Source organism: Anarhichas minor, unplaced genomic scaffold (assembly GCF_050575085.1).
Source record: "Anarhichas minor isolate MPS153535 unplaced genomic scaffold, ASM5057508v1 ptg000009l, whole genome shotgun sequence".
In the NCBI taxonomy this organism is placed as follows: Eukaryota; Metazoa; Chordata; class Actinopteri; order Perciformes; family Anarhichadidae; genus Anarhichas; species Anarhichas minor.
In genome coordinates, this window is record NW_027466455.1 from 2,320,760 (window position 1) to 3,440,682 (window position 1,119,923).

Sequence of the window (1,119,923 nt, forward strand, 5' to 3'; positions counted from 1 at the left end):
GAATCAGAAGGCCAAGTCAATAAAACCCAGGAAACACATTTATAGCAGGTGCATAGCTCTGAGGAAAAGAAAAGAAACTGAGGCCAATAATGGATGCGGTAGACCTGCGGCGGTCGGCTGCAACATGTTAGCTGGAGCAAAACATAGATGCTGCTCTCTCACCTGTTGCCATAGTGGCTGTGTTAGTGTGAAAGTAGGTAACAATTCACATAATGAGCAGGTCAGCGTGTGAGAAGGCATTTGTGTTAAATACCTAGCGAATATAGAGGTGTGGAAACTGATATATGCGGTTGGACTACACCTCTACAATGCTGCTTTACCTGAAATCTGTGCAGAATTGTATTTATCTTGTGGTGGAGATGAATGCTGGGAGTGAGGAGAGGCTTATTGAAACTTTCTACAACAGTTCTAGACACTTTTCTGATGGGGACCATATAAAAAATACTGTATGTTCATATATGTATGTATTTGACGTTCATTCTTGATGACACATAACAAAATAGTCTGAGCTCACTTACAAGCTTTTAGAGCTTTCAAACACATTGTACGTCCTTCATCATTCTGATCAACTCTTAAGTGTGGTACTTAGGCCAAGTGATGGCGGTCATATATGGAGGAGACTTTCTGAAACCCCGTCTTGCTCAAGGATTGAGGAATGACTTTACACCTCCTGAAAATATTGGTTTGGTTACCTCAATTGGTTTAAAGAAATACTTTACACCAAATGTATTTTGTATATCAGTTGCTCGCCCCCTGGAGGCATGCAAGAAGAAAACATGAGGTGTGATACAAATGGTCATTTTGGGGTTGAAATATTCCTTCAACTCCTCTTGTTGTAGCTATGTAGAAGTGTACTTCAGGGTGTGTCAGTATAACGTGGCATCACTGGTGGTACTGAGTACCCCCCAAGGCTTATATGGCGGTTCAACATACAGTGACAAAGTCAAATATGGAGGGTTATTTAAAGACAAAAAATGTCACACCGGCTCCTCATGTTCTGTTCTGTGCAGGTGTCTCTGGACCAGTACCACACAGAGGAGGAGATCTACCAGATGTCTCTACAGAGAGAACCTCGCAAGCCAGCGGTGAGCAGCACACCGGACGGTCACAATTTATTGCTCATTAGAATTTATTTCTCCTCCTTTGATCCACTGTTGTAACCCTTGACTACACAGCAGCTGTGTTTTCTTTGTAAGATGACAGGTTCTGCCCCTTTGCCCCCCCCCCCCCCCGGGCTGACACTAATGTCGCCGTCTTTGGTTTCTCATCGGTTGTAGCAGAACTCCAGCACTGCCCCAGCGCCCGACCCCAAGCCCACCATGGTCGACGAGTGGGCTGTGTCGGTGAAGCCCAACGCCGACCCGACGGTCATCAAGAAACACATAGAGAAGATGGTGGAGGTGAGTTTCTCAGCCCCTCTCTCAGTGCTGATTGTCGCCCGAGGGACACTGTTGTTGTCCTCTCCACCAACATCTCGACATAACTGCAAAGTGCTCTTTGCTCTTTGGCCAAATGGTTAGTAATCTCTTACCATGACGACTAAGACTGGGAGGCTCATTTGAAAACCCTGTAACTCCTTCTGTGGTGATGTTTATATAGTTCCTTGTGGGTTGAGGATCCTTTAAAGAAAAGCTATGGGTCAATTTATATAATGCATGGATGCACATTAGGATCCCTTTTCTCTCTATTGTTTTTTTTATTTTTGGCCAGTTAATAGTTTTGAGGCAAAAATCTAATGAGCAGAGAGTGATGGAACTGTGGATGTGGTGACAGCATATAATATAAGTCATAAACATTTAGCTATCGAGGCTTTAGACTTTCAAATGTCTATTTTTGTGCATAAGACAGAAGAATTTTTGTATTGTGGTGGTGACATTAGCTAAACTGCTAACTTGCAGGGTAACTGACATGATGATTCAGTTCATAGAGTTCATGAAAATTATTTTCATGGGCTACTGTTACATTATGTTTTAGCGAGTCACAGATAAACATTTCAATGGTTTTGGTTAACAATGAGGAATATAAAGTATTTGGTGGTTCCTGGTTGTGGACCAATTATACTTGTTTAAAAACAGGCTTGATCTATGTGTTAATGCAAATGGCCTTCTCCAGAGCCAGTGTTTTGTTTGTCCGTTCTGGGCTACTGTAGAAACTTGGTGGCCGGCTCCCTGAAGAGGACCTGCTATGCATGTAGAAATGAACGACTCTTTCAAGGGTAACAAAAACACAACAATTCTTAGCTTCATTAAGTATTAATATTATTTATGTCATAATGCATTTCTGCAAATAGATCCCCCTACAGTAAATGCTACTGTTGCTTTTATAGTGAAAAATATATATTTAACATTTACACTACCAAAATCGCACACACAAAATGGCAACGTTCCTAAGTCAAGCTCCTCAAAGCCATTAGAATTTGGCAAACCGAGCACAGAAAAGAAAAAAAGTACCTTTACTGTCCCACCCTATAATGATCTAACCTGGGGGAGTCACACGTCAGGATCTCAGTGACGCTGAAGCAGAATTCACACTAAAACTAAACTTCACAACCCTCGTGTTCACAGTCGGTCTTCAAGAACTTCGACTCGGATGGCGACGGCCACATCTCCAGGGATGAATTTGAAGCGATCAGGAACAACTTCCCATACCTCAGCAAGTTTGGTGAACTGGACAAGAACCAGTGAGCATTTTCCAGCTTTATTCACCGTTGTGAAATCCATGCAGTTTACCAACCGGCACCGTCTCACCTGGATTTGTTTTCTCACACAGAGACGGGAAGATCAGCAGAGAGGAGATGATAGACTACTTTATGAAAGCCAGCTCTCTGCTAAACTGCAAGATGGGTTTCATCCACACTTTTACGGAGGCCACCTACGTCAAGCCCACGTTCTGCGAGCACTGCGCCGGCTTTGTGAGTAAACACCCACGACTCTATTGTTATCTTCTTCTGTGCTTGAGTATTACCTCACTTATAACTGCAGTCGGTCCAAAAATTACACAATATAAGCTATGTGCCGTTTCAGAATCAGCTTTATGATTTATAAATCCTTCAGGCTCCTGCCAAGGTCAAATATTGAGCTTTTGTTTTTTCTAAATGCGTCGATTTCTTCATTGACCCAATCAACGGCACATGTCATACTTTGTAAAAAGAGGACAACGGTCAGTTGCGCTCACCCCGCCGTTCCACAGCCATGTGGCCGTATCTGCACTTTGTTATTTGTGTCGGCAATCATGTGCGGCAGCCCCATCCCTCAGAGGTTTCTCCGGTCAGGTCGGGGCGATGCCAATTGCCTTGAGCTGCAGCCACATGCTGCTGAAGTTGCATTCTGGGAAATATGAGAGGAAGGTAATTGGGCAAGATGATAACCCTCCTCTGTGGCACTGTTACATCTATGTGTGTGTGTGTGTGTGTCCTCTGGCCCTTAACATTCCCCCAAAACCCCCAAGGAGCTCTCTGTTATTTAGACACAGACAGTGAGTCAGCACTCGGGTGTAATGAGAACAGGAACAGGGCTCTCATATTGAGCTGCAAACACTGAGATGGCATCCCATTCATTTGCGTTGAATGCATATAAAGAGACGCTAGAGAGAGAGCGCTCCAAAGAGAAGCACGCCATAGATTATATTTTCATTAGCACTCAAAGGAGCACACATTCAGACCCACGCTTTCTCTAGTAGTAGGGAAGCTCTAGTATTTTCAAACCATCATGAGGGGAAACTCCGAATAGAGAGCAGGGAAAGATAAGGACCCCGGCAGCGTGCTTCTTCCTTTGAATGTGTGTCTGTGTGTGTGTGTGTGTGTGTGTGTGTGTGTATGGGGCAGAGGTAGATACACTAGCCACTTCCTCTTCTGCCTGCTTTGTGCTTTCCTCTTGGCTCCTGTGCAAAAACAATATAAAAGAAAAAAAAGATAAAGCGCTGTACTCGCCAAGCCGGTAAACACTGCAGAGTTCACTCACCTCCAGTGTCTCACATGGATCTTCATAATCTTATGCTGTTCTGCCTGCAGCCCCCTTTGCCCTTACATCTTAATTAATTGCACACAGATGCGTTTTGCTAAATGCACAAATCCAGAAGACACATCACAGTGTGTGAGGGGGTTTTGCATCTCAGGAGAATACAGCAAGTTTTTAGCTGGAGGCTCAGAGCATCATTCTTGTTTTGTTTATGAAATGCTTCCTTTTTTACAACACAAAAACTGAACAAACAGACATACATTGTAAAGCCAAACAAAACAAAACATACCGCGCAGGAGAAGCGCAAATTCGCATGAATCCGTATGATGAAATGTCCACAAGTGGATTGAGGAACAGAAACAGTCTGACAGTCAGGGATTAGCTCTATGCTGTATATGTCGCTGTACAAGTGGAGAATGTCATCTCAGAAACTCTTGAGCTTGGGGCAAGACCAATAAAGATGACCAGGGGCAGTCCCCTTAACCCCGACTCACACTCATCACAGGTGGCAGAGAAAGAGGGAAAGATTCTGTTGAGCTTGGTCTTCGAAAAGTGCAACTGAGTCAAAGTTTAGCGCTGACAGAACATGCTTTCATCATATCTAACCCTGTCGCCCATAACTCATCCGAAATCCCCTCACCTGTATCCTTAATCCGTGCTTCTTTAATGGAGAAAAGGGGTTGCATGAGGGAAAAGACCAGCCAACTGTGAAATTAAGTGTTTGAATGTTTGAGACTGCCTGACAAAATTTCTAATTCGCAGATGCGGAAACAAGTGACCAGGAGGGAGTTAAAATGTCAGCTGAAGTTAAACGAAAGTGACGTAGAAATCCTTAATAGTAGACAGGCCCTTCTCTGACCAATGTGAAAAAACAACGTCCATCAATTCTTAAAGCAGAGGGTCTGAACACTTTTATATGAGAGACTGCAAAGAAGTCTCTTAGGGCTTTTGACAGTTTAGCTTCAAAGAATCTGAATAAGGATCATTTGTCAAAATCTCTTGTTACGCCTTCTCAACCTGACTGAAAAATAGAGGATTTGAAAACGATCTCACTGGGGAAATTGGCAATCCATAATAAAAGAACTAAACCAGGCACATATACTGTTCTTAAAGGTGATCGTATCACACATTCATTTCCTTGGAAAGCTTTCTTTTATGTATTTGGTATATTTACTGTTGGTTCATACTGCACTAGTAGTGAGAGGCGCTAGTCGGCACATTTAATTGACCTTTGGTCGGAACCAGGCTGGCTGTCTCACCCCCTTTTTCCAGTCTTTGCGCTAAGCTAAACTAAGCTCCAGCTCCATATTTAACTGTCGACAGATAAGTAAACCCAAGAATGTACTTATAAATTAATTACACCAACAGCCCTCACACAAAGCATATTCTGAAGATGAACATTACAAAATGTGGTTAGTTATTATATTGTTAAGTACAAAATGAACAGACTACTGACGTGGAAAGAAACATGTAATTCTGATGAACCAAAAATGGCAAAAAACAAAAACAATGCTACATCGCCTGTAGATAATGTTATTTCAAAGAAGTTCACCTTTGCACATGTTGTCTTTCTTATGTAGTGGTTCATTGTGGCCTGAGAAAGCTAGCAAAACCCTACCTGTTCACACATTTGAAATCACTTTACAAAAGGGTGGGAGCTAAATGCTACAAATGCTAATGTGAATTTTAGCACAGGTCATGTGGAGACTGTCACTGCTGTGTCTGTTTATCGGCCAGTGTTAGAATTCAGGAAAGCAGGAACAGAAGGACATGTAATTGTGGGCACTCATAAAGTCTGGTAGGAAGAGATAGAGGGCACTTTTTGAAGCTATAACAACAACACATAAGTTATTAACTTAACAGGGTTTCCTTCATTTGATTGACTGCTTGTAAGCATACCTGGAGACATCCATAAAAGATTCCAAAAATATAAACTTAAATATCTTCCAGAGTGCATCTTTAATATTAAAAAATAAAAAATGTAGCACAGTGCCAACTCATATCTAGATTGCTAGTAGTTTTCTAAAAGCTTGCAATAAAGCATCAAAGATTTGCTGAACTCTGTGTTTCCAGCTCTTATTTGTACTGCATTGTGTTTTTCAGTCCACAGAGGGCGTAAAGGTCAAGGCAGAGCTGTGATGATACTGGTGTTTAGATGTTCTGCTCCTAACTGACTTCCCTTTGTTGCAGTGCCTCTGGCTGCGCTCACGGGTTCCCCGCTGCGTGTGCGTCTTTGTTTTGTGTGTGTGTGTGCCTCGACGAGTGTTTGCATGCATGCATGTGGGTTTGTGTGTGTGTGTGTGTGTGTGTGTGTGTGTGTGTGTGTGTGTGAGGAGAGGTCAGGATATTTTGTGCCTCCTCAGATGTGCCAGGGCAGTGTGTGATCTCCAGCTCGGCTCTTTCATGTCATTGTTCCCCCACTGTCTGTGCTCTCCCTGTGTCCCGCTTGATCTCGCCCCCCCTTCGCCCCCTCTGTCCCGCCAACCTCCTCTCTCACTCTCTCTCTCTCTCCCTCCATCTCTCTCTCAGCTTACATCTCTCATTATCTTCTCTTTTCTCCAGCCTTCGCCCGGTCCCTCAGCATCAATGGGGTATATCAGGATGTGCGCTATACGGGTGTTTTAACGCGTTTCAGCCAATTAACTGCTAACTTTCTCTTTACTGCCAACCACTTCCTAAAGCACGCCTTTTTAGATACATTTCCTTCCCTTAGGGAAGTTATTAGTTTCCATCAATTCGGTTCACTGTCCACCACCGCTGAGAGACTTGGTGGTGGATTTAAAAGTAGCTGACAAAATAAATAAAAAAGGCACATGCACAACATGTACTTTGTAAAGCGAAGACTGATTTAAACATTGTAATTTGGGCAGTTAACACTGGACATTCTTGCTGATTTTCACACTGTAGTGAAATGAACAGTCTGAGTAGTAGGAAATGAATGTAACATGTTATGGCATGCCTCATAGCTGGCAATGACATAAAGTATGTGACATTTGTAACTAACCATATAAACTATGCAAAACCACTAATGAAGCTAGTGTGTCAAAACCAGTGGGCATACTTCAGTAAAAGTACTAATACCACGACGTGAAAAATATTCCACCACAAGTCCAGCCTTCAAGACCTTACTTAAGTAAAAGTATGTATCAGCTAAATTAAGTTAAAGTAATTCAAGTTAAAGTACTGATTGTGCAGTAAGATGTCCCTGTCGGTGTTTTACTATTAAATATGATGTTTCTGGATCAATATTACTGCTGCATTAACGCGTATGTTGCGTAATACTGCTGTACTGTAGATGTCTTTATGTACTGTTGGCTAGTTTAATCTATAGCATCATATTCTATCTGGGTTACCAGCTATATGTATTATTCTCTGCAGCTTTGCTTTCTTACTAACAGTTAGGTTTCCATACCCTATCCCCACATTAAAAGTAAGATACTTTCCACCAGATTCAGAATAATTTCCAATGTGCTCACGATTTTTGATAAAACATTGTGTTAACACCATTTTTGTTTTCAAAAGCATTTGAATTGGAAAAGAATCGTGGACTTTCAACATCTACCTTCTGTCGGCTCAAACCCCTCTGTATAATTTCTCCATCCCCCTGCTGATCTGAACACTCCTCTTGTCTTCACGGAAATGAAAACGCACATTAATTAACACGACTGTCCTTTTGTTCCTTTCTGTCTCTTTGCAGATATGGGGCTTCTACAAGCAAGGCTACAAGTGTAAAGGTGAGAGCGCAATGCATTTAGATCGGACTCAGTGTCTGCTGCGCAGATGTGTGTGTTCCACCCAGAAGCCTTCAAAGAATTAGCGATTCCTTTTGACACCATCGATTTCCCAGCCATCACACACACACACACACACACACACACACACACACACACACACACACACACACACACACACACACACACACACACACACACACACACACACAAGCCCTCTGTAGATAAAGATCCACGGAGCTGAAGTGCTGAGTAAATGTCATCAACACAGAAACCATTGCATATAAACCAAACTCTTTAAATTGTATGTCCACCACACAAAGCGCTGTTCACCAACAGCTGGATTAGCTCCATCAGTTGAGACCACACTACACACAAAGCACTATTATTTACCCTTTCGCGGCTCCCAGTAGACAAGTGTTTGGAGGAGCTGGTTCATTTCACAGATGCAAATACACACAGGCAACCACCAACACCTCCGGTCCTCTTCTCCTCCTCATTAGCTTTAAAAACACACGCGCTCAAACAGCTTGCTTCTTTTCCCTCTGTGGATGGGACGCTAAAAATTTAACTAGTGATAATCTGCAGACGTTAGGTGCACTAAATAACTCGCACCGCATATGTTTCCACTCAGATGTCAAGCAAAAAGTTTGGAAACGATGCCAAATGTAAGATGCAACTAATGTAAGTTTCCATCTGCCGGAGCCTTTCGAGAAGTGATTGACTACAGCTCAGCTTTATTAATAGGAGAAGTTAGAGTGGGCACACATTTTACTGGCAGCATTTCATTGCTGTGTCAATTGGTCAACAAATTAGTTTCAATGGCTGTTTATAGCACAAGGCTGTGTGTGTATGTGTATGTGTATGTGTGTGTGTGTGTGTGTGTGTGTGTGTGTGTGTGTGTGTCTCAGCTTCCTTTGTTGAGTTATTGGCTTACACAAGCATTGGTTTCTCATTTAGTGGAAGAAATTAAAAGGTAGTAGTGTTGGGAAAGTTACTTTAGAAATGTAATAGGTTACAGATTACTGATGTAATGTAACTTGTTACATCCTACCAAATGTTTTAAACAGGGAAATAAAGTTAGATGTTTCCGCAGGTTTGACATGGAGCATTTTGATGTTGACAGATTTCTTTTACTGCTGGTCAAGCTTTACACTGTACAGTAATATTGGAGTTTTTTCTGATTTCAGAAGGAAAATAATGTTGAATTTCCAGCACTGAAAGATGGCAGACTCAGGCTCCTGAGAGCAACGCACATTGACTTTAATGGCAAAATTTGAGCACATACTGCCAAGTAAATGGAGCCTGTCTGGACGCATGCAGAGACAGCTCCCTGTAAGCCATCCGGCTGTTGATAGTGTTGCAGAGCAACAGAATGAATGCTATATTCTAAAGATAAAGCTTTGCACCTCAAAGAATAAAATGGGATGTAAACTCTTTGATTACTCTTTGTAATCACCAACATTTTTCAGTAACTTTAATGGATTACAATTACATTCATTTTGTAATTTAATTACATAACGCTGTTACACATAACTAGTGACTCTTCAACATGAGTATTACTGTAGCCATCGAAAACCCCCTGAGAAACAGGACCTGCATGTGTACGTATACAGAGTCATTGTGTGTCGGAGGATGTCGTGTATTCACCACCTCCTCATTCTTCTCTTGAAATACAAGCAATTCGATTACCAAATCTCACATTTTTATTCTCAACATGAACTCCTTCCCCAATTACTCAGATTCATCTCAGGTTGACTAACGCTCATTGAAAAGCTTGAAAACCCTTTCAGTTGCATAGCAACGAGAGCAATTAATGCTCCTTGGGGCCTTCGAGGTCTTGCAGTGTTGTGTGGGAAACAACAGATTCTCATTTCATCATCGCCTAATTTCTTAATTACCAAGATATGTTCTGCTTAAATCCAGTGGGGTTTTGTTTTTTAGTCTTTATTTTGAGTTTTTCTGTTGCCAGGACCTCAGTTATCAGAAGAAAGACATGCTTACACAATTGCTGCAGTGGAGACAAATGTAGTGAAAAATAGCAGGGAGGTGAAAAGAGAGCACACACAAGCACTTTGTGCATAAACACACGATGGCCCCCAAACACCACACTCTCCCATCTCCTCTGAGTGTATGTCTCAGAGTCTGACTGGGAGTATTCTGGCTTGTTCCAGTGCATTAAGGAGACCAGAGGAAGTCACGAGAGAGAGAGCCCTCGCCATTCATCCCCATTACCATTGTTAGCACGTACTCAGGGAGGTAGAGAGAGCGGCAGGGACATAATTAAAATGAATCACCCTTCACAATGCAGGAGCTGAGTGTGTTGACACCTCTGAATGTGTGTGTGTGTGTGTGTGTCTGGAGTTGAATGTGTTTTGTGGAGGTAGACTTTAGATATTATACTTCTATATGAAAAGCATCTCAGTATGGATGGGTGTGTTGTCACAATGCCATTGTTCTATTATATCACAGTCTCATCCTCTTCCTATCGTTGACCCTGTCTGTTGCAAGGAATAGCTCCATATTTTTGGGGTTATTCACCATCTGACCAAGAGATAATCCATACCACTTTCATATTTTCTGTTAAATATGACACTGCTGTGCAGAACCATGGCTTTATGCTAAACTAGTATGCTTACCAGCTGCTTGTTGTATAGCTTGATATTTATTTGACAGTAGAATCGATCTTCTCTTGTAGCTCTCAGCAAGAAAACAAGTAAGTGTAATTTGCAAAATGTCAAACTATTCCTGTAAGCCTAACCTCCCTTGTTGTGGACATTTTTAGGCTCATTCTAGCTTTGGTGGGTGTTATATGGACACTGAGCAGGTGGCTGCCAAGGTTATAATAACGTCTACCTCGCCCCGGTTCTAGTTCTACCGTGCCTCCCTTCCCTCCAGGGGGCCCTGAATCGGACAGGTTGGCACCTATTACAAGCATTAATAATAGCTATATAGCAATAGCCACGTTTCTCACTAATGGTTTCTTTTACTAGTATTAAACTAAGACTGTTCCAAAAACAGTTAAAAGTTCCTTGTAGTAACTCTAAATGTTGTTGAAAATCTTTCGCAGTGGTGTCAACAAGAGAGGAAATGTTGTTTTATGACAAAACTACACAACGGTGTGTAGCTTCTTTGACTCTCATGCTTTCATAATGCCTTGCTCAATGACCCATGGCTCCTCTCCTCTTAGACTCCCCCTGGTTGACAGAGTTGTTGTCAGGCACGGTCGGCCTCAGCGTGTGTATGTGCCAGTGTTCGTGTGTGTGCATGCTGTGTAGAAGTTCTTTCCTGTCACCACTGGCTCTTCCGTTCGCCCCGATGTTTCTGTCTGCACCCGTCCGTCTGTCTGACCCTCTCCCTCTCTCTCCCCCCCGCTCCCCCTCTCTCTCCCCTCGCTCCTGGCCTTCCCCTTTCTTCTTCCCATCTCGCCTCCTCTCTCGGCGACTCTCCCTCCCTCTCCTCCGACCCTACCGCCCTCTCCTCCTCTCCCGTCACCTCTCTTTACCGCTGTCCTTCTCCCGCCACATGAACGCTCCGGCGGTAGCCTGCGGAGTGAACTGCCACAAGGCCTGCCGAAGCCGCCTGGCCGTCGAGTGCCGGAAGAGGACAAAGAGCATAAGCCACGAGACGCCGCCGACCCTCCAGGCCAGATCCTACAGCTTCCCTCCACCTGCCAACACCCCACCCAGCCTGCAGAACACAGGTGATTGTCGTATCAACAGAAAATTATGTTTTATGTACATATATATATATATATATATATATATATACAGTATATTTATTTTATACAAAAGGGGATGTTGCCCGTCACATGCATGTGTTTTTGGTTTCATGGTCAATTTTGCATTAAGACTGATTAATGGTATTTTTTAGACATGTGCAACATGAAATAGTTTCATTATCTCTATCAGTTTTAGGAAAGACACAGTATACACTCTAACACCCTAACTCTCCTTAAATGTGCAAAAACACCAGTAGAAAAATCAAATGTTCTTTTCATCCTCTCAGAATAGTAGAGCGATTTTTAGCACGGCAGCACTTCCACTTTTTGAAGGGTGCTCTTTTTCTTCCTCCGGGCATATGGAGCACTGACATTTGGAAGATATTCTCCAACAAGCGGGGATCATTTGCAATGGAAATGTGATTGACCCACCACAGCAAGGCCAATGACTCACAGAGGCAGTGTTCTCATCAGACGTTAGCAAAAGTGGTGCCCTACCTGGCTTTGTTTTCCATCAGTGTGAACCGGCTTGATCGATGGGCCAGACAACGCTGCAAGACTAATGAATTGGCATCGTAAACAGATGAAGGCCGCACATTTTCATTAGTTTCGGGTATTATTTAGGCATTTTCAGTTGATTTACCAATCTATTCCTCATTTTCTTATACCCTAACCTTCTCTGTTTCCATTAGTTATTGCTGAAGAGGACATAGAGGCACTGGAGGAAGGAGTGTTTGATGTCCACCTATAACCAGGTGAGAGAGACGTTCACTTCGGCTGCTAAAGAAAAGTCTTCCTATTCTCACACTTTTCACTGCATTCCAACTATGATTGTTACTGACATTGTTGGTGTGCCTTTAGTGTAAAATGTTCTTGTGTATTGTTTGTAGTTAATACTAATTATGGAGTCAGCGTAATGTTAAGATCTGGAATGCATAGAGAATGAGCAAATAGTCGGGTAAGTAGCCCTGGTATATTATTAGTGAGCTTTAGAGGTGCTGGTAAACAGATTTAGTTACCTTTGGACAGAGCTATGCCGGCTGTTACTCGTTGTTTTCCATCTTTATGCTTAGCTAACCGACCGCTGGATGTAGAAGTGAAGCCAAAATATTCCAGATATGGTAGCTGAGAGAAAAAAGCAAATAAGCGTATTTCCCTGAAATGTTGACTTATTCTTTTAAAATCTGACCCTCTGTAATCTAATACATAAAATGATCAATAAAGTGCAGCAGCACAGGAAATACCTTGATGTCATCTACCTACCTCTTTGGCTAGTGACCTTTAAGTACAGAGCAATGTGTACGAATAACTCTGCATCACAGATTGCATATCATTATGAGATCAATCAAAGATTTCTTTATTTCTTTATTATATTTATTATTAAAGTCATTGCATAATTTGGCAAATGACAGACTGAAAAATAAAACAAGTCTAGGGTCCCTAAGGCATTAAAGACCAGTTAGTTTGTGGCAATTTGTTTAAGCACAAATGTTTTCAAGAATGTGTGTCACCTGAAATAATACAGGTCTTAAAACTATATCTAACACAGGCAAATAATATAATAATTTTTACCTTAAGGCCCATCATTATTTCAGTTGATATTAATTGGTGCATATTTCCGAACCAATTTATTCAGATCCGCACAACACACAGTGAATGTTGGGCCCCTCGTACAGGACACTGCCATCATACACTGTTATCACAGTGCTGCTGTATCTTCACTTCGACTCTTTCAGCATTTAATCCCGTCCTACTGGGTCGTAAAAGTCACAATTCTTGCAGGGGCTTTGAACTTAAGTAGATTTTGATGAGCAGGCAAAGTGACAGTCTCTCTATTTTAGAATCCCTCCCACGGTTGGCGTGCAAGAAGCCAAATCAGCGACTGTCGGACGGGGAGCCAGACACAGAATGTGCTACAGTATGTCAGTTTTACAACCCTCAACACTGCTGAGACATTGCACTGAGCACAAGCCAGGACACCTACATGCTGCCACACAGTGGACACACACTGCAACAGTTAACTCACAGGAATGTGACGACCGATGTGAATGGAATGTCTTTGGATAATTTCTGTCTCCATTTTTATTCTGTCTTGGCCAAGAGCGCTACTGTAAAACCAAATAAAAAAATCCACAAAATTGTATTTTCTTGGTGGAACGTTAAAATCAATCGAGTTTATAATTTGAGCGCACTTTGCTGCAAATTGGAATGCCTCTCTATTTTTATTTTTTTTTTTCCTTTCTTTCGAACATAAAAGAGGTGCTGTTATGCCAAGAATGTAAACCTGCCACCCAAACAAAGCTACTGTCTTCTTTCTCTGAGAAGCTCTGCTTTTTGTTGTTTATCATCTTGTTTTGAAATACATTTCAATGGACCAATAATAGGACCAATTTTGATGTCAAATGAAATATTGTCGATTCGTGGTGCCCGTCTGATGCACGATGACAAAAGCAACCATTTTCCCAACAAAGGAAAACAGCTGAAATGACTGTGTGGACAATTATAATTAGGATGGACTTTGAACAATGCTATCTTTTTTTTTGTCATGTTTACCTGAATATCAGTAGCTGTCCTATAGTTATTGCTGTGGTGTTGTTTTCAGTATACACTACTGTCTTGTACCAGTGCACTGATAGATGATCCATCCTCTTGCAGTACAGTGAATGTAGCACTAACAGTGAAATGCTGCTGTCAGATGAAGACCTTGTTTCCCCCAATAAAGACTGCATGAAAGCAGGAGGCTGGCTAACTCACCACCGAGTCCTCCATCAGTTTTTGTTTGAGCATCTGAGTTCTGAGAGCGTCAGTAAGAATAAAACGATCGAAAGAACAATACTGGCGTAATGAAACTTTTTCATTTGACAGCAGTGTATAAATCTTATATTGTCTCCCTGAGAATCTGTTTTGATGCCAGTTGTAATTTGCCGTTTCTATCCTGCATGCTTCTCCCTTCATGGCTCTATTCTCTGGCCAGACTGGAGGATTTCTTTTATTTGTTAATGTAGCACGCCAAGTTATCTTTTATTTAGGAAACATAAAGTGTTGAAATTCCAGGCAGAGGAGTTACTTTGTGCATGTGGAGAGATGAATTCAGACTTCGAGTGCCATATTGTTAAGTGCTGGTTTCGTCATTGAATGAGACTCCTCAGATGCTGGTATTTATTTTTCTGTATGAATATAGCTAAATAGATTACGTTCCGTCTGTGTCACTGCCTGCCTGACCAAAGATGTTTCTTGTCATTCTGTGAATGAATCTTTCAGACTGATGTCATGCTACTCCTTGTTGTCCCCTGAAGATCCCCCAGTATTAAATGCAGCAGGCGTCACTCATATATGTTGTCTTGTCTCTCTGAAATTGGAAACTTATGTTCTTATGGATCAAAGGTTTTATTTACATGTATTTCTCCTCACTTCCACTTTCGCAGAGGATCATTTCAGCTTTCAGAAGCTGCTTTGATCTATGAATACAGCTACTTACTTGCATTTCGGTTAATACTGGTAATCCCAGGTAAAAGCTGGCAATTGTGTGGGCAATTTTTCATGTTTTAGAATTATTCTCTGGGTTGGGAAAACTTAGCAAATCTTAGGTAATTATAACCTTCATTAAAACTCAACCTGAAAAATCCCTGCATTGAAGGCACAATTCAAAATAGTTCAGTCGAATAAACCATTAATAACCACTGAGGCAGGTGTGTGAGATGTAGGTGGCACTTAAACTGCAATATTGCTTAACAGCAGAACGTTTTGCCACATTTAATAGAAAATAGCCCATTAGAATACTACTACAACAGTAGCCCGCGGCACACTGCTGTAACTTATTGATGCAACCGCGTTTTCATCAATTCGTTACTCCACCCTTTCCAACGGAGCAGTTTCGCAGCAGTTGCGAGACAAAAAAAATCTCTAACCACATCCCCCCCCAAAACACACTCATCCCAGATGTTGAAATCGATTCTACAACTGCCACCACACACTGCTGCCATCCTTCATGTGACCATGATCCAGTGTCCTCTGACTGTCTGTTATAGACATTAATAACCAGCCCCGAAAGAGTCGTTGCAGTAGGTGCCACATCTAATTACTATCAGGGATGAAGTCAGTCTGGGCCTCTGATTGCCTGGCTCCCGCTCTGTATGTTCCATTGAATGGGAGGACATCGATCCGGCTATATCCAGCCTTCGAGTCGACTCATATCTCATCCAGTGCTGTGATACCGCTAAAGCTCTCATGTGTCCTCCAACAATGTGCTGGTGAACTGCAGAGGTGATATGTTCATAACTTGGCCTATCGACCTCGGTCAGACACATATACGCATTCAATGGTAACCGTGTGATCATGCAACTGTGATTTATTCATTTCACGTAGCGGCCAAAATACTGGGTCCATTATAGACAAACAGACAAGGAAGTAGCATCCACATGGGAAGGAGATGCAAAGGAAGAGGATGCAGACTCCACACAAACAGACAGGAGACATGCTAGCTAATGTCTCTGCAAGCAATCAAGTCAAGATTTCCAGATTTGTGTCTTTGCCTCAATAGCGGTCGATACAGGGTAGACAAAAAGAAGCGGGACTTGTGTCGTAAACCTGACACTCTAACATATTATCGTCTTTGAAATATCAGTCTCCACATCTCTCCACTGCCACTTTTCCCCCAAAGCCTGTGCAATTGCGCCTTAAAGTGCGTGTGTGTGTGTGTGGTCATCGTTTCAACAGCATTGAATGTCTCTTTTAGGCCCAGTGATTGATACCTCCCATTCAACTATAGAAAAGCCCTCCTAGCAGCACAGCCATTTAGCGGGCAGCCTATGTGATATTGATCGAAAAGTCTGAAATGAGGGAAGTTGAATAGCGCGGCAGCTAATTAGTAATGATGACAGGAGAGGAATAGCCTCATTTGTTGTTAGCACTCTCACACTGCGACCTTGATCGCAAGGAAAGGAAAGATTTGGGGGCCTGACAGTTGAAACGCAAATATGTCATTTGCCTGCTCAATAGATGGTCTATAGTCCTGTGCGATTAGATTGCAATGCACATCACAATGATGGGCTATTTGTGCCAGAGATATTGGCAGGTATGCATTTTAGAATCTATAGATACACTTAAAAGGTTGTTGGTGGAGAAAAAAGGATTTTTTCACATTGAGTAACTGAATGCAATATTGATTTGTTTGAGCAGCAGACCCCTCCTAGATTTCCTCTTGTAAGACTAATGAACGGATTATTGATTTGTTGTCCGCTCATCAAAAACTGGGACCTCCGCCAAGCTCTGCTATGATCTGACGTCTGCTCATCTTTTTGAACCCACCATGACACCCGCATCTGCAATGCTGTCCCCTTGTGGTGCACTGACTGCAAGCATCTGGAGCTGTTAACCTCACACCAAAGTGGGGTCATGGGCGATGTCTACCACTTGGTGGCAATGTCGAGCTGTTGAATGGAGGGCCCGTGCCGAGACGGGATTAAGGTGGGAACGCTGCCAGTGATGTGGCAGAACACAGAGCCCCCTGTCAGGGTTTATGGTGAATCACAATGCAGCATCACAATGCAGATAACAGCGCTACGTTTATATGTTACTTCTCATAAAATCAAACCCCTGCATACGCACAAGCAGAGACGCACTGTAAATCAAATCAAATGTTGCTTCATGGTTGTTTTTCATAAGCTGACAGCTCTCTCTCTTTCGCCCACACACAGAGGCAAACTGAGGAAGACCACTGCAGCCGCAACAGTTCGCTTGCAGATTCTCAGATGTGGTGTGATTGTTTTTTTGACACCTCCGTTTCCAGCGAAAAATTCAAACGTCATAAACCAAGTTGGTGGCAAGTATAAACAAGTAAAATGGGCTCCAATGGAAGCACTCAAATGTTGCTTATCTGGCTTTGTCCACATTTAAGAAGCTGCTCCACCAACAGGCTCTCGCAAAGTCGAAGGAGCTCCATGAGACGGGTGCGGCCTTAATGGCATTAAGCTCATTGCTGACTCTGGTGAAGCACTCGGCACTATAGGGGGTTGGAATCCTCATTAGAGTTGAATCAGTTATGATGAATATTGCTTCAAGAAAACTTATGCCGAAGAAACCCAGTGGGATGTGGCCCGGACCTGCTGGCTCTACTGTGAAACGCTAAAAAAAGTTAAAAAAGCACTTTAATCATCAGACTTAATACTGTGGTTTCAATACTATAAGGCTTTTTTAATCACTTCCTGAAATGAAGAGGAGACGGTAACCAACGCGTGTTATACTTACTTATACTAAATACCTTGTAACATCAGGCTCTGGAGTCTTAAGTAGACAACATAGTAGAAGAGAGTAGAAGCACTTAGTAAAATGCAAACACAGAAACCATGCATCATTACAACTAATACATATTTACCTACCTGAAGATATTCAGAGTGAGAAACTTCTTCCATCCTCTCTGCGCCTATCTGGAGAAGTCTCATTTATCCATCGCTGATACCACATCGAGTTACTGCGATCTGGGGGATTGACACAAAATCAATGGCAGAGCATCTCCAGGCGAGACGGCTCACATATTTAATATTCTGCAGGTCCAGGAGAAGCAAACAGGGTGAGGAAAGGAGGGAGGCAAGTAAACCTCAGCATATGTGTTTTAACTGATGGACCTGTAGATTGCATCTCGTGATCCTCACATATCTTTGTACAACCTGTGCGGCCAGGTCGCCATTGTCAAGAGTTCCCTGGAAATATGAAAAAAGGCATACAAGCATATGCCTGTGCTTACTTTATAGTCATTTTGCCTTTCATTCTCTGAGTTATTTGAAGATTTAAACCAGGGCTTTGATGCATATGACGCTCCTTTGAGGTATTCATGAATGCGCAGGTATGATAAAAGTATGCATGCATAAATTAATGCTATACAGAGCTCTCTCTAAATGCAGGCTATCATTTCGCTGAAAGGTGAGCTATATTTCAACACTGAACGCATCAAGTAGTCTGCTTTTAGTCCAGAGCACCTCAACAATCCTGTGTTTTTTTAGCGTTACGTCCTTCATTCATTCATTCGTTTGTTTGATGTTGGTTTCAGGATGTATGTGTGGAGGATACACTGTACATGTCATGGTAGTGCGGGGCTGGACCCAAAAGCAAGGACTCGGAGTTGGAGTTAAACACAATTTTCTTTATTTGCCAGAGAGAGGTGTGGGAGCTGTCGTTCACGGAGAGAGAACAAACGATCTGGCGAGGAGTTGAGGGAGAGCTGAGTAGATATACTGTGGGAGCTTGATGAGGGAATGAGTTCCATGTGTGTGAGTTGATTGGCAGCAGGAGGGGGAAAGGAAGGCCACGCCCAGGCAGACACACCTGGGACCATGACAGTACCCCCCCCTCAACGGGAGCCTCCGGGCGACCCGCCGGGCTTGTCAGGATGGGTCCGGTGGAACTCCCGGACGAACTCAGGATCCAGGATGAAGGACCGAGGTACCCATTGCCGCTCCTCTGGGCCATATCCCTCCCAGTCCACCAGGTACTGGTACCCTCTGCCCCGACGACGTACGTCCAAGATCCGTCGAACAGAGAAGGCTGGGTGGTTGTCGACCACCCGGGCGGGAGGTGGGGGATCGGAAGGAGGGCAAAGAGGGCTGGAAGAAACTGGTTTTAATTGCGAGACATGAAACGTGGGGTGGATCTTCATAGTGTGAGGTAGTTTTAGCCTGAGAGCAGTTGGGTTGATTATCCGTTCTATGACAAAAGGGCCAATGTAACGGGGTGACAGTTTCCTAGAGTCGGTCTTCAGCGGGATATTTTTGGAAGAAAGCCAAACACTCTGACCTGGTTGGTATGCTGGGGCAGGGGTCCGGCGGCGGTTAGCAATGCGCCGGTTGCTGTCGGCAGAGCAGAGTAGGGCTTCGCGGGTGTCTCTCCAGACCTTCCGGCAGCGGCGGAGGTGCATCTGCACCGATGGGACAGCCAACTCGCACTCCTGGGAGGGAAACAGAGGTGGCTGATAGCCCACAGAAGATTCAAACGGAGACAAACCCGTGGCAGCACTGGTCAGCGAGTTGTGGGCGTACTCCACCCATGCCAGTTGCGAGCTCCAGGTGGTGGAATTGGTGGCGGTTACACACCGTAGAGCAGCCTCAAGATCCTGGTTAGCCCTCTCCGACTGGCCATTGGTTTGCGGGTGAAAACCGGAGGAAAGACTGACCGTTGCGCCAAGAGCACGGCAGAATAACCTCCATACCTGTGAGATGAACTGTGGGCCACGGTCAGAGACTATGTCCAGAGGAATGCCATGGAGGCGGAAAACATGGCTCACTAAAACGTCGGCGGTCTCACGGGCAGTGGGCAGCTTAGGAAGGGCCACAAAATGAACAGCTTTAGAAAAACGGTCGACGATGGTGAGTATGACTGTGTTACCTTGAGACGGGGGTAGACCGGTTACAAAGTCTAGAGCAATGTGGGACCAGGGACGGCTAGGAACGGGAAGTGGACGTAGTAACCCAGCCGGCGGACGATGGGAGGTCTTCCCTCGTGCACAGACCGTGCATGCAGCAACATAGGCCCGGGTGTCTGCTTCCATGGATGGCCACCAGAAATGTCGCTTCAGGAGGGACAGGGTACGGTTCATCCCTGGATGGCAGGCAAAACGGGAAGTGTGCACCCACTGGAGAACCTGAGACCGGACAGAGTTAGGGACAAACAAACAGTTTGGGGGGCCGTTACCTGGGTCTGGCTGTGTCCGTTGAGCCTCCCTGACCATGGATTCGATCTCCCAAGTAACTGCCGCTACCACACAGGTAGGAGGAAGGATGGAGTCTTGGCTGGGTAGAGAATCCACCGAGACATAAAGGCGAGAGAGGGCATCAGGTTTCGTATTTCTAGAGCCGGGCCGATAGGTGAGGGTAAAATTAAAGCGGCCAAAAAACAATGCCCAGCGGGCTTGACGGGAGTTGAGGCGTTTGGCCGACTGGATATATGCCAAGTTCCTGTGGTCGGTCCAAACCACAAAAGGTTGCTCTACTCCTTCCAGCCAGTGCCTCCACTCCTCCAACGCCAGCTTGACTGCGAGTAACTCTCTGTTGCCAACGTCATAGTTGCGCTCAGCTGGGGAGAGGCGATGGGAGAAAAAGGCACAGGGATGGAGTTTCTGGTCGGAGGTAGAGCGTTGCGAAAGGATTGCCCCCACTCCACTGTCTGAAGCATCCACCTCCACCATGAATTGACGAGAGGAATCGGGCTGAATCAGGATGGGGGCTGAGGTGAAGCTACCCTTTAGGTCGTTGAAGGCAGACTCCGCCTCAGGGGTCCAAGCGAAGGGGATGGAGGTGGACGTGAGTCTGGTTAGAGGTGCTGCCACCCTGCTGTAGTCTCTGATGAATCTGCGATATAAATTTGCGAAGCCCAGAAAGCGCTGTAGCTGCTTTCGGTTGGAGGGTCGGGGCCACTCCGTCACTGCCTTGATCTTGTCTGGGTCGGCCCTTACCCTCCCACTCTCAATGATGTAACCCAGAAAGCCGACTGAACTAGCATGGAACTCGCATTTCTCTGCTTTGACGAAGAGCCGGTTCTCCAACAGTCTCTGAAGGACCTGGCGGACATGGGAGACATGGTCGGACATGTTCTGGGAGAAAATAAGGATGTCGTCCAAGTACACAAAGACAAAACGATGGAGGAAGTCTCTTAGCACATCATTAACTAAGGCTTGAAAAACAGCGGGAGCGTTAGTGAGGCCGAAAGGCATTACCAGATACTCAAAATGTCCGAGTGGAGTGTTGAAGCCGGTCTTCCATTCGTCCCCTTCCCTGATTCTGACCAGATGGTAGGCATTCCTGAGGTCCAGCTTCGTGAAAACCGTAGCACCCTGAAGAGGCTCAAAAGCAGAGTTTATTAGGGGTAAGGGGTACTTGTTTTTTATTGTAATATTGTTTAATCCACGAAAATCAATACAGGGTCGCAAAGAATGGTCCTTTTTGGAAACAAAAAAGAATCCAGCTCCGACAGGGGATGAGAATGGTCTGACTATGCCAGCTGCCAACGACTCCTTGATGTATTTCTCCATGGCCTCCCTCTCAGGACGGGACAGGTTATAAAGCCGACTAGACGGGAGAGGAGCGCCCGGGAGAAGATCTATGGCACAGTCGTAAGGGCGGTGAGGAGGCAAGGAGAGGGCTAAGTCCTTACTGAACACAGTCCCAAGATCGTGATACTCCGCTGGGATGGCGGACAGGTCAGGAGGCTGAGGGCTCGGTGGTGATGTGGTGCCCTCTGCAGGGGGCAGTGCTGACTGCAAGCAGGCAGAGAGACAAAAGGGGCTCCAGCTAAGGACTCTCCCTGCCGACCAGTCGATGTGTGGGTTGTGCAACCTTAACCAGGGATGGCCCAAGACTAGCGGCGAGTTAGGGGAAGAAATTATGTTGAGCCGAATAATCTCACTATGGTTACCAGACAGGACAAGGGACAAAGGGACTGAATGATGGGTAACTTGCGCAAACGGCTTGCCATCTAAAGCAGCTGCCAAGAGGGGGGACTGTAATCGTTCTAAGGGAAAACCAGCCTGGATGGCCACATCTCTATCTAAGAAACTATCCTCAGCGCCAGAGTCGACCAAGGCTAGGAGGGGCAAGGATAGTTGTTTGTGACAAAGAGTGGCTTTAATCAGCAACCTAGATGGGAGTGACTGGCTCGGGGAGCTGGACTCTGAACTAGACAGGGAACTAGATGGGGAACTGGGTTGGCTCGCCAGAACCCCTACTACTACTGGCGAGCCCTGTCTTTTGGGCGGACTGGGCAGAGAGCAATGAAGTGACCGGACTGGCCGCAGTACAGGCACTCACCCACCCTCATCCTGCGCAACCGTTCAGCAGGAGAAAGATGAGCCCGGCCCAGCTGCATGGGCTCCTCGCCAGGAGGAGCAGGGTCTGGAGGCGTGGAGGGATGAGCCGGCATGGGGTACTGAACCGGGATGGGGGGTTGCACTCCCCAGTTAGCTTGAGGTGGTGACGAGTGGGAGCTGGCAAACTGACTGGGACGGCCGGCCCTCGCCTTGTGTCGCTCACGCAGGCGGTTATCGAGCCGGATAGCTAGGGAAACCAGAGAATCAAAGTCTACAGGTTCATCACGAGAAGCCAGTTCATCCTTTAGGTGTTCGCTGAGCCCATTCAAAAACGCCCCTTGCAAGGCCTCATCGTTCCATCTGGAATCCGCTGCGAGTGTTCTAAACTCCACAGAGTAATCAGCCGCACTTCTGGGGCCCTGGCGAAGGTTAAGCAAGCGTCTAGCCGCATTACCAACGTGGTCCGGGTGGTCGAAAACCACCTTCATCCTGCAAAGGAAGTCTTCATAGGAAAGGGCTGTAACTGCCAGATTAGAATTAACGGCTTCTGCCCAGGCTAAAGCCCTTCCTCTCAACAGTCCCAAAATATAGCGTACCTTGGAAACATCGGAGGGGAAGGTCAACGGCCGCTGGCTAAAAACCAGAGAACACTGGAGAAGAAAACCTCGGCACCTACCCAGGTCTCCGGAGAAGGGTTCAGGGTCCGGAGCATAGGACTCTCTAAATGGAGTGGGTACTTCCGGGAGCAGAGCTGGAGAGGGCTGGAGGCCGGGCTGTGCAGGATCAGCTGAGGGAGGCAACCGAGAGGTTAACAGAGACACTTTCCTTGTTAATTCCGAGATTTGGTCTACCATTGCCCGGTCGTTGTCAAATAGGGTGTGGAGATACGCTTGATGTTGTCCGAGTAAGGCTCCTTGGCTGGAAAGCGCCGTCGAGACGGTGGGCTTCTGCACCGGTTCTGCTGGGTCCACTGCTGGGTCCACATGGCCAGATCGTTCTGTCATGGTAGTGCGGGGCTGGACCCAAAAGCAAGGACTCGGAGTTGGAGTTAAACACAATTTTCTTTATTTGCCAGAGAGAGGTGTGGGAGCTGTCGTTCACGGAGAGAGAACAAACGATCTGGCGAGGAGTTGAGGGAGAGCTGAGTAGATATACTGTGGGAGCTTGATGAGGGAATGAGTTCCATGTGTGTGAGTTGATTGGCAGCAGGAGGGGGAAAGGAAGGCCACGCCCAGGCAGACACACCTGGGACCATGACAGTACACTGTTTATGACTGGGGTTTCTTATCAGTTTCTAGTATTTACGATGCTTGGTACCTTTTGGCCTTTTTTACCTTTTGATCATCTAAACTTTTGTTGTTTGAATACAAATTTACACAAAACACCAAGAACAATAACATGAAGATCTGAGTGGACTGCTATCATTTCCAGTGATACGAGGACTAATACATACAGAAAGAGACACTCACAGAGCTTTGAAAAAATAAACGATATAATAATTTATACAATATAAATGAATCATGTTGAAAGATTCTGTACTGATTTATCAATTCCAGACTTAAAGCTGGGGTAGGCAACTATGGAGAAACCCAGCCCCTCCCTTCAGGCCTCCCTCCAAAGCCACTCCCCCAAAACACATGGAAGCATGCTGCCCAACTCGACCACGAGAGAGCGTTAGGGAGAGGAGCTACCTCATGTCTCATTCACATGAGAGAAAACACTTTCATAATTTAAGTAAACAATGAACTACTTACAGTACTCACAGCTGTCAAGCTAGCGTGTTTGTATTGTGAAGTGTTGTCCGTCTAGCCTCGTGGAAGACTCCGATGATGTGCAATGAGTGCACTGGCAGAGTGGCCATGGAAACATGGCCTGTCTCTCTGGCAGAGGTCACTGGGTTATTTAAAAATCACTGCAGCGGAAATGGGATGGTGGTGGGTTGTGTTGGTTTTATGTCTTTTCTAGGTCTTGGACAGTGCCTCATGAGTGAGAGACAGCATGAGACTGTGGCACCAAGAAGTCTAAATGAGCGTCCTACACAGAGCGTCTGGAAGTTGGTTCAGGCAAATGATTGGCTGCCTCCTGAAAGCCTCCCTGTGTAAGTATGGTCAGGCACGTCCAATTGAGAGGAGACCTAGGGCAGACCCAGAGAACACAGGAGGGATTACATATCCTGTCTGGTTTGGGAACCTTGTTGGATCCCTATGGATTACTGAATGGGCCTGCTGGGCACAGGCCCAGGGGCCCAAAATGTCAGGGGTACTCCTGACCTTCACCAACAAAATGTAATTTAAAGAGACACGTACCAAGCAAGAAGAGACTCAAAATGATCACAAAGAAATACAAGACCAGTACAGAGACACTCAAGAATACACTGAGACCAAAACAATTGCAAAGCAGCTGCAAAGAGACACAAAATAAAATGATTACAAAAAGAACCATAGCAACTACAAAGAGTCTCAAAATGACTATAAAGAGACACAAAGCAACTACAAAGAGACTCAAAATGACTACAAAGAGAAACAAAGCAACTACAAAGAGACTCAACTACATAAACAAACAACTATAAAGTCTGAGTCTTGCGCCTATGTAAGAGTTGTGGTGGGGCCTTCTGCATGTCTGTGCCCATTGTCTTATAATCTGCCCATGGGGATGAGCTGGAGGACCTCTAAACCTGCTGCCACTGATACCTAGACCTGAATAAACACAAAATGGATGGCATGATGTGTACTCAGTTTCCCCTCCAGTTACTTGTAAATAATTGTCTTCTTCAATACCTCCTGTACAAGGATGGTTTTCAACTCTTCAGGTCTTTTTTTTTTGTCTTTTGATTATCTTTTTTGTCCTGGAGACAAGGCTTCTTCTCCTTTGAGCCTCTGAGGAAAATACAGCCTTTCCGCCCAAAATAGTTGCTTTGTCTCCGCCTGTTCAATTGCATAACCCACCTTGACGACGGGCACAGAATGGCAATGCGGTGGAACTAATATACGTGTCATAATGCCTCAATTTCAAGGAGGGAGCACTCATAAGTTATTCGCAGGTCCTCTCTTTCTCCCATTTTCCCCCTCTGATCAAATTAAGCTCACGACATTAAAAGGAAGATGGCGACTGACATGAGAGGATTGGAAAGAGAAATGAGAAGACAATGGAGGGGCAACAGTGTATACCAGGACAGAACATCATTCAAGGGCAATTATGTAAGGGTTATGAGGCTCTTGGAAGCACAAAAAAAACCTCAAGGAAAGATCTTGATATTGTCATTGTGGTCAGAAGAGGATGCTAAGATTTTCCAAGCTCATGTGAGAGAATGACTTGCCGAAGCCTCTCAGGTTTTTATGAGAAAATGCCCTCGAGGCATGTAAAACCTGCCTTTATTAAAGACCACTTAAGCTGCCTTTATGACGCCTAACAGCACTTGCTGATGGTTATAGGCATAACCTTGCTTCATGCTGGTTTATGAGGTTTATGGTTCATGAGTAGAATGGCAAGCTTCTGACTGCTCCTGCACAAGAGTGATGCGTCAGAGCAGCCATTCCTAAAGACGGGACCACAAGAGTTTTTATTCGGGTCGTCAAACAAATTTGCAGAATTTCTTCCATTGTCTTTCATTTAACATTTAAATCTGCAGTGCACCTTTGAGCCAGCCTGAATGTTTGTATTGTTCTGATAATTGAAGCATACTTCTAACATGAAACATGAAAGGCTATGGTACAACCTGTTTGTTTAACTGATTAGAGGGGAAAAAAGAGCCTGTTAACTCTGCTTGAAAGTATCCATTTCTCATTTATAAAGTAATTAACATGTGCATATGTTTTCAAAAACATGCATAAAGTGAAGTTGGGATTCATCAAACGTATATCTCATTGAAATGGCTGGTGTACCTCTTCAAGCTAATATAAGGTGATGTAGAAATGGCAGTTCAAACTCAGCAACACAAATTCCCTCTTCTCTCGATTCATAGATAGGGACGTTCATAGCGATTGGCTGCCTTTGGCCAACATGATGTTGGATACTTTTTGCTACGCTAATCATTCCTATCTGGAGTCTGTTGAGGGGTAGAGCATATCCCAGTATGCAGCAGTGGGCAGGTAAACACCCTGCAGGGGTTACCAGAGTATCACAGGGCAAACATAAACATACACATTCACACCTAAGGGCAGTTTAGCATCTCCACACCACCTGATTTGAATATCTTTCCAAAGTGTGGAGGGTTTTTGACGAAAAGTTCGACCAGACATTAAGAGGACTTCTTTGGTCCTTTCTCTGCAAAGTCTTAACATGACTCAGAGGGACAGAAAGGGAGAGGATCGCCGCTTTCACTTATTATGGTTACATAATCCCCCAGAGAGGTGCTGGCCTGTCCCAAGGCTCACAGGGGCTTTAAACCCAGACAAGGAATCCCTGACATGGGGAGGTGATTCTGCTCAGGGCCCCTGTCCTCCCGGGCATAAAAGCTGAATATACAGTATTTGAGTGTGCAGCTAGCCAAACCTACGGGCCTTGTGGCTGTCCAGGCCTTTCTCTTTCTCTCTCTCTCTCTACCAACTCTCATAGCCTCAGCTTTAATTGCTTTGAAGCTGAGCGTTCACCTCAGGGAGCTCAACAGGATGTTTTACAGAGGTTTGGGGAGACCGACTATTAATAAATAATTCCTCTCTCTTCACCTCGCTCTCTACACTACAGTGGGATGGTGAGGAGCACGGCAGCTTGTCCTAACCTACAATACTCTCCTGCTCAAAGTTAGGGGGGGGGGGGGGGGGGGGGGCAGAGCAGTGCAACATTTTTTTCTTTTAAATCGCTTGCTGTTCATCTGTTGCCAGCTGCCACCTTTGTAGTCTTTTCAGCAGCATTAGCCATGAAATACATAATTAAACCTGGCGTTATCAGGTGTAATATTTGAAAGGACTGCGCCCTGCTTGTTGTATATCATAAACAGGTTTTGCGCTGTAAGGGAGAAAGTTATAATCACATCAGCTTCAATAAACCGCCATCAAAACAATAACTCTAATTGTCATTCCAGATGAAATTGGCATCATATCGCAAACAAAAAAAACAAAAAAAAACTTTTACTCTTACCATACAGAGCTTTGAGTTTTTGCTTTGTTGTTACGCTGCAAGGCAAGCCTTAGTACTCAGGTTTTATAAGTGTGTTATGTGTCTCTAAAGCTTTCATAGCTGTATTGACCTTCTAACAGAGATAAACGCCCAGGAAACAATGGTTCCCAAATGCCATAGCTAAAAGCCTGCCCGTCTATACTTCCATTCACTTTCACACAAAAGGATAAGACTTCATCTAAATCTTAAAGGAAACATCCACCTTAAAACTGTCATGATATCTTTACCCATTTCGCTTTTCTTTTTCTGCATGCCGGTGGGAGAAGATGATTTGTTGTTTCCAGTACAAGACAGATGTTTGCAGCAAAAATTGTGGTTTAAAAGCAAGTTAAATTGTATTGGAAAGAGATGAAATAGTCTTACCATACTTTACACTTGTAACCTAAAGTTAATTGACATTAAGAACTCAATAACTCCATCATGAAAATGATTGATTCGCGAAAAGATGATTGCAGTGCAGAAGCAGCAGATATGTTCCTTTGGGCTGACAATAACCTCAACAGACCAAAATGCAACTACGAAACACGTTGTATTGTAAGAGCTGCAGCAGATAACCACCTCCATCACTAATATGAGGCATCGAGGGAAAGTAGGAGCACAGAATACGTTACAATACAACACTTCAGCTCTAGAAAATAACTACTGTGAAACAAGCAAGAGACTTTCCGTAACCCTCTGTCCTTTCTGCTTTGTGGGTATATGGGATTAGCTGCTTTAATGAAGACCTATCTATACTACAGGAGCCCACCTTGAACGTACAGACCCGGTCCCCTGCTCTAGTTCCACTCCCCCGGCTGTGGGACTAATTAGATGCTGCAACGCATCCTGATGGAAGGAGGAGATATTGAAATTTAAAAAGGAAGAGGGACTGTGAGATTGATCTGGTCCTAAATGATAGAGGAATTGATCACGCCTGCATGTGGCCGAGGCAGAGGAGCGATAGCATTCCCTAATGAGGAAAAATAGCCATTAGTGACAGAGTTAACAGATTTGTGGGCACATCTCTCACGCTGATTAAAAAGGCTTATGAGTGCCTTCACGTGTTTGTCCTCCACATTCAGCGGGAACGACGGGGGAAGGACGCTGTCGAAGCCAGAAGTCAACACCAGAGTCTGACTTTACAACCAAAGCTGTTGGAACTGACATGCACATATTAAGAAAAATATTAGCTTTTTGAAGATTGGGATTATTCACAATTATTTATTTACCTTATTGCTCCTCCTACCAACATTCTCACATTCAGAACAATGCAACTGTTGCTACGACCCATGGTGACACACAAATGGCTGGTGTTAACTGGCGGGCTAACGTGATCAATACCCTCAAAATCTGCATTACTCCCTTGTGTGCTTAGCCACTACAGCCTTATACATGTCCTCCTCCTCTTCATTTGCACAGCACTGCCAGCTCTATGGCCAAAGCTTGTTTTTAGTTCTGCCAGTTATAAAAAGTGCAGCACGGACAGATGACGCAACTTAATGACATGTCTCTGCATTTTTCTCCTATTTACATTGTAGCGCTATGATGCATCTGGAATTCACTGCACCACTTGACATGCCTAAGAAATACAGTTTGTACAGTTTGACCCAGATGGTGACTTCATGAGACCAATCTTGCACCGTGTCACATGTAATAAATGTATAATTTGCATTAGACTCATTTTCACGTGTCTAGGTTTTTAATGGAGACTTTAAGTCACATGGCGGCCCAAGGTTCTGTCACAGCGGCATTTATGCCAGCGAAATGTCTTAAAAAGATCAAGTGGAATTGCTGCCATCAGTGGATTTGCTCACTAAGATTCAACTTTTACACATCAACTCACATTGTTTACCAATCACAAGAGTTTATGAAATTCGCCCAAAAGAAGGAGCTTCTGCACAGCAAAGTACACTCACACATCCTATTTCACAAGGATGTGTGAGTGTACTTTGCTGTGCATCTGTCTCGTGCAACTCGCCACGAATGCCCTTTCAGAAGCTCCTTACAATAAAATGAGTTTTAGGTTAAGGATATCCTTCTTTGGACGAATTTCATAAACTCTCTACAAAATCATGAAAAGTCCACTTTGATTCATTTGCGAACTATGACAATTTCACACAAATGTCTAATAGGAGCAAATTAATAAGTGATGAGATTTTTGGACAGGTGCAGGCTTACAAGTGGTTATTCTAGTTTCCAAATGTTATTGGGACTGTCCTCACAAACTACACGATCATGTCCCCTTATCCAACCGTCCTTTGCTGGGAGCTGTATCTGGCCTGACAACCCACTAGAACCACTACTTCTCTCGGCACAATAATGTGTGAAAAGGTTTTCGGCAGGACACTATTCCCCCCCCCCCCCCCCCCCACACACACACAGATACACACACTGCTCCCTGTGCCCTTTCTCTATGTCACAACTCGCAGCATCTTGCTTTCCCCTTTATTTTTTTAAACAAACACCCTTCTCCACGTTGTTAGGCTTGATGTGTTTGTGCCTCCATCCCCCCCCCCGCCCCTCCTCTTCTCTGTTTACTACTGTTTAGGTTTACTGCTTTAATGGGGTCAAATAATTGCAGACAGCGGACACTGCTGTCCACGACACTGCATTATTTTGTGCAGGAGGAGACAGTTTGAATTTACGTCTCTCATTGTTCCGAGCTGAGGCTTCGCCCTAAGCTCCCCATGTTAATGAGATTGATGTATCAGATACGACCACACACACACAGGAAAATCAATGGGCCGTTGTTAGCATTTATATGGCTTTTGCTTGAATATTGCTAAGAGGGAGCCTGCAAGCAACGGACACAAAATAAAAAAAGAGAGAGGTTGTTAGCTGTAGCAGGTGATAGCCATGAAACAGACTTCGCAATGTTGTCCACTTAACCAAGCCCATTAAACACCACTCCAGACTAAATGCTCAGTTAACACAGATTCATGGCATTCATAAATGTTTAGTATCACTTTCAACCAATCACAAGCCAGGGTCATTTCAGGATTTATTTATGCTTTTTGTTTAGGAGCAAATAGTTTCTGTGACAAATATAGATGCTGATTGGGCCTTAATCCATAGGAAGAGGTTGAGTCCTGATTTACCATGTTAAATATTTAATTTGCTGATGTGAATCCTGCTAATAGGCTGAGAAAAAATACTTATGGATTGTGCCCGATATCAGCGTTAAAGGCCAAATTTAGATCACAGGTAGATTTCAGAGCTTGTACCAAATTTCTTCCCTTTCTGAAACAGAGCGATCTTAATACCCTGACAGAAATCTGGATGAAGCCAGAGAGGGAGGGAGTAAGAGTAAAACAAAAGAAAGAAAGAAAGAGGGAGAGTGAGGAGACTGAGCATAAAAGTGAAACATAATCCACAGGTATCGGTGCTAATCTTTTGATTTGGGCAAATTTCCTTCTGCAGCAGAATCAAAAAGGTCTATTTGCATTTTTTTTAACAGATGGGGTTTTAATTTTCACAGTTCTGTGGATTACCTCAATTCAAAGCTCCCTGTCATAAATGGAAAGATTTCTATCTTCACTCCCCTTCTCCTCTCTCTTCACCTCACCTCCTCTCCTCTCTCTTGTTGTTGTGTGCACTTTTGGGGAAATTATCAGAGGCTGCATGGTCTCTTTTGTCTTCTTGCAGGGTCATCTCACAATAAATTATATTTGGACAGATTAGTTTTCTGTTCAACTGGATATGCAAATTGAGACTGCTTTTTCTCCTGGTGGAAAAAAAAGAAAGGAGGAGGAGAGAGCAGACGAGAAGATTCCACTCCATTCTTTCCAACAGGTACACCCAAACAGCAAAGGGGTCACACCTCCGATAATTGAAGTTTCTGCATATCTTTTTTTTACCTTCTGCACTGGGACACTTTTATCATAGCGTCAGTTTTGGCATAATGATCCAACACAACAAACATTATTCCTGGGAGGATTTGCTCTCTTTTAAACAACAGCTTTGGCTTAAAGGACAGGGAGAGTCCCCTGTTGCATTGGGACGGAGGGACAGGTGGAGAGCGGGGAGGCGGCCGCAGCCTGAAAAGCAATTAACATTCACAAATAGCGCCAGGGAAGCTTTCCGCTGAGGTTACACAGCCGCTGAATGTCACCTACTGCCTGGGCCCAATTCCTTCATTAAACCCTCCTATAAGGGCAGACACACTTTAATACATATTTGCATACAAATGCAGTGATTAACCCTTTAAGTGCATTAGCTCTGGCTGCATCTTGGGGCCTCAGTGTCTAATATCTCACTCTCCATTTGTCTGTGTGCTTGAAATGAGGTGGAATAATGATCCTTTATTGACTTTGTTGAATTGCCTTCCATTGTTTTCCTCTGGCTGTATTGTTTATGGATTCCTGAGATTCATTATTCCGTTTCTCCGCAAATAAATCATTGCCACGCCTCAGTTTGCGTTTGACATTATGACAGTGTGCTCTGTTTGATTTGAGAAATACATTTCCATATTGTGTGGAGCAATAAAGCAGTGAAGCAAAAAAAGTGAATTGATCAAAGTTAGGGGATCTGTGTTATTACAGTGCAAATACTCATAGGACAAAGAGTGTAAGTATATTTAAAGAGTAGAATAAAGACATGGGGTTCTTCAAGTCACACGTCCAACACTGGGATTATATGAAAAATGAAAGAAGAGCCTCCTCAAAATAAAGAGAGAAAGGGTATCCAAAATATTTCTTAATGCTTTGGATGTTTTGTTCTATTTACAGCAGATGAACACCGACATACAAGGGAACACTACTGCATATGCCAAAGGGCTGAAACATTCCTATACTGCTGCTGAGGCCAGTGTGGAGAGTCTGGGTACAAGGCAAAGAGCAACAAAAGAAGGGGGCAGAAGAAGTAACTATAGTGTTTTTAGATACATTTTTTTTAGAGTCACACTTTGAAGGCACACCTCATGACCTCAGAGGTTCACCTCAAGGCAAACAACTCGCTATGGAGTCAACAACAAGAGAAAATATCACAGGACCCAGAGAGGCTGGTTATTACTTATTTCTTTTCCCACCACTCCTCCTCCTCCTTCACTCCACACTTTAGTTTCTGCAAACCACCGATGGGTGAGAGAAAGTAAGGTAGCCCATTACTAAAAGTTATGTGGTGTAACAACCAGTTCCACAAAAAAGGGTAGGACTCTTACCCAGGAGTCCGCTGTTTGTGTCCTGTTCGTGTCAACCAAAAGTAAATGTTGAATTTACTCTTGTTATGTAATGTTGTTACATAGTTGTTACGTTTGTTGCATAAAAAAGTCTGGGCGGTTGTTATTTATATATTGTTCCGGTAGGTTGTTATGTTACGTTGTTACGTTACGTTGTTTCGTTACGTTGTTTCGTTACGTTGTTTCGTTACGTTGTTTCGTTACGTTGTTTCGTTACGTTGTTTCGTTACGTTGTTTCGTTACAGTTGTAACATTACGTTGTTTCGTTACAGTTGTAACGTTATTACGGTTCTTACGTTACGCTGTTATGTAATATATTTAACACAAACCCTGATATTTCTTTTCAACCTTAACTTTTTGTTGTCTAAGCCCAACCAATCGTTTCTCAATGTTAACCACGTAGCATTGTGCTTTTCTGCAAGCATGATTCGAGGTTGATATGAAACGTATTAATGATATATGAATAAAATACGAATTATAAAGTCATTCAACACATTCTGTGGTTTGCAGAAACATACAATGCCAATGTTTCTTCTGGCGACTGGGTTGTACAGTTACTAGGTAACATACTGCTGCATTAAAATGGAGAAGAAGTGTTCAACGGGAGATATCTAAATGTCTGTTTTTCCTTCCTCATGCCTCCATCGCACCCCAACTATCTCTTGCCTCCTCCCTTCTCCTCCCATCTCGTCGTCCCTCCTCTGTTCATTGGCAGCGCACACAGCCGTGAGCAGAGCTAATTAAATGCTTCTAAGTGAGTCGCCTTGCCTTCGCCTGCCATTCCAGCCTCAGCAAAAGGTCATCCCACTCACGGGCATGAGGCAGACATTTCTCATGACTGTTTTCCTTTTGAGAAATTTAGCAGATTGTTAATTATCAGATTACAAGTTTGCCTTTTTAAAGGCCAGCACGCCGCCCCGAGTCGCATGGCTTGGAAGAGAGGGAGAGAGATGGGGAAGAGTATGAGAGAGGAGGGGGTATACGCAATGAGGATGGCTGAGGGGGTCCAGCTTCTCCTCTTTGCTCGAGTTGAGTCAGGGCTATCATTCGTGATCAGACAGAGAGAGAATTTGAGATAAGCAGAGGAGAGAGGCTCTCTGTCTGACAGAGACCCCTGTACTCTCTGTCTGCTCCCATCAGCCCATAGCGGGCTCTCCTTCCACCTCTCTTTCTCTCCACCCAAATTCAAATAGAGACTGTTAAAAGAACCAAAGCTGGGGGACAAAACACACACCTGGCCTCTGGAGCTGAGCGCGCTTTGAGCATGAGAAAAATCATCGCTCATGGAAAAGCACCAAGAACACTTGTTCACTTCTTCTTCACCTTCCAATCGTTCAGCCCGATCCCTCCTGCTGGGGTTGAAACATACACAAGGCCAGAGTAAAGTCAGCCAGGTGACATTTTACCTCCTGTTAGTGGAGGCAGGGCTTCATGGGAAGAGAGAAACAGGGGAATTTCGGGTGCAGCGGTGCAATCGCACTTATCAAAGGGGTGGGGGTTCAACATGTCATTGTAGGGTGCCCATGAACAACTGCTTGGAGGCTTGTTAGTGTGTGTGTGAGCTTGATGAGATGCTAATTGATGCATTGCCTGACTTTGAAACATGCAAAACCTACACTCTGGGACTCTTCCACACATAAACCACATAGAAAACATTTGTCTTTGTCGTAGAAATGCCCGCCTGATCACTACCATCTGTTTCACAATATAGATGCCGATAAGCCACAAGGCACCCGAAACCTTCATTTACGAGAAATGCTACCAAGTTGTTCATGTTTATCTTTGTTTCTTTAACCTGATCCCTGAGCGCCTCTGGGCTTTCCATGGCCATCAATCTATAAATTGATATGGTGCGTTAATGAGCCGATAATTGAGTCGTGAACCAGCTGTGGAAATGGGCAATGGCAAGTCATTGATGAAAGATCTGTGCTTTATACCTCTCAGCCAAATACAAAGGAAACAATAAACACTGCATATGTGTGATTTTTATTAGAGCAGAATTTAACAAAAATGATTTCATCTCACTGTAATTGAGTGAATAGAATAGAGCTAAACAACAAAATGTTAAACAGTCTAAATATATTCTTTAAAAAAAAGAAAAAAACATAAATAATATTGAATTAAATCATGCACACTTTCCAGTAAGATTGGACAATGTTCCTCCTCCTATTCCTCTTTTAGCTTCCCATATTTCCCGTTTTCTGACCTTCACCTTGCAGTGGAGATTTGTAACTAATGTGCATAAGATGTTATTTGTGTCCCTGCCTGGGGCAACCACTGCTCTCTGTCCAAACAGCCCACTGCCTAGCCAACTAAGTAAATAAATGGGACAAGACGAACAAATGAATAAGGAGATGGATGTTCCCTTCTTGGAGACACAGAGGCCTAATTTGAGCTAATAAAGGACCACATCAAGCGTGACCCCCTTGCTGAGAACATAGGGTCGATGGAGTGTCTGAGAGGGCCGTGCAATCTCCAGTCTCCAGCTCACAGGCCCAAAGATCTCATCAGCTTTTTTCTCTTTACAGAAAGAAAGCGATGGAGAGTGAATGAGAAACGGAGCGACAGAAAAGGGAGGAGAAAGGTATTTGACAGCTGATGTTTTAGAAACAGAATAGGTCTTTATAATCTTTCGCCCTCTCAATGCTCTGTCTCATCAGCTCGGGGCCAATCTGAAAAGGAGCCACTTAAGAATGAGCTGTTGTTTGTAATACCGTCAATCGATGGATGACCACTATCAATGTGGTGGCGAGGGGCTGACGAGAGGAAAAACCACAGTAGATGAACAGAATTAGTCTCCAACCCTTTTCCTCTTGCCTGTCTTCCGCTCTCTCTGGATTTGGCCCCTGATCTGTGGGGTTGGGGGGTTATGGGTAATCGCCAGAGCACTCCCAGCGCCAGCTGTGATCTGATTTGTGGCAGAGGGCAGCCAATTACAACCATTGCGTCACTTTGTGCAAGACGGTTACTGCTTGCGGGGGGGGGGGGGGGGGGGGGATTGAGGAAGGACAGGAGTAGATGGAGAGAACGAAGATGCAGAAAGAGAGAGAGAAGCAGAAGCTGATGAAGAGTTTGGAGAGAGAGGGAGAGAAGTGCTGGAGGAGATGACGAAGAGTTTGGAGAGAGAGGGCAGGAATGAGGGAGAGGAATGATTACATAAGGGATAATTCTGCTTTTTCACACAACTTGGGTTTCACCAATAATAGTTATGAACATTGTGCAACCATTAGGAGGCCCAAGATCCATAGAATCTTTTCAGGTAAGAAAAATCTAAGACAAAAGACACACCATTTCTCTGGGAGATCATTATCTGAGGAAGACCATTGTTGAAGAATATAGAAAGAATTGGGAACATAATCATCAACATCAACTCATTGTTTTGGTTTTCTGGCTGCAACTTAATCTAGTTTTGGTTCACTCTGCGCTGTCATCAGCAATGTTTTAGGCCCCAGCAGGGAGCGGTTCTCAACCTGAAGGTTTTAAGGTACAGCAGCAAACCTCACATCAAATTAGCAGCGAGCTGGTGAACAAACTGGAGCATCTAGCAGCTAAAGAGACAGACGTTTCCCTAAGGAGGTGGTGGAGAACAAGAGAGAGTTAAAAGGGAAGTGAAAATACGTTCATCAGCGGGACAGACACACAACTACAAATTCACTAGCTTAGGACCCCACCTCGGCCGGAGCGAGCCTTCGTCGGTTGTTTGGAGTGTTGAGGAATGGTTGATGGAGATTTAGCCTGATGCGGTTTGGGGGAGGCTTAGCTGAGGATCCACTGCGGCTCCCGGGCCTTGCAGATCCCCCGGTCTCCATAGGGGATATAGGATGATGACTATGGGGGGAGATAACTATTAACGAGAGGGAGGGAGGGTGGGATGCAGAAAACGCGAGCGAGCCGAGGCTTAGAGTGGGTAGGTATTTATAGGAGTATGGCCGGAAGTGGGCGAGTGGCTGAGGTGTGGTCCTGCTCCTGAAATTCAGCTAAGTTTTATCTCCAATTAATACTAAAGTTGCCTATGCAACATAGGCTACTGTTTGCTAACAAGCTCATCAATATCAATTTAAAAAGGTAATATACTGTACAGTCATTCAATATAATATATATTTCGATGATGTTTTTTTATCTAATCAGTGTTGCATTTATACCGTATTATTGTTTGAACATTAATCTTTGTTTTGATATATCATATGGTAAAATGTTCAGTTGTAGCAACTCAGCAATGGGTTTACAGTGTGATATTTCTATTTGACATGAGCCAATATCAGCATAATATGATAGGGACTGCATATTAACTCACATCAACAACGGCACACCCAGACCAGCAGCAGTGGCCATTATCACCCCACTAGAGGACCATGGTGATGGGGTTGGACAGACAATAAGAGGAGAGGAGAGTAATGTGATGGCATCAGAAAGCCACACATGGGAGAAAAATAAATAAAAGGAAAGAGAGGTCGGCTTTTCACTCACGCATAAGATGCTGAGACGGCACAGCGTTGCGCTTCTACAAGCAAATTCACCCGCACTGACGTCCTCTCCAGCCAGTCTTATCGCTTTTTCCTGAAATATGCCAGCAAACATTTTAAAAGATATCAACAACTTACAACTTTTGACCCCCATCGAAAAATGAGGGAGAGCACTACAAAATGCGTTGCCCCAGATTCCTATTTCCTCCCATTAAGTTAATTTCCTTTCCACACTTCCTTCATTAGCGGCCATGTTAAGCTCTGCAGAATTGCTAATAAGTTAATTGAGGGCTTCTTAAGACTTTGTAGGTGACATTGAGAGGGAGATTGGCTTCACAATGTGTGGGAATGAGCTTTGCATAATATTTAATGGCCATTCATGCTCCATATAGTGTAGCTGCAGCGACTTCTGGGCTCACACTGTCGCACACACTCACACACGCACAGTTTCCTGCTACGAGTATGGTGTCAGTATTAATTAAACACGTTGGCTCCCACTAGGGGAGAAGCTGTGTGTGTGTGTGTGTGTGTGTGTGTGATCAGTCACCTTCTGTCTCATGGGCCGAGCAGAGGGTTTAAGTATGAAATCGACTATTTCTGAGTCGTGATTGCACTTTGCCTTTATCACACACACACATACACACACACACACACACACACACACACACACACACACACACACACCCACTGCAGTGCCACGGCTGTCGTCAGTTTTCATTGTAATGTGTGCGTGTTTGTGTGTGGGCAGACAGGTCGTGCAGAGAGTCAGAGGGAAAGAGCCAGGCAGGCAGCAGCTGTATTGGAACTCCCCATTGGGGCCAAAGGTTTACTGCCTCTCTCTGTCGCTTTGCCTCTCCTTCTTCTCCCCCAGAGGCTTTGTGTCGACAGAGGAGACCTCCATCTCACACATATAGATACTCTTCCGCCATCGGAGACCAATACTGTGCCCACCAACAGGCCGCAGATGGTTGTCTGAGTGTCAGAAGAAATACACTGTAAAGTGAAATATTGAAAGGGAAGTCTTGTATGGTAATTCTGTCTCTTGAGTTTCTGTTTTGCTCTGGTTGTGTGTGTGTGTGTGTGTGTGTGTGTGTGTGTGAGTGTGTGCTTTTGGCTATCTGCAGGACAGCTTGATTAGCTAGCTGTCCGATGTCAGAATTGCCCACAACAGATCAACCTTGAACAACCTTTCCGTCCACTTGATAAGGTCCACTTACCGCCAAAAGCTCTTATCTCTTTCACTCATTCTCTGCAGTGAAGAAATTGAACAGAGAGATATTGCAGGATGGCAGAATGGTTTGGGTTTGAAAGGTACTAGCAGTGTTTCCCTTAGGCTGACTTCTTGAATGGTAGGACTTTTTTTTACTCTTCTACTCTTACTTGGTTTTATTGACTTCATCTCCCGACAGAACACCACTGTTAAATTTCAGCCTGCCTTTAGCGGCATTTTCAGCCTGACATTGTTGAAACAGAGCAGCAAATACGGGTAGGTAGAGCGACAAGTTAGTGGACCGCAGAGTCCAAATGTAGTCTCTCTGCCCACTCACAGTGAGTGTGAGAACACAAAAGACCAAATAAACCCCACTTTCTTATCCTTCCTTTATATAAACCCAATTTGAAACGACAAAAACGCCATCCTGGTGTAAGTTGTTGACGTGAAGACAACTTAGTGGAAGTTGAAGAAATCTGCTCCGATTCAGTAACACACATCTAGCAAATTCATCTACCGCAAACCTGCTAAACATGGTTGCTGAGCTCAATTACAGTGAAAGAGAGGATATAGTGTAAGCACAGTGGTTGCACAGCAATGGTGTTCTACTCATCCTGCAGATTTTATTCATTATCTCACACTCATGGACTATAAGGTATTGTGTAGTTTTATGTAGTGTATTTATTGTAAAGTGGAAGTTTTTTGTCTACCTGCCCAGAGACAACTGATGCAAATCAAAAAAATCTTCTAGCTAACTCTAACTTGTAATCGGCCCCTGCTAAAATAAACAATTAAATGAATGAATAAATAAATAGTTAGAATGTAAGTAACGAGACAAGTCAAAGAAAGCCGAGCTCCCACCAAGCAGTCAAGTCCAGTTTAGTTCATTACACATGACAACAATCTTTTCATATTTCAGTCAGCAAAAGTCGAGGATGGCACGTGGTGCTTATTTTAGAACCTCATCACTCGAGGTTCCCAGCGAGCTGAGCCGATACTAGAAGGTGGAGTTAAAACACTGCAGATCGCTGATTGGTCAGAGATAATTGTTATTAATGTGACACGTGACATCCTGCACAAACCTGCCACTTTAAAATTGCCATGCTACCATATTGTTAATGGTGATCACAATTGTTTACACTCAACCCAGATTCGGACAATGGAGTTGATCCGTACAATGCAGTGGAAACACGGCTGAAGTTACCTGGATGCAAATCCAGTTTGTGTGCGTAACCCATTGTTACTCTATATCACAAAGTAAATCAAAGAATGTAAACAGTTACTGTGGGTACTATGATTAAAGCAAGTGACGTCTTGGTCGTGGAAGTCTCCGTCTATAGTGTGGTGGTGCTATCGACGGGAGAAACCATCCAACCCATCAAGTGTAAACCCAGCTTTTATGAGTAGCAGCAAGTGCCTCTTGAGGAGCACAGTGGGATAGCCAGCAGTGAGAATTGGGCAGGTAGTGAGCATGAAAAATAGTTCAATGAAATATATGAACTGTGACCAGGAAGCTGTAAAAAATGGTAGCGTGATTACCAGTTACACCTGGCGTCAGCTTTAAATGTATTGTAAATAGATGAAATTGGCAGCTTTCCATCCATGAAATAACACTCCCACTGTACCACATGCAGCTCTGCACCAATGTTCATCATTATCTGCATCATGGGCCTAAACAGCAGCAACACTGGAAACAAGCAGGAAACTGCATTCAGCTTATATTATAATAATTTTCTTTGCCAGGTAACAGGGAAGGTCTTTTAACAACCAGCTAAAAAACAGGACATTTGGAATTTTCCATTTTATAGCCATGGTATGTTTGGCCTGCAAAACATTTGTGAAACCTTACTTCAGAAACTATCAGAGACATCATGACCATGATGATGGAAAAAATCATTCTGTACACTTTTACGAAACCTCTAAATAAAGCGTTCCAATTAATCTCGATGATATTTGTTTTAACTCTAGCCATACTACCACCATAGTTAACTCAACTGAGGGGAGCTAATATATGTACGCATAATCCACTTGTACTCTAAATCTTGTGTTACTGGTTTGAATCTCAGAATTATGACGCACACTTTTTCCATTCTTATTGCACAGCTTTTGTGATTAAATGTTTGAAAAAAATGCTTTAGAATGCATGTATTATGAATAGGTTATAACTATAATTATACAGTGTTAAAAGAAGATTTATAACGTATTTTAAGTACTGTATATTTTGATGAGAGCACTTTACTTTTTGTACTAAATTAAGTTTTGAATGCAGGACTTTTCCTTCTAATGTAGTACTTTTACTTGGAGGCATTGCTTTAATTACTGTAAGTACAGGATCTGAGTACTTCCCCCAGCAATCGTATATTCAAAACTATGCTACCATATCTATCAGGCAAGCATCTTTTGCCCGAAAAACAGAGCAGTAATTTGAAGCTTTTAGACCCAATTTGTATGAATTTGTTCCAAGTTGTAAATGAAGCACATTGCCTTTGAGGTCTTGTTAAACCCCGAGTGAGAGAAGAAACATAAATTTGAAATGCTTTTGAAATACAGATGGGTTGCACCATTTTGCTAAATGAAAATATGAGAGCCTTGCAAATCAAATCACAAGCAGTCTGGTGAAATCGCTTCAGTTCTGGGTTATAATTATTCTCTCCAGGAAATATCACCGGAGTGTGACGGTTTATTTTATCCTAAAGTGCCATATATCTCCAACAAGGGTATATGTGTCATGTGTACATGAGGCAAGATTCATGGCGGTGAGATTTTGTAATGAACAAAGAGCCCACGATGCAGGATTACCAATTCCACGCACGGCTGGAAAGCCGTTTGTAAATGATACCTGTCGCACATACAATGATTTTGCTTGGCGAATCTCTGCTTTCTCCTGCGAGACCAATCTCTGCTGGTCTGTCGTGCTGGACAAGTAGTTATTGAGCAAAAGATTGAAAGCGAGAAAGAAGAGATTGGGCAAAGACGCTGGCGAAAGAGAGGGAAGGGGGAGTGAGGGCGAGAGATGTGGCAGAGGGAAAAGTGAGACGGCGAGGGCAGAGGATGAATTGGGGGAGAATGAGAGATGACGGCAAGAAGAGTGAGAGAAAGAAGCTCCAGAGCTAATAGGAAGCACAGAGAGAGAGAGAGAGAGAGAGAGAGAGAGAGAGAGAGAGAGAGAGAGAGAGAGAGAGAGAGATGGAGCGATGGGTTTGACCGAGTGAATGAGAGAAGCAGGGCTGACTGAGAGAGCGGAGCCGAAGTGAGAAAATGCCCTGGGAGGCAAAAGAGGTGGTGGAAGGAGAGGACAGCTCAGCTCTGCTGCTTGCTATTCCAGGTGTCATCTTTTCCAGCCACTGCTGATTAGTGCCTGCACATATCTCCTGGGGAGAAAATTAAATATTGATCTATTTTGCTCTCTTCATTCTAACCCCCATCCTTTTTTTTTTTTTTTTTTTACTTGCTTCTTTTTTATATAGAAAAGACGACTACTGGAGGCATTTCAAATGTGACTGGTCAGGGGTAAGCTGAGTTAGGGAGTTTTCACATTTGACAAAAAAAACTCTCCCCCTGTGGACTGAAGGGTCCATTCATCCAATCTTTACTGTCTCTGTCAGTGCAGTGAAAGCTGCTGCATCTTGTCTGCCTGCAACAGCACGGCCATTCTATTTCTATGGCTCAGAATAATGAGTAATATAGGAGACTTTTCTTACAAAGGCAACGCAGAAAATTCATAAATATTTCACAGCATATAACTTAACTTCACTCTCAAACTGTGGTGTGTTTACAAAACTGCATTTCCTTTTTAAAAGGGTGAACACTAAATCCATTTTAATACTCAGATCTCAAACTTTGCTGTATATGTGGCCTTCAAACGAGATACGGACTTTAATGTTGTTGCATTCATCCATTAGACCTCATCACAACTCGTCACATACACACACACTATCTAGCCTTAGGTAGCCCAGCACACGGTTGCAGTAAACACATGGTTAATGTTGAGAATTCAAACCAAACCACTTAGTTACTCTCAGGCAACAAAACCACTAGGTGTAGAAAAAACATTATGGTTGGGCTTATAATAAGTACCTAAACTAAGTAAAACATAATACACAGGCATATTGAAATCAATTGTGGGGCAACTTGATTTCAATATGGATGTAAGACCCAAATGTAGACAAGGCAGGTAAACGGATAAAGTTCAGGGATGTATTGTAAAAACTGGATAGGCTTACCGTGTAATGAGGCAGACGAGGGTCAAAACCAGAAAGACACTCCAAACAAGTCCAAAGGGGCAGGCAGGAAATCCAAAATCCACAAATATCAGGCAGAGGTTCAAAACCACCGGGTCACGAGTTTCAGGTCTCAGATAAAAGATGCTCAAATGCAAAAGCATGAAGCTACAAAACAACTATGGCAACTTTGACAATCTGGCAAGGAGAAAGTGAAAAAGGGGGTGTTGAATATCTGCAGGGCTGATGAGGAAAGTTGGGACAGGTGATCAGGAGGGCAGGGAGTGTCAGGTGACTGACTGGCCCAATCCCAATGTCCCCCCTTACGGACTGACGGACTTTGAGGCGCGCTCCCACGAAGTCCGTGAGGGTTTAGGGATGTCCCACTGTCAAATCATCGAGTGTTTAAGGGCTCTCTTGCAGACATTTTGAGCCCTTTATGAACCCTTACCATAAGTCAGCATGGTATGCTGATTTAGCCTAAGGGAATTACCCACAAATCATTCCAATGTGACGTTAAACACGGGGTAACCAGTGGACGCATTGAGACGTAAAAAAAGGTAAACAAAGAGGACGGCTCATGTGTGTTCATCCTGGAGTATTACATTTACTCTGAAACATTAAGGGTTAAAGATGGAACAAAAAATAAACATGAAATCAGAAGATATTTATTTATTCATTCATCAAATATTTGATTTTGTCATTGAAGCTGTTTTGACAAAAACAAGTAAATAGGTTATATGTAATTACCTCATCTTGTGAGGAAAGAGCCAGGAAGACGTTCAAATCAGGGAGTACAAAGTATAAAATAAATACCCACAATTGTACATCATATTTTTTGTCGTTTTCATGTTAACATGATATGTTGCAGCAAAGTGCTGTCCCATTCCTATTCAAGTCAAGTAAAATTTGTATTACGGAGTCATCAGAAAGAAGAAATATGACAAAGACATAATCAACAACTATTTGATAAATATATCTTTAAAAAGCTGTCTTTTTGACAATGCTTTTGTTAACACATTGTTGGAATTCTCACTTTCTCTAGATAGTCCTATATTGTCTTATATTTCGTAAAGCTTAACATCAGTGGTTGATCCAACTCCTCTCAGGAGATGAGTTTGAGAATAAAACAAGACTTAAGTTCACAGTCATGCTAGCGTCTCTGTACTCAGGCACAGCCATGCTTTGAGCTAAATGCTAGCATCAGCATGCTCACAATAATAATGCTAATGCTCGGATGCTAAGCATGTGACCATGTTCACTGTCACTGCTAACATTTACTAATTAGCACTAACACAAAGTAAAGCTGAGGCTGATGGGAATGTCAGTAGTTTTACAGATGTGTGGTGATAAAAGTGTTAAACATAACGAATTTGACCTGATGATAGAAGCTAAGCTAAGCTATCCGTTTACAAATGTTGCGGTTGCCATTCCCGGTAAGTGGACAACAGCCGTGTTCGATTTGAGACAACCCTGTCACATACTACAAGTACACAGCACAGTGCCAGCCTTGAAAGCAGTTCAAATTAATTTTGGCCACTAGAAAGGAAGCACAGCAAGCGGAAAACACAAGATTGACATTATTGTCGAAGGAAGTTTAAATGGTAAATATATTGGTAAACGTATAAAACCAACAGACAAATCCAAATTAGGGGTCCAAACTGGAGTCCTGGTCTCTGGCCACCTGACGAGTGTCCAAGTCCAATTAATGACAACGGGGAACCATGATACTAGTTAGAGCATCATCTGAATCACTGAGTGCAAACTTCTGAAAGTACACAGAGAAGGACACAAGAAGACCATATGAGTATGACCAGAAGGTGTATCACATATAAAAGCTAAAATTATAAAAACATTAATATCATTCACACCCACTGCAACCTCCTACCTTCTCAGGTGGTATCAATAAATCCTCTAACTCCACTGGGTCCTCTGGGTGGCATAAAGAGAACAGCCACGCATGTAAATCTTCTCCTTTATACCCCTTGTCCCTCCTCCTCTCCCTGTGTCCCGTTCTTCTCTGCGGAGCACTTGGTTTCAGTGTGACGGCCTCAGCTGTGAGGGTCCAGAGTGGTTGTGACAGGCCGGGATAGCAGCCGTTCCCCGCTGTCTGGGAGCATTAGCTCTCCTTCTCCGGGGGAACTGGGAATGCCTCCTCGCCTCCACACCTGGCTTTAGGTTTTTCTCCACATCACAGGGCAGAGTGGGCCAATATCGACTTTGTTCAATATTATTAGCAAGGGACATGATGATGAATATTTATTGAGTTTGTTTATTTAAAAAATGTACGTCACTATTCCCAATTAAAAATGTACAGCATTCGTATATTTTACTTGGCCAGGCATGGATGGTGTGAATGTTGCGCTAAAATGTACCTGGAGGTGCTACATCTACTTCTTTTAACTGACATAAACTACCACGCTAATGTGAGACGCCATTACACAAACAAGATCATTGCCAGGAAGACTAGCAGCCCCTACCACCGTTCACACTGCATTCTACTCTACATTGTGGACTGTTTTATGGCTCAACAACAGGAAACAGCACGGACAGTCCGTCGCGGTTGACAGTGAGCCCAGACTATCCCTGCAAGGAAAGGGTGCAGAGCGAACACAAGTCCACAGCCCTGGAAAGCTGAAAGGTCTGAGCGAGGTGTGCTGTACTTCAAACGGGGTCTTGATGGCTTGCAGTTATGGTACATCTTGCATACTGTGCTTTGGACACCAGTGATGGAGGAGGTTGATGTATTCTTGACTGTTTAGTGCTGCTTAGCTTGCCATTATTATTTATTCATGTTGCCTACTTTTTAAGACCCAGTGTCTAATAAGCTTCCTGTGGAGGATGAATTCAATTCAATTCCACGTGGTTTTCGACAGAAAAACGTGTAATTTCAAATATATTCAAAATATATTCAAATATAACCCCTGAAATATGCATCATTTTAACACGTTCAAATCTCAAATATCGATTGTTTGATTTCCAAATATTCCATTGCAGTGCATGTTTGCATGCAATTTAGAAACATTTGGGTTACATAATGATTTTTAGTCATCATTGCCACATGCTGGGCGTCATTGGTTTGAGTTGAACACGTGAAGTAGAACTTGTTGCGATGCTAATGAAGTGAACGAGTGAACACACTAAAGTTCTGCTGTTGAGGTTTGTAGCAAACTCAGGTGGCGACCCAGTGCTGCATGTGATCACATGCAGAAGTGTTGCCTCATAAAAGCAAATAAACAAATAAGCCAAATGTGTTGATTTTAATCGACCAACAATTTTAAACAGCTGGTTTCCAAGTGGAAAGAAGCCTGTATGCTTTTCTCCCCTGTTTGCCCCTTACAGCTATTAGGACTTATTGTCCCTGACATGGTAACTGTAAGCGCGCTTACAAACCAATTCCCACTATTTCCCCAATCGACCTCTCTTTTCCACATTGGTGAGCAATCGCTATGAGAAAAAAAAAAGCCTGACCTTTGCTTTTATAGACCATTTGCAATATGGAGAAAAATGTCATAGTGTGATTCCTCTAACTACCACGAGTATTGAAGTAAACCCAACAGCCCTCAGAATACATGGCCGTAAACTGCCTTTGCAGTGCGTGTGTGTAGGTGTATGTGTGTGTGTCTTTGGTATGGGTACCTTTATCCAGAAGTTCAATTTGAACTTTCACGCACCATAACTAGCCATCTAGCAGACATTGTGAACTTGTGAGATTGAAGAAAAGACTGCTCTTGCATTAAAAGGACGACCCCAGAACAGATGGGATGCATTGCTCTGCTGACAAAGCCCAAGGCCTAAGACCAGACTCCATCATGATGACCAGTCCACCATGGATTCCACAAGAGAAATAGCAAGTAAATCTTGACTGGCTCCAATTATTCAGCGTCAGAGAAAGCCTCTCCTCGTTCCAGCCTGACTTTATTTGAAAAATTTCAGCAGGCCAAACAGGAAATGTGCTTTCATATCCAGAGGCAGCCAAGAGCCAAGATTGAACACCATTTTAATGAGCTTTCCCAATGAGGTGCCACCTGTTTTATCCAGATAATTGGATGATTGGCCACCCTTAAATGACCCCTGCTTGGCAAGCACCCTTTCTTTCTTTCTTTCTTTCTCTGTCAAGTATGAACTCTACAGTATACCACTCTCAAGACTAACCATAACCAATGCATGTAAAGAGAATATTGTTGTTAAAATAGGAAAGAAACTCAAAGCAGACAGTTTCTATGTGCAGAAATTAGAAAATCTCGCCTGCTACTGTACACCTTTCCAGCACAATGCAAACAGCTCAGCTGGTGCATTTGGATATATATATTTTTCTTTTGGGTGGGGGGTCTCTCTGACTGCTTTACAGAGGTTGCTATGGTTCACCAGTGCATGTATGCTGTGGTAGCTACCGAATCTACTTCACTTCATGATGGCATACTTGGTCTCAATTAGACCACATTTAGACATGTCACGTCTCGCTAATGGATCTAACAATAACCTTACAGATTTCTGTGACGTTATGAATCCATTTGCTGGAGAGCAGACACCGGACTCCCCGCTGAGACAATTCACATTATTATATCCATTCCCCGATGCACTATTGAACACCACAGACTATGATAAACTTGATCATTTCATCATTTCACTCCAACATGCTGTACAGCAGACATAGCAGTCTGATGCTCTGCCCATGTGTGCCAATGAAGCCAATTTCAACCTCCTGGTGCCTCTCTGTGATTATTGAAGACAGACATTGGAGAGGGAGATGTCTTCAATGGCCCTTTTAGATGCAGTGAGACCAACATCTTTGATCATCATCAAGTGAACTGAAAGGGTAAGATGTACATTTTAACCTAAAACAAAGATTTAACTGACATATAATAGGTTATGCTGTACATAAAGAGTATACAAAATGCATTGTATGTCATCAAGTAAAGCTGTTTGTTAACTTTTTTGACACCATTTTGGGCCTTAAGTGTCTCAAGATAAATCTGAAGGGTTGTGAGGTGATCCATGGTGTAGGAATAATGAAAAAAACTAAGTTCAGTTACATAAATCTGGATTATGTTTTGGACTTTTTTCTGCCTTTGTCAAGTATTTTTAGATAGATTAACCATTTAAATCTGTTGAAGAATGCAATCCTTCTTAGGCCTCTCTGTCCATTATCATAGAAACAGGGAAATGTCTGATACCCAAGATGAGCCAAATGGACTGACTAACAGCTGGACTGATGACTTGGATAAGAAAGAGATATGAGAGCGATAAGTTGCGTAAGGTGTGTGCATGGATCATGTACTTAGTTGCAGTAAAAGAGAAAGCCTTCTGTTTGTGTGCATTTGTGTACTCACAAAGGTGTCTGTTCAAGCATGTGTATGCATGTGTGGGTGTTTTTTGGGGGGGGGGGGGGGGGGGGCAGATTTAGCTGGGTAATTGAGTGCTTAATCCTATCAAAGACTGCTTCATGCCGTCCGCCTCTCCCATAATCTGCCCATAATTACACACTCCCAGCATCAGACACATACAAAGTTGTACTTCTACACATGTAGAAACACACACACACATGCAGCCTTGTTCAGCCTTAAAAACAGTTCATCTTAAGGTTACTGATTATGCTTTGTCCCTACGGCAACTAAACTTGTGTGATGTTTTGTGGACAGTCTCTCAACATTAGTGTCCCACTTCAAACACATTAATATGTTTAATATAGCCCGTTGTGCACATAGTCATACCTCATTTTGTGTGATGTCACACATTTGGGTTTATAGCTTTGGCCTCTGGTTTTATATCTTCAGGAAGTTACAGTGGATCAGAAGAAAGACGTTTTTCCTCATTAATATGCAAATATGTGCATCAAGGCACTCCAAAATCTTATCAGAGTAGGAAGTTTCTATCTTGTTGATGACAAAATGTCCACCGGTGTGTTTGCATGACGTACTACAAAACCTCCAGATAAATATCTTTCTTTATAATATCATTCGAGTCACTCACTTGTTATGACTTTGTCCCACTCACGCTGCAAAGACAAATCCATTAGTGTCTACGTTTGGTTTCAGGTTGTCCGCGGAGATACAAAACCATTCGCCTGTCACAGTATGATATATATGCTACAGAGTGTGCGAAACACACTCTTAACCTGTGGGTCAGTGCAGTGAATCCCCAGCGCTGACATATCTTTGATCAAGCTACAAAATGGCTTCAACACGGTAGTTGTCCCACATAAATCCTAAATGGTCCAGGTAAGCCAGGGAGGAGACGGAGGAGCAGGGAGAGGAAAAGCAGGTTGTTTTTTTCTGAGGCCGGCGTCGCCAAAGGGGCTAGCGCTGATGCTAGTAAATAATATGGTAAATACTGACGCTTTTATTCCTAAACACTCCCATCTGTCTGGCCCTGGGAGGGAATATAAATACTTGTGGAGTGGAAGAGGGAGGGTGATGAACCAGCAGAGCAGCAGATTAGAAATGCAGACTGGTTTGAATCCCAAGCCATCTTGGAAAAATTTGGTAGGGGAAGGTGAGTATGTAAAACCATGTCTGCACTCTAAATCACCATCAGTGTGCCCATGAGCAACACTTTTGATCCCCTACATTGCTTCAGTATAGGGCTGATTGTGGCTAATAGCAGAGGACTGCAGTTTTTCTCCACAGATTATGTAAATGTGTTTTTAGTATGCGACTAGGTGCTAATAATGTTAGCATTTAGCTTAAAACACAAACTTGATATTGATTTCTCCTCTGTATAAACAATGGTGTTTTAAGACATGACAGCTTTGTCCACATCAGAAGAAGCAGAAGCAGGTAACACAATGTTCAGGCGTACCATCACTTTTTATCACATCACACTTTTCGATATGCAGCATTTTCCACTTCAGTCAAGCATTAAAGGGGACATATCATGACAAATTTGTTTGGTGTTCATACATCCGTATATCCGGACAACCCACAATCTGGGAAATAAGACGACTCAGTCAGTTTTTAGTAGGCTGTCTAGATCAGACATTTGATTCAACAAGCCATTCACATACCACACAAAAATCCATCTTGGCAGGCTTCAAGTAATGACAAGATGGATAAGCCGAAGCACGGACCAATCAGCGTCCAGCAACTACGGACGTGGTTTAGGTGTGTGTGAGCTAACCTAAAGAGGCAATTGCGCAATCTAAACAACAATGGAGGCTCCTGAAGAGGTTAGCGTAGATGCTGCAATAGCATCAAATATATTTAAACTGGAGAACAATTCTTCATTGAAAGAAAAGAAAAGAATGGCACTGAACCATTTTCTGGACGGAAATATGTTTTTGCTTTTCTCCCAACTGGTGCCGGCAAGAGTTTGATTGATAGATGGTTTATCCAATCACCTGTCAAGTATTTTTTGAAACCGTCTGCGCTTTTCTAAACAGTTTCCAATGACGTCTTCTCAGATGGTTCTGAGTAACCACCCATCTGAGTATTTCCACCCTCAGCTTGAATACTACCTTTGCAAAGGTGCACCATCATTTTCACATAAGCCAATCAGAGCATACAGGGCTTTTTCGGGAGGGGGGCTTAAAGAGACAGGTGCTATAACAGAGCTTTTCAGACAAAGGATGAATCAAGGTATTTTCAGACAGACAGTTTAAGAAAATGTGTATTTGGAACAATAAAGCGTGTTCAAACAGAAACCCAAATAAAAGTATGAACCTGTCGCCTTGTAAAACATTTTCTTCAATAGTTTAGCATGTCTTTTACATTTCTGCCATTTTGTTCAATTGAACAAATTGAAAATGGGCCTTAAAATAAGTGGAACAATACTTACTTAACGTAGATGAGAGGGACAGGAGTCGAAGAAAGGGCCAAAACTGCAAAATCAAAGGAGAATATTAAGTCAAAAGGCCTGCCAACTATGAACACCCATCCATTGCATCAACCACACACTCACACACACAGTTACACACCCTCCATAAGAGGGTGGAGGTAGGCCAACATGCATGGTGGCTAGCTTGACCTCTTGTCTTGCTCAGGTGTCTATCAGTTGAGACAGAGAAGGAGCAAGAGGTAGGAGGCGAGAGGAATTGGGGGGGGGGGGGGGAGGAGGAGGAGGAGGAGGAGGAGGAGGAGGAGAGGGAGGCAACAGACTGCCAGATCACTGTGTGGCAGTGCAGCGTGGCCTCTGGCACTGTCACCACCGCCGCCACCGCCGCTTGTGTTGTTGTTGCTGTCAGATGTCGACAGGACAGAGAAAAACAGAGAAAAACAAGGCAGGGTCGGGTTAAGGAGGACATTGCTGCTGATTGAAAAGACGACCAAAATATCTTATTTAAGTAGAAATGCTGTCACTTTGCACAAGTTGATCTTAATCAGAAGTGAAAAATGTGTTCAGATATCCTTGAATTTGTTCAAGCACCCAAAAGCATACTCCTGAATCCCCAAATGTCCTGAAGGTCATCTGAAACGCTTTATGTTTAAGAAATGGCACAGTATCCTTTTTTTTTTTTTTTACCATTTTATACTTGATTACTTTGGATGGTTGCAGATTTCAATCAACTGAAAACCCCTCCCTTTCCAAGACTGCGGTAACATGAGCCTCCAACTGCAAAACGGCGTAGCGCTGTTCTGCTCCCTATGTAGATATGAAGGGCTCATTCTAAGCTAGCAAAAACATAGGGATCCGTAGTTATGAATAATGTATTATATAATATAAAGTCTTGTACTTTGGTCAGAGTAGGATATTAATTGACTAAAAGTATAGACTATACTGGTATCAGCACAGTGCCATTATTCAACAGTCGCCTCCACCAACACACACAAATTGGATTTAGTTTGGAGTATACTGTACTGTACTGCTGCGGGAGAGGCACTGGGTCTCCCTCCCTCACCCCTCACTGCCGTAGTCTCTAATTCTCAGGCTGGACTCTCTCTGTCTCTGCCTCTAGCCAAGGAAGCCAAATGTCAGTTCCAGTCTTCTTCCACTGCCTCTGGTTTATTTTGTATATTTCTTTTTCCATTTGGAGTTTACTAACAAAATGGTTTCAGGGGTAACACACTCTCCAAGGGTTGGGAGACACACTTGGACACATACAGAAACATACAGAAGACTTTTAAGAAAAACACAGGGCTACATGTTTGATTTGGATCGTGGTATACGATGGTCCTACATTACCAGATTTATGTCCAAACTATGTTTGCATGGAGTCAGGGCAAAGAGAAGGGTCATGTTGATTTAATGTGGGAAACCCCTTGTGTAATATAAATTACTTCATATAAGTTAGTCATTCTAATTACAAATGAGTTTTTTAGAGGTCATAGGGATCATGTGCAGGTGCCAGCTGTAAACAGGTTTACATGTTAAAAACAGGAGTTGGAGGAAAATATTACAGAGGAGCTTTTTATAGCTGCTGCATTCCTCTCTTATGTACTGTACACTCATGTGTCAGTGCGTATTGAGACCAAGAGAGATGTTTAAAACTGAGGTATTTAGTCACATTTAGTTTAATAAAATACAAGATACACAAGGGAGATACTTAATGAGAGCATGTTTTCGGTGCTCTTATAAATATTAATTGAATTAGTTTGGCACAACATCCTGCCATTCTTAGAGATATAGTCCTTTCATATAAGGAAGGAAAACAATAAGCCACTTGTTATGATGGCATTATTAGAGTTTGACATCTACGGTATTCATGTAAAACTTCCTTTTATATTGTATTGTGTTGAAGGAATTAGAACAATATATTGTTATGTCATGCGTACATGGTAGCTAAGTGAAATCCATTTACCTCCAAAGGGTCAGGGTAAGGATCATGGACTTTACATCATACATACTATATGTATTATTGTTACATATACAAATATAAGAGCAGTTCATCCTGTCTCCAAATCATCCATGAATATGATTTTTTTTATTTGTATCAGTTTGCTGAAGTGCATTTGTATCCATTTTAGTACATTAGTGTTGTGTCATTTCAAAAACTGCTGCAGACTTTTTTCAGTCTCAACAAGTTATTATTTGCATGATGTTTGTAAAAATGTTTTTATTCTAAATAAAGCAACAAAAGAACACTAACAACTACAATCATAGTTTTCTACAGGCAGTGTAAAGTTTCCCTCCTGACATTGATTAAACCCCTAAAAACTCAACACTGTTTATCAATATCTAAAAGTTATTTTCTATGAACAAAATGACCTTCATGCCTTAAAATGGCTTGGACATAACTTAACACCTTTTCCTATTTAGTATGCCTTGTCTATGAAGATGCAAATTAGACAGAAGGGGCTGAAACTTAACAGTTGAACCTTTTGGCTCGTACTCGCTGTGTCCCCAGGATTGTTTGCAGTTTTGTGGCGAAAACTCAACGGTTTTTGGGAAACATTTTCAAAAAAATGCTCCTGCAAACTCATTGAGGTATTTTCAAATAAGCTGCACCTACTTTTCTCTGATTTCCAGATCCTTTGGTGATACATGAAGGCTCACCATTTCTCCTCTTACAACTTTGCAACCAAAAACAGAATACGTCTCTACCGTCATTTTGAAAATAATAAAAGTTGCAAAATACTGATGTTTGCCTGTAGATGTGATGTCAGATGACTGGGATAGGAGATGATGCCTAAAATGCCCTTACACATTTGCCGACAAACACAACAAGAAATCTTCCATTAAGCTCTCCGCTCATGCGTATCACACCTACAAATACACTAGTCCATATGTGGTGGGGATGTTTACATTGCTGCTATTCCAATTATCCGTATTCACACATGGCTAGTTAGCTGTGTATGCCTGTACAATGTTCCATCTGCTTGTGTATCACGGCTTTGTGTTTCTCATACCAGCTGTCACAGGTCATTTAGTTAGCCAGACGTGAGTCAAGCTTTCAGAAATCACACAAACAGCCCTGATGTCATTGCAGTACAGTATTGTTGAAACTCCTTTGACAGAGGTTATGTGGTTATAAAGGTGGGTGATGCAGCCGGTCTGAATGGTGACAATGACATTTCATCGTGTTGTCTTCTAGCTGAGTCGCTGCTGTAGAAGATATGGATGTTTTCACGGCTCGGCATGGAGGTGAGTATTTTTAGCAAGACGACATTTGATGATTTGATGAGGATTTCCGTGTCAACAGAGTTTTTCTTTTCCTGGAAACATGAAATGGAGCTAATCCTGCAGTGGTACAGACAGAGAGTGAGCGAGTGTGATCCTTGGTCTGAGAGGAATGGCACAGTCCAAACTGTTAGCACATGTGCACAGACAAACACAGAAACACACACAGAAACACACAAATAATGATTACCACAGAAGTGGAAGTCATCTGGCGTAATTAAATGCCATAATCACAATTAGACTGACGGATTCAGACGTCGCTACACACTCCTGTGCACAGATGTGCACACTACAGCAATACACACACTACATACACACACCGTTTCACCCAATCCATCTGCATGCGACAGACTGACAATTTACTCAGTAATATAGGCATGAAAAATATTCTGGAACCTGACTGGATAGTCGGATTTAGCAGCTTTGGTGAAATTACAGTCGAAGATGTAAAGCTTTTCATCCAACAATAACTTTGTCTCACTCTGGGGTGTTAAACACTCATTAATGTGTGATAAGTGATACTTGTCAATCAAGCAATGTCTCATCTTTTCTCAGGTTTTTGTAACTGCAAATTTGTGATTATATCGGGGTTTTTTCATTTATGTTTTTCTATGTATCCTGATATAGGATGTGTGTTTCTTTTAAAATGTGTTGATATATCAGATGTAGGGAGGAGTTTTATTACGTAACGTACTTAACTTACTTCATGTACGTCATGTACTCTAACCCAAACCATTACCTTATCCTAAATCTAACCAAGTGGTTTTGTTTAAATTCACAACCTTACTAACTATGTGTTAAGGTCTATTGGACTACCCTGCATGTTGAAAAATGATGCTAAAGAGTTACCGGTTACACCAAGGGGTCCTGACCAAGCATCCATACATGTCCGAACACGTGAGAATGTGTTGGCCCAAACCATAGACACAGTTAGTTATTAGCTGGTGACCATATTGGAGCATTAAACAGCTTAAAGAGTCAAATGTTTCCTTCATGAGTTGGTGGTGAGCAGAACAGAGCGAAAAGGAGAGCGGATATTGGACTTACATTTTTCGAGTGGTGTTCAGAAACACGACTCCAAATGAATCCATATCAGCTGGATGTGTTAAGAACACACTCTTCGCTAACACACTCCCCATATCAACTTCAAGGCTAATATAATATGTCAATGTTGTGTTTACAGCTTGTTGCCCCTAATTTGCCAAAAAAAAAAATTTGGTTTAAGTCAGTATATGACACCATTTTAGGGAGTATTATTCCATGGTTGTACTTTTACAAGTCAAGTTCAGTACTTTCACCACCACCACCAGCTGCATGTTTGCAGGCGGCGCTCTCACAGCCCCTTATCGTAACCCCAAACACAACAGTTAGTGGTGTGTGTGTGCAGCGGACTGGAAAGGCTGCGAGAGTTGTAAGCCTGCAGCTATAATTGAAATGCTGTTGGAAACATTGGAAATGTAAAACACATCTTTTATGTGAGCCAGAAGAACTTTTCCTGGAGCAACTGTAAAAGCTTTTATGAACTAGATTCACAGTTTGAATCACTACCATGCTCAACACTGGCAGAGTGACAGAGTGAGAAAGTGGCCAATTATTAGAAAAACTTGTAGATTAGGCTAATGCAAAGAGATATGGCAACCAGATGTCAGCAGCGGAGCTTCAGGCAATGGCGTGTGTGGGTTAGAAACCTCATTACTTAGATTGATCAAATGTCTCTTTAATTACCACATCCATGGCTATGCCGGGGCCCATCAGCTAGCCATTTTGGTACAGCAGTCATATCAAGATGGTGAAGGTGTTGACCACTGCACTCAAGTTGTTCTCCAACCGTCTTACTGTCTGAATGTGTGCAGTGATATTGAGTCTGTTGTCTGTGAATTGTACATGAGCTTTATTAAGCCACCAGTACACATTCTGTGGGTGTTTAAGGGATATTGCAAGCGTAACTATATTTCTTTCCCCTCACCTAATGCCCATGACAGATAAGTCTCATAAAGTAAAGTCAGTAAGAAAAATCCCAGCCTTGCATTTAAAATGATGGATTACATTTGCCAAGGCAGCAGAATGTTTCTGTGAAATGTCCTAATAGATTTTTGAAAACACAGGGACTTCAGGAGGTCACTGCAGCAGAAATCAACAGCAGCGCTGCAGCTCCTGACTGTCACAGACACATTATATTCATCACAGGCTGTAATTGAAGTAACTTATAGAACAATTATTAAGATTTCTTGATCATAAATTAGTACTAATCACTGTGAGTACTGTATAAATGTGAGCTTGAGCCAAAGTTGCATAAAAAAAGAAAGAAAGCAACCCCAGACGTGGCTTCACTGGGTGCATTTGTGCTCTGGCTGCACCACATGCCACACTCTGGCGTGTGTTTGCACACATGCGTGTGTTTGTCCACCTGTCCGTCCCTGTGTTCAGTGTGTTGGCAGGGCTACCTCCATTACACTGTGACTGTTCATCAAAGCCCTGCTCCCAGGCAACCTTGTCGCCTGGCAACACGCGTGAGGTTCACCAAGGGGAGACTTCAACCAGGTGCGAAGGGAGAGAGAAACAGAAGGAAAGAGAAAGGGCAGGAGGCGTTCGCTCCAACTCTGGCTTTCCACCTTTTGGTTTTCTTCTGCATGGCTCTACAGTGCTACACAATGCCATGCTATACTTTCTTTAAATCTGGCAAGTCCATTTTAAACCAGTTTGGCAGCATACTAAAAACAGCTTGCAATACTCTGAGCCGCATATGAGCAGCGAGCCAGGTAGGTAAGGTGTCAGGGTCATTTTGTCCGTGGCCAGCTGATCAATAGCAATTGTTGAATCTGGCTCCATTGGCTAGTTATAGAACTACATGCACAGGATAACCCTCCATCACCCACAGCCTCAGTGCATGTGCATCCATACTGGCCGCTCAAGTGATCGAATGTGAAATGCGTCTTCATTTTAGAGCTGTTACACCGTAGAGCTGCAATTACCCACTGATGCCTGCTTACCGCCAGGCAATCAACACTCCATTAGCCCTTCCACACTCAGCCCTCAGACACATAAATGCGCTGACACCCACAGACACACACATGGGCACTTGTACGCACAAATGCAAATGCACACTACCCCTCCCCACCCCCCCCCCCCCCCCCCCCCACCCCATTTCCCAGCAATTCTGGAGGGGACGCAAATCATCACTGACTGCTGAGGCTGTTTTTCCCTTTTTTTTGTTGATCTTCCCTGTTTTTCTGTGTCTTCCAGCATTTTTTTTCTCTTCAATCCTTAAAAATCGTGCTGCTTCCTTAGCTTCTGCTTTTCCGAACGAACGCTGGCTCTTTCTATATTTAACATATTCTAGCAGAGGAAACCGATCATGTAATACTTCGCCTGAGGTACAGTAGAGTAAATGTGTTATTCATGGCCATAGGCATTTCTATCATGTTAAGCGGAAAATCTGCCGCAGAGAGGTGACTGAGATGCAGGTGGTGCTGAGATGAATGCACACACACACACACACACACACACACACACACATACACGGAAACATGTTTATGAATCAGTGCACAGCTGCACAGACTCACACAGTATACACACACAAACAGTCAAAAATAGTGAGATAAATGTGTAAATCTGCTTTCCTGGTTAAAATAAGTCTCTGCAAGGAGCAGCGTTGTGTTTTCTCTCTCTTAACTTTCTAATCCAGTTGAGGACACAATCGTCCTCCAAGTATATTTTCCACCCACAGCACATATTACTTTCCTGATCAGTCCTCCACTCTCAGCGTGTGTGTATTGTCGCCTGCCACCCTTCAAACACTCGAGGCGAGGAGCAGGCCGTCCTTCACTTTGCCTTCTTTAAATTGACGTTCTTTAGGGGGAACTGTGAACAAACATTGAGCCCAAGGTGTCATTATTCATACTGATGACTCACAGACAAGGAGTTTCTTTTTTTTTGTTCTGTCTCAACACTGAATGAGAGGAAAGCAATCAACATCCCAATAATATCTGTATGTAAAATCATAAAAGAAAATGTACAGTGAAATTTACCATGGAATTGTCTTCACCATGTGAATGTTTTTTTTTTTAACACTCAGTCACCTTGTATAAATTGCATAGTGGAACTAACCCTGAGTCACTGCATCTTCCTTGTCTATGTGGATCGAGAGCTTCTTTGTTGCTTATGTTTCTATTAGCAGTGACTTTGGGGGTCAAAAGAATTCTTTAACATGTGAAATCTTTACTCTATTTTTGAACCATAACCCTTTTATGACAAAATAACCTGTGGAACTTGGATGAGGAGGTCCATGCACCTCCTCTTGAAAATAGTGTGCTGCAGCTGAACTAAGGAACTTGCACAAGAAAGTCTCTTTCTGACTATAAACTAAACGCAGGAAAAGTAGAGAAATAACATCACTTTGTAAAATTGATATGGGGCATTTTCTATTGTGTGAAATGACTCTTTAAAGCACCATGAAAGATTTTTCAATGCCATCAATGCTTATCCTTTAAGATACTTAAAATCCACTCGCAGTACTGAATATGTAATGAAGAATATATAAAGAAGCAAAATGCTTTTAGTTTCTGCAGTTATTCAGTTATTCATTTCGACATCCAGTCAAACCTTAAAGAGCGGTACATGGCAAATCACATTCCTGCGATGTCTCCCCAGTGAATTCATTCAAACATCGAAAATATAGCCTAAACATGCGGTATGTTAATTTAGACATGATAGACTGTAGCTGAAGTTAGTTCATGAGGAAAAGTGCACAGGTTCATTTGGATTAACACTGTATGAGCTGGAACTGACCGGAACGCCATGTTAAATGCAGGTCCACGCGATTCAGCTAGAGAGCAAACAGACTGACTGTGGTGCTCAAGTGTTACATGTGGGGTTGCAAACATTCAAGGTGGAAACTCGCCATGCGGGAGGTAAAAGAAATGTGTGTGGAATTTATGGGAATTAATAGGAAATATCGGGAATAGAATGGAAATATCGGGGTTATTTGCTCCGGCTGTATTTACCATGTCATATGCAGATAGAGACTAACCTTTTACGATATCGTACACAGAAATAATCTATTAATTTGCCAAATACATTCAGTGTGAAATGGGCCATGTGAGTTAGCTTGCTAGCAAGTTCACTAACGGGGAGAGGTACTTTGGAAATGTAGGTTGTGTGCAAACTTAGGGTTTAAAGTGAAGAATCAGTTTAAAAAAATGTATATTTTACCATGAAGAATAAATGAAAATGGATTAAATAAAACTCCTTAATTAGCATTAGCATGCTCAAATAAGCTACATCCCACATGGTAACAGCTAGCAAGCAAATACTAGCAGGATGTGTTAAGGGTTGAACTGTGTGATTTGCTTTAGGCTACTATCTGCTGGTTCACTGAAATATCTAAAACATAAAATATATTCATTCATATAATCAAAGCCTTCCTGGAAGCATGTAGTCCTTTTGCTCAGACAGAGCAGTAGTGTGGACTGCAAGTTAAGGGAGAAGGCACTGTGCAAGCAGAGGGCTGTAATTAAAGTGAATTTCTATTGAAGAGGATGCTGGCAAAATTATCTGTTCATGTGATAGAAGAGTGTGCTGCTGAATGCTATGCACGGTAACATTTAAGCCTGGGCAATGAAAGGGTAGTGATGTGTATCGCTATTGACATCAATAGCAATAAGAACATTCTGCGATAGAATGACTGATAGTTTAATTTAAATGCATTAAATGAAACAAAAGCAAATATTGATTACGCAAAGTTCGGTTGCATGAACAAACCCCCAAGCATGCTCCCTCCCTGCCACATAAACAACCTCTCATATCCCTTGATACTGGAGCATGCTATAACATGGAAACATGCAACCTCCAACATCAAGCAGAGTCGCACATGTGAGCCGTACATCAGCTACATTGTTCATTTCATAGAAGATGAATGGGTTCTGAAGAGTAAATACTTGGTAATAGCATATTTTTCTGAGGACCACACAGGGGAATTGATTGCAAAAGGCTTGAGGGATTCACTGGTCTCATGGGGTCTGAATGAAAACCACCAGGTGCATCACCGCTGACAGCGGGGCGAATGCGGTGAAAGCCACTTCACTTAACAACTGGCCAATATTGGTGAGTATAGCGCTGGCATTTGGTAGTTTAATTTTCATCGACAGACAGTTGCTTGGGTTGTGTTAGTAGAAATAAAGAATTTAAATAAAAGAACACTGTCACAGCCTCACTGTTCACTTCTTTAGTCCTCGTGTAGCTAGTGGGCAGCAGGGTCTGCAGGGCCTGCAGGGCCTGGTTGTAGCGTCACCATTCCTGTTCCTTAGGTGTCTCTCCATTTGCACGCAGCTGCTGTGACTATGTCAAAGAGATACACAACAGCTTGAATAAGTCCAGGGAAACATATGGCCTTAATAACACAAGTGCATCTCCCACTGCTTTGACAGTAATCCCATTGTAATTTTATTTCTTTCAATATGGAAAGAAATATATCAATAATTTATTCAAATTTTAAAAACTAAGGAGAGATTTTAACTTTTTGAGAATTTTGTCTTTGTCATTCTGTTTAAAAGCCGAGGTTAGAGTGCTTCATAGAGTTTGTATTGGCTATTCTTGTTCCCCTGGTTCACAGCAGCTCATTCTTTTTTATTCTGAGGTGATAGCTACAAGTCCTTTCATTCAATTGTTGGGGGGCCACAGTCACTGTTTAAGTTCCTCCATTGAGGCAAAAAAGTCATCGTGATACCACTGAAACACCTTCAGCCACTCAGAGCCAGAAAGAGAAATTCGACCCATCCACTCATTGATTTTTTTACCCACTCACACTCAGTTTTCTTGCACATTTTAGGTTGGTAAAAAAGAATTCCAGCAGTGTGGATGTGCATCGCTTGCAACAGGTAATAAAGAGAGACTCGGAGTCAACAAAAGTTGCTGCTGTGAAAGTTTGTGATTAAAACAGCAGTGCTAAGGTATTTGCTGGAGTTTGCTATCCAGAAGTACAATGTAAAAACTTTTCGGAAACTTTGGTGAATTTAATGTACTAATGTACTATTACTAAAAACTGAAACACAGTGCTTGCTGTTCTACTGTCTCTCACTTGTTTGGCAACTATAAAGCATACAAATATCAAATACAAGAAGAAAAACTGCAAGAAAATCTATGTGAGAATGTGTCCCTACCATATTTCACAATAAGTGGCCTACAGTGTAAAATCCTTGCGTCTTCACACAGCATCGAATCAATCGTCAACTCACTCAATATAGAACTGAACGCATTGTTTTCAGCCAAAACTGAGCGCAAATGAACTTGGCATCAAATGAAATGGGCTTCAACAACCAACTCTACATACAAATCATAGACGCAGGGGAAAAAGACACAAGGGAAAACAACACAGGGACAAATGTTTCTAGAGATTGCTTGGAAGTCATTTTCTTTTCTTTTACTATTTAATTTCCCCTAATTATCACTCCCTAGCTGTGTTACCTCATCAAAATGGCGTAATGTTGTTAAAAGAACACCTGCCACCATGGCTGAGAATAGATCAATCCATCAATCACGTTGCTTGCAGTACAAATGCTTGGAGCTACTCGACTGGCAGTCGGAAAGAGAGTCGTCTTCTTTCTCAGTCGCTCTCTTCCATTTCTTCTCAGTGACACCAGAAATGTAAATAATTACCCATAGTACTGAGAAGGAAAAACAAAAACAGGAAGAAAAAAAATCTCCCACACAAGCATCTCATAAACCACCACCCTGTCAAAAGTGAGCCGCATTTCCATTTGCAATTTTCGATCCGTGTGTCAGTGTATCGCTGAAAGCAGTAATTAGGTTGTCAGGGAGAGAGCATGCGAGAGGAACATAATAAGCACCACACACACACACAGACAGCCTGTGTGGAAGGGACAGTTGGGGGACAGAAGAGCCATTATGAGTAAGCTGATGGCAGTGACAACTGTGTGCTATATGTCTTTACTCCTCCCTGCCAGAAACATATTGACTATGTATTGACTTGCTTTTTTTAATCTCCTAAAACAGAGATAACCGACACGTCATTTAGATCTGAACTAGAGTTGTTACGATACCGATACCAGCAGCGGAAATGCCTGTAGCCTAAATAAATAATAATGCTTGATTGGGTATCTGCGAGTACACGAGTCCACCAATCCGATATCACTTTAACTTTTTCATTTATTAGTTAACTTACTCTACACAAGAAGCAACCCTGTCTCCTACAAAGTGACGTTCCTATACAACTAAACTGCACTCCCAATTACATTTCATGGGGAAGGTATTTCATCACGGATTACTTTCGCAGTTTTAAACCGCGTGAAACCGCAGCAAAACAAAAAATAGTACAAAACTAATCTGTTCATATAAGATTTAGGCAACAAAACTAGGTTTGGTAAACAAAAACCATCATGGTTTGGCATAAAAAATGACAAGACAAAAATGCTACAAAAGTATTTGGTTAGGTTCAGACAACGAAACTTCTTGGTTCACACAATCAGCAATCTCCTGGGTGAATTGCAAACCCTGTGTTTTGTGACCCATAGACCACCCTAACTTCCTATCGATGCCGATTTCTAGTTTCTAAAACGTATTTGTGATTCGTCAAAAGCAAATGTAATCCACGACAAATATGTTTCCCCTGAAAAGTAATTCACAATGCCGTTTTGTTGAATTGGAACATAACTTTTAGGGGACAGGGCAACATGCATCACTCGCTACCCGATCCCTAGTACATCCTGCCCGATCGGTACTGCACATGTGCAACTTTCAACAGAGACGAGAAAGAAGCGAGATATCTCACTCGTTAGCTAATTCCATCATCAGCTCTGTAAAATAATTATCACTGCATCCAAAATCGATGATGGGAGTAGCGTAGGAGAGCATAGTAAGAGTGTAGCAATCATCTCACATCCATACAGATTTATACAGTTGTTGAAAAATAATAATATTATATGCATTTTTGTTTTTAACACACTAGTATCAGACAGTACTTGGTATCAGATAACTGTACAGATGCCTGAGCAGAGATTAAGGTTTAGGTGTGCATCCTTTGAAATGGACCGCTGCCAAAGTCACAGAGGCAAACAGCCGTCACTGAATTTATACCACTATCATAAAAAGATGGTGCATTCAAGAGGTCAAGTAAAATCCTCACGCTGTACAGGTCTGCCCCTTGTCTCAGCTGTTTGTTTTCATTGGAACTTGTGAGAAGAGTCACAGTTGTGAATGACAAGGCACGCTGTGGTGGAGCTCCCCCCGCTGTTAGCCACACAGGAGGGGGCCTGGGCAGACAGCTTTTTGGGGGTTTGGAGGTAGAGCTTGGTTACATTTGGCAGACTCTCCACAAATTAACGAGTCAGAGATTGGGACAACACTAAATGGGGAAAGGTTAACAGCATTAGGGAGCAGTGAGAGAGTGGAAGAGATGCCGAGAATAGTGACAAAGAAAAAACCCTCAGAATCAAACAAATGCAGAGAGAAACCTGACACTGGCAGGAACTGGCAGGCCCTGACGACTTGAGATGAAATGCAACAGTAAAGGGATTTGAAGCTCCATCTTCCCACCATCAGTCTCGATCAACCATGGCTCTTGTTAGGCCCTGAACATCAGCCCCATGCAGAGTGGCTAACTAGCATCCCACAGCTCCACTTTCAATGTGACAGTGTTCTTATCAGCATGGTGGGGCAGAGAGTAACAAGAAGAAAATAAAAAGGAAGCTTACACATTTCAGTGAAGTAAATGTGTGTTGTGTTCCCACACACACAACAATATCAAAATACAAGTATTTCAAAATTTTCATCTCTGCAAACACGGATACATCCCAACACATTTACACAATTTGACCATCAAGATTAATGCAATTACCTTTTTAATTTTCGGAATTAATTTTAATTAAAATTTAAAAAAGGCAAAACCAAACATCAAAACCTATTTGGATGTCACCTTGTACTTCACTTTACAGGCTACAAGATCCAAACGGACAGAACATCATTATATTCGTTCGTGATAAGTGCATTTTTTTCGACGGTATATGCTACACTTTCTCCACAGCCCCCCCAAAAAGGGGGACGCTCGGGCTTAAGTGGTTCTCTTTCAGTCCCTTGCCCTTTAACCAAAGCCGTATGAGTCTCCATCACACTCCATCACATGGCCCGAACATATCATGCAGTCCATCATAGCAGAACCTTTTATCCCTTCTATTCTTCCACTCACCGTCCCTTTTCCTCCCATGTCTCCCTCAGCCGGTGCCTCTCAACATGCTGAGCCTGCTCCCTGGAGATCCAGCTGGGATGATGCACAGCTATTTGCTGTGGTGACCTCAGCGCAGAGAGACATACATGTTCACATACCAGCACACAAACTCACACAGCAGGATGCACAAACACATCTGACATCTTCTTCATGTGTCACCTGAGAAACAGGGTGCTCTGTACCTTCATGTGATGGGGGAAGCATTGTGATGATCAGCAGATAAATCAGGTAGAGTATGTGTGTTTACTTCAGAGTTTGGATCCATATACAGTATTTGCCACATACGCGTATCACACCATTTTGTGAGTCATCACACCATAAATAAACCATGGGTGGGAAACGGATTTCCTGCTGGTTTTGTTGTGGTTGTTTGGTCTGCACCTCGATCAAACTGAAAGCATTTTCACCTCAAACTACAATAAGAAGATTGTCTTAAAACGTGCGCCATTATCCGCATATTTAACACATGTCACCCCTTTTTTTGACAGATTGCTTTTCACTAAACTAAACAACAACTATAAACACTTTTGCAAGGTGCGTTTTGGTTTAGGCTATTATTCACATTTGTAATATCAACAGTGGACATGCAAGTCCAACAGGGCAAGGGACATGAGTAGTCAAACAATCAGAAATTGTCAAACAAATGTGATAGAAATGATGAGCAAAACCTTTAATCTAAGATCCGAGTTGTAATGATCCAGAGTTATCCCTCGATGTAGATTGGTATAACTTAATGTGTTGAATATAAATCATATCTCAAGTAAACATTCCATTTGAAAGCTGTTTGTATAAATACTTGGAGTCTCGTCTGCCTTCTCATTTCGGTTTCCACAGGAGGAAGTTGCCCGGTGACCACATGCAGAAGCTTCTAAACTGGCCTTTCTCTCCTGATTAGGATCACAGCAGTAGGAGGTGGGAGGGAAGAGGAGGAACAGGAGCGAGGAGAGGGCATCAGGAGAGCTCTCTAGGAACACACACCAGTTGACTCTGCTGCACCCTTCACTGCGGGAGCTGTCAATCCAATTATGCCCACAGTCAGGCCCATGAGCGCACACACATATCGTACGTACACACTCCGCCACTGCTCTGACGTGCGACATTCCACCCACATGAGTTGCTCATGCACACATAAACTCGTGCACACCCTCAAACGTTACAGACATTTATAGGCACATCTACACTCTCCCTGCCTACACACACACACACACACAAGCACACCTATGAAGACAGCTCCAGCTGAGCCCCTGACTATCACCACATCCCCTGCTTGGTGCGAGTATCATAGCAACAACATGTGCAGCAGGGGGTGTTAAACTCTCTCCAGCTAATCAAGGCATGTGAGCACTTCAAAGCCCCGCTGTTGTGTGTGTTTCCTGTTGTAAATTCCCCTTTCAAATGCCACAACAAACCCTTTGAACATCCTTCCTGTCCCTTCTTCCTTTTCTCCCCATCTCTTCTCTCCATCTTGGCAATCCACCTCTTTCATTACAGCTTGTTTACAGCTAGGTTAACCCTTTTTGTGTCTGTCATGAGCGCAGGCTTGTCTTTGTGTGCGTGTTGCATCCTATTGCATAGCCTGACTGTTGTAATCGTGTCCCGGAGAAAGCACCGCTATATCTATTTTCTACCATCCTACGCAAAACACGGCAAGTTGTTCTGTTTTCTGTACCGTAAAGGGGATTAAACGCAAGTAATCGCATTCCAAACAATCCTTCCTACAATCTAAAGTGGCTCGTGGCATTTAAGCTGAATGCAGCGTTGAGAATTACTCTTTCTACATATAACATATGGGTGGCAGTGTGCATCGAAGTACACATACATCTACGTCGCGTGTGGTATGTCTGTCTCTGCAGCCAAAAGTTTCAAAATAAAGTTTTCCCCCCTCTCATGTACACTGATCAGATGAGCTTATCTAACCTATCAATTGGGAGTCATGATTCATGTGTCTGACCCAGCCAACCCTTACAAACTTGAAACCTCTCTCTCTCTCTCGCTCATCCTCCACCCACCTATTTGTCTTAGCTCAGCCCTCTCTCCCATGGTGTCCATGACACTAGGGATGACATGCAGAGCTTGGACATGAAGGGAGAGTGATGAAAGGGGCTAGATTTCTCAAACATTAAATGTTGAGTATATATTTAACTGCTGCAGATTACTTTTATATACTTCTCTGGTTGTAGTGCCATTGCAAAGCATTTTCAACCCAAATAAAATTCAAATAAAACTTCCAACGTAGGTTTATTTAGTTTTAACTTTGGGCAACAAAAGTACAAGGCTAGACTTAAGGAAAGATGATGGTTTGGGTTAAAATAAGAAGGCGTGTTACATAACTATCATTAGTAAGCATGCGTGTTACGTAACAAGGTCAAATAAGTCAACGTTGACTTGGTTTCACATGAACAGCAGTCTCCTGTGTGAAAGTCCTGTGTTTGTTTGACCCCTCCAACTTTCCTACTCTTTACACTACATCACCAAGTGTCAGAATCAGAATCAGAATCAGTTTTATTGGCCATGTATGCGTGCACATACATGGAGTTTGACTCCGGTTACACATTGCTCCCCATCGCACATACATAGAATATACAATAAACAAGAGAAATATAAAAACAAGGACATTAAAGACAACAAAGTAGAACATAGAAACTAAGCATAAACATTTAACATTTAAGTACTATGTACAGTATAAATATATATCAAAGAATATATATGAGCATAAACAACATAAAGAACAACAACAATGACAATGGATTCGGGATATTAGTGCAGAAAGGTGATAATAGTGCAAATGAAGATACAATATGTCTGATGTCATCAGAGTCTGTATTTACAAAACAAAAACTCTGATCAGACTCTGATCAAATAATACCATTTCAAGCCAGAAATGATGCAATGTGATGACACTAACAAAGGAGTCACTGTTATATTGTCGACCCAAAGTAGACATAGCAAGGCAAAATAGAAGTCGGACAGAGGAGGTGAAGGTGCGACCTGAGTGGGAACAGACTGAGTTGAATTCTTCCTCAAGAAGTTGGAGAGAATGCTGCAAAGAAGGAGGAAAGGTGAGAAAAGGTGGGGGATACAAAGCATTTAGCTGAAAGAGGTGTTATAAAAGTAAGAGTGGTGAGTAAGATGCTAAGTGATGGGAGAGCGACGGTGTATGGAGGTAGTTTATGGTACAAAAGATAAATATGTCTTTTTAGAGGGTGAGGATAATGCATTTCTCTTGTTCAGCCCTCATCCTTTCTGAAACACATCCCCGTCCACCGCGGCTTGTATTCAAAGCTCCGGACACTCGTCACGACTCGCTGCCTGAAAGTAACGCTGGTTTGCTTCCAGTATGAAATTGCAGTTAATGTGAGACGCTTTTGTCGTCGAGACTTCCCATTTCAGTCTGATTTCAATTGGCTCTGACAGACTGTATGGCTGTGTGATTCACACGGAGCAGCTGCCTCTCTGCGGCATTTCAAACGCCGTGTTTTAGAGATCATGCTGTGGGATTTTTTCACCAGGATGAAACTGCACTCACGCTCCATGCCTGACGTGACATATGATAATGAGCTTTATGTGCACTGTTCCCATGCGTGACATACATCGCTGTCATTTCATGATAAATGCACGGCCTCTCTCAGCCAGATTGATTTTATTTTTTTATTCAGTGATTTCTCAGCTGAAAGAATAGCCGTCAATGTCTCTTGTTCTGTAGTTGCTTTGCTGGAAGGTACATGCCCTTGTCAGCAATTAAACAGCTCGAGAATAAACAGTGCATTGGTCGACGGAGCGCCACTTGTCCACCAACAATGTAGCAGTTCATTTTTAACCATTAACATTTAAATGGCTGCTACGATTGATTGACCAAGTTTGAATGGCAATTTTAACACACAAGTGATTCCTCTCATCCACCATCAGCTCTGATGTTGTCACAACACCGCATCACGGGCGCTTTGGCAATTACGCTTTTATCGTGCGCAGTATTTACTCTCAGGCGCTCTCAAAATGGCAGAGTAATGGCTGCCTTAAAGAAGTAGCCCTCGCTGCGTAGATAATGTAAAACAAAGCTAGTCACGGTCTGACACGATCACGAGACGAACGTCTTCACCTCGCATTTCAGTCCAAACAGATAACATTTTAATTGTACCAGCCAACAGGATGTCACATGCTTCTAAAAATTAGTCAGTGAATTATGTGTGTCAATCTATGTTTCATATGCTGAAGATCATTTAGAAATAGGATTGTGTATAATGCTTCACGTATAATATGATTGTGTGTAGAATCTCTCAGCCTATTTGGTTTGGTATTGAGGTTCAGTGTGTTCAGCTGACGGGGTGATATAGAAGACACCTCTTCATCTACACATTAACAGTTTCAGCCATTTATGTCTCCATCAACATTTTCTTCTGATGATGTTTCTGATGTTAGCAATATTTTTTTTTTGCCTGCTCAGCAGTGATGCCGTCATAATGATGATGAGAATTTATTCCAAACAAACTTTTATTGCTACTACAGTAAAGATGAATTTATTACATGAAATGGCACCAGGTAGGCTTGAATACAGTACACTGAATATCTCCTACTGCTGTGTACAACATAATGTCATAAAAAGTACCAGTGTAGAAATACCAGAAATGTGTTTGGGATCATTCGCATTGCATGCAGTAGTTTGCTTATCAGAGAGCATTGACAGGTTTGTTTTTAGTCGTGGGACGTCCTGCTTGATGGATGTCTTGATAGCAGTTATTTTGTGACTACATTTGGGAGATCAAAGTCAGTATGTAACGTATACTCAAAAGGTTTGTATGATATTAAAGGAAAAGTTATTGTTTGAACTACTTGGTTCAAATTAGGTGACAAAACTATTTGGTAAAGTTGAGGAAAAGATTTTGGTTTGGGTAAAAAAAAAAAAAAATGTATGTACATGCTGTAATTTGAGTCATAACTTACGTAACAAAATGATATTCAAATAAGTTAACGTGCTTTTTTCTATCTGCTGGCAAAACAGAATAGTATTTGATCTCTTTTTATTTGATATCAAAGTGATGAAAGTCATTTGTGTCAGTATTAGTTGTAATGTAAAGAGACAGGCTTCAAGACTTTACAGTAGCCTGGTTAACTTAGTTTCAACAGCCAACTGAGAAGGAATCTAGCGTGTGCGTCGAGGTAGTTTCTGAATCATCCATATCTGAAGAAGTCTCTGCTTCACTGAGCAAAGCATTTCAGCACCAGCTGCTCAAATGAGCTCGCTCTCTGCTTTAAAGTAGAAGACTCTTCTTTTACATGTGTAAGATAGAGCATGTTAATAAAATAGCAGAGCTTTAACAACAGTATACATAAACACTCTCTCAATCATTGTAAAGCACATCATATTGATTTAAACAGCCATGGCAGCAATCATTTTTACTTTATTTAATGGAAAATAACTAAACATAAAAGAGATGATTTTCATATTATGACTTTTTTCAATCACAAGGCTGAGTTGGATTCCACTGAGAATGTTGAACCATGAAGCCCCTGGATCGAATTACAATTAGTGTAGTAATATGTAATATATTGAGTTGTGGTGAATGAACAGACGTTCTCATTTCCATCTCTGCTACAAAAGCTGCCATCATACATCCGCAGCCTTCATTCAGTGGAGAAACCATGTAGATCACATGAGTGTCTCCATTGGTGTGCGCTGTGCCTGCGGGGTTCATCACTGACTAATGGCCTCCAACCAACTCAGGTGAGGGAAGAGTACATCTTCGCTCAGCACTCTGACGGCTCCTCAGATGTAAAGAGACTGAGCTAAGAACAAGCATGTGATGTTGGATCTCAACGGTGACCCGTTTGCTTGGTTGTCACGTGCCTGATTGCCGGCCGTGCTTTGGTGGCACGTGGCCACTCAAACATAATGTTACATTAAATTGATGCATGTGTAGGGTTGAGCAGATATATAGGTTTGGTGTTAGGGGAAATAGGCTTTTGGGAGGTGTGCTGTACACTGTAAAAAAGGATTTGAACAATAAGTCATGTTAACTTCTTTCTGTCATTTACTTCAACTTATCATGATGATTTATAAAATTTGAACTCGATTGTATAGGTTTTCGGTACTCCAACTCAGGTATTTAAGCCAGTTCAATGAAATGTAAATTTCAAGAAGTTAAATGAACTGAATACTGTGAGTTATAAGTATGGCTATGTCTAACAGTCAAAAACAAGTGCCAATAACTGCAGTTCCTCAAACGGCCACTTGAGGCTTTAAAAGCGATTCAATTTCCATAGGACCCCATGTTAAATTGTCTAACTTCTAAGCAGAAATACAAATGCATACAGCTTGCTACAAAAAAACGTATCTTCTTGGTCTCTTCAGTTAATTTGCCCCTTCATGAACTGTACAGAGGTGACTTGTATATAACTAATACATTTCAATTATATTGAGGCTGAAAGTTATGCATAATCGAGAGCGTGGCCGCTTTGAGTGACAGGTGGGTGCCGCAGCAGGTCGCAAGCTGTCTGTCTGCTCAGCTGCGTCACCAACCTATGTAAATACCAGACGGCGAACTAACCTAAGCCACGCGGCGGACCAATACGTTTTGGCAGCCGGATCACGAACGTGACCTGAACCTGACCACGCAGTACGTCGGTTCAGCGAACCAAGCGGCGGATGAATATGGTTAGCCAGCGAGACGATGAACGTCAACCAACCGACCATTGACAAGCGGCGCACGGCTCGGAAGGACAAAGGCGAAGTGAGGTGAGTGGATGCGTCAGCAATATCAGTCAACCCAATTCGTAAATGTATAGAAAGTATCTGCTGTCATGTTATTATATTGTCTGTAAATGCATAACGCTTAAAGTGTAATGCAGTTGGTCCAATATGGCAAACAGTCTAGCGTATAAGTTCGTTTTTAATGGTCACATTTGAGCCGTGTAAATCCTCATAACCGGTCTAATTGGACCCGAACACGATATAATGTTAATGAACAATAGTGTACGAATCCTATCAAGAATGTTTCAGAGGGCATTTAGAAAAAAGTAATTTAAATAAGCTAATGTTTTTGGGCAGCTTCTCAATGTAACTTAGCCGACGTTTAGCAACATGGCGGTCTCCAGACAGTAGGCTACGGTAAGCTTATGGACTATTTGTTGTCTGGCTAAAATGTCAGTAGCTAAGTTAGTACATTTGAAACCTAATTAAATTGAATATTTTAATCAGTTTAAATTTCTGCTGGCTGGCTTCTTAAACTGCTTTTGGCTAAACACGGCCACTTGAAAACGGGAACTAGCTAAGTAACTCGGCGCACATGGTGTAGCTTAACCTACATGGTTGTGAAGATAATTAGCTCGCTAGCTAGTTAGCTAGTAGCTTACTTTAGCGAGCTATCTGTGTTCGCGCCACTCTAGCTTTTTTAAAAATCTCCCCCACCACAGGGCTTTCCACCACGGGTCAAGTTATTTTAATGTCATTCCTGCTCATGAATTCCCTCAGTTTCTTATGATTTTGTTAATTTAAAAAACTCACCATAGGTTATGGAAACTACCTCGGATCCTAAGATCATAAATTGATTAGAAGCTCATTGTTCTGTGGCTATTGTGTGCATTTTACTCTCTTAAATGAAGTTTGTAGTTCATATGACTAAAGGTTTTGCTATATCATGTTATATTGATTGATTTTCTGTGTTTCAGGTGCCGATGGTTCATTCATTGAGTTTGGTTGCTGTTGATGAAGTGGAGTTGTAAGTTCTGCAGTTTTGCCTCATACAATGAAAAAACAATTGTGAGTCATTACAAAGACAATCATGGACGTGGAAGACGGGGTTTCAGCTGTATATACCCAAACTGTCTAACATATCTCTAATCCCATGTGGAATTTACGCAGCATATAAAGGAGCACAAGAAAGTAACCAGTCCAGTTGCTAAAATTCGCTGTGAACTTTGTAATTTTTCAGCACCAAGCAAGATAAAACAATTTTCTTCATTTAAAAGGACATTTGCAAAGGGGAAACGTGTTAAGAAGTCAAAGAAAGGTGAGGTCAACTACTGTCCAGATCCACCAGAAGGACAGAGTTCTGAAAACATGGAGGAAAAGCGAAAGATGTTGGAGGTGGAAATGCTTAACAAAGACCCTGATCACCAGCTGGTGGAACACCTGATGACAGCTACGTTCCCAGCGCCGAAAAGAGATTATTGGAGATCAGCCACTCGTCGCAGAGGTCCTTTCCAGATGGCCAGCTCTGTTCCTTGAGAGACAGGTAGGCAGTCACACTGCTTGTCATACTGTGTAAACTGCGTGTCCTATTCAGAAATGTTGTTTGACTAGTATTTACTATCTGTTTGCGTCTCCTCAGATAAGGGCAGAATTCAAGAGAGTCGTCACCACAGACCTTCTCGAGTGTTTTCTTGACGGACTTGATGGCCTGGTCCCAAGACTGCTGGAGGTCTACAAAGCTGCAACCATGTCTGGAAAGAAGCAGGCACTCAAAGACATTTTGAACTGTCTTGAGAAAGATGTAAGGGGTTGCTGATTATTTGTAAATTGATGCTATGTGTGCTACAACATTGTCATCTCACTGCATATTTCTCGGTCTTGTAGGACACAAATGAAAGGAGGACTGCTGCTTTGCTTGGCCTGCCACATTACATATCCGAAGATCCATCAGACGTCATCAGGATGTGTGACGTAAGACATTATGTATTTCCTTAATGCAAAACTGTGGTTACGTGTATAGATTTTAACATAATTGTGTTGTCAGATATTATGTAGGCCCTCTGATGCATTGAGGAATCTGAATTTTCTTTTCTTTTTTAAATGACCTCAACGGCAAAGTCGGCATCGTTGTGTAGTCATGTGAAGATGGAATAACATGTCCTATAGGTTGTATGATGACAGTAAGAAGTTTGTTGCCTCTCTACTAGAGCAGGAAAGTCACCCTCAATTTGAGCACAGGCTGTTCATAGATAAATAGAAAGGAGTTTGCGAACATCCGAAGAACAATTTTAGTGACATGAATTAGCCTTGAAGACAGTGGTGGAAGAAATACTCTGTTACAAGTGTAAGTCCTGCATTCAAAATAATGCAGGACCTGCATAGAAAGATAAGACTGTCGAATGCGTTGATGTGGCTAGTCAATATGGGCCCAAAGTTAAGTGGTTTTTTTTAGCTCTCTTCACGCCGAAACCCCATTCAAGTGAATGGAGAAATTTTGCTCAGTTTTTCGGGAAAACCGCTGGGTGATTCTCTCTAAAAAATACTTAGCACACGACTCCCGATCAGGCCGCACGTTTTGATGTATTTTTTGCGCAGGTGTTGGCAACGCCGTGTGAGGAGAAGCGCGCCAAACTTAATGGATAAAGATTATTATTATGATAAAGCTCTATGGATTATATACTGTGCTTTGGCACAGGCAGTTTTACTGCCTTTGCGCTACAAAGCCACACTGAATAAGAATCTGTAAAGTGACTGGTAACTAAATATATGGAGTGAAAAGTACAATATTTACCTCTAAGATTTAGTGGAGTAGAAGTAGAAAGTAACATAAAATAATCAAGTACAGTATAAGTACCTCAAAATTATACTTAAGTGGAGTACTTGAGTAAATGCACTTAATTACTTTCCCTCACTGCTTGTAGAGCATATGTACTTAAAGATGTAAAAGGTCAAACACTATTATTTCTGCTTTTGAAGGCTCATGGTGAGACTGGATGCAGCCATGAAGGGGATGCAAGTTGGCCTTCTGATAGGCTACGAAGGTCCGGAACGGGATGCAGTTCCAGGCGAGGTCTTCAACGTCGCAGTTGTGGTCGAGGAGACAATTGTGCTCCATAACATGAAAGATGTGCCATGCAGCTTTGCCATGCTTATGGGCATTATATACTCTGTGAATCTTGAGTATCCACAAGCCATGAAGTATTCCTTCGAATTTCTCCAGCGAGTGGTGATGAAGATCAAACCAGAACAAGCCTCTGCAAGAGTACATGGATTGAGAAACAAACTCCTGAGGTACAAATTGTAAAAGACAGAAAAGGACTCAAGATTTGCTAAATCCTGTCAGTTGGTCCTGTTAAAATTGTGCTCATTGTTCTTTTTCTTTTTTTTCATACAGTTACACATTCAGTGCAGTCTCTCACTAGAACGCACACCCACTCTTTTATTCCAGAAATTGGAATATAATATGTATGTGTATGTGTATATGTATATGTATATGTGTTTTCTTTAATATATAATAACCTGAAAATATGAATGTTGTGTTTTTGATACATTAGAATGAGCACGGAGTCTGCTATGTTTCTGAAGTAGCCCAGAATGGACACAGTGTTTGGTTTGTGTTGTTACGTTACCTGAAGGCCGCTGTAGTTCTCAACCATGCTTGGAAAGGGACGAGTGAGTGGAGGGTTATTCAGTTCATTCGTCAGTAGATACCACTAAATCCTACAACTTGGACACTCATTTGTTTACGGTTGGTCTTGGAGATTTATATGTTAATGTTTAAATATACAGTGACTTTAAGGTTATTCTCTGCTGAGGTGGAACTTTTTGTGAATATTCTGTTTAACTACAGTATGGAAGTTGTTGGCGATCTGCATGTTTTAATGTAAACTATTTTAATGCAAGAAAATAAATTCGATTTTTGCCTCAAGACATGGTGTTTTCTTATAACTAGTCATTTGAAACGACTCATACTTTTAGGTCATTTTAACTAGGAAAGTAATGTCAAGACTTCCTTCTAACTAAAATATGTGAGTTGAAATCACTAGTTGGGACAAGTGAACAGAATGCATGATAATAAGTTATATATCTTTTTCACTCATTTTGCTAAGTTGAAACCACTTATTTGGTCAAGTGAACAGAATGCATGATGATAAGTTGTATATCTTTTTCACTCATTTTGCTAAGTTGAATAAACTCATACTATACATTCATGTGAACTTACAAAGAGCAATCCAAAGCTAAAGTAAACTCAAAGTGATGAGTTGAAACAAATTGTAAATCCAATTTGACTTGACTTGAAAGTTTAAGGCAGCAATTGTACTTACGTTTTTAAGTTGAACCACATGGATTTTTTTTACAGTGTATGTTTCATATGAGTGCTTGTGACTGTTGGTGACTACATGTGCATGCATGTGCAAAATATTAGATTGCATTTCAACTGCCTTCATGTCAGACGACAGCATGCGAGTCTACAGAGGTCTAGTGCATTTGTCCCCTCTGTGTGCTTAAACGCAAGCCCGTTTTCAGACAACATGTATGCAAAATCCATTTTTAACTCATTCGCTCCATGTTTGTCAACATTCATCACACGATAGCGGAAGCAATCTCTGTCTGTCTGTGTGTGTGTACATCCTTTGCATAGCTCGAGAACCGCTCATCCGATCTACTTCACACTTGGCAAAAGAGAAGGATGTGCAGTGTAGAATATGGTGCAATGGAAACATGTTCAATATCAATAAACAAGCAAACAGCGCTCTGTGCAGCAGTTGGGGCGGGGCTTCAGGGCTCTGTGGACTAAGTAGAGCATGGCGTTCTCGGTGGGCCTTTACAGGCCGCCGCTCACTGACAGCAGTTCACTTTTGCTGCTGGATGCTGGATATGCTAACGTTACAACTGAAGTCTTAACGAACGATGGGCGGTTCTCCACAACTCTGTAGGCAGAACTTCCGGGGGACAAGTAATCGGCCCGCTCTGATTGGGCCCACCCCATTGCATTCCAAACAGCAATGCGCTCCATCAAGCAGCAATACGGGGAGCCTAAACATCTGCCCATTCTGAATTGCCATGCCCATAAAAGGCATTTCTGGAGAATTCACCAAGGGACACAAGTACATTCACCTGAATCATGTTCTTCACGATGACTATACAGCTCTTATATTTAGCACATTCTACATACAAGCAGGATGACTCCTACCCATACTATGATACAGTTTGTGTAATATGAAAGAGTACGTTTTTTTTAAACAAGCAGTAAGAATATTTTCAATTTCAAGTTGCTTATTGTTTAGTATAATTCAGGTTTGTTACAACTTGGATCTCATCAATACTTTGGTGACTACATAACTGAGAGAAAAAATACAACATAACATGAAATAAACTGGTTTTATCCAAACGATGCTGCTCTGTGAGGCGGTGCTTCGGCACATCAGCACATCCGACCAAAAAGCAGCATGCTAACATGCTTTTCATCGTCTTAGAGTAGCAGTTAGCATGCCAACAGTTGCTAATTATAACTAAATGCTCAGTGCATCTGAGGTTGATATGAACGTCATTAGTCTTGCAAGTTAAAATATAATGCTTTGACTTAATCAGTCTGGAGCAAAGTTGTGGACAGACCAACAGACCTACATGCTCATATTGTGGCTAAAAACTTTTTAATACATTTTTATATCGCTTGTAAAAAATCATAATACTTTTATTCAATAAATATATATTTTGATATTCTTTCTTGAACAGTTGATAAAGCAAATTGTTACGTGGAATAGGCAATATAGAATCAACAATGCAACAAATCCTAAACCAAAGTATACTCAATTAAATCACCACAAAGTTCAAATGTCTCGCATGCCTGATGGCAGCTTCCTACTACTCTCCTAACAGGCAAGTGAGTGTTGGGAACTCCACCTTGGGAAGCGAGCGTAGAATAAGTAGCTTTTTCAAAAATGAAATGACAACTGGCAATGAGAAGTGATCAGCATTACGGGAAACAATGGGATCAATATCTTATCATGGCACTATGGAGATGATGTTTCTCATGTTCTTCTTCATTTAAAAAGCGTTGCTATCGCTGCTCTTCTTTTCTCTCTAGCAAGAACAATGCATTGAAGTAGGATCTAAATTAACCTGGCAACTCTGGGTGAACGGATTGAGTACAATCACATCCAGTTCCAGTGACAACACCAAATACTGCTGCCTTGCACAGCACAAAAGAAGCACAACTGAAAAAGCATTTATTTATGGATTCCCATTCCCTCCTGATTCTGCTTTTAATTGGGATTTCTGCAAACTCAAATGCATACGCCGTATGCCTTGCATACACACATGCACTCACACGGCCAGTGAGCGATGAACAGAGCAAGTCCTTTCCCATTGATTTCTGCTTTTCATTATGCTGGTGCGAGCACTGGGGGTTATTTCACAAAGCGCTCTCTATCACCTGCGTTCTTTTATGAAATGGAAATTACAACCGTGGGAGAAAAAGATCCCACCCGTCGTTGTCAGAGCTAGTCCAACTGAGTCTGCTGGGACACATTCACTGACACACTGTAGGCGGGAAGACACATCCGAATCCATGGTCAGCTACTGATCTGTGCTTATTCATCTGTAAACTGTTTCCACACAGCATCTAGAGGGCTTGGCAGCCATCCTAAAGACTGATTAGTTACTGAGAGAAGCCATCAAAATGTTGTCTGCGCGGTCTGACATCGCAGCTCACACCTGCTCGCCTTTTCACAGGCTCCCCTGTGTGAGGATTCGTGATAGCGATGGCGGATGGAAGGGGTGTTTTAGAAATGAAAAAAGAGAGAAAGCAGGAGAAAATTTGTGAAAAGGCTACTCTCGTCTGAGTGCCTTGGTTGTTTTGCCAACATCTCTCCACGTCCACCTGTCTTTCCCCCTGTATTCCTTCCTTTCACCTCCTCCTGCCTTTCTTGTGTGGATCTCAAACGCAGACTGCCTCCTTCCTCATTTCAACCCCCACTCACACCCACCCATGTCCTGACTCTACCTTGCCTTTCTCTCTTGTCTCCACATCTTTATGCCAGTTGCTTCATCTCTGCCTTCACACACGCACACACACCCACACACCCACACACCATCCGCTGATTCATCCTCCAGAGGAAAGTATTTGGTCCAACAGAGAAGACGCCTCACCGTTCCATATGTCGTCTTTGCGCTTCGCTGTACCCCAAACTTTTTTTTTTTTTGTAATCACAGCAGCTTGAACCTAAATACTTTGCTCTCTCCAGAATTAATCGTTCTGATCGTGAGCTATTTCCAGTGGTACTGGCAGAAACTCTAGACCCCCTGGACAGAGCTCACAGCAGGGAGTTTCTATTATTCCTGGTATGTTCCAAGGCCACTGGGCCAGCTTATGCTCATTTGGACTTTCGTTTGGCAACATAATAGCCCTTTTCACAGAAAACACTTTGGCATGTCACAGAAATAAAAGCACGTGTGTGAAAAATAAAATTCATGATGGTTGAAGCTGGTATTGTGCATGCTGGCTTACCGTCACTCTGCCGTGGATTACTCAGACACTTATAGAACAGAGCCGTCGTTAATGTTATTAGCAACACCTGCGCTTGTCCTCCTATGACAATTCAAAGTGTCTGCTATGAAAAAGCCTTGTTGTAGTGAAAGTATGGAAAAACCTAAAAGTTTGTTCTACAGTGCTTAAGTACATGTACTTAAATAAATTCCACCACTGACCTTAGCTGAATGCCTTTAAATGCCTGAACTTGAACTTAAGCTTTCATGTACTGAAAGCAATTTTATCTGTCACCAACTAGAATATAGAGTAGTTAAATCTCTTAAAGTTGTTTTAATCTACGTCAACGAACTTGTTTATCCGAGGGATACAGCACCTACACCCAAAACATCCTCACATATCCCTCTTCCCAGGTGACAGACTGTCGTAATATGCCTTGCTTCTAATTTTATGTTGTTTCTTTTCATGTATTCATAGTTTCTATTTAGTTACTCACCTCTCCTCTTGTTCCAGATCACTTCACCGCCTGCCTTTGTGTGTTTTCCCGCCAGTTCTGATGGTCTGCCCCGCCCTGATTAGTTTCCCTCGTTAGCCCTGCACTCACCAGACCTGCTGCTCAGCAGTCCCCACTTCCCCATTAGTCATTACTCACTGTTCATACCAGCCCAGTTCCTTCCACCATGCCACCTGAAAGCTGAATCTAGAATAAATCATTAAAGTGATCCTGTCTCCTCAACTCTCTCTCTGCATCCGGACACAATCCCCGTTTGAGTATTCCCTGCGCTGTGACACAGCTCATGTTTAGGGAAAAACACCATGTGACCTGAATGCAGTGTTGGTGCCCATCCACATTTCTCTTAAATCCCTCCACACACCCTCTCGGTTTCTAAGTGGCTCACATGATGAACACAGGTGATTAGCCCGTGTAATGACCTCTGCAGTGTGCTTACAAGTCGCAGCGCCGCTGTCGCAGACATGGTATCTGTGTAGATCTGGCAGTGCTCACCTGCTCAGGGATGTGACTTCATTATGCTCTGTTTAAAGGAGTTAGTTACAAACCCAGGTATCACTGTGGTATTTATTAATGCATGTCTTATCATGTCAGTATAATAGCGAAGGCCTCATCAGCGTGGTGACTCTCGCGTAAGTGCACCTGTCTCGTGAATCAACACAACCTCGGCATTTCTTGAAGATGTGGATGACGAAGGGATGATTACATGAGAGTGCAGCTAATGGAAGCACAAGTGTGGGTGGGTGGGCGGATGGGATATGTAATTTGGCCTCCGTGTGTGTGGGTGGGCCTGCATGGTGATATGTAATTTGCATGTTTGTGGAGATCTGTGTGAGCATGTATGAATATGTGTGTGGCATAAGTGTGTGCCCATGTAAGAGAACCGTGACGGATTCTGTCCCTTGTTGCTCTGTCCCCACTGGCTGTTTATGTTCTCTCTTTCTCTTCTGCGCCACACACACACACACACACACACACACACACACACACACACACACACACGCGCCACACACTTCTCAGCACCCACCCTGTCCGTCCCTTCCCTCTCCATCACACTTCTCTCCACGGAGCTGCCCAAAAAAAAAATATTTTAAATGGCCCACTCAGCATGGTAAGATAACTAGCTTATCATCAAGGTCTGCTCTCTGCATAGACGTTGCTCACACACTTGCACACAAAAACACACAGCACACAGCTGAGGATTTATGCATTTGCTTACATCCATTCGCATCCACACAGGCTTTTTTTGCACACACATAGATGGATGTACACACAAACACACACACACACACACACACACACACACACACACACACACACACACACACACACACACACACACCTATTTGCTGTGACGCTTATTCCTCATCCTCCTTTCCAGCTCCCTCCACTCCCTTCCCTCTTCTCCCATCCTCCCTGTTTTACTCTGTCTGCCCCATAGGGGAGATTTCACACGGAGTGAAATACAGCGTTGCCAACATATGTCTCAAGCAATCAATTCATGCCACGGGGCTATCTCTCTTGGCTCCCTCTGCTTGATACACCACCGGAGAGGGCTGCATGGAGGCCGGCTCGGCTCTGTTCTCATCATGTTTACAGGCAGAAATCAACTGAAAAGACGCATTTGCTTTGCGTTGTGTGCTTTATTTATGAGCGTATTGACAAATGACAATAAGCAGCCGGCTTCAGCGCTTGTTATTTACACGGTGAGTGGAGTCACTGAAGCCGACGCTTGCGTTTGATGTGTTGCCTGCCATTTATGACTGCGGCAATGTGGAAATTGCAGTTGCCGGTGCAAAGCAGGTAAGTAAAAGTAAAGAGTCGTTTTTTTTGATATGTGAGAATGGGGAGGCGGACATCAAAAAGGGCCACCTGAATTGCTTCTGGCGTCTTCCCGAAGTGGTTTGTTTTCCAGGTAAAACATCTCCGTTGAAATTGTGATGGTGATTAGTCCAGTGTAATGTTTGCGCTCCCTGTAAACATGTCGCCCTGCAGCACGTCGGCCACTCCTGTTCTTTAGCACCAGTGGAGTGGACAGTTCCCTGTGAATTTCCCCTCTCTTTGATTTGGTATTTTTCTACCAGCAAAATAAATGCCCACTTTCAGGGCGAGGGGCAGCAATGCATTAAGAACACAGGAAGGAGGGAGAGAGGAAGAAGAGACAGAGTGGGGAGATAATCTAACACAGGTGTCTTTTTTCTTTTGCTGCTGCTGCTGCTGCTGCTTTTGTGAGGAAATATGCCTCACCTCTTATCTGAGCGGAGATGTGGGATCATTAATTTGCCTGCTTCTTCTCTCCCTGCTCCTGCTGAAGCCTGCCGTCTCACTCGGTTGCCTGTGGTCGTTAAGACAAGGAGCAGAATGGAAGGAGGAGAAGTGGTGAGGTGAAGCGCAGATTTATGTAGACATGGACACATATATATAAAGAAATCATACAATCGGTCACAGACAGACACAAACAGCTATACACCCACGCCGACACAAAGAAATTGATCCCCTTCATTCTCTCACATGCATTTCACACGTACGCTAGCCTAATCGCAGCTACTGTTTAAAATGGAAACCTCAAATGAATAGCTGGATGGACTGATGGACTGTCTTCATTATGTTCCAGTCCGCCCTTATAATCCACTGGGAGGAGACGTGGAGGTGGGAGAGGTTTTAAATCACCATAATCCCCTACCAGTGCCTTTTCTCTCCTGCTTTTAAGTCGCCTCTCTTGCTCTCTTTCCTTGTATCTCTTCCTATTTGTCCATGTCAAACTACCCATGTGAGGAAAATAGGTGCCTTTCACTGTGAAATAATGGCAGGCTCTCGCTTCGAATGAAGGAGAAAAAAAAGGGCACCACTGCTGTCCTTAATGCCTTCCAAGCTCCCAATCAGAACTATATGCATTCGTGCCATGGACCCCTTCTGGTACTTCCCCTTATTCAAATTGTGGTACTATTCTCAGCTTCAAATGCTTCTATCAATTAGCAGCTGCCTCAGGATTGCTTAGGGCGGCAGAACTACACCTCAGTGATTCCACCTGTCATCTTTTATAGATGTTGGTGAGTGTAAGGCACATCTGCCCTCGGAGGGACCGGTGTGCCGAGTGGTCAGCCGTGGAATCCATTCTCCAGAAGTGGTCCAATAAAGTAGGGGGAATAATGAGCGACGGAGTGTGAAGACGAGAGCCTTGGCTGAATAACAAGGTCAGTGTTATTGCGTGTGTTTCGTTCCCATTGATGCTGGGACTCAGAGATTTTGGCAGAAGAAGGGCACCTTTTTCTTGAACACATACAGTGAAATTTTTATCGCGACCAATTACACAAACTAATATTGATTCTACTTTCCCCACAAACCAGTGCAGCCTTTAATGGGCCTCAATGCTATTAAAACCTGAATTCTTCACTATAAAGCCTGCTATTAAAACATTCTGAATTAACCCGGTCTTTTCAGAGGCGTAACAGCTTTCTAAACACTGTGGATTCCACATCGCTGCTCACTAATTACAGGTGGGAGAATCAAAAAGAAAGTGTCATTTTTTTTTTTTAAATGACAAGATCAGCTGAAGAAGGTCCATTCAAATTATACCTCTGATAATTATTGATTTTCTAGATGGAAACAAATAAATAGGCCTAAATTAAGACCAATTATTTCCAACATTGCTTTCAATGAAACAAAAAGACATGGGACAATAGCCTCGAACACAACACAACAAGGCAGATCTGCAGTGAAAATGACATTTAAGGGGTCTGTTATGAAATGATGAATACAATGAATAGAGTAAACTCATGATTCAAAACAGGGCATTTATATGTATCTGGCCAACCCACTGACCATTGTTCTCCACACCCAGCTTGACATCTCCACAGAAACCATTGTTATGAAGGTCACTTCACGGAAAAGCAGTGAAAAGGGTTTCATTGCAGAAAGTTCAGAGTGAGGACCTCCGCTTCATTCAGCTGCTGCTGCATTATGCTCCTGTGGCTGACTTCTGCTATTCACTTCGCTACAATGCAACGTGGCCTCTGCAGCTCCCAGTTGGACCACATGAATGAGGAGACCTGGAGCCTGGCCATTGGTACTTTGTCAAAAAGTTCCCCCAAGTTGGAGGACAGCCTCCCAGGAGACAACACGCATCCAGGAAGGTCAGGTCCGAGTGTGGATGAGACTGTGTCTGCTGGATGGTGTTTGTGGGAAGAAAAATAATTGTCACACTGTACTGAAGGCACCTAAAAGTCCATGTGTTCAAATCTTTGTGTTTATTCATTTGTCCCATCATATCAGGATCTTGTGCATCACATGACAGTTCTTAAGTAGGGTATATATTCTAAATAAAAATGTTATAATATTCTGTTTAAAATGAATGCACAATGGTACCACAGCAATAATTACAATCCTTTGGTTATTGTCAGCAATTTGCAACTCCAGTTTCACACACACACGCACACACGCACACACACACACACACACACACGTATACTTGTGGGGCATTAATGAGGACGCTTCTTCTAACTCCCAACTGTAGGATGAAGAGCAATAATTGTGCAAATGTGTGTGTGTGTGTGTGTGTGCGCGTGTGTGTGTTTGGACATGGCAGAGAGCCTTGTTCACGTATCATAAAAGTTGTGCATAGACATGGGATTCAACTGTGTCATTCTGCTTTCAATTAAGCTGATGATAAGCTGGCATTAAGGTCAAGCATGGACAGTGGTGCAGGAGAGCATTAATGAAAATGAAACTTCTCAGCTCGAGAGTATTATGTAACACAGTAGTGTAAGATTTCTCCATGTCTCATACCTCAACAACTTGGCCCTGCAGCCTTTCTGTTATACTACCATCAGGTTAATAGAAATAGGAAACAAAGTCTGAATAGCACATTTCAGATACAAACTCCTTCACAGTTAAAGAGAGCGATGTTTTTTAAATTATGTTTTTTAAAGGCCACTAAAAAGTAAAATATTATAGCTACTACAAGGAACTTTCAATATGTCGTCTTTAGAAACTGTCGTCTTTAGAAAATCAACCACTTTACTGCAGCGTAGTCCGCCAGTCTGCCCCGCTCAGACCTGGATCTCCCGTGCCTCCATTCCCTTCAGTGGGCCCAGCAATACGGCCAGAGGCAGAGCTCTCCACCTACCGGTGGGGCTTCTAATGTAGGTCAAAGGCATCAGTGTGCGTCAAGATATTTATATTTGAACACATTGCCAGACCTGAAGAATGTTCTGACAATCCCCAGCAGAATAAGACATCTCTTATATGTCTCTGATGCTTAATCTTGCCTCCACACCGGTATAAAGTCATTCTTGATTCTTATTTATTACCTCCATGTAGCTTGAGTAGTTTCAGCCTTTAAGAGATGATGGCATATGTTGCCCATGGGGAGATATTTCTTGTTTGAACCCAAAACCATGTCTTTAACCCTCAGCTAAATGCCTGACATGGACAATCTGGTGTATATATGTGTGTATATACTGTATATACCATAACTGTAATGTCATGCTTTATTTCAGCATGGAGGTAAAAAGAAGCCCATGGAGGAGTAGTTGGCAGTAGTGCCAGCCACCCCAGAACTCTGACAAGATTACCTCTCCACCCAATTCAATTAGAAGCCCACTTTAGTCACTGCTCACCCCTGCAGGATCTCCATAATCATAACAGATGGCTCTCTATGAGACACCCACCATCTTTCACCTCCAAGAGGCCTGGAGTGGATCATGCAGTGTTTTTCACCGAATGTCAGAGTAATACTTCTTTTGTAGCTGATCATGTGTGTGCCGCACAGGGAAGACTCTTTTAATATGAGTGAAGGCATAGTCTATATTACCGTACAAAAATAGCTGGAATGCCCTGAGACAGAATGACTGCATTGGGTAAAAGTGTAGCAGATTTTCTCTCGCAAATGTTGAAGAATGGAACATTAATTCAGATGGAACGTTTTGTCGTAACTTGACTGATTGGCACTTCATTGGCACTCCTTTGTGTTAGGACTGTTGAAGCATTCACTCCCTCACTATTTGCCAAATATCCGAAGATGAGAACAGATGATTGTCAATCATTTAAGTCCACTGAGTCTTGCAATATCAGGCTTTTGCTTTGACAGTCCGAGGAGCAGCAAGTGATAAGTCAAAAGCTTCTTTTATCTTTTTCTTAGCATCGCAGAATTCTTTCCAATCCAATTGACACATAACACCACAGAACAGCTACCTCTTGATTGCATTTTGACTGTTAACATCCATTTACATTTCTTATTTCTTGGATGACAGTGACAACAAAGAGACAGAGTTGCTGTTGTTGCCCTAAACCAGGTCTAGTTGTTCACCCAATCATTCCTACTGAGCTCATTCTGTGTGTTTTGTTCACGTTCCATTTTGTTATCAGCATTTAGTCATTGTTTGCTCACTCTTAGTACCCGCTGTAGGCCTGAGAATCCTGATCCAAGCATTCTTCTTTGTCAGCTCCAGGGTCTTAAGGTCTGCTAATTCTGTGTTGTTCCCTTATTGTTGAGGACATAGTATTATATTCCCATGTGCAGGGGATTTGTGTGCTTTAGGAGAGTACAGGCCAGTAAGTAAATCAAGAAACCTGAGAGTGTGTAGCACAGTGATGGTGCTGTATCGCTGGACCATAGCAAAGTGCCCAGCTCGAATTCGAAACTCCCCTTGAGAGTGAGCTGGTTTTCCTTCTCACTCTATTTTTCATGTAAACCATAAAACCCTTCCCAGTGTGTGGCTCATGCTGAATAAATGAATACATTTTTAAAACAGCCGACACATCGGCCCCTTTATGGCGCCTCGGGCTGAGGCACATACCATGTCGTCATGTCATTATGAGTTTGGGTCCGGCTGCAGACTCCTGTCTAATATCATCCCCGATTTCTTTCTCACCTCCTCTCCTCCTTTTACTCCACACAGCATGACTTGAAAAGCACCAGAAATAGCCCGATTTGTCATCTAAAAAGAGTACTCTGCTGATTGGCTGTGTACCGCATCAACACAAACATTTTTGACTTTTTGCATGTGATAGGAATGGAGTTTCTCCCGCTGAGAGGAGAAGTTGGCACCAAAGCGCCTCTCGGTGAGCACAAAACTGTGGATCAAAGGCGCGAACAAGTCTTTTTCGTTCCGGTAAGATGAGGATGTTCAGAGAAAAGAAAGTGAGCATCCAAACAACAGGCGCTGCAGTGATATCGCTCAAGCCTCTTTTGCTGTTTGGTACTATTTCTGCTTGAATATAGATGATGTGCTATTGTGCTCACGTCTATACTGTTAAAAATTCCAAAATAAGACAACGTATGCATCTGTACATGTGTTTCTTTAACAAGTCAGTCAAGGACTAGAATGAACTGCACAAGAGGAGTGAGACAGCAATCACAATCAGTGTGTTTGTGACTGTAATGTGTGTGTGTGTGTGTAGGTGTGTGTGTGATTGTGTATTACTCATGTTGTGTGGACACAAATCTGTTAACTCAGACACATTCTGGGGACAGTTTGGGGACAAAACATGTGAAAGTGATGGAACCACAACTCTCTGTGTGTGTGTGTGTGTGTGTGTGTGTGTGTGTGTGTGTGTGATCAAAGCGTCTCTATCCCACCATGTGCTGATCCAGCCCAGGCCAGATAGAGCTACTTAGTCCCCATAATGTCCTGGGGTCCCCTATCATCGCTGCCTTTGAATCCAGTCACAGATAACAGTGCAGATTATATGCCTCTCCCGAGTCACTTTCAAGTTGACTGTACTCCAAAATCACAAATCTCTCAATCTGACTGCGTACACATCTGCAGCGGAAAGAGCGGCACTATCCAGGCTTCCATCTGACTTTGTTGTTTCTGTCGGTGAACGACTGGAGGAAGCTTTTGTACGCAACGTTTTTTAAGGAGGAGAAGCAACATGCGTGCTACAGCAGGGTGGTAACGTCTTCCCAGGCTGCACTCTTACAAATAAGGGTTCCAAACAGGTTCTTCCTAATGTGCTGAGATTCTACGCACAACCATTTGCTTCTGAAGAATCCTCTTTTAAAGTTTATTTGTGACGCCTCTTCCCAGCTGGGCAAGATGTAAACGAACAAACTTCAAATTGTTGTCAAAGATGTCCGAACCTGCTCTGTGCATAAGCAGGCTGAACGACGTTGCTTGTTTGAAAAAAACACTTGCCCTAAGTTTGCCTTTAACGCAATTTTTTTCATGCAGCCACATCAGGATGGTAAGTGAAATTAAGGTTATGAGCCATTTATTTACAGGATCTCCATATCTGTGCTTGTGTGAGATGAGAGGGAGACTGTGTGTATAATATGATAGCACTAGCCAAGGGTTTTCAAATTCATATTCAGGTTGTATTGACCCCGAGTACTCATGTGAGAATATCCCAGCAGAGGATAAGTGTAAAAGCACCGAAAAATTGGCAAATTATGCTTTAGTGGTTTTAGAAAACTCAAGGATTTTTTCCAGTTTTTCTTCAGTGAGGTCATACTTCAGTGATGAGGACAGAACAGGTTTTTCTTCGTATTAACTTTATATATCACTCTTTCTTGGCTTCCTGTCCAACAAAGACTTGACTTTAAAATCCTGCTGTTGGTTTATAAAGCACTGAATGGTTTAGGGCCAAAATACATCTCTGATCTGCTGCTACCTTATGAACCATCCCGACCACTTAGGTCGTCTGGGACCGGTCTACTTTCTGTTCCCAGAGTCAGAACTAAACATGGAGAAGCAGCGTTCAGTTTCTCTGCTCCACACATCTGGAACAAAGTCCAGAAAGCTGCAGGTCTGCTGAGACCATCAGCTCCTTTAAATCAAGATTGAATACTTTTCTGTTTGCTGCTGCCTTTAATCTAACCAGATTCAAGGATATTAATCAATTTCCTGCATTTTTGCATTTTACTACTGTATTTTATTTCTTACACTGCTTTTTAGTGTTATAATGACTGTTTTTAATGTTTCAATGAATGTTTTGCCTTATGTTTTGATGCTTTTAATGGTTTTATGTGAAGCACTTTGAGTTGCCTTGTTGTTGAAATGTGCTACACAAATAAACTTGCCTTGCCTTCTTACACTGTTGGGGTTTAAAGTCTCCTGGTGTCCCTGCATGTGGAGTACTTGTTAGACAGAGCCATGAGCAGGATTCGGGTCTATTTTTCCTTGAACCCTCTGTGATTACTGAATCCTTTACCTTTTTCAACTTTATGGCAATAAACTGTTAATACATTTGCCCATTGTTTTGTGCCCAAGAAATGCGGTTTCAATGATGTGTTGGTGGTCCCTGAACACGTGAGAGTACAAGGAAGGTAAAAGGGACAGATGGTGGTGTTCTGAGTAGAGAAACTGTCCTTCAGCTGTATGCTCATGAGACAAGCAGACCATAAAAAGCTTCTACCCCGGTGAAGTGTCTTTGTGGATGAAAGTCAGAGTCCCCAGCTACGTAGTCCCTGACCTGCAGCTGAATATGCTTCCTGTGGAGCGGCAATGCAAAACACCACATCTTCAATGTTTAAATGTAAACGGGGGCTGTAGCGATGTAGGGAAAGTGGGGAACTTAGACAAAATGAGAAATAAGGATTTCGGAATGGGCGTCAACTGATAACTACAGGTAGAATTACTTGTAACACTCCCAGTGAAGGAGAAAATGTACAATTTTCCACTACAATGTGTCTTGACTGTTATTGCTTTACCTGTGCTTTAATTGACATTCTGCAGGCACAAATGAATCCACGCATTTTTAGCTGCGGCTGTCCTTTTTGAGTGTAAACCTTGCTTTAATGTACCCACTGCAACTATTTGCATGTTTTACAGTTTGAAGTGCCTCATGCATTCCCCAGAGATGATGCAATATGACTTAATGCTGTGTTTTTTATACTGGTGCGATACTGGGGGTTTAAAGACGGTGAAAAGTTCAACGACAGAGAAGCAGGTTCAACCATGGGTGAATCCAACTTGATATGGAAGAGATGTGCACCCGCTGCTCTCCTCACATAATAACCATGACTATTGCAGCAATAAGTATGCATTTCAAATTCACAGGTGTCTCTGTTCAAGAATAGAAGCCTCTTTGGGTGCATTAAGTATCTGCACCGAGGAAGCATTTCTTATTCAAGACACTATCACTGGAGCAAATTGCACCATACAATGCCACATCGGCAACTGATTTAAATGCCTTGATGCTACACATCACAAAGCCAAGGACATTACTATCCATCAGGACCCCACCCACTGCCAAACCATAACTGTCCTCTCACAATTCTAGCTCAGCTTATAAATGGAGACTAAGTAGCACACCGTGCAGTGTTTCCCTTTGCTAATGGTCTCGCTCTCTGGGCTATGAGAGGAGACCCCCAAACTCTGACAAATGTAATCTTTTAATATGGTTTGATACTAAAAAGAGAGCCAGCGTCCCACGGCCTTACCTGTTTCTTATCCGGGCTTGCCCGCTGCTCCCTAATGCAAGCGCGCTGCAGCAGAGCACTTAGCTCCAACCGGGACGTGTCGGCACTGAGCGCATGTGATGACGGAGAGGCGAGGAAGGCGAGGAGGAGGGGGCTTGATGGGGGGAGGCGGGTTACACACAGGGCCTTGTTAATGGGTACACAATGTGCCGAGAGACAAGAGGCAGCACACCCCAGCAGACAGCGCTGTCATCACAGAGGGAGAGACAAAGTGGGAGGGGGAGAGGGTTGTTATTCTCCCACTTTGTTTATCGGTTATCATTGACGAGCACACAGACACGCGAGGACCAAAGCACGGATTGACACACACACACACCAACACATGCAGGCAAAGACGCACGAACAAATAAGGAGATGAGCAACACACACATTCACTCCCACGTTCACACGCGCAGCATGGTTAAGTGAATCTCCTAAATCACAAGCCAGTATTCAATTCATTAGGGAGCTCTTAGCAGCTGTTCTTGTCTAACCACATCACGGCACAGATTTAACACATGAATCTAATAGTGAACACTTAGATAAGTCTGCTTTTCTTAGAAATGGGGGGATTCTCTCCATAATAGTCTGGGCAGAAATTGGTTTTAAACCCTAAGTCATAAGTACTATTCATCTGGCAGTATACAGCAAATGAAATCAAAGTCAATGTATTCTCACAGCCGGTACAGTGAGCGCGTGACCCAAAAAACATGTGGCCCGTGTTAAGGCCTTAATCGCGGAAATAGCCTCATTCACCACTCGTAATTGCGTCATTGCCTGCAGTTGGTTGCAGTAATGTGATGTCATTAGTTGCACTTTTCACATGTGAGCGGCGGGTGTATGTTTCTAGTTTATCTGTTGTTCTTTCCGTCTTCACACTGGCTATGGCCCGGTTGTGATGCCAGGATGATTTCAGTCCATTTTGAGGATAATTCTGGTTTATTGAGGTTTGGATCTCATTTCTGTAGCTTTGGTCCTCATTTGTATCATCCTGATACAGTGACAGTGTACTCACCAGCTGCTGAGACAGCAATGACAAAATGTCACTACAAAAAAAGTTTTACCCTGTCAGGCTTCTTTGAGCGTTGTCACTGTGTTCCCAGATCTCAGTAATCACAGTAATTCAGAGAGCATAATGTTATGATTAAAACAAGACCTAAGTTTTGATAAACCAGGATTATTATCTTTTTATTCTAACATGGTAAGAAACCAATCTTCTACGAATCTTAAACTGCTGTAGCCCATGTTATATCACATACATTTAATACTGTGATTGCCATTTCCTGTTCATGCCACACCTAACATAATCTCCTTTGTATGAATGTATGCTATACTAACCTACACTGTCCATGCACTGTGTCAGTCACCGTACTCGGCCCCTTTCAGACTGCCTATATTATAAGGTTAGCCTGATCAAAATGAGTATGTCCAACCAGACATTAGTCTTTGGGCCTGAGTCATGGCTCGTAAATTAAATGCATGATACACCAAATTGTAGGATTCAAAACAACAAATAACTTCCTCAAGTATTCAAATTAATTACAGCAGCTTAATTATTTTGTGGCTGTTAATTGCTCTTTTTCTAAGTGATGGATTGCTTTTAAACATTGCTTTTAAACATGATGGATTGATTAGAAAAACATTCAATGAAAGGGGTCACTCACTTCAGGATACTGTTTAATCAGTTGCACATGTTCACCTCCTCATCCGTCCTTTTTTCTTGAGAAACGACTCCTTGTTCAGGCAACAAATATATCTGCTTTACTGTTTTGTTTTGGGGTTTTTTTTCTATAAAAAATGGAACAGTGCTGAGATACTGACAATAGTTTTTTTCCCCCCCAACTGACAGAATGCTGCCTTATTTTAAAGCACTTTTGTTTCACTGTAGCTCATCCCGAGAGAGAAGCTCAAATCGTCAGAACACCAGCTAACTCATTTTCAGCCAGTTGTATTATAAGTTTAACTGTAACTTGTAGCACAGCCAGAGCGTATGTTGCCTTTGTTTCGGATTTGGGGATTTACTTAGTTCATCACATCCTTCACCAAACTGCAGCCCCTGGAGCAGACAGCATCCCACAGCCTTCGAGAGCACCACATCGAGTACGGAGCCTTTCCTCTATGAATGTGCAGCTTGAGTCGGGTAAGGTAACCTTTTAAACTCTCCAAAAGCCAAATGGCTGCAACTAAAATTTGGATTCAAAATAAGAAATACAAGCAAACAGAAGCTGCTAATGTGAAAGAAGTCATAGCTGTACTCTGGGAAATGCATCCTGCTTGCTTCTGAGATGGTTAGGATTCAGAGCATTCAGTTTAAGAACAAAGACACGCTAGCTTAACAGTATGCCCTCCGATTAACTTAACCAAAGGCTCTGCGTTTATACTCAGCTGTCAGAAACATTAAGCTCATAGACAACATGGGGGACAGCTCAGGCTGGTGATGGAGGGGTGTAGAGGTCACAGAGAGAGAGAGACACAGACGGAGAAGGAAAAGGAATTGGAGGATACGAGTAGAGAAATATTCGGTACTGTTTTGTGTGTGTGTGGCAAACCAGTGAGTAAGCAAATGCGTATGTTAGTGTGCGAGACAGACATGCCTCCACCAGTGCTGAGGGCAGCAGGTTTTTGGCAGAAGCAGCGCTTTTCGTGGGCGAAAGGGAGGAGAAGGGAGAGTTGGAGGAATGGAGGAGGAGGAGGAGGAGGAGGATGAGGAAGAGAGAGGATTTGGCCGTGGTACGGGTGCCCAGCCATGTGGCGATGGCGGGGTCGTGTCAGGCCTGATTGGCTGCGGTCTTTGATGGAGGTTGACCTTGAGAGCTCGCTGCCTTTAACTGACTCTGACCGCTCGGTGAACACCAGCCGGACACATTACCGTGCTCTGTGCCCGAGGCCGCGGTCAGCAGAAGGCAGCCACACAGGCATGAGCGTGTGCAGATGTGTACTGCCCATACTGCATGTGTGAGCTGTAGCTGGCACTATACCAAGCATGAAGATTTGTCAAAGGGTCACTTCACCCATATTACAAAAAGGCATAATTTCTCTCTTACCTCTATAGCTGTATCAACCTATCTAGTATGCAAGTAATATTCTTAATCAACAACACCAAATGTCTGTCTAAGGCCACTGTGTTCCACTCCATTTGTGGCCAAGTATCATTGACAAAAATGTTACCCAAGTGAACAAATGGAGCCTGAAGTCCTGCTGTCTGAAATCAGCAAACAATAACATTTAGCAGTGTCAGTAGAGGTCTGAAACCTGCTGCCAGCAACGGCAACAAAGTAGCTCCCACTGTGACTGAAATAAAGGAAAAATTGTCTGACATTAAGAGAGATGATAAAAAAATGTCATGCCATCATTGTGAATGGATGGAGAAGGTGTTCTCTTAAAAGGTGCTCTGGTCAGAATTATAATTGAAAACATTCAAAAATTCAACTGACATTATCAACAGAATGTGAAGAGGTAACCGTGTGGATGTTAAGTCAAAGACATCTGTGGATTGTGTAACCAGCTAGCCTCAGCCCGCCGCATCTTGTAATACCACTTGAGAGGCGATAGTGAGTCACTATAGTGTGCAGTCTGCCCTCAGTCCAACATGATAAGACAAAGAAGTAGTGTTAATGATACATCCATGGTCAGTCTGATAGATATTTTTATGATATTAAATTCAAAGTGGTATAAACAAGAAAACGACTCACCCTCGCCTCGTCTTCCACGTTGCCTGAAGACTACTTCTTAGAGCACGCAGCAGTTCCATGAGAAGGACAGGCCTTCCTTTAGCAATAAGCTGTTAGCTCGAATTCAGCCAGCGGTGCAAACCCCAGCTCCGGGGGTCTGATCCCGGGGTACTGCCCCGACTCCCCACCGGATCAGTAAACTTTCTGTTGCTGCCGATGCACAGATTAGACCCAATGCTCCCCCAGCCTGCTGTGATTCCCGGCGAGCTGGGGTGTTTTCCAGGGTACCACAGCAGCCAAATGAAGCTCAGTCTGCTGGAGCAGCCACACGCTCCCCTCCTGGCAAAGCAGACTAGTCGGCGGGGAAGATGAAATGAAAACATGAATTGTTCCCTTGTCTCCGCCTCCACGAACCCACCCAATAAACAAACGATCAAAGCGTGCACCGACCGCACACTAAACACACAGATAGCTAACGGAAACTATAGGCCGACGCCACACATAAGGATTTTAAGAGACCAGTGTTATTTTGACCTGAGCTCAGAGTTTCAGCAGTTAAACTTTGCGTATTCTTGGCCTGCTGTTCGTTAGCAGTGGGCTTTTTCATACAACTGATGACTGTAAAGGTAGATTGTATGGACCCAGTGGTAGAGGTGAAATGCTGACCCCTATTTCCTTGGAGCAGCTGGCTATGCATGACACAGTGCACCTTTAAATGACTGCTGCACGCCACTGAAGACCAATCAGTTCATAATTGCATACAGTCCAGTGTCCTGGTTACTCTGAATAATGTGCAGACCATTTATCTTCCCCCTACCTTCTTGTTTTGGGATGTGGCAGAATTTTCATTGCCAGATGTTTTACAACCTGGGGACACACGGATAAAAAAAAAATCTGCATCGCTGCATCTCACCAGAAGTATGAGTATGAAGTGAGAACACGTTTTTTTTTGATTAAAGTGAACTTACCATACTTTAAAAGAATAAAAATAGAATTACTTTGACAGCTTTTATCTTCCCCAGCTGATAATTATTCATACAATTTTAAATATAATCAAGAATTAACTTTGAACTTTTTAGCCAGCGTGGATGAAAGCCCTGAAGGTGCTCTGAAAAAAAAATGGAGATTTCAACATCTACTGTCTCTTGTCAAATTCTGTCTGCTGATAAAGACCATCTGATGCAATGGAAAGCTCCACAATTGCCACCCAATGGACCTTGTGGTGAGATTGTCCTCTCCAGTATTGCTTATTGCTTGATGTATATGTCCTGTCATAAAATATTAGGCCCTATGGTGTCATAACATTGACTCTATAGGAGTTTAAAGCTAGGCCATAACCTTCAATTACACCCTTTTAGAAGTTATGAGGACCAACAAGTATTTTCCTTAATGTGTTATCATTGCGAGGACAAATCAAAGGGCTACCACTGCAACAACACACAGACACATGTGTCACACTATCCAGCTGTGAATGAATGGGAAAGCGTAGTCGGGACTCGAGGCACCTGTGGTGGTGAAGGTCACACGTCTGAGTGGTTCGTGAAGGACACATGGAAGTGATCCTGCCTTTAAAAACCCCACTGACATCATGGTAGCTGGTGTCCAGAGAGCAGCAGTCATGATACACACACACACACACACACACACACACACACACACACACACACACACACACACACACACACACACACACACACACACCACAGAGCCATTGAGGCGATCCTTTTTCAGCTTTAAACATGTGATTTCTGGGAAATCCTCTGGGATTGCACATGTGATCCATGTCCCCCCTTTGGGCAGATGACTGCTGGGATTTAGTATTTTGAGACCTTCTGAGCAAAGCGTGTATTGACATGTGCTTTGTTGAAGTTGTTTCAGTATTTACAGTACACACCAAGTTTTAGACACCATAATTGTGGATTGATATTTTCTGTAAACGCACCAATCAATACTCAAATGATGCTCTCTGATCTGCTTTTACTGATCCTGTTTTCTTGAAAAACACAACACATTGCCTTGTCTTGATTGATTGCAGAAGTGCATGATTTAAATTTGTGTGGCTGTGTAGCACAAACAACATTTCCGACGCATTTTTCTTATTCAGCCGTACGAAAGCCAGTCTGCTTAATGACCGCCTTTGTTGTGAAAAACTGCTGCTTGTTTTTCAAGCCTACGCCTTGAGATAAGTGCCGAGCAATATTGTGATCGAGTTTGTACCTGCGTTCAAAGAAGACAGAGGACTGTGAAAGCCAAGGGTCTTTAAGCTTCAACGTGGGGGGGTGGGGGGGGGGGGGGGGGGGGGGCATGATATTGGTAGATAATTTCACTGAACAAGTCAATCAACTGGATAAAAATGCAGCCATTGTCGCATGGATATCTGTGGATAGTAATTTACAGTATGTCATGGTGAAAGGGCATTCATGTGGGGCCGTCTATACGGTTGGAAAATAGGACACGTACCTCAGAGAATACTTGCTTTTGGCACACCGTCTAAGATGTTTAAAAAAGAAAAGAATCAGTGCCTTTTAAAAGACAAATCATTTATTTATTTCAGGTATGAACTGATGGTGACAGAAAACTATACACCAATAGTGAGTAGTGATGAGAAACATTTAATTGACGGTACAATAATACATCAGTAAGGCGTGAGACTGTCCTTCAGCCCTGCAGTCTGCTCAATTTCACTGGGAAGTATCATTTTTAGTCTTGTATATGTTTATTTTATAGCTGTATAGTTGCTGGTTAGATTAATACTTGACAATAAAAATAAAAATAAAGCTCATACATTATGATACACTGCTGCAGAATAAACTACCCAGCAGCACGGAGTAATTAGAGCACTGCTACCTGGAACACTTTCAACATAAAAAACACTTAAAACACAGCACTATTAAAATTGAAGCTCCGTATCTGAAGAGGATTTGCAAGAAAATGCTTCTATAGACTTTTAAAAGGAAACCGTTTTGAATGAAGCCCAGTTTTGTACTGTGAGCTACTGAGGTGTCGTTCCCTCTGGAGTGACCTGGTTGATATTTGGCTCTAACAGACATTAAAGGGGACATGTCAAGCTCATTTCCTGGTTCATACTTGTATTTTTGTTTTTTGGAAGAGCAGCAGGCAGATAGTCAGTATGATGCCACCAGTGTCAGCTCGCCTGCTTGCCTCTGGCTCTACTTGCATTGCCATAGAGACTTGACTGAAGAGACCTGGGGATCTAAACATCATTGCTATATCCAAAATGTTTTCCCTCAGCACTCGCTGAAAGCCGACAATCTTTGTCTACAGGCTCTCGGACAAGGGAACAATTGCTATGATGGTCACGGCTGTTATAAATTGAATCTAAACCTATTAAGATTAAAAACAACACATGTACAAAAACTGCTGCCAGCCCTTCACAGGAACCTGGCATAAGGACCCGCTTGGAGGTTAATCAGGACCTGGACATTAATATTTCACCTTGTGTAATGTGCCTGAATAAACAAAGAAACATGAGATCAACTGCATCACTACAGCTGTACACACAAGTGACGTCAATTAAGGCTGAGAGGGTTTAGAGTTTAGGCATGTGGAGATTGGGATTGGGCCAGGGTCAGATCAATGAGGGTTGGGGGGAGGTCAGGTAACTGCAGGGCTGATGAGGGAAGTGTGAACAGGTGTGTGGACAGGTGGGGCGATCAGGTGATGGGGAAAGGAGGTCCCGAATAGTCCTTTTTGCTTAGGAAGGTTCCTAACTGAGTGAAATGACCCGGAAGTATCTAAGTGGCCGCCATGATAAGAGCTGTTTGAATCTCTAAATGCTAAGGAAAGGTGCTTCAATGCTTCCTTTATTTTCTCCTTTAGCATAGGAAACACTGGACCTTCCTTTACCAAAGGAAAGAAGATAACACCGCCCCACAATTCCTTGCGGCAGCAACGTTTAAAGTGACGCACCATTCGGTCGTCCATGAAAAACAAACAATATGCCGATTTTACTCGGATTTAACAATTATTTTCAAACATAAACTAATGGGATTAATGTTGATGAATATAAATAGACAGTGACAACAGTCCGTGCATAACTTATTTGCCATTGTTTACGTTGTATGATAAACAATGGCAGAATATGGGTATTGCCTAATCTCATTGGCCTACTTGTGCCAATGCAAATGTTTTCAGATAAGTGTGAGTTCATTCTTCGATAGTCAATACTGCCTGAACGCAGTTAACGTTTGTCTGCGTTATTGTCGCATTGAATGAACATGTGCGATGCAATTCTGCGCACCAAAACATCAGCTTGTTCTATTATCCAACTTTGATAATGCAAATTGAGTAAATGAAGTTGAGAGCCGGAAACAGAGACAGCTCGCCTTCAAAGGGAAAGTTGCACGTTGTCAAACGGGTTTGCTCCAGCCAGCAATTTATGGAGAGCTAAAATAAATAAACAGAACAAATAGCCTAGAAGATGAACATAATATATAACCGTTATTTCTGTTACTTTCCCACAACTGATCCTGAATATATTCTTCAATGGGCAAACAATGGAATAATCTGTTTGTAATAATTCATAAAAGTATTAATTAATTAATTTAAATAAAGGCTTGTTAAACTATTTGGGTGAGTGTTACAGGCTATAGTGTTGAGACATGTGATGAGTCCGACTGTAGAAAGAGTCGATTTACCTTGAACTTCGAATTTACTGTTCTCACTTTGAATTGTTCTCCATAAAATAAAATAAATGAAACACATTTTGCTGGATAATCCTCTTGCCTGTATAAAACAAAGTCTATCAATATGTATAGAGTACCATGGCTCCACATGAAAGGAATGGAAACAAACATTTGACGTACATAGACTTTATATAAATAGCGTTTTAAATCCGACAGATCTGCAGAGCTGTCTCCTCAGGCTTTCGTGTCACTAATTATGTATTACACAATGAAAAATACAGTAAAAGCTTTTTCTGCATTTATAGTTGGATTTCCATAATATGCTGTTTAACTGAAAGAAATCTCCTCGACTGACACCACATTCGCAAGTGGAAGATAGATTTTGGTTTGATGTTAAAAGACATTTCACTATGACCCAGAAGAATACCTATGGTTTCTAATTCTCATGTACTATTCATGCTATGCATTTGCTCTCAAACAATCTCTGCTGGATCAGCTAGCTGGTTGGATCTCCACCTCAGCTATGCACGTGGTAAAAGGTTTGCAATTTGCAGACGATGCCCTTTGATGGTGAAGGGCCTTCATGGTAACAAAACGGGAAGAGGTGGGGAAAAAAAGACATCAAAATGCTTCTCTTGCTGATTATATCCAACCAAGCTTAGAGTCCCATCTTTTTTCAAGTGCGTCTCCAAGCAAACGATTTTCCTACTGAAAACCTTTTCCTGCTCATGTCCTGTGTCTAAATATAGAGACAGAGAAGAAGGCGAGAGTGAGTGAGAGCGAAAAAGAGAAACATCATGGCACGTCGTCAGATCATATTTTTTTTGCTGATTTTTCCAATTACGGCTGAGTGACATGTAATGGTATGGCAAATGGTGAAGGTGTTGAAGCGTATTCTGCAGACAGTGGTTATTAGTGAGCTTTTTATCATCTATTTCTGTAATTTCTGTGAGGGAGCAGATGAAAGTAAAGATATCTCTGAGAAAATGCTTCCCAGACACCTCTAATTGTGAGGAAATAACACCTGATCTTTGATCACACTGTCTTTCTACTCCCTCTGTCATTCCTGGAAACATTAAATGCGTACAGTCTGTCACTTTAAAATCTTCTTTGTAAAATATGATGGTGACATAATATACACATTGATATACCTACCTCTTTTAAAAGATTCTAGGAGGCTGTCAGGGTGGGGCAAAAAGACAACTGGGGATGGACCCAAATGCAAGGAGACACAGGGAGCAGAAGGATCATAAACAGTGATTTTAACTTAACAAACTTAACCAAAACCAAGATCGTGACAAAGGTACTTGCCTGTGGGCCAGCTTGCTGCTGAAACATTTGATTGAATGGGTCTGTCTGTCTGCAGCTAATTTCACATACTACTGGACCCACCCATAGTCTGTATATAGGAAGTGGATGTAGTGACCATGACCTCACCCATTGGTTGGAGTATGATTTGAAGCCTCGAGTTCTGCATTTGTTCCGTTACCGTCTTGTTATTTTGGAACCAGAAAGTGACACGAGAGGCTGGAGCCAGATACAACCAAACATTGAATCATATTTAGGCAACCTAAATATTACAATCAACTTTCATGAACTGAAAACATTGTGAAAGGGTTAATGTTCTAAGACAAAACCCAGACACAGGTTGAAGCCCCAAATAAACAGTTTTTTAGATGACTATGAGTATGACTATTGAGTATCATAATCAATAGCCGAGTTAGGGTCACCTTTTATACCATATGGTTGTAGTTTATGCTGACACATAAGGACGACTTTGGAATGACATTAGCAATGGTGTAGGCTTGAGTGTAAGTGTCACACAGAGTACAGACTGGAAGTGCATCAATCACATATCGCCTCTGCCAGTTGTTGTTCGTGGCTGCGCTCTCAAGCTATCAACAAACTCTGTAGTTAACAAACATTTTGTTAAGTGACCTATGACAATCTCCAACGCGTTGTGCCAAGCTGCACTTCATTTCTGTTTGTATCTGTAATCTTGAAGCAAAGTGACCTCCAAAAGAGGCATCCCAGACTCCACTATCAGGACTATGATCTTCTCCTCCACAGAGATACATCTACAGGAAGTACAGACTCTATTTCCTGAACCGTCATTAAGGTGTGTTCATATTTACACAAGCCCTCAAACAGAAACATGGATGATTTCCTGTTGATTTATTTTAATTTTTTTTTTTTAAATAAATCAACAGGAAATCATCCATGTTTCTGTTTCAGGGTTTGATGACCGGCATCAATCACCACATTAGTGGACGCCACAGAGCTCGGGGATGAATCATCCTTCAGAGGGACAGTCTAAGGCAGTGGTTCTTAACCTGGGTTCGATCGAACCCCAGGGGTTCGATGAGTCACTCTCAGGGGTTCGGCAGACACACACTGCGGTCAAGTGAGCCGCTGCTTTAAAAATGAATGACTGTCTATTTTCCTTAAGGTGCGTTCACACCGAGCGCCCCGTTCGGTGTGAACGCAGCATAACGGTACGGTGGCTTGGATAGCCCTACGGTGGCTTGGGTAGCCCAAAAAGCACGGCGAAAGCTAAAACTTATGCTGCGTTCACAACGAACGGGGCGCTCGGTGTGAACGCACCTTAAGGAATAGACGGTCATTAATTTTTAAAGCGGCGGCTCACTTGATCGCAGTGTGTGTCTGCCGAACCCCTCGGCAGACACACACTGCGAGGTAGTTTACATGTAAAGTCAATGCACAGACGCGAATGGTTGCGAATGACGCGAATTTCCACCGGGCTGCGCGAATGACGCTGGAAGCGACCGTCATTCAGACGCAGTTGTGCGACTACGGAAAATATTATGAATATTATTCACGTTTAGTGTTGCGACAGCAGATGTCAACGATGAATGCCTCGACGAAATCATTGAACTTCAGCAGAGCCAGCTTCAACAGCAACTCTTCGGAACAACAACGCTCTCAACGTTTTGGTGTCACCAAATCGTACCATACCCTCGTATTGCCAAGAAAGCCCTTGAGATACTCACACCGTTTGTTACAACGTATCTTTGTGAGCAATCCTTTTCGAGGATGGTGGACATGAAAACTAAGAAAAGGAACAGACTTTGCTGCGAAAATGATATGAGAGTGGCACTTGCCAAGGTGAAGCCGCACATTTCTGAACTTGTATCTGAAAGGCAACAGCAAAAGTCACATTGATTTGCAGTAAATATTCACTGAGTTATGTTTTTGTGTGAAATTCATATTTTGTTTGTCGACAAACCGATCCTCACAGCATCTTACGAAGTTGCGTACCTGATCGCAAATCATTCATTGAGTTATGTTTTTGTGTGAAATTAATGTTTTGTTTGTTTTGTTCTTTGCACACAGTGATTTTGTGTGCAACTAAACTGAACTGATGCATGGTTCATTTTGTGCACTAATAAAATATATACCTATGTTTTGAAGAAATCATATTTTATTTTTCCAATTACGAAGGGTTCGGTGAATGCACTGATGAAGCTCGCAGGGTTCAGTACCTCCAATAATGTTAAGAACCACTGGTCTAAGGTGTCCTCTACCCTCCCTTCTCCTCCGTCCCCATCCTCGCCCCCTGGGGATGTGTAGGAAGTGCTGTAGGAGTTGAGCTGGGAGGGAGGAGACACACACATCAGGCCTCGATGATTAAGAGTCCAGATCCAGTGACCATGAGTGTCAGCTTCTACAGCACACACATGCTCTGGTCTGGTAGAGTGTGAACCCTCCCCACCTGCCTCAGTCGGAGGGGGAGCGGGTGGTGGTTGGGTCGGGGAGTCACATAGCCCGTCATCCCCCACTGATGGATGGTGGACATTACGGCTCTTGGGGACAGGTGCCACTGACGATTAAAGGCCCCAGCCAGTGGCTTGGAAAGAATGGAAGTGGAGAGTGGGGAGAAGAAGGAAAGGGAAACTGTTGCCGCAGAACGAGTAAACACAAACGCTGCAGGGGAAAGCAGACGTGAAACGAGTGGTGCGGTGGAGGGGGAGGAGGGGGCGTTGCAGGTAGATAGACAGATGGCAAGAGCTGTTTTTTTTTTCTCCGCGTTTGGATTTTAAGTGTGATATAATACGACTGCCTGTGTACCTAAACAGTGATCACACAAGCTAACATGCTTACCAACAGGTGCAGAAACGCGTTGCTTTTTTCTCTCTCAGACCCCTTTTTTATGCAGCCTTACTAATAGACACTTTCGTCTTTTACTGTCGCTCTACCAGACTGCTGCAGCTGCCTGGCTGCTCTTCTCTGTGCTGTGTTCAGGACCTTTGTTTTTAGAGCCAGGGGGACAAATGTTAACTCCCCTGCCTCAAGGGCAATTCACCTGTCTGTCATTGGCCCTCCCCATCCTCCCTGTCACAGCATCATTGCTGTCCTACCTCGTAATTGGTCCTCTTCTCGGTCTGTGACTCAATCATTTCTATGTGTAAATACATCACGAGTAGTGTATGTTTAATTTCTATCTCCCTCATTAGCACAAACATGAGAACCTGGAGATTCATCTGATATGTGGCAGCCGTTGTCGTGTCACGTCGCACATGGGGGGCCCCCTGTTCCTAGATAATGATCGCACTACCACAATGAAGCCCCTATGGAATTGAAATGTGACAAAAAAAAAATCTGCTGCAGCTCGTTTCTATTATCGTTTCTATCAGGCAGAAGGGGACAGAGGCGTTGTTGAGAGGAAGACGTGCGAGTGAAAGACAGAAGATAGGAAGGAGAAAGCAGCAATCCGCTGGGAACGAACGGGCCACTCGTTGTCCATGCCAAGTTCAACAGACAGATTGTGGAATTGAATCAGGACCGAGTCAAGTAATAATAGGCCCTGGCTGGGAGAATGGAGCTATACTTTAGGTTTCAACTGCAATGTGAAATGTACTGCCATCAGCAGAAAAAAAAGGGACAGGAGTAGGGACCAATGTCTATCCCCGGCCACAACACCAGTGATTATTGGGAAATTGTCTTGACATTCAGCTGTAATTTGCTTTGTAATGACTGAAAATAGCTGAGGATGAGTCCTCCCAGATTGCTATGCTATCAAAAATTGCGCTAGTGGAAAACAACATTTTCACATTTGCAAACAGCAGGGGGAACCACTTCATCAACACCCCCCCCTTTCCAATTTCAGCTGTAGATTTAAATTTCCGTTGTAGCTTTTTTCCTTTTTCTTTTTTTTTTATTATTCTTTTTCCAGCAAGACCAAATCCGTCAATGTTTACTCTTATAATGTTTAATGTTTGCTCAACTGCTTACCCATAATCCCTCAGCACACATTCCCTCTCCTCCTTGGCCTCTATATTAAGGCGCTGTCGTCATTGACGGATTAACTCCTCTGAACTTCTCGGAGATGATACAGAGCTAAAACATGCTTCTGGACTATGCCTGGCTTTCTCACCACCACAATCATAATGTCTCTTTGGAGTGTGTGAGTGTGTGTGTGTGTGTGTGTGTGTGTGTGTGTGTGTGTGTGTGTGTGTGTGTGTGTATGTCTATGTATTTTTTTTAAAGAGGTTTTGATAAGGACTTTAAAACACATTTACCAGAAACAACAGCTGTGTATGCAGTCATATAGCTAGCCACTGACTTTTGAACCTTTTCAGCCCACAAACCAATGTCTCACATCATGCAATAAAACATATGTTCTTCTTGAGAAGTGTTGTGACAATCAAAACCGAGCAGACGTTTCCACCAACTGCTAATCTTCTTTCAAAGTGCTTCCAAACAAACTAGAGCGTAAACAAAAACTTTTTTATGGTTGCTCTCTTAAACCCTATGTATCCCACCTAATTATAATGAAAGGAGTGTTCCTTCTCAGTTAGTCCGCGTCTGATAGGTTGTCATGTGGGTTTCTGCCTCCTCTTGAAAGTGTCCCTTTATCAGTGAATCCGCAAAGATACTGCTCTGAGCCTCTTGCCAGCTTATCTCCGTTAGACCGTTAATTAGCAGCAAGTGCGGCAATTACACTCAAATATCCTGAGCAACAAAGACACAAAAGATGGCCCCCTACCTACCCCCACTCCGCCGTACCCTGGTCTTAAAACTAGCTCCCATAAATGACAGCGAGGAAAGAGGGGTTGGAGGAGAAAACGAGGAGGGGAGATTTTTGAGTAACACAAAGACAGAACTCGGATAAGACTCTGCTGTCGTTTTTTAATTGCTTTGTCTCTCCTGAGAGGAGCCCCAAATCTGGAAGGTTTTAGATTGTGAAGCCTCCTCCTATGTAAGTTTGCAAGTATGTGCATGTACAGTATTTCATGAGCGCACTTCTGCATGCATACGACACCACAGTGATTGAATAGCCAGCTGAAATTGACACGAGATTGACACCATGGTTGTGGTTATGGTGACAGATGAACTCAGCTATGAACAGTAACACATGAATTGTCCGTGTGTGAGAATGCTCAGTTATACAGGCTCTCTATGTTATATGTAATGTGACATTTTATGTTCCAGCATATAGTGAACTTGAGGCTTTTTAGAAGTGTTGAACTATCCACATTTAAATGCTTTGAATCCAAATGTGTCCGTGGTTAAATCAACTCTACATGCTCTGTACTTAAATATTAATTGGCTGTTCCATGTGTGGTATCCGACTACTTAAACAGCTGTGAGTGCTCTGCTCCAGAGAAATACTGTAAGACCTCAAATTTCAGATCTTCCTCCTTTGGTAGACGTGGATGTTTACAGACGTCACATTTGAAGATCCTTCGGTATGAAGTTCAAACAGTTCACTCAGTGCTGTCGGAGGTAGTTTATTCAAGGGCAAAGGATCAACGTGACATTATTTATTAGCTTTCAATCAGTATCACGGCATTGTCTGGTTTTTCATCTGGCTTATTCATCGTTCAGTTGTACTAAGCTTGACCCTCTCATGTCACTTCTGGTGGCAAAAGACGAAGATGGTAACGCCCAAACCAAGACTTCCAAACGGCAGTCCACAACCCAATGGGTGACATCACCGTGGCTGCATCACTCCTTAAACACAGTCAATGGGAACAACATCACTATACAGCTCAAGCTCCGACTTCCGGCTGTGAAAATACTGCCATCATCCAAGGATTAAAATCATTTGGCACATTAGTGGTACCTGATTTTAACTTGCAGCAGCAGTTCCCAAACAATTTAAATAGAATATCGTGAAATCTGAAGCGGCTTTTCAGGCTGGGATGTCTCTCGGCATAAAGAATAATAATGATGAACCGGTAAGTGCGCAAACCATCTTGCTTTGCAACAACTTGCATTGCTGTTCTTTCCTGCTTTACATACAAAACAATGGTTACATTTCTAAGGCTGACCCGAATGTTTGAAGCTGCTAATCAACGTCCGAATGAGTTTTCCATCCATTCCATTGTTTTTTTGTGCGGGGGTTTTATACATTAAATAAGGAAAACTAATCCCACATTATTCATTATTCATCAGCATTCATTATTATGAGTTATTCTCAGGCGGATAGTGCTGTTTGTTGTGTGTTGAGGGTGTGTGTGTGTGTCAGTGCGGCGTTGTCCGGGGAGCTGAAGCTCAGCGGAGGAGATCGATAGACAGACAGTCTCAGCAAAGCCAGGTCTTTTATTTCATATGTTGGCAGAGCCTACAGTCAATCTATTCATCGGCCTATATATGAGCTTTTTGTTTTTCTATGGGCTATCTCTGTAAATCATTTGATGTGATTATTTTGTAACAGTTCCCTTTCAATTCAAGTAAAATGTTTGTCCTCATCTCTCATTGGACAATAATAGTAAAACAAAATTAGATGTAAATAATGACTGCAAAAATGAGGAAAGCATAAGGAAAATGAACCATCAGACTGCAAGTAAAACCTATTTATTTATTCTATCATTAAGGAAAAGATTGATGTTATTAATGAGTTAAGGGTTAAGCATGTAGGGTCGAGGTTCAGGGGACGAATGTGGTCAATTAAGATCCTCTCAAGTACAGTAGGACATGTACAGTGGCTGAATGCAAACATATAGATGACACTCCTTTGCATATGCCAGTATATCAAAAGCCCCCAGGTGTTGGCTGGTTCTCCTGACATCCGGAATCGGCTGCTCTGTGAATAGCTGACTAGACAGCAACCAGGTAAACCGGCAACCATCTGGCGTCATTGGGGATCCAGTTTTCCCCCAATAGTGTTCATTCATCATGAACAGCAGAGTTCAAGGGAGAAGTAGAAACACAAATCAGGATGTAGCACATAATCCTTAAGGTCCTTGCACTGTTCTAGAGTTGCTTTTATTTGTGGAGGCAGTCGGTAATGTACTTCAAACAACATCTGTGGCTAAGGAGTGTTTGTATACTAGTTAGGAAGAGATTTCACAGGCAGACGTGGGAAGATTTTGAACTTCATATTGGGCCAAACTACAGTAAACATCTGGCATCTTTTGGCAGCACTCTTTTGGCAGGTCTCAACATTATAAGAGTAATGCAGTGTACTTTGCAATTACGCATGTCCACTGGGATCTTCTTTTTCTGACATTATCAATGTTGTGCCTTCCTGGCACTACAGAAGCCCTGAGTGCTGGTCTTAATGTTTTTGATGTGGTTTCCCCTGCTAGGATCCCCCCTACAGAGAAGAAAGAGGCTGAGGTGTGAAGAGAACTATTAATAAGGAGTCTGGAGTTATGTAAGGTTGTGGTAAACTTCTAAAGGTAATACAAGGTCAGAGCACTGTCACTGCTGTCTGACCATGAGAAAATGAAATATTAGATGCCTACCAATCAGTAATGGTGTGATAATGATGCTTTCTGTGGGCGGCTGAAGGCTCACTGTCATATCTCATCAAATTTTTGATTGAGGCGCTTGATTGGAGAATTACTTTGAAATGAAAGCCACAAATCAAAGAGCTTATGGTTGAGATATTATTGTCTTATTATTGTCTCTGCCAGGAGAATGATGGAATCCCACTTTACTGAGTGCACCATTCTAGTTTCTTGTGTTTTTATCACAGCAGGTCACATGTTTAATCTTGCGTCACTGTCTTCTACTGTTATCATTTCTTAAGCTTCATCAGTGTCATGGTTAACGCTCAATGCCACTGCGTGTGGTGAAAAGTCTTAAGGCTTAAGGCTCTTCCGCATGTGTTGCTGACACTTGATGTTCTCCTGTGGGGCATTTGTGAGCTGAAGGAACCTCTAAGACACTATACGCTGATGAGCACCACCATTTTAATGCAAACACGCAGCCTCCTTTTGGCACATGATATGTGGGAAAGAAAACTGTGCAACCTAACCATTTTTGTGAACATTGTTGTCGCCATCCCAACAAATAATAGTAATAATTGATTGAATAACAGATTACCCAAGGCACCAACAACAGCAGTCTGACCTGTTCATTTTTATCTCACAACAATAAACCAGTGATTTAATCCATTTCCTCTGTCTGGTGTGTTTCCTTAATGACTGTAATCATGACCTTTTGTGGATCCTACAGCTCAACCTCTTCCGTTACAGTGCTCTCCAGCCTCTTGTCTGCACATTAATTTGCTCTTATGAGAATCAAACCTTATTATACCTGAAGGTCACACCATTATCCCGCGCAGACAGAATCCAAATATTCATACTGTAACTTCTGCAGACTGTGGGAGCAGGAGAGAGAGAGAGAGAGAGATGTGACATTACCGTCTGTGTCACTGATGGAACCCAAATGCCGGGAACCAGGCTCGGATATCCAAGACAGAGTTAAAAGCTCACATCTCTAAAATGCTGTAGGTTAAATATTGAAAATAGATCTTCTCAACAGCGGCTGTGAGAGACACCCACCCTATTTTGGGGAATGTTGCGGCGAGGGAGCCACGCGAGCAAAGAGAGAGTGCTATGAGAACAGGAACAAGGGTGCCACATCCATTTGTAACTCCCGCTGTGATGTCAGGATGCTGGCGGGGACTCGCCAACTGTGCACAGTGACGTTGATGGATGCAGGTGAGCGCCCTGACTTTCTCCCCCCAAGAGTCACCTGTGAAGATCTGTCTGTTGTCGTTTCTTTATGAACCCATAGCTGAAGAATGGAGACAGCGAGGGCGGGATAGATGAGAGTGACAAATATAAGAACACAGGTGAGAGTGGAGTGAAGAATAAAGTAGCAGGTGAAGGAAAGTAAGACGTCTTTCAGGGAAGTGGTGAAAGGAGAGGAGATGGAGTGGCGTGACCATTCCAAAGAAATTCAGACGGATAATGAGTACTCTACAAAGTTCGTGTTTCTTTCTGCCTGGACTTGAACTTTTTCCCTCAATTCTGTTTAAATATTAAAGGTTTGTAATTAAAAGGTGACGGAGTGGGACGCCTAAGGGGCCTCAGACTTTATTGACCGACGAGTGACAAAGTATCACTCGCTGACTAGCAGCCTGCATCAAAGGAGGTGGCTTGGGGGATCTCGAGGCAAGCTGGGTGTCGAGATGTTTTCATCTGTTTACATCGCAGCAAGAGCTCCGCCAACCTCCTGGGGCTCACTGACAGATTTGAGGCAAGGGCCCACCATGGCAGATATGTATTTCTGAGCGTTTATGTATTGCTTAATTTGTTTCTGTTCTCCACACGGGATTGGACTCTTGCTGAGAGATGACTGGCAGACAAGAAGGATGAGGAAAAAAGTCTGTTTACAGCACATTTGGCTTTGGAAACACACAGGGGAATTATTCACTGTGTTTGGCCCTCTGTATGTCGTCTGAATGGCGAAGTTGTTTCTCATTGTCTCTCAAGTGTGTCACCATTTGAATGGACGATTGAAAAAAGGCTGCACCGTCATTGCTGTGGCAAGAATGGACAACACACAGCCAGATGGTGGCATGTCAGGGGTCGGCAGATACCACCTCCGAACAAGAGGTACAATCATTGATCCAGCGCCACAGGAAGAGAAGCGGCTACTGAGAGAAATGTCTGCTCTCTCTCAGCTGTCCATTCCCGCCCGTCAGAGCAAAGCAGGTGGGTTGTGAAGTTGTGAAAGAGGCAGGGATATTGTATTTGGTCCTAGCCTTCATAAATCATACATGCCTTTGAGTAAATTCACAGCTCCACAGATTTAATAAGAGCCGTGCTGGTAGGCCAAGGCAGTCTATGTGCCTCACATATACCATTGTAAGCGAGATCGTTATGGTAAATTCTCAGAGGGAGGCGAACTTTAATAACTGCTCAAAATAAATCAAGAGGCAATATGAGAATTGACAGGCGTTTCTGCCCCCCAGACTTCAGGTAGAGTGTAAAATTGAAACAACACCAAGCATCAGAACATCTCAAGTGATATTGCTTCTTGAGGGAGATTCTGATTATGGAGGTTAGAATATTATGTGCCACTGCTTTGGGCAATCATGTCGCGCTGCAGCCGTGCTGCCATTGCAATCAATCACAGTTTATGGTAATGACTCAGGAGGAAATCTTTGACACCTATGCATCCGGAACACGGCGTCAGCAGGCATTTTCTCCGCCGACGCCTCAGTTCGTCACACACTTTGCTCGTCAGAGAAGTCTGCGTGATTGTGAGAGAAGATATAAATCTGAGGCAGACGACAGAACACAGATGACCTTTCTGAACAAAATGCGAGCTGACCTTAGTGTGTGAATGCAAATGGGAGCAATGACTGATACAGTTTCAAAGGGCGGTTGTGGCCTCAGATGGAGAGTATCTTAGCCTGCAGGAATTCACTGATACATATTCAGGTACATGCCTCAAGTGCCTGCTCATGCCTCAATTATCCTGCGATGGAAATATAATAAATGTTTTTTTTTTTTTTTAATAACACCAAATTAGCAGTTGTTTAACTTTCAAATCTTAAGTAAAGATGTTTTCTATCATCATTCTGTGATGCCGATCAAACTAATTGCTTACTTCACTGTGGTTTGGGTTCATAAATGATGCAAATCAGGGCTGGAGTTGAATATTCCAGCATTAAAATAAGAGGATCTGATTTACATTTAAATACAGTAGGTAGACAAGTGATTCAGGTGTCATACTGTGCTGCTTCACTATTCATTTCAGTCCAATGCTTTAGTTTATTTGATACATTGTTAATCAAGTTGTTTAAATGAGACAGGCGTGTTTAGTTAGTTTGGTTTATTGTTTTTATAGGCTTGAAAGGGGAACAAGCTATTGTTAGTGAAATTACATCATCTTACATTTGGTGTCCTAATCGGTGGGTGTGTGTGTGCCCCTAGATATATTGTGATGTCAGCAGTACCTCAAAACTCTTACATTAACATTTTGTTAAGTATTTTGTATGATTTTGAAGGTTGCACTTGGTTTATTTTCCCCTATGCTTACCTGGGCCGGTGGGTTCCAGTTAGGTGCGGCTGTTATAATAACAGTAGAAGGGAGGAGGTGGCAGTTTGCTGTGTGTCTGCACATTTCATTCGTTTTTTTATGCTTCAGTTTAATTCAGTTGTCTTGAACTACCTTAAGTTACATTCATTGGAGAACTTGCCATTATACATAAACACCTACATGTTTTAATGTTCGGGACGAGCTGCTATTAAATTTAAATGGAACAAAATGAGCCAAGAGTTAATGTCCTACAACAAAAGAGAGAAAAGAGGGGGATTTGCATTACCTACTGTAGTTTATTAATATCAAGCGGCACAAGAAAACATATTTTTATACGGAGGAATAATGAGTTGAGCCCCATATGGAAGCTCATTGATTCCAACTTGGTGGAACTACTTAGAACAATGGTTTTCTCCTGTTATAAAAAACACAGATTAAATATATTACACATTTAAACCTATAAAATAAACAAATGATCTGTTTAAGATAAATAGCAGGGGACACAATTGTACCCCAGACAGCATTAATGAAACTTTCAAGACATGGAGGGCTTAACACAATTTTACCAAATGTGTAACAGAGGAGTGGTTTCTTTTGAAAAAATAGCAAATAAATATGGTTTCTAATGTGGTAATTATTTCTATCGATATTTTCAAGTGAGAAGCTATTTGAGAGGAGTCCCCTCTTCTGAAATACATGGTAAAGACTGTTCAAAACCCTTACCCCAAAAACACAACCGACCAAATCTACCAAATACTCTTGACTCAAAGATAAATGGGAGAAGGAACCAATAATGAGTGGAAACTGAGCTTGAAAGATATTTTTCTCTACATAAGATCACTCTTTTGGCAGAAAGAGGAATATGAGATACTTTACAACACTAACGACCATATTCAACTATACACTATAGTAATAACACTATTCCGGTTACCGGAGGGAATGTTGGGAAAATAATGCCATACACAAATATTCTTTACATTAAAAAAATGTAAAACTACTGGTCAGATATTTTACATATAGTAGAACAGATATTAGGGAAGTAGGGGTAACTAGAACAAAGCAATATACGTACTCCTGAGAATATGTTAAAATAGCCTGCAGAAAATATTTTTTGGATCCTGAGGATTACAGAACTCAAGCAAATAAGAAATTGGAAAAATTGGAACCTCTCAAAGTAAACGAGTGTCTGGAAACACTAGAGGACATACAATGAATGGAAGAGCTAAGTTGTCAAATCATTTAGAACAAAAGGTTGTTGGAAAAAAGATGGTCCTTCTTTATATTAAGTACAGGTAATTTGCTAACAACATAATTAAATAAATCTTAATGAAATATTCAACTTGTCGTATTTAGCAAAGATATATTAAGTAATATTTTAAACCTGTAACAGAAAGTCACAGCAGCAGTAGTAGGCCTAGTCCAATATAAAATGACACATTGTTTGTTACTTTTGTTTTGTTCCTGTATGTGTTATCTGTATGGTTCAAATATAAAATATTTTGATGATGAAAATGTGTCGAGATGTTTAAATAGCGGAAAGGAAATGTATCAACTATGTACTGCCACCATGAAGTATGTAAATAATAAGATTTAAAGGTTTGATTGGTCAGTTGTTCATACATACATGAATATGTGCTAAAAAGGCTAGAGCAGTAACAAATAATTAGAATAGGAGTAATGTTTGTTATATTTGTAATATAAATGGATACTGGTCAATGTTTCGGTTCTGCAATTTCCCACTATATAAAAAGAAATGTTCACATGTCACAGAGGTTCTTTTGGTTGACTGCACTTGCAGACCATTGTTGCATTTCATACCTCTCCCCCCTCTCTGTTTTTGCTGCATTGAATACAGAGAAACTGGCAATTGTTGTGTGTGTGTGTTGGGAGAGGGTTGTTGTTTTACTCCTTGACGTTTTTGGGATACATTTTCTGCAGCAGAACATTTTTAAAACAAGCTCCTTGTCTGTTGAGTTTTGCCATTTTGCAATGCATCTTGACACATTTGCCAAATGAATATCTGTTGTTTACACCAGCTAACTGCCACCTGCGGAGGCAGAGTCAGAAAAATACTGGTGAAATAGTGAAGAGATGGCAACATCAGTGAGATTAGTAAAGCAAGTGGCTTTCTGCAGCAGCACATAAACAGACCACTCAACTGAAGGCCGACATCTTTTCTTTTTTTCTTTCTGCCTGCTGCATTTTATCCTCAACGTTGGATAAAATGCAAAGCGGATGATAAGGCTACTCGGATTATTCGCCCTTGCTTTCTGTTTTCCTGTCTGTCCCCATCAACTGGTGTCATTACAAACTTGCAAAAAAGGAATGGCAAGGAGAAAATAAATAAGATAATAAAGGTCACAGTGAAGATACAAAATGGCGCAGATATTGTTGCAGTCATCATATACTTGTTACAAACTATTGATTTCTTTTTTGGCACGGTTCTGAGAAAATGTTTGCAGTAATACAATCGATTACATACAGGGGTGTCACTCATAATATAAGTCGTTATTCTGTCCTCCTCAACAAGAAAGTACAGCTAACGAAAAAGTGTCGTGAACTGTCATGCTCTCTTATCAACACAGCCTTACAATAGGGTTTAAAACGGAAAAGAAATAAAGTTGTGACTGCTGAGCCCTCTGGGGATTTGATGGGAGACCTGACAAGCGGTGACAAACTTCTAGGACTGTCCATGAAGGTGTTGGGGTGAGCATTAAGCAGGCAGAGTGATGGGCCCTAATTTAGTCTCTGGGAGCTGATAAGGCTGGGGTTCTAAATCACACATTTACAGTCACGGTTATTGAAAAGCAGGGTCACTTCACTCAGACGAGCTCTTCAGATGGAGATGGGAAGCTTGAAGAAAAGCGATGAATTAAGAATGGCCTCTCTTTGTCTCTGCCGGACTGGAATTTCAAGGACTTTCTACGCCGATCCTATTCAAGGAACAGACTTAATAAAATCTGTCACGCCATCGTGCTGTTATGAACTTACACGCTTGTGTCTTAAGTGTTCAACGTTCTAAACTCTTGATTTACTGTGGCAATTACATTCTTTTATTATTGCTTACATTTTCCTCCCCTAGTTTTGCTCTGAAAAATGTGTTTGCTATAAAGATATGGTTTTCAATTCAATGTCCCAATGGAGAGGAAGCTTGTATCGGTGCAGAACTGCAGGAATCAATCAAAACACACATCAAAAGGAGCAGTGAAACAGTATTGCTGTTCTCACATTTCAGAATGATTTGGAAGAATAACATATTCTGATCCCACAACCCAATCCCACAAGTCTATTTGTTTCTGTTAACTGTAACTCTTGACATTTTGAATAACAATTGTGCCTGTTTCAGGAAGAAATATTTAGAAATGAGTCATGATAATGAATGTGCATTCACAACACTTAAAGTCTTGGCAGCCTCATTTATTCACACGCAGAACATCGGGCCTGTTGGTGAGGCTTTTCTATAGCTTTTATAGCATATTTTTCGATAAAAGAGTATTTCTTGAATGAGCTGTGGAACAGAAATGAAAAAGTCATTATTGAAGTAAGCGTGTCATTTTTGATACGACATACTGTAGCTTTATTTTTTTCAGAAAATGAAAGAAGGAAAGAAAGACCACTCACAATTACTTGGAGCTTATGAAGTTGGCTCATATGCTTGATTGCATATATTTTCTTTTTATTCTGTGACAAGTTATTTCATCTAGCATTCAATTCCAGTCAGTCTGCTAAATCAAGAGACCTCAGATATGTTACATGTGTTGTTTGGTAGATTAGACAAGTAGTGCAGTTTTTTAAGCCCAATGTAAAGGACCCAATATACTGCAAAACAGTCATGGACACAGACATCAATTACAAGGTATAAAAAAACAGTAAAGAAAGCAATAAAGTCCACTAAGAGTGGATCAGATGTGTGGTGGATGGGTCAAACACAGGACTTTCACCCAGGTGACAGCTTTTTGTGTCCTGACTCCAATAGTATTCATTGAGTTTAAGCTTGTTAACTAATGTTGTTATGCTTGTCTCGTAATGTTACGTTGGAACGTTATTTTAACACAAACCGTTATCTTTTTCTAACCTTAACCGAGTAGTTTTGTTGCCTAACCCGAAATTTTTTTATTCGTTTCACATTGTTAACCAACGGGCATTTCTGCTAAAGTGAAATAAGGCTGATATGAAACGTAACATATTTTTGGTTTAGAAGGTAAACATTTAATTCACTGGCGGACTGAATTTTATACTACATAAGTAAATTCAACCCTCAGGCTAGGAGCAAACACTGAATTATTAGTTCAGCAAAATGCTGACAATGCTTCTTATTGACAATTTGTGGCTACTTTTTGCCAAGAGAATATGTCTTCTAATGAAGAACACTCATATTTTCATCCAACCATTTTATCTTTTAAAGTGAATATTTAATATTGCTTGAGAAACCATTTGTGTAGAGTGCTGTATACTGTTCGACCAAGAAATAATGAAATAGACAAGGCCCTGTGGTCATAATGTGGAGCCTAATATAAAGCTTGAGGCTGTGCACAGCGTCTTTCTCAGAGGCCCAGAAAGTACATCATGTTTTTTTCCCATTTCAGCCTTGAAGAGAACCAACGAGCTACAAGATGAATCATGATCTTGTATAATTTTGTGAAAAAGTACACTATTACTATTTATGTAAATAACTGTTGCATGACATTTTTTTTTTAAATGACTGAATTACTAGTCACATGCAAAAGGGACTCTCTAACTTTGGTTCCCTTTGGCTTGTTAAAAGAAATGATTCAATAAGTAAATCTCCTGCTCTAGTTTTATTTCAAAGAGTGAGGTAATGACCTTGAAGCTGCTTCTCCTTCTTTTCTTTTATTTCACATCAGAAATCAATGTTGTGGCGACACTCAACCTGAACACGCTGAACATGCTCTTAAATCAAATAGTTCCCCATATTTATTTGTGCACACATACCAGAAGCACCCAAGGTCAAAGAAAGGATCATCTTGCCGATGCAAGAAACCCCCGTTCAGATAACAGCAAATGCCAAAGCTGGAGAGGCCACGGGCACCAACCACAGCTACACAGGGGGAGAGAAACCTCAGTGAACTTTCCCCACACTGAACCAGCCTGTGATTGATTTTCTACACAGATCTCTAAACGGGTGTTACTCCCCTATCTGTAACAGTAATGCATTTCATTATAAGGCCCTGGAACACACAGAGAGAGATGGAGATGCTGGCCGATGGCGAGAGAGAGAGAGAGAGAGAGAGAGAGAGAGAGAGAGGGGGAGATAAAAGAAAGACAGAGGGAGGGGAAGGCAGGGCTGTCACTCAGAGGCTGTCTGTCAATAGTGACAACGCATCCCGCCGCCGGCTGGAGACTGAAATAACAGCCAACCGCAGAGCAATTATAAACGCTGCCTACTGCTTCAGGCAACCTACACAGTCCTCTTACTGTTGTACATATATGTAAATATAGACATATGAGTTTCCACCCTACTTCCTTCTCCAGCATGTCGTAGCCCGTGTGCCCAGTAACCACAGTGACCAAAGACATCCCGAGGCTGTGGATGTATCCAGGCCGCAGTGAGGCAGGAAGCACAATTGGATGACTCATTGCCTTCTTGGGGCTAAAAAAGCCCTTTCATCATTATCTCTCACTCTCTCTGACTCTCCATCTTCCTCCCCACCCGGCTCCTCCTCCTCATTTTGCACTTATCTGCACCTCGGCGTTTCCCAGGTAAATAAAAGCCATTGGGTTTTCTCCCAGACCCCAGGGAAAAGTGTTGTCGTCTGACACCACAGAGAGGTGTCGGGGCATGCTGTTGACTTGCCAGTCGCCTTATTTTCATATCTACTCTACCCTTCTGTTTGGCTGTTAAGGCAGTGAATTCGCAGCCCTATCATTTTGTGGTAGTTAGTATTCATGGAGGACCGGGTCAGGTTCCCCAGGAGTGATTGCCGCTCATGAATAAGCCAAATGCCACTTGAGAACTTGCAGAAAAATTGTTACTCGAGTTTTGTTCAACATTTCAATCTCAAGTGGAGAGTCGCCACAGCGAATGGCTCGTAATACTCAGAAGTTATTCATAAGGTTACACTGGTTATTTTTTATTCTTATCATTATGGAAATCAATTGCCAGATTTTCCCTTCTGGACCAGCCATTTCTACCTAGAGCACCATCATTATTTATGCACCACCTGAACACAATTGATTTGACACCATTCTCTTCATGTTGGCCCCAGAAATGATTTCCCAGATGGGGCATAATGTCATTCGAAAATATCAGGTTAACACTTTATTTTGAAATAGCAGCTCCATAAATTGGCTCTCTGTTCTAGGAGTCAATCAATTATTGTCAAACTAAATGATGCTGTACAAAAGAACAAAAGCAGTCTTCATCAATGCTTTATCACGCTCTTCTTCATCTTTAGTAGGTTATAAGGTAATATTAGAATGGGTTGATGTAAACAGTCCTCACTAGTATTTTAACACTTACAGAAACCATATTCCAAAGTATCATTTTTAAATTTATTTTCGAACATTTAACCACAAAAGCTGTGCAATGACAATGAAAGAAGTGTGCGTCATAATTCTGAGATTCAAACCAGTAACACAAGATTTAGAGTCTTGAGTACAAGTGGATTATGCATACATTAGCTCCCCTCAGTTGAGTTAACTATGATGGTAGTATGGATAGAGTTAAAACATATATGATCTAGATTAATTGGAACGCTTTATTTTGAGATTTCGTAAAAGTGTACAGAATGATTTGTTCCATCATCATGATGCCTCTGATAGTTTCTGAAGTAAGGTTTCACAAATGTGACTCACTGTTTTGCAGGCCAAACATACCATGGCTATAAAATGGAAAATTCCAAATGTCCTGTTTTTCACCCGGTTGTTAAAAGACCTTCCCTATTACTTGGCAAAGAAAATTTGTTATTTGTTGAAAATAGGAAAATAATATATTATAAGGTGCTGTACAAATTAAAGCAGGTCATTGGAAAATACACATTTCCAAAAATTCATCTATTAATTCAGTTTGTTTGTATAACTTACTCATATTGTATAAGATCCCCGCAATTTGGTAGCTCGGTTAGGTTAGTTACGATATGCTGATGATGCATTATTATACAGACAAGGTTACATTTAATGCCGGATCTTCTGTCAGTTGATGGGTCCAAAAAAAATTCCCCTCCCTTTGGCGAACACAGTTTCTGCCCTCGGAGGCTGAAATTTAGCATGGAGGCCAAGTGTGTGTATGCGTGTGTGTGCGTGTGTGTGTGTGTGTGTGTGTGTGTGTGTGTGTGCGTGTGTGTGTTGAAGAAAATCATCATATAATTTAGGATTGAACTGAACACATTTGGATTCACAAGTAAACAGTTTATATAACGTGTTGTGTAAAACACATTCTGGCTCATAGAAACATTCTTAGGAAGTGATTGGGGAGCGCCAGACAAATTGTAATAAATCTCTCCAATCTTACCAAAACATTTCCCGTACATGAGTCGTGTGTTCTGCCAAATGTTTATCTTGACCTGAACAAAGTCATGAGAACATGACATAATGAAGAGGCCAGATGTGCTTTGTTTTTGGTTCAACGGACTGGTTTGATTGGTGGAAAGTAACTTAAGGGGGATGATTCTTGACCATAAAAGTGATCTGTGAAAAGTAATACATTGGGATTGTTTCGATATGCTGAACTTGTAATATGTTGGCAAGTGTGTATTAAAAGACTCCCCGCTGGTTGCAACATCAGTTCGTCGTCTCTTCTCGTCATTTTGCCACAACAGTGTGCATGTGTGTGCGTGTGTGTGAGTGTGTGTGTGTGCGTGTGTGTGCGTGTGAAGGTGTGTCTGTTTTTGTTTGGACTTTAACAAAAACGACCCAGTCAGCAGAAAGTTGGTGGCATTGTAGGTGTCTGCAAACCACGGGATAGTTTGAATGTGGAAGGGTCTGAACCAAAAATACGTTTCATGTATATGTCATAGCTGCCTCATATCATGGTTGCAGAAAATCAGCAATTGTAAAATTCAAAGTCTTTTCCATCTATTCTTCATATTATCTCCCAGCATGAACCAATGGTGTTAAACGCAGGGTTTGTGTGTAAAGTGGTATTACTCTCATGCTGGGTAAGGATGCTGCTGGTCATTGGCTCATGTTCCTTCCTCAACCATAACGAATCCCACCATCTATCCTCCCTCTGTCCTACTCTTTTTAATCCATCCACTTCATTGTCCCTATCTCCTGTTCACACTTAGTCGCTCTAATCCCTTCCCTCTGCCCTCGCTCTTAGCTTTTCAAGACTACATTCCATTTCTATTTTTCATTCAGCTCTTGTTCTTTTAGTCTGGTCTTTTGCCCTTCTGTTCTGAATTTCTCTTCTCTATTTTTTCTTGTTCTCCTTCAATTCTTCTCTTTCGTTCTTCCTCACAATGCTGTCAGCATGCTTACTCCCTCCTCTCTCTATCGCTCTCTTCTTGTGTTTAATCGTTACTCCTCCATTGCTGCTGCCCTACAATCAGGCGCTCCTCCTCTCTTTATTCACTTCTGTTGCGACCTTTCCCCCCGTCAGCCTCAGCTACTGTACTGTATATTTTAAAACTTGTTTGCAAACCTAAGCATTTAGGAGCAGTGGGCTGCTTTGGAGATCCCCAGGAGCAACTAGGGGTTCACTGTCTTGATCAAGAACACTTGACGTGTCGACAGTAAGACCCTTGTGGTTGATGGACGGCGCTCTCTACCCACTGAGCCACAGCCAATGTGCATATACTCTACATACGTATATATTGTGCCCCTCGGCCGATGCATGTTTATTCACAAGTTTTAATTTCATCCTCACTGGTGTCGTCTGAAACAAACCTGACACCACATTCAGCAGCTCGTCCTCCCAAGTATTGCATTACAAACAACAACCAATGCACTTTCTCTCTCTCTCTCTCTCTCTCTCTCTCTCTCTCTCTCTCTCTCTCTCTTTCACGCATACACCAATGCACATGTTGACGGCTTGTCGCCTCGGTGACGTGACTGCACAGAGGTGACACCGCGTCTGTCACTCTGACAGCTGGCATTTCACAGCGATCCACTAACTACAGCACTCACATCGCAGACAGGAGATAGATAGAAAGAGATAGAAAGGGGCATAGAGGGAGAGTGAGAGAGAGAGAGAGAGAGGGGTTGTGTAAAGCAAATATCAGCAAAACAATAAAATAAAACACTGCGACAGATGGACAGTTCTGCTTTAATATTTCTGCCCTCATCTTACCCTTGTCCATGAAGATAAAGGAAAACTGCATAAGCTTAGTCTGCAGCTCGGTGCACAGTAACGTGCTGTTTGAAGGACACAATGTGATACATTAAGGGATGAGTTTAAAGCTTTTGCTAATTGGTCAGCTTTGCTAATAAAACCATATGGTCCCTGCCTGACTTTCAGTCTTACAGGATACGTGCATTTTGATTGGACTGTCGGTTGGTACCAATAAGCAATGACGAAGATAATATAATGGCGAGCCAAAAAAGTCAGACTAAAAGTCTTTATATTGCCCTTGATGAAAAAAAAATATATATACAGTATTGTACTTGACAGATCAGATTTATTTTGTGAATTAAATAATATTATATATATATATATATATATTTGGGGGTGGCACATTATAATTATCCAATGCTACTTTAAAATATTAAATTATGTTCAACCATCATTTATTTTTTGCCTTAACTAAACGCTGAACTTATGTGGTAAACATGATAAGCATTATGCCTGCTAAACATCAGCATGTTTTTGTTCTGAGCTTGTTAGCATGTTGACCTCTGTGCTGTGATACAGCCTCATAGAGCCACTAGCATGGCTGTAGACTCTTTGTGTTGTTTCCTAGAATATGCTGCATATTTAACCCCTATTTAATTGTATTGTTACAGCTTTAATGTAGTAGATGCACATACAGTCTGTGTAACAGCCTCCTGTAGAGCACTGGAAGTAGAACAAGTCAGACTTTAAGGAAGAGCTGAGAATAAACAAGATAAAATGGGTAATTCTATCTACAGTTCGGCTATAAGAACTAAAAGGTTTGGAGGCCATTAAGACAGCGAGCAATCTCCGAACTAAGGAAGTTTAAGTCATATCAGAAGTAGAAAGCTATAGTGCACTAGAGAATTAAACTCAAAAAGTAATCCCGAAAGGTATCAGAGGATGAGGGGGAAAGAGGTGTAAGTGAGCTACAATAAAACTCGAGCCATTTCATAGAGAATGAAAGAAATGAAAGGATCCCTTTAAATTGATCAACATCACTCCTCACTGGGGATTATAGTTGTGCTCTGGAAGTAACAAAGCGGGACATACAAATCTCCTCACGAAGTACACACAGACTGTGAAAGTCATTGAAAGTTAGGACGTTTTTAGGTGACCGAGAACACAAAATGATTTTAGCCCACCAACATAGAGAGCAAGATGCAAAATGCAGTAAAACATTAAAGAGATTGACCTCTCCAGGATCCAGTATTGTCTGCTGGTAGGGTTACAGAAATGCTCCAGGTGTAGAGAGATTTACATGAGGCTTGTGAAAGAAGAAGAAAACACGCAGTAGTTGTTGAGATGCTGAAGGAGGAGTCGTTCACTTTTTGTCGGTATGCTTTCTGTGAGTGCCTATAACGTGAAGCTACTGGCAAATAAATAACTTATTTTAGGACTGTTTTGAAACAACTTCTTGACACATTTGAACAAAATAAAGAACTACCTGACTTCTCAGGGTGTTGCGATGATCCAACCAAAACCATGCTGTGTAATAGACCTGGTAGATGCATTTGGCTCAGCGACATACAGCCTTCTGTGGGTAGATTTGTTCTTCTGCGTACCAAATGCGACCAAACGAATGTGTTAAAGCCCATTTTCAAGACATAATGTGCAAAATTTAATATGCTCCACAGCATTGGATTGATACTTACCAAAGCATGACAGCGCCTGGAAATGGGTATGATGGCAGGGTGCACAATCTCCCCTGTAGCATTCACAATGACAATGGAAGCAATCATTAGGCCATCAGAGAGGCTTGTCGCGGCAAAGAGAAGACTCTCTTCAAAACGATCAGGCAAATATTCTACACTAACTGTGTTCCAACATGAGAAGCCAATTATGAGCTGAGGAATAGAAAATTGAATTTGCACTGACTTACTTAATCTGACATTGCCTTCATATTAACTGTCTTGTTTGGGAGGGGCGTAATGTTGCCCATAATGTATTCCAGATGTTTGGACCATCTTATATCTTGTGGGCAAAGACCCACCTACATATATAAATGTATCCTAGTTAGCTACAGTACAAACAGAAATGATCACGAATGAAGCTGTGAGGGTCTGATAAAAAGAAGAGGAGGTCATCGGCAGATAACCAGATTTGATATACTCGTCCAGCCCTGTTTACTCTAATTAGGCCACAGTGTAAGAGCAAAGGGTTCAATGGCAACATTAAAAGCACGGGGACACAGCGGTCTCATCCTCAGACATGCTACACAACCATCAAACATTCCGGTCTCCACCTCCCATCAGAATATTTAAAGGTTAGAGGGCCAAGGCCGTTGATCCTGGGCCCCCCGGGATCGGCGGCCCTGCGGGACTGATATAGGATTGGATTACTATGCACGCACTGTATGAAGTCTTAAAGAGGAGTTTGTACACGATTAAGCAAAACTAGAGTTGGCATTAGACTCAAGAGGGAGACCGGATCAGAGTAGATTCTGTTCTTGTAACTGTGTCAAATTGTCTTTGTCTGTTAATCCACTGAGGCGGCTGCTCCTCATGCTAACTATGCATTTATTGTATTCATTTCAAAGTAACAGCTGCTGCTACCTGAGACACAAAATACTTCACTTAACGTGCACCAGAGCATTTTTGATTGGATGAAGGAGAACTTTCTGTTAAAAAGTGTTCACATCTAACAAAGCGAGTGACTTTGTGGTTGATCCGGTCTATGAATATGTGATAAAAGAAAACTGAAACATCCTTTCTCATGCTGGGATTTAACTGAGAGAAGCTTTATTACTTTATTAAAACCTCTACTCCAGGTTGGATAAAGTCTTTTGCTTACACCAGGGTGTTGGTTTTTTTTTTCAGGAAAAACCAGACACAGAGTATTAAATTAATCTGCAAAAGAACACGGGAAAACACTTTTATGAGGTGAGTTGAGACAAATTGACTACAGAACGACAGGTTCACCTGATGTGTAGAGGAACATGAGAGGATATTGTTATCTGCGCTGGTGCTTCCGTGCAGCTTAAGAACGCCAACAGGCAACAGGCCTGTTGGAGAGGGGCGGCAGCCTTATCACAACTTCAACAGACGACTTCTTCTTAATTTATTTTCACCATTCAGATTGCCCGATCAAGACTGGCATTTCCATCAGGTCTTGCTGGTTAAATGCAAGTAGGCGTTGGCCTGTGAGAGTGGCTCTGCGTGCGTTTCAATGTTCATTTTATGGAAATCCAGGTGAATGTGAACGGGGCAGTTTGGGTGTTGTAATATCGTTTATTTTTAAAACACCGTTTGACTCCTCATTAATAATTTTACAGAGCGTGCTGGCATTTGCTTTGCAGAGGACATCTGTCTGGGAACTCAACCCTGGAGAGGCTATTGTTCTGTCTGTATGGCTCTTTCTAAAATACCTCAATCTCTCTGCTTCAGTGCTTCCACTTCTCTAATTTTCCCTATATCTCCCCTGCTTCCTCCTCCATTCCCTCTCTAATTACCTTTTTCCTTACCATCATTTCTCTGATTACCATATGAATTCGACCCGGAACGACTCTGTGTGGTTCACTTATTGTATTTGCACAGGTATGGATGAAAGAGTGCGGCTCTCGTAATGAAATACACAGAGAAATGCATTATATTCAATTACGGCTGTGACCGCAACATGAGTTCAGAGTTGGTAAATATGTCTTTTGTTATACAATGTAATGTATATGACCTTGAGTCATAATTAGATAACACACTGGGATGTTTGCTGAAAGCAAATGTAATTGCCGTGCTCTTGTTTCACCGGCGATATCTGCTTTGCTCTATGTGTTCATTTCTTTCACATGTTTGACGGTATCTAAGCAGCAAATTCATTACTGTGTTCATTCCTTCTGCATAGGAAGGGTTAAGTTCCTGCTCTTTAATGAAAAACAAATGGCTATGATGAGTGGAATGAGTTTATGAAAGCTGATCTCTCCAGACTGAAATGACTGACAGTGTCACATGCAGACTACAATTGTTTAGTGTTGCTCCTGTATTTTCTTTATATTGTCATCTCAGCATTTTTGTAATAGAAAAATACTGTACTGGGTTGCATGCCAGTATTGCAATAGTAGCATTTGTCAACCCCCCAATCAACAGCGATAAGACGGAAACATAGCACCAACTATACCGTTTTTGTACAGCAAAGCCAATAAAGCCAAAAAAACATTATTCCAATCTATTTTTATTGCGTTTTTTATAAACAATACAGAACAAAACAGGCCAGGCATGACGTGACAAATCAACTTTGTAAATAACAATAAGTAATACAAATAAAAAAACAACACACAGTCCATCTGCAACACCAGAAAAATAGCTTTGGAGCAACACACATGACCAGAACAGCGAGTGAAACTGACAGTCTCAGCAATAGAGGAGTTATTAGGTAGGTAGTAAGACTGATCTGGGATCAGGAAGGTCATTCTAAAACCTGTATGGCTTTGTGGCATGGTCATCATGGGTTTTTTAATATCATTATTTAAAGCAAAGGCAGGGGAAACTCTGGAATTGAAAGGCTTTTTAAGTTTATACTTAATGACAAGAAACACAAACGAAAAAAAGCAGAGAATATAGAAATGTGTTCCTTTACAGAGGGATTAAACCAGACTAAAAGAACACTACACATGCTTGCAGTAATCTAAGGGATTTGTATGTGATAAGAGTGTGAATGGATGACAGGCTCAGTGCAGAGAGCGAGGGAGAGTGGGGCTCTGAAGCAGACACATCACACCGTACACTCTCTCAGATTACTCCCTTCTCACATAGCATTTCTCACTCATTTCCTAATGAGCTTAATGGACTGAGTGCACAGTCTCACCTCTTTAAACCTGACGAGGTCGAGCAGAAAATTGATCTGCCTGGAGGCCTGATATGTGCTCATGCGAAATTAGATAGATGCTGTGTACATTGTTTTTCTCTCAGCCATTGCTTAAAGAGATAAGTGCGGTGTTATCGTGGTAGAAGCAGTTTTCTGCATTACAACAGGACAATATCCCAAAATGATATGGAATCATGATGGGAAAATAAAAAAACGCTGTTTTAAAGCATCCAATGTCATACTTAGTGGCATCCCTCTGATTAAATGGCTACAGTATGAGTTTTCTGTGATGCTCAATGATGCAGCTCTGCCTTTGTCAGTGTCTCGATCATCTCCTAGTTTCACCCCGAGTCAATGTTGAGGTTCATTTTTCCATTTGATGAAATCATTGTTTCTCCAAAAGGTCACCTCTTCAAAGGGCAAGAAGAAAGCTTTCCTTTTTCCAATTAACACTTGTGCTTTTCTGAAAGGGGCTTTCCTGGTGTTCGAGTAGCCGCATCATAATAGAGCATTTGGCCTATCAATTTAGGGACAGCCTGGAAATGAAGTGTGAAACAACAAGAGTTTTGTCACTCAAAGAAACGGCTGCTGTCAATCAATGAAACAAACAGTGAGCGACGGCATTGCGATCATTAGCTAGCAGCGTGCAGCAAAGCGGCCTGTTAAGAGAACTTCACACACTTCAGATCAGCTTCAGCTGCTCTTTAAAAATCGCAAGTTATCTTTGATATCATAGGTACAAACACAGCATCACACTAAACAGCCGTGTGGCAATTAGAGAAAGAAGAGTGTGGGGGATCAGAGCTGTGAAGAGGAGTCTGCAGGCGTGCAGGGGGTCCGGGATGATCACAGCCTCTTGCTGGGTCTCTGAGGGTCTGACTCAAGGGGAAGAATCAGATCACAGAGCCAGGGCTCCACTACCCTATGTGGCGGAGTAAATTGACGACTCAACTCGCAGTTCTAAATATATAGACATCCCCCAATAAATACAGCCCCTGCCACTTACATTTCATATATATTTTTCAGCGACATCACTCACCTAACAAACCAAAGCGCCTCAGCGACGTATGAGCTGCCATGAAATGGGACGGACTGACAGAGAAAGTGGAAAAATATACGTCTCTGTAAATGTTATATGTCAGTCTGATACAGAGAAGAGTGGCATTGGGCAGAAATCTACCTCTGTCCCCTCTGCTTCTTTGATCCTATGACACTTGTCAAACTGTCAGTGAGAGAAGTGTACTGTGTGTGTGTGTGTGTGTGTGTGTGTGTGTGTGTGTGTGTGTGTGTGTGTGTGTGTGTAGACAATCCACCCATCACATGTTCCCTCACGAACATGGCAGTCATCTTATTGCCATCCGTGCACTGCAGCCCTGCGAACCTGAGGCCTGAAGCCCTCATTGAGGACAGAAACAAGCCCGCTTGTTTGTTTGTTCGATAAAGCTCTTGTCTCTCACTTCTTTCCGACTCTGCCCCTTTCTAGCGTGTCGGAGGGGCACTGATTAAAGCTTTCACCACCAAGAGGAACGATCCATCACGGTTGTACATGAGCTATCAAAAAACCTCAAAGCCGGCGCTTGCTCGCTGCTTTGTCTTCCAATGAGAAGCAAGGCGCCACATCAAACAGCTGACAAAACCTTGGTAAAAAGGGAATATTTTATTCATAGCTGTCAATGAAAGGGAAGGGGTGAGATATTAGGAACAGGAGGAACCTGCCGCAATTTAGTTCCTGAACCCTGAACTTGATGTCTCCTCCGTTCGGGCCCTGTGGGGGTGCGTAATGAGGAAATGTGATCAGAGAAGCAGGTGACATGTGAAGTGTGTCAGGACACAAAGAGGTGGTGATATTTACAATAGGCAGAGATCTCACTTCTACCGTTCTCTCTTTCACATGACATCAACCCTCTGGATCTATTTATTGTCACGTTGTTGCTGGGGCAGAGTCACAGCTATGTATCTCTGATGCAAATTAAAATCTTATCCATGAAACATTTGTGATCATGTTGGATTTTAACCGCGATTTCAAGCTGTCAAGCTTGAAGAAAAACAGCAAAATCGTATTAAAAATGTGTGGCTATACGTTATCTATAGGGATTTTGTTTAACTGGCCAGTTTAACTGGTTATAAAAGAGTATTAACATGAGCTAACTTGAACATCAACAAGAAGATTATATATAGTTATTCTTAATGCTTATCATCGGTGCCATCGTGTCCGATTCTGACAAAATTATGCAGGTCCACCAGAAACTCCTTTAGCTCTGACTCCAGCGGGACCTCCGGCAGCTACCAGCCCGAAGCTGACAGGCCCAGATCAGGCTTCCTTTGAACTGTAGTTGGAACACCAGTGGGAGGTGGAGATCTCAGTGCCCGGCAGCAGTAGCAGTCCTCTGGCCAGGAGCGGAGCTTCGCCTCACTGTTCTGCTGGTCCCCACTGGGAGCCAACACGGACACCACGCTGCTGGAGGCCCCGCCTACATATTTTATCCTAGCTCAACTGAGAGTGTTTAATGGACAGCTGATTTCTGCCAACATTAACCACACAACGTATGCCTCTTACAACGGTTCGCATGATATTTAACGAAAAGTTTCTCATTATTTGTGTGCGTTTTCACACAAAAGCCAGCAACACGCATCAATTTCCCCTCCTCACATGCATACGGTCTTTTCAAAATATAATTCTGTCTTCACATGAAAAAAACTCAGTTAGGCTTAGGCAACAAAACTCCGATAGTGAAATACTCAGTTACATTTGGGAAACACACCTAGTTAGGTTTAGGAATAGATTGTCGTTTGGATTAAAATAACTAAGTGCTGTTACTGTACGCAAGTTACATGTCAAATAAATCAATGTTGACTTCTAGTTTCACATGGGGATGAACAGTGTCCTTCAAGATGATCGCTGTTTGTTGGATCCATCCAGCTCCGCTCTGGCACACCCTGTCTAGGCTTTTGCTGTCTTTATACCATAAACAAACTACATCTACAAATTACGGCGCATTCTTTTTCGTAGCTAGTACAAATGCAAGATGAGACCAGTCTGAACCAGAATAAGGCTGTTGTCTCTAGAAATATCAGTCTGTTCCATCCCATTTGGACCAAACCCGTGTAACTCGCCTCCACTAATGTGTTAGGTTTCCTTCTGCTCTGACACCACATATGCCTTCACCGCTCCTCTTCTCTTAGACGGTGCTGCTGAGAAAGAGGGAAAACATTTTGACAAGCTGCCTGGAGATAAAAAAAAAAGTACTTTTATCGTCCATTAGCTGAAGAGTGGACACGGCTTCGATCAAACAGTATTCACAACTGAGTCATCATATCAAAGGAAGAAGAGTGCCCAGATGTGATGTGGTTAAATGTGTATGGAGGCATATCTGTGATGTTTGAGTATAAAAACCTGACTCCCTGATCGCTGATATAAAATCGTAAGATTTAAAAGGCAGGTGGAGACACAGGAGACGACCTTGACTCTGTGCTTGTAAGTGTGTGTGTGTGTGTGTGTGTGTGTGTGTGTGTGTGCCAGTGTAGTTGGGTGGATGTGTGTGTCCATTTTTAGGTCTGTCTGAGGTGTCAAGTGCCGACTGTCTGTCTGTGGCAGATTCGTTCGTCTCACTTTTTCAGAAGCTGTGATAGACAGTCGGGTGGGGCAACTTGTGTGTGTGTGTGTAGGTGTGTGTGTGTGTGTGTGTGCTCCTGTGTGTGTAGAGAGAAAAAGATGTTGTTGGTGAGCCAGAGGTGATTTGTGAGTGTGTAAGTGTGTGCGTGAGAGCACACATGTGTGTAAGGAGGATTTATGAGTCAGGGACAAATGCGAGCGTGCCGTGCTGACAGTCTCCATCACAGAGGCCTGATGTGAAGGGACGGGCCATGTCAGAACACAGGAGCAGCAGTGTCATCATCCAAAGGCCAGATGGGGGAGAAAAAGCCCACAAAGACACACACGCACACTTAACTGTAAGTGTTTGTCCCAATGCCCTGATCGGCAAATGAATGCATGGTAATCCTGTGCTTTATCGCACACACAAGTAAAGAGATAAATCAGATCTGCGTCAGTCAATCAAAGGCGGTGATCACCAGTGGGAATGGCAGCCGCGGAGCAATGTCATTGCTGTCATCACAACAAGAGGGCTGCCTTTTTTCTCGTCCACAGACAAACACATGAGGCGCTTGGCTGAGCAGAGAAGTTTGGTTTCCTGTTCCGAGCATAGCAGTGTGTTCAATTGAGTCATGCTGAAAAGATTTTTTTTCAAAGGGTCGGTTACCACTTACCACTCGATGTAAGACATATATTTGTTGACATAATTTGGGTGAACCACCCATTAAAATATATCTATCTAGCATCAGAAAACTACTATTGTTCATTTCTTCTATTAAAAATGTAACACACAGAGAGGAGACAAATCTTTTGCGAGTTTACGGATATCTCTGAAATTTACGGAAATTACTTCATTTTATTATTCTTCATCCTTGTTCCTTTCTGGCCTGTTTTCTCGACATTTGGCGCAGCTGTCGCCTTGAGCTTCTATATGTTGGGTATCTGAACTTTAAGATTCTCGATTGAGTAAAAGAGACAAAAGTTAAAGAAAGACAGAGCTAGAATTGGCCGATTGTGCCATTGCTCAAATGTGCCACCTATATTTCATCAGAAATATGTTCAAAATTATTAAAAACATACTTTTTTCTCTCTATATTTATAGAATAAATATTTCTTGCAGGAAATTGGAGACATTCAAAATACGTTTACAAAAATATGTTTTACAAAATAAAAGTACTTCTGTGTCTCTGAGTTTAAGGAGGCAATCCTCGCCATGTGGATATGAATAACTGCTTCATAGTTTTTTTCTTTCTTCTTGTTACCAATGGAAGCTCGATAACTCCTGCTTATTAATCGCACTGCAAAAAAAAATATGCACGTAGCAAATGAGCCCGGTTTGTTTTCCATCTCTGGTAAATAGCTCCCACTGAGATTTGAGACATATGCAGAGTTTTGCTTAATGAGAAGTGATGTAATGGATTGCTAAGACCATGAGGGGGAACTCACTTATGCTGCTGTGCCAAATGCTGTACAGTTTATTCAATCACTGACGTTGACGTGCCAGGGAAAAGATTCAGACATTCTCCAAAGGGCTTTTATGTTCTTCAAAACTACAATGATGGACAGGTATTTTCATTCCAAGGTGGAGGCAGCCTCTTAAGCATGGAGCCAATGTAGAACTAAAAAAATCTTCCTGTGAGGATATGTATAGCGCTCCACTTTCTTCTTCACACAGCACTGACCTTTCCCACAGTGTCCTTCTCAAGCGGAAAAACCCCAGTGGTCACGGCTGAAATGTACAGTATGAAGGCTTTTGAGCCAATCCGCTCCCCCTGCAGCTCCTCATGCAATTAGCACATTTACTGTGAGCAGGAGAGTGCTTTGGTCTGCACTCAGTACAGCTAATTATGATGTGCAGATTCCTGCAAAACATGTATGCATGCACACAGGCACATGCCCAAACCCATTAATACTGAGGTGGTTAAATTTGTGTGAGAAATATTTATTATTTAATACATAATAATTTATTATTATTATTTTCTTTCTCTCTGAGTAGACTTCTGTGTGAAAACACTGTATGTTTTAAGTTCATTGGAATCAGTCCAATCCTCTCTAGTGTGCACTTTGCTTCTAATACAGAGTCCACTTCCTGTCTCTCTGCATCAGTGAGACGAGAGCATCCCTCCCCTCTGCCACCATCATTCTTCCATTGGCTCCTTCCCCAAACTGTAAACACTCCCTCACCCCATGTCTGCGGCTGTGATCTCTAACCCCGGTGGTCTATGGGAGCTGCAGTCCTACTGATGTGTCCGTGCCCCAGTCACCTCCCGGGTGCTTTCTGGCTGAGTGGAGGCAGTCTCGGAGTGTTTCCTCGGGTGACCGAGCCCGACCAGACCCAGGTCACTTGCTTGGGGATAAATCGCTCACCAACACTCTACTGGGGAAACTCAGCTGACTGTTGGCCATTTATTCAGCACATTTGTCAGCTGTTGGCTGAGAACAACATGTCAGCTGCAATGCAAAGCAAAGACCAAATGCTATTGTCAAGAAGGTGTGTCACATCCAGGGTCAAATCAAAGGAAGCCAAGCTCTAGAATAAATAAAGTTTTGAATAATTTAATGACACTTGTATATATTTTTAACCAAATAAAAAAAGTCAGATTTCAGGAGCAATTAGCGTTGAGCTGATCTTAGCATTGGATGACATTCTCATTTAAAATTTCTAGTGCAATTACATGTCCCTGGTCAGAAACTGTACTCCAGATGTTATTTCATGTGTCTATAGTAAAAAAAAAGAAAAAAAAGAGGACTTGAAGGACTTGAAGGTTGCTGTGAACTCCGCCGGTGTTACTGTAGGAGAGCAGCTTGGAAATGTCTGCCGTTATTATTATGCTATCGGTAGTACCAACAGTTCCCAGTAGCTTCTTTGGCTTGGTTCCCTGCATTAAACATCCTGTGGGTGAAACTCACAGCCTCTTAGTTCTTATCAAATCCATTGATTTATCTTTCATCCAAAGTGACTTACAATAAGTGCATTCAACCATGTGGATGCAACAACAAAAATGTCTAGTTCGACCATGTCTTTGACCATGATGGGCCTGAGCCATTTGCAGTATGATAGGCATGAATCTAATTCCAGCAGCCACCAGGAGCCTGTGCAGGGTGTGGAGGGGCAGGGTAGTGTGGGAGAACTTGAGTAGGTTCAAGACCAGCCGGGTTGTTGCATTCTGCATGAGCTATGGCACATGCATGGAAACCTGCCAAGAGCGAGTTGCGGCGGCCTAGGCGCGAGATGACAGGAGCTTGGACCAGAACCTGCGCCTCATCTTGGGTGGGGAAAGGACATGTCCTCCTGATATTGTGGAGAATGAATCTGCAGGAACCGGTTGTCACACTGATGTTGGCAGCGAAGAACATCAGGTCACCCAGTGTTACTCCAAGGTTCCTCGCAGTCTGAGCCAAGGACATCACAGGGCACTCAGTGGTAATGATGAGGTTATGAGGTCAAGGAGATTCCCTCCCTGAAAGAAAGAGCAGATCAGTCTTGTCGAGGTTGACCTTCAGGTGGTGTGCAGACATCCACGGAGATATGTCAACCAGACACCGAGAGATTTGTGCTGCCACCTGGGTTTCAGATCAGATTGAGTGGGAAACTCATAATCACGATCAGAGAAATGACACTGATTTTTGTTGTTCAAAAGCACATCCCAAGAGGGATGCATTAAGTTTTGAAAATCACACATAGAACTGTCTTTTGTTCTCTATTCAGTGCTGTCACTGAAATAAACCTAACATCAGAAAAGGGATTAGGCTTGCTCATACTCATGATTTCACAAGTAATCAAGTAGTTTCACAAGTAGTGGAAACACAACTTTTAATTTGAAAAAGCTAAGTGCTTTTTGCAATAGGAGAGCACGCTTCCTTGTAACATCTTTGCAAAATCACAGCCCAGCCTCCCTGCGTGCTCTTCTTTAGCAAAATCCCATGTCAATTCTCACCTTATCTCCGTAACTGGACCGGCGCAATTACACCGCAGCCACTATAAGAGGTTAGAGAGAGTTCAGTGCTCTCAAGCTCAGCCCCTCGGTCCCTAAAGGACATTGATTCCTCTGACCTATGTGCGACTGCTCTTCCACCGACCGAGGTTCACCGAGCTTCCTGGAGCATGCTTCAGTGCGCAGCTAATTTCCCAAGGCTCTGTACACCGGGCTATTAGCGCTGAGGCTAAACACTAGCTGCCACGAGCCGCTGCCTTGGCGAGATCTATAACACGGCTGGTAGGAGACCACGAGGGCTCTGACACACTGAAGGCTTCCACTGGATGCTCATGCATGTAGTCGGCTCCTCCTAAACCGGTTTTGCGTTAACAGGGCAATTTCACCAGGTGGGTTCTGCTCATGAGCCAGCTGCACCGCAGGCATGTATTTGCTGCCAAACGAAATGGAGTGCCACAGGTGTCAATATTCTTAATACCCATGTTTACTCAGATAGTATCCTTTGTCAGTTTTAAATGATCAAATAAAAAGGGGCATGAACACCTAGTTTACACAAGTTATGCTAATGCCAAATAATTAAGCAAATTAATGCATGTATTTGCATATTTTAAAGTACTTGTCTTCACAACAGCCTTGGTAGGAGTATTAATATAGTCTCTTGGTGCTAAAGCATTCGGAGATGATAGCAGTTGTAAGGAAATGTCATTCATTTCTTGTGGATGCTCCCACTGAATCTGAATTCCATCATTTATTCTTTATAGTGTCGATGTATAACGAAGTTGTCAATGTGTTGTTCTTTAGATATTCATTATATGTGTCTATACAAAAATGCAAACAATAAGACACCACCTAGCTTTGATCCAGGACCCTCACACGTAGTGCAGGTATAACCCATAAGTCACTAATCGTGTGCTCCCAACTAATGCAAAGCAAATTTTATTTGTGCAGCCTGATTACATACAAAGTCATTGCGAATGATGCGACATTCGCGGGACATTTGTCTGACACTGTGTCGTGAACGCCTTCCAGCATTGCTCCTGACGTCACTGACGTTGAATCAGAAATGGAGAGAAAATAAAGATAGCTGTCTGTGGGCACCAAGATCTCTACGATTGTTCCTTTTAATTGTACAGAGACCGGACAAATATTTTTCATATGTGTAAAATGTATGTGTTGAAACAATAACATTGCTGTAATAATTATGACAAATTTAGAAGACATTATTTTCAATGTAAATGGAGTAGCAACATGTTAGCATAGCATAGCCCTGATCGATTCAGAACTCAATTCACAAAACAAGAATTCAGACTTTTTACAAATGGATTTATTTTTTTTTGGCATCCTTTTGATCCGTTTATTGCAATTAATATTATTTATATTGGGTTCAAACCACTGTAGATAACCAGCTTTAATCAGCCAACTTGTAACTCACTAGAGACAGTTTTATCAATGATTTTTGACACAAGGGCGTTTGGTTTTCCAACGTATCTGGGACTTCCACACCGGTACAAAGCAGCAATAGTGGTTATTAAGACTACGGTTGATGAGAGAAAAAATGGCAGAAAGAAACGTCGTTGGTATCTGCCTAAAGTTAAACCCCCTCCTCCACATAGGGGCTTTGAGCAGTGTGGTTACTTGCCAACGTTGACTGTGGGTTAAGTCACGTCGACCTCCACTTCGTACCAATGACTAGAATGTGTTGTTTGGTATAACTGCTATTAATATAATTATGATATCACAACAGAATTAGCTGTGTGTGGATACTTTGTGTAACTGAATCCTCTGTGGTATTCATCAAGCCCATGAAGCTCTGCTGCTCCTGTGTGTCCCTCAGAGGTGTGACACAGTGGGGACGAACACTGCCTCCAAACAAATAACCTATATCCAATTCAACCCCCCCCCCCCCCCCCCCCCCCAGGCTGGGGATACAACTGCTTGATAAGCAGCTTTTCAACCTCAACTCTGGTCTGGACTCTGTGTCCCTCCCAGCCCGTCTAGTTATGACGCCAGTTGCCAGAGGCCAGTGTGAATCTCATATACAGCAGCCGCTATCAGTCGCTCCATAGGGGCGGCTTGTACTCAGTTAGGGCAGAGATAGTCTCAACTGTGAGCTCATTTCCCCCCCGTTCTCTGCTACATTCGTGCAACAGAATAATCACACCAATAACACTCTCTGGCTCTGTTTTAGTGCAGGAGCTCTGAGGAAGGAAATTTAAAGAAAAAACGAGGATCGAGTCTTTGCTCTGGATCTCGCATCAATTTAATATTTCATCGCTCCGTGTCGCCAAGAGAGGACGTCCAAGGCAATAAGGCTCAAAATATTTGTGGTTTTCAATAATGTGGCTGATTGTATTGCAAAGAGAAGAGGAGAGGAGAGATTGTGGTTCACATACAGTCTCTTGTAGTGCCCTCTATTCACCATAGATGCCTTATTCTCTTACCCAGGAGATATAATGAGGAAAGAGTATGATTATTAGTCAACCCAGTCGCCAGAATAATGTGTTGTACTGTACTGTGTTGTACTGTACATTTCTGCGAACACGTTAATACATTGAAAATGTCTGAAACATAAATACGTTTCATGTCAACATTTCGAGATATGAGTGTTTCTGAACTGCTGAATTAGGGCGTGGCACCATTTTTGAGAAAAAAAATAGTTTCCCCCCGAAATGTAAACACCACAGTTTTATTGTATGGGAACATGATTTTTGGGAGATCAGACTGGATTAGTATGCCTGTGAGTGGCTGAATTATGTGTGTGTGTATGTGTGTGTGTGTGTGCTAGCACAGGGTATGTGTTAGGGGGTTTCACAGTGTCGTCATGGCTGATATTACTGTTACCAGCCATTTAAATACCTTGGCATGTTGGCTTAGCTGGATCCACTTGAAGTGAGCGGATCCTCTGAGACTCAAGTGCTTGCACCGGCTCTCCTCGTCCTGGTTATGAAAGTCTCACTCTCCCTGTGCTAATCCCCTGGAAAGTTGCCTGGCCCCGGGGACAACGTCCCAAAGAGCATCCTCAGTCTCTGGAGCTTTGAACAGGTGCCCTGGGGGTCTTTACTGGCCTCAGGGACACAACCTCCAATCCCCAGTGATCCTCAGGATGAGCCTGGAAAATGCTGCCCAGACGAGCCAATGGCAGCCAGTCATAGGCAACAACTGAGCATCAGCAGTTTCACAAAGACAGAGGAGAGAGAGGGAGCCAGGACATTGGACTAACACCACAGGTCAAATTTAACACACAAACAGAGACACACACACACACACACACACACACACAACCCTCTTCCTTCCAGAGCACAAATGTGCACTTACTTAAGGCTAAGATTTGGCATGGGGATATTGTGGTTTTCTGTGGTATCTCAGAGAGTGAAGTGTGTATGTGTGTGTTTGTTTGTGAGCCAGTGAGTGAAGGATCTCTTTCATCACGTCTCTGCTACCAATCTTATCCCCCCACCACCACCTAGCCACTCACTCTCCACACTCCTCTCTTCCTCTTACAGTGGCTGCATTAAAAGCCCCATCACTCTTCAGGTGATTGTTCTTTCTAATGTGATGACGGAGCAAGCGGTGTAATCACACTTCTTTATTTGTAGGAGCCACAGTGAGGGTGGGTGGAAGTAAATCAAAAAGAGAGTGTAGTGATACATGGTAAACACGACGAGGGAAAAGTCGAATGAAACAAGTAATAATAAGCAATGAAGCAAATAATAATAGAATAATAATGAATGGCATATTGCTGTTTCTCTTTGAGATTTACTTTCCCTACAGAAGGGTTTATGTGGAATAACTGGGTGGTTAGCATAATCAGTGTAAACCCCCCAGTGTAAATGGATAAATAAATCAATGATGGGCATAGGCTTCAGCTAATTAAGAATTCATTTCATTAGTGATTCTTTATTTAAGTGAAAAATGAGCATCGCACAACCCAAGGTAACATCCCTCCCTCAGGCATAATTAAACGTGTTTGTGGGTGTGAAGCTGATGACGGACCATGCTGCACCACAAGTCAAGTCAATTTTATTTACCTAGCCCACAGCGTTCTTTCTAGCCAACTAGTGCAGTGTCTTGCTGCTCGTCCTTTCGTTGGGCGTGGTCATTTGAAAGGCCCTGCGGTACTCAAGACACTTGCAATTGTGATTCCTTTACAGTTAAATCCTAAGATAATGTGTACGCTGGTCTGTGCGTGAGGTGCACATCGAACAGTTTATGTGTCAACAAAGGTGTATGCATGTTTTTTTTGTGCGTACGCATCGTTCATACATCTGGCTCCGGGTGTCACTTGAGCCACAGGCTCCACCATGGACCCCTGGAAAGAGGAAAGACTACACAGACACACAAGAGCAAAGCTCAAGCTAACTATTCACAAGCAACTCCTGGTTCCACCTTTGAGGACGTTTGAAGAATTGGGGCGTATTACAGGAACCTCTGCCTGTGTTATAACCTTGTGGTTAAGGTCTTGGACAGCAATGCATGGTGAACTGGCTAGTTCAGATCATTATAGAATTCGATAATACATGGAGTCGTAGAAATGACTCATTTGTAGATGTAAAAGCTGCTGAATCATTGTTGGATCCTCTGCTGTTCGACTTAAAGTGGCATTATAACTTCTGACATCAACTGAGCTGTCTGCCATGAAGATTAGAAGGCGTTAAGATGTCCCAGATATGGTTGTGCAAAAGCAGAAGACAAGAGGACAGAGGAGACAAAAGACAGCTAGGATCATAAGCACCCCTATTTGTGACCTTGCTCCAGTTACTGTTATCCTACAGGGACTGAGTAAATGTTTCAAAAACTCACGCTCCTCTCTTCTTTGGGATTTGGACACAGATGCAAAGACTGGCATTTTCTATCAGAGTGACAAACAAGTTGAACACGGGGGTGGTTTTAGATAACACATACAGCACAACATGAGGGAGGAAAGTGTTAGCACTTTACTGCATTCATTATCACATATAATTAGCATAATAAGTGCAGTAGTTATGCCCAACAAAGAAAGGTTCGCTCTTTTACGACTAAAGAGGAGCAAAGATCAGTGGACACACACACTCACACACACACTGTAGTTAGTCGGCCTAACAGTCTCACTTACAGCGATCCGCTCAGTCGACACAAACTCTCATCATCACCACTTCTTGACTTCATCTATGGCTCAACAGTGCTTGGGTTGAAGCATCACTTGGACTCAGTAGATGATTTTTGGACTTCCCCTCAATAACTGGCTTTAACAGCACTATATATACACTAGAAGCCACACAATTCATCAAAGAGACACTCTCTGATATTTCAACAACCTTCCTTATAATCATAATCATTATGGTCGTCAAGAGTTGGACTGGTTAAATTAAGTTTTTGGGGATGGTAAAAAGTATATGACAGCAGTCCAGCTTGCCCACTTGCTTTTCTGCTGTTTTGGAGAAAAAAAAGTTCACATTTAGCTTCAATTGTCACTTCCTGTGTATGGAGGTTATCCAGCAGTGGCCTGATATATCTGACACCAACTTACATTTCAGAAAATAAGCAGAAACTCTGTTTTGCAGTTCTTATTTACTCTTTTAAGTTTTGATAGATATTTTTACTTATATCCTGAAAACATCTGGTCCAGAATTCAAAGCAGTCCTTGCAAGTACAGCATTGTGATCACACACACACACACACACACACACACACACACACACACACACACACACACACACACACACACACACACACTGCCTTTAGACCTAAAAACAGACTTCACATCTCCCAGCTGACTGTGGTTTTGCCTGGAATAAAAGGATAAAACTTACAGCCAGACTGGGGGGAAACAATGCAAACATGCACTCCACTAACCTGTTTATTCCCACTAAAGCCACGGAGCATGAAATGCACCAGCTCCCTCATGACACTACAAGACTGGAAACAGAGTCTTTATGGAGCTTATTAGAAAGCCTCCACTCTCTGTCTCAAAGCACGAAGGAGAAAAAAACAATGAGCGGAGTGAGAAGCAAGAGTCAAGAAAATATTTTTGATCTTTGCTGGAACAAAATCGAGGAATCAGCTGTTCGGCTTGCACAAACTGCTCAGCACTGGGCAGCTTTATGCCATTTTCCATTATTGTCCCACATCAATTATACTAATATTCAACCGTGAGAGGCAGGCATTAATGCATGCTACTGAATGAGGCGATTGTCTTCTTCACCAGAAAAACCTTCGGCTGTAAGGAAGCAAAAGACCGTTTCATGATGCAGAGTAAGGACTTTGCCGCTTTGCTTCAACCTTTCAATACATTATGGATGTAGGATGGGAAACGGCCAATCATTAAACCCTACTCCTTAACACAGTGTGGCAACAGCAGGCCTGTCAAGCTTTGGATTTTCCTACATGCCAAAACAGTGTGTTGCTACCTTACTCAAGTTAAATTACTTGCATACAAATGTGCTCTAATAAATTGTACTCGGTCATCATTTCACCCGACAGAAACCACATCATCGGCGTTGAAATGGAAGCTTGCTGTTGGTTACTTCTGTGTGAGATGGAAAACCCAGTTACAGACATTACTGTGAATTCTAAGAGGCCTACACCCTTCTCCAGTTCGTAAACAATGATGATGATGATGACATAAGCAAGTGTGCGCCCACATTTTGGCAACAGAAGTATGGCGGAGTGCAAGAGATGGCGAATATAACCAAAACAAATTGACTTTCCAGTTCTGTGTGCTATTAATGAGTGGGAGGAATTCATTAGCAAGTGGCCCAATAATGTGTGACCAGATATACACATGTATATGGAGGAGAAACCTGGCATGTAACATTACATTAGCAAGAAATTATTAGCATATATGTTGGAATGTTAATTTTGACATCTGAACATGCAACAGCCAGACACTGTGATGCTGGCAACAGCTATAATTTAAATTGCAAATGTAAGTCTCTCTCAATCAAAACCTAATGAAAAAGACAGAGGAGGGGAGAAGGAAAGATTGGAAACGCCCTCAAAACATATCTCCAGCGGTGTGAGGATGTCTCGTTTTCCGAAACAGAATGCTCTGAGGTTCAGACACTGACCTCTTCTCCTCCAGGTGGAACAAACCCAAGTCAACTACAAAGACAGAACAGTTTTGACTGTCTTCTTATGTAGGCCTACACATGCTCTACATGTATTTTTTATATGCCCCAGTTAAAAGGAGAGGCCTATTCCTCTCGATAGGGATTGTATACCCCCTACTGTTCCCCACAGTCATTTCTTCTTCTCTTTAAGGGAGTTGGCAGATACAAAAGAAAAGGAAAAATGTTGCAGGAAAAAATAAATAGCTGATGGTTGTTTCAGAGCACCCAGCGTCCCTCTCCGTGTGCAAAATAAAATTGCCTACTGTAATTTGAACAGTAAATAAATGTTTTTGGTGGGAGCCCTGCTGTTTAGGCTTCTCAAGCCTGTTCAAGAAATGTCTTTAAAGCATGGAGATGAGTACTTCTTTAAAAACACACACACACACACACACACACATGGCTCTACCACTACTGCTGCGCATGGTATATTTCTTTTCTCAACATCAAAACTAGACTGGAGAATAAGAGATGCAACGGAATTAAACATCATTTTAGGGAGAGACTAGCAGTAAGTATTCTTGCAAAAAGTGGAAGTCGAAGTTTGTGAGGATTTTGTGCGAGCATGTAAGTGTCAGACATACTGTAACTGTAAGCACATCGGCTGCTCCCAAACTTTCTGAATTCCATTTCATGACACAATGACGGATACAAAGCTAACATCGCCTACCCACACAGTATCTCCCTCCTCTGGCTCCGTCTCTCCATTTCTTGCTGCACCTCAAACCAGATGCAACGAAACTCAAAAACCCACTTGGCTCGGTTCCCTCGCCCCCATCTACAACTTTCAGAAACATGCTCTAGTATTCAACAGACAATTACAGCACATTATACAAGAGCATGGGAAAAGAAGCTGCTGGAACCTTTCTCACATGAGATGGGTGAGGCTGTAATTTGATGAACATCTGAATCATGAATCTGTAGGTGACAACATTTGACACCAACTTAAAGTATATATTTTATATTATCACATACACACACACATGCATAAAATAAATAAATCTGAACTGCTGTATGTAGCTCTAAAGTACACCACCATGGTCAAAGGCCAAATCACTGTTGATCAGTGGCTGTACAGAGTGCCATATGGGACACTGGATCCATTGAGAAGCACCCCAAGTGATTTGATATGCCTGTCATACATAAACATCTTCTTATCAACACTTGGATACCCACGCTGAATGCATGGGGAATGCATCATTTCAATCATAATAGGCAAATGAAAATAGAGGGAAATAGAGAAGCAGCACCAAGGCAACATACATGGATTGCATGCAGCCAGTTTAATATTACCAGATAATTGATTACTTGTGCATGCAGGGAGTCATGTGGTTTATGGTTTCCTGTAAAAAGAGAACAGAGGAAATGAGAGGGCTTAGAGACTGTGGGGTGATGTGATCGTCGGTGCCACAAGACAGAATCTTTACACAAATGTAACACTTAAAATCAAATTTGCATGGAGTTAAGTTGTCATATACACAAAATAGAAGGTGGTAGTGTGTTTCCCATGTTAAAGTGTGAAGGACAGTGCAAGCAAACGCATTAAACGTTTCACTATATCTATAGTGGTCAGGATGCCATCTGAGAAATATCAATCATCTTGCATCCCGGCTCTCATGAGACTGCCAAAGGTCGGAATGCACCCAATAAATAGCCCATAATGTAGACCTCCAAATACGACATATAGTACGGAGGATAACTGTGATATTTGAGAAATGAATGATAGATGTGATGTTAATAATACAAATATAATAATATTGTGTAAATAATCTAGCGCCTCTATGAGGTCCAGTGTGTCGGATTATTGGCAGAAATGGAAAATATATAATATATATAATATCAATGTTTACATCAGTGTATAGTCACTGCTATGAATGAGCCAATAATATCTACACAGGGAGCTGGTCCTCTTCTCAGAATCCGCCGTGTTGCTTGAGAGAGAGCCTTTACTTTTAGTTTCCCTGAAAGCCACTGCAGTTCTTCGACACACTTGGAAATGGAGGGATGAGCGCAAGGGTATTCAGTTGGTTCCAATCTGCAACTCTCACCACTAGATGACACTAAGTCCTACACACTGCTCCTTTAAAACACGCTTTTGTACGGTTATGGTTGCAGACTCCACCTCCCTACACTGGTATTTTGAGTGTATTTCATTTCAATTTCAATTTCAATAGATATCACAATTGCTATTGGTAGCGTGAACTACGTTGGCCTCGATAATCGTGTGGTGAAAATCTGATATCATGACGTCCCTAGTTGTGGGTATGCATAGCATTATACTGCAAACGACCAGATGGACTTCACATACCAGGTTAAGACACACTCAAGGCTTTTGTTAGAGGTTTGAACAGTATCTATGTTTCTGGAGCTGTACACACAAAGTGCCAACTAGACATAAATACCACCAGTCAAAGAAGTGAGGTGAGTTGAGAGATAAAAACTGTGTTATGTCAGGAACATGTCACAAGTTGTTAACCAAGTCAATATAGTTCTCATCCAATTAATTATTGGACCTAAACTGAAAAGTCTTTTCATCCTCTCTTTGAATACTTGAATTGTGGCTGTTAAACAGCAACTTATGACTTTTAATTGCAAAGATACTTGAAGAAGAATATGATGAAAATGACTGCCTCTTGTGCACATTTATTCATATTAAAAGGCATTGAAGGTTTCCACAGTAACATGACTATTAATGAGACTGAACAGCTGGTTCATGGTTTCATCAAATTTCGGTCTGATAGAAGTATGGTTCACATTAACAGAGACATCATCAACCTGTTAGTGTCATTAAAAACCATGCCAATGCATAAATAATAATTGATCCTATTTATGATTACAATATATTCATTTTCTGTCTGTCTGATTTACTGAAAATAACATTATGCTAATTGTGAATATGCTAACTGTAAATACATGTTTACATGGATTGAAGGTGTCACTGGTTTTCTGTTTGGTGTGCTGTTCCTCATATAAATGAATCTCCTCATTCTTCTGATATGCATCCATGCGTCCCTTTTCTAAATCAAAATGGAGCCGCCGTCAACTCATCAGTTGCAGCCATTGCATGTTGTACACCCCCACACTCCACACTTATCATGAATGGATTTCAATAGGGAACAATAGCGAATTCTCTCAATTAGAAGTTTCTTCATCATTCTACACTTTGATCCAGCCTCGTCCTGTTGTAGATGGCGGAGCTATTTGGGGGAAAGACAGTCATTTCCCTCCTAGGAAGTCACACGGAGCATTGAGCGTTCCCTTATTTAATGGTTCAATAGCGATACCTACTCCCTCCTGTTTGAGAGCATTGTTTCCCTATGGTTATTGCGCCATCAGTTATCCCAGCGGATGCCTGGCTGACATAAATGCATACTTCCCCATGCCAGCAGAGCAAATTAAACTGAATTGAAGGTGGGGAGAAAGAGAATGGGAGATTAAGTGAGAGATGGCCTGGAGAGAGAAAGAAACAGAGAAAGGGAGGTACAGAAAGATGGAGTGAGAGATTGAAGGAATGTCTTGCAATCAGGAGTAAAAGAGGCTCTCTCATTCTCTCTTTGCAACCACACACACATACACACACATACACACACACAACACTTGCAAGGCCCATTTCTCCTTTATCTGTATACGCCTTGCATGCATAAAGTTCACTCTGATCTGGAGCCATACTTGATTTTAAAATGGACCCACACAAACTGGGTGAAGTGGGACACAGTTGAGGCACAGCAGGTGTTTGCTGTGCTCTATTTGTAAAATCCATCAAACTTCCCAGGTGGGAAGGTGGTGAGGGATCATGTCCTTGTTGAGGGGTGGGGGGAAACTATATAGTTTTCAGCATTATATTTCCACCATGGGTTCAATTTTGTTTTATATTTGTAATAACCAACAGGATTCATCAAAATTTACACAATAATACCAAAATTATTTTGCCTTTTTTTTCATTACAATAAAAGTGTACCCCCACTTTTTCAATTGCAATGCAAAACCCCAGTCAAAACTCATAAAGGAATACTCAAACACTTGGGGAAATCTACCTATTGGATGTCTAACTGAGAGTTAGATACGAAGATCAATACTAATCTCATCCGTGCGTTCAATACAGAGGTGGCTGCATGAGGTATTTAGCCTCACTCAGGATCGAGTATGTTGAGGCAGGAAACAAAAATCCTCCGTCAAAAGGCTTCCACTGGTGCTCATATCTAACTGTGATTGAGAGCAGGCGTCTGCACTCCTTTAACTAGCGCCGATCTTGAGCAAAACCTAAAACTCTGAGCCAACATATTCATAGTGACGTTTTGATTAGTAATAATTCTAATTTAATATATCTTTAATTCATTTCTCACTAGTCAAAATGTACATTTTTAATATCAACAATTCATTTATTACGAGTGGAAATGTTCATTGTGATCTGGAACTTAATTATGACTTGTCAGCTTTTACCATCGACTTCTATTCAAACTCAATTACAGATATCTGTAATTCAATTTTGAGACTTTTGACATTATTATATTTTCACCTTTATTTAGCAGTGTAGAAATGTGGGAGACAGAGAGGAGAGATGACATGCAACACAAGTTCTAAGGCAGGAATCAAACGCAGGATGTTGCGGCTACAGAGGCACTCAATGTCAAAATTGCTTTAAAATTTTAAATGAACATTTTTTTAATTAAAATTAAAATTAAATTAAAATATCAGTTCCACAAGTAAAAGCTACATCGCTACTATTCAGCCCCACTGAAAGGATGTGATATTTGGCTTGCAATATTTCCTCTGCGCAGAGCAAACGTGGCATTGTTCACCATGCACTCTCCATCTCAGGGGGGGGGGGGGGGGCGAGAGTGAATAGTTGCTTACCCTCAAAGTATGTCTCCTTTCAGCCCCCCCACTTCCTCTAAGACAAAGAAGGACACCGCACCGCTGTCCATGTTCACCGCCGCAACAGCAATCACCAGAGGGGCCCCCCTGGAAAGTAGCACCCCCTGATCTGCGCACATGCTGCGCAAAGAAGTGCACTGAGGGGAACTCATTAGGACCCGACACACACAGATACATCTGTGATCGTCACGGCAATCCATCCCATGTTTCGTCCTTTTTCCACTGTAAACAAACATGAAAACACTGACATGCACTTCACAAGCAAACTTACAACTCATTCAAACAGATATACCTCTCCAGTGGGCCTCCTGCTGTGTATCTTTGTTCCTCTCGCTCCCTTGTGTTAGAGCTGCTATCTGCAAATATGCTGATGTTGTCTCTGTTGCCTTACACACACACTCACACACACATGGACACACACACACACACACACACACATACCATGTCCAAAGGGCTCCGTGGGGTAAATATGTTTGGAGCCATCATGCCTCATCATCTAATCATGACTAGGCCTTCAGGGAGCAGAGCATGCCTGCTTCTTCCCTTGCCATACATGCTGATAACACAATTCTCCCACAATGCCCTTCAACAATACCGATTCATATCTCAGAGGAGGTTCAGATGCAAAGACTGACTACATAATGTGTTGCTCTGCCCATTTTCTTTTTTAAAGTGAGACAATAGATGTGTTTTGAGTTTTTCCATCGCTGCTATTATTTCTTCTGATTGCTCGGCACATACAATTTGCTTGTGGTTACATGTCAAGTTCTCAGCGCCTATACTGCTTTACTCAGAACCTCATACTGTCTGAACCACCATCAGAACTCGTCCCGCTGACGGAAAGGCTGGTTGATTTACAGCTATTGTCTACTTGTGCCCAATCACAGTGCCTTTGTGCAGAACAACAGCTCTCTTCATCCAGTGTGGTAATAAGTGTGATGAAGAGGCAAAAGTTCCCAGAAAAGGACACTTGAAGTGCACAGCAGGAGGAGCTAAACTAGGACCTATATTGATTGATATACACTTTTATGGAAAACAATTTGTGTTTAAGAGGCAGTTTATGAGTTTGGCAAAAACAAATTCTGTTTTACTTGTTCCGTACTTAACTACAATGTACAATCTTCCTGTTGTGTCTTTGAATCCAATGTGCTCTCCTCTCTCTTCTTAGTTAAAAGCTTAATCGACATCTATAGACTACCAGCCTCTCTTCTTGTGATCTCTGCTCTTTATCTCTCTGTTTCACTGCTTCTCATGTAATACTCCGTGACAGCAGTGTACTGCTGATTTCAGTCCCTTTCCCCGTATTTATTGAAGCATAATACATGTGAAGTCAGTTTTCTTCTTCTGTGATATGTCCCGTACCTGAACTGTGTCGATGCCTATTCCCAGTTATATCTGAGTATGACAACAACAACAACACAAGTCGGCGAGTGGAGGATTGAGCAAAGTTTTGGGATATTTCCATTTAAATCACATAACTTAATCGGGCACAGTAAGTAAGTCAAATCAAGTACATTTGTATGGCTCGACATAAAATAATACCCTATATGGTGAAGGCGGAGAAGGATCGTGGTCATCGATTTTCGATACGATATTGGAAGCGATCAGCAATCTCTATGTCAATATTTTGTTCACCCACCAACAGTCCTCTCTCTGCCAACTGTGTGACTCCATACCAACATCACACTATTTCATCCTCTGTTCCCAACAGACAGGAGCCATAATTCCGACATCCGCGAAGAGGGCTTGAACATAAAGATATGGGGGCATTTTTATAGAACGACTGATGCTGTCATTTTTCTTCACAGCACAGTTTCCAAATTTGCCTCAGAGGGGAGCAACACAGATTAGTAACTGAAATATTAAACTGCCATTTCTCTTCACAGTGACAGCACGCAAACCTCTCCTCTGCCTTTTCTCCGTCATGTGTTGACCATCAATCAGCATCCGTCCAACATACAATAGAAAAAGATCCATTTCTCTGACAGGCGCTAACCCACATGCTTTGCTAGTTAACGATTTGGATGGAGGCGCATCGGTTTCTCGCCAGAACAGCAAAACTTTTGCAGTAAGTACACATTGATCAGTGAAAACTCCTTCCAGTAAAAGTTCTGACCTGTACATGTGTTGTGAAAATAAATCCATCTGTATTACACAACATTATGCTGACGCATGATAGTACGTGTTTGTTGGTGTCACTGAGTTCGGCTTTATTGGTCCAGAAACGTGTGTCGGATAGAGAGGAAAGAGAAGATAAAGTAGCATCTGTATTGACGTTTCAAAATAGCTAGCCTTATTGCACAGGATAGTAATAATAATCAAAAGTTATATTAACTAAACAACATCATTGACATGATATGGTATGACAGGCAGAAAAACCACTGTTAGCTAAATAGGGGCCAGCAACTTCTGACTCCATATAATCTAAATGTACAGTCACCAGTTATTTAACACAAACACGACTACTAACTAACAGCAGGGCGTGAATTGGCAAAATTCAATCAAACTTCTGAAACTCAGAGCCGGGTCAAAATAACACTGCTATCTTATAATCATCACATCAGGCGTCGGCCTGTAGTTTAATTAAGTTAGCCATCTAGCTGTAGGATCCGTGCAGTGCGAAGTGGCAGAAACAAGAACATGCAACAGCAACAGAAAGATTGCTAACCCGGCGGAGAGTAGGGGCAGTTCAACAGACCCACTTCATAATAACATTTTGCATAATACAGTCAGCTAGTACTGTATATGAATACACCTACACAGCACTGCAGGTTGCAGCAGGCAAACACATGATTCATTTGCATTATTAATGTGCAGTAGTCTGCTCATCTGTAAGAGCCACACTTTGTTGTACATTGTCTGATGATATATATTAAAGTGTTACCTGTTACAGTTATAAAGCTTGCTTTTCCAAATCTAATCTACTAGTGTAGATGTACTGATTTCAAGACAAAGTGCACCCTGGGAGACTTTCTAAAGATGTAACCATCGTCACGTCTACGACAACTACATTTACTCGTGCTCAAACAACTCTGCCTCTGCTCTTTTATGCCAAGCTATTATGTGTGAGTTTGACGGAGAGGTGATCATGTGCTCACGACAATAACAACAAACAAGGGAGATGGCTTCTTTGCCGTGTTTTGACTCTTTTTCATGTCTGATTACACGGCACACTTGATTTGTCTCATTTCAAGGATGAGCAGGACGAAGATGGTAGCGCTGTGATTCGGAGGCTCGGTACCATCAATTCAATTCAATTAGTTTTAATTAGCGCAATGGAGAGAAAGAGGAAAAAGCAACAACCTCACAGGGTCCTCCAACAATGAAATGAATTACTCATGAGTGAAAGCTTATCAAATCAGCCAGCTTTGTATGTAGAGAATATTAAATCAAGGCGCTGGAAGACATACGACTGGAATGAGTTATACTGATATTTAAAAGGCATGAAATCTCTATTGGATTCAAACCAGATCATGATAACAGGCTGGCGGTTATTTGATGATATTTGGTGTGTTATACACTCAGTTGACATCTGTCTGCTGTGAGATATTTTCATTTATTTTTAGATGTTGCCTTTGAATGGAAAACTCTCATCGCATCAAACGGCATTGACTCCCTTTTGATTGAGGCATACATCTAACATTGACCGCAGTGACATGCATTTTGTGAAAGGAAGGGCTCTGACAAATGGCATATACTGTACATAAGAGCACTCTCTGATAATAACTTCTATATATCAGAAGACATTGTGGATTTTTCTGAAGCCCATCTTTGTAAACAAACCTGCGACTCTGCATCATGACTTCAAACAACATAGCAGAGGTTTCCAACCTTTTTAGCTCGAAACTTAACTTAAGATGAAGTGGTGTCTGCTCGTGACCCCTTGTCACAATTTGCTCAGGTCCATGAGTTGTGAGCACTTTTACCAAAAGAGTGATTACACACGCTAACGTTAGAAGTTTCATGTGAGTAATTACTCCCAAATGTATTTCACAAGAAAACATTTTTACGAATATTTTGCATCAGAGCACGTTTCTTTCCTTCTTTCTTATTTAAATAATGATCTTCTGACTCTTCAGATATCTCTATATCTGTGACACATGCATGTAGGTTAAAGACTGTATTAGAAGATGCACACATGCTGCATTCAGCTACTGAGAGGTCCTTACATGTTCTTAGAATTTGTTGCAGAACGAAACATTCAGTACTTACTAACCCTATCCTTTGCCCTGTAAACTGCTCCATCCACTGTACAACCCGAACAACACCTTCTAATAGCAGACATAGCAGTTATCCCTCTGTCCATTTTCATTGATTTAATCAAGTCTGAGATTGAAAGATATGATGTGAATGAAGTACTCAAACATTACTTAAAGGTTCAGTAGATTGCTTTCAATTATTTGCTGCAGTGGCAAACAATAGCTAGATTGCTAATGCTCTCATGCTACATTGGTTAGGCCCACAGAAAATGAGCTGAACAAAAGGCTGGGGACCAGTGACAGCGCTGGGTCCAATGATATCTTCACGCTTTTCAATTCATTTTCAATCAATATTTTTCAGTGGAAGCCGGATACTTGAAGTTACAAACCAATTTTAAACAATTTTTATGACATGACGTTAGCCAGTTCCCATTGTTATATATTCCTATTGTCAAGGAAAACTTGAGCAACACTTCACTGGTGACAATGTAGCTGGTCATGCCTGACTGTTTTGATGCTTTTGTCGCTCGTAGTTTAAACCTAGTAACTGTCCCTCCGCCTCACTCCCTGCTGCTGGCAAACTACTTTGCCACAAGCCAACTAGCCAGCCATCCCGTCTTATTGACACGGCGTTAGAGACTCCTCCTGGCACTGATTTATCGTTTTATTTGGGGTGTTGTGGAATCTTGCAAATGCCATTAGGAGCAATGAGAGGAGCCAGAGAAGCCTGGTTTTCCTGCAGATTATCGGTCTCATATACTATTGTCAGGATATAGTAATAAAAGTTGTTTTTTCATTAGTTACCTACTGAACCTTTAAGGACTGACAAAACTAAAAACTTTATTATATACTTCAGTGACACGACTTTCTGCAGTGAAAATTGGCCACCTGCCCTCCACCAATACTCTTTTGAATCTGATATTTTGGGCCTGAGAAATTAATTCCAAGAAGTGCCAATATTCTTTTGACAGGCGGCCCTCGCACCACGCTGCTCAACAAGGCTGTGATTGATGCACCCCCTCCAGATTCATTGACTAGGACTGCGGTTTCTCTGTCGACACACTGCTTGCCTCTGACGTGGACAGACCTTTAAGGCAGAACCAGCCGATGGCTAGATGGATGGGATGCACTGTCAAATATACTCCAAAGACACATTATTGATTCATGTGTCAATAGCGTTTGTGTGGTCAATGGTTCCCAATGTTTCTGATTGATCACAGCTAAGACATAAACTAGCCACTTATTTTGTTGCTTCTGAAAGCTTAACGTGTATATTTTAATTGTAGACTTCAAGCCATCTACTTTATGCTCATACAAAAGACCACACCAATCTGACCAAAGAAAGCATATCCTGTAAATGAGCAGAGGAAGATCCTGAAAAGAAGATGCTGAAAGGAAGACTTTTACTGTAACAATTTGTTGACATGATGATGAACCATGTTGCTCTCCCACTGAGGCAAGCCAGAGCAACAGACCACAGTGAGGCCATGGACAGCCGATGAGGAACTTTGTCAGCCCAGTGTCTGACATGATGAGGAGACGTAATGAAGAGAGAGTGAGAGCAGGAGAGAATTGCAGCCTCAGCTTCAAATGGTCTCCCTGACTCAAATGACCCCCTTCTCTGTCCAGATCAAATGGTCCCACTTGTGCAGGGGACACCTTGCTTTTTTTGCCTGGAGCAATGGCGATGCAGTCTTAAGGGTAACAGGGAATAGTGCAACAGAAAGGGAATGGCTTGGCTAGTCAGAGCTGATCCCACTTGTTGTCTACAAAAAGCTGCTGTTGATTATAGAGCAGGATGCATTTAATTAACTTGGAGAATAAAACGGGTACTGCTCTTTAGACTGATACAATACTGTGAATCCAGTTGGCACACAAAATGAAACTACTGTATAAAGCTGTGGACATTCAGATTTTCTGACAAAATCATTCCAGTTCCACTTGAATGAGCAGCTGTGCCCCTCAACATCACCACCTTCGGATGAATACTCGACTGGCTGGTGTTTTCTGTTACTTTGGAAACCATTATCACAGTAAAAGTAGAAAGTACCTAATATGTTGGATCTAAATTTCACAAAGTATGGTATATATTCACCATTACCTTTATCTTGAGTACAGCAGAGACACTTCAATCACTTGAGAATAGCAGCATGTGAATATTAATATTTGTATTAACTCAGGGTCTTGCAAACTGGTAAATACACCTTATTCTCTCTATTGTTTAATCACCTATTCAGTCATCTTTCATTATGAGTGGAATGCATGTCTATATCCAAGTAAGTAAACTGATGAGGATTATGCAACCTATGCAAGAAGCTTTCTTTTATGTTGTTTTTTCCCCTTCATGATGATGTACTGTTTTGTTTACATAACTGCCTGTAGAAATGTCTGAGGGCTTAGGCAGTCATTAGCAAATAACAGCAGCAGTGTACCTGATAGTTATATCCTAAGCACATACGTTTGTGACTCATTTGGAGGCTCCATTTTGCCTCAGCTAGCCCATGACAGGCTGCCAGTGTATTGCCTATTATTGGAGGCAGCTGTGGCCATCCTTCAGGACCAGCAGCATGTTGTTGGCTAGATGTTGATTTTATTGGGCTATAATATAGATTTTTCCTTTTGATTTATATTGCTCATTATTTTTTCTTGAAATCCCTCACTGGTTTATCTTCATATCACACACTTTCATCTTCTCTGTCCACTCTGTTTTTGAATTTCTACAATCTTCACTCCCTCTCCGGTGCGACCACTTACACGGGAAAGTGGAGTATTTTGAAGAGTATAATCCAGCACCACCCTTTCGTCTCCCTCGCCCAGGGTGAAGTAGCCTTCTCCAGCCGGAGCGGGGCGTGTCTCCGTGGGCTGCCTCCTCAGTGCGGTGCCGCTGTCACTGCCGCTGCTGCTGATGCCGCTGTGTCTTCCAGTGGATGCAGGTGGAGATGCGTCAAAGCACCCAGAAACACCCAGAAGCGTCCACTAGAAACCCGGCGACGGAACCACCAAAATAAAAGGCCCCTGCGATACATACCAATGAAGGAGTTTTAATTTGAAAAGACGGGTCTGAAGTCGCGTGCTCCGCCTTGTGGCTGGCTTGACGACAGGGATGCAGGTGGAGCGAGTCGGCCAGGACCGTTCACATCTGTCTTGAAGGAGAGAGGGGGGAAAGAAAACCTGCGTTCTGGTCTCCTCAACGCTCCGGATAAAAAAAAGGAGAAGCACGGAGGCGTGAACTGCATCCGAGCTACAGCCAGGGATTTTTACAAACCCCCTCAAGTCTGGAGAATATTGTCGGAGGGATTGCCGCAAAACACAAGTAAGGACTTTTCTCTTCTTTGCTGTGACTACATGCTTCTGTGGGGTTTTCTCTGGCTGCGAGGAATTGCCACTCTTTACCTGCCTTCTAAATAATGACAGTTGAAAATAAAATAAAATAAATAAAACACTCACATTGTCCAATGGTTGGCTGTGTTCTGCTAAGAGGGAGCCAAGGGCAGCGAACGACGCGTAATGGGTCAATATTTGGGGGAAATTTGGGATTGGATTCGGGGTCTGCTGTTTGTTTTCTGCGGCTCTGGGAGCAGACACGTTGAATCCAGTGTGTGTGTGGGGAGGGGGGGATAATGGATGTATATGTTTTGAAACCACGCGTGACAGCGGTGTCGGGAGTGTGGGAGTTCGGCACACGCACAAAAAAATGACAGTGCTCGGTGAAAGTCAGTTTTTGTGCTTCCATGAGCTGTGGATGTGTTTACGCAGACGACTTGTGAGGGGTTATTATTTCAGCATCCGACGCTCGAGGTAGCGATTTACTTGAACCGCTCCGGTTTAGAATAAAAAAATAGCCTAAATAAGTGAGACACGCTGTGTATTCTGTTGATGATACATGTGGCCTAATTTCCCCACACGCGCAGTCTGCTTAATTGCACACTCACTTCTCCTTCACTCCAAATCCCTGAAATGAAAAATTGCTGGAATTGTACCCACTCGAGATATGATTCATGATTTTCCCATCATCCAGTGTGTTTTTTTAAAATTGTATCTATCATCATTTGCAATGGAATACTAAAATAAAGTATTTGTGACGCGATAATTAGGCCACCGGAGGGTATACTTTCTTTACTGAACAGCTGCATAATAATCGGCTGCTGGAGAGCAGAATGGCTGTGATCTGACCCTCCGTGGTGTTAATGCTGTGTCAGTAAGTGTTTTGTCTAAGTAAATGTGATCAGCCCGATGTGTTAGTAATGCGCGCAGTATGTGAATATTTGGGGCTCTATATTGCGCCGACCATACTGCGACTCTATGCGACTCCTGCGCCACCGTGTCGCCAAACGCCCACTGGGGTGCGTAACGGTGTCTCTACACAAAATCCCCGAACCAGAAGATAAATAACGAGTCATACAAACATGTAGATCGCTGATCATGAGAATCAAGTCGAGTTGTGGGGTTAGTTGTAGCTAGAATGATTAAGCCGAGCTGAGGATGTCTGCGGCGCAGAGGCAGAGAGGGAAGGAAAGCAGACACCACACACGGAGTCCCTGGAAACGCCTTTGGGGAAACTGACCTGCTCTGCCTTAAAGCTTTGTGACTTTCTTTCACAATACATATGAGACAACTAGCATGTCATTTTTAGAATATTTGCATATTCATCACTTTATCTGAAACCACTGATTTTGGTGTTGGGACTGTGTGGGGAAAATGTCAGTAATACAATTTGTATTTAATTCTAAAGACTTTGCTGACAGTGAAAAAGAAGATTTTCACATAGTGCTCACTGTAGTGAAGTTTGATGAAGACAGAGACGTGTCCCAGCTCTGATTGGCTGACCTTAGGTCATTGCTTGAAGAGCTTCTTGAGGGAAATACAATACAGTAAGGATGATTGGCTGAGCCACACGCAGGAAGTGGAGGTGCTCGTTGAGACTGCTGTCTTCTTAATGCAAAAGAAGCCCTGTGCTAGAAATCAAGCAAGGTGATGCGAGTCATTTCCGGGTCACATTCTCATGCTAGATCTCATAATGCCAGGATTGAAGGTCCCTGTTGATGGACTTTACTGAAAGTTGACCTCTGGTTCAAAACAATATTAATCTGCCTTTTTTCAGTGGGCGGCTTTCAACCAAAGAACTACTGTTGCTTTTGCTGAGCACAATTTATCATCCAGTTGTTAGTTCCCAATCGGCAAAAATAAAAACTCAGAAAAATGACTTCGCCATCGATCCAGTCTAACGAGTTTAGACAATGGCTTTGGAAATACCTAAATGGCTTCTCCCCATCATGATAATACACTAAGCAGACACCGCAGAAAATGGGCCCATACATGATTCCGCTTTTGTTCTCAGAGCTTTCAGTGCACTTCATGAAGGGTGCTTAACATTGCCTTTGTGGGTTGAGATGACTTATAATAATTGCAAATTCCCCTGCAATTTGAATAATGTCTCCAGACCTTTTCACCGTTTGTTATGCGGTGAGTGCAAAAAGTGGATTTGAGGTCCTGTGCTTCGCTTTGTTTTCGCTCAGCCCCCTGACACCAGGCTCCCGACAACTTTCCTGAATACAAATCTCCAGCTTTTCTACTCAAATGCCACCATTCTGGGTCATCACACAATCAGCGTGCCATTTGAGCACTGCGGAAAAGCAACACCTTTTGAAATGCGTAATGTGACTTAATGCAAAGTGTCCACTATGGACGTTTCCGTGGGAGGAATAGACCCAGTTTGTTAGAGTTCATCTCAGAGAATGGACTTGATGAAGGAGCTGGATCTCATGTGACTTATAAGATATTCAGTCTCATGCTGGGTATATTTAGGCCGAGCGCAGCCCTCGAAGCAGCTGTCAGATTGGAGGCATCAGTCTAAAACTCTATCCTTTCGCAGGTCAGTGTTTTGAGCAGCTGTCATTTCCCCCTGACAGAGATGCAGAGGCACTGCCTTCTATCTCACCTCTATCAAAACAAGGGGCCCTCCCCGACCCATCGCACCCCTCCAGTTTTACCAGCACAGAGACTCAGAGAGCAAAATTGGAAGAGAAGAGAATCAAAATGGTTAATCTTCCTGTAATCCCTCGCATGGCAGCAAAGAGAGCAATCTTCCTCATTAACTCACTCTTCTGCCGCTCGTCGTCTGGCCCTCATCCATCTTCCCGTCCATCCGTCCACCATCCGCCCGCAGAGTGGGAGAGAGGAGAGGTTAAAGGAGCTTAGGGGAGCTGTAAAGAAGACAGACACTTTCACTCGCATAAAAAAAGGGGAGGAAATGCGATTGGAAAATGAAAGATTTCCTCCCACTTCGCCTCACGCCCTCCATTTTAGCTGTGGGTCCATGATGAGGGAAGACGTGCCCCGCCAGCTCCGTCTCCCGCCCTTCTGTCGCCTCTCTGCTTTGATTAAGCAGTAGCAGAGTAGACGTGGCCTACGATGGAGAGATGGATTGAAAGACCTCTCATTGTCTGAGTGATTGCGTGGATGGATTTGTGTGAGAAAGAGAAGGGTTGGTAGACAGAGAGAAACAGGAGGAAAGAGAGGATCCAGCATGGCCAATCGATCCGTTTCAAGTTACGCCCTTTCCTCCTGTGGCCACGGCGGTAGGAGATCCATGTCTAAATTGGTGCTAATATTAGTCAGTCTAGCAGGACATTTATTATTGAGGTTGATAAAGTTAGTACATCTCTCCGCGTGCTGTCGGCTGCAGAGGAAAAGGCTCAAAATTGATGCGTGATGGCACCAGTTGAGTTCAAAGCTCTGTGCGGCTTTTAACAACTTGCCTTTGGTCTTTCTAATTGGGAAAGAGTTGAGAGACTTGGGTGTTGGGAATCCTGGATTCGTGCCACATACTCTACTGTATTCCACAAAGATTGGGTCATGAATTCATTCAGCAGAACTCACAAGTTAGTCTGAATCTGGGGTGAGGTTTTTTAGTTTTTTTTCTTCTCTCAAATAGTTGAAAGTAATGTAATCCCATGCCCAAAAAGCAGGCCAATGAATTAATGAACATGTTCTTTGTATAGCCTCCAGTGGGTTGATTTGAAATGTTTGTATTAACATATTTCACACCTTTTAAGAGGCTCAGCTTGAATTCCTTAAAGAGGATAGGGGAGTATCAATAATGGAGTAGTAAAACAGGCATTTCAAGCCACTTTGTCATGTCAGCATTTTGTCTCTTTTTGGCCTCCCCTCAAATGTCATCTCCCTCAGGTGTCCCCCAACCTTGACCTATAGACAGAATTCTTGGCCGGAGAGTTTCTCAGGACTTCTGTTTCAGGTGTGAGATGTAGCTCTTTAGCACCCGCCCGTTTAACCTAAATTACTCCAATGCAGAGGCAGCTGCTGTTTCTCAGGTTTAAAAATATCTACCTCCCCACTTGGAAGGGCAAGTTCTGGACAAAACGGGCCGATGTAACCTCACTGTTGATGATGATGCATCATGCTCACCTGCAGTCCTTCCTCTCGGCGTCAGTAGTAAACACTGGTGGCTTTTTGTGCTGCAGAGCCTGTTTGACCGAATTGTTCTGAGCCCCACTTGGCTTTACGTCATCATAAACACCAAGGCTGTCTCCATCTTTGTCTGAACGGTACCCATCTATTCCAGGGTATGCTAACATGTGGTTAGCTGTGAAAGGATCCTATTTCAAAGTGGAGCAGGTTGCATAACAGGGATATGGGACACAAAAACCAGCATAAGAGTTTTATGCTCATAATTGAAGAGTGGGTGTTAGTAACTAATCCTTATGCTGTGGGATATCAGTCATCCACACTATTTCTAGTTTTGCATAATCATGCAATTTGCTTGCATAACACTTGCATATCTAACTTCACAATAGCATTCGCGTCCAACGACAAGTGCTGGACATTACCATCAGTCACTTACTCGCTATTTGGACGGAGCCTTATGCAAAAAAATGCAATCTAATCCACCTTAAGCCTTTTTCCTTTAGGAAATGATTAAGAAATTTGTCCTGTGGTCAACAGAGCATGTTATGAGATTGTTTCTCCACCTGAACACAGCCAATTTTGAAGATGCAAGACAATCCAAGGAAAGTTCAGAGTCATCACTTTGAATGTAAATGTGCTTTTGTTCCCTACACTGATTTGTATATGAGTCACACATGAACAGTAGCTATACGTCCATGGACATACAGCCGGGCGAGCTTCCTCGAGTAATTGTATTGTCTCCGTTTATGTTTTGGCTGACTCTCAGCAGAGCACCTTGAAAAACTGTAAATATTGCTCTCAGTGAAGTACTCTTAAGAGAATTGTTGTGCTCCACCACAGTTTATTCCTCCCCTAGAAATCCATAAGGCTTTTGTCCGTCCTGTCATGCAGGAATATATTTTCAGAGAACCACCCCTGCAGCCCAATCAATACAAGTTGTCCAAACTTGAGCCACACATGCTAAAAACTCCCAAGCACACAACTCCACCTCTAGCTCCATTCTGAAATGTAGCCGTTTCTAATACCGTAATGCACCTGTTCCTTGCGCTCTATTCACTGGCTGAAATTAGGTCTGGATTGTCCCCACCTTTGGGAAGAATGGGCTGAGCGACGGAGGGGCACTCGGGGGCTGATGGGGGTCATGATATAGAGATCCCGTCTACTGCTGCGACCGCGGCCACACTCAGCCATCACGGCACTTTCTCCACCACGCAATGGAGAGGGACGGCTACTCTGCGAGCCACAATGGCCACTTCACTGCAGAGAGGGAAAGGCTTTGCCGGTGCACAATGGGTCCTTTTAGAGAGGTGCTGCTGCCGCTGCAGAGGCCTGCATTGGGTTTGTGCAGCCAGCGTACCTTCATCAGGCTTCTCTTGTCACCGATACGATGGTGCTCTGTTTGCAGACAGCCACAGGGCAGAGTGTGGCAATAGCGACCATTTATCCCATGGAACTCTCACGTCGAGCGCTTTCAACAGCCAGGGACATAGGTTGAGCAGGAAGGGTCAAACAATTACCCCACACCATTCTCTCAGTTGTAATGAGCGAGGAATAGAGAAGCACAATTGAGTGATGACTGCTGACACCATTTTGTTATTCAAAAGAGAAACACTGAAATGAAATGGGCACTCAAATTCAATCACATTTAGCTTTATTGTATTTTTTATAGTTGTTATGTATCTTGCTTTCATGCACTAACTGTATTTCCTCCGCATTTTCTCTGCTTTTTTGTGGTGGAGCAAATTGAATGTTTGATAGCTTAGGTGCTAATTTCTGTTTGCACCATATGGTCCGCTCCAAACATTAGTTTTAATAGCTTCCCTTTTGTTGATGCCGATTTTTTTGATTGTCATTTTCCTGTTTGTCAGGTGCAAATGAGGCCCGTGTCACATTTGTGCCGATGTGCCACTTCGGCTGCCGCTTTCACACTTTGAAGGGGAAAAGTAGGGACGTGAAGGCTGAATGTGTCTAAATGATGGGAGAGAGAGAGAGAGAGAGAGAGAGAGAGAGAGAGAGAGACTTGCTGACTAACTGCTCTGATGCAGTGCAGGCTTTTCTTCAGTCTTTTGGACCTCGTCCTTCTCCTTACTCTTTGCTGTTCAGTGCACTGCTCTTACGCTTTTTTACTACTTATTCAAAACCCAATGCAAATTCCCATTCCCTTCTGATACGATTTCAGACTTTATAATGAATTCATATATTTCAAAGTAATGTTCTTGCCTAGTTTGATTAACTCTATAACAGATAACACACAATAGTGATACAGAACATATGATTCCAATGTTTCCCAGGACAAATCCTGTGCCACACTAATTGTATTATTTACTTATTTTCCACCAGTAGCGAAGTGTTTACCAATATGATCTGCGGAGTTAGGATGGTCATTATCATGGCTCATATAAAAACACATGATGTCCCATTACTGGACGGACTGGGTGTTTGACAGGTGAATCATTGTCAGGTGCGGTGCATAACAACACAACAGCAATGGCATCATAGATGCTAAGTATCTCGTTGTTATACAACCTAAAACATTATTATAGCAAACACTATTTCAATTAACTAGTGTTTTTAACACTCCTGGCTTACTTTCAAAGGTCTGAAGACATCCAAGGCTGCAGCCTCTCAAATCATGGCCCAGACATTGAATAAGCCCAGATCTGATTGTTTTGGGACCAGAGCCACTCTTCCCATCAATGGTGTTAATTGTGGGGGTTTAGCACTCACCAGGTTTCCAAGTCTCTCTCACTCTCTGTCTGAGCAGTCCAGGATTCATCAGTGTTTTCCCTCTCTTCCAAGCTGGTGTGACACAGCATTTGGCCTGAGTGTTTGAGGACTGGCATGTATGGTGACTTGCGCCTCCCATTCTGCAGCATGTCCCTGGAATAACTCTGCGATTTGACATGGCCCCTGGTGCATAGCAAGCTGTAGAGTGTGGGCGGCAGGAAGTGTGTGTTGTGGGTCACAGATAGTATTAGCAGCAGAGATGCCTGTGCATGTTTTTACAGAGTGGATCCCTGGGAATGTATCAGGGATTCCCACCACTGCTGTGGCCTGTCGGTCTTTCACCCTTTTTCGGTTCACTGAAATAGAGGACACAGCACACAGTTTCTTGACATTTTCTTGAGCTTTGTTTGCATAACGTTGGAGACATCACAACCGGAATTCTAAGAACAGGATACAATGAAACTTCACTGGCAATTTTTACCTGAGACATTTTTATTTCGAGGTATGAACTTGCCCTCTTTTCTCACAGTTTAAGGGCAATATGACCAATGGCTGTATAAAAAGAACCGATTTAACTCACAGATTAAATATTACACCAGAAATACAGTTTAGTAATAATTCCCACCAGAAGAAAGATCAATATCATCACAGTGAATAGCTTCCAGGCTGAGAGAGGATCAACAGTGAAAACAAGAGGAGAAAAGAGAGAGAGAGAGAAAAGACAAACACAGGCAGATCATAGGAACCCAGCAGGCCTCTTAGGTCTTCCGAAGCACAAGTGTTTAAAAGTCAGCCCCACCAAAAACCTATCAAACTTCTTCAGAGTATTATCGATTGAAAGCCCCCTCTCTCTCTCTCTCTCTCTCTCTCTCTCTCTCTCTTGCCAAGCCGTTTCCTCCAAGGATCTGCAAGGCGGGCACTCTGCTCCGGTTACCCACTACTCACTCGCTAACCCTGCTCTGCCATCAGCCATGAATCTATAAGACTTAGTCACACCTGTGTGGCCCGGAGCAAGTCAATGAGGAGAGAGAGAGGGAGTGTGTTGTTTTAACATTAACTTCTCCATCTTCTTCCTGGTTTGTCCTTGTTGTGTTCTCAGGGAGGGAATCAAGTCCCTGCATTCTCACAATGCAGTGGTTTTCACAATTCCCAGGTGCTTTCATAGATTTGCAAAATGATCACATCGACACAAAACTAGCCGTTATGAATCACAGACGTAAAATAATCGCTTGCAAACATGCCATTTGTTGTCATTTACCTCACATATATCTTGGAATAAGGACAACATTGCATAACAGCTGCCATGTTTTTTACAGTTTGAATTTGGAAGTCTAATTGGAGCCCAGTGTATTCATCCAGTCGGTGGTAGAAAGCATTTTCATTGATATCTGAGTGAAAGAGAGAACAGTGAATCAGAGTACTTGGAAATGAAATGTCTAGCTCAGGCTCAACCTTTTCAATGAAAAATGTAATACCTGAATACTCTGCACACTTTTCTTAATGCCATTCATGTATTTATCTTTATTGTGATCTCCTTTGTACACTACTGACAGTTAAATGCTGAGTGTCAGCTCTGAGAATTTCGGTGACCTTCCTTGATGTCATTAAGCACTTGTGGCACAACCCACAGTGCATTGCCACCTCCAGCCTCTCCAGTAAAGAGCCGGAGAAATGAACCAGAAACAATGGGTGCAAGATGCACTGTGGGAGAGGCCGCGAGGACTCCATGACCATCAAGGAAGGACATGCTTTGCGCACAAGGCCCATTGGCACACTTCAGCACCACATACTTCACAGACAGCTCCCAGCACTGCCACTGTGTCTGTAGAAAAAGTCAATACTTTTAACATTTTTGGATCATTTGCTCTCCCTAGCTGTAAAATGTAGTGTCTAACAAATAGCAGGTAGATGTTAGGAGAGTAATGATATCAATAATGAATGCAATTTTTGGACAATTAATTGTGTTACAAAACTCCCAACATCGATTGGCCCAGTGTAAAGTGTTGCACTCATATTTCATCATTGCAGCTCTGGAGAACATGAAACCAACTTTTTAAATAGGATTCTTTTTACAGAGGCAATACACAGTACAGTATTAATGGACAGTAAAGTGTCTACTGTGCTCTAATAATGCTGCGCTGCTACAGTAAGCCTTGTTATGTGTGCCTTTAAACTGTCTGCTCTTCACTTCCAGTAGCCCACTTTCGCCTTGGCAATATAATGTTTTCTTTGCACTGTTATAATGTTCTGTATTGCTCAGACTGAATTACTGTGACATTTTTTATTCAAGAGCAATATTGGTGTCAATTATATATTTGTGTTCCATGGATACATTTATATTCTAGGTTTTATAACAACTCAGAAATGCTGTGTATTTGTCTTCTATTTACTTTTAAAGTTCTTCTATTGTTTTGCTACTATTTTTTAAGATTTCTAAGATGTGTATTTTATTTTTAGATTTTGTGTTAAATAAAAATTATATATATATATATATATATATATATATATATATATATATATATATATATATATATATATATTAATGAATGCGTTCACGCGAAATGAACGCGTTAACTTGCCCAGCACTAATATATAGATATCAAATCAGTAGGCAGCTACACCTTTTCAAAAGTTTTTTCTATCTGTGGACAGGGTTATTCAGTCAGCAGGGGAACTCAATTGCATATCAAAGGAATAAGTAAACAGTCTGACAGTGGCTTGCTCTGTGCACGCAAACATAGCCAAGGCCCAAAGGAGAGCCATGCTGTTGATTCATTGCCTTAGACAGTTACTCTCCTCAGCCCATTCTGCCTCCACTCTCCCATCTCCTCTCCAGCCAATGGTTTCTGAGGGGGTGGGAGGGTTTCAGCACCTTGGATAGCTCCTGATCCTGGACTTTCCCCCCCACTGAAGCACTGAGGAGCTGTTCTTTCAGCCCCTAGTTGCACACACTTTCCAGTACAGCGCTCACTTTCTGTGTGTGTGTGTGTGTGTGTACCATAGACGTGGCATGCGTACTCTGACTTTGTTGTTGCTAGAGCTCCCTAGACAGCCCCCTACAGAAGGACTGCTTCTCTGGCTTTTTTATGATGGATTAGAGGTGCGCATGTGTGTGTCTCAGCATGTGTGTGTGTGTGTGTAAGGGGGACACATATTTGAACTATGCACCAATCTTTTCCTCCCTCTCTACCTCTACCTTTCTGTCTCTTTCTTCCTCTAATTTTGAGTCTGGTTAGGCCCAGTCGTTGTTTACCTTCCTGACAGTACAGTACTTTTATTCACTGCTATTGCACACATGAATGGCAGGTCTCAGGAAGTAAACAGCCATGAAACGACCCAGTCAGGCCCATATCTAAATACAAGTTGTTTATTTGTGCGTGTGAGTGTGGGCTGGTGGTGGCTTAAGCTGCCGTTTCTATTAATTATTGACTTGTGTGAAGCCAGTGGGAAGGGCTTGCAGTGGGATAGCACTACTGTGATTATGACTGATTTCCAGAACCCTGCCTTTCTAGTGATGACTGTGCAGGACTATTGCCTCTCTCCCCACCACCCCTCTTTTTCTCCCTTACACCGCTATTGCTTTGCATCCAGCATATCTTTTTTTTTTTGTCTTTTTTTTCTTCTAAATCAAGCCAGACTTGATACCGGCATAATAGAGGCTTAGGAAGAGAACTGCTGACTGGAGCTCTTTGATGTTTGGGCTGCTGGTTTTGCGTCAGGTCATGGTGTAAATGTAGTGATGAGGTCATGGAGTGTCAAGCCCAAGCCTCTTAGTGCACTTAAGGTAGCTGCAGAATATCTATGTAAGCTCTTTGGAAGTGCATAGACTTTAACTGATGGCATGTGCAACTTCGGAAGTTTTTCAGAGATGGAAATACTGTAGTACTTTATGGAGTATTGTAAGATACCAATTGTGCTCAGTTTGCATTTACAGTCCAGCACCATGGTATGTGTCTGTCTGTAAGAGTGCAAAAATGTATTGAAGAGATTACACCATATTAGAAAATATTGTTTTAGGTATTCAGTATAGGGTTAAATCCATTGTGCACAAGAGCAAGAATGATCACATCCTTCTGACTGCCTACAAGTCCTTTTCGAGAAAATATAATTTGCATATGAATGCATATACGTTTATGTGCGTACATTTTGTGCATGGGTCTGCCCTGTTGATGTCCCCCGGACACCACCTGTGACCTTAGGAAGGGTAAAGTCAGTATGCTGATGTGGCAGCTAATGCCGTTCCCACCCCTACAGATGGTCCCGATTGGCCACGACGTGGTATGGGGGACAGCTGCTGGGTGTCACAGCGACAGAGAGAGAGAGGGAGAGAGAGAGAGAGAGTGAAGGTGGCGAAGGCAAGGGAGCATCTAAGGATGCATTTATGTTTGTGCTGTGTGTCCTATGTAACCTTGTATCTCCAAAATGACAACTGCTCAAGAACTACGAAAAAATGCTGTTGCATTGAGCTATATTGCAATGCATTTTTGACATTTTCAATTGGGTTTAAACGTAGTTGGGAGAATTTTCTCAACACGTAAAGGACCAAAAATACTTGAAGAGTTTTTAAGATTTTTTTTATGCGCAACAGCAGAAAAATGCATGTTTTCATGCATCCTCCTTCTTAAGTGAATTAGTGTATTCTCATGAAGAAGAATACAATAGTACATCATCTCTTATAGTCTGCTGCAGTAACAATAGATGTGTGTGTTTGTTCATCTGTGGATCAATAGTTATGCCACAAATGTACAAGGGACAACGTGCAGTCAGGAGCACTGGGCGCGTCTAATCAACAGCCTGGGCTTAGGTGTTAAAGTGGGGAACGTATAGGTAAAGATGAAAGAGAAGTGATGGCAATACAAAGAAATGAGAGAGCGGGGCAAGGTAATGGAAGTGGTTCGGAGGAGAACAGATGATTCGGTAAGACGGAGGAATGAATGGAAGGGGATGAACAGGGGGAGAGAAAATGTTTCCTCTCTCCACTTAACACAGTCAGAGTCTAGAGAAAGAGACGGAGAGGGAATGAGGTTTGGTGAGGGTGCAGAGAGCAACCTGTGGTTTGACATTGGGCTCACCTTGGCTGCCAGTCAGTTGGAACGAGGGGTCATCCGTCTCCCCCTGGTTCACTCCCTGCTGTTTTAATGACTTTACTGAGGCCTTGGGAATGGCTAATGCACTTGTTTATGGAGGTACGAAAACAGGTGGCTGCAATATTCACCTCTAGCAGTCGTCCCCTGGGGGGGGAACCAAATAGTCCCTCAAGCTGGGGCTCGTGTGCAATTTGGTAGCGTTTTGCGGTTTGAATCAAATCATGACTTTTGGTATGTGTCCCCTGAGCTTGCTGTCATTCACCCTGACTCATATAGTGTATTAGTGCATCAGAAAGCTCTTTGATTTTTAGCCCAGTTGTCTATCATTTCTGTGAGAAATTCCAGCTTCACAGGTTAGTGAAGAGAATGGTCCCGTGGTGCTAATACCGAGATGAATCCCACATGTGGGTTGAGGCTTTCCTTTCCGCTCTGTCTGCCCGCCTCCTTGAATGGCCTATTGCTACCAAAGCATCCCATCCTTCATTCATATGCTCCGCTGCGTCAAATAGGCAGCCCGTGAACACAAGGGGATGTATCCACAGAGAGATTGGACGGTGGACTGCAGGGTTGCAGGGGCAGTTGTGGGAAGTGATTTGGAGGAGTGGCGAGAATGCAGCTATCATCCATTCCTATTAGAGGAGCAGGGAGAGAGACAATAAATCCCAAGATGCCAAGAGGGCACGCAATGTGTCTCGAGATGCAACGTGAGAGGGAACATATCACACATAGTCATGTTTACGCCAAGAATGAGAGGCAAGGAGAGCGAGCAGATACCGAGAAAGATAGAAAACGAGGGGCTGAATCTCGAAACAGAGACCTTTACCTCCTGCGCAGTGTTAAATGCTAAACATGTTTCTGCTTACTGGAGAGCATGGCTTTCACAACCCTTCAGGCGTTTTCCTTGCCTCTGACTCTTGAGAGGGGGTGGAGTGGGGAGGGGGGGGGGGGGCAGAGGACTGGGTATGTCAGAGCTAGCTGTGGGCTGCTTGCCTGCCTGGAATTGCTATCTATCTCCCTTGCCGTCTTTCCCTGGCTATCGTTCAGTTCAGAAAAAATGATTTCAGTCTTTCTCTTCCCAATTTTTTTTCTCTTAAGCACAGTGGAGCACTTAAAATATGCATTGGTTCAAGTTGAGTGATCCAACTGACAAGACTGACTCTGACTAGATGGGCCGAGAGCATGGCATTGCTAGCAGATGTACAATATAAGATATATAATATAAGAGAGCTGCAGAATTATTGACACATTTCTCTCTATGCCAGGTTGCTGTATTCAGTATGTTAGTGTATGCCTGGTAATGAAATAAGGAGACTGTTCATCTTTTGGCTGACCATTAACGTCCACTGCAAATTATTTTTCAATTCAGCAATGAAATATATATCTATATATATTTATACACACATATATTCTGTGATCTGTTGCACTGACTCTGCTGCTCGCACACATTCACGAAGGTACTAACTAACGTACGTAGATTGAGAAGAAGAAAAAAACATCAACAGTCGTCTTCAAAATAAAAGCAATGCAGCTGTAATTCCGTGCATGATGTACATTTACTTACGTTTCCCAATGACGTCCCGCGGGCCGGTTGGCGACATCCAAAGGGCCGATTATGATCCGGGGGCCGTACAATGCCCACGTCTGCACTATGGGGAAGTTATTAAACTGATGGAAACAGAAACGTTTCGATCTCTCTGCGGATGTTGTAACAGTCTTGTGATGGCCCCGTCCACACCCCCAGAATGGTACAGTCCTAGTTTCACCTGATGGCTCGAGACAGTGGGATTAGCCTGGTGTAATTTGGCACGTGCTGCGGTGGTTTAGAGAGGACGCAAACCAATTATACAAAAGACAAACTATGAAGGAAGACAGAACAAGAGTTTTATAATAACAGATATAGTCTGTACAAGTGAACAGCCGCGAGTGCGAAATGTTTGGTGTTAAGTGCCTACGTTGCTTAATTGTTGTTGAACGTGAAGCTCGACTACAAGGCGTTTTAAAAACGGAGCTGGAAGATGTGAAAGTTCACTTTTGTCGAAATATTTACGATGTCTTCCCCTTTCAAGCAAAATTACAAGTATAGACCCGTGTGTTTATAGTTAATTGAAACTTGCATAACAGTAGAAAAACAATTTCGTCCGCAAAGTTATCATGTTTAGGAGTTTGAGCATTACAGCGCGATTTTGGTTAATTGTACACAGTAAGCGCCACATTGAACTTCGAAAACTATAACACCAAAGTCCTTTCATCAAATTTTTAACTATTTTACTACATGTTGACTTGTAAAAACAGCGTTAAGACTTCTATTAAATTGGCTATTAGTCTACTTGTGGTGCAAAACATGTCAACGTAGTGTGACGTCATAGGAAACTAGGCTACTCTTTGTCAGAGGTAAAAACACTTGAGCCTAATTAGACATTTGCACGTGAAACTATGCTGGCAATTATGAGTTTACCAAACTGCATAATAATGAATAATACTTTCCTCTTTTCGAATTTGACTTAAACAAGTCTGACTGCTTCCACCGTACTGAGAAATGGTATAATCATTCAAAAATAAGTATATATATATATATATTCTGATTTTGCATCTGTCCAAAGTAGTTGTTACTCCACCATATATTTACTGTAAACACCACTTGGGAATATCACTGAGTACAGTAAGTGAGGGGTGGGTTTTGTGACTTCAATGTCACTCATTCTTGCATTTTCATGCTCACTGCCACAAAGCACTGGATGTGATGCTTGTATTGGGGTCTTTGAGAAAATCACTTATATTCCCATACTGTGTGCCTATCAGTGATGTCATGACTGGACAAGCAACATCTTGGACATAAAACATGGCCAGCGGTGCCGAATTAAAAGGTCAATCTTCTCTGGATGTATGCTGAATTGATCTCTACTCTGAACTCTGGCTCATCTTACTCAGGAGTGGGAATGTGCCGCTGTATGCACCGCCTTAATGCTCGTAGGGGGTTTCTGTGTGTCAGTTTGGCCAACGGTAGATGTGCTCAAAGTTTTGTCTGTTTGTGTGCGAGTATGAGCAGATGTAAGGGAGTATTCATGGATCCTAGCCTGTGGGCAGGAAACATCATCTCTTCTTGTTTACAGGAAAGGGATGTCTCGGAGTGTAGGCTGCCTTTCGCAGAGATGCTGCCCATTGGTATGTGAAGGCTTTATAATTGAATTAGCCCAGGCCTTATGGCCTAATGTCAGAGGCACGCTGAGTTCCAACGCAACACTGCTTTCTCATTATTTGTGAAAGGAGCTCAGGAAGAAACGCATGTTGAATTGCGTGTTCTTGTTAAAGATGGGGCAGACATGGGGTGCCGCGTGTATTTTTTGCGGGAGAAAATGCGTCTCTTTGTGCTTTTGACGTCAAAATGAATCCACTTTCTTATACTTGTACCACGTGGGGTGTGTTAGTGATGGGTCTGGCTGGCTGCTAGATTTACCTCAGTGCTGGATGTGGCGATGATTGCTTTATCATCAGGCTGTGTGTAAATCTGGGAATGTTTAACTGCTGTCGGACATGTCCATCAATCAAAGCTCTTGGGGCCCTTCGGGAGCTTGGAAACTGGTGTGGCTTATCCAGCAGAGAGAAGTTGTGTGTTTTAACAAGTGAAGATATTGTGGTGAAAGTACCATATGCATTAAGAATACATTCCCGATCAGTGTATTTTGCAATTGGCACCAACTCATGCCAGTATGTAGGCACAGATCAGTTTTAATTCTTTAGTCTGTCCATCTGACTGTCTCTCTCACACATATGCTTGCACAGGCGCACAGTGATTTCCCACAGGTGCTGGCTACAGCGGAAAATGCTGGGGCAGTCATTTATTTCAATCGGTCTTCTGTCAGTTTAGCATAGTTTAGCATAGCCACCCGAGGATTGAAGAAAAAATGTATGCAGATTTGCCTTTATTCAGAGGTATCAGCTAAACAGCGCTTTGCCTCCCATGATCAACTGTCTGTGCTGCATTACATCACTCTGAGGTAATATACCGCAGCCCATCCATCTAATTCCCTTACAGTTCCATTTAGATGCATTTTCTGTTCTTATAGGCATCTCCTCTGTGCTGCTGGATGTGTAAGGGGATGTGTGCATTTGCATGTCTCTGCTTTTGCATTTACTTATTGGCTGCTTTCCCCAGCTTTCGTTTTTGCAATCCAACCCAACGGATCATCACACAAAATATGCTTAAGACGCATTTCTGCCTCACACAATGTGGCCACAGTAATACATTCACCTCTAATGGCTTACCATCGTTCCGGTAGACAGTGGTTGGAAACGGTGGTACTGTGGAGGATGTCTGTGTGTCTATAATGAGGATTAAATCATGGATGGGTCGGGAGCATTTCAGAGTACAGTATTGAAACACTGCTGTGGTTTGGGTTTAGTGCATGCACACTTGCACACTTGCACAATGAGGACGCCACGCATTTAAGGCCCCACGGCATTGCAGACAAATGCATACGTAGGATGTCATTGTGCATCATTTAGCACGAAAAGGCGACCTTGTTGGTCATGCACTTAGCTGTATGATTTGGATGTCTGAGAATGTAATGAAGTTTCAATCAAATTGAATAGCTCTGCATTTGGGGTGCAACGGATCACAAACCTCACGGTTCAGTTCGGATTACGGTTTTTGAGTCACGGTTCAAATCATTTTTTGGATTAGAAAAGAAAAGGGAAGGAGACAAATATCTTTGCTTTCCATTTTAAAGAACTTCAAGAACTCTTAAAGCAAAGAACTTTGGGCTATAGTCTTACATAAAAACAAATATTGAAGATGTCCAATTTGAAACAAAATTAAATAAATAACAAAACATTCAAGAATACTCAATTCTGTTAAATTTAAGAGCAACCTGAGGTATGTTGATACCCTCATCCTTTGATCAATATTGAAAGAAAGAAACAGCCAGTGAGCTAGCGTCCACTGTTTCAACTGAACTGAACTGCTCGGCAACAACTTGGGTCTATGTTTACTTCCTGTCAGGTTAAGTCATTCAAATACACAATAATGTTTACATTTCTGTGAAATGGTCTACAACTTTACATTTTGTTGAGAAAATCTCCATTGTCTGGAGAGAGCGTAGACCTTTCTGTGGTGACTGGGACATTGCTATTGGACCTGTCTAGCTTCCACTCTGCTGCTTCTGTCAGCACCTGTCTGTGTGACTCTCACAGGGGGGGGCGTGTCTTCAGCACCTGTCTGTGTAACTCTCACAGAGGGGGCGTGTCCACAGCACCGGACTATGAATCTCCCACTCCACCGTGATGAAGTGAGCGGTCAGTCTTTTCCTTCTCATAGAGGCCTGGAACGATCTTCATACTGAAGTGGGTGCGTGAGGGGGTTTCGTACCGTGGCTCAAGCACTTTAACCAGATTTTGAAATCCTTTTGTTTTCCGCAACGGAGTGTCCCCCGTCCACAGACCAGGATGGTGATGCTTCATGTGTGTGGACATGTCCGATGTATTGCCGTTGTCGTATGTCTTTCTCTTTAAACAACGCCTACATACCGTAATGGTTTTGTCCACCACCCTTATCCGTCATAAGTTACAGGGAAGACAAAATGCTCCCAAACTTGTGACTTAAATGACGTCGGGAGCTTCTGAAGTTCCTCCGCTTCTCTGCTCGCCATGACTTTCACCGTTAAATACTTTTAACACGCTCCGTTCACGTGAACACACTACTGCTTTATATCTGTTCACTGACACTTTGCATTGATATTCGGGGACTTGTTACTTGAAAAGGAACAGCAGCAGTAAAACTTTATTACACACTATGATGATTAAACTGTAAAAAAAACTCACAATGGATCGATCCGTGATCTGTTACACCACTACTCTGCATGTAGGCGAACCTAAGGTATAGACTGCAAATGATAGTGTGCTATGTGAAGTATATAACAGCCAGGCCTATTAATGCGGGAATAGAGTCAATAAAAAGTAGATACAATAAACAGCATTTGGTGAATTAATGCATGATCTAAATAAGTACCAAGGCTGTTGAATTGAGAACCGTTTTGATCTTATTGGGAAGTTTACAGCTACATGAAACAGAAGGTTGAGTCACAAGGGAATTATGGAAATAATACATTTCTCTTAATCACTCATCTTCACTTATTTCATCTGGCACATCTAGCAACACACTCCCACCCGACCACATCTTGGCTGTTGTGTTGAAGCTCCTGTACTTCACTAGCTTTGAGCCCTATACTAGCATTTTAATGGCAACAAATTTAATTAATTTACTGTTTAATAAAATGATGAATTATGATGCTTAGCTGGAGAGAGGGAAAGAAGGAGGCGAAAAAAAAAAGGCAATGGACAAGAATGGAGGAAGAAATTGGTGAGACAGGAGGTTGGACAGAGGGTCCATGTAAAGTGGAGTTTAACTTCATTGTGGTGACAGTGACTTCCACAAAAGCACTCTGTGTTAGAGACTCCTGCAGGAGAAACAGGCAGAGAATATTGCTATCATTTGATATTCAAATAATATTCAAATAAAAAGCTTGTGCTTTACAGTCCCCCTGGCTCTCTCTCAAAAACCGGCTTCTTCCTCCTTCGCTCTTCTCAACTTCTTCCTCTGGTTTCTCTGACTGTCTGTTGTGTATCTCCTCCCCACTGAGTGTGTTTTAACACTGTCCTATTTCAAGGCAAATGGGGCTTGAGGGGCATTTCGACTCTCACGGGCAACGACTGTTTAATTGTGGTGCATCCAGCAGAGGGGTCAAGAGACTTTACACTCGGTCTCTCCGTCTATGTAGACAGTGTAGTCTGTGTTATTTCCATGAATGGTAAATTAATGTATCACGTACATCTGAATAAGATAAAAATAAATTGCTGATAACATCTGTTCCGTTGGTATGAATTGGTCTATAAATGTGTGTGGGAGTGTTAATGAAGGAGCTTGGATGCTGTTTAGTCATTCTACAGTGAATCAGTATTAGGGCAGTCAAAATTTTCCTAAAATGATGTTTGAATATTCGTAACTAAAAAACACAGAGGTTTGAACAATTCAAATTTGTATTGTTTTGTGTGTAGTGTCCATGACACTGTGTACTAACTGGCCGTGAGGGAAGCAGCACTGCGCAGTGCACTGTTTTGAGCTGAACTTTTCCTCGGCTGATCTTTTATGTGAATCGCTTTGACCGACTGCAGTGGACGAGTAACGCTTTGTGAAGTGAAAATAAGGAGTTCTCTACACAATACCTCCTCATTTCACTACAAAAACCGAAGTAAGTTGACAGCTGGCTGGAGCGAGCTCGACTGAAAGTTGGCTCTACTGTTTGTAATTTCCAGTAAATGCCACAATATTAAATCTGTTCCCTTTTTAAACAGTACAATCGTTGGAAGATAGCAAGTTAAAGTCACACATTGTTTAAGTGGTTACGTCTCCAGACTGATTTCGAGCACACAGCTGATAGGTACATGGTTTAAACATTATATGACGTAACGCTTGCTGTTAGGACCATAGATTGTATATAAGAAGAAGACGTTGTAATGTCACCCGCCGTTTTTTAGACTGCTGTTTTGAAGCCTTGAGTTCGTCATTTTGGCCATCACCATCTTGGATTTTGGCCGTCGGCTTGTTTTTTTGCAACCAGTAAATGGAAGTGATTATATATGGTGAGGACGTATATACAGCTCTGAAAACAAGGTAGCCAAGCCCTACAGTAGTGGTGAAACGGATCCAGAAACTCATGGTTCGGATCGTATCACGCAAAACTAAAACTTGTGTGTATTTATCACAGGAAAGATGGTATTGTAAACCCAAGTCTTGGTTGAATGGACACCGTTGGCGGTGGTGAAACCGGTAACCCATCCACCCATTATTTAGTGCGAGTGAGGCCGACAGCCACTGTAGTCTAGTGCTGCTTTTGTTTCTCACCTTTTTACTATTTGAATACATAGAAATTTAGAATATTCGTTGACGGCCCTACCCTGTATAGTGTGTATGTGGCTCAGGCATTTTTTGATAGCATAACATTAAATGCATAGCTTTAATGTTCAAATAACAGGTCAAAGTAAACTAAAGAAGCCGCTAGCACAGGCTGTCTTTCCCTTCTCTAGGTTGCATCACCCACAGTTGGGCACTGTTTGGTCTGGCAAATGACTGATCTGTTTATATGCTCTGCAGCAAGTCATGATGGCCGCCTGCCGCTTGGGCAACATGTCCCTCCCTGTGTGGGGTTCCCGGGGACTTTCATCAAATGCCTAATGGCCAAAACAGGCCAGGCCACACTCTCCTCGATACTTGTGGTTTTTGGCGAACATGTCAACAATTGCAGATGGAAAGAAGATGGAAGGCCAATTAGAATCCTAAGTCCCCACTTGTGTCCTTGGCATGCACCTTTTACCAACAAATGTTGAGATGAGGAAACCTTCCAAATCTTGCTTAGTTTCAATCACATTGCATGATGATAACTAAAAGTTATTTAAAGTTAAATCTATATATGGTGTACAAATACAACATGAACAGTCTGAATTGATCATGTAAGGAAATATTAAAAAATGATTAAAATTAGTATTTACCAAAAACAAATGTTATCTGAGGCCACCAAAATCACCAAGGTGTTTTAGCAATTTCCTCACACACCGATGTCATACATGGTCTTTGACAACTAAATATCAAGATCTGATTGACTTACAATAAAAATTGTCATTTATGTAACAAACCGCTTCATCTAAGGCAACATCACACAGCAAACAATGATAGTGTAGTTGCATTGGGCTTATCTGCTACTTGGGCTTAATAGGGAGGTTTACCATTATGTTTGAAATGGGTAATGGATGTAGATTATTACTTCAAATGATGTAACATTTTATTTTAGTATGAAATATGTGTGCCTGGTATGACATGCCAGAAAGGATGCTTTTAATTCATTTGTAGGCATACTGCTGTGGGACTCTAAGATATGGTTGCAAGACAGATGCCAACATTTGTGTAGAAGGTGAAAGGTATTCAGCTACTCCTTCTGAGTGAAACGTGTCAATATCACCTCACAGCTTCGTTTCTTGGCAGTTCTCTGTTCATTCCTTGTGTTGTGATAGAATTACTGCAGTGTTTTACGAGCACCGACCATGGTAAAGGGAGTTACAAACTAGCTGATGTCAACATTTCCCTACATTGCTCGATACAGAGCCTGAATATGAGTGGCAGTTCAATTTTAATCACCCCTCATCAGCAGCGATCATCTAGGTAAACAGTGCACAGGGATGGGATAATTAATCATCAGTCCCTTGTCCTCAATTAGCCGACAATTGGAGAGACGGAAGGGAATATTCCAATTGCAGAGCTGCTCTAAAGGCGGCATGTTGATGACACATCATAGTTAAAAACTACCACCATCCCAAGATCTAATAGGCAACATCTTGTTAGGAGTCCCTCTGTAGATAGTCGAGATGAGCTGAGAGCTGAAATGCGAGCGGAGAGGGAAGAGAAGAAGACATGGCAGGAGAGGTAGATTTCTCTGTGCACATGTGACTAGTCCTGTTGTAGATACAGTCGGTGTGTGGTTGTGCACTTTTTTTGTGCAAGTTTTTTCTCCATCTGTGGCAAAAAAGGATGAATCGACATGATCTGACTGCTGTGAGCAAGTGACTGAACTGCATCAGCATTTTCAGACTGGAAACAGTAGCAACACTCCTTAAAATCAATCGGTCAATGAATTGATCAATCAGTGGTGCTACACTCAAACCATTTAGCTTAGGAAACCTTTCAGTTAATTTAATGAGCTGTGTGTGTGTGTGTGTGTGTGTGTGTGTCACTGTAGTGACTGAGGTAATGCAAGTATTGTCAGAATGCATGGCGGCATACGGTCGGTTTACCAGAAAATGGTTTGGCATACTTGGACCATTCTGAGTAATCCGATTTTTCATTATCCTGCTCCAACATTACTGACTTGGACCATAGACTCTTATTCACAGAGGCAGTCGGATACATCAAGTGTAAGTCGATGAGCTTTCAGGCTTGTTCTCCCCTGAAGACTTGTTTTTTGCAAGAAACACAGATTAAAACCTCACCCAGCAAGTCGTAGCCCTTTGATCAGAATAAATGAGCAATGCGATTTTTTTGTTTCTTGCAATTTGCCCCCTTGTCAGCTGGCATTACCCTTGAATTCATTTACTGTTACCAGAGAAACAGAGGGAGGACATTATATTGATCCTGTCTCAGGCAGGCAAGAGACACTCTGTGAGAGGGGTGAAGGGAGGGAAGCAGTAAAAGTGCGGAAGCGTGAATACAGGAAAGAAAGTGAGAAAGTCAATTTGAATGTAAAGATAAAAAAGGAAGAGAGCATGAAAAAAAAGGGCTTCCCAGGGAAGGCTGGCTTACCGAAGCTGTCAGATCAGTGCAGGGGGAGCGATAGTAAGCCAAGATGAGATGGCTGAACTTTTCACTGCCTATCCCCTAGCTCCCTTTGGTGGCAATGTGGTCACTTTAAAAAAAGAAAAGGCATTAGCTGTCACTCTGCGTGAACTTGGGCATCGCCGCGCTCCCACTATGTGTTCTCAGTGCCAGTCCCCTGTGATGCTGACTAGCAGTTAGCTGACAGCACAACAACAAAGGATGACGACAGGGGCTACACCAGCTTAGTTACCTCAGATAGCTTCATGTCTGATCTTCCTATTGAAGTCCTCGGGTGACTCTCGCACTTAGTTAGCAGAGCAGCAGGGATGGAGCATTCCTCTCTCAGAGGATGTTGGGAACATCATATCCATATTCTTCCATCGCTAGTATATATTTCTGCGCAGTGCACGGAGCCAGCTTTTGGTGTTATACAATATTGGTCTCTCGGCATTCTTTGATTTGCGTTCAAATACTGTACAGGAGAAGAATGTGGAAGTTACAACCTTGCCAGCTCCCTGTCAAAGTTTGCCAAAATATTTCTGGGGCGCTCAGTGCTACATATTTGAAGTTTATACCTTTGAATTTAATGATTGAACAACAATAATAATTGAACACGTAGAACATTAAATTGTATTTGTCATCATACTTTCGCATATTCAGAATGTCATAGTACCTTGTCTTGGTAAGGTGATGCGTCTAGCAGATCTTTATTTCTAGGTTCTCAGGCCTGAAGAAAAATGTTTGAAAGGACAAATTAAGTAATGTTTTAAACTGTAAAACAAGTGAAGCTACGACAAAAATGTGTATATTATCAAATTTGTGAGTAAGGATGTGCTCACTATATACCGTTGGAAGGTAACAACATCATCAACGATTTCTGTTGCTTGCTTTACATCCAATACAATTATGCTGTGAAGTAATTGTACTATATTTTAGCACCATTAGTACAGTAGTATTTCAGGACAGTTTGCTGATTATTCTGATAATGGTGTTTACCGGGATATTTTTGGCCCCAGTAATCGTAGCATAACATTTGATAAAATCACATTCTAATTTGTCAGCAGGAGAAATGACTGGATATTGATCATGTTATTTCAATCAAAACCCTAAATGGACTTCCCATCCATAATGTATGTTTTGTGTGTAAACTCCTTATTTCCTAAACCCATCATACAGTATCTTAATCCCACCCTTAGTGAATATCAAAAACATAAACTAACCCTGAAACTGATATTTTTTAACGCTGGTATCAATAAATCTATCAATCAATTGTCAAAAGAGACCCTTATGGCCACAAGGAGATTTACAGTATTTCAGCAGTTGGCGCCATACTGCAAACAAAGGTTAGACCTTTAAATAGATTGATTGTAGTTTACACCATTAAACCCTCATAGTACTGCAATTTATTTGATATGTGAGCTGTCTGCCTTTCTCACCTCCCAGCTAATAGTAATAACATTTATTCAAACAAAATCACCGTCTCTTTGTCCTCTTCCTTTGCACCCTGGGGCTTTGCGTTGGGGCTTTCTGTCTGTTTGGAAGGCTGACAGCCTGAGCTGCTGTTTGTCAGAGGCTTTGGCCTCAAACACCACTCTAAGGTTTCATTCAATCACTCATTCTCCCTGTGTCTCAGCATGCTATGTATCGATGTTGGTTTGGAGCCCCTCTCCAACGGTGAGCTGCTGAAGTTGATGTAGCCTTAGGGCAGAATAAGCAGCCATCCAGCTGTGGATTGATGGGGGAGAAAGACACGTGCACATAAACACACTCAAGCGATCTGCAGGTCTGCTATTGATCCGATCATCTTATTGCTGACTCCAATGTAGTGCACTCATGTCAAAAGGGCTGTGAAACGCCACTCAGCGACACAAGGTGCATTCAATCAAAGTGGCCAAAGCTGTGTTTAGAAAGTATGACATCACTTGAAACACTGTAAGTAATGCTCTTAGTATCATCCGTTGGCACGGACAGTCTCTTTCTACATTGGCGCTATTTTTTTAACCAGAGTCCTTATAAAACGGACCTGGGCTCATCACTTCCATCAAACTTCATTGAGAACAATGACGGCAAAACAGCATCATTGTTCTATTTTAACCAAATATCATCTGGTCTATTTCTGGTTTAAATGCAAACACACATAATCAGTCAGCACATTATCGTGTCGTCCACTACTGAGTCTGTTTGTAACCGGCACTAACAACCTGATGTCTTCTCCGCTCCATGTGTGAAGAGCCCAAATACTGTCAATGTCTTGGGATGTTCAATCTATAACCCTCACTCCTTCCAGACTGTGGCTGCTTAAAGTAGAGATAGTGAGTTTACTGCATTTGGGGAGATTTTTATATTATTATATATATAGATTATTATATCATTTAGCATCGGTGCTGTGCCGCTGTGTGCTGAGGAAATAGTGGAGCCATAGAACTGCAACTGATAGACTGTACACTGCAGTACGATGCCAACGATCTGTCTGTAAAGTCATGTATTGTCATGTCGCACCCCCTAACGGGAATAAGTTATAAGCTGAAACGGTCCGTTCACCCAAATCATAATTAAAAACGTCCCTCCCACCCCAACTTGTGTTTAGCCATGTACTTCTTGCTGAGTTTGTTTTGCTTGTGCTGCTCAATGCATTGAAAACATACAACTTCATAGAAACAATGTCTGAGATATTCTAAATAATATACAGTGTCCTGTCAACAGTTTTAATTTGTTTCCCCAGTACGTAGGCTGGTACGTACAGTACCACGAGGCCTTATTAAGAAAACTCAGTTCTTTGTGATTTTGAACACCGCTCCTTGTTTTTGTATATGTTGTACATGTATGTATATATATATATATATTTTTTTTTTTGCTCAGATGAGGCTTTCCGTTCAACAGCAACACGTAGAACATTTCCTCCTCCGATTCGAAAGAACTCTCAGTGAGAGATACTGATAGAGAAGCATGCACCACTGTGGGAAGTCATAAAGGCCAGTTGTTCATTACCAGACTAATAGACAGAGTAAATCCTATAACCTACTTAGAGAAAGGCTTTGTCTTTATAAGCCCTGCTCTCTCCTACACACGTGGACAGCACTATGAACTCTCCATAGTCCATTTTAACCAACATGCTACTTTCTTCCTCCTTCCCTATTTTTCTGTTGGACGTCCATAGACAATAGTTTGACTGGTATTGATGTTTTTATGGCTTAGTATAGCCAGCTGATACTTAACTTTGGCTTTATTAGACAGACCAGTGTGCATGTGCACACACACATGCATGAGCTCAAGCCTTCACACACACAAGGCAGCATCGATGACTAAGAGTGTAATAGATCCACCTCAGGTTGCCCCCAGTGCACACATCTACATGAGTGGCAACAGGGCTGAGGAGAGGAGGGGGAAGAGACAATAAGAGAGAGGGAAAGCTGCAGACAGAAAGACATATAAGAACTTGTAAGTACTCCTCCTTCTATTATCCAGCTACAGCAGCCATTGCTATTCTCTATTGGGGCAGGACAATGTTTCATCCTGCAGTGTGTGTCAGTTTAAGTGTGTGTGTTGGGCTTTAAGTGTGCGTGATTATTTTGCAAGATAAGAGGCATTTTCATAGTATCAGTTTGATGATGTTGTACCCATGGCAAGCAGGTGATAAAAATAGCATTTTGCTTCCTCTGAGGCAAAAGAGGTAGTATTAACTTTGATTGCTACATCTGGATGTTTATTTTAGTAGGGAACTTTCAGTAATCGGTATGGAAGTGGCTTGATTTTTCCTTTCTCCTATACTGACACAACAGTACCCAGTTCAAAAGTGAACTATTTGCAAAACTGAAGTGCTTTCTTTGCTGTCTGTCTCTGTAGTTCTCTCCTCTTTTTGTAATCCTTCTCTTCTCCTCTCGAACTGATCCTCTGTAGGCTCTTGCTTTCATCTAGAGACTGTTTAGTAGGGATCATCTCATGACATTACCTATGCAGACAGGGTAATAGGACCCATGGATTGATCGTTCCTTTCCTCCAATCGGGGGTTTTGGCCAAAGGCTCGTGTTACAAAGCTGACATCATCTGTAGTACCCCTACCTCCGACAGTCATACTTCATCCAGCACACTAATCCTTCTCCTCCAGTGAGAAGAGATTTGCACGAATGAAGGAGCTACTTTAAAGGTCACATAACTAATGCAGATTTTATAGGCAGATGTAAAAAAATAAAAAAGCAAACTTAGTTGCATTGTAAAAAACAAAGTATCCAGCACTCCTTGAATGAATCTGAAACATCATTATTCCCATACAAACACCCACAGAAAACAAATGAAAATTCTTCACCATTACCATACATACCCTATATGTATACGTGTACCATAAGACATTTCTTGACAAAATAATCAAATGGCAGATATATTTTATGTGTGGAAATGTTCCTTTGTCTCCTTTGAGCAATTATAGGAAAGGTAAGAAATGTGAGACATACACAGACAATTTATTGATATTCCCACAGTTGTGGTCTTGTAATAAAAGTCACCGAGACTAAACTAGAAATGCGATCCGAGACGAGACGGAGACCTTCAAAAAGTGGTCTTGAGAACCGGTCTCGCGACCAAGACCGGTCTTGAGTACTACAACACTGGTGCCTAGCTTCAGAAAGCAACTAACGAATAGAGAAAGTAGAATATAATAATATACAATAGAAATATTCTCGACAAGGTTAGCAAATGAAAATTGCTTCTCAAGGACTGGGGTTGTAGAGTAACTCAGTCTTCTCTGTTAAGAATCAGCAGCTATTAAGTTGGACTTCCCATACATAATCAAACATCAGCAGAGTTTGTTCTTTATCAATTGTGACTGCAGCCAGATCATAGGACAAGGATGTGTGAATAGTGCTTGCTGACACAATGTATTTAAAATCCTTATAATATATCATTTTTGCAGATATTCTAGACACCTTTTGTTTCTGTGTAACAAAATCAGCACAAAGAAAACTTTCCGAGTTGTTTAATAAGTGTAGATGTAAACAGTGTGCTGACGGAAATTTAGCTGCATCACAAACTGCTGAATGTGTGTAATTTTAAATGAGATTTTGGGGTCCAGAGTGCCCTCAGTGATTTGAATACATTAGCACGTTGCAAACATTTCTTGTTGCAACATGTTTTGTCGATAAACACCTATTTTGCTAGCTTTCTTCTTGTCAGTTACACAACTGAGCTTCACGATGTCATTTTCATGATTTGACCTCATGATAATATTGCTATATAGTAAAGTAATTTTCCTTCGTATGAGGGGATTCACTGATACCAATGTTTTTTTCAGAACAAGTACAAGAATCTACACTTGGGTACTTGCCGTTACGGAGTACCGATATGAGTAATTCATAATTCATTAATTTGCACTTGAATAACTTACTTTTGCTCAGACATTGCAGATTCATTTTTGTGATGCTTTTGTAAATCTTTTTATCTCTTCGAGGGTTCTTATTAAAATGGCATCCCTGACATGAGCCATGTGTGATTTATCAGTTATGAGTCATGGCCAAACATGAGTTTTTTTGTGTTTATCCCCAAAAGGGCAGGAACACAATAGGAGCTAATTTAAGCTCCGAGATCAAGAGCAGAGATACATGCTCACGGATCACAAACACTAAAAACTAAGGGAAAAAAGCACACAAAAAGCCTCCTGAATTATTTATGGTTCGTCATGAGCAAGTTTTACCTTCCCACTATTACATCAAATGGAGTGTGACAAATGATGACAAAACACACTGTATGGGGAGAGACAATGAGAACAGTGGAACTCCCACGGGAAGAGCGGAGCAACTTGATGCTTTCCTTGTCTCAACCGGACTGATCGTAAAACAGCTCTAGTCCTCTGTCCTTGTTTTCTTTTATTTACAGTAGTTGAGGTTTTCTTAGCAGGAAGGAATATAGATCGTTAAGGAATGCATTTGTTTTATATAATCTTCAGTAAAGACAAAAAGGAAGTATGGAACTGCAGCCGGCATAGACAATGGCAGGGTTAGAACCACTTTCTGTTTGTGGTCAGAGAGAACACTATTGTGATGAAGAGTAGATGGCATAATACTACTACTACAGTGTAAAGTGGGTGTAAGTAGGGGTGTTAACGAGTGAGTGTCTATCTGTCTGTGACGATAGGTGATGTGAGGCCTGTGAACCCTCATTCCTTGTTATGGGGTAGTGTAGTTGGTGGACCCAAACGCACGCACACACACACACAGCAGTTTTACTCCAGCCAACACTTTATTTAAATGTGCAGGAAACAAAGACAAACTGTCCAGCAAATAAAAGTCACTCCTCTTTCTCCACCGGAGTCGGGAGGGAAGTTCGACCGCACTCAATACTGAAGGAACAGAAAAACAAACAGACTACGATCTTCACTGAATCGGTGTTCAGACTTACGTGACCAGACTGGTAACCGGACGGACTGACGACGCGCCGGTGAAACGCCGAGGTATTCAAGTCAGCCAGCGGCGATCACTGGAATGAGCCACAGCTGAGCCTAAGGAGCGAGGCGTGAAGTGGGCGGAACACGGGGGTGGGAACTGTAGGCTGACACAAAAGCAAAACATAAGCACATGGCCCACAATAACAAAACAGACAGGGGGAAAAACAGAGGAGCATAAACTAGGAGCAGACAGGGATCTAACAGTACCCCCCCCCCCCCCCCCCCCCCCCCTTAACGGGAGCCTCTTGGTGAACCGCCTGGTTTACCGGGGTTCTGTCGGTGGTAGTCTCGTATGAGCCCCGGGTCAAAGATCCGGGATTGCGGCACCCAGCACCGCTCCTCTGGTCCATAACCCTCCCAGTCCACCAGGTACTGAAACCCCCTACCTCGACGGCAGACATCCAGGAGGCGATTAACTGTGTAGACGGGGCCCCCCTCGAAGAGTCGGGGGGGTGGAGGGGGTTCTGGCGGAGGATTTAGGGGACTGGAGACAACAGGCTTGAGGAGGGAGACATGGAACACCAGGTGAATCCTCATGGAGCGAGGCAACTGCAGTTTGACCGCTACTGGATTGATGATGGAGATGATGGGAAAGGGGCCGACATATCTGGGAGAGAGCTTCCTTGACTCGGTGCGTAGGGGGATGTCCCTGGTCGAAAGCCAAACCGATTGTCCAATACGGTAGGCCGGAGCTGGGACACGACGCCGATCCGCCACTCTCTTATTCTGCTCTGCTGTGCGGAGCAGAGCCACCCGAGTCTCTCTCCACACCCGTCTACAACGACGGGCATTGTGTTGGACCGACGGAACTGCCACCTCAACCTCCTGGCTAGGGAACAGGGGAGGCTGATAGCCCAAGGAGGCCTCAAAAGGAGACAGTCCGGTGGCAGTAGACGTGTGGGAATTGTGGGCGTACTCGACCCACGGGAGGTGATGGCTCCAAGAGGATGGCCTCGAGCTCCTGGTTCAGCCTCTCTGTCTGGCCGTTAGTTTGCGGATGGAATCCCGAGGAGAGACTGGCCGTGGCGCCGAGGGTGTGACAGAATGCCTTCCATAACTGGGATGAGAACTGCGGGCCACGGTCCGAGACTATGTCCGCAGGAATGCCATGAAGCCTAATGACGTGTTGGACCAGTAGGTCGGCGGTCTCACGGGCCGATGGAAGCTTGGGCAGAGTGAGCCGCCTTTGAGAACCGGTCTACCACAGTCAGAATGACGGTGTTACTGTTTGACGGGGAGAGACCAGTTACGAAATCCACTGCGATGTGGGACCACGGACGTTGTGGAACAGGGAGTGGTCGTAGTGACCCCATGGGGGGGGGGGGGGGGGGGGGGTCGGTGCGAGCCCTTGTTCCGGGCGCACGTAGTGCAGGCCCGCACATACGTACGGGTCTCCTCTTCGAGAGATGGCCACCAAAAGGTGCGGCGGAGCCAGTCTATAGTCCGCCGGAGTGACCGGAGAGATGGGAGTCGTGGGCCAACCGCAGGACTTGGGAGCGGACGGACGGAGGAACAAACAGACGATGCGGAGGGCCCCCTCCGGGGTCAGGTTGAGTGTGCTGGGCCTCGCGTACCACCCTCTCGATCTCCCAGGTGACAGCACCGAGCACGTACGAGGCAGGCAGGATGGTGTTGGGAGTAGAGTCTCCCTCTTCCGGGGCAAACTGACGGGAGAGTGCGTCCGGCTTGGTGTTCTTGTGACCCGGCCGATAGGTGATGGTGAAATTGAAACGGGCGAAGAACAAAGCCCAGCGGGCCTGGCGAGAATTGAGGCGTCTCGCCGTGTGGATATACTCCAGATTTCGGTGGTCAGTCCATACGATAAAGGGGAGCACCGATCCCTCCAGCCAGTGCCTCCACTCCTCCAAGGCTAACTTGACAGCCAACAGCTCCCGGTCGCCTACGTCGTAGTTTCTCTCCGCCGGGGAAAGTCTACGGGAGAAGAAAGCACAAGGATGGAGCTTAGAGTCGGAAGCTGACCGCTGGGACAGTACGGCTCCGGTGTCCGAGGCGTCCACCTCGACGATAAACTGGCGTGTCTTGTCTGGGTGGACCAGGACTGGAGCCGAGGCGAACCGCTCCTTGAGGGCACGAAAAGCCTTGTCGGCCTCTGGGGTCCATGAAAAAGGCACCTTGGAGGAGGTGAGTCGTGTCATCGGTTCTGCCGTTCGGCTGTAGTCCCGGATGAACCGTCGGTAGAAATTGGCGAACCCCAGAAACTGCTGGAGCTTTTTTCGTGAGGCGGGCACCGGCCACTCCGTTACAGCTTTAACCTTCTCGGGGTCCTTTCTCACCTGACCCTCCTCAATGAAGATGCCCAGGAACTGCACTGAGATAACGTGGAATTCGCACTTCTCAGCCTTAATGAAGAGCTGATTCTCCAACAGTCGTTGCAGAACCTGGCGGACATGGTTAGTGTGCTCCTGAAGATTCGGGGAGAAGATGAGAATGTCGTCAATATACACAAACACGAACCGGTTGAGGAAGTCGCGGAGGACGTCATTAACCAGTGCTTGAAAAACGGCAGGGGCATTAGTTAATCCAAACAGCATCACCAGATACAAAGTGTCCCAAGGGTGTGTTAAAAGCCGTCTTCCATTCGTCTCCCTCGCGAATTCGGACCAGATGATACGCGTTGCGGAGGTCCAGCTTTGTGAATATCTTAGCTCCAGCTAAGGATTCGAAAACAGAAGAGATGAGCGGTAATGGATATTTATTTTTGATTGTAATTTGATTCAAACCTCTGTAATCGATGCAGGGACGTAGGCTCTTGTCCTTCTTGGAGACGAAGAAGAAACCCGCTCCCACAGGTGAAGATGAGGGACGTATGATTCCTGCGGCGACCGACTGTTATATATTTCTCCATAGATTCGCGTTCTGGCCGGGAGAGATTATATAGCCGACTCGTGGGAAGTGGGGCGCCCGGAAGCAGGTCAATAGCACAGTCGTAGGGGCGATGAGGGGGGAGCGAAAGAGCCTGCTCCTTGCTGAATGCCTCTCCTAAATCCAAATATTCCCGGGGCACGGCGGAGAGGCTCGAACCGGTGTCAGGTCTGCTGGGGGGGAGGTGCTTGCCGGGGGACCGCAGATCTGAGGCAGCGAGAGTGACAGGCGGAACTCCAGCCGGTGATTCTACCCCCAGCCCAATCAATCTGTGGATTATGATCCTTAAGCCAGGGAAGTCCCAGGACAAGGGGTGTCTGAGGGGTAGGAAACACGTAGAACCGGGTCTTCTGACTGTGATTACCAGACACAAGCAGGGAAATTGGCTGAGTCTGGTGTGTTATCTCTGCCAGTGAACTGCCATCCAGTGCGCTTACTAGCTGAGCACACTAAGGCTTCTACTGGAATCCCTTGACTCTTAATAAATGCAGTGTCCAAAAAGTTCTGTTCAGCCCCTGAGTCAATGAGTGCTGACAGGTGCACAGGCCCAGATGGTAAACTCAGGGTGGCAGGAAACAGTGAACGAGGCTTGGAAGGGGGAATTGTCCGTGAATCGCTCGCCAGCACCCCCACTCTTACTGGCGAGCTCTCTTTTGGTCGAACAGAGCAAACGGCCATGCGGTGTCCCGACTCACCACAGTAGAGACAGCTTCCTGAGCGGATGCGTCGCTCTCTCTCCTCCGGAGAGAGATGAGTCCGCCCGAGCTGCATCGGCTCCAAAGGGGGAGGTGCCGAGGTAGGAGAGCGGGAGCGCGCAGGGTGTACCGACGAAACGGGCTCGAAAACTGAAGGCTGGAGCTGGAAGGCCTGTAGTTCCTCTCCCGACGGCGTTCCCGGATGCGGTTATCCATGTTGATCGAAAGCGTGAAGAGCTCCTCTAACGACTCCGTCTCTTCCCGGACCGCGAGCTCATCTTTTAAAAAATCCGAAAGACTTGCAATATATTCCCTTCAACGCCTCCTTGTCCCAACCGGACTCCGTGGCCAGAATCTGGAAGTCCACAGAGTACTCCGCTGCGCTGGTGGAACCCTGGCGAAGACTGAGGAGGCGCTGAACAACGTCTCTGGTGTAAACCAGGTGGTCGAATACCCTCTTGAATGCCTCTAAAAAGTGTTCGTAGGGGACCCGGTCTGAGCTGCGTCTGTTGAGCCAAGCTTCCGCCCAGACCAGCGCCTTGCCGCGCAGCAACCCCACCGTAAAGGCCACCTTGGCATTGTCCGAAGCAAATGTGCGGGGTTGCTGGTTAAAAACAAATCCACACTGGAGCATGAACCCTCTACATTCCCCGGACGCTCCATCAAAGGGCACAGGTGAGGGGACGAAAGACTCACGGGTGCTGGATGAGTCCTCAGGGACCGGCTCCGGGGGAGGAGAATGGCGCAGCGTGAAGTCCTGCAGCAGACTTCCTATTTCCGCTACCTGGGACCCGATAGAACGCTGCGAGTCCACTAGGTCCTTCAGAACCTGATGGTGTTGTCCGAGAAGAGCGCCTTGGGTGGAGATCTCCCTCTGCAGATGATCCGCAGGAAGAGATGCTGCTGCGGTGGCTGGGTCCATCATGGTCAGTCCGTTCTGTTATGGGGTAGTGTAGTTGGTGGACCCAAACACACGCACACACAGCAGTTTTACTCCAGCCAAGACTTTATTTAAATGTGCAGGAGGAGTCAAAGAATGAACAAACAAAAAACAAAGACTAACTGTCCAGCAAATAAAAGTCACTCCTCTTTCTCCACCGGAGTCGGGAGGGAAGCTCAACCGAGGCCGGGACAGGTAGCCTCCGGAGTCGGGAGGGAAACTCGACCGCACTCAATACTTAAGGAACAGAAAAACAAACAGACTACGATCTTCACTGAATCGGTGTTCAGACTTACGTGACCAGACTGGTAACCGGACGGACTGACAACGCGCCGGTGAAACGCCGAGGTATTTAAGTCAGCCAGCGGCGATCACTGGAATGAGCCACAGCTGAGCCTAAGGAGAGAGGCGTGAAGTGGGCGGAACACGGGGGTGGAAACTGTAGGCTGACACAAAAACAAAACATAAGCACATGGCCCACAATAACAAAACAGACAGGGGGAAAAACAGAGGAGCACAAACTAGGAGCTGACAGGGATCCTAACATTCCTCCGCTGAAATTATATTAATAAAAGAGACAAATATATTTGAATGTGGGGAGTAATGTGGCTGAATACATTAATGTCTTTTTCTGGCAATACACAGCAATATTTTGTTGCTTCCTGTTTGTTTTTCTCATGCAGAGAGGGAAGGAATGAAGTAAAAACAAAGGAAAAATAAAGTTTTGGTGTGCATTAGCTACACCTGTGCAATCTAAATTAATAAATTAATACATGGTCCTACAATCACTGATGATTCCTTCCCATGGAGCCAACATGAAAACTACTTTGATTCAGTACATGTCTGTAAATGTTAGCGAGCCGCTGTCAACTTAGCTCCCTAGGATCTGCTGCTGACTGACGGGCAGAGCAGTTTACTGAAGACCTCTCACTTTCTGTGTGGATTCCCAGTTAAATGTTAGATTTTATTTTAAATCTTGAAAGTGACATTGTTAGTGTCAGTGGGTGTGAGACAGAACATGCGGTACTGCTTTTTCTTTAACTTTTTATAATTTAATATTTATTTAAATTTTCAAATCTGTTCTTTTTACTATTCAAACACATTTTTGAATGGAATATATGTTGACCGCCCACTATTAAACAGATGTGAAAAGGCCCAATAGATGCAGATTCATTTCAAAATGACAGATATCGGAGAAGTGTGTTTCAAAGTAACCTTTCCACTACAGCCATCAGCGACAGACTAGGCCATGCCAGACATTGTTGATATCCTGGGTGTCTCCAAACAGCCACCGACAGAGACAGGGGTCACACAGGTTGTTAAAAACATGGGAAAGCGATGCCAGTGGCATTGTTGTTTGAAATGCGGACAATGAACAATAAGTAATAGTTTCTACAGAGGCAGTGCTCTAACACACACACACATAACCCAACCGCTCTTCCTCTGTTCTTGCTCTAAGCACCACGGTAGCATAAATCAATAGCCTAAAGCTGCCTGTTAAGGATCTTGGTGGGAATCAAACTTGGCTCCCTCAAAGCGTGTTTTTAAAGTGTGGAGATGCAGCATATCATTTTACTAATGGCCTGTGATTTTTTTTTTTTTTTAATGTGCGGCCTTTAGTGAAGCACCTGGTATGAAAGCTACAACTGTAAACTGTATATTGTGTTGCCATTTTAGAGTTAGTTTGTGTAACTTTAATGAAAATCAGATTTTACCCCAAACTGAAGTCAAAGAGAACTGAGTGATGAGTGCACTTAGACATTCCCAGTAGTCCCCACTGCCACTTGTCCTGAGTGGTACAGATGAAGGGATGGGAGGGAGAAGATGGAGGGGAAGGAGATGGTTAAGGCCCGTTAATAATTGATTTCCACCAGCAGTTATAAAAGTTCTTCATTCCACTTGAAATAATACATGAAACGTCTGCCACAGACGTACCCGTGTCAATTTTTAAAGATTTCTTCTTTGCCAATGAGTTCCTTTTATTTTTATTTTTTTATTGCTGTCCCATATTTCATCCAATCAAAATTTTTCACAGATTCCAAGCGTGGAGGGGTTGTCTCGGCTGGTTTTCAAGGTCTACTTTGAAGGGGAACGCAGTGCAGCTGGGCTGCTGGGCTCAACCTGCAGCACGCCAAGCGGAGGAGCACATTAACCTCTCGGTTAGTAGGCAGCATGGACTCGTGTCATTAAAGCAGCACATTTGCTCTGTCACACACACACAGACCGTTTTTTGCAAACAAGTTCTGTCACAAATCCACGAGTGCTGTTTTTATGCCTCGTATCACCTCTGTAACCTCAGCATCTCCTCACCCCTCTGTGTGTGCGCGGCCAAGTGTAGACCTACCTCAAAGTCACGTTTGCCGGTCGGCTCTCCCCCTAAAAGGCGGCGGTTTATCATGGCGCATTATGCACTGCCTCTCTCCGGCAGTCCAGGCTGCAAGCTTGTGTGTAATGCAAGGCTTCCTCTCAGCCCCTTCGGCCCGAGCTTCCCATGGGTGGCATCGGAAAACACTCCAACACAAGCAAATGGCAGCGAGGGCTCCGGCTTTGCATGTCCACATGATATGACTTGAGGAGGACGTTTCTCTGTTCTCAGCAGAGATGAACGGCATAGCTCTGTAACACGTGCCTTTCGATTCAAATAAAGGCATTTTTAAGTATACTCTTACTCCACAGTATTGTTATTTATTAGTGAATAAAACACATTTTTGAAAAATAAAAAAGAATCAAAAAATCCCAAATTTGAAAATCGAGTCCAGCATTGGAACTGTGGAGTTCTTTTTTTATTAAAATGTTTGTCTTCTTATAACTGTTTTTATCTGTGGCTTGGCTACATATTGTTGCCGTAGTGTCCATCTGTCCCTGTTGGTGGTTTGCCCTGTAGTTTCTGTACCATTGTTACAGATTGGGCCTTTCAGTTAGCCTCCTCGCACCAGCCTCAACAGGTGTAGTCTGTGTCTCCTCACCTCTCCCCAGACGACTGCACAAGCGTGCACACACTAGCACACACAAGCGCACGTGGATCACAAAAACAGTTTGTGCAAAACTAAAAAACCTTTTTCCTGTTATGGTATCCTTTCACTGCCAGAGCTAAGGCAATGTTATAGATTCAACATGAGATGTTAAGCAATTATTTATTTTTTTCGTACTCAAAATGACATGAGGAAAAAGACTCCATGGTAAAATCAATTATGCTGAGTCATAATGGCCTCTTCCTTATCGGCTGACATCTCCGTTTATGTATAATTGGTTCATGATAGCAGTCTTTTTGCCCAGCAAGGCAGCCTTATGAAGTGCATCTCTCAACACAATTTATTGCAACACAGAAATGCATTTTAATCCCAGAAACGTCTTTTGTGCTTTATGATCACGCTAGAACATCTATAGGGTCATCTATACTAGACCTCATCATTATGATGTCAGATAATGGCTGATGTATAGATGTATCTAAAAATGTCTACCTTTCAGGATAGGAAGGATAAAGAACTGTTTAGTGGGGTCTCTCCTTCCATCTCTGTCTCGGCACATGTTTTAAGGCTAGTTTCCATCGCTGTGGCCTCATTTCTATTACCTTATCTCTGCTGGTGAAATGAGAAAATAGAAAAGTAGGAATTGACTATTACAGAACACTGAAATAATTAAAACAGAAGTTCCTTGGGGTTTCACAAAGCGGCGACTGTGTTACACCGTTTGGGTGTCAGTTTCAGGAAAGAAGTGTTGAGGGCGACCGACTGTGAGAGAGGTCCTTGTCTTACACGTTTCTGGGTCTCCAGCCGCTATACTACTTAAGCCTTCACACCTCAGGCCAACCTGATTAGGCCACCTCTGCCTTGTTTTCATCCACTTCCTCTTTATTAGTTAATTGGCTTAGCTCTCTCAGGGGGCCACAGACACACCGGATCAGCAGACCAACCTGTGCTCGGTCTATCTCTGCCTCATTTTCTACCCCGACCCTCTTCTCTCTCTTTCTCTTCCTCATTTAACGGTCTCAAAATCTAACTTTCTTTTTCTTTGACATAGCTGCTTCACTTACTGCAAATGGCTGAAATGTAATTAGGAATCCAAAGGGAAGACATTTTTTTGATGCTCTTGTCTGTGTACCATCTATGGACACTAGGGATGGGTATTGTTAGAAGTTTATCGATACTACTAATACTCTTATCGATCCTTATCAGTTTTCTTTAACAATACCCTTATGTGTTCTTTTTCATTACTAAATAATTGCTTTTTAAAAATATCACTTGAATTGTAAATTCAGAACAGGACTATATTTATAAATATTTTTTTATATTAGAGCCGCCACATACATTTCTACAATAGCAAAGTCACTATATGAACTCAATAATATTATCTCTCTGGTAACAGTATCAGTCCTTCCTCATGTCCTCTGTCCTCCTCCCTCTGCTGATGTGATTCACTGTTTGCAGGTACCGCTGGGTGAGTGAGGAGGGGCTGCTTTGTCTCAGCCAACAGAGCAGTTTACAAGAGCAAGCTAAGATAAACCGTTAGACTACATACAGACAGCTGTAGTTTTTGCTTGTTTATCAATTTGCTATTAGTCCAGCTAGCGCTTTGTGCTTGTGCTAACATTGCGGCGAGTCTACGGACAGAGCAGATCAAAATAATGCTTTTCTACATTTGTTAAACATATGCCTGTTGAACAGGTGCATTGATAAAGTATTCACTTTTTACCCGTGAAGGTTTTATTGTACAGTAAAAAGCAGTGGTGAATTGTGCCCATCAAAATGGTACGTTCTATACCCTCCCACAAATAGAACAATTACCTCCGAACAATAAGGCTGTCCCTGCCCGCTTTTCTGCTATATTTTATAACTGCATGTCAAATGACTTATTCTGTAAAATGTCAAAGAGCACATCTGCATGTGCAAACAATTCGTTAAAAGTTGAAAGCAAAATTCAAAGTTGCCCATGTTTGAGATGTAGCCATCAGCACTGTGTATTGCAGCATCTTCAAATTCATCATGGTGTTAAACGATGCAATGAAACAGATTGTTCAGGCCGCCAAATGCCCGATCACCTTCAGCTCAATCAACCTGCTAAAGCCGGCAAGTCGGCGTCATTTTTTAAATTTATTTATATAATTAATCAGATACGTTTTCTAATATTATATATAATATTTTGATCTGAGGGTTCCAGGGCTTTCTCTGAATACTTTGAAGGCCCTGACATTTCGCCACTGGTAACAAGTGTAGTTGTCTTCAACTTGAGTAATCTTCAAGTTATTCCTTAAGTCAACTGGTTCACTTCACTGTCTCCACTCCAGCCTCTCTGCTCTATTCGCTGACTTCCCTCCCTGTGTTTATGTGTGTGTGTGTGTGCGTACTCCGGGGAGCTCCGTTATGACACAAAGAACGGATCAGATGCCGCAGCGTGATAATAAATGACACCAAAACCTTAAAAAGTACAGATTAAAAGAACACATAATGTTGGCGCTTATCAAAACTCCTAAATAATTTAGTGGTGGTGCCCGTTTTAATACCTTGTTTTGGTACCCATCCCTAATGGACACACACACACGCATGAACACAAATGCACACATGCACATTATATCCACTCAAGCTAAAGTAAAGTAATTATGTTTCTTTTCTGTGTTTCGAGACAGATCCCCTTCTATATTTGTCCATTTCCCTTCGGGCAAAACACTCAAATGCTCCCTCATAAGGAAGGAAGAGTTTTACTACTGCTTTGCTGATACTGGGTGTGGAGTCATAAAAACAGACAGCATCATCCCTGACTTATCACTGGCAATATAAACATAATAACTCCGCTGGGATGCTGTATTACACTGTAATTGACCCTTCCTCATTTGCAAATTGAGCCCATCATTTCCAGCTCATGTGTGGCAAGTCTTTAGTGTAGATAGCGAATGAAAATATGGGACTAGCTTGATGTTATCGGTGCATTAGGACTGTCAACATTGGCAGAAAAAACTGGCTCAACCTATTAGAATATACATTTTCTTTGCATCATATGTCCGAACTAAATGTGACGCGACACTTCACGCCGCCCGGTTTCTATTTGTTCCTGTCAGTCGCTTTAAAAGCACTGCCTTGGAAGTGGAAAAGCTGATTGGAGAAGTTGAAATGAGGAATTATCTGATAGCTCTGATAGCACAAAAATGAGTTGATACTGTGGCAGCTAGCTGGCAGAAGATCGCCTGAAGTAGCTAAAAGTTACTCACTTGCTGTTGGTCTTATTTCTAGTAAATAACATAAATGTGTGTTTTCTGTGTTTAAAGATATCAAGTGCTATGTGACTTACGTCATTCAACATGGAGGCAAGTGAACTCTAAAACACAGATTACATGTCGTAGATAAATATGGAATTGTATGCAAGGATGATGTTGCCAAATGATTAAGGGCTGTACTGAATACAATTCTTCTCTTTTTATATTTGAAAGCTTCTATAGAGGCTTTTGAATGAAGCCTCGATTGTCTTGGAATGCCCCTCTGTAACTTTGCTAAACAGTCTGGTTTAACCAGAATGAAAAAAGAAGCTGTGCAGCATTTGAATGTCAACGTTATTAATGAAGCTTCAAACCATTCGTACAGCCTTAAAATGTAAATAAAGCTGCCATGGTGAAGTGCACACCTAATGTACGCATGAGATTACTACAAAAGCATTTTTGAGTTAGCAAAACATATGTCATACAGCTAAACAAAGGCTATGTAGGGGACAGTATTTATGTATTTCATGTATTAATATTCTGGATGATGCAGATTTCAATTACTATACAATCCCTGTTTTTTGTTCTGAAACAAACACCAGCTCCTTTGTGGCATGGGAAGAACAAAATATGAGTTATCACTGAGGAAGGCCTGTGGCCATCATCAAGCTTTGGCACGTTCAAGTTTTTTTGGAATATAATGTATGGTTGTGATGATGTGCTTCCCACAGTCGGGCGTCACCAGGGCCCTTGAGGGAACCATAGGGGGCCGATTAGCATAATGAGGAATGTATATTAATGACTTCTTTGATGAGAGCCTTCACTGTCCCTAGTTCTGGCTTACCAGCTACAACATACTGCTTGTATAACGGCTTGCATAAGTAGACTTTTACTCTTTTGGTTGTTTGGTGACATTGGTCAGATTACAGCTGTTGAAACTCCATGACCACATGAACATCTCTTGTCTGTCCTTTAGATCTGCAGGAGATGGTACTCACCTTAAAGAAAATAATGATAAAAGTTCTAGACCATCGGCATGCCAAAACAGTGGTTATTGACCAGTTTAGCTTGCTGTAAACAAACAGATCAGTCAGTTCTTGTGGGTAATTGACAATCATCCATGTCATGGTGGAATCAAATGTGTATGGACCAATTGAAGTTAAATATACTGCACTGAATGTATTTTATAAAAGAGTTCTCCTCAATAGTAACTATTCTCAGCATAGAAAGTGTTTACAGTAGTATTCTTACTGATATTTGTAAGAATGCAGGCTTTATGACTTTGCATTTGCACAAATATCCCAAAATTACATCACACAAAGTCCCATGAGTCCAACAGCAAATCACTCTGCATTATGTCATCATTTGTTATCCATACATGAGCTTTTCTCCTGGTTCTAATAGTTGATCTGACTTGTGTATTGTCTATTGCTTGAGTTTTGTTGGAAACAGTGCTCATGTCATCCCTTGTGGGATGTATGATGCTCCTTGATGATGTTGGCTTGGGTAACTATTGTCATGCCATAGACTTGTTGGGAGAATCCCATTGATTCACAGATGAGATTAGAGAAGGATTGTGGGAGGAGCAAAAGGAGATTAATGCCCTTTTGTCTTTGTCTTTGGCAACACATTTTAGCAGCTTGCCCTGTCATGCAGCTGGGTACTACGCCCACATGCCATCCACTGCTGTTTTCTCCCCAAAATCACACCTGTATGTTTGCCAACCCTTGTATCAAGAGGATACTGCTTATATTAGGGAATTTGTAGCATGTTCTTGCACTTGCATTCACATTTTGCAGATACTGCATCCACACAGAGGACATACTCGAGGGATGTACCTGCTATACTTAGCCAATTCTAATCCATTTCAGATAAATGGTTAATTGTAATATATTGTGCTCTGTTTAAAGAAACCTGGAACCTTTTTCGAAACACACAGTAACAGCGGATTCAATTAATGATACCCACACTCGTAGTGATCTGATCTAACAGGGTCACTTTGGGTTAAAAGACTGTTGCATCGCCTCTATTTCATCCACATTTTGCACATGTACTACACCTCTAATGTGTGGCTGTTGGCAGTGTTTGATGTCCGCTATGCAGTATTTTATGCAGTATATTCACGCTTTTGTTGGAGAGAGGCTGCCAAACTATAACTGTCACAACAGATCCACACTGATTACTACTACTCTATATACAGACGGCAAACACTAGGAAACAATTTAAAGAAACCGTGGTATGGGCAGATACTCAATATTGCATTAGTTTGAATAGGATCAGGTGCAAAAGAGCTTTTATGTCTCATCTTTGCTATATAAACATCGAACAAAAAGTTCAGAAATTAGTGTTTGGTAGATTATTTCTCTGTTGTAACAATGCTTCTTGGCAATGACTTTTATACCGTTGGAAAGCCTGTTTAGTTACCTTTTTAAACGGTGCCCCATTTGTAAGGAACATAAACAACAATTTATTTTTTTTTAAATATTGTGGTTTTCATGTAAGACTATAGCCCAAAGTTATTTGCTTTAAGTGTACTTGAAGTTCTTTAATTAATAAATGGAAAGCAAAGTTATATTTGATGTGTAGCACAGTGACAGTTTATGAAAGCTAATAAAGGTAACTTAGTACGTCTAGACTGCAGCTTCGTATTTTGTTCCCTCTGAGTTCTAATTTCAAGCGTCTCTGTTTAATTGACAGACAATCTAAGACAAAGCTAGAGCTGTGAGGTGGTGGACTGAAAAACAAGAGGAAACACAGAGCTCAAAGAGATGGATAGAGAGAAAGAGATGGAAGGCGTAAAAGCGAGAGAGCTCACTGGGAGAAAGTGTCAAGAGAGCTCTGGTATTCCCTCCTTCGGAGAGACGCTGATCATAGAGTGCGTGGCTGTTGTGGGATCAAAGGCTTTGTCAGTCAAAGCCCCTTGACTCTGTCTCCGCAGAGCCGACTACAGGTACTCGGGGAGGCCTCGACGTGGAATAATTCATGACCAGAGAGGCTAACCCTGAAATGCTCTCTCTGCCCAGAATGAGACTGTGCATCTGGGGTCACGGGTCTCAGAGCCTCCCCTTATCAGCCCCCAGGCATGGAGTTGAGAACAGCTGCTGGGTTTGGCTTCTGTTCCTCTCCTGTATTATCTGTTTTAACACACATACAGCACAGTCTTGTGTTTGGCACAGACACATTCATGCTGTGAAGTGTTTGTGTGTGGCATAAATGGCATGTTTTGCATGTATATGGGTGGGTGGATGCTTGGCATGAGATGTATTGTTTTTGTGTGTGTGTGTGTGTTATATATTTTTAGCTTAACCTAACAGTTAAATCACATTTTACTCATGGATCCAAGTTTCAAACAACATATGGTTTGGGCTTGCTGGAAGCGTATATGAATATTATTAAGTCATCTTCTGGCAGTTCTGTTACACAAGGCTGCTTAGAAACACTCAGGCAATCAGTCGGGATTTACGTGAACTGAATTTACATTTGCTGGAATCTGAATTTAATTTTATTCATATTATTATACTTATTTTTTCAGTATTGTGGTGAAAAACAAGTAAAAATGTTTCCATTCAAATTGAATGTAAACTTTAGGAATTCAACATTCTTATCTTTCTGTTAATGACATCATCTGCCCACAGCTGGAACAGTATCTAACTTATATCATCAAATGGCAGCTTTCCCAATTCTACAATTCTGAGGGTTTATTGATCGCTTGTTAGCTTAGCATAGTATGTTTCTTGCATGTTTTTTTTAACACAATAATTTACAAGCTATCACAACGCAGGTCTTAATTTCTGTCAAAGAAAGGAAAATACACTCAGTTGTACAGGGAAATCGCATAATCAAGTCTGTTGCAATAAAATGATACCAACTTAATGTGTAGATAGGTGTATGTGTGAATAGTAGAGATGTATCGATCAATTAGCAGCTAATCGAAACTGGCTGGGTTTCAGCTGATGGGCCATGTGTGGTGACCTGCCAATCAGTCTGGTATGTCCGATTTTTACACGCGTGTGCTGCTGCTTGATAGTTGTTTGGCAGCACAGGACGTAATGTCACAGCCACACGCACACAGACGCGCATGTCGACAGTGTGGAAGTTCTTCAGCATGAGTGAAGAAGACATAAAGCTTGCAATTTTGTCAGAACTGCAAGTCCAAAATAAGTCACGCAGGCACAAGCTAAAACACAGTTTGGAACAAGTCACTTAATCAGACACTAATTATAAAGTAATTCATTCCCATGCATGCCGCTCAGAGTAATCCCAGTTACCGGTTAGTCTGCCCACAGCTCAGGGTCGACAGATAACATTAACGGAGGTTTGCTTTGACAACTCAGTAAAACTGAATGTTGGTTGAAGTTAAATTAAAAACACTATCCTGATGTGTTGAAATGTAATCTTGCAAAATTTAGTTTTTGGCCAAAACTTGAATAAATGGTTGTTTAAAGGAGCTGTTTTCACAGTAATATGAAATGGATGTTGGAGAGAATTATCATCTATAACTTCCTAACACTAGCTCTTATAGAAGCAACTTGTAAAACATATTTAAGACTACTACTATCAATTGTTTCCTACTAAGAATTGTGTTTTTATGCAAACAACCACTAAAGATGATAATAACAAAGTAAAGGAATTAAATCATGAATGTTTGATGGTGTAAACTGATTTTTGGGTGGTTGAAATTATTCTTTTGTCTGGAGCCTTGCTGTCAATTATAGTCGAAAGAAAATTGAAGTCGGCAGGTCAGACTTATAAAAAAATCGATGGTGTTGTACGGTGTAAAATAAAAAGATGAAGAAAATAAAGATGATCCTACAGGAGAGACAAGATCAGGGCAAGGCAGAATCCTACAGGCATTTACTATCGGACCAGACAGGTGGATGGATATTCTTCCTACTTTTGAGAGTACCTGCTTCTTCAAGGATTAAGCAAACTCTGCCTGGCTCACCATTGTGAGTAATGCATGCAAAAACTGCACCAATTAGTCTTGGTGCTAGTCTTCTCCCTGTACAAAGCTGCACCTCCAGTCATCAATCCTTTAAGCTTCTGAAGTTGCGAATGCCTCCACCCTCATGGGGTTCATCTCTGGTGGGGATGAATCTGGCTGGTGGGAGGTTGACCATCTGGTGACCTGGTGTGGACAAAACAACTCAACACTCTAAAGTCAGGGGAGGGTTCATTCTACACTGCCATTATTGAGACCCTCCTCACCTACTCTATCACCCTCTGATACATTGCTGCCACTGCCAAACACCTATAATTGGATTTTATTTTCATAAAAAGTGTTGTTCAACCTGCCACATGCAGAATGGCTGTTCATCAGTTGATTACAATGGTTTAAAGCTTTCCAGCACATTATTTGAAAACATGAAGAAGTCTCTTAAAAGCAATGCTGGAAGATCTGTTGAGCCTAAATCCAGTGCTTGGGCTGATGCTTAACACTAAAGTAATTGTCGTCAGTTTATTTGATTGGTTGTGTCTTGTTAGCACTTGCTTGGTAACGGTGTAAACACAACAGGTTACAAGGAATGTTGCATTCTGAAAAGCAGCTTGCTTCTCCTTTTTATTTCTTGTCTTTGTACTAACATTGAGCTTGAGAAGGAAGCGTAGCTATACAACTATTATTGTGCATGCACCCACTTGTGCCAATAGTTGGGTGACAACATTTTAGTTTTTTGTGATGTGGCATTGCATTAAGATCGCTCAACCAAATCCAAGTGGCCCCTTTCTTTGTTGGGTTGTTTTTGTCCACTACTTTCTTTTGGCCTTCTTACTAGCTGACAAAGCAAAGTGAATGAGAGGGGTGAGGACAGTGTGTTGAGTGAAGCTTGCATGGTGGTGAACAAGAGGTAGTCTGGGCATAGGACAGACCCTTTCAATCCTAGCCTCCACTTCTCTTTCTTCTCTGCTTCCTTACAATAATAACACACTTATTTCAGCAAAACCAGACATCTTCTTTATTGCTCAGTACGTTTGCATATGCAAGGAGCTTGGTGATTGGTGCGTGGCAATAAAACGCATGCAAAAATAGCTTCAAGCTTTTAGATTATGTATGTTTTTTTTGACAGCCCTAGTTAATAGTTCATGAATAAAACCATGGTGTGTCTTTACTTGCTTCTGGTTAGAGAAGGTAAGGTTTTCTCCTGCTGCCTAATGAATTTGATGAACTACATTGTACACTGAAAATCTAATCATTGAATATGAAATTAAAGGGATGGGTGGTGAGTGAAATATAAGTGATGCAACATTATTATAGGACTTAATAAATAACTAAAATGAGAATGTAAAATAACAATGCCCCTGTGAACTGCAAGGCCTCCCTATTGCCTAACCTTGCCATCTTTCGGTGAGGGATTATGGGATTATGCTGTGATCTGTATTGCAGCACAGGGACACCTGTCACCTCTCTCTATGTACTTTCATCGTAGTCTTGACAGAAAAGTCCCTCGTCAACCCATTCGAATATCTCTTTCTCTCTCTGCTACTGTTTGAATAAATAAATGAACGGGCACGGGGAACCTGAAAAATGTGTCATGGTGAATATGCTATGTAGAGGTTGGGAAGTGAAAGACAGCAAAGTGAAAGAATAGGGATGGAGAGAGGGCACTAAACTTGAGGCAATAATTAAGTGGAATATGGAGGGTGCCCTCGAGGGTGCATCTGAATCAGCACTTTGCATTTTGATGGAATGTGAGACAGCATGGAAGCCACTTTTATTAATGAGTTTATTTATGTGCGGGTGGATGGCATTCGCCCTGACTCTGCGACACGCTTGGCCGGACTCTCCCTCATACTTGCAAATTGCTGGCAGGGGGCAAACAAAGGGGACTTGAGGTCGCATCTACTCAGTGTACTACAAGCTGTGGAGACCAACCATGTAATGATCAACTTATTTACATAATGCCCCTTCAATGCGCGCAATCATATGCATTTGTATGGATTCATTAAAGTTCCACCGATCGTTTCTGAAGCCGATACAGACGTGGTGATTTGAGCAGCTGATAGCTTGGAGTCCATGGCCCATGTACGTTTTTAAGCATCTGCTTTGAACATTGCCCACTGAAAATCAAGAAAACACATTAGCGGGATCTGATTTGAACTGTTGCATTCAGATTACTTTGGGTTAAGGGTTCACCATTGATAACCAGTGTTGTATTTAACTGTACAACTATTATTGTGCATATTTGAAAATTGTTCCTAGACGGGCATTATCTGAGTTGTCTCCTGACAAGGGTTTCCTAAATGTCATATCAAAATGGTCATTTAATGAAAATTGAAGTTGAAGAGTGGTACTTTTCTTTCTCCCCTTGTTCTACTTTCATTGGTTTGGTCACCTCTTAATAAAGACTGTATCCGAGCAGTCAGCAAGCCTCCCCAGAGATATGTATTTACGACGAAGTTTATGAGGGCACTTGTCGTAAAGATGTAAGACTGAGCTTTTAAGGCTGTTTGCAACATAAGCACATGTATTGAGTTGGAGGGGGGAGATTATCGAGTGCTACGTCAATATGGATTGTGCATTATGGCCTTTCCAACTTTCTGTCCATCTTCCCTCCTTTCTTTTTCCCATCTTGTCAGGTATGTTACATAGCTGATCTATTGTTTTCATTCACTCATCATCACCACAGTCATACATAAGATATGGTGGTTTTGAGTCATTGGAGCTGAGGGAATGGCTGGTGTTGCGGTTGGCCTGAGTGGTGTGCTCTTGCTCATATGGACACACATGTCTACAAACGCACGTCAATCCTTCCATCCTCGTATATGATTGTGTGTGAAATGGTTTACCACACTTGAGCATGAAATGACCGACACCATGTGAGAATGCTCACAAGGGATTTGACATTTGATTGGCCTGTGGCTCACCACCTGGCCCTGGAGGAATATTCATGGGGAACTGACAACAAACTGACAACAAATGGGATTTAATGGGCGCTACCCTTATGCAAAACAGTAACGTGGGTCAGGATGGTGTGACTACATTGCAAAAAGCTGTATGTTGCTATTCTGAATTTCGAATTTGGCGTCTTTAAATCCATTGAGCAAATAGACATTTTATATTTGCTTAGTGATCTTTTTTTTTAAAATAACTGTCTAGTCTATTCAATTCAATTTATTTTTGTACAGCCCAAAATCACAAATTACAAATTTGCTCAGAGGGCTTTACAATCTGTACACATACGACATCCTCTGTCCCAGAACCCTCACACCGGAACAGGAAGAACTCCCCCCAAAAAAAACCTTCAACGGGGAGAAAAGAGGGAGAGACCTGAGGGAGAGCAACAGAGGAGGGATCCCTCTCCCATGATGGACAGAAGTGCAATAGATGTCATGTGTACAGAATGAACAACATTTACAGAGTTACAACACATTCAATGCATATGACAGAACCACGGCAGGAGGCAAGACCAGGGTCCAGGTATCACCAGGATCCACGGAAAACCTGCGAGGTGAGAAAGCACAGATGAAGAAGCAAAGTCCTCTCCAGATGAGTGTGTTTATTGTTGTGCGATTGTTGTTTCTGCTTACATTTTGTGAACTTGTTATGGTAAGTAGGTTGAGAGCAATACATTTAAACAACAAATCTTTAAAAAATCAACAGTTATATATCATTCAATTTGACCTCTGAATTTATGATGCGTAGTGTTATTCCAATTAAGTATTGCACCTAAAAAGCTGTTAAAAAAATCCCAGAAATGATTGAAAAAGATTGGGACAGGTGTCTGTCGTCTGAACTGCCTGAAATTCTATCAGTATTTTAGAACATTTTGCAAAAAGACGTCGTAAGTAGTTCAACAATGAGGTAAAATGGAGTAAAGAATGAGGGGGAGAGCTGTGAGCAACCAAACACAAAGCACACACACTAGCATCACTGAGCTTTTATCTATCAAAGTTAAGAGCAGGCATGTCATCACAAATTATCTTCAGATTTGTAACCCCGACATATTGTCAGAGCTAATGGGTTTCCTTTAGCCTCGTAATGATGGGTCTAAATTGAAGGAGCAGATAGTAAAAGTGTCAAAATATCAAAAGTCAATCTGAAATGCTCTTGGAAATGGTGATCATTGATTTGAGTGCCTGGAACAGCCTTGTTCCCTTCTCCCTTCTCTACAAATGTCTGACAGTATGTTTACTTTTGGCATCAAAGTCAGTATCTTGAGCTTTATAGAGTATTACAGTTAGTTAACACAATGTTTAGGCGAACTATCACTTTTCAATTTCCATTTCTTTAACTATCACGGCTCTGCCCTAAACTGGTTTTCGGTATTTGGAAACGGCACCCATTCAAGTTCCAACACCCCGAACAACTTGCCTTAACTTCACAAGCATTATCACTGGGTATGTTTTCACATGAGGTTTGATCACGTACACAGACACATGGTGGCAAGACCAGCCCTATGCTATATGTCATTTTTGTCTAAAGCGGTGATTCTATTTTCTTTCGGTTTGTCTGGGAGGAAGATAACCTTTCCATTTATTGGCCAGGGGCCGCTCTGCCTCTGGCGTCCTCCTGGCTTTAATTAAAGCTGTAATTGTGCAGACAGGCTCTTCTCTCATTATATCTAATCTTTTCATTGAACCTGCTTGCTGTCCCCTGTTCAATTATCTGAACTCACTGTTGTGGAGACGTGGTGAGAGGGAAGTAAATGGAGTTGGAAATGTGAGCTATACGATATCCGCTCCGACCACATGGATCTTTTGACATGTTTGAAATCAAAGTGTTAGACATGGGACAAGACAATACCAATTGTTGCATTAAGGGCTGCAACAAATTATTATTTTCATTATTGGATGTATTTTTTAGGTTAATGGTTTGAATCTATTAACGTTTTAAAAAAACAGTTTCCAAGAATCCAAAGTTAAAATTGATTGTTTTGTGTATTATTTTACTTCAATATATTTGCTTAGCATTTCAACGACAATTGCAAGAATTGTGGATGACACATTTTCAGCTAATACCTAATAATTTCAGTACTACCAAGATTACTAAAACCCCTGTGCTGTATTTTGAGAATGAACGGAGAGAGGCTCTGTTGTGCTCGTGTGAAACTGATGTTGTAGAAGCAAGCTCTCCTCTTGTGTGTGGACCTCTTCAAGGTCTTTCTCCACAGTCTCTGTCTGGTCTTTCCTAGGGTGGAGAGTCTGCATACCACATGCTGGTTGCAGCCTGTATCCTGCTGCTTTCAAAGTCACACTGTTCAGCATTCTCCAGAAGCTGCTTATTTGTTAGTGATGAAGTCCCGTCTCTCAAACACCGACTGGCCAATCATAGCACAGCATCGGCCAGTTCAACTATTCGGTTGTGTGCCAACTAGTTGTGTTCTATTGATACTCATTACCAGGAGGTATAGAAGGACATATACGTTTCTAAATCTTTACTCGTCTGCGTGGAGCTAACATTAGCAGATCACGTTATCATTTACTTGCAGTAGCATTTCTATGCTACAGGCTAATTAAGGTATACTGCATGTATACACATGCTACTTTTGCATTTTAATGATTGCAACTGTCAATAAAGACCAACCCGGCTTTACAGTAACAGTGTTGTTCTAAAATGTCATTGGCTTCTGTCTCAAACACCAGGTGATGTGATGGTTCACCTTTGGCTGCAGCTTCTATCTTTATCTCTTTATTATCTTCTTTGTCATATCAGTTTGACATTCTGGACAAATCTTTTCAAAATCATATTGTAGACCCTTCTGTCTGTCTCTATGAAATCCTTAGTGACCGTTTGGGCTCCATGGTGGCTCTGACAGCTTGACGGAGTAGCAGCGGGGGGTGGGACTTAGCAAAACATCAACTGCATACTGAGAGATTGTCAGCAGCTGGTAAATACAAGCACCGTTGGAGATAGAAGGGACCTCTGCCCTTTCATAAGCATCCCCATACAGTCCCTGCATACATACAGGCCTTCACCTCATCGGGGTGGATTTAGCAGGACAGGATTTGTTGTAGAGCAAATACTGTAGTGTTAGCATTGTCTTATTGATTGGCTACTTATACGGTGTATAGAGGACTGATCTGAGGGATAAACTGAGAGTTGAGGAGGACAGTGAGGTCTCAGCAAAGAGGTGTGTGTGGTTGTGTATTCGGGTAAAGTTCATCCCTGGATGGAAACTTAAGATCAGTATCTAAAACCATATCTCTACTTGGGCCTTGTACACCATATTGACAGAGGAAGCCACAGTGGGGTGTGTATTTGTTGATTTCATAGCATCCTTAGCGCTCAGCTTCTCTTGTTTTTGGTGTCCAGAATATGTACAAACGAGTATGCTGAGGTCTTACTGTGTTTTTATTCAATGGAGATGGCTTTTTAACTGTCCTTTTATAAAAGTAGTTAATAGCCATTTCTATCAACACCTGTTAAGTCAAAGGAATAAGTGTAGCGTGCATATTTTTAATTGGGTTATAGTGTAAAAATCATCAACAATCACACTTGTTTTAATTAAACCACAGCCCAGATATCTGCTGTACACAGTGGTTGGAGAAAACCACAGCCTCCCCCTCAAATCTTTTGTGCAGTCAGGTATTGTGCCAGTCTGTCGCAATTAAGGGCTGAAAATCGAGTAATTATGTTCCTTAGAAGCCCCCTGCACCATTAACGCCAAACACAAACCCCTTTTGTTGTTGTACAATTACATTGCTTCTTCACTTATGCTCTCTTTGCTTTGTCTGGCGTCCATTTTCTAGAATGGCCTCCACCCCATGCGCCTTAGATCTGACCAGAAAATGGAATAGATGTGAAGAATTGAGAGATTTCAGAATAAAAGGAAAGCAGCAGAGAGTGAAAGAAGTCAGGCAGAGCAATGGCAAAAAAGGATTATTGAATATTGGGCTATTGTTAGTCAGGTACGTCAAAGTGCATGTGTGCGTAGCCAGGGACACACAGAGCCATGACAACTGTTATTGACTTCAGGCTGTAGGATTAATATTGCACTCATCCACTCCCTTATTATTGCCCACTCACCTCTGCTAAATAAACACTCTTGTATACAAGGCTATGGTTAGAAAGTCTTTGTGTAGCTCAACTCTTTCTGCTCATCAGTTCTGACACAGGTGAATAATACATTCATACAAACAATGTGGCAGCACATGTATACAAATGTATGTTGTGAAGAGGAAAAGATGCAACATGGCTCACGTTCTATCTCACACACACACACACTTCCCCTACAGTATATGAAAGATCAGCTTTGCCCTTGGATAATGTCTCTACTGTATAACTGGCGCACATAGAGGTCAAAGGTTAATGAAACATTTGCAGGTACAAGCACTGACCCTTGATGTCCAAAGGCGCCGATCCGTGCACTCAAAAAATGCATATTGTTAATTTTAGTATGCATTATTCTTCAGGGCAGACGAGCTATTCATAGCTTTATGGCCGTGCTTTGTGGCCTCAAGTCAAAGCACTTTACCTCGTTAAAAGATCCTGTTAAATAATTAATTGAGTCCATCAGCCTCAAAGGCAACGATCAATCAATTGATCTACTACCTCACTCCCATTCCCAAAGAAGCTGCAGCTTCCATCAAATCGTTTCCCTTCCTCACTAATGATTTATTCTCAGTACTTCAAACCAAACATGCCAAGACTAAGGAGTCAAACGACTATTATGCTGAAATGTGGTGTCTAGTCTCATATTTGATCATCCCTTATCCCAAAGGAACAGTGTTGGTACTGATCTATCAAACCACATGGAAAAGTAAGCGAGGTAAGACTGAAAGGTCATCCTCTGTGAGTTGCTCTGCAGTAAGTAAAGAAGTTGATGGTGATGACGGCTGAAGAGGAGGGCCCCCCCAAGGACTGTTGCTTTGCATCTCTGACCCTCGCCTTGGGCTCAATATCAGTGGCGTATATCTCTGCTTCTGGGTCTCGTCAGCAATGCAAACCTGACAACGGCTGTATTTTTCATCTAGTTGGAGCGGGTATCGTTAATCATCCACATCTCCCTTTCCCGCCTTAGCTCCTCTTTGTGCTCATGGCTTCTCTCCCTTTTTATTCTCCTTTAGTCCCTCACAAAGCAAAAGTCTTAGTGGGCAGTTTTGTGGTAAAATCATTCCTCTTTCACTTATTTTGCCCTCTCTGTAGTATCGAAAGTGTTTGTGTAAGTAGGGTGAGATATCAGAGAGGAATGGCTATTTACCTTGTGTCGAACAGCGAATAAAATGATCATCTTCCTTTTCTTCTATAACTGTTACCCTAATGAGAATCTCTATTTTTAATGAGGACATAATTCAGGCCATGTCCACACTACTACGTTTCCATTTGAAAACGCACGTCTTTTGCTACGTTTACTCTGAGCATCCACACTACGCCGGAGTTTTAGAGCACCGAAAACTGATGACTTTGAAAATGCACCCGAGGACGGATACTTTGGAAAACTTCGAAGTTACCTCGTAGTGTGGACGGTGTAACCGCATAAGTTTGGAAACATGACGTAGACACCCGCTACTTGATTGGGTCTTAGCAATCACGACGTGTCCTTCCCTGATTCGTCACGCCCCTATCACGTGAGCCTTTCCCAGAAGATCACAAACAGCCTTGATTATCGATCAACATATACAAGTGACTACAGGTGTTGCTGACCTTGGTGTCTTTACTAGCAGCTGTTGTTCAGTTAAAGTCTGCATTTTTGCAGAGGAAGCAGCTGTTATTGGAGACATTAGCGAGTGGCGTGTCCAGCGGAGCGGACGTCTCAAGCACGACCTTTCATTATTAAAGAATATGTGCAGAATATTACTCTGTCGTATATATATATTTTTTTAACTAAGCAACCAATCTACTTCCTGTTTACATGCCCAGCGTCATGTGATATTCGTTTTCAGGCTTTCTAGTGTGGACAGAGATCGTCTTTGTTCTAAAACGTATTAGTGTGGATGTAGCCTCAGTCAGTATGCCAGGGTCACCCATGTTTGTCTTTTGCCCTCTAAACCCATGAAGAGGAGCAACATCTTACAATTGCTATCAACTTGGAAAATTTCAAAAGTGGATTTTTCCATTGTGTTGAGAAAGTCGAGTAGTTTCTTGTTATCATTTGTCTAAGTGGTATTGTATCATCATTTCTTTCAGCACTGCCCCTCTAGTATAACTCAGCTAACCAAATGTTTACCATTCAAACAGCAGCAGGTATTATCTTTCAAAAATGTTTGTTAAAACATCCACCGTTCCCCATCTAGACTCAACTGCATACTTTGCACTTTGAAATGAAGTGAAATTTGTTGTAAGGAAGTGTTGTAAAATGAATATTAAATGCACGGCATTTCAGTTAATATGCAGTTAATATGCTGTAAGGCCATGCTTCCCGTAAATAGTTTTAATGACATTCTTAAGATATAATGGAATTCAGATTGCATGCTGATCATTTTATAATATACCAAAGATCATTTCTCTCTAGATTATATAATTGATTTGCATAATAAGTCAACATGAATTACCAAGCAAGAACATTATCAAGATATTTTAAACTGCCAATCTAGGCTAAATGCACTGTTAACAAGAAAACACATTGGATTTTTACATGTATTTCTGTGTAAAGTCTTTCACTCTCTCCAAGGCTAAGATCCCTCTGAGAATCAGGGTTCACAAACAACTAAACATCCACACAGAGTGTGCCAGGATTGATTGTTTGTGCCAGAAAGGAACAAGAAGGAAAATAAACTGATGTTGAGTAGGAGGGAGTAAACACACAGACTTCTCTCACCTCACCTAAAGCAGCATCTGTAGGCCGCCACCGTACAGGGAAAGGAACCGCGATGGCTCGTATTACCTCTTGTCTTCCCCCACAGTTGGTAACCTGCATTTGGTTTTATTTCCCAGTAAGGCTTTAGGTCATCCCAGCTACAGACGGCACTATACTAAATGTGAAATGTCATTGAGCGAGACTCTTTGCTTGTACTTTCTAATTCCAATGGGGTTTACTTTTCTTTCAGTAGGCCTTAACGGAGTGATTTCTGAGCTGTAGAAAACACATGCTTTGGGCTATTCTCACATATAGTTTGGGTTATCTTCCAACAAAATACCAGACAAAGAAAATGTTCAACCCTATATACAAAACTCTGTTGTTAAGAAACAGAATCCCCAGATACTATAGTTTCTCCAAGACGGTGCTTCATGTGTCTGGTCCTATGGCTCATTGGGTTCAATGGTCCATGTCAACTGCTGTTAGCTGTGAGAGTTAATGGTTTGATTCCCACTATGGCCACATATGATTCAAATATATGCCTTTATGGGGCCTTCAGACACTTAATTGTCTCTCAAAATCCCCATGCATCTGTCTAAAGCTCCATACAGCTAAGCTAGTTAGCTGGTCTGATGAACTTCCAGGATAATGAATTCTATGCTCATGAAAAAACTGTATATTAGACTTTGATAGGTTTCACTTTTTGCCATTAACGCTTGTCGCTCAATAAGATGATTTTTCTCCATGTAAGGTTTTCTACTAACTCCATTCTGTTACCAAATGACATACAAAGCAAAACTGCAGGTGGGTCTTCATTTCCAGCTCCTGTATGACCATGACATTTGTCATTTCCCGGCTATAGGAACAGACATTGATCCGTGTCGAGCTGGCTGTCCACTCCTTTTAGCTTAACTTAACTGGCTCATTGTAATGCCTCAGTGTCCTACAGGTGTCATTGGACCCCATTAACGGAGACGGGCTGGATTGGCTATGCAAGATACCGTGGCTCATTAGAGGCAATGGAACCGGTGAGATTCCCATTTTCACGGCTTCTGTCATTCGCATATTGGCCACAGATTTCTCTGATGTGCCATTGTTTGACTGGCAGGAAGAAAGTGACAGGAACTTTTCGACATATTTATTTCTCAGCGACAATGCACTGCCAGTAATTTAACTAAGGAGTTAAATGTTTGCCTTACGTAGGTGCAGTAGTTGGTGCCCGGTTGCATGTTATTGCTTTCCTTGCAATAGTTGGAAACGTGTAATTATTTATTGTTGACAGATGTAGAACGTAACATTGACAAATGTTCTTGTGACATAATAATTATAGAAAATAATTTGAAGTGAATTGTTGTCTACTGTGTTGATAGATTTTGATTTCTAAACAGCCCTGGCGAGTGTGCTTTGTTGAAGACCCGTCGACATTGGGCAAGAGCACTTGTATTTGCAGTGTTCATATGAGAGAAACACGCCCGCTCTGCCTGCAGCGAATGGAAGCAGAGCCCCGCTGCTCCCTGCCCACACACTGTTTATCGCTACAATAGTACCTTTTTTAACAGCAGGGTATTTTGATACTTCTCTAGTATTAGTATACTATGCTACACTACACAACAGCTGTGTAGCATGCATTTGTTTTTTCCCTGTTTTTCCAAAAAACTTCCTAAAGTGCTATAAATTAGAAAGCATTATGCACTTTTAATGGTTCTGTTTTCAAAACGATTTAACTGACTGTGTTGTTATTAATTCACGAAGCTTTACTAATTTACTGGTAATGGTTTTATATGCTTCTAAATATTAACTTCCCTGTGGAATAAGGAAGCCTGCAATTGGATTAGGGGTTCAGTTATTAACTTAAACGATGAACAAATGGGATCAGTTTGGTCAGAGGTGGTATGTCCTCGTCTTTGGAGTGCTGCAGATGTCAGAGTGTGAAGAGGTCTGCTGCATGCCCTTATTCCCATCATTATCACCTCACAACCGTTCCAGGTCATTGCAGCTCCCTAAACACATGCACACTGCCACATCCATACATATGTTATGTACTCGCCTGTCTCTGAAAAGTGATTCAGCTGTAAACGGGTTATTTACAGCTGTGGCCTTGCCTCTCCTCCACACGCAATTAAAAAGCTGTTTGGATGCACTAGTGTAACTCATTGGTCATCTATCCATCCCTTCTTCCTTCCCCTCTTTCCATTTTTATTTTTCCTCCATTTTGCTCACTGGAGGGGAGCTTTTTCATCACGCCACAGATGACATCCTCCTTTTTTGTCAAGGTCGCTGAGGAGGGGCTCTCGGATGATTGTTGTCACCTGTCACCCCATTTTCTTCTCGGCATCGGTTTTCTCTGCGAAGTGCTGATTGTGCGGACACCGTACGAGCTATTGCTGCCAGCAGCGTATTCTCACTGAGTGCAGAGTGTTTAGCCGTGTCATTGTCAGAGTGCAAGTGGTGATTTGCGAAGGCTGTGTTCCCTAACGATGCTTTTCATGGGCATGATGTCATGTACTAATGACTTGGCTTCAACTGATCCATTTTAGTTCTGGCCTTACACTCCACCATATAATATTGATATAATATAATACTTCATATAGTTCTTTATGGAGAGCACTGGCTGAATGCCAGACTTCAAAGGTTTACGGATGCCACTATTCTCAATGAATGTGTGTGTGTGTGTGTGTGTGTGTGTGTGTGTGTGTGTGTGTGTGTGTGTGTGTGTGTGTGTGTGTGTGCGTGTGTTGGGTATCAGGTGAGCTGTAGAGGTGATTATTTCTCACCCATCATCCAACAAGGCTGAACTTTGACGCCCTCCTCAAAGTCTCATGTTAATCTCTCCCTACCCTTTCATTTCCTACAGTGAATCACAGCTGTGATTCTCCTCTACTTCACTACCTCGCATCCTTTATTGCTCCCTACTGTGAATTGTTGGTACACCCCCTCTTTTTGGCTCCACTCCTCTCCTTCCTCCACGTTGTCCCATGAGTTCTCAGAGGTGACGGGCAACCAATGAGGACACTCATTGTTACGCCAGCTAAAACAAAGCCATGCATTTTTAATCGGCTCTGACACACTCGCTCTTTCTCGCGCTCTCTCTTTTTTTCTCTCTCTCTCTCTTTCTCTGTTCTGTCTCCCCCAGCCACAGCTTGATTCACACCCAGCGGAGAGGCATTTCACCTGGGACCGCAAACCTTGGTGTCCTGCCTGCCCCTAGTGCTTGTGTCCCACTGTGTGTGTGTGTGTGTGTACATGTGTGTGAATGGCAGACACCTGCGCAGTGTAGTCTTGCTTCAGGGCCTCGCAGCTTGTGTCAGATGGGGAGAGAAAAAGAATAAGGGAGGGGGTCTGCATCCACTGACCTTCAGCCATTAACAAAAGGCTGCTCTTACACCGACAAACGTTTAGTCCACTGTGGGTTTCATGAAACTAATAGCACTATTAATGAAATACTTTGCTTGCCAGCTGACAACGGTCTCTTGTGTGAGTAGATCAATGGATTCATCAATAAGAGACTTGGCGGATATTTAGCGTTGTTGATTGAGAAAATGAGAATCCCATACAGAAACGAAATGCATCCGCTTTGCTGATCTGACACAGACACTGACGGAAGTAACAATGTTTAATTGAAGGTTTTCTTAAACCAATGCAATCTAATAAAACAGCCCTGCAAAAAAATCTGCCATCATGAAGTTTATAATGTAAATTATTTGTTGAAACTGTCATGATTACATTTTGTGTTGATATTTGCAGCTACACTTGTGGTGATGTTGACTTAAACAGCATTAAACTGAGAGGTGGTTCTCGTAGTTTGTCTGATGGTATACATACAGATGACAAACCAAAGCCTCCAAAATGGCCATAAATGTGTCTAAAACAAGTTCAACTAAAAACGAATGATTACACTTTTATGTAGGTAGAGTTTACTCTCGTACTGTATTCAACTGCATTGGTTCTCGCTGGTGGTAATATGTCAATTGAATGTATTATGGGACAATTTGCTCACTCTTTGATCAAATGAAATGGTCTGCAGTCAGGTGGTTGCTGCCAGAGGCCCCACTGGAGGCAACAGGAATCTGAGCTGAAGGCGTTTCTGGTTAACTTGTGTGCAGTACTCGGCGGTATGACCAACAACCTGTAGCACAGTATTTTTTAAGACTTGACGGATTCATTGTTTTTCTCTTTTCGCTTGACTGGGCTTTTATATTGGTTTGTGGTGGCATATTCTATAGTCAAGAGTACATCGAATATGTAAAACATTATAATGTCATGTATATACTGAAGGCTTTAATTACTAGTGTTTGCTTGGCCCCCCCCCCCCCCGAAAATATTTCAATATTTGAAGAATTCCGGATGCATGAAACAATTGCAGAATGTAAACAAACTCTTACTGTGCAAACTGTAACATAACAACTAAATATTTTAAGATAATTGTATAAACAGTATAAACTGCCCACGAGTCTGTTATTGAAAAGTGGGCCACTGTATGTCGGTGTTGTTGATATATTGTTGGGGATAGCAGTTTTGCTGAAGACATACCTTGAATCCAGAGGGAATAATTGTTATTGTGTCCGTAATGTCTGACCATGGCGCTACTGCAGGCCTCAAAACTGACTATAGGGTTACCCAGTATGCCGTTTGGCGACGTATATTTGTAAATATACAATTTTTTGTTTTGCCATGGTGTTTGACCCTGATGATGAGAGTTAGTTGTGGGTTATTAATTGTTATAATCTTGAGTGTGCAGTTAATATGATGCCCTCTCAATGCACTTGCAGCTTTCTCCGGCTGTAGCACTCTTAGCGGCTGTTCTGTGGTCTGGCTGTATATGAAGGACTGATACTGTACGGGAGATTAAAATACTGGGTACGGGTCTGTATACCACCCAGCACTACCTGCCTGCTGTAAATGCTTTCGCTTCTTATCGCTGGGGGATCTGACCCGATGACGAGCTTTTATGTACTATTTGTTATAGCTGTACTTTATTGGATTTAACTACGTGTTTCCATTTTATTGTACACTCCCTTAGTGTCCTCAAGTGTGCTCACACAAGCACAAAGCACAGGTTTACATGAGTAGATCAATGTTACTATTAGCGAGGAGATGTGGAGATCGTATCTCGCAATCTCATTCTGGGTTTATCCCCAAATAACTTTTAGCCCCACCCGTGCACGGCACAGCCGATCACTTAATATACCAGATTTATGATTGCAATAACATGCCTCCGTTTAATAAACCATGTTTATTTACATGGTTCTCACATGTGTGTGCACACCATGATAGAAGTCATTACTCTCCTGCCCTGTTCCCCATTCTAATAGGGCATTAGTATGCACTTAGTGGCACCGTTGGTATTGAGCCCTCCCTCTCAAACTGCTGATTGGTCTTTCCTTCATTCCCCCCTCTTTTTCCCTCCTGATGTCACCTCTTTTCCATGCCGATCTCCTTGTGGCTCCCTCTGTCCCCGCCCCCACCTCCCCTCCCTGCTGTTGTCTCTCCTCGTGCTTGAAGACGGTGAATTAGCTCCAGCCTTCAACAGGGATCTGCCTTTAATGAAGCCTTTGTGTTTGTACTCTGAGCCGGCGCCGTTTCAAAATTGAATTGGATGTTCTCTCCCCGCTCGGTTCCTCTTACCTTCCAGCTCCCAACACGGCTCTGGCTTTCTCCATTATCTCCTGCATTCCTCGCCACAATGCTCCACATTGTCTGCCTCAATATGCAGGCATGTTGTTTGAACGCATCCAAACGCTCTCAGGCGCGCATCCAAGTCCCCTCACCTGCTTGCATAATATGACACACATACACACACATATACAGTAGCAACATACCACATTGCGTAGAATGAATGCCTGGGGATGGAGACTTTGTCAGACATACACATTCCCCTTTTTATCCAATAGTCAGCCATTTTGCCATGTCCATGGCCCAAATTGCACTAATGCTCTATTCTGGCACCCAGAGCTCCCTGTACACTTGTACTTGCATCCTCTCCATAGTACTTGTCTCTGTTCTTCCCTACACAGCCACTGTCATCAGTGCTTATCCTTCAAGCTGTGTTATTGTTGCTGTTTTTTCTGTTGTCAATGTGTGACTGTCCGTCCTGACCTTGCCCCATTCTTCACACGTGGCCACCCTGCCGTCTGGGAAGCCATCAACATAGAGCCACACTCACCAACTGCTGCCTGTGAAGCAAGGGGGCTTTTTGTGTCCCCTGACCATGCTTAGGCTCTGACCAAGAGCTTTAGCCTCACTTTCTCCACCACCCCTCCCATATATCCAACTCTACTCTCTTGGTAATGGTCAGGAATGAAAGGGAGAGCCTGTTTCTCTTCACTGCCCCAGTTGGCTCCTTATCTTTCTTCGACTATTGTTGTTGTGGCTTACCCCTGGCCTGACAAGAACATGACAGAATACAGGGGGCGGGGGTTTATTTGCGGAGACTGAAAAAGAAATACATGATATAGCAGGTGGAGTGTGATGAATGATAAATGATAGAATGCTTTCATATTCAAACGAGGAAGAGCATAGACTGAGGGTCCTGTATTGCAGCAGAGGGTGTACTGAGGACTGCAAACAACTCAGGCTGCTGATTAATCGTACATGTCAAAAGCAGATAACACTCGACATGCAGACCTTACGCATGGGTCACAGGCTTAGAAGTATAGCCACTGCCCACATACAGTGTGACAGCCACAGTCCCATTTTCAGTTTGTTTTTAATCCTTATTTATGTTTTTCTAACAAACAGCAACTTGACAAAAATCCATCTTCTCTGGGCCATCAGGTGGTGTTTCCACCAAATGACTGACTGTGATTACTCGGAGCAGTATGATGGGAATAAATAACAATATAATAAGCGTTTGATTAATTGTTCCAACTGTTTTTAATGTTGTTCCTAAGGTCTTTATAACTCATGCTGAAGAACTACCACACCAACGACAGGATGTGTGGCTGTGACGTTACAGTGATGCTGTTTGCTGACGCAAAACTACAATGCGTCACCCATGTATGAATGTCAGCTAAAAACTGTCTGGTTTAGATCGACTATCCACTAGTGGTGCAACGGATCATAAAACTCAAGGTTCAGATCGTATCACGGATCAGATCACGGATCAGATCAGCACAAAAGAAAAAAGGAGCGAATATAACTTCTAGAGATCCCTGATCCCCGATACTATTATACTATACTTCTTATCCTTTAACTTTGTTACAGTCACCTATAGTGTTTTTTTCTTCATAAAAATGCACAATTCAAATGATAAGGAAATAAAAGATTGTATTTTTATGGATTAAAAAATAAATCTTGTCATTAGTAGTTTTAATGATGTGCTATAAGCTGCCAGTGGTATTGTAAACGGGTCATAATTCATCTCTAATATCTATTTATGTTGGTGTGAAAACGTCATCTTCAAACAGGATCTATTCAAGTTTCTCACCAACACTCCATTTTACGTGATTACAAGAGAACACATCATGATAACGTTATGATTCACCTTTGCCCAATACTCATTTTCACTGAACGGAGCCTGAGTCCCTCATAATGTAACTGAACGTAACCTTTGTTCATTGACCGTTAGCGGTGCTCTTATCATTAACTAGCTCTCCTCCTCTCAATTTAAACACGGATTGGTTGTTACAATGTAACATTATCAGAGATCGGCGACTAGAAAAGCATAAATGATGTCCTGATCGCATATTTTACTGAATATTGGTGGAATAACGATGGTCAGTCAAACTTTATTTCACACTGTGATGGTTAACGTTAAACCGTGTGATTAATCCGAGGTTCACATGCGGGCCGGACCGCGAGGTGGGATCTGTACGGATCACAGATCGACAGTGGACCGTTACACCGATAATGTCCACTTTTGATCATTTAACTAGAACAATAATAGTTGGGCTGCAAAAGGTATAAAACAGACGGCTTTAGATGTTCACGTCCACAAAAGCGTCAGTGATGGCGAGTGGGAAGTTAGAGGGGAGATGAAGAAGAGGCCAAGTAAAAACATCAAGTGTGTTTTTTAAAGCCTGGAAACATCAGAATCTTCATTTACTGTAGAGCTATTAACGATTTAAAAAAATCAGGTCCCCTCTATTTGTCTTGTCGAGTTACATAATCTCCGTCTCCACCAGTACTACACATGACAGGTAAACTAAATGTAAATGCCTGCAACGTTTCCCTTTGATCCCAGCAGCAGTGCTCTGTGGGAAGGCTGGGCTTCATGATGGAATAACTGCTGCATTACAGCTACTTCAGTGCTGGTGGATGTGCACAGTGTTTATTGGCAGTAGTTCACTCCACAATATGGCAGAGGTGATTACCCCAGTGGTGTCTGGCTCTAACTTTCACAGACGGCTGTGTGGTGTAAACCTATCACCGAGAGGAAGTTGTTTTTTACTATTTGTAATAATTGTCGATCTATGAGAATTGGTTTCAATGCGCTTATAAAGATTTATAAGCCTTTATTTGTGTTATCTTCTTCGGTTGGGACTTTGTTTCCCCTGCTCCCTTTATTGCAGCCTGGTTCTGTTTTTAATGAAGGAGATGCAGTTTTGCCTAAACCTTGCTGAAGGGAGGAGATTAATTTCAAGCTGGTATGCCTCCTATTGCAGTTTTTTGTTTCCCATTTATTGAGGCAAACGTGCACACACACACACACACACATTTGTTGAGTGAAATAGTTGGTTGCATGTTTTATTTCCTATATCATTATTTGTTTGTTGATCTGTTTTTGCTATTAATACATTTTCAGAGTGACCAATTTCCCATGAAGATCATAAAAGTTGATATCATAGCTGAGCAATGTACAAAACCCATAAGCATGTAAATGTATGGACAGAATACAGATACAGTACAGACACGCAGCATGCAATGCATAACGATACAATGCATGAACATATTGGCATCAGGAAATAATATTTGCTGTATTGCAGATGTTAAATTGATTCATTTATTATTTTGTCTGACCCTGTTGGGTTCATGATTGTTCAAAATGTTATGATATGATCTCAGTGGAGTTGTTGTTGCTGTGCCTCCATTCCGACAATAGCCGTGTTCGGAGGCATTGTGTTTTTGTCTGTCCGGCTTATTCTCGTGATATCTCAGGATGCCTGAAGTGAATTTATTCAGATTTGGCACAATAGTTGGACTCAAAGATGAACTGATCTGGTCAAAGGTCTCAATTTTGGCCATGAATCAAGAATTCATATGCTAGATCACAATTTCACACAAATGTCTAATAGGATATATATATATATATATATATGAATTTTATTCATGATTCCCTTTTGGCGATCTGTCTGTAGATTCTTGAGAGCTTCTTGGATAGCAGGCTGCGAAAATATAGGTGACCTTACTTGCAACAACAGTGAACTGTTTGAATAATTGCTTGAAAATTAGCTTGCAAAACAGAGGCATTTTCCTAATTTTGTGACAGAAGCATAAAGTATGCGTTACTGTGTGTTTGTAGGTGTCTGCTTTACAGCCTCAGAGGTTAGCGGCTCCTCTCTGCATCAGTGAGTAGTCAATGCCTTTATAGACTGAGGACTGGCTATTGTGAGCACAAGGAGGAAAAGCTAAAGTCACTGGAGCACACAGGCAAGCATACGGCACTCACAACTGTCCATTGACAATGTACTGCACAAACTAAAACCTCTTTTATGATGCCAGATCAATAGGTGAGCATATCGACTTCCTCTCAAGATGACGTGATCATCAGCGTCTGACATTGCTAAACAAACACACCTGAGACGTCGTCCACACCTTCTATATGATGGATGTGACACGGTCATAGTCGGTGCATTTTGTATTGATCAGCTGAACTGTCTTTTAGATTTTCCACTTGGTTTTGATAGTAAATCCTGAGGCACTTAGTGGTTTCAGTTGGCAGCCAGTGTAATATTGTTTTATTTAGTCTGTCTGTAACATCCCCACTGAGACTGTTGGGAGTTGGATGCAGTTTGTCTCAGGAGTTCAGGTTGGATGCCCAAAGAACTCCTCCTGCCTTTTCAGAAAGAGCGTGAGCATTAGCAGTACTTACATAATCTGATCCTTTATTTTCAGCTGTAGTCCCCCCCCCCCCCCCCCCCTAATCCAGCCTGTGTCTCCTCTCCTCTCTCTTCTGCCTAACCTACTTCTGCCCTTCTGTCCCCTTTCTCACAGCTCCCCATGTGTGTACGTGCACACACGAAGCGGTGTGTCGCCTCATATCGTTTCAAACCAAATTCCTGCCACTTCTTTGTTCTGAGTCACATGTTCCAGCTCCCTCTGATTTTCGAGCTGAACTGAATCCATGTTTTTGGAGCAGGGTCAGTTCAATCTTTCATCAGTTATTCTCGGTTACTCCTCAAAAGAAGGCAGAGAGCTGGAGAGAGACGGACTTGATACTACACACGAGAAAAGCTGGATGAGAGGTCCTTTGTAAGACACTGCTCTCAACCATATTGCCTAGATCAATATGCCACCATAGGAAGTGCCCTGAATGAATTGAGAGGCCAATAATGAGCTCAGCGAGTCCACAAGGTCTGTGAAATTAAACACATTGCTCACCTGCTGCAGTGTTATCGGTGGGCCTTGACTCTTAATAATCAATATTGGTGCCATAACGTCAATGGAAATCGCTAAGCTGGAACGTTGAGTCGAATATCCAGACTCCGGTTTATTGCTTCTGTCGGTCCCCAGGTCTTCAGTGCACTTGTGTTTCTTTTGATTCCTTTAAAAATGTTAGCAACAGCTTTAGCTGGGATATTGAAATGTCAATACCATTTACAAATCTGCAGGTGCTTTTGATATTCTCTCAAAGTTTGTGTGTCTTCCACCCGCTGAGTTTACAAGCTCTGCTGTCTAAAAGCCAATAAACATTAATGAGGTTGGTAATAATTGCTGGTTTCCTTTGAATAAGACTTGTCGCTAATCTTATTTTTATGATGGCTGCAGACAGCCAATATAATTTGAACCGAGGAAATTGATTCAATTTTCCAACTTCATTATTCCCTTTTTGACACCTCCTTGGCTGAATTAAAATATTTGGTGTTCTGCTGAGTAGAAATGCATCCTCATTCTCTGTATGAAAGAGCATTTTATATCCTTTTAAACCAAACTTCCATCATAGTGATGAATGTCACAAGGCCTATTTAGCCTCTGTGTTTTCGTTGTTGTTACGTTATAGACCTTTTCCTCAGTCTTCCTTCTATCTCCACTTTTATTCAGCAGCCCCTTTCACTCCAAATCCAAAACGTTCTCTGTTGGACAGATGCACAGGTAGCTTATGGGTAAATGGAAGCTCAGGGAGGTTAGGAGGTTGGCTTCTTAAAATATAGGGCCGCCTCCTTAATAAGGTGCAAATATCAGGCCCGTGGCACGAGTGTAGCAAATTGCTTTTTGACAGTTTATTTAAGATGGTAATCGACTGTCATTTACCACAGCCAGTTCGCTCTGTGTGCTTCAGTGTCCCTCCCTCTCTGCTCCATCTCACGTCCTTTACTTTCTATCTGCTGTCCTTCTCCATTTTCCTGTCTGATTATTCCACAATTCACCCCCCCAGCCTCACATATACATACACATATACTCACAAAGCACAGTAATACCCATAAAAGCTGAAATGAGGTATTATATTCATGGATCTAGGACTTGCTCTCAGCTTAAGGCAAATGTTATTTTATAACTTCTGTACCACCAGACATGAACAAGCAGCAACGTGTGAATCTACACAATATATCACACTAGATGGTGTGTAGCTGTATGCACAACCATAAATATGTGTGTTCAGGCATTTAAATCAGTAATATTGTTTAATGTAAAGTAGAGTTTGGCGACCATTTCTATTTTTCTATCTTTCGCCAACCGGCGATCTGATCACCAGGGCGACATCTTGCTCAACTTTTGATGGAGCTTTGGAATAATAGAACCTTTGAGCTTTTTGCAAGCAATACGGTGAAAGTCAAAAGTCAAATGAATAAACATTTATAAATAGGGGGGACATTTAATTTAAAACATTAGGTGTGACACCCCTACTAAACATTAAGAAACAAATGTATTTAACAGCAGTGTGTCCTCTATTCAAACAGCAGCTCTTTTGTAAAAGCCTGTGTATCTGTACATGGTATGATAATATCACAGCACTGTGTTCCATTGAACATTGGGCCATTATCTCATCTTTAACATCACATTCCAGTACATCTTCATAACTACAGCTGTGCCCGATGGTTCAAAGCTCGATGACACTCAACTTATTGTTGTTAGTAACTTGTGTGCAATCCTCCAGCCTCTCATTCCTTCCCTCTGACACATCGAGCGATGCTCTTCGTCTGTCATTTTCAGTCCAAAAGTCACTACATTCAGCTTCAATCCAAATGTTGTGGCGTTGAGCCTTTCAAAAAGACATTTCTCGCTGCGTTTAAAAAAAACTGTTTCCTGCTTGAACCAGTAAGGCAAGCACCTGTATTAAATGGGCGGTCTAGAAGCAATCTAACAGTGCCACAATAATGCAAAATCATAATTTTTAGAGTGATAATGTCATAAAATATGACATTTGAAACATGATTTGAAAACCTCAATCAAAGCTCTGAATGTAAAAAGATGACGTTCGATACAGCCCTATCCACAAAGTGAACTTCTCTTATGGAGCACAGAGAATAGTTTTGGTAAGCAGTCATCAGAGCACAGAGAGATGCAGGGTGTCACACCCATGGAAGAGATGGCAAACTGGTTTGTCATTTATAGAGCCTGACCAATTGTTTTGGTTGGATAGTTTTATTTCATAACGGATATCAGTATTGGTGTATATATGTTGTCCAATATCATGCAGAAAAAGCTGCTGGAGGAAGTGTTGAACTCGTGTCATTACACAGTTTCTCCAGTCCAGCCTACTGTTATTGACTGACTGCAATCAGCAGTGTAGTGTGAGACAATACCTGCAGCTGTCTGCAGTGCTAAGCCTGCGTCAGTCAACTCAGGTAACGAGTTATCAGTTTTAACCATAAGTGAGGCGGCTATTTCTTCACTCCAGCTGTATTTTTCATAACTATGAGCGAAAAATGACAGTTACCAGCATAAGCCACCATGTTCTGAACATAAGTGTTTGGATGTGTGTGTGTGTGGCAGTTTTTTAAATAATTGCAATAGCAATACCTGTGTTCCAAGACACTCTCTGTACTCACTGCCCTTTTCTAGGTTGGTTGGCTGCTGCTGAAATGCTTCTTGTCGTTGGCCGCTCAGGCACCAGAAATTGCCTGTAATTGCACCTGCCATTGCCCCAACTAACATGCAGGAAGGATGGGATGGCTGCCAGCATATACGCTTGCTAATGGTCCCTTTTTGTTGTTGGAATTTTCTAGTGGCATTCTCAAGTTGTAGCATAGTTGATGCTGTGAATTGCAAACACAATTTAAGGCTCCTGTGTGCACAGACATGAGCACACAGGAGTGGTCTTAGAATGTTTTGAGAAATAAGCCTGACGCATTGAGACGCAAACAACGTGACTATCGACAGGTGGAAGAGTAGCGGATACGTTTAACTGTTGACTCAGATGAGACACTCGGTTTCTAATTCATTTGGGGCAAAATGTAGTACTTTTACCACGGTACATTTGTCCATGAGGCATTCAATTTGATAATTTGTATTAATATCTCATTTTGTAAGCTTAGACTGAGGTTCTTAATGTATCTTTGTTACTCACCCCACTTGTTTTTTCAGTGATCCAGAATACTTAAATGTTCAACACAAATATTGTAGGCTATTCAAAATATGGCTTTATAAATCATTAGACATTAGCAAATTTTAAGATCAGCTATTTTCCTTTAATAAGCACTTATCTTTCCTCTTGTCCTGCAGTGCACTACAATCTGCAATCTTATTCAAAGGAATATTATTTATCCTGATTAACTGACGCATCTGATTTTTGAGGCTATAATGCGACCCAGTGTACAACAAATGACTGCTGCTGATTGAGTCCCTTCTCCACCCTCTACTTGACGATGGCTATAGAAAAGGCCCGGAGGCTATATTGATGGCACATAGTTTTCTTCCTAAAATACACACAATTCCTTTGTCATCCACACACTATTAGTTCCTTGCTCCCAACGCTGAGGCTCTGGCAGGTCTTTGTTTCTTACCAAGATGGTTTTCCCTCGTACTGATGGGGAGAAGATGAAGGAAGGAGAGAGGGACAGGGTGTGTATTCAGTCTCTGTCGTTGGGTGAAGGGAGAGAAGTTGGAAGATATTAAGCAAGCAGGCATCTGCAGAAGCACTGTGGAGCGAGTTCGCCCTTTATTCCGTTTTCCACTCTTTTTGCTCTCTCAAGCCTTACTTTCTTTTTCTATTGCTTTCCAGCCCTCTGTCTATCCTACGTCCTGTCTCACTCTATCACTTCCTCCGCCCCTCTCTCTCTCTCTCTGGCCCTCTCTTTTCTCCAAGATAAGGCCAGTCGAGCTGCAGGCTGCTGGGCTGGTTAATTGGAACGGGAGAGTCTGGAGGCCTGGCCAGTGAGCCTTGTGCTTCCTACCAAAACATCTTCAGGCACCGACGCAGCCACACGCATGCTGCCGGGTACACACACACACACACACACACACACACTTGCGCACACAAACTTAATCGGCCACACGCCCCCCAGCAAACATTTTACATTTCACGCACGCAAAGCCACTTAGAGCGGTTGAACAGGTAAGTTGTTAGTATCTCACTCAAGGAAAGGGGAGGAAAACTGCACTTACAGATATCTAAACGTGTGCACTGTAAACATACTGTAGATGCCCAGAGCTGCTTTTGATGCATCACCTGTGGCTCTAATTAGTTCTTCTATATGTACACATGGAGCAAACACAAACTCCCAGGCACAAAGCACAGCCATCTTCACCCTCTATACGCCAGTGGCACATACTAATATTCATATGGGACCACTATCACCACACAACATTGATAACATGACGGAACTTAACCTGGGGCGCAAACAAAACCCCAGTTTATTCTAGTTTAGTAAGCACTTAGGTTGGATTCATTGGGATTCACCCCTTCGACCCTGGCTGCACCTGTAGTCCGCAAGCTCTTGAGCTTCTGCAGGTTTGGAAGTAGCTGGAACCAAAGTGGGTGGGGCCGGCTGGATAAACTGAACGACAGAATTAGAGAGAGAGGGAGAGGCTTGATGGGAAATGAGAGGCATTATGAGGAGGATAGTGTCAAACAGGGAGGAAAAAGGAGGATGGAAGGACAAGCAAGAAGGTATTTAGAGCTTGGCTGAGCAGGCAGCCGTACTCTGGTGTGACAGTGTGTGTGCAAAAACTCACTGTCAGTCTTTCCTTCCTCTCTCACAACATGAGTTGTACATTGCACTGCAGTATGATGAAGCTGGCTGATAGCTCGCAGATCAAATGGGGCCGTTGATGTGCATGTGAGTGCATGTGTTGCTGCGTGACTGCCTCTCAAGTAGCATCGCGGGCTAAGTGTCACTGACGTCCTCTTTCTGTTTTTTTTTCTTCATTTATGTCCCTAATGCTCTCTCTCTCTCTCTCCCCCTGATCCTCTCTCCCTTTGTCGGACATTTTGTTGGCTTTATCGTGGATGCAATAATGTCTTCGAGTGACGTGACTTGCTAATTCCGAGATGTCTGCCTCCTCTTGCCGCTGGTGTCCCCGGCCGTCTTGGTGCAGCACGTGTGTCTTCATGTGTCCATTTCCGTCATTTATGTGTGCTGTTGTTGGTTTCTTTGTAGCGCTGTCTGTCAGTAGTGCCATCCACAGAGGCAAGTCCACCGTGTCCTGTTCAACTGATCTCTGTCTAGACAGACTCATTCAGTCTCCCCTTAAAAAGACTTCATTGTTTCCAGCCAGTGGTTATTGATGGACAAGATAAAGGAGACATTTGAGCGACCTGTTACTTCAGAACTAAGTCGAGTCTAAAGCAAGCTGCAGAGAGTATACAGTATGTGTGGCTATCTTTCACTCCATCTCTTAAATACACTTCACAAACTCGTCCTTTATGACTGCCTTCTTGTTTCACGGTCACAGCAGTTCAGCCTGCAGAGCAAGTTCATCTGCTCCCCATGATTTACCTTGCCAAGGTGTCACAGCAAAAGGAGTCATTATTAATCGCACAGCAAGGCTAAAGCCCTTGATCTCTTTCATTAGCATCTCCTCATCAGGGCTAAATGCAGTTAGCGCTAACAGCCAGAGGTAGTCACTAGCGGCTTACAGCTGACTACAGCTGATCAAAGGCTGGAATCTGATGCTCACCCCTGTGTTAGAGAGGACTGACTGGAATCCTACATGACGAGAGGATTGCGTTGTAGAGCTCTGCTTTCGCAACAGTGATTAGTTCATTTGACTTGCACTCAAGGTGTCTTCTTCATGTGTCCTTTGTAAAACAGAACACACCTACATTTCAGAGTTTTTGTAATTTATCCTCGTTGCAATCCAAGAGTCATAAGTCTGTCTCTTCAACCTTGGGCTGCATTGTCAGAAATGACCCTGTACATTCAATTCATTATAACAGTAAAAATGCATTTCGATACCAGCAATTTGGCTAATTAGCTAGCTGATGTCAAACCACTCTTGAGTTTACCTGAGGACATGAACTAGTGTAAAAATCTTGCTGCCTATTGTATTCGCTTCCCAGCTTTGCTAATGATTACCATTGAAACACGCACAGGTTTTATTTAGTCCTTCATGGAAATGTTAAGCTTTCAAACCTGCCATTTCTTTTATCTCCTCTCCTCATCTTACTCCCTTCATCCTTGATATTCACAATGTCTTGGCACCAGCCTTCTCCTCCCATTTTACTCTCTTGTACTCCCTCTCCCACCACTTCTTGTTTTAAATCCTTGTTCTCCATCTTGACCAGGAATATTAAAAGTGGCCCAGCGTGCCTCTCTGGTTAATTAGAGCACCGCAGCGGCAGGAGCAGCCTCATGCTGACGGATGGTACACTGCTGAGCTTCTCAATGGCCAGGATTAATGCCTCCTGTCTGACTAGGATATGGTGTGTGTGTGTGTCTGTTGGTGTGTGGAAACTGTGTATTATGCATAGGTATATTTGTACATAGGAAAACTAATTGCGTGTGTAAATATTTGTGTGAGCGACACCTCTATTATCCTTTGCCTAGATTATTGTAATGTTTAAATATTTCTTACGCTTCAGCTGTTTTTATTGCACTTGAAAAGTGTTTCAGTGTCATATTTACAATTCAAAATAACGTCTCCGCTAAGGAGGAAAAAAAAACCAAACAGACATGCACAACATTGAACTCTATGTAGAGCTAGCGGGCAGTGAACGGATTTAAACTCGACACTACCTGAATGTATGCGAGCTGACTGTTTGTGGAAGTAGGAAGATGAAAGCCTGGCACATGATCACACAACAGGTGTAGTCTGGTCTGTGGGGAATCTGAAGGCCTTGGGCCAAGGCGGAGCTCTGCATGAGATGGATTAAACACCAAAAACGTCACACTTATGTCATACTTTGGTTATCTTGGAGATCTGATTGAATTCTGGCCTTTCCTCGGATTAGGATGTTTGTTTTTAATTTCTTTATTCTGACCGATAGCTAACGGTTAAATGGTTAGATATTAATTACATCTTTCCCATTACTGTCTTGTCTCCTTAAAGTTTGGGTGTGCATGAAAATCATGACAACTGCCTCAAATGAATTATTTAACATGCACTTATTGTCATAGCAGTTACCAAGTACCTCTAACTTGAGCATTCGGATACATCATTTTGTGGCACAGTATTATAAATGCAATTGTTTTGTAGTTCCCTTAGATTATAGATTCATTATAGACACTAGTGAGCGAATACAAATGTGACTGTTCGCTTCAGTGTGGTGATAGCTAAATACTCTTAAAGAGTTTGAGCAGTTTCTGTCAAGATTGTGGCAACATTCCCCATGGTATGATGTGAGAAGGAATGGGCCGTTGGTGGCTCACATGACCGTGCAGTTATCCTGAGGGTTGCAGAGCTTCACTTGGACAAGAAGTCGGGTCAGGGTGTTTGAGGCTGAGTGCAGATTGCTCCTTTAGTCAAGTCACACAGGCCTGCTGCAGCTTCAACAAGCACTGTGAGCGAAAGAGCTGTCGTTTTTTTCTTTTTTTTAAGATCGTTTGTTGGCTTTTTTGCCTCTAATTGATAGTGCAGCTGAAGACAGGAGAGAGAGAGAGAGAGAGAGAGAGAGAGAGAGAGAGAGAGAGAGAGAGAGAGAGAGAGAGAGAGAGAGAGAGAGGGAGGGAGGGAGGGAGGGAGGGAGGGAGAGAGAGAGAGAGAGAGAGAGAGAGAGAGAGAGAGAGAAAGTGCATTGGTTGTTGTTTGTAATGCAATACTTGGGAGGACGAGCTGCTGAATGTGGTGTCAGGTTTGTTTCAGACGACACCAGTGAGGATGAAATTAAAACTTGTGAATAAACATGCATCGGCCGAGGGGCACAATATATACGTATGTAGAGTATATGCACATTGGCTGTGGCTCAGTGGGTAGAGAGCGCCGTCCATCAACCACAAGGGTCTTACTGTCGACACGTCAAGTGTTCTTGATCAAGACAGTGAACCCCTAGTTGCTCCTGGGGATCTCCAAAGCAGCCCACTGCTCCTAAATGCTTAGGTTTGCAAACAAGTTTTAAAATATACAGTACAGTAGCTGAGGCTGACGGGGGGAAAGGTCGCAACAGAAGTGAATAAAGAGAGGAGGAGCGCCTGATTGTAGGGCAGCAGCAATGGAGGAGTAACGATTAAACACAAGAAGAGAGCGATAGAGAGAGGAGGGAGTAAGCATGCTGACAGCATTGTGAGGAAGAACGAAAGAGAAGAATTGAAGGAGAACAAGAAAAAATAGAGAAGAGAAATTCAGAACAGAAGGGCAAAAGACCAGACCAATCAAACCAGTCCGTTGAACCAAAAACAAAGCACATCTGGCCTCTTCATTATATCATGTTCTCATGACTTTGTTTAGGCCAAGATAAACTTTTGTCAGAACACGCGACTCATGTACGGGAAATGTTTTGGTAAGATTGGAGAGATTTATTACAATTTGTCTGGCGCTCCCCAATCACTTCCTAAGAATGTTTCTATGAGCCAGAATGTGTTTTACACAACACGTTATATAAACTGTTTACTTGTGAATCCAAATGTGTTCAGTTCAATCCTAAGTTATATGATGATTTTCTTCAACACACACACGCACACACACGCATACACACACTTGGCCTCCATGCTGCATGGGGACAACATGCAGCAAAGAACGGCAGGTCTGATTGAACCCGGGCCTCTGCGGTAAAGACTACCAGGTGCCCGAGCTGGCCCTTTCTCTTGAGGAAAGAATTGAGGCAGATTTATGTCCCTCTAGAAGTGTCGCTTGTAAAACAATGCTGCGACCAAATGCAGCAGGAAAGACTTTGTGGACTATAACTGTGACAAAATTATAATCCCAAATGCAGACATTAATATACACACACTGTAACCATTACTGAGTGTACACAGGCCAGATGAACACCCACTGTTGCAGAAGGACAGTTGCATTTCTAAATGCACACAGCTGCACATGCAACTACAATCAATCACAGCCCTGCACACACACACACACACACGCATGCACAACCCTGGGAGCTCTAGTTATCTCTTGAGGCTTGTTATGTTTCCTCAGTGTCCTTGGGATTTAATAGTAGCATCAGGCAAGCTGGCCAATACCCCCTAATAACTAGCAGCACAATGCATGGAGGATACACTCTCCACATAGTAAAACTTCATACACACAGCACGGTGAAAGGAGCAGGAAACACTGCGTCTGTCTGTAGCGCTATAGAGTCCCCACCAGACAGAAATAACTCGATGAATATTCAATTTAGCCAGGGAATATTCCAAATCTATTTACCCATAAGGGAAACAGATGTGGTTAAGAGAATGGTTGATTACGCTAGCGTAAGCTCTCAAATTGTCCACAAAATACAATTCTTTTGGTCCCAAAGTGTTCAGGGGGTTTTTCATGTTTTTGTTGATCTTCATAATGGCAATTAAAACAATGTCATGATCTGTGTGTGTGGGTGGTGGGTAATTTAGCTTGTGTATAAAGGAGCAGGCAGTTAGCTCATGATGCAGCATACTGCATGTCTGCATGTTAGTTGGAAGGCGTTGCTTCAGTATAATTAGGTGTACGTATATATTCCTGCATATGTAAATTTGCAGTACAATGTACCTACCGATATGACTTAAGTTTCCTCTCACAACTAATGAATGTTGTGAATCATGTCTGGTAATTGACATTATCATACATATGTGTCTAGCATGTGTGCAAACGAGAGGACAACATGTGCAGACATGCAGATTGGCTTCAGTCACTTAGAGCCCAAAATCAACCAGCCCCGGTTTAATCACTGCTAGAGGCATGTTGTGCCTGCTGCATGTTAGGAGACATTTTGTCTGACAGCGTCTCGCATTTAACAACAGTCTGCCAAACAGTAAGTCATGTGTTCTTTGTTCTAAACATGTACACATTATGTGAAGAGTGGGAATCGTGAGGCATAGCACGTAGGATTCCAGACCTTTTGCTGTCAGAAACTCAAACTGCAAGTCAGGAAGCCATACACTCAAAACGGACAGCAGATCACATCTCCAGCTGAGATGTAGGGAGGTGGCTGGTATTAGAAGAGCGAAACATATTCGATATACTTCCTACCTGTTTTTGTACTCTGTTTTGTACCAGTTGGAATGCTGCTGCAAGCGTACCTTGTCATCATCAATGTAGAGATGGCCACCAAAGTAAAACGCTCATTGAATCTGCGGGATTACAAATACAGCTGTTTATCATCAAAGGCCTTTCATAGTTGGGACAAAAAAACATGACATCATTGTTTTTGTTGGAACGGTCTAAATGACTGGGCTATGTGCCATATTAGGACACATCAGTTTGACCTTTTTGTTATAACTGTGAAATGACTTAAAATCGAATTTACTATGAGGCCGTCAACCAACTGCACACACACTGCACTGTGAGGTCCACAGCTATAAAGTGACTCATAACTTCAAAGTTTATCTTTAGTACATTATGACTGTACAAAAAGGCGAAAGATTATACAGACATTGATGTAATCTTAGACCCTGTGAATCTTAGTCGTTTTTATTCAGTATTTTTGGTATTTTTGGTCAATGGCATTGCTTTTGTCTTGGTGGCCAATATGAACAAACCTGGAGAAAAATGGCTCAAATATTATTTGTCTTCCTCCCTCTCTGTCTGTCCATCTTTCTCCATCGATATTAAGCCTTGCCCGTCTGACATCATGATAAAGCAGCCTTTCTTTCTCTCTCTCTCTGTCTGTCGTTCTCCCTCTTTCCCTCCTTGTATGCTCGCATCATCCCTGTTGTCACTTTGAAGCCAGGCAGTATAGCACAAGGGAGCATGAGCAGGGGTGAGCCTAGCTTTAATTGTAGACTGTTTGTGGTGGAAATTAGATCTCACTCAAGAAATAATGGCTCGGATTAGGCCCAGCCCCAGGGTCAAGACTGGCTGTTCAGACAGCTATTGACTCTGCAGCACTCCACTCTGAATCGCATTTGATTTAATGATGTGTGTTTGCATATGCATGTTCATATTGTGTGTGCGCCACAGTGGAAGGCTGTGATTTATCAGTATACTCTATTGCTGATTGGCTAGAAAGTGTGTCTGGATGGCAGCAATCTTCACTGCATATGGAACCATTATGTTAAGGTTCAGTACATTACCAGACATATCTATCGGCATGACTTAGAGGGAGCAGATGAAATAAGACATTCATATTTCTCACACCCCTCTGGGAAGTACGGAGCCATGCAAAACTCAGAAAGCTTATTTATTGCTTTTTCTTTTTTTTTTGAAGTGTCAGCTTTCAAATGAAAAGAGCTAAGGGATTTTTATTTAAAGTACATGCTGTCTAAAACTGCAGGCGAAAGCAAACTACCGGCGAAGAAGATGAAAGATAAGAGATTAAATAGCATGTCAAAACGAATAACTGCTGATTAACTCGACTTGGCATGGGTCACATTATTATATGATGTGTTTTTTTATTTTTGTCTAGTTGAGATGAAATGCACTGGAACATGTTTGTATGTAATTTACATTTATTCTTTTTTTGTGTGTGTGTTTCTTCCAGATCCCGACCTGCCATCATAATGATGGGACCCATTCCGGCATTGAGCTTTGTAGTCCTCAAGTTACAAGAAAATAATGGGTTTACGCTGAGACCATGAAAGCATCGTATGCTCCAGCAGACACCAGCAGACTCTGATTCTGTCTACTCTTCGCCTCCCTCACTCTCTCGCTCATTCTCTTCCCTTCCCTTAAAGAAAGATCACAATCTGATAACTCTTCCCCCGAGCTTTTGGCGGCAGCTAAAATTTCCTGGAAATTGTACTGAGATCTGGATTCTAAAGACGAAGATTCTATTTTGGGTCCAGGATAGACCAAGGGGCTTTTGAAGAAACGGCAGTGTTGAAATAATCATATCCTCCCCTCTTTTACTCTCCCGCTATTCCTCATTCCTTTCCTCCAAGTCCCAGAGGCACCAACTGATGGAGAGACGGGGGAGAGAGTCAGGATAAGGACACAAATTAGAGCTTCAGAGAGAACAGGAAAAAACTGCTGATTCATCAGGAAAATTAGAGCAGGGTCTCTGTGAGGGTTACTTTACCCAGTGAGCTTGATATCCCAGTACAATAGATAATACTTGTTTACATTTAAAATCTGTTAGCCGCAGTAAAAGTAGGCCATTCCTCTGGGGTTCATTAGACCTATACCGCATCAAGTAGAGAAGGGAAAACTTGGGAACATGACAGGGGGGTTAAGATTCCTGTGTTGGCCCCTGTGGCCTCTGGCCCTCTTCAGCCTGCTCACTACAGTGAAGATGCTGGAATTCGGTGGGGCGCCTGGTCAGTGGGCACGCTACGGACGCTGGGAGGCCGGATCAGTGGGCGAGCTGAGCTTCAGTCTCAAGACCAACATCAGCAAAGCTTTGGTACTCTACCTGGATGATGGGGGCAACTGTGACTTCTTGGAGCTTCTGATCGCTGGTGGGCGCCTCCAGCTGCGCTTTGCCATCCACTGTGCCGAGCCGGCCACGTTGCACATGGAGACACGGGTGAATGATGACCGCTGGCACATGGTCTTGCTCACCCGCAACTTCCGTGAGACCCTCCTGATGGTGGATGGTGAGACAAAAGTGGCTGAGGTCAAGTCCAAGAGGAAGGAGATGGCAGTGGTCAGTGACCTGTTTGTGGGCGGGATCCCGCCTGATGTGCGCCTATCAGCTCTGACTTCTAGCACGGTGAAGTACGAGCCACCTTTCCTGGGCTTGATCTCCAATCTGAAGGTGGGGGAGATGCCTCCCACTTTGTTAAATAGCCAAGGCATTCAGAGTGACCTGGAGTACCTGTGCACCAAACAGAACCCGTGCTTCAATGGAGGGTTTTGCTCTATTCAGTATGGAGAAGTTCAATGTGACTGCACCCACACCCGCTTCAAGGGGAAGTACTGCAAGGAAGGTAAGGAACCGTCACACTGTACCTGCTCTACCCTGGTTTCATTGCATTGTTCCTGTGCAGTACTCTTGGCATGGTAAAGCTAGAATACATCTGCTGTAGGTAGAGTTATCTGATATATCATGACGTGTTTGAGATTGGGCCCTCATCTTTGGGCTTTTGTGGTGACTTTGTTAATATTCAGTCTCTAAGGGGTCAGTGGTATGAGAGGTTGTGTGTACATTATACACAAATAGTCCCTTCTTGACATTTTCTAAGTCTCTTGCAGTGAAGTAACGAGTGTCTTGTTTCTTTGCTGTGAGACAGTAAGATCTCTGTGCTTAATAGGTTGAGGTTTAATAGTTGAGGTGTAGACCCAGTGAGGGCTAAGAGGAAGGAGGTGCTCTCTGAAAAGGAACGCACATTGCTATTTTCAGTCTTCTATTATCAGAATTTTAAAAAAAACATGTCATTGCTTGAAAGATAAAAAAACAAAAAGCACTTTCCTAGGGATTATGTGACTCATACAAGAAGTTTAGACATGGCACAGGTGCTACTTTGAATATGCTTGGTATTTTTTCTAAAACAATTCTTAACATCAAAGGTGCTGAATATCTAAACAGCATATTTCAAATGCTAAATCACACACTGTAGGTCTGCTTTTCAACTGGCTTTCTTTTCTTCTCTCTTCTCTTCTCTTCTTTCTTTCTTTCTTTCTTTCTTCCTAAACCTATTGTCCCGGGTGTACACCCTGCTCTTCCCTTCCTGTGCTCCAGGGATGTGCTCCTGTGCTGTCAGCTCATGTCAATCTCTGCTCTGTTTTACACTTCTGGCTCTCTCCTTCACTGACTCGTTCCATTTCCATATCTACGGTTTCCCCCCTCTGCTTTACGTTCATCCGTCTCTCTTCGTCCCGCAGCCTTTCCTTCACTCACCTCATCCCTTCTCTTCTCAAGGCTATCTGGGCTTTCCATCTCTCCTCACCTCCCTCCCCCGCTCTCTCTCCAGAGTTCACTCCCCTGCTCCACTTATCTCTCTTTCACCTTTACCCGCTGTCAGCACTTTCTCCTCCCGCCTCTCCTCCCCTTGCACTTATCTCCCTCCTCTCTTTCAAACTGTTGTCATCTCCACACCTCGCTTCTGAATGCTCTCATTCTCTATGCAGCCATCTGAAATTGCTTGCTCTGCCTTGATCATTTGTATCGGGGGTGGGGTTGATTCAACTTTATCTCCAGTTTTTGCCGTTATACGGTATAAACTAGTAATATTGTTTTGCATAATCCATAATAAGCAGTAGACTCTCTAGCTCCTACTTCCTGTGTGATGCAATGACTTGTAATTACTGGATCTTCAAAAGGTAGATGGCAGTTATGGGCCAATTGTTCAAAGTACTACATTTTTGTGGCCCCCAGAGATGAGCTTTGGCGATGCTGAAAACCGATATCAAACCCAAACAGAATAGTTTGTTCAATTTTCTGTTTGAGTATTGCTTTTGATAAAGTAATAAAGAAGTAATAATTAAAAGAAAATCAGCATGCCACCATGGTTTTGATCAAAGCCCTTAAGTTGTTCTGATGTAGAAAGTCTTTACCAGCTCCAGCAGCTGTACTGTTTTGTCTTTTGCTCTCTGAAGCAGCCAATGAAAAACAAAAGCCTTCATTCTTTGTGTATATAGGTCCGTCTGTCTGTTTCTCTTTCTTGGCTATCCCATTTTCCTCAGTTCCTTTAATTCTTCCCTCCCTCTCTCTCTCTCTCTCTCTCTCTCTCTCTCTCTCTCCCTCTCTCTCTGTGTGAACTGTGTGCGCGACTGCTGTGTGGTTGCTGGAAGCAGACACTGCTGCCTGTCTATTGGCTAACTTGAGAGCAGAATTCCAATGCTGTGCTACAGTGACTGCAGGACACATTTGTCCTTTTGAAATGGAGAGGGAGAGTGAGATAGAGGGAGAGAATTGAGATAGAGGTAAGGAGCAGAGAAACCGAACACGAGGGAATCGGGGAGAGAGCAATGGTCGATCAACAGTGAGGAATGGAGAGGTCGAGCATAAAGATATTCATTTGTTCAGTGTTCATTTACTCTCAGAGATGTTCTTTAGATTGAGTGCCGTTAATTGGGTCATTATGGCTGACTGCCATTGCAGTATGTATTCCTTTTATCTAGCATGGGAATGTAAAGGTCTCTCTCTCTCTCTTGTAGTTGACTCTAAGACTCTTAAGATGGCTGAACTAACAAATCAATGTCTCGCCATGTCAAAGGAAAGCTTCTTTTTAAAAGGCCTGCCGCCTGCTGACTTCAGAGAGGAAGAGTGCACAATGTCATGGGAACATTTTTAATGATGCGACGTGCAGGGCTGGTGTAGTATTATATTTATCTGCAATCTGCAGAAATACTGTTTAAACAGAATGAATACAATTTAATTAAAAGAAATCTGCAACGCCGTCGTTGATTTAGAATTTGAATGTCTACATTATGTTTGAAACTTTGAACTATTTGTTATTTAACATTGATGTAGCAATAATAGTTGTGTTGGATTTAGGAATGAAGCGTCAGTAAGTTGATACTCTGATGCAATATATTTCTGAAATGGATCCATCAAGTCAAGCATGCATCATGTATGCCTGCTACTCCGAGCAGCAGCTCATTAGCAGGAAAAACTGTTTCTGTAAAAAGATGCCAAAACAGCTTGTTGACATGTGGGTGTTAAAGAAGCAGTGGGATGAGACTCTCCAAACGGCAGCTAATGGGCTTTTACAGGGAAAAAACAAATAAACAAATGAAACGGATCTGTTTCATGGACAACATGTAATTATACAAAATTGCAGCACAAGTGAAAGGTACCAGTCTTTCAAAGACAGACGACAAAAGGGCTTTTAAGAGAGAAACAAGGTTGAGTAGAGTAATTTGAGAATATGCTGTGTAATTTGCTGTTCTAGAGTATGAAATGAAATGAATGACATTTTATTATAGTAGACACATTTAACCCATATAAATGATGCATTTAACCCATCTTATTGGGAGAGGTGGGCTGCTGAAAAGCACCGGGGAGCGGTTGGGGGTTCAGTGTCGGCACAGGAAGCATCATTTCAATGTAAAAACAAAAATGGAGACTTTTTTTGAACAAGTGTAATATACTGCCAAATCAGAACGGCATTAAAGGCTGATAACCAGCATTGTTGTTTTTAATTGACATGAGATTTACTCTGATTAGCAACTGGCAGACTGTGATCCCCAAGTATATTGACAGGCTTTTAGATGCTAAAGTCATCCCTCAAACCCAAAATTAAATAAAAAAAACTTTGAAACAACAGTCAAAAAACTGTATTTCTTGAGATGTATGTCAATGACTGATGTTTGCCATGCTGTACAACAATAAAGGAATAGGGGGAATAAAGTATAGTTATTAATGACAACACATGAGGAAACATAACATACATTAAGAATAACTCCAACACTGTTTAGGTAAGTAGGACAAGGCGGTGGGAGAGAGAGTGTGTAGTGATCAGAGAGATTGGTTCTCTTTCCTGATAGCTGCTGTATGCTCACACATACAAGGCTTTGGAAGCAGCCTGCTTTGATGTACACATTAGAGCTTACCAAGAGAGAATGCATTTTGACACAAAGACGCTTCTTTCAAGTGTGACTTGAGCAGGAGGGTAAAGAGAACTTTGACCATGTGACGTTAACCACCTGTGACGTACATGTTCTCACAAGATGCACGTTCAACAACAATACTGCACTCCAGGACAAATAATTGAGATTGAAACTACGTCCCACAATGGTCTAATTTACTGCAAAGATATTGTCTTCCAGACTTTTGAAAGCCTTGGATATGGTGAATGTCAGCCCAAAGTGGAATCAGTCAAATCTGAACATTGGATATGACAGCTGAGGCTCTGTCATTTAAGGAGGGTGTGCCATCTCATCCCCCTCCAACCCTCCACGCTATTTATCCCACTGCTTCCATGTAGAGTCTGTATCTACTGTTGCCTTCATTTGAATACATTGATCTGACTCAGCTGTTGGCACCCTTCAACCATGTCTGGTACCAACAGGTTTTCAGCTTTTTCCCTTTCGCCTCATTTATGTTAATATTGCTCAGGTCAAGTGGGAGGTTGTTCAGAAAGTATGCAGGTTGAAGGTGAACACCACACAGTCAGGCTGATGACTTTTTAAAACACTATTACAGACAAAATTCAGATTTCGACTCTCAAATATTGGATCGGCTCACAGAGAAGCAAACATGCACACTGCCTTAAAGTGCCTGGATTCATGTGATGGATGTGTGTGTAGAGGTGCACCTTCCCTGCTTTGATTCTAGATTCTGTCCCTATTGGCTTGCATTTTGAAGTAGTTGTGGGCAGGCCTTTTTCCATTAGGGGTGGTAATTAAAGCCACTGGGGGCCTCTGTGGGCCATTGTTTTTTCATAATTGATGCTGACCCTGGCTTTGTTCTCTGTTGAACCCCAAACGGCAATGTGGGGAAATGCAGTTATGAGCTCTCAAGTCAGGGTAATTGGAGGTTAAATGAATTTGTGAAAATGACTGCTGTGATATTAATGTATTCATTTACTCAACAAACTATGGACAGTCTTTCAGGTTGCCATGAGGCTGGATTTGCACCTGATCTTTAGGATATTTGTCATGCTGGTTTTCTTTTTGTTTTTTTAATGACCCTTTAATTACCATATACAGCTGACTTGACAGACCTAAGCTCTTTAAAATGTTAAATGTCACTTTATTAGAATGACATGAAAAACACAGCTTCATTAGGCTAAAGAGTAATATGAACGATGTTAGCCTAATGGTACACTCTGCACTTTGTTCTTGGGAGAAACTGGACTACAGATTATTAAAACTATGAATAAAATCAGTGTGCCACCGATACAAAAAGCTGAACATTGATGATCCATATTGTTTGTTTTGTCATAGCAGCTGGTATACAAGGCTTTTTTTCACCACTGTCCCAAAGATCATTTAAATCGCTCTGAAGTATAAAGCATCAACTATTCTAAAGCTTATCAGTTTACTATTGTGGTTATTTGCAGAAATCCCACCATTGAAATTATTAGAAAATACAATTATTTTGTTTTTAATTAAAAAAACTAATCTTAGCATTTTAATTATGTTTTTCAATTTGATATTGTTGTAAGCACTTCTCCATCAAATAATGTATTTATTCATTTTGGCCATTATGTTGTCTTGGCTCATGCTGAAGAACCTCCATGACGACGTCGTGTGTGTGTGTGTGTGTGTGTGTGTGTGTGTGTGTGTGTGTGTGTGTGTGGCTGTGACATTACCGTTTGTGTCACAATGTAAAAAAATCACGTGACGCATCTTTATAAATGTGTCAGCTGAAAACGAGACAGTTGGCAATCGATCAGTGCATCTTTACTTTTGGGAGTTAATCAGCTATGGTTTACATTTGAAGAGTCATCTTTCTTAACCTGATCAGTTTCATAGCGTAGCTGTGAAATGAGTTATTTTTTCTAGCTTGTGACTGCAAATGATTTTTGTCAATGTCACAGAAAATGTGATGTTATCCGTCCACATTTGCTGCCTGTTCTCTGGCAGTGGAATAAACACTATTTCACCATTTGTGAGGAGGAAAGGTTGATGCAGCAGCTCTTGTCCACTTGGCAGCACCATACAGAGCAGTGTTGAGAAACAGCTGCTTAGCTCATTATTGCTCACGACTTTCCAATTCACTTTTCATCATCACTTTTTATGGTATGTGTTGTACTAAAGCAGAAACCTGGGTCCCTGGGGAGCCCTGCAGTTAACAGGCTGGACCCTGCAGGTTGGGAAGCCCCCCCGAGCCCCCACCTTCGAGGTCTGCCATGAACAGATGCTATTTACCCTCACAGGCAAGAGTAACCTGGGATGTAATTCATGAACGATACAGGCTCAACACCACAGCACTTGAACTTGGCATTTTATATGCTGCGGCTCTACATCATTTTTAGTTAAAGCTTGGATGTTAAATATTATATTAAATTACATTCAGATATAAAACGGTAAGCTCACATGTGATGTTGAGAATAACTACCTGTGCTTGTCTCAAGCTGTGAGACAAGACCTTCATACCCATGAACTTGAACATGTTGTACTACAATTCTCTATTGATATGTCAACATAGCATAATGAATGTCACATGAATATTTTTGAACCTTTATCTTACGCAGTTACATTTCACATAATATAGAAAAAGGGGGCCGTTATTTGAAATGTGTTTCAAAAGGGCCGCATGTAGCCAATGTAAACTGTGAAGCCTTCTCAACTGTGAATATGCCATACTTCCTGTAAATAGGCCAATCATTGGCCCACTAGCCAGCCTTCATTTTAGTTACATAGTTTGTCTTGCACATTCATATTTCCCCTTGAACCCTGTTGTTCTCTGTAAGAAATACGTTTTCACCTTCACAGAAGATGATAAAGCGTTCCAGCAGATTTTCCATCAAATCTACCCTGATGGCACGGAATGGTCTAAATTATACCAATGTTGATGCCTCATGGATGTTAGTAGGGTATGCCATACACAGTACTTAAAATGTCCCCAAATGGGATTTGAATATGGCGGGACCTTGGATTTTGATAGTAATAGTTGGGGTAGGACTGTGATGGAACGGTGCTGGGGCAAAGAGCAGAGGACACCACAGAGTTCATCACGGTGATAATTGTGCTATCTCCCCACTGGCAACCACAGAGGGAGGGGGTGGAAAGAGTTGGGACAGTTGGTGGGGCTATCTTGTGGGTTACCCACAAGATAATTGTACTCTCAATTATCTTGTCCTGTATTCATAAATACGTAGAGTGCTAATGAGGGGGCTGTACCCCGTTCCATAGATAACCTTATCAGCAGTACGTCTGGTTGAGACGACAGCCTGACAGACGTCTCTCTTGCCATGTCTCTCTTTTGCCTTCCCCAGCCAACTACCCCGATGAAGTCTGACGCCCTCCATGCTTCAAGTCTCTGTTAGATCTGATCACTGTGATTTTGTTGGTGTTTATCAAAGCTGTTGTGTTCCAGCTCTGCTGCTGCTGTGTGCTGTTGGGACTCGGTGTTTGTAAAGTATCTGTCATCTTTCTGTCATTATGGCTCTTTCCCTCCCTTCCTCTAGTTACCCAAGCGATTCCCTCACTCTTCCATTTGTGTTTGTCGGTAAGAAGCACAGATTGGAAGAATACGGAGATATTTTACTTAAGGGTGTTGTTAGTATTTTCAGTAGTACAAAGTCATTAAAACATAATGTAAGTAAAAACAGACTTGATTATAGTGTACTTATTCAAAGGGGGTTAGTCAGTGCACAGTAAAGAGTAACCTACCAATCGGACTATACATAGGCCTAACAATGATAAAGAGGGAGACAACTAAACATTGCTTCAGTAGAGGAAATTAATGACAAAACATCCACTACTAGGTAATACAATAACATATTGCACTGTATACACTGAATTAATATTTACCCTTTAAAAAGCAATAAGGTAATTAATCTCACTAAGAAAACCTTACAACAACAGTACATAGGGTTTGGATCTTTGCATGAACTACTTCTATTACTAGACTAGACTTTAGTACAGCTGATCTCTTGATGGAAGAACTGAATCAAATGTAGTTTTCCAGGAAAAGGACAAATTCAGTCAGTGATAGATATGAGGATACCACCAACAGCCCTCTTAGATGACGACTTACTTTCCCCTTAGTCCGTCTCTCTTTTTTTAACATTTCTAGTGAGTATCTAGACTTTAACTCTCTCGTCACCTTACTTTCTTTATCTCATTTCCTTCTAACTGATCTACTTGTTCGCTTACCCTTTACCCATTACCCGCTACCTCTACTCTGGATTGTGTAGTCGTGGCTTTTTACCGAAGTTAACACTCCCAAGTTTAAAGGGCACATGCTCCTGGTTCTCTGTCCGCCTGTTGAAGGATTCCCAGCTTCCTCGAACAGACAGCAACGGTAGCCTAAAGTTCCTCAAGCTTTGATCAAAGGAGGTAGAGCTACACGCTCCTCTCATTCTCTTGCCATGTTTTATTACTTCTATGCTTTTGCTTTTTGAGAAGGGAGAAAGACCATGTATTAACGTCCACCTAAATAACAGATTCTGATCCAGTCTCTTCCATAACCTCGTCTTTGTTGCATTAAAAAAAACGAAAAAAAAACGCTCCAGATGAGAGACTTCCTTAAGACCCAAATCCCCTAATTCCTCCCTTCTTTTGCACCGTATGAATACTTTTATGCAGATTGCTTCTTGCAGAAGCACAAAGCAAGCATTAATGGATTACAGTCTGAGGTTACGTTGCCTGACTCGAAGGAACCGATGAGTGTTAAGCACACTCAAAACATATTTGTTTTGACTTATATGATGCACAGGGATGGTCTGGTGCAATCAAGCAAATAGCTTCCAGGGAGGGTGTCAATCTGATGTTTTCCGCCCACTACCTTTCTCACCCTTTTCTCAGGTGAGTCTTTACTGTCTTGAAGGTCCCTGCCAGCATGATCGGCCGTCACATGGAATTAAAGCTTGCTCTCTACCCCTGCTGTCACTCTACAGGTTGAAAAGTGAGCGAAAGGTCCTGCTCACATGTCACATGCTATCCATCCGCTCTGTGGCTTCTCTGCAGGAGAAACAGTTGGCCCGAAACAAAAGGCAAAGCGTCTCTGTGAAGTTAACCCTTTTTATATTCAGTCACTGCAGTTATCACCACGATATACAACCACGACGTACAGCATTTACAGACACGTATTGCTAGTTTTCACACTTGTATGTGACTGTCATGGATTTTTTTTAAATAATAGATGAGAAAATCGACATGCATCTCATTGCGATGCATGCATTACAACAACTTTTCTAAGCCAACAACAAAGCAAATCAATAAGGGATTCTCTGATGGCTCATTTTTACTGTGTTTGCTATGCACTATCAATATCCTCATGTACTTACCTCAATGGCTTTACATTTCATATTCATCGATTTTGATTGTCTGATGCAACGCTTTATGCAATTAGGCTTGATTTAGATTCTTTTCTTCAAGGTCTCCTCACTATTTGTATTCTTTTTTTAGTTAACAGTCAGGCGGCTCTCCAGTGGCTGCAGTCACCAGAAAGAGTTATCAGTCACACAGTCAGACATCCTGCCATTTGTGAGCTGATTGAGACCGTACCTATGTGGAGAAATGTTTGCTCTTGCAACTTTATTTATTAATTTCGGGACTTTTGATTATACCCATATTTTTTCAATGTTAGGATCTATTTCTAAATATATTGTTATGATCTTAAATAAAGCAATTATTGCACTGATTTTCTTGGTAAATTCAGCATATAATGAAATGCATATCAAAGTAGAGCCCGACCGATTAATGTGTGAGCCCATTTACCAGTAGGCCGCAGATATATATATCACACTATTCATATTATTTTGGACTTAAAAGGGCATGGGAATCCAAAGCCATAATATTACACAATGTAAATGAAAATAACTGCCATACATATTCACAATGAAGGTGCTTGGGAATACAACTTTTAAAATAATATCTTATACATGACTGCTTGTGGTGTAACGGACCGGACCCCCCTCCACGGTTTGGCACGCATGTGAACCGAGGATTAATTGCAGTTTACTTTTCCATTACAGTTTCACGTGAACGTTGTCATTTGACGGTGAAAAGTCATGGCGGGGCGGAGGAGCGAAAGAACTTTGTGGTCGTTTAATTCTCGTGTGTGGGAGCATTTTGGCTTCTCTGTGAAACACAATGACGGAATAAGAGTGGTAGACAAAACCGTTACGTATGTAGGCTTCATTCATGGAGAGAGCCATATGACGACGGCAATACTTTGATGCAACACCATCCTGTCAGTGACTGGACACGAGGCACAACAACGTATCATCGCGCCTTTAAGACATTGTTAGCAGCAGAATCCGACCGGGCTAAAGCTATTACCAAATCTATTGGGGTATTTATTGCTGCAGACATGATCCATGCTGATCAAAGAAACAGGGTATTAACATGCCTCATATAGCACTTTAACTTCTTAAATGTTTTAAGATTTTATTTATTTCATTTTGTTTCACATTGGGTGTCTTGAAAGTTGTTTATCATGTAAAACTACAGCCTACAGTTGTAAGCTTTAAGTGTTCTTTTAGTAATAAATGGAAAGCAAAGATATATTCGTGCCCCCCCCCCCCCTTTTGCTCATCTGAGAAATGATCTGATCCGTGACTGAAAACCACGATAGGATTTAAACCGTGAGTTTTGTAATCCGTTGCAGCCCTAATGACTGCACATAAAACCCCTCCACTACTTTGCCTTAACTATTCCGCTCTAGCCTCAGTAAGATTCAGCTTGATGTTCAACTCTGATAATGTTCTAGTTATTACGCACACTTTTTATTAAAACACTTTGTAATCATAAAAGAAGGCCATCGTTTATTGCTTTTATTTCTAGATATCATGTTTGATAATATTACACACCAGCATTATCCAGGCAGGGTTTCCAATTTATAATATGATCGTTGGATGCTTAATTACATCACCTGTAAGCTGTCTACATACTGAAGTTGTGAAACAGCTGATCATGTTAACTGCACCTTCAGAAGAGTGCTTCATTGTGTTCATTGTTTGTGTAAACCTAAGTTTGGTTTGTTGCACCGACATATGCAAGGATTTAGAAAGAAACTAAAAAAGAGTTGAGATATACTGATACTGATATCGGATATCGAGCCGATACTGACTTAAATAACTGACAAAAATACTTTGATATAAATATATGATATGATATATACTGTATTGCCGTTTAAGTTTTGACCAATTTGGTGTGTTAATAAGGTTAACACTTGAAAAGGTTTTCTTTTTTTACCATGTTTGTGTACAATTTATTTAGATCATTTATACATGTGTTTATGTGTTGTACTGTATTTAGTTTTACAAGGAAATCAATGTCTAAGTCGAGCCTTAAGTTCCCTTACACTTCCGCTAAGTGTGCCAAACAGCTTATGAGCCATACAGCTTATGAATTAAACATTGATATTGGATCAGAACTCGGTGTCGGCCAATACCCAAAGCCCATGTATCAGTATCGGGACTAAACAAAAGTCCGATTGGTGCATCCCTCTCATTGAACAACCTCTTTCCTACAGCAGCTGTGAGCTGTTGATCCCAGTCAACCAGTTCCGCTCTGTAACCCCAAGCTGCTGGTGAAAATGATGGCTGACTGTATTGTGACTGATAAGAGATCTTTAAGACTCCATGCATCGGGAGAACCCCTGAGGCCCTTTCTTGGACAACTTGTTTGTGCATTGAGTTATAAAAAAAAATACACGTGAAGGCAGTGTGGTGGGGAACAAACAGCAGGGTGAAAAAGGTGTGAAAGCATAGAGTATTTGGACCACAGCAATGCTCAGAAGCCGTCGACACAGACGGCGAGAAAACCCTCACCAATCCTCAGTCCCTCCTCCCTCCTGGGATTCCACTTCAAACACTGGCCAGCTGAGCTTCAGAGAGGACTGTTATCCCCCTCCCTCTGCCAGCCTAACAAGCCTGCTACTGTAATATGACGTTATTGATATGGAGTAGAGAAGGTCCTGATGCCTCCCATCGTGCCCCTTAGCCCCGACTTGAGAGTGCGACTTGAGCCACTGTCGATACAGGCACGAAATACCCTGCACTGCACTAGAGTATGCACAGCAGAGGCCTTGATCACAGCATGTGGGACTCAAATTGACTTTTGGACATTACCTAAAGCAGCTACGGTGGCATCACTGCTGATATCCTCACAAACACGATGGCATTTATGTTAACCTTTATGGATCTCCTGTGAACAGGGATGATTCTATGATATTTATTTAGCCTTCCAAACAGACAGGACCACCTATGGAGTTAATACAGCTCCGGCGACACCAAATTACTAGGAAATGAGGTCTGATTGCTGATGTGCCTGCTGCTGCAAGGCCGTCACTCAAGTTGCAAGCTGTTTGTGCTTGTGGCTCATCAGAGCTCTCCCGCCTCGCTGCTGAGTGAGACTTGACAACACCAAGGATAAAACTTCTGCTTTATTTATTTATTTCTCCACAGCTTCCAATTTGCTTTAGCATTTTATAAATGAAATAACGAGGCTTATCGAGAGCTTTGGTAATCTGACACAATCCGTCCGCTTCTGCGAGAGTGTGGAGAAGACGGCGAGAGATTTGGGGCCAAATTGCGACACGATTCCCTTCCTGTTCTCACTGACTAAGCTACGATTAAACTCAGCCTAGCCTCCCTTGTCACCAAGTGCCATGTGGTTCAGAAAACCGATCGAAAACACAAAAAGGATGGCAAAAAAATGGTTATGGATCACAGGGACAGCAACGCATACATTGCCGAAGGTGGAAGCTCATCGATTGCACCGCAGAGAATGGGACATAAAGGGGTGAATCAGTCAGGAAGATGCAAAGATAAATGTAATGTAAAGGCATGTGAAGAGACACGTGGCTAATTGGAGGACGGGAAGAAGCTGCATGACATAACAATGTGGCAGCAGCGGTGACAAAATGGTCCAACACGTTGAGATCCGGCTTATGTCTTTGATGGATTGCCCAGGGTGATATTTGTCAGAGGAAATGGAACAGCTTGAGGGGCACACTGTGAGTGCAGCGGGGCAGCACATCATAGTGACGCCAGGCTGGAGATGCCGTGTCTGCGGGAACGGGTAGAATTGCAATCATGGGACGCATGTGTGAGGCTTTCAGCGGGGCCTCTATGTGTCTCGCAGGCAGGTTGACAGATGGAATGGAAATATCCACGCAAAGGAACAACAGAGAGAAGTATAATAGGCTTGTCTCTCAATGCGTGTGGACACTTTTCACCTTTTCTCCTCTGTACATCCGGTTCTCCCACTGCCATAAACAATGCTTTACCAAACAGGCATAGACCTTAATACCAGTCTTCAGCATCAATATGATTATGCCAATGCAATGCAAGGAAACAGACTTTATTCTCACATTCTGAGATAATTATTGTAATTATTGCTTTTTTTCCCCATGCTTTTGCAGCAGTCATCACAACGTAGCGCTGCATTTATTCTCAGCCATCCTCCTCAGCAAAAGGACTTAATCATACATTACCATAAACACACAACACATTGACACACATCCTCTGGCGTGACTGCTCACACGTTGAGCAGGGAAGATAAATATTGACTCAGTCTTCTAATTAAAGGGCTTTATGACTATCGGAGCCTGAAAAGGACATATAGTACACTAATTGCAAACAGTAGAATGCCAGGGGCAGTGTGTGCTGGTGATGATGTTGACCCTTTATCATCTCCTCGCTCCCCTGTGTAGGCCTGTTGCCAGGGGATCATTTAGAATCAGATTAGAGGTCATCCTGGATGTGAGGAATTACACGATTTCACTGTAAATGCGGAAAGCGTAGTTTGTGTGAAAATAGGGTTAATCTTGTTATGCCAAGAGTTCATGCCAAGTTTCTAAAATGAGCACAGCTTCTAGTCCCGTTTCCTCTGCCAGCTCTTGTCTCTGCCTTCCACTAAGCCATGCCTTTTTTTTAATCATCTTTACAGCAGAGCTACAATACACATAATGCCTTCCCCTAATGCTTGTTGTTTAGCTTTGGATTAATTTAGGTCCGCCATAGCAACAAAGTCATACAAAGTCACCAGTATCGACTGTGAATTGTGAAATATTGTAAAAATGAGACGGCATAGTTAAAGACTTAGCTCATGAATACTGAGGCAAGAACAAGAGCAAGCGAGAGCGAAGAGAGAGGGGATGAAGGAAATCACAATCCCAAAGAGAATTGTTCTGCTGTTCACATGTCTGATCAAGCTTAAAAATGCTATTACTCTATTGTCACTGGAGCTGTTCTCCCTGGCTTAACTCTTGAAGATGCACTGACCTTTTCAACACTTTACTACGTTAGGTCTATTACCCGCCGACAGTTCACCTCTCCCTTTTCCTTGCAAGACGATAACACCACCTCCCCTTTTTTATTGTGATGAAAAGGCAGAGCTGGCTTTAGTGTGATTTCATTTCCTCTGCTCTCGGAGCTTCTATAGGCAGAAGTCCTGACAGTCACTTTACCTGAAAGCAATCACCAGGAACGACCGTTGCTTTAGCGTGGGATTGAATACCAATAAATCTGACCCTCTTTATTTCCCCTCCAACACAGAATAGTGGAGGGATGCCAGCTTGTACAGACAAGAGAGTGGATTATCTTCCCTGGTGGACTTCTAGCTCCGTGATCCTGCATCCCCACGCAAGGCTTCCTTCAAATATGTAGTGGAAGGGATTGATTGGAGCTGATACTGTAATCCATATAATACTCAGTAGCAATATTACATTTATATTACCTCAAGCATTCGGTATATCTCTGTTGCACTGTATGACTAAGGATCTTGGGCTTTGTTCTTTGAGTCTTCATTGCCGCTGGAGGAGGTCAGAGCACTTAGTTTATAGTGACTCAGAACTGCGTCTGCAGTCTGTCCCATTCATCTATTGATATTCAGCCCAATATTGTTTTGTGTTTTTCTATGTGCAGCACAGTGTTATTTTTGGCTGATGTATACAACGAGCCCAGACAACCACCATCTGCATCATTCTGTCCCCCTCTTAGTTTCAAAGACCATGACGCAAGTATCTCAAAATGGCTTCCCGGTTGATTTTGTTAATTAAGGGCAGATGGAGGTAAGGATTGATTCCCTGTTTTGTTTGTGCTCCTTCTGACAAAGAGGCTGTTTTTGCCCTTTAGAGGGGAGAGCAAGCTTGAAGTGAACGGCAAGATTTGGGCCAAATATAACTATATCCCCATGATACTTCCATGGCAACAAGACACAATAGCTACACCCACTTTGCTGGTAATGAATGATTAACCTGGTATTATCCTTTTATCCTCTCCCACTGGGGTGTTAATGTTGAGCCATGATTGAGCTGGAACTTTACCAATTTACTATATAAATTCAAATGGAGCCTTGTACTTAATTCACACACCAAACATCCATGCAGCGACGGAGCACAGACCTACGCTAAAACACAGATTCCACACGAGTTGATGAGCTAGAGACGGATTTGTTTACGCCGTCTGTCTTCCGCCAGGTAACTACTGTGATATGGCCTTGTTTTTCAGTGATGTGTGTGTGTGTGTGTGTGTGTGCGTGCCATCGCACTGCACAGGTGGCGTGCAGCAGAGACAGGAGCCGGTCTGTGAGCAGGTAGAATACCACTGAGGTGGAAATAACAGTCTGGATTGGTCAGCCGCTCGGAGAGGCCTGGCATGAAATGCTGCAGGTACTGCTGACTGCACACTGCTGCTCCCCCTGCGCTGGACATAATCTTGTACAGGTGCATCCATGTGACTTTGTTTGTCTGGGCAAGACATGCAGGTAGAAGGCATAAGAAAAAAAGGTAAAGACATAGTGTTGCAGTATGAAGTGTGTAGGCCAGCCTGTAGGTTAGTGTCGCACTGGTTCCCTGGGATTCCTCCAGTGAATGTTGGATTGATGCAGAAAATTAACTTTAGCTGTTAATGATACTTACATGTTTACAAGGTAATCTTCTCAAATGAACACCACCATTACGATGTTCGAAGAATAATTGCAATCTCTTAAAAAAGTTAACGTCTGGCTATATACAAACTATGGACTTAACTTAAGCACCACTAAGCTAAAGGTGGATAGGTGTTTGGCGTGATGACGTTTAGTTGTCTCATTAAGCCATTTTTTTAAAGACCCCTAAACTTCAGAATTCACAGGCGGGGTTTATGTTGTCACAATCATTTAAGCTTGTGGTGTCCGCTGACCTTATTTCAGGTTTCTGACCAAAAACCCATTGAAAAAAACTCATCGACTTGAGACGAGGTAACCGGAGGTGCAAAAATGCTGACTCATTCCGGATTTCAGGAATTGGACCTGCAGCACTCTATTTGTGACCGTTGTGTGTTTCATCTAGATTGGTGCTTGATGGCTGACACTTATGGTGAAATGTATTTCAAGTTATCATGTGACACTAAACATAGAACCCAAAGTAATTAAACATAACCTGTCCCAAGTAGTATGGAACGGAATAAATGGAAACAGTGGCGGGCTGGAAGGAAGGAAGTCTGTTCAAAAACATGTGGTAGGATTTGAAATGGTCCGTATTAAAGTCAAATATAGTATTGGTCCAAAGAATGTGCTTTGTAGAAATAGGGCTAAAGATGCAAAATCAATGTAGATAGATAATTAATGTAGAAAATTAATTAATGTACAATTAATTATTGAGAGGACAGAAATTGGGCTGCTTTTTAATATTTCAATGCTGTGTCCAGGAAGCTCCATTGCACTGCTGCTAGATGCCATTGTGCTCATGCTTTCACCTGCTGCTGCTGACTAAAGCCAGCACACTGTGCCCAGCTAAGAGCCCAGCGGCTGTTTATCCCACATTCTAAACAGACAGGTGCCAGTGCCAAAGGCACTCATTAACTCATAATTGTCCAAAAGGTCCTGGGGTGTCATTTATAAACGTACCATATGCACAGAATTTGCCCTTTAAAGAGGAGTAGTGTCCCACACAAACTTGACGGGGGAATGTGCGCACCTGTACAGAAACTCTGAACCTGGTGGCGGACATTATGGAGACGGGGCAAATTGGCGACGCAGATGGTGAGGTGGTGAAATGAAGCCAGATTGTAGAAATGAACTGTTAGTGTGAATTATTGTATTATAATGAGGCCTCTCACACGTTTAATTTAGCTTCATATTACCATGTTATTTATAGATTACTTTATCATAAACATTCAAACCAGTAGTGTAAAGCTATCTGTTTGCTTGTACTAGTGAGTCATATCTATTCGATAAGCACCTTTCAGTTGTAAAAGATATAAGCCAAGTCAAATCTCAAATCATATTCAGCTCAATATTTCATCAGCGCTGCCTGCGAGCCGGAGCGCAGAGGAGAGAGCAGGACTACCGACGCTCGTGGTCGCTGGGGAGCAAACCCCGAATGAATGACATCATTTGTTGACATTCAAGATTACATCAAATAGGATTAAGAACTTGCAAAACAGAGCGTCATTCGTTTTCAATAATCCTCTTAATACTGTGCATATATCACCAAACTAGATTTTTGTTTTTATATATTTTTTTTGTGTAAAATCACTGTAGTGAGCACAACTTAGTTTATTCTTTTATGCTTTATTCGTGCGTTGTACATGAAAACTAACCGATGCAAGTGTCTGAGTTCTGGAGTCCTCTGCCTTCTCCAGTCACCTCAGCCTGCACATGCTCACCACCTGCACATACAGCTTGTGTAAATTAGCAGAGTCTGGAAATAAAGCCAGTGACATCTCTCGCACAATCCCTCCATATCCTCACTATGACTCCTAATCATAATGCTGGCTGTTCACCAAAATTAAAATTCATAAATAAATTGTGTTTACCGATCAAACTTCCATTTTTAGATGATCATCTGGCAAGCAATCGCTCTCTTTGCTGTAAACATGCACATTATGGCGGTGACACGCGTAATGCTGCATGATGCTGTCACTGCCAGAGTTGCCATGATTGACCGCAAACAGCCATTTATCAGCCGGCCCGTTTCTAGATCATGTCTGGTTGAATGTGGGCGTGTGAAGAGCGTGATATGACCGTGTGCGGACAATTCCAAGTCGATTTTGGATTTAGTGTAGATCCTTTGCACCGTTTTATAAATGAGTAAAATACAGCATAAGAGAGAAAATCAGAGAAACTCTTACCAACTGGTAAAAATGGTGATTTCCAATACTCCGTCCTTGAGGACCTTTGCTACTGAAACATGCTTGAATCTGTCTGACCTGCATACATGAGTGATCAAGCTTTTTGGAGTGTAAAAGTGGCTCTGAGGCAGAGGAGGCAAATAAAAGAGACCAGTCAACTCCCTTCCGTCTCCTCCAAAGCCCTTCTTTTGTTCTTAGCTTTTCGGCAGCGAGCCGTGAGTCCAGTCAACTGCAGTGATTTGTCTGCGACACATCAGTAGCTCACAGAGCCGCTCAACGCTCTCATCTTAGAGAGTTTAGGGGGGAGAAATGAGGAGCGAGCCTGAGCACCAGCGCTAGGTATCCTGTACAACCTGCCTTTGGTTCAAGCTGTCACATCAGAGGCAGTTCTCCTCAGCAAATAAGTCCATTTTCACTAGAACAACAGACAGGCAGGCAGGAGGCAGACAGCTGCGCATGCTGGGTATGATCCCACTAACCAACTGTACTCTAGTCTTCATTCGTTCTTTTTCTTGGAGATCCAGCACCAGATTTAGTCAGGAGACAATCCATTGCATGTTGACATTGAAATGCGAACACAAAATAATAGTCAAATTCCAAAAGTTAGGGAAGATGTTAAAGACTTTGGTAGTATAGCAGGATTTAGTGAGTCAAAGCAAGGGATGCATATGTATGATAAAACATGAAAAGGGGAGATGACATTGAACTTTGCCTCCTCGTTCTTGTTGCTTTCTGTGAGAAATTCTGGCTGTTTTTGGTAGAAATGCTGCCAATCCACTTCCTCATTCCATAGGTTATATCTATATTACAGCAGTGACCCTTCACTGACCCCCCCCCATGTACAAATCTGTACACTGGCCCTTTACATAACGCCTACAACCCATTTCACCCCCCGGACTCTTTTCCTACGTATTCCCTCCTATGGTTCAATGACTACTGTCACATTGAGGACAGCAGAAGCGCCTATGTTCCTGTTGCCACATCCACATAAGGGAACTCTGAATGTTCCAGTTAGCTGGGGGACAGTGGGGGGGCTGGAGACGAGGTCAGTGCTGGGTTCAAGACACTGATGGATAAATCTCAGGCAGAAAAGGATGTCCCGAATCTCTAGCAGGACCTAAAGCCCCTTTTTGGGTACAGTGCTGCCACAGGCGGAAACTCATTCTCTCAAACACATCGAGCTGTGGCTGCTGGAGTGCATTTCACCCTCCTGTGTCTGGCAAACACAATGCATGCCATTTAGAAATCCCATTTCTTCGCCAGTTTTGAACTTTCTATCAAAGCCGATGTCCAGCTGACAGAGCCTGCTAGAGAAGGAGGTGGTTGCCAAGTTAAACCTCAGGTAAACCTCGTGTATTGCACAGCTGTAGGTGCTACCTTGGCCTCTTTAAAGATTTACACCTGCCTTTGCAGTCATGATCGTTTGCTGTGTTTTCTGAGGATTTCCTGGTGTACGCTGCAGTGGTTGACCTTAAGAGGAAGCTGCCGTTTGAAGTTTGCGCTGTCTGCCTCTGTGATCTTTCTGTGTCTTTGGCTTATTTGGCCGTGAATGTGAATTATCCTGTAAACCCTGTCTGAGGCTGTGTTCACACTAAGCTTTTTCTCGGTTGAATTAGTTTAAACTCTGGAGCATTTATTCCATTAGTATGGTTCACTGGGGCAGGTCAGAACAATGCCATACTCTGTTTTCTGATATATGCTAACATGGATGGCACCAAGTAACTGCACTTAGATGACTGAGGCGCAAGGCTCGGTCCTCTTACAGAGGAAAAGGCCTGTGATTCAATTAGAGGGAGAATGTATTCTAAACCAAGAACAAGATGGTACAAAACGACATGTGATAGCTGAGTTACTCGTCTTTGGCAAGCAAATCAAATTAAAGCTAGGTCAAACCACAGTCTAGACTGGTTCTCATATCCTGCTTATGTTTCATGTGCTCCCAACTAAAATGAGGAACACATCACCACACTATGATCTTTAACCAAAGCAGTACAGTATTCTTTACTTGGAGTCTGGAGTTTATCTGGAGTTTTCCTCTGATTATGAAAGTGTGGATATTGTTTTAGAGAAATGCTGTACACATTCACTTTGCATTTTGCATTCCATAAACATGAATTATGGAATGCAAAATGGCGCTTGAAGCTGCTCAAGGTAATTTACACCAGCGTTGAAAAACAATAGACTTTGTAATAGCGTTCGAGTTAAGCTCTATCTTTTCTCCTCAACATCTATCTTCCCTGTGTTATTGGATTTGCTGCTCTCTGTGGGTTGAACGCGGCGGGACAAAGCGGCAGCATCCATCGTCCACCTTAGTCCCTTATGTTTCTGACATTAAAGGCAATAAGATAATGGAGCTCCTGCTAGTAAAGAGCAGGCTAATAAACCTCTGGGTCACATAATGATTTTGATGGCATTAATTCAGTGTATGGGAAGGAAAGAGAATTTGATAGTCAGTGTTTTTGCTAAATTTAGAAGCCCCTTTTATTCAGTTGGATTAAGTCTCCCTGTTCACATCAAATCTATTTATATTGGTATCAAAATAATACAGTTTGTGTTGACTGTGCTTGTCTTGTTATACAGTTCCATGTATCAAAGCTGGAAGTCCTTCATTATTCAGCTTTTCAATATTACAAAAATGAGTGAGATAGCATTTCCCACCCTTTATTATCTGTAATGAAGAGTGGCTTACAGTGATTAGAAACGGGCCCATTTTAATGTTATTTGTGATATCAAATCATTTAATGTTGCATACTTTAAAGTAGCACAACACAGTTCAGAGCTCTCTGTTGGTATTCGCCTGTGCTATGCAAATTCAAGTCAAAGACTATGCAACTTAAATAATGTTTTAGGCCATACACGTTAATAACATTTACCCCTCTTGGACACCTCAACCCAAAACCTGCCGGCCTTGCCTGGCAGACTGTAATGTACTCATTCAGTGTGACATTCATCACTTCCTGACAGTAGAAAGCTGAACCGCTGTGGGCTCACGAGCACACAGCTCTTGCCTCAGAGTGTGGTGGCATTTTTGGAGATCTATGAGGTGTTTATGAGCAGCTTGAAAAGGGCATTTTGCAGATTTATGGATGACAAGGCCAAATGATCTATGGAAAACAGGGAGGGAGAAAAGGAGTCATTGTGCATTTGAAAGGGTGTTTCTGGCAGTGTGTTTCTGTGTGTATTTGGGTGGGTAATGCCCATCCCTCCCAATCCCACCGTGTGTGGGACCCTTCCACTGTGCAGTTTGACAGGGACATGAGGAAGTGGAGGGGGGATATAAATGAATAGCTAAAAAGGTCACGTCAAGCCATTCTCATAAAAGCTCATTAACTTTTATTTGTTGCAAAAGATGTCTGTGTAATTACAATAACAGAGATTGAGTTAATGGATTTTCAATAAACAGTGGTGGAGTGGAACCAAAAAATAATAACGCAGAGCTCACGCATGTCTGAGCCTTAACTGCACATTATTGGCAAGTGACCTTTCAAGGAGATAGAGTTTGATCCCAGGTGTATTCTGTGATGTGTGGGTTTAGTTTAAGCATGTGTGTGTGTAATCTGTGTGTTCACTGAATGTTCGTGTCCGAGTGATACAGTAACAGAGCTGTTTTTATTGCTGCTCTGACCTTTATTTATTGGCCCCATCATTGTCTACTGGTCAAGAAGTAGAACAATATGGCAAGTAATCAATATGGCTTCCTCCACACATTGTTCAATAAAAACGAGCAACCAGACGCTTACATTTGTCATTTATGAGCAGCTTTAATAGTGGCTGACCGAATACAGTGCAGATACTGCTCTGCCAGTGTCATGCTAAGGCACGCCGAGAGAGTGAAGGTGTGAACGGACTTCCGTACTCGGCACAATTTTAAGTTGAGGAGAAGGAACCAATCGGTGAGATGTGCTCTGTGTCAGGAGAAGCTGCTCACTCCCGGCTCTACATGATCACACTTTGTGATAGACGTGATTGGACACCAACACTCTGCTCGCATACATTATTGACAGCGGGCAAGTCTGGGTTCCTCTCTGTGTCATTAGCAAGAGCGAGCCATGAATGATGGATGAAACCTGATGTTACATTTAGGACTTGAATGAGCGAAGCTCCCTGTGAAACAGTAATCAATGCTCAGTCGGTTGAATCAACTCATTGGTCTACAACCTTCAGACGGGTAAGTCATTCAGTTGGGGCAGTGATCCTGAGACATGGAAATTGAAAGCATATGTGTCATCGATCAATTAGTGAGAGAAAAAAGGTTCTATCAGGATTGTAGGGATTCGCTCCAAAGTCACATCAATGCCACCCATGTGTTGTTCCAACACCTCACCTTTTTAACCTGCGTGATACCTGGCTCGCTTCCATAGATATGAGGGAGATTTGTTTGTTCACTCTGTGTGCTGATAGCCTGGCAGGCTGTTTGTTTGTTTACTCCCTGTCTAGGTCAAAGCCAATGCCCTCGCTCTTCTTCTGTGCCTTTCCTCTCTCTCACCGAGCCTCTCGATCTGAGTCTCTGAACTCATACAGGCCCTGCTGCGCTGACCTTTTCAGATAGCTATATGTGCTGTAAGGTAATGTTACAACAACATCCAGTTCTCAGATCCAATGCACGTTGCCTACAGAAGCTGAGGGTTGTCTCTGGTGGGGGGTCGACTTGTGGATCAGTTGTTCTTTTGAAATAGGCATGAAGGTGAAAAAGTCAGATGGGTCTGCTGAAGCAACGGAATCAGAATGTGGAAGCTGGTCTAGTTTCTGTAGTTCCGCCGTGCTCCATACAGTTTTCTCTAGAGATGCACAGATTGCAATGTTCTTGGCCTCTTCAGATTTTCTTTGTAAGAACTATAATTGCCAACAAGCCTATCTTTTTTTACCATCGTCCCGGAACTACCTGCATTCTTTACTTTCAGTTTGCATACTTCCACAAAGACAGCGGCATTCTTTTTAACAGCAGTGAGTTAGACAAGCATTGGCACCTACCTGGCAAGACGCTTGACTAGGTGTTGAAACTCTGAAGCAATTGTTTTGACAATGGCATGTCTATTTATTTCTTTTTATATTTTCTGGGTGGGTTCGGACTCTGTGAGCTGGTACTTCTTTCTGCACTCTCTACACTTTTACAATTGTTCTCCGTCTCTCTAACTCTAACATGAAGTTGATACAGAATACGACTGGACTAGCAGAGCTGGAATCATAGCTACTTCCCTGTATTTGCCCTTTTAACGGTAGCTCATATAGCTTCAGAAAAGGAGGATGCGCTTCAACAATGGGATTAACGGGGTAGTGCTAAACCGGTGAGCGTATTCCCAAAAATTAGAAAATGGAGCACATCCCATATTTCAAAGACAAGGAGGAAAATGATTTACATTTCTTTTCCCATTACGATAGTGATATGCTTGGACGTTATGCCATGAAGTGTTTGCTCTGAAGAAGGCTCTGGCTGAAACAGAGAAGATTTTTCCCTTTAAATGCAAAAAAAAACCTATATATCAATATGTCATTAATATGGCATCAGGTAGCTCAGCTCAGTCTGCTCAGTTGAGTTCAGTATCATCTCAAAGATGGCTGCAGTGTGACTTCAGGTTGCAGGGTATTTTCATCTTGCACCAATTTAGCTTTCCTGCTGTTTTAAAGGAAAAAGAAAAAAAACAACAACACGAGAACTTTCCAGGAAAACTGTGAAACTTTGACTTGCAGTACAGTACCTGAGTCTGTACTCTATACTTGTATCTTTGTGTATGTGCATTGATGCAGCCTTCAGAGAGCCTACAGTACCTGATCCCATGCTGTGACCAGATGGTCAACACCCATAAACCTGCAAGACAAGAATACGAATAGAAATGTATATGATGGATGAATAGATGGATTCATGGTGTGAATGCAAGTGTAAGTATAGAATTGGCAGATTTTTCCAACTAAAATACGATTTCTAATTGTTTTTTTGCCCAGTGAAATAAAAATGGCCTTTCCACTTCTTGCTTTATGCTGTATCATAGGCAGGAAGGGGACTCTCGGTCAGACTGGAGGCCTTTAGCGAAGCACTTTGCATAGTATTTATTAGACGCTACACTATTGGTTGCCTATTTAATTTGTTTTCTTACGTATTCTAGCTGTTGTAGAAGAGAAAATATTCTCGCAAGCCAGAGGAAAATGATATGTGTGCACATAACACCTGATCTTTCAAAGCTGTAGGGGAAACAAATCAATACTCCTCCACTGATACACAGAGCTAGGAATACAACAGGTCTTCCAGCTCACCTGTGTTTATTGGGTCTTGCTCTTTCTTAAGCTTTTACAAACAAAGTGAAAACATGTTTCTATCCCCCTTCTGCCTCCTTAGTATTTAATTCTTGCACTGTATACTTTTCCATTTTACAATCCCTTCGTGCATGTAATCCAGCGGCCTCGGGGCCACACCGGGCAGTTCCAGACAAAGTCACATTAGCTTCTCTTGACCTCACAGCTGTAATCGGCTCTGAGGGGAGGTGGGCTGGGGGGGGGGGGGGGGGGGGGGGGTTGTGGTGTTTTGCAAGACTCCCATGCTCAGCGTTCAAAGAGCAGGGATGCGAGTGTTACAACAGCTTACCTGGAGATTACAGCATCAGCAGTTCACTCACAATGCAACCCTGCAGGATTTGACTGCCATTACCCTACCGTGGCGGTTTATTTATTCTGTTCATCCATGGCACTTGGAGGTTTGCAGTGACTTCACTGGGCAGTTATCTGGAAGGCGAGGATTGAGCTGTGGCTCTCCATGTATGCACACACTTAGGGAAAGACCCTGACAGTTTGAACTGCTGTTACTAAAATTGGAACATCTTGTGTTCTATTAATTGGGCAGTTGTCATCAGATGACGTGCTATGATCATTCATTTCCTTCCTTGTTATGTCTGCAGTGGCTTTGTGGCTTCTGCAGGCACATGGCACAATCCTGCTCACCAACAATGCACGGCTCTGAGCGTACCGTGCGCCCGTATATACATTTAGTGACGCTGTCTCCAGGGTAAGGTGATTCCCTTCATACTGTACATTGTCTAGAAGTCTATTTCAGAGACGGATGAGAGGGTCTGAGAATTGCCAGCCTTCTTTTTCTTCCAGAAATCCCCGACAATACCAGCCATGTTGTAGGAACGGAGAGGCTGGCTAGCTCAATCCTAACTCAATCGAGGATCATCAACTATTGTCACTAAATCAGCCCCTTTAGTCTTTAGCTTCTCTCTCAATTCATTACAAGTGAATGGGCTTTTATTGGCGTGACCATTTTAACAGGGACTCAGGGAGTGTGTGGAAGCTTGTAAGGCTGGATCGACACAGGCAATTTACGAGGGGATCGACGGGCGACTTGAGGCCAAAACCAGCACAAAACAAACATAGCCAGAGAGAGCGAGGGGGAGATTAAGAGATTTGTCGCCCCCCCCCCCCCCCACAAACCCCACTGTTCCTCCTTTTTTATTATCCCTCTGTTTGTTTGTTCTCAGCTTGTTTGTAGTGCTCATCCCCTTCAATCTTGGATGCTGTTGGTTTTCCAGGCTGCCGTGTCACTTTTTTGTGCATGTTTTTCTTTTCAGATTTTCTCTGGCAGTCATCCAAACAAATTCAAACATGTCCCGAGACTGTTAGTCAAACTGCGTCATTATTCTCTTTTATGAAAGCATTCTAAAAGCCGATATCGATTTAAAATGCAAAGCGGCACTATTAAGAGCTGCTTCAAGTGTTACTCAAACAACTTACTGCTTCATGTCGTGCAAATAGAGAACATTTTGAGAAGAGAGAAGGAAAGACAAGATATCTTCTCACAGTGTCGTCATGGTTGTTTTTTCCATTCTACTACCGTGCCATAACCTTTCAGGTTCCTGCAACGTGTAGGTCTTTCTATCTGCAGGTGGCATTGAACGCACCAGGACATGTTGCAGAAGAAGTCTGAGGTATCGGAGCAGAAAGGATGAGAGAGAAAGTCTCCATTCTATGCAGTCAAACGAGGGTTGAACCCATGTCAAAATCCCTGCCAGTGATTCATTCAACACATGCTGAATATGACACGTTATCTTTCCTTTCAAGTCATCCTTGACTTATTAAAGCAAGTTTTCAGTGAATTTCCTCTTTAGTCCAGAACGGTGCTATTATTGGGCTTGGATGGTATCAAGGTATACCAGGGTATATTTGCTCCTCTTTTTGTGAAAGTGATGAGGAGATGCTGTGGAGTGTGTAGTGCACAGCCAGAGGTCAGCCCATACTGGTGGAACAGGCAGCTCAGCTGAGAAAGATGGCAACTGTGAGTGGTGGGGATAACGTAATTTGTAGGAGCTCCCCGCCAAAGGCCCAGATCAGAAACACCTTGATGTTGGCTCGGCGCTCGGCCGCTATTTGTAAACTGTTTAAAGATGAGAGCAGAGAGCTTCACCGATGCATCGCATGATTTCTAGCAGGCCACATACCTGGATCTATCTGAGTAGTCTGTCGGGGAGCTACAGCCAATTAGAGAGCAAGACATGGGCTGAGGGGAAACATGATACATATGGAATCATGAATATTACACATATGACTTCATCTTGAGATGACCCTTCAATTACAGAAGCAGTTTATTAGCCACATGATGTTATTCAACTGCCAGGCTTCCACCACCAGCCGGACATCATCTCCGTCCAGCGAGAATCAAGGGACGAAGGGCGCTTCTATATCTATCTGTTATTCTATGAGCATATACGTATTAGTCCTCGTTAAGTTTGAGTTTAAACCTTGCAGGACTTGTGTAAGTGGCTAAATGCATATTTGACACACAGTATTGTAGGCTAGGCAATGTCATAAATGCCACAATAAGCTTTTTTACACACGTTATATACCGTATATGATGAGATATCGAGAATGTATAAATATTTAAAAAAATAGATGCCGCCCAAGCCTAATTACTGTGGCATTTAAGAAGTTGTGGAATAATTTGAATTGTGCAGTACAGGTTCATTTCTTTATTCATTTCTGATATTGTGATGTACTGCCGATTATTTTTGGAAAAAGTTACTTTGGGATACTTCAAACGTAGCTGTCCTGGAATTGTCTGTCTAAAGTCAGCCGCCTACGTTTGTAGTCTATACTGTGACTACACACATCGCCAGTCATACCACCAGACAACTAAATGACCCGGGGTAGTTAGTTCTCACAAGAGTTTCAAATAGTTTTGTTGTTTCATCAAACTGTAGATTTCTCTTCAGTGCACGACCCACAACGCAACAGTCCTCCGTCTCATCCTGCTTCTTTTTTCACGCAGGAGATAAGCCCTCTGCCAAGGTTCCTTACATCTCATATCTCCCTCGCCCCCCATCTGTACTCCCCTCCCTCCCCCTTCCACTCCGCTCTTTTCCCATTATCTCCCCCCTCACTCCCATCTCCCCTGTCTTCCTAGCTTTGCAAAGATAAGATTTCCTTTCCCAGTGAGTCCTCAGTGTCGATACTAATGTGCTGCTATCATCGATGAACTGTCAGACCGCCTCCTCCCGTTCCGCACCGTTCCTCTGCTGACCTTTCTGCAGCAACAATACTAAAAAGACATTTTATGATACATGCATGTTCCATATGACTGCATTTTTCGACACAGGCTTTAATGCACAGTGACAGATTGATAAATTATTCCTTTTTGCCTTATTCAATGACACGTAACACTCTTTTTGTACCATGCCTCAAGTGATTTCTACTTTTTTTTTTTTTTAAGTATAAATATTCTTCATTGCTGAATTAAGCATGATAGCAACGCGTCATTAGATCACAAAAGAGCACAGGATGGGAGCGGCAAGAGGTATCAGCCCACTCAGTGAGGGGTCTGCTGGAGAAATGGAGCAGCAAACATGTCACTTAATGTGTGTTGATGTGTCTTTGCTCACAGTTGTTGGGCTGAGGGAGGATGCTGAGAGGCCGCCAGCTAACAGTTAGGGACATCAATGAGGTGGATCTACCGTCACTGATTGAACCTAACTAAATGTGTCATCATGGTGGTCCCTGTTATCCAAATCACCTAACAGCAACATAAGTATATATAGATTATATATGTATATATATTTTGCACTGGGAACCCCGATTGGAGCCAAATCTGGAACCCCGGCATCATTAGTGCTCTGCTCTGTCTTTAGAGCTCCACATAGAAAGACGTTGCGGTGCGTCTTTGCCAGAGGGATAGAGACTTGAGATGCAGAGCCCAGAGGCTGAAATGTCACTGCAATGCTTTGACAGCAAATGAGTCGCTTGACTTTTTCTTTACACCAGTCGTACAGACGGGAGATTTTACTTTTTTTAAGTTTAATGTATGCTCTCAAAGTGTGGCAGCCACACTTACAGCTGATGTGTAATCATTGCTGATAGCTCACAAAGTGGCATCAAATAGGCAGAGACTTCACAGAGATTGTGCTGGCAGGCTGTCTTGAGCAGCCAATGATGTCACCCCATGTCTCAGTTGCTCCTTTTAGAACAGTTTTGCAGTCAATAGTTGTCAATCGTGTAAATGCTGTAGCTTTAATACAAGCCTGTTGTAGCTCTCTGTGGGAGCAAACCGCCTCCGTTTGATCGGGACTCACTTCTGTGCTTCATAGCCGTTGCTTGAAGGCACACAGTTTGATTTGTAAGCACAAATAGCTCGACTGATGCACTCCAAGGCCTTCACAGTTTAGATCATCGTTTACAATAAACAATCTGCACATTTCTGAGTCGTATGAAATGTATAAAATGTGTGCTGTAGTAAATGGACAGCAGACTTGTTTGATCATTGGTTGAGAAACGGTGCGGTGAAGATACAGTACCTTCAGCATGACATAAGAGTAAAGAATATTACATCCTAGCTTAATAGATTGAATGCTGATATAAAAACACAAAAAGGCAGTCCATTAATCTGAATTTAACCTTGCATGTTTGTGTATTTGTATACTAATCTAACCTTGTTTTTATCCTTTGTAAGAAATAATCTGACAGAGGATTTGAAAGTGGGGGTCAAAGAAACATGATCTCTTTATGTCATTTGATGAGTTCATGATCATACTCAGAGATTTCAGGAGCTATAGAAACAAATCTCTTTAGGTCACCCTGAGCAGGGATTAGTACAAGAAGTCATTTCAAATTGTAATAAAAAGTCAGATATGCTTAGATGTAGAGAAAATAGTCCATATTCAGGCAGAACAAATGTCACCTTCAATTTTGTTTATCAATATAATCTTTTTTGAAATGCACTCCTGAAAAGTAGTGTTTGAAAACTACAATGCAGCTTGCGTACAGGCTGTTGGGTCATGTATTTGTCTCATTTCCACAGATAACTGTCCAAATACAGGTGGCGAGATGTTGAGGTACTTCCAGCACAGCTAGAGTACTATTTAATTGCAGGAAGAAAAAAAACCTCAACAGTAAACGTCAGGTTTTGGCTTCACCCCCTTTATAATCAAAGCGCACGGCTTACTAGAGCTGCCATTATACATCAGTGTTTAGCAGTCGTACAGGCAGAAAGTCATTATACTGTAGAAGAGGCAGAAACACTCCACTGACAACAGCCTCAATAGACCAGAATGCCAGGCATGTTCTGTTTGGGTGGTGTTGTGCAGTGCCTACTGTTTCTTCACTGGATGGAACGTAATATGCTCAGCTGCTGCTTGTAGCTTCCACCTACACAAACAACCGGGAGGTGTTGAAAGGCAGTCTGGGATGCAGGACATCACAGACTACTGTACAACTACCAAGGCAGAGTGTGTACACTAAAACCTGGAATGCTTTGAACATCATGGAGTAATGATTTATACTTAGTGTGTTTTCCTTTATTTAGATTCCCTGACAACCCAGCACTTTTGTCTTCTCAGTATTGCTATGTTTATAAATGAAATAAATGACAAAGGTAAAAGTAATGTCAAATCCAGTTCATCCTGCTGCCGTCAGTGACTGTAGTGAGAGCAGTTCTCTCTTCGGCCATGGCACGTCTCCAATAGAAACTGCTGTTACATGAACATCTTAGTTAACTCAGCACTAGTCATTACTTCAGAATTTAATATCAGTGACACATGAATGATACTAATACAAACTTCAATGGAAATTGAAATCAGGGTTAAATGTAGTGAAAAATGAGCCGAGTTGAAAATCAAATGTCATTAAGTTTGCAAGGCTGGAGGGCCCTACAAGACGGGAAGGCGGCCAAGCCAGGCCAACGTTTGATTGGGGAAAGATCACTCATTCGCTCGCTCTCTGTCTCAGACACACACACACACACACACACACACACTCTCACTCTCACACGAAATATATGTGGATCCTGATGTACCTGCCATTTCTTCTGATTTAAGATATTCATGTTGTCCGTGTTGTTAGCATTTAAATAGTGCTTTTAAGCTCTCTCTGCCACACAGCCAGGTGCAATGCAGTTAATCTGTGGAGGATAATATCACTGTCAGTGTTCGTCAGTGGTCTGCTTGCTTCCTCTCGCTGTCTGCACACATTCAGCAGAGCTAGAGATATCAGAGCTCAGAAACCATTTGCTACCATCCATCCTTGTATATTGTGAAAAACTAGTTCCACAGACTTGGGGAAAAAAAAATAGAACCCAGATAATCTGTCACAGCAAACATGAAGCATCCATTTGATTCAGTCAAAGCTTGAGTTTATTCAGTGTTCCATTGTGCCTCAGTTGGGTGTTTTCACATTGGTGCTGCATTATTTTACACTTTGCTTCCTGTCAATCACCTGACACCCACAGGCGGACATGAAATGCAAATTATCTATTTAAATCCAGTCATGTTATAAACTTTAGTGTAACATCCATGGTACAATAAAGTTTGTATTTAGGCTGCCTTTGGTTTTACCCTGCAAAACCTTTTTTTATTTTTTATTGCTGCTCTTCACAGAACAGGTTGGGGGGGTGGGAGAGTTATCTGAAATATTGGATTATACAACTATTCTTATACAATTATTCTTCCTGTCTGTCTTTATCTTAGTTTATAGCTGTCTCACCTTGTCCGAGGGCCCTGATATATGTCAACCACTGCCTTTACCCAGTCCTCTAACTCTAACTCTCAGCGCTGTGATCACCATCGCAGTAGAGGTGCACCCACATTCATTTCTCAAATGATTGCCTCTCCTTGACCTCCCTCTGATATCTACTTTAGCTGTATTAGTCAGCACTGTGGGAGGTTACACTAGTCTGTCTGTGTTAACTGTGAAAGTACAGATACTACCGATGTGCATGCTTGTTCCGTGAAGAAAGCCCCTATACATGTGTTTAAGGTTCCATCTCTCTAATCCTTTCCATTGGATCCCAGTTTCTCTCCCTTCCTGACATCCTGTATTCACTGGGGGATGCTTTATACGTTGTGTTGTTGCTAGATACATCTGTCAATATGTTAGGATTTTTGTTTATCAGGATTAAAAAGCCTCAATATTTGCACATTTGTCGGGTGGAAGTTTTGTGTTTTGCTGTCGAGATTCGGTGTGAAATCTGCAAATGCCATGTCTTGTGGATTAACTTGTCAGTCAGAGAGAAAGTTTCTGACAATGTTGGGGAATTCATGACAAAGCTCCCCTCTGATTAGAATATAAAGAGGAAGGAGAAGGGGTGTAGGGAGTGTGTGTGCATGTTTCTATCCATCACATGTCTTCTCACCGCTAACTTGTCTCCGTTATTCGCTAATGTTGTCATTTCTTCTCCTCTCTGCCTCTCTGAAGTCATGTCAAATAGCCTTGGGTGGTTCCTCTTCTTTTCTCCCTTTTTGAAGTCTCACTTTCTCAGTGATTTTGCTGGCCATACAACAGACTTTTGAAAAGTCTTTCCAGTGCAACTAGAGGGACTATCAATACAGGGGCTTTGTAGAAGAAAGGTTTGCTTTTGAAGTTTGGAATAAAAAGCTGGTTGTAAAGCAATACCCAAATATTTCAACACTTGGCTACACTGTGGTTTATTATGCAGAATTCAATACAAGGCACACCAAAGAATGCGGTAGAGACGGTGTTGTTCACAGCAATACGCTAATACAGCCGCTGTTTCTCTAGCCCAGCATTGTTTGGGTAATGTGCCAACCTGTGTGGATCCAAAGAAAATGTTGTACTGTGTGCTGCTCCAATATTCACTCTGACTATTTGCTTTATGCCACATTTGAGCAACAGAATACAGGGTTGGTAAACTGCAGCTGGAAAACAGATGGAAACATTAGCCGAGGGAACCTCTTTATGGACAACATACTCACCGGCCACTTTATTAGGTACACCTTGCTAGTCCCGGGTTGGACCCCTTTTGCCTTCAGAACTGCCTTAATTCTTCGTAACATACAATCAACAGAGTTGGAAACATTCCTCACGGATTTTGGTCCATATTGACATGACAGCATCACGCAGTTGCTGCAGATTTGTCAATGGATTTCAATGGATTTCAAAATTGACATTGACTTTCCAGGTGCTCTCAAGCATTTCAGTTTATTCATACGCAAGCATGCGTATACAGTACTAAACTGGCATTGTATTCTTGGTACAGATCATTATACAGTAGATGCCAGAAGAGTTAGTGGATATTCACATTATTACACATGTTACAGTACCACAGCTACCCTCAGGGTAAAGTACAGCATTACTAGCTTCCTCAAAAAGTAGAAGTAAAGCAGCTACCACTCTATTCAAGCTTTAAACATTTTGACTCTTATGAAAATACAAAGAATTCCTATCCACTCTACTGTGCATGTCAGAGTTCATAGCTAGGTAATCAGATGATGGTGTTGCAGCATAAGGGCGTCTTGATGTCTGCGTGGTTCACATGTGCTTCTCCAGCTGAGTCAAAGTGGAGATAGCTATACGGTCCCTTTACTAACGCTTGTGATGTTGATCTTGAACTCCCTCTGTGACGCCTTGCTGCAGTGCTTGAGCTCTTATCCATAATGAGAAAATGATTCTGATAATTATAGGTGATTATTTTTCAAAAGAAGTCAACTATGACAATAGTTTTTCCTCAGGATGCACATTGGTTGATGGCCACATCTCTCATTAACTGCTGAATACTGACAGAATGTCTTTTTCCCCAATGACGAGAGCATATTGGACTGCATGAGGCTGCACAGCGTCTTCTTTCGGAGTGCCTCGGATATTTCCGTGCAGCGAGCGCTTACGGTTCAACATGTCTTTCAGAAAAGCGCTGCTGACATCACAGGAGAAATTGGAGGAGAAGCTTATTATGTCCATGTCGATCTGTCCTGAGCGTTATACGTCACAGACATATGTTACAGACACTATCATAACAAATGTAGGGAAGCAGATTTGTTGGAGCAGATCAGTCCACATGTTGGTGTAGATGGTAAACAACAATGTCAAACCAATAGAAAGTAGCCCAAATAGATAAAAGAAAGCAAGGGGCGATGCCAGTCGGTCATGCAACTGTGGTCAAGGGGTTATATTCTGTCAAGATGTTTTTGACATAATAACATTTTTAAAACATTTCCAATGAAACGCTGGGATGAAGCTCTCCCCAGGGGCCCTTTTCTGCCAGAAAAAGACTATATGGACACAGGCCTTTAGTCATTGCTCTCTTTCTTTGTGCAACCATATATCATATTGTATTTTTTTTTGAATATATATATATATATAGCTCTTAAGTAATTTTTTAAAATGCTATTTAACCTGCTGTTGAGCCCTTATATTTTAAGTAATAATCATAATTGTCGCGCATATTTAGAAATGGTGTTGAACCTTGCAATATTTGCCATATTACTTACTTAACGTTGGTTCGTGCTCTTTTTGTATCCAACCAACAGCTAACTGTGTAGATTCCTTCATGTGCTAAGGAATGTGAGGATAGTGATGCAGAGGTTGTTTTTTCAATGCAGGCATGCTTTTCTGCCCTCGGTAAATCCTTTAGTTAGCTCGGTTAGGATTAGATCTGAAAAGTCTCTCATTTGCCTCCAAAGCTCTCAGCTTCTCCACTGCTTCCATCTGAATTTTACTTTAGTATTTATTCTATATACACTTTTTTATTACAGCCCACGTCTGCTTTCTGTTCTACCCTGTGACTGTCTCGTTAATTCATTTTACTTTTGTTGCTTGAGGTATTGCACACTAATTTAGAGATATGAAAGCAATGTCACATTTGACTGGCTGTCAGCTTGTCTTTATTTCAGCCTTTTAGGTCACTTTTAGTCTTGGATTGGGTGGAAATTGTTAGAATAAAGCATTTGTATCCCTCGGCCTATATCAAGGCCCCATTTCTGCACCGCGTTATCACAAGTATAGAAAAGCTTGTGAGCGTTTTCTTCTGAAAAACATTCCCCGCTCTCCCTTATGAATCACAAAGTACATTGAAAAGACTAGGATCCCAGTGGAGCTTTGAGCCTGAGGCTATATGGGATACACCCTAATGAAAAACAGCTCTGGGATGAAGGCTATGGGTGGTAAAGACTACAGGAATCTATCATTCGGATAACTGGGACAAGCTGAGAGAGAAGGGGTACATCCCCCAAGTGTCTGACTGAACTCACATTTCTTCCCTCAGGCGAGATTTTACTTTCTGTTAAGTAAGAGTCAACCTTGAAACAGTATGGATTTAACAATTGATGGAGCTCAATATTTCCTGTAACATGGCCTCTTGGAAAATTATTCTTAATTTGTTATTTAATATCTTTTTATTTTTTAATTCTTTGCTCTTAAGTAGAACATAATGCGAGAAGTAAATAGTCTGTCCATCTATGGAAGCAGTGAGGAGGCTCTGAGGAGGGTGCGTTTCTTCAGGATCTGTATCAAACAAACCAACATCCAGACTATCAAAGAGATTCATGCTAGTTGTTTTAGAATTAAAATATATATGTGTATGTTTGTATATGTTTTTGTGTTTGTCTATTTTGGATGTCTGAACACAGGAAGTACAAAGGAAGAAAGGATTAGGGCCTATGTTGAGAGAAGAGTGGAGGCAAAAGGTAGAACATCAGACATTCTTGGCCTCAGCTTGGGAGGGAGAGAGGGAGCACAATGAAAGAAAGGATGATGGACTATGATCAGACATGAGACGAGAGGAAAGACAGAGTCATGGCCAGTGCTTACATAAACAGCCACTACAGACATCAGACAAACACGGTCCCCATGCTTCAGCTTGGCAAACATTAATCATGAAGGGCTTTCAGTCAGTGTACTGGTATCCTCTCTGCTGTCTAAATGAACTATCCACACTTAAGGTTTAATCTTTATACGTTCACGTTGATGGTTAAATAGAAAATGGCAGTACATGTGGCAATGAACTTGTCCCATTGAACTCAGTTCAGCCACCAGGGATGCATAGTGAATGGGACCATCCTTCAACTGTAGAAGTCCTGTTGTTCTGCCTAGATGTCCTTGAGGGTTGTGCTTGTATTGTTGGTGTCCTAGCTTCATGTGGAGCGGGACTACATGGGACCAAAATGAGAGGATGTGGCTGTATCCCCTGGGGTCATTATTTGATTGATTATTATTGGTTATTTATTTTATTTCATAGTGGTTTCAGTTATCTGCAATATCATTGTTTAATCTCGAGACTCGTTGAAGATTACTGAGGTCAATATTCAATTCATAAGCAGAGATGAAATTGGTTCCACACTAGGGTTGGTAATATGTTAGAATTTTCCATTCGGCCACCGTCAGCCCGACAACTGGTGATTGCTAATATATTTGCGTGTGCGTGTTCCGCCTCAGCTTCAACTGGGAGATGAGCTGTTTAAGCAGCGAAGCATTGTAAAACACACTTCAGTCAACTCCAATAGAAACAATAATAATAATAAAACTTACCAAACCGTCTTTGTTAGACTTTCCAACAATCACCATCTGTAGTTTTGGTTGAAATAAACCCCAAACAAACAACATTATACTCATCCAATCACAGATAGCTAATATACTCCTCCAATTGGCGGACCCTAGTCCATGCATTGGAGAATTTAAGAGAATACCTTTTCAGGAACTGTGCTGGTGCGTAATAGGAAACCTGCTTGACTTGCTCACTTTTCAGCCACGTTTGGCCCCAAATGGTGCGTTTCATATTTATAAATTGCTGCTGTTATCATCAAATCTTAATACTAAAAGCAACTATGTAGGCTTTCCAACACTACGGACATACAGTATATGGACCATAAATAAAGAATGTATTTGCCCTTTTAGCTGTAAAATGGAAAATATTCTTCACTTTACTCATAGTTTTCCATAAATTGAATGCTACTGTGGCACAACTGTTAATGCTCTGACTGGACTGTTGTACTAGATAATACATGGAACCAGTGCCGTTTAGAGTCCCTTTAGGGTATTGACCATACAACAAGTTAATAAAGTAGCACACCATGAGGACTGAAGCCCAGCAGCCAGAGTACCAGATCAAAACACCAAGCTCTCCACAGGGATGCCATGCCAGGCTAGAAGCTTTTTTACGTTCTCGGGTAGGGTTGTAGAGTGGCAGGCGGCTGCTGTTTTATTTTCTAGCATTAGATATTGGCCTTTGCAGCTGTGGGGCAGCTTTTGTGAGTAAAGCGTCCTGCTGTAGCCTGAACTCTATGGCTCCATCTCACTGTGTCATTAAGCCACAGAGAAGTGTGTGAGAGTCGGTGTCTCTCAGTCGGGGATCGTCTTTGACTGAAGCCTCCTGTTCCCTATGGGAGGTAGTGTGCTTCCTGGCTCACGATTCTCCACACGAGAATAATATAATATGAGTGTTAAATTACCAAGCCATTTGCAGGCTTTCAAGAAAGTCAACAGAAAAAAAAGACGTCAGATTAGATATTCAATGGAGCAGACTTTTTATTATTTTTATTTTGTTTTGCTGCCAAGTCTCCCAGATCGCAAGCCTCATTGGCACTCTTTATTTAGATTTTATCTCGTAAAGATTTAGTTTGAAGAAAAAAATAAAAAGACATTTATTTGAAGTAAAAGTAACTTTAATGAGTCTGCTCTTTGTGTCTGTTCTCTCTCTTTTTCATGTATTCCCCTTGGACCCTCCCTGAAGCTGAAGAGTATGCTGTTGAAGGTAAGACCGATGCTTTACTTCTCGGACCCTCTGATGGCTTCCCCTAATGCTGTCATGGATGCTGATGCTGGCTGCTTGTTAACACTATGCCCTCCCTCTGGGGAGGAGCATTGTCAGTTTGGACTGCGGTTATAAGTGACTTCAAGGGGGCCTAAATTACAGTTTCCGAACAAGACAAAAGTGACGGAGTTACAACCAAAATGATCTCTGTTTTATTTCTTGTTTATTTTATCTTTGTCTTCTTATTTTGTGTTACTGCGGTTTATCTCTATAGATTCAAGCAGATGGTTGTATATTTCACCCAGGAATGTATTCATGCACTCAAAAAACTGACAGGGCAGCGTGGCTATCTTGATATGACGTGGTGATTTTGAGATAGTCTCCTGGTTTCCTTCCTCCCATTTCCAACAAAGGTGAAGGAAGGCTGCCTGTAAGAGCCCTCGAGAGGCCTTATTAGCTCTCGGGCCAGGGCATGAAACCAGTGGTGGGTGGAGCACACCTTGGGGATGGGTCAGCCTTGGCTTGTCTGTCTGCAGGATGTTGAACTGTTCAAGAAGAGGTTCACCCGCTGGTTGAGTTAGTCTGTCACATTAGACTCTAAGATCGACAGAAAATGCTTCTTTGAATATATGTGTGGAGTAGTGAACTGGTGTCTGCCTGTTTTGGAGGTGCATTTCCTCCTTGCTGAGTTTGCGCTGATGGATTACCTATCACACGGCCTGAACCAGCAGGGGAAATCACTCTGACAAACGCCCTTTTGCTCCAGGTTTTCTTTAAAGATGAAAACTTTAATGTTGCATTTGCTTCTCAATCTGTATACCAGGTGTGAGTTGTTTATCTTGTGGCATATTGGAAGTATAAAGTGTATGTCACAGTGCCATTTCATTGTTATCACCTAACCCAGTGAGCTCTATTTGAGTTCTGGTGTGTGCTTGGTATGCAGAATATGTGCACTTGTAGAGGCTGACATTTTCTCAGTTTGTTCCAACAGTACATCAGAGATGCAGGTCTCCTGCACTGATTGTGTGTGTGTGTGTGTGTGTGTGTGTGTGTGTGTGTGTGTGTGTGTGTGTGTGTGTGTGTGTGTGTGTGTGTGTGTGTGTGTGTGTGTGTGTGTGTGTGTGTGTGTGTGTGTGTGTGTGTGTGTGTGTGTGTGTGTACATGTAGTCGACCCCACGTCAGTACTGCTGAGGCTCTTGATGAGAAAATGACGGGAAAGGTATGGGAACAGGAATATATGGTGGCAACCCCACAATTCTGTCTGACGGAGTAGCCCCTCCTCCAGACGGATGTAGAGTGAGGTCAGGAGCAAGGTACCTTTTGGAGAGGAAGGTGGAGAATGATCAGAGGAGGGGGATGAAGATGGGTAGTTTTACTCTGTGACAGGCCCACGGGAGGGTAGGCAACTCCTGAAGGTCCTCTGTTAACGTCCATCACACTACAGAGGTTAAGCTATGCTCTCCAACACATGTACACAAGTATAGTGCAGAGTAATAGTACAATGCAGTGTACCAAAGAAAGAGATATTGGGAGGAGTTGTTTTGTGTTGTGTGTATGTCAAGGCAATGTCACTCAGGCCTAACCTTTTAGCTCAGCATTTGGCAGTTTTCTTAGTGATTTGAAGTATGTTGTGCAGATATTCTTAGGCATGGACAAGTACATATGTTGTAAGTTATGTATCCTATTAATAATGTGGACTCCCAGCAACTTGAGAAGGGAACACCTCTCGTGGTGCAGAGGGTAGGTGTTTTCACCAGCAACACCATGGCACTAATATGAAACATCTCTTGGGTTTTTAAAGAATCCTGTATATTATAATAATAATATTAATAATATTTTGAGTTTATTTTGACTCAACAACATACTGGAGGGCTTTATGGAGCAGTCCTTATGTTTAAAGCTAACACCTCAATTCATTTGGACTCTTCTAAGTCATGCCATTTAATACCAAGACTCAATTCTATTTTTTAGGTCTCCCTGTGAACGTATTGGTCTAATACGTGTCTGTGACCATGTGTTCAAAGGTTGGTTGAGATTGATGATGCACCTAAACGTGCGATGCCCCTGGGAGGCTGGTGGCCCCCGCTCTTGCACTGTGGGGCGATTGATGATCTGCCTGCAACGCTGACCTGTTTTCACTGGCAAGCCATCTATGCACTGATAGCCCAGCAGGTCCTCAACCTGGATGACTGCATTAGTGATGTATAGTTCATGATGCAAGCACAGGTCTACCTCATTGCCTGGTGCAGCAGTGTTCCTGTAGAGGCTAATAAAGAAATGACACCAAAGTTGAAGGCAGTGGAAGCTTAGAGGACAACTGAATGGGCCTAGAGGTAGCTATTTCAACCACCTGGATGTATTGGGAGAATGCAACACCCTACTGCACCAGGTTGTGTTGGTCATGGTGTTGGTCGTGGTTGTCAAGGAAAGACTGCGGGTGGTATGGACATCGGCACAAACTAATCAGTGTCGTCACAATGACTACGTCCACTTCTTGTGTACTGTCTATGGGTATGGATGATACTTTGGTTTGAATGTACTATGCAAATGTGAATAAGAGCATTTCTGAAATAGGCCTGTGTGCGCTGTACCTGGTTAAGAAATGGTTACAAAAAAGAACCTGAAGAAACAACACCTTGCTCAGGCAAAATGCATTCTGTTCATTCAGATGCTGAAGAATAGCCCTTTCTAATTTCACTCAAACTGATGACCATGAACACGGCTGAGAGAAAAGTGGCTCACATACAACTGGACAGTGACAGATGAAATGTAACCCTGGCCTGTGTGGATGGCCTCTGAGACTGGCTGATACAGGGACCTGGTGCTTTGCTTCGGTGAGGGATGTTCCGAGCTGCCCACGCTGATCTTAATCAATCTGATCAAGGCTAATGATCTTTTCTCTCTGAGCCACGCTCAGACCTCCAATTTAATCCCACCCTTGGGGGAGGGCAATGACATTTATTTTTCTTTTCTCTGGCCTAAAAAGAGTTTTTGATGTTTGCTAGAGATACAGGATTATAGATTTGTGTGGGGCCTGTAGTAATAGGAGATTACTTTGGATCATCCAAACCAGATTATGGATTTTGTTATTATTCGCTCAGGAGAAATGGAACATAATCATAGACTAAAAACTTAGAATGTGTTCTAAATGCGTGTGCGTCAATGCAACAGAAGGAGAAAACACAGTGAAGCAAATATTAAATGAACTGATGTCTTTATGGTATTAACCTAGATCTAGTTGTTTCTGGAATGAACGGTGCATGTACATGATCCTTCAATTACAACTGATGTTGTTATTTTGTATACCGTTGGCTAGAAAGCAGAGCACCTGGGTTTGATCTTACCAAAAAATGATAAATTGCAAAAGCAATTGGGAACGATAGGCATTTATTTATAGAATGGCATTGCATAACAACGCAATTTGTCCATTCTTTCCGATCAATAATGCTTAACTGTGCATTTTTCATTGAACGCACAAGAGATTTGCAGTGTTCAAACAAAGCAATCGATTGTGCAAGATTGCTAGCTCGCTTTTTACTCACAAGCACTTGAAAAGAATAGAAAAGGCTGCAAATAGAAGAACAACAAACACGCACGCACGCACACACAGTGAACTCATTGGACGGGAAAAAAGACCAAGGAGTGGAAGGGTGGAACAGAATTCAATGGTGTCTTTCTTCAGCTCTGAAATTGCTCAAGAGCCTTTGGACAGTAGGATGCCTTGATGTTGCCTCTGCCTGCCCAGCGTCTGCCAGATGTTGCAGTGCGATAAAGCATCCTCAGGTCCTGGAGGAGCCAAAGTCCAGCCATGCCTGTTCTCACAAGACGTTAATTTCACCCCACACAGCTCACACTGCTTTCTCTCTTTCTATTTTCCTGCTTTGTGATAACAAAGTCTAAAGGGATGGAGTGGGCGTCCACTTGTGAGCAACTCCAGATGCTTCAGTGTCAACATGCGTGGCCACAGGCAATACTGTTTGCTATGATGAAGAGAGAAATGGATTGGACAATGCATGGCCTGGAGCTCTGGGGTTGTATAGTGTTTGTCTGTGTGCGTGAAGAAGAGCATTAGGTGTGCCAGATTTAGCTGCTCTGCTCAAGTTTTTCATTTGCAGACGAGCACAGCACTGTGAAACTTTTCAACGGATACATATGCCCGAGTTAAGCCGCTATCTGATGCTTTTATACATACTGCATATATTTTTGTTGAATTTGTAATCATGTTTTTCAGAGGTTTGTCAAATTCGAAACCAAGTTAATTCGATTCTCTTGACTCATCGTTTGGATTGAAGCACTTTGGAATAACTGAAGGCTTGCAGCAGCCTTTATGTGCTTTGAACCCACAGAGAAACACCAGGGGTTTTAGTATGCATTACATTCTTCATATCTTTTTTGAAATCAATCCTACAGGTAACTTTTTTCCCTTTACCTAGGAAACACAAGTTGTGACTTCAGCATTTCCACTGTAAAACAATGACATTGTTTTACAATAAGCTTTGGTAGGGCTTTGCGAGGCTTTCTTCAAAGTACTCTTTTATCCTGTGTACTGAAATAAAAATTTGTTGTGCACCTCTGTGCTTTTGTTGCTGTGAAAAAGGAAACAAATATATACAGTCTTTTAAGCATTTCCCAGTAGACTCTGGGGTTATGGGGTATTTGGAGTTTATATTGCCTCATCTCTCGTTTGGTTGTCTTCACCAACTAATTTATGCCCGGTCAGGGATACAATCTTAGTAATCCTCCTCTCTTTCCGATTCCCTCTGCATCTATCACTCTATGATTTCCCTCTTCCTCTCCCCTTATCCCTACACCTATCTCTAGCTTTACCCTGTCATCAATCTCCCCTTTTGTTTAGTCTTCCGGCCACCTATCTGTACTCTCGACATCTCTTTCTCCCTTTTCCTTCTGCCAATCCTCCACCTCTTTTTTTTCTGTCTTCTCTTTCTCATCTTGGTCACCTTCTTCCCTCTTCTGGTAGATAAACGTATAGGTCGTAGCTAAGAGGCTTATTGGCGAGATGCCACTATAGGAAGCTGTGAATTGCAGCTGTACTTGGTTATTGAAGGCTATATAGTGGACTGGAGAGGGGCATGGGAAGGAATATGAGGTGGGCCCAGGTTTATTTACTGGTGCCCACATTGTCTGTGTGTACCACTGTGATATTCAGATTATAACTTGTTTTTACAGCTGTGAATATAATCAGATTAGAAGACATTTATTAGCCCACATTTAGGAATATCTTCCATGGCAACACTTTAAGACTCCTGTGTTAGCAGCCATTGTAAGTCCTTAATGAAGCTTTGACCTGGTTCTTCTTGAGGCTCTTAATTTTTTGACACTATCATAAGAGATCAGAACAACTAGTAGATTAACCTACCAGCGCTATCCTGGCAGAGGAGTCAAAGTGCACTTTAAGTCCTATTGGGAACAGCTTATTAGCTTAACATGGGGAAGGTGGGTAAATATTGCTTGAGCACCTCAGAAATGTCGGTCTATTCTCAATCTCCAATTTGTCCAGTGAGACAGACGAGATTGTTACTCTTCACACCGGAACCAGAATGCCAAACAAACATCTTTTCTAAGGTTTTCTCATCTCTGGGCCCTTTGCAACTCTGCTATGCTCTTGCAGCCATGCTGATGATGTTGCTACACATGATGACGGAGATCTTTTTAACGGTTGGCCATGTGCATTTTCCTGAAAACGAATCAGTTCCAAATAGAGCTACATCTAATTTCAATGAACAAATCAAGACACAGCATAAGCTGAGGCTCATGTCAGGATAGGTTTGGTCATGTAAAGGTATAGTAGTGTGTGTGTGTAGACTGGCATGCTGGGGTTGTATGTGTAAGCTAATACTTTCCTATTTTCCACCTGACTTCCACTGTCACTTTTATAACCAGACTTGTCAATTTCTCAATTTAAGACTCACTGCCTTATTTTTTTTTCCCTCTCCACAAAACTCGCCATTATGTCCAGAGTGTCAGAACACTCCTGTTGTGTACCGGCAGTCTTTTCTGAATTAAATTATGCCATGAAATGGCACTGACTGCAAAGCTAAGGGTCCATGCTGGCCAGGTGACACTTTGAGAGATTGCATTTGGGCTTAGCCCGACGAAAAGTCCATCTCCTGCCCGTCCCCCAGCAAGTTCTTAAGAAAATAAAAGCACTCACTTCCATCCGGCTGCCAAGAAAAGAAGGGAGAGGGAAGTGGTTACTGACACACTTTTCTTTCACATTTTCTTTCTTGCATGTGTTTTTTTTGTTTCTGTAAATTTGACTCCCCAGTTCTTTTGTATGTGAGTGCATCAGTGATATGGTCGGTCGGGTGATATGCTCTCCTCCGATCATTCTCATTAACCCTCACAGGAAGAACATTTCCGGGTGCCGGAGGGGTTAGCCATGGTGATGGTGACTTTGATGGCTAGTTCTATTTTTGGAAATCTTGTGAAAATAGGTTGGTGCACGCTGGTCGGCTTTGAGTCTGTTGTTATCATTTAAGTATTATTAATTAGGTTAGAAATAATTGAATATGCTGCAAATATGTATGTGTGGTAATATGTTTATGGAAAATGTATTCAGGCTACCAGAGTGCACTTTATGCACGGTGAACTAGTTAATCACAGTGCATCAACCGATTGATTGGCTGAACAGTAGGTCGATTTCAGTCAACCAGGAGAGGTTGACTCCAGCCCTAATATGCTAGTATGCGTTTTCTGTTACTTAACCCCTCTGAATAGCATAATGTCGTACACATGCAGTCGCACTGCCTGAGTCAAACAGCTTCCTCACTCTGGTCCGTTCAACAGTTGATCGTTTGTTTTGACTGTCTTGTTTGGGGCCTGGCCTTTATTTGTCGTCCAACATCGATTTAGCAGGTCTACACATTTGCATGAAGGGCTGTTGGTGGAGAAAATGGTCTGGTTAGGGTTAGGCTAAAGAATGGAAATGGGGAATAGAGAGCCAGCCCACCTGTTGAGGGTACAAACATTTTCATTTATTATGAAACTGTGGCGGGACAAGTTTGACTAAACGCCACAGTCTAGGTAATTAATGGGCAACACTGGATTTAGAATAGATTTTCTATTTAATTTTTCTGTAAATGCCAGGAAACAATAAAACAAGGAATCTCTGATTGTGTGTTCCCCATGCATAATTCCAAAACTGATCTTCTTCACATCTGGCGGGTGTGTTGCTGGGGACTCAAGGATGTGCAGTGTCGAAGATGGTGCATTTTGGATAGTTTATATCCAAAATCTTTAAATAAACAAGCAAACGGCTCTTTGTGCAGAACTAGTGGGGGCGTGGCTTCAGGGCTCTTTGGACTACAGGCCATTAGTCTCATTTGCTGCTGGATATTCAAAGGTTAAGACTGAACTCTTCTTCACTTGTCTAGAGTCAACCAGCAATGAGCAGCTGTGGAGAACGCTGCAACCAGCAATACCACGGTTCTCAATGACAAAGGGGCACATGCTCCGACCGGGCTCACCCCGAACACACACTGCTTTGGAATAGTTCAAATAACGGAATAAACACGAAGGACACACCTAAAGTTTTCTAAACAGAGTATGTGCACCCATCAGAAAGCCACTGTTTGCAGTCGGTGGAGCCATTATGTCACTCACACAGTCACATAATTAACAACTAAACACTGATTAAGTGCTTTCTTGTTCTGAATAAATGGCGTACAATGTAAGACAGTCATTTAATTACATTCCAGTTTGAAATGTGTTTACTTTTATATTGCAGCACACATAGAAGTCAAAATTATTATGTGGAATTTCTGCTTTTGCTCGAGACATCTCGCACTGAAAAATGAGTCTATCCTGGATTCAAACTTATGATGACAAAATCACGAAGTCAACACCTCAGCAAACTATACAACGAGGCATTTCTTCATTTATCACAGCCGGGATCCTGTCAGGATCCGCACACCACTGATTAAATACAAAGGTCCTGCTTAGGCTCGTGTTGTTTGGCTTAAAACCTTTCACAAAAGTGTTTCCATCAATGTTTGATTCATATTTGCTGCCCTGCGACTGCTAACATCACAGCTCTATCTCTGTCTTCTCCATAGTGAACCGGCGTGAACTCAGTCTGTGTTTTTAAAGTTCCTATCAGGCTTTAACTCGCATGCTTTTAAATCAGCTTTGTGGATTTATACGCTAGGTTTGCTCAACTCAAGGTTGTTATATGAAACCTTGCTCTTTGTGGCATCCTGTGTGCAGTTTTAGACTGTTACATGATAAACAAAACAGACATCTGTGAGAAGAATACATAGTTAAACTGTCCCTTTTACAACATCACTGCCGACAAGGGTCCCCTGTTTTTCTCTCTCTCTGCTGTCAGTGTGGCCTAACCGCTATGATGAGTTGTTATCAGAAACACCATAAATGTGTGCAGCAGCTGCCATAAAGCCTCTCCTTATAGGTCTTATTTATTTATCTGTCGCCTATCCAATTCTCTGAGGGCCAGCGAAGAGAAGCTTGAACGCCACAGGCCTTCAGTGCTCACTTGGGCCTGGCCTTCTTGCCTTCTCAGCATGCGATTATTTGGAGGGGGAAAAGTAGAAATGAAGGGATTGCAGGCAGGGCAGAGAGATAAAGGGAGATAAAGGTCAAGGAGCAAAGGAAAGGAGTGAAAAGAGGGGAAGAAATGGATACATTGGGATGGGAGACAAGAGAGAAGGGATAGAAGGAGGAAGATGAGGAGTTGGGGGAAATCTGGAGAGCAGAGGCGTCTTCCAGCAGGCTGTTTGAGTGGAAGGAGACATGGCCTAGATACTTCACTGTTAATGACAGCTAGGCCAGGGTTTCATTTTGTCAACTAAGCCAGTGTCGTCTATAAAGTGATATGCACACCATGTGGCCATTGCGCCCTGTGTGTGTGTGTGTGTGCGCTGTGGGGCGGTGTTGCTATGAATTTTACACATAAGCCAGTCGTCACATTTTGTCTCTGCTTGTTGTGATACAGCATCAGCTAAGATGTGCTGCAGCCCCGAGCTGTTGGCTTTAACATGTAAGACATGGCCTCACAAATCATCGAGCCCTCAATTTGGTGCACAAACTCACCAACTACTAGGTTATGCAGAATGTGCCCCACATTGCTTTGGATAATTAGATCACCAAATGTCCATTCAAACACATCCTCTGCTATGTTCTTTGGATCCACTGTAACTCTGCATGTGGGACCATTTCTATGTTAAGTTCTGAACATGAGTCCTTGTATCATCAGGTCAGGCGGTTTTATTTTCAGGATTGTTTAGGTCATCGGTCCTGCAAAATGAACGTGTGGAAAGCAAATGTTGTACCAGTCCTGGTGCCACAGGTGGCCACTAAACTTTTACTCCAGATTGGGACTTCTCTATCATATCATGTAGCAACTCTATTATAGCAATTTTCCTTCTGCGGGTTTCACCAGGAAACTAAAAGAGAGACAACCATTTGTTTTCATGACATGACACTTGAAGCCGATCCAATCCCCCAGAACCTCTTCCTGCCTCTGCCTGTCTTCTTTTGCTGACGTGAGACAGACACACAAACGTGCTCACACCTGTGGAGAGTATATCCACATCGCTCTGTAATAGATTGAGTGTGTGTGTGTGTGTGTGTGTACATGACAGTGTGCGTGAGTGAAAGACAGTATTTGTGCATGTGCAGGGCCCAGATTAAGCTGTCACACAGGCTGTGAGTGGTCCCAGACAGGCTGATCAATGTGGGGCCAGCTTGCAGATAATGAAGTGGTTAGGTCTCCCCTGATGCCTTTAATTGAACAAGTGTCGCTTGCTCGGCCCATCTGGACAGAAAGCATCCTGGGAATTGGGTGTTTTCATGTGGACCGTGGTCTGGATGGCTGGTAAGGAAGAGCAACTTTGGAGCCTTGTGACCCTGCGAGTAGCTTCATGTGCGAGCATAAAGTAGCAACATTAATCTCTTAGCTCAATGTGCAGACACTGTACTGTAAATGTAAGCCTGTTTGTGCATGAGTGTGGGCTCTGTCTCAAAGGAACTACAGTGTGCACTGTGATACTTAACACGCGTTTCTATGTTCAGTGAGGCTTTCTGTGTTGGCTAATCTCACATGGGCAGAGAAACAAGGTCTATTTTTCCATCTAAGTCTACATAGTTTGACCTCATCTGGAGAAGTTTTAGACGGTGCCTCCCTGTCTCGGTGTGAAAATGTCATGTCCATATCTCTAGCTCTCAGGACCAGTGTAGGTGGATAGCACTGCTGGCTGCGAAATTGAGTCAAGCCACCGCCTCTTCAATTGGAAGTGCGCTGCGTCTGCAGTCAGAGGCAAGTAGAAGGAAGCCTCTGAACGTGTTGTTGCCTTTGTTCCCTTAAAATGTGAAAACAGAGCAGTGTGTGAAGGAACATTTACTTACATCCTGGAGGACCAAAGGCATAACCATAAACTGCCTAAGGGTATTGCTTCTGCATGCAGGGAGAATTTATTACAATCGAGGAATTATTTTCTGCGTGTATCTATGTTTTTTTTACTGTTTAATTCTTTACTACTGTCAAAGGTCCTATTTTGAAATGTGCAGGCTCTAGAGAGTGCAAGCTGAACAAATCAACGCCTTAAGCGAGTGGCCCTGTTGAATAAGATAAGGTCAGCGCTCCGCTCCTGATTTAGAGGATACAGAGCAGCTCCCATCTGGACACTGACAAAAGCTGCCTCCCTCCTCTGTCTAAACCAAGTCAATGAAGAGACCTTCTACCTGCCTTGTTCCCGTTTCTCCGTCAGACAGAGCCCTTATAGACTATTCATAAACTTGGCCGGCGGGTTGTCTGACCTTTTTGCTGAAATGTTAGGGCAAATTAGTTGTCAGAGTGGTGGACGTGGCAGCCATGCTAAGGCCCAGCTCCTGTCCCATACACCTCCACCTTCCCTCCGTTTTTCACCTTTCCATGCCCTTTCGACTGCTGTAGTGCTAATCCCAGCACCATGGACCGACAGTTTTGTCTCTGTTATCGTCTTCTGATTGCAGAATAAGGTGGGCAGACGTGGTGCTTGATATTTAGAAGCATAATAGTCACGCAGGATCCCAAAGAGGCAAATACAAGTGGGAAAAGGGGCCTTCAAAGCATCAAATGCGGTGCCATAAAACAGCCACGTGGTTCGTTCCTGCTGAAAGCTCTTCCTCCCAGGTAGACTGTAGGTCAGTCCTTTTAACCCACAATGAATAAAACAAGTTTACAGCAGTCTGCTGAGCATCCTTAGTGAATCACTGCCCTAACTCAGTCTATACATCACACATCCTTGAATTACTATCAACCACTTTTACTTTGAATATAGAGCAGTTTATAATGAGCCCAAATGCAAGCAGCACCCTTTTAAAGCAGAGTAAACACTAAGCTCGCTGAGCCGCTGCCCCCAAGACTCTACGCATATTCATTACCTTACGTAATGGCTTTTTAAAATAAACAACACTGCATTCAGCAAGCATTAGTTTCTCCTGCATAGTGATTAGCTGCTTGATACTGCTTTTTGTGTGTGTGTGTTACTTACTGAACTCTTTCAAAACATCAAACGAGCGAAAGTGAATGGTTACTCAGGAGCAAGCCACGCATTTAGGGTTCCAAAACACTAGAAGTATGAGTTGATTTGTACAATATCAAACTGGTTTTATGCTGCTGGATTTTATTGCCTTGATGGTAGATGGAAGGCTGGAGGATAGTGATGTGGCAATGGAGGAGCCCTGTTACCCTCAGGCTGTTAGCGGCTTTGCATACTGTACTAGGCAGACGCTCAGATTTGATCCATCAGCCCAGATACAGGCAGCTTTTCTTTCCTTGTTTACTTGTGATTAAAAAGCCTTTCATTCCCACTTTTTCCTTCTACTTGCCAATTTGTCCTTGGTCTGAACTTGATCCTATCTTGTGGTTCAGGGCTTAAACGTATCCCCTCTCCCTATAGGCCCCTTGTCTTAACTTTCTGACCTCAGCCTGACACTAATCCTACCTTTTGAAGACAAGCAAAGATCAGGTGCAGATCGAGGTGTTAGTCGCTCTAGTGATACAGGTTTTGTTTTTCCTTTCCTGTCTGTGCTTTGTGTTTGTCTGTAGTCTGTGGGTCGCTGCGGGTTGCATGCTAAACTCGTGCAATAATTGGGTGTGTGCCTGTTTGCAGCCGGCTCCAGCTCATCGTTCAGCTTGAGAGGAAATCTATGGCAGTGTGATAAACATATTGCTAAGTAAGTGGATTGTAGCGATGGGAGTGTCATTGCACCCAGCACTGTGGACACAGGACGACAGCGCAACTGTCAGCTGAGGTCAGCTTTTTCACCACCCTGGCTACCCGTAGCAGCACTATGCACAAGTAAAGACCAGAGTATATATAGTTTTCCTCCTTTAAAACTATTGTTCATGTTTCTATTTACATATGCTGATGCTAAGCACTGTCTTCTTACACTCCGTTTTGTTAACCATACCTTGCTGTTTACACATCTTTGAGTTGCTCAGCTCAAACACAAGTATCGCCTCGCACCATCTCCACAAACCGAGCAGGCAAAGCCGCCAGTGTTTACCAATCAGTTACAGTCGCCGTATGACGTCCAGCCTGCCCTTACCGTTTGCTGAAGGCGTGATTAAGTGCCATGATGGAAAGCGTCAACATCCATTTCATCTATATTTGATGAGTGCATGTCTCCCTCCTATTACACACAACAGGAGAAAGCTGTAATCAACATTCACACACACTGTGAATAATTATCTACCCAGATAATAAGCTGTTTATGCAAGCACAGAACAAGGTTGATTCTTTATCTCTTCCCCCACCGTGCCCTGTTTTTTTTCTGTCCATGATGAAAGGAACTCTGATTAGGTAATAGCATTACTGATTTCCTGTTGTTTTATTATTTGGCTTGCTCAGGCTGCCCCCTGATCTGTCAACTAACATTATTAACCCCCTCCACTGAAAAAGCCTTTGTCGTCTATAGGGAGCAGCGCCAGCATACATGTATCAACACAAGAACCTGGCACACTGTCATTTGACCGCAATAATGATATGGCATAATAACTGAGCAAGTGTCTATTACGCACTCTGCTCACACATAGACTCAGCAGAGGGGTAGATCATGTCTGCACTGAGCTGTGTTATGCTCAATTTCAGAGTCACCCTGTAAACCTTCGATTTTTTTATGAGCTGGACCCCATTTCTGCAGGGCAGCACCACATTAAAGAGAATGTGGATCCACAAATGAGGTCAGCAGAGCGGGCTGATACATTAAGGGCAAAGGAATCATGGTGTCTGACTCCTACCTATTGCAAATGGCACGTAACGATTAGCATGTAGAAATTGAGAGTGATTATTAGAAATGGTGTATCAGGACAGGGTGACATTGACACTGTAACACCCAGTTTATTAGTACACCTAGCTAAAAGTACTGCAGTCCAACACAACAGCTGTGCTTTAAATCCTCCCTTAATGAAGATTGTGGTATGTATTATACAGATGGGAGTTTCTGTTATTTTATTATTAATACATTTCAACAGCAGGACTGTTGTGTAAGACTGCATTGGTCTTAGGTTTACATGATATTCTGACAATTTAGTGTATGTAGCATTTCAGAATGTTGAATCCTTTAATACTTAGTTATACTTGACACAGAGGCCGATCACATACTTATATTCACCCAGCATTTTCATTAAAAAGGTATTTGGTACATTAGAATAGGAGGAGTAGCTCTCTGACTGTCACACCCTATTTTTCACAAGCTAATTAATCAAAATACGGAAAGTCCTGGTTCAAACTATTGAATTCATACGCTTACATTTTTGATATAAGAATGAAAGTTTAACTGTTTGACTCCAGTAATGCTCATGAAGCGATCAGCCAATGAGATGCATCATTAAGTTGGAGAAACTACAGACAAACTAGAAACACATTTGTACACCAGTTACCGAGTGAGGATTCTTCCCTCACTAATCAGTAACGACATCAGCTTGCAGAGAGCACAACAGTCCACCTTCATTTGGACCTGCCATCAAGTTAATCACAGAAGTAACATTCATTACAAACGGCTAGAATAAGCTGCTGCTGGAGACGTCGGCTACATTTCAAATACTCCCAATCCATCCCTCTGTACCTCATCCTCAACCAGAGGCACTCTATTGTTCCCCAAAAGGAACCGTGGCCCAGTCAGTGCTCTGCAATCTGCGAAAGACTTTCTAACAATGCAAAACATCATATGCAAGAGTCACCTCTAACCGTGCTAATAGTATGTGCATATCATTTTAAAGACCTGTGCACGTTTCTTTTCAACAAAATGACACCCCCACCAAACAGTTTGGCATTCCACTTTTGCTTGCTCCCTTATCCTCTCATACTTCTGTCATTGCCTGCCACTGTTTAGTGGGCACACTGACAGCGCCGACTGATGCAGATCCAACCATCCAACAACAGACAGACTCACGTCTCTCTCTGGGCCGCTTGCCAGCCTGTTTTCATTACCCACAGCCAGGCAGGTGTATAAACTGAATGGTTTTGTTTTGTCCCCCTATTCAATGTTGGGACTGATGGTTGGTTAGAAACGTGCTCAGCCAACCAGACCTTCAAACCAAGACCTGGGGAATGTATCCTCGACATCGACTTCTCTTTCAGTTGGCAGAAACAAAGAACCACAGAGTGAAGTTCAGAGTCAAACAAGGAAGGCATGTCACACTGTGTGTCGGCAAACAATAACTTTGATTTTGGATCGAAATCCACAATGCTTCAAACCCTCTGCACACTAGTTCAGGGGAATGGACCAATATTTGAACAGAGGTTTGATTGCAGCAGGACAAGCAATCTGTCCTACACAGGAATTAGATTTCTTCAAGTCCATATTCTTCCCCCAAACATGATGGAAAAACTAGTGTGTGTGTGTGTGATAAATATAGCCCATCTGAAAGATGCCCTGACGCTTACTGCCTTTGACACAGATCTGCTATCCTCAGTTGAGCAGCATGGATAAAAGTAGGGCCGCTCAGTCTGACTTGCTACAGCAGGAAGGAAAAGCAAGAGGGTTAAAAACAACAAAGCGACAGGTGGGGTTTTAATGCTTAGACTAAAAATGGTCTGCTCTCCTGCCTGTTTAGTTTTCAAGGAGTCGTGCATCAGACGAGCATCAGAAGTATACGGTGGTTCGGAGCTGTTGCTTCTATTGACCTAGTAGTAGAGGCTACAAGTCCTGGATTCTCAGGACCATTCGGCTTTTATTTCACCAAATTCATATTGACCCATATTCCTTGTAGCATCGATCCCCAGTTTTGAAGCTCACAGGAAGGACTCTTTGTACTCCACTTAATGGTGGTGTTGCCATTGCACACTGCTGTCCTTTCATTTCACTCGACACTTGGTCATCTCAGATATGTGCGATGAAAGGACTGTAACGGCATTTTAAAGTTCATGCTCCTCTTAACATTTCTCTAAGCAGTTATTCTTTTATTATTATTACTGAGTGCAGTGCCCGTTGAAAACGTGCATGTTTGCTTGATCTGCGATATCGCTGCTTGCAGCTTTCTAGAGAACCACTCATCCAAATAACTTAACACTCGACCTGCCATGACATCGTCCGGAAGTTAGATTGCTGATGCTTGAATTGTTTGAGTTTGCTTCAGTGTAACAGGTCAGTGTACTGTTCTGTATTTGAATGTACTGTAGTGAGCGATGGAGAGCAAGCTGTACCCAGCATGCCGTTCGGCGGTGTAACAGTTATTAGGATCCCCTTTTCAATACACTACACAATGCATACATATATTGCTGGTCTTTTTGACCAGATTTCCAACTGCTATTGTCAGAGAGACTTTGCGGCAGTAAAAGCGTGGGGGTTGCTCAGAAACGGACTCCTTCTTTTCCTTTCTTGTAATGTTTATAGTGACTGAAACTCACAAGACTTTTCTTAGTTTGAGCTGGTGTTCATCTGCTGGCCTTCAGTAAGTTTAATCAGCTGTTTCTCCATCGAGAAACCAGACAAACGCTAAGAAGGGTTGTGTATCTGTGTGTACCTGTAAGTATTTATGTTTATTAGTGTGTACAAGGACTGCCCACTTTATGACATTTTCAGCCACACTGAAAAGCAAACATTTGTACATTTGAATGGTGCGTTTGCACTCGCTAAATCGGATGGACAGGACTTTTTAGTTCGGCATGTTTGCCATGTTAAGGTAAAGCCTAGGAGGCAACTGTTGACTGTTAGCGTAGCAGCAACTGTCGGCTCAACAGAGATCAATTGGGGTTTCCACACAACTGTATCAGAAGGTAGCAGGCGGCCACACTAGCCATTAGTCCACCAAGCAATCCCAAAGACCCTGAAGAGACCAATTTGCCTGCTATTTATTGCCACAGCAATTTTAATGGGAGACGGAGGACACCCAAAATTGAATTTCTTGTTACTGCTATTTACCTGCTTAATTATTTTCACTATTTGGGGACCCCAACAGTACTGTCCTCGTTGCCCTATATTTTCAGCCTTCACCCTATAATAACAGTGTTATTAGTGGCCATTAGTGTTCTCCATAGTGAACTGTACACTTCTTATCCACAGCTGCAAAACTCTGATCAAGACTTGTTTCCCTCGGCAGCACAGATTAGCACATCTAAGGAGCTGAATCTCCAAAGTAACAGGTGTACTGTTTATCCCTCTCATGAAGCAAGTCTAACAGATGTGACTCAACTCCTCTTCTCTCATGGAAAATAACTGAACGTACACAGCTCACTTCTGCAGCTGAGACGCTCTCTAGGACCACGGCATGTTAATGAGACGTCTGATGCGAGCTAGTGTTACATTACGCAGTTGTAGTGGTGCAACGGATCACACAACTTGTGGTTCGTATCGTATCACGGATCAGATCACAGATTTGTTCAGCACAAATGAAAAAAGGAAGCAAATATAACTTTTAGAGATCCCTGATCACGTTTTATTGCCGCTGGTACTAATTGCAGATACAGATCCTTTTGTAGTTTGATTACAATAGCTGGTCTAAGATAGTCCATCTGTCCCAAAACTCATTTCAACCGCTCTGAACCGCATAAATGCTGATGTCCTGATCGCATATTTTACTGAATATTGGTGGGTAACAATCGTCAGTGAAACTTTATTTCACACTGTGATGGTTGACTTGGACCGTTACACCGCTACACAGTTGTTGTGTGTTTTTGGTCCTTTTGAAATCACCTTGTTTGTACTCGTCTCTCATTTTGGACTGTTGTGGGTGAAAGCATAACATTCCGTGGCCTCATTCTTGTTATTGTCATTCACTGGACCCGCATCTGTTTGAGAACAGCATGTGTACAACCAGTGCTGGCAGAATGCTATGCTTGAGCCCAGGCTGATGGGGTCATTAGCCTCTCTGTCTTTGTCAGCGAGTACATTTGGTAATGCATTGGAGCTGTTTCACACTGTGTTCTGACTTTCAGACATCCAAAGAGCCCCCCCATTAAATCTGCAGCTGCTTTCATATGACCTAAGCTGCCAAATCCTCAAAAACGGAGTCCCTCTTTTGAATTATGAAGCAGCCAGGTGTATGTGTGTGGGAGGGGGTGGCAACGTTATGGAAATGTTATGAGGCTGGTAGACGGCGCTCACTCTCGCTTTATTTCTGCCTGTGTCATTTTCGTTCTGGTGTGAATGCTCTCCTCCGCTGTCCTGGCCAAATAAACACAAACATACAAACACATAATTCAGCATACGTTTGCCTATGATTTGCTCAAGCATACACAGGGATGTGGCTGCATACAACAAAGCTGTTATAGGGTTATGCTTTTGCATGCTCTCTGCTTGCAGCATTTAAAGCAGTTTTTCCAGTTCAAAGAGGAGATGGAATACACTTTGGAGAGTAATCTTGTGCTTGCAGTTGCCTTTGCATTCCCACCAATCTCCACCTTTTATGGCAACTCTCTATCCCACTCAACTTTTTGTCCATGTTTTCATTTCACACACAGACATAGACACACAACCATGCATATTCTAATGACCCGCACTCTAGTCGATTGTATTATTCTTCCCTGACTGTGTAGAACCTCTCTGTGCATCGACAGAGGCTCAGATAATAACACTCTAAGCTATATACAGTCAGTTAGTTGACACATATCTGGTGGCACACATGTATAATATAAATGTATGTGTTTGCCGGGCTGCTAACTCTAGATAGGCTAAACACGGGTGAAGAGAAACCAAAAACGTCAAAGACTTGCATTACAGCGAGCATGTGAAGACGACCTGCCTAGTAAAGCTGCAGAGCTGCATTTGGCCAAATAATTGCAGACTTTGAGATGACATTAATATTGATTAGGTGATAGTCTTGTAGGTGCGTGTGCACCGCTGGTGGATAATCATTAAATGAGCCGTGGTCTATTTAGGAACCAGACTACTTGTCTGTGTTTACATGTGGATGAACACGTATGCTGAAAATAATAATGTCCCTAATCTGCCTAGATATAAAAATAATGATGTATGTATGACACCTGGGCCTAAACAAGTAGAGATGTTTGATGCCGTGTTTTCCTTCCCGATACCGATTCAATACAGATATCGAGTACAGCTCTGATACCAGTGAGTCAAAAAGAAAGAAAGTAACAGGTTAGAATTCCCTCTATAATATCTATTTTACATCTCCTTAAAATAGCTCTATTTATTGAAGTTTCTTGTCGAAAACAAATTTTTAGGAAGTTACATAAATATGATACCGTGACATCGGATTGGTGCCTAGCTGCACAAAGCATTTCCAATTCTGCTATCTGTATCGGAACAACTCTATAAATGAGTCACCGGTAAGGGATTCCATGGACACAGCTGTCAGCCAATCAGTATTGAGTATCCGCTTTTGGTCGTATAGCTCTCACTGGAAATGGAGACAGTCACTTGTGGAAGTACCTGATAGATGCCCTGAAACAGGATTGTCATCTGGAGTTTCTCGTATTCATTCAAGTAGATGTTTACTCCTTCAACCAGCCACCAACCCCCCTAGTGCGGTAAACAGTGGAGGAGGTCGACGTCAGAGTGAGGGGGAAGCCATAAGAAGATGAGAGGCGTTTGAGGTTGAAGAGGGAGACGGCAGGGTACACGAAATCACAACTCTGCCTCCTTGCTTATTCATCCAGAGCTCTGTATGGAAACCCCATTGGTGTTTTTAATAAAAAGAGGCATCACTCAAAACTAGGCGCTGACACATTCTACCTCCTTTCTACGTGTTCAGTTTTTTTTTTTGGTCCCTACTTGCTTCTTTCCATCTTTCCTCCTGCATCTTTTCCTCTCTTTTCTCTCTACATGAAATGACATCAGACACCTAATGAATATTTCATGACACTTCTTTACCCCTGTGCAAATAATGGATGCTATAAAAATCATAAATACATCTCTCTTCATCCTGGAGCTGTCCGTCTGTGCGCGTGTGTGCATGTGTGTGTTTTCATGCTGGAGTGGTACTTATACCTCTGCCATCAAGGGCATTGTTTGTGAAGGTTCCTGCATGGAGCAGCAGAGTTCAGTGGCCTCATTACAGGTCAAGACGTGGGTACATTGAGCCATTTATTCTGGGTTTCCTTGCTGCTTTTCCTCTCTTTGTTAGCCCTGGTTGATATGCAGTGACAGAAAGTACAATTCACTTGAGGTGTAGTTCAAGAATCCAAAATGACAAAATATAATAAGATGCACTATAAATCTGGTGTAACTCTGATAAGAGGTTATTGGTGGCTACACTGTTGTATTTTATATATATATATATATATATATATATATATATATATATATATATATATAATTCCAATAAACATATGATGAACTTAAAATATGCTTAGTCTATAGGCAAGATGTTCCAAGCTCCACAAACCCTAACCAAGCTTTAAAAAGCAATTCTATTCTAACTTGCGGAAAACGGAATAAGCATTCAGTTGCACTCCACTTTATTTTCAACATGTTGCATTTCTGTGTCCCCCAGGGCATTTTGTGTTCCGTGTATTTTTGCACTAAATCATGGAGGCATAGCCCTGACTGGAAAATGAATGCCAATTTACTTGCCTGACTTTTATCTTGAAGGGGAAGGAATCATCTTGATTCATTTCTTTTATGTTTAGGTATTTGCTGCAGCCAATTCTACTAATCAACAATCCAGGAAATTGGACGTGGATTTGAGTCATCAGAAAACGAGGCATCCAGGGGTTTTAGTTCCCAAATTAGCTTGGCTTTATTCAGGGGTGATGCTGGCCAGCTTTAAAGTTTTCCTTTTGCTTGATTTCCCTTTAACTCATTAAAGGCAAAGCAGAGATTCAGATGATTCTTATAGACACAAGGCTGGATCCTTATTTAGAAATGCTTTTGTCTTTCGTCCATCATTCTTCGGTGTCACAGTGGCTGACTGTGGGTGTGCTGTTGTTTTATTGTCTCCATGCATTGCAGTGAACTTTGATTTGCTCTGAAGGAAGAAGTGGTTTCTCAAGATCTCCCCAGCTGCAGTCAAGTGTGTGTGTGTGTGTGTGTTGTAATAGCAAGTCAGAACTCAGAAGCTAGTGTAGGCCATTCAGTGGCATTTAAAATGTCCCGGCTTTGTGTCTTCAATGGCACCGGATTGATCACTACCAAGGCTCTCAGACCACTTTTGTAAAGACTGACGTCTGGCTGATTGTAGTCTGACACAAGGACAATAAAGATGTTAAGTTCATTTCAATTCACTCAGACAAAGCAGGTTATACAGGTAGCAACAGGACATGTTCACATGCACTGCAGTAACCTGTATATAGATCTGTGTGCTGCAGGACACTATTCAGATTTCATTATTTCGGAACCCCCTGACTCCCTACTTCCACGGCCCCTCTGACCCAACTTCTGGGTCATCTGACTCAAAAAAGAAATATCTGCACCGTCATTTACATAATGTGTTAAGAAATGTCCAATGTGTATGGGAATTGACAAACCTAACACTTGAAATACATTATTGCGGCTCCAAAAGGCAGGCTGAATATTTTTGGGTGTGCCTTAATTATGTGCTGGTGCACCTACATGAATAAGCTATGCACACCAGTGCAGCCAATGTAAAACGTTAGCCTGGAGCTCTGCTGGGAAGTCTTTTTCATGTACTTTCATACATGTACACAGCCAACTGGATACAATACATGGCCAAGAAATGTGCACTGAAACTCACCCTTCTCATGACCGTAGTTCTGAAGTGGTTGTACTGCCGATGTAACTCAGGCTTGTACTTATACTTCTATAAGTATAAGCCTGTGTCTATCTTATACTTCTTGCTATTCTTTGGTCAAAGCACCGCCTACAGTCTGGTAAATTCTGGTATAAAGAGAGGGTGACTAAAAAGACGCACTTAGATAAACCTTTTTCATAGATTGAATTTGTATTAACTGAGGTCAATGTCAAAACAATCTTAATATAACATAAGTGCAGTTCTAATGCAAGTGAAATATGTAAAGAACTACATTAGCAAGTAGACGACACACTGCGTTTTGTACAACACTGAAAGGTCTGGCAGCTTTTGTAATGCCCACTGCTTTCAAACAAATATCATATACGTTGATGTTTTAAGAAAATCAGTTTGACTTGACGATGCACAGTATGCTGAGTTCCGGCCTCTGTTTGCTGCGCTTTATGATTATGTGGAAATGAATGCATTTTATAAAGTCACTATTTCTCAGACACAAACGAACCCAAAAGAAATGGGTAGTTTATTTATTACAGCATTTATTTCAAGTGTCTCTCCATTTCCTCTTCTCATACTGGCCAATCACGAGCTAATGGACACTAATACAAAGAACACAGCAAATCTCACACACCATGAGTGCCCAATCAGCCAGTGCTTTTCAAATCAAATCCACTCCAGTCATTGTGATGGAGGTCTGTGGCCTGATTAGGGCAATTATTACCTTGGGTTACCTTACTTACCTATATTGAACGCCCATAGGCTGCTGGAATATGTCCAATCTCAATCAAATGTGCACAAACCTATAGATCACAATCACATTATAAAGAATGTAGTCTCTTGAAAGCCCACATATTCACTTTGATTTAAAAGACCTGATTTATGCAATCAGCCCACACTTATTCTTTGAATAGAGGACTCGCCTCCTTAGCAGATGAATTCATGCCTTCTCTATTGTTGTCTTCAAAGCATTTATCGTCAAAGTGGCTTCCTGTTATATTTCCAAGTCTGAAAGAGTGAGAGACACCCACGGTGTCTGCACCACTTCTGATTGACTCCTGTTTTCCAAGCGGACGCATGCGGCGCCGCATCTTTTTGATTGCTCGGCAAACACAGAAACTCATCCATATTCGTATCTGTTATTCAACAGATTGCAACAGTGAATACGTCTACCTATTTTTTTTTTTTCAATTTCATTAATGACGCACTGTGTACAATAAGGCCAGACATTTTCCTGGATGCACCCACACATTGCAGCCTTGTCATTAGCCCTGTTGATTATCTAGCGGTAAATCTTTCATGCAGCGCTGAGAGAAGGATGAATAGAACAGGGCAGACAGAACACTGGAGATGTTTCCGCCACAGAGAAACAGGTGAGGACTCTCCTTAACCGCTCGCTATGAAGGCCATAAAAACAGAGACGAGGACCTGCTTTGATGGGAGAGGTGGTATTTGTTTTGCAGAGCGAGCTGCTACCCACAGCAGGGTAAAAGCTCCCCCACGCCTTGACAAAGATCAGGCCAACGTGGCAATCTTACATACACACCAGACCACTGTGAGATCCTTACCATGGGACTTATTCTTCCTTTGCTGTATAAACAGTTTCTTATCTTATCACTTCCCTGTCGGCTGCAGGCCTGCCCTGACAGCATGTCGCTCCAGAGGAGCCATCGTTAGGGGAAAAACTCTATGTTCACACAGCAGCCAAAAGTGTCCCACCACAGCTCTTGTTTTCCTCCCCCCCCCCCCGTGTCACCGACAACATGCTCGGGAATCAATGTGAAGAGCAGAAAGCTGGAGCACAAGGAGGCAGGTTGTGCTACAAAATAAAACGCAAAGCAATGCTGCTTCTAGTGCACTGGATGCCCCGATCACATCTGTATGAGACCAATAAACCATGTCCTATATAGATAGGGGCAATCAGCTCAAGTGTGTTGTTGCTTACAAAATATTCCACAGTGAAATTACAAGATAATACCAAGAGGTAGTGATGATGATTATCTGCCATGACGTGCTTCAGCTGCATCCCAAAACGATGGGATGGAAAGGAAAACATTTTGCATTTAACTGACACAACAAAATGTGAATATATTCTGCATCACAGGTACAACTCTCTGCTAGCAACTGCTGACAAGGAACAGATGGCAGGTTGGTCACGCACACACTTGCACACTCGCACATGCATACACCAGAGACTGAGAGATTGTAATGGAACTGTCCGTCTAGTCAAATCAGTGACAAACATGGAATGTTTCAATCTATTCCAGCAGCAGAGGGCTTTCAAGAGGCTACGATAACAGCAAGGCAATATAGATTCACAGCCAGTGGATATTTCAGGCCATTCAGGAATATTTGAATCTTTTCAGTGCTTCCCAAAGCAATTATACCAGTTATTTAACCGATATTTTAGATACAATAGACGTTTGAAGCAGCCAGGCTGTAAAGTGTCAGTGTGAGAAACTGCAACTGGACAGCAATGCTTTCTTAAGACGTGTCTGCTTGCTTTACTCCTCATTGAATCCTTCTTAACCAAAAATATAAACTTTTGTGGTTATTTTGGGTTGGAATGAAAAGACAGTTAGATGACGTGACTAATCAAATATGGCCGTTAACAATTCCGTGTTATCTTTTCATGCATATCGTGGACATGTCTGTGAGTTTACCTTTCTTCAAAGTATTATGCGTGGCCATGTCCGGTGTAAGTGTGTTTGTGTGTTTGTGTGTTGGTCCTTACCCACACACCTGCATGCAGAAGGTAAAGGGGTCATAAATCACTGTCTCTGTGTGCGAGCATATGTTTGTGTTTTCCTCGCCTTCTCGGCCCGTTATGAGACGCTGCTCGTCTTGACAGTTGGAATGGATGGCAGTCATTATTTATGATGCCGTCCACTCGTCAGCGCGCGTTGTCACCACGCGGGCTGTCAGCTGCCACAAGATGGCAATCGCACAAATGCCATTCGGCTAGAACCTGGCAGATGTGGTAAATAACTGCACAGAGTGCTCTGCTCCTGTGCGCATGTGTATGTGCGTGTGTGTGCGCGCATGTGTGACTCTATGTGTGTGTGTGTCACACAGAGACATATATAAAGAAAGATAAGGAGATGCATGAGATTTGCAATTTAAATCTGAGAAAGCTCTCAGGCTCACGCTCACCTGAGTGTGGTTGTGTCTCCCATAAAGCATTTCATCATCATATAATTATTCCCAAAAACCATGATGGGGGAAGCTTTGCATTGTCTGCAGCTTCACTCCTTTGCCAGACGCCTGCTTTTAGGTGGCAGCAGCTCAGCTGGATTGCTTTAACCAAGGAGATCATTGTAATGTATCCACGCCGGCGACAGCCGTGGCTGGAGCTGTTATGTTTCCAGGTAGTCCGTCCTACACACAGACCAACAGCCCGTTCTTTGGAGGGATTATCTTCAAGTTTGGCACAAGCGTCCACTTGGACTCATAAATTAATTGATTAGAATGTGTTGTTCAAAGGTAAAGGTCACTGTGACATGAGTCAAAGATTCCTATGCTTATGACAATTTCACAAAAATGTCTAAATGGTTAAAACGGTGAAGTGATGTTTTTTTGTAAAGACAGGTGATGGAGGCATACTATTGCAGGAGGGTAATTCTAGTTGTTTTTGTCATAGTGTGCAATCCACTGCTTTTATTGCATCAGCATCACCAACTTTCCCAGCAGACTGCGAGGTTTATTGGAATATGATCTTACATTACGTACATGATTGGTGAATGTGACCACATGCCACAAATCGGTTCATCATAACATTTTAACGAATGGCACAACAAGGTATGATCAAAGCCACAACAGGTGTCCTAATTATGTGCCGGTAACAACTAAGTAAGTGCAAAATCACAATTGATTTATAAAACCAATCAATTGTTTCTGGGATTCACAACAATGGAGCTGCCGTGTCCTGCACTACGTCTCGTTCACCGGCCCAGTTTGCTTTGTATCGAGCTTTGGCTCAAATCTACGTTGCATGTAAATGTTTTCTTTCTCACTGACGTGAACAGGTTCCTCCTCCTCCTGTTCATTCAACACGACAGAAGGATTGGAAAGCTACCGTTCTCTACCACAACTCTAACGAGCTGATGACGAGCTAATGATCTCTCATCCACACATCACAAGTGGCAGGAGCAGTCTTCTCTATTTGAGAAGTTTTCTTGCTTTTGTAAAACATTATTGCTGATGTATTTATTTACAATTTCATGCCTTTGAGTTTTATGTAGCTTTAAATTGGCATTTAGCTAAAATACCAATTTAGCCTGAATATCCTAATGTTACATTGAATTTACCTTATTTAGGACACTACAGGCAGTTTAGCATTCAGGCATTTTACAGTATACCTGAGAAGTGTGGGAGCACTTTTCATCGTCCTGTTAATTAGCATAATTACAACCCCTGAAACGCATTTTGAGCAGATGTTTTGAACTTGAACTCTTCAATAAACATCCCCTCACACCCATCTGTCATAATGGCACGTTAAGACTTTTAGTGTGCAAGCCACTGTGGCATAGACCATATTTGCCCTAAAGCACTGTGTATGTGTGAGTGTGTACGCAGGTGGTGCTGCGAGAAGTGCAAGGTATAACAGAGCAGATAACGGAACCCCACTGAGGTAGCGTGGTGGTTTGTTGGGCTTCAAACCTTCCCCACTTTCTCTCTTTGTCTCTCCCCTTCCCCTTATGCTGACATTTTTCGGGGCTGTGTGACGCCATGAATGACAACTAGGGGCTCTTTGGAGTGTATGTCGGCAGAGTGGCCTGGCTGAAGGAGATAAGGAGAGCAATCCGCACACACATGCATATTGTCCAAAAAAAAAGGACACGGAGACCCCAAAACACAAAATCCAAAAGCAAGTCCTTATATCATTATGGAAATGTTTTGTAATTTGCGTGACATGAATACAGGCGAGCGTAGCCACACACATTGTGGACATAGGTTATACTATCAGCTGACACTGGTACCTGGTAACCAACTGAAAGGGACTTAAATTGATATTAAGGCTATTATTTGCAGTTAGAATGGAGTCGCCTGCAACTTTCCTGCAAGTTACAGGGCTGAAGTACTTAGCCCCTATGGAGATGTTCATTTTCAAGTTACTAGGGCTGTCCCGAATACCATTTTTGGGCTACCGCAGCTTTGCTCGTGATCAAAAGTTGATATTTATTTTTACACACGGCCTCTTCGTCAGTGTACAGCAGCAAACCTGTGTGTGGTGCATTCCTCCGCTGAGCTGAGATGGACTATACAGCGCTGCAACACATGCCATTAGGTTTCATTTAAGGCATTCATCTTGAAGCATTCTGTTATTTTACAGAATGGTTGTTTGTATTTACATTTGTTAATGAATAAGAAGCAACTTCCAAAAGGTTTGATGTTTTTTATGCATGTTTGTAATCTTAAGGGTTAAAAAAATACCTACTCAACAAAAAAATAGCAGAATAATTGAATATTCGAATCCAGTCCTACAAGTTACATTAACAAATGTAAATATTGGTTGTAGTTTCAATTTTAAAACGCATGTACGCGTGTGTTGCATTTCCCCACTCCATCACTTAGTCTCTGCACTTTCATTGCAGCACCACCTTTGGTCCTGTTCGTCAGTTAGTTTCTCCTTCAGGATATGATCAGCAATTCTCTATCGGTTATTCTTACCACATGTGCACCAGCCACATCACAAAGATATGCACAGACACACCTGTTGCATTGCAGTACTCCAAAAGCGTGTGAAAACACTAAAAGCATTTCAACCAGAGTGCTCCCCGTAAGCACAGATGCTCATTAATATGTATAGCCGTACACAGTAACTTGGGCCACTCACACAGACATACACTCATATTCTCCGCCGCACCAGCGTACAACCCCAGCCCCAGCTTGCTGCCCTGCCTGGGGGATGGCAGTGGCATATGGCGGCTGTTCAGAACTGCCGGGTACCCAGATCTGTTGGTTGGATCCCCGAGAGGCGCCGTTGATCATAGAAATGAAGTGGAGATGACACTGATCACTCTTCCGCCGCCTCCCCGAGCTCCCTCACTTTCGGTAAATGCAGAGGAGCCGAGAGATACTTAATGTGCAGAGAAGGTGAGGAGAACGGAGGCAATATGGGAGGTGAATGCAAACACAATCTTTACATGGAGGCCGTGTCTGGGGGAATTGGTGTGCAGAAGAGGCAGTGCTACCACCTTGTTAACTAAAAACAACACACACAAAAAGGGTTGGACTGTCAGTGATAAGCCTGGGCAAAAAACCCAACTTGATTGATTTTGGTATTTCTGAGGCAGCTCTAATTATATGCTTTTGTTACTGACACTGATGAAATGCTCAGAAACAGTTATTGATTTGGCTGCCTGACTCTTTTTCCAAGGCAGATCCATTCTGCTACAGCTGCTATCAATCTTTATCCCAGTTTCATTCGCCTTATTTATCTGAACAATTCATTTTAATTACAGGAGCTTATTTGGAAAATTGATTGATCTAGATCACAGTAATATGGGCTGTTGATACCGTCTCTTTTTCAGTGTAACTAAACATTAATATTGTGTATCCAATTTATTCTTTAAAAGGAAACACGGTACATGAGTCTTGATATTGTATTGTTCACGCTTTTAATCCATGCATGTAAATATCATATTTGTTGAGACATGTTGCAGTTAACACCATTTTTTGTCTGGCCATTGGTTTTAAATACACCTACATCATGTCCTTGTGGCAGTCTGTTGCTGGTTTGACTTGATGTTGACCAGTTGCTGCACATCAGGATGCCGAGCCTTGAGTTGGATGGATCAGTGTGCTGAATGCACTGCAAGAAAACAATGAGCAGGGACGGATGTGAGTCATTTTGGTATGTTTAGTTGGTGCCCCGGATTCTAAAATGTTGTCATGATATACTGCAGCTTATATGTGAGGCTCTGTTCATTCATACTGGTCAAATATTCAAACCTAAAATAACCTAACTCTGCAACTTGGTAAGCAGATACATGCACACAGGCCACACACTCACGCCAGACAAATCGTCTCATAGAGCCCCATCAGAGAGACATTCCTGGTCAAAGGACTGCATCCCTTTGAGAAAACAATTCCCCCCCTCCCCTGGTCAGATGAAGCTCTTTTCTCTGGTATAAGACACACTATATGATTGCATATAATTGGATTTAGTAGTTCACTGACCTTGTGGTCAGTTTGTTTGACAGTAGATAGCAAGAGAGGGAGAGGGAATGTGTCTGCATACCGTTCACATGAGCGAGTATGTTTGAGGCTTCAGAGATACTAGATGATCCAGACAAGTAACGAGTAACGTCGGTCTGATCCCTGGCGACCTGATGTCAGATACTCAACAGTGTTCTTTAGCTAGTCCTGACACAGCGCTGTACATGTCCCGACTATTTAACACATGCTAATGTTATCACTCTTGTGGATCACCAGAATCAATCTTTTTATAGTGTCACATAATAAGAAGTTCTAATAAGCAAATGAGAGCAGTGGAGGGCCACAGGGGATTTGAGTTCTTTGTGCCTGGAGCCGGCACATTAGCATTCATAGAGCATCATGGATTAAAGCGGTAATACTCAGGAAGCTTGTTTCTTCTTTTCTTTTCTGATTTTCGCGATATCTTTGGTGCTAACCAGTCATGGCTTTGGTGTTTTTACACTGCACTGCACAGAGACTGTACTTGTATCAAAGAGTGGAGTTGATACTGAGACATCTCCTTTGACATTGTTCTTTTTTGTTCATGCCACTCTTTTACTTTCTTTTTTCAGTCACAGTGATGCTCACTGTTTGTGCCAACTGTTACATTTATGGTCCCAACATTTCATAAGCTAACTATGTTTAAGACGTAGCCAACGTAACTTTAATTTACAGTAGAAGGTTGGACAACGCTATTTTATTTTTGCCAGACTAATATCCAATACAAGTCTAACTACTGCAATGGGGAAAATCCATTACAAGCAGCTTCCTTTATAAGTGTCTTATCTGCGCTCTTCGACTTGTAAACTGGTGGCCAAGTAATGACCCCCTGCCACTACACACAGTAAGGGACAAAGCCAGCATATTCAGGGGTCTCTCTCTCTTGTGCGTTCTGAGCCACTAATCCAGTTTCCTCTGGGCCCCCCCGGTGGATGAGCTGATCCAGCGGCGACTGGTATTCAGCCACTGTCATACTGCTAGGAACGACTGCCATGGAGGGGATGAGGGCATTTGGTGCCAAATAGCTGGTGACTCAGGATGCACCAAGCCTTTCTGATCTATCGCCAGGCGGTGGAGGGAGTGGGTGGAGTGCAGAGGAGGGTGGGATTGCAGATCAGGGAGGCAGGGCTGCCCACCACCCGAATCCATGTGAAAATATTGCTATGTGTCAAACAACCTGCAGCTCTCTGCTTCCGTCTTTGTCCTTGTTGGAGAGAAGTAATGCTAAGGATGCAAAAATAGCCCAGAGAACAGATTGAGTGGTTTTCTTAAAGCGCTATCGTGGGGCTCCGAACAGCACGGCGGATCTGAAGGTGAAGCCGTGACAGATGGAATCAGTGGAGACCAGCATAACAGCCCTGTCTGATTTAGCAATGCTACACTGTATGAGCGCTAGCCAAAACCAAGGTGGTGGTGGGGGTTTTGGCGCCAGTAGCGCATATGACGGTATGTACTCTGCATACAGTATCAAAGTCTCAAAGGCGCTGTCAAAAGTACACCTTTGCACATGCATACACACATCAGGTGTGGCTGTGAGATAACATGGACTTCTTGCCCCTCTGGCTTGTGTTGGTCTCCAGAGAGCTCCTTGGCAACGGGCTACTCCAATCATTTTCTTTCTTTTGTTGTTATTCTAGATAGCCAGGTGCCAGAGAAATGAATCAAATCTGAATTTGATCCGCCGACATAACGTTCTCTGTTTGGTCTCCAGTTCTGTTGGTTCCCTTGAGTTTGATTCCTTACAACAATATTACAACAATTTCGGTTAGCTTGTTTTTGATTATAGTAATGTAATAAGTTGCTAATTATTGCAGGTCTTGTTCATTCCACTCATCTGCACTACATCGGTGTTAGGTTCTCTGACAAATGCTTGAAGTTAAACAATACAGCCTTGGCAATGTGGACTTAATGGGCTACAGGACTCCTGACTATATAAAAAGGATTTACCCCCAAAAGGCAGTTGTGCTGCAGTGGGGCGATTCATGAAAGGGGAAGGTCCACTGCCCTTTACCTGCAATCTCTGCTGAGGTTACCTCTGTAGGCCAGGAGACACTATTTAGTGAATATCATTACTGATTCACTCTTCATTTAATTACTGAATTATCTTATTCAGTTATATAAACGTATTCAAATGCAAATCCCTTTTGACTAAACAGAGCTAAGTGTTATGTATTTGGATATACTGTATAATGTAATAAAAACACACAATGTAATCTTAATTACTTGCTGCAAAAGACACAGACAGGGAGAAGTGACCTCCAGAGTGATGCCATACAAAAAGACAAGGACGACAATATCAATAGATGAGAATGACTGTAAGAGAAAGAGAAAGAAAACGGAGGGGATGTGAAGCATAATGTGAATACCCCAGTATGGCCATCGTCATGGTAGAAAAGATACTGGAGCCAGTTGCTATGCCAACAAGGGTCGGTCTGCAGCATCTCTTGCATTTGTCCACAGAAGTTCTTACACGTGCAGAGAGACTTAGAGGAGAAAGGAAACGTGGGAAGAAAACAATTGTCCAACATTGAGGAGAAAGAAGTGGTTTTGCGTCGGTTGTTTCTATTTCACCTCAACGTTCTTGGGCCGACGAGACGCTCGTATATTTCTGACACTTCAAGGTGGAGCACTCCACACCGCTAAAGGAGAAATTATTAATGAAGGCAATGACGGGCTTTAGGCATTTCCAGGCAGGTAGGATGATGAGCAGAAATATGGATTCTGCTTTATGGGATAGTTCAATTTTTCAATAGTTGGTGTTTACTACCTACAGTAGGCAGTCGGCATGCCCCTCATTTAGAGAAGCAGACAGGAGTACCAGCATTAAAGCAAAGCACTTACTGTGGATGCAGCAAAACATACTTCAGTCAAAATCTATATTTCTTTATTTTGAACATTTTCACTGCTTCACCGTGCCGTCAGACTCTATGGCGGGGTACTGGTGAATCCCAACGAACCCTTTTAAAACACCAAAGCCACACAACAACACAAACAAACTAATCAATCAAGCAGCAACTTCCGTGTTGTGCAGTAACTGCTTTTGTCGACGGAGTCTGGTAACTGTGTAGACAGCATGGATAGACATAACTGCTGCAGTTCCCCATTGGAACTGTCTAATGGCGGTGAAAATACTCTAAATGTAGCATTGACTGATATTGATTGTTTTTAGTGTCTAAACTACATTGTGCTGCTGCCACCAGGCATAGCCGAACAATACTTTGCTCCCGTGCTGGTACTCCTGTCTGTTTCTCAAAACGGGGGGCAACCATCATCTACTGTAGGTAATACACTGACTATGGATAATTACCTCATACAACAACACTTCCAAATACACCAACCATCCCCTTTGCATTAACATTGTTCTACTGATATCCCTTCACAAATACACACACACACTTGCTGTTTTTTGTTTCCTTTTTGTCTCCTTAGTTGTGGTCTTTCTCAGCGCCTATCATACGTGAAACTCTATTCCAAACAGAGCAGGGCTATTTCACAGCACAGCAGCACCAGACATCTCCGGCACCGTGTTTAACATTGTTGAAATATTTGTTTACAAGGTTCAGTGCCGTTTAATTTTCTTGTGATCAGCTCTCCCTCCTCGCTTCCTCCCTCTCTTTTAGTTCCCTTTCCTCGCTCGAACTCAGGAGCCCTTTTGTTTGAATATGCAGAGGACTTCTCGCTCGCTGGTATTTGTTCAGTTTGCCTAATTGGAGTTTGGCGAGATGAAAGCAAGCAGCAGGGCTTTTTGCTCAGCCGCTGAAACTAAACAAGATACTGTTTTGTCTCTGGGAAAAAACAACTTGAGATTTGTTCCCTTAATTTCGGGTTGAGCTCTGCCATTTGATGGCATGGCTTTGCATTTAAACAAACAAACAAAAAATAAGTCTATACATTTTTTATCTTTTCATATAATGACCACTTCTCACTTCTTACTATATTTACTATTTATCTGACACTTTCCATTTATTATTTCCCAGTGAAGGATCTTACGAATGCAGTGGCTGAATGTGTCAAACAGTGAATTGATTGATTCATCAGACTGTCAGAACTGATATCTTGCTTTAAGGGCAGTTTAAAAGAATAAACTGAATATGAGAATAAGCTATTTAACATACATTTTGGAACAATTCAGCTTCCCGAAGAGTCTGTTTAAGCAACTTCAACTTCTTCAAAGCCATTTTATTCACCATTATGCTGTTGTGAGTAAGGAGGATATGCCAGTTGGGACTTTACAATCTCAGTTAAATCAAGCTGCATATTGTTCCCCACAAAGAGTATTCCAGGATCATAAAATAGGCTCATGAATTATGAATACATTTGTTACACAATTTCCATAAATTTAGCCATACTTATCTATCTCCCTCTCTCAAATGACTGAACTTCCAGGAGCACTGCAGAATCCATGGTCTAATGGTGTTTACCCGACCCAATGAGCTAAATGTAGTTAGCGCATCGTCTCAGTTGGAAGACATTAATTCTCCATTATGGGATGTTTTTGTAGTTACCTGCTGAGACCCACTCCCTGACACAAGGCAGGAAGTTGCCCTGACGGGATACCACATTTCCAGGAAAAGCCATTACGATTTAGTTTTTTTCCTACCACGAAACTACAGTTCACTGCCGTGCCGTTAGTGGAGAGGAACAGGATGTGTGCGCTAAACGCCGGCTGAAGGGAGAAAATTGTCAAAATGAAACATTAAACATCAACAAACGCTCAAGGCAAGGTGCTATTTTACACTAATGTCCCTGTAGATTACTTTGCCTTGACTTGAGCGTTCATGGCTCAGAGGAGCAGGGGGTTCTGTTGTTTTTACTTCATCTCACTGACATGGGTTTACTTTTGCGATACAGGCGACAATTATTATATAAAAAAGGTCTGCCTTCACCAGTCTTTTAATACTTTGTGAATGAGCTTTGTTAAGTGAAGGATGATTATTTATTTGTATCACACTTGTAGATATTGATTCTTAGTGGAAGTTCTCATCTTTTCATTCTGGATATCTTTCAGTTGGTTTTAACACAACCCAGTCTTGAAACTCTGTATGAACCTACATGGTCAATCTAAAAGACTGCAGAGGCGCAAAATGAGGAACAAGGACTTGAAAGAGTGCTTGTAGCTTTGAGTAGGTTGTGCGTGTGTGGAGGGTTGAGCTTAAATGGTTTTGTACATAAAAGGGTGTGGAGGGGGGTGTTCCATGTGCTAATCGCCCACTTGAAGACTGACTTCCTTCCTTGCATCAATGCTGCTGTGCTCTCCATCACATTGCAATTAGAACTTCCAACATCCTCAGAAACAAAAGAAATGACTGTAACCGACAGCATGCATTTCCGTAGCCCACTACCCGCTTTTAGCTTCCCTAATGAGTACAGTCCAGGAGTAGCAATCAGAGGCATTCATTCCATGAAATTGACTCTTGAAAGAGGGTGGATGGAGCAGTTTTCGGATGCATCTGCAGCACTGGCAGTTGTAGATTAGGAAGAGGAGAGGAAGGACAGATGGATACTGGACACCAGATCTCAGTGAGGACCGATGATTAGTTTTGACCTCATCAATGAAAGGGAAATGGAGGTCAGACAAAGAGTTTATTGGTTTTCGCAAGATGGACCCAGCATGGTTCTGCCGCTCCAGGAACTCCAGACATTTGGTCACTGGAAAAAATACAAACAATGGAAGGACATCATTTAGAAGATATACTCTACGACATGAGGATGCTATGTTTGCTATGTTACATATCTGCTTTCAGTGTTGGTACAGCCCCTCCTTTGAGGCGAAGGCGGTGAGCGAGTAAAACACTGAAGCTCCTTTGAGTATCTTTAGTCTGTTTTGTGTAAATTAGAATAAGTGAGGAAATCATCAACATCGCTTCTGTGTGCGAACTCCGATGGCTAAAACATGAAATTAGTCTAACTCCTCCAGCTCGACATATGGAGGACCTATTTATTCATGAACTGTTTAATTAAGATGGAATGGCAACTGTTCAGATCTCTACCCCTCACCAATCTCCAAGCCCTGATTTATTTATCCAGACACATCCCATGACATATTAGTGGTGTTTTAATGAACAAAATGTGCGAGTCAAAGTGATTCACTCAGCGTTATGCAGTTAATTAGGAGATGTGGGGGAGCATAATATCTCGATATGAGATATTTCCCCTTGTAAGACTGTGATCTCCCCACGTTCAGAATTGACAGTTATTAAGCCAATAAACAACACTCAGTGTTTGCAATATGGGTAAGCTCCATGTTACATCGCCAATTTAGTGCGAAATACTCATGTTTTATTTGTGCAGTATATCAGGACAGTGCTTAAAACACCAAAAGCTGTGGCTCCAAAATCAAGACGGACCAGAATGTTTTGGATTATCTATCATGGCAGGGTTGGGATGAATACGCTCAATCTTTGGTACGGCCAATCTTAATTATGTAGCGCGGCCCTTTCTAATTGTACCTTTGAATAATATATCGCGTCATTTGACAGTCTTCCAAACAACTTAGTGCATCGCTGCTGACAGATGATGGCTGTTGCTGCTGTGTAAAGCGGAAAGTGACCATAAAGCTTTAATGCTCGACTCACTCAGCTTAAGTGCCTCGCGTGGGGTCAACAGTTCCCTAGTGGTATTTCCAAGGAAGTCAAATGCATGCGCGCTCACACAACCACAGAGTTGAATTCTGGAATGCTGTGGGAGGAGTCCATTTTTTATTCAGATACTTTGAGAATCTAGGGCGTTCTGCCAGAAACCAACACATCGAACCAAGAAATAAACATGTTTTTATATGTGTTTGGTATATCCAGTCCATCAGTACCATGAACTCCTATTTAGTATAATGTGTGTTCTATTTGCCACGGTGTTGTAAAAGTGTCCATATGAGCCACGGCCACAAGAACTAAATGCTGCAGCCAACGTGGAAGGTTGTCAAAGTAATGTCCTTCTCTCAATCTCGTCTAGTCCGTAGTACCACGTGCTCATCGCCACTGACACTGACTCCACACTTTTCCAGTCTTCGTGTAGCTATTTGATTGGGTGTCAGTAAGCTATTCTTTGCTTTTTTTGGCCTAAACATCAATAAGACATTATTAATAAGTACGTATTACCAAGGTATATTCCTTGAACAAACATCCTGACTCCTAAGCTGGCATTGCAGCAGACAAATACAGAGGTTTAAAAGGAGCACAGGGGCCCTACGGAGGACAGCTGAGAAAAACTTGACTTTACTGGTCCGATCATGTCATCGTTGTAATGAAACCGCAAAATGTTATTCTGTACTCAGAAAGCAAACTGTGCACCAGAAATGAACCATTTCCTCGTTTGTACTACAGCGACTACCTCAGAGCACAACTGCCCACTCGGAAAGGAGTATTTAAATGATGTCCTCAGTGCAACACACACACACACACACACAGAGCTGCAGCTTCATGATGAAAGCAACTTCTACTTTGTATCTGCAGCGTCTGTCTTTTATCCTTCATTAGAATCCCAGCAAGCTGCAGTCAATGACTCTACAGTCAGTAAGCGACGTGGACCCAGCGAGCAAGATTGTCATTTGATTCTCTTGATGTTAAAGTATAGAACCTGTTTCTTCCTTTTGAAACGAGCCAGCTCATTATTAATAATTTAAAGTGTTGTAAGACACGGAAGCCTTTAACATCAGTCTATAACTCTTGGCAAGATTGCAGCGCTCTTCTTAGCCCCTTACCTCCCACTATCTCATTCTCTCTCTCTCTCTCTCTCGTAGAATAGATATCCACAATGAATTATTAAAGCACTTTAAATTCTGCCACAGTTTCTATATTACTTAAGCTGTTCAAAGACACTATGCATTATGGATCAGCCTACCGAGATGAATATCATTCACATTCAATCCGATCCATTTCCCCACGTCTTTTAAGCAGATGTTTTTACAAATTGCCCTGGATTGTTTCTGAGCCCTCGAGGGCCTTGCCTGCACTTTTTGGCAATGGGAGACATGCAGCAATGATTACGCAGTAAAACTTTATCTGTGCCCAGGCCTAGTAAAAACCCAGTGATTTGTGGTTGTGTCAAATGTTTTAGATATTGTGTGTTTTTATATCTCGTGCCAAGGGTGCACCCAGCATTCATTGTTCTTATTTTATGCTTCCTGACTTTTGTACACCTCGCTAGCTTTTGCCTTTTGGTAATGCTCGCTCCCACTAAAGTCATCAAAGGCAGTCAGTGTCATCCAAAGATGGTTTTTTTTAAGTAAAGAAGGTTTTGTGTCGGTATGGCATGTGCCTTCAGGAGACACATAAAGTGCGGTGGCCATATGCTGTTGAGAGTCCTTAGAGGGCGATGCTATTTAACATGCCAGCCCAGCACCACAGGGGACGAGGAGGAACCCATTCCTCCTCCTGACTCCAGTCTATGTGGCCATCTGATGAACGAGGGATCGAGGAAGTGCAGAAGGGATAGAAAATAATAATGGTGATTACGACCATTTTTCTCCGTCCCTACCAATTGTGTGTTTTCCTGAGACACAGCGCATCTGTTAGTGTGTGTGTGTGTGTGTGTGACAGAGAAATGGCTTACAAGGTCATTCACGAACATGCTGTACCTGTTGACTGCTGCATTCAAAACGAAGACATGCAAGACTCCACAGTATTACCCATGCAATCATTTCTAGATGGTTGTTTGCATTAAACAAAATGAATGTATCAGTCTGGTGAATACACTGATACATACTTCTATACCTTGTTGGCACCGCCTGCCTCTATCTTAATCATGCAGTGTTTGGCACTATCTGACACTTGTGTCTGAGCCACCAACAGTCCTTTGAATGAAATCAGTAGTTTGCTGAACAATAGTGGCCTTTATTCATCAGTCCAGAAAGCAGAGCAGAAGAAAGTGGCAGATGAGGAAGAAGAGAGCAGGAGGCAGCTGCAGCTGGCTGATGGAGGGCTGGGTGTGGAGACGAGGAGCCAAGAATAAGGTGGGAATATGGGCGGAAAACAGAGGGGAAGAGGAGTTGGCCAGATAAGACGTAAGCATGTCTGCTCCTAATGGCAGAATTATGACCCCGCTCCATCTGCCACTCAATCATAACCAACCAATCGGCGCCGGTTCCGTCAGGCTCTCCCATCTGTACTCACCGCAGAATTAAGGGTGTAATGAAATGCTCAGATGTCAAGGAGATGGGGAGACTCAAAGGTTGGGCTCGGATTTTGTCACGTGCCCAGTTCGTGCGGCTTGGCTTGTGGCTGTGGTAATTTGATTTGTGCTCCAATATTGATGCAGAATGGTAGTTGAGAGAGACGGAGCTTTTCCTTATGTCTGTAGTATTCAGATGTCTTACACTGATCAGTCATTTCAATTTCAGTCATCCGTCTTCTCGCTCTCTCTCGCTCGCTCTATCGCTCTCTCGCTCTCTCTCTCAGACCACTTGATGTTGAAAGCCCGTCACATCCTGATCAGAATCTGGCATGAAGTCTGGCATCATGTGCTTCTGCCAAGACAACAACACGTGTGTGACTGGCTGTGTGTGTCAGTGTGTATGCAGCTTTCTGTTTTTTGGGGAAGAAATGTTGTGAAAATTGATTGGCACGTTGCACCGATCAAATCACGACCTTTTAATTTCCTGATACGTTACCTTTGATGTTTGGCTTTTCTCTGCCACTGCGCTGCACACCTGTCTGTGAATCTCTGGTTAACACTGGCTGTGAAGACGCCATTTGACAACTCGCTGCCATCGCTCTGTCCTTTCCTCTGCGCGTCTTTTCTGACCTTCTCTTCACCTTCGTCCTCTTCTTCAGCACGCTGTCTTTGGCCTGTCTGAGCTGGATGAGGCCGGGCTGGCTGGTTGGTGTATTTGAATGACTTTGTATGCAGCGAAAGCGCCGTTCTGTTTCATTGCAGGAGCCTTCGCCTTATCTCCTTAATGGATTATGAGAAAGGGAACAAAAACAGAGGGAGGCAGAGTGAGAATGATTGGACTCCCTGCAAAGGGCCAGCTGGAAACGGACTGCAGCCACATGAATACAACACTCTGCCTGTACATTTCCTCTGCCTGAATCACAGATGTTATTAAGAAAGAAGGCAATAGGGACAGCTTGTAGTCAAGAGTCATTTTCGCTTCTGTAGTCTTTGAATTGTGATTTACCGGCTGCCTGGTGGTGGCATAGACTTGTCTTGTGCTGCTGCAAGCCCCCAGTTGTGTGTTGCTTTGTTTCCTTAGACATTAGACACTATCTTTTTATTGCAGCAACTGCATGTTTCGGCAACCTTAGCTGTCAAGCAACTCAGTTAGCCAGTGCACAGTTTATATGTCGATGCACACGCCTCCCAGAGACAAACCCTGGCACGCTTGCTGTGCATGGGAGTTGAAGTTTCGCCGTTGGTGCTGCTTTAAGGACTGTCTCTCCTATTTGCAGCATTCAGTGGGTGAGGCATTCCAACATTTCTTTGGGAAATGTTTTTACTAAATGTAGGTCAATACAATACCAAATAATTAATCTGTAGTCTGTAGTGTGTTTAACGTAGCAAATATTTTGATAGCAGAATTTTTTCTATGTTTATTCCGGTGCATATTGATATTCCAAATGAAAGTAAACCAGTCCAAGGTAACACCGCTGCACTTCTTTGATGGTGGAGGGTTTACTTGATTGAGCTGTCTGCTGGTAACGCCAGGAGTCTTATGTTTGAAATGGTATTGATCAAAGGAAAGACAGGTTGGCTTGAAACCATTTGACCTTTTGGGACTTGTAGTCCAACAGACATAATGCTGTTGATATTTTGTGCTGCCTGGGGTTAAATCCAATTAGCGTGAGCCTTTGGGTTGATTTGGGAGTAAACCTTGCTTTGGGCCATAGTTTCCTTTTTGTTCTAAACATTATATTCCAGTTTTAAGGTTTGCTTTCAGGAATTCTATCCCCGAGACATGCTAGTGTTTGTTTACAATGCATGACCCGTGCCAGCTATGACGTTTAAACACATGTTTTGCGATTATTTTCCCTCCTGTCAGGCCTTTTGTCCCTGATGATCCCCTGTACAGGTGCACAGCTGCTGTATTAATGCTGACATGTCAAACAGTGAGAGATATTATATGTGTCATTGTGGTTGTAAACACTGCTGCGTAACCATTGTTTAAGAAACATGTTTTTCTTCATATATCTTCACAGTCTAGACAGTTATACAACATAATATACAATATAACGGAAAAGTCCCTCTGGCAGGACCACAAAGCCTCTCAGAGACAATAAGGCCCCTTTTGTTCTGTTCTCAGTATTTCTACTCCAGTTGCTATAAGGAGTAACCTTCAATTGTCCGGCCTGCTGCTTCTTTTAATGTGAAAGTGTGGTTGCTGTTTCTGAGGATGATTGTGCTGCGACTGGATTGACCACAGTTGTGAATGACTGATTGTATTTCCTAAGATGCCGTGCAGGTTGCTCGGTACTGTGGTCTGATTCAGAAGTGACTCAATGTTACAACAGCTGGAGCTCCTTGTGGACATCTTTTAAATCTAGTGATCTGTGGTTTTGGCAAGATGTGTGCACTATAGCCTGCAGTTAAATAGCTAAATAGGCTACATGTTGTGGTGCTCACATCTTTGTTGGGATAATCTTTGGCTTTGGGTTTATACAGGTAACACAAAGGATTTTACCCTGTAGCGCTTCTCCAGGTTTATCTCTGACCCTCTCTATGTGAGACCTTGCAGAGCTCCGGTTCTTTTTTTGTTATTTGTGCACAGTAGGAGATGAGGAATCCAGTTCAAGCCTTTTCTGCCAAACAGTTCTGTGTGTTCCATAAGTACTCCAGAGGAAAAAAAAGCATTTGTGAGAGCAATAGCCTTCGGGGGTTGCGCCAAATGAAAATGCTTTTTTTTCTAAACCCCCCACACCTCACTCAAGAAGTGTTTGCTTGTTTTCTGTTACTATTCTCTCTCTCTCTCTCTCTCTCCCTATCTCTCTTTCTTGTTTTTTACCTTTGATTTGAACTCTGACATCCAAGTCTGCCCCAGGATGTCTGTCACAAACTGCAGTCCAACGTTGTGACAATGCTTTTTTTCTTCCCGTGCCTTTTATGACCTTCTTTTCTTCCTCTTTCTGTTCTTTTTTTCTGTTTTTTCCCTTTCAAGGTCTGGCGCACCTGACGTTAAACGACCAAGGTATGGGTTCATTCCTTTTATTTTGGTTCTGGTTTTTAGAGGAATTGACTCAGCCTCTTCCCCCCCCCAACCCTTCGAAGCTGCCGCTTTCCCTCACAATTCCCCCCTCTGCTTTTCACCTTCTCTCGGTGCCATGTCCCTCCATCTCTTCCCAAATCCTCCCTTACCATTTTGTTTTGGTTTAACTCTTTGCAACATCCTCCCCTGTTGCTGCCCCCTACTTCCTCTCCTTCCACATCTCCTCATTTCTTTTTTGGTTGTGCCTCCTGCTTCTCCTCCCTCTCCCCTCCGCCATGTCTTCGTGCTTCTCTGTGACCTCCACCAATGTGTGTCCCACCCCTTGTCCTGTCCTATGGCTAACGTCCTGGACCTTCACCTCTGACCACCTTTGACCCCGACGACCTGATCCCGGGGCTGAAGGTAAAACTTTTCTGCTATCCCTTGTGCTTGGGTTTCAACAGAAAGTAAAAAAAGAGTGAAACAAACTGCTGATTCAACTGGAAATGTGTTTGTTGGTCAAAGTTACAAAAGCGAAATGTGTCCACACTTCCATTCACTAACACTTCAAGGTGAAAGTGTTCTCGAATGTGCAGAGTTTCTCTTCACCACTCTGCTGACATTCACATTGTTTGGCATTCTGATTTAAAGGGCTACAGGTTACGTTCTCAATCTTATTCAACCAAATCATATGTGTCAGTGTTTTTATGAGAAAATGTGTGTCGAATTGTTTTGATGTTGCTATGAACACCGGATGTTATTCTTGATGCTATGTTGTGTACATTCTACACCACAGCTGTTTAATCTTTGCCACACCTCTCTCTATCCCTCAGACTTTATTCTCTTTTGTGCCTTTGACATATTTTTCAAAGATGCTATTTAAATCATAAGCAACAGACTTTTAAAGGGAAAATTGTATGTCATTTTGTGTACTCTTGCAGCCAAAATGCATTTAAAGCTACCCACCAACCTCCAGTATGACTATTTACTATCCTTCACAGTTATGTTCTCCTCATTCACTGACCTTTGTCTACCTCTGACCTCCTCGTGAGGACTGTCCATGGGGGGAAAAAAAAAAGCAAAGTTCACAAGAGAGAAAGGAAGTGAACAAGTGCAGCAGCCAGTGAATGTTCTCACCTTTACTGGTGTGTTCATAGCTTCCTCTCTTTTATCATCATAGTCTTTGATTCACGCAGACCCATTTTCTCTGGCTCAGCTCTTCCCTCTGTAACACTGATTACTCTCAAGTCGTTTCTCCATCATCTCAAGATACCGAACCTGAAAAGCTCAGGTTTCACTGGTAAGTTCAAACAGAGACTCGCCTTTGTTTTAAACAGACAACACTGATTTTACTGAATCACTTAACCCAATAACCGCCTCCAAAGGCACCTCAATCTGTTTGTTCATTTGATGGGTTTTAGCTTCACACAAAGTGAATTGAAACATTATGCGGTTAAATCAGCACTCAATAGTTAATTCTCATTGTAGGTTACATAGACTGTGGAGAAATTAAAAGACTGCAGCAGCAGGATCAAAGTCAACTTTGGGGCGTCTGTGGCTCAGTGGTAGAGCAGGGTCGTCCTTCAATCAGAGGATCGGCGGTTCGATCCCCAGCTCCGCTAGTCCGTGTCGATGTGTCCTTGTGCGAGACACTTAACCCCAAATTGCTCCCGTAGGTGTGTGAATGGGTACGGGTGTTAGAGTCCTGATGGGCAGGTGGCACTTTGCATGGTAGCCCCTGCCAGCAGTGTGTGAATGGGTGAATGATGACATGTAGTGTTAAAGCACTTTGAGTGGTCGGAAGACTAGAAAAGGTCTATACAAGTACAAACTGTAGCGTCTATCATTAGACTCCATACCTTTGTGCTCAATGGTTTGCAGTGAGAATATAAATTAGATCTTAAAATAAAACAGTTTTCCAAAGGTGTCAGTTCTAACAATGCAGGTGAAGTGTTGCAGGCCATACATTTTCATCATCATAACCTGTGCATTACTTAAAAGATGTCTAGACAATATTACTTACTAACATAACATATGCACCATAGCAGTATATCTATTCTTAAAGATGCACACCAGATCCATGCTTTCCTTTGATACAGTAATGTCAGTGTGTTGTACGCCAACCATGAACAGTAGCTTATTAACACCAAACAGTAAATAACAGAAGTGTGGCCTTGCTATCAATAACACACATACAGTGTTCTTCACTTAATTGATTATTCAATGAACCAAAAAAATTAAATCTACAAACATTTTGATGAGTTAATTAATGTTTCAATCTAAAATACATAACATTCAATGATTCCAGCGTCAAATGTGAGGATTTGCTGCCTTCATATTTTGGGCTTTTGTACTGTTGAATAGATAAACACATTTTAAGCCATCACCTTTGGTTCTGAATAAAATAATGATGGGCATTTAAAAAAAATGTTTTTAATGTTTTATAAATAAGCCAAAAGCTTCATCTATTTATCAAGACAATAATGTTCAGATTAAGTGGCACAACCCTAACGAATAGTGGAATATTACATGTGTTAAGTTAGCTTGCATGGCACGTATACTGGTACACTGAGGTCAGTTTGTTACTCAGGGATTTAAGCTAAAACATCTGAACCAGTCATTGCTCCTATATGGCTGAACCCAAAGGTGCAACACATACCTCTATCTCCAGCAGAAGAATTCTGACTTTAATCTCTTCATATCTATGCAGCCTTTCTAAGATCTCCCCACAACCTGCTGCCATTTCACTCTGATCTTTGTCTGTTGTCCATCCCTGACTGATTACTTCAGCCACTCGCTTGTAGCAAGATGAGCACACACAAAGAAAATGGAACATACCAGAAGAATGGGAAATCTGACATTAGAGCATCTATCCGTCTCCCATCATCTCCCCTGAGACACGCACTGATCTCAACTTCAGACGCTTACGCTCTGATGCACCATGTCCAGGGCATAGATGTGCTTCTCCTGCCCCCCCCCCCCCCCACAAGCAGCATGATCTAAACTTGAAAGGATGCTGAAACTGGAAATTCTGTAACTTTTTTTTGCAAAAGGCCGAGTGAGAGGGTTGAGATTGTGGAAGTTAAGGTCAGAGAAAAAGTTGTAGGGACTAAATAGAATCTATCACATGAACAGCTGATCTGTGCATGTCACTGACTGCAAACCCACTATCTCTGTTGTGTATTACTTTCTCAAAAACAGTTGTGTAATAAATGAAAGAAAAAACTCCAAATGGGTCACAGGCATTTAGGGGAGGCGTAATGAACAGTTCTATGAGGAAATAGCACTAAACTACTGTATGGACACAAATATGTATATATTTTATTATGTTTTCTCATCAGGGCTAACCCATTCTAATTAAATACAGGATGCATACATATACATACAGTAGCTTAATAACCCCGGGGATGGATGCTATATTATCAGAGTTCAAAGTAAAGTAGCTGCTTATGCAAGTTTCATCAAACTGTGCCTCGCAAGCCATTTGTATTGATCAGCCTGTAGCCAGAATTAATACAGCGTTTGTTCCCAAAGGACAGGCCAGAACATCTTAAAGGAGAAAGAAATCAATAAACCTATTTGGCAAAGGCAAGAACGTGTGACATGTTGGCGAATTAGCTGATTTTAGGATTTAGTCACCCCTCAGCTACCCAGGCATCAACTTTCCTAAAAAACAGTTTGTGTGTGTGCACATGTATGTGTCCGTGCGTGTCAGGACAGACATGTTTCCAACACACAGGAAAAGGCTTTTGGTCAATGTTAACGATCAGAGGCGGAGGCCTCAGCCGTCACATAACCAGGCCAAGAAAATCAATGTCAGTCTCTTCTCAAACCCAAGGCTGTCCTTCACAGCTGTAGGAAGGACAAACCCCAGGCTTCAGTCACTGCTGATCTCTATCTGCCCGTCTGGAAGACTGCTGCCAACCCCACACATCGAGACGCAGAGCAACCGATTACATTCAACCACAGAACAGTGATTATCATATAAAATAGAGCTTTGATGGACAAAGCAAATGCATTAAATTGCTTCAAAGATACTTCCTCGTATTTTTTTTTTAAGTTTTCAATAGAGAGGATCTCAATTTCTGATAGTATTGAGAGAAAAAATATTTATATTTTGCTTATGCAAACATATCGATTTTGATCAGAAGACACCGTTATTGCATTCCAACGTAGTTATTAGCCAACACATGTACTTATTGCATTGTTACACTGGGACTTATTTTCTTCCCTGAACAGAACAGTGCTAAGTCAACCTTTGCACACCCATTGACACCCCTTGCATAATTTGTTTCAAAGAAAAAACACGTTATTATACAGAAACACTTCCAAAAGAGCTTCTCTAGTCACAGACCAGGCAGGGCAGTCCCTAAGGAATGTGCACACATATGCATCATTTAAATACATCATGTATATTATTCATCATTTGAAATTTTAAGACACGGACTGCAAAGCCATCCGAATTCTGACAGTCATTGTTATATAGAACAGATATATTGTAATATATGCATTAGTGTCAACAATAGGGGTTCTATTTGTCTTTCCATTCCTGCAGCACACCAACTAAAGCTTTGTATATAATATTACTTTGGTCATCATATCATGCACAGCTTAATAATAATTTACAGTTCACCAACAGTGAACAGTAACAATCCAGTGTATATGTAGTTGCATATGTCTCATAAAACTCAATGAATAGCAACACCAGCTGTCTGGTTATTGTGCAGTGTTTACCATACTGAAAGCTAATGTAGATGTAGCCTATTTCCTTTGTAAAGCAGTCTCCAAGCCGCTCACTTGCCGCTCTAAACAGCGGCCCTGAAGCTGTTTCAGCTTTTAACAAACTAATTAAGGAGCCCTTAAATAATTAAAACTGCCGTTTCTAATAATAGAAAAATAAATGTGCAAGTTAATCGCTCTAAATTGCCAACATTTCCGGCCCCATGGCTTTGAACATGGACCATTTGGTATCTATGTGAATGGAGTCCCCCACCGCCACCAACACCTTTTTAGGAGAGGCCAGCACGACAATACTGGGAATCAAATTAACGAGGCCCTGGGAGATTGTCTTCGTGGCAGGTTTAATGCAGATCTCCTTGGAGATACTGCGGGGAAAATGAAGGGAATATGCAGCCCGATCTGTATCTAACCTCGAATGTAATAGACTAGGTCCAGGTCAAGATAGCCATCTCTGTCTGAGCTCACTGAGGGCAGTTTACAGAGTCCATGTGCCACAGAGAAGAGCAGTGAAGCTCGCTGTGAAGCCACAGAACTCGCACTGCTTGCTTTGTTCTCTTCCATATCCTGTATCATTTTGTCAGACCACTACTTACCTTTAATTCTATAGTTGACGTCAGAATTTTAGTGTTATTCTCATCTCCTAAAACAAATATGAAACAGTTGGATTCATTGAACAAATTATAACTAGTAAAACACTGTTCCTTTAAAGCTTTTCTGTCCCCAGTCCGAGTCATTTAGTATTGAGTATCTGCCGATACTGAGTCCTGATGCTTCATGTTTATGTCACATCTTTTACAAAATGACAAACCCTCTATGTAATCATTTTGGCCTTGTCGCTGTGTTGAGAAAATGTTCTCTCCCTTAAAACGTGTCCTAACTTCAAGTCCAGCCATGTTCCGACTGTTACAGTCACTCATGCAGCTGCAACTTCATGCAGACATAGACTGTCCTCTATGTCTTTGTTGCTGCGGTGCAGCCTTTGCTTGAGTTACTTCAATGAGCCGTCATGAGCTCTCCTCTGCTGTCTGCCTGTGCTGTTCACAGTGAAGCACCATGCACCATAGATGACGGCAAATTGCAAGAGACTCGCACGCGGAGCTGAAATGAAACGAGTGTACATAAATAAGTTGGATAACATTAATGAACTCTCTCATACTGCATTTATGGCCGTTTACGGTGCGTGGTGTTTGGCTGTGGGTCAGGGCTGAGCTGCTGCTCTTACACACACTAACTAACAGCGCAGTGGAGGAGAGACGGACAGCGGAGACTTGGAGAGTTGACCACAGCTGCACTCGCGATTTTTATTTATTGTTCCTTTTCAGATATATATGTCGTCAAATGATCGCTGCTCTTGGAAACTGATCAACATGTTTGTGCACCGTATAACAGCCTTTCACCCACTGCCCTTCATCATTCAACTCTACTGAAATGTAGAGATGAGCAATGAAGTCTCTTTCTCTACTAAGCTGAAACAACCAATGTGTATGGCTTGACATGTTGGTGGAGATACGGTTTCAAACCAAACAGTGTTTTATTTGAACAATTGCACAGCAGTGAGGATAATGGCTTACATACAAAATATTGCAGTTGGTTCAATGTTAAAGCCGCTGAAATATGTGCCACAGAGATGATTAGAGTGATGTAGCAAACATAAATCTGTTGACAAAACGCCAGTTACTCAATGCAACAAAGTATACATAATGTTCTGAACATTCAAATAATATCAAAATAACGCTCTGTCCTTTTGATTCATAATTAGAAATGTTTGGTTCTTAAATAATACATACAACAAACTAAACCCTGCACGTACAGTGAACATACAGAATCCAGACAAAAAGTGGAACTTCATTTGAGTAATGAATAACTCCTCTGAGATAATCATACGTTAAGGGAAAAGGAAAACTCGCATTCTCTTTTCAGCAGCATTTTTCTTCAGTCAATTGTCTTGTTGAGTGACCCACCCCTACACCTCCCACCTCGCAACGTTATTTGAATGAAACAAGGTACAACTGAGGCTATGCTGCAGCATGATTTGATCTGAAGTGATAATTCAATCACAATAATCGTGTTGTTATTGAAATAATGCTATTTGTATGAGTTTAGAGAAACAATGCATTATTGCGTTGCTTTTGTTGTTAAAGCTTATCATTATGTTGTGAAACCAATATCAGTTCTGCCAAGTTATCGCCGTTCAGTTCAGCAAAGCCATCACTAAAGAGTTGATGTCCCGCTTTAGCCAAAGGGAACATGAACCTCTCAGGAAAGCTTGAATTAACATTTAGGTGAAACAACGTTAATCTTTAACTGAGGCTTTGAATAAAACCTACTTTCATCTTAAACCAGGTATAAGGTGCTACAGAACTCATTCACACAGCACGATGTCGTCTCGTTTAAAATGTCATCCTCATTGTACATCCCAAGGGATGATCATTCAACATTTTCCAGTGACCTCTTCCACCCTACTCAGCAGCCTGGGCATGGTGGACTGTCTGGCTTGAAGCCTGCGAGGCTGCTGCAGAGACATTAGGCCGGGATGACAGAAGTCCTCACACAGGCAGGAATTTCTCCTGACACAGCAGCAGGCTAAAATGGAAGGAGCTCTACAGCAGCCTGAATCTGCTGCACACAGTCCCCACAGCCAAACAGATAAGAGCCTGGGATGAGTAGATCTGTGGCTATGGGGCCAGTGTGGCTACAGCACATCAGTGCTGCTGTACTAAACTAAAACGGTTATACTGACTTTCCTGCTTCATGGAGCAGATGTGAAAGAGAGCTTATCATAGCCAAAATAAAAACACGTAAAATAGGAGTTTGATGCCCTTAAAGCCATTTAAAGACATGCATTAAAGTCCCTTTATTATACTGATTGGACTTAAGAAATTGCAGTCTAATTAACACTGCCCACCAAATAATATCCGCAATATCAGAATCCTTTTGTTGAGGTTAACGATGTATGAGTCAATCCCTGTTAATGGGGTAGTCACAATCATGAGGCTAATGCTGATTGACAGGGCTGGACTGAGGCTACTCCGCGTGACCTTCAGTGGATTCCTCGGGTGAAGCGAATGACAGAGTTTGAGGTGTGTGACAGTCCCAGTCCCTCTGCACCCCCCACCCCTCTCCGAGATTGATCGGAGGCCCGCATTGTGTTTCCCAGGCTAGTCACGCCTCGCTATTGGCAGGCTCACTTAGAGAAACTGACAGGGCACATCATACACACAGCGGACTCCCACTCTACAAGGGAATGGATGCACATTGCCTCTCACACATATGGACACACACAGCAAATCCCCTTACTATAGCTGTTCCCTTTTAGACTTTTAAACCACACACTACCCGTCTGGTAGGTGTGTGTGTGTGTGTGCGCTGTCTGACCAATGAAAAAACTCAATCCAAGTGCTCTTTTGTTAAATGTATTTGACTTTGTTTTTTTTCCCCTTTTTGAGATAAAAAGCATTCATAATACAGTTTCCAAGAACAATGCCAGCAAAACCTAAATGGCTCATGCAACACAGCAGCAAAGAAAGATGAACCACACACAAGTCTATCCAAAGAAGTGCAGAATCATAATGTTAGAAGTCTGACTTCATTACAGCTTGACAAAGCGGTTGCATTGTAGGAATACAGATCTAGCAGTCTAACAACAACCTTTAGAGCAGCAAAACGTTTGACAGTTAAAAGTGAAATGCATCAGTGGACCTGAGACATGGCATATACACGTCTGGCTGAAGGTGGTATTCACAAACAGGATGTAAATAGTGTGGATTGGCTTGAATCTCTACCTGTAAAGCTCTGCTGGCCCCCTTCTACACGAAGGAGCAGCTGCTCTACTCAGAGTTCCCTCTGGATGTCTGAGTTCCTCACCCTATCGCTAAGGCTGAGCCCTCTCTCCCTACCAAGGAAGCTCAATTCAGCCGCTTGTATCCGTCATCTCATGCTTTCAGTCACTACCCAAAGCTCACGACCACAGGTTAGGGTCAGAACGGAGATGGATTGTTAAATTGAGTGCTTTGCCTCCCGGCTCAGCTCCCTGTTCACCGCAACGGTAGGCGGATTAATTACACAGTTTAATGTTAACCACGGCGGTGTGAAATAACGTTTTCCTGTTATCTACCAATATTCAGGAGCCGATCTCTGGTAATGTTACATTGTTAACAACTAATCCGTGTTTAAATTGACAGGTTACACTATGATGCGTTCAGGCTCCGTTCAGTGAAAATGAGTATTGGTTAAGTTAAGTGTTCACATGTTATCTCGGAAAATGTAGTTTTGGTGAGAAACTTGATTAAATCCAGTTGCATGAAGGATATATATTTCACTGCAATATGAAATATAATTATGACCTGTTTAACCCGAGCTCTAAGCAGCTTATAATACATCATTACAACTACTAATGATAAGAGTTGTTTTAATTGATACAAATACAGTCTTTTATTTCCTTATTTGAATTGTGTGTTTTCATGAGGGGAAGACACTAAGTCAAAGGAAAACATTTAGAACTTTTGATTTAGCTTTTTGGTTTACAGACTTCAGAGTGGTTGAAATGATATTTAGCCTGGAGCCTTGTAGACCAGCTGCTCTAATCAAACAACAATATGGATCATCAATGTTCAGCAATAAGTCTCGGCAGCAAAAAGCGATCTCTAAAAGTTATACGTACGAACCGTGAGTTGTATGATCTGTTGCACCAGTGTCTGCTGGAGCCGCCCCGAACAGCCTGTCCATCTCATGCTCCATTTTACCTCGTTTAACTCGTGAATAACACTTTGAGATACTTGAACTCCCTCGCACGGAGCAGTGACTACCTCCAAACCTGAAGGGGAAAATCCATCGTTGTCGGCAGAGAACCATGGCCTCAGACTTGTAGGTACTGACTCTCACTTCGCAAACCGCCCCAATGCTCACCCAACTAGCAGTGTTGACAGAGTAGTCGGAACTTTCATGCCCCCTTCCACGATACCGATGTTGTCAGGACCCTCTGACGTATTAGTCTTGATATATTTTCATCCTTTGGACAGCAAGGTCCTGCGACACTCTGTCTTCATCGCCACTCAGTCGCTTGCCAAGAATGACTGGGAGAAATGTAGTTATGATTGTATTTTGAGATTTGATCTGCTTACTTCATCATCTTTTAAAAGTTGATCCGTAGATTCCTCGAACACAGAATGACAACTTCTCTGGTCGTGTTGACCATAGGATGGCTTGTGGCCTGAAACTAGCTGTTCCCGCCTGTGTTCAGTCTTGATACAGAGTATTTCAGTCATGGCGTATGCAAATCAGCTTATTACCCACTTATTCCAGCAAGCTCGCAGAGCTGAGTGGCAGCTGGCGCTAAACTACTCAGATGTTCAAAGTTACTAATGGACAGAACACAGTACACTGGAGGGAGCAAGGTTCTAAATGTAAAACACATATGTAGTACACTATTAGTGGATTCGATCGGTTGCTAATCACACAACCTTTGCAGGTTGAGGGTTTTGGTGTGCAGTCACCGTGTAACATAATCAGTGATGTCAAAGCACTACTTAGCAAGCCTCAAACCTGTGCCTTCGGTAGTGAGTGACATGCATATTCATGAACACTTTAATTACATGCACCTCCACAATCTAATGCAATTCAATCCAACTCTTCTGCTATAAAGTCTACTTTTATGATGGCTGTAATTACAGTTTTTTTGACACTGTAATGGAAGTGTTGATAAAGTATATATTTTTTTTTGCATTGAGGTCATTACTGTTGAAGATATTTGACTGGACTATTTTGAGGGGGTTCAGAAGCCTGAGAGTGTATTCATCCAGCTTACACATGAACTTTAATTCAAGGTACGCCGTTGAACTTTAAAGACTCAAATTGTACAAGTGTTCATCATTTTAAGACCTCCTTTCACAAACACATCTCGGTCTAATCTGTCAGCATGAGCGGTAACCGCTGTTTCAAAGTAAACTACGATACCCTGACAAAGGTCAATTCATACAGTATACTTGGGAAAGTAGCATACATTTGTGACATTGAGCCAACCGCGTTTTTAGTCCTTGCCATGTTTTTATTTGAATCAAAGACGACACTGAATCCCTTCATTTTGAATTACAGCGCAGTAAAGTTGGCGGGTTTGGTCGGTTGCAGAACGCAAAACAATGTTTAACTCCAGGTTATAAACTGTATTTAAGCTAATAATAATTAAACAGGTATTATCTCTGGGAAAATAGCAGTCCTTGTTTCTGATATGTGTTGCAGATGATATTGATGTCCATGTGACCCAAAATACCATGGACCTCTCAATAGGCTACTATTATTTATTTTTATAGATATTATTAACCCAATCACATTTTTTTACAGTGTACATATTTTACCCAAAATATATTTGTATATGTAAGATCTGATCAGAGAACACATTTATTAGTTGTACTAATCGGTGCTTAATTCGTTTGTTGTTAAAAAGTATAATAATGGGAATCGTCCATTCTGAACACACTGTCGTGACGGCTGCAGACACAAACCTCTTGCAGGACTCAGGCAGAATGTTGCCCATTGATATCTCTGGTATACTATTTCCATAAAAAAAATCAGGATCACTTCTGTCATACAATTACTTTCCCAAAAGGCAAAAGGTCATAATAGGCTAAAAGACTGAAAATTGAAAATACTAAATGAATAGAAGAATGAAATGTGTGCACGAGGAGGGGTGTTGATTGTCACATCTGCGTGATGCCTTTGCGTTAACATGTTCCATGCATGTGTTTCTATTCACATCCCCGACACCAGTGTAGCAATGCCAATACCTTCCTTGTCTCATACACAACTCTTTCTCCGTTGCTGTTGTAGCAGACCAGGAACAAACAACAGGCGTGTCTTTCAGCTCGGGTGTTTTATTTGCGCTCGCCATAGTGTGATTGACTCACACGCCAACCCGCTTGCTAAGTGTTGGTAACTAAGTATGGCTCAAAGTTTGTTTGCAGAACTTGGGCTTTTAAACTTTGGTTCTGCAATACTTCCATCAATCTGCATACCGTGTAGTGACTCTGTACCATGAAGGTTCTGCACCATTACACGAACCATTACAGCCCGGCTGTAGACCAATTCAAAAAAAGCGCCTATATTGAGGGGCCAAGATTTAACACTAAAAAAACAGTACACCAAGAAACCACAACATATCTATAAAGGCATATCAAATGTAGAAGATTCCTGCGTCTTCATCTCAACATGTTGACTTTAATAGCACTATCTATATGCACTATATGTATCATTCATTAATGCTTTTACATTTCTTTGGGAAATAAGATAAATGTTCGGGCCATGGATATATATTAAAGGTAGATACTCTGTGGATTGATAGTGTAGAATGCAGTGGACTGTGGTTGGGTTGATGACTTGCTACCTCGAGACACTCCTTCACCTTTAGTTAATTCAAAATACAATTTGTGTGAGCAATTTCTGGATATGACAGGAGAGCTGTAATATTGTCAATGCCATTTATACGTGAGGTATGACGTGGTAGGTTTGTTTGTTTAAACATTAGCAATGCTTACTCTATCAAACATAATGTATATTTCCAAACGCCTCTTGACCACAGATTGCAGTCAGGAAAGGATCAATGGCGCATGTAATCATTTCACTCCTAATCAGGGTGTTAAATGCATTTGAATCTAACCAGATATTGAACACTATCATGCTGATATCTCACAAATATGCGATGAGACATCACCTAGCTCTGCTAAAAATTGGCAGAGTGACAGAAAATCTGTAGAAAGTATTGCAACCCGTGACTACTTTAGTGCGGAGTCCCGCCCACTTCTTCTTGTCCAGTGACCCTGGGGTCAGAAGTACATCCAAGGAAGAGAAAGGCATCTCTTACCTTTTAATTCCTCAACATTTATTATTGTCTGTGCATAAATCTTTCACCCCGCACTTCAGACTCACTGGGAAGTAAGGATAATGTCCTAAAGTTGGCATCAGTTTGGACCTGTATGACATATTAAAACTATACAAACTTAATTTAAACAGACGAGAGTTCATGAAAACATAAAAAGAAAGTTAAAAGAGTAGACCTGTAACTCACAACAAGACAACTCATGGTGGCCCTCCACAAAATGACTGTACTGTTGCATAATCCTGGGAACGTAAAGAAGAACATCATTTATAAACTTACTTTTTAGACTTCTTTAGCAATTCAGTTGCATTGAAGGATTTAGTAGATCCACATACATTAGGTTGTTGTACATGAAGATGACCAATGGAATCCTGCGTCACAAACACTAACATTTCCCAAATGACTTTCCAACATTCCAACAAAACAGTCCCATGAATCTTTAATGAGGGTGGATACACATGTCAGAGTTACAAATGAAAGCAAATATATCAACGACTATTGACTCATTGATGGAGGATGGAGGCCGATATGCCCAGTGCAGTAGAGTCAATTCATTCTGTATCTGTAGCTGCTGCCCTCGCTCCCTTTTTCTTTAAAAGCCTGAACCTTTAACCCCAATGTTTTTCCCCAAGATTCAGTGGTGTGACCCTATTGTTCCATCCTCTTTTTATAACATTTGTATTCCTTATTTAGAACAGAGCTTAATTGAATGTGGCCCATGGGGCATTCATCTTGGGGCTGTGTGGTCGGAGGCTGGAAATTAGATCCAGGTCAGGTTTTTACATGTTGTAATTAAGGTCACCAGGGGCAAGAGGGAGCGGGAGGAAATACGATGGGGGAGGAGGGATGCAGGAGCACAGGAGGTTGGAGTAGGAGATGGAGGGAGAAGTATGGAAGTGGGAGAGTAAGGTTGTTCCAATGAGCAGTTAAAGACATGGGACAAAAGAAAGATAAAAACAAAGGGTTGGAGTCCTGAGGAAGACAAAGGGAATAGTGTAATTGTTATATTTACAGACCAGATGAGAAAGTGAGGGATGGGGAACTCAATGAAAGAGGGATTAGGAAGATAAGGAGGATGAGCAGCATATAGACTGTAACATATTTTCACTGTTTATCGGCTGACTAAAGGCATTTTGTTATTACAAGCAAAGCCAAAAGGCCTGTGATTACAACGTTCTTGTAGTTTCTTTTCTCTCTATCGCTCCGTGTTTGACTGTCTCACTTTCTCTGTACTCGTCTGCTTCCCAGAGAGACAAAGTCAAGACGGTGGGGGGGGGAACTGATGAAGACAGGGATATGGTGAAATAGAGAAGGGGACGGGGAAGGAGGGGGGATGGAGAGATGAGGCCCATCAGGAGATGAGTGTAACAGGAGTAGAATGATAATGACCAGTGAGCCCTTGCTTTCCACTGCTGTCTCTGCAATGTCGGTGTCACCGGGAGAAATCCGCAGAGCATGCATGTACTGTAACGTCTCATCTAGTCCCTGCCTACACATGGCCTCTGCACTCTCCGACTCAAATCAGCGATACAGAAGCTGCTATAAACCCCTTGAGAGACCAGGAACTCCCAACAATTACCACAAGGAACATCAAAGGGGTCATACTCTCATAGAATTAATCATCCCCTTCTATGACACACAGTCATACACACTTACTGAGATGAAGCAGTCATGATTCATCTCCTATTTCGACAGTTTATGCATTGTTCGATTGCATAAAGCTCATGAATACTCGCTCTGTGATAAAAGCATTTCGACGAGGTTAGCGAGCCAAGAGTTAAAACCACGCTCTAGTACCACACTGCCTCTAATGTTCTCAAAGCATTTAAATGTAGACTGCAGCAAAATTGAAAGCTGAATAAGTAAATTCTAGGCAGCATATTTAATAGTCTTTTCAGGAAAAAAAAAGAAGCTCTGGCCAGCCGACTAGAATGAAATGTAATGAACAAAAATAATCACTCTCTTTCACAGTTTCTCTCCCTCTGTCCTGGAGAAAATTATATTTCTGCATTTAGTAAATAAAAAAGAAGACGGGAAAGCTAATCTCTCTGGTGGAAGAGGAGGACGGACTAATGAAACATGTTGACACATGTATTAGAGGCTGCCATAATTGAATAAGGGGATTTGGAAGAGGGAGAGAACATTATTAAGATATGTGGGGATTTAAAATGCAAGAGGGCCGCACCAGCGCAGGGAAACGTCGTCTTCTAGTTGTGTTGAGAGAAAGAGGCCTGGATGTTATTAGTCCTGCCTGTCTGTGTCCATATTTTATGTTTAGTTCTATTTACCTTAAATAGATATCTTTGTGAGAGCACAGCTGGTATGTCTAGTTCAGATGAATTTACTAAATAGCTGTTATGGACTCAGACCTTTAGCTTTCATGCTTTCATTGAGAACCCATGAAATCAACTCAGCACAGCAAATGTAGCAAGAAAACACCTTTCCAAAAAAAAGGATAAAACAAATCTAAGCAGAGAGTCGGTAGGTCTCAGAATGTTATTAGGCGCCCAGAGGCATGATGGGTGGGGTGTGCCTCACAGGGGGGTGTTGTACGTGTTGTATCTGTTTTGACAGAACTGTTTTCTTTCCTGAAAAGGGGGAAAGAACTGAAAGAAGCTCGTTCTGCCTCAGGTTTCCAACCATCTACAACCTTCTCTTTCCTACTAATTAAGATACTGTCGATACGGATACCATCGCTTCTCTGCCTTTTGATTCAACTTTAGCCTTAGTGTTTAATTATTAGTATTAATTAGCTATCACCATGCCGTATGCCTCACTTTGATTCCTGGCCAGTGTAACTTTCTTCTCAATCGATCCCACTTAAGCAAAATCAAGTAAGAACAGCAGGTAACACTGGTTTCAACCTGTGCTGTATGAAGAGGTGCTCTGAAGTAGAATGTGGATGGTGCAGTGGTCGACTCCTTGCTGTGTAGGAGGACTAACTTTAACTCCTTGAAGGAAAACAAAAACTTCATAACAAAACATGTTAATAGATGTTGCTCGATGTTAATTGTTCTGTTAATTAATGCAACGTTACACAATTTCTGGGTTACATAGTTACTCGTTTCTTTCTAGCATTGCACCCACACATCAAAGTGGATGTAATGACACACGCATGTAGTGACAAAAGAGCACACTACACCATGCTGACATGTTCCAACCACACGTTAACGAGAGGTGAGATTACAGGCCAGGTGAGGCCTGAGCTAGTGACAACTCCAGTCATATATCCCATCATGTACCGTACTGTGACTGCGCTCTGTCCTTCCCTCCGGAGTGTTCCAGTCATATGGGCAATTAGTAGACATTCACACTCTTTGAAAGCATTCCTCCCACTCACCTCCGGTAATCCCCCCCACTGCATGTCATTTAGATAATTAGATGTACTAAAGGTAGGGGGATTCATCTTCTTGAGTTACAGGACAGTGCATGTATTAGATGGAGCTAATGATTCTCTCTAATTGACCCTCGGTTGTAAAAGTGCTTCTATTTGCCAACTGCACTGTCGGCGGAATACGTTTGACATTTTAAACGTCAAGGTGTGAACATTAATATTTAAATATAATTTAAACTGAGTAGGTAGCGGATATTGTATTCATTGACCGACTGGTATAAACAATGACTCAACTAGGAATCAATAAAATAACAATCAGGTATGTGTTGAAAGGCCTACTCGTGTTCCTTTGATGAACAAGCATGAAAGGAAAACAAACACTTCAATGAGTGACAAGTTAAATATCAGAAATATAAAACAATTACCTCAATGCCTGAGCATCTATTTAAAAAAACACATCTTAACGATATCTATTAAATCTGTAAGATACTGGAGAATGAATGTGTGTGGAGCATCTAATCGTATTATGTAAATGTCTTCTCTCTCACTGGGAGGAGAGATAGCTCTGCGTTTTGCAGGTCATGACCTTTCCCAGCCGAAACGGCCCAGTTTTTAATTCCTCTCCAAACATTTGAGAAATGACTCACAGTGACCTTGACAGATCAGAGCTACCTATCTGTATCTCCAAATGGGCTTAATTGGGCAGATGATGTGTGTAGTCAAGGGTTTTAACATATTACTGAGGCTTGGTGAACCACAATAATTCCCCCTAGTTAAGATAAGAAGCCCGTGCCAACTGTCTGGAGTGCTTTCTGTGAGTTCGCTGTGCGCTCTCTGCATCAAGGTGAGCTGTTGAATGAGACAGACGGTAAGATTCCTTACCAAGGTTACTGTGAAGTAACAGGTCTTCCTTTTAAAAAGAAGTCTTCACAATTAGTTAGCTGCTCTTGCATTGCACTGCTTTTGTCACAGGTCCAGTTGCTAAGTGCATGCACTAATCAGATATTGAAAGACTTGACTGACATCTTTTTACCTTTTGTGATAATCCTTCCTTACTCTGCAGCGTTTTCTTCCTGGCAAATGAAAAGCAAAGCTGGTAAAAGGTTGTCACAGCCTTGTGAAACATTTTACACCAGGCAGAAATTCTCCACCTCAATTTTTCCTCTCGCTAATTTTGAGAATTCATAGTGCAGTGCGTGGTTTTGTGCTCGCCAGAGCATACAAGCAGAGTCAATGAGGCAAGCGGAATAACATTAGATCCCCTTGTTTGAAACTGCAATCCATGGAGCAGGTAGACGGGGTGGGGATGGAGGGAGGCTCTGATCAAGTGCATCACTAATGACTGCTGCTCCGAATGTCAGCGGGGACGCAGGGCTACCCTGACGGTCGCCTTCTTTGCTGACATCACACAAGAAATATCAAATTACAGAACCAGATCAAACAGAGGGCTGATTTTCTCCGTGAGCACAAGAGGACGGGGATATAATGAGGAGGAGGAGAAGGTTGGGGGGGAGGAAACGTGACATCACATGAAGCCACAGGAGATGGCAAGATATAGAACTGCTCAAACGGTGTCATATTACTGTATTATCGCTATTTGTCTGTTTGCACTCCGAATTCCCAAAGCCAGTTTGCAAGCCTTTTTCATTCCTGTGATTTACTAAGTGCATTGGCTTTTAAAGATAACACGCGGAATTGCAGCAGTTATTAGTATGCCTGTGACATTATGTGCAAACAGAATAGTCTATGAGCTCTGAGATCTGAGCTCGCACTTCTGACGGGGCTGTCAACATTGATGGTGCACTCTAATGAATCCCATTTCACACTGATCTCGTTCCTTTAAGATAAAAACGACTTCCATTAGGAGCTGGTGCAGACGCAAGGAACAGGCCTGCGTCCACAGGTAGCATGCTTGTTTCACCTCCACCGCTCGCAAAGGGCCTCTGTGTGAGGGGATTGATTTTTACAACAATGCCCTCCTGAGGAAGTTTAGAGTAAAACAGTGAACAGGCAGTGCTCATTTAATCTATGTGTGTATTTCTACACTAATCCTTCCCTCTGACTTTCCTCTTTGTATCTATTAATCTGCATGCATTTGTATTTGTCTGGCTGTCCCTTCGGCCATCCAGTTTGACTCCTTTTTGCCTAATTCATATTCATATATCATAAGCAATTATGGACCTGCACAGTTAGAAATGGTTAGTTCCCAGCTTTAATGGAGAAAGCATTAATGATGAAGTTAATTAAAGTCCTGCTGTGAGACATCAATGGCATCAATTCAGGGCTTATCTACGTAATATATTCATAATGTCTTAATAAATAAAGTGATAATCTGAGTCCAGGAAAGTTCTTGTCATCTCAGCCGTTCTACTGTCTGTCTCCACAAGAGAAATATCAGTACACGGCTATAGAACATTAATCTGCAACCGTTATTAGTCTTCTCAGAAACAAATAAAGACAAATTTATTATTTATTTATTCTTGCCCTGTCTCAACATTATTTGCCCAACTCCTACTTTATTCTGTATAATGAATCATCATCTTACACTAAGCCTGCTTCTTTAAATGATACATGGGGAATAGGTTATCTGTGTTCAGAGGGGAGGATTCCTACAGCTTACTTGTTTGTCAAGCAGAATGGACATCAATGCTAATGTGCTCACCAGAATGGTCCGAATTCACATATTGTGCTTTTTGAGGGCAGTGTAGGGGACGGCACAAACAGCCGCTTTGTGAGTATATCATACATTTATCAAATCCTAGTGGCCACCTGCTCTTACTGATGAATTGTAGTCTTATTGGCCATAAGAACAACACAGTTTATCGGATCATCATCAAATATGTCTTTATACGATACACTGCATGACTACAGTGTGGGATACACATGAATAGAAACAAGACCGCCAGGATCACAATAGGAACACACAAGCACTAACAATGTGTGCATAACAAATTCAATAATAATACATTTTGTCTCCTATGAGTCAATTAGGAAAATGTCATACATGTGTTTCTTAACATTGCTGAAGGTTCTGCAAAGAGAAAGATGAGCTGTGGAATAGAGCAGCTCAGATAGTGCTAGAGTCCTGCACTGGGGAGTCTCACATTGGGTAAATAGGTGTAGCCAAATTGACCTTGAGCTTTTAACACTGGAGCAGATCTCCAGCAGAGGTAACTGTTCACTTGAACTCTGTAATGAAACACCCATAGTGGGTGAATGGATGTAGATGTGAACCCGCTTTCCGGTTGCTGCAGTGACGACAGCTTTGCTTTTTCTGTGCAAGTTAAGGACATTTGGGTCGATGCCTTCTCTGCTACACTTGTCCTATAAATCCTGCCCTGCATCCACTCATTCATTATTCACTTTCTGCACCCCCCCCCCCCCCCCCCCCATCCCATCTTTTTGGCTTCAGGATAAGCTCATACCATTCACTTTTTCTCGACCTGTCACTCTTCTTTTCTTCTCCTGCTCACTTGCACTTTAAAAAGAGGTGTCATAGCGGTTTAGTTCCATTAAATTGTCTAATGCGTCTCATGGGGTTACAACTGTTGTGAAAACGACTTAAAAACAATTATTTTGGACGGGTTTCTACATTTACCAGTTTAAACAACGTTTGAAGTGTTGTCATGGGCTCCCAATCAAAGCAGTGTGGGCAGTGCTTGACAGTCCATCAAACTGTGTCTCGCAGGATAAATGAACTTTAACACAAAGGCCTTTCACTTTTTATTGTTTGGCTTCAAACTAGACTTCTCTGTGATTTACATTCATGCTGTGACACGTCACACTGGGAGAAACTTGGCGCCTCCACTGAAGCAGTTGAAGATTAAAGGTGCGATGAAGCATTCCATTATATAAACTCCGAAGCATTAACTGCTTATGTTTGGCCAAATTAAAACAATGGCATTAAAGCGTGGCTAAAACCGATTAGTGAACCTGAAGATGCCTGAAATTCAGGCCTCGGTCTTCCGCATGTGAATTATTATACACCTTATTAGTAAAAGCTGCGTTTATTACTGGAATTAACCTGAAAACATACAAGATAATGAGACTGAAAAACACATGAATACAAAACAAACACTATGTAGATACATATCTGAAGCCATATTAGTGGAAACCCTTTAGAATGCACTGCTGAATAGACTCATGACCATTACTGAAACATGTTCTGCTCATCACTAGTAAGCTGAACATGTTTTGCATAACCGCTGAAACAGTCGGTAGAAATGAATACATGTATTAGTTCCTTATATCTAAACGACCCCGCCCCCTCTGTAACCCTGGGTAAAAGGGATTCTAGATTACAGACCTAGACCTACATTCTAATCTCTTTCAAATCCAGAATGGCACACACATCTGGCAATCTAAAGAGCTCTTCCTTATTATTATTTGGAGTTATAAAATGCAGTGGGCCGTGCATGTTGTACCTGGGCCTTCAGTGCTGTCCTACTACAGTTGAATCACCTCCTAATAACCTCATTATGACGCCACAGCTACGGGTTATTATTTGTTTCGTGTTAAAGCCGCATATTCACATAACACTGCAACATGTAATAAAATGTTACATGAAGCTGAACACCTACAAAACCCAAACTGCAGAGTGCAGATACATGAATACGTGCATGACGGGACGCTGCGTCATTAACGGACAATGCTCAAAATCAATGTAATTAACACAATGACAAACTCATAAGAACCAGTCACATATATTCACATGACAACAAAGCATGACAAATCAACCCAGCAGACCTGCAGCAGATCCACGCATTCCACCACACAAGAGCACGAGCCATTCAAATATTACTCATAAATACGACACGATAGACAAATGCGGACTGGCCACGGGCGGGCCGCGGTTGTGGAGCTGTTTCCCTGCCAACGTGTTCGTTGAGTTGTAGATCCACTCGAGTCTCTCCAAAAGTTTTCAAAACCACGTAGCTTGTGTCCTGCCGTGCTGTGGTGTCCTCAGGTTAGCGTAGCGTAGCTCCAAACACCAAGACGCTCAGTTAAAATGAAACTCATTCCCAGCCATAAAAGGTGCAACGCTTCTCCAACGCTGTCAGCAAGAAATACCGTTCATACAAATCCTTTTCCTGGCTGAGTCAGGCTGCCAGCTGTGGGGTTGACTGACCATTTCTTACGATGTCCAGCTTTTCCTGAAATGTCCTTCTTGAGAAATGCGTTGTCAGTAACTCCGCCACTAAATCCGTTTCTCCTCCTTCAGCCATTGAGTGTTAAAAAACAAAGCTAGGTAAAAAAATAAATAAACTACACCAAGCAAAACCCTAAAAATGTTATAATTTCTTCCATATCTTTCGATTTTAACTCTTACTCCTCCAACTAAGCTCTGCTAGCTACCTTAAGTTTCGGTTCACAATAGTCACGTGCTCGCCCACTGACCAATCACAGCGCACGCTGCACCTCACTGCAGCGCTGCACGTTAACACTGAGCTGCGTGTTAATCCTGAGGTACTTGTAGGCCAGCTAGCAGGCTCTGACACGTCAAAGAATACGCCCAACATGTCAAATTAAAGATCTGATTGGTTGAAGACAATGACAATCAACAATATCGTCCCCATTCACTTAAACTGCACATGGATGCACTTGTGAGTCTGCAGGCCTCGGGCCTCTGTTCTTACCTAGAGACACAGAGGTGAAATCTGATTGGATAAAAGCTCTACTTAAAACAAGCTGCACTGGAAGCAGAGCAACTGAGGAAGACAGGAGCTGTGCAATGAGAAAATAAGATGATGGGAAAAATATTTTTATAAATTATAATACATGTAGTGAATTTAAGAAAAATTATTAAATAGCTATAACTTTGTGATTCTGTTTAGGCCAGCAGAGAAGGCCTTGCAGGCCCTGACGGCCCGCCACTTGTGAAATGTGATCCAAATGAATGCAGAAGGAGTTTCTCTCCAATGTTTCACACTTTATTGCCACTGTGATCACGTTCCACTTTGTGAATCCAGCCTGGCAGGAAGCTAGCAGACGTTTTAAAGCCACTTGTCAACTCTCGAGGGTGGCTGTTTGATATGCAAAGTTACATCGATGATATACTGAGGATTAGAAATGAAAGTAGTAACTCAAGGGATCCACTTCATTTCTTACTTAGTTAGGTCTTGTTGTGATAAATGCATGCAATGTGTTATTAGCATGCCGACATCAGGAAGCTTCTGTCTAGACTACTACATCAAGTCTTTACTGAGTGAATATTAAATAATCACACTGGCAAGTTTGAAGTCAGCTGTTACAGTCTCAGTTACAATCACTTTGACCTAACCAATTAATTGGTAGATTAATCAGCTAATACTAATATTAAATGTATAATTTAATCAAGCAACAGGGCTTGACAACAGTAAGCACAGGCCATTAATTTGGGTAGAGCATTACAGCATTAGACCAATCACATCCAACAGAACAAGCACACTAATCATAAAGGAACCGAGCGTAGGCCTTGATCGCGGTCCACTCCAGCGTTTAAAAAGTGCCCTTCTTAACCCCTCACAAAGCACCAAAGCATACAGAAATGGTGCTGCTTTATTAGACCCAGGGGAGCTTCCAAAGTGTCCTCCATATTACCGTCCTGCATAGACAAGTCGCACTGTGCCAAATGCTTCATTTCCCCTCCTTTTCCTTCATCTGTCTTTCTCTCTTCCACCTCCTCCTGACTTTCAAGTTCACCCACAATGTGTCCGTCTTTGTGTCCTTAAAAAAATTGTTATGACTTCCATATCCAATCAGATGCCTTTGCTAACTATTTTCAAATGAGACAGGGGGGCTGGGGGCCCATCGCCAGCTGAGCAAAATATTTAATGTTTATCATACAGATGATAACCAGCTCACAAAATGAAAGCATAACAGGGAGCATACCAGTTATCTATCAACATGTAATACGTTTGCTTCGCTGTGAACAGGGATAGACTGTAATATAATACTTTGATTTAAGTAATTATAGAGCACTTACAATATATCTGCTTATAATTGGTTTGTTTGTGCAGCACAAATAGCCCCTACTCAAACACTACTTTCCTTTGTTTTGTCATAGTGCAAATGTCTTCCTCGTAAACACTATCTTTCTATCTAAGATGAGAGAATATCTCTCGGTTTGCCCATTTTTGTATCATTTATCTTTGTATAAAAATCTTCCTTTTTTAGGAAAAACGTCTCTAGTCGTATCTAATGTTCAGCCTCCACATTCTGCTCTTGACTGACACACTCAGACACTTTCAATGGCAGGCTGGAATTACACATTGTTCTTGTGGGAGCTCCTAATGGCAAATCAGGGAGCACTTTGGTGTTTTGCCAGTAAGAAAACAAACCATTTAATGAAATCGGCGATCAAATGGGGATGTTTTTACAGTGACAGTTTTGAGAATGTCGACATAAAACGGAGCTCATTACCGAAAAAGAGGCAGGAAGCAGACCTAAGCCACGCAGGCTGTAAACGCTGACACTTCATCAACTGTAAAACCCTGAACAAAACGGCCCTCTTTTACTGCAAGCCAAGAAAACATCGTACACAGTGACAGCTTAGAACATCAAATCCCAGGAGTAATGCATTTGTCAGGGTTTTAGTTTACACATGTAGCATGTAGCTTTAATAGGTGTTTGCCACGTTTCTATGTGGATGCATGTGTTCGTATGCAATCATTTGTGTTTGCGTTTGTACTGTCAAGGAGTACTTGACATCAGAGGAGAGGTATGGGCTGAGGGTAGCAGGAGGGGATTTGGTGAATTACCAGACTGCAGCCTCAGCATCAAGTCCAGAGGATTAGAGCATGGACTGGGGTCCAGGAAAGAGATGTGCAGACGCACGAGGAGAGGGGGATCAGTGTGTGAAGCGTTGGTCAAACGCTGGCTTCAAGCGCTACCGAACAACTAAGAGCTACCATTTCATATATCAGACGAGCATCCTCAAGGTCGCCGGGATGCACAGCCTGATATGTGATGTGCCAGTTGAAATGACTTCATTATAACAGAGTGCAACACACACACACACACACACACACACACACACACACACACACACACACACACACACACACACACACACACACACACACACATTTAAAAGCACACTGGTTTATAAAGGACATGTGCAAAATGGATGGAAAAACTAATTTTCATGAAATACACAGATGTTTTGAATTTCGGTAGAAGCCATTTTCTTATTAATCCAATCTTAACCAAATGTAGGAGAAAATCTTTCATTATGGAAAAGGGCTGCAACGCTATTACAGAAACACACATCTGCTGTATTTGCATACCACTACCAATAACCTTATTTATCACAGGCCTTTCCAAAACAAGTCATAAAGTGCTTTAAAAATACATAACAGATCATTATTAGATACAAAATGTAATGGATAAAGTAATAATAACAAGTGAAGTGTGCATAAAACCCAGTAAGAACAAGTAAAGTAAAAACGGAAGAATAACCAATTCATGAGAGAGTGTGTTTAAAGATATATTCTTTAAAGGAGAAGCAGAGCTAGTCTGCCTGATCTCCTCTGGCAGGTCAACCAGCAGGATATAGTCAGTCAGTGATATAATCAGGGTCCAACCCCAAACGTGCTCTAAAAGTAATCAACAATGTCAAAATTCAGTTGTAAAATGTAAGCAGTGTAGAGATGCTGGAGTAAGCTTCATGTGGACTCTCCTATTATGTTTTGTGAGTCTCGCTACAGCGTTTTAAATAGATGAAGTGTGCAGGTTGTGTTGATTGTGACAGGAATACAGTCTGTTACAGAGGTTTAAGTGTGGATGGTATGAAAGCGTGAATGACGGTGTCTAGATTGTTAGCGGATACAAAATATATCATTTCTGAGATGTTACGAAGTTGCAGAAAGCGCGATTGAACGACTGACTTCACCTGTTGGTCAAAGTGAAGTTTGTTATCAAAGATAAAGCCCAGATGTCGGGATGGCGAACCTAAGTGAGAGGAGGAGTGCTCGCTGGAGTGGTTTGGATCTATGATAATGACTTCTGATTTATCTGAGTGTAAGACAGGATGGCATTTCGACCAGTTGTGTTGTTGGAGTCAAACTAGAAATACACCTGCAGATAGGAGAAATGGGAGGTGGGGGATTTTAAGGCACCAATGGCTGCATATAATATTTAATAAAAGATAAGAATGAAAATAATCTAAAATTGTTCCTGATATGCCAACCCAATGCTTAATATTTTCAAATAATATTACGTGGTCAACTGTATCAAAGGATGCAGTGACATTTCCAACCAGTAACATGTGTTTGGCCACTGTCAGCTGCTAAAAGTATATCATTAAGAACTCCAAGTGCTGTGACAGTGCTATGACGACCTGAGATGTTGCTTCATGTAATCAACGAGTGTCCCAGAAACTATTTATTGCAGACCTCAGTCAGGAAGGGATAGTTACACATTGGGCGGAAGTTATGTATAACTCATGAAAACCATTGTCTTTTTAAGAAGTGGTTGAACTGTAGCAGAATTAAAATAACCAGGCACTTGAGCAGGCAAAAGTGAGGAATTGATAATGGCTAGGACAAATACGGAGCTTGAGAGTTCTATTTCTTCTCAGCTGGAAGAATGCCCAGTGAACAGGAGGCTGATTTTATTTTAGTAATGACATTGGTGAGATATTTAGTAGTGACTGATTTGAATGCTTCCAGGGTGACGGGTGTTTTTAAATGCACACTGTGCAGGATTTGGTGTGCCGTCTAGCGGTGTGGTTACCACTTCACTCACTCCTTCCTTTCTAAGACGTTGGTAGGGTGAGCCACCGAGTGCAAAACCATAGCAATGCTATTCGGCTCAGAGATCATTGTTACCGTGTTAACACTCCTTTAGGAGCTACACGAGTCAGACGGCGGCTGGCGTTAGCACGGTTTTGCACTCAGCAGGTCACGTTACGGCTGTTTCTCTAGCATGTGGGAGATCTACTGTGACCTTCATGTAATGTATACATGTTAAAGGCTCTCGAGAGTGTCTTGTTTCTACTGTAAAAACTGGTCGGTGCAACACAGCGGACTTCGTAAAGAAGTAGATAGGAAGGGCTCATTCTAAGCTAAGGAAAACACAATGATTCTCAGTTTCAGGTGATTATACACAAATGAAATAATAGATCCCCCACATTAAAATCACCTATAATCAGAATACATAAGGTACATATACATAGAATCATCAACAAACAGCACTCCAGCTATCAAGCCAGCTTAGTCTCTCAACAGAGCTTCCTGCTGCCTCCTGTGGCTGCAGCAGGAAGTATTAAATATCAATGAATCATTTAAGAGCAATTAAGTTAATTAGAAACATAATTTATATATTTATATATATATATATATATATATATATATATATACAATATTTGCAGAAGGGTATAAGTTTCTCGGTTCCTTGATTGGTTCACTGAAGAGAAGGGGAAGGGAAAATTATTATATTAAAATATTGTGCACGTAGCCTTCATCCTTTGATCCATTTTAGCTTTAGCCTGTATCTCTATACAGATGGCTTGAATACTGGTGACCACAACGCGAGAGAAAGCCAGTCAGAGTATACAAATACAAATGTAGATTCCACACTGCAATGAGCATTTTCTCTTGCTTTTTCTCAATTAATTCCACACACAGCTGACCATTTATTTGATTACGGGCCTGCTTGTTAGCTGTGCTATCGTTTAAGTGCTACTTAATTGTAAAACTCTTCTGAGTTGGAATTACTGTATATGATGCTGCCCAGGCACCAAACACAAACACTCCCAGCATGCTGGTGGTATGGTGAGTGGTCAAACTCTGATAAGTCTAGCCTCATGAGGAGCCAGTCAATATGCAGTACAAGCACAAAGCATATTCATTGGATTGCAACAGCAACTCTGTCAACCGCATGTTGCTGCCTCTTGAATCCTGCTTCTCTTTTGTTCATTTCTCACACACTTGGGTGGTTGATGATTTGAGATCGATATGTGTAATTAAACCTTTTTGCCAGTTTGTAGTGGTGCCCAAAGTCAAGACCCAAGAATCTGTCATTTCAGCAAGTGCCCCAATACCACATATATTTCTGTCCAATTGACCAAACATAATGCATTTTCTTGTCCAAATTTGGAGGACCGTAATATTTCAATGTGTTCACACATATGTGTTCTCTGCCCAGAAGATCATATGTGCTTAGAAGGAAGCAGATGGCGTGTTGGTCCCTTCCTTCAGTTGGCTAATCACTTTCTCCCATTTTTCCCTCAAGTTGCACTCACGGAAACCTAACTTGCCCAAGCAAGAACCACAGGGGTATTTCTCACAAATATGGCGTGGGTGTTCGTTATGCATATATGATTGACATAGCCTCTTATAAGAACAGTGTGTAGCATTTAGGGGGATCTATCGCAAGAAGTAGAATATAATATTTTCTTTCTTTAATGTACAATCACCTAAAAAAAAGAATTCTTGTGTTTTCGTGATCTTAGAAGGAGCTGTTTATATCTACATGCAGAGCGTGTAGTCTTAACGAAGCCAGCCACCATGTTTCTACAGTAGCCCAGAATGGCCAAACCAAACACTGGCTCTAGATGGGACCTTTCGTGTTTTCCCATCAGACACAGAGTTCCCCTACATGCTTGGTACACGGTAGAAGTTTCAGTTGCAATCTACAACCTCACCACTACATGCTACCAAATCCTACACACTGGACCTGTAACCTGCTTATGAGATACCATATTGACCTTGATTATGAGACACCACCCTTTTTTTTTTTTTTCAAAACCCTATTTTTGAAAAAAACTAATTGGAGACTTTTTTAAAGAAGATGAGATAGAACTCAAAGATCCTCCTCTGTTTTGTTTTGTTTTAATACAAAAATCTCTGATTTATTCAGCCAATTTTAATTTACTTTTGAGACTAATATGTATTACTTAAAAATAAAACAGAAATTGCAAACCAAATCACACTAAATCCCAGGCTTTTGTTGGGCAACTATGATGTCTCGCACATGTTGTCCGTCAAGACGTGCCTGGAAATTCCGGGACTAAAACTGAGGCTTCACAGAGTGGGATGAGTTCCCCGTCTCATGTCTACAGATGGATCCCTGATGCACTGGGTTACAGGTGGCACTGGGAGAGTTCCCTCTCCGGTGAGCCGAGTGCCCGGGCCGTCCGCTCCAATTAGCTCAGCGCCAGACTTGACTTGCATGGCAGACGTTAACTGGTTTTGCTTGCCAGGGTTAAAGCACGTTGTTCGTTCTTATTCTTTTTGAAGAACATTAGCCCACCCCTGGGGTAGGACATGATAGAGCACACATGGCCTCAGGGTGTGCTTTGTACCTTCTCTCCTTTCATTCTTCTACTGTTATTTATTTAAAGGGTCGCAGTGTAGTGGTGAGGCCAAAAGGGTGGTTCTTCTTTGCCCCTGACCGTGGATTTTTACAAAAACAACCACCTTCTCCAGACTCAGGGTTATTGCTATTATTCTTACTGTAATTAAAATGTTATCATTTCCTCAGATCACAATTTATCAGCGAAGCAGTCGAGTTGTGCTAATTGTGTGAGTGCATGCTAGTAAGTTGCATGCTTGGTCTACTGACCTAACCTTTACAAACACTGACCCTCCATGGGGTGAATGTGAGTTGCTTGCTAATAACTTATTTTGTTTCCCCCAATGAAGGCAACCTTTCCCTAAGGTGACCCCTTCTGTAAAGCACATACATCATTTTACAATAATTACACTTCCCACAGCAGTACCTTGCCTTTCCTTGGCTTTTATCCTAAAACAAATGTGCTGTGTCCCTGTCAGAGAATGGTAGACTGTGACCCTCACTGCACATGTGGATATCTCTAGACTTAAAATAGGAGCACAAGGAGTGTGGAAGGTAAGAGCAGTAGTGAGAGACTGTTGAAGAGAAACAGCAAAGCAGAGATAAAGACGTAGAAAGGGAACTAACGCTCATGAATCGATCTTAATTTATCTATTCACTTATTCCCTGTTCAAGTGCACTGCTTTGAAAGTCAGTGTGGCATCAGTCTTACATTTCATTGTTATACTCTGTGGTAAAATGTGACTCAGATACAATGCAGAACACCACTGAATAGCACATTAAACTCGCTGCTTCGGCAAGAAGTTCCCCCTTTGTGAGAATCGATGTTCTTTTGAAGTTTCCTTGATAGCTAGCACGGCCATGTGCATTTCCACACTAAAAGGTCTTCAACTCATGTGCTCAAAGTGAAATCTTGAGCCAATAGGGACTCCCTGTCTCTATGAATACAATCTGTTGCACCTCTCAGCAGACACAGTGACACAACTCGCATACATAGAGAAGTGATGTCATGTTTAAGCAGAGAATCTTATGTGAAGGCCAGACAGTGGATGATTATGTTTCTGTGACATCTTGAGGGGAAATGAAATGGAGGCACTGAATGTCACATGCTGATCTCTTTGCTCTGTTACCGATTAACAGCCCCACTTCAAATGCTGTAGCTTAGGCACATTGTGTTCTTAGCAATTGGCTGGATGAACACTTGACTTCATGTCAAACTTTGTAACGGCAAAGTGACTGTAGCTTATTAGTAATCTCTGTGACGTTTCATCTAATACCGACAAGGGATGTCAAATAATTCAGTTGGATATCTGACAGCAGGTAATGGGCAAGCCAATAAAGCCTCAGTGAAAAATGCAGCGAACAGCAGATTACTGCGACAACAACTAGTGGATGTCATTCTTTGTAATGTGTTGTACTTACACACACTTAGACAGTGGGCTATCATAATGTTAAAGTCACCTCCCTCTCAGTCCTGGTTCTGGTTCTCCTGTGCCTCCCTTCCCTCCAGTGGGCCCCAGCCTGGGTCCCCCAGCAGCTTGGTGTCAGTGTTGGCTCCCAACAGGGACTGGCAGAGCATGAGGTTAAGCTCTGCTCCTGGCTGGAGGCGGAGCTGCTGCTGCCGGGTCCAAGACTGCAGCGAAGCAGGACCTGGAACCTGCGTGATCGCCTATGATTTTGTGCGGAATCCAAACTGGTGGCATTGATAAAAGAATAACTATATCTGCTCGCTGATGATCTCTTTTACTTATGTAGGTCATATAGAGGCATCCATATTTGCCTGCATCCATTAACTGAGAAGCTCTATGCAGGGTTCCACATTATCAATATTTTGAATATTGCATGGAGGTAAAGTCCTGTAAAGTTTAGTTTTACAGGTATGCGTTTCATCCAGTAGATGCATAACATTCTTTACTAAAATCGTATTTTATTTGGTTGTCAGTAAAAGCTTTCTGTGGTAACCTTAGAGCCATTTCATTAGTGTAAACCATGCACAGGTGGTCATGCTGTGGTGAACCCCTAGCGTGGGATTTCAGGGTATTCTATTCCTTGCACAGCTCGAGAGCACAGCGGGGTGGATAGCCTTCTGCTTCTATCCTTTTATCTTATTAGGTGAAATCCACCAGTAATACAATCTTGATCAAGGCAGAACGCCAGCAGTTCCCCCTGTCTGCTCACTGTTGTGGAACATACGCACAGTCATTCCAACAGTTGGGTTGTCACCTTTCTGTGAGAATATGAGTAAAGTCTCTGTCCCCCAGTCTCTTGAGGATTCAGTAAATGCACAATCATCTTTCCTATTTCCATACTTTGCCAACGGCAGGGGGGAGAGTCTTGTAGAAGCATGGCCTTGTTATTTCTGTGTAGATACCATTCACATTGCAAGACACCACACCAGGAGCAGTTTTAGCTGTTGTTCGATGTCCGTAGACAGAGACGGGGTGGTGAGAGGACATATTAATCGTGACACAGTTTAAGTAGGAGCCATACTCAGTTTGAGTTTCTGACTGAATTCATTGATTCCTAATATGTGGTTCTTGATATTGCCTCAGGCCCACAGTCTCTCTGTCTTTACTCATGTGTTTGTCAGAAGTAGCAGCTCTGAAAGCATAGCTGATGACCATTAGTCTGTGCAAGTTTGCAATGCTGTTAAGAACGGGCAAACATTTGAATTCATCCTGATTTCTCATTCATTCATGAATTTGGGAGATCTTCTAAATTAGTTTACCATCAGAATCATTCACCTTCTAAACTTATTCAGTTTGTATCATGTTTTTAGAATGTAATCAGCTGTGAACAGCTAGATATCCTTACACTGATTAGTGAATCTAGATCTTCATAGCTGAATATGCTGTGCAGATATGTTCATCGGTAGACCTCGTATCATTTTGATTCTTGCTAATACCTTTAGTGATGATTAGATTCTGTTTAGAATCACCAGTTCCAGGCCCTGATACTGCTTAACCTGACCCGGGACATGGCTTACTGGGACACTTAAGTGACACAGAGCCATCGTTAACCCTCCGAGACCCGCCGGTCGCCGTTTGAAGACATTACTGTTTCTAAGAGGCCGTAGCAGGCCTGGTCTTAAAGCTACAGTTAAGATACTGTCTCACATGAAACTAGATGACCTCATTAATCCATACCACATGTCATGCTAGCTTTGGGAAGGGGATTGAATAGCGCTCCAAAGTTAAGCAGGATTTTGGCGAGGGAAAACTGCCAAGAGGCCTTGCAACCCATCTACAAGTCTCAGTGGACTCTTGCGGATCCACTGAGTCCAGTCATGTGTGATGATGTTAGTCCTAATGGTAGCCATTCCACATACTGACACCATTTTTTTGAAACTTGATATCACTGTGGAAAATGACTGTTGTGACCTTTAGGATAATCACAGCCTCAAATATTTTTACAACCACACACTAGATACCGCGGGCATTCAGAGAGGATGGATGGCAGAAAAAAGCAGGGCAGACATATTTTCCAGAAGTTAGCATTGCACTGGTTCCCTCGTCAAAAAGCCAATGGCATTTCTTCCACTGCATTTTGGATTGTTGCAGAAAAATAAGTTCTGACCAACTTAAACAATGACGCTAACAAACAGATTGCAAATTGGACGAGGTCCAGGCTTCAATAATCTAAACCATAATATAGTGCAAGTTGAAATATAGGGGAAAAATATACATAAGCTAACTACCATAGGTGGGTTACGTAGAAGCTATGTAAGCTATGCAAGAAGTTGAACTGTGTTTTTACTGTAATATCGTACCCTCTATTAATCTGTTAAAATAATGATAACAGTGAGCTCAACTTTTTGTCCTCTGATAACTTCAACACATTCTGACTGCTATTTTTCACACATGCTGTTTTTTAGTGACCTGCAATGTGGACGGGCATGGTTTGCCCTGAGTGTGTTCTCCTTTGCTTGTGTGCTGGTGCCCTGCAACTCACTCATTCAGTGTGTCATGTTCCCTCCACACTCCTCTCTCTCCACATATGGCCAAGAAGGGTTGGCAGCTAAGCGACGCTGAGAGAGAGAGAGGTGTGGAGAGTGTAAATCGATAGCAGACAGGGGTCCCTGCTTCTCAGCTGTGAGACTGAGTTACTGAAAAGGAAAAATAAGCGGTAGGGGGGGGGGTGGACAGGGGTCATTTTCCAGCTTGCTTTTCTAATGATGGCACCATAGTCACAAAAGCATACATGCATTGGTGGGTGTAATAATGGGCATCACATCATACAGTGTGGAGAATGTGGCTGGGATCACAATATCCAATACATCGCTTACCAGCCTTGATCTCAATATGTTTCCCTCATGAAATACTGAGCACCCCCCAAACTGTTGATGCCATGCAGCTGAGGTTATTTACTATACTACTGGGGTCACTAGAGGTGTTATAGCTCTGCCCCTGGGTCCTATATATCATCAATAAAACATGGCCACCCCATCACTGTCTCTAACACTGTAAAGCTGACGTGGCTGCCATACCGATATTACATTAGAACATCTATGCCGCTCTGTGGCGCTCGCTGTGGCCTGGGACAAGTGGAAAGGCATGATAGATGATCTATATTTGACCAGCTATCTCTTCATGTGCTATCTTTGCCCCTTTGTCTCACACACACACACAGTGTCGTTGTCATTGGCTATACCCCTGTGTGTTAGAGCATGTTTTTTTATGTCACAACAAGCAGCTGATACCACTCGGAAGCAGGAGATATCCGTGTCAAAATCCCGGATATTAACAAACAAGGCCTGGGAGACTCGGACCTATTGATTGCGTTCTTTCCTCTGGCACCTTTTCTTCCTTTTTCTTCATCCACCACTGTGGACATTTAAGCGCCGCCTCCGCTCTTGTGCCTGGACCGGTATTTCATGAACAATGTCGACACTGTGAGGCAAAGCGCCCTGTGCTCCATCTGCTCTGGCTGGGATTGTTGCTCTCCTCCATGTGTTGGGACTGAAGAGGCTTCATTTCACCTTGGACATAGAATGGTAGCCATCTAGCCAGTAAGGAAGGCTGCCTATCGTGAGCCACTTTGTCCATGGCTGGCAGGGATGTACTGTAAGGGAACCCTAACCAGCAGCTCAGTGGGAAAAGGTGTAAATCTCTTGTGTGAGCTCTGTACACTCACTCAGAGCCATTCAACTATTACAAACCTTTATATTAGGCTCTCTTTTTTCCACACTAGTTAAAATGTTGTATCGTGATGTAATGCTGTCAATAAATCACACTCAATTCATGCTGTTTATTAAATATCCAATAATGCAAGGTTACTCACTTTACAGTGTCATCGTGATGTTTCTTAAGGTCATAATCCAAAAGGGAAAAACAAACATCAGTTATCAACTGCCATCTTATCACAGATCACAAACATTAAGAACATAGAAACACAATGAAACGTTTAGTCACATAATACATTGTGCAACTAGTACATTGTTGAGCAGGTCACCATCAAAAGGAGCATATGGTTCCAAGACCATTATTAATTAGTTTATATATACTGTATATATACTGTATATATACTGTATATATTGTGCAGTAGATGCAAAGATGATGGTGTGTACAACTCAATTTACCTTTACTTTTCATAAGTTAATTGGATGGACCTCAACCCGAATTGATCTGGTCACCTACTGTACGCTTGCTATAATAAGTAAAGCCTGCCAACAGCTCCAATCTTTAATTAGGAATCTGACCTGACAGCATGGATCAATATTTCAGATGAAAATTATGCATTCTTATTCATTTTTTTCTTTCATGTTTGCATCATCTATTGAACATTGGAAGGAATCCAAAAGGAGAATGAGCCGGGCTGTGTTCCGCTTTAATTGAGCAGTGTGGTGAGGTATTGGGTGGTACTCTATACCTTGCTACCCATCCGTACCTCTCTTTCCTGCTCCTTCCCAGTCTATCACATCATGTGTGGCTCTGACAGTAACAGTCTGCCTGAGACATCATAGGTCCATGTTCCATGTCGTTCTTTCAGGATGTTTGAACTATTTATTAAACGCTATTACATACTATTTGCTCATTTATGCCACTGAATTGTTGAATTTCTGGATATTTATAATTGGTCTCTCTTTTTGTTGACTTATATTTGTTATTGTTATTCCTCCCTGCTAGCTGGCTTCTGTTTTAAAACCTGCTTAATTGCATAATGTGTTGTTTTTAAAAGTCACAAATACATGGTGGATGCAGTTAGGGAGAACATTTTTTTAAAGAACCCGACAACACAGTCATTTTTTATAATGACTTTGAGTCCTAGCAGGAGTTAATTTAGCCAGAAGTGGAAAGTGAATGTCAGGAAGTTTGCTGTTGCCTGAGAGGTCCTCTTGTGACCTTTAAGACTTCAGAAAGGAAATAGGAATGCTGCCTTCTGAACATGCACGTTAGTTGTTTTCCTGCACCATCTTAATTAGTAGCTCTGTTGAGGTTCAAGCGTGGAAAGAAGTCTAATACTAATTGCAGTCTGGATATGCTTTCCCCCCCAGTGCTGATATATCTCATTTTTTTCTAACCATCTTTTGGTGAGCAGGTGTTTTGCTCTTTGAACTGATTATTCTCCCTCTCTGCTTCTTCTTTCTCTACAGGTGACTCATCTCAAGTCGGTAAGTGGTCTTCTCTCTATGCTTTGTGTCGCCTATGCATGTTTTTTTGATATCGTCCTGCTGCCATAGCGACAAAAAGGTTTTTATACCATCTTAATTATACAGTGCAGTTAGCCATGTGTCAGCATCAGCAGGCACACAAACCATCAAGCCACCAATTAACTCTCTTCATCTGAATTTAACTTTGTGTACATCTTCTTCAGTGAAGAACTGTTTACGATTGAGTAGAAATCACTGCAGAACCCCCCCCCCCCCCCTCTCATTCTCATTCGTTATGCTTTGCAGCTATTTGATATTGCCTACTACATTACCTTTAATTTGTTTGTATGTACTGTATACGGAAGGATACTAAATGTCTGCTGTGGAAAGACAGAACTCTTAGTCCCTACTTTGCAAGTCTCATAAACTGCATTACTCTCCAATGTAAATGCAAATTTGAAGGCTTCAGCGAATGAATTGCCAGTTTGGTAGCTCGGGCACAATTCAGTTTGAATAACATTATACTGTACAACGTTGTCATGCTGCACTGTGACCGCCTTATCAGGATCCAGGATTCAATGAGTAGTTCTAGTGTCATTTTCAAGTTCCTGAGCTTTGTGAAAGTGACTCATGTAGTGGCTCGGATGCAGTGATTCAGGTTTGGAGCTCTGTGTTTCAGTGCTACTGTATGTGCATGGGGTTACACCGCTTTCATTCTCACATTATTTGTTCATCTGCCTCAGCCGGGTTTTAACGCCACACCTATCAGACTTTCAATCTGCGTGGTTGAGTGCTTCCCATGTTTGAATGGGACTTTTGGTTGCAATCCAGACGTACCATTCGTATCCTCGCGACTGTTAACGGCTCACTTTCCTTTCGCTAGCGCTTCCGCATTGCACTACATTTCAAAATGACCTTCCCATTAATGTAACTTATGAGAGGGAGATGCAAAGTTTTGGGCACATTTCATTTCATCCTCCATGTTGTTGTGTATCGGGCCTACAGTGCTCTGGACCATTAAGGCTTTTATTAAAAACGCGGACAGATGCTTTGTCTGTGAATATGCTGACACGTCACAGTACGCTAGCTTTCTATCTGCATTTCATTTGGAATCAGAGGGGCTGGACGTGGGGGAGGGACAGGATTGGGATGGTGGGATGAGAGCGGAGATGGACAGACTAATGGGACGTATCAACACCTCACACACAAACAGTGAGAGAATGAGTTTAAAACTCGAGCTCACAGCAGTTTGCAGCAGCCAACTCCCGCTTTAGTGATGTGTCAGTGTTATCGCTCGCCTCCTAATAATTAGCTTTGTCTCGCTGCAGTACCTACTATGCATTATGAATGCGGAATAGTAATCAACACAGCAGAATGTTAAGCAAAAAAACATGCAGTCCTTCTCACACAGTCACGATAAATCGTTTTTTGACCAATCCCACCGGGAATATTTTACCCTTTCAGTTCTGTGCTGTGATAATTCAAGCATGTCTCCTGATCCTTATATGTAAATAGTTTTGTGTGTGTGTGTCTGCTTGTCTAGCTTTGTCCGGAGAGTGTTCGGCCCAGATGTCTGATGTTGTCTGAATACTAATGGGGCATTTTGTCCATCTTGGGACCTAGTTGGAACCGGGGTGGGGACTGGAGGTTTGGTTCGGGACATATTCACCCCTGGGGTGCACTGCAGAGTGGGGACAAACACTCTAATACCACACCGACCTCTTACCACCCTGCTAGAATCAAGATCCAGAGAGGGAGAGGAATGAAATAACAAATTCAAATTTTGATCTGGGGGGGCCATTGTAAATTTAGTTTCATATTCATTCAGACCACTGGGCAAAGAAGACGGAGATAGTTCAGTTTTGCTTTTGAGATGCAAGCTGTTTCTGTGGCAGTCTGCAAATTCAACGTAGTTCTGGCATGTGTGCATTTTTGTGCGTGCATGTTTTGTGGACATTTTTGTAGATTCCACCAAGAAAGATTCCACAAGTCTCTCTTTATACATTTACTGAGCAGCTCATACTTTATTTCATTCTTATAATATATATTTTTTTCCTGCAGACACTGGAGCATATTGATTGTTGAGCAGAACAGTAGCACTGCAGTGCAAAATTAGAAGTCAGGCAACAAGGACAACATGCCTTTAAAAAGTCATAATACGCAGTGAGGCAGTCATTGGCAAGATATTGCAGCACCATCTTTGTCCAACCAGTGTGTTGCTGGTCTACACTTAATGTGAAAAGATTTTCCATATATTTCTTTAAAATTGGATCAGCTATGTAAAATATAGCCGAACCTCACTAACACATATTGCAAAAATATCATTGCTGGACATTTATATTTCCGTTTTTCTGGAAAATCTAGTTTTCCTATTCACTGCCAGGCTTATGAGACAGGTAGTGGCAGCGGTAAATGTTATCCCTTAACTGTAGAGGCAGGCAGGCAAACTACAAACACAGATCCTTATCCCATTGCTGCATTTCATTGTGACTCCACAAACTGGCATTGGCAGAGGCCGACACATCTTTCTGTGCACATCTCTCTCTCTGTCTCTGTCAAGCCTTGTTCTCCTCAGCTCAGATGATTAGCATCTCCCGCTCCCTTTTCTCTCTCTCCCTCCCTTGAATGCCAACCTCAGGCTAGTCAGAGCCAGCAGAAGCCTCTTCAAGCTGATGCTGCAGTGGGATTGGCCCGCTCACCACACATGATACTAAGGATGCTCAGTGAACCACGCGTCTACAAATGGAGGATTCAGGCTCTCTGTTGGATGGAGAGTGGCACTTAGTCTAAGACAGTGTTTTTCTCTACACCCCCCGTCTAAAATATCCAATATATATAGTCAGACAAACCCTCACAAAAAGTGTCTACCTAGAGCTTTGTTCAAAATCCAATCATAGTTATTTTCATACTCCCAAAAGCTAGTGTTGTGTATCTATACACAGTTGGGACATTTCTTTTGTAAAGCTGCTTCATTCTGGGCCGTTACAGGCATGAAGGTACAGCCCCACTGTGGACATTGAAACGGTTCATAACTGTCCTAATTTATGAATGTCTTTCATCACCTCGGTCATTAAAATGCTGCACACTGAGGGAAGGTTCCGTTTGATCGCCGCAACCTGGCTACTTAATTAAACAAGTCTTAAACATCAGCCGCGGACGTGTGAACCAATATGCTATAAAAGCACTACTTTCCCTGGAAACGCAACCAGTACTTAAGTTATTTTCCCTGCCTGGTGATAAACAGCACCGTCTCAAAAAAGAGCACAACAAAATGGCCGATCTGCAATATAACTCCCAAGCCTGTGGCCACATTTACATACTGGAGGGGGGCGGTAATGAGATAGCTACCTGAGATAATTGCTACTTAAGGCGTCCGGCTCTCATTCCCTACCACAGGGAACCAGTTTAAATCACTACAATTAAATGTGCACTCATTTGCTCCATTTGAGGCCCCATTTATGCCATTTTACGCTCCACTGTGTCTTAACCCATCCGTGGATTAAATAGAAGAAGCTTGGACTTGTAAATGAGCAAAGATACATGGATGTATAGATTTGAAAATGATAGCCAGACACCAGACACTTGTGTCCCTACTACTCTATTTAAACAGGCTCACTTCCCTCTGGCATTGGTATGCATCTCACATTTGGACTCCTGATTAGCTGGATTACATTTGCAATGGTAAACGGTGTCTTTCCCTTATCAAATTATTCCTTATATGCATTCTTTTAAATCATCACATGACACCTTGTCTTGCTTGTTACCCGTCCACAAGCAGGGACGTGCCTGGACTGGAAATTAGCCCGGGACATTGAGATGGAGAGCCAGCGTTTTGTTGGCAGTAATTTTAACACTAAACTCATTTTTGTGGTCGTGGACTTCCTCCTTTTAGATGGATTCACATGTTTCTGTTGTTGGTGTACGGTACGTAGGGATGTAATATATGTGGACTTTGTTGTAACCATTTCTCTCTGGCTGGAGCTGGTTGGCAGCTCTGGTTCCATCATGTATTTTCACTAACTTATAGTTTGTCTGTCAGTCTGCTCATGCAAATCCCGGAGCAGCTCTAGTTGCTGAACCAATCAGTGTGTACTAAGCATGCAGACCGGGCTGGTATAGGCTCTGTGATGGATATAAAAAAAGAAGACAGATCTCTTAGTCTGACATGTAGGCATATACTGTAACGTGTGGTTATGTCTTGCAGCTGTAGGCCAACAGGCTTCATCATCTACATAGGCCCTACACTAAAATGTCTCAATTACATCCCCCCCTATGACTTTTATTTTTTACAAATGGCACCCTGTATATTCTATATTTTATTATATCGTACTGTATATTATACATCATATGATACATTAGCTTGCTTATGGAGTGTTACATGCATTTAAGGCTGTACATCAACAGACCTCACACCCTTTTGGTTGCAAGTTGGACACAATGTGTATTAAGTTGTGTGAATCTAAATACGAAAGTAAGCCAAATTGCGGAATCAGCAAAATATGACCTAAGAGATCAACTCATGCTGGCTACCGTAGAGAATGCTACAGTCAGTATTCAAATATATGGTTGTTTGTAGTTGACCTTATACTTTGGTGTGTATAAACGCTAAGAATCCATTTAACACTGAATTATAAAATAAAAACCAAGAGCATGTTCATTGTTTCAGCATAATAGATGTGTCAGGGTCAGGCCCAGACGATCAGGGCAGATGTAGATACTAAGTGAACAAAATAAATTGCATGTTCGTTCCTCACACTATAGAAACACATAAAGCGTGGCTCTAGATTCAGTGTGGCTGTGGTGTGGCTTAGAAATAACATCATTAACACTAATGACAATAAATCCTCAATCATAAAGTGTTTATGCTGCTGACAGCGAGTCTGTAACTGCTGACCTTTTCTTTTTTTTGGAGGCTGGAGAAGTCCCTGAAATGGCCATCACTCAAACCTACTGCTGTTATATTTTATCCTTGTCTTGTCTCTCAGGAATAAATTAAACTGTAATAGCTCGACTGCTCAGAAATAGCGTCTGAAGGTTTTAAATGATGGCGTGCCGATAGTGTGTGATCGCTGAGCTTGGTGTCTTCAGCTGAGCGGTGTGAGACTACACACTAGGAATAAGAGACGGAGAGCGCTGCTAGATAGACCCACATTGGTTCCAGCATGTGAAGATTAACAGCATCCGCTTCCATTAGCCTCAGAGTAATTGCTAAGACAGCGATGAACATTCCATAGCTCTAATCCTCAAATCAAAGAGAAGTTGCTCAGACCACCAACACTCAGGTTTGATTTCCTTCACTCAAAAACACGTCTTAATGTTTCCATCTTGTTCAGAGATCACAGAGGAGACTTAACTTCCTGTATTTACTAAGTAGCTAGAATTCGATTCAGGGTCCTAGAGAGACTGCGTCTCTTACTTCGGAATGGTAAAAGTAATGCAAGCTTTGTGGAAGTAGCAACCCTGGTTTTAAGTGAGTCTGGAGATTCTTTAACATGCAGTAGGGTGTGACATACTGTGGGGAAAACCTGCATCTCCTGAGAAAGAACTCGGGGAAAAACAGTACACAGAGATGAAAGGTTCAGGGAGAACAAAGCATGTCGAAGAGGTGAGCTTGGTGTGTAAGCTGTAAGTTGCTTTTTGTGCATGCAGCGTGCAAACACACTCTTTTGAGACAGTGGCAGAATCGGGAGGAATCAAAAAAATAGGATACAATCCCTCCGTCTTGACCTTGCAGCTAATCCTACTATGTTTAAAAAGAAGACATAGCTCTTCCTCCTTGGCTTTGATTCATACACTGTCCTTTGGCATTAGTGTGGAGCCCAAGGCTGGACTTCATTACAATGCTCGGCAGGCTCATTGCAGATCTATTAGGTTGATTTGACTCAGTGAGGGGGTAGACGGAGAGAGAGAGAAGTGGCATGTAAGGAAAAGAAAAAGGGCAGAGTGATGTGCTTATATTATGGGAGCAGCAGGTTTTTTTTTACAGCGCAAGTATAGCAGCCACAGCTTATTACCAACAGCTGGTGCTGGGACCCGCCCAGGGCCTTCCGCATACATTAAGACACGCCATCACACACATACACATCTGTACACTTGCACTGTTATGACTTTAAAATTGACTGCACTCATTCCCTAACCTGATTGCATTCATTCATTGATTTGATATAGATGATGCTGTGAAAGCAACACTGCAAACGAGCATCACCACATGAGGACAGATTTGCGAGCTTTTTTAATTATAAGACCAGTGTCCTGTATGTTGCAGTTGATATCCTCTTGAACAAATTAGAATTGCTGTCGGTGGCGGTGCTGTGAGTTCTTTCACACACGGCTCTCCTGTTTGACAGTAAACACACATCCATCCAGCGAGTGGATTCATTAGAGGGATGATTCTAATAATATGTCAAAAGTAGAACTACATATTTGAAGGTATCCATTCACTCAATTCATGTTTATTTTGCAGACAAAAATATATAATATAACCATATTCTGACATGGAGATAATCCTAAATGTCACTATGACTGTAAAACCCCAAAGTGCTGCTTCGCAGACAAGGACTCACTTCCAACCTACACAGCAGCACTGTGTAGAGGTGCGTGTGTGTCTGAGGCAGAGGGAGATCATGTCTATTTATTCAATACAAATGTGGTGTATTTGTGTGAGAGACTTTTTGGCAAGATTAAACACTGCTTATGAAGGACTACTCAGATTTTTTGGGATGTTAGCCACAAATCGACATCCCCTTCATAATTTTGATAAGCAACCGCATGTCTCCTTCGCCAGTCTTTAGACATGACGAGGAAAATAACTGCAAGGGTGACATCTGTCACATTGTTTCTCATGTTTGACAGGCACACGGCTGTCAATTACCAGAGCTGCAGCTACGTATACTGACACACTCGCATTGTCAATCATAAATCACACACCGCGTCTGCGAGTCTTCATCGGCGGGGACATCTCAGTCTTCATCAAACGTCAGAAACGGAATCAATAATGGAATAGAACGAATAGGAGCTCATATCGAAACATTTAGTGCTGCACGGGACACAAAATGAAGAAACATAGAGATAAGATGAGACAATCTAGAGCGCAGGAAAATAGATCAAATAACATTCATAAAAGCACCTTTAATTGGCTTAAGAAACCTGGTAGTGCAGACTGAAAACACACATGCTCAGTTAAGTGTTCAGCGACCTCATCATATAATGATGTATATTGTATTTTTCCATTTATTCTCTATTTTCACTTCCCTTCCACTGAATCCCACTTGGTTCGCTTGAGCAAACCTTGTGTCCACCTGGTGCGTAGTGAGCTGCACACACTGGGATTGTACCCTCTTCTTTTGCAAATACTGTTTCACGTGTGGGATACATCTCATCGCCAAACACGACTGCAGTAAATGATCGTGTGTCTGGTCGGTGGTATGAACTGTGCTGAAGGGATCAAGCAGATGTCTGAAGGTATTGAGTATATAAAGCACTGGACTCTGTTCTGTGATGCTAGAGTCGATTCTCGTTTCAGCAACGTGTGTGTTTCTTTGTGTGAACTTAAAGAATAACACGGCGATGCAGATAGTTCATACGTCATTGCTTTGGGCACATTAAGCTGCCTCACAAACACACTTTTCCTGTCTCTCTATCTTGCATAACCTAAACTCTAAGTCTGGTATCAGATTATAAACTGCCATAATAACAGCAACCTGATCTGAACTGAGCTAATGTAAACATCTGATTCTGTCCTGTTTCTCCTGCACAGACGGAAATGAAAAGATTATTTATGTCACTTAAAAAAAAAAGTGAAAATAGGAAGTTTTCTAGACAAAAACACAGAAGTTGGGGTCATATAACAAGGATCCAACACCATTAGATAAACACTGATGCAGACCAATTGCTGTAGGTGTGACATTTAAAACTTAAACTGTATAATTTGTCAAATAAGTGACACCTTTGTGTGATTAATTTGGGGCTATGATGAAAACGATGGACCTTCTATTTCTGTGAGCAATTTGTAAGAAAATGTGCTACTCTTTAAAAATTAATATAGCTCAAAATGAAGTTTTAATGTTTCGCTGTTTGCTGTATTTTCCTTCTCATTTCTTTAAGCATCCTCATTCATTTTCTGATCTCCCTCCTAAATTAATCATCGCATAATTTCAGCTCTGCTATGTGATTTCCAACAATGTTTAAAGGCAATAATAGGTGTCAACACACCCCGTTCTCCCCCCCTGTGAGGCCCCGGGGCCCCTACATGCTGCAGGGGTTGATGCGAGAATGGATGATTCAGAGAGACGCTGTGTAGCGGTAACTGCTCTGTGGTTCCCAGGTCACGGTCAGCAGCAGCCCACAGCCGGCCTGATCGATAGGGAACCCAATCAGGGGGATGAGGCCCATGAATCAATCTGTCTCTATATAAACCAGCACACACACACACAGGATGCGTCCTGCCATAGGTAAGACAAACGATCCATAGGTAGACTATGGACGCCCCCTACCACCAGTATCACCACCACTGTTCAGACACACACACACACACCAGTAATGTGTTTGTTCCAGATTAAAGCCTACATGATCTCAAATTAAGTAGCTATTAGAACAGTAAGTGATGTTTTACATTACGTTAGTTCTTTTAATGAGCTCTTTCACCCATCAGGCATGCAGTAAACCGACACATGGCACTACTGTATATGTTCTGTCATGCTGCACAAACGGCTATCTCAGTCTGTTGTGATGACTGCTGGTTCCACTGCTTACAGTGTCATTACACGCATCAGTTCTGCATCTTTCAGGTACATCCTTTCATTGAAGATGAACATGCACATGAAATGTACTGCTTATCAAATCATGCTTATCAAATCATAACTGAGACAAATGGGTGCAGCTTTGCCAATGCGTGGATGGCTGCTAAATCTATGTTAGAGCTCACCCACTCTATTGAAAGTCTTGGTTTAATAGTGCGTGGACGTTGTGCCCCAACGTAAGTAGTAAGTTAAGTATAGTCAGTTCAATCTGTCCAACCTGAAGTCTGCTCAAATCCTGCCCAAAGAAAACTTAAACTTCCCTGGAGCTTCAAGTGACCAGAGATACCATATATTTATGATAACTCCGCTTTCAGTCCGCATTTTAGGATCTTCATGATGTTATTTTTGCATTGCAAACCAACCATTGAGAAAACTTTGATTCAATTTAAAAGTAAGAAGGTTTGAGAACTAAAGCAGTTGTTAAAGTTGCACTTGCTACTCTTTTTAAGTACTGTACAGCCGGTCTCTATCACCTCGTATGATAAGACACAAGGGTTTTTAAAAAATCTGTATTCCACCATCTCAGCAGCCAGCTTTACGTTATATCCCATCTCATAAACCTGCAGAACAGAACTCCACAACCACCGGTACAAGGGCCAGGAGCCTAGTTGGGAGTGTGACTGAGGCTGCTGCATCGCTGCTCTGCTGTTTTATGGTGGACGAGCTAGCGTTTGATTGGACCCTGGTTTCCTGTCTTGTGGTCTCATACTGTGTGTGACTGTTTCCTGGATGGATGTCTGTGGCTGGTACATGATTTCATCTCACTCTTCTCTGTATGTCTCTCTATCGGAGAAGTATTACGTGGATTGCCCACAGTCTACAGTATGTTGTCCAGTACAAGAATCTAAAGTGACACACCAGCTTTTGGGGGGAGAAAGGCAAAAGACATAGTCATCAAAGTCATGCAGTCATCTTTTTCCCCTGTTGCAGGTTACCGCAACAAAACCGCACAAACATAAGCATGCTGTCAATCGTAACATCATCCATTATGCATTGCTTTTTAACAATGTGGAGATTAATAAATATTAAGGAAAGTCTTCTTCTGTGATGATGAGAACCACACACAGGCTGTCTAGCTCAGAAACTGGAAGAGGACAGGAAGAGGCGTTATTAATTGCTAAATCGTTGACACAGATCCTCATGATAATGTAGTTGTCAGTAGAAAGAATTTATCAGCACATCCCCATCCCCTTCAGCTTCCCCTCGCCAGTCCTGTAAGTAAGTCTGGAGTAGAGCATCCGGTGAGCTGGTACTTGGAGGTGATAGATGGGGGCCCGTAGACCCGGAGTGTTATCAGTGCTACTAAGGCCTGCAAACTAGGAGAACACAGGGTTTGCTCTGGGGTAGGACACAGCCAGGCTATGAGGCTACGGCTGATATATCGACGCACGAACACGGCGAACATTGTGGGAACAAGAGTGTGTGTTTATGGAGAGAGGGAGAGATTATATCATTTATGCTGGCCTGTGTGCGTACGAAGAGTCCTCGTACAATTTGATATGAATCACTCACACAAATGTGTGTACTTCCTTAAGTGTAGTCCGAGGTGAAGTATATTCCACTCTGCAGCAGAGATGATTGACTTTTTACAAGAACGTGTGTGTGTGTGTGTGTGTGTGTGTGTGTGTGTGTGTTTTTTGATAGATGCACTTGTTAAAAAAAAGGCATGCGCCTGTGAAACGACTGACCAATTAAATCCAATCTGTTCCAGAGGACAGATGACATCATAAAAGTGCGTCATCCTGCCAGTGCCTACACAATGCCCACTCACACACACACACACACACACACACACACACACACACACACACATACTACCACACTTCCTAGTTCCCATATAATCTGCCCACAATGCTAAAAACATGTACTTGACAGAAACAATCATCATCATTCCTCTTGTCCTCCTCTGACATGCGTGTGTGCATTTCTGCCTATTCCAATTAAAACAGAATATCCCATGGAGCAAAATCAAACATTTAGAGTTTCACAATGGGGACAAAGATCAAATACATATTGCATGTGCAACCTCCAGCTTATAAATGTTAAGTAGAACATATCATGCTCTATTATTAGAAATGCAAGTCTGTCAGCAAGCTATGTAGCAATATCGCATAAGAGGGAAAACTGTAAATGAAAAGACTTTATTGCATTTAGCCTTGATTTGAAGCCGACACTATTTCGTTATCTTTTTTTTTTCATGTTGTTTCACCATCTCCGTCTTCCATTACCCCTCACTTAACTGTAAAGCTTTCATTCCGTTGCCTGAGAGGTAATTACACGAGACAGTTATGCAACACTTCTCCTCTTTTCAGCCTCATGTTTTCCCTCCTGTGTTATGTTCAAGGCTGTGTCACTGCAGATATAAAGGGCCATACTTTTAATAATGCATTTCATGTCAGTTCTTCAAAATCTCGGAGTCATGGGGGGGGGGGGGGGGGGGGGACACACAAATGCGTGCTCTTTTTTTCAATGAGTTGTGATTGTGTTCACATTTTGGATTTAATGATTCATGCACACAGATTAATGCTATTACTATATTACTATACTATTAAGTGTTGTATTTGGCGTGATGCAGCCACTTTCAAGCTCCGTCACTCTCCGCCCAAACACAGCCACTGTAGTTTCTCTAATGAAAAAGATATAGTTGCTGTAGGTTCCCGGCTGCCTCCACACACACCTGATGTTCAAACAATGTCCTATGTGCAAATGCAGCAGTTTTCCCATATAGCTATTGTGTATTTTTAATAAAGAGAGCAAGAATCAGGCCTGAAAACAGCTGTATTTGCCCCAAAACAATATTATATCAAGAGCATGAATTAGTATTTGGTACACACTGATTAATAGCTCAAGAGCACAAATTAGTAATTTGAGAATACTTTGTTTTCTTCTTTCGTACAATACAAACACACACTCGCCCTTTGTCTCCAATCTGTGGTTAGCCTATTATTTCTTTCTTCCCACCTTCTTCTAATTAGCACTATATCCTACAGAAAGAGGGTGAAATGCAAACGCATTCCTATTGCACATACAGCAGGCTTTATTTACCTTTTGTCACATGGGAGAATGAGCTATATGGAGGGCTGTTGGTGCTAAAAAACAAATGGTATGATAATTGACTTGAAATGTGCATGTGGTTAACAGCTTGCAGAACACCAGCAATAGCTTTTGTCACTGGCTGTGAGCTCTTCTTATCTGCATGTGCAAATCCTCTGCAGTCTGTTTTCCACCGCCTAAGAAATAGGAAGTCGCTTTATGTTGAGGTGTGAAGGATGCACATCTACTTATAAGACATAAGGAATTGCTCAAATGGCATCATTATCGGTGTATGCTAGGAATCGGAGTGTGTGTTTGTGTGGAGCTGAAGTGTGCGAGTCCTGGCCTTGCATGTGTATACCACTCCCCTGTGCAGCACTCAGGAGCTAGAATTAAAGTGGATTTAAGGGAGGCGAGGGTTGGAGGAGAGCGGGGGTTTATAACGCTGATTGCCATGCCCACCACTCATAATGAGGCGCATTACAGAGCTGATGTTGTAAGATTAGGGTGACTTAAGAGACATGAGCAGCCTTACAGATCAGAAAAGAGCGTGAGAGAGAGAGAGCGATGGGCTGGGGAGAGAGGAACATAAGGGAGGGGCATGCAGGGAAGGGAGAAAAGAGAGTAAGTGGCTGATAATGGAAGGAGACCAACATAAAACATATGGGAATAAGAGAAACAAAGGAAGGTAGGGGGACCAAATAGTTTCGATTACATATCTTAGCAGCATCTATTTGAATCATCTCGGATAGAAAAGAGTTTGATGGAAGTGTGTGGATGGTGGCATCGGAGAAAGGAGGAGCAGGAGGAAGAAAAGCAGCCAGAGGGGACAATAATAAAAATAAAACAAGTATCTGCATTCCTGTCAGCGTGCGAGAACGACAGAGAAGCTCTCAGTTATTAAAGCGTCGGCAGCTCGTGACAGCGATATATAGCTCCACTTTGCTCCGGCCCCATCACCGCCTCGACTGGAATTCAAAACAGGCCGCGATGTCATGTAGAACGCTGACAGGTGTTTGTGTCCCCTTTCTGTTAGAATTGCCAGCAATGAAAAAACAAAAAGCAAAAGAAAGAAAAGGGAACTCTTCCGTCCCTTCCCAGCAGCTCACTTGTTTCATTTGATTGATCCGTATGCTGGCCAGCTGTTGAATCAACTATTAAGTACAATATAAATGCCAACATTTGACTTGGTCTGTGTGACAATGCTTCAAAGTGCAATATATACAAATGTTTTTTGCCGTGTTTTCTAGTAAACAAGAAAAGCAATCAAACAGCACAACCTTCTCCTGTTGTGCTCTTTAAACAGACTAAGATCCAGTTGTTGTTTTTGAACTGGTGCATTGTCAAACATCTGTCTAGGATTGCAAGCTACTTTGCCATACTTATTTTGCATTGGTATTTAAACTCATTATTTATTTTTTGTGATGAAAGATTTTCACTAGAAAGACACTGTCCAGTGTTGTGCAGTTTACAGTATTTGATGTCCTCCTGTGATAAACAGCTCAGCATGTTTAAGTAACAGAACGTGAAAGGGAACAATTAGAAGATGCAGATGAGCTGCTTAGTATGCACCAAAGTGGAGTTTTTATTTTCATCATTTTAGACTCTAATAATTCAGATCCTTCGTTGGAAAATCAAAGCACAATTAATCCTTTTGTCCACATTACACATCTTGTGTTTTCCCTTCACTCACCCTAATAAAGGGGAGGATGAACAGAGCTCCTTACAGCTGACCTCTACTGTGCATTGTGCCCTTTGGAATGAATTCTCTTCCAAGGGCACCGTGCCATCCACGAGCAACATTTGATGAATGCCTGAGGGTGTGACCAAAGACTGCTCTGTTTCACAGGGGCCTCGGTGACAAACAGCCTTTACTGTAACATGGTTTAATGGGCATACGAGTGGACGACCTTCCATACCACTTACACAACATCTTCATCATTGTACGAGTGTGCGGTGTGTGTTGTGTTGATTGTGTGTGTGTGTGTGTATAGGGTGTTACGTGTGGATGGTGTAGAAACAGTTTGCACCTTTTATAGCCTGATTTGTCTTTGACTTGGGGAATGCACGGGGAATAGCAACGGACGCATTCCTGGGATTTTGCTCTCCGGAGACTGACGTTATTACTACCAGGTGTCCACAATGCAACCCAGTGTCTGCACTTTCTCCACAGTTTGCATGCATTTCGGTTTGTTGATGGGCAGTGGATGGAGAGGCAAATGCATAATGCATCTTCAGTAGATGGTTAATGTCACAGAAGCTCAGAATAATTTAGATTTGTATACAGGCCTGACAAGCTGAATCGGTTGGTACTATAACGCTTGTTTATTTGGTGTAGTAGTTGGTGTACACGCTATTATTGCAGAGAAGCAGGGATGCGTACATGATGCAGAGGTACCTGTGGGGGGCCTGCTGCTGCCCCCACAGATGTACCACAGATGTTGGAACACTGCCTGGAGCAGAAGTGTCTGTAGCTGTTGTGAAAATGAAGATGAAATGACTGAAGTATTCTGGTGCTGTGTTACAATAGTGCAAGGGACATTTAGGACAGTCTATATAGTGCTGTGGTTCCCAGTGTATACAGTGCTTCATCTTATTTGTTGTTGCAGTAAAATGTTGAGGCACAGGAGACACCATTAGCGTCAGTTAGCATCGCTGCTGAAGCTAATCGGGCCACATTGAACTGGATTTGACAGTAAAGCGTTCCCTATGGTGGCAGACAGCACCAGGACACCGTGCTCCTGCAGAGTGGCTGGTACTGCTTCTCTCATTGGCTGTGCATTTATATTAAGGCACAGGTCACATACAACAATGGAAATACTCTTATTGCAAAGCATGAGGAGATTTATGATTTTAATTCTGAAGGGCTCACATAGTTGTACGTAATTGTTGAAACTTGATGGACTACCATTTGTCATATCCTCCTCTCTGCTGTGCTGTCACAGAGCGACCACCATACCTTTGAAGTCCCATTAATACACAATATTAATCTTGTTCTTATTGTTTTTAAGATGGAATCAAATTGATGAAAGGAACATGCTCACAAATTCAAAACATTATATAAAGGTGACATAATAGAAGCTCAATTATCTTTTTACTGAATTATTTTATTAATTATAAATCAGCAAATGTTTTCTGTGAAACTTTGTTGCAACAGTAATATTATTTAATTTACCATAACCATACAAGGATATATATCAGACTTGCTTGCCACTATTTTCCACTAAAGTCCACTATTGGCACCGGCAACATAATTGTCTCTCACTTTAATGCAAATCCAGATTGCAAAAAACAAAACAAGAAAAAAAAAATATACTGCCAATTATAATAATTCTAACATGGCAATATTAAAGTTGGAGGCCTTGGAGGTGGTAAGTGCTCTGTGAATTCTGTCTACTTTCTTTTATTCAGTCAACGGCTTGGTCTGTTACGTCTTATGTTGTCTCTAATTGTTGCTCTCACTTTGAGAGAGCAACACATTTGAAATAGATTCGTGATAAATGAATATCTGGTTTTTGTGACGCTCAAAGAGACGCACCATTTTGACAGCAAGCACTCAAACCACCTCTTGGTTTTGCCTCTGCTTTGCAACCTGACTCTGCCTGTTTCTATGTAATCACCATTCTAAACAGGTTGTAATCAGCGAGGCTCAATGTGAAGCCTCCGCTCTGATTGGGAATGACAACATGTCGGCCTCCCAGCTGATGGCAGGGACACTTTTATTCATATGAATTCCTTTTTTCAATTCCCACCTCCTCTCTATTAGATATGCTGGGAATGGGGGGGGGGGGGGGGGGGGGGGCTTCCCCATCAAAAATGATCACAATGGAATTATGTACACATTGAAATGCAAGAACAAAGCAAATCTGAATATGTGAGGGATTTAAAAAAGACATCAGAAGCAACGCATAATGAGAATAATGAAGAGTGTGCTGCTCGTCCTAATCTCACTCATTCTCAGAGACGAGCCACAATGCCACTTTCACCTTTTGTCTTTTTTTATTAGCAGCACTTTGACAGCCACATCAAAGCATGAATTACATCACGTCCTGATGCATACGGGAACTTGACAAAGCAAACGGAGACAACCAAAGAGAAGATTCAAAGAATTCATATTGCAGGCTTCAGTTTTGTACTTTTGTGTCGTTTTTGTGTCGCTTGGCCTTAAACACACACACCGAGTATTCACCACTGTTCCGTTGGTAGTCAAGGTACGCTGTTAAAAGCAACAAGTCGATTCCCTTAAAGTTGTTCACAGCAAGGCCGCCTCCAATGGATTCTGTCACTGTCGCCCACGGAAAAGCTCCTCTGTGTTTGATACAGCGTTGCAAACAATATAGCTCACTTTCCAAAGGCTCTTAATTGTGTAAGGGAGCCACGGGCCTTTTTGTCCAACAGGACTTCTGACAATACAGCTCTGATTGTGGTTGTGGACAAACAATAAGTCTGTGATTTGAGCCACTTGGCCAGTGATTGCTGCTGGAGCGGACTTTGTGTTGTTGTGATGAGATGGCAGGGGACGACGGAAACATCCCCCTTACGAACCACTCAAGATTTGGGTTTGTTGTTTGTCAATGGGTGGGAGGTTGTTTGCATTTTGCTTTCTCTCACACTCAATGTTCCTATTTCTTTCCACGAGATGCAACCCTTACGGCTCTACATGCCTCTCCGTTTGCCTTTCTTTGTATGTATGCAATTTATATTCAATTTATGTTTGTGATCACGAGGTACTTTGGGAAGTCAGTGTAACTTTTGGTTTAAGGGTTGTAGGAAGCCGACAGACGGAACACAGGCGCCACTGAGAGCTCAGTATCTGGCCATCGCCTGCCACTCTACGCCGCTTCCACCTGCAGCAGGTGGCGTGACCCGAACACTTGACACACGCTCAGCCAGACAGAGTGATAGATGACTGTTGGCCCTCTTTGTTATGACAAGACGGGTCAGAATCTACACACACACACACACACACAAATGGCATCCCCACAGGGACGGTGCCCTGCCTCACACCTAACAGCTGCCCCCTTTCAGACATTTCTGATGTGTTCAACTCCACAACTTGAGTCAATGACAAAGACTGTTGTCCTGAACCAGTTAATCTCGGCTCTAATGAGCTAATACATGTGTTTGCTAGCGCTCTGTTAACATCGCACACAGACAGGCATTCAGTCAGATTGGACTTAATGGGACCAGGGTCTGAGCTGGAGACACACAGTGTTTGCGCAGGCGTCGGTGCACTCATGCATGCTTTTGAGCCTGCATGTGTTGAAGTCTGTAGCTAATGAGGCTTCCCTCCGAGCTTCACCGGCATCAAAACACACCAAGACACTGTTCGACAGACATTTGATGGATCTGTTCAGCTGCCTCGCCAAACTACAGGCGTACAGGTGGCTTGGCACGGATACCGAAAAATTAATATTCACTGCAAGTTTGCTGTCATTATCACAGTCCTGTTTTACACCGTTTCCCCTCCTGCTCTGCTCTCCAAAGACAAAGTCATTCTTTACTCTGTACACATGAGCTCGCTTAAAATATCAGGTGTTGTGTTTTCAGTAGGAGGAAGGCGAGGACAGAAGGCACTGCTTTGTTCAGAACAAGTGATTAAAACAGGCAGACAATTTAATTAAAGTTGGACATTCGGGCAGAATGAAAAGAAGAGATTCATCATGGCTGTAAACGAGCTGGCAGAGGAAGCTCGGGCAGAGAACAGACGAGCGATGTGGAGTCGTCATTGTTCCACAGAACAGCGACATGACAAACATGATTTTCAGTTGATGTGAGCTTTTAATTTGATCGTATTTGCTTCAGCGTTCTGTTTGTGGCCTGTCATGTTTAAGGTTGACTGATCCCCGTTCATCATTCATAGCTGGTGACATGAAAGAGGCCAGCATGCAGGTTCAGTCTGTTTTTGTTTGTGTCGTACTGTTATAATTGTTCAACACACATCATTATCATGCAAAGCTTGTGTCCTTCATCCAGAACACTTTAATGAACCATGTGTGCATTCATATGTTCACAGTAATCAAGCCTTTTATCCCTGAATTTATAGTTACACTCGTATAAAAATACCAGAACAACAAAGTCTCCATTCAAACACGAATCACTGTCGGTAAAGGTGCACCTTGTGTGCCGTTTTACTACCAGTGCAACCTTTCAATCACAACAGAACGGATGCTCCTCGGAGAAGGCTTTCGTATTTGCTTCAGATATGCCAATATTTGTTAAAAGCAGGAAACCCAGCATGCCCTACACCTGCAGGCACTGGGAGTTCATCAAGCAATACGGCGACATGCAACATGTTTTGTGGCTGGAGTGAAGTGCATGTTGAAATTGCAGGTTAGAAGCTTGTGTGGGCGGATGGACGGGTGGATAGGTGGAGAAAAGGAGGAGCGGAGCAGGGTTTGCGAAGGGAGAGAATGGCAGGAAGAGTGAAGCGGCTTGAAGAGGAGGGTTGAAGAGCATGCTCGCTATCGGATTCAATTAACACCTCATGCTAGAAAGAAAGGTGCTGCTGCTGGGCTATGGACACAGCAGCGTATCACCTCTGACATTACGTTATATATAGAAATACCACCTTCAATATCTCTCCTGCGTGCAATAGGAGGACTTTGATTAAAGCTGCAGTAAGCCATGAGTCACCAATTACAGGGCCCCTAATAAGTTCAAGGGCGTTTCATTAGTGCGCTTTAAAGGAGCCGTTCTGGTCATTACTTTGCCTTTCCTCATCACCAGAGATTTAACAGCTCAGGAACAAATGTTGAAACCTTGTCATTCCTGGGTCATTACATTGGGAATGATCAATGATTTACTACTTCTGTGCAAGGATATCAGTGCTCACTATCAGAATCCTACATGATTCATATGACTTGGAGGGGATGTGTATAGTAACACTGTATGGAGAAATACTACACACTAAAGTTGTGGTCAGACCAAGGGGGTTAGCTTCCTTCCCTCCCTGTGCTACGCCTTTGATGAAGCCACTTATGCCCAATTTTGCTCGAGAGAAGCTGCTTTGGGTCCAGCCATAGTAAATGCATTATTAACTCTATGCATGCATACCTACTGTATATGAATGAAGTGAAAGTGTCTGTAGAAATCCATGTCAGAAAGATGCATATGAAGGCAGCCCTAGAGCAGACACACTTCTTGAAATGTTGCTCTCTTTACAAGTGTGATGAAAGGCCATGATAAGGCTGCCTGTAGCGTGTGACACACTGAATATTGCCTGATGCAGTGCTAAAGCGGGATAAATACAGGACTCCACCATGGCTGTCTCCGTGTATCTGCATGGCAAGGCTCCGCATTACTTTGGTAACGGATAGAGGGATACAGCTTTGGCAAACAACATGGACTCTGCAATGGTTTGATAGTAGTGAGAATGCACTGTTGAAGGCTGCTTTACATCTGAAGATTTCCACACTGCCTAAGGCCACGCTCATCCACTCATCCGGCTCGTGAGGAAAGAGAGTATGTTTGGAGTCTCTGTGCTTGATTTGATTCGAGTGTTCTCCGGGGCTGAATGTAGCCACAGTGTTGTGGACAGCTCTCTGAAATATCTCTGTTGATTGCATTGATGCTGTGTTTTTATTCATACACTTTTGCCCCGTTGCATCTATTATTTCCTCCCTGAACAGGAATAGGAGGCGAGCATTGCTCATGCAAAGCCGAGTAATTTGTTATGATTCACTGGCTGCTGGTGGGGATTTACTTCAGCTCTACTACTTTTTCCTCGAAAATTAGAATGTGATATTCTCTAGCTGATATAATTTACTAATGTTTTCCTTATTTTGAAGTCTATTTGAGTTTATTGCAACATTTATTATGCACCATGTGAAAGAGAAGTCAATTCTTCAGTAAATGGTTATAAAGGAACATTTTTGCCACTTCGGCTGCAGAGGTTGTGTGGATATCCAGTCCTGTGCTGGCGGTCTGTCATCCATTTAAAAGTATTGTCATTTTAAAAACAGACAAAAAAAGCTCTTCAATGCTTGTTCCAGTATGCATTGCAGCAGACCATTGGACCAGCCACGCATTAGGGTGGTTGTTTGTGCAAGAGAAAGCCCAGTGCTTCACCAGTGCTTCCATTGGACATCAACAGGAGGCCCTGTCCAGGCCAATGTAATTGCTTGGGGATTTCTACGGCAACATGTTAGAAATGAAAGAAAATATGTACTACCCAACGTGTAAATGAGGTACAACGTGCCATTGCATTGTGTTAAATGCCCGCTCTATCCTCAGCCTATTCTTTTAAAACATGTTTTTGCAGTCCCAGAAGTTGAGATCCTCACGGAGTTTGTTTGCTAACTGTGCATAAGGAGATAACGTTTCGTCAGCAGAGATCGTTAGTCTTTGTAGAGCCGATACTGTCGACTACAGTGGAAAAAGTCTGGGAGAGATTGGATATTAGGGTTGCGCACCACAGGTGGTCCATCTCTGCAGGACCTGGTCTTGGCACACAAACAGCATCCAGTCTTAGGCACTGCCAAATACGGGTCTGTAATCACATTACATTCACCCTGCCTAATGAAGGCCAGAGCCTGAAGCTACTACTCTCGTCTAATGAACCTTTTTTTTAGGGCTGTAATTTATGTATGTACTGTATGCATGCATGGTTGAGCACATGATGAATGACTGTGGCTCCAGAGAAAGCACAGTTAGTGGGTTGGGCTTATGCACTACCTTATACAGTGCATGTGCATTATTTGAATGCTTTTCCTGTTGCTTCAAGTCAAGAGAAAGCACGAAGAGGATTCTTCTGGTATGCAAGTTCGTGTCCGTTAGTGTTTTTGACCCGATATGTAGCAGACTTGCTTTTCTGCACGTTCTTTTTTTTTTTGCAAACCTCGTCATTGCCCTCCATGTCAGCCTGTGCAGCTCATTAGAGCTTAGGGCTCAGCTTGACTCTCTTGACTCTGCCATTGTCATGGCAACACAAGAACTAAACTTCTCAGGGCTCCTCTGGCTCTTCCAGCATCCTCGCCTCACAGGCACTTGTGGAGTCTTGTGGAATTTGTGTTGTTTTTTTTCTGTGTGTGTGCATCAGTATCCAAGAGTGTTGGGCTCAGAATGATGTGTCTTCGTGTGTGTGTGCGCAAGGTTGTGCCAGTATACAACATATACCTCTGCAGACATGCATGAAGGGGCTTTCTATAGGTGGCAATCCAAATTGCCATGACCCGCGTATGGCCCCAGAGCCACTCTGTTTCGCCTTGAAACCATAATAAAGCTTGTCTGTCTACAGCACTTGCCAGAGCCACTTATCTACCTGACGGGATGAGAGCAGAGCGGAGCAGACATTTGTATGCACAGAAACTCTCGCGCTGTCACAGGGTGGGCTAACCCAGGAGATGAAGAACCCGTGGAGGCTTCAGAGTCAGCAAGATATCATGTATTGGTCCTAGTGATCAGCACTAGCTGCCACATGGCAGCGTGATAAACAGGGGACGGCGCATCGTGGTTGATTTAAAAAGCCCCTCACACTCACCTCACTATTAACGGAGCCGCAGCTACTTTGAAGGATGCACTCTCAATGCCTCGTGAAATATGTTAGGAAAGGCAGAGCAAGGGGGGATATGTTCTACAGCGATATATAAAGGAAGGGTTGATTTACTGTACATAACTGGGATCAAGTGATGGGAATAAAAAGGCACTCACTGCCAGATACAGTATATGCCTTGTACTCCCGTAATCTCTGGCTGTGAAATATATATATATATATATATATATATATATATATATATATAGATATATATATATATCTACATATATATATATATATATATATATATATAACTTCTGAGGATTTTACATTCAACGGTTTCAGTCAGCTGATTAACACACGGCTTTCATTTCGTGATCATGTCGCTATGCGCACTGGCTCAAAAAAGCATTCAATCACAGTGAATGGAGGTTTCCTCATCACGCAAACAGTGGCAGCTTCATGTGTGTGTGGGGTCCGCCAGCCACATTATGTTTGTGTCGGCCATCGGTCTGCAGTTTATCTCTTTGATTTGTCTGTTTGTCAATACGCTGGCTCCGTTGTAAAAGGCTGTGTTCTGTTTTCAACCCGGTTGGCTTTTACTGCGTGACTGCCGGTATTACTCAACCTGGTTTACCAACCGTCCTCTCGGCTCCTCATAGGGAGAGGTGATGTTGGTTTTAGTGACATAAGTCTTTTGTTTTTAATAGCTACAGGGCAACGCATTAAAAAGCTCTAATCTGGGTTTCGGCCAGAACACAAACAACATAATATACATCAGCATGAGAACATATTTCCCCTTCTGTGCTTACAGTGGTGTATGTGCTTTGTGTTGGCCCTTTGGGATGCGTGTAAATACGTCTTATCCACGTAGCATAGGGCCTGCTTTGTTGTCACAAATAGGATTCGGCGTCCACTAGAGGAGCACTAATCCAGCTATGTAGCTTTTAAGTCATATCAAGATTTACAGTATATTGTTAGCTTTCTGTATTAACCTCGCCTGACTTGTTTTCTCTACAGTTCAGCTAGTTGGCAGAGAATAAACACGTGTGTGTGCCAGCAAGTGTATTAGGACGTTAGGGCTCTTGGTATATATAATAAGGCATACTGTAGCTATTGTGCTGTAGTCTTATCAGAAAGCAGGATGCTTTTTATCTTGGCTCACTCTTTCGCTAACTGCCTTCCTTCAAAGACCTTTTAGCACCCGATGCTAACAAACACTCATGACAATCCCCGGGTGGCTGCACAGAGGTTTACGATGTGGGAAGAGAAAATGAGACAGAGGCATACTGACTAGGTGATGGAGAGAAGTAGATGGATAAAGGCAAAGTAAGGGTGGGGCATCTCAGTTGGGGGAAAATAATGCATGTAAACTTAATCAGCAATCAACATTAATGTTGATGTTGCTGTGTTTATTCAAATGAGTCATCGAGGACAGGGCACCCTCCTCCCCATGCCAGAAGAATGGAGAATTTGTCTCTGCATTGCCTTGCCGAGGAAATTGATGATGAATTACTGCGTTTATCCAGTCGCCCCCATTAACGAGCCCGCCGACGTCCCTGTCTCCATCTCTGAAGATGTTTTCGTTGGCGTCAGCATATGTTTGTTTTTTTTCTCCCCCCTGCTTGTCGCCTAGGTGAGAAAGCGAAACAGCAACAAGCTTCAGTGGTAATGGCTAGATGTGATGCTGAACCCTAACGCATTTCACATAACATCTGACTAGTTAGATAAGTGGATGAGTAGCAGTTGCACCGAAGTGAGTAAGTGAGAGTGTGCATAAGTCCCTGGGTATCTCCGCTGACAGCTCCGGGTAAACACAGATTCATGTTGTTCTGCAGACACATCAGAGACGATGTGTGCTCGGATAATTAAGACATACTCAGACTATTGAGGCTCTGTCCAGATAGATTATTGTCAAGGTTTTCCTCTCACAACCGCAGATCAGTGTGTTCTGTCCCTGAAGCTAAGAAATACACGATACAGATACAAAAACGGTGCAGCAAAAAAGTTTCAGCCAGGCTCCGTAGAACCGATAAATAAAGCTCATTCCAACTGATGGGAGAAAGTGTTTCTTCAAGCTATCTGTGGTTTAACCGAACAAAGGTGGGTCATTTGGTTTAGTTCAGCAAAGACGGTTCTAACTTGTCAGGCTATAGATTGAAACTAAATGAAAAACAGTGGGGATTCATTAACCAGCGAGCGTCCATGAGAGATGGATGGCGGAGGATGGCAAAAACAAAGAGGTAGAGAAAGAAAAAGAAGCAATCAGATGAAAGGGTGAAGAAATGCCTGTGGCGGAGGAAAAATGGCTAGATATCGGAGAGCGCATTTCTTGTGTAGGCCATTCGTCATGTACAGCTGGAATGGGAAGGGGGGTGGTAGATGGAGGTGCGCAGGGGAGCAGCGGAGGGAGAGGCGGGAGAGGGGTAGAGGCTGGGGGAGTGATGAACAGTTGGCCTATCCCATCAAGGATGCCTTCTAACCTGTGCTACAAAGAGGGGCATCCATCACGCAGGCAGACGGCAGCGCTTTGCACAAATGCACAGACGTAGAAACACACTGCTCACGAGCCGGGCTCACGCTCACAAAGGGCATGGTGAGCACCCAGCACGCTATTAGCACCCCGAGGGGTGGAGAGATGTCTCACTGCACCATTTTTTAAGGTGCAGGTAGGGTGCGAGACTTTTCACCATCATCTTCATCAATCAATGTATTTCATATTAGGACATGTTTGGGTTAGTGATTGTTGTTGGTTGTTGGTTGGTTTCCCTACAGTTTCTCTTCAACATATTTTCACATTTCATTGCGAAAGCACACATTTGTTTTAAAGAAGCAAGCTAAGTACATGTCGTAAGAAGCATGTGTTCATGTCCGTGTGGGCACGATGTCTGCATTTGCTTTTTCAGTGCGTGTTTTTCATCCTCCATGTTTCCCACCGTACTGCAGGGCAAGCATTTATCTGCACAGCCCTGACACCAGGCCAGCTGCATGTCAAATGAGCCGTGTGTGTGTGTGTGTGTGTGTGTGTGTGTGTGTGTGTGTGTGAAAACGTGTGTTTCACACTTGTGTGTGTCTGTGCGCGCAAACCAAAGCACGTTCATCTGTTCCCGCTATGGTCGGCCTGTTTACAATATCGGGACACAAGTGTCGCTCCCAGCTCGGCAGATGTTGCAGCTAACGCCGCTCGACTGTTCACTCTTAATCATCTGGGCACTCTTCAGACACCCTGCTGCTGTTGCCGCTGCTGCAGTTATGGATTAGTCTCTTCCAGCTATTGACTGCTGGTGAGGCTGAAGGCTGTGGAAAGGCTGATAAAAGACACCTGAGTGTGTGTGTGTGTGTGGTAGCCAAGGCCGGTGCTGTGGTTTTTATTGACTCCCTGGCCTAATCAAGAACCCTGAGCCGAGGGGAGAGCTTGTTAGCAGCCACATACAGCTTAGCTCACGATGTAGCGGTGAAGATGAGTGGATGGTGAAGATGAGTGGATGGGTGGGGGGTTGTTTGTTTAAATGTCAACCAGAGTTCAATAAGATAAAAGAAAGGGCAGGAAAGGAATCACACACAACTGCAAATGCAAGCACACGCGTTGTCCATGCCTTCACTTCACACTTCCTGGTGTAACACTCATTAGAGTGAAGTTATGAAGTCACAAACAGTGCCCACTCAGACCAGAACCAGAGTTTGGCTTCAGACTCTCTGCTCTACTTCAATTCCACGTTAGGAATTCCCTGGAAACTAAAAATAGAGAGCTACCCACACATAAGGAATGGAAGCTGGTTAGGTTGGTCCGCAGTCTGTAAATATGCAAATAAAAAGTTGTGACTACATCAGTTAGGCACTGTTATTCAATGGCAGTAGCACAAAGCAATTACGCACACCCTGGTGGGTCTGTGCTAACAGCCAACACAAAAACAGGACGTCCTGCTGTGTTATTGCGTGATTGGATGTGTTTGAATATACATTATTTCCAATCTGCTGGAAACCGAAGGTGTTAATCATGTATAATGAGTTTGAAGTATAATTGATTGCATTGTTATTCTTAAGTAGGAACTCTGGCTGAAAACTGGGGCGAGAGCAAAGTTGAGACGTTCACCCAACATTTCCAAATGTTTGCGTTTCAAAAGACAAGCTTTTCAATACAACAATATATAAATTCACGGGGGACTGAAGAATTTTAGGAAATTCATAAGAATTGAAATGTGTTCCTCTACTGTTCTACAGCCGCTCCTTTGACAACATGTATCCGATAACTCGCCGATGAGAAGTTTGGACACCATATATCGACACAGCTGAGTTCTGATCTGGCGCGTCTGATCACAAAAGTGTAACCACGGCCTTTGTTTTCTGCCAGCATATATGCACCTTGAACTCATAAGTAAAACATGATTAAATATACACATAAGAAGGACAATCCATGTGGTTTCTCAAAAAGAGGAAATGAGAGAAAAACAGAATAAAGAGACGACTCATGACTCACTTGTTGCATCGTACTGTCCTTTCAGTGACTCAGTGCACCAGCGTACGTTTAATCTTAATTAGATTATTTCTTCCTCAAGAAAAGTCTCAGAGAAATGTTCGTAGAACTACGTCTCCAAACGTCTTTCCTCTTTTTCTCCCACTCAATCTCCAAACTGTTGTTAAACCGCAGCAGCCTGAGTCCTGTTGACACACATATTCCTATAGACGAATGCATCATGAGGAAGGGTACACAGAGAAACGACAGCCTGACTTAAGCATTATTCAAAATGGATGGGAGCATTACTTTTTATAATATCTGATATAGAGTTAATGAGGGAAATTAGAGTGAGGGGGGAGGGGGGGGGGGTAAAGACTGATTGTACAGGGGATGGGGAAGAAACTGCGGTGGTGCTTGGAGCCTTTGTTGCTATGGAGATCAGTGGGGAGGCGATTAGAAATGTGCAGATCGGGTTTGAATAGAGTATGCATAATTGATTAAAATCATCTACAGTGTGGTGTTAGTGATGGTGATGGTGAATATTAGAGTACATGTGACAACCTAAAGCTCGTGTGTTTGGTAGTTTAGTGGAAGCTGTGATTTGGTGTTGAGTCTGTGACACATTAGTTTGCGTTGAACTGCTTTGTTTTTTTAAAACGGTGAGGAAATAAATGTCGTCCATTGGATATCCCCCCCCCCCCCCTTTAAATAGTTTTGTGGATCGGTTTACAGTGTTGTTGACCTTCATTTGCACAACATCCTGCTCTGGGGAATAGTTTTGAGCTGCACAGCTGGCACTTGGCACACTATGAGTGTGTTATAAAAAGTGTCTGCGTCCTGTAAAACATCTTTTTTCACGACTGTGTGAATCCGTTGTCCATATGTTCAATGTTAAGATGGCTTGAATGCCGTATTTTTATCATTAAAACAAATCAGACAACTATCTGGCATATGATTTTGAACATGTGCTACAGGTGGCAGAAGCATAGTGACACAAGGACCGTACACTGAACCCCACCGGCTAACTGAAAGTTACTGTGAATGCAGAACATATTTATAATATAGATAAATGACAGTCTTTATCTGCAAGATCTGGTTGCAGTGACCAAAACTGCACATAGAAATGATAGAAACAGAAATGATCCAGCGGATAGAAGTTTATTTTAGTCAGGTTTTGTTCCCTTTATAATCGGCTTGTTTTCACTCGTTTGGTCCAACAGTCCCTTCAGACTAAACTAACTTTATCAAGACAGAGCTCCACTTCCTTCTCTAGGAATCCACTGGTTTTTAATGTTGCTGCAAAATCCTGCTTTATTGTTAAGCTGTTGCAAAACCCTGTGCATTGATTTGTCTTTGTTTCTATCAAAATGTATTCTGTATTTCAGAACTCAAAGTACTGCGAGCTGTTTTGTGCTGCAGTGACAGCTTAAGGAGGACACAATCCATACTGAACATGCTATTAGATTGGTTTGGTGTTTGTTAAGTTCTTAGCCAAAAATTATAGATGCGTTTTAAAAGATTAAATTAATAGATTGCCCATATTAAACAAATTTGGACAATGCAGAAAACACATTTTATTATCATAAATGTACTCCTATATTTTAGGTACATTTGACTATTTTAATTATCATGAGATTATTTATTTTCAGATCTAACCCACTCGTCCTCGGTGCTGTCCATGGTGCTGAAAGTGCTCGGTATACTAGACTACATTGGTGTGTCCCACTTTCATAAAGGGCCTATTTCTGTACTTCATTGACACCAACTACAAAAATGTGGCATACTGTGTCATTATGACTAATGAACAGGAGGTGTGCTATGGGACCAGCTGTCATCCATGATTAAATCACATCCTTTACTCCACTTTAACAGTAGTCCACCTGGCACACATGACAATGACATACAAGCATGGGGGGAACACTTCTACTTAGTGTTTCTGCAACCAAATCCTCCTCAAGTTTCAATGAGGCAACAGGCTGCTCGATTTTACGGTAAAATATATCCCTATTATTTTATTCAATATTAAGGTCACAATTACTCAACACAATCTCTCATTGACTTCCAAACATCATGCATTTAAAAGAAAATGTGCATTATAAAGTTGATTGCATCAATCGTGTGCACTTTTAGAGCAAAATAGAGGCTAGCTTTTGTGATCACACAGTGGTTGTATAGATATGGATGGTGATGACGAGGCAGAAAAGTCACACCCACAAAGCATGACAGATGAGAGAGGGTCCGTGTTTCAAGGGTGGGATGCAGACAGTCACACCGGTAGTGGGGAGCTCCGTTCATCCGCGCTGGGAGAGAGGGCACACTTATCTTGTTTTCATAATTGTTGGAAGCCCAAATCTTAATTAAAATTGGAAATCAATGACTTTCACAGCCTTAGCAACACATGTATCTACTGTGGTCCACGGAGAGCGTTTGATATTGGGTAGAAAGCCTTAACAAAGGCTCACTGGAACTGCAGAAAAGGTTTGTCAGTGTTCAGCAGCTGGTTTCTGACATCTCCATAGGATGCGACTACACAAGCTTCATGTGTGCTGTTGACTATTAATGACATAGTGAAGTCAAGTTCATGGCGAGTCCCCACAATCCAAAAATATCTGCATTTAAAAGAAAGCCAAGACCAAACCAAGTGTTCCTCCACGTTCTTTATTGTTCTCTTGCGCTGCCTACTGATTGATGTACAAGTGCAGAGCCTTTCTTTCTGGGTTTATGTTCCTCCCCATCTCTTTTCATCTTCCTCTCTTTCACCACCATGCATTTTTCCAGGGCTGTGATATTACCTGCCTCCCAGTCAGGACCCTGTCTCCATGGTGATTGGGTGTCCATGCCACTGCCTGGCACCGGCGCTCCAGAGATTTGCTTTGTTTATTGGGCTTGCCGCCAAGCCTGCCTCTTTGCAGGTGCCAATGTGTTGTACACTGGAAAACTGTTAAATCCGTGGCTGACACACAGTAGTGTTTGCTGCTCTGTGGTGAGTTCACATTCAGCTAACTTCTGAATGTGTTGGCCATTATAGTACACACACATTTGTAACAAACTTCCAGAATGCACTTTAGTTGTAAACCTAATAAAATGCAGACTGGGAAGAAGCCCTTAAGGTTGAGAGGAGAGAGGGAGCCGGGGAGCCAAGAAAACAAGTCAATAAAAATAAGGAATAATGATAATACTACTTTTGCCACCATGGATATTACTGCATGAGAGATGACCACATGGAGTGGGATTATGTTGTAATCTTTTCAACGGAGGTAGACACAGTTTCCATAGAGGTCCATACGGACCTTTTTCCTTGTTTTCCATTTCTTGAGGATGGTTTAGCTTTGGCATATTTAGAATCACGGGCAGTAATAGCATTCTGATGATATGTGACCTAGTAAGCAGAGTGAGGCGGATAATGGGATTAGGCAGTCGAGGAAGAGGGAGAGTGACTCAGTGATCCCATTCCAAAAGTGTTTAAATGTGTGTGCCGTGCCAGGTGGTGTGAACATAGCGAGTCAGGCTATTCTATGTGTCATGTGAACATATTTCTGTCCCATTTGAAACATCTTTTTGCCCAGTGAAGTGAATTCTGTTGAGCATTGTATGCTGCGAGTTATAGGCTGGCATGTACAGTCGTGAAGAAGTTGTACATTTTGTCCCAGAAGATCTGAATGGAGTATTTTAGTCATCATTTATTACATTTTCCAGAAATTGTTTCATTATTGGGGGCTCCAACACCTGATGCTGTCATGGTGGATTTAGTGGGAGGATGAACTCAGATTGTTATGTTCCAACATGTTAATAAATGGGATGATAAGTGGTTTCAAGGTGCATGGTGCATGGTGTATGTGCACTGCTGCTCAGCCCTATTCTGTTTTTGATGTAGAGCAAAATAGCAGCAGCAGTCTAAACTTTCCGTTCAACCTCTTTTCCTGTGCTGGGATTTAAGCAGACATGTTGATGTATTGGCTCTCTTAAACAAGATATAAAACACTTCTGGCATTGTATGTTTGTATTTTGTGCAACCTAAGTTTGAAAGGTCTGTTTCAAATCCCTTTAGAGAAACCAAAGGAAAAGCGTGAATACTCCAAACTCTGTTTGCTGTGAATACAGCATTATAATTTAAGTCTGGGTGATGCTTTTATCCAGATGTCCTTGCAATAAATGGGTCAATGATATTATGAGCGTTGATCAAAGAGTCATTGTAGGGGACACTTTGATAATAGTCATGGTGGGATTACAACCCCGGGGTGCACTAGCTAACTTAAAATCCAGCAAATATGCATACGTAGGCATACATATTCTGAGATAAGTTCAGCTCAGTGAATGTGGAAAGTGAGGAACTGAACCCCTCAAACCAGTATCATTGCATTGTCATGTCCTCCGAAGCAAGTGTTGTTCATAAAGAAAATAACAGCAAGTGGATTCATCCCCATTGTGGTTGTAGCAGAGATTGTGATCAACAAATGCCTATCTTATATATCACACTACCATGTTGATCTAATGTAATGCACAGTAACATTTTACCAAACATGGACAATACGCTGGCAGTTTAATGAAAGCAATGGAAGTTCTTTCTGTGCTGAATGCGTCCCTAATAAGGACATAACAACATCTTGACAACAGCAATGACACAGATTACTACCACACTGTAGAGAAAAGGGTGTGCTTGATATATACTCCATGACAGTCCTATTCATGTCCTCATTAACACGCACAGAGTGGCTTTGTGTGTTGAAGCAAACACAGTTTCCTTCCTCTGCCTCACACTTGGAGCGAGGCACTTTGAATTCCTCCGTTGTCTTTTTTCCCCCACTGTCTGTCCATTTCAGGGTCTCACCCGTCTCAATGCGTTTCTCTCTCTCCACACAGACACTTGTGTGTGTCATGTGTCATTTGATTCAGCTTCCTAAGGTGAGACGGATAGATAAAAGAGCAGACAGTTGTACTCTCATTAGAATTACAGTTTCATTTGTTACATTAATGAGGAGGACCTCGGTCTCTGTGACTGTCCCATCTGTTACATGTCTGTCTCACTCTCTTCCTTTTTAACTTCTCCTTTGTGTACTCACTCTGTGACTACTGCCACCCTCTGGTTGTTTATCAAATGCAACCTTTCTGGTTACCTTCAGCGCTAAGTGTGGCTGGCTGGATTTGTTGACTTTGAAAACGTTTAATGAACAGAAACATTTGAAATGTTTCCATTTATTTAAATTAAACAACATGTGGGATCTCTAAGAGAGAATTGCAATAGGTTAGTTCCAGATTTTAAAATGTTAAGGGTTGCTTTGACATCACATTAGGGTCAGTTGGTCTTTATTTGAATTAAAATCCTTATAAAACCAGGTTTACAGATGAATCTATCATGAAAATCATTTTTAATTTGAGCTGAAACACGCGTACAATTGAAACATTTGCTGCTAACTTTAATGCAATTTAGCAAAAAGCTGCACTTAGTCAAAATTAACTAAATCTTTCTTTTTCTTTCTTTTCTAAATCATTTGAAATCCTTTTCTTAAGGGTGAAACAAACAGGGGAAACATGGCATTGGTGTATGCATAGTGTGTTGTGACAGTGCGTTGAAAGGTGTGGGATATTCCCACCTTTTACACATACAATTGTATTTGTCCCCTGTAATGCACAATATGAGGCTGGATTGCTACCAAATGGTTTAAAGGCATTCCTGCATCATCTACGGAGCTCTCTTATGCAATATTCCCATGGCTGTTTCAAGCTGTAAAACATTTTACTGAAGCCCGATCCCCAATGTCCCAATCGGTCAAGGTTATAGATTCAGTTGACCTACATCTCCAATAAACAGGGTTTTGTGTGGGCTAAATAAAAACATATTAAAAGGAAATGGAATAAAAAGTTGAAGGGCACTCTTCGAGTGCAGGCCTACTCCAAGGCCAGTCTGCTCAGAAAGGTCCTTGGCCCATGCTCTGTCCTTTCACCATTGCAGGACAATAGTGCCGGTAGTTTCTTTCTGTAATGCTGGCGGCAAAGAGACAAACAAACAAACTAAGATGAAAATATAACCACCTTGGTAGTGGTAGCCATGTCACCTTAACACAGGGATGTGTTGTTACATGTACAAGAAGTAACACACTCACATTTTAGCGGTCTTACTAAATGTTATCATTACATCAACACTATCACTGATTTCATAATCACCAATAGCTGAGCTGTTATTACATTCATTATCAGCATCCTACTCATTATTTGAATATTATTGACACTAACATGCACGCATTAACCTTCAAGTCTGTACGCTTCAAGATCGGATCTTGCTCGCATTGGGATCCAATCAGCCAGAGCATGTGGGCACAATCCGGACAATTTATCAAACTTAGGCCACACATCATATCCCCACGCACACACACACACACACACACACACACACACACACACACACGCACACACACACACACACGAGAGTTCCTTGCTCGAGCGGGCAATAGTAAAAGCAAGAGAGGAGGCAAACCGGGGCTGATGACAGCTGAGACCCACCGTCTGAGACCTGTTAAGTTCCTGCTGATGGAAACCCAACATTTTCCTGATCTTGCTGCTTCAACATAATACCTTTTAAATATCTCTCTTTCTCTCTCTTTTTCTCACTCACTCACTCCCTCCCTCCCTCTCTCCTCCTGCATCGTCTCAGTGTGCAATAAGCCACCGCAGCACCTCATTCTGCATTTTGCAGCTCCACACGCTTCATACTGTGACGTGCTCAGGTTGTTATTGGTAAAAGGTAGTCTGTGCAGAGGGTGGTGGATTGTAGGCGGATGGTGGTGTTGGGGATGAGTGTGTGTGTGGGGGGGGGGGGGGGGGGTCCTCCTCCTCCTCCTCCTCCTCCTCCATAAATCAAGTGTGTCAAATTACAAGATTGTATTACATGATTAGCATCTACATAATGAGAGGAGTTCATTAGCCTGCTTTATTAGCTGTGATTGGGCTTTCCGGATGCCGTGCTAGAAAAACAACTTTCAGAGTTTGGGTGCATATTTGTTTATTGAGGTGATAGGTTTTGCAACTGCATCTCAAGGGTGCCTGTGTTTTGTGGTTCTTGGTGTTTATTCGGTGAGGGAAATATGTTTTAATGATAAATCATGTGAATACATGTACAGAACATATTTGCATGTAAAGGTTTGAGTGTATACAAAGACACTTGAACATGTGGGCATGTTCCTTCCCCCAACACACGCCCCCACTTCCCTTCAGCGAAGCATCTGCTCAGTTCGGAGTGTGAACTCACCTGCCCAGCATGCCAGCTCAGTCCACTGTCACTAAATCCATTTAGTCCATATGGCTCGGCCACGTCTCTTCGCCATCGCCTGCAGCGTGTGTGCGCTTGGCTTTCCTCGTACCCGACTACGCTTTGAAATCTTATTCAGAGGGTCAACCTCTCCAAAATCTCCCATATTTTTCACATCTGTTTTCATACTCTTTCAATTTGCATGTGCGTTTGCTGCATATATGCTATACCATGCTGAGTTTGAACAAACTTTTCTAAGAATTACTTTTAGATGGCATGTTGCATATGGTGTATGTTTACCCCATGTCTCATCAACACATCATGTGATCAACCTCTACCCCTCTTTGTGGACGCCGGCATCCTTGGCCAACTTGGCTGTCTTTCAGAGGCTCAGATTTAAAGCTAGAGTAATGTTATCATATCAAACCAGAAAGCCGAGGGAAATCCTTATTTCAATCATGTCTTGCTAGCTTGTCGTGAAGGAGGTTAAATAGCGCTCCAAAGTTAGGCCATATTTTGGCAAGGTAAAAACCTGCATGGCCCATAGACTGGATATTAGAAGTAGACGTAGTCACCATGAGGTCACCCATTGGGTTGTGGTCTGCCATTTCAAAGCCCTGAGTTTGGCATTGAACATGACATTTGCCATCTTGGTTTTTAGCCCAAGGGATCTTAGCTGTTTGCAACCAAAAGTGACACATGGAGGCTGGAGCTAAGTACAACTGAACGCTGAATAAGACATTTTTAGGTGACCAACTATATTACAAAGTTAAAGTTGTAAGATGAAAACACACACAACTTCTTTGACCTCTCACCTCAAGATGTGAATGAAAAATTGGTTATATTGGGGCAAAGCAGTGCGTGCATGTGTTGTTTTCTCCTAATCTATAAATGATTTCTGCATACTCAAATACCTAAACAGTGTTGGACTTGCATAACATTTGACTTAACTGGGAAACTGAGTCATCCAATTGCAGGAAATTGCAGTTCTTGCAGAAACCTTCCAATGTCAAAAGTTTTAGATACCAAATCACAACGTGGTCCGAAAGGTTCTGGTATTATGGAGGGATTTTTGATAATTGTTATAAAATAGTGTTCTGTTGACAGGTCATTTTTACTACAGTATTCTCAATGCATTTGCTCCTGATTACCCACTTACTGTATGTCCTTAACATGGATCCAACCCTGATGAGTATAATCTACAGTCCTGCTGTGGGGAGTAGTCCACTCAAATCCATCTTTTATCCCACTGGGATACACTGGGGTTCTCTGGGTATACAAAATTACAGAAAACAATAAAAAGTATATATTACTCTTATCTGTGGGGAAAACCTCATATTATGTTTCATTTAGCGCTGAGAGTTGTATTTTTACTCGCTACCACAGCACTGTGGTTTAAAGATAAAGAAAACAAAGTTTCATATTTACTGCCTCAACACAGAAGTAAAGTACACAACCACATACACACAACCACATACACACAGCCACAAACACACAGCCACATACACACAGCCACATACACACAATCACAAACACACAGCCACAAACACACATCCACATACACACAGCCACAAACACACATCCGCATACACACAACCACATACACACAACCACATACACACAGCCACAAACACACAGCCACAAACACACAGCCACAAACACACAGCCACATACACACAACCACATACACACAGCCACAAACACACACACAGCCACAAACACACAGCCACAAACACACAGCCACAAACACACAGCCACATACACACAGCCACATACACACAACCACAAACACACACACAGCCACATACACACAGCCACATACACACAACCACATACACACAGCCACAAACACACACACAGCCACATACACACAGCCACATACACACAATCACAAACACACAGCCACAAACACACATCCACATACACACAGCCACAAACACACATCCGCATACACACAACCACATACACACAACCACATACACACAGCCACAAACACACAGCCACAAACACACAGCCACAAACACACAGCCACATACACACAACCACATACACACAGCCACAAACACACACACAGCCACAAACACACATCCACATACACACAGCCACAAACACACATCCGCATACACACAACCACATACACACAGCCACATACACACAGCCACAAACACACACACAACCACAAACACACAACCACACAACCACAGCCACAAACACACAGCCACATACACACAACCACATACACACAGCCACAAACACACAACCACACAACCACATACACACAGCCACAAACACACAGCCACAAACACACAACCACAAACACACAGCCACATACACACAACCACATACACACAGCCACAAACACACAGCCACATACACACAGCCACAAACACACAGCCACATACACACAACCACATACACACAACCACATACACACAACCACATACCCATATCCACATACACACAACCACATACACACAGCCACAAACACACAGCCACATACACACAACCACATACACACAGCCACACAGCCACAAACACACAACCACAAACACACAGCCACATACACACAGATTCCCTGAGTGCTCTTTGGCCCTTTTCTCCCCTTGGTTTTCGTCTCTCTCTTGGCCTGTCAACATATCGTAAGAGTAGGACGAGGATGTGAAGTGGTAAGTGGCAAGGCATGACCCTTCCTTTCTCTTGCACACAAACACACACACATACACACAGTGTCTGCTTGTATCTTGCCCGACCTATCCCAGTGGTATTGAGGTGCTATCTCTCTCTAACCTGTCAAGGTTGTCAGGTACTGATGGATGGCAAACAGATAGGGTGGAGGGAGAGACAGGAGCAGCAGGACATAAACAATGCTTCCCTCTGCAGCCTGTCCTTGCTCTGTCTCAGCCTCAGCACACACAGCTGCTGCTGGTGATGGTGGAATCCTCACCAAGGGGCCATCTTTGAAAACTTTGCTAGGTCTGTGTTTTTAAGCCTGTTCCGACATTTCAGAGTGGCATTGTAGTTCTGATTTAGAGTGACTCAAATTGATTCATCACAACCGGTCTTGGACAGATAACAGTTTTTTATATCTTTGTGATGACTTTGGCTTTACAGTGCCAGTTGGCAATATCTTGTGTCTGTTTCCATGCCAAAGCAAAATAAATATAATTCCACATCCTACTTAGACACCTGTATGTCTGTATGGAGAACCTTGGGTTTGTACCTTCTGCTTCATATATGTCAAGAATATCTCAGACAACCAAGCACCATTTCTGGCGATGAGCTACTCCCGGAGGACGCGCACTATATATTTGAAATGTAATTATGTGGTGATTAGGGAAGTGTGGATGCAGATGTGGCAATTCATGGTCAACTTAGTCCTAATGGCCGGCAACCGAGCCATTCCATTCCCACACACACACCAAGGCCCTGGTACATGATTACAATAAGCGGGGCTTGGAGGTACGGAGGTTGAGGCGATGAGTACATGGCCCTGTCCAAGGAGAGGGCAGTGTCTGCATTCTGACTGTGACTGATCTCCTCACTGATACTGTCTATCTGAGTCAGGGTTAATGCTATAGCTTTGAAGCTAATGGAAGTTTCACAGATGGCTGTTTTAGAAGGGAAGTGAGGCCACTTCAGCCATGTTATCACAGCTACTGTTTACTGCAATATCACAGGTACTCAAGTAGCCGTTAGTGGGTGGAAAAGGATTAGTTTTTCAGTTTACCTGAGATATGTGAAACCTGAAAACAAAAGAAACCCATTCGCCCTCAAAACAGCCTGTAGCTTGAGAGCTTCAAGGTCACATGCCGGGTATCACACAAGGACCAATTCAGCTTGCTGAAAGGGCGCCGGCCTTGCTCGGATTGTTTTCCTGTGGACATAATTAACTACGAATAGAGATTAGGATTATTTCATTTAGGTAATCTGGCCCAGGAGTCCCCAGCCAGCAGTGTTCGGGAGAGATAGAGGAGGATAAATTGGTAATGTCTTATAATGAGCAGCTACAACAGCCGCGCCCTGGCCCCAACCAGACAAACAAGCACGTAGTCGCCCCATTGCCTTCTCCATCCATTGTGTCAGCGCCCAGAATGGGAAATCATTTTTCCATTTATTTTTTAATCATTTTCTCAATTTCCCCCTCCCTACCGTTCGTGCCGAAAGTAATTTAATCTGTGGGCCACTTCAAAAGACATATTTGTATGCACATGCCCACGTCTTGCCAACTAACACACATTACACATTCACACACACACACACACACACACACACACACACACACACACACACACACACACTTCTCTCATTTCCATGAGGTTACTGTGTCATTTTGGGGATACTTTTTGTCAAGGTACCGTCTCATTCTTATGTAGTACAGCTATGCGTTATCCCTAGATGGCAGTCAGTGGCGTGATGAGGAAACAAGCTGAAAAGAAATCCGAAGAATTGCATATCTGGGAATCATCATCTTGAAAAATGTTCAACCTCAAATTTGCCACAGATGGCTTCACCCAAAAAAGTTAGAATAAAAGCATGCTGGTTAAAAAACGACTTTGTATCAAGCCTTTTTCATGACGCCATAGTTGACTCTTTGCAGTGCTCACAGGCTTATTAGCAGTTTGCTTGCATTCAAAGCACAGCGGCAAATCCCATTCAAAAGTAGGTTCTCTCTCCATAGCAATCACGCTGGAGAGTTGTCTCTCTGCCTGCTACCAAACACTGGTTTGCTTGCAATTGTATGGGCTGTGAAGATTTTTGTTTACCCTATTTGTACCGGTGGTAACGGTATAGGAAGCACAATAACAACAATGAGCAGTGCCCCTGTGATTTTCTAAATGTATCTATGTAGCAGACTTCCAGAGGCTTAATAATTTCTGCTGACAAATAATAAAGGAGAGGTGGCGGATTGTAGGGAGCTGGCCCATAAATATTTAAGTACTGGGGGATTATTACAGAGTTGGCTTTTATACGAAGCCGCGACTCTGACTCTAGTGGCTTGGAGGGATTGTGAATGTGTGTGGTGGCGCACTTCATACATTTTGCCAAGTTATTTGTGATGATCATTCTGTTTATTCTTTTTTATGATCTCCTCAGACATCTTATGGCTGCACATCAAGACCCTACCTGTCTGTGTGATGTGTTTATGTGCTCTCCAGCAGACCCTTTTAGTTGTTGACGGAATTTCTTCACAACTTTGATCCCAAAGAGCAACATAGGATGTCAATGTGGCAACTGCTTTTTTTGTCACAACAATAATAATTTACCACCCTGGGGGGATGTCACAGAGAGCAATTTAGATCTCAATTTAGAGAGTATCAGACTGTAAGGCTGGCAGAATAAGAACCAACGAGAGAGCATACAGAGTGTATGAGACCAGGTTATTGTAAACGAGGAATCCCAGCATTCCCTCTGCAGTCTCCTTTCTCATTCAGCCCACTGACCCTCAGCCACTCCCCAGTGGTGCACACCAGCTCTCGCCTTCCTCTTGGCTTCTATTGGTTGGTGGATGAGGAAAAATGACTGTGACATTAGCTATCGATTCCACATTAATGCATCGGGCTCCAACGCTGCCCCAGACACATTGATTTCTATTTTGGTTGTCACTGGAGAGCACAAAAAAAGTGAGGACTGCTCGGCTTTGAAAAATGGATGGGGTGTCCTTTTTTAAATTGCTACCTGCTCACAACTTGGTGTTCTCCCAGAGCCGGAGGCATCCCGCATGGCCAGACTTTATGTAAGCATGCAAGTGTGGAGTGATTCTTTATTTTCTGATGAAGATGTCAACCACCTCCATTATGAAGAGCATGACGAGCTTATTTGTTGACTATTTATAAAGAAATGCTTCCCTCCATGAGACATAAAACAGACTAGGCTCCTGAGTCTGATTTTGAACAACACACAATGACGTGCCATATTTCCGCTGTGAAAAGCTTTTTGCATATGTTGACATAATTAGCCAACGCTATACAAATGAGTTGTGTAGCTGCTGCGGTAGTGTCACGGTCTTTGTTCAGCATCTGGCTGCTTGTGTCCAGGGAGGCCTGCACGCGGGATAATGGGGCTGATGGCAGGTGGCAGTTTGTGTTGGGCATCTGCAGGCCTTTTTCTCTCTGATGGTCGGTGGAAACACGGTCATGCCAGGGCGGACACACGAGGGAACGCCAGACAGCGGCGTCCAGCTCTGCCAGCCTGTCACTTGGTCAGCTCATTGGTTGGTTGGTGAGCTGGTGATTTGGCAGAGTCTAAACACCACGGGGTAAAGTCAAGAGTGTAAGTAGCTAATTACATTTTCGATGGTTTTTAATATTTTGGGTAGAGTTTGGGATTTCACTTGTAATGTACTGAGTGAGCGGTGCAGCTTACTTCAATTGGAATGACATTGATTACAGTGAAGATATGTAACATTTTGATTACTTGACAAAAACAGAGTTATTCATAGTAAAAGCTCAGTTAATATAGAATATGTGTCTGATTTTAGGGTATTGGTAGGTATGATCATACTCACAGTGGTAATGCTCATCCACCTTGCTGAATTGTCCATGAGTAGAAGCCCTGTGGGACTGTTTTTCAGCCCTAACAAACTGGGCTCCGTTGGTTAGGAAGTCCAGTGTCCAGTTGAAGAGGGAGGTATCGATGCCAGGGTCAGCCTCTCAAAGTACTCCATGATGGCAGGGGTGAGTGCAGCAGTGCAGAAGTCGTTTAGGCCTGCTGCAGTGGAGTGTTTAGGCACCGGCACGGTGGAGGCGGTATTAAAGCACACGGGGACAGATGCTTGGGCCAGTGACAGGTCGAAGATGTCAGTCAGGACCGGGGTTGGCTGCCCTGAGGCCACGTCTAAGGATTCCATCAGGGCCAGCAGCCTTATGCCGGGCTGGCGCTGTGCAGGAGCAGGTAGGTGGGTTTTGAGTCCATGTTGGCCTGGATGCCTTGACACATATGTCAGGGGTCAGAGGTGTTTTTGAATTGCTCCTCACTCCATAACTTGTCTCTGTTCGTGCCTTTCAGCAGTTTGGCGGACCACGACTTCTGCTTTAGCTGTCAGCTATCTGATTTAGCATACCCTCGCATGTTTCTTCTGTTTTATATCCAAATAGACTTACACTTAGCGGCACTAAACGTCTCCGCACTCACTGAGTAACCATCTTCTAGCAGCATTGGTTATTTTTATTTGATATGAATATTTATATAAACCGTTTTGCTGGCTGTAAACCACATTATTCTGTGGCAGAAATGCAGCTGCTATATATGAGCTGATCACTACGTGCATCTGATTTGTATGCCTCTGTGGCAGCGTCCTTGCGTACGTAAGTCCGCTACATGCTTAAAAATGCAATAATTCAGGAACATCTTCAGGGAATTTTTTTTATATTTTACACAAATGTGCAAGGATGAACTCATACGATTTTGGTGGTCAAAGGTCAAGGTCCCTGTGACCTCATGTCCGCCCCTTTCTCATGATATCTCAGGAACGCCTCTAAATTCAGCACAAACGTTCACATGGACTCACGGCTGAACTGAATAGACTTTGGTGGAGGTTACAACTCAAGAATCCAAATGCTAATTATGACAATTTCACACAAATGTCTAATAGGAAAACATGATGACGTATTGACATTTTGGACAGACAGATATAAACTGCAACTTGACGGAGGCATACAACCATGAAGAGGAAATTCTAGATCTGTATGTAGCCACAGTAATAGATAATTGCACGTGTTATGGCTGACCTACAAGGAGCTGTGACAGATTAAGTGAATACATCCCATCATTTACGATAAATATTGATAGGTTCAATGGTTTGAACTGGTTATATTTGAGTTGAAATATTTGTTCTACTCTTGCTTGGCTTTTGTTTTTAAAATAAATGCTACTGTACATCTCGAAAGGGATGAGATGATGCGAGCTTTTGCCCGGCCGTCAGTGTTTCAAAAGTACAGTTTTGAAGCCCCAGGCCAGAGGTGACATTGTATTTGTGCATGCGAGCGTGTGTGTGTGTGTGTGTGTGTGTGTGTGTGCGTATAAGGGAGTGTGTGGACAGAATTAAGAGATTGATGACTAAAGCTTACTCACAAAGCCTCCCTCGGTCATCCTTCGGTCATCCCTTTTCCTAAAGCTGCTCTGCCAGTCAATCATGTCAAGACTGCTGAGTGTCAGATGTTAGTTGAGCACTTATGACCGACATGTACATGCATGTGTGTCTTTCTTTTATAAGAAAGAACATAATTCATATACGTAACAAGATCTAGAATTTACATTGTAAAGTGTTACACAAAGAAATGTCTTCAATAACTAATTTGTTTCAAAAGCAGTTTGGAATAATCTGCCAAAGTCATTTTCACTCATCATCAATGTGCATATGTCTCAAAGCTTTAAAGGGATAGTTTGGGTCTTTTGAAGATGGCCTGTATGAGCTACTTATCCATAGTCAGTGCATTGTTAGTGAAAGAGACAGCATGTATCCCCATCCCCATCCACGGTGCTCCAGTGCTGCTACTTCTGTCTGTTTCTCCAAACCGGGTCATACACACACACTTTACCTCACCCTTTCCTGCAGTCCCCTGACTGACAACAGGTTTTTGAATCTTCCTCTCCTCTCTTGCGTAACAATTTAGTACAAATATAGCTGTATAGAGCTCTGTTTGCAGTCTCTGGATTACAATCATTACAGCTCTCCGATTTACCGAGCATAATGGGACATTATGTGCAATAAAGGGGTATTACTTGTAATATTATGGACATAATCTTGAACATTCTGAATTAATCAGACACACCTACCTGTACTTCAAATGTCATACATAGCTGTATATAGCCACTTCTCATGCATACCCCAGAATAATCAGGTTGGTGTTCAAGTAATCAAGTTCTATCTTGTCAGTGCTGAGTATATTGTAACTGTCCAATGTGTGACATAGAATAAACTCAATCCCTCCATCTACATACAGTCATTGTCAAGCAGCTGGCTCCATCCCTGAAGGTGCTGCTGTTTTTCTGCACTGAGAGCTCACTGGCTGTGATTTTTACTTTTGATCTGCGTGATGAAACAGGCGTGCGGTTTTTACAGAGGATTTCATTTCACACGGTTGTATTTGCCTTCAGGGTTGACACAGCACACGCAGGACGATACACACGGACTTACTGTTAGACCAATGTGAAAAGAAGAGTCCATGGTATCAGAATGTAGTGCTACTGTAATGCTCATGCACATTCACACGTGCACACAGACAGTTTAGCAGCATGCCCGTGTTAATCACACTGGACATATGGCAGCTCAGTTGGCCTGTGGGGAACAAAAGCCACTTTAGAGCTTTCAGAAACCTGGTGGGGAAATGTTTGTACCTGAGAATGTTTGTACATCTCCCACCATCCTCCCATCTTATCACCATCACTTCTCCTTTCATCCCTAACTCGAGGGAGCTGAATGTGATCATGTGCTGAATCTATTTACTGTCTCGTATGTGGAGAACGTATGGCTTTGGTGCTTTTAAGCTCGACTGATGAGAAGTTTGTGCACAATAAGTTCATTGGATGGTATGATGATGTGAAGAGAAATAAAGAGCGTAGAAAACGGGAGAGGAAGGCGTAAATACAAGACTGCCACATCGAGATGGAAGTATCCGTGTGTGTGTTTTTCTGGCAAAGAGAAAGGAAGGCGTGGGAGGAGAGAAAATGTCACTCGGGAAAACGCTCTGTATATTAAGCAAGAGAGGGGGAGAGAAGTTGGAGAGGATGGAGAGGGAGATATAGAGCAAGAGGGATGGTGATTTTGATGATGGCGATGCATCACCGGCACAGTTGATGAAGAGCGAAAGAGAGAAATGGACGAGGGGGAAAAAGAAGGAAGAGAGGAAATGTCCACACAATTACTGTGGCTGCTAGAAAGAGGCTCATCAAATGGCACTTGGCACAGCAGGCCTCAGCTCCATGCAGCTGGTGGAGGAGGGAGAGAATGAGCTTTGACAGCAGGGAGAAGAGATGGGAGGGAGGGAGGGAGTAAGGAGAGGTTGCAGGGATTCATGGGGAACCAGCTTGGAGGGATTGGAAACACGGGGCATCTTGTGTACAGGGCAGTGGGGGAATGGGACACAAAATCAGAGGTGTCAATCCTTGTGAATATGGAGAGAGGGTGGAGTAAAAGATGGAGGGATGCTGGCACGACAAATGGAGGGAGATTTGATGTGCCATAGAGAGTGAGTGGGAGGGTGTGGGGGTGGGGAGATGTTATGCCACAGGACACGTCTCCTCTCTTCGATGGGCCTACAGTAGATATAGCAGCAGCGTTTACTCTCATATGCCTCTTTTTTAAAATAATGCAGTTGAGATGCTGTACTTGTATTCACACAGGGTTCATGTTGAAGTCTGCTGATATGAAAACTGTAAGAAACAGAAAAAGAACAAACACTTTGTGTACAATTGCATTCATTTTCCCTAATATTGAAGTACAGTTGCTAAGGCGCCCCAACTGTCAATTTCCCAGTCAGTGATTGAGTGCGTGCTGGTACAGTGTTAGCACTGCAGATGCTTGGTGAGTGTGAATGTGTGTGTTTATCTGCCTGGCGGAGTCAATCGCGAGAGCGGAGTGTAATAGAATGAAGAGAGGGCCTGGGCAATCAAAGCAGGGGGAGAATCTTTGCTGGCACTCAGCGGCAACGAGATGGCCAGTCAATGCTAATTTCAATAACTCTTTAATTATTAGTGTCAGAGCTCCTTTGGATCATTTTTGCGCTGTGTGAGAGAGAGAGGAGCGGCAGTGAGATAGGCATTCTCAGTACTAAAGTAATAATGAATGACGGGATATACAGGAGGGGAGAGCATGCTGGAGATGAGAGAAGAGGAGAATGTAACCGTGATGGAAATCTCTCCTCTGTAATATTGATGCTGAGGATTTGGTTTTAAAAGAGACCTGTGGACAGTACTGAGGGAAAAGATATGAGAGGTTAACATATTTCACATTTACTTCTCTGCCTGCATCTCATCTCAACTCCCATATGAACTCTTTCCTCTGTTAATATTGCCCTCCTCTTCTGTCAGTCTCATAGACCCCTCCCCTGTTCTGGGGAATACCTCACATCAGGACTCCACCTCTTCTCCTTCCTCCCTCTTCCTCTGCTGTGTTTGGATCACACTCCACACAGAGCTGTACCGTCCATCCATATCTCACAACTGCATGTTACTTTATATCCTTTTCCCATTACATTTTCTCAAATGCTAGTGTAGCGAGGCCTTAAGGGGGGGGGGGGGGGGGGGAATTAAAGGGGACCAACAACGCCACCTGGGGACTTACACCCCGGGAAATATAAACTTAAACGACCCTAATATGTTACTTGAGAATTTATTAAGGGCACACAGATGCACTACCGGTATTTGGACAGAGACGCGGTTTGTAAAATAAACATTTATTGTAGAATTCAATGCAAATCACTAAAACGACTAAAACAGGCAGAACAAAGGAAAAAAACAGCCAAAACATGCAAAGCAAAAGGAAAACAAGAAAAAGAGGCAAAACAATCAAACAAAACGGAGGCGGCAAAACAGCAGCAGGTGAACCTACAAATGATAAACAGAGATTAAAAGGGCACACCATGCTGCAAAATAATACAAATTAAGATGAGACTACTTACCACCTCAAACAAGGGGTAAGTAGTCAGACGGCAACAAGAGGAGGAATATATGTGACACTCACCACCAGAACAGGGGCCAAGCAGGAGTGATGCCAGGACCACAGGTGCCTTATAAATGCTGGCACTAATTGAGGGGAGGAGCCTAGCCTGAGGGCTGCGTTCACAACACTTCCTATTCTGAGGAGCGTTCCCCACTACACTAGCATCAGGTCCTTTGTACTTTCACACAAACACCAATGATTTGAACATATCAAATAAACCTGCTCCTGTCGTGGTTTCCTCCCTCTCTTTTTCTTCCTATCCCCTCCTTTCACATAGAACAAGAAACCACCACAGGAGACAATCCCCACTTGTTCCATCTTTTCCAAGTGAAAAGACTAGCGTGTTAGCATGCTGTGGAGCAGCAGATGCTAACTTCACTGAGTGGGAAGTGTATAACCAACGCTGCCAGCTCAGTCTTTGTTGTTGGTGTGCATTTGTTTCCAAATAAGAGTTTTATTGTGCATCTTCAGACATTATACGAAACAGACATTTGATGCAACATTCAACCGTTTTTCCTCCTTTCGTAGGCTAAACATTCAGTATTAGACAAAGCTGCAGCGATTAGTCAAGTAAACAATAAGTCAATCCACTAAAAAAAGAATTGCCAACTATTTCAACAATCAAACATTGTTAATTCTTCATGCACAAACATTGGACATTTCTGTGTTCAGCCTCTTACATGGAGATGTCCTGCTTGTATGTTTATATCATAATCGGCTGAATCTTTGGACTGAAACAACAAAACATTTAAAAACATCACCTTGGACTTTGAAACTGGTACGGCCATTTTTCATTATATTCTGACATTTTATAGACCAAATGATTCATTGATGAATGGAGAAAAGAATTGGCAGATCAGTCGATGATGAAGACAATTGCCAGTTGCAGCCCTGTTGTACAATCCTTCTCAGGAGGGAGAAAGAACCTACGATTTAAACGGTGGTTGCAGAATACGTTAGGAATATCAATACAAATACAACAAAGTATAAATAAAAGAAGGGGACTGACGGACAGTGTATCAATGGTCCTTCAGGCCCTCATCAAAGTCTTTTAATAGGTAGGTTGCCCCTTCCATGTTCTGCAGGTCCATTTATTCCTCCAGCCACGGATTATTTGAGAAACGGGCTAATTTATGCTCCTTCAAGTTTAAAATAATCATTCTTTTGGTTGATAACCAACCCAATGTCCAGAGCCGGTGAACAGTGACTTTAATGTTATCGACTGGTTTTCGGCCCAGCAGGCATGCCGTGGACACACTGGGAAATTAACATTAAAGAGCTCTGACATTAGGGACATTACCTCTGACCAGAGTGCAGGACTGGCCCAAAGCAGGTGGAGTAATGCACCTCGTTTGCCACAGTCGTGCCAGCATAAATCTTGGTGTTTGTCCTCCATTTCCTTTGCTGTTCACTTGCATTTTTTGTGGTGATTTATGTAAACGTTATATTCATTTCAGCTGTTTTTTTTTCTTCTCTCGAGTAAAAACTAGAATCATTTATAACACACATTGTGCATGGATGCCATGAAGAGTATCTGCTGCAACAAAGACATCTTTTGCATATGTGACCAACATAAAGAAGAAACGTGCATAATTCAGGCTTCATTTAGGAGTATGATAGTAGTAGTTTTCTTCATTTAACCACCCACATCAAAATCCAGTATTTTCTGAACTCTAAATGAGCCAAACATCCTCTTACAACTGAAACACGTACTTTAACAGCATAATGAAAGAGTAAGAATTGTATGGCAGGCTCCTTGAACAAAACAGCTGCACAAAACCTATTTAATTGGAGTAACAAGATAATTATAATGTCTTTCTCCCAGTCGTGGTTTGGCTGCATGCATCTTTTTCTTTCTTTCCTGAGCTGTTTAGGAGAATAATGCATGTGTTATGTGTGGCCAAAAGCCAGTGAATCCACGAGTATACCCTGGTAGTTTGACCAACAACCCTTCTTTTCTGTGAAATATTCCTTTACAAATCCAGTTATGATACGGATGTACTTGCCAGCTCTGGATGGATGCACCTCTCTTTTGGAAAGTGGTTTGCTCCTTTGTGAAATGGATCTTGACTAGTGTAGTGCCAAGCACCCCAAAATAATTGCTCCTGAATGACTTGTCCTTGCTAAATATATCACAGCATCAAAATCGTATCTTACTAGCCGGACTAACAGCCAGTGTGTCTTCCACATACTCTCACAACATGTCATGTGTTTATCTCCATGTTGTTAGTATGGAACCTTTAGTAGCTAACAGGAAGGACACTCCCAAAACCATCATAATGAACATAAACTACAAACATGGTTACTGTTAGTACTCAGCTGTCGAGCTAGCAGCTTGTGGAGGACTGCAGTGACATGAGCGGGCAGAGTGCACGCAGGTAGCTAGACAGGAAGTTGGGCCGGCCAATCATTGCCCATCTGTCTGTCCGTCCAAATGGTTGGCGGAGGCATGCAACTGCAAGGCGGTGATTCTAGTTTTATATTGTTTTGTTGACTATTTATGCAATTTTTCTAACTATTTTGTTATGCATAACCTGAATCTTAATGAAAAAAAAAAATCCAGTTATGAACATACTTCTAAATAAGTGGTCACTGCAAACACACTTGTTTTTTTTTCTCATAAATATCACATGAAAATTCTCATATTGCACAGCAATAGAGTGTCGCTGTTTCTTCCCCGTTAACAATGTCACAATACACCCTGCGGTGGCAAACGTACCTTATCTCTTTAGTTCTTCATTCAAGGTTAGCACGTTGAGCCTCGGGGAACCCTTCAGATGTCTACAGCGTAAAGAGTTGTGACATTGACACAGGAGTCACAGCGGAGTCACGTCTCCTGCAGTTGACAAGGTTGTGATGAGGCTGCCATCATATAAGGGGAAACGGGAGAACGTGCAGTGTGGTTGTTGAAGTAAAGTGGACTTGGGCGAGAATGCAGTCTCCTGTTTGCGGACTTTACGCTCAGAGAGTAACTCAACAATCTCTCTCAATACCCAGAGGCCTGGGGAAACACATACTGCAGCACACACACAATACAACGCCCACGTACACTCGCTCAGTGACTGCCCACATGACTGCGCAGATGAAGCGCGCGTGTGCCAGTGTGTGTGTGGTGTGTGTGTACGTGTGGTGTGTGGTGTGTGTGTACGTGTGGTGTGTGTGTGTGTGGTTTCACTGAAGCAGCAATACCCTTCTAGGCCTACAGATAGTCAGAGAGAGACAGGGAATGAGTGGGACAGATAGGGCTCGATGTCTAATTAACTTACTGCCTTCAGAGGATCTATGTGTTTTCCTTAAATCCAAGGCAAATGATGACCACTGGGGAGAGGGGGGGGTTGGGACTGGAAAAGGTTAGGTGCAGTGATGCAGAGGATTGCGGTGCATATGAATCACCATTGTAGTTCATACAAAAGCAGCTGTATGTGCTCTTTAAAATGTAGATCAGACGTCACACTTCTCACTGTGCATTAACATATTACACAGTTTTCCTCCCAAAGAATGAAGGCTAACGATAATAAATGAAAATACAGTTAGGTGTGACCTTTCCCTGGCTGTGGCAATCCTGCTTTCCACGTCAGCAGCAGCAGCAGCAGCCATTAAAAAAAGCATCTCTGCATAATCGCTGAAGAACACAGCAAACACCGTGATGCACCTCCGTGAGGAGACCATGCCTGAGCTGCTACACACACATTTACAGCGATGGAGAGGCGCAATTCTCTTCAGCAATTGTAGGCGCGGAAGCCCGAGCCAAACTGTTCTGGGGAGAACACCACATGTGAGTGTTGCACGCTGTGCAAACACCTGATGGGTGCTCACGTTGTAGGCTCAGCCCTTTTCTGATCTGGACTTCCCTGTGATAATGCATCTACAGAATTTGCTCACACACTTGTTTTTAGTGTGTTGACGGTTAGTGTGTGACTGAAAAACAAACCCACTAACACACAGACGTCAGGCAGGAAGACATGGAGAGGCAGTGAATTGGGCTTTAATTAGACCAGACATAGGGCTGTCTGCGTGTATCACACAGGCTAGGCCTAAAGGGGAAAGTGTGAAGGCAAAGTCACTTTCAAGCTCCACTAATATAATGGGACCCCTGTGGGACCAAGCAGGGGGTAGATGGGTTTTTTTCTTCTGTTTGGCTTATTTCTGTGTTTGCTCGCGAGTGTGTGTTCTTCACAGCAAACGTCTCTCTGTGTTCGAACAGTTTCAAGGTTGGCTCAAACAGCCGAAGTCTTTGCTGTAGACCACGAGGTTAATGTGCGACTCTTTGCCATTCCCATCCTCGGCGGCACAAACAGAGCCTCTTGCGAGGCCCGGTGTCATATCAGTCTTGTGTGGCTAAGCAGGCTGTTCACTGAGTTGTGAAATTGAAATGCAGCCTTGGTTATTAGACAAACAGCCCACCACCCGCACTGCTAGTTCACTGTCAATAGCCACTGTAGCGTCAACTAACAACACAACTCATTTGTTGATTAAGAAGAGATGTGCATGTTGCGTATGCTTATGTGTACACGGGCGCTCATGCACGTTTATGAGTTAGTGCGTGTGATTTCACTTAGGTGCCATCACCGAGGCTACGCGAGTGTGAAATATCAATCCCACGCCGCAGTACAAATGAAAACATGACTCCTATTTAAATATTGCATTTGAATCCATTAACCTGCTGACAGAGATATACAAATATGGAGTTACGCTATAGTGTGTGTACACAGTCGGCAGAGTTTGACCTATGTGTTGTAACAGTGGCACGCTCCAACTTAAAGTGAAAGAAAACTTTTTATTTACCGGTACTCTGAAAGGCCTAGTTGGACAAACTGAATGGGGTTTGTTGTTGTATGGTAAATATGAAAACAACGAGATTGAGCCTTGCTGCAGGATGAGCTGACAGAGCTGTGTGCTTGTATCTCCACATAGTGAGCAGAGTGGCACACTTCCACAGTGACTTGACATCTTGAGAGTGGGTAACCTCCCGGTCAAGTCAGGCAGGTGCAGGAGAGAATATATCGATTGACTGGAGAAGGATGCATTTGTGAAACAACTAAAAAGAGTGAGCCGTGCTTTCATGTGTTTGACATGATTATTAATACTGTGGCTTCATATAACACCATCATTACATGCGTTTGTGAGGAAGAACACCATGTACGGTCAGTGGAGGGAGATAAAGCTGCAGCACAGATGTCCCCACTAGACACAAACACTCAATATGTCAGAAGCAACAGCTGTCAAACCAACGACAGATGTGCATTCTATCCCTGTGAGTGTATGAGTAATTCCTGCATTACAAACTATTCACTTTTCCATTTTTCGGAAGTGTCAATCAATCTGTTGCACTTGTGTTTAGTTTATGTTAGATCCCATAAAGAGTATCAGTATAATTGGAGCTGGTTTTACTTTCAAAAACAAGGTTTTGTTGTGTGTTAGTCACTCCACTGTCCTCATATTGCTGCTAAATACTGTATTTGTGTTTTGAATATGCACAATGTTATATTATGACCTGCAAGCCTTTAAAATGAAATACCCAGATGTGTATTTCCCTCTATATAACTGAAAAGCAACTTCTGCAGTATATTTAAAAGAACCGGCAGACAGAACCGGTGTGAGTCAGTCATGTTTACGGAGGTAAATATGCTACTTTCATACTGGAGCTGGCCTGTAGAATCATAGTCCCAAGACTCATCTCCTGAGGGCATGTTGGCTGTGTAGTTGCTGTTACAATAGTTGTCGTTTTAATAAAAAAGCCAGGCACTAGTTCTGCAGGCTCTTTGTCTAACACTCTCTCACTGTGGCTGCTTTTTCTTCTTTATTCCAAATGTCTTGTAGTTTTTTTATCGACAGCGGTCAGGGCCGAGCTACACGTTGTATTTCCCATGATGACTACTTTTCAATGTTAAAGTCAACTGGCCAGTTAAATGCTTAAAAGGTTGTCGGAAATATGAATACAGTATGTTTGCTCATTAGTCACCATAGTGTTACATCATTTGGAGATTACCACCTTCAACTTTGTATTTCGGGAATCGAGCCAGCCGTCTTGAAATAACTGATCGTTGGTATTATAGCCTTTGTTTTACGACAAGCCTTTTTTTAACTTTTCATTACACCGTACACAACACTGACATGTTTCTCTTCTCTGTTCGCTATGGATTTTACATGACATTTTAGGATGTTGATTTTCATGAGTCACTTGATGGAAAGCCCGACCATTTTCCAGACAGAGGCAAACATGCTATCGTCTCTTCTATAATCTAATATGGAGAAGCAGTTATCTCTACAGCTCAGTGCTTCTTTCTCACTGCATGCCATAATGGGCTTTTTTTATGTCCCTACATTCATCATTGACGAGCCTCCAGAGAGAAAGGTTAGCATTCAGCTAAAAGGCTACCAATACATCGGAGGATTAAATCTGTTTGTTGTCCAGTCGCTGAACCATCCAAGTTGCTCATTTTACATTCACTTTGAAATATGAATGGGAATATTGGTCATGCTGTGAGAAATAAACGTGATGATAAAACTCTCAAATGTTTAAGCATTTTATTGAACAGACACTTCTATATAATTCAGCTGAATGGTCAGAGAGCTCTTTCCCCTCGGATGGTTCGGAGGTTTGCAGAGTGTATATGCTTCACACAAACTGAACTGCCTGTTCCAGTGGCACATTATCTCGTCCCTTTTCTGAAGGAGATATCACGGCCGGGTCCCAGGCCTTCACGGGCGCTGCTGTTTCTGCTTTTGTGAGAAAGGCGGAGGTTATGAGCCCTGACATCCATCGGGTTGAGATTACAACAAGTCAGACAGAGGCTACCTTTGATTGTCTGCATGCACACAATGTTCAGAGTTAAGCTAGTTAAGTTAAGTTAAGTTACATCTCAGAGAACATACTGATACATTGCCACAACACAGGCATTATAGTTTGATTTAGCTGCCTGCATGCCTTGTGTGTTTCATATCCACTCACTCAATGAGTCATTCTTACATTTATTTTATGTTTTTTACTTATGGGCTTCATTAGGAATCCATTGGATTCACAGGCGAGGGGGGGTACAAGCTGTTGAGAAGCTTTCCAGAGGCATGTGGTATTTGTTAGAATGCTGTTCTGACATGACCCTTATTTGTTTAATAGTTTAAAAGTTGTCACATTCACAATGTCAAATCCTCCTTTCATTGCCTCGTACCAAACTCTGCTCGTCTGTAAAGAGCCATGCGTTACAGCTCCTCTGTGGGCAGCTCTTCCAGGTTCAAGAGGTCGAACGCCTTTAGCAGGAAGTTTCGCTCATTAAAGCTCTTCTTCAGTTGGCTGAAAGCCTGATTGGTGGTTCAACACACTGGATTAGTTATAGTCTCTCTCAACATTGGCATTCACCCCAATTTGACCTGACCTTGTGTTGAAGTGTGTTCGTGTGTGTGTGTGTTTTTTTTTCCAAAGCTTTCAGTCTTACTCATGCAACTTCTTCATAGTTACTACTGTGTTACTACAGTTTTCTCACACGTAATACTTGTCTTTACACCTGTAGTCTCTGTTACTGCAAACGCTGATGTGTTGCCAGCCTCTTCTTTTCACCCGCCAGTGATGGACTTCACAGACGGAGTAGTGAATAGTATCCAAGCACTGCATGAGAGGTGCATACTATTCCTTATAGAGACTGGCCAATCATAGCGTAGCATAGACCGCGGTCTGACGTCTCTCCGCCTCTGCTCCATAGACTCTCATGAAGTCGTTTCAGATCGTCCTTATTTTCAGTCTGGTTTTGTGTATTTGGAGCTGGTTATGGTTAAACGTTGTGTAATGGTGATACTCGTTACCCAGAGAGGTTGGAAAGAATTATACATTTCTAAAAAACATTTTTACATAAAAGCTTGTGCAGCTAACATTAGCAGAGTATGTTAGCACAACATTTACTAGAGTTAGCGTTTGCTATTGGCTACTGAAGGTATACTGACAGACACATTCAGCTTTTTAATGATTGTAACAGTGAATAAACACCAACCCGGCTTGGTTGTTCCTTCATTTCATTGTCTTCTGTCTTGATCTCCAGGTGATGTGGTGGTTCAGTTTTACACTGTGATCTCTATAGGCTTCAGCTTCTATCTTTATCCATTAAACCTGTTTTCTCCGCTGAATCCGTTTGACACCCTTGATACACACTTCAAACGCATATTCTAGACTGGCTGCTTCTATCTGAAATCGCTTTTATCTTCTTTAGATTGTATTTCTTCAAGGAGTGCAGTTAGTGACAGTTTTGGCTCCATGGTAGCTCTGACAGCTTGACTGAGTAGCAGCGGGGGGGCGGGACTTAGCGAAGGATCAATTGTGTTGGTTGGAATGCACGGCCGTGCGGGGGGTATCACTTGTGAGAACTCAACACTTTTCCGTGTGGGGAAAGAATTTCAAAGGCATCACTGGAGGGGAGTAGAAACGTTCTCTCATAAAACGCACCGATAACTAATCACCCCAGTGAAGAAACCAGACTTTGTTTGTCTTGAATGTTCTCTTTCTTTTTTACCGAGGTAGAGGCCAACTCAGTGCTGCAACACTTGTTAGCTTTAATATGACGATGGGCATGCACGCACACACACTGAACTGCTACACTACTCTACTTTACAGCAGGCGATGGCATTAACATATTAAGTAAAGGATTTTCCGATGAATAGTTTTTCAGGCAAATTGCCAAGTCTTCTCATCCAATTATAAGAACCCACATAAAACATCAGGCAACCTTCCAAATATGCAGCACGTTGTTTCTCATTTTCTCTCTGCTTTATTGACAGTAGTCTGTGATGAATTGTGCTCTTGCTTTTCATTAAACGTGTATGTATCTTTCTCTTTTGGCAGTTAGTTTACTCTTTAATACAACTATAATCTCTTTTTAAGATTTATTTTATATGTTGGATGGCAGACCATATACGCCTGTGATTGCTATACTTGAATGTGTCTTTTTGCTTATATTCAAATGGTTTTGTGTCTTCCCTGAGATATTTCCACTACAGTTCAATATAGAGTTAATGATCCAAGTCCGACCAATGCTCACTGGAGCCATAGGAAGAGAAAAATCCATAGCTCTGTATTTCACATGGCCTCTTTCATGTTACTGTGGTGAAATATATGGACATTAGCCTGATCGTTGTAGCAGAGAATGGCCCGCCATCTATGTGAAATAGGAAGTGTACATGCAATCCTGGAAGTAAGTTGTTTTCTTGTTCTTCTCTAGAACAGTGGAGCTGTGGTAAATAAGTACTGCCAACAGGCAATACTCTGAAAAGGCTCCCCCCCTTTGCCCCTATCCGAACTTTGAGTGGGGAAGGTATCTCAGAAATAAGTCTCATATTACATACAATGGCACTCTGCAATGCAGTACAATGAAGAAGGTGTGTGGGTAAGTGCAACTTGATGATGGGGGGGAGGGGGTCGTGGTAATAGGGCTGATTATGTCTTGCAGTCAGTTGACTAAGGAGCCCGCCATTCAGGAGCACACAGGCCCATCGTTAGTGTCAGTTTACTTGACATTTTCTTTGTGTCCCCGTTGAGCCCGGAGACTGAGCAGCCGTCCACGCTGATAATAGTCACCTGCCAGGCACCCACAGTAGGAGGGAAGAGAAACGACCGAGAGGCAGTGAACAAGCAGAGAGACGCAGAAAGAGTGCAAATCAGAGATGCAGACAAGAGGTGGAGTCGAGTCAGGAGGCTGCAGACACGGTGTCTGATATTGCGGTTACAAAATGGATTGTTTCCAAGGCGACAGCCGTGTTATCCCCATTAAGTGTCATCATTTACCACCTAGAATTACCCTGAAGAACAAGCGTGTGAGAGACGGAGGACAGGCAAAACCGCCTCATGGAAATGCTGGACATAAACGTGACGATGAGCGAGGGGGACAAAAAGGTCAAACCGGAGCGCCACCTTGCTCCTTAAACACACAATGCTGACACGGGCCAACTCCAGATGCACCTTGTTTTCAGCGTCATGTCAGGGTTATGTGACCCAACTTACAGCACCAGTCTACCAGTGGAGAACAGATTTAGTATGCAAATCACGCTCGACTCTGTTCCCAACAGCTCTATGGAACAATTTACTTTCCGCTTCCCTTTGCCACCTGCACGCTCCTCCAGCGACCTTCAAATCCTGTCAATCAAAGCGACGGCACAGGGGATTAAATTAACACCAAGCGTGTGCTCTTAAAATGTGACCTGCAGCTACATCTAAAGGTGGAGGGGCCAAAAAATAATCGAAGCAAGTCTCTTCATGCCAAGGGCTCCTAAAATACCCCCCCCCACCTGCACACTTAGCTAAGGATTAGAACAGTCCATGGACACCTTGTAGACATAGATTTTACCAATAAAGTTAAGTGAGCGATTAGAAAGACGGATGCTAATTCCTGTGGTAAATTATACAGTACAGTGTGGAAATAACCGATATAATTAGTAAGATAATTTGAATTCATACATCTAACTTTTTTTATGGGTTTTATCTCAGATTAGTTAATATTGAGCTAGATTTTGACAAATACTCTCTAATATCCGAGCGCACTACTCATCATGTAGCTCTTTATCCACCTACCTCATACCCAGGGAGTGTGGGCTTCTATCCTTCCAAATCCTGGCTCACTCAGACTCTGTAAGGCTCAATAGGTAAAATAATGTTCTCATACGTTACCTCACTGTGGACAGGTCTTTTCATATTGACACTCCGGCTCTTTTGGCTGCTTTCCCTAGAACAAAAAGCAACATTGTGGATGGCGTGATACCACATTCACTATGGCTCAACAAGCATCTCTTAAGAAGGGGAGGGGGATGGTGGTTAGTTCAAGCAAGAATTTTGGCCTCCAGCTAATTAGCTATAGGCAGAATGCAATTTATAGGTCCTTCATTACAGGATTGCAATCAGTCCTTGAGTCGATACCTACAGTAATCAGCAGCTCTGCAGAGAAAGGAGAGCACTGAGGGCTGGTGGTGGGAACAATGCTATTTCAGCTTCTATTGCAGCATCGTGTCAAAGGCTCCACAAGATCCATATCAACACATCACCAGTGCATTCTACTGGATCAGGGTCACAGTCAGGTCTGGACACAATGAACTATATTAATACTGTGGGTAACACTTTATAATAACCATCATTAATAAATGGTATATTGATAATTAAACTTAAGTAACTAAAAATAAGATCATTAATCATGTTAACTTATTGTTAGTACTTCTATAATATATTTTATCTTAAGTTTGTTTATTGTTTGTGTATAAATTGTATCATATCTAATAAGAGACTGTGACATTCTGAATATGTTAGTAAACAATTACATTGTGTCTACTATACTACATATTTGTTACAAATCATCAGACATGTATTAAAGAAACAGAACTTTTTAACTAATGTATCTAAATCATGTTTATATATGATTTACAAAGAATTTATGAACCATTTTAGGTATTAGACTTCTCAGATGTGACTTTATAAAGGCCATCAACATGTTTATTGATGGTTAGCAAACCTATTAATAACCATTAAGAAAGTGATACAAATAGTCCATAATATTTATTTATGTTTTATGAAGGATTTCCTAAATGTTTACAAAACATGCGGTACATCATCGCTAACAATTAAAGCAGTTATCCTCATTAATTATCATTTCAGTGTTTGTTAATGCTAACTATAAACGAAAGTTATAGTAACTCTCAATCATGCATTTATTAATGGTCATTATAAATTGTTATATGCCTATGACTACTACATACCTACTTACATGATATTATACATCATTTTATGACAAACATGTTTAACTCCATGCTGGTGCTACAATATCCTTTACTTTCTGTTCCAGTTAATAACCAGTTAATAACCAAGTTAATAACTTTCTGTTCCAGTTAATAACCATCGTTTCTGTTTATCATGATTATACTAAAGGAAGTTGATTGTCTCATGCAGCATTTCCTCAACAAGCCTAAAGTGTACAGGGTAAGACATACAGCTGAGCCACAGCAAAACAAGTCAGTCACCTGTAAGTTGATTGGAAGACTGTTAGGTCATACTAACTGTAATATATAGTAAACATTTAAAGAGTGAACAGCAGTGAATCGATTTGCTCTGGACTGAAATCGTATAACATCAAGTCATTTGTGGAGTCGGTTCATAAAGGTTTGATGAGCAGTACGTACTCGGTTCACTGTGCTGGGGCAAAAATAAAAGATGACCAACTGGAGGAAATCACCTTCAAACATTTTCATAGAATCTGCCCAATGAACAGCAGGGATTAAGAGACTGGTCGTCGCCAAGGGAGTAAATATTTGGCTTTTATCCGAGTTTAGAATAGCACGTATGTTTGTGTTAAGCGAGGCTGACGCTTCATATTTATGTGTGAAGGAGACTAAAGCAGATAAAATCCATGACGAGTGGAACACGAAGCTGGCAGGGGGCACGGAGATCTGAGCAATCGATCAATCGTCTCACCTCAGCAGTTTGTCTGCACCCCACCACCCTCTGACTCTGGAACTCGCCCTACTTTTTAAATGTCTGCATTGCCTCATCCTCTCTTCTTCTCTTTCTGGTGACTGTCTTCTTTCATTCTTGCTAATGCGGATATGAGAGAGACGTGTTGTAAGTGTGCCAGAGCTCTTCATCAATGCCTAGGCGTGAAGCTGGTATATTCCTATGTATCTATTTACTTACGTGGTGTGCAGTTGCACGCCTTTGCATGTGCCCCGGAGCTAGCGCAGGACACTAGCCGGTGTCTGTGGACCCAGCAGGCCTGTTTGATTCATGAAGCAGCATCAAAGCTTTCATATGCTCCACACATTTCCCACCGCTCTCTCACATCTCACTGCTGAATCGTTCCTCTAAAGCTGTCTGATACCCTCTTTGCGGGGTGGATGGCTCTCGTCGGAAGCTAATAGAGGGTGACTGTATATGCGCGTGCGTGCGTGTGTGTGTAAGTAAGAGCAGCGAGGTAATGTGATGTGTTGAGTGGATTTGCCAGCATGCGGTCATCTGTATTTTGGATGTTTTCACTTGCACGCACACTTGTCTTATTCCATTATCTCTTTTTTAATTCTCCTAAAACTACCTAATTATTCCCAATATGTAATCCAATCGGCCTAAGAGCAGTATGTTAAGGTTCATTATGCGTTGATAAATGCTCCACACAACTTTGGATGGAGCTATTCATGCAGCTCATCTTATTAAACCTGCTCTCTCTCAGTCTGAGCTGAATCCAATTTAATAACACATGCTGCACTGCACTTTTATTACTGTAATATCCAACCAAAGAACAGCCTACAATGGCACTTGCGGGGCCACGTTGACAAACACAGATTGTATTTGTGTTCTCCTGGCATTATATCACCAGTTGTAATGCTGTGTTTTTTCCAGAGTGGAGACACTTGATTTTAGTATCAATAGATCATAATTCATACTGTTGCTGTTGCAGGCAAGTTAGATAGTGGACCTGTTTACACATCCTGACACTCATACTTGTCTTGTGGCTCTCAAGTGAAGCCATAGTAGGACTACCGTATTTTCCGCACTATAAAGCGCACCGGATTATAAGGCGCACCTTCAATGAATGGCCTATTTTAGAACTGTTTTTATATATAGGGCGCACCGGATTATAAGGCGCATAGAATAGAATAGCGTCGTAAGCGTGTCTCTTGAAAGGTGCCATTTTGGGGTCTTTATACACACAAGTGGTGTTGGACTAGGAGTAAGCACAGTACCGGTGTTTACCGCGGTGCGGCTTTGTAGTTTACCAGTCGTACTGAAACATTTTGACAGAGCGCCGTGTACAACCAGTATGGATCAACCAATTAACCAATTGATCCATATATAAGGCGCTCCGGATTACAAGGCGCACTGTCGTTTTTTGAGAAAATTAAAGGCTTTTAAGTGCGCCTTATAGTGCGGAAAATACGGTATATGGGGACAGTACAGTGTGTGTGTGTGTGTGTGTGTGTGTGTGGGTTGGAGTGTGTGATAGTCCAAGTCGATGACATTGATTCCACTCACTTCAGAACAATGACGGCCACGGGTCGCAGAGTGCAGCAAAGTGCTTAGCTATGACAGAGGTGGCAGTGGCGGTTGAGGTTATTGGATCTATTTTGTGTAGCGGGTAAAAGCGGGGGGGGGGGGGGACGACAGGTATCGCCAAACAGATTGGACACAAGGGGAGATGTTCAATCTCCAGGAGGATGAAGATCCAGATCCAAACATCTGGAATGAGGCACGGACAGTCAGGGGAGAGAAGTCCCAGGACGGCTGATGGTCCGCCACAGAGAAGCTAGAGTGAAAGGAGAGGAGGGGGGGGGGGGGGGATAGGGAGAGAGATAGCCACACAGCTTCGAAGGTTAGAAACAAGCAGTGGTTTTCAGAAAGTTTACAATATTCTCTCCGGCAGGACAACCATTGTCTATAATTACTAGGCTTAAGGCCCGAGGAAGTTTTGATTTAAAGGCCTTAACAGAGTCAAACTGTCTGATATCTGCAGACCGGTTACTCCAGAGGACGGCGCCACAATGGGGAAAAGTCCTTTAGCCTGCTGTCTTCTTTTTAAATCTGGGGACAGACAGGAGCCCTGTAATGTGAGAGCAAAGAGCACAGTAGGAATATAAGGGTCAAGGAGCTCAGATGGGTATGAAGGGGCGTGCCCATTGACAATGTCAGTCATCAGATGCTAAGGTGCCTGATGTGACAAATATGGAGGCATGTCAGATCAGACATGGGAGTGGAAATCAGGTGTGAAATTATTCTGATGCCTGGGTTGAAACATCATTTTGTCTTCCTGAGACATCAGATGTCAGCTAGAGAGCAGCAATTGAAGAGCTGGTAGGGGTCTATTGTTAAGATATTTCAGAAAGAGATGTGCTCACAGTACCACCGGGTGCTTAAACCCTCTTCTTTCCCAGCAAGCAGAAGCTCCAACAATACTATCTGTATCAGCAGAATCATTATGATCTCCGCTCGGAGGATTATGCAATTGGTCGTGTGTGCGTGCATCAGTGAGTGAGTGAGTGACAAACTCCTTTCATTGGCTGTTTTATACTGCCACTGACTGCCTGCTGACTCCTCTCTCACCACTCTTAACCGGCCTCGGCCAATAGGGCCCACAAGTGATAGCACAGCTTTTATTGTTTTTCAGCTAACTGCTAACGGAACCACCAGTTCACACACTACTGAGTATCTCTCAGTCGCTGCTCTGCAGCCACAGACACAGACACAATGGGGGGGGGGGAATAGTTTCCACTCTTTTATTGCCTCGGACGGTGTGTTTGGCTAAAAGAACGACCAGTACACACGCTGTTGAGTACATCGCTGCTACGTGAGCAGGCAGCTTGGTTAGTTTAAGTTTGTTTTTGGCAGGATAGTCATTGATTCTTATGTGATGACTTTGAGCTGATCGCCATGAAATGAAACACTAGCTGAGCTCAACATTTAAATAATAATCAAGATATTATTACGGCTTGCTAAATTTTAAATGAGTCATTTCTGTAATGTAGTCGGGGCCTCTGTGAGGTTAATTGAGACCTTGACAGCACTTACGTCTCTGCTGCATACTTGTATTTCTCGTCTTACCTCTGGCTACAGCATCAGCTCTTGGGCTTTATGGAAAGAGGTTTGATCTGAGTGAAAAGCGTATACTGCTACTCCGTGTGTGTGTGTGTGTGTGTGTGTGCATGTAATCACAAAAGTGCTACCATGGGAGGGAGAGGATGAGATAGAGACGTTAAGTGGATGTAAGATTAAAAAAAACGGATACGTAGCGACTCCGAGCACATATTCAACAGAGCTGAAGTGTTCTCAGGGAAGTCCCGCCTTATATTAGTTTATGTGTTTTCAAATCTGAGGCTTAAGTGATCCTCGTCTGTCTCCAGGGACGCTGGGAGGAGGGGGAACAGTGACTTCCTGGAGCATGCGGGAGATACAGGGAATCACGAGATGGATCAGTGTCAGTCTTTGGGTAGCACTGCGATGTGTTACTGGCTTGTGAATAGTTTTGTTGACAATAGACTGTGAAGTCAAAAACCCAAATCATATGACCGTTCATTTTAAAATATTTTACAGAGGGGCATTGTTGTGACTGTTGCAACAGTGAACCCCCCCCCCCCTTGTTCTTTCCTGTCACTCCCTGGTCCTCTCCAGCTTCATCTCCTCCGCTCAGCCTTCTATTCATTATTAAACAGACATAAACAAAAGGAAGTTTTTTTGTTTTTTTTGGTGTCTCTCCATTGCATGCGGCTCCATCTCGCTGAGCTCAAGCAATCACAAGCTGTTTGTTGCTTACCGTTAAACAGCCCGTACTTTGGGAGAGGGTCCAACTTAATACATAATTGAAAATGGTTGCTGTGGTCCATTTGCCACGCTTTTTGTTCTTCCTACATCAGCAACGCCGGCGCTGCCAGGAGGCTGCTCCTGGGGGATGTGCTTCTCTTGTTTTTGTTTTTCCCTCCATGCCATTTTTACCCTTCATCTCGTTCTCTTCCTCCTTTGATGCCTTTTTTCCCCGATGACAATTCACACTTCAGTTGAGGTTACTCTGAATTTCGATTTCAGCCAAAATGCTCTTTTAAGTTGCTCTTTGTGTCTGGATGTTATTCGTCCCTCACTGCATCCGATTTCTTTCCCCTCAGCACATGAGATATTTTCTTTTCAGCACTATAATGCTGCTATCTTGGCCGCCCCTCCCTTGGAAAGGAGATATTGCAATCTCAATGGGAAATACCTGCCTAAATATTGATTGAATGAAAAAAATGTAATAACTAGTTAGTTTAAAAATGAGCTCAATCATCCCCTTTCATTTTCAGTTAGCATGTCACTCTATAGCTGTTCTTCCCTTTTCACATGCCTTCCATGCCTTAGTTTTCGTGAAATAATAATCAACTTTGCTTCATGTAGGCTACAACAGGTTGAACTGTCCGTGGTCATATCTCAGTATATATATATCGCAGCTATGTCATGGACACAGTAGTATCCATCCCCACTCTTGTCCTCTCACCTAAGATTGCTCCTGTGGAGAACTCGCTCGCTCATGAAATTTGGCTTTCAATCTGTCTGCCAACGAACCACCCCCCTCTGGCCAGCCCCAGCCTCTCTCCCCAGGGAAATGCACCGAGGTCTTGGAGCGATCTCGCTGTAATGGAACTTCAGGATGAACTAGATTTGATGATCCACCCATGCAGGGGCCTCTTGGCAGTTTGAGTTTGCCTCCTCTTTCCTGTTTCGGCCCTATAGCTCATTACCTGAAGCCGATTCTTCAATATGGCCCCACCAGGGGAACAGAGGTGAGGAGGGACAAATGAAAACAGGAAGTGCGACGTCACTTCAGATCACAGTTCATGTTGGGAAACTGGTTGATTTGTATAACCGCTGAGTGGGGAAGAGTTGAGAGATCTCGCCGTTATTGGTGGTGGTTTGTGCCCTCCCCCCAAAAGAAGCGGCTGATTTGTACCATTGATTTTATGATTTGAGGTAATCAGCATATTATTATGTATAGTTAAGGTGAAGCTCTATTGATCCATCGGGGAAATGTCAAGTGACGGACATAAGTTCCTAAAAATAAGCATATAACGGTAGAAACAACAAATACAATGCTAGTATAATCATAAGAAATAAAATGTAGAACTAGATAAAAGCTAATCTCATGCTCCCTGGCTTCAGTGTCCATGCTCTGTGATTGAGGTGTCACTGTTGTGAGTTCCGTTGCAGCGGTACTTTCTGTTGTGACAGCTGCAGGTGTTCATTCAGTTCCTGACAGATGCACACTGCGTCCTCCCCTGCTGCCGTTAGGCTGCTGTTTGACATGTGTCCATTGTACAAACTGGCTGTTTTGACTGCTAGCGTGTGAACGAAGCTCCCCGCAGTGGAAGGAGGCCATGTGCTGCAGACAGACTGACAGGCATTAGCAAAGTTGTCAACACCTTTTCTGTTTGCCATCCTCCTGTTATTCTCTCTCACCACTCTCCGATGCTCCCATACCGCTCTTATTTTTTTTCACGGCAGATGCATCACCCTGCACCCAAGGTCTTTTATGTGTCGGACTATTATGTGCTGTTAATTTATTTGTGAACTGAACAAATGCTATTTTTACCCCGTGAAGTATCTATGATGAAAACATTTCTTTTATGCATTAGAGGTGCAGCAACAATCAGTGCTGTAGCGCTGGAATCAATAAACTCATCGGTCTCATCTCCAAATATTTGACCCATCCTTGCACAGAGAAGTGATGCAGTGAGCGAGGCCACGAGTGAAGCTGCTCAGAGGCAGTATTTCTTTGCTTTTAATAGCTAGAATCTGGCTTTAATCAAGTTCCCCTCCTGGCATATGTTCGGACATCATAGTGGTATAATCCTGCCTTCATGTAGTATTGATTTAACTAAGCTTTCTGTTTTCCTCCAGGTAAAGAAGAGTCAGTAGCCACCTTCAAGGGCAACGAGTTCTTCTGCTACGACCTGTCGCTGACGCCCATCCAGAGCAGCACCGACGAGATCACGCTGTCCTTCCGCACGCTGCAGCGCAACGGCCTCATGCTGCACACCGGCAAATCGGCGGACTACGTGAACCTGTCCTTGAAGAGCGGCGCGGTCTGGCTGGTCATCAACCTGGGCTCGGGGGCGTTCGAGGCCCTGGTGGAGCCCGTCAACGGCAAGTTCAACGACAACGCCTGGCATGATGTGCGCGTCACCCGCAACCTGCGCCAGGTAAACACTGCCCGTGGAATCCAGGGCCACCGCAGTCGGAGTGGTGCCTCTGTCTGCCACCCACCGACTCTGTCTCTGCTGCTTTACTTGGCTCTCCATCTTTAGGTCTTTGCTCTCTGCACGCATGGAGCGTTTGTCTCACCTTGATTCTCTCCTCTCCTGTTGCTTGCTACTCACCTTAACAGAAGTTTCTTTTTTTTTCAAGGTTAACATTGAACAGGAGGTCTTTCGTGGCTTCATATGTTTCTTCTAAATGACCAAAGATCCATCTCACCTTCAAATTCAAAGATCACTCAAAGGTGACATGTGAAAACCCAACACAGCCCAAGTCATGATGAGATTATAGTTAATATACATCATAATGCAATGAAAGGCAACATGCACATGTAAGGTGTTTCCAAGGACACTGTTTCGTGCTGTTAATAATGAGCAAGTGAGGAAAGTGCTCTGCTCAGTATGTATGCACATAATGTACTCGGCTACACAAATGGAATGCGCCCTAATTCATCAAAGGTGACAATGCACTTAAACCCTTTCTGAACAAATTACCCAGCACATCTTTACAAACCTTTAATCGTAGCTAATGGAAAACCAAAGAGCCCCAGCAACCTGGATGCTGAGCCCTGTCCCTGTGCTTGTTCCTTCTACTTAGTTTTTCTGTTGTTTTTATAGTTTCAAGCTAAGTATATGTAGATACAGTGCACTCTCTGGAGGCACCAGGTCATCAATTGACAGTTGCAGTTACCAGCAGTGAGTCACAATCAATTTCACTTACACTTGCCGTGCTTACTTCTTCACTTTATTTTTTGGTAATTGTAATTGGAATGAATGCCTTGTCAGACCTAATAATGGGCATTGTAAGTGGGCCCGAATGCAAAAAAAAAAAGCCTGATTTGAATGCATTACCACAGAGATGGGAAATCAACTTCTTTGTGTGCGCCTGTAAAAACATCCCCAGAAAGGTGGGGGAGGTTGGACAGCCGCTCGTATCAAACTGTTGTTCTATGAGACACTGAAGAAGGAAAAGTTGAGAGCAAAGGGATTCTTAATGTGAACTAAGTGCTGTTAAATTATAGGGAGACATTTCCATGCCCACCAGGCTCTGCAATTTCTGTCATATTGCAACACTGCTACAATTAATTCTAAATGTGGTAACTTTGACATGGAACTAGTCCAGTATTTCTGGAGCTGGTGATTTATTTGCATGCGGTGGACATGCAGTAGGATGAGGGCCAGTGATCAAGCACTCGCTGACACACACAGAGTCTCAGACGCGGCGTCTCAGACACACACACCCACACCTACACACACAAACATACACATCGTGGGTGTAAAATATGGTATTATGGTAATATTAGCAGAGTGAGACTAGCTTAATGAGTTTGGGAAGCCGACACGGTTTTAAAGATTTACAGCATGAGCCAACCCACCTACCGCCAACTGCACCATAATGACCATTAGACAAGTACGAAACACACACACACACACACACACACACTCTACTGTTATCTGCCCGTCTCACTGTTCATCCACCTTTCTATGTGCTGTCCGTCTGTCTGTCAGTATTTACAATAGAATGCGTTATAACTGATTTTGCTGGCAAAATCATATACTCTCTCATTTGTATTCAATATGGAACAATACCTGTACTGCTTGTTACTAAATGATACCTATACAGTATTTTAATGTACACATCACATGTTGCTGTTGAAACTAGCAGGCACATCTACTGTAGCAGCGTTCAGATCATCTCACCTTATTCTTGATATTGACAGCAAAAGTCAGTGTAGCCGACCCGATACCAAGCGCCCCTCCTCAGGCCATGCCATGACTTCGAGCTAACCGCCCACACCGTGCCGTCCAGGCGGTCTCCATTAACTCACATAACAGCGAGAATCCCCAGTGGATCACTGTAATTGATATAACGTGCGGCCTAAGTGTTAAAGAGCTCTCTAGATTTACACTGGACCGGCCCCACCGAGAGACACCAGGACGAAAGTATTGATGACACATCGACCGTCTCTGACCCTGTGTTTACTGCCGGGCTGATACCCAGCTGATGAATGAGCGATTGCATTCTTCGAGGTCTCGTAGAACACGCATGCAGTCACACGGCTACACACACGTCAGAGGAACACTGTAGGAAAACCTTAATCTGCATGTGGATCTGTCCTTAGCTCTTTACCTCTTGGCGGTTGGTCGGCTCAGAGAAAATTCCCCACCACAGTTTTCGCCATAGGAGGATGGAATTCGGCGTGGAGGTCAAGTATATGTGTGAAATAAAGGCACATCATTTCTAAACTAATTTAGACACAGGAGGCATCACGGCACTGAGCAGAGTTCCTTTTTCACAAGTGGAACAATTCTTTAATAACTGATTTCTTTTACTAACTTAATGACTATTGTTTTTTCTGGTTTTATGTATATTAATTGATCAATAGTTGTAAACAAAAATGTACGTATTAGCTAATATTTTGTGTTACCAGTTGAGGAATATTTTTACAGGGTTTAACAAAAATCAATGAAACAGAAGAATATGTCAGACAGTGTAATTATTTTCATCATTGGGGTAAAACAAATACAAAAAACAATTCCTGAAAATGAATATGAATGTGAACAGTACTGAATATTTCTGAACATACAGTTACAATGAGTAACTTTAAACTGGTAATGCCATCTGTTCAATGTAATACTGATGCCTCTATATGACCTACATAAGTAGACAAGGCCATCAGAGAGAAGATTGGATATTTCTATATTAATAGTTATCATCCGTACAACGGATTTAGACGTAATCATGTCGGCTTGTGCTTTCTGACGAAAGTAAATAATAATTATTAAGCTGAAGAACACTACCATTATCCTCTGTTAGTAGTTTAACCACGAGATCGACGTGACAGTTTACACGATATATACTGTGCGTGTTATGTCAGTGGGCTTTGTTGAAAGATAACAACAGGTTCATGAAATACCAAGAAGAATGTAATGTTGTCCAGTACAAACATTTTCACTTCCATGGTCATCCAACAAATAATGAAGCATGATGAACTGACCACAGACACTGTTGCAGGGCGGCTTATTTGAATTTGACTGCATTTAGCTTTTTATTTTGCCCGTAGCCTGTATACAGTATAGTTTCCAAAAATATTCACATCACTCAACAAACAAGGACGCTTTGAATGAGTTATGGGATGAACACATCTGCCCTTTTTAATTGTTTTAACATCGTTTTTGCAGGTCATGTATGTGGCCATGCAAATAAGCCATCAACATGCACTTGTCTTGTCCCACCTACCACGTTCGGTGTTGTTTAGATGCTATGAAGACTGTTAAATACATCATCTGATTGACTGCAAATGTAAACAGCGCAGCCACATTCTTCATTTCCACTCCTCTTCCCATTGGAGCTAACACGATATCTTGCCTTCCGAATAGCCTGCAGTCTACAAGACAAGCGCTGGATTCCAGCTGAGGTTATCGTACGGCCCCAGTGGTCTCCGAAGTCTCATCCACTCTCTGTCTCCTCTTCTTAATGGGTCATGCATATCTACGGCTGCATCAGTAAGCAGCAAAATAAGTAGAGCCAGTCTCTCTGCCTCCCTCGCCCACTCTCTGTACGTGTATATTTGCCGTCTTTTCTCCACAAAACCTATGAATTTGTCAGCTTTGTGCGGAATAAAATAGGCAGACAGAATTAGGTGAGGTGATAGGGACTCTCCGCCAAGAGAGAGGATAGAAGGGGGGGAAATGGGCACGCTCCATGCCTAACAGATGATCACAGATTCAGAGCTCCCCTTGGTGGCATCTGGCTGTACTGCAAGTGTGCATGTGGAAAGTGGTGTGTGTTTGGCTAATCCCTGAAGAGTACAGTTGATAGGCAGGCAAGGACACTTGCCTTGACCTCTCATCAGTGCAAGTCTCCCCCCAACACACACACACACACATCCCCACCCGTTCTACCCCTTGCAATGTGCATATTGGTTGGCATAAGGACCGAGGGAACCCTCCCTCACCCCCTTCCTCCTTCTGCTCTCCCTGGCATGATGAGCTACCATCACGGGCATCTTGTAGACTTCAGCACTGGTGACCATCCCTGCCCTTTCGCCTCCTCTGGGATCTCTCACACACACACACACACACACACACAGCAGACAGAAGAAGGGCAAGGACAAAAATGGAAACCTTCTTGCCCGAGTGTCTTGGGAAATGATAGATATATATAAATATACGATACACTGCACCAAGATAGACAATGTGAAAATAGGTCAAATATCAAGTGTGCAATAACACTGTAGTCAGCATAGTTTAAATAGCAACTGCTCTTTCTCTAATGTGTACTCTGCGTGTATTGATTTTCTGATCTTTTTTAAAATCGCACTCAGATTTTTCCAGACGACCTGCTGAGACATGGACTACTCCACACATTGCTCCTCTCCTGGCAGGGATCACTTTTAGCTTTGACATCTAGGAAAAGAAAGCAGCGACCGTTCCATTGACAATACCTTGGGAAGAAACTAAAACGACTGGCGCCTGCGTTATTATGTTCCTACCCATTACTGCCATTACAGTAACTCAAAGACAATCAATCGGTTTGCGTGCATTGCAGAGTGGCAGTAGATCAAGTGCAGATCAGGTAGAGGCTGGCGGTCTGTGGGACTTGATGAATGTTTGGTGGTTAATGCATTGCCTTTTAAACAATAGATTCAGCTTCTGACAACATCGGCAGCAGTGAGATGACTGCTTCCTCTCCTGGCACATACTCAGCATTCAGGGCAACGGTCCTGTGTTTGGATCCCAACTTAGTTATGATTAGACGCTGATATGAAGTTAATATTGAGGTTAATATCCCTCCAGGCAGGCCAAGTAACATGATTAGCTGCACTCAGTTTGTTTTATATCGATTCAATTCTGTTGGTGCAGATCTGTTACGAGGATACAGAAGCAGTAAGCCAGAAAGTTTCTTTCGACATGGTCAATGGAGAAGTGCTCCCAGACGTGCATACATGCATGCACAGTGCCATTGATTGGTGAAAGTCTGTTTCCAGCAGCCATGGCTACTCCATAATGTAGTCAAACAGTTGTGAAAGAATCACCTGCTATGCATGATGGGGGTGTTCCACCCTGCTGCTCCGTAGTTGTCTATAGTCTAGCTTTTGTAAAGGTCTTTGATCGACCCCTATAATATCGTGAATGGTTCTTTTTTTTTTCCATGGACTGTTTATATTTTAGCAATGCAATGTCCAAAACAATGATGGATAGAAAACTTTAGATTTAGTGGAAATATAGGAATACAGTAATCTACATACTAACGTATTGTTTGAGTAGATTTCCATGTTTACAATCACTGTATATATCTGAATAGCCTCACACTACAACGGCCCGTCTGTACGCTTAACAGGCACTCGCGTCCCACAGGAGGCCGCAGTCAGTCAGAGGAAACATGGCACACACTGTCGGGAGAAGGAAGTGTGCGCTTGTATGTCTGTATTTGTGTTTGTTCACGAGAAGAAGAGAGAGCGAGCAGATGATCGGGTGCACAGTAGAGAATGGCAAATGAAGTGTGGTGCTGTTCTCTGAGACTAAAGGAATATCAGAGCAGTGGGAGGATAGGGAGAGCCCACGAAGAGAGACAGCAGTTTGTTCTCTACTAAGAAAGCAAGCTTTCTTTTAATTCCCCATTGTGACTTTACAACCAGACGATTCGACATCCACAGAACTGGGCCAGTAACGTCGTATCATCTGTCCTTCTTTTGTTGCCCTTTATGTCCACCTTGATGTTCTTTAAGTCCCCCACACATTCACACTTCCTTTCCATATAATTGGACCTTGGATGCAGCCACTGGGTCAATGAATGGATCAAACAGAGTTTTGTCACGCTCTCTTAGTGCTGAATGCACAGCCTGCAGGTTCAGCTCCCGGCCCACGGTTCAGTTGGATGAGGCCAGCTTTGATCTGCATCAGGATGGAGTTCCGCAGAGGTCACGTTGAGAATCGTAATCTGTTACTTATACAGTAGCGACCGCTATGAACCATTTAAGAATCCACTGACCGAGAAAATGTATATCTTGTGTTTACTCAGGGACGACAAAGTCTTAATCTATTGAGAAAGGCAAATATAAGATTGATTTAAATTACTAGTGATTCAACCTCTAAAGGAAAAGCTTTATATTTGCTTTTCTGCAATCCCCTGCTAGGAAAAAAAAGGTTGCCTATGTAGCACAAGTATCTGTTTTCGATGTGTTGCATACCACTTTTAAAACTTCTATAAGAGTAACTGCTCTGTCCACGTAACTTTCAAACATTGCCAGTGAATCCACAGGCATTGCATTGTGATTGTTTGTGATTGTGGAGACTCAAGCCCTCGCAGTCAATAATGGATAGTACAACTTAACACACACAAACCTTACAAGCAGCGAGAGGACATGACATAGAGTGCAATAACGCAAAGATAGTTATTCTGTTGAGTGCACAAACACGCCGCATGCTATTCTAAACATATTCTAGCCTCCATGCGTGTCTGCCATCCATAATATAAATTGCTGCTAGCTCACTGTACATATTCACATTCTACACACAGCACTCCTCACGCGGTGCCTGCATACACCCTCACAACTACCGTATTTTCCGCACTATAAAGCGCACCGGATTATAAGGCGCACCTTCAATGAATGGCCTATTTTAGAACTGTTTTTATATATAGGGCGCACCGGATTATAAGGCGCATAGAATAGAATAGCGTCGTAAGCGTGTCTCTTGAAAGGTGCCATTTTGGGGTCTTTATACACACAAGTGGTGTTGGACTAGGAGTAAGCACAGTACCGGTGTTTACCGCGGTGCGGCTTTGTAGTTTACCAGTCGTACTGAAACATTTTGACAGAGCGCCGTGTACAACCAGTATGGATCAACCAATTAACCAATTGATCCATATATAAGGCGCTCCGGATTACAAGGCGCACTGTCGTTTTTTTGAGAAAATTAAAGGCTTTTAAGTGCGCCTTATAGTGCGGAAAATACGGTACTATATGGCTGTTATATGGAGAAATAGGCAGAGGCAAAGGGATGGAAAACCTTTGATTCGAACAAAAAGACCATTTGAAAATGAAACACAGTCACAGCCCACTTGCTGATATGCTAAATATTTCCAGGCGTCTTCTACACACTGTGTGAGCTTCTAAAAGCATTGTTCCTTTTGACAATGAGAAACATCTAAATGTGCTGTAGCGTTCAGTTGTAATCCGGTTACTGAGACATCACCGTTTTCAGGAATCCTGTTTTAAGTGGCAGGTCACGTTGAGGAAGCAGTCACATCTATTCCATATGAGACGACCGAATGAGAACCTCAACCCTCCCCCTTCAATCAATACCAGTTGCCTGGACACTCCCCACCTCTTTGTCCTTCTTTCCATCTCCTCCTCTCTCACTTGCTCAGATTTGTCATCCATTTCTGTGAGGCATGATCAGCTGCAATTACCATCCCTCTTCTTCCTCCCCTCTCATCCCACGTCCCTCCAAGAGGCAGCCGGAGTTCCTGAGAGGGAACCAATCAATTCCTCTCCCGCTCCTCTTCCTCTCCTTTTTCTCTCTCGTTTTCAATTCGTCTCTCCCGTCCATTCTAGCTAGCAACGTGTCACTTAGCAACGGTGTCTGCTATGCTGTTGGGCAGTAAATTGTCCCTGGCTGCAGTACTCCAGTTGTCGCATTAACCATTTCCAAGTCCCCCAGTTAAACTCTGTGATTTTATTGAGAAAATAATGTCTGAGAAGTCCTGATTAACTTTATTTAAAGATTTATTTAGAAACTCTCATGCCTTTGTCTGTAGTAATAAGGTGAAACTACTGAGCAACAAATGCCAACTTAATTTGTGACACTCTGGAACCTTAGGCTTACATGTTGTGGCCACACACACGATCCTACCATCCACGTGGAAGCGTCTCTTTCAGGTCAGCATAATGGCCAAATCGAAAAAATGCCATTTAGAGTGCTCAGCTTTGCTAACACACACAGCGGAGCACTTGTATGGTTACGACAGGAACTGCTATGGTAGGCAGGCGGAGGTAGTGGATTTGTTTGATGTACATAATGACATGCTAACACCCCTGTAATCCTTCCTCAGTTTACCGCCAGTGACATTTTAAGTAGTCCTAATGTGCTCCAGCCCAGAGGAGGTTGGGGGTGCTGTCATCATGTGAGTGGATGTGCTCCTTTTTTCCCTCCCCTGTGCTTCTTTTCTTATGCTGATCAGAGGTCAGCACCTGGAGCGCAGCGTGTCTGTACATTGCTTAAACTACAAACGCCTCGTGCTGAAACACCGGCCCCGGTTGTTTGACACCAGCACCGAGAGGTTCTGTGCATTTGAGGGGAAAAGAAAATCTCATTTGCATCACATTGCCACCGCATTAGCATATCCGCCCGCATTCCCACACTCACTCACTCATCAGCCTCATTTGCCGCTACCTGCTCCAGCACTTTTATGTTTATTCATCCCTCTTTCCGGGAGACCTGTAATCAGATAACAAATCTCCGTGTCATTAGCACATTCAAACAGGTAATAAAATGCCAGTGAGACAGAAGCAGGTAGGAGAATAAGGAATAGAGAACGGGAGGGAACGGAACGAAACAAGTCAGCAGGGAGAACGTCTTAGGGGGAGACTTAGGAGATGAGAAAGTCTAGCAGTGAGTTTATTTTATTAACATCTGTATCAGTGTTGAAAACCTGCAGTAAAATAGCACCAGTGAATGTTAACACCACCATCAAAGGCATACTTTCACATCCAAATGGGAAAGTGTTGTACTCTTTAGCCAAGCTGTAACCATTTTTTTTTTTTACAAACTATATACAATTAAGAAGAGCTAGCTGGAGCTACTCTCTAAAATATGCATATTCATGTTCAGCTGCTATAGCTGTGTGCTCACAGCTGAATCCAAATGTATTTTCAAGAGATGGGGATAAAAGTTAACTATGCCGTTGATCTCTCCCCCCCCCCCCATGATTTATGAATTCCTAAACAACAATCGCTAGTTTAGTTAGATGAGCCATATGTCTGAAGAAAAGATGTATTGCATTTCTTTTGTTTTAAAAAGAGCAGCTAGTGATGCTAAGCATTGAGCTAAGCCAGACCAAGTCCACACAATAGTCCAATGCAATCAGCTTAACAATGTGCAAATGATCAGCAGTCAAATGATTTCCTTCAGCTTAGTTTATTTTTAATCTTTACTGTAAACTGAAATAAGAGTTGTACTTGTGGGTTGCGATTGAACTCATCCTGATGGAATCTAAACGGAAACAAAGGACAAGGAGGAAGTCATTCCGTTAGTCAGCCAGCCAGAGATGGGAAATGGAGGTGAGGATGATGGGAAGCACAACAGAAAGGGAGAGAGAATTATGACCATCTGCACTGCAATACACAATATGTTCTACTGCAATCTCCACACACACACACACACCTATACAGAAGCACACACCCCCACACACTGTTTGTTTGCAGACTTCTCTCCGCCGTAATTGCAGTGACATTTATATTTGCACCTGAAGCCTGTCTGCCAGTTTCCATTACTTGGAGCCAGATTCAGAGAGAGGGAGACAGGAGTGAATGGCGGATGATTGGAATGAACGCGGAACCGAATGTACCTGAAAGAGCCGTTTTGAATCGAAGCCCAGTTCCCCTCCATCTGACAGGGTCACTCGCCGAGTGTCTGTGTTGCAGAGGAACGCCTAATACACCGCGCATGCATAAATACCCGGCAAGGCCCATGGCACAGTGTGATTAGGCTGCTCACACTCGCAGCCAACAGAATCTGAGCTCATACTTACACAGGTAACACAGATTTTTCATGAGTCTCTAATCATTAATTCAGACTGAAATTTCTACCTGGTGACAAATCGCCCCTATATCCTCCCCTCCCACCCCATAATACTATTCCACAATATCAGTTTCATCACTTCTTTCTAAAGGCCCACATGTATAGGAGAATGGTCATCAGTCAGACTTTTCTACCTTACAAGGAGACGTCTATCTGGACTGTAAATCTTGGCTCGGGCTGCACTGTCCATTTGTCATGAGCTATTTATTCAGTTATTCGCTGGTGGCCACAGTTCAGTAGCGTCCACTGTGACAAGTGTGTAACAGATCAGCGACTCAACAAAAAGCACCGTCTTACATCTTTGCCATCTGTGGCTGGCATCCTGCAGGTCCTCGGCACAGGTTGGAGGAGTCATGTCAACCGTTTCCCCTGTCTGGGAAATGCGCGGCTACCAAACACTGACGGTGAATGACAGCGTTAGCAGCGGTAGCTCGTTTTGCTAACCCGTCCCCCAGTATTTATGACATGACGATTGCTTAGCCCCAGGGGGCCCCGTGAGACAGACGCAACACAAAGTTGTTTGTCTGGGCCTGTGGTTGTTTACACGACTGGGAGCTGTATCCTCCATCAGCAAACATCGGCACTCACAGCCTTCCTTTTCCCACATGGGTCAATTACAGAGAGGGGGATGTGCTGTCACAGCAGGGGCTCCAGGCATGCTGTGGGTTGTTGGTTGGAAATTGACTGTAAGATTAGTAGCTGGTCTATTTTTGATACTCTTGCATTCCTCCTCTCCTTTATTCACTGGAGTTGCATCAGAATCCTGAACGCGGTTGTTTCATAGGTGTCAACAGTATGTAAAGCACATAACAGAGGAATACAATATGTCCCTTGACCTTTCACTTGATGCGATCTGTTTGTTATTGTATCTAACCAGAAGTCTCATGGTGAATGCGAGTTAGATTTGGAGTGAGGAGTGCCGGTGACAGAAAATGTAGCTTAGTGTTATTGTTAGTGGAATCTTTAAGGCTTTCAGATGTCATGGCTGACTATTTAGCTGATTTCACAGTGTGGGTGAGGCCTAAGCCTCTCGCGAGATTTCAGAATGAGACTTCTCCTTGAGCGAGACTTGGTTAGACACAATAACAGACTGGTTCAAGTTTAAGGTAAAGAGAGATGATGTATTTCTCTGGAGAGTTCTCTCCATAATGTTGTCAGACACTCATAATAACAATCTGAGCCTGTCGGTGGCAACAATGCAGTTTTAGTGGACTTAGACCGAGGGTGAGAAATCTCATTGAAGGAATACATTGCAGCCCGTTCAGCGGCTTCTGTCTCTGTGTTCTCCCTCAATACTGGACCAATTTCAAAACTATTGTCCCCATTAGTCACTTGGACACAAAAACATGAGACCTAACGGAGACCACAAAAAACCCTGCTTGTCCTGTATGCATATACAGCTTACTCACAGAAAAGACTCATAGGTATCTCATTATAGAGAATATTATGCAGATACCATGCACACAGATCTCCAAATATAATCTCTTCCTTTCATTTCCACCACCCAGCTTTGCACACGCTGACTACACTTTATCGTGTAATTTCAAAGATCATCAGCAACTTTCTGAAGGATGAATTTTTCACAACCATCCCAGGGCTGCTCCGTCAAAGAACGGATGGAGCGATAAGTTCAAAAAAATCCAGACATCAAACGCCTGCGAGGGATCTGAAACTTGCTGAATTCCAAATGTTGCACTTAATAGTGTCACACCCCCCCCCCCCCCCCCCCCGAATCGCAGACGGTCTTTCAATGAGTGGAGGAAACAATCATTGTCACCTTCTGTAAGAGCACATTTGTCTAACTTAATAAACCAGGTTCCCAGTCGTCGCAGCTTCCTCACATCACATCCGCTCTTTGACGTGTCAGCTGTTGTCTTCATAAACCCAGAGACATGTTAGTGCAGCGTGGGGTGGATACACAAAGTCACAGCCACGTTTGAATCACAGTCACCTAATTAATGGATTAAGAGGAGTCATTAGACAGAGTGGGTGACTGAGGACGGCACTTTACCATGACCCCCGAGGAGAGTGGGCGTGCATGAGACTTCAGATTGACCAGTTAGCCCCATCGGGGGGGACTTTGTTTATGGCTGCCACTTAGACACCCACACAGATGGCACAAACACAGAGTAATCCAGCCCACACAGACACCCACAGTAGTGGGGACAGACTTATGGACAGATGAAACAATGTGGTGACAGTTTCTCTCTGCTTGTATACTTCTCCACTGCCTGACTGAGAGCTTTGTTGCTATTGTATTTAAACAGCACCATCATCATAACTTTAATGTAAAATCCGATCTCTTTCAACAGCCGGAGTCACACATTGAGATTTCAATTGGGTAGTACCCCATCCCCAATAAATGGGACTGCATAGATTCTGCACAAATGCTGGGGTCGGAGGCCGGCAGTAGCTGACACTTTCAGCTCCAGATATAAGATGTCCTCTAGATGTTCCCTCCGTCCTGAGGGGAAACTCAAGGCAGATCTCAGTGATAGATCGGTTACCCTCTCACTGCTGCTACATGGGAAGACTGACTCACTAGTACCACTCAGCAACATGGACAGACATGAGCTGATAGTCAGAGCTAACCGGACGTGAGAAGCTACCGTCAGACTCTCTGCATGAAAGTCTAGGAGTCATGAATAAATACTTCACCGTACCATCGTCACTGAACGAATCAACACATCGGCACATTTAACAGTGAAGCTCCTCTTTCAACTGGACTGTACTCCTCACTGTCAGCTCTGCTGTGATTCACACTACGTCACTTGCTCGTTAGAAGCGCATTATTACAAAAACATCAGAAACAGTCATGATCTGTTTTCGTGATCGAATCTATTTTTCCTCCTCCCACAGTGACATAATGCACAGGTGACAGGCTGGAGATGAGTTACATGGTTCCTTATGTATTGACATGTTCTAGTTTGCTAGCGTTTCTCTCCCCAGGGACATGGGCATTGGCCGTTATTGTGGAAATGACTTGAGTGCCTAATTAACCATTTCTCTGTCTGTCAGGATGCTGCGGGTACCCTCAGTGAGACCCCTCTGTCTTTCTCTCTGCCCTTCTCTATCCTCACCTCTCGTGCTTACCAATGTGCTAATTCAATTCTGTTTCCCTAAATGCCCCCGATGATTTCACATCACTGACAATGGAATGTCGTTTTTACCACAATTGTCCATTTTCACAATGCAATAATATATTTTGGAGTTTTTCCCTGCTTATATCTCATTAGACCCTTAATGACTTCCTGGGGACATTTTGCTTAGAGAATTGCACCCTTTCAAGTCATCAAGACACGATTGGCCTCGCCCAGTACTAAAGGACGCCATTTTCAAATGGACTACATCCCCACCGCCAGCCAAGCCCACTGACCAGATTAGCCTGTCAGAGTGAACACTTGATGTACTTTTCCCTCCCCCCTCCCCAGCCTCAAAACAAACATCCCCATCACAACTAGCCAAATCCCCTCTGTGGAAGTTGATTTGCTAACTCTTGTCTCTTTTACTAACAACAATCTTCAGAATTCTTCCAATTTGATTCTTTTCATTGGTGAATTTTCTTTTCCCTTACCTTTTATGATTTCAACAACTAACACTGTGTCATTCACGGAATGTGAACCATCTGTTGTTTTCTCTACTTAACTTGCGACTTGCATACTAACAAATGTATTGTTATCCTTTTATTCCTTTTATTTTATTTTGTAGATGACCCTTTTAAAACAAAATAATTATACAATTACTTTCTTTATTTCTTTATTTGGATGTTTTAATATATGAACAATAGGAAAACATTTTTTTCTTTTTAATGGTATTTTAACATTAGATTCATTTTTGTTATTAATAGGAAAAGCTGGTTTTGCAAAAGGCAATTTTTCTTTTTTCTTTGCCACTTTTTGGGGGGTTGAGGTGTGTTTTCTTGAGTTTAAGGTTTGTCATTATTATTATTTTCTTTCTCCTCCCCCTGTTTTCTCCTGAAGCACGCAGGCATTGGACACGCTATGGTAAACAAACTGCATTATATGGTAGATATCATTCTAATTGTCTTATACTTTGGTTTGCCCTGGGTTTTCCGTTACCTCTTTCTATTCTGTTTGCTTTACTAAAAGTACAATCCGCCATCAATTCCAAGGTAGCTGAAAAACTCCACCTCTCTGTTTTTCTTTTCGCCCTCTCTCTATATATATGTATTTGCTTTTTATTGCCATCCAGCCCCCCCCCCCCCCCCCCCCCTTCCTGAAAAGAATTATCGTGTTCATCCAAAGAGGTCTGCCCAAAAATATATAGAAATTACAGAAATTTAGATTTTACAATTTTATTTGTTGCTTTTTTATTTTCTGCCCCTTTTTATTATTTTATATTTTTTACTTCAAACACTATCCGTATGAAGAAATAAAGAATCATGATGCAATATATTTTCTCAATTGAGTAAAGTTTGAATAGGTACCTTTTTATTTTTTTTTGTTAATCCCTGTTTCCTCCTGATTTATCTTCCCTTGAAGAACCCTATGAAGTGACCGCACACCGCAGATTTCCCAAGCACACTAATGGCTTACTAGAGCAACTCCAGTGAGAGCAAGTAAAACAAAACAAAAATCAGTCTGTTCATTAATTCCTTCAACATGTTTAACAACGTGGGGAATTTCACTGATGAGACCATCTTGTCACGTTGGACCCAGTTGGACCTGTTCAGCCTGTTATATCGTGACCTGTTATCTCGGCTTGCCGTCCTGTGCTTTATGGGGTCATGGAGAGTATTTACAACTCTTGATTTAATGGCCGAAGCCCTCACTGTAAAGTAGGCCTCAAATGAGGGTTTGATCCCATTAGTGGCCTTAGGCTGATTTATGATCAAGATGGGGCTGTTCCCAGACCAGCACCTGAAGCCTTTCCCGCTCGCACATGTGCATGCTTAATAAAGTGCTTTAATGTGGCATTAGTCCCCTGATCTCGGGTGCAGCAAATCAGACCCGGAGTACCGATGAAAGCTCATGATTGAAAATGAAATGACAATTGGGCTTTTATTAAGCTGCAGACTGGGGACACTGCGGACATGTAGAAGATGAAGCCTCTCTGACTCAGACCTCGGTGGGATCTGCTTTTAGAAGCTGTGATGAGTGTTACTTACTTTCACTGGACTGTTTAATGAATGAATGCAGCGGTCTGTCCATTGATGCAGATAACGGGAGCTGGCTGGGAAAATCTGAAGAGTGTGCGATCGACCCCTCATTAACACTAACACTAACTTATATTTCTTATACTTTACTGGCCTCAACCCTTGCATGAAGAGACTTGGACACCCCTTCCCGATCTTATTTTTATTTTTATTTTTTATTTTTTTTTTATATATACAGATTGAGAATATATGTATATGTATATATCATGGCTAACATATATACATACATATATCATTTGTCCTATTTTAATCAATACGGCCATGAAACATGTTAGCCACACCCTCTTGCTGTTTTATTTTTTTTACTTTTTTTTTTACTTTTTAACTTCAAAATTAACTTACTAAAATGAATAACGACCTCACACCTTATGCTGCTGAAACGAAAAAAATGGGAAAGAGTAAAGAGGGGAGACAGACTTTCATTTTCTGGGTGAATAGAGGATCGATGCCCCACGGAGTACATCTGCCCAATCCATCATAACGCATGAGTTGGGGTAAAGCTGTTGAGAGTGTGCGGTAAGCCACTGTATCCGGTGACTTACTCAGTCTCACGTTTGACAAAAGTGATGAAGCTATTTTGAGCTCACATCCGAAATCGTGTGGCGAAAGTTCAAGTGGAGGCATAATGAGAAGTGTAATCATGTCTTAGGACAGATTTCTTTTTTTATATCCAATAACGTGGAGGACATGGGATACTAATTGTTCTATTCACCAAGACAGTGACGTCCTCTCTCCCCTCTCAATTTTCCCTCTTCTTTAAAAACCCTCTCATTTCCATTGATTTCATCTGTGAGTGATGACATTGGTCCCATCCTGTCCCTCCTCCACACTGACAGTGTCCAGTGGTCGTGTCCCTGCACCCTGTCTGCATGTCTCTAATGGCTAGAACATCTTCACATCAGCATACTCGCAGGGTGTAGATGCTGCTCTAGTCCAGCGCGTGTCAGTCTGCTGTACACGTGTCTCGATGGGTCTTTCTGTTGCATTCTTGTCTCAACCTTAACATTGAAAGCTCTCCTCCTTTCCCCATTTGTCTGGTGTTGTGGTGCCCTGCAATTACATTCACTGCCCTACCACTTTCCCATTTTGCTGCATCTTGCCAGATGTTTTTAATTTTTTTTTATTCATCTAATAGTTGGTGTGTTTGTGTTGTGTCTAATGGAACCCCACCCCATCCAATCCTCATTCTTCCTGTCATCCTTTCCATTTTAAGTGCATGGCTTGTGTGTCACCCTGTTAGCTTGGATAGATTCATTTTGTTTCCTCTTAACCAAAGCAAACCCTCGCACATGAAATAACACATTCAGTCCATATTTCGGACCTGGTTTGAGCAATCAAATGTCAGAGGACTTTTAAAGAATCCTCATCTAACTTATCACTTTGACTAAATTTACTAAAACAGTGTTACTAATCTACTGTTTGAATCAAACCTTTGTTGTAATTGTACTAACAACCATTTTTGTGTCTGACTTTCCCTTACTTACAAAAATACTAACCGATTTTGTTCACCCTCCAACCCTTTTAACTCTTTTCGGCAAACAACAACAACAACAAAAAAAAACTCCTCCCTTTCTCTCCCCCATTCCCTCGACAACTGTTGCCAAAACAGCACTGGCTGTCACCTCATTTACTAACCTAGATGTGGAGCTCTGTTAGAAACGACATATTTAGCGTTGAAATAATAAATCACTCCCTGCTAATGCACGTTGACGAGCTGCCAGACACCTACAGAAGTCCACCGCTGGATGGGAATGGCTTCCTTCTCTTTCTCTCTTGAGCATCCCTCATTCCTGTGGCTCTGGCTTTGACCCGAGTGAACGGGTGTGATCTATGATGATACGCCTCTTACGCCTCTATGTCTCTTTCGCCTTCAACTGTATTATGCAACCGCTGCTATACAAAATATAACACATTCTTTCTTCCTGCAAAAGATCAAATGTAGTGCCAGCGAGGGTAAGTGATACATTTCCAAGGTAAGCTCGCTGCTTCTTTGCACGGATTATGCTGTTGAATACTTGAAGGTACCGACATGTATCCGTACCTGGTCAGACGCTGCTGCGTACTTTACAAGCTGATGACGAAGAAACTAGAACTGAAAGTAAAGACTGAATGCTTTACGTAATTAAGAACACAATCTTTATTCTTGGATAGAAGAAAGTCACACAAAGCTACTTTTCATTGTAGGCTACGTGTTAAAAGCCTGACATAATATACCTTCCAATACCATAATATGTAATATTCCTCTTTTGTCTTTCATATAGGGGAAGTAGTGTCTGCTGTCCTAGTTTTACAGTAACACTTTATATTAGCCATCATTAATAATGGGTAAAGTTAATTTAACTTAAGTTAATAGTCTTTTCACTGTTAACAAACAAAGATATCTTAATCATGTTAATTAATCATTAGTAATAATATAACTTGTAATCTTATTATTAGTTTGTGTAATATGATATAATTATATTTTAATTGATATATCATATTGTAGCCGTAAAGAGACCATAACGATTTTATTCTCATTATATTAGTCCACAATTTATTTACGGTTTAGTTTTGAACACATACACATATATACCATATTAACCAATTATTAACCACGAACAATGTGTCACAACTATATGGGCCATAATGTTTGATAGATGTTTTACCAATGGTTTCTTAAAGGTTTACAAACCATTTAGTTATCATTAAGACGTACTTGCTATAGTATATTTAACATTATGAGTGCAACAATAAACTGTGAATACAACAAAAAAATAGCATTTTAATAATTAGTAAACACTATTATAATTAAATTGCATCTGGTTAGTCCTATCGTCTCATGTAGGGTGTTATTGAGACAGTGTAATCCCAGTTGGAGTCACGTTGACCTCCGTTAACTTGATGAAAGGGGGATCTACTTGTCGGAGCCTTTAGTTGCCTGCAGCCTGCAGTCATGGGGCCAGATATGGTCGATGAAGCAGTAACACGCTCGGCTGATCACACAGCGGGACTCCACAAGGAGAAGCGTTCTCGTTCACCGTGTGAAGCCCCATCACAGACGCTTTGATATGCTGTAGGTAGTCGGTGGTTTAAGAGCAACACGGACAAAAGAGAAAGATTGATTGCATATATGGGGGGTTGAAATCATAACAGAGACCATTCCCCCCACCACAGGACCATGTAGGCATGTGAGTGGGCACAACGCAATGCTCCCCATGATCTGGATTCAGAGCTCAGTCAATCCCTTCACAGTACATTCAGCTGTAAACAGCTCCGGTCTGTGTTTTCTATGATATCTGGGGCACACAGTTCAGCACAGATCAGCCAGCTCTGTTTGGTTTCTGTGTGTACTGGGCTAAAGGAGTGTTTGAAGAGCAGCTGGGTAAAAACCAAGGGATCCAATAGAAGCAGCGAGTGCACTTTATGTGTAATGTTTGGTGTCTTAGAAAGTCTGATTGTTAGTGGAGGTGTGCTGGTTTAGGTGCCAGCTTTTTAGATTTGATGTTTTGATTGTTTTCAATAAATCCAGTAGAGTGAACTTCTCACTGAATAAAGAGCAGAACAGGATGCTGCAAATGTGTGATTTAGTTCTGTTTTTGTATTTATCAGGCATGCTGAGATTATCACACCAGGCTAATGTGTCAAGAAGAAAACTGTCATCACACGATCACAAATAATTATTTCCAGGCCATATTGTTGCATGTGCTCAGGTCCGTTAAAGGCTTTTTTTCACAGCAAAATAAGTCGCGGTTGTTTTCGTAGCGTAAATAATGGGGTAAGCCACCATTCCACGTTATTGAGTGCTTTGGTTCTGTCACTACAATTACTTTGAATGCATTCATTATCAAGGAGAGGTAGGCACAGCCGGTATTTCTTTGAGTGACCTAGATCCAACCGTCTGCATTGCTGTGCCTGCCTTGTCTTGTTGACAAGTAAAATATCCACAATTACATCTTTTTTCAAGCTGTTTTTTGTCACACTAAAAAAATAACATTCAAGACAATGGAGAACACACAGCCAGTATCTCTGGTGGAACCTTAATATTTTACTCCCCGTTCATTTATTTAATAATCGGTATTTTGCAGCAACAGTTTTGAGACAGGAAAGCATTTCCTCCTAACTGTACGGCCTCCAGGCCGGGAGCGTCGGGGTATTTCCTGCAGCAACCTGTGATATCATCACCCCTTTCTCTCGTCTGGCCGGTGATGCAAGTGCTTGTAATGTCACTGGATGGGTTGAGTGTGCAGCCTGGTTCAAGCAAAGTCTCGCTGGCTCTCGTGAATATTTACAAAGTCGGCTCAAAAAAACAAATATCCAAAACACTAACAATTAATTTGCTTATCTTTGCTCTCTGGGTTTTTTCTTGCTGATTATGTCCAACGTCTGATCACAGAAAGAATCAATGGATTCCATAAGATAGCCCCAGGGATTTTTTTTATTGAATGCTTTGATGAACAATTGAAGTGGTGGAAGCTGGAATGATGGAGATGGCAAGAGAAAGAAACATTGCTAATCTCTACTTTTTAGCTGGGGACTTCATAGGTGTCTGGCAGCTAGACGATGTAAGTCTATCATGGCCCTAATGAGCACATCCTTCCCTGAAGGTGTACCATTAATAACCCTCCACAACCTATTCTCCCACATCCAACGATTCTAGCCTGGCCATAAGATGTGTCAATAGTTCAATTTCAGAACTTATACAGGTTATAACTACTCTTTTACTCTCCATCCCACCTCTTTATTTCGAGAAGCGGTCAAAGTCCGTAGAAGCGTCCTAAATGGCACACGTCGTGAGACAGCCCCCAACCTCCCCACCCCCGTTTCTCCTCCTCAGCCACCTGTAAGGTCCCTCTCGTCACTATAGGATAACTGAAGTTGCCCTGCTGAAAGCCGCATCCAAGATCTTCAAAGATGACCCCAACACACCAGCACTGTCAACCGCAGATTCTTCGTGCCAGATACATCTGGCCAATACGATCGCTCTTTATCTCCAAGTAGTAACAGCAGACATAAAAATGAGTTGCCCTGTTTAGAAGGGAAGTACAAACATAATCAAAAAGTACAGATGAGCACTTAACTGGGGTGACTGGTCTGTTGAGTGCAGTTGCTAAGGTTTCTTTTCAGCTCTGCTTTAGAATGTTTACAGCACTTCATATCCAGTTCAAGCTTTTTTTTTGTTTTTGTGTTTCTATTGTTGCAGATTGAAATCAATTATTTTGTGTATTGTATTCAAAAAGAAAGAGATTGTGTCCGTGCTCACAGCCTGCCGTTAGAAAAACGATGCTCATCAAAACTGCATTAAAGGAAAGTAGAGCCAACGGGCATAAATTACGTACTGCTAAATGCAAAGTCTTATTGTAAATGGCCAAGATATAAGTTAGGCGTTGAATGAAATGAAGGTAGTGTGTGCTGGCATCACTTCTGAGTGTGCAAAGGGAATGAAAAACAGATGGGTGTGTACACGGCTCCCTGCAGTCCTGTATTTAAGCTCTGCACATTTTTATGCAGAATAACAGATGTTAAATCAGAGACATGAGTACTTCACTTTCGCCCAGGCCAGCTCTATTAGGATAATTAGACAATAAATTGGTCATTAACTGCAAAAATCCCGAATCAAACAGCATTATTTGGCTAGATGTTTGTGCAGAGGTATAGCTGTGGCTCTGATAGCACATACAGCCATGATATAATACATTCAGACTGCAATTTGCTCCTTTGTAATGAGTATAATGTAAAAAGACAACTCCTGGAAGAATGGAGTGGAGGTAACTCTCAGAGTTGCAGTCTAAGTTTATATGAGCATATGTCATGTTTCATTTTACCCACTCTTCAGGTATTCTTTGAACTGACGATGCCTAGTGTTACATTTCAAGCAGTTGCTTCACCTCAACTTGTAAGGTCTTGTGATACATCAGTGCAAGAGTAGTCCCCACACATGCTGTTGTAATTTACATAAAGCACCTCTTGCTATTCATATTGCAGTAAAACAAGCTTACTAAGACTTCATTTGACAGACAACCAAGTACCATTTGAGCTAAAAAATAAATATATCTCAATTATACAGAAAAGCCTGGAGGTACCTATAAAATGTAGCCTTTATGCATCCGTTTGTTTTTGTATTTTTGGGGTGTTTTAGGTCTGTTTGATTTCACCCGGCACTTTCGGCTCTGTTAGCGATCAAACGTGCGACACAGAATGTGTAAACTTGCACAAAAGACGAGGCTTGAGGCACTTTAATAAAGGAAAGGGTTGTGTTGTTGCTGGTAGGACCTTGAGTGAGGACTGGTTCAGCAAAGGACTGTTGCAGAATATCTATGCCAATCGCAAGGAAAGGCCATTTGATATTTAAACAATAGTCTTACCTGTAGGATCATGCTGTTATACTGGTTGCTATATTGATTTTGACATATCTTTAAGGTGCACTTAATCCAGAGTAGGATGCAGTTACTTTAACAATTACTCAATCAGATCAGGAGTCAGTGATTACACAGTGAGCACAGCGCTGATCCATTGGTTTTCTCTTAGCAACTGCACTCTAGAGTGAAAGCCCCCAGTCTGAGTGGCACCAAAAGCAACCAACCAAACGCTACCATTTAGAGGACAACCCCCACCTATCGTTGGTGTTTAATCCACTTTCTTCCTTGTTTTTCCTCATTCTTCTAATTCCTCTCCACTCTCGGCATTCTCTGTTTCTACCTATCTCTCTCTCTCTATCTCTCGGTCTGTCTCTTTTGGGCCATGCCTATGCCAGGTGACCATCTCAGTGGATGGTATATTGACCACCACTGGTTACACCCAGGAGGATTACACCATGTTGGGTTCAGATGACTTCTTCTACATTGGAGGGAGCCCCAACACCGCGGACCTGCCCGGATCACCAGTCAGCAACAACTTCATGGGCTGCCTTAAAGATGTGAGTGGCTCTGTGTGATTGTGCAGTTTGTGAATGTACAGTATATTTATATCTATATACATATACAGTATGTAGCTGATCAAACATGCAATGTGCACGCGTGGGCGTATTATGGGACTATGGGCCCTTGGGCATAGACAAACTTCCCCACGACCATATTACTATTTGTTTAGCCTATTTTTGCTGTTGCTGTGTATCTATTTGTAGGCATTACACATCTCTCTGGGGTTTTGGGTGTCTTTGTGGTCATTTTGTGTCTCTTTGTTGTTGTTTTGTTCCTTTTTGAGGTCATTCTGTTCCTCTTTGCAGTCATTTTGCTCTTCTTTGTAGTTGCTTTTTGTCTCTCGTTGTGATTGTTTTTTTACCCTTTTCATAGTCGTGAGTCTCTTTGCAGCTATTTTTCCTCCCTTTGTGGTCTCTCTGTAGGCTTTTTGTGTCTCGGTATAGTCGTTTCTTTAGTGGTAATTTTGAGTCTCTTCCTGGTTGACATGTCTCTCTTTGAGTGACATTTTGTAGGTGAAGGCCAGAGGGGGCCCTGACACTTCGGGCTCCTGGGCCTGTGCTCGGTCGGCCCGTTGAGTAATCAATCCATGTGTACATACTCTCTTCTTTGTACTGTATCTATCCGCCTCATGCTAGCGAGTTACTTGCTGTGGAAACTTTCCAGCTGTGTGTGCGTAGTTCAACATATCTCTTTTAGCTGTGTTTACATCAGTTAGTGGGCGTCTTGCAACTATTGGTACGATTTTCTTTTGGTTCCAAACAAATTGGCAACGAAAAATAAGAAATCATACAAACATCACAAAGTTGCATTGAGAACACACATGTTCCACTGTGCTAAAGTGTGTGTTGCCTCTGACACCTGAATCATCAGTCTGTGCAGATATACAGTGACTCCCATATGTGAGAGTAGGAGGTGTCAGACGTAGAATATCCTAAATCTCTTTCAAGTGTTTGGTTCCTTTCCTCCTAACCGTACTGCAGACATAACACATCCGCAGGCATTGCACACACCACAGTTGGATGCTAGAGAATCACAAACACAAAGATTTCAGATTTATATCATAGCTAAGCAGCTGCATACACAGTTGTCAGTGATGGATATGTAGAGGACAGTTGCCTTATAAAAACTTTATATCTTCAAGTTTGACCAAAAAACAACTTTTATTTTCACTAGGGCTTTAACTCACAGCTTAACAAGCTGTCAAGAGGACCAATCACAGCTTAAAGTATTATGCCCTTGTAAATGTAATGACTTGTGTAGTGGCGACGCAACATGGTGCCATCGCATTTCCTCATAAAACCACGCTGATTGAATAAGTAATTACTTTTGCCATCACTTTTAATGGATCGCACAGTAATCGCCCTATCTCTAACTTAATTATGCCTGTAGAATTACATTTTCATTATTTGGGTTGCTATCAGAAGGATCCCTAGTGGGTCTTAAACTTCCCAAGGCGTTTAACTATCCTCTCTCATCAAGAACAGGGCTGGATTTACAGTCAACGTACAGACAGTGCACAGGGGGGAAACAAGACTATGGCGAGAGTTAACAGCTACAAATAGAGGTGGTAGGGAATTGGCAATGTCCAAGTACTGGAAAAGTAGAGACAGAACAGATGGTTGGAGAACAGATCGTTTAAGACTCTCTTAAAGTGACAAATCTCAAAGACAAAGACTCAATACCAGACCCTTTGATTTGTTATTTTTTTTTGAATGATGTGTTCGGTTCAGAAAGATATACAATTTGATATACTGGTTGTTATTCCTGCTATACGTGTTTCATGGGCTCCACTTTTTCAGCTGTGGTCAAGCTCTAATAACTATATCAGCTCAGCTGAGCATGGGTAACTGAGAGCGCCAGTAAAGTAGTAGAGTAGAGCTGAAAATAAAGAGGAAAGTGAGGGGGGGTAGACAGCGGTGTGTTTCATCCTGTGCTAGTTCAGTGGCACAGCTCGGATTATCAGTGGTGTTATGGTCTGGGGCAAGGCTTTCATGCCACCACCGTGGTCAAACGCCTTTGATACGCTTGGCCAGTACCCCCCAGGCAGCAGAAATCCAAAGGAAGAGTGCAGCAGAAGAAGAGTAGAAAGGCACCAAAAGAGGCACTGAAGCCCTATGAACTTTGTATTTGCTGTGTGCGTGTGCGCATATGTGTGTGCTCAAAGTCACACACATGCTATGATCATACACCGTAGGGTGTGTGTTTTCTAGGCTCCCAGTCAGAGTGGCGGAGTGTGAAATCAGATCGCTCCTCAGCCCCTCGGTCCAGTTTCCACAGATTCCCCTCTTCTTCGCCATGTCACCATCTGTCTCTCCACCCCAACCTCCGCCTCTCCATCTTTCTCCAAGACAGTGACCTTGCTATCGCCCATTTCACACTCCTCCCTCTATCTCACAGTCTCTCTCTCCTCTATCTTCCCACCTCTCTCATCACTTCTCTCCACCTCTCATCCTCCCTTTCTCGGGGGCACTTTTGTGTAATTAAGTCCATGGTAGCGGTGTTGGCACGCCAGCGTTGCCCTCCTGTCGGCCAAATTAAAATAGATTTCTTCGACTGATTCCGTGCACTGGATGAATCCGCTGGCCCTCCTCCTTGCCCTGACACACACACACACACACACACACACACACACACACACACACATACACACACTCTCTCTCTCTCTCTCTCTCTACCTCCCTCCCTCCCTCCCTCCCTGTCCTCCCAACTTCACATTGATGCTTTCTCTCTTTGTCTGCAGCTTCCACCCAGTCTCACCTTTGTGGTGCGATATCATCTTCACGAGTCATCCATCGCCCCCCACTTACACCCCACCTATACCACGTACACATTCGTTTGAGACTTTGTAGCTGGAAGGGTGGTGCAGTGAATTCTGCCCTTTGCCCTTTTCTAGTTGTGTTTCTTTATCGCTAAGGAGACGGCAATCAACGCAATGTATAGCCATGCTGTAATTGCATCACAAACTGTCAATAAATGTCACTAAAGACAATAAATATGTGACATATTTGTTTAATTGCAACCCTTACACAAACGGCTTACAACAATGTGGCATGTGCGCTCATCGGACATTCACAACCCCAAGTACATCTGGAAACAAATGATTCTTTCTGGTCTGCTGACCTGCAGGTTGTTAGATTTGCGGAGTTTGTCAATGACAAAAACAAATCAATAGAGTAACCCCTGGGGGAGGCTTTGGCCCAGTCACAGTCCATGTCGAGGCCACACACATTCTGATTTCAGAAAGATCGCCATAGTTAATCCAACACACCCAGCGGCTCTGCTAGCCAAGTCAGTGAATCAGAGGAGAAGTGATCATCACTTTAAACGAGGGAACAAAACTGTTATTAACTCTGCTCAAGTTCTTTTAAAGGCCTTTGACTGTGTTTCTTTTAACTAGTGGACCAAGCCGGCGAACGTCTCCGCGGCGTCAGATGAGCTGTTCAGATCTGCCCTCCCAATACTTAGGAGCACATATTGCAAATGTCTGTGTATAGCCAGAATCCCTGAAGGATTTGACAATATGGAAGAAAGGCATATGGTCTAGATGCTGAGTCAGCACATTTATACACAATCTGCCCCCGGCTGAGCCCAAAGACACAGTTTATTTGATACAGCGTTCAGAGTGCGGCCCGTTGCGCCTCACACGCTTTGATGCTCCCATGCATCGCTCCGTCCCTCTGTTACACTCATTTCCCTCTCATTTATCATTATTCCCTGCCATCTTCTTCTATCCTTCCTTCCTTACTGCTGAACACCTCTCCCTTGTATTCTTTTTTTTACCTTCTTTGGCGTTCTGCTGTTTGTTCGTTGTTGCCCCTGGCTACTCCTCTCCTTTTACATTTGTCTTCTTTTGCTAGAGAGACACTTGTAGACTTGAATGGGACTTATCATGAAACACGCACCGTTTAAGTGCTCGCGCACACCCATTTGTGTATCTATAGTGTCTACCAACCCACACAGTGTGAAGTAAGACAACCCGGTCAGTTTGGTGTGAGGTCAGAAAACGTGTGATTCAACCAGCCTTTAAGATGTTACTCTCCTTACTATGTGACATACAGGCTCTTAGAATATACTCTTAGTATCCTAAGTACCTCACCCACGGCTTAAGAACTACATTTGTATAGGTGCACCATTTTTCTGGGAGGGGTGCTTAAAGAGAAAGGCGTTAAAACGGTGCGTTTCATGCCGAGGGTCAATACACAAAGCGTTTTTCATGTCCTGCCCTTGTTGAATTGAAGATGCTAAACAACAAGCTGGATCCTGGCACACACGCTGCTTGGATCAAACCTTAAACAAAGCTGGCAGTGTAAGAAACCTGATTGCCCTGTACGACTAATTCTGCTCCAGCTGAAGATCACATACTAACAACAGCCAATCAAAGCCGACGTTGCGGGAAGCTAATTCTGGCAGCCTGCCTTCATTTTGGCTTTGATTGGTGACATGATGGATTGCACAAAATCCCTCTGACATCAGAAGTCTTGACGTCAATGACATGTTGCATGCTGGCATGCAAATCTGTCATTGTGTTCGTGATGTCCCATCTCTAGTTTGAGCACATTCACGACTAAGAGACCAGATGTCAGCGAAATGCTTTGTCTGGTGTTGATTAGTCTGATGAAAGACTTTTTGGGATGTCAGATGCAGCTATTGCGATGAGTTCATGTAAGTACGGCAGGCCCTAGTCCCTAATCAGCAATGTGTCTTCTCCATTTAGCTGTCTTTTGTTCATAGTTGACCTTTTAGACTAGTACCAAGTAGTGAGGGTAATGCAGGAGTAAGGCTCATGCAGCTTTCAAAATAGAAGGCGCATCCAATCATGGCCAGTCTATAATTATCATTGCAAATATAGTATATTGGTATTTATTTATATATATTTTACACAAGTGCTAGATGGTGCTAAGGAGAGGACACAGCTGACATGAAGATTCATCCTCTAGGAAGAAAGAAAACCTCAGCAAATGTAATGGAAATCTGGCCATCATAAGTGCTGTCATTGAGCCAAATATTTAAAAAAGGGAAGAATTTAAACAATTTCATTAGAAATCTTACTTAGGTGACACACGCCAAATGTCATGTTCATTTGAACATTGATTTACAACAGAAAAATGTATCTGGACCAAAGTATATATGCACTTATTGACATCACCTTTCATCAATCCCACTGTTTGTAGATAAAGACTATTCATGTTCGATGTGAATGTGATTACATGGACAAGTTATACACCTTTAAGTCTGCAAAACACATCTCCATTTTAGCCACCTAACACTAGCTTACACATGGGCTGGTAGTGGGCCATATTGCGGATACTAACTGGCCTTGGAGTCATCTGGTGCAGCATGTTGCCAGGTTTATTTCCTGCCTCATCTTTTCCCCAGATGCTGTATGATCCGTTGTATAAATCAGCACACCAGGCTGCATTTTTTTTTTTTTGTAAAAACAGATTAGCATGGATTAACACAAATAAATACCTCAAAATAGTTAAGATGAAAATAAGCCCACTGCGTTTTCTCTCTTTCACCTCTTTTTTTTTTTCTCTAACACCTTAAACCAGGAGAGCTCACACTTTATTAGCTGCCAGTTTTCGCGTGATCATGGCTAATTACCAGGACTAATCTCCGCTAATGATGACATTAGGAGGTGTACAGTGCATGTGGCAGCGTGGCCAAAGAAAAGGATAACCAAAGGAGGCTTAAATTCAGGAATAACCCAGCATATCTGCGTTCTTGCGGTTCATCCTGTGCCTGTGCGTAGGTGTGCTGTTTGACAGGGAGGACGAGAGAGAGAGCGTGCATGCATGTCAAAGAAATAGGTAAGACTAGAGGGCATTTAAAAAAGAGATGCCGTGAAAGACAAAAGGGGAATGACGGCAGCAGTCTGGTGAAATTAGAGAGTCAAAAACCAATACGGTCAACCGCATTGCACGAGACGAGCTTTTCAGTGGTGCGAATGTAGAAACAGGCCAATGCAAACAGAGGCAAATGGTGACTTAATACACAGATAACTAGAAAGGTGCACTCGGTAGAGTGCAGAGCTCTGCCAAGTGTGTCTGCAACGACCACTGCTGTACTGTTTGAATAAATGCAACCCACGATTAGCTAACCTCCCGTCCAGACACCAATGGGCTGTAAGCCGTCGTGAAACACACCTCAGTCAATCTAAAAAACAAGCGGCGGTGTATGCAGGCAATCGACTCAAAGTCATCGTATAAGACATGTCATACAATCTAGCTTCTCACTCAGCTGCTGTGCAGCAATGTATTCTTTAAGAAGCAAGGTAGAGCAAATAATCAGTATTCTAATATCTAAATTATTCCTAATTTAAGCCTTAAAATGTAATCTTGACAAAAGAAGAAGTGGGCACTTCTTGTTCACTGTTATCTCAAGAGTGTAGTTAACAAGTGAACGCATGGGAAAACACCGGTGGCACTAAAGGAGGTTCAGGTAAAAACACAATGAGCAGGTAGCTTTTCCGTGTCTTTGCTCTGTGACATTGCAATATAAAACATCTGCTGCAGATGGAACCTGAGACTCCTTAACCTCGTAGCTGCAACAGCACCAGGAAACAAAGAGAGAGAAAAAAATGAAACTCTCTACATTTCTATTACCTGTCAAGGAGTATGTGTGGGTGTGTGAGGAAGCGTGAAGAGCCCTAAAATCAGGAGAGAATGCACACACACACACACACACACACACGAACAAATGCAAAGGCCTCAGCTGCTTCACACTATTACCTTGAGGACGGCCTCTCAAAACGCTGTCTACAGAGTGTTCAACAAATAAAAGGAGAACTGAAACAAAGACAAGGATAATTTACTTTGCCTTTAGCACTTAATCCATTATGAATGCACATAGTGAGGCGCAGGCATACACTTTGAGCTGAAACAATAGAGCAGTATTTCATCAAAGGCTGTCGGAGACATTTACATTAGGGCCGTAAGCAACATTCACTTCTCCCTGCGTCTGACTTTCCCCTCGAGCCTTTTGAGGGTTTTTTTCAATTTATTTTCCGGTGTGCTGACATTCTTGACCTGCAGCTTTTGCTCAACAACCAATAGTTCATACGCGTTGTGGATTTGACCAAGAGTTTATACAGTGGTGACGATGCACTGAGCATGTTGTGTACCCACACAACCCAGACATCATTGAAGTCAAAGGAAGCGTGCGTGCGTGCCTTGGGCTCAGTGTTTAGAAATGTTCAAAGTGTGAAGGATTTTCCTAATCATGGAGCATCAATAAACTGAGCACTCATGTTAACTAAATGTCTTGTTGAGGGGAGCGTTGGTTGTAAGGTCGAAAAACAGCTTCTGTAGCACTTTGTACCGATGTCGGTTTCTCGCTACAGTACTGATCAACAGGAAGTCATGCTTTTCATTCATGTCTCGATTCATCACTTCCCCATGCGGACACAATTTCCCAGCAGCCACTATAACTGACACTTGAAATTAATTTGGGCAATTAGGATGCATCTGCAGGGTCTCACCATTATGGATGCAATGTTCTTCTCTGCTGCAGCTGCATTTTAGTCTAAAAGAAAGTCCATTTTACAATATTTATCCAGTTCTAGATGCAATGAATGAATCCCCAATCACACGTCAGCACCACTATTTTATACAGGATTATTACCAATCACTCTCCGCTCTGATCTCCAGGTGGTGTACAAGAACAACGACTTTAAACTGGAGCTGTCTCGTCTGGCCATCGAGCGCGACCCCAAGATCACCCTGAATGGCGACTTGGTGTTCCGCTGTGAGGACGTGGCAGCCCTGGACCCCGTCACCTTTGAGACCCCCGAGTCCTACATCTCCCTGCCCAAGTGGAACACCAAGAAGACGGGATCTATCTCCTTCGACTTCCGCACTACGGAGCCCAGTGGGCTCCTGCTGTTCAGCCACGGCCGTCCTCAGGGTCCCAAAGAGCAGAGGCCCGGTAGGGAGATGAAGACAGATTACTTTGCCATGGAGCTGCTGGAGGGGTACTTGTACCTGCTGATCGATATGGGCTCTGGGAAAACAAAGCTGAAGTCCAGCAACAAGAAGGTCAATGACGGGGAATGGTGCCATGTGGATTTCCAGAGGCAAGGGAGGAAAGGTGAGGAGTGCTTTAAACTTGTTTAAACTCTGCCAGCTGATCTAGAATTTGACTGAAGTAGCAGCACGTCAGAAAATGATACAGATCTGTTTGCTTTAGCAGAGTTGATACTGACACCATCAAGAAAAAAGTGCTATTTTGACTGTGCAAACTGTGCTTTGGGTGGTATCATCAAATATCCTAAGTGTTATTTTCTCATATGTACACCAATGTGTAATCTGTTGCTAGCTCCACGCTATTTTACAAAACAGATGTGCACTTGGACTAAACTTGTACTCAATCTATAACTACTTTCCTAGTATTTTGTAGCTTCTTCAGGCAGCAGACTGGAAGAGTTCATTGGATTAGGAGGACTCATTTGCCACAGAAAAAGAGTGCAAAACCAGTCTAACAGCTCTCCAAACTAATCCACACATGCTAAAACAAAAGCTAAGAAATGGTTAGGCGTAGAGTTAATAATATATGTAGTGGTATTAGTTGATGTGAGTTTATTTACCTGAGGAGAGACTTGTGTTCTGATGTCTCTGCCAGCATGTGGGCACAAACAGGGACATCTGCGTGCTTGAGTGTCTGCTGTCTGATGAATGGTCTGTAGGTGGGCACGCACCTAGGACATTATATCTCCCCCTAATGGCGTCTTATAATGAGGAAGGGTGTGAATGAGTGTGTGTGTGTGTGTGTGTGTGCGTGTGTGCGCGAGCATGCATGTGATCTCACTGCTGCTCCTGCTGTAATTGGCTTTTAATAGAAAATTAAGACGGAGTCGTTAATCACAGAAAGATAGAGGGCCTTTTGTCTCACCCACTCCCTGCTGCATTCTGCTTCCCTTCTCCTCCATTTAGCCTATTACAGACACATTAGACACACACACACACACACACACACACACACACACTCTACTGTCATCTATTCTCCCTGTCTCTTGTATGTCCCTCTGTCTGTGCTTTATATCCCTAAATGATCCACTTACTGCTCCTCCCACACTCACTCACTTGCCCACTCACTCAGCCACTTGACCTCTATCCCACTGTCCCACCTATCCAGACCACACACCTCTCCCACGTTTCATCATGTTTAATCACAACTATTTGAATATTCAATTGACAACTGTGTTTCTGCCTTCAAGGATCAATCTCAGTCAACAGCCGCAGCATGCCCTTCAGCTCCCCAGAGGGCAGTGAAATCCTGGACCTGGACAGCAACATATACCTGGGCGGGCTGCCCGAGTCTAAGTTGGACCTCATCATGCCACCAGAGGTTTGGACGGCGCTGCTCAACTACGGCTACGTGGGCTGCGTCCGCGACCTCTTCATCGACGGCAAGAGCCGCGATGTCCGCCGCCTGGCTGAGATCCAGAGCGCGTTCGGCGTCAGCAGTTTCTGCACCCGTGAGCTGCAGAAGAGGTGCAGCAGCGCCCCTTGTGGCAACGCTGGTCTGTGCAAAGAGGGCTGGAACCGCTACATATGCGACTGCATCGACACCGGATACCTGGGAGCCAACTGTGAGATAGGTAAGGAGGGGGATGTACAATGTTTACAATGCATGTTGTAAACTCCATCCAATAAAGCAGAAGCGAGTGAAAACAAGTGTAGAATGAGCATTTAAACAATGTGCTGCCTTGTTTTTCACACAACCAAGCAGCTGCTGTATGGTGGGAGTAAGAACTCCACAGGGAGACATGTCTAAACCAAATGACACCCGAGGCTGGGGGGCTTTTGGGCGCCCGCTGGCTGGGTGGGGTGGGGTGCTGAAGCACTCAGAGGCTGACAACAGCGTGACAGAGCAGCCAGGCCTACCGCCGCCATCTGTGTCAGTCACGCAAACCCAGGTGGCGCCTAAGCCACAGCGAGGGGAGGTGAGCTATTCAAATAGCACCACGTACGTCTGATTCATTCCAATTAGCTGCAGGCTCCGGGATCTGCCTTTGCACGTCTGTGGGGGTGAGTGAGCCATGACAGTATGGGATTTTGAGGGACAAGGGGGGTAATGAGGGAAGGAGAGATTGGATTCAAATCAGGACAGTGGAGGTAGAGGATGAAATGTCTTTATTTTGAAGGGTGATATTTATTTATTTTCCTCTAGGTGCTCACATGGCAGGTGTGCTTTCAGTGATGCACCTTTGCCATCTGGTGGAGCTTTGTGTTACTGCAGGGATGTGGTACAGGGGACGTTTTCTAATATCCAGCTGCATATTACTCCATGTCAACAGACTGAGTGCATAGATTAACATATATTAACTAGAGGAATAATTGCATGATGCCAAGCCAAATCAAACTCAAAGCTATGATGGTGTTTTGAGCTGGTGTTAGGGTGATAATTCATATTTTTTGGGGCGCCGTTATGTAATTCAGGTATGTAAGACGTGTGTTGGTCCAGTGTGAGCAAATCTATGTTGTTCACTTTTGAAATATCACTGCTTTTTACCAGTTTGTCCACCCAAAGCAGGGACTGTTCTGCTTATTTCACTGCCATCATTTAACACCTAAGCGTTTCGCTTACATGGTGACAGTGACTCACGATAGCCTACGATGACGCATACCAACCCACACTGCAAAATAAGAGCAGTACTCGGGGAACTGTCACTCTACACAGTAGTCTATTTAAGGCATGGCTGATTCTACAGAGAGTAACCACGGGCAGTGCCTCGTGTGAATAAGGATGTCTTTTGTTTTTTACATTTTCTCTGAGCTGGAAGACGATAGTGGATTCAATATGAATGTTTCGTGGCCATGGGTTTCTGTCTGTGATGTTGGTGCTGTGGGTGGTAGATTGGTCATTAAATAACCAGAGCATATTCTGCACACATGAAGATGCAATTGCAAAAACACAAAGGGAGACAAAGGGCTGCAGTGTACATGGTGCCATCCCACTTTCTAAAACCAGGTAGATGCCTGAGAAGTGCAGCGATGGATGATAGTATCTTTTGATCACTTTGTTTTAATTAAACTGGAATTTAAGTACATACTATGGGAGTATTTTCCCAAACATAATTAAATGTGTTTTGAACACAAGATTGACATTGACTTTGACTGTTTGAACTTGACCATCGATACTGGACTGTCCTATCCAATCGACCTCTGTGCTCATATCCCAGAATCCTTTACAGTCTTTAGCTCTCCTGTGTAATGCGTAACCCACTTGTCACAGTCCCTCCTCTGCCGTCTGCCTCTCCCCCCCATCCAGAGGCGACGGTGCTGAGTTATGACGGCAGCATGTACCTGAAGATCATCATGCCGGTCACCATGCACACGGAGGCCGAGGACGTGGCTATGCGCTTCATGTCCCAGCGGGCCTACGGCCTGCTCATGGCCACCACCTCCAAGGAGTCGGCGGACACCCTGCGACTGGAGCTGGACAGAGGCCGCGTCAAGCTCACCGTGAACCTCGGTAGGCCCCCGTGATTCATCGTGGCTGTCCCTGCTAACCTTTCCCTTACCATCCCCTGTCTCCTCATCTTCGCTCTGTATTTCAGCATCGTATACTGCTGAACTTAGAACGATGGTTTGACATTTTGAGTGTCACACCATTGTTTTTTTCTCTATTGACAGATGTGGGGAAAAGCTTCTAAATTTGTCCCTCAGTTACTTCAGATTTGTTTTGTATGGTAGAGCACGCTTCATTTCATGTAATAGCTCTGGTTGGCTGTGCAGTAAGCTAATAAGCTAGCATATGCCCATCACTGCCCTTTGGTTTAAATGAGAAATGCCAGCAGTATATTTATTTTTGCTATTTATTTGCTGAGGTACAAATACAGAAACTTCTCCTCCATTAACTGCTTGCTGCAGGAAAATAAGACTAAAAGTCAAAATGTAAAGTTACCCCTCCCCATTGTGCCCACTGAGGGGAGCCACCCTGTAGTCATTTATCTTCCATATTATTTGACCCCTGGACCCACCCCATCCCCTCTGCTTTTCACCCACTTCCCTTTGTTCCCTGTGAAGCCTCATAGCAACTCCTCCTGTTTAAAAGCTCCATCTCTAACAGTACCCCCGGCCTGATCCTGAGCCTTACCCCACTAACTAGCCTGTCTCCAGAAGCTTAGAGGTGGCCTCGCTCATATGTCGCTCCTCCTCGTGGTTCTGCTCTATTCCAGTTTTGGTGGCGTTAGCTGAGGGGCTGGTTGGCTCTACTTCTGCCCAGAGGTGCTAGGAGGAGATATGAACCTTCATCATAAGTAATTACAGAGTTCAGAGAAGAAGGGGGGTGTAAAGAGGTCCGGGAGGCAATCTTGTTGGGAGAAGGTCAGTGAAATTGTAGAGTAGGGTTTGTAAGATGGATAGTTTCAAAGAACTAACAGGCTGCAGGAATGCAGACCTTTTGACTCATTAAAATGTCATTGCACTACAATATAAGTGCTCTGGGGAAGATGGGTATGACCTTCCAGTTTAAGGATATCTTAAGTCTGTTTGGACTCTCAGCGGTGAACTAGGAGGAGCATGACAGAGTTGCACCTTGGAATATGAGAGTTTAAGCCACCATAGAGACAGGAAGGGGGGGGGGGGGGCGGAGGTGGTCGCTCCTCTCTCTTTTTCTACTTTCTTGTCTCTCGCTTTTCTTTCTATCTCTCTCTCGCTCTCATTTCCTGTCGCTCATCAACACCCCACCTGGCCAAGACTCAGAAGATGGAACTTTTCATCCCTTCAACGGCCTTTATGTCTGCGGCCCTTGGATCAAACAGTCAGAGAGACCGCCTCACAGCTGTAGTGCCTGAAGTTGCACACACATTTGTCCTTGCCGCCCACAGCTTGAACTGCTAGCAGGCCCCCAAACCACACATTTGCAGCTGATCCAAAACATCGATAATATGTGTCCACGTTTTTCCCACAGAGAGCTGGGACCCACATTTCCATTGCTGTGGCTTCAACTGGGCTATAATGACACCTGAAAGAATTTGAGCGACGCTAACTCGCTGCTCAGGATTTTCTCAGCTCTTTTGCAAGGGGATTAATTAACAGCTAAAGTATATCACATCCGCAGGGAATCCTCAGTATCTGTTAAGGCGTTAATCCTTGCCCATTTCATCCCGTCGGTCACAATAATGACCGATTGAATGATAATTAAATTCCTGCTGATTAATCACTAGGAAAGGCTATAATTGGACATAATTAACCCTAATGATATTGAGTCATAGATAATGGCGATAACCTTTTTAGTGTGTCAGCTAAGTCTATCACACTAACATTCCCATATGACAGCCGGCCGACATTTAATTTATTACTTATCGATTAAAAAAACCTTCACATCCTGTAGGGACAACCTCTACATTTTTCAAAAACGCATTTTGCACAAATGCGGCTCCTATTCAGAAAACACTGCTGCTTACCAACAGACGTGGCCCTTAGCTACATGACCCCCACCTCTCTGCAGCGTGACGCTGGTCCCTGGCTGTTTGTGTCCACTATTCTGTAGCGGTTGACAGCTCGAGAACACAACCCAACCACGCTGCCGCATGCACACACACTTTACAGCAACAGCAATGAATTCATCTCAACATAAGATATTCGGATAATAATAATTGGATGCTTCATGATCCCTGTAAAGGAAGTCTCTGTTTTCTAAAAAGTCAAGGTCAGCTACAGAGCAGGATTCAGTTTCTTACTGTTTTCCAGAGATGCTGTTTACTGACACTTCAACCACAGTCTTCCAGTTGAAGGGCAAAGCTTTTTATCCAACGCTCCACCGCCTGACAACGCATCTTGTAAAATGATGTGCTTTTGAGGCACCATTTGTAGCAAATAGTGCAGCGCAGCGTCTTATTGCAGTGTGTGTGCACCAGGCGTGAGGTGGCTGGGATGTGCAGATCACCCTTTCTTGTCATTTACACTGTTGGGTTTCTCATGCCCAAAGTGCTGCAGAAGGCAAGTGAATCTCAAATTGCTGGGAAATGGGGGGCTAACGTTAAAGGTGCAAGACCCTGCGTCCACTCCAGTGAGCACACAGCAGATGCAGCAAAAAAGGAGTTTATTTGCAGCCCTAGTCAAGAAAGCAACCAGTTATTTAGGCCATCCCATTCTGACCAAAACATGCTGTGCAGTTGAAATGATTAGGCTCTATCTGACTTGTTTAATGAGGTTAATCATATATTTATGATGTGTGAAGTATTGCATGCTTTATATTTTGTTGTTATGATTTACAAAGAGGAAAACAACAGACTTTTGACGTAAAACATTTTTAAAAAGGTGATATAAGCTTCACGGTTTTGCCAGATGGAATGTTAAATCTTTGATCCGTATTTTAATGCACTCGCATATAAAACTTTATGAATTCTGTAATCGCATAAAGTGTTTATTACACCAACAACGGAGCATCGTTTATTTTGAAGTGTCATCAATATGTTGACATTGCCTCATGCTCTCCTACTGTATGACCTCGTGGTGTACGATGAGTCTTGCCTTCTGCTGTGCTTCGGGGGTATCGGGTGGAAGGAGGGATGGGTGATGGGATTGATGGATGAAAAGGGTGATCCTGACTCAGAGCCTGTCCCCGGATGGTGGCCCCAGAGCAATGCTTGGTTGTCTGCAGAATGTACCTTGAAGGATGTAAAATGTCTTTTTTTTTCTCTCTTTTATCCTCTTTCTGTCTCTTTCTTGCTCTTTTTTTTCTTTTTTTGATTTGATCTCACCATTTCCGCTCTTTCTCCCGCCAGATTGTATCAGGATAGACTGTAACCTCAGTAAGTGGTTCTATCCATTTTTCTGACTAAAGTGTATTTGTCTATCTCATCTTGATTCTGTGCAGTGGCCCTTTTCTGCTGTCTCCTGACCTCATGATGAGTGACACCTCTCTCATTACCACGTCACTCTTCCATATTTTGAATATGTTGAATTCATTATTCCATTAAGCATCTTTTTTTTTTCTCATCGTCATCTTTCATTTGTGTCCTCCTTACCACCTCATTTGTATGTCTCCCCCCCACCCGTTTTTCCAATACATGATCTAAGTCATATTTATCTTCTTTCCATAAGTTCTGTCACTTTGATTATCCTTTTTCTGTCACACATTTAATTAATGTTTCACTTGCATAATTATCTGGATTTCTCATCCTGCCATCCTCTCGCTTGCCTACCACTATCATTCTCCTGTCAACCTGTCACCCTTCACCAATAATGCATTCAGAAAAGGGCAACTTGACACACACCTGTTGGATGTTCCTATTTTCTATTATACGGCGCCCGTTCTCGGCTCCACTCGGCTGCACACACAGGTGTTGCTTGTTTTCTATGTGGGACAAACTGTAGTTTTGGCCCCCAGAAAGCCTAATTGCTTATCCATTGAGAGACGGCACCACCTGGTGCACGCTTGTTTTTCAGAGCAAGCCAATGTTTTTGTGCCCCATGCTGACAGCATGATAGCACTCTGCTATTTCTATCATAAGCACTGACAATTGAGCAACGAGCCCACAGGTAAGTGCTGCCAGCCACAGTGACAAAGATGGAGAAAACCTGATGTTCTGAAACAAAGTTTGTGTCTGTGTGTATGTTCTTTCATTTGCATGGTGTCTTTGTTAGGGTGGAACAATTGCGACTTGACTTTGATTAACCCCAACAGCTGAGGAGGTAGCGTAAGAATACCAGCGAGTGCGTTTTATTTGCTTTTCTTAAGTTTGTTTATCGAATTTAGCAATGTATTTATTGAGTCATCGGTACATATCATCAGTCATATATACCAAGGATTAGATCTGGGCAAGGATCACAGTTTGTTTTTCACATTGAGTCAGAAGTTATTAATGCTAGCCTCATTATGTAGTGGCGATGGTTACATAATCAATGTTGTCAGTGCAAAGTGCTCCACACAAATGTGTTGGTATGTGAACCACACTCATCCGTGTTCTGTGCTTCTGCTGTGTGTGTGTCACGTCCCTGCACTTAAAATACACTTGAACGCTGTTTATGTCAGACTTTATGGAGTGCAATCCAAAAACTTCAAAAGCCTCCGCTAGGCATGGAAGTGGTCTCAGTGTATGACGAATTACACCACTTATTATGTGTGGAGCCACTGGCATGACACGCATTCAAATAATGCTCAGAGGATATGTAGACTCCGGGTTGACCACTAGATGGCGGACAAGCACTGGAGATGTTGTGTGATCTCCCTGTAGTGGGGAGGATTCATTTTTATTTTTTCATCCCACCGCAGGGCTCAGTCATTTCTCTGGAACTGACTTGGATTCCACGTTGTTGTAAATGATCTCATGTAGTGGTTGAGGTCACAACAGATGTGTATGTTTTGACGTGATAGATGTTGCAGTCAGAGATTGTCAGAGGGCGCTTTAGTTTTTCATAAAATGTCCATTCTTTCTTCATACTACTATAATGGAAAGACCGCTTTTGTCATTGATTTCTTTTCTTAATTCAGCTGCTGTCTTTAAATATTGGTATTCACTGCTTGGAACACTTCACGTGGAACACTGTGTTTCAGCAGTTTTACAAGGAACATTTTATTTAACCATTATATTCTTTGGTTGACTGAGCGCCCTTGTACAGCAGTTCCCTCTTTCACGGCCACTCTGCACAAACCACACTCTGTAAAGGATCCCAACATACCAGTGTGTGAGTGCATAAAGGAGGGGGAGAGACTGCGTTTGGTAGAGAGAGAGAGAGAGAAAGAGAGAGAGAGAGAGAGAAGCAGAAGTGAGAGCAGAAGAAATAGAGTGGAAGAAAACCAGGGTAGAGCTACAGACAACACTTTATTCAATGACATCTCGCGGTCGATTCCTCGAGATACAGTAAGCCTATAGGATCATCAGAAAACCAGTAAATTCAATTGAATCATTAGCATATTGATAGCATGACTCAGATACATTATGTTATCGTTTATCTGTTTGTTGTGGCATTACTACTAATACTACTCTAGTTCAACTTTTAACTATTTTATTTCTGATGCTTTCTGAGACTGATCAGCCGTGTGTTTTTGTTGCACGTCTTGCATGTTGTGACCCTGCTCTCCCGCCTTAATGCGACTGGATATGATATGGAGCAGAGCTGTAGCAACTCAGCTCCAGTCGGGTCAGGGTGTCAGGCTGATGATATCTGTCTGGAAGGTGGCCTTCCAGCAGCCAGCAGCACCTTCTCTTAGCGCTAGATGAGATGAGATCTGTCGTGACATACGGCCAGCATGCGGGGCACGAGCACTCCGTCTGCTAATGTCACACCCTTTGACCTGCAAGCTCTCACTTCAGACCACAGAGACACACACTATGTCTGTGTGTATAGAAATGATGTGAAGTAACTGATAACAGTTCAGTATGGTAGCATATGGAAGCAAAAACAAACCTTAACAAAAATACACCATATATGAATCATTTGCATATGAATCTGTCATTGTGTTATGTAACCTGACAGTAACAGATGCTTCCAGGCGATGAAGCATTGATATTCAGCCTGCTTTGTCACGCCCCTCGATGTTTGATACCGACGCATATGGCACCCTTTAGCTTCTGTATGAGACGCACCAAGCTTTCAACTAACTCCAATGTAATTCCATCCGCGGCAATAATAGACCCTCAGAACAAAGGAAGTCATGTGACGTAGTATGAAGAGTATCTGCGACAGAGTCCACGTAGGGAGGTGGGCGGGGTATAAAAAAAACCTCATGACCTTCACCCAGGAGACAGCTGTCTGTGTCCCGTGTGACACCAAAAGTCAACGTTAAGTTGCGTACGTAAGTTAACTGAAATAATGTAAAAGTTACGTAACAAATGTACTCATTCTATCCAAAACGTTTGCAAAAGTTAACCAAGTACTTTTGTTGGCTGCGTTAAAAAAAAAAGTGATGGCAAGCCGTCCTGACCAAGCGTCCGTATGTGAACAGTTGAGAATGAGAACGTATTATACTATTTTATAGAGCGTAATATGAGCAAGAATGATTGTAAACTGCCGTTAATGTGTGATTAAATAGCTTTTTGGTGACTGTTCAGCTAATTTGCTTTGCTATTCATCCATTAATTAAGTGTTTAAATCAAACCTGACGACTTTGGTGAGCATTAGAATTCCACAGCAGTTCACAGACACGGGGTGATTGCCATTCAGATGAAATCTCTCACTTGTGTGCATACCAGGCGTGTTAAAGATTCCAACATCTGTGAGCACACTGTTAATGTAAAGGTTAGCCTCGTCTTGGCTTGAGTATACGAGTAGAGCATAATGGTAGTAATCTGTACTACTATGGTCTCAAACAAATGTTGTGTTTACTACCTGCTCTTCCTGCCAGATTGAAAATATGCATCAGTGCTGTTAAAATGTTGATAGCAGAGCACCACCAGACCCTTAAGGAGTAACTTAACTCCCCATGAAAAGAGGGTTATCTTCTCACCTTGCTGCAGGGGCATGTGCACAAAGGTCCATCACTGCAGGGTGTTGGGTAGGTGTGACAGTCAAGCCTACTGAAATATCTAGCAAAGTGTATGTGGCCCTACTGACCACACCCTGAGGTGAAAGAAACGTTCAACCAGAGAGGTCAGTGTCGCACTGTTGACGTGTGATGTCACAGAGTCCTGGAGTACACTTCTACATCACTGCAGCAAGGTGAGAAGTGGAACCACTGGAGATGAGCAAAAAGTTACTCATTGTGGTGAATATTGTGATTTATTTTTATTTTTTGCAGTTTACTATTTCGTTAAAGCGTCTGAGGGTCTGTTGAGCCATGGCGGCTGCTGCCACTCAAACGGATTACCCAGAAGTGCTCGTTCAAGAGATGTCTTTACCAGAAAATGCTCTCCACGGCCCTGAGTACTTTTGACCAGCACTGTGAGATAGTGAGATACCTTTGCTCAAAAAAACAAGACCTGTGGTGTGAAATGAATTGCAAGAGGCCAACCAAGATAGGGAAACCAATTGATTTGGACAAATGCACAACATCCTATTGATTATCATTTAGTGCTAACTAAATACCTTGGCATATTTTTCACCTGCTCCTTATCCTATAATTAAGTAATTTTCCAGATAAGAGATTTTAGATTCACAGTTTTAGCTTTTTTTTTTATTTAACTATTGTATAGTCCAGCAAGGATAGCACACTGATAAGTGACTGCACCGGGAGATGAGTACATCTAATGCTGCCGCAGTGATGTGAACGCCCACTAAGACAGATGTGCACACACGTGCATTCACAGATGCATGCCTCATCTGACACGTATTGTGGGCAGGGGAATGAGTCTTGGAGTTTGCCCACACAAACGCGGTGTATTTCTGTCACTGACGATGTCACCCTCCTCATTCTGAACTGCTTCTACCCAAGTTGTCAGCTTTCACACTCCTCCCCCATGTTTTTTTTGCACAGTCACGACTACTGGAATATGTAGCACAGTTCATAGAGCCCTGTAACTTGTCACCGCCGATACAGTACTCGTGTTCAGAGACTGCAGGTGTCATGGTCACTTTGTGTTTGAATGAGTGGTTTGTTCAGTCTAATTAGTATTAAAGTGTCTTACCAGCTACCCCTGTTAGTTCTCGCTCGTCTCCGAGCAGATGGCTGGCTTACGTTCTCAAATATTGAATTTGAATGAGTTTCCAATCGCTCTCTTAAATCATGAGTCATCACATCGTATCTCAGCCAAATAGATGTCAAAGAAGCATTTGCTGTAGGCACTAGAAGTTACCGCCAGCACACACGACGTCCTACGGTTTCTGGAGTTTGAGCATCTATCGGAGTTCGACTGTATGAAATGTATTTTAGAGATGCTCGGATTGGGATTTGATTTTTAAAGGCAATTTAATGCTCCAATGGAGGTTAGCACTTTTTTCTTTAATGTTCATTTCATCCTCCAAAACCCCGGGCCAAATGTGATGCAATGAGCCAATAAGAGTTATTAATGCCTTAGATCTGTGCACCCTCAGAGATGGCTACGTCATGTGATATAAATAGATTTAGGTCAAAAGCAATCATCTAGTTCAGCGATGGACAACACATGAGTTACACATTTCTCAGTAGTTAACAAGTTTAAAGTAATTAAACGTTTGTGTACTGTTAAGCACCAGTAAGACAACATACATTGTGGAAACACATTGGATATAACCAACCTCCCTGCCGGGTCCACACAAATCATATGAAAAAAAAAAAAAAAATATATATATATATATATATATATATGCTGTATATGCACATAAATATCTTCTCCATTAATGCTACTTCATTTAATTTCCACACATTTTATCATATTTTGCTCTCTGCATGTTTTAATGGGAATTAACCGAATGCCTCTTAAAATGTTAAACAGAAATAATAAATAAAGAATAAAGACCTAATAAAGAAGTGCTTTGAAGCCTCTATGAACTTCAAAGAAATATGTAATCAGAACATTTTCCTATAGCTACAGCTGGAATGAAAGGTGTGTGTGTGTGTGTCTGTGTGTGATGAATTATAATATGTACACTACTAATGTTTACATCCTGATGTACTGTTACCTCGAGCTCTCTCACTATATATAGTGTTAATGTGCTGCTAGACATTTCTATCAACTGAGTCTCTGTCACAGAAGCCAAGTACAAATACAAGCATGTTTCATTATGTATAACTCTTAAAGCAAAGTAGAAGGGCTTGGTTAAGAAACATTAAAGGGGCGGTTTGGATGTTTTTAAGTGGTGCTTGTATGGTGTACTTCAGTGTGTTACCTACCGTAGATGGAGTCTGGAGAAACAGACAGGAGTACCAGCATGGGGGCAGATCAATGTACTGCTGTTGATGTTGAAGCAGGAAAAAGTAAAAAACCCTATCTCCGTTATAAGTCTCCGACGGAGAATTGGAATGAAAGTGAAACGTATCGTATTCATCAGTTAAATGAAATGACATCGCCCCGGCCTAGGTTTTTGAAGGCCCATACGTATAAGGACGTATGCTACAGTCATCCCAAAATGTGGTGACTGAGCATTTGCCAGTGTGACACCAAAGCTGTGGAATGACTAAGAAATACAGTTAAACCTTAAATTGAAACTGGCAATTTAATGAAATGCATTATATTCTATATGTTTTACTAATTCCAGTATATTTTAGTCATTTTCAACTCATTTCTGTTACAATGTTCATAGTGTCAGTGTTTTGCAACTGTTAAGAGTGCATGTTGTTATTAATCTGAGTCCTAGTAGAAGTAGTAATAGTCTTAGTCTCCAATATGAAGACAGATGCCCATAGCATTTATGTTTCTGTTGCTGTTAAAAGGCTGACAGATAAACGAGTGTAAAGAGATTGCCAAGGATGCCACTGTGCTTTGTGTTTTTTAGTTTCTCTATTTACCGCCTCCTCTCCTGCCTCCGCTCTCTGTGAACTCAAGACACCTGAGGCAATCTGTTCACTAGACCTAACCGGGAGAGGAGATTGCCTTCCTGCCCTCCTTGTCTAATAACAACTGTCCACACCAATGTTCCACTGCCTGCTTGTACTCTGGACACAATTTCAATTTGTCTACTTGTATAAGGTAGACTATTCTCTGTCGTTTTCACCTGGGACCTGGTCAAGCACCGGGAGCCAGCATGTTTAAGGAGACGAAGGGGTCCGCTGAGCATCTTTTAGAGCATGTTGGGCGGGAGGGTGGCAGGCTTGTCTTGCTCGATGCCCTCTGGGACCTCAAGTGGATTGCAGATTCTGCCTCTCAGGGACCTCAGCCAAGTGGTTGAAGCCATCGTCACCAGTAACAAGATGGGATTTACACAACTCGCTCTTTCAGGTTTACTTTTGCCACAGTTTTGTGGATGATTGTTCTGCTAGTTGCTTTGCTCAGCTTGAAGGACATCATTACTTACACTCCTGTGTTCTTCTTCTGTATTCCTGTAATGAGCACTGTAATTCAGATGGAGATATTTAACTTTTGACATGGTTACCCTTATCGTATATATGCACGTCTGGTGACCTGGCGAGCTCCACCCATACACAGTGATGATGACTGTACAGTATTCAGAATTAAAAAGTGGTTTATCAGTCTTGAAGTTCTGAGTTCACAAATGTGTTTCATGAGCTCATTGTGGATATTAGAAGGTGCTTTAGTGCGGTGGATTCGAAGCGTTTCATGAAAACGGAAGCCGTTGTTTGTAGCTTTTCTGATGTTGCAGGAATTTAGCACTTTAGTAGAAGTTCGCACAAAGTCTCTCTGTCTCTAGCGTAGTAGATTAACAAATGAGCTCAATAAAGGTTAGGTGCAAGGGGAGCCTGCAATCAATATTTCAACAAATAAACTTACACAGTTTTGTATTCTGAATCAATGGTGCAGAATTCCAAAGATCTTTTTATTCCATCAATAGAAAATGATTTCCCATATCCACACAGGGTTCAAGCTCTCTGGGCATCTCTTTTCACCGAAGTCACTAAACACATATTTTGAAATCGATCATATGTCAATGACCGCACAGAGGACCAGACCTTTTGTTTTGAATTTGAATGTGTCTACCTCACAGCATAGCTTCAGTCCATGATCAGTCTGCCACCTCTCAGCGCTGCGTGGCACAGGCGACAGGTTAGATGTGCACTCATTACAGAGACTCTAATGAGAGAACCGGCAGCAGCCTGGAGCTGTCGAAACCCATACTGCCTTGCAAGACTGATGGCTATCCCATGGGACCATACCCTCCTGCCATAGCATGCTGGAAAATGCAGTTAAAATCATAAATCAGCATCCCCGGGGACCTTTTTTCTTTTTCTAAAGACTGAGGGAGAAGGATGCGAGGAGGGTGAGGGAAAAAAAAAGAAAAGAAACAAGAGGACGATGGAGACAGATGAGAAGCAGACGATGGAAGGCGAGCGGGAAAAGGGAAAGCAATGAGGGAGGATGCAGATGGCAGAACGAAAGGGGAGCAGGGGAGTTGCCTGTGCTTGAAACTCCAAAGGGAGCACTAAAATTCTGGAGGGGACGGGGAAAACGTATGATTCATTCCCCGCTTCTCCAAATCAATCTGCCGTTCTCTCAACATCTTGCCGACTCAAATATGTCTTCATGCGGTAGCCGTGCAAAATTCTAGAAGCTATCGGAGGAGGTTATCTTGTCACGGATTCTAAAGCACCAGCGCCCCCCCCCCCCCCTCCTCATCTTTGCACAGGGGGGAGAGAACAGTGGGGAAGAGAAAGTGTGTGGCCCCTGTTAGCAAGCGGTGAATACAAATGTCTATGTGCGAGCGAGCTCTGCACACACATTTTGCTTCAGAGAAAGCCAAGTACACACTTGTGTGTGTGCATGCACACACACACACACACACACACACACACACTCACACAGGTACAGGCTGTCTTATCTCTGTAATTGGCACGGGGGGGTCAGAGCGGCAGGCGTAGATAATCATGGCCGGGGGTCATAATCTGTTCACCGCTCCCCTTCCTCCTACTTATTTTTCTTCTCTCATCGATGCCCCCCTCCCCATCAGAACACACACACACACACACACACACACACACACACACACACACACACACACACACACACACACCATTCCGTACTCTAACACATACCTGGCCCCCTCGTCTTTTTTGTCCCCTTTTGCACCATGTAGGAGATATTTGTACAGACACCCACACTTACCACTCTCAAATCCCTCTCCACATAAACAAAAACATCCCTCTACTCTCCTCCATCAAATATATCGGGTACAACAGATACAGTGGAGCGAGGAGAGACACTTTAAAGGGGGCGGAGCTTGATAGATGAAAGTTAGAGAGATGTAGGTTAGAACGGGGTAACAGGAATAAATGAGTGAGAAGAAGGAAAAGAGAAAGAGCTGTAGATGAACGAGGGTCTTGATGGAGATGTCTCCTTTATATCAGCGTTATCTGATCATATCTTTCCCTTCCATCACGACATCGCTGCGGTTAGCAGATGACCGCCATTTAGATGAAGCGCGTGCAGTCTCCCCCCCCCCACGCACCCACACACACACACACAAACCTTTTCATTAGATCTGCAGCAATAGGCCTGCGCTGCTTTTGAGATAGAAAATATGATCTCTTAAGATAGGAGCCAAATGACATTATCGTCAAAAGAGGTCTTATCCTGATAACTCTGAAGAGCAAAGTAAATCCTGTCACTTGCCATGGAAACCATATTAACGTCTGCAGCCTTATGTAACCATTGCTGCATGCCTTTGCTTTTACATCAAAAATAACAAGTCCATAAGGGTCACTCCATCGAAGAAACCCTCATAAAGCGCACTGCACAGCAGTAGAAAAGTCATTCCTACTTCCACTCCAGCATATGGTGTGTGTGTGTGTATAATAACTATTTGGTAAATGAGGCCTGCAATGAGTGACTGAGGCAAAAGAAGCAAACAAGAAAATGAAGAAGTCCATCCAAACATACACATACTGTATAATGCATGTAGAATAGCCCAAACACGCTCTCCAATGGCTCAATTTGAAACACTTCAGAATCTGAAAGTCAGTGAAGGCAGTTAACAAGAAGAAAGTTACTGATCAAGACTCCTAAAATGAGTTTCTGACTGAGGCAGTAAGGCATTAGTGTAGTCCTAGCGCTGTAAATGAACTGACCGCATATATGAGAAACAGGTGTCTGGACTTTGGGGAGCAGTTTTTTGGAGTGGAGTTAAGCAAATCCTTTAGGGATTATTTTAATCAAAACAACGTGTGATTTATAAGATTAGTGGGCAATACCTTGGTTGTACAGTGCATTAGATTTCCTTATGCTAAAAACTGCCAAATGTAAATTTCGTTTGGCAAAAGGCTGTTCCATAAATCATCATTTTATGTGCATTTGCATCTTTCTAAATAAGCCCTTATTTACTCACTGGCCCATTTCATTTTCCTCCTGTATTATTTTTGTTCTCGCACTTTTTGTTTACATATTTGTATTGACCAAGTAAATATGGGATACAAATGCAGGAGAAAATAGTTTATTAAGATGATCTATTGCCCAAATGAGAAATATGCGGAGGTGTCTGTCAAACCATCACTTTTACTAATCTACTCATTTTTATAGAACTCAGAAATATTTTGAACCAAGACCCAAATGAATTGAAATCACCTATGGACCTCTCAGTGTGACTCACATCCCAGACAACACTGAGCAATGCCAAAGGCCTTTACTTCATATCCAGAGGTGGTGATGGACTTTACCGAGACTGATTAATGCATGGATGTACTGATAGATTTCACAATGTGCACCTGACGCTTGTATAAAGAGATGCCATGGAGCTGTTTCACCAGTATACACAGTGTTATTGTTTAACATTGCTAAAGTTTGATGTTGGTTAAGTTCCAGTTCACTATTCAGAGCCATCATGCATTTAGCTGAGCATGTAGACCACAGAATATAATGTTATGGAATATAATGGTTTTGTGTTATCTGGCTTCTTAGACAAATTATATAACCCTCTGCACAAGAAGTTATGATTAATTGTGACATTTGTTGGAGGTTATTATATGTGTGTGTCATAAAGCTGGCAGGAGATTATACTGCATGAAAAATGGAATTTAACTCACCATCAGCATCCCACAGCTATAAGTGCTGAGTTGCTATCTCGTCTGCATCTAAATAGAATGTAAAGAAACTTGTTTTTTAACAGAAACAAGCTCAAGAGGCCACCCCGTCATAAATAATTCCCATATCCTGCTGTTTTGATTAGTTTGATAGAGGCAGGCATTCTACCAGCTGGAACCACTGTTAATAAGTATTGTGCAATATATCAAAGAAAACAATTGGATCACACGAGCTGCTACGTCAAATCAGACCAGGGGCATAAGCTCAACCATCATTTTGACCTCAACTACACACTTGTTCAATTTCATGACTGCATCTTACACGACGCTCCACAGGCAGAAATACAAACACCTGAAAACACGTAGTCTTCCTCTGCTACTGTAGGAGTCTCCAGGACACATATGTGTTCCATGATGACAGACACACGGACCCACAAGGTGACAATGATACCAGCGCTTGTGTAGTGGCTGGTGATAACACAAGGACACTCAGCCTCTCTGTGTAAGAAGAAGACCTGTTTGCTCTTTATAAAGGATAGTCCCCAGACCGTTTGTCACGCGGCGTCCTCAATCTGGCATTAACATCTCTAATGAACATGGTTAGCATATGAGAGTGGTGGCAGACAGGGCTTCGCTGTGCATGAGCTGAGGCCCCGCCATCCAGACACCAGTCGGCTGGAGTAATCAAGTGTGAAGGTTGCGAGGAGCAAAGAGCCATTAACCTCCCAAACGCAGGCCGTCATCACCGTCTGCAGAGGACATACGGGAGGGCGGGGGCGTGCGTGTGTGTGTGTGTGTGTGTGTGTGTGTGTGGGGGGGGGGGGGGGTGTGAATGTGGGGGAGTGCCAGGTCTGGTGAGTGTAGAGTATGATTGTTTATTGCTGTCTGATGGAGAGTGGATTGTGAGTGTGTCTGATAGGAAGTGTGCAAGTGCATGGTGCGTGTTTGCAGCTAGGACTGTTGTCACTTTGATGGAGAAGAGAGTGTGTGTGTGTGTGTGTGTGTGTACATCCGAGTGTGTGCAATGGTGCCTGCAGCATGCAAGTCTGAGACCTTGACTACAGTCTGGTAAATAGTCATTGGCGGTACGTGTGTGTGTGTGTGTGTGTGTGTGTGTGTGTACTTACAGACCTTCACACATGTATGCTTTGCCGTTTGTATCTATTTATTCTGGTTCGTGGTCAAATCAGGCCGCGCATCCCGCACTGTCTGCCTATCCAATGTGATCCCAGCACACTCTATTCCCATATGGCCTTTCAGCGTGGCTGTGCCTGGCATGCCCAGGCCTGCGACCGCCTGTTTGACATGCCGCTGTGTCGGCTGGTGTGACGCCATGCTGAACCGGCCCACCTGCTCCAGGCCGAGCTGGCACAAGGGAGAGCTCATTTGAGGCAGGGATGAGGGAAAGGGCATCGGACCTGGGGTTTGGCGAGGCGTGCCGTCCAAAAATTCTCCTGAACTACAGCCCTCCACACGGTCCAGAGCGTAAACAAGGGTGTGATGGAGTGTGAGGGTGTGTTTGTTTTCAGAGGAGACTCGGCGACTAGATGCACTTATGACGAGTGGATAAGCTGTTCACCTTTCTAGCTGCAGAGTGGTTCCGCTATGCAGGCTGGCGGAAGTCTTGATGAATGCATTATTAAGAGGGTGTTTTCATGAATGGATTGCTTTCTGAAACAGCAACTTTTGTTTCGGGGTCAGTGACAACTAACTACAAGTAATCTCAAAACGAGTCTAACTGGACTGCTACTTTTTGATGGCATATTAGAATATAAAGCTTTCCATGTATGCAGTTTTACACTATTTATGGACGTGTTCCTCATGGCGATCGCCGACTGGGTGTCACAGTTTACTCACCTATTTATTTCTGGTTACATCACAGGATAGAGGTGTATGTATTGAGGGTGGACAGCTGTAGGATTAAAGCTTTGTTTGATGGTGTTTGTGTGGGTTCTGTGAGTGGGATTGCGAGTGTGCATGTTTTTGAAGTAGGCCAAATTTGGTAGCTAAAGCATAAATACATCGTGATTGTCTTTTTTGCATTTGCTTTCAGTACGATGCAATGTATCTTTTGTCTAATTAAGGTTAGTTTTAGTCACATACGGTTCAAATTCCAATGATGTAATGTATGAGGTCAGATCTATAGTTGTTCTAATTGTTAAGCACTGTGTGACTAATGTCTGTGAAAAGCACTTTATAAATACATTTTACTTACTTACTTATAGAAGTTATGGTTAATGATTGGTTAAGGATTGGGATTAGGACTGTAGCCAAGAGCATATGTATCATTTCAACATGGGGGGGTACACATTTTAATTGGGGGTCTGGGGTTTTTTCCTCCTTCATTTCCTGCATTCTGGTGAATTTCTATTTACCAATTTATGGTGGAAATGTCTGTAAATGAAAACACAAAATGCAGGCTGCAGGCGAGAATTTAAAATATAATAGAATACAGTGCAACAAGGCTCTCGGTCATTCTGCTTTGCTTCCAAATATGTATGAAACACCACAAGAAACTATATCCGAAAAGTGATAGGGACACCTGCCCACCGTAAATTACACACAATGTACAATTAATGTAACGCCTTGAAAGAACACATCCAAGTCGATAGAGATGCGCTGAGAGATCTTGGGTTGGGGCAGGTTATCAGTGTGTGTTTCACTTCATGTCAGGGGTTCCTTTCAGTGCAGCAACGTGCTGTGCAGTATTTATAGGATTTGTTCATTTGCGTGGGAGGAGAGCATTCAGCCGTTTGAACTTAAGAGACAACACATTGTGAGGTTCTGTTAAAAGGAGAATCAATAGCAAGTCAAGCGCATTCAGGAAGGTGCTTTAAAAGCAGCGATACCTGGGACAGATGAGCTGTGTGTGGACATGTGTGTGTGTGTGTGTGTGTGTGTTTGTAGACAGTCACATGCCATGCAGCAGAGTCATCTAAAGGTAAAAAAAAGAAAGTGTTGAAGGAGGAACGGACTGCTGGAGAGACAGAGAGGGAGACGGCAGATAGTGTGTGAGTGTGTGTGTGGGGCGGGGAGGGTGGGGGGCGTTCCTCTTCATTACCGGCACTAAGGAGCCATGCCAGGAGCACAGATGGCAGCAGAGGGAGGGGGCATGGGGGTTGGCACATAAACTGCAGCACACACTTGCACACTGCGTACATTCACACACTCAAAACTAACATGAGGAGCATGTAAATATAAAGAACATGTCCTCAAAGTTCAATATGCTCTCCTAACAATTGTGATATACAATTCAGGTATAAAAATACACACATTCGCAAAGATACCACCTGCCCACCCACACACACACACACACACACATACACACACACTTGTTATCAAGCTATCCCGTGGTGTTCCTGTGCCAGTCTCTTGGCCGGGATAGCAGCCGTGCTGACACTGCGTTTTTCTCTTCATCTTTTGGCCTCCTCACTTTCACACACACACACACACACACACACACTGCCAACCCCTTACCACCACTGATGTTATAACCTATGAAGTAAATTAACATTTTACAGCACCTTTTTTTGAAAATAGGTCCCCACACACACACGACAGCATGTTTGTGTGTGGGAGATGTTTCTATTGTGCACAGCATGTACTGCTCTCCTCTGCAAGGTTGAACGGAAGAGCAAGCTCTCACACATTCTCTCCCTCTCTCTCACACACACACACACACACACACACACACACACACACACACACAGACCTCCCACAAATGTTGGAGGCAAGAAAGCCATGTAGTGTCAGTTCATAGCCTATAGTACCGACAGTACACCTAAGAAACGCCTACAACCTCACCACTCGTATACTTAAGCTGAAGTCCTTTTGTTACATAAAATCCATCTGTTAACACCAGCTAGTGTTTTTTTTTTTTATTATGCACATTTCCCTTGATTAATAGGCAGGATATAGACATTAACTTCGATAACTTTAAAAGAAATCACAGAAAAACGCAGATGAATGGGTCAGTATGGAGGCCCTGAGGCTGATCCAGATTGATTTCTCTCCTGTGACTTAAGAGCCGGTGAAAAAGAAAAAGAAAAAGCCAGAGTCATTGTTTTAAGATACTTTCTTTCATCTTTGAAAATGGTTGGGGGAAAAATAGTTTTGCAAGGGGAAAGTGTTTTCTTTTCTTTTGTCAGGATTATTTTTGTATTATTTGATTGTTTAAATACTCAGCCACTAGAGCCAGCGCTGCCCCATGTTCTAATAGAAGCATTCATGTTTTCCTGTACCGGCAGGTTGGCCCAGATTAAAATACATTCCAAGCCAAAACAAAGACATGACAGTAACGCACAATATATGTGCCTTGAGTGTGCGGAGAATTACACTTTGAAGGAAACATTCATGCTTTTAGTCCTATGGGTTGGTAGTGCATTACAACAAACTCAAAAAACAGATTATTTTTGTTCACCATATGGTTGCCTTAATCTAATACCTCTTTACTTTATTTTGGGGATTTTGTAGTGCATTAACCGCAACTGTGTGCATGCTTCATTTTTGACGTTACTCAGGATTTTACTAATCCATTATTTTGGGAATTGTGATTGCAATTTCTTGTCTGAAATAGTCACAGAAGTAGAAAATAGCATCTAAATAAATCTTCTTGAACATTTTATATAGATTAGCTTGTATATAAAGCCCAAACAGTGTCCATATAATGCTAATCGTGTATTTACAAAGATTTTTCATGCATTAGCTACCATTGGAGAACAAATAACCTCTTTACGTATTTTCAATACACCTGCACCAGTATGTGCGCGCATCTGTAAGAGGGTGTACAGTTCAGTGTGTTTACATACAATGCACTTTCCCAGATGGCAGCACAACAGGGAAAGTGCCTGAGGTCCATCACCTGGTAGTAAAATGCTAATCATTAACATAAATAAGTTTTACACTGATACTGCATCTGCACATATCCCCACCTTAATTAAAACATCTGTCTGTCTTGCTTAGCGGGGATTTTATGGAGACATCTTTTTTTTCCATGTGAATTCACAAAGAAGCCAGGCATTACAATTCCCCTTGGTCATCATTTGGTCTCTCTGGTTGGATTTTTATCCTCCTCTGCAGTTCTGCATTAAAAATCCATTTCAATCAGCTGGTATACACCCTCAGCTCCACGTTGTCAGCTATCTCTCCTCAGTCTCCTCTCTTTTAACACTCCCTCTTTCCTCCGAGTGGGGCTGCTGAGCCGAGAATAAAAACACTATCGTGTGGAACCATTTTAATTAGACTGCAGTCCACCGTTATATTTTCTTTCCTCTATTGTACGCTTGCAAGTGTGTATGCATGAGTGTGCGTGGCTTCGCGGAAGCTCGTGACCTCAAAGGTCACGAGTGCTAGTTACACATAATAATGTTCTCTTCCAGGGAACCACAGAGCTTGATCTGGCATTCGTTCCTGTATCCCATACTTGAGGATGGCAGGCTCTGTCGAGCCTCGTCAGAGAGGATACGATGCTGTAGTTGAGGGAGATCTACTGTTATGGAACTCGACTGACATAGTTGCTTTGGTTCCCCTGCTCAGTTGAGTCTGGCATATTTGGGGCACATCATTGTTCTATGATACAGGATTCTGTTCAATGTTACATTTCTTTAGTTTGGTGAAGGCTGTTCAGAGACTTTCTAACGCTACAGTTATGTTTTAATCAACGTCAACGTAGCGAAGCATGGCATTTCAACATCACTGTTTTTCTCAACAGTGCTGTAGTCAAGACTACCTAAACCGAGACAAAGTCATGACCAAGACCAGAATGTATCGACGCCGACACAAGACCAAGCATCTGAGTCGTTGAGACCAAGTCCAGACCAAGACCAGATCAGTGCAAGAGCAAATCAGGACCAAGACCACATCAGTGCAAGTTCATCACCGAATGACACACCAGATCAAATGTGGGACATGCAAACCAGAGGCACACTTCAATTTGAAATCTGAAAGATCAACATTCCCTTAAAAACACCCACAGAAAACATTGTTGTTTTCTATGAGCATTCACAGTAATGATCAATCAGACAATGCACAGGCAGTTTAATAATATAATAATAATGTTCATCACCGAATGACACACCAGATGTGGTATTGACCGGTCTTAAAACAAAAGCCCTCATTGTCTGAGACGAAGACAAAACCGGGAAAAATGTGGTTGATTCTGAGACGAGACGTCGACCTTCAAAAAGTGGATTCGAGATCAAGATCGACCTCGAGTACTACAACGCTGCAGCTCAGCCTGGGCACCAGTGTGACTGAGTTGATTGGGGTTTATACTGTCTCGTTAGCTCAGTCATCACATTCAATCCCTCCTAGCGAGCGTTGACTTGCTGACACGCCCGGCTGTTGCCCCTGACCCCTAAAATCTCAAACAGTCTATCTACATATGCTAGAGTCATCCTGACAATGCCTCTCACCCCATGTATGACTGCATGCCTCATGGCCGGTTCTGTTGTCGGCTACTGCTGAACCAGCAGCTGACTGACCAGGAACTGCCCTTGGCTCTTTTAATGCTGCGGCCCTGTTGCTTTGGCCACCACGTTGGCCTTAGCTGTGATCGCTGCTCTTTGGCCGGCTTCAAGCCCTCTGGCCAGCAACAGACTGCGGCGTGCTCGTTAGCTTACCAACCATGTCGGGAAAGCTCGCTGGGTTTGCTGTGAGGCCATCGCCAGTCGGGCATGACCTGGTTTCATGCAGAATGAGGCACAAACAAAATGAAACTTGCCTCATCGTATTGTTTTTACTTGGAAACATATTCTGTTTGTCAGATGCTATTTCTATTTCAAGCACCCCGGGCTTCTGAGAGGGCACACTCCTTCATCAGTGGTCTGAGAGACATCTTGATTTCTCTGCCATCTCTACGCAGTCAGAGAGACATTCCTCATCTCTCACTTCCTGATTGTCGTGATCGGAATGCTGTCATCGTTGACGGATGAGCCGCTTTACTCTCTGAAGTTGTTTTGATTACGGTTTCGACGTAGTGATCATGTAACTGCATTTGAGTACTCACTGCTGCAACATCAGCCGCACAGCCTGAACACAGACCGATGGCAACAGCCTGCAGCCGATTGGCTGACAGCTCGTGTTCCATTGATCCAATTGCATCAATCAAGTTTGTTTACAGCCAGAACACAGCGATGGGTGATGGGTGACTGCTGGTAATAATGCAACAGCCCGCAAACATCACACCTCTCATTTATGGTGTGCCGACACAGTCAATGAAAATAACCCACACCTCTCCAGCTCCCATGTGCCACATTTAGAAAGTCCAGGGCAAAGTGATGGCCTGAGAGGGCACGGCAACAGAATAAATGAAGAGAGAGAGGCAGCTCCTGTTTGTGTGATCGCAACCTTTTCCCCTGCTGATCTCTAAGACAAAGTGAGACGGCACAAGTGGCAGGATGAGAATAAATTGCATTATAATAATCAACAGCACATTTATTAACGAGCCCTGCGTCCCTCTTTGTTGTTCTAGCATCGAGTACTTCTCTCTGCCAGTGGCTGAATTAAAGGCTCAGCAGCTCATGGGCTGCCAGCTCTCAGCCTTCTTGTTTTCAGTGCTACCTGGGCAGTAATACACCACATCAAGCCAACGCCAGGTGCGTCATCAATATGTGGTTTTGAGGTTCATCATTGACCTGGTGTAACACCAGTGGAATTATGGTCTGGCTGTTAAGCCACATTCTGTAAGTTAAAGGTGTAATACTTGTCATACTTGGGATCTCAGCAAGTTGTTCAACAACCTTTAACCCTCTCAACCAACCTAAGGACTTGCATCCCACAAGTGTTACTGTGTGTTGCACTTTCCCCCTACAGCCCAACAGGTCCCTGACTTAACTTGTACCACCTTCTGCCCCTTAGACTTTTGTTGCTCGGCTAGCCCAGTCCAGAACAGCCTATATATACACTTTGCCCCCTGTTGTTAGTGGTGTTATGACCAAATGGCTCCTGCAATGTGTGCAGCAGTGGCTCTTACTCCCCTGCGGCCTGTTGCAGCCGAGCCAAATAAGAATTATAACAACCCTATTCTAGAGGCTAGCCATTCCCATTCATTTGTGCTGCACTAGACTCTTCTAACATTAAACCATCTTACATCAGCCAGCCGGCGCTGCTGCTGCCCTGATGCACTTTGTTTCTCAGTTATTTTGTTCCCTCTTCATCCGTTTTCATATGTCCCCCCCCCCTCTTTCATCCTATCCATCTTTGTATGAGCTTTAACTTCTCTGCCGGCAACTTCCATCCACCCAGTGCACTCTTTGCAGCGATATAGCAGCCTTTTTTCCTCTATATTTACTTCAAACACGGTGTGATCAAAAGTCTCTCTCTCCAATTTCATGTGGCTGAAGACAAGAAGACCATGAAAAAAACAATATAATAAAAAAAGTAACGAGTAAATGGGACAACAATTCTCGAGCGGGCCATGTGTGTGTTCTTTCCATCAATTGATGGGACTTTCTTTTCATCTAGACTACATAATGTCCCACACAACTGGGAAGGAGGCAATCATATCTCGCCAGGCTGCACTACATCGTCCAGTCAAGCACCTTGTATGATACACACAGGTTTCAGACAGCCAACCAGTCAGACAAGAGCCACTGTCCCAGAAGTAGAGTCTGATTGCTAATATTAGATCTGTATAAACAAATCATCAGTGCCAATGGTGTAAGAAAAACAATATCTTTGTACGTCACATTTCTTTATTCACCAGCCACAATGGCCCTTGCTCCACTCCAGAGTTGCCTAAAAGCGCGCCCAGTACAGATGGGAGCTTTATGGAAGTGACTAGTGTCCTCCGGCTTTCTGTTATTTCAGTCTGCCCTTCTGCCAATGAGGTGAAGGTCTCCTCTCAGTATGTTGTTGCTTGCAGAATCCTCCTCCTTCCCCCTCATCACTGATTACCTTTACCTTGGTGCCATGACACCGTGCACGCCCACAACTGGCAGGCCTTCATTTCAGCTCCCGCATCCATATGAGGGACAATTTTCCTCTTTTGGTGTCACATCCTATACCACTTATATACGTCTATTATTGAACCCTTAAACGGACTTTGACTCCGCTATTAACCAGCACCAGCCGCCACATTGATGTTAGCCATGAATCACGTCAACTCGTCGTGGTGCATTGAATGAGGGATTCATGGCAGCTGTTTTAATGAAAATCTCCAACGCTGACAATTTGTTCTAATGTTGATATAATAAGGCTCCGTCATTGGCAGGATAGAAATAGCCCGTTTCCCACTTTGAAAAGACGATTATGTAAATATGGCTCTAACAAGCACTTCTGTCAGCCCAAATGCCTTTGCATCAAACTGTCCCCTTCAGTGGTGGAGGCAAAATAACTGCAAGAGGGTTAAATAATGTCCTGCGTCCCCCATCAGGAGAGTCGTCTACGTGCTAAACTGAGACGTGAAACACAACGTCATGTGATGTTTGTAGTGCAGCACCTCTAGCCGCCGTTAGCTGTCTGTTCGAATCTTCCTCTTTCCTCAACTGGTGATGACTTATTCGTCCCACTGCCTTTGATGACATTCTGCGGCAACTCTATGAGCTTTTGAGAAGACATTCGTTTTTACTGTCTGTCGGGCCGTATATTTGATTCCTTTCATTCTCCAGTGTACAGGGAGGATCCATAGTGTGAATGTGTTTCGCAAACACGCAGGTTTTCTCCACCAGCACTGTCACCTACTGTGTGTGAACGTTGTGTGTGTGCGTGGGTGCATGAGTAGGCACACGCAGCATTCCCGCTGTGCTGTTTGTGATTTGGTTTCCCCCCCCCCCCCCCCCCACTACAGGCAAAGGACCTGAGACGCTGTTCGCAGGGCAGAATCTGAACGACAATGAGTGGCACACGGTGAAGGTGGTGCGAAGAGGCAAGAGCCTGCAGCTGTCTGTGGATAACATCACAGTGGAAGGTTAGTTGTGTTCGCCACACAGAGCGAGTCATTTAGGGTGAGATGCAGCGAATGAGACCACAGTGAGTGTGGTAATTAAATCACAGATCCACGTGCATTACTCCACAGTAGCCCATCCACCCACAGAAAGTCAACAACTCATTTAAAAGTGGCAGATATCTAATTATAATGATAATGAGTCAGACCTGGAGGTGGCATATGGTTTAATTTATTATTAAACTCATATTTAGGGAAAGTGGTAACACAGCCAAAAAAAAAAAATATATATATATATATAAAAATATTTCGGAGATTACTATGTCTCATTTAAAAGGCTGGAAATGGATAGTTGCATCCCCAGCAAACCAATACAGATGAGGATTATGTATTTGTACTTGGCACCAAAGAGAAGTGAAAGAGCAAGATGTTTTTTAAGCAAACACCGATGAGTGTGCAAAGCACTGAGGTACAGGTTCTGCCAACTTCTGAGAAAATAGCAAGAGAAGGATGAAAGGTCAAGAGACGAGGTGGAGTCACGGGGACTCGCAGTATTGTGGCCCCGGGCAAAAGGATGGCAGGGCAAAGCATGAGGTGAGAAAAAAGGTGCGAGCTAGATGAAGGGAAGGGAGTGGGCACGCTGAGGCCAGAAGCAAGGAATGACCCTTCGAAGTCCTGACTGGTTCACAAACTGGTTCATGAGGAGGAAGAAAGAGGAAGCACCCAGGGAGTCCTTGCCTTGCTGGCCAGGCTTCAGTGCGGAAGGCATTTTAATCAGCAACTTGCCAAGCCCATCACTCACCATGTCCCAGTAAACACAATGTAAACGGTGGCATGCAGAGAGATTTTCTGCAATGGTATGCATATATAATTTGCTTCACAGCAGGTTAGTCAAATTCAAATTAGAATGGTTATACTACTTTTACAGTCCTAAAATGTGACATTATCCTTAAAATACCTTATACCTTATGCTGCCTTAATTGAATGTGTTCCTATATTTGTTGATGCTGTGTGTTTGTGTTTTTCCCCTCCATATCAGGCCACATGACTGGTGCCCACACACGGCTCGAGTTCCACAACATCGAAACAGGCATCATGACCGAGCGGCGCTTCATATCTGTGGTGCCCTCCAACTTCATTGGCCATCTCCAGGGCCTGACCTTCAACGGGCTGCCCTATCTAGACCAGTGCAAGAATGGCGACATCTCCTACTGCGAGCTGAACGCCCGCTTTGGCATGCGCCACATCATTGCAGATCCGGTGACGTTTCGAACGAAAGGCAGCTACTTGGCGTTGGCCACTTTGCAAGCTTACGCCTCCATGCACCTCTTCTTTCAGTTTAAAACCACCACGCCTGACGGCCTGATGCTCTTCAACTCTGGAGACGGGAGTGACTTTATCGTTGTGGAACTGGTGAAAGGGTGAGTCCAATGTGATTTCACTACAAGAGTATAATTGCATGTTTTAGTTATTTTTTGTCCCAAAACTCCTTTGCCTACACAACAAATAGAGCTCAACTTCCCTCAACAGTGACCACCCACTTTATGAACGGCTTCGGTCCTGTAAGTGGTATTCCCATTAATTCACTCCATTGACATTTTAGAAAATCCTTCTATAAAGAGCGTGGAACCAAGCCAACCAACTACGAGATGAATCGTTACCATAAACATTTGGATAAGGACAAATAAAATAAAGAAAAGCCCTAAAGGTACAAGACTGTGTACATCATTTTTTAAGAGTGAAGGGACTACTCATCCCATTAACTATTGCATTTTAAACTAACTGTTGTCAATCTACTGATGACTGTTGATGCAGGATTATGAGCAAAATGCCATTCCCTCACAGGCAAAGTATTTGGCCAATCTAGAAGGTAGCACAAACCAAGGGTGATACAAATGAATTGTATCACCCTAAAAGCTGTTCATAATTAGAGTATCTAAAAGAGGCTGTTGCGTTTGTATCTCTCTTCCTCTTGTGCTCTGTAGTCAGCACTGTTACAACACAAAGGCCTGAGCTGCCTCTGCCACACAGAGACAAGAGGCTACATAAAGGAACTGGAATGGGGGTAGAAAAAAGAACACATACCTTGAATGAAACCACTACAATAGCCTTAACACAAAAGACAAAAGACAGCCATATTTGTGTGAAGGGGGGAACTGTGCCACCGCATCTGCCTCTGGGTAAACAGGAGCTTTTAGACAAAAACAGGTTTCTGTATTTACACGTGAAACCAGTGAGTAAGCAAATAGTAAACCCCAGGCCTCATGTACAGCCACAAACACTGGTACTATTATTTATTTCAACAATTTATTCTTAAATAGAGAAAATAATTCCAGTTCATCAATTGGAGGTTGAGTGCTGTTGAAAGAAAACATGAGAAATACAGTTTGCATTCTAACTGGTGCTGTTGATTTTCCCCACTTCCAAAAATCATTTTAATTTTCATCCTTCAAAAGAATTATTGCAATTTGATTTGTAATAAAGACGATGATGTAGTAGTAGTAGATTCAATGTATCGACGATTCAAGGGATGATCAAATATTGTTTTTTTCTGACACCAATATTGAATTAATGTCATTAAGACGCCATAACTAAGATAATATAAAAATAATCTCTAGAATCTGCGCCCTGCGGTGCATTTAGAGATGTTTCCGGTGAAGTGGTGTGTCTGCCTGCTGAGCCCTGATAATCGGCAACAGTGACGAGTCTCTGCGCTCCAGTAGAGCAGCTAACGTCATGGAGAAGGCTCTATCAGCTGTCATTTCTTTACAGTCAAAGCTTTGATTGAGGTTTTTGAATGAAACTTTGAATGTCTGATATCATGTTATCATGATATCTCCCTAAAAAGTGTGAGTTATTATGGTTGTATGAATGCAATTCATGGTGTTGTTAGATTGCTGCTACACAGCCCCTGTTAATACAGGTGTAAGCGGGATTCTTTTAAAGACCAAACGCCAACAAATATGGATTGAAGCAGAATATTTTCCTCTCTTTTATAGATGGTTATTCATGTAACTTATATTGATTGAAAGTTGAAATGATCACCCAACCCTAATGACACAAACTCTGATTTATGTCCTCACAGATACGTCCACTACGTCTTTGATCTTGGCAACGGGCCGTCGCTGATGAAGGGCAACTCAGACAAGCCACTCAATGACAACCAATGGCACAACGTGGTGGTGTCCCGGTACGCCAACAATGTGCATACGCTCAAGATCGACTCGCGCACCGTTACACAGCACTCCAATGGAGCCCGCAACCTGGACCTCAAAGGTAACAGCAGGCTGTCCAGCTCTGTGATTCATTCTTCTCAGAAAACATTACCACTGACAGAAAAGAACTATTCCAGTGTCGTCCTTGGTCTGTCCCTTAAGTGCTGTTGGAATGAGGCCACGAACTAATGCCAGCTCAAATCCATCTAACTCAGGCCCACTTTCAGGATCACTTTTAGAATAGGTCCACTTTACATCCATTGTTTTTGTATTATCTGAGGAATTCCTACTTTGTGTAGTGGTACCAGTGAGCAATGGCTTTGCCTGTGCTCACTAGAACACATGCACTGTTTAGTTTGTGTTTTTGGGGATTTAGTTGTTCCTAAAACATTGGACATTTCAGTTCAAGGGCCGAGGATAAACAGAGAGAACTGAATTATGCTGCCAAAAGTAAATGAGCTTGCCAAACAACAGTGGACAGGGAGTGAAATAAAACCTAACAAAAGCCTGGCGACGTCTGGGCTAGCCTATCCTCTTCACCTTGAAAGATGACACCCCCCCCCCCCTTCTGTTAGCAGATGGTTGACTTTACAGGAACAGGGCAATATAAGAGCAATTTCCTTTACCAATTGTTGTACCAATATGACCTAAATCCAACATCACAGACCAAGGTGAAAAATAAAAGGATCACACCAGAAACAATAACAGCTTATCACTTTATCCCTCTGTGCTCTTTTTTGGCTTTCACTTGCTTTCACCGTCACATTGGGTACGCTTGACTTTTAGCCGCAGTATGATGACTATCTTTTGATGGAGACACCTTTACTTCTTTGACTCCCTCCGTCATGAATCATCTTGAAATAATAGCCATGGCCGCGAGCCACTCGAATGTGAATGGGTGTGTGTGGTCTGCTCGGAGGCTGGGACTGGAAGCTCAGGTAATTGTTTGCTTCAAACCTCAGCAGTCTGGTTTTCTGATGTGTTATTTGGATACTTGAGAGTGGCTGCCTGTGGAGCGGAAGAGTGACAGCAATAGGATTCAAGTAGAAAGTCAAAAAGAAAGTGAAAGAGATATCTGGAAGAAAGGATGTTGATCTTGGACAATGTGGACGTGTCTGTCTGTAGTAATGTTAAGATTAGCTCTGGATGATTCACTTAGATTTGTTTCTGTCATGTTCCAGAGTAGCCTCTTGAGGCTACGGCGGGTTGTTATGTAAGACACGTAAGAAGTCAGGGTGAGCCCCTGGGGCCACTGAAGGATGTGAGGAGTCAAAAGATGAAAAGGCGCCGCAAGTTTTTTTTTTGGGAAGATGTGATTTCTTGACAGACTTTTTCTTTTGGGGTATGCATAGTGAAATTAAAACGGATAATCGCAAGAAGGGGGCAGGGGGTTTATTAAAGAGTGGCACTATGCCAGTGTCCTTACACTGGGTTACAGACAAGGGTACTGAACACAGAACAGCTTTCATAAGCTGGAGACACAGGGAATGAAGAGTGTAGAATGAAATACAGTGGTTCTAGCGGCGAGACATGTAATTAGCAGCCTGGTCTCACAGAATGGCATGGTGAAATGCAAATAAAGATCATATTTTTGTCACATATGCTTTGGTGGAGGAATATACTGTGATCATCACATTACTTGTGACATGTCAATAGATGAATCAGTAATGACTAGATATAATGAATGCTTGCTTTCACGGTTTTTAAATACATATAGCTGCAGTGCAATATGTATTTGTTACACATTGTGTGATAAGCAGATACAACTAGTCTCCTGTGCATCCATGCACTCTTTGCTGCATATCTACTCTCTTACAGAACATGCAGCAATTGATGTCTGTAATGAGGAGGGTTTTCTTTTTGATTGGTCGCTGCTGTCTAGGTTGTGGCAAACAATGCCGTCAATCAACCCTGAAGCAGTCAGTGAGGTATTTAAAGGGGTAGTTTGGATATTTGAAGCGTTGTTGTATGAGGTACTTATCCATAGTCAGGCCGGCACACCCCCTGTCTGGAGGAACAGATAGGAGTGGAGCAAAGTATTGTACTGCTGTGGACGGGGGCAGCAGCAAAATGTATTTTTGACACCCAAAAAAATCAATAATGCTTTAAGTGTACGTTATATTTAGAATAATTCCACCGCTTTACCTTGCTGCCCCCGCCCACAGCAGTGCATTGCTTTGCTCCTGTGCTGGTACTCCTTAAGTACCTCATACAACCCCACTTTAAAAAATCTGAACTATCCCTGCGTCTTACCCAATTCCATTATCCCACATCATCCCCGTCTGCACACATGTTGAACTGTGTCCTTTCTAATCAAGCCCAAGTCCTTCATGACAACGCCCCCCCCCCCCCCCCCCCCCCCGCTGTCACTATACTTTACAAGATGTAAACATAATCTGCTTTCCCATTATTGGGACAAGCAGTGCATTAGCATTCCCTCACTCAGCTTAAGTGATTAATAGACGATTCTACCTCCTCCTTATAAAACACCACCGACCAAGCAAGATCCCTCAGCTGTCCGCCACAGAGGCATGCAGCGACAATGGGAACATTTGCATATTCAATAGTACAGACAAACTATTGAATGATTCGTCTCACGAATGAAACAGAAGGTCGTTTTGCCCAATCAACTCTCTCTCTGTGTTATTAATCTGTGAACCACAGTGTAGAAAGTTCTTCATTTTCAGGGTTCCATTTCTTTACCTGAACAACTCTTGCCTACAGGGGATAATAGTTTGAATCTTGCTTCAGAGGACTTTAGCGGGGAGACGATGTCTTTATCCTCAATTCCCTCGTCTGATTGGACATTCAAACTTTTCTCTGTGGTGCTGTGACCATCCCTCTGCAAAAATATAATACACAGCTCAGACACTGTAGTGCCATAAGTACCAGACCAAAACGTGTGTAAGGGAAGAAAGACTCTTGACTAATGCATGAACATATGTTCTATTTAACATGAGCAGAGTGTGCTCTGTACACTGTGCCGAGTGTTAAGCAGTCACACACAAAGCTTTGTAAATCAAACACAGAAGGAATGGCAACAATTAGCCATTTCTTACAATCTCTTTGCTCTGTTTTAATACCAGTTCTGCCTGCATTTCAAGGCAAAAATAACCCAATTTTTCAAGCGTTATCTGTGTAATTGCCCAGAGAAAATGGGGAAAATGGGTTTTGTGCTCTCTGCCTTCCCTCTCTTTGTTTTTGGACAGGCAAAAAAAATCTTCAAGGCATCCCTCTTTGTCAGCTAAAGTATGGTGAGGGAACAAAACACACACACACACACACACACACACACACACACACAGTCCCTGAGGATAGCGCTGAGTGGATTTAATTATGTGTAGTGAATGCCAGCCTCAGAAGAAGACATGTTGAACATACACCATCCAGAAGATACGGCTTTGTCATACTGATGACAACCTGCAGAACACGGCAAGTTATTGCCATGAAATAGCCTTGTTGATTTCTACAGTGCCACGCAGTTTACAAAAGGTCCTATCAAATATGTCAGAGACCATTTGATATGCGATTTGATATGATGGTAAAACATCCATCCATGCATCGTCTGTAACCTCTCATACTATTAGGGGCCACAGGATGGCGAAACGTGATACTACAAAGAAAAGACAATTATCTTAAATCACAGGCTAAATATGATACAACTGTTTAGGTTTTTTTGGAATTTGTGCTTGTTAGTTTGAATGTGGAAGTATGACACACACGACCAGCACATGTGAGTGCAGCCTAGTCGTAGCTGACTTGTTCAGTGTTGTGTTGAAGATGGGGTGGAGGGAGATGGTGTTCTCTACTCCATACACAGGTATCACTAGCATAGTGCATCATTATCAAACTAGGACTGCTTGTTTGGGTCAACTTGTTCTCACGTCGGTCAGGACAGATTTCTTTGGACGCTCTGTTACTCACAGGGCGGTAAGAGTGGAGCGTCTTCTACTCCAATTGCTGAAGACCAAATGAAAATACCTTGTAAAACAGCGTTTCTTAAGCTCAGAATAAGCAAATTGGCATCTGCAAATTCATATAGTTTGCATTTCTTTAAAAATCGATCGATTCCATTCATAGAATTTCCTATGTTCATATTTAGTCATATTCAGCATGATATTATGTCTGTTATAGAGTGGTGAGCGACACTGGTCTCCAGTCAATGCATACATCATCAGAGGAAGCAAATAAAATCTTTGTTAGAATCTAAGCTGCAGTTTTCATTTATTTTTTCTATTTTTTTTATACAGTATGACTTATCAGTTAACAATACCCCACCCCGGGCGCCACTTTGATCCAATAAAGACGTAGTAAATTATCACTGAATAAATTCAAAAGCTAAGGAGGGATTTCCTTCATCTCATTGCCATCTCTGCAGGAACGGGTCAAACAGCCTGTTGTGCTCCATATTGGTGAAGGGCTACTTTGCCTGTTTCAGTAGAGCTTTCTGATATTTTGCCACATGGGCCTGATGAGGTATTGCTTTCATTATTTCACATTTGTGGTGTGAAATGTTTCAACTCAACTGTTGCTCTATGCTTGCCGGGATGCATAAGTAATTACCATGTTCGCTTCGAGGCTTCAGTGTTATCACCCAGAAGACAAGCAGCCTCCTCTAGGGAAGGAAGCAGGAACAATGAGCAGCATGCTCTTTGTGACAGGAAGCATTAGGGCTTTACATGATACGTCTTCATCAACTCTGGGTGAACACAACCTGGTCGTCTTTGTTTGTTTATGCTCATCATGCCAAGGTATCACAATGGATGTAATGATGATAGATTGATCGTTATTCATAAGTGCTGCACATGGCACCTTAAACCAAAGACACCTCATGTTAATTAGTGAATGTCCTCTGACTACAACAAGCCATTAAGTACATGTGTCCTTCGCGGTATCCTCGAACATATTTTATCAATTGATTGCACTGCTGTATGTTGCAGCAGTTTTTCAATAAAAAGTCTGAATAGATTTTCACGGGCATAGGACCAACTACGAGGATCCTATTGACCCATAACAGCATCCGGTTGGCCGTCCGAGTGTGTATCGCATATATATCTATGGGCTTTTATTGTGAAAGGTAAGAGCAGAGTGAATGGATCTAGTCTGCGCTGCCTTTGTCAAGGTTGAAAGGAGTAATAACGTTTGCCATATCGGTTCAAACTATGGAACTTCTGTGTTGTACACTACAGTGTTTTATTATATATCCGTTCCACACAATGTCATTGGTCGATGCCTTAATTGGCGATGTGAAAGCTCAGAAAAAAAGTAATATTCATGCCCCTCTATTCAAAAAGTACTCATGGCAAAAAACACAGTTTGAAAAAAAATATTGACTTTACGAATTAATCGTAGGAAGAAAAAAGAAACTCCCCCCGGTGTGTAAAGGCCTTCAGTCATTGTTGCACTATTAACATAGCAACACCAAAACTGTACTGTGCACAACTCATAATGGCATTACAAATTTGCACACATTTTGGGAAGAATTATTTATATTTGATTGCAGTGACTCTTCTACATCTCAAATGTAACATGCAAATTCTTAAAATCTCAGCTATAGATTATCAAGCGAGCTAACGGAACAAAACACTGCATGTTTTAGCAGCTGGTGTTGTAGTGCTGTTGAATTTAGCATTTTACATTTTCCCTGTGAGGCAGAAGTTGAGTAAAGGAGGAATAACTACAACAGTAGCATAGATCTAGTGAAGAGTTGTTTTTTCAGGTTGAGGAAACGCAGAGAGGAGGAATAATTTGGACAGTGCCTGTCCCTTCCTTTTGAAGATGCTTCCTAATGAGGCACACTTGCGAAGAACTGTAAAGAGGTGGCATTGAATATGTTCCATTTTTCAACTAAAGGCAGAACAAATTGAAACATACTATGGAGGAGAGGTTTGGCAAGGGAGAGAGAGGCGGAGAGAAAGACAAACAGGTGCACACTTTTTAACAAGCTCTGCTCTTGCCAGCGGTGAGATTAAGATGAGCTGTTTGATCACCCCAAATCATTTCTCTCTTCATCTTTCTGGTTAATAAAGCCGAGCTAAACTAGTTATCCGAGCTCGTCTATTCGTGTGCACTCTCCATGGAGGTCACAAAATTGTCAGTACAGGCCGTCCAAGGGGAAACCAATTCACATAAAGCCGAATGCTTTCTGGATTTCTATCTTAAATTAATTTAATCACACTAATGTGAAAGACCAGAATATGATATATTTTACAATTTCTTGAACAAAGCAGCATGTAGTGTTGGTAAATCATGCTGCTATTTCTGCTATATCCATCCATCCACCAACCCATCCATCCATCCATCCACACATCCATCCATCCATCAACCCGCCATCTTTCTATCCATCCATCCATCCACCCAGCACCCCGTCCTTCCATCCATCTATCCGTCTGTGCATCAATCATCCACCAACCCATCCATCCATCGTCCCACCCATCAACGTGTCCTTCCATCTGTCTTTATATCATCCATCCATCCATCCATCCATCCACCCGTCATCCACCCATCCATCCATCCACCCAGGAACCCATCCTTCCATCCATCTATCCGTCTGTGCATCAATCATCCACCAACCCATCCATCCATCGTCCCACCCATCAACGTGTCCTTCCATCTGTCTTTATATCTATCCATCCATCCTTCCATCCATCCATCCATCCACCCGTCATCCACCAATCCATCCATCCATCCACCCAGGAACCCCTCCTTCCATCCATCTATCCGTCTGTGCATCAATCATCCACCAACCCATCCATCCATCGTCCCACCCATCAACTTGTCCTTCCATCTGTCTTTCTATCTATCCATCCATCATCCATCCATCCATCAACCCGTCATCTTTCAATCCATACATCCATCCAGCAGCCTATCCTTCCAACCATCTATCCGTCTGTCCATCCATCCACTGACTTCAGTAGTTCTTCTCTCTTGCCACGGTCTTTCTGGATACCTTGTACACCCTGCTGGTATCCATCAGCAGCTTCAACCTACTTTGCCTTATTTTGGGGGTGCTCTAAATGTAATTGAATGGCAGTGTTAATGTATTACTACATAGATAGATTCCCCTTGCTACCCCACTCTACAACGGGGATTTGTCTTATGCTACTCTACTTTAAAAGAGGATCAATATGTGCAACAGTAACAGCCACCCCAGAGCGGCTGGAGATCCAGTGTCTCGCTGAAGGACAAGGTAGCATGTTGTGTATTCGGTAAAAAGGGGGATTGTGCCTACAGTTTCCAATAAAAGGAAATGTATTTAACCTCTTTAAACTCTGATGCAGCACTGTATGATTTAATACATTTTCTACAATAATGTACTGTATTATAGTCTGCAGTCATAGCATTCGACCTTGCTATTGTACGGGCAACACTGACTCGCTTCAACATAATCTATTCATCCTGCGACGATACACGTGCATTATTGCATCCTGAGGGTTTTCCTGTCCTTCCATTGAATTGTGTGTGAGAGGAAATATAATTACCACAATGCCATACTCTACTCCATTATGTAAGAAGAATACATCTCTCTTCTCCTCCTCTCTATTTTGCTTCTTATTACCGCCCTCCTACATAATGCCTTTAAAGTTTTCATCTCTGGAGCGACAGTGCAGTTCTATCAAGTAAAGGACAAGGTGGAGTGTGATCATACGGACGAAATACATTGTCCAGCACTAAGAATTAAAAGCCCATGTATTACTACTTCAGCCTGGAAACGGCACAGGAAATAGTTGTAAGGTAATGGAGGTAAGATCCTGCGACTGCTTTGCTGAAGGGCACCGATTACATATCTTTGTTCATACATCTTCTTGACCTAAAGGAGAGTCTACAGGTGTAGCTTTAGAGGCTTTCAGTGTTAAAATGATTCAAGGTCATATTAAGCAGCCTAATGTATAAACCAAGCAGAAACCACCACAGCTGCAACCATTGTGGATGTGTCCAACCTTCAGCTTCTCTAATGGCCATAAGGTGCTGGGTCCATGAAGCCTCTGTATTGAATTCAGTGGAAAAAAAAATCCATGAAGGTCGCTGTCTTCAATACAAAGACAGACTTTTTTGGCCAACAAGATATGTTTTCATCAGCTACCTTCACTTTCAGCAGTTGTATAGCCTTTGATGACCCAGAGATGAAGACTTAAAGAGGTGTGCTTGTATACCGCCTACGCTCCTTGCATTTAGCTAGAATGTGTCTTTTCAGCCAAGATAGTGTGTGTGTTTTATCCCCCGTGGTTTATGCACAAACACAATACAAATCTGACAAAGAAAAGAAAACCATCTTTGCATCTTTAATATTTTGGATATGATACTTCCAATTTTGGCCAGTGTAATTTAGTCCCCTGTACTTTCTAAAAATAGTTGCAAACATATTGAGATGGCAGAAAATGTTTACTTTCGTTATGTTGTGTTTATACAGGGAGATACTAGTGTTCCCTTGAGACTTGTTAGCTCAAAATGTGGGCGGTACGATCAGTGGAGTGGATGTGGATGTGAGGTTTTGGCTGAAATCGGATGTTGTTGGGAAGAGAAGTGAGAAATGCCAGTTTAAGTACTCACGCCCGTACCTGCGTGTACAACATGCGTACTTTAATCAATTCCCTCTTTAACACTGCTTGAGTTTAGTTTGCACCAGGTGTAGGTTTGTGAACCTTAGAGAGGGAAGAGGCAATATGATAAAGATGCTGCGCCTGAAACTATTTGCATAATAACAACTAAACAAATCACACGCAGCATAACTGGATTTGTATCTCACGTCAGAGTATAAGTGTCTCGAGCAATTTCTTCAGGCTCTCGCATGGCACCCCTGCATCGGAGGGTGGAGACAGAGAAGGAAGTCTGGGAGAGATGAACAGTTCAAACGCATGGCATCATTCATTTATCACAATCTACTTCAGCAGCGCAGTTGGTGATGCTGCCACAATCACCGTTTTCAGTCTACAACAGCTGTTCTCAAACATGAATCAATAAGTGTTTAATCGTCATTAGCAGAAAATGTATACACATGTTACAGCCAGTTGTTTTACCCCCATCACTACCAGTTAAACAAATGTTTTCACCCTTTGATCCCCAAAGAGTTATGATGGGTTGTTGGGTTGTTATTTTTGACACATTGTTTTTCAATGCGATGTAAAAGTATTGCACTTCTAGAGACGCAACTATAGCTAGAAGACAGAACTCATCAATGAATAACAGCTATAATGCCCAAAAGAAAGAAACTAAATGCAAGTTGCTTTCCTTTTATTTTGCCAAAATTGTGGAGAAAAATGGAATCTGTATGTCCAAGATTTTAGTCCCAACTCGTTTTACCAATATTAGAAAAAAGCCAATGGTTCCACATGCTACAGTCATGGCTTCCAAGTTGCGCTGAGGAGAGCTGGACTTAATGCTTTGTACAGGATTTGTGTAAACGGTTTATTTTTGGACCCATTTTAAATGAGCCATGTAGAATAAAGTGATTTTGATGAAATGTCACACTTTTTGAAACACTGATTTGGTTGACTTTCCTGACACAAGCATTAGTCATACATGAGATGTTCAAAGGCCACCATAAATTAAAAAATCTGACAATGTCTGTTTTAACTGCTTCTGGCTGTGTTAAACTGTGTCATTCTGCTGATTTAAAAAAAAATATATATATGCTTTTCAAAGCCGCCGGCTGATTTAGTTAATGTATTTTTCATAAGCCACCTCTTAGTCACTTGTTGTGTGGACACTTGAACGTTGTTTATAAGTCTATATACCAACAGCAAAGGCCGAGTTAAGCTAGATATAAATCAGCCTAAACCTATTGGTCCTTCACACAGTACTTTAAAGCCTCACCTTGCCTGCCAGACTCATTGTTTCCTTTTTTTTTCATTTCCCTCCTATGTTCTTTTCTATCCCCTCTATTTTTCTGCTCAGTGTCAGTGCTCTTTCAATAAATGATGGGCTAGGTAGCTTGAGTGCTGCAATAGAGCAGTGTGTTTTCTCCCACTGACCTGTCTTACATTGCAATGCACTTTGGCATTACTCAGAGCTTTGGCCATTTTCCCACCCTCCCCTCTCCCTTCTACCTCTTCATCTCTCCCTTTCATCAGAAAGCCAGCTGGGGAGGTGGAGCTGAGATAGAGTCAGCGTTTCTTTGGTCAGAATGCATTTGTGTGGCTGTGTCTGCACACGGTGGCATGCGTGTACAGTTTATGCTCAATGCTCTCTGCTACAAACTCTCAAATAGCTCCACCATGTTCAGTTTCAACAAAAGGAAAATATATAAAACTGAAATAAATTGCAGCATAATGTTAATTAGTGCAGAATTTTAAAAAATGGTCGATTGCCCACAAATTAACAACAACCTCAATTTTAATGGTAAATTAATCGCATGAATAAATCTATTATCAAGTAAAACTCACAATCAGCTCATCGAAAAAATAATCAATAACACAAAGGACTTTTAGTTGCAGTCTTCATTACTATGTATATTATTATTAGTACGCTATGTGTTCAGTTTATCATATTTAAAACACAGTTATATTGATACATTACGTTTACTGAATTGTATGTGTGACTAGCTGTTTATAAAACTCATAACAAGAATGTGATAAAACAGTACAAAACATGTCATAATCTGAATATGTGGAAAGGCAAACAAACAATAGACATAGACGTCATGCAATGTTTCTCCATGCAAACAAAAGACCAGGAAAGAAGATGGCAGTTAAAGCCTCCACCCTGTAATGATGTATTCATAATCTCTCTCCAGACGGGCCAAAGGAAGAATCCTGGTTTTTAATAACTGCTAGGTAAAATGTGGATGGTCTATTTGTTTCTGTTAGGTGAATAGACGAGGAAGAAAACAGATAATTAGTACAGACAGACACTACAAACTGTCCTGTTAATGTACTAAATGTGGTTTGTGAGGGGAAAAAAATGGTACTAGATAAAAGATAGAGAAATCAATGAAAGTCACAAATGTTGGAAATTGACTTGGATTGAACAGAAGAAAGGCTCTAACATCCCCCCTGCCCCTCCTCTTACTGTTATTTGATTTCAGAATTACACAAACGAATCATAAAAGTCAATTTACCGCATTCAGTCTTTGCTAGTCGCGTGGGACTGTTTTTGTCCCTCATCGGTCGTAAATCCTTTGGGCCTCATTGGCCGCACTCACCTGGCAGAGGCCAAACCAGTAATAATGCCCCCTGTGTTTATTTTCCACATGCACAGATCCCCTTCTTCATCTTCTTAGAAAGATTGAGAAATTAATTAGTGGTTGAAATCTTTCGATAACTAAAGACCGACATGTCTTTTTATTTGCTCAATCAAAGGGAAAATCCACCTAAAATTGATCTCAGGAGAGCTCTTTTTGAAGCACCATCGACAGGAAGGAGTTGGACAGTGATTAATAGAACAACTGCTGGAACACTGTGGATTTTACTGCAGTCTATGGGTACACTGTCTGACTCACAGCTGAGTCAGACAATCATTTAGATTAGACCAAAGCGATTTAGATGTAGTATCTTCACAGCTGTGAGCCCACTGTCAGATACTGACTCAGCTTCGGCGGACCAGAAAGTGTCATCCGACGGATTCACCAAGTCAAAAGTGCAGTCTGTGCACATTCAACTTCCGCCATCATTAAAACCAGACCAGGGTAGAATGGAGTCCAGCAAAGAGAGAGGGGGGGTAGGAGGGGGAGGTGAAGGAAAGACAAGGTGAGGATATTGTGAGCGCCGAGAGCGAGGGTGGAAAAGGAAAGGGCAGGGAGATGTACAGTGGGTACGGAAAGTATTCAGACCCCTTTAAATTGTTCACTCTTTGTTTCATTGCAGCCATTTGCTAAAATCAAAAAAGTTCATTTTATTTCTCATTAATGTACACTCAGCACCCCATCTTGACAGAAAAAAACAGAAATGTAGACATTTTTGCAAATTTATTAAAAAAGAAAAACTGAAATATCACATGGTCATAAGTATTCAGACCCTTTGCTGTGACACTCATATTTAACTCACATGCTGTCCATTTCTTCTGATCCTCCTTGAGATGGTTCTACTCCATTGGAGTCCAGCTGTATTTAATTAAACTGATTGGACTTGATTAGGAAAGGCACACACCTGTCTATATAAGACCTTACAGCTCACAGTGCATGTCAGAGCAAATGAGAATCATGAGGTCGAAGGAAATAAAATACAGCTGGCTATAAAGTGTGTGTGGTCTAATTGTCAGTACTTTGAAAGCACAGAATCAAACAGCTTCATAGAGAGGGGACACAAACAAAGGATTAGAAAACAAGCAAGATAACATCACTTCACTATTTAAAGAGCTCAGAGACAGAATTGTGGCAAGGCACAGATCTGGCCAAGGTTACAAAAGAATTTCTGCAGCACTCAAGGTTCCTAAGAGCACAGTGGCCTCCATAATCCTTAAATGGAAGAAGTTTGGGATGACCAGAACTCTTCCTAGACCTGGCCGTCCAGCCAAACTGAGCAATCGTGGAAGAAGAGCCTTGGTGAGAGAGGTAAAGAAGAACCCAAAGATCACTGTGGCTGAGCTCCAGAGATGCAGTAGGGAGATGGGAGAAAGTTCCACAAAGTCAACTATCACTGCAGCCCTCCACCAGTCGGGGCTTTATGGCAGAGTGGCCCGACGGAAGCCTCTCCTCAGTGCAAGACATATGAAAGCCCGCATAGAGTTTGCCAAAAAACACATGAAGGACTCCCAGACTATGAGAAATAAGATTCTCTGGTCTGATGAGACCAAGATTGAACTTTTTGGCGTTAATTCTAAGCAGTATGTGTGGAGACAACCAGGCACTGCTCATCACCTGCCCAATACAATCCCAACAGTGAAACATGGTGGTGGCAGCATCATGCTATGGGGGTGTTTTTCAGCTGCAGGGACAGGACGACTGGTTGCAATTGAAGGAAAGATGAATACGGCCAAGCACAGAGATATCCTGGAAGAAAACCTCTTCCAGAGTGCTCTGGACCTCAGACTGGGCCGACGGTTCACCTTCCAACAAGACAATGACCCTAAGCACACAGCTAAAATAACAAAGGAGTGGCTTCGGAACAACTCTGTGACCATTCTTGACTGGCCCAGCCAGAGCCCTGACCTAAACCCAATTGAGCATCTCTGGAGAGACCTGAAAATGGCTGTCCACCAACGTTCACCATCCAACCTGATGGAACTGGAGAGGATCTGCAAGGAAGAATGGCAGAGGATCCCCAAATCCAGGTGTGAAAAACTTGTTGCATCATTCCCAAGAAGACTCATGGCTGTACTAGCTCAAAAGGGTGCTTCTACTCAATACTGAGCAAAGGGTCTGAATACTTATGACCATGTGATATTTCAGTTTTTCTTTTTTAATAAATTTGCAAAAATTTCTACATTTCTGTTTTTTTCTGTCAAGATGGGGTGCTGAGTGTACATTAATGAGAAATAAAATGAACTTTTTTGATTTTAGCAAATGGCTGCAATGAAACAAAGAGTGAAAAATGTAAAGGGGTCTGAATACTTTCCGTACCCACTGTACATACATGTGAGGAAGCTGGAGACTAAAAGACAGTGGCAGAGCAAAGTGAGAAAAACTCAAGTGCAGTGGAAGGGAGAGCACGCCGCCAAGGCAAAGCGAAAGGACACTCGATACGGAGTGACATTTCATCGTGGGAGAATGAAAGCATGAAAGTGTGAAATGATGCCTGTCTCTGTCACTACGCAATCTTTCAGAAAAGTGTCACCAGCAAGCACCGGCACATATTCAGAGCCCTCTCAAGGCCCTACACGCTGACTGATGGCATTGGGGTCAATGAAACGATGTCATGGTGGCAAACTGTTGCACGCTTTGTTCTCAGTTTTGGATTTAGAAGTGATGAATTCAGGAATCTTCCTGAACATGTATGTAGGGGAAATATGGGTAAGTCGCAGCTGTACTATACGGTGAATGATTATAGAGCAGCTAGGAGACATTTGATATGTAAAGCAGGCCATCAGGGGGTTTAATAACTGCATGTGCAGCTGCTTAGACATAGCACTGGACTGGTGGGAAGGACAAATCCAATAATAATGCTGTTCCTGATTACTATATGAACAAAGCCTGTAATGTGATCTCTGGTAATGGTATTAATATAATTTACACTGAACTACACTCTACACCGGTTACATTCTGGCGCTGAAACCCTACAAAACTGAATTTCAACTCTTCTGCAGTCGATTGGATTCCTTTTGAAAAGACAATCATGATGCAATCATTTAAATACGGAAACCCTGAGAGGCAAGTGGGAGGAAAAAAATCCATGTATGCTGAATACAACCTGCAAATATTGTGTGTTCGCAAGTTGTGTTAATTAAAACTCATCTAGAAGAAAACGTGAATGCTTTTAGTCCTATTATGTACAGTGCATAGGCTAGTGGTGCACTCCAGCCTCTTGTGGTTAAAATGACATACAACAAACACTTATATTTTATATTTGTTTTTCACATCCCAAAACGTTTTTCCCACCTGTTTTCTGGTGAAATATTTTGTCTTTCTCTTTTGCCTCTAAGGGCTTCCGTAGTTAAGAGACAATGCATGACAAGATGTCCTATTATACGAACATATATGGATGAGGTGTAGGTGTCCACTTTGTGTTTTTCCAAACCATTTGTTTTACATAACAAAGTGACTTTGCACACTGAGTAATAAGGATTATTAAATGATTAACTGGAGCTGTGTTTTAGATGTGCGTGTATGGAAATGACATGCTCTAGTGAATCAGAAATGATTCTCCATTGATACACTCAATAATAACCTATTGTGAATCAAACTGTAAACGCTCAGCACATGTTGATGTCTCATTATTGCTTATGAACAGTTGTCAGGCGGGCACAGTAATAATTGCTTTGAAAGTATTGGGTCAATAATGAGCTGGTTTCTGATCAATAACGAGTTAGAACTCAATTCATTTCTCTCTTGTTGTCATAGAACATACAGTAGCTGTGCCAGCTCGCTCAATGTACTACCGCCTAAACACTCTTCATCATGAGAAAGCAAATAATTTGAATATTGATGAGTGATACGTGTCAATTTGGCATCACTGTACGTGTTAAATGTTACATTTTCACTCATTGTTGCCAGTCACTCTGCTTACAGATTTCTCTCCCTCACTTCGCTGCCGACAGTGAAAGAGAGAGTGACAATGCATTACACCAGCTGTGGTTACCATAGAACAGAGAGAGAGCCAGCACGCACCTGTTAGTGAACACGTGTCACGACAGTACCAAATAATTACAGTTTTAGTTGCCGTCAATCTTTATCCCGTGAGGAATTCAAAACATCTCGTGCTATACCATTTGGTTTTGCATACACGCAACCACAACACAGAGACACAACGTAATTATACAACTTATGATTTAGCATCGGCAATTAACTCGCAAGCAGTGTCAACATTTATTCTCTGAGCCGCTCGTCTTGTTGTGGCGTCTTCTTTGCCGATCGAAAGTGCCTCTGTAATTAGCAATCACACAATCCCTGCATCTTCCTGCTGGCTGCCATTGTCCCAGCCCTGCCTAAAAACACACACCGCCATTCATTTGCACAGCCCACAGCATGTGTGTGAGTGTGTGTGTGTGTGTGTGTGTGTGTTCAATCATTCAATCTTCGTCAATTAGAGCCAGCATGAGGGCGAGGCAACACAAGCAACAGAGTGAAGAGAGTGGGGCCTCGAAAGGGAGGCAGTGGTTGTTAATAGAGCATTTAATGAAAGTTAATGGTCGGCGTTGAGTTCGCTGGGGGATTGGCAAAAGGGAGCTGATCATTGTTTAGAGATGAGACCAGGCTCGGTGCGTTCACGGCCCGTTGCCATGATCAAACTTCTCCTGATGATGGATATAGATAATGTCCCAGTATTGCTAGACATGGAGGAACACTGAAACACTGTCACTTTGCCTGCCAGCCAATTACAGGCAAGGATGAAACACAGGATTTGTTTTGAGTCCACAAAGTAGACTCGAATGAGTCTACTTTTCCATGACAGAAAGAAACAAAACTGAAGTGCTTTAGACACTAATTGGGTGTCATGGGTCTCACACCCATGAAATGAATTCCCCTTGCAGATAGCTCAAATACAAGGAAAAGAGATGCATTGTAGCTGTGCGGTTGTCTCTTGTCTGGCAGCGGCAACTTTTTCTAACCAAATAATACATAAAACACATCCAAGGAAGTTGCCCATTGCACCTCTAAGAAAGTAAACTGTTAAGGTATCAAGATCAATACTAACCTTTTTCAGTCAGTGTGTCTGTTTGCTGGAAATCAATGGACACAGTGTGAAAGGCCACCATGGGTCCGAAGGCCATCCATCTCCACGATGACTCACAGAACAAATGTGCGGATCAGCAAAACTAGAAAATTAGGTCTTCACACTGTATGAAACCATAATTTATATGTACTGGATGTGTGTTTCACTTTAAAACTCTCTGAAGCCATATCATAGCTTCCCAACATCTCCCATCAGCCCCTGAGAGGTCATTATTGTAACCATAGAGATGTGGAGGTGGCGTGTTCTGGCGGAGCCTGGGAGGCTGTAATTGGTCCCTTCTTGTCAATCGCTCGGAGCATCTGCAGCAGCTGAGGCATTCATCACTGCTGGGACCCCAGAGCCAGACCAGGACTCAGTCTCTGTCTGGAAGGACAGTGTATCGCAAATTGTGGGGAAAAAAACCTCATTGTGACACATATCCTGAATACATTGTATACATGTTCAAACAACGCTCCTAAAACCAGAATAGTATCCCACACGTCTTAATCAGAGAATGCTCCAGAGAATGCTTTCTCTTCTGTTTTTAAAAAGAAGAGAAAGACATAGAGAATCATGCATGTAGCACTGCTTGGATCACTGTTTGGTTTGACTAACACGGCTGCTAGCAGGTTTTAGATGTTAGGAACTGTAAACATCGCTAGCGACACCGCGGCCCCATTTGAAAACCAGGTGGGTTAGCTGTAATGTATTCGGCGATGCACACTGGCCCAAATGAACAAGGAAGTCAAAACTTTACCCAAAGTAATCTGTAATTCAAATGAAAGTATCCGACGCCAAAGTGAACACAAAGAGAGCCCGGTTCTCTGAGCGAGTGGGTGTGTGAGTGTGTATGCGTGCTGCATATTTATTCATCTGCTGTCGTCTTTACTCCGCTGAAGGGAAACAAAAGTTGCATGACTAATTTCCTTTACAGTACATCTGGCGCAGCCCCTCACTCCTCTCTCGTCCACCCCAGTTACGCAGTCAGCCAGTGGGATCTCAAGCATGCTGTTCACTTCTGCAGCAAAATGCGCGGTTTGTTCCTTGGAGATTAACTTCATAGCGATAATTTCATATTTGCTAAATGGTTCTTTACAGCCGCGATTTCAGGACATCACTCAGCCGGACAGCTAATGAATTCGTTGTATTGATTGTAATGCCTGGGAGCCCCAGCTGGGAAATATGAAGTGTCAAGTGCGTATTAATTCCAGAGAGGACTTGGCAAACATCATTGACTCATTCTATTACACAGAGTCCACATATAATTGACCTCGTGGCTCATTGCTTCTCAGAGTGCTAAAGTTGAAGGTTGTGGGTTTCAGCTGCGAAAATGTCGTTCCTTTAGTCTGTCTGATGGTCCTATCTTTGTAGCGTGATCTCCCCACTCTGTGAAAAAAGCTTTCGCTGGATGTTCATTTTATGCCTACTTAAAGATAAAGTAGGAGATCTGCTGATCAGAAAAGCCCGGAGCATTTCAAACCGTGTTTATTCACATGCACTTACATCAAAGGCCTCTTTGTGTTTTTCATAATTTCACTTGGCATTTCCCTCGCAACTCTGCAGAACAGAGAGGGCTGAGAGGAGGAGCAACTTGGCTTCAGAGTGGATAGATGTTTCTCTTTAAGTTGTAATGTAAAGAGACATTAATTGTGCTTGAGCGCTGAGATATCCCAGAACTCGGCTTCATCATCCGGCTGAGGATTCTCAATCGCTGCTTCCTACGTGCTGAAAGTGCTGCTGTGTATTATTCTGATCTTCTCCCAGAAGAGTGTATGGACAGGAGCTTCAAATATTGTCTCCAAGGCGCCAGTTTTGATGCTGAACAATCTATTCGTGTCAACTGTCTTTTAATCACATGATCTTCAAAACACTTCCTGAGCGTCCCTGCAATGACAGGCCATTTTGTCAGCGGACGTCTCAGGAGCATTCCTCCCAGCGTTCACACTGCTCGGCTTTGAACTGTCAATGATCCGTGTCTTGGTGTAATGTGTACTGTCATCTACCTGCACACACACCTTCACAGTCGATCAACGACAAATACACTCTAGAAACACATGCTGTGATTGAAAAGAACACCGTACAGCCACAAACGAGTCAAAGGCCTGCTCATTTGGTGGAGAACAACACTGATGTTGAGCAGGTGAATCACAGACAGTGCTGTGTACAGTGTTAAGATATGAAGAGACATATTTATGTCAGTAAGATCTCAGCCCCTCGTGGATCGGCTCGCTTCCCCCCTCTCTGTAAAGTGATATTTGTTGTTTTCAAGTCCATTGATATTTGAAACATTGATATTTGAGTGTGTATACGTATAAGTGCTACATAATCAAAATGGAGATCATCACATCTTACAGCTCCTACAGAAGCCCTGAGAGGCAAGTGTGATAATTATTTTTTTTTTTCTGTTGATCCATTTTCTGAGTCTGATCTAGAGTTTTTTTTTCTCTCCTGTTTTTTTACTTGAGAACAAGTTTCTTAATGTTTCATCTGTGATAACAGGGAGTTTTAATTAGCATGACTTGCTAGCACACAAATATTTATATTGTGTTTAGAATATATGGAGATATTATGGTGCAAACCCAAAATGAGTGTCACCTGTCAAACTTCTTTTTTTCCACTTGTTTGTTTTTGTGTTTAAAACTTAGCAAAAAAAAAAGTTTAACCTGTTTTTAAGTCAAAAACACAGGAGAGCAACAATTTGGATCAGACTAAGAACATGGATCACCGGATTGTTTCCCCTCACTTGCCAACTCTGCAATATACCCCATGGTGCTGTAGTCTGTACACGCATGACAGAACAGAGCATCAGAACCTGCTTGTACGGGAGTTTTAATATGCAAGCAGACTGTGACGGTTCATAACTTGACTTTCTCCCACTGTGGAGAGGTTACTCCTCTCCCTTTGATGTTCAGCAGCTCAATCAGGGAAAGTGCAATCAGGTGTGCCTCGTTGTGTCCTCTGAGCAGGGAGGGGCTGGGCCCTGTGTACATGTAGAAAGATAGGTGAGATAGTTCTGCCAGGGATTACATCATCTTACATTTGGTGTCCTAATTGGTGGGTGTGTGTGTTCATAGATAAATTGTGATGTCAGCAGTACCTCAAAACTCTGAGTGTAAATTTATTCATAATTCTGTATGATTTTGATGCTTGCTTTTGGTTTAGCTCACCTCCTGCTTACCTGGTCAGGTGGTATGTTCCAGTTTGGTGAGGCAGAGGAGGTCACATGTCATTCACTGGTGTAGCGGGAGATGAGTTCTGGGAGGCTTCCAACTTCCATTCGTTTTGTGTTCTTTTTGCTTCAGCCTAATTAAGTTTTATTTCATTTCTGGGCTTTGTTTCAGTTCACTTTTTTGTGATCAAATACCAGAGGTCGGCGCTACAGCTTTTTTTTAGCTTTTAGATTTCCCTGTCATCGTTGGTCCATGGTGGATGAAGCTCATTTGTAAGATCATATTACAGATGCCGTTTTACGTTTACTGTGCAGCAGTGGTTGAAATATGTATTGACTGACCGACCTTGTGATTTACAGTATGTCACCTGCTTCTGCACCCTGCCATTTAAATGTTTAATGTTGTGTCTGTTGAAAGAGGTCTTAAATGAAAGTGGTTATTGTCTGAATATATTTAATTCTCTATATTATCAGAATTTATGTGAATTTTTAAAAAAACTGAAAATCCTCACAGGTGGTTTCTCCGTGTGTGTTTTGCAGGGGAGCTGTACATCGGTGGCGTGACAAAGAACATGTACAGCAATCTGCCCAAGCTGATAGCGTCCCGGGACGGATACCAGGGCTGCCTGGCCTCCGTGGACCTGAACGGGAGACTCCCTGACCTGATTGCAGATGCGCTCCACAGGGTGGGTCAGGTGGAACGAGGCTGCGATGGTGAGTGGGGGAAGCAGACGTCCATCACAGACAGACTTCGACAAACAGTAATGGTCAAAGATATGTTTCACAGGGTTTTGTAACACTTTTTTTTAGCTTTATGCCCATAATTACTGACATCCATGTTCTAAAATAAAGATTGATAGCAATTATCTCTCCTGTGAATCAACATGGGAAATCAAATGACATTGCTTTCATGCGTCTGTGATTATACAGTGTGTAAGCCACTGTTCTTGCTATTAGTGACACTTTCCCACAGAGGATGCCACATTTTCGACAACTTCAAATCAAGGATTGTTCAGTTGTTAAAAGGTTGACAGATAATTATAAGGAAAACAAGTCGGGAGTGGGATCGAAATCTGGTTTTTGTCCAATTGTATTAATTTGTCATTTAGAGATGGAGATAAAAACATCTAGTATGTGATTGCTAAATGTTTCAGGCTGATACTAATGTTGTGTTAGAAGCGCTAAATGCGAGATTTTACCCTTTTGCCTCTCAACGGCTTTCAAGATGGCAACAGCTGAGCTAGCAACTTGCAGCTAACGGCGGTAACAGTGCAGACAATGACAAGAGTGCTGACAGAGCTAACAATGTTTACCTGGGGGCAGCTTTAATTGTTACTCAGAGAGGCAAACACATTCTTTTCAAGTTTAACAATGGTCTCTCGGTACAAAGGGAGATTTTTACACACTATCTTGGTTCTCTGCCTTAAATGGCCGCTCTACCTTTCTTTCCCCGTTTTTTATTTCAACCCATAAATGCATGGCCTGATTACACACAAGACACTTGCACAGATTTTGCAGTGAAGACAGACCATTGCAATAATCCGGTGCATTCTCCTGTGCTGTCCTCCCTGATTTACACCAGTTGCCCCGCCCACATTCTCCCAGCTCTGTGCAGTCTTTACAATCTAAGCCCCTGTCCTCTGTATATCCTCTCTATTGCCCCATAAAACGTGCATGAGGGAGGTATCGCTCTCCTCTAATGTTATTGTCAGTGTGGCTAATTCCAGCGACACACCACCTTCATTGGCTCCTACCTCATCAATCTTGCATTTGTTGCGTTTTCACCTCTGCTGTGCGCAGTTTGCCTCCATGTCTCAGGCCGTATGGCTCCTGTGTCGGGTAGTTAATCCAGAGTATAACGGTGGCTTTTGGCTCTAGCATTTCCCCTTCCACACCACCCACCCTTTAACCCCCCCATCGCGTCTCAATGCCGTGCTGAGTGTCGGAGAGCACGGACTTGATTTCCCTGAGGGCCGCACTGGCCGACTCGATGCAGCACTGATCCCCATTTTTTTTTCTTTTCTTTTGTTTTCCTCGATCCCTAACCCTGCTACTCCTGCCAGCCCATCTTATTACCTGCCTACAGTACAACTACTTTGCTCCAAACACTATAAAACTGCATTTAGCTATCAATTTAACTCCCCCCGGCACCCAACGTGAATGCTAATATGAGTTACTGATTGGAGGTGCCAGAGAGCTGAGCAGCTGTAATTGACCAGTTTTGGAAGGGTGGACCTTGGAAAATAATAGCATGTCTAAACCTGAGGCTGTATTCCCTCATTGATATTAAAGGAATTCATCAAAACCTTTTGTTGACTTATCTAATCCACTATAATCAAATTCACACTTTATTTCCTTACCATGTAGGAGAGAAGCCAAACGCTGTCAAATCAAATCGGTTAAATTACAGCTTCTATGTTTATTAGTTTTGATTGATCTTCTTTAACAACAGCTCAGATCCAATCTCTGACATCCTGGTTTACTAAAACAATAACAGAAGTAGTGAATATAACTTTCCCAAAAGGCGGTGTCGCCCTGGATATGGATCACTGCCAAAGTCCTGACCCGCCTGGTTCGGGGGTTCATCGATAGCTTGTGGACCGGGGATGCAGAGGGGTCAGAGGTGGCTGCTGGTCTAGTCTCCAAAGACCTAAGTCCAAACAAAGGGCAGAACATTGAGCTTGTTCTTGGTGCTCTCCACTGACTCAGCAGATCACAACAACAAAGAACGGAAAAAAAAGACAAGAAGACGGAGAGAGTTGAAATGCAGGTACTTAAAGAGTGTTGCTGAGTCGCTGTAGCTCAAGAGGGGAGAGACGCGTAAACAAGGCCAAAAATAAACATATGCAAGGCTAAATTTATAGTTTAAATAATGCAAAGTGGCATTAGTAGCAGGAGCATTTGTAGAAGCAGCAGTAGCAGAGTTTAAATCTCTTTTTACAAACTATTTTCACTGAAAAGTGAAGCCAATGTGGAAGTGCCTTAATCTTGCTTTGTTTCTTATGGCCATCGGGGGGGCGACTCTGCAAAAAGAAGTCTGAGTGTCTGTGAGACAATGACTCTACTTCTCGCTCGATTTATTACCTCAGTAAACATTCTGGTTGCCTAAAAATGTCTTATTCAGCGTTTGGTTTTTCTTATCTCCATCCTCTCGTGTCACATCTGCTTCCAAAAAACAAAGATGGTGACGACTAAAATGCCGAACTCGAGGCTTCCAAACCAATGGGGAACGTCACTTTGACAGCATCTACAGTCCATGATGCTAAAGTGGTACCATGAGCATCATCATTTGGAGTGTAGGGCCGCTGACAAAGTTGGGAGTGAGAATGTATTGCAATTTAAGATTCATAAAAGATAAAAAACACTAAATAATATGATATTAATCATTATGTTAGAATAACCAGTGCACCAGTAAAAAAACATGTTTGCGTCATTCAAACATTTATTTAGTTATGGACCGATATCTCGACTGGATCTGCACTCTGGCCCGCTCGACGCTGCTGATATATGAGCAGGTGTTTCAGTTGTAACCCGGCTGTTGGTTTTAGATGCAGGTGACAGCAGCGAGGGAGCGTAGATGTGTGTTCACTTTGGGTTTAACAGCAATGTCAGTCTGATTGGCTCCCTAAATTGTGCCGGATTACCTGAATATTGGGAGCAAACACAACAGATGGAGTGTAATGCTCCAACAAACCCGAGGCACCCAATAACGGGTTCTCAGGCAGCCATGCAAAGGTAGTGTTTGTCCGATCGACAGTTGAAGGAACAGTGAGGAAGTGATTACATGACTGGGTTATTAATTATGAAAATATGCTTAATTAGCTCCTCAAGGGACCCTTTTATGGGCGAGTAATTAATGGGGCAATTAGTGTGATTAGGAACTACTAACAGAAGAAGCTGATAGACAGGAGATGACATTGCATTTAAGTGGACATTTTGGAGCAGAAAGTAAAAGCACTCATAGATAGATGATTTTTTTTATTTTCTGCATGTGTGTGTGTGTGTGTTCGGGGGTGGGGGGGGGGCTCCCTTTTTAATTGGGCCATTTGTAAATGGCACAGTGAGATGTCTGTTTATCTAGAAACAAATTAGTCTTGCACTGAACCATGGTTGTTTGGAAGTGTTTGTGTTTAATTGAGATTTTAATGATAATCTCCACCACCACCACCATGTCTTATACGTACGTGTGGTGGCATCCTTTCCTCATACCTTGTATGGAGCTTTGGTTCCCGATCTTGTCTGGTGCAATTTCCATCAGTCGTATTAACTTCTAATGATACAGAGGCAAAAAACCCATGATACATTATTTTCTATATCTAGGCAGTTCATGCCTGATGGGTCAGTTAGTATGTATAATCTGAAGTGGAGATATGAGTTTTCATATCCTATATGAATAAGTGGCTGGAATTCCACAGAGAAATTACAACGGTGGAGTTTCTAATTGACTATTTAAATGTCTTCAGCCGCCCATGACTGTGTGTGGGGACAACAGGAGACAGCATCCCCGTAACACACACACACACACACACACACACACACACACACACACACACACACACATACACACACAGCTATAATGGAGATGCTAAACGGGAACTTCCTCCACCACTACTAATTTCCAATGCAAATGCGCCCCCAGTCTGGCAATTACACATCAGGTTTCAACCTTGAATTAATGTCAAATTGAATCTGAATACATTTCTAAGCATCATCAATCAAATTACTTTTTTGTCTGTGGATGAGCAGCTCGTGTATTTTGTTGCCGTCATTGAGTCTTTTAGCACAAGTGTTACGAAAATGCGGTTTTATTTTAGGATTTACCTGCTGGTAAAATATGTTTTAATAACACGTAGTTAAAGGTTTAAAATGTGTTCAGGTCTGTCTTAAAATAATAGGTGGGTGGATATTGGGGACAGGTTTTGCTTGATGCTATCATTCTCCCTTTGCATACCTGCCAATAAGGGATCCCATTCTAATGCATCTTCAATGTGATTAATGGGCGACAGAATCCACAGTTTGTCCAAAAATGTATTCAGAACTTTATCTGAAGCTCATATGAGGCTTCAGCAGTCTGAGTCAGACAGATTAAGTGAATACTCCAAAGCTGCAGTACTTGTGTAGAATTCCCTCTTTGTATTTCCCCGTTGAGCTGCAGTGCAGGGACTGTAACAACTAGAGTTTGGTTGTAAAATAGCTGTAACTTTGGAAGGTATTTATTTAACTTGGACTGCTGCTGAAGCCTCATTTGAGCTAAAAAAAAAAAAGCCTGAACACATTTTTGCACAGAACCCAGGAGGGGATCATTTAATAACCTCAACCTTATGAACAGGAGGGGTGATTATAGTAAGACACAGATCTATAAGACAATGATTGCAGTTCACCATCTCACTGGAAGTAAGTCCCTGTGCATCATGTGTGGTCCTCCACATGAGTTCCTGTATATCTGTGGACTGAAAACACTGATCAATGTGCTGGTTCTGCCCCCAGGACCCAGTACCACCTGTACGGAGGAGTCTTGCTACCATCAGGGGGTTTGTCTTCAGCAGTGGGAGGGCTTCACCTGCGACTGCACCATGACGTCCTATGGAGGTTCATTCTGCAACGATCGTAAGTGAAACGTTTTCTTCAGCGATGGTTTGAGTGCGTGTCTGGAGTGAGTGGTGCAGGTGGATAGCTGGTGATAGGGCTTAGAGTTGAAGCTCTACACTCAACATGCCCTCCTCTTCTAACCTTCTATTACTAGCACGTTACTCATAGTAACACCTCGGATTGCACAACTCTGTTCACCGTGAGATTGGCTCCTCGGCTCTCGAGGTGCTGCAAACGCCCGCTGTGAGAAGAAGCGCCGATTCAAGCCCTGTGTCCCTGTCATGTGGTCGCCTGCTGGGTGGCTGGAAGCAAGGGAGCTAGGAGGAAGGAGAGTAGGGAGAGAAGGCTCCAAAGAGATTCATGGCTTTTATTTATTTGGCTTTACGTTTCTTTCCTGAGGTTGACAGTCTGTATTTATCGTGGCTAATGTTTACTGAGTGCAAACAGTGAAGCTGCGTTGTATATTTTTGTCTTCGATGTGTTCACTATGCTGCATTGAAAAGACTTCATCTCACGGGTGAAACTGCTCAGGAAGATGGATGTGTTTTACAGTGTTTAAGAATTGCGCAACATAGAGCTCCTGTACAATTAGCATTCAGCGCTCCTCACAGGATTGATTTAAACAGGGGCAGAGGTAGGGTGACAGGCTAATAGACCTGTTTGCATAAGTCTTCATTTGCTTATTAAGTGCTGGGTGTGGAGCTAAACTGTATCGCACAAACCATCTTCTCTATTTTGTTTTGGGTTTCATTTGTGATGGAGTTTATCTTTGATTGTTGTCGTGTTGGTTGCCATGTTAGCTAGACAGAATGTGATTGGTTGTGACAGTAAGGGGATGATTAGCAAGGTGCTCCTTTGGCTCTTGGAGGACTCGAGCAAGGGGAAGGCAATAATAATAGCTGCTCCGTCGGCATGACAGCCATGCCGAGATAAGCAGAGAGATCCCTCGAGGAGAGCAAATGATGAGAAGAGGAGAGGAGAGGGGTGCTGATTCCTGCTTTCCAGTTGTTGCCTGTGGGGAGTGCTTCGCGGTCTTACCGCGCCGGCTTCAGAGATGACAGGTAGAACTGTGTGGCACCAGGGCGCATACCAACATGTGTTCTGTGGAGAGAGCTAGGGGGATGAGTGTGTGTTGTGAGAGAGTGCGTAAAGTGGAGGGAAGGACTTCGCCGGCAGCCTGAACAAAGACATTGTTAAACTGCAGACAAAATTCTAGAACGACTATTTTTGTGCACTAAACTAGGTCAGACTCCATGAAAATCTCACACATATGGGACTCGACGGAAGCCCTGAAAGGCGAAAAAAAACAAAAAAAAAACAGTGAAAACAATTATTTTGCCAGATTCCCTATTCTTTCTTTTGTTTTCATCTTTGAAAGCAGTGGAGAAAAAGTAATATAAGGTGATTTTTATTTATTTTTTTTTTATTTTTTAAAATTTTTTATTTGGTCAGGATCTTTTTTTTTTTTTTATCCATACAAACATCATTAATTCTTATTGAGTTCCTATTGAGAACCTGGCCTAGTAGTGCACTTCAGCCTTTTGGGCATGATTAATGGGTAGAACAACCAACACTTGGAAAAACATTTCCTGAAAAAAAAAAATAATAATCACCTATCATAACCTTTTATTTGCCTGTTTTCACAGATGGAAAAGCATAATATAGAATATATATATAATCCTGTTCTAAGGTCATAAGCACAGCGGATGAAACAATTTGGATCACTCAATAGTGTCTCAGGGCTTCCGTAGCGTATCATCACTGACTTATTATTCATGTTGGTTCTGAATATGCAATACTAGTATTATGGGTTCACTGGCTGCTGTTTAAAGTTCACTCCCCCCCACTCGCTGTCACCCTGCAGTGTTTTCTCACTGAACAGTTGCCATACTTACACAATCACACACACACACACAGTCCTATTAATGTGTACATACTGTATACATGTTGTCAAATGTGTTCTACAACAGTGTGCATGCATTGTTATAGCTGCTTTCTGTTGCTGCTTTCCTTCCTCACAGCAGCTGCACATCTTCAGACCTGCACTTCAGTCTTCATTTCTCCCGGCCTGGAAAACACATTTCATCTCTTGACCGAGTCGAACTTTGGGCTCCTTCTCTTCGTCGCCTTCTCTTCCATCACTTTGCGTTTTCGTACTTGTTCGCCACACAAAGCCGCTCTGTGTCCTTTAAGCCTTTTTCTGGACTTGCACAATCACCAAATCAACAATTGTCTCATCACGCCAACCTTCGTGGAATCTTTCTTGAACCTGCTCTGAAATCAAAGGTAGGGTTTGTCGGCTAGCATTTTTAATATGTGTATGAAACCGATGCTCATGGTGAGGATGATGTTGCATTGTTTTTGTCTTTACTCCAGTGTAAAATAGCTTCCCTCTCTTCCCTGTCATGTGGCCTTGGTTTGTCTTCTACATATCTGAAGATGGACAGCTGTGAAATGGTTGTGCAACGCGTAACATCGGGCCAGAATTTTAGTTTAAAACATTGTAAAAACGTTATCAGAAGAATGTGAAGTAATAGATTCAAGATATCTTCTGTCAACCAGCAAGTCCCGGCCCGTCCTGTCTGGTAATACCACTTGTACCTCGAAAGGCGATAGTGAGCATAGTGTCCAGAGAATGAAGAAGTACAGGAAGGAGACGTTGTTAGAGTGTCTGTGGGCTTGTCAATAATACAGCCAGGATTCTTGTGCGTTTTGATTCAATCCAAAAGGTAAAATGCTGGCCCTCGTTTCTTTGGAGCAGGTGGCTGCAGGTACTATGCACCTTTTTATTCCTTATAGAATCTCTCTGTAGCCACAGAAATCAAACAGCTTGCATCCTACCCTTCCGCGTCTGCATGCGTAATGAGAACGAGACGGGGATAAACGGGCGTATGGGTTGTATGTCTTTGTAGCTATACAAAAGGATACAGACCCATGCAATCAGAAGAAGGGACCGAAATAGGGCCAGTAAAATGAATCACAAAGAGCCACCTTGCCATGTGATCACTCTTTATGCGTCACCCAGCAGCCATACTAGGAGAGCTGCAGTGCATTCGTACAGTACAGAACACACATCAGTTGCTCACGTGTATTGTTTATACTGTCTCTCAGACGTGCACATATTTCCATTTTGCCAAAATGGTTTTCATTTTGCTTTTAAAAGAACAATGCATGACTTTAATAGAGTGATTGCCACTGCTTTTCATTCTCTTAAGAGAATGACAAATGATCATAATTATTCTCCCAACGTTGCCATCTGCTGTGCCCAGTCGGCGTATGTGTGTACATGTGTTGTTGGAATACGCTGCTCTATTAACAACAGCAATACGCCTGCAAAAGAAATGCTCCAACACATGACCCGGACGGACACATAATGCTTCGCTAAGAGTCGACTTTCACTTGGTACATTGCTTGATGGAGAACATCTTTCGTCTCTTTTCCTCAGTGTAAGCACAGTCATTTGTTTCACTCTGGGTGGAAACGTTGTCAAAACTACTGACAGTACAGTTATTATTTATGAATACGCATACAAGGAGTAGATATTAAACACAAAGAGTGTTCAATTTCATCAACATTGACGTTCCATCCCAGCTAAACGGAAGTACTTTGTCTTTTTGTTACCTGTTGGACATCAGCCACACCTATAATAGGAAACACTTTATCAAACCTGGAATGAAAAATGTCAGTTTTCTTTTTTTTATCATTCATTTTAATAGAACAGAAATTGAAATGATTAAATCATAGATCTGCATAACTAAATGGGAGGATGAGTCACTTGACCTTTAGTGGCTGCTTTCTAAAGACTCCGATGAGCTCTGATTCTATGGAGCTTTAGTGTTACGTTGTTTCTAAATGCGGTCAGAGTTCTCTTTAACTCTGCCAAGAATAAAACAAATGTTAATGATCAAACCCACATTATGTTATTGCCTCTCAGAATGCGTCATGTGTTTTCAGATTCGCCAAGCTTATTGTCGTGTCCTCTGTTTTACCCTTTTTGAAAAGTCCCACATTTCAGTGCCCAGAGGCGAGGGCAGGGGACAGAATACGATGTGACACGCTGAGAAGCTGGTTATAAAACCGTAGCAGCCCGGGGTTATCTGCTCCGGTTGGTGGCGTTGATGAGGCCCTGCTCCGGGCTGCGCCCACGTGGATGTCTCTCAGGTGTTATTTAAAGCCCGCCCCCATGTCTCATCAAAGATTCAGGTGTTTGTTTTTGTTAGCGGGGTTGTTTTGTCCGTTTTAAAAATAGGTTTACCTCCGGGTCCACTCACTGTTAGAAATGGGTGTGTTTACTTTTAAATGGTACACCAAAGCATTTTAAATGAGTTTTTGCAGTTGGAAAAAAAAAAACAGAACAATGGAGAAATGAGTATATGAATACTGAGTACAAGATAAGGTGTCTGTCTTTGGAAGTGATCGCCATTGCCCGGATAAAGGGAAGCTCCCCGCCACTCACTCCTGCTGAATCTATTTGTCTAGTTCCTGTGTAGCAACGCTGCTGAGCCATATTGTGATGGGTGGGTATGTGTGAGCAGCTGAAGTAAATCCCAACCCCCATTTGCTTGAATATTGTTTGCACCTCATCAGTGACCTCTGCTGCTGGTCGGTTTGCTCTCGCTGGCCTACCGCGCTGCACTCTGGGGAGGCTAATACATGAAGCGCGGCTCGGAGGAAGGAGCCGATACAGATGAAACTCGCCATCCCTCTTTTCTACACACAGTCCACTGACCTCGGCAGCCACATCCAAACACAACTGCTCTCCAACAGCATTTAGTATCAAATGGATCCCCTTTTCAGAAACAGCCTCTGTGTTTCTGCTCTCATCAACAGTTGGAACATTTGCACTCATTTGATATTACACTCGAAAAAAACACTTGCAATTGAAACTGGAGGTTGTTGCACATACTGTACCATTGTGTTCATGCACACAGATTGAGGCACAACAAATGGAAAAAAAGCTGTCTTATACCCCCTCGTACACACACACACACACACACACACACACACACACACACCAGATAGAGCATTTGTTATTCAGCAGCAGCCCGCGGTGATTGACTGGTCTATTTGTCTCTGCGTAGCGTATAAGTGGGCCACTTGGTATTCTGCCTTATTCATCTGGAACCAGCTCAGACAGAGATGCTGTGTAAGTGCGTACGGTGCGAAGGCTTTGTTTCTCTCTCTCTCTCTCGCCCTCTGTTTATGTGAGGGAGGGGAGCGAGAGAGAAAAAGACAAAGACGGAGGTGCAGGGAGGAGCCGGCTGGGTCCGTGCAATTCTTGGCTGGGCGTTGGCACAACACGTGCATGTGTACAATGAATCCAGCTGCCAGTGCATAGTGCTGTCAGGCATACTAATTGAGTGCAGAGTTCCAGGGCGTTTGCAGGCGTCACTGCTGATTTCAATCTGCCTCCTCTCCCAATCCTTCATCACTGTTCTGTTTTGTCTCTATTACCACAAAAACCAACAAGCATCAACCTGCTGTCTTACGACCCATCCATATTGAGACTTAAAAGGTACAAATTTGTGCCAAATATGATACTTTATACCTATATTTAAAAACGTTATGTCAGAAGGTACATTTTTGACCAATATTAGTAGAAAATAGACATGTCGATATTTATTTATTTATTTATTTATTGGGTCCTTTATTAAGGCCATAGGAGGGCCATAAATATATGAACTGACTAACAATTATAAAGCACTAAGTGCAGCCTAACCTGTTTGGTTCAGTTAAAAAGAGTTCAGGTACGTTTGCCTGCTTGATAAGGTTCATCAGTTAGTTGAAACCTGTTGCGGACCAAACAACCGAACGGAGCCCGCTTGAAAAGATGGGCAACAGTGTTAAGATGGGCAATGCCTTCTATGTCCATCTGCTCGTCATCATTCATAACATGCGACCGGTTTGCAGTCTAATCACTAATAACGAAGTAATAACAAAGCTTAACATCTCTTATTTCTTCGTGAGCTCTTTGTGACACCAAAATAACTTAAATATACACATCCGAAGCATTAAAGTGCTGCAGAAACTTCTGTCACTGCATTTGATTTCCCCCCCGAGGGTCCTTATGATGTAGGATCACTATCGGCAATCTAATCAATAAGTAACCTGTCAGTCTGTATAACTTCATGTTACCTCCTCTTGATGGTTTATTTAAAATGAACTGGACCAGAACTAAAATGCACTAAAACAAATGAGCCATACGTGTTGTACTCCTTGCCTTTGACAGCCTACTGTTCATTCTTAACAGGCTTGATGGGTTTCAGCAGGCGTTGGTCATGCCTAGCCCCTCTTGCATTCTCTCCTCGGCAAATTATAATGAAACCTGATTACTGAAATGCATTCGCTCTCATCCTGACCGGCAACTCTACAGGTGATCATTTGCTCGGTGCATCGCTTGCGATGAAGAAGGGACTAAAAAAGGTGGAAAAAAGAAAGCCGAGGAAATAAAAACCAAAGATGGCTGCTGGTCTCGAGAGCGAAATAGCCTCATGAATCCTGCCACACTGCGAGTGTAATACACTTGGTTGAGGCTTAACATCGATTGTCAGGCCGCTTGTTGTGGTGAAGGTCACATCGGCTTCAACATGGACGGACTTAAGGGGGGAGGCTTTAGCCCTCTCAGATTCTCATCACCAGCCAAACAACTCACGAGGAATGAGTAAGCAGAGCCGCAAAGCTCTCAGAGGAGAAATAAAAAACCTCTCCTCAAACCCCCTGATCCAATAAGGGAAATCTGCTCTGACCCAGAAGCCGTCTGGGACAAAGACGAGCATGGTCGCACATAAAACTTAGGTGTCTGACTAGCTTTTTTTTTTGTTTTATTTGCTCATATTCTCTCTAACTCTCCATTCTTATTTGTTGTTGATTGTTGTTATCCACTCCTCCCACCTCTTTTGCGGCTCCCACCTTCTCTTTGCACCGTTTGCCAGCCGGCCCCAAAGAACTGCTGTCCGGACCTCGTAATTAACCGGCACCTCATTAGGCCAGAAACACCGTGTGAATCCTGAATAATCACTTGGCTTGCTATTTTATTTTTTTTTCATGCCCGTAAATAAACACACACACACACACACACACACACACACATACACACACACACACACACGAACCCTCTCTACTTCTCAGTTGTGGGCCGCTCCGTAAATGAGATGGAGGGAGACCGGGGAGGTTGCCGCTATCTTTCCATTTGCAGACACTGCGAGTGAAAGAACGGGCAGAGAAGTGAGAGGATGGATGGAATGCAGGAAGAAAAAGGAAAAGAGAGAGAGCGCGAGTAAGGGATGAAATGGTGTTTGGCCGTGCAGAGGCAATTTTGGCTCCCCCAAAAGAGGGCAGCGCTAAGCCCATTGGACTTTAGAAGTCACCATGTCAAGACCTTGAAGGGTATTGGCTGAGGGTGGACGGCCACATTCTGTGGCATGTGGTGCCGAGGGCGGCAGGTGAAAGTAATAGCTTGGCTCCACATATGGCTTTGGCGGAAATGGTGCTGGTATTAATTGAAATTTTCAATCGGCGTGCCAATTTTCAAAACCCACAGAACATTTGCAGTAGAGGCGAAGATATCTCACCCATAATAACTTTAATAGGGAGCATACATCTGTTGTGCTTTGAGCTCTTAAGTCCTTCAATGGCCATTTTGTTCCTCAGGTAGGTAGGCCAGACGTGCACCTGTTTCTTTGGGTGAAGATACCCAAATAAACTTTTCTTTCGGTCTTGATGACTTTTTTTTTTTTTTTTTAATTCCGCGTTGAGCCAGTGCAGATTTTCCACCCCTTGCTTGGTTTTAATTAAAGACCGGGTGAGCTTTTAAACCACAGTGTGCACGAAGGGACGATTAATGGGGCTTTGTAATTGCTTCGAGACCACTCCAGCCACTTGCACACATTATCAAAAGCCTTCGACTCTAGGCCAGAATAAGAACACGAGAGGTGGGTGGGATGTTTATGCGTGGTGTTGTGTGGACTCTGGGAAAGTGGATCAAACTATAACGGCAGGTAAAAAAAATTGTGGAAGCAATTATTTCTCACAGTTACACAGATCACACATCTCATGTCAGTCGATTCCTTTGTTGACGCTTTGTAAATAACAGCATCACACGTGTGACTAATGTCAATACTCTGGACCTGATTGAAATCAGTGGAGCAAATGCCTCCGCAAATACCATACACTCCTTCTGCAGCCTCAATACATGAAGTACATGAGTCAAATAAGTGTGTGTGTGTGTGTGTGTGTGTGTGTGTGTGTGTGATGCTTTTTTGAATGCTACCACAGTGTTGTCACAGATTGAAGTAACAGACAGGCGCTAAAAGGCTTTCAGACATCTCATTTTTTATCCATTCAGTCTTTTTTTTATGAATGGATCTGTTAATCTATTGCAAGAGCTTACTTATATCATTATGTTTCTTCAGCTTTAATTATACAAAACATGTTGCTTATGAGAAAATATTTAGAGTTGTCTCTGACATAGTTAAATCCAATTTGTCAAGTCTTTTCCTCTTGTTTGATATTGTTAAGACAGTGTTAGACATGGACAGAAGGTATCGTTTTTGCTAGCATGAATGGCAGCAGCAATACAAGCAGAAGCAGAATTTATCACTTGGAGTGCTGACCACCTGAAATAACAGCCGGAGCTTCAAGGATGACTGCACTCCCAGAATGCATCACACATTGGATAGCAATGTGTCCGCATATAGGATTTGGTGGGAGGACATACGGCTATTTCATAGTTTCTCTTTCTCTATACACGCCTACAAACACTCAGGAAACTCTGCTGAGAATGTAAATGTCTCCTCAGGGCATCTGCAAGGAGGGAGACCTTTACTCAAGTTGACACGGTAGATCATCAGGACTGACACGTGCACACGCGCACGCATACGAGCACACATTTCCCTTGTATTTATCCCGATGGGGGCAGAGGTGTCGTTAAGTTGAGCTGACAGTCTCCCCGTCACCTTGTCTTCCCTCTCCGCACTCCCTCCTCTCCCTCGACTCCTCCATCACCCGGCCCTCGATTCCCTGTGCGAGTCCCATTTTTTTTTTCACGGAAATATTGCCAATCACCTTTTCCGTCTTTCACCCATTTGTAACTTCTCTAAATATTTGCTTCTTTTGTGATACACAAACAGCAAGACCAGACTTGGTGGCTTCTGTGTAGAGGTAGTAGAGTCAGACAAATGTCTTGCTTTCTTCACTTTTTTTTTTTTTTGGGTCTATGGTAATTTCATCTCCACATGAATGCAGTGGTGATAACGCATGCTAACATGCTAAAGATAGCGCCATAACAAAGTCGGATTAGATCGGTGATATGGATACAATAATAGATAACTTCTAGCTGATTAAACACAGTGATGTTTTACGCCCACACTTTGTTCTACATGCTTCATTATAGACATCATCCCCACATTGTTCGAGACGATGATGATGCTGATAAAGCATTTAAAATTGGCAATTATAAACAGAAAAAAAGAACTTTTTGGTGGATTTTGGAGGCAAAGAAACTGAGAAAAACTCATCCAAAGTTCTTGTTCTTGTTGAGAGACGTATTCATGAGGCACTGCATGCCCATGAACTCTTGCAGCGTCCTTGAGCAAGAATCCTATTTGCACATTCTCCGTAACAATTGATCATCTGATAGCCAGGAGCTTAATAAAATGTGTTTTGACAACTTCATCTCAAGCTAATAATGAACTATTTTCAATGGCATGAATGATTGCTGTAATGTAGCGGCAACACATTCCTTGAACAGAAGTCGAGTGGTTGCGCGTAAGTTTGAGTGAACGCGCTCTTTGTTAGCTGGATATGGTCGGGACATAATATAATGCAGTGTGTCTTTAACAGCCAGTACATTCTATGTGGCGTGTCAATGAAATGTCTGCTCCGGTCTATCCGTGGAGGTGTTGTAATCGTCCCATTTAAGCGATGATAATCCAGTAGAGTTCACGTCCATGTCAGCTTTTTCTTGTGCTGATGTAATTGGAAATAGCGTTGCTTTTATGCCACATAATATCCTCGTTGAATCTGGTGTGAAAGTATTTCATGACAAAACCACTTCAATAAGATATAATGGCGTGTGCTTACATTCCAATCAGTGTAGGTTCAACTGACTCCCTCCTGCTCATCGGCTGTTATATGTTGTACTCTGTTGGACTAAAACTGCAGACTAAAACTGCCCTGACATCCTCCCCTCTGTCTCTAGACCAGTAATGGAATTCTCCAAGCAGAAACGCCGTGGCCATTTTAAAACGGAGCCTGAATCAGGGGGGCTAGTGAGGTGATAAATGATGGCGGCCGAAGAGGGCGATGAATCAGGAATATCCCTCTCCGCTTCCCTCAAGAGTTAATATACATGGAGGTGCATTTCACTGCATAGACTGTCACATTTTAATAGATTTTATTTTGCCCCTCGCTTGTCCCCAAACCCCTTTTGCTTAAGCCGTGCGTGGAATTTCAAATCATCTTGTTTTGTTTTTTACAATGTGTCCAGAGAGAGATCGCATTGATGTTTATCTCTTAAGAAGTATTTTTTTGTAGGACTGTTTTCTACCGTGATAAAACTGCATTGTAAAACCTACCCTCCAGTGTAAGTGCTCCTCCCTTTGCCTTCCATTAAGACCTTTTGACTCACTTAATGAAGATATGTCGGCACGGTCTATGTGCTTCTGTGCCCCTGCGTTACTTGCATGGGATGTGCTGTGTTGGGATTCTCTGTGTTACTGCTTCATTTCCTCGTGTTCTTCTGTAATCTGAAGGATGACGGGGATGCGCCGAGTAGGAGAGAGAGAGGGGGAGAGGGAGGGAGAGAGAGACTTTAAGAACAACACTATCTGACACTTTCTTTTCACTTTATTTCTATATTACTGAGGTTCAGTCACTCTGGCTAATAACATTGAAAATCTAGATCAATAATGTACCCATGCAGCACCCTCACAACTGCATTACATCAAACCAATGCGTTCATTTTCCCCTCACTATCTTTCTTTGCTCATTCTTCCCTATATTTTTGTGATAAGGGATGCTACAAAAGTATATATTGTTCCCTCTAGAGCATCTATTTTACATGCACCACGATATTCACGACTCTTTATTCATACTATCTGTAGCTACAATTTCAAAGCAATTACATTATCACTGAGTAGTTTTAAAGTCCTTGAAAAGCAGTGATGCACGTTCTGTTTATGTGCTCTACACATGTGACTCAGCTGTTTTGCCGCTCCTCATTTGTTCCTTACTTTCTTGTTGTTGCCAACCATACAGTGCAGCACATTATTTAATGTTCGATTTCCTGTTCATGTTGTTAGAGTAACCTTTGCAGCTGCAGGAAAAGTCTGTGTGCAGATGTTATAAATGAGCTTCAGCCTTACTTTAATTTGCAGACGCATACCGAGGTGTAAGTATTATTACAAATATACTAACGGTGCAGATTTGTTTTTGGGGATATTCATACAGATCAAGTATTCCATTTGTCTGTTGTGTTTAAAATGAAAACCTTCTCGCCCTGTCTCATTATAATGGTTTGGAAATCACTCCAGAATGTTGTAGCCTTTGTATATTTTGCTCCTTCACACTGACACATGAGTCCACTTCACAGTGCATCTGAGGAGGGCCCGGGATCGATGGAGGCCAGGCATATGAGCGTAACAAAGTAGACAAGTGTCCTTGAGCAGAGCAGAAAGCACACTAATAACAGCCAGTGATGACGGCCCACTTCTCTCTGAATGCGGCCACTCTCACCGTGGCTCTGAAACACTGATAATACATTTGTTTCGGCACCCATCAGAGAATCTAGCAGGATATTAATTGTGTTTCGGATGCTGAGGAAGATGCATCTGAAGCATCCAACCCGTCTCCATCAATCATCTCGTTGCTGAGTACTCTGTACGCTCTGCGCTCTACCTGACAGATCACTCACTACAGATGCATCTATCTTGTGTTTACCGACTGTGTTTTCTTACTTGAAAAAAAATGCCAGAACCTCTTCCCTACTCCCTTGTCTCCACACCTGTGCTTGGCACTTCCTGTATTATTCATGGAGATGCTGTTCTTTGTGAATAGAGTAGCTTCGGGCCACCCAGTCAGCTGGCGTGTATCAGAGGCAACCATGAGCAGGCCTGACAAAACAGTCCTACTGTAAGAGCTTTTAAAAAAGGGTGGAGGAATATTGGCAGAAGAATGGTAAATGCTGCATCAACATTAAGGCTACGGCTCCACCACTAAAACACACACACACACACACACACCAAAAGACAGGAAAGCTATTTTACCACCACCATACCTTCAAATGCACTCTCAGAAATATGGGTTCCAAAAGGGTTCTTCATGAAGGGCTGAGGTTCTACCCAGAACCATGTGCTTCTCAATAATCCTTTCTAGGTAGACCCTTTCACATACAGCTTTAGGTATAACCCTTTACATGAATTATCGGGCAAACGCTGTTTAATAATTCATTTGCATTATGTTAGTTGCTTTGTTGTTAGCCAGAGAACGTGTCAGTTCTTTTATTTTTTATTTTTTAATTCAGGTGAGTTAGTTGGCTATGAATAGAGTTGAATTTGTATTCTGTATGATGATTGCACAAATACATGATGGGACTTTATTTTAGGTAATTCATCATAGTAACACTTGTCCATTGCACCTGGGAAATTGGAGATTCCATCCATCCAAAATCAGGCAGTTTTCACCTCACAGTTGCTTTTAAATCGAGCAAAAGAAAACTACCAATACGAGCTGAGCAGTGTCATTACTTTACACGGCTGTCTGTTCTGAACCCGGGCGGCGATTTTACAGTATGCCATCAGCATCAGTGGTTCTTCCATCACAGCTGCCACTGTTGTTGTCACAAGCGTCTCCTTCAATGGTCCCCTCTTATCCGTAAATCCATTGGGAGAGTTTGCCTTTCACCTTCCTCTGCCATGAATGAAGAGGCTGAAGAATCACTGCCCACCTACCTGGAGGGGGGATGAATTGATAATCACATGCGACTCTGGGATTAGCCCGAGGGCCGTCTAAAGCTCATTGAAATGCTGTGAGAGAAGACAGAAGAGATTGAATTGTTTTTTTCCCCTCGCTCTCTCTCCTATTACCCCCCCACCCCTTTCCCCAAAGACACTGACACCACCTCCACCCATGGATCCTACAGTTAAATTTAGCTGTCCTAATTCCTATTGTCACCTCGTCAGTCTCTGCCAGTAGCACTCACTATGTATTCCTCCCCCTCACCATATCCCTTTTTAATTTTCATTTCAATTTGGCATTAAATGGCATTGTCTACGTAACCAGTGTGGTGCATGTATTTGTATAAGTTACTCTAAATGGACATAGGATGAAGCAATGCATGGTCTCCTGCCATCATACTGGAAAGTAATGTTTGGCATTTTCATCCCTCTGCCCTTACGAACACTTTTAGTTGCTCTGGCAACATAAAAGTTTTATTTTTCCATGTAGTCTTTATGGAAAACGATAAAATGCTGATGTTCCTCAATAAGAAATATCCCCCTGCTTTCCCTCAATGATTTTCTGTTTATGGTGAGGTTGACTTTCCAATAGATGGCTTACAGACTCCTAAATTGGCCTATCTTTGCTACTTGCCGCAGATGGAGCATGCATGAGTAGTCTGCACACAGGCATTAAGTGTGTTTCGATCTAAAAAAGACCATCAGTGTGGCTCTCCTCCGTGTGCAAATGTGCACACCAGCTCACGTCCATGCCCTTCCTCCACAGACACGGACACACAGCCTTATAAATACCCCCTTTTTTGTGTTATTCCACTCTCTGGATAGAGGCCCGTATCGACAGACTGCACAGCTTTGCTTGATCAATAGTTTCTCTCTCTACCTCTGTCTCTTGCTCCCCACTCGTCTCACGTGTATCGCAGCTCTCCCATCTGATCACCTAAGATCAATTAGTTTTTATCTTGTCCCTGTAGCCAGAGCCACAAAAGCTCGAACCAATCTCATTTGGTTTCATTTTCGATCAAGTACCCAGTATATGTTGGGAGCTGGCGGGAAGGCGGGCCAGAGGGGGGGGGTCCTCTGCATCTGATTCTGTATCACGGAAATATTCATGGGCGAGGTGCGCTGCGCCTCAACCCTGATTTGCGCTGCCAGTCACCGTCGGCGGCGCTGTAATATGCCACTGGGAAAAGGCCAGGAAGGTCTTGTGAAACCATTTAAGTCGAGCTAGATTGAATACAGCTGCAGCGCTCTGTCGCTCGCACTCTTATGAACGATGAGATGCCTCTCATAGTTTCATAGATAGTCAGAAACAATGCGTTTGTCTTTTCTCATGATTCACAAATGCCCCCAGTATTGAACTGCCTTGATTCAGTAGAATCTATAATAGCAGCTGATTTGACATCATAAAGTCATCCACACTGATAATGCAATCGCTGCAGCGGCTAATGAAAACACTGAAATAAATCTAGTCTCTAGTAGCTCAATTGTGATTGAAAGTATGTGTTTTCTTTCTCTGCCAGTCCCCACATGTATGTGTTCAGGGCTTCCCAGTGTTGATCAACTACAGCACATAATGAAACAAGTATTCATTCATTACGCAGGTGAGACTTTTAATTAAAGGCCAGCGATGGCAGAACGGTGCAGTGGCCTGATTTTTGAATATGGTACATGAAGAAAAGGGGGATTAGGAAAGGGGGTGGAGAAACGGGGAATGTAGAAAAGAAGTTGAGCCCTGCAGCGCCCCCCCCCCCCCACCCGAGGGCCCAGCCACAGCTTAGTGTGTAAACACACGGCAGCAGTGCACAGCAGAGAGAAGAGTTGCTCGCTCTGAAGCAAGAAATCCGGTCATTTAAGAAGCTAAAACAGCAGGCATGCCATCTCCTCCCAACCTCTTTTTATCTTTTGCAGCCGCAGCGCATTGGGAATTGTCTGGGCCGGTTAAAAATGTGTTAGTTGTGTGATTTGGAAGTGAAACTGCATTTGAATTAGCTTAGAATAAAGATCCGCAGGCTAAAGACAGACCTATAACTCTCTCCCTGTTTTTTTTTTTGTAGACTCTTTATAAAACACAGTGTAGTGGATGAAAGAAAGGGACACACAAGGTAAAAGAGGAAAGGATTGAAGACTGAAACTCCTAATATCTCACCCCACCCTCACTCATCACTGGCGGCATTTGGGGCTGTCGAGGACTGAAAAAGGGAGAGAATCTGAACTTTTGATGTCTGGCCTGATCTGCGGTGATAAAATATTGAAGCGATTTTCAGCACACAGTGCACACTCCTCACGTATTCTGCTTCAAGATAAAAGGCCGACCCCCGTACTGCTATACTCATCAATTACTCTGCCGTTGTCTTACTTGTTACCTCATAGATGCTCTTGTCCTAGCACACTTATTTTCTGTCCATGTACGTGAGAGAGAGAGATTAGGTACCAAAGTATGAATGATACTATGATAAGTATTGACTGGTTGGTTTGTCTCACACCAGCTGGTTTGTATGCTTTATACGCATGTTCTTTATGAGTCCGTTCACACTGTGCCCTTAAGTGCATATTGGCTTGCTTTGAGCACACATGTGGTTAGCTCCTAGTGAACGTGTGGCTCCACCCAAAACACTTAACTGACACATTCACAGCTGGTGAAATCAGCCGTGCATGTGGCCACTATTCTGACTGACAAGAGTCTTAATAAATGGTTCTGGACCTAAATCTGCTCTCAGACCTAAATCCACTCTCTCTGCATGTGCTGGCAATTAAACCTGCGGTCATCTTTTCTGGTAATAACGAGGCGCACTGTCCTGGAAACTTTGAAGCCGGGAAGCTACGTCCAATCACAAGTAGTCACTCGAGAGACTTTGGTGACACGCTAAAGCCAGGTGTGAACTGTTATCCACCTCAGAGGGATGCGGACACCGTCTGGATATTTCCAGCTCGTTTGTTCCTGGCTATGCTGTGTGCTCTGAATGCCCATCATATCTCTTTCTCTCTTTCTCTCTTCCCTCCCTCTCATATGGCAGTGATTCATCACAGCAGTGAAACTGTGAACACAGGGAGACAAGCCAGTGAGTAGCGTATGGTAACTGCAGCTGGCACTTATTTTAAAAAGTAGACGACAAAGGGGGGAGGTAGAGAGTGGCGGGAGATGGGGTCATTTTTGAGTTCATGTGTCAACACTCCCAACTCGTCAAATGCAGCAGCTTGGTCAGTGGCCCTAGGACTCGATCTATGACACTCTAGGTAACTCGTAGATAACTCTAGATAACCTGCTATGCATACACTGTCTTTAAAAAAATAAACTTCCGTCTTCACAAGAAATCACTTGTTAGGTTTAGTCAACAAAACTACTTCGTTAGACGCACTTTGTGTTACGTATAAGCTAATACTGGCAGATGTATCAATAAGACTGATGTGAGATCAAAAAAAGACCACACATCACGTGTGTAAGTGAGAGAAAGCAGACTGTTAGGCAGGGAGAGTATAGTGGACAAGGAATGATGAGAGTGAGAGAAGATGTAGAGGAGATCCATACTGTTGTAGGAGGAGGAGACCGTGTCCTCGCTGGCTGTGGTCTCCAGAGAACCAGCGGTGCAGCAGGAGAGGAGCACGAGTCAGCAGAGCGCACACACATCCACCAATAGCAACCCTGCTTCTAGATAACAAGAGCTTTAAAACCTCCTGCAATATTCTCTGATTGATCCCCCTGAATCTTTTCTCCCTCCCTCAACTTTTTCCTCCATTTCTCCATAACCTTACTCATTACTTTATTTACACTCTCACTCCTTCATGCTTGCCATCTGTCCCGTATACTTTGTGCATCATTCTATTGAGTACTGCTGGCCACGTGTGTGTGTGTGTGTGTGTGTGTGTGTGTGTGTGTGTGTGTGTGTGTGTGTGTGTGTGTGTGTGTGTGTGTGTGTGTGTGTGTGTGTGTGTGTGTGTGTGTGTGTGTGTGTGTGTGTGTGTGTGTGTGTGTGTGTGTGTGTGTGTGTGTGTGTGTGTGTGTGTGTGTGTGTTGAGGGAGAGGTAAAAGTGAGTGTGAGATAAGAAAGAGATGAGATAAGAACAAGCAGGTGATTTGAGTTTAAGAAGCAGTACGTAAGCCCAGCTCTCAGAAATCACTCAGCCTTTGAACGCTGTCTTTACCCTAGTTTAATTCATGAAGTGTGTGTGTGTCTGTGTGCCTCAGAGAATTTCAGACAGAACAATGAAGAAAGAAGTAAGGAGAGAGAGAGAGAGAGGTTTGGCGTGTGTGCAGCGAGGCACTCTGCTCCGGTGGAATCCATCTTAGCTGGGCTCTAGTGGAATCCACTCCACTGGCCTCATTTTCATATCACTTCTACTTACTTCCTTTATATCTGGTAATCAGTGATCTGCCCTTTACGACGGCGTATTAGGGTCCTAAAAAATATACTGAGCTGGGGGAGAGTAATATTCCGAGAAAGAAAATAATTTCCGAGTATAAGGTCATAAAAAAAATAAATAATAAAACATCAAAGCAGTAGGCCTATGTTACCCATGTTGCCCGGTTCACAGCAATGTCTCTTCAAAGTACGGATTAAGTCACAAGTATTTCCTCATTGTCGTGGCCTTTGCCTCGAACTTTGTCTGTTTCTACTTTCAAGGTAATTCATCTCTCTCACCTGTCAGAGAGATGGGAAGTCCCTCTTTTAACTTGGCATCTCTACAGTTTTGAGGATATATAATTGCTTTTGAAAAAGGTTTGAGTCGCAGACCCAGACATTCAGTCGTACCGTACCATTTGGTCACAAGGGAACAAAGCAGAAAATTGCCGATTGCTTTTGCTGCATTGATGTGATCGTACCACAAACGGCGTGACTTATTGGCTTTCCCTCTTGACACCTAATGTTCTTCCTTTCGCTCTCATTCTAAGGCTAAACGTTGAATCAGAACTGTATTCTAAGGAGTAAAGGTTTACACGGGGATTGCAGTGATGTAATAGTAACACGTAGATGCAGCTCTTGAGAAAGTAGCTGCTTTGTGCAAGTAAAGTCATATCAGTGATCAGGGATTTGAGATTTGAATCAAGAGAATGAATGGAAGTAAACCATTTACAGATCTGTCAGATTATCAGACTGGCTGGGATGCCTCCTGTCCCCCATCTTTACTAACAAACAGATGGTTCTGACCCCAGATCAAATCGGACTTAATGGAGTCCACTTTACCAATAGCACTGGCACTTGTATCCGCTCAACTTCACCTCACCAGACATTTATCAGCTGTTTTTGTAACTGATTTGATCCCCTCTTTGTAGCACATTTCACTGTTGTGCCTAAACTCGCCGCTGTAGTTCCTAGGAGGCTTTATTTGTGCAGCAGGATGCCAAGGCTTACCCCGCAAACAGGTAGTCAATTATTAATGATGTGCCTAAATGAGATTGTTAGTCATTGGCTGAGACGTAGAGGTCTGCTTATGTGTGCTGGCTGGCTTTCGTGCACTCAGTCACTGTGGGGATAGTCATTAAAAGGGAAAGAAATTGGAGAAACAAAGAGAAAATGGCTGCAGAAATAGAGAGAGAGAGATGATGGTGTGTATGTGGGGGGGCGGAATTGGGATGGAGACGGCTTTAGGAGAGGATGAATTGCATAATTAAAAAAGTAGCCAGTGCATATTGATTGTGCAGATCCTGGGATAGGATTGTGAGGGAATGTCCTGGGAGTGGAGCTGTCCCCCAGGCCAGAGTGAGAGATGGCAAGGGCAGGGGGCGAGTATAATGAGCTGCTACAAATAGAAACGTGATGCTCATTTAACAAAGTGTTTCATTTTGATGGAGATGTGCCAGAGCTTGAACAGACACGTATACGTGCATTCACCCACAGAAATGCAGATATTAACATGCGGCCGTGCAGATAAAGACACACACACTTTGAAAACATAATCAGTATTCTCATTTACAGACATGCAGAGGCACTTCCTGCTTCCCATGAAAAGAGCTGGCAAGCTTTCCCTTTATTTTCTGTTGCCTCCATTTGCAGGCGTTTTCGGAAGCCAGAACAACATTGTACATGCCCCCTGGGAGGGAGAGTGAAAGTGTAGGAGAGAGAGAGTAGGAGAGAGACGGCGGTCTCCAGTTCAGCTGAGTCCATTTGGCTGCTGGTCCCATCTCAGTGTGTTTGAAGTGTGTTTGTTGACCCGTAGACCTACAGCACTAACATCCACCCATGAGTTTAGATTTACAATGCTGGCAATTGTAAGGAATAGAGCACAAGAGAAATAAAGGGGATGTTGAAAGAATGGCGGAGAGACAGTTGAGATGTTTTTCCTGAAAACTGTTTTGTTTCTCTCTCATGCAACAACAACGCATAGTGACTCAATACGACACCAGTCAACCAAAGATGTAATGTTTCAAAATATGTCTCGTTTTGCAGGATGCTTACGTTTGATTCTGTTTTAGGCTCATTTCAAGAATTGCAATTGGACGTGAAGCAGGTATCAGTTTCAGATGAATGCAAATGGAGAACCTTAGTACTGATAAGCAACCCCTTGTGATTAGCTCAGAATGTATTCCTCTTTGCTGTACACTGTCTTCCAAATATGTGCCAAAATCATGGTCCAGTTTCTGTTTTCAGATGTCACACTAAATGCACAGCTCATCATCATATTTTAAGTTGATAGCAGAAGATTTGACCTTCTTATACCTACAACTGATTAGTTATCATGCACTGCCAGACCTGCGGTACCACAACATAACAAGAGATCCAAATAGGCAGTTTTAAATGGTCGGATGAAACGGTTCAACTAATACAGGAAGTTACTGCAATTGTATTCATTACATTATGATTTAGCTTAAAGCACTTACTCAAACATCGGACTATTTGTTGGACAAAACGAGCATTGTGGAGGAACCTTTGACGCCATTTGTCACGATTTTTCTGAGATTTTACCAACCAAACAAAAAATATGAATAATTTATCATGAACTGCAGTCAAGTACAAAATGAAGAATGTGCTCAATCACAAGTAGGAAACGGCTTTAAAGATAATAATTTAACCATATAATATATAATAGTTTGACAGTCACATGGGCCATTTTTTCAGCATTGAGTACTTTTACTTTTAATACTTGGATTAAGAGGTTTTCAAAGTCTGAACTGATCATTGTTTCAGTGTGGTTAAAAAAAAAAAGATATATCTATACATGGCTATAAATTGACTACTCAACTACTTTTTGGATGCATTTGATGACTACAAAAAAAGCAGTTGTGAATGCCCTACTTTGAGTGTGCTATTCGTACTTTTACTAATGTAAAGGAATATGAATACTTCCTTCACTACTGGGTACTGGTATTTGTATTCCCTCCCTATCTATTTCCATCCACTTCCTCCCACCCTGCTGTGCAGAGTGAGGTTCCACGGATAGAGCTTTGTCTTACATCAAAACGTCACCGTCTCCAGCAAGTTTATTTTTATTTCAAAAAATTTTTTTAGCTTCTGCTTTGTCAGGTGACACGATGCCTTCAGAGTCAGCAGGATGTTGGTGTGTTGTCTCTGCAGCTTAAATCTCCAAGTTTAAGTCGGTCAAGTTTGCCGTCTTGGTCTCCCACAGGTACCTCTGTGGTGGGAAAGGTTGGGTGACAGCGTCACCGACTTCAAAGGAGAGCTTGCGTGAAAATATAATGCGCTTGAATGCAGAGGGAGTGGAAAAACCATGTACAGAGAGACACAAAGACGCACAAGTGTAGACACGTGCTCGCACATGCACGCTCATTCACTCCTGTGTCCTCTGACTCAGTCTTTCAGCTTGTCTTTGTTGAACTTATCAGCATAATCCTTCTGTCTTTGCTTGTTCAATAGGGAAATGGAAAGAACTAAGCCAGTGGGAGGCGGGAAGTGAGAGGGAGCGAGAGAGACGACCGCAAAGTAGTGAAAAAGAGAGGCATTAAAATGCATGGGTGCCCTTGCCAGTTCCGATAAAGCTCACAATACACCGGCATCAAATAGCCATCACTGCGGACAGTGTACAGCAGGCGGAGGCTCTCAGCGCTGCATCCAAAAGCCCTATCCACGGAGCAACCATGTGCAAGTGAGAGAGAAAGTGTCTGTGTGTGTGTGGGCCTGACCTTCCTGCAGGCCACTCCGTGTCATTGTGTTCAGTGCCGCCACCTTTTGACCGGCACTAATGGCATAAAGCACTGCCGCTGACACCGGACTCAGAGCTGGCACCGCTCCAACGCCGTATCCCCCATGGTGGATCCCGAGCGCCTCCCTCTGCTTCCCTTTAATCACCCCCCTTATCCCTTTTAAGATGTAATACTCTTCTTGTATCCCCGTCTCCCTCTCACATTCCACCTGTGTTCTCTCTCTCTCTGAGCCTCATTGCCTAGCATGGACTGTACCTGCCTGGAATCCTATAAAGGGATGTTTGCAAGAGTTTGTCACCCCCCGGCGATACGGACACAGAAGGACAAACACATTTACTGATCAACTGTGGACACCCTCTCCTGCTCTTGATGAGCCCGGCCTGCAGGGGTGTTCAGTATGTGTGCGTGGAGGAGGAGGAGAGTTAGCATAGGGGGGTTGGGGGTGGGGGGATAGGCTATACATCTCAGCCCAGGGCATGTCAATACATGACCTGGGCTGAGAAAATGTAAGAGGCCGACATGGAGGATGGATTGAGAGACAACAGGGTCTCTGTTCTTGATTCAGTGTCTTGATGATCGATAAAGTATAACCCAGGGTCAACGCTGCATGTTTAAAATATGCAACCTGCTGTGGAGGCCGTGTGTTGTGGGGCTTCGGTTGAGTGTGTGTACAGTATGTTTCCTGTACGGAAATCAGAAGTGAACATCACGTACGAGCTGTAAATGTGAGCTAGCATGTTCTGCAGCTGTCAATACTTGCCCGAGGACACCAAGATTAATTTAATATGCCGATCTCTTCAGTGTGAGTGGACTGCGTGAGGATGAAAGAAACGGCAATAGCAAATTAAAAATGATACTTCCACCATCTCTATACCGAGAGATCTCTGAAATCTGTCTGCTTCTTGAGGCCGATACGCTGCTGGAATGTGTGTTAAAGCCCAACATTTGGATTCCCAGCGTTTGGATAGTGACATTTTAACTTGGTAAATAAGACCAATGATTAGCTGGCTATCTGCAACAGGTTTTCGCCCTTTCACGGCAGCACCCAAGCAGCCATAAAGCCGTGGCCAAGTTCAGCTGAGCACAAATACCAGAGCACGAGGCAGGGGAAATAAGCGGGTTACAATGCCTTCATGCGCTCTGCCTTTTCCCCCCCTCTCAGATGATTGATGGTGGACATTGTTCTGTGGCTTTTAGTCACAGGCTTGTAATTGCTTTTTGATATTGTTACAAATGAGAAATTACTCTGTCCCATTACCAGCGCAGGAGATAAACAATGGGGAGGCTTCAGCAGAGTAGGATGATAAGACGATGTTTACAAAGGGACAGCGCCGACGTTCACTTTCCATTTGTTTGAACGGAGTTACCGTGCGCACAGAGAACAAGTTAAAGTCGATAGCGTTGAGATAGTTTGATACCTTTGGATGTAAATGACTGTGAAATGCCTGTGTTCCAGCATTTCACAAAAGACAAGAGCATTAAACACTTGTAATAAGGATCCCTGTGCAGCTCATCCAGTCTCCATGTAAACATCCCTCAGGAGTTATATTAATGGTCCCTGTCTCTTCACATGTCAGGCCAAGTAATGTTCCGGAACACCATTCACTGCTTCTTCCTGCCCCCCTAACAAGACACCTTGCACCCCCCCCCCCCCACCCCCCAACACACTGCCACCAGCCTTTTCACTGATCCTGTCGCCACCGTTGACATCTCGCATACATCACCATCACCGAGAGCCGTGACCCCGGAATGAAACGCATCACATGTATTAAGAGCCTGTGTGACAATAATAGCCTGTTGGTCGGGTTTGTGATTGCCTCGCTTGATTTGGCTGCGTTTGCATAATAGCTGTTATGTGGGCGTGCACCAAGAGACCAGTCAGTCCAGACAAGTCCAAGTCAGCTGACAATAAGCAAAAGGATAGCTGGTTGCAAATGTTTAACTATTTTTACATAGCCCTTTAAATGGCTGGGTCTCATACTTCCCCCCCAAATGATCCCAAATGAACATTTGTATGTCAGTTACTTTCCAAGTATTCACCTAAAGTTATTGAAGTAAACCTTTTCTCGCATGCATCCACTCCCCATCCTCCTCCCTACTCCCCTCTCTTCCACTCATTACCATTTATCCTAAAGTTAAAAATAGACAAATCCTGTGTCTGACCTGCCAATGTATCAATGTAGAGCTGTAGATCTGCAGTTTCCCAATGGAGACTCATGATCTGACTTTGATTTACGTCCAAGGACTAGAGACTTGACTTGGTACTTGCTTTGACAAGAGCTGCATGGTTTGGACTGATCTCAGTTGACCAATTCACCAAGTCAAGTCTTACAAAACCACACTATCGCAATATGCAAGGACTCACTGTGGGAAGACCCCAGCAGTGTAGGTGGATGGATGTCGTTGGGGGCAGCAATGACTCACTAATATGGTAGTGTCAGCGTATATCCAGATCATTGATGTGCTTGACGTTGTGCATCTGTGGCATCGGAAATGTGTGCATGAAATGGGCAGGCTTCAAATCAAATGCATCTCTGCTTAGAAAAACATCGATGACCCGCCGATATTTGATATCCAGTGATATTTTTTTTTCCCCTTGCTTGGTTACTTCTGGCACCGCCACATTCCCAGTATTTATTTTGGCTCAAAGTCATTTTGTAGCTCCCTATGAGCACAGCTCTCGAGTGCTCTGTGGCTTGCTTTGATTCTTACAGCCGCAAGACGCTGAAAAATCATGTTTGCCTGTTGCAAAGAAACAACTAAACCAGCTCTCGGGGGGGGTCGCAAAGATCCCTGCAGAGTACATCCCAGCCTTAGTGACAGAGAGAGGCTGGCGTGCAGTGACACTGAAAACATGTTCCCTCTGTGTCGTGCGCTCCCTCATATGATTCCCACCCTTGCCCTTGGACATGGAAAACAACTTCCCTAATTGATAGGAACATGTAATGTGATGCAGGCTGATGACTCAAAAGCAGTGTTTGGTTGCCTGAAGGGGATGCTTTCCACAAGTTTTATTTTTTGGGGTGGGGGGGTTGTATGTTGGAGGCGAAGGTAAGCCACTGATTATATCTCAATTAGCCAGTCGGGGAGTAATTAAGAGGTACACAACAAGTGTGTGTGTGTGATAGTGGCTGAGGGAGGGAGACAGAAATAGAAGCAAGGACTGCATAACAGTTTTGTGGAAACACTAGTTAGAGGAAGCCAATATGCATTCTCCGGCCATCCGCGCTTTCCTGAATACTAATAAAACCCCCAAACACACAGCAAAGCCAAGGAAACTGAGGATGAAATATGCAACTGGAGTTGTTTGTTTTTGAGGCCTCAAAGCCAAGGTTATTTGCCTTCTCATGGAGAGGGTTTCTCATCTTTAACTGATTTTATCTGCCACGGGCTCAGTACAGTAAAGAAAAGTGATCTGTTAAGGGCGGAGAAGTCACTACCACCATTTACCTTAATCTGGTGAAGCAATAAATAAAAGTGCTCTTCCTCTGCTTAATTTTTTATTTTTTATTTTTTTTATAAAGATCCATCTTCACATTTGTCTGAATGTGCCAGAAGGCTTTGCACTTCTTAATTTAACCTCCTGTCACATGAGAGGTGATGATGAAATGGAAGCAAAATGTATCGCGAGAGGATCCAAGTGAAGTCACAAGGTTTCACCTATTAATAATGCAAGCATAACTCTGAATAAAAGTACCACCCAAACACTTCATATTTCAATGTGAAACGCTGTTCCCACCTTGCTCTGTAGCAGAGATTGAGGCGTTTGTACTGATTTCCGCTCTCATACGCACACACTCACACACGCTGCGTCTGTGACGCGTGTTTTGATCAATCTTGTGTGTAGTATGCTTTGTGATCTAGTCTCCAGTGGATGCCATCTCTGAGGTTTTTAATCACTGATTATTCTGTCAGTCAGGAGCAGCCGGCTCAGCGAGTTCAGCGTGTGTTGGTGAAGGAGAGAGTGCGAGAGAGAATAGGGAGAACATTTCAAATTGGTTGCCAAACTAGAGAGCATCAGCTCTGCAAAAATCCCTCTGTGTGCCTCTGTCTCTCGGCTACTCACCACCACAAGCATGTATGCAGCGAGGTAATGGGCTTGCATGCAAAGTGAAGCATGCAAGTCCCATTCATGTCAAGTGATATCTATTCATACCACCTAACAAACCATTAACCAGCATCAATGCAAATGGTTTACAGATAAAAAGATACAAAGGGTCCTAGGAAACATTTAACAACGTCAAGAGACTTCAGGGCACAAAAGCAAGCCAAAGAAATGCTTGTTAACAGCGGATGTATACATCTGAATATAGATGCAGACTGAGGTACAGTACAAGAGAAGTAAGCTCATGGTTTCATAGAAGCATAACAGGGAACGTGGTAAAGCACACAATCAAATAAAACATGGCTTTATCCATCACACCAACAAAAACGGATTGGGAGCTCTAAATATAAATATAAATCCATGTTGAACTTATGTGTAAACATAATTATGAATATATGAATAATTATGAAATAAAGAGAAATAAATTCCCTTAGTTGTAACTGCTCCACAGTAATTCCACAAGTTGAAAACATGATTAACCTTCCGCCTCCCCCCGACAGATAGTGAAGAGACGATATAAACACTCATTATGAAGACGTATGTAACTGCATGGGGAGCTTTTGTGGTGTGTATTATGATTTTTTTAGTATTTTTTTTTTAACCCGTGTGTATCCTGCTGTTATGAGCTGCATTATATGAGGAAGGCCTTCCTGTTTTTGTTGTGTCCCCCTCGGCTCATTGAGACATGCTGAACCTGCCTTCAGTCATGAAGAAAGGAACTGAAGAGCATCCGGGGGAGCTGTCCCTGGTGCTGAATTCACTTCCAAACCTATCCGGCCGTTGTTAGTTTCAAGAAAGACCAAAGTTTAGGTGACATTTGAGAGAGGAATGTTGGGTGGGAGGTCGACAGTGTTGCATGATTCAGAGAGCAGGGTAGCGGGAGATTTGTTTGAGAGAAGATGACAGACAGCAACAACACGAAGAAAAAAAGCAGAAGAAGGTGGAAGGGAGGGAGGGAGGGATGAGCGTGTGAGACAGCTGCAGAGGAAGTGGACATGTCAGGAAAGTGTGGTTGAGCCAGCGAGTATGTGACCTCTGCCACAGTGAAGCCAGTGCCTAGGGAATAGAGCAGATGGATGACTAGCTGGTGTCTCAGCACCTCTCTAGTGCACTACCGGCATGCTCTGTCCATTTGTCAGCATTAGGAGGAGGAAGGAGACCATGTGGGGAGGTGCAGGTCAAGCTGTATGTTGTTACCTTCCCTCTACCAATAGATTGCTTGATTAGGTGGTAGGCATGTGGAGGGATAGACACATTATTGAGCAGTCGGACAGATGTTTTTTTTCCTGTCTATTTGTTCTGGATCACATTCATTCCAATATTTCTAAAGCCGCGGTGGCCTCAAAAGGATCGTACAGGCACACACCTCAGAGTAGAAGAGCTATTGGGGGGGGGAAAGAAACTAGATGGCAGAGTGCATTATAATAAATCCACAAGGGAAGCGCTTGAGCACAGCCGAGGGAAGTGTGTCCACACTCGGTTGAAAAAATAAGCAAAGTTGCATCATGTCCATTTAGAGTCCAGACCCATTTGGATGTCCTCCGAGCTGCAGACACACAGTGCCTGATTCAATACTGCCGCTCTAAAAGCAACCAATGTCGTTCTATTGATGTTTTTCATCTGGCACCGGAGCCAGAATCCATCTCTCCCATTCATCCGCTATGAATGGGTCGGCTCTGCCTCGTCCCTAGGTTCATCAAGGCAGCCGGCTTTTCCGCTCGTGTTTGCAGCAACTTGCAAGGGCTGTCATGAAGTGCTTTATTTATGCATAGGTTCTATTTTTTGTCAGACTTTGCAGCCGTTGCTCTGCATTTTGAACGCGCGTGTAAGAAAAATAACTTAAATGATCCGACGGGATCTTATTCTGCAGCAAAAAAGCCATGCCAACCACAGTTTTCTGACCCACATTTGTCTTTGTGCCATCTCTCCAGTAATTAACTTCAACTGATCTCACTCACACTGCTTTGCTTACCAAACCGGTGTAGCTTTTTAATGACATCATGCCGCAGAAGAGGCTCCATGGACCTCAGCAGGTCAGAGGTATGTTATGGATCTGTTTGTGTAAAAAGTACTTCAAGGCATAGCATTTGAGTGTCTTAAGGTTTTGTGCAGGCACCGTAACCACCATGCTTGTCTGCGTTTCAATAGCAGTCTCCATTTACGACATGACTTGTACCAGTCGCACCAATGCACATGCAATTCCATTCATATTACAATTGAGGGGTCCCTTCAGTCTGGTGTTTCACATTTACATTTCCTGATCCACACTCTATTCCAGTTAGTAGCGGTACTGAATCCAAAGGTTGTGTGCCAATGGCATTTGGCTGTCTTTGTATTCCATTACATAAATGTTGGTGGATCTCCTCGCTCAACTTCTCCTCAAAACAAGCATCAACTTGATGTTCTTCTTTTCCTTGGCAAACCAGCTAAAGGTGCGCCGCTAACTGGATTGAAGTGTGGAAGGAAACAGTGGCTTGCTATGCGCACAGACCCACGGTCTAAAACTCTGGGCTGCACGCGGACGTCCGCATGAACCTTCGCGGACATGAATGGATGGCGACAAGTATGAATCGCCCCGTATCAAAACAAGTAGAAAAAAATAAACCTTGTTTTTGTCTCACAACAATGACATTTACTGCTGCATTGCAATTACTGATGCGTGTTGTAATGAATCAATGGCAGAGGAAGAAAATTAAACTAAGGGCATCTTTCTCCACAAATAATCATCTGTTGTGTGAGATGGTTAATTATTTGTGCTTTAGAACGCAACCGCCATGAAACAATCAGAAAATAACTATTTTCCTCTGTTGTGCCGTCTCTCTCTCTCTTTTACTGCTCACACTCTGATTGTTTCTCTCTTTCTCTCCGGTTTTTAAATTTTCTAAATGAGACGACAGCAAAGTCTAACTTTACTTTAAAATGTTATCGATCAAAGATAAATGCTCTCCGGTCTACATGAAAAGGTACACAAGTTGAAGCATTTAGCGCTGTGCGTGTTTGACCAATCAGCGACGTTCATCCATGCAAACCCGACCCCGGAAGTTCCTGTACTTTCAGAAAGTACTTCCCTCGAACAGGGCCTTTTTTGGGGGTACAAAATGTCCATGGAACTTATTTTAGAACCTGGTCCCTACATTTGGAAACGCAATGAGTTACTCAAAAGGTTCCTTATCCCTGAGAAAAGTTCATGTGGTTAAAAAGGGGCTTATGGTGTCTGCGGAAGATCGCCCACGTAGAGGTGGAAATGACAAATGTCTCTGTTGATTTGAATTGTTTAATCCAGTTTAAAGACTCTCAGTTAAGATGCACTTTTGTAAGCTGAGAAACAGCATCAGTGTGTACATCAATGCAATCCCGTCACAGTTCATACAACCACACATTAGTGTCGGCCTGCACGTGTGTATTTCCAGCATCTGTATTAATTAACTGTAGTCTAAAGGTGGGAGGGCAGAGATGTTTCTTTTGTTCTCATCTATTTTAATCATTGATTTATTTTGACCAGCTCCTGGAGCACAGAGTTCTGATCTTTGTATGATTCACAGTTGCCACTTTGCCTACATTAGTTAGAGGCTGAGTCAGTACGTTGAGGGGCAGCAAGGTTAAGTTATATTAATTACACGTGGAGCAAAGCAGCGCTACGAATGTAGTCGCGTTGCTTTGAGGGAGGGTTCTGACTGCAGTTTAAGAACTGTATGAAAGGATTGCACAGTCCTTCAAAAAATGCTGAGTAACAACACGACTGACCATCACTCGCTGTGCAAAAACACACATGCATCCTGCTTTGTGAGGGACCCTTCAAACTGAACTACAATGCTTTTTTGCAGCTAAATAAAACCAGTAAGTGTGTGTGTGTAAATGATTATTGGCTGGCTATCGATTCTAAATTGAGAACAATTGGTTCCTTGAAACACATGCACAAAGATTCTGTAGCCAGACATTTGGCCAGTTAGCTTCAATTTCAGTGCCATCTGCTGTGGGCTAATGCACCAGTCATCACGAGGACTGGCAAGCTAATCGGGGATGGAGGCTTTTTTTCCTAAAAAAGAAAGAAAGCACAGGTCAAGGGGAATGATTCATCAAAAGTTTCTTCATACAGTTCATACAGAGTGTTTGCTAGCTAGTATATTTCTATGACTAGTGGAGCTAAATAAGCTGTGATGACAGATGGACTACTGAGCAGGCCATAGCATTCAAATGACACGGGCTAATTAAACCAGTGGCACCAGCCAATACACACCAGGTTAGCCCAAGCAGATACAATGCAGATATATTCCTGGGTCAAGCCACCAATTGTGCTTTTTGCTTGAGTAAGAATAGGATTTAACGCCAGGCGTTCGCTTGTGGGGAGATCATGCGTTGCCTCGTGGGTTTGTGTGCATCCATGTCTGTCCGTCTGTCTGGCTAATCTTGCATACTATTGGACCAATTAGCCCATTATTTCTTGTGTTTATTTAGGACATTGTATGCCTTGCATAATCTGTTGCAGGCCACATGTTGGCTTTTTATGGCTCACAAACTGACATCCATATCAGAGTTTGGTCTTGTTTTAAACTGGAGCATCTGCAGATTTATGTTATGATCCACTGAGGTTAGGCACAATAAGAGATAAATAAATCGCTGTTCTTGTTCCCTTGTCGCCATCAATGCCAATACCATCAATCATTTAAATTCCGAAATATTGGGGGACAGAGTTACTTATTTCTAAATGAGACAGCCCCTATCTCTGACCTTTTTGTCTGGTTCCTACCTTCTTTTTTTTTTCTCTCCGTCTCTCTCGTCCCCTCTCTGTTTCTGAGTCTTTCTCTTGTTTCCTTTCCTGCTTTGGATCAATGGCTCCCACCAGTCAAACCATTCTTATTGACATCTCTGTGCTCTCAGAGTAACATAACACTGGTCAGAAAATAGCCATCCTCCAAACTCAGCATGGGATTATAAATAGAGTTGTCAGTTGGAGACGTCACAGAGCTATTACAGTTACAGTGTCATGTTTCACACTTGCATTATTATGATCAGTAAATTGCCTGTCACAGTTACTTGAGTTCTTTGAGCTTATTTAAAGATAAGCACTTTTTCAGGTCTCTAGGGCTATTTGGACTAATGGATATTGAGCGTGCTAATATTTTTCTGCTCATTTCAATGCTTTCACGCGTTGCTGCGTCAGCCCTTTTATGGAAATGAGAGTGAGGGAGGTCAGATAGTCTTGGGGACATAAAAACCTCTGCACTGAAATGAAATCAACCTTTTTTTATTTTGATGTTCTCTCCATATGAAGCTTTTCTCTTTTAACCTGGCAACTTTGTAGCACTTTGTGGCGCTGTTGTTGTGCTGTCCTTCTCAAACCAGCTCACCATAAAATACATTTCGGCCTTTTACTCAGTTGCCCACCTTGTTGTCGTGTATGCACACACATGGACACACATAGGAAACGGGACAGTCCATAAAGGCTTTTTATTAGATGTTGACTGGTATTTTGTGTTAAAGTGTCAATACACACACAGGGCGAGGTGACATTGACAGCACGGCTGTCAACCACACATACGACTGAGAGCAGTTCTTCACCTACAAAGTCCGATGACATACAGGGAGCAAAAAGGAGGCGAGGAGGAGACGGCAACTCCCTCCAGCTGAGTGGCCTTGAAGGAATATTGCTTTTGTGACGTGTATGAGCATGGATATTGTTGTCCATAGAAGTGGAACATTGACTGTGTTTACATGCAACCTAATATTCCACTTTTATTCCAAAAATGACAATATTCTTTATTTGATACGGTTCATGTAATCATCTCTGTGTTCCGTTTGGATGTTCTGATTTGGGACTAATTCAGAATGGAGCTTATTCGATTGAGACTTTCATTCACTCATCGTCGACCTCACTGCAAAATATCTAATTTAGTTTTCTTCTCCGCTGTTAATAAAAGAACAGATTTACGTCATCACACCATCAAAGCTCATTCATGATGAGAGAGAACCACCATTTCAGTGTGTTCAGGAAATGAAATAAAATATTGTCATCTTGAGCTTTCAAAATCCGAGGCGTCAACTTTGTAGCAAACCGCTGGAAAGAGACACACTCCCTGTCTCTTTTCCAAATGCGTTTTATTTTATTTTTTTATTTTTTTCACAGTACTATTTGTTAAATGTTCATTTCAGAGCACAAAAATGGTTCCCAATTGATTTGGCTCACTGTCCCCCCTCCGTGCTTGCTCTGGTACACTCCTGCCTGCCTCAGCGATTATGCCTTCCAGTGGTGAGCCGGGGCCGTTTATTTTGGATGGTGAAAGAATCGCAGCCTGCCAAAATGCGATTGGTCAGGCCAAGTTTCCGAATGGCCAGTTACCTTTTGAAAAGCCCTGTAAAATAGGACACAGACCACAAGTCACACTTCTTGAGGTAACTTTCAGTGAATCTCCTGTGTCTGTAATTAGAGTGATTTAATGTTTTTGCAATGACAGGTGTGAAGACACTCTTTTTGTGACGGTGCTAATTACATCAGCACAATGTTTCCCAAGTATCTGGGAGTTTCACTCGTGGTGGTGATGCAGTATTTCATTCTGTCAAGGTACGAAGGCAAAACTTTGTTCGGGCCGCAACCACTGCTTCTACCCAGGCTGTACATTGAAAAATATCCTCCAGCAGATTATTCACATATTTGCATTTTGCTTATGACAAAGGACCATAGTATAGCATTGCCTGGGAACGGCATTAAGCATTCAGTGGTCTGTCATAGTAGAGCAGGCTTACAGGGTTCAACCTTACCCGTGTTCCCTTGTCACTGATATGCACATATACAAATTGCAAAGCCTGTGCCACACTCTCACAGTGGCCCACCTCAGTCTCCTTCCCCCACGGCTTCATTTAATGACTTCATCACTCGTCGGCAAGATTTTTATTTTTATTTTTCTACCATTAGGACGACTCAGGCCAGTGACATGCCCGGGATTGGTTTGACTTGCCTGGGCAGACGGGGAATCATGCAGGGTCTTCGGAGTACCGCAGATCCAAAGCTCCATGATTATCCCTTTCACTCAGGCTGCATGTCGGCAGAGCTGGCTGAACTAAAAGCCCAGATCAGTGCCTCTACAGGGTCCAGGGCCCCAGGGCCCCTAACCTTCTTTATTCAAGCTGGCTTACTGGAAGAACTTGGTATGCACTGGTGCAGACACATGAGGTCAACTGGGCTCTGTCTATTTTTCTCTGTCTGACCCCAATTTTCACTTCCCAGTAATGGAATACCCAAATGTTGTTATTTCTTTTTTTTGAATCGGAATCTGAATGTATGGCGGATAAACTCTGCAGTGAAGATTGCAAATCCCATTAAAATAACATAAGAGAAATGTCTCAGATTAACACATTAGCACATCGACCATACCATGTGCAGCCATATTGCAGGTTTATACCTAGTTTTTACAATGACAATAACCCCCCCATGTGACATGGTCCTTTTCACTGCTAACTCAATCTATTGATGTGATGCTACTGTAAATCCCCCATCTCATGGTATACTCAACAAACATCTTCAGCCTCTGATGACCTCAGTGATGAATTGGGGGTATAGGAAAGAGGAGAATTCCCAATAAGATTATGGTGAGTTAAGCTGAAATCCCCCTCTGCCTGTCTGAGAGCTTCCCCTTGAGAAACGTGTCTGAAGTTAACTAGGGCACTTGTGAAATGACTCCTGTGGTTGTAAGGGGATAAAATGAATTACTACTGTACGTACTACCTCCCCACGGACTCAAACTAGCTAGAGTCCACCATTTCTTTTCTGTGACAGCTCCTCAACACCATGCATCTCTTGATGTAAGCCCAGAAGAAGCTACTGGGTCTCTGGTGGCAGTAAGGCATTGGTTGAGTGCCATTTGCAGCCTATTAAATCTGCAGATTTTCATCTAGTGCACAATAGTTTACACTGATGGTACTAAGGTAAAAAGCGGAATGAGGAGTCATGTCTTTGAGGTTTAGGCATCCTTCTCACAAGCCCCCTGCCACATCCCTCATTTATTTCCCCCCCCTCTCGTGCCATTTTTAGGCCACTGCATATGCTGCAACACATTTCTGTAACCTGGAGATTCATGACTCTCTTTCGGTACCTGCCTCAATCTCAGAGAAGTCAAAATCATTCAGTCGGACATGGGAATTTGTGTGTGAGGGCTGCGTCCTACGTTGTCACACCTGCAGGGTAGATATACAGCCACATGGGGTGGTTTTGGTTTCCACTAGCTCTCACCGCCACCAACCATCCTCCTTTACAAAGTTTATAGTGGGTGTTGAAGTTGTGCTTTGCTCTAATAAGGTATGTCTCCGGAACATGTGCATGGTGTACAACTCAGTATCTTATTTGTTTGGCACATGGTATTGAACACCCACCGCCCTTCCATCGGTGCAAGCTATAAGCTCTGTATTCTTAGCATCGTCTAATTGCTCTGCCTATCCTCTAATACCCTTCCAGCTCTGTGTTTGCTTTCCAATGATTCCTATCCCCTACTGTGCCCCCCTCCGTAGCCATTCTCGGCTAAATAATTAATTTGTTTGAAGCTAGTCTCTCTCCCCTGGCTAACTGCAAGCTACAAGCACTTCAATGTGCTTCTCTTTAATGTGTTCCTGCTCTTTCACAGCGATCTGTGACCCTTGGAGATAATTGTGAAGCCATTATGTGGAATCGTTGTCATTATGCAGGCTGCCATGGCAGGATTGTTGTACCTTGTGCATTTGTAAAGTATCGACCAGGTTCATTGCTTAGGTTAGCGATGTTGTGATGTTCAGCTGCATGTGCCACGAACTGAAGATCATATCATGTCTTATTATGCTAGGTCCCCACAGCATTGTGTGATTACATGACTGTAGAGTTAAGTGCATGACATGACTTTAACCCGAATAGTATGAGGATTTTTTTTCTTATTGTCTTGTTATCATATTAAAAATGTGCTTTCAGCGCCACTGCCATAGCTTATATTGTATTGTAGTTTGGATCCGACATCCCAGTATCTGCATCACCGGCATGAACTCTAGAGATATGAAACATTTATTTGTTGCACTTCTTGTCACATTTCTAAACATAAACCTAGAAAGTTTGAGTCGGGTAATCTGGTAAATGCAGCTTGTCTCATATATGATCCACCGAACACTACACATTCATAGTAAATGACATTTAGGGGAAGTCAATGCCAGCATTATTTAAGTAATTACATGTATATTGTAATGTTGTTCACGTTGATATCATTATCATATTTTAAAAAGGTACGTAGGTCTGAGGCACGACGTAAATCTCTCTATATGGTGACCACGATCTAAATGATGTGTATTAACCAAATTCCTGGAGACGCTGGTCTGGACTCACTTGTGGTCAACAAATTCCTGAAAATATCCAAAACAAAAAATGTTGAGAATTAACCCACTTGCTTAATACACTTTCTCACACAAACCTGTATACGTAGAATATAGTCACAGCAGACACAACGAGCTGCAGACAAACAGTCAGAGGCTCCGTGTTAGAGGCCCTCAGGCAAACACAGTCTCTGCCAGACTCAGACACAGCAACAGTAATTTAGTTTCCTTTAGAATCTAAATGCACATGCGAGACTGGCCTGAATAAAACAGCACAGGATGATGCAGTGTGTAGTGTATGCTCACTCTTTGTATGCATGATAACCATCAGAGCAGAGTAAGCTCCTTCTAAAACTGGGCGGATTGGCTTAATGTATTTCAAAAAGCTTAATTGGTCAGTATTGGTATTTTGAGCTGGTGAGCTGTCGTTCCTCTTTTTTACAGCATGATATAAAAAGAAACAGGGAAGCGATTGACTGTGCAGTAAAGGCAGATTCAAAGAAGCCCCTAAAGTAATATGTTTTATTGCTCCTCATTTCTCATTTTACTTTACTTTATTAAATTAAAATTTCATTACATGCGTTTAACTTTTTAAAATGATTTTATTGTCCTAATCAGAATGCCATTTCTCTCTCTCTCTTTTTGTTCTCTGACAAACTCTGGTCCTCAGAGTAAAAAGAAAAGGCAGCTTTATGCTTCTAGCTGCAGAGAACATTTATTATTGCTGTTGAAATACTTCATATATTTTAACGGATAAGTTTTACTCTTTTTTTTCATGATTCACGTGACAGAAAAGTTCCATTTGACTTAACGTAATATGAAACATACAACCACGAGGACCTGGCTGTCAGTATTTTCTTTGGTATAAAGTTGTGTCAGTACAGCTTAGTTTCTGTCGGTAAACAAGACTTGAGATAAAGTGCCAGCAAGGTGTAAGTCTCTTTTTTATTATGCTGTGTTTTATCCCTTGAAGGAAAGTCCCTGTGAAGTACAAAATGGTAAATTACAGCAAACATTACTCATACTAAAAGACCCCAGTCTTTCATGGTGGAACATAGCAGCCTACCGGTTCAATCACACACTGACTCTTGAAATGGACATTCTCGCTCAGTCGCCAACGAGGGCTAACTGAAGTGTGTTTTTGAGAGACACTGCTCAATATGTCCTCAGCAGTGAGCCACAGATTACATTAAAATACACATAATTACACTATATATTGACTTAGCTGTCTCCTGAAAGGGGCTTAAGTGGTACAGAGAACAGGTAAAAGGAAGCAGTACAGATATAGAAACGCATCTAGACAAGAGATATGACTCTGCTAAGTCCCGCCCCCTGTTGCTAGTCCGTCAATCTGTCAGAGCTACCATGGAGCCCACCCACACTGTCCCGAACTGTGAGGGTCTACAATATGTTTGAAGGATTTATCCAGGATGTCAAACTTATTCAGCAGACTAAACGGGTTTAATAGATAAAGATAAAGGCTGAAGCCTACGGATCAGTGTAAACGTGAACCACCACATCACCTGGTGATCGAGACCCAAGACAATGAAATAAAGGAAAAAGACTGTTCCTGTAATGCCCGATAAAATAATCCTTTATTAGTCCCGCAGTGGGGACATTTACTGGATTACAGCAGCATATAGTATAGTGCAAACAAGAGACATAGTAAAACATTCACTGTTACAAAGCAAAAAGCAGCATGTATGTGTATACATTCAGTAGCCTAAAGATACTAACGTTTGTTCATGATGTGCTAACATACGCTGCTAATGTTAGCTCCACAGGTTTCTATGTAGAAATATCTCCTCCCAAACTCAAATGTGTGTGTTGCAGTTTCTGCACTTTAGATAGATCCATTGTTCTGTTTACCGGCTCTATCTGTTCCATAGCATATCGAGTATGTAAACGAAGCATGCTCCTTACCGCATACTCAGCATAATCTGCTTTTACTGCTTCACAGTAAAAGACCTTCGCTTCACTTCGTCCTTGCTTGTGGTATTTTCTTACAGTGATAATGGTGATTAACAGAAAAACTGTTGGTCAGTACAATGCACTCTATTTATACAACTGAAAGGGCCTTTTGGTTAGAGAATTGATTATGCCCCCTTAACCGCTGAAAGGCTATTTTCTGTCAATGCCTCTCCCCCCTCGGGCTCACTATTCAGGTTGGTAAATGCCTGAACTCTTAGATAGCGCAATTAAAACCTCTGTTGAAGCTCATTCCAAACAAGCAATTGCTCCAAATTACCAAAAACATTATCTCTGTGCAGATCTCTGTTTGTCCTTTGAGAAAAAGCAGAGTCATGCCGTCAAACGAATGTAGTCTGAAATACAGTGGCAGAGACACTAAGTGTTATTCATTTAGCTGAGGAGGAAAACATTGAGTCTAGTTGGAGCGCAGGTTTTAAACATTGGTTCAGGGTGTCATATCATCATCTGTTTATTGATTAAATGTGTACTGGGCTGTGTTCATCCTGACATAATCAGAGAAGCATTTTACCTGCAGACACGGAGCTGCTTTAGAGAGCGTATAGAGCCCTGACATTCAACCTCTCTGTGAAGCTCGATGACTCGCCTCTCATCAGCTGCGGTTGCTTTCCACGGCCCTCGGAGCCTGCACGAGATAATGAACCCGTAGACATGTTGGTTGGAAGGGAAGACGGACCTACGCCGAGGGGAATATTGCATATGAGGAAAGGTCAGGGAGAGGAATGAGCAAAGCTGTCAGTCCGCACAAATGTCAGACGCACAGTTCACCAGGTGTTATTAGGCAAGAGGCGAGCCAATTAATCTGGATCAGACAGCAAGATTTACCGGGGGCAGAGAGCCAGCGTCTATGAAGACATGAAGAGTGAAAGAAGAAATGATAGAAGCCAAGTGTACATGTTCTTGTCTCAGCAATACTTTTTGGTCTTGCACTGTTATGTCCGTGTACTTACTTCACAAGTTCTCTAAGGTAGGTTAATGTAGCTCATTTCAGTGATCAGCAACGAAACCAACAAACTACGTGGATCTCTTTTATATTCCTGTTTATTTCTTTTTATATAATTACACTAACAGACAGAGTTGACTCTTATCATCATATGCAATAGTTTTTAAAACGGTTTTCCCTGCCGTTTAATTGTCCTTGATTGTTTTGTATTAACATAATCCGTCTCCACCGGCCTATAGTGCTTCACTGCTTCCTGTTTAGTTTAATCTGAATGATTTCCCAAAAGTTTCCCCAGCCATGCAGTAGCTTCTTTTCTTTTTTTCTCCATTTGTCACTTTGCATCATGTGGACACGTCCTCTCCTTTTTTGTTTTGATGATTTACAGCGAAATGAAATGGGATCTGTTGTGCAAATGAACAAAATGAATTGATGGATTGTCCCCGCCCTCGGCTCACATTCATCCTACTTCCTGCAGAGGTCTCTAAACTCCATTATGGCGGTGGGCTCGTGCCTCCCTCAGATAAAAATATTAACCGTGCAGTGCCTGCTACGCCAGCTGTTATAATCTGTTACATATCAGTTTATATCCTTCTTATTTTCCCATCCAACCCTTTTTATTCCCAGCCTCTCTTTGGCTCACTCATACCCTTCTTTTCTCATCAGCAGGATCTCGTCTGTCTCCCTTTCTGCTGAATGGCTTTCATGATCATTTTTGCAGGTGCACCACACTCTGTTCCAAAGCATGAATTATCACAGTACAGACACAGGGTAACTGTGGAAAAAAACCAACTAGTATCGCTACAATGCGCACTCACTGCCAGGAAGAGAGGATCCTGTTGACTCCCTCCCAAGTGTGGACAAGCATGTCCTGATCAGTCCCTGCTCTGTCCAACACCTCCGGAGACGGGGAGGGCTGTTCGTATCGCATGTATTGTCGATAGCGGATCCCGGTGTATGATGGGTGATGCGATGTAAGTTTACACTGTAACAGCCCCTCAATCAATGCCGTCGCCCTTCCTGTCGTGGAGAGTGACACTCCAATCAGTACGGCTGCTACCGCTGTCACCCAGGAGTGATTACAGTGGACAAGAGGGGACGAGCAGCAGTCTTCTCCAGTCTCTGCCGTCTCTCCGAGTCCCGCGTCTCATAATCTTCAGACTGATATAGCAAATGAAATGACCATGGCTTTCAAAGAATGTGTTATGGACAAGAAAAGTTGAGTAATTTACACACAACAAAATAATTATCATTCAAGAAAGAAATGTATCTCACTTTCCTCAACTCTCCTAACCACCCAGGAGGAATGCAGACCTTTCAGTACAGCACAAAGTGAGCAGTGATGAAAGGGACTCAGCCGGTTTGGAAATGATGTCACCATTTGAAGCCTAATTTACAGAATTGTAATATGTGATATAACGCATTATATTTGAAATCTCTCTCTGGTGGCCTCCCTGCTTCCATTTCCTCTACATCTGCTCTGTTCCAATCGACCCCCCTGTGCTTGCCTTTTGTAGCAGTTGCATGTTTCTGAGCCGCGCTCCTTTGGTCCTGTGACGGATCACTTTAACAGCCTTTGTGTGTCCCGTGGACGGTCTTGTAACACGGCAGGAGGGCTCAGTGTGCCCTGGGTGGGGCGCAGCCCGGAGGCATGAATCCCTCCGCCGCGCTCGTTAACTGACGGATCTCGTAACGGGGAAGAGCGATGTTGAAAAAAACGACTATCTCATGGGACCATCTGCAGAAGCTGGAGAGGCATCTGTTACGGCAAGCGTTAGTCGTCATTAATTAATGTGTCGATACACAACAACTGCAGATATGTTCTTTCAGTGTTGCTGACTTGCGGCTCCCGAATTGTTGCTGCAGTATTTCAAAAGATAATTCCAATGATTCTAATACGGCTGTGACGTCTGAGAGCAGTTGGACTATGAAAGCACTGTCTTAAGTACTATGCATGTTTAACGTCGCTTTCATTTAGAATTTTCCAAATCATCTCATATTAAGCTGGAGAGGATTGGAAGTGGAATTTTTTTTGGCAGAGGAATTAGTGGTTCTTGTGAGGCCAGGAGGCTCCTTCTACATCTCTGTGCCTGTTAGACATAAGATGATACCTGATAGATTCCGCCATGGTGACTGTTCAATGTCTCCATCCCCCCACCCCCGCTGTCTCTCTCCCTCTGTTGGCCTCATGCCTGGTGTATCCCGGGCCCCACCCTAAACTTCCCTCCTTCTGCCTTTCTACTTCCCCTTCTTTACCCTTCTCTCCATCCTTCAACTCTGTCCTGAGGGAGTCGGGAAGCTAATGGCTTTGAGCTGAACCCTCACCATTAATCAGGCCCCCATTAGCCAAGCCCATATAAGGCTTTGGACTAATGGAAACACAGGAATGAGAGGACTGGCGAGGACGAGAGTTTAGAGACGGGGTAAATTAGGAAGAAGGTGGGGACCAGGCAAGGTTGTGTTACAGTGAATTTACGTTCTGGTTTTGCCTGTGGCGCCTCTCTGTAACATTTGCAGCAGGAGCTTTATCGGTTCCTAAGATTTCAAGTGAAAACATCCCTCCATGCTGCTTAAATAGAAACTGCAAAAATGTAATATGACTAAGCATACTTATTATGCATCTTTGTTCTGACTCTGTTGAGCTTCCTCATTCAAGGTCTTCAGCCATAATATTGCAGATTTCATTTGCATGATACTTAACACTTCATTGTTTTTGGTCTTTCTAACAAAAGTTTAAATCCTTGCCAGCCTACCAGTTGTTTACAACATTTCTTTTGGCAAAAGTAATCTGATTGAATTTAACAATTCAAATTCATTTGAATTTTGTTTTTGTTATCTAGCTTATCAACACAAAGAATATGAATAACATGCCAATTCCTTTCGTCATTTTGCGTTTTATCACCATTCATTTTTTGCTTTTCGTGTATAATTTTATGCCAAATCAATACTAGACGCTCAGAGCACCGTTAGTCAGGTGACTTTGGATTAAGAGCGAGTCAATAGATGATTTATTTAAAGTCAACGGCTGACTTATTTCTATGTACTTGAGTGCAAAACTTAATTTGCGTAACCCCAAACAAGAACATTGATCTTCTCTTAAAACGAATAGAGTAGTTTTGTTGTGTCAACATAACCAAGTAAATTAGTTTGAATTCACAAACTTAACCGCGTGTTTAAGACTGACTGTGTGTCCATATGTGACAAGTTGGGAATGAGAATGGGGCGTTAAATGACAAATGATAAAATGCGTAGCAATGAACGTGAAATGTCTTAAAAATCGACATGCTTTTTATTCTTCTTCCAATGAGATGACTTTGTTTAGTATCTGCGATAGATAATTCATAGTAATAATGGTAACTAGGCAGCTATTTCAGACTGACGTGAAGCTAAATTAGAGTAAACTCCATTGTTTGCTTGCTGTGTATGACAGGAGCATTTTGAAATTCCCTTTGTATTGCAGGTTAACCAAACTCCGCGTCAGTTAAAATCCACCCGGTTAACCAAGGCAGCATTGCTCCTGCTGTCTAGCAGATAATCAGCTCAATAACAGTGCAGCGTTGTGCTTCCTTTGCCTTGGTGGAGTCCACAGGGATCCTTTGATTAGCTCTGGTGCTCCCTGCTGCTGTTTATGTCTCTCTGCTCATGCCTACTATACACCCAACTTGCCTACACCTCAATCACACGCAGACACACGTGTGCACACAACAACTTTTTTCCTCATTATGACTCGGGAGGAATCTGCTGAGTCGGGAGGATCCAGACAGCAATTATCCGAGCCAGAGAGTCAGCGAGCAGCATTGCGCCGTAGGAAGACAGACACAACACCGTGTTCTCCGAGTCGGATAGGCCTCATCAGAGCCCGAGCCGCTCTGTGACCGACTATCCTGTTTCTGGTCGCAATGAAAGAGAAGAGGGGAAAACACTAAACGGGCCAATTTAATAGGCTGCAAAACAAGAGTATTTGAGTGTGGTTGGAAAAGAGGAGATATCCAAAGGCTCTGTGATCTGATGTATCACTCTGCCAATAGTAGTGGCAAGCTGGAATGATGGTGCACAGTTACTTCCTTAAAAGTATCTGTGGGAAATGGCATCATTTATTTTTACTTGTCACATTTGCTTTATTCTCGGAAGTGGTGACATGTCTAATCTAATGAGAGCAGATGGGAATAATGCCATTTTGAACACCCTAACTAATGCAGCAGATCTCCTCTTCTATATTTAAAAATTGGGCTTTCTTCCACTTAGGATCGTTTTCATTTTGTGTGTTGTGTTGGTGCTGATATTTATGAAAGTAAACATGCTGAGTGGCGCAGAGCAACAGTAAGTTGACTTTCCAGCCAAGGGGAGGCAAGATATGAGCAGCGGGGTTTGTACCCAAAACCATCATTTTCCCCACAGTGGCAGGCTTTCTACTTCTTGCATGACAGAGCCTCTGCCAGGGTCTGAAATATATATGAGGGGGTGCGGGATGGCGCGCCACTTCAGGACCTCCCATTATGACTGCGAATCAGAGCATTCTCCACAGCACTGAATAATTCATGCAGAGAAAGTATCTGCTTAGTCAGATTTGTTCTTTCTTCCACCTGATGTAAGGAATGGATAGAGAGCAGTCAGCACTCGTCCTGGAGGAACCCGGGCACAGAGTTCAAGATCGAGTTTGAGTGGAGGGACTTATAAAGTGAAAATAAAAACTTTAATCTTTGCAAATGGCAGATGGATCTTGAAAGAGAGATTGTCCTCTGGGGGAGAAAAGTCTATTTTACAGGAATTATTTTTGCAACCTGCCAGAATCGCAATGAGAGGAGAAAGGAGCGGGTGAGGCGGGGGATGAGTTTGGGTGAGAAGGGCTGTTCCGGTGGCCCCCCTTTATTTATTCCACGCGCTCTCAGTGTCCCATTACTCAGGCAGCAGCCAGAGAGATCTTACTCATTGAAACCCGGTTAAAGCCCTGCGTCAGCAACACAGACAGACTCCGAGAGGGGAGGAAGCAGACACACAGAGAGAGAGAGAGAGAGAGAGAGAGAGAGAGAGAGGGCAGGGGAGAAAACAGAGGTGAGACAAAACACTCGTCCTGCTCTCAGCCCCATTTTTTTCCTGGGTGTGTCTGCCGGTGCCTGCTATCCAAACCTCCATTAGCCTCCATGAATAATGAAAAGGTGTGTTAGCATTGAGCTACCCCCCCCCCCCCCCCCCCCCCTCCACTGCCGGGCCCTCCGTCCCTGTGAGCAAGTGGGTGGGTATTTAGGCAGACAAGGTTGAGAAATTAGAAAAGATCTGTCAGGAATGCCCGAACTGATCTAAAGGAGAAAATTAAAGTTCTTCTTGGAACTACTCGCCTTATCCATCTTGCTGCCTGCCGGGTTTGTGTCAGGGGAGTCATTGTTTATGGACTTATCTGTTTCAGGTGCGGTGTCTTGGGCTAGAAAACTTTCCCTTTGTTGGTCCAGAAAGTTTGAGATTGAGTTTGGTGTCGCTACACTTTAAGTTGAAAAACAGGAAACAACTTTATATATTTATAAATATATTGTTTATATATAAACAATATAATATAATAATAATATAATTTATATTATTATATATATTATTAATATTAATATTAATATATTAATATTAATATTATCTTAATCTATTTAATCTATTTTGCAAAGGCACCAGTTCTGAAAACTAAACTTGCATTCTTTCTAATGGCCATTAGGGGGCGACTCCTCTGGTTGCAAAAAGAAGTCTGATTGTATAGAAGTAGATACGATTTTTTTTTTTTTCTTGTTTGATTCATTACCTCAGTGAACATGAGTTTATGGTCTTAATTGCTTATTTCAAGTCTTCTTCAATAAACCATTGTCCCATTTAGAGTGAAATAGCACTGTATGCTTTGGGGGCTACCTTGTTACTACTACGGCTTTGTCCAAGTCTAGGAGTTGTCCATGTTTTTTTTCTTAGAACTTTCACAGTGAGTTTCCACATCATGAAAGTAAATTGTAATATTTGTTCTCCTAAAATATCTATCTATCTATCTATCTATCTATCTATCTATCTATCTATCTATCTATCTATCTATCTATCTATCTATATCAACAGCTAAGATGCTGAACTCGAGCCTTCAAAACAATAATCCACAAACCTATGGGTGACGCTACAGTGACTACATCCACTTCTTATATACTTCTTATATTATTTGTGAAGCCAGGCCTTTCCGCAGTGCTGACAGTGCTGTGGAGATTAGCCCACCGAACCCGTTTCTTGAAATTGATTTGGACAAAGAGAACATACTCACTCTCACCAAAAGGAAATCGACTGGGCCGTTTTTATTCCAGCCTGAATTTTCTATTCACACTTTAGATTTTCTGTGGGCCAACATGTCCTTACCCTGTGCTCTGTGAACCACATCCCTCAGCTGTTAGTGCACACACGCCCTGCCAGGACCATTGCTACCTCTCCTTGTTGTGAGAACGCTTGAAACAGCTCAAATCAGACAGCAACAGCTGGCCTCAGACCTCTGCTTGGAAAAAAACTAACAAAAGGACAGGCTGAGAGCAAAAGAGAGGGAGGGCAGCAGTGATGGTACAAAGAGGAAGCAGATTGAGGCTGAGCAAGAGAAAGACTGGCAGTGATGAATAAGAGACCAAGAAGAGAAAACGGCATTAGAGAGTGAAGCTGTTATAACAAGTGCGATGTATTTATCTTGTGCGCTGACGAGCTCTTCGGCTCCTCGCTCTGAACAGCAGGAAGAGACGCGTCGAACACATGACACCCATGCTCTCTTACGTCACTTTGAAGGGATGCCAATTACTCATGACATGTGGTGCAGGAGCATCACCACCTGCCACTGGGCTTGTGATGGATTGTTGCATGTTGTTTGCATTCACTTTCCCATACCATGGCAGAAATAGGATGTGAAATAGTATGCATATTTTCCTTACGATGTGATGCGTAGTGTGACAGAGATCCATGCATGCACTGCAAACTACCTTTGGTAAAGATTGTGTCTATAGATATATGCTTCAATGGATATGTGTCAAGTCAGTCTGGGGACATTCATTTGGGTAGCTTGTTCAGTGAAATAGCTTTTAAAAGCAACTGTACTCAACTGGCTTCAATACTTCAAATGGATGAAAACTGCCATGTTGAACTCTTGGACAACATCGGCCATGCTTTAGGTGTATTTGCACCTCCTCACCTCTGGCCTGCTCTATAATCTTGGTGCTCTGTGGCCACAGTGATGGTGATGGTTCGGATCCTCGGTTGGATGTCGAAACACCACACTCAATTGCTCATCTCTCATGTCAGCCGGTGCAGGGCTGCACACGTGTGATTTCATGCTCGGCCAAGCGTGTTTTCTCTCAATCCATCCTCCCTTCTCTCTTCCTCTCTCCGCTTCATTCTTTTCTCTCTCACTTATTCATTTGGTCACGGGGGAGGGGGCAGGAAAGGAATGCAGGTGAAGGATTGTGACGGTCCGCAATTAGCGCGTCAGTCGTACCTCGTCTCCTAAAATGTACATTTGTAAACAACAACTGCGTTGCATTCATTTTCCAAACAATATCCATTCTTTGAAACTAAGGAATGATTACCATTGTTGTGTCTTAAGGCCACTCGAGGCGCTTGTTCAAGGATGGGGAAAATCATGGTCTTGATCCCTGTCCTCCTGTCTCTCTCTGTGTCCACCAGACCTTGTCTTTGTAGTGTTGGATGTTCAAAGAGAGAGCCACACTGGAGACCTCCTGTTTGATTGCAGAGGGGTCATTCATAATTGCTGCAGGTTTTAGTTCATCAGAGAAATGGACAAAAGACGGACACAGTGTGCATGTGCCTCACGAGTGTGTGGGTGGAGGTTCTGCAGAGTGCATGTGCACATTGCTGCTTGTGTTGAGACCTGCTCTGAACTCTCCTCCTGCCTTATTGTTTGCCAACATGTTGAGCCTCAGCGCTGTGGCTCATTATCACCTACCAGTCCTTTTACTTTAGGCCAATTTTGCTAAGCTCTATCAAAGCATGACCCATACAGAGAGGTGGCGAGGGCAACAGTAAGGGGATGGTCCCTTGCGATTTGCTCGCTTTTGTAGCTTTGGATCTAATGTGAACTTTCACTTAAGCTAATGTAAAAATCAGCAGCGGTCATCAATACAAGGGTTGCAGTTAAAGAACTGCGAAGGGGCTAATTTAAAAAAAAAGATGGATAAGTGCTGCCATTGATTACTAGAGGTGTACTGTGCTGATGGAATCAAATGATGAATGTGTGAACAACTCGCACTGTCCAGCCTTGTGATGAAGTGCAGTTCTCATCTTCATATGTTAATGACGTCCCTTCTTCCAAGCCGAGTCACCCCAGAATGACCCTCATCTCCAAATTCAAGGGAACAGACCCATTAAAGCCACCACCATTCAGAGCTGCCAATGTTAACAATTCTCCAGGCTGCCATCTCAGCCCACCTGTCTAATTCACAACGATAATGATCGGGCAAATTCAAAGAAGATGGCCGGGGGGGCGGAAAAAAAGTTAGAGAGAGGGGGAGAAAAAAAACAAAGAGTGAGAAGTGATTAAAGGTGTAATGGATGGGTCGAAGGAGCCGGGGGAAGGGGCGGTCTTGGTTCCCGGGACACGATGAGGAAGTGAAATATGAAGCCCAAAAAGCAAAGTGACAGTGAAAAATGTCTCTCTCCCTTTCCCCGTTCACCTCGCTTATCACTGCAAATCAGCCCCGTGTCGTCAAGAACTCCTCAGGTGCACGTCACACCTCGTGAACACTACCAAACAGGCCCAGCGGACAGGGGCAAAGAAAAAACAAAGTGATTACATCTGGCTAGCCATGTTTAATCAGGCTCCCACTATGCTTCAGATAACTTCTGACCCAGGCTTGATAGGAAATTAAAACAATTTCTTTCGGCGGAGAATTCAAGGAGTAGTGTCCCGAAGGACATTCATGTCCTTAATTACATTCTGGGCAATTCTCCATTACGGGGTCAACGCAGACGGCCTTATTCAGTCAAAAAGCAGGAAGTGAATTGCTTGGATTCATCTTGTTATTGGTTCCTTTGATGCCCCGTGACCTCACTAATCTTCCCCGGGACCAGGACTGCGGGCGAAAAGTAGCCAAAAAAATTTGTCCCATGTGTTTTCCGAAGCATTTTTCCTTGACCTCGATACAAAGTGTCATGAGGTCAAGGACAGATGTGAAGGGGAATTTATAAGGTGATCCAACTGCACTTACACAACAGCAGACAGCTTTGTTTTTATCAACTGTATAACGCATAAGTAGGCTACCTTGACAAACTCAATGCTAACAGAATCAGCAGTGTCTTTCTGGTGTAAACTGCTGTATAGCCTGAAGCTACTGTAAGCTTTTTCATTGACTTTCCTTTTAGCCAAAGGTCCGTCCTGCACAACCTGATTGGTTGATGCCTTTTTTCGTGGTGCAAGCACCTTTCCTTTCCACTTACAGAATTCGACCAGCTCTTATCATGGCTGCTACTTAGATACTCCTTGATCATTTCACTCAACTAGGAAGCGTCCTAAGCAAAAACGACTATTCAACTGTAGCCCCATTGTCGCAATCCAAGCCCCACCATGTGGGCGTGGTTTGAAATATGTGGTTGTAACATAGATCACATAATGATTCAATCATAGCCATCTTTTGCTAATATAGCAGGAAATACCCTGTTTCTGACAGGTGTTTACAAGGTTTCCTATTCACACTGTGGATAAACGCTGCTCTGCATCGACAACATCCTCACGCACTTGGCTCTGGTTAACATTCAGCCATTGCATTCGTGTCCTCGGGTCTGATGTCTAGACAGTAATGGCATGAATAAATACAATAGATATCACATCCATTTGGCCCTTCTGATCGATCTGCACGCCTTGTGTTGATATGATGAATACCCAGGGTAAGGAGTGACTCGCTTGACAGGAAAACAATGCAGGAGATGACTTTGTGCGCGTGTGTGTGTGTGTGTGCGTGCTGTGGGTCCTCACTGTCAGCATTATGGAGAGCAGATGCATACACAAACATTTACACACTCGCAGCATTGCACACCGCTGCCTCCCGACAGGAATACGTATGAAGACATGAGCGGATATTAACGCAGTCACAAACTGCTCACACACTCGCAAACTCAGGAACAGAAGTCGGTCAGACCGACCGAGAAAGGGGCATTGATTTCAAACGACTACAAGACAAACTACCTCTTCACTCATTGTATCCCACCCTAGCGACTGCTTCCATATTGATTTGGCTGAGCTTGGTGCATAGAAACTTAACAACGAAAGTATTCCGTTTCGATGATACTCAACCACTTCATATGGCTATAAAGTCAACATGAATAAGAGCAATGATACGATGCGCTCCCACACAGAGAGGTGAGGTTCTGGTTTACATGAGCGAGCTGGGAAAGGAAAGGTCTTCCTCTGCCTGTGGTGCTGAAGATGGAGGAGGAGGGGGTGGTGGCAGACACAGAGGGGGACCGGTAGCTTCAGCTCTCTTGTCCACAGGGCCCAACTGTATCGACTTGTGTTACCATATGGTGTATGTAGGTGTTCAGGACAGCATGGAACACGGCTGAAGAGGAAATGTGCTGCCTGTGTGAATACCACAGTGTATATTCGTATTTTTACACCATAAAAAACATGACTAAAAAACTAAAATGTTGTATTACCAGGACTAGTACTGTATGGTAGTTAATTTAGTTTATTTACTAAACTTTAGAAAATAAGGCAAACTAGAGATTATTAAATAGTTGTTCATACTGAAGACATAAAAACAATTTAAGGAAAAAGCTATGTCCCTAACAGCTGGGCACTCTAGCTTAGAGCAAACCCGTATTTGTTTGCTATATTGCTATATTATATGTGGCAGTCACTGTCCACGTTTCAATTCACTTATCTTTATGCACATTTTGAAGTATTGCATTAGAAAGGCTCTAGCAACATTTAATACATCTTCCTGAATTGAGAAAATAGTTTTTAGCTCTCCTGACGTGGTTTTTGCATTCGTCATAAAAAGAGTTGATACGCTAACTGAATATGGAAACGCGGTTGGCAAATGAATTCTGACGCAGTGAACATCTAACTCACCTGACTGATCAGCTGTTCTTCTGCTGCCGGCGTCTTCTTGCTTATTCCCATAACGTCTGAATGCTAGTCTTTGACTCCGAGCAGCATTAAACATGGCCAATACTAGCTGACATGACATAACTAAAACTTGCCCAATTGAAACTAATTCCTGGAGACCTCTCCATTTTTCTCTCGTAGACGGGTTTCATTTTTTTGTTTTACGGTTCACAACCTGTACTTCTTCTTTTCTGTTTACTGGTGGATTACAGCCAGTCTGATCAAGCTCTGCTGTAGCCTAATGTATTCACTTCAAACCAGTTGAAGGAAACGTGTCTTATTTGCGTTAGTTTTCTTGCAACATTGCAAAGGTTTGCTTAAAATTTGCTTGACAAATGTCAGTATAAAAGCAGCCGTTTTGCTACAGCAGAATACTGCCCCTGGTCTGCTTTCAGAGGAATGATCAGCATGTTAGTGCATTGAGTGGCTTGATGGGCGCACGCGCCTCCTTAGCTCTTGAATTCCCTTGATTAACGTTTGACCACTGCAAAGCTGAGTTTGATTGATACCATGTGATTATGAGAGCGGACAGGCCCCAGTGAAAGTGTCTGATTGATATCATAGACAAATACTCCACAATAAGTAATTGAAATGTGGCTCGCTGGCCCAAAATTATTGTCATTAGTGTGACACAGTGGCTGCCCCGCATTTCGAGAGGGAACATGAAAGGATTTGAGAAAATGTTGGTGCAGAGAATGAAATGAAGAAGACAAACCACTTTCAATTAAATTGTTAATATAATAAAAATCCTGTTATCAAAACCTGAGTAAGCCATCTCGTACTTGTATCCACTATGATTCATCACTAGATTGAATGATGCATGATCGCAGTCTGAATAACATTAGAATACATTGGAAGCTCAAATGATTGGGGTTACACATTGCATGAATTAAAAGTAAAAGGTAAATAGGGTTAAAAATGTATCTAATAGATATCACCATGAAGGTTCCCCAGTTGATATGACTTACAAGGTGAGGAGATGGGGTGGAAAAGAACAATGTGATACTACAGTCTGATGACCACCATTTCCTGGAAAACATAATGCCAGTTTTGGAATAAAGAAACAGGAGAGCGGAATTGTCTGTAGACTGTGGGGGAGTTGCACTAATGGTCACAGAGGCAGTCTAAAAAAACAGAGGTGGCAAGAAAAACAGTGTGGACACAATGAAATGCGATGAGGGGGGGACCTTTCAAACCGTTTTCATTTTCTCTTGTCTTAATGGAGACGGATCAAAGTGGCCTGAAACAAAATCTGAAATCCCATTTAAAACGCAATTAAGTTTTTACACCAGGGTATTATTTTGATGTTTGATCGTTTTCTATGTGTTTTCACAAGTGCATGCATGTACGTTTTTATTAAAAACGCTGTTGAAATAACAGCGAGGCCCAGAATAACACATGCACGTCCACTCTCCTTTGTTGGTGGCACGCCTGCACTGAAATAATAGGCTGTCAACATCCATTTATGTCTTTTTTGCCATGTGACGTCTGTTCTCGAGAAACAATAAAGCTGCAACCGTGTGATCTTGCACAGGCTTGCCCACCATTAAGGGAATAACTCGATTTTATCAATCCACACTGAATATGTATTCAACACACATAACTGCTTTGGCCTCAAGTCATCCCCAGATCATAGCACCTGATACTCAAATCAAATTAAACCAAATTAAAACGAGCCTGTTATGGGCCTAATGACTGGTGAATGCAATGGCTGCAAGGTGCTAGTAAGTCATGAAGAAAGGGAAAGGCTTTTATGTTCTAAAATCACAGATTAGATCCCAAACTGTCCAATCACATAGGGCACTTGGGGACACATGAGTGAATGTTCACTGAAAATGTTCCACATACACTTAACCGCTTCTGGATAATCTTCTAAAGCCAGATAGTATGAGTGGAAAAGGAACTGCGGAGTGTTTTCCTGCATATTGGAAGACACGGGAGGAATCACAAGAGGATTGCGCGGCTTTAGTGGCCGCTAAACTCGCACAAAGAAAGACTGAAAGAAACCGCGCAATTCTCAAAGCACCTGCAAAGGGTGAAAAGCACCCATAACCGCGCTGCCATAGCGCCTCAGTGCTCCTGTGCTATTTGCATGTATTGATATGAGGTAAGATGCAGACATTTGATGCAAAAGCAGTTCACAAAGATTGACCTTAATAGCCACACATAGTTAAATTTATAAAGGGTTTCATTGCCCAGCTTTTCAAGTGATGATGGAACATTAAATCCTGTCACGATTAATGTGTAATTTGTACTGTTCGCTCTGCCATTGATCCACCTACTGTGTTATTGGGGCATAGGCAATATTTTGAAGTAATACAAAGCATAAACTGTATCATCGCTTCCTTAAATATTAGCGTACAGTATCGGCATTAATTAGTTGTCCGGTGTATGATTACTTTAAACAGGCTATTGTAATGCGATGTGAAAAACAAAAGAAGAAACTTTTCTTTTAAGGAACTGTTATTGGCCCTTAAAAATGGATACAGGCTACTGGTATCAAGTGATGTGCACTTCATGGTGCTATAAGCGGCTGTAATTTATTCTATATGAATTTGCCTGACAGTCTTTTATATTGAGATAATGTAGTGAAAAAACGGAAGAAAAAATGTCCCATGTCACCAGTGCCTGCCCTTTCCCACACTCTCCTCATCACAAGCAGCCATCACTGCAGGCAAGTGTTAAAACGTCAGAAGATTAGTCACGATGAGAGCCGTGTGTGTGTGTGTGTGTGTGTGTGTGTGTGTGAGGACGAGTGTATGCGTCAAGTGCCCTGGCTCGTTCCAACACGTCTTAATCGGTGCCAGGAGCTGGAGCGAAGCCCCTCGGCTCTGGTGGGCTGGTGGCCGGTTTGTTTGGGACGGATCAAACACACGCTAACATACAAACACAGACACTGACACGACGGTGAACGCCATCTGGCTTTTCGCAGCCCCCCCCTCGCCGCCGGGCCCCTGGAGAGACGTGCAAAAAGGAGTGGGTGGTAGGAGAATGACAAGGGAGGAGGGAAGGAAGCAAAGGAAGAGTTTGAGTGTGTGGAATTGAAGACTGATCTCCACCTGCCCGCTACTTATTGCTAATTGGCCATCAGGCGGTTGAGGCTGTGCCAACACAACAGCACGATGCCAACGTACAATCTGACTGCCTTATTTTCAGTCTCTCTCTCTATATGTTTACTTATTTGTATCATGCTGTCCTCCCTTATTCTATCACTGGTTTTGAGCCCACAGTCTATGTAGACTACTCGTAGCTGAAAGGCCAAATCCTAGAGGACGTGGGGCTACAGTGAATCTAAATGCCCTCACCGCGGGCATGAGAAATGCTCAAGTAGTACATGGCTGTTGCTTTGACTTAGCACCTGGTGTCCTTGCACAAGGTTAAGTGAAGTTCCCCATGTAAAAACGGCCTTGTGTGCTTTGCATGCTAACAAGCTCTGTGAGTGCAGGCAGACCTATTTACAGACAGATGCTGACTCTTCCTTCGAGAAAATATATTTCAGTTTGAACTGGAATTGGAAAGGTGGTAAACCCAACCCGCAGTGTCCTCAAAGCCTTTGCTGTTTTGGATACTCTCAAAGGTTTGCTGGTCTTTTGTGTGCGTTTTCGTGAAAATACTGTTTGTGTCCTACCCTCCCAGTTATTTGTTTAGTAATTAGGTTAATGTCTGGAATCGGGGCTGAGCGATATGGAGAAAACCAAATGTCATAATGTTTTTGATGAAATACCACAATATCAATATTGAGAAATAATCATCAGTAATGTGGATGTAATGACTAAGTGGGTAAAGGAAAATATTACAACAATTTGGTAAATTCAGAAAATGACATCACTTTACTGTAACGCAGCCTTTAAAATCAGGAAAAGACAACACCCGTGCCACAATACGATATCCACAATCAAAGACGATATCTAGTCTCTTGCCATATTGATGGTATATCCTAAAATATATGTGATGCTTTACGGAAAGACAATGAATTGGTCGCACAAAAGAGATTTAAATTTAAAAAAAGAAATTAATCAGTTTCTTTTGTTTACACCACCAAAAGGAAAAGCCAGTCTTTATTGAGTTGCATTGAGTTTTATTAGCAATTTAGCATTATGGATATTGTCTGTGATATCAATGTGATTGTTGAGAGAGAGAACAAATGGATGTTGCTCTCCTTTTGATTTGACTGACATCAATCTGCAATGTGAAAGCCAATGGTAACCTAATCTATATTTCTCTTTCTCTGTGATGGACAGGGAAAGGGTCTATAATGGCTAAGTCAAGGTCTTAACCAATGCGAACGGATGCTTAACAGATAAACGGTGGCAAGTGGGTTGGGGTAATTAGTATCCCTTCATAGAGGAGCTAGTGGAGGAGCAGTTAGTCATAAGTTTGCATTGGTTAATAGAAGCAAGGAGAAAGACAAGAGTATAATTGTCATTGAATTAAAGTTGTGTGGCTTTAACAACCCAGCCTTTATGTTAACTGAAGGAGAGACACAGAGGAGACAGTTTGCCCCCCGGGAAGTTAAAGCATCAGTGAAAAAGAGAAGAAGGCAGGCGAGGAAGAATATGATTATGTGGCCGGGCATTGGAAATTGAATTATTTAAATGTACGCACTGCAAGGGTGTGAAACTAAAACGACCAGATCCAACGAGTGAAGCAGAATGATGGCGACAGAAAGGGAAAAAATGCTAAGCTTGTGTGTGTGGTTAGATTTTTGTACGCATTGTTTTAACCATGCATGTGCCAAAGCTCTATGCCCCATACACATTCAGTAAGAGCTATTTGAAATGCAAGGTTTGCCTGCACTCTGAAGTAGAAAGGTCCTTGGACCATGAGCTGGAAAGGCAGACTCGCTGGACTATAGCAGCCAAGAGAGAAAAATAACATAAAGGAAGAAAAACATGAAGTATATGGCACAGCCTACCTTGCCCATGTTGTATCAGCAGATTCATTTATATGGCCTATAGTTGGAGCCCTCTCACAAGCCAATCCCAGGGAGCCAGATTAATTTACTCCCCTGATTAAATATCAACTCTGCCGTTTTGTGTGCCTATGTGTTGTTGTTGCTGCTGTTGTTGTTTTTACATTACTGTTCCCTCTGTAGTTCCAATAATCCTAGATTAGCGATCTCCCATTTGGTTCCTCGCTCATTTTGACAAGCATTCATCCTCTCGTGTTACATGCTAGTGGTGGTGCCTATCTCTTGGCTAACAAAAGGACATCTCTGCCCACTTCCTATTATGAGTGTGGAAGCCTAATGACTTTATCAGACCCTGTCGCACGGTGATCCCTTTAAACCCTCGCAGTGTATAAGCGGGACCAGACACAGGGCAGAGCTGAATGAGGAGTGTAAGGGTCTTTTAATTAAATATGTTATCTTGGCATTTGATAAACCCAGCAGGGCGTTATGGTTGCCAGCTATAGAGCCTGATGGTGAGAGAGGGGACTAAAAAGCCACAGACTTAGGGCTGAAAGGTCAGAGGTACATGCATTCACTTACTTGAGCTTCTCTTGTTGTGTACGAACTAGACTTCACCTAATGCCCTAATGGTGGTAGGTAGTGGAGAGGTCTTTCAGTTGTAGTATATGCAGTGGTGTTCAGCAGTTTGGCAGACATTTCAGAGAAATTGCTGTTGAAAACGTCAGAGAGTAAAGGCGAATGTCTTCACCTAACCAATCCTCAAATATGGATTGCACCAAGAAAGTGCTCACACAGCCCTCTTATTCCATCTAAATTATTGAGCGCATACATGAGGTGTGTTTACTTGGCCCGTGTCCGTATGAATAAGAAATGATGCGTCACACACAGAGCATGTAAAGAAATATGGAGGCCGGAGGTTTGCAGTTGAGGGAGAGGATGTTTTTGTGGAGACCGTTGTTTGGGAGAATGTGACTCTGTCTGGAGTGTAATTCTATTCAAAGAACAACTTCATTTCCTCACACGACCCGTATTGGTTGGTATTTACTGCCACCAAGCCAGGCGGCAACCTCTGGGTCTGAAAAGTGAAGTCCATACTGAAGTACATATAACTTGCATTGTTTCTAATGGCCATCAGGGGACGACGACTCTTGTTGTATAGAAATCTATGAGAGAATGACCCTACCTCTCACTTGATTTATTACCAAAACATTGTAAATGTTTATGGGTTCAATCGCAAGTTTCAAGTCTTCGTCAATACAGCATGATGCTCATTCAGCAAGTTATGGTCCCATTTAGAATACAATAGACCATAAAGCAGCATATGCTTCAGGGCGTGCCTACCTTGTAATTTACTTGGCGCTACCACTGGCGTTGACTGGTCTGGCAGTTGTCCATGTTTTTGTCCTACAACTTTAAGCCTCTTGCAGCCTTTTTCAGTTTATTGAAGTTAATTGTAACATTTAGCTCGTCTAAAAATATCTTATCCAACGTCCGGCTTTACTTAGCTCCACCCTCTAGTGTCTCTTCTTGTTCCAAAAAAACAAGATGGCGACGGCCACAATGCCGAACTCGAGGCTTCAAAACGGCAGTCCACAAACTAATGTGTGACGTCACAGTGACTACGTCCAATTCTTATTTACAGTCTAGAATAACACAGTTATCATGTCCTTTCATAAGTAAAGCATTAGTCAATGTCCAGCACTGCTATTGTCTGTTCTGCTGCAGACTTGCCCTGTGTCCTGTCAGCCGTAGGCTCCCATTATTTTATCAAGCACACACAGTCTTTAACCCCTGATGCACAGCATATGGTTGTCCACAACCCCAGGGTGAAAGCCAATGCATCTGCTGTTCAGTATCATGCACCATATTAGTCTTAGTGGGAGTACGTATGTTGTCTGGTTTGAGATATGCGGAGGTGTCTAATGCTTGCGGGCTCAACCAATCAGTGATTGGATGGCTCCTGTCGTGTAATTCCGCTCCACTCGACAACCCCAACCCACCAGACTCGATGTCAACCTGCTCAAATTCCTCTTCACCGCTAAAGTGCCAGTAAAGATTTTTTTCCTCACCTTTACTCTACAGGTACAGTGCTTTTTAAATTAGAAGTACTGTCTTTCCTTTTTGTATTTCAGTGAAATCAGTCAGGGACCTAATTCATTGGCGTTAACCTTGACAGCCTGTGAAAATGTTATGTAAAGGCCACATAGATTATTTTGTCTGCCCTCTTACCTTATCCACTGCAGAGGGGTTCTCACAATATCACGAGATCATGCATAAGTCCATCATCCAGCCACAGGGGTTCGGACCAATCACCATTGTGTGAGGAGCTGCAGGTATATACGGGTGTGTTTTAGGCGTGTGTGACACGACGTAGAGAGGCGACTGTAAGTTCTTAACGTGAATGGTGGCGCCTAATGGGGTTAGGGTAGATGCTGCTATCGCATCAGTTATGTCAAAACTGGTGAGTGTCTCTTTATTGAAAGAAGAACAAAGAACAGCACTGAAGGCGTTTTTCCATGGAGGAGAGTTGTTCGTTCTTCTCCTGACTCGCCGATTATTTTGAAAGCTCCAGCCCTATTTCCAATCACTTTCCAGTAACGGCTGCTTGCATGGTTCTGTGTAATAAACCATCTGGTGTGTCCGTGTTACAGTACCTCACCAATAAAAGGCAATCACAGCTTCAATATCACTTACATGCCATGACTGGTGTTTGTGCGATAAGCAGCTGACTGATGGTCAGCGAGCATTATCATACATGTGTCATAGCATAAGTAATGTGTGTTTGTATTTCAAGTTGCGTGTATATATAGATAGATAGACATCGATATATACAGTAGATATATATATATATATATGTGTGTGTGTGTGTGTGTGTGTGTGTGTGTGTGTGTGTGTGTGTCTTTTCACATGGTTGCGCCTTGTGGCTGGAAATGATATAATTTAATAGCCACTGATACAGCAACTCTTAGTCATTAAGTCCGCGGGAGGAGGAGACAACGGCTTCATGGCTAATTATTATGTTGGCGATGTCCCCTCATGTCTCGGCTCTTTGCATGTGTTCATGTGGTGCATGAGGATGAGGGAGAGAGAGCAGCATATAATAATTACTTGGGGGGGGGGGGGGGAGAATACATTTCAAGAAACTCATTTAAAAGATGAATATTTACCCGATGACTCAGTTTGTTATTGCTTGATTATCATTGTGCTAATATTCTCCAATTAAAATCTCAATCTTTCCCTTGCCATTAAAGTCTGCAGCGCAGCACTTTTTTTCCATCCTGATTGGCAGCAGCAGTCGATACCATGATGGGAAGTCATGGTCACATATTCAAAGCAGGCCTATTGATAACCTGAGCATGTTGACCCTTCAACCTTGCACTTCCTGCGAGTCAACAGATAAACTCTAGAACTTGACATCTCCATCAGCCTCATTCCTAAGAGCCCTCATGTAGCCATTTGATAGCAGGCCTGCTCTGAGGTGGTTGACGTCCTCCATTGAGCTGAATCCCTCGCAGCTCTCAAAGGAGGCAGAGAATGGAATGATGAGGGAGAGAGGTATAGACACTCTCTTTGTGTCTCAACCGCCATTGTAATGTAAAATTTCCCTTCGGGATGATCCTCTTGAGTCCTCCCAAACATGAGTCCATTTGGGGTAAAAAGGAATCACAACCATGCCAGCCACTGGCGGGCTCGCCACCTACGACAACGTGGTATTGCTCGGCTAAATAACAGAGCTAACAGCTAACATTAATAGAGGCTGCATTGAGTTACATTATGATGCTTTCAAGCTCTAGTCAGTAAACAATTCAGTTTGCAGCGAGAAACTTGAATAACTCTTTTGTAGGAGAAGGAGATGTTTTCACAGCAATAAAAAATAGATATTGGAGTGAATTATGACCTTTTTTAACTTCCTACCACCAGCTCTAAGCAGCTTATAATTTAAGCCACTAAAATTCAATAATTTGAATGGTTTCAATTGTCTTCATTCGAATAACTACTAAATAACTGACTATAACAAAGTGAAAGGATAAGAATATTTGACGGTTTACACTGATTTCGGGAGGGTGTGAAAACGAATCGATATCCGCAGCCCTAGGGACATAGAGAAGCTGCAGGTTTGCCTTAAAGCATAGATCCATAAATGATTATTATGTTGCCCTCTGTATTGCTAGCTCCTGACCCGTAATAGTACATGTGGAAAATCCAGTTGGGGGTCTGTTGCAAGTGTGGTGGCCTGTCTTTGTAGGAGCCCCCGTTACGCGTGACTGAGTCCAAGGTCTTTGCTTTCAGCATCAACGATTTAGCATGCTGTGCACCATGGATTACTTCGGGCTTTTATATAAAACAGAACATGTGAAAACACATTCTCAAGCACACACAAAGATGGATACAAACACCACACATACACATCAGCAACCTGTAATCACACTTAACAGACGCAGTGTTTTCAAAGGCTGGTGTAAAACACACAGCAGTCCAAACGCTGTTGGGTTATATTTAGCTTTTCCGAAACGCATTCTGCTGCTGTGTTGCTCTGGAACGGACAGCGGTGGCTTCTGTGTGCATAGCGTGTAACGAAGGCTGACACGTTGCGGAGGCAGCAGTCACCCTGTCCATTAACTCTGAAATCCCGATTCCGGTTAGCTATACTGCTAACAGAGGCTCTGCTGCACACACAACACACACACACACACACATATCTGCAACACACACAATCTTTCTTAATGTACAAATTCACCCAAAACGTACCCTAAAAGGATATTTTCTGCTTCTGTTTTTTGAAAGTTTAACTTTGCCAGTGATAAGTGAAACTGTATACAGAGAAGTGGAAGGAAATATTTTCCCTCTGAGGGAAAATCAGTGTAAAGTGTTTATTTCAAGAGTTTTTTTTCCATTAGATAAGCGATGACACAAGAAGGAGCAAACATCAGAAAGAGGGATTACGACCAAACTGCCACCCAGAGGGAGCGAATGATAAAGACTAGGGCTGTTTTTTAAGTCTAAGCTGGGAGCTGGTGTTGGGGGAGAGTATTAAAATGGCAGGTATGAATATCAAGAGGAGATTTGGTCATCCTAGTGTAAGGACACCGAGTGCCGAGAAGCTGTGTTTTTCGATATCAACATGAATCTACAAATTCCCTGGTTTACTCTCCGCTAATTGCGTTCTGTCTCCTGGATAAATAAACGGTTTCAGTGACTTGTTTGTTTGCCATATAGCGTATCTTTACTGATGTTCTATGTTCGGCGGTATTATATGTAAAACATGTTATTTCAAAGTTATCTGTCGATGTTACTCAGGGCCAACATAGTTCAAAGTTAGCCAGATAACTTGAAATATGCTGAAATACAGTGATGTGAGAAAGTATTTGCCCCCTTCCTGATTTTTATATTTTTTTGCATATTTGTCACACTTAAATGATTCAGATCATCAAACAAATTTTAATATTAGACAAAGATAACCCGAGTGAATACAAAATGCAGTTTTTAAATGATGATTTAATTTATTAAGGGAAAAAAGCTACCCACACCTGCTCTCTCTCTCTCTCTTACCACTGGATCTCGCACCCCTGGTCCGGCTTGGGCAGCAGGTGTGATCCCATCGCAAGATGGTCTATGATTTCCAGATGTAATTTGTTTAAATGCTTTTTTCTGTCTCTCTCTGATCGTGCCGGTCGTCTATCCTTGTGCTTCAGGTGTTGCAGGTAAATACCCAGTGCCCAGTGGGAAAACAGAAATAAACCGAGCGTAGCCAATGTGTTTCATCTGCCTGGTGAACTAATGGTTCAGTAGATGAAATTTAAAAAGTGCAGCCTGAGATCCCAGGTCTGTTTCTGGCAGTACCAGCATCCAGGTATCATTTTTAAACTGTTTAGACAAACGTTGAACATGATCTCCTTTTTCCATAAAATGTGCACACTCTCCGAAAACTATTTTGTGCACAGGTTGCTGTTTTTGCACAGACAATGCATGAGCGCCTCTGCAAACATTTAGCAGATACAGCCCAGCATCTGTGTTACACCTGTACGCCAGCGTCTCTGACCATGTTTGCGAACCATGTAGGGTGCTATCAGCCGTAGACGACGCTGCAGCTCAAGCCATGTATCTCTCATGTGCAGGATAAGGCCAAGAGAATTCTCTCCCCAATCTGTTCCCTGCAGATCACCCATTGTTGTTGCGTGTTAATCTCAGAGATAACAGCGAAGACTTGAGGCGCCCTATCTGGAGTCTAAATCGATAGGCACTTCCATTTATCGAACATAGACCCCGACAAAGCATCAGAAAATGGCCTATGTCTTAAATAAGCTGTTATACAGTCTATCTATTCTCTCTTTTTTTTCTTGTTTCCACACATGTACACACACTCGCATTAACTTCTGTCTGTCTTCACGTAGGTTTAGGATATATTAGATGTGATTCAGTAGGCTTTTTAAACGCCGGGGCATCTCATGCCTTCGAGCTCTGCAATCTGGCTCCCCAGAAAGATGATGACTCTTTCTCTTTCTCCTGCGCCCTGTCTCTCGCTCCCCTCTCTTCAACCAACTTCCTCTCCTGCACCATGCTCTGTCCCCCCCTCTTTCTCCAGCGCTATTGTTGGGCCCTCATTGCGTATCGAAATTGTATTTAAAATCCTTAAATCCTTGTCAAAATTTCTCCCTGTGAGCAGGAGATTACTGTGAGCCAGTATTATTCTGGAATAGCTTTAGCAGACACTCTCCCTCCCCACCAACCTTTGAGCATGTACCCTGATTATTACGTTCACAATGGCACGTAGACGGGAATCGTTTTCAGGTCCTGGTAAACCTGCACATCACGAAGCAAAGAATAATCACTTTTAGGAACAGAATCATTTCGGGCTAGTGCTAATAGTTTCCGTTAGAATGCACCGGAAACATATCTTTTACCGTATTGTTTTGGCTCAGTGAGCGTAACGCGCTCCGGGGCCAGTTGTACATGGGTTGAGGTTACAGGAGGGCCCCCTCATAGACATCCTGGATGAGGGAGGACGAGGTGGAGATGAGCCCATCTGGCCCAGACAGCTGGGTCCACAGCTGGAGGGACACAGTGACAGCTGACTCACCACACAGCGCCAGGCTGCGGAGAAGGATGGATGGATGGCTGGAGGGGGAGGAAGAAAGCAATGGAGAGAAGAAAAGTGGAGGTGAGAGAGAGGGAGATGGGGAAAGCTTACCAGCCCACCAGCAGCACTCTTATTTTGCATTTCTCCAATGGCGGAATTAATGTGGGAAAAGAAAAGAGAACCAGACAGCCTGGCAGGTGTCATGGGTAAATTAGGGTGCTTTGGAGTACAGTGGGTTGTCCTTTACCACAAGGTTGGCGGTGTGATCCTCAGCGTCTACTGCCTGCATGTCGAAGAGTCCTTGACACTGAACCCCAAGTGGCTCCAAGTTGTTCATGTGTATATTGTGATAAAGTCAAGACATTTGTATTTGTCTCTTGAATCCCATGATCTAGCAATTGCACCCTGTAGTTATATGATTCATGTACAGTTTGTATTTATCCCTACCTTAACCTCAAGCAGCTCACAAGAATGTATTCGCCCTTTCAACTTTTTTTTTATTTGACACTATTCTTCAAGCACAAATGACTAATTCATGGCCACGAAGAAAGCAATTTGGGAGCATGAATTACTGACGAAATGCAAATTTAAAAAAAGTACCCCTGACACCACCTATGCTCAGTAGAGATCCGTAGTTAATTACCCAGTTAAAAAGTGACCAAGAAGCTCGTTGGGAGCATCGACATTGGCCTCACCCCGGGGTGGGCCGAGCTTCATCAGTTACTGTGTTGTCAAGATGGTCAATTATTTTGACTGTGGGTGTGGGGAAAAAAACCAAAATATCTGATTACAGCACCCTGAGGGGCAAGCCATACCTGTGCTGTTTAAATATTCAACATCTGATAGATATCAGATCTTTGTAATTACCAAACACTCAATTAACTAGGACAGGGAGAGCTAACATAAGATTGACAGACAATGTTTCTGCGTATGATCATTAATGGAATCTCAGAGAAAATGCCTTTTCTGGTGATGGGGAAGGGAAGGTTGAGGGGGGAGAAGTGATTTATATTACTCCCTAATCTACTTGCGGTCTCCCTCTCTCTCTCTTCTGGAGGATATATCATTTCACATGATTAAGATCTGTGCAACCTGCTCCTCCAGCCAAGCAAAACAGGAGACTGATCCTCCTCCTTGCTGGTTATCTTCCCACTCCTCCACCTAGCTGAGGCTTCTTGTGCTCACAACAATCCCCTCCCCTCTTATTGCCAAACATACTCTCCCTGCTTCTTTCCTGTTTGACTTCCATATTGTCCACTTCTTTTACCTTTTTTGCTTCTCCTCAAGTTCTCCCTGCATCAAAGCCACCGCGTTAAACCTCTCACTCATTGTCCCGTAGCGCTGGTGTTGGTATACACAATGAAGACACATTGGTTTAACTGGATGTTCACAGTACTCAAAGTTGTTAAAGCCACAATGTTATTAGCGGATTGCTTTGTCCATACCGCTGTACTCTAATGCACCCATCAGCTCTGTATAGATGGCCTAATGGTATGCTTTCATTCAGTCCCGTTTGTGGCTACTTTGAAGCCATTGTTGGGTAAATGCATGCATCTGATTACTGGCAGGATAATTGATGCAGAACCCAATAGATTTTAATTACCAAACCTCTCTGAGAGCAGCATATTAAAGTAAATAAACCGTATGAATCACATTACAGGCCACAGGCAGGCTGCTCGCTACTGTCTTTGCCTGCACTATACAGTACAATGTGTGTTTACTGCATATGTAACATTTACTTAAGATGACATAAACATGAAGGTTTTATTTTTCGATAATCCACAGCGTCTATTCAAGACTGTCCTCCCCAGAAAATGCGACGGTCCTCCGTTGTTCAAATGCTTGAAATGATCTATTTTTACATTTTCCTTGACAAGCAACCTCTTGATGTCTTGTAGTCTCAAAGCAAAAGTAGTGGGATGTCAGCAGCGGACCACAAAATCTCTTCGGTTGCAGTCGGTGGTTTTGTATGCAAGGTGTCTGACTTTGACACCACCAACCACAGATTGCGCCATAACCTCGATCTTTCCCTAACCTCGGGAAATTGCTCATACTAATCATTTCTGTAATGGTTATGTGGGCCATTCAGGAAGGCAACAATGTCATCCTGACTATAGCAGCACCAGATCAGAAAATGCTGAAATGGGCCATATCGGAAGGTCACTACAAGCAACATATTTTGTCGTTTAGGTACGAAGACTTTATTTGTGTTCATGCCTTGGAAAGTACACTCTCAGAACAACTTTGAGCAATAAGATAAGTTGCATTGTTTTTAGGTACAGTCTTATCATAGAAGTAGATGGCTTTTTTCTCTTAAATTTCTTTCTCATCTTTTCGGAAATCAAATTATCCAAAGTTGTAAATTGATGGTGTGTTTCTAGTTGCACAAAAAGCTTTGAAGTAATCTTGATTAGCCTGTCTGGTAGATGGCAGTTGAAAACCGACAACGCTGATGCCAAACCACTTTGACTGTCTCAGTTTGTATTCCATGCACACAAGGTTGTTTCCCTGTTTGTGGTATCCAGCAGTGCACTTATATAAGCGTCCAACATCTGGGCTCAGTCTGGAGGAAGTTTCCCCAACAGTGCCCTTACATAAGCAAGCGGCTAACGTCGGGGGCTCAGTGCGGGAGAAAGCTACTGAATAGCACAAACAAGAGACGGGAGTTAAAAATTGATGACTTGCTTTTTGTGTTTCGCCTTCCCCCACTGTGCGAGCGCTCAGAGATTCAGCTTGTCCTAGTTTCCTAATCCCACCCAACATACAAATCTAAGCATTCCCTTTGCTTCTTCTTTAGGTGTCATGTGAATGACTGATGGTCATCTTTATATATATCTATACATTAACTCACATATAGCCACGCTGACTCTTTCTAATTTGCTTCCTTGACAAGTAAAATAAAAAAAAATGTCATCGTTGCTTCCTAAAGGGATAGTTTGGATTTTTTGAGACGGGGTTGTATGAGGCTCTTATCCATTGTCAGTGTATTACCGACAGATGGAGTTTGGAGAAGCAGAGAGGTGTACCATCGCGGGAGCAAAGTAATGTACTGCTTTGGACGGTTGCAGCAGCAAAACCTATTTTAGACACCTAAAAGATTTTCAGACTGGAATATTTAATGACGGGGAACTTTACAGAATTTTGAAATCAATGCACTATTGTGGCATTGATCAGTTTCACTTGATTACCCATCGGTAATGGCTGCAAGGTAAAGCGGTAAACATATTCTTAATGTAGCGTACACTAATATAAATTATTTGTTGGTGTCTTAAACAGCTTCCGCTGCTGCCTCCATCCACATAACATTGCTCCAGTGCTGGTACTCTTGTCTGTTTCTCCAAACTCCATCTACTGAAGGTAATACATTGACTATGGATAAGTACCTCATACAACACCACTTTAAAACACTCAAACTATCCCTTCAACATCGGTCAAATAATGAATTAAGTTTAGTATGGTGAGCAGAAGGCTATCATACCACGTCAGTCACTTCCCCTGAGGGATTTTGGAGTCTGTAGTTACATTGGGGGAATATTTATCGCCTAGTTTTTTTCGCTTCAGGGACATGGGTGTTGCATCACACAGCAGTAGCACTGACGTGACATTTATGTGTGTGTGTGTGTTTCATGCAATTAGCATGTCTGTGTGTGTGTGTGTGTGTCTGCAGCGATTGTTCGCCGGTGTGTATTTGTGTGCTCTGTATTCCTTTTTTTTTTTTTCTGTGCCGGAGGGGAGTAGAGCAGCAGGTGTTGGCAGTCCTCTGTGTCTTTCATCATAATGAGTTCCCAGTCCACACACTGTCCTCTAAAGGAAACGGCTTCAGTGACAGTCGCATAGTAAAACGGCACATTTTACATACTGATAAAATATTGAATAATGTATTTTTTTACATATATAAATGCTTTATACACTTTTTCTTTTATTTGTGCATCTCTTCCCACAAGTTTCCTTGCTTATTTCTTTTTGTTTAATGCTTTGTGCCGTCTTTCCATTGTTTTCTTGCATGTTTTGTTCAGCAAGATAATCTTCACAAATGACCACCCCTTGTATGATTTGCAAAAAGTAGAGAACTAGGCTATATAGGAACTACACAATGGTCGCATGAGCACTAGAATATACAACGATGCTGTAAAGGCGGCTTAGTCGGCGTGATGCCGTTTTGTAGTCTCATTTAGCCACTTGATAGCAACTGCCTTTTTTTAAGCTTGAACATTCACAAGAAGGATATATGCTGACGCATTTTATATTGCAGAGCAACACTTGCATATTTAGCTTGCATTAACCACAGACCTCATTTCAGGCATCTAACCAAAACCAGGGAGGGGCTGGGATTTCTTTCCAGCTGGATACTTTGTAAATTTAGCTCACTCTTGCTGGTTTCTCCAAATCTCAAAAAAAAGCTTTACAATGCACTCCAATTGGTGGTCAACAATTCAATATCAGGTATGCTGAAGCTGAAAAGAAATGAAGGAAAAGCAGGACTTGGTGCACCAGCACAACCCATGCTGGGTTTGGTCACAGTAGTAGAAACACCTGTGCTATATAATTAAGACCTTTTAAATAGACTTACAATTACCTCTGCACACCATTACTTCCAGATCTGTACTCTGGAGGAGTCGGAGTGTGAAATGAAAGAAACCTACTCCTACCCACTGTCTTCATTACTGTTCATTTAATAAATATGGGACATTCCAGACAAACAACCTTTATTATTATAATCTTTTTCACCAGGCCATTAATATGATTGGACTCCATATAATTGTCTTGTCTTGGTTGTGTTGTTTGGATTGGATTATATACAGAGCTCCTGTTACTACTACCATCTGTCCATGTAGTATAATTAAAAAGTTTAAAGACTGATTGAGGAGTTGCCTGTTGAGGCACAGTAAATGCATGCAGAGGAGGATTTTCTAAACATCTTAGCGCCTCAAACTGAAAGAGACTGGGCACAAGCTTTTGGATTTGGACAGCGTGTTGTTGGATACATTGCATGTATGGATCTCCTTTTTCTTTTCTTTTTTGAGATTTTGTCATCCGTCCTCTAAGTTCAGCTGTTAAGTCTTTGTTCAAGATCAGGACATGTGTCCCGGTCACCCCGGGTGGCACATCTCCCTCACCCGGACAGCAGCAAGCACAGCATCCCTTGTCTCCCCTGGGACGTTCCCACCTGGCAGAGGTGCTTTGTGTGAGAGGGAGTAGATGAGTAATAGTCTGGACCCTTTTCTCTCCATCAGTACACAACGCCGGCACTGTTTTTTTCCTGTTTTGGCCATTTTTCTTGCTTCTTGTCTCCAGCACTGAGATCCTGTCCCAGCTGAGCTCTCTATCGGCCATGATTTATCAGATACACGATCTCCCCCCATTTCTCTCTTACTAGCTCTTTCTGTCTGCCTCTCTCTCTCTCTCTCTCTCTCTCTCTCTCACACACACACACACTTCCTTCCCTCTTGCAATCAAATGTCTACATTACTCTCCGCACTGCTGCCGTCTTTCTCCTCATTATTTTTGCATCCCTGTGTTTCTCCCACTCTTACGGCCACGTTTTCTCGGTGTCCCCATCTGTCACTTTCTCTCTCTCTCTCTCTCTGTCTTTCTGTCTTGCCCACACAACATATCCGACCTTCTCTTTGACAAAAAAAGTAGCTGAGTACAATGTGTGCAAAGAGACAATAAAAGTGCAGAGGAGCCAAAAGTCAATAGGAGGAGAGACGAGGATAAAGAAATGAGAAAAGGGAAACGTGGATGCGTGGAACAAAACACTGTGTTTGTACAGAATGACCTTTATAACATGTAGTAAATATGTCAATTGATTGTTGGGAGCTCCGGTTTAGTGTGACATTTGGATACATGCACACTCACCTACAAGTGTGCCATTGCTTTACGTTCTCCAGAGGATGTGCTCACTGGCAGCGTATTTAAAAAAAAAGTGGTTTGTGTGTGTTTGTGTGTGCAACGACAAACCCAACATGCATGTGTGCCTCCCATCATCCTTGTGTGCGTGCTCTCCGTCTTCAATTCTCTCTACTCATTCCCCTCCCACTCTCTCTCTCTCTCTCTCTCTCGCTCTCTCCCGCTCTCTCCCTCGCTGCTCCAACCAGACACAAACACTCTCCCTCTCTCTGTGTCTCTGCTCTGCCCTATGTATCATAGTCACCGTCTGTGCATTCAAAGAATCCGAGTAGGTCCACCTTTTCTCTTTCGGCTCCGCTTCTGCCCCTGACTCGTGCTTTTTTTTTTTGCCCTGGCCAGCACAGAGCCATGCGCGCGTGCCTTTGGGGGGGTTGGCCGACTTAATCGGAGGGAAAGGAGAAGGGAGAACTGTGCGGGCAGGCAGGATGCGCTCGTTGCTGCAGCTTCTGATTCAATTAGCATGAATTTCACAGCAGAGGCAGCAGCGGCAGTAGCGGCAGCAGCATCGTCAGACTCGCTCGGCAAGCCAGCAGCAGCACCCCGTGTCGGAGCCCCATCGAGAGGACCAGCGGCCGCTTCTCATCTGCCTCCCGCCCCGGAAAGCAGCGTTTGAAGGGGCAGAGAGAGCGGGATCGCATTCTCAAAAAGGGTGAAGAGCAATCACAAGTAGGACGGAGCTCGGTTACAAGTCTCAAGGATTGGAGGATTGTTGAACTGGACATCAACCACTCTGATGCTGGTTCAGAGCTTTGGTTATGGTTTAATCCTGTTAAAGGTGTCTTCTCTGTGCAAATCAATGACCTACATTGATTTGTTTTGTCAGAAAAGAGGAGAGGGAATTCAGCACCACCGCACTTGGAAATAGCCGACTGTTTTGTCCTCCCTCTCGCCATCCGTTTCTTCTCCCTGGGTCCTGTATTCTATTTATTCATCCATCTCTTGTTTTGCTGCTCTCGGCTGCACGGGTCCGGAGCTGCTTCAGGGATTTGAAGCACTGAAACAGGATTTGGCTGCTCTTTCATCTCAGCACCCTTGCTTCTGCCCCTCTGTCTTCGCCTCTCCCTTTTGCAGCCTGCTTTTATGCCTATCTATTTTTTCTATACTACCGCTCTCCGTTTAAGTTGTCTCCAAAAAAACTCCAAAGGGATGTCGGCAGTCTTTTTCTTGGCGATGGAGGATTGGCTTATGGGAGGAGAAACCCTCTGAAGATCTCCCCAAGGCGAAGGAAACCCTGTCGAACAATTAACTCAAAAGAGCTGTACACAAGATCTTTTTCAAGGAGCTAAGATGGAGTCTTGTGTTTCCTAAATTGGTGCTGCTAAGCTGTGATTATTTGTTCTAGGGTGCCAAGGAAGTTGCTTGTAAGACAAAAGAGGTTAAGTTTTAAACAAAAGCTTTAAATCTATTAGTAGAGGAGTGGGAGTTGTTTTTGTTCTCAAGGATCTAGTCCGAAGCTTTTGGATATCAACATTAGACTGTTGGAAGATTTTTGGGGTCTTTCTTTTCAGGAAGGATTTTGTAATTTTTTTTTTTTTTCTCTTCCAATAATTTTGGGGATTTTCACACAAGGATCTCTTTTTTCTTTCTTGGCATTTTTTTTATTTTTTTTTGTTATCTGTGTTTTCTTTCCCTCCCCGGGCTAGAAAGCAGGGGATCATGGGCCCTGGATTCATTTGAGATGTTCACTTCCTGTTTGTGTCGTCTGAGGGGGAGGGGCCTTCTGTTCCTCTCAGGCCCCGCCCCCATGAAGCAGGAGGTGGAAGTGGAGGTGGACGGAGGGTTGCTACTGGTGCCTAGGCCAGCGGTGGCGTCACCAGTTGTGTGGGCCAGTCCGGCCTTCCTGTTCAGACTGGTGCTGTCTCTGGCGCTGCTGGTGTTCCCCTGCCCAGCCGTGGCAGCCCGTGTTTCCTCCTCCCTCAGTACCACCCACCACGTCCACCACTTCCACAACAAGCATGGTACTGTGCCCATTGCCATCAACCGGATGCCCTTTCTTACACGTGGGGGCCATGGTAAGATCATCCGTTTCTCTTTTCAGACCGCTTCTTGAACTGATGATTTGAACCGCTTGATTGAACTAATGTTGAGCAAATGATTTATCAGTTAGGCTGAGGTAAAGCGAAAATACATGTGCGAGTTTGAGTTAGTGGAATGACTTAAGGGGTCAATGGGAGTTAATTTTCTTTAAGGGGTTGATTTGTGGTGGCAATGAGCTCTAAGTTGAGTACATAAGCCTAGGCAATTGGTTCATCCATCTATTGATCTCTGTCATCTCTCAAAAGACTGAGAGGAGCCAGGCCTGGGCGACCAACTTCACTGCCTCAGCTCCCTATAGGCCTCAGTCTTGATTCATGCCCCTGGATTGGCGGATGATGTTTCCAGAAGCTGTTCCCTGTTGGGCTTTTTTTTCGTCGCCACATCCCCAGCCAGCTGGGTCCTGCTACTTGCCTTTCAAGCTCAGCAGCCATCTTGGATCTAGTGATGTAGTGAACTGTGGCCAATTTACATTCATGTAATACCCACCCGTAGTAATTGTTGACCCATGGTGGCAGCCACTAAAAGAGAATGGCCTTACCTGGATGTTGAGATGGTAAATCTCACATGCTTTGTGTCGTGGTACATTGTGTTCTCAGGAAAAATCCATGGATAATTGCCTGTGCACTACTTAATTTGCCCTACTTTCTACAGTATATGTCTTTGGCTCAGTGCTCTGTGGTGCATCAGTTGCTGCGCTGTTCTTAGCCTAAGCTGTCAGGGACAAGGCAGAGTCTCACTCTGATGATTCCTTTGATGTTCCCCAACCCGAGCTTTTTCAACTGCATTTTTTCCTCTCCCCCTTTTTCTCTGTATTTTTTTCCCCTTGCTTCTTTTCAACAACCTGCACATACGTTACTTTCACAGGAGACATTAATATAATTTTGTCAATATCATTTATTGATTCCTCAGCATGTTCATGCTTATGTTGTTCCATTTGCATCCACTTGGTGCTTCTACAACAAGCACTACTTCTCTCCGCCCGACCGGCTGTCTGTCCGTGTGTCCCTCTCTACCTCTGTCTCCTCTCTGTATCAATCAATCTGTTGTCAGATGGGCAGATGAGCCTCATGTAGCCCGATTGGCTTTGGTAAGCCTCTATAGACATCGTCAGCGCACAACCTCGTCCCCGGCGCTCAGTGCTGCATTGGATTTATGGCCGTCCATATTCTCCTCCCAGCCCACAGCTGCATGCGCACAAGTCCTCGCAGTCGAACTGTGACTGAGCACACAAATGAGGGTTAACCTGTGTCACAGAGGAGATCTGAAGGGCTGTTCTGTGTCTTATCGATGGAAAATCAATGGCCTTACCTTTTTGTGTTCACTGGGCGTGTCAAGTTTAATCAAACCCTTGAATTGATTTGGTCTTTTGATTCTGAGGTCCAATTTTAGCTGTTGATTTTTGTTTGATTTGGTTGTTCATCTTCACAGACAATTGAATTGAGATTCTTATATTCGTATCATATTGGACTTGATCAATAGATCACCGAATTGTGAAATAAATAGCATGTTATTATACTGACTTTGTCAATTATTATTGGCATATGTTCTTTTAGCTCCAGTTCAAACATAACCCATAGCTTTCAGAAAAACAAAAAACATGAATGATTAAGTGGAAGCATGAATTCCACTGCTTTACTCTATGAGATGCCATCTGAGAATGAATATGAAATGTTTATTTGTGTTGTGAAACACTTTAGTGGCAACACATGCACCACTGCATAAAACTTCCTATTGATTTGTTTTCTTTTTTTACTTAGAGATGAGTTGGCTGTCAGTTTGGGTTTCGATGCAGCTGAAAGTTTTTAAATGAGTTAAATGTGTCCATACTGTTGACCTTAGGGAAGCAGGCTCTGTGGTGGGCTTTGCAGTCTAAATTATGTCCGAAAAACCTTCAATAACTCATATCAGATCAGCTGCTGAGCTTGATCAATGTTGACACACAGCATTCATCGATCCCATCTCTGTTTCTGGTAATTAAAACACAACATGAATCATTTCCACATTCTAGCTCAACACTGAGTAACCACACAAAGACACTTTTTATCTTCTAAAATTTCAGCTCAAACCAGTGTCCTCTTCTCATTGCTATTTCTTTTTTTTATTATTTTCCTGCCTTCCCTTCCTCCTAGCTTGGATAATTGGATTGCACCTCTCACATCTTGAGTTGCTAAGCTATTTAAATTGACATAATTAACATAAAAATGTTCCCTGGCTCTCTCTGCGGATTTATGGCTGTCAGAAGATATTGGCCTGCGAAGAGAAATGGTATGCTGGCCCTGTGAGAAGGAAAGGCTACATTCCCATAACAAACTTCCAGCTCAAGCTCAGGCTGGGACAACACCCCACGCTCCACAGACCTGCCCGTCAGTCTTGTTTTTGGTCACGTACTGCAAGTTTGACAATCATGCATAAAGAAGTACATGCTGAGTGGGGGAAAAAAAGCAGCTTAGTAAAAGCAAGATGGAGAAGTTATGTGGTTGCTTGGTTGGTTGGCTGTATTCGCTGTTCTTTTTGTCCCTCCCCTATGGCAGTATGCTCTCGCAGTTACTAATGTACGCCTACACAGAAAACACTGCTGTTTCTCATTCGGTTCATGTTTTATTTTAGTAGCACACTTCCAGCATTTTCATTATCTACTATAAGACAGCACACGAGCACATTGGAACGGGGAGTCAGTTTCAGTCTGCATCATAAATACTTCCATTACAGCCTGGCATATCAAGTCCTTGTCTGAAATACCAGCTCTCCAAAGTATTGTCAACCAAGTGGCACAGCTTATTACCAGCACTAATACCCCACTCAGTGATAAGAGCCTACTTGCTTCAGAGCCCTTTTGGTAGACAGTTTCTCAACTGGGTGTCATTTTTACAAAACTGTTATAGAGCCTTTGCCACCACAGACGCATATACACACACACTACCACCGCTTTGGTCAAGCCTAACGTCAGCTCAGAAAGCCTGCACAGAGAAGCCTCGGCCTGCCCGCGCACAGTATGCTAAGCAAGCTGTACTGTTTTTCACTGTGCTTTCACTGTGGCCTGCCACCCAACCCCGGGTTTTAAGTCTGGTAGAAAGGCCTTTACACACCAAGGGTGTGACCAATAAAGACACGAAAATGCTAAATACTGGGCTGTTAATATTTTGCATCAAACCTATACCAGCAGCAATTACGATTACCTTTTTTAAACTAAAGGTTTCCGGGTTCCTATTGACCTAGCGCAGCGTCTGGTAGTCTGTCTGAGGCGAACTGTTGGCTAGTTTATTGAGTTTCCTATATGCGAAATGCTCCAAGTGAATTTTTGTTCCCTCTGGTAAACAGTTATGCAATGTCAAGGGCTTTTATTGTGAAACGTATGAACAGAAAAAAATGTGTATGGTCTGCACTTCCTTTGACAAGGTTGAAAGTAGCAATAATGTTTGCCATCTCGTTTGGGACCACTTAGCTCAGTGTTGTTGTACAATATAAGTGTACGTATTGAATATGTCCATTAAGCACAACACACTTGGTTGATGCTTTTATTTGCCGTGCAAAAGCTCTGAAAAATGTACCTTGCTCCGGAAAAAAATGTACTTTTTCACAGAGTAATATTCACATTCTGCGAAAAATTACACGACATAAACAAATAACAGTTTACATATATATTTAGATAAACGTGCAAATTAATCGCACACAAAAAAAAAATCACCCGGTGTGCAAAGGGCCTTACAGATTCAAGGCTCAGGCCTTATCTGCTGCTCTCATCCCACAGTGTCATTATTATGCTACATCAGTCTGGATATCTGCAGGGCCGCACTCACTTGCTGGCACACACCCACGCACGTATGAATACACACATGCAGCACAGCTGATGTGATTGCAGACGTGTTTTTTTGTATTTTCTATATTACGCAACATATGATAATTAAATGGGGCTAACTTGTTTTTAGGTGGAACCACCTTGGATGAGTGTCGCTCTGCGCACACATCCCCCTCCATGTCTCTTAAATGGATCGGTAACCAACCGGGGCCACAACCTGGAACCCACCATTTGCCACTGATTAAAGACCTCCATGGTTAACCATCAACCGTAGTGATGGATGAAGAGATGCCCGATTTAAAGGGCCCTTTCTGTCAGTCTAAGAAAGCGACAAATCGCAGCCTTCTATATGTAAAGCAGTTCATTACTGTCTATTGAGATGCAGCAAAGTCTTTGCCATATTGCTCTGATTACAGTTAATTGGAGAGTCATGACCGCTGAACTGTGGCATTTCACTGGGCTGTCTGCCCAGTGATAGGTGACCCCCTGCACACAAACATGGGCAATGATAAGGTTTCGTGTTGCAAGGTATGACTCTCTTTTATGAGTCTGTACCTCATTATGCTGTATAGGTGTGTTGCATTTATAGTACCTCTGTTCCTGAAAGGATCTTTACAGTACACGCATGAAAACTGCCCACCAAATTGAAACCAAAAAGCTTTGCCCAAGGCTTGTTTGATCATCATTCTTTCGCACCAGTGGTATGACCACAGTTCTGTTGGTGTGTCTCGCTTCATTCATTGCTCATCTATCAACACATGTGTGCTTGCAAAAAAACTCACTTATGCACACTTTTCACGACCCTGGATTGGGGACAAAGAAAAAAAAATGTAGTCATGTGAGGTAATCCTTACCTGAACACCCCACTGCATAGGGCTAAAGGGATTAAAAAGCTAATTTTGATTCAGGCTGTCTTTGATGTTTTAGATGGAGAGCTTCCAAGAGATTGTACTGCTGGGTGGATCACTTTGTCCTTGGCAGTGGATAGAATATATCCACCAGCGGCTACCAGGAGTGGGCCTGGTGTGTATGCATACGTGTGTGCGTTTGCATGTGCCTTTTGCAAGTTTGCGTGAATATTCTAGAAATGCTCCCAAGGTTGATACATCTCCCACGGTGTGTAAGGGCTACATTTCAAGAATGATCATGTCTTGCCCTGTCCATCATAATTGGTCCCCTAAGAAACCGAGGACAGACTCAACCCCAGGTGTGTCTGTGGAAACGGGCATGAAATGGAAGGTTGACCTTGATCACCTCAGACTATCAAATTATTTCAGATTCTGACAAGACCGTAATTACAACTGCTCACACATCACCTTGGCATTCCCTTAGCTTTACTTGTGGTTTGTGTTTATAGCTTTTGTGCATCACACAAATGATTTCTTATTTTTATGTTCAAACCTGACTATCAAAGGAATTCACATCCATTGTTATCTCACCAGCAGAGCTATGTTTACAGCAAGGTCGCTATTGTAAAAAAGATATTGCTTTTGCTGTCATTTTTTTTTTTTTGTCTATTTCAAAATATGAATTGCATCAACAAAATGAACAGGAAACTTGAGGGCTACCCTAAATAAATGTATTTCATAAAAGTGCAATTTATTATTGCAATGAAATACAATTTTCAACTACAATGGTGCACTCAGTGGAGGGCAGGTCTCCAGCAGGTGTGTCTGCAATGAACACTGCAGTACTGTGTGATTGAATGAATAACACCCCAGTAGCCAGTCAATAGCAGTATAGAACGGGCATTAAAGGCATTTTGAGAAAGTGAGAATCACTGCAACCACAAGAGGTCCTTAAGCATGCAACCATAACTGAAACTACTGTGCAGTTTGCTAGCGCTGAATGCAAGATTATTCGTGGACAGACACAGAGGTGCACACTATCTCACGGATGCACTTACAATCGCATGATCCTCATGGTGGAGATAATGATGGCGAAAGTGTTTGTTTAAATTATATTATACTGTGAAATATCTTGCAACCACAGGGTCTTTAGATGTCTTGGACTGTGTGGTGGTGTTGATTGTGGTGGATGCACTGACCCCTCCTCTTTTGCTGGTCTTTGGTTATCATGGCAACCCACCTCACATTATCCTTGAAGTAATTGGAAAGATATTGCATATTCACACACTTTTGACCTCCCTGTGTAAATTCAATTCCTCTTTGTCATGGATTCCTTTACCTTTTTAATTTGAGCATATAATTACCATAGAGATTAATTCCAGTGTCGGAGAGCAAAGATGACAATGGAGAAAAAATAGAGCGGTTCAGAAGCAACACTTAGTCACTTCACCTTCTTCTTTTCTAGACCATATTTGCTTTTTTTTGTATTCCTACCTCTGCTTGTTATGCATTGTCTCTTCCTTTGGAGCCATGATTTCTGCGTGCCCTGGTCCACTTCCTGCGGGAGAACAGTCGATCTTTGTAGTCCTCTGTGCGATGTTGTTTGCTTTGCTTGACTGCACATGCATACTGATGAGGTCAGCTGCTGTCTACACCCATCCATCCGCCCTTTCCTGAACAAGCAGGGCCACTAGCCCTCTGATTCCCGAGGTCCGACCACCATCTTTCCTGAAAACCGCCCAGTGTGTTGCCCTCTCTTCTCAAGTCTTGTCCTTTTCTTTCACCAATGGCCTATATCACTGGTTACTGTGCTAATAGCAAGCTGCTATGTTTGATAATCACCACTTTATCTCTTGGCTGCAGGGGGAGGTCAGGTGCAGTGTGTGTGTGTGTGTGTGTGTTTCTGTGTAGGGATGTTGAGGGGAAGAGCTGTTGAGCGCTTTCCTTTGAGAGTCAAGTCACAACCCTTCTCTTTCAGAGAAGCCATTAGTATTCATTATTCTCCCTCCACACCAACTCAAAGGCGCACAACCACATGCACGGACACGCACATCGTGATGAGAAACCGAAAAGACGCCTCAGGTGTTCTGGCCAGTTAAGATAAGCTTGCTGGTTTGACATTTTCTGTCCTGTCCTGTCCCCACACCCCCACCCTCCCAATCCCTTTTTACACCTGAGCATTTGTGCTTCTGTGAAAGGGGATCCGAAAAAGCTGCCAAGACCGAAAATGGAACGAGTTTGTCATCAGCTTTAGTTGGTTGAGGGATTTTAGAATATTGGGCCCACCATGGCAGGAGTAGGTTACACAGGTTTTCTTCTTCTATTAGACAATGTCTTTGTCTCCTGCTTGGTACTTGGCTTCAGGTCAGTGCATTTTTGAGTTTATGAAGTGCGATGCAGGGGAGTGGGCGTATCAAGCAGCTCTCAGCCCCAGTTTGAATCCACATCCCTGTTGTCTGACACCACAAACGCACTTCAGCAGTACCCTCAAACTTTATTAGTATGTGCCTGCTGGCATACGAGTGTCTCTTTGGTCGCTGCCTTGCTTTCCTGCATGAGTATTTGTACTCCACTGACACCTCTAAGGCCAAGGGCTGAAGTGGGCCCTGTGGACTTGTCATCCTATTGTTTTGGCTTTAGTTTGTTTGCTACACATTGGCAGCCTCAGTTTGTTACTGAAATGCACGGCCAACGCACCAACAGGCAGCCATGCTCGTGCTCTCGGTTGCTCTTTTACAGAGCAGATGCAGCTTTCACCAGATTGGTGTTTTAATGGGTTAGATAGGATACAACAAAGTAAGACAATAAGACAAACTAACTGATTGAGGCAGTGGTAGACCAGCAGCTCCCATGTTCTGCGGGGTTTTGTCAAACGTGTCTTGTGGCATTGAAGAGAGCATATAGATAATGGCTTCAGTTCCCTGACGGAAAGGAAAGCGGTAAAAATATTCAAAATATAGCATACACAAACTGGTATTGATTTAGGTGTCCAAAATACGTTTTGCAGTACATTGCTTTTCTCCTGTGCTGCTACTCCTGTCTGTTTCTCCAAACTGGGGGCATGCTGACCGTGGTCTACTGTGGGTAATACTCTAATAAAACTTAAAGGGATAGTTTGGATCTTTTAAAGGGGGGTTGTATGAGGTACTTTTATAGTGTGTGATGGAGCACAGTAAAGCACTCTTGTAAGGACAGAATAAAGCTGAGGATCCTTTGACATATACCAGTATACGAATCACCTCTGCTCGTGAGCACGTTTTCCCTGCTCGCCAGTAAAATTGATTTGCCCTGTCTTGCTCTCACGTGTTTCGGCACCGACACAAAATAAGGTGTCATACACGACCGCAGCGACTAGAGAAACACTTTTCCCCCAACACGAGATCATTCATAGTTTTTCTATTAAAAGGAAGGACTGAGTGAGGAGAGGAAAGATTGCACATTTGCCTCGCCGAGGTGCTGAGGATCCTCTTCTGCCTCAGGTTTGATGAATGCCCCTCCAAAGCAGGAGAAGCCACGCACCAGTACATATATTTCATGGCCATGAATGGAAATGGCATACTAGTTGGTATTACTTGCAAGAATAGTGGTGTTGACATAAAATATTTTTTCTCATGAATTATATTATATTATATTCGTCCTTACAAGCTAAATATCAGCCTTCACTAACAGCATCAGGTGTGGTTTAATCACAGTTTCTCTTGGGTTTTCACAATAGACTCTTTCTTCCTTGAGATTTAGCTGTCCTAGAATTTGTTAAGTTGTCATTTAGCTCAGGGGAGGTGACATGCTTACTCTGCAGTGTTGCTGGGACGTTCTCTCATTCCTGCTGCACATGAAAGCACCACAGGCACATCAGTGGGAGTGCATCACGGTGTGGGCAACGTCTTGGCTTTGTAGTTGTCAGAGACGAGGGGATCTTCAGAGGGTGCAGTGATGTAAGCGCGTTTTAATTATTTAGCCGTCAGATATTAAAGCGGTGCGACTAGGGTGCCTGCGCCAAGGATTTTCGTCTCCACTGGGAGTGCTCGCCATTAATAAACAAAGTGGCTTGTATTATGCATGGCTGATGCTTTGAAAAGCCACCTCTGCCACTATACCCAACCCAAAGGACTTTTAGGAGGCAGAGAAAAATGCTTTCATCAGCGTTGCAACTATGTGAATGCAACCCCACATCCCACAGCTAGCATTCCTTACAAACAGCATCAGTATTCAACAAAATGAAGCTGTCCAGGAACTAATAGGCTTGAAATATTACCAACAATAAAATATGCTCTAAGTAGAGTGCAGACATCCTCCAGGTATGTCTGCAACAACCACTTCTGTGTTCTTCAATCTGCAATTGGCTAACCCCCCGTCTAGACACAAATGGGCTGTAAGGCATCATAAAACACTTAATTAAAACCCTAAAACAAGCTGCAATGTATGCAGGCAATGGGCTCAAAGTCATTGTAAAAGACATTACATAAAATCTTGCCAAAAACAAAATTAAACTCACTAAGCTGTCTGCCAGCATAGTAGCAGCCGAGTCGCGGCAACGTACTCAGCAGTGTGTATGCTAGTAGTTCTGTTAGCTGTTAGCCAAACATAACATCCAACACAATAAAACCGCAGTCGTGGCCGAGAGGTACTCAGCAGTGGGTGTACTGGTAGTTTAGTTAGCTGTTAGCCAAACACACTGTGGGAGCAGAGGATTAAGGCTCAGCGATGCAGTCACACGTGTTTTTTTGGGAAAGTGTTCGTCAACACAACAACAAGAGGTCCTTAAACAGAATGCGTGAATATTGGTGGACATGCACTGATGTGCTCACTCACACACACACACAAACACACACAAACACATGATGCTCCTGGCGGAGATGAATATTATATCATGCTGGAAATCTTTGCAGAAATTCTCGTACATGACCTCTTGTGAGCCCAGGCAGTGCTGTGGGACATGGAGCTCGTAAACTGAGCTTGTTTACTAGACAGAGCTCAGCATGTAATTCAGAAAATCTCTTGCAATGTACACAAATGCTTTTGCTTCAATATTTACAAACCATTATACTGTTGATTTTATAAAATGCACAATGATGTGCATTTTAATGAACCATGATGTCTCAATGCAAATAATTAGAGATTAGTTTGGAATTGCCTGCCACAACAGCTTGATTGGGGACAATCACATGTCTGAGAGGACAACTATGTAAGTCTGAATTGTCTTTCTTGCTTCTAGGTTGTAGAAAGTCCTCTTTCCAAACAGATGATATTTTGTATGAAGGGTTTGTTTTGTACACGCTGTACTATGATTCAACCAGACTGACAGCTGAAAGGGCAGAAAGAGACAAAGATCCCTCTGAGCCACAATTGAATGAGAATAGAAGAATTCATCAGTCATTGGTAAAAGAAACTGGAAGCTAAGCATAACAATATGTGCAGATTTAAATAGAAACAGATTCCTGTTTCAGTGTCAAGTGCATGCTATTGCAGCCTAATAGGAAGTTGGAATTAACGCAGTGTATTAGCTATTCCTAAAACCTCCAAACAGGTTTGTCTAGCGTTAGAAGGATTTGAATATCAGCTGAGCATTCTATGGACTATCTAGCTAACTAACTATCTAATCACTGAGTAGACTGAAGAGGCTTCCCAAAAATGTTACGGGCCCAATTGCACTTTTGTGGTTGAATAATGATCGAGGGTCACTTGGGATTTTCTGGTCTGGAAAATAAATTCAATTGATGTCTGAATCATTCTGTTTTTAAGTCTCTGCGCTGGCACCAGTCGTGGCCGGAGGCATTATGTTTTTGGGTTGTCCGTCCATAAGGTCCATTCTCGGGAAGGCTCTGTCTAAAGAGCACCTTCGGGGAATTTAGTCCGGGGAATCAAAGATGAACAAGTTCAATGTGACCTCACAAAACAATGTTTTTGGTGATTTCTCAAGAATATAAATGCTAAATATGGCAATTTCACACAAATGTCTATTAGGATATAATGAAAAAGTGAAGACTTGGATTAAAGTAAAAATAAATAAATGTGTATATAGCAGGTGATTCCACTTTTAATTGTATTGTATATGATTATGGATTTGTTTTTTACATAGACTATGTGGATTTTAATACTGGATATAACTTCTTTCATCTGAGAAAAGGGAGAAGGCACATTAAATTATCTACAATAAACCTGGCGTACCAAAATGGAGGAGATGACTTAGAAATGAAGGATTACCAGGGAATCGAGTCCAGCACGTGCAGACAAGTATTATGGCTGAATACTTTCCCTTAATTGCTGATGCATGATATTCCAAGTATCCCATGGCGGTTTTTTTAAGTAAATATCTTAAGAAAGGCTTCATCCGCTTGATATAATTCAGTGTCGTTACCTTTGTGATCAGTGCCACATTATCAATATTCGGTCTTGTTTCTCCCCACCTATGGTGAACACTTTATGGTCCATTAAACATTTAGCTTAAGAGCTAGCTTTGCTCACCTGTTTTCCCGCTTGGCTCCATCCTGCATTTCATTGTATATTAAAAAAACCTCTCCTTGGTTGTATTGCCTTCAAATATTCAAATCGAATTCCTTGACTGAGAGCACTCACAGCAAGCTAGATGTCAACAGGAGTTTCCTTGTCAGCTTTTGTTTATTCCATCTGGTTGATGGAGGAAGCAACCCACAGGACGGGCAGTATATTGGCTACGCTTGTTTTATACCCATGATTTATTTTTACTGCAGTCCTTTGGGACCACTGATTTCTTGGCTTAATTATTCCTTGTAGCTGCACTGTGTTGTTATGGAGTTTCAAGTGCACCTAGGCAAAATGTGATATATTGCTTCGGCAGAGGTGTTCATTTTCACTGTTTGAAATATGTCAGGATGTGAAATTGAAGGTTTACTGAGGGAGCTCGACAGGCAGCAACCTCCTGCTGCGTCTCCGCACACGCCGCATCACATAAATACACGTGTAGAAGCAGGCACACGCCCACACACGTTCCACCGGCGGAAAGTAACTTTGCAGAGTTCCAGTGAACTTCAAAGATCTCTGCATCTTCATCCGACACATCTGTGTCAGGGCTCTGATGGCTGACAGACAGCAGCATCCATCACCATCATCACCTCCCCTCCTGCCTCTACCGCTGATGTGCCCACAAGTCATCCCTGCATGCAGCCTGCGTGTCGAAAGGAGGACTGGAGGGAACATGGGGTGTCTGGCGGAAATGAGGAAGAATGGTGGAAAGGGTGGAGATTAAGAGAGTAGGGAAAAGAAGGAGAGCTTGCACAGGAGGCAAAGGAGGGTTGGACAGTGAGAGAGAGAAAACTACAGAGAGTGATAGTCTCGGTACGGTGTGTTTGAAGCCCTAACTCATCTTCTTGCACACAGAGCCTTACACTTAAATCTCCTCCCCGGGGCCTTTGGAGGGCTGTAGAGATGAACCAAGGTACTACTGGATCAGAACCAGAGACATGCGAACCCCTGCTACTTCCGACTCTGCTCCACTTTACTGCCATCTTATCCCAGCCCATCAGTCATTTCACTGCGGAAATGGGTTATTCAGAAGCACGCCCAGGTGACGATCCCATTTGGGCCATTCCGAAAGCCGCCTCAGCTTCACGGTTCTGTGCCACGAGGCCATAAATCTCTGCCTTTCAGACCAATCGCTCTTCTGCCCACTGCGTGATTGAATTGTGCATCAATTGTTTTTCCTTTTCATCATCTTATTACACATGTTATGGAAAAAGGCCCTGGAAATACAAAAACATTGAGGATCTAGCCCTTTGGTTGATGCCTTCTGGTGTTGCATTAGTATTAGCATATAGGTGTGACTTTTCATATTCAGACTGCTATAGAAGATCCCTGTGGTTTTACCTTGGGTGTGGACCAGGTGCTGCCTGTTCCCTACTGGGATGGAGGAACAGCGTAGGCCAACATCTACTGAGGGCGAGTCAAGTGAAAGGGATAACTCAAAGTGGCTGTAAACTAGATTGATTGCAGTGGAGAACAGTGCAGGCAGAGCATTCCTAATGGTAGCGGGGCATTGAAGACCTACCCAGCATCATCCTGTAATTACAGAGAGAGTGGAGTCTATAATCTGGCTGCGACAGTAGCTGTAATGTGGGGGCCTTTATCTGCCAAGGGGGGAACCAAGCGGCTTATCGCATGGCCTGTATGTAAGGCTAATCGCTCAGTCGCCCATCCTCTACATGCTTCACCATATCCTCCTCTTCTTCTTCCACATGCCAGCTAATGTTTCCTCATTGGGCAGATTATTGACAGGGCATGTGGGCGAGCTGCGAGCGAGCTGCGAGGCGCACTCTGGCAGAATATCTGGAACTGGATTGTTTTCCCCCAGAATCCTCCATTTCAAACTGCACAGCTGAGTGTAGAATATCTCCCTGAAAGATATTACGGGGAGAAACATGACATTTCATCTGCTTATTTGTTGATGCTGGAGGACTAAACGGCAGCCTTAGCCACATCAATTGAAACTGGCATTGAGCACTGCTCCTAAATAGTGAGAATTCACACTTAATTTGTCTCTCCAAAGTAGTTCAGGCTCCTATTTTCAATTAAACTTGTGTATCCTCAAACCTTAAAGCTCTTATTCGCAGAGCGACCTTAATGCATATTCATCAGTCAGGATAATGGCCGTCCAGCACACAAGCAGAGTTGCCCTTTTCAGCTCGGATAGAAGGCTAGGTTTACCCACAAACTGGGTTCGATTACAACTAACTGTCAACATGAAATGAAATCCCACCGAGACAAAGCATTACTCTGCTGTAAGTGGGCCTTGCATCAGTTAGGCTGTATTTTTAGTCGTGCCGGCGTCTGTAATGACTCCATTACAGGCCTGCTTGCTCTACAGTTACCAAAACAAACACCTTGTTTAAGTCAAACTAATTGCAACGAGATTCATTTGTATCAAGGACGCAGCAAAAGCCATTTGTGGAATTAAACCGATCTACGTTTAGATGCAAAGTAACCAGGAGACATTTCTAGCTCAAGGTAGATGGATGGTTTATCTTGGAGATAATTAAGGCTACATCTTGGCACTGCAAAACAAACGACCTCCACCTGGACTCCATTGCTCAGATGCCTTTGAACGTGCTTGACCTTCTGCCGTCCACTTGTCTCCATGTCTGCGTCTGTCTGCATTTGAGTCATTTCCTGCACTGGAGCCTTGATCCGTTTTCCAATGATTTAGTGTTGTTTTCCTTTTTCTTTCCCTTTCATCATCACTCTTATTCTTGATTAACATCCCTTGCTGTGCTGTGGTATTTTAATTTCCATTTTCTTTCCTTTCCATTATTGAGGGCCGGGTAAAGGGAGTGTGTTTGCAGTGAGTGGCCGGAGTGATGTATGGCCATCTCGTGTGCTGGGCTTTATGCAGAGGTGGAGTTCCCAGCACTGCACTTGACTTGAATCATTTCCCCTGCTGAGAGAGTCTGTGAGTCCCTATCTGTCAGTCATCCGTCTTGCTTTGTCAGTTCCCTCCCACCAGTCATAGCCCCCATCTCCCTCTCTGGACGTGCTCTGTGGTCTCTCACACAGTGCAGAGAAACAGAAAGCTCTCCTGGTATTGATTGTATTTCACTCACAGGTAGAGGCTATTGTCCATAAGCCGTGCTTTGGAGATCAAAAGGTCAGAGCTATTGAAGAGTAATAAACAAGATGGATGCTGGGCTCCGGTAGAGGCCTTTTAAGTGGTAGATAATGGATGCAGTATGTTGTACTGTTGTCAACAGGAACATTCAAAACTTTTTGCTTGTTCTGCTACTCGATGAAAATTAAATTTTTTCCTACACACACACACACACACACACACACACACACACACACACTCAACGCACACACACACACACACACACACACACACACACACGCACAGGACTTTCTTTCCAGAGGAGAATTTACTGCTGATTAAATCCCAACATTTTCTGATTTAGCTGCTTCAAAATGATAGCTTTTTAATAACTAATATATTGTGAAGAATTTATCAGAAAATCTGTTCATCACCAGATTAGGTGATCTTTGTTAGCGGCTTTTTTTCAATAATAAGAAGTTGCTTATTCTGCAGGGAGCCAGAGTAGGCAATGGAAATAATAGTGGACTTTTATTGAGAATATTTATCGGAAACTAAAAGTATTTATCTACTGTTTTACTGCCGCTCTTTTGACCACGAAATACATCTGCAGTGTTTCCACAGGATTTTTGTAAGACTATGGTGCGTGGACCTCGCACCCTCAAGGGGGGTCCTGTGGCATGCCCTCTGCAGGAGAAAAGGTTGTACATTTTAAAGTTAATTGCAATAATCTGGTGCACTTTGAGAGCAACATTGAAAGGCTAGATCTAGGAAGAACTATGTGCTCTTGTTAACAAGTTCGTGCCCTTGTCCTTGTAGTGAATGTAACGAAGTACATTTAGGCTACTAAAGTACTCTACCTGAATACAATGTTGAGCTATGTATGTATGTAACTTCATACTTGTAGTCCATTTCATCTCAGAGGGAAATATTTTACTTTAAACTTCACTACATTTATTTCACAATATAAATTACTAGTTAGGCAACTTTGCAGATTCTAATTATTAAGTATATAAAGTATTTAAAATAAGCTCCACCTTTACTAGCTGCAACATTACCCATGACAAAGGCTTATCGGAAGTACATTACCGGAAATGGGCCATTCCCCATGATCATGGTTTTGGTAAATTAAGTATATTTTGATACTATCACTTTTACTGAAGAAACATTTTGAATGCAGGACTTCTACTTGTAACAGAGTCCATCTAATATGACTCATTCTATGCTGTTGCTCTAACACAAACAAAAAATACCACTTGCTAATCATGCCCATTACCACAAATAGCGACATAAATGCAATTTAATGAGAGTGATTTCCTGTTAAAACATTAAACGGAGAGAGAAACTGTGTTTATCCCATTTAAAAATGACATACCTTTTTGAAGTCCTTGTCTCGCTAATCCTCGACCAATGAAATTAATTACATGGTGTACATTTAACGTGCAAAACGTTTGTTTTATGGTATCAAAGCTCAGGAGCAATTACAACACCATCGAGGCATGCTGGGTAATAAAATGAGAGCCCTGATATCCTGTTTGCATGTCGTGCAGTAAACACAGGGGTTGATGTTGGTTAGCTCATGTCATAATGAAAGTGCTAGTCAATTTGTGTGGGTGGCAAAAGTAATATGTGTTATGGGTACACTGTTGTGGTGTGTGTGTCACACAATGCCAGATAGATAGATGGAAGGACAGGAACAGAGCGAGGGGGAGAGGACTGATGTATGCAGGCACAGTGGGCGAGCAGGTGAGAGATGGAGAGCGCCATTTTCCCCCCCTCTCTCTTTTCTCTCAGTGCCGAGAGGTGACCTCTAGCTCAGCGATATGAAGAGAATGCCACGCAACATTACCCCTCCCTTTGCCCCAGACACAGATGAAGTGTTTTTTTTTTTTTGTGCCACGCTATAGGGAGAAAACAATTCTTTTCCTCCTTGATTAATGTCTGATTTGTGGGCAGGCAGTACACAAGAGGCAGTAAAGGAGGGATTCGTTTACGCATTTGTTCTCTCTGATCTGCCACATGTATTAATCGGACTCAGTGGAGAACCGGTGTGATTCAGGGCTTCCTCCCTCAGGATGTCACTTATGATCCTTTCTCATTGGTTAGCTGACCTCTCACCTGACGGGCTGCTATTTCACATATCAGGCCTTTTATAGAAAAAAATGGATCCCAGTGGAAAATGTTTATGCTGTTTAAGAAGTAGGACTAAGGTCAAGAACCAGCTGCCACATCATGAATACTTAATATGTGCTTTTGTCCAATCAATCACCAAGACATACATTTGAATCTATTTTTGCTTCCTTGTCTGTTGCGTTACTGGACCCTATTCTATACTGTTCTATACTCACGCACCCACTTCAGTATGAAGATCGTTCCAGGCCTCTATGAAAAGGAAAAGACTGACCGCTCACTTCATCACGGTGGAGTGGGAGATTCATAGTCCGGTGCTGTGGACACGCCCCCTCTGTGAGAGTTACACAGACAGGTGCTGAAGACACGCCCCCCCCTGTGAGAGTCACACAGACAGGTGCTGACAGAAGCAGCAGAGTGGAAGCTAGACAGGCCCAATAGCAATGTCCCAGTCACCACAGAAAGGTCTACGCTCTCTCCAGACAATGGAGATTTTCTCAACAAAATGTAAAGTTGTAGACCATTTCACAGAAATGTAAACATTATTGTGTATTTGAATGACTTAACCTGACAGGAAGTAAACATAGACCCAAGTTGTTGCCGAGCAGTTCAGTTCAGTTGAAACAGTGGACGCTAGCTCACTGGCTGTTTCTTTCTTTCAATATTGATCAAAGGAAGAGGGTATCAACATACCTCAGGTTGCTCTTAAAAACAGAATTGAGTATTCTTGAATGTTTTGTTATTTATTTAATTTTGTTTCAAATTGGACATCTTCAATATTTGTTTTTATGTAAGACTATAGCCCAAAGTTCTTTGCTTTAAGAGTTCTTGAAGTTCTTTAATTAATAAATGGAAAGCAAAGTTATTTGTCTCCTCCCCTTTTCTTTGCTGATCCAAAAAATGATCCGAACCGTGACTCAAGAACCGTGATCCGAACTGAACCGTGAGGTTTGTGATCCGTTGCACCCCAAATATTTATATCCATGTGCATCTCTCTTAAGCTTTTCTATTGGAAAATAACTTTGTATATAGTTTTTCTTATCAAAGCAATATCATCAGTAGGGACATTATAGTATCCCCTAACACTGCTGTTGACATGTTGAGACAAAAAGCTGTCACAGTAACTGTGACTGTTGAGCCATACGCAGAATCTGTCAAGATGGCACCGAGAGCATGTGACAGATCTCCACTAGTGCGCTGGTGACATGTCAGGATGGTTGATTAACCCGGCAAACATGTGTCTGTCTTCCAGATGGGTGGCTCATCCGTGAGTGCTCCTCTGCGTGGTTAATGACTTCATTAATTAAGTAAAGAGAACCGCCCCCAAGCTGAACCACTACTTATACTACTCTCTGTAATTACTTGTCAGACCTGACCATCAGATAACACTGGCTTCCTTTCTGTACCTTAAACTCCATTCAGTCAGTCTGCCGGGCAATGAAATTCTTGTTGCGGCTTATATGGAGCGGCAGTCAACCCAGTCGTCTAAATCACACATTCAAGCTCTTCAGCTTGCGACAAGGCATGGCTTGTGTTCAATGCTCGCATTGTAATGTCAGATTTGACGGGAGGTCCCTTTAGAGGGAAGCTGTCAGAAGCTTATCAAGCCTGACATGTGAAAGGCGCTGTGACATCAGGTTGTGGTTATGGACAGTGGGTGGCGAGGCCGACTTGAGCTGGCCGAACAGGAACCTGGTGTTTGTTATTTTACCAACATCTTTGTCTGTACCTGGGAGATGCTCCAAGGTCTGCAAGTAAACAGCAGCACCAAGCCATAAAAAGATGTTTTGTGTGTGTCACAGAAAAACTGCGTTAAAGTTTTTGTATTGGTTTCTATTGGGGAAGAAGCTGGGAGGTGAGGAAAAGCAAGCAGTTGCAGCGCGTAGGTTGGTGTGCATCCGTGTGCATGTTCTTCTACACAGCTGATTAGAGTCATGCAACACATTTTGCATTGTTTGAGTTTAGAAGAGCTCTGCTAACTGTCATCTCAAGACCCTTTTGATGAGTGGGAAAACTGACAAAAGCTAGGAAGTATTCGCACAGGTATGTATGCACGTGTATGTGATCGTGTGTGCGTGTCGGCAGTTTGTGTGGGCGGCAGAAGGGATCCAGGCATCTGGAAAGGTGACTTTCGCTCCAAACAATGCTGAAGTATGATTGGCAGGAGAATATCCACTCCACTCTTTCGGCATCTCGTTGCTATTTGATTATGAATTAAGCTCTACACGCTTGAGGTGAACAGATACCTTGTTACAGGTGTGGCAAGAGATAACTGATAATCTTTTCCTCATATTTACTCAAGACTCAAGGACGTCTTACACAATGGGGACGCACTAACACAAGGGATTACTTTATGAGAGAATCACGACGCTTGCAAGGCTTCTCTTTTTTCCATCATCACATGAACAAAACCTAATACGGAAAACTCCATTGCACCTATCTTAGTGCTCCATTTATAAACCCAATTTTCCCCATTGGACAGGTCAGTCTGTTTTACTGTAGATTTCTGTGAGCCGTCGGCTAAAACAGAACGGCGTGTAAATAGTTTTCAATTTAAAAACAGGTTTCCTGGGGGTTAGTACTTTAGATACACTGCTTTCTTTTAGTAATTAGTTTGATCCCATTAGAAAGCTAACTTTTTGATTAAAGGCTCACAGCTGTGATGGCATAAAGCTCGGCATGAGGGATGTGTTTGGAAACATGGAAGAGAAACAAGTCAGTTGAGGAGTAACTTTGACAGTACTGCATTTGTGGTTTTCCTCGTTTGCTTTTTTGTCAGAACTTACAGGTTTTGGCATATTTTTTTTGTCATTATCCAAAGTTTGATCATATTGTTTTTCAGTTGGTCCCTCTCAAGTTTCCCCATTCTTTAGAAATAAAATATGAAATGCTGTAGTACTCCTTTGACACTTGTTTACAATGCCTATTGTTCAGACTAAAGAAATATCTGCTTTACCTGAATAGCGCATTGTATTGTGCTGGGTAGGCAGATCAGCATACAATCAGTTGTTTTAAATCAGTTGTTGGCTCAAACCACCAGAATGTGGGTTCTTTATGCACATTTGATTTGATTAGCATTTGCACAGACTAGCTTTGTGTTTGTGTATACATATACTTTATATATACTGTATATTGCATGGGCATGCACTTATGGTTTACCTTACATCATTTTTAAAACCTCACAGGCAATTAGTATTGTCGAATAATGAAGAAATCCATAAAGTTGGTGAAGCTAAATGCAGACACAGTGAGCAGACATCTGGACACTGGCCCGTATCAGGAAGTGGTTGGTGACATTCCATCTAGTGGAAATGTGCTGTCATGGCCTTTTCCTGTTACATGACAGACGGAGCCTTTCAGCCCACCACCAGGCAACAGATGGCTGCCAGTGTGACTGAACATGAAGCCAGTGGCGCCTTGGCTTGAACACCTCTGTTAGAGTTTAAAGAAAATGGCGGAATGTAGTAGAAAATGGGAATAGTATTTCCCCCCTCAAATCACATTAGTTAGGGAGGACAAATACAATCAACAGAGGCGTTGTATTGCATCAAGCAATCAATGGTGAAGAAGGCAGGCATGTGGAAACTCTGAAGATACAAGTTCGATTTATTTTCTTCTGAAACAAGAGTTGTGTTATCAACGGTGGAATACTGTTTCTCACTTAGCTCCAAGGTTGTTTCAGGCAGCCCAGAAAACAGGCATTTATTTCACTTGCAGCACTATGTAAATGAGAGCATAAGAATCTTGGAATGCATGATTACCACGGCACCACCACCCCTGCTGGTGATCTGCATCATACGGGTTACCTCAGAGGCCCCAATTAAAAATGTCCCCTGATTCAGAAATAGGATACTGCTTCCTCTCACTGCCCTCACCTCAGTGATCCTTTCCGTCTTTGACAAGAAGTTGACAAAGAATTTTCTGTTCTGCACTCCGTCGAAATATGAAAAGAGTTTGAAGAGTAACAGAATGAGTTGAATGATAAGGGGATATAAAGGACAGAAGGAGAAATCTAGGCTGTTTAGGAAGACCCATGGGTTTTACAGCCCTGTGAGGCCATAATCGATGAAAGTAAACAGCACTGTATTGAATATAGAAAGAAGTCATTCAGGGACATCCAAATTGCTTAAATCTCAAGGGCAGAAATAATTTGGTGAGACTCCATTCCAAAAAAACATACCCAATGACCATGTGGCTACAGATTAGGTTTTTTAGGTTTCGTTTTCACATTTCAATTGTATAATTTCTCTTCAAATCACCGGAAAGAGTACTATGCCAATAAGAAGAATTATCAGTTTTTCAATTTGAATAGATAAACATCCATCATTGTCTCATTTAGGATGAATAGATGGGTCCAGTTTCTTGTAAAGTACTTTAAACACTTTGTTTAGTGCAATAAATTCAACCTTGACAAAGGCAGCGCCAGATCCGTTCGTACCTTTCACAATAAATGCCTCTCGACATATACTGTTTAGCAGAGGGAGCTTCACAGAGAGCATTTTTCTAAGACGAAACTCATTGAAATACCTTACAGTAGCTTAGGCTGTACAACAATTTAGCTCAGACAAACTGCCAGACGCTGCTCCGGATCAATATGATCCTGGTAGTTGGTCCTCTGCCAGCACAAATCTATTCAAACCTTATATTGAGCAAGTGTTGCAACCCTCGCAAATCCACGTTTCTGACGGTATGAATCGTTTGTATGTGTGTTTTACTTTTTTTGTTTTGTTTATTCGTTTCACACCCCATTTGTGAAGGCTTCAAAACTGAGCCTTAAAGCCAAAGTGAGTATTAAACCAGGAGCCGCACCGCAGCCCCTGCTCCCCATAAAGGGTTCCTCTCCACCATACCGTGATCTCTTGATACTTTCAGGACGACTGCTGTCTTTATTGATCCCCTACCGTCCTGACTCACTCTCTCTGTTCCATTCCCCATCGGTGATGTGGAGCTTGGAGGCTTTTCCTGGGTTGCGGTTGGAGCAGCTGTCACTGGCACAGCGGACACTCTTAATTGGCTCCCCTGGGGCAGCCCCCTTTGTGGGGCAGGGCAGTAACTGCGGAAGCATGCTAGAGAGAACCAGCACCCACGCAGGTCTAGTTTCTAGTTGTGGTTGTATTGAAAAGCAGAGTTGGTTTGTGAGAAGGAAAGATGACTTTACTGCTCCGGAGTGGTCAGACTCTTTTTTTTTTTTTATAGTATGCCGGCCTCGACAGTGAGATTTGCCAGGCAGTGGCAACCACTTTCAGACGTTGGCAACCAATTATTGGCCTTTGGTTGCCATCAGTGGCAATTACTTTTTACCATAACAAATAGGGGCAGCCAGCAACAGAATGTACCCCGAAATAACATTAATATTTGCATGACTGAATACAAGTATACATGTCACATTTTCACTGTTAAGCTGATATATAACTGCATAATATAAGTTGACTGAGAATGGCAACCATATTTACACTTTCAGCAACCAAAAGCAGACGCCTGGTGGCCAAGATCTGCCCCAATACACCAAACCGAACAACGTAACATCCAGACTGGCAAGACGTATTCTAATCAAATAACAAATGACCAATCTCTCCACATGATTAACTATATTCGGATTTACCGAGCCAATCTAAGGGGTATCTTCTACCATTGCAGGAATCCCTGCATCTCAACATTCCTCTCTGGTGTTCAGTTAATCTTTGCATTTTCCCCTGCTTCCATGCCTTCTGTTTCATATCATCTTTTACCTTAAAATACCTACATCTATCATGGCCCTTTCTTCTTTCTTCAGACGTGCCGGCTTTGTGCGGCTCACTGCCAGAGCAGAGGGATCAGTCGGTGAATCAGACATCTGCTTTCCCCTCTCCCACTCTTTTCCTCGGCTCTGCCATCCGGCCTGCACCCCTGCATGCCACATGCACCTGATCTGCTTAGATTCTCAACATCTTCTCCTCTCCTCATTTCCTCTCTCCTCATTTTTGCTCTATCCGTCTGGTTTCCGTTCTACCGGCATCTCTCACTGTACCATCCTCCTTTCATCCATTCTCTTTCCGTCTCTCCCCCTGTCTGGAGGTTTTATCTTTATTTTCTGGTCCCCTCATTACAGCTAATGCAATTCCACTTTTGTTTTTCTTCCCTATGCCTCTCACCCCCTTTAGTCCAGCCCAGACTGATTAGGTGGCATTGTTATAGGACTCCGCAGAAATAAAAGCGTGATTGTGTGCCTCCTGCTATTAATTGAGATGCAAGTTGACAGAGGGTGAGATAGATGAAGGGATGGAGGAAGAACGAATACAATCTGGGAGGGTTGGAGGGGATAACTTGAGTATCGGAGAGCATTGCCAATCTCACTAATGGCTGTGTCTCAGCATAACTCAAGAGATTGGCTTTTTGGCAGGCACAGCGTTTGTGATTTCTTTTTTGTTTTTTTCCTTCAAAGTTTTTTTCAGCAAGCATGGCTGTCAGCATGGAGTCACTGAAAACAAACAAACTTTTTCCATGTTGGCCTCACTTCTTCATGGAAGGCTTGTTGAGTGTAACTGCGACAGGAAAGTATTGGTGTAAAACACACCTACTAGGTGCTACTTCACCTAAACAGCACCAGGATGTGAGAGCTCATACTGGGTGTATTAGCTAATTAAATGGTATCCAATTAGCGCTGAGTAGCGCGAAAGAAGCAACTTTACAGTGTAATGTTTTCATAGCCTGGCATTTTCAACTGATTTGTTAATTAAAGATAGGCGGGGGGTAAGAGGGGTGGGGGTGATTGACCTTTTAGCTCAATTTGTTTCCTAGCTGCCCCTGGATCGGGGGTGTGTTTCCCTTTTTTTCCACAGTGAGCAACTGAGCGAGGAGAGGGGCCTGCACCTGCGGGTATCCTGCAGTCTGAATTATACAGTCACTGGGCCTGAGTGTTTGTATATGCACTGTGCAAACACACGCACACACGTATTCATAGCACCGCAACAGAATTATTCATCCATGTCTGTTCTTGTTAGCAAACAGTGCACACACACACGCACACAGCAGGTGTACACCTGCTCTGACGCACCTGCATTTAAAGACACAACGCGTAGCTGTTGTGGCAGCAACACAAACAGACCAGTGGGCGCATACAGTACACTGCTTTTAATGTGTGACAGTATGTTTCTTTTTTCATTTGTTTATGTTTTACCTCTGAATCTAGAGCATTTTCAGGGTGTTTTTTGCTCCTGTCTGATTAACCACTATGACCTTGTTTTTCATTGTATTACATAAGTCCTGCACCTCTATTGAAATGGCACAATGGTGGCTAGAAGTAGTCTTTTGTGCAGCATAACACTGGTATAATGTCATAAAGCACAAAAACTACAAGTTGAATATCGTTGGTAATTTATTTTACAAAGAAAAAAAACTGTAATCTACAGATCTTTCCAAGTGCCCTGAAGTGTTACCAATATTTGGGAAAAAATATTCCAAATGCGATCTAATTTAAACTATTAACATTTTTACAACCAATCATCTCGTCTGTGCTCCAGGTTTTTGTCACGTGACTGTTGGTCTTAGCTGAGTCATTCATGGCAGCGCAGGATTTAATGTTCCCTACGGGCTCTGGTTCGTGCAAGCGGTTTATTCTTGGTGAAATTTAAATGAGACATCTAGAAGTGATTTTGATTTTAATGAAATATCACAATGTTGAGCTTAGATTTGGTGTTGTTTCCTGATCTAAGTATTAGTCACACATGATTCATTCAAGGACCGTTGAAGAATTGAAAATCAGACAATAGTTCCTGTTTTCACAGTTTCTGTCTGTGATAAATTGTGTAATTTTTGCCATTTTTTTAAGAAAAACATGCTTTTCAATCTTGCCAGTATGTTGTGGGATTGAGTTGTCAGGGAAACTGCCTCACCAACAAACCAGCAGTCTGGCTCTACTTCATCGCTTCCAGTTATTTGCATTCAATATGTAGACATCATGCCTTTTCTCATTCTGTTTGTAAGGTCAGTGAGGTTTCAGGACCTGAAAACATTTGACTGTTGTACTGCACAGATGAATTTATTTTCTCCAGCGGTAACAGATGTCAGAGCAAGCGGTGTGGAGCACACCATATGCTTCACTTCACTTTCAATATCTCTAATTCATTCATTGTGCTAAACATCAGGGGCCCCTGTGTTCTGTCCAGATGAGGTTCTGAAGTAAAACTCTTTTAGTGAAGTTGGCATGTATTTAATATGCTAAACAGTCCGCATATGTCATCAAATTCCAAACTTTGATGAGATATGCTTCCCAAGCAGTATCTTTGCAACAAATGCAGACTATGTTTTTGGGAAATCCTGAATTAGCATGCTTTGAATTTTTTATCTCGATGATGTAGCTCAGCTCTGCTCAACCTGGTGGCTGATCTTCTTCAATCGCTGGGTTCTTAACCGCTTATGTTCAGAACCGCTTATGTTCAGGATGGTTAATCTAACTGGATAATGAGCTGTAGCAGTAGGACATGTTTTAATCATCTACTGTTTAATATTTGTCTAAATATAACACTTGTCTAAATATAACACTTGATTGGTCCCATGTAAAAAAAGATGGATTCCTGGAGAGTTTCAGAAAAGAAAATGGGAGGAAGTGATTGAAGACAAAGGAGACAGCTGGAGAGTGATAGAGGGTGTCTGGCCAAGGCCAGTCCGGCCAGTTAGGCGGATGGTTAGGCAGCTTGCAGGGGTCTCCCGCTGACTCAAATGAAGAGCGATGGCGGATCCAGACTGACCGGCACACTGACCAGTGAGATTGATGAAAGGTGCCACTGCCAGACAGATGAGGGCACGATGGGAAGGGACACATCAGATGGAATGGTGGACGAAAAAGGTCAAAGTTTGGGGCACAGCATGAAAGGGAATGCGCGCTCTGTACGTTGTGATCAGAGGAATGAAAGCTACTTTGAAGTGGTGCCTTGTGGATGGAAGGTTTTTCAACTGTGAAGCCAACACGGTGCGTGGTGGAGGCCTTGAAGAATTGGAAAAGCTCCCTGCTGAACCCTGAGAAAACAGACATGTTTCTGTTTTTCTATGTAACCAAGAGTCAGAGCTATGTTTTATTGGTGGCAGTAAAATAAATAGCAGGAAACATGGGGATACAAAGGTCCCCAACCAAAATGGACATCTTGTGGTTACTGCCTCATAAGCCTTTTTACTGTCAGAATTAATAAGATACAACTCAATAAAAGCACCCAAAGGAGTTATATTAGTTAAAAATGCAATCGCAATTCAATAAATTAAAATAGAAGTACCACTCCTATAATAAAACTGGAACAAACGGACCAAGCTGAAATTATGGGTGGTTGCCGGTTAACTATTTTTTATTCCTCTATATATATATATATATATATATATATATATATATATATATATATATATATATATATATATATATATATATATATATATATATATATATATATATATATATATATATATATATATATATATATATATATATATATATATATATATATATATATATATATATATATACGAATTTTAATAAAACAAAAGGAACACCCAACAGTTCAGTTTCCCCAAATTGGGTAACAAGTCTAGGACTACATGCTCAGTCATTGATTCTCTTCATGTATGTTGTATTCCACAAAACAATGGAGTCTTCCTCCAGATATGGCCCCATGAATAAACAGTGACGGGGAGAAAAAGGGCACAGCTATAGGTCCCCGGTCATTAAAAAGATGTACGCCATAGAGAGATGGAGCGTGTTGTCCTTCTGCCTGACAGGACCCTTCACTAGAGACCACCCCCTGTTTCAGAGAAGAGCATACTTATAGCTCAACTATGGCAGCGAGGAGGAAGGAGGGATCCAAAGAGTGTAATTTGCCAGAAGTCGCGGTGTAGCTGCGCTAGAGAATAGACGGAGAAAATAACCAACTGGATGAATGGGAGTTGACAGTGGACGTGAGTAAGCGCAGGCAGTATCCTTGAGGTTAGAGAAGCGCGGTTGTGAGGGGAAGAATACCAAGGGAGAGGCAGCCAAGGTACATAAGCAACTGATGTGCGCCTGCGCACTGACCAGTATTTGTCGACTCTGATCTCTCTGGGCAGCTCCTAGGAGAACTGTATGAATGTCAGAGTATGGCTGTGAGCAACTGAGCATGCATGCTCAGTTGACTGTCCCTGCGTAAATACATGTTTAACAAGCTCTACAGGCCTGCTGGCGGCCCCCTAGAAGCTATGTGGTTAATTATACCCAATGCTATGCATGTTTTGCCAAATGCTGCCATTACTGGAGCGTCACCAGTGGAATGGGAAGAGGAGTCCAATTTGTCCTAAGGGGGCAAGCTAAAGGCCACAAGGTGATTCAAATCCATGGCAGTGTGCTATCTACATATGATTTTGTGACATTGTAAAAAAAAGTTCTGATAGGCAAGTGAGAGATTTAAATAGTTTTTGACTTAAGAACAGGTGAAAAATAAGGAAATCTCTCTAAATTCCTTTAGAAAAAAGGTAATTTGTGAAAAGGCTGCGAGAAAAGGTTTTGCTAGGTGAAAAATAAGGTTTTGCCAGGATTATTATTTGTTTTATTTGTAATATTCATCCTCCATACTCGAGAGGCTGAAGTGCACCACTACCCCATGTTCTACATAGGACTTAAAAGCATTCATGTTTTCTTCCAGGTGAGTTTATGAGTAGTTAGTATTACAACAACAAACACTTTGGGGGGGAAAAAGTAACCTCATAAACACAGGATAAAAAACTATTTAGATTCGATTTTTTTTTTTTCTCTGTACCAAAGTGTTAGACATCCAGAAGCCTTTACTGCAAGAAAATAGTTACCAACATAACACGGTGCGTGTGAGACAGAAAGAGTTAGACATAAATTGAGAGAAAAATGCTCCCAACGACTTCCTCTCATGTCACATTAATGAAACCCGGGCCTGTAATGACGTTATCTGCTCCCGCACACTTGTATCCAAATCCACCCCAGGAAAGCCGGCTCTCATCGCAACACATGTTCACTCACCTAAAGCACAAAAGCTGTTGCACGCTGGCCCGGCAGAGCGAGATGGATCATCTCAGTCAAGATCATAGACGTTTCTATTCATGCCACCTCTCTCTCTCTCTCTCTCTCTCTATAGAAGCTAATGGATCTTCCCTACAGCACATCTTTATTGTCTAATGCACAATAATGCCTCGGATGTTTTATGAGTTCGACCTAGCACGCAGACAGAGAACAAAGTAACGGCAAGGCTGATCGATGGCTAGGTAGTTGATGGATACAACCATATGGAACAGGAAGGTTGATGGGGGGAGACGGTGAAAACACAGAGCTGTGCTGCAGAAAGCTACTCTAGTGCTACATTTCTGCTGCTCTGAAGAGAGATATCTGGGCTTAATGCATAGCGCAAAGATTCTGGTTTCTTATCCGTGGTGAATTATGAATAAGGCCGTGTGGAAATGGCTTGCATACCTAGATAGATTTGGACAGAAATGGACCTTAAACTTGTAGTAAAAATCAGCTGTGGTTATTCATAGACATTGCATATTTCCTTTTCTTATTCAAAGGCTCATAGTGTTTTCTCCCTTCTGATTGGCTCTGCCCAAAGTCTTACCTTTCACTGACGTTACAACCATTACTGTTACACCACCTGCTTTTGCAAGTGTCTGTGTAGAAGAGACAAGCGGTGGTGCCTGAAGAGGAACGGTAAAGATGTTTATTGAAAGAAATGAAGAAAAAAAACCACAGCTATGATTTTACAATATGGCAAATGCTTGCCACGTCAGACATCGTCAAATTAGTCGGACTTGAGATGTGCATCGCACTCAGGCATGTCCGTGTGTGTATGCATGCTGCTTTGAGTCCCTGTTGTACAGAAGATGTTAGCTCAGCGGTGCATAGCATGAAGTGACAGGTCAGCGCTCCTGTGGGAGTGGCTCTGTACCTGTCTGTCTTGTGCCCACAATGCTTGGCTGCACTAAGCACCCATCAGTATGACCTGAGAGAATCTGTAACAGTTAGATGTTACAGAGACAGCAGAACCTGTGCAGCCGGGGAGCATGCAAAGCACTGAACGTAGCCTTATGTAACGGAGCATATAAATAGTTGTCCATTGGAAGTTGGACAGCCTTACATCCAAAGTTTTACATCCACACTGCTCACTACAAACATCCATCTGACTTTTTCGATTCGATCTTACTGCTTCTTTTCTCAAAGCCTTTCCCCTCATTCCCCCTTTTGCTCTTCACACTGGGGAAAATAAGTCATGGCGTCTTGCAGTTGCAAATGTCATTTTGAAGGATATTATCTCAATTTTCTTTAAACTGTGGTGTTCACCAGCAAATGATACTCCCTGAGGAAATGGTGTCAGAACCAAAGGTGAAGCACTTGCCTAGGTTATTCTGTTATTGTCCAACAGGCCGAGAAAAGCCCGTCTGCAGCCATTTCGAAATGTTGAAAGACGAAACATGGGGGGGGATACTCACCCTTTGGTTTGGACTAGGGTTTTGAAGCCTCGAGTTTAGCATTTTGGCCTTCGCCATCTTGGTTTTGTATCAACTAAGAGCGGCACGAGAGAGTGGAGCTAAGCACAACCAATTGCTGAATCAGAGATTTTTAGGCAATCAAAATGTTACAATTAACTTTCATGAACTAAAGCACACTGTAAAAGGGTTAACGTTCGAGGAGGAAAACACAGACGACTCCCAAAACGGACAACGTCGTGGTAGCAACCTTACAAGGTAGCCACCAACTAAAGCATACTCTGCTTTATGGTCTATTTCACTCTAAATGGACCATCATTTAATAAATGAACATCATGCTGTATTGAAGAAGACCTGAAACTAGCGATTCAGAACCGCCACAGGATGGCGGACTTTGTAAGATTGGTAAATCTAGTTCGGTTTGCCACCCAGCTCCAGGGACTCGGCCCCTCTCTTTCTTGCTGCAGCCTTCAAAGTCACTGGTCTTTAGCCAGCCAATCCTCTTAGCACCAGGAAGAGGATCTCGCTGGGACACATCGCTGACATTCCCAGCATGAGACCTGTCAGATGTGTATGAGGTGGGAGTGTCTCTGACAAGCAGAGACGTTTCTTTTTATATATAGGAATAAATGGGTTTCAGAGGGACGGTGATTCGTAAGTCAGACAGCCATTACCAATATAATTAATAGTATAGTGTGTTACATTCATGATGGATAAAGCATGTATGTGTATGTAAGGGACGACCAGCTGCTGAGAGGCAGTCCTCACACAGGCTGCACTTTGCCTGAATCACTCTTATCTATACAAACAGCCATATAGTGCTTGCTGATTATGTTCTGGCTTTTGGCAGGCCGAATGGGCAGTATGTCTCTTCCAACGGGCCCCGTAATCTCACCGCCACTTTTTTGCCAGTGTTTTTGTTTCGCTGTTAACTCCTGATAATGACCAAGAGTCAACAGGGTTTTCATTTATGCCACACACGGTCAACACTCAACACTCACTCTCTTGACATTTAACTGTCAACATGTTATTTCGGTGGAAGTGTAGGTTGCAAACAGCCTCCAATATGAGGATCTGTTTACGGGTGTCTCTTTGTCTGATGGCTGAAAGTGCCAGTTTTAATGATTTAATAACAACAATTATCACTTTGGGGGGAAAAGAATAGACCGTTTATCGGTCTCCGGATAGCTTGAACAGAGCTCGCTGTGTTTGTGTTACTGCTATCTCTGTGCCACACGCAGACATATTCGGGGGGGGGTAGCGGAAGGGGCAGGTTGGGGATGAGGTTATGTGTGTGTGTGTGTGTGTGTGCGTGTGTTAGATGGAAATATTTGCTGTCGTTGTTGTACTTCAATGTCATCCTTGTTGTTTATTTGGCTCATTCCTCTCAATGAATTGCTTTTAAGGCTTCGGTGAGAGGAAGAGGGATGGGTAGAAGCAGAAAAAAGTGTGGATAAAGACGCTGGAAGGAAGACAAAGAGACAAAGGGAAAATGGAAAGGTTGAAACCCAAAAAAGAAGCGTTTGTAAAAGAAATGGAGGCACTGCCAAGGGAATTTAAGAGAGAATGGGTAAAGAAAGAGGTCGATGATAGAGAGGAAGTCATCTTTGCTATAATATTCTCCTGTATATTGTTTAAATGAAAGAACTATGGCCTCAGTCCGGCTGGATGGAAGTAGACAGAAAGAGACTCTGGGGAAATGCAGAAGAGCCGGGGAAAGAGTGAGTTCTTATGGAGACTCAGGAAAAACTTTCCTTTCAATAGGCTACATCGATCTTGCCATCACTGATAGTTATTCCAGAGACTGTTAAGCAAATCAAATGTGGGCTAGAGGAGTGTGTATGCATATGTGTGTGTGTGTGTGTGTGTGTGTGTGTTTGAGAGTTGGTGTGTTTAAAATACACAGATAAAGGTGGTGGAGCATGCAAAGGACCGGAGCACTTTAGCCTAATGCGCCATGATGTCTGGCTCGACCAACGCGTTCCACACGTCTCTGCGACTCACATTAGACCTTCATATTTCATAAGTGTAATGTTTATTTCATCACATGTCTATCTCTGGCTCGCGCTTCATATTGACGTGGTCGAGCCCCTCTGAGCCGCTGCATGGCCGGTGTTTCTTCCCACAACTTTTTGTATCCATCCCGGGATTCACTTCTCGTCCCTATTTACCACCATAACTTCCCTTATGACCACATTGCAAATTCATTCCACACAAGTTTTTGATGCTTTATTTGTAAAGAAAAAGAAAGAAAATCATTTTACAGAATGCCTAAACTATAACCCCCAGATTATCTATATTTAATGTTGCACCCTGTTTGATTGATTGTGATTAGTATGTAAAATCACACCTGTGGGATTAGTATACTTCACCAAGCCTGAGTGGGACTTCAGCTCAAAGTTGAGACCCCTTTGATTCAGATTTGATTTGAATTGTCTGGTTTGGACACTCTAATCCTTGGACAGGTTGTCTCTCATTGTCTTCCAAAATGACCTTCATGAGTGTTTACTGGTCTGGCTCCCCTAGCATCAGGACATTGTCTTTTAGTGCCTTCCAAATAACATAAGGCTGTTACAAAAATGAATCATATGAGAGTTTTCTGATCTGCCACCCACCAGATATGGTTATGGTTTGGTTTGGTTCACGCAACTGAAAGTACTTAGTTGCGGACGGGGAAAGAAGGTGGCGGTTGTTAAAAGAGACCTACGGTCACTGTTAGTAGGTGGGGAAATGCAAACTGTATTCTCGGGTGTCAAGGTCAGAGGGAAAGTCAGAAAATGTGGTTTCAGTGTATGACCACTTCTGCATCCTTTTTTCTTTTGAGTAAAGTAGGTGTTTCTGTTGTCCCCTGGGTCTAAAGCGGCCTCCTGTATTCCTGCTGCATTATGGAAACTGTTACCATGTGAAGAATCCGATTATCTTCTGTCTCACAAGGCTGGTGACTCTTTGTCTACACTGAAATCCCTATCACCATGGGAATATGTTAACATTGAGAGTTCTGTTCTCCATTATGACAAGACTCTTTGAAAGCAACACTAGTGTATAGCAAAGTGACATGAAATCCCTTATGGAAGGATGACTACATATGATGTTGCTCATGCTCAATGATATTTTCTGACACATCCAATGTAGGTGATTTGTCCCTCTAGTAAAGTAGGGAGCTATGTTTTAGCAGCATAGCTGCTCCTATCTGGACTTTGATGCAAGGTGCAGGATCCCATCATTAACAGTGCTGTGTGTTGCCCACCCATTCAATTCTAAATGTTATAGTATGTTATGGCACACCTCATAACATTAATATTCTACACATTGCAGGGGAGGTGAATTGTAGAGGGATCTATAACATCCAGAGGTGTCTGCAGTAACAGCCTAGCAGCTTGTGAACAGTACAAAGAATACATTATTTAATATGTAATCGAGTTTTGTTGTCTTTTCAAGACTATAGTGAGGCTACACTAAGGAAGGTAGTTGTTTATTTATAATTGATAATCTGTTGTATGCACCGTTATGTAGTTCTCATGTATACTGTATATATCATTTTTTCCTTGCACTATATTAATATCAAACATTTTTTATGGTGGCTATCTTATTTTAGAACTTGCTTTAATCCCTATGTAGCTTAAAGATACATGCACTCATACATCTATTTCCACCCAACATCCTATCAACCATCTCAGCCACAGACTGCATGTGGTGTTGCTGGGACCGCTGCATTGCTCAGGGGCCATTCATTTCCAAGCTGTGCGTAACGCACTTGGCACTTTGTGGGGAAGATGACATGTATATGTGTGAGTTTTCCAGGGCCAGGAAAGAAGCAAGCAAGCAAGGGAGGGAGACAGGGGGAGAGAAATAAAGAAGGAAGAGGTAGTGGGGAAGGAAGGAAGGAGGGAAGTCGAAGCATCGCAAAGGTCTACTGAGACGACTATAGGAACAATGTAGAGATAACAACAGGCATACGTGCAGTGAAGCTGTTTTTATATTTCCCATACATCTCTGTAAGTGTATTTCCTGAAATTGACTTTACATTTTTCCATTGGTGGGACCACCCAAATAGCAGTATTTGTCTTGCCCCTCCTCCTTAAAAAGTGACAGCGTTTTACCCAAACGTTGAATATTTGTCAACTCTGTGTGACCAAAAAAACCTGCAGCGCCCAGTGCTCAGCACCTCGTCAAGCTGCTGGTGTTTGTAGCATAGCGTGAATAGGTGGCGCTCCCATATCAAAGATATCAAAAAAGAAAAGCGTTAACATAGCGGTTGGGTAGCGGTAGCTTGCCGTCCCCTGCAGTTGGCTTGTCAATATTGCGGGTTACTGCAGCAGCACTAATCCCCCGTTTTGTTAAAGTGAGCCGACAGTTTCTCAGTCAAGTTGTTTCTCCTCGATCGCCCTCCGAATGTTTTGTTCACGTTATTCTCATTCTGGCAGCACGAGAGTATTAGCCTTGGGCAGGGTCTTGATTTGAGGTCCTCTTTCGAAGAAGGCTCTTTGCTAAATATTTATGCCAGGGGAGCTGATGATATGAATGAATATGGAGACGTTCTCTCTTCCCGTCTCTGTGCCTCCATCTGCACTGTTCTATTATCTGTTATGTGTTCTGGGAGTTGAGATTCAAGACAGTCAACCACACCCGTTCCCATTTTAGGACATGGTAGCAGCTGCATATAATTCATATAAGTAATCAGTGAATTGCAAAAGCAATCAGTTTGTACTAAAACACTCCTTTATTGAGTCTAAGAGGAAACATTGCAAACCCAGTCACACACAACATTTATAACAACATTTATAACAACCCAGCCCATACCCAGGCTGCAGTGCTGGTTCGGTTACATGCCCTCCAAGCTTGCCTTTCCTGCTCCTGGCACCAGATTTCACAGCAAGCTCAGGCCTCAAAGAAGCAAATCTTCCCAACCGTGATCCAAATTAATTTTGATAACGATCTAAAGCACCACTGAGAAACCACTCTTTGTTTTTGCGAGGTAGCTCCATCACTCTTGTCTCAGTGTTATTTTGTATTTTTTACTGCCGTTTTCATATCGATATTTTTTTTTCCCATGCTCACATCGTTTGTCGATATCCACAATCGCAATGCAATTTAGGGTAAGTTATAAGAATCATCTCTAGAATATTAGAAATATTGATTTTGTATATGGACATGCATCATGTTTATCTTTACAATATAAACAGTTTTGTTTTGCACCACAGACTTTCAGAGGCATTGAAAAAAAATTCTAAATCTGTGTGTGTGTGTGTGTGTACCATTAAGGTTTGTTACATTTCAGCTATTTTCACACACAGATGCAAACAAGTGTGTCCCGTCCATGCTAATTTATGGGATCACGTCACCTTAATTACAGAAGGAAAATATTTTCTCTTTGGTGTCTATCAACTCGTATTGGTTTGACTTCTCTCTCTGACATCTCTGCTGCTGCCCAGGTGCAACTGAGATGGATGAAATTCAATTTCTTTGTTCTATTCGTCTTAGTTAGCCTTTTGGAGGGTTGTCTCTCGTTCTCGGTCTCGGATTTATTTTCTTTCCCTTTCTTTCTCTCACTCTGTGTCTGGCACATTTATTCTATGTACCTGTTCAGTTTAGTAGTGCAGAGAGAATGTAAACTAAGATTAAGGAACCGTTGCAAATCCTATCAAAAGAGCTACTATGAGGAACTTTCTTCGTGTTAGAAAACCTAAGTTTACTGCAGCGGGGTCTGATTCTCTGCCCTGCTCAGATCCAGGTCTGCCTGCTGCTGTCCGAGCTGAAGGGGTTTCTGGTGAACCTGCATGATTTTGTCTGATTTCTGTATTAAGAATAACTACATAGAAATAACAAATCTTGTTTACTATTGTAGGTCATAGAGAGGCATCAGTATTAATCTGAGACTGTTTCATAAACGGTTGAAAGCCCCGCATCTAGGTCAATGGACAAAGAAAAGGGGACCAATGAGACTCCACAGAGGAAGTGGGTTCATGTCATCATATCTGCATGCGTTCAGTGTCGGAACATTTCCTGGGTCCCCACTTTGGTTTTCCACTCTGCCAACCTTTTCCTTCATATCCCATCCATCCACTCATCCGCTGAGTCCAACTGCAATTGACGTCAGCTCCTTACCAGTCTTGCGAATGTGTCATCTACACTCTCCTCTCTCTTCCAAATGGAAGCTTGTTTTCAGGCCGTGCAGCCTGCCTGTTGAGCGGTGTTAGAAGACTCCCGCTGAGGCTGGGAATGAAGACGGTAAAAAGACAAAAGTAACGGTCTGGCACACCAACTCGGGGTGGGTTTACTGTAGATGGGACTAAGAGTGTAGTCTAACAGATATTGAAAGTCAGCTTGATTTTGTCAGCTAAATGGACAGTAACCCAGCTGAGCATATGGATGGTATTTTGGAGAGTTTGTGTTGAGAGGTGTTGGCTCGTCTGTAGATACCGTGCATTGTGGTGAACACAGGTCTCCTCTCCGTTGTGTCATCTTGATGCTTTACTAAAGTTTTTGTCAAACTTTCAGGTGTGGCTTGCAACGATGTCGCTGTCATGCAAAATATAACTAGGCCTGTTTTGTGTGTGATTTGGGGCCTAGTTTCTCTGTATGCATGTACAGGTACTGTATGCATGTGCTTTTATGTACTTCCTCTGGCTTGTTTGGTTTGTATAGTCCTCCAATGTTGGTTTGGATTCCAGTTTAATAAAAAGCACAGATACTGTAGCCTTACCAGATTTAGCTCCAGGCATAATTTAACTTTAGTTTATGGTAATGAACTCAGCAACTTTTCCTCTGTATGGAAATGACCAAAAGATATTCGTCTAAAAAGCTATTTAAAAAAAATGGTCTCTTCGGAGAAACACATTTATATTATCAATCACACCAACTGGAGCCTAATCTCTGTGTGAGCGTAAATTCCCTCAAAATGAAATAAACAAACAAAGAAAACAGATTAATAAGTAAACATATGAATAGATAAATATCTTCACAGCTCATTTAGCATTTAGCATCTTACCCCCTGTGTAGCCGCACGGCTCTGGATCTGCTTGTGCTGAAGTCCGCACCGACAGCGCGTGGTGTAAATGGAGGTCAGTGGAAAGAGCAGGGGAATGAAGAGTCAGAATACTGAACAGTGTGCCGCACACACCACTCATTCACACACATACCGGCGTGCCTATGCGTAGATCAATCACAGGCGGCCACAGCAGGTGCTATCATGGAAACTGATGGGGTGCTGCAGGGGCACCACAAGTTCTTTTCATCTGTCCAATTAGTTCCTGGCACAGGCGTGCCTTCTATAAAAGCCTACCTATTATAGCCAGGGGCCAGTCTGAGATACTTCTAGTGTGTGAAAGATTACATTGTCAAGTGAGTTTCATTCAACGTTGACAACAGCATACAGATAGCTTACTGTTGAAATTGTGAGTATATTTTCTGTTGTATTGAATGCAAACAATTATAGACCTGTACAGATCAATGGGAAGAAATACAATACAAGCCTAATGTACATGGAACTAAGTAGTTCAACTCTAATCCAAATATGCTGCTCTGCGAACTCCATCTTCTTGTAACTCGATTATTTGCCAGCATCAATATCTTTTGACGCTTACAGCTGTCCGTATAGGTCGTACGTACAAGCCTTTTATTATCACCCATGTTTGCCAAACACAGGACTTTCACCCAGGAGACTGCTGTTTGTTTCCCGGTGAATCCAAAAGTCAACATGTCATTTTAAATTGAATATGTTTCTACATTATGTGCATACTTAATTACGTCACGTAGTGACAAATGTATTTATTTGAACCGAAAAACATGATCTTTTCCAAAACCTATATAAATATATGTCGTATATATGTCGCTTTGTGAGTCATTGGCACCTATTCTGTTGTTTCGGTATGAGGAGGACATGTTGTAATAAACTGCAGTCGTGTGAGTGAGAGCCAGTGAATATGAAACGAACATGGAGCATGTCATGTCATGAGCATGTCAAACCTGACATATAAAATAGCACTTCTCTGGTTCAGACTCAAATATTGATTTCCAAAACAGCTCATTTAAAACACGTCTACCAAACAGCAGCTAAGTTGGGATGGCTCAGTTTAACGTGAGGTAGCACCGGTAGACTGACTAATAGCCTGCCTGGCCTGATTTCATCTTATGATTAACACATCTTAAAGGTGTATTTATACACACATTTATTCCAGGGCTGTTACTGACAGTGAATAACAGTGGTGGTGATGATGGCAGAATGTTTCCATCGTTTTTTCATTTATTTATTTTTTCATAATTTCCCATCATATATTAAAAGAAAAAATTAGCATTGTTATTTCAACAGCCATTAACACAAGTGCCACTTGTGCACTCATTATGCACAAGCACATTTGTAGGGACAAAGAATGGCGTAGAAAAAAACCACTCCACTCACTCATTTCTAAGCGGCTGAACTCACCGTCTCGATTACACAAATATTGCATTTGCCAGAATGCACGTCAGACTCGTAACACGCGTTATAATGGAGCATACACGTCGTACTGCTGTTCATTTGTTTGTGATATAGTCAGCTTTCAACCCATCATGCCGCATCCCATCTCCCACACACAAGTTATCACTCTAAGCCAGTGCAGCCAATTTAGTCTCTGTTATTCTCATCACTGCAGTTGTCGAGACAGACAGACGCACACACACACACACACACACACATACACACACACACACACAGGCGTGATAAGGTGAGAAAGGCAGTAATACGTGTAGGCTGCTGTATATCATGCAAAGTATAAACTACTATTAATATAGGATGTACTTTTTTTTTTTCTTCCTTTTCTTCCTCCCACCTACGTTTTATTGCATCTGCTCTCAGAGGAGGCGTACAAACACACACGTACACAGTTGTCGTGTACTGCACAACGATCTTTGATTTAATTTCTCTGTTGGCAGATCTGATCTGTAGGAGGCATGATAGCATTAGCCCTAATATCCCAGTCTATCGGTGCATGCTGTGGTGTTACTGGATAATGGCCTTTTCTTAACCAGGCGGAGGTGTTCTGTGTTTTGATGAAGGCAGCTGAGGAAAATGGAGAATGTAGTTTTGTGTGTGAAATGGATTCTGCCTCGCTATTTATGCTTAATTTGCTGTATTGCACATAGCAACACTGTGTGCGTGTGCGTGTGTGTTTGTATGTAAAGGTCCTATTTCAAACATGGACTTCTGCCAGGAGCCGGCCAGCTCAGGCTTGTCTCAGATCAGCCGACTTCTGTCAATTCTTTTTAGTGTTGTGCCTAAGCCACCAACAGTTAAATTGAGGGGGAAAGTGAACCAGAAAAGAAAAAACGAAGAAGAAAACTATTTATCTCGCTCTGTTTGGCACCAATGTAGCTGTCATTTCTATTTTCTTTGTTCTTTTGTCACTTCTTCTCTGTTCTGTCCCCCCCCCCCCCAGTGCTTTGAGGGTTTCAGACCCCAGGATAAAATGTGGTTGTGTCTCTTGTCAAATGAGAAAACATCTCTTCGGACACGCCTTGTCATGGTGAGCTAATGCCCGTCCCTTCCAGGGCCAAACGTGTCTCTGGGTGCTCCAAGTTCTGCTCTGTGGGTGTCCGTATGAAATTACCAAGTGCCTCATTGTCCTCTTTCTGTCCATAATGTCCCACTTTAAGTAGCAATTTCTGCTTGGCACAGAATGACCATAATATATCTGCAAGGGGCTAATGGGGACGTTGATCAATAACAATTACTTATTGATTTCTCCGTTGTGTGGAGGGATTTCTTTCAAAACTAATTTTCTAATTTGTGTGCTATTTGGCAACAAAACGCTCCCTTTTGAGTGTCAAGACCCTCCAAATCCTCAAGTAACCCTCGAGCTCATCACGATTGAGTGTCCTGCTCAAGGACACTTCAGCCGGCTAGAGGCTTGCTGAATAAATGGCTTTAAAACTTCAAAATTTGAGTTATTGAATAATCAGACAGCACTATACATTCATAATGCAATCTGCCATCTACCAGCTCAAATAATCTAACAAAACATTTGTTGTAGCCTCTCTATGAGGCAGTAATGCCCCAATAAATGTGATAATATTAGCAAATTACCCTGTGGGTAATTTGCTAATATACTCATTCAGCTACTCTGCCTCTGAATGTTGCCACCAGTCCGTTGCCTCGCCTCAGGGTCCTCGGACCCTTGTGGCCCCAACGCGATCAATGAGAAGAGGGGGACTTTCAATCGTCTCCTCACCCTTCCCCCTTGTTCCTGCTTCACATCTGAGATGACAAATATACCCACATACAGTACAGCGCCCACTCTCACGCTATTCTCACAGGGTCCCCCCCCCCCGCCCACGTTCACACGCTTACCCTTTAATGTTAAACTTTGCTGTCAAATCCCGCGCTTGAGCGCAAAGAAAAATGTTTCCCATCAAAATTACAATTGATTTTTTTCTCGGCCGCCTCCGTAATCAGTGGTTTGTACATTTTCATTTCTATAAAAAGTGGCAAGGGGGCACCGTTGCAATGCAATGCCTGTCCAAGGTGGGGAATTGAAGGGCACCCGAGAGGGGGGTGGGAGGGTGTCCCACCCCCCTGCCAGCGGTTAGTGGTTGCTTTCCACCTGACTTCCTCCATTCTCCTGGCTCCTATTTCTCTCTCATTCTACCTCCAGTCTTCTCGTCCCCGTCGTGACACAGGCATCTGCGGCACTACTTTTGTGGCGCCAAACAGATACAGCAGCTGGAAAGTTTGATCTGAAGTTCTATGCAGAAATACACTTTTATTTTGAAACTTTGATAGAAACCTCTGGCATCTGTTGTTTTTCGGTTGGTGGGCTTTTACCCACAATGCCCATGATCTCAAGCAGCTGTGAGCCTCTGTCTCATCACACCCCCGCTCTCTTCCATATTTCCTGTCTGTCTCTACGAAGAGACAAAAACGTCCTTTTAAAGTTAATGCATGCAATATCAACACATGGATATAATAAATCCCAACACATGACGGCTTTATTGCGACATAATGTGGCTAATTTAATTTAAGGTGCCATCTATATGCTAGTGGCGGAGCTGCAACTCCTACACATAGACATCAGTTTACCGGGGAAGGAAGTGCATTCGTTGTGGATTGGCTGAAGCATCATCACTTCAGAAGGATACAGAAAAGAAACTGTTTGTGTGCCCGATTGCAAAAATGGTCAGGACGGAAAAATACATAATGATACCGAACAAAAATACTCCGATGTTGCTGACATTGTTCCTTAACAGATGCAAAAATACATGTTCGTACATGGCAATTATAACTGATACTATTTTCATACTTTGGCAGCTGTTTGACATGTATATAGGGCATCATTCACACACCTCATTGCATATCCGTCTAACCCAGGGCAATGTGTTCCGCGAGGGACGTTGACGAAGCCAAAGGCATTTGCATTGAGACACGCGGTGCGCGTCCTCATCCCTTGTCCACCCTACTGAGGAATGTCAAAGCATTGAAGCGTTCACACTTTTCTCCAAGCCACTGGTTCTCATGATCCAGCCTGCATTTACCCGCAGTCCAAAAACAAAAGAGAAAAGAATGAAGACAAGCACTGCAGAGATAGCAGCGCTGCTGCATGTGTGTATGACTGTGTGTGGGGGGAAAGTGAGTGGTGGGTATTTTCTGCCTCTTAGCCTTTCTATCCCTTGACATTTCCTTCACAATGGCCCCGCTTGCTTCCTCTTGTCTTTTCGATTTGATCGTGAAAAGATCCAATGACGGAAAGGTACAGTGCTCTCTATGTTCTGCCGTATCATTCAGCTTAACTCCCCCAACACTCTGGCACAAAAATGAACTCCTTCATGGCCTTTGCTAAGCTGTACCCGGATGCCTCACATTTAGACTCGCCCCTGTGGCTTAATGCAGTGTATATCGCTTGGTAGGCTGGACTATCTTGACTAATTGAAGCGCAGCGTGGTGTTTGATAAACAAGCTGTTCCCCCCGCTGCATGCGACTAATAGAATCTCCTCAGTTGAATTAATAATGGCGCAATAATTTAGTCCATGTTTATCTGTGACACTAGAGAATGAACAAGCAGGGGGGGAGACACTCCGCTGCAAAAAGGAAATATATTCTAAACATAATTGATTATACGTCAATAATAATACTTTTTCAACCATATGTGATTAAGCTATTCTTAATTGCAGATATGTCTTTTCACTGACTTGTTTAATATCAACTGCCATGAAGTGGCTTCACTTTGGGGATGGATTTGTCCTTGAAGGGCCGCTGTTTTCAACCGTAGCGTAGCTTTAAGTGGCTACTGTCGAGTGGCTAGTTGGTTACGGACGGCCAAGTGCCACTTCACAGATTACTCAGTGTCTGCAGTGGAGTTGCCCCGTAGCAGAGTGGAAGAGTAAAACGCGATAACAACCTGTGGCAAATAGAGACGTGCTTGCTTGGGGCCGGCGGTGAGCCGACGGAGACGGCTCGGCTCTGTTCGCCGGGTAATTGTGAAAGACCGAAGGCTGTCATTTACCTGTGATTGAAGCTGACGTTTTGTTGGCGTTCACCTCGCCGCCCTCTCTTGATACACGGAATCAGCCCCGGTTTGCTTGTCAGATGGTTTCCATTAGTTGGGCGGTCAGGTGTATTAGAACAACTCCCTGGTGGATAACAGCGTTGATAGTCTTCTGTCAATCTCTCCCACTCTTATGCCAGCCTTCACAAAGGTTTCTCCTCGTTCTCTCCGTTCATCTGCTATCGCTCCCTTGCTGATTGTTCATCCTGAAAGCCCTGATATATGTTGACACGGCAATAATGAATCTCACAGTAATTATGATTATGTGTATGTCGCTTTCTTTGACATGAGTGTGTGTCAAATTGCATGTAAGTGAGAGTTGCCATAATGTTGAAGTAGTTTTGTGGCACGACAACGTATCTGTGGTTTGCAGAAACCAACAATTTTCCTGGCGACTGAGTTGCATGATTTGTCTTTAAGTTACTGTCTTAGAACACGCAGTATTAGCTGCTCGACATTGCACGTGACATTAAAAAAAGGATCAGTAATGTGAGAGTTGGCATGTACATCCAGCAGTTATTTCAACATGTTTTATACGGTCCAATATGTTTTATCTGCCAGACCTTAGTGGGAATATGACACCTGCAGCTTACTGTGGTATTTGTAGCACTGAATGCCAGCTAGATCAAAGTGTATCTGGAGGATATTGAGTTTGTTGGAAAGTATAATAGCAACATATTTATGAGAATCCCTGTTATGTTGAGATTCTAATATTGATGGCAGCCCCCTTTTTTCTCTTTTGTTCATTTTTATGAGCTCTGGCATGATCTGACTACTTAAGGAGCAGTATATATGATTAGACCCAAGAAAAGGTGAAATACCTTTCCGAATAAACATGTTGGATACGAGGAAGAGCAGAGAAGAAATGAACAGTAATGACCCAAACTGTTTGAGGATGGAAAGTAATTCAGTCTTAAGCAATTCCGGTTGATTGACAGGCCTGGTGAGAGGCCTTGATTTCCCCACAGCGCCGTCGCTCCATCTTAAAGCTAGCCTCATACATAAAAAGACCACCAATTAGGAGTTAGTCAGGGCTGCCCACCGTCCTGGATTATGATTCCATATTGAGTGTGCTGGAGGTCACTTCACTTACTCTATCGCTGCGGGGGGACTTTATTTGGAACCGGGCTTGCCAACAGAAGGTGATGGCTCGCTAATAGCTGCCAGCTTCAAGCAAAATTGCCTGTCAATAAAGGTAATTGGGCACATAAGCCATTGTGTGCACTGTCATCCCATCCACATCCATAACCTTAACAAAAAAGTAATACCACCATACTGTTAAAATGCACCTGACATGGAATAACCTCAGGTCAGACTGGAATTATTTTAGTTTTTTACGCTGCAAATGTCTCCTGTATTATTGCTATATTGCTATTTAACATTAGCTGTCCGATGCACAGAGCTCATCAGGTGTCTTCTTTGGGGATGTAGCTGGATTAGTCCATCCTTGTCACCGCGCTGCACCACAGTATCAACTCTGGTGGTTTTTCTTAACGCATCTGTGTAGCCCAGCTGGCTGATTGGCCCGAGTGCATACATTGGCTTGCTGTTGCCGGCGTTCTCTTTCCTCACTCTCTTACTCTCTCCCCCCCCCCCCCCCCCCCCCCCCCCCCCCCGCATTTGGTGCTTTGGGGTACTGGGAGGCACCGAGGCAGTAAGCCAGCAGCTTAGGATCTCATATACATTACACAGGTGTAGTGTAGCTTTTTATTATTATACAGCTCATAAACGATAAAAAAAGGCATATAGGAATTGATTTGTGTGGTTTTGCTGCAGGTAAGAACAAGACTTCAATATTAACTGGAAGTGAACTCACAAGTGAATCTCTTAAGCGGAAAATGAACAACCGGTTTAGTCCTGAAGGGGTTTTGGTCTGGTACCAAAGAGAGAGGAAAGAGGCTCTACCCTCTGGCCATTCTTCACCTTCATAGCGGCAATAAACCAGGAAATGTTCCGGTGTAAAAACGGGAAATTGTTTAGCAAATGGAGAAAACTGTAAAACGAGAGACAAAACACTCAGTAGGTGGCAAATCTCAGCTCAGCATGTCTATAAAATACAGTGGGAACCACAGTTTGCAGACGCATATCAGTTAAGCGTCCAGTCGCCACCCTGACTGTTCTCCCCTCTTGACTCTTTATCTCAGCCCTCATCACTCTCTTTCCGACTCCCTCTCCCTTTCATCTTGCAGCTCCTTCTATTTCCCATGTATCATTTTTTGCCTGACCCCGGACCGTGTCAGCTGCTGATTGAAGCCATCAAGTATTTAGCGAAACGCTACAGAGTTCTGGCCAAAGTCCTCCTTTCAACTCCCGCCACTGACTCAGCTCTGAAGCTGCCTGGTGAATTATTCACGAGTGCCCTTTCTTCCCCTTGGCTACCGACCTACACACCTACTTCACTTTTGGACTACTTGGGTTTTTAAGCCTAAGGTGGCAAATAAAGCAGGTTCCTTCTGGTTTCACTTCCATTGGGGATTCAAGCTGCGTTGGCCGAGCAAAGACGTGGCCTAATCTTTATATTTCAGATGATTCATGAGGCGCTGAGGTGGGGCTTTAAGTGTCATCACGTGATATCCAGTTTAGAAACGCCATAAGGTTGATGGCTCAAAGGGGATACAGAGCCGGAACGTAGGTTTTATATGTATTATCTGAGAACTGCTTCAGAAAATTAGAAAGCGATGGGGAAAAAAAAGCATGTTTCAAATGGAGCTTTTGTAAAGCCGTATCTGGAGATTAGAGAATAAGCAAAGTTGCACATAACCTCTGCGGGGGAAGGCTATCGCAGGAGGCTTCGTCTACCATGCCTGCTTATTCTTTAAAGCCAAATCAGCCCTCGTATAGAGAGAACATCAGCTGTGTTTTTTAAGCAGCCGAGCGTAGGTGACGGCACGTTCAAAGAGTGGAGAGGACTGGTAAAGGGATGTGTGGTGATGGTGTCTGGATTTACCATCGATGTCAATAGCAAGCGCTAACAGAGTGCACAGTGCGGTCTCTTTGTGTTGTAAACGTGGGAGGCAGGCCTTTCACTTTCCCCAGGACTCGACCGCTGTGAAGCCCTGAGGCTGGTGTGCAGGAACAACGCACACGCACACACACACACACACACACACAGTCAGGCTGCATGACTACACCCACCCACCATGTAGCATGCTCACAGTCTCTTTCTCTGAAGCACATAGAGCATGCCCACACATTCCTAATACAGCTTAATAGCTGTATCTTCCAAAATTAGATTCATTCATTTTGTGTTGAACATATTTGTTTTATTGTAATCATTGCAAAACTATAATACAGCTTAGATCTGTCTTATTTGATAAGATGAGAAAGATGTGAGCAAGCACCTCAAAAAGCACCAGGCTGCCTCAACATGTGCAATTAGCTTTCAGTCAACTTAAAGGTCCATGTCTTGGTTAGGCTGAGGAAAAGATTGTGGTTTAGGTCACAATAGGAATGCTTCTTCCCTAAATCACTCACCTTCGCAGTAATAGTTAAGTACATAAGCTAATTTACAAAAGTAAGTCAACATTGACTTGGTTTCACATGGTGAAACGCTGTGTCGGGACCTGAAACAGCGGCCTTCTGGGTGAAAGTCCTGTTTGTTTGGCACGTCCATCCACCCCGACCTCCAAGCAGTCGTTCTCGCTCTTTATACTGCGTCAGTGTTTGCTGACACCAGAACATACAAGCTGTGGAGGGCAGAGCCTTCAATACACCTCTTCTTCTACTCCCAGTAGACACCGATCTTGCATTAGTTTTAACTGCCAACACAGCAGGCCAGTGTTGGCAACACGCATCACCAGTATTGACCGGGTTATTAGCTTCCCCTGACTGGTGCCATCACTGGTATAAATGATTATTGGACTGATGTAGAAGCAAATGATGCCATGTGTGGGCGAAAAGTCAGCCATCCGTGTGGGTTTTATTGACATCCTGATGTGGAATAGATGGAGGGAGGAGAGAGAGAGGATACTGAGGAGATACAGAAAGACTTACACAGGTAAATGTTCCCTTTGTCCTAGAAATGTCTCAATTCATAATTGCATTATAAAACCTGAGGTTGTATATTAAGAGATTCGTGACATGACTGGCAATAAAAAATGAAAGTGCTCGTCTTTCCATCTCCGGGTACGTTCTCGTTATTTCTCTCTGAAGACCGTCTCTCCTCTGCTCACAAGGACGCCGTGGTGTCCCAGAGCGAAGACCCGTGTCTGTCAGTGCGTTAAATGGGAGGGGAGACGGAGCAGTAGTATTTCAGGATACGGCTGAGGTCGTCCCACTGTTGTCGGCAGCGTAGCTACACGCCAGATGGGCCAAGCCCCTTTGTGAAGTCAGCAAAGCAGTTGTCCTTGGTGGCATCGGCACTCTCACCAACACAGGCATCCTTTTTTAAATTTTTTTTTCAAAGACGCTGCAGTGCAATAGATTGAGGACAAATGATTAGCCGGGCGTTGTTGAATTAGCTCGGAGCAATCACTGTGTTCTTGTGTGTTTTCTCTTTGGAGTAGGTGGAGTGTTGCAGATTAAATGTGTGGGCGTGCTGTGTTTGTTTGCGTTCATGCACACGCTGAATGTTTTCCTCCGCGATCGCTTGCTTGAGAGGTTGGAGCGCCAAGATTTTAATAGTTGAAGGTTGAAGGGGGCCTCGAGTGGTCTCAACATGAAAGAAATTGTGCTGTTGTGATCGGAAACTGGAAATCTTCATGTGAACAGATGCAAATTGTGTAAAGAAGATAAATCACTTAAGTGGTAGACAATACTAACTGATGTTTCGTTTCCTTCCTTCAAGCTTCTGATCCTACAAGTCGACTCTGTACATTAAGGTCTGTGTTTCTGACCTGCTCTCTTTCCTTATACGTCACTGACATCTTTTAAACTCTCCTCCCACTATTTTCTCATCTTCTGGAAGCTATAATATGAGTAGAAAGCTATAGTGCGTACATCTTTAAGAAACTGTTCTGGCAGAAAAGTTCTCAGTACGAACATGGACTTTCAGACACTGACTTAGTCCGTCCGTAATGAAGTTCAAATTGATCCACTGATTGTGAACACTGTGGGAGCAGTCAAATCAATTCTAAAAGTACGATAGCATACACGACTAATAAAGTACTATGGAGTCACTTAATAGGATTTTGTTGCTGTAAACAATGCAAAACATGAACAAGTCTTTTCTTTTCTTTTGTACATCCACAGAAAGGCTTCAGAACCCTTTCTTGAATGTTACTAGCTTGCACGCTGAACTAGTAGTATCACATTTCCCGTCAAACAACCGCCATTTATCCTCTCCGTGAAGAATACCTTGAAATGCTGTTTACTCACCCAGCTGCTCTTAGTTTCCCTTGGAAGCAAATTGGATCGAATGTAATGGCTCACTGTCAGTTTCTCTTGCTTGCACAATTCTCTTACCTTTCCTTGGGCGCTCGGCCCACTCCACAGCCTCCACCGCCGTGTCCTTCAGGGGAGGTGGAGGCACTGAAAGCAAAAAATAGCCACTCGTGCATCACTACAGTCGCGCATCCTTGTTCGCTCCTCGTCTCTCACTCCATCTCTCTTTTGTCTTTTAAACAAAGGGGCATGAATATCAGCAAGCGTGTTAACCCCTTGAGAGCACTGCATTAACCCACCACCTTGCAGCTGCTACGCCTCTCTCCACAACTCCACGGTCAATTTTTAGCTCTGGCATGATAAAATATGATAAAAACAGTACGAGTGTATTCATGTGAGCTGAATGAGAAAAGACTTCTGATGATTGGATTTCGTCTGAATTGCCAAAGGATCTCCTCTCATGGAGAAGATTCGCCTTTCACAACCGTCCTCCATTTCTCCTTCAGCCTTCGGCTCTTTTTGGTGTCCGGGTGTGGTGGAGTGCTTTCCTAAGTCCTGATTTTGAAAGTTTATTTTTTTTTAAAGGATAATCTTCATAATGAATTTAGAACCAGTGTTTTTTCGTCCCTAAAAACCTAAAGTCCAAATTCAGCCGGGCGCCTTTATTTCTGTTAATTAGAGTTTGACTTACTAACGCAGCAGCTAATTACATTATCAGCAACAAGTGCTTTCTAGTTAATGCTATCGCCGTATTGGATTAGCGCCTCGGCGAACGTCAGGCTCCAGTTGCAGTCTAATGACTGCACAGCCACGACTCTCTGTACGCACTTTGTTTGCCGTTATGAAATAGTTGCATTGATTTATTATCATCACAGTTTGTTTTTTTCTCTGATGCTTCGCGGCTCCCCTGCACACTTTTGTAGCACACTCGCCATTTTTTACACTGTCGCTGAGATTTATGTGCAATGCAGGGTTAATTTAAATTCCTATAGCGGTCCTGCACATATTACCGCCTTGCTTTTTAGAGGCAGGGATTTTTCCCAACAAAACTGACTCTTGCAAATTGCGTGAATCCATCAGAAAGAGCACTAAACCTTGCTGATCGTATCGTTGCACGATACTCCCTTTAAATGCATATAAATAAAGGAGAGAGGTGCAGCGATTGCATGCAGCGCTCCGCCGTGCCTGGTCGATAAATAACAGACATTTCCTTAATTGAACAATGGGTTTGGAAAAAAAGGACTTTGCAAATGTGGCCGTCAGTGTAAACAAACACCAGCCAATACACACAGCTCTTTGCTGGTGTACGTGCAACTTCACTGTGTGTCTGTGCAACAGCATTTTAAGGAAAAACAGATGCATAAGCACTAATGAATTATACATCTAACTACTGCATGCCAGACGTTTGACCTGCATTGCTCCATGCACCTCCAGGGGAAGTTCCGGAACCCACCTTCCCTCCATCTGTGTACTGTTTTTTGTGTGTGTGTGTGTGTGTGTGTGTGTGTGTGTGTGTGTGTGTGTGTGTGTGTGTGTGTGTGTGTGTGTGTGTGTGTGTGTGTGTGTGTGTGTGTGTGTGTGTGTGTGTGTGTGTGTGTGTGTGTGTGTGTGTGTGTGTGTGTGTGTGTGTGTGTGTTGTGACACCTCCGTGTTAGAGCGGAGGGGAGAGTCGGCGCCATTGAGATTGATCGGGTGCATCATCAGAGTGGACAGGCCTCTGATTTGCAGACAGTAATGATCACACATGTCAGGTGCTCAGCACAAATATCCACTCACACACCACAGATCACATGCACGCTGCTAGAAGCACATACACGGAAACAAAAATAAAAGCAAACACATGTTGCTAGCTTGCTAAGGCCAGGTTATGCACGTAAAGGCAACACATTAAAACTATATAAGTGAGCCTTGATTGGTCGACTGAACTGCATTGAAATGAGCCTTTCCTGCAATGGGTTTCTTCCTGTACATGTGGTGAGATGAGGCGGCGTCGTTTTACACTGAAAACTTGCTCTACTGTCAAACTCCATTGAAGCTGAGCTGAGCTGGAAGTAACTCGACACAACATTATGCCTTTTCTGTTATTCAGCCAACAAGTGCAACTCAGAAAAGTCACAAACTCGCCCATGAGTATGTCTAAAACTGTAGCCTGTGTCATACTCTTGTACTCCAAGCCCTCACAAAAACACAAGACCTGGAAGCTCACTATCTTATTAAAAACCTCTAAAGCATTGTGAGACTATGCCAGTGAGGCTGTGATTTGACTGATGTGTTGTGCGGGTGTGTGTGCATGAGCGCCCTCAGAAGCAACCACAATATCAGCCCAGGCCTAATAATGATTCCTAATAGGGAGCAGTAATTGGAAATAGCAACTTCATTAGTGAGTGACAGCAGAAGGTGATAAGACAGGGGAATACTGTGTAGCCAGTGATGCTAGAAACTCATTATCTGCAATGCATGCCCCACTCCTTAATTATTTGAGAGGATCTTCACACTCTTTAGACTCCCCCCCCCCCCCCCCCCCCCTCTCTCTCTTTGACTCTACATTCTTAAGTAGTTTCTTTCAAAATATTTGGGGTGCCTCTGTTATCTGTCTTTGGAAGGTGGAGGGCCTTGGGATGAAAGTGATGAAACAGAAAAAAAGGAGCCGTAATGAGAATCTCCGGCGCTTTGGCCTTTGATGCAAAGTAGATGCAGCTATCCATATTCCCTTTATTTCATTATTTTGTGTGTGGGTTAGCCTCACTGCAGACTGACGCAGTTGTTTGATTTTTAATATGCCCAACCTTACTTGCCCACATTTTTCATTAGCAGCCTATTATTGCTACCCAAATACAATATGTCACCGGCAACTTTAGCTTTAGCGCGCAGCCAAAACGGTTCCTCATTTCTCCTGTGAACGCGAGGTTCATTAAAATGAGCACTCTCGAGGGAACATAGAGCTTACATGTTGCCTATATATTATACGCTGGATACTGAAGCCTTCAGCATGCGAGGTAAATGAAAGAAAATAATTTACCCTCCCAGCTTTGCCCCTACAGATCACAGGCTTGACCTCTGACCCTGGTTAAAGATCTAGGCTGCGGTTAAATGCTAAGGAAAGGTGCTCCAATGCTTCCTTTCTTATCTCCTTTGGCATAGGGTACACTGGACCGTCCTTTATGAAATGGATGGAAATATTGCAGACCCACAATTCCTTGTGGCAGCACCACCACAGCAGACCCACCACAGCAGACCCGCGTCAACAGCATAATAACGTAGCCTAGTTTAAATGAATTTTCCTTCACATCTGTCTCTGACCTCATGATATTTGTCATAGAGGTCAAGGAAAGGTGTTTAGGAAAAGATATAGAACAAATATGATTATATAATTCTTCCACCAGCTCCTGACCTTCAAACAGCCTGCAAAAACATCAACGAGAGTTGGGGACATTTCAAATTTCTCCCGCATTGGCTTGAGCGAGACACATTTGTGGTTGTGTTTAGACTATAGAGCTGTAACATAACTGCCAGCAAGATTTCTGAAGAGACTAGCAAAGAGGCTAGGCTAAGTCGAGTGCATGTGTGTCGATAACAGGACCTGCTGTAGAGTTTCATTACCTTACAATATCTTCCTCTCAATTTGCCGGTGATTGGCTGCCACTGGGAGGGTGGACCAGACAAGAGGAGACAAAGGGAGATTCAAAGATTGAGAGAAGGAGAGAGCACTTGAACTCCTGAGTGGCCTCGGTGATGCTAATGCACTATTCAGAGACGGAAGGCAGAGGGAAGAAAAGACATTTGAAATGGTAAAAGTGATTGAGAGAAACAGGGGAGTCGGGAAGGCTAATGACACCGAATAGACAAGATCACAGTGATTGAGCGAAGAGATAAGATTACATCTGATTATCTTTGATAATGTCTTTTAAGCATTGAGATCAAAGGCAGACAGGAATGGAGTCTGAGAACAAGGAAGCTCATGCACAAGGCATATAGAGATGTCAGCTCCAGAAGTGTGGCGGACCAGATACTCAATATATGCTTTCGATCAAACGCGACGACCAGACGTCGTGAAATCCAGGATTGAAAGGTCAAACGTATCATGCCCATTGACAAGCAGGATCTGGCATTGCGCTCACGCACAAAGCTCATGTTGCGGCAGGATGTAATGGGGGATGATTAGCCTGCACTTTGTGTTGTCCTTTGTGCCATCTCCATGCCCAGCTCCACATGCCTGGAGGGGCTGCCAGCTGTTGGGGCGGTGTGACGGCCTACAGGGGGAGGTTATGACCAATTGCATCGTAACATAGCAACAGCCATCGTACAATCAATACAGCGACATCATTCAGGATTATGAGAGCATCAGGAACACCCGTAAGCAGGGTGGATCCAGCGAAGCGACGGCTCGCATTCCAGCCCGAAGGTGAACAGTGCAGCGTGACAAACAAACAGAGGGCCCAGGTATTCTGGTTCCAATGAGTGGATGTTTTAGAGGGAGATTCCAGCATCTTGCGGCCATCTGTGGTCGTGACAAGACTAACGATATTGTGTTTACTGTCGGGGACCAGCCAAGACAGCAGCGACGCGGCAGCCAAAGAACTGTCGCATCCATCCTAGATTGGAATTCAAATGGATCACCCACACCGGGATCAATACTGCATGATAATGATGTAGTGACATTCGGAGAGCGGGACCCTTCACGCCAGTGTGTGTTTGCGACCATCGCGGCATACGGGAAGTTGTCACTGCATGTACCAGCCCCCATGTGCCTCTGAATTTGCAGTCAGCGGTACCAGAAACATTATTGCTTTAACTCGTTTATTACTCATCTTTTTATTTTGCTTTTGCCAAAATTGGCAATTATGTCCTCTCTTCCTTTCCAAGCTAAGGGTGACTCATGCTGCGATTTATTTTTCTGTGAATCACCGGAGAAACCAGATAACTTTGATGTGCAACATTGTTCTGATCTCTTTGAACTGAGTAACACAAAAATGGTGAGAATATGTCCACCCAGAGACAGAAGTGTCTACCACTGCTCGTCTTATTTAGCGTTATGAAAGAAGACCGTGAAGATCAAACAGCATTGGGTTTGACTCACCTTTCTAGTACTTGCTGGGGGAAGCACCAATATTACCACTTTAATATGTTCCTGTATCAGCTTTCTGAACACACCTCATGAGACTTTAAGAGGAGACGCCTCATGCAGGCAAAAAAAACATTTTGAGATTTTAGGCTGGTTTGCTTTCATAGCTTGTCTTCTTTCATACTAGTGGAGAGAAAACATCCAAAATTCACATTTAGGTGTTCATTTTACTACTTTGCCTGTTTGTGTCTGTAGATTTCTAAAAGTTAGCATTAGATAAGGCCTCATTCGCTTTATGAGCGACATCAGCAATCTATCATCGGGGTCCTGGACAGCCCTTGAGCACCATTGATCTCTCCGCTCTGCACAATGTGCATATATGCCCCCCCTATACATCACTGGATAACGCCTCATCAAGAGAGATGGATCAAACAAAGCTGCAAGCTTGGTCTGCAGTAGAGATACTAAATATTTCTGAGGGTGCTTGCCCTGCTGATTAATGGCTTCATAAAATGTCCACAGCTACCCCTCATCTTTAGGCAGCTTTTCCATCACAGGATACTGTCAGAGAGGCTCTGCTCGGAGCTCCGGGCAACGAGTGAAATTTGAATCTGATTTGTGCTTGTTTGTTTTTTATTCCGTCGAAACATTTATCAGCATCCTCCGCATCCGGCGATTAGTGTCGAGAGGGTCATCCGTCTGGTTTACGGAACTATTTTTGTTCCTCTTTCGTCCTGCTGCATCTGTCCATATGTTCTGCTCATCCTTGTCTCATAGTCTCTCCTCTCTCTTCATATGCTTACCTGCTTTTTCAGCCCCTCCGGTCCGTCCGGCTCCTAAAAGGAGTTGGCTGCATTGTAGTGAGACACTATTAATTACCTTGTCATCCCTCGACAGTTGTCAGTGACAGGTTTTAGACCAGCTTTCTGAGGAGGTGGGCGGACACCGGCGCTAAATTAAAAAGCTGGGAGAGCTTGTCATATCCTGTCATTGGTATAGTTAATGAAAAACTGAACATGTGTATGTGCGTGTGTCTAGTCTAGCGAAAGGACAGGGTGATAGACGTGCCGAATAACAACCAGATGGGCGGAATGAGAGCGTCTGACACGTATCGACTAAGTAAGAGACCAAGAAACAGCTGGTGTTACATGGGCATAGGTCTTCAGACAAGGAGAAACAAGCCCAAAACAAACAGTATAGGCGGCAACCAGAGCGCATCAGCAGCCCTGTCATTTTTAAAATGCATAACACATGCCGGTGGTATCTGAAGCGTGCACAGAATAACTTTGGACAGTGTACTTTTCCTCATTATCTTTTGTCATTCTCCCAAAAGCTACACGTTCTACATATGAGTCCCTGCCTGTAGTAGGAGGAACAGATGTCTTCTCCGATAGGCTGATGCAGTACAGAAAGTTTCCTGCATTTTGCATCATTGTTACATTGTTTTCGGCGTTATAGGACAACATGGTACTCACCTTAATAATGTCTAAGTGAGATGTTGCAGCATTATCTCAAGTCAGAGGCATGTCTGATCAGACTAGTCGCTTATTACCAGACAATCGGAGATCTCGTATGTCTGCAGACTGATTTGTGAATATAGATCAGACTAATCTTGGATCCCATTGGCTATCAGTCTGACGACGGATTAGCCTCTGGGGCGGGGTTGTATTTCTGGGGTCATGTTAGAAAGTGGACATTCATAGACTTCATAGACACGGACCGTTTACCTGCATTCAACCAAAGCCTGCTTGAATGTGATTGGGCAATACTACTCGGTCTATATACGGAAACCAGAGATCTTCCTCTACCAAAATCTTGACCCGCTGGCTGCAGACTCTGTTATTAACAGAGATTGAGATCAGACAGGTTGTGAAAATGCCAGTTGGGTGGGTGCTACATGCAACAACAGCGTGGGTCGGCACAGCGTTACCAGCGTCAAGTCCTCTAAATCTTTACCTTGCAAATAGTTGTTTGCTGCTATATTAATGCCGTGCATTTTGAATTCAGCTCCTTTTAACTAAACCATTTTTAGAGGTAAAAGCCAAAATGTTGGTGATACAGAAGAATGGAAGAATGGAATCATTGTCCGCATTTCGAAGAGTCCTTGACCAAGGCACAGACACTTAATTTCTCCCAATAGGCAGGCCAGTGTCTTTAATGGAAGCTCCGCAATCATTGCTGTATAAATGTGTGTGATTGAGTGGCACATTGTAAAGCACTTTGTCCGCTAAGATAGAAAGGCCCAGTACAAATGCAGTCCACTCACCATCCCTTTAACTATGACATTGGTCTGCAGTTATGGATGCTTTAATGGACAGCTATACATTTCCTGTTAGCCTTTATTTTCTCTTTAAGATCATTTTGGCTAACCAGGGTGTTGTTGTGGCTCCTTCCCACCTAAGTCATTTTAGTGTAGCGTTGCTTACAGCAGTATAAAAGTTGTGGTATTCAGATGCTTTCTACTTCATCACATAACAAGCTGACCCATGCCGCCATCTCTGAGTTTAGCCCTGAAGAGAGATGGAGATTTGTTGTTTAGATATACCACCCTTCTACTTCACCTAATGGAGAAGCCATGTCATCCTTCCCAGGGCCTTTCCCCCTTCACACTGCAGCGGCACATAACAGGCACGCTGCTAGGGATCCGTGTGTACGGGACTCGGGAGACGTGGCCAATCCTCCGTGGTGGTGTTTATCCCGGTCCAGACCTGTGTTTGGCCTGGCGAGTGTGAACAAGCTGCAGCAGCCCGGGGGAGCTGTCCGTGGTGCTGAAACCAAGGATCTCTCCTCCACTGCTGGGACTGCTTAGCCACCAGAGCAGAATATGTATTACGCTGTCTTCACAGGCAGATGCTTTTTTGATAATTTCAATCGCTACTTTAAGTGGAAAAGTGCAAATGAATTGTTATCGCCACCCATTTGTTTGCCTTCTCCTATTAAGATTCCCATTTAATCTAATGTAATTATTTTCCTGGCGTGTACACGGATTTTCATTTTAAATGAATGCCAGCATATAAAAGCACTATTTCCAATATAGAGTCCAGGTTTGTTGTAATGTGATGAACAAAAGATTTACAATATAGCCCCAAATCTCATTTCGATTAACATGCACACCAACCGCACAGTCATCTTCTCTAGGAGCTCTATATGACATATAGCAGCAAACGGCTATTTGTAAAGGTATAGTGTCTAATGTCTACCTGAGCAGAGAGTGAGGTGTCCCTCTGTGTGTAATGTTATCCCAGCTTCTCTGTGCTTTGTTTACGTGGCCTGTCCAGCTGTGCTTGCATGTTAGTGCATGTGAGTCCCTGTGTGTGCATCCACTGCCTGCTAATCGCTCATACGGCGGTTACCACTGGTAACGGCGAAGGCATCGTTGTGGAATCGTCGTGGCATCGTTCTCCCTCCGTTTAACACTGTTAGCTCTATTAGCACTGGTTTAGCACTGGTTAGCTTCTAGCCGGCGGCTCAGCCGTCTTCATGTTTAACGCCGTGTGGAGTCTGTCTCTGCCTCATAGATATGCTCTGAATGTTGCATTGAGCTCCTTTGAGTTTGCTTCATTACACATTTTTCAAAATGAATTATGGATTTTGCAGAAGATGTTAGCGCTTTATAAAAGTTGTGAAAGGTCACAGATATGAAAATTCATATGAAAAGTTTATTGAAATTATTTCACTTCCTGAGATATTCTTTAATCCTGCTCAGTAAAGAAAAGATTATAACTGCAGAAAAGTATCAACCTGATTGACTGAGCTAACAGTTTGAATGGAGAGGCCTATTTAAATCTCCTCATGTTAGTCATTCAGGTCGCAGGTCAAAGACGTTTTATGTGAATCTAAAGTGTCCAAATGAGGAAGACAAATTGAACTGTCCCGCTTAGTGTGGTCGTTGAGATGATCGGCGATAGCAGGCCACGGCTAGTGCTATTAAACGCAGCTTGAGACTTAAACGTGGGAGAAAGTCTATTGTGAGGGCTCTGTTATTTTCAATCGTGCACTGAAGAGGGTATGATGTTCCTGCGGTATTACATCTTGAAGAAAATGCTTAGGATGGTGAAAGAAACCCAAAAAAAAGGGGGGGGTCGGGGGGTGAGAGAGTGAAAAGAGCCCTGGGAAATCTCCGGCCCCATCTCGCAGGCACCTCGGCTTCACTGTTCCTCTCGCTCACCTCACTGACTTTCAATCGCTGCAGCCAATTTGCTCGGAGTGAAACCCCACACTGGCAAGAAATGAAACCGCCTCCACTCCTCGACACACACCTAACCCCCCCCCCCCCCCCCCCCCCCCCTCCTCCGCTCTCCCCCCTCTCCAGTCTCCCAGCACATCAAAGGCCTGGAAGAGGAACATGGGGACTCGCTCGGTTGCCTCTTTGCCTCTCCCCTCTTCAATTTGTACCGCAGCCTCACTCTTGGATTTCTTGTGCCAACTGTGGGCCCCAGAAAGAGAGAGAAGGAGAGGGAGACTGTGAGAGATGCAATACTCTTCTGCTGCAGTGGTGTCACAAGGAATAGAATAATTGATCAAGTTGGGATTCTTTGCCTACTGTTGCTGTCTTTATGCAACCGCACAGGAGACAGCCGTGGCCCGAGGTTGGATTTTGTAATTACTTGGGACCGAAACACTTGAAGGCAGAGAGTTTGAAAAGCTACATTTTACAAGAACAACTTGAAGGCATCACGCGAATGAGCACGTTGTCTGCTGTGATACATTCCAGGCCAGTTGAGGCTGAAAGACTGAAGGAGACAGGAAGCAAAGGTAGAGAAGGGGAAAAAAAGAAAAGAGAGAGTGGAGGGTTGTTTGCCTGAGGTGCTGGCTCTCCCCAGCACCGTGGTGGCAGTTTCAGGGGCTTGAGACTGTAAATAATTTACCGTCTCACCTCGAAGAACACACGCACGCACGCACTGCACACTCGAGCCTTCTGCCTCTCACACATGCAGACTTTGTTTGACAAAGGCCATTTTAGTTTCTTCTGGGAGTGCCAGCCACATTACTATATCATTTCATGATTAGTTTATTTTCTTTGCTGACATACAAGAGAGTAGAGAGGGAATGTGGGGGGCAAAGTTAACTCCGGGGCCAAGAACTAACGCACACGTGCAATGCGGTGGAGGACAACCGGTGTCCATGTTAGTTTCCCCTACATGTCCTCTCCTTTATACTCCTGGGAATTTTCATTCTCAAAGGTCCTGGTGCTTGTTCAAACAACCTCACAGCAGGCTGATCGCCCCATCGCTATCACTGAACACCGCGTAGCGCCGGCACTAAATTACCTCTTTGTTTGTTATTATCATCCTAACATTTAATTGCATTTGGAAATGCCCAGAGGGAGCAGGATGCACCCTTTTACCGCGGCTTTGTAACCGTTTTATAGTTTTTCTGTCATGAAAACACCAGCTCTCCCCAGAGGGCTTCTCCTGACATTTACTCTGTGTTGGGTGCAGGAGGGGGGGGGGGAGAGTGGTGTGTAAAACAGACAAATATGTAGAGAGGAGTGGGGGGGGCTGGTAGCGAAAGAGAGGGAGATGGAGGCCCCGGTAATGGCTGCTGTAGAACCGGGGGTGTTTGTGGAAAGACATGCAAAATGTCAGCTGTGATCTGCATGGCGAAGTAAGGAGTGAATGTCAAGGGGCGATGGACAGCTGCTGAGCAATTTCCTGGTCATTAGCAGGATACCAGTGACCTGGGGTGAGTGTGTGCCAGTCACCGACCTGCAGGCTAATAGAGAAAATGTCTGCTTGATACTGTGCAGCATGCAGACGTCGGAGACCACGTGCAAAGTTGATTAGAAATGTGCTCGTGTCACAGTAAAAGATCATGAGATCAATTTTCTGAACATGTGAAAATGCTGACACATAAGTTTGATAGAATCCACGGCAAACATGGATTTACTAACACTGAGCAGTGACCTCTATATAGGGACTACATTGCTTTCGTTGGAAGTTTCGGACAGGCTTTAAATAAATCGGTTTTTGATTTAGTTCATCCACAAAACGGTCATTTGTCATTTGAATTATTGAAGGAAACTTAGTTTTTCTTTTATGCGTCCATGCTGAACTGAAACGAGAGAAAAGTCTTGACCAATTGAAGTAAATGGGGGGCCGCGTCGAACAACAGCTAAACTATATGAAAACATCCATTTAAAAACTCGCACACAGATCTCAATGATCCAGTCGTATGCTCATTACCTCCCAAACACGGGCATCTTCACTGTAACCTTACTATTCACAACACGGACGCAGAGATGAGATGCGCACCTGCACAAGCATGAGACTGTTTATGCAAAACCGCTTTGAATAATAAGGTGTTAGGGGAGATGCATATGTGTTTGGGAAGTACTGAGCATCCGACTGGATAAGTAAGTCTCTGGTTTTATATATGAATCCTTGTCGTTTCTCTTCTGTAAAACAGTTTCAAATGTTTGACTCATCCTGCACTCAAGGGCGTTTACAAGAAATAGTCCAATCAAATGACCGTTTAGAAGACTAGCTGACCGCACCGGTCATATGAAACCTCACATCACCGTTTGCAGACTGTAGTAGCTGTAGTAGCTTTTCTTAAGTTACATTAAAACATCGAAGAACAATCATTTTAAACTTCTGTGCAACATGTTCGACCGAGCATGAAAAGACTAGGATGCAAGGATGGCCCACTGACTGGCATTGTAAGAGAGGTAGCGGTCCCCCAAAACATATTTGCTGAAGCAAACTGGTCATTCATAAATATCTATAATCATATTTTCTATGGAAAAGGAATGGAAAAACTGACACCATTGATTGAGCAAGAAAATGATTTGCCGGCACGGAGTGACACTTGACATCATTTTCTCTCACTGAAGCCAAACAGCTTCCTGATTTGCATGCTATCATTTTTTTTCATGCGCGCCTCCCGCCATGTTCCCTCTGAAATGCCAGTAAATAGTGGGGGCTCTGCAGCAATCCCAGTGCCCCTTATGGTCTCATCATTCCCTCTTGGCATGACACAGATTGGAGCAGGCCGCGCCCCACCGGTGCCACTTTGTTCGGGCGGCGTTTCGCTGTGATTTTGAAGCCTCGGGCCTCTCCTGGCATGGAGTCGTATCATCTCTGCAGGATGATACGCTAACAGGAGGGGGGGGTATGATGCTGCAGTACAGATGCAGTAGGCTGTATGTAAGCACATTTATTTTGTGTGTGTTAAGTGTTTTATTTCAAATACAGTCAACCCCCACCTCACCTCACCTGCTTCTCGCCACTTTGCTAGCACGTCACAGCATTAGCAAAGGCCACCGAAGAATGCACTTCCTTCTTCCCTCGAGTCCTCCCTCCCTTTCTCTCCTCCCTTTCCCACCTCCCCATCTTCACGCCAGTGTGTTACTAATCAGGGCGCACAGAGCCAGACCGTTTGTTTGCTACCCGATAAGAAGGATGGACTGGAGGGAAGGAGGGAGGGAGTGGGGTGAGACATTCTGGAAATATCAGCAAATTGGATTCAACAGGAGAAAATAGCGAGTATCTGATCGCACACAGACTTGATTCTATTAATGCAGGCGGAGAACGTAAGGCAGGTGTGTGTGTGTGTGTGTGTGTGTGTGTGTGTGTGTGTGTGTGTGTGTGTGTGTGTGTGTGTGTGTGTGTGTGTGTGTGTGTGTGTGTGTGTGTGTGTGTGTGTGTGTGTGTGTGTGTGTGTGTGTGTGAGAGAGAGAGGGATGGTGGTTTTAATTAAGGATGCACAACATGGAACAGTCCCCCCCCCCCTCCACTGACTTTGTGACAGAAGATACGTGTTTGAAAGCTGGCACACCCCCCCATCCCCGAACCACAAACAACCACCCCCCCAGCCCAGCCCCGCATGCTCCTCGCTCCCTTGAAAGGACGCCAAAATGCTCAACAAAGCAGTTGTTGCTCGTTGCGTCTGATATGGAAATTTTGAAGAGAGCCGCTAATAAATGAAGTATAACCTGCGCCGCTTGCCAAACTTTCCCTTGGAGGACTGCCTCTCCCTTTTCTTTCAACATCCCTCTCCATCTGCACGCCGTTTCACCCAATCGGCAAGAAAATGGGTAACGATCAACGACCGCAAAACACACACACACACACTCGCAGCAGCCACCTCCAGTCCCTTTCCTTTTCTGTGTCTCCTCCCCTCCCGCCTTCCTCTCAATATCTTCCTTGGCTGACCTAGATAGTGAAAAGCGAGGAGATAGAAAAACATGACTTCAGCAGAATAAAAATGTCTTTCGACGGTCTTTCACACGAGCCTTTTGTTATGCAGCTCGACAGGCAATTGCAACATTCTTCCCCTTCCAGATGGCAGTATTTATAGCAAAGGTTGCTGTTGTTCCAAACACTCATCGGTTGATTATTTTTTTCACGCTTTCGCTACACAAGGGTAACTTTGAACATTTGACTGCAGCATCTCTCCAGAATCCCTTATTGTGTGTGTGTGTTCACAGTCAAACCTCACTTGTATCTGTATGTGAGAGCAAATAGCAAAAAAAAAGGGAAAATAAAACAAACTTGAACCCCATTTTTTTATTTATTTTTTTCTGCGATTTTCACCCAGAAATCCTCAATCGCTCTTTTACCTTCTCGTCACAGCAGGGCGATGTATCCCATCACCACACACCGGCTGCATGTTTCAATCCAATAGTCGGGCATGAAGCGCTGTCAGAGTACAGCACTGTTTGTCCTGCTTAGGTACTGCAGCGCTCCACCACTGCCCAACTAGGTCATTAGACCCTGCAGCGGAAATCCAGGAAAGTCTGCGCTGAATACAAAAAGCCTGTTCCCACACACATTGTGAGGAGTTGCAAAAATCTACTTGTATCTGCGTTTCTTTATCTTTTATTATTGTGACCAGTGTTAATTAAATGCACATATTACCGTAAATGGTTTGTGCAAGAGCTTCTGCATGCACCGACCTTTCACATAACGTCTCGAGGATCTCTTTCGGCCTCCGGATGTGCCGCTCTTGATCTTTGCCTCGGATTTCTCTTCTTTCCTGGATGAACGACTTTGGGTGAAGGGCGACATTTATTACATCCTCTAAAGACAGGCCGTGGCTAAGTATGATAAATGAGTGATGAATTTATCGGTATGTGATGAATGCACGGTCTCGTTGAGGTGCATTTGAACTAACAATTTTTTTTCTCTCTCCCTCCTGATCTCCTCCTGCTCTCCTCCTGCTCTCCTCCTGCTGATGCCTTGAAAACAACCAAATAGGTAAGTGACAGAATCCCACTTTGCACGCTGAAATGTCATATTGAGTTATTTGGTTCATTTTCTTTGCTAGTAAAGTGGAGGCTGTGCGGCGCCAAGCTTAGACAGCAGCCACAAAAGAGATGCAGAATGGTCCTCAATAGTGAGGCATTTCCACTGCCTGTGTGCCGGTGTGCCTGCCTTGAGTGGGAATGTCAATGGTTTACATACTGTCTCAGTGCACCTGTGAAGCAAGGAACAACATTGGTGGGATAGATGTCATAAGGAAAGCTTTCTTTTAATTAAAACTCTATTCGCCGGCCAGTTACTCGCGTAGTTGCGGCGTTTTTTCCGGTAAACTCGGTGCCGTCATTCTGGCTGCGAGTTCGGCACAGGCGGCTGCTTGCTTTTAATTACGCATTTAACTCAAATGGGGAGGGGGGGGGGGGGGGTTGCGAAAGCCTGCTCTTGTGGCTTAGAATCTAGGCGTGGCATTAAATTTTAATCGACAAGAGGATTGCAACACGTCTAACTTTCTACTACCACTGGCTCATTTTCTCCTTATTCCTCTATGTATCATACTTCAATAGTCAGGGCACGTTGCAATATTAATACGTATGGCGGAATTGAATGGGGGGTTCACAGTTTTTTGAGGCAAATTACCTCTTGCATGTGCATCGGTGCTGCTGATGGGCCTATTTATAGCAAACTAGTTTTGAAATTTAAAGCTTGTTTTAACTTTCTTTTTTCCCTGTGCTGGTTCCTTTTAACAAAGTACCATTGAGTTGCTCATTAGAGCTCACAGCAGACTGCATTGGATGCAGCTCGTGACGCTTCACTTCCCGCTCACTTCATTTAGTCTCTCTCTCTCTCTCTCTCTTTCTCTTTCTCTCTCTATATGTTGCGCTCTCCCTCCATGTCCATGTCCGTTCCATCAACACTCTCCTCTTCCAGCACAAAGGCAAATAGCTCATATATCTCTAGCTTTATTCCACCCTTCTGTCTTTTCGTTATTCCCCTCCATCTCCTTTTGTTCCTTTCATAATAACGAGACCCATCTTTTTCCCGTCTTCTTTACGCTCCCTCATGTTCCGTGCTGTTATTGTGCTCACAGGGTGTGTGTGTGTGTGGGGGGGGGGGGGGGGGGTGCGTATGCGTTGCCTTACAATGGGAGCTCATGTGTTCCAATTTAATTTTCTCATTTGATCTTGTCAAGCGGCTGCATTTGGAATACATGAGCCTGTTTAAATTCATGAGGTCAGACGGAGTGCTTTCTGTAATTGGAATCATTTACACACTTTCTTGAGGACGCCCTCATTGGTGACAACAATACGATCAGTGTAAGGGTGTAGACGGCCAGCGTACTCCACACCGCAAGGAAGTCAGACGCAGTAACACTGCATTTATGTGGTCAGGTTTGAATATGAGTCTGTATTAGAGAGTCAGCTCGCTGACATCTTCTGATAGTGAACAACAGACCACAGTGTCATATGAATTTATAATAAGTTTGCGTGAAGTCTTAAGGCCTTTACACACCAGATGCAAAATACTCCAGTATGAATAATGTATTTCTAGGGCTTTTACTGTGAAAGGTAAGAACAGAAGGAGTGGATCTGGTCTGCATTGCCTTCAAGGTTGAAAGGACTAGTGTACATTCTTCGATGCATTATATTCATGTACTGTGTGAAAGTATTCATGCAAAAACAACAAATGGAGAAATATATGACATTCGAATACTTGGCACGAAAAAAAACCCCGCACCACTTTCTATGATGCTCATGTCTATAATCTATTCTAAACATACTCATAATCAAACTTAAAAGCACTTATCAACAATAATCATAAAAGTTTGTGGAGCATTTTATAATGACTTGTTATAGTTATTCATAGTTGCTGCTCTCTTTTACAGCTTTTTGCGTCTTTTTCTTGCATTTAATGATGTTATTTCTCACTTAAATGACCACCATATGATATCATGGCTTGTAATGCATTATATCTGCCAATACCTCAACAATTTCATTACTGCAGTTACAGCACCCAATGATCACATTATAATGAAATATATATATATAGATAACTACCCGACTTATAATACACTCTAATTATCTTGTGGGTGAGTGACCAGCAATTATAATACTGATGATGCATTTATGTCATAGAAAGCTGCATTTGGTGACGTTGGGTAGTTATTAACACAATAATGATATGCAATGTCAGAGCTTGTCTCTAAAGTATTATATCATTGCTTAAGTTAATGGAGTCTTCTGGAGTAACTAAATGTTACTCAAGTGCCATAATTACCTGATTATATTCATTAAAACTCCAGGGCGTTGTATCGAGCAGCAGGGTTTACATGGAGCTGCATCGGCCTGACTTATCTATAGTGAAGGGCGATGGAACCTGAAGCATCCTACGTTGACATGTTAGACAGGTTCTAAGAGATGTCGTGCATTGCTGTAAGTCAAGTAGGAGACACCTGGGATAGAGAAAACAAGAAGGCATCAAAATGTAGAGATACTTGAACTGAAAGAAGACGCAGATACGACCTTGTTACAGCACGATCACGTCTCTACACCGAGAGAGAGCAATCAAGGAATGCCTTCTTTATTACGCGTCCACATTTAGCCAGGATGTTTCTGCCAATATCGTCGCGGGATGAAGAGGAAGAAAATGGGCTGTTGTGTTTCCACTCGCCTTCACTGGTTGCACAGTTTAATGTTAAGGTGTTCAACATTGATAGCTACAAACAGATATCCACACACAGATGCACAATCGGCCGTCAACAGGACAAGATTTTGGCATCAGAAGCGTTCTTGTTTCCATTTCGTCAATACTATTTGGACTACAATCCCATTCGAGCACGCTTTGGTTGAATGAAGGTTGAAGGTGTGATGCTTGCTCCTCCCTGGAGCTGATGGTTGTCTCTGTGCAGGTAAACATCAGAGCACTGTGTCTCGATATGTACTTTCTCATTGGCCTGAAATAAAAAGAGGAATACTAAAAGTTCTTATTCGATTAGAACATCTGAGAGAAAAATGGAGAAGCCAAAAGAGCAAGCATTTATATGAAAAAGCACAGACTACTTTCTGCAAGTGAAATTACAGTCATTTGATTATGCTGGTAGTTGCCTGCACTGTGAGAAGTAGAATCTGCTGGTGATTCTGAATGACGTTATCTAAGAGATATGTTTGACTCATGTCTCAGTCTCCAACAGTGGTGCGTAAAGTATAAAATGGCATCGCATGCACCTGAAAACCAGCTTCTTCTTGACGTTTAAGTCCTCGGAGACGAGGCCGGCGGCTTGGCTTTCATTGGTAGTGCTGTGTTTGCATTTTAAATATGTCAGTCATAAAAAACCTGCTGCTCTCTGAGTGGCAGTGAGATCCAAGTGTTCTCTGCTGTTGGATATGTCAGCGTGACTGACAGTCAAAAGGAACCTTCGGGAGACTACCTGCTTTCTGTAGCCGGGAAGAACGCTCCGACAGTAAATATGTAACACATGCCGTCACCGCTGCTCTGCCCTCATCTTTCATCATCTCACTCCCTGTGGAGGAAATGTCTTTTGAGACTTCCCTAGTGCACACTGCCAACACTCTCACATCCTGTTCGCTCTCATCATCTTCTGATTATTGGAGCTTCGCCCCGTCTCGTCACGAAAACTTTTTTGATTGAAAATAAATATTTCGGTGCAGATTTATTTGTCATGCTGACATATGTAAATAACCTCTCCAATACCATCTTTCTGATGGTGTTGTCGTATCTTTCATGCAACAGTGCTGTTGAAGTGATGAGGAAGGATGCTCCGTGGACACTGTTCTTGCTGGTATAATAAAGTTTATTACAAACAAGCAACACATGCCATTACGGACGTCTAGATCGCCCGGAGGTCTCAAGTCGAATCTGAAAGTCCCTCCTTCTAGGGCGCTCGCTTCATCTTTATATAGGATACATGTTATGTTTACATCTGGGCGGAACGTAAGAGAATGTATGTGGCCTCCTCATTCTACACATCCCCCCTTCTGCCCCTGGTCTCCTGCACATCTGGTTTTCATCTAAGACAAATACACTTGGGGTCTTCGCTGTATTGTGCAAGACCTGAAAATATACCACAGTGTCAAATAGAAAAGCATCAAAATATCCTTGGATTGTGAGGCTTCTGAGAGCCCACACGCAAAAATCTGCGTTGGCTGCTTGGATCTAATTGCACCAAGGTATTTCCTCGGCTCTGCATCTTTTTGAAATCATGTTAAACACATAGAGAAGCAACAGCTACGAGTTAGGGGTCCATCCATAAGGGCCCCCTGCTAAAAATGAACAGATCCTCAGAGGGAGGGAGGAGGGAGTCACGGAGAGCAGATCAGCTAGCGCCCTGCAAAGGTGACAGAGGTTTTGGTGCCGCAGGGAGCGGGGCCGCCGGTTTCAGTGGTGCTTTAAATGACCCTGCTATCTCTCTTGCATTAAACATGCTGCCCTGCAATCTACACTAAGCCGGAAGCCTCACTCTGTGCAATCCGCTTACCCTTGAATAGCTTTAAATTAGCAGTTGGCTTTTTCACTTTGTGCCTCCGAAGGGCCACAGGCGAGTCGAGAAGCTTTTTTTTTGGGGGGGGGGGGGGGGGGTTTCAAGTGGTAGAGACTTAATGCAGCCTGCAGAAAAATGTGTTTTTAATTAACTTACCTTTAGGGTGGTCCCTCTCCTGATACCTTTGATTAATTAGATAGGGCGGTTTCAGACGATGGAGCCTGCGGGCCACCCTGGATGCTTCGCTCTTTCTTTAAGGACTTCATTACCCCAAAATCCTTTAATGTGACATCAATAAGCTTCCTCAAACCTAAAAGTTCCTCTTAATGTCTGATGGGGAAGAAGGTGGTGGAGAGACACAAGGCTACTGTGGCTCTCTGTGTCATGGAAATCACGCTAAGTCTGGATATTTCCTCTTTGCGTCTTATTTTTTCTTACCTTGTTTACTCCTCCCCTTAAACTCAAGTACATGTCCATGTTCTCTATCTGCCTCCTCCTCGTATGTGTCTCATTCAGTGGTGGATGAAGCAATACCACAATGTAAAAACACAACTTAATAAAGATGATATAAAATGCATATAAGTATTCGCAGAAAATTGTACTCAAAAGTAAAATTTTTGCAGAATTGCGCCATTCAAAGTGTTACATTAATTGAATATATATTATCTTACCTGATTCATTTCCAACAGCATCTGAATGTTTTTAAGGCAGAGCTCATTTAAAGCACTGTGTATACTGTTGGGTATATATGCCTATAAAATCTTCTGAAAAGTCGCTATAGCTGTCAGATAAATGTAGTGTAGTGGAATTACAATTCCAGGTATTTCATTTGGCGGCACATCATCAGTGCTTTGTTATGCTGTCTGTCACCGTCGAGCCTCCTCCACCAACGACAATGACCTGTGTTAGCAGAGATTGGGGGAGAGAGCTGTTTGTGATTGTTGATGCAGGAGAAAGGTTATTGGGTTGCATGAGCATTAATCAGCGAGAGAGAAACATAAAACCGACGGCATGAAGAAAAGGGAGGAAAGAAAACAAAAGCTGCACAAGAGATTTTTAAGTACAAATACGTCATCTTAGCTTAAAACTCAGAGTCCCCTCCAGAGACACTGTGGATTTGCCTTAATTACCCGCTCATATTCGGAAAAAAACCCTCGATGCACAATAAGGGATTAATAAAATATGCTAAACTGCTCCTTAACAGCACTAAATGAGTCCTATATCCAAAGACACACTATTAGATAGTTTGCTTGGTTTGTCCCTTTGGTGTACTTAAAAGTATTGCAGTTCTTGTCCTTTAATAATATTGTTCACTTTATAATATAAGTGTTTGAAACAGGTGTCTTCTTCTTCTCTTTTTGTTGGCACACTGCTGAATATCTTGGCATGTTATTGCCATCTGTAGATCAGTGGAATAATGTGGACACATCGGTAAGATGGGAAGATTAAGACCACTTCCATGTCAGTGTGGTAAATATGAAGGTTAGCTAGCCTGGCTTTGTCTAAAGAATCCACCTCGCACTTCTAAAGTGTCCAAACAAGTTTGTTTAATCTATTTGAAAACGTACAAGTAAAAATGTCAAGTTGTGATTTTACAGGGATGGAATTGTTGAATTCCATCTTGGAACTGTGCAGTGACTTTCTGTAGTTTTGATGGAGTCATTGACCAGGCAAATGTATGCTTCCAGCACATGACTTCCTGCTAAACTAAGCTAAGCTAAACTAAGCTAAGCTAATCCCCTGCTGGCTCTTGCTTGACACTATATAAGATGTTCTTATCTCCAGCTAATAATTTCCCCAAACACCAAGGTATTCCTTTACCATGTCTCACAGCAGAAATAGAAGTTTATCATAAGTTATCATGCCTCACATTGGTTTCGATTAATACATCTGTAGCAAGAGAAGTCTGGTCCCCGAGGTTGACAAATGATGGACGTCTAATGCTCACTAGCAACACTTCAGATTCAGGACTTGCTCTGAAGTTAGCTGCGCCCTTCAAGTGCCCGTGCCTTCATGACGCAAGTGGTGAAGAAAATGACGAAGAGTTTTAACCTGGGCCATCCAGCTGATCAGAGCCAGCAGTCACCACGGTTAATGGATTGTTGTCTGTTTGCTGTCTGCGGAGGAGATTTACAGCCAGCGCCCAACACGAGAACATCAGCAGCTGCTGCATCCGGCCATCCGGCCTGGCATAAACACACACACACACACACACACACACACACACACACACATATAGACGTAGAAGAACCGATTTAACAACAAGGGTAGACAGCTGTGGGGCACAGCATTGATTTAACGGCAGTGAAAAGCTGCGCCACATCTATAGTCTTCTGTTGAGCCCTGCTTTGTCATATTTCAGCGTGTGTGTCGTTATGTCAGATGTTGAGTGTTTGTCGGCCACACACAAAGAGGTTCAACTACTGCGTCCGGGCGCGGCGGGCTGCCATCTTTCAGAGACGATGTTCTCGTGTTTCCTTCACGCTTCTCACACGTTGTTTCTTTCGGTTTACCGGCAGATTCGGTGTCCGTGATAGGTGAACAGAGAAGCCTTCTGTTTGCCTTTGCGCCTCGCACCCATGCAGGCCTGGTTCTCTACCCACACCGTGTTTTACCAAATTAAAAATCAAACGCACTTACAATAATGTAGCGAGGCGTTTTGGTGCCGTTGATTTCCTCCCACAGCAGCCAACATCTTGCCTCTTGTCAGAGCGAGCTTTTTAATCAGACCCGTGCAGGAGTTGAATGAAAAGGGAGCGAAGGGGCTGACTGGGGGGGGGGGCTGAACAATTGGCATGAAATGAACTGTCGTCGAAGCCAGTGCTTCACTGAGCATAAAACAGTCAGGAGGGGATGATTTATTGGCGCGGGGAGAACAGGTGCTCTGTATGCATATTGTATGTGTTCTGATGGAGTCGGGGCCCCATCGAGGAGTATTTCTAAACCTTGAAATCATAATAATACTCAAGGATTGCTTGAAGCTTACAAATTGAAACTTACGCATTTTCTTCCAATTCGATCAGTTTGGTCTCTCTTTCTCTCTCCGTCACCTCCTCCTTGTGCATGTCACATTTTGTGTATCTTCCCCAATGCTGCCCATCTCTCTCCTCCTCCTCCTCTGCCAGGATGTTTTACAGCCTCTCACCTCCTTCTCATCCCATCTCCTCCTCCCCTATTTTCCTGTCACCCCTTGCACCCTTCCCTCCGGCCCTCTCTCCCATCCTCGGAGCCACATCAAGACGGCTGCCTGCATCCTTTTTTTTTTTCCAGACACAGAAGGCAGGTGGGGTGAAGCAGCAGCGAGGGGGTCTTTGTAGTCAAATTGACTTGTGCCTTGTTCACCAAACGGATGAGCCGGGAAGGTCTCTGCCCGGGCTCAACACTGTGCATGACACACTCATTTGTCATGCAGTGGTCTGCACGTCGACTCCTGCCAAATCGCTGTCCTGGCCCCGGTCCCAACTCGCTCCTTATTCACTCAGCACTTAGGCTTTGGGGAAAAACACAGGCACAAAATGGCTGCCGCTGTCACTGCTCTGTTCTCTGTGAGTGAAGGAGGAGGAGGCTGGTTTGTGTTGTTTTTTTTGTTGTGTTCAGGGAAGAATGAGATGATGCAAGTTTTAGAGAGTGCTTTTTGTTCTCCAGGATCATGCTTTACAGTGTCCTCTTGAGCCTTTTAATGGCCGTTAGTGCTTGAAACGAGGTCACAACTGATCAAAACTTTTCTCATTCTTTTCTGCCCCATTGTCATTTTTCCTCTGCAAATTCAGGCCTAAAGATTCCTCTGAGGTGAAAGTTTGATGACCTACATTAAGTGAATTATCACCTCGCCGTGATTTATTACTTTGACCTTAATAGTATTTAGTCGGATATTAGCCACCGCGTCCCTTTGTCCCCAGAAACTGAGCGCTTTTAAATTAAATTGGTTTGGAAGTTTTCGAGGCAGTTTTTACTCTCCTTAAGATTAGAGGCTTAGTTGCATCAGCCACCATTTCCTCGTTGACGAGCGTCCTCATTCTGTAAAGGTCAGTGGGAGTTTTCTTTGGGGGGGGGGGGGGGGGGTTGTGCTTTTTTCCCCGTAGTTCCTCCCCCGTTTCCGTTTTTCTCTCTGCAAACACTGTGCGCTGGTTATTAAGGCCAATTTCCATCACTCCCTCTCACCCTCCTGTCACCAGCGTGCCTCCGCTAGTGAGACAATGTATTCTAATGGGCGGGTGGTTGATTAGTGCAACACTAACGGCAAGTTAAGCATTGTGGACGGCTTTGTGGAGTGAGGTTGATTCAGAGAGGCAGGTGTGGTGCAGAGAGAGAGAAAGAGAGAGAGAGAGAGAGAGAGAGAGAGAGAGAGAGAGAGAGAGAGAGGAGATGAAACGGAGAGCGAGGGAGGGACTCGGTTATCCAGCAATCAATCCATCTCACATATATGACGTTCATCACAGCTTTTTATATTTTCAGTTTATATTCACGGACAAACTTATACGTTTGACTCACTCTGTTTGACATTTCTGTTTTCTCTCTTTGTCATTACTGCTCTATCACTCTGTCACCGTCTCATAGTGCACGTCACTCTCTGATTCACACGCTGTTTGTTTCCTGATGGGACCCGCCCACTCCTCTTTCATCATTTCCACCTCTCCGTCAGCTATTCATGCAGCTCATGGTAGAAACTGTCTGTAGTTTTTGAGATTTGTCTGCAGTCACCAGTGGGTATGTGGAAATATGGTTTTTAAACAAATATATAAATGCTCATATTTGTGTTTTGGGGTAAGACAATATAAGAAAAATTAAAAATCTTGTATTGTTAGTATTCTAGATTTTTACGAGTGGTTGAGAGCCTTTGTCCTACGCAGGGAAACGTACGTTTTAAATTTGACGGACATAAAGATTAGAGTTTATTATGTGTTTTAGAGTAATTATGATTGGATTATTAGATTTGTGGGGAAAATAAATACTATGTATTAAGATCCTAATTTAGACCATAAAGCCTTGGATGATATTGTGTGTGTTCTGCTTCTGAACGCTTGCAAACTGCCTATTTTTGATTTCCCTCTAACGCCAGCACTCATTCTCTGGAAAATCCCGTTTAATTAGTTTAAGTTTATTCAACAGAAACTCAATTCCAGTAGTTCTTCTTCTTGCAGACTTTTTTTTGGTGGCATCTATCCAATTCTTGGGCATGTGCCAGAGTATTTTCACACAGCACTTGCCCTGCCCTTATATAATGTTTAGGGCGCGTTACTTGTGTGATATTAAACACCTGCCACACGCCTCTAGTTTAGGATCAGGTGGGATTCATCATTCAGCACACCTGGGTGAGAGCAGGTTTCACTTCTCTTAATCTTTCTCATAACAGAAAAGACAGAATATAAGATATAATTAAGAGAATATCGCGGCATGATTCCCACTTACTTATTTGCACACAGTTTCCATCATCCTGACTCAGTTTTCACATTCAAACACATGAATTCAGCGGGACTAATTTGCCACATGACCAGTAGTGTTGATTAAGGGATTCGTGTGCAACTCCTCAGAGGAAAGTCTGACGATTAAAGAAGCTTTTCACGTATTTGAAAAAAGTGTTTTCTCTTCCAATTTCCAACCTGCTTATTAATTAAAGGCTAACATCTGTATTTCTCAACCTGGACCCTTTTTTCCCATGCTTTTGTTTTCTAAGTGACGCGATATTTCAGAACGAGACTTCTGCTTGAGTTAGACACGTTAACAAACAACTGGATCAAGCAAAAGTAAAGAGAAAGTGTTTTATTTTTCTGTAGGGTTTTTTTCCATAATGTTGTCGGACCCTCATAATAACAATCTGAGCCTGTCAGGGATGAAAACAAGCACTTTTAGTGGATTACATTCCAGCCCGTTTAGCGGCTGCCATCTGCGGCGTTCTCCCTCAATACTGGACCAATTTCAAAAATGGTTGTCCCCATTAGTCACTTGGACACGAAAACATGGGAAAATAGGGTTGAAAACTCAAGAAGTTTCCGTCTAAATGAGCTTTCCAGTGTTACATGACGGAAGTCTTGTCAAGAGCAGTAAGACTTCTGGCAACAAGCCCTGTGTATTGAGTGTGAGCTGTGATGCTTTTATGGAAGATCTCTCTCTCTCTCCCTGCCAAATCAAAAGTAGGTCATTGCAAACTGTGTGCCCAAACTGTAGATCCCTGCTTCCATGTGCTGTAACTCTGTACACTCTCATTTCTTCATGTATACCTGTATGATAACAGAGATCAGCTCACTGACGTGTCAGGGCTAGGGATCCAAAATTACATTAAGGGGATTTATTGCAGGAGGCTGCAGGCGAGATGGCGGATTGGCTGTTGTTGCGCCAAGCAAACATTTTTATCATGTTAGGGGATTGTGGGAGTTGTTATTAACCATGGCAATAATAGTTAATAAGACTAAAACCCAGTTTGTTTTAGCCTGTCAGATAGTCGTGAGCTGCTCGTCTTCCGTCGTGCCTGAAAGAAGAAGCAGCATCCACTAGCTCTGTGCTCTAACTCCCCCTGTGGCTACTTTGTGCAAGAACAGTTTAGATGGAGGGTTAGCATTATTTGATGATACACAGAGTGGTACACCCTTGCAGTAATGGAAAGGAACTAAGTACTCAAGTACTGTGCTTTGGTACAGTTTGGAGGTACTTCACTTCTGTATTTTCACTTTATGTTACTTTATACTTCTGTTCCACTACATTTCACTCTACTACAGTTGTTTGACACTATGATTTGGATACGATGCAGTACTACTACTTTACTACTACTCTACCCAGAAGTACACAAAGTTGCTGTTGGCTCCACATTGCCAAACTAAAACATTAAAATGTTATAATATTTTATCATAACATAACTTTTTTAAATGATCCATTCTGCATGAGGAGTACTTTTACTTTAACTATATTTTGCTGACACATTTGTACTTTTACTAAAGTAACATTTTAAAGTAAGGAATTTTGGGAATATGGTATTTCTGCTTTACTTAAAGTTACTGTGAGGACCTTTAACTGGTTACTACATCAATTTAATACGGATGCCTCTGTATGACCCATATTAGTTACCAAGACCATCACTGAGAAGATTTGCTATTTCTATATAACTATTCCTAATGCTTGTCACCAGCCATATTGCTGTGCCCGCTGGAGGAAAGGGAGGCCCGAGAGAACCAGAACCAGGACTGCATGGGGCAGACTGTCAGACCCTGCTACTGTAAAACCAGAGATTTTCTAAAGGGAGTCTGGTGCGTCGTAAACACTACCATACATGTCCACAGGGACCGCCAAAATCAACACAAAATGAGAGTTCCTTGTGGTAGCTTTAAGTTGAGGGTCTGAATACAGCCGAGCCACCCGGACATGTGTAACATAACCAGCTAAGGATCCTTCCAATCGCCCCAACTGCCTGCCAGCCAGCTACACCAGTGATCTGACCGAGCTGCACAGCCGTAGTCCCGAGCCAACAAGCGCCTCCAAAAAGAACTGAGGGCGAGTCAGTGACAAAGGGAGCGACTGGGGAGGGGGTGGCACACACGTTGTGGGGGGGTTACAAAGTCAAGCAGATGGTTAAGAAGACGGGGCATGATGGCTGTGGAGTGAGGGCTTTGAAATGTTACAATCACCATGTGGCGGCCGTTAACCGCGGGGCGATTAAAGCAGAGCGACACACACAACCCTCAGCTCGCTCTAGCCGCTGATTACAGCACTCCTCTCATCTCTCTCTTATGTCCATCCTCTCTTTCTCTACGCTCCTCTCTAGAGAAGAGCCGCTTTGCTTCCAATTTGCTTGCGTGAGCAGTTGCATTATTCACCAAAGCCCTCCCATCTCAATCACACACTCACTAACTTTATGTATGATTGCGCGGATCATATTTAAATGAAACACTGTTTTATTTAACATTTGTAAGCCACCTGATATTGCACACCTAAACTCTAACAAAAGTAAAATTTCGAGAATTTCAAAATACATGAGACATCTTTAGAGGACTGTTTGAGCTTTATTTTGAAGGCATTTTCAGTGCGATTGTTCCAGACGTTTTTTTTAGGGTAAAATAAAGCAGGTCACTTCACTCTGAACTCTTGCAATGAGTTGGTTTGCACCGGAACATCAAGTGAAACTGTTTCCCCCCTGTTGTCAGATTTCAGAACACGGATTGGCTTGTTAAGATGGATTTTAGTAGAGCGAAGTGCATAAATGATGCATTTAATACAAAAAAAATCACACAAATCCTCAGGTATTTCCTAATTTATTCTATCTGTCCTCTCTCTCTCTCTCTCCTGGAGCACAAGCTTCAGTTTTCTACAGAAAATCACCCCGGTATTGGCCTGTCCTCACTGTCTGTCTGTTGGAGGATTACTTTTAAGATTTCATTGATCAATTTTTCAAGCGCAATTAGGTCTTGCCCTCAAGTTATATCGTGTACTTCTGAACCCACTCAGAGCCAGTGAGGAGCCTCAGATCTTTAACACAACAGCTGACTGGCTGTTGGCTCTGCATTGCGAGCCTCAAGACAGCGTTTTATTCTCTTATTGCCCATGTTTTAGCTTGTGTCTTTCATGTAGATGCGGCTGTCGTCTTACTTTACATTTTCAGAATGGAAAAAAAAAAGCTGGACGTGACTGAGGTTCCAATAGCTCTGGTTCCCTTCTAACTCTTTGCATGTCCCTCCATCTTGCTTCTTCTTTTATCTCATGCTTGATCTCTCCTACCCCTTCCTCCTAATCCCTCCACCCATGCCACCACTTTGTGCCGGTGTTGCTAAAGTCGAGCGACGCGGCGGACGTTAGAAATCTCACAGAGGGCACCTCATTAGAAACAGCAAGGCCTCCTCCACACATACCTTAGACGGGCCTGCTGGCAGAGTGAGGCCTGTGCGGCTTCTGCAGCGAGACGGGGAGAGAAATGAGGACGGAGATTGAGGGAAGAGACAACAAAGAGGGAACGGAGCAGCAGGGGATAGAGGTAATAGGCAGAGGCAAAGGTTGGGGTTGACAATCTTTCATCCCTCTTCATCTTTCCCTCCTCGCTCTGTTTCAGCCCTTGCATCTCGGCCTCTTTACCTCTCACCTTCGCCTGCTGGTGGCAACAGCTGCGAGAGGAAATGGAGAGAGAGCTGTCGTCTCATTGCTCCATCTGCACCGGCTACTAGCATGTCTGTGTCATGTTTCTTTCTCCCTTTCCTCATCCTCTCTTCTCCCCATGAATCTCACAGTGACTGCTGAGAGTGAGCTCTCTTGTTTTGCCTCCTTTGACTCGGACCATATACACCCGCTGCCCACAGTTTTCTTGACCCATGCTCTGTTGTATCATGATTTTGGGATGTTGCAGGATATGTTTCATTTGTGTGTGAGTCTTCTGTACCACAGCATTAGGACAGTGGTGCACACCACGATTGCAGTTACAGTTAGACACAAAGAGAAGTTCTAAACTGAGCTGAAAATTTCATTAAATGTTTGTTTTCATCATATTTAATCCTTGTAGTAATCTTAAAAACTAAAATGATCAACTCGGGTCCCTTATTGAGATGCTATAGATCAATCTGGATTCATGATTACCTGGAGCCTGCACTTTGCAAAGCTTGTGAATGCAATTTTTGCTGTTTTTGTAACGTGTCCCCACTCGCCCTCACTACCATCTTGCGCTCTTGACATCAATTGGAGACAGTCTGCACAGTAGTCATCGGACAAAGGAGCCTCGGTATCTAGGTTCCGCCCACACACCTATGCAGTAGGGCCCTGGACTTGCATTCATTCTAATGGCCATAAGGGTGCCACTCCTGTGGTTGAAAAAATAAGTCTGATTGTAGAGAAGTCTATGAGAAGATGACTCTACTTCTCTCTTGATTTATTACCTCAGTAAACATTGTAAACATGAGTTTATGGTCTCAATCTGTAGTTGCTAGCATGATGTTCATTTAGTAAATTATGGTCCATTTAGAGTCAAACAGACCATAAAGCAGAGTATGCTTTCAGGCGGGGCTACCCTGTGATTGACAGATTGCTACCACAGCTTTGTTCTTCTTACAACTTCAACCCTTTCACTGTGTGCTTTCAGTTCATGAAAGCTAAATATTAAAGTTGCCAAAAAATGTCTTATTCAGCTATCTGTTGTACTTAGCTCCACCCACTTGTGTCATTTCTGGTTGCAAGAAACCAAGATGGCAATGCCGAATTTGAGGGCCCAAAACGTCAGTCCACAAACCAATGGGTGACGTCACAGTGATTACGTCCACTTCTTATAAACACTCTATGGTCACACTCTTTTTCTTTTTATGACATATACAGCCATTCATCAGGGGGAGATCGAGATGTCTCGGCTTCACACTTTTGGAGCTGTTATGTCGTCCATCTTTATCTACAGTCTATGTAACCAAGACACATACAATTTAGCACCACTCATCTGTTTCACGTTGCCTCGACCTTGCTAATGTACGCTTAATGAATTCTTAAAAGACTTTGTTTCCCAAGGCCACTAGTGGTAGTGGTTTTATTTGCAACTAAGTTCTGAGAAATCCTCCTCAGAGATTTTTCCCTTCATCCCCATACAATGGAGGTGAATAAAATGTACTTTGTGCTGCTCTCAAGAAAGAAAGATTGCATTTAAAAGCATTGTGTCTTTCTAAAATAAATGTCCCAGTAACTCTGGATAATGCACTGTTTTCAGTGGAAACTTCTAAGTAATAGCCCATATGAAACCTCTTCACAGCGACATCAGTCCATTACCTCTTACTTTTTTTTTCTTTTTGCAGGCACATGCAATTCCGGCGTAGAGCGTTTCCATTGTGTTGCCCTGATAACAGGAAATTAATGCTCAGCCTTATGAAAGAAACGTGTAGCCCAGTATGGCACCCCTGCGGCGCTGCCTTTGTGATTTAGGAGCGTTACACGTCATTTTCATCCTCTCCCTCAATAGATCCTGTTTAAATGGACATCAGTGCAGTTTCATAGAATGGAAGGTAGGGGGCCCACACATGGTGACACTGAACCCTTGGAGGGAAAGAGAGAGAGAGAGAGCCCAAGATGAGGAGGTCTATCCCTGTATCCTCACAGCCTCGTACAAGAAGCTAATACTTCTTGACATCCGTGAAACTCTTTTTTTCATCTGCCGACTGAACAGTGATGGGGAGAGGAAAGGGGAAGGAAAGGAGAGAAGAGGAAACACTGCGGGAGTTTTTTTTGTGTACAAAATCAGCTCCAGTTTGAAAATGATCCTCTTAGTTTGTTTTTTTCCGAGTGTTGCTGGCTCTTTTGGTCCTGCCGAGAGGGGCATTCAGTCGTGATGTCTGTGCAAATCCTTTTTTTTTTTCTTTTGACATTTAAAGCAACGTTCTAGCTCACATCACATATAAACCCGGTTAATGTCAATGCACCGTGCAGAGATGTGTTCCTCTGAGCCCGAAGGCATATAGCACTAATTTAGAGCTAAACTATAGATCCACTTTCTTTTTACATCCATTCCCCGTGCATTCCATTTAGCTACACAATTAGATGTCATGTATTTTGGGTGTTTCCATCTGTGCTCAGACAGCCAAACCTTGTTATAGCACCTTGGCCCACAGAGACTGTAAGGAAAGCACAGGCAACAAAAAAAAAAAACATCAAAAGATAGCGGGGCACGGAAACCTCCCCACGTGACTTAGCAAATACGCGGTGAAAGCTTATATGCCATGCGTCTCGACGACTCTGGAACACCGCCGTGATCGCTGTGATCACTGTAATCACCGGTGCCCGTCCATGCTTTGGCAGGGAAGCTCTGCTAATTACAGAGAAAATGTTTACGGTTTGTTTACCAGCGAGAACTGGCTGCAAAACAATTCATTTCCATGCTATCCTGACTGGCTGTTGTCTGAGATGTGTTGACTCAAATCCAAGGTGAACTGTGCTCGTCGTTTGTCTAATTTCCCTCATTAGCCACACCGCGCACGCTTAAGTGTGAGCTCGGGGAAATGAGTTTGGGTTGTTCGGGGCCACTGGAGTTACTGTGGTGGCGGTGGAGATGCCACTGGAGTGTGTGGACACGGGGAACGGCTGCCCGGCTGCATCAGATCACATTTCTGTTTCTGTGGAGGGGCGACCGTGCCCTTATCTGCTCGCTGCTGTTAATAAGACAAGATGCAATAAGATTCGTGCTTTATTTGCCTCCAAGCGTCCCTTCTGACCATCTTGGCTCCAATTCACTTCCGTAACCTGTCTTGGCTTAGCGAGAGCAGTCCTTCGTACTTAAAAGGCACTTGAACGGGCACGTCTTCGCACTGCATAGGCACAGCTTGTCATTTTCCGGAATTAATTTCTCCTTTGCAGAACTACACCATTGTGACATTTAAGAGATGCAAATGGCTTTGTAACGGCCACGGCCCATCTCACCAGCGCTGCCATGCATTGTCCAAACATTCTCAACAGGCTCAGAAATAGCCCGGAGCCGAGCGCTTTTCTGTGTGTGTCCCCCCCCCACTGTTCCAGTGCAGGGTCTGTGTATTCATCAACACTGCTTATTTTTGAGCGGCCCTCCAGCCTGCGAGCAGAGAAAATTGCATCTAAACGCCGCGGTTTGAAGGTTACACCGCCCCAAGCGCGCTCGGGAAAAGTACACAGAATCAGTGAGAGGGGAACATGCAGATGAATCCAAGATAAATTTGGGTTAATGCAAAATAATGAGCAAGGACTTTGAAAAGTTTTTTGACGCCGTCTGCCATCCACTGACAAAGAGGCCTCCTGTTTTTAGTCGGCACCAACCTATTTTTTAAGCCTCTGAAATATAAACTGTAATTTTTGAATTGGAGGACAGCTGGACTTTATTGGTTTGCAGCGACTAGTTCCACCACTCACTGTGCTTGTACTGTAATATAGTCACAATACATTGAGCATGATTGTTACACTCAATAACCTCTATATGTCTATGTCCCCCTCATTGCCACGATCCCTCTCTATTGTCAGTAAGTCCTCCACATTAAACAGACGGAACAACAACACGGCTGTTGACACATCATTTATCAGTACCTTCCAAATCCATTACAAAAGAATGTTAAAAGAAAAAAGTATATATTTTTCAGATCTGAAATGTTGGTTTGTGTAGGTTCAGGCACAAAAAAATGTTCTATAGTTACTTAAACTGCAAAAAGGTTAAGTGGCATGTGCTCTCTGGCTGAAATAAGAAATACTGTCTTTTTCAGGCACATCTTTATGGAAGTGAGAATCTTTGAATTTGTCCTTGTCTAAGTCTGATCTAAATCTCCTCTGTGTTATGAATTAAGAACGGGTGAAATGAACCAGGGTACATTTTGAAAAATGATCCTGACAAATCCTTTTCCCTAACTGTTTAACAGATGATGAAAAAAAAAAATACACTTTTTTTCACCTGTTCTTAACTCATAAACACAGGAGAGCTATACTTAGAAAGCAACCTAGAAACGACCTAGAATACAGATCAGTTTTTTTCCTGACTTTCCTCTCAGGGCTTTCGTACCTTTTTAACTCTTCCTTGCACCTTTCATTTCCTGTCGACCGTATTTCTTGTGGAGTATTTTGCTATCCAAATGAAGGCTCTACGGATAGAGACAGTCGTGTGATATGTAAATAATAAAACCCTCCAAGACACATTCTTGACTTTGGGCTCGATCGATCACCGTGATTGGACCTCTGTGTACACATTGTGTTTGCCCCACAGCAACATGCAGAGAGTGAAGGCATGTACATCAATCTAGCTTCAAGAATATCTATTAGAAAAAAAAACATACACAGCTTACATTTGTAACAGCCCGCAGTGTGTTTGTATACAACACACATTAAAGTGTCAGTGACTTCAGAAAAAAAACATTATTAAACCCAACAGATTGCTTCAGAGTCCTCGGCTTACATGACGCACCGGCGAAGTAGTACACGAGGCCTCCACCAGAAACCCCAGTGTTTGTTTTCCATCCTCGCACAGTCTGTGTTTGTCTGTTTGTGTGCACAAGCGTCTGTGAATTCTTATCCCCCCCCCCCCCTGTTTACCACTTGTGCATACAGCCGCCAAGTCTCTCAGCACCGGCCAACAAATGGATTGTTATGTAACGGCCACAGCCTGCTACGTTTCACTGCCAACCTGCAGAGAAAGAAAGGGGACGGAGGGACAAAGGGAGGGTTAAAGATAAAGACGGGGAATGAGGGAAGAGGGAGGCAGGCAGTTAGCGAAAGAGAGAAGGAGCAAGTGACACGCCTCTGGCTAAATGTTGTGGTTCCAGACACGGCACAGCAAATCTTCTTTTTCGTTTCCCCCCTTTTTCTTCTCTCCTTTCTCCTTTCTCCCTCGTGTCTGGGTTTTGTCTCGTCGCATTATTGGTTCGGTTTGATTTGTTTTCCATTGAAGGGCTCTCAGCAAAGTGCAGACAGCCACTTATTTAGTATCTCCCATCCCCTTGCTTCGCTCGTCCGTCTTGCCAGCACACCCCCCACCCCCTCGCGCATGTGGAATATCAGCTTTGTGACAGGCGCACTCAGACAGTCGGCCCTGTCCAGGAGTCCCCCCGGGCCCGGTGAGACGTGCGAGGAAGGACGGAAAAAAATAATTCAACACTGATTTGACATCAGAGAACAGAGGGTCTTAGAGAGCTGGCTTGTGGATATATATATATATATATATATATATATATGTATATATATATATATATATATATATTCTCGCAGGTCAAACCCATTCTTAGCACGTAGCTAATCAGTTCGATACCGTGGCGGTCTTTGGCTTAAAGTCTCATGAGATCAGAGGGGGTCTGGGCCACCTTTCACTCTTCAAAGACATAGGGCCATATTTGTTCTACTTTTTTCTTCTGAGGTGGATCTTTATGGACGCGGGCTCCCGATAGCCGAGCAAATAGATAATGGACCTTCTGTATGCTGCAGAAGTGGATACACGAGGAACGCTGAATCCCACCCAGCAGCTTTCATGTGTCAACAACAGTCAAAGCTTCACAAGACCCACCAATCCTTTGTTGGCCGACCCTGTGCCGGCTCGTCACACGTGCGTGTCGGAGCACATTTAACACGCGATATTTAATGCAGGCACCTCACACATCCACTACAGACTATGTCGTTCTTTCATCTCCCCGCTTCATCCGCCGCCGCCTTTGATGTGGGATACTTGGAGCCTCAGGAATACAGTCCTGGGGAATGAAACAGAGTGGATCTTCGCTCTCACTCCGAGGATGAGGCTTCCCATTGATCCTCCCCGTGCATCGCTCTTGGTCTCTTGGTCTCTCGGCCTCTTTTCGTTGCCTTCGATCACTTACACCATCGCCTACCCCCACTCTCCATCGTCCATCCGTCCTTCCACCAACATCCATTACTGCCATCTGTCCTTCTCATGCAAGATGAGGCTCATTATTCCCCTTATGTTCTTTCAACCACTCATACACCTCTAGTGCCACAATAACAAGTCATCCGAGCTCTACACTGCACTCCGCTCATCTCATTAAAGAAGCATTTAGAATGTTGCTCCAACCCCCGGTCAAGTGGGCTGCAGGGGTCTATTTCATGCTGGGCTCCGAGTTGCTGAAGTGGAGGTTGGTGTCGGCATCGAGGTGTTGGCTTGCTCGCTGTATTTCTGACAAGCGGTGTTTCCGAGAAGCTGTTGCATGCATGTACCAAGCTGGTGGAGGTGAAGGAGACTCATTTCATCCAGTTGGGAAGCTCTAGCAGAGTGGGGACAATCTGGTAGTTTAAAGCGCGGTTCACATGTTGCGTCTAAAATGTGTGGAAAACGCCTGCAGTTCCAGTCTCATCCTTGGTGAGAGGAGGTTGCGCTCCCGTCTATCCTGCAACCTTATAAAAAGCATGTTGCGATGACGATGACGATAACGATAACGTTGCGGTAATTTAGCAGCAAACTTCACTGACTAAACTGAGCACTATAAATCCCTCACAGTAGCTTGATTGAGCCTGATTTGTCTTTGTCAGTTTGGCTGACCTTTCAATCAGATGTTGTGACGGGTTAGGGTTAGCGAGTAAAGTAGTCTGGGACAGATCGTAAAGCTCTGGGTTTCCCTGCAATCAAAATGATTAACTACTCCATATCCTTTAAGAAAGAAGAGATATCTGCCGCCTGTGATTGTCAAGCATTGCCACCTTCCGTGCGTCTAACAATGGATTTGAGGGCGCAAAAATCACGGCATGTGAACGGCCTCGAACAGTCATTTTCCATTTGTTTGAGTGTTGTTGGTATGTCAGTTTATATATATATATAAAAATAAAAATAAATCGTTTTTTAGTCAACTGACATAATTTCATTTCAAAACTTCCTTTGTATCCGTTTCATGTCCGTCCACTAAACGGCTTGCCGAGCCACCGTTCAGTAAGGTCACCGCTTCAAGGATGGAGCGGCTCACACCAGCTTCAGCCTGTTTGTTTATGCACTGTGAAGGCCACTCCGGCGTAATTAGGAGGATGTTAACACTAATGAGTCCGAGGTTATTAAGCACAAGAAGTGTGTGTGTGTGTGTGTGTGTGTGTGTGTTCCCTTGGAACACACACACTAGCACACACCTGTGCTCCTATAGATTTAGCAGAAACAAAGCAGTGTGACCTTTCCAGAGCATCTAAACTTAATTGCTCCGTATGAGAATACGGTTGTTATTCTGAACAGGTGTGATGTTGTTTCTTCATGCAGCACATGTAAAGGTTTCACAGCGGCCATTTGTAAAGCCTCTTTTTCTGCAAGCAGTTCCCTCATCATTTTATCTGTTCACTTCTACTGTATATTTCAACATAAACTTAAGACAAAGTCTTGCTTTCACCATATTTTGCAGCTTTAACATTTGGGGGAGGTGGTGTCGGGTGTGGCGGGTGCCTACCCCTCCATACATGGTACTCAAGCAAACACAGCAACACACACAGTCCCAGGGCAGAGCTTCGAGCTGCTGCATTCACACGTCTCTGTCTGCCGCCGCGGCTCGATTGGCATGCTATTCAAAGACTTAATGTGAGAGAGGATGCTGCTGTTATTGTTATTGGCTCGGTGTGGGTTTTTGTGTGTTCGTGCGCGTTGCTTCTGAGCAGGGGTGCACGAGCGCGCCGCTTATGCCTGTGAGTAATGGGTATTAAGGTGTCAGTTCCCCTTCTTGTACGAGCAGAGTGTTGAACAAAAATGTCATTCATGCGTGAGCTGTGGGCATTAAAAGACTGATAACACAATTACTGCAAACCCTCAGAAACAACCAAATGAAATAACGCACTGATATGCCACCAGTCTAGTCAGCTAAGCTGTTGTTGTAGTCAGCCCCCTAAGCTGTGTAGGTGAGTTTCTCTTCCACTAATAGTTCCAATACTCTAAACAACCATACAAACATCCCCACAGTACTTTGGAGACTGGGGATATTTTTTCCCACCCCTGCATGTCTTCTTTCCAACATGATTCAAACAGCACAGCTACACAACAGCACTGCAATTCACTATGATGACTCATTGTTGTTGTCTTGTTGAGACCAAGAATTAGCTCTTAAAACCACACGATTGTTTTTTAATCCTCTTCACAGTTCTTAAGGTATGGTGGGAAAACACACACACACACACAAAGAAATGATTAGCTACAGTAAATGTAGTCCTGACATTTGTTTCCTGGTGCTTATAGATATTTTGTTTAAAAAAAACACTTACTGTTACTGCTAGTAACTAATCACTGACCACACAATTAACTGACTGACTCACTGTTCTTGCATAGTTCTGTTAATACACATCAAAATAAATCGAAAGCCTCTCCCTCAGTCAGCCAGTGCCTTTGATGAAAGTAAAAATTTTTTTCAGTCTACACAGCTCAGTTGGGCGTCACCGTCTCAACCTCAGCAGACTATTGAACAGGCTATCAGACAGAGGAGAGTAGTCTGGGCTGATCAATGACATTCCTGGCTGTATATATTTGCAGCGCAGATGTCCTGTCCTGGCTTCTAGCCTTTCTAAAGACGATTCTCAGTCTAAAAGCATGACTACCTATCTATCAGCCTTACTGCTGAACCCCCCCACATCCTTCCCACTACTCCCACTGGATCCCTCCATTTACAGATATTTGGAGAAAGATAAGCGTCTGAGTGCTACCTCAGGAATGGTATTTGTACAAAAATCACTCTCTGATAGTAGCATCCCCTCCAGGGACATAACAGGCATTTTGAAATGTTTCAAACAAACCTCGCAAGCACATCATCGCTGTCGAAAGCAAAATATGAGAAACATTTGAATCCTCCTGAATTGCAGAAGGCACGGCTGTGTATCAAGTCCCCACTGGTAGAATTAGGGAGGGGAATAATCATCAGACAACCCGAGCTGACAGAAGTGATTTCTGAACAGTCTGAGGTATGATTCATATACAGATGTGTGCTGTTGACATACTGTAGTTCACAACCATGATTTAAAGACAATACTTCGCTGTTCTTATTATCTCTAATTTGGTATCTATTATCTCCAGGAGATTATGTATACGGACGTGTGTGTGTCTGTCTGTCCACTGCTAATCTCGCATACTGCTGGACCCATCAGCCTAATATTTGTTGTGCTCATTTATGACTCTGTGTGAATTGGTCCTCTTTTGATTCGCACGTCTAGCTAAGACATATGTATGTATGAATGTATGTATGTATAACTATCGTTTAGCAAATGACAAACTGAACCAAGACCAAACTACAACGGTGCGCATGTTCTCATGACGGTAGGAGGGGAGCTAGTTGTTTGCAGCCGCTGGGCAGCAGAGTCTTGGGATACGTTTGGCTGACAGATCTGACAGCTGACGGGGCTAATACAGCTCGCAGATTAAATCAAGTCATTCGAAACAAGCTAACCAATCTTTTCAGTAATTGCCCCTCTGCTTGGATCTGAAGCTAGACATAACAAAATAGGATTTTGAGAAGAGGGTGACAATCTATCACTGAAATCGGTTCCATTTTGTCAGTAGCCTATAATTGCATTCAGATGGAGAGGGTTAAGCTATTACTCCCCTGTTATGACTATCATCTTAGAAGCAAAAAAGCACCAATCAGCTTTAAAGAAATCAATGACTTCCAACAATATTGACTTGCAACAATACATTACCTGGGGAAACTTCAATGAAGGGAGACAAAGAGCCACAGTTTTCAAAGCTCAAGTTAGAGGAATGGGGAAGTGCACAAGGGGAATGGGTGTGGCTTTCCACACCCTTCCAAGGACAAGGGCCACAGTATTTAGGCTCTATCAAAGTTGGAATAAAAAGTAAGTATGAATAGAAATACTTTCGCGATAACCATCGGCCTAGCTTACTAGCCTGCCGAGATGTGTGGCTATAGCCAAGCATGATTGAGCTAACGTGAATTACCCAATGACGGCTAATATTCTCTCAGTTGGTATTAAATGTATACGGCTTGATTCAATTTGGCATCCTCATCTCTATCACCCCTTCACTGGACTTAGAAAATAACCTTAGATTTATCTAACTTGACCACCAATCACACCAAGACACAGTTTGTGTTTGGCTGCAGTATGTATCACATAAATGCCATTTACTGGCTTTTCAGGAACTTTGAACCTCATTTCAGTTTTTATTAGCGAATGGAGTTCGCTCGCAACCTGAGTCTGTGATAATATTTTGTTGAAACCCGTCTGTATTCCAGAATGGTCTTTCCCAGCAGATATAATTGTCCTCTTGTCCTCTTCATCAATGACCATGGCCCCTTTCCATTGATACTTACTACATTGATTTACATCTGGCATTCCCACATGACCATCAATGGCTCATAAAAGACCTAAACGATATTTAGTGACTTCTTGGTCTGATTTAATACATTTTAAAGATTAAGCCGTGAGTACATTCACATTGGTATGTTTTCAGATACATTTAGACATTACAATTGGTGATACTGTCACTTGAGGACATCCTCAAACTTCACAACTGTAGTTCAAAGGAACATCTTTCATCTCCAGATTTGTGGATATAGTCAAGGGCATGTGAAATATGTATAATCACTCCAATTATTTTTACAAGTATAAGGTCAGTCCAATTACTCTTTTCCAATATAGTCTAGGCCGAAGTGCCGTGTTCCGTCTCCAAGCTGGTGCAGAAGAGTGCGGACCCAATTACCACTGATGCTCTTATCAGCCTTTTGAGATCAAACTAAATCTAAAGGAGAGAAAGAGTGTGAATTTCATTGAGGTGTGAAATGGACAAGATCTAACCAAATCAGAACAATTGTAATTGTGTCAGGTACAATAGAGATCTCGCTTACTGTCTTAACTGTCTCACACGTATTACCGACAGTCACAAGAACTGTGTAGAAGCTCTGTAGCTAATTGGTCCAGATCTGATTAGCATCCTCTCTGCATTCTTTAGCATGTTTATAAAGATATTGTCTTTGACAAATATATGGCTGCAGTCAAATAGTAGAACAATTAATTCCAGTGTCTTTTCCTTGACCTCGATGGAAACGTCATGAGGTCAGGGAAAGACAAGGGAGGGCAGATGTTATAGGTGGCCGAGTGACGCGTCACATTAAATGTTGCTGCTCCGTGGAATTCTGGGATGGCGCGATAGTCCACTGTACCCTATGCTAAAGGCGATAAGAAAGTAAGCTTTGAAGCACATTTAGATTTAGAGAATTCGACCAGCTCTTGTCATGGCTGCCCCTTAGATACTTCCTGGTCATTTCCCTCAGTTGGGAACCTTCCTAAGCAAAAAAAAAAAGACAATTTAACCACAGCCCATGTATCTATAATAAAACCAAACACGTTAACACAGCACGTGTTGGCCCTAACACGTCTCTTTGGAGAATTTGAGGCTGCACTGATCAAATGTCATCTCTCCTCATGTAACAGGACGGTCCCTCTCATCCTTTTCGAAGCAATCTTGCACAAAGCATAGATAGAAGAGGAATATTATACAACCACATCAGAGAGGGGATTACTTGCTATTTCCTCTCGAGACGTAGCCAATCTTTGGGATGCCATTTCTACATTTCCTTATACACCGCCACAGAGAAATAGCTATCAGAGCAGGGGCGGCGATGTTGTCGAGGTTGTTGGACTACGAAAAGGGAGCATCTGAGTGTGTGTGTGTGTGTGTGTGTGTGTGTGTGTGTGTGTGTGTGTGACTGTATGTGGGTATGTGTGGCACAAGGGAGGGAGAGAGATGGAAAAGACCCTAACTTGTCAACAAAGTGTGTGGGGTCTTCACCAAGTTCGCGTGTGCGTGCGTGCGTGCGCGAGCGACTCTGCAACTTCGAAGATCAACAGCTGTCTGGAAACTTTTGCCAAACGTCTCATCTCAGCCCCTTGTTTTCTCCCCGTCTTTTTTTTTTCCCCGTCTCCGAAATCTATGTTGTGTCAAAAGAAAGCAGCAAGAGAAGGTTTCATTCTTCTCGTTTAAAAGGAATCAATAGCTCTGTCTCTCCCCTTAACCGCTTCAAAGAATCAGTCTGCACTGATGCAATAATACACACAGGTTGGAGGAACCATCTGTGTGTTATGGAGTTATTGTTTGAGAGCCTGTGTGAGAGTTTAAAATGAGAGGTGTGTATAAATTTGCGTGCGTGCACATTTCTGGTGCGCCTTGAGGCTTATTGCATCTCAAGAAGTGACTTCCCATCGGTCCTTCTTTCCTTATGGAAGTTGCCGGGCCTGTCTTGCAATTTTCACGGCATCAGCTCCCGTGAGGCTTTGCGGCTGGCGTACGACATTGCAACATTGACCGTAATGAAAAATCGTGGCGTCTGGTTTCTTCGATATGACCCGTTTATCCTGTTGGATAGTAGTGGCCTAGAATCCACTATCCCAAATCAATGGCCCTTTGCAGAGAAAGCATCCCAAACGATAAGCTCGACCAATACCCCCCACCCCCCACCCCACCCACCTCGCCCCCAACACAGAGAAAAAGGGTGAGGGAAAGGGGAAGGGTGTAAAAAAGCCAAATCAATAGGTTTTTCATTACTGCTTTGATTCATGAGTCTTTTCAGATTATTCTCCCTCCAGATCCGTGGACAAAGAAAAGTGTTGTTTTTTTATTTTTTGTCCGTTCTTCTTCAAACCAAATTACCAGCGGGCCCATGTGAATGGAAATAATAGAGGGGGCGTCCTGCAATGTTTTGATTCATCTCTTTGCATTCTCTCCACCTCCAGCGCCGCAGGTGGGATTGATTGGCCAGATCGATGGCGCCAGAGCTAATTGGACAAAAATAAAAAATATTTAGACTCTTTTGTGGGGGGATAGGGGGAGGAGTGGAACACATGAGTTCAACAGAGCATTTCCCTCATTATTGTTATTCTAGCGAGAGCAGGGAGGCAGATTGCTTGATTAGACCACGGTTGACTGAAGGTCAGAGAAATCCATACGCGGGCAGGTTTTTTGTTTGCTGACAACTCCCAAGGCAGTACTAATTTACTCTTAACTCTTGAGTTTTCGATAAAGGTAAACAGTTACTGTTTGGGGAGAACTCAGATGCAGATTCTTCAGTCTGCCGTTTTCTCTTAATCAGTTGAAGACCCTCAAATTCCCACATTTTCACAAAACATGTACATGTTCTTACACATACATGCATGTATGCTTATGTGAATATATTCACAGGCAAGTACACGTCAACAAGTCCTGATATCTAACAGCAAGATAGGTTGTCTGCTAGTGGCCCGCCTGAACTATAACCAAAATAAATCTGCTACCCTTTAGCTAAGGTTTGATCAGTGTCAGATTCCATCAGCTATCGGTGGGACAACAGTCAATATTTCAGAGGCTCTGGTGTGGCCAGCGGATATCCAGATAACGGGTATCCAGGCCATGACTTCCTCTTCCAGGCGCCAGTCGTTGTTTACAGTCAGATTAGCAACTTGAGAAGCGAGAATGGAGTTTGAGTTGAGAGACGATGTTTTATCTCTATAAACTGATATCTGCATTTGAATGCCGATGCAGGATAGTAATCCCTCACGTGACTGCAAGAGGTCAGCATAGGTTCATTTCAGCTTTAAACAAATGAGGACAATATTGCATGTACCAACCAATCAAAGGAAAATCCTGGTGTTTTTTAATGTTTTGCTTCAAAAGTTGATGCTTTTATTCTCATGACAAACGTGTGGTGTGGTCACTTTTTAGAGAAGTTGGACGCTCTTTTGACTTCCCTCTTGTTGAATTGTTCAAAGATGCGCTGTACATATAGCATCTTTAAATGTGTAGATGTTCGCTTGTTTTTAGAACAATGCCCTCCAGACGTTTATTCTTGGGCTTGTAAAACACCTTTTCTCCATCTTCTTCGCTCCATCTCACCTCCCTATTAGCGTGTGCTACATTGCAGGATTGGGTGGATTTTTGCCTCAACGGGAGCAGCAGGTGTTTGCTGGGAGAAGCGGTGACACATGGATGCGCCCTGTCAGACTACTCATTAGAGGCTCTGCACCTCCTTTGTCTCCTCATTTAGAGAAGAGAAGAGTGCCCGCACGCTCAAACACACACGCGCGCATACAAGTGCACAAAGCAGCAGGTGGCCTCCATCAGCTGGACAAATCAAAGCAGCCAAAGTCAACAGCGGCTCATTGGATGGATGTAGGAGTATTTCAGAGTACTCCTAGAGTTTGTCTTTCTTTTTTTCTCAACTTTGGCACTTCTGGGATTGAGACTCTCGCCTGTAAATGTGCTGATGATAAAGACAAAGTAAAAAGTGACAAGTGACATCAGGCGTACAGGAAAGTCTCCGGGGAAGACAAAGCATATGGTAGATGCTACACATGAGAGGGGTGTTAATTGATGAGAATTAGTTCACAGTTAGTGCACTCGTGAGATATGTAGTGATGATGCACGTGCTGCATGTCTAATTCTTGGGACACTCTAAATGAGATGTTGGTATTGTCGACTGTGTTAAAGGATTTCTGGAAGCCTTGTCAGCTTAATTAGAATCTGAAGTAAAGTTCCATGGGTTCATTGTACTCTTTGACGAAACACATGTAATAATAGTTGGGTACATTAACAGGGGCTGGAATAGGACCTGTTGAACCAATGAATATTGGAGACGGACCATAGTGACTGACACATATCGCATGAAAAAATGCTGGTACTGGAAAAGTACTTTTTTTTAAATCAAATTGAAGTAATCCCCTCTGGTATTTGATATGTTGTGTCTCGGTAGAACCCCTGCTGGTTTCTTGGCTCCTTCTTCGACACCCAGAACAGAATTAAAGCCTTAACATTACAGGCACGTGAAATGATGTTAAAATTACAACAAAGACGGAGTCAGGCTTTGTGACATTGTCTGATATAGTTGTGTCGTCTTGCTAGTAAACTATTTAAATGACTGAATCATGTGTTTTCCAGGTGGTGATGGAATTACACTCTAAAGTAGCATGGGATGGTGTAGATCTATAGACTCTATAGCTCCCTCATTTAAACTTTAAACTTCCCTTAGTTTGACTGTAATTTAATAACAATATATTGCTAAAATAACTAAAATGTGTTCCCTTTTAATTACTGTATGAAGGCACACTAGCATTTGCCCATAGCATTTCCACAAAGAAAGAATTGCCAAAATGAATGCAGTAGACGCTGAGATATCCTGAGTGTTAGTTGAGCAGTCCAGTGCTCGTTCGGGACTTGGTCATCCGGAGTGCGCCCATTCAGAAAGTACCAATTTTTGGGATCTTAGTATTGCTGCTTATCAAAAACATGTGAATGGAAACACGGCTTGCGTGGCAGCAAAAATACTCTCCTTGCCTCTCAAACTCTCTCTCTGCTTTAACTAGTGCAATGACATTCTTTAAAAGGTACTCAGCTCAATCTTCCATCAGCTATATCTCTTTTCCCCCTAACACGGCTCCTCTCTCATCCATCACAACATGGCTCACCTCTCTCCCTGTTTGTCGGCCATTTTACAAATCTTTCCTCCTCTTCCACAGAGCTGTCTCTTGCCCAGCTTCTGCAAAGCTCCGGTGCCGCACTGTTATTAATAAACACAGGGAAAGAAAACAACAAAACAAAGGAAAATGCCAACTTTCTTCTTCTCTTCACCATCCACAATTTGCACTTTCCCATCCTCTCCACTCCCTGTTTCCATACCCTGTTGTCTTTCTTCATCCTCTCTATTTTTCCTCCCTCCTCTGGCACACAACCTCCTTGCTGTGATAATTAGTCGGTGCTAAAATAATACAGCCTCAAGAAAAACACGAGCTGAGCAGAGGGCTTAGCTCCGCTGGGAGGGAAGGGGGAAAAGGGGGAGGGGTAAGGAGAAAGCCAGAGAGAAGAAACGAGGGAGAGGGAGGAGAGTTGTGTGTGTCAGCCCATTTCAAATGGCTACCAGTGGATTATTAGATAATGAAAGTGTCGGGTAGCTGAGTGACTGACTGAGAGTGTGTGTGTGAGCTCAATGAGACGACATGTGTCCATTATTTATCAGCCAGCCTTCTCCCCGTGTGTGACTGTGTGCGGCCCGTTGCCATGCATGTTGCTTGAAGGCCCTTTGGCCCTGCAGTCATTGTGACCTCTGTGACCCGAGCACACCTACAGAGAGATTTGTAGGGCTCAAAAAAAGTAAACCAAGGACATATGTGCAGGTACAGTATGAAAGACAATGTTTTGCACTACTGTGTACATGTGTGATTGTGCAGCCAGTCAACAGAATGTTTTTATTTTAATAATCGACTAAAAGTTGACTTCATTTAGCAAGAGAAAATTGCAGTCAAATTTGCAGTCAAATTTTCTTTGTGTCATGTCATTGTAAATTGAAAATTGTTGGGTTTCGTTTTCTGGAAACTGTCGAGAAGCTACTTGAAGATGTCACATTGGTTTTAACCAGCGGGGCACTTGACCAGGGCTCAAAATGTCGAGTAAAAGGAAACTTGAAAGAATCTTCTTCATCTGGAAAAGAAAGTGCTTGAACGATGGCAAGGCAATCAAAAGTGAGGTCAGCAGGAACACTCAGAAAGCAAAATGGCATGTACAGCGAGGCAAACACATCAGTCAAGAGTGTTACGTAGTCAGGGTGTTTTGGTCCGGACCAAGGGACAAACTGACACATTGTTGCATTTTAGTTCTGGTCCAGTTCCAGTTCGTGCTGACTACAAACGAAACAAGAGTAAACATGACGTATTATAGACTGACAGGTAAACAGTTTTAACAGCTTTTGACTTGATAATTGGGGAAAATAGCTGCGCTGACTTGCGTAGCCTTTGTGTTGATGTGCTTACATGGCCTTATATCGAATAATTATAAGTTTGCTTCCTGAACAGATTTCAGGACCGGCAGATGGATTTTTTAGTAGTTAAGCTTCTGAAATCCTGCTAAAATCACATTTCTGCTTTCATAAAATCCTGCGGCCGGTTCTTTCGCATGGAGGTGGACCGAACCACTTTTCGAGGCAATCGCGGTTCGGTTGTTTGGTTTGCACCAGGGTTTTATTGACAGCTCTCAAACCAGCCCAAATGAACCGTAGCAGGTAAACAGATCGGAGTTTGTTTTTGACAAACCAAACAGTTAAGGTGTGACAGCACCCTGTCTCTTTATATGCAACTGTGTGTACATTTCAAATGTGTAACTTCATATAGCTACAAATACATGCATTGGTATCTACTTATACAGCCTGTGTTTACATGCATTTATGCTCCAGGGAAGACTTGACAGCCCACAGGGTTGAGAGCAGTTCACTGTGGCTTCATTACGCTATGCTAATCAATGCCAACGCCCGTCACCACCGGGCTTAGTGGAGTCGAGCCAAATCCTAACTCGTGTGTTTCAAACACAAAATCACTCAGCGCGCGAGGCGGGTGGATCTTTTAGGCTGGAACTCAAAAATACTGTTGAGGCAAAGTTCCTTTGACAGGCAGATCTGAGGAATTTCCTTTGTTGATGTCGAGGGCTGCTGGTTACACTGACAGCATAGCCAACACAAAGTTTTGTCAGTTTGCCCTAGTTTGAATGCAACGCAACTGAGGGCGAGCGAAACTGCTGTGGCTCGGATGACTGGGAGTGCCAGCCCTGGTGCTAGTTACTAGTGCTAAAGCTACACATGACTACATGACGTGCACCGTCAATAACTCATTTTAATACCCAGAAAGAGTTACTGTCTTTCACATGTATTTAAAATGGAATATTCAGGCCACTGAAGTTTTTTCCAAACTTTTCACTGAATTGTAAATGGAACTTTTCACCGATGATGGAACTTCATGTTCACAACACAGCTTTTCTTCTATGCATGTTCTTGACTTGCGTTTGAGAATACACCATACATCTTTCTGTTGTAACACAATGATGACCCCCTTTCTCCATCCTCTGTGTGCGTTTTTTGCAGCTGGGACAACATACATCTTCGGGAGAGGCGGAGCCCTCATCACATACACCTGGCCACCCAATGACCGGCCGAGCACACGGGCAGACCGGCTGGCAGTGGGCTTCAGCACGCAGCTGAAGGAGGCTGTTCTGGTCAGGGTGGAGAGTGCCAAGGGACTGGGAGATTACCTGGAGCTGCACATAGTAAGATACCGCCTTAGGGATATCGATGGGGGGGTTGGAATGACGGTGGAATGAAAAGTGAATGTACCCTAAGCTACATTCAGTCAGATGAATCACTCGGGGAAACCCAGAAAGTAAAAGGGGGACAGGACAGGTGTAAAAATTGGGGCTTAGGATGATGCCAAGGACTTGGGGCGATTTAGACATAGTCACTGGAGGACAAGAGAGAAGAGGGAGAGAATGAGTGAAATGATGAATGGAGGTTGGAGAAGCAGAAAGGAAGGATGTCAGAAAATTGGACAGCACCAAAGGACGGGGAGGAAACCAGAGGCCACAAATAGTAAGAGGGAGGCTGAAGGAGAATGAAAAGGACAGGAACCAACTTAGGGTCATTGGTGCAGAATGAGTACCGTGAAAAGCACTTTGTTTGCAGCAGTGCTTTGTTTTTGTACACAATATGACACTGTACTTGGATATTCAAACACAAACTACTGAAATGTTGGTGTTTTGGGCCGGTAAAAGATGGAAGCATTTTATATACGCATTCATATTTATGACCCTTCAAGACCCTTTAACTTTATAGGTTGGAGTTGGACTGAATTTCTGGGGCTTGAAGGCTAATTGTAGTTTGTTGTAACTTAGGTTTCTGGTAGTTTTGATCTTAATTTCAATCAATATATACCTAGAATTAACTTAGTAAATACACTTTGATGAGAATGATGTTGAAAACTATGATAATAGTTTCAAAGTATAGATAAATACTAATATGCTCTCAAATTATGCATTTGTAATGACTTACAATTTCCTCCTCCTTGATTCATGAAAGGGTGTCGTTAAAACTTCTCTTGGATTTAATTGTCCTCACAAACGGCATTTCTTTCTTTGGTGTGTGTAACTTCCAGGGGTCACCGAGAGGAATCTGTGTGCGCAGAGTCCAGAAAGCACTAATCACCCACATCACTTCTTTTTATCTTCTGTCAGACTAGTTATTGGCCTCATCTCTGCTTTTATTGCTTTCATGTGTTAGGCTTAAAGGTCATTTAAGACCCCCTCTAATGATAACTTTAAATATCAATTAAGTGACAGCAGGCATTTAAAAATGCATTAACACTGGCTCTAATTGTCTCGTTGACCCTGCGCTTATTCTTCCCAATATTACATTCAAAGCTCAGTTAATTACCAACCAAGACCTCACCTGGTGACTCTGATCCACTCATCATCGTGTCCGCATCACACAGTTAAACATTGTGTGCCGTCAGATTCACGACTCCACTGTTTTACTGTACCAGCTGGTGGTGAAAATGTTGCAATGTCCTGCAATCCCTTTACACTCTCTTAAGGAACGCACTGATAGGTAACAATCAGTGTTATCCACACTTATCTACTCTCAGCTATCTGGGCAAGTGTGTGCGCGTGTGTGTGTGTGTGTGTGTGTGTGTTAGTGTTCACACCACTCCAATTATCGCAGTGACCCCAATTTGTTTGGGCTGGCCATGCCTGGAAGCAACAGGAACATTGTTGACCCCGGTTCACTTCTCATCCAGTGATCAGTAAGCTGAGAGGAACAGAGGAAGGGATGATATAAGAGGTATAGGTGAAATAGTGTGGGGGGGGGGGGTCTAGGTGGATAGACAAAGCAGTAGGTCAAGGCCAATTTGAATGCTCTCAACATCAGTGATGATGAATAATGATGATAACAAGAGGGATGAAAGATTACAGTTGTTAATCCAGCGGACACAACAAATGATGTTGGGGTTGAGGTGGGGATGTAGCAGAGTTCAACTGCAGCAACTCTAAAGGGTGTTTCCTGTGATTTGTAGCACTATTTCTGCTGTTTTTTAGTACTGGGTTGTTTGGAGAGAGTCACATATGACTCAACCAACAGTCCATATAAATAGTATATGATAGAATAACGAAAGCTAAAATGTGGCATCATTCACCTCTAGTGTTATGTCTCCATGCAGTTTGCCCAGGTTTTCAACAGCCATTCAAATAATGACACAGCAATGTAAGTGAATGGGATTTTAAATACTTACAACTCCATTGTATTGGGTGGGGGCAGATATTTCAAATATTAGGGAAATGAAACCGAAACTATCCACATGACTTTTCTGTAATTTGGGTGAACTGATTCTTTAAAACTTTTTACAGAGTATTAGATGAGTTGGTGCATTAGTTCTTTATTGTAACCTGAATGAGTGGCTCCTCACTGTTTATCTCTGCCCGTCCCTCACCATCCATCAACAGTCATTATTTTGCTTGCTCTTCTCTCGACTGCGTATTCTGCATCTAACTTCTGTGTCTTTCATTTGCTCCCTCATTCCCCCACGTCTGTCTCGCTCATTCTCTTTCTCTCCCTCTTGCACACACATCAGTGCCTCCGACACACCCGCCCTGCTCCTCTGCTCCCTTTGCAATTACATTTCATTTGCCGCCACTGCTCCCGAGTCGCTCGCCTAAATGACTCTGTTCAGCCCGTGGTGGGTGTTTGGGTCCCGTTAATTATGCCCGTCTCTCTTTGAGGGGAGAAGTACAGGCAAATTAGACCTGAGAACCTAGGAGCTACGGCCCTGTGTCATCCCACCTGATGGGGGCCCTCACAGACCCAATCAAAGTACAAAATAGCTTCGCATTAAAGCAGTGATGGTGGCCCTTAGGTCCAATACCTGGGGCCTTATTCATTAGCTTTGGCTAGTGGTAAAAAATAGCTAGTAAAAAATAGCATTTCATTCGTCATTCTAGGTTCGCTTGTTTTGTGGTGGTTTGTGTTTTGTTTCAATTTCCTGGCCCTCTGCATTTTGAGAACAGACATCCACCAATGACGCAGTTGATTAGTGTTAAAGTTAATGGCCTTTCTTAGCCAAGTCAGTGGCCCAAAGACTGATCACCACCGTTAACTGTCATGACAGGATATAACACAGCATGATGGATGCAGTGTCTGTCTGTCTAACTAGAAATACTGGCGCGGCTGATAATAACACGGCACCAGGATGTCATGGAGCATGATTCCTTATCTCTCACGAACCACCCGTATCTTTATATACCCTTCTGCCCTTACATGCCCTCCACCTCTTTCATGTCCCCCCTATTTCTGTCCATTTACCTGACAGAAATCACTCACTACATCTTCTTGACATGCTGTCATCAGGCCCCGGGGTAGGAGATGAGGTTATGGGATGCTTAATACTGAGTGTGCTGACTGTGGCTGCTTTAATAAGGACATAGTGTATCCTCACAAGGCCTTGTTTCTTTGCACTTCCCTAATTATTTACTGTGGGTGTGTCTGAAAGTGCTGCAAACTTTCTAGTTGACATTTTGAGGGTTGTAGATGAAAAAGCTCTGCGATTCATTATCTGGAAAATGCCATGGGAATGAGTCATCGCCGAGCAGACCAAACATGACCGCGCATACTGCTGTTGCAGTGCAGTATTACCCATATGTCTGTAAAGATTCTCTGTCATCCACGTCGGGGAACATGAAGCAGTAGTTCACTAAAAAACAGTTGGGTTTGCTGTGAAGTTTTGCTGCTCATCCAGCAGACTTCATCAGTTCTACTGACTGGTGGGGAGTTCCTCTGTATTTAATCACTCAGAGAAGTTAAATACCTTAGAACTCCCCAAGAGTCGGTAGAGCTAATTAAGTCTCTTGAATGAATGGTGAGACATTTCAAGAATACTCAACAAAGTCCAGTTGTCTTTTCATTCTGCACAGATAAAAATGTAGGTAGCTCAAGTTGTAACCGCTCAATGTAATGCATGCACTGGGGGTTACAACTAGTTTGGGGTTTGAATTTGCAACTGGCAGTCACGGTTGTGCTCTTTTTGCCTCAAACTGCTACTAGACTGTCCGGCCATTACGGCCTATTGCTGCTAATCCAACCTGTTTTTATTCCTAACAAAGTGCTGTTAATGCTGTTATTGCATTTACTTTGTGGCACTCGTTTTTTCCTGAGAAAGACTGTCCTAAGTCCTCTTATTTAGCAATTCCCAGGTCTTTCAACCATACCTAGGCCTTCATCGGCAAATTGAACTTGTTAAGGTGTAATCAACAGAGTACATGACCTTGGTCAAGGAAGTTGCAGAGATGGTAATCCCCATCTCTATTAAAGGTTGGTCTCTGGTTTTTGGACGGGAATGGTCTTCTTGATCTTTCCTAACCACGTACACTTTGTTTAAGAATTAACTTCTTACCAGTTGATGCTGTAAAAAGTATCCTAATACAATGGTTCGTAGAACATCTTACGAAAAGTATTCATTCTTCATGTCTTCTCCTACGAATGTACAGCAACATGAGCGATCATTGCGTCTGTGCAAAACCCCTGTGGTGCAAAACCTGTTTCGGCAACAAAACTCTTTGGTTAGGTTCAGGAAAGGATTACGGTTTGGTTAGAGCAGTCATTTCGTTAGATAACTTGCATATGTGGCGTTAGTTAAATACGTAAGTTACGTAACAAAAGTAAGGTCGAATCAACGATTTCTGCTTTCCGGCATTAAAATCCTGTTTGTTTGACCCATCCATCCATCCAGACCTCCTCCCTATGTAGACTTAGTCGTTATCTACGTCAACTGGCTCACTATTGCATTGGTTATGTACAAATGACAGCGTATTACTTTTCTTAGGTGTAAGTACAAACAGTGAAGGAGAAACAACTTGAAACGGTTTTCCAATATACTTTGGTCAAGCGATGACACCAAAGAAGCCTGTAGGACTTGTTTGAAAGTTCTGGGAAGTAGTTAGGATATTTATTCCCGAGAACATTGAAGATACCCATTTGGTTTTACCACTCACATTATGAATTACATAGGAACATATACAACTTGTATTACTGGTATTATTATCAGTGAGAATTTCAGTTTTTACTCCCAGTTAGTCAGCAGGATGTCCCCTCAATGCCTTTGACAGGATGTCAGATCAACAGAAGTAAAAAATGGTCATTTGGGAGGGTAGGACATCATTTTTGCCAATCTTGATGACATTTCCACCATCGGGCCTGGGGTGTGGGACTCGGGGAATGAAGGGTACAGACAGATATAGAAGTGGGCTGATAGCTAAATCTCCCATCTGTGGCTGCTGGAAAAAGCTAATGTCCTTGCAAGACCTTGGAGGCCAAAATAAACAGGCCATAATTTATATTAAAAAAGCCCAAAGCACTTTTTCTTTTCTTTTCTGACACATCACCAAGCTGCTATGATTATCATAAATAAGAAATGCAATCATAGCAAAGGCAAATCATAGCAAAGGCACTTGATTCACATTATGTGCTGGTATTCTCCAAGAAGTGCGGTTGTTAGGTCAGCCAGTGGTGTATAGTAACGAAGTAGAAATACTTCGTTACTGTACTTAAATCGGTTTTATGGATATCTGTACTTTACTTTACTATTTATATTTCTGTTGACTTTTACTTTTACTTCACTACATTTTGCAAAGAAAACTGATACTTTTACTCCGATACATTTCCCCTGAAACCTTCGTTACTCGCTACAAAATCAAATCTATCTTTAGAAACAAAATGAATCATGAGACCAACGTTGGGGACTGTGATGGAACAGAGACTGCAAGCAAGCAGGTTTGGTGAATCAGTGGTCCTAGCTTGCAAGTTAAATCATTGGTTAATCACGTTAATGCGCAATTGCAAACAAGTGCTCTCAAAGCCGCGGTGTTTAGATTCCCAGTGATGCCCAGGATGCTATATGCTATAGCTAGCGAGCGACAACACGAGTAGAATTCCACACAGGACGGGTGGGATGAGGAGAGGTGGATGGGTCAAACAAACACTGGTGTTTCCTCCAGGAGGCCGCAGTTTGTGCCGTGTGTGAAACGAGAAGCCAATGTTGATTTACTTGTGACGTGACTTCCGTACTTAAGCAACGCCACTTCCGTAGATATTTTAACGCAAACCACGATCTTTTCCTAAACCTAACTAAGTAGTTTCATCGCCTAAACCTTCGTTGTTTCCTGTGAAGATGGAAGTTTATTTTGAAAAGACAGTATGCGTGTAACAAGCGAAAACTGACTCATGTTGCTGGACTTTTGCAGGAAAAACGCACGAAAAATGAGGAGTAATATTTTGTAAGATATCAATAAAACGGGGATGAATTTATATCATTGTATAAAGAGAGTGACATGAGAAGATCAATCTCATGTCTGTAAGTTAAATCAGCTATAATCACTCTTTTAAAGTGATTAGTGACTCGTCTAAAACACTTAAAAAAGGAATAACTTCAATAGAATCATTATATACACTGTAGCTTCTTTACATTCTAATAGAATGTAAAGAAGCTACATTGTAATACAATGTAACTTATTTACATTCTAATAGAATGTAAAGAAGTTACATTCTAATATAATTGTCTTTTGAAGATGAACAGGACATTTTCAAGTAATGACTGGGTTGTTACTTTCGGTGCTGCTTTAGTATTGATCATGTTTTGATATTTGAGTAATTTTGTGGATGATCAGATGGAGTTATGATGGTAGCAGATTCAGCTTGAGCAAAACCTTTGCCTATTGTGTTCAAATCAGGCCCATAGGAGTTTACAAGGCAGGTGTCCTTTCTCTAAACACTGACCTGATGCATCAAGTGGATATTTTTTGCTGAACACAACATTATGCATTTGCCCTCTACATCCTCTAGTCGGAATGAGCATACTTATAAACGCACTGTTACAACTCCTTCATAGTGTCATATTGCTTTTCGGAGAATTATGATGATAAGTTCATAGTAGATGCAAAAGTATACTTATGTACAATATATTATGTTGAACATTGTTGCTCCTGGATGGATCACAGCCAACCCAATTATTTTCAGCACAGCTCCATGTCCTTGGTCATGGTGCCACAGCACTTAAAAGAATAAACTTCATAATTCTCAAAATTCTGACCCTTTGCTTTTTTATTAACAGCATTTACTTGTACTTTTACTTTCTATACTTAAGTACATTTAATATCAGAAAATTACTTTTGATACTTAAGTACAATAAATATCAGATACTTTAAGACTTTTACTCAAGTAGTATTCTAATAGGTGACTTTTACTTTTACTGGAGTAATTTTCCAGTAAGGTATCTTTACTAAGTATGGCTTTTGGGTACTTTATACACCACTGAGGTCAGCCTAGTTGAAATCACTTGCTCCACCAAAACCTGTGTAAGAATTAAAACTTGCTGATCATGTGCAGCTGGTTGACAGCAGCTGAAAATGTCCCCTAGAGATCTATGTTAGCAACAGGTGAGCTTTTAGTTGATACACCAGTCAGTTCAAGTGTTGTAAGAATACACAGTGCTCCTGCCTTAGCCATACTGAGTGTGAACGCTGCAGTGGTATGGCGTTCAGTTTTCCCGCTGTCATACATCAGTGCAAACAAAAGTACATTTAGTTTTGTGCTGACTTGATAGTCTGGGGTTGTCCATTTCTTTCCTGTACTCAAACATTTTGCAATTTGAAAAAACTGTGCATGCCAAGAGTGTTGCCTTTCATTTCACTCTGGCTAGAACATCTCGTCTTACTCCAGCTTCATGCTCACGCTGCTCCCCCCCAACCCGCTGTCATAAACAAAGGCACTGAGGTAAACTTAAGCTCGGTAGGTCATCTGGGATTTAGCTTCCCTCGTCCAACAATATGGAGGAAATGAATTGTCTAGAGGGCCCTCACAAAACTTCACAACAACTCTTCAGCTTTAAGACTCATCAGGTATTAATATAAATTAGCATGCCGGTTCTTAAAATCTGAGAGATTCCTCGCTGTTCAAATGTACGAGACTATGCAGATATGTAGCTATAAAGGCACAAAGCAGAGCAGCAAATTGGGTTTGTTAGTTATGCTCAGAGAGATGAGTCGTTAATGAAGAAAGGAGCAAATATCAGAGCCATTCCCTTCATGAGCTACTCGTAAAGTTTCTAAATGGCCCGACAGATGGTTGAATAAAGGCGTAGCAGCTTAGCCTTTCAGACTAGGACTCGCACTCCCTTTTTTTGTGGTGCATTTCTTTCCAGGTGTCTGTTTGTATTTATTGCTGTTCTTACAGGCACCGCTCACATTTGACAGTCATTACATTTACAGCTGGCAAGTCGTCGCACTAACTGCTCTGTGGGAAGCGTCTCATCTGCAGTTAGGGGCCGGTGCACCGTGCGCAGCGGGCCTCCCAGAGCAGCTCCATCACTGGCTGTCCGGTCCCGCCTCATAGCATTAAATAAGGACCGCCTCTGATTACCCACTAGGGAGCCATCCCTCACCACAAGTCTCTAGTTTGAGCCGAGGGGGAGAGGGGGAGTGGCGGGTTAGCAAAAGGGACATGGTTATATGTTTCCTCTTGACCCCACCCTTACCCCTTCTCCCTGCATGTGACAAATGCTGATTGTGAGGGAAATCGAGAGCGAGACGTTCTGCACACAGGCGTTTTGCGGTCAGATCCCCACAGTCGAGATGTGAAGCGCAGCATCTGACTTCATTAGCCTCACTGGGATTTCTTTTCCTCTCAGCGCCTGGCTAATGAGAGGATCCTCTTTTTTTCCCGTAGTATACCACGCTTTTCCTGACGGCCACAGATTATCTGTCAAGGGGTTCGAGCCAGAGAACTTGTTTAATTATGGGTTGAAAAACGCGATCTGAGATGCGACGAAGAAGATGAGGGACGGAAGAGCAGGGCGGATGGAGAGTTTTGTGAGAGTGCATTGGAGAAGCGAGAGATCCTGGCGTCAGATAAAGGCAGATGGTGATGCGGATAAAACTGTCAGAGAGAGGCAGAGGCTTTTATCCTCTACACCCTGCCCCCGGTAACACACACACACACACACACACACACACACACGGTACGCCTTTACTCCTAACTAGCTGTCAGTCGCACACAGAGTCATGCGCTGCTCTCATGTTCTAGCGAGCTGCCAGAGTTGCACACGGACACATTTGCAAGGACACCTTCACATTTACTTCCAAGACATGTATGATTACCCCTAGTACACTTTAATACATGTAGACAGTTTACAAGGGCAGCCCCACCCATTTAGATTTAGTTATTTCCTTATTTATAACTCCTCTCTCCACACACACACACACACACACACGCACTCCTTTTCTTAAATGGGTGTCACTTCTCCCACCTCCCCTCCTTCGTCTTGTCAGAAGGGTAGAAGCAAAACATGTAGGGGGGGGACAGAGGGACGGAGCGTGGCGAACAATTGAGGGAGAAAGGGAGGCATGGCTTTGATGAATGCAGCTGCCTCGCAAAAGGGGAGTGTGGGCCGTCGTCAGTAATGAGATCGGGTCCTGGTGGGTTTGGCAGGCCCTCTCTCCTCAGCCGGCGGGAGCCTGACAGCGTATCGATTAATCCTTCCCTTTTGCATCGCTAATTAATTGTCCCGGCGGGTGGAGGTTTCATCATGGGTGGCAAGCTTTGGATGGGCGAGGGGATCAGGAGCTAGACCTGCCTATAAATCCCGCCTCCTCCGTGCGGATTGGTGGCCTTCTTTCGTGTCTAACCATTCATAACAGAAATCCATCTATTTGACCGGCGATGCTTGTAGAGGGAGGTTTAATTGCCTCCTGAGAGGCCTCACTCAGAACACGTCAGTCTCTCTGGATGACCATTCTAAAGCAGGGCCTCTGCTGGTACCTGTTGGGTCAGCTGTCTTGATTTTTAGATTGCAGGGCACTTCTTGAATCCGAGAAGTAACTCCCTATCGTGCAGCTTCACTTCACTTCACTGTGTGGCTTTGTTCATTTGTCAGATCAAAATCCAAATGGTCTATTAATGGGTTATTTATTTTGTCAGTTGCTGAAGAATTGAAAGGGTACTTCTACAATAAGTTACTTACTGTCTGAAAATCCTGCTACCATGGCACCATGAATATTTGCAACCGCTATCTGCCCCGTCTCAAGGTCTGGTTCAGGAAAGACGCCCATAAAGTTTTGCGGCTGAGTGCAATATGCCTTTTTTTGTCTCACAGAGAGACACATATCTGGGATTTAATATGCCATGATCACTGGGAAGTCTGGGCGTGACCCCCCTCTTATAAATGCACTTCAGTGACCACCAACTCTCTGGAGACTAATCATTTCTCTGTAACTGTATGTGGCTATGATCGCTGATCTTTGTGATTTGGTGGCTGATTTAATGCCAAATATATGCACGTTACCTAATTTAGATACAAGCAAATTGCTAAGGAGCACCGAGATGCTATTTGCTTGGCAGCTCAGTTATGGGTGCTTTTCACCCTTTGCTTTGTCTTTTGTCATATTTTTGCGGGTTTAGCAGCCGCAAAAAACGCACAATCCATTGTGTGTGATTATTAGCCTATTTATAGCAGTGTTGATTTACCCGTGAGTAAAATGCACTAAATGTAGAGCAGTTGAAAAGCTTTGCTTTTGCAAATGTGTTGTCTTTGTCTTTGAAACTAACTCATGATAAGTCAATAGAAAACATAATAATGTTGTTGAAAAGGTGGCCACTTTACTCCCTATTGGTCACTGTACTGGCAGCTCACATTGTTTATGTATCCTGTGAGAGCAGAGTGGTGGATGGGCTTCCCGGATCAATAAGGCATTAGGGTCCAAGAGAGCAGGCCTGTCTGTATGGTTCCAGTCCCGGCTTTAACAATCACCTGGACTACCCTGATCCTATTCTTCCTCATCATCGGCTGCCGTCTCCTTCCCTCCACTGTTCCACCCTCTGAACAACAGCACATCCTGATGAATGACAAGCGATCTAATACGAGGCGTGCGTTTCATTTTCATAAGCTTTCCGCACACATCATGTCATCAGCATTGTGATGCATCACTCCGACGGCGTCGTCTTCACCGCTCGCAACGTCTTATTTAAGATTTAATGTGCGGCGCTTCGCGTCCCTTGTGTGGGTTTTTTAATCTTGGAGATCAGGATTTAACTCGGTGAACCTGTGTTCACAATAAAACTGTGCTAATCAGATTGAAACCTGAAGAAAAAACGAGTGCATACATTGCTTGTCCTCAACGGTCCCAGTATTCAAAATCAGGAGAGAATAGTTGAACAGAATTGGCAGAAAGAATGAGCGAGGGAGGGAAGGGCAGAGAGAAGTGAAGAGCATGTACGAATATAGAGAGGAAAAAAAGAGTCTACTTTGTCTTTAGTGAGGAGCCTCGAGGACGGGAACACTGTGAGGTCCTCTCCAAATGTCACCGCTGCACATCCAGCCTTTAGCTGCCTCTGGATGCACTCCACTCGCCCGCTGCAGTGAGCATCGGGCCAGCACCGACAGGACAACTCGTGTATTGAACGCAACTCCAAATTCATCCGGCGTTACTCATTAGACATCACGCTTTCATTAGCATTCTGATTCATCCACACCTACTGTTGCTGGCGCTGTTATCGATTCACTGTGACTAATAGTCGTTTTCTGTTTGAACGCGCAGGTGTCTGCACTATTCTGAATGGTCTCATTAAAAGTATTCTCTCCCATAATTAACTCGTAACGCTGACACATGCGTGGATTTCACGGCGGACACGTCATTTACAAACAAACGGCGATTTCCAACAGTGCTTGTATGCAAACTCCCAATTTTCCCATTTATCACTTTCCCTCAGCTTCTGGCTGTGTGGTATAATTGGAGTGTCTTTAAAAGCTGCCTGTTAGCATTTTATCTGATACTTTTTGGACTTTGGCTGACCCCTTATGTGTTCTCCTCCTTTTGATTCATCACCAGTTTATCATTACCCTTTCTGTGAAAGTTTGCCTATTGACTTTCTGTTCTGTTTTAATATAGCGTATGTCTTCTATTGGTTGTAAAAGCACTGTGAGTCCATGCGCCCCTTTAATTTATCAATAGACCACCAAATGAGCATCCTACATCCCCTTTGGCCCACTTCTCTGGAGAGAAAACAAAAATAATCGATATGTTATCACCCAAACACTGAGTGTCTATGAGGAAAATTAACACAGACTTTTCAGTGTCCACTCCAGAATCCTGCTTTGAACTTTTTCCCACATCTATCTTAAAATGGCGGTCAGATTAAAGCCCTTGCTCTTACCTCAGCGTACTTGTTGACTACCTTGGGGAGTGTATGTCTCTACCTAGAGCACAAAGGAGAGACTGGAAGTGGAGCGAGAAAGAACGATAAGTAGAAAGAGAAACTAGCTCTGTTGCTTTTTTCAGAGAGAGAAAGATGGACTACAAGAGAATGTCTCTGAGGCCGAGAGGGGGAAAATAAATTTTACATCTTTGTTTACATCTGCTCATCCATGCAGAGCGCACACATGACTGTGTTCCCCAGCCCTCGGTGATGTACTCAAGGCAGCAATGATGAATGCATCCTCTCTCAGTCACCACTCTTAACTTTGCGAGTCCATCAACAATTCTGCTGTTGGCAGACCAGGAAAAAAAAAAGAGCACACTTCATTATTCAGTGCCTTTGTTGTTCTGGAAATGAACGCCATTAGGAATGAATGGAGTGGAGCCGTGAGCGTAAATGCGGTCAAAGCTGAGGGGGAAGATCTTAAATAAAGCAACCGGTGTTGAGCAAAGATAAGAACACTTTTTTTAAAGCGTCTAACTTTTGAGGAATAAAAGAGCTCTTAATAAACGTCAAAGCGGATGTTCAGTGGTGAGTTCAATTCCACACGACGTCGCTTTGGGGAAGAAAAAGAGGCAATCAGCAGGGCCAGGAACATGGCGGTGACGGCGCCATGATGCTTTTCCATTTAGTCCATTTACTTTCAGTACAGACTTTGTTACATCTCCAGATTTCTCCGCTGTTAAAATCAGTGTACAACAAATGCTGTTACATGCGCCGTAAGTCGAGCAGCTGGGCTGCTGCCAATGAATTTTGGTTGCTCGGAGGAGAAAAAAGGCGGCTGAAGAGCGATGATGAGAGGGATGGCAGTGGAGGGGCCGAAGGAGATTGAAAAGAACTGAACAAATGACACAATTGTAGTTTATTGCAATTGATGTCATTTTTTAAAAGTTGTTGCCATCATTTCTAACTGTTAAAATAACAGTGTAGTGATTACTGTAGCTGCTGTGATCCGGGAACACGGATGACATCAAAACAGCAGAGAAAGATGAAGCAATCAGACAGTCAGACAGGTTGTATTCTAGCCAGTTACTTTATTTGGAGGTAAAAGTGACGGAGACACAATCACAATGTCAGTAGGGATGTTGCATTCATGCCATGTGGGAGTTATCGGTTTTATGCTGCATTAACATGGGATCAGGCAAAATAACACATGCATGAGATAAAGGTTGCTATGGTGCTGGAATACATTCTATAAAATCAAATTTTGTGTCTACTTTTTTGTAATTAATCATAGTAATATGTTTAGCTATACAATGCAGCTTTCTCTTAATATGTTATTGTAAATGTAAACAACTTTCTCCTTTGTGAAGGAACTACTTAATATCTGGTGATAAATTCTGAAGACGGAAAAGTGGAAATATTTAATCTTCGGAAGGCAATGCCGTTGGGTTAGGTAGTCGCTATTCTCTGCCGGCTTCATCAAATTCTTTCGTCCACTGAAATAAAATCCGGTTTGCTGCTGTCGTCTGCCTGGTTCCATGTGAAGCAGCACCACTTCACTTTCCATTTTGTAAATAGTGCTCAAGTCAACATTCAGGTTATAATTATAACTTGGGAACTCAAGAGTGTTTCTGAAAGCTCTATGTCTGGTGCTGAATTACAAGGAAGTGTGGTTAAAAAAAAAAAACGCAAACCAATATGAAAAGGTAATTCACAGGTATTTCCCCTCAATTTGAATGGATATGGTACCATAGTGTCAGTATTTTCAACCCTCAATCAACCAACTCTGCAATCATACAGCTGCTTGGAATTGTCCGATTGTGTGAAAGCTTGTAAGTCATTAACATTGGGGTGTTTCTCATCTCCACCAGCCATCCCATATGATGTGAAAGCAGCTAGAACCCCCAAGACAACTGTGTTTAACTGCTAAATCAGAAATATGGTCTGCAAACAGAGTGGACCGTTTGGGTTTCATTTTGTTGTTTTCTTTTCTAAGTTAATTTGGAAAACCCTGCTGTGTCTGTTTCAAACCTGTGGGATCGTCTGACCGCTCATGATACCTCATTGGACCTACTTTTTTGGATTTTGTTGTCTCAGCAATTCATTTGGTGATTCCAATGTCATTTCTGCTCGTGGTAATAATGGCCAAGAAAAAAGGCATTGCAATGGAATATTCCTTTTCGAGTAACGAAGAAGATGTCTTCTTATCTCTCACTTTTAGCCACTTCCCTTTTTCAATTTTTTCTTCTTTATGGGTCAAGGAGTATCTTCCACGGTAATGCATTCCCTGGTATGAGAGACTGAGGTCTTAGCTCACTGAGCAGCCACAGAAGTGTACGGTCCTGTCCTCAGTCCCCGAGAGATGAAATTCTGTTGTGAGACCGCCGATAACCGATGCATGTTGGGCCCCCAGGGTCTGTGCAAACCTGACGCAGAGACCATCCTGTGGATGTTCACTGCTGAATCTTTCATGCGCTATCACCTGCCCGATAAGGTCCAAATAGGATTCGCTCGCCGCGGCTCCTGTATTGCTTTGGTGAATCTGCTGTAAAGACCGTTTCTGGTCGGATTTGGAGTGAAGGCGGTGGAGAGGTGCGGACGGAGAGAAGATAGAAAAGAGAGAAAGAGGACAGAGTGGATTATGGTGTAAATATAAATGGATATATGTCCTTTGCGCAGAAGGATTCCCCCATTTTGATCCCTCCTCTTTGGCTTTTGACTAATGCAAGCCACGTTTATGCTCTCAGAAATCATTCAATGTTGAAGCACTACATCATTCAAATATCAGTCATTGTGACAACATAAATATACACATTATTTGCAGCAGCTTCAGGCTTTCTTCTCTTACTCGATCTCCCTTTGCCCCCTTTTCAACAACAGTCTGTGTGCCTGCCGGTATACATATGCATCCACCGTATCCTCTTTGATGTCTCTATTAGTGTCAGATTTGGCTCTGAATTTGATCAGAGATGGAAAAGGAAGGGTGCGAAAGAAGTCGTCAAAAATGGTATCGCTCTCGCTCACTCACTCTGATTCATTTTGGTTGCTGTTGGGCGTCTCACTCTTTCTCCCGGGACGGGGTCAGTCGGAGGGAAACACACGAGCCGCCAGAACTGCAAACGGCTTCAGCAAGCGGAACCAAAAAAAAGGCTTTTGTCTCCTTAAGCTTGCATTCACTGTGTGAGCTGTGAATCGAGACCTGAGGAGGGAGCAGATCGTTTCTTTTGTGACACGTTTATGTGATGTGAAAGAAAGAAAGAAAGAAAGAAAGAAAATCCCAAACAAAACAACAAACTGTGTCAGACCAGGAATATTCAGAGAAGTCAACAATCAAGCCTCACACCATCCCTCCCTGATATTGAAGGGGGAAGTAAAAGCCACAAGGGAGGAACCTCTCATAAGTGATTGAAGGATTGGTGCCGTCGTATTATTCCTGCACAATTTAGGAGGAGAAGGAAGTTAATCATTCATTCATTGGGTGTTGCTGCTGGGAATTGGATGTACCGCCATTTCTTAGATTCATCCGGTTGGGTTCGGAACAATCAGATGCAACGATTAGCAACAGCCTTGAGTCATTTAGTGTGTTAGCACGTGTGCCTAGTCTGGCAAGTTTCACTCTTTCTGTCCTTCATGGAGGAACTCTTGAATGCATTCATAGCTACTCTGCTGGATGAAAGAAACTTTATAGTTTTCTGGTGAAAGAAAGAGCAATGGTATTCCCCTGCAAGTAAACAAGTGTATACTTCATCAGGCAACCAGGAGCCGACTAACTAAGACATCCTGAAATGTGTTTTCAGCTCCTTTTAAAAATATATGTATTTGACAAAAACAATTGAAAGCTTCAGCTAGCAGGTTATGGTCATTCTTGTTTGTTCCCCAATTTCCTAACGCTTTGTCTCTCTTAACTCTTTCAATAAATCTCACTTTTTCCCTTTAACTCCCTCTCCGCTGAGTCAGTGCTTGTACCAGGCTTCAGAATGATATGCTGAATAAGTACCCTTTTATCCGTAGCTGATGTAGCAAAAGGCTGAGGGAGAGTTGGTGCAAGTAAGGAAGACAGACGTTGCCGGTTTGACTATAATGAGGGTAGGACTCTGTGTTTTCATATAGTGCCCAGAAAAACGAAAATGTGCTGACATTGCTTCAGCATAAGCTACGGTGTGAGACGTTTAGGGACGTGGGCAGGTTAGCAAATGCATCCACAGTGGCAGAGAATCGGACATTTTCCAGCACATCCGTAAAGTTGAAGAGGATACTCGGAGGCTCATTAGGGTTGCGCGAGAAGCCGCTCACGAGACAAATAACTCTGACTGTGCATTTTGGACACTCAACTGAGACTGGGGCAGTAGCCGTCAAGCTGTTCATCCCCTCTGCAAAGAGCAGGGCCAAGCGAGTAAAAAAAGGCCTGCTTGTTGGAAGTCTTCCCAGAGCAATTAGCTGAACCCAAAAAATATTATTTTTTAGCCGTATGCTTTTTGCAACAGGTGTTCAGGTTAACACAACAAGGAGAGAGAGAGAGAGAGAGAGAGAGAGAGAGAGAGAGAGAGAGAGAGAGAGAGAGAGAGAGAGAGAGAGAGAGAGAGAGAGAGAGAGAGAGAGAGAGAGAGAGAGAGAGAGAGAGAGAGAGAGAGAGAGAGAGAGAGAGAGAGAGGTGTTGCTACTGATGCATGATGAATGGATAAAGTGGCAGACCACAGTCATCTGTGTTGATAAATGAAGCTTCTCCACCGTCTCCTTTACTCCACCCGCTCACCGGTTTACATCGCCATGCAATCTCTGCTCAGTCGAGCGGGGTGCAATCCATATGTATGTGACAGATAGGGCATAGCTATCAAAGCTGGCAGCCCCAATAATTAGAAAAAGGCAATAGTCGAGGCCAAAGAGACCATTTCCCTGATGGATTAACAGCAATCGCTTACATCGGCATCCCAGAGCTGTTTACACTGGCAGTCATAAGGCGGATGTATTGAGCATCAGTAATGCCTTTCTCTCGCTCCACTCCATCAAAAGCAATCGGCTAGCTAATCAACAGATGTAATGGCGCACAGTGGTCTGTTTCCAAAAGCAGCAGATGTGTTATCAGAGAAAATAAGATGCGCAAACAACACACACTTCCAGGCCATAAGGCATCTCTCTCAATCACAGACACACACATGCAGACACACACACACACTGCAACACACACACCAGGGAGGAGGGATCCGAGCACTGAGACTGTGATGAATGTTACATGGAGAAGAGGAGTTATTCTGAGCCCCCCACCTGCTGTTTTAACAAGGCCCAGATCAGTGATGCTTCTCTCGGTCAGATAGCCAGGGGTGGTTTCTCTCAGCTCTGGTGCCCCCCTGCCAGGTTTACAGCAGTGTGTGAGGGATGCCGCTGCATTCTGTCCGGCCTTCATGGGTGAGCCAAAGGCTCAATGCTAGCGGGCCTCGGTCCCGCCTGTCTAAACTGGAAAACACTCGGATCTCATCAGGCTTCACCTACACCAGAGGTGCATCACAGAGGCATCCCAGGGGTCGGAAGGTTGAGAGGGGGGGAAGTGGGAATGAAAGAACACTACGCACACACACACAAACATGCACACAACACGGACACATGCTTCGTAAATCTCTCCATGCTGGAGGCTGTCACAGCGGGTTGTCTGAATGCCACGCTTGCCATGACAATTAGCTGCACATCTGGCCTGATGATTGAGAGTCGGCTAGACAGCTGGTACGGCACGACCAGTGTTTAATGTGTAAATCTGGAGGGCCCTGGTACAACATAGCCGATGCAGTCTTAGAGGGGGGGGTTGTCAGAAAGAGCTGCAAGTTAGCTGCTGGATATAATGTCGACTGAAACATGTGGCAAATAGCCTGTTTGGCCTGATGTGGATTGTTCCTGTAAGGCCTGATGCCAATAGCGGAATACCGCCGCATTCCTCAGACTGTTTGTGATACTCGGCTGTAAAGAGATTATCGGAGGTTGTCATGGGCACAGAGTGCAAGTAGAGAGCCATCCACAGATGAATACTTTCAGTGAACATTTATGGCCCCTTGCTGGATTTCTTCAGTTTACTGGAAGCTAACAATATGAGCATCAGATTACAGGACAACTTGAGTAGAGGGCTAAAGAGCAAGTCACTTCAGTCATAAGCAGATATCGCTGTCAGGATTACTTACCGTGTTTTTGTTGATGTCAGATGTGACAGGTCCTGAAGTCAGTCTACTTCCACATAGGGGGAAAATCTAAATATCCACTTAGAAGGGCTCATTCGTTTTCTGGGTGAATCTAAATGCCACACTAACGCTTTTGTCCACTGGGACAATCAACACAAAATAAAAGTTCCTCGTAGGAATGGTACTTGTACAACAGTACATGGCATAACTGCAGTACAATTACCTAAATGAAGGGGAACCTACTTACATTCAATTTATATACCATCTTATGCTCAACTCATATAAAATATCGCAACATTAAGAGATGTAGGATTTTATGAGGTAAGTGAAAGCAAACTAATGCACCATCTTACGGGTCAAATATGTTTTTACAATATTTCTCATACTATCAATCCAATTTCCCTGTACCACCATCGTGCTCAAAGTGATGCCAAACAGAATGAATGTATACCTACAAAAAAAAGCCAGACATTTCTTGTGGCTACAGATCATTGTTCACTGCAGCTGGTTGCATGCTAGACCAAATATTATGTTTCATGAAGTAAGAAATATTAATCTAGATAGTTCAAGTGCATTCAAGCGAGGTAAATGGTAAAGTGTGCATCTGTGAATGGCAGTGACGGCCATCACTTTATGTCGGTGCTCGGCTGTGTGAAACAGATGGAGGGAAAGGTAGTTCCAGTAGTTGGCTGGATGATTGGGGCTGTAAAGTGAAAGTGTAATTGGGGCTTTTTAGGAGATTGCTTTGAAAGTTTCCTATTACATGTTGTATTCCATCAATAATGCTTTTTAATAAAAAAGACCGTTTCATCAATGTGAGGAACACAAACTCGTGAAAAATGTGGATTTAATGTATGTGGTCAACATACAATAAGGCAGCTAACTGTTTGTTGTTTGTTCGTTTGTGCCGGATCCTGGCGGAACAGGATGAGGGACCTCTCGTTTTTTGACTGCCTGTGTTCTGGTTCTTATTTGTGGGGAAAAAATAACTACACAATAATAGCGAAGTAAGTGGGCATTTGTGCTGTGAAATGAGCATGGCTAAATCAGAGCGGGTGAAGGTGCGGTGCTGTCCAGAGGACTGAAACGGAGCGGAGGAGATGGATAGACACACAGACAGACAGATGTAACACACGTCACGGTTTCTTAGCCCGCTTGCTTTCCGTGGTTGTAATTAGAAACGGGGTGTAAACAGCTGTATCCGTGCACCTCCCCCTGCTGCTCGTGTTTAGTTTTGATCCGTTGTAGCGGCCAGCACCTGGACGTTGTTCAATGGGCTCCAGGCACTGTGAGTGTCTGATGTGTTCTGTGACTTTTGCCTCTCACCCTGACCTGCCGGAGCAGCGCCCTCCCTGTGGACCTCCTGATTTACAAATGAAGCGCTGCATAAGCGTATTTTGGTGAGCCGCCTGGTTTACAGTGTTCATATCCCCGATCTCTCTGAAGGAAAGAAGTATACTAGACGTAGAGAGCATGACAGTCAGAAAAGAGGGGCCAAATCTATCCCATTGTCTCCATAGCTGTATCAATAGAGAGTACAGACGGAGGCAACACATTTATATGAACACGGCCTGAATCACCTGAGTCATTGAATGCAGGAAATGCCTCCTTGTGAAGCTGAGATGAGGGGAGCACCTTACCCAACCCCCACCCCTGGACCCGCCCTAATATGCCAGTTATACGTGGCGACGTATCGTGATGGACACACACTTCTTTCAAAGAGCTCACACGTATCTAGTGTAGGATATCAGATTGAGACTGATGGCGAGATCTGCATTTCATCATCCCCAGCTCCACCCCAACCCTCTTAGACCATAACATACAAACAGCATAGGCTTAGTAGCTATAAGTTTGCTACTTAAAAAAATGTCAAGAGACTCAAACTGTGACGTACATCAAATAACGAAGCATCTTTTTTCCGTTTTTTCCCGACGGTATCCTCAAAGGAACATCCCCGTACACTTCAACCAATAAATGTACACCGCCGTGACGGCCGTTTCAGCTGCTTTTATTCTACAAGTACATTAACAGCATATGCCAGTGTCTCCTCCCCGCCATGTTAGAGATGCGGCGCTCGTCTTCCCCTGAAGGGGAGAGAGCACCAAGTCCCTCATCAAACACAAAAAATAAAACAATCTTTAATTACACAGTTAACCCCCTCCCAGTGTCCTACAGCACGTTTTAATCTGCTGCTTCGACGCTATTATGATCCCCGTAATCACTGGAGTTCTCTCGGACATAATGTTGGCAGCAGCCATTTTGAAAGAGAGGGAGGGAAATGTCAAGAGAGTCGAATCTGATGTGAATCGTGTAATGTCACCGCCGCTGTGTTCAGCAGCATCTGATGAAGGGAGCATCTCCTGGAAGCCCTCTCCGGTGAAAGAGCTATGTGTCACCCACATAGGTGGTTCAGCGTGCGCCCAAGGGGTTCCATCCAAACGGATTCTCGTTTCATCAGTTTCCGTCCCGCTTGCGTCCAAACATCAGCCGTCTAGGACGTGATCGAGACAGCCTCTGAGCGGTGGAATACGGTGCACGTTCTAGACATGAGCAGACAGACATGGAGATCCCCGCACAGCCCATATCAGCATCTCCTGCGGAGCGACTGTCGTTTGACCTTCATGTCGCTGGGCCACGTAACACATCGTGACCCGGAGTGTCCCCCAGCAAGGCCCCGTCCTCGGCCTCGCTCACCCTGTCGGTGTCACTCCGCCTGGCTTAGTGTCAGCTGAGGCCAGGGTGTCACGTAACCTTTCCCTCCTCATCAAAGTCACGATGGATGCAACCTGCCCTGGGTCACTTACTCCGATACTCTGTCTCTACTCGTTTGTATCTTTATCTCTCCAGTTGTTGTTTTTTTGCTCCCAATCAGTTTTGATCCGTTGCACGTTTTTCCTTACTGCGTCGTATGTTAGTTTTCTCTTGTAGGTTACAAGATAAGGACCTACAGTTGTCAGTTGTTTTAGCAGTTAGTGACCATTCACCATTTTAAAGGACTAATTGCCTAAACTAAGCTAATTAGCGATCTAGTCTGCAGAATGAGGTTCGCCGTGGGCTGTTCATCTGTCATCAGCTTGTTTCCTTCCACATGTTTTTACGCTCTGAAAAGCTGCATGAAAACAGCAAAATGTGATATAACTAAATGGGGGGTTTTCGGTAGTTTGAGCTGTTTTGGTCAAAAAAGAGTTGATGAGCTAGATGGATATGGAAACACCTTTTGCCGAATAAATTCTGCCGTATAGCAAAAGTTTGACCCACATGAATGATCAGCTGTTTCTGCTGCGGACGTCTTCCCCGCTATTCCCATAATGAGTTCTTGTCTCCGTCTCTGGATAGCGGCAAACTTGGCCAATACTAGCTGACATTATTAAAACTTGCCAGATTTAAACAAATTCTCTGGTAGATGTGTCAGATAGCCAAGTGGATTTGTTTTGTTTCTTGCAGATTGGTCCTGGCAGATTCCAGTCATGTGTAGCCTGTAGTGCCAACTTCTGACCAAACTACGCTGTAGCCCAGTTTATCTGCTGCGAACCAGTTGATGGAAACATGCCTAATACATGTGGAGGGGATGGGAAGCAAGCCAGGGGTAAAAAGCAGGGGGGTGCGGTCAGAATCTATTGTGTAGCAGGCCACTGTTTGGCTGTGTTGGACTAGTGGCCTCACTGCTCCATGCAAATACAGTTCAAGATGAAGTGATTTCATTGGCTTTCTGCAAAGAAGTTCAGTAGCATCATTGAACCATAAAATGTTTTTTCTTAAAAGAGAGCACAGGTTGTTTAATTTACAGCGTAGATCTTTACTCTGTAACAGGGGAAAAAACGACTTCATTTAAACTTCAAATAACACGAAACAACACTTTGAACCCTTCGGCCTTCCATCTAAATTGACTTACCTACGTCCTTTGTCTTCATTCTGTCCAGCCTCCTCATTTACTCCTCTTGCTGTTTTGTCCACGTCCCTCTGAAGATGGTCGACTTAATGCATGTTCAAAAAAGCCTGGGCCCTGCCATATATTGGTTCCAGTTAGACGGGGGTTTAGCCAACTCTGTAATTGGCCTGTGGTTAATCCCTGCCTTTCTTTTTAGCCACTTTCAACGGAGGGTAAATTACTCCTTCATCTGCCTGTGGCACAAATTGGTTTAAGGAGTGTGTTTGTGTGTGCTGCTATGATGGCGCTACGTTCAAACACGCAAAAACAATAAGAGGAAGTAAAAGCCAAAGTGGAGTCTTGATGAAAGGACGCTCTGTAAAATGACTATAGCTGTGCTCTCAGCTGAGACACTGTGTGATGGATGACATGCATGTTATGCTTTTGAACAGCTTGGAGAGACTTGGGGGAGACTGTAAAACTCATGCACAATTAGCATCCTCAGGGTGAGGGGCTGTAAATCTGCAGTCAGTAAAAAGCATCTGAATGTGCGAGGCGCCGGTCGAGGGGCCCCGTGCAGCACAGCTCGCCGTGCAGATACCTGCAAGGAAGCCAGATTAATCGCGATGGGAAGATGAGATGCCACAAAGAATTCATTATTCCTCCTCCTAAATAAATGAGCCCAGGGCTGCGACTTCAACCGCCGCCACCTCAGATGTAACCCACGCTTTAATAAGAGCTGTCGTGGACGCCCATCCTCGTTTGCGTATGCATGTGCGGACTCCTTCCATTTTTGCTTGTGTTTGGCACCTCTGCGCGTGTTGCAGGAGAAGATGTGAAGGAGTAAGAAAGGAGCTGCGTTTGAATTTGGATCTTGACTTGTGAGCGAGCCGTGCATTTGAGGCCGCCAGATGATTCCTTTTATTGCTTCCAAGAACGCTTACAGTGCAAATCCCCACCGCCGGCCTGCCGGGAAATGCTGCTTATGGACATCTCATTGAGTTTCCCAAACGTTCACTCAATGGATTAAGCAATCACCGTCTGACGTATAACTGTCTGTGTGCATCTACACTGCCGTGATTTTTTTCTATAACCACGCAATGATTCCCTTCTGGAATGAAGTACTCTGGAAATGGCAGCTTTACAATCCAGTGGAGCATTTTGACATAATTTACCTTTTTTTTATGTTGCTGGCATCCATTCTTATAAGATGCAAAGCATCTGCCAAAGAGATAAAGTACTCCGTGTTTGGCTCAATGGATACGTGACACTAGTAAGGGCATAGTGGGAGTTTGATTGCCTCGTGGAGCGATGTAGGCTATCGAGTGCTTTGACAAAAATCCCCCCAAATTTTCATAAGAAAGATTTCATTCGCACACAAAATTAAGAGGAACTGCAGGACACGATGCATGTGTTTTGCATCGTGTCAAATGTGCAACCACCAAAAAAGCCGGTATCTTCTCTGCAAACCGCCAGTGTTAGCTCATGAACTGATTGGTGTTGGTTCTTGGTGAACTGGTTTGCAGATCTTCTCTGGTGCAGCATCCGCAGCTCACAGGGACAGAGTTGTGCTTGCATATTTGTGTGCGCGTGTGTGTGTGTGTGTGTGTGCATGCGTGTGTGTGTGTGCGCCATCACTAAGAAGCCAGTCACAAAAGCGCATAAGAGTGTCAACACTTGGGCCTGATGACAGAGCCCTGCAGCGTTGGTCTCACACACACACACACACACACACACAGAAGGAGAAATATAGAAACACACAATGCAAAATAACTTTAAAATCTCTGCTTCTGTAGAAAATAGGCCTCTTGGCGTGATATGACATCACATGTTGCTTTGTTGTAAATGTATTTTTAACCCAGCTGGTGGAGTGCTATTCTATTCTGTTCTATTCAACTGTCCAATCGTTATCCGTGTGCTCCAAATCTGCCCATTCTAGTCATTGTGTGCTCTATCACTGAGGCCGCATCATCTGCTCAACTGTTTCAATGTGGACTTACCCCCCCCCCCCCCCCCACCACCCCTCCCCCCCACCACCCCTCCGCCAATACCCTCCACCCTCTTCCTGGCTCTTATTTCCTCATCATGCTGCTTGGCGCCGTCTGCCATGCTTTTGTCCCGTCCTCACTCCCGGCCAAAATGGAAGCATCTGGCTGCGGCTTCTCCAGCACCGGCTGTAGGATGGTTATATTTACCAGTGCAGTAATTGGGGTTGAAGAACCTTGTTGGCATGCGTCAGGTGGGCGGATCACTTCACCATCCAGACACCAGTTTGTATTGAAAGAAAATCTGGCAAATTTGGCTATTTGGTATTTGCTTCGAAGTTTGTTTTTTTTATATGTATTCTCCATTCATCAGTGGGAGGTTGTGAATCCGTGTTGCATTCGTTCTCAATAAGGAAATGTTATATATATTTTAAATAATGATAAAAAACTAGGCTGAATTTGCAGCACACAGTCTATTTTACTGCGTCAGTTCTTTTTCTGTTCACACAACTGAAGCCTTTTAACGTGAGATTTTCCAAAACCGGCTACTTTGTTGAAATAAATTAACACTTTCATTGATGTTAAAGCTCATAAACATTTCACCAAAGGGCAACGCACAGAGAAGTCAGAAACTTCCTGGTCACACAAATGGGACGCATCAAAATCCGATTCAGGGCGTGGGCCTTATATTTCATTTCTACAAATAATATACGGATTTATGTGGGATTGGGTTTTTGTGTCAATAAAGAAGGCAGGTTTGAGTAACAGCAATGAAAGAAATGTGTGTGTGTTTATGCCGTTCTAGTGACGGCACGCAGCCTTAAGGTAAACACACATCACTACACACTCATCCGCCTCAGACGCACCGTGTCGAACCGTTTAGAGCCAAACAGCTCAGTGGGCCCGGAGCTCTTCTGTCCCACCAACAACATTTGTAAATACATTACGTTTTATGCAAAGCTAACAAAAACTCTCGGAGGATGCAAAGTGCATTTTCAAGAGACCAGCGCACATTATTTTCATACTTCCATGCTTCACTTTCACTATGAACAGCTTGATCAGGGTTCATACCCGTCCAACCCCCGACCGCTGTCATTTGCATGAATGATGAGTGAGAACCTGTCACTCCATGTCTCTAACTGAGGACTGATGTGATTTACTTTTTAATAACATCTCACTTTGCCCCAGGAACTCTGTTTTCGCCAAAGCAGTGTGTTTTGTCTGTTCTGTTCACGTGAACGGGACACACTCCATGTATCTGTACTTGTGTGCGTCTGTCCCGTTCCCGAAAGCAATATCTCAATAAAGCCTGGCGAGAATTTCTTCAAAATTTGGCCCAAACATCCACTTGGAGTCATGGATGGACTCACAAAACACGTTTTGACCATAACTCAAGAATTGACATGCCATTTAGGATAAAATGATGAACTGATGACATTTTGGACAGATGTGGATGTGAACTACAACTTGACTGGTTTACGGAGGCATACAATGCGAGGCATACGATTCTAGTTTAGTGTTTTCTCCCTGACTGTTCTCACAGCCTGGTCTCTCTTTTCACCTTTTTTACTTTATCACTCTCTTTTTTTAGCACTCTGTCCTTTCCACCTCTCCCATGGGAGACACGATTCTCTGCATCAGAGCTGAGTGTGTCTGAGTGATGTTGCTAGTTTGATCTTTGAGGCCCAATGTTGTGACAGGAGGGGGGTACCGAGGTGCCCAGAGAAGGTGCCCTGAATCTGGGTCACTTGCCTCAGACCACCCCCACCTCCCTTCCACTGAACGCCATCGCTGTTCAACTTAACCTTGCTTCCCTCAAAAACCTATAACTCAACCAAGGAAACCGCAATTACCAAAAGTGAATGTGTTTTATCCTTTATTTTCCTCAATCATTTTCCTCATTTTCCTCCAGTCGCAGCAACCAAAAGAAAAAAAAAAGCCTCCAGGACCTTTCAATTAGTGATCATAGTCCTTTTGAACGCCTGTCTGCCTCTGGCTACAAACACCTGGCCCTCCATCATTTGACAGCTCTGGCACAAAATGTGGGCACTATTAATTTGCTTTATTATAGCACATTGGCATTTCAGTGATGTCTTTTTAATTACTTTGATTGATAGTTTTGGATAGACGAATCCGGGATGGTGGGTCAGGAGGCGGGAGGGGGAGCGACTGGGACCATTCATTCAGTTGTGAATCGGTAACCTTACCTACTCAGAGCTTTAAATGTAAATGGAGCCCCGAGGGTGATGATGATACTTTGTATCAATGCCATTTAGATTCACTAAACGAACGAGCCCTTCTAAGTGAATCTTTCAGTTTTTTCCCCAGAAGTATATATTACTTGGATATCTGATCTGGGAAGATATTTATGAATTGATTATGACCATCTCTATCTGGAAACGCTTGCTAGATATTGACTAACCCAGGCCTGTAGCTGAGCCTGTCCAATCCTTGCTTACAGAACATGGAAAGAAAATGATTCTTTTGAAAAAAAAGGTTTTCATTTCCTGAAAGAAAGTTCAACTCTTTTGTTTCGCTTCAGACTTTTGCAGATGTTTTGTACTTTCAACCACCCTTTTCTATCTTTAAAGTTAGTAACTTTCATTTTGTGTCGATTTGCGAGCACCAGAGTCCATTTAGAAACCTCTCATCAGGGGCTGACCGTCTCCCCCGCGCAGTCCTGGTTCTGGTTCTCCCGTGCCTCCCTTCCCTTCAGCAGGCCCAGCAATACAGCCTAGGACTCCAACAGCGTGGTGTTGTTGTTGGCTCCCAGGATGCACGGTGGTACCCAGCCACCGACAAGCATTATGAAGCACTATGTAGAAATAGCCAATCTTCTCGCTTATGGTCTCATAATAGGTCATATAGAGACATCAGTAGTATATTGAGACTGTTTTATAACCAGTTAAAAGCTCCTTACAGTAACTTTAAAGGCCACAATTCAATTACAGATCAAAGAGGCCCAGTGTGTGGACGGCCCAGAGAAGCCGTCTACCATCACATGCACTTTTCAGCCGTGGGAAGTCGCTCAGCATAAGAGCTTTCGCTCAATGCCATAAATGTAAATGAAGTTGTTCTGCTGCGTCAGTGCGCTGCCCGACACTCACAGAGCTGACAGAAGCCCTCCCCATGGAACAAAGGCAACGGTGCTGGGGGGGGGGGGGGGGGGGGGTTCTCACCCACCCTGTTTTATGCCACACAACCGACTAAACAAGATCGCAGGAATGTTTTGTGTCATGATGATGACCATCGAGATTCTCGTTTCTGAAAACAGAAGGCTGTCTGGGGGCTGGAGAGTGTTCGGATCTCAATCAGAATGTTGTAGTTCCCAGTTTCCCCACATATTTGCTGCAGTAACATATTTTATAGAGCCTCTGCCAGAGTGTGAGAATATTTTTTATTTTGGACAGTTGGCCAGTAACATCTGGTAATGTTCATTTCACTCATGCACATGTGTTTTAGTGCACCCGCTTCACTGATGCGACTGGCTAATCTAACAGTCTGCACTGAGAACAACTGTTGCCTCCAAATGTTATCCGACCCACAGTGAAGATATTAATACCCATCACTCAAACTGGTCACCAGATGTTCGGCACGTTTATATTGCACATCTGTCATGGTGTGTTGCACCTCTACACTTCTAGATGGTCACTTTGAACCAAGAAAACTGACATGTTGAGTATCTTTTTTTTTTTCTGACACACTTTGTTTCACTTTACGATGACGGGCTAAAAATATCTTTATTACAAGTTTAAACGGTTACACGTCACACCCGCTTATCTTTTATGGCCGGTTTATTTCAAACAGTAATGGACAAATGTTCTCTCCTCTGCTTAAAATAACTTTTTTTGCAAAATAACTTTTTTTGCACATGGATGAGCCAAATCTGTACTGAACAACAAAATATAACAAATGGTTTAAAATACATTCACTGGGCAGAACATAAAGCAGTGATTTAGCCTAATTACAAAACCAAATGGAATCAGCAATGGAAGAAAATAAAGAAATATTTCGGCTACTCTCAGCATCAGAGTCAGAAATAAAAAATGAAGCTATAAAACACGAAGGCTACCTAAATCAAACGGCAAACAAGCAGCACTGATTTTTGGTTGGCTTTACTTTGGAAATTAGGCTGCATTTACTACAACCTCCTCACCGTGTGCACTTCATATGGTGTGAGTAATGGCTTCATCCTCACAGTCTTGTCAGTTGCGACAGCTGTGCTGATTAATTCTAGCGGCATGAGCTGAGCGCTGTGTCCTCGGCACGGCAGCTGTAGCGCGCCAGTGTCACGACAGAATTCTCCCACTATTTATAACAGCACTGGGAATGATATGCAAACATTGATTTGAAAATATTGCAGGTAGTTTAATCCAGCGTTTGCCCTGCCACAATCCCCGTAAAAAGAAACTGCTGCACGGCGCTTCATCTGATGGGGGCTAAACACTGGAGGGTATGGCTGGTTTATGTACCTGTATGCTCCTCTTTTTGTCTGGGTGGTGTTCGTTTTGGAAGCTGTCACGTAAACTGAAAAAGCAATACAGTGGCCAGTAGTCCGAGCTAACATTCAATACATTTGATAAACGTATAAAACCGAGTAAGGCTGTCCAATGAAACCCACACGAATGAAAGCCATTTTGAAATAAAATCATAATCTTCCCGGGAATCTTTTTAATGCCGTTCATTGTGATCCTCCTTTTATCATTTTTTTCTGTTTTTCCCCTGCCTCCCTCTGCCTTCTGCCATCATCACTTGATGCCACACAATGAGAGCCTCTACTGCGAGGAGCGGTTTACTTGATTGGGATGCTAATCAAAATCTCAAGTGGCTCTGCACCTCGGTGAGAATGTGCTCCACGCACGGTTTTTGTGATCTAGTTTGTCGCCCTTTTTATTCCTTGTAGGTGGGTAGTTAAGTGGGTTTTTTCCAAGACGTTGAAGTAATTGATGGGAAGGTGGGAGGCCTTCCAGTCCAACCGCACAGCCTTTAACACGTTAAATATAAGGAGCTGAAATTGTTAGAATTTCTCAACAATGCGCTGACGATTTCAGGTCATTCGCACTGAGAAATATTTTCTCTGACAGTTGACATGCAGTGCACCTCACAAAGAGTGTTTCACAGCACCGCTACCTTTGACTAAGTCGGGTGTTTTAGCAATAATTCAGGCACTATTGTGCCGAGGCCTGTCACGATAATTACGTTATCCGCTTATCAGTCATCGATGCATCCAACTGCCTATCCTAGTTTTATGTGTTTCATTTATTTAAGATATATATAAAAAAATAATCATATTCCAATGTCTTAAGATTCTTAAGAATTAATTCATTGTTAATTGCTCTGTTGAAGGATAAACTTGCATTATTATGCTATTACATTGTCATTTCATCATAAGCATAAAATGGTCTTGAAATGACAATAATAATGTTTATTGGAACCTTTTCTGGCACAATATATCGTTCAACAGTATTGGTTATTCCAACAGCCCGTGCCCCAATGCACCCGCTCAATGAAAATGCTCTCAAAAGCATTGGAATTAAACAGTATGATTTTTAATTGGATTTGCTACCAATCAGTGTTGAAATACTGTATGTAAAACAAAGACACTGACTTCGCTCTCCCATCAGTATTGCTCACTGAGGCGTTGGTCCATGCTGTTCTTTTCTGATCTCCAGAATTTAATTTAGCTTTAATTAATACGGCAAAAACTCCCGAGTCACTCAGAGGACGTTTGGTTCTCGCTCAGAAAAGTCTGCCTGAATCTCCTTAACCTAACAAAGTTGTACAAGACTACTTTTTGCTTTTAGTTTGGGCTTCAGAAAATGTCACAAAATGTGTCCTCTTTGTTCGACTTCTAAGGAGACCCTGTTTATCTTAAAGATGCTTCGTGAGTTTGCCCAACGTTGTATTCTGAGCTCGTTTTGAACACAGACAGACTTCTGTCTCACAAGCACATGCAAATATTAACTCCAGAGCCACGCTGCGGAAGGGGAGATGGTGCATTCGCTGTTCGAGCGATGCCTGAAAATGCTATTAGCGGTGGGATAAAGTGAGAGAGATGGAGTGAAAGGAAGATATCCATCTTTTATGAGCATTTCCCCCACGCCCTCCACTGGGCTTTCTGCGGCTGAGTGTGTGCAGCCCTCTACGCTAATCCCATTTAGCAAAAATGTAATCAGAAAAAAGGCCCACTGGAGTTTCCGCTGCCCGGCTCTCTTCCTGTGTGGGCCCGGCGTCGGATTCTTACATCATCGGGATCATCAGTTTCACTCTCACCGGCTTCAGTCAGACACACCTCTCCTCGCTGTCCCATCGGTGCTGTGAGACGAGCCACCAATGGGTTGTGCTGTCCGTTGGTGTTGCAGGTGATTACCTGTGTTCCCAGCTCTCTGGCTGCGTGTTGATTTGTCATTGTGCTTAATGGAGGGAAAGTCAGCCGAGCTCTGTTATTTTTAGCCTCACATGTGTACAGTAACACACAGTCCGTCCGGTAGAGTACTTGGATCTTGTATTTGTAGTGTTTGCTTCCTATTGGTAACATCATACACACCTAGCTAATTGTCTAGATCTGGCACATTGCTCGTAAGACATCAGTGGCATTGCTAAAAAGAAGCCAGATGATCAGACACGTGTTTGTCATGTCATCCTGCAAAACTGTTCAGGCCACTACATGGCTACTCTTGCGGTAGTTTAGCACAGTTCTCATGTGCAGTAAGTGGTTATTACCAACATTTCAGCTGTGCTTTGTTTCAGTTTGACCTCCAAATGAAGTGGTTTAGGTAATCTGATTAAACTGTGCGCTTGTTTATAACCGTTTTTATCATTTGACCAGTCAGACTTTTGTTGTTGTTGCAACATCGCCATGTTCCCTGATCTTAGCAGCTTCTCTCGCAAATTAAATGAAAATATGACGGCGAAAGCAACAAAACTGAGATATTAATATGCCTTACTTTATTCATCATTACAGTTTGCTCTTCCAGAGGGGCTACAACATTTGTTTATGCAATACTTATTGCTCCAAGCAAGGAGTGTAATATTCTTTGAGGTGACATGTTTATTGCTTTTACTGCTTACTCCTTTGTAACCCTGTTTTTGAAAGTGCCTTATAGATGAAAATCATTATTATTATCCGTGTTATTTGTTAACTGCAGTAAAAGCACATCGTCATTCTCCTGGCTGTTTGACAGCCTTTTGCCACTTCATAAATCCATCATATCTGCTTGTTAGTCTGCCCATCTGAGCAGCCAGCCTGTGGTCTGCCCCCTCTCATTCCACCGCCAACATTTTTTTTCATGGCTTCATGGTGGTTTGAGGATGAGCGCAAAAGAAAACATCCTAATCTAGGGCACGCGCTGCATTCCATTAGCTGGGCCTGCCAACCCTTATCTATTGATCTGCCCGGATTTGGGAGACTTTCTAACTTTATATTTTGAGGAGTTGTGTGGTGTGGGACTAGCGCCTCACTGATCTGACAGATAAAAACAAAGATGAAAGAGCTGCATTTAGGCACAGGCCCGGCACAATCAGCAGAGACGAGCGGAGGGGGATCGAGACGGAGATAAAGGGATGAAGTGGAGGATGTAGAGGAACGCGTGAGAGGCAGAGGTTCGCCCTCCAACACCTTGGGAAGGTCACAAGGTTTAGTGAAAAACGGTAAACACTGATCTTACCCACGGTCGCTCATGCACTGGCTTTAATTAAATAATAAGCTCTGCGTCGCGTGCTCCGTTGCATCCACTGCATCCTTTATGATCCTGCTTTTCAGTAGATAAAAGACCAGGCTGTCAAAACCCCCAACCAGGCCCCCAACCAGGCCCCCAACCAGGCCACTGCTCAGTTTTGACAGCGGGCACGGCTGGCTTCGTCCAACTTCCAGCCACTGGTTCCACATCACTAAAAAAGGAACTGGGAAAAAAAAACACTTGAAGGATGGACGAAGGTTGAATGTTGTCAATTTAAATGGAAGGATACGGGGGAGGCATACGCAGGACGTAAATAGAATACACGATTCGTGGCAGAAAAAACACAACCTGTGTTCTCTTGCTTACATTTAACAGCTGTCATTATGGCGCGTTTTCTCAGCCCTCCTCCTTCCCTCCACCGCTCGTTCTCCCCGACTGCCTCCCACGCTTTATAAGTTGACCTGGAAATGCATATGTGCCCAAACACTCCTTTAATTAAAACTGTCGCTCCCCTCCTCTCGGCTCGGCAGCCTGTCCCAGCCCCTCAGCCGTCACTGACAGCCATTCAGAGCAGAAAATCTGTGGACAGCATCGGCCTGCTCGCGGGCTAATCTCTGCCTCTCACACCCTATTTCTGAATTAACCGTCCTCATTATCGCATCCTCCCAGAAACTCTCCCTCTCCTCTCTGTTTCTGTCATCCCTCTCCTCCTACCGCATCCTTTCTCTCTTCCTCTTCGCCCTCCCACTCTCTCGTGTAGCTTTCCCCCTTCTTCCTTTCCGGCTCATCCCCCCAAAAAGTAGGATGAGAGAGAGAGAGAGAGAGAGAGAGAGAGAGAGAGAGAGATTTTTTTTTTCTAGCCTAAAGTTGAGAAATTCTAAATAGCATCGTGAGTGGCCACAGGCGAGAAAACGCATTTTAGTGTCAGCCAAATGATAATTGCATTTCAGCTGTGGCGGCAAAGGGGGGCTCATTACATAAGCAAAACATGAGAGCTCGCCATGTTCGGGGCTGGAGCTGTCACAGAGGTGTTTTGAAATGTGTCCAAGGGAACATGGCTGCATTACTAGAGCACGACCACAAAAACATTTAGTCAAGTCTTTTTTCATTAACCCTCACTCACCTCCTAATGGTGCCATGCAGAAGTGGCCTTGTAAGGGTCCTTGTTAGTAGTGTAGTAGTGAGCGTTGTAGGTTTGGCTGCCTTAGTTATTATTCTAATTCACCCTAATAACAGTAATTCATATTTTTTTTTATCATTATTGAACATGAAACTGTTAACATAAAGTTGTAGCACCATACACTTTTATTTGTGTCAGTGACCAAGCTAACAAACTTTCTCACTGCAAGGTAGCTATTGTGACTATGATTGTGACTGACTGAGAATGTTCCTGACTGTCTTGCGTCTTAGCTGTTAGCTTCCAAAGTATATCAGTTCTCCAACTATAGCCCAATGCCCACGCTCACATAAAGTAACAGCTATATCAAAACACCGCATTGCAGCATTTAAAGGAGCAGTGTGTTGGATTTAGTGGCATCTAGTGGTGAGGTTGCAGATTGCAACCGACTGAATACAACCCTCCTTCCTTCCAAGCATATCGGGGAATTATGATGAAAGGCCATTTTCTAGTGTTTGGATTGTCCATTCTGGACTACTGTAGAAACATGGCAGTGCAACATGGCGGACTATGTGGCAAGGACCTGCTTTCTATGTTGATACAAATGGCTCATTCTAAGCTAACACTAGTGAAAAATATATTCCATTTCTGCTAATAGATCCCACTAAATCCTACACTCTGGACCTTTCACTAATATATTACAGATTGACTGACATCTTTATCTAACACAAATTCACTGTTTCTGCTCAAGGGAGGGACATAGAAATTTTTCCTTTTTTTGTGCGTTGCCAAACGAATGTCCGGCAACATGTTTCAATTTCTACTCACTACATGCAAACAGTCTTTTCAAAATAAACTTCCGCCTTCAGAGAAAACAACTTGGTTAGGTTAAAGCAACAAAACTACTTGGTTTGGTTTAGGAAAATGTTGTGGTTTGGGTTGAAATTCGTATGCAAGTGGCATTACTTAAATATGGAAGTTCAAGACAAATAAGTCAACGATGACTCCTGGTTTCACACGGGACATGACCAGTGAAGGTGAAAGTCTAGTGTTTTTGGACCCACCCATCCACCGCGACCTCCACTCTATACAGAGTTTGTAGCTCTTTGTATTTCCTGGTTCAGGATTGCATGGCTATATGTGGCATATATATGAATTCATTTTTGTAAAACGAGCGGTTTAGCCTGTCCGTGTGTATTACATGTCTTAATACTTTGTCACTATATCAATTATTAGCTAGAAAAGATTTTGGTTTGTATTTGCTTGCAAATTGAGAAATTGGAGTCTCTTACTCAAAAATGAGGCTTAATGCTTTAATCGTTCAATCAGAGTTGACTGAATGAAGCAGCCTTTAATTATTCAGTGACGGTGACTTTTAAGACCAAAAAGTCATTAAGGATGGCTCTAAAATGCTGCGCACTTTAAGATTTCCTATTATTCCAGGATGAGCTGGCTTCCTATATGTGTGACATAAAACCGTGACACAATAAACTGTGCCGTCTCTCTGCAGTTCAGACAGGTGCAGAGTATATAACTGAGTCTGAATGGGCTTTAACTTGCCAGGCGATCTGTCTTTTGCCAATTCTAGCCTGTCTCCTTCAGTGAGAGCGCAATGCAGGTTCTGTAGAGATACTCTCCCCAGCGATGAGTCCTGTCAGCAGCCAGCACTGCCTAGTCGAGTAGATTCTCAAAGCCTCACATGCCGGCATCACTGTGCCGTCTCTGAAGCGTAATTTATTATGTACATTAAGTGCGTACAGGCAGCTTTCCAAAACCCTTAGCTAATAGTTTTCACAGTGTGCATGCACATCTGTTGTCTGAGAACATGTCACGCAGTGAATGAGTGAGAGGTTGAAGGCCACAGCTGGAGACGGCTCCCCAACACAAAGTGAAGGTGTCCAGGGGTGGGAGTCCAGCACGCGCTGGCACTGATGGCACACTCCATCACTTGTCAGGCCACGCGACAAGCTCTTTGATAGCCGGCGCTTTCGCGAGATGGACCATTCCGCCGGCGAGGACGCGGTTAAGGGTCAAGAAGACTGATGGAGAGACACGGGATGTCAGGCTACAGTGAGCTAGAGCTGGAGGACGGCGATGCAACTGAACAGAGAGGAGGGAGAAAAACAAGAAGAAGAAGAAGAAAAAGGCCGGGGGAGCGGCAGGAGGCAGGAAGGGAAAGAGGGTTCAGATGAAGACCTCAAATGCTTTCATTATTGGCTGTCAGATGCCAGCGTGAGATAGAGACCGTCCTCCAGACGTTGGGTCAGGACTCCAATCTCCAGCCACAGCCAGGCGAGAGGGGCTGTGGAGGGAAAACAATTCACCACCGCTGACATGCGGGCGATGGAGAGAACCTCGGCACACTGAGGATCGTAAACAGAGACACACAGGCTGGGTGGTGTGTGTGTGTGTGTGTGTGTGTGTGTGTGTGTGTGCGTAGCAACACACCTGCACTAATATGCAGCTGAGGAGAGGGAACTGACAAGAGGAAAAAAAACAATGATTCCTCCTCGAGCACACCAGTTGATACATCACACATGCGCACACAAACAATGGCAACGCAAAGCTCTCACTCAAAGACAAATCCGGGGTCTTTTCTTTTCTCATGAGCGTTATTCATAGAGGCGCATCATTGCATTCCTCTCAGGACACCATGGCCGCCATGGCCTCGCTTTTCATCTCCGAGCTAATGATGTTCCCCTGCACCATTCAGGCCTCTTCTCTTTTCTTTTCTTTTCTTTTTTTTTTAATGACACGTGGAGGAGGGAGAGAGGGAGGGGAGGCACGTTGACCTGCTTTTTATTGAGAATAATGGAGCCCAAATGGCTCCCATCGGCTCCAATATTTCCTGGGTGGCTGTTTATTTATCACCGGACCTGCGCTTCTCGGGAGAATCATAATACAGACGGGGAGAAAAAACCCATTCAGCTCTCCATTAATGGCCACTCAGCCTGAGCTGAGATATCTGCGCAGGAAGAGTGACATCAAAAGCATTTTATATCCGCAGGCAGGGCGCACTCTGCCTTTGTCTTATTTTAGAAGAGCATTAAGCTGTGCTCGCCTACTGCAATATAACTGTATCTTATCCAGACTGGTAGTTGGAGGAGAAATGATTAGGTGCAGTTGGGAGCTAGATTTGAACCTCAGAGTTTAATATTGTGATCAGCTTTCAACTTCAATGTTTGAATCCAAATGAAATCCCAAGACGTTTGTGCCTTTCCTCCAATGAACCGGGCTTTGTGCTCTATCTAACTCACTCGATCCGTTTCAGGACGCGATCCCACCATGCACCGACTTTTCCAAGAGTGAGGCGGAGATGCATAACACGTCACTCACTGACAGTTTTACTCGTCGTATAAAAAGATCCCAAGCGAAAGTGCACAAAATGGACGAAAACAAGACCGTCTAAAAGTTGTTTAGTGTGCAGCACTAACTAACGTTTTACAGCTATACTAAAATATTCATCGGGCGGGAGCTCGTCACAGACGAGAGTGGATTTATCCATTCTGTCAGTCTCTGTTTATGGCCAAGACAGCGTCACAAAAACATCTCCTCCTCCAGGGGATTTAAAGCCAGCGTTTGCACCTCATCTCATTTTTTCAAGCATTATTGTGCTCAATGTGTTTTGAAACCCAAAGCTATCCAGGAGAACAGGCTATCTAAACCCAAATCAGAAATGTGTTTTCTCTCTGCCTCGGGCAGTGGATGCCCTCGGTCTGGCTGGAAGGCAATATTAGATTAAGGGAGCACCCTCTGAATCACAGTAATGTTGACATCACTGTATCTTCTCTGTAGGAGGTGCTGTGCTGAGATCACAACTCAACCTCCAAGGAATACAACTGGTTTCGACCCTCCAGCTTCACCTTTCCTCCGAATAATGGCTCAATGGTCGTCTATTGCTTTTAACTGTTATATGCTGTACAGACACATCATTGTAGAACTGGGGCCGAAATTCACGTAAGAGCTTTTTGCAGACTGCTTTTAAGAAGACAAATCTCCAGTTCGCCCATATAATCCAAACCTCTTTGTTGGAGGAAAAGCCCAAAAGTGAATTCTCCCCAAATGTGTGTTTAAGTCAGCAATTGCATAGAAAAACTCTGTGCGTGACCAGAACACTGAGTGTTCTTCTCATGAACAGCACTGCCAGTGACATTTCTTTTTCTTTTTTATTGAACAGTAACTTTTGTCGTATTCGTGTCAAATTGCTGGCTATGAATTTGGTTCTTTATTAACTCACTTTTTTTCTTACCTCGTTTTACCGTTATTTGAGACTTTGACGAAACAAGTGATGCAAATGAAGCTCACTAATTGCTTAGTGTTAAATTAACATGAGTAATATCTACCAACTCGATCTTAACAAAGCTAGCAATCAATTCAGCACCTGTTGATGCTAATAATGTAATGATTCTGGTGGCGAAACCTTGAACTATGTCAGATTATTTCTCTGTTTTAGCTACATAAGGATATCCCTCAGATATTGGAGATCCATTTTTGCACAGCAATAACTAACAGCACAAGCTGTGTGTTCAGAAAGGAGAGAAGAAGAAGTGGGCGTTCTTGTACCCCACGAGCCAATCAAAGCTGTGCTATCAGACTCTAATAACCCGTACTCAAAATGCCATAAATGTGTTCATGGCTAGGCACAAATATTGGCAACAAAAATGACAAATTATCACGAACTCCAAATGAGGGCCATTCATGACGCCTTTTCTTTTCCAATCCCAATGGAGCTGAATAATCTGAGCTATCTGTGGCCCATTACCTTCGCTAGATTGCTGTCTGTTGGATACAAGCAGGTTTATAATAAAGAGCTCAGTGGCGGCGTCCAGCTGTTGTTGATAGTGTTTGATATGGGAAATCAGAGCCCTCGGGCCCGGTTTATGCACTCTAATCCTCACAGAGCGATAAGGGGGGAGAGGGCCTTTTTAATGTGACACATACTCGCTCGCAGACACACGTCGCGGCATCTACAGTTCCACAAGCGCGACACCGATGCATTAACATGCACACTGATACTGCGCTGCCTCTGCATGCGACATTATCTCTGACCCGCCAACAAAGACGCCAAGACACTTGCAGTGTGGTGCCAGATCTGAGGCACCTGGGCTATCTGGAAATATGACTTTTATCTTGTGCTTGTCATCACGTCGCAAAGCTACAGGTGTGTGTTGCAGTGATGAGCGCATGTGATCTTGTATGCGTGGCCTTTCATATATTATGCACTGGGGTTTATTTCCCCCCCCCAGCTTCTTCTTCTCTGCCTGCCACTTCTCTGAGCAGCCAGCTACTAAACGTGCACGTCGAGTATCTGACATGTAAACACCTCTCAATAGCACACACACACCGACCTATCAGAGCAGCTGGCTGGATCTGTGCCGCAGTAATCAATCTCCATTATGTATTATCTCCGTGCTCAAGGAACTCAGACACACACACACACACACACTCATCATCGCCAATTGAGTTCTGTCTTTATTAGACCAAATGAATCGTGCGATGCGCGTCGACGCAGCAAATCCATAATCGCAAATAAGAACGTCTGTTCAGTGCGTTGAGGTCAAATAAAAGCCACAGACACACGGAACAACGGAAAGTCTTACATGAACGCATGTTTTTTTTCTGCTATAAGAAGGGCTATCAGCTGTGCAAGAATGCTATTTTTACACCCAAGCGGGCAGGGTATGAGTTATTATTCAATGTTTACAGTGCAGGGAGGGGAACGGCAACAAGGGCAGCGACCGAGACGGATGCTGCGAGAGAGATAAATAGAGGAGGCCAGAGTTCAAGAGAGACGCAAACAATAACGAGCACAAACAGAAGCGGGGAGAGAACGACCGGCTGGGTAGTATTTATGCAAATTTTGATTTAGCAATTATGAAAATGAATGAGCGGAATAGAAACGGGAAAGTTTGAATAAATGGATTCAGTAGCACAAAAGAAAGGGGAAAAAAGGTGTTCTTAATTGGAACAGAAAGGTGTTTTGATGATTAAGATGTGACAGAAAATGAAAGGCAGAATAAAACACTGCATGAACATTTGTTAGTAATGGGCGTCCAACAGAGCCAGAAGACATTTCAGGCTGTGTATGCCGAGACAAAAATAAAATGTGGCCAAGGCCGCTCCTCCTACAGATGAAATTAAATAAATGTGTTTATTCAAATCAACCCAGCTGATAAGCGTGCACCTAATCAGCGCTGCAGTTTTGTAATCTTTTTCAAAGTTTGCCAAGAATTCGGTTGGCACTGGCAACGGCACCGGAGAGACAGACACAGGTGCGGCTAGAAACGGACAGACCGAGGCGGACAAGAGAGGAGACGGGAGGCTGGAGAGAGAAAGGGAGGAGGCTCATTAGGAGGAATTCGGGCTGAAGCAGTTCTGCAGTTTCCTTCTGCTCCGTAATTAAGGAACGGTTTAATGAGAAAGAGACACACACGTCTGCCAATACAGCCACAACAAACAAGCCGAGGAAAAGTTTGTTGTTCCGTAGCTGCTGGAGTTGGGTCTGCGTTGCGCTCATTGACTCCTTGTCTCTTTGCGTCCTTCTCTTTTCACTTCTTCTTCAGCTTTTGGCTCTGTTTCTTGCCCCGGCTCTCAGAATACCCTTCGTCCACTCTTTGCTGGAGCTCTCCCATTAGCCTTCATTTTCTCTTAAATATGTAGGCTATCTGCAAGTGGGCCAAGTATGTGTGTGTGTGTAGCTTTGTGTTCTTGTTCTTTCATAGAAACAAAAAGATTTCTCACAAGGGTAAAAAGATAATCGACATACTGCATTCTGAGTAGCGGCCTTTATGTACATCAGGTGCAGAGAGAACCAGGCCTTTATTTTGAAAGGCTTACATATAGAATTATCTATATTTGATAATGTTTTAGTAAAATGCCTCCATGTTTCTCCCTCTGTGTTTACGTGTCAGGTCAATAAATATTATGTATAATTAGTTGCATTTAGCTCTACTTGTAACGCAACACTTCCTGCACAGTTGTTTCACATTAAAAGCCTTTTAGCATCTCAAAGAGCATAATCCCAGCCTTTCCTGTCAGGCTTTTAATGTGAAACATCTGGAGGAAGTGTTGAAGATTGTTTAAACAACACAACGTCAAATTCGAAGCACTTGAAAATTACATGAAAACTGAAAAAGATCACAATTTTCTGCTAAAGTTCATGTAGTGACATGACATGCTGATTTTACCCTATGAGCCATTGTAATACAGGAAATACCTGTCCAATATTGGGTCTAGGTTTGTTTGTTTTTTCAAAATAAAAGCTGTCAACAGAATGTCATGCTACAGCAAAACCAACAGGCTGTTGGTAGGTGTGTGTGTGTGTGTGTGTGTTCCTGTCCTAATACATCAGTGTGTGCATGTGAGTGGGCAGCAGGTGGTGTGTGTCGGGGGTGGCTGTTGCAGCGGGGGGCAGGTGACAGGTGCGCCAGGCTCAAGCGGAGGTTAAGGTTTTGTGAGGTCTGTGTGTAAGATAGGCGATGATGCGTGCTGGCGAAGTAGTCGGCTCGAGTCTATTCTTGCTTTTTTCTGTCTTTATCTCTTCAGGCCACAAACACACACTGGCACACACACACACACACACAGACGCTGTAGAAAGCTACCTGTCCAGGAGGGCAAGTTTCTCTTAGATGAGGATCAAAGCTGAGCTCATAACCCCGGTGGTCACAGGATGGGTAAATAAAAGCCAATTTTTGTTAGATTGAAGCATCTAGTTTGCAATTTAGTTCTACTTACAAAACATGTGCAGACTGTTATTCGTCTTGATCAAATGTTCCCTCAGGCTATACCTTTCTTTTTCTTCCACTCACATTTGGTTCTGCCGTTTGCAGTTCCTCCCCTTGGGATCCATATTGTTATTCTCTTTGGCGTCGCTCGTCTTCTTAAGCCCTGTCATTTGTCAGAGAGACTCAATCGACTCAACAGTGTATTATAGTGTGCTGCTTCACAGCTGACATTGATTTTATCTGAATGGGATTGTGTTTTATATGTTTGTGTCAACTAAACACCAAACAACACATACTGTACTTTACACTCATCACTTATGTTTTAAAGGCGACACACCATGCTTATATTCAGGTTCATACTAGTATTTCAGGTTTCTACTCATACCGTCTGTCTAAATTCATCCTCTGTCTGAAACGCTCTCTGTTTTAGCGTCGGTCTCTTTCAGCCGCCCTCCCAAAAAAAGCCCAGTCTGCTCTGATTGGCTTGTGAGAGAAACGTGATGCACCTTTGCAAATGCAGTTCTCAAGCCCTGGATCAAAATACTCTGAGAGGGGCGGGATATTCTAATGAGCCTTATTCTGGGAATCAATACATTAGCCTCAAATAAAGGCCCGAGCCCCTTGAGGCCAATTTGTGATTGCAAAGATGTGATATTTGGCTATATAAATCAAATTGACTTGACCACTGTACTCAGCACACACGAGCGTGGCCTTTGATATAACCAGAGATGTACACAGAGGCTGCCTCATTGTACAATATTCGGAATTCATGGATCTCTAATTCAGTTACTGTCAGCAGAGAGCATGCACAACATCTGTGACCTGAGCCTGAGCACGACACACAGCAGTAATGGTTGCATGTTGTCCACGCTGTGGAAGGCACGGCCCAGATTAACACACGGTCGGCTATGGCCTGTCACTGTGTGTGTGTGTGTGTGTGTGTGTGTGCGTGAGAGAGACTGCACGGACATGAGGTCTCATACAAATCGTTGGGAAGATTTTATCCGCCTGCATGCTCACATGTATCACATGATCTCAGTCAAAATTTCAGCGACATGAGGAAGAGCGAGCGCAGAGCATGAACCCAAGCCAACGGTTTTTCTATTTGTCTTCACCTCTTAGCTTCATACGGCGTCTCGTGCACAGGACCGTGGTATTGGGAGGACATCAGGCTGAATCATGGGAGTCACAGCGGCTGTTTCAAACTGACAGATGACCCAGAAATATACAGTAGAACCGAGGCCATTTAAATCACGTTGGACAGTAATCCTGATTTGAAGACATGTGAATTTCCTTTATGATTCAGCTTCATTTCTCTGACAACATAATGATGATTTTAAAACGGGCAACTTTTAGCACGTTTTAATTTGCACAAAAACATGGAAAGGACAAAGATAATTTGATTATGAGTTCAGTCAGAGTGGTTGTACAGTAAAGTGTACAGTTTGAATATGCCTGGTAATATGCACATTTTGTGTGAAAGTACTCATGACAAAAAAACAGTTAAAAAAAAATGTATACAGTATTCACGTGCAAATAAATTGCTCCAAAAAAAAACAAACTTGATTTGTAAAAGAATTGCAGAATTGTCCAATATGAACGTTCTTGTCTGTTTACACGGTTGGCATTTTAGACAAGAACACGCTGGTTATCATCGGTTCATTTACCACAATGTGATTTCCATAATGAAGAGTTGCCTATCTGTTCGGATTTATTACAAAATATACAACAAAATACAAGTTTGTCTACTAAAAGAGAATCAAGTCTGAGAGATAAACTCAACTCAAAGATGCTGACTGCTAAAGGACCGATGGAGTGCGCTGTATCTGTTTACAGAGCAGCCAAACAAACTTTGTACCGAATTTAATTCACATGCAGGTGTTTTAGCAATCAGCTAGCTTACATTTGTTTCTGATTCGAGGGCCGCTGCACTTCCTTCACTTTAAAATGCCCTTCCTTTTCGTTTAGTGTAGATGGAGAAACGGGCGTCGGTCCGAGTTTAAATCGCCCGTAGTTGTGCACTTTGTTCTGTTAAGTGGACTGAATTAGAGTTTTCAAAAAGCAATCCTTTTTACTTTCGTTGTCCTTGTCTGATTTGCCCGTTTTACTCTCTCTCTCTCTCTTCATCCTGTCTCCTTCCCTCCATGGTCCCTCCGCCACTGCTGAAGACATTTACTCTGGGGTGGGGGGGTGATGAGGTGTGTAGTCTGAGGAAGGTCTGTCTTGCTTGATTGGCTGCTGAGATGTCTGGTTAGAGTTTTTTCGAGGCGGCGAGTGGGAAAGAGCGAGTGCCGTCTGTGCATCAATTGAGGAGGCTCTCGTATGCGCTCCCACGCTCCTCCAAGCAGTAATGAGAGAAGTGCGAGCCGTCGGGATGCCCTGCCAATGATATTTGATGTGTCATTTCTATTTTTTCCCCCCCTCAGCCTTCGAGCCGGCACATTTCGTGTCTCAGAGTTGTGTGGCGGAGTGGGCGACACACACGCATGGAGTGAGAGTAAATAGAGGCTTGTGCTAAATCATCGTGGATTTATAGGAGAGGTGGGCTTTGTCGCCGCAAGGTGGGCGGGAGCAACACACATACACACACACACACCAATGACACACACACTACAGTAAGTGGTTCTGTCCCAGCAGTGCTAAACAAGGCCAACGGTCCACAGTTATGGACAGTAAATAGAGCAGAGCACTACCTGTAAATAACCAGCACCACAGCCTCATAAATCATCTGTGTGTTTGTGTGCGTGTGTGCAAACATGTCTCTCTCATACTCTCACATATAAACCCAGAAGGGCAGATAAATTAAAATCAGTCCTGACCCTTTTTTTGACTCTACAAACTTTGAACACATCCATCATCATGTGCTTTAATCAGTTGCTGTGTGTGTGTGTGTGTGTGTGTGTGTGTGTGTGTGTGTGTGTGTGTGTGTGTGTGTGTGTGTGTGTGTGTGTGTGTGTGTGTGTGTGTGTGTGTGTGTGTGTGTGTGTGTGTGTGTGTGTGTGTGTGTGTGTGTGGCATGGCACGGCCTGAATAGATACCAGAGGCCGGAGGGAGGTGGCCTCTGTCTGACCTTCCTGCCCCCCCCCCCCCCACCATCCGTTCCATCCAGGCTGCTTACCGTCCACGCGGGGTCAGGCGGGCATATGTGTGCACAGTTAACGCTGGCATCATTCCAGCGACCTGGCCAAGGTGGGCTCGCATGGAATCAGAAGGCGGCCCAGAGCAGGGCGCTAGCAGGCGCACAGAAGCTCGTTGACACAGGATATTTGCCGGTCGGGGCGTCTGTAGAGAAAATTGTTCTCTGCAGAGTTTCCTGTGTTCGAGCTAAGAAACGTTCACACTCCACTAGGTCATGGGAGGTTGAAAAGTGCTCCCCACTGTTAGCATTTGAGCTGTTATTGGGTTTTTGTGTTGTGTGAAAGACTGCCGACAAAAATCTATACAATTAATTTTTCCTTTTAGTGATTTCACACATTTTACAACACTGAGTTTCGTAACTGTCGTAGGAGGACGTTTCGATTTTTACTTTGTAGGGAAAAAATGTAGCCGTGTTAAGGTGCGACTGTAGATGCAGCAGTCAGAGAGGATAGTGGTGCATGCATTTGTATGGAGGGTTTATATATCTAGACGTGTGTGTTCATGCTTTATCTATAACGGAGTGTGTGTCGTATTTTAAAAGTGTGTACGTGCCAAAGACTGACATAAAGAATTGTTTCTGCTGGTTGACAGCACAATCACAATGATATTTACACTGGCTCACCCCTACTCTGCTTTTTTAGCGAGACCATTGATTCTTCTGCAGACAATATGCGTGTGTGTGTGTGTGTGTGTGTGTGTGTGTGTGTGTGTGTGTGTGTGTGTGTGTGTGTGTGTGTGTGTTGGAAATAGCCCAGTCATGGCCCCACATACAATTTGTGTGCATAGAGTGGACAGGGTTACAAAACAAAAGATGAGGGGAGAAAACAAATTGCGAGCCAGGCCGCGAGTGTTCGATATCACCGGCCCCTCATTTTCCTGACACATGATTCATCACGGATGACGACCGTTGCCTGGCGGCTCTCTGATCTGGCACGGTCGGGTTGCTATGGTGACGGCAAGCCATAGGTGTTCATCACCTGCTGTGGTTGCCGGGTCACACCTGGTGAGCTGGCTACCCCCGCACATGTTCACACAGACAGAACTAAATTATAATAAATCGTATATTAAATATGTCAGAAAGCCAATGCAGCACCGGTATTTTATGAGCCTCAGTATTGTGCACATGAGCACAGGGACCGGGAGCTGCCACATGCATAACTCTTGTTTTTATATCAGACTCGATCCTCCGTACAAATTGAAGGTTTTTGTGGTGAATGTGAGTTTTTTTCCAAATTTCAACTTAGTTAAATGAGAAGCAAAATGAGAATGCATAGTTTTATGCATTTAAAACAATTTCACAGATATCAAGTCAGAGCTGGAAAGAATCTCAGTCTAGTTTGAATCTCCAAAACATCCAAAGTCCACTTAAAGGAGCTTATGCGTGATGAAAATGTGTTCTTGAAAAGTGGTAACAACAAGTTTGTCAACTAATCCTATGAAAATCCAAATTGAGTTTGTGTGTATCCAAAGCCTGGCGTATCTTATGCCTCTGTGCCGTAGAGCTCCATGGTTTCTTCACACACACACTGTACTTTATTCTTACTCAATCCCACACACAGCGTCCTTCTGCCAGAAATACTCGGTAGTACAACCAACATGTGTTAATCTGCGGCGAAAAATAGTTCCCAACAAATGCACCATTATTTCCTGTTTGATTAGAAACTACAATGCCCAGCTGTTTTAAGAAAATGATCTAGCCTTTTTTCAAGATGAAACTATTGATGAGTCGTTTTTTAAGATTTGCGTCTGTCGTACGCCGTTTAGAGCCTCAGTAATTCAAGAGATTTGCTGACGATATAAATAATAGCGAGTAAAACCCCGGCCACTGTTCTAATCGTGTCTTCACACCATACACAAAGTGAATTTTGGCCCACGAAACACAAAGTCTTCATTTGCTTAACTCGAGCTGGACGCGCTGGAGAGGAGGCGGGGCTTACCTCCATGGATACAGACAACGTTCTGCAACCATTGCCAAACTTTTGCTCTTTTGCACGTGTTGTGGAAGTCCCCGATTTGCCGAAATCAAACCAAACGCTGTCCTGTCTGGGTTCATAACATCACCCAGAGCCGCACACCGAGCTGTATTCACTGTATCCATCGCCACTGTACTCGCATCATTAGTGTCGCTGGCTCAAATTTGCCTGGACTTTGTGTGTAATCACGCCGCGCGGAACGCGTGTGTGAACACACCGTCATGCTTTAACTCATCTAAAAACATACAAGGTATTCACTGGGCAGTTCTGATATTATGGCTGTGTTAGGAATTGTTAATGACCTGGAAGGAGTAGGTTGTTGGTGGTAGCTTGTGTGTGTCCGGCCTCGCCCCGTCTCTTTGTATCTCGTGTTAGAAAGATGTGCCCCCTGACGCCCCCCCTGTAAGTCTCTGGAGGAGACGGAGCCCAAAGCCTTTTTTCCCTTTTCATTTAGTTCAAACTGAGGTCTTTGAAGTCTGCGATGTCACCTTGTAAACAAAAAATACAAAAATACGAACACAGCCGTCACTGCGGGAGACGGCTTCAATGCTTTATTAGTAACTTTGTAACCGTCACTTGCAAAGAAATGCTTTCTTTTTTTTAAGTACTCACAGGCAGTCACAAACAACATGAGCTCTGCTGTGTTTACCTCTGCCTTTAAAATGCCGCATTAATGATTTGGCAGTCGTTGCAATAGTGCACCACATCCCTGCATAAGTAGCAGAAGAGGAATGTGATGACAGCCTTGCAGGGTGCAATATTAATGCATGTGCTTCTGCCCGGAGTGATTGCAACAATACAGCGTACATTTTTAATCCGCATCATGTGAGGTTATGAAAGCACTCGCCCCGGTGAGACACGGACTAAAGGTTAGAAGAAAGTGAGTCAAAGATTTCATTATTCATCATCTGCATCATCTACTGCAGTAAATGATTGTCTGTAGCATCCCATCTCTCTCTCTTGGTGTTCTAGTAGCTCGTTGTAGATTTTAAAAAGCAATTTATTTCCATCTAGGAGCTAGAATTTAAAAGGCTTCATAATCATCCGCAGCAGCGATTAATATCCATTGATTCAGTTTTGCATACATGATAATGTTGTGTAAAAACAGTATGTCTTTATTGCCATTGTGTAACTACCTTTTTCTCTTTGAGGAATGTATTTGAGCAATCCGAGTAATTCACTTCATGAAGCACTTCACTTGTTTCCTGGTTTATTTATGCCGACCAAAGCAATCTGACCGGGGATATCGACTTCCCCTAATATTTACAGTTCTCATCTTAACCTCATGTCTTTATTGATCTGAGCAGCCCCAGGCAGTAGGATTTACACACACACACACAGACACAAAAACACCCACAAAATATTCACCAACCATCATTAACATTGCATAAATTGTTCATCCTAGCAACTCATTCATGATATTAGTGAGTTATGTAAAGTGAAGGAATTCCACTTGTTTAAAGTGCTGTTGTAAATGCCACGCAGGAAATTACTTAAAGGGAGACTTTGGAATACTTCCATGTTTCAGTGTCTGAGTGACTGAAAGAGAATTTCTGTAATTGGTCCAGTATTGTTGCAGAACGCTGCAGACGGGAGCAGCTAAACAGGCTGCAATGTAATCGCTCACCATCAATGTACATCAATGTCCACTAAAAGTGCATTTTTGCCACTGACTGGTTCAGATTGTTATTATAAGTGTCTAGCAATAGACAACCCTGTCGGGAAATAAAACCCTTTTCTTTACCTCTCACTTGATCCGCTTTGTTTTTACCCTTTAAAGTTATGGGAAACTCAAAGTCCTTACTTCAATTTTAAATTAAATTTTATCATCTTTTTTTCCTTTATTCATCTTTATTAATTATCTTCACATGGACGTTGCCTTCGGTGTGTCATTAAGCTAATTAGAGTTGAGAGACTTTGTCAAACATTGCAAAATCGATCACAACCAAACTGGTAAACTGGTTGTTTGTTTTTGTTTTTTTTATTGTCAAAAAACCTCCAAGGAATTTATTCCAAGAGAGGAAGAAAATGCATGTTTGTCTGCAGAATGTTATTTTCCAGCAAATCAATACGAATACGATGATGCACCAATGAAAGGTTCGGTGTATCTGCCGCTTATTGGTTTGAACAAGGTTGAAGCTGCTGCTGCTGCTGCTGCCTATTTCTGTTTCTGTTCTGTGCTCAAGCATACGCAGTTGATCGCTGTGAGATTCCTCTGATTCCTTCTATGTATGTGTGTGTGTGTATGTTTACCTTGCTTGTGTATTGCTCAAGTAACTTAAGCCAAGTGGATTTGTTGTTTTGATTTTATTTTCATCGAGTATGAAAGAACACAAACAAACAATCTGGGTGTCTGGACTTCTGTGAGAAAATTCAGAATAAGTTGTTATTTTCTGTTTTCTGTAACTTCACATGCTGAGCACACACATCTTGCCCATAGATCATGTATACCTATACATAGATATAGAAGAAACACGATTCTATACAGATATATTGTACTTTCCTTTGCTTAACCTAACCCTACTCTGGCAATACTTCCTAACTCGCCCCATCACCTAAAATAACTACTTCTCAGCTCATTCTGACGATTTAGTTCTCAACCCAAATAACAGACTCATGGAAAGGTTGAACGGCAGAAGTGGACAGATTAGTTTTAGGCCTGGAGTGCTCCAACTGTTGCCACTTAGCAGCCATGAACTGAACAAGCTCTTCAGCAGCACTTGACAGATGTGAGCCAAAGAGAGTTACTGGACAATTCTGCAAACTTCAAAGAGAATGTTTTTGCTACTGTCCAATCCAAGCGTTTAAAGCTTTTTACAATCAACAATGGTATGACTAAAGTACATAATCTCGAGGGAAGGCGAATCAGAGCCCCAGACTCGTACTCCTGACTAGAACCCACTGGAGACCAGAAATATTGCTTTCTTCTCGTAAAGGCTGGGAATTCACACAAAACATCTGAGTTAAATTAAAGCAATAAAACCACTTGGTGAGGTTTTCAGATCATGGTTAAAATGAGGACTTAATTGACCTTATTTATATATATAAGGACTTTGTTGACCATTACATTGACTAAAGTAACTTAATGTATGTCACAAATAGAAGCACGGTCAGTTTCAAACACATGGTTAACGTTGTTTATTCAAACAAAGCTACTTGGTTATGTCTAGGCAGCAAAATCCCTTTGTTAGGTTTAGGAAAGGTTCATGATTTTGGTTCAAAAAAGGATGTTTGTTACGTACGTTAAGAAGTCAACGGTTGACTTTTGGTTTCACACGGGACACAAATTTGGCGTCATTAAATTAATTAAAGTTCATAATTGTCCAATATCAACATAATCCCTAGAATACTGATGGAAACGTACATAATGTCACCAAGAAGTGAACATTTGAAACTTCACCAAAGGTGTGGTTTACTGCAGGCCTGTTTGATTGGATTGCACAGGTGTTAGTAATAAACTGCACACACTGATTTAGAAAGACACACACCAGACACGGATTATGGTATCAGATTTATCCCTCACCCAGCAGTTTGCTTGACAACAACATGTGCGCGGTGGTTACCCAGCGCTCAGCTCGACGGCGGCGCAGGAGAGACGGGGAGGGAATGAAAGGACAACAAGGCAGACAGCCAGGGACAGGGGAAGGGATTGTGTTCGCTTTATCCATGTTTGCTCAGTTCAGCTCAGGGCAAATATTAGCCAGTGTGCCTGGCAGCCGTTCTTCTCTGCCGGGCTCCAACCCCACACCCTGCCCGCAGAGACTGAGAGGGGAATAAATGGGGGAGAAACAGTTCTCAGGGTAACAGATGGAGAGAAGGAACAGAGACCAAATGATGGCAGCGAATAAAAAGAGAAAAAGACAAAGTAGGAGATATCAGCCTGTATGGATGTATAGTGTTTCATACAGCTGAATTCTATGGTACATGTCTTCATAAGCAGAGCCAGGCACTCATTTTCACATAACTTTTCTTTATCATTCCAGCAAAAATGCAATGGTTAGGTCTGTCCAAAGCGTCGTTGCTATTTTCGATCGAAGGAGGTTTGAAACCGCGGAGGAGGAAAGAGAGGTAAAGGAATAAAAAGCAAAACAGCTTCATGCTCTGTGTTTTTTTCTCTCCGTGGTTTCTCTGTTCTGCAGTTCTGAGGAAAGAGAGAGAGAGAGAGAGAGAGCAGGGGGAAGGCAAAACCCAGGCTTGGAGGACAGAAAGTGGAGAAGAGCAGAGAAAACAATGGAGACAGAAAACACTTTGCTCTTGATTTTGTCCGAAGGTCACAGTCATCTCTTTCAATTTCGGGCCAGCCGCCTGCCTCGCTCGCTCCCCGACAGAGAGGAACAGGCAGCTCCAGAACGCGCTCACACACCAAAACAGACAGCAATACACAAGTCTCGCCCGTAGCCACACACAAAGTCACAGATTTGTGAAAGCCTCAAAAAAAAAACATCTCCCATGTCTGCTTATCTTGCAGTGTAAACTCAGATGTGACAAATTGTATGTGCAGGCTGAAAATGAAAAGAGGAGTCACCTCCCCTGCTGTCTGTCTGCCTCTGTACCATAGAAACATAATATCTGCTGGTAGAACCGGCCCACTCGGTTTCGTTGTGACAGACTCGCTCTGAGACCAAAGGCGGGCCGGGTGCAAATGAAATGCAGTCTTATCAGGTTAGGTAAAGTCGTTCTTTATTGCTACGGTTCTCGGCTCTGTGTGGTAATATGTTTAAGACTCGAGTTCATCCAAGTGGATTCAGCCCTGATTAGGCGGTGCATCACAATTATCACAGAAGAAAAATGCGTTTTTAGGGACACTCATAGGGACATGAATTGCTATAGATTTTTTCAACATGGCTGCCAGTATATTAGTGTTCTTCATCTGTTTTGGTCAGGTCCTTTTGGATCAGTCCTAATGATCCCTGGGTCTATTTGGGACTGGGTCTGACCGTTCTTGGTCGTTTTGGAGAAAATGACTTGTGTTTTGTTTTTTGTTTGCACATTGATTTGGGGTCAGATTTCAATGACTCTGTTTCAGGTCAGAAAAATCTTGGACCCAAGATTGGGACTCTAAATTTGGGAAGAATTTGACTAATTAACATGTTGCACTTACCCTTAGGAACCGAAACGCAGCACTTTGTTTTGGACACAGATCCAGTAACGTTCACATGTGATATATAATGTTTGAATACAATGTCATGTTTCAGTCATGAAGGCATGTACGGATCTAGAAAGTACTTGAAGAACATCTTTAAAAACATAATTTATTTAGACCTTGATATTTATTAAGGTCTTAATAAGGATAAACGGCACGCCGAAGATTTACTTTAAAATGTATCCATGCATTCATACAGGGTTTTTTGGAGGGGGTTAATTCCAGCATCAAATAAGACAACAAAATAAAACAATGCCACAGTATTAACCCATCCAATGTCAGGAAGGATTATTATTGTACAAAGCCACCAAACAAAAGACAGATTACAGTCAAGGACTCCACAATCTCATTTCACAGTTTGCTGACGAGGTTTATGCCGGAATGATCAACAAAGCTGTTTTGTTTTTGACTCAAAGCACCTTTTCTCCATCAGCCACAAGAGAACTCTTTCTCTCAGAGCACTGAGCGTGTGGATCAATTGGATTCTACAGAAAACCCATGTTAGCAACTCCAGTCAGCACAGTAATGAACCTCTGGGGAGTGAAAGAGCTGCTGGTGAGGGCAGACAGATTAGAAAATGGAGAAAATAGAGAAAAAGCTAAAGCAGAGAGTGAGCGCAATAATAATGCAAGACATGTGGAGGTGAGGCTGAAGCTCTTCCCTGCAGAGGAAAGTCAAACATTGATTTTGAAGCCTTAATTGTTCTAATGGGCAGCAAAGACTAAATCGAGAATACGGCTTGACTTTATTAGTATCTACTGCAAAAAGAAAATAGGAGTTGTTGGCAGTAAATCAGGGGTCTAGAACTATAGACTCAACTGTATTATGATACTTAATACGCTGATAAAATGTCATTCAGTCATCAGTAATTCTTCCATTGTGTCCTTAGAAAAGTATTCAGTATAATTAGGATTGGTAGCAAATCTTATTTTTTAGTAAATTGATGAATGATTATGTGGAACTGATAAAAGCAAAAGATAATTGAATTCAAGATATGAGCCGAAAAGGATAAAACGATGTGGATGTGAAACTTCGCTGGTCTTCTTGTTGCTATTTCTTTCATAGTATCATTGTATCTTCATTTCTCCGACATACATACATGCATGCTTTGTTTATGCTGCAATTCCTCTTCTCTCCTCTCACTTTATCTCCTCCATCCATTTCTGGTTAGTGACTTGAAGAGGCCTTTCACACAAAACATATTTGCTCTTTGAAATGTTGAGGTTTCACTCGTGCGTCTTGATAGATTTAATCTTTCTCAACACATCTCTTGAGAGGAGGAGAGTCAGAGATGTGAGTGATGATTATATTTTACTGCTGAGCATATTCCCTTAATATCAACTCTCTATTTTGTTCATTTCTTCTGCGATAAGGCAGTGAGCAGCAGACTGGCAACACTTAATGGTTGATGGGATTTTAATACTGGCGCTTGATGCCTTCACAGTTTTTGTAAGATACTGCTCTGATCTAACATATAGGTCACTGCTTAATATGTTTATGTGAACATGGATCTAATGACTATATTTAATGTGAAAGATGTTGATTATACTGATGAACCCACAGAGAATGTTCATCCAACTCTGCAGTTAAGTTCAACAAATTCTCACTCCCAACTCGTCAGATACCGACTCTTGGTCTGTGGCCTAAGCAAACTATTACTGTTATCTCGGGACCCATCTAGTGTCATTTGTGTACACAGTACATGCATAGTGCGTTTTCTAAAACAACTTATTTAGTTTTTAGGTTTAGGCAAAAAGGACTGAGATTGTGGTTTGGGTTAAAAATGTGTGATGTATCTTGCGTTAGCTAAGTACTTAAGTTTCATTACAACATGAGGTATAATCAGTGGCGGCCGTGCATTTTATACCTGGGCCTTCAGTGCTGTCCTTCTACAGTTGAACCACCTCCTAATAACCTCATTATGACGCCACAGCTACGGTTATTATTTGTTTCTGGGGGTGTAACAATACACGTATTCCTATTAAACCGTTCGGCTTACGAACCGAACAATACGTTTGAATAATACTAGTGCATTTGGAAAATGCAGAAGCTTAAATTGTGGGAAATATAATGTTTTTGTTGGACTTCGCTCAAACTGGCAACCCATCACGTAAGAGACACTCTTACCCCGGAAACAAAACATTGTACTCTGGTGTGGCGCGTGTGTTCTGGGAGGCGCGCTAAACTAGCTTAGCAGGAAAAACAACAGCAGCACACACGCTACACTCTCCCCGCAGCGTTTAAGCTGTTCCCTGCTGATTCAAACAGGGCTAAAGCAATCGCCACACAATCCCCATTTCTCCAGACCATAATTCTTTCTTTGTAAAAGAAAACAACAGCCCAAACAGAGAATCAAATGTCCGGACCCTAATCCCGCGCATGCCGGGATGCTTCATCATTAACGGACAATGAGGCATATAGTCAAAATCAATGTACCACAAAGACGAGATCAAACTCACGAGAACCAGTCACATATATGTATATGACAACAAAGCAACAAATCAATCCAGCAACACTGCAGCGCTAAAGCACGTATTCCACCGCACACTGAAGAGCACGAGCCATTCAAATATTATCCGTGCGAGGGAACAATATTTAACATATCATAAAAACAACACGATAGACAAATGAACACAGTAGTAACGCTACTGCAGATGTAAAAACACAAAAGCAGTTCACTTACCAAAGCTGCTGTTCAAAGTCAATCCTCCTTTCTTTGTTTACAAAGACTTCAATACGGCGTTTGTACAGAACATCGGTTCAGTTCCAGCCAGAGGTCCTTCTGCGAACGTGTTCGTTGAGCTGTAGATCCACTCGGGTCTCAGCAAAAGTTTTCGAAAGCACCGTAGCTTGTAAGTGTCCTGTCGTGCTATGGTGTCTTGTTGCTGCCTTGGTTAGCAAATCCAGCGTTGCTCCAAACACCAAGACGCTCAGTTGTAAATGAAGCGCATTCTTAGCCATAAAATGTGCAACGCTTCTCCGACGCTGTCAGCCAGGAATACCGTTCGTACAAATCTTTTTCCTGGCTGGGTCAGGGCTGCTAGCTGTGGATTGGCTGACCCTTTCTTAGACGTCCATTTTTTCTGGAAATGTCCTTCTTGAGAAATCCATTTCTCCTCCTCCTTCAGCCATTAAGTGTTAAAAAAAAAGCTAGGTAAAAAAAATAATAATAATCTACACCAAGCAAAACGCTAAAAATGTTATGTCAATGTCATAACTTCTTACATATCTTTCAACTTGAACTGTTACTCCTAATACTAACTTCTGCAAGCTGCAACTGAGGAAGACAGTAGCTGTGCAGAGAGCAAATAAGCTAATGGGGAAAATAATTAGAATACATAGTGTATTTGTGAAAAATTATTAAATTATAAAATATTATTTTGTGATTCTGTTTAGGGCAGCAGAGAAGGCTTTGCTGGCCCTGGCGGCCCACCACTGGGTATAAAAAGTCAAGTTGACTTGGTTTGACACAAAACATGAACAGCGGCCGACTGGATGAAAGTCCTGAGTTTGTTTGACCTGTGGACTTTCCCGCTCTTTATACTACGTCAGTTGCGCTGACCATCTAATACTGATGCGGAATTGTTTACAAGGGAGTTGATTGAAAGCCCGGTGTGTCTCATACAAACAAGGAAGGGTTTCGCGGTGCTTCGGTACCAGACGCTGAGGGCCACTGACCAAGCGGCGGTATTTGACAAGTTAGGGGCTAAAACAGATCGGTTCTATGTAGCCTCTTAGCAGATTTTAGCACATTGTTTTGGCAGACAGTTCTGACAGACTTACTGTATGCTACCTGGTCAGCACCAAACAGCATATAGATAACTTAGCGAGTAGCTAGTGAAGCATTTAGCAGCTAAAATAACAGGTAATTGGAGGGAACCAAAACAGAGCAAACAACTAGTGTCAACTATTGGATTTAACTTGTCGAGGGACCAAGAACACAACGCCAACATGCTAATGTTGCTCCTTGTCTGCTAGATGGGAAAACAGGCAGCTGTTTTTTTTTTTTATTTGATCACCCTAAGGTGATAAAAACCTAATGTTGTGACAGCTTCATGCCCGCAAGAACCCCAAGTTAATGCAGGTTTAAGCATTATTTTCAATAAAATCACTTTACTCAGTGGATTCGCTCAGAGCAAATCTGTGTGATGCTTGATGAAGAGATCAACTTGATGTAATTATCAACATTCAAACATAAGTTTTCACACTCAAATGCCAACGTTAGACTGTGCATGGTTTCCATTGTTCATCAGACACAAAGCAGCAACACCCCACTGCACACCCTTTGTGCAAGCAGTTGGATCCCAGCCGCTAGGAAATGGCATACACAAATCCCTGTGTGTGTGTGTGTGTGTGTGTGTGTGTGTGTGTGTGTGTGTGTGTGTGTGTGTGTGTGTGTGTGTGTGTGTGTGTGTGTGTGTGTGTGTGTGTGTGTGTGTGTGTGTGTGTGTGTGTGTGTGTGTGTGTGTGTGGAGGGGCTCAGCGTAACCTCACTCAAGGACGCCCTCATGTTTGCGTGTATAAATGTGTGTGAGCAGGGAAGGTCAGGCGGGATTCAAACCTACAGGTCTGATGTGCTGAAGGACACCATCCATCAGCAGGCTTAGTGGTGCAGATTTGTGCTGGAATCATCTCTGTGTGTATGTTTGTGTTCATGTCTTGAGATTGGAGGCTGACACTGGGTGAAGGAGGAGTTTTGGTGCTAGGTGACAACATAATCAGGATTATGGAGGATGATATTTTGGCTGATTTATATTCCCCCCCTCCTCTCCGTCTTTAGCTGCTTCCTTCTGCTGTATTTCGGCTCGCTGCCAGCTGTGTGTGTGTGTGTGTGTGTATACTCCAGGACAAATGGGCAAGCCCAGCGTGAGTCATGCTCTGATGGGAGACGCATACAGACACACACACGTGTCTAACTCATCGATTTTTTTTCAATGAGATCCGATTCAGCGTCAGGGCAGCCGCTCGACATTTTCAGAACAGGAAAGAGTAGCTGTGACCACGGACACAAAGAAGAGAACCAGTTGTGGGAGAGAAAGGGAGATAAAGTGCTATTAAGATGAGGAGATTGGGTGGATGGGGGATGCAACTTTCTCAAGGTGACTGCTAAAGATCGTAGCAAGCACATACAAATGAGTTGGCTGAGCGGAATATGAGAGGTGTGGTAAATGAAACCAAGCGCATCCTCTTTGCAAACGGTTAAGTCGCCTCTTTTTCCCCCGTCCCCCAAATATAGCAGCACACTGTGTGTGTGTGTGTGTGTGTGTGTGTGTGTGTGTGTGTGTGTGTGTGTGTGTGTGTGTGTGTGTGTGTGTGTGTGTGTGTGTGTGTGTGTGTGTGTGTGTGTGTGTGTGTGTGTGTGTGCGAGCGAGTGAGCCCTGGTTGACGACACCAAAGCTCAGCTCTAGATAACTAACAGTATTCCTGATCCAAAAAATTACTTTCAGTGTTTTTCCACTTTGTGTCACACACAATCTGAAGGCGTGGGGTGAGCGGATAATGGGGTGGTTTAGCCAGTGAGGAGCCTGCGTGTTATACAACCGCCTATTGCTTCTTACATAATGCTGCAGTTTCAGAGTGGAAGATTAGCCCCGCTACACTGTCCTCCTTGTAACAGATGCTACAGCCGATCTCCTCTCGCAGGCATCAGGCGCACATGTCGACAAGCTGATTAGCCGCATCGAGCCAGAATTACCTGTGGAAAAGGGAGATCCAGAGATACCGTACGATGGCGTATCTGGCTCACTTGCAGAAGCCTGACACCAATATGAATCTGTAACTGCAAATCAATTTTAGTATTAGAAGTTGGGAGGGGGGGGGGATTGATAGCGTTTCGTTGGGCATCCAGTGAAAACCTATTTATCAGTAATTTCTCTGTCCATGCCGCTCTACTGGCTGATTCATAAGCTAATAAATACTGCAGCTCCGCATACTTAGACTGGTACATCAAGTTAGGCTCAAGCAGATACAGGCTGTGATAGATCATTATTGGGGAAATGAGAGCGAGGCTGATGAATAGTTTGCATTTCCACTGCACGCTGGGCTATTAAAATGAAATCTGTCAAACCAAATCACAGGCATCAGCATATCCCCGAACTGGTCAGCCGCGTTTTCCTGGACCGTTTTCTCGAGGTGCGTCGACGCAGCAAAATGCCGAACCCCTTGACTGATTTAAATAACTGTGTCTGTCAATAGTGAACCGCTGAATGCACCCTCCAGTCCACCCAGCAGTCGCTCCTCGGTTGTTTCTCTGTTGTTGTCTCTCGCTCTAATCCGCCTGTTTGGAGCCTCATGTATCAGATCTGAGAGGGAAACGCAGAGATGAGAGACGTTGAGGAAATGCGAATAGATCAAGAAGAAGTGTATGGAGGTGAAGCTGTAGGGGTGCTGGAGAAGAATCATGATTGAGCTGTCTGTAAAGACATGAAACCAAGAATTAAAATCCTCCAAAAACGCATTGTCCCTTTGTCTGTCCCCCCCCCCCTCTTAATTGACTACCAATGTGCGCTGCGAAGAGCGAACGAAATCTCGACATCTTCAAAAGGAGCTTTGATCTCAGAGCACCTTGAGGCCCCGAAGGATCATCAAGGTGCCCTCTGTCCTTTTATCGCACAGTTGTTTCTGTCGGCCCCGCGCTGCTCCTCCTCTGCCGCTCCCTCTTCCTTTTTCTGCTCGGCTCGATCAGCGAGAGCTCTCTGAGGCTGCCTGAAAAATCTGCAGCCACGTTCTGGCACCGTCTCATTCCCATTTGGCAAACAGCGCCTTACCTCGACGCGCTCTCGCACCTTGCAAGGTCATGTTGAAATGATTTCGGAACGCTCTCCGTATTCCAGCGCTGCTCCTTCTCTCAGGCTGCTGCACAGAATTCCGAAGCCAATTTTCTTTGTCTTTGAGAAAAACGGAAGAAGAGACCAATGAGAGGATTACACAAACTTTTTTTGACTCTGTCGGCAACTTCCTGTTGTGTGAGAAGCTGATCAGCAGGTTCTGCTCTGTGAAAGAAAACAATAATTGTAACTTTGTTGTATCAAGATATTTGACAAGCACAGCAAGTTTGTGCTTGAGAAATTATAATAATGTTCAAGAGGTTTCTTAGAGTTATCATGAGGAGCTTTTAACCAGTTATGAATACTTCTGCCTCTATGCGACCGACATAAGCAAAAGGAGACCATCAGAGAGAAGATTGGCTATTTCCATATAGTTATTGTAAATGCTTGTCATCGGTACCACCAGATCTGATTTTGCGCAAAATCATTGAAATCGTGTAGCTTCACTGGAAACTCCTTCAGCTCATACTTTAGTGGGGCTCGCCACGGACAGACCCAGATCTGGCTTTACCACTGGCTCCGCTCATGGCAGCAGCCCTCCTCCTGCCAGGAGCAGAGCTTTACCTCGGTGCTCCACTGGTTCCCGATAGGAGCCCACACCGACAAGCTACCCGAACCCAGTCCATATTGCTGGGCCCGCTGGAGGGAAGGGAGGCACGGCAGAACCAGAACGGGGACTGGGATGGTCAAACTGTTGCAGTAAAATGAGAGGGACTCTGGTGATCACAAACAAAATCAACACAAAATGAAAGTTCCTCATATTAGCTTTAACTGAACCTGATGCAACAAAAAACAAACAGATTTTGGTTGAAATTTTTCATTGAGTCTGTAGGCATTTTCCCCTAACTCCCTACTATTGAAGATATTTGATTGTTTTATTGAACTAAATCGGATGTAAATGAAAAGTATCATATCACGTATCATAAAACACTGCGCTTTCCCTCTAGGACCCCCTATTTATACCACTGATTGACCCACAGAGTGAAAAGTAAGATGAGCTAACCTCTGGGTAAAAAAGAGCCAAGACATAACATTCTTCCTCCTGACATTAGCCAACAGCTGAAGCAGATTAAGGGCTACTAAGCAGTAGTTTAGAAGCGGTGGTGTTTAAAGAGCAGCCAGGGCTTATTGTCGGTTACCTACCGGTCCCTTCATTGCAATGTTGCAGGCTTGACTGCTCCTAGTCATTCAAGGAGTTTTTTTTTCTCCTTCTGTTTCCAGAGATATGTTCGCTTAAGGGAAATGGCCATTAAAATGTCATTACCGCTACACTAAAATCATTTTTTGAAAAGCACTGGTTCCCAGCGGCTTCCTGTCATAATGGGCTCAATACATTCCCTCAGCACCGGGAAGAACCCTAATGTTGCGGAACACAAATGCTAATCTCTCTGTAAATATCACTCAAATTCACTCTCCCTTCTGCTTTTCGGTCATAATAGCATGCTTTGCCCTGGCAAATTGAATTAATTCTCCAGGCAAAGGTGTTATGATTATCCCAAGCTTCCTCATGTGTGGGAGGTAATGGAAATGATTCTGGCATTTCCACTCGATCCAAAAGCATTTCCCCTCGCCCGCTTCCATTTTTTCGTCTTTGCCGCGGCCTCTCAAAGGTATCGGTGATTACATTTTCAGTCACGCGCGCTCTCGTTGATCACTCTCTGACAGTATTCATATTTGTATCTTTGGGTCAATATTGGATTTCGGCATGCACGGGAAGAGCGGGGCGCAAGGACTGCAACGGTCAGTCCATAACATGAAGCAATTGATTAAGTGCCCAAGGAGCTGGAAGCACTTTGCCATTTGAGACATTCAAACTCCCTCTGCAGAATGAGATCATCTGTTGAGCAGTCCATCAAGCTCCACTCTGAGGAACGCATCCTGGTCTAACTTACTTCATGTATGAGAGTCTGTTTCCTGCTTCCACATTGATTTTCCTCGTTCAACTGTGTCTTATATTCAGCCGATCTCTACCGCATTAATCACAGCCCCACTGGCACGTACACGTGCGCCACCATTTGAGCATGCTCGATTAATAACCAAATTGAGGTTGTCATCAGTGCATGGCCATACTGTGGCCCTTGCCTGAATACGGTAACCACTTTATTCAGCACCGAGTGGTGGTTAGGATGCACATAAATTTGGCTGTGATTATCCCGCTCATTAACTTACTGTACAACCTCTGCACTTATTTACTCAATTAACTTGCAATTTTAGGTTCCGTTAACATAGGGACGTCTTATTTTCCTTTTTTAAATACTTAATCGGCCATGAATAATGGAAAACTGCTGCGAGCCAAAGCCTGACGCTCACCTCTGAATACCTCGGCATACGGGAGGTGGCGAAATAAATGTGCATTGCTAATGAGATAATGCGATCAATGAAGGTGTTGCTGCAGTGGGCAGATAGAAGAAGTGTGCCAAAAAATTGACCCCTTGTGCAAATGAGCTTGACCGGTAGTGACAATCAGGAAGTGTTCCTGCCAATGGTATGGGGCTGCAGGGGGGTTATTGCTCTGGATCTTATAGCAGTGCAGAACAAAACTGCGACAGAAGATTCACTGCCAGACCAGAGAATTAGTCTGTAATGGTGCTGTCAGGTATGTACTCTGTCTGTTTCTCTCTCTCTCTCTCTCACCCGTGTTCTCTCGCCTCTCTGGCAGACTGTAACTCCATAAATGACTTTGACCTTTCCCTGGGACTGAGGACAGGAACCACAGCGGGAGAGGAGAGAGATGGCGGGAGATGAGAGTAGAGTAGGCGGTTGACTGTAATAAACTCGAAGCAGTGGGCGGCTGTCAACACTAATAGATGGGAGAGGGGAGGGGGTCAGCGGGTTGATGAATACTAAAGGTGCCTTAACAAGTACTCTTTACATCTAGGCTGATGTGTGTGAGATATGATGCTCATATCATCGTGAGAATATCGACAGCGAGGGCCTTTTTAGTGAATCTAGGAAAAATATCTTTAGATTTTTGCTCCAGGGCAAATGACTGTAATGTACATGTGTTGCATTGCGCTGTACACTACTGTTCAGTGTAATGCATTTCACTCACAGGAGACACAATGAGTGTTTTTTACGTGATGTCAGCTGGAACAGAGCTCTGAATGGGGTTTCTTTGCGTATCGATGGTTCAACATATAAAATAGGAGTCAGTAACAAAGAGTGTTCCATATTCTGAAATGTGGTTTTAGGCTTGTGTCAAATATTTTTGGTGTAGTAGAACAACTTTTTATAACACCAAAACACTGAGTTTCTATTGCCGTTTATATTTAAGAACAGGGTAACATTCACAGTGGCAAAGAAACCACACCGTCAACTAGCGTTTTACCAGGGTAATTGCAGAGCAACTCAGAAGAGTACACAAGTATAACTACTCACAACGGCGAAGCCCAGACCCCACGTACAGCCTTTACTCTCCAGTCACGCTAAGGCACAGTTCACAATGACCAACATGCTAATGTTTAGCAGGTGTAATGCTTGCTATCTTAATGTTTAAAGTGTTAGCATTGTCAATTAGCACCAAACAAAAAGAGCTGAGGCTCAGGTTAATGTTGGTAGTTGTGCAGGTATTTCGTCATAAATCAAAGTATTGGACATTTGACAGTGAAGGCGTTGGCTGATCTTTATAACAATGGGCTGTTGCTTATGGAGAAAAGAGCATTATTATTTGAAAGCATGAGCTTAAAGAAAATACTTGTGATGGGTTGGTGTATCAGTTTCCCAGAAAATTCATGTTTAGGTGATTTTAAAAGGGAAATCAAATGTGTTTGTATTTCTTTTCCTCCTGTCTGCAGGTGCATTCTTCTCAAACGTTCTCTATCTTCCTCTGTCCATAGGAACGGGGAAAGATCGGCGTGATCTTCAACGTGGGAACAGACGACATAATCATCGAGGAGGGCGCAGTGATGGTGAGCGACGGCAAATACCACGTGGTGCGATTCACGCGGAGTGGTGGCAACGCCACACTACAGGTGGACAACCAGCCGGTCATCGAACGTTTCCCCTCAGGTAGGAACAGGGGCAATCCGGGGAGCTATCACTGTTGGATTTGAACCTTTGCAGTATTGAATTGTTAGATAAACAGGGTAACACAGTGGAGAGAGAAACAAAGAGCTTCTGAAAAGGATTGTTCGTTAAGTCAGCTTCCCATGTTCCACTCAAAGCGATTTGTCTGGTTTATTTATCATGGCATTCATATTTAGAACGTGCCTGCATTATTCTAGGTGATTATGTTCTGGTCTAAAAGGCTGGAAGAGCCGAGCAGCCTTCCCGAGGCAAGCAATCTCCTGTCGAAGAGCATCCAGCTCTCTGCACTTAGTCTACCATTGTAGCTCCTGGCACTGTGAAAGCCTGCATTGAATCGAGGCCAGCAGAATGCAAATATGGCAGTCAGGAGATGCGGTTGGTGAGCATTGGTTTCGGGCAGGATACGGTAAAAAGGCCACCTTAGGTTAGGAAAAGTACGCGGAGGTGTTGATAAGTCATGCCTCGGCTCCAGACGTAGCATCATTACGCATACAGACTTAAAACGAGGGCATACACCCGATGAGTCACTGCTGGGAGTGTGCTAATTCCCTCACTTGTTGTTTAACCATAATCATGGTATTCTATTACGGCCTGAATTATGAGGCTATTTTTGGTTGCGCAGAAGCTCTCAATTAATTTCTCTCTCCATTGTGTTTCCCCCTTTGTTCATGGTTGTTCAAAGGAAGACATTTTGTGTTCCCGTCATGAGTTTGCAGTCGGTAAACACCCGGCTAAACCAGGCTCTGCTGCCTACCATGGAAATCGAATGACCTATATACAAAAATAAGGGTTTTCAAAGCCACGAAGCTCTGGTACATTCATAAATTTGCAAACATTTTTTAATTCTACATCGATGCTGTCCGACTGGTAAATCTCCATCCCTGCTGAAGTCGATGCGTTCCATCTCTATTGTCTAAACAAACACCGTCTACGTATCGTCATTGTTGCAAACAGCAGGAAGGGTGCCGCTAATGTGGCCATGATATTTACCCCGGTTGACATATAGAGCAATGGGACGGTGACATTCTCTGTCACAGCAGTGATCCCGTATTTTGAGGCTTTGTTTTGGCGTTGAGAAAAGTGCATTCTCTTGCGAATCCGTCAGCGTGGCGAGGCCAGACTGAGGGGCATACATCACAGCCAGGAGAGGAAGCGCCCTGTGACGGTTCACTCTCTTCACTTCTTATTATGATGGAAATGTGGCCCTTTTTTTCTGCAACGGCACACGCTCCGAAGAGGACAATAGCACAAACCGCTCAGAAAACAGCAGCGAAGCTGCCTGTTAACATCGGCAAGTGAATGTCATCATCCAAATCTCTGTTTTGTTTCATCAGGAAACAGTAATGCACAGCTTATATTGCATTCCCTTTATTCCTCTTCCCTTCCGCCCTCCGCGCCGCAGTTGTTGTCTTTGTCAAACATTTCTTTCCTTTTCCTCTGCTTGATCAAGAATTGAAGAGTGTTGTTTTGTTGTTGTTTTTGTTGAGTTTTGCGCTTGTCTGCCGGGGGCTGGAGCCCGTCTGAAGTTTTAGGAGGTTACGGGGACTGCGAAAAGGAAATGGATGAAGGAGAGAGAGGGGTGTTGGGGGGGGGGACTTTGGTGTGTAGAATAGATAAGATTCATTTATGAGAGCTAGATACACTCAAACTATTTTTGGGCGCCCCGCTTTGAAGGCTCCGGCACACGCTTTGAAGGTTCCAGTCGTCAGCATCTGGGGGAAACAGAGATGTACACATTAGGGAAGCAAAACCTTGGGTGAGGCGGAGGCACAAAAGGGCGGAGGAAAAAATGTAAGGGGAAAGAGTGAGGGGTTGAGGCAGGAGGTGTGTAAAGAGAGAGAGATAGAGAGAGATAGAGAGGTAATACTTTGTAGAGGGGAGAAAGAAAGAGGGGGAGTTCCCTTGTTGAATCAAGTTCCCGTGACCCAGATTGAAGATTTAGGCATCTTCTGATTCTCTAAACGGGACAAAATACTTTATACTCACGACACATTCAGACCTACTCAGTTTTCTTGATGCTTATATTATGCAATATCATCGCCATGCTGTCCCAGTGGAACACTGAATCCTAAAATGTCCGTGTGAGCCGGATTTAGAGGAAAATAGAACAAGTTGGCATGAAAGAAAACCTCAATGGGACATTTGTAAAGTGTTGCAGGTGCCAAAATTGTCTGGTTCCTCTAACAAGGAAGTGAAGTTTCCTGTGAAATGTCCCTCCCTGTTGGGACTGTTGTGACCCACATCAGGAAGTCTCGTATGGATGCCTTCGCAGTTGTGCATTTGATATGGAATTTATCGTCACGTAGACCTAAGAACTGTAAAATTCCCATTGACAGGTTCTTTCTGTATCTGTTTTTGATACATATATTTACACACACTATAATAATCAGGGCTTGGATTGGGACTGGCTTGCATACAGCAGTACGGCCCAGGCTTGCCAGCAGCTGGCCTATGAACAGAAGGCCATTGCGGGGTGATGATTTGGAGAGACAGGATGTTGACAGCAAACGTCGTTGTCTCGGGTCAGGCACATTCAACAGCAAAGCAACACGTCTCCTGATGTCCCACAAAGTGATGTTTGTAGTCCTCAGGGAGTGTGTGTGTGTGTGTGTGTGTGTGTGTGTGTGTGTGTGTGTGTGTGTCTTTTTGGTCCGTGTCTTATTCTACGTGCGACAGTGCACGCATCATGCACTGGTGTGTTTTTTTCTTTCTTTCTTGCATGTGTGCGTGTGTGCATGTACCCATTTGATGGATAGAGAGCAGACAAAACGTGTCAGAGAAGCGCCCAGCCAGCTAATCCAGTGTGTCATGCGTCCCCGGTGGGTCCCGCAGCAACAGTTATTGGGCCAGCCCACCTCCCACGTCCCCAAAATGGCAGACGGGCTCAATAACAGCATCCATGTGTCCCACTGAGCACCTCGAGCCTGGCCACAGATAAAAAGGCAGATGTTTGCAGCGGTGCCATACGGACTGCAGTTTCACCATTTTACATCCGAATCCCTTTAGTTACTGGTCGTGTGCTGGGAGGAAAGATAGCAGATACGACTGGAGTCATTATTCAGTCTGCAATGGTTTAGTTGTGATTTTACACCGTGCCCTTGAGATTTTCTGACATTTTCAAAATGTTGCGTCCACAGAATGTTCATACTTAAAGAACATGGCCAGAGCCGTCACCTTCGTCCCACACAGTTATCATAGCCATAAACACACAAACATGGAGCTTTGCCTTAGGGGTCGGTAGCTTCTGCGTCATTCTCATGAGCTTCACCAAACTTTAATTAAAGCAAGAATATGAGGCTTTTCAATGGAGAAATGACACATTGTTCAAAACATGACTGTAACTGTAGCACAAACAGAAAGTAACAAAGTCAGTGAGCTGACTGAGTAATGTCCAGTATACAGCTAAATGTACCTAAAGTGTGCCAATTTAAACTACTGGTTATACCAGACCAAGTAAGATTGTAGTGACGCGAGTGTATTGAATAGAATAATGGTGCGTTTTATTGCCCAAGAATTGAACTTTTCACATATAAGTGGGAGAAAGTGTAATGGCCTTTTTCAAAAGTTGCACAGTCTGGCTTTAATGATCTGACTGTCTATTAAATGCTAGTTCAAAAGAATTTTTTTTGTTTTTTGTTGCTGCTGTGATTTTCCCAGAATGTACTCGCTAATGATGCAGCAGAGACAGCGCTGCAACATTTTCTACCTTTTGATTGTTTTGTGTGTAATTCTATATCCAACAATCAACATCCAGCAATATAGATTAAAAAGTATATTTATTTGTATCCTAAGAAACCCATATTAGTCAAATCCTGTGATTATCATAGTGAAACTAGCCTCTGCGTTACTGTTTGATGCTGTTAAGTTAACCCCTGAACTGATCATGGTGTTCACACTCTCAGTAGGGAGGTCAGATTTAGTGAGTGGGGGCCTGCTACAGCATTAATCCCCCTCCTAGAAGCAGCTCCTGCGCAAAAAGAATAAGAATAGGAGATGAAAGAGCTTCAAGGGAGAAAATGTTCCCGAGTGTGTGTATGGCGTGTGTGTTTGACTATTCAAGTACAGATATTTACATAAACAGGCTCTTTTACGGGCTTATATGGTGTATATACATGCCCGTACATACCTTTGTTAGAGAGTATGGGGAAGCTGCTCCTGTGTCTCTGCTTTGTCTTGACGCTCCCCCTCCATCTCATCTTCTCTTTGCAAATCGCCTCACATTAACTATTTCTGTGATGGCAGTAATTCACCACAGCGGATTATGTTATTACGGTAAGAGAGGAGCTTCTGGGAAAAAAAGAGAAGAAATCCATCCATTTCCTGTGGGTTTATACTACACTTGGCATTTGGGTGTCATTGCGGCGCTCCCTGAGCTTTAGATAATCATCACGCATTTTACAACTGCGGTTATATTGTCACCATCGCCGGGGTATTGGCTGTGATTAACATATTCTGCCGCCTCGTATCCCCGCCGCTATGACCAATGAGAGGGCACGGTGCACTCTTTAACGCTTCGTTCTCTCTTTCCAGTGTTTACAGGCACTAGATCTACCATAAAGCTGTCACTTTGCTTTAGTTTCGAACCGCAGTTCAGTAGAATTAGAATAGAGGAAGTGGTGGTGGTGGGGGGGCACGGATGGAGGGCACGACTGACAGGGGAGATAGAGGCGAGGAGAAGCAATAGTGCTCTACAGCGAAGTGCTCGGGACGCATTGCTGAGAAATGATGGACTGAGGGAGAAGATGACTGAGGAGAGGGAGTAATAGAGAGGGAGAGGCTGGGTAGAATAAAAAACCAAAAGAGGGGGGCGAGATCCAGCGTGCACGCTCTAAGCTAGCTGCTGTCACTGCTGTGATGGATGAGGCTTTGCGTGTTACTGAATAATAAGCACTTCACAAATTGGATTGCGTCACAGCAAAGAAGATTACATTCACGCGGTACAGTGTGGTACAGCGTGTGCATGCCGCCCACACACACAATGTAGCGATGCACAGTAATAATTTCATAACTACTGCTACAGCTACTAGCGAACAAAGCGACTCGCGTCTGAAATGCACCGAGACACGACAGTGTTCATTTTTGAGTAGGCCAACACGTCGCTTGATGCTGATCGCGAATCAATGGCAGGAAACAAAAAGAGGAAAGATAAACGCAGTGCAAAGACAGGGCTATTGTCATGCCCTGTTTTGATTCTGTAAGGCATTTAGGGGAAACAAGAGAGCGTCTAGACGTGTCTTCTCTTTTGTGCCAGCGAGGTCAGCTGCAGCTCCTCCGACTGAGCTGTTACGGTGTTCTTACTCCTCGGATAAATGTTCCGAGAAAAAGGGGTCAGGGAAATTTCCTTCCTCCTACCCCCTTTTTATTGCGTCTCCACTGTGTCTAGATATCCATCTTTTGTCTTTCGCGACCTCCACACTCAGAGAGGGAGAAAAGGAAACCAATTGTGAATAACCAAGGCAGATACATGCGAGGAGGGGAGGTCGAGGCAGTCCAGAACCGCTTCCCTCTTGGCAAAAGCAATATGAGAGCACTCAGCGGTGGCAGTTAAAATGCTAAGAGTAGAGAGGAGCAACAGGAGTAGGACAGGAGAGGGGTGCACTCTGCACAGGCCGACACAGTCGGACAAATGGCTGGAAGCATATAGACTTTAGCCGAGCGTGGACGAGATTTCACTTGACTGGCTCGGGCTCCAAGCAGGGAGTATGGAAGCGGCGCTGTGTGACTTCAACGGTCCACCGAGCAGAAGATGGTAGATGAGTGGGGGTGATGCACAGAGCGCAGTGTGGCCTCGGAAATCATCTGCTTTGTCTTTGTGTTTCGGAGGAGCACCTCTATATGCTGTCAGCTACGCTCATTCATCTGCTAGCTCGTGGTGCTCTTTGTCATTAATGGTGCTTAAGGTAATTACAATATGCACTGTTGCAGCAGCACCAGGCAGTGCGATCTAAGTACAGAGCATCTACCGAGTCATCGCTACAGCCTGTAATTACACCAACGCTGGGAGACTTATACTTGATTTAAGTCATTCCATTTTAGAAGCTTTATAAAAAACTTTCTGTTAGTTTTAACTTCCACTCCAACATTTAAGGTAGAAATGACCTCTTTACTCCACTATATATGTTTGACTGCTACTATAGGTATTAGTTACACTGATGGTCTCGTTTACTTATTTAGGTCATATAAAGGCATCAGTATTAAATTGAAACTGTTACGTAACCTGTTCAAAGTTCATCACAGTAACGTTAAGTACATTTTTGAACGTAGTTAAGCAAAGGATTGCAATACTTTGTCCCTGTTTCAGTGGTGCAGATGATACCATGAAGATGCTCAGTAATTCTTTAACCTAATTTACCACATGCATTAAACATGTTCATTATTCTTATAGTTATTAATTAAGTTTTCCAAGTCTCATTGCATGTCTAATAACTCCCCTGGGGGAACTGCCAGTGCTTTTAGGCCATTGATCTTATACAATATATAACTGACATCTGTCAAAGTTTGGATTTTGATTTCACTCATTATTAAATTCTGTTAAGTACAGCAAAAAAAGTGAGAGAGTTAATTGAGGTCAGCCAGCTGAGTCACTTCAGTTCCCCCCCGTTCAGCGTGTTCTTATTGGGCCTCTGGTGCTCTGCGACTCCTTCTGATTGGATCTTGCACAGTTGGAAGGTATCTCCAATTATTGGCCTGTGGCTATGGGATGATGGAGAGAGAGGGGGAACAGAGAGATAGATAGTGAAGCAAGTAATGATGAGGAGGGGGAGAGAGAGCAGACACAGCTAAGTAGTGCAGAGCAGGAGAGGGAAAAGATTGCTTTAGGTAATTAGAGAAGTGACAGCTTTGATTTCCACATGAGTGGGGGGGCTTTCCCTGGCTCACTCCGGCAAGCCACCCTCGCACAAATCCACCGTGGCCGAGATGAAAGGTGGCGAGGATTCCGAGAAGAGAGAGGGAAAGAAATGGAAACGAGCACATTGAATTGATAACTGCTGCACAGATGAAAGATGATCAAGCAGTTAAAGCAGTGAGATATCGTTTGTTTCAAACGCACACTGACACGAGCGGTGGGTGATGTATTTACATTGAACAAAGGAGTGTGGTGGGTAGGTAAACCGCTTCTTTTTCCTGCGCGTTTCACATGAAGAAACACAACTTGCCTGCATTCTTTGGCTGAAAAGATAAAAATACACTCCTAAAACACGTCTATTCGTGTACGTTTTATCTAGTTTTGAGGCCTTAAAGTCTTTTTTTCTTAAAGGACCAGTGTGTAGCATTTAGTGGGATCTATTAGCGGAGATTGAATATAATATATATATATATATATATATATATATATATATATATATATATATATATATATATATATATATATATATATATATATATATATATATATATATATATATATGAAATATGTTTTCATGAAATATGTTTTCATTGGTGTATCATCACCGTAACTAAGAATCATTTTTTCGTTAGCTTAGAAGGAGCCCTTCATATCCACATAGGGAGCAGGTCGTCTTCACGGAGTCCGCCATGTTGCACCGCTATGTTTCTACAGTACCCCACAACGCACAAACACTGGCTCTACAGAGAGCCTTTTTTTGTTGCTGAAGGCCATCGTAGTTTTCAGACACGCTCAGAAAGTGTTATTCAGTTAATGTCGATCTGCAACCTCACCCCTAAATGCCACTAAATCCTACACACCTCTTTAAGACAAATCTAACTGTTCATTAAAAGCCCCTTACACACATGCACTGCAACCCTGAAACGTATTATCCGGAGGAGCTGTATGTGAGAAAGCAAATGTCCAAATCACCCGGACCAGGCCATTAAACAGACTTTACTCTGCCAGCTCCAGTCTGTTTAATGAATCAGTGAATAGAGCCGGTCATTGTCTGGAGAATTCACTGCGCGCTGATGACGTTTCCATCGCATAGCAGGTGGTGAACCGGAAGATTACAAACACCCTGAAGAGAAGAGTCATGACTAATTGGAGAGACGGCGATATTTGGGGACTTCTGTCGGTAAGGGCCTGTCGGTAAGGTCAGAAAAATTCGAGGAACGGCAAGAGACTCGGTTGTTTATAACTAAGTTGAAAACCGCAACTTCATCCGTGTCATGTCCTGCCTCCTGAAGCTTTACCCAGACTCTTAAACCAAAGGAGTATTTAAAAAGGAAATACTTGTTTTAAGAAAATAAGACTTCTAGGACTTAATAACAGACAAGAATGTTTGATAAAATGGACATTTCTACAGGGATGAATTCAGAAGCTAGCGCAGGGCTACAGTGAATAGGGCAGTGGTTCTTCTCCCCATCTGCTCCAAAACATCCAGTGGATATGAGAGCGATCCATCTAAAGTTACCTAATGAAAAACAGAATGAGGCTAGCTCGACAGAGAGCGGTTTCTGTGAGAGGGAGGGAGAGCGAGATGGCTGGTGGCCAATCATCTCCAGTGTAATCTTCATTCTTGTGGATGGATTTCCGATGTGGGTGTCCTGTACAAGGGCATCTGGCTGCCTGCAGAGCTACATGATATACAGTTGGCTCCTTGGTGGGTCTCCACACACACACATACTCGCGTGTAACACAGACGCACACATACTGTATGTACAGTACAGAGACAGAGCGAGACGGAACAGTGTGGGATTCATATGCTGGATTATCAGCACGCTAGAACCCAGCCCCCCCAGACAGACAGAAACACAAGACGCTCTACTCTCCGAGCACGGCGCTCGGTTCTCTCTGTCGTCCTCCAGCTCGCTTTGTGTCTCCCTGAAGTGCCAGTCAATCAGCATGCCCTTGCCCTGCCCCCTAGCACAGCAGCTGTGATACCTGCCCAGGACGGGTCCCGTCATGGCTGTTAATCCGGCCGACGCTCCAGGCGGCGAACACGGGGAGGGAGGACAGATAGGTTTCTGGCTCCCACAGAGGAGATACCACCAGTGTTTCAGGGGGGGGGAGGCTCTGAGCCTCGGGCGGTCCAGAGCCGCAGGCGTGTTGGCTGGCCACACATACATGACTGGTGTGGATAAGTAGGGACCAGCCTCTGATGTTTTGGCTCACACCGTGGTTTATATTTGATTTAAGATAAACTATTCATATGCATTTCTAATTAGAATGCACAAGCTTTTTGCCCATATGTCCACCAATTACACAGCATGTCTGATGTAATTGGAGCATAGGAGAATTCATAGGAGCATAGGAGAATTCCTGCTGTAGTAGATCATTAACAAAATACCTATAATGTCTCTTTCTGTCGTCTGAACTACCAAGCCTTAGACTGGAATGGAGTTATTCATTGGTGCTAAGTCCATGTTGTCACCAAATAACTGGCTTGTGGCTGCTGCAAGTGAGCACATTACATGTCGGCTAACAGTAAAAGGGATGATACCTGTATTATCGTGTTATCCCGTATTACTTAATGCATCACAATCCAGGACAGAGACGAGTTTCTGAGTTTATTGTGAATGAGACATGATGTTTCCCTGCACCTCATCATCATTACAAATCCCTAGAATCCTGCATTTCCCATGATGCAAATAGCATTTTTAATTGGACACTCACCGAAACCGATATACAGCTGTTGAGAATTTCTGTCCTTGACTAACTAATTTAACTTTGACATGTAAAATAAATCTGTGCAATGGGCCTTCAAAGTCCCAGGGAAACTCAAGTCAGTGCTTTGCATTTGATTGGCCTGCTACAAGGTGGGCGGGGTTATAATGTTGTCTAAAATTGGCCGTCCCTAGCTTAGTTAAGCACACGTCATATTTTGTTTTACAGGAAGACAAGATGATTGGATTTTGATACAAAAATATAAAGAAATTGAGTTTTTGTAATTATTGTTGCATGTTATTAAATATGGGATGTGATCTAAAAGGGTTGAAAAGGCATTCTTTCATCTCAACAGTGAGATAATGTTAATCATACTGTAGCCACTGTGTAATGTCCATTAGAGAAGGTTGGCAATTTAAGAATAATAAATGCTTCAAAAGTTTTGAGTCTAGATAATTTTTCTCTTTCTTTGAGCACCAGGTCCGATAGCATTGTTTTACTTTCTTTCACATCCAGCAAAGGGAATAGTCTTGGGAGCAGAGCGAGTGCGATAATGACGGTGAGGGGAGGGGGGGCCAGCTGTTTAATCTATCCCCCCATTCTCATGCAGAGCAGGCTTCAGCCGGTGGGGGAGCCGGGCGAGAAGGGAAAAGTTTCACTGGTTTCACTCAGAATGACTTATTTCTCCAAGGATGCGAGCGCAAACACATGCAAACAAACAAGCAGGACACGGAGGAATTTAGATTCTCCGACAGCCGGAGCGTGGATGACACAAACAAAACCCGTCCAATAGAACTTGTGGGATTATTTTCCCACAGCTCCACACACTTTTCATTCATCACATCGCATCCTGCTCTCCATGGTTGCCATCACTTTTTCTTCCCCTTGTCCATCATTTCATTTGGAGCGGACACACAAAACCATTGTTTGTAGATTCCTCCGCCATTTTTCGGTCGTTGATGAGGATGTTGTCACTCACTAGTGTTTGCCAGGGAAAGAATACACATACATTTGCATACTATACACACACACACACACACTTGACTGTTATTACTTCCCCCACTACACACTCAGTCAGTCTCCCTGTGTGCGTGTAGTAATGGATGGCAGTGCCTGTGTCACAATGTACTGCATTTAATGTCCTTGTAATAATACTCACTCTGTTACCAGGCAATGAAGAGGGATGGGGGGATAAAATGGAGTGACAGTGAACAAAACAAAAGGTAGAACTAAGGTATAGAGGACAAAGATGGATGGAAGAAATTTGAGGGGAGTGGACGAATAAAAAGAGATGATTGTGGAGGAAAGAAGGAGGAGCAAAAGCTAAATAAGGAATAATGGAAAAGGAGGGAATCTGGAGACAAGAGGGAAGTAGTGGAGGTTCAAGGAGAGAATGGGGCATGTAAGGAGGGTAAGAAAAAGGACAGTATGAAGTGTGGCTGGATGGTTGTTGGAGAACAAGGGAAGGACAATATTATAAGTGAGTGAAACAAGGATTAAGGAAAATAGAAACGGAAGGAAACCTTCCACAGAGGAGGCACAGAGGAAAAACACATTTGAGGAGTAGTTTCCTGTCTGCGGTGTCCAACGGCTGCCACTAGAGGGAGAACTACATCTCTCCAGCTGATGCGCATCATTAACTATTTCACGGTTGATAAAATGCCCCCCCCCCTCATTGGGGGCTGCCTCGGTGTGACTCAGACAAGAAAGTTGGAAGAGGGAGGAGGTTTAGTCAGGTTTGAGGATGAGGTGGCAGATGCAGCAGTAGGAGAAGAACATGCTCGCACAGGATTGATTCATTCTCACTAAGGACTGCTGCCTCCCACTATTTTTCTTTCACGCTGATATTATTTGGATTTTCTCAACAACCTCACCCCTCTCACCACCACCCCCCCCAACCACCACCACCCCTACTTCAGTGATTGCTGCAGAGTGCCCATGTCACCTCTAAAGTGGGGTTGTGCGTGAGTGCTGTGCCCTGTAATTGCTGCACTGCCTTTCCTCTCCAGAAGACAGAGTGGTACCTAGCTAATCTTAAGTGCAGTGTAAAACACATGGATGTAATTGGTCACACGAACATGCTGCTGTACAGGTCTCAGAACAGTTTGCTGCCATCGTGGATGGTAAGAGGTTGCTAGAAAAGGGCTGGAGGCTATTGAGGTCATCAGATATATGCGTGCGCATGTTGACAGAGGAAGTGATGTTTTGCTCCAGCCATCCAGACTAGTTAGCGAGCTTAAAACATTGAATTAAAACCGTTACCAGCATCAACATGTCTGGTTGTTGCATGTTCAGTGGTCAGAATAGATAAAAGTTCGACTGAATTCCGACAGGATCTCGACCGTTTTCAGACCAACAGGTGTTTCAGTTTAAGGAGTGACCGTGTTAACTGGTGACTTACAGGCAAATGCATCCATGGTTGCTTAGGTTAACTTACATAAAGGGTTTACGGAGATAATAAACAGTGATGAGTATGTATTTAAAAATTTAGATTAAAAAAATGTAAACATTTTTAAATCGCATCTTCATGTTCTGTTGCTGTTTTCAACAGCTGCTCTTACTACAAGTAAACACGCACAATTTGGCTAAGAGGCACCAGTTAACACAGTCACTCGTTAAACCGAAACACCCTTGGAATCTTTAGCTGCAAACTATTAAACGTGTTGACTTCCACAGGACTGATCAAAAATGCTATGTCATGGTGTGACGTTACACGCCAGGTTTCCCCACCAAGTGCATATACTTATCTGACCACTTGCTAATGCATTCTTCCCACTCACTTACAACACACGGATCTGGAAAGTCAAGTTTTTTTAGGTTGCATTTGCCATCTTTGGTGCTTGATGCCCTTACATAGCTTGCCAAGCTTTTGCACTTTGGCGTACTTCCGTTGCCAAACTGCGGTCGTACACTTACATCATTGTTTACAAACTGTAGAAGGGTATATTAGAAGTAATACAATCATAATTACTGGCCATTATAAATTATAGATGGATGAAAGCATCCACTAGCAATCTGTGACTTCCTGTGTATGACCTGCACCTTTATTGACAGTCCTCACCCGCATTAATGAACGCATGAACACCGAGAGCTCCAGGTGACACATACGAATGTCACTAAGTCATCTGGTACGTTGGAACCGCCTGCTGTTACATGTTCATCCTGCTTGCTTCTCCATCTGCCATGCCAGCCATCATTCATTCCACTCCTTCCTTATCCATTCAATTCTTATTATCTTTTTGACAGTGCATGCATCTTTGCCATGCACAAACTGTTCATACACAGCGCACACACACACACACACACACAGTACACATACACGCCTGTGTGAGCCATTATTGCGCAGGCATGCGTGGGTAGAGAGACCCCTGGGGAGTGGAAGTAGGTACTGCAGAACTGAGAGGTGGTCTATTTTAGATCACTGCAGCAGCACAGAGCAGTGGGGGGAGCAAAACCAAAGTGCACTGGTTAGGATGCAAGATAGACTTCAGAGCTCGCCTGTTTACTGTTTGGTCCCAAGCTCTGCTTCAATCTTTACCGGGTCTCTCCGCAGACAATTTCATAAGCCAATGGCTCTCCGACATTCCATGTCAGACTCACATTCAGGCCCAAAATTGCTCATATTGTGTTGTCAGAGACAACAGCAGATTTTGTTCAGTGTTGATTTAGGGGGAAATCACGGAATCCATTTCACCACACTGTGGTTCCGTTTGGCTTACAGTGGCTCATGTTAACAGAGCCAGGAGTAAATGGAGGTTACTTGGAGCTTGATTTTTCTGAGTTCTGTGGTGCTTGAGGTAGTGGGGGATCATTGAGTACACACTGTACACTGTACATACTGTAGGCTACGTGGGGCCGGTTCACACCTAAAGGTCCGGTTCCTGAAGCGAACTAGTCTGAGGATGATACATTGTTTCCGTTTTCCAACTGGTCCGGTTTGCATTGACAAAGTCAAAATTCAAATGGTCCAGAAATTGTTAAACAAAAGTCATGTGTTGGAAATGTAAAAAGACAACAAAACCCTCCCAAGTTCTATCTGGACATGGTACATTATGGAGCACCGTCCGGTTCTGTTCATATTGGTGTTGATCTGGAGTCTTAAGAGGACTGCACAGATAATTTCCTTTTACCGCTGAATATTTTGAATACCTTGGTTGTTTTATGCACCTTCTCGAGTAATTGAGAAATGTTTTCTTCAGTCCAGATATTCAGGAGGCATTTCACTTTGTCCTGAGCCCAGGTTCTTCCTGTCTCCTGACAAAAATAGGTTACTAATTCACAAGTAACAAAAAACAGGATAAGGATTTTTTACCGGAATTACACATAAATGGTACGCTTCCTGTAATTGGTTAAAATGGTGTTCACACCAGAAATGAACCGCTCCAGAGTCCACTTGTCAGCAGTCCGAGACCGCCCTTTTGAGGTGGTCCAGAGAGCGGTTGTTTGTTCCGCACCAGGGTTCGAGGTCCAGCGGTCACACCAACCCAAACAAACCGCACCAACGATTCAACTGGCCTAACCAAGACTGGTCTGAACGCGCCCTTAGAGCCCTTAGCACCTTGTAAGTGGCAGGTGACACATTTTTTATATAGTTTCTCACTCATGAATGTTGTAAATTGGATAAATGGTCAATGGACTGTACTTGTATAGCACTCTTCTAGTCTTCCAACCACTCAAAGTGCTTTAACACTAGATGTCATCAGTCACACCCATTCATACACTGATGGCAGGGGCTACCATGCAAAGTGCCACCTACCATCAGGACTCTAACATTCTTACCCATTCACACACCACAGGCACAGCTTGCGGGAGCAATTTGGGGTTTAGTGTCTTGCTTATTAAGCCCAAATTGCTCGACTCGAACCGCCAATCCTCTGATTGAAGGACAACCCTGCTCTACCACTGAGCCACAGTCGTCCAAGTAAATTCCAGTAAATCACAATGATAACAGAATCTTCCTAATTTTTCGGGAACCCCCCAGAACCTTGTCCCTCCTCAAGGATGCCTGGGGATTCCCTGACCCCATTTTTTGTGAATCACTGAGCTAGCATAGACTATAATCTGCTAAGATTGCCGTTTCGACATAGACAATGAGGCCTAATTAAGCCTCTGACATTGCCACCACATTAGGCTTCATCAAACCCCCAGCCCGGCCTTCATCAGCCACCATCTTGCCTAATTCCGCCTCCGGTTCTATTGACAGTGCTGGAGATGCACACAGCATGACCCAGAGGTTGATTGAAGTGAAGTGAGGGATAATAAGTTTGTGCAGCGGTGATGAAACTTCTTTGACACGCTGATGAAGTGATGCTAATTGCCAAGTGCCACTGAGAAGGGTTCAATTATTGCATAAGGGGAGGGGAAAAGAAGAGAAAAACAGTGGTGACAGTTTCAGTAAATCCTTTTCGCTTCAGTTGAAGTAGAGCCGTCTGATCCAAAGGGAAGTGATGCTCCATGGGAAGAATGCCATCCTGTTGTCGGATTTGGAAGGTGATGATTTTCTGTGTGCACTGGCAACCAAAATATGTCTTCCTTGAAACAACCATGAAATGTGTTTTAGTGCTGTGTGATTATCACATGTGAAATAACAATGCTTTGTTGCTGACATTGAAATATCTTTTTTCTGCTTTATTCCTTCACAGTGAAGTAATTATGTTGTTCAATGATTGATGTTTCTGTGTGTGATTCTAGCTAAACTTACTTCATTACTGCTAATGCATTTCTAAATTGTATTCACTTTGCGGATATCATTAGTTTCTGCAAATGCAGTCACACTATATCTAAATAATTCATAAATCTGTTTAAAAAACAAGCACTTAAACTCAAGGTAACTAGAATGCTGTTAACTTGTCTAACCAAACAAACCAGCCCAAAAACACATCCTCAAGTTCTTCCTGTCCTAACTAAAGCTGATTTAAAGTACATAACTTGCTAAACATTTGCCATGTTGCCCTTCTAACCTCTAACCTTTCAACTTCCAGATGTCTTTGTAACCTCTCTTAATTTGTCTTTTCCAAATTTCTTTAAAGGGAACTTTGATAATGAGCGCCTGGCTATTGCTAGACAAAGAATCCCATACCGACTTGGTCGGGTAGTTGACGAGTGGCTACTCGACAAAGGTAATAAAATCCCTTTAACTCCACTAATGATCTAACCGCTTAACCTTCCGTTAACCACCACTCTGGAGGAGGTGCAGTGCCACGCAACAGGGGTGATTGTGATTTGGCTCTCTAACAGAACTGCAGGTCCCCTTCAATCCACTGCAGATTTAACATGCCCAGCAGTAATCGGCTGATACATTATAACTCATTCCATTGAATTCTTCCTTATCTTGATTGGTGTGTGAAAACCATACATTTGCTTAAATTGTACAGCCCAGCTTGCCCAGTTGAGGCAGTTTACTGTGTAATAATTGGCAAAAAAATAACACAGTATATAGTTTTTAATATTCTGTAGCATTGGTATGCAAATATCCAAGGGACCATATCCAAAGCACCTTAAACTGGGGCTGCATCTCTTCAGAGAATTAACCCCCAAATAACCCGACATAACCCCCAATAACCTAACGACATGTAAATAGCCTATTGATTCCGTTTGCTTCTTTCCTGTGTCTTTTGTTGGCTGAATGTGAATATGCATCGACTATATTGAGTCATTCATGAAAACAAAAATGATCACTGGATTTCTAAGAAGAAAAAAGAAAAGAATGCCCCATGAAAGTCACTAAAAGTTAAAGGGACTGTTGTGTTTGTTCAGTAATCAGTCTGCCTTCATTTGCAGCACGCGGAGCATTTCCCGCCCCGACGTAACGCATAACTAATGCCACAAGTGTCCAGTGTGGCACCAACAAAGCCATGATTCTTTAACCCTTTGAGTGCCGAATGTCCCAACCTCTTTGTCTTTGTCTTGTGCTGTGTGTTTGTGCTGCTGAAGGTGGTTGATTCACAAAAAAGAAAGAGAAAAAGAGAGAGGAGTAAAATAAATCAGAAAGACAGCTGAATGGGGCCGAGTCTTAAAATAGTTTCTGCGTTGCAATAAACGCATTTAAGACATTTATTTCTCATGCACTTCTGTGCTTTTTGGGAAGTCTGGTAGTGTCAAACAACTATAATTTATATAGAAACTATATAAATGGATGGTTTTGGTGTAGATTATTAGAATGTCCCAAAGCTCTTAGACTTAGGTTTGCATTATGTTTTGTATAAGAGATGTGTTGAGATTATCATTCATTTAAAGCTTATAGTATTGTATAATTGTCCTAAGTTCCCCAGCAGAAGTTAGGACACAAATAAGAATCAAAAAGACTTGGGAGATTAAAGTTGGAGGAAAAATCGGATCAATAAAAAATGGCTTATCCAATTTTAAAATGATTTGTGCATGCCATGAAAGTCTAAAGAGAATGAGCTTAGAACGGAATGCATTATTCTCTTTCTTCTATAGTTTTAAATGAATCTGCATCCAATAATTTACATGAGAGCCTTGAGAAAGTAGCAAGAGGAAATAAACAAATAATCCCTATCAAGCCTCAAGTGAGGTCTTTGATCAGGGAGCGCTCAGAAAAAAATGTTGCTTATTTGTTTGGATTCGTGAAAGAAATGTCACACACACGTCATGGACTGAAAAGGCAAAGTGGTTTCGATATTTATGAGATACTGTTTGCATATAAGACTTGTTAGTCTAGAATAATGAGGGGGATTAGGGGACATTTCCAAACTCAAAGGGTTAAAGCTGTTGCTTTGATGAGGAAACGGCTAGAACATAAAGCTAAGAAACGTCTAAGCAGAATCTAACCACCTAACAGCAAATCAAACTCCACCCACACTAACCGCTGAGGGCTTCTCTCACGACTCCCCACCCTCCGCTGCCAATTGGAAACCATTCGAGACACTTCCAGCTTTGCCCTGCTGGTGACAAATTCAGAGAGCCCTCAGTTATAACCTTGTTATAAATGATGTTTAACATTCGAACGCAATTGGACCTGGATGTCAGTATTTGGAAGAACTTGGACAGGTTGCGGCGATCACTTGGGACAAAAAAAACAAAACGAAATAAAAAAAGCTAACTAAGTTCTAACTACTACTAAAAGAAACAAATCTCCTGCTGGCATCTTGCTCCCCTTGTCTCCACTTCCACGTGATGCAAAACTCAGAGGGTTAAAACAAAGCAAGTAACTGAACGCCAAATTCAAAAAATGACGTTTCTGCTCTGGATCACTTCAACGAAATGTGTTTGAAATTGAGGTCCCTTTAACATTTATTGTTTTCACCACTGAGGAACGTGCTTTGAGTGTACTGTGCTACATGTCATTTGCTCTGCAGGGTGAAAGGTGTATGAATGTCTGAATGAGAGTTACAGACTGCCATGTGGTAAACAGCCTGCACCGTTCATCCTGTAATCCAGTAATAGTCCAGGCTGTGTTACCAACATGGGGTTTTGGTCTCCGACATGTGGTGATGTTATTACATGAACGCATCGAAGGCTCTTGACCAGAGTACACGTAACAATCAGCCCCACAGGTCTCCTCTCCAAGTGCCTTTAATGTTTCATCAATTCTGTGAAATTCAACGAGCATAGAAAAACCCCACCTCCCTCGGAACAAAATAAGAGCACTAATCACTCATGGCTCTCACGGATCGGTGTTTTAGTCACACTGGGATGTAATGGAAGTCAATGGAGCCAGCAGTGTCCTGGAGGAGAGCTCTGCTGTGGCGCCGGGCTATGTCACTGCATCTCGTTCCGAGGCTCATTCTTCCATCTCCGCTACCGGGTGTGAGGCAGATCAGAGCCGGCATCTCTAGCCGACTCTGCCCGCTGACTAAATCCAAAACGGCAGCCATTACAGGGACCCAATGGAGGGGAAAAGTCAGGGTGCCAAAAAGTTTTCAACAGCTCTATCCGTGCCAAAACTTACTGAGACGCATCCTCTTCTCCCTGCGTCTTTCTCTCGGCTTGTGATGGATCTGTCACTCCAGGTTTTCTGCTCTGCTCCTGCCCCTCCCTCTGCTTTGTTCCTCCTCTTGTTTTCTCCTCGACTGTTAACGCCATCCCTCTCCAAAAACCTGACGAGCATTTCTCTAGAGGCAATAATAATGTGTTGCTGCTTCCTGATCTCATCGGGGAGCTTACAAAGATTACAAATAACCAGTAAGAATCAACTCCCTTTAGCTTTTCCCTTTAGCAGATGAGCAAGGAAGCGAATAAAGCTCCTCGAAGAATTGGAGCTTTATATCTTCTTCTGTTGAGGAGTCAATCCCTCTGGAGCTCCCAAACAACATGACGATCAAGCTCTGCGTTGAGCTACATCAGTGCAGTGAGGAATACTCCAACACCTGGTATCTGTGGCCTAAAAGCTAGTGCAAAGCTGGAGAACTATGTTTAATGTTCAGGGTTTTATAGTCTGGTGTGAGCGCCCCTATTCACTAATCAAAGGCAATCAAGTCCTCCCACTTGGTGTGGGGCCAGAGCCCAAATAAACATCTCCAGACCAGGCGTTGGTCCAGATCAACTATTCATGATGATCCCGGCTTCATTTCAGAGATTCTTTCACATAAGGCTGCATTCAACAGAGCGTAAATCCGTCTGAGTCTGTCTTGCAGCAGCCCCATGGTGAGCTTTGTACCCTGCTGAGTTACTATCTTGTTCTCATTTGATCTTCCTGCACAGTCATGGCCATATTTGACGGAAGTTGGCGGAAATTATATGAATTTTAACATGCTTGCTCATCAGTGGAAAAGCGGCTGAAAGAAGGGACTCTGCTGTTATTTTAATGTCCCCCACCATGAAATGGCCTAAAAACAGCAGACTCGCAGTAGGAGTGCATAAAAAGAGAGACAATTCTCCTGAGCTAACCGCTGTGCCATCTCTCTGTGTCTCTTCCTCGACAGTATCACCTCCCTAAGATCTATGTACAGCTATAGCATCAGAGATAGAGCCACATCTGATTAAATCCGGTCTACTCTCTCCAGAGCCCTGTAGAGTCGCCGCCACAATCTCGGCGACCTCAGCAGCCTTCAAGGACCTCAGGGCTCCACGCTGCCTCACAAGGCTTTCAGTCTAGCTTCATGCCACATTTGGCCTCTCATCTTCATTGTCAAACACAATTAATTCATAGTGTTCTACCCAAACTAGCCCAACTTCTGAGGATAAAAAAGCAAAACGCTTTTAATTACCAAAGAGAGCCTTGTGCCGAGGAGATAACTTGGGAACACTTCATAATCGACTTTGTCAGCATCCCACCCCCATTGTGCTCCAGTCTTTCTCCGTCCTGCTTCTTTTATTTCTGTGGAGAAGAAAATGGAAATTGGGGGAGTTCTTGTTTGTTGATAGGGATACTAGAAATTCTGCAGGCGCATGAAGGATTTGTGAGCACAAACCAATAAAGATGCGTGCGAACGGTCCAACTTTCTGCTCTGCACATCACAAAGCGGTGTATTGACTGAGGTGAATTCTGGGCCATCCCTCCCACCCTGCGACTCAGCTAAGAGAAAACATTTCGGATAGAAGCTCCTTACAACCATATGGCATCACTCCTCTCGGTGAGATAACAGGAGTAGAGGGAGGATGAGAGAGGCGTAATGATGACGGCGGAGGGAGAGAGATGCCGCTCTCTCCAGCTGCAGTCCTTTTCATATCCCCTCCACTGAGGATGGGTACGCTTAGATCATCCTTCATACCCACCCCCCCTTCAATCTCCCTCGGCCTCCGGGTTAGCTACTCATAACCAGGGGAGGGGCTAAGCGCCGTCGCCCCCTCCCGTACTCCCCACCTACATTCTGGGGGTTGTAGCAGACATATACAGCCATTCCACAGACTCTGACAAGCAATCTGTGGATTAGCACACCGAACGTGGCCCAAGCCCAGCTCACTCCCCTAGCTTGGCTCGGCTCAGCTAGTAATTACCCACCACAACTCATCTGAGACCAGCCACTTCTCTCTATCTTCAGAAATAAAGTTGAGGAGGATGGTGCATCAATGCAGAGCTGCAACCGGAGAGTTGCTATACCTGCTTACTCTCCAGTTCACTTTTGGCTGAAGAAGTGTTTGTAACAGACATCACACAAGAGTGATGCAACCTGTATCAACCTGATAAAACCTTTTAACTCTGTGGTCGCTCATTAGAGAAATCCTCAGACACACAGGAGGTGATGCCTTTTTACAGAAACTTAAACTTAGAAGCGAGAGAAAAAGCTCAGTAAAACCAGACACAATTAAAAATGAATAAAAAGACATCCTGGTTTATTACAGCTTTCAACTCCTTTTGGGACATTTCAAGTGGCATGGCGGGTTGTCCCCATGGAGAGGTGGGATGCCAATATGGGGAAGAATAAGTATAGATAAAACCATCAGCTGCAGAAAATACAGGGAGAAAAACTATACCTATTGGATCACCCCCACTCCACCCCTTCAGCACAAGTCCTGGTAACGCATTAGTAACCCTGGTTAAATGGTCGACTCTATCCTTCCTTCATCCATGAGCATCTTTTCTGGTCAAACAACCCAGACACAGGAAGCTATGGCCTCAGGGACACAACCACACGGTCAACCATGGCTTCACTTGGAAAAAAGAGTAGGGAAGCTGGAGGTGACTCGCCAAGCATTCAATATCCTCTACCTCATTGTGCTATCTCTTGCCATTGTTCTCACTAACTCACTATTCCTCCTACTTCTTTCTTACCATCTTACTCCCATGTATTATTGTATGTCTCTCTCTCTCTTCTTCAGCCACAGTCTTCAACTACATGATTCCTTTTGTTCTTTTTTATCAAGCCCGTCATCCGCTCCCTCCGCCCCTCCCTCCATGCCCTCGCTCTGTCTGTTTGACATTCTGTCCTCATGCAGGCTCGCTCTTTCTCTGTCCTGCTCGTCTGTCATCCTCCCTTGCTCTTGTCATCTCTCATGTCCCCATTCTCTCAGTCCCTGTCCAACCTCTTCTTTCTTCATTGCCTCCCTCTCAGGCATTCGATAACTCAGGAGCTGCCTTATGGCCAGTACCAAAAGAAAGTAAATGACATGTTACATATCAGTTTCTTTAATAGTGATGATTTACAGTTTATCAGAGGGCTTCTCACTCTAGCTGTAACGCCTCCTAGGCTATCAGCCACCAAACCCCCTGGGTGATCCAACAGAAACCGTGTGATCGCGGATGGTAATGCCTTTGGAAATAGTCGTGTCTGCCTTCTTTTACCCAGATGCCCTATTTAAGCAGCAGTACAGCTCCCAGCCAGGATACTGTGTTTTCCCTCGGCTGTAGGACAGCAGCAAAGATTTACTAAGCCGCAGCAACTCTGAAGCACGATTTCTAGTCGAGGAGGATTCACATGCTTAGAAGTACAATATATGTTTGACTGCTCAGTCCTCCTCAGGCTGCCCCTCCACTTCTTTATGTTGCTTTGCTCTCAGTCTCCAGCACATTTCTATATCCCTTTAGAGCTATTTTTACTACACTTTGTTGTGACAAATTTGAGGGACACTGTGTGCTACATTGTGGATTCCATATTCCCCTCTGGATTTTATGAGAGGACACTACGTGGATTTAAATGAAATAGGGACTTAGAGTTAGGAGGGCGACAGCTGATTACATTAGCTGTCTGAGCCTCTGGTACTAACAGTCCATAGCTTTACAGGGTAACCTGTCTTTTTAGCCATGCTAGGGGCGTGGCTCTATGGATGGCATCGTAGGTCTGTCCATTATTTTGGTCCAGACCAAAATACCTCAACAACTATTAGAAGGATAGCAGTAGAATTTTTTACGGACGTGCAATTCCTCAGGATCAATTGTGAGGACTTTGATCATCCTCTGACTTTCCATTTAGTGCCATAATCAGGTCAAAATTTTATTTGGTTTATGACCAAGAACGTCCAAAATAACATTCCCATCCGCCCCAGCTATTCTTTGCATTAATGCTAATGTTAACACACTGAACTAAGATTGTGAACATAGTAAACATTTTAACTGCTAATCATCAGCCTGTTAGTATTGTCAAGTATAGCCTATCAGGGCAGCTAGCATGGCTGTTAAGTGTTGTTTGAATATGCGGAACAGCCTTGCAATTGTTACCTCATCTGTCTAATACACAAAGACCTACATATCTTTTCATCGTCCCATCCCAAGCCTCTGCCCATTTTTTGCCTGTCACCTTAAGAGCACCGGAGAGAGATGTGAGGCAGCAATCCCTAAAACTGCTACAATAGACCCTCATCAATATGCAAACCCTGTGTGCTGTGCTGTCTACTACACACACACACACACACATACTGTGAGCTGTCGAAACACACATACAAACACACAGAGTGAAAGGCATATGTAACTAAAAGTTGGGCAAATACACACTGCTTGAAAAGGCCAAATATCACGAACGTAAAGGTCATTTCACTGACATATTTCATAAGTTATTATATACTCGCGCACACCCTCTCCTCTGCTGCAGCGCCACATCCAGCTCTGTCATATTAAGTGCTGTGATTGCTTGTCATGCAGGGGCTTCTTCTTTTCCAATCCCCCCCGCTCCTGCCCGCTCCCAAATTGGCTCTAAAACCACATGTCACTTTTGATTTGACCCGGCAGACCCTGAAACAATAACTTCATCAGGCCCTGTTAGAGTCTCGTCCCGACCAGACAGCCCCAAAAACAAACGCTGATTTCCCTTCATCTAGCCTAGAGGGCACCTTTCTTTTTCGCTCTGTCTCAAATGGGATGAACGCACAAATGGCTGTCTCCTGCGCTCGAGGCTCGTCTCCCTGCACTTTGTCGCATCGTCACATGCTGAAGTAACACAGAATTAAATAGGTCACCCAACGGATCCTTAGACACTTGCATGTGCACAGACTTTCAGAGGTATAACTAACCCTCACTACCCTGCATCATAATCATAAGCTGCTTGTCAATATGGCTTACTTATGCCGGTGTCGCTGGCTCCAAGAGTAACTGTGACGCCAATAACTTCTCAGGAGTAAACTGTCCCGTCTGGACAGATCATCTTCTGACTCGGAGTTGCTGCTCACACACGGGGAAGAAACACGGGGTGTTTGGTAAACCAAGAAGACTGAAAGCAGTCGGGAATATTGATGATGAAGTGTTCCATGACTCTTTACTGGAGAGTGGGGACCGTGTGGGGCTGCTTGAAATGAGAGACCCTCTGTGGGTGTGTATGAATGTGTCCTCTGGTCAAGGACGATGGAAGATTGATACAGGGGGGAACCATATGATGGACTGAGTGTTAATGTGCATTTCGATGTGTGATGTTTCAAGGTTCTCTGTGTATGTATGTTTATTCAGCATGTTTATTCTCCTGTATTCTCCTTGCTGATGTCCACAATTTGACAATCTGTCCCACCCAACTGCTCCCATTCCTTTTATTTTCATTACCATTCCCACACCAAACATGCTTAGTGATGAGATAATAGAATGAGACAACCATTATGTCAACGTTGCATATGCCAGACATTAAGTCTCATCATTATGAAGTTAGGAGACGGGAGCGGGCCCCTGACGGGCCTAATGATCTGATAATGGGATGACACATGTCCCATCTCAGTGCAATAGATGCATCTCTCCAGCACTTATGTGCAAAACTTACAGATCCATATATAGTAAACGTGGTTTTGCGCCCACACACATTCATTAACAGACAATATTTGCCTGCTAGTCTCACCCATATGTCAGAATGAGGGCTCCCATATAGACTGATAGTAAATCATAATTACAGTGATGAAGTACCCTTTCAGCTCTCTTAATTGAAAAGGAATGGGACCCAGGCCTGTCCCTAGTGTCTCCGTGTTGGTGAGTAGAAGGCTGTCCTCGCCGGCTTGCAATCCCACAGAGAGAACAATAGCAACATTCAAAAGATTTCATTTTATAGTGTTTAGAAGCTGTATTCTCTATCACGTTTAGCTTTAGGCAAAAAAAACTACTACTGTTTAGAAAAAAAACATTTTTTGGATTGAATTAATTGTTAGTTTGGGTTTTACATTGGACAGGAACAGCAGACTTCTAGATGAAAGTGTCATATTTGAAACATCGATACACCCCGACCTCCTCCCTACATAGACTATGATTAATTATATTTGTCATACGTCAAATACAAAAATAATCTGGGAGAAAATTGTTCCCTCGAAAGGTAATTTACAATGCCGTTTCATTGCGTGGGAGTGTCATTTTTAGGAGACCAGGCTGCCGAAGGGGTTTCTCATTTCAGAGGTCCGAAACGAGCCATCCCTAGATGCTCTCAGATGCACACATTAGTGTAGTATCCCTCTCACAAACAATCCCACTCCCTCTTTCCTTACACCGATTGATTTATCCATAAAAGCTCTTTGGCTTCTCCTCTAAGTAATTACCTCATATTGTCTGGTTTTAAACCCACATCCTTCCCGCAATCCCCCTCCCACCACTCTCCATCTTCCCTCATATCCACATGACTCATAATAGGGGGCAAAGTTTGCCTCAGTCCATGTGGCGTGGTGGGATGTCCCCATGGAGGGATGGGATGCAAAATGGGGAGGAAAAAGCATAAACAAAACCATCAGCTGGAGAAAATGCAGGCAGAAAAACTCTACCTGTTAGACCACCCCCATGCACTCCGCCCCGTCGCCACAAGTCCTGGTAACACATTAGTAATGGACCCTGGTTAAATGGTCGGCCCTATCCTCCCATCATCCATCTATCCATCCAGATGAATGGTAATGACCACAGAGAGGGAGAGCCCCTGCTGAATTAAACATTTCCTTCCAATAAGGATCTAATTTTCGTCCTCTGGATGGCAGAGCGGGGCGACAGTTTTTTTTCTGCTGGCAGAGGTACTTTATCATTGTGCAGCTCAGGTGCATTGGAGGTCAATGACACAGGCCCAGCATTGTTCTAATATATTCCATCTCAGGGCAAATTAGATGCATTTCTCTATGAACCTCAAGTCTCAGGGTCAAGCCGCAACTGCCCCTGCAATTTATTTGACTGCCAGCTTCAGACTGCCTTTTCTGAGAAAGTAGCACGTGCCCAGCCCCATAACGGCTGCACCGCCAGCAAACCAGGGTCCAATCTCCCTAAAGTGTTGCCCAGGAAATCCCATGTGATTGAAACAGTCCCTCTACCTCCCCTGTCTCTCCGTCTCTGTGCCTGTGTGTTACTCTGTGTTACACGTGAGAGCTAACCCAGTGACCATGACTGATTAGTATTCTTTGCCCTTTCTCTCTTTCGCTTTCCCCTCTTCCCATGGTTTCTCTTCTTCTCTTACCCCCACTTCCTCTCTCTTCTTTGTCATTTCTTCGTCTACCTTTTCTCCCACACATCAGGTCGTCAATTGACCATCTTCAACAGCCAGGCGTTCATCAAAATTGGTGGCGGTGGAGAGAAGGGTCGCCACTTCCAGGGCCAGATCTCAGGCCTGTACTACAACGGCCTGCAGGTGCTCAAACTGGCGGCCGAGGGCGACCCCAACGTCCAGACCCAGGGCAACCTGCGGCTGGTGGGTGACGTGCCCTCGGTGCTCACTACAGACACCACCTCCACCACCCCGCTGGCTGATATGTCCACCACGATCATGGAGACAACCACCACCATGGCCACAACCACCACCCGCAAACAGCGCTCGCCCACCATGAGGGACAGTGTCACACAGGTAAGCAATCGTAGCTGAAGGGAAGGCTGTCGTTTGAGTCACTGAGCCGGGGAGATATTTTTGTGCAGTTACTTTTTAATTGGCTTTTCTAAAGTTCCTCCAGAATCTCAGTTCTCTCTAAAAGTGCTGAAGTGCTGCACATTTCAAAATAAATCCTGCATCAACTGCCGGGTCAAGCAGTCACGTCCTCAGCGCAGTGTTTTGTGTGAGCCTCCCCCTTTTAGCCACATTGAAATGTACAAACAGCCCTCCGCCTGAAAGGGAGTCACATAACAGCTTTGTGTGGCGAGCCCTATTAGACCAATCAACACTGCAATTTTGACTTGCTCTAAGAAGATATGGCTGACTAAACGTGGGAGGCTGCTGGAAATTACAGCACATCCAGGCAGATCAGAAAAGGCTGCAGGATGGGGAGGAATGTTATGAAAAGGAAATCAGCAACAGCACAACAACTCTGGATGCCATGAAGTTATATTTATGACTCTCCTTCACACGCATGCGAAAGGCTATGATTTATGGTGTGATGATTATCCCCATGCGCTAAAGGTAGCCGTCGCCATCATGGTAAGTAACAATTAGGAAACAGTAGGGAAGTGCTGTTGCCCACACACTGGAGGATGGAAGAAGTTGGTCATCCAGACCCACTACTCTCATAAAAAAACAGCAATATCTACAATAACAGGCTTCATGTGGTCTAGTAAGGGGGGGTATGCTCTAGTTCACGACCAGTATCATTATCTACAATCAGTGCGGTGTGCAAAAAGACCTTGCTGCACAGCATTTTAAAGTAAGTTATGCAAATAAGATTACTGGAAGAGATGCAAGCTTTTTCTCCAGATCTATGCCATATGTACATTATGTCAGTTATTTCTATGTTGTTGCATAACTTTGTACGGTAACTAGCCAGCCACTACGTACTTTAAACTCCAACTGTCCAACAAAAAGGAAACACAAAGGCAAGGTGCCAGTTAGCACATTTCCTTCACTCAGTAGTTGTCATTAGCGCTATTCATGTCCACGGAAGCTTATCTGAGATCAGTCAGCAAGCCACTCACGCTCATCCCTAACATCTGCGCTCAGCAGATTCAGAATATATTTAGACCGGCTCACTCTTTGTCCCTTTATCATCATCTCAAACCTTAGCAGATTCCATCCTTTGCAAGTCCTATCGGCCTCATTTTGCAAAGCAGCAGTGCCAATTAGAGTGAAGTCAAGGTGATGGCACGCGTGCGCAATTCATGCCACTTTGCGTCGCAAACACCAAGTTCTAAGAAAATGTGAATGTTGGTTTTGCATGAAATCCTGCTTATTTCCTTCTTCAAAAGAAAAAGTCAGTTAGCGAAGCCTCATCAAAGCAGTGCTCTCTGTGACGGCTGACAAAAAAAAAAGGTGGTCCCGTTCTCAAATGTTCACCCGAACTGCCACGTAGTTCCGATATCATTACAAGCAAGTGATGTTTTTGGACTCGAAGGTCGGTCAAAGCTCCTTTATAGACGACACTGTCTCCTGCACGCCCAGTTGGCATGACTTATTTAGATGAAGGGTCTGTGGTTTAGTGTTTCTGCATCTTCTCTCTAAACATGAGATCAATGGAACCTGACTCTAAGATGTCATATGTAGCCATCCACTCGGTTCAATATCTCTGGCCTCCAGACATCTTGGCGGACATATTCTTCCATGTTCAGACAAGCTTTTGGAGCGGCGGTCTGTGATGTGAAATTGGCAGCCGTAGACGGCCTTCTTCGATAAATTATCTGCAACCATTTTAGTATAGCAAAGGACTCTTGAGTGTTGTGTGCTTCGCTGTTGTTACCAGCCTTAATGTGTGCTGCGTTCGCTGACTAATGTTTATGTTGGGTCATAAAAAAAGCAGAGTCCCACCTTTAGAGTGCTTTTTATTGCTAAGAATCTATTTTTCAGCTAGTATTCACTATATTGTACCATCTTCTACTTTGTTATTATTATGTACCTAGCAGAACATAGTGTAATCATCACAATGGCCCAAAATGGCATTAAAGGTGTGTGCTTGAGAATGAGTAGACATTACCAACGAGTCGCTCATCCACATGCTGTAATGATCAAAGATGTGTTGCTGTGCGCACAAAAACATAACAGCATCATCGGGGCGTATAGATGTCTAACACAATCCTGATCGTTCATATCATTCAGTGTGACTGAATCATTTTTATTCAGGAATGTGTTCTGATTTGCAAGGCGGTGTTGAAGGCCTGGCAATTTCATCTGCTCCCCCTTGACAAAGAGAGAGAATAAAAGAGAAAAGGATAACTGTTCTTCTAAAACTACACAGTCGCATTCAAGTAAAATTAAGCAAAATATTCAGGAAACACTGACAATTACGTTGATTTTCAGCAGCTGTTAGGCAGCAGACAGTATCTGAAATCTTTGATATTTGCTCTTCTAAACAGCCCCCTGCCTGGTATGTCTGTTTTGGGAGAAAGCCTGTGGTGCACAGTGAGTGTTGTTGTTTATCTTTATATTCATGGGAGCGACAGCAGTTTAAGACAAATAGAAGAAGAATGTGTAGTTAGCATGAGCGGTGGAGTGTATTGTAGCTGAACAGACATGGAGAAGCGTTTTAACAGGTGAAGATAAAATAAGTTATTCTATAAATGTTCCTGCTAAAACCTTTTTTTCTCACCTGTTTCACAGATGAAAAACATTTCATCAGTTTTCCTTGCAATAACCTTATCACCTGTTCATGAACAAAGGAACACTTCTTCTCACTGTTCTCACTCAATTTCAGTACAAAACTCTGTTATTGCTCTAACTCAACCAAAATATGTTCAAATTCGTAGGTCTTTACACATTTAATGAAAGCTCCGATATGTAGAACTTGTATAAAGCTTAAGGGTAGAAGATAACGACGACCCAAGGTGCGTTTTGGAAAGAACATCACCAAGCTTAAAATTCAGTTACGTGCACTGCTAACAGTGGTCGGAAACTAAAGATTACGCTATAAACTGCAGAATAAATACAATTATTTTCAGATTCTTGGTTAATTTTGGATGAATTGAATAACTATGGCACCATTTTTTGTGCCCGAGTGCACCGCCGTAGTGTTCATGTGAGTTTGTCACAGTTGGTCAGCAGTGTAACACTTCTTTTTGGTTGCATCAATCTCATACGTATCATTGTTATGGGATATTTATGGGTATTTTATGTCACTTCTTATTGCAAAGGAAGATGCCGTCCCTATACTTAATCCTGCCCTCACAGCTCTATTGTTTTATACATCAGTGAGAGAAACACAAGACCTATTTAAATCTCTGGAAACAAAACATCTGAGAGGTGGACAGTGATTCAGAGGTCTGGACGCAATTTAGATTGAAATTGAAATCACACATGCCGTGGCTTACCGCAGACACACGCCTTTATTTAGGCGCTGCGTTACATAGTCGCTGTTAATGTGGCTTCTCAGGAGCTCGGTGTAGACTGGCTGTAGGTATCTTTGGTGAAACTTTAACCTAATATTGAAAGTTCATCTTCAAACTCTTTGCAGTTTGTAGAATTTATAGAGAAACAATGTTTCTATAATGAAAGGAATATGACAAAGAAATCAGCGTTTCACAATACACTATACATGCATTCCAGGTAGGAAATGGATAATTCACTGATAGTTATTTGAGCTGTGTATCATATTCTATTGCCAAGATGTGAAACTATATAAAGAAATCTTAAAGCTAGTGTAGAATAACTCCACTCAGCAATGAATTTAATTTGTAGTTACGGCTCAGACCAGCATTTGAACACCACAGCTTTATACCAGCAATCACTGCTGAGTCCATTTTGAAATGAGCCTCTAACCCTGCACCAGTTATATTATTCACGGTCACGTAGTCACATGAGGAAGACAGACACACACACACACACACATACACATATATATATGTATGCGGTCCTTTGGGTAGTTAATAATCCATCCTATAGAGCCTGTGGTGTAATTTTGTGCAAGAGCAAACATAGTAATAGCATTATAAATACAGCGATGGGCAAAGCCAACAGGAACTATGGAGCTCTAATGAATATCCCCAGCACCCGCCAGGACACAGCAGAGACGGGCCAGGGTGGCGGAAAGCAAGCGAGCGGAAACCCAAATTTCAATTTCTCCAAAAGCTCTGAGCTACCCGCCGCGCTGCAGCTTTGATCATAGTCGAATAATGTGCTTTGATGCTTAGAATAAAAGATCAACCTTTTGATGTGTGTGTGTGTGGGGGGGGGGGGGCCTGATTTTTCTCCCCCCTTCACCCTCTTGATACTGTGGGTTTCCGTGAAACAGTTGGATTCATCAGTTGTCTCGCTCGGTGTTATAAAACTAAGATCACACGCTACGCTCTTGCTGCTACTGTCTAAAGTCTGGAGCACTCCCAGTTGTTTGTGGTCTCTCTCCGATTCGTCTGGAAGGATGTGAGACGGATTTTAATTTGTCTCCTCGTGGATTCCACTTGGAAACTGATGAGAAAAGTTGTGACAAGGTCAAACTGGAGTTTGGAGCGTCTTCCTTTCGCTCTCCGGCAACGTGTATCAGTGCACCGTGTCGGTGCGCCTGGTGAGAATTTTGTATTTCATAAATTAAACCGCATGCTGATGTTGTAGGTTGTTTGGATGTAATGACATAATGTAATTAATAACTGATTATGCCCAGGCCGTGGATTAATAACAGGGAGAAAACGCAGTACGGCTCTTAAATCAAGGGGGGGGGGGGGGGGGGGGGGGGGGTGTCTAGACATGGGCTGAGACATGGGTGGATGAATTCCTGTTTTAGACTAAATACACCTCTGTGATAGGTTGGTGTTTGGTCAGAAAGAGCTAGGTTTTGTGATACTGTATCAATTCTCAAAAACCCTATTGATTTTTAATTCATACTTTACATGCAGACAGTGGCTCAGATTGGTTTTGCATATGCCTTTATGGATTGTGATAAATGCATTTGCAGATCCGACTGTTCTGATATACATAAAAAGTTCACTTCCCTTTAGTCTGATTGTATGCATATGGCGGTATACTTTATACTAAATCAAATTAGACTGAAGAAATCGCAAAAAATCGCAATATATTGAATTTCAACCCCTGTATGGTGATTCGTACGTGTGGTGTCGCCAGATTCTTGCCAATGCACAGCCCTAATTAATACTACTACTCATCAAGCACTTATATCATCAGCAAATTTTCTACGACTAACAACCTGCTCAACGAAAGATTCTTATGTTGTAACCAAAGACAGGTTTTTAACCTCTTAACCTTTAAAGTGTGCCTCTGCATTCTGGTTACACTAGCTTGTGTGTAAGTAGGTGTCAGTGGAGCCAGAGACTCCTAACCCTCTTAGATGTTCTGTGTTGAATGTGTCCTGACTATTCTCTGCTTTCTGTCTCCGTTCTTCCAGAATGCGGATGACCTCTTGGTAGCATCAGCTGAGTGTCCAAGCGATGACGAAGATTTGGAGGAGTGTGAGCCTGGAAATGGTGAGTCAACTCAGGGAGTTCTGTCTTCACAATACTTGGTGTCCAAAAACAAAGTGCAGCCTTAGAAAGAAGGTAGACTCACCTCGACTACTGCTATCTCCTTTACGCCACGTTTACGTGACACTTCGTGACTGCCGAGCCCTCTGTATGCAGCTCTGATTGGCCAGATGTGAAACCCTCCATCCCGCTTTTCTTATTGGTTTTCAAAGCAGCAGGCAGTCGGCAGCGCCGTGGTCCATTAATTGCTCAGCCAAAAGGTGGTATCTGGCATTTACCCAGCCATTGCACCGTTTTCTTAACGAGGCAGGACAGTTCCGACGTGGGAGCGCAGCTTGTTCTGCGCCGCACACAGCTGCAGCCCGGCAGGCCCGGTGGCCGAGGCGCTGTCAGCGTGAACAGCGGGTCAAGCAATGTTCTGACACCATGACAGGAGGCCGAAGTTAAAGGCCATGTGTTTTACTCCCTGTCTCTGTGGTTTCTAGCTCTATTAGGTTGCCTGTACTTGAAAGCTGCCAAGAACCACGTACAGTGCAGCAGTGTGACTCCCAGCAATTTAGGAGACAAAATAGAATATGCAGATCCACATTTAATGATACTTTATCCTGAAAGATCGTGTCTGACAAGATTTCTGTTGTATAATAGCATTATAGATTTCAATGACTGGTGTGGGTGGGATGAAAACAACAATCGCCTCAATGATTACAACACTGCCAGTATACATGCTGTTACAGTGCCAACTTCTTCTCTTATAATAGTAGAAAGTGTTCTTCTGGAACCTCGTTAATAACACCTAGGGCAAAAGCAATTTTTTGAAATGAAGTTCATAAATGCACACTTGATTTGCATATTCTAGATCGCAGGGCAGATAACAATGAGTCCCACACATTCAGTAAAATATGCAACCGACTCAAACGAAAAACAGTTTATGGTTAGATTCAAGATAGAAGTAAGAGATTTAGCATTACAAATCATTTAAAATGATTGTTTGACACGTGTTTAACAAGTGACAAGAGATAACTTAACAATCAGCACTTGGAAACAGGATTAGAACTTGGGAAATAGGTTTTTAATAGTACCGTGTCCTCAATCATATCACACTTGGCTCTCTTGGAAAAGCATGCCTAGAAGTGCACAGAAGTGTGCATGCTTAAATGGCACACGTCATCACTTTTCAAAGCATATAAGCGCCTCTTGCACATCTTATGCCTGGAGTTCTCCAGACCAATCCTTGGCAGACGGTGCTGTGAAAAAGAAGAAAAAAGCAAACGTGAGCATATATAGTTTATAATGGGCTCATCTCAGGCTTTCACAAGATGGAAAGGAATATAAATAACAATTGAAAATGGATCCATCATGAATTATACAACGTAAAGGGGCCTCATTAGAGATAATATCCTTCTGCTTCTCTTATCTTAACTCAAGTTTCAAAGTTAGAAAATCCAATCTTCCTATTACAGAAGCTTCTGTAATTAAGCACAGTCGCGATGCTATCGCAGTGACAAAGTGTCCAGAGACAGACATATAAGCGCCCGAGGTCTTATTAATAACATTGCGTACGCACAAACGTCCCACGCAAACCATGTGATCTATAAAAACAAACTTGACAAGAGAATGTCTGCTCCTGCGCGGAAACCCTGCTAATAGCAAATAGCATTGAGGAATTGCAGATCGGATCGTCAATAGTTATCATTAATATCTTAGTATACTGGGCGTTTCACACAGCACAATTTAAATGTTTACATAGTTTTTGTGTGTAGAATTGCTGCAGTGAATCCAACTATATTTATTCTTTTATGATTTCTGTCAAAGAAAAATGTATTTTTACTTGTAGCTGCCGTGATTCAGGGCAAAGAACCATTGTTCAGCAGGCTCATTATTATACATAACCATTCATGGTCATGCTTTGCATTGATCATTTGTGGTTGAATGTGGGCGTGTGAAGGGCGTGATATGAGCCTGATCCATGAGCAGACATTTTCAACGGGATTTGGGATTTCTAAAAAGAAAATGGCTCACTAGCAGGCAGCAGCAGTAAGCTTTTATAAATCAGAATATTTTTTGCCGTACGTACATTTCCTAATTTCTACGTACGCAAACATTTAGTGTGGATCCTACGCATTGTTTAACAAAAGACACCCCCGGTGACTCACAAGGAGGAAACAATACCAGCGTCACTGTCGTGGCTGATAACAAAAGAGTCACCATAATGTCTTAGTTTGTGAAAAGCACCTCACCTCCCTGAAGTTTTTTTTTCAGGAATGGGGATTAGTGGTTTCAATGGAATATATGTTGGACTGTAAACGGCAGGAGATTATAGCAATCGGTATGTTTGTGCGAGGAGAAACGGATCTGAACCTCTGCTGGGAAACTCGAGTGGAGCATTCTCCTGCGGTTTTCTCTGTAGGTGGTGGGGACCGAAATAGAGACTCAATTCCCTTCTTATCGAAAGCAGAAATGAGAGTTTTTCACTGGATGCTATGGCCAGGCTTAATCTCCCATGAGAAGAAACACGGCTCTCTCTCTCTCTCTCTCTCTCGCTCTCCACACAAACAGTAGCAGACATGCTCCCCTTACCAGACAGACACTTGTCTCTCTCACTCTGTGGGTGTAAAGTTTTGTCTCTGCAGCCATCTCTCCTGACAAAACAACAAACGTGCCCGTGCGCGCGCACATGCTCCGTATCACACCTTCCAGATGCCACAAGAGCTTCGGCGAGGCAAAGCCAGCGGGGTCGGATAAGCCTCTGCGGAAAAAAAAAATGAACATTGTCCGCGAAACATGTCCCCTCTCCATCACGGCTCCGCGCACACACAGGCCTGTAGTCATTGTGTGACAGGACCAGTGTTTTCAATTCCATGCGAGAATGCAGCTCCGTCTTATTGAACTGCCTTCAGGAAGGAGAAAAAATGTTAAGCACAGCTGTGGATTTTCTATTAAGCCGAGCGAGATGTGACTGCTGTGAATTCATGGGGATCAATAAACTCCTTCCGACAGCGTAGGAAGCCATTGGAGCTCCATGTGCTTTACAGATGTATTTACCGGCAGCACACAATTCAGGGGACGCAACTTTTTTTCTTATTCAAGCCGGGCGTTTCTTTCTTCTGGCCTGCTGCTAAATGATGACCCTCAGGCAGTGATTGCGGAGCAGTCAGAGCGGGCCCAAAATAGACAAAGCAGGAAAGGAAGAAAAGGACCCGAGGAAGAAGCTGGAAGGGCCGCCATGTGGGAGGACCGGCCCTCATTGAGATTTGTGTCACGTTCCTTTGCACTCAAAGCCGAGGAGAGAGATGGGGAGAGGAGGAAGGCGAGAGAGAGCATGCGAAATTGAGCGAGTGAGCGGAGCGAAGTTCCCATGAACGATTCCCGCCTTTCCCCACCAGGCTAATTAAACTCTGACTTTGTTAGGGAGCCTTAATTACATCACCCAATTAAAGCTTTGGTTTGGATCCTCCAGTGCTGTTAATGAGCCTCAGTCGCAAGAGTGACAAGACATAGGAAGAGACGACGGAGATGAAACATGGAGCGGGAACAAGACTCACTCAAAAACACGTTTTTATGTTCGTATGAAAAGTCATCTATGGACAGTAATTGTGTTGACAGTAACACACAATTAGAGAATAATATACAACATCTCTTTCTCAAACAACAAGCCCTGCTCATTAAATCATTCTATCTCTCTTTCTGCTCTACCTCAGCACGACCTCACTTTCCCCCTCTCTGTTGCATACCTCCGAGCTACTTATCAGTCCCAGGATGTTGTGGGCGTTATATCGGTTTTACTCCGACAAGATCAGAGCTTTGAGGAGCTCCTCAATAATTCATCAGGCGACACGCTATAGAGGCAACCTGCGAGTGTTCTTTTTATGTCGAGGAGTGAAACCAAGAGATTGGATGAGAGATGAGGAATGACCCAAGAGCTGGGCCCACTGACCCAGCGTGATTCAGATCAAACCCACACTGGTCGATGGGTTTAGGTGTCAGTGTGATGCGTTATTGATCTTCCGTAGGTAGCCATCCTCCACAAGTAAACAGCCCCAGGTTTATCCTACAGGCTCCACAGGTTAGATGTTTGGCAATGTGGAGGCTTGAGCCGTCGTCCTCTGGATGATCTGTGAACAGTACACCATCCTGTTGCCGCTCACAGATTTCAGAGGAGCGTGTCCTCAACGTTACTATCGAAAGTGCATACAATTAATACAATAAACATTCTTCTGATTTGACCAATTTCTGTGGTAATAATGCGGCGCTTAGACAAGATAGCAATATTGCGTTGATAGTGAGGTGAATGTGCTCTGATCGTTCGGCCTTCCTTTGTTATTGGCCGATATTAGCTGTGGATAGTTTGAGCGGTGGTCCCTATGAAGGCCGATCAGGTGATGTAAAACATGCGGCACAATTTCTCTGTGCGCTGCTAAAATGGCTTCAGCAGAGTTGTGTCCACAGGATGCTTCCAGGAAACGGGGATCTGAAAAATGTGTAAAACGGTCTGCAGCAAATAGCAAACAAATTCTGAAATGTGTGGATAATAACGATAACGTCTACTGATTGTTATAATACAAGTTAAGTTTATTTGCATTTGTATAAAGACTTCAAAAAAGAGATTAAGAATGAGCTAAAACTAAAATAAAACCTACATATAACAATGTTTTGTTTGACTTTATTGATAAATGATTAACTAACTCACATCATGTCATTTACTATTAAAAAGCAATGCCATTGTTTTGCAAAAATAAAGCTTAAAGGTTTCTCTGCGGAATTAAGCGAATATTTAATTCAGAGCCTTAAATGAACTAATCAACACTTAATTATTTCACCATGAACATTAAACTTTCACCATCGGTTTATAATTGCCATTGAACAGTGGTACAGGCGTTCATGTACACAGTGTACCATCAGTCAGTACATTTGTTGTTTCTAAAGAACTGAATGCAGAGCCCGGTGCTCAGTCTACTGTTAAATGCACATATCAAGAAGCCAAGTACGGCATTATTCAGATGCCTTGTGACCATTTTACTTCAAAACTGGTCAGCGGTGCATTTAATTATGAAGTATTTCTGCTGTCCGCTGCGAAATCTTATTAAGATTCCAATTCAAATTCGATGTTAAAGCAGAGCAGTGGATGGAGAACGGGTACTTCAAACTGTAAACAGATATCATAGTTTCATCCAGGAGCATGACCTTTACAAATACACTAACAGTGGAAAGGAGATACAAAGCAGATGAAGATCATTTTTAAGTCAGTTTAATTGATCGTCCATTGAGTGCACACTAAAAAAAACAAGATTTATCTGCTATCACATAATAAATCACATAACAGGAAATACTCTTTTTGCAAAAAAAAAACCGACAGATATACTTGGTTGCAGCACCATGGTTGGGGGGAAAAAAACATATACAGATGTACAGACCCGAAACAGGCCCAATGCAAAAGCAGGGAGGTGGTGTAGTAGCAGCTGATGATGTGTCTGCGTATGGTAGAGGTTCTCTGTGCTGGTGTGAGATTTACACCACAGCGAGGTGGAAACACCGGGCTGGCCAGAAAAACCTTTCAGCCAGGTTCATGGAGTCGATCCAGGTGCTGATGAGCTGTAGGGAGGTTACTTTGACTTTGCCAACATGTGACTCTCAGTGAGACACGATATTTGGGCAGGGCATCATCCCTCTGTGTCAAAATACATCACTTTGGCTGAGAGCAACAGCAGCAAGTGCAGCATTTGTAAATGGTTTATGGAGATGCATGTATGAAGAAACCGGGTGTTTTTCTTCCCCCCCCCCCCCCCCCCCCCTGTTGCACAAATGATATGGCCACCATTGCGGCCTGATTTAAAAGCAAGCACGGGAAGATATATTAGGCTCGGACACGCTGTTGGATTTTCCATCTGCAGTCTAATCAAAGCTGAATTATAGAATGCGCAAACTCCAAACAACCTTTTTGTCAGGAAACTGGCGGATCATTATCCGCCGGTCTTGTTCTCCTTTTGAGTAAATAGGGGGGGGGGGGGGGGGGGGGTGACTCATGCTGGCAGCGCCGTGGAGTGGCGTGTGGGTAAAGATAAAGAAGAAATGTCATCATGTGGGCTAAACGTGGTTCCGCGGCCTCCGCTGTTCAAATCAATGGAGTCAAACTCAATCAATCAGGCTGAATATCTTTAGTCTCGCTCGCTTTCATGCTTCTACTACGGAGACGCCCACTCACTGGAAACACGCTATATGCTTTTCTTTCAGCGCTGTTTGCGTCAGGCCTGGTTTTGGTTCAGACATCTATGTGAAATAAAATACTTGCATTTCTCATGTTCACTTGGGTCGGTTTCATATAAGACTGTGGTTCTTGGCAGCTTTCAGCAGGAGAACACATCTATGTGTTATCGGTGACATCATTTTGGTTTTTTCCCGGGCCTGTCAGCAACCTGCCTGCGGGTTTTAACTCAGCAACCAGAACTGCATACAGAGAGAAGAGCGTGCAGTCGTGGAGAGCCGATTGAAGCTGTAGATTGGTTTAGACTATGGGTGCAGTAGGCTTGGGTCACGCAACAGGAAATGAAACGATGGTTCACTTGATAACTGCCTAGAGTGTTGAGATGTGGCTCACTCTGTGTATGAGGGCTGAGGTTCATTATTTCTATATTGGCCACTGCCTGCCAGTCATACCGGATAATGGCCATCAGGCTTTGGCTCTACTACACACTAAGAGCACAGCAGAGTGACGCGAGCGATTCATCGTACCAATCCTTTACTGTTAAAGACTTCGATAATGTCTACATTTGCCTCCAGAATATCGACATAATTCTTTGGAAGCACTGTTATTGGCAAAACTTTCTCATTCCAAACTCATCAAATACAGCAGCTGGGTCAGTGTCCCTACACTTTAAACTATGGCGCTCTATGTACCCCTCTAGCGTCAGTTTCCGCTCAATACATGCATATACTTTTCAAAATCTTCCTCACTCACAGGAAAATATAAAGTACGTATGTTACATCGTATGCAATGGAAAATAAGTCAGCTTAAACTTTTGTTTTTTACACAGGACACGAACCGCGGCCTCCTGAGTTAAAGTTATATGTTCTTGACCCATTCATCCACCCCGATTTCCGTACACAGACTTTGTCGCTCTTAATACTAGGTCACCTGACTTCCTCCTTTACTCCCGCCGCCACAACTACGTCCACAAAGAGCAGCATAGTTTGAAGCTTAGGGCCGATGACCAAGCCCGCTGTATTTGACGACCTGGAAGTGAGAACAGACTAATCCATGGGTGCGTCTAAGGTAGACAGAAAACACACAGGTTGACACACGAGGATTACAAATCGTTTACAATAACACAACCGTCCATTTGAAATGTCAGCCACATGTACTGTAAGTGGGCCACACAGTGAGCGGAGGCAACTCCTCGGTAATTGGTCGGCTGCAGGTGTAAAGCTTGAAATTGCACTTGCAGCATCTCTGCCGTACAGAGAGGTGGCAAAGTAAAGATAGCGACTCCACCATATCGTCGATCAGCCTCAATCAAACTTACATCCTGTATCTCTGAGGCCCCCCAAAACTGATTTTATTTTTAGGTCTCCTGTGACTTTGACAAGTCGTTTCACAAAACCACAAATTTCTTAGAACTACTCTAAAGTTGTGAAATCCTCCTTGGTGCGTCTGTTTGTTCTCCAAATGTGACACCGCGCTCTGCTGTCCTCTCAGCCTTCAAGGTGAAACAGCCCTCCAACACAGAAAGAAAGGGAATATAATGGAGAGGAATAACTTGAGCATTGCCATGGAAACTAGCCTGAAGTTAGAAAGAAGGGTTGAAGAATTACTGCGTTTTCATTTTTTCTTTTTATAACCGTTACAGCCTTTTCACATTGTTTCATTTCAAGGCCCGTTTCTCTCAAGTGTGTTGTTATATGCTGATATGTGTAGTGGCTTTGTTAACGCAATGTTTATAACAAAGCCTTGTATGAAAATGTATGGTTGTATAACTGAGAAGGTTTGGGGGGCTTGAGCGCTGCTGAGCTGAATACAGGGGGACTTGTTCCAATCCCAACACCTCCCCTTTACTAATCCCCCATCACCCCTGAAATGCCTGATCCAGCCCCTCTCCCTCCGAGTCACTCTGATTCGCCTCATCAAATGAACAAAGAGCCAGAGTCATGATTTTATGCTGATGATGTTGGCATATCTTTGGTCATGTTTTGCTGTTACCTTATCCTTTTTCTCCCCCCCAAGATGTGCCATAATCTAATCCCCCCCTCCCTCTGCCATGTTTTACAAATGTTTCCTTGACTGTGACCCTAACACATTTACCAGACTTAAGAGAAAAAAAAATGTTATGAAAGTCAAATGTAGTGTATAAAGTGATATTCTGCCATGTTCTGTTAACAAACTCCCAATATGTGTGACCTTTAACTCCAGCTGGGCCTGTGATAGAAAGGATTTCTCCTGAATGACTGCAAGTTTTACAAATGATATTGTTATACACCCAGCAATATTTATTTAAATCGGGTGATCATTTCACAAGTGGGCTAAAATCAGATAACTGAGGCTTGACAACAAATTCTGGCTCATTAAGATGATTATTTAATTGTCACCTGTGTTGGTGGCTGTTTTAGAAGGATGTTCTTGCCCCATGTTTGTGTGTGGTGTTTGGGAGGGAAGTGGGCATCAGGTGAGAACAGGGAGCCGTAGTGTGTAATGCTATCTCTCAGTGTACGGTAGTGTGTACTGAGAGTTTGGGTTAGAAATGACAGTTTCCTGCAGCAGCTCCTGAGGGTTTGCATACAGATTAAGCTAATTAGAAATGAGCCATAGAGACCACCATGCCCAAAGGGAGGGAAGTGGGATTGAGCCCATCCTTCATAAACAAAATGAATAATTCAAGTTTCTTAACATCATGATTATTATTCACCCCCCAAAAAAAAAGCAAAAGAGGAGAAGAGGTAAATACGTTGGGGGCGGGGGGGTGAGTTGTTTATCACTATCCGAGAACAATCTTACACAGCTTTCTTTTTGTAATTTTTTTTTTCATGCAAAAATCATGCGGCCAATTTGTTGATGTAAGTGACCTGAACCTCGTGGTTTTGCTATCTTATTCAACCAATCACAGCAGAAACATCTGAGCGGTAGTGTAGCAAGCGTAGGTGAGACAGTTAACAGTGAAGCATAGGCTGTGTAGTACAATAGATGTTAAGTTGTTCAGTGTAATTTGTAGTCTACTTTTATCTTGTGTTAGTGATATATAGTGAGCATATAGGTCTATGCAGCACAGGGAGGTAGGTCAGAACAGGTGAAGGATAGAGTATTGTCTTACATCTTGTATTTTATTTCAGTTCAGAGCTAGTCAGCATATTAACTTTTTAAATAGAACTAACTAAACTTGTATAACTAACCTCATGTAAAGTCTTAGTGCTGTTCTAATACTGGTGTTGCTGTATTCATTTGAACTGTTTTTCTTCTGTTCATCTGGAGGCGGTGTCTCTCTCAGGTGGTCTCTAACACTCTGTTTCTCCGTTGTCTCTTTCTTGTCCTAGGAGGTGAATTAGTGTTGCCCATAATAACGGTGGACTCCCTAGACCCCCCATCCATCGCCACCCACTACCCAGTAATCCCCCCACCCCCAACCACCTACCGCCCCTTCCTCACCCTGCTCGAAACCACCAAAGAGTCCCTCCCCTTGCCAAACGGCCGGCCCCCCTGCCTCTTGGACCAGGAGGAATGTGAGGAGACCATCGAGGTGTCGGCGTACGGCTCGGGGGAGATGACAGAGTCTGATGACGAGGACTATTACAAAAACTCCCCCCTGGTCACCGACAGGACTGTCCTCCCTCCTCCCCCAGCTGTCGAGGGCAGTGTCCAGAACCCCCGAGACCACCACTTCTCCCGCTCCCCCAACTCCCACCGCCCACCTCTCTCCTCCACCCCCACAGCCAATCCCGACCAGCTCAGCCCGCACATCAAGCCGGCCGCCGGCGGCAGCAGCAGTAGTAACAACAAAATCCCCGCTGGTAAAATGAACACCCGGGACCAGGTGCTGCTGCCACCGGCCCACCCCTCTTCAGACCCGGGCCACCGCAGAGTCCCAGGAATAACCTACCCCCCAAATTTCCCCCATGTTCCCACTCCAGACCCCACGTCTCCTGATAGAGGGCTCCCGGGCGCCGTGGAGGTGCAGCAGTCCAGCAGCACCACAGGAATGGTGGTCGGCATCGTGGCGGCCGCTGCCCTCTGCATCCTCATCCTGCTCTACGCCATGTACAAGTACCGCAACCGCGACGAGGGCTCCTACCAGGTGGACCAGAGCCGCAACTATATCAGTAACTCAGCCACGCAGAGCAACGGAGCCCTGGTGAAGGAGAAACAGCCCAGCACTGCCAAGACGGTCACCAAGAACAAGAAGAACAAAGACAAAGAGTACTACGTCTGAGGGAGCGCCGCCGTGACACACAGAGACAGATAGATGCACTCAGAGAAGGAAAGAGACGAGAGAAACAGGGAGCGAGAAAGGGCAGTATATGGAAACATAGCAGAGGGTTATTCATTCAAAACTCAGTGTTGTCAGGTGGCCATACATGTCAATTCCAATCTAATCAGAGGGAGGCAGCAAAATAAGAAGGCAAGGTGACATCATGCTTCTGTTCACACCGTTCAGCATTGCTTTGAGTGATTTGACTTCTTATTCTTATAACCATGGTGTGGCTTTAAGGCAAGGCTATTACACCTCAGATCTCAACATATACTGTGCCAACAACCGTGTACCGAATGCTGATCAAACAGTGATTTATGCGTTCGCACATGGCGGGTTGATTAATACCGTGAGTACTGTAGGAAAGCGCCACCATCAGTATTTGTGTCATGGTCCGTACTTCATTCTGAGGCGAGCTCGTGGTGTAAGCCTTCGCCTTAGAAAGTATCAACATATTATTTTGTACCTTGACATCCCTCTGTCAAATCAATATACTGCCAGCTCACAGAGGCATTGTGTCAAACCCAGCTCTCCCACCTCTGTGAGTGATCTCTCTCACCTCTTGTCAGATCTCTCTCTCTCTTCCTCTCAGTCGCTCGTGCACCCTGTTTCTCCCCTTGTCCGGTGCGCCGCAGCCGATGCAACGTAAACTCTGCCGTGTTTCAAGCATGTAGTATTCATTTACGAAAAAGAGTTAAAAAACTTTTTCTTTCTGTGGAGTTTAAAAAAAAACAAAAAAAATACGACGACGATTGATGATCATAACGACGTTTAAACGTAGCAACTATGTGAGATACCAACCCAATGGATGCTAACTTGTACGTTAAGCCGCCAAAAACTTGTTGAGGCCAAAATCCCCTTGGTCGTCCTTTGTTCCAGCAGATCTGTGTCATGTGTTTTTGGGGCTCCGAGGTGCTCCCTCCCCCCCTCTAGCGGGCCAGCAGAGAAACTGTGTCGCGTCCTTACAGTACAGTTACTAATAACCGAAAAACAGAAAAAACCTCCAGCAAACAAGATGAACTCTGTTCTATATAATTATAAATATATGTATAGACGTTGCAGAAACCTCTGGACCTAAAGCGTGAGCGAGTGGAGAAGCGAGAGTACGCTGATGGTGTGCAGCGATGACAGACTTTAGGATTTCTGACAGTTACAACGCCCAAACCCCCGCTCCTCAGACCCCACCCTCTCATGAACAGTACGGCTGACGCAGCCTTGCTGCAAGACTCGGCCACTTTGGTTTGCTCTTTTCTTTTTTTATTTGATTCTTTTCTCTGGAGAATTGAGAGACATTTTAGGGAAATTCTGAATTCTTGCTGGAGTTCCACTGTGGAGAGAGATACCTTGCAGCTGAAGATGCGACTGTGTCTTTCGCCCCCCCCTCTCTAGCCTGACTGGACTGATGGCAGCCAATGGGCAAAGCAAACTTTGTGGGAAGAGCACACAAATACAAGGTGAACGGCAGTTCCCTGGAAGATGTACAACAGAACTCTAGTATTCCAATTTTCTCAACTCTATTAAAAAAAGAAAACTGTACCATGAAAAGAAAAATCCTGAAAAAAGTTTGTGAAATGTCTAAATATTTGACTCTCATCCCATTACTAAGAGAAATGTGTTTCCCCTCCCATCATTCCTGTTTGGAGAAAAGAAAAAAGATTACGATCGTGGAAAGCGGAAATTTCTATGTATTTTCTTTTGGTAATTGAGCAAATGTGATTTGGGTTATGAACATGAAACCATGCATTTTCCTTTTATTCCATCTGTCATCCTCGATCTGCTTTTGTCCTGCATCTATTCCTTTTTCTCTGTATGGCAGATTGTATGTTCCCATACCCTGTGTAGAAGGCAGGCTCTATCCATTCTCCATGTTTTTTTAAAATTTGTTTTGAATCCATTTCTGTCTATCTGGCGAGAGACAAAGATGGCTGCCGCTTCATTTGACAGGCTCCATCAATTCATTCTCCCACCACGTTTGTCTGGTTTCTCTCTTTCTCCATTCCAAGCATACTCCTCCCAGTATCTTCCTGTTCTTTCTAAATGTTATTGTAAAGTGTTCCAGTGAGATGACTCTAAATATGTGTACATTAACAGAGGGAATACACTTGGTTATATACTTCTTACTCCTTGTGTCGCGTGTTCTCTTTATCGTCTCTCAGTCGAATTTCAGTATTTGGACAGTTACTGAAACCTGCATTTGATTTTAGAAGTATTAGATCTACATCAGGATGCTGAATAAAGCTGCAATGTGTAACCATTTCTGACTTTGCCCCCCCACCCTCTGGCAAAAAGCTAAGATCAGTAGTTTAAAAAAATAAAAATACATCGGAAAGTAAGTTTTTTAGACATGACAACTTGAGTTCAATCCTAATGACTCTACTTTTTAAAAATATTCTAAATTGGTCTAATATCTATAAAAAAAATATTTGGGTTATTTGCACTCATTGGCAGGGTGGGACATCTTAGTGTAAGACCTGGAGGATTAGACGATTAACCGCAAAGTGTTGAAAGTCTCTACGCTGTCTTCAAAGCCACAAGACTACTTTCACAAAAACTCTAATTTGACTTGTTAGAACACAGTTGCTGGTCTACCGCTACCTCGATTGGTTCTTTTGTTTGGTGTTTTGAAGGTTCGTTATTTCTGATTCACTGAACTCACAAACAACTAACTAATAAAGGCAGCACATACCTTAGTTTAGCTTCCATGCTTGCATTAATCTAATGTCAGATACTTTATTGTTGTAGAGCTAAGTTTTCTCAGGGGATGCCCACAGTGTCCGAATTTGAATACGTATACTTATATACTACATTTTTTCATTAATATTTTAGATTGTTCAAATATTTTTTTTGGAACATTCACATGCAAAACTATCATCAGTTACATTTCAGTCTTTGCACCGCTAAAGGAAAATACTTTTTACACAAGTATCCCATCCTGGTGGGATGTTTAAAGACCATGGTGAAAGCATGCTGTCCCCAGCTTCAAAGAGCAATCATACAACTAAAGCACACTTCTGGACACCTCTTCAATCAGGAACAGCATGCAGTAACACACAGGCTGAGGTAAGTGCTCGAATGATGGAATGGTGATTTACTTATAGTCTTATACATTACAATTCAAAATAATTATTCTACGTCATCCAAAACTATTTAAACATTTAGATTGTGGGCCTAAAAAGCACATCGGACCATCTATCTCCTTTTTTTTGACTTTTCGACATGAGATGCTCTGACTTTTTTCCACATACTATACCATGAGTTTTGAATACATTTTTTTAACATAATATACGATGACTTAAGACGTTTTTTGACATACCATACAATACCTTTTTTCAACATGCTATACTATGAATTTTTCAAAACTCTTTTCGACATGCTATACTATGACTTTATTATGATTTTATTCAACATGCTATACTATGACTGATTTTATTCAACATGCTATACTATGACTTTATTATGACTATTCGACATGCTATACTATGACTTTATTATGACTTTATTCAACATGCTATACTATGACTGATTTTATTCAACATGCTATACTATGACTTTATTATGATTTTATTCAACATGCTATACTATGACTGATTTTATTCAACATGCTATACTATGACTTTATTATGACTATTCGACATGCTATACTATGACTTTATTATGACTTTATTCGACATGCTATACTATGACTTTATTATGACTATTCGACATGCTATACTATGACTTTATTATGACTTTATTCGACATGCTATACTATGACTTTATTATGACTATTCGACATGCTATACTATGACTTTATTATGACTTTATTCGACATGCTATACTATGACTTTATTATGACTATTCGACATGCTATACTATGACTTTATTATGACTTTATTCGACATGCTATACTATGACTATTATGATTTTATTCAACATGCTATACTATGACTTTATTCGACATGCTATACTATGACTTTATTATGACTTTATTCGACATGCTATACTATGACTTTATTCGACATGCTATACTATGACTTTATGACTTTATTCGACATGCTATACTATGACTTTATTATGACTTTATTCGACATGCTATACTATGACTTTATTCGACATACTATACTACAAACATCAGTCTCCCGCAGACTGATTTTCTAGAACATGATTTTAGCCTTCTCTGGCTGAAAGGCCTTCATGGGAAAGGTTTCTGTACCTCCGGTCTAATTGGTACGTCGGGCTCGGGATGGGCCGGTTCTCTTGACTGCTCCACGCACAGTGCTGACTCCACGCACAGTGCTCCACGCACAGTGCTCCACGCACGGACTCTTTTTACAAAGACAATTTGAATCTCTTTTGTGAACTTGCCTCGTATTTTAGAAAACAGCTCACCGATGTTTACCGCAATTATTTCCCAGTGTTTCAACTTCTCCACGCGATTGACTGAAGATCAAAAACACCTGCGCCACTGTGGACAACATTGCGGTCACGCCCCCTCTGCCCGCAGGTTCCCAAAACTCTGATTATGGATGGAATAGATTGTCTCTCAGCATTGTGTCTCTCTTAATTCAGAGACACAATGTTGCCTCAATAGACTTTAGTTGTTCTCCCTTTACTTGTAATTTATATTGTATTATTTTAAGTGATTTTTACTCTAGTATAAATATAATTGCCACTCGAATAAATGCCTGCCTGCCTCGTCTGAATAAAAAGACCTGACGGCACTGTCATGAATAATCTTGTATAAAAACACACAACCTCATAGCAGAAACATGGTACATACGCTGTCACAAATAAATATGGCTGTTTCTTTTTGTGAGGGCATTATCCATCAAACCAGAAACCATGCCAGAACATTTCCCCAACACATAGTATGTCAAGTGTATGTCCCATCCGAATGCATACTGCATAGTGAGGGATTTATTTTCTGCATTCCTGACTGGCCAATGTAGTCTGTTCCTGTGCAGTTTGGTGGCCGATGGACGTGCAGAGAACAGACTGAATTATTGCAGTATAGAACTGGATCAGCAGCTCCTGAGGCAGGTTGAACTTGCGGACATCCTCGGTTCTCTGCGGGTGCCTTTTTCCTGATGTTGTCTATGGTGGAAGTCCACTCGAGGTCCACTGCCTCCCTGAAGGCTTCCACAGCAGAACCAGTGTTGAAATATATATATATATATTGTGCTGCCCTCAGTATATGTGCTGTGATACACCTTGACAGTTAGACAAACTCCTTCCTGAAATCACGACTCTGAAGACAGTGCCCGTTGTCCACAGGTTTAATGACGTAAGAAAGAGTAAAACTAACACACAAAAGGCATAATGAATACAAATAAAATGATTTCTCTTTAACCTTACACATACACACAATGTACATATACTGATTCTTCAATGTAATACATTGCTTTGTTTTTAATCGCTGCTTTTTATGTATTTACTGCTGATATGAACTTTTACAGTCATAGCGGAGTTACTAATGACTCGATGGACTTTGTGCATAAAATTTCCCAAAACTAAACATTGTCACAAAAATAATCATCTGCGATCATAAGTAACAATAAAACAAATCAATACATACCAATGATGCTATCAAAAGGCATAAGATGCAGGCAGACTCAACTGGATTGGAAAACTACCGAAAACAGCGGCTCTGAGCCACGCTCTTCCTTCACTTCCTGATTATAAGTCACCTGACAAGTTACAGGACACTTCCTGTTTCAAAATAAAACGTATAACATACTGACTTAACAATTGTAACAAAACACTCCCCGCCTGGCGTGAATACACGCTACTCAATTAATCCTAGACAGTTCACTTCACTGGGCCTCTCGGGGGAGAAGAAGCACTACCTCAGAGACAGGCCTAAGAAAGAGTTTAGTCACTCCTGTTCGTGTGACCTTGATCTCGACCTTTCGCACCTTCCCGTCTTCGCTGGGGAAGGTCTGTGTTACCAGTCCAAGAGGCCATTCATTCCTTGGTACTTGGCTATCCTTGAGGAGAACAACACTTCCTGGGTTGATGTTCAGATGAGTGGACTGCCACTTCTTGCGTGCCTGTAGTGTTGGGAGGAATTGCTTTCGCCATCTGTCCCAGAAGGTGTTAGACAGGTGCTGGACCTGCCGCCACTGGTGCTTGTAGAGGTCTGAAACTCCAAACTCTCCAGTAGGAGCAGAAAGGACATTCACTTTTTGAGTGAGAAGAGCAGCTGGAGTGAGTATAAATGAGTCCTCAGAGTCAGTTGTCACAGGAACAAGAGGCCTGCCATTTATAATGGCTGTCACTTCTGCCATGAAAGTCACCAGCACCTCATGGGTAAGTTTGTCCTTCAGCTGAAGGAACATGGAGTCCAAGATTCTCCTTGCAAGACCAATCATTCTTTCCCATGTACCGCCAAAATGAGAGGCGTGCGGAGGGTTAAAGGTCCAAGAGCAACCTTGGCCTGACAGGTAAGACTTCACAGTTGTGTTGTCAATGTTTGAGGGTATCTTCAACTGCTTGCAGGCACCAACAAAGTTGGTGCCACGGTCTGAGCGGATGTGTTTGACAGGACCGCGCACAGCAAGAAAGCGCCTTAGCGCGTTGATGAAGCTGGATGTGTCAAGGGACTCTATGACTTCAATATGAACCGCTCGTACGCTCATACACGTGAAGATTACGGCCCATCGTTTACTGTGTGAATGGCCTCCTCTTGTTCTACGTGAAGAGACACTCCAAGGGCCGAACACATCAAGCCCGACATTCGTAAAAGGAGGTTCTGTCGAGAGACAATCCGCTGGAAGACTGGCCATCTTTTGAATTGTAAGTGGGGCTCTAAGCCTTCTGCAGGTTATACACTGGTGGATGATGTTGCTCACTTTTCTTTTGCCACCAACTATCCAAAAACCAGCTGTACGGACAGCCCCTTCTGTAAACAGACGGCCTTGGTGATAGATTTGTTCGTGGTGATGCTTGATGAGTAAGGTTGCAACCTGATGTTTGCCAGGAATAATCACTGGAGTCTTTTCACTCTGATCAAGGTTTGCATTGTGGAGGCGGCCTCCGACTCTCAGAAGGCAGTGTGCATCAATGAAAGGATCCAGATTTTTGAGAGAACTACTTTTAGGAATCTGCTCATGTTTTTGGATACATTTGATCTCTTGACTGTAGACTTCCCCTTGTACTGCTTGAATGATGATGTGCGACGCTTGATCAGACTCCTCAACAGTGTATCCTGTTTTGCAGTGATGCCAGCCCTTACAAGGGCTGTTCGTCAAGGTCATGTTGAAAAGACGGGCTATGTGTATGAGGCGAATAATGGCCCGAGTTAGAGACTTCCAGGATGAGAACTTCGAGAATCGTTGAGAACCAAGCTGCTTGGATATTGTTGTAGTACTCAAAGTGGACACCAGAGGGCGAATGTCTGGGTCTGAACCCGGGTCTACAAGCTCGTAGGTGCTCTTTGAGGCACTTGTCTCTGGTGTGTACAGAGATTTGGGTCCACTCAGCCAGTTTGTGTCGTTCAAACGGCCTGCAGCGACAGAACGTGTAGTGTGGTCCGCAGGGTTCTGTTCTGTTGACACGTAGCGCCATTGATCTGGGTGAGAGGACCTTCGGATACGCAATACCCGGTTACTTACATATACATAAAAGCGCCTGGTTTCATTAGAAATGTAGCCAAGGACTACCTTGCTGTCTGAGTGGAAGGTTGTTTCATCGAGCTGAAGGTCTAATTCTGCCAAGATTAAGTCTGCTAACTGCCAAGCACTGCTGCGCAAAGTTCCAGTCTCGGAATTGCTTGCTCAGGACGGGGGGTCAGCTTGGCTTTGCCCATTACAAATCCCACATGGTTATTTCCAGCAGTCAGTTACTTGTAGATATGCCACAGCGGCAATAGCTTTCGTGGATGCATCAGAAAAGATGCACAATTCCCTTCTGACAGCTGCTGGGGCGAAGTTGTAGTGTAGGCTCTGGGAATAGAAAGCTGGGACAGTTCTTTCAAAGATGCTCTCCAAGATGTCCATGCTTCCTCCATTTCTTGGGGCAAAGGCGAGTCCCAGTCACCTTTCTCAAGTGTGAGTTCTCTCAGAATAGCCTTACCTTGTATTGTGACTGGCGCTACAAACCCTAGAGGATCATAGAGGCTGTTGATTGTGGACAAGATACCCCGTCGAGTGTAGGGTTTTATCTCCTCAGAGACGCTGAAGTGGAAACAGTCGGTCTGGAGGTCCCAATTGATTCCAAGGCTACGTTGCATCGGCAGCGCATCTGCACTGAGGTCCAGGTCTTTAAGGTCTTTTGCACGATCTTCGGCTGGAAAGGCCTCCATGACCTCCTTGTTGTTTGCTGCGATCTTGTGCAGCCTTAAGTTTGATTTGGAGAGAACTTCCTGTGTTTTTTTCAGCAGGTTGACCGCAGCTTCGACTGTGGGCAGGGACTTCAACCCATCGTCTACATAGAAGTCACGCATCACAAAACGTTGGACGTCAGGGTCGATGTGGAGCTCACTGACCTGAACAGACTGGTGAAGTCCATGAATCGCTACTGCGGGTGAAGGACTATTTCCAAAGACGTGGACCGTCATTCGATACTCCACAATGTCTTTGGAGGGGTCGTTATCTTGGAACCATAGAAAACGAAGGAAGTTCCTATCGTCTTCCCTTACTGAGATACAATAGAACATCTGTTCTATGTCCGTTGTAAAGGTGATTGCTTCCTTTCTAAAGCGCATCAGTACACCGAGCAGCGTGTTGTTCAGATCAGGCCCAGTCAACAGCACGTCGTTGAGCGACACACCGTTGTACTGGGCGCTGGAATCGAAGACCACTCGTATTTGTTTTGGTTTTCTTGGATGGTACACACCAAATATTGGCAAGTACCACTGTTCTTCATCCTCACTGGGAAGAGGAGCTAACTCAGCGTGACCATTCTTGAACATCTTGTCCATGAAAATGAGAAAGTGGTCTCTCATTTCAGGCTTCCTTTCAAAGTTGCGCCTGAACGACTTGAGATGGTTCAATGCTTTTGGCCTGTTATTGGGGAGCCGTTGACGTGGGCATTTAAAAGGTAATGGAGCTACCCAACTGTTGTTTGCATCTTTTGTTAGTCCTTCTTTCATTATTTTCATGAAGGAGATGTCTTGGATAGACGGAGCCATGTTGTTGTCGTCTTTGGTCTGCTTGAATATGTTATGTCCTAAGCTGTCAACATCACAGTTTGATATCTCCTCAGGATGTGTTTGGAGGTGGTTTGTGGCCTGGGTGTCACTGTATTTTTCCTTTACACAGAACACGTTAGGACACGGGTCAAAGAGAGTAGGGCGTCCCTGTTCCGTGGTGATCGTGTAGAAGGCGCTGACTGTCGGTGGTTTGTGAACGCGACCTAAACATACGTTACCCACGATGACCCATCCCAGATCCAACTTCTGAGCATAAGGTAGGTCGTGTGGGCCATTGACCTGTTTGCGGACCTTATGGACTCTGATAATATCCCGACCTAAGAGAAGCATAATTGGGGCCTGTGGGTCGATATCTGGGATGAGGTGTGCAACTGACTTTAGGTGTGCGTGATGAAAAGCTGCATTGGGAGTTGGAATCTCATCTCTGTTATTTGGAATGTCATCACATTCTATGAGGCTGGGTAGTGGGATGCTGACGGTCCTATCCAAAGATTCCACAATGTAGCCACTGGCCCTTCTTCCTGTCGCTTTCTTTACTCCAGCACATGTTTTCAATGAGTAAGGAGCACTTGGACTTTGGTCGTTGAAGACTTCGAAGAACTGTGAACGAACTAGTGATCTGTTGCTCTGTTCGTCCAGAATCACATACATCTTCACTGCTTTGTCAGCGTGGCCGGCTGGATACACTTTCACGAGGGATACTTTAGAGCAGGATCGGTCCGTCACGTCTCCGCCACAGACATCTGTACATTTGGTGGTGGCATGGGGTTGTGGAGAGCTATCCTCCTCCCTGCCATGCTCTGGAGCCGAGTCCGTGCCTTCAACCCAGGGTGCAGGTCCAGGGTGAAGCGCTGTGTGATGTTTCTCACTTTTACATTCATAACATCGAACATTAAATGTGCAGTTCCTTGCAATGTGTGATGATGAAGCACAGACATTATTCTCTTTTAAGAATGTCTTACGGTCTTCGATGGGTTTTTCTCTGAATGCACGGCATTTGCGTATAGGGTGAGGTTTTTTATGGATTGGACACAGTTTGTCACAGTCATCGAATTTCGTTGAGGGCTCCCTAGGATCAGAGATGGCTTTTGGAAATATCTCTGTACTGTGAACAGAGACTTCTCGCTGTCTGTTTGGCTTCCAAGCTGTTTTTTCTGTCCTGGGAGACATGTCTAAGTGAGAGACAAAGTTGAAACGTGGGTCATTTTTGACACTAGCTTCATGGCTAACAAAGTTTACGAAGCAGGCAAAGGGGGGATATGAAACTTGATATTGCCGCTTGTAGGATGCCCCAACTGACGCCCACTTTTCCTGCAGACCGAAGGGGAGCTTCTGTACAATTGGGTTGACACCTCTCGCTGTATCGAGGAAAGAGAGGCCGGGCATGTCTCCTTCAGCTTTGGCTGACTCTAGTTCCATTAAAAGATCACTCAACTTTGTTAGTTTAGAATAACCTCGATGTGTTATTTTTGGAAAGGCGTCGATACGTTTGAACAGAGCATCTTCTATTACTTCTGCGGAGCCATAAGTTTGTTCAAGTCTGTCCCATATCATAGCCAAGCCTGCTGATGGATGATTGATGTGTATTGCTCTTATGTGCTCGACGTGTTCTGCTGACTCTTTGCCGAGCCACTTAAACAGGAGATCCATTACTTCGCTTGGTGCCAGGTCCAAACCTCTGGTTGCGTTTTGAAAAGAGCGTTTCCAGGCTCTGTAGTTCTGAGGTCTGTCGTTGAATTGAAGTAGGCCTGTTGCCACAAGCTCACGACGAGCAAAGTATCTCACAAAGTCGCTAATGTTGGAGTTGTTATTATCGGTGTTTGAAGATGTGGGATAAGATTTAAGAGCAGGATGACCTTTGTCGTTTTGAGGTTCAAGACCTTGCTCAGGAGTGGCATTGTGATTGTCAAACCGAACATTGCGTGTCCTATCGACCTTTTCATCTTTGTAGATGTAAGGCTGCTGTGAGGTGAGGCGAGTTGGTTGAGAAGCTGCATTATGGCCATGTGTATGATGGGAAGCTATATTGGCTTGGGTCGGATGGAATGAGTTGGCTTCAGATTTGATAGATGAAGCTGAAGTTTCGTAGTTAGGGCTTGGCCTTCTTTTTGTTGCAACACCATCATCAAGTAGCTGAGCGTCTTCGTTTTGTGGTTCGGCTTGGTCAATCACGTATTGTTCTGTGCGTTGTGCAGCTTCCAAAGGACTGGAGTCCAAATTTAACATGAAACTATGTCTTTCACTGTTTGCATCTACCGCAGCTTCAAGGGTTTCGGCCTCAGCTACGGCTGCAGCTGTCTCTTTCTTGTAATTGAGCATTTCTATTGAGGCTTCTAGCTTAGCTTTTTCTAGCTTTAGGCTCATTTCCTCTTCGGCGTAGGACATGCGTGCCTTTGCTGCCTCTGCTCTCGCTCTTGCTGCGGCAGACCCCGTTGATGATACGCTTGAGTATGTAGTAGAACATGTAGCGCGGGACCGCATCTTTAATGAAGTTGATGTCTCGGACATGGCGTTGTCTGGTGACGTACCTCTGTTTAGACACCGCTGTGATGATCATCCACTGGCTGCGTGTGATGACGTTGTTAGTAGCGTCTGTCAGCTGGCTGCGTTATCTTGCCCGCTAGAAAGCCATTGTTTTACTGTGCTGCCCTCAGTATATGTGCTGTGATACACCTTGGCAGTTAGACAAACTCCTTCCTGAAATCACGACTCTGAAGACAGTGCCCGTTGTCCACAGGTTTAATGACGTAAGAAAGAGTAAAACTAAAACACACAAAAGGCATAATGAATACAAATGAAATGATTTCTCTTTAACATTACACATACACACAATGTACATATACTGATTCTTCAATGTAATACATTGCTTTGCTTTTAATCGCTGCTTTTTATGTATTTACTGCTGATATGAACTTTAACAACAGTCATAGCGGAGTTACTAATGACTCGATGGACTTTGTGCATAAAACTACCCAAAACTAAACATTGTCACAAAAATAATCATCTGCGATCATAAGTAACAATAAAACAAATCAATACATACCAATGATGCTATCAAAAGGCATACGATGCAGGCAGACTCAACTGGATTGGAAAACTACCGAAAACAGCGGCTCTGAGCCACGCTCTTCCTTCACTTCCTGATTATAAGTCACCTGACAAGTTACAGGACACTTCCTGTTTCAAAATAAAAACGTATAACATACTGACTTAACAATTGTAACAAAACATATATATATATATATATATATATATATATATATATATATATATATATATATATATATATATATATATATATATATATATATAAATATACTGTATATGACTTTTTGTACACAAAAACTCACATTTATGTGATATATTTATGAGAAGTGAATTATTAAACTCAAAAATAAACAGTGGGGTCTCTGATAACCAAACAGGACCTTTTACAAAAGGAAATACCAAAAATAATAAACAAAACTAAGAATCTTGTAATTATCAACTCACCTCTCGCATGGATTAATTTGAGATTTGATTTAAAATGTCAACTATGCTCATACACTGGGGCTGAGCATGAACAAATAAACACTAGGATTCAAAGTTTGAGTAGATGTGCTTGATACCTGGTTATTCATTAAAGCAGCTATTAGAAAATGCCACTGTTAGTTTACCACTCTCAATTACATTTGGATGCCTCCATGACCAGTTTAAGCAAATTAAACTGAGTACAATTATGTAAAAGAATCATTGCGGCGAGACAACCTGCATGTTTTTATGATGGCTTATTCGTAGAGGAATGTTTTCCTTCTCTCTTTCCGAGTAGAAAACCTCTCAATGACCTTCTTACTAAAGTCAGGAATGTCCCTGACAAATTTCACCATGGAGAGCATCGTCAGAACATTAAGCCAAACCGGTGTCATGGTGTCCTCAGGAAGATCTTGATCTTCTTCTAAGTAGAGAAGCACCTCTCAGATTCAGGGTCATGGGAGCGGTGGTGAGGATCTTGAGAAGACCCACAGTCTCTGCGACAGTCCTCTGAAGATCATTGCCCATGAAAAACTGGCACGGAGACACTGCACCACCGCATGTCTTGAACTCGCTGTTCTCATAGATGAGGCAGAGTTTGGAGCTTGGCCTTGTTCAACACGACGTACACCTCCACTGTTTTTTTCGAAGGCTGCATCAGGGAACTTCACACTGTGTTGTGGGAACAGCACTGCAACAGTGTCGCGCTGATGAGGTGCTGGGTGAACCGCTTCTTGGCATACATCAGAATGGTTACACATGCCTGTAAAAGACATATCAACTTAAAATTTGTAATAAAGCTATTTTGATGAAAGTGATTTGTAACACATGCTTATTTCCAAGTTACTTAGGCCTATATGACTACCAGTATTCCTCATTGTACCATACCACTGAAACCAGTGAAATAGGCTTATCTGACCACCAGTATAATGTGCTTTTGTTTACTTGGAAACAAGGAAGATCTGTGGACAAGGAATGAAATTAAACAAATATGCCTCCTGGTAGATTTATTTAGAGAGAGTAAAATGCAACCTTCACATGAATAAAGCAGTGATATTAATCTAGAAACATCATCGTAAAACACTGACAGGAAACATTTTACTACACATGGAGTACTTTCACTTTTCCTACTTTGAGTACATTTGTCTGATACTTTTACTTAAGCAAGGTTTTCAATGCAGGACATTTACTCGTAGTGGAGTATTTTTGCAATCCGTTCAATGGTTGTTCAGACATTTCACTTAAAAGCAAAAATGTGAACCTCATGATGGCGCAAGACAAAAAGTCAGTTTATTAATAAAGTTTATTCCTCTGGATACCATGCATTTCTGTACAACATTTCCTGACAATGGTACATAGCCTAGCCACCTTGTTAAAAGCCCAGCACACTATGCATGGGAGAACATTAATAATATCGCATCAGGAGAATGAGTGCATGGTAACATAGTGCCGTAGGAGCAGATGTTTTTGTGCATCCCTTTGTCGCACCTGACCTCTCAACCTGGAGACGAGCCGTGTGATTGATTGCTTGGACAGGCAATATCTTTGTCACGCTTACTCTGTCATGTTGTTATGAGCACATCAGCCAGAGTGGTTTGTCATACCTTGTTGGAATTATTTACGGCTGACGCTCAACACACGACCAGAGCAGTTGTTTACAAGGCCCATGTCCATGATGGGCTAATGGGGCATGCGGCGCAATTAATGCACTTCCATACACACCAATTAAACAGCTGATTTCAGCGTCCCTTCCTCCTTGACAGGAAACTATAGTACTTCACCTGTCCACACTACGCATTTTACACATGTGTGAATAAACACTGATGCATCAAAATCAAGAAGCAGACAAAAATTGTGAGGAAAATACACAAGCATGACTAAGGAGGGCGGGGAGGAGCCAGCAACAAGTGGCAGAGACACGGCAACATTGTGGAAATATGAAGTGACCTTTAATAATAAAGCAAATAATGTAGCAAGAACAAAAGTACAAGAAAGTGGAGTTTTACATGCGGCAGAGATAAATGGTACATGCTGCTCTAGACTGCTGGTGTTCACTGCAGGTGATGAAGCAATTTTCACCTCACAAGTCTTTTCTAAGTGTCAAAGCCAACACTCGGCATATTAGACAGCACAAATAGAAATATCTTGAGTAAATGAAAGGTTTTTAGTGTATTATTTCATCCATAACACTGAGGCTGAATTAACTCTGGCAATGTTGATCTGTCAGTTGGTTGGTCCTCCACTTTTGTCCAGACTAAAAACATCTCAACTGTTGGATGGATTGTCATGACATTCATAGTCCCAAGAGGATGAATTCTAATGATTTTTATGAACCCCTGACTGTTTCTCAGCCCATCAGGCTGACTTTGTTTTTGGTTATTGAAATATCTTGACAAGCATTGGATGCATTGCCATGCAATTTGGTTCACACACCCATCGTCCCTACAGAGTGAACGGAGTAAAAAAGAGGTAAGAAAAGAAGAGAGAGATACACATAAATGTATCTATGGACTGGAGACGCATGTGTTGCAATACCCATGAGCACCAATGTATAGGCAGTAAGCATAAGAGCTCGATGAATCAGATCAATCTGAGGTGAGGTTTTTGTATACAATAACACATATTTTAACATTGATGTGTGGAATGAGGATAACAGTACATGGTCGATGGCCCCGTACAGTACCACCACTATTGAGTGTTTTTTTGTTGCCTTTGTAAAAAACCCTTGGATTGAGGGTTGATTGCTCCGTGCGGTAGGAGTTTTGTGGATGGAGTCAGTGGCTAACTTGCGTATTCTGTGGGATGGTGAGTTTGTTTTTTGTGCTTTTGCTCGGTTGTCACATGTCGTCATATCGCCCAAGCCTACTACACACTATAACTAGGTTTCAAATCTTACAGAAACAAATCTTATGGGATTATGAAAACTGTTATTTGATCATTTAAGTCTCAAATATACATTTAAAAAAAACATAATTTGTTCGCGAGTAAGTTCAACGGCCACCACAGCTATCCATCACTCACCCTCCACTGGAAGAAGACTTGGTCTCCTTCAGGCATCACACAGCATCAATATCTAGCAATCAAGTCGATCAGAACTACTTCCTGCTGGGCTGCTTCATAAAAAACATGTCACCATCAAACACAAAATGTATTGACTTTTTACACAAATTCATGAGAAGTTTCACAGCTAAAACTGGAACAAATATTTAAATTGTTGTTCCATCATCTCTCATTGTGATAAATGTGAGTAATGCTTCAGTTGTGTGTGTTTCTACGCCCTCATCCCCCAAAGATAGAGAGATTCCCTGCGATCAAGTCAGAAAAAACAGCGACTCAAAACTTTATGAAGTGCTCTGTCTGTAGGGATTGACTCAGCACGCAGAGAACTTCAAATCAAAATCAAATCAAAAGCTGGCTGTTTGTAAACGTGGAGCCGAGGTTAGCAAAGGTAAGGGAGGAAAGAAAAGCTCCACTTTGCGTGGTGTTTCCTCCGTATTTCATCATGCAATCTTCTCTCCCACTGTGAGATGTACCCCATGGCCGCTTTCCCCGTTTACTCACCAATCTGTAAAATATGATGCATGACATGACACACTACAACCGGATATCGGAAATATTCCCGGACTAAACTAGATGACCTCCTCACGCTCGCCGCCTCTCCTACAGAGACAGCTTTGTTTCTGCCCCGCTCGGCTCCCCATTCACCAGATTAAAGGAGCCAAAAACAAAACAACGGCGTAATTTCCCCCACTGAAGACGCCTGAGGACTTGGCTTTCACAAATAATATAACATCATTGGTTTGGACGGACAATCAGCAATGACACCATCTCAGCAGCCGCGCAAATTATCCGCATTGTGCATCGAGTGTGTACGCATGCACGCGTGGGTGCATGTGAGTATCAGAGAAGGACATACAGCTCCAGACTGTTTGTTTAGTTGCCTCTGAGTAAAAGCTCAAATGGGATGTGAGATGTGTGTGTGCGCGTGTGTGTGTGTGTGTGTGTGTGTGTGTGTGTGTGCGTGTGTGCGTGTTGTTCAGTGTTCAAACGCGTGTTTATGGCAGAAGGGGCCTCCCGCAGGAAAAGTTGTCCCCAAAGACAAGCTCACATTCTGTCAAAAAGCTTAGTACATGTTAAAGCAAGTCCACGGACACCTGCAGACTACCGGGAACATTGTGCTGTAGTTTAAAGACTACAACCTTTAAAAAAGATCAATGCTGAAGGATGATATTAAAAGGTATCCTGTGGAGTTTCTGACCACTATGGAGCAATGTGTTGTTGCTATGCATCTTGTGATGTGTGAGCACGCACACTGGATCACGAGTGCCGTAAACACAATCCTGCAGACTATTTCATGCTGTTCCACTGAGGGACAGTATGTTTTACGTGTAAAGCGCCAAGAAACTTAGCAGCGTGCCAGCAAAAGGCAGGGAACAAGACAACTGCTGGCTAGCATGGTGCTGGAGCTTGTTTCACAATAAGCTTTGTCTTAGAAGAACATGTATTTAGCTCAAGAACACACACATGCAGGGGGGAAAGCCTGCGTGTAAACATAACGGTTTACAATAAAGTACCTGTTTGCAACCTTTGACATGGCTAACATTAGCTAAACAGGCTAATGTTTCTTGTTTATCCAACATTACCAATGTACAGCTTTTTATTCGGAAGCACGTTGTACATATGCAACAACAAAAAAACCTTCAAAGTACAGTGATTGAAAACAGAAAAGTAGCAAACCTCACATTTGAAGTTGGAACTACATCTCCAAGCTATGTTTGGGGATACATAGCTGTGGTTTGCTAGCTGGCTCACCAATTAGCCATTTGGTTCATAACGTTCGTCTGGTAAACATCCAGCTCCACTTTTTTATGCCTTTACGCAATTCTGGGTCAGCAGTAACATGTGCTCTGACATTATCTACACAACAAGTAACTTGAGTGCTGAACTAGTAACAGTCTGCATCAAAGACAAGAGAGAAAACCCAACATTTCCTGATTTTGCTGCTTCAAAATAAAAGCTTTTAAATAACACAATAATGTGGGACTTTTATTGTGAAGAGGAATGGTGCTTTGTTAGCGGCTACTCGCCAATAAAGCAAAAATAATGGGGAACTTTTATTGTGAAGAATTTATCATTTATTACATGAAATGTGTTTATCCTTATTTTTACAGTCACTGATTTGACCACAAAATATGTCCAATCCCTATCCGATCAGGCAGGTCGCATTGAAGCGTGGTCACACATATGCGCACGCAGCTGAGGACGGATCTGGCGCATCCGATCATAAATAAAAGTTGCATTGAAAAGTGTAACCACGGCCGCGTAGTCTTTTAGAATTTGCCGAGTTACATTTGCTGACCAAAATATGAATTAAAAGTGTGAATATATGGTAAATTACTGCAATATTACTGTAATAATATAAATACTGTGGCGTGGAAGGTAACAGTCTTAAAGGGTTAAACTATCTAGCTAATTAGTTTGTTCAGTGATACTGCAATTTAAATTATCTGCCAGTCACAAGCTCAGAATTCCATTTTCTCTCTGTGATGTGTTTTTATTTTGTATTTATCTGCATCAACTTTATTTTCTTATCTCTGCAAGATATTGCAAGTAATTTCCCCAAACATCTGCCAAATTTGCATTTCCCTCCCCACATGCATCATATAGTTACTCGTCCATAACAGGGTGTGTGTTAACTTGTGAGTAAATGTCTACATCTGGATGTGAGTGTGTGGTCCTCCAAACATAAGCTTGTGCGTGCAGCCCAAACACTCCCCTACCGTCGGCAGCTCTCCGGGCGGTGAGCGTCTGATCAGCACTTCTCGCCAAGACGCCTGTGAGGGGTTTTGTCTGATGGCACTCGCACTGATCTGGGATTTGCCCCACCACCGGGAGGTCCCTCTGTGGTGCTACACCATGCAAAACCCTCCTGCTTGCCTCCTAACTGTTTTTACGTCACTCCGTCTATCTTCGTCTATCCTCGTTTCTACTGGTCTTGTCATCCCTGTCATGCTCTCTCCCTCCGTTCTTCCCCCTCTCTTACTCTCTCCTCGCAAAATGCGTCACAGTGTTTAGACTAATTGACAGCACCTCTTGAGCATGACACAAATAGAGCCTTAATTTACAAGTCAAATATGTATAAGGAGTGTTGGGTAAATGAAGGGGAGCCAGGCAGAGCTGTGGATGCAGCAGGAGTGAATAAAATAACTGGATACAAGATGGTGAGCAGGGGCTTAAAATGGGGCGTAGAAGGAGCTCGAGAAAAGTACGGGAAGAATATAGAACCTTTTACAATCAACGTCGTCATATATATGTGTGTGAGCATCTTGGCAACGGAATTGGCGTTTGGCCCTAGCCATCCAGACGAGTTAGTGAGCTTTAAACATTAGATTGAAACTGTTACCAGCATCAAAATGTCTGGTTGTTGCATGTTCAGCTGTCAGTATAGATATTCCATCAAAGGACTCAAGTTCTACAGAATAGACTTCTAGACAGGATCACGACCGGTTTCAGACCAACAGGTGTTTCAGTTTACCGAGTGACCGTGTTAACTGGTCTGTGATTGCTCGTAAATACATTTTCGTAAACAATAAACACAAATGAGTATGTATTTAATAATTGATTGAAGGCTTTTGCGAGGACACCTACATGTTCTGTTTTGTGTTTTCAACAGCTGACGTCAAAACGAGCAACCAGAGTCACCAGTTAACACGGTCACTCATTAAACCAGAACGAGGCATCTTTGGCTCCAAGCTATAGAACGTGTTGGCTACCACTGGACTGATCACAAATCCTCACGTTTGTAGCTCCCATTTCAAAACTCGATGAAGTCAAACCTCTGAGTCTCTGAGTCTCATGGTGTTTGACATTCTGAACATGACCACAGACAATGTAGGGACTTGTAGCTCGTAATTCCTCACTGGTGTAACGTTACACGCGGTCTCTCCACCAAATACATGTATATATCTGGTCACCAGATATTGGGCCTCTTGCTAATGTGTTCTACCTACTTACAAACAACTAATAACTAAAGTTTCTGGAAAGTCAATTTGTTTAGGTTGCATTCTCCATCTTTGGTTGTCCATTCCCTCACATAGCTTGACAAGATGTTGCACTACGCAGTGTTTCGGTCACCTACGTCAGTGTACAAACTGTAGAATGCTCTACAGAGTGAGTGTGTGTGTGTGTGTGTGTGTGTGTGTGTGTGTGTGTGTGTGTGTGTGTGTGGCGGCTCACTGGGGTTTGTCTTTTGAAGTGTGTTTTTGTCTGCATGTGTGAATGTGCTCGTGTCAGCGTGAGCACATGAGCATCGATGCATGCAAGTATGCGTGTGCAGGCACAAGAGTGTGATTTTATACAGTCGGCAGTATTAGGGTGTCCATGCATGTGTGTATAATATATAAGGACACAAGCAATAGTGTGTGTATGTGTGTGTGCGTGTGTGTGTGTGTGTGCGTGTGTGTGTATGAGAGAGTGGTTGTCCCTGCAGAGAGAAATCCAGACTGCTGGGCAAAAGAGGAAGATGATGGATGAACAGGTAGCTGCTCTCCAAACCTCCGCAGCTGGAATGAAGCCATACAAACACACCAAACTTACATATCAATCTGGCTGTCAGCAGATTACACTGTGTGACACACAAACAGCACACACTCCCACAAAGTGTGTGAAACGGAGAGAGAGAGAGAGCGAGAGAGCGAGAGAAGAGCGGGTGAAACAGATGCCGGGGAGGGCGGAGACAAACGTATAGCGAGATCACAAAATCACTCAGCTTCTGAGAGGGCTTGCGCGTTGATGAGTGTGTGTCAGTGTGTGTGTGTGTGTGTGTGTGAGAGCACCCTCCAGCACCCCTCCCCTGCTATTTTTGCCCAGTTGCCATGGCAACCATCACCCTTATGCTTGTGTGCGTGTGTGTTGGGGCAATGTAAAGTCAACGGCGAAGCTCCCAGAAACTGCATTGTCCCCCACTCAAAGCTAAGATGACTCCCAAAAAAACCCCACTTCACCCATAATCCCCTTCTCGCATCCACGCCTGACCCGACCCCCACCGCTCTAAGATAATCATTCACAGGTTGCGATTATTCATGGCCTCGGATATGTGAAACAAATTAAGGACACATAGAATGACTAGGTGCTCATTAAGGGCTATTCCAGATAGAGCTCCATTAGAAAATGCTCTCATTAAACTGCCGTGGCATTGAAGCAGCATCCGGCTGACCTCGCCGCCTCCAAAGACACTTCAGCTCCATCACGCAACCAGGATCCACTCATTACCAGCCTGCACTTTCTCTGGGCTAATGAGTGAGTGTGTGTGTGTGTGTGTGTGTGTGTGTGTGTGTGTGTGTGTGTGTGTGTGTGACAATGGATGAAGAGCTTTTTGGGAAGTAATTTATCTTTGTACTGCAGACCTGTCTTTCTGAGAAAGACTTAACAGTATATCAATTCGTGACCAGTGTTTCTGTGTGCATCATTTGCTTACAGCATGTTTGCGATAGTGTAGGTGATAGTGTACACATAGAAAACAATAAAAAAGACATGCACAGTGGCCATGGGTGCTGGATCAACGAAATATAGCAGAGTTGAAACAAGTAGATCTGCACACAAACAGCTGCAGCATCGGGCTCTTCCTCAGACTTTACATGCATGTGTGAAAACCTGCAGGTGTGTCAATGTCATCATATTGTATTCACACACATGACTGATTTGTGCAGTTATGTATTTCTGTGTGTTAACATACAGCATATGTATTCATTGCGCCTCTCACCGTGGATGTACAGGTATGTACAGGTATGTGTGTGCATCAACAGTACATGGGTGTACTGTGCATGTGTTTGCATCAGTGTTTGCATCAGTATGTGTGACACGCACACACACACAAACCTTACTGCAGACCAACGTAATGGCTTTGGCTAACATTTCTATATTTCTTCACTTCGTGAGTGAATAAAATGAAAATACGTCCAGGAGGGAATGAGGACAATAAAAAGCCGAGTGGGGCTGGATAGGGCTACATTCTGCCGTGCCATATTGAATTACACCTTAGAAACGGGAAATATCACCGCTGCTCTGCCTTCACGGTGTGGGATTGTTTATCACAGCGATTCACATAGCTCACGACCATGACAATTTAGTTGACGCTTAATTGTCGTCGAGATAATTTCAATTTATGATTAAATTGTGTTCTGTTGTTTCATTTCTGCGACACAGCGGTGCTGTTGTGTTTGCTTTTGCACCTCAGCCCAAATCTATGTTGTTAATTTGTCTGCTCATGATGCGATTTTCGGCAAAGGGGTGTCAATTAATCCTCAGGTAGTTTGCTGAAACAAATGTTTCACCTCTCGCTCTGCTGCACATAGATGCATTTTAAATAGCTTGTTCTAAACGGGCGGCAACCTCTGGTTCTGACGAGTGAAGCATGTGTAGATGTCTTGAGCTTGCATTCTCTCTGCTGGCCTTCACCCTCCCGTCCCGCTGACATCTGGTGTCAGCAGCATGTGCTCACCAATGAGTGTAAATTGCCTTGTGTGCTGTGTTATAATCATAGTAAATAGTCCACAGTAGCCATGGTGTAACACCCTAACATGAATTTACCGAGGGACCAGATAGTAGCTAGCAACGATGGCTAACATAGAAGAACTAATTGCTGAATCGAACGTTAACTTGTGACAGCGGACGTTAGATTACAAGAATGTCTGTATTCATGAGTTCTGGTACATTGTAAAAAATATAATGTTATTGTTTACCGGCAGTCCCCAGAGACTTCCAGGTTGCTCCACAGCCCTGCCTTTGCCAGGCAACGCAGCGCACAGAGCTTCAGAGAGCCGGGGGTGAGAGCGGACGGGCAGGTATCACACCTGTACGGAGCACCGGAACAAAACCACCGACACATCACAGACTGACAGTATGGCAATAACGTCCGAAACATACAATATTCCCTCTCGGTGGTCTCTGTGACTAGAATACAGCACCTTCAGTGGACACACCCCCAGTGTTTCAGAGCAGAGAATACTGCTTCTTTTTTCACGATTTTGAGCTCTAATTTTGGATACAAATTTTGCTGGGGTAGTTAAAAACCCACCTTTCTGCGGTGTATTTATTGCTTTACCCGAACTTTAACCCTGTGGTAACCACAGACCTTATTGCAGGCATCTATCCAAAAAGGTTCTTTTTAAAAACCCATTGAATTCGAGACAGAAAATGCTGACTCATTCCTGCAGCACTCTATTCCTTAATTGACCCGCGCTACTCTTATAACAACATGACTCCATCCAAACAGTTTCATGTACATTATCTCATTAGAAAAGCTGGATGAAAGCAACAACTCCAGCACAACTTTCAGCAGAGCTGTCAAACGCACCGCTGCAGCTGGAGACTCTCCGCTATAAATCAAGAGGACACGTTATTGGCACCTCGCTGTCATCATCTCGCTTCAGAACAAAGCGACAAAAGTGGTGTCACACGAGCTGAAACAGAAGAACCTGCCCGACAGCACATCTAGACAGCCAAGCTCTCTTTCTTTCTGCTTGTTTTTTCCTGACATTGGAACCTTGTGTTCAGGTGGACACTTTTTGTGCCTCAACCAGCTCATGGAAACACACATCTAATGGACCTTCTAGTTATTGGCCCATTTGTAACCTTGGCTTTAAATTCCCATTGATTGTGGAATCCAATGATTATGCAAAATGTTCACTTACCACTATCACATAACATTATGATATCAAATATCAGGTATGTAAAGTTACCGCAATCAAGTCTTTATCTGAGCTGCTTTTTCCCCCATAGACACTGACATCTCAGGTTCAGAGCCGCTCTAATCGTTAAATTAAGTGAAACCCAACATCATGATTTCAGCTTGGTTTTAAAGTCATTGGAAAAGAGCTTATTGGGTCGGACAATATTTTTTGAAATGTTATGCTGCTTATGGTGTAAAGTTTTCTAAAAAGAGTTCAGTGTTCATTTAACAAATGGAGCCAAACGTTCTCCCATGTAAATGTATTATAAACACATTAGAAACACAGGAAGGTTGTCTATATAAAAATACAATCAGCTAAATCATTTTAATCTGGAACAAATTCCATCTCAACTTTTGGTTCTTTAGTACTGAGCTGTTGACACATTTCAGTTCTACCAGAAAGGAATTCTAGGAAATAAAGGGGTTTCCTACTATGTTCAACATTCAAAATAACAGCTATATGTTACTTATATGATAAATGTTTTTTTATCATTTCATACATTTTATGTTTGAATCCTACTGAGATATACTTTAAAAAGCTTCACTAAGATTACAGCAGAGTAGATGGAAATGTGTTCATGGAACTCAATTCTGCATTTAGATTGTGCATTCTCTTTGATACATTAAATAATTACATTCCAACCATCTGTAAATGATGGCAATAATGCTAAAGCTCGAGTATTAGGGATATAGTGAAATTCAAAAACAGTGAATATATTCACATATTCATATTTATTGTCAAACTGTCCAAAATGCCTCTAACCATCACCTAACTGTCACTGAGAAACATCTTACTGCTAACACCTCTCCGCATCACAATAAATAAACCATTAATTGTTCACATCCAGTCATATGTAAATTGTAACAGGTCATAATATATTCATTCTGAATCTGTAAAAAAAAAAACACTCAATATGAAGTGTGAGCCTCCCAGAAATCTTTTGATTTCAGCAAAGTTTTCTACACACGCTTTAGTCCAACCAAAGTGACATGATTTATTGTTATCAATATTATTAAAACACTACACAACAGAACGACTGGTACACCTGCTGTCTTTCTTGTTGTACCGGTCTGTCATTTTTGAAGGCAGCATCACACTGGGTCTCCTGGGATCTCATTTACGCAAACATTTGATCATCATTTTCAGATATAAACACATCTCACAAGACTCACATGCTACAACACATGAAGGTGTGAAAGCTTCTTCATTAAAATCTCCCTGGATGCCATCATCAATACCGCTGAAATTGTGAGTTAATCCAGAATATTTAGAATTTTCAAACTCGTCCACCTGCTGCTAGTAGTTAACAGCACAAACATAATTAAACTCACTATAATCAAAGCTTTTTCTTTTTAATTACTGTTTTACTGGATGCTAATAATATCTCTCAAATAGTGACATACCACAGATCTGATTGTCTAATCAGAGTCTGCTGCCCCATTACAGTCAACAGTTACAGTCTCAAAGAGCTACATGTGCGTTAGCATGTTCAATTTATTTCTATTCCCTTACCCGGCAATGGTGGAGCATCACCGACACAGTGTCCTTAGCTTATACAACTTTCTGTCTCTTGTTGTTTTACTGACCGGCAACCCACAGTTGGGTCTTCCAGCTCCAGCGTTTCATTTGCGCTCGCATACCAATCAGCTTATCGTGCTAACCTCAGCACATGTTGCTAACGTTGTACGGCTAAAAGTTTCCAGGTGGAACTTGCTCTTTGGGTCCGCATTAGGGCATCAATACCGCGTATTCTGCGCGCATTGGACTGTGTTAGTTACGCAGGAATACCCAAACCGAATCCATCATCAAAATAATTTCAGATTGCTTGACACTCAAAAATCAGGAGATGTGGGTGGAGTATTCCTCTAAAACAGATGAGCTATTCTGCTCCGCAAAGCTTTAAAGTAACATTACTTGGCCTATGTGAGATTTTAACTTTCCACTGAACTTAATTTCTGCCAACAGTGACTATAAATAGTGAATTTGTGTCTCTGCCGCAATTTATAACATAGGTTTTTCAGTCACTGTATTTTTACATAGAGGTACTGGCCCTGGTGCAGCTTTCCAATAATACAAGTGCTTGTACTGATTCTAGCAGGCTTGCCAAATGGAAGCTGGGATATGATCCAGCTCCCTGAAGCAGTGAGCAGGGTAAGTAGGCATAGAAAATGTATGAATGATACTAGTAGAGGTGATAAAAGCAATACTCCTGTGATTAAAGGTAATCATAGGTTTTTGATTATAATACGGGTGAGTTAGGACAGTATTGGCTGTAGTGGGTTATTTATTGTATTATGCATTCATTTATGTGAACAGCAGAAGAAGTGACCAAGTTATTGTAAACTACTCTAAAGTGATACTTGAATATAAAAAGAGAGGACAACAATGAGAAGGAGGGGTTACTGTAAAGAACGTAGAAGAAGGTAAAGAACACCAGCACACAGTAAGCACATCAACTCATGAGGTCTATATACAGGCGACAATTCAACCAATTTATTATCTCCTAAGCGGGATGAATAGACTTCCCGGATTTCATTTGGATAAGAAATGAGGCACAGCAAAGAAAACCGATCCGTCATCATTTCCCCTTGCTGAGGACAGGCTATGAATGGCTCTTAAGAACACCATTTATTAAGGCTCACGCTGTACCATATACCCCTGGCTCCTCTTAAAATGCTCAATTGCACCACTGCTAGTCATGAATCACAACATGGACTCTCAAATGCCCAGGGACAGAGTCTCCGAGAGAATAAATAAACTGCACCATCAGCCCTCTGCAGCAGTACAGCTTACTGCAGGTGACAATATCATAGCCCTCATTTTTACTAGTTTTGTTCTTTTGGGTATTGGAAGAAATAATATATTCTCTTTTTCTTCATTTTCTTCTACCATCATCTGTCTTTTCTGCTCTTTAATTTCATAACCGATCGATGTTCATCACTCTAAAGGCTCAAATTAAAGCCCAACTGATAAATTAGCATCAACCTATTTTGGATTATCACAGATAGCATTACAAGAGTATTGCAGAATATAAAATAAGTCCTATACGTATAATAATAAGTATTTTCACGTTTTCTCTTGGTGATGATTAAAACCAAAAGGATTAGTTGAACATTTCATTGATTGACAGCGATTTTTTTATTTTTTTATTTTGATGATCAATTAAAGTCAAAAAAATATTTGAAGACATTTGAAGTAATTACCTCGAGCTCTGACATGTTCTGAAAAACTAAAGCCTTGGTAATACTTTACGCATGGACAGTCTTTTCTACTCCGTACAGGTTTCTCTTTGCAGCAAACCGGCATTCTCAAAGCTCCTCAAAGTTCTCCATTTTCTCCATCCATGCGTCCGCGTAGTAAGAAACATGTTGGATATGCACGGACATGTGAAAACCTGCGGACACTCGCGATCCTCCGGAAAGCAGGTGAGATAAATAATCTTTCAAGACAAAGTCAGGCAACATTGTCATTAATGGTGCTAGCATTTCTATGCTACGCTAGCTGCTGAAGGTATACTAAATGTCTACACATGCTGCTTTCGCTCTTTAATGATTGTAACAGTGAATAAGGACCTACCCGGCTTTACAGTGCTGTTCCTTAACTTCATTGACTTCCATCTCGATCACCGGATGATGTGGTGGATCATGTTTACACTGTGACCTGTAGCTTCAGCTTCTATCTTTATCTATTAAAGCTGTTGAATCAGTTTGACATCCTGGATAAATCTTTCAAACGCATATTGTAGACCCTTCTGTCTGCTTCTCTCTGACAAGACTCTGTTCTTATTGATCATATTTATTCAGGGAGTGCAGTTAGTTACAGTGTGGGCCCTGTGGTAGCTTTGACGGAGTAGTAACAAGGGGGCGGGGCTTAGGGTAGGGTCAATTACAGTAGAGAGATATCTTGTCTGATGGGGACTTCTCAAGCTAAATTAACAGCAAATAGCTGCTGTCTCGGACCGTTTTTGTCACAACAATGAAGCATGTAATTGTTTTGTACACATGCACGAAGGCCAACCGCAATATTTACCCCGCAAACACTTCTCCCTCTCAAGTCTTTCATGCATGCCGGCACATTTATTCAGGGCTCTCTTATCGGGCGCCACAAAACATGCAGGTTTTGTGGCGGCGTTGTGTAATTGTTTGTGCACTGCTGGCGTGCACTTCACAGTCCTATCTCGGACATGCTCCTGTTGATGCGGCTTAGTTGTGAAGTCAAGCGAGAGGATGGATTTTTCTTTTTTTATGTAACGATACAGGCTCAAGAACAGTGGGCCAATTTGACATGGAGGCAAGTGAAGCATGTTGACATGAATTGGAAAATGAATCTTTGATCAGTAAGAGGATAAATCCCCACCTCAGAACGTCTGTATGCCTTTACCAAAGCCTTAATAATACATAATAAAATACCTGGATTCAAAATATTTTTCTCGCCTTGATACCCCGTTATGATAAGGAGCGAGGACTGTGTAATGTTTTAATTCTGCATACATTTCCATAAAAGACACTTTTGTCTTTAATTTCCATGATCTCAATCTGTCAATCAGTTATGTGCAGCTCTCTGCGGTGGGAGGACCCGGCCTCTCTAAAAACATTGTTAGTCAGCCCCGCAGTGCAAAGCGTTTCCTCTCAGCAGCTCATCAAAGGGCCTCCAGATGAGTGAGGAAAAGGAAACGCACGGCCAACCTCTGACCCGACGCACCGTGGATGAACAACTCAGCCGGTGTGAGGTGGGAAACCACAGCAGCAAAATGGCAGGCTACAGTGATAACTAATAGGATAGATTAGTGCACAAAGTCTCACGCTGTGCACTTACACATTGCCCTCTGGTGGTTACACGTGCACAAACATAACTGAATGGATATCCTCCTCAGCCTAATGAATGCATGTAGGGAGAGATTTGTCTTTTTACAATCAGAGCACAGCTAAATGTTTTACTGTGGTGATATTTTGGATTTTAATGTGACATTAACATTCAAATTAACACAGATTTATACAGTATAGCAGACGAACACATTCATCTATTGGCTGAATGACTTACATTTGGTCTTTCCTGAGTTTAGTAATATTACTGAAAAGGGAGCTCTGTTACCCTTGGCTTGAGATGTCTTGGTTTTCCATTATTACTGCACTGGGGACATTTTTTATATCTGTTTCGACCTCACTCTGACCGTCACTACGGTCTTAATAGAATGATGGTCTTCGTTCTTCCCTCGGGACCATAAGTAAACAAAGTCATGGCCATGACCCCAGGAGGCGGAGCTTTAAGCATTATAAAAGCGGGGTCGACTTCTGGCTCGTCATCTTTGCATTTCTCGCCTCAGAGACCAGGTAGAGGTAGGAAACTGATCTACTCTTGTTGAGTACATTGCCTCATGGTAGGGCTACACTGACCATTGCATTGTTTATCTTTATTAGCCAGTTGCCCGTTTTGCTAGCTGGCTTCACAGTATTTGTGTAAACTTCAGCTTCTTTTAGGTTATCCACTGGTGAAACATAGTGAAATATACTTTTATTGTTGGTAAGTGTTGTGCCCTATCACAGTTTGCAGTTGGTGGGGTTTAGTGTTGTCCATGCTAGGCACGTGCACGTAGCGGTGAGGGTCGTTTTACTTGTGTGGCCTTGATTTCCCTCTACTGTTGTTCACGGTCAGTGGGGTTGTGTTGTGGCCTTATCCTGCTTTGCCGGGGGGCATCATGGCTTAGTAGTGCTGCCGGTTTTGTTAGTCAGCAATGGACCCTCCGGATGGGCATCGAGAATGCCCCTCATGCTTGAGGATTGCTTGTCTGAGGGAGGACGCGGACGATCCTCGCAATGCTGCTTGCGATCTGTCGAAGGGAGGAGGGACTCCAAAGAGGCCTGGTCATAAGCGGCTCTCGCAAGCGTTTGTGTGACCGTTATCATGATTCCCCCCACAAACCAAGCCGTGGTGAGGTGCTTAAAGCTGCTAAATGCCCAGCTCCTGCTCCATCAGCAAAGAGTTGCAGCTCAGACACCCAGCATCAGATTCTCACCGCTCTTCAGAGTTTATCTCAAAGGATGGACAGGTTTGAGGCTCGTCGTTCCTCCTAATCGTCATTCCTAACCCCCCCCCCGGCCAGGAATCCATTCCTTAGCCACGGCCCACATGCCCCGGATGATGCTGATGTCTTGTCTCCCCACTTTCTGTTTGATAGTGTAGATCAATCAGGAGAGGGAAGCCACTGGGGGATCCTCATTCAGATACTGCAGAAGTGGATGAGGAATCTAAAGTGGGGGGGAGTTTTCCGCTAATCTTATTAATACTTGAGTACTTAGTGTAGCCCCCCATGTCTGACCCAGTCCCTGTGGGAGGTGTCTCAGACTAATTCCTAACTTTGCATTCCAGTGGCAGATGATTATGCTTCAATGCTGAGGACAGTGTGGAATAAAAACATCTCAAAAGCCTCAATTCAATGCAGGCTGCGGATAGTTGGCTAATGCCTGTTATCAAGGGGAAGCTGGACCTGGGAACATGCTACCAGTGGAACAGGCAATAGCATCATGGACAGCGCTAGGGAAAGCTTATGTGTCTACTTAGCAAACGCTGTCCCAGGAAAGAGTGTGCTAAAACCAACCGGCTGATTTCACGCTCGTTTAATGCTACTGCACGTGCGGATCAGGATTCCAAGGTTCTTATTGATTCCGCTTTGTCAGCTCATTCGCAGCTGACATGTGAGGTGGGGGAGGCGGCTGTCGTCAGCTGTCTCATGTCAAAGACAAGTGTGGTTGGCGCAGACTTCTTTGCCAGATGCCATTAAAAAAAATGAACCAATGAATTTGCCATTAATGCCTTTTTCATGTCTTTCATCCGGGTTCTCAAGATGTGCTGGACAAGGCTGAGCGCTCTGTTACTATGAGGGAAACTGTCCAACACACTTGCAGCAAGCCATTCCCAGCCTTCACACAGGGGTTTAGAGCACCTCAAAAACTACAGATACTCTTGACATGTCAGCTACTGGAGGTGGGTCGGTTTGAACCCTCTTCCTCCTCGCAGGCAGAGCGGGAGGAGTTGCTCACCCTTTGTCCAGTTAGGGCGTGGTGTCCCAATGTAACTCGTACTCAGCCTCTAAGGAAGTGTCCTCAGCTTTTCATCTGCTTTCTAAGCAGCGTTCGGCGCATTGGCCAGTTGATGTCGGTTCCCATGATTAAGCGGACCGGTGGTTCTCAGTTCCTACGGGGATACGAGCCCACTCAACCAGAAGTGGGCTGCGCTGAAGGGAGTTCCTTTGGGAGACATTTGTGCCGCAGCATCGTGGTCTCCACTATTTTACGCTTGCAAAATTTGATGTGACCTGTTCAACACCAGTGAGCACCGCTGTGTTGTGTGCCCAGCACGGTTTAGACATGTATCTGTTCCTCGCGACTGTAGACAACAGACTTGGTGAGATACATGTCTGAGAAATATATATTTTGAATACCTCTGACACACAATAGCATTATATTAAAGATGTACTGTATGTATCATAAACAGTATCATATATTATTCAAAAATCAAATGCAAATATGGAGACTTTAGTGAACTGACTGTTAAGTATAGGACATAAATAATCATTGCTTTCTAGAAGCTCTTGCTGAAATGGCTTATTCGACCCCCTAAAGAGCGATTTTCATATCAGTTTACTTACCCAAAGAAAGCTCCTCAGTTGGACACAAACTATGACATGGATGTTAATTTTGCCATTTTCAGTGCAGAAAAGTGGCATTTAAGAAACTGTTTCTGGGCCTAATTAGAACCTTTTCATTTGGGTTCATATAACACGGTCTTGCTGATGTGAGAACGAGTTTTTGACCTCCCGAGAATTACCTGCATCAAATTATTTTCTGAGGCTTTACTGAATAAATGTAAGCGCAGACAGCCTCGAGAAATAAAAGTGACAGCTCCAATATAGAAATACAAAAACAAGTATGAAAGGACTGTTTCAGCTCACTTTAGTAACGTCATTTCACAGCAGTCATTTTTTAAACATGCAATAACTGATTTTATTTTGCCAACTTTGGGCCAGCGACTGATATTGCAGGACTGTGATTTGCACTATTTTCTCACATCTTATTAAAAAGGCAATTGATCACTTAAACAAAACATTAATTGGCTGCTCAATCCACAATGAGGATAGGCTGTTGACTTGGTAGAATCATTGATTACTACAGCATTGTACAGTAAATGTACGGATTAGTTATGAACATATAATGCTCATATGGTGGTGGTGACCAGTGGTGGAATGTAACGAAGTACATTTACTCAAGTACTCAAGTACAAATGTGGTCTTTTCGATTCATGCCACTTTCTATTTCTACTCCACCACATCTGAGGTGCGTACATTCTCACTGCACAGTCCTTTATATAAATACCTGTTTATGGGTGTGAAATGTTCTTGGTGTGTATACATCTGCTCTCTCTCTCTCTCTCTCTCTCTCTCTCTCTCTCTCTCTCTCTCTCTCTCTCTCATCAAGTCTGTCAGTGAAATGGATAACACAGAATGGAGAATCAGCAGCGTCAGCGAGGACGTGATGGAGAGACTCTGCAACGCCTGACCCTCCTCTACCCTGGCGCAAGTCTCCAAGGCTCTCGTTGCCATGGACACAGTGGATGAAAGTCTGTAAAGCGCAGTGGTGTGTCTCTGCAGTGCCGTCACTCTGAGCACTTAGTGCTTTGTTGTTGTTGTTTTTTCCCTTTTTTATTTGGTCTACTTAAATAAATTAGTCTTATGATTCATGTTGAGTGTAATATATTCAGTTTAAATAGAATAAATGGAATAGGACATTTTATGTATTATATTTAATGAGGGGGGGTAAAAAACTTCATGTCAAGTTTTACATACTCTATAATGAATATATCCATATTGAAAATAAAAAGCAGAATGTTGTAATCTATATAAAATATTAAAAGACCAAAAATGTATGCAGATTATAAACAATAAAAAAAACACTTGGTGACGAAAACGAGTGTGAGTGTCAGCTCTTTAGCAGCTAAATGTTATGTTCACCAGCTAGTTGGTAACTTAGTAGCTGGGTAGCTCACCAGGTAGCTTATAGAAGGTTTACGGTCTGCTACTTGCAGTGCCAACACACAAAGTGTTTTGTTGACAGACAAAGTTAGCACCTAGCTGGTGAATACAGTATATGGAGCATTTAGCAGCTAAACAGCCAATTATTCTTCTCAGGAGTCCAAAACCAGAGACCAAAACGGAGCTAATGTTGCTCTGTGTCTGCTGGATATGCAAATTACCAAAGGTTTACAAAGTTGTTCACAATGGCAACTTGATGAGGAGATAACATGTCACGTTGTGCCCAAGTGGCTTTTTTTCTACTTCCTCTCAACTCTTAAGCAGTTGAAATATTGTAACGTAAAAATGCCCCCTCCCCATTCTTTAAAAAGTACTTAAAATGAATGCATGAAGCTTTCATTGAAATTTTGATAAAATAGTCCATAAATTAATTATTTTATAAGTTTATGAATGAATTATTGCTGACCTTCTGTTGAGATATTCCTATTTTATCTCTAGACATATTCAACACTGTCACCTGATCTGTGTTAAGCCTCCCCATGTTTCTTCTCTTTACCAATCATGGAATCCAGTTCAGCATCATACTATGTATGAACAGACCTGAGCATCAGGTGTTCTAATGTTTGTCTCAGTTCAGTAATCAACTCTGGCTCCCTCTAGTCAGGGCCTTCTATTTCCCCAAAGAGAACGTCCAGTCAATGTTAATGAAGAGTGAGGATGAAGTTCTCTCATTGTCCCGCAATTGCTCTCTGCATTGCTCTCTTTTGAGTAAAACAATGTGTCTGTCAAAGTTTCCCAAAGATGTGATTAAACTTCATTCTAGTCCTGAAGAGTTTTTCAGATACTTCACGAAAATTGCAAAGATGATAATTGTTTTGGGCACTTTTATCAGTTTCAATCAGATAAAAAGCAGTGTATGTACATAGGAGCATGGCGCATGAAGGTTTGGAGCTGCTTTTCTGCCTCAGGGTCCAGACAACCCGCAACAATTGAGCAATCAATGAAGTCCAAGTTGTAGCAGAAAATACAGCAGAAGAATATCAGGGCGATTGTGAGCAGGGCTATAGAATCTGTGCACAATGCAGACTGCTGGCTAAAACGGAACACGGAACGGAATAAATCTGGGTACCAACTTTAAGCTTACAAAAACGATAAGGTGTTTTTGATCTCACCAACCTTGACATAACACTCTAACATAGCAGGTAGAACACTAATTGATACATAGAAAAAGGTTATTAGAGTACAAATATTTCATTTACAATAAAATAATTTTGCTAGTTAACACAGATTGGTCCCTGTTATGTTATTTCCTTTGAGGCCTGTTTGCGAATATGCCAGCCCTCAGCCCAGCCATGGTCTCAGGCTCATTCACAGATGAGGGAAAATAAGTTTGATTCGCCTATTAGTGCATCACCAGTAGGACATAATGATTTAAATAGGGGCTATTTAAGTTTTTGTCCTGGGAAGTTGCTTTGCCTCATAAAAGAATATTATCTGGTGAGTTGCATAAGGTTCTTTCACAACGTACGTCTACGGGAAAATGTCTTTATGGGCTCAATGGCATCACGTGACGGGGCCCTAAAATTGTTATTCCACGGTTTGACCACAAATGTGAAATTTGCTTTAAAGCCAGGCGCTCTTTCTCGGGACTAAATGTAGCAATTCTGATCTATCAACAATCCCCAAATGATTTTGCAAGAGCAAACAGGGACACTAGCAGTACATAGATGTATTTGTGGCGGCCACAATGCTTGAAAAAATGGCATTAATGTAAAAAAGTACGACGGACCCTTACTGCTCAGCAATGCGTTGTTCTACTGAATAGGCAGTATGTTGCTGTAGTACAAAACAATACATTAGGCTCACAACTTTAATACCATCATTAATAAAGTGTTCTATGCTATAAGTTGTAAGAACATTACACCCACAAAGACAACCATCACGCTGTGCTGAACTGTCTCTGCAAGGCCGGGTCGAACTGCAACCGCCCACATGGCTCATTAGTCTCCATCGTTCACAATGGTCAACATTTAAAAGCCATATGACATGAGCTGGCATACACATTAACGATGACACAATACATACATTGTCAAAACAATAAGTTCATTAATTGACAGCTAATAGTCAGTTTAAAGAAATGCGTGACGTTACTCACCCGTCACAGAAGAAGACTGTCACAGCATCAACGTCCACTTCTTTAGTCGTGGTGGAGCTGGTGGCCAGCGGAGCCCGGTGGCTGATCCTCGTTCTCGTCACCACTCTTGCTCCTCAGGTGTGTCTTTGGCCGAAGTAAAGCAGGGAAAGATGTCTAAGAAATACACAACAGTTTGAATAAGTCCGGGAAAGCATCCTGATATGGCCTGAATAACACAAGTGTATAACACATCGCACATGGTGCTGACAGGAATCCCATTCTGTTTTGTTTTTTTCTTTCATTCCTTCGATATAGCACTTATTAGCACATATTGTCGTTACTCCATGTTGGCTAACATGTAGCTTAGCTAGCTAATTCATCCAAAATAATTAGTAAACCAAACTTCTCTCTCTGACAAATGTATATGCACCCGAGTGAGAATAGTCACACTGCAGCTATTCGACTATTTAAAAGTTGAATATGCTTCTTCATTTTGCAATAAATAGCTAGCCAAAGGCAGAAGGATTTAGTGGTAGTAGTAGTAGAAATAGTCATAGTACTAGAAGGCTAGTATAAAGAGCGACAGTGTATGAGTAGGGAGGAGGTTTCCATCATTAATGAGTTAAACTCTCTAACTTTTGACTCCAATGAGAGGTCTATTTTTACAAATAGTGGACTTATACTTTTCAATTTTTTCTATTACATTTTGGACCGTCTTGGTGGAAGCTCGAGCGCTCCCTTGCAGCCTGGTGTAGGCTGGTCATTGTTCTCCATGTGTGGGTAATGGCACCATAGTTAACGATGAGATGCTGCAGAGATGAGTTGAAGTGGTTCTCACTATTTTGTAAAGGACTGCAGCTGATTTTTTTTCAATGGACATACAGTATATGGACATAACTGTGCACCCAGGTCCACAATAATGAATCTGAGAGAAAGACTGCGTATGCATATTTCTGTCTTTCTGCATTGGCCTACACATAGTTTTAGGTGTAAGTCTACACAGAGGTCTGTGCATCTAGCCCCTGGTCTGACAAGGCACTAACGCAGTGGACATAAGAGTGCACAACAGAGTTCATTCATGTGACTGAACGAGTGGCACAGAGTTTGTGTTGTTTCGGGAAAAAACACACAAGCGCTGTCCTCACCCTGTCTTCACCTGCCATGTCGTTGTAAAGCAGCAGATCTCACCGCTGACGTCTCCGCCCACAGTTACAGTACAGAAATGGAAGCTGCGCACACATATACACAGAGCCATCATGTCCACTGAACCATGGTAGTCTTCATTCCATTTTATGGACCGTAAATGATATGAGGAGATGGTGTAATATGATAATAACAGAATATTTCCTTCCGCTTCTGTGGCAGGATTGAGATGGTTTTAGATTGAATATTAACCGGAGCTGCCCACTGGAGGCAAATGCTCACATCGTGACAGGTGATCACGGGAAGCAGGACGGGACACGACCAGGGAGATTTTTCGAGCAAGTTTTGTGAGAATAAAGCGATTTGGGTTATTCCAATCCGAAAATAAGTATTTTGACAACTACCAGATGGATTACCATCGTCCACAGAGAATGAATCCTTAATTAACTGTTAAGAACTGTTTCTGGTTCATATTTGTTAAATTGTTTCTTGGAAAACTGATGAAGATCATGTGAAATGAGGCTCCAGAACAGCTACTAAATAGACCTGTTTTTTTTGTTTTTTGTGATCGTGTTAAAATTAAATAAAGACCCAAAGAAATGACAAAATAATAATTGTGTCATAACATCCTCATGATCACAGAATAATACTTATGTTGAAATCATGAAATAATGACTTGAAAGCTACACAAGAGAGATATTACATGCATGTCCTCTCCAGGCTTCCATAGCTGACAGTGAGTCCACAAGGTGGATGAAAATGACAATTAACAAATATAACAATGACACCAATACAATTAATTAGCCTTACTTGTAAAAGATAAACAATTTCCTTGAAAGTTGTATAGTTGAGTGAGATCGCTAAAGGAACAACTGAGCATTCTTGTTGTGGCTCCAGATTCTTTTGTTCCACCTTTTCCTCTAAGATGTGAATAAAGTCACAAACAATTTAGGAGTGTTACATTTTATTTGGTCTCATCTCTTTTTGAGCTTTTTCCTTTTGTTTTTTTTCCACAGGTTAAAACCCATTATAATAGTCAAGAGAAATAAAAACATTTTCACATATTGTATACAGAAATAGTTCTCTTGAGGCACAACAATAAAAACAGTTGATTAGGCCCAGCCCAGTGCGAGATTTCACAAAAATGCAACAATAACACATTTTCAAAGCCCCGACGACCGCCAAACCTCAAACTCGCATGAGCAGAGGCAGTTCTGAGAGAGATGTAAAAAAGTCTGCCAGGGCAATGCAACAGTTGTGTTATCACATGGCCTAGGCTGTAATGAGACACAGAACAGACATGGAAATGAATCTGGAACAATTACAATAAAAGCAAATAGATACACAGACAGAGAGGAGGTCAACTTTGTCTACCACTGAAGGGACACAATCCTCATCTCTATCTAGCAGTTTTATGCACATACAAATTCAGTATGGGTGCCTCAAGGAGACATTAGGCTGTGATTTAAGTTCGGGGTTTTGTTGCAATGTACACGAAGAACCGGATTTCAAGCTCCACCAGGCATTTCTCTTCAATGTTCTGCTACACACAAATGCTTGGGGCTTGTAGAGGAATCGTTTTGATGCAGACTTTGGTCGAATTGAAGAACTGGAATGTAAAGTGAACCTGCTTCACGTGAAGCACCCATACGCGACATCTTAAATACTCCAGTGAAAACCTATACAATGTGTTGCTCATATGAAGCAATCAGCTCCGTCATCCTAACGTAGACCGCGTCCATGGCCATCTCCAAAGAGAAATAGTTTTGATCCAGTGTGTAAAAAGATGGCCATTTATAAATATACCCCCTGCGTATTAAGTTCTGTAAATGTCCTTAGCTGGCCGGTAGGAAGCTGTCGGAAGGAAAAGCCTTCTACAGTACTGTGATGCCGTTAGTGGAAGAGATCTGTCCAGCGAGTCGTGGGGGGTTTTTCGAATTGCCTCTGTGGATCATTTAGAGTTATTCAAGCCAGAGCTTGAGCACCTGAAAGAGACCACGTGCTGTTTAATATCCTCAAGCCTCATTAAAATATGGTAGCCCGAATTATATAGACATATTTATGAAGACGTTAATCAAGTCACCGACCTGAACCAGGACCATCATTCTGCGTATCGCGCTTTTCAACACCAATTTCATACAACATTGGACATTTGGACTACACTTGCTTTCTGCTCACTTCATTTGTGACTTTACACTCGCCTATCATTGTTTTGTCTCGAATAATCATTAACAATAAGTTTGTATTTAGCACTCTCATTGGAATCAGAGCAACGAGCGATCTACACAGAAGTGGACAAATGCATAGTTTTCCATATTTCAAATTTGGTCAACTTTGACATGGAAAGAAATAATGCGAGGCAGGTGAAAAATATTGCTGAAGATGTAATAAATACATCACCAAGCTTCAAGGACGCCAAATAGGTTGTACTCGTAGAAGTAGCTTATGCACCCTGACACGTAGCTTGACATAGTATTATAGTATAATATATAATATAATCACAGTTCTTTCATCTGCAAGCAATGTTGAGGACATGACAATAAATCATTCACTGCCTCTATAATTGAGACACAAGGGCTGTTTACTCGACCAATTGGTGTGCAGCCCATTCAACAGTCTAGGAACAGATATTTACAGATTGAACGGCTTCTATTCCAGGAAGACCACCAGGTAATTGAGTGTCAATAGCTCGGCAGAACAATAATCACGACCACGGGGCTGTCGAGTGGAGGGGGGGGGGGGGATGAGTGTGTGGGCCTTGGACTTAATAACCTCATAGATAAAAACCCATGTTTATTTTGCTGAAGAAAGCAGCAGCCTTGGTCTTTGAAACAAATTGGTGCTTCTTTTGTGGCTCTCATTCATTGGGTTTCTCGTTGTTACAGAAAAAAAAAAAAAAAAAAAAAAAGGACAACAGATGGTGACCTTGGACGCACAGACTGAGAAGAATTAGGAAAAATGTTCACACTTTGAGAGACCAAGCATTAGCTGACGCACCTGCCAACGCCTCTCGCAGACATGGCTCTAGTCCACATCCCTACTGGGATGTGCAATTCCTGTACAGTCCATGGAAGGTCATATTTGATCATTTGGTCTCGGCCCGTTAATGTCAAACAAAGGCCTGGGTAGGTGTTTCACCTAATATGAGCCACAGAGACCAACGATGTGTCTCTGGCGCTGACGGCTGGCTGGGAGACGACCGAAACGAGGCCGATGACCAAGTTCGATTTGTAACCTCCCTTCAATTGAACACAAGCAAGCAATGGCAGCACAGGGAAATGGGGTGAAAGCCGCTGGAAATGCCAGGCCATCTCTTTTGTCGTTTCAGAATTGACTCTCCACTGACCCGCCGAGGAAAGATTCCATCAATGAAATAAATGTGACACGTGTTCAGACGGCGTTTTTCCCTCCGTCCTCCAATTTCCTCAGTAACCGTGAAGGAGAGAAAACATGACTCAACCGGAGCCGCAGCAATTTAGGAAAGTACATTCCCCTTCTGACTTGACTTCTTTAAAGTCAAACGCTCAAGACGGGTAAGTTCACACGCACACTGTGCTCTGTTACTTCTGATTCACCGGGACAGAACTCAAGCGTTCAAACTAGTCGATGGGATTTCATTTGAGTCCGTGGCTTAATATGGGTGAGTGAAATAATTAGTATGCATGTAAACATATCCACTGATCATAAAACCAAATTAAGCTTAAAGTGTGACGGATGGTTGCATTAGGCAATGGGCTCTACTGTTACCCTTCACAAAGCCAGCAAATAGCTAACTCGCAACATTTTTTTTTTCCCTCTGGATAATGGCTCAGATTTTTCAGCTCTGAAATTCTCTAACGCAACCACCGATCCTCTCGGCGTGATGAGGGTCACGGCCTTGGGCTCCACCATTGTGCCGTCTCATTAGCTTTTATTCATGTAATGTATTGACCATTTGCCATTCACTGATTAGGGGCAATGGTCTGAGCTTGAACTTTGAATTAAGATCGTCAAATCATGTCTGCTCGGCGCCACTGCGGGGCTGAAAGTGGATCACCGGTGGCCAGATATCGTTCCCTCCTGCAGAGAATTCACTTCCATTGTCCCCTGTCAGTTGGTGCTCCGGGGCGCTGATTTGCAATGACGGATGGGGCGATGCCTGGAAGTGCAGAGCGTCACAAACAACTCATCAGCGCTTTCTGTCAGCTCGGGAAGAGGAGTGGCAGCTACGCTTCCTAAATCTGACAGCCAAAAACCAAATATCGGACGTCCATGTCCACAAAAGACTACTTAAAAAATGTGTCCCACTCAATTCATCAGCTACCAAAACTAGAGTTCTGTCAGATTCATGTTTTATATGAATACATTTTAAGTACTCCAACATCTTTCTATGCAGCGGCAGGAAAGTTTCTCCCCACTTCAAATGAACCACTTCCAGGAGGAAACCCACTCTGACTATATCTTAATCATACGTAAAAGGCACAGTGACTCCTGTTACTACAAGTGACATTTCATGATAAGTTACTGGATGTGATCAAGCTAGATGGAGAACGTCAGGCAACACTTCTCAACATAAAGGTCTGATGGAAAATTAAAGTCTGGCACCGAGTAAAAATACAGCAAGACATGAGTGGCAGGTTGAAGTGGATACTTGACACGCACACAGAATCTGTGACAGAAATAATCTGCCAGACGTTTCCATCATCTCAATTCCCTTCGTGTACCACTTCTCCTCACAGAGCTCTGTTGACAATAACAGCCATCCAAGCCTAATGACTATCACAGGATAGCTCTTGTGGCTTTGTGCGTTGACACGGAAGAGACGAGGCAATAGCTCATCACTTGTCACGTCGGTAAAATGTTAGTGGTGGGGACAAGAGTGAGGGAAGGTAGGGAAAACTGCTGAGAGAGACACATTCTACATCCAACCTCCAACTTCTGCACAACGGGAAGGACGACGGGCGACTTCTTTGATCGGATCAGGGGTCAACATAACACTTTTGACAAGCAACATAATGAATTTTTTTTGTTTGGGTGTCAGAACATTATATACTTGCTGTTTGCAGAGAATTGGATGTATTCTTTCATTAAAGGTACATGTCAGCAAGATGCACCTATGTTTTAAGAGGGAACCACTAAACTACTAAGTTCTGAGACGGAAACACGGACAACTCCCCAACCGGAAAACGCTGTGGTAGCGACCTGTCAATCACAAGGTACCTTCAGCCTAAAGCATCCCCTGCTTTATGTCTGTCTCTAAATGGACCATCATTTACTAAATGAACATCATGCTGTATCTAAGAAGACTTGAAACTAGAGATTGAGAGCATAAACTCATGTTTACAATGTTTACTGAGGTAATAAATCAAGTGAGAAGAAGAGTCGTTTTCTCATAGAACTCTATACAATCGGACTTCCTTTTGAGGAGTCGCCCCCTGATGGCCATTAGAGAGTATGCAGGTTGAAGATATTTCTGCATTGGCTTCACTTTTCAGACCAGGAGGTCTCCCCTTGGTCTCAACAATCTGACCAAAGGCTCTTCACCCCCATCTTCAACTGGACAACGGAACAGCCATAAACACGTTTGCCTTTAGATGTGTATGGACGACACAATGTGCAACCAGGTTTGTTTGAAGCATACTGAGACCTTTGCAAGCACTGCGTCTCTTTGTTGCTGTCGAATATTACTTGGATGTCCACTAGATGATGAACAGACGCATTAAGGTGCAATAGAAATATTCAACAAAGTTCCCGTTTCAATTTCAAACAAATTCAATTGCCTCTGTAAAATGAGCACTTTCCGGTTAATAAACTCTGTCCTAGAACAAATGCTTTTTTTTTTTCCCGCCGACAGAAACCTGGCTGTTGGTGAATTGAATGCTCTGCAGTGTCAGGACAAGACTGCCCTCAATAAATCGTTCCTGGGAAGGAGGAAGCAAAGGAGTAGGAGTAAGCAGAGGCATCACCTGATGGTGAAGGACGTAGAAAAAGGTTTTATCCGGGCAGCAGCTGAGTAGCCAGTGGCAACAGAGAAAAACAGACAGAAAAGTGAGGAAAGGTTGCCGAACCCGTCTTTCAAACTTTTTGCATTAAAAAAAAAAAGGGGGCACGGCTTAAATCGAGACGTTAGCTGATGCAGGAAGCTACTCAAAATACCTTGCGAGGAGGACGCGGGGCATTCACGTAACGTCGGGGGGATTTAATTAACCAAATATCTGAACGCTTTGTGCTCTCTGCTCTTATGGAGAGGCTAATTATCACTATCAGCCTGCTCTGTTCGTCAGAAGGATTATTAGGCTAATCACAAAGCCTTCCCCTTTGGAGACAAGGTTTCCACTCTTCATCCGAATAAAGCCGATATTGTCCTCCAATGACACGGTGTCAGTGATGAAGCCAGTCGCTACAGTATTTGTGCCTCGTCATGCTCCAGCAAAGACATGGGTAACAGGGCGACTTTGAGCCATGTATATGTGGGTCTCTTTCAGTTGCTTACAAGCTTGACCTACACTAATTATTGCATCACATGCTTGAGGACCAGCTGACTAAATTATTGGATAATAATAATTGGATACTGTCTTTGATGTCCAACCCATTACAGGGGTTATTTTATGAGGAAGTATTTGTTGCTGCAGCCACTTTCCCTCAACCTGCCTCACGTCGTACATTTCCCAGGATGCTTTATGGGAAAACCACAGGAGAAAGTGCCTGAGCATTTAGTATGTAGAACGATCGGTGAGGATAATGATTGTGAACCAAGAGTGAAAGGGCAAGTTGTTGCTCCAGTGCCTTCCAGTGCTACTTATGTTGAACGTCTCTGCTGTATCTATTCTGGAAGTATCATGACATGACATCACAGTTATTCACAGGAAACTACAGGATCTTCATAGCGATGTTAAAATGGTTTGGGATGGATTTTGAACACAAAAAACCTGGAGGGACAAGAGTTTAGGAGCCCTGCTACTCTAGTCTCGCAAAGCCAAGCCTACATCTCCCAAGCTCAAGGTTTGATTGAGCCGGACTAGGTAGGTGAGTAATCAGTGAATGTTTTGATGCACCAACGCTTAGACGGTTAGTTTAGCTTAGAACAAAGACGTGAAACAGGGGGAAACAGCTAGCCTGGCTCTGTCGAAAAATATAATAAAGTCAAACTCACTAACCAACAAGGTATATCTTTTATGTTTAATCTGTGCAACAACAAAAAAAAAAAAAAGTTTAAAACACTACAAAGTTGTGGTTTTCTGGGAGCTACAAGGATATTCTATTTCTTGGCTGGAAGCACTGGCAACTCTCTGAAAACTCCAGAAAACCACTGCTATTAAACAAACATGTGATTTATTAATAAGAGAGGAGCTTCCAGGTGGATTTATAGATAGAGTCAGGCTAGCCGCTTCCCCTTGCTCCCAGTCTTTATGCTAAGCTAGGCTAACCATCTGCTGGCTCCAGCTTCATATTGAACGGACCGATATAAGTGAGGTATCAATCTTTTCGTCTCACTTTGGACAAGTCTATTCCCCAAAATGGCAAACTATTCCTTTGAACGTTTCATGGATAATTTTGGGAGTAATTTAACATTTCCAGAACAACCACAATGGCTTCCCTAGTTCAATAATTGGAAGAGGGAACCAATGACAGCTGTGGAGGCGCTCGTCCAATCAAGTCAAGGAGAGAAATCATGTGGTCTGAGACATTTGACTGGTTTGCAAGGCTACTACTACTCTGGTGGACTGTACCAATAAATAAAGTATCCAGTGAAGCTTCCATACAGACGTATTGTAGTATTTGAACCTTCATACAGCATCAGATGAGTTGTGATGAGACAGCCTGGATGATATTAAAGAAGATAACCACAGAAAACTACATTAAAAGTTAAGTTGAAATACTCTGTGACTGTCTCAACTTTCTCTGTAGTGTCCAGTGTGGCAGACCACACCCATCTGGCACTGGAAAAAACAATGTATTTGCAACCACCCTTTGTCCCAGTTCTGACACTGTCACAGTGGCATTCTTTGGCATATAAAGGGAATGCAGCCCCTCCCCCGTCCTGTTTCCTGTACTGTGTCACCCGCCAGCCTAAATAATCTGTCCTATTCTTGGTATTTCAAGGGGAACGTGATTGGAATTTTATCTGCTTCCAAGTGGAATGTCTGGGTCATGGATTTGTCTTGGATTTCATGAGTGGTCTTGAATATCCAGTGCTTTCTCCCATAATGCAACAGGCAGATGCTATTTTATTTTTTTTTGAAACAGTAAGCTTTCCTTGAACAATGAGTCTAGACATACATGCACACACGCACGCACACGCAGAAGGCATTTTCCTCCACAGCAATGCTAAGCTGATTTGCAAATTTAAGCCAAATTCATAGCATTTTCCCTACGCACCAGAATAACCATTCAAGAAATCTTGAAAAGATATATGCTAAAAAAACACTTCACAAAGTACGGCACTCCAATTTCCCATTGTCCTGAATGCTTTCAGTTTGCAGAGAGGTAGACGCAGATGAAGCTGTGCAAGTCGCCTTATCCGCCTCTGCATTGTCACAATGCTTCAAAGGCAGGGGGGAGATGAAAGCAGGTGATATGGGGAGGCTGATAGAATCTGAAGATGGGACGAGTGATCCGTGTTCTGCTCCTTCAAAGGGATAGAGAAACCAAGATAGAGAGGAGGGAATGAAATGGGCACCAGCTTTTGGTTGAAAGGCAGCTATCCCACCATCCAATGTACCACCTTTCACTGGCTTTCCGGTTTTCCGAAGCAGCAAGCTCTCAATGATTGGGGCTCCCATTGGGGAAACTTCCCTCAGTGGGTTAAGTAATTTTTTTTTAAACATTCCAAATCCTTGCTAAGCAGTAAAAAGGGTCCTGGACTGTGTTGCTATCACAAAACCACGGCTTTGCCACAGGCACAGGTTTAGAACCTATCGTCTCTGAGTTGCGTTGGGGACTTGAAGGGCTTGAGCCCCAGTGTCTTGCGGGGGTGAGCCCTCTCTTTGGTGCCATCCAGGGGCTTGCTGCAGGCTGCCCAGCCCAGGTCGACGAGGGGCGAGTCGGCCGTGTTGAGGGGCGCTCTGCGTAACGAGGGCAGCGTGGGTGAGCCGTTAGTGGAGCACGGGGCAGAACGGGAGGTGGGGAAGGGCGCCGAGAAGGGGTCGAAGGGGGAAGCCGTGTCAGAGCCGCACGAGGGGTCAGCCTTGAGGGCGAATGGGTCGCAGTCCGGTGAGGGGAAGGGGTCACAGTTGGTGAAAGGGTTGGTAGGGGAGGGTTGGTAGCCCAGAGGGTTGCTGTCCAAGCGGTTTGAGCTGCGGCCACCACCTGAGTATGCGCCACCTGCCGAGATGAAGCTCCAGGGGTCAATGCGGGGGCGAATGGGGGACGGGCGGGGCCGGGGGATGACGGTGACCTCCAGGCGGCGGGTTTTGGGGCTCCAGAGGGCAGGGTTAGGGTGGAGAGACAAGGACACTGAAGGCTTGTCATCAGAGTCCTGTGTGTCTTGGCACAAGGGCAGGTCCAAAACTGGAAGGAACAGAGAGAAAAATCATTAAAGGGGCACTTCAGCCATTTAGTATTACACTTTAAAAACTTGCAAGAAACAGACGTCAAATGGAAGCAGTGGAGGACAAGATATATCGTGACTTTTAGTCCCTAGTATGAGTCAAGCTTTAAAATGCTGGAAACTACATTTCCCATAATGCAACTCAAGAGAATCTTTCATTAGACCATCCCTGCCTGTTAAATCTCCTCTTTCAAACTCCTCCAGTTTATAACACCAGGGTTCCTTCTCTTGGATTTCTCCTCCAGAGCCACAGAAGACATTAAATAAGTCTGAGTGGTACAACAACTAAACTGACCTTTATGTCAAAAATCCTTGCGGTACCGCTTTTAACAAAGACACAATTTCAGAGAAAGGCTGCATATCCAACATATTGAACATCCTCATTGTCCTCTACTTCACTTTCTTGCTTGAGGAGGCTTTAATTGTTAATCTGTAAATTAGATTAACTCTCACGCCGCTGTGGTGTTGCCCTGCTGATCTTTCATGCGCTCCTCTCCAAACGCAAATTTGCATTTGCTTTCTAGTATTCTGCTAAACACACAAACCTGTGAGATGACATTGATTCGAACAGAAACACGAAAGTGGCACATTCTTGTTGCAAAAAGAAATGGAACAGTCACCAGCACAGAACGTTGATGCAATTAGTCTAAATTAAGAATAACATGGCGCTGTGTGACTAGTTGACAGAGCTGCAACAGCAAGTGTAAATTAGCACTGACAAGAACATTAAACTCCGAATGAATCAGCTTGAGTGAACATTTGCTATTTCCAAATGCGATGTGTCTGCCAAATGGCATTATTTACATCAACAGCAGCTCTCCGAGGCGGCTAAGCTATTCAGCTGACAAGAAAGAGCAATCAGGAGTCACATGAGAGCGCACGAAAAGAGCCCGTGAAGGAATCCTCTCTCCTTCAAGCACACGTCCACCGCCAGCAACCGTGTGGCAGCCTGTCCGTGCATCCGAGTCATTACAGTTAATAAACATAATAAGATGTTTAGCTAAAACACCCCCGGGGAGGCCTGAACACGCCGCTTTTCGGGGGGGGGCACATCTCTGTGGAGCAGCCAAGGCTTGGTGAGTCAAACGGAGCAGATACAGTGTGTGGAACGTTACCAGAGGGCACTCTTAAAGCCCTCGTAAGGCCACTCGCTCTTAAAACAACCAATACCCACGCCTCCGTCGTTACGGCTCTAAACTGTGTCGGTGCTTCTAAGAAATGCATATTAGTCTCTGGGAAAGACATGTGAATGTGCCGTACAGTAGATGAACACGGTACGCAGATCATCTCTGCTAGCATGACACTTACATGAATTAAAACAAAAGTATAAATATGCCCCTCAGGAACTGAACATCTATTTCTCATGAAATTTCCGGGAGGGAATAAATGCTAATCCCTCTTGAATGTGATCAGATGTCGTGTGTCATGTATGCATCCTTTACACATGGCATTCAAGCATACAGTCGACATGCCTCCATGTGAACATGTGCTGGATCTAGAGTGCAATAGTGTGTAGTGTTATCACCCATAGGCACTGCCAGCTCCAGTCAAACTATCTGGTCAGAGAGAGTCGACACCGTGGGGGCGGGGAAGTCAATAATAGATTATTAGCAATTTTGAATCCGGCACTTTCTGTCTGCATGACCTCAGCTGTGCCCCCGGATGTTTTGCATTCATCTCCAACTTTGCAATAAAAGAAAACCGTGGCTTGAAAGAGGCAAAAACAAAAGGAGATTGGATGCTAGCTTTGCTTAGCAAGTATTAGCAGTGAAGTATGGGGGGGGGGGGGGGGGGGGGGGGCAGCTGGTACTTGAGATATGCAAATTGCTGAAGACGAGCTTTGATGTAAATGAAAAAGCTTGCGCCGCATTGAAGCCTCACTTGTGCCAAAAAAACATCTTGCTAAAAAAAAAAGTTACAATAATAATTCTGCAACAACTGTGAAGGGAGCATTGTCATGCTGAAAAGGTACATTATTCAAGGTTGGATCTTATTTCAGTGGGGGGGCCTCCTGGAAACATGCTTAGTGCTCTCAAAGAAATGCAGATGAATAATGGAAATAGATGAAAAACCAAATCATGGATCCAATTTCAATTTGGAGAGGAGACTGTAATTTAAAGGGACAATCCAGTGATTTAGTATTGCACTTTCATAAAGTTGGGAGGCTTGCAAAAGACAAATAATAATAGAAATAAAATGGTCAAAGCAGCAGAAGTCGGGATATCCAACCTTTAACCTCTATGTATAAGTCATGCTCCCAAAACACTGGACATCCTACACTTCCCACAATGCAACTTGATCGAATTTTTTGCTACACCCTGTCTGGTGAAAACACAGACGTGTTCAAAGTCCACACCCCCCCAGTGAGTAATGCAGACTATCTTTTGAAAATGTGTGAATTAAGTGACATTGACTAGTAAAATTGGTGGGGTTCCCCTTTAAGGTGAAAGTGTCAGACTGACCTAGCTGAGAGGCGTGCAGGCCTTGGCTGGACCTCCTCCTCCTGTCAGCTTTGTGCTCCCAGGCCTCACAGGCTAGCTCCCCGTTAGTCGAATGGGAACTCGGGGTCCATTCCCCAGGGCTGGCCTTACCATGCTTCAGGGGGTTCCTGGGGCAATGCGGACTGTGCGGCATCCGGTGGCCGCTCCTCTCGCGGGGGTTCGGCGGAGGCGGCGTCAGGGGCAAGGGCTTCAGTTCTTGGTACTGCAGAGCTAAATCCAAAAGTGGTCTGGGGAGCAGCTCGGAGGGGGACAAGGTGATGAGATCGTCCACCACAGGGGGGTCTGAAATGAGGGGCATAGGGGCGGAGATCTCTGGTTCGGACGGGGTGCGGCTCTCTAGGGATGAGGGGTTAGTTCGAGGGGGCACCCTTGGGGGAATATCCAGGCAGCGACCTAGTCCTATGGAGGCCAAGAGGGAGCCACCGCCCAGCAGGGCCTGGTGGGTGCTCTTAACGTGGCCACCGTGGGATCTCCTCTCTGGCCTGGGGGAGCCAGCCGGGGAGGAACACCCTTCCTCGCTGGCCGAGTCTCGCTGAGGTAGAGGAAGCCGCAGGCTGTCCTTCACTGAGGAGCCTGCAGAGAGAAAAAAAACGATGTTTTTTTAAGTTTTAAAGAGACAGAGAAGGAGAAAGAGACAACCCATTTATTATTCATTTAGCTCTTATGCATAATTCACAGTCATGGCAGTGTGAGTTGAAACAGTGGCTAATGGAAGATCTGCGGCTGGCGGTTAAGCCGGTGATGGAGGGTGTCAGATACCGTTCTGAGGCGGGGGAGGGGTTGGCCTGTACTCCTCAAAGTCATCCTTGGATTCCCCCCTCACATTGCTGTCTGACTCCAGGAGCTTGGCTCTCATCGAAAGACTGAAAGCGCCAAGAAATGTAAAAATATTCAAGCATGGTAATGAATGATGTTGAGCGTGATCAAATCCTACATTTTTCAAATGTTTACTTGTAAAAGAAAAGGGCTGCTGTACCTGCTTTCCTGGGGACTAAGGCGCAGGACTTTTGGGCTTTTGGGACTTTTCGGGCTCTGGGGCCTCCAGTGGGGGCACGACCTCAGGTCTCCATTGGCTTGTTTATGAGAAGGGGCCTCTAGGGGCCAGACCCCGCTCAGACCGAACGTCCTGCTGTTGTCACTGGGACTAACTGCAGGAGAAAAAGGGAGAAAAGGAAAGAAAGAAATTAATATCAGCGTACATGTGATCAGTATGCATACTAATTAGCTGCATCCTAATGAGGTGTGCATTTTTAAAAGGCAGGTTTCCCCAATAAATCGCCGCAGCCCTGCAATCATCTCGCAACACAATGACCTTTAATTGACTCCTCGACAGCGAGAACTCATGTGACTTCAATGCACTGTTTTTCCGCTCATATTTCTGCACAGCTTAAGCCCTGACTGACTCCTCAACAGTGTGAAGATTACCTCATCATATGGATACAGCATAGCTGGTAACCTCCAAAGCGGTTCACAGACAGAAAGTGTGAGAAGAAGGAGCCAAAATCCCCCCGGGAAATGATGGGAGAGGAGGTGCAGGGTGCTAATAAAAAGTTGGGATTGCAACTGCCTTTCACACGCTTCACACAGGCGCTGGCGCCGCATCTCAGCTCGCCGCTCCGCCCCTCGCAAACTGACTCGCGCTGCTAACGCGAAGTGTGTGAGCTCTGCGTGAACATTCACTCGCGCACAGCGGGGTACAGTGTGTGCTCAACTTCCTGCCACGACGTACAGACCCCATCACACCCTTCCGAAGGCCTTTACGCAGCCTTCGCAACACAACAGCTGGCATGTTAGTCCAAAGAAGAGACAAAAGCGGAATATAGCGCGGATACCAGGGAGGAAAACTTTGAACCGACAGTTTTGTTTCACTGAGTTTTGGCGCTTCCCTCATTCATGTCATTTCATTTCAGCTTCAGATTTGGGGAAAGGTAAATATGCTCTCTGAATGGACATGTGGTATTATTTTCTTTGGCCTGTCTACTACACTGGGGGGCTGGCTGATGCACTCTATGTTTTCAAAGCAAGCACTGAGGTCAGGTGATAGTGAGAGCATTTTCAATTTCATCAAGATCTTTCCCAGCGTGTTCCTCTTCAAACGCATGGTGATATTAAGTCTGCATGTGGCGGAATAAATACTGCTGTGAGATCTTGAGCCAGGCTAAAGGCGGTTTATATGTCACTTTGTTAAGCCTCCACATGATCTCAGGGGAGAAAGTCACCATTTTGATTCTCAATATGTGGTCAGCCTATTCAAACGTTCAGGCGTTTTTGGAGAAATGACATAGCTGCTGGCGGGGCGCATTGAGACTGGCAGTTAGCAATTCTGAATAGTCATTAGCTCTGTAGGTATAGCTCCAAAATCACTTGAGTTATTACAACTCATCCAGAGGAGGATATTAATGTCTGTACCAAAGTTTGCTACAATCCCTCAGGTGAAAATGTAGCCATTTCCCTGGATGAGTAAAGATTTTTTAAACCTGACCTAGATGAAAATTCGGGGGCATCAGCAACTCTTTATGATTCATCCCCTTGGAACCGACCAACACCACCATCCTTAAAAAGGTTAGAATTTTATATCATCAGACAAACAGAGAAATGTGGAGAATTCTATACAGGTACTGGAAGGATGAATAGGACTAAAGGAAAAGCTCAAGAACCACAACTAATCCAGCTTCCAACAGATAGACTAAAAATAAGGAGGATAGCGATATCCATAAGCTGCCAGCACATCTGCCAGCATACTGACATGCTAAGAATGCTAACTGCTACAATCCCAGAGTTCAAAAAAGTCCCTGAAAAATATAGGACGGTTTCATTTTCTTGTGATCTCTCAGTAGAACACGGCACAACGAGAGACGCTACTTCTGAGACGATCATTCTGTGGGTTTCATTGTGCCCTCCTGTACTCATTTGTATTAACAGAACAAAAATCCTGTTGAATGGAACTCTGTAGACTAATTCAAATCAATTTGGCAGTTCTCTTGACAAATAAGTCAGGGAGGCCCGAGCAATATATCACTGCGAGGGCAAGCATAAATACCCACTAAACACATTTTAATGACAGACACACTCACGGCTTAGTGGTAGCCATTAAGGAAAGCCATTAGCGAGTAAAGAAAATCAGCCCTCGATTTGATGAATAAAAGACGCTGGCAGATGTTTTAGATTTACTAACCACTTTTACAAATAAATGTTTCACTACAATTTGTGCTTTTATGTCAACCCCCTTTGGGTAATTGTTTAGAGGGAAAGAAATCCCTTTCACTGCCTATTGCTACACCACAAATTTCCTCTTGGGTTTTGTTAAGACGCCCTGTGACCCACTGGCTACAATTTCCCTCCGAAGTTTAAACGATCTCGGGCCGTTTGTCTGGGAGCCTGACAAGCAGAAGAGTATTGTAAATCTCTGCCGCTGCTGCAACCCTTCTCAACCTCCTTCTACTGGAGCAATGAATTCCTCCCTGCGTATTTTTAATTCAGTAAACCGCACTGTAGCCACTACATGCATATAAAACTGTGGACTCTTTCCGCCTGGAAAATACAGCTCAATGGCTCCCCCTGCTGCAGCAATGAGGACACTGCACGCAAGGGAGGGAGGGGGGGGGGCAGCAGAGCAGTGCTGCGGTGGAAAAAAAAGCTGCTGCCATTGGGAGGAAGTCAGATAATATTTGGACAGTGGAAAAGGGAAAAGGGTGTGTGTGAGAGAGAGAGTGAGTGAGAGAGAGAGCAGTAAAGAAGGGAGGGGGAGAGAGAGGGAGCCAACAGGGAAACATGGGAAGACAAAAAAGACGAGTGGGTGGTTGAGAGCACATGAAAGGAGAGAATTTGGAAACTGAGAGAAGTAATGTTGCAACAGAGTTTGTGTGCTCCCACATTCTTCGGTTTTTTCTGAATGTCTCAAACACAAACATGTGCACCTGTGTGTTTATCCAAAAGGGGGAAAAAATCACCGCACTCACGTTGGATGGCACGGAAACGTGGGCCGAAGGAGGGCGAGGAGCCCGAGCCCAAATCAGGAGAGTTCCGCCTCTTCTCCAGGCCCGGGGAAGCCTGCACCGTAATCTTGTGGATGAAATCTGCAACACACAAACACATGCAGCGGATGTTAGACCACCTAGACGGCACACGCCAACACAGAATACACGCACGAGTTTGGGCTTCATGCTCTACTTTACATTCGTACACTCTCGACTTGTTAGGTTGCAACACTTTTTTTAAGCTTCCCTATTTCTCTAGAACAGCCTGTGGTGACTTTTATGGTGGTGGAAATTCAGTTTAATACATGTTCTCAGCTGGGTAACAAGTGCTGTTTCTTTAGGTAAAGCTTATTAAGCAGATTTCAGTAGCCTGTTATGTATGTATGTATGGGTGAGAACTGGCCATCTTCAACCTAGCAAGTAACTACTAACTTAGCTGTGACTAACAGCATGCTACTGCTACTACTTGCTACTAGCTAACACTGCTAATAACAAGCTACAGGGCCCAGTAGGTTTCAGGAGGGAAACTTTGAAATGATTAAATCAATATGAGTGATCATTTTCTGAAGAGCAGTTAGCCACGAGCAGTAACTACTAGCATGTAGCAGCAGTAGCAAGCTAGCACTTACTGAGAGGAGCAAGCAACACTGCTAATAATGAGCTTCACTGCTTGGTGGATATCAGGAGGGAAATCTAACCTAATACATTATTAATTAAATTAGTAATTCATGCCTTCAAATTGTGAACAATTACCTCTGATGAATGTGCTCTCAATGTATCCATTTTCTTCCCTCAATCTGTAATTTGTACTCAGAAATATGGTAATAGGGACTCCTTCCCTTTTAATCAATGATTGGTGCCCTTGAATGACTAAATCATGTTTTTCAATTACTTATTGACTTCTATTTAAAGGATATCAAAGAGGACTCAGTGTCGTTTGTACTTGCAGAAACCTAAAGTTGTATTAAATGCAGAGGTCTAACAAATTAAACAAAGGAGATATCACTATTAATTTGAGGTAAATAATTAATTATGGGGTTTGACATCGAAATTGATTGCACAAATTATAAATTCAAGGAGAGAAATTTAGTAACTGGAATACGTGAATTAGTCAGTTGAGGTAATAAAACGTAAAGTGTAATTTGCTAAATTAACTCGTAGCATTAGCTACCAGCATTAGCTAGTACTTGCATGCTGGCTAGCTGGCAAAAGAAGCTAATATTGATGCAACTGCAAAGCCTCACTTATTAGTCTTTTACCACAGCATTAAGAAAAAGTGCAAGAGCAACACGTGATGAAGAAAAAAGTAAATAATAATATTGGTGGAGAGAGGAAGAGACGAAAGGGTGTCAGACAGATATAGTTAGGAGGAGAATAAAAACAGACGGAGCTAGAGGGGAAGGACAGAGAGAGAAAGGGGGAGGGAGGGATACCTAAAAGGAAAGAGGGAGAGAGAGAGCGAGAAAGTTGAGCGAGGCCAGCCAGCAGTGTATCCATAGACAGGAAGTAACAAGGCGTGGTTGGCTCACGCTCCCCTCTCATCAACCCCCCCCTCACCCCCCACCACCACCACATCACCGCCCTGCTGCTGCTGGGAAAGGCCTAACCACAACACACACACACACACACACACACACACACACACACACACACACACAATGTATTTACGCATGCTTGCTCTGCCTAAAATACACTGACACACGCATTGAAACACTGAACTGTGTGACTTTATGATAGAGGATGGGTATTAAACAGGAGTGTTGGTCAGTGTAAACCTGAGATCCACCTTTAGTCACATAAATGTCTTATGATGGTCTGACATTGTTCTCAGGGCAAGGCAACATTTTGAGGTTTTCAAAATTGGAATTGGAAGCAGCCGAATTAAAAAAAATAAATAATCAGCCTTTAAACCTACACAAGTCCTGTCCTGATAGGAACCTTCAGCAAAGCCGAGCTACAAAATTACAGTTGCACCACAAACTCTCTCCCTCGCTTCCTCCTCGCTGCTCTCTTGTATTTTTTTTGCCTGTTGTTGTTTTTGCTGCTTCTTGAGACTGAGCCAGTAATGGCCCTTGAAATGGAATTTTTCGTCAAGACCGTTGGCTGACACAATCTGGATAGTAGTTGGATTTGTGACAGAACAACTCAAAAAACAGTTCAAACAAACAAAACACACACACACACACACACACACACACCTTGAGGCATGCTGATCTTCTCGCCATTCTTGCACTTCAGCTTGTGCTTCTTGAAGGTGCCCTTCCTCTTCTTGACGTTGGGTTTCTCCAGGTTCTGGTTCTGGTTCAGGTGGAGGATGAGGAGGCTGAGCTCGCGCTCGAACACGTCCTGCTCCCACTGGGCCAGCTGCTGCTCGCGCTGCTGCAGGAACTCTTCGTGGGACTTCTGCTCCAGGGCCGCTCGCTTCAGCTCCTCCTCGCGGCATCGCAGCTCCTGATGGCGGAGGAGGCACAGGCGGATGAAAGGAGATGAGGAGGTGTTTTGAATTGGAGCAGATGCCAATCGTGTGTGACTGAGGTTTGCTGTGTGAAATGAGCCGCTGAGGGTTGGTTGCAATGAAATCTTTTGGGGAATTAATGGCAAGAGGACTCACAACTTGACAACTTGACATTTTATTCGATGTTCCACAGATTCCATACATTTTTAAAAAATAAAATCAAACTTTCTGTGATGAGCTGTTTTTGTTTCTTTGTGTAAGGGTAGCAAGAATAGCTGATATTTATATCTATAACAATATCTTGGCTTGCTATACCTTTTAAAGGTACAGTGTGTAGGATTTGGTGGCATCTAGCGGTTAAGAGTCAAATAGACCATAAAGCAGGGTATGCTTTAGGGCGGGGCTACCTTGTGATTGACAGGTCGCTACCAGAGCGTTGTCCAGCATGGGAGTAGTCCATGTTTTCGTCTTCCAACTTTAATCCTTTCACAGTATTTTTACAGTTCATGAAGGTTAATTGTAACATTTTGGTCACCTAGGGTTCGATTGTACTTCATCGAGTCACTTCTGGATGCAAAAAAACAAGATGGCGACAGCCAAAATACCAAACTCCAAGTTTCAAAATGGTACGCCACAAACCAATGGGTGACCGCTCTGTGACTACGTCCACTTCTTCTATAAAGTATACGATTGTTACCACAGTTTCACAAGCATGTCGGAGAACTACGGTGGCCTTCAGGCAACCTAAAAATGCAAAAGGCTCTCTCTAGAGACAGTGTTTGGTTTGTCCGTTCTGAGCTACTGTAGAAACATGGCGGTGCAACATGGCGGACTCCGTGAAGAGGACCCTCTCCCTATGTAGATATGAGGGGCTCATTCTAAGCTAATGCACTGGCCCTTTAAATTACTATATAGCTTGATATTAAGTTGTTTTATGTGTTTCCTTTGAGGCAAAATTGCAGAAATGTACATGGATGAAAATCAGTTTTGTATGGGTTTATCTTTTGATCAACATGGATGAATAAAAAGAGGTCGACAAATGGTTACTTTACTCAATCGCTGCCTCCTACCTTCTCTTTAGCCCGGAGTTCATCGAACATGTCCTGGATCTCCAGTTTCCAGTCCTGCTGCAGGGAGTGGAAGGACTCCTGCGGCATCTCTTCCTTCACCTGCTGCTCCAGGGCCATCAGCTGGGACAGGATGGAGCTGAAATCGGGTCTTTGGTGGGGGTCCTGGTCCCAGCACTCTGTCACACACACACACACACACACACAGCAGACACAGTCAGACACCAGGGTCACTTACTGCAGCACTTCAGATACAGGGTTACTACTACTACGCTCTCTACAGCACGCACAAATAATAGAAAAATATTAGAAATAAGGAAGTAGTGGACCAAAACAGAGCAAAATGGATATTAAGCAGGTTTACTCTGGAAAAAGATAAAGGGTTATTTAGTCTGGTACTGAGTTGCTTCCTTAAAATGAGTGGAAAAAAATCTAACATCAAATTCAACCCAATTCACTTTTTCCAGCAGTTTCACTTCTTTTAAGCGTTTTCTTGAATCAAGGGACCTGAAAGAAGGAAGTAACTCACATACATACAGATTTGCATTGGAAAAAAAGGCACATTTCATCACCCTACCGAGAGGCGTTTGTTACAATTTTAAGACTTTAAATCAGGTCAGATTGCTTTCTACGATGCGATCGTTACAACCCATGTCCGATGAGTATCCTGCAACGCCTCCCGTTTTTATTTACACATATTTCAGGCCCTTGTGTGAGCATAATCTAGAGTCAAGCTGATCACTTATTCAAAGTGTTATGCTTAATTAACTTGCTGCGGGGGGTTTTGCATAATTTGCTGCATTACAAGCAGATCAAAAACCAATCCGATAATTAATTAATCCTCTGAGGTGGCTATCGGTGGTTTTGTGCACTGATCTCTTTTTTTTTTTTCAAACACAACCGTAAAAGACAAGCAGACATCAAGACAAGGGGCGAAGAGGAAAGACTGTTATCTGTCCCACTTTTTGTTAAAGGCGGGTGGTACCCAGGTGACATTTCTTTTTAACTTGAAACTGAACAAAGGAAGAACACAAACATATTGCACAAGGAGGTTGCAGCACAAAACACTTCCTCTCCGCGGCCATGTTATTAGCAACACACAGCACTGTGTTTTCTGAATTTCGACCCGGCTTTGGGGAAATGGGAGGAGAGCGTGCCGGGGAACGGCAATTTGATCTCACGCATGAGTACTCTCACACCGCTGAACTGAAAGCCAGTTGCCTAAACAGTGCACTGGGTGCATTCTGATTACAGTTCCAAACATGTGTCCCACCTGACATCAGCAGGGCAAAGGGTTCGGGGCACGTGGAGGGGATGGGCAGGGTGAGCTTGTTGACGGCAACTCCGTAGGCGACGGCGAGTCCGTCAATCCCTTTGTAGGGGACCTCTCCTGTTAGCAGCTCCCACAACAGAACACCATAGCTGGAGGGGGGGAAGGGACACACAGGCAATCGGGCATGAGACAGCAAACTCAGACCAAAATTTGACACAAGATGTATCCTGGAAAACACGCTTCATACTGTGTTTTTGCAACACAAACAGAATAGCACTATCAGCATTTTTTGTATGGTGTTAATTATTAAATCAGATCACTGCAGTATCAATATACAAGGCAAGAATATTCATTTCACAACTGTATTAATTTCTAGACCATTGTTATATAGAGGGAAATTTAGTTTTATATTTATTCTCATTATTATCTACCCAAGTTCTTCCTCATTGTCAGTGTTTTGGTACATTTTGGAAAAAGAAATAAATTAGATGAAACCCTAAGTATAGAGGTCAAGATGAAACAGTATGGCTTACATGTTGCACTAACTTTTGATTTGCAAGTGCTATCATCATTTCAAGTGTTAATTGTGGAAAGAAATGTTATCTAAATTAAAACTGGATCAATCCTGTCACAATATTAGTTTTTTATCTATTTATTTGCGATACATGAAATGTGCCAAATCTGATTTTTGTTTCATGCCTACAATCTATGTATCTGGTATCTATGCTGTTTGCAGCATAGATACCAATATATTCCAAAATATGAGGATTCAAATACTCTATATGCTGGTACTTTTACAAGGATATTGGCTCATGTAGTTGTGACATAGAAGATACCACCTCGGGTCATCACCGGTGTTTAAATATTTCATGGTCATTTCTTCTCCTCCCTACATACCTTCACATTACACATCGTTATCATGGAGCTGACGGTACAGAACCAAGACACATTTGTGCAATGGAAAATTTGGTTGGTAAAACATGTGCTTGCAAAGCAATGTGAACTCACGCATGCAAAAGTCGTACAAACACACACACACACACACACACACACGGGACGTTTGAGCCCACACAATGGGAGCAGCCCTGTGTCCTAAGAAGATGAAGCGTGGCGCAGGATTTGGATCCAAACACCGTCAATTAGCCCTTGCCTGGACCTGAGTGAACACACTGTGGAGGCTCGCTAAGTGGAGAGCGCAGGCCGCAGCCTCTTTTTATTTTAGTTCTTTAATTACAACTTCCACACGCTGTGACTGTGCTGAAGCGATGCTCACCGCTCCCCGAGGCGGTCGCTGTCTTCGGGTACGGATGAGAAAAGAATAATAGAACAAAGATTACCTTTCATTTTCAGAGCGGGGCCGCCTGCTCCGCCTGCTTCATTCTCGTTTTTTTGTGCTTTTTTCCAGATTTATGCTGCGATTTGCTGTGAAAATGAGCTCGCGTGGGTTTGTTGTTGATAGACGGGGAGATGGAGACTGAGATGATGCGTGTGTGAGAGGTAGTATGATGACACTGAGCCCATTAAGGTAGTTAATATAAATACACACTCTTACTAAAAAGGGTTCCTTAATGCACCAGAAAATTCCTTAAGTAGCTTGCACCATAGCAGAACCCTTTTCTGATGTTCTCAAGAATGCTTTCAAAAAGGTTCTCTGGAACAGCCTGTTCAATTGGTCCCACATAGGCTCTGTGTGGGGCTGCGAAGACCCATTTAAGAATGGATTAAATGGTCCAAATCCACTGGATTATAAATTAAAGCATAGCATATGAGAGTAACTGCTATAACCACGATGCAGCGAAGCCGTGAATGTGTATTACCACTTTAGTAAATTGTTTATCTTGTTCCCTACTGCGGAGCAAAAACAGCCCCGCTCGCTTCATCCCACATGTAAATTCATATACGGCCCTTAGACGCCATCATGAATCCCCCCCTCAACACATCATTATAAAACCACAAACCATAATCAAGGGACTCTTCTCTTTCTGTGTAGATGTGACCAAACACACATAGATACGTGTATATCTCTCACTCACACACACACACACAGAGCTATTCCCAGATAAAGGGCTGCGGTTGGGTCTGGTGTGTGGCCTCCTTCTCCGTCTGTGCTTGAGACAATGGGACAGTGTGCAGTACAGATGTCCCACAACAAAGCACAGAGCAGCCCTTTGAAGAGACGCCGTCACGTGGCCGCGGTTCGGTCTCGCTGCAATCCATCATTCTCGCCATCACTCTGTCTCCCACCATCAGAAGGGGGCGACTCCTCTGGTTGTATAGAAGTTTATGAGAAAATGACTCTACTTCTCTCTTGATTTATTACCTCAGTAAACATTGTAAACATGAGTTTATGCTCTCAGTCGCTAGTTTTGAAGTCTTCTTCAATAAATGATGGTCCATTTAGAGTCAAATAAACACAAAGCAGAGTATGCTTTAGGGCGGGCTATCTTATGATTGACAGGTCGCTGCCGCTACCAGAGCCATATACGCCGTCTCTAAGTCACTGCTCCGCCATCCAAATATGGTCACTTCTCACGCAACTCTCAGCAAAACAGCGAATAAGTGTTTCCCAAGATGTCAAACTATTCCTTTAACTAAAATGGTAACATAAATTCCATTTAAGCACACCTTCACGTGTAATAAAAAACAATTCTGAACCGAGCTTCACACACGAGCGCTCACCTCCAGACGTCGCTGCCCTTGGAGAAGGTGGAGGACTTGATGACCTCGGGGGCCATCCAGGCGTAGGTGCCGGCGGTGCTCATCTTGGTGGTCTTGTGCCACTCCCTCGCCAGGCCGAAGTCTGTGATCTTCAACGTCAGACCCTCCATACATTCATTCTCTATGGGCTGAGCCAGAAGGACTGGAGGAAGGAAGTCAGGAGAAAGGTTTTAAAGAGTTAAATATGGGTAGTGATTAAAATACAACTGAATGCATCCCCGCAAGAACTTTTATTGAGTCTTTCTTCAGTATGCACATTTTGTCACTTCCTGTTGTCTTCATGCCACACTGAGTATCCTATGCTACGACATTTCACAACATGTGGTCAAATGGGCAAAAAGAGAAGGAGCGCCATTTTGAAAATGAACGCTCAGAGTCCAGTAGCTCCTGTGTGATTGCTGTGTTACGTAAGCCGAACACTTCCTACTGCTGCTTCAGATTAAAAGCTTCCAAACACTAGAACCACGAGAAGGCTTTTATTGTGAAGCAGCTACAGGAATATTTTCAATATCAAATAATAATGTGAAAATTATTATATATAAATTGTATGAAATATATAAATGAACCAACCTTTTGTGAAAAACATGAAGACATTATTGAAAATCACGATTCAAATATGTCATTTAATCACAGTTTTAGAAGATAGAAGAACAAAGTAGACCCAATCACTGTCATAAGTCCACGTTCAGAGAAGTGAACAAAGCACATAACTGCTTGTAGTTAAATGGACCAATAACAATGTTGTCGGAGTTGATCATCTTACTGTGGGGGCGACTGTGGCTAAGTGGATAGCAGGGCCGTCTTTCAATCAGAGGGTCGGCAGTTCAATCCCCGGCTCCAGCTCTGCTAGTCGCATGTCGATGTGTCCTTGAGCAAGACACTTAACCCCAAAATTGCTCCCATAGTTGTGCCTACGGTGTAGAAATGTGATAGACTCTGAATTGTAAGTCGCTTTGATAAAAGTGTCTGCTAAATGACTGTAATGTACTGTGTGAAAAGATGCATGATTATGGTCTGCTATTTCATGCAGACACAGAGAGACAATTCACCCGTATCTAAATTTAGCGAAGACATCTTTTGACCTGGCCGTGCTTACTGGGACCAGAACATCTACTGAGAATGGGTATATTTTATTTTATTGCTTAAATATGACAAAAACAACAGCCATTTGATTATTTTAAAAAGTCTAGAATCTGATTGATGAACCCGTATTGACAGGGACGGACAACCTTGACAGCAGCAACATAATGGATCAATCAGATACGGATGACTGATGCTCAAGAACAGGCCTCTAAACATAGCCACAAACGCCGAAATCCAAAATGAGAAAAGTATACACTGTAAAATGTAATAACCCTATAAGTAAACACATTTTGGTAACCAGCCAGTGCTGTGCGACCACGCGGCGCTGGAAGGCTTTGTTTCCATGAAAATAGAATGCGACGGCGAGGACGTCGGTCGCTGCGGTGTGACTCTGTATCACATGCCTCGCTGTGATCGGCCGCCCGGCCTCTCTTCCCCTTTTGTTGGCAGGCTGGGCATCGCACAGGGCAAGGCCACCCATCAAACGCAGGGAGGAGAAGCAGCAAAGAATTTGACTTATTATAGGGAAGTAAGACTCCTGCTATTTGCAGTCACTTTCTGACTTTCTGGGCTCTTCTTCTTTCGACTGTGTATTTTGCTGAAAAATCCTCTCGAGACTTTCTTTTCTTTAACTTTTTCCACACATATATGAACGATTCTCTGTCTTTGTTGTCTGTGTCTTTGTCTGTCTCTCTCTCTCTCTCTGCCTCGCTCTCTGACATCCTGTGCAGAGCCTCGTAGCCCAGAGGCGGCGGGTTTGACGTCACAAAGGAATGCATCACAAGAGGTTGTGTTGTCTGCAGTGTGTGTGTGTGTGTGTGTGTGTGTGAGCAATTGCGGCACCCAGTTCTGCTGGAACCACACACACACACACACACACACACACACACACACACACACACACACACACACACACACACACACACACACACACACACACACACACACACACACACACACACACACACACACACACACACACACACACACACACACACACACACACACACACACCTTCCACAGCAGCAGCTTATGTGATTTTTGTCCATTCTGTCTCAAAAGATGAAGACAAGTGCAAAGACAGACAGACAATCAATGGAGGCTTTGACTTCACATTCCTGACAGCCAGACAGCTTTTTTCTTTAATGGGGGAGAAAAAACAACATCAGGGTATGTCCATCACAAACTTTCCCATTGACTTCTGCCTCGAGACACAAACAACAAGAGAAGCCAAAGTAACCAATGGCCAAAACAAAATCAACCTCCACAGAGAGAAAGAAAGTGCCTGCTCATTTAACCTTTTTTTTTTGTTGTTGCAGAAAATCAATTTTTGTCCATTCTAAGGCTGAGTTATTGTTTCTGTCAGTTCGACGTGCTCTCGGAGAGGGCGGGGCTGCTGGTGTTGGTGTTGAAGGGGGTGCTGGTAATTACTGCAACAGGCCCTGATCTCTTACTCCGCTTCTTTTGTCCGCCTGCCGGTCAGCCTCTGGTAAAAGCAAGCCCCAGTCAGTCACCCCTATTTCCACCCGGCCGCTCGCTCGCTGCGTCGTGACCCCACTTCCAGGAAGTGACGCCCGTATCGGCCAATTAGCCTCCAGTGGCCGGGCCCTTCCTTACAAAAAAAAAATAATTGAAAAAAAAGAGAAAGAAAAGAAAACTTGGATTTTGTTGTTCCGGCTTGCTGTTGATTGTGCACAGTAAGCCGCGCGCTATTTTAGGAAACTGAGGTTAAGAGGGGTCACATGACACCAGACGCTAACAGGCGCGGGCGGGAGGGAAGTGGAGGTGCTGCGGTAGAGCGGGCTGAGGAGACGGAGACAGAGAGAGAGGTGACGATGGTTATCTTATGATTGAGAGCCAACGGTGGCCGCCCGTTGGGCCGAGAGATAGAAAAAATGGCGAGCGCACACGGGTCGGTCTCACACAAAGCACTCATTCCACGTGGGCAAAAAGATGCACACACAAGATGCTTAAACTAGTACACTCACACTCTGTGTCCAATTTCTTTTCGCAAAACACCAAGCTGCACACAAGAAGCAAAGTGTGAGATGTGTGTGCGCGCACACACACACACACACACACACACACACACGCAGCTGCTGAGCTGGGGCGTACAGTGTGGGTGCTCTTAGGGCATCATATCGTGAATAAACGTTAATAACAAGGACATACTTATTCTAATTGCTCAGGAAATCAGATTTTTTTGGGGGAAAAGCTCAACATTTTCAAGCAAAAAAAAAAAAGGTGTTTCATCAAGCGTCAGCTTTCAACGGAATAGTTCAACATTTTAATAACAAATATGCTCATACGCTTTCTGTGAGATGAGATGTCAGGATGTAATTAGCCTAGCTTAGCATGAAGACTGTGAACAGAGGGAAGCTTGGCTCTGTCTAAAGCATGGACTGTAATATAAGAGGTGGACATAGGTCACCTATTGGTTTGTGGACTGCTGTTTCGAGGCCTCGAGTTGGGCATTTTCATCGTCGCCATCTTTACTTTTTGCAACCAGTAAACGAAAGTGACCATATTTGGACTGATTGATGTAGAGAAACCATATTTTGTCAGAATGTAGCCCCGCCCTAAAGCATACTCTGCTTTATGGTCTATTTGACCCTAAATGGACCATAATTTACTAAATGAACATCATGCTGTATTGAAGACTTGAAACTAGAGATTGAGACCATAAACTCATGTTTACAATGTTATCAAATCAAGAGAGAAGTAGAGTCATTTTCTCATAGACTTCTATACAATCAGACTTCTTTTTGCGACCAGAGGAGTCGCCCCCTGATGGCCAGTAGAGAGAATGCAAGTTTAAGGCACTTCAGCATTGGCTTCACTCTTCAGAACTGGAGGTTGACACCTGGTCTACAGTTCAAAATTACGACTACCATCATCTGTAAAACGCACTAATCAACATGTGTCTCGTTTGTTTGACTCATACTCAAAGAAAATTGGAAGATGACAACGTGTTGCATGATGTCACAGTGAGGTTGCCAGGTTTGAGACCGAATCTGTCAACCCGCACTATAACCTGAGACTCAGCACATAGGTGCTGAAATAGTATAGTAGATAGTATTCTATGCAACCTGTAATAAACATTTAACTTCAGAGTCGTGAGAGGCAAAATAAAAGTCCCTGACCCTATCTTACACTAGCGCATGCACACACACACACACACACACACACACACACACACACACACACACACACACACACACACACACACACACACACACACACACACACACACACACACACACACACACACACACACACACACACACTTACTTATTGAAGGGTTCTGACGGTTTCATAACACACACACACAATAAATATATCTAACCAATGCATATAAATGCCTCTGCACTTACAGGACGGATATAGCCTACCTGTACACGCACCCATGCGTGCACGCGCATATGGGGCCACAACACTCATCTATGCGCGCACACACACCGCGTGTGCAGCTAAGCATAGAAACGAACATGCAAATCCACACAAGGAACAAAAGCCTTTTAGCAGCCTCAGCACAAATGCACACCACATTCTTCTTCCACTTCCTGAGCTGAGGCAGAGTGCATCCACAGTTCAGCCTCCCTCCTCCAACCGCCACCATCACACGGACGACGACTGTCGCATTAGTCAGCTGCTTACTGGACGGTATGTGGCAACGCACTGTCCACAGCCACTGACCCACATAAAATGAAGTCTGCGGCGGACATCTTCAAGACTACACTGGAAAGTTTAAAGCAGTGCACTGAAGTCCGGATGGGTAACTTCCAAGTACTGCTGGGGAGGGGGGGGGGATATCTCTGGATTTATATAAATTGTATTGGGCTTATACAATAAGGGTACACATGATGTTTCACCTGCATCCTCTGGTGTCTCTCACCTGGGATCACATTTCGAGGAGGTGTGTTCACAATCAGAACAGAACCTCCATCTCTCCTTAAGAAGAAAGAATAACAGCGAGTATCATGACTAGATCAGTTTTGCCCTGACAGAGCTTCTTCCGGAGGCGAAACCAACAATGTCACCACAAAAGCACCGTGATAGATCCCCATGGCAACAGGACTCTGTTTGGTATTGTTTGTTGTTCTGAAACAAGAGAGAGTCAGTTGCAGACATGACTCCTACCAGCAGACCTGAGTTTGGTGCTGGGACTGACTCAACCCGGCAGTAAGATTAGCGAGGGTCCCAGTGTCAGGGATTTTTGCATGGTGCGTTAAAGGCTGATTTTAAAGTTGAGATGAAATGAAAAATCTTTATTTTTTTATGTCAAAACCCAATCAGCTTTTCTTCCTTTAAAACAAAATACGACGCGTGCATACATAAGCTATTACCAACCACTTTCAACCAATCCTTATCACGCTACATTTTAATGCCCGCCCACTTTTTAGCGGTCCAATAAAATGCAACGGATTTGATTTAGATCCTTCTTGCTACTGTACACATCGATTATTCCGCTTCACAGTACAGATGCTAACTTTCCTTTCACTGATAAAGTACAAACATGTCCATCCTGGACAAACCATTTACTTGATCATAATAATATTAATCTATTCATTCATTTTCAGAAATTGAACCCTTTAACTGCCAGTTGGCTTACATAATGCCACTCTTGTTTTTCATGAAAAATAAATACAGACATTTTATTATTCTATATGCTAAATGCTAGGGGGATTTTAGGATATGTCAATGATTAGCAACAACATTGATTTTGATGCATTTTTTTTTTGTGTGCAGGAAACCATAAAAATAGCATGTTATTTGCCCCATGAATAAATTACTCGATCTGTAGTAAAACGTACATTTTACAAGACAGGGCTCTAGATTTAAAATCTGATATAATAGAATGTATAGTTTAATGCTGTAACGGACGTGGGATCACAAAAAGTGGTTTTAAATGGTCTTGATTGGGGCCATTTTTGTCCTTACGGGTCTGTATTTGGGCGACACAGTTTATTATAGATTCAAAATAGGAGCCGAGGTTGAACTTCCAAAATTAACACACTATAAAAAAACACCCAAAATGTATGCCAATACGAGAACAATGCTGTTTCTTTATTGGTGACTTTTTGCCTGGGACCTGTTAGCTTTAGCTTAAAAGTCATTCAGCACAATATCATGTATGTAGCCACCAACTGCACTTGTGAGACCCCTTTCACAAGATTCTCGCTTTTAAAAATGAGTCAGCTGAAAATGTTAAGAAGTCAACTGGATACAGTTTGTTCAACCACCTCATGGAGCTAACGTTAGCTTAATTAGCTAGCTAGCTAGACCTAAATCTGCCAGCTAGTTGTCACTTTAGCTGGAAAAATAAAGAGTCACCAGCTAGAAATGAGAAGGACCCTATTGTTTCAAAAGTAAGTAAGAATGTCCAGTGGTAAATCTGCCCTTATTATCATTAAGTTGTAAAGGTGTCGTTTGAAAAAGCAAAGCTTGACTGGCGTAGCAACGGAGACTAAAGGAAGGCTTAGGTAAACGTTGGATTCATCTACAGCACCCGACATACCGAGAGCAAAAGCCTGGACAGGGTCAACGTCCTGCTCAAGGACATTTGAGAGGACATGTGGCCGTTGCTGAGCACACAGAACAGGTAGAGGCCGTAACCTTTCCTCTTTCTCTAACCACTCAGCCCCGTCACCGTAACATGCCAGATGCAAAAGTCTGCCCCGTCACTCTGCACCTCACTTAATTATGTTTTCTCCATAATTCATCGCTCAGCGCGTTTTTCTCATGTACGCCGTCATTCCTCACCCCCTCCGATCTCCGGCAGATAGACTGATACATCAGTGTGTGAGTATGAGGCAGCTAGAGGTGGCTGAACAGATGTTATTTTATAAAATATCTGCATAAAGAAAATGACCCACTGACCAAAAGTCAAACTTTCTATGAAATTGAAATATCTGTATCGGCTTTTAAATAGCCACATCGGTTCAACCTAAGCCTCCTCTATGCTCTCTCTACCTCCCTCCCCCCCCCCCCTCCCTCCCTGCGCTGCACCCGTAGGCGAAAGGGAGAATTCCACCAGGGCGGGGGCTTTCCCCAGGAAGAACGGGAGCTTTGTCCCCTGAGGGACGAGGCCATAGGCTGACAGTCTGGCAGCTTGTGCCCAGGCAGCCAGTGAGTGAGAGAGTGAGAGAGAGTGATAGGGCATAATCACAGTGCAGAGGATGAAACCAGCGCTGGAGTTTCGTCTCAGCTCGGAGGCACGCACTAAGTTCACTCGGTGTAGAAGCTAGACGGCGTCTGTGAGTTTACAAACCAGGCCACAACTGACTTAGAACTAGAAGAGGCTGCAATCAGTCTGAGGAGGCATTTCATTCTCATGGGATGGATGTATTCACCCCGGTGTTTCCCAAACTATTCTTTTTGGGGACCCACTTTTTAACAATTACAAACCATCGAGAACAAATTCACCTTATCTATAAAATCAGGAGGAAAGAGAATTTGCACAAATGAATGTTCCCAACCATTTTTACTGCCATTACCACATCCCTTATATTATCTTGAACAGGGAAACCAGCCACTTTAAAGAGATATACATTTCATAAATCTATATAAATATATACACATATGCACATATACATACATGCATATAAATACATATACATATATATGTATGCATATAAATACATACCTACATAAACTCTATGGAAGATATTCTTTGGGAATGACTGCTCTTTTAACTACAGTGACATCATTACAACCTGACACACAAATGTTTGTTTTTACATTTTATCTTGCTGCATAGTGGAGTGCGTTGACACACTTAATGACTCGTGTAATGTAAGAATACATGCTGTTGATCAGGTTTGTCGGGTATTTGTCTTTCCGGGTTGCCAACGTCATCTAGAATTCCCTCACTTTTATTCAATAACAAACGTGGTGCTTTACCTGTTGGGCCGCTTCTTAAAAACCATCCCAACATTGTACTGGGGGTTTGTACATGAATACTTGTGCAGTATCTGTATCTGTTGCCAGGTAAAAAGGCTGTGAGGCCCTGAAAACGGTCACTTATTAACAATCCTGCGCTCGTGTGTTGAAGTTTGACCTTCATTAGCGATATTTCCTTCCAAACTCAGACAGAGGGGCCGGTACTGGCTTGAAGGTCGGGTTGGGAGGGAGCGCTGATGTTCTGACGACGTAAATATGGCGACTCAAACACGAGCAGGTACAAAGAGCCAGGAACTACGGCTCAGGAACTCAATTCAGACCCTGTTCACGTTGCTCACGCTGCAGATACATTGTTAAAAACATTCCTGGGTTCATAGAAGTGTTCCTGCGGTAGAAAGGCGATAATATCACTCGACATTCAGTCTGTGATTGTAGCGACCTTACATTAATATTAATGCGTTTCTCCTTCTAAAAGACTTCAAATGTCTGAGGAAGCGGAGCTGCTTCCAAGACATGATTTCAAACACAAAGGTTTAAGTTGAAACTGAGGTGATGTGTGCATGTAGTCAGAAAAAATAAGTATTTTATTAGAAAGCTGTCAATAAAGCAAAACAAAACTAGAATATAAACATGAGAACGATAAGTGAAAGAGGAGGGGAAAAAAGAAGCGAAAATTCACAAATGTATACTTCCTCGTGTCCCTAACTCAAGCACCCCATCCCAAAAGGGTCAGAGTTAAAATGACCACAAAACCATTACACCCTGCCAGCTATAACAAAGTCAACAACTGATTGTAACATCCTTTTATCTTGGTTTCCTTCATGACCTCAAAACAAATGTGAGCCATTTTCTCTTCCACAAACAGACGTGCAGGTTGTTGCTCATTTGCACGGGAACGGGGTCTTGTGATCTCTGCGGCGAGAAAGAGAACGAGGCTTCAGACCGGAGAAAAGACAACAACAACACACTGAGTTCTGGAAAGCTCTCCACTTCCTGTGCACTCTGACCTTCCTCTGTCTGCTCTTCTTTTTTCTTTCTCCTCCCCTGCAGTTGTTGTTCTGCCCCCTCACTCATCCTGCTCCAACCCCCCCCCCCCCCACACACACACACACACACTGCAGATTTCATGACTAAGCGTGCTGTGCAGTCATTGTGTGGGCTCATCTCATTTTGCACCTATAGTACATAGTGTACACAGAATGTGAAGACTACATGGTGCAGATATACAGTATTAGACTCCGCTCCCTTTCTTATTAAAACTAAGAGCAGGTCCGCATACGGATACATTTTGATTAAATATGTATTGTTACACTGGCTGCTGTCTAGAAACATAAACCAATATAGTGCAATAGTTTGATTGGACTGCACTCCAGTATGCTTGGATAGTGTTATATCATTTCTAATATTAATACCACAGTTTTACTTGAAATATGGATTTTCTGACCTGGAAGAAAGAGAAATCACGAGAAGCAACAATATTGCCGTTAAAACTGCCTAAAGTAGAAAAGGCAAACGTTTCTAAAGAAAATGAGTACTTAAAACATTTGAAAAAGTCTAATAACTGAAAGAAGTTGAAGTGGCTGTCGAACTACCATTAGTGAAAGGTGTAATGGCAGTCACAATATGAAAGTGTAAGCACCGAGTGAAGAGCAAGTATCACTTGTCAAAGTACTGAAAGGAGTTGTAATGTCACTTTGAAGTGCGAGTGATAAAGTGAGCCAGAAGGGTGAGTTGAAGTAGAAGTCCTGAAAGAAGCTAGTGCCCGTTGAGGTGTATTTGTACTGAACGATGTCACCTGAAGTGTCGGCTTTGAAAGCAGTAGAAGTGTCCAGAAGTAAATCAATGATAGCAAGCAAAGTAATTAATAATAACGCACACTGACTTCCTAGTTGGTAATGTTAACTGTGATGATGGGCATTAAAGAGATAGTTCAGCATTTTTTAGGGAAATACACTTATTTGCTTTCTTTCTGAGAATGAGCTGATAAGATCGATGTCAAGCTCATGCTCTGTAGTTAACGCACATACATGAGGACATTGTTTCTAAATCTACATTTACCAAACTAAATAACATGTTGAGTAGTGAGTGAGCTTTAGGCCTGTTTTTCTTTTTGTTCTTCAGACTGGTTGTTTCCCCTCGCTTCCAGTCTTTATGCTAAGCTAAGCTAATCACCTCTGAGTTTTCAGCAGCTCATGAATAGAGGAACAACGGAGCCCGGCCGCTGTCTCCCCCCGCCTTATCACCCACTGACACTCACTGAGCCAGCAGCTGAGCTTGGCCCCTGGTGACCCCGGGCCCCCCCTCGGACACGCCAATCAGCAAACTACCGCTGAAGATGCAGCCATGTTTATGGATGGGTTACTTAATGACGATGCATTTTTTCCGCTACACTTGACATTTGAGGTTACTTCTCCTGCTGAATAAAAAAGACCTAACCTTTGCATAAATTTGCTCTTTGCGGTGGCGAGGATCAAAAGTGTTGAGCTAGTCGAGTAAAGTTTTAAAGTACACACTTTATGGGTAATTCCTTTAAGAGCCAAAAGCCATCATGGCCCCTCCGATAGTGGGAACAATGCTGCGGTCACTTCAAACGCAGAGCAAATTTTACGCCTCACTCGCCCGAGGTTGACCACGGGACATTTGTGTTTCCTCGCGTCACTCGCACAAGACGTGTCAGAGATGAGCTCCATGTAGATAGCAAGAGACGATTCAGAGCATCTTCGATGCCAGCGAAGATGCTTTTTTTGCTTTTGTCATCGGAAAAACAAACGCTGTTTTTGTCTGAGTTCATAACATCATCTGGCGGCGTTTCACCGAGCTGTTTTCACCGGATCCAGCAAGTCACACGTGGGCTGAATAAAGCTAGCATGAACCCAAAATAAACAGGTTTTGCTGCGCTTTAATTACGATAAAGGGATCAAAGGGATGCCGAAATAACTTCCTCGCGACGCTGATTTGTAAAAAGTCTAAATTTATGCTTTGTCAGGTTTGTCTGCAAGACCAAACAGCATTTAAAATGCATGTTTTCTGAATGGAGTTCGGATTAATTAGGGCTAGGCTATGCTAACATTGTAGCTGCTCCATACATTTATACACAGATTTTCGTGCAGTCTCATTCTCGTCACGTGGAAATTGGTGCGAACACTCCATAAGAACAATGCCCACTAGATCATAACTTTAATCTTCTCATGTGTCACGAACATATTGATATCAATGTTAATATATACAGGTGCATGATGACATGAAGGCTGATATGGTGGTGCTAGACTAAAGACAGATTTCTTCCCAAACAAGGGACGTATTGACATCCATTCATGGGTGATGATGGTAGTTACATGATCCATAGGTGCTGACTGAGATGAAGGCCAGGTGTCTGACACACGGACTGCATATGTATTGTATGTACTGTATTCAGTATCTTGTTATTACATAAGACAGCATCACTTCTCACACATACACTGCTGAAGTGAAGAAGATTTGACTGTAAAACTGAAGAGCAAAAGTGTAGCTGTATTCACTTCACCGCTAAATTTCCATCTGTAGATAGGATTTTTATCGTGTTCTCTCTCTCTAATTGCGAGCTGAACTTTGTCATTGGCTCCGTTATAAACTAAACTACACATGCTAAGTGGTAATACAGCCACCTTAACAAAACACAGGTGCATGTTCAGACTTTATCGAGTTTAAAATCCCCCCCATTCCCTTCACTAAAATGTCTAAATTGCCCCCATGATTTCTGCTGCTGAACAGGGCAATGTGTGTGTGTGTGTGTGTATGTATGTGTGCGCGCGCACACACACACACACACACACACACACACACACACACACACACACACGGGGATGTTTTGAGTGAGCGGCAGTGTGGAGCACTGGGGGCCCTGAATGAAAACATGCGGGTAGTGGAATGTATCAGATGTTTGTCCACTCGTGGAAAAAAAAAAAGAAAAGATGTGTTGATCTAAGATCTAACTGTGGCTTCTTCCTGAGAAAAAAAAAAAGGCCTGTGAGTTCCAGCCCAGTAAGTGCTTAGCTCGGCACTTTCCCCCACCGTTTCTAACTACAGCCGTGTGGTGATGCCGCGCTGCTTCTGCATCTATGAAGGCTTTGTGCACAGAGATAACCGACCGTGCGAGGACGGCAGCCCGACTCAATGGGCTTTTGAGGGCTGCTGCTGATGATGGCAAGAGTTTTACTCCAGCTGCAGCAAAAATATATGTTGATACTTCCATAACAGGCAACTAAAAGTAGCACTGATACATATTTCTAAAGAAAAACAGACAAAGTTAGCAACATAGCGGAGCATTTAGCCGCTAAAGAGCCACGTATCCGTAGTTGGTCGAGAGTAAACCAGAGCTACCAGAAGAGTGAATACTGGCCTCACATTTCATTTGCCAGGTGACCAAAACACATGACTCCAAATGAATAATAATACATTTATTAATACGAATGAGTCTCTGGATTTGCTGTACAAGCAAGTGTTCGCTGACACGTTAGCCATAGCATAACATTGATATGTCAATGTTTACGTGTTTAAAGCTGCCACCCTAGTGGCCAAAAATGGAAAAAAAACATTAGTGCGTTTAAAGTCCCAGTGAAACAGAAGTTATACCGTCTGTAGCCGAGACGTTTTCCCAATGAAACTGAATGTTTGAGCGGTGTATAGTTACATGAGGGATTTAAATAAAATCCTCCGCATTTGATTGGGCCGTTAAAAAGTGGGCGGGCTTAGAATGCCGCTCGATTCGGAGCTACAGAGGTCTGTTGTCGCTATAAGTTGCAGACTGACTGATGGATGGACGTCACGATACGAGCTGAAGTGAGCAGGCGCCATTTTTTATTTATTTTTCACGGGAAGAAAAGATAACTTTATCATATAAAAACAGGACATTATTTTTTGTAATTTTCTTTTTGCACGTATTATCAAACGGGTGCACAATATGACCGGGCATGTAATCTAAATGGTCTAAATAGGCATTTTTTATTTAATCTCCAATTTAAGTCCACACAAAAATGTAATTAATGAAATCAAAGTATTAATTAGCTTGATTGAAGCTGATCGATTGTGCTACAGCTGACAGGGTAATTAACTATCTAACCTGCAGACTGAGCAGTGCACTGTGATTTTTGTTTAGTAGTGTGTTCAGCGTGCCACGGTGCATCACGAGACCTGTCCCCGTTTGTAGATAAGAAGAAGACAAAGGTTAGAAAGATAATGTGGCTCGCAGTTCACACTCAGTGTGAGGCGATGAGGGTGAAAACAAAATGATTTTGATGAATAAAAACAGCAGCATTGTGAAACCTCATTTACAGAACCACCAGATGCTAAAAACACTAGTCTGCTAAAAAAACAGAGAATGACTGAGTGCATAAGGTGTGAAACGTCCCCAGACTTTCATCCCCATATCCATGGACACACTGGTGAGAAACAGAGGCTCCCCTACTTTACTTTACTTTCAGTGGAATTCCAGTTATGGCCTGTGGCTTCGACCCGAGCGACCCACCACGACACTTTCTCCAAGGATCCCGTTTCATCAGCATCTTCTAAAACAGACCGAAGCGCTGCGCTGGTCATTAGCTCTTGTTTATGACTATCCGCCTTACTCCATCACTAACAGCTGCTCAAACGTACTAAAGTGCTGCTGGTGCAGTCATATATTCATAAGAGTTATTTTTAAGAAACTACATTTCTCCCAACCTCCCTCTTGTACCATCAATATTTTCTACTTTTCTGTTAATGAACACATCTTGTTGCCCCAATGCATTGTGGTTCACTTTAGGCCACAACTGGAAACAGGTCTTGTGACAGATTTCTCCCCGTGTGACTGCAGAGCACGGAGAGGCAAAATGCCAGCTCCTGAAAGAAGAACCTGCGTCATTATTCTGAGGAACTGACTCCACAATCTGAGGGCCACCATTGATCCTTTAGTACGCTCTGTACTGTCTGCCTAACGGCCCTCTGGCCAGTGTCTTGGTGAGCATATCCCCTTTAAAACGCCCTCATGTTGAGATGCTCTCACACCTGTGTTGAACCCGTCGGCTCCCCAAACCTAACGCCACACACACACACACACACACACACACACACACACACACACACACACAGGATATTGCTCAGCGGCACAGCAGGGCTCTGGCTCTATGGAGACATGTCGGGACAAAGATTCAGAGAAGAATTGAAAAACCAAGAGGCAGGAGAGCGATACCATCTCCTGAGACCGGGATCGTGTTTGCGTTGGCCGGCCTCACGCACTAACACTATATTGACATAACTCATCTTTCTTTTTGCGCTTCGGGAAAATTATTCTTTTTGGGGTTATTTCCAGTGGAGAGGTTTTACCCGGAAAGTACCGGACACAAGGGTGAAACAAAGAGTGAGCAGATGCTGGAGAGAACTGGGAGAGGACTAGTTGAGCAGGACTGATGGAAAAAAAGATGGGAGTTCTGAACGGAGCCTGGGAGAATAGTGTGCTAAAGCTGTGCTGAATGAGGATCCTTTGCTTTAAACTTGGTGTGGAATCAAGGGAGGAAACCTTCTAGTGCTCCTAAGCAAGGTCTCAGTCTCAGAGCCTCAGTCGCTCTGCAGTAACAGAGAGGATGATATTTTGGATACAGCCAGGGAGCGGACAGGGAGGTGGGGGAGTTATACGCTGCATCACAAGAATGATAATAACAGAGGGGAGGCTGCTGTAACATACATTCAGGTGGCTCTGTGTTTGGGTTGGCTAAATGTGCTGTTAAGAGCTGAGAAAAGCACTTGTTCTGCTTCAAATAGAACGCCTCATCGGCGACAAATCTCTCTGCAGTTTAGCTTTAATGACAAGGTTCAGTGCCTACGTGTCTGCCCGCGAGGGCCCAAAGCGATGATGCAACTCTCTCCCCCGGCTGCCCCCCCCACACCCTGCACCCCTCCGGATGGCGTCAAAGTCCAAAGTGTGAGCTGTGACGGCGCTGAGACCCAGAGCCTCCTCTATAACTCCTGACCTGTGCTAGCAAAGACACATATCTGCAGCCTTGGTCTACATTTTAGAGAGTCACATGACTGAGCTAGCGTCCAAAAAAGATGTCCTGTTGTACCATTAATCTTACTTTTGAATGTAATGATCTTCAACTAGAACTCCAGATAAAACTGATATATCACCCCGAGACAAATGACTTGGACTGTACCAATTATGGCACAGGATCAAAAGTAGAGGGGTAATCCAATTTCCCAGACGAGGGTGTTTGAGTTAATAATTCTACAGGAGTTAAGCGGGTTGCCTTTGTTCTAGATGTGGCCTTGTGGACACTGAGAGGCCTTTAGCAGCTGTATATGTAGCACACCATGTTCCATCACTGCCACGGGACATGTTGCCACCCAGCAGGCCCAGTAAATACGTCTGAACCGCCATCAATCTACCGCTGACACAGCGGGACTGGGTTTGATCGATGACCGGCTCGCTCGGCGACTTACTGTTGTTGGACTTGAGATCCCGATGGATGACGGGAACGATGGCCTCGCTGTGCAGGTACAGCATCCCTCTGGCTATCTGCACGGCCCAGTTGACCAGGACATGCGGCGGGATGCGGCGCCCCGCCAGTGCCCGGCTCAGCGGCCCGCCCGAGGCGTACTCCATGATGAGGCACAGGTTGGGCTCCTGCAGGCAGACGCCCTTCAGGGAGATGATGTTGGGGTGCGTGAGCATGGCGAACAAACGTGCCTCCTGTCTGACGTTCTGCGCCGTCACGCTGATGTCCTCGTCCGGGTCTTGGCGGGCGGCCTTCACAGCCACCAGCCCGCCCCTCCATGTACCACGATACACCTTTCCGAAGCCCCCGACCCCGATGACCTCCTCCAGGCTCAGCTCCCGGAAGTCCAGCACGTCGGGTTCGAACTGGCTGACCACGGCCGGGCTGAGCTCGCTGACCACGGCGCTGCCCGGCTTGAAGGAGCCGTAGTTGGACGGGAAGATGCCCACCTGGTTGTTGACCTTCCCCGCCCACCAGCCCTCGTCCCCTGATATCTCAGAGTCCAGAGACAGGACTTCCACCAGGTCACCTTTACGCAAGGTGAGCTCATCTTTGCAGGACGCCTCATAGTCGAATAAGGCCGTCCACACCGGGTTGGTGAAGTTCCCTTTTTGCGATTGATCCAAATTCTTCCAGTTGGACAGGGGGCCGCGACTGAATAAGTTCTTCAGTGGCTCCATGGAGCCTCCAGCAGAAGTCTAGACCGGATCTGATTTTGCACCCCAAGGGTTTGAAAATAAAGTACAAAGGAGTACTTTATTGTGACTCGCTCCCTTTCCTGTCTTTCTTGTTGGTTCATCAGGGACCAGCGAAATGTGTTCGAGAGCTTGACCAACAAGCGGGCTACAGAAGAGGATTCAAAGATGGCTGAACGGTGAGTGTCTCTCATTCGTCTTGACATTACATGCAAAGCTCCCCTCTTGAAAACACAGGATCAGTTGAGAGGTCACTTCTGTGCGAAGGCAACGAGCGTTTCAGAGCTCAGAAAGGCAGCACCGTCTCCACTGATGTGTGGTTTCCCCAACATGGTTGTCACTCCACCGGCCTGTATTTAAAAAGGCTGTTGAATGGCCTCATTATGGGTAAATGAGCTCTCCTCTTCACTCATTCAAAAGTGCCACCTGTTGAGCTTGTGCTTTGGATGACTAAAGTGTGGAGAGAGAAAAATAAAACTATCCAGAGTTTGTGGTAAAATACTTTAGAGTATTCCAAATGCCGGTTCCAACTACGTTCAGCTGTCCATTTGGAGTTTTTATGTATTTTTAGCCATTAAGTGCAGTGGCCACCACAAAGCAGGAAGCGCTGCGAAGCGGAGAAGAATAGCAGGAAAAGGAGCATTCAGTCCAGCCAACCAGTGTTTTACGACAAGTTCCAGGGAAAACCAGTCCGCATTAGCAAACCGAGAACTCCAACAACCGCGTCTGACCGCAACTGTGCGGCGCTCCAGCAGGAAATCCCGCATCCCTCTGAGCGAGAGTGCCCATACTGACAAGCGCGCAATGAGCGGGGCTTTATCGCGACGTAAAACACGCAGGAACAGCCGACTCTGGAACAGGAAGAGTTCTCCAAACCTGCTTCACTTTCCAGAAAGAAACACGCAGTAAAAAAAACAAATCCCGTTAGTTCCCTAATTGGAGTTCAGCGCGTGGTCTCGCGGTTACAGTCGGTATCCAAACAGCGCAACAACTCCATCTTAACTTATTGGAATACTCCTCATCCTCCGTCGGTGCTCACTCGTCCGGACCTCGAACCACTTCTACGTCTGCTCACAGTCAGTACAGAGGGTGGGGTTTCTAAACTTTTTCTCTCCCAACAGGAAAAGAGTCAGATGACAGGCCGCGGTGAAGCGACACGCACTACACAGTGACTTATCTGGTTGGGACTGTCAAAATAAAACTCGGTCAGAAGCGAACGTTTTAGAGACGAATGGCGGGGGGAATATTTCAGTGTTGTTGGGTGAAGTCTTCATTAGAGGGGAACAAATTGTCAATAGGAAAAAATAGAAAACGGGACCTTAACAACATTGAAATATTACTGCTTTATACTTAATTTAATTCTGATTTATGATGAAATACATATATCTTCAAACTTAGATAATTGTGGACAAAGATGTCCAACTCTGACATTATCATGTATTATCCTTAGGCAGAGAATACATTATTAAAGACAGGTCATTAACTCTGTAATTAGTTACCAATTCACTTATCATCACCCATGTAGATTTTTGGTAAGTTTTGCTTCTTCCTGCAATAAAAATGATAAAAAGCAACACTGTGATTTTAAGCACAGTAAAGTATCCTATCAAGTTAAAGCGAAGTTCCAGACTCTTACTCAAAACCCACGAGTGCAATAACAGGCTTCAATTTTACAGAATAAAAGTAGGTTATTTATTTCAACATTTATTTCATTGTCTCAGTAAAAGTAAATATTTAATTTGTGGTGTTTATGGACTAGTTATAAGGTAGCCTACTTGTGTGCAACCCATGTGTGTATCATGTATTTGAGACTTTTATTTTGAATACCTTTTCCTGTGGCTACTTTCCTGCTAAGTGCTAACTAACACTAACATTAACACTGCTGCTAGGCCAGAACTCTGGAGGTGAGTCAAGCTCGCAGAAAATAACAATGCAGAGGAAGAGCTTGCAAATTAAAATAATAAAATAACAGTTGTAGGCAATAATCATAGTATTGAAATGACCAGGATGTTGATTTTATTATGTTGTTATTGATTTAAGACGTGATTCTCATGTTTTGGGACGAAAATGCATATTTAATTAATTTTAATTTCCTAGTGATATTATCTTGACCACACAGCAAAGTTTAGCATGGCTTTTATTTTGAAATACACCGTAGAAGTCCTTTTTTTAAATTATGGCTGAATTGGTGTTGGTGGGAACAGGTGGCAAATTAACCTGAAAAGAAAAAATGCTCAAAAACATTTAGCAAAAGGCAACACACAGTCATTAGCAAAATAATATATATAACTGTGACGGCACAGTAAAGTGTCCTCCTCTTGAATCAGTTCAGCTATCATGCTTTAGTGACATTCAGACCAAACACTCAAGGACAGCAGTTCATTAAAAAGTGTCCCGTTAGTCAAAGAAAAGAGGATGAAGTGCTGCCGTTAGCTTTCTGTGAGGAGGAAAGTGTTGAAGATTTTCTTTTGTCTGCTGTAACTTTGAACCACAAAAGGAGTTTCAAGCCTATCCTCAAGCAACACATTTAACAGCCTTTGGCATATGGCTGGTTTAATGTTCTTTATGCAGTGTGATGGGCTACTTAACCGAGCGAGGTGGAAAAGCTGCTTCTGAAATTTCACTCAAGTGGAGTCGGATCTGCTGCTGTACGGTTCTACTTAAGATAGAAGTCAAGTAGCTCATTTAAAAGTTTTATTCCAAGGAGACTACTCTCACTTGAAGTATCACCTTTCTACTGTAAAAACACTCGAGTTCAGCAGAGTAGTTCTGCACATTCTCTGAATGAAAAATGAAACTACATTCTGTGATGCGACGATATGTTTGTAAAAAGCCTACGAATGTGTCCTCCTCTGATATGACTTACTACAGCCAACACTGCCAAATTACAGCGCTTCCCAACAACCACAGTACTCATGGAGAGGCACAATTATGAGACGCCATCCAAGTGATGACTCATAATTGACGGAGCGTTTCATAACTTTGATTTAGGAAATCAAAATTTAGAGGCGGCCTAACATTTTTATTATTATGTGCGTTCCAATACTCCCATACATCCGTACTACCATACTATTTAGTACACCAGGAAAAGATTTAACATGTCCAAATACACAGTAAATTCAGTCTGCCAAAAATACCAGGATGTTCTATTACATCTGGTTGCATTTTTTTTGGTTGCGACATTTTGGCCGTCGCCATCTTGGTTTTTAGCCATTGTCATCTTGGCTTTGTGCAACCAGAGGTGACATGCCTCTGCTTAAAGAGACAGGCGCTAAACAGACAGAGGGTGAATATTGGTGCTGCAGCAATGTGTTAAGTGTTAACAGTATTAACCATTAACTTCAATGTACTAATGTGGTTTTTTTGTACATGAAAGCATGTAAACATGTTTGAGCATACCCAGAAATTAAAAGCATGAACCTGAAAATGAGCCAAATATGTGACCTTTAATATTGCTTGTTCATTGCATTGTAGTACTCCTATTGTACGCAGGGTCAACTCAAAGTGTGCTGAAGCTGCCTTTAGTGTTTAGTGTGGCTCCAGGAACACTGCTGTCAGTCAAATATATTGACACTTTTGGGTGTGTTGCCATTAAAGTTGCACAGACATCAATGGTCCCCAGAATTCTACAGAATCTGGTGATTCAGACTTCTCTTCTAGCGCCGCCGTGAGGTTGAAATTTAGATTTTTGGTATCCTGTTGGGACTGTCAACCGGACAACTCTTTGACGGCTTGCCATAAAGTTTAAGATATGAATTGTAATCACTTTGGCTGTCCTTTCAATTTTCATCTAGCGCCATCATCCAGTGAAAATATATCACCTGCAATCGCACGCGAGTGATTTTGTTTAAATTCAGTTGGCTTGCAAAACATTTTAAAGCTACCATTGAGGTGTAGTAGTAATAGTAGTACTTTAAAGTATTTGTTACTACAGTTTGAAAAATTTGTTCTTAATTAAATAGTTGAACAGGGCATGTGAGGGCCAATATATTCCTGGGCTCACTGTCACACAGTGGGAGAGCCACTGGCTCCATGGGAGTTGGCCCCTCCGGCTTGCTGTGTGGAAACAGTGAGCTTCCTTCTGTTGGCCCTTTGATGGCTCCCGCTACCCTCCCTCCTTCTGTGCCCCATCGCTGCCGTTTGTTTGGACACCAACCCCCCCCCCACACACATACACACGCACACACACACAGTAACCCACACAGCTAACCCCACCCTCCTCACAGTCTGCTGAGTCAACGCTTGTGCAGGAAGGATGCAGTTGTTTTTGCGGCCCCCGGCTCAGGGTTGCTTGGTCGGTAGGGTGGGGGTAGGGTCTGGGGGGGGTAGATGAGGCGGCTGCATTTACACGACAAAATGGACTGTTTGAAAACAAAAAAAAGAAAGCAGGAGGAAGAGGAAAGGGGCTGGACAAGTGTGCCGGCTACTCGGTCTATGACGGGAACACCTCTCCACAAACCTGCAGCGTCTTGTACTTATCGGATTCAACTACCAGGACTACAAATATCAGGACTACAAATACCAGCACTCGTCTTTCAGGTTTGCACGAGTCGTTGCCTATAAATCAACGAGAGACGCATCCACATGGAAATTTCTTTTTATATTGCAAAATACAGAAAGTAAAGAACTCAATAAGTGCAAGGAGTCACAGCATCCGGACTACAAAGGAGGAGTTCCGTTCTGTGAAATGATAGAAAGATGAAGGGGAAGCACTTTGAAATATTTCTCCTCAAAGAAAGCGCAGGATTTAGTTTTCCTTCTGGTAAACAAAGGACTGTGTTTAACAGTGAATGCCGTTGCAGATTTGCCGGATGTGGAAAGTCTTTCAGGCTTTTCATCTCGGATACGGAGAACACAACAAGCCCAAACAAGGGTTGCTCTTTTATAATTGAAATATGAACTTTATTTTACCCATACAAAATAAAAAGAATGTTAAAAGTTTACAATACAGTGTCAACTTCAACCGTCTATTCGGAAACATTTCATACTGAGACTGACGCGTTAATGGGAGCCTCATCTCTGTTTTCAATGGATACATTTAAAACAATCTAAAAGAGGAGGGGAAAAAAAAAATGTTAACGATAAATTTACTCAAAAGTTGGGGGGGGGGGGGGGTCAGAATAGAAATGAGAGAGGACAAAAGGAGACAAACAACTTTAAAAACAAAGTTATGGTCCAAGAGTCACAGTATACTTCTGATGGGCAATTCAGGTTAATTTAATGGTCGTATAAAAAAAAAAAAAAAATACAAGACCCAACTGCCAGAGCAATAACCTGTGACAGCGTGAGAAACAAACAAAGTGTACATCATGAACCTGGTGATATGGGTGACTTCATGGCGGTGGTTGTGGAGGTTTACAGTTCTCTTGATAAAAACGTGAATTAAAAATAGAAACCAATTCCCAAAAAGCTGTGGTTTAGCTAACCTACAGTAAAAATACACCTGCTTCCCTGTTTATGTTACAGCCGGACAACTGGAGAGACAAAGCCGGGAAGTACACGTCTGAACAGCAGTGTTTCACAGCCGATCAGACTCATCTCGGCTCGGAGCCTTTGTATGAGCACCACAGGCCGTATTAAGGCTCGATCGACCACTTCTTGTTTTCAAGCCGACCTTGGGCGACTCATTTGTTGACTTCATAAGTCTACTGCGGAGGACTGAGGGAGAAAGAAAAGTGCCAAAAGAAAAAGCTACAAGGCAACACAAACTACACCTATCCTGTCTGCGGGGGCTCATGGCCAAAATAGTGACGACTGACGGTTTTTTATAGTCAAAATAGAACAACTGACTCGTTAAAAAACATCCTCGTTGGATTCTCCTCTACAATAAAATAAAAACTTTTTTTTTTTTAAAAAGAAAAGAAAATTAAAACACAATGTACAACCAGTTTTCGGTCTCCTGCGATGGCTCCTCCTCTTCGCTTTTGGCGTGATGAAGAGTCTTTCCCTCCTCTGCTGAGAGCAGCCGCCGCAAGAACAACTTAAGAAATCGAAAATAATGCTGGAAGAGTGTACGTGTGTGTGTGTGATTGGTGTAGGAGGAGGAGGAGGGAGCTAAGAGTCATAGTCTTCGTCGTCGTCGTCGTCGTCGTCCTCCTCGTTTTTGTGCGGCTCGGGGGCTGGGGGAGGGGGGGCGAAGTCCATGCCGCCCTGGGGCTGTGCGGGGGCCATGCTGCCCATCTGCATGTACTGGGGGGGTGCGTTTGGGCTGTGGGGGAAACAGGCAGAGGTGTAAACCAGATGTTAGGAATCAATCAAATGAAAAACACTCTCACGAGGTACTATGCGCTATGCGCTATGCACTATGCGACACACGGCCTCTTCCCCGTTTACCACCAGCTCTGTGCATTAAACACAAACCAACTAACCAATAGTTTGCAAAGCTGGAGTAGAGATGCACGCCCCAGAGAAAAGCTGGTTGAAAGAAGAAGCACACCTACTTTGAAGCATAATGAACTGGCTTGGATAATAACAGGTTTTTGGATATGCAAATATCTCGACGACGACCTTTTCAGGAAGCTGTTTGAAGGAATGAAAGAGGGAGGCTGTGTTCACACGCTGGGAAACTTTGAAACACATTGTGACGCAAAGACAAAAATAAATGGCACAAGTGGATCCCGCGGTTCCACTTTTCCATATGTTGTCGTGATAAGCAACACGTTAGGCCATCGACACCCGTCAAACACAGCCCAGAGGGGCGTCGACGTTGGATTCACCGCCCCGGTGGTGAGGATGCGGCATGGGGTTGTTTCATGTTAATCGGAATATGTACGGCTACATGCAAACATGAATATTAGTGGAAAACTCATTTTCATTAACCATGTAAACACAGCTTATAAGAAATATTGACTATATCTGAATATGGGGAAAAAACGTAATATTTGGTACTCATTCATTTATGTCATTTTGCTCCCGAGCATGATGAAGCAACAGAGAGTTGAAGATAGAAGAATGTGTGTGTGTGTGTGTGTGTGTGTTGTTGCTAGAATTGGCACGGCTGAAAGTTGAAAACACCAGGGACGAGGCCGCTGGTTGTGTGTTATTTTAAACTACTTCATCCTGGCGTACCAACAGGGAAACATGATTAGTTTTGACTGATTTGACATAAGAATCTCCCTAACAAGTTCAAATGGGCTCATAATATTTGAATGGTTTATTTAAATGGTTTTCTACTCTTTGAGAATAAGGGAGGCAAACATGCCTAACATTGTGCTGCTGAAGCCTTTTTGTTTATCCGACGACGTTCAATGCAGTGATTGTTTTGTTAACTAAGACGAAATATGTTCTTCAACAACCTTTTCATCCACGACTTAGAAGAAACGACGATGAGAAGGCACCGACGTCATTGAATACCAACTAGGGGTGGGGAAAAAAATCGATACAGCATAGTATCGCGATATTTTGCTTGGCGATATTGTATCGATACACGGACGCCAAGTATCGATATTTTATTATATATATTAAAAAAAATAAAAAAATAAAAAATTACTAGAAAAATCAAATTAATTGCGTTTTCAGTCCACTAGATGGTGCTGAGTTGTTTTCTGGTGAGGTCAGGAAAGGTCCCGGGTCAGCGTGATTGGTAGGAAGTTGGTCAAAACAAAGATAGAGACATCTGGCCTCACAGCGGGGTAAAATCTGCCAACAGTAGCCAGGCTCATGGGGAGAGTGCAGCACATAACTGTCTCTCTGCCCTTGACGTCCACGCATCGCAAGTTATACTGAGTTATATAACTCTAATATCCTACTTATATTAGTTATAGTTCATATACTGAGTCCACACGTTTACATTTAGTTAAGTTGGACTATGTAGTAATACAAACAGTTCAGTTTGTCAGGTTCATGCAACATTTATGACATTGTTGGTCAGTCTGTCTGCTTGGCAATCCTATTTTGCTGCAATAAAAATGATTGAAGTGAGAAGAACAGACTGAAAACTTTATCTTATTAGATAAAACATGTTGACACAGTTTTCCTTTGGGGACATAATTTGAAGTTGAAAAAAGTAATAAATCGCAATATAGGCCTATGGTATCGCAATACTCAGAATATCGCAGTATCGTGAGAATATCGTATCCTAAGTATCGTGATAATATCGTATCGCGGGACCTCTGGTGATTCCCACCCCTAATACCAACGCGGACAATATCAAACACAACTAAGATGTGTTTACTAAATAAAAAGTAACCAGAGTTGCTCTTTTGGTTCATGACCTTTGACCTTCTCTTCCCCTCTCTGTCTCAAACACACCGTGAACCGTGGCAGAGGCCCTCAGTCCGTCTGTCCTTCTTCCTCAGTCCTGTGTAATGCATAACGCTGGAGGTTTGCAGGTCGGTTGGTTGATTAGCGCATATTTTTGCATGTCGGTCGGGCAGATTGATTGACTCTCAATCAAATAGTTGCCAGTGATTATTGAATAGTACTCTTGCTTGAAATGCCCATGCCTAGGAAGTTGCATTGTTAATCATTCAACCTGTGTTTGTCATCAGATAATGATCATATAACATAAAATAAGTTATTGGGACGCACGCGGTCTGGGTCCGTACCTGTGGAACCTGGATGCAGCCTGCAGGTTTGTGCTGGACTGAGAGCCGTCCTCCTCGTCCTCGTCCGTCTCGCTGTCTTCAGAGTCATCCTGTTTCCGTCACAACAAACACACCAGTCAGCCCATCGACCTCAAACACACACCAATCATTGCAACTGGGTGGAGTTCAATTAGATCCTCCTGCGTGTGATGATAATTTATGTTCATAACTATGAAGCTGTAGATAGCTACTGGTCCATGTAAACACGCCCCCACCTCTTGCTCCGACTCTGTGCCAGACAACTTCTTGTCCTTGCCTTTGGAGCCAGCTCCCCCATTCTTACGGCCAGACCCTGGTTTTCTACCCCTGGGGTCAGAAAAAGGAAAAAGAACAAAGCGTTATGTGCATCTTTCAGATAAACAGAGACAATTCTGATGTGGTCAATACTGCTGGTGAAAGGACTTCCAGCTCTTTATACTCAAAGACACAGCGTCTCCGCATGCCTCACTCCCATAGCTGAGACTAATGTGTCTCAATATTAGGAGCGTACAAGCACTTTAAATCGGATCTGCCACTCTTTAGTGAAAAGAAGTTCATTTGTGTGTAATTATCTGCCAGGCTCTCTGCTTCAATTCAGCTGCAGTGCGTGATTTAACAGTCAATACTGCTTCTTCTTCTCTACAATCCTCAATAATTAGTGCAACCCTCTCTCTTTATTTGCCTTTTTTTTAGTTGATCTACAATCACCAAACAGAAGAAAAAAACAGTGATAGGGTCAAAATCGTTAGGATGACAAACGTATGGCTTTGGTCAACTTCTGTTTCCAGCAGCAGCGGTTCCTGGAAAAGGCCAAGATGACTCTCCTTGAGTCCATATAAGGAGTTGAGTCCTGTTGAGTGATTCACTTCTTAATTGTGTGGGTGCGTGCGCTTATCACAAATGACTGCATGGATTGACAAATCAAGCGACCAACAGGATTAATGAGTCAAAATCAGCCATTTGATCCTGGGCCAGCAGTGCATGTGGAACAGGACCTTGCAGATCTGACTTTCCCTGAGTCAACAAAACTTTACAGTGTTGACTGTTTAGACCCTTTAACAGTCTGTAAACAATGACGAGGTATGCAAGTGTGCGCACGTAATTTGACAGCGAAGTGCAACATCTTGTCAAGCTATGCAAGAGCATTAACCAGCAAAGACGGCCAATGCAACCTGAACAAATTGACTTTCCAGATCTGTGTATGTGAGCATTTGTTTTATCAGTCAACAAGTTGAATTGCTCGTCGCCGCCAGTGTTTCGGTGTAATGAGTGACCGTGTTAACTGGTGACTCTCAGACAAATTCCGTGGTTGCTCGTAGTGACGGCAGCTGTTTAAAACACCAACAGAACATGAAGGTGTCCTCGTAAAAAGCCTTCAATCAATTTGAAATACATACTCGTCGCTGTTTATTGTCTACGACAACCATTTAAGTAAGTTACCACAAGCAACCACGGACGCATTCGTCTGAAAGTCAACAGGTAACACGGTCACTCGTTGAACCGAAACACCTGTTGAACTGAAACGGTCGAGATCCTGTCGGAATTCTGTAGAACACGAGTCCGCTGATGGAATATGATGAATGATGCTGGAAAGTTTTAATTCAATGTTTAAAGCTCACTAACTGGTCTGGGTGGCTGGGGCAAAACGCTACTTCCGTTGCCAACATGCACACGCATATATCTGACAACATTGGCTGTAAAAGGGTCTATACCTACATGTTGCCGTGTGCACGAGTGTGTGAGACACATACCTGCGTGGCACTTTTTCTCCCCCCCCCTCCGTGTGGTTCTCTTCCCCCTCGCCCTGCATGTCCGGCACCGTTGCAACCAGGTCTTTCAAGAAGTCAAACTGTTGCTCCAGCTCAATACACTGCTTTCTGTGGACACACAATCTTAGATGAGTACATTGCTTTCTCAACAGACCTGCATGCATTCTGAGTTGACGATAAAGTCTAAATGTCACACAGACAAAAAGATAAATGAGGCTATATATTCATTTTAAAAAGGAAGTGAGCATCTTTTCAGTCAAATGTGTCCAAAATCAAATAACTTTAATATGATTTCCTGTTATTATCCAGCTGCCTGATAATAATGCAAGTGGTATGTCAGTCACAATGAACTGAGCAGAGGATGCATCCCAAAGTAGTCGAACTCCAAAGCATTGCAATAGAGAGCAGATCATTTATCAAGACACACACACAAATACAGAAACTTACAGATGCGATGTTGTCATCGTCTTTGCATTCCTAGACTGGGTGACTTGACAGGCCTTTGTAAGCAATGATTCCAAAAAAAGCTCCAGGGCTCTCGCTGACATCTTAAATTAAGGAAATTAGGATGTAGGAGGTCTGTGTTTTTTTTTTTTTTTTTTTTTAAATACTACCCGAGAGAATAACTTGTACACAGAGTCAGGCTAGGGCTGACTAACGGTCCCCCCCCCCCACTATCGATTCATCTGTCATAAAAAAATAAAATAAAATGAATTGTTAGTCTAGAAAATGTATAATGCAAAAGTTAAAATATTCCAATTGGAGAAACCTCAACCAGCAACGGTTTTGCTTGCTTTATCAAACTAAATAGTTGATGTATTGTTACATTAACTGACATTAACTATTGTTACATTAACTGACTGGTTAATCAAGGGCTTGTTTCATCTCACAGTCAGAGCTTTAGCACAAGGTCCTTAGACTACATGAAAGGTGCAGTTCATATAAAATCATTTCGTGAATCCAAAGCACATACAGATGATCGAAACCTTGGTACATGCACAGAAGAGATTTTGGGCAGGAAGGATACAAATAATAACAGGTACTGCTGCAGCCACTTTGCCTATTTCTTCATCTGTCTGCATAATCTTCTTAATTCGTGCCTGTAAGGAGAAAAGGTTCAGTGGTACGTACGTTGTGTTTGTACAATGCCTGTCAATACATAGACACATTTTATATGAAAAATAAGACTTTGAGACAGATTTATGGATCAAAACTCAACGCTCGCTAACTAAATTACATGACAACAAGATACAGTGAACTACAACATATTTCTGAGTCGTCGCTATCATAAGACGACTTTAATAACATACATGTTTAAAACTATTTACTACCGGCGTGTTGATGAGATATTCTACAGTGTTTGCAATGTGAATACCTCAAAAACAGACAGCCCAGATTTACAACAGTTAGCTAGTTTCACTTAGCTTGGCATGCTAAAAACAACGATAACTGGTGGACATGCTAGCTAACTTACGTCTCACGCCTCAAATGTATCATAGCTAACTCTGGGGTGCAAAGTAAGCTGGCCAATTTATTAAATCAACGACGTTGGTATAATGACACTAGTGCATTTTACATTTGAGTAGTAAAGGCATGCGTTTGTTAGTTAGCTTGTTAGCACTCTGGGCAACAAAATAGGCCGAATCCCAGTTGAGCTAGCTAGACAAGTTAGCTTTCCTTCATACAGTTTGCTAACGTTGCCCAGTCTTAACACCGGTTCTGCCAAGTTTAGACTTACCGGAGGGAATCTGGCGTTGTATTTCTTCTTTTTGCTTGGCATAATTAAATCAATTAGATGGCTAACTCAAAATAAAAGGCAATATATACTGGAATATTGGTCTATATCATACATAAATCACCTCCTCCGCGCACACACTAGATAGCGATAGCTACCCTGCTAACTCGTTAGCACGTCGTCACTCGTTGCCTGGCAGGTCAGCGTAGTTCCGCAGGGTCACAGCGCCGTCATTTTTGGACCAACTTTGTACTGAAGTCTAATGTAAAATGACGTTTTTTATTTTTTTAGCTAATAATGTAACACGGTTGCACTTCATAACTACACAAAATTAACACTAACTAATTAAGTGCTTGCATATTTGCGGTTACATATAACTATCCGGGGAATCTGGTATATTGTCATTTAAGAGCAGACGTAGGTTAATTAACAGTTAGCTAAATGCCGTAAATTGTAGATTAAATCTCATAAATTAACACTACTTGAATAAATAAACCTCTAATTTGTCGTAATTAACAAATCTACTATACTATGCTACTTTATTTCTGTGCCGAATTTATCAAATAGTTTTCATTTCCGGGGTACGTGATTCACCATTACATTAGTCGATAGACAAGGTTATTCAGTTAAACTGTCGGGCATGTATTTGGATAGAGTTATTCATACTCTTTGATACCGAGTATGTGTGATAGTGAGGATACATTGCGCTGCTAACGGTAGCGCAATTGCACGAATAGACGCGCAGTACAACCAAACGGCGGCTAACTTCACCACCGCAGTCGGCTTATGCGGAAGAGCAACACAGGACAACGAACTCCAACATCCACGGGTAGGTTAGACCTCAGCGGCCGAAGTTTGCGAACAATGTGCAATAATTCCTGTTGTTACAAGGTTAGGTGTGGTCAACAGCTGGCTGTAAACAGCTAACCTAATTAGTCAAGAAGGCGAACATGGACGATTGGTAATATGGCTAGCTAGCTGGCTAGCTAGCTGGCTAGCTACAATTAGGCTGAAGCCTAGCAATTAAACACTTCTTGTTTAGCCACATGCCAACTGTAGACAACACACAAACGAAATGGATAATTTATTTTTTTTGTAAAAGAATAGGCGATAGACAAACGTTAACGCTAGCTATTGAACAAGTGTTGCTAATGTGGCAGGCTAACGTTAGTAGGTGACGTTAGCAGCGCTAGTAAACATCCGCAAACTATCCAGCGGTCTGTCCACTTTTGCCTTGATTTAGAAGTAGCGCAAACTATCAGAGAGTTTGCACCTATTTTTAAACATCGAGTTTAATACATAACACCTCCCTCTTTTCTACAGGATAAGTTCCAGGACTAGTTAAATAGCCACACACTGACAGCACTATGGAGGAGGAAGGGGCCCCTGGAGATGGAGAGGTGGTGACCCCTGTTGCTGCAGAGGTGGTGACCCCTTTTGCTGCAGAGACTTATGCTGCTGAGGCCATGGCTGCAGACATGGACCCCTGGATTGTGTTTGACTCGAGAAAAACTCCCAGATCCGAGTTTGATGGCTGGCTGGAGAGCAACGGGCCCTCACAAGTAAACAGATTTGGTGATGAGGAAAGTGGAGTTAGTCCTGTGGGGTGGATCGCTGTGCTGGGCCTGAACCACTGCCTCATCACTGGGGATGTCACGGGTCTCCAGGAGAGCTGGGAGAAACTTTTGGCCAGCGGCCGGCCTGTCAGCTTCCAGACAGTGAAGGAGCTGGCCCTGAACCACGGAGTGCTCTCGGGCAAATGGCTGATGCACTTGGACTCTGGTTTCAAGTTGGACCACGCCTGGGAGTGTGTGGCCAGAGCAGCCCTGGATGGCAAGATCTCCCTAGTTAAAGTCAGTCCCCATAATCCCAAGGCTGAGGGCAAGCAGGTCATTTGTGCCTATAACCAGAACTTCACTGACGAAAGTGAGGTCATAAGGCTGGACAACGTCATCCGGGCCACAGGAGTCAAATGCTCCCTCGCATACAAGCCAGACGTGTACACATACCTGGGAATCTACCGAAACAACCGCTGGAAACTGTGTCCAACCATATATGAGAGCAAATTTGACCTCGAGCGTGTACCCCGGCGTTCCCACATTGTCAACAAAGTCACCAATCTAGAAGTAACATAAGTCTGTCAGAACAGGAGGCACTTGGCGATCCCATGAGCTGGGTTGTGCAGTACATCTCACTGACCGAAGGGTTTTAAAAGTCAATGGTTGAATTTTGATCTGAAGTTCTTCTTTTTGGCAACAAAAAACATACATTAAACCTAATTTCAGTCTGTAATATTTCAGAAGTGACCTAAATTATTGTCACATTTTTTTTTTTATTGATTAACTTGTAAATACAAGTTAAAGTATTTGTGTTCTTGATGTTCTGTTCACACTTACCTGATGGAAGAAATCCTTTGTATGCACAGAGGGAAATGTTTTTTTTTATGTTCATTTATCATTTGTTAGATTTTATTTTTTGGTTTGTATGAAACCATCATAACAGAGTTGCCAAATAAAATCTACTTTTGAAGACCATCTTAATATGTTGTGGTTTTTATTGCCAAGAAAAGTGTTTTGAAATTTTGACAGAATGAATAATTAATTACAGCAAGAAGGCATATAGTGTAATCAGCTTACATCATACCAGTACAAAACAGCATCTTTTACTACAGAGTAAAGCAAATTGACCTACAGGTCTGAAACAGTTAGAGTTAAACTGCAGCCATTATTCACAAAATAACTGTAGAACAACTGATGAGAGAGCAGAGGAAATTCTGCAGACACAAAAGCAAGATCTGATGCAGCTCCACGACCATCTCTGCTATAAGCATGTACTTATAAATGTTGCTTGTTTGATAACTTCTGTGTAGACCTTCATTTGGTTCGTAACACATTACTACATTTTGTTGAGACTCAACAAAGGCACCTGTATGAGAAGGTTGTCAGTTACTGCCGACCTTCAGAAAACATTCCAAAGGAATACATGGGGATATTAAATCACAAGGACAACGGGACTATTTGCATAGACTGACCTCAGACCTAATTACCTGCTGAGAATACCTACCGCTTTGTTTGAAATCAAAAGGCAGACCAAACGTACACATTTCAGAGTGATAATCACAGTAACACTGACGGGAGCTACCAGAACGGCTAAAATAACGAGTACATGTTCCACAGGAAAACATTTGGGCAGATGCCTTCAGCAATAGATCTGCTCCTTTATAAATTGATGCTGAACAAGAGCGATGAAATATGAATATGGGCAGTCCCGTCTTTTATCATTCCTCAGTGAAACTGTATATAAAGACCGGGCAAAACCCACTAATTGAACACCATAAAGAGTCTTTGCTGGTGTATCTATAGGCCACAGTGCTACATTCTGCCTCTTACAGCTCTATTAGATCCACCTCGTTTCCTTTTTTGTCTTTTCTAACAAAAAGGTCTTTAAGTTCCGAACATTAAAAGGGCCAATACGAGTGGTTTATGTAAATATGTTCGTAAAAAAAATCCCTTGGACACACTTTAAGTCGGGTGTCCTGAAACGAACCCAGCTTGGCTTCCATTGTTAAAAATGGAAATGAGACGGTCCTCGTCAGCGGACATCAACTCGTCAAACTCATCCAGCATAGCGGGCCGGTGGTTGCTGTTGCTGCACGCGATGTCAATCATGCCCTCGTTCTGGAGCAGGTTGACGATGCTGTTGGGGTAATTCATCCAGGTGCTTCCTGGGAGGCTGGCATGGTCAGAAGTGTTCTGGGATGCTGCGCTGTGGGCCGCGGTAGAAGAGCTGGGCGGGGCGGCTTGTTGACATGAAACTTGCGCCAACATCGAGGCGCCGTTTCCACTCTCGTTCATGAGGGCGGGGTTCAGAAGATCCTCAAAGTCATCCATGTTCAGGTTGTCCAGGACGCCTTGCCCCTGGGCTTCGGAAAAGCTAGGGAACTCTGGGATATCGTCGTCCGCAAGCGGTGCGTCCACACGGAACTGAGAGCCCGGGAGGGTGAAGGGGATGCCGGTCTGTGAGGAGGCAGAGCTCCCCTGAGAAGCTGCCGTCTCCTGGGCCATGGCCGAGGAAAGGTTGGGGAAGAACTGATGAAGGTCTGACAGGTTGACGGTTGAGAAGTCCTGGTTGGCAGTGGACGTGATGGTAGAGGAGCAGGGGGTAAAGGTGGGCACTGGAGTGGCTTTGGGCTGGGGGCCCAGGTTCAGGCTCTCCATGATCCTCCACGTCTGGTTTGTAGTTGCAGCCGAGATGGAAACCTCGACCTTGGGCTGGACCGAGAAGACCTGGCCCGGTTGAAATGAGTAGGAATGCTGGGGCTTTGCTCCACTGGCACCAGGGGGCACCGCAGCTGCTGGAGACACACACGACCAGTGTTATTGCTGCACATATTCAAATGCCACCTCTACGTCTTTAAGACAAATCAAACGGACTTACCAACTTGTGCATTCATCGATGGAGGCTTGGCTGTGACAGTCCGCCTTGCCGGGCTTATGTGCCGTCTATCTTGTGGCATAGACACTGTATTCAAACGGACATGGTTACATTACATTTCAACAAAAAATCACTTCATCTATATACTTTATTATAAATACTGTATAGAAGTGAGAGTGAAAAAAACCCCAGCTCATCAACGTACCACTAGCTAGCATGGGCCCCAGCTTCAGGTTCTGGAACATGTCCCCTGTACGCTTCCTCTTCTCACTCAGCCTGTATTCATCTACAGGGGTCATTTTTAATAAGCAGTTAGTGTGGGTTTCTCTCTGGTATTTTGAGAGGTGTTTAATATCCTCAGGAAAAGCTTACATTAGTAATTTATTTGACATCATATGGAGTGATGGGAACATTGCCTCTCACCTGGGTCGGCCGGCAGGTACTGGAAGTCCATCGGCTCGCTGACCTCGCGGTCAGAGGGCCGGCGGAGCTGCATCTTGACTCTAATGGGCTCGCTGAGGTTAGTGTCGCGGTACGGCGGTGTGCGGAACACAATGGCCACCTGCCTGTGGACGTCAGCCTGGGAGAAAGTGCCCTTCCCCTCCCAGGAGTCCTGGAAGAAGCGCACCTCGATGTCCTCTACAGGGGAACAGGAAGAAAAAGAGAAGAGATATTGCAAGTAAGTGAAAAAGAGGAAGAGAAAGAGTTCACACGGCGCAGGGAGGCTGAAGGTTTAAAGAGTTCTATCAGCGTCATGATGCACTGCCAAAACCATCACAAACACAGTGGGAGGCAGTTAATTGTCACGATACACATGTGGCATGTTAGTAATTTATTAGAAAGTAGGAAACATGAGAAGTGTACAGCGGAATAGAGGAAGAAAAGCTTTTGGTTCGTGAAAGAAGTCACTCGGAGCCAAAGTGTCTGCTTTGCATTACGCAACAGATGCTGTGACCGCCAACGAAACCTCACAAGTGCAACAGTGGCGGAGGCCAAAAATATCACTTCGTACTGGTTGTATGGATGATGTGTTATCTGAGAGCAGAGTTTTTTTTTTTTATGAAATGTATATTTAAAGCTGCATTCTTTTTCCCCCCTTTTGGCCACAGAATCAAGCTTAAAACACAATTGTGGCATTATTAATGAAGATATGTTGAACATGTTAGCAAACGCTAGTTGCTGACTTGGCCTGCTGTTTGGTGCTGGACACGTAGCGTACGCTAGGTTTTTAGAGGGTTTTTAAAATGTTTCAGCTAAAAACAGCTTCCTGCTGCAGCTGGTGATGGCAGAGTTTGCGGGCAGGAAACCAAAACAACGAGTTAAAAGAGGCTCAAACACACACGCCACAACGCTCTGCAGTTGTAAAGAATTAATTGGCTATGAAAGTTTTACTGTAGTTTATGACTATTTCCTCATCTCCACTGGTAGAACATAGAAACCCACTGTGAACATAAAAGATAATCACCGGATGTAGTACACCTTAATATGAGAGTCAATAGATACTTTATATCAGTATTTCTGACCAAAGCACACACAGTACAGGCATGTTGTACCTTTTTGCACTTTGTCGCACAGCAGAAAGATTTCATCCCCTCCTTTGCAGCTGCCAGAGTTGCGGTTGACTCGGCAGATCTTCAGCTCAGCTGTGTTTGGGGCCCCTTTAGGACAGATAAAGCATTCATGAATACATAAAGATACAAATTAATACCACACAAAGGCTTTCGATTTACACCAGACATCTTTTAAATGAAGAGGAATTTGGGCTGCGACTGACAAGTCACTATCACAGACCTTAAGCAGCCAAAAGAATGATGGTTCCCTCTGTATAATTCATTTTTACTGGTCTTTTCTGTTTGTACATAAATGCACTGGGAGCGGTTTCTACTGTTTCTCATGACTTTGAGCAGTTTGCCTTTTGCTTCACTTTGTCTACTGTGAATTCAAAAGTATGATAATTGAATTTATCATGACTGACTGCAGCTCATTTGTAAAAGCCAGCCAGGCTTTAATTTGAATAGCGGATATCACATTCCGAAAGTGAAACACCACCAAAATGGAAACAATTATTCACACTAACGATCGGAGCAACGGACAGATCTATGAATCAGAGCCTCAGCTGAGACACAGCACCGTGGAGACTCCTGACATAACACATAACCTTACTAATCTGAATCCAGAAAAACACGTGCTAAAAAAAGGACAATATGTATTTATTATCTTGATGAGACATGCACACTAAACACACTTAAATGTACAGAGAATTCCAAGATGTTTTGGTGAAGATATTTCACATTCATGTAATTTCAACATTAACTTTCTAAAATGTTGCAAACATATTTTGAAAATGACTTCAGGGCAACAGCCTACGTTCTTTATACATACACCATCTCTAAATAGAGCTGTGCATTGGGTAAGCATTTGAGTTAAGAAGCGCTCAGCAACTGAAGAGGAATTGATCTGATTGAGGCTAGTTCTTGTAAATACCTTAAAGCTTACAAGAAAGGTTCCAACGCAAAGAGGAACAAAGAGTGTCTGAGGGATTTGAAGGTTCCAGAAGATGTAAAGGTTGGAGTGGGAACCTGCTTACACAGATACTGGTACTTCATAAAAATCCAATATAGGTTTATCAGCTGAAAACAAATCCTGTAAAAAAGTAGGGCACAGAATACATGTTGTATATGTGCTTGTGTGTACACGTGTGTGTGTGTGTGTGTGTGTGGCCCACTCACTGTTGTCAAAGATGGGCTGCGATACCACCGGTTCCAGAGGAATCAGCTCCCCTGAAGCCAGAGTGATGAAGGCCTGGAAGCAAAGCCGAACCGAGTTCAGGTCAAACTCCTCCTCCCACACCTTCGCCTCGGGAACTGCAGGAGGAAAGGGCGGGGTGCACAATCAGGCAGAGCACGGCATCCTGTCCTATGTAGGCTATCAGTATTTAAATCAGTAACAAATTACACTACCTGTTACTGTAACTGTAAACCTCACATCCAGCTGGATGTCAGTCAGATTGTTTTTTCTGTCGGCACTTTCATTGCTTTATCTCTGATGTGTGTTCAGTGTAGACGAGACTACACCATGGTGGCTATCACTGCTAACGCTAACTACCCAGTTAGCTAGTTCTTAACACAGCACGGGTAAAAGCTAAACTGGCTACAGGTTTAAAAACAAACGTGTTGTATAAATAGACGGACACAATTATACAGTGAAGATATCTCACTCTCCATTAAGCGTATCCATGACAGAGTAGCTAGCTTGACATTAGCCAAATAGCATCTGTCTAGCTACAATATTTTACCATCGTCTTGTAGAAGAACAGACATTTTTAAGCTAGTTTCTTAGCCTTGCTAGTTAAAGCAAGCTAACAAAAAAATGTTACCGCAAAGTTAGTCAGCTAGTTGAAGAATGGGTATTTTTAAAACATGAAATAATGACAAGGTTTTAAAATTCCCCCTTTTTTTAAAGTCATTGAGTAACTGACAGAAATATCTGTAGTAGCTCAGTGAAATAATAGTGTTTACATTTGAGTGGAACTCAAGGGACTCTCTCATTGACGTTTCACACACTGATAGATTTAGCAGAGAAAGGCCAACACAGAAAGTGCTTTGTGTCGCACACTCCTCTTCCTGCACCACCACTTACTGTTGAAGGGGTTATTATTGGTCTGCAGCCTACAAGTGATGGCCTCATTCACATCCTTCTTCTTGACACACTGAATGCCCAGGTTCTGAAAACTGAAAGCAAATACAGTGTAAGACCGAAACCAAGAGACCGAAACCACTGTACGTGTACTTTCTAATTTGATATCATGAATTACTAATCTCAGATTTTTTTTTAGGTCAAACTAAACACCAAACACATGGTGTGAGTTTCTGACAGTTTCATGCCTAAAAGGGCTGACTGATGGCAAGGTAAAGCGGTGAAAATATTCCAAATATAGCCTACACTTCAACTGATATTCATTTCTTTATGTGTCGAGAATAGGTTTTGCTGCAGCCCCCGTCCACAGCAGTGGAAAAATACTTGACTTCAAGTACACTACCAACAGATGAAGATGACATATAATAATATAAACTTTTAAAAAAACGATTATTTGATCAGTATTTATTATCCAAGTCCGTATCCTTAATGTTCACCAGACATCTTTGTCATTTAGCTCTATTCTAACCTTCTATCAGTGCATTATAGCACATTTTTCAATGTGAAAAACAGATGACTAATATGAAAAGGTGCACTTAATCACTCTGCATCGCAATACTGGCAGTGAAAGGCAGTACACCCCGTTTGTTTGAGCTTCCTCACACTCGTGATAAAGACAGAGAGACAAACATAGCTCCCTCTGCTCAGATACACAGGTTAAATGATGCAATATTAAGTTTAAACATTACGTAATTAAAAGTATCTTGTCTGTCGCTGTGGTTTGTGCTCAACTTTGTTGTTAGGTGGGATACGCTGTTAATGTTTTACTCATCTCCAAAACCAAACTTACCAAGGCGACGGTAAACACGCCACCTCCCAAAAATGATGCCGTCCTTATCTTAGCGCAGTCTCGAAACAAACGCTACCTTGTTTTGATGTGGAGGTGAAATCCCCCCCCCCCCAGCTCAGTGTAGTTTTGAACACTGAGTTCCTCTGAAGTGCTCGAGCCACAGAGCACGGTGTCTCCGTCACATGTTAATCCACCCACTCCCTCTCCAGTCTACCTGTGTATTCGCCTCTCCTGCAGGTCGGCCTCGTAGTAGCCGTGTTTGCAGTCTTTCCCGACCAGTTCGTGGGGGTGAGGCTTGTGCGGTGCGTTCTTCGACACCAACGAGATGCGAACGCGCAGGGGGCCGCTGTAGTTGTTCAACTGTAAAGAGGAATGTGCCGCACTTGAATGATTCCAAAAGGGACATTTTCTGCTCTTATTCCACATTGTAGGGGAGGGTTAGCTTCTACACGCGACAACGATATTTTAAAAGAAAAACCTTCTGAGGTTCTGAACAAAGAGGTTCTGGTTGCAACCAGCAATGCTTCAGCCCTGATCTGCTCCTGAGTCAGTGCATGTATATTTTCAAACAGCAAATATAGTAGAGTAGTATTGTGTTATAGTAGCAATATGATAAAAAGTGAGGATTTTTTTTTTTGTATGCATTAAATGGACCACAGCTAGAAAACATGCTCAGTCTCACCTTGATGGCTGGGTGGGTCTTAGTGGTGTCGTTGCTCTTCTCTCCGGGGATGCTGCCGGCTGAACGCCCCTCACACTTGTACCTGAACCTCATCCCCCTCTGCTTCGGCTGCTCGATGATCTCTATGAAGGGGCTCGCTGCTTGGACTGCGAGAGAAGAAGAATGTGACATAACTGACATTACCCTGTATTTTGGAACGTACAAAAACACAGCGTCCAGATTGTGAAACGCCGCCCCGTCTACACTGCTTTCTCTCGAATCAGTGTGTCAACACAGAAATGTCTCCTTCATTGACCATCGGCACACAGTGTTGAAATGTTTACTCGTGACGTCCAGCGCCGGTTCATATCGAACACTGAGAATTTACGGGAAATCGCTTCTTACCTTGGTTGAGTGGGGGCAGGCCCCATCCATACACACCTGTGGTGGACAGAACACAGAACAAAAAGACATGTCAACCACTTAGTCAAAGTCTTTAGAGCAATTAGTGGTTTACCATCCACAGTGGACGACACACAGCATACAGTGGCAGCAGCGATGACAAACGCCAAAAACTGCTTTCAGCACATATTTGTGGTTTAGCAACGGTTTGTCATTCGGGCTGTGGTCTGGGTGGAAATCTACTAGACAGCGCAGCGTCCAAAGAGGTCAAAGGGTGCCGAGACACAAGGGCTTCCCGGCTAAATATAATGACTCGCCATAAACGCGGAAAAGGGAGAAGTGCAGAATAAAAGCAAACAATGTCGACGGGTGGGGTGTAGTATCGGTGTCCAATTACCCGCCTTGTTTTGCGAGGAGCCTCCATTGTAAGTGAGGTGCAGGCAGCTCTCTAGTTTCAGGTGCTCTCATTAAATTAATCGTTGAGATTCATAGAAGGACGGAGAGATGTGAGACAAGATCAGGTGGTCAAAGCTCCACCCTGCAGCTTGTAGGACGTGTTCCATGTGAAAGCACGGGCGGGATGCTTTCCAAGTTGTAACATGCCGGAGTCCCAGACCAAACTCAGAGAAAGGGGATGAAATAACAATCTGTTGGGACTTTTAGAGCTATATGATGTAGGATTAATGCAAATGAATAGGGATCTTGGAATTAGACAAAGCATTAAAGCCTATAAGTGTGTAATAATTACACTCTTGACTATTTATTTGATTGACATCCCCGCCTAGTTACTGAGCCAGATGTTGTAAAAGTGAAAGTAAATGTCTCCCACAAATTGGCCTTCACAAATCACTTAATGCTCTAATATCAGAGCTGAAGCATCTGAGACACTGATGTGTGATGTGTGAGTCACTCTCACTCCCATTGCATAACAAAGGCCTCACTGCTGTCACATAGTGTTGACTTTTTGTGATATGGATTTATTTATTATTCATTTCACTGTCCTATTGCTTTCCATATTCTAGCTAGACACAGAAAAAAAAATCACATCTATCAACATTGTCAATCTATTTTGGAAGGTCTGCGATATGGAAGAACCTACTAATAATGTATCAAAACACATGATATCCGTTACAAAAGCCTTCTATTTAATGGTGTTTGGCTTGCGGACAAAGGCAAAGTAGAAACGTGCAGTTTTTAAATCGCCATAACTCTTCTCATCGGCATAAATCTGTCTCACTAAACAGTCAGTGTCACACTGCAGCTTGCACGAAATGATGGTTCCATTCCCATCATTTCCGTCCACTAAAACGGAGGTGGGCGGTTGCGAGCAGCGTGGACCAATCTAAATATTATAGTTGTTTATTGGAACGAATGCTACCTGGTGGATTATACGTCGGGCGAAGTCAAGAGGATGTATTAACAATGACAGGGATTCGATGATATACATTGTTTATTACGTATGTCCATAAACAGACAGATGACCAGTAAATTGATGGATCTCTGAACGAGGTTTGGCATTTCCAGTGTCTCTGGACGAACCCAACAGGCCTCTTGACAGCTCGACACTGTTTGGTCAGTTCACGTCTGCTGGGTGAGTTAACTACACACAGTAGAATACACACAGCCAATGTTACATCATGTATGGCAGAGCTAGGCAGTACAAGTTCTGTCAAACGTCCAACTGCGCAAACCCAGTGATAGCGGGGCTTTCCCCTGTGCGCAAAAACAACTCCCTGTACAGTTTCACCTCCACTGTCTGAACTGAGTCAACAGGCCGAGCAAGGGAGCCCAGTTCCACTCACCGTCCATGGCTGTGTGTCCGAGTCCGACTTCCACGTCTCCGTCGACACTTCTGTTTATCTGTTGTTTGTTTGTTTGTTTGTTTGTTTGTTTTGCTTGTTTTTTCAGCTAAAATAAGCCGCATACACGACAGTGCGGACTCAGAAAACTTCTTGACATTGCTGTTCTGTCGCCTGCTCCGCTCCACCCACATCTGTGTACGACAGCGTACAGATAGTGAAGCCGGACGATGCAAGGGCAGCACACGGTTTCCGGTAAAAGTAAAGAAATAGTGCCTTGTTTTGTGTGCAGTGCACCGTTAACGTGGTGACTTCACTTTTCACTTCTGCGGCACACGAAAAGTCCACTCCATCCTCTTCAAAACGTCATTCATTAATTGCTTGTATTTTCCATTCATTTATTTTGCTTATTTATCTGAAAATGTAACTAATATATTTAATAAGATTACACATACACGTATATGCATATACAGTATATGAAGTATTTGATAATAATAATATTAATAATGTGAAAAATTGATTAAAATGTGTAATTTCAATTCAACTAAATTATAATGAGCCAAACAAAACAGAAGTACAATCTTGCCTGTAATTAAAAGTGGTGCACTTTGTGTAGTAGTTCAAAAACTATTGAAACTAAAATAAAAATCAATTTCTTATGATTTGTGTCAAACATATCAATGCCAACCCCTGAAAAAGTGTTTGATTTTTACTGAGAAAGGATATTTTGACATTAAAGTGCTTGACATTTTATATGTAATAACTTTAACACACTTGAGACTTAACTGATTAATTAAACACATTAATTGTAACGACACTGTTCAGGAAACAGCGAAAATTACAAAATTATAAAATGATTAGTGATAACTTATATAGTTGTAATAAAATATCCAATTAAACAGTTTGTTAAAGTAACTATGACATTATGAAAGTTGCATTTATGTTTCGTTTTCCCAGCAACAAACACTATTATTGTGAAGGAAAAGCACTCGTCTGTTTCCGGTTCTGGCCTGCCTGACGCAGTTGCACCCCTTCGCTTTTCCTCTGCGGTGCAACTTGCCACCACCCACTCCAAACAGTGCGGAAATACCCAAATGACGCACTTGAAAGCAACAAGAAAATAGGTTGTGAGTGGGAGAGTCAACAACATAACTTCAGGCTTTAGTCATGAGCTGGAGAGAGTGTTGGACTGGAAGCAAAGAGCCATGTCCCAGGCACTGACAAGTAAATACACACGTAGGGCTCCTCCTACTTATGTTTATAAATTGTTATTTGTACTTTACTTTATTGCTTCAGCTGAATAAAATCATAAAATAGTCATAAAAACAGTTTATTTAAAAGACTCCGCACTCATACAATTCACACTGTGACCAGAGGAGGGCGCTGTCAGTGAATAAATCAGCATCTGTACTCATTAGCTCTCATCACTGGGCGTTTGTCCCCTGATAATATTTAGAGACTGGACCTTAAATATTTGTTGTCTTTCCCATAGGATTCTTCTTTTAAAGCTTACTTTGTGTCAATCATGACACAAAGTAAGCATGAATACCAAAAACATCTTAGTCAGATTGTCATGTTCGTACAAGTCTGACCAGCTGTTGCAAAAACTGTCACCTGAGTTAATGAAACATATTTTTTTATTTTTTTAAACATGATTCTTATATTGTAATTTCGTGGCAACCTGTTGCAGCTACTGCTTTGCTGATACCTTCAGGTGCTGTCCGATATTACAGATACGGGTTGAGAAAACAACAGCAACGTGCAATTAAGAGGGTGGGACTTGTCCGTTACATTGTTGTATTAATTGTCATTGTTTTCCACCGGTTTGCATTGGGGACCTTTAGAGTCTAAACTTTAGACTCTAAAGTAATGCAGGTATGTCCGTGGCTCTCAAATGCTGAGTGCATGCTGGGAAAAGCGTCACCAATTGAGATTCGTCCAAATATTTTCTGAACCCACTGATCCTATTCATGATGGTGGCGTTTCTGTTCGCGTAACGTTTATTCATCATGTCACTGTTATATTGTATGTTACTGTTGGAAACATATTTACAATAAATGATATGAATATTTGTCTCCAACAAGTCATTGATTTTTTGGAAATTAATGGAGAGGAACGACTCTATGCACAGATGGACAGATCTAGAGGAGATAGATCTACATATCAGGGTATGACTATCATTTGAAAAAACGTACAAGGCCATGTATGGCTATCTTCACAACTCTCCGCGCTCTGTGATAGAAGCTAGAGTATCCGAGGTGCACTTTAATGCAGCACAAGTAGTCCTAAACGGGAGGCCCGTGAGTGGGAGGAGGTCGGCGGTGCGTTTGAGTGCAGTGAGGCGGTGCCTGCGCTGCCTGCTCCAGACTGCGGTGGGCAGAGCTGTTTTGCTACAGAAATGGCGGAGGGGGAGTTGGACGTGGACTCGCTGATTTCCAGGCTTTTGGAGGGTGAGTTCGCAAACCATCCTACCTTCATATCATCCTGTTGTTTGCGGCTTTAGTCCGCGAGGATTGTTTCAGGCTGGCTTTGACTCAAGTCGACGAGAAGTAGGCCCGCTTTAGAGTTCCCCGGTGTATCAGTAAACCGGACCAGTCCCGTATGTTGGCTATGAAATCATACCTAATGGCACGTGAGAGTTTTCATAAATTAAGTTGTGAGAGTCAAAGTGTGGGTTCGCGGTTGAATCAAAAAGTTCTAGTTCGAGGACTGTTTGTAATCCGACCGGTCGAGTACACAACCCCAACCTTAAAACTAACTATGGAGCATTATTGTAGCTTTGACTAATTTCGTCATACTTGTAGTACACTAATGATGTCATCATTTTGTCATGCAGTGCATAAAACACCAGATAAGAAGCTTTTACTATAGAAAAACCTCGAACAAAAATAACCAGCTTTTCACAACATAACGCACCGGGGTGGGCGGCGGCAGCTCGTGCTGTCGGTCAGTCCCAAAAGTTGACATTCGCTTTAAAACAAAGGGCAGCTTGGTGAATCAAGTATGCCGAAAATTAAAGCACAACTGTTTGGTCTCTGGAGACACCACACATCGGGGTTGTACTATGTTTATCTACCGTTTGCCCTCAATCGTGAGGAGAAATGTCAAGTTTTCAAACGGGATTCGGCACAGGGATGTCAGCTGAAGAGAGGGAGACACGTCCCGGGGTTATGGTGTTTATATGGGAATGGTGTTAATGGTGTTTACACACACCACAGGCCGTGATGATATCCCACTTTAAATAGACCTGCAGAGTTTGTACCCTGTAAGCATTTCAAAATGTTTGTGTTGCTCCATGTATTTTGTAATTGCTTATTCAGTGAGTTGGAAGATTCATCTTATGAACCATACCCAGACTTTTAAGAGTTACCATTTCTGTTAGACACAACAGTTATCCTTCAGAGGATTTAATATTAATGTAACTGTGGGCAGATCATCTCCTGAGCTTCATCGTCATGAAGAAAATGAATATTTCATCATTATATGTCACTGATTAAATGAGCGGCTGCGGAGGACAATAATTCAGAAGAGTGCCTGTACTTTCTTTCCGTCTACTCGGGCATGTAACACTCATATTTGGATATAATTAGTGTTGTTTGAGACTGCACTAAAGTAACTTCAGTGCTTTCAAAGAAGTCACTGTTTTCCCACACCATTACACCATTGCTAAGGGTTGGGTGTCTGTGGGTTCTTATCAGTGCTAAATAAGGGACCCTGACACCAGTGGGCTGATCCGTCTTGCCTTTCAGTCTCTGGATGACATGGAGACACTGTCCCTCTGGCCGTGATCGGTTGTGAGTCCCACGCACAGATTCGGTGTGCATGTGAAACGTACACAGCCTTGACAGCGTGGGCTAATGAGTGAGCACCGATGTGCACCAACGTGTCAGTATAAGCTAATCGTCTGGATTGATTGGGACCGGTTACATAATGCTGCTTGTTGTGTGTGTCAGCTGAACAGTAACTGAGCCTGGGGCTGGGCCGTCGCTAGTTAGCTGGCTGGATATTCAGTGCTTTTTTTTCAATGCTGCGGCTAGAAAACCCTCAGCGGAGGAAATTGGTTGGATCTGGCCCTAAAGTCTTCCAGATGTGAACTGTGAATACATCCAGCCATCCATCTCATGTCAGCCACTTTCTCTTTCCACTTACTGCTAGTTTGTATCCGGCTGGCTCATTTGTGGTGTGAAAATACCAACTGAGAGGCAGGCTCTACACTAATGTATAACAAGGCTCCTGTACAAGTTCCCGAATGCTAAATGTCGTTAAAGAACTTTGCCAAAACACGCTGTTCTAAAACGAGTGGAGAGTGATCTCCACTTAATCACAAGTGAATTTATTCAAATATTTTGTTCACAAACAACAAGTGTAATATTGATCTCTTTCTTCTGCAAAAGATGTAATCAATCGGTATCGTATCAGGAGGCCACAGCCTGACTAATGCTTTCAATTTAATATGAGGACAATCAAGGCAAACTGGTGTTAGTCACAGTAGGAGACTTATTTTTTACGGGTAATTGGGGGCTATTCGGGTTAAAAAAAAACTGAGCATTTACCAGGCGGTAACCTCCGGTTCTGACGAGTAAAGCCAGTGCAGAAGTGTCTTCAACTTGCATTCTTTCTAGTGTCCACCAGGGGGCGACTCCTCTGGTTGTATAGAAGTCTATGAGAAAATGACTCTACTTCTCTCTTGATTTATTACCTCAGTAAACATTGTAAACATGAGTTTATGGTCTCAATCTCTAGTTTCAAGTCTTCTTCAATACAGCATGATGTTCATTTAGTAAACTATGGTCCATTTAGAGTCAAACAGACCATAAAGCAGAGTATGCTTTAGGGCGGGGCTTACTGTGATTGACAAGTCGCTGCTGCTACCAGAGCCATGTCTGGTGCGACTACATCACTCATCCTCATTCCAAATATGGTAACTTCTGATCATTGGTTGCAAAATAATACAGTCATGAATTTGCAAGAAAATCGTATGTATGTGTGGACCAAACACAGGCAGCAACACCAAAAACACACTCTCAATGTCCCTCGTGTACCAGCCTGTCTTCATAAGGGCTTTGACCTTTCAACACCACAAAGACCTCTCACAGGCTGTTCCTTACTGAAGGAACCTTGATCTTCATCAACTCGGTTTACTTCACCAGATCACACCTTTACTAAATGGCCCGTCAGTGGCTGTCTCCTGGCATTCATTTCAACAAGCGCTAAAGGTTTTCACGTCGCCACGCTACGGACTCATTTAGTCTCCTCTGCAGGAATCAAAAGAGCTTCTGCTTCAGGGCGGACAGGAGGTCCTTAAACACTTCAATAGGAGGTTGATCTCTTACTTCTTCAGTGAGCTCTGGTGCCAGTCGGGAAGCTACGCACTCGTGCACACAGACGAACATGCACAGCCCTCTGATCTCCTATTAAATGTCAACAGGCACAGCTGTCCGTGGTAGAAATTAACTTACCCTTTTGGTGACACCCACGGGGAGGTGAGGGGGCTCCTCTCCAATGAACATTGATGTGGTGAAGTGGCTTTTTAACTCGGCAAATCATTACCACTTACATCAGTTTTTCAGTAAAAGGTTTGAATAGATTCACGCAGGCAGAGGACCAACTAGCAGGACCCCATTGAACTGTTGTTTAGCCTGAAGCTACTGCAAGATATTTTAATGAGTTTCCTTTTAGTGAAATGCTCTGACTGAATTTGAGTTCCCTCTGGTAAACAGTTGCACAGTGTATATATATGTCTAGGGCTTTTATTGTGAAAGGTAAGCTGGCCTTTGTCAAGGTTGAAAGGAGCAATAAAGTTTGAAGTTTTGGTTTGGACTATGAAGCCTCCGTGTTGGGGCGTAGGGAGTCGTTTTAAAGTTTGGTAACAAACCTAAGTATTGGACGAATTGTCATCATGTGTGAACATCCAGACACACTCGTGCATACAGTGCAGTTTGGTGGAGGGGTTGACAGTAGTCTAGGCGACAGGCTGAACCAGATCAACTGACAACATGGTTTACAGTCACCGCGGCCTCCTCGGTGACCTCACAGCGCAGATTTTCTAGCCTCTCTGGTTTCATTTGTCACTCTGAATACAATGACTCGTCATTCGCTGTCTTGTGAGTCACAGTATAACGGTAAGCAGCAACACAACGGTGTATGGATGACCTTACCAAAGCCATTTGTCTGTAAATAAAATGGCATTAGTACTGTCTCCCTATATGTTGATATTATGCAGTCAGAGTGGCTACGCTTGTCCAGTCCTGTCACTGGTTCACATCTAAAAGCTCCGTTCCAGTGGGCTCTAACCAGGCGGCACCTCCGGTTCTGAAGAGTGAAGCCAGCGTGGAAGTGTCTTAAATGTGCATTCTCTCTAATGACCAGCAGGGGGCGACTCCTCTGGTCGCAAAAAGAGGTCCGATTGTATAGAAGTCTATGAGAAAATGTCCCTCTTCTCACTTTATCTCAGTAAACATGAGTTTATGGTCTCAATCTGTAGTTTCAAGTCTTCTTCAATACAGCATGATGTTCATTTAGTAAATTATGGTCCATTTAGATCAAATAGACCATAAAGCAGAGTATGCTTTAGGAGGGGGGCTACCTTGTTATCGACAGGTCGCTACCAGAACATATACGGCTTCTCTACGTCACTCCTCCACAGTCCAAATATGGTCACATCCGTTCACTCGTTGCATAAATCCAAGATGGCGACGGCCACGAGGCTTGAAAACCGCAGTCCACAAACGTGACGGTGACTACGTCCGCTTCTTATTTACATTCTATGACTAACATAGTCTGGGCACGCTCACAGCTGGGACAGTCACGGCGCGATGCCTTAGTAATGTGAGGCCTATCGTGGGATTCATCTCGTATGAGGCCGCTCAAAGTTGTAGAAGCTCATCCCCAATGCTAACAAGTGTTAGTGTAAGGTGATGAAGGAAACATTAAACGGTTATGTGTCTGATCACCGGGGTGAGAAACAATCAATACGTCACGGCCACATTACACAGGCTCTGTGGGAAAGCAATCCGTCATCTGCTGTTGTAGTAAACTCTCTGCAGCGTGTTTCACATTTCACAGCAGAGTCAGAGCTGACGTCGCACTTTTCACCATATTCATAGAAATCCTTCAGTTGTCTCTACACAGAGGACGGCAGCAGCAGCATGCCTACAGCAGGACTGTCCGTTTCCTCCCCTGTGTATTACAGGCCCCAGTCAGCTCATGCTAAGCTCACACTGGCCCGGGCTTTAGCGACAACAGGCCCCTCTGTCCGGCCCTTTATGTGGCACAATCAACCCCGCGGCCCCATACAGCCAGCGAGAGCGGGGGAGGCGGGATGGAAAGTTTAATTTCGGAGCCATTACAGTTAATGGGCGAAGACGCCAGCCAAGCTGTAACCCAGTATGAGAGCATGACATCTTTCTAAAGGCCATTTCTCTCTCTCCCTCTCTCTGTTTACCTCCTAAAATTGGAATTGTCGCTGACATTTGAGCGGCGCTTTTTTGTTTTGGGACAATCTGCATCCACTTACCACACTGCAGCCCGATGCTTCATTCTGTAATATGTGAGGAATCATGAAGGCATGATCAGGGCAACGAAAGACAGACTCCATGGTCACTTCTAGTGTGGTTTTCTACAGCAGGGCATTTTGAAAATTGTACAGATTGAACAGAGACTTACTTGACATTATTGTAAATAAGAAAAACATAACGGCTTCAGTTTCCTCTTTGAAAGGGCTCTTTTTGCCGTGTGTGAGAGAGAGAGAGAGGTGCTGGCAGGTCTCTGATTGGTCAGAATTCCTCAACGTTTTTCTGGTCTGTGATGCGTTTTCGGAGCTTTTCTGTAAGCTGCCACTGCTGAGCTGAAAGAGTTGGACAACAAATCCAGTGTTGTGCTCTCATGACACGCCGTGCGTTGGTGTCACCCTGCTGCTGCGCTGCGTTCATGCTGCTGCCGTGGCATTCTGTTGTGGAATCAACAATGGTGGAGCCTGTGTGGCGGGGGAGCGTTCACCCCCTGGCACCGAACGTGGCACAGAGGAGCTCACCCGGGCTTTTCAGCTGCCCCCCCTCCTTCTATTCACTCCCTCGCCTAACCATGTCTCCCCCACTCAAGCTTCACTTTCTCCCTACGTTGCTCCCGTTTTTCCTCCCCTCTCTGCTGCCTCCAGTTTGTTTCTCCCCTCTCAGTTTCGTCCTTTCTCTCGGCCCCACAAAGACGGCCATTCACCCCGTGGCCCTTAAAGGCGAACAAAACGTCCACAGAAATGCCATCGCAGTTGGGATTTCTGCCTCGAGAGTCGCTCCCGCGCTCCTCGCCAGAGTCGCTTTGTGCTGCTCCTTCACTGAGGGGTCAGTGTTTTCCATCGGCCCCGTGTGGGAGAGGGTGAGATGGAGGGGGGGGGGGCTGAGCTGCTGGCCTCGTGCCCGGTAAGGAGAGAATGGATGTGGAGGGCTAAAAAAGGGTCTGACGGGGCATGTTTATTGGTGCAGCAGTGACTAAAACATGCACACGTCACACCTGCTTACTATTCATGGCTCCACTTGACCCGTGGGAAGTTCTTTTGGAGATGTTTGCTTGTTAATGAGAGAAAATGGGTTTTCACTTCAAGTGAACTTCAAGTGAAAAATATTAAAGCTGCACCTATCAATATTTTTATGTCAACATCGGTAAAAAAGGACTACATGTATTATGAGAGCTGACTAACCCACAGAATTTTCTCCCGACTCTGCAGTTCCCGTCAGCTCGACGTAGTGTTTCAGCGTCTCTCAGCTCATCGCTTTGGTTTTTCCGGCCTGCGGCCTAAATCGTTTGATTCCCCGCTCTCATCAACTTTGTTTCCAGCTTTAGCTGTCAGCTGTTTTTTGCAAAAAAAACTGAAATCTCAAATCCGCTCTCTGTACACAGTGACGGTGGACAGACAAAAGTTAGCTGGTGAACGTGGTGGAGCATTTAGCAGCTAAAGAGGCGGATGTTCCCCTCAGGAGTTGGTGGAGACTACAACAGGGTGGGAAGGAGACTGAATACTGGACTTTCATTCCTCACGTGACCAGGAACTCCTAATGAATCCTTAGGTTGTCTGTTTGTGCTGGATGGGCTTTGTGGGAAACTTTACATTTCTTAAAGGGACAGTGTGGCATCTAATTAAGATCTATGACATCAAATAGTGCAGCAGCTGAAATACAGGAATGAAATGTGATATTAAAAACATAATACTGGTAAACTGAGTGAAGCGTAAAAGTGCAGCTGACAGCCGTCACGCTGTGGTGGACCTCCACTCGCTGGTCTGCTTCTCTTTCCCTCCCGAACAACAACAGAGCCTTCAAGTGCTCCCTCTATGTCCTGACCCACAAGCTCACTTCCTCCATACAGCAGCGCCCATATACGGTAATGCCTTCAAGAAGTAATCCGTCTGTCATGCCCTTATCTCTCCCTCTGTCTGGCTCTAACACACAAGCGAACTCTGCTCCTTTTAGATGAGCGGATCAAAGCGGGACCTTCTTGACCCCTCGGCCACGTAGCTTGCGATCAGTGAAGTAGAAGAAATGATGACTCTTACTTATTTAAATCTTAAATCAGCCGCAAAGCAAGTTAGTTGGATTGTGAGTCAGGTCTGTGTGTGTGTGTGTGTGTTTCTACACGCAGCACAATGGTGGGTTGGGCAGAAACCAGGAGATCCTCCCAAACGTGTAGCTGGACCTTGTTTCTGAGCTCAACCCCTGTGACACAGAGAGGCGGTGGGGCGGTAGTGTTACTGCTTCTGACAGTTACATTGCCCTCTTATACAAGTTTCATAAAGTCTTCTAAAAGAACGGAAACGATTCGTCATTTCACAAGAAAAATCAGCAACTATTGTGGCAATCATTAAATTGCCAAAACGTCAAACATTCAGTGGTCACAGTTTTTGGTGCTCTTCTTATTTAGTTTTGTTGCAAGCTGAATATTGTTTTTTGTGGTTTTGGGCCGCTGATCGTACAGAACCAGAAGTATCGATACATTTTAATATGGTGATGTTATGTTTTGTTATACTGTATTGATTTCTAAATGACCTTTCCTCACTTCTTCATTCTATCACATCACTGATGATTATTTAAAAAAATCTCCCGGCATAAATCTTTTGTGAAATACTATGAGAGTTTTCCTAAATAATCTCATTAAATGAACCGTTAGGACCGAGCTGTTTGGGTCTGTGATCCGTCTGGAATGATAAAGACGTCGCCGTCCTCCTGACGTCAGCACGGTTCACGGGGCGAGGAGGAGGACGACGACCCGGGAGTTCAGCTTCAGCCAAGAATGCAACTTAACGATAAATAGATAAAAGAGGAACGAGGTCAGAGGGCAAAGCAGACCCCAAACTTAAAAGCTTCGCCAAACCGACGCACGCACCGGACCAAATTAGGAGACGTGAATCAGAACACGGAGAGCTTTCTCAAGGAAGGACATTTCCTCAAAACCTTCCCGATGAACCAGCTGGGAAATGCCAGCGGAGCGACCCTGGTTCCCTCCAGACCATAGGAGGCTGTCGAGAAGGGAAGCTCAACAGCTGGTTCATCCTCCCTGCTGCCACAGAATGAGCAGAGACGCTGAGCGCTGTGCATCTGCTCAGGTTGTCCGTCATCGTGCGAGTCTCTTTGGATTGTGTTTACGTGTACGCGATGCCTCGGGGCGTCAGGAGAGTACAGCACATCGTCAGTCAGCCAAACTCTCAATCTAATACAAGCAGGCTGCAACTCAATTTCACCTTTGAGTGTAAAAGTGCTCTCTCAGAAAATGGAGCATTTCCTGTTTGCATTTCCTACCTGAAGAAACGTACCTGCACCACCCTAACGTTTAGAGTCCTGCACAGACCAGACAGTGTTCTACACACAGAGAGGCTCGTACATCGCTGCTCATAGTCAAATAATGAAGGGCTGTTCCAGTGATTTAGTATTGCACTTGCAGTTAGGATGAGAGGTCTATTATTTTGCGTGTGTGTGTGTATATGAGAGAGTGGTTATCCCTGCAGAGAGAAATCCAGACTGCTGGGCAAGAGAGGAATGTTGTCAGATGCACTTTGTGTTAGTATGCAGGGCGTGGGTTGTTGGAGATCTGCAAATCAGCCCCCCCCCTCCCCCCCTCCAGCAGCTCCACTCACCGACACCTTTCACGCTAGAAATTGGTCTTGCTGGGTTGCCATGGTGATCGGATGTGGGTACCACCTCTCGTTCCCTCTCTCTCTCTATCTCTCTCTCCTCACTGGGGAAGCTGCAATGCAGTAGTGACGGAGTAAAGGATGCTGGGATGCCCCCCCACAATCCCGTAGTGACACGTCAAGGTCACTCGATCAATGTGTATGAAAAAAAAAATGATGAAAGGGGATCCTCCCTGGCAAGTGAGGTGCGTGTGTGTGTGTGTGTGTGTGGGGCCTGTCAGCTGACCTGCAAACGCGTCATCACAGAGCTGAAAGGGGGGGGGGGTGAAATCAACCTCTCGACAGTCGACACACACGTCTCAGTGGACAGCCTGTGTGTTGTGCTCTCAGCTGCTTTTGTATTCAACACGATGAAGATGTCTTTGTGGATTTGAACCTGTGGAGTCCTTCACACGCTCTACATACGGTCCTACTGATCAGAGGCGTTCTTAGCGTTAACTCCACAAAGCCTGATCCAGTCACAGATAACGGGACCACCAAGGTGTTTGTTCAACAGATCCGTTAACCCCGTGCGTTCCTATAAAAGGAGGCGATCGGCGCGGCAGTCGCTCAACATGGACCGATGTTCATCTCAAGAATATGAAAAAATGATTTCAACAAAAAGCAAGAGAGGAATGCTGGCAGAACATTACTAGTTGTGTAAATATAATATAAATTAATATTAATATATATATATTTTAAAACCTCATTCAGTCTCCATGTCTACCGTTCATGTCTAACACACCCTACCGCTCTCAGACAGCAGAGTTAAATGTTCAGAATTGACAGGAATCACTTTATTATATAATATTATCTATGATGAATAAAACCAATAGACCGATAGTCTCTATTGGCTGTAATACCAGCAGTGTAAAGACATAATCCTGAAAGGTAACCTGATCGTTTGAGATAATTATACCGCATTTCATATGGAAGTACACTTCAGCCCCAAACTCTGAACATAAACCGCTTCAGGTTAGGTGTGCGGCATAAGTTACCATGGCAACCCACTGGTCTGGCCTCGTGGTTCAGCCCTCAGGTGTGACCGCAGGGTGTGTTTGGCTGAGGAGGAGGAGACACACACACACACACACTTCTTCTCCTTTATATATTTGTCCTGATCTTTTGAAAGATGAAATGGGTGTAATGTTGTTGTATTTATTGTATATATGTTTCTCTCCTCCACTTTATGTAGCACACTAAATGAAAGTACATTGGGGAACAGTAGTGAGGCTTTCATTTTGATTTTAAAGCTCATGCTGAGTAACATCATTATTAAACATCCACAGTAGCAGTGACTTTATGACCAGTGTTATGTGCATCTATCAGAGACGTACTGTACGTGCTCCTCGTCATGTGTCCACAGTGACTTTCCCTTCTCTTCGCCTCAGTTACCCAACAGGAAGTCTCCAAAACACTCCCAACAACATCAACAATACCCACATTAGCTATTTCCGTCCTCTGCCTGTTGCCTAAACCCGGCCTCCCGTATTTAGTTCATGTGTGCACTTCTGATGATCAACAGAGTCCCCGAGAAGAAGATTTCAGGGAATAAACGCGCTATGACTGTCCGGCAGCCTGGATGACTTTGTTAAAACACACGCGTACCGTGACCCATTAACTGTATTCCGTCCCTCCACCAGTGCGAGGATGTCGTCCAGGGAAGATCGTCCAGATGACGGAGGCGGAGGTGCGTGGCCTCTGCATCAAGTCCCGGGAGATCTTCCTCAGTCAGCCCATCCTCCTGGAGCTGGAGGCCCCGCTCAAAATCTGTGGTGAGTGAGCTCCCGTTCAATCTGGTTCTCCTCCGCTGCAGAGTTCACTGTCGCTCACCTCCCCCCCCCCCCCCCCCCCACAGGTGACATCCACGGACAGTACACAGACCTGCTGAGGCTCTTCGAGTATGGCGGCTTCCCTCCAGAGGCCAACTACCTGTTCCTGGGCGACTACGTGGACCGGGGGAAGCAGTCTCTGGAGACCATCTGCCTGCTGCTGGCCTACAAGATCAAATACCCCGAGAACTTCTTCCTGCTGAGGGGCAACCACGAGTGTGCCTCCATCAACCGCATCTACGGCTTCTATGACGAGTGTGAGTGCTCTGCTCGCGTGTCGGGGTGCTGGAGTGGAGTGTCTGTCGTTTTCACTTCCCATTGTGGTCGATGTAGTTCTATTATGTAATGACCGGACACACTAGCCTGTGACCAGAACGGTCGACTCCTGTCGTAGGTTTAGTATGTTTTATGCACGTTTGTAATCCCGAGGGGTTAAAAAAAACAAAAATGAATATCTGAATATTGGGGTCCAGCCTTTGAATAGACTCGTTAACGGGGGGATTTGGTGAACAAAGGGTAAAGAAGTGACACTTTTTATTCTTTAAAATGGATCATTATCACTTGGACATACTGTGATTTTTAAATATGACAAAAGATATTAAAATTAACGTTGTAGCTGCAAGTATAAAATAGACACAAACCTGCAACAAAAGGGTTCTGTTTTTGTAAAACAAGAGAAATAACGGAGTGTAAAGTCATAAAATAAGGGACATTATCAGAGTAGAACCAGGAACACGGTTCCTCTTTGCCACGAGGTGTGCTGACTTGGCGTCTCGCTCATTTCGCAGGTAAACGCAGATTCAACATCAAGCTGTGGAAGACGTTCACCGACTGCTTCAACTGCCTGCCCATCGCTGCCATCGTGGACGAGAAGATCTTCTGCTGCCACGGAGGTATTCACGCTGACTAACCGGTCGGTAGCAGTTCGTACCGGGAGAGCCCGATCCAGTTTGTGTTGCTCATGTTTTTGGTTTTTGCAGCATTTCTGGATTTTAGGCTTTTTGTCCTCAGCGTGGGGCCGTCTGTCTAAACTCCCCGCTGTCCTCTCCTGTCATTGTTTAACACCATACGCGACCTGGAGTATGACGGACACAGTCCGTGAACCTTTGTCGGCTCTCAGTATTTGAGGTTGACTGATGTGAATAAATGGGTCACAGTAAGTTCAGTCACTGATATGGAGATTTATATTTAAGGGGATGGTTTTGTGTCGCCCACAGGTCTCTCTCCCGACCTGCAGTCTATGGAGCAGATCAGACGCATCATGAGACCCACAGACGTGCCTGACACAGGTAGGTCAGCACACACACACACACACGCACACACACACACACACAGAGCAGTGTTGCCACTTAAAGAAATAGAAATAGATAAATAGTACATTTGAAATAACCACAAGGTTTTAAAGACTAATAGTGACGATTTCACACAAATATCGAAGTGATGACATTTTGGACGGACGTGAACAGGACTGGTAATTCTACAACGGTCTCTGTAGCATTTGGGTTTTAGGTTAATTTAGTATTCGAGGCTCCAACTAACGATGATGTTGTTCCGATTGATCTGGCTATTATCTTCTCGTTAAATCATTCGGTCAACGAAATCTGAGCAAATGAAGAAAACTGACTTTTGTTCCACCATCACTCCCAACATCCACAGACATCCAGTTCACCATCACACGTGGTGAAGAACAGCCTCGATGTTTCAGCTCCAGCTGATCCACTTGTGATGCTTAGTATGCTCTGGATATGCCAACTACCAAATACGTCCTTTCTCATCACCTTCTGGCAGCTTATGGTCAAAACTAATGTGAGCCCATATTTATCAAGCTTCTCAGAATAGGAAATCAGCCCCGAGCAGCTAAACATGCTCAGAGTGACGCAGCTTTGGTTCTACTTTTAGCCCCAGGAGTGAAAGCTATTCATCTACTTTCTTAACTTAGGGAATGACTCCTATCTGCTGAAGATATCGTATGAGAGGAGAGATGTTCATCATGTTGATTATCTATGACAATGAGGTTATTAAAAGATACTGGGATTCCATTCTGTGAGTCCAAGTAAACCAGTGGAAGTGAGTCTTTGCCCCCTCTTCACTAAACCTGGTTGTTCTTGTCCTTATAAGGCCGCCAGTGTTCAGACCCTCTCAGGTCCTCTTATGGTCTTTCAGGGAGACTCTGAGAGTCCAGAGGAGACTGAGTCTGTATATACATATACGCAGCCTTGGTGTTTTAATACCTAGCATACTGTAAATGTGACATCCAGGTGACTTCCAGCGGTTAGATGCACAGCTGAGCACATTGTTTAATGCTGTGACAGAGTTGAGGTCACGCATGGAGATGAATCTCAACAGTAAGTTGTATTTAATTCTCTGTTTTCTTTCCTTCTTCCTTCCAGGCCTCCTGTGTGATCTGCTGTGGTCTGACCCTGACAAGGATGTCCAGGGCTGGGGAGAAAACGACCGCGGCGTCTCCTTCACCTTTGGAGCCGACGTGGTCAGCAAGTTCCTCAACCGCCACGACCTGGACCTCATCTGCAGAGCCCACCAGGTACGACACGCACACCCCCCCCTCTATGTGACCGATGAAACGCATTCAGATTCAAACATCCATCCACCTATTGGTTTAAAGTTGAGCATCGCTGCTGACAGAAGTCCATGGTGGTGTCTATGTAAAAGCAGTTGTTCCCTGACTGACGGTGCCGTGTGTCTGACGCCCCCAGGTGGTAGAAGACGGTTACGAGTTCTTTGCCAAGCGGCAGCTGGTGACTCTGTTCTCAGCTCCCAACTACTGCGGGGAGTTCGACAACGCCGGTGGCATGATGAGCGTGGATGAAACCCTGATGTGCTCCTTCCAGGTGTGAAGCGACCGCAGAGTACCGACATGGTCGTGTGAAAGTTATCACGCGCTGACACTCGACATGCAGAAAATAGCACCACTTATTTATGTGTAGTGTGAGGGTAAATACATTAGTTCACTTACCAAGGTGTTTTATTTATTTATATATTTATATATATATTATAATATATACACATATTTATTATATATTATACTATTTATACACATTTATTTATATTTTCTATATTGTTATAACTTATATATATTATAATATATATATTTAGAATTTTTATATATATATATATAGGAAAAATACAACTACTTACTAGAATGATCCAGAGAGACATTACATTAGTCTGACTGAAGTCCTCCATCTGCTTGTTCATTCTCAAAGCATTAAATAACCAGTCCGCCCAGCATCTCTGTCCCAGTATAACCAGTCCACTCAGACTATAGTTTACTAATATTAATTTTAAAAGTACACAGATACATGACTTTGTTACAGTAATGAGTACATTTAACAGTGGGACCAGGTTTAGTCCAGTTGGGAGGGATTTCCTGGGTGCTTTTATGACATAAACACAACAGAGCGTCCTGTTATCTCTGTCCGTTTCCTAGATCCTGAAGCCATCTGAGAAGAAAGCCAAGTACCAGTATGGAGGGATGAACTCGGGTCGGCCCATCACTCCTCCCCGCACAGCCCAACCCCCAAAAAAACGATGAAGACGGACGGAGTGAGCAAGAGAGAGGGGGGGGGTGATTTTCAAAGATCGTCTCCTGTTGGATTTCGCGACACAAAATGAGTAAAAGCAGCAGACTGCAGAGAGGGCAAACAGACGAACAAAACTATTTCAAAAGATGCACTCAAACCTGTCTTTCATCTTCTTTCTTATCTCCCTCTGAGCTGCTGTCGCACTCTCTTCTTCTCCCGCGATGATTATTTTCTCTGCATTTGTGTAACATTTTTAAAACACTAAACAAGGGTGTCATTCTGTAGCATATCGGAGTGTTTTTCTTTTGTCTTTTTGTCCTTTGCTTTTTATTTCTTGACGACAGAATGACAACTAGTTCAGTTTACCACATCTCCTTACTCCCCTGCCTGTACACACACACAACAGGTATTAATGATGACTGCTGGGTTTTCAATAAATAATACAGGAAATGAATCTGAATGCTCTGTGTGGTTCTTCAAGGTAGAACTACGGAAGCCCAGAGAGGCAAGTCCTCAAATCAATGCATTAATATAGCAGCACACAACTATTTGCAATATAAAAGATGTAGAGTATTGTCTACCTATCAAGTTGCACTTTACATCCATGTCTGTCTAATCACTTCATCATTGTGTGTGTACTTGTCATAATTAGAATATCAAATCTTGAGTTACAGCCAAAAATGTGTTTTGTGAGGTCACAGTGACCTTTGACCACCACATTCTAATCAGTTCAAATTTCCAGGTGGACGTTCGTGACAAATTTGAAGCACCTCCCTGCAGGCCTTCCCGTACCTTCCTCGAGGCATGAAGAGGCGGCTGCTAACGAGTGGCTACATGGGACTACAAAACGCCATCACAGCAACTAGTCCGCCTATACACCAGTGGCGTAGTTTGTTTGTAGTCCTGATGTTTTTTTACTCCTGCCAATTGCATTCATACTTAAAAATAAATCAAAAACGTGGTATTCATTTGTGACGATTATCTTGCTGAACAAAAGGTGTAAATAGTCTTTCACAGAAACTGCTCTGAAACACCTCCAGTGTGTGGAGTCCATATCGGCCCTTCACAGCAGCAATGTTGACCTGTACGGTACAGCTATCCATAGTTCTCCTGATGTAAAGAACAATAATGTGCCCCCCCCCCACCCTGATACTTTAATACAGACAACCGTTTCCAACAACCACAGAGAGTTGAACCATCCTTTTATTGACAGTCAAATCTATAACGATGCATTGTGTACAAGCATAGGCATGACTTCCCTTTATTCTACCTCAAGAGCCATGCTCTGGTAGTCCAGTGTCGATCCTCTGTGTCTGCCAGCATCTGTTTCTACGGAGCACCAGTGAACTGCCCATAATGGATCACATCAAGTATTCATACCAAACCAGAGCAAACACGACAGTGTGACGTGGAGCCTTGAATGCAGCGACCTGGGATTGCTCTCGTTTTGTTGCTAATGAAGGATTCTTTACTGTTATCACCACGAGGAGGCCGACGGCAGTATTTACAGTCAGTCCAATATGATGTGAACACAACATTAACCCTTTAAACCGGGTTTCATCATTATTAAAGCTCATTATGACTGTTATGACCTGCAGCTATGCACTGCATGAGAACTACCCAAACCCACATTCTTTATACAAGTTTAGAAGTAGAAAGGAAATTGTAAGTTTGGATTCTTCTGACTCGAGTTCTTCATCCCCATTACTGGTGCTGCATTGACGTGCTGTAGGAAATGTGGTTCCTTTCAGCTTCCTGCTGCAAACATATTTGTCAGGTTTAAAGTGAGCATCAACTGCATTTGAACTCGACAAGACATCGTTTTTGAAATACACAAATGATGTTTGTGTTTGCTGTAAACCATTAAGTCAAATACAAATGCATGTTTGTTCGGTTGAACATGAAGGCAGCACAAAGAAAGTCACGTTTAAAAAAAAAAAAAAATAAATAAAAAAAAAAGTGCTCTATTAATATCGCTCCCTTCGTGAGGACTCGGCCCGTGGTGCGTTTGAAGCAGCTGAAACAAGTTTTCTCCATCTACATCAACATGACACCTTATCCATTCAATTAAATAAACATTTGAATAATAAGCATATAAACCAATCATATTGGGCACTTAAGCAAAAGAAAATGATTCCCAAAAAAAGCTCAATCTCAATAGACTTTGGTGCTGACAAACAAATTAATCTGGAGCAATGTGTTCCTTCTTATCTAATGAAAATATAATCCCAACAAATCAAACCATTTGTGATTTAAGCATGACGGCACATTGTTAGAAATGTCAAATAAAAAAATCCAACACTATTTACCAATGTTAAATGTGCAATACAATACTCTTATTCCTGCATGATTTCATGGCTTACAGCAACATCAGTACATTTAGTGACTAAACAGCAGCCACCAGCTGTCCTTTAAAGGTTTAAATTAACTCAAAGTAGACCTACTTGTACTGAGCCAAGACTTGCATCATAGCGTCATGTCAATAGAAGAATGTGGTCATAACTCTGGCATGTATTACAAGGTCAGCTAGCAGCATCGTATGACCTCACAACGTCACAGCACAACAGCCTTCTGTGATTGACAGATTCTTTCAGCAAAGGAAATTAAGGTATTTTAAAGGCTTTCTAGGGACGACCATTGGAAATTAGCAGTAGTTAAAAATGCCGCGATACACTGCATTGGATAGTTGTTTTGCAATTCTCTATGTGTATGTATTTGTCCCTACCAAATAAAAATGAAATGAAGCTCTGAAGGGTTTCCATCTTTTGACCAGTAGGTGGCAGAAGTAGCCTTGATGCTGGAGAGACAAACATGCTGCAGCTTTGTATTGCTGCACTGGAGAAGTCAAGAAAAAAGGGAATCGACAAATTATAAAACGAACAAAACAAGAGAACCCCAGACTGAAAGAGACACAAAACCACTTTAAACATTTGTCTATTTGCGGTCGTTTCGAGTCTCTCTCTGCGGTCGCTTCGAGTCTCTCTGCGTAAGTTTCGAGTCTCTTTGCGGTCGTTTCAAGCCAGTCTCTGCAGTCGTTTCAAGCCAGTCTCCGCAGTCGTTTCGAGTCTCTGTTCAGTGTCTTTATGGTAATTTGATTGACTTTCCAACAGGAAATGTTAACTGTCATTTCAAACCGAGGCAATGGTGCAGGGGCCCCCACTTGGGGCCCTGAGCCTGTGCCCAGTTGACCCCTTCAGTAATCCATAAATGCTCATGAGGCAGGTCTTTAAGCTTTTTCTTTTGTTCTACATCTGTAACATAGAGCTATTTCATTAGAAAATACTAAATAAACCTAGGAATACATTGAAATACCTAATGTAATTAATCTTACAAAAACAAGAATTCAAGCCATCAATCAGATAAAAAAAAAGTATGATAATGCACGAAAACTACCTACAACAAACCTAAATTTTAAATAAATCCATCTAAAAATTAAGAAAAAAATAAGGTAAAAAGTCCCCAAAAAACGCTAACCAGTCAATCAGAGCAACGTACAGTTTTTCCCTTATTCCTACTTTCATGTCACTAGGGTGTTTTTACAGCGTCACCAGGGTGCTTGGTTTCCCAGACCGTCACACCGTAACACACACAGCACCCGACAGATGAATGCAATAAAACGAGAAGGACGTCCAGGAAAAACAAATAACAGTTATCCAAATTCTCCCTCCAAGTATGTGTGAACATATTCTACGGTGTCTATGCAGTGCTGCATGTCTGTGTGACTAGATGAGAGCCCGCAGAGGGAAGGACAGGGCGGCTCCTAAGGACAGACCCAGGGCCAAGAAGAAAGTCATCAGGGCCCCTGCTGTCTCTGCGTCCTTCTGCTCCACCAACCTGAGGAGAGAGGAGGGAACAGAAGGTCAGTCATGTCGTATTTAGCCAACTGAGCCATACATTATGTTAATACCCCTCTGTGCAGTCATTTTTATTGGTAGTGGTGGAGTCCACCATACCCACACGGGATTCCAAGAACTTTTCACTCAGTGTGATGCTATGAATTATAGATTTGTTGCTAGAATATAGAGGAATAATGTCGTAGGTCAGACCCATCTTTAACTTGTACATAAGACAGATCTCCTTGATTGCCTCTTTGATAGCTTGTCTGATATCAATCCTTATATACAAGATATATTTCTTCTTTATTAGAAGAGTTCTGGTTATTGATTCTCCTACAGTGAGATGCAGCTGTCTTTAAGGAGTGATATACGTTTTTATAGCGACAGTGATGAACTTGTTTGGACTCACTGTGGTGCGTAGGACATGGAGAGACACACAAAGTAGCCACTGGACAGAGAGAAGAGAGTCATGATGACGGCGAAAGCAGCATCGTGGCCGAAGTAGACGGGAAGGAAGGAGCGACTCTGGACGTTACAGAGCATCAGCAGAGGGACGAACACCACCCTGGAGACCACGAGCACCGGGAACAGACGGGAGTCTTTGCGAGGCTGCAGAGGAGACGGGAGAGAAAAAAATCCAATGAGAGGAGGGAGAGAAAAAGGAAAGCGGATTTGGAACAACAACAAAGTAGAAGGGGGAAAGGCAAAGCATTGGGATTACACAGTTAAGCCTCAACCGTCAGATTATATTTAGAAATAATATATGACGTTGATACAGAAAATGACACCAGGAAATTAACCTTGTAAAAAATGCAATTTGTAACCCAGTTTAAACTCAGTCCTGTTCTTGTCACCACATCTAGAATTAAAGCTGAATGTGCCGGCTGTGGGCTCTCCAGCAGTCAGGAAGGAGCTGATGGACATGCATAGTGTAGTCGGTGAGATTATTACACCAGAGGGTAACGAACATGTGCTGCCATGTGGATCTGGACAGGGATACTAATATGCATAATAAATAAAGATATATAAAGAATAAATGTCTGAAGGACCTTATCAGATACTCACCCAATGTATCACGGTGGTGACGGTCCGACCGAACCAGTCGTTGATGTTGAAAACCAAGAAGCAGCACACCGAGATGAAGTAGCGCTCTGAAGAGAGACGGGACAGACGACAGAAAGATGATAAAAACTCAAGTCTGATAAAAACAACGATGACAAAATCTGAACTAACAAACCTCTCACAGAGACTTCTCCAATGACCCCTAGGTCACTGAGGCTGCGTCCACAATCTGTCGTCCATGTTGAATTAACCTGGTAGTCGATCGGTAATCAAGGCTGTTTGTTTTGTTTGTGACGAATCGGCGACACGTCGTGACTGCTAAGACTCAATCCGGTAGAGACACATCCAATTGTTAATAAACTACTTTTTCATGTAGCTTTTCCTCATTGATATGTTAGTCCTAGTCTTGTATTTTATAAATCCATTTTAAATCTACCTCAGAGTAACAAATTCTCTGTATTTGTAAAGCATTCACACATCGACTCTTTTAACTGTTTTGTTTGCATTTGTTCCGATCTTGTTCTGTGGTCATACAAAGCTCATCTTACATGAGTGTTTATATATAATAAGTATAGTTAAGTCCATGATAACCAACTCTGTTCACAGGTCGTTTAGTTTCCTGCCATATAACCTGGATGTTGATTGTTCTGCCTGCATGCCCGTCTGATCCAAGAAGGGGGAGGGATGTTCTCCCCCTCCCTGGCTAGTCCTCACCCAGGACACAAATGTTGAGGTTATTCCTATCCATTCAATTAGCATGCATATAGGTACACATGTAGTTCTACATAAGTCTGTCTGTGTCTATGCTGAATAATTGTTTAATTCATTCTTACGTTAATTGATCAGCTTTTATTCAGTGATTTATAAATAAAGTGTTTAGTACCATTCTGCATAGAGAGAATAAACTAAATAATCAACACTTAGGGTTGGTTTGCTGTTGCTGTCAAACACTGCAGCCTCTTTCTCAAGAAGATAAGAGCAAGAGAAGTCAGAAAAAAGCTTTTCTACTTTGGACTTTGACGCTGAAGGGGGATCTGCACAACCCCAGACATTTTGATATAATTAATGAATTGTTATTAAAACTTCTACAAGCAGTAACGCTACAAAGAGAAATAGGAGAAAGGAGGGATTTGACCACCACACACGAGAGATTTACTGTGTGTTGAATGCGGCAGTGATCTAATCATTAACTGAGTCGAGGTCATACCCCAGTTTCCTGGGAATGAGGTCCTGACATCTGCAGTGACAGCCGGGAAGACGGACAGAGTGACTGTGAACACAAACGTCACACAGAACGCCATCACCCAGACCTACAAAGGAAAGGAACGACAAAACCTGTAAATATTTCTTCACTTTCACTGGGAATGAAACGCTCTTATTTTAAAAGGGGCATTTGGGATTTCTCTAAGTGGTGTTGTATAAGGTTCCTATCAACAGTCAGTGTATTACTGCAGTAGATGGAGTACGGAGAAATAGACATGAGAACCAGCACAGGAGCAACGTAATGTACTACTGTAGACAGAGGCAGAAGCAAAACATTTTATGGTAAGCAACTCCTGTCTTTGGCTGCTGCCCCCATGCTGCTACTCCATCTACTGGAGGTAGTATACACAACTATCCAAAATCACAACTATCACACCTTTTTGAAGACCTCTATGACCGAGGCCTTAGCTTGTCCCTGCTCGACCTGCGGACCCTCTGGACCGGGGTCCACCTCGACCTCAGCTGCACTGCCAGCCTTGCTCGTGCTGCTGGTCCCTGTGCAGTTAGCATTCGGCTTGCCGTTCTCCACTATGCTGCTCTCTGCAAGGGAATATACACAGATTATTCCAAAAACAGTTTGAGTCTGTGTGGTCCTCTTTGAGTCCAACAGGCTCGGTCTTTGTCTGGGCACTGCCAGGACTCTAATTGGATAAATAGAGGGTCAACTCCCTTAACGAGATAATGTTCCACCAAATTGATTTGATTCAGCCAGACAGCGAAGCACAGAATCGTGAACTCAGTGGCAAAGCAAACAGATTCTCTCTCGCTGTCGAACAAATGTTTGATCCTCTCAGTTCTACAAACATTAAAGAACCTGCACTTCAAACTTTGAACACATGATGAAACGTGTCCCCGTGGTGCCAACTTGGAGACGAATGACAGTAATTCAGAGGGTGTGAACAAGGAGTTTGTTGAAGCCAAAGTCTCACCTTTCAGCAACTCGTCCGTGGTGTTTGCCTCATACTTGTTGCTTTTGTTCAGATAGTACTGGGCAAACGCCTGCGTGCAAACACCAGACAACACAAATTAGGCCTTTTAGCTGAAATACAACAAGTGAAAAAATAAAAACGTGATAAATGCAGTTTGGCTAATACCTCTCTCTTGAGATAGAGTTTAGTGAGATTCTAGAAAAGTATTTTTCTTGACAATCTCAGACAAAAGTCAAGTAAATTCACATGTAATTAGAGCGAGGCTCCTGTTTCACCTTTGAGGATTCGATCATCACATAATCTTTGATCATTTGCAAACATTTATCTTTGATTCAAATTTGACTGTGTGCTGAAAGTTTTCCCACAAATAAAGCAAACACCATCTGAAAAAGCCAGATTTTGTATATACTGATCTAATGGTCATGGGTCAACAAAGAGATGGTAGCTGTTTAGGTGAGATTGAAGGGATTATGGGTAATGTAGTCATGGAGAGCTGGGCGCCGACTGACCAGGCGGGGCATCAGCAGGTAGCTGAAGAGAGTGAGCAGCGTCCCCACACATGGCGTGATGAAGTAACCCAGCGCTGCGGTCTCAGAGTCCGTGTCACCTGAGTGACAAACACACAAGTCAGGTCATTCTAGACAGACACCTATCAGATGAAGAAAACACTACTGTGTGTGTGTGTGTGTGTTGTGTGGCGTCATGCTGCTTTGACTAGCTCGACATCCACTTTCACTCTCCTCCGTTACTAGGGAACTGGGGATTTTGTGTGCATGTGGGCGGCTCACTGGCTATGGCTAGCAGCATGGCGATGGCAGCGAAGGTCCCGGCGAGGCCCTGGCCGCTCATAAAGATGGCGCTGAACTTCTGAGGGAGGAGACCCACCAGGCCGAACAGACTGCCCTGCAGCACGGCCCCAAACGCTGGGGAGAAGAAGCATCGTTTGATTCAGCGCTGTTTAAAAGGGCCAGTTCGGATATTTGTTTTTGAAGCGGTGTTGTATGAGATCCTTAATCAGTGTATTACTGACAGTAGATGGAGTTTGGAAGGGCTGTCTGATACTGATTTTTTTGAGGTGTCTATCGTATGTTTTGCTGCCTGTGGAGACGTACCTCATACAACACCACTTCAAACTATCCCTTTCACTAAAATGTACGTATATGTACACTACTCTGAGCCTCACACACAGTCACACCGACTTACAGTTGATGAACCAGATAATTGCCATGGTGACAGAGAAGAAGCGGTCTTGGTCCATGGGAACTTTGACCAGCACGGCTGTGAGGATGAAGAGCAGCAGGATGAAGACCAGGCTACCTGCGATGCGTATTGCCTCCGATATCCTGAAACAAGAAACGAGTCATTTAACCAAGAACTCAAACTGGATCAGATACAAACCACAGATGAATACTTTGGCATGAGACCAGGTCATACATGCAAAGTCCAGATTACACTGATTAGATTCAATGCTTTGGGGAGTATTGCCATCCCTCTGTGTATGGACAAACATTATGTGAACATCCAACCCTGTCACTGACCTCTGGTACAGGAAGGAGTTGAGCAGGGTGAACACCAGCAGGGGCAGCTGGGACAGCAGGGTCATCCAGTTGTTGAAGTAGTACTCTTTGGTGACCACCGCGGTGCCGTTGCTCTCTTCTGTTGTGTTTAGGCGACTTTGGAAATACTGCAAACCCAGAGGACAGACAGATGTTGGCTTTATCTTTACATGGAAACATATTCTGTATTAACCAACGATGGAAGGTAAATCCCCGCTTCAGTGTCACCTCAACGCTCCACTCTTTCACATTTACATGTTCAGTTAACATTGTTGGTTTGTTCCCCAATGGAGCCGTTTCAGTTTAAAGCTGTACTTGTCATTTCTTTGTGTCAACAATGTGTCAAATGATTATGTGTAACGAACCCACAAAGAATTCTTTCTAGCCTTTGTTCTAGAGCCGAGCAGCTCATTGCGTTTTGGTTTTACAACCCACAACTGCACTGTTTGGGTTCAACCTCACCGCAACAACAGGTGCTGTTGGTGGAAACCCAAACATGTGGATCACATGGTCTCGGGTGGTGATCCGCGTGGTTACCTTGAGTCCCATACTGTGTGGATGTATGGGTCCCTATGGATCCTTAGGTTTTAACACATTATACTCAGTACGACATCAGCAAATCACTTAAACAGATCACTACAAAATACCAATTTGACAAATCCAATCCAGTATCAATTTATGGTAGATACTATAGCTTTTCTAGACATTTTCTTGAATTGTATAAACAGCTTATTGTCCATAAGACCATTGCCATCCGTCCAGCATGTGATTCTCTAAGAGGTTTAAGTGGTGAACCACCGGACCAACACTTCAGAGAAAGGCTTCTACGCAGATCTGACAGGGAGAACGATGAGATACCCCCGACTTATTGACTGAGTCTAATGGTTTTTATGTCATGAGATATCAAAACAGAAGGCATATACAATGTGTCAGTTCTGCCGTCTTTGACGGATTAAGTAATGGCCATGTTTTTACCATTGAGGCAGTCATGAAGAAGTTCCATGGCAGCAACGTTCCCAGGCCCAGAATGAAGAAACAGATCCCCACCAGGCAGCCCCTGTAGATGGGAAGCAAAGGGTGTTACAATGTACAACGAGGATGCTGCAGCGCTGGCCAGTTAAAGTATTTACATTCTGTAATCACCTCTACGTACAGTCGTTTCTCCAAAAATGGATCTAAACTGATGATTATTCTTTTTGACGAGAGGCATCCCAGCGTGAGAAGAGAAGCATCCAGTAAGCATAATACAGGACTGTGATATTTTATTATATTTATATGGATACTGCTGCTGCTCCACAATCTAATCCAGTAACACTAATGTGCCAAATGATGTGCGTCTTTGCAGGATGACAGTATTTTCACAGCTGGAAGGAATAACTCGCACTGTACTGTGCTTTTGTTCCCCTTCTTCTGCTTTTTCAAAATAAGGGCCAAATGTCAGCATTTTTCTTTTCTCTTGTTTTTATTTGCATATTTTGTAGTAAGAGAAAGTAATCAAGTTACGTTACTTTGGTGTTGATTTTAGCGCTCCCTGTGGACAAAAGTGCTCGTGTTTTTCCGAGTCCCTTTAGAAAACTTCTCATTTTACTGCAGCAGGTTCTGACTCAGTCCTGGTTCTCATATGTCTCCCTCCCCTCCGGCGGGGCAACAGGTTATTAATAATTGTATTGGAGTACATTTTTAAAGTAGCCTTCCCAATCCTGGTAGCAGGGCTGTATTAAGTTACTGCTAATGTCCGACCGCTGCTGCTTCACATTAGAAGCGTTCAACTGGTGAACTTAAATATGTAGCAGACACATGAATGTATTGAAATTGCAACATCATCGCCTTAAGAAACAGAGACAACAGAAACTGTGGTGGCAAGCAAACAAAGGGAAGTGAGAGTTTCTTGTTTCCATCTAATTGTAACTCACCGGTCCTGAGGAGCATCTGTCCATTCCTTCATCCTGATGTAGGAAGGTCTGGGGAAACTGCAAGGGCAACAGGACAGAACAAAAGTCAGCGGCAGCTTTACCATAACAGAGCGAGGAGTTTGTCTTCCAGACGCCCCGCTGCCAAGGTTGCACTGCTTAGAGATGCAGGAATCCCTTTACATTCCGACAAGAGGCCGTGAGAAGCTGTAAAGCGGCTGTAAAGAAAAGCTGTGTGCGAAGAAGTGCAACAGAGGTCAGATATGAGTCTGGGATTTATGGAGGCATGTGGCATAAACACTTAAGTATCAGACAGAACTAAAATCTCTAACAACTTGCAGTCTAATGCGAGTATGTGAGTAATGTGAGCCACTGGGAACAGCAGAGTGTATAGACCAAATCAAATGACCTGACTAGGTGCGGTTTTAAAGACTTTCCATTGAGGCTTTGGCACTGGAACCAGCACTCTGAAGCTGGCAACAAATTGTGTCCCTCTTTAATGTGCATCGAGTCCGGAATCTGAGAGTCCACTCCCCATGTACACACCACGGGACTGCAAAAGCTATTTTCCCCTCTCGCAGTATTGCCACCGACGGTGTGGCTGCTTGGCTTGTTGTGACTTGTTGAGAGGTCAGACCCATAATAGAGCTAGACTCACATTCATCCTACCTCAGGACTCTGCACTAGTTCCTAAAATACAGATAATAAACAGGCAACAAAAGTTGCCCAACTTCAGTAGAACAGTAGAGGCAGACGTTGGTTACGAGACCCAAAGACAGCTGCGTCATTCTTAAGAGGACGCGTCAACGTTACACAATTGGTTGAGTCTACATCCTTCACACGCCCTTCATTTTCCACGGATCACAGGGCCTCGTAAACAATGTCACCACCTTTGATAGGCGAGTTCAAACAGAAGCCTGCTCTCCCCCTGGTGAGAGGGTTGGCTGGTCTCAGCGAGACAGGATATGGCTCTCAAAGCCAGTAAATGGACTCGGTCAAAAGTCATTACACACTAACTAGAAACCAAACAACGTTTTAGGCAGCTGAGCAGAACCAATTAGAGCCAGCTAGCAAATCATGGACAAAGTGATGTACAAATGCAGGCCATAAAAAGTGCGGTTGCGTTTCATTTCCTCAAACGTATCATGACAGACAATGGACAGGATTTGAGGGGATAAGACTCTTGGCTACAATTCAATTATAACCGACTGCCAGCTGCTTCAAAGCTCTCTCAAAGGAGCTGTGAAAAACACACTTTGCGTCCTTCCTAACTGGTCCAGTGAGTCAAACTTCTCTGTGTTGGCAACACGTGCGAGGCCGAAGTAAACACCGCAAACGTCCAAGGGGTCGTCTAAGGTCGGGGCTTGAAATAGTCATAACAGAGGCAGAGAGGTTCCTCACACGTCCACGGTGTCAACAGGAATGTCAGCTGGTATAAGAGCCTGATATAAGCTACTGAAAAACATAAATGTATGACCAGAGGGAGTTCTCTTGAATCACGACTGAACCACATTTCAGTCTCTATTTATACTGATTTTGTAGCAAAGCCAGATAAGCTAGGCTAACAAAATGGGAGATAAGATAAGCCTAAATTGATCCCCAGAGAACAACTTTGTTTTTTGTAACAGCACAGTGACAAAATAAATATTAAAAAAGTTTAACAAGCAGAAAAAGAAAGTAGTAATCGATCTGCACAATGCTAATAAATCTTGTCTTTTGGATGTAATCATCAGCAGTGTACAGATCACAAAATCATGGCCGTGGATACACAAACGTTGCCCCTACAACGGATGAATGTGCACAGTGAGGCTGAAACAAGTGAGGCAGCAATCAGCAACACAGCGGAGGGGGACTTTAACATTCTAGTCCTTTATCTCTGTAAGTCTCTCCAACCCCCCTCTCTCAGCACCAAATTATACAGGGCCGACGGGATAAGGGGTCTCATTGTCTCATGTGTTAAGACACACTGCTCCACCATGCAAAACGAAAAAACAACAACATCAAACCATGGGGTCTGGTCAGCATGTTCAGGATACCGCTCCTTTACAGACGCTGGTTGTTTAGCTTGAGGGTTCCTGAGATGAGAAAGTGTGGAGGATAAGCAGCAGACAAAACACAAGGTCGAAAAGGTTCTGCTCCGGACCCAGCAACACCAACACCTCAATCACCCCTTGACAGCTAACTGTCAGTTCAGTCTTGCTCAGGCCACTCTAATTTATATTCTCCACTCACTTATAGTAATTGAGGAACACGAAATGCACACACTCAGCTATTTGTTATCAGTAGCAGAAATCAATCTGTGCCTAGAAGGCCTTTTCTTTCCTGTTCCACTTAAACACACTAAATGGTCTTGTGTCTACACACACACACACACACACACACACACACACACACACACACACACACACACACACACACACACACACACACACACACACACACACACACACACACACACACACACACACACAGGTTTTATGACAGCATGAGGTCAACATCAACTCATGTGTAGCAGTGTTAAATACAGTTATTCAATTGTTTCACTCAACGCTGTAACTGGGAACTTAAAGAGCAGCACAGACTGACACCATGACGGAGTATGAATGGCCAAATCATATTAAAATAAAGTTAATTCTTTAAACTAGCATGTGTGACGGACCAGCATGTTTACGTTAGCCTACACCTGTTCCGCTCTGCGAAGAGGAAATAAACGGCAACGAAGATACACAAAGAGTAGCCTATGCCTAGTAGCCCAAATAACGCCATAAATAACAGTAATACTGATATTAGAAAGCGCTGTAGTTGAACAACGTGTCTGGTGCCGTAGTTCACTCTGACGTTCACATTTGAAGTTAGCGTTACTGGAGACCGAGCAGGGACCCACCGCCCTGTCGTCTCATCACCCAGTGGACCGTGAAGTAACCAGCTCTCTCTCACAAGATGACGGAAATAACATTTCATTATAAAACGTAAAAAAGTAAAAGCAACAACACAACGCAGCTAGCTGTTACCGTAACGTGAGCGCTGGCTAACGTCACAGAGAGACTCACCTTTTGGAAAATGTTGCTCGTAGTCACTGTGTTTTCATAATGTTTCCTCGGTAAATTCAAGCACCATATCCAAAATGGTCCAAAAAAACGATTCAATCGGACACAAATGAATAGCTGAATGCGTGTTGTTCGCACATACACGTCCCCCACGTGTACAAATGGCTACGGTACTAATAAACAGAAACGGGCTCGGTCCGTCTGTAGTCATCGCTTCGTTCAAAGCTGAAACGCGTTACGCTTCAGCAGTTTACAGCAGGCTCCCCACAGCAGAGTACTTCCGGTGTCATGTCAAATGTTGTATGCCTGTTTATGGGTACATCCCAAGTCTCTTAATTGCATCCCCGTTTCCCTCACTTGGGTCCTTTCCTTGCGTCTTAGTCCCTCCCACCAGGGATGCATGGAGGAAACCATGCGAGGAGAGAGGAACGAGGAGATATGTTTTAAGAGACACGAGACGTCCTTTCCTCAGTTGCGTCACGTGAAGCGACATCTGTTTCTGATGACGGAGGATCAGCTGATCACAGCTGGATCAGCTGTCAGTCGGCTTTAACAGCTGGAGAGACTTTTCATAAGTTTGTGTGTGTTCACATGATCACTGTACTTAATAATAGTAACTAATAATACTAATAACTAATAAAGACACTCAGTAATCACCACTGTAGAGGTGTTTCTCTCTGTAGTCTGTTACCAAACTGTGTCCTGTCCTATCATTTCTACCGGCGGAATGCGATCGTCTTATTTATGAATTATTTGCGTCGGTACGTTTTGAAATTCAGATTGTGACGTCGATATTAAATAAGCCAGAATATGATTATTGTTTCTCTTAAATGATAAAACTCATCAAACCCGACAATCGGGAATGAACAGCCTCACGTGACTGAATGAAATGATGATAAATTATGTAAAAAGTGTTTCGTCTCTCCAGCTCTCTCTCTCTCTATATATATATATATATATATAAGTGTTTCGTCTCTCCAGTTCCCTCTGACTTTAATTGTTTCCATAATAAAGTTATTGAGGGAAATATCAGATCATGAAAACACAAATCTTTCTAATAAATGAAGAAAGTTGTTTGTGGTCCTTTTGTTGTTCAGTCTACAATGAACATTTATTTAAACCAGATGTTGAATCAGAAAACGAATCAAATATAAAGCTTGAGTTTAATCTGTGATCCGTCTTCACTGTTTACATGTTGAAATAAATCCAATCACATGACTGATGAACAATGAGGGGGCGTGTCGGCCGTTAAAAGACTTCCTGTAAGTCTGTTCTCGTGGGTCCTCGCTCATGGCTCCTCAGAGATCCCTCCTCCCTCCTCCATCCTCGATCCTCAGAGCTAAATAAGAGCTTTGGGACGGCCGTCAAGATGGCGGTGCAGAACAACTTCCGGTTCAAGCGAGGATCGAGGAGCGAGGAAATGAGAATTAAGAGACTGGGGATGTACCCTATGTTTCGTATTCGCGGGCATTTCACCGTAAACTGAATCCCATCTGTATTCGTTATTGGTGACTACAGTGATAACAGTCTTCCTGTTTGTGTATATGTTGCACATGTCACCGTCTTTGATTGGTTGGATGGACATGATACATTTTTTGCCAATTATTTATTTATGCTATTGTTTTTTAGGGTTATTCCAACGTTTATGTTCTGTTTGTTTGTTTTTTATGTTGCTTTATGTTGCTGTCATTTATTATATTTTCCAAATATTCCTTAAACCTTATTTTACTTTCCTTTTTTATTGTGTCCTGTTTGTTTGTTGTTGTGTTTTTTGCCTGTTTTTCCCTCCCACTTGTTACATGATCTGTATGCATTCTTTGATGTTATTCCCACTGTTGTTATTATCATTATTTGTATTATTACGTTTCCAACACCACTGTTATTTCTTTTTTTTTAATCGCCAGGATTTTTTTCTTTCCCCTCTTTGTTTATTAATATCATGAATTTATCATTCATATTATTATCAATAATTAATGAAGGTTAAGATAAGATACAAATACTTTATTGATCTCTTTACCGACTGCAACATTAAAATGAATATATGTTTCGATGCTAATACCTATGTTCTTTTACTTGAGTAAAACTTCTAAAATATTCATTGTACGCTTAACAGAGTCTAAGTAAAAGATCTGAGTACTTCTTTCACCACTGCACGTATGGCAGATATAACATGCAATGCGTTTTTCTACGCTCACCTATGAACCATATGGAACCCTCCTCGCGACCTCAAGATCCGGTAACAAACAGGATCCACCTGAAGGTCTTAATATGTCTTGTTGGTGCTGCATAATCCCAAACACACTTCTGTTGACATATATTATAAATGGAGCACACAGAGCCATTAGATTACAGGGGCCCCAGGGCCTTTATGTCATATTTACTTCATATTCGTATACATTGTATTCCCAATCATAGTAGGCCTAGTACTTGAACACATATACACACACAAACATATATATACATGTATATATGTATATATATATATATATATATATATATATACATAACAGGCAACTGTTTTCTGTGATGCTACTAATGAACTGCTGATGTGCTGTGCCATCTGCTGGTTCAATCAGGCAACTGATCTCTCAGCATCATGACTTGTCCAGAGGGGCCATGCAATGCTTCCTCTGAGTCACTGATAGCTGGGTCGAGTATAAAATATGTAGCTCCACATTATACACAGATTTGATCACAATATATCCCTGTGTGAAAGCACAAAATACCCACGTATTAAAGGAATCATAAAATAGTTATTTTTCTTTCACAAAAAAAGTAACAGTGGAAAAATTACGGTTCACACCAGCTGCAACGCTAAATAGGTCTCGGGGCACAAAGTGGAAGTTCCTTGCATCCCACTGCCCACAGACAGACAGACAGACAGTCAGACAGACAGACAGACAGACAGACAGACAGACAGTCAGACAGACAGACAGACAGACAGACAGACAGACAGACATATTCACCTGGCAAAGTATTCAAAAGCTCTTCTGCAGTAGGTCCCGCTACTGTCGGAGTGTCGAGGACATATTTTGACATGATGACACACACGCAAGAATCACAAAGTGAAAACAATACCAGTGTCACTATCGTGGGCTGTTAATTATATATTTGCAGAGATATGAATAGAATGTAGGTCAACTTGGCTCCATATACATGAAAGCATTATGTTACTCTTATACTGTACATGTAATCATAGTGAGCTTACAGTTCATCAGTGAAATATGAATGGAGTTTGTACACGTGCCAAGTTATGATTATAATGGGAGTGAATGGGCCGCCACAAATTTGGCTGTGTCATGGGTTTAATAATAAATTAGATCAAAATGAAGTTGTACACAGCTCATTAGTGTAGGATAGAATTTTAAAATATCCGTGTTTTACTGCAGAGCAATGGTTGAGCTGTGATTAGAATGTAAGTCAATGGCCTTGCTGTTAAGAGTGTTATCAACAAGAAAAGTAACCCAACCCATCTACAAAGAATCACACACAATTTCACATAATGTCATATCATAATCTTATAAAATGTGCAAATTCATGCAAACTTTTTAAAACCAGTATATGTGGCATAAATGGATGTTTTTTAATCCATTAAACTTCACAGAACTAGAACAGATGAAAGACCGGAATAAAGTGAGGTCCAACAGAATGAATACCTTCTTGTTTGTTCATCTCTTTACTGCATGTCACAAGGAGACCTCAGGGCTGCCGAAGGGTGTGAAGACTTAACATTCAGCGGTTTGTGGTTGAGAGCTCTTCCTGTTTTTCTGTATCAGTCCATAGCGGTGCACAAGCTCTCTGCTGTTTAGGAGACCTTAAAGAAAAAATGGCTACATAAAGCAGGCTGGTTGTTCCATGCAAACTGCCGTTTCTAAAAACTAATTGTCATGTAGATAAGTCTGAACCAACGTCCATCAATTTCTGACACCATTGCATGCTTCGTTATTGTACAGAGGTTGCTACATTGGTTTGACCTGGTATAAAGTTAAAATAAAGGAAATAAATGTAATTTAATAAATCAAAATGTGACCCTATCTAAGTGCAGATAATATAAAAAAATGTACCAGTGTTTATCCTCATATAAATTCCTTAATTTTCTTCCCCACTGTTAAGTTATAAAGTTGAAGATTTTTGAGAAATCAGACCCCATTTTGGACTATAATTATTTATGGTTCAGATTTGTTTCAGCATTATCAACTCAATGTACTTACATTCTTTAATTACCTCTCTCTGTAGTTTTCATTGATAGTGGCGGAGTCCGCCATTTGATGACTGGATTAAAATGACCAAAACGATGAGCCGAAAGACGCTAAAAAGCTCCGTTGAGATGAGGGGCATGTCACAGTGAGTGACTACCTTTCAGATTAGCCACAGGTTAAGTTAAATAACTGAATATACTTTATTTATTTATGATGAACACATAAAACAATAGCATGAAAGCAATGATTTTTCCTTTAATAATCGACTCAAGTAAGAGTGAAAAGTATGCTGAATACTCTCACAAGTTACTTGAGTACATAAAGGAGTAAATAGAACTGGTTACTACTCACCTCTGGTTAAAGCTGTGTGGGTGAACGCTGGTGTTTACACTCATGTTATCTGATTTGACCTCCTCTCAGTACTGAGTCTGTGTGGACATTCTGCACTGTAGCAATGCTTCAAACGTAATTGAACTCCTGTGTGGGTGTGCAGTGCCACCATAGTGATTATAGCAGTGTTACCTATAGCGCACCTTTCTTTGGCTAAACTGTTTACTGTATAGGATACTGATATACAATATCTCTGCAAGCTTTGAGAGCTCGAGTAGAATTCTGTAAAATGTTGCCGTGTGAACCATCGCCTTTCTTATTTATGGTGTCAATAGTTGAATGAAAACAGTGTCTAGATGTTAGGCGGGGCTGTATTCAGAGTCACAGCTGATGCTAAATGTATTACCTAAAATAGTTGAGTTGCTTTTTCTCTGAAAAAGATAATAAGGAACTCCGCCCTAAAGAGATGAGTGTCAGTATTCAGAGGTGGATCGGTGTGAGAGGATGAAGCTTCTACTCAGCAGTCTGATACTCGCCTCCTTCTACGCCTGCTCGAGTGAGTAAAAAAATTATAATTAATCTCCATATTTAGTGTTTTATTATTATGTGAGAGTTAATCATTACATTTGAGCAAAAGAGGCGTGTGGTTTTTGCCTTGAATGAATGATGGGGTCACTATATTGAAGTTACTGTGTGGAGGTGTAGGGCAACACATGAACTACAAGAATTATAACCACCAATGGACTATGAAGTCAAATGCAATAAAACGATTTAATTTCAAAGCTCAGTCTGCACAAAGTGTTAAAGTAAATGTTTATTTATATATGTGGAGTTAAATTGTGTAAATCGCAGAGGATTGATTTTAAATGTTGTTTTGTATGATTCTATTTAATGCGTCAAGGTCAAATATCTGGATTACTTGAACTTAATAAGTAATATTCATGTTATGGCGATGTGTAAAAACGCAGACTTTTGAGAACACATTAGTCGAAACAAAGATCCCAAAAATGGTGAACAAAAATGGATTTATGCAGCTTTTAACTGCTCATAAATATTAACACTGAAATATGAAAATATGACAACACATTTCTTGAATTAAACAAGCAATTGAAAAGACAAAATTCAGGCTCAATTCTAAATATAAAAATACAATGCATTAAGGCTCTCAGTGATTCCATAATATACATTTTTAATTAATTTATAAATCCATGGACTTTCACAGCTTATATGTTTCAGCAAGATTTCTGCTCATTCTCAAAACTTTGTGCACTTTCAAAACATATTCGTGTTCACCGAGAAGTCCAGGATAAAGTTATAATTTAATGAGAGGAAATCTATACATTTCAAGAAAAAAGTCGTAATAATACAATAAAGTTGTAAATTAATGAGTAGTCTTCAATATTTCAAGAAAATAGTTATAACAATAAGATAATAAAGTTGTAATTTAATGAGAGTAAAGTCATAATATTTCAAGAAAGAAATCCTGTCCTACACAGTCTGCTGTGCAAGTTATTAATGAATATGATTATATTTGCTAATGATTATTTCGGCAGTGGTGCGTGGTTGCCCGTTGTAGCAGAGCTTTTTGGGGGATATTGAACAGCCAAATCATGTATCACCTCGTTGTCTCTTCACGTGTTTCATCTCCAGGCAAACCTGCTGTTACCCAGAGTCCTGCTGTTACCCAGAGTCCTGATGTCTCTGTGGTGGAGGGGGAGACAGTAAACATCAGCTGCTGCTGGACACTGGAGTTTGAAAGAGTGAGAGTTCAGTGGCTGAAAAATCAAACACATATGAAGAAGGAGATTTTGTACTTGAAGAATCTCTCTCATGGATCTCTGCCAGAGGAGACGTCTGACTGCTTAAACTTGACCTTTGCGAATGTCATGAGAGAGGATTCAGGGAGATACATCTGCAAGGTGACAGTGGAGATACCAGGTTTTACTGAGGTTGAAGGAAATGGTACTGTCATCACTGTTACGGCCAGAGACAACACAGAGGACAACACAGAGGACAACACAGAGGACAACACAGAGGCAGGTATGTCACAGCTGCCCCCCATAAAAGTTTGGACTCCCTGTTGTATACGTAGTCTAAGCTTGTTGCCTCTGTGGGTGAATTTCAGGTTCTCACAGGGAGGAAGTGCTCATTTATGTCCTGAGGTGCCTGCCCATCCTCGCCCTCATCATCACCTTCTTCGCCATCAACAGTTTAGTGACCAAAGCTCAGCAACACACACCAGGTACACAGCTTCCACTCCGTAGTGATGAAACGGTGTCTGGATCACACAGCACATCAGCAGCATACATGTTACCGTAGTTTATGACTCATCGATCGGTGCATTCATGTTTCAGCTGCTCCTGGAAATGAACGCACTCCAGCCCTACGGAGAGAGGAAACCCAAGAAGAAGAGGAAAGAGATGCGAGGGAGATAGAAGCAGAGTAAAAGAGAGAGAAAATCAACACGTGTCACCTTTAATGAGAGGCCGATGATTAAGATGTCAAATATAATCCGCACTGTCTCGATCTCTTCTTGCTTTGACTTCAGCTGTGTTCTTGAAAGCATGCCATTAAAAATAATGCGAAACGGGTTACAGGATAAGTATCATTTTTCTTCCAGATTTTTAAAATATACATGATTTACTGCAGTGTTTTTCAACCTTTTCTGAGCCGCGGCACATTTTTTACATTAAAAAGATCCCGCGGCACAACAACAACCAAAAACATTACAAAATGACAGCTTTTATCATAATACAGCATATATACCAGGGGTGTCAAACTCAATCACAGAGAGGGACAACATAAGAAATTAGGAATACGTTGAGGGCCAAATAGAGTCACCATTTAATAAACAGGATAGAAGGGATATTGGACAAAGTGCAAAAATAATACATGTTTAGGTAGGCTACATTATTTTATGCATATGTACCAGAGCCAGATGTTTGGCATCTTTTCTTGGCTGCTGGTTCATCTGGGGTTATAGGTTCTGTGGAAACCCTCAAGATGGAGTGAAGGTGAGACGACTCCTGTGTGGGTTTGTGTTCATCTTCATCACAGAGAACAGCTGCTCACACAGGTATGTGCTTCCAAACATGCAGAGCGTTTGAGCAGCATGGAGGCGGAGTTGAGGCATCGTTTCGGGATGAAGCTTTGAAACTGTGCAGCGCCCTCAGAGTCACACTTTGCCTTGAGTGTCATTACACTGGAGCTCTATCAGCTCCACAGGTGCTCTTTCCACGTCAACTGCAAACGGATCGCTGAGCAGTTCAAATTTAAATTTCTGAGCTGCAAAGTCGGCAAATCGCCCAGTGAACTCCGTGCCAAGTGCGCCCAGTTTATCAGCAACATGCGCAGTCGGGAACCCAGCGGTGGAGACTTTTACTGCATCACACATGTCTGTGATGATCACACGTCCCCGTCCCTGAAGCTGCAGGTTTAGCGCAGTGAGATGCTGCGTTATGTCGCACATAAAGCCAGCTCACATCGCCACTTCTCGTCCCGGAGCTCTGTGGTGTGGCGGGACAGTTATGATAAACGTATGATATTTTCTGACGGGCCGTTGTACCGAGGAACGGATATATGCTGACAATTTAATGACAAGTCTCTCAATGTGTTGATCCTTACGAGGCTTTTCATCTGGGTTATGTCGTCCAGGGCCCAGTTCAGAGTCTGCATTTTTCCTTTTCAAATATTTCTCCATCGCTGTTCGTCTCGTCATCGCAACCTCTCCCGCGTGTCATTTCATTTCATTCTACTGTCCTAAATGAACACGGTCATTACTGCGCTACCTACTGTCACCCACTGCCATGGAAGAGTATTTATTACTTAGCCAGACACTATATTGCAGCTCAGACGCTCAACAATGGCAAAGTATTTGCAACAACTAAATAATATTTTATTGGACTCATTAAGTGAAATTGGACATTTTCCCACGGAACACCTGACGATCTCTCACGGCACACTGGTGTGCCGCGGCACAGCGGTTGAAAATCACTGATTTACTGTATGAATACAGCACTTCAGTAACGGGAAGGGACAGTTCATGATTTGGTCTGAAGGTGGACCAATTACCTTAAGTTAGAGCCTCTCTGTGAAGGGTCTTCTCACACTTTGAGGACCCCTAGTGGTGGCACTAAAAATATACACTATAGCACAACAATTCATACCTCTACTCTTACATGGATCTGACCCCTGGACACAGATGAATGGTACGACCCATTTAATTAAAGACAGCACCAGTTCCCAACGGATTTGTCTCAGTTTTCTGCAAACAACTCACACGCTCAGAGTGATGTGAAAGATAGCATGTAGTCACTTAACAGCTGTAAACATGAGGGTTTTAACCAAAGTAAAACTACAAAATACCACCCAGTACACTTTTTGAATGCTCCAATGCTGGTATTTAACTTACTATACAGACACTAAAATATATCAGGTGAACTAGGGACTAAGTTCAGGGTCAGAAATGGAGTCAGGCCAAACATATCACCTCGGTTGGAATGCTGGCCTACGCAAAGGTAACCTTGCCACCATTCTGATTTTGATGAAATCACTTAAAGGTTAGAACTCAGAGCATTTATATCAGCAAACATCCATTTGCTTTGTGAAGAAATAGAGGACTTAAAGGGGATAACGCCGTCCTGATTAATGGCGTCCGGTTCCCCCTCAAGTTTAACACTGTTGCCATTGTTTGCACTGTTAGCACGGTTTAGACCGTTAACTTCTAGCCGCCGGGTCAGCCACCGTCATGTTGAGAGCCGTGTGGAGGCAATATTATTGCTTTGAATTCAACTTTAATGGAAATACTGACATTTCACTCCTTCACTCCTTTTTCACACCTATTTTGTTGGTGGGCCACTTCAGTGTTTCTGTGACTTTTATCTCCAAACTGCATTGTGAGAACAGTGATGATTATCTTTTGCAGAACCAATCGCTGCCTTCTATCTGAAGGAGGAAGGAACAAAAGCTGTGGTTTTTCACACGTCTCTGCAGAAAATACAGAGGGAGGCAGTAGAAAAGATGATGCCCAGTGTGTGTGAGCGTGTGTGTGTGCGCACACGTGTGTGTGTGTGTGTGTGTGTGTGTGTGTGTGTGTGTGTGTGTGTGTGTGTGTGTGTGTGTGCGCGTGTGTGTGGTGGGAAGGACTCAGAGCTGCTGTGAGGAGATGAGTGTCAGTTGTCAGCGGTGAATCGGAGTGTAAAGATGAAGCTTCTACTCAGCAGTCTGCTACTCGCCTCTCTCTGTGCCCTCTCATCTTGGAGTGAGTAACAAACACAGCTTAGCCTTTAACGTCACATGTTTCACAGAGATATAGAGTTAAAATGTCTGCTCAAAATATCAAAACTAAGTCAGCCTTTTTATGATCACTGTCTTTTTTAAGATATTGTCAACGATCTCATGAATTAATGCATTTCTATGCTTACGGTAGACATTAAACCGACATGTTTCAAATGTTTGAATATTTCAAATGTATGAATGTGTAATGAAGTGACCACTATTGTTTTATGGTTGGTGTGACATTATCGCTTTACTTGGTCGTTGACTTGTGAAACAATCTGATCAAATCACTGTGATCTATTTTAGCGCCTCTCCAGATTTGGATGAAAAGTGTTTAAAAACTCACCACTCGCTAAGTTTACCTTCTGGTTTGGCTTCTGAAACGATGCAACGTGTGTGTTGTTGTGATGAACTGCCAAATCATGTATCACCTCGTTGTCTCTTCACGTGTTTCATCTCCAGGCAAACCTGCTGTTACCCAGAGTCCTGCTGTTACCCAGAGTCCTGCTGTCTCTGTGGTGGAGGGGGAGACAGTAAACATCAGCTGCTGCTGGACACTGGAGTTTGAAAGAGTGAGAGTTCAGTGGCTGAAAAATCAAACACATATGAAGAAGGAGATTTTGTACTTGAAGAATCTCTCTCATGGATCTCTGCCAGAGGAGACGTCTGACTGCTTAAACTTGACCTTTGCGAATGTCATGAGAGAGGATTCAGGGAGATACATCTGCAAGGTGACAGTGGAGATACCAGGTTTTACTGAGGTTGAAGGAAATGGTACTGTCATCACTGTTACGGCCAGAGACAACACAGAGGACAACACAGAGGACAACACAGAGGACAACACAGCAGGAGGTATGGTGACACAACATCAGTGTTGTATAAAGGGTTTGACTAATATCTGATCTGCCAATGGCTGGGGCTAATAATTGTACATATTCAGAATGAGATCTGGTCGGTTCAGGAAAACAGGAGCTTTATATCACCTAATAAACTATAGATCAGTCAAATGCTTTCTTGTTTTATATATAAACTTCTAATACAAGGTTTAAAAAAATCAAACATACACACAAATCACCTTTCCTTAAAAAAAAACAAAAAAGAAACAACAACTTCAATTCTGTTATTTTTATTGTAATATTTTTGTTTCATTTCTTCTCCCAACGTGGCCATCCAGGTTCTATCAGCAATCTTACGCTGTCTGTGATCATTTCCCTGGCTGTGGTGGCTCCATTGCTCCTCATCGCTCTCGTGTGTTTCTGCTCTCTGCGAAGGAGACAAGGTACGAGGAAAAGAATATTATTACCTTAATATTATGGAATCCAGTATTTGCCTCCATCTTAATAAAATTGAAATGAATCAAATTTTGTTTTCAGCTTTGAAAAAATGACATTTAAAAAAATGAACAGCGCTTTTGTAATTAAATTAGTTTGATCTATTGTTTCAGACAATACAGAATGAAATCAGCGTGTTTGAAGAAATGTTATATATCGGTCAGTATAGCAAACCTATTGTTAGAAATAAGTTTACAAAGGAATAAGTGATTAATTTGACCTGAAGAGTAAATAAAATAAGCTATTCGCCAATAGGTGCTTTTAAGATAAAGACCAATAGGATTTAAAAATAAATTATTCTATAACAGCTGAAAACACAACACTGACATGTTATCACCTTATGTACTCAGTTTCCCATTAGCTGGAAAGAAGTTAGAGTCAATAGTTTAAGTTGCAGGTTGTAAAGAAAAACAATGAGTTAAAGACGCAAGAAACACTTTCCGTTGTGCTGACGGGTGATAATTATCTTCATCGGCTCCGTGGTTAACGTAAAAATACTGACAGGAGCAGCTGATTTAAAATGTTGGCAGCTGAACTCTGTTGAAAAGTGTATATAAGACCAAAGGGCATCTAACATAATAATAACCATTTCTTGATAAAAAGGATACAAAAGACTTGAAATATCTCTTGATTGAACTAATTCATATTCACGTTAAATGTTTACATGGGCAACACATCAACTTCAATAACATTGACATGAGATTCTAGCGCGCATACTAACCCACTTCATGTCAGCAAAGGCAAATCTATGGATGTCTTTATACAGTTTAACACAAAATGTCACAGGGTGTCATTTCAGTGAATAGGACTAAAGATTGAACCCTGTGTTACACCAAGGACAAATTGTCGACTGAGATTGATGAAGACTTGCTTGTTGCGATGTAGTTAACTCCTGTATGGATGTATGAGCTGAGTAAATTTAGTGCTGCTGAGGGTCAGAAAAGTGTTAAAGGAGACACATGGTGCCACTTTCAGTCACTGTTTAATAGCAGAGCAATGGACCAGTGACCTCCTTGGGGCAGTATTATAGCAACTAGCAAAAGTAAATACTGGTAGAGACAGTAGCAGCTGAATTATCCAGCTAAATTTAAATAACGCTTAAGTGTGCTGCTTATATGTATTTTTGTTGGTGCACAGGTTTCGCTTTATGCTAACTAACCTTTTATTTGTTTGTGTGTGTGTCCCACGGGTTCAGTGCAAGCAGCCAGGGTGATCTACGAGGTTCCCCACATTAACTCTGAGGAGGTAGAAATGGACAAACACAGCACCGGCTCCTCCACGGGCTCTTCTCAGTGGGTGAGTTTAATGGCATCGAGGCTACAGAGACAAATGTTGTGTGTGGAGTAACAGTAACAAACGGAAAGAAAAAAAAATGGTGGTGCCAACCAACGGGCAGTCTATGCTCATTTTGGTTCAGTGTGGTGAATGAGGTAAAACATAGTTTGACGAACGGGGAAACAACCTTTTCAGGTGATCCTGTTATGTAGGTCTACTTTGTCGGCTTCAGTGGAGAGAATACACAAACATACAGCACTCTTCTTCACAAGCCGTTGTTGAGATCTTTGTTTCAGCAGTCACATTGTTTGGCCAAATGTCTTAACAAATTAAATTCAGCCTATTGTCTGCCTTATATTATTCATCAATCAACCTACTAAAAGTTTCCAACCTTTTTTCCCACAGTTGCTTTGCATGTGGTCTTTATATAAAGTGTGTGAGCTGGGTGTGAAATCTGCATATTTCCTCCACATTTTATATACTGTAGACAAAGAAAGCTGCATCAAATTGCAGATCCATTATTGGTTACCCATGTGATATTCAATTAAAACTGTTACCAGCATCAACATGTCTGGTTTGGTGCATGTTTAGTTCTCAGAATCGATATTTCAACAGCGGACTCAAGTTCTACAGAACTCCGACAGCATAACAACCGGATAATACCGACATGTTCTGTTGGAGTTTTCAACAGCTGCCATTGTCTATAACTGCAAACTATTAGTGTAAACATGGGCTTCATTGAAGTAGGATTTAATACACAACCGTTTAGCTTAAAGAACTTAATGTTTTTCTGGTCACTCTGGTCACTCTGTTCTGGTCAGCTTTGTTTAAACCACAGCTTTAGCAGGAACTTCCAATGTTGAGACACTATTATGAAATATAACTAGCATCCTCTTTCTGAGTAATCATGTCTACCGATCACGCCTACTCAGTATTATATTGTTGACATTAGCAAACTTCTTTGACACATGTTGATATACCGCTATACGTCCCTGATACGGTGTAATGTAAGCTTGCAATGACTGTTTTTATGTCTTTGTCTCTTTCAGTGTCAGGTACCAGTGTATGAATCCTTCGATTACTTTGAACGTGTCGAGACCAAAGAAAGTGGATGACGACGTGCTGATCAGGGAAATTTCCTCATCTTCCAGTATTTTCTACTTTTCAGCATGTATATAATGTACATTCTTTTACTAACCTTTACCTGAATTATGTACTTGTGTATATTGTGATTTTAGATGAGTGTAAATATTTTTAATTTTTCTATAAACTCAGTCCTGTCCATCTTTGTGGTCTAAGTTCATTTCAATAATGTGTGTGCATTTATAGACAGGTTTACTTTCACGGTTGCTTTTCTTTTCACTTGATCATTCTACAAGTGGTCTGCATTAGTGAGTGCATTGATTCTGGAGCAAAGATGCAGGTTTCAAAATGACTTCAAATCACAAGAAGGACGCTGAGTGGAAACTGTGGTGCTACGGGTTCAGCGCATAAAAGGTCACTGACAGGATGTGGAAACAGCTCTTGTGTGGTTGTTTCTCCCTGGCCTTGACACTTAATACAGAGCTTCTAAAATGTTGAATCCTGAGTAGCTGACTTACAGTAAATACATTTAGCTAAGACCATGTTTTACTCATCATTCAGCTCTAAATACATGTGCTCTGCATTTCAGGTTATGTGTTGATTTTCTAAAATTTCCCGCGACCATGTTGGTAAAAAACCCCGTTAGCATCATTGAAAGCACAATTACACAATTAGCATGAGTTGGTAATACTAGCCATACAAACATGCTTAGAAATATATGGTCAATGTCACATAAAGAGTAGCCTGGAGAGCTGAATACCATTAAAGGTCTATCAGGATTATACCATGTTGTAGATGACATTTACATCTGTTCATGAAAAAAAGGCTCTATAAGTGGTTAGGGTTAGGGTCAATGTCTTAACTAAATAGCTCTGTTCAGTCAAGGTGCTAATGCGTTAACATACTGTTAAATAAGCTACATTAGCCCTTTTTGTGACTGAGCAGTATACTCTGTGATTAGTTCAAGCAAGATTGTCCTCTTCCCTCTAAGGAACAAAATTAATTTAAAATGTTTCATGATCCAAAAGAAAGAATTTTCCAACTACCCAGAAGGATAAAAATGTTTGCCTGGGACAAAACAAATAACCCTAACCCTAACCCTAACCCTAACCCTAACCCTAACCCTAACCCTAACCCTAATCCAACATTTCCACAGATTGTGGCTCTTTGTGCTTCTCCTCAGCGCAAGCTATTATGCTAGGCAGCTGGCAATAGTCTGTGTAAATATGAGATTCAAACATTAGCTTTGGCCCATGCAAACATTGTATATTTGGGGGCAGATATTGTCACCTGTGGGATCACGGAAAAATAAACCTTTAGCAAACATCCTGCTACTGGATAATTCCTGAAAAAGGAATGCTAATGTGACCAGTAACGACGAACAAGTCACAGATTAGCCTATGCTACAGAGCGCTGTTGTTTGCACGTAGGCTACACTGGATAGTAGTATAACTTATGGGACACGGGTTATTTTTGTGTCACATTTAGGTCAGCATATTTGTGCTGTGAAAGCAATGACTTATAAGTTAAATAGTAGCCTGATGGTGAGAGGTTTGTCAATACAGAGACAATTAACCCAATGAGTCAGCCAGTTAGGACTGATAAAAAGTGTTGAAGGCTGCAGAAAGACACTCCTTCACTCATGGGAACAAACCTACACTACCCTTTACCTGCATACCAGCTGCAAAAAGGCGTTAACCACCACATAATATGAGTGTACCCTTTGCACGCTTTCACACTGTATTATTCGATTGCACACATACACAATTCATCACATCTGTGGGATACAGTAATACTGTGCATTGCTTACATCGTGCACATAAATCTGATCTTCGAAAATGAAAAAAACACATAACTTAAGTGCTGAAACAGTTATTTTTTAAGCTGCTGAATGGTGGCACAATTTGTTTAGTGGTACGTACTATTACTTATATTATTTAAGCATGTCTGGAAAGCATTTTTGGGTAACACTGTTATTATGTTCCTGTCGAATTTCAGTGGGAGACACTACAGGTGAATGGGGTAAACTTTTTAGCGAATAGAAATCATCATGAAACTCTCAGTCGATTACTTGACAATTGTTTTTCGTATTGCAAATTTGTTTGTTTAAATATACAAATTATTAACATATTAAATATGTGCTAACTTGCATGCATTTCCACAACAACAAATCTGAACACTGGATAAAACCATGCAGGTAAAAATTTTTGAATTGTAATTCCTGAAAATACTGTCAACAGCCAAAAAAACCCAACAATTTTTGCCATGTTTTCAGCAACAGAAACGTTCTATAAATCAGGCTTTGAATGATAGGAACAAAGCTGTACAAACCTTGAGAATATAGATAGGAGTGACACTGGAACAGTTGGTGGCCAGTGCTACTGAAGTGGAGATTACTGGCTCAGAGTATGAGAAAATAAATCATTTTGAGAAAACAGCCTTGACATATTTTATAAAATTCCATATATTTTGCACAGGTACAGGTGTACAGATGAATAGGCAAAAAAAATGTACTAACCGATATCACCATGAAACCTCCCCAATTGGTGACTTACTTTAAGACAATTACATTTACATTTTCTAGTCTGACAGAAGTAGAAGAAATAGCCCAACATCTCAAAGTTGACCATGAAAGATGGTTTTGCCTCAGTTGTCTCCCCTTAAAATACGTAAATGTCATGTTACGTTCCGATGGAGTCCAAATTCTTAAATTCATCCTGCTGTAATATGCAAAATGTGGGGATTTTGATACTGTTTACTTCTCACTGTGTTTGATGTGTGATGTATTACAGCCAGAGCAGTGCTGAAACTAAGTTACTGGTTGTGACCAGATAAACGCTTACATCAGTATATATTCTGTATACTGTCACAGAGCACTGTTTCCAGGAAACCAGAAAACAGAAACATACGAGCAAACACGCTGCTTTTACGCAGTTTGAACTTTCCTCTCATGGTTCATGTACGGCATGCACGGACAACCACGAACCACAGGTGATGCAGTGACACTGTGTGTGTTTCCTACTGATGATACCCAAAGAGACAACCAGCACAGGGTTTAAACTACACAACAAATAAACCATGATTTACTTTGTCCAAGATGAAAACAATCACAGGATCTATTGTGGTTTAGTTAATGAAAAGACCTCACCTTAAATCAACAAGTCAATGACTGAAGCTCCATGTGGGCTGTGAGGTAATATGTACACTGGGCGTTGTAGGGCTGCAGCTTTGTTGACACAGTTGGAGCCACCACCTATATCAAACACTTCAACTGATATTACCTGACGTTTTTTTCTTTTCTTTTTAACATTTTTCTAAAGGTATATAAGGAGTCCCCCCAGTGCCAACACATCTACTGCTCTGTTGATCGCTGTTGGTATACCATTTTTCCGTCTTTGACCACCTCTGAAGCAGCAATCATGACCCAGCTAGAGACAGCCATGGCCATCCTGATGAAGACCTTTGATACATATGCTGGTGTCGAGGGCAATAAGGACAGCCTGAGCAAAGGCGAGGCCAAGACCCTGCTGGAGAAGGAGTTGCCTGGACTGCTCAAGGTACCGTATCCATAACTGTGCTGTACTGAGAATGTATTGACTTGTGGTGTAAAGCGCCTTTTTTTCTGGGGGGATAAAATAGTCAGTAGTGATAACAAAATGATGTGCCTATTTAACATAAACTATAACAACTAAATAAACCAAAAAAAAAAAGACTCATTTGATTGAATAATTTATTTTCTTTTTTGGTATTTTTAGTCATATACAGATATGAGATGATGATTGCTGGGTATGTTGCTGTTGTCCAATGTAAACTCTTTGATCATTTGACAAGACGATACAATGATGTGCGCACGCGCGCGCGTGCGTGTGTGTGTGTGTGTGTGTGTGTGTGTGTGTGCTTCATTACTGGTGTGCACTGGGCCCCATTATACCTTACACCACTGCTTCAAAGTCTACTAAAATGATCTGGAAAAAGGGACCACTTGCATACAGTAGTATAATGTAGCATTGTAACAGCATCCAGTAATAGTAATGTTGATTTCTTGGTGTGCGCAGGCGGCAAAGAACCAAGACGCGGTGGACAAGATGCTGAAAGGTCTGGATTTTAACGGAGACTCTGAGGTCGACTTCAACGAATTCGTGGTGCTGGTAGCTGCTCTCACGTGCGCCTGCCACAACCGCACTCCCAAGAAGTGAGCGTGGCGACCGCACCCTGGGGTGGGGCCCGGCAACAGCGATATTAAATCTCTTTAGTGACTGTGTTCTGTAACAACTGAATAAAATGATTTATTTACCTGTGCATGTTTTGTCTAGATGTAGTGTGTGACCAACGTGAAATCACGAGCAATAATAAAATCCTTTTAGGTCATACATAGGTGACCACATACTCCAATATTGCCATTGGAGTATGGTAATAAAACCATGATATAAATAACAATAGTGCAAATTGTGCAAAACAGTTTTGTATTTTACATGCTCTTCTTACAAACACCCTTTTAGGATGATGAGTCAAAAATCCATTGCTTCATCAGAGAAATGTAGTAATCGATCTTAAGGTTTTAGTTCCTTAAAATGTACTCTAGTTCCTTAAAACTAGTAAGTACATTATCATAGTTTTTTCTCCCATGATTGATCAAACGATAGATACACATACAACACACAAAAAACAATCTTTTTTTTACGTTTTTTTTTACAGCAGCAGAATAATACTGAGACAAAGAACAAGTTTACAATACAACAGAACTTTATAAATAATAATAAATATACAAATACATGTGCAACGGACCTGAAAAGCATTCAAAGCTACAAACGTAACATAAATGAATGGTGACATTTCATGTGGTGGATGGTGTGTGCGACAGGAAAGGTGTTGTAGCTGCAGCGGGTGGTCAGACGGCCTTAGTCAGTGTCGAACTAGAACAAGCACGAGCTCACGTGTACAAAGCGTGCTGCGTCTTCTTACAGGTAGAAATCAATACTTTCACGCTTCTTCCCTGGAAGGAGTTTATTGGTTGATAAAATACTACCAGCATTGGTTTGACGAAAACATCTCGAGCTTAAAGTCGAAAAAATTGGAAGGTTTCGACACTGCAACATAATTAATGGAGACCATCTTGCCCCGCTACAAGCGCGGAGCGATCTGAAGCGCGTGGTCAGAGCGGTGGCTTTCTAATGAGCCGAACATGCACATACACATCTAGTTCTCACTTGAGTAGGTGTTAGAAGCCAAGATGGAAAAAAAAAACACAACAGGATCTTTATGAAGACCAAAAATAAACTCAAGTAGAGGAGGCACTGGGCAACACTTGATATCCGGCCTGCATTGTGTTTACTGGTCTGAGGCCAGGTATGAGTAGGCCTACACATAAGAACGTTGACTCTGTTTTCTTTTTTTAAATTGTTCTCAATGTACATAAACATAAAAACAAAGCAGAACAAAGGTTAAACATTAACATTGAGCAGCTATATCTATATATATATTTATATGGACATTTGTCTGGAAATTAAGTTGAATATATAAATACAGATAGTGGTAAGTGGTATATATATATATATATATATATATATATTAGTATATCTATGTATAAATACATTTAAATTAAAATAAATCTTTTTTGGCATTTGTAGACAGTAATACAATAGTGCAATGAGTGGTGTTGGAATACATATGGGATGACTACTGTAACAGGTTGCTTTACAAGTAGGTGCGACAGTCTATGGACATAGATCATTACTCGACTCAGTGTGTGGAATGCAAAATACCTGTGGCAATTGGAGGTCTAAGATCTTTAGTCAATTATCTTGTGATTTTAATGACTTGAATTTTTATTTAGGCTTTCAGCTGGTCTGAAGAGTCAATCAAGGGGTCTCAGACCCCCGTATTTTGCACACTTCTTCGACTTTTAATAGACAGATAGTTGCATATGTTAAAGAAAAATGTATTTTTAAACGATGAAAAATATGTCATTCACTGTTAATTAAGGATGATGCTTGGTGTTTGGTATTGGATTCGACTGTGGGGAAAAAAACTGTTGTTGCGTTTGCTTGTTTTGGCACACAATGCTCTGTAGCGCCTCCCAGAGGGGAGAGTTGAAACTGCAGTGATGTTACCTTTACTTGACTCTGGAGGTGTATAAGCCCTGGATGAGGCCAGGCTGGCAGCAATGATATTTCTTCATGTAGTCTGTTCCTGTCATGTTTGGTGGCGGATCCAAACCACACATTTAAGGACGTGCAGAGAACAGTCTAGATCATTTTGGTTAGAGAACTAGATCAGCAGCTCCCGTTGAACTCCATGACATCTTCTGCTGGGCCTTTTTCCTGGTGCTGTCTATACGTTGGAAGTCCACTAGAGGTCCTGGGAGATGGTGGATCCCTGAAACATGGAGGCTTTCACACAGTTATTCAGAATTGTGATGGTGATAAACCATCCCGGTTGAGACCGATGACTGTTTAGCAGACGGGTCTCCTGAGGTCAGTGGTGTAGGTATTTAGGGTTTTTCTTCTCATGCTGTTTTAATACTTTTTATTCCACTGCAATTATTTGTCAGCTATAGTTATGGGTTACTTTATAAATTAAGAGTTTTGCACACAAAAAAACATATGAACCGAATTTCGTTTAATTGGCAGCTATTTTTATTATCATTTTTAATTTTATTATTTATTATTATTTTTTATGTAAAACATTTCATGGTTCCAGCTTCACAGCTGTGATGATTTACTGCTTTTCCTTTTGATTATTGTAATTATTTAAAAATGTTTTTAAACCATGTCAAAATAATTTAAATCATTTCAAATTATTTTAAATTATTTTTACGGTCTGTGCTGTTGGTTGGACAAAACAAACATTGTGAAGGTGTAACTGCGGCGGCATAAAATCAATTGATTACTGGAGAAAATAATCAGCAGATTAATCCATAATGAAAATAGTGTCAGCCCACCTCATCCAACTACAACAGTAAAATCTTGCTTTCACATTAGTGATTACTAATAATCCTATGATATAAAGGTATAATACAATCATAGAGGATGTGAATACTTCCTCCACCGCTGGTCTGAGGTGACCTGCCTCTTAATCCACCTGTGAGACTTTGTGTCTCTGGGTCAGGTCAACGCTCTATTAGCCCACCAGGGAGCACTGGCCAACTGACACACTTTCTCCAGCTGTTGTGTAATAGCAGAACGCCGGTGCTGCTCTCTAGTGGCAGCTAAATGCTCTGTTTGATATCCTGGGCCACTTGTCCAAGAAGTGAAGAGCTTAATTTTCATCATAAGCCTCCAGTCTCCACTGCCGTCCTGCTCGGCGTATCTGGGTTCATCACCTCCCTTATGGGACTCCGGTTGATTTGACGGTGCGGGCCGAGAGTGCAAGGCCTCACAGGGCCGTTTGTGGAACGTGGCTGGCCTGTAATCGGCTTGCGAGGTCATCAAGCTTAGACTCTCCTCTCTCGCTCTCTCTGTCCGGGGCATTATAAAGGCTTATGGGGATTAGGCATCCAGAGTGGAGGAGGATATAGCTCTGGAGTCAGGAGGTTCAGGTGGGAAGAGAAAGTGTGGTGGTGGTGGTGTGAGGAGTCTACTGTGTTTTGTGGTGCATGCGATCTTGTATTGTGATGCTTATTTGTCTCATCATATGCTCTTACCGTGTTATTTGCAATAAATAATGTAAACAGAAGCACAAACATAATACATTTTTATTGCTTATATGATAAATTGCCACCACTTTATAAGCATTATGTCATAACAAATGGCCTTCCTTGTATACATTTGTTTTTGAAGCACAGTTTCAGATTACTGACATTTTCACTGAGTCTTCCCATAGGCTTCAATCTACTGACCGTGTGTTGATGCAAGACATTTGTGGTTAGATGTTTACTGCAAGCGCACGCACACGCTTTGCTTGGTCCACGTGAGGAGGTATGAAGCAGTTATGAATACCTCATTCTGTTTTAAAGCCACACATCTCTGGTCATATGAGCTGCCGTGGTGTCCCGCTCGTCTCGTGGCCTGACTTTCAGCAGGAGAAACACAATAAACACACTGCTGCTCTTTGTCTCTTCACTTTGACCGAGTGTGCTTTCTCGTTCCGGTAGGTGTCGCTGTGCATCACTGGGTCGTACCGGGTCCGTAATATGCCCGGTACTATCGACAGGCTGCTTGACACTTGACTGTTTGACTCGAGGGTTGTTTGATTATTGATTATGGTAACTTTCAGCTTGTGATGTTTTGTCATCAATGGAGAGGTAAACATTAATATTAGGGAGCGTGTCTATGTTCCCTCAGATCAGTACCTCCGCCAGTGCCATGCCATTGTTCCGAAGGCCCATTATTCTGAAACCCCTGATAGTCCCATTTGTTATCAGCCTGTTATCCCGAAAACAAGTGCCAATTGTTTTGGAGGCCTATTTCACCGAAAATACAACGAACACACCTGCCCAGCACATGGCTAATTATTACACAGAATGACATCATCTGACCTTCCCGGTCTGATAGGCTTACCCTGACATTCTTACTCTAACCCGAACCAATCTCAGTCCTCATGCCTAAACCTACCAACCCAACCAATGAAGGCAACGAGTACTATGGATAATGTCCATTCTCGGATATTATCGGGCCGATATGTCAAAAAGTTACACACAAATTTTAACTGGGGCCAAGGTTGATGCTGAGGGAGCATGGGGTTGAGGGAACGCAGTGCTGAGTGAACATAGGGCCTTATTTGGATGGGGAAAATAATCATAGGTGCTGAGGTAACATAGGGCTGAGGAAACATTGATGCTGAGTGATCATGCGGCTGAGGGAACATAGGCCTGAGGAAACATTGATGCCGAGTGAACATGGGGCTGAGGGAACATAGGGCTGAGGTAACATAGAGCTGAGGTAGAGCTGAGGGAACATAGGGCTAAGTGAACATGGGGCTGAGGGAACATAGGGCTGACTGCTTGGCGACCAAACCAGAGCGAAAGTGAAAGTTAATATTGGACTTTAATTCATCAGGTCACCTGACACATGAATGTTCATGTTGCTCCGTGTCAGCCGGATGCATAAATGATCAACTGTGCGCTAACGTGTTACTAAATACATTTTCTAAGGCTTGTTTCTGCTGCTCCCAAGTGGTTAAAAAAGCCATTAAAACAAAGGTGAACCTGACCATTATTCCTTGATGATTTCCTTTAATAAATCAGAATCAAAAGTGGATGAATTACTAAATGGCAATATAGAAAACACTAGTTGTTTTTTAGCCGCACTAGCGACGTGGCTCTAGGGATGGTAATCTTGATCTGTGGTCAGTTAAATAATTAAATTAAATAATCAGTTTTCAACCTCATTGCTGTGATTTGGCGATCAAATGACTACCTAGCACTGATTCATTTCAAAATGCATTTCTCTCCCTGATGATACAAGCATGGGGCTCATTATGTAAACATTGTACTTGCCGCTGTTGGATGATTTGGGTTCATTTTAAGACAGATGAAAATTGAGACGTCTCTGAATACCAGAAATAGTTGCTGAGTGAGTCTCTGTGATTATGCCTGACTGGAATAACTTACGCATTCATTTTGCATTGCAAAAGAAGAGAACATGCAAGGATAATTTGCCAGTGGTGTATAAAGTACCCAAAAGCCATACTTGAGTAAAAGTAAAGATACCTTACTGGAAAATTACTCCAGTAAAAGTAAAAAGTCACCTATTAGAATACTACTTGAGTAAAAGTCTTAAAGTATCTGATATTTTTTGTACTTAAGTATCAAAAGTAATTTTCTGATATTAAATGTACTTAAGTATTGAAAGTAAAAGTACAAGTAAATGCTGTTAATAAAAAAGCAAAGGGTCAGAATTTTGAGAATTATTAAGTTTATTCTTGTGCTGTGGCACCATGACCAAGGACAAGGAGTTGTGTTGAAAATAAGGGTTATCTGTGATCAATACTAAAGCAGCACCGAAAGTAACAACCCAGTCATTACTGGAAACTGAAAAATGTCCTGTTCATCTTCAAAAGAAGTTGGTTTTCAAAATTGCGAGAATTCAGTCTCGCTCTTCTTGGGCTGAAGACTAGTCCTGCGATGCTAAATAGCCTTTCACAGGCCGCTGAGGCAGGTAGAGGTGTGTTCAGCTTCACAGACAGCTTGCACACAGCTGGGAAGGATTTCAGCAAGTGCATGTCACCTGCTGAACAGGCCAAGTATCCATCCAGTTGTTTGGTGCTGTCTTGTGCTTGAGACGACTGCAGGGCAGAGAAGAAGTCATCTTCATCAGATGAACTGGACATGGTGGCATCACCTAGCTGCAGGGAGGGTTCTTCCATGTGCTGCTTGATGTAGTCCATTCCTGAAATATAGTGAGGGTGAAAATATAAATGATAGGATTAATACAACTTTCTAACATATCATGACCCCAAACTAAGGTTTTGTACTAAATAGTTTGTTTTAATTTGAGGCTTATACATTTAGTTTCATGCACTGTCCATGCATCCATAATTGATTTGTGGATTTGCCAATATTACAAAGAGTGAAAATGTACACCCATACACTTATTTTTCACTATCCCCATGTTGTCTTACCCATTCTGATTGTGGCATCATCCTTTGTCCAAGTTGTTCGGAATTTTGGAAGAAGAATCGCAGCTGCGATCAACTCAGGGTCTCCTGACATGTGGCCAAAACGATTCTTTATTCCCACCTGTAGAGCATCCACCAAAGGCTTGCAGTACTTCAATGGCAACTTGACTCTGACAAGTTTGGCGGTCAGCAGGTTGATTGTTGGAAGTAGCCACCCCATGTGGGCATTTGCCTCTGCTTGCAAGATGTTGGTTGCCTGGGCGACTGGGCTCATGACAGCGGCATACTCTGTGAGGAATGCGAGTTCAGCTGGATTGAACCTGTGATGAAAACAAAAACAACGCCGTTTTATAAACACTATATAACCATTTCATCAGATTCAACTAAAAATTGCTGGATGAGTAATTAACTAAAATGGATCAATGATAAGTGGAAGTTGGGATACAATGTGAAACAGTTATTAGTGTCCAAGAAAGGGTGGGGAAACACATCCACAGTTCTAGAGACATTCAAGACATTATGTTCAATTATGATGAAATAATAAAACATACATAATTCTTACTTACATCAGAACCTTTAGGTCTGTGCAGAGGACTCTGATGGTCCCCTCTCCCTTGTCTTTGATTATCCTCAGCAGTCTTTCCACTGCCAGGAACAAGGAGTTCCACCTGGTAGCATTCGGGCGCAGCAGTTGGAGGGAGCAAGCATCTTCAACAGTTTCGGCTGCAAGTGTTGATCTTCCACATTTGATCCAAAGTGCATTACACTTGCCAAATGTTGAACGGTACACTTTCTTGTATGCCTCATTGGATGTTGCTTTCTGGGCATCAACCGTAGTTATTAGGTTGAGTAGGTGACAAGCACAGCGCTGGTGCTTTGGGAGCTGGAACTCCAAACCATCATCTTCATTCAGAAGCGCCGACACATCAACAAACTCCACTTCTTCACCCCCCTCTTGATCCTCTTCATCCTCTCCTGGTTGAGATGCATCACCATCACTTCCGACTGCATTGTTCTCATCTTCACCAAAAACTTGGAAAGCTTTTATGAAGTTAGAGCCGTTGTCTGTTGTTGTTCTCTGAATCTTCTCCCGAATTTCGAACTCGGAATGGATGTCATTCAGGGCGTTTGCCAACACATCAAATGTGTGCGAACCTCTCAGTTGTTTACAGGCTAGGGCTGCTGAGCATCTTTTGAGACTGTCAGGGTCAATCCAATGGGCAGTAACACCAATGAAGCTCCGCCTTCTGACAGACCAGCAGTCAGTGGTGGTGGCGATATGGTCAACTCCCCTCATGGCCTCAGTCACTGCCTTCTTCATTCCCTTGGAGGCATCATCAATCATGGAGCGCAGGGTCAGCCGTGTCATAATTTTTGCATTAGGCTGCAGTTGCTTCACAAAATCTCTAAATGGTTCCTGTTCAACAACACAGAATGGCTGGAGCCCTTGGACCACATACTTCACGACAGCTTTGTCAATGGACTTCTGAGACACAGTCAAGGTGTTCACTAATGTGGTCTGCTTGCTGGTGGAGGGAGTCTCAGGAGCCCTTTTTCTCTTTGCTGATGTCAGCTCTCCATATTTTTTAAGGTGGTGTACATGCTTTCTCTGAAACAGTGAGAGAAAGACATTTTGTAAGCATAACAACTTTAGCTAGCCCCACTTGCTACACACACACTTGCACGCATCCCCAACGCGGTTCAAATCGTAATGCTGCGCTCTCGCGGCTCCTGTCAATCCTGTGGTGTGGTGGCTAACGTTAAGTTAGCTAACTTTAAGTTAGCTAGCGTTAGCTAACTTAACGTGTTGCAATGATTATAGCCAAGATGACTCAAATCAACAAAATCTCACAAATGTCAACACTTCCTCAGCTCACTAACTCGCTAGCGATCTGTCTACTACACGAATTGTCTCATTTGATTTACGATAGCTATGGAACGTTAGCCTAACATACACCATGTATAGCTAAATTAGAAGATCACCCCCCCCCCCCCCCCGCCAAAGATATACTCCAATCCTGTGGGAAACACTGCTAGATATCTTAACAGGTTTATGCTAATTATGATAACTAAACATTAATGTTACGGCTCATCGGATTCATCTTAATTTACCTCAATGTGTTTCCTGAGGTTGGATGGGGAGTTTTTGAATGCCAATATTTCGGTAGCTTTTGGTAAGCATAAGAGGTACGAAGAATCTTTCACTCCAACATACGAAAACATTCCTCGCAAATATGGCCATGGGTGTTGGTCTTTGTCACCACTGTCGTTTGTTGCGGGAGTGGCAGGTGCTTCCATCATGAAAGCAGTCATCGTCTACTCCTGTACTCGCCCGCTAGCTATAGCATATAGCATCCTGGGCATCAAAACACCGCGGCTTTGAGAGCACTTGTTTGCAATTGCGCATTAACCAATGATTTAACTCGCATCTAGACCACATGATTCACCAAACCTGCTTGCTTGCAGTCTGTCTTCCATCACAGTCCCCGACGTTGGTCTCATGATTCATTTTTTTCTAAAGATAGATTTGATTTTGTTGCGAGTAACGAAGGTTTCAGGGGAAATGTATCGGAGTAAAAGTATCAGTTTTCTTTGCAAAATGTAGTGAAGTAAAAGTAAAAGTCAACAGAAATATAAATAGTAAAGTAAAGTACAGATATCCAAAAAAACGACTTAAGTACAGTAACGAAGTATTTCTACTTCGTTACTATACACCACTGCTCAAAACCCACCTGTTCAAAACTGCTTTTAATATGTGACCATTATTGTGTATTTTATGTTTAGTGTATTGTTTAGTGTATTGCTTTTACATATGATGATTTTAATGTAAAGTGTCTTTGAGTATTATGAAAAGCGCTATATAAATAAAATGTATTATTATTATATAGCAGTACTTTAAAATAAAAGTGCACAATACACTACTTTTAAATTCATAATAGAACTTTGTGCAAAACAATGAGATTAATCACGATTAAACAATTTAATCGTTGCCCAGCACTAGTAAATATATATATATATATATATATATATATATATATATATATATATATATATATATATATATATATATATATATATATATATATATATATATGTGTGTGTGTACCTTGGCAGCCTTCAGCAGGATCTCTCTCTCTTGTTCGTCCTTCCTCTGTTTCTCCATTCGCTCCAGCTGCTCAAAGAACCGAAGCTGAGAGCGAATGTCTGACGTCTGTTCATGGTGCTCTTCATCCTGATGATGGAGGAGGAGGAGGAACACAAACAGCTTTAGGATCATTAACGTTGGTCTCTGTGGATCAGTATGGATCAGAGGGTCCTTGCCTTCCCTCCGTCTGTTCGGTGCTGAGCGACGGCTGAGACCGTCTCCAGCAGAGAGCGCAGTCTGGACTGGGTGGCATGGGACACCAGGTTCACCACCTCCAGAGGAACCTCGGCCACTCCCAGCTTCTTAGCTGAGGACGAAAAGAGGGACAACATGGACATCTTCAGGTTAAACCAGGTGACCCTACAGGTTTCCCTCCTTTCGTAGAAAATATGTGCATTTCTTATGGAGGTTCATGTAATGGGAAAGAAAGATTCTGCTGTCATTATTGAGAGATACTAGGGGACAGGGGACAGGAGACAGGTGAGAGGAGACAGAGGACAGGAGACAGAATACTGGGGACAGAGTACAGGGGACAGGTGAGAGGAGACAGGGGACAGAGGCCAGCACCTGTGTCCAGGATGCGGCGGTTCAGCAGGCCGGTGGGGAGGAAGGCTTCATCTTTACACGAACGGATCTTTGTGCCCACAAAGTCCGACCTGGTTGCTAGGATGCGTGCGTTCTCCTCGTTGAGGTTGACCCCGGCCATGGACGCCACGTCGTTGATGTCGTCGTCGTCGTCTCTGAAGGAGGACAGAAAGGACGGGTCAGGAGATAGACTTTAAAGACCTGAGGCTAGATGGAAATAAGCTGCTTTTATATATATATATATATATATATATATACTACTGTTACTGTATGTCTTCATATTAACTTCCACTGTTACTGTAAAGCTGTTAGAATTGTGGCCTACCTTGAGAGGAAACTTTATCAGACATATTCAGCTCTTATTATTATTATTAATATTAATATTATTATTCCCATCTGTAGTTTTAGTAAATTAACTAATACAAACTGTTAAATAAATAAACCCTGAATGAATCTGGTTCATGTTTATACGATAATGAATTCATAATTATGAGAAATCTTTTAGGATTTGTATTTATTTAATTCTACTGATTTTATTTGCCTTTTTATTGTATTTTATTTCCAGGAACTAACTTTGGATCTTTGCTCTGTTTCAAACAAATAAACCTGACTTCCTGCCAGTGAGATCACACTTCACCTGAATGTCCCGCCCCCCGGGTCGCTCAGCTTCCTCTGATTCGCTTGAGCCGCCATGTTCAGAGGACTTTTACCGATTATAGTTGTGGGTCCTCTGACAAGTGTACCTGAGGACAACATTTCATATTAATAATAATAAGCAGCACAGATCGAAAAGAGATAAATATAATAAGATATAGTAAGATAAATATAATAAGATAAATCAGAGACTCACCTTGAGGTCTGAGCTTCTGACTGAAGACAACAGGTGTTCGACTCTGGACGGCTGCTCGGCCCACAGCCTGAACAAACATCAAAGTAATATAATAAATAACATTAGAACATTAAAATAACATTAGAACTACATAAAAAACATTAAAATAACATTAGAATAACAGAGCTACATAAGAACATTAAAATTACATCTCCTAGACACTAAGAGAATAACATGTATTATCTCTATAATACGGTAGTGATGCCTCTAGTGGACATTAAGAGAATAACATGTATTATCTATATAATACAGTAGTGATGCCTCTAGTGGACACTAAGAGAATAACATGTAGTATCTCTATAATACGGTAGTGATGCCTCTAGTGGACATTAAGAGAATAACATGTATTATCTATATAATACAGTAGTGATGCCTCTAGTGGACACTAAGATAACAACATGTACGGCGGTCCTACACACAGTGTTGGTGAGCGGTGTGTTCAGTCTGACGGTGCCTCCGGCCGGGCTGATGGGTACTTGCGGCCTGATGGTGGTGGTGGAGATGGAGGGGGGGGCCACGGTACCAGGAGTCACTAGAGACTGTTGGCTGCTGAGTAGAGACTGACGCAGGGCAGGGAGGCTTTTCTGGGGAGCAACAACATCAACATTATAAACAACATTATCAACAACACATGCTAGCCAAGTACAGAGAAATACAAATATATACAAGTACACAAGACCTGGCACCAAAATATACTTCTGTGGTAGTACAGTATTAGTACCTTGAGGCAGGGGATGAGGTAGGGCTGTGGTAGTACAGTAGTAGTACTATAGTACTAGTAGTACCTTTAAGAAGGGGATGAGGTAGGGCTGTGGTAGAACAGTAGTAGTAGTAGAACAGTAGTAGTAGTAGAACAGTAGTAGTACCTCTAAGAAGGGGGTGAGGTAGGGCTGTGGTAGAACAGTAGTAGAAGTAGAACAGTAGTAGTAGTAGTACCTTTAAGAAGGGGGTGAGGTAGGGCTGTGGTAGAACAGTAGTATTAGTAGTAGAACAGTAGTAGTAGAACAGTAGTAGAACAGTAGTAGTACCTTTAAGAAGGGGGTGAGGTAGGGCTGTGGTAGAACAGTAGTAGTAGTAGAACAGTATCCAGTAGTAGTAGTACCTTTAAGAAGGGGGTGAGGTAGGGCTGTGGTAGAACAGTAGTAGTAGTAGAACAGTATCCAGTAGTAGTAGTACCTTTAAGAAGGGGGTGAGGTAGGGCTGTGTTAGAACAGTAGTAGTAGTAGTAGAACAGTAGTAGTAGTACATTTAAGAAGGGGATGAGGAAGGGCTGTGGTAGAACAGTAGTAGTAGTAGAACAGTAGTAGTACCTTTAAGAAGGGGATGAGGTAGGGCTGTAGTAGAACAGTAGTAGTACCTTTAAGAAGGGGGTGAGGTAGGGCTGTGGTAGAACAGTAGTAGTAGAACAGTAGTAGTAGTACCTTTAAGAAGGGGATGAGGTAGGGCTGTGGTAGAACAGTAGTAGTAGTAGAACAGTAGTAGTACCTTTAAGAAGGGGGTGAGGTAGGGCTGTGGTAGAACAGTAGTAGTAGTAGAACAGTAGTAGTACCTTTAAGAAGGAGATGAGGTAGGGCTGTGGTAGAACAGTAGTAGTGGTAGAACAGTAGTAGTACCTTTAAGAAGGGGATGAGGTAGGGCTGTGGTAGAACAGTAGTAGTAGTAGAACAGTAGTAGTATCTTTAAGAAGGGGATGAGGTAGGGCTGTGGTAGAACAGTAGTAGTAGTAGAACAGTAGTAGTACCTTTAAGAAGGGGATGAGGTAGGGCTGTGGTAGAACAGTAGTAGTAGTAGAACAGTAGTAGTACCTTTAAGAAGGGGATGAGGTAGGGCTGTGGTAGAACAGTAGTAGTGGTAGAACAGTAGTAGTACCTTTAAGAAGGGGATGAGGTAGGGCTGTGGTAGAACAGTAGTAGTAGTAGAACAGTAGTAGTATCTTTAAGAAGGGGATGAGGTAGGGCTGTGGTAGAACAGTAGTAGTAGTAGAACAGTAGTAGTACCTTTAAGAAGGGGATGAGGTAGGGCTGTGGTAGAACAGTAGTAGTAGTAGAACAGTAGTAGTACCTTTAAGAAGGGGATGAGGTAGGGCTGTGGAGAAGACTTCAGCTCAGCCTGCAGTCGACTGGTGAACTCTTCAGGCTCAATCTTTGCATCCTGAACAAACACACAACTCCAGTTAATATTAAACATACTATAATATATATAATAATAAATATCTAATCAATGCAGAGCTCACCAGCAGGTCCTACATTAAATATAAAATAATAATATATAACAATATTGATGTATAACATAATGATATAGGATAATATTTATATATAATAGAGCTTACGAGCAGGTCCTGCACCAGCCCCTTGACGTTCTTCGAGGTGTCAGATGACGGTGAGTTGTATGAAGCCAGCTTGATGAGCGTCACCAAGAAGTATTTACACTTCTTCACGTTTTCCTGCTGGCATGGTAACAAAGAGCAGGTCACACAGGTGTCCCCTCAGAGGATAGAGGACAGAGGACAGAGGACACACCTGGGACACCACGGTGACTCTGTTAGCCGGCGTGGGGGGGGGGGGGCGACTCCGACGGGCTTCACCGCCCCCCCCGCTGTGATCACCGTCTGGGCCTTCTGAGGGGGGGGCATCTTCACCGACACCGCTGCACCGCCCGGGGACACCGTGATGGTCTTCTGGACACGTCACATGGTCACGTTATTACATGATCACATCACTACGTCATGTGATCACATCAACACATCACTACGTCATGTGATCACATCAACATGTGATCACATCATTACGTGATCACATCATTACACGAGCACGTGATCACATCATTACACGTCACATGATCACACGGTCACATCACGAGGACAGAGGACACACCTGTACTGTCATGGTGGACGGAGGCATTCTGGTCTGAGCGGGGGAGGCCAGGCGGACGGTCTGAGGAGCCTGCAGACGTCGGGGAGGAAGAGAACACGTTATGCTGCAGCAAAGCATCATGGGAACCATTTACATCTGGAGCTTAACATTTTAGGTGTGTTCTTAGGTGTGTTTTCGTGAGTTTCAGGTGCGTTTGTGTTGTCGTGTTTCAGGTGTGTTTTCATTGTTTTCAGGTGTGTTTTCATTGTGTTTCAGGTGTGTTTCAGGTGTGTTTTCGTGTGTTTCAGGTGTGTTTTCGTGTGTTTTCGTTGTGTTTCAGGTGTGTTTTCGTTGTGTTTCAGGTGTGTTTTCGTTGTGTTTCAGGTGTGTTTTCGTTGTGTTTCAGGTGTGTTTTCGTTGTGTTTCAGGTGTGTTTTCGTTGTGTTTCAGGTGTGTTTTCGTTGTGTTTCAGGTGTGTTTTCGTTGTGTCAGGGTAGGGAATTTACATATTTTTTAGGGGGCAATTTTTGTCGCCACTGACTGAGATCCAGGGCATTTAAAATAAATTGGGGGCACTTTTTGAAACTTGTGAAATAACATTTAACCTTTGTTCAAAATAATAAATATACATATTTAGGCTTACAGTATATGAGCAATTGTCATCAAATGGTAATAATAAGACTATTAGGCAGTAATCTACAGATTCAAAGTGTTTTCTTTGTTTTTTGTTCAAAAAAATCTAACATAAATCAGACAATCATATTCAATCATATTCAATTTTATTCATATTTATTTGTGGTTATTTATTGTTATTATTACATTTTCTAAACAACTATTAACAATTATTAAGTCCACGATGCCTTGATTACATATACATCGGTCATTGTATGGAATTATTGAGAAAATATTTTTGTAGCACCTCAAATATTGTGATATTACCCATTTTTGTCCTGAACATCTGCATCAGTCATTGTGTGGAATTTTTGAGAAACATTTTTATAGCACCTTCTTTATAGCAATTTGAAGGTACAAATTCAGTTCAGAGTTTTTACTGAGTAACATATCTTAATTGACTGTCAGTCAGGTATTATTCATTTCCAGCAACCCTCAAATCAAAGAATAAAGACACTTTACACACTAGGTGTATTTTCCCTTTGACTATACAGTAGCAGTATTCTCTTTACATAGTAGCGATCATATTTCTTGCACCATCTGTGCTCAGTGTGTCTGTATGTGAAACGTTCCACTGCTGTGCAACAGGAATAAAATGTTTCAGCAAAAATGTGTCTTCATGACAGTCAGAGCATGTGAATGCAGCTCTACTGTTCATCACTATAATGCTGTAACTCTGAGGTAATGATGGTGACCCAGCGATCAAAGAATAAAGACACTTTACCCACAATTTAGGTGTATTTTCCCTTTAAGTCACGAGATGCAGCATGTTTTATACTTAATGTGAATATAATTCATACTTTGTTGGCATCTTATTCTGAAAACCGGATGTTCGTCTGAAGAAACCGGATGTTGTCTCACGTTAATGTTTCCGCTAACAAAGTCCTTCGCTCGCTCCCGATCTGTGCCGTTTGAATGTGTTTACCGTGAATGTCAGCATATAGGTGCACTAACATGTAAGTGTCTGCTGAGTTGACCGCAGTCTCGCAGTCACAGGTCTGATGAAGAAGCGCTCCATTTATTCATTTGTTTAGAACGTTCGGTTCTTCACGCACACGCAACATCAGTCAAGGCGAAAATCTAAAACATTCTATGGCAACTGGACCGGGTCATATAGGCTACGATGTTTTTGACAAGTTCATTAAATTATCATTATTATTAGAGGACATTATGGGGGCATTTTTTGCCCCTCTCCTAGTGATATCGGGGGCAACATTATATTTCTTAGGGGCAGTTTTGCCCTTTGCCCTCGTGTATTTCCGACGCTGGTTTGTGTGTCTCAGGTGCGTTTGTGTTGTCGTTGTGTCTCAGGTGTGTCTTAGGTGTGTCTCAGGTGTGTCTCAGGTGTTAGTGATGCTGCAGACTGGATGAACACCATTGACCCTGATGGGTTCTTACCGTGGGGGCGGTGCTGACCCGGATGGCGGTCCCAGCGGTCGGTGCGGCGGGTCTCTGGCTGATGTTGGCCAACGCTTGGCTCTGCTGGGTCTTAGCCTGAGCCAGAACCTGCTGAGGGACCATCACCAGCTGACCCGTCTCAGCAGCTCGGGGGGCCACTAGTCCAGGTCTCTGCTGCTGCTGGATGGACGTGGTCACCACGGGGGCCCCTGGGGGCCTCACCACGGACACGGAGGGCTGACCCACTCCGTTCACCACCGGCTTCAGGGTCACTGCAGCCGTACTGGTCCCGGTCTGGACCACGGGGGTCTGGGCTGCAGGAGGGGGGGTCCCGGTCAGGATGACTGAGCTCCCAGAGACCGGCTGGCTCTGCACCAGCATCTTGGTGGTGGTGGTGGTGTGCATCAGAGGGCCGCTGTGGGTCACCACCTGAGGGCCCTTGGGGTCCACTCTGTTCACCGGACCCGGGTGTCTCTGCAGAGAGACGGTGGGAGACGTTAACGTGGTCTGAGTGAAGTGAGGCTGAGAGGCGATGATTGTGGAGCCCGCGGTACTCACGGTGCTGATCACCGTGCTGGTCCCCGGTGCTGCTGCTGCAGGGACCGAGTTCACCAACTTTATCGATCCGTTCAAACTTTGTAGTCCGGGAGAAGCGGTCCGGATCACATCCACAGCGGTGACGGTAGCGGGACTCGAACCCGCAGCTGCGGAGGACCGAGTGGTCAAAGTTACGGGTCCCGGTACAGGGGAGATAGTGGGGGGGGGGGGTCGCTCCGGAGGTTACCGGGGAGGACCCGGAGGAGGAGAGGAGGAATTTACCGGAGAGCAGCTCTGTAGCTCCTGGGTCCTGGTCTAACCCCTCTCTCGGACGTCCTTGTTGCGGCTCCACGGACCTCACTGGATCCACCGGATCCTCGAGCACTTTCCTTGAGAACTGAGCCGCTGCTGCACGTGGAGCTCCGTCCGGTTTCCCGCCGGAATAAGAAGCGGCGGGAGAAGCTTTTCTGTCTCCCATCTGCGACTCCAGAGAGCCGACTAGGTCACTAACCGCCTTCTCGTCCACCTCAGTGAAGAGCATGTCCTCCAGTGGGTCGGAGGCTCCCGCCATCTTTGATGTCAGACCGTTGTGCAAATCGTATTTTAGAATCTACACATGCGCGAAAGGCTCCGAGTCGTTTTTGAGCATAGAAATAGGAGAAATAGATTTACCGGTGTTTGGATGTGGCGCTGCGTTCAGGTGAGTTCAGGTGAGTGTACTACAGGTGAACCTCTTTATTATAAAACAATAACTTAATATAGCTTAAATATATAAAGTTTACATCAACAATAGAATTACAAATCTTTCTCATTTTGTTGTGAAATGAACGGATGAATGAATGGAATAAAAGCTAAACATTAAATAGAGAAAAGTAAGAATACTTCATAAAAAAAATATATTAATTTAAACTGTAAACCTTTAAACTGTCTGAACTGTAGAAGTTATTTTACCCATTCAGTCACTGAAAGACATACAATAAATTCAAGACTTTAAATCTTTTATAATATGTTTGTGGGAACACATTATACAAATGTGTTGTTATTTACTAAACAGATTTTATAAAATAATTATGTTTATGATTTACTTAGTTAATGTACTTAATAAATGTACTTATAGAAAGTATTTATTTGCCAAACAAAGGCTGGGTTGATGAGCCGTGTTGTTACCGTTTTCCTTAAAACCTGTCTCCCAAGAAAGGACTGTTGTGTGTGGAGTGGAGGTTTGTGTACCAGCGAATAAACAATCGTCAGGGCTTCTACAACTGTGCCTCGCATACCATGCATTCCTTTCAACTTACTGTTACAGAGGCCATTTGTGTCTCTGTCGAACAGGATGCTGGCATCTGGTGAATTTATGCCCTCTGAACGCAGCACCACCAGACAATCCCTTTTTATACGAAATGTGTGACACGCTGATAAGATTCGCTGTGTTGTCTTTATCAACAGGACAGAGAAGCACTTAAAGTCTTCTAAAGTCTGATAGTGAGGGGAAGGAAATGCAAAACAGTCCTCATTCATACCAGACAGTAGCGTCAGCGCCGTCACCTTTGACCTACAAAGATGAAAAGCAGGCGTGTGGTGCGTAGGGATCCTTGTGCAGGAACTTAAGAAAAACAATGCATCTTTTTTACCATTTGGCCCAAGGTGTGACTGCTTCTTTTGTTCCCTTCAAATGACTAAGAGGAACTTTAGGGACATTTAAAAATGTAAATGAGCATATTAACCCAGTCAAAATGACTGCAGAGTCACACAAGAATATGTGAAACCTTTGGATACACACATAGTAGTTGTTAGTAGAATACATTCATTGTTGGTGTTGCTCCTGTTGGAGTTAACTTTCTTCTGCAAAATAAAAAAAAGGATACATTTACTTTAGATTGGGTTCTGTTCCCTCAAACTGTTAAGGCTCTGATCAAAGAGAGAGAAACTGTCCGTTTGACTAGGAGCACTTTGCAAACCCGTCAAAGCACCTCTCAGTAATCATTCATTACTGCAGAGGTGCAGACAGGTTAACAGAGGGCTGTGAGGGCACGCTATTTGCATTGAGAGCACATTCGTGCCTGTGCTGTGCTGATAACAGGCTCTCTGTGGATAGACTGTGACCGCATGATGTAATCCACATTTACACGCTTTTACAGCCACTTGCCTGTGACGTAAGTAAAACGAGCCATGTTTGTCCACCGTCCTGATGCAAACAGGCCTGCTCTCTGTCTTATTCCCTTATTCACTCACACACACACACACACACGCACACACACAAACACACAGTGAAACACATGACAGGGAGACTTTGTCCTTCTTTATCGTCAGCAGCCCTAGAAAAGTCCTTCAGCACAGACACACTTACACGTTGTCAGAGCTATCTCGGCCTTACATCACCGTCATATCGGAATTCATCCGAAGCTGTTGGACCCATAGAAATGATATGAGCTTTATGTTTTCATCACGAGGTTTGGCATCAGCTGTTCAGTCGACCAGTAGTTTAAATCCCTCCGCATACTCCAGGGTGTGGATCATCACTGAAACAACCACATGCCCTTCCTCCTTCACTCAATAGTCACTTATCACCTCATCAAATGATGACAGAACATTTGTTTGACTTGCATTGCGTAATGTTAGCTGTTAGTCCTGATGCGGTGCTGCAGTGTTGTGTGATTGTAGGGTGAGACCGACGACCCCAAGCCATCAGACCGATTGATCCCTGTCGACCGAGCCCACGGATCGATATCTCTGATTGAGTTAACAATTGAGTCACAGAGCAAATCAGCCTCTTTAGATCACGTGCCAATGAGTTTATTCTGAATAAAGAAGGAGAAGATGCCTATGAGGTTGGGTTAGGATGCCGAGCCAATGTAAACAAGTCAGCATGCACAGTGTACCACATGTCTACTTATCTAACTCGTGAGCTGTGACTAATAAAGGATTTACCTCAATGACCCACCCTGCGGATGATAACCAGCTTGACCTCAGAAGGCTCCGTAAACTCACCGTTAAGGTGGAAAAGAACAATAAAGCTTTGTGGGACACAAGTTCTTGTCGAAGTGAAATCACCTCTTACCCCCCCCATCCCCCCTCTGCCGAACACTCTTTCTGGGAGAGGATTATGGGGCATCTTTTGACGGGGCTATCTGCTCCACATTGACTTTCAATTAAAGCTGGCAAAAGAGAAAGCCGTCAGCGCATAGAGCAACCAGATTTAGAGGTTTGTCTGCGAATGTTAAGTTGTTGCATCTTACTGTGCTCGTGGCTGAGGTTCAGTTGAGATTTTATCAGCGGCAGGATAATGTTGAAAACCGGCACAACTTCCTCATCGATCAGGCCTCAGTGTTGCAGAGAGTCAATTTGTGTTTGGCCTTTGGCTGCACTGCTCTGGCTTCCGATAAAGATCAAAAGCAGAACTCATAATTGGGAACTGTAGTTTTGTGCACGCACAGACTCCACACACTCCTGTCTTGACCTCTTTTGGACTCTCTTTACTCACCCCACATACACTTAAAGATAACATCTGTTAATGAAGCGTGTGTATGTGTATGTGTATGTGTGTGTGTGTGTGTGTGTGTGTGTGTGTGGTGCCAGGAGTATACAGCCGTGCAATACGCCTCGACTCATCTCGTCCCAGAGGTCATAACCCCAGGGGCCGGAGGGCACATGAAGTGTGCCACACTATGGACCCTTGATTAGGGGCAGGTGCTGAGTGTAAAGAATGAGCACCATCCCCCAACATACATACACACTTCGTCGTTAGTGGCAACCGAGAGGCTTCGAGAGGGAGAGAGGGTTTTTTTAAATTACAAAAGCAGTACTGACATTAGCGGTGGGATTGCTTCTTTATGAAAATTAAAGCTACAACTCTGCTTTAAACAGTGGTTCATAATAAAGAATAGAAGGCCCTGGTGATACTAAATTAAATCTTAAATCAGTTTATGTATGGTTGCTTTGTCAAAACTTTAACTGAAAATTTGCCTTTTTTAAGGATAATTATTACTGGTTCAGTTTGTGCAAGATATTGAAAACTCAAAGCTGTAGTCAAATGGCAAAATTGCACAGAAATGTTATTTCTGCTTAATTTATACATTTTGTTAATTATGTTGATAAGGTATGTACTCTGTGTTATGAAGCATAATAACTTTATATGAAAATAATTCATAATTCATACTTTGTGGAGTAAATAATAATGACAGTAATTTAAAAACGATTTTCAACTGTAACAATATTGTTATGTGTATTTTGTAGATATACACATACGAGACAAGAGTTATTTGTGCTTGTGTGTTTTTATTTTTACAAATTTAAAAGAGCTAGGATTTAATCACTAATTCAATTTCAGAGCTGAGTTTAATCTCCTCAATGTCATTCCTCATTTGAATACAGTACAAATGATAAGTACTAGTTGGGCTTCTGATGCAATACCCTGGCGGAGGAATCAAACCTAAAACGAATAGGACGGCAGAGGTTCGCCTTGTTGCCTAGATACGAACGCGGAGGGTGGCGCATTCGGGAGTCCTTCTCTGAATGAAACAGGATTTTCGATAGCGGACATTGTGGTTCTGGGTATTAAGTGTCATCGACGAATGACCTTCCGCTAGCTTGAGCCGAAATGTCGCCGGTTTCCTTGACGCTATTGAAGCAGCACTGGATGTGAAAAACAGCGCCATTTCTGTCGGCGTCCATGATACGCGATGCTACCGCAGCGGATTCCAGAGCTCGAGCTCGGAACGGCAGCGGGAGAGAAATAGCCGCTCTTCTTTACTTCAGCCCACGGCAGGTAGGTACACCAGTGGACCGGCAGGTTTCTTATCGCACTGTGGTGTTTTTGTCCCCGTTTAGTGTTGTGTTTGTAAGCAGTTTACTATTTCGCTGTGTGACGATATGGCGTACATTTTGATGGGAAACGTCTGACAGTGCTCTGGAGCAGCCGCTCCTCCTCTCGATCACAACAACAAGCGTACAAGAAAGCTAACGTTAGCTAACGTTCGTTTACATTTATATCTCTGAAATATGGTCCTGACTTTAGCTACGTTTCCGACTGAAAGTTTAGACTTGGCCTGACGTAAACGTGTTGCTGCTTGCTAGCTAACGTGAACTGTTAACTAGCTAGTTAATGGAGACCCGTCAGGGCTCTGTCACTGAATAGAAACAATTCACCTGACATAACTATACATATAGACGTCGTTATTAGCATTACATTAATTAGATCGCAAGTTCCTCTATCCTGTCTAACCTAAATAAAGCATGTCAAGTAACGTTCACTTTAAACGTCCTAATAAACTGTTTGACAGCAGCAGTAACGTTAGCCCTCACTAACTCGGCTAATTTAGCTCGTTAGCTCACGTTAAAGGTCGCTGGTTCAGCTAACCTTGTGACGCGAGCTAACCGACGTTAGTACCACGAGTCAGAACAACGTTAGTCACCTAACCTCCGACTCTGTGGTCAATCATCACAACAATGACACCAACAACGTGACTTTATCTTAAAGATTTCGCCTGGCTGTTCTGTGGTTGCATTGCCGCACATAGCCCAGCAATATAACGCTAATGCCAGTGACGTTAATCCATAACGTTACATGTTTGCACAGCGTTACCATGCACCCGAAGTAAAGTAGGCGAATCCGCAAGTTAATACGACACAAGCTGCATTATCTCGTTCCTTTCGATGTCAGAGAAATCGCATTAAATAGCGGGTTGTGTGATAAAGTTGGTATGTGAACAGTGCAGTCAGGAGCTAGCTTTCGGGGCTAGTGTGCGTTCAAGGAACAGCTGGGCTGTAGACACTGGTCAGCCATATTTAGCATGAGCAATTAGCGATGAAGCTAGCTAACCTTTTAGCTGTTGTTCCTCTGTATTTATTTATCTGATAATATTCCTCTACGGAAGGCTTGCTCAAACAGTATGGTTGCATACGACATAACTTTTGCCTCTTTGACGCCTCTATGGCTAGCCTTTAATATCCAACTGATGAGTTACGACCGGGCCAGCCAATCAAATTGGCGCAGCCTCCATTTGCTCTTCATGTCGGTTCCCTAATTCGCTGCTCTTAAACTAAACTCATTAATTTGACAGCAAGGGTTCCCCTGCCCGGTGCCCACTGTTATACCCAACCGCTGGGGTTCGCTGGTTCTTGTTTTGCCATGGCTACTAACCCAGGACGTATTTGGTTTTATTGCTCTCAAATTAAACTATGCAGCTCTTTTTTGTGGTTGTAAGGGGAGGGAATAAGTGGTGCTTCCTGTTGTAGGAGTTTTATAAACCTTGCTGTCATCCAGGTGTTTCATATGGCCTATCACTTTCTTGTGTTACATTGCATGTCCTTAACAGGAGGCTCATTAAGCACTCAAACTTCAATAACGCACATCGCCCTGTTGGCCTGTTACTCACTTTACACAGGGCTTACCACCATAATGTGTGATCATGATTGTGACTGCTGTCTACATTATTTAAAGAGCTCATGCTCTCTAAGGAGCCCATTAACGTGCTGGTAAGCAAGGCTATGAACAGGCTACATCCTTTGGGAGAAGGAACAAGATTTATATGCTGTGGTAGGATCTGTATGAGCTTTTGTCTTACTGTTTGTCTCCCTTTTTTTTTTAAATCATGGAAAATATCATTTCCATCATCCCTTCATGCATCTTTTAATATAAAGACGCCTTGATTCCTTCTGTTTGGTTCTGTGTCAGGGTTGTGTATAAGGTCTTTGACCATGTCTTTTTTTTTTTTTTTTTTTCAAGTGCTTGCATTGAGCATTGAAAATATCGCAGTGAAACTGATAATTATTTGCTCTGTTTCAGGTTGTGCCGTTGAAGTAAGACGAAGCCCCACAATGGACCCTTCCGACTGAGACGCAAACACGTCCCGTGTTTTGCTCAGCAGCTGAGATCTATCAGCAGCACAAGCCATGCCTGACGAGTAAAATCCCCTTTTTGCTCAAAGCAATAATAAAAAAAAAAACACCATCCTACATGCCTCCCCATGTAGAGCCCCTTCAGTGCGTCCTGCTGGAGTGACTGCCCCCTCTTCCCAAGGTTCTGCCTCGTCCTCTCTCTGTACCCTTCTCCACCGACCACCCGACAGTAACTACCCATCACAATGCTGCTTCACCTGAGAATGGCCAACACCTGAGGTCCTATGCGTCCCGTGAGCACCGATTCAGACGGTCCTGCTCCTCCTGAAAACCTCTCTTGCCCCTACCCCCTCGTGGGCCCCCTGCCTGCCTCGGAGATGTCCCTGCTCCAGTCGCTGGGTCCAGTTCAAAGCTGGCTCGGCCAGGAGCTTGAGAAGTGCGGGATTGATGCCATGATTTACACCCGCTACGTCCTCAGCCTTCTCCTGCATGACAGTTACGACTATGACCTGCAGGACCAGGTGGGCTCTCACAATCTTTAATGAACATTGCTAGTCAAGTCAAAAAGCGTAGAAAATGATTGTTTGTCATTGTTTGTGTTTTGCGTTGTCAAAAGAGTGGGCAGTAGGCTTTATTCAGGAAGGGAAGTGAGTGCGTCAATATAATGACCTCGTTAGAGGAAGACATCAAGAAGTTAACAATGGAGCTTTTCTTTCACATCATGGCACTTGTACCGAGGACTAAACTGACATAAGCCAGTTTCACACAGAGATTCCACCATAAAGAAGTTGAGGCAGATCCGGCATCGCGACGGCTTTGCCTTTTTTACACTAAACCAAGCAGCAATGTCACCCCAGTGTGGGATTTTAGATAGCATGCCGGCATTCTGGGAGCAAAAGAGTCGTGACGTGTAACACAACAGCGTTGGCGTCTAATGTGTGCGCGTGTAGTTCCGCCGTGCCGGCTGTCGCTTTTACACAGACGTCGTCTCTCCTCTGTGACTTCCTCCGCTGCCCGCTTAATGGCGGAGCAACTCTGTCCCCCCCCCCCCTTCTGTGTTCGTACCTTTTTATACAGAAAGGCGAGGCAGAATAACGACCCCACATTCCTGTGTGAAATAGGCTATATGCAAGTTTACCGTGTTTGTGTGCTGATGGTATAAAGCCTGTATGGAAATGTTTATAGTCATTTATTATATCATTTGTGTAATCTTTCTATGCTTTTTCTTTTGTTTCACTGTGACTGACTTCTCCCGTTTTTTTTTTGCAAAAGGAAAACGACATCTTCTTGGGCTGGGAGAAGGGAACTGGGAAGAAATGGGGCAAGAGTAAGAAGAAAGGAGGGACCGACCTGAGTCTGGAGGAAATGAAGAAGCAAGCTGCTGTGCAATGCCTCCGCTCTGCATCTGATGAGGTAAGCATCATTACCACTCAGTCTGACTCTTTTCTGTGGTATAAAACAACAGTTAACTTGAATCACTTTGGCTTTGGAGGAATGCAAGCGAGTCATTACTCGTGCATTGAAGCAGGAACAGTTTGACCGGCCCCTTCTTATGTGAAACTGTAAGATAAAACGCTTTCTGAGTACAGAAGGCTTGTCCGGAATGTTTTGCTGTAGTATTCCTTGTTGTTTGTTATGGTGCAGTCATGCAGATATTAACTGGATAAATCACGGTGAATAGACACTGAATGTCAATGTGGAAGGCTAAAGCATTGAACAAGGGAAGATCTTCATTGCCCAGGCATCGCCCCTCGTTTGCCTGGGTGGCCACACCTTCAGTTAGTCTTCATTAGAATGGTTATATTAAGGTCAGTATTTCAAAGTTTTTTTTTTTTTTTTCTTGACATAAAGCAAATGCTATCCTAACATGTCCCAAAAGTATACAAATTTTTCTTCCATACCGTTTGTGTGACTGAAAAAGCTCCAGAGAGATTTGCTGACATTTTCGCCGGTGGCCTGCAGCAGTAAGGGAGGTGTGATTTAGTTGAGAGTGACACAACATAAAGCTGGAGGAGGGGGGTCTGCGAGGCAAAAGGAGGAGCGTTGAGCTCCTCTCCGGGGACTGGATTCTGCAGTCTATTTTTTAACCAGCACACACTGCAACGAATCGCAGCAGTGAGCGGCGTAGTCGGTCGGCTGTCAGCTGACCGGCATTAGCACAATGATGCAAGAGGAAACGCAGGGCAGGAGAAAACTTTGCTTCGCTTCTCATGAGGTGGCATGGTAAGGAATATTCTCTTCTGGAAGAGTGAACAGGAAACGAGGGAGCTAAAGTGTCTGGCAGGGTTGGTAATGAGGAGCAGCTACGTAGCGGAGGAGAGTTGCTTTGAGGCCATTCGCTTCCACGGTGCCCACTTGATGGAAGCTTGTGTTTGTTTGTTTTTCACGCGTCATGCTGCTCAATGTGAGAGGGATCTAAGCTAAACAGGATATGTAGTAAACATTCAGTGTCTCAGAACATAGTGAGGCAATCACTTCTACTGTTGCTTAGCCCTTTTTATTATAATGATTTTTTTTTTTAAAGCATTTCTACACAGCTAAATATAGCGCTGTCATGGCCGAACATGCCTAAGCTCTCACAAGTCAGCTGGCTTGTGTCAACTCCAAACCTTTCACTCTTTCTTTTGGGTCACATTAGGGGGCCGGCATTCTCACCTAAGGCTACTGGATCTTGTTACACATGTTGTTTTGGAGTAAGAAACTAAATTATTCTTTTGTGTTTACTTCATGGCTTGTATTTTGTATTGCATTATATATTTGTTTACAAAAGGCAAAAGTTCTGCAAAGAGTCTAGGGCTGCTACTCGGTGTGCCCCTTAAAATCTCTGGGCAGGATTTAGTTAAGTCAACTGATCACTACAATACATATCACTATACTATAGTACCAGTAATACTCCATTACTATGATATTGACCAGCAACTGTGTCGTCCTTTAATCACAAAAATGACGGATTGGTCCCTCCTGTTGAGAAAGACGTGGAACCAAGTTGCTTTTTAATTCTTGTTTGATTTGTTGCTGCATTAAAAAGGTTTACACTAGAATTATAATTCCTGTTCATTTTGACTTTTTGTTTTACCCACCCTCTCTTTATTATTTTAATGACAAATAACAATTCATTAAATTTACATCTAATTTATGTATTTATTTGAATCTTGCGTTTAGTTTTACAAAGTTAGGAAAGCAATATTGAAGTGAAGCCTGATGTTGCCGCACACATTCAGAATGATCCCCCTCACTTCCACACAGTGAGGCGTATTAATTAAACACGGGTACCAGATCGTACTCTGTACGGCTGACACCTAAACCACAGGTATTGTTATCATTGTCGGGACTGAACAAGTCTGAGTTGTGCATCCCTATGTGTCACGTTCACAAATATATGAGAACATCATGTAATGAGATTGATATCAACTGTTCATAATATTATGTTTGAGTTCTCAAAAATCTGTTTCTTCTCTTTGTCATTTGTGCAGAACTCTGGAATTGAGAGCCTGGTTGAAGAGCTTTGCTCTAAACTAAAGGACATCCAAAACAAACAGAAAGGTTTGGTTCACACCTTTATCATCATATTTATAAAATTAAAGTTTTGGAATAACAATTGCTCCAATAACATGTCTTAATGTTCAATGCTTTTTACAGAGGAAAAACAGATTCAAAAGAAATCTGATGGCTCTCAGTCTCCAGAGCGAGCTGAGTCCCCCTCTTCAAAGGACCAGGTGGAAATGTAAGCCTCAACATGGATAATGTGGATCTATGAATATGTGTATTTACAAAAAGTGTATGCTATGTGAACTCTACTGCTGTGACTGCATTGAAATCAAGTTGTCTCTCTTGTCTGTTGTGACTGCAGGTATTATGAAGCCTTTCCTCCTTTGTCAGAGAAACCTGTTTGTCTCCAAGAGATCATGACGGTGTGGAACAAGGCTAAGGCCTGCACATACTCAAGTTCATCTTCCTCCGCAGCCCCGCAGACCAGCACAGACACCTCTTCCCCAAAAGATTGCAACAGTGAAGGTGAGACTGCAAGGGAGCGAAACCTGGAAGCCTGTGGCGCCATCACCACTGTGGCCAACGAAAGAGGCCAGCAACGACGGAGCAAGAAGGAGAAAGAAAATCGATACCGTGGTGGTGGTGCAGCAGCAGAGGAGAAATCTACCGTCCACTCCAAGAGACAGACGAGACACCGATCTGAGGGCAAATACAGACCCAGATCCTGGTCTTCTGGCTCCAGCGAGGCGGGATCAAGCTCAAGTGGGAACCAGGGTGACTTGAAGTCGTCCAGAAGCAAGGCAGTTAGAATCAGGCACAAATCCAGGGAGGCTGCAAAGAATAAGAGAACACGCAACAGCGGGCAGGTGAAGCTTCAGGTGAAGGTAATCGACAGAGAGGAGCGAAGGAACACAGGAGGGAACAGCAGCAGCGCCACTGGAGGCGCTGCCAAACAACCACAGCTTTACAAAAAGGGGAAGAGACCTCTGAAGGAGATTCGAAAAGATCCAGGCTGGAAGGAGGCGAAAGAGTTCGGAGCTGAGGCCAGAGACAAAAAAGAATACATGGAGGAGCCACTTTGGTACACTGAGCCCATCACAGAGTATTTTGTACCTTTCAGCAGCAGACAAAGCAAGCTGGAAACAAAATATCGAAAGAAGGCAGACTCTCCTGATGGCTTTGCTTTGTCAACCGACATGGAGAGGCTGCCGGAGAGAATCCAGGGAATCTGCATTGCCAATGAGAGCTACCAGAGGGCATACCTAACAGCAGGCTCGTTTGTGGATGGGCACTTTGTGGAAGGGCCCGGCGAAGCAGAAGATGAAACTGTTGAACTCACTGGGACCTCAAGCTGCCCTCAGCCAGAGGATAGTAGAGATTTAGATGACAAGCATCTGTCTGAATTCACTCACTTCTATGAAGTTGACATTTATCAATCCATATTGGATACTAGTGCCTCAGACTCTATACAAGAGAGTCGGATCTTAAGCATGATTCGACAAAAAAGCAAAGAGCAAGGAGACGTGGAGGCAGAATGTTGTTTAGTGTTAGAGGGCCTTGAGCAGCAAGGGAAAAGTGCAATACGGGCCAACTCGCAGGACGCTCCGGGATCTTTTGGATTCTTAATGGAGGATCTGAAAAACATGGCTCAAGTGTGGGGATGTTATTCGCCGTCTACTTCAGAAGATATAGATGGAGAAAGCTTCGTGGGAGACTCTCCCATCCGACTCTCCCCCCTCCTTGATAGTGTTTCCTTCACCCTGAGCAAGCTGTCTGGAAATCTGGAGGAGCCGACCGTCTCTGAAGCCACCAGTGAACCGTCTGGTTTAAACTCGTCCTGCTTCTCTCTTTTCGAGCTGCAGTATGACAGCCCCACTCTTCCTTTTCCCCGCGACTCGCTCGCCGTTGGTCACGAAAACAACACAGATTCTAGTAGCTGTCTCGACCCACATTCTAATAAACAGTCTCGTTTGCTAATATGGACCAAAAATAGTGCCTTTGACGAAACTGAACACTGTTCTAACCTTTCGACACGAACTTGCAGTCCGTGGTCCCACTCAGAGGAGACTCGGTCAGACAACGAGCAAGGAAATGTTCCGACGGAGGATGCTGCTCAAATTGGCAATGAGGAGATTGATTGTGTAATCCCTCCTATCTCTGGTACATATCTGGAGGAGGAGATCTTGGATTTTTTGCAAGAAAACTCTGGCCGCAAGTGTGAGGAGGTCGGTGTTAGTACAGCATCCAACAAGACCCTCACCAAAAAATCCAAATTGGAGTCCATTTGTGGTATCGCATTGGAAGAGGTTGAGAGTAAACAGTACAGCACTGGCATGTTTTCGGACAACGCAAACCAACACGGTGATGACTACAGCTCAGGGATAAGGAAGGACATTTGGACTGCAATAGGAGACGACAAATCTGTAATGTCGACGCCAGGAGCAGAGAAACCGAGCGAGGGGCTATTCTCCGATGAGTCAGGCGGTTACTGCTGCAGCTGTCTGGAAGTGCAGGCGAAAGAAGTTCCGATTCAAGGGCCTCAGAAAAAAGCAGTGCAGAGGTCAGAGTATCACCTTTGGGAAGGCAAGAAGGAACAGGACTTAGCCAAAAACAAACTCTCCAAGGTAGATGGTGCTGGGGATTACATGACTCCGTCCAAGCCCTGGGATTTGAACTCTGACAAGGAGAGTACATCATTCATCCTGGGAGGGGTGTACGGAGAGTTGAAGACGCTAAGCGGTGATAAGAACTGGGCCGTCGTGCCGCCAAGTGACACCCAGGACAGCCTGCTACAGTGTGCCGCTGCAGCTGCATCTGCTTCCAGCTCAGACATGCTTACCATCACTGGCACAGATGTGTTCATGAACACTAGCAGCTGCTTTGCCCCCGGGCACAGGCCCCTGTGGAGGCCTCTTGTGTCCTTCGGGCAGAGTGACCAGGCCATCAGAGGAGGCGGAGACGGATTGAATAAGGGATTTTCTTTCATCTTCCATGAAGATTTGCTTGGATCTTACGGAGGCTTGCAAAGTGAGGAGCACGGTTTAGAATACCCGTTTGCATCCTTCAACCTGAACAATCCCTTCTCTCAAGTCCTCCATGTTGAGTGTTCTTTTGAGCCCGAGGACATGGCTTCGTTCAGTCCGGGGTTCAAGCCCAAATCCATTCTTTGCTCGGACTCTGAGAACGAAGCCTTCCACCCACGAATATATGGCATCAACCGGACGCAGTACAGGGCCATTCGCATCTCCCCCAGGACTCATTTTCGACCGATATCGGCCTCGGAGTTATCTCCTGGCGGAGTGAGTGATTCAGAGGCTGAGACTGACAAAGAGGAGACGACTTTTCCCGTCCAGGCGCCGCTGGACGTCTTCGATGATCCTCAGGCAGATCTCAAACCTCTGGAGGAGGATGCGGAATGCGAGGGCCCTTATTACGGGAAGTCAGAACTGGAATCTGGTAAATTCTTACCCAGATTAAAGAAGTCTGGCATGGAGAAGAGTGCCCAGACCTCTCTGGATTCACAGGAGGGCTCCAGTACCCTCCTGCCAATCGCTGAGCAAGAGATTTGCTTGGACTGCAAAACGGCAGCAGCTGCATCAACTGCAGGTGGACAGACCGACGTCTCTGTCGGCAAGGTTCAAAATGAGGAATCTTCAGGGGAGAAGCAGTCCTGTTTGTCTGGGCCAGCAGGTCAGCTCCCCAAGTATGGGATTGCTTATGACTTTGTTGGAGATGTGCCAGAGGTGAGGGTTTCTTACAATGGTCCCCTAACATTCTTAATATTTTGTGATCAGTGAGACTTTAAACAAAAGTGCCGGCCTAACCACACGGTGTTTCATAACCAGTCATCAGCTGTAAAATGTCTTCCACCTGTGATGTCTCTGAAACACACTAACCACTTCTCATTTGTCTCGTTTAGTTCCCTCTGTTAAATATGAGTGGACAGGGAGGAACTGGCAACCAGCAAGACGAGTGCTGGTGGCAGAACACACTCTGTTCCCCCCTTTTCCCTGGATCTCAGTGTACAGGTACACTTAAATGTTTCTTATTTCATTCACACCAAACCAGTGACACAGTTCATGTTTTTTTTATTTTTATTATTTTATTTCAAATTGAGAGATGATCAGTATATACAACAGTTGAAGTCAGTAGGCAACAGACGACTTATGGAACTCAGTCCCTGAACTACAACAGAATGTGCGGTAAATATCTGTAGTAGCTGAAAACTGATCTGAAAGTGACTGATCTTGCACCATGCATCGATCAACCCACTAAACCCTCTGCAGACAATATGTATTATTGTTATCATTACACAATATTTACATTGTTTAGAATTATATTCACCAGCAAAGAGACAGTGAGCACTGCCTCTGCCACTTATTTCCCTATTATTGAAAATTGCATGTGAAATTGAATATGATGATCATTGAGGGATGAACAGAGGCCAGATCCACTCTGACTCTCCACTCTCTTGAAATGCTTCATTGTAATGTGTCTCTGGCATCACATAGAAATGTGTGACCTAGGTTCCATGACACACAAGGAGCTCATGGAAAACAAGGCTGATGGACTGGCCAAATATCGACGAGGTGATAAAAGGATAGTTTGGATTTTTGAAGTGGGGTTTTATGAGGTACATCTCCTTAGTGGGTGTATCGCCTACAGTAGAGGGAGAAACACATTTAATACTTGACCTCTTTCTTTACAGGGATCATATAAAGGCAGATTAAGTATGTCCATGAATACGAGATATGAGTTTACAGTTGATTACAAGTCCTCTGCATTGAGGAGGATGGTGTATGGCGCTTTGCCAATAACTCCGTGCTTGTAGCTTGCGCGCCATCCGTGGAGGCCTCGCGCGAGTATAAACAAAGCTTAAAAACACATACAATCTCACTAAAGACAAAATCCAAAGTATCCCTTTTACATCCAAGAGACAGACCTGTATACTTCTGGCCATCACAATATGTGAGCTATGTAAATAATATCCCCATTTGTGTGTCACAGAACCTGACCGGTCAGTTTGAAAACACTAACGGATGCAGCGTGGATAACAGTCTAACCTCTTTGTCTGACTTCTCTCTGCAGGGAGCAGCAACATTTGAATACTCCAGTTCTGCAGAGGATGTCCGTCATAGAGAGGAAACCATCCTCTCCTTCTGTGACTGGACCTCTACCAGCAACGATTCAGGGTCATCTCAGAGCTGGAAAACCTAATGTAGGCTCATTTTCTGACACTCCTCCAAAAAAAAAAACAAGAAAAAAAAAAAAAAAAAAAAAAAAAAAAAAACACCCACACATAACCCTGCAGGTTTTCATTTACTAACTTAAAACCGTGTGTAATCAACAATCGGATCAACAAAATGTGAGAGAAAATAGGAAAACTCCAAAAATATGTTCTGTCTTTGAGTGACGCAATGTGCAGACGTGCATTTTAAGCGTTTTTAGAATGTGTTCATTTGATTCTTCTGTACACTGGTCCTCATTTACGTCTCACAGTTAGGTAGTAGGGACAATCTTTTGTTCTATCCTCGTCGGTTTTGTTCCCACCGTTTTTGCTTTTGAGCTCGGATCCCGGTCGTCGGTGGTATCTGAATGGTTGTGCATGTGTGTTCGTCCAGCCAGTCTCACTCCTCTTCTTCTAGTTGTGTGAAACGACTGCTATCGCATCCTCTACTTTCCATCTTGTGTTCGGAAAGAATAATACAAGGATGTTGGCCTTTTTTTTTGAGTTGTGTAAGAATTTGAGTTTAATTTAAAAAAAAAAAAAAAAAAAAAAGTGTGTTGCGATGACTTTCTGAATGTGAAGTAGAGAATGTGTGCAGCTTTCTTCTCAATATCCCTAAACTCCCCGTGTGTGAAAAGTTATAAATGAGTCTGATTTTTGAATGGTGATAGTCCTACAGAGCTAGTAGTAGACATAGTACGGCTTGTGAGGCAAAAAAACTAAAAAATCCTTCACAAAAAACAGGAAATCAAACGTTTTGTTGGAAAAAAAAAAAAAAATACTAATAATCTACTTGAAATGCAATGCTGTAAAAGAATCTGGGGAATACGAAAAGACAAAAAAAAGTTTATGTTTTGGGGTAAAGACCCATCGTGAAAAGACTACAGCCATTTCTGCAGAAACCTGTGTTACAACTGAATGAAACTGTTTTGATTTCTATGGTACAGACTATTTGGTGCTATAAATATGTTCAAAAACCTTTTTGAAGTTGCAGTTCCATAATCCGGCTATGATAAGTAGACGGCATAGCCTAGTTTTGTTTGTAGTCCAGACCGTCACTCCTTTTTTGCGAAAATTGTGATTTAAAAAAAAAAAAAAAGGGTTAAGCCTGATGGCGGGTCTTGCCTAATGTGGCTTGGTTTTGACTTTACGGTAACCTCTTAGTTGTCAGGCCTGTAACAGCCGAAGCAGAAACACCTGCAGGTATTAAATCTCACGTTACTACACATCCATTCAGTCACTGGTCCACAAGCAGGAAGTACAGACGCTCAACTACACAAACGTATCACAAAACAAGTGGCGAAACCAAAAACATGGCAGAATTACACTAAGGTACAAATGCTTTTTTTTTTTCCATACAAAGGTGTGTTTTTATTTTTTTTTGGTTTACAATATATCTTGTTGAAATATTGAGTAATGTCTCACTTTGTGTGTGTGTGTGTGTGTGTGTGTGTGTGTGTGTGTGTGTGTGTGTTTGTGTTGGCAACAGAACTTGTGAAGGCACTGGTTCGGAATGCGTGTACTAGAACTTTATCTCAGAGAAACGTGAACGTATGCAGAGACGTACGTTCACAGAAATGCAAACGCGTCAGCGCCCTCTGAATTTGAAACACGTTGGCTGTAAAACCCTTTGAGGTGTGGTTGGACTGGCCCTACTTGTGACCCGTGCTTTGAAAGTTCAATAGTGCATTTCTGTTTTATTTTCTTTCGATCTAAAGGAACAGGTTGGAACATTTAGTGGGATTTGTTGGCAGAAATGGAATATTATACTAAAGTAAATATAGAATGAATAAAGTCCACCTTTAAATCTTTCTAAATTGGTAATGAGGACAGTAGCGGGGTGATTTCTTTGTCACATACCATAAAGATAAAACGGACAACTGAAATCCCCCCTCCATTAACGGGCAATTAAAGACGTGTGAGCAGACTCTCTGTTAGGTCTCTATTTCAGGCATGACTCTGGAAATGGCCTCGTTTAAAAAAAAAAAAATGCAAAGATTGTTTGCACAACCATAGGTTTGTTCAGTCCAATGCCACTTCAATTTAAAAAAAGACCCCCAAGTAGCTGAATGAAAGATAATCCAACTTCAGGGTCTTGTCACCTTTCTTTGACAGTCATCAGACACTCAGGAATCTTTTGATATGAGCATACTGCATAATCTACACACATTGATGCATTAATGTCAAACCTTTCTTTGATTGTAGAGCAGAAGTTATTGACTGGAGTTCTTTCTAGAGATGTTCCGATACCATTTATTTTTCCTTCCCGACACCTGAACTTGCTAATCGGCCCAGTACCGGACAAATGCATACAGGGAATGAATGGCATTGAACTTTCCTTTATTTACTAGTTTGACAGGTTGTTCGGTGTAAACTGTTGCCAGCGCTAACATTTTGATTGCTCTGGCTAACGTTCCGCTTTTCGCTCGCAACTCTCAACAGAAATGAGAGAGAAGCGACACGGCTCACTCGTTAGCTGCTTCTGTCCATGGAAGTAGCCAACGAGAAAGGCATCACACTTGTGTGTCATCCCTGTTGAGAGTTGCACCGTACCGATCGGGCAGATCCTGTGATATTATAACTTTATATGAACCGGTGCATGGACCTGATTGGAAGCTTTTCTGATACTAGCATCAGTATCGGAACAACTCTGGTTCTTTCCAAGCAAACCACAGACTGTCATTGACTTATAGCTAGTTTTAAGGGAGAAATAAAAAAGAACTAAGCCATTGTAGATTGCATAAGCAATGTGGAGTTCTATGCAATACCATGGCGCATGTAAACATTCAAGAATATACGGTGAAAAGTCATTCAGTTCATTTTGCATGTTGATTCATTTTGAGTGAGAGGACACCTGAGATAAAAAATAAAAAAACATCTCTGAAAAATGCAGCATGCAAACATCACACTCGTTTTTTTTTATGTTGGATTTAACAAAATATTTTGGTTTAAAAAAATACAAGTAAGGTTAATTCAGTGATTGGAAGAATGTTCATGACTGTGTGAATTTGAGTGAATGTGTGCAAGAAGCAGAGTCACAAAGAGCACTTGCATGGGAGTTGGAAGGAATGCATCACACCTTTCTCCATTTGATTCTTCCATTTTGATAGGCCGCCTTAAAAGAAAAAAACAACAAAAAAAACATGTATGATGAGAAAATGCAGTCAGTGAGGGTATATGCATTTGGAACGGCACTGACAGGTGATTGCACTGTGGTCTGAAGAACATACCCCGCAATGTAAACTAGAGTTTTCCTCATCTTTTCATTCCCACCTCGACTCTCCTTCCTCTTCCTCTTTGTTCCCAAATCCCATCTGTCCCGAGTAGCGGTGTTATGATTTCATGTACACCCTGAGAAAATTATTTTGTTTCATTGTGGATTTTTCTTAACATCTAATAAAGGAATAAACCAAACCTCAGCCTATGAATCCCCTGTGTTTTTCTTATTTTATTATGTAGTGTATAACCAAGGTGGTGCCTTCTCAGACTGGAGGCAGGAGCAGCTTCACGTTTCAGATCCTCGACCTCATGGTGACACTAGAGGGCAGGGTGACGATGCTGAGGAGGAACCACCAGCTTGTTATTCATAGCAGATATCAGGATTCAGTCTATTTTTATTGATGCTTAATATTGTTGTGAAAGCTTGTCAGAAATTTCCATTGAAAGACACATTTTAGTTGTGGTGTGTTTATTGTTTGAACACTACAGCATCCATCCAATAGGTTGTACTAATATAATATTACCATCCCTTCAGCATTTATTGACCGTTACTTCATATTTTTAGTAATCTGTATAAGATTAGAAATAAGGTTATACATCTATGTCTTGATATATTGCTGACATACTTAAGTTTAATGTAATTTATGTGATCTGGTACTAATGATTATAACAAGTATTAAAAATAAAGTTCCTATGAACATTTTGTATATTGACTTTTTATTTTTTTTGGGGGGGGGGCGGGGCTGAATGGAATGTGACTGAACAGGTGGGTCAAGATGGATTTCAGTCAATACAATTTTGCTGTCCAATAAACTACATTTAGGAAGAATGTTCCTATATTATTTATGTTATGTAGATATTAGGAATATCTGGGCAGAAATCACTATTTTGGAGCCTGAAACACTCGCTATTATACAAACATTATATTTAAAAAATGACGACAGTTCACACATTTCAAATGTGTAACAATTTTATTCCGGGGATTTCCTCTTTCCTACCAAAACGTCCTCCTAACAGGAGTCTGTACGGACAGTACGCAGGTTGCCAGGTCGATTATTAATGCCTTCAGCTGCAGACAGGTAAACCCATCGACGGTGAGCATTCATCACTCGATTACACCGCACTCAACGGCACAAGTTTGTTTTTTAAAATGGCGGCGGAAGCGTCAAAACAGGTATGAAATGTTACCAATACCAGATAAACTTTACAAATGCGCTTGTTTTCAGGAACACTGAAGCAGCGTTTCGTCTCCCGCAGTGATGCCGGGAGAGCAACAACACGTCTCCTGCGTTTTAACTTAATTTGACCGCACTTGAGGAAGCGCTGCGACAAGCACCGAGTTGGCGTCAGCAGCAAGTGCACTTAACGAGTAAGTCCTATAGACGTGTTGTTTACGTTAACAAGCCTGCGTTTAATGTACGTGTTCCTCCCGACTAATCACCTCGCGCTGGTACTGTTTGTGTGCTCTTAAGCCGCGTTGAGGAGGCAGGGAGCTGACGGTGGTGTCACAGCATCATCACATCATCATGGACCGCTCCAGCCGGCGGATACCTGCAGCCCACCTGTAGCATCAACCGGCGGCAACATGGCGAACACGAGCCGCGGTACCGAGGGCCGGAGAGACAGCCGCTGTGGTAGGTCACGTCGACGTGCCGTCACATGCTATGTAGTTGTCACTGTTAACACATTGCACATTAACTCTGCCCTCACACTGTGTGTGCGGTTCTCCCGCTGACATTACAGGTCACGCCAAACTGCATTTATATATATTTGTATTACATATTGTGCATATACACAGTAGATAAACCACGACATGTGTTGTGAATAACTTACAGCTAGTATTTAATTCGGCATACGTTTAAAATACAAAAGGCCACTTTATAATATATATTTTTTATTTAACCACAAAGTTCATATACTTTGACTCGTAATTGTTTGAAGCCAGTCATTAATTTGGCCAGAAGAATGTATTCAATTCAGCATACATGTAAAGTATCGAGTGGCATTCTTTGAGATAAAATGTAATGTTTACCCCCAGAGTTAATGAGCCATGAGTCCTAACATTTAGTGATTGGCTATACCAGTCTTAGTTGTCTTTCTGCATATAAATACCAAGCTGCACTAGAATTTTTATCTGACGGGACTTGTTCACATCTCACCAAAATGTATTTGTAAGACCGTTAAAAACATGAGAAATGCCAAAAAATATACTTTTTGATGTGTTAAAAGCATATACAGCTGAATTGAAAAAGAGGCGAACAGACTGGGAAACCCAGGCAACTTGTCATGTGCCCCGTATTATATGCATCACACCATGCATTCCAATCTTTGGCCCCTGAGTGCCCCTTAGAAAGTTACACTGTGTCTTAACCCAAATGAAGAACCGCTTTCTTAGAAAGCATTTGTGATGTCATGTTAAGTTTAAAAGTGATGCTGATAACAATATCACGACTCGTAGAACAATACTTTCGTGTGTGCTCATAATGGGTGTTTCAGTTATTGTCGACAATACCTTTTGTTTTCATCAGGACTTCTGAAGACAAGAACATGCATGTCTGTGTTGGTGTGGCCTCACAGTTCACTGCTAATACGGTTTCATGATTTATGGTTAAAACCTTACGAGCGGCATCGCATTAATTTTTTTAATATACATTTAAAGCACTTTTTCCAGCAGTACATGGTGATAATAATGAGGCGTTTCCACAGATTGTGACTTTATTTGTAGATTATTTCCACGGTGGCACGGGGCCGACCTGCTGCTTTGTTTTGGCCAGACTCACGAGACAATTTGCAGGTCAGGGTTTAGAGCTCGGGTAAGAATCTGGCTTGATGTGTCAACCATTTGGGAAAAAACGCTCGGCCCTGTTGACTTTAAAAGTATTTTACTTTCCAATTGTACTTGCTTATTAATTATACCCAGGGTGTGTTTACTTTCGAGGCCCGTAGTGTCAGCAAGCACGGACAGTACTTCCTGTCGAAAAAACCTCCACATACATCTGCGTCAACCAAAGACTGAACCAGGAGGGATACGGGTCACTGACTGACACGCTAGCTTTAGCTTAGCTTCCCAGCTGGTGTTCACGTTACAGTGCAGACTCTAGTTACAGCCTGTCGGATCAGTTTTCACTTCTCAAGGCCTCCACACCCAGTTCCTCTGATGTGCTTGTCGATCAGAAGAAACCTTTAGTCATGTTGTATTTCTTAGAGCTGATATTTAGTGGTTTTGTAATTTTTCTTGATTGGTCATGTCTATAAAAATCACATTCGGGGCCCAAATTAGCCTGAATCATAATTTCCCGGAGCCCAAGGGTGACGTCTTCATATGACTTCCCCACAACCCAATAATATCCAGTTTGCAGTGGTATAACAATCAAATGTGACGGTATAACACCCTCACAGTTGACAATATGGAACCAGTGAATGTTTGACATTTTTGGTTGATAAAGGTCAATTTGGAATGTGGATTTAAAAAAGCTTCATGCTGCCGGCCGCCATGTTTCTACAGTAGCTCAGATGGGACAAACCAAGCTCTGGCTCTATAGGGCCATTCACGTTGACCTACAGCCAGATCCTACACACCAGAGAAGCGGTAGTATTCAACCATTACGACTAACTATATAGAAAAAGCCAATCTTCTTGCTGATTTGCTTTATGTTTACATTACATTCAGCCTGTTTCATAACCAGATAAATGTTCCTTTCACAATTATAGAACTATTTCTCACTTTAGATCATGAAAACTGTTGTAAAAAACTAATTGAATCTCCTATTCTTTTTGAAGGTGTGTCTGGAGAAGTCCTAGGGGAGAATGGCTGTGTTAAGACTGATCTCCACGATGGTGCCAACCACCACTGCCATGAACCCATGCACAGCGGGTCCGTCCTGCCCACTTACCGGCCGTCCTGCTCCTCCACCCCCATCTACTACTGCAGCCCCCAGAAGAGCTACTCAGACCTAAACCAGGACAGCCACAGCTTGACCTCCCAGGACTCGGGTATCCCAACTCTGGAGATCAACCCTCCGGAGCCCATCCTCCATGGCCACCAACGCCCAGGTGACAGAGGCTTTATCCGGGACTCCAGTTCCTACTCTCCTGCCACTTTGACTTTAGATGACGATCCGTCCGATGGCAACGCCATCCGCAAATCCTCCACCTTCCCCCGCAGCGGGTACGACTCCATCCGCCTCTTTAGCCCCGCCCTCCGACTATCTGCAACCACGGGGACGGGTCTCGGGGGCGGAGCTCTGAACCGAAGCGATGACATCTCTGTGTGCAGCGTGTCCAGCATGAGCACCGAACTGTCGGTCTCCAACGAGGACATCCTGGATCTCACCGTCACGTCTGACTCCAGCGCCATTGTTACCTTGGAGACGGATAATAGCGGCGCCGCTCATTTCTCCGACGTGACGCTGTCGTCGCCCGGAGACTCGTGGAGCCCAGTGCGACCGCACCCGGGGTCAGGGGTCACGCAACAGGAAGAGGAGGGCAGACAAAAGAAACTGGGACCTCTAGCGAGCTTGTTCAACAGGTATGTTCAGAATATCAGCGAAGTACATGAATGTATTATTTTAGATAAGGAACTTCCATTGAGTCATACACACACAAGGTTTAGAGGAGAGGCCGTAGTAAACGCATCATGAATGGCAATAAAGTAAATCCCAGTTGTGATAACATAAAATATGGATTATACATGTTGGCAAATACTGCACATTGATAAAATGTCCTGATGATACACTACGAAGATTACTGAAAGCGGATATAAACAATGTTTATGTAGTGCTTATTAATGCTACACTGGGGGGGGGGCGCCACTAATGTTAACTAGCTGACATTCAGAGGACAATGTTTTAAATCCTACATTTTTGATATATATCTTTCTTTAACGTTTGTTAATATTGTTAATGTATTTTCACCTGTCTGCACATCACATCAGGAAAGGCATAAATTATCCTTAATTATTTCCGTTTTTTTAACATCAAAAGAAGCATTGTAGGCGACCTCAGCCTCGCTCTGTACCTGCTCTCCTCACAGACTCTTTGTCGGAGGCCTTATTGCAGCCTTGCACAAGTAGGCATTGCTCAAAGTCGCTTTACAAACCTCGCCCACCTCTCTCGCATACTCCAGCTCACTTACAACGTACAAAAAAAAAAACTGGCTTTCGTGATACAAAGTTGCAAGGACAGGAAGTTTAATAACAGACCATCACATGAACACAGGATAAAACCTGGTTGATGAAACTGAGGACATTAATTGTAAAGAACATCAGCTCGGCCTTTATAAGTCAGAGGTGGCCCATCATGTCCCAATATATTTTAAATCCACCATCCACCTTGGCTGAAGAATGTCCTCCGTGCAGCAGGACAGATTTTGCGTCGTGGTTACTGATTGGCCAATAGGGAGACTGCATCGTTCTACTGCTGCTCTGTTTGTAAAGAGGACACTGTCATGCTGTTGCATGTGAAGTGTTACTTCCCATTTCTGTGTGTGTGATTGGCCGTGCGGGGTTCCTTCCTCTTCTATCTACCAACATGTGGTGGTGGAGACTCCGGCTGTAGCAGAGCTGCCACAGAGGACGTTTTCAGCACCTGTGCCAGTATGTCTGTGTTTCTGTGAAAGGATTTTGGCACCTGCTGCATCACAAACGTGCAAGACGTAGCTCTGAAACCTTACAGGTGTGGAGTTGAGATCAAAATGAGAACTCAGAAGTTTGCTTTTGAGGAAGAGGCCATTGGCCGCCTCCACCTGCACCAAGGCCCGATGTGGCTGGTGTGATCCCATGGCAACGTGGTCTCTAGCTTATTTGTATTTCTTTGATTCTCTGTTAGGTTTCATTAGTTTATCATTTTATAGAGCAGATCGATTAGTTGTAAAATAATAATTACAAAATCTGCACCCTTTTGTTAATTAGTTAATTAAATACAAAACTCTCAGCATTTTTCAAATATTTGTTTTATTTTGAAGGAACTTTTTCAGAGGTCGTTCAAGAGAGCCTTCTTCAGATAAATGAGAACATTAAATAAGAAACCCAGCCATTCAGCGTTCTACGAAGTCAAAATACTGTCAAGTAAGCACACTGAAAAGCAATCAGCCAGGACAGCAGAGCGGAGCAGCAGGGGTCAAAGGTCAACCTATTCAAAGTCAAACAAAGATCCTTCGTTAGCAGTTTCTATTTACCCAGAGAGACCATTCATTTACATACAACAGAACTGCTCTTGGATGGGTTGATGATGAATGACTGATGACTTCATAGCACAACCTATGAGCTTGTTGAAGTTCTATTGAGATTTCAGCGGTTAGTCTGAAGCGGTTCTAAAGCTGGTTTCACGCTCACATGCAGCCATCAATCATCCAGGAGGCTTTTCATTTCCTCTCACTGCTTTGCCACATTCCACTTTCCATTGAGGCCCACAGTTCAACATCAAGAGGATCTTACAGCACCAGTCAAACCTGTATTTTTAATTGTTATACTTTTTTGGACCAGTCTGCTGGTAAAAAGCGTCTGTAACCCGACATCTCCCGAGTCGACACGTTTTTGTGTGTAATTGGACGAGGTTCAAGGTTTCATTTAAGGTTCTAAGACGTCCTGTAGCCTGTAATTATAGCGTGGCAGGGCTGGATTATTACATATTATTATGTAACTGTATATTATATGGAATATGTCGTAATATTGAATGCATGCAGGGCCATCAGGGCGATTAATGGCTGTGAGTTGGTTGTTTCAACACTGTGGTCCAGAGTAAAACATCTTATCAAGTATAAGATGGGTTGACATTTAATTTGGTTCATAAATCCGTGGTGACTCTGGAGATCCTCCGATTTTTCTTTTAACACCACCTGCAGGTCAAAGGTTGACTTTGTCCAATATTCAAATACTCGCAAAACTAACATTCATCTTCAGCCGCACTGTGTTTTTGTTCTCGTCAGAGTAATTGATTATAGATTAAATCAATGAATGCGCTCCATCATGTGTTAACGGGCGGTACTTCCCTTCTTTCCAACCCTCCCAGTAATCTCTCTCTGTTATCCCTCCTTCCTCTCATGGAGAAGTTACTCATTCCCTCTGTGCCCTGCAGACTCCGTCTCCTCCCCTCCCACTTGCCTCTCGTTGCCGGTTCCTCCACAATCTCACTCTGCCTGAACTTAGCGGCTGTGTGGGACTCTGTAACTAAAGCTATGGAAGCCATGGGCCTGAATCTAGCCTAAAGGAGAGCTTCAGTTCCTGCTCTCCTTTTATTTACTCTTTCTTTTTACTTCTCTGTTTTTTGGGGAACAGAGAAGGATTTTGATTCAGTGTTTTTTGCAGGTGACGGAGCAGGATGGCCACCCCATCACTTCTCCTGTACATTGACAGGTAGGACGCCAGCAGATGACGTGACATGTTTGGTTGACACTTCTTAACCACTGTGGCCAGCAGTAGTTTCATTTCTCTGTGTTTTGTAAGCAAGCAGCAGAGCTTTGATCAGCAGTTGTATAATGTGGCTTTTGTGCTGGAACACTGTTGTAAAAGAAGAGCTTGGAGCAGCTCCCCCTCCTGCTCACTGGGGTCCTTCCTGACGGGAAGAACTCCATGTACTTCTCTTCTTCTTGTACTAGCTTGTTTGGTATTTCCACGCCAGGTCTCCTGAGCGCAAGTGTTGTGAAATCCTTCAGAATACTCGGGAGACTTGACCACAAACCCGTGCAGTGCAAAGCCTCGGCTAGTGTTCAACGCACAAGCGAGCAGCCGTTCCACTCGAGCACTCGGCCGTGTCAGCCCACACGTCGGGGCCCACCCGGCCCCGGGCTGAATGCAAATCACTCTCCTGCTTTGTGAGCGATCGTTCGGTGGCGCACACGACAGCCAACGAGCTGTGAAGAAAAATGTTCCCTATTAAAGTGTTGAATGTTGAGACTTAAAGTCAGGTTTTAATTTGTAAAGGTGGCACTCAGTTGACCTCTGCTCTTTGAGTTATGCAGTGTTGTTTTTTTATGGTGGCTCACGGGGGTCACTCAAGTTCACCGGTCCCCATAGTTTAAGTCTGGTCACACCTCAGCTAAGCCCGATGTGTTGATGATATGAAGTTTTTATTAAGAGTCAGAAATGAATCCATTAGTGTTTATGTCTTATAATCACACATTTTAGTTGCACTGTTCATGATTAATTCACTTGTTGAGCTTGACAGTTTGTTGACCTTGGCAATAATAGTTCAACAGTGTTTTTCCAGAGCTTTCAACAGTGTTTAATGGTCTTCTTCAGCATATGGAGTTTGCTCAGTTGTCATCACACGTATCAAACTTTAGTCACGTTATAAAATGTGGTAACAAGAGCACGAGTCATGAACGTGTCTAAACGCTGATGAAGATCAGGAGAAGTGGAGTTGAACACTCGGATGAAAGCTAGTAAGTGGACCTTGAGTTACGTTTTTTTTTTTCTTTGTCAATTTACTAGTTATTGGTCAAACTCTCATATCAGATTTTCGATGTTTTTCGTTCTCCCTTTGCTTCTGTGTGGACTGACAGCTGCTGTTTCCTGCCTTTTGTATTTCCTCCAGGAGGAGTTAGGTGACTGTGATCACAGCAGACATCCCCGCGTTAACGTGACCGCTTCCCTTAACGGCTCTTTGTAAGATGTTGCTCCACGAGCGTCTGATGCCTCATGCCCTCCAGCAAGGGGAAATCCTTGCAGAGCTGGCGGTTGCTTGTGTTCTGGTTTTCCAATGTGTACTGTAAGAAGAACATAATTCACTGTGCTGGCCTTTTTAATATCTGCGCTGTCGTTCGAGTCCTTCATTAAAGCCACAAGTCACCCACACGATGAGGAAATACTTTCCGCTGCTCGCAATATCCTCGTGTACCACAGTCTCAGTAAGCAGAGGGGCAGAGATGCGAGACTGATGCAAAACGTACAAAGAGGGAGGCGTTGTCACTGGAAGGTAAATAAGGTTAAAGGTGCCGTGCTGGCTCACGCAGCCCAACACAAAGGTATGATGTGGAACTGTGGCGAGGTTCTCATATGGTGCCAGTGGTGGTTCTCCAGATAAACGGGGTGCAAACCCACATACACACGGACGGTTAGATTCTAATAAAGAAAATAAAAATGAAGCAACTCTGTAAGCCTAAAGGAAGCAGTAGCTGCTGCTGAGCTTCACTGTTGATCAATGAATGTTGTACAACACAGGCAACTTTATGTTTACAGCAAGGTGAAACACCCTAGAGGCAGTGTTGCACATTTAGATACGCTTCAGGATTAACAGATGAATGTGATTGTGTTCCACACATTGTCTCGTAAACTCTGCAGCACATACTGTTACGAGCACGGCCATGATATACAAATACAAGGGTTATGTTGCAAGTCCCACCTCTCTCTCGCTCCTTGCATTTCCTGTTCATTTTAAACCATGTTATGTAATGGTTTTACCTCAAATCATGTGCACCCAAAGTATCTTCAAATTAAGAAAGTTTGAATTTTAACCTCTTTGAAGTTCAGTTTAGTTTTTCCTCCCAACCTAGATTAAATTTGATTATTTTTCAAACTCTAATCTTTAAAATGTGATCTGGTATTAATTTTAAACTTAAAGGAAACGTGTTTTTTTACTTTTTTTTACTGTGATTTCTTTCTTTTTTTTCGTGACTGTGCTTTTGGCATTTATTTATCTTCTTTTTATTATTTGACCATATTTCTCCATTAATTCTGCCAACAAGTTTTTCTCAAAGACTGAGCCATGAGTAACTGACTTTTAGCTAGCTAGCTAACAATGTAATGTTTAATTAAGGAATACAGAGCAGTCGAAAGTTAGGCATGCAGATGTATTTATTTGTTTAATAAAAGTATTTTTTATTTAAATTTGGTCAATTAATCTTAGGTTAGATTATTCTTAACCGATCCCAGCCAAAGTGTCATATTTAGTCATATTAATCTAGAGTATTTTTGACAATTTCACTTCCACAAAATCTGATCACTTCAGTCCTGACTCTTAAGTTATAGTAAGAAACGAATGTATCCTCAGCATAGTTCACCATCACGTTTATGGTTATCATCAGCTTTCAACAAGTCATGAGTGAGCAGGAGGCCGCATGTCTCGAGGAAACGTCCCCTAAACAAACACAGAAGCCTGCAGCAGACACAGCCAGCTATCGGCCAATGACGCCTCCGGCCTGCAGCTGTGTCCGCTCGGTGCTTCCTGTCCTGGACGGACTGTGAGGAAGTCGGAGGGCAGAAGGTCAGATTGGTCCAACTGAGACAACTTGTGGAGTCGGATCTCTCCTCCGCCTCTCAAGGGCCACTGAGTTAGAGCCAAGTGGTGTCAACGCAACTTGTTTAATGTTGCATATAGCAACTATTCCCCCATTGATTGATGGGTCAGAATCATTATATAAAGCCAAATGTGAATGTCCTCTAGATGAGATGCAACCTGGACAAACAGCAGGATGTGGACCCGGTCAGAATAAGCACAAATGTTTTCACAGCTGGGCTCCATTCAGGCTTTTACTGAAAGCCTCTGCTAACAGCTCAGTGACAACAGCGCACTGATGGTTGAGTGAAAGGAATAGCTGGCTATATGATGCAGTGAAAGAAGGCTTTTCACCGTATTCAAACAGAGTGGATGGAAGAGCAGATGGTCAAGTGGTTATTTGAAGTGGGAAGATTGTATTCCTCAATAAAAGCAGCTAGGAAGCCTTTTTATACATCGCAGGTTGATTATTGCTGCTGTGTCATGTGTTAAACGTCTAGTTTTATTAGTCCTCTGCCAGCTCACATGATGTCACATAGGTGGTTAAAATGCTCTCTGGGTGCTCGGTGTGCTTTCACTCTTATATCCATAGATTTGCTTTTGCGAGCTGATCTCAGCAGTGAGTTCCTGCAGCTCTCTGGGGGCCCATACGGAAGACTGCAGTCATAGCTCTGCGTTCTACATTTTGCTCTCGTGCTATAATGACTTAATTTGTTCCTCCAATCTAATTCCCGTCCCCTCTCCGTTGGTCTCTCAGGAGCCTGTTTGCCAGGAGGGTGAAGGACAGTCGGCCGGCAGAGCAGAGGGATCCAGGGTGGAAGCTGTTTGGGAAGATCCCGCCACGGGACGGCCCCGCTAAGGACCCGCAGAGAATACAGAAGGTAGAATCTTTAAATTTCAGGGGTTTCAATTCAGGGATCACAGACGGACATTGTGTTCGTGGTGACTATTTCCTGTTTGGGAGAGACCAACATATTCTGATCTCAGATCTCACCAGAAACTTTCATTCTTTCTGGTGTTTCCTCCCAGTCTTTCTCCTTTGTCCTTTAGTCTCTGTAAGTTTTACGAAGCAGTTGCATGTAATTGAAAGGACTTCGTGTGAATTTGCGCCCCTACAGACAAATTCAAATTCATTGGCTTTGTGTGCAAATTCACTCCATGTTCCGTCTGAACACAGTAAAGCTGCATTGATCTCTTCCACACATTTCCATATGAGGGCTTGTCTGTTATTTGTTGAAGCTCTTCTATGGTTTGACCCCAGTATTCAGAATTTCCCACAAAATACAGTAACGTGTCCACTGACAACACCTCGCTCCCTTAAGCACACTGTCTTATTGTTCGCACAGCTGCTCCGCTCAGCGGCGTTTTGGGTTCTATCCTCGAGTAGATATTAGTCACATGAACCAACAATAGGCTTGTTTGTTTTTCACAGACTATTTGTTTGGTTGTCTGTGTATTCGGAGAACATGTCTGTCCTGACTGATGGAGCACAGGTGTCTCTTCTAGGCAGCTCATCTCTGACTGTGGTACAAAACCGGTGTATCAAGAGACTGGAAGAGAATCCAACAATACTTTTTTTCACTTTCATTAGCTTCCTCATCTATAAAAATCACTTTAAAATTCGACTTAATTGCCTTTGTGAAAAGTGAGTTATTTTCTGATCACATGTGTACTGTTTCCACGCTGTAGGCCAGCCGTCCCTGAAGACAAGTCCTCCACGTGCATCATATTCATTTGGTTTATTTGGTCTTCTTAGCTGTGGTTTATGGTGCTGCGGTTGCTCAGGGTTTCAATTTTACATTTTAGCCACCTGTGCTATGTTGAGAAACTGTCGGACAGCATCTCAAAGAGCTACGTTAGCTCTGTAATGCAGGCTTCAAGTTAAATGGACTGCTTTTGGATAGCGCAGTTGTCTTGTTATAATTTTACAGAGTTCATTAGCTTTCTTTACACTGAAGCTTCAGACTTGTTTGGCCGGTTTATTTTTAGTTTTTAATTGGTTTTAATGTCGGTGCTGGAAAGTATCCAACTGCATGTCTGAAGTGTTACATTTGACTTCCTCTAACCCCAAATATTGAATGTATTAGATGGATATTTAATTGTATTAATTTAAAGTGTAGTTGACTTCAACATTATATAACTCATTTAAACGGTGAAGCTGTTGTTTGAAGGTGAAATGAATGAGCAACTAGCTTTTGATGCAATAACGCCTTTTAGCAGAGCTCATCACTACCATGGACAATAAAGACCAGTAAGCGCTATAAACCAACGTTATGACTCGTGATTACATACCAGCTGAAGGCTCAGACTTTATAGAGGTCAACAATATCAGGAACTAACTGAGAACAGTGTCAGTGGTAGCTCCTGATACCAGGAGCACAATGCCCTGAGCAACAACACTCCCATCAGTGACATTTACGTTCTTCAGCTATTTTTAGAACGCCGCATGCTGGAAAGAAACGACCTCTCTCAGTTCTTAGAAACATAATGGAAAGGACACGACTGAATGTTTATTAAACAACAATGGATCTTTGGAAGAAGGGTAACTTACAATAAACACGTAAACCAATCGGATTAGGATAGCGAGTAGCAACGCTACACGCAGTGTTGCTACTAGTTTAACTACAATACCCAGGAGTGTATGGCACTATAGATATTTACAAAGTCATGGAGCTGTCTACATGTAGCCATTCTCATAATCTTGCAACTAGCTACATTTCCAGGAGCTAGCTGTAGAGTGCTGCAGGGATGACGTGTTTTTGTAGTTAGCACGGAAGTTAGCATCACACTGGTTCCATTTATAAAAAGCCAATGGGATTTTTCCTTTGGATTATTGCAGAATATAAACTCTATGGCAAACAAGCAACTTTGATATTTACATGCTTTGAGATAATCTTCAGAAAATAAACACCACTTTTATGTTTTTTCAAAGTGTGAATGCAACCGACGGGAGTAAAAAGCTAATGAAAATGCAAGAATGCTGACTCATTTCTGTGTTTTTAGGACTCATTTCTGCAGCACTCTATTTTGTCCACTATTTGTTTCTTTTTGTGAATCACTTTAGTGTAGTAAGCTACTTTTTCTGAATTCAATGTTTCAACTGATAAGCTTCCTACTTTTAACAAAAGTGTCGTTTTGCTGTAGCTTGGCTCCTTCCAATGACGATTAGCTTGTAGCTCCACTAGCTACTGTAAAGTAGCTTCCCCAGCACTTGAAAGCATCTTGAAAACGTCACAAGCCAATGTTATTCAAAAACTAAATAATGAATTGACATAGAGCACAAAACAGCCAAAATACAATGAAAATATCCAAGTATAAATGTTGTACGAGCTAAAGAATAAATTACTCCGATTTCTTTGTAAACATGCGATTGATGAGAATCCTACTACTCGCTCTCTTAGTGTGGCAGAAACGTGCCACGTGCATGTAGTGTTCGTGCTGCTCAGCGAGCTGAAATTCAAAATGTCAAGGTCTTTGAGAGCACTTTGTTAGATAGCCTGCTGGTGACTGAACACTCGCATAATTTCCCACTGCCATTCAAAAAGCCATTGGAGGACGTGTCTCAGGGCCAATTAAAGAGCACAGCATCCACCTCCTGGTGAAACACAGCAGAGAACATGATGGCAGCCTGTAATTAGAGCCTGCCTGTCCTTGTGCTTCCATTTACCCTGTGCTCTTTGTGCTGCTGAAGCCTGGTTGAAAGGCCTGTTAACGTGCTGTTCATACAGTTTACATATCAGTCCTTTTTAAATATGTCACACGCTGGCTTTAACTCGCTTGTTATGTACACTTGACATGCTGTCTGACTCATGCACACAGCCGCATGTGCTTTATATCTGTAGTCCATCTCATCTGTGGTTGTAACCTTATATTGACCCTCAGGGATCCCATAACAATGCCGTGTGTGTGTGTGTGTGTGTGTGTGTGTGTGTGTGTGTGTGTGTGTGTGTGTGTGTGTGTGTGTGTGTGTGTGTGTGTGTGTGTGTGTGTGTGTGTGTGTGTGTGTGTGTGTGTGTGTGTGTGTGTGTGTGTGTGTGTGTGTGTGTGTGTGTGTGTGTGTGTGTGTGTGTAATGCTTTATTTGCCATGGTTATTGTTCAGCTGCTACGAGACACACTGTGCTATCTCCACCAGCAACACTTCCCCTTTGAGAACACTGTAAATTAAGTTTAACATTCTAATTGACACCACTTCAGTCTGGGGATCTCAATATATCTGGAGGCCTCGGTACAATGTCTGGTCACTGCTGAAGAAAGTAATTGTTCTGTTACCTGCTGAGCCTCTGCTCTAAATCACACTGTGTTGCAGCCTGGGCATGTCTGAGTTACTGCCCCTGGGAGGGGGGACAATATTCCCAGCAGGGTTTTTCATTTTAATATTAAGTAATTTAAACCGCTTTTAGACATGAATAAATGAGGGATCTTGATAGCAATACTGAAGCTCCTGCTAATGTTTTTTGCTGATATATTAACTATTTTGATGGCATGAAGGGTTTTATGTGTTCTAGTTTTTTCTTGTTCTGGTCAAGATGGAAACTGTTCTGAAGCAGCAATTAGACCATTGTGGTCATTGTGATGACAATAATTGAACAATGAAATCTGATCAACATCTAGAATAGAAGTCTGGATCAATTTTGCTGTAAATCAAGTAAATGTCATCTCTATACCAGAGGTCATATTTACCATGTACAGATGGGTGAGACATGAAAGGGAAACCACCATCTCAGTGAGGCTTTGGCATAGACTGCGGTTTGGTGACTGTTGTGGTCGTAGCATATGAATTCCTTTGTATGAAAGCATCTGCTATTATGTTTTTCATTCATTTATCTGGGTCTTACTGCTGGGAAGTGCTGAAAAAAAATGTGATATTAGATTAAATAATTTAGAGCATAAAGTCCTTGCTGGTTTTTCCATTAGTATATCCAGCATCAAAAGTGAACTGCAGTCATTGAGCCGTGACCTTTTAAAGGCTTGCTGCTGATGACACGCTCAAGTCTGCAGAGCCCTGGAGCTCCACCCCCACTGCTCCATGAAGCGCTGTCCGCTTGTTCATTCAAAGTTTATTAATACTGAACGTGTCGTGTGTCCAAATTGCACCAAATTTGACAGATCACTCCACGGGGTCCTCGGCAATACACCCACCAAGTGTGAAGTAAATCAGATTAGCAGTTCTCGAGATATGCCAAGGACACACAGACAGGCGAACCCTGAATGGATGTGATGGATATGATCGCTATCAATGTTGGCTGGCCTGGCTCAGGTTAAATCCTTTGTAAAACATGAACAAATGAATACAGTGAATGAATGCCATAGAACTTTCTTTTATTATCTAGTTTGGCAACGTTTTACACTGGGAAATCTGGCAAACTAATGACATTTTGCTAGTTCTGGCTAACGCTACACTTCTCCCTAGCGCCTGCCCGATCGGCACTGGGCGTGTGCAACAGAAGCGAGATGCCTTGCTCGTTGGGTACTTCCGTCATCAATTCCGGATGCAGCAATCCGGAGCTGATGATGGACGCAACGAGTGAGGCGTCTCACTTCTTTCTAATCTCTGTTGACAGTTGATCATGTGCAGCAGGCAGCCTCCCCTGTAGCCTAAATATGCTGATACATGATATGATATTGGATTAGGAGCATAGATCACTGATACCCAATCCAGCATTTTATATCGCTGTTTAGCAGGCATTTCTGATACTGTTATGGGAACAACTCTACTGATGGCAGACGCTGCCATACAAAGTGCTAAACTGCTCAAACCTGATCTAATCATCTGCACACTCTATGAAACTATGACATAGGACTGGGGGATCGAACCTCTTATCTTCCGATTAGTGGATGAACCACTATATCTCCTGAGCCCTGTGAACCCTGTAACTGTTTATGGATAGAATAACTAAACATAACTGGGGTTGACATCACAGAATACTGAGACCAGTTCTGAATACTTATGAGTAAAAAACATGTACATCTCCTACAAAACTCTTTATTTCCGTGATGTGAGGCAACCATTAGTGTTAACCATCCAATAAGGCGGAAACGTGAGGACACATCCTCCCAGAGCACAAGCTTTGTAACTCTGTTGTATCAGCACCTTGGAGGATGAGCGTCTGGAACCCGATCTGTTACTCTGGGTTTGATTAGAGCGGCTGCCAGGACACGGTAGAGCGCAGAGCTCCTCTCGGTGAAGCGATGGTGACTAACAACACACGACGGTGCTGATTTGCTGACATACACACGCAGCAGCATCAGCAGCAATAGACCTGATGCAGAGCCGCTCATTGTAGCGTCACAGCTCAGAGAGAAGAGAGAGAGAGAGAGAGAGAGGAAGACAGGGGTATCATGCTGCTGCTGCATCGTTTCCAATGCGGGGTGTGTCCCTCCGTTGGCAGCTTAACTGTCTCTCTGCCCTCATTTTTGATCTCCTCCTCCTGGGTGTCTCGTTGCCAGGAGTGAGCCTCCCCTCTCCAGGAGCAGCAATGATGCTGGGCTAAGGTTTTTGTAAAAGGAACCCCCACCGGTGGACTGTCCGTCTGTAAGGAACAGCAGCGTTCATGGTGAGTGAGCTTTTGCTCCGCGAGGACAAGTGGACGAGCTGGGCGACCCACCGCGTCTCTCTCTCTCCTTGTCTGGCAGAATCAGAGGGCATTGGCAGTCGGAGCGTGAAAGGGACGCTGCGGAGGAAGAGGACGGTTCGGGTTTCACATAACAGCCTCCGTGGCTCTGATGCTCCGTGGTGGGGAGCGGGCTGATGATTAGTCGGGGATGTCTCTATAATGACGAACACGTTTAAGTTTCCCGAATGTGTGGACGGACGCGATGTCCGCACTGGAGACGACCCATCTTTATTGCACGTAACTCGACGTAATAGCCCTCAGCTTAGTACAACAAATGCACGTGCAACAGCATCCTTTAAAAAAAGAAATAAATTGAGGTGTCAAGGGATTTCATCCTGCTGTTATCACTGATGCAGTTAAAGAGACACGGGGGCTCAGTTGACAGCAGAATCAGCGGGACTCCGTTTATTTCCGCTTTCCAGTAAAGCATGCTTAAATTAAACAACAACAAAAAAGCTCTTGGATTGTGTCTGAGTGTTTGTTGCCAGTGCTCATGGTGCCATCTGTTTGCCTGGATATTGTACCAGATCATCACGGCCTTACTGACAGACTACTCGGCTCCCCTGTGGTAACTGTAATTCAGCTGTTAGTGTGCCAACCAAAATACTTCTGCTAATTAAATCGTTCATTCATTAGTTATTGTATCGCCTCTTTAAATAGGTGTCATTTGCAGTTTTCTGTCACTCTGAATAACCAGATATGATAACATCTGTGCACAGTCTACATTAAATAGATTTGGTTGAGGTTTATTCCTCAAACGATATGTGAAGCAAAATAAAGGATGCTGCGCTCGTTGATCAATCCTGAAACTTCACCAGAGGTTTAGGTGTAAAATCACACAATGTGACGCTTGCTGTGACTCTCATTTACAAGCCCACCAGTACGTTTGTCAATGCTGGTATATGAATAACTTTTTTTTAAATGTAATTATCTGTGCAACACAATCGGAATTTGAGTAACGGCTCTGATTAACCTGTCCTGCAGCAGATGCCAAACAAACCCACCTAGCTGCTGCCAACAACGCAGATGCCGTCTGACTCATTCACACGTTGTCCTGCGCTTGATGGGCTTTGGAAAATACTTTGGCACGCAGTGAAACCAGGCCAAGCACCCTGCTGTGGCCTTCATCTCGCAGCTTGCATAGAGCAAGCCAGAGGTGCTTTCATGAGGATATGATGCATAGGTGCCAATCCAAGACGGCTTCACCATCACTTGTAACAGCCGTCAAGCCCACATTGCTCCTTTCTTGCACATAGAAGGAACTTGCATATCATAGCATGCACAACATAATTGTGTAAGACTTTGTAGGGCCACATGGTGTGAGGCTACTTGCAGACAAACGGAAAACAACTCGACGTGCTCGTCAGAGTGCCGCTTCCTAGTGTATATAGTTTTAAAGGCCATTAGCAGCCGGCATGACAGCCAGTCAGTGCAGCCAGAGAGCTCTTCCACCACTACCAGGAAATTGGAGAACTGAAAAGCCAGCGTGACAAAGCCGGTTGCCCTGGTGGCAGGTTATCATGGGATACAGTTGCTATTCCAGCAGCTGAAAGCTGAAAGAGTAAAGTTCCATCCTAGAAGTGACGGGATAGGAGGGCTTTCTCAACATTGTTGAGGAATAGATACGTTTTTTTTCATGTCATCCTTTTAGGGAAAGCCTCGGGGTCTGTCACAGGGATGCATTGTGATACACACTTCTTATGGAAAGTAAACAATGAGCTGAGCTTCACTATCTGTGTGAATCAGAATGCTAGTTTGAAGCTATGTAGCCCAATGGTTACTCTGTTGAATCTATTAATGCATTCATTCTGTCAGATTTATCTGTTTGCTGCTCAATTAGAGGGGGAATCCCACTGATTTTACACACTAAAGTCTGTTTGCAGGTGTTGGGGAGTACTAATGCACAAGTGGAAAAAGTTATATAAAGCCTTTTGTGTTTGTAGCTCCAGAGGGAGCCGTGTGAAGTCTGATTAAAGCGCTGATTCACCTGTAGGACTGGTTGTTGAGTGGCAGAGGAATGTGCTGTAACGTTTAGCCTTTACATGCTTCTGTACCATCAGTCCATTGTTATTGTTTCAGCTAATCATTTATCTGGTTTCTCACCCTGACATACTTTTACACCACTCACTTTACTTTTATCACTGCACTTGCTCTCGTATCACATTCACACGTAGCTTCCCTTCCATACACACCCTCTCGGTACAGCTTCACACACAGTTAACACAGTGTCCAGTTAGCTACCAAGCTAGTTTTCTTGCTATCCGACAATAAACTAGCTATTGTGACTGACCAGTGCTAGCATGTTCCCAGCTAACTTGTTAGAGGTTAGCTTGCCAGGGAAGGATAGATGGATAAAAGAATTGATGAAAGTGAGGATATTGACACACGTCCACAAGGTGATACCCTGCTATCACTTTGAAATGTGGCCATTTTTTTTTTTTGTGTGACATGGCCTTTCTTGAGTCTTTGCAAGATAAGATAATTAGGAACTGATCCTCTGTTTATTTCCCCTTTTAAAGCTAAATTCTCTCTTACATTTTTGGCTTTTTCATTCACTCTCGTATCTGCCCTTTAGATATACAGAATGTCTCCCATAAACCCACAGCTTGTTTTTGCTTTTTGAATTAAGCACAGAAAATATGATGCGTTAGTCAATGAGCATTAAAGGTGTCTGTAGAGGATTTATTTGTTCACTTTGGACAGTCAGGCTAGCCGTTTTCCCCTAGCTTCCAGTTTTCATACTAAGCTATTTATCTCCTAGCTTCATATTGAAGAGATGTGAGAGTTTCACTCTTCTTCTCATGCTAGTCTCAGCAAGAGACGAAATACGTGCATGTTCTACAATGTTGGACTATTCCTTAAAGCTAAGATGCTAAACCTGGCTAACATTATCTGCTAAACATCAGAATGTTAGCATTGTCATTGTGAGCGTGTTAGCACATTGACGTTTGCATTTAGCTCAAAGCACTGTGGTGCCTAAGTACAGCCTCACAGAGCTGCTAGCATGGCTGCAGACTTGTTATGGCTTTTTCTTCTGTTTTATGGCATTTGTATTAATCTTGTAAAGAGCTTAGCTTTCTCTATAAGTAAAGGTTGTGGCTATTATCAGTAATTCATGCTGGCTTTACGTCTTTTATGTCCCTCTTACTTTAGTTCTGTGATTCCTGCCTTCCTGAATCGAATTGAATTACCTTTATTTGTCTCCAAGGCTCTGGTACAACAGACAATAACACAAGGACAGATTGATAACATGGCCGCATCACGAACAGTCCTGCGTGCACACTCACACACACACACACTCCTATTGTAGGAATGGATTGTTCTGTCTGTATTGTGGCCTGTGCTGATCAATGTGAGCATCCCTGTGGCAGCACAGCGTTAAGCTGATTGCTTGCGGCCCTCGGCCTGCATTATTAACCAGCTCAACGCACACCGGAGGCCATTTTGGACACACAGTGGGGTGTGTGCGTGTGCTCGTATTGCACTTGCCCTATTTACAGTCGCTCCCTAATTAACTAGAGAGACAATGTGACAGTTTCCTCTGAAGGTCTTCCCTGAACTGTTTGTGCTCTATCACCTCCCTGATTCTGGATATTATGCTCGGAGTTGTTACCACTCGCACATAAACACACACGCACACACACACACGCATAACCTGTATGTCAGCTGATAGTCGGCCTTGTGTTAAACTGCTCTGTGGTTGTAGAAGGCTGAATGTCACATGGCCTCCTCTCTCTATAGGCCTGTATCACACTCCCAGTGGTGGAGCAGAAAGCGCACACTCATTAGAAAGCGGCTGACAAATGCTCAGAGGCCAAAAGAGCGTCGTCACAAGGTCGTCAAGACATTTCTCAGTGCTTCTGTGTGACTTAATGTACACCTACAAGTCCTCTCTTTTATTGCTTTTCATTTTTTATTATCTCTCCTGACCACAGCAGTGGCTTTGTGGTCAGCTGTGGTCAGCTGTGGCCCTTGTGGCAAATTTCTCTGGCTTTGGAGCTGCATGCATAAACCTATTCGTACTTTGACAAGGAACATGAAGCAGCTTATCCACCAATTTTGCTCTGTGTGTGTGTATGTATAAATGTTGTAATTTAAACTCCACTTTCAGTTTTTACGTTTCTGTGCCTAAATGTGCGGTTTTCGTCGTCAGGAATATGAAACAAAGAGTGGCAGAGCTGGACCTGGCAACCCGACGTCTCCCAGGCACGGTGTGAGGAAAAACCTGGACTTTGAGCCACTCTCCACCACCGCACTCATACTGGAGGACAGACCTGCGTATGTAAACACACACACACTCTCTTCAATCTGTGGGATATCAGACTATCCCACATTTTTCTTTCTCTCTCACTGCCAGTGGAGTTTGCTTATCAGACAATGAAGCCACATTCTGTTGCCTTTCTGTCTTCATCTTCCCCTCATTCCTTCTTTATCAGTCCTCCTTCCTTGGTCATTGGACTCCTTTCTGCATTGTGCTGTGTCTGTTTGTATCACAGGCGGTAAAGGAGAGGTGCTGCTGAAAGTTTAATAGCCCTCCCTCAGCCTGGCTCCATTACCCTGTTCTTTTTTGTTTGTTCTTTTAGCATTTTATATTTTGTTAACATACATACAGAAAGACATGCATGCATGCATACGCTCGGCCTCATGTTTCCTTCAGTGGTGCTGCTCAGCCACAAGATTAGCACTTCTTCTTCGGCAACATGGTGAATGAAAACAATCGTATAATTTAGCCGGATTTCCTGTGTGTACACAATGAAGTTTATTCTGTCCCACCATGACTGGCAAAACTCTGAGTTCAGCTGCTGCCACCTCTTTTCCTTCTTTACTGTCACCCCCTGCTGGTAAAGCTCATCTAGAAAAGTGCACTTACTGTATAGTGCAAAGTGTCAGTGTGTTGGGCTTAGCAAAATTAGAGTGCAGTGTTATTTATATTTAATGAAGATAGAAGAAGAGTATTTTATTAAGGTGCAATCATGACACAAGCATTCCACTAAAATCATATGAAACTCTACTGACGAGAGCTAATACAGCGCCCCCATGCAAGAAGTGCAGGTAGATTATATTTGCAGAAAAATAACAGAGCAAATACTAAAATGCTTTGAACTAAATTTACAGAATGAAAATGTCATAAAATGATCATAAAAATAAATCTTAGCTCCATGTTCACTAACTTGCTTTTTCTGAAGCTTTCATCCACGACTTGGGGTTTAAGCTAGCAAATGCAATTTGAGGTAATTTAAATAAAAATTGAATGTTGTCTTCGAGTGTAGACTTTTAACATTCGCATTCTAAATCAACTTTTGAATGCTGGGTAGAATTCTTATTTTTCTTTGCTTGCCTGTTCATGACGTATAAACATCTGTATTTCTGCACAGTTGCAGATAAGGCTACACTGATCTTTTTAGTGTTTTACTATTTGTAGAATTAGATTCCAGTGGTGGCTAAGTAGGATTGTTTCTGACTTGTGTGATCCAAACATTTCCAATAACTGCAGGGTGTTGTACATTTCAAAAGTCAAAATGTATTGAAAAAAGATGGATGTATTCATGTCCAAAAATTCACACTGTTTTTATTTAGCAGCTCAATAAATTACATTTATATAACCACAATAACTAAACAATCTAAAACGTCATCAAATATGATTACAGACTTCCAAAGCTTCATGCGAAAACCTCGATAGAAGCTTTGAATGTATAAAAATGACATCTGGTACAGCCCAAGATGCAAAATGAATGGAAGCTCCAGCAAAGCTACTAAATGGACCTTGAGCAGTGTTGTATTACATCAGAAGCCTGCTCAACATGAATAATGCAAGTAAAGCTCAGAGAACACATCGGCGCTGATTCATTTCCTTTGCGTTGATCTATGCATGTTACAGGAATCTGCCTGCCAAGCCAGCCGAGGAGGCTCAGAAACACAGACAGCAGTATGAAGAGATGGTGGCCCAGGCCAAGAAGAGAGGTGAGCTCATCTTTACAAAGTAATCAAGGTTCCTGTCTCGCTCCAGAGCTTCTGAAGCTTGGCACACGACTACAGGACCAAACGGACGATGTCTCTCTTAAGACTGCGTTCCACCTCTTTCATTAACGTTCCCTCTGCTTTGTATCTGCCCAACTCTCCCCACACTCCTGTCTGTAGAGTTGAAGGAGGCTCAGAAGAGAAAGAAGCAGCTGGAGGATCGCTGTAAGCTGGAGGAGAGCATCGGCACCGCCGCCCAGATCTGGAACCAGGAGATCTTGCCTAACTGGAGTACAATGTGAGTACAAACGACGACTTGAGTTTAGAATGATGAATATACTGAATACACCTTCACTGTTTGTGGATCGGAGTAGCTAACAAAGCAATATGGAGAGAGACAGGAAGGGATGTGTCGAACCATTTTATCTCTCCCTCGTTGTCCTCCTGATCTAACAGGTGACGGATATGTGAGTGGAACCAACAGTCCCTTGTAGCTCCGTATAGCGCTGAACTCTAAGCCCGCCCCCTTTTTAGTGGCCCTAACAAATGCAAAGGCTTTTATTTAAATCCCTCTTGTAACTATACACCACTTAAATATTCAGTTTCACCATGAAATACGTCGCAGTACAGAAGCTAAAGACGCTTTGACTTCAGTTTCTCTGTGACTTTAACTTCTTTGCACCAAGAAGACATTTTCCAGTACAAATACTGCATTGTGCTCAAATTCCCTGAAAAATTTAAAGTTTAAAAATAGCCAGGGATCGTTTGGGAACCACTTCAAGCTTGTCAGTTGCTTAGAAATCAAGTAGAAAGCAGAGTTGGAGCATTGATTGTAGTAAACAGACTTTTACCATTCAGTTTAGTCACTTCTCTTCATTTCAGAGCCAATATAGAAGGCAGAAACGTATAGTATAAGCTGGTATTTGCAAATATTTACTGCAAAAATCCTCCATATGACATAAATTACTCATTGCAAAACCTCCTCTGATGGTAACCCTGCAGCTTTGAGTTAAAAGTAATGTACTACTGTGGACGGGGGCGACAGCTGAACGTATTTTAGACACCTTAAAAAGTAAATATGACTTTAAGTCCAAACTATCTCCTTAATGCCGACATGGGGTCACCAATTGTCTGTTTTCTTAACAGTGCACCAAATCATTATCACGCCGCTGGTTTTTGGCATTTATTGTGATGTCACAGTTTGCACCATATCGGGAGCATACGCCCAACAGCTGCTGTAGACGAGCACTGCAGTGAGAAAAAGCAAACGCGTCACATGCAAACATGATTCATTATGAGTTGATTATCATGAACACACAACCTGTTTTACAAGCATAACTGCCACACAGTCATTCCAGCCTGTTGATTTGAATTAACATCAGTGTCATAGAGTCATGTTGGATTCCATATCAAAGTTTCACCACTCCTTAGTGTGGAACACCTCGGACTAAGTTCATTACTTTTTTCCCCTAAGTATGAAAATTGTTGTTTGACCAACTAAGTAAAATATGATGCTAACATAAAGAGTAAAAGATGTTTGGGTTAGTCTTTCTCTGAAGGGAAGTCATTTCCTGGAATAAGTGACTGCAGCAGTGGAGGGACTGACTGCCACCTTGTGGTTCTGATCAATAAATGATAGTTTCTTTCTGTGAAACACAACTATCAAGCAGCCTCTTGTGTACTCGACTTTCCTTTCACATTTAACCCACATTGACCCTCCCCCAGGTGCACATCTCGCCGAGTGAGAGACCTCTGGTGGCAGGGCCTCCCCCCCAGCGTAAGAGGCAAAGTGTGGAGCCTGGCCGTGGGCAACGAGCTCAACATCACACACGGTACGAGTCTGCATTTGAGTGTGTGTGTGGTATTTATGGCTCAGAATGGCCGTAACTGTGCCTGCCCTGTGACTGTCATGTCCTGATCTGCACTGTGACCTGACTGCTTACACCAGTATGTACACACACACACACACAGACACACACACACAGACACACACACACACAGACACACACACACACACACACAGACACGGGTGTCTCAGGGAATAAGTGGCAGTGAGATAAATAGAAGAGGAAGGAACAGTGTGTTCATTAAGAAGGGGCATGGTCCAATGATTATCCTAGTACAAGAGGGAACAAGTAGCATTTGAATGAGTTCTCAAGTGTTGATGGAGATTACACACACACACACACACACAAAACAAATGGTCCTTTTCTAGATCTGGGCACAAAAAGGATCGATTACAGGTCTTGTTTGCCTGGAGATGTTTGGATACTTCTTGATACTTGTTTATTTTGGTTATTAGAGAGTAGCGATACCCAGCCCTAGTGAAGAGACTCATTCCTCAAAGGCCAAACAGGCTTTTGAGGAAGTGAGGACCGGCCAAAATGTCCTCACTCTGAAGGTCTAAAACTGAAATTGGTCCTCACAAAGATAGATGTATGCCGACACACACACACTGCAGATTCATTCTCCACTTGCTAAAAGAGCACCAACGTCGAGCCACTCTGCGAGAGCTCCTCAGCACCCCGAGGGCTACTTGCAGATAAGCGCTCACTGACTGCTGAGCTGGTCCGCTGTGCTTCGTACTATTCCGCCTCAGGAGAGCAGTGCTATGCATTATCGCTCTGCTCACACACTCGTACAAAGCTCAGTGACGGTACTCCCCTGTTTTAAGTAAAGTAGATTTATTACTGCTGATAATGCTACTACTAGCATTTCTACTATTATTGAAGGGGGCTTATCATGTAAAACTCACTCAGGCTCATGAGAATATACCGCCCCCTCCACACACATCTGAGTATTTCTACCCACGGCTTGAGAACTACCGTTGCAAAGGTGCATATTTTTCTCGCAAGCTTCAAGTAGAAGATAGAAGTATGAACCTGGCAATGAGCATGATATGGCCCCTTTAAGTCTGCTCTCTCTACTGGTATGGAAACCAGCCAGCCAACTACTAGTACTGCTTAATGTGAATGGAAAGCTCAGCGTTTGCCACTATTGTCTACTACTGCTAGGTGGCTACTATTGCTGCCACATTTTGGGACAGAAGTGGAATAGACGTTAGGGGGGAAATCTGAAACACAGACGGGTTACGCATATTTTTAGATTCACTTGCACTCCCCGAGGATGTCTCCTTTTTATCCACAGTCTCTGATGTCCATCGCAAATGCACATAAATCCAGAAGAAGAGATGCTCCTCGTAACTCCAGAACTTGCCTGAGAATGAACACATTTTTAGGTTTCCCTCAGTATCAAAGTAACCCAGTGATCGTTGTCTGTACATGCGTGGGTATGTTGTTGACTTGAGTTCAGCATGCTTTCACTGCTGCCAGTTTGCCAAATGTAAACAAATGTTTGCTGTTTAATTAAAGTAATGAGGGAGATCTCTTTTTTTTCCTTTAGTCACCTTGAGTGTCACTGCTGCAGAGTAATGTGAAGAGCTGGATCCTGTTATCGTTTCTGTCCAGTCATCATGTCCTCTGCTCGGTCTCATATTGATCGTACTGTGGTGCTGCTGTGTGTCTCTGCAGAGCTGTACAGCATCTGTCTGGCCCGGGCCAAAGAGAAGTGGAGGAGCACGCCGGCACATTCCTTAGAGACCGAACCTGAAGGTAGAGACAGAATAGATCAGCTTGTGGCCCTGTCCTATAATCCTGGTCCATCTGGGCTAACAAAAGTGAAGTCTCTGGGATGTCAGATTAGAGGTTATACTATACACGTTTTAGGATGTTTTGTAAAGTATTGTTCTGTCTTCCAGATCCTGGTTCGTCAGATCGGGAGTCGAGTCTGGAGCTGATCAAGCTGGACATCTCAAGAACCTTCCCCCATCTGTGTATCTTCCAGCAGGTCAGTGAGAGAAGCTTAGCCCCCCCCCCCCCCCCCCCCCCCTACAAAATACTTAGTTTTATTGTATCAAAACACTTTGTTGTTATTGAGAAAATGTCTCATTCAGCTTTTTTATTCTATTTAACACAATGTTGCCCTGGTAACCTTGGCAAGAACTAAGGGAAGCCCGGTGACATTGCTCTGATAATATTGTACCACAGTAAATCTGACACCTAACTTTCTGGGACAGGGTGTGTGTGCGAGTGTATTTCTGCCCTGTTTGTTCCATTGTCTTCATTATTTCTCTGTCAATCGTCAGGGCGGGCCATATCATGATGTGCTGCACAGCATTCTGGGAGCATACACTTGTTACCGGCCAGACGTTGGCTACGTAAGTCACACACACACCAAACATAGCATGACATCCTGCTGTGATACTGAAGCACGTTTTATACTTTTGATTCTCACTTTTTTACAATATTGTACAGTATTGTTCTCGTATGTTAAGATGGTTAAAAATCACACGGCACAGACCTGGATCTCCCACGCAACACCTACGTTGTCTATTATTATCTTTCATAAGCAACGTTTGTATGAGCTGCATGTTCCGGTTTCCACTGAGTTTGAGCTGTCATTAAATTGTCATATTCACGTGTTAATGTGCATTTATTGCATACAACCAAGACTTAAAGGTATCATTTTAAACTTAAAATGTTGAATTGTTCGTCTTTTTGTCGCATTGTCTTTTTCCGATCACTGACAAATATATTTTTGATATATTTGATAAATATTTTTCACATCTTTTACTAATTGTTTTTCTATGAGTGCGGGGGTTGTAAACATAAATGGGAGGAGCTAACATGGCTAACAACAGTCCACCACGTCCCCTGGACATGTGATTAAATCTGATGGAATACCAACATCCTGCAGCTTTATTGATCGTTAATGCAAAATATAAGATCCCATAAATAATATTGGTGCTACCTTCACTACATGATCAAAATAATTCATTCACTAAATAATATTTATGTCATTTATTGGTATATTTCACATATTTTACGAATGTTATTTTGGATATTTCACAGATATTTTCAGATATCTTTTGGACATGTTTAAAATATTTTGCCGATGTTTTTCACTACAAATTTTCACAAATCTTACTAATTATTTTCCAGATATTTTCCACAAAAACGTTTCACATTTTTTCACATAGTTTTTCCGTTATTCTGTTCTAACTTCGATTAGTATTGATAAATGAATACATTAGGTATTGACTGGTATCGGCATCAATAGAAACAAACCACACGCCCTCGATTCAACGGGAGCAATGTGTAAAATAAGGCCAGTGACCGATGCATAGTGGGGGTTGTGGTCAGTTTCTCTGAAGTTACATTACACATCATCGTCCAGTGTGAAACCTCTCCAATTAGAGCTGGATGTTCTTTGATGCCGTGCTCTTATAATGAAGTCGTTTTTGCACTTGTGTCATTCTTCAAAGCCACATTGTGCTTGAAGATGCTGCGGGTTTGCCTCGCTGCTCCTCACTGCAGTCCCACGCTGTGTGCTTTGGTAGAAATGACTGCGACTTCCTGCACTGACCCCAACCCCTGTGCTGCTACACACACACACACACACACACACACAATCTATGCATTCACCTCTGTGCAGCTGTTTCTGTTTTGTTCTTTGCATTTGTCTGTCAGCATTTTATCTGTTTCCACCTTAAATATCCAGACTGACACTCAGCTGTCTATGATTGTATTAGTTTGAAATGTGATTAGATTTAGGGCTCAGCACAGAAGTCACCTCTAGCAGGTGTTGACTTGCCGCCAGTGTTTTTTTCTCTGCCCTCGCATTCAGAGACGGAAGTCAAAGTATACGTTTCATTATAACACTTTTTTTTTTTGTTTGTTTTTTTATGCTTGCAAGACCACTGTTAGACCACAGTTCTTTTCTGCTTTGTGTTTGCCTGTACAAACTGTGTGTGTGCGTGTGTTTGTGTAGGTGCAGGGGATGTCGTTCATCGCAGCAGTGCTGATCCTGAACCTTGACACTGCTGACGCCTTTATAGCTTTTGCCAACCTGCTCAACAAGCCCTGTCAGATGGCCTTCTTCAGAGTCGACCACAGCCTTGTCAGTACACACACACACACACACATATTTAGGTATTCAAACGCCACCTTTTTACACAGATGTCCAATAAGTGTTGATGGTAAATGGACTCGACTGAAGCAGTAAATTCCTCAGTGCTTCATATTGACCCAGAAATCTGAGTTCTCAGAGAAAATGTCCTCCTAAAATATGAGAAGAGAGGACGTTCTGGACGAGGATGCGTTTCACATGCTATTGGTTGACTCTGATATTAAGCCATATGTGTTGGAGTCAGAGTTTTCGTCTGAAGAAATGCAGCAGGGAGAGGCTGAGGCTGCGTTAGCCAAGCAAGAAGATCTGGCCACATCTGAAGCTAACACGCAATGCATGCTGGTACGTGTAGGCACTGCCGGCACGGCTCAGCGAGCAGCAAGAGAACACTATTCATTGATTCAATGAACTACATTTACCATCAACACCGATTACACGTACACATAGAATGTGGTGAATTTTTCTTTTAACTGACGCATCATTTTAACATTCACATTTTAAAGAAATGACTCAAAATGCTGACTCAAGTATCCAGTAAAGCATTGTAAGGGCTGGCAGCATTAAAGCACGTCCACAGACGACTCACCTCGCTGCTCATTGGACACCACCTGTTTATTTTGTGTCACTCTGAGACCAGCTTCCCCTCTCTCTCTACAGATGTTGACTTACTTTGCGGCATTTGAAGTGTTCTTTGAAGAAAACCTACCAAAGCTCTTTGCACATTTCCAGAAAAACAGCTTGACGCCCGATATTTATTTAATCGACTGGTGAGTTTCAACCGTTCCCTCCTCATCCGCCTCATTTCTGCGGCTCATGAGGCTCAGTTCAGATATTTATTCTTGTTTCCCGTCACTTTTAATTGAATTACTGTGTTACCTTATTCTCGTCTCCCTCCAGGATCTTCACGCTGTACAGCAAGTCCCTGCCGTTGGACCTGGCGTGTCGGGTGTGGGACGTGTTCTGCAGAGACAATGAGGAGTTCCTGTTCCGCACGGGGCTGGGCCTGCTGCGTCTCTACCAGGACGTCCTGACCACCATGGACTTCATCCACATGGCTCAGTTCCTCACCCGCCTGCCCGACCCCATCCCCGCCGAGCAGCTCTTCCAGCACATCGCCGCCATTCACATGACTAGCCGCAACAGGAAGTGGGCGCAGGTAGGACGACGCAGCTTTTCCATTTTAGGGTTTTTAGGTTAGTTTTTCTTCTTTTTTTAAAAACCATACCTCCCTCCATCTCCTCAGGTCCTGCAGACATTACAGAAAGATCCGGAGCGAGGCAGCCCGGTGCTGAGGCGCTGAGCCGTCACACGTTACTGGACTCAACCAGTCCTCCCCTCCAGCCCTCGATGGGGGGAAACTGGACCCTCAACAGGCCGCATGGACCCTGAGAAAGACCTTTTAAGCTCAGCGGAACGTATCCGGTTGTAGCCGCTGTGATAAACCTCTTCCCCTAGAGCCGCATCACTGCTCCAACTGGAACCAGGACTCTAGAGGGGGGGTTTATCAGTGACGATGAGGGTGGGGTGTGGAAAGGAATACGAGGCCTTATTTATCTCCCACCGCCCCTCCTCTGCTGAGAGGCAGCAGAGGCTGTAGAATGTATCACACACTCCCACATTCAGCAGGCGGATCCAGGTCTGCACAGCCCAGAGGAAACCACAGAGATACCACTCCTCTTAGATCTGAAGTCAACACTCTTTCTAGCTACAGTTCCACTTGTCTCTTCTTTAAATGTGGCTATTTCTGTGACAAAAACAAAAGTCCATATGTGACTCTCCAATCTCGATAAGTTCCGGTCAGGGAAAGTGAGAGTAAAGTCTTCAAATGAGTCTCAGACAGTGTTGAATTGTGTGAAGTGGAACTCCAGCTGGTGTCTTTGTGTCTCAATCTTTGTTTCTGCACTTTTTTTTTCCCACTCAAAACTTAAGTAATTCCTTCAGTTTGATTTTGTCCTCGGTGTGCTTTTCATTTGTGTTTCTTCATTTGGTACAGATTTTTGTTTCCTGATCCATTCCATGAAGTCAACTCTTGGCTCTTTGAGCTAAAGAACCATGAAATGCACATAACTCGGTGTCTCTGAGAGCGCCGCGCGGTTACATTTGTTTTTAAGAGGTCATGAGCTGCTAGTAAAATGACTTTTACGGTTTATTTATGTCGATGAAACTGGAGTAAAGTAAAGCGTCGGACACGGACTTCCCTAAATGTTAGAAGTACATTTCAGTCTGTTGGTGTGATGTTTTTAAAATGTATTTATTTAATATTTATCAAAAGGACACAAGTGAAGGGTTGTTGCTGAGCCTGTCTTGATGATGACAATAGTAGTCGACATGCACTGTAGGCGCTCTGATCCGAGGGCCTCGACACTGCAACTTGACAATCGGCCGTAGGGAGCTGCTCTCCTGTCTGTATCTGTGGCCGAGCGTTACCTCTGGTTTATGTTGCGTGTCTGTTTTATTTTTTACAGAATCAGTCCGACTAGTTGTTCCGCCTCGCAAATGGCAGATTTTTCCCTTTTTAGCAGCGTTTCTCTTCACGTTTTTGCTGCCTCTAACTCGAGCACAGGAGACGGTTCCACAGGTGTAAGCGGGTGGCTAGTCCGTCTGTTTGGATCACAGATTGTTACTTCCTGTCATGTAGACCATAATGTGTAATTATGCCGCTGCGTTCACACACCGTGGTTAATGTGTCACTTCTTCCTGACCAGCAGTGGGCGGGGCCAGTATCGACATCACTGTTGCTTGAGGTTTTATCACCAGCATTGTTTTGATGAGTTAACACAAGCTAGACAGTTTGTTCTTCTTGATAATCAGCTAAGAACAAGTGAAGAGCTATCTTACTGTTGATTACGATGGCCCATTGTAGGTAAAGGAAAGAAAAATAAATTACTGAGCCGGGAGAGGAGGGGGGGGGGTGATAATCGGGAAAAAAAACACATTTCTAAGATTAAATATGTAAATTTATGGGGAAAACACTGATATTGACTGAGTTTAAAGTGGTTAATCTACAAGAAAAAAATGTCTTCAAATTAGGTCAATGTCTCTTCAGAGTCAGGATGCTTATGATCATGTGGTGATTCTGGGCTAAAAGCAGGAGTATTTCCTCCTTGCTAAATTCAATGGCAAAGTATAATTTCATTTGGTCATTTACTTCAGGCATAATATGAGACAAGCGCCAGAGTCTGATTCCTTGACACAGGAAAAAAAGTTTTTCTCAAGTTTATGACTTTTGGTCATGAGTTGTTTTTTTTCCTCAGAAATGTAACACTTTATTCTGTTTTTTTTTCTCAAATATGACCCCCTTCCCCTTCTGTATTTTTATTTTTTTTTTACCTAAAATGGCCCAAAGAAGCCACCGTAGTTGAGCCCATAGGGGAATGTTAAATATCTTTTTTGTTTGTGAGTTTCCCATTTTGCACAAACCTGTTCATGAGATAAAGGTTGAGAAGTGCAGTGACTGTCCTGTTATTGGCTGTGAAGCTGCTTCATCTGATGTGCTGCTGATCTTGTGTAGGGAGGACTTTACTTCCCCTTGTGTCCTGTGCTATCAGTGATGCATAGACCTCTGCTGTCCCCACTGAGATGAGAACAAACACGCTTAAGGGCCTGGACCACAGATGAAGTACACCACATATTCTGGGTTTAAAAACAAAACGATACAGGAAGCGCCTTGAATCATCAGCTTGTTTGGGTCATGCCTGCTAACAGACAGTGTTTGCATCAGCACAGAACACTTTCTGGTTGCACCACACACACACACAGTCCCCCAGTGTGGTGACAAACCGCAGGACTGCAATAAGCTTTTTGCACAAACACGTAAGCCTTTGAGTTGTGCCTCGCATCATCACTTCATGTCATCACTCGCAGGTTTAAACGGGTTGTCCGCTTTTCATCCTTTTAATTTGTGTTCTTTTTGTGCTTAAGTAGTGACGTTGAAGTGTGTGTGCTTTCTGTGTGTGTGCGTTAAGTGGCGTTTGCAGAATGAGAGCCGTTAGTTAGTTGTTACATTAAAGGCTGGGCCTCCCAGCTCTACCAACACTACCTACTTCATCACAAAAACACAACGCTGTATGATCCACTGTGGCCAGAAACCTAGTTCAATCCAATTTGAATAAAACGTGTAATATGCTGATATTTATTGGCTTTTTTTTTTTCCCCACAAGAGACGTGTTGTTCTGTCGAGGACTAATGGAGACAGCAGAATTACCATGCAACTTAATCTCACTTGAACTGTATATGAACAGTGGTTTTATTAAAATAAAGAGATGTACATATTCAACCAGGAGCAGTGTGTCTTAACTGATTTGAAACGTTTTACTTCCTTTGACACCTTTATTTGGGTATTCTTGCCTCTGATAAACAGTTATGCAGTTTATGTGTATATAGGGCTTTTATTTTGAAAGGTCAGAGCAGAAGGAGTGGATCTGGTCTGCTGTTTCAATTCAGACTAAAGAGTTCTGTGTTATTAAAGGTTACATTCCATTTTGAATATGTCCATTTCATAACATAGTTGATGCCTTTATTCACGGTGCGGATGCTCAGAATAATCGGCCTTGTGCCGATAAATATTACATAAAACGAAAAAATAGAATGATGTGCCAATTAATAGCATGAAAGAAATGTCCTTGTGTAAAGGTCAAAAATATGAAAAATAAATATTGATTAGTGCAGCTTTAATAGTCTTGTTGCAGCATTGCATTCTGGTCTGTTGAGGCTTCTTTTTGAAATTGTATCTGCATTTTTTATGATTGATTTTTTTCAATTGTGACTGTTCATTTAATGCCTTTGCTCTTTGATTCTTAGTGAGTGACTGTTCACCTTTTTTACACATTCAGCGCGTGGAAACAGTTGTACAATATCTTCTGTGGCTCAGAGCTCTTTACAGTCTGAGATAATAACCCCCGATGAGTCAGTAGAATTATCTTTTTTTTTTTTCAGCAAGTTGCATTATGGGAAATAAAGAATCCAGTGACACAGCTATGCAAGTTGTACATGATGGTTGTAAGTCGACTCACAAAGGACTCGCATCAGCACTTTTAGCTGTTTTTAGATTGATCTCTTTGAGCGTTGGGGGGTCATTTGCAGAAGAGAAAATTGTCGGTTAAAAATTTAAAATCTTTTTTTGAGCACCTAAAGAACCTTTCATCCATGATGGCATAAAAGTTGTGATTTAAAGTGCATATTTGTTAAATTGACAGACTTGACTACTCATTTGGCCAGTTACTAGCATCTACTAGCATACTAAATGGGATAAAAAGAAATTACACCAAATGCAAAAAAAGATCACCAATATTTAATTCCAGTGTCTTATTAGGCCTTTTATTTCATATGGATTTAAGAGTTGTTAGGGGCTGTTGGGGTTTTAGTCTTAACTTTGAGCTACATCTCCGGGCTAACCACAACTGCATTTCCTGTAATCTACCTCAACCTTTTGAAAAAGTGAGTGGAAAGTTTCCGTCGCAGGCAACTTTAGTCGCCGTGAAACCACAGCTGCCCTCCCTCCTCCACACTAGTGACACCTTTTAGAAGAAAAAAAGAGAAAAGTCCCCTTCGATCTTGATAAACCTAACAACACACCACGTTATATTTAGAAGCCCTTCACTGAAGATAAAGAGCAGCTGTGGTTTTAATCTCCATCTTCACATCGAGTCACCATGAGGACCACTCGCATCCTTCTGCTCAGCATCCTGGGATATGCGCTGATCGCCTCTGTGATCTGCAGCAGTAAGATAACCTTAGATTTATCATTCAAACACATTGTGTGTGACTGATAATACATTACTTCATTATTTCCTTCAGACGGAATCGGCCCTGACGACTGCTGCTTCACTCCTTACCCGAGAAGACTGAACAAAAGACTCATCAGCTCATATTACATGACTGATTACCGATGCCCCAAGTCTGCAGCCATGTAAGTTTACTGTATCCTTATTTTTTTGTATAATACAATGAACCTTGATAAGTAGAATGAGTTGTTATAGTGTGACTATTACTTTTTTTATTAATTTAAATTTTCTCTCAGATATCTGTATATTGCATACAATCTTTTTAACATTTAATTTGTGATAATAAATTGTACTTTTGGTCCCCATTTCCCACTTTCTACTTGGTTTCCTTCTTGTCTTTATTATTTGTCTCAATTTTCGACCATTATGTCATTTATTTATCTATTTATTTCAGTGTGGTTACGAAAAAGGGTCGTCACATCTGTGTGGATCCGACCCTCTCCTGGGTTGTGGGCATCATGAAAAGTGTGGACGAAGGCACCTTTTGAACCAGCTGCCTGCTCGCCCTCCTTCAAAGAGACTGCGGCTTTCGATGCTTCATCGAATCGTATACTATGAAATGCATGTTACGATCAAAATTTGTTGATTTTGCCTCCAGATGGAGTCATTTTGAGCTTGTATTGGCACACTGACCAACTTATCCTGTGTTTTTGTTATTTCTTTTGGATGCTTTGTAATACCCACATCATACAGTATCAACCTCATACAAATACAGTCAATCTTAAAGCTTTGCCTTGTGTCTTCTCAATTCCTTTTTTTTTTTCTCTGTAAAAAATGAAAACAGCAGTGACTTCACAGGTGGAACGATATTTGATAAAAAAAACATGGGAGAAATTATATATTAGAAATAAAAATAAAAGAAGTTATTAATTCAAAATAATGATTATTGTATTTTTTAAAAATCAACAACTAATAAGGAAAATAATAAATAAATGAGAAGGGGGGGTTGTTAATCAACAAATCACCACAAAGAAGAATATCACAACAAAATCAAAAATGAGAATATTAAAAGTGAAATGATGCCAACATGATACAGCTATAACAACAATATACACATCTCATGGGCAGACGAGACTGTTAAATGTGTTTGAAGACTTAATTTAAAAGCAGAGATGGTGCAGACCAAATATTAACTGGTCAACTGTTCCCATGCCTCAGCACATCTAAGATATCTTGTGGGACAATTAAAGTTCACCATCTGGTACCTATCTGTGTAAAGTCTTACATAATGCAACAAGTATGATTTTAAAATGGATTTCAACCTTTGCAAAGGCGCTAAACTCCGGGGTGATGTGGGAAGAGGCCCACTGTTCATCTGTATGTTAGAGCAGTAAGGCGTGGTTTAATCCAGCAGTAACGGAGTGCAGCGTAAATCCCCTCTTTAAACTCTGTGTTTGGTCTCCTCCAACTCCTCAGAAAAATAGGCCTATCTGGCTCATAGCTGCTCAAGGCTCCACTAAGTTCACCAGCTAGTCTCTAACTGTGTCTATGTACTGTTTGCTGCTGAACAGGTGTACAGTGGATTTTTAGAGCGCTGAAACATCTGCAGCATTACAAGACCGGTGAAAGTGAACCAGAGCAGTAAAGTTGTGAGCCGGACAGCCAAAAAAATTTGCTGAAACTCAAAACTATGTCGATTAAAGGTGTATCACTAGAGAGTTTAGAGAGTTTAGAGTTAGGTAGAGATTTGGATGAGAAGGGTGATACCACTGCTCTGCTATCTGTATGGTATGAAGCTACAGCTGGCATCCAGTTAGCTTAGCACAAAGACTAGAAACAGGGGCTAGCTCCACCCAAGTCTAAAAACGGCCAGGAAGTAGTCTTTCTTAACCCTTCGTAAGATTACAAATTGTCAGTTTTACATTTTGTTTTTGTACAGATTAAACAAACCAGATAAAACAGTTATCTTTAGGTGTTTTGGTAGATGAACTATGATACTTTGGAACAGAGCCAGGCTAGCTAGCCGGGGTTTCACTCTGTTTCCAGTCTTTGTGCTAAGCTAAGCTAATATGCTGCTTGCTCCAGCTACATTATGGAGAGTGGTATTGATCTTTTCATATAACTCTTTGTAAGAAAATTGACAAGCATATGTTAATGGTACGGTCCTTAATAGGATCTTGGAATTATGCTAAATACAGGTGTTTGATATGGTAGCCTATGCTAACGTTACTTTCTAATGCTAACATTACTTGTTTGTTCAGTGTAACAACTGCCTACACTGCAAAGCAACCCAAAAAAGGTAGACGGACTTCTCAAGAGGAGACTAACAATATCAGCAAAGTGTTTCGGAGATGGAGAGAGAAATGTTGCTAATAGTTTCGATCCTTCTGACCGCAGCCAAAGGCCAGCTCATGGCTGCAGCTATGGTTAGCAGAAGGGTAAACCGGCTTTGCCGATGTTGTAGATAGCTGGAGCCTTCAATCCCAGTATGTCATCCCAAGATGCATGACAAAGACAACAGGCCGGTTGTTCTCATAGAATTGCCGCTATGTAAGGGCATCAGGGATGATTGAAATGAATGACTAATATTCATACAGGTTACTGTATAAAGGATGATTACAAACTTATACATTCTTGACAAATTGACATTGAAGGTTTCTTTCAGTTAAAATATGAGTTTTTGTACAGTAAAATATCATCTGCATAGAGGATTATTTGATGATGAAGGTTTGAATTGTACTGTTATGCTGTATAGCTGAAGCACGTGGCGCTGTATGCATTACAGGCTAACCTATGGTACAGGTGAGATAAACAGATTTTTTACATTCCCTTTCTCACTATTTCGAAAATACTGTGTTGTAAATGTTAAGATTTTGGGTTGCACAATTATGTTGATTAATATTGTACTCAAACTGGCATTCACATCTAAGCATCTATTTTCCAATAAATATTATTTTATTCACTATTATATTATTTCTGTCGTATATTATTTTTCAAATTAATCCATTTTAGCAAGAAAATAGCAAAACATCAAAGTGCACACATTGTCAGTTTGTCACATACTTCTACCCTGTGCTGCTTTAGTTTGATGTAGTTTTGATTATGCTGCCACCTTCTGGTCCAGCAGTTCTCCAGAACTCACGAAAATGATCTTCAGAATGCTCAAAACAAGCCGATTACCTCCCTCGACACATTAAACCTTTACATTTAAAAAAAAAATCTAAATTTTCTTCCAGTGTAAATTAGAATGAATCAAACTAAGTCTCACTTAAAGTAGACTGTAGGAATGAGAAGAGGTCTGTCATTATATTCACGTGCCTGTAGTTCATTTAGACCTTCTTTCTGATGGCATTCCTGAGATTCATTGGCCAAGGCACCAAGGTTGAAAGTGGGGGCCATGCACACAACCTTGAGTGCTCTCCATGAATCATGTACAGTATTCCGCTTTTAGCTGAGTTCATCCTGAGGCCAGAGATTTGGAAAAGAATTGCAAGACTTTTGGAATTTTTAAGTCATGACTAAAATAAAGAGTATTCTTTCCTTATGAGATGAACTCAACGTTGGCGCAACATTGGCCTTGGCACATATCAACCAAGCCAAATTCCTTGTATGTGCAAACGTACTTGGCAATAAACCGATTCTGATTCTGGGTGGTAAATAGGTTTAGGATTTTTGGTATCCAGCATAAGGTCACACTGGACAGCCATATCTTAATCATCTGGTAAAGACAAATCTGGGAGAGGTGACCCTCTGATAAGGAAACATTACTGTTGGTATCATTGTAAAATGTTTCTGAAGTGACCGAAACCAACGTAATGAAGGGTCTCTTAAATAAAAGCCTCTTCTAAAGAATAAAAGGTCTTATGAAAGTTAAGGGACAGAATTAGGGTCTTCATTAACAAAATATTAAAAATCAAATACATCTAAAAACGGCAAAAAAAGATCAGAAGTGTGCAGATTTAAAATAAATCCTGATTGTTCCATCGAGATGATGTAATTTAAGCAAATGTTTAATCTATTGGCATAAAGAGGTTTACAATTTATAATATGAGTTTAATAATGATATAGGCGCCAATTATCTAAGTTCTTTATTAGGTTTGAAGTTAAAGGGAACAAAGCAGTCTATGAATATTTTGGTAGTGTTTGAGTTTAGTAGCACAGGTGATATTTTGGTAAAACACAGAACTTTCATGAACTCATCCCCAAATTCAAATAATTCAAAAGAATTGCATATTTCATTGTATTATAAACTTTGCAGATAACAAGGAACAAATCAACAAAATCAATCACAAATAACACTGATTGTGTTTCACTCACCTTATTTAAACCATCAAAATAAATAATTATAAATTCATTGCGTACGTTTTTTTTGCAATAGACTGAAATTAGGGGTTAGAAACGAAAGGCTACCCTTAAAACATTCTCTGTCTGACGCCATTGCTGCGCGACGGACTTGTTGGTAGTTCACATGAGAGCGAACAATCTGCAGTGATCCGGCTCGGCTCATCCCTCGTTTCACACAGACCATATCAATTGAAATAGATTCTTCCTGTCGATTTCATGTCCATCGTAAACTGTAGTCCACCGTTGCTGTGGAGTGTTTGCGTTTTTCTCTGAACCGGAAGACCTTAAAGAAATCAAAGTTCGCAAGGAGGTGACATCTGGCTGCTGCACACCTGACTTCATTGAATGAGGTTTAACACCAATTAGCATTTGTTTTGGTTCGATACCCATAGACAATTACACACGCCCAACATTCAGTCGGACGCAACTGGACACACATTCATATAAATCTGCAGGCTAACGGTAAGGATGCTATTACAACACCTAGCTATGCAAGGACCACAGTGAGCCGGGCGTTTTATTATGTTGTTGCTAACATGATATCTAACGCCTAGCTAGCTAACGACAACATGGCTAACCAGCTAGCATGTTAGCACGGGTAGACAACGGATTATTGAAGACCTTTTGTTATTTCAGACTGTTAATAATGGTGGTGCAGGGGCTTTGGCTGTGCATGGTTGCGGAATAATCAAGGTTTGCAATTAATGCTATTTTTATTTGGGTTATAAGGGGTGAAACTATGACGGTGATGCTGCTAGCGCTCAACGCGCACAAGCTAGCCTTGGCAAGGACTATTTCCTTCACCGGAAAGAATAGTCCTCATCACAGAGCCGCTTTTCTCAAAGCATCTCTCTTGCACAGGACACAGGCCGCACCACATTATACACTGTAGACAATGCCTGTTTTCCCAGTACTGCTATTCTCTTACCCGGGCTAGCTAGCGAGCTAAGTTACATGTCCGATCTCTGGTGCACATGGTAACAAGACGCCCGGTGTTAACAGAACAGGTCTTCTGCCTGTGAGGGGACAGGGACATATATACTGGATAAAAACGGGACAACATATAATCAAGCTTGTGATAGTAAGAAAAGACTGCTTAAATTCCCATCAAAGCAACCCCGTGTTTTTGTGAATTAACGCGTTGCAATGGTCCGTTTGAAGGTCTCAGTGCTGCAGTTGGCAAAACAAGCAGTAATAACGACTTGTCCATTATAAGGCACGAGAGGCGCTTTGATGGAGTGTTTTGTACACCACCTGGGCGGTGTAGCTCAGCGGGTGCAGCGAGATATGAACCTGCCTGATGGCAAGCAGCGGTTTGCGTCTCACAATTGTTATTCAGTCCACTTAAATTGATCGTTTTCACACACTGTGCCACTTGACTTCTCTCTTCTTCTTCGCTGGGCATATGTTGACGCCATGCTAGTAGCTAGCACAGTCTGTAGACATTTAAAGTGTAAACGTTGGTTTGGCCTCCGGCACACCTGTTGGAAGATGTAATCCACTGTGTGAGTAAATCCAGAGTGAGGTTTGGAGTGCTGAGGTTCTAGATGAGGCCAAAACATTACCACTGTGGGGCCTCTTCCCTCACTCCTTCACCCATACATTGAATACATGCAGCTTGTATAATGGTTTACAAGACAGCTGCCTTTAAGGGATTTTAACTTGACCTTTTGTTTTATTAAATAAGATCTATTTGGATGAGGGATGTGGTGATATTTAAAGGTACAGATATGTGGTGATACACTTAATGGAGGAGAAATATAAATTATATAAATAAATTGCCAATGTGACTAGTGTGGAGTGAGAGTGGAGCACTGTGGCTCAGCTGGTCACGTTCTCATTCACTCCAAGGTAACTAGCATGCTGCATTTATACAGGAAGTGAAGTCTGTTGCTGTTTGCAGGTGACGAGCTGGCGCAGGTCGTGGGTTGTCCGTGGAGAATGCGAGACAGTGGCGGTAGCCTGGCCCAGAACCGCTGGCAGGGGGACCTGGGTCTGACCGCTGTGGGGCAGGACGACACAGGAGGAGGTAGGCACTTTACTGCTGGTGGTTCAATAACATTTGATGAAATCCAAATTCAGTATCAAATAGTGGCGCAACGGATCATAAAAGTCACGGTTCAGAGTCACAGATCGGATCAGCACAAAATAAAAAAGGGAGCAAATACAACTTTTAGAGATCCCTACTCACATTTTTTTTGCAGCCGATACTAATTGCCGATCATTGCCGATCCATGTTGTTGTTTGATTATTGCAGCTGGTCTACAAGGCTCCAGACTATTTTTTTTTTCGACTAGAAAAACATAAATGATGTGCTGACCACATATTTGACTTAATATTGGCAGATAACGATGGTCAGTAAAACTTTATTTCACACTCTGATGGTTAACGTTAAACGTTGTGATTAATCCGAGGTTCACATGTGTGCCGAACAGTGAGGGGGGGATCTCTACCGATCACTGATCAACCGTGGTCCGTTACTCCACCAGTATCAAATCTGCTCATTGAGTCTGCGTCTAATCAAGTTAAGCCTTCAGAATTTACAAGTAACTAAAATAGAACCTTTTTTTCCCCCATCAGGGATGTGTTCATGTTTGACACTTCCACCGTTAATGTTTAGTGGTGTGAATGGGACCTCCTCCCTGTGTAGATATGAAGGGTTCATTCTGAGGTACCAAAAACCCAACGAGTCATAGTTTCAGATGATCATACACTTATTAAGACTTATTAAGGGTGCAACGGATCAAAAAGTCCCGGTTGGGATCGTATCACAGATTTAAGTCACGGATCAGATCAGCACAGAAGAAAGAGGGGAGCGTAAATAACTTCATAAATCCCCGATAACGCCTTTTTGACGCCTTTATCAATTGCGGATCATAGATGATCCCAGTTGGCCAGTACAGATCGATTTTGTTGTTTTGTTTTGGTCTGCAAGGCTCAAGACTGTCTTTTTATTTTTTAATCATCGTCCCAAAAATCATTTAAAGAACTGTGAAGTCTGTTTAAACCAACAAAAGTTCTAAATGTTATCTTTTTACTTTGTTAAAGTCATCTATTGTAGTTATTTCCATAAAAATGCACAATTCAAATGATTAAGAAATAAAACATTGTATTTTTCTAAATTAAAAAGCATCTTGTCCTTTTAATGATGTATTATAAGCTGCTTGTAGCTATTGTTAGGAGGTTAAACGGGTCATAATTCTCTCTCTAATATCTATTTGTTTGTTGTCCTATTGGATTTATTCAAGTTTTTCACTAAAATTACATTTTAAAAGATTCCATTTGAACACATCATTATAACTTTATGATTACTTTTGCCAAATAAGTATAGCCTGAGCGCATCATGATGTAACTGAATGGAATGCAATTTTTGCAGATCTCCTGATTCCATATTTTCACTGAATATCGTTCAATAACGATTGGCAGTAAAACTTTATCTCACACTATGATGTTTAAACTGTGTAATTAATTAAGGAAAAGCTCAAGGTTTTTAGGTTATGATGGCACATGGTTAAACACAGCTAACATAGTTGATCACTGCTCATGTTTGTGTTTAGGTGGGATTCCTGGAGACCACCTCATAGTCCCTGTGTCAGGCAACAGTGTACCCAGCCCCATGCACCTCAGACTGGGCCAGAAAGAGAAGGTGTGGACAGGCGAATATGTGGAGGAAGACGACGACGAGGAGGATGGGATGGGCAGGATCAAGGAAATGGGTGAAGAGGAAGAGGAAAACAATCTGGATGGTGAGGTAGAGTTTGAAGGCAAGGGTTGGGATAACAATGAGGAGGACGAAGAAGAAGATGATTATGAGGAGGAGGATGAGGAGGAGGAGGAGGAGGAGGAGGAGGAGGAGGAGGAGGAAGACGAGGTGGAAGATGAAGGAGACCGGGCGGAGCTGGAGTGGGAGATCCCAGACTTTCCCTCCCAGGCCACGCAGCACCCTCACTCGCACCAACATCATGGACCACAACAGGAGGCGGACGGCGGCGGCGGCGTCCCGGCAGATGACGCCGTCTCCCAGGCCAAAGCGGGGGACTTGTTCAGGTCCCACCTGAGCAGGTACAGGGCTCTGAGGAGGCTCCGGCGCTGGCAGCGTCTGCGCTCCCACAGAGGGGTTGGGTTTCGGCTCACCAAGCACTGGAAGACCTGGCGCCAGCGGGCGCAGTGGGTGGGCTCCCGGGGGTACCGGTGCAGCCGCAAAGGGCAGAGGCACGGCAAGCAGAGGAGGACAAAAAGGTCTCGGCAGTCACCATACAGCGATGAAGAGGACGACAGCAACGATGAGAGGTTCACGGACTCCGAGAGAGGTACTGACATACACCACTCACTTCTGAAGAAGGCTAGAGAAACAGAATGGGTAAAAAATAAAAACAGCTTACAAAGATAGTTTGGTTTTTAACAAAATCGTCTGGGGACTATTTTAAGCAGCATATAGATCCACAGTTGGTGCTTTGAGTTTGTCAGCTTTACACACATTTCAGAACTGATAAAAAGCCCAACTGACTCTTGGATTTTGTGACGAGATAAACGTGGAAGAGATTGGAGGCGATTGAATAAAGCTTTATTCCTTTACCTGCACTTTTTCTAAAATATTGCGCGTCAGTAATAACTTCAGTTAGCTGTGGGAAAGTACAACAACACTGGCAAGCTCATGTCCTCTTTCACAGCACCCAATGCTTCCACCTCCCAACTTCTTAATTGAGATTTCACACAATTAACAGAGTTGAGTTACACCATTACACCACATGTTACCATCACCAGATCGCTGAGAAGGGAAAAACATTGACGGAGTATCTGCAGAGAGGAAAAATAAGAAACGTGTGCATGTAATTTGGTTCCTTTTCTCTGGCAGATGAGCTGATGAACGGCTGCTCTCCAGACAAGCAAGAGGACAGAGGGAGGCGGGACGTGGAGGTCAAACCCGTGGAGCTGGCCCTTACTGAGGAACACATGAGCTGTGTGACAGGTTCGGACCACAGGCTCTGTTTGTCCGCTCATGTTCGCTGACTTCGAGGATTTTAGGAACACATGCCGTGTAAAGATGATGGTTTGATACCTTTTTAATGTCTTCTGTCAAGGTATTCTTGAAGAGTCCCTACAGCAGTACGGCAGTTTGATCCCCATCCACGTGGACGACATCGTGGAGAAGCTTCAGGACATCTTCAGCGAGAGCTTCTCACAGCCTCACAGGTCAGTCACAGGGTTCGGCCTCCTCTTCAGTCTGTGTGGTCGGATGGCGTTTTAACTGAGGAGTTGGTTGGACACAATTCTTTAGGTTCTGGAACTGAATCTCATTATGGTTTGATTTATCTGTTATTTTCGTGATTAATTGACTAAATTGATTGATTAAAGCAGCGTGCTCACAAATGTTTTACCATCACTCCGGTAAAATGACCATTTCATTCCTACAGAGAATCTTCAAATATGAATCTTTAAAAATCTATAATCATTTATTTTCTCCAGTCATCATCACGCATCAGTCTCCCTAACTTTCCATTAAAGCCGAATACATTCAGTGTGAGGATCCAGACAGATGTGACATGAAGCATGTGGGCAGGAAAGAATTAAATGAGAGTCCCAACCTAACGCTCTGTCAGACCGTCGGTTAATAGGCAGCAGAATTCATCCAGTAAATCAGTCTTAATGAGTTCAGTGAGTAACGTACCATTGTGTGTGCGCTCTGTTGTGTGTTAGGAAAGCAGTGGTCCAGCACCTAATACAATCCTTCCAGCGCTCATCGGGATCCGCCCTGGCCAAAACGTTCAGAGTCAACTACAAACGCCACGTGCTGACCATGGACGACCTGGGCACTCTGTATGGACAGAACTGGCTCAACGACCAGGTAGAGCACCACACACTCACAACGCCGTGACAACAAGGATTTCTACCAGAGCTGTAAAACTGATTTTCTCCACAAAGACCACACAAAAGCGACACTTTATCTTGTGTTTACCTCAGATGTGCTCATGAGTTTCTTAAAATTAGTCATTTTTTCATGCACCTCTGAGTTTATGTAACTAGGCGCATGCTGCACGCGTGATCTGAGCTTTTCAGACACGTCAACAATAGCTCATTGATAAAAGCACTATTACCATGTCTTAGGATTTTACAAAGACAGACCATTTGTTTTTATAATGCTGTAGAAACAGGAGATATATTTTACCTGCCATATCAAATTGTTCTGCTCCGCATTCTTGAAACACTTTTCAGTGTTCTATTTCTGCTCTGAAGAGCGCGGACGCACAAGAGCAGCCTTCACAGGAGTCTTTACCCGACCAACACACCCCCCCAGGTGTTCCTGATTGGACTCAGTTTCAATAATACAATGTATTCTGAGAAAACTGTCCTCTGCCCAGAACATGATGTAGTTCAGGGCAGCTCCTCTTCCTCGTAGTAAGATTAATACAGTTGTCAGACCTACAGCCAAACTCTAGTCTGTACAGATCCAGGACAGAATGTCAGATGGTGTAGATGTTATACCAATAAATAGACTAAATGGGTTAACGGTGAAATACTTCCTTTTGTAGTCACTGATCAGAAAAGTTACACTGTCACTTTTTAAGATGCTTCTTTAAATAGGGTAACCCCCCTTATGTTCTTTGTGTTTGATTCAGATTATGAACATGTACGGTGACCTGGTCATGGACTCTGTGCCCGAGAAGGTAAGGAAATATAAAATATAAATAAAAAAAGTTGTCGAAACTGCCGCAAGGGGATGCTCCTGCAGTTATATATGTTATGTATATGTTCACACGCCAAAGTTGAGGGTATATCCCAAAGCGGGCCACCTGAGGAGAAACAGAGTAACTCTTTACATGATGTGCCTATTGCTTGTTGAGTCTGCTCCCACACCGACGACTTCAGTGACATGGGGTCAGTGAGTGTGGAGCTGAGTAAATGTTCAGTAGGTTCGGCCTAGCGCTCTCCAGCAGGTTAGGTGAGTTAAAGTTGTCCTATAGTCTATTAAAACAGAATTACATTTCTTGAGTGTAATTCATGAATGATTAAATGAATGAATGAGTGTAATTTAGCGAATATCTTTTATTTATAATCTGTTATTTCTAACACAATACAGCCTATCACTCCAAAATAGAATGCATCGGGTCTGCATGTGTCCCCGCCCCCGACGACAATCTTAAGAAGTGATTTTCTCTTTGTTCAAGTAACACCAGCGATCGTCTGACTGCTGATTTCTTGTGATGAACTTAACAACATGTTCAACACTGGTAGTTAAGCTTTATAGCCATTCTAGTGGCCCGGCTCCAGGGACATGTCTGTCTGTTGGTCAGCCCAGACTGACATATCAGATGGAGACACTCGTGGTCCCCAGAGGATGACGTCTAGTCGTCCTCTAGCGCCCTCCGTACTCTGACGGTTATGTGTCACATGTGACTGTCAGCCGGTCTCAGCTGGAATGAAATGGAAGGTTGAACGATAACAAAGACAAAATTATTACCCATTAGGCTTTTGTTGCATTTACATGGAAATGTCTTTGCGGACGTTCTTAAAATTCATCATTTCAAACACAATAAAGAGAGCGTGTGAAACAGGGGACACGATAAGGATAGCTGGGCTAATCACTGGAACATGTGGTCCTGCTCGTGTCAGAAAGTAGGCTACACACAACTCACAAAGTACATCATCCAGAAGCAACAGGAGCCATGAGAGGGGCTTCATGGAGCTGTGGCCCCTCATTCTTCTGTTTCTCTGTTCTCTCCCTCAGGTGCACTTTTTCAACAGCTTCTTTTATGATAAGCTGAGGACAAAAGGCTATGATGGGGTCAAACGGTGGACGAAAAATGTAAGTGTTGTCGGGGAGGGTTCTCTTCACATTAAGGTTGATCTAGACAATTGTGCTTTCTTTACGTAAATATGTAGCCTGTCTATCATTTTAAATGACAAAGCAGGGCCTCAGACCTCAATATTTGTGGTTAAATTGGTCTGTTGATGGTCTCAAGCTTTTTGTCATACAGTCGTTAGAATTACGGTGTAATAATTTGTATTTTGCGCCAATTCAGAATAACGGAGAGCCCCGTTTGTTCTGTTTGTCGTTTTGGCCGTCACCATCTTTGTTCGTTTCACCTGGAAGTGACACGAGAGGGTGGAGCTCGTAATATAGCTTCATGGGCTTTTTCTAAATTTTCCAATGTTGTGGACAAAGCCAGTTTACGCGGTTTTATGCCAGAGAGGACATCAGTTAAGCAGGCGGTCCTTCTCACACACACACACACACACACACACACACACACACACACACACACTGGCTGACGGTTGCAGACCTCCTGAACTAAAACGTTCCAACATGTGGATACATTTCATTAAAAACACCAATCAACTTTTTCTATGGCACTCATGACATAAACATGTAGACGTAAGAACATTTGAACTTGAGAAGGACCAGTGGTCCTCCTTAGCTTAGCACCGGTGTTGCATCGTATTCTGGTGCCCTGGAATGAATTTCTCTAACGATAAATTTCCAACCATTATCTCTCCCTTTACTCCCTCCTCTCTGCATACTCCCCTTCTCCCAGGTTGACATCTTTCAGAAGGATCTGTTGTTGATCCCCATCCACCTGGAGGTCCACTGGTCACTGGTCAGTGTCGACATTCCGCGTCGAGCCATCACTTACTTCGACTCTCAGCGGACTCTCAACAGACGTTGCCCAAAGGTAGGACCAGACAGCAGTACCAAGGCCATATATATATATATATATATATATATATATATAAAATGTTTCAATACTATAATCTAATATATTACATTGGAGTGCTCTTCAATCTAATTGGTTTAGTTGTCATTATTTATGATCATATTTGGGCCTCGTATTTAGATGTTATTAAAGTGTGTTTTTATCATCAAATCACAAGTTTCTTTTTGTGTCACTGTTATAAATCTAGTTTGATAGAATCACTTGTTGTTTTCAGCACATTTTTAAGTATCTGCAAGCGGAGGCCATCAAAAAAGAGCAGCAAGACTTTTTGACGGGATGGAAGGGCTTTTTCAAAATGGTGAGATGCTTTTGTTTGCTTGTTTTATTTTAAATGTTTCTGACTTTGACACAGAATTAGGTGGCTCATTTCCCAAAAGTGGGTTGTTATCGTTGCTGCTGCAACATGACCATGGCTCTGTTTTGCATGTCAACTGCATATGGCTAATGTGTCGTGTGCTTGTTGCAGAATGTGGGTCGTCAGAACAACGACAGCGACTGCGGGGCTTTTGTGCTACAGGTGGGTTTCTCCAAATGTGGAGCTTGGTTTACTTTCTCTGTGATGTCGTCATTTTGTCCAACGGTCAGTTTTCTGAGCCCTCAGTGTTGATGCTGTTTATACAAACACTTAGCATCGTAGGAACACACGCCTACTGACTTGTGTTGTCGTGACTCTGCTCCTCCTGCATGCCAATAACTTCTTTTTTCTTTCTTTTTTACCCTCCCTCCTCCGCCCTGCAGTACTGCAAGTGTCTGGCCCTAGGTCAGCCCTTCATCTTTGGCCAGCAGGATATGCCGCGGCTGAGGAGGCAAATGTACAAAGAACTCTGTCACTGCAAGCTCACCCTGTGACCCACCACCCCCCCAGCCCCGCCCGCCATCTCCACCTGCTCCCACCCCCAACCCTAACAAGATGGAGGGACAATGATATGACAAGAAGAGGGCAAGTGGAGCAAACGATTGACTGGGGGGAAAAAAAGACACACAGAGAGAGAAACTTTTCATTGAAAAAACTTTTTTCTTTTTTCTTCTCTGCCAACATCCAGAGAAACGACTTCTTCTATTGTAGGTGATGTCATTGTTTCACTTTTTTTCCTCTCTCCGCTTCCCTCTCTCCACCCTTTTTGAGAACTCTTGATTTCATTTCCATGTCATGGTTATTCCTTTGTGGTTGACAGAGGCCAAGACTAGCTTCCGTTTTGGGAACGTGCTTACCTTCCATCCTATCGTAGTCCACCTTGAGCATGAAGACGTCTGAAGGATACGGTCCAGATGAAGACTTTGGACCACAGTCGGTCCAACCTGACTACTATTTTCCCGGCCGAATGAATTGAACCAGTCTGCGTAAGCTTGTGGTTAAATAGTACCAGCGGATGTACACGCCTTCCATCCAATCCATTGTGTTGTGTTCCAAGTGTGAAACTCAAAGCAAAAGAAACATAAAATACACTGCCCCATGCTACGGCCAATGTCATGTCGACGAGTCCATCTGTCTAGTCAGCACATAATGTTTGCCACTTTAGTGAGATTTCCAATGTATGATATTCGTTTAACAATTTCCTACAAGATGTTTGGATGGATTTAAAGTGAGAGTGGAACTTAACGTGCTGCCATATTGACATCAGAAAACACATCCGGAGTGTGAAGAGCCATTCTAGTGCATTTTCCCTTTGTTTTTTTTTAAGGGAAAAATTAATTTACATCCATGGGACATGCCACGTATTGGCCGTCTGCCTCCATCACTTGTCCCCAAATAACACGCCTTCATGTGGGAGACTGGATCTGCATCTGCCCAAACCAGCTAGAATGACACATTGGCCCAAATAAAGGGGTATCTTTACATTGCATTTATCTTTTTTTCCTGTTTTATCTCGTCGGTAAACGTGTTGATATGCTTCTTGCTTTAAACAAAAGATGTTAAAAGGAGGACTACTAATTTGTGTTATTTTCAGGAAAGTACAAAAGAGATCCTGTTGTTGGTATTTCTTTGGAAGTTTGAGAGCCATTTTGGCGAGGACCAGGACAGATGCAGTACGGTCACAACGGAGTTACAGCACCCTCCTCTTTTTTTTTTTTTTTTTTTTTTTAATAACAAAAAACAAATTTGTTGATAGCTGTTTTTTTTTTTTTTTTTTCAAACAGGAGTTGATGCAACAGACTTGACAGTTTTATATATCTTCTACAATGCATTATGGTTGCTGAAAATAAAAATATGCGGCAAACAAGGGATTGTGCGTTTGATTAATGCAACTGGACGGGCTGACATGATCTACATGTTATCCATCGAACATTTATTCGCTGTTCTTAAGTACACACTTACACTTAAGAATTTCATTTTCATGCCGCTTTAAACTTTAATTCATTGTACTTTTTAACATTTATCTGACAAGTACAAGCTACTTTGCAAGTGAAGACTTTACATAAAAAAACACATGATGGCCCTTTCAAATATGATGCATTGTTACCAATTAAACGACCCAACAATATATGTATTACAATTAGCTCCAACTAAACCAACTTCAACAGTAGAATGCTACACTACACATTAATTCATTTGAAAATACAGAATGTTAGTACCTGTGATACTTAAAGTACATTTAGCTAATAACACTTTTTTTTTTTTTTAATTACACGACATTTTAAATCAAGGACCAAGTGTGGTTTCGCTACCTTTGCACTATGCCTGTTTTCAAAATCCAGACACGTTATTCCTAGATAGTCCAATAATATAAATTAACATGAACTCAAATCTAAAAACTATAGATATAGATATACAGATCTTGCTTGGACACTTTGACCTCTGTATTTCTGAAATCCTGGCTCCGTCCGTGAGTTCAATTGTCATTAATTAGGATATTAAATCCAAGTTGGAACAACTGCTCCAGTAGGAATAAGTGGGTCATGTTCTATAAAATACAGCACTTCACCCTCATAAATTGTGTTGAAATATGCTACAGATGACTACACTGTGACTCATGCAAACCTTTGATCCAAACTGTTTCACATTGTCCAGATTACATCCTTGGCTATGAGATGTCACTAATCTACAAGAAGTGTGATTCAGACATAGTCTGTATAAAAATGGGTTCAGAAGAAAACAGAAAAATCTACCGTTGGGAAGGGTCTTTTCTCCGCGTTGACGAAAGGCTGAACTAAGAATGGGGGGCTTAAAAACAAATACCAGCGTAGCGCGGGTTAAAAAAGCGTTGTTACCTTTGTACAGTTTCCTTATAAAAGTTAAACACCGCCCCCCTGGCATGCTAACAGCGAGTCAATCGTGCACTACGTTAGACTCGACGCCCCGCCTACTTATATATGACGTACAAACTGACCAATTACTAGTGTCCGTGGGCGGGACTACGGCTAAATGACGGCGGTTTGTTGCAATGAGAAAGCCTTTTTGTGTGTTGTCAACGTATATAAGAGATCTCTGCCGCAGTTTCTTTCTTTGGAATAATGTCGGCTGAATATGATAATAGGTAAGGAAAGGTTTTATGGTTTTACCGGCATTCGGAGGTTCAGAATTTCAGTAACTAATTTTTGTCGGTACGTTAGTCTTTGTTATCGACGAATCTTGTGAAAGTAGACTTTAATCGGAGCATCTTGTGATTTATGTGCTCTACTAAGGGTTAGGCCTGTCGATAGCCTGCCTCGGACCAAGGTCTTCATATTTCATTAAATTATACGGCGAACTCTCATTACACGTTGGCATTTTACGTTGAATGTCTATATGTTGCTCCATAAATTGTTACACCGTTAATTTGGCGGCACAATGGTGGCGTTTGAGCTGAACGGAGCCGAGGAAAATTAAATGTCAACCGGCGCCTCGGGAAGCACGTGAATGCGCTTGCTTTAGGCCTTCATTTTATTCTTATGTTGTTTCCGTCGGTCCTAGCCTGTTAATAAATTAATTGTTTTATTGTAATGGTGGAATTTGGGGTCTGTGATATAGCAGAGGAAGGCACTTTGAGGTATGTGGGCGGAAATGTAGAACAATTTGTTCTTTTTGTGCGACGGGCGCACATGGCCGCAGTAGTGCTAACTAGGGCCCGGACAATGCCGTTAGCGTAGGCCGCTAACTGCTGCTGGGAGAGGTTAGTGAATGCTAGCGTGATAGCATATGCTATCTCCTTGAACAAATACGTGATATGTGTCCGTACACGCATCGGTAATGTGTTTCGCTGACTGGACAAGTCTGATAAAAGGCCACATACAAACGGGCATGTTAGCAGTGGCTATGGCAGACCGGGGGCCACAGCCAGCAGAGCATTTTTAAAATGGTATCACCATCTTATCATCACATTTTAGTATTGGAACCATGTTTTGGACGTAGTATTCATAAGTCGTATTATATACAATTAGCCGACATTTTAAGCTGCTAGGCCGCTATTCCAGTCGAATCGCTTCCGACTGTTACACCCCTACTGGAGGAACGACCATCTTGAATGTAGTAGAAGTGAAGTGCAGTAGAAATGGCGGACGCGTGTAAAAAAAGGCGTTTGCTTAAAAGCACTGCTAACAGTTTATCTAGCAGTTCAGTTAAAGCGGTTTCAATGTTTCGGAAGTAGTATGTGAAATACTTGAAGAATATATAGGTGTCTGACCAAATTAAACGTGATAACGAGAAAGTATGTATTGTGTAATTTGGTTTCGGCGAAGAGTCGAGCATGGCAATGTTCCTTTAAGCGGATTTTTATTAATCACCTGCATTCCGAAGCTTTTGATTTTATTGAAATTGTGATGGAAATTGTGTTTTGGTCTGGAAGAAGAAATAACAATGACTTTATGGTCTTCTCGTTCACAGAGACAATGGCCCGGAGGGCATGGAGCCAGATGGCATCATTGAGGTGAGTCCCCTACAGTAACAGTGGTACTGAACATGTTTTACCCATCTAGTTGTAAGGTGTAGAACAATTGTAAATATAGATGTGTGATGGAGCAGTTTGTTGTGACAATCAAATTTGAGCCCACAGCTTTCAATGTCTTGTGTTTGTCTTTCCACCTCCAGAGCAACTGGAATGAGATCACAGACAGTTTTGATGAGATGGCCCTGCGCGAGGCTCTGCTCAGGGGAATTTATGCCTATGGTTTTGAGAAGCCCTCTGCTATCCAGCAGAGAGCCATTATGCCTTGTATCAAGGGTAAGTAAGGCTTCTCACTGGAGACTTCATCATCACAGCCTCAATATAAATTACAAATATTGTATTCACTCCTTGAGTTAACTGTGTAACGCGGCATTTATTCTTGCGAAACTCTCACTTAAAAAGCCGTTTTACCGAAGTTTTTTTGTATTTCTCAGTGAGTTAAAGAATAACCAGATCAAGTTATACAAAAAATAAGCTGCCAGTTGCCTGAATAAAAGTGAAGCAAGCAACCTTATTTTAATTAAAAAATAAATTGTACACAAAAACACAGGCATTATGACCCACTGTCCTAACTGACACTGATATTTATCAAAAGATAAGAAGGGAGCAAATATGACTTCTTCTTTTTTTGCCGCTAATACTAATTGCAGATCATTGATGATCCATGTTATATTATGTTTGTTTCTTAATGTAGACCTTTGTTCTCCTGTCAATTTAAACACAGATTGGTTGTTTACAATGCAACACAATCAGAGATCGGTGACTAGAAAAGCATGAATGCTGAAGTCCTGATCACACATTTTACTGAATATTGGTGGGAAACGATGGTCAGTAAAACCGTTTCACTGTGATGGTTAATGTTAAACTGATTAATCCAAGGTTCATATGCTTGCTGAACCTTGGGGTGGGATTTGTTTGCTCTAATCTGTGCCAACTCACACCGTCTGGTATTTATTGTCAATGTATACTGGGCTGAGGAAATCACCTGAGCACCTTGGGTTGATAAGACCATCACCACCTTGCAGTTAATCAAGTGAGGGGATGGATCAAGGCAGTCTTATATTCCTGTGCACTACAGTGAATTAATCTTTTTACTACTGTTTTTGTCTTTAGGATATGATGTGATCGCTCAGGCCCAGTCTGGCACTGGGAAGACTGCCACCTTCGCCATTTCCATCCTTCAGCAGATTGATGTGGAGGCGAAAAGCACCCAGGCTCTGGTCTTGGCTCCCACCAGGGAGTTGGCTCAGCAGGTAGGCTAACGTCACATTACACAAACGGTGTGGGCAAAACCTGCAGAGATTGTACTTTAAAAAGTTTGTTTCTGGTGATTTTGCCTAATAAACCAATGGAAATATTTGCTTAATTTCAACAAATCTGACAATGTTGTATCTAAAATCTCAAAGTATTGTGCTCCGTTTACTGGCAGTCAAACATTTAAGAAACTTAAGTAGCTGGCTGCTTTTCATGTCACCCTGAGTAGTTTTGTAGTTGCTGTTAACATGAATCACATTGCAAGGTTTCATTTAGTTCAGTTGAGGCAGACCACGTAAACACTATCCTGTCCCACAGGCTTAACCGGTGTTGCAATCAATTTGATGGACAAACTGTTTTCTTCAAACTTCCTCTCCAGTAGTTCCTCAGTACTGGGAGGTCAGTCAAACTGCATCACATCTGACTTTTTTTGATTTGCCAAATTATAGTTTATGACTTGGAGCTATTATATCCCCGAAGAGAAATATTTAAACCAGATTCAATGTTGTTGTGCATCACGCACACACACTAATGTCGCCTGCTTTTTAGCAGGTGTTAGGGTTGCCACATACTTCTCCCAGCTACACGTCTGTTTCAAATGTGGATTAAAGTAGTAACTTGTAATAGTGCATGCTGCCATGTTTATGTTTTACCTGTGGCTCAAGAACATGCGACAGTGCTGTACCTAATTACCCACGTTAAATGAATCATTTTTAAACATCATCCTAAACCATGAATTTTAATTAATTGATAATCTATTGCCCAGCTCTAGCTGAGCCGTATGCACAGTATTGTAGTCCATATGTGCTTCAAATGATTATTTTTTTGGCCTATGGCTGTAAAGGTAGATCAAATGGTGAAGCATGCTAAAGGACTGCCAGAAAAATGTATTGCGGCTTAAAAAGTAATCATAACTTGTGTTTGAGCTCAGTTGAATATGAGGTGATAGGCCATAACATACCTAATGTCTGTCCGTTAATACTGATGCATGGTGACAGCCACTAACAGTCAGGAGACCTGCTGTATAATGATGAAACCCATGCGTGTCAGCTGACTCTGTAAACCGCTGCTGTGTTGTTGCTCTGGTCTGCGTTTTGTTGGCCTGAGTACTCGGCACAGCGGGGCTACAGAGACGTGATCAAACATCACTACTCTGAATACAGCACCCGTCCCACTTCTTAAAGGCGTCATCATCGGCATACTTGTGTATAAAACATCTGGAGGGTTCTCAAGAGGAGAAAGTAACGAATTATGTGCCCAATCTACTAATGTCTTGTTCTGATTCAATGTGCTGCGTTTGGTTTCAAATTAAAACCACTGCTTGCACAGCACCATGCACCAGTCGTATCATAGGTAATGACTTCTTTTTGTTTTATGGCTAACTTGCAAGATCATGTATACAGACTATTAACCCTGATGGAAAGAGTCTTGATATGCTCAAAACTAGGGCTGCATCAAATTTCTATTTTAAATATAGATTCAAAGGCTATTGGTGTTTTGAAATGATGCTCTAAATGTTAGTCATATTTTAAGATGTCATCCCTCTTGGGAAACAATTTATGAAGCACAACCCTCAATTTCAATAGTGATTTTTCAGGTTAGGTTGAAGTTAAGTTCACTTCACCTGTCTTCTGTTCGCCGTGTGTGGAACAGAGGATAAAGATGATGGTGTGAAATTATAGCAGCAGGTGCTCATAATTCTATGAATATAGGGGAAACTGATGCGTTTAGCTTTATCTGTAACTGCGCAAAAATATCAGGTTTATATACGATGCACAACATTCAAATGTTTTTTGAAAATGTGTTATGAATGAATCTCTGATCTATTCGATACAGCGCCTCAAACCCACTTAACGGATCATAATTTGAATATTGGTGTGACTCATGCAGTTAAGCTGCACTGCCAGACATGACAAAGGTCTACCTGGGAGAAAATAAGTACAACATAGAGACAAACGGTAAAACCTCAGGCAACATATGATGTGCTTTGTTTGAGCGTTGGCAATTCATGGATTTACAGTTTTAGGCCATTTATAACATACTTATGTTTTTTTTTTTTGTGAAATTCAGATCCAGAAGGTGGTGCTGGCCCTAGGTGACTACATGGGAGCCAGTTGCCATGCCTGTATCGGAGGGACCAACGTTCGCAGTGAATCCCAGAAGCTCCAGCTTGAATCTCCTCACATTGTGGTGGGAACCCCCGGCCGTGTCTTTGACATGTTGAATCGCAAAAACCTCTGTAAGTTCCCACAGAATCTGTTTCTCAAATCAATTTACAGACAATTGACTCATATTATTTATATAACTTTACACTATAACTATGGACAAATACTCTGGACATGCAATTCTAGAAATGTGGCCTGCTGCATGGGGAATTGAGTGGGAGAGAAACTTGTGAAATTAGTTAGTTACTCCATGTGCGCTGAATAAAACACTATTGTTGATCAGAGGAGACCTGCTGTATAATGATGAAACCCATGCGTGTCAGCTGACTCTGTAAACCGCTGCTGTGTTGTTGCTCTGGTCGGCGTTTTGTCGGCCCGAGTCCTCGGCACAGCAGGGCTACAGAGACGTGATCATACTTCACTACTCTGAATACAGCACCCGGCAGCAATCAACACTGACCAAGTGCATGAGAGCATTAAACATGTGTTCTGATCCATTTATGCCATTTTCCTGCAGCTTCCAAGTTCATCAAAATGTTCGTGCTGGACGAGGCTGACGAGATGCTTAGTCGAGGGTTCAAGGACCAGATCTATGAGATTTTCCAGAAACTTGCAAGCAGCACACAGGTAAGAACTAAGCATTTACATCAGACTAACAAATGTCAGGTTTGTGTGCAGTCCAGGGTTCCCTCTCCTCCCATCTGTAGTGTTGGTGAAGGACTGAATGTTCCTTGGTAGAGAAGCCTATCTGCCCTCCACTGTAGCTGGGCTCAAGTCCTTGACTGACAACTAATTGGCGGATTACACTCAGTCTTACCCTTCAAATGTTTAGATTGTATATTAAGATGACTGGATACACTGATCAGCTGAGTCTGAAGTTCTAACAGTCTCCCTCGTCTGTGTTCAGGTTGTCCTCCTGTCGGCCACCATGCCAGCCGACGTGTTGGAAGTCACAAAGAAGTTCATGCGTGAACCTGTCAGGATCCTGGTGAAGAAGGAGGAGCTGACCCTTGAGGGCATCCGTCAGTTCTACATCAACGTGGAGAAAGAGGTGGGGAAACGGTTTCTAGTAGAAATGGAGTTTTGTCAGCAAACATGAGTCCCCTGTGTTTTTGATAGATGTAGTTTGGGTTGCTGTTGAACTGTTTTGTTTTACTGCTTAAGAACCTCTCTGTAAGCACTACAGTCCAAACATTAGTTTAAGCTAGTTGTGCTAGCAATTGACGATGGGCAACAGAGTGTAATGTGGCCAGATGTACAACGTGCTTGAGACTGCTGTGTCTGACCTGGTGATGGTCCTCAGGAGTGGAAGCTGGACACGCTGTGTGACCTGTACGAAACCCTGACCATCACACAAGCGGTCATCTTCATCAACACAAGGAGGAAAGTGGACTGGCTGACCGAGAAGATGCACGCCAGAGACTTCACCGTGTCTGCTCTGGTAAGGGCCTCCACATACACCACCCATCCAACCATCATTTAGAGTTGTTTAACAAGATACCATTTTTTTAAATTGGGATTTTGCATGTTTACTTGAGCCTGTAAAAGCCCTGTTAGTCTTGGGTTAAGGCTATAAACTACACGGTTGTAGGTAAAAGAATGCAATGACGTCAAGGAGTGTGAAAAACCCTGATTGTGTCCAGTGCTGTGGCTGTTCTAGATGTGTAACACACGGATTTGTCTCACTTGTATGCGTCTCTCTCGTCTTTCAGCACGGTGACATGGACCAGAAGGAGAGAGACTTGATCATGAGGGAGTTCCGCTCTGGCTCCAGTAGAGTCCTCATTACCACTGACCTGCTGGTACGTACAATATCTGCTTTTTACACTGACTATCTAAGACCAGTACTGTGTGCAGTCCAGGGTTCCCTCTCCTCCCATCTGTAGTGTTGGTGAAGGACTGAATGTTCCTTGGTAGAGAAGCCTATCTGCCCTCCACTGTAGCTGGGCTCAAGTCCTTGACTGACAACTAATTGGCGGATTACACTCAGTCTTACCCTTCAAATGTTTAGATTTTATCTTCTGACTGGTACACAAGAATCTAACTAATCTACTTAATAGTTGTTGCTGCTGATCAATCTGGAAGTCCAGAGTTCTTGAACCACTCCAGGGATTGATTACTTTTTTCTTTATAGATTCAGTTGTTCTGAAAGTGTGTGCGGCTGTCAGATTGACATTTTGGCTGTGTTCAACCAAATGGTATGAGATTAAAACAATGTACTGTAGACTTTGGGTCAGATGAGTTTCTTTGTGGTTCACGTGGTCTGGATGTCGACCTGAAACAGAAAAGTCTCTGCTTGACCTCAGTCCTGTCACTCCTCTGTACTGTATGGATGCTAATGGTGGCTCTGCTCCTGCTCAGGCCAGAGGTATTGATGTCCAGCAGGTGTCTCTAGTCATCAACTACGACCTGCCGACCAACAGGGAAAACTACATCCACAGGTAAGACGAGACTTGCAGTGCAAAGAACAAATTATCTCAGTCGCAATCCATATATCCTGGGAGCGTTTCCCATCCTGTGTGACTTGTTCTCGAAATACTCTGGCTGTCTGGAGCTGCCAGCGCTTTTCTTAGTATGATTTATTTATTCAATTATTTTCCATCAGGATTGGTCGGGGTGGTCGTTTCGGCAGAAAGGGAGTTGCCATCAACATGGTGACCGAGGATGACAAGCGAACCCTGAGGGACATTGAGACATTCTACAACACCACCGTGGAGGAGATGCCCATGAATGTGGCCGATCTCATCTAGAAGACTCCACGTGCCCGTCGTCCACCCTCTCCCCACTCTTTTTAGCAGTAAAAACCTTGTTTTCTTATACGATCTGAATTCTAAGAACGTTCTTTTGCTAAATTCCACCATGACTTTACCCTTTACATTCTAAGGGAAGGAAGAATGTGGCCATTGTTCCTCCCTTACCGTTGACATCATTTTTTGGAAGGATGGAATTACTGACCTGCTTCATCTGCTTGCCAAAATCCATTACCCCTCATTGGCACCTAAATTCCTACTTTAGCTAATCCCTCTAAATCTTAAAGCATTCATTTCGACATTTATGTTTTTGCAAACAAAAGGACTTTTAACCTCAAACAAGCAAGTTTGTAACTGGTTCCTACACATGCAAAACATAACCGCGTTTCCAAAAGCGCATTTAAAAAAAAAAAAACAACAAAGTTACGGTTTAAAAATATTCTAGTTCTGTCAGCAAAAGCTTCAAAAAACAAATGTGTACCTCGGCTTAATTGATAACGTGCACGGCGCTAACCCAAAGCTTTTGTGAAATGCGGCTATAATTTGCACCCGGACATAGACGAGTGGCTTAGACTACAGTTCAGTTTGGACTCAAACGCACCGATGCTCTAAATGAAATGGGAAGCGCTGCATTTGACCAGATCAGTATTTAAGCAACCTTCAGTGTACTGAAAACAGCCTTTTAACTCCCATCCATGCTCATGTTAAGAGGTTTCTGGGGCTAGAGTACACAGGGCATATTCAATAAAAAGACCTATATAGTAAAATCCTTCATGAATGAGTTGTTTACCGTTTTGATCCTTTTACTGCTGTTTCATATATATTATATTTTTAATTGCTATTGTACATAGCGCTTGACTTGTACAGTCGCGTGTGCAGTAGCATTCAGTTGAAGACTGACTGGTGGCCACAGACGTTCGGAGGCAAAAACAACGGTGAGTTCTGTGGAGACTTTGCCTCGCGACCCTGACAACCTGGTTGGATTTTCATCTCTAACGCTTTTGACATTATTGTTCATTTAGATTTTATTTTTCAACACAATATTGGATTTTTGATACGGTGGCAGGTGTCTTTTTGTAACCTACCTCGCCAAAAATGTTAGGAGTGGGGGTGGGGGTATCTGATATGAAAGGACCAAACTACAGAAGTATATAGAGATCCCCCCCCCCCTCTTCTCTGAGCTATCATTACAATGCCTGTCATCGTGGGGTTTGGTGTGTAGGAGAACAGTCATGTTTTGAGGTGTATAGTCAGTGCTATTTTTTAAAGATGACTGCGGAATTGTTAACATTTTTGAGATAGAAGCATCACGTTTTCTACATTGGATTCTGTATAGTATTTATTTTAATGGTCTTTAAAAAAATAAAGGTTTCTCCTCCATGACAGTGTAAACTGGCCTCTGCATTGTTGAATAGCATGAACCCCGTTTGTGGCCAACCCCTTGGTGGAAAGGCTGGTATTTAACGGAAATGCCCTATAAGATGACAGCTGATGCTCTGGCTCTAATGGACCGGCACGTACCTGTGCCGGCAAATCTGTCGCTGATTGGCCGCTGAGAGCGCGAGGTTTGGTTCAACTACCCCTATTGACAGACAGCCGTGCCCACTGAGGTCTAATATTTATTCCCGCGTTTTTTCTGTTTCAGTTGGTTAAAATAAGTGTTTGTGTGACTGCAGGTCTGAAGGCACCGTTAACTCCTAATCACGTGGTGTTTTTATTTTTTCTGCTCTGCCATTACAAGCCTCATTTTAAAGTGGCAGGAGCAGTCTTCATCCTGGGCTCCATCTAGTACATTCTAGCATGTCATTACCTTCTTATATACACTCTATGGTCATTACTGATTGTTGTCTTTACGCAATAAACATTTAATTGTATATCGGTGTCATGTCCATTCAGTCACGTGCGCAAATACGGTGCAAATTCTCTGGGCTTTTGAACAGAAGCAGTTTGCCTGACGTCTGATCCATGAAGACTGGAGTAATTGTTTTTACTATCAACTTCGTGAAAATAAGTTTAAAACACCGTGGATATACAGTACATTTATATCTAGCATATAACTAGTGTCCGTGTTTCCTTCCTGTCATATGATCAGCTGTTGATATACAACAGGAAATGAACACATTTAGAATGTTAAGCCGATGTTTGAAATTATCTATACATTTTTGCAACTTATTGTTGCAATATAAAGATTTAGAAGTGTGTGTATATATGTTTATATACACTCAGCGGCCACTTTATTAGGCACAACTGTTGAATTGCTTGTTAACACAAATAGCTAATCAGCCAATCGCATGGCAGCAGCTCAATGCATTTAGGCATCTAGACGTGGTGAAGAGGACTTGCTGAAGTCCAAAGCGAGCATCAGAATGGGGAAGAAAATGGATTTAAGTGACTTTGAACGTGGCATGGTTATTGGTGCCAGATGGGCTGGTCTGATTATTTCAAAAACTGCTGATCTGGGATTTTCACCCGCAACCATCTCTAGGGTTTACAGCGAATGGTCCGAAAAAGATAACATATCCAGTGAGCGGCAGTTGTGTGGACGAAAATGCCTTGGCAGAGTGGATGGAGATGATAGAAAGGCAACAGTAACTCAAATAACCACTCGGTTACAACCAAGGTATGCAGAACACCATCTCGGAACGCACAACACGTGGAACCTTGAAGCAGACGGGCTACAGCAGCAGAAAACCACACCGGGTGCCACTCCTGTCATCTAAGAACAGGAAACTGAGGCTACAATTCACACAGGCTCACCAAAATATGACAATAGAAGATCTGAAGAACATTGCCTGGTCTGATGAGTCTCGATTTCAGCTGCGACATTCAGATGGTACACTGTAAAAAAGGATTTGAACAATAAGTCATGTTAACTTCTTTCTGTCATTTACTTCAACTTATCATGATGATTTATAAAATTTGAACTCGATTGTATAGGTTTTCGGTACTCCAACTCAGGTATTTAAGCCAGTTCAATGAAATGTAAATTTCAAGAAGTTAAATGAACTGAATACTGTGAGTTATAAGTATGGCTATGTCTAACAGTCAAAAACAAGTGCCAATAACTGCAGTTCCTCAAACGGCCACTTGAGGCTTTAAAAGCGATTCAATTTCCATAGGACCCCATGTTAAATTGTCTAACTTCTAAGCAGAAATACAAATGCATACAGCTTGCTACAAAAAAACGTATCTTCTTGGTCTCTTCAGTTAATTTGCCCCTTCATGAACTGTACAGAGGTGACTTGTATATAACTAATACATTTCAATTATATTGAGGCTGAAAGTTATGCATAATCGAGAGCGTGGCCGCTTTGAGTGACAGGTGGGTGCCGCAGCAGGTCGCAAGCTGTCTGTCTGCTCAGCTGCGTCACCAACCTATGTAAATACCAGACGGCGAACTAACCTAAGCCACGCGGCGGACCAATACGTTTTGGCAGCCGGATCACGAACGTGACCTGAACCTGACCACGCAGTACGTCGGTTCAGCGAACCAAGCGGCGGATGAATATGGTTAGCCAGCGAGACGATGAACGTCAACCAACCGACCATTGACAAGCGGCGCACGGCTCGGAAGGACAAAGGCGAAGTGAGGTGAGTGGATGCGTCAGCAATATCAGTCAACCCAATTCGTAAATGTATAGAAAGTATCTGCTGTCATGTTATTATATTGTCTGTAAATGCATAACGCTTAAAGTGTAATGCAGTTGGTCCAATATGGCAAACAGTCTAGCGTATAAGTTCGTTTTTAATGGTCACATTTGAGCCGTGTAAATCCTCATAACCGGTCTAATTGGACCCGAACACGATATAATGTTAATGAACAATAGTGTACGAATCCTATCAAGAATGTTTCAGAGGGCATTTAGAAAAAAGTAATTTAAATAAGCTAATGTTTTTGGGCAGCTTCTCAATGTAACTTAGCCGACGTTTAGCAACATGGCGGTCTCCAGACAGTAGGCTACGGTAAGCTTATGGACTATTTGTTGTCTGGCTAAAATGTCAGTAGCTAAGTTAGTACATTTGAAACCTAATTAAATTGAATATTTTAATCAGTTTAAATTTCTGCTGGCTGGCTTCTTAAACTGCTTTTGGCTAAACACGGCCACTTGAAAACGGGAACTAGCTAAGTAACTCGGCGCACATGGTGTAGCTTAACCTACATGGTTGTGAAGATAATTAGCTCGCTAGCTAGTTAGCTAGTAGCTTACTTTAGCGAGCTATCTGTGTTCGCGCCACTCTAGCTTTTTTAAAAATCTCCCCCACCACAGGGCTTTCCACCACGGGTCAAGTTATTTTAATGTCATTCCTGCTCATGAATTCCCTCAGTTTCTTATGATTTTGTTAATTTAAAAAACTCACCATAGGTTATGGAAACTACCTCGGATCCTAAGATCATAAATTGATTAGAAGCTCATTGTTCTGTGGCTATTGTGTGCATTTTACTCTCTTAAATGAAGTTTGTAGTTCATATGACTAAAGGTTTTGCTATATCATGTTATATTGATTGATTTTCTGTGTTTCAGGTGCCGATGGTTCATTCATTGAGTTTGGTTGCTGTTGATGAAGTGGAGTTGTAAGTTCTGCAGTTTTGCCTCATACAATGAAAAAACAATTGTGAGTCATTACAAAGACAATCATGGACGTGGAAGACGGGGTTTCAGCTGTATATACCCAAACTGTCTAACATATCTCTAATCCCATGTGGAATTTACGCAGCATATAAAGGAGCACAAGAAAGTAACCAGTCCAGTTGCTAAAATTCGCTGTGAACTTTGTAATTTTTCAGCACCAAGCAAGATAAAACAATTTTCTTCATTTAAAAGGACATTTGCAAAGGGGAAACGTGTTAAGAAGTCAAAGAAAGGTGAGGTCAACTACTGTCCAGATCCACCAGAAGGACAGAGTTCTGAAAACATGGAGGAAAAGCGAAAGATGTTGGAGGTGGAAATGCTTAACAAAGACCCTGATCACCAGCTGGTGGAACACCTGATGACAGCTACGTTCCCAGCGCCGAAAAGAGATTATTGGAGATCAGCCACTCGTCGCAGAGGTCCTTTCCAGATGGCCAGCTCTGTTCCTTGAGAGACAGGTAGGCAGTCACACTGCTTGTCATACTGTGTAAACTGCGTGTCCTATTCAGAAATGTTGTTTGACTAGTATTTACTATCTGTTTGCGTCTCCTCAGATAAGGGCAGAATTCAAGAGAGTCGTCACCACAGACCTTCTCGAGTGTTTTCTTGACGGACTTGATGGCCTGGTCCCAAGACTGCTGGAGGTCTACAAAGCTGCAACCATGTCTGGAAAGAAGCAGGCACTCAAAGACATTTTGAACTGTCTTGAGAAAGATGTAAGGGGTTGCTGATTATTTGTAAATTGATGCTATGTGTGCTACAACATTGTCATCTCACTGCATATTTCTCGGTCTTGTAGGACACAAATGAAAGGAGGAGGACTGCTGCTTTGCTTGGCCTGCCACATTACATATCCGAAGATCCATCAGACGTCATCAGGATGTGTGACGTAAGACATTATGTATTTCCTTAATGCAAAACTGTGGTTACGTGTATAGATTTTAACATAATTGTGTTGTCAGATATTATGTAGGCCCTCTGATGCATTGAGGAATCTGAATTTTCTTTTCTTTTTTAAATGACCTCAACGGCAAAGTCGGCATCGTTGTGTAGTCATGTGAAGATGGAATAACATGTCCTATAGGTTGTATGATGACAGTAAGAAGTTTGTTGCCTCTCTACTAGAGCAGGAAAGTCACCCTCAATTTGAGCACAGGCTGTTCATAGATAAATAGAAAGGAGTTTGCGAACATCCGAAGAACAATTTTAGTGACATGAATTAGCCTTGAAGACAGTGGTGGAAGAAATACTCTGTTACAAGTGTAAGTCCTGCATTCAAAATAATGCAGGACCTGCATAGAAAGATAAGACTGTCGAATGCGTTGATGTGGCTAGTCAATATGGGCCCAAAGTTAAGTGGTTTTTTTTAGCTCTCTTCACGCCGAAACCCCATTCAAGTGAATGGAGAAATTTTGCTCAGTTTTTCGGGAAAACCGCTGGGTGATTCTCTCTAAAAAATACTTAGCACACGACTCCCGATCAGGCCGCACGTTTTGATGTATTTTTTGCGCAGGTGTTGGCAACGCCGTGTGAGGAGAAGCGCGCCAAACTTAATGGATAAAGATTATTATTATGATAAAGCTCTATGGATTATATACTGTGCTTTGGCACAGGCAGTTTTACTGCCTTTGCGCTACAAAGCCACACTGAATAAGAATCTGTAAAGTGACTGGTAACTAAATATATGGAGTGAAAAGTACAATATTTACCTCTAAGATTTAGTGGAGTAGAAGTAGAAAGTAACATAAAATAATCAAGTACAGTATAAGTACCTCAAAATTATACTTAAGTGGAGTACTTGAGTAAATGCACTTAATTACTTTCCCTCACTGCTTGTAGAGCATATGTACTTAAAGATGTAAAAGGTCAAACACTATTATTTCTGCTTTTGAAGGCTCATGGTGAGACTGGATGCAGCCATGAAGGGGATGCAAGTTGGCCTTCTGATAGGCTACGAAGGTCCGGAATGGGATGCAGTTCCAGGCGAGGTCTTCAACGTCGCAGTTGTGGTCGAGGAGACAATTGTGCTCCATAACATGAAAGATGTGCCATGCAGCTTTGCCATGCTTATGGGCATTATATACTCTGTGAATCTTGAGTATCCACAAGCCATGAAGTATTCCTTCGAATTTCTCCAGCGAGTGGTGATGAAGATCAAACCAGAACAAGCCTCTGCAAGAGTACATGGATTGAGAAACAAACTCCTGAGGTACAAATTGTAAAAGACAGAAAAGGACTCAAGATTTGCTAAATCCTGTCAGTTGGTCCTGTTAAAATTGTGCTCATTGTTCTTTTTCTTTTTTTTCATACAGTTACACATTCAGTGCAGTCTCTCACTAGAACGCACACCCACTCTTTTATTCCAGAAATTGGAATATAATATGTATGTGTATGTGTATATGTATATGTATATGTGTTTTCTTTAATATATAATAACCTGAAAATATGAATGTTGTGTTTTTGATACATTAGAATGAGCACGGAGTCTGCTATGTTTCTGAAGTAGCCCAGAATGGACAGTGTTTGGTTTGTGTTGTTACGTTACCTGAAGGCCGCTGTAGTTCTCAACCATGCTTGGAAAGGGACGAGTGAGTGGAGGGTTATTCAGTTCATTCGTCAGTAGATACCACTAAATCCTACAACTTGGACACTCATTTGTTTACGGTTGGTCTTGGAGATTTATATGTTAATGTTTAAATATACAGTGACTTTAAGGTTATTCTCTGCTGAGGTGGAACTTTTTGTGAATATTCTGTTTAACTACAGTATGGAAGTTGTTGGCGATCTGCATGTTTTAATGTAAACTATTTTAATGCAAGAAAATAAATTCGATTTTTGCCTCAAGACATGGTGTTTTCTTATAACTAGTCATTTGAAACGACTCATACTTTTAGGTCATTTTAACTAGGAAAGTAATGTCAAGACTTCCTTCTAACTAAAATATGTGAGTTGAAATCACTAGTTGGGACAAGTGAACAGAATGCATGATAATAAGTTATATATCTTTTTCACTCATTTTGCTAAGTTGAAACCACTTATTTGGTCAAGTGAACAGAATGCATGATGATAAGTTGTATATCTTTTTCACTCATTTTGCTAAGTTGAATAAACTCATACTATACATTCATGTGAACTTACAAAGAGCAATCCAAAGCTAAAGTAAACTCAAAGTGATGAGTTGAAACAAATTGTAAATCCAATTTGACTTGACTTGAAAGTTTAAGGCAGCAATTGTACTTACGTTTTTAAGTTGAACCACATGGATTTTTTTTACAGTGTAGGGTCAGAATTTGGCGTAAATGACATGAAAGCATGGATCCATCCTGCCTTGTATCAACGGTTCAGGCTGCTGCTGGTGGTGTAATGGTGGGGGGGATATTTACTTGGCACACTTTAGGCCCCTTAGTACCAATTGAGCATCTTTTAAATGCCACAGCCTACCTGAGTATTGTTGCTGACCATGTCCATCCCTTTATGACCACAGTGGACCCATCTTCTGATGGCTACTTCCAGCAGGATAGTGCACCATGTCACAAAGCTCAAATCATCTCAAACTGGTTTCTTGAACATGACAATGAGTTCATTGTACTCTAATGGCCTCCACAGTCACCACATCTCCATCCAATAGAGCACCTTTGGGTTGTGGTGGAACGGGAGATTCTCATCATGGATGTGCAGCTGACAAATCTGCAGCAACTGCGTGATGCTGTCATGTCAATATGGACCAAAATCTGTGAGGAATGTTTCCAACACTGTTGAATCTATGCTACAAAGAATTAAGGCCGTTCTGAAGGCAAAAAAGGGTCCAACCCGGTACTAGCAAGGTGTACCTTATAAAATGGCCGGTGAGATATGTGTGTGTGTGTGTGTGTGTGTGTGTGTATATATATATGTATATATATATACACACTGGTTGCATGTTTTAACTTTCTTTCCCAGATATACAGAAAATGTAGCCCATGACAAGAGTTTGGCTTCATGATTGAGTGAAAAATAATCACATAATTAAATAGGACTGCAAACAGATTCCTGTCAATGAATCCAAACAATGCATTAGCAGCCTTGGCAGAACGGGGTGGACTATTTCCTGGTCCGGTAAATCATATTTTCTTTGGGTATTTTGAAGGAGTTAAAACTATTTAGAAGATTAAGAACATTGTATTTAATCTGAGTAAATTATTATTATCTTGAATAGTCACTGGCAATTTAAATTGCTTAAAATGTTCAATTTTAAACTTTGGTTTTAAAAATGTGCAGATATTCTATTGAATGTTCATGTTTGCCTGAAATGTTGAAGTAGCTTAATCTTTTTATAACTATAGCATCTTAACATTGTGCCAACCAACCAACCCTGCATCTTTTATGCAGCGCGAGAGAGAGAGTATAGAATTATTCTTGGTTGATAAATAATATATACTTATACACACTAAGTACACAGTAATCATGAAGACTGCTGCTGAGTTTTTGTACATGTAATCTAGCTATATATTATAAAACTGGTTTATCACGTTTCCGGTACAAAGGAAGTCCTTTTAACATTGATATGGATGCAAAACTAAATTACTCCATTACCTAAATTGCCAAAAATAAGTAGCTATTTTATTTATAACCCTTAGTTCATTGAAATACCTTTTCTCTGAAGAGTTGGACCCCTAAAGACAGATTTCTCACACTGAGGAATATGGACTCTGGGTTTAAGGTCAAAATCACTGTCTCTCCACCAGAGGGAGACCTTGTTCTTTCTTCACCATAGCAGGCCTGTAAAGTTAACTAGCAGGATCACTGTCTGAAAGCAACTCAAACTGGAGAAAGAACCCTCTCTCCTTTCAAATAGCACGTAGAATCACAATCAGGAAGAATTTAACATGAGAGCGTTTTAAACTCATACAGGATCCGAGCCTCTGAGCTGCTGCCTTACTAACTGGTTTACGGGCCCTTTTTTTGGTTGATTTTAGCAGACAAAACATCCATTTAATCTTTTTTATTGGTTAAGCTGGTGTATTTGTCTCAAAATTAGTTCCATTATAAGATCCGATTGAGTGTTCAAGCAATAGAAAGTTGGGAAATATCATGTGAAATGGGTTCTGGTGGTCACAAGTCATTGGTTAATACATCATTTGAATTAGAAAAAGGGAAAAGTGATGTAAACTAGAAAAGTGCACTCAGAAGAGTGCAGATATTTGTGTCTCCCTCTCCCCTCCCAAACAAAGAAGAGTTGAATCTCACTCAATTGTTCCAGCTAAGGTGGAATTTAAAAAAATGTGTAGATTTTTTTTTTCAAAATGTATGAATCACTGTAATCAAGAGAGGTCCTTGACCACACAATCATAAATGAGCACAACAATTATTAGGCTGACGTGTCCAGCAGTATGCAAGTTTAGCCACGGACAGACAGACAGATGCACGCACAAGGTCCAACACATTATCTCCTCACAGGCTCAACCCTGGCGGAGATAATACTAGAAGCCAGGCATAAGCTATCCATCCAGACAGCGACAAATAAGACTACATGATGTCGAGGAAGGCCGCCAGTTCGATTCCCCCACTGACTGGAGAAATATTGAAAGAGCAGCCCTCACACCTCCCTCACTGCCACGGCTGAGGTGCCCTTGAGCAGTGCCTAATCTGCTGCAGTGGAGCCACTCGCCAGCCAACAGATCAGACTGTAGTTGTGCTGGGGAGCCCCCGGGTGTGAGTGTGAGGGCCACCCACTCAGCTGCAGACGTGGCTGCTTTATGTCAGTCCCAGATGGACTCAGAATTCATGAATTTGTTTAAGTGGTTGAACGATTTATTCCTTTTGATTTGCGGGCCGTCCCGCACATGTTCGAACTCGGGCTGAGTAGTTACAGTGCAGCAGGGGGTTATTAGAGCAATGCATTCTGGAGAATACTTCTCTAAAATAGTGTGTGCGTGTGTACTTGCCCAGTATTTTAGGAGTAACATTAGAATTAACATCCTGGACTTAACCAGGTAATTTGTTGTCATGTTGCTGTTGTATCCCGGTGGGATGTCTAACATTGTTCATTGATTTCACATGGGAAATTGGTCAGTGAGTCCAACTCTTGTCCCTCTCTGTTTCTTTCCTGTGCTTTTAAACGATCCGCCGGTTTAAATTTGGCATTAACATGAGGGATGATTTGTGTGAAAGTGATTGCAAAAGAGTGAGTTTGAATCAGTGGGTGCTCAGGGAGATAGAAAACGAGTGTGCCGAGGACTGGTTTACTGAACTTGATTTGGTGGAACATTTGGGTTTGTGAATGATGTCTTTTTTTGTTTGTTTGGGTTGGATTGTCGTCTGTTATTTAAAAAAAAAAAGAATGTAGAGTATTTTGACGCAGGCATAGCAAACCAAGACAGGTTTGGATCCATAAACAGCATCCAAAAACGGTAATGATCTTTTTTTAAAGAGTCATTTAACGCCAGACTGGAAAGCACTATTCTTCTGTCTACACTTGAAAGTTTCAGGAGTGTCTTTTCTCATCACAGCCGGCTGTGATTGGCTGCGGTCAGAAGTGTGCCCTGCTGCTTCCGTGATCACCTGTAACTGTGATGTCGAGATATCGACCGTAGAGACGTCTGTCTTCTCTCCAACATAATGGGACTATATGACGTAGCTTTTGGGGTGAACTGTCCCTTTAAAACCAACAAATTGTAATTTAATGACATGTTATTACAGACAGTTCTTTTTTTGCACATCACATTACACAAAATGTAAAAATCTGTTGTTAATCATTTAAATATTTAAGAAACAAAATTTGAGTGGACGTCTGACGTAGCATGAACTAATAACGTTAGCGTTAGCTTAATGCCTGTTGGACTCCGATTCAGACTCCTCAGTCTCTGAATAAAGCAGAACGAGTGGAGTTTTGAAATGACTACAAGGCCTAAAAGACAGTCAAGAGGAAAGTGACAGCACTGGGCCCGACAGCCCAGAGTCGACCGAACCTTGAATGCTGAAGAGGAGTCAGGCGTCGGCAGTTGAAGAGACGATACCAGGCTAGTTACATGAATCTGGGATTCACTGTCAGAGGGGAAAGGGGATCAACAAAGGCTCTATGTAGCTCTCATTTTGACATTGTTGGTGTCTGCCTTAAGGTGTTCCCTAGTCTACCGGCTAAACGTCCTCCATCACATGTATGCAGCATCCACACACATGCATTGTCATGCACAGTGCATGTGAATATGCGCCCCGCACCAGCACGCACGAATAACGCAAATATAAACTGCGCTCCCTCCAGCTGTCATTGACTTGTAGCTCTGAACCAACACTTTCAATGGCCCCCTGTTCCACTCCCCAAACACACAGACACACACACACACACAGACACACACACACACACACACACACACACACACACACACACACACACACACACTACATCCCAGGCAGGTTAACCCCTCCTAACCTCCCCGGTGTCCCAATATGACGTCCATGCAGCCTCAAAACAAGTTACGTCTCTGCTTTTTTTTTGTGTCCCGCTCTCAGCCTAGGTGGCCCTTTTTCCAAAGGCACTTTGGCGAAGATACACCCGTACCCATCCCCCAACTGCCAAACACACACACACACACACACACACACTGCTGTTACCCACTCCACCCCCTGTTGGGTGCTGGATTGTGGGGTTGAGAGATGGTGGGGTGGGTGGGTGGTGTGGGGGGGGTGGATTATGCGAGTGTGAGGCTCGTAAAGGGCCTGCCATGGTCTTTCTGTTGTGTGACGGATGGCTGGGAGGCTGAACAGGCCTGTTTTGCATGAGAAGAGAAGCCAGCAGAGGGGAGAATAGAGGTCTATTCAATGAGGCCTGTCACCCAAAACCACCCTCCTGCACTGAACCCTCACACCCCACCCCTTCATCATCCATCCCTTCATCCTTTCGAGCCTCCTCCTCCTCCCTTGTTCTCCCTCGCCATCTTGGTCCCCCTTTCTTCCTTCATTTTGCGGCTTTCACTTGCCCGTCCTCACTGCTTCTTTCTCACCCTATAATCTACACCCCACCCCCACTCCGCTGCCCTCCTTACTTCTTGATTTCATCCCACTTAATTTCTGTTCATTCAGATGTTCCCTCCTTTCCATCAAGCTGTTTTTTTACCTCAGTGAGTTCCATAACATTTGAATCCTCTCATTACTTTGTGGGCATTGTGAAAGAGAGGCCATAATGGAAATGTCATGGTCAACGCTCTTTAACACTAAAAGAAGTCATGTGACTTGATGCTCTGACATGCTTAGTGAGTCCACATTTGAGTCAGCAGGAGATATTATGGCATAATTAGGTTAAAGCTGCATTCAATGATTTTTAGCCACTAGGGAGCAGACAAACACAGAAATAGACACAGATATAAAGCTGATATGGCTAACGTATTAAATGTCTTCATGTACATCCAGCACACACAGAGCAATGTTAGCAATCATTCCGATTAATGTCCACCTGATGAATGCAAGTCCAATAATCACTCACCTTTTTCGCTCTGGTTTGGTTTCCACCGACTCCTGAGAAAAATATCTGTCTCTTTGGCTGCTGAATGTCTGTCTGTTGTTTGTTGCTGGGTAAGCATCGAACAGCAGACTAAAGCCCCTATCACATATGTACTGCAACCTCATTATTTTATCTCGACATTTTCCTGAGGAGCTGTATGTGAGAATGCAAATGTTAAAATAATTCCGACCGGACGTTAAAGAGACTTTACCCTGCCAGCTCCCTCGTACAATGTCAGTGTAGTGCCCCATGAACGAGTAGGTGCGTTGATGGCGTTTCTATCATGCAACTGTGAAGAAGAACGGTTATTTACACGAAGTCGCCAATGAAAATGGCAAACTGGACAATTGCTTCCGAAATTGTCAGACAAAATCAAAAAACAGCAAGAGACTCACTTGTGAAGAAATTACAAACCAGCTATGTGGCCCTAGAGTTTTTGTGTCATGTCCATAGACTGTGTATAAGAAGTGGACGTAGTCGTCGTGACGTCACCCATTGGTTTGTGGACCATCGTTTGGAAGCTTCAAGTTTGACGTTTTTGGCCGTCACCATCTTGGAATACGACTGTCACCATTTTTGCTATTTCGCAACCGATGAACGGAACTTAACATATTTGGAATGCGAAGGACTGACGTAGAGACGGCGTATAGGGCTCTGGTAGCGGCAGCGACCTGTCAATCACAGTAAGCCCGCCCTAAAGCATACTCCACTTTATGTTTGTTTGACTCTAAATGGACTATAATTTACTAAATGAACATCATGCTGTATTGAAGAAGACTTGAAACTAGAGATTAAGACCATAAACTCATGTTTACAATGTTTACTGAGTTGTAGTGAAAAGTAAAAAGTGAAAAGTAGTGTTATTTTCTCAGACTTCTATACAATCAGATTTTATTTGCTACAGAAGGAGTCGCCCCCTGCTGGTCCGTAGAGAGAATGCATGTTTAAGACACTTCTGCATTAGCTTCACATGGCAGAACCGGAGGTTGCCGTCTGGTTATGTCCTGCCTCCTGATTCTCTATCCAGGCGCCACCCCTTGCCTGAACCAAACAGAGTATTTCCAGTAGGTTATAATGGGTCTGGAATATAACTTTGTGGAATAGTATGTCACTGGTCTTTCACAGCTGTCCTCACCGAGCTGAAGGAGGACAGCTCCAATCCCTACATCACACACATCAACAGCAAGAGAAAATGGCGAGCTTAAGTCTGGAACCTTGAGTCCTTGGGTGTTGGACAATATCCTTGATCTAATGTACGGCCTCCTGGCACTCTTTAGTTCTCAAAAGTTTCTTAGGTTTCTGGAACACTACCATATGCGCCCGGCCCCACTGCTTACCTCAAATCATAATCTAAACACACACATCCGTTACCTTGGTGTCACCTTTGATCACACCCTCTCTTTCGAAACGCCACGTCAACCGTTTTACAAAAACATCCTTCTTCCATCTAAAAAATACATTGCCTGTCTACGCCCCTCCGTCTCCACAGCTGCTGAAGCCCTCATTCCCGCATTCATCACCTCTTGACTGGACTACTGCACCAGCATCCTGTATGGCACATCCACCAAAATCATCAACAAACTACGATACATCCAAAACTCAGCTGCCAGTCTACTCTCCACACTTCCGCACCAGAGATCACATCACCCCAGTCCTTCAAAACCTCCACTGGCACCCCATACAGCAAAGAATCCGGTTCAAAATGATCTTCATCAAGATTGAATCAAGATTGAAGACTTTTCTGTTTGCTGCTGCCTTTAATTGAACCAGATTCAATTTATATATTAATCAATTCCCTGCATTTCTGCATTTTACTACTGTATTTTATTTCTTACACTGCTTTTTAAATTGTTTTTAAATCTCCTTTTCTTTTGCCTTATGTTTTGACGCTTTTAATGGTTTTATGTGAAGCACTTTGAATTACCTTGTTGTTGAAATGTGCTATACAAATAAACTTGCCTTGCCTTGCCTTGCCTTCATCACATATAAAGCCCTCCAAAGCCCAGCCCCTTCCTACCTTTCTGACCTCCTGCACCGACCCACTACCAACCGCAACCTCAGATCCGCCGACGCCAACCTCCTTACCCCCCCTACTCTGTCCAAGCAACGGCCCTGGGGGGACAGGGCCTTCTCCATTGCTGCCCCCTCCCTCTGGAACTCTCTCCCCCAGCACCTCAGACATTCTCCGTCACTCGCCACTTTCAAAACTCTCCTATTTAAATCTGCTTTTAACCTGTGATGCTAGTGAATGCTTGCTTAAGGTCCTTCGCCTCCTGATATGAATCCCTATGGTGGGTAGGTAGCATACTTTTCATAAATAATTACTGTCATCAATACAATATATGTTGAGTACACTTATGGCACTTATGAAACTTATGGCAAGGATTCAGTTGTAGTGATATATTGCTGATATTTCTGTCTGTATAATATCATAGAGACTGTCAGACGGTCCAGAGTCTCTCCAGATAACAGGGAACACATTTTGTGAGCCACCTTTCTGTCACAGGTGAGATTGTAGTGATTAATGAACAGAGTAGGCGAAACATTCCCACCCACATCAGGATCGACACACCCACCTCAGCGGTGTTTGCCACGAAAATGATTACAGTTTACCGGCATATGACTGGAGGCCAAGGAGTCCCCTGTGACCAAAGACTAAATTAAACGGTATGAGAAAAATGAATGAACTGCATCACTTGTCGAGAAAAGGAATTTATAACAGTACATTTGACTGATTAGTGGGTTTTCAATGGAAAACCTGACGAATAAAAGACCAGGTGGTGAACAGCATGGACATTTCTGTGAGGGGGGGGACTGAAAACTGCTGCTGTCTTCACTTTACTTCACCTCCGTCAACTTTGACAAGGAGCAAAAGAACATTTAAAAAAAAGGAGAGAGCACAGCTCTGCGATGATGGATAGAAAGGTGGAAACCGACTGCCGTGTTGTGTCTGACATGACAGTGTGAAGTAAGAGCGTGCGACGGGACGGAGGGGGCTGAGAAAACTCCTCTGCCATTCCATCTGAAGCCGCAGAGGTTGACAGACAGACGAAGAAAAGCCGAGAGCGTGAGTGTGTTGGTGAGTTGTTTTTGAAAGTAGGAAAGCCAGGGGGAGCGAGGAGGCGGAGGAGGGCAAGGTTTGGAAGGGATTCCACACAAGGTTGTCATGGAGATGGAAATGGGAGACTGGAGCCTCACAATTCCCAATTAGTCACAAACACATGGTCACAAACACACACACACCTGCAGATCGCGCGCACACACACACACCTGCATAATACACTTTCCAACTGACTTCGTAAACTCACTCTTACACACACTTGGTAAGATGCCACACACACAAACACACACAAATTCATGCCAAGTGCTGGGAAATCTCACCTGCCTCACCTGTTTGTGACACAGTGATTGTTATCTGTGCTCTGTCTGTCTATAGTCACGGCTGTAGCACTACTAAGAAAAAGATATACTTTAGTTTTCATTCAATAAGCTTGATTTAAAGTTTAAAGTTAACAGGTTTTACGGTAGCTATGGAGCTGACGCCTGTAACCGCCATGAGGCTTGTTGGATATCACATGAGTATCACAAGAACTGTGATTGGCTGCTTGTTTTTTCTCCCACATGTGTCCGATGCAGGTGGAGATGGCTGATTGAAGGAAATGATAAAGGCTATTACGCTACGACCCACAATGCAACAAGAATGCTGACTGTTCGGCTAATGCAGCCTCTCGCCTCAAGCAGAGATGAGCAGAACCGACTCTGGCTCAAGTGACATCACTTGAGGACATTTATCAGGCACATCTCCCTCTGGAGACACCAAAGACTTCATACAACTTTTTTTCCTGTAGTAGTACTCCCCAAGGCAATGAGTGGAGTTCCCCTTTAAAGGGCTAGTTTGGTAATTTGGATTTATCAAAGTCACACAAAAACACAAACAAACAAACAAACCGATCGACTGTGCTTTTTGGAGTAAAGTTACTGTTTTTGTCAAAGGAGTTTGTGGCTTTTAAGAGAGCACAGATAACGGCTTCAGTTTCTGTATGTTTTGCACAGCAGTACATTGCTTTGCGACAGACATCTATTGTAGGTAATACGCTGACTATGGATAAATACTGTGTGTAAAACAACTTTAAAAAATCCAAAATATCCCTTTAAGAAAGTTGAAGAAAGAGTCATTCTTCTGCTTTTCATCACAGTGAATGAATGAACACGAGTCTCCTGTTCAGTAATGAGAGAAGGCGAAACTGAAGGTTTACTGCATGTGATTCCACTTATTTAAGTATGTGCATAGTCCACCCTCCCTCTGTAGGCTCTATAAAGTGAAGTGAAGAAGTTACTGTGGGGAATACAATCAAAGTGGGACATGACCTGATCACATACAATAATATGCATCTAATGTTGGGGCGTTATCAATGGCTGAAAGCTGAACTATCAATCAAAACCTATGCCATGTGTCTCTATGACTGGACTCCCATTAACCCCTTGTGATAAGCATAAATCAATCCTGAGGCGGAGCGAAGGACATGATGAAAAGAGGATTCACAACCAACAAGTTCTCACTCACAACTTACTGACGCTTGGTCAGTGGCAATGTTGACCTGGTTTCACACAGGACATAAACAGTGCCCTGGGTGAGAATCCTGTGTTTGTTTGACCTATTAAACCTCCACTCCGCCCTACGTTGACTTTTTTGCTCATTATATTATGTCAGCTGCTCTGATCGTCTAATAATGACGCTGGAGTTAGTTGAAAGCCTGGTGTGTCTCATACAGGCACTAAAGGGTGCATCGGTATCAGACCCCGAAGGCCTCTGACTAACTTTCTGTATTTTGAAATAACAGGTGGACACACGCATTAATAATGATAAAGCAGGTACAACATGATCGCTACAAGAGAACATTGGTATTGGACGTTTCAGCAAAACCCTGGATTATGTTCAATGACAATGAACGTTTGAAATCTTGTTGTCTACAAATAAACAACTCAGGACCCATGAAAATCAGAACAGTATGGTTATGGTCTGGTAACATACAGATCTTGGTTATGGATCATAAAAACATAAACTACAGGTCTATGGTGCAACATGAGCCAACATCTTCTGCAAGAAAAATGGATACGCTAGGTACCCATCCAACACCCCAGCCTCCACACCTTTACGCTACACCTGGCTACGTAAAGGACTCACAACTGAACATGGATTAGTGGTAATGGTCATTTATAGGATATTGGGCTGCCCTAAAATGTCCGATCCAGTTCATTCATGTCATGTTTTGGAGGGCAAGGAATGGGCCCCACATAATTTTTCTAAATGTTCAAAAAAACATATGTTTTCTATCATAAACTATTTCAGCCATACATCTTCCAAAACAGTGTGTGTGCAGTCTCAGATAAGTCAATGCTCAGTAAGGATGGAGTTGTACAGCATTTAATGAATCCGAATCCAGTTCTGAATCTGCGTCTTGAATCAGCATCCCTTTGAATCCTCCACCGAATCGTTTTAGGAAGTTTGGTGACCCGACGTCCACCGTGGGGACATTTTTTGTTTTGTTGTAAACCCATTTTACAAAGAAGACATCAAATGTATCTGCTGACCAATATCACGGCCAAGGCGATTCAAAGCTCCAAACGAGCAACCAAGTGGATCTCATAGTTGTGATTATTTCAACAGCTGAATAGCTACCTCGATGTCAGTAGTGTACTGAGAGCTCTTGACTTCAACTTGCTTCCTCCATCCCACCTACTGCTGACAGTGGCTTCACTCACCAGTGGAAAAAAACACAGAGCCCAGCACGGCCGCCAGGAACCACCAACACATCCCAAGTTCAGACACTTCTGGGCCGATTATATGCAAACACACCAGTAATCAATGACATGTGTGTTTCAGCTTCTATATGTGATTATAATAAAGCAAACAACTACCAATATTTGAATGTAGATTCAGGAAACACTGCTTATTCTTTATTCATGAACAAATAAATCTTTCCATAATTCAGTCCTTAATGACACGGCTTACTATGCTGTATGACTTCACGTGCCGGGCTAAACGAATGGATTCATCTGCCACATCACTGAAGCCAACTTTGGATGAAGTGGAGCAGACTCGGCCACAGCACGGCCCTTGTAGTCTCGGGGAGCGCCGCCGTTAACAAAGACTCTGGAGGACAGCAAAAGAAGAGGTCTATTTTTGCCAGACCAACAAAGATCTTCCTCATTCTCCCGCAGCTCCAAAGTAATTCTGTGTGCCATTGTGGCCGAATCAATACCCGTGTATGGGGACATGTCTTCAGCACAATCCTGTGAAAGGAGGGCCAGGCTTCTCAAAAGCTGGGCTTTAAAGAAGACACAAGGAGCATTTCATTAGCGGTTAGCTGGACCTATAATAATGTTGTTGTCTTTGATTGAGTCAGACTAGTTTAGCGGCGAAGGAATATGTCTGAAATAGTAGCAGTTTCATGAAGGAAAAGGTGACGCCTGCACAATACTGCAACACTTTTATTGACTACATTACGATTCTACTTGGATCTTCGACAGGTCAAAATGTTAGAGAAAAGGAAGCTACACCCGTATTCACACATTATGCACACCAGTCGGCAAACAAGCTCTATGTCAGGTGTGATTGGATTTTAAAAAGTGTGATATGTGCATATCTTTTTTAACTTGAAGAAGTTGCAATTGCGATGCATTTTCATAATCATGGAGTCAATAAAGATATGCCCAATATGATACAAAATACAAAGTTATGAGTGAACAGAAGGTACACAATCACCATTATGAACTCAAGATTTAGGCCGACAGATTAAAATATAAATTTTGTTGTGACCTTTTGGATTACCACACAGGCAGAGTGGGCTACTGCCCCAGTAAAGACCTTAAAGACCTCATTATCTGCAGATATCTGGTGTAGAGGGACTCTGTGTCTGTCTAGTTTTAAAACTGGTAATTAAACTGGTGTGTTTCTGGGCCTCTGGGCAAAAATATAACGAAGCTGCCAGTTGTTCCCACTGTACCTGACTAGCACTCAAACACATTGTATACATACTGTTGAATGGGAGGAAGTGAAGGTCAACAAGGGCCTTAAAAGGGGGTTAATCTGGCCCCAAAATAAAGACATCTGTACGTATTTGTGGTGGTCTACATTACATTAGACACAGGATATATATTTGTTAATGAAAGTAGCACTTTTGTTATTCTTCAATATAGGCCTGTGATTGCTGTTTCTCTGGAAAAGCAAACTAAAAACAATTATTTCATCAAGCTCACTTTCTATGTACATTTGCAATAAAGAAAAAGCCCCTTCGAATTGATGTGTGCTTCATTCATGGTCTTCCTGAAATTCTTCTTTTTTTTAAATAATTTTGTTTATGTAGCTTTTTATGCAAATTGCAATGTGATTTTATCAATACAAGAAGTAATATTCAATGCTATTTTAATTGTTATATATGTAGTTGTTTAACTCGTATTTATTTAACTAGTATTTATATAACTCGTGTGTTGTATGTCTCATGCAGTACATGAACAGAATAAATACACTAGACTTAAAAAAGACAGATACAGGCAGTTTGAACTGGTTTTTTGTTTTTAGAAAAGTAGCCTCCGTGTGTGTGTGTGTGTGTGTGTGTGTGTGTGTGTGTGTGTGTGTGTGTGTGTGTCTGTGCGCATGTGTAGTGTTTAGACCCAATCGAAGCAGTGATTTTACTCTCTTTTCGCAGAGAACTTTGATGAAACCCTTTTATTCAAACGTGAACAATCTGATCAGCTAACTGATAACAGGCTAATTTAATATTGAGATACTTGTCTCCGCGGAATGCCTCCCCTCTCCCCGCCGCCGTCATCAACAAGTGTCTCGCGCACCCTCGGAGCCCTTTCAGTTGCAAATTGCATGCACGCACGCACGCGGAAGCTCCTCGCCCTCCCATTGGTCCGCACCCGGCCACTGCACGAGAACAGGGCAACTTTTGCAGTGCACGGGCAGATGAGTTCAGTGTGTGAGTTGGCCGACTGACAACAAGTGGTTTTCCGCAGATAACTATTTCACAGCACCGAGGAGAGGCAGCAGCGAACTTTGTGAACACCGTCCCCGTGTTTCAGTATCAAAGTAATGACTGACGCAAACAAACTTTTAATTTAACAGAAAAATAGAACTGCTCGTCCGTTGCGGTTGTTTGGTGTCCCCGGTTCGTCGTGAGTAATTAGTTGATTCGCATCACCCGGTGAAATCTGCAGGGAAACCTGGCAACAAGTCGCCAGGTGGACGGCGACAAAGAGGCTGCTGTGCGACTGCGTTTCAACTCTTCAGTAAGTCGTGACAACTTTGCTACATCTGTCCCAACATGTACAGCATGATGGAACACGAGCTGAAGCCGACCGGCCAGCCCCAGTCTCACCAGACCTCCCAGGGAATGTCACCGGTCACCGGCAACATGACCGGGGTCATGGGCGGCAATGGCAACTCTCACCCGGGCTCCAAAACGGCATGCGCCCCCGGAGTCGACCCCATGGATAAAGTCAAGCGGCCCATGAACGCCTTTATGGTCTGGTCTAGGGGACAGAGGCGCAAGATGGCTCAGGAAAACCCCAAAATGCACAACTCCGAAATCAGCAAGCGGCTGGGAGCCGAGTGGAAGCTGCTGACCGACGCTGAGAAGCGGCCTTTCATCGACGAGGCCAAGCGGCTGCGGGCGGTCCACATGAAGGACTACCCCGACTACAAGTACAAGCCACGCCGCAAGACCAAGCCCATGCTCAAGAAGGACACTCAGGTGGGCAAGTACCCGCTGTCGGCAGGTAGCCTGCTGGCGGCGGCACAAGGCCAAGGTGGTAGTCCGAGGATGGACAGCTACGGCTGGGGCCCCACCGGGGGGTACGCCGGCATGCAGAGCGAGGCGCTCGGCTACACGCAGCAGCTCCACCGGTACGACCTGTCAGCTCTCCAGTACCCGCCCTCCATGTCAGCGGCGCAGACGTACATGAACGGAGCCAACTCTTACAGGTGAGTTGTGTCTGCTGTAGCTCTGCACAATAACGTCCAACATGTGTTTTAGTCACGTCACTTGCTGGAGAAAGGGCAGTGGAAATAACCAAAGTGCGGCCAAAACTTCAAATTGTGATATATTTTTTTTTTTTTTTTTTTTTTTTTTAAATATATTATCTTTAATACTTTAATAAGTCAGTATTTGAAGTTGAACTAAGCGCTGAGAAAATGAGATTCAAGGTCTCCAACATGCGCAGTAGGCCGGATCCACCTGCGTGAGACACAATATGGCGTTTTTTAAATTTGTTTTTTAATCAAAGTTTTATTAAAATGTACTGTTTCTTGAGGCACTAAACACTGCCAACACACAGTATATAGCATGGGACCTGGTGATGGCCTCCTTCAAAAACAAAATAAGTTTGATGAAATGGGTGGGAGCAGTTTTAAATGCCAATCAGTGGATTATCTTCAGTCTAGTGGGCGAGCATGCGCAGTGAACTAAGGCGTTTAAATAATGCATTTTTATTTAACTCTTCAATTCAATTGAGTGGTCAGCCTTATTATTTGTGACACCACGTAAGTACACTTTCCAAACTTAAACGTGTCCATACACACACCTGTTCCATACACAAGAGTTTGTGACTTTAAATTAAACTTGGAACAAACAGTAAAACATGCACTTCTGTTTTGATAATTCACCTTAATTGTTTTGTTTGACTGAATGTTAAATACTGTACAAAATAAGAAAATGAATATAATGATAAATAGTGTGAAAATACAGCTCCAACCTACAGAGTGCACTTTAAAAATGTGCGACTTTAATCAGGTGGAAGTGTTGGGATAAAGTGCATTCAGGCCCATTGAGTCACTGAGGAGCTGTGGCTGCGATGGAACAACAGGCTTCAGTCTGCTGCCTACTTGTTATGCGTGTGACGCTCTGCTCTGGGCTGGGTCCTGCCTGGAATGTTGATCAGGGTGACTTGACGGTAGGAAGGGCTGCTCTGTGTGTGGTCCTCTACCCACAATCCCCTATTCCTGTTCCACCATTGTCCCAGTTACACTTCTGGGTCTCTGCCTCCTGCCTTACGGGTCCGACACCCCCCCCCCCCCCCCAAAGTACAAAGCCTGAACACTTTAGATGGATGATGTGGAAATCTATTCCAGTATCTGATTATTAATTTTTTTGAATGATGATTTAACTGCAGACATCTTGGTTCTCCAGCAGGTGAATCCTTTCTAAAGCTTCACTGAAAGATGATTTGCTTATCGGCTACTCGCTTGTCAGAGACTTTGAGTCGTGTTGGAAGCCAAAACTTGTTGATGTCCGTCCTCCTGTCCTGAATCACAGCAACGGACAAAGCTTTTCAAAGGGTTTCTTAAAGATTGGTCTTCACGACCACTTGTCAACAGATGCTCAGAAATCGTAGCAAATATATACTCGGTAAATTCAAATAGTATTAAAAAATCTGTTGAATTTCTGTTATGTAGTATAAAACTAGAACCAATTAGCTTTATTAGATGGTGCAGAGACAATTGGAATTAAATAGGAAGTTGTCTGTTGGCAGGTGTCTCTACAACGACACCCCTCAGTCATTGGGAATGATCAAGTCCTATTCTCCCATTGTGTCTCCTGTTACCCCAACTCTGTCTGCTCCATGAGGGACTTTTAGAATTATTCATCCATCCCTTTCTTCTCCTGTTCACAAGTATAGTTGTAGAGAAGCAGCTCTAATGTCCTGTTATCCATATTGGTTTATCTTCACCGTCTTATTAAAACGTTTTTAGTCGGCAGCTGACACCTGATGAAGCCGTGTCAAAAGACCAATGATGTGACCGCGATCAAGAGCCCTCGCCACCTAAAGATGCGTTTACTTCTCTTATTGGTGAAAAGCAGAGATCGTTTGCATTGTGTCGCGCATAAAGTAGCACAAAATGGTAAACGAATGATTTAAAATGTAACTTTCCTCAACCTGTGAAAAGAAAGTTTTGCTTCAGTTGGTGTGAGATGAACGTTGGGACATCAGATAAACGACAGAAGATGCAAGTCAAAGTGTTTCAGTGTTGCTGATTGTCATCATCAGGATCTAAATACTTGGTCTATATTAAAGTGTTTTTTATGGGATAAAAGAAGACATTCAGAATTAAGGTGCTGAAAGTGAGTAAAGAATACTTGAAATGAGTTTTGATTTGTTACACAGTAATCATGATTTGTAACATCTGTTTCTGATGCACCGTGCAGCCAGAGACGGTGTGCAGTTGACATTTTTTTAAAATCTCTTTGGCATCACAGCGTCCTACAGATCCATTGACTGAATGTGTGACTAAAGAGGAACGGTGACAGTGCATCTTATTAACCATTATCGTAACATCCTGTCCCCTACAGCCCCATGTCGTACAGCAGCAGTCCCCAGCAGCCGAGCCCTGTCACCATGTCCATGGTGAAGGCAGAACCGGTGTCCCACTCACCTCCGACGGGGACGCCCAACCACCACCGGGGCCCTCTGCAGGGAGACCTCAGGGACATGATCAGCATGTACATCCCCGGACCAGGGGGGGACGCCGGCGACCCCTCAGCAGCACAGAGGGGCTACACCAGCGTCCAGCAGCACTACCTCTCCGGAACCGTCCCACTCACACACATCTAGGACTTGAAGTGGGAGTCACGGGGGTAGTGGTGGGGCGGGGGGGACCTGAGTGGGAGGACCAGAAATGCTCACGGTGCACAACTGGCTGTACGGAGATGGGAGTCGGGTGTGGGGGACTTTATAGACGGGCAAAGAGACGTGACGGAACAAACGCAGTTCCCAGACACAACTCTATTTTGATTCATTGAAAAGCTGTTTTTCTACCTCTTTGGTGCCACACAAGTTAAGATAAATGCCACACACACCCACCACACGTACAGAGCGGAGACTCCTCCCTGCCCCACCAGCCTCCAGCAGACTTCTCTCCACGAAGGACTGCAGTGAAGACCGAGCCCACGTCTGTTTATTGTGTACATATGAGGAAATGTTCTGTCTTTTTCTGTCTTCTTGTCTTTTTATATTTTAGAAACTTATCCATTAGAAGTCAAAAGACTCCTTCTTTTTTTTTTTTTTTTTTTTCTTTTTTTTAAATACCACTTTAAAACACTTGTGACAGTGGCACTCATGACGGCTCCACCATACCCAGTCGGTGCCGGGTAGCTGGTTTATTTGCCTGCTGTCCACAGCACAGGGACTAAAGCGACCTGGCAGCCCGGTCGGTGGATCACAATCGCTCAGCTGGTGACGGACAAATCACCCGAGCTGAATCGCTCTGGTTGTTGTTGGTTGTTGCTGCCCTGATGCGTGAGCGGAGCTAGAGGGCAGCCGGGTGCCGGTGGGGATAAAGGGAAGGAAATGCACAACTTGAATGAAAGAGCTTTTTTTGGGGTGGGGGGGTGGGTTAAATGAACTCTTTGTACCTTGGATTTGGTTTTAGTACTCTTGTATTTTATTTTGAACTGATGAGATCTTGTTGGATGACACGGAAACCACCTGTTGGGACAATCAGCACTGCATCCACAGGAATAAACGGAACACACTGGCCTCTGCGATGCGTGGTGTCGCTTTAGAACGTAGAACCGGGCTGGTTCTAAACATTTCAGTCAGGTCTAGTGTCCCCAGTCTCTCCGCGTCACTGGATGTATTGTCTGGGAAAGAGGTGACACTGTTTTTTTGCTGCCTTTTATGAGTTTTATTTGCTATAATTAGTTTTTAGAGTTGATATTTTTGACGTTATTGTTCAGAGGCGTTGTTCTGGCAGCATCCTGAGTCGCTCTGTGTATTCATTGTCACTTTGCTCTAGGCAAGAGTTGTATTGTTTTATAGGCTTTTCAGTAAGTGAATGAAATTTGATATGAAATGCTACAGTTCAGTGGTTTTATTCCAAAATAACAGATTAAGATTTACATGTTCTGTCTTCCACCAAGTAAACTGGATTGACAGAAGGCCTACCAGGCATGTGTGTTTAACTCCCAGTGAAGAGAATGTATCCAAGTGAGTTTCAGATTAAATCTCCAGCAAACGTTTTTCAGATATTTACCTGATGGTAATTCTATCAATCTCTAGAAATGCGTGCTTTTAATCCTGGTTCTCTCAAACTGACAGTCCTGTTATTTCTTTGTTCTCCTGTCTAGCCTACTGTCTGGTTATAGTGCTGCTATGGACCTAAAGGGAACTTTTACTTTCAGCCTCCAGAGAAACACTGTGAATATTGAATGTGGTAGATTATTCCAACTGTTTAACTTTGAAGCATTCCATTACTAACTCGACATGCACTGGAAACAGATGCCTTACTTATCTTTTTGACAAAGGGAGAGCGGTTTTATTAAAGTAATGCCTGAATGTTTACATTGTTACCCGAGTGTTTTAACTTTTTTACTGACTTGTATCTCTATTTTTTTTTTTAGAATGAATTCTCTTGTATGTAAATGCTGCCATATACTAGAGTTACTGTATGTAGCATTCATGTAAATAATGTAAACATTTTTAGGCTCTTATACTAAGAGTCTCGACTCCTTTTTGATTATAAAAAAAATCTGTTATGGCATTCATGACAATATTAATAAAAAGTACAAATCCTTTTTTTCATTAATGATGTCCCGTTAACTGTGTATTTTATGAGTTAAGTGAAAAGCCTTTTTATCACATGACCAATGCATTCAGTGGCCACTTTATTAGGGACACTTGAACAAATGAATGCAGTCTTTTAAAAACCACTCGAGGTCCACTTACCAGCACTTTCTGAAGCTTTCTACCGTATCACATGTTTTTCATCAGCTGATGGAGTGTAATAAAGTGAACCTTATTTGTAGGCTAAGTTGATTCAGCTTTATGTTTATTTGTGTTGTACTGGTCATAATACTGGTGTTTTGTCAATTCATTTACATGAGGTGCAATGTTGGAGTACAACCCTCAACATGCAGTCCTCCACCTCTAACGACCTCTATTCTGAACAGTTGGCCGTGTCAACAAAAACTCAACAAAATAAAAAATCTATAAAGGTATAATTTGCTGAGCTGCTGTGTTGGATTGCATTACATTTTACAGGCGTACCTAATAAAGTGGCCACTGAGAATAAGTGTTTATTGTAATCTATATACTGCTTTAGAGCACCAAACCAGTGTCAAGTAATTTTTGTCCCCTTAAAAGCATGTCAGTGTTTTATACAAGCACTACATGTGTCACATCTTTACATTCGTCTTATAGCATAACGTTCATATGATATGGAACTCCACTTAGACCGAACTACAAATGTTTAACTCATCACAGTGAACGTCACATCTGCAATAGTTTTTGTCAAACTGGGATTATTGGTGCGGGTGGATTTAAAAAGAATGATGCAGACTTAATAAGTGTGTTCACTGTGTTTAAGACACTTTTCATTGCTCTAAGAAATTAATGGAAATCAATAACAACCTGCAACAGTAGAAAAACTGCATTTCAAATATTTAACAAAATCATCTTTAATTTCTAAAACACATCCGGGTGATTATGAAACTGGTCCGCAATGTTCCTGCGTGCGTTCACATTTCTCAGTAATATTGTATCGGCCAATCATGAACGTGTATTGTCTGACGTGATCGCTCATAGTTATTGTATCATCGTGCTTATTATTTCATCTCTCCTTTCTCACAAACCCCGTCTGCATCGGTGGAACTGGTTATCTGCGCGTCGTTTCTCAGCTGTTGCTTTAAACATGACCTCATCCACCCGAATCATTAGGAGCAAATAAGAATGGCATACCAGCAATCAAAAGCGACCTCTCCCCACTTCTCACAGCGTCTTCACAGGCGGAGCCGTCAGCTCCGAGTGGAAACCTCGGGACAAAAGTGAACATTAGCGGGAGAACATGGGTGTCTTGCCGGGGTGGGAAGATGTGATGGGGGGGGGGGGCAGTCTATAGTGCCTTGGATGATTTAAAGCTCGATTATTTACTTTCTTATCTTTACCCTCTTTTAAAATTCACTTTCCCCGTTCCCCCCCTCCTCCCCTTTCTCCCCCCTCCTCCCCCCACGTCTCTCCACAGAGAAAGCGGGTGGATGGCCCGTTCGTAATTGGCCGTGTCGGAGGCGCATTGTCCGAGGCTTTTCAGGCCGCAGGTGCATATAGTAAAGCCGGAGTCTCCGCTCCTCCCCCGGGCGTCTTTGTTCCCTCTCCCTGCTTCCCCCCACTCCCCCGCCGGGCAGAAAATTAGGGCTGCTTTTTGGGGCTTCGTCCTCTGGCTTAACCCTTTCACCGACCGCCGCCTTTCTCATGGAAATGGGAGAGAACCCCGCACCGGCTAATCGGTCACTGAGGGGAGGGGAGAGGAGGGGGGAGGAGGGGGAGAAGAGACGAGGGCAGCAGGATCAACCGGAGGAGGAGGAGAACGGAGAACAGATGTAAGGGAGGGGGGGGGGGGGGGGGGGGGGGGGCGGGTGTAGCTTGTATCATGCAGCTTCTCAAACTATAAGTGAAAGTGATTTCACAGGTGATGGGATATGATACATTTTAGCTCATGTACAGTTAATTATGAAACTTCATGGACTGCTTTAGACTTTTATTTTACTAAATAAAAGTCCAACACAAATAAAAGTCCAAAAAGGAATAGTATAAAAGTCCAACTTTTATTTATACTCTTCCTTCCTGGTCCCCCAGAACCCCACCTGGAACTTCCTGAGTCTCTCAAGGATCCCTTGACCCTCATTAAGAACCTTTGGAACTACCTCAAGGGCTCAAGGGACCAAATAGACATAAAGCAGGGTTCTTTATGTCTACACGCCTGGTTAAATAATAGTAGGATGAAATAGATGAATTCATAAAACTTCAAAAGAATTTTAGTTTTGAACTGGGGAATATCGATGTAATCCAGCTCTCTTTTAACAAGTCAGTGAAAAGCTGAGCAAAGCCTCTATTGTGCACAGTTCATTTGATTCTGCTGCTGTGAAGCATTCTAGTATTTCAGACTGGAGATACGTGGATAGAAATTCTTCAACAAGTGAAAGTTTGATTAGCACCTTTTCACCTCTTTTTGGCGGCCGGCGTATTTGCAGGTTGAATTTGGCACAGTACCAAAGCAACGCTTCTTGCCCTGTAACCAGCGGAAGTTGGAGCATATATGTGGGTTGTTTTGGCTGCGGTCCATGGGCGGGGAGGGGATGGGGTAGGGAGAGGAGTGGGTGGAGAAGGGGGTGGAGAGAGTGTCAATGGAAAGGATTTTCTGGTCCAATACATCCCATCACTTAGCAACGAGCAGTGAGGCTTCAACAAGTGGTTGCCATGGATCTGCAGAGAGTGACTTAAAAGTCTCCACAAAGAGCTGTAGTCAGCCTCTGTGTGTGTGTGTGTGTGTGTGTGTGTGTGTGTGTGTGTGTGTGTGTGTGTGTGTGTGTGTGTGTGTGTGAGTGTGAGAGAGTTTATGAGTGAGAATCAGGTGGTGGTTACCAACAGGGTTTTTTTTTTTTTTAAAGTGCGAGTCGGCATTTACTGGTGACACACAATCTAGTCATAACCTCTATGTGTTTTTTACAAGCGCCTGGATTTGAGTCCCAGCTCGTCTCCTGCGAAGTTAATTTATGCTCGCTCACTGGCAGGTCAAGCTCTCATTCACTGGCTGCTGTTGTCTCTTTCTTCAATGAACATTCCAACAAGTAAGAGGAGGAATTAGGAATTATATCAGCACAAAAAGACAGGAATGAGTTTGGCAACACTGCTCCGGGAAATCACCACTTCAAAAGCAGTCATGGAAAAGCGGCCTGGATTTTTAATGTATATCCTGCAGCATTCCCGCAGGAGCCCAGACCCCAACTCTTATCTGCATGCACAGCAGGGCAAACACCGTCCTATGTACACACACATGCACGTAGACCTAGACATGTAAACACATGAACAGGAGAGGCAGAAGAGGATTAGACCTGCATGAAAAATGTATTTGAGTTCAGGCAACAGGTGAAAAATGTGTTTCACATTAAAGTCTAAATTCTGACTTTATTCTCATTATTCTGACTTAATCTCAAAATTCTGATTTTATTCTCAGAATCCCGACTTTATTGTCACAAATCTGACTTGATTTTAAATCTCAGAATTCTGACTTTATTTTCCCAATTCAGAATTCAATCTGATTTTATTTTTGAGAATTCTGACTTTATTCTCAGATTTCTGATTCAAATCCAGGATTCTGATTATATTTTCACAAATCTGACTTTAATCTCAGAACTCAAACTTTACACTCAGAACTCAAATACATTTTTAATGTGGCCCAAATCCTCTTCCGTAGTTTGAAGATCAGAATCGTATCAAAATTCTACTAAAAACTCCCTCTCATTAGATGCTAATGTCGAGCTGTACAAACGTTTGTATTGTATCCTCTTCATTCTCATGTGTACCGACACGGTCCTTACATTAACGCGTCCCCTCACTGCCTGGGACCTACTGAAGTTAGAAACCATGGGGCTCCTGCACCCTTCCAATCCATCCTTTCTATACAACACAGTTAATCGGTGCTGAACAAAGCATGCAAGCGCTTCAGAGCAAAGAGCATTTAGATCTGCTCACAACTACGTTATAGTGCGTCATCAACCATTTATCAATCCTATATATACTGCTGATAAATACTAAATAGGGGCATAAAGAGTGTTACCCGAACCTGCCTTATACACACCTGGCCTCTATGACAGTTAAAGGACGGGTTGAAAAGTTTTTCAAGTCTGTCTTAAAACGTTAGTCAGGTGCCCGTGTGAACATTGATACAGGTTTTGTTTCCTGTAATCCTTCCTCCTGTTCACACCAAAAGATCCCCACCAGTGTGATGAGGGACAACATTCACAGTTCTTGATACGTTTTAAGTTCACGTGAAGTTAACATGAGGCCTCAGCAGTCTGAGTTATTAACGATAATGATAAAAACAACAGCAATCGATTGACAAAAATAAACTTTATTTGTACAGCACCTTTCATACAACAAAAGCAGAACAGAATGCTTTATGATAATGGAAAATAGACATAGAATGCAAATAAACAGGGGACATAAGATAAATATAAGAGCAAATTGGCAGTCACAGCCTCTTTAGTACAACATTCCCTCTTTTTGTTTCTATCTTTCCATGGCAGCTCACCAGGAACACTGCCCGGGGGAAACTCAAAGTGTTTATTTTGTATGTAAGTACATTGAGAGCCATGGAAACCAGAGTGAAATCCCTTGTGTGTGAAAAACACAATTGGCTAATAAAGCTGACTCTAATAGTGGTTGTGATTCTAATGAACTATTAATATAAATGTGATATTAATCTAATCTTAAGTAGGGTTGTAACCGTAAACCCAGACCCTGAAGAACCGAAGGCTTTTGCACACCCAGCATTCACACCCTCCTCCACACGGCCGGTTGGGACGAGCTCCAGCGTTGTTTGCCGGCACGCAGGTGAATAGGTGGGCGTCTGCCGTTTCGACAGCTCTCCGCTTCACTTGTGATGAACGTCAGCCCATGAACACAAGATCTGCCGCATTTTTGAGCGTGCAAGCGGGTGGCACGCAATACCTGGGAGGGCACGCACACGCACACAGCGAGGCTGAGCGGGATAAAGGTGCGATAGGAATCATTGTTTTGTCTGAGAACTGCAGAGGTCACATACTCCATTAGAGGGGGGGGGACACACACGTGTGCAAACAACAATTTTCTACTAAAACACATGTGTTTGGTTGGAGCATGCCTTCCACCACATAAAAAAAAACGAATCAACGTTTACGAAAAGACAACACACTTGCAGGACTCGAAGCGGAACCGTTTTTCAGAAACGGGAGTCTCTGAATCGGACGGACCACCATGACGGCCAGCAGGGCTGTCAGCAGATACAGGCCCCACCGCCACTAATAGAGGGAAGTGTTTGCTAAGCCATGAAAGACTTGACTGACAGGTAACCCTAATGAGGTATGTGTGTGCAGAAGGTGGGGAGAGGCACACCCTGAGGTGAGGAGAAAGGTGGATGTGTGGGAGGAGTGGCTGGAGGAAGGAGCGGCAAAGCTTCTGTTTTCTGTGTTTGTGTGCCCAAAGATTTAACCAACTATGATTAATGTGACCACAGGTGTTTGCTACGTTTGTGGGAATCCGCAGAGACGGAGACTGACAGCGTTAGTATATCAGAAGGGCTTGAATTAGTACAAACATGTGGCCTGTAGCAGGACTCAACGTTGACTTTCAGAAGTGGGCATCAGCTTCTTGGTTGCCGAAACTTGAAAACACGATTGCTATTTTTAGCTTCATAATGAAAATCTTGCATGTGGCGGTGTTTACGGGCCCGTCAATGGGTGTGCCAGCTTTTGCAGCCTCCGCCTCATTATGTGAGCGCTACCTTGAACTAGTGAACATGAAGCGTGGCTTATTGAGGTGTTGAGTCATTGGCTTTGCAGAATCATTTTCTGTCCAGCTCAAAGATGCCGGATTACTTTGCCTCCCACATTATCCCTGTTCGTTCAGGTTCATCTGGTTCTTTCCTCTCAATTTGCTTGTGCGTCCGTGACGTTGACAATGCCGTCAAGCAACTTTACTTGAACTTTTCTTCTATCGTTCCTGAAAGAGACGCCTGTACACACCCAAGTTCACTCACCAACGCACGTGCAGCATTGTCTGGTTCCCGTTCTGACTGTTACAGCAATATTTAAATATCACTAATGCAACAAATGTTAAAAAATGCATTTACTTTGTGGTGCATGTTTTGCTGTTTGCAGTCCCGCCGTTGCCACTGATGGCAACCAAAGGCCAAGAGTTGGTTGCCAAATGTAACTTTGTAGAGTTACAAGCCAAAAAGCAGCGTCAGGCTAATGTTTTCCCTCTGAACCGCTCAGTTAACTGCTTGAGGTTCCAAGAGGTGACATAATCCAACATTTCATAACAAGCGAGGACAGAAAATACATATAGATTTAGCAATAGTAGCACAATGGCTCGAGGCGGAGCTGCTGTTCTCAGTATTGGCCCTTTGACCGGTATCGTGTATGGCTGTGAAAACGCCCTGCGTGTCTAGATGCTCTGATAAACACATGTTTACCACACTCACCGTGAACCTCGGCGATGAAGCCTTTCGGGCGGATGAAAGGAGTGTCGGCGCACTTCATCTTCATCAGTGTTTCCATTCTCCTCCACTCCATTCAGCATGTTTTTTTTTTTTGCAGATTGTCCGAGATGGTTAAACGCAGCTTGTTGATGAGTCTGATATGAAGAGCCCACACATAAGTCAGATCGCAGGTGCGATAGAGATTTCAAGGCCCTCTCGGCCAAACAACAGGAACCCTCACATTATCTTCAAAACGTTGCTCATAGATGCCTCAGAAGTCTGAACAAAGGCCTTAACCTCCCCTCCAAATGTTAGATTTAAAGGGAATAAAAAATGTTTCCCCATGTTTAATTATGCTAGCAGGTCGAGCAGGTAGAGTGGCTAAGGACATTTGTTTCACTTCAGGGTTGATATCACTATTCATCTTTATAATTTATTTTACCATGTGAGTCCAGTTTAGAGTGTTGTAATCTTATGACGGGTAACCCGTGGCTCACCTGTACCTAAAAGCTTTAGCGAGGTTAGCACAGAGCAGCAGTGGAGTGGTGAGCCTAGTCTGACGCTAACGAGGGAAGAAAGACCTCCCAAGATGAAAAGTGGCAGGTGATCGGGCCCAGCGAACACACCAATCTGCACCATCTCCGCTCCACAATCAGACATGAGCCAGCCTGCGGCTACTCGGCCCTCCCACCCCCTCACCCCCTCACCCATCTCTCTCATTAAAAGAAGTTTCCCTTTCTTTTCCTTTTTAACGAAACGCTGCTGTTGATCCCAGGCAGCCAACCTACCCTGTCCCTTGCCTGAACTCCGGCACACACCCGTTAGCATGGTGAAGAAAAGGTTGTTCAACAGAGAGTAGAATGGTGACGCAGGTGATGCGACACACCCTCTGGCATCCATATTGGCCAACATCTCTCGATGGCTTTAAACAACTGTGGTACAAAATGTGCATTTCGTTTGTTTTTTCTTTAAGGCACTTTACTTTAAATTGCTTATTATTATTTCCACCAGGAGATTATGTATTCGGTCGGACATGCGTGTGTGAGTGATTCACACTTTTAGAAAACACATTTTATTGACATTTTGTACCGTCATTGACCGCTGACAAGTGCTACAGAATCAAAAGGCATTTCCGGCAATCGGCCGGCCTGAAAACATACTAAGTCTGTTGCAGGCTTCATTTTGGCCTTTCTTGTCGCTCAAACACTGTCAAAAGTTTGGTCTCATTTTGAATCTGAGCAACTACAAATTAATTCCATACCGATATGTTATGATCCATACCAGATGAATAAATCCTCGTTTTTTTGTTATCTTGTCCGACACTTATTTTTTTTCATCTACAGTATATGTGGTGTGGACGTCACAGTAGCATTAGAATTGTAGCATACATTTATGCAAAAGGACCATGCACTGTGTAAAGTGTTTGTAGCAAAACGCTAATTTACAACACCTATCCACAGGAGGTTATAAAAAAAAAATAGAAATAGAGAGAAATAAAATAAAAAAGGAAAGAAAATCATCTAAAATACGTCCACAAATGCATCCACATAAACATACACAAGATACAAAGTACATGTGTGTCTGCGGGGGATATTAGGTGTGAGAACATACTGTAGATTGGTTCCTGATTTAATCTATTAAAAACATTATAACTGTGTTGCATCTTGACTGTTAGGGAGCTGGAGGGACAATTGAGGTGGATTCATCTCTTTTTAGTTTGACACTCGGCTGAATCACTCTCCTAGCTTCATCTGTGACACGTTAGGAATGTGTTCTTTAGTAAAGTCAGCTTGTTAGATAGCACACTATAGATAAGCCAACAATGTTGCATTAAACACACCGTGTATTAAACTCTTTTCCTAACCGTAACCAAATGCTGTGAAGTAACTCAACACAACCATACTGAAGCTGAACTACGCTTTAGTCGCCATGAGTGGATATTGTCCTCATCCTGCCACTCGAGACATGCTCATTACAAACCTTTCCTCATTATGTACTTACTGTTGGCATATAGATATCATTTATAGACTTCTGAGCTCCTAAGTCACTCACAAACTAAAGATGGAAGAAACAGAAAGTGCTCATTAGCTGCTCTTAAACTGTGCATTGCAGCAGAAGTAGTGGAACATGATGGTACTGCAAAGTGTGCAAAGTTTAAAAAAAAATAAAGGCAGAAACAGTGAGTGGTGAGGGAAGAAAGATGCAGTGTTTCAGTCCGGGTTCATTCCCAGTCAACAGCAACAGCAGCCTCTGCTGTCTCAAGTGGTAACTACATTAACTCTGTTGCCATCAGAGTGGTGAAGGGTCCCTCACTATTCTAATTAATCGAAGGGGAACGGACCGGGACGGAGAGGAAAGGAGACATGTCTTCAAGTGAGGAGAAAAGACTTTCCTTTTCCTGTGTGACACCCCCCTGTTGTGCACACGGCTTATCTGATTACCGAGACCGAAGACATCTGAACCCACGGCACCCTCACCAAGAGCCCACTGAGAGAGTGACTGGCAACAGGTAAGGGTCTCGCCTCTGTAGGGGCGACAAGTCAAGCCATGGTAACCGGCGGTCAGTGAGTGACGTGTGAATATGCCCCAGTGGCGTTTCCGTCCACATCATCTTCTCACACCGTGGAAAATACAGTCTGATGGCCAGTGTTAGTTGAATCCTTTCTTCAGCAGCTCTGAATGTGGGGTCTCTGCCCCCCCTCCCCCCAACCCTACTGTCCCTCTTGCCCCAAACTATTCACTTGTCTGTGCCCATGCTCACCTGGACGGGCCTGTTTATATGTTTGGACCTGTACAAGAAGGGTCAGAGTTGACTGACCTTGCTGAGGAGGCTTAGGTGGTTTAACATCTGTGGTATCAGGACCAGGGGTGTTGTTAGTACAGGCACAAGTCTTAAAAAGGAGCTTTTGTTTTTTGGATACCCTCATCCGAGGTAGAATAAAACAAAACCTTGTTTTTAAAATCAAACAAACTTCAGACGTACAGAGGCACCCTTTAGCGTCTGTAGCTACCAACTAACTCCATTGTAAACTCTGCTCACCCAGGAGGCCGCAGTGTGTGTCTCGTGTGAAACTAAAAAGTCAGCGCTGACTTATTTTGTCAAATCAGTCATTAGTCACTTGACTCGTTAGTCGGTCAAGCCAACGTCAATCGAAGTAGACCAAACCAAACGAAGTAGATTTGCTGCCAAAACCTAACTTCCTGCAAAGATGGAAGTTTATTTTGAAATAACACTATGCATGTAACAGGTGGAAATGACATGCAGTCCCTGCCACTCCAAAAACGGACACTAGAGGGGCACATAGAGCGTCATACTCTGAAGTGTAGGGCCACTGGGTGAGGAGATGGGAGTGAGAATGTGTTGATTGTTTTATAATTTATCATGATGGTCGCAACAGAAGTATTTTACAGCGCAAAATACAGCAAAAAGGGATGAAATGCATCAATGTATTGACCCACCCTCAAATGTGCAAAATGAAACAACTCTGGGGATGGTGTTAGAGGGGGAGGGAGGAGTAAATATATGTAAGTAAAAATATATATAAAGCCTACTTTAGGCTCCATCAACTCCACGGAGCTCAACATTTCAAAAATATATCTCAATTTATAATGTTTAAACTACACATCCCAATCGCCACTATAATAGATACTGTTACCACCTTTAAAGATTGTGTACAGAATTTTGAAATTATTTTTAGTTTTTAAGTTCTTCTCATTTGCATACTCTCTATTCATTCTCTATGGAATTTGTTACAACCTATAAGGTAAGAAGTCGAATGAATAAGATACAAACACCATTCCACCTCCATTCCTTTAGTTATATCTCTGACTGACGCCATACTAAGACATACAAGACATTTAATGTGTTACATTTGTGCATGTAATGTATTTGTATTTATATTTTATTTCCCATGAACACGGACGGGCTTTTATTTTGAAAATACATTTGACGCAGGTTATGTACTTAATTTGATAGATAAAGGTGAATAGTGCAGACATGTTAACACCAAGATAAACAACGCGGAAGATAAACAAGTAACAAGGACGAAGAGGGAGAGTATAGCGGGAGTTAAGCTCCTGTCGAGAGGGCAACAAGGTATCAACTGCATTCATGTGTTATTGTAAGGGACCTTACAATTATGGGGGCTGGTGTGGAATTCTGTTTATGAGAAATGATGAAACAACATATCATTACTGGCATCCAAGGTCAAAACTGTTTCAAATCATTTCCACAAAAATAACCGTGATGATGACAACGGTAATCGGAGGCCCTGGATGGGAAAAAATACAAGAGTGTAGTAGGTTGGAAATGCTACATATTTAGTTTTTATTAAAGTCCCCCCCCCTATCTTTCTTATTAATAATTAAACTATTCTAACACTCTTCAGACTTTATATCGAGGTAATACACGATCACGTCAGTAGATGGCGCTTTGGTGCTGCTGTGGATCCATTAGAGCAGAGGTCTTCAACAGGGGGTCCGCAAATATTTGGTTGATTAGACAATTTTACTATTTTTAAATATTTTTTTTTTCCAAACATGAATCTGTCCATTATTTGAATAGTTCAGTATTGTATGCAAGATAACAGGTATGTTTATGCATGGCAGTGGCACGGCCACCCTACTCACTGTACCTTGCACATAACAACATGAATATATGAACCTGTGTATTATTTGAATAGCTTAGTATTGAATGCACAATAACAAGGTATGTTTATACATGGCACTAGGCCCAGTTTAATATAAAACACAATTGTATACAATATACTGTATATAGTCAGGGGTCCCTGCTCCATCTCTCTATCAGTTTGGGGGTCCTTGGCCTGAAAAACATTGAAGACCCCTTCATTAGAGAGACCGTAGCTACAGGCTCCGCTCATGCGCAGCTCAGAATAAAACTAGCTCTGGCCTGAGCATGACGCTAACGTTGGTCCTCTCTCTGTATTAATCCACAGTTAGATCAGTTGGCTACACAGTGCTTGCTAGCCTGTGTAACCTTTGCTGCCGGTCCAGATTTCCCCTAGGTCTGCTGCCGGTAACAAGTACACTAAATGTTCCCAAACATTTGAACACACCAGTGTGAACGGAGCCTGACAGTGATGAGGATCAAGAGGAATGTAATCTCAGTGTATTACACAGCGGGGCAGTCTGGACCCAGCGACATAAAGCCAGCGGGCCCACATGGAAGATATACTTGGCATGTTCTGTTCACGTCCTTGCTTTAAAGTCAAATGTTTGTCCAGCAGATCCAATGTCCCCGCACTCCTCTGTGACTCTCTACAATTAGTTCAAGTTTTGAAGACACCTCTTGGAGAACGTCTAAAAGTTGGCTATGGAAAGAAACGTGCTGCTCTATGATTGAAGCTTAGTGTCCTTTGCCTACTCGCTCTTCTTCTTGCGTTCTGGGGAGCTGTTCCAGTAGTAGAGAACCTGCAGGGCGATGATGCCGTTACAGGCGGAGGATATGACGTAGGTGAGGGCCATCAGAGTGTCTCCAGTTTCCTGTAAGAAGGCGATATGGCTCAAAACTATTTACTTGTGCGACGTGAACGCAGGCTGATAATAAGAGAGTACTTTTCAACATATTACAGCAGGAAACACACACAGTCCTCTTACCTGCAGTGAGGTGAAGATGCGAGCGAGGGATCCAGCAAGCTGCAGGAATACAGAGACAGCAGACAGCTGGCCAGTGTGCCCATTACGGAAGTTAGAGGCCGCCTGGATCAGCTGAGACAAACACACACACACCGTCAGTCTCTCCTGCGTTATGTGTGTGTGTGTGTTCGCACATCTGCATTAGTTACTTTCCTTTACATTTTTGGTAAGTTCACAACATGGAAAGTCATTCTGCATTAGTTCCTGTTTGTACTTTAACTATGGAAACAAGCAACGAACAACGGATTACTGTTAATACTAGTTAATTACTCTCAAAAATATTAGTCATTCATTCTGAAAAACCCCCGTCTCAATAGATAGTTAAACACAGATGAACACAGCACTGACGAGCAGACCGAAATGTCCGCCGCCAAATATGATGCGAAAAATAGAATTGATTCATTATATCAGTGGCGGGCCGTCAGGGCCTGCAAGGCCTTCTCTGCTGGCCTAAACAGAATTACAAAGTTATAGCTATTTTATAATTTAATATTTTTTCTTAAATACACTACATGTATTATAATTTATAAAAATATTTTTCTCATTATCTTATTTTCTCATTGCACAGCTCCTGTCTTCCTCAGTTGCTCTGCTTACAGTGCAGCTTGTTTTAAGTAGAGCTTTTATCCAATCAGATTTCACCTCTGTGTCTCTAGGTAAGAACAGAGGCCTGAGGCCTGCAGACTCACAAGTGCATCCATGTGCAGTTTAAGTGAATGGGGACGATATTGTTGATTGTCATTGTCTTCAACCAATCAGATCAGTTTGACACCTTGGGCGTATTCTTTGACATGCATGGAAGAAATGATGACATTTTTTGCATTTTGCTTGGTGTAGATTATTTTTTTTTTTACCTAGCTTTGTTTTTTAAACACTCAATGGCTGAAGGAGGAGGAGAAATTGATTTGTGAGTTGGGATCATTTAACTGGGATGAAACTCTTTGTCAACAAAGAAAGGAGCATGGAGTTTGGTAAGTCAAGTGCGTTTGTTTTTTTATATCTAATATCTGAATGGCCTGTCCCCTTGAGTGTGTGGCAGAATGTGGGTCGCGGATGTGGCTTGTTTTTAAGGGGTGATGGTGGGTCCTGCAGCCAGACCAGTTGAGAACCACTGTCCTACATGAGCGCAGAAAACATATTCACCACGATTTCAGCTTCTGCATTTTCCAAATGCACGAATATTATTCAAACGTATTGTTCGGTTTATAAGCCTCGTACCGAGCGGTTTTAATACGTATACGTAAATAGTTACAGCCCTAGAAACAAATAATAACCGTAGCTGTGGCGCCATCATGAGGTTATGAGGTGGTATTTCAGCTGCAGGACAGCAGTGAAGGCCCAGGTATAAAATGCACGGCCCGCCACTGCATTATATATTACTATAAATGTATTCGAATTCTGTGGCCTCCGCCTACCCTGCCGACGATGCCGGATGGCAAGGCCTGTAAGGAGGTAACCACTGACATGGGAGTGACTGGAGACAGCACGAGGACCAGCAGGCCAAAATACACAACCAGGAACAGGAGACCTGGGAGAGAGGAGACAATGTCCAAGGACTCAATCCGGCTTTGAGTTTCTCTGGGTTTGGTTCACTTTTATTTCACAATGTAAAGATTCCTATGGGGCGGGTTGTAGCCAGTTTAGACTAGCCCAGACTATATTATAGTAGTAAAATGGTTATTTACTATGTACATTTCTTCTTACTTTAACATGATGGGCGAGAGACAAATATGTAGCCATGGGTACCCTGCACCAAATATTTTGTTTCGCAATAGTTTTGTTGTCAGTGAGTCTTGTGCTAAATCTGACATTCAGAGCATTAATATAGCAGCAAACAACTACTAGTTGTGTAAAGCTATAGTGGAGTAATGTCTGCCTGAGCCGCTCTCCCTCTGTGTGTTTTGTTATCTGAGCTTCTCTGTGTTTGTTTTCATAGCCGACGGCCACGCCTGCCTTCTAGGGCACATTAGTGCACGTGAGCGTCCACCCTTAGGTAAGTCGTACCTCTGCTGGTTCTTCCTCCATAGTGCTGAATGAGGAAGCCGATGGCGACTGTCTGCAGCATGAGGAACAGAGCCTCCCCCCAGGCACTGAGGAAACATTCACACTGTTACTCAACTTCTTACTTAACATGGGACACAAAAAAGTCAGAGCGCTGCAGCTCTACTTCACAGAGTTGATTTGCATTTGGTCCCAACCTGAAAGGGAACTTGTTGGCGATACTGTAGGCCATTGTTCCTGTGATGGCCAGCAGCTCCAGCAGCACAGTGTGGAAGCTCAGCCCCTCAGCGCTCTTTGCTCCCATCAGCTTGAAGATCTGAGGCAGCTTCACTGTGAACAAGGAGGGAGGAGAGAGAGAGAGACTACTCGGTAAGTAGAAGGCTTCAAATGGACCACACGATCAGTGATTCATCTAAATCTTAAACTCAACCTAAATCAGGAGTCCAACTGACTTATGAATCATGAAGAGTGGAGGTGAGGTGTTTTACCCATCACTGATCCCAGGATGATGCCGATCCCCAGGCCTTTGCTCAGTATAATCTTCAGACATGGTACTACAACAAAATATGAAAAGAGATTAGCTGAATGTCATAAATCACATCAAAGTACACACATACACACACACACACACACGCACACACACACACATACAAACACACACCAAATCAGTCACAAAAACAATGTAGCTTTCAACAAATATTACTCAAACAGGAAACATGTTTAGGGACTATTTTCAGCAGTGGATGAATCTTCATGTGGAGCAGTAGTCAGTATTTGGGGCTGCAGGACGGTGTGTCTAACATACTAGTTAGTGTGCCAGAAAGATATTTAGCATGGCCCAATATGGTGTCAAATGCAGTATCCCAGAACATTCCAGGATGTTCTCCTGCATCCAGTCGCATTCTGCAGTATGCAAGACAGCATGCTGTTCTGGCTATTCTGACCCACAATGCTTTGCGCTGCAGGTACATGAGCAAGAGGGTCAAATTTCAAGAAGCAAATTCTATGAGGAAGTAGAATGTCCCACTTGAATGCATACTGCATGCAACAGCACATACTTTGTAAGGGCAGCTGCAGTATCTACTAAAAGTATAAAGTGCGCGATTTGGAACGCAGCTATTGTTTTGGTCACATGTTGACATGGGATGCATTTAATTGAGTAGTTAAAATCAGTCAACATGTGTGTTTTTAAGATGTCGTGCTGCATCTTATACATCTACACATTCATTTCCAGCAGGAATTATTTGCAGAGAGTTCAGGTCACTCACACAGGACCCACAATGTCATAATAACCGGAATGTTTTGTTGTTTTTTTAAGGTCCCAATTTAATGTTTTTACTTACGGTAAATTACTTTCTTTTGATTTAATTGATAGAAAATAGCTAAAGCTGTCTGCTGCTCCTCTAACCTGACGTTGAACGTACATACCGTTCACATAACAGCTGCTTTATGACGTTACGCATTGAGCAATACATCCTCCAAGAGTCTCTTCTGTCACTGAGCTTCCGTATTCAACTAGAAATGAGCCGCTTACCGTCCAGGAAGTTGAAATTGAGAAAGAACTCGTCGTAGCATGATTCTGGCATAAAATATGTCAACAAAAGCCCTTTAAAGGGATCCATAAAGGAAGACGCTTCAACCAAAACACTTTCTTCCGCCATTGTGGTGATAGATGTGACGTTTCCGTTCAATGTGTAACACTAAAGGAGGTCCGCCAGTTCGTGCTGTATATTGAAGAAGACTTGAAACTAGAGAATGATACCATAAACTCATTGTTTACAGTGTTGATTGAGGTAACAAATCAAGTGAGAAGTAGTCATTTTCTCATAGACTTCCACACAGTCAGACTTCTTTGAACAACCAGAGGAGTCGCCGCCTGATGGCGAGGAAAGAGAATGCAAGTTTAAGGCACTTACGCATTGGCTCACTTTTAATAGATGGAGGTTGCCGTCTTGGTCCCAACCAACAGAAGCTTAGCACCCATCCTCCGGTTCCCCCTTCAGTTTAACACTCTGTCACCACTTTCACCATTGTTTGCACTGTTACCCCCGTTAGCTGCCGGCTCGTCGTCAACGGAAATGCTCCTAATCTTGCACCTTTAAACTGAGGTGGTGAACATGGTAAACATTATACCTGCTAAAGGTCAGCATGTGAGCATGTTGCCATGTTAGTGTTGGCATTTAGTGTCTGTGTTTACCCAATTAAAAACCTGGAGAAAGGCCTCTAGAGATATGTAACTTTCTGATGTGTCAGCCGTGCATTACTTCCAGTCATCTTATCTTTTTAGCATGTTACATGCTGACCCTCGGGACACAAAGTTGTCACGGAGCTGGTTAGAGGACGCTTCATAGTTTAGGGGAAATATGGTCAGAAATATGTATTCACTTTCAGTAATCACTACATTTGTAAACTGTATTTGTATCATTTCCACTCACGTCACGAAAAAGTGGAAATTTGCATCATATCGTACAAATTTGGAAATGTGAGCCATCATGTAGCATCAATGTCACCCCATAAAGCCACCTCTTAATACAGACCACAGAAGGGACCTTACAATTATGGGGGCTGGTGTGGAATTATGTTTATGGGAAATGATGAAACAACATATCATTACAGGCATCCAAGGTCAAAACTGTTTCAAATCATTTCCACAAAAATAACCGTGATGATGACAACGGTAATCGGAGGCCCTGGATGGGATAAAAAAAATACAAGTACACTAAATGTTCCCAAACATTTGAACACACCAGTGTGAACGGAGCCTGACAGTGATGAGGATCGAGAGGAATGTAATCTCAGTGTATTACACAGCGGGGCAGTCTGGACCCAGCGACATAAAGCCAGCGGGCCCACATGGAAGATATACTTGGCATGTTCTGTTTAGTCCTTGCTTTAAAAGTCAAATGTTTGTCCAGCAGATCCAATGTCCCCGCACTCCTCTGTGACTCTGTACAATTAGTTCAAGTTTTGAAGACACCTCTTGGAGAACGTCTAAAAGTTGGCTATGGAAAGAAACGTGCTGCTCTATGATTGAAGCTTAGTGTCCTTTGCCTACTCGCTCTTCTTCTTGCGTTCTGGGGAGCTGTTCCAGTAGTAGAGAACCTGCAGGGAGATGATGCCGTTACAGGCGGAGGATATGACGTAGGTGAGGGCCATCAGAGTGTCTCCAGTTTCCTGTAAGAAGGCGATATGGCTCAAAACTATTTACTTGTGCGACGTGAACGCAGGCTGATAATAAGAGAGTACTTTTCAACATATTACGGCGGGAAACACACACAGTCCTCTTACCTGCAGTGAGGTGAAGATGCGAGCGAGGGATCCAGCAAACAGCAGGAAGACAGAGACAGCAGACAGCTGGCCAGTGTGCCCATTACGGAAGTTAGAGGCCGCCTGGATCAGCTGAGACAAACACACACACACACCGTCAGTCTCTCCTGCGTTATGTGTGTGTGTGTGTTCGCACATCTGCATTAGTTACTTTCCTTTACATTTTTGGTAAGTTCACAACATGGAAAGTCATTCTGCATTAGTTCCTGTTTGTACTTTAACTATGGAAACAAGCAACGATCAACGGATTACTGTTAATACTAGTTAATTACTCTCAAAAATATTAGTCATTCATTCTGAAAAAACCCGTCTCAATAGATAGTTAAACACAGATGAACACAGCACTGATGAGCAGACCGAAATGTCCGCCGCCAAATATGATGCGAAAAATAGAATTGATTCATTATATATCACTATAAATGTATTAGACTTGTGTGGCCTCACCCTGCCGACGATGATGGCTGGCATGTTAGAGGCCTGTAAGGAGGTAACCACTGACATGGGAGTGACTGGAGACAGCACGAGGACCAGCAGGCCAAAATACACAACCAGGAACAGGAGACCTGGGAGAGAGGAGACAATGTCCAAGGACTCAATCCGGCTTTGAGTTTCTCTGGGTTTGGTTCACTTTTATTTCACAATGTAAAGATTCCTATGGGGCGGGTTGTAGCCAGTTTAGACTAGCCCAGACTATATTATAGTAGTAAAATGGTTATTTACTATGTACATTTCTTCTTACTTTAACATGATGGGCGAGAGACAAATATGTAGCCATGGGTACCCTGCACCAAATATTTTGTTTCGCAATAGTTTTGTTGTCAGTGAGTCTTGTGCTAAATCTGACATTCAGAGCATTAATATAGCAGCAAACAACTACTAGTTGTGTAAAGCTATAGTGGAGTAATGTCTGCCTGAGCCGCTCTCCCTCTGTGTGTTTTGTTATCTGAGCTTCTCTGTGTTTGTTTTCATAGCCGACGGCCACGCCTGCCTTCTAGGGCACATTAGTGCACGTGAGCGTCCACCCTTAGGTAAGTCGTACCTCTGCTGGTTCTTCCTCCATAGTGCTGAATGAGGAAGCCGATGGCGACTGTCTGCAGCATGAGGAACAGAGCCTCCCCCCAGGCACTGAGGAAACATTCACACTGTTACTCAACTTCTTACTTAACATGGGACACAAAAAAGTCAGAGCGCTGCAGCTCTACTTCACAGAGTTGATTTGCATTTGGTCCCAACCTGAAAGGGAACTTGTTGGCGATACTGTAGGCCATTGTTCCTGTGATGGCCAGCAGCTCCAGCAGCACAGTGTGGAAGCTCAGCCCCTCAGCGCTCTTTGCTCCCATCAGCTTGAAGATCTGAGGCAGCTTCACTGTGAACAAGGAGGGAGGAGAGAGAGAGAGACTACTCGGTAAGTAGAAGGCTTCAAATGGACCACACGATCAGTGATTCATCTAAATCTTAAACTCAACCTAAATCAGGAGTCCAACTGACTTATGAATCATGAAGAGTGGAGGTGAGGTGTTTTACCCATCACTGATCCCAGGATGATGCCGATCCCCAGGCCTTTGCTCAGTATAATCTTCAGACATGGTACTACAACAAAATATGAAAAGAGATTAGCTGAATGTCATAAATCACATCAAAGTACACACACACACACACACACACACACACACAGGAAACATGTTTAGGGACTATTTTCAGCAGTGGATGAATCTTCATGTGGAGCTGTAGTCAGTATTTGGAGCTGCAGGACGGTGTGTCTACCATACTAGTTAGTGTGCCAGAAAGATATTTAGCATGGCCCAATATGGTGTCAAATGCAGTATCCCAGAACATTCCAGGATGTTCTCCTGCATCCAGTCGCATTCTGCAGTACGCAAGACAGCATGCCTTTCTGGCTATTCTGACCCACAATCCTTTGCGCTGCAGGTACATGAGCAAGAGGGTCAAATTTCAAGAAGCAAATTCTATGAGGAAGTAGAATGTCCCACTTGAATGCATACTGCATGCAACAGCACATACTTTGTAAGGGCAGCTGCAGTATCTACTAAAAGTATAAAGTGCGCGATTTGGAACGCAGCTATTGTTTTGGTCACATGTTGACATGGGATGCATTTAATTGAGTAGTTAAAATCAGTCAACATGTGTGTTTTTAAGATGTCGTGCTGCATCTTATACATCTACACATTCATTTCCAGCAGGAATTATTTGCAGAGAGTTCAGGTCACTCACACAGGACCCACAATGTCATAATAACCGGAATGTTTTGTTGTTTTTTTAAGGTCCCAATTTAATGTTTTTACTTACGGTAAATTACTTTCTTTTGATTTAATTAATAGCAAATAGCTAAAGCTGTCTGCTGCTCCTCTAACCTGACGTTGAACGTACATACCGTTCACATAACAGCTGCTTTATGACGTTACGCATTGAGCAATACATCCTCCAAGAGTCTCTTCTGTCACTGAGCTTCCGTATTCAACTAGAAATGAGCCGCTTACCGTCCAGGAAGTTGAAATTGAGAAAGAACTCGTCGTAGCATGATTCTGGCATAAAATATGTCAACAAAAGCCCTTTAAAGGGATCCATAAAGGAAGACGCTTCAACCAAAACACTTTCTTCCGCCATTGTGGTGATAGATGTGACGTTTCCGTTCAATGTCTAACACTAAAGGAGGTCCGCCAGTTCGCATTACATTACAAAGGTTCCGCTGGCTGAACACAACTATGAGCTAGCGGTGTTGTTGAAGAAGGTCACTTTAAAAACGTGTTTACAGATTACTAGTTTAAAAAGACTGTTAAAACGTTATCAAAGTGATGTAACTATTTTAATTGCTTTGTCAAAGTGATGTAACATTTCAACATTTGATTACTTTTTGATTGATTTTCTTACAAATGTTTTAAACTGGACAATAAAGCGGAAAAGTCCGAAAAACATCAACATAAACCGGGCAGTGTAAACCTCAAAACAGCACTCGACACTGATTAATGTCAAACTTTTATTAAAAATGTTTAAGATTGCAACAGAGCAACAGAACCCAGTGAGAACTAACCTGGATTTCAACGTTGATTTTTGGTTTAAAACTCGTTGAAATGGGGCCTGAACGTCTTAGACCTATTTTCACCGTCTTTCCAACCAGCTAAATTACGGTTACAATATCAATACAATATCCAATATCCGCCACGTCATTTTATGTGGCCCGCGAATCAAAAAATGTAAAGTTAGATTTGATAATAACAATATCCCAATAGTCGAAATTATGAGATAGAAAGTCAAAGTTATGAGATAGCAAGTCATAATGATGAGATACTTACAGCTCTTTGGCTGGTTACTGTAGGCTACACTTGACATGAAATGTATTGTGAGTACATTGAAGAATACTTTAAACGTGGCTTTAATACACATGACATACTTCACGTTGGATTGTGCAAATGCATCCTTGAAAGGATTTTATGCTTTGAACAAAGTTATTGTAATAACTTGTGTTTGATATTTTCTTTAATAGTTTGATATTTGATAGAGCGATGTGGGTTTCTTAACCCTAAATTAAAAGGATTTCAGTTATAATAACAGAAATGCGCTTAAATATATTTTTACATTTATATAACTGCATGTACAATATTTTTACACTTGAATAAACAATAATCAAATGCAGAGACAGTTATTTACCAATATGTTAGGAGTAGTTACATTTACAGTCTTACACTTACAACCTGCCCTTTGAGGGCGACCGTGATGCTGATGTGGCCCAGAGTGAAAATGAGTTTGAGACCCCTGATTTAGAGGTTTCAGATCTCCCACGCAACACTCCAAAGAAACACCGTTCCACCATGACTGATGATCATTTGGAAGTCTGCTTGAGGCGGGCTACCAACAGCTACTGTCCGGACTATGCAACTCTGGCCAATTCCATTCAGTGCAAGTCATCAGAGTAAGGTAATGACCAAAAATATACAGAATTGTATTGTGCCATAAGGGTTCATGCAGTTATGCAAGGTACGCCAACATATATTGTAAATACAAAGTATACTCAGTATATATATATATATTAATAGATATTTAGCATTTTTAATGTTGGTAGATCATTTTGACTTGGTCATTTTAAAAGTAGCTCGCAAGCCGAAATAGTGTGGGCACCCCTGATCTAGATCTTCAGCCTGCCCCTACTGTCTTCAACAACTCCACAGAAGACACCTGGAAAGCTCTGAGGCAGGCCGCGGCAAAACCACTGGTCATAGCATCTGCAGACATATTCAGGGAAATGATGATGAACGGAAACAAATAACTTAAGGTATGTTTTAGGTGTGGAATAAAATAACGTGTACGCTCTCCCCACACACACACTCCTGACCCTGTTCTGTTTTTGCAGACCATAGCAGGGAGTCTGTACACGCTGGTGCCAGACCCATTGAATCCTGCAAAGTCGACCCCATAACATTGTCGTCCCGCTGAACTCCTGACACGTGCATGTACGCTGCAAAAGCCTGCAGTGCAGCTGGACTCGCACTCTGGGCGAATTCCTCGAGGAACGTTGATAAAGTCTGTTGCACATCTGTCGGGTGCGGTGATGGAGTGAGCTGTGCCGACCTGACTCTGTGTCACTGCAGCTAGGGAACAACTTGAACCACTAGAGGTCGGCAAATAACAACATATTCAGCTGCTTTTGGCTAACTCTCTAAAGGCAGTGCAGATGTCCGGCTGCTGAGGCCTGGATTAGGCATTTTGGATTCGGGTGTGTCTGTGATGTCACAAAGCCAGCCGGCTGACAGCCAAGCTGCTCTCCGTTTAACTGGTGCTCAGGTACCTAAACTATGTTCTCCTCCCAAAACAAGTTGTGTACAAAGGTTGAAAAGCCATAACACCACGGGAGCCTCTTCCCATTGTTACTCTCTCGTCATCTCTTCCATGTGTGCAGCAGATATCCAGGGACACAGCAGCTCCTGTTGGGACACTTGCCAGTAAATACAGCCTCCGCTGGCCCGCAACCCGAACACAGGCTGGTCTCCCTCCCAGTGATCAACGGGAGGATATCAGCACAGGGCGGCCATGGAAAGCTTTCTTGCCTGTTAATATTTCCGGGTCTACAGCCTGTGGCCTTTGATTGTTCTTATGGTTGAAGGCTGCTCCAAAGATTCAGTGCATTTCCTAATCACCGATAGTCACACACTCCTTCCTTCCTTAAACCGAAGGGAGCCGTCTCCTGTTGCTTTGTTACATTTACCAACACTTTTCTGTTGATGATTCTCGCTGCCTTTTTAATGAAAATAAAGAAAAGTGAAACATGTTTGTGTTGCTCGGTTGTGATTGGCTGCCACTGCCAACGTAGCAGCTACTCTTCATTACTCTTCATGGGGCCCACACGAGGAAACGTTACTTTAAATGTGTAATTCAGAATCCTGGAACAAAGAAAACAAACAAACTACAACAAGCTTCCAGATGTTGTTGGTTGATTTTTGTTGTCAGTGGGCAGGTCACTGCTTCGGGATGTGTTATTGTTATTGTTATTGTTTACCATTTCTACTAAAGTAACCCACAAAAATACCAACCCAATCCAAAAATGTGTGACACTTTTACAATCAATTTTGATATTATGATATATTATTTACACAACAAATAATCTTTCATCCGAGTCCAAAAAGTAAGATTTGTGCATTGTGAAATAAATGTGTTTTACACTCTGGTTCATCATTACAGAGATTATATTTTATTTCAATATCTATAAAATCTGGAGAAATATAAATTGTCTGGATATATATTATATATGTGTAAAATGTGTCTTTGTCTTTAATCTTATTATATCTTTAATACATATCTATATATATATATATCGTATACAGAATGCATATGGTAATAGTAGCTGAGCTCTTCTCCAATCAGAACCTTTCAGAATGTCTTTTCCTCTGGGAGTCATTTTCCTTCTTTCCTTGAATGTATATGTTTATTTATGACGTCAATAGTTCAATACATGTTACAAAGAATATTACATTCAAATACGTTTCTTTCTCAGATGTTTTGTATGTGGATATAACTATAACCAGAAACATTTTGATTCGTAACTGTAATTCGATTACATATTTTTTTCTCAATAACTTCAACTGATTACAATTACATTTATTTTCTTATTCAATTATGTAACTCCGCTACATGCAACAACTACCCAACACCGTTAAAAAAGCAAATTGTATTATTATTATTTTGAAAAAATCACGTAACACCGAAAATGATGAAACGTTAACAAAACTTGGACATTGTGTGTCAGCCCTGTGATACAATGGTGACCGGTCCAGGTGTACGTATTAGCCTTTGACAATGAGTAGAATGTGTGATGGTGTTTGTTAAGCAAGATGGATAAAACAGTATTTCATCTCATTAATTTGATTAAATGTAACAAAGTGCAGACATTTACAAGTGCTGTGATGAAATAAGGTTGACAGTAGCGTGGTGATCCATACTCTTATTCTACCATCAACATGTCTGATCTCGTCATTTGTGCCAAAGAATCTTAAAGGAGGCTATGATTGAAGAGAACATGTGATCTTCATCACCAGTGTCCGTATCTACATGTTTCTGTCATTTACTGACTTCTCTGCTGGTACGATTCTAAGGACCGTGTCTCTGTCCAGGTAGCCAAACACGGGGACGAGACTGTGTCTGAAGGTGTCAGAGAAAGTATAAATGTGAACCCTTAGATCGACATCATAAAAAGACACCTGACCCTCCGCCACGTCCACATACACCCCGATCAGTCGGGGCACAGCTGCCCTCTGCAGCTTGGTGGGCTCCTCGGTGCGGGCCCACAAACAGGAGGAGCTCTTCCACAGGGTCCAGTACCCTCTCTTTGGTGACATGTGGGGCCTTTGTTTCCTGGGAGCCAACGCTGACATCACACCTATTCTCCAGTTGCCGCCGGGGGACACCTCCACCTCCCAGTAGTGTCTCCCCGCGGTGATGATGGCGTCACCCAGTACGCAGGGCCACTCATCCGAACGCTGGCTGCTGTATGAGGGAGCAGCGGAGCGCACCGCTGCCTGCTGGACCTGCAGGCGGTCTGAGGACACAGCCAGCCAGGAAGGGCTGGTGCTGATGTCCAACTGGACAGACACTAGGATTCAAATGGTATTGTTGGTGGAGACAGTGCTGGAAGCAGCAAGCAGTATTCAATTTGATCATTTACTGTTTTGCAGACCACTCATAAGTTATAAAATAAAGATTACCTGAGGCACTCCGAATCCACTGCCACACTGAAAATCAATACAATATTATATCATAAGTATGCAGCATTTTATTTCTTGTGTTCCAATATCAAAGGTAACAAGTAGCATCTACAGTCTTTCCCCTCTCATCCTGCTGAAATCCATCACACTACCAGCTGATGATAAGATATCAGGTCAAGGCTGAACAAAGAGGAACTCAAACCTATTTTGAGGATTTTTCAAAGCAGCTGACTCACCTGAGTTAGGGATGTATCTGGGGCTTCCACTCCCTGTCCTCCAGGCCTTTTGTTTGGTCGGCAGCCACAGCATTGACACAGCCTCCTGTAGAATAATATTCATGCTTTCAGGTCTGTTTGACTCTAAATGGACCATCATTTCCTAAATGAACATCATGCTGTATTGAAGAAGACTTGAAACTACAGATTGAGACCATAAACTCATGTTTACAATGTTTACTGAGGTAATAAATCAAGAGAGAAGTAGAGTCATTTTCTCATAGACTTCTATACAACCAGAGGAGTCGCCCCCTGGTGGACATTAGAGAGAATGCAGGTTTAGGGCACTTCCACATCGGCTTCACTTTCCAGAACTGGAGGTTGCTGCCTGATGTAAACCCTTCCGAGTCATAATTAGATGGTGAGAGCAACCGGCGTAGTATAAAGAACAAGATAGTCTACTTAGGGAGGAGGTCGGATGGACATTTACGTCCCGTGTGAAAGTCAATGTTGACTTTCTTTTGTAACGTAACTTACGGACCTAACTAATGCTGCAAAGATCAGTTACGTGACTGTACTTATTTGAACCAAGTACTTTTGTTGCCAAGTAAACCTCAAAATTTAAGTTCTCTAAGTTGGAAGTATATTTTGAATAGACAAAGGGTGTGAGAGTGAGAATGTGTTTTCATTTCTAGGAGACTAACCCAAACGCTAACTATAACCACTACTTGTCTAATCTCAACCCTTACCCTAACCTTAGACCAGGTCATCACTTTAAAATGTAGTCATTTATATTGTGGGGACTTGCATTTCCCTGGAAAACAGACTTATGTCCCCACAACATGTGTAATACACACACACACACCTCAGTGTCCTCGGATAACAGGGACCAAGCCACAAACTCCAGCAGTGGAAGGATGGCGGCTATCCTCGACTCCTTTGGTCCTCTGGGATACAGCAGCTTCTTCAGCTCCTCATCAGACAGGCCATTAGACTGGCCACACACACACACACACACACACACACACACACACACACACACACACACACACACACACACACACACACACACACACACAGACACACACAGCATTTTCAGGATTGCTTTGGCTTTGGTTTGAGAGAATTTGGTTTCTATCTCCCTCCCTCACACACACACACACACACACTGATACACACCTCTTTGATATTCCTCAGCTCCACCGCCCACTGCTGAAGCTTCTCATTGTGTTTCTCCACCTCTGTTTTCTCTCTCTTTCCTCCATCATCATCATCTCTCCTTCTTGTCTTTTCATCTGTTGGCTTGGTTTCTTTTTTTGCCTGTGAGTAGAATAAATAATAATAACAGAGTTACTGTCTTGTATAACAACGACTGATGGCCACAAGAAGAAGCAGGCCTCAGGATTTACTCTTCACTAGTGGGGCAGAGAAGCGGTGTGGAGATGGGCTTTGTATTGTTTAAGCATTGAGTTAGTGTAATACGTTTGGGATATAACAGAGGGTGGTCATTTAGAGGCAGTATAATGGATGTGCAATCAATGTAGGACAATAAAAGTAAAGGTGAAGACCACAAGCAGGCTTACTAGAACAACAACTAGCAAGTTTCAATACATTTTTAAAAAACACAGGAAACGTGCTCGATAAGCCTCAAGGATACACACTTAATATTAATAATATAACGATAATACTTAATGTGAAAAAAGTAAGTACAGGTAAGAGGAAGTCCAATTAGTTTGACAATTAAAGGTGCAGAGAACAGAAAATGAACTAAAGGGGCATTAATGAATGATGTTTAATAACCATGTTTAGCTCCAGCTCCTTGGCCCACTGGAGGACCAGAGTCCTGCTGGTCTCCAGGCTGCCCGGCTCTTTGGTGCTCCCCTCTGGTGCAGCCTTCTTACCGCCTCGCTTTCTCTAAATCAAGCAAAGATGGAAATGAATGTTAAATATATGAACCATAACCTAAATGTTTCTGTAGTGAATTGTTGTAAGTATCGCTGCTTTGTCAGATCTCTGTAAATCTGCACCATATAAATTAGAAGAATGTGTTCACATATATACGCATCTTCCACATTTACTTTTGTGCAGTCGTATCTTAGGGATATGACGTCATGTACAATGGACTAACATCCGTCCATTATCTTTAACCGCTTATCCTATTCAGGGTAGGCTGGGGGGCTAGTACCGATCCCAGCTGACATAGGGCAAAGGCAGGGTTCACCTGGACAGGCCGCAAGACTATCGCAAGGCTGACTCATAGAGACAGACAACCATTCACATCTACAACTACGCAATTAACCTAAGCTGCATGTCTTTGGACTGTGGGAGGAAACCGGAGAACCCAAAGAGAACCCACGCGGCCACTGGGAGAACATGCAAATTCCACACAGAAGGCCCATCTAGCCCGGCAATTGAACCCTGGCCCCTCTTACTGTGAGGCTAGCCACCACACCACCGTGCAGCCCTTGGACTAACGTCATAGCATGAGAAAATAGCCCCGTAATAGCTACAAACAGGAGTGCGGTGGGATGTGTTGCCTACCTGGCTGATGTTGTTGACCTCGTCCGCCAGTTCATGAAGAAGTTGTATGCACTGTTGCAGACTCTGCATTGACTTTATATTAGGCTGGAAAGAAAGAAAGGTTATCCTGTGGGCCCATTCAGTGTCTTTCTTTCTTTCTTTTCCACTTTTTTCCATCCATCAACACACTGTTGCTTACCTTGGTTGCAGAAGGACCGCTCCGAACCGGACAGCTGTGCGATGAGTCTTCAAAATCATTGATCTAGTGGGAGCAGAAGCAATACGACATGTCTTCAGTGACAATTGGGATGCTTTCATGTATTCATCAAACCCTCATGTAATCATGTTATATGATGTTTAGTTGACCTGTAATTCACTGAGGCTGGGTTTATTCCATGGTGACGAGCTGGAAGCACAACTTTTCTCCAGGGCTTTAGTCTGTAGAGAAGACAACAATCTTTGATTCATACATTTTTCTTTCAACTCTGGTCAGAGGTGTTGAGTCACATAGCTGTAGTTTGTGGTAATGTTGCATCATTGGTGTAGTAAGCTGCCCATCACACAACAAGAATACCTGCTTCCTGGTGAGTGTGGGCTGAGCCCGGGTCTCTGCTGAGGTTGGAGTACTCGCTGCCATCCTCCATCCAGAGTCAGCAGCATAAAGACATGTGACAACATTAAACAGGTGCCAGCATATATATATATATAATACATGTTTCACAGTTATCGTTGGTAAGTCATCCTTTTGGGAGACACGCATGTTTGTACCAACGTTTGTGCCAAAGTTTGTGCCAACCCACTCAGAAGTGGAGGTATTTCACTGGATGGTGTCAAATTCTGACTAGCTGCTGGAGCTGCTGTAGGTGAAGAGTCTGTAGGATTCTTGGGAACATCAATGTCTACACAGATGTTTTTGGCCTGCATCTCCAGGAACGACTTCCATATTGGATGTGATTATACCACAATCAGTGCCACTGCGGGAAATAGTGTGTCATAAATGTAGCACGGCAGGAAGTAAAGGCGCTTCAATCGTACCTCAAAGGGAGCATCTGAAACCTTTTCCTCCTGATGTTGGAAATGGAAATTTTCACTTTTCATGTGAACAACCAAATGCAACACTATGAATGTCTTTGAAAAGAGAATGTGTAAAACCGAGCACCGCTCTTCCCATATTTAAAGGATTATCACATTTGGCCTTTTCCAATAACAGGACAGGCTGCGGCTAGCTGGTTAGCATGCTACTTTCAGTAGATATCTACGTATGTACATAAACGTCTCTGACACAACGTCAACACTGTAACCTCTTCACATTCTGTCGATAATTATAGTTTATCTTTTGAATGTTTTGAACAACAATTCTGGCCTCTTCCTGCACCTTTAAGGGTTTGGAGGTGGATGGGTGAGTGTGCGTCCTGGTAACAATACATTTTGGTCTACCACTAACCACAATCTTATCCTAATAACCGTGCTGTTGTTGTCCTGCGTAGATATTGTAGATGTGCACATTTTTATGAAAGTTGAAAGAATGTTATGTGGGGTTTCAATTAATGTCCAATAGCAACTCTTTTGATGAGAGATAAGTTGAAAAGATCCACAGCACCATCCCTAAAAAAACCTCCATCATATTCAGTTTGCTTGTAGTCCTGTCGAGGTATCATAAGGTACATTCCTACAGGAGTCCCCTTTGGCCAAGTCCACACTAATACTGCAGGTAGCTTTAAAACAACACGGTTTACATCATAAAGCAGTCTGATAAAACAGCTCGTACCAACCTCTAGAACACCAGCAAAGCAATCACGCTCATTTTTTAAATGATCTCTCAGTTACACTTTCATAAACCTACGAACAAATTCATGTTGGCTACGAAACAAATCCCATTTTTTACAAGAAGTCTTTTTGGACTTCACTATGAATCTAACTGCTTACAAACACTGGAGCCGTCATGATGACGCAACACGAGAATGAACAAAGTCAAATCGGTCATTCCTAATTTATGGATCAAGAGCGTTCTGTAAACCTTAAATACAGTGAAATGTGATGTGATGATCAAAAGGACTTACTCACTGGCCGAGATGTGTCTCTTGTTTACCTGTGAAACGATATTCTGATCGCTTCATTCGTGTCTGGACTTGAGACTTTGGCCTCATTTGTTTATTACTCAGTTTAACGTCACAATCCACTTTAACAGCTAAGTGTCTACGGTAAGTCCCGACTACACTGGCTCACCACCGCCCACATTATGAATGTAACAAAGAACTACAGACAGCAGTTATTTCTAAACAGTATGTTTACGTGGAAAAGGGCTGCAGGTTTACCAACCCTGTGAGTCTTTTATATTCTACGGGTAAACAAGTGTTTAGTCAGAGTGAATATCTTTAAATGTGACTGCCTTAAGGCAAAACTTTAAAGAAACATCAGAGAGGGATTTCCTCTTCCAGAATGATGTTTCTGAATGAGCAGGAAAGGCTTTAATAAAAAAGCATTAAGACCATTTAAAGAATACAATTAAATCACAGCTGTTGTTTGGTGCCTACATTCAGATATTATAAAGCCCGTATCTCTGTTTGTAGGTGATATTTTATCATACTGCAAGAGTCAACAGTTTATTGGACACGCCTGCACCATCTCACAGAATACCACCTTATCTCATGAAGCTCATAATATCCAGTTAAATGTTTTAGTGAAACAGCTACAGTGAGATTATGGTTTGGGTTAAAAACACAGTTGTGGCCCATCAATATTCTCTAAATATGTCCTCTCATGTCGGACACAGGACCGCATGAGAGGACAGTCCCGTTGATCATTATGTGTATTTACAAGCTGTCTGCAGATCCTTAACTAGTCAAGTTGACTTTCCCTCCTTTATTTACTCATGAAGTCCTTATCCTGCTAACGCTCCTCTCCTTTTTTATTTTTCATGTATAGAAGATGATAAAGTGAAATAGCTCCAAAACTTGTGGCCAGACATCATTTTTTCCAATGATGGCAATTAATAACAGTGGGCATGTGTCTGGGTATGCATACCTGGTGAAAAACGAATCCTTGACATCAGTTTAAAGATGCATGGAAGAGGGTGTGAGGATCTTTAGATTTATTTTATATATATAAAGATTATAAATATCAGGTGTTTGGAACGTCTTCGTAACAATAAACTATGGAGCATAGATTTAGGTATTTTGCTGGATTATGGTGGTGCACTTTACGGTTGGCCTTCGCTGGAGAAGCTCCATAATTACATTGAGACTGTGTGTTTTGGAGCTGATTCCACCAGAGGTCCACTAGAGGGCAGCAGAAATCAGTGAATGGCTAATCTGGTTTTACAGGAGTCCTGGGAACAAGGAAGGAAACAGACCGATTTTGGGTGCAGCTCTGGCTGGGTAGCTGGGTATATATATATACATATATATATATATATATTCTCATCAAATATCTATCAAATAAATTTATATATCCATCCATAGATTTTCCTTCATCATACATTCTAGACTCTGAATGGCGTGTCTGTGCTCTTCGGGTGTGATTGGATTAGATGCAAATGTGTCCTTTGTATTCTGTTGTCTTTATAACCAAATATTTTATATTGTTTTGAATCTTTAACTGTTGCTATAAAGTTTTTTAAAATGTGGCTTAGTATCAGACTTTACAAGTGAACACTTAATTACTAATTAGACATTTTGATTTTGAATGACTGACTCAGCAACTTTTTATATTTTGCTACGTCTGCATGTCTGTCCTCGTCCTGGGAGAGGGATAGTATTGATCTTATTCACAGTTGTTTGTTTTCTATAATTATAAATACTATAATTAAAGTATTACTGTATTTACCTAATGATCTACTGTACAATAAATATCTCGACATTATTTTGTACTACATACTCCGGTACATTAGGTGGCGGTATGCACCTTATACACAACGGCTTCAACCCGCCATTAAAATATAAGAAGAAGAAGAAGAAGGTGCTCGTTTATGCTACCCTGATGCTGATGCTACAGTTTACAGTCTGTGTCGAGTATAATGGGGACAGACAGTAAAGTGGTCTGTGGTGAGTTGAGAACAGTCCCTCTCTCAGAGGTGGACTTCCCCGGTCAGCCGTACTCCGTGTCCGTCCTTAAAGCCGGATACTGTCTCCCTCAGAGCGACGGGACGTTCAAAGCTAATGGTACCATCACCCTCATAACGGGACCCAGGACTATCCTGGTGGATACCGGCGGGCCGTGGGACCGGGAGTTCCTCCTAACGACACTGAAGAAGAGGAGCCTGGAACCGGGGGACATTGACGTGGTCGTGGGGACTCACGGACACTCGGACCACATCGGGAATCTGAGTCTTTTCCCCACAGCGGTGATGATTGTTGGACATGACATCAGTGAAGGGGACTCGTACCGCCCCAACAAGCTGGTAGAGGGGCACGCGCACTCTATTGACGAGCACGTGAGTGGCCAAATCCCAATGTCCCCATTTACGGACTCGCGGACTTTGAGGCGCGCTCCCGCGAAGTCCGTGAGGGTTTAGGTCTGTCCCACTGTCAAATCGTCAAGTGTTTGAGGGCTCTCTCGCAGACATTTTTAGCATTTTATGAGCCCTTTGTAAGTCAGCATGGTATGCTGACTTTACCTAAGGGAATTACCCACAAATCATTGCAATGTGACTTTAAACACGGGGTAACCAGTGGACGCATGGAGGCGTAAAAAAAAAGGTAAACAAAGAGGACGGCTCACGTGTGTTCAGCCTGGAGTATTACATTTACTCTGAAACATTAAGGATTAAAGATGGAACAAAAAATAAACATGAAATCAGAAGATATTTATTTATTTATTCATAAAATATTTGATTTTGTCATTGAAGCTGTTATATGAAGTTACCTCTCATCTTGTGAGGAAAGAGCCAGGAAGACGTTCAAATCAGGGAGTACAAAGTATAAAATAAATACACACAATTATACATCATATTTTTTGTCGTTTTCATGGTAACGTGATATGTTGCAGCAAAGTGCTGTACCATTCCTATTTACACCATCTCAAGCCCTCACAGTCTCTCACACTCAACCACTTACCAGGTGAAGTCAGTAAGTCCTTGAGGGTTCAGGGTTTGAGGGTTTAGGGGGGACATTGGGATTTGGCCAGTATCTCTGAGGATTTAAAGGGGAACGTAGTTTAAAGTCTTGTGTGAGTGAACTACTACTATCAACAAAAGTACATGAAAAATGCCTATTAACGTGTGGGGAGGAACCGGAAGTAACTTTAATGACGTATTTCGTGCTTTTATAATTGTTTTTAATTGAGAAAATAATGCCTCTTTACATGTATCAAATTACAGATATATTTTTACATTGATATAAGTTGAGCAATCCAATCAAATACATAGATGTTAGGAATTTAAAAAAGAGAACAACTTTAGAGCGGTCTTGTCTTTGACAGTTTCAGTGACTTACATATTTATCGTGTAGGTGACTGGTTTTGACTAAAACAAGAGTAAAATGCCCAGAATTTTCAAAATAAAAGTTTCTAAAAAGAAAAAAGGGCAATACTGAATTAAAACTAACTTCTCTCTCTCTCTCTCTCTCTCTCTCTCTCTCTCTCTCTCTCTCTCTCTCTCGACTAAATCTTAAAATAGCTAACAAAATGAACATTACATGGAAGAAATACAGAATCAGCTTTATTTGCCAAGTATGTGAACACATAAAAGGAATTTATGACTTTTCTGTTCTCAATGTACAATGTATTTAACTACTAATTAACTAACTACAATGTGCTCTAAATAGTGTGTACTTAAAAACAACAATGCCACTTGAAGACAGTAGAGTGCAAATGGTGCTGGAATAGACATGGGTTGATTAATGTGACATGGTTCTTCTATTTAATGTGACAGTGTGATGTGCTGCAGGTTTCCCATCAGGCTCTGACAGTGTCTCCTCCCTCCCAACAGGTGTCCGTCGTCCCCAGTCCGGGCCACACGGGACAAGATGTCAGCGTCCAGGTGTTGGGAACCTCAGCGGGCACAGTGCTTGTTGCCGGGGACTTATTTGAGTGCTGCTCAGACGAGGACAGCTGGCGGGATGTGAGCATGGACACTGCAGTGCAGGAGGTCAGCCGCCAGGAGGCGCTCCGCACCGCTGATGTCATCATACCGGGACATGGACTCCCTTTCAGAGTCCTCAGGAACTGATGAACCCTTTTATATCTAGTGATCATATTCTAAATATTACAATACAGTGTACAGAGAAATCTATTGTTCATTGTATCACTTTGAAAAGTGAGCATGTTAACACCTTGTGCTATACAGGTGCTGGTCATATAATTAGAATATCATCAAAAAGTTGATTTATTTCACTAATTCAAATTCAAATTTTCTGAGATACTGAATTTGGGATTTTCCTTAGTTGTCAGTTATAATCATCAAAATTAAAAGAAATAAACATTTGAAATATATCAGTCTGTGTGTAATGAATGAATATAATAGACAAGTTTCACTTTTTGAATGGAATTAGTGAAATAAATCAACTTTTTGATGATATTCTAGTTATATGACCAGCACCTGTATGTATAAACATGAGACAACAAGTATTGTTCCAGTTATTTGAGAAGTCTTCATAGCTTTATTTGTTCGTTTCTATCTCAGAAACAGAGTCAAGTCACTCCGGCCTTATTGGTGTGATACTTGCTGACAAGACAAAGAAGCTTGAGGGCGAGGGCTTTGTGAGCCCATATTAACATTCAGACGATGATGACATGATTAGAGAGATTGGTGGTGTTTCAGATACGTGAGAACGTATCGGAAGTAAGTTGGCCAGAGGCTCTGATGGCAAGATACCATTTGACAGATAACATAATTATTAACTTCAGAGAGTTGGAAGACGATCTCCCCAACACAACGAGATGAAACATTGTTCTTAGAGAGCTGCCGACTCTCTGAATTAGATGCCCGAACCACCTCAGCTGACTCCTTTCGACGCGAAGGAGTAGCGGCTCGACTCCAAGCTCCCTCCTGATGACCGAGCTCCTTACCCTATCTCTAAGGCTGAGCCCGGCCACCCTACGGAGGAAACTCATTTCGGCCGCTTGTAGCCGCGACCTTGTCCTTTCGGTCACGACCCAGAGTTCGTGACCATAGGTGAGGGTAGGAACGTAGACCGAGTGGTAAATTGAGAGCTTTGCCTTCCGGCTCAGCTCCCTCTTCACCAAGACGGTCCGGTGCAGCGCCTGCTTTACTGCTGCAGCTGCACCGATCCGTCTGTCGATCTCCCGCTCCATCTTACCCTCACTCGTGAACAAGACCCCGAGATACTTGAACTCCTTCGCTTGAGGTAGGCACTCCGTCCCCACCTGGAGGGAGCAATCCACCGGTTTCCGGCAGAGCACCATGGCCTCAGATTTGGAGGTGCTAACTCTCATCCCCGCCGCTTCACACTCGGCTGCAAACCGTCCCAGTGAATGCTGGAGGTCACGATCCGAGGAGGCTAACAGGACCACATCATCTGCAAATAGCAGAGAGGCGATCCCGAGACCCCCGAAACTGACGTTCTCCGCCCCCAGGCTGCGCCTAGATATCCTGTCCGTGAAAATCACGAACAGGACCGGTGACAAAGGGCAGCCCTGGCGGAGGCCAACACCCACCGGGAACGTGTCTGACTTATTGCCGAGAATGCGGACACAGCTCCTACTGCAGTCGTACAGAGACCGGATCGCCCGTTGTAACGGGTCCGGCACCCCATACTCCCGCAGCACCCCCCACAAGATCCCCCGAGGGACCCGGTCGAAAGCCTTCTCCAAGTCCACAAAGCACATGTAGACTGGTTGGGCAAACTCCCAGAGCCCCTCCAGTAGTCTTGCGAGGGTAAAGAGCTGGTCCACTGTTCCACGGCCGGGACGGAATCCGCACTGCTCCTCTTGAATCTGAGGTTCGACAAGCGGTCGGAGCCTCCTTTCCAGCACCCTGGCATAAGCCTTCCCCGGGAGGCTGAGTAGTGTGATACCCTGGTAATTCGAGCACACTCTCCGGTCCCCCTTTTTGAAGATGGGAACCACCACCCCGGTCTGCCATTCCATGGGCACTGATCCCGACCCCCATGCGACATTGAAGAGGCGTGTCAGCCAGGACAGCCCAACTATGTCCAGCGCCTTCAGCATCTCAGGGCGGATCTCATCCACCCCCGGCGCCTTGCCACCAAGGAGCTTTTTAACTACCTCAGCGACCTCTGCCAGGGATATGGGTGAGCCTCCCCCTAGGTCCTCAGGCGCTGCCTCCTCTGCAGAGGACATGTTGGTCGGGTTTAGGAGTTCCTCAAAGTGCTCTTTCCACCGCCCGACGATGTCCTCCGTCCGGGTTAGCAGTCCCCCAAGAAAACATCCAAAATACACATTTCTCCTGAATTCCCCAAAAGTTAGCATTCGATAATGCCACATTTAAACACAACATTTTAGAAAACATGATATACAAAAAAAAACAATTGTCTTAATATAAGTAATTCACTGGGGAAGTTTCACGTAGCTGCTCATTTTCAAAGAGAGGGATCTCCCCATGAATTGTCCTGTTCTTCCTCCCACATGCTTATCATGACACAAATGCTCTATCACCTGAGTGAGTATGACGCTGTCGTCATGCCAAGTGTGTGTCAGAATACCATCAGAGTGGTGGTACCAGGCACAGACGGGAGGGATTTATACGACATCACCATAAAGCGCCGATGAACTCCGTGATGCCACATGGTTCTGCTTCTCCAATAAACGCCCATAAACCTCCACCGTCACACCGTCCTGTGATCTGTTGTTCGCCGGTCATTTGGCTCAACGCTGCGTCTGATGAAGCGGAACTTTTAGAGAGACATGATTTCTATGTTACTTAAGCACAGTCTGGAGGCTCAACATGCTCTGTAGTTCACATTGGGAGGTCCAGGGTTGTAATGTTTATGAATATTCATCTTCATCCATGATTAGTTTAACATTAATCACCATTAGACCTTCGAGAAGTTGATAACCAACAGTGAGGTTGTTAACGTTAGTCTAAACTCCGGGGTCAGTTGATTATTAACTTGTTTACTCTTTTATTTTGTGAAAAAAAAGTTTGCCCATTACCTTGGAAATATGAATAAAATACTGTTGACTTAAGGTCTGCTTACTAGTTTTGCAGAGCTTTCAACTGCATGACATGGTCTTCATCAGTGGAGTTGTGGTGGAGATGGGTTAAGCTGTCGTCACATGATTAAATGGGGGAAAATGGTACTCTAATCATACTCCATGACCTTTGACCTCCTCTGCAGAGTCAGTGCTGTGACTGGTTTAGGGAACGAGCGACCAAAACCAACATCGACTGGATATGAGATTAAAAAAAGAAAGAAAAAGGACAAAAACATGTACTAATTAGAAAAGAGAACTCAGTACAGTGCAGATCTCCACCAGCAGGTGTGTCTCCATCGCCCCTCCCAACCAAAGAAGCTTTAGGGCGGGGCTACCTTGTGATTGACAGGTCATTGCCATGGTGTTGGTCTGGTAGTTGTCCATGTTTAAGTCTTTCATCTTTAACCCTTTCCCAGTGTGTTTACAGTTCCATAAAGTTAATTGTAACCGTATTGGTCGCCTAAAGATGTCTTATTATTATTATTATCTATACTTAGCTCCACCCTCTCGTGTCACGTCTAGTTGCAAAAAGACAAGATGGCGACAAACCAACGGGTGAGGTCACGGTGACTACGTCCACATTATGTGCAGTCTATGGTTTATTCTACTCAATTATCTTACAGTCAAGATGGCGATGGAGTTACCAAAAACGGGGATTCATTCATCTCGTATCGTGTCTCACTTTCAGGTATGGAATCAATCTGCTGATGCTCAAAATGAGACCAAACTTTTCTATGGATATCAGTCTTTGAGCCACGACTATAAGGCCAAAATGTGGCCTGCAACAGATCAGGTAAGGCAGGTTTTTAGCCCAGCCTTTTGCTACTGAAGCAGTTGTTGATCACTACCAGCCGGTTAAGAGGAGTGACGAGTCAGCAGTCAATGATCCGTCAAAAAAATTGTTTTTTTCTCCAAAAAGTGTGAATCGCAGCAACCACCAGATGTCCTTGAGCATACATGGCTTAGTGTGTGTGTGTGTGTGCGTGCGTTTGTGTGTGCACCCCTGACAGATGTTGGTTAAAGTCCATTTGTACACTCCCTACACCTACACATTTGAACACAGTGCCATAATTCACTGATAAGGTAATCAAATCATAAACACACACACGCACACACAGACTTGTACTTCTACAAACTGGAAGCTCGTTATCTGTGTTCTGATAAAAGATACTTCTTGTTCATGTTAAGCAAAAATGCTTGATCTGCTGTATGTGCTAAAGAACATGGAGTCCCAGAGGCTCTGACTCAGAGGAGTGGATGTGGCTCAGCTGGATCAGGATCTGTGATGACCTCATACAGTGTGCAGCAAATAAACAGCAACGTAACACCGGGGATTTCTGTTGCACCCACCCCTCCCTTGTTTCCTGTCATCGCTCCACTGTCTCCGTCTAATAAAGGCATAAAATGTCAACACAAAAAGATACGATATTGTTCTGTAATTTGCATCCTGAGAATGAATAATGGTTATGATGAATTCACATTAAAACAAGAAATGTGGTTAGAATAATCCCTACATATGTATATGGAAACAGTTGTTTTTCATGTGATATTTGCTAAAAAAAAAAAGAGCATTGACTCAAGATCAGACAAAACTTATTTCAGCTTCATGTTACTCACACAAATTTGACCCCTGGGATTGTTTTTCTGGGTTTTTTAGCGCCAAATATGTAATGTACTGACTGTAGATGTTAGCCGTTGCAATGCACACAGAGCTGTTGGTGTGACATAACCTTCTCTCTCCTTGTTTCTCTACACCCTTCTCTCAGGAATGTAACTAAGTACATTTACTCTGCTCCACTACATTCATCTGACAGCTTTACTCACAGATTCAGATCTTTGCACACAAATGTTCAGCTGAAACGATTAGTCATCATGTTCCAGCTTCACGTACATGAAGATTTTCCCTTTCCCTTTTATAATGTTATTGATTGTAATGCATAAGTAATAATGTTGAGATTTGGACTGTTAACACCAAATGTATGACACTAAACACACATTGTGATGGTGTCTCTTCGGGCTCTGAGTCATTGTGACGACACAAACCAAACAATACATTTTTAAAAAGCATATATAGAATGAAAATAGTAATTTAAGGTGCTAAATTTGGAATTCAGAGCAAATGATTGAGACCCTACGGCTCTAACAGCTGAGCCGATGGCTAGCAGATAACACATACAGTGCCCTCCAGAATTATTGGCACCCTTTAGTAAAAATGAGCAAAACAGGCTGTGAAAAAAATGTCTTTATTGTTTATCCTCATGATCTTTCATTCAAAATATTCACAAAAATCTAACCTTTAACTGAAATAACATAATTGAAAGAAACATTAAATTCTTATCCTGAAACAAATCGTTTTCTCAAAAATATATGTGCCACAATTATTGGCACCCCTTCATTTAATATTTTATGCAGCCTCCCTTTGCCAAGATAACAGCTCTGAGTCTTCTCCTATAATGCGTGATGAGGTTGGTGAACACATGGCACTGGATCTGAGACCATTCCTCCATGCAGAATCTCTCCAGATCCGAGGTCGACGCTTGACTCTCCTCTTCAGCTCATCCCACAGATCTTCTATGGGGTTTAGGTCGGGGGACTGTGATGGCCATGGCAAAACCTTTATTATGTGGTCGGTGAACCATTTTTGTGTAGATTTTGAGGTGTGCTTCGGATCATTGTCCTGCTGGAGGGTCCAACCACGGCCCGTTTTAAGCTTCCTGGCAGAGGCTGTTGGGTTTTTGTTTAATATCTGCTGGTATTTGATGGAGTCCAGGATACCATGTATCCTAACAAGATGTCCAGGGCCTTTGGAAGAAAAACAGCCCCACAACATCAAAGATCCGCCACCATACTTCACAGTGGGTATGAGGTGCTTCTCTGTGTGGCTATCTTCTGTCTACGCCAAACCCACCTTTGTTGTTTGTTGCCAAAAAGCTCGATTTTGGTCTCATCTGAACATATAACCCGGTCCCATTGAAAGTCCCAGTGACGTTTGGCAAACTGTAGGCGCTTTAGTTTGTTGTTGATTGACAGCAGAGGCTTTTTTCTGGCAACCCTCCCAAACAACTTGTGGTGATGTAGGTGGCGTCTGATGGTAGTTTTGGAGACTTTCTGATTCCAAGACTCAACTAACCTCTGCAGTTCTCCAGCTGTGATCCTTGGAGATTCTTTTGCCAGTCGAACCATCCTCCTCACGGTGTGTGGGGTCAATGTACACACACGTCCTCTTCCAGGCTGATTCTTAACATCTCCCATCTCTTTAAACTTCTTAATTATTGCCCTGATAGTGGAAATGGGTATTTTCAACTGTTTAGAGATTTTCTTATATCCTTTTCCTGATTTGTGCAGCTCAACAACATTTCGTCGCACATCGTCACTGTGTTCTCGGGTCTTTCCCATGGTGATGAATGACAAAGGGAATTTGGCCTGTGTCACCTCATATTCATACCCCAGTGAAACAGGAAATCATGGTTGACCACTTAAGAGTTCCTAATCAAACAGGTGAACTTAAAAATGTAAAATATGACTGGAATTATACTTCAGTTAGATTTTAATCATGAGATTTTCTAGGGGTTCCAATAATTGTGATACACATGTTTTGGAGAAAAATATTTATTTAATGTCAACATTTTTTTTTTCTTTGAATAATTTTACTTCAATGAAAAGGTAAGATTTTTGTGAATATTTTGAGTGAAAGACCAAGAGGATAAACAGCAAAGAATTTTTTTCACACCCTGTTTTGCTCAAATTCTCTAAGGGTGCCAATGATTCTGGAGGGCACTGTATATATATATATTCTCTCTCTCTCTCTCTCTCTCTCTCTCTCTCTCTCTCTCTCTCTCTATATATATATATATATATATATATATATATAGATATATATATGTATATATATATATATATATATATATATATATATATATATATATAGATATATATATGTATATATCTATATATATATATATATAATGTTTTCATATTGTAAAATTTTTTACTTTTACTTGAATAAAATATATGAAATATGTAAACCTTTAACTTTAGTAGGTAGACAGTTAATTATTATTAACGACACACACACACACACACACAAACAAATAAATGCACGCATGCACACACGCACACGCGCACACACACTAACAGTCTGCAGGACAATAGAGTGTTTGTTGGTGTGTTTGTGTGTTCAGTCAAAGTGACAGCGTATGCAAACATTTGAAGTAGTAAAGTAACTAAAGCAGTCGGATAAATGTAGTGACGTGAAGTAGAAAGTAGCATGAAATAGAGATCCCCCAAGTGACGTACAATTACCTCGAATTTGTAGGTACAGTACTTGAGTAAATGTACTTAGCTACTTTCCACCATTGTCATGGTCCCAGGTGTGTCTGCCTGGGCGTGGCCTTCCTTTCCCCCTCCTGCTGCCAATCAACTCACACACATGGAACTCATTCCCTCATCAAGCTCCCACAGTATATCTACTCAGCTCTCCCTCAACTCCTCGCCAGATCGTTTGTTCTCTCTCCGTGAACGACAGCTCCCACACCTCTCTCTGGCAAATAAAGAAAATTGTGTTTAACTCCAACTCCGAGTCCTTGCTTTTGGGTCCAGCCCCGCACTACCATGACAGAACGATCTGGCCATGTGGACCCAGCAGTGGACCCAGCAGAACCGGTGCAGAAGCCCACCGTCTCGACGGCGCTTTCCAGCCAAGGAGCCTTACTCGGACAACATCAAGCGTATCTCCACACCCTATTTGACAACGACCGGGCAATGGTAGACCAAATCGCGGAATTAACAAGGAAAGTGTCTCTGTTAACCTCTCGGTTGCCTCCCTCAGCTGATCCTGCACAGCCCGGCCTCCAGCCCTCTCCAGCTCTGCTCCCGGAAGTACCCACTCCATTTAGAGAGTCCTATGCTCCGGACCCTGAACCCTTCTCCGGAGACCTGGGTAGGTGCCGAGGTTTTCTTCTCCAGTGTTCTCTGGTTTTTAGCCAGCGGCCGTTGACCTTCCCCTCCGATGTTTCCAAGGTACGCTATATTTTGGGACTGTTGAGAGGAAGGGCTTTAGCCTGGGCAGAAGCCGTTAATTCTAATCTGGCAGTTACAGCCCTTTCCTATGAAGACTTCCTTTGCAGGATGAAGGTGGTTTTCGACCACCCGGACCACGTTGGTAATGCGGCTAGACGCTTGCTTAACCTTCGCCAGGGCCCCAGAAGTGCGGCTGATTACTCTGTGGAGTTTAGAACACTCGCAGCGGATTCCAGATGGAACGATGAGGCCTTGCAAGGGGCGTTTTTGAATGGGCTCAGCGAACACCTAAAGGATGAACTGGCTTCTCGTGATGAACCTATAGACTTTGATTCTCTGGTTTCCCTAGCTATCCGGCTCGATAACCGCCTGCGTGAGCGACACAAGGCGAGGGCCGGCCGTCCCAGTCAGTTTGCCAGCTCCCACTCGTCACCACCTCAAGCTAACTGGGGAGTGCAACCCCCCATCCCGGTTCAGTACCCCATGCCGGCTCATCCCTCCACGCCTCCAGACCCTGCTCCTCCTGGCGAGGAGCCCATGCAGCTGGGCCGGGCTCATCTTTCTCCTGCTGAACGGTTGCGCAGGATGAGGGTGGGTGAGTGCCTGTACTGCGGCCAGTCCGGTCACTTCATTGCTCTCTGCCCAGTCCGCCCAAAAGACAGGGCTCGCCAGTAGTAGTAGGGGTTCTGGCGAGCCAACCCAGTTCCCCATCTAGTTCCCTGTCTAGTTCAGAGTCCAGCTCCCCGAGCCAGTCACTCCCATCTAGGTTGCTGATTCAAGCCACTCTTTGTCACAAACAACTATCCTTGCCCCTCCTAGCCTTGGTCGACTCTGGCGCTGAGGATAGTTTCTTAGATAGAGATGTGGCCATCCAGGCTGGTTTTCCCTTAGAACGATTACAGTCCCCCCTCTTGGCAGCTGCTTTAGATGGCAAGCCGTTTGCGCAAGTTACCCATCATTCAGTCCCTTTGTCCCTTGTCCTGTCTGGTAACCATAGTGAGATTATTCGGCTCAACATAATTTCTTCCCCTAACTCGCCGCTAGTCTTGGGCCATCCCTGGTTAAGGTTGCACAACCCACACATCGACTGGTCGGCAGGGAGAGTCCTTAGCTGGAGCCCCTTTTGTCTCTCTGCCTGCTTGCAGTCAGCACTGCCCCCTGCAGAGGGCACCACATCACCACCGAGCCCTCAGCCTCCTGACCTGTCCGCCATCCCAGCGGAGTATCACGATCTTGGGACTGTGTTCAGTAAGGACTTAGCCCTCTCCTTGCCTCCTCACCGCCCTTACGACTGTGCCATAGATCTTCTCCCGGGCGCTCCTCTCCCGTCTAGTCGGCTTTATAACCTGTCCCGTCCTGAGAGGGAGGCCATGGAGAAATACATCAAGGAGTCGTTGGCAGCTGGCATAGTCAGACCATCCTCATCCCCTGTCGGAGCTGGATTCTTTTTTGTTTCCAAAAAGGACCACTCTTTGCGACCCTGTATTGATTTTCGTGGATTAAACAATATTACAATAAAAAACAAGTACCCCTTACCCCTAATAAACTCTGCTTTTGAGCCTCTTCAGGGTGCTACGGTTTTCACGAAGCTGGACCTCAGGAATGCCTACCATCTGGTCAGAATCAGGGAAGGGGACGAATGGAAGACCGGCTTCAACACTCCACTCGGACATTTTGAGTATCTGGTAATGCCTTTCGGCCTCACTAACGCTCCCGCTGTTTTTCAAGCCTTAGTTAATGATGTGCTAAGAGACTTCCTCCATCGTTTTCTTTGTGTACTTGGACGACATCCTTATTTTCTCCCAGAACATGTCCGACCATGTCTCCCATGTCCGCCAGGTCCTTCAGAGACTGTTGGAGAACCGGCTCTTCGTCAAAGCAGAGAAATGCGAGTTCCATGCTAGTTCAGTCGGCTTTCTGGGTTACATCATTGAGAGTGGGAGGGTAAGGGCCGACCCAGACAAGATCAAGGCAGTGACGGAGTGGCCCCGACCCTCCAACCGAAAGCAGCTACAGCGCTTTCTGGGCTTTGCAAATTTCTATCGCAGATTCATCAGAGACTACAGCAGGGTGGCAGCACCTCTAACCAGACTCACGTCCACCTCCATCCCCTTCGCTTGGACCCCTGAGGCGGAGTCTGCCTTCAACGACCTAAAGGGTAGCTTCACCTCAGCCCCCATCCTGATTCAGCCCGATTCCTCTCGTCAATTCATTGTGGAGGTGGATGCTTCAGACAGTGGAGTGGGGGCAATCCTTTCGCAACGCTCTACCTCCGACCAGAAACTCCATCCCTGTGCCTTTTTCTCCCATCGCCTCTCCCCAGCCGAGCGCAACTATGACGTTGGCAACAGAGAGTTACTCGCAGTCAAGCTGGCGTTGGAGGAGTGGAGGCACTGGCTGGAAGGAGTAGAGCAACCTTTTGTGGTTTGGACCGACCACAGGAACTTGGCGTATATCCAGTCGGCCAAACGCCTCAACTCCCGTCAAGCCCGCTGGGCATTGTTTTTTGGCCGCTTTAATTTTACCCTCACCTATCGGCCCGGCTCTAGAAATACGAAACCTGATGCCCTCTCTCGCCTTTATGTCTCGGTGGATTCTCTACCCAGCCAAGACTCCATCCTTCCTCCTACCTGTGTGGTAGCGGCAGTTACTTGGGAGATCGAATCCATGGTCAGGGAGGCTCAACGGACACAGCCAGACCCAGGTAACGGCCCCCCAAACTGTTTGTTTGTCCCTAACTCTGTCCGGTCTCAGGTTCTCCAGTGGGTGCACACTTCCCGTTTTGCCTGCCATCCAGGGATGAACCGTACCCTGTCCCTCCTGAAGCGACATTTCTGGTGGCCATCCATGGAAGCAGACACCCGGGCCTATGTTGCTGCATGCACGGTCTGTGCACGAGGGAAGACCTCCCATCGTCCGCCGGCTGGGTTACTACGTCCACTTCCCGTTCCTAGCCGTCCCTGGTCCCACATTGCTCTAGACTTTGTAACCGGTCTACCCCCGTCTCAAGGTAACACAGTCATACTCACCATCGTCGACCGTTTTTCTAAAGCTGTTCATTTTGTGGCCCTTCCTAAGCTGCCCACTGCCCGTGAGACCGCCGACATTTTAGTGAGCCATGTTTTCCGCCTCCATGGCATTCCTCTGGACATAGTCTCTGACCGTGGCCCACAGTTCATCTCACAGGTATGGAGGTTATTCTGCCGTGCTCTTGGCGCAACGGTCAGTCTTTCCTCCGGTTTTCACCCGCAAACCAATGGCCAGTCGGAGAGGGCTAACCAGGACCTTGAGGCTGCTCTACGGTGTGTAACCGCCACCAATTCCACCACCTGGAGCTCGCAACTGGCATGGGTGGAGTACGCCCACAACTCGCTGACCAGTGCTGCCACGGGTTTGTCTCCGTTTGAATCTTCTGTGGGCTATCAGCCACCTCTGTTTCCCTCCCAGGAGTGCGAGTTGGCTGTCCCATCGGTGCAGATGCACCTCCGCCGCTGCCGGAAGGTCTGGAGAGACACCCGCGAAGCCCTACTCCGCTCTGCCGACAGCAACCGGCGCATTGCTAACCGCCGCCGGACCCCTGCCCCAGCATACCAACCAGGTCAGAGTGTTTGGCTTTCTTCCAAAAATATCCCGCTGAAGACCGACTCTAGGAAACTGTCACCCCGTTACATTGGCCCTTTTGTCATAGAACGGATAATCAACCCAACTGCTCTCAGGCTAAAACTACCTCACACTATGAAGATCCACCCCACGTTTCATGTCTCGCAATTAAAACCAGTTTCTTCCAGCCCTCTTTGCCCTCCTTCCGATCCCCCACCTCCCGCCCGGGTGGTCGACAACCACCCAGCCTTCTCTGTTCGACGGATCTTGGACGTACGTCGTCGGGGCAGAGGGTACCAGTACCTGGTGGACTGGGAGGGATATGGCCCAGAGGAGCGGCAATGGGTACCTCGGTCCTTCATCCTGGATCCTGAGTTCGTCCGGGAGTTCCACCGGACCCATCCTGACAAGCCCGGCGGGTCGCCCGGAGGCTCCCGTTGAGGGGGGGGTACTGTCATGGTCCCAGGTGTGTCTGCCTGGGCGTGGCCTTCCTTTCCCCCTCCTGCTGCCAATCAACTCACACACATGGAACTCATTCCCTCATCAAGCTCCCACAGTATATCTACTCAGCTCTCCCTCAACTCCTCGCCAGATCGTTTGTTCTCTCTCCGTGAACGACAGCTCCCACACCTCTCTCTGGCAAATAAAGAAAATTGTGTTTAACTCCAACTCCGAGTCCTTGCTTTTGGGTCCAGCCCCGCACTACCATGACAACCATAGCTGAAAGGATTTTATAAAACACCCAAAATAAATTGTGCTGAAAAGGGAGTAATGTGTATTTTCTTATTGCTTCATAAGGTTTATGCTGTATGGACCACAGGCTTGGCTTTTATGGCTCTTATAAAAACATGCACACAAACACCCACCCATGGGTCATAAAGCGGGTGATACTCCGGTTTATCACCCATAGCTCCACCTTTCTACCCTCCACCCTCCAAACCCAAATATATATTCAAACAGTTCCCTTCTGTCACATCGGATGCATGAAGCTGCACTTGACGTGTGATAGCTAACACCTTGCTTTCCAAGTGTGAGGAAAAGGTTCCACTGATAGAGGAGCATATTTGGTTTGGGGGAGCAGCTGGGATTTTTAGACCTTTTTTTTACCTTTTTGAACAACTTCCATCCGCAGACATCATGTGCACAGGAGCCTGTTCGAAGTTCATCGCCGTCCCGCTCTACGTCATGGCGGCGGTGTCGATCATCTGCAACATCATGCTCTTCTTCCCTGGCTTTGAAACAAAGTATTCAGCCGAAGACATGGATGGAAAGCCGCGCATCACCAAGGAGGTCAAATATATGGCGGGCCTGATAGGAGGAGGAATCATGGTGAGTAGACTGAGATCAAATTAAATGGGATTAATGTCGGGGCTTCCGAAAAGGTCCATACGACCATGACAGAATATATGATATGATTCATGTGAGTGTTTTTCTACCCAAACTACTTGGTTACAATTAAAAGAGAGATTACTAAACTGCGTTCTCCATCTCAATTACGTTTTGAGGGAAACTTATTTTCTCCCATTACAGTCGCAGGTTTAAATACGTGGTTAACGTTGTGAATTGAAACCACACGAAACACGCAACAAAAATACTTGGTACATCCGTTACGTAACGGCAGTCGCCTGGGTGAAAGTCCTGCGTTTGTTGACCCGTACTTCCGCGCACATTGATCAGAAACGTGTTTGCGATACGTCACAACCACGTAATCCGGTAGAAAATAAGTTTAAATTTGGACATAATTGACAATGCAGTTTCTTTGAATGGGAACATCATTTTTTGGAGAGCAGGCTGCATCATGGGAAGTATGACTTAACCTTTTGCTTAATGTGTTCTGCGGCTCTCGAGAAGCTTTGTCAAACCTGAAAAAAACAATTCTCCCCGTGATGTCATAGTGATGTCATCAGGGTTGTCTACGCTTGGACGTGGGGAAAATATAACAGAAAGTCTGTGTTGCAAACTGAAACAAGGCATGTTGCATTATGGGAATTGTAGGATCCACTGTTTTTGGAGCGTGACCCAAACTTAAGGAATAAAAGTCAATATAAAGCGCTGACTTTACTCATTAGTTTGTTAATTATATCTGGCTGTTGACTCAACTTCATGGAAATGTCATTCTAGATTAAAGAGTACCTCTTTAAAGGGAGTCCAGTTCACTCCAGTCCAGCCCAGTTCAAGTCACGGTCTTCTCTCATTGTGTATCTGTTTCTCTCCCTATATTAAATATGTCCCCTCTCTCCGTTTCTGCTGTCAGGTCCTCATTCCTGCCATCCACATTCACCTGACCAGTGCTAAGAACTGCTGTGCCAACCGCTGTGGGGTAAGTACAGTATATGTGGATGCTGTCTAACTGAGATGTCACTGTTTGTCTATATGCGTCCAGTCCCATATTATCACTGTCACATTGATATATTATCTTCCAGCTGTAGCAGAAATACTTTTCTCTGTGAAGTGTAGCAATCTTCTTTTAAAAATTAAAAAATTTCAAATGTACTGTGAAAATTTTCAGGCACAAAGTTGCACAAAGTAGATAAGGGTCAGACTCTGAAGACCCCTAGTGTTTGTATCAAAGAAAGACACCATGGCAGGTGCACGCTGCAGACACATATAACACCTGATGTAATCCGCGATGGATTTTATCAGTGGCTCCTACATGTATTTGGACATGGCTGCACTTGACATGCAAGGTCATGGAACGACATATAAAATCAAGACACTTAAAGGAACAGTGTTTAGCCTTTCGGGGGATCTATTCACAGAAATGGAATATAATATTCATAACTATGTTTTTGTTAGTGTATAATCACTATGAACTAAGAAATATGTGTTTTCCTTGAAGGATGAGCCCTTCTTGGTCCTCTTCACCATGTTGCACCACCATGTTTCGGAGAAACCAAACACTGCCTCTAGAAAGAGCCTATAGCGCTTTTTAAAATGGCCCCTGAGTGAGGGCTATTCAGTCGGTTGCAATCTGCAACCACACCGCTAGATGCCGTCAAATCCATAAACACTGTCTCCTTAATAAATAAAAAAACACACTTGCAAACACATGTACAAACAAAGAAGCATGTAGCTAATGTCGCAGTTAAAAAAAAAGAAAAGGAACCTCAAAGAGACAAATACACAGGGCTAAACATAAGAAAAGCTCTCCAAACAGTTGGGCGGTTACAGTGTCATGGCTGAATCTGACTCCACTGTGTGGGCCTCCACGCAAATGTTCCTGTCCATCGGTTTTGCAGCGGTTGGTGTGGCGGGGGCCGTGTACAGTCTGAGTGTTGCTGCCCTGGGCCTTGCTAACGGGCCAACATGCTTGTGGAAGAACACAGACAACTCCACTGAAGAATGGGGGACGCCCTTCGCTAACAGGTACAGCCAGCCTCCGTGGATGGACATCATACGTTTTATGAGAACTCAATCCACTCAATAAAATGCGTAATTTTCCTCATTCACATTTGACCGCGCCACTAATTTTCATCCTTTGCAGTAACGGGAGCTACCTGTCCGACAAGGAACTGTGGGATTGGTGTATAGAACCGAAGAATGTGGTTGAATTCAACGTGGGTCTGTTCTCCACTCTGCTGGTGGCGGCGTGCGTGGAGCTCGCCCTCTGTGTCATCCAGATGGTCAACGGACTATTTGGATGTCTCTGTGGAACCTGCGGCAAGGAGGTGAGACCAGAGCACGCTAGAGACAAACTAGACTATGTGAAGCTGAGGGGGGGGGGGGGGGGAAGTTATTTCTACTTGTGCTGAAAGGACGCATTCAAAGACACCACTGTCTGGCCTCATCTGCTTTCAATGAGGATACGGGTTGGTTTGTTGTTCGTCATATTCACACGGCGGCCATTTTGCTTTTTCGTCGCGCTCAGGGTTGGAAGGAATCTCTCGGAAAACTAGTCAGCCTGCTCCGTAGCTACGATAAAGTGGTCCAAACACGTGACTTTTGAACCCCAACCGAGCTTTGAAACAACCAAAATGTGTCTGTAAAGATCCCCAAAAGAATCCAAACAAAGGGATACTACATCCACGAGGCTGTGGGCTAAATTAAAAGCAGGGTTGGTAATCTTCTTCGAATACATTTTTGATATTCTTCTTGAAATTTTCATTACATCCTGACAGCAATTAATGACCCAAACGCTGACCAAAAAACAGAGACAAATATCCGGTATCTGTGGATCTGCCCGTCCAAACATTTCACTCGAGCTGACAGTGTTACTGACTTGGCGACTTTATTGCTAGATTTAGCAACTTTTCTGCTTGCTACTTTCATCAAAAAAAAGTTAGTCACACTGGGATGGATTTTTCAGTTGGATAATTAAAAAAAATCTAGCTAGATCTCCTCCTTAAGGTAATCCTCAAGATTACCAACCCTGCCTTTAAAGTTAGCAAGTAGCTAACCTATTAGCTACAGGTGTCATAAGGAATCGATGCCTTGGCTCGCAGCGTCGCTGTTACAGTTAACTATCATGTTACAGCACAATACGGTACACAGAGAGATGGCAGCAAATTAACTTTTCCTGCTGCAGCCTTCAAAATTAAAGCTTTCCATCAGCGAAACATATACAGGAAATCCAATGTAATCGTCCCCCTGATCTGCATTGTTTTTCTAGTACTGCTATTGTTCAAAAAAATAAATAAAAATGTCCTGCACATATTTGGTGCTATCTGGTCAGTAGATTATAGACTGCTGCCACTAATAGATGATTGTTCCTGGCTGGTTGCACCTTAAAGTACTTCACTGAGATTTGATGTAAAAAGTACTTTTTTGTGTCATCCTTACACTTAATAATGCAAATGTAATTAAGTAACCCCTGTTTCTCTGCCTTGTCTCAACAGTGAGCTCAACCACAACACACCATGACTTCTTGAAGAAGAAATGACAGGGACCATCATCATCATCATCAAAACGTGCTGCGCGGCGGGGCGATGAGATAGGGGTTGAGATTCTTCATTAACACAGCGTAGCCACTGTTCATCTGTCCAAATCATCAGCGTTGTTTTAAATTCTTCAAGAGGAATGACTGGGGTGATCCACGAATTATTGCTTCCTCAACTATTTCCTTGTTCTGATCGTAGACTGTAGATAGTGAAAAAAAAAAAAACTCTAGATGTCTGCTGTATTTGTAACTTAGTATGTTTAAAAATATTTTGTAATAAAGTTCTGAACATAAGCTAACAGAAGCAATAGCAAGAGGCTTTAGAAGAATGAACTGTCTATTTGTATTGTTGATGTCCAGAATACAATTAACCACCATATCAGGGATACACATCAAAAGATTGTCGTCTAAATTCTATTTTTGAGGTTTCATAACTACGATAGATGCCTTAACAAAGTTCCAGTAACGTAGCATAGTTACAGATTAAACTACCCAAGTGTAAAAGTCGAAGGTAAAATCAACTCTGCTTCCACCGGCTACAACATTTATATAATAAAACAATAAAATATACACAATTTGATTGGATTCTGTTTTATCAGCCAAATATAGACACAACTGGGAAAAAATGTAATTAAACAAACTATTAACAGCATGTAAATCAAGCAAGCAATACATAACCATTTATTTCTATTTCCTAAAAATAAAAAGCCTGACTTCTTTTTGAAACTCATAGAAGTAAATTTTTTACTATGTATACATACTTTTGCATAACTGAAACTTTAAATGTTGGACTTGTAGGCTTACTATTTTTGACAGTGTAATACTATAATATTTCCTTTGATATCTCCTTTATAATTCATGCACTTCTTCCACCACTGCAAATAGAAGTTCTGCTCAGTCATTATTGCAGGCATTAACTACTTATATGTATTCGCCCCTGAAACATTGTGCGTGTTGTTGACAGTAAAATGTCCAACCACATTTCCCCTCCCAATTACTTCGAATAACATAAAAGCAATACAATCGATTAAAAAGCTTTGACCCCGACGTGATTTGAACACGCAACCTTCTGATCTGGAGTCAGACGCGCTACCGTTGCGCCACGAGGTCTGGGTTCCCTTGGTTCCAGACATAATGTTGAAAACATTTGACCAATGTCTCTTTGCTCTTTCTTCTTTTAGAGATGATTTGCCGTTTTCTAGATGATGTAGGCTACATAAGCGTTCGATCCATGTTACATTTCAGGAAACTCTAAATTTCCGGTCATTACGGTATGTTGTCGATGCATTAGCCGCTAGAGGGCGTTCTCTGATAAGATAGAATTGAAACATCAAATCAGGGCAGTTACTCAGTATTATTTATGTCATGGCCCATATAACTGTCTGCAGGCTTCCTGTGCTCATGTGTCAAACCTGAAGTGTTTATAGACTATGAATGTGATAACAAGACAGTCTTACACATCTCTTTTGTCCGAGTCACTTTTCTGATCAATGCCTCTCCTAAAACAATTCATTGAATCACAGGACAGATTTGGACTCTAATAATTTCCCTAATAATCTTACAAAAATAAAGGTAATGCAATTTTTTTTTCAGAACTTAAAATGAGATAAACCTTTATCATCCCCCGTTAGGAGATCTGGTGTCGTATTGCAGAAGTGCGGGAAAGAGTAAAAAGTCAAGAACACACCAAGATAAATAAATATAAAATAAATAAAGCAAGCAACAAGAACACTAATGGAGATCAATACAGAGCTGCTGGCCGTTAATCACATGTGCAATGAATATATATGAATAGTCTATCAATAAATACAAATGTATGTAAATATATAATGTAATATGTCTCTACCAAAAAACTATATGAGGTGGTTTTAGATCTACTTGAACTGGTTCTTGTCTCGATGAGATCAGATTTCAAAATGAAAATAAAATAAAATAGATTTAATCAGACAAACAAAATATCTGAAGCTAGAATGTAACAAAAAAAAGGTACATTTTCTTATCAGCAGGTTAACAGAAAGAGGCAGACTAACAAAGATTGGTCAACTTCCTGTGCCTCACACAGAGTGTGACAGTATGCTGGGGTGACAAATTATTATGCAGTCTATGGATGACACACACACACACTTTCCTCCTTTTCCTCTGGATCCTCACCTCTTCTGATCATCCGACAGGTAAAGTCACACCCTTGGCTACTTTATACATTTGTTGTAAAATGTTCTACTGCACTGCATGTGCCATTCAAGTCCATATCGTTCGAGAAAAACACAGGTGCTGATGGAAAATGACTGTTGTGGGTGCATGTGCACTGTATGTTATTTTTTTAGCGTGGGAATCACAGCAATTAAAACTCGTGAGAGAAGAGGGATGATTAGCTGCCAGTTTACCAACCAGATGTAAAATAATGCCCAGGAAGCCTTAAAGATCATTCAGTTATAAGTTGCAGATTGCATCAACGCAACCAACACAAGTGAGTTCTGCTTTCCACCAGGAACTGCAGCTACACAGAGCAAATACATCTTCTTCCTCTTGAATACATGTTGCTTTATGGATATTATATTAGAACATTGAACAAATTACATTACAAGTAAATACACTATGATCAAAATCAATATTGATAGATTTTGTATGGAAATTTCTAATGAGCCCTGAAGTAGCTGACCTCGATTTACAGTTTGAGAAAACACCCGCGGGTTCACATATAAGCACTTTCATCAATGCATGTCAGAAATACATACATACATATATTTATAGTCATTGTAAACTATTTCTAGAATAACAATGGATGACAATATTGAACTATATAGAGTTCAGCACGCTGTCCTTTTCACCTGCATCCAGGGATATTTATTACCAACATATTTTTACACATTAAAGATTTACGCATTTCCATTTTTAGAGTTCATGTTTTTTACTCTGTTATTTGTATTGCTTTACCTGTACCATAAATGCTGCTGTATCTATCTATCCATCTATCCATCCATCCATCTAATTAGCGTTAGCACTAGTTAGCTACGCTAGCTACTGAAGGTATTCTGAAAGTATACACACGCTGCTTTTGCTTTTTAATGGTTGTAACAGTGAACAATATTCATAATTTCATTGTTTTTATCACCAGGTGATGTGATGGTTCACCTTTACTCAGGCGTTGGCCTCCATCTTTATCTTTTTAATCTGTTTTAGGCGCTGAATCAGTTTGACATCATGGATATATTCTTCAAATGCATATTGTAGACTCTTCTGTCTACTTCTCTCTGAAAACTCTTTTTCGTTTTTGCAAAAATTAGATAATATTTCTTCAGCGAGTGCAGTTAGTGACAGTGTGGGCTCCGGAGTACTAGTGGGGGGCGGGGCTTAGAAAAGGGTCTAATACTCAACCATTTAGACTTTTTCTAACCACTCCTCTCTCTTCTGTATCTCAGGTCACGATGTCCAACAACACCTCCATCCCCAACCACAATAACAATACAGGACACATCAACATCTTCCTTGTGTGCATGTACTCCTTCGTCTTCGTTGTGGGTTTAATTTTCAATCTCATAGCAATGGTCTTTTTCCTCCACCACACCAAGTCCAGATCACAAACCATAGTCTACATGACTAACCTGGCCATAGCAGATGTACTGCTCATCCTCACGCTGCCCGTGAGGATCTCCTACCATCTGGGATTTGACTACCTTCCTCAGTGGCTGTGTGATGTCCTTGGTTTGGTCCTGAAGGCCAACATGTATGGGAGCATCTTTCTCCTCACTTCCATTTGCTTCGACCGCTGCATGGCCGTCGCCTTCCCCATGTCGACCCGTGTCCAAGAAGGGAGGAAGAAAGCGCCGCTGGTTTGTCTCGGAATATGGATGCTCACCTTTGGTGCCAGCGTGCCCATCTACCTTTCCCAGCATACACAAAATCTCAACGAGGATTGTTTTGATAGCCTGCCGGCCTACGCCACAAAGCTTGCAGTGGTTTTACCCACTCTGTTTGTGGGGTTTGGAATCCCACTCGTAATCATGCTGATCTGCTCCTGGGGTCTGGCCCGTGCTGTCCGAAGGAGCTCCGTAGCCCAGACCAACCTGGTCGACGGCAGAAAGATCCAGAGGATGATCGCCACCAGCCTCCTCATTTTCATACTCAGCTTCCTCCCTTACCACGCCATCTTGGTTCGCCTCTATCTGTATGGAGATACTATACCATACCCAATGCAGGCTGCATACCGCTACAGCCTGATGGTGGCATGTTTCAACACAGTACTAGATCCCGTCGCATACTATTTCACCACGGACACCTTCAGGAGGAGCGTCGATGTGGGCGCTGTTCGGAGGATGTTTCCTTTTAATAGCCAAAGTTCTGAGACTAACAACAGGAGCAGAATACCTAACGGCTAACGGACTGCTGAAGAACCACTCAACAGACACTGCCATCCGAAAGCTTCAAAGCTGGTTCGCCAGTCCAACCCAGTCATTCCCAAAGACTGGTCTTGAACATTTAAAACTGCAGTAAACTTTTGAGGAACGTATGAGGAAGCCTGGATGTTTAATTGAATCTAACACGAAAGGCTCCAGGCTGGAGCGTCCACAAGTGAAAACATTGACCGACTTTTCCCCTGACCTTAAAATGAGTCTCGTACCCTGATTGTGTCTAGAATCACCTGATAACATTTACACCGTGTATTAATATTTGTCTCCAGTGTCCACATTGAGATCCGATGGAGAACCGGTCACTCTGTCGAGCTCAAACAATGTCACATCCCCCTCTCGTTTTGCTTGCATACTTTAGTCGCGCCAAATTTGACACTTGGTCTCGTCTTGACTCTTTCCACGAGTGTCTTGAATATCCATTTTGAGAAGCTATCTTGCGGCTTTCTTGCTAGTAGCGTAGCTCGCTAACTGGCTAATTGCAGTCGCGCATGATAATGTATTTTTCGCCCACGTAGTTTTTCTATGTGGACACGCAATTGCATTTACACTTGTTGTTCACTGTGCTCACAATGTGTCCCTGACCACCTCCGGAGGTGGTTTGGCGGATCACAATCGTTATTTTAATGCAAGGTGTAAAGGGGGTCATTGATTTCCAATCCGTATCTACGATAATATATTAATATTGTTTGTGTAGAAATATTTATGTTTTTTCATTGCAATGTGTATGCATTTGGCGAATGTTGCTTCGTCTATAAATGGTAAGATATGTAGCAGTGAGTTTTCTAAATGAACTAAATAAATCGTAGCATTGGTGCTACATGAATTATAACAGACTACACTCTTTGTGTTCCACAGTGTCACAGTGAGACACAAAAATCCTAAGAATCATTTACGTTTCATTGTGACGTGAGAAGCAGCAGCTACCGAAAGCTACATCTCGGGGTTCAGGCGTACAGCAGGTGCTCCACATTATTGACATGATAACAAGCCAGTCAGATAAACTGTCTCAACTGTGACAGTCATTTCACCTAATCTACATACAATCATACAAAAAAAGACTTCACGAGAACCCAAACTAGTTTTAGCAGTGAAGAAACAAGTTCATGCTTTTTGAGGGATATTTTTTTTCCCTGTATTCTGGTCTTTACATTATGCGATGTGCTTTATTCTTTATTTTTTTTAGTTGATGATTTAATGTGTTACTAAAGGACTAGGCCAACATTTTTAGAAGCGAGTTTCCTTCTGAGAGTGAAATGAGTGCCTAATTACCAAGCAGGTGTCCGGACATGCTTAGCTTAGCACAATGGCTGTAGGTGGAGGGAAACAGCTAGCCTGGCTCTGATCGATGTTCACAAATACCTCTGCCAGCCCCTCCGATACTCACCACTGAACAGGTATCTTGTTTGTTTAATCCGTAGACAAACAGATGTGGACGCAAGTACTGATACACATTGGTGTGTTTTTATGAGCAAATGTTTATCTCTTGAATGGTTTACATTTAATTTTATATTACAGCTCTTTTTAATAGTTTTAATGTTGTAAGTAAGTGCAACCACAGTCAATTACTGACCACATGCAAGTGAAGGCAAGCTTATTTCACAGGTACGTCAGCGGTGGCTCGGGCCGGTAATCGCAGGGTTGGTGGCACAAGTGTATAAATAGTTATAAGGCATATACCGAGTATTATCACACATCGCCTGAGATACATACCACTGTGCATCTTGCAGAGCAAGGCTCAAACAATCATGACACAATCGTTCACGTACTGTAATCTTTGGCTTTAACTGTACACCAGACAATTTGGGTCTGCAACCTTTTTAGAGTGTCAATTGTTTTACTTTCTTGTTAAAGTGTACCATATCAATATTCAAATGAACATTGAATTTGATTATGACGCCACATAAAATTCTTAAAGATGAGAGGGCACGTCGACATTTTCAAACATCTCTCATGCACACTTATTGTTAGTGTTCCATTGGTTAATGGGTCTTCTGGGTAACCTCAAGGGAAAGAAGTACTTGAGTACAATTTTGAGGTACTTTTGAGAGTTGGAAGTTTAAAGGTGCTATAAACACATTTCCTTTTCATGAGAAGCGTACAGGAACTCCTGCATGTCTTCAGTCCTCTGTAGCTCCGTATCACGGTATACAATCAAATACGAGGCACCTGATTTATATCTGTACGCCGCTCAAATATTCCGTTCCACCTGGAAATACGTCACAGTACAGAAGATAAAGACCCTCAAACTTCCGTTTCACTGGAACTTTAAGCCTTTTTTCTTTTTTTGTGTGCATTCGACACAACACAAACTGTCTTTGTGTGATCAGCGAATAAATAAATGATGCTTTAATCACCTCTAACCTCTGGGCGACTGTCGCTGAGTGTGGAGAGCAGAGTTGTCCTTCAATCAGAGGATCGGCGGTTCGATCCCCGACTCTGCTAGTTGCATGTCAATGTGTCCTTGAGGAAGACACTTAACCCCGAAATTGCTCCCGTCACTGTGCCTACAGTGTGTGAATGAGTTAGTCTGATAGGCAGGTGTCACTTAGCCCCGGCCAGCATTGTATGAATGGGTGAATGATGACAAGTAGTGTTAAAGCGCTTTGAGTGGTCGGAAAGACTAGAGAAGCGGTATACAGTCCATTTACCATAATCAGCAGACACAGTAGAGCGCTGCTGGATTGAATCATAAAACCCAGAAATGAGTCAGCATTTTTGAATGTCATTTGTTTAGATGCCTGAAATAAGGTCTGTGGTCAACACCACACTCAGTAAATGCCTCGCCAGTCAGCCAAATGAGAGTACAAAACATCATCACTCGAACACTGGTCCGCCTTAGACAGACAAGACAGACAGATGGATGGTTATTAGGGCTTATTGCCAAAGCAAACTGAGGCAACAGAGATCCAGCCTTTAAATGATTTATTGTTTCAATAATGTGTAGACACAAGATCCTTTTGGCCGTAATTCTGCTTTTATCACTGACTTTATTATCCTGTTCCTGGTCATGGGTGCTGAGGCCTATCCCCAGCATGTGCGGGACAAGCTGCTGCTTGGACACGTGTCCAGCCTGTCACAGATGAACCTTGCAGCTCAGCAGTCACCGACGCAAAACTGCACGAGAGGAGCAAATTCTCTCCTGCAGGTTTGTGGCACGGCGGCAGGAGGAAGTTGACTATTTGGCTTGTGGTTTGCAAGCTGAGACACAGTTTTACATCACACATGATAAGGAGTCGAGCACAGTTTCTCTCACAAAATAAATCCTCACATGGTTTAGTAGCTTGTTTGGTGTCATCGCATTTGTTGGTTTCCGCAAGCTCCTTAGCATCACTTAAGCGATGAGAGGAGAAGCAGACGCTAACCAGGAGCAGCCCTGTGGTGTGACAGTAGAGGCTACCTTCTGCTTTTGCTGTGTGTGATGGAGACGCAGGCGTTGCGCTCACATCTGTGGTTTCCTGTGTGTGTTGATGAATGCCGGTGTTTGTGAGGGAAAAGTCACAGCTACAAAGTATTGCAAAACGAGACGGAGTCTGTGTTTCAAAACCGCGTCGCCGCAGACCCCTGACCCCCTGAGCCGGGGGGGGTTCCAAACCGATCGAGAGCGGTGCAGCGCCACAGAAATGCACTGGGCCCCAGATGTTATGCTTGATGTAAGAACCGAGGGGCCTCGGGACCAAATGATCAATTCAAACTTGAAGCACTGAGGGGACCCATCTCTGCCTACAATATGTTTTGCAAATCTTATTCACCATTATTTCTTTAAATGTCTTAATGTATTGTATCTAAATGTATTGATCTGCAATAACAGATTTTGTGGCCACTTGGGGGCAGCTGAAACAACTAGTGGAATTTAACACATTCTCACCTTTTAGATGTCAGCAGTTGCTTATTTACACATGCGGCAGACACATAGCAACATTATCACTCGTCAGGAGCAGTGTTTTGGTCTCTAGTCCTGAGGGAAACATTTACCGGCTAGTCTTCTTAGAGCCTTTTCACTGTAAACAGCTGACCGATGCGATGAGAGTGAAACGAAACAGCTAAACAATGAGCTAAAACTCACTTTAAAGCTGCAGATTCAGGTGGTGATTCTATGTCGGTTCATCGCTGCAACAACACGGTCACATTATTTACAAACTGCATTTGATATATAGAAATATAGATTATAGCTGCCGTAGCGGTGCTTTAGAATAACATTTTCTAGCATTTGTTGAATATTGGAGAACAATCTTCATTCAGAGGAAAATAAATGAATCTGTCTCGTGAGCAATTATTGGAGTTATTTTCCATCATAGACTGTATATAAGAAGTGGACTGCCGTCTTGAAGCCTCCAGTTCGGCGATTTGGCTGTCGTCATCTTGGCTTTTTTACAACATTGAACAGAAGTGAGCATATTTGGAATGCGGAGGAGTGACGTAGAATCGTATACGACTCTGGTAGCAGCAGCGACCTGTCAATCACAGTAAGCCCCGCCCTAAAGCATCCCCTGCTTTATGGTATATTTGACTCTAAATGGACCATCATTTATTAAATGAACATCATGCTGTATTGAAGAAGACTTGAAACTAGAGATTGAGACCATAAACTCATGTTTACAATGTTTACTGAGGTAATAAATCAAGAGAGAAGTAGAGTCATTTTCTCATAGACTTCTATACAACCAGAGGAGTCGCCCCCTGATGGAGGTTGCAGCCTGTTTTCGATACGGGAACCACTGTCTTCTAATTTGTCACTTTAGATTTCTGATTCTTTCATTTTCTTGTACTTTTTATTTTTTCTTGAGGTATCACTTTTGTTTAGTCTTTACTGAGTATTGAAGGAAAACTGTTGCATTTATGCGGACATATAAAACTATAAGACTAATTTTGTTGCAATTGTATGTTCTTTAAATAAATTCAATATTTTTTTTAATTTTGTCATATTGTCAAGAATATCATTATTGCATGTATTCATATCAGTTTTTAATCGCCCATCCCCAAACCTGACTCTTTAAGTAATATTTGAGTTCTACATGCTAAAAACACTTCAACACATCATTATGACCTATTAATTGTGATTTGTATGAATGCTATTTTTATTCTTCAAGAAGGAATTCAGACCCAACCTTTATGAGCGCATCTGTGCTCCATCAGAGGTAAAGAAAGAAGACAGCAAAGGGGTATACGTGGTGTGTGTGTGTGTGTGTGCGTGTGAGAGAGCGAGAGAATCCATTTGGTCATATTTAAGTCTCTCAACAGAAAACAAGTCTTCCTGTGTTCGTGTGTGCCGTCTAAAGGTCACAGGGAGTTTCGCGTGCTGCTGGTATGTTTGTCATCTTGTCAGAAGATCTCGCTGTCAGAGCTGAGGAGCCCCAAAGTGTCAGTTTGGCCCTCTCACTGCTTCAACTTCCTCTGACGTGCGAGTGCAGTGATCTCTCGCATTATTTCTTTGCGATAAACCGAGATGTATACGTTTTACTTGACTGGCTCCAACCTTCCCCATACAGGGGCCTTTATCTCAAAGGTATAGTGTGTTGTCGGCCTTATCACACAAAAATAGATGTATGCATCTAATCTGCGGCACGCTTTCACTTCTTAGATTAGATTAGAATTAGATTACATTTATTCACGGAGTGCAGTTAGTGACAGTGTGGGCTCCATGGTAGCTCTGACAGCTTGACGGAGTGGATGCAGGGGGCGGGGTTTAGCGAATGTTGCGGAGGCTTGCAAAAATACGTTGAAGTATACTTAAATCTTCTTCTTTGGTTTTTCAATGGCGACTGGCATTTAAACAGAAATCTCCATAATAAGTCCTTTCCAGTCATTTCCCACTCGGCCATCAATTCTCTACTTTCCAGGTGTTTCCAGAGAGCCTCAAGGCTTCTCTCAACTCCAGCTGCACCACTTCTCCAGAAACTTACACCACCCAGAAATCTCCTTGCCGCATCTATAATGATGTCAATTTCCCGCCTCTGCCTTCTGGCTGCTTTGTCGTCTCACAACACATCATGTCTCATCTCCTTCTTCATGCTTGCGTCTTTTCTTAGATCCCACCCTGATTATTTCTGTCTTCTGCACTCTCTTTGGACGGTTGGCCCTCCCACGCTGCATGACTCACCTTTGCAAAGAAGACACTCTTGGCTCTTTCTCCTATTCCTTCTCCCCACATTGAGCACACATACAGACATTGCCCAAACTTCCAACAGCTCTTACACTGAACACGGAACATTGGCCCCCACTAAAGGATTTTTAAAAAGCTTAAGAGATGTTGAAAATAGCAACATATTTAAGAGGTTTTTCCTTTAGTGTGGGGAGAGCAACGATTCTGCCAAAACACCACAGTTCACACTAACAGATTCCATCCATGTCAAAACCATAAATCCTCACAAAACCTCTCGGACGTAATCTTTAGTGTAAACAAACATGGCGGACCAATTAGCAATGCTAGTTTCTGTGCTACTTTGCGCTGAAAATTCACAAAGAAAAAAGAAGGATGAAAATCATGGAGATTTACATGTCATTCCTCTACTTCTGAGGTCCATCTTACTGCTTCATGCTTTGGGTTTGCATTTGGCGTGGCCGCCGTGACTGCGGTTGTCCTTTCTTCAGTCAGCTCAGTTCCCAATTGGCTGTCGTTCTTTTCCACATGACCGCGCCATCGGCTGTCCTCTAGGTTTCTCACACACAACAGGATGTCCGATCAAAATATTGCTCATATGAATCTTTGCTTTTTGAAATCGGTGGGGCCAGGACGGACTTGTGAGCAGATCTGGGGATGTAAAAAACTCTCTTAACACAACTCACACCAGTGGAATATCTGGCTAGATAGACATAAAGCTCGATCCGCAGCTGTGCTATTGAATTATATAGTTCATCATAATGAAACACACCGCTAATATCAACCTTTTGTCTGCATTTTCCATTGTCCAACAGTTACCACCACATCTGGTAGAGTGGTAAAGTCGTAAAGCGCTAAAAGTTAACGTGAGTCAAATTTGACTCACGTTAGAAAAACGTGAGGCGCTCAAATCAAAGCAAAGCAGAACAGATTTGACCTCAAACTTTTCATTGTCAAACCTCTTGATTCTAAAGTCTTGAGTCTTTTACAGCTATTCTTGAACCCACCGTAGAGGTTTCAGATGACCGCTCCGCGCTGCTCGTGCTGCCTCTGCGCCAGCCAACGGGGAATACCCGGTTTTTGTAGGCAAGAAGTTGAACCACAAGCCGGGGAGTTCTGCTGGAATTCCGCTGGAGAGCATCCAGGCCCGAGAGAAGGACCTCTTCACAGACCGCAGGGGCTTCGTGTAACACCGCACAGCTGTCCGTTTTCACGACACAGTCCACGTCGACGACGCTCTGAAACAAGGTGAGTCCACTCACCACTGAATTTAGCCACAAACACGCCTTTATTAATGAGGATAAACATCCTCTAATTAGTCAACTTAAAGAATGCCCGGTTGATGGTGATCGCCACTGTAAGCCAATTAAGCGTGCTATAATAATTTTGGCTTGAACCAGTTCAGTGAACACTTCTCGATATTATTAATACAGACATAGAGAACTAGGCGTTTATAATCATTTATAAAAGGAGAAATCATGCAGATGTGTTGGCTCGAGCTCGGAATGCGGCATCCGACTAGAAAGCTGCGGTTCAATCAACAAAAAAGGAAATCGAAACCGGCTAAATTCAGAAAGGCGCGCAGTTGAATTAGCCTGGTGCTGACAAAGTTGTGTTTTTTTTTGTTTAAATTACCCGTCATGCAATGGAGAGTGTCAGGCACTGGGCCATCACTTGAGGAGGCGATACCCGGGGCTTGTCGCGTGAGCTGGCCGCTTCGCTTCAGTCCGTCCAGCTAGCCGAAGCTAACGTTAGCTAGATGCTAGCCATGCCGCTGATAAAACTCCGCGATCCATCAAGCTATTTTTCACTGACAGCGACAAAAACGCTCACTGAAAATCTTGACACGTTAGTCACGTAAAATTGCGTACCTGGCTCAAGTTTCCCGTAAAGAAAGGCCTCCACCATATGGCTGTTTTTCAGTTACATCTGGGAAGATTTTGGCTCCTCTCCCAGGTTTTATCGGCAATTTTTTTTTTGTGTCCAACAAAAAAAAACACATGTGAAAGGCGCCTGGCTGGTCCTATTTCGCTTGCCGTAGTTCCTACAGCTAGCGCATGCGTGGTGACGAAAAAGTGTCTGTGCGCTGGTTGGGAAGTGTAGTCCATAAATGATGACAAATAAATGACCCAGTAGAGCCGTTTAAAACGCTTTTCAATGGTAAATGCTGTAAATGTATCACTTAAATCTTTAAATACATACATCATTATTATAGTTTTAACAGAAATACCAATATGTATATACATATGAAGTTAAAGTAGATTAATAATATAAAATAGGGAGTGTCACAACTGGTAACCATTATTTAGTGTACTTGAATACAATTTTGAGGTACTTTAGTATTTCCATGTTATGCTACATAATACTTCTACTCCACTACATTTCAGAGGAAAGTATTACACTAGACAGCAATGTTTGTTTTCTTTACTAATACTTTTATTTGTTTTTTACATAGTTGTATTGAGATTTCTTCCACCACTGTGTCTCATGAGTGTCTCATCAACCAAGCCAAATAAATGTGTACATGTACTATTGAATATGTATTGTGTAAGTGTGCCTTTCAGTTGCAGGCTTTTAACCAACACTGGTTTATAAGATTAATAATGTATTCATTGTTTTAAAGCACTGGCTGCAGATTACCTCTCAGATGTGAGGTGCATTAGTAGTTTAATTCAGGAAGAAGCAAGTCTACTTTATGGGTTATGTGTTTTGTAGTAACAGATGTTTAACCTTCACATTTTGGAATTTATAAGTGCTATAAGGAGACTAAAACATACAAATAACACCATTCTCCTAAAAGAAATCCCATTAATTGAGCCCTCGTTCTTTGTATTGAAGCATCTGCATTCGTAATGTTTCTCCACGAATCTATTCAGGTTTCATTCTTTAAATGATCATGTCTGGACTTTAAACACACAGAGACGACTGACTGCAAACCATCAACCAAACATTTATTCCATATGAAAACAAAATTATGACATCATCCTTAAATGAATGTCAACAAAGTACGGTACATAAAAAGAAGATCCTTGACATCACTGACTGATATCCAACACAAGTACAGCCCGCTAAATTTGGATGAAACGGAGGAAAAATCCCAGCTACACGTTCATAAATTGTGTTTTTTGTTGTTGTTTTGTTTTGCTTTACAGTCCCATCTTCGCCTGCAGTGCTCCACCTCTCGGTCTGACCCCCGTCCTTCCACCTCTCACAGAATCGGTCTGGGCTGCTGGGTGAGCAGAAGGCCGAAGCGTTTCTTCACCGTCACGCGGTGTCGGGAGAACTTGTCGTCCGGGGAGAAGCGAGCCGGGTGGGCTGAGCTGGTGGGCTGCCCAGCGGGACAAATCTTCTGTTGGGGACCAAGACGGGAGAGAGAATCAAATAAACGCAACAATAGAGCAACACATCTGACTGAATCAACTCTTTGTGGTGTTAAATTAAGAAATAAAATGGTGTTTAACCATTCATCATTTTAAAAATAGCAATGAATGAATGTCCCAGGGCTGCAACTAACTATTACTTTTCATTAGCATTTAATGTATCAATCATTTTCATGATTACCTGATTAATAGTTAAGTCTGTATAACGTATATATAAAGTAACAACATATGCCTGTCACTAATTCACAATTATACCCTTCAAGTTACTTGTTTAGGCCCAAAACCAAAAGATGCTGTTTGTGTTTTTTGCAGATGAATTCAATCGTCATATATCTTGTTATGTAATAACTACAATAAGTTAATCTGCATTTCATAAGCACGGCTGTCTATAGCAGAACCACTATGGAAAATTATATCCAACGTTAAGCTTAAATTTAGAACACACAGTTTATATTTATGGTAAAATAAATGCGTGTTTATGAATATTTTCTCTTTTATTATTTCCTGTGTGTGGTGTTACACATGGTAACCTTTGTGTTTGATAAAGAAGAAATTAACAGTTTTTGTGAATTTAGCTATGGTGGTCTTTATTTCAGCCTCAAAAAATGAGCAAAAAGTTGAGGATACATTTTAAAAAGCAACAATAAATCACCAGGAAGAGGAAAATGTAATACGTTTTACGGATTGTATGAGTTGCAAGACAAACGTGGTTTCCGGAAACTTGTGATTAGTAGTTAGATATGCAAACAATTACAGTTTATAAGAATGTATTGATTACATTATTTAGGTAACTTTTAATTGCAGACCATAGCAATCTTTACTTTTTACTAAATATATTAAAAGGAAGGCGCAAGTCACTTGTCACAAGCTTTACATTTAAAATAACCTTTTTTACTAAATAAGTAAAATATATTTAAACAGACTACATTTAGATACGAAGGATGTAAACACAACGTTACCTTCAGAGTGTAGACTCTGTCTCCGCCCTCGTTTTCGTAAAACTGCAGGAACATCTCGACGTTAGCGTGTTTTAAAGCTTCAAAATATATCAAAGAAGTTGTATTATATCGAGAAAAAACGTAAAATTTGCAGGTAACACGTTTTTTCTCTTCTGGATTCCACGTGCAGCGGAGTTTCTCCTCGGATAGCAGAGCGGATATCCGGTTTAGAATTCGGAGCGCTAGGCATCATGGGAAATGGGGTTTCATAATACAGTACGTCATAAAATGCCTTGTAGCGAATCCAATATGTTTATCTTCAAACAAAAGAAAACAAGTCAACCAGAATGAAGTTTATTTTTAAAACACACTGCAGATGCAAACTCATTAATTCGTTAAAGACGAATCATCTCTCACGTGAAAGGTAGGCACAATGATTATGATAATATTTGACTTAGCGTTTGTATTATTTGTCACTGAAAGTTAATTAAAGCTTATGGACAAAGTTTTTCAGGGCTTTTCACTTTAAATTAAGCTAAACGTCTATTTAACATTGAAGGTTTGCTGACATGTTGCAATAAGTGTCAATAATGAAAAGTTTATTCAATTAGGAATTAATTACTGTAACTATATATCATTATTGTATAACAATCATAATGTTGTGTTCATGTTGTGTTAATATTAATATCTATATTATTACATATTTTATTAATTTTGATGCTTTGGCAACATTGTTTTTTCTGAAACTTTCATGAAGCCACATTGAATTGAATTGAATTTGTTATGCAGCAGTTACAGTACAAAGTAGGAAAGACTGCAAATATATGAAGCAAATAAAACAAAAATATGAACAAAAGAACAGCTGCCGTCAGCTGTAAACAGGTTTAAAATAAGTCATATAGTGTCACAGTAATATGAATTATACCAACACATCTAAAATCCAATCATTTTGGTTTATAAAGTTAAATTATTTAAAAAAAATCAGTTTGCATTTTAAACTTAAGGAGGTAAAAGTTGCAGTTGACTGAAGGTTTATGCATTACACATGAATAGTTCACTTTAAATCACCTCTGTAGTTTCTGTATCTTACACTATTCATTTCAGTGACAGTCTATAAATACTGTATTATGTCCTGCAGTTAGGTGGCATGTGAATGAAAGAAGACATTCTAAACAAACGTGCTCTTTGTGGTATCTTTGTTGTTGTAATTGGCTATTGATATTCTCACTTTCCTCTGACAGTTACAAGCCACAGATGCACAGAGATACAAGATGGACCCGCAATTGTTTTCTGTTCCTGAGATCATCCTCAATGACAGAGAAGAGCCTGATTATCCTCAGTCAGGACCCCTGTCCTTGGCGGGTGAACCGGCATCGCCGGGTTCTTCCACAGTCACACAGACGCTGTCTTGGACACACAAACAGCCAAACCAGCAGCCAGCAGCGTGTGCAGCATCTGATCCCCGAGCTCAGAACTGTCCCCCTTTCCTAAACGTCCTGCCCGGTCTTTGTCCCCCGTCGCTCAACCTCCAGACTTCACCCCAAGGTGCCGGGTCCCAGCCCGGATTGGCCCCACTCATTCCAGAGCTCGTGCTCACCCCCGGCTTTCCACACAACTCCTGCTGGCCGAACATGAGCCTCGTTGCCAACGCGCCAAACTCAAGCTTTGCTTACGGCCCCTACTGGTTGGTGCCCGTCAGCAGCCCGCCAGAGTTCTGCCCCGGTTCACCTCATCCCTCTTGGCTCCTCGTGCCCGAGGTTCGTCCCAGGTGGTGCATGTGTCCGCGGGCGGCGTATGACCATCAGCCCAGCAGCCAAGACCCGTAAGAGACCCATACAGCAGATAACATATTAACGCCGTCATTACTGTATCTGACTCCACGATTTTTGGCCCCAGGGTCTCGGGAGGAACGGCTCAGCAGGCGTCTGGGAGCGAGCAGCTTGAAGAGCAGGCCAACCCAGAAGGTCAGAGGTCAAGGATTTATAGGAAAGGCCAGACTGAAATATCTCAACAACTATTTGATGGACTGCCACGACATTTTGTACATTCATGGTCACCAGAGGATGAATCCTTTCTCCTCTAGTGAAACCATGACGCAGTGTATGTAGCGTCTGGACAACATGTCCAATACTTTGTTTTATGACCTGCAAAACCAATCCGCCTCAGATGCAGCTTTCGTTTTGCGCCAATTTGCATTATCAGCCTAATGTGTCTTGTCAGGAGTATTACTTTTACTGAAGTAAGATTGTGAATGCAGAAGTCGGAGTATTTTGACATTGTTGTATTAGTACCTTTACTTATGTAAAAGGATTATGAATACATCTTCCACCACTGGCTGCAAATACGGCTGTAGACAGTAAGTCTTGTTTAGAGCAAAGTAGCTTGAGTCACTCTTAGAGAAATTTAAGTGGTTAGATTTAGTCCCATTTCTCTCTCCCCCTTTTAAAGTTCGTTCAGTGTCTTTCCTCGCAGAAGAAGAGCAGAAAAAGAATGGATCGAAGCACGAGGTTTCTGCTGGATCTCGTCCCTCTCTGGACGAAGAGCGCGCCTTTGAGGAACACATGACGATCATAGACACCGAATGTCCCAAGGTGCCCCACCATATGTTGTGATGTAAAATCTACAAAGATTACTTTTAGAAATACATTTGTGTTGGGGTAACAATTAAAAATGATCTTTCATCTGATATTAAATGTTCATTTAAATGTTTTGTCCCGCCAAGGAGAACGCAAACGAGGAAGGCAAGGAGGAGAAACTGGAGGTAGGGAACGGCTCATTTCTGGCGTATCTGAATGAACTGTGGACCGATGAGGACTTTGTCAGAAATGCAAGTGATCGATGGCATTAATGGAATATAAAAACGGTTATGTCAACTTTAGTTTTGTGGCAGCTTTAAGCGTTTCATGAACTTATTCTCATCGACTCGGAGAGCAACAGAGTGGCTTTCAGGGCAAAAAGATAATTTTGTTTTAAGCAAAAATTAAGAATTAATAATTGTCTTTTTGTTCCACCGTATTGAATGATGTTGGATGATAACGCCGATCAGTGTGTGCAAACACTAAGGGAAAGATTTCATAGTCTGAACGTCTCAATCTGTGCTCATCTCTTTCTCTCAGGTGGAGTTGACACTGGACACAACCTACCTAGATTTCCTCTGTTCTTCAGACCCAGAGCCCATTGACCTTTTACAAGAGCGAGAGGTGATAAAACATGACACTATGTGCTGTAAACGTTGTGTTTCGTTGCTTTTTGTGAGCAGGAGGTCGACCTACGATGAGCAGAACAATCTAACCAGGGTTTTATTTGAACCATTTTGTTGCTTTTTACTTGTAACATGAGTATTACTGTTGTGGTATTGCTACTTTTATGGCTAAAATGTACGACTGTGGCTGCAGAGTTTGAAAGACATGGGACGCTATCGAGTTTCATTATGGGACATGTAGGAATCTGTGCTCATCCGTCTCTCAGGTGAACTGGACACTGGAAACACCGTACCTGGATTCCCTCTGTTCTTCAGACCCTTTGAAGACACGTCCTCACCCACCGACGAAAAGATTAAGGTGGAGCAGAATCCCGGAGGCTGGCGCAATGAGCAGCCTGCGTTCAGCTCGCAGGAGACGAGCTAATCTGCCTCCCAGTAGAAAGACTTGAGGTGGGAGGAAGATTAAATCAGCAACACTGAATGCCTGATCTGTTTGTTTTATTGAAAAACTATCAAAGGAAGTGACATAAAATGAAAGTTACAAAAGTTCAAAAGTAGCACACAGCAGAAGCCAGTCTGGGCACATCAACAAAATATTCAACCTTTTTGCTTGTAGAACACCATTATTGACACATCAGTATTTCATCAGCTCTACAAACACCTCACAGCTGCTCTAAACGCGGAAACAAATGCATTCATTGGAGAAGTTAAAGCATAACTTTGGCAATCTCAGACCTCAGATCCAGCAAGGCCAATGACTTTAAGTAGATCAGCAGGCTTCAATGTCCTGTGGTCTTAGGCGGCACATAAAGGGTTAAAACAAAGATAACTCAAAGCTAAAAAATCTTTACTCTATGACATATTTTAAAAAGTGTCTGTGCCCAGCACAGTAAACTCTATCAGTGAGATCCTATAGGGAGAGCTCCCTGAAACGTCTAACAAGGCCTCCGTTATAAGATTGTGCAAGAGGGCACAAGTGTTCCCCTAACGTTTGTCCAGGCAGGCATTGTGCCATGAGCGCAGCCTTTTCTGCCTCTGTTTGACGCCGTGCGTATGATGTTGTAGACTTGCTGCCTTTTGAGACATTACTTTTTCGACCTGAGCCCTTGTTGGAAACAGTTGATTCAACATTTGAAATGCTGTCCTGTGGCTTCACATTATCCCCCTCATTATGAAGATCGCTACCTTCACTATTGAGGTGACTTTCATTGCAAAACAACCATTTGTTTACATCAGCAATAAAGTCATTGACACTCAGCATTTTTAGTTTATACCACATTTCATGTTTACCCACCTCTTCTTCAGGTAACAACCCCATCAACGTTTCATGTATTTCTTTTGCTTCATCACAGATAACATTATATTTTTCAAATGTACCTTTTACCTCTATAACATAACCTTTATCACCCATCAAATCAACAATTATCTCTTTGAGATTGTGTGCTCTTTGGAATTTCACTTTTCTTTGTTTTTGCAAGTTTACAATTTTTTCCATAAGAGCTTTTTCTGTCAATTTAACAGTCCGCTTTTTTACAGTGTATTCCATATCACCAGATTCAACCCGAGGCTCTGTCTCAGTTAAGAGTTCAGAACCGGCGGCGTGATCTTCTTCCATTGTCAGTTACGCACATTCAGTTTGGTGAATACGCGCTCAGTTCATTTATACTGTCATCATCAATGCATTGGATTTTACGCGCAAAGTCATGTGTGCACACAATTACAACGATGGCCATTCCTTTGTTGGAGGTAGCGATACACATACCTTGGCGTTGAACTGCATACAGTTGTTCTTACGTTCTTTTTCCTCCGTGAGACAACCGCAGCTCCAACCTGCTCCTGTGCGCTTCAAACAGCTCCGGTGGGCTCGAAACAGCTCCGGTGCGCTCTTCCACCTCCGCCGCTTCACAGACTGCCTCCGGCGGTCCAACAGCTCCGGTCCGGTCCAACTGGCTCCGCCGCTGGCCCCGCCGCTTCACCGACTGCCTCTGGCGCTTCAACAGCTCCAGCCAGCTCCGGTGGCCTCACCGACCAGCTCCGGCGCTCCTTCAGCTCCAGTCCAAAGGACGAGATGATCAGTAGCCTCCAGCAGCTGGTCCCGGAACGTAGTCAAACGCCAGCAGAACTCTTCCACGCTGTCCTCAATGAAGCAGTTTTTGACTTATTGTAGTGACCGTTGCTTCCCAATAAAAAAGTCACTACGGTTGCTGTAATGCTTGTTCCGACGCGTGCCATAAATAACAAAGTCCAGTTTCGAATATAGGCATTTTCATTCCTCACATAATCAGAGTTCACCACTTTCTCTTCACAGTGCCATTTTCTCCTTATACCAATAAATCATAACATTTGCATTCGTTAAATCTTCACGGTCAAAAACTGTTTGCTTCTACCTATTAGCAACCACCTGTGTCCAATGACCCCACTGATTATATTACCTGTGGCCTGACTCACACCGGCACTACGCCCCCATGTGGTGGGAGGTTGTACAAAACAAAAACAACAAAATGGCTCTTACAGAAGCAGTTGCAGTAGGTTGGATTCTCATGCTGAAGATGAGTTTGCTGACTTTAAGTAATATTGGGAAGCAACGGTCACTACATCTGGCTAGAACCATCTTTAGAACCATCTAAAAATTCGTGGCTTTGCTGACCCTTGTCGGTAGGGGGTAACCCGGCCTGAAACTGGCTTGATTGTCGCGAAGTGTGATTAAAGATATTTTTTATTTATTAAAGCAGGCATAAAGCTCGATCCGCAGCTGTGCTATTGAATTATATAGTTCATCATAATGAAACACACCGCTAATATCAACCTTTTGTCTGCATTTTCCATTGTCCAACAGTTACCACCACATCTGGTAGAGTGGTAAAGTCTAAAGCGCTAAAAGTTAACGTGAGTCTAGAAAAACGTGAGGCGCTCAAATCAAAGCAAAGCAGAACAGATTTGACCTCAAACTTTTCATTGTCAAACCTCTTGATTCTAAAGTCTTGAGTCTTTTACAGCTAAACAGGACATAGAATGTGTTTCTGAGAACACTGGAGGAGAGAAATAGGCCATGCAGTAACAGAATATTGATATTTGTATTTTTCACCCCTTTACACTCTTTGGATCTCCTGGTCTCCGCTCTGCGTGAGACTCCATCAACTGCAGGCTACTACACGAAGATTAGAGACTCTCATACATTTTAAAGCAGAAAATCCTTTGAACGTGACCGAGGCAGAAATGTCTCACAGTAGGCAGCAGAGGGGGAGGTCGGGTAAATACTTCTACTACTGGACTGGAGGTGCTGCCAACCTGGAGGACGGGAAGGGGGTGGAGAGGAATTCTTGAACCCACCGTAGAGGTTTCAGATGACCGCTCCGCGCTGCTCGCGCTGCCTCTGCGCCAGCCAACGGGGAATACCCGGTTTTTGTAGGCAAGAAGTTGAACCACAAGCCGGGGAGTTCTGCTGGAATTTCGCTGGAGAGCAACCACGGGTCCGACAGAAGGACCAATTCACAGACCGCAGGGGCTTCGTGTAACACCGCACAGCTGTCCCTTTTCACGACACAGTCCACGTCGACGACGCTCTGAAACAAGGTGAGTCCACTAGCAGCGTGCAGAGGGACAGGCTCGCGTGCGTCTAAATGGGGGGATACGGCAAGCAATTTCCCGTTAGTGCCGGTTTACACTTTGAGATTCAAGCGCCAGGATATCCCACAGTGGACTCGTGACTTCTATATAAATAATTCTTGATCCAACTTTTTAAATCATTAAATACTGAGCAGCATCTTTACAATAGAATGCCAAGAAAGGGGATTCCAGCAATGGAATCTTAACATTATATTAACAATGAACAGATCATTAATAAATCAATAATAACAAAACAATAAATAAAGAAAAGAAAATTATGACAGACAAATATTAAAATACTAAATATTGTCCTTTTATCTATTGTGCAATGTATTATTCTAGATTGTTTTGGTGTGAGTTAAAAAAAAAAAAAAAAAAAACTCACTCGCATTATCTCTTCAGAAATAATGACCTGGTTGCTAAAGATAATCCACATTGTTGTGAGCAGTTTCATGTGGGAAGTATGGTGGAAAGAAAATAGTTCCTACATGAAACTGTGTTTGTCTTTTGGCGCTTTGAGCACCACAAGCTGGGTGCCATCTAGCTCCATTATATTGGAGAGAAGACAGACATCTCTATGACTGATATCACTAAAAATAGCTGAGATGATAAATGGCACTACAGGTACCAGGATCAATATGTTTTTATTTTTTTTATTTTGGGGTGAACTGTCCCTTTAATTAAGGTTCCCGCTCTTAATTCCCGGCTGTTGCGCCGACATACGGGCGGTTTACTCTGTTAATCACATTAAAACCACGTCTCCTGGTTAATTAGGGCACATTATGCGACTTACATGCAGTCTGGAAATGAGTTGATTCTCAAAAGAAACCCCAAAACCCTGATGAGTTCATATCTAACAGTCACGGCCCTGCTGGTCTTACCCGTGTGCTATAGTCTCAAGCACACAGAGCACTTGTCGGTTTATGGTGCAGGCATTTGGGCCAACAGTTTTGGGGTAATCTTGTTTGACTGATCCTGGAGCATTAACCCGGCCTGACTGGGCAAGTTTAAACATAGTGCACCAGGTTAGTGGACGACGATCCATTCCTGTACGAGCATGGAACGGATCATGTCGGGGTTTATCCTCACTGTGGTGTACAGACAGTCAGTTTCTATAAGCATATAGTTAAATACCTTGTGTTTTATAGAGAAAATATTAATCTCTCTTACATTTATGAATCACATTTATTTCGAGAGATGTTATTGTGTTTGAAGTAAGAATCTTCAAAGTGCTGTAGGCTATTTTCCGGAATATTTAAATAAATATTACAAACATGTTCGGGCTTTTCATTATGTAAGTAATTGAGTTTTTTTTATTTTTTAAAGAAACTCTAAGGTGATTTTTCAACTGATATTTTTTTTTTGACAAAGATAGTGATCACTTCAATATATGTACACTTGGTTTATACCCAGTATACAGTACATTATGCCTTTTCAGTTGATGGTTGACAGCCTGATACAAACTTTGCATAAAAACATATATAATGTAAACAAACACAAATATGGCTTTACTGACAATCTTGCACATTCATTTAAAAATGTATTTCTTAAAAGAGTGTGCCACAGCTTTAGACTTGAGACTTCTCATCAGGTCCATTGAGCGAGGCCTGTCGTTTAGGGTGGCCCTGGCTGCAGGGATCTGTACCTGCACCGGGAGGGCAGCAGGGTGGAGGTGTTGATTGAGCTGGTGTGTGATGTCCTGTTCTATTGAGATTGCAATGCTTACAATGGGCTTATTGTTCAGCTCTGCCAGGTTGGGTTTGGGTGAGACCAGGTATCCTGGCAGCGGTGTTAGTTGCGCGTGAGTTTGGCTTGGCCTGTAGCGGATCACATGTTAAAGAAGCAGGAGGAGCACAACTGTAGAATGGACTGATAATGCTCTGATACAACTGACTAGATCCAAACCAACATGCTGTTTACATTGGGCCTCACAGACACTTTGTTCTTATACATTAAGCTACATCTTAATAAGGAAGTCTATCCCCAGACTCATTAACAAAGCACTTACAAATGTTTGTTTGGTGACTGACAAGTCACTTATCTGATGACATTGTAATTCACCTTAGAGAAACTAATCTTAGTTTGTTTTTTAGAAATATTTCAAGGTCAAAATGGAAGCAAGCAATTCACTGTTTAGTGGGATTTGTCTTTGGCCTCTTTGTGTACCTTCAGTACATGAGTACACTCTTTCCCTTTCTTACACGCTGTGAGAAAAGGTACTTACTGCTCGTGTAGTAACGGATTGTGCCACTAGGCGGTGATGTGTCACCTGTTTGATGACACGGACATAAAACTGCTGTCCTGCTTTGCTGATAGGGCAGGCCCCAGACATAACTCCCTTCAGAAACAACTGCATTTGTTGTACTACTCATGAACAAAAACATTTGTACCATGGAGAGACCATTGCAATAAGTACTGTAGAATAAACTAACACAGGTCGCACAGTATATTTAGGGCCAATTAAAGTGAAAAGTGTGTAGGTTGGGGTTTTGGATTTAAATGCAAAGTGTCTGCCTTTATCCCTGGTGTCCCGGGGTTGTGCCTCTTTTATACTGTAGATTATGGCTGCAGGTACTACCAAATGGTTTGATTGAATTAAAAAAAAAATTGATGAAGCTAGTTATTTTTATATGTAAATTTGCTCAAGAATTCAAATGAATAAAAATAAATCGTCAAAATATAATGCATAATTTCACTACGCCAATCACAACACATCGTCAGGTAAAGACAAACATTTGATTTACCAGCGTTAGCCTGTTAGCTAGCTAATGTTGACCCACAATGACATTCATTTTTTAAGTGAAAAAGTGACGTTGGAGACAACCCGGCACCGTTCAGCATGTGTAGAGGAAATACGAGCCTGATCTCAATTTGGATTAATAATGACAGGAAGTGAGGGCTGAGGGTAAGCAGCATATGATATATACTGATAAAATATAATATCAGTATGTACACCCGTGGCCAAATGTTTTGAGAATGACACAAATATAAATTTTCATAAAGCTTGCTGCTTCAGTTTTTATGATGTCAATTTGCATATACTCCAGAATGTTATGACGAGTGATCAGATGAATTGCTCGTAAGATTGCACCTAAATCAACCATTTATCGGATCATGAACCCGAGCGCCCAACAAGTCCAGCAAGCGCCAGGACCGTCTCCTACAGCTGATTCAGCTGCGGGATCGGGGCACCACCAGTGCGGAGCTTGCTCAGGAATGGCAGCAGGCAGGTGTGAGTGCATCTGCACGCACAGTCAGGTGAGGACTTTTGGAGGATGGCCTGGTGTCAAGAAGGGCAGCAAAGAAGCCACTTCTCTCCAGGAAAAACATCAGGGACAGACTGATATTGTGCAAAAGGTACAGGGATCGGACTGCTGAGGACCGGGGTAAAGTCATTTTCTCTGATGAATCCCCTTTCCGATTGTTTCGGGCATCCGGAAAAAAGCTTGTCCGGAGAAGAAAAGGTGAGCACTACCATCAGTCCTGTGTCATGCCAACAGTAAAGCATCCTGAGACCATTCATGTGTGGGGCTGCTTCTCAGCCTTGTGGGCTCACTTACAAGTTTGCCTAAGAATACAGCCATGAATAAGGAAAGGTACCAAAACATCCTCCGAGAGCAACTTCTCGTCAACACTGCAAATATTAACTCTTTGCATAAACTTAATGTAATTGTCAATAAAAGCCTTTGACATTCATGAAATGCTTGTAATTATACTTCAGTATACCAAAGTAACATCGGACAAAAATATCTAAAAACACTGAAGCAGCAGACTTTGTGAAAACCAATACTTGTGTCATTCTCAAAACTTTTGGCCAAGGGTGTAGATATAAACGGCTCACTCTAAAGAAAAGGCGACAAGTCTTATATTTAATTTTTTTTATTATAAAGAAGAGACATAAGAAAGAAAACATACTCATTACAAATATATTCCGTATCTGCCACTATAGCCCAGCAAAATGCTACACACTGGCCCTTTAAATAGTCAAAATTGTCACAGCTCGGTTACTTCTATCTAGCTTTTTCCTCCTTTCACTCACCTAGTCAGTTCATTCAGTGCACCTGCCAGTCAGACTCACCTCATCAGCTCATCACTCTCACCTGCTCACTCTGCCTCTTCACTATTTAAACCCCTGCCTCACACACACTCACTGCCAGATCGTTCTTTGTATTTATGCTCAACTTTCCCGCACTCACCCTTGGACTGATTCTCTGTTGCCGACCCTGCCTGTCCCGGACTACCTCGCCTTGCCTCTGCCCTGGTAACTTACTCAGCCCTTCTGTCCTTGACCACGAGAAATCTGTTGGATTCTTCCAGAGAATCTTCTGCCTGTCGTGTGTTGCAAATAAAGAACTCAAATCATACCAGTCCTGGTGTTGTCGTACTGCTCCTGGGTCCTAACTACAACCGTTACAAAAATGTTGCATACTACAGTGAAGGATGGTGTGAGAATGTGTGGGAAGTTCCAAAACAGAGCTGGAAAGTGAGTCAAAAGAGTTTGAAATGTAGGGTAGGGGTTATAAACCTCCTCGTTCTCCTTGGTTGAACAAAGTGTAAGTGGGTGAGAGGCAAGAGAGTGACAGGGAGGGGGTTGTGGAAGAGAAAACCACTGCAATTAATTAAGGCCCGCCGCGCTCATGTAGAGATCTGAAACTGTTGTCTGTCTGCAGCTCTTTGTTCATGGCTTGCATGTCTGCGGTAGGGAACCACTTCCTCATCTGTCTCCTTCCACAACATGCCAGCAATCACATAGCACATGTATTTTCATTATAAGAACAAGAAAGACACGTAAAAATGAGCACGCGTGCACAGCGGCCTTGTTGTGAGCTGCTGTAGTCCGCTACAGTGTCGGAGAGTAACTTTTGCGAGTATTACACATAAAAAGATTTGGACAATAAGACCATAAGAGAGTGAGGGAGAGCTAAGAGTGATAAGTTGTTCAGCAAAACAGTTAATCACGAATACGTCTTCAGCACCGACCCTGGTTCACTCCCAACTCGTCAAACACCGACGGTTGGTCCGTGCCCCTCTGCACCTGGTCGCACCACGCTTTCAACCATCTCTAAGGTAAAGCCACCTGCATTGTCAGACGTTCATAGCAACCACACACACTTGAGGTGGATGGGTCCAACAAAGACAGGACTTTGGCCTTTTACCACATTGTTTCACATTGTCAGTCGTTAGTGTCATTGACTCAAGTGTTTGTCACTCGCTGGCTACATGAGTTGTTTGTCATTCACAAGTCAAGTGAGGGGTTTGTCACTTGTTAGTAACGGGAGTCGTTTAGAATTGCTAGTCGCGTGAGTAGTTAGTCACTCGCTAGTCACGTGAGTGGTTTGACACTTTCTAGTTAGGTGACTCGTTTGTCACTCGCTAGTTGCGCGAGTGGTTTTTCAGTCGTTAGTGACGTGAGTCCTTTAAGAGTTGCTAGTCACGTGAGTGGTGAGACACTGGCTAGTCACGTGAGTCGCTAATCACTCGCTAGTCTTGTGAATTGCAAGTCACTGGCATGTCACGTAATTCCTAAGTCAGCCAAGTTCATGTCAACCACCCTCCCTTCCTAAACCTAACTGTGGTCTTGTTTCCAAAAGCTAACCTCCTGAGTAGACGGAGGTTTATTTTGAAAAGACGCCAAGCAGTTGGAAACTCGTCCCTGCCACGACCTAAGATGATTAAGTGGTACCTAGAGCGTCATAGATTGAAGCAAAGGGGCTACTGAGTAAGCGTTGGTATTTGACGAGTTGGGAGGGAGAATGTGATAACCGCACAGTCCAACATCATCGGGCAACATGGTGCGTTAGCCAATCAAATACATTCATCCAGCTAGAAGCATGCAGCCTTCAGACTTGACTTTCTGCTTCATACACACACGATGCAGCGCCTCAGGTTTTGGACACAGTGCTATGTTTTGGGCCATATGGGTAAGGTGGAGGAAGGGGGGGGGGTCAGGAGCAGCTGTTGCTGTGCTCCTTAACAAAGGCTGCAGTTAACCGATTAGAGGATTTATATCTAAATTTAGAATCAGAGCTGCGTCCTGCTGCACACACACTGACTCTGCCTCAATACTGATCAGGACTGTCTTAAAGTGTAGGATTTAAATGTTCCCTTTGCATCGGATTATTCAACAAACTCTGTAGTAACAATCGCAGGCACACACAATTCAACCGTCAGACACATTTTTTTACAATCAACATTTGAAATAATGAAGGCATCTGCAAATGACAAGGTAGTGCAAAATTCATTTTTTACATTTGTGAAAACATTTTTTTAAAGGAACTAAGATATAATATTCTGGCAAAAAAAACCTCCGCCAAATGTTTCAGAGATGATTTTCTTCAGACTCAGGAAATGAAGGTCTAGAATTGTTTTTCCCTCTCTTGTCCTTAAGGGCTTCCGTAGCAGCAGTGGAACTAGGGTCGTATACTGGTAATAGAGCGTTGGGAATTCTCACAAAGTCTACTCCGGTTTCTCGGAAACATTCGGGCCAAATGAAATGATTGGATGAGGTAATTACAGTCATGTGCACAGCCACAGATACCAGATTTATTTATTTATTTTAAGGTATTCCAGTTGGAACACTTTGCTTTGTTGCTCCAAGTGATGCCATAGATTTCCAAAGAGGGATCTCCTCTCCGAAGACCTCAGTCCTGCTCAAATGATTCTCATGTCTATCGATGCCTTTAGGTCACCGAAACAAGCGTCAGCTTTAAATGAAGCCAAAGCTTTGACGTTTAATCTCTCTTCACTGCTCTCAGGATATCTGAGCCTTCAAATCGAGGTAGAGTTAGTGAGTAAATTACCTTATTAATGTTTCACAGCATGTTGTTCTGTAGACTTCAAGTGATAGAACACTTTAATGTTAAGTCATAATGTTTAAAATGCTCACATGAAAAATACATTTATGGACTCTTCACTTACTTTTAAAGTAAGTTGCTTACTTTTCAAGTCCAGGCGTTGGACACCCAGCTCAAGGACAGTCAGACACTAAATATATATATATTTATATATGAGATAAACTAACCTCCACAATGCTGAGGAGGGATTGAAATGATCTGTAATACAGAAAATTAAAGTCTAATTATCTGTAATACAGATAATTACAATCCCTCCTCAGCATTGTGGAGGTTAGTTTATCTCATATTCATGGACTACTTTATTGCTTTTGTACAAGCCCTGTCAAGAGACAAGTTATTAAATGCATTATAAGGAAAACGAAGGTTAAATATCCTGTAAACAATTTGATTTGGCAGCAAAATAATGAATAATCAAATGAAGATTTTTAAGACCTTCTGTTTCTAAAGCATTTCAAAGTGAATTGGCCTTCTTTGCATAATCCCTAGAGACTATTCTGTCTAGGGCCTAGACAGAATAGTAAATAGTGCTTTTATTGGTGAGCTATTTGTCACAGTCGTGATCTTACGTGCCAAGTTATAAAAATTCAGGGGTGCACAGCCAAGCGCCGCGGCCACGCGCGGAGGCCATGCGTGGAGGCCACGCGCACCACCTGCATCACTGCTGCCAATATGAACTACGCTTAAGTCGGCATGATGTTGGCAGGTGATGAGTGCCACCTGATTTTTGCTGATCGTACTATGGTATATGCCAATTTTTTGTGTCTCATCAGACTAAAGAATATTTCTAATAATATGGGGCTCAATAAATTACAGGTAAACTGGATTTGCTGATATGCTGAGGGGGCCATAAATTCTTTCTAATGGCCATCAGGGGGCGACTCCTCTGCTTGAAAAAATAAGTCAGATTGTATAGAAGTCTATGAGAAAAGGACTCTTCTACTTGATTTATTAAATCAGTAAACCTTGTAAACATGAGTTTACACAGTGTACTTTCAGTTCATGAAAGTTAATTGTAACATTTTGGTTGCCTAAAAGTGTCTTCATTCGAGGTTGTACTTAGCTCCGCCCTCTTGTGGTAAATTGTAAAAAAAAGTCATAATATACTGATAACAATAGCATGGTTTTAAAGGAAAAGTTATAATCTCATGGGAAGAAAGTTGTGTTATTTAGTATAACTCAACCTGTAAGTTTATTATATATGGTACCCTTGATCATGCGTGAATACATCCCGCCTATGCAGACACCCTATGTAGTATAAACAGTTCAATATGGTGGTAAATGAATATCACTGGCAGGCTCCTGGTCTGTGAGCAGCAGTGACATGTTTTAACAGCTGCAGCAGTGTGAGATTACTGAGCAGCAGCAGCAGTGACCTGCAGAGCTCAACTGCACTTGTCGACTCTGCAGAGAGCAAAACACTCTCAGGGGGACAAATCATGGCGCACCCGGATTTGAATTTGCAGTACGGCGGAGAGCCTTCCATCTTCCCGCACATTTGAATGTTTAAACCCATGTTGAGGATCAAGTGTGACTTTTGGGAAGCTGCCAAGTGGAGAAAGACTTACTCTATTTAACAGCTGTTGAACCACTAAACAACTATTTTCTATGTAAAGATATAGTGGAGTAATATAATTATAGTGCATGTTAGCGTGCCCCGCTGGCTAGCTCGCGGCCACCGCTCTGTACTGCCCTCATACGGTGTTAACAGCTGATAACGCCGTCCCCAATCTACGCTGTTAGCTCTGGCACCGCTGCTGTTTTAGCTGTTAGCATGGTTAGCTTCTAGCCGCCGGTTGAGCTGTTGCCATTTTGAGAGCTGTGTAGAGTCAATAGAAAAGCTCTGAATTTCATAATGAGCACCTTCAACAATATGTTGTATTTAAAAAACGTTTTTTTTAATATATATCAAATCTTTATCTGTAAAGTAACTGTACTATAAATTACAATAATTGTGTGATTATTTCTTAATTGTTTTTTTCTTATATAAATATATTCGCAGACAGATGCACAACACTCCCCTTTAATACAACGGCACATTCATGTTGAGAACACGTTGTATGCATCCCACTACTGCGGTCAAGTCAGCAGACACTCAGATCTCCGTGGTCAACTCAGCAGACACTTAAATTGTAGTGCACCTATACGCTGAAACTTACGGTAAACGCAACCAAACGGCACAGGACGGGAGCGAGCGAAAGATTTTGCAAAGTTAGCGGAAAGATTAACGTGAAAACTTCCGGTTTTCTACAGACGAACATCCGGTTTTCAAAATAAGATGCCAACAAAGTATACATATTGCATAATGAAATTAGATTAAATGAATTATATTCACATTAAGTATAAAACATGCTACCTGCATCTCCTGAGTTAAAGGGAAAATACACCTAAATTGTGCGTAAAGTGTCTTTATTCTTTGATTTGAGGGTTGCTGGAAGTTAATAATACCTGACTGACGGTCAATTAAGATATTTTACGAAGCAAAAACTCTGAACTGAATTTGTATCTTCAAATGGCACATTTTTTTAAATGTTTAAGGTGCTATAAAAATGTTTTTCTCAATAATTCCACACGACTAATGCATATATGTTCAGGACAAAAATGGGTAATATCACAATATTTAAGGTGCTACAAAAAATATTTTTCTCAATAATTCCAGACAATGACTGACATGTATGTGTTGAGGACATCGTTGACTCCACCCATACTGAATATTAGACATTTTTACTGTACCAATTAGGAAATATTTCAAATTAAAACTCATACATTTGAACCGAGAAAAAGTATAATAAATTGATATTTGAAGTGTAATAAAAACAGTTTTCTCAATAAGTCCAGACAATGACTGATATACATGTGTTGAGGACGTCGTTGACTCCACCCACACTGAAAATTAGACATTTTTACTGTACCAATTAGGAAATATTTCAAATTAAAACTCATACATTTGAACCGAGAAAAAGTATAATAAATGGATATTTGAAGTGTAATAAAAAGTTTTTTCTCAATAAGTCCAGACAATGACTGATATACATGTGTTGAGGACGTCGTTGACTCCACCCACACTGAAAATTAGACATTTTTACTGTCCCAATTAAGAGATATTTCAAATTAAAACTCATACATTTGAATCGAGAAAATATCTAATAAATGGATATTTGAAGTGTAATAAAAACAGTTTTCTCAATAAGTCCAGACAATGACTGATATACATGTGTTGAGGACGTCGTTGACTCCACCCACACTGAAAATTAAACAATTTTACTGTACCAATTAAGAGATATTTAAAAGTAAATGTCATACATTTGTACCGAGGAACAGGTAATTTCTGAATATTTGAAGTGTTATAAAAAGTATTCCCTCAACAATTCCAAACAATGATTGATGTATACAGGTGCATCTCAATGAATTAGAATATCATCGAAAGTGTGATATATTTCGAGTGTTTAGGCTATCGCTTACAGCTAATAAAAACCCCAAATTCTGTATCTCAGAAAATTAGATATTACATAAGACCTCTGAGGTTTAGGTCAGGCGAGTTTGCTGGCCAATCAAGCACAGTGATACCGTGGTCATTAAACCATGTATTGGTGCTTTTGGCAGTGTGGGCAGGTGCCAAGTCCTGCTGGAAAATGAAATCAGCATCTCCATAAAGCTTGTCAGCAGAGGGAAGCATGAAGTGCTCTAAAATGTCCTGGTAGAAGGCTGCACTGACTTTGGACTTGATAAAACACAGTGGACCAACACCAGCAGATGACATGGCTCCCCAAATCATCACTGACTGTGGAAACTTCACACTGGACCTCAAGACACTTGGATTGTGTGCCTCTCCACTCTGCCTCCAGACTCTGGACCTTGATTTCCAAATTAAATGCAAAATTGACTTTCATCTGAAAAGAGGACTTTGGACCACTGAGCAACAGTCCAGTCCTTTTTCTCCTTAGTCCAGGTAACTTAGCTCAGGCAACTTAGCCCAGGTAAGACACTTCTTACGTCTCTGGTTCAGGAGTAGCTTGACACAAGGAATGCGACAGTTGTAGCCCATGTCCTGGATACGTCTGTGTGTGGTGGCTCTTGAAGCACTGACTCCAGCCGCAGTTCACTCCTTGTGATTCTCAACCAAATTCTTGAATGACCTAAACCTCAGAGAGAATCTATGGGGTATTGTCAAGAGGAAGATGAGAGACATCAGACCCAACAATGCAGACGAGCTGAAGGTCGCTATCAAAGCAACCTGGGCTTCCATAACACCTCAGCAGTGCCAGTCTCATCGCCTCCGTGCCACGCCGCATTGATGCAGTAATTCATGCAAAAGGAGCCTCGACCAAGTATTGAGTGCATACTGTATACTGTACATGGACATACTTTTCAGTAGGCCAACATTTCTATATTAAAAATCCTTTTTTTAATCGGTCTTATGTAATATCAAATTTTCTGAGATACAGAATTTGGGGTTTTTATTAGCTGTAAACCATAGCCTAAACACTCGAAATATATCACACTTTCGATGATATTCTAATTCATTGAGATGCACCTGTATACATCAATCATTGTTTGGAATTGTTGAGGGAATACTTTTTATAACACTTCAAATATTCAGAAATTACCTGTTCCTCGGTACAAATGTATGACATTTACTTTTAAATATCTCTTAATTGGTACAGTAAAAATGTCTAATTTTCAGTGTGGGTGGAGTCAACGATGTCCTCAACAATATTTCGAGTGTATTTTATTCTGAAAAGTGCCCGGAACCACACTCTCATCTTTCAGCGCACGGCTGACCACAGTGTGTGAGTGTGTGTCGGCCGTCAGCAGGATAAAGCGTTGGAGCTGTCGGTGCACACACACACACACACACAGACCAGAGCAGCTATCAGCATCCTAGAGACTGACCCGGGATCCGTGCGGGGGCCGCTCCGAAGGGTCCATGGCCTGATCTGTACGCGGCGGCGGAGCAGCTGCAGAAAGCCTCTCGAGATGCACCGAGCTCTCTTCTGCAGCCGCACGATAACACCGACGCCGGCCCGGGGACACAGCTATGCTTTTCAGACGGAGAGCCAGGTAACGTTAAGCTAAAAGCTAGCAGGAGCCACCGGAGAGAGAGAGGGAGGGGGGAGCGGGGGGAGAGAAGGAGTCGGGTAACGTTCCGGCGGGCTGGATGCAGTGATTGTGGGGGAATAAAAAAGGTGGCGCTGCGCTGTGATCCTGCAGAGAAAGAGGAGAAGGTGTGGGTGGAGGTGGGGGGGCTGCTTCAAAGGCCTTTCTGCACGTTTTCTTTTCTTCAAACCATCTGCGAGATTTATTCCTGTCTATTACTGGGCTGTCCACTGAAGGCTTCTTTGTGTTGTGGTGGAGACTGTGGCCACTCATTCTGTGTGCAGCACCGCTCTTGTTGTGTATTCGTACCGCCCATCTTCTGCTGAGACTATGGAGGGATTTCTTTTACCTCTGTTCTCCATATGTTTATAACACATGTTTAATATTGTCTGGTGGCTGTCAGTGATCACAGTGATCAGAGCCATCCGGCCACAGCGGAGACACGTGAGTGTTCAAGTGGTTACTGTTATGAGACAGAAAAACACACACGCACACACACACACGCACACACACGCCACCTTGTGTGTCTAATTATCACAGAAACGTTATTTCCTATTTTGTGCACACTAACATATCTCTTTGCAACACATTTGCTTTATTATTATTACACATTATCATATACAGCCAGTTTAATTATGGAAGCAATAAATAACAATTTCCATTGTAGATTAATCTGTTGTAAAATTGTTCAGAATAAAGTGAAAAGGTTAATTAATGATCTGTTGATCAAACGATTAATCAACTAATTGTGTACAAAAAACAGTTTATGACTAAAACTAAATATTAATTATCGTTAGTTATTCTTGTCAATTTATTGCTATTTAAATGAAAGTTGAACTATTGTTTTTTCAATTAATCATGACGTATAAAATAAAAATAAAATATTATCACCTGAAAACTCAACTGAGCAAGGAGAAAGAAGAACCAGAAAGGGATTTATTTTTTCTGGATAAATTGTGAGTTTTTCCTGCTGTACTTTCTCAAACTACATATCTAGCATAAAGAAATGTGGGGGGGGGGGGGGGGGTACTTTTGATGCACAAATCATTTAGCAGTTTTAGATTTCCTTGGCAGAGATAAGTTGGGACCTTTACTCTAGGTTTAGCTATAACTTCTTGCCTAAAGGTCAGTGAAGCTCATTCACAAGCTTGGAAGCTTCAAAATGTCATAAAGTAAAGCTGGGGTAGGCAGGTTTTTTTCTGCCATCATTGGGCAACAACGTCAGGATAACCTTTCAGCGTATTGTAATTCAAGTCTTCTGAGATAAAACTAGACGTCTGCCCCCCCTCTTGACTCTGCTTTCAGGCATTAGAAAACCTAGCCCGTGGGAGACTCCCTGGTCATTACAGACAGAGGACGTTCATATTGGCTGTCACAAATGCCGATGTGCGTGCACGTCCCTTCTGATGGCGAAGGACTGATTTAACTGCGGAATATCCTGCAGGAAAAGTTGCCATTCCAGCATCGGCAACAACTGCCTACACTGCAAAGCAATTCAAAAAGGGAAGAGGTACTTATCAAAAAGAGAGTCTGAAGTGAAGAGTTTCAGATATGGAGAGAAAATGTTACTAATAGTTTACCCTTCTGCTCACAGCTAAGGCGAGCTCACGGCTAACGTTAGCGTAAAGCTGATCTTTTCAACGATTTATCTTCATCTTTCTGATAGTTTAGCCTCCTGCTAACCCTAGCCAAAGGTAAGCTCTCGGCCGACTAAGACCCTGTCTACAAGTATTTTTAAAACGGATATTTTTCTCTGCGTTTTGACCTCTCATCCACACACAAACAAAGTTTTAGGTTACTAAAACGGATATTTTTGAACTTTTTACATTTGAACAATGCTACACCACTTAACGGACAAACGGAGGCGTCTCATGCCCCTTATGTTATTTGGTCAACCTCAAGACTACTGTTTCAAAATCAAATACTGTAATACTTTTATTTCACAGTAGTGGTGACGCCTCGCACAGTTTTAGGGAATCGGAGCAATCGACACGTACGTCTACAAGACACAAAATAATATAATTTGGCCGAAATATCCATGGTATTTATTAGTTTTTTCTATTTTTCCACAGCGTACATAAAGCTTAACATTACAGACAGTTTCACTTCAACAACAGCCAGCAAAGATCAGTTAAAGGTACCTGAAGTAAACCCCGTCATTCAACACCACTCTGCGGTGTCCACTGCGGTGTCCCGTGTCAACCGCCCCACGGTACTTTGTCCAGGCGGTCTTGAGCTTGGTCGATATTGACTTATTTATCACGTGTTTTGCATAAGGAAACTCTTTCACAACTGTTTCAATGTATTTCTTGGCAAGATACTGTTCCTGAAAAGCCACTGAGATGTCTAAATATTTTGTATAACAAGACTCCCAATCAACGTGGCGCTAAGCAGCAACTCCGTCCGTCTTCCATCCGTTCTCTTGATTTTTCTAAAAGTTTAGTCTTCTGCTCACCGTAACCAAAGGCTAACTTATGGCTTACGGCTGCGGCAAAGTGAGCAGCAAGCCAATTTATTAGCAACATTTCCTCTCCATTTCTCTAAATGTTAAGCTTTTTTTGTTACAGTTAGCATAAGTCTAAACTATTAGCAACATTGTCTCTCCATCTTTGAAACTCTTTGCCAATATTGTAGCTAGCTAGAACCTTAAATCACAGTTTGTCATCCCAAATGGCTTAACAGGAAAGCAAACAGGACGGTAACTCTCATAGTAATGCCGCCATGTAACGGTATCAGGATCACAAGCGTGATCTGGATGATGTTGGAAATATACAATATGCTGAAAGTTTAACATGGATTTTGTTGCCCAATGATTCCAAAAATAAACTGTCTAGCCCAGCTTAACTTTTTGCCAGTTTTATTTTATTATTAATAGCTTATTCGGGGTTGTCAATCTGGCAATAAAATGAGGTGCGGTTGGTTGTTTCAGCTGCACCCATGTGTGTTTAACCACTAAATGTTCTTATTATGTAACAAGGCAGGAGCGTGCCAGAACAGACCACTCTGCTATCGACTGCATTTACTGGGACTGTAAGTTTACACTGTGGTATGCAAATACACTGAAGTGGTCTCCCACTCACAGATTCAGCTCCGCACCACTGACTACAGAAATGCAGTTGTTCAGTGTTACATTAGCAGGGGTTTGTGTGCAGACTCCCCCACCCGTGTCCCAGCTTTGACTTTACAGACGTAGTTTTATCTGACGTTCATCTCAATCCCGTGAATTCTGTATTACCAGGAGGTCCTGTTCATTGATTCGCAGCCTCGGCCACAATGACCTATCCCCTTCTTCACACACAGGCAGCCTCTTTCTCATCCCTCTCTCCAGCCTGAGGCTAGCAGGCATGTTCGCGTCCGGCACGTCACTTACATACTCACCTCTGGTTGGACGGTTATTCTCTTCCTTTGCCGCTTCGCTGCCGAAGAGTTATTTGGAATGACATGGCAAAAAGTTTGTGTTCATCCCTTCGAGTCAAGATATATAAGGCAAAGAACAAATCATCAAAAACTGTCAGCGGACTTTTCGATCAGAAAATTCAATTCTGAACAATCAGTGTTGGTGTAATGAATCTTGTCTCTGGATGCTCTCAGGCTGCTTTCGTCCCTGTGATGATGATGATGATCTTTATGACTCATCCAAATGTCTCCCTCTCCCTTCTTTTTTGCCTCTCCACCCTCCTCCCTCCCACGCTCTGCTCATCTCTTCATCCCCTCTCTGTTTTCATATGACATCATCTCCCCTGGTCCCCCTCCTCCACCTCATAACATCATCTCTCCTTCCCCATCCATCCATCCCTTTGTCCCTCCATCATTCATTCCACTTCTCTCATTTCCCTCCTTTTCTCTTCATCCCCCCCCTCCACTACCCTCTCTAACCTTTTCTTTGGCCCGTCATTTCCTCCACTTTAACCTTTGTATCCCTTCTCTATCGTCTATCTATTCCTTGCTCCCTCCATCCTCCCACCCACCCATCCATTCTTACCTTTGCCCCTCCACCTCTCCTCCCAGGATGTTGCGGTGGCTGGTTTGTGGTCGGGTGGGTCCAGTCTGGATGTGGAAAGCGCTGCTGCTCTTCGTTGCCATTGGCTTCGCTGGCCAGCTGTTGGGGGTCATCTTCAACAAGAGGTATCTTATTGCTTTCTTTTAGCTTTAGCTCTAGCTTCAGTTTTTGCATTACAGTTGTTTGCCGTACAACCTGTCAAAGGCCAAATATCTGCAGCGACATCTTTGATAGAGTTGCTCTCATTGAGTGTTCACCGTTGAAAGGAGTGTATGTCTGTTCACTTCATTTTATTGTGCAAATGAGGCACAAACTGCATATGCACAGCTATTAAAACTACAGCAGCATGACTCGCCTATTTTGATTTTCCGCTCGCAGCCGTCGGCTCACCATGTGACAGCGTCGACCGCAAGAACCACACTGAGGAACTGAGGAGAACAATGCAGGAGCTAAATGTCGTGGTGTTGAACTTAATCACGGGACACTTCTTTACCAAACATAAAAAGAGGTCGTTGTGCCAAAAGTCGGGCTCGGAGCGCTGTCAGCTTCACGGCACTTTATTTGGATAGTCCGCTTGCAAATAGTTTCTAGGGTATTTGTATAACAGATAATCTATAGAGACAATTCATGAAAATCCCTCGAAGTGTGTCCTGTTCCTAACAATGCCTAACCGTCCCATGGAAATGGGGCTCATCTGTGGGCTGATAGGGTGAGCACTGGGAATGGACCGTGGTGTTAAACATACACAGCCTGCGCCTGGACGGGCTTCATGCCTTTTGAGTTTGAGTAGAGTTCACACTCTAAAATCCACCGAGATTTAGCCTGTGTTGGCAGGAGAGAAAAAAAAACTCTGCACTACAACTCAGAACATTTAAAAAGATGTTTAAATCTTGTAATAGCCTGAAAATGAGCTCTTAGCTACATGAGATATGAAATATTTATCTGGCAAATTGAAACAAGCTGTACTATTCTGCTACAGCTGCTGTTTGTTAAGATAACGTGCACTGATACTTTTAAGAAGTTTGGAAGTATATTTTAATATTTTAAAAAAATTCCCAAAGGACGATTTGAACAGACATATGATTTTGGTATTAATACTGAGATACTGCACACAGTAAGACTATAATTATTAGTTATTTATTAACCCTGAAGTAATCTTTGACTTGACCCCTCTCTCCTTGTGGCGCACAGGGCGTCTTCAAAGCTCACCATTTAACTCCTTCACTTTAACCTCTTAACATCTGGTTCCAAGGGCCCTGAGGGAGGTTCAGGTTTCAGGCCCTCTGCCTGCTGAGAGCATGTCTATGGTGCGCTCAGAGCAAAACAACTGGCTTTTAAAAGTATGCTGCCGTCTAACTGACCTACGCACTAGCGCCTGACTGATGCAGGATTTATCAGTGTGATGCAAATATTGGTATTTCCGATAAGGATCCCTAAGATTTGGCTAGAATAACATGCCCTTTTATAATTGAGTCAAGCACTTACCGGTCAAGCTCTACGATACACCACTTGCAAACTTTCCCTCATACATCCCAAAAAGCGTTTTCACAGAGTTACAAATCAAATCAAAATCTGCCATAGTTTGTTCAAAATGTCAACGCAGAAATGGAAGCTCTAACTCTAAAGCAGACACACAGAATTAGCAGAATGTAAGTTCGTCTTTGGTCTCCTCCAGGAAAATAGTTTAGTTGTTAAATGCTCCACTACGTTCACCAACTAAAATTGAGTTGCTAACTGTCTCGCAGTTTTCCCATATGAACTCTGGACATTGTCAGGAGTTGTCCTTTCACACATGTAGCACACAACAGGAGATAGTGTGTTAAGGTGCCTTCTCAACTACTAGAAATACCACGCTTGGTTTTGGCGAGGGGTGGCACCTCGCTAGAGCTTCAGGAGGCATAACATGATGTGACAAAGCGGTCATGTAGCCGCTTCGTAATTTGGTCATAAACAACCAATATCTTGCCGCTTCTTGAACTTGTCTAACAATTTTGGCGTTGTCTTTAGTCGAGGGAAGCCCTCCTGCTGCTGCTGGAAACCTAGTTAATGAGAGTTTACCAGAAACCAAGGCAGTGTGGGCGCTAGGAGACATTTCTCTTACATTCCATGGAGTCATTTGAACTTTTGTTGATTAGTGCTCAACTGCAGGATTTTCAATGCACACAGTTTGAAATGGGATCTTTACCTTTTCCTCCAGCAGTGTCCAGACAGCTGGTCGCTCCATCTTCACGTCCCCTGATGCCCAGGGGCCCTCTCTGGGCTCCTGTCAGCAGCACACACACATCATGTTCCTCAAGACCCACAAGACGGCCAGCAGCACCGTGCTCAACATGCTGTACCGCTTCGGGGAGGAGCGCGACCTCCGCTTCGCACTGCCACTGGGCTACCAGCTTGGCTACCCACTCCCCTTCAATGCCCACAGGGTCAAAGGTTACCGAGGTCCCAGAGCCGTGGAGTTTCACATCATGGGCAATCACATGAGATTTAACAAGCCTGAGGTGAGTTATTGAGAAGAGGAGAGGGGGCAGTGGAAAGACGTAGGGGACGATGATGATGGGGTATTCTGTAGTGATGTGGATATACTGTACTATAAAGTGGTCTGAATTGGTTGGTTTTAGGTTTTTAAAACTTACATACATGTTGTTTCTATCCAAAACTTTAATATGTATCTGTGTAGGTCTATGGACAACGTGTTCCTTAAATAATTAAAAAAATGTCCTCTTATTCCTTAATTATGAGCCAAATTCAGCAAATAATCCTTAATAACATCTTCTCTTTATCTTTAATGTGACTCAGGAAACTCACCAACTCTATAAATAGTTGATTACTCAACTCAGGCGAAACTGACAAATGGCGGTTTGTTTGATAGCACTTATTAGTGACGACAAGTTCTCCTTTTCTGTTTTCGTAGGCGGAGAAGGTGATGCCTGCAGACACGTTCTATTTCTCCATCATCAGGAACCCGGTCGCTCTGGCTGAGTCCTCCTTTGCCTATTATAAAGAGGTAGCACCTGCCTTTCGGAAGGCCAAAACCTTGGGCGACTTTGCTGACTACCCTAACAAATACTACGACCCTCGTCTCCGCAACAACCACTATGCCCGCAACCTGTTGCTGTTTGACTTCGGCATGGACCACAATGCCAATTTCTCTTTGGCACTGGCTCAGCACGCCGAGCAAATGATCCGCCAGACCTTCAAGCTGATTCTAGTGTCTGAGTACTTTGACCAGTCCATGATCCTGCTGAGACATGCCCTCTGCTGGCCGCTGGACGCCGTCGTCTCATTCAGCCTCAATGCCCGGCAGCAGAAGCCCAGCGGCATCGGGGGGATGAGCGGGAGCTGGGTGGGCAAAGTGGCGACGGCGACCGGCGTCGGTGGAAAAGGCGGGCGCTTACAAGCCAAGACAGTGACCAATATAACGGAGGAGCAGCGGGAGAAGCTGCGGCAGTGGAACGCCCTAGACTGGCACTTATACAAATCCTTCAACCGGACCTTCTGGGAAGAAATCAACCAGTTCGGTCACGCCCAGATGGAGGAGGAAGTAGCTCTTCTCAAGATGCGGCGGGAAGATCTGGCCCGGGTTTGTCTCAGGGACGGCGGGAAGCCTGTGGAGGCTCATCGGATCCGAGACAAAAACATCCGCCCGTACCAGAGTGGGTTGGTGAAGATTCTCGGCTACGAGCTCCAGCCGGGTCTGGACAACGCCACCAGGACAGCCTGCCTGAGGATGATCCGGCCCGAGATCCAGTACAAAGACGTGCTAGATGCGAAGCAGTTCCCGCGGGCTCTGGCCGCCCAAGTCCAGCCTGTGCAACAGAACCAGGGTCTGATCGTCGCAGCTGGCGGCTCTTTTTTAAGACATGACTCGTCCAGGACAGGAGAGAGGGCGGTGGGGGGGGAGGCTGGGGTGAGGACTGTGGAGGAGGGGGAGAGAGACTGGGACGGAAGCCGCTTAATGAGGAGGAACCGGACTTTGATAGGGGGGAACGATAAAGGACGATTGAGATGAGGTTTGAGGTGAATCTGGTTCCTGAATACGGTACCTTTGGTCTCTAAACAGACGGACTAATGAAACTGAAAACTGAGCCAGGTGCGGTTTACACATGAGAAAACAAAAAAAGCTCCTCCTTTGCACTTCCACTTCTTGAGTTGTTTGCTTGTTTTCTTAAAAAATGGTCTTTGCTTTCAGTTGGTGTAATTGTCGTGGACTACTTGACCCTTGGGACGAAAGGACCACTTTTATATAAGGAAAAGCACTTTTTAGTGCTGTCGGTACCTTCTGCTTCGTTTATTTATCGACACATGGAAGCCTGTTTTATTCCCTCTTCATGTTAATACTTTTGAGAGTGAAGATTTCCACGTTGTCCTCAGCGCACATGCTTGAAACTTCTCGAAGTAAAGTTAGATGTAGCCCCAGTTTTTGCCTCTCATGCAGAACCATTACATTGAGCGAAGCAACCGTCCTGGTAAAATGTAAATACCTGGCAATCTTTAAAAAACACAGCATTTCCACAGTCCATTCAAAGGTTGTGACTATATTTATGAATCAAAGCAAGAACGGCAGCTGGAGATGTCAATGTCAGCTCAATGTCCAACCATTTAAAATATTTATTGCAAGTCATGCTTGTCTATATTGATTTTTCCTTTCAATTATTTTATATTTCCATGCAAAATAATGTATATAATGTACAACACAAGCAAGGACATTTGTTAGTTCCCTCCACCTGAATAAGGAAACAGTTGCAACTTGGACTATGGGTAGAAAAACATACTAAATGCCGTTAAACCACCTTCTGGGTTTTTCCAAAGATTGCATGCTTTGCTCTGTTACTCTGGGATAACGTGAGAGGCACACACTGGGGTCAGATTATGGTACAACACCAATATCCCATTGCTGATGTGGTTCGTAAAGTCACTATAGGCTGGTACTCGCTCATGGAAAAAAATAATTAGGATAAGCGTTGTATTTCTCTGTCGCAAACTTAGTTCAGCTTCAAAGTCGACACTGAGCCCCGTCTAGAGCACTGACCCGAACCGCTCCTTAAATATCTCTTAATAATACAAGAGGTGGAAAACAATCCGAGGCCTGTGCATCTGTTCAGAGTTGCCTGATACTCGCCGGCCTGCTGAGTCTGTTTCATATGAACAGTTCGGGTACATTCCTTCCTTCCACTATCTGCTGAAGTAGCCGTCCGACACATGCGACACAGGCGTTTTCATGGAGACCCATTTCAAAAAGAAATTCATATCGTTGTTAGCCAAAATAAATGTCAAAGCTGCTGCTTGTTGAAGGTGAACTCCCTCATTCTTTATAACGACCTCAGCTCTACAGAATGCCTCCCAGATTAACTCTGAGCAGCGAGTCAGCAGGTATTCTGGGACGTGTGGTCAGACAGGCCACAAAGACACACTACAGCTCCAACACAAAGATATAATATTCCAAGAGGACATCAGTGTTGTTCAGGAGTCTGCCTAGCTACTAACAATAAACAACTTAACAATGAAAGCAAATAATAAGCAATGCATCTAGAAACAAGACCAAAAAAATAGGCAATACTTCCTTAAAAAGTATGTCAAAAATACAACTCGCATCTTAGAAATACAACTCTATATTAAGGCCATTTTAGATATAAGGGAAGTATGGAGCCGGGAGAGGGGGGGTGATAGTCTGAGGAAACAAAACGCTGAGATTAAGAAAAGTAAATAAAGAAGAAACATTTTTTGAGATTCTCTGAGATTAAAGTGGTAAATTTCCTCCAAAGAACTCACAAATTTACCAGAATATTCTCTGAAGTAATAAAGTCATAAATTTACGAGAAAACCTTTTTCTGTCAAGGAACTACATCGCTTCCCTTGTTCCGTTAAACATTGCTGTAACATTAACCATGGTGGTGACACCAGCCGCCTAAAGTGAGTGGTATTGTAAATATGGTCTCTGAGGTGTTATTTTATGAACACAATGCTGACATCAGTATGCATTGTACTTTATCCTCAAGTTAGACCAGACTGGTGTGATTAGGTTTAGCCGACCATGTGAAGCGATGTGGTTCCTTGACAAAAAAAACAAAACCCAACATTTTTCCGAGTTTCTTTTTCTCCTAAATCTATAATCTTTATAATCTGCGGTGGCGCCAAAAAGCTTTGCTTATGTGGAGGGCAGAAAACATACTATATATATATGTATATATACATATATACTGTATATAGTATCGTTAAATGAGCTGTGATAGCTTCTGAATGAACACCAGCTCTACAAAAACTGCTCCATACGGCTTTGAGTAACAATCTGAAACTCTTCACGATCCCTGAAGTGCAGCACATTTCTCTCAGCACGTTTTAAACACGGAGCTCGTCACATGTCCTCCTACGTCCTGGTCCTGCGTTGTGCTCTCTGAAAGCCTGCTGACATTCTGTCATTAACATTCTGCTGCGTGGAGCTTCCGACGTTGCTACATACATAACATCTCTACCTCTCTGTCAGGGACACGTGACCGCAGAGACAGGTTCACGCTTGACAGTCCAACGGCACGGAATTCCTTTGCACGGACATAGAAATGTACGTCTGACTGTTTTTTTCCGGATGTTTTGCTGAACGTGGGTGCTGTAGTTCATTCTGACACAACTGCATTTTGGATCTGAGAGCACGCATCACTGCAAGGAGTGGGAGTCCATGTTTACACTGCAGAGGGGGATTAAGCAGATTTTATCAGGACATGAGGAAGTGTCGTGTGCAGCAATATACTAACAGGGGAAATCTGGTCCAAATGAAGGCCTGGTTCTGGACAACTAGAGAAATTTCTGTTCTTTTACTGTTGAAATGTCATTCTTTTATTTGACATTTCAAAGTTGCATGTAGTGTTTAAAAAGTGAGGGGGGAAAAGGGAAGATTTTTTGAAAAATGTATGAAAGCATTTGAGTATGTTGTGGGGAGAAGTGGCGGCGGTTAGAACTGGCACGTCTCAGTTCAACTCAAGCCGGCGGCAATTGTCTTTTTCCTACTATGGCCATGGCATGACCCGCCCTACTCAGCCTCTGATTGGCTGACCATGATATTCTTACCCCAACTCTAACCAATCTCACCGCTCATGCTGCTTAAACCTAAACAACCCAAACCAACTAAGGCCACCAGCACTAGCCCGTAATCGTAATTCGGACGACCGACGGTGCGGCTGCGACACAGCTGGTCAAGTCTTCAGTGGCAGCTCATCTGTTTCAACAGCCAATCAGCTCGTAGCAAAGTCAGCTGGTCAAGTCAGTTACAAACTGTTAGCTGGCTGAAATGGAAATAAAGGTTTTGGACGGAGGAAAGAAGGGATCACCTCGTCAGTTTGAGGAGCAGGCGTGTCCGTTCCATCCGTCTTCGTCCACCATGTCCTTTCTCTTTGCCAACCGTGGGACTCCCGCCGTCAACACGTTTCACAGGCTTATTTATAACTGATAACTTTATCTAAGCCAGGTGTCTAGATGTCCTTCTTTTCCTCTGAAAGCTAATTGAACAAAATGAACAAAAGGCCTTTGAGAGCTATTCATAGACCAAGTTGTACATCGCCAATAGCAGACATGTCTTACTTTTATGGTCCTTTGATAACTTTTCAGTCACGGACTCTATTACAACCCGGCCGTAGACAAAGGGGTTTCTGTGTTTCGTTAGGATGTGCGCCACTAAACAAAGCCTCTGTTGCCCATTCCTCATGAAAATAGTTAATTTTTTGCCTTTTATTGGCCTGGCTATTTTCTGAGGTCATTGTCATATCTGGTGTGCGCTCGCTGGTCTGCTGACAACACCAAATGTTACGGCGACGCTGGTCTAACCAAACTTGAAAAGCTTGTGAACCCAGCGGTACAGCCAAAATTTCGTGGCCTGGGCTCCTTTGGCGCACTTGTTTTTCATGTGGGCACATGGGTGGGATCAGAATGTACAACAGGCTGGTTTCACAACGTCAAAGGTCGTTACAAGTTCCAGCCCGGCATTTTCGGTCTGAACCGGGCTTGAAAAACCTTCAAGGAGGCTCTGAAGAGATTCCACGGTTCCTTAAAGCAAAGTGGATTACATGTTAGCATATACGATCAAGTAAAGCTGCTGTTTCCGTGCGAGCGCTTTCTGAAGGTAATCAATACCAAACACAAATGAAAACATCTTCAGTGTGTGGTGGCAGCTGTTCTCCGGTACCTGCAGTCGCTAAACTGGCTGTCAGGCGGTGCAGGAAACCCAAAGCGAGCGCCTCTCTAGCTGCTGTGGGACTGGATGGCAGACTGTGGTCTGTGTAGGAGCAGTCAGAGCACTTCAAAGCGAGTCGCCCGTCTGCTGCGGTTTTACACTTTCTGCTGTCAACACAGTCTTTCCTGTGACAATGACAGTCGTACCATTTGAAAATTATATTAATATTCTGCAAGTACAGAGGTCCAGCCAGGAGGCCTGTGGCTGTGTTGCCAGATCACAATATTCAGTATTGTTTCTTCATATTTTGCCACTCTTTATTGTGAGTTATTGCGTTGGAAGAGACATAACAGTTTAGGGGAGCTGCAGCAGATAAAGTGATTCAATTAGAGTGCTGATATCTGAAGATAATAGTCACGCTCTGACCAATCAGAAGTGAGCATTCTCCGGGCCGTCATACATAGATTTTGTTCAGGTACAGTCAGCTTGCAGTTTGTTGGCGCTCCAGTTGGACATTTGAGTGATTGATGCTAATCGTCCCAAACAGAGAGTGTTCCACAGAACGGCAGAGCGTGTGAATGGTGTCACCTTACAGCAGAGGGGGGAATTGGGTGCACTGCATTGTGTTGTCATGGCTGCCTCCTCTGTTTCCTCCCGTGAATAGGAGGTTTGTTGCTCAGCTTCCTTTGGACACTGAGGAAATAAAGAGCTCGCTAGGATTTCAAATGAAAAGGGATGTACCTGTGTTTTGTCTGTGTTCTCTCCGTCCAGGCTAACATTGGTTTTCATTTATTCCACTACAATCGGAGGCTCAACTTGCAGACAGTTTGCTTCAGTTATATAATCCATCATTACAGTGGCCTTTCTATGGAATATGGAGCCTCACACTGTGCATCATAGTGCTGCACGGCTGCCTCCCGCAACACCGTTTCTATTGCTAATAAGATGTGATGTGGGACAAATGACTCGGACCCAGTGAGGTCTCTTCTATTAAAGTCAATACAAACTGCGGCAAATCAAAGATGCCGCAGGTGTTTCTTCCTCTCTCAAGTACTAAAGTGCTGATCAGCAGTGTTCAGTGCTGGCACTGGTGAGAGGAAGCTGTATTACACCATTACTATCGAATTTAATGGAGGGAACCTCGCATTTGTAATATTTTTCCCCAACTCATAAGTTGATGTGAATATTAGCTACCGTCTGATGAGTTTGTAGTTGAAACATTCTTCCCATTTTCACGTTTTTTTTTAAGAGCTGCTTATTGACGCCTATACTGAAATTAATTTAAGAGTTAAAAAACAATTACTTAAAGGGACAGTTCACCCCAAAAATCAAAAATTCACCTGTAGTGCTATTTATCAGTCTAGATAGTTTTGGTGTGAAATGCTAAGTGTTGGAGATATCGGCCGTGGGGATGTCTGCCGTCTCTCCAATATAACGGAACTAGTTGGCACTCGACCAAAAGAGAGAAAAAAATTAATTTGAAAAAGTCAACACAAACATCACGACCCGGTTACTCAAGATAACCCACAGTCTCACTTATGAACGATTTATTTTCTGCCGAACTACACCCGGCCACCGCATCTCCGCGACAGAACAAAGCGATGCATCTCCTCGATACTGCTAGCTTACCTAGCATCGCTAGGCCGAGGAGGACTGTGCCTGTAAACATAACATGAACATTAGATACTTGTGACTATTGCTCTTAACTGAGGGACGGATATTTCTTTTCACCGTCTAGTAGGGGCCACCACTGTTGAATGAACGCCGATGCACAGAATAGAAACACGACATGCTTTGTTTCACGCCTTAGGATGCAGTCGTATAACGGAGCAGGGCTTTAAAACGGCTTTAAAACCTCCTTCTGTATTTCATACTAATTGCCATTTTGTACATACTGTATTTATGAGGGTTAAGAGGTGAAGTGATGACAAGGGGAAGGTGTTTCCTGTCACGGTGTGATGGAATCTGTTACTGATGTTTATGCACACACTCCCCCATATGCCACTCACTAATTATGTTTGGCTCATAATTCCGTGTTATCATTTATTGATTTCACCTGATTAGCTAATGTTTTACACAATGTAATTGTCCACATTCAGAATTCCAGCAGAGTGTAGTTAGAAATTTAAATTCCTCACACTGAACGTTAATTTGATTATTTCAGATGTGATTTATTTTTTCTCAAAACTACATTATCTAGTCCGTATTGTGTGTATCCTCTCATGAATATAATATCGTTTAACTCTATATTTGAGGGATAATGATCTTGAAATGATTTTCTCTTAATTGTTATTATGAATTGAGATGTTCTGAGAGTACAGCGTGTTTCCTGCTCACACTGTGCACACACATCACTACATGCACACCCAGTTACACAAACAATCTCTCTCCTGACAGGCTGCAGAAAGTCAAATGAAAACTGCTTGATGTTCATGCCTGTCTGGTCCACAAACAGTTAAGCTCTGTTTTTATTCTTCCAGGAGAAATGGGATTCTGTTTTTTTACTGACATGGTACTGTGACTTATTTTCTTGCTGTTAGTATTAAAGTTGTCACATGTGAACACGTTGTATGTTAGGCTACATTGAGTGTCGGAGTAAAGGGTACGTCTCGTGTCAGTCTCAGACTGAGGTCTGTGGCACAGTGGGATCCGTCTTCACTTCATCTGAGCAGCTTCCACCTCTGTGCCGTGATTCCCACAACACTGGGTTGGGTCATCGCTGACAGGAAACACTTCACTGATCTGATATTCTCTCAAGCTGTTACAGATTTAACTCAACTGGACGGGGCAACGGTTCATTCAGAAAGCAACGGTGTACTTCGGTTTGGATCTTACTTGAAAATGTTTTATTTTTTTGGTTTTTATTTGGGGGTGAAACTTGTGCTAGATCACGCTCTTTTTTCTTTCTCTTGTACTGAATAAAAGCAAAATTTCTTTGACTCCACTAACACATCTCCTTGATTTTGTCGGGGCCTACACATGTGACTTTATTCTTTAAATGTATTCTCAGAGGAAAATACTTTTTTTTTACCCTACGTTTATGAATGAACTTCAAATAGCTA

The 1,119,923-nt window shown here is 43.0% G+C and overlaps 24 protein-coding genes, 2 long non-coding RNA genes and 3 other non-coding genes across 78 annotated transcripts in view; 20 read left to right on the top strand and 9 right to left on the bottom strand.

The window, feature by feature from the left end:
- Positions 1–14,740, top strand: part of LOC142946033 (RAS guanyl-releasing protein 2-like) — a 37,144-nt gene extending 22,404 nt beyond the window's left edge. For 2 of the 3 annotated variants that reach the window (XM_076087028.1, XM_076087029.1), the window contains exons 10-17: positions 1,011–1,085; positions 1,278–1,400; positions 2,565–2,680; positions 2,770–2,911; positions 7,654–7,690; positions 11,232–11,390; positions 12,101–12,163; positions 13,250–14,740. In XM_076087028.1, the coding sequence (XP_075943143.1) occupies positions 1,011–1,085; positions 1,278–1,400; positions 2,565–2,680; positions 2,770–2,911; positions 7,654–7,690; positions 11,232–11,390; positions 12,101–12,159 (711 nt within the window). In that variant the 3' untranslated portion in view covers positions 12,160–12,163; positions 13,250–14,740. The remainder of the gene's footprint in view (positions 1–1,010; positions 1,086–1,277; positions 1,401–2,564; positions 2,681–2,769; positions 2,912–7,653; positions 7,691–11,231; positions 11,391–12,100; positions 12,164–13,249) is intronic. The other variant, XM_076087030.1, reaches the window with a different exon arrangement.
- Positions 14,741–69,719: 54,979 nt separating this feature from the next.
- On the top strand, positions 69,720–74,268 carry LOC142946036 (uncharacterized). Of its 2 annotated transcripts, XR_012952981.1 has the most exons (7): positions 69,720–70,385; positions 71,318–71,367; positions 71,618–71,883; positions 71,980–72,141; positions 72,225–72,311; positions 73,317–73,631; positions 73,735–74,268. It is a non-coding gene; the product is annotated as an uncharacterized LOC142946036 (long non-coding RNA). The 2 variants fall into 2 exon arrangements; XR_012952980.1 differs by having other exon boundaries at positions 69,724–70,385; positions 73,317–74,268.
- Positions 74,269–227,152: 152,884 nt separating this feature from the next.
- On the top strand, positions 227,153–755,753 carry nrxn2b (neurexin 2b). 37 transcript variants are annotated; one of them, XM_076087035.1, is made up of 25 exons: positions 227,153–227,961; positions 232,434–232,444; positions 305,013–305,048; positions 313,596–313,628; positions 378,007–378,021; positions 402,877–403,178; positions 417,020–417,064; positions 417,616–417,618; positions 424,946–425,107; positions 432,761–433,199; positions 434,326–434,709; positions 436,383–436,586; positions 439,846–439,872; positions 460,393–460,512; positions 461,528–461,909; positions 463,574–463,764; positions 483,657–483,830; positions 486,629–486,631; positions 488,604–488,723; positions 649,752–649,933; positions 711,347–711,518; positions 727,125–727,214; positions 737,383–737,708; positions 743,110–743,188; positions 752,702–755,753. In XM_076087035.1, the coding sequence occupies exons 1-25, from the start codon at positions 227,240–227,242 to the stop codon at positions 753,592–753,594; spliced, it is 5,115 nt and encodes a 1,704-aa protein (XP_075943150.1). In that variant the 5' UTR covers positions 227,153–227,239; the 3' UTR covers positions 753,595–755,753. The 37 variants fall into 37 exon arrangements, with proteins under 37 accessions (XP_075943150.1, XP_075943149.1, XP_075943148.1 ...); XM_076087034.1 differs by lacking the exon at positions 417,616–417,618 and adding an exon at positions 452,701–452,709; XM_076087033.1 differs by lacking the exon at positions 417,616–417,618.
- A 34,499-nt stretch (positions 755,754–790,252) lies between these two features.
- Positions 790,253–830,097, bottom strand: LOC142946038 (mitogen-activated protein kinase kinase kinase 11). Its single transcript, XM_076087070.1, has 10 exons — positions 828,264–830,097; positions 812,787–812,967; positions 810,108–810,256; positions 808,838–809,013; positions 807,511–807,763; positions 805,295–805,411; positions 802,312–802,483; positions 802,095–802,198; positions 801,297–801,908; positions 790,253–798,794 (listed from the first exon to the last, which is right to left on the bottom strand). Exons 1-10 carry the CDS (start codon positions 828,997–828,999, stop codon positions 798,193–798,195), a joined length of 3,102 nt encoding a protein of 1,033 aa, XP_075943185.1. The 5' UTR covers positions 829,000–830,097; the 3' UTR covers positions 790,253–798,192.
- A 3,791-nt stretch (positions 830,098–833,888) lies between these two features.
- Positions 833,889–841,273, bottom strand: drap1 (DR1-associated protein 1 (negative cofactor 2 alpha)). Its single transcript, XM_076087077.1, has 7 exons — positions 841,086–841,273; positions 840,375–840,447; positions 839,795–839,888; positions 839,330–839,455; positions 837,815–837,905; positions 837,561–837,649; positions 833,889–835,222 (listed from the first exon to the last, which is right to left on the bottom strand). Exons 1-7 carry the CDS (start codon positions 841,125–841,127, stop codon positions 835,069–835,071), a joined length of 669 nt encoding a protein of 222 aa, XP_075943192.1. The 5' UTR covers positions 841,128–841,273; the 3' UTR covers positions 833,889–835,068.
- A 377-nt stretch (positions 841,274–841,650) lies between these two features.
- cunh11orf68 (chromosome unknown C11orf68 homolog) lies at positions 841,651–843,616 on the top strand. The gene is made up of 2 exons (XM_076087076.1): positions 841,651–841,911; positions 842,406–843,616. Exon 2 carries the CDS (start codon positions 842,450–842,452, stop codon positions 843,215–843,217), a length of 768 nt encoding a protein of 255 aa, XP_075943191.1. The 5' UTR covers positions 841,651–841,911; positions 842,406–842,449; the 3' UTR covers positions 843,218–843,616.
- A 2-nt stretch (positions 843,617–843,618) lies between these two features.
- Positions 843,619–853,066, bottom strand: rela (v-rel avian reticuloendotheliosis viral oncogene homolog A). 2 transcript variants are annotated; one of them, XM_076087072.1, is made up of 11 exons: positions 852,868–853,066; positions 851,069–851,104; positions 850,685–850,830; positions 850,217–850,362; positions 849,156–849,247; positions 848,246–848,380; positions 847,070–847,174; positions 845,940–846,155; positions 845,722–845,802; positions 845,520–845,603; positions 843,619–845,433 (listed from the first exon to the last, which is right to left on the bottom strand). In XM_076087072.1, the coding sequence occupies exons 1-11, from the start codon at positions 852,872–852,874 to the stop codon at positions 844,604–844,606; spliced, it is 1,878 nt and encodes a 625-aa protein (XP_075943187.1). In that variant the 5' UTR covers positions 852,875–853,066; the 3' UTR covers positions 843,619–844,603. The 2 variants fall into 2 exon arrangements, with proteins under 2 accessions (XP_075943187.1, XP_075943186.1); XM_076087071.1 differs by having other exon boundaries at positions 843,619–845,436.
- A 2,088-nt stretch (positions 853,067–855,154) lies between these two features.
- LOC142946042 (serine/threonine-protein phosphatase PP1-beta catalytic subunit) lies at positions 855,155–869,847 on the top strand. The gene is made up of 8 exons (XM_076087075.1): positions 855,155–855,314; positions 865,663–865,794; positions 865,878–866,108; positions 866,640–866,744; positions 867,069–867,140; positions 868,242–868,393; positions 868,566–868,700; positions 869,300–869,847. The coding sequence occupies exons 1-8, from the start codon at positions 855,263–855,265 to the stop codon at positions 869,402–869,404; spliced, it is 984 nt and encodes a 327-aa protein (XP_075943190.1). The 5' UTR covers positions 855,155–855,262; the 3' UTR covers positions 869,405–869,847.
- Positions 869,848–872,692: 2,845 nt separating this feature from the next.
- On the bottom strand, positions 872,693–883,353 carry LOC142946041 (equilibrative nucleoside transporter 2-like). Its single transcript, XM_076087073.1, has 13 exons — positions 883,000–883,353; positions 879,953–880,009; positions 879,015–879,096; positions 878,022–878,167; positions 877,687–877,826; positions 877,272–877,406; positions 876,993–877,090; positions 876,484–876,553; positions 875,931–876,094; positions 875,499–875,601; positions 874,295–874,380; positions 873,639–873,838; positions 872,693–873,227 (listed from the first exon to the last, which is right to left on the bottom strand). The coding sequence occupies exons 2-13, from the start codon at positions 879,982–879,984 to the stop codon at positions 873,116–873,118; spliced, it is 1,368 nt and encodes a 455-aa protein (XP_075943188.1). The 5' UTR covers positions 879,985–880,009; positions 883,000–883,353; the 3' UTR covers positions 872,693–873,115.
- Positions 883,354–888,016: 4,663 nt separating this feature from the next.
- Positions 888,017–890,116, top strand: LOC142945916 (uncharacterized). The gene is made up of 4 exons (XM_076086853.1): positions 888,017–888,081; positions 889,176–889,565; positions 889,651–889,767; positions 889,880–890,116. The coding sequence occupies exons 1-4, from the start codon at positions 888,030–888,032 to the stop codon at positions 889,969–889,971; spliced, it is 651 nt and encodes a 216-aa protein (XP_075942968.1). The 5' UTR covers positions 888,017–888,029; the 3' UTR covers positions 889,972–890,116.
- Positions 890,117–892,300: 2,184 nt separating this feature from the next.
- On the top strand, positions 892,301–896,690 carry LOC142946049 (uncharacterized). The gene is made up of 5 exons (XM_076087085.1): positions 892,301–892,785; positions 893,265–893,654; positions 893,977–894,081; positions 895,329–895,429; positions 896,458–896,690. Exons 1-5 carry the CDS (start codon positions 892,728–892,730, stop codon positions 896,521–896,523), a joined length of 720 nt encoding a protein of 239 aa, XP_075943200.1. The 5' UTR covers positions 892,301–892,727; the 3' UTR covers positions 896,524–896,690.
- Positions 896,691–899,690: 3,000 nt separating this feature from the next.
- Positions 899,691–900,790, top strand: LOC142946050 (protein S100-P-like). The gene is made up of 2 exons (XM_076087086.1): positions 899,691–900,048; positions 900,547–900,790. Exons 1-2 carry the CDS (start codon positions 899,911–899,913, stop codon positions 900,685–900,687), a joined length of 279 nt encoding a protein of 92 aa, XP_075943201.1. The 5' UTR covers positions 899,691–899,910; the 3' UTR covers positions 900,688–900,790.
- Positions 900,791–906,328: 5,538 nt separating this feature from the next.
- LOC142946046 (uncharacterized) lies at positions 906,329–919,635 on the bottom strand. Its single transcript, XM_076087079.1, is given in 17 exon segments — positions 906,329–906,819; positions 907,052–907,368; positions 907,615–908,657; positions 910,155–910,280; positions 910,370–910,500; positions 910,761–910,933; positions 911,416–911,521; positions 911,629–911,695; positions 912,087–912,251; positions 913,729–913,818; positions 913,997–914,113; positions 914,187–914,227; positions 914,230–914,344; positions 914,541–914,609; positions 916,590–917,063; positions 917,148–917,293; positions 917,409–919,635. Coding segments are annotated over 17 exon segments (3,837 nt in total). The 5' UTR covers positions 917,698–919,635; the 3' UTR covers positions 906,329–906,451.
- A 1,942-nt stretch (positions 919,636–921,577) lies between these two features.
- On the top strand, positions 921,578–936,098 carry kiaa0232 (KIAA0232 ortholog). The gene is made up of 8 exons (XM_076087078.1): positions 921,578–921,891; positions 923,911–924,484; positions 925,236–925,376; positions 927,437–927,506; positions 927,603–927,687; positions 927,814–931,195; positions 931,372–931,480; positions 932,541–936,098. Exons 2-8 carry the CDS (start codon positions 924,248–924,250, stop codon positions 932,555–932,557), a joined length of 4,041 nt encoding a protein of 1,346 aa, XP_075943193.1. The 5' UTR covers positions 921,578–921,891; positions 923,911–924,247; the 3' UTR covers positions 932,558–936,098.
- A 527-nt stretch (positions 936,099–936,625) lies between these two features.
- On the top strand, positions 936,626–968,925 carry tbc1d14 (TBC1 domain family, member 14). Of its 5 annotated transcripts, XM_076087080.1 has the most exons (16): positions 936,626–937,267; positions 937,371–937,532; positions 939,345–939,487; positions 939,679–940,426; positions 946,867–946,990; positions 956,878–957,002; positions 958,603–958,685; positions 958,863–958,980; positions 960,408–960,514; positions 962,213–962,293; positions 962,440–962,528; positions 962,827–962,898; positions 964,512–964,640; positions 965,307–965,416; positions 965,547–965,805; positions 965,893–968,925. In XM_076087080.1, exons 3-16 carry the CDS (start codon positions 939,412–939,414, stop codon positions 965,947–965,949), a joined length of 2,178 nt encoding a protein of 725 aa, XP_075943195.1. In that variant the 5' UTR covers positions 936,626–937,267; positions 937,371–937,532; positions 939,345–939,411; the 3' UTR covers positions 965,950–968,925. The 5 variants fall into 5 exon arrangements, with proteins under 5 accessions (XP_075943195.1, XP_075943196.1, XP_075943197.1 ...); XM_076087081.1 differs by lacking the exon at positions 939,345–939,487 and having other exon boundaries at positions 936,629–937,267; XM_076087082.1 differs by lacking the exons at positions 936,626–937,267; positions 939,345–939,487 and having other exon boundaries at positions 937,352–937,532.
- Positions 968,926–969,986: 1,061 nt separating this feature from the next.
- Positions 969,987–971,162, top strand: LOC142946051 (C-C motif chemokine 4-like). Its single transcript, XM_076087088.1, has 3 exons — positions 969,987–970,370; positions 970,446–970,557; positions 970,827–971,162. Exons 1-3 carry the CDS (start codon positions 970,301–970,303, stop codon positions 970,918–970,920), a joined length of 276 nt encoding a protein of 91 aa, XP_075943203.1. The 5' UTR covers positions 969,987–970,300; the 3' UTR covers positions 970,921–971,162.
- A 3,692-nt stretch (positions 971,163–974,854) lies between these two features.
- Positions 974,855–985,654, top strand: senp3b (SUMO specific peptidase 3b). Of its 2 annotated transcripts, none has more exons than XM_076087089.1 (12): positions 974,855–975,178; positions 976,620–976,745; positions 978,274–979,026; positions 979,572–979,685; positions 979,798–979,909; positions 980,414–980,561; positions 981,334–981,381; positions 982,443–982,520; positions 983,251–983,388; positions 983,645–983,728; positions 983,897–983,947; positions 984,169–985,654. In XM_076087089.1, the coding sequence occupies exons 2-12, from the start codon at positions 976,658–976,660 to the stop codon at positions 984,277–984,279; spliced, it is 1,725 nt and encodes a 574-aa protein (XP_075943204.1). In that variant the 5' UTR covers positions 974,855–975,178; positions 976,620–976,657; the 3' UTR covers positions 984,280–985,654. The 2 variants fall into 2 exon arrangements, with proteins under 2 accessions (XP_075943204.1, XP_075943205.1); XM_076087090.1 differs by lacking the exon at positions 974,855–975,178 and adding an exon at positions 975,209–975,409.
- A 1,141-nt stretch (positions 985,655–986,795) lies between these two features.
- eif4a1a (eukaryotic translation initiation factor 4A1A) lies at positions 986,796–996,335 on the top strand. The gene is made up of 11 exons (XM_076087091.1): positions 986,796–986,906; positions 988,232–988,274; positions 988,436–988,568; positions 989,406–989,545; positions 991,617–991,785; positions 992,229–992,338; positions 992,619–992,762; positions 993,015–993,152; positions 993,424–993,513; positions 994,073–994,152; positions 994,317–996,335. The coding sequence occupies exons 1-11, from the start codon at positions 986,884–986,886 to the stop codon at positions 994,459–994,461; spliced, it is 1,215 nt and encodes a 404-aa protein (XP_075943206.1). The 5' UTR covers positions 986,796–986,883; the 3' UTR covers positions 994,462–996,335.
- On the top strand, positions 990,569–990,707 carry LOC142946186 (small nucleolar RNA SNORD10). The gene has a single exon (XR_012953040.1). It is a non-coding gene; the product is annotated as a small nucleolar RNA SNORD10 (small nucleolar RNA).
- On the top strand, positions 992,007–992,145 carry LOC142946185 (small nucleolar RNA SNORD10). Its single transcript, XR_012953039.1, has one exon. It is a non-coding gene; the product is annotated as a small nucleolar RNA SNORD10 (small nucleolar RNA).
- Positions 996,336–997,383: 1,048 nt separating the features above from the next.
- LOC142946054 (uncharacterized) lies at positions 997,384–1,001,936 on the top strand. Of its 2 annotated transcripts, XR_012952990.1 has the most exons (7): positions 997,384–998,052; positions 998,985–999,034; positions 999,285–999,550; positions 999,647–999,808; positions 999,892–999,981; positions 1,000,987–1,001,301; positions 1,001,405–1,001,936. It is a non-coding gene; the product is annotated as an uncharacterized LOC142946054 (long non-coding RNA). The 2 variants fall into 2 exon arrangements; XR_012952989.1 differs by having other exon boundaries at positions 997,388–998,052; positions 1,000,987–1,001,936.
- A 13,962-nt stretch (positions 1,001,937–1,015,898) lies between these two features.
- sox19b (SRY-box transcription factor 19b) lies at positions 1,015,899–1,021,491 on the top strand. Its single transcript, XM_076086854.1, has 2 exons — positions 1,015,899–1,016,557; positions 1,018,923–1,021,491. Exons 1-2 carry the CDS (start codon positions 1,015,899–1,015,901, stop codon positions 1,019,182–1,019,184), a joined length of 921 nt encoding a protein of 306 aa, XP_075942969.1. The 3' UTR covers positions 1,019,185–1,021,491.
- A 10,397-nt stretch (positions 1,021,492–1,031,888) lies between these two features.
- On the bottom strand, positions 1,031,889–1,037,078 carry LOC142946056 (mannose-P-dolichol utilization defect 1 protein-like). 3 transcript variants are annotated; one of them, XM_076087094.1, is made up of 7 exons: positions 1,036,776–1,037,078; positions 1,035,730–1,035,795; positions 1,035,439–1,035,571; positions 1,035,245–1,035,330; positions 1,034,656–1,034,768; positions 1,033,202–1,033,312; positions 1,031,889–1,033,087 (listed from the first exon to the last, which is right to left on the bottom strand). In XM_076087094.1, exons 1-7 carry the CDS (start codon positions 1,036,900–1,036,902, stop codon positions 1,032,965–1,032,967), a joined length of 759 nt encoding a protein of 252 aa, XP_075943209.1. In that variant the 5' UTR covers positions 1,036,903–1,037,078; the 3' UTR covers positions 1,031,889–1,032,964. The 3 variants fall into 3 exon arrangements, with proteins under 3 accessions (XP_075943209.1, XP_075943211.1, XP_075943210.1); XM_076087096.1 differs by having other exon boundaries at positions 1,035,694–1,035,795; positions 1,036,776–1,036,793; XM_076087095.1 differs by lacking the exon at positions 1,036,776–1,037,078 and adding an exon at positions 1,036,670–1,036,756.
- Positions 1,037,079–1,037,805: 727 nt separating this feature from the next.
- Positions 1,037,806–1,041,212, bottom strand: LOC142946055 (mannose-P-dolichol utilization defect 1 protein-like). Of its 2 annotated transcripts, XM_076087092.1 has the most exons (7): positions 1,041,067–1,041,212; positions 1,040,093–1,040,158; positions 1,039,802–1,039,934; positions 1,039,608–1,039,693; positions 1,039,013–1,039,131; positions 1,038,530–1,038,640; positions 1,037,806–1,038,415 (listed from the first exon to the last, which is right to left on the bottom strand). In XM_076087092.1, exons 1-7 carry the CDS (start codon positions 1,041,191–1,041,193, stop codon positions 1,038,293–1,038,295), a joined length of 765 nt encoding a protein of 254 aa, XP_075943207.1. In that variant the 5' UTR covers positions 1,041,194–1,041,212; the 3' UTR covers positions 1,037,806–1,038,292. The 2 variants fall into 2 exon arrangements, with proteins under 2 accessions (XP_075943207.1, XP_075943208.1); XM_076087093.1 differs by lacking the exon at positions 1,041,067–1,041,212 and having other exon boundaries at positions 1,040,057–1,040,158.
- Positions 1,041,213–1,052,452: 11,240 nt separating this feature from the next.
- Positions 1,052,453–1,057,619, top strand: mblac1 (metallo-beta-lactamase domain containing 1). Its single transcript, XM_076087097.1, has 2 exons — positions 1,052,453–1,052,946; positions 1,054,441–1,057,619. The coding sequence occupies exons 1-2, from the start codon at positions 1,052,530–1,052,532 to the stop codon at positions 1,054,678–1,054,680; spliced, it is 657 nt and encodes a 218-aa protein (XP_075943212.1). The 5' UTR covers positions 1,052,453–1,052,529; the 3' UTR covers positions 1,054,681–1,057,619.
- Positions 1,057,620–1,072,161: 14,542 nt separating this feature from the next.
- trnaw-cca (transfer RNA tryptophan (anticodon CCA)) lies at positions 1,072,162–1,072,233 on the bottom strand. Its single transcript has one exon. It is a non-coding gene; the product is annotated as a tRNA-Trp (tRNA).
- Positions 1,072,234–1,074,548: 2,315 nt separating this feature from the next.
- On the top strand, positions 1,074,549–1,075,499 carry LOC142945959 (lysophosphatidic acid receptor 6). The gene has a single exon (XM_076086898.1). The coding sequence runs from the start codon at positions 1,074,549–1,074,551 to the stop codon at positions 1,075,497–1,075,499; it is 951 nt and encodes a 316-aa protein (XP_075943013.1).
- Positions 1,075,500–1,084,559: 9,060 nt separating this feature from the next.
- nop10 (NOP10 ribonucleoprotein homolog (yeast)) lies at positions 1,084,560–1,086,159 on the bottom strand. Its single transcript, XM_076086855.1, has 2 exons — positions 1,085,969–1,086,159; positions 1,084,560–1,084,978 (listed from the first exon to the last, which is right to left on the bottom strand). Exons 1-2 carry the CDS (start codon positions 1,086,020–1,086,022, stop codon positions 1,084,838–1,084,840), a joined length of 195 nt encoding a protein of 64 aa, XP_075942970.1. The 5' UTR covers positions 1,086,023–1,086,159; the 3' UTR covers positions 1,084,560–1,084,837.
- An 18,485-nt stretch (positions 1,086,160–1,104,644) lies between these two features.
- Positions 1,104,645–1,112,712, top strand: gal3st4 (galactose-3-O-sulfotransferase 4). The gene is made up of 4 exons (XM_076086909.1): positions 1,104,645–1,104,667; positions 1,108,712–1,108,828; positions 1,110,901–1,111,201; positions 1,111,615–1,112,712. The coding sequence occupies exons 1-4, from the start codon at positions 1,104,645–1,104,647 to the stop codon at positions 1,112,710–1,112,712; spliced, it is 1,539 nt and encodes a 512-aa protein (XP_075943024.1).
- The last annotated feature ends 7,211 nt before the right edge of the window (positions 1,112,713–1,119,923 follow it).

Excerpts from the sequence above, each read along its gene's own strand:
- nrxn2b (XM_076087034.1), top strand. The coding sequence starts at position 227,240 with ATGACAGGGGGGTTAAGATTCCTGTGTTGGCCCCTGTGGCCTCTGGCC. Across the intron at positions 417,065-424,945 it reads TAAACAAACTGCATTATATG|GTGACCATCTCAGTGGATGG; the intron begins GTAGATATCATT and ends TGCCTATGCCAG. Across the intron at positions 488,724-649,751 it reads AGGTTCATTCTGCAACGATC|CTGGGACAACATACATCTTC; the intron begins GTAAGTGAAACG and ends CGTTTTTTGCAG.
- LOC142946038 (XM_076087070.1), bottom strand. The coding sequence starts at position 828,999 with ATGGAGCCACTGAAGAACTTATTCAGTCGCGGCCCCCTGTCCAACTGG. Across the intron at positions 810,257-812,786 it reads AAGGGCAGCGACGTCTGGAG|CTATGGTGTTCTGTTGTGGG; the intron begins GTGAGCGCTCGT and ends CCCCCCCTCCAG. Across the intron at positions 801,909-802,094 it reads CCCTCCCCCGCCTCAGAACG|GCTCCTCAGTGAAGGACAGC; the intron begins GTATCTGACACC and ends TTCTCTCTGCAG.
- drap1 (XM_076087077.1), bottom strand. The coding sequence starts at position 841,127 with ATGCCAAGCAAAAAGAAGAAATACAACGCCAGATTCCCTCCG. Across the intron at positions 839,456-839,794 it reads ACGATGACAACATCGCATCT|AAAGCAGTGTATTGAGCTGG; the intron begins GTAAGTTTCTGT and ends GTGTGTCCACAG. Across the intron at positions 835,223-837,560 it reads GCTGCATCCAGGTTCCACAG|CCCAAACGCACCCCCCCAGT; the intron begins GTACGGACCCAG and ends TTTCCCCCACAG.
- cunh11orf68 (XM_076087076.1), top strand. The coding sequence starts at position 842,450 with ATGGAGGAGGAAGGGGCCCCTGGAGATGGAGAGGTGGTGACCCCTGTT.
- rela (XM_076087071.1), bottom strand. Across the intron at positions 847,175-848,245 it reads GCAGCCCATCTTTGACAACA|GGGCCCCAAACACAGCTGAG; the intron begins GTGAGTGGGCCA and ends TCTGTCCTAAAG. Across the intron at positions 845,437-845,519 it reads ATCGATGAATGCACAAGTTG|CAGCTGCGGTGCCCCCTGGT; the intron begins GTAAGTCCGTTT and ends GTGTGTCTCCAG.
- LOC142946042 (XM_076087075.1), top strand. The coding sequence starts at position 855,263 with ATGGCGGAGGGGGAGTTGGACGTGGACTCGCTGATTTCCAGGCTTTTG. Across the intron at positions 866,745-867,068 it reads GATCTTCTGCTGCCACGGAG|GTCTCTCTCCCGACCTGCAG; the intron begins GTATTCACGCTG and ends TGTCGCCCACAG. Across the intron at positions 867,141-868,241 it reads CACAGACGTGCCTGACACAG|GCCTCCTGTGTGATCTGCTG; the intron begins GTAGGTCAGCAC and ends TCTTCCTTCCAG.
- LOC142946041 (XM_076087073.1), bottom strand. The coding sequence starts at position 879,984 with ATGAAGGAATGGACAGATGCTCCTCAGGACCG. Across the intron at positions 879,097-879,952 it reads ACAGATGCTCCTCAGGACCG|GGGCTGCCTGGTGGGGATCT; the intron begins GTGAGTTACAAT and ends TCCCATCTACAG. Across the intron at positions 878,168-879,014 it reads TCTTCATGACTGCCTCAATG|TATTTCCAAAGTCGCCTAAA; the intron begins GTAAAAACATGG and ends CTGGGTTTGCAG.
- LOC142945916 (XM_076086853.1), top strand. The coding sequence starts at position 888,030 with ATGAAGCTTCTACTCAGCAGTCTGATACTCGCCTCCTTCTACGCCTGC. Across the intron at positions 889,566-889,650 it reads AGAGGACAACACAGAGGCAG|GTTCTCACAGGGAGGAAGTG; the intron begins GTATGTCACAGC and ends GGTGAATTTCAG. Across the intron at positions 889,768-889,879 it reads AGCTCAGCAACACACACCAG|CTGCTCCTGGAAATGAACGC; the intron begins GTACACAGCTTC and ends TTCATGTTTCAG.
- LOC142946049 (XM_076087085.1), top strand. The coding sequence starts at position 892,728 with ATGAAGCTTCTACTCAGCAGTCTGCTACTCGCCTCTCTCTGTGCCCTC. Across the intron at positions 892,786-893,264 it reads CTGTGCCCTCTCATCTTGGA|GCAAACCTGCTGTTACCCAG; the intron begins GTGAGTAACAAA and ends TTTCATCTCCAG. Across the intron at positions 895,430-896,457 it reads CCACGGGCTCTTCTCAGTGG|TGTCAGGTACCAGTGTATGA; the intron begins GTGAGTTTAATG and ends TGTCTCTTTCAG.
- LOC142946050 (XM_076087086.1), top strand. The coding sequence starts at position 899,911 with ATGACCCAGCTAGAGACAGCCATGGCCATCCTGATGAAGACCTTTGAT. Across the intron at positions 900,049-900,546 it reads AGTTGCCTGGACTGCTCAAG|GCGGCAAAGAACCAAGACGC; the intron begins GTACCGTATCCA and ends TGGTGTGCGCAG.
- kiaa0232 (XM_076087078.1), top strand. The coding sequence starts at position 924,248 with ATGCGTCCCGTGAGCACCGATTCAGACGGTCCTGCTCCTCCTGAAAAC. Across the intron at positions 924,485-925,235 it reads ACTATGACCTGCAGGACCAG|GAAAACGACATCTTCTTGGG; the intron begins GTGGGCTCTCAC and ends TTTTTGCAAAAG. Across the intron at positions 927,688-927,813 it reads TCAAAGGACCAGGTGGAAAT|GTATTATGAAGCCTTTCCTC; the intron begins GTAAGCCTCAAC and ends TTGTGACTGCAG.
- tbc1d14 (XM_076087080.1), top strand. The coding sequence starts at position 939,412 with ATGGGACAAACCAAGCTCTGGCTCTATAGGGCCATTCACGTTGACCTA. Across the intron at positions 957,003-958,602 it reads ATACTGGAGGACAGACCTGC|GAATCTGCCTGCCAAGCCAG; the intron begins GTATGTAAACAC and ends TGCATGTTACAG. Across the intron at positions 960,515-962,212 it reads CGAGCTCAACATCACACACG|AGCTGTACAGCATCTGTCTG; the intron begins GTACGAGTCTGC and ends GTGTCTCTGCAG.
- LOC142946051 (XM_076087088.1), top strand. The coding sequence starts at position 970,301 with ATGAGGACCACTCGCATCCTTCTGCTCAGCATCCTGGGATATGCGCTG. Across the intron at positions 970,371-970,445 it reads CGCCTCTGTGATCTGCAGCA|ACGGAATCGGCCCTGACGAC; the intron begins GTAAGATAACCT and ends TATTTCCTTCAG. Across the intron at positions 970,558-970,826 it reads TGCCCCAAGTCTGCAGCCAT|TGTGGTTACGAAAAAGGGTC; the intron begins GTAAGTTTACTG and ends TATTTATTTCAG.
- senp3b (XM_076087089.1), top strand. The coding sequence starts at position 976,658 with ATGCGAGACAGTGGCGGTAGCCTGGCCCAGAACCGCTGGCAGGGGGAC. Across the intron at positions 983,389-983,644 it reads TCAACAGACGTTGCCCAAAG|CACATTTTTAAGTATCTGCA; the intron begins GTAGGACCAGAC and ends TGTTGTTTTCAG. Across the intron at positions 983,729-983,896 it reads GGAAGGGCTTTTTCAAAATG|AATGTGGGTCGTCAGAACAA; the intron begins GTGAGATGCTTT and ends TGCTTGTTGCAG.
- eif4a1a (XM_076087091.1), top strand. The coding sequence starts at position 986,884 with ATGTCGGCTGAATATGATAATAG. Across the intron at positions 992,763-993,014 it reads ACATCAACGTGGAGAAAGAG|GAGTGGAAGCTGGACACGCT; the intron begins GTGGGGAAACGG and ends GATGGTCCTCAG. Across the intron at positions 994,153-994,316 it reads AGGGAAAACTACATCCACAG|GATTGGTCGGGGTGGTCGTT; the intron begins GTAAGACGAGAC and ends ATTTTCCATCAG.
- sox19b (XM_076086854.1), top strand. The coding sequence starts at position 1,015,899 with ATGTACAGCATGATGGAACACGAGCTGAAGCCGACCGGCCAGCCCCAG. Across the intron at positions 1,016,558-1,018,922 it reads AACGGAGCCAACTCTTACAG|CCCCATGTCGTACAGCAGCA; the intron begins GTGAGTTGTGTC and ends TGTCCCCTACAG.
- LOC142946056 (XM_076087094.1), bottom strand. The coding sequence starts at position 1,036,902 with ATGGCGGAAGAAAGTGTTTTGGTTGAAGCGTCTTCCTTTATGGATCCC. Across the intron at positions 1,035,572-1,035,729 it reads CATCCTGGGATCAGTGATGG|TGAAGCTGCCTCAGATCTTC; the intron begins GTAAAACACCTC and ends CCTTGTTCACAG. Across the intron at positions 1,034,769-1,035,244 it reads TGGAGGAAGAACCAGCAGAG|GTCTCCTGTTCCTGGTTGTG; the intron begins GTACGACTTACC and ends CCTCTCTCCCAG.
- LOC142946055 (XM_076087092.1), bottom strand. The coding sequence starts at position 1,041,193 with ATGGCGGAAGAAAGTGTTTTGGTTGAAGCGTCTTCCTTTATGGATCCC. Across the intron at positions 1,039,935-1,040,092 it reads CATCCTGGGATCAGTGATGG|TGAAGCTGCCTCAGATCTTC; the intron begins GTAAAACACCTC and ends CCTTGTTCACAG. Across the intron at positions 1,039,132-1,039,607 it reads TGGAGGAAGAACCAGCAGAG|GTCTCCTGTTCCTGGTTGTG; the intron begins GTACGACTTACC and ends CCTCTCTCCCAG.
- mblac1 (XM_076087097.1), top strand. The coding sequence starts at position 1,052,530 with ATGGGGACAGACAGTAAAGTGGTCTGTGGTGAGTTGAGAACAGTCCCT. Across the intron at positions 1,052,947-1,054,440 it reads CGCACTCTATTGACGAGCAC|GTGTCCGTCGTCCCCAGTCC; the intron begins GTGAGTGGCCAA and ends CCCTCCCAACAG.
- LOC142945959 (XM_076086898.1), top strand. The coding sequence starts at position 1,074,549 with ATGTCCAACAACACCTCCATCCCCAACCACAATAACAATACAGGACAC.
- nop10 (XM_076086855.1), bottom strand. The coding sequence starts at position 1,086,022 with ATGTTCCTGCAGTTTTACGAAAACGAGGGCGGAGACAGAGTCTACACT. Across the intron at positions 1,084,979-1,085,968 it reads ACAGAGTCTACACTCTGAAG|AAGATTTGTCCCGCTGGGCA; the intron begins GTAACGTTGTGT and ends GGTCCCCAACAG.
- gal3st4 (XM_076086909.1), top strand. The coding sequence starts at position 1,104,645 with ATGCTTTTCAGACGGAGAGCCAG. Across the intron at positions 1,104,668-1,108,711 it reads CTTTTCAGACGGAGAGCCAG|GATGTTGCGGTGGCTGGTTT; the intron begins GTAACGTTAAGC and ends CTCTCCTCCCAG. Across the intron at positions 1,111,202-1,111,614 it reads TGAGATTTAACAAGCCTGAG|GCGGAGAAGGTGATGCCTGC; the intron begins GTGAGTTATTGA and ends CTGTTTTCGTAG.